Here is an 844,259-nt window from a genome sequence, read left to right as displayed (position 1 = left end):
TTATTTCTTATAAGAGAACTTTTTCACTTAAGTTCACTTTGAGTGAGGCATTAACTAATGTTGAAAAGTATTTATTAAAATATAGATTTCTACTTAAAACAATGTAAAACAGAGCTGCCCAAATTCGTGAAATGAAATGATTATGCCCACATGCCCGTATTTTTCATCGCAAGCAAGGTTGATGAAACGTCATCAATGTTTCGGTTTCACTCCGGAACCGTGGCGCTGCGGTGCGAACGCGAGGCGACGCTCGCGCCAAACTCTCGCTCAATCAAGTGGCCGAAACCAGCGCAGGCTGTGGCGCGAAGGCTCGGGATTGGCCGAGACAGTCGGCGGCGCGGCGCGCGCGCAAGGCCGCCGGTTTTCCCGCGAACAATGCCAAATGGTGCATTTGTCAAGGTGAGTTCGTTCACCGCCGACGCCGGCGCCGCGCTCCTCCGTGCCGCGCTCGCACCGTTCGAAGGTCGCCACAAGTCACCCAACCGAGCGCTTATTTCACCCGAGCTGAATCTACATTCATTAGCATCCGCCGCGAATTACAGGTGAAAATTATTATTTTTGCTTCTATTAACGACTTCGCTTTGTACTTTGGTTCAACCAAAGATAATGAATCCGTCCGTTGCCGGGCGCATCGGTTTACACGTACAGACTTGTTTTTGTAATGATTCACGATTAGTCCCCTTTTTTGTGTGAACGGAATCATTTTCTTTGTTATGTCGATGATGCTTGTACCAGATTTATTTCATATAATATTGTATATCTTTATTTAGCAATTAGAAACTGAATTTGAAAACTAATTCAAATGTTTTCAAAGTCCGCGGCGTGCACGAGTTTTTTGTGCAATGACATAGGCGGTACACTTTTTACTGTAAATTATTTTTTGCTAATAGTGAAGTAACTAGCAAAAAATAATTAAGAATACTTATTTTATCAGCCCGCTATATATAAACATAAATTAACCTTCCATTACAGACTACTTAACATTCTTGTAATAATTTTATTGTGTATATATTGTCTCTCCTCCTATTGTAATAATTATATAAATTAGATTAAGTATTTAGCTTAAATACTAACTACAGTACAGTAATTAATGTCAAGAAGGAAAAAGAAAGAAGAATAATGAAGCTCACAGGAAACAGATTATCCGCTTAAAGAGAAGAAATATCAAGTGCTACGCCCGGATGAAATTCCCGTCGGCCGGTTGTAAATGGTCGGTGGGATCTTCGTCCGTTTGTATCGCTGATATGTATAAACATCGGAGGACGGCACAAGACAGCTGAAACCTGAAGAAGAAGAATATATAATTGCGGAAACTTGTTATTGCACACAGCGCCAAAGAATATCAGAAACTAATTGAGTCGCGCTGAAAATTTGCCGACGGAAGTCTGGCCTACAGCCCACGCTACGAAGCCTATCTTTCAACAACAACTAAACACTTGTTTTGTTTAAAATTTTTATAAATGGTTATATTAATGAACGCTTTGAACTTCTTTCTACTGAAATTTATTTTATTTTGATTTTGTAAAAAAACTTCAATTTTATTTTTCATTTTAGTTGTGTTTTTTTTGTTAAGTTTTTGTAAGATAGTAGTTATTTTACACAACTAAAATGAAAAGAATCAACTATGGTCATTATGAAACAGAATAGTTAAGTACTATCTTATATTTTCAATATCATAAAGTAGCTTTGCTACTGTCATCTTAAAAAATGCTTTTGCTTTAAAAATATGGCAAAAAATATTTTCTACAACTAAATATTAGTACAATAAATACCTCTTTAAAATGTTTTATTCAATTATAAAGTGTTCAGGGTCATGTGCTATACTTATATACGAAAAAGTATTATTTTTATGTATCCATCCCATTTCCAGCATTATTTTTCATTTTGTTTAATCATGCTTACAAAATACTCTGGGTTTCTTGAAAAAACCCCAGAAAATAATACAGAAACAAATAAATAATAATAAACTAATTGTGTGTCACCCAAAAAAATCACATTAATAGAAAGTAAAGTCCCTACATAACACTTTAATACGCGCATGACTCTTGTTCAAAGTTGCAGTCCAAGTTACTTTAAGATGTTCTTTTATGCCTTATAAATAAAAAAATAATGGATAATCTTATTATTCACTTACTTATTTAAATTTCCTAAATCACATATTTATAAAATATACCTAATATATAAATAAAAATATAAAAAATTATTTACTTAGTTGTTTACCAGCAGTGGAATTGGAATCAAACTATAGTAGTTAGGCCTACAGAGGAAGAAACCTTCTGACGATGCGTGCGTTGCTACGAAGTACTGCCTTCTTCTGCATCTGACCCTTGATGCAGCAATCTAGCAAGAGCCTCTTTAGATGTAGGTCGAGACTCTTGCGTATTAGACCAATCGCAGACACTACTACCGGGACAATGACGGACGGTAACCTCGTGAGCCAAATCAAGGTTTATCAGTCAACTTTGTCAGAATATTATTAACTATTTTATTATTTTAATTATTGTGTAAACTTACATTTACCTTATAATAATGCTTAATATACTATACCTACCTATTTCGAGTTTAGAACTAAGTATAATTTTAGCTGTATACCAACATATTAGGCGCCTGCATTGCAAAATTTTCAGAAAACGTAGTTTTGCTTGAATTTCCATTACATTGGATTTCGATGGAATTTTGCCTAGGAGAGATCATATTATTATTATTACGAGTATGTCGCGTCTATTTTATGGTGATTGTTTTTTTTTCAGAGCATCTTTAAATTTTCTAGCATTTTTTATTTTTAAGTGTTAACTTATGTAATTTGAAATTGTAACAATATCTATAATTTTTTAATGAACTTCTTCGGGCAACACGCTTTGTACCCTGCTGACTTACCCTCGCTTATACCTTTCACAAAAATGTAGGGTTTATAAAAAACAGGTAGGTATTTGCTCATCAGTGGCAAACCATCACAAAAAGAAAGAGAGAAAATGGAAAATGACTCTCTCATGTTAACGGGTTGCCCCCTCCCCCTTAATGCTTTGGGTCCCGAGGCCCGGGGCTTATTTGATAACTTATATCCTCCTGCAGCTTCGCTTGTGTGAAATTGTAGCATACTTATGAGTTTTTCAGATGCAGAAGCTGTATACTAGTTAATCATTTGTAACATTTTTATTAAAGATTTTCTTTAAAATAGTTACAGATAGATAATTAATAATACTTTGTTAATTAGGTGTTTTTGTTTTGTATAAGTTGATTTATTATAGGTTATTATTGTTACTAAGAATAATAAACTATATGTAGTAATTATATGTAAGACACTATTATAACAAAAATATACCTATTATTTATGTGTAAAATGGACACTCACCACCCCACCTGATCATATTCTTCATAATGTTATACTTACAAAAACAGCTTATTCTTGTATGTATGGTTATAAGGTAAATGCATCAAAAATGTATGTTTTTGAACAATTTTTGTAGGTCAGGTCATTTTGCAATGCTGAAAAATCTAGACTACATCTACTGTGAACTTTCAATAAAAGAATTGAAGACAGGATATCTCATTCAACTGCATCTTAATGGTCTATACATTTTATTAAAGTAATATTGGAGTTATGAATAATAATGAATAAGAAACATGTATTTATCAAAAGAACCGCTATCCGAGTGTGATCCTGACCACGAAAAGGGAAACACAGATTAACAGGCTCCAGTGTTTTTATAAATTTACCACAGAGAAAGAGTACCTAGGTACGTAATTGCGTTAACAAAACGAAAATTATTTTCCAAAAAGATTAGTTAGTACTTACCTTCAAAAATTTAAAAATAATTAAATATGAGTTTCAAAAAACTTGCACAGATGTTGATTACATCGTTAGTTTTGTATATTAACTGGGGAAAATAAGGTGAGATTCATATACCCATTTATCTAGCAACTAGCGCACCCCAGACCTCGAAGCTTAATGGCAGAGGGGCAACCGGGAACACGCCTTCAATAAAATTAAGGTATTTTTAACCAGGTTAATAGCTCTTCACGGGAATCGTATAGCTACTCACTGATAAAAATGTAATAGACACTTTAAAGGTGTATTAGTTTTTATTTGCAGGCATGAGTGCGTGGGAAATCTTAGGAAAAACTATGTACCCATTACTCGCATAAACAAAAAGAAACAGAAAATTAACAAAGGCGTGGCGTGAAAAGTGGGGCGTATTAAATAGGCGTCAACAAAAGGATATTTAGATCGTAGGTACTTTGTGCCAGGGATCAGACTTAATAATATGAAACTCATGGAGTTACTTCTTTTGCCGATACTTTGTCTACATACGTCACGTCTTTATTCCAGGTATTCCAGGGTAGACAGAGCCTATAACGCGAAAATATGTTTCAAGCGCTTTCTTTTCTAGTAGTTTAGATTTCATGATCGCGCTTATAAGTGCACCATGTATCCTTACGTTACCAGAGGCCATTGCAATTATCCATCGCCCCGGGTATTATTGTACACCTGTGTACAGTAACTGCGCACTATTTATAGTTAATCTTCATAGTTAAACCATTGAAAACATTGATGGGGATCGGCCCCAAAAAAATTTGCATATCTGTGAGTACCTACTTGCTGATGCCCAAAATTTCATTCGCGTAGCTGAACGTAGCACTGCATCAAGTGTTCCAGACCTTCGCGGTGACTCAACAGACTGAACAACTTTTTTGTTAAGGCGAAATATCTCTAGATTGAGAGCGTTAAGGACTATGATGGGTGTGAAATGAGTGACCGGATAAGGAACAGCGTGATAAGGGAATGTTGTTATGAAGAGAATAGAAAAGGGCATGTTAAGATGGTTTGGTCATGTGGAGAGGATGAATGAAAGCAGGTTGACTAAGCAGATATACAAGGAGAATGTGGGGGGAAAGTTCGGAGTGGGAAGGCCTAGACGAACGTATATTGATCAAATTAAGGACGTCCTGGCAAAGGGTCAGGTCAAGAGTATCCGAAACCACCAAAAGTTATGAATGTAGATGAAGCAAAGGAAGTATGCAGAGATCGTGGCAAGTGGAAAGATGTCTACCCCTCCGGGAAAGAGGCGTGATTTTATGTGTATATGTATGTAGTAAATAAAGAATTGCGCCAACAAAAAAAGGATTTAATAAAGTGCAAGTTGGTCCACGAGGAAAACGTCCGTGCATTACTTAGGTCTATTTTAATTTTCTTAAATCAAATGCGGTATATTCAAGCGGATTTCCATGTAGAAAAGTGAGAGGGTAAGAAAAGAAAATATCCATTTTAAACAAATCAATATTATTTCCAATAATTTTCAGTACATCCACATTGAATGCATATTAATTTTACCATAAAATACAACATAAAAGTCTGCGACAGCTCAGAACTAAAATAATAAGAACGAGTATAAGGTACAATATTTACAATAAGGTGGTTTAAACACGAAATAAAACATTGAACATAACAAAATCAGTGCAACAATAAAATAATAAATATTTAAAGACAGTGGACTTCAACGTGGTAAAGTTATAGTAATTCTAAAGATATACAATAAAATGTTAGTTATACAAGTTTTGATACAAAATTATCTATTGGCCTTCACATCACAGAGCAAGCGATCATCAAGGGCCGAGCGCCGAGGGCTTCCGGAAGACCTTCGCGAGCCGCCACACCCGCAGCCCGCTCGAAGGCTAGCTTATACGTCAAATCTTAATTTGGTCTTCAAAGACAACGTCAACATGTTCCAGCTCATACTAATACGTTACACCGTTTGAGGCAATTTGTGAGTGGCACTAACATAACGAAACCAAACAGCAAACCGGCATGCACAAACGTCTAAACTAACCTGTGAGTACCGCAACTACAACCAAAATACAACGCTTACAATTAACCGAATAGCATATTTAAAAGCTGCACTTCAAATGCGTACATAAAATACAGTTAACTAGGCTGGCTTGTAAATGTAAGATCTAAAAGAGTACAAAACGCAGGAGCGCAAACGTTATGCAACCAAGTCTACGTCGATTCTAAAAGACTAGAAAAATGCAAACGATCCAAATATAGCGTCAAACGCGTCGACGAGTAAATGCCACAGGACGAGCGAAACTACAGTGATATGTGTGAGCGCAAGCTCGGCAGACTCGCCGCCAACACTCATTATCACGTCCAATAATCAACAAATGAGCTGGGCGAATTCTAGTACCGTAGCTCGGCTGAAATTTCGACAGACCTTATACAACAATAATTACCATAACTTAAGACAGTCGTTAGGCCTTAATTATATAAAATTTACAATTATTTATTATGGCAGATATCAACAATTTATATCTATCAAATATGATACCGACAATTTTTACAGAACAATTCTAGGGTTATATACATGCGATAACAACGTGCGACGCCGGCTCCTATTGAATGGCACTTTCGATGCGATCATCGATCGATCGAATCCCTGACGAGTCGTGGTCGACTCGCACCGGCCGCCGATTACCGTCACCGAGCCGAAGGCGCTCACATAACTATGAAAACACTATACGTACTAAATTATTCTAATCCATAAAGCCTTCGGCTGGTAACGAATTAAGCGCGCATATAATATTCGAATCGTTTAGGTACCGACAGCGAGCGGCCGGTCCGAGGCGAGAGATCTCAGATTCTTTCCGATTGCCAAAACAATACTGACTGAGGAAGGGCTGGTGCAGCGAGCTGATTTTAAACCTCATTAATATACTTTTTTTAATCGTAAATAACAGTTCACAAAGGCAAAATTCGCTTTAGAAGAAATCGAAATTGACCTTGTTTTTGGGACTTACAAGAGTATAGAATTGATTTAACTCACCTCGTTCGTTCCTTCCAAGGAATAAGTCTAAATTGCCCAAGTTTTTTTTAGTGAACCATAGAGTCAATGGCCGTTAAAATGTTGTACTTTCAGCATGCTACACAAGCCCTAACACACACTGAGAAAAGACCGGAACCGAACTTCGTCGTAGATATTGGAGTGGCGGGGCAGAGAGGTGGTGGGGAAAAGGATGGGATGATTACACGAACCCTGGGGGCTCCCAGGTGGCCGTGCATCAGGAAATGTAGGGCAGCATGTAGTAGAAGGCGGCGGCCAGCAGCGGCACCAGCAGCGCCAGCGCGGTGGCGGCGGACAGCCGCGCGGAGGGCTTGTTCTGCAGCGACGCCAACTGCGCGGCTAGGCGTGCTCGCTCGTTGCATACCTCCGCCCAGCTCTCCTGTGAACATTACTCAGAAATAAATACATTGAAAAGGTCGATTATTTTTTATTTGGTAAACTTTACTTTCAGCTCACGCAAAGAATTCAGTGAGAAGTCAGTGGTGCGTAAAACACAGAAAGCCCAAAATTATGCTTAAATAGTTACCGCCTTAAAATAGTAAATTTATAAAAGACAGATAAGATTATTTTTTTCTTTGTTTGATAACACGACCATTTAGGTACAAAATTAACATGTTAATATTCCATACCTTAGCGCGCACCAGTTCCTCCTCCAATGCGTGCAAACTGCCATTCTGCAGCGTGACTTGCAGCCTCGCTTCATCGTCGAGCCGCACGAAATCGCTCGCCGAACTCGACGTATCGTTCGCATTGTTCACCGCGGTATCATCCTTGATGATCTCCGTGGCCGCTGAGTCCGTGTCGTCGTCTTCGTCTTCGAACCCCAACTGGAACATCTCGTCGATTTCCAATGATATCTTCTTTGTGTCGATGGGCTCGTCCACTTCGCTGGCCTTCTTTATATCCTCGAGAGAGTCGGAGGTTTCGATGGCTTTGTCCTCGGTGACCTGCAATTGAAATTTAAATATAAATCTTGTCAGAGCATGTTCCATTAATTTAAAAAAAAATGTTATTTGTCTCGTTATTAACGAATTTCACTTTATTTTTTCAGGCTTAACCAACTTCGGTTGAAGATAATCGTTTGGCAACTACCATCTAAGGAATATATTTCTAGTAGACATACTCCATGCGCGACAGTCTGCTGACAGGACGTAACGTGTTACCAGCTAAACCTTGCATCATATTCAAAATCCACTTACCTTGTTTTTAATCTTTTCCTGCAGCTGCTGTATGACCTGATCTCTTTGTGTTATTTCCTTCTTTAGATGGTCGACAACGGAGCCGACCTCGGCTATTTGAGCTCGCGTGGGTTGAGCAGACATCTGTGTCTTCAAATCTTCATACAGTCTGGACAGACGTTGGATTTCGGCTGAACTGGCCTCTTTTGTTTCAGCTAGCCGGGCCTGGAACGAAACGATAAATTATATTAGTATTTTTCTTTCTTTACTTGATAACTGATTAGTATCCACGCACACCACACGCCAAAACACTCTGGAGAAGTGCCGGAGTCACACCCTTGACCATGGATCCTTGATTCTGATCCCACCTGACCTTCGAAACGTTTGCAGGGGAACGTAACCCGTATTGGATCGTGGTCACACAAGCACACACCTGCAGCTGCTGGATCTGGTCGGGCGCGGCGTCGGGCGCGGCGTCGGGCTGCGCGGCCAGCAGCTCGTCGCGCACGGAGCGCAGCTGCTCGTTCTCCGCGGCCGCGGCGGCCAGGCGCGAGCGGAGCGCTTTGATCTCATCGTTGAGGCCGGCCATCACGCGGAGGATGTTCGCGTATTCGACGCCGGCTTTGCTCTGGAAAAAAGGAAGCGAATATTTTATAATAAAAAGAAAAACAACATTATTACGGTCGTATCCCTTGCGGGGCAGACAGGACCAACTTTCAGCTCTTTGGCTTAATGTTTTAAGATTCAAATAGTGGCAGGTTGCTAGCCTAAAAGAAGCCTATTCCATAACCGCCTTTTACGACATTGATGAGAAAGAGATGTAGTAGACCTATTCTTTTTTCTACTGGTGCCGGGAACGACACGGCACTTTAATAAAAAAAACTGTCATTATCTAGCAATCCAAACATTTTGAAACAGCTTTTTTTTAACGTAGGCGTTGGGTGAACGCAGCGGTTACGCTACGTTGTATACGTAGCGTAACCGCTTCATCAAACGTGTACACTGATTAAACGCTAGTGCTTATCAAGTATTAGTATTAGTACTAGTTCAAAAAATTCGCTGTAAGCAACAGAACATTCTTTACTTCTATATACAATCCGGATCCGTTTCGAAACGGCAACACTGTACCCACGACTCGCGACTCCCATCTCGTGTACTGGACCGTCAGTTTTATTTTATGAATACTAATGAAAATTACCGGCGACTCTTCCTGCTCGCTGTACGTGGAGTTGGCGTTATTGTCGGCGTGCAGCTCGCCGCTCGGACTGTCCTCGTGCTCTGGATCTGAAAAATATTTGTTTGACACTTATAAAAAAAAATAAAAAAAATTCTTTATCTATTTTACCCCTTATTTTCTATTTCTGATGGCTTAATCAATGCCTTGGACAGAGTTAATGTTTAGCTAAATAGTTAAAAGAAAAGCAATACTCATACAAGGTTTGTATCACAAATCAAATCATTTGCCAAATCTTTACACAGTATAGTAGGACTACTGTAATATTTTTTGTTGGGCCGACAGCCGAGAACACATTGTATTTAGGGAGAGTGAGTGTGAGAGAGGTGAATAGTGGCACAGAGGAGATCAGAGAGAATAAGATAAAAAGAGATACCAACCATGGTTGAGTCGCGACTGTTTCTCGTCATCGGTACACGACTCTGGCTCACCGCCTTTCTCTTCGTCGCTTCCTCCGCCGACTACGCCTTCATCCTCCTCTTTTTCTGAAATCACTATTTTTTCATAAAAACAATAACAAAACAATGGTAATATCAGTCAGATATGAAAACTGAAACGAAGAGAATGTTTAAAAAAATGCTGACTCGTAAGACATATTCATGGTAAAGCAAAAGTGAAATAACAAAACATCGCAAATACTTTAAAATTAAACTTAAAAAAGTAAGCTTAGCTTACCTTTATTTTCCGCGTTGTAAATGTTATTTTTCTTGAGAATCATTTCGAACTCCTTCGCGGTCTTGCCTTCGGCTGATATCGCCTTTATGCCAACCTGTAATAAAATGAAATTAAAAATTTTCTAGCACAACAATCATTGCTTTTTTTTTGTTTGGTAACCCTTCTAAATACATGCTATAAACTAGGCTCCAGTTCGAAAAACAACAGTTAAAATTATAACATCATGCTTCTGGCGTAAGTCAGGTTTTTACACGAAAAGAATCCATTTATAAGCTCTGCACTTTTGCAGAGAAAACACGACGATAATGGGTTTTTTTCTGATATACATAATATGATATGGAACCATTGACAAATTAATCACTGACGTGGATAAAAACTGAGAAGGTACTCCAAGTTTAACAAAGTAAAAAAATCGATCAGAAATCGGTTTTCATGTCGGGGAAGGTTAAGGTTCGATAGTTTTTTTTTTAAATTATTATGGTTTTTTTGACGTCTAGCGAGCCCCGCTCGGTCAACCAGGTATTACTACATTGTACACGACTCACGGCACCTTGTTCAGCACATGCTGCGGCAGGAGCAGCTTGATATAGTCGGGGAGGGCGCGCACGGCGTCCTCCAGAGAGCCGGATCGCTTCGCGTCTTGCAACTTGTTGCTGTCTGTACTTAGAACCAGCATTTTTGCTTCACCGTTTTGCACTGAGTACTGAAAATTTAGAAGTAGAAGAATTGTAGAAGACATTTTTTGGTTACAAATTTAAGTGCATCACTACATAGTATAAAACAAAGTCTCTATTTTAGTCTGTTTGTCTGTATGCTTAAATCTTAAAAATTACGCAACGGATTTTAATGCGGTTTTTTGTAACAGGTAGAGTGATTCAAGAGGAAGGTTTTTATGTATAATTTTTTCCGAATTTTGCACCCGTGCGAAGCCGGGGCGGGTCGCTAGTATTGCCTAAACGAGTTTAAGGTGGTGCAAGCAAGCTCAAATAATCTTTAATTATACCTAACGTTAACGTAACTATTGCACGAAGAAAGTTGAAAATGTTAAAATTGGATGAACTGAAATACCCACCTATATAATTAATGAGAGGTTTTGTTTTGCGCGTGATAAACTGGTACTATGGGTATGTACCAGTTTATCACATAAATATTCTGAATTCCCTTTTCAATAAACAGAGAATATCTCTAAGATTAGATTTGAGAAAAGTACGTTTTCTACTTACATACATACATACATAAAATCACGCCTCTTTCCCGGAGGGGTAGGCAGAGACTACCTCTTTTCACTTGCCACGATCTCTGCATACTTCCTTCGCTTCATCCACATTCATAACTCTCTTCATGCAAGCGGTTTCGGGTACTTTTGACCTGACCCTTTACCAGGACGTCGTTAATTTGATCTACTTATGTACTGTAAAACAAAAACCTCTTCAATTTTCATGACGCATAGCCTTTTCACGGCCTGAGGTCCATTTTCCGCCATTTCCTTTTAATCTTTGCCTAAGGTAATGACATTTTTTGTAATAAACAGAACAGTGCAATTACCGTGAGAGGCAGATGCTCCCTGGCAGCCTGTTCCTTCTCTTCGGCCGCGGCGATGGCGAGCCGCGCCGCGCACATCTTGCGTTCACAGCGCGCTGCCAATTTCTGAAAATCAAAATATTTTAACGTTTACGAAACCACATAGAAAAAGGGGTGATAACTACAGAATTACAAGCAACAGTTAAAAAATATCTTAGTGAGTCAAGAAAGGATGCGCCGCCGTTAGAAAAAGCAAACGCAAAAGCAGCGCACGGCTCCCCCGATGACACGGCTCGTTTAACCCTTTCCATGCGGCTGGCGTAATATCACGTATAACTAAAAACCGTTGGCCACACGGTGGGCGTATTATTGCGTCCAAAACAAATCCTTGTGTTAAACGATTAGACCAATATGAAAGTTGGTTCCCCTGTACTGTAGTTATAAACTCAACAACCTTACGTGAAACGGTGGAAAAATACTTACTTATTAGTATGTAGATACGAGTGCATGGTTTACGCCGATAGTGTTGTAAACTTTTTATATAAAAAGTCTAATAAAAGGAGAATAATATAAATGGTAAGTTTATTACTTATAATTCTTAATAATGTGTTTTACCTCGACGATAATATTTTTAAAGATAAATCTTCAGATGAGACTCAAATTGACGAGCATGAACCATATTCGCAACCAAATTTTATCGATCAGTAGAAGTATGCAGAGATCGTGGCAAGTGGAAAGAGGTAGTCTCTGCCTACCCCTCCGGGAAAGAGGCGTGATTTTATGTATGTATGTATGTAAATTTTATCGACGATGATGAGATGTCGCAAAGTAGTTTATCTAGAAAACGAGGAAGAAACAATGAAATTTCTCCCGAAACTTTTGACGAGGTCAAAGAATCTCAAGTATTTATAATATAGATACCGCAACGAATTTTACAAAATAAAGTGAAATGTTATGATGACTCTCCAAATCCGATAACACCATGTCCAATAAAAACACGATACAATGTACAAGATATGTCAACTAGCCAGATACTTATTCTACCCTCATAAATTAAATTTTAAGCTACCCTCGTTACATTTTATTATAACCATAGATATTTTTTTAAAAGCATGATAAAATAATATAAAAAAATGTAAAATGAGTATGTAAAAAACTGAGTGTTAATTTGCTTATATGCTTGCTCATACCCAGTTGCCCAAAAAATTATTATGATTAATAAAAATTTGATTTCAATTTACTACATATTTCAGTTTTTTATAAAAAAATATATATGCAAGTAATTTTATATAAATATTTGATATTCTTTTTGTATTTTTGCAGCAAATGTTCATTATTCTTCATCATAATTCAATTTTGCTCATTTCTGCTTATAAAGACGTTATTGTTTCAAGGTATGGCAACACCAAAATTGTCTATATAATTTTGAAAACGAAATAATACGCCATCCGCGTCTAGCGAAAGAAATTACAGAACGCAATAATACGCCTTCCGTACAGTAGAACCAGTTTTGTTATGACGTAATATCTCGCCCATCGTTTTATAGAAGGGCCTTAATACAAAACCGTCCGTACAGAGACGGCGAAATTGAAATAATGCTTCCGCATGGAAAGGGTTAACCGGAAGGTTAATATAGCTATGGATGCTGGTAGGATAAGTTCCCTGCTAATGGACAGAAAACCCTTTCAAATTTAACCCTCAGAATATTTAACACTAGGTCCTCTTAAGCTAAATATACACTTACCTGCAATTCAGCTGTGGCATTGGAAGCAGTGAGTCTCAGCGTACAGTTGTTCTGATGTAACGCGGCCGCCTCGCGATTGCGTCGTTCTAAAGTCTCTTCTAATGCTAGTCGTTGTTCGTGCGCCACTCTCAGGCTCTCTTGTGCTACTTCCTGTGAAATTAAAAAAACTATATATTAAGTTGAATGTTTATTTATCTTAAACTTTAATATACAACAGATATTAATAACCTGCTAATTAAACTTTTTTTATACCTAATTTACTCAAAACAAATTTAACTGTACAATAATGTCCAGAAAAATGGAAAATGTATCTGCAATAGTAAAACTTGATACAACTACTCAACAGTGTTTGATAACCCGGTGCTAATAAAAACATCTAGAAAAAACTTCTAACATAATATATGTATCACGTCTAATATCCCTTGCGGGGTAAGCAGAGCAATGGTCTTGAAAAAACTGAAAGGTCATGTATAGCTGTATGGCTTGAAATAGTGACAGGTTGCTAGCCCAATGCCTGCAAGATAAATCCCAAGTTTATTAGCCTTTCTTTAATCGCATTCATTTTACGATATTACAATACCTGATACTTGCTCTTATCTTGGACCAGCTGAGCCACTTGGTGTGCGTCGGGTTGCTTGCCCACGGCCAGCATGCTCCCCAAGGCGAGCTCTCTTATGCGCAGTCGTTTTCCCCTCACAAAAAACTTCTTACATCTTATTCACAACAATACCTGATAGTTGCTCTTATCATTGAGCAGCTGAGCCACTTGGTGTGCGTCGGGTTGCTTGCCCATGGCCAGCATGCTCTCCAAGGCGTGGACCCTCATGAGCAGTCGCTGTTCCCCCACGAATAACTCCCAGGAGGCCTCAGCTTCGGCGCGCGTGCGCTCAACGCATTCGCGTAACGTGCGTAAACGTGTTTCTAATGACGCCTCGCGTTGGACTGCCTCCTGTAAATCGATACAAAAAGAGCTTACTTTTCCGTTTTTTTGCATGCAGTCTAGGTGATGTAGTTAACTACTACGATTATGAAGTTGTAGATCTTATGGAAAGTTCATAGGTGACTAGCAATAAATACTTTTTATGGAAATTTTTAAAACTTTTATTGTTAAATGTATTTTTTATAATTCTGGCAATTAACTTGGGTTTTTTCAAGAATTCTAGAAAATAAAAACAGCCAATAGGTATGACATAACTGTTCTAGAACGTGAGCAGGCTACATAAAGCCTGTCGCCTGCTCATTTGAATAATTTTCGTGAGCTCTTCATCTACTAATTTTATTCATGCAATTTTCATTGTTATCCACATTCAGTTACGTAACGGTTCAAAACGTAGGTTTTATTCTAGTTGCTAATTTTTACATATTAACAGCTGTATTACCTGTATACTCACAACATTTCTTCTACATTCAAACAATGCATGCTCGATTTTAAAGCTCTTATATACAGAACTTTATGGAATTGAAATAAAAATAACCGTGCTCTTTCTCGGATTTAAAATTCGCCACTAACTGTTGTTATAATAATGGAGGACACACGTTGGGTTTCAACCTAGCTCATAGCAAATAAACTAAGCGATTCATTTTTCATTGTAACCTGGTGTATATCTAATATATAAAAAAGGAACCAGAAGAACCACTTACCTGAACAAAATTATTGAGTTGATACAACTCTTTGAGGTGTAATGGTGTAGTCATGGTGGGGTTGAACGATAATTTCGCCTCCTTACCATCGGGATGGTACAGTTTGAGGAGGGCGACCACTGGCGGAAACGTGTTCTGAAATAAAAAATAAGATATGATACTTTCGGATACCTGGTTGACTGGAAGAAGTCTCTCCTAGGTATTAAGCATTATCATGCTATGTTTCTGTAACTGTATTGACAAACAAACAAACAATTAGATCTTGTTTTAGTCTTATTTTTCCTCCTGGCACTGTTACATCCTCGCCTCTATGGAGTGGAGCCTGGGATTGCGCCTTCTAACCTTCTTTATTAACACATTACATGTTTTAGCAATGTATAAGAAATCTTACTAAATAAAAAAAATACTTTCATCTGAATCCCTGCTTCCCTACTAAAGTACTAAAGTATTAAGTAATAAACCAGCATTCACGCGGGGCGTCGTTCCCGTGGGAAATTCTATAAAAAATAAGCTTTACTCCTGAAGGTCTATTTAAAGCAGTTTTTGAGTTTTTACAAACATACAAATAACAATGATACAAAAATGCAAATCTTTTCTTTTTATATTTAGTGTAGATAAGTATTTGTCTGTTTGTCAGTTACGCTATCACGCCTAAACCATTGAACCGATTTTGATGAAATCTGGTACAGAGATGGAGTTGACCACAAGCAAGAACATACATGATATTGCGAGAAAAAAGCAAATGCTGTTTCCTATACATATATGGGTGATTCTCCACTATCGGGAAAATCAATGTCCTGAGCAATTTTTAGAATTGTGTGTGGCTATGTTTTTCAAACGATCATTTAATAAGATAGTACAATAAAAGTTCTTTCTAAGCTACCAATTTGTAAATAAAAAGAGATTCCCGATTTTTACGAAATATCTTTTCAAAAACCCCAAAAACAGTCCCCTGACCTGTCCCCATTCCAGATTTACAGTTTCTACCAAGACTTTTTTCTAATTTTGTCCAAAATATGTAGTATTCACAAATACTGTTCTAATGTATGATAAATGAACATAATAAATATTCTGGAATATATTTAAATTTAAGTTAAATAATAGAAAAATTTTAACTCTAAAGTTTGTCCTAACAATTTGTGAACAGTACCCTGTCATGAATAAAACAAACGAAAAAAAATAATCTAATAGAAGTAACATATTGCGTTAGCGTGGAACGGAACGACATAGTTGTGAAGTTCGTCCGTATAACAAGTTTGTGTGACCAGCCGCCATCTTCCTGTAGTGCGAAGCAAGTGTTGAGGCGAACACGTGCCGCGGCCGGATCAAATAACAGTCCCTTGGGTATGTGTTTTATTTTATCATTTTGAAAGATAAGTTAATGAATTATTCGTAATTATTATGTCATAATCTCTTGTTGAATATGATATTTCGCAATTTTTAAGTAGTACAATGCTATTGCAAATAATCCGAATTTTAGGTTAAATAACCAGTCCCCTGGCGACAGTCCCCTGTATATTTGAGCGACAGGGGACTGTCTTATTACACAGGGGACTGACTTTAGTTATTTTTTTCTCAGGTAAACTTCACAATGCCGCCTCAAAAGAAGACTAGGGAAGAAGTATTAGAAAGGAAGAAAGAATTAGAACGTTTAAGATATCAGCGCCTTAAAAATGATCCCCAAAAGAGAGAAGAAATGAAAGAAAAAGAACGTCTTAAGTATCAAAAGAAAAAAGAAAAAGGCTTAAGAAAACTCGTACGAGACATGACTCCACGTGAACACAGAACTGCAAAAAAAAATTGGAAAAAACATTGTACTGATTATCGGGCTAGGAAAAAGACATTGAAGGAAACAACTAATGCTTTTGTGAGAGACAACACTCCAAGTTCAGAGACTGAGATTTCAGCACCTCCTACAACTGACAATTCTGCAAATAAAAAGAGAAAAAGACATGCGAAGCTATTAAGAGAAAAAGCGAATAGAGACAAAGACAATAAGATACTCGAATATAAAAGAAAAGTCGAAAAGTATAAAAAAAGACTGTCAAGACTCGAAAAAACTATAAACCAAAATAAAGATGAAACACCTAACACGAAAATTAACAGAATGATTGATGATTCTAACTCGAGAAAAGAAATTGTGAAAAAAGCATTGTTCGGCGAGGTGATGAATAAACAATTGAAAGAAAATTATTCACAATTAAAGACCCAAAAAGACAAACAAATATTTTCAAAAGTTGTTGCTGGGACATCAGTACATAAATACAAACTATGGACTACCAAAGACAGTGCTATTAACTATAAAATGACAAAAAAATGGAAACCATCTCCTTCTTTGGAAATGCCTAAACGAACACGAATTGACAAAATTTCGAAGAGATGTGCAAAAGTGATTAGAGAGTTTTATGAGGATGACAGCAATAGCAGACTAGGTGCTGGAAAAAAGGAATTTATTACAAGAAATTCAATCAAGCATCAAAAACGCTATCTACAAGATACAGTGCTGAGCTTGTACAAGAAATTTGTAGCTAGTAATTTCAAAATAAGCTATCAAATGTTCTGTCGTTTGCGTCCTTTCTGGGTTGTCAAGCCAAAAGCTCAAGACCGTGACACTTGTCTTTGTGTCACTCACGCCAACATTGACTTAAAGCTGTCTGGTTTACACGCGGCAAAAATATTGTCGTATAACAGCTATCAGAAGTTACTAGAAAATTTATGCTGTGATCGCTATAATGTGGAGTGTTTGTCAAGAAAATGCCTAGTGTGCAATAACAGAACCCCTGCCTACAATGAGTTTGATGACAACAAACCTATACAATACAAGAAATGGGTATCTGAAAAACAAGAATATTTGGATCCAAAATCTAAAAAGCCTAAGCTAGTGACTAAACACCTTAAAAAGACTTTGACGCTGCGTCCGCGAGAGTTGATACATGAATTGCATGCTGACCTAGACAAGTTCTTTTGCCACCAAAGAAACATTGTACATCAATTCAATGCAATCAAACATTTGAAGGAAAATCTTGGCGAAGAAGATATTTTGATACACATGGACTTCTCCGAAAATTATTGTACCAAATACGGAGAAGAGATTCAACCCTTCCACTTCGGAGGATCTCGAACTCAAATAAGTATTCACACAGTTGTTGTGTATCTCAAAAACTCAATACAATCCTACGCCACCATTTCCAAAAACTTGACGCATTCACCCTCAGCTATTTGGGCGCATTTGCAGCCAATTTTCCGAGCAATACAACCTGGAATTAAATATGTTCATTTCCTTAGTGACGGGCCGGTTACACAATATCGGAACAAAACTATGTTCTTTGTTTTGGCCTCGAGATTATCCAAAGATATTCCAAATCTACAAGGATTTTCGTGGAATTACTCGGAGGCCGGACATGGCAAGGGTGCACCAGATGGTGTTGGTGCTACTTGCAAGAGGACTGCGGATGCTGTTGTAGCTGCTGGAGGTGATGTCGATACCCTGGAACAATTTGTGGAAGTCATCCAAGCTAGATGTCCTGGGATTATTTTCCATACAATAAATGACGAAGATATTCAATCAATTACTGATGCCATTGAAAAGACTTCCAAACTAAAAAGTTTTAATGGAACATTAAAGGTGCACCAGATCACTGGAATATCTACTTCCCCAGCAGTTTTGACAATGAGAAGTTTAAGCTGTTTTTGCCCTAATACCTGTCAACATTATAAAATTGGAACAATTAATTACAACCAGAAAATGAAGCTTCGTGTTCAAGACATTTACACCGAATCTGAAACCTCTTCATCCGAGGATGATAATGCCCTTGATATGTTTGAAATCGAACCTTCATATGCGACCAAGCCACGAACTGATAGTCCTGTGGAAGAAATGGAAGCGGGACCTTCCCGAGATAACAACGACAAGTATAATTGTGGAGACTATGTATTAGTTAAGTTGCAGAGTAAACATACTGAATACCGTTATGTTGCGGTCATAAATAAAATTGATGAAGAAGATGGTGAATTCACTGTCACGTTTTTAAAACTCTGTGATAAAGAAGGACTGACTTTTAAAGTAGACGAAGAAGATGTTTCTGATATAGCCTTTGAGCAAATTATTAAAAAGTTGACTAATCCGGACTTGATCCTAAAAGGGAAAAGAATCTTTTATAAATTTAATACACCGGTTAATATTTTTGAACAGTAATGATGATACATGATAATTATAGGATTTTCAAGAGCTGATCTCTAAGATAACTCACTTAAATTGAGACTGATTTTACTACTTAGAAGGTGTAAAAATTAAAATAAGCATAAAAGCAACTGATGTGAAAGACCAGAAATTGAAATTTTAAGACTGATTTAACTACCTGATACTAGTGTATAAGAGAATAAGTCAATTAACAATGATAATTATATGTTGTTTTGTTTCATTGATCTCAATTTAAAATGCAAAATATTAGTTACTAATTGATAGATGTAAGAAGAAAATGTTGATTATAAACCTATGATTCGAAGAACGTTTAAAACGTTTGCCAAAAAATATTTAAAGCAAAGTGAAAGACTTAGTTAATTTCTTTGAAGTTTATGAGAAGTTTTTTTAGTTTATGTTTATTTGTTCTTAATTGGATGTTCAATTTCTAAAATAAAGTTTATTTGTAATGAAAACTATCTTGCTTTTGTGTAAAAATCATTCCCCTGTCATATGTGTCAGTCCCCTGTCATGATTTTTCATTAAATCGTGGATAATTCCTAAAATATAAAAAAAATGAAGTGGTTGTCAATTATATAGTTTAAAGCTTGAATAAATTTAGCTTTCTATGTAGGAAAAACTATCATTTAGCAAAAAAAAGTATCAGGACAGCTTTGTATGGGCCATTTTCCCATTAGTAGAGAAGTACCCATATAACAAACAAGGCATTTTTCTTTATTCATAAACAAGTCCTGACTTATATGATGCGACCTCGTGCATTCTATCAGCAAGTGCGAGTGCACGTCACGTTTCTGTGTCCAAGCACTGGAACTAATGTGAATTCGCTTTGACTGTGATGCGTTCTAATGATTCAATGGGTTGCAGTTGCATCATTACATATCGAGACATCTCAGTAATGCCATGTTGTTTGTGGTAGATGCGCGTTTTTTTTTTTGTATTATTTAAATTTAATGGCCAGATATCGAGTAAATAAATAAATATCGATACGAAACAAGTTATATACACAGATCGAGATAACTTGAAAGTTCGAGACTTGTGTTACGGAATACTTACTCTACAATAAAAATATTGTATTGTAGAGTAATATTTTATTAGTTTTTACATATATCAGGTCTTTACCCCGTACTGGGTGGACAGAACTAATAGTATGGAAAAATTAGAATAGGTACAACATTCATTTGGACGAAGTGGTGGAATTTAGATCCAGGCAGATATCGACTTTTATGTTGTAATGCAGTTACGCAAATTATAAATTTTTCTAAAACGTTAACATTGATGTTTCCCGTGGATTGATAGTGCAAGTGTTTTATTAATTAGCCATATGTTTGCAAGGTAATAAAATTAACATAATGTTCCAATACTACATAACGTAGTCGGATTGACATGCCACGGCCGTGTGTCGAACTGGTTTCGTTTAATTCTTTTGATCAATACAAGCAAGTATAACAATAAATCACTTCGATGACTAGTCTCGACCCAGAATACCGGACGTGGATATGTGCAAACTCGCATAAAATGGAAGAGACATGACAGGTTCCGAATGAACGCGGAGGAAAAGTGGTGCTGGGGTGCTGGGTGACTTACCACTTAAACGAATGATCTGCCAAGATTTTTGAAAGAGGGATGTACGAGAATTATGATAAGCGTTGCTGAAGGTGTCTTCAGAATTGGATGAGAATGGGCTTAAGAAAATGGAGGCTTAAGGAATGTCCCTTCTTGTTACGAATTAGTGTCGAGTAGACAGCTGAGAGTAAACTTCATAGTACCTACATGCTCTCTTTAACGAACCAACACTTTGAAGCATGAAAATTATGAGCTTTGATCCGAGTGAGAGATACATACACTGCATGGGCTCACAAAAACCTAATAAAATAATATTTATTATTTAATAAAATAATATTTATTATTTAATAAAATAATATTTATTATTTTATAATATATTTATAAATATAATAAAAAGTATAATAACAATAAAATATACCTTCTCCAAGTTATCGGCATTCTCAACAACGGGAATGCCGAACTGCACCACGTCGCCAGAGAACACTTCGTGGGGCTCCTGTTGTTTAGATATGGAGCACCGGTTGTTGTTGATGAATGTTCCGTTGCTGCTGCGGTTGTCCTGCAAACAAACGATTGTTTACTTGTTTGTTTGTTTACAATAAATGCGCGCTGCGCAATGTTTTTGTTTTACGCACGCTTATTGACTGTTGTATTTGAAATTCCAAGAACAGTCGTACATTATAATCTGTATAAGGTACCTTTAAATACAAGTAGTTAAAAAAATAATAACTTAATGAATCTTCACAAACCGGTGGATTAATGGTTTTTAAAAAAGCTACAGTTCTAAAAGAGAAAACAATGTTCTTGGTCAATATTGTGCACAAAAGCATCAATCTACATTAAATTTTTTCACATTTACATATTTCAAACCCGAATCACGCGTTTGGACTTGTTTTCCAAAATTTACATAACTTGTGCGAATGAGACATAATGTGGTCGTTGCCTATTTTGGGAAACCTGATAATTTGCTATAATTCCTTACTAAGCATTTATAACATATGCATCGGTACATGTATGGTCATACATACAAACCTAAGTCTTAGACGTACAAAGAAAAAAAATCGGTGATGAGTCGTAATGCTCTATTAAGTAAAAACAATACACAGTAAAGCCACTATTGCCCAGTGCGATAGTATTAAAAAGAACCTATGCACACGATTTCCTCGTGGACCAACTGATATGCACAACTAGTTAACATAAGGATTTTTTTATTAATTATTCCCGTAGACACAACCAAATACTAAACAATGCTTTGAAAATCATTTAGAAGTAGTCATAAAAAAATTTAAAAAATATTTAACAGTACTCAAGCAGACATCCATAAACGATAAGGGTATGCCTAAAATTTGTTTCATACATACCACCGATAAACAAATCCATATTTCTGGCGCAGTCAAATAATATAATTGCATTATGATAATGACTTTGTAGCCACAGTTTATTTATTTACTTTATGGTAATCAGTGTTGGTGACATAATAATCGTCCACTAGATATAAGTTATATTGAGTCATTGTTTGATTACTTAAATACATGGAAAAACAATAACCTGCTGTAAATGGTAACAAAATAATATCCACATTTCATTCACAAATACTTATTTTAGTAAATGAAGGAGAAAATCAGGAAAATCTTCCGAGCAATCATAAATCTACGAGACTTGGACCGCCAATAAAAGATCAAACGCACGTCGATATGGGCAGCGCCACAACTGCATTGTTAATTCCGGCCGAACGTTAAACTATATACGTGTTTGTGCGTCTTTGAAACGTATTTCAAATGACAAAAACTTCTTTAATTGTCATTCCTGATAAAATATACAAAAAAAAAGTGTGTGATTGTGTGTTTGTGTGTGTGGCCCAAATGAGAGAACAGCTTTGCAGAGAATGCTCTCACTTAAGAAGCGTATTCTGATGGCATTCTTAGCAGTTTGATTCAGAGCCCAGGGACCGCTAAAGAGAGGACCATGTAAATGCGTCTTTAATCTCAATATTTTATATTTAGCTACCTGTCTAAAACCAACCTCCTTTAGAAACGAGACCACTAATAATTACCAATAAAAACAGCTATTTTTCCAGTGATCGTGAATACAATAAAGAAAACCGTTTTCACGACCTTTGTATTCTTTAAGGAATACAGCCAATGCCGCTATACAAAGTTCCGCATAAAAGTAAATACACAGTGCAACCGCAAGCGCTCCCGCGCCGCCTTCGAAATTACTTCTAACTGGTAATTCTTTCCAACGGAACCACTTATTCTATGCGTGAAATCCTATAATTCAAGGCGAGAGGTCTACTTTCCTTATGATTGCTTAAGCCAATTTTCATATAAATATGTATTGTAGCTGCTATGAGCAAAATATGTAAACGCATGATAAATTACATTAAATACCTACGCATAATTAAGTACTTAGGGTCCATCAAGGCCATTTAAGAAAAATCGAGTATTAGAAACTCATAAAACGACCTCTAAACATATTCTATCTAAAACTTCCGAAAACATTATTCTGATATAATGGTTATTAACATGATTTGATAAAAAAGCGATACGTACCAAAAACATTTACATTTTCAAAAGCGGATAATATCAGGTACTAGCTGTGCCCGCGACTTCGTCCGCGTGGTATAGTTATTTTGGGCATCATTGAAGCTCTCAAGGCTGAATAATTTTTCCCCGTTTTTTTCACATAAATCACGCCTCTTTCCCGGAGGGGTAGGCAGAGACTACCTCTTTCCACTTGCCACGATCTCTGCATACTTCTTTCGCTTCGTCCACATTCATAACTCTCTTCATACAAGCTCGGCGGTTTCGGGTACTTTTGACCTGACCCTTTACCAGGACGTCCTTAATTTGATCAAGATACGTTCGTCTAGGTCTTCCCACTCCGACCTTTCCCTCCACACTCTCCTTGTATATCTGCTTAGTCAACCTGCTTTCATTCATCCTCTCCACATGACCGAACCATCTTAACATACCCTTTTCTATTCCTGTAACTACATCTTCTTTCACATCACAACATTCCCTTATCACGCTGTTCCTTATCCTGTCACTCAATTTCACACCCATCATACTCCTTAACGCTCTCATTTCCACTGCATTTATTCTGCTTTCATGCTTCTTTTGCCATACCCAACTTTCACTCCCATACATTAATGTCGGGACCAACACGCCCCTGTGCACAGCCAGTCGAGCCTTTTTGGATAGTTTCTGACTGCTCATAAAGGCATGCAAAGCTCCATTCACCATGTTCCCCGCGTTCACTCTCCTTTCAATATCACTATCATACTTGCCATCTGATGTAAACTTTGATCCTAGATATACAAACTCTTTCACTTGCTCCACTTTTTCTCCTCCAATCAAAATATTACATGCTGTCATTTCTTTCTCCATTTCAAAAACCAGTGTTTTAGTTTTACTTACGTTCACTTTCATTCCTTTCTCTTTTAAAGCTTCATGCATACAGTTTACCATCTCCTGTAACTCCTCCGCTGATGACGCCAGTATAACCTGATCGTCGGCATAGAGCAGACATTTGACGAGTAACTCATTCATCCTTAATCCACTTTTAGACTCTTTCAAATCTGTCAAACAGCTATCCATAAATAGGTTGAACAGCCACGGTGACGCAACACATCCTTGCCTAACGCCTTTCTCAATCTTAAACCACTCAGTGTGCGCTCCGTTTATCCTGACACAAGCACTCGAATCCTCATATAAGGATTTCAGTGCTCGTATTAAGAGACTGCTCACCCCATGCATAGAAAGTGCTGACCACAATTCATTCCTCTCAACTCTGTCATAGGCCTTTTCCAGATCCACGAATGTGCAATAGACTTTTTGACTCTTGGCCAAAAACTTTTCGGCTATGCACCGCAAGGAAAAGACCTGATCAGTACATCCCATTCCCTTTCGAAATCCCGCTTGAGCATCCCATATTTTGTCATCAGTTTCATTCCTGACTCTATTAATCAATACCTTAGCATACAATTTGCCGACGACGCTAAGCAGGCTTATACCACGATAATTTTTGCAGTCCAGCTGTGACCCTTTTCCTTTGTAAAGTGGCACGATAACAGCCTTACACCAATCTTTTGGTACTCGGCCGCTTCTCCAACACAAATTGAAAAGGCAGTACAACTGACTAGCTACTACGCCTTTTCCTGCTTTAAGCATCTCGACCGACACTCTATCACACCCAGCAGCCTTTCCCGCTTTCATACTCTTAAGTGCTTCCACAATTTCGAACATTTCAATTTCGCCTTCCATCTCATTCTCTTTTTCTTCGCTATAGCAGAAATCTTTCTTATTTCCTTCCTTTTTTTCAAATAAACTTTCAAAATAATCCTTCCATATCTTTAGTACACATTCTTCTCCTTTCACAACGCTACCATCCTGGCATCTGATCCTAGTCAGCTCTCTGGTTATAGTATTTCCTCGGGCTGACCTTACGGATTTCCAGAATACTTTCAGATTTGACTGAAAGTCTTCTGATAGCCTTTTATCAAAATCCTCTTTATACTCTTCTTTCTTTTTAATCACAGCTTTCTTAACCAAATCTTTCATTTTCTTATATTCCTTACGTGCTTCATTCACATCTTCATCTATAACCTCTTGCATTCTTAAGTTAGCTTTTGCTGCTAACAAATCCAGCCATGCTTTCTTCTTTAATCGCACAAGTTCTTGCACATCTTTACTCATCCATGCATTTTTGTGTTTTTTTCACATATTCCATTATTTCTTTGCTCCTTACAGCGCGATGTTATATAGCCTAAAGCTTTCCTCGATAAATGATTTATTCAACGCAAAAAAATATTTTCAATTCGAACCAGTAGTTCCAGACCTTAGCGCGTTCAAACAAACAAACTCTTCAGCTTTATAAAACTAGTATAGATAGTCATATTTTCATGGATCTAAAAGTATCACTTCCATATTGTGCTTTACCAACCTGAAACCTGTACCTGAAAGCCGTCAGCTGAGAATACACGTTATAATGAAAAAGGTTCGCTAATAAATTGCAATGAATATCAAATTTTCTCTATCTATCTTTCGGCCTCTATCGAGTATGTTGTGAAATAAACTTGTGCTTACCACGAGGTAAAAGTGGCCCTTGTCATAATACAGCGTAGCGTGATGCCGCGAGAGCACTCTGCATTCGAAGATAGTGTTCGTGGGGCTTGGCGTCGCGCGGTACACGTTGCGTCCGATCTGAAACAATTATTACATCTTTATTAATTTATCTTTCTTTACTTATCATATCAATATAGGATAGAAGGTGCCACTTATTACAGCCAGTCGTAACTTATAATTAAAGTTACTATCACTCCCAAAACGCAAGTTTAGAAGAAGCGGTAGAGGAATAAACATTACATTATCCTTTTAGCCATTATTTTTCATACAGCATCTTAATAAATTTTATTTAAAAATCAATTGGATACAATAATACAAAACAACAGTTTGATCTATTATACTTTTATTAAATACATACGAAAAATTCATTCAACAGACAAAAAGGCGCTACTCTAGACGTTTAATTACAACATAATATAATTTAACTGTAATATAGCCTTTTGTACTATAGCGTTTCTTCCTTTATGTTTCTTTGGCAAATAAAAGAAAATATACTGAAATACATAACACTGACAAATCCGAACAGCCAAACCAGGCGAAATGGTACCTAGTTTTTTTTTTGCATTCAGTATGATTTACACCTTCTTCAATAAACCTGTTTGCTATTTTTCCCATGGCATTTAAACGTATACGTGGCTCTTACAATGAGACCGCATACCTTAATGTATGTCAACTATGGTGATGAAAACCAGCCGTTACATAAGAGTCATTGTAAGCGCTGTATCTATGTGGGTGATTCTCGTGACTAGTATTACCACTTACGTTGAGAAGACGTTGAAACAGAACGTAGGCGTAGCCGACGATCTGCCCAAAAATACTTCGAATTTAGTCTAACTTAGCTACTGAACACTATTTTAAGAAAATGTAGGACAAAAGCGGAGCACTATACAATTTCTTTTCATTTCTGGTTGCAATCGTGTTATAAATCGTACCTCTCATAGATTCTACAACACACACATAAGCATTACACGCTAGTTTCAGAGGACTTAAATTTTCCCCTGGAGTCAATCTTTTAGATGTATCACTTGTCTTCTCTCACATTCACCACTCTCGTTAAACATGTTTACATAGGAAACATGGCTATATAAATTCATACAAAACATCAATGCCTAAGGCGTTAGATGACAAGCTATGATTCCGTTTTCATTAAAAAAGAAATGTGACATGACAATTACAGTTTATCGGCGATATTTCTTGCGACGATAATTATCAGATCTTGGTAAGAAGACAGCGGAACACGTACATATTTTTCTTGTATGATCGTGTAGAAGCCGTTGCATAAGTCCATTGTTATTGACTCGAATCACGTTTACATTATAGTGATAATTAGACTCGGGCACGCATTGTTGACTCACTCAAACTAATAATTTGCAAACTAGGTATGAATGTATTGAACATTACGCGTTCACATAGGTAGATCTTTGTCAATCACTGTTCCAATGTATAAACCAATAAGGATTTTTAAAGACTGAACATAAAGTAATTCCTAAAATATGTATAAAATGCGAGAGCAACCCCATGATTTATTTTATTTATAACCTAACTAACTTATACTACTAACTTATTTATATCAAGGAAAAGAAGAACAGGAACTTAGAATAAAAAAATAATCAGATAATTGAAAACATAGTCCTTTTTATTAAAATTTGCCCTACTTTGACATGAAGAACTAGTAAAATATCTTAGATCATTCCAAGGAAGATCTTCAAATTTCATAACTGCTTACTAGTCGCGTTAATTACGACAGTTTAAAATTTTATCGCGGAAATCGTATCTCATTTATTTTATTTACTTTGCAAAAGTTCATACACTCGCATTCTCTATCCCATGTGGAGTCTATTGCGTGAATTCAGCTTTATTAATCAATCAAGACGCTGCATACTTGACGAATGATTCTAATTTGAGAGCACTAGCATGGCTATATGGGATCTGTTTTGCCAGAGCAGTGATAGCAAGTATAAATCATAGTCTGAGTTATAGATGGTGCCTTATTTCAAAAATTTATATATTATTAAAAGAGTAGGTACTATCCTAACTATCACATAAAAAATATAGAATCATCGAATCATGTTTCCCTTGTGGTTTAAAAAAAATGTTACTACTACGGTATCCTTTCGTTGGTCTGTTCATTGAGAATTAAACTAAATAATTCAAGCTCGAGTACGTAATAGGGACCATCTTACGTGCCACAGCTGACTTCACAAGCGCACATCAAAGATCACTGAACCTTGCAAGTCACAGGAGTGGCACATTGGTAAATAGATTCTCTAAATATTATATAGGAACTATACTTTCACTCTGATCTTCGTCCCGTCGAATTACCAGAAATAATTTATCGTTGCTCCTATAGGTCTCTCTCAAAGTTTCAATGTCTACTTTGCACTTTCAGCAATTTAAAAAACTGCAAGCTATAAACGGGGCTACAACTTTTTGAATTAAACAAGCATGAGGCTAAGTATTCAAGAAAATATGCAATATCTAATAGCCTATATTTACTACTACATCAATACACATTTTGTCTATTTTCTTCGTGAAAACTTCATTGCACATTTGGGTGACTGCAACACAAACGATCGTAAATAAAATACGTCCGGTCCGTACCGGTGAGACCAGTAAGTTACGAATACCGTAAAGTCATAAGTATGTCGGTATTTTTTCAAATTATCGGAGAGGTGTGTATTCAAGTCTTAAAGCTCCAGCCCATCTGTTCTCCGAATTACCTAAATATCACAAATTGAGACGTGTAGTGTATTTCTTTTGTCTGCTCTCTTTTTAAACTATGTAAAGTGTCCGTTTGAACACACCATAATAGAGGATTGCAGGCGTACTATTAAATATATTTAGTGTAGAATACTCTTAGAATACACTGAACTTATGACGTCAGCTACATGCACCTACAATGTAAGAAATATGTCTAAGCACGAAAAGGCCATCAGCATAAACACTAAATAAAAATGCATATTACGGCGTTGGCCTCTTCAGTTTTATTCAATCAGCTTCCTGTTCATAATCATAACTGATAAGAAGAGGTTTCCGTTACGCCACGGCAGCTGAGTACGCAGAAATAGCACGATTTAATCTCATAAAATTTAATTACCAATGCACAATTGTGACTCGAGCACAGGTCAAGTTGACTCATACGGACGTCCACCCTCGCTTCGTCGATCGAGCAAGCCTGGGCTGCATACCAAGTATCAATGCTATTTATCTTGCCGTGAAATTACAAAGTCACAAAACAACACAGTTATAGGTATTATAAAGTTAATAAATTGTTATTAACTTTTCATAACTAAACAGTGCTGTATGGTTCCCGGCAGTTAAATAAGAGTGGTCCTATTCTATTTCCCTTAAATTATGTATAAGCTTCGATCATAAGAATTTAACTTAACAGTAAATTATAATTGTAATGTAAGGCACATGAGGCAAAAGCATAACATACTTATATTCTGTATTGTTAAAATTTAAATGAATCCATACTAATATTACATAAATGGAAGATTGAGTATGTCTAACAAATTATCAGAAAATTACTGGAGTGATTTTAAGACACCAGACCTTCAAAAGTAGACACAACTTATATTCCTCAAAATTCTCAAGAGAGACTACGTTACTTTCTTTCTATTCAATTTTAATGTTTAAATAAGCTGGACATATAAAAGAAAAACTTAATATCCTATTTTTTCAAGAAATAATTACTGATTTAAACACATCAATACTTATTTGGTCATCCATTAGGAACTGTGCAGTGACAGGTCATTGACACTTTATATTTCAAGTACCTACCTATCCATTCTGTTATCGACAGCCTACAAACAAGATACACCCTGCTGTCATATTCATTGATGATAGCAATCAAAGATAGGATAAGATAATGTATACAGTTTTCAGAAAAGAAAAAATTGTATCTGCCTTTTTATAACAGCATACTTATTTCTGTGGTATTACCATGGCTATCAGATCAATCCATCACAAAAGCCTGATGTTTAAGTTTCTAGATTATTACAAGACTACTAAATTGAAACTAGGATCAACATGTAAAACAGAACCATCTTTTTTTATTGAATGACCAACTGAATGCTTGGAATGGCTTATATCCTGTACATACTATACAATATATGTTTTCCCATGGTTGTATGCACGTAACAGAGCAAAAACACAACCAGTGGATTACTATTGCATAGAATAAATTATAAAATGTGCATGCCACATAGGAACAACATATATTTAACCCTTCATTGCATGATTTTTCCTATTTCTTTTAAAATAAATCAGGTTGATGTAATTAATGCTCTAGATTAAAGGAAAAATATTTAAAAAAATCCTAGTATAAATAAGAATTTGAATTATTTAAAAAACAGTGATAAAAATTTACATCATTATACATTGTTACATATATAACTCATTACTAAATAAGTCAAAAGATATTGTTTACTTAATCTCCTTTATTCTAAATGATAATTTAAACAACAATTATTATTTTTATTCAACCACAAATTAACTTCACATTGATTACACGAAATTGTGGAAAAGCCTTTACATTTGGGAAATTTACACCGAAGTGACCTTTCTTTTTTTTTTATTGTAATTCTTCTTCTAGTAGACTGGTACTAGGGTTTTGTTGTACGCAATAGTCATTTATAAAGTTGCCAGCAACAACAAATTTCAAGTTTACAGTTTTTGAGTACCTTTTTTTCTTCACTAAATGTTATGATTGAAATTTCCATCACCATGCAAAGAAGGGTTAAAAAAAAAAACAGCTTCATAAGTCATGGTTGAAAAATATGTTGCTAGACTCTACATACATACATATAATCACATCTATATAACTTGCTGGGTAGACAGAGCCAACAGTCTTGAAAAGACTGATATGCCACATTCAGCTGCTTGGCTTAATGATACAATTGAGATAAAAAAGTGACGGGTTGCTAGGCCATAGCCTAAAGGAAGAATTCTAAATTTATAAGCCTATTCCTTAGTCACCTATTAGGACATCCATGGGAATGAGATGGAGTGGTCTAATTCTTTTTTTATTGGTGCCAGGAGTCACACGGCACACGGTTCTTAGACTATGGTTAACAATATCAAAAGCAAGCCATTTATCCTAAGCTTAAGTTCTAAGCCAATCTGGTAGTAGTAATGTTTTCTAGAGCCATGAAACTAGAGAATTTTGACATCATTATTAATTTAATAATCCCCTGAACAATTATTCTCTTTACTCTCCTGTGTACAAAAACAGCACATATAAAGAGTAAAAATAATTCAATAATATTATAAGTTAAGATAAAATCATACCATGTATCAGATCAGCATAGGTAACTCTTAAATATTTGGCAAAATTTAAAAAAAACAAATTCTCTTTTTTGTTTGTTTGTTTAAATAAAACAATAGTAGTAGTCCTCAAATTTTGCACTTGTGATTTTGTAGCTGCATGAAGTTTATTAATGAGATTGAGAAATTTGCAAAATAGGTAAGTTTTAAAATGAATACATAAACTTATAAACTTAAAACTTTTATAATTGTTACATTGCTTAGAACAGCTACATTTAGTTTGTCACTCAGGTACACTGTTATTACAATAATGCTGCTTTCAATCTACATCCACACTTATAATAGAGAAAATATTTATATTGTATGAAAATATTGTTTGTTCTATTTGTTACACATAAACTAAAAAAGACTGGATGGAGCATCATGAAATTTGGTACAGATATGGAAAACACCTTCGGGAGTTGGAATTTTCCATGGGTGGGAAGCCCCATGGAAATGATACCTATTTACTAAAAGTATTCAATAACAAACCATAATTATCAGTGATAATGTTTATATTATTTATTGTTAAAGGTAATGTTTGTGTTGTCATAAAATACATCTTAAATGCATAAACTATTTGTTTAATCAACAGTGTGTTTAATAGAATTGGTTTTATGCTTAACTGAATATTGAAATGAAACATGGGAAAATACAAAATATAAGGACTACACAATGACAGTTCTGGACAGAATTGATGAGCTTAGGTACCTTAATTTGTACTGACTAGTACTAATAACCAACAAACTTAGATATACTAGAAACAAATGTCTTACCTTGACTGGCTGTTCTAAAGTAACCCGCCGTTCCTCAAATGGCAAGGAATTCGAATGTGGAATGAAGTGAGCTCTCGGAACACCCACATCCTGATTGTTAGGCGGTTCAGGCCCTGGTGTCCAACTATAATCTGTGTTCTTGATTGTGTTATTCATCTCTGATTTTACTTTCTTCTTCTTTACTACCATTGCACATAAATCTCGCTGGATTCAATGGACATTCCTGGCACAACCACGTACAAGAAGCACATCGGTGGTAACTTAGTCTATTCATTTGTAGGTGAAAGGTGAACATAAATTACGACCATCTTGACGACTTAGTACTTCTTATATCCTCCTATTTATTTACATCTTTTAAAATTCCATCACGAAAGCAAATGCACTTCTATTCATGAAACTTGATTCCATTCGTCTACGTATCGACAATTATAAATCAGCAATTTGTATAATTATAACAAAACCCTTGCACTACTATTCGATTCCTTTAGATATTTGTAAAAATAACAATGGTTACTTGCCGAGATAAAAAGCAATAAATTAATAGGTCGTCGAAACAAATTTTATTCTTGACTTGAGGAACTTGTGAAATGGGCGCACGAATCGGACATTCATTTGTTTTGTTGAAGTTGAAAAATGAAGCGAAAAAGAACTGACTGAATTGAGAACCGTTCTTTTTGTAAAATTTGACTCATTCATTCCTTCATTCAAGTCGGAAAGAGGTTCGTTATATTAGGCAGCAGAATAAATATTAGTAATATATTTTTTATTAATACATTCACATATATTTAAAGTATAGCTAAGTCTAATATATTAGTACTTAAATATTTTTATTACATATGAGAACAGCGCCATCTACCATAAACTTCCATAAACTAGTTACTATGATTTGATTGGCATCTTTTAATAAAATTAAACTGGAGGCATCTAGGTATGAAATCACTTATGGATGATAAATTGATGACACTCAGTCCCATCCTAACATGAAATTGAGGAAAGTCACTACAAACACTCAACGAAATTTTAAAAATAAAACTAAATAAATATTAAGTAAAAAATTAAAGCATATTCACATTCACATATAACACCCTTAGTAATTTTAATGTGATTTGTAATTTAATAGAAATATAAACATGAAGACATGCTATGGAGGTGTAGCCAGCGTGCCATCGTTAAGACCCATGTGTCTAGCTGTTATATTTTTACCTAAATTTGTTTGTAAGTTTCTTTTTTTGCCTAGCATTAATCCCAATTATATCCTTACCTTTCTGGAAAAGAGCATAGGAAGCGCCTTGACGACCATGATCCTGGATTGGGTAAGTCAGATTTTTACACGAAACCTCAACATGTTTTAATTTCTTTACCGTAAGAGCATCGATTAACACTTACACTAATGTACATTCATACATACTACATACAATCACCTCTATATCCCTTGCGGGTTAGACAGAGCAAACAGTTTTAAAAATACTGAAATGCCACGTTCAGCTGTATGGCTCAATGATAGAATTGCATTACAAATAGTAATCACCCATCTCCTACAAGAAGAATCTCAAGTTTATTAGGCATTTCCTTTGTTGCCATCGCCATTTAAGCGCCAGGAGCTACACGGCACTAAGCCTACGAGTGATCCAAATAGGTTGTTCGACGTTCGAATTCGAACAGTAAATCGATTGACTTGACAGGAGAGACAGTGCGAGTCGAGTCAATAATCGGTGGAAGTTCGAGATGCGAGTTGGGTTGATTCAGTTGATTGTATTCAGGACGGATCGAGTTGAGGCACGCACTGCTTGCAACCATCAAAACGGAAAGTCGAAATTGTCGAATTGAAAACGGTCTTTCGTGTGATGTGTTTTTCTCGTGTGTGATTATTTATTTGGAACACAAGTGCAATTTTAAGTGTATTGTGTTTTGTAAGTATGATTTATATATTACGTTTATCATTTATTAAAATTTGAAACAATTTAAATTTGCTATGTACTTAGATAAATTGCCTTACATTTTTGTGTTCAATATGGCCGTTCTTTCGGATTTGTTTCTTATTTTGCGAATTCTTGGATAATCGTAATTATTTGAGTACTTTTGACGATGGGATTTGAATAAACTAAATAATTATCTATTTAGATTTGTTTTTCGTAGATGTGGCAAAATGACAGTAAATGCATTGGTTTTGACATTTGAGTTTCTGAGTCATTCACAAATCAAGGGTTTTATATTCATGTATGTATTCTTAGTTATATTATATTGTTATTTAATTAGGTATTTTACCTAATCAAGGAAGCTGTAACAAACATTATCGTTTTATCTTTTCTGTCAGTGCCGTCCTCAGCACTAAATTGCAGTACATATTTGTTTGAAGTAGGTATGAAAAAATCAAAAATATCTTTAGAAGACTGAGGTTTTTCATTAAAACATAAAATTAAAAAAATGTATATAAAAACAACAGTCTTGGATCTAACATCCACCATTGAAGTGCTGAAGAAGCTCTGGTACCTTATATGATTCAGTGTCTAATTCACTCCATTATTGATGTAAGTTCTGTATAACTTGTAAGAGGTAAAGACTTAATTAGTGTGAAACAGGATTATTATAGTTATTATCTAAATCAATAATGACAAGCACCCTTAAAAAAGGGTCTATGCACATCACTGGCTTGGGCTGCCAATAAATTAATTTTAAGAGTAACTTTTAGTGATGAAATATGCAAGATTATTATTAATTTATTAATATACTTAATTGTTGAGTCTAACATGTGAATAGTGATATTGATAGGTTTTCTTGACTACCAAAACAATTAGGTATAGTCCATTTAGATTCCCATGTCTAAAGTAGTCAAAATAAATTTAACAATGGTTTTCAAAAAGTCTTAAACTAGTTAACAGTTAATTAAGCAGGTTGGTAACTGAGCAGTATTACTAACAGTTTTATGGCTTTGTTATGCAGCACCAAAATAAATTTACCCTTGACATAGAAGCCATATAAAACTTTTCATTAGTCAGCTTAAATTACTCACATTAACAATTAAATGAAATCTTGCAAGGTTGCTAAAATTAACATTAACTTATTTATTAATAAGGAGTTGTAAATGTTTATGCATTTTTTTACCATAAAAACAGGAAGTGCAGTCTTCATAAAAATCAATAGCTAAGGTACCTACTTTAATTAATGATGCAAGTCCATGAGACTTTAATTTTATCTTATCCACCTTATCTGATCAGGTTACAAACTTTACTATTATTACATCACATTGCACAGAAAGATCATAAATTAACAGGGCAGCCTTGCTTGTTCAGTGTTTTATCATTGTGTATGTGTTGTACATACTTAGTGGATAGTGGTTCTAATGTAATAATGTTGTACGCAGGTGTGATAATGGCAACGGTAGTCCTGCCGTCGCCCGCGTGAATTTGTAAGACTAGTGCAGTGAAACTCCCGGGCCCGCCGCCTTACGCGTCACCCGACCACGATGAAAATGGTGTTGTCACAACGGCAACGAGAGGAGCTGTAAGTACTTTTAAACATGACAACTTATGATGGTCCAAATTCTATTCATCATTTCAGAATTTTATTTATTTTTAATGCACTGATTATGTATCAATGCCATATTGAAACCATATTGTAAACAAACAGAAATAAAAACTTCTATTTAAAATATGTAGCACCTTTGTACTACAATTACTGTATTGTATTAAATGCTCCTGTATATATTTTTGTGTACATAAATAAATAAATAAAATATAAAATCTTTACCTATTGAATTGTCAAAATATATTGCTTTCTATATAAGCAGTAGGGTCAGATTGACTGTGAAGTGGATTTACTAAGTCCAATTATGAGTGTTTCGATTAAAAATATTAATACATAAGTCATCTTATGTTAGGTGTTTATAATTAGAGAGAGTGATCAGTGTAATCTTTGACTGAAGCATATGATGGTGTCAATTCTTTACTTTTCAATATATAAATTAGGGTTTCCTGCAATTTATACATAGAAAATTAGTATTAACTGTGATGTTTAAAAAAAAACAGAAAGTAAAATACAGAAGAATAATACATATACATATAATCACGTCTATATCCCTTGCGGGGTAGACAGAGCCAACAGTCTCGAAAAGACTGATAGGCTATGTTCAGCTATTTGGCTTTAAGATAGAATTGAGATTCAAATAGTGATAGGTTGCTAGCCCATCGCCTAAAAGAAGAATCCCAAGTTTATTAGCCTACCCCTCAGTCGCCTTTTACGACATCCATGGGAGCGAGATGGAGTAGTCCTATTCTGTTTCTATTGGTGCCGGGAACCACACGGCACAAGAAGAATAATTAATCTCTTAATTATTCTATGGTTGACTGGATGAGATCCCTAAATGGGATAAGTCCGCCTTTGTTTATCTTGTCTTACAAATTTACTGTAATTTTATTATTTAATTTTAACAAACGAACAAGCATAAAAAAAACAGGCCGTGCCACATTGTGTCATGTTAAGAATCTGCTTTATCAAACAATCGAGTTTCAATAAATTCGGTCAAGCAAATAGTTGCGGAGGCAGCAAGGTCGAAACGGTAACGAAACATTACCAATATTTTACTGGAAACTTTCCAAAATAGTTTATCATTATTGCCCTTTATATTAAGAGTTCCTCACGACTTTTTTGTCGTTCTTAATCCATCTTATCCCGACGTAATGTACATACGGCAACTTAGATTGAATACACATATTGTCCAACACTTAAAAAAACGTAAGTGATGTAGGAATAACGAAAGTCATGGAACATCGGTATCCTGCAGGTCTAAAGAATTAACTCTTCTTAAATTAGAGAAAAATTAACGGAGTAAATATGTTTGGTTTCTTTTCTAAACATTTTCTATTTTTAAAAACTAAGATGGCCTAAAAATAAATCTGTCTCACTCTCAATGCAACCTTTTGTTAATAAATTAGTGAAATTATACTAAAACGAAAACTAAGTTCAATATATGTACTTCAATCAAATTACATATTTCAATTTGATAATACTAACGTAAAAATTAGACATTAATCGGTAACGAATCCAGTTGTGTAACCGTAATTTAACGATAGATTTCCTTCCGTGTCTAACTGTAGTGTATTGTGTGTTAGTCTCGTACCTCGCTAACCAATTGCAGATAAAAACCCAAGTTAATACGATTTTTCTAATTTTGCAATATAAAGTTACGTAACTATTTCATTTTTAAGGTTCCTTTCAGTAGGTACCAATGTTATGTATCTTTATGTTCCTTCAATATTATAATAATTATTTCCGTAAAATAAAAGAGAAAAATATTAAGAAACGCATTAATTATTTATATTAGCTATTTATTCAACTAAACTCAGTTTCTGTAGTGACAATCCATGACGGAAGAATAATTTGTCTCGCTTGTCTTTATCTTCTTTTTTATAAAACGCGCCACCCAAGCTTCCCCAAATAGATTGCTTGTGAACCACACTATTACCGGTGGGTGGCAGTGGCACCGTAGGTACCGGTGGTGTCGTCGCCAGTAGCGGAGCCCCGACCTGCGTGCCGACCTTTGAAAGTAACAGTGTTCTTAGACAGAAGTCAATGACCTCACGGCGCCTTTTTCTGCTCCATTCCAGGCGTCCGATGTTCAACTTTCTTCATAAACTCCTGTAAGAATATGAAAAGAAAAACTGCGCATATTACAGTTATACTTACTAAGAGTAGATATAACGTCAAACAATGCAATTAAATTTTATCAAAATTATTTTAAAAGTCATACCTACTGTATCTAATAAGAAACCGAATGACCTGTTCTGTCTGTTGTTAATTTAACAATATTGTAATAATGATTGTGCAAGTTTGAAACTACATCGACTTTGTTGCAATTTTGCAAACTATCATATTGGTCATCATGCAAATAGCATCCCATTGCATTGTCAGTCGTGAACCGTGGCCTGAATGCCCTATCGCATTCCACCTTCCAACGTACCCTTTAACTTGTTCGAAGTGAAAGGAAAGCCACGATCTAGCTATTATATAAAATGTGATTTAGACAAGCTGTTCACACGGGGTATTGTTGCTCTTATTTGTATAACTCGTCCAAGGCAACAACCTGTCCAAATAATGTCAGTACCTGTGGTTGGTATTACGAGAGTTACATTATTTTTGTTCTTATCATATTTTTTTATGTTAATGACATTAGGCATGTCGTGATGATTTATTGATAAATAAATAGGATAAATTTATTTTGTTAATTTGCAAAATTCCGTAGAGTAATTACAAAGAGTCTTGACTTGTCTATACAGAGTTACATACATACGTCTTTGTCCCTTGCTAGGTAGACAGAGCAAACAGTCAGTCAAGAAAAGTCCGAAAGGCCACGTTTAGCTGTATGGCTTTGTAATGCAATTGAGATTCACATAGTGACAGGTTATAACCTCATCGCCTACAAGAAGAATCCTATAAAGAGATGCTGAATGGTATTAGTGTCACACATCACAAGTAAGACATATTGATGTTAGTGTCCCCAAGCTTAATTTCTTATATTACAATGATCACAGATGGTAAATATTCGACCTTATTTTTTCGCTCTCCAACTATATTCATGATTGCAAGATGAAAATTCTGGGCACGTCCATCAAAACAAATATTTGCGTCGTCATGGCTAATAGTAACTATTGCTTGCGTTAGTTTTAAAGTCTGCAAGCCGACGCTAAAAATGGCTGTCCATGTAATAGGTACTTGGCGTTCACATGCTATAAAATAAATAATCCAAGCTCCCACGGTTGGCGTCGTCGATAACCCGCAAGGGCAATCAATCCTTGGGAATTTAGCATTAGTAATTAGTGCCAGTTGTCCTTTTGTGATGTGTTTAGTCATCCAGAAAAGGAAAGTATTCCTTTGCGTTACCCCTAAAAACCACACTGCTAATTTTTACTGAGAATATCTATAGTCTACACTATTCCTCGTTCCGTTTGAATCCGCTGCGTAACAAATCGGGGTCACCGACCGCATCTGTTGATTAAAAATAACGATCACGAATTAAAACCAGTAGACAAATTCGCTAAATTAATGGGTACAGATCTCAAATCGATTGATGTAACTTCTGTCTAACTTACCATTGCGTTATGTGCAGTAAAAGTTCTTTAAAGTTAATCCATATTCAATTCAAATTCAAAATTCAAATTCAAAATTTTTATTCATTATTATAGGATACTATATATCGCTTAATAATTGTCGTTTAACAACATTGGTTGACGTCAAATAAATTACTTAAAAACTAAGTTTACTGCCGCTTCCAAGGCGTCAGTGCAGAAGAAGCGGTAACAAACTGCACTGCAGCATTTTCTTCAACAACGTCAACTTCACAATATTAAATTATACTTAGAATAGAATGTGGACGGGAGAATACATTGTTCAAATTTATATATTTATGAGATTTAATATTGAAAAAAGAAAAATATATATATGTATATATATATTTTATGGATTGCCAATTTTAAAAAGATTTATGTACAGAGTGTACTGAAATTTTAATTTAAGTTCAAATTAAACTACAATTAATAATAAAATCATACATATAATAATGACTGATGATGTTTGTACTCGAAAGATATTAACAAAACATCGACATCGACGATCTATATAAGACCAACAGAAGACGAGAATGTGATTTTTGGGATTTCTTTCTGTCTGTATGTTTGTATTAATTATTACTGATATAAATGCGATTTTCTCAGATGGTGGTAAAACTTAAAAACTGGTAAACAAAAATTTCTCATTCCACCCTCTTAGGGGCCTCCTGTATTTCAGCTTTTTCAGTGAACACTATGGCTAACGAAATAGCGGGCAATAGCTAGTAGGAATGATATGCTCGTTTAATGCTTAACAAAGGTTTGATAGTAAAGAAATGATATACATTAGTAGCAAGTGCACAAAGGTCATACAGTCACAACTCAATTCACCTGCCCCCGTAACATGGCGCGAGCGCCGCTGTTTTTATCGCGCGAAAAACTATCGCTGTTTCATTTTGTTCTATGTCGTGAATCGGGTACAAGTAATATGTTTGCTTATTATGATTCTTAGTGACGTAACGACTAATGAAACTGCCATATATAAATAAATAAACTATATTCATCTTATAATTTAAGAAGTAAGTACTTACATTTTAAATGCGTTTTAATTAAGTAGGTTAAATGCAATCTTACTTAACTTACAACAGCTAACTACTTTTGGGAATAACAAATCTTTTTCCGAAACTCTTGATTATCATTACCGTTTCCGTTTTGTTAATGACAAAAAGTAATCGATTGATTTTAAAGTCAATATTTGAACTAGTAATCTATTGTTGTATCCTGTAGACACGGATGTCTTCTTTGGTTTTCATGGAACTCTGCCGGCGCGGAAATACCATTCAGGTGCGAAGATAAGGAGGCACTTAACACCAGTTGATAACGTGTTATCGATTTAAAACCTGATTTTATTTACTGTTAGTGGTTTACATGAATAATTCAGTGTGCTTGTTGGTTTTTTTAGGCTTCGTATTTTAGCAACATAAGGTATCGAAAGCATCGTAGCGCATTCTTGTCGAAAACACAGCTGCTATCTTCAAGATTCCAAATATTTGCAGCCTTTACGTTTGGCTTCTCACTTTTGCTCATATTCGTAAATGTCTAACATAATGTATATGAATGGCCTGGCTTTTCAAGCACGAAATCATGCGCTATTTTTTTGATAAATTATTAAATTGGGCTTATTTAAATCCTGTCTCAATAGATTCATAAATTAATCCTTGTTACTTTTCCAAGGTTCAAATAATATGCTGATTATTTTCTCTCACATTGTCAGACAAAACAGACAAACTTGTTCTAGACATTATTCTCTTAAAGTTATAACCGCCAAAAATATTTGAGAAAACAACAGTGAAAGTGTACCAACAGCAACGTACGCCGGCTCTAGTGTAATTTATTCAAATAAGTTGGTGATGACTATCTCTTTGCGCCTTCGAACACCCATTGGCTTATGAACCAGGTCGAATCGAGAGTTGTCTTACTTTTGTACTATTGGCAAAAAATGCTTACGTCATAGATTATTACCATAATCGATCAAGATCATAATCCGCCTTGCGTAACAAGAAAACGTTGCTAAACATTGATCACAGAATCAGATCGCGCCCATTCATATGACATTGTTATGGGCGCGAATGTAAACAGGAATATGCAGCAATTCTGGTAGGGTGTTCTAAAAATGTTTGAGATTTTCTCGTCGAGACTCCAATTGATGGCCTTGCTATTCACTGATCTCGTCGATTGTTCTTCATAGGTAGTTATTTTCCAACGACATCGGTAACCTGTTCAACTAGGTGAGTCATCAGTGTATCGTCTGATACCCACTTGCATCAATGTCAACTTGTTCATATTGGTTCATTGTTCTGTGTGGTTGAACTAGATACATCGTTTTAAGAATTGGTGTTTCCTCTCATTCGGCATCTATCTATTCATTTGGCAACACAATCTAATCATTTGGCAAATATCGATTAATGTGTGTGGTTTTCAGATCGTTTAATTTATTATCAGTTACGGGGATGCTAAAGCATTTCGAAACATTTTGCTTATAAAAGTATTTTTCAAAGTTTATCTGTCTGATCGTCTAGGTAGATTTGATGTTCTGTCGCATTTCTAACATTATACGAGTGAAAATATGCATATCTGGTGTCTGCATAAAGAGCTACACATTGATTGTCATTATACATATTCTAGGAATTGCGTTAATGTCTTTTTTACTTGAATAATTCCCATCATCAAGAAACAAGATACGAGTCATTGTAAGGTCCAAGACCCGTTGTCCATCCGCTAAACATCTTGTGGATCGCAAGGAATGCAGTCCAGTCAATGTTATATTGCAGCTTTCTGCATATACATACGTCGAGAGCTGTTTCTATAGTTGTAATAAAATTATAACTGGTCTACGTCTGTACTTACAGAAGGTATCTAGGGATAACATTTATATAGGTGCTTTATCTAGGCTTTGGACTACTTAAAAAAAACTCAATACTAAGTAATTTTTAAATTCATTCGCTTTTCCGCAAGCCCTGCAAAAATTTATTATAGATAAGATCATTAAAACAAGCAGCAAGTTGCAGTAAAAAGAACAGGGAGAGAGAATGGTGCAATACCGTTGATTGAATCTACAAGTAAGATGTTTGTTCTTTAATTTGTATGGAAGGTCCATAAGTTATCATTGATCTGCTCATACCGAGAATAATAAATTTTGCTTAACCATCTTGCATTTAAAACTAAATCAATAGGATAGATTTATTAAGATTAACGCATGTCACTATCTACCTTGTAACAAACAGATAGACACTTAGCGATGCTATCTGTATCTTTGAATTGAATTTATTTATGGAACCTCATCACAAACATTTTATGTAGTTAATGTATGTAGTTGAACATTATGATAAAATAACAACTGATTGCTTTTTATTCACAAAGTATCTTCAATATAATAGTAAAATTGTCATAGATCTTTCAAAACCTTTTTTTGAAACAAATAAAATTATCGTTTCCTTTTTTTTCCATTTGGTTGAACATCCCTTAAAAAATCCTCGTTGTATATAAGATATTATCAAGACCCGATTATTTAACAGCGAGACCCAAATAGTTATAATCGCCTTCTGTGTATCACCATCCAGAATCAATAATTTCAGAATCTAGCAATAATCATGTAATATAAAGAGTAATGTGATTATGTGACATTTTATTTATATTAAAAACCTATTAAATGGCATGTCTTTGACCTTTCCCTTAACAAATTACCACGACTTTTCACGTATAACATCGCCTGGTTTTCCCCCAACCTCGGCCACCCTTGTTTTACTTGCCATGAAACCGGCCTGAGTGAATTAAAGTCGTGAGAGTTAAATGTTGGGGTCAGGAAAATATTTTCGCTTTAAGTAGGATGATCATGTGGTGTGCATGTAAGCTTTAAAAGTAAAATAATGTGGCAGACTTTCTTAATTAAATTGCTAATGCAGTCTTCATCATCTCAAGAGCAACAAACAAGTGCTACTAGGCACAACAATATGTACGGTATTTACAAACTATGGCTGCGTTTTCATTCTTAAAATCACGATCTTTTTCCATTATAAATTTTTTATTAGGGTTGGATTAAATATTGTATCTAAAGGAGGATTTCTACGTTTTAGCAAGAAGTAGTTTCATTTGTGTCATTAATGGTACCTACTGGTTGTGGGTACTAACTGTTTAATTAAAACCGACCACCGACCAGGCTATTCTATGTATTGTCAGTTGATCAGATCACGATCGGTCCGTTAGAATGTTGCTATCACCCAAAACTTTTCTGCTGCTTTACTGCGACTGTAGTATCTTGAATTACGTTAATGCTATTGATGATTTCGTGTTTCAATCAAGCATATGTTTCAAAATAAGATGTTGGATAAATAAATAAGACAGTTCTTGTTTTAAAATTGTCATTGATAGCATGGTAAGAGACTGTGAACCCTGGACAACTCTGTTAACTTCTACTCTCAAATCACGAAATCCTTAGCTAACAAGTTGTTGTTTATTGTATCAAGAAAATCATTCACTTGTTATTGCTTGAACCTCGAGGGATATTTATTGAATAGGCTAGCTACAGCAAAGGGATTCGCAGTGACGCAGTCAGCTTCTGACGTAGCAACCAACCGGCGTCTAGTGGGGGCGATCGATACCGAAGTCGCGTGGGCGGCCGCCCTATACAACCCCCACAAGAATTTTACCAATTCAAACCTTAAGACAAGCGCTAAAAGTGCATTTTCACTTAAATATAACGTTATTACAAACAACTAAATAATGAGAAGCAATAAATTTATCCCTCTCTTCAAGGCTGAAATCATAATATCGGTGTACATTTTAATACATAATAAGTAATCAGTTCTGTTTTAGGAAACTGATAATTTACTTGGTTAAAGGTCTAATTCATTTATAAATAAATGTGATTTGTTTTAAGGCTAACCAGAAACTGGACTAGTTTCTAGCCATCAAAACTATTCATTTTTAAAATTATGTATTAAGTATGATATTTTTTGGCGAGAAAACGTAACATATAGTTGAATGTTTGTATGCAATAACGACCTCATCCCAATTTAATTGTAACTACTATAAATTGAGCAATGAGCAAGAACGACCGTTACGTTTCACTCGTAGAATTGTAACGTTTGTGAAAACAAAAATGGCCGAACACAAAAACAGAAATTACTGGGAAAAGAGATCCAAGTAATGCGATTCTCTGCTTCGTCTTTCGTAATTGTACAACTATTGAGTACGCGTAACCGGTAAACAGCATTTATGAGTGGAGTAAGTAAATTAACAGTAGCCTCATGCAGTTTTCAAGTCATGTCTTGCGTATGTAAATGAGACGTTACGTTACGTGCTTCTCATATGTGTAACTCCATAAATGCTTCTGATGCGTAAATCGGTTCCTATTTTTGCTCCCACTTGTTCAAATCTTTGTTCAATTGGCCCTAATAAACTAAACATATCACACTGGGCATTCCATTGACCCTTAATACAGTCTTTATAATCAGTAGAAATTGCAATAAACAAGCAAAAAACATTTGCATTATTTTTATCCCGGTCAATTAGTTATCATTATCACTGAATGAGTAGGCCGTAGCTACAATTTTCTGAACTCTGTATTATAGACCGTACACAATACAATTGTAAACCGAATGAAGGTACAAAATTTAAAATGATGTGAAGATGTAATTTGTTTTATAGAAGGTAATGCACAAAGATACCTTGCACTGAGACTTGACCGAATAAAAAATACGTCAAGGACTTCAAGTGCTGCCGTGTTTTTAATTAAGAGTTATTATAAGCATTATTTATATATCTGATGTTAACAATGTACAATATAGTAAGTATGTAGGTTTCTTTCTATCCACTTACATAAAAAAAATTCTTAATTTTATCAATTTACATAAGATGGTATGGCTTTACTACTCATGTTTGATACCATTACCGCATATCTCTTTATGAGGCATCAAGTTCATAAGTCCTGGACCCGAGTAGGTACTAGTTCGCAATCACAGTCATAACGACGGAAATGTACCGTGAAAGTTATTTTCTCATGCGGTACCCGATCGGCTCGCGCCTCTACACACGATACCACTTTCGCTGGGCCCAAACACAACTGAATTCTAGTGTTGTCCAAAGTTAGAGATATAGCGACCAAATTTATCTTTATTCATATTAATTATTTTAAATCTCCTAATAAGATCTTACACAAGAAGTACAAGCTTTTGCCCTAGACACAATTAGGGGTCTCGGACACGCGTCGGTAGAGGAATCAGTCAAATCAAATCAAAGTATACGTAAACTAAATATACACGACCTGTTGTATAATCTCTTTTTTGAAACGGTTTACATAATACCTAGGTATAGTACAAAATTACAAATCCATAAAGTTCGCACAGCAATGGGCCACCTGCACCGTTGATATCTTTTCACTTGCGCTGGTGACTTGATTGCTCCCACGCGAACAATAGGGACACCCGCAAAACTGATTGTCTCGAAATTGATTCGGTTTCACTGGTACAAATTAAATAGAACAAGAAACAAATACGAATTTCAAGCCGATGAGAGAACTTGTAAGCACAGCAACAATTGGTTGTTTTATTCATTATACTATTTTCATGATCAAAAATTGATTACTTTGAAGACATAACATTTCAAACCTACCAACCGTTTTATCTAAAATAGTTATGTTTCAGTAATTCTATCCAAGGATTATTTATTACGCAAGCATAATTGAATTAAGAAAGTTACGGATATAGTTTGTACTTAAATGTACGCTGTCTTTATAATATTATGTTTGTTGTCACATACGTAGAGCTTATCGAATGTTACATCCATCCAGTTGATCCTGACTAAAAAATGTCTCTAAATTTATTTCCTCTCCGTAACATTATTGTTCCACTAAATTAGTTAAAATCGGATTGCACCCGTATATTAAAAACTCGGACAAGATTATTTAGGAGTTATCTTTCGCACTTTTATAACATTAATAATTTATAATCTGAATCAACTTTAGCTGTTTTCGTTGAATCTTTCAGTAGTGGTTTTTCTAACTCCAGGATTTAAAAAAAATTATTAGTGACATATGTTTTCAGATTCATAATAAATTTGCTTTCAAGATAAAACTATCACCCATACAATGAAAGCTTTGTTGTGTTATGTAAGTTATGCAAGAAATTGCTTATCGATTGATTGAATGGTTAAAACGCAAAATGACTGGTTTTTATACGAGCTGCTGGTAAGCGTGAAATTATTTGTTATTCTAATACACCGTTACTATAAGTAACGAGATAATTTATTGTGGCACCTTGTTACTGCACCTGACAACTACATCTTAATAGAAAGTCATCTAGTTTATTTAAATAGACATAGTGAGAGATTCGCAAATAGATTTCAGTGTTTCTCGTGTACTTGTTAATAACAAGTTCACGAGTATAATTGAAGAAAGTTTATCTGTAGAAGGTCTGGGCGAAAAGACCAACCTGCCTATGCTATGTTTATGTATAAATATCTCTTTGGCCAAGTTTATGCATATTGTAGATTACCTAAAAGATTCAAGTTCTCTTTCTCTAGGCCTCTGTATGCTTTAAGTCCAAACAATTTTACTGGACCTTATTGAAGGAACGGACTATATTACGGAGTTGGAACGTTCCTATAAGATGCTTTAGTTTATTAGAGTTACTAATTTCGAAATTTTTAGGACAGAAATAGTTTTTACAAAACTCGTTTTTATAACTTCAATGGCAGTTACACTAATGTTTTTGACGCTACATTACTGAAGTAGTCAACTAAGCCGGTGACCTCATCATTGATTTAAGACGTTGTGTCATTTGATTTACATCACACAAATACATATCACCCAAGGCGACAAAATTGTAAAAATTACGTTTTAAGAATTTGTGTAAAAATTTTAAACCGATTGTGTTTCTATTTGCTATGGAAAAAGATCTGTGTAAAAAAAGTGTATATGTCTTGGAACTTAAAATATTATAGCCTAAATTGTTAAGGTATGATCAAATATGTGATATAACTCTCGTTATGATATAAATTAATCTTGAATCCAGTCAAACACCTTTTGCTACTTCAGCAGTGCCATGATAAATTGATATAAAATGTCGTATGAAATTATTTAAGACGCTTACGTCATAACGACTGAAAATGAAGAAACACTAGTTCACTGTTTTCTTGATAAACCACTTCCTGAACTGCACATACTGGGCTCAGTAATTAAGCTCGTCATCTATGAAGGAAGCAGTAAATGTCTATTTCCTTGACGTCGACTCGACAAATTCTATCGAATGCGAGTAGTACGCCATACAAGGACAGCTTATCGTATTAGGACAAGTTTGTGGATATCCGCACAATTAACGAACTATTCGATAACGATGTAAATTTAAGTAGGTACCTTCGAGATAAATTGGCTATTACAAACTGATTTTGGATGAATTGAAGATCTTGTTGTTATAACTGTTAGAAATTTTATGTCTTTTCCTATTGCTCTTTCTATTCGGGATTCGTCTATAGTAAAATGTAAAGGATACCGTAATTTAAACCATAGTCTTATTTATTGGTATGATATAGATTTCAGCTATTATTTGTATTATTTACCCTAAATATTCCTTAATGTACCAGGATATCCTTTCGTTTCTTTTCACCTTCATGTGTGGTGTTTTTGTCGCAACTTTTTTACTACAACGAAGTCGATACTTGTAACCGCGCCCAACATCCGGTCTACGGCCATGTGGCATCTAAATTAGTAGAATAGGTAAATAAAATCTTAAGCTCTCAGAATAAACCATTTTAATTTTGAAAAGTGAAGTTCAAGGTTTGTTTATAATATCTTAAATTCCACATATGAAAAGTCAAACTAGATCAAGCTCCTGATTAACTTATAGTGGGTAGTTCTTACGATATGCTGCATAGTTCCAAGTGCCTTGTATGCTCAATCGATTGAGTACTGCTAAAAAGTCGTATATCAAGTTAGCAGTAGCAGTAGATCACCACATCTAATGTTATTCAATTATTTTGGAGAGATAGTTGAGACTGGAGAATTTATTATTATATTTTAATCCGTTGTTTTCAATGCAAGTTTCTAGTTACATAAATAAAAAAGTAATAACAAAGAAATATTATTTAACGTCATTTAATGTTGTTTCAGGAACAAAGCGATCGCCGATTATCTAGGCAGCAATGGCTACACGGACGCGCTGGAAGCGTTCAAGAAGGAAGCTGACATGACCGGCGAGATGGATCGCAAATTCGGCGGCCTCCTCGAGAAGAAGTGGACCTCCGTCATACGGCTGCAGAAGAAGGTAATTTGTTCTATCCAAATAAGGTTGCCAGAACATAGGCATTATGATTGCCTGTTCGGTAAAATTTATAGAGTTCAGTCTTTGTTAGACTATTTAATCATACCGCCGATCACTCACGAGAAAATACTTCGTTTACACGTCAACTTTGAGTTAAAAGGTCATTAGAGCAAGGCACGAAATATTTTACCCTAACCCAACGCCTCAAAATCCGGCCCTTTTACCCAAATGCCAAGCTAGCAGGTTTGTCCGGCTAGTACCTACCTCCGAATGATCTGTGAAAGAAAATAAAAACTTATTATCTTTATGTAAAACTTGCTTTCTTTGTGATTTGCAATCAAATCGTCTTAATTTTAATCATTCTTCGGCCAAAAAGCACTAACATAACGTAAAACATAATTTCGTAATTATAATCGTGACTCTTGTATGACACGACTGTATACATTCATAAAATAGTACCGGCTCTTATTTGTAAAGCATTAGTATTGCTTCATGGCAGTTAATACTTATTCCATTGTCTAAGGTTCTAAGCTGTTGCTAAACACGTCGTCGGCTCTTTAGAAGAGTTTAATGACATCTCACACCATCCCTAGCCAATGAATGCTATCGATCTACGTCGGCCGATTTGTCCCGACAGTACAGACAGCTTTAGTTTCTCTCATTTGAATTTAGAAGTAACGAACCTTCCTGAGAAATTTGTTTTTGAATTTCAAGTTTTATGGTGTTTAACATTTTGTTTATAAATTAATCGTTCAGTTGGTAGTGATCTTCACACTGGCAATTTCTGGGTCAGCAGTCTACACAATATTTCCAAGCGGGTCGTTGCGCCCAGTCTATCAGTGTCTAATCCTAATAACACTATTCCTATAGAATGGGAACATAATAAAGCTCGTGCCAAGGTGATGGTAATTAAATTGCTAATTTCGTATCGCGCGTCTTCAACCTTGCCCTAGTGGGGCATAAATGAGGAAATAGCATAGAATTTCTAAATTGGAATGTCGTGCATAATTCCATATTCCCAAAAATATTTAGCTCCTAAATTACCGTATATCACGTTGAATATAATTTACACTTAGTTGGCTACCAAATTATCCCATTAAAAACCAAATATTATTTAACACTTCTCATATTCTTTTGTAGGTGATGGAACTGGAGTCAAAGTTATCTGAAGCACAGAAGGAATTCATAGAGGGAGCGCCGACTCGTGGCAAGCGCACGCCAGCAGAATGGATACCGCGACCACCAGAGAAGTTCAGTCTATCCGGACACCGGGCCACCATCACCAAGGTTATACCTACATATACTATATATACCTTTATTTAGTTATTTAAGTAATTTAGGTATTGTTCGGAAGATTTACAGCATTAAAAATATGATCATGGCAAGTGGAAAAAAGTAGTCTCCGCCTACCCCTCCGGGAAAGAGGCATGTATGTACAAATCTTCACTTGGAGACTCATTTACGTTTCTCTGGCATTTGCCCCGGTTGCGTCCTCTATAGGGAAAAGCCTTCAACTTTAAAGTTGCCGGAGTATGTTGGTCAGCTATGAATGACTCTCATCTTCTGACCTATTTCCCCATCAAGCAAACCTAAGTATAAGGGTTATAGACTACTAGATGAAAGTGCTTCTTTAGTATAAGACGAAGTCGTTCTATTCTAAGGTGTAACCAACCAAGGTGCCATCGCATACTAACGTTTTTTTGCAATGCTATTTTTAATAACGCACTTAACGTTCCAAAAATGTAATTAGACAAAAGACGCCGTCGCCGTGAGATTTTCTGTCGATTTCATCATTCGCAGTGATGTAATGATTTTTTTTTTTAATAAAAGGGTCTTATTCATTTCCATGACCATAATTAAATTGAGTACATACATATTTCATCAACGAATTAGTAATTATTTAAATATTTACGATAATAAAGAAAACCGGGATAGGAACGTTATCTCCGATTCGCGGATTTTACCTGCAATTTACTAATTTAAAATAGTGGATTTACAATCATTTATGTTGCCGGCAAGTTGTCCCAATAATATATAATAGCAATACTGGTACTGATTTCAGAAAAATAATTTATAAATATTGCACACATAGGTACGCAGTTTAGGTGATTCTTAACATTGATGTTCTGAAACCTTGCATTATAGAACGTCACGTGATGTACACAAGGTTGAATAATTAATGATATAGTTAGTGACTGTATACATGTTTCTATTTACGCAAACGATACAAAACTCTTCTTAATTGTAAAGCTCATTCTTTACGCTAACAACAATATACACACTAAACCGCAACAAATAATTTAAAATTGCATTTTACCATTTGCCTGCACTGCGACAGTTTAGCATCGGCTATTGATCCCTCTCGTGCGAACATAGATATATAGTTGTATAAGTGTAAGGCTGAAGTGGTTAATTACCTTTTAGTAACTTGATAATAGAGCTCAAATGACAAAAGCTGTCGCCGTGTTACTAATAAAATTGTCTATAATACTTTATATTTGAACATCCTCCTACGATTTTATCGCAGGATCTAAAGGCGAGAGAGCAAATATTGCAGATGGTGTAAATGTTACGCCAACGGTTTTAACCAATCCAGAAATCAATTTAAGATAAATCTTAAAGTAAGTTTATTTTTCTACCAACATACAAGAACTTATTGTGCTCGGGCTGCTCCCCGGAGAGAGGACTGCTGGAACTAGCTGGAACTATCGCCAAGAGGATGATGTCTGCCTAATGTGTATTAACATTTGTGATGTAATAAAATAAAAAAATATATATGTAAGTTTAAAGAAAAGTTAAAAAATGTGTAGGGACGAACAATGGTTCTTTAGATGAAGGTCTATGTTAATAGATAATTTGACCACCATTCCCGAACAATAACATATTTTTACATTGCTTTGTATTGCCTGTCGTCTATCCAAAATATATTTTTTTAATATGCAAAGATACTAAACAAAAAGTGCCGTATGCCAATCATTGGCAACAGAAAGTAATTTGATGAAACGAAGCCTTTGTGTCGTCGCTATGCGTTATCCCATTAAGAAACTTACCTATTCAGACTTTCTACGTAAATGAAAGTTCATTCTACGCGTTCGGATTGAAATAAACAGGCATTGTCTAAGGGAGGGCATTGTCTCACTTTTTGCCATGCCATGGTTTCTCTGTATACGATGCGATCCGGATACGCAAGGGTTTATTTCCACAGCTGTCATCTTGATAGGCAAATAGTATGTAAGTAGGCTCGTGATATTTTGCGTATGGAGCGGTCCGGATCAGTAAAAGTGTAACAGATATTGAAGGAGAATGTAAGTACAGTGGGCTACATAGAAAAGTATTTTTGTATACTTTTCTGTATGGCCCACTGTTGGTACATACCATAAACAAAAGACACTGAATATGATCTGCACTCTATACAAACTTTAAATGTAATTTTTGTGAAAAGGAAAATTTCAAATTAAACCAATCTTCATAAAATCGTTCAAAATATCGCAATGTTTGAAGAACTTTTTTGTTTTGTTGTTTCAAACGTTTGAATATTTAATATTATGTTCCAGGTAATATTCCACCCAGTGTTCAGTTTGATGGTGTCCTCGAGCGAGGACGCTACCATCAAAGTATGGGAATTCGAGAGCGGGGAATACGAACGAACCCTGAAGGGCCACACCGACTCCGTTCAGGATATCGCATTCGACCATCATGGAAAACTGCTTGGTGAGATTTGAAATCAGATTTTATGTGTAAATAGAAAATTTGAGTGATTTTTTTGTTCAAGATGTTTTTTGCTCATTTCTCTTTGTTTGTGTTTATCTGGCATAAATTTGCAGTAACTGTGTGACCCGTTTGTCCATTTTTAATAAATTTTCGGGTATTTGTTTTTAGTTTTTGTACCTACATGTATTTGTAATATAAGTAATAATAAAAAAATATGAAGAAACATTTTAAAATACTTTATTGTTATAGAAAACATTAAACCAAACGAATGGTTATTGTAAAGGTGTAGTAATGACTTTCAGATTGTGGTAGGTATACTTTTTGTCGTATTTCCCATAGCCAGTACTAAATCCGACATTTGTTTACGTTCTGCTATTCGTTAGACGCCTCAATATGTTTAAAGTTGTTCACGTGCGATGCTGCCCATGCTATTTCGGTATTTATCTATTTTCGGATAACAACAAACATTTAACACAGACTACGATCCTATCGTAAACTTTTGATCAATAATTTATGCTTTTGATCAATATTGTTATGTTTCGGGTTATAGCAACTACAGGCGTAAGTGCGTAGTTTTGTGCCAGGGTAGTAACAATTGAAAACTCTTAGTGGCTTTCGACATAAAAAGTATGAAACCGAGTTGTGCAGAAGTTTGTTCATTTGCACGTATGGGTTCATTTGCATTATGTTTGTATGGGACAAACATATCACGGCTTTATTCCTAACGGGGTATATTTTTTAACGACTCGAGAGCAGCTTTTAAGAATTGCAAGAGAAAATAGTTTAAAATGTCGCGCGCTATGGGAATTAGGTGCACTAGTAGTTATTGATTTCCTCTTTTTACCGCCAGCCATTAAATTAATACGAGGCACACTGCAATAAAAAAAGGCGTTGAAAAAATCTCAAACAGCAATGCACTCTGTTACAGTATCGTGCAGTGCAGACATGTCGATCAAATTGTGGGACTTCAACCAGACGTTCGAGTGCGTGAAGACGATGCACGGTCACGACCACAATGTGTCTTCCGTCGCGTTCTCTCCAAGCGGCGACATCGTCTACTCGGCCAGCCGGGATAAGACCATAAAGGCATGGGAGGTTGCCACTGGGTAAGTTTTATATTAAGAAAATAGGCTCGCTTTCGTTAGTGTCTGTACCTTTGAATTACAAAAAAAGGTTTTAGGGGATGATTGGCGGGCATGCTAGACCACAAATGTTTCGATGACATTCCCAATTTAATTGGAAACGTAACATCAAACCTTTAAATTCATGAAGTACCTTCTCGACGGATGTTAATCCCGTATGGGCGGACAGCAATAACTGTGGTCACGTGATTTTGAAACAAATCTAAAATCCAATTTAATTATAAAATCTATAATCTATCTGTGTAAAGATATAATTAACGGTTTATTTTATACAGGTACTGCATCAAGACTTACAAAGGTCACCGCGAGTGGGTGCGAATGGTTCGCGTTTCTGCCGACGGCATGTTGCTGGCGTCCTGCTCCAACGACCAGACTGTACGCATCTGGAACGCTGATACCAACGAGTGCAAGGTGATGAGAATACTTTCGACTAATTCATCCTCTGATAGAATTAGAGTAAAAGATTCACAGTGTACTATTGAGACCTTTTTATATATAGGGGTACTTTATTTTCTTTTAATACTTTGGCGCGAAGCAGTTGAATTTTTTGTTATTTACGTTGCGATCTAAGAGCGTCGGTGATCGAACGGCGAAGATGCTTGAATTAATTAGTGATTATAGCCACATGCACCCCTCGGGCGGGAAGAAGAACTATAATCGTTAGCAAAAGGTCCTTGACATTGAAGGACAATGAGTTAATCGTTTCAGGGTTCCACTTTTCCTTTTTTACTCGGATCCGTTATCACCGCATTACGAAAACCTTCAAAAGTAGGTTTATACTAAAAGTGTATTTGCGTGACAGATGGAGCTCCGCGAACACGAGCACGTGGTGGAATGCGTCGCCTGGGCGCCGGAGTCGGCGAGCGCCGCCATCAACGAGGCGGCCGGCGGAGACAACCGCCGCGCCACCCACGCCGGGCCCTTCCTCGCCAGCGGCTCCCGGGACAAGGCCGTCAAGGTATACCACACAGCCCACACACGTTGATTGGTCTGGCTAGATTACATATAGACACATAGCTAAGAGTAGTGAGTTTCTGTCAGATTGCAATAAACCACGAGCGATGCGATCTAGAGCGAGAAAACCTGACTTGCCCAATCCAGGATCCATGGAAAAAGGCATACCCCAGGCTCCTCTCCAGAGTAATGAAGATGCAATCGTGTCTCAGGCCAGGAGGAAGAAGAAGACAGGCCACGCGACCAATGCCGTGGAATAGGCTAGTACACTATAAAGTCCTTTTTTACGTCCTTTGAAATATGTACCATTTCAAAATTTTATGAATATTGTCATAAAAGAGAATCTCCCGCCTGATTCTAATGTCAAGCGATGAACTTTACACCACCATTTGATTACCACAAGGCGACCGCCACAATATATTTTCTCAACGTAACAATACCATTTCAGATCTGGGACGTGAGCACCGGACAGTGCTTAGCGACGCTGGTAGGGCACGACAACTGGGTCCGCGGGGCCACGTGGCATCCGGGCGGCCGATACTTACTCACAGCCTCCGACGATAAGACATTGCGAGTGTGGGATGTCGCCCACAGCCGCTGCCTCAAGACGCTCCTAGCGCACCAACACTTCGCCACCAGCCTAGGTAACTATATCGATACTTACTCACAGCCACTGATATTATAGTGTCAAGTGAATAATAATATAGATGAAGCTGCAGAAGTATGCAGGTTTGTAGGTAGTGAAAACGTAGTAGGTTCTCGCTGCCTACACCTCGGGCAAAAATCGGTGATCATAATGTATTAACGCACTAAGCAAAAGAATTAGTACCATTGTAGGCATTGTCTTGCATGAAAAATTTATATTAAATTTTGACACAGATAATTTATTGAGTAAAATTATTTTGTTGCAGATTTCCACAGGAGCTTGCCATACGTGATATCGGGCAGCGTCGACCAAACGGTCAAAGTCTGGGAGTGTCGCTAGGAGCGTTGCCATTTTAGTAACCTAAACTCACCGATGATATCTTTATCATTATTTTTCACATTTATAGCTGCAATGAGGACAATGAGTTGCGATTTTAATGATCAAATCATTTTATAATGGAAGAATAGTTTTGATAATTTATGAATGCTCATTGTACTCTTCTTTCGTTTGCTTGACGATGCTATGTCCTACTGGATTGGATTCGTCTACTGTTCATGTCACACACGTCTTCAGTTTATAGTCGCACATTCCATTAAATTGTAATGGTTCATAGTTAGTATCTGTAAAACGTGACGAGTATACATTTTCGATAATATGAAGTAGAAAATACAGCGGCATAGCATCGGTCACGGACCAGACCGGAACGATAGAGTGAGGCGTCAAAGCTGTGTTATAATTTAACAATTCATTACTCTTGTTTTATTTTATAGTTATTTTTATTCCTAAGCGCGTTTAGATATAAATTTTATTTGTTAAAGTAGTTAATCATTTCTTAATGTCAACTCTAGGAAAACTTGTACCTTGATTTGTTTATTTGATAATTTAGTTTTATTAAATTTGATATCGATGGTTATTCATGACAATCAAGCGGGGGATCAGTAATTTTCCCGCGGAACACTCGCGGCGAAGCCCCACATCTGCCATTAAGAAAGCAACATTGTCGTTGGTCTCTGCTCGACACGGTGCCCATTATGTTTGTTTGCACCAGTGCTAACATCATCAATGGTCACCCAAGGGGACTCAACGAATCTGGACGTACTATATACTATCGCGTTTGATATTCGGGGATGTTTAGTGCTTAGCGCTTTTTAGCATACAGAAGTTTCATAGGGACTTATTTTAAGTTTTGGCAATTCAAAACTTTAACTATAAGTTAGAGAGTTTTATTTTAAAGTTTCTAATTATTTATTTACATGTTCAATGTTACATTATACGTCGCAAAACGAATTTACTGTTCAGTACAGAGTGAAAAGCTAGGTAATTGCTAACAATGCAATTATTAAACATCATTTGATTTTATTCTAAGGCGTTTTCGTTTGATGTCATACGAAAATTTTACGTAAATTAAAGTGTGTGATATATAATTAAAATTTTAATTTTCCGTCATCTTTGTGGTAGCTAGATGCTGAGATTAAAGCCTATATTATGCCGGAATATTAGTTATTTATTATGGTTATGAAGAATTGGGTTGCCTGCTATTTTCTACTAGAATTTAGTCGTAGTGTTAGTTGAAGTATGGTCATATTAGAAGCTTTGCCGTTCATGGATTACTATGTACATTACAACTATTACAATAACAGTCGCCCCTATACCGTGCTAGGTTAACTAGTGCTTACGCTTCTGTTAGTTCCGTGTATCACAATTATTAGATGCTCCACCTACAACATTGCGTTACATAGCACGGTGTCGCGCTGTTTATCATTATAATCATTACACTCGCTTAATCAATGTAAATTCGTAAATACACAATGACCAGGGGGATTATTACGAACATGGTAATTGGAGAGAGCAGGCCCCTTATTCACATTGTCCTAGTACTCTATCTCATACCAAACTTGCTAGTATGTTTTGATGACTAATAGATTTTATCGATAAGTAACAGTTTTTGGCGCTCGTGAATGAGGGGTAAAAATCATTGTCAGCTAACTTGTTCAGATATTGTCTAAGAAATTTGAAGTACATTCTAGTCATCTGAAATCATTTTCTAAAGTTGATAGTACAAACGCAATGTTTGTGTAAATGATCTTGTTTGTATACTCTATTCTATAGTTTCTGTTTTATATTTCTCATAAACACAGTAACGGAAATTTTTACTTCGCATAAATTTTACTATACAATTAAATTTCATGTGTACAAAACTTGCTCTCTCTTTAATTACACAATCAAATAAAATGTGTCTTGGTGTAAAATAAAAATATTATAATTAATACCTATAATCTCTTTGACATACGGCAGTTGCCTATTATTTGAAGCTTGCTTTGTTAAAATAAGATGTTTGTATTACAATTATTGAGTAATGTAGGTAATAACTGCACTCATCTCATAATATGCTTACCATAAGTATGATATCTTTGTACCCATAACGCAAAATTCTCTCTAGTGGCTTTTTGTAATGTAAGGCATCAAGTGATTAATGCCAAGGTCAAACCTGGTGATTGATGTATAAGTACTTATGTATTCATTAGATACACACAACAACTCTTTAGTTTGATTGGAATCAAATATTCTGAATGTATTGGTAAATTTGTATACTCAATTAAAACTGAAGAACTTTGCCTCTTAAGAAAAGGAGATGGAAAGTAGGTGAGTCTGAATTTGAATTTCATTCTGAATGTCATGACTCCAATCACATACTTAAAGAGAGAATTTTGCCTCAAAACTGTTTTTTTTTTTGTCGAAATTTATATAGAGAATATAACTACCAATATATCTTAGAATTTGGTTTAATATTTTCTGTAAATAAATCAATTAAATATCTAATTTATTTTACATTGCCATTGTTATTTATCTCTTTAACGTTTTGCCAATGTACTTGTTTGTATTTTCAATAATGTAATTTTTTATTTTCCTTTTTGTAACATACACAGTGAAAAGATTTGCTAAAAAGACCGCAACATCAAATTTACATAGATTTTCCCAATCTGTCTAAATATTGGATGATACTTAGTTTCTATTCTTCCATGCTGGTCTGGCAGCGGCCAGCTGCTTCCTATAACTTGAAGATTGTAAAAGTCAATCGAGGGAAAGGCCTAAATTTATTTAGGCCATGGGCAACAACGCATCTATCATTATCTGAATTCTAATTACATATAGTTGTACCATAGCCTTTTTTTTTACTTTTCGACACAGTTGCTCCGTGTACCTTTATTATTAAGATGTCGCTGACAGACATTTACATCCCGAACGGCTTGGACCTGAGATTTGAAAGATGTTGGGTTTCTTACGTTTACGGTCGGTGGCACGCTGCACTGCGGCGTCGTTTAATTACACACGTTCAATCTGACCTAATCGGTCGGACGAAGTCGCGGCTCGCTGCACGGGCCCTTAGGGTGCACTTAGACATGGCAAAGAGGAACAAATCACTAGCACATAGGTAAGATTTCTCGAAATGCGCCGTGGATGGAAATTAATGGAATTTATCATTTAAAGCGCCCGGAATGACCCACGTGCTAAAGTTAAGACTCACAACCTCTTTATTCACGTCGTTGAGTGCAAAAATGTGCCGTGTGGTTCTTGGCACCAATAAAAAAGAATAGGACCACTCCTCGTTCCCATGAATGTCGTAAAAGGCGACTAAGGGATAGGCTTATAAACTTGGGATTCTTCTTTTAGGCGATGGGAAATCGGAAAATCATAACATGTTATTGTTACTACTATACTAACTTACTACTACGAATATCATGTGATCGTAATCGTGCTGTTCATATTTCTTCTGATTTCGAAAACTATGACTGTTTTCATTGATAACCTATCTTTTTGTGTGTATATAAAATGTTATTCTGTGAGTAAGTGTAGCAACAGAGGTTTTATTGAGAATGTGCTATTGAAGCGTCTTATCCATAAATATTGTAATTGCTCTCCGTGGGGTCTTTCAAAATTAAAATCGAATTACCGATTAAATCACTGTAATTATAAATCTTAGTAAAAATCGACTACTTCATCTCTAATGTCAGAAATCGAATGAAAATGTCATTGTCTACTAATTCATATCTTTCATTGATTGTGTCAATTCATTCATTTCGTTTGTCAGTTGCTCATCGAGGATATGTATATTCCGTTTTGCTGGAGTTTCTCGAATTGATAGTGTGAAATAGTTTAAATTTAAATCCCACCATCATTTGATAGTGAAAATGGACGTCGAGGAATGTCTCAAGGAATGGGAAGATTTATTATCAGATTACAGACGCTTGGAGGTGAGTTAAAACAAATAACATATGTTTTTAGTTCAGCCTCTCCAGAGCCTACTCATTATAGTAAGATCGACCTATTTGTTTCAAAAAATTAAAGTTTAACTTATAACTATTATTAACTTATATAACTTACAAGTTAACATTTAATTATTATACAATTTATAATTTTATAGTCTGCAATAAATAAGTGCAGCCAAACTAAACCTTGATGAATGGTGCATTTACTAGCGAATAAAATATGATGTTGTTGTTATTTTATCTATTAAACACCTTTAGGCTGTAGGTTATTTTCTGGTCTATTCACCACTGTATTGGGATCATCCAAACAAACTTGCCTGCATTTTTAGTAATTTTATGATATTAATGGTCTAAATAATTTTGCTTTCCTTAGCTGTGTCTGTATTTGTACTACAGTTGTGTATAAGGAAAGAATTTGTATCTACCAAACTTTTCTTTTAACTGAGAACATCAAATTTTTGTAAAAAAAATTGAGACTGTTACTTAGTTTTCATGTAAATGATTTCAGACTGTAAATAAAGATTATATTGCAAAATTAGAAGAAGTTGGAGAGCTCCAGTCACAATGTATGAAAGAGTTGGAACACCAGCGGTATCGCATAAATGTTATCTCGGGAGCATTGAAAAGGTCAGATCTATTATCTTGATTGCATTTGCATGTCAACATTGCTTCCCTGACAGATTGTCTCAACATGTTGTTGGTTCTTGGTTTTTGATAATATCTGTTATGGATAGATTATCACTTCACAAATCAGGATAGCCAGCAAATCAAATTTTTTTTATTAATAAATAAGGACTAAAACTAATACCTATTTTATATGTATCAAAAATAATAATAAAAAAAAAAGTAGCTACGTATGTTAATTTTGAAAAAAAAATCGAGTTCGCTATAATAACATCAAAATCGGTTGAATTTTTTTTTAACATACATACAAATGTTTCCTCTTTATAATAGAATTAAAGTTTTGCAACATTAATATCAATGTTACTAAGCTGTTGGTTGATTCAGCAATTCCAACGTGTACTTTTTTATCTGATAGCTGACTGATACCGATAACTTGTTAACTAAAAATACTGTGTATACATTGTAATGCCCAAACACAGATAACACTTATTGTTTTGACCAAAATTAATTTAATGGGATGTAAATGGCTCTATATGAGCACCAAGCTCTGAAGTATAGTGTTTACAACTGGCAACTAGAAACACAAAATGAAAGAGGAGGCTTTGAACATTTTATAACAACACATGTAGGAGACCCCATAATTTGATAAATGATGCCAACACCAACATATGTTAGTTATTCACTCACTTGACTATAAATATATTCTTTCAACATTATGTATCTATAATAAATTCAAAGTTGAATATGGGTTTGTATTTACTTTTTAAATTACTGTGAAAAAAGACAATGAATTCATAAGTTCATTCAAACTATAAATGTTTGTTATCAAACAGATTGTTATCAAGTAAAAGAATGTGTGGTTCCCGCCACCAATATAAAGTGACATGTGGCTCCCGGCATCAAAATAAAGTGAGGACCACTCCATCTCTTTCCCACGGATGTCGTAAAAGGCAACTAAGGGATAGGCTTTTAAACTTGGGATTCTTCTTATAGACAATGGGCTAGCAACCTGTCACTATTTAAATCTCAATTCCATCATAAAGCCAAACGGCTGAATGTGGCCTATCAGTCTTTTCAAGACTGTTGGCTTTGTCTACCCCGCAAGGGATATACACGTGATTATATGTATGTATTATTTCAAACAGGTTAGAAACGAAAGGCGTAACAAAAGATGAGCGCGTGGCGAATTTGGAGAAGGAGATTATGAAGAGGAAAGCCATGCTTCACGAGATCAAAGCCACTCTGCCGAAACAGAACAGTCTGTATCTGCGCATCATACTCGGAAACGTCAACGTGTCTATTCTAAACAAAAATGACAAGTAAGCTATAACTATTTACGTTACAAATTTAGTTAGCCTCAAAGTAAGTTGAACACTTGTGTTATGAGATTTGAATCTAGGTCTTTCTGTGTCACGTCACCGACAAGCGCAATACCGCTGACCACTGCTTTTGAGGCAGTTAAGATTGAAGGTACAGTGAGACACCAAAACATTTTTATATTGTGCAATTCGACGACACATAATTTCTGTAGTTTCAAGTAAAGTAGGTACATTCTTATGCCATTTCTTGCTTTGTTGGTTGACTTTGAACAAGGAAATCTTATTTTTTTAAAGCAATATTAAAAATAATTGAAGTCTCTTTGACACACCTTTTGAAACCTCTATTATCGGAAAATCTTATCTAAATTTAGCTATGAAATAGAGAAATAAAAAAAAACTCATTTCTGCGATTACTAGTTTTAACTGACTAAGTATGATTTAGATGGGTTGGTCAATATGGCAAACTCACAGACAAAATATGCATTGTATAACTCGTTTATTTCAATAGTTTCTACTATTTTTCATGAGTTTATGAGTGTAATAATACTTTTTTCAGATTCAAATACAAAGATGAATACGAGAAATTCAAGCTGATACTAAGTGCGATAGCATTCGTCTTAGCGGTTTTAAATCTGTACATAGATTTCAGGTATGCTATATACATTTTTTTTATTTAAATAGGCCAACAACCCCAGTGGTTTCAACAATTACATTGATTTCGTTTACTCACTACACCAATAAACTCGGTTATTTCTATACACGGAGTAATATGCTCATACGCATTTTTATTGCGAGTCATCTTCGTTTAGTTCAGGCCAACGCGACGTATCTATTTTTTATTTTTTACTCACTAGATATAAACTGACATGGAAACTTTTATCAAGCATACTTTACGTTTTTTGTTTTAGTAAATCTATAGTTCTATTTAATTGGTAAAATTGACATGAGTGTATTATGCTTGTTATTGTTAACATAATATTGTCGACCTTGGCGAGGACCGAGGGCCGTCTATGACCACGATCTAGGTGTAGGAAAGTCAGTTTTAGACAAAGATTCTCCAATCTTACTTCCGTGACCCTGCATGTTAACAGGGTAATATAGTAGTTTGGATCATCAACAAATATATATTATATATATAGTTTTTTAATTATATTTAACTATTATAGAATCGATCAAGTGAACTAATACAGCAAGTTAGACATGACCTGGGTCAAACACTAGGCGATGGTATATTCTTTATTAATTCATTCGTATAATCACGTCTATATCTCTTGCTGGGTAAAAAGAGCCAGCAGTCTTGAAAGACTGACAGGCCATATTCAGCTGTTAGACTTAATGATAGTTTTGAGATTCAAATAGTGACAGGTTGCTAGCCCATCGCCTAAAAGAAGAATCCCAAGTTTATGAGCCTATCCCTTAGTCACCTTTTACCATATCCATGGGAAAGAGATGGAGTGGTCTTATTCTTTTTATACTCCTATTGGTGCCGGAATCCACACGGCACCATGTTGTAGATTCTTGAATATGAATATTGCTTATTAATAGATATTATGCTATTATTGATCTGGCAAACCCCAGTAAACATAGATAACGAATGTATTTTATGATTAAAACGATATTAAGGGACTAATTATTATCTATTTGTACTGTAATAAAAGTATTATAAAGAGATAATATGTGAAGATTATTTATCATTATTTATCACACTTAAAATGTGTAATATTAAAGAAGGAAACTTTAACTGTTTTCTATTAGATAATAGAAAGCAGTTAAAGTTTCCTTCTTTCTTTTTAGACGTGCAGAGTGTCTAAAAAAACTACTGATAGTGTGTCCATAATTCAGTGAAATAGTATTTCACATTAGATTTTAGATTTTCCTTTTTATTTTGGTTAACTGGAAAAAATCCCAATGGGATAAGTCTACCATTGTACATATTCTTCTAAATCCAATGACTATTTTATATTCTGTTACGTTTCTTTTTATGCGCAATAAAGAGTTTACAAACAAGCAACCATATGACTATGAGACTATGGACCTAACATTGGTATATTAATTTCCTAAAGTCTTAACGTGCGGTACTCTTAAGCCACCTTATCTCGAAACTACTTCAAATTAATAAAATTATTTATCTATATTGTTCAGTTACGTATAATTGATAATATTAATCACGCAATTACTTAATCATCTGCTTGCATGCGTTTACAAAATTCAATGTCAAAGGTCGACCAAAATATTGGTCTACATCACTTGTTACATTCATACGACTCATTTCTATGTCGTGTGGTTCCCGGAACTTTAATAGAATAGGACCCCTAACTCTGACCTCTGCATCCTTTGTGTATGGGAATCTAACCAATATTGGTATGTGTTAAAAGCTAGGTGACTATGCCTATTACCTTAACCTTTTTACGACATCCATTCAAAACAGATTGAGTGAACCCATTCTAAGTTGTGGGGACGCAAACGACGCAGTTTTATTTAATGTCCTTATCAAAACTTGTAAATGTTGGCAGGCCTTTACAACTCATACTGATATTCCTGTTGGTGTGGTACTACTGCACGCTCACGATAAGGGAGAGTATCTTGAAGGTGAACGGCTCCAGGATCAAGGGCTGGTGGAGATTGCACCACTTCGTGTCCACGGTGGTCGCAGGGATATTACTCATTTGGCCCCAGAATGAACCATGGAATCAGTTCCGGCACACTTTCATGTGCTTCATCGCTTACATAAGTGAGTATAACAGTGTTTTTAAAATACTGATTACACATATAGGTAAGCATTACTTTTTTATCCCTCACGGGGCAGAGCCAATAGTAGCAACAATCCAAGGTCACATTGAGCTAGATGGCTTTATAATGAAAATAACATTCAAATAATAGCATTTTTTGTTTGTCAAAGGACATTTAAAACTGAATAATTGAAACTTGCTCATTAGTCTTCTCGAAACTGTTGGCTCTATCTAAGCGTATGGAATGAAGACGTTATTATATATGTATAATATAATTTTGGGATTTTTTGAGGACATATATAATATTATAAAAAATATTGTACATAGAAGTCAAACATACCTACTATTTTTAGGTTACTTTAAGCAATACTCACGGGAATGCGCGTACAAAGTCGCAGGCAATAGCTAGATCTGTTTAAATTACGAACTTCCGTGACAGTGTGGTTATCTATAGATTTATCAAATCGACTAAATTTGATTTTTTCCATTATTATTGTGAGTTTGCTTTTATTTATGTGAACTTTGCTCCAGATTAGTTCATATCCGCAAACTAAGGCCAATCACCTTGTTTTTTTTTAAATAGTATAAAAAAGTGTGAAAAACTTGAAACTTGACAAATTTCAATAAAAATTTACCTTAACAGACTCAGAAATTTTTATAACAATGTTGATATCCATATAAACTTGCAATTTACCTACCTCACACATAGTCTTGGGAAGGACCGGCATAAAGTATGGTTCCCGTGGGATTTGCGATGGTAAAAACAAGTTTTGATAAAGCTCACTATAGAAAGGTGTTTGGCATTATTTATATAAAAATATACTTGATCGGGCGTGTTTGGTGTAAGACTGGTGTCTTTTAAAAAATAAGTGCCTAACAGGTTTTATTTAAATGTTTTTTTTTTTAAATGGCCCTTAAGTATAATATAAAAAATACCTATTGTACCTATGTAATTTAGCGTATGTACGAGTATATCTGCCATATCATGGTCAACACACACTGAGGAAAGGTCGCGTCATGCATTGAAATGATTCTCCGGCCGATTGACCTTCGTTTACTGTATATGTTAGGTAATAGTTTATGTATGTATTTGTATACATTTCTATAGTTCCGGGATGGCGAATATAATATAGAAGGTTTTCGATGTTTTCTTATTTTTTCTTTAATACACACTGGTTCACGTCTTACTCTTTTCAAAAAGTATTGTTCTCACACTCATAATCCTTGTTTCGACCCATTCACTCACTCAAATTACCTCGCAAATTCATTTCCACTTTAAAATTTTTACGTAGAAATGTATCAATTTAAACAGCTAATTTTATATTTCAAACCGGGTGTAAATATATTAAAATTATAAAGAGAAAAAATAAATGAGCATAAACTAGTCACCACTGAATCGAAACATCAATTCAATTCCTACGCAAATAGTATTTTTTACATACAGCTAAACATGAACTTTCAGACTTCATGGCTATGTCTACCCCGCAAGGAGAAAAGACGTGATTTGTAGTATTTTTTTAAACTTTAACTAAATACTTATTGTAGCCTTGTTAAAAAAGTCTAAAAAAATAATGTATGCTAAGTTAATTTTTATTCTAATGCATATCGTAACTATAATCTTGATTGTGAAATAATTTGAATATATTTCCAGGTGTGGTACAATATATGCAGTTTAGGTACCAAAGCGGGGTCCTATACAGGCTAAAGGCCTTAGGTGCCAGGCACAATATGGACATAACAATTGAGGGTTTCCACTCGTGGATGTGGCGAGGACTGTCGTACCTGCTTCCCTTCTTGTTCGGAGGCTATGTGTTCCAACTGTACATTGCTTACACGTTGTACAACCTCAGTTATCATCCGGAAGCAACATGGCAGGTATGTAGTCATTGATTTTTTTTCTAATTATGATAAAAGTGCCTAAGATTACATTCTAAGCCCCCAAATGTTATGTGCGGATCGACCTAAAATATAAAACATATAAGATTATGTTTCTCTATCATATACCTGCGTGTCACGTTAATTCGTATAGTTAAAGAGTATATATTGTAACTGGCTTATATTGGCCCTATCTTCAGAAAACAGATGGTCCCTCTAACTGATAACATGACTATTAAAATTGGAATTGGCAATTTGGAAAACTCATTTACTTCACTAGAAAAGTAGACTGTTCTTAAACATATTTAGGATTTGTAAATTGAAAAAAGTTTTATAAAATAATTTAGAATTAACGACAAGTATTTAATAATGCTAGTACCTTTTTAATTTTATTATTATTTATTACGATTAAAGGTAAAATTATTAGATAACTTAACTTTTAATTATATGATTAAAATGACAGCTATTCATATATTTTTTGTTCTATCTTCTGTCGCTAATCATCTTTTATACAAAATCAAGTTTAAAACTAATATGTTAAGAAAAATAATTCATAGCCAATGTGAACATATATTTGAGGAGATTTATAATGTTCTCACGATAGCGGCTGCGTTTTGTTTTTGCCTTATAGTAGTATAAATAATGTAACCTCATATTAAGTGTATTTCCCTATGAACGCAACAAAACAGGTGGCAGCTTTAAGCATGTCGTTCCTGCTCCTCGGCATCGGGAACACAGCGACCACACTCTTTGTCATACCTCAGAAACTCAGCGAACAGGTAGAATACTGAATGGATGCAGCTACAGCACCGGTTTATGTGGAGTAGAATAATAGAACAATAATAATTTAAACACGATCAGGAACGGACTTGGTGGAGCGATTTACAAGCGTATTTAAGCATTGCGTAAAGTTGGCATAAAGTTCAGATATTTGATGTATGTTAGTTCTTTATTTACTAAGCACAAGTTTTGAAAGTGAAGTAAACATTTTACAAAAAAAAAACAGTGTTTTGGACAGATCTGAAGGTACGTTATATATCGATTTAAATAAAACAACTGTTGAAATAATAAAGTCATGTCCTGTGTGTATGTTTTTTGTTCAGATCTTTCACGAATTCAAATAGGTAATTTGATTCGCCTAAAAAAGAATATAAACATGTAGTTAACCTGACAATGAATGTATGCCGCTATAGTTCTCTCAAAAAATGTTGACCAATAATTGATACGTTTAGTTCTTGTCAAAACATGTCTTGAACAGAGTGTATGGCGAAAATCATATAAATATAATAATATTTTATGGTGAAACAATTTTCAAAGATTCGGTGGTTGGTAAATCGCTTCATGCAGACCGACTCTTGACCTCAATGGCCGCGTATTGGTATATTTGAATGAGTTATGTAATAAAATACATGCGATAACAGTACCAAAAAAAGTAAAAAAAAATATATCAATCGCACTGATTATAAGCTCAATCGAATATATTTTAAATTTTATAGATAAAAGTTTTCAAATATAATAAAAGGCGGCGTTGCATGTCACTGTGGCTGTTTTATAGTGGAAAATGTCGCCCAAGTAACAAATAAATTGTGTTTTCAGTAAGAATATTCGGCCTCAGCTTTCAAGCTTGTCTTTACTTTTGTTTTTAAAATATGTTTTCTATAAAACTCATGCATTTAGATGCTTTTATTGAATATGATGTAAAACATCATTTGAGAAAAGAAAAAAATAAAGTTTGTGATGTTTTGCAAAGAACAGCTTTAATTCAGCAGTTATCTTCGTATTTTGGTCGGCTTATTCTTACTTGAGCAACAAAATATTTATTTAAATAGTTAAAACAAATGCATTTTTAGTTCCAAAAGTTTATTATGTGGACCAAGTTCATGTTGTGTAGGTTGTTGTAATTGTATGTGTAAGTAGTGGATATTTAGTTTTTAGACATATGATCCTGATTGCACACCTATGTTGAATATTTTCGATGTCTAAAATATTTTATTTATTGTAATTTAAATTTCTCCGTTTGAAATAATTACTTATTATTCCCAACATAGGGGCAGGTGCACTTATAGCTACCGTGGCGCACAAAATTAGCTAAATGAAACTTTCACGTATAGGTGTGTGCTCGGGCAAAGGTCATGCAGCGGATCAGGTACAGTCAGCAGAGAAACCCGACCCATTATTTGGTTTTGGTTTGAATAAACAGAGGTTATGTTTCTCCGCCTTTGATTATACATATTTACTGTATTGGGAACGAGTAGTAGCAGAATTCATTTGCCGCGATAACAGGTTCGATAAACTCATCTATTCCGATTTATTTGTCTTCTATTTAATTTACCGCATGCTCTCTTTACTTTGTACGTTTTTAATAACATTAACTCAAAATGGAACAGCCGATAAAATGTTTTGTGAGTCAAATCAGAACATTATATGATACAGAGGTGTTTAACCTTTCACTAAGTAAAATATTTTCATAATGGAATAAATTCGGTATTCATTAAGTACAAGTACTAAACAGATGTTAAAGTGATCGTTATTGGGATTCTTTGACCGAGTGTCATTATTAGTAAAATCAACCTTACCTTAGTTCTGTGACCTCCCCGAAGGACAATCTACTCGTTACCAATAAATGTAAGATAATGTAAATCCAATGCAAAGCAATATGTTTTTGTCATTTTAATCATTCTGAACTCTATTTAATTGAACATGTAATTCTTATTGACAAGAACATTTTTCTTTGTGAATACAATAAATATGATACTATTTATTATGTGTAATTTATAATTAGTTATGATATTTTATTTTAATTTTAAACACCTTAATTGATGTAAACAGAGATCTGATTTTTACATGTATTTTTATAGAAGAACCAGCGATAGTCACAATATAACGGTAATATTATTATTTATCACAAATTGGTGCCAAAAGCTTGATTTATTTTATTTTGTGAAGTCCAGTAACGAAGACCGAAATTTAATGAGGCGCACAGTAACCAATAAACAACTAAAGACCTTAATGCGAAGACTTAAAATATTTGAAGAGAAAATTTGTTGCGTCTCATCAGATGTTCCGGCCTCTTGCATGTTTCGCATGCATGCAAAAGTAGTTTATGTATTCATAAAAGTGTTAACACAAATTGTAATCTCGTTTGATCATTGTAATTATGATTAGGTATTAATCAATTTTCATGCCCTTTATATCTTTTGTATATTTTGGTCAGTGTAGATTCTGTATGGCTGTATGGTATTGAAATGTAACATTATTTTATAGGCGAGCCCTATCAATACGTTTACTTATTGATAGGGCTATGTACTAGTAATATTGTACTAGATAGAATAAAGAGTTGCATAACCAATGCGCAGAATAGCATAAACGCGCCATCAACATTCGAATACTAATTCTCATCGTTCTTTTAGTCCAAGATCCCAGAGCCGTAAGACACAACTTATTTTCTAAAGAATGGATCTTTCGATTATCAGTAGTCTTTCATGTACTTTTAATACCTGCATGTTTGTGAGACTTGCCCGGTGACACCTGCGCAGGTACCAGGCGAGAAAGGTAACTAAAAATCACAGTTACTTAACTTAAATTTTTATGACTGATTTTTATATATATTTTATAGACTATTACTCTGAAGTCATATCAGAGAAGTCAGACGCTTTCCATGCGCCAAAACTTTTGTCAGACGCTTTAAAGCTCTATCAAAAATAAATTAACTTAATTTATTTTTAAATGTCTGACTTTTATATATGTTATTCAGATAACTATTACAAAGTTGTATTAAATCAGTCAGACAGTTTGTAATGACCAAGCACCCCTTAAACACAAGAATTACTCAGCCTCGAGTATGAGCGCGATAGCACAATGCGCATGCGCGTCAGAGTAAAATATCTAATATTTGAAAAGTACTTACTGTTTTCAATTTCATATTTTTGCATATCTATTCAAATACGATGAAATTTATAATTAAAATAATAATTAATCATTTTGCATATATATTGCATATAAATAGGGGAAAATGAATTTTTTTGTAGCAATAGCCTTTCAAAAAGAATGATTTTTATTTTATTTAAAAAAATATATCTATTATAATAATTTCAATAAAAAAATAATTAATTATGATTAATCAATTGAATAATTATTTTATTGTCTCTTTATCATCTGCATCATCAAAATAATCATTTGAATTTTCATCATTTATTAAATCTCTATACTGTCCACTCAAGTCATCGTCCTCATCATCAGTTAGATTGTCGTTGCTGGCAGAATTTTCCGTAAAAATAAAATCATAAACAATTAAAAAATAGTATAGTAATAGTAAACCTATAACATATAAATATAAGTGAAAGGCGACTAAGGGATAGGCTTACAAACTTGGGATTCTTTTTAAGGCGATGGGCGAGCAACCTATCACTATTTGAATCTCAATTCTATCATTAAGCCAAATAGCTGAACGTGGCTATTTAGTCTTTTCAAGACTGTTGGCTCTGTCTACCCCGCAAGGGATATAGACGTGACCATATGTATGTAGTCTACTTTAATTTCGACACCACCGCAATGGCTTCGATGGTCCAGTGGTTAGCGCGTGAGACTGTCAAGTTGGCGGTCCGAGTTCGAGTCCCAACAATAACAAGATATATATTAATTTTTATTAAAAATGTTTTTTTTTTGTGTTGTTTGAGTATTTATTAAAAAAACTGAAAATCTAAATACTACATATAATCATACGGTAAAAATATTTTGTCTGTACATTTAATATTTTGACTGAAACAAATAGAGAATTTTTTTTACATTTTTGTCTGTCTGTCTGTATCAGACTGTATGATTAAGATTCAACTCGAACTTTACGCGGACGACGTCGCGGGCAACAGCTAGTATGCAATATATTATATTATTTTAAAAATGATTAATTATTATTTTAATTATAAATTTCATCGTATTTGAATAGATATGCAAAAATATGAAATTGAAAACAGTAAGTACTTTTCAAATATTAGATATTTTACTCTGACGCGCATGCGCATTGTGCTATCGCGCTCATACTCGAGGCTGAGTAATTCTTGTGTTTAAGGGGTGTTTGGTCATTACAAACTGTCTGACTGATTTAATACAACATTGTAATAGTTATCTGAATAACATATATAAAAGTCAGACATTTAAAAATAAATTAAGTTAATTTATTTTTGATAGAGCTTTAAAGCGTCTGACAAAAGTTTTGGCGCATGGAAAGCGTCTGACTTCTCTGATATGACTTCAGAGTAATAGTCTATAAAATATATATAAAAATCAGTCATAAAAATTTAAGTTAAGTAACTGTGATTTTTAGTTACCTTTCTCGCCTGGTACCTGCGCAGGTGTCACCGGGCAAGTCTCACAAACATGCAGGTATTAAAAGTACATGAAAGACTACTGAGAATCGAAAGATCCATTCTTTAGAAAATAAGTTGTGTCTTACGGCTCTGGGATCTTGCTCTATTTATTAATATGTCTTTTTTTATTATCTACAGACCTAGTCATAGGGGTAATAGGTACCGATAAGGTCTCTTTAATGTGTATATCTTGGGAGTAGTTAATCTTTGTAGAATGTTTTGTGTATTTTGTAGTTAACCAGTTATAGTGTATAATTTTGATAATAATATTCGGCATATATGTAATAAGAAGTGCAAATTCTGATCGGCCTCTTCTAACCAATATTTTTTATTCAAGATTACATTAATAGTATTTTCTTGTACTTAATAATCTTTGTACGTTTTATATTTTAAACTTTCAGATAAATAATAACTTGATATTGCGCCTAATAAATAAATCTGTTTTTCAGTTGCGCCCAATTTCTGCATGTTTTATTTACTTTTTTTTTTTTGCGACATTCGACAGGTGTCTTACCTGGCGGCTTTATATCTTTTGCTGCATTTTTGCAACATGTACACAATACTGAGGACCCTGCGCAAGAAAACGCAAGGTGGACTCAAGCTGCGATACAAATTGCGAGCGATCGCTTACCGCCTGTCCAATGAGGTCGCCGTATTGGTACGTCTCACTTTTACAGGGTGTCCAAAAGGGTTCCATTCTCGAAAAGCGTTTGCTTACAATCCTGAATAGACTGCACTTTATTTAATATGTGAATTGAGTTAATTAAAGAAGAAAACGAGAAACAATTGAAGTTAGTTTTGACTGATATTTATTCATTTTGCAAGTCGGGTGCAGTTGGTACAAGATTGTGAACGCTTTATGGGGTAAACGGTACCTGTTAGTGATTCAGCCTTGTGCTAGTCCATGTAAATGTTAGCTCGATCTTGATTCGAATGGGTAAAAAGCCAATCCAAATTTTTGTCTGACACTGTGTAATTATTTGATCTAAAAAGGACAGTCATATATTTTTTAAATATATTTTACTATAAAGTCTTTTTATTACTAGACTCCAATTCTGAGCCGGTTTACTATTTGATATACATACATACATAAAATCACGCCTCTTTCCCGGAGGGGTAGGCAGAGACTACCACTACTTTGGTTTGCTATTGATATAAATTAATTTGAAGTAGGTAGGTATGTAATTTACCTAAATGAGACTTCAAAGTATAGACTACTTGAAAAAGCATGTGGACAAGTCTTTTGTGCGATGATCAAAAATTATACATAAAACTTATGTACATAAACCAAATGAGTTTCTCTCATACAGAGAAATGGCGTCATGTTTGCCACCGTGTGGTGTCGCGAAATGTGCATGCTAAATCATCTTTAGAGCCTAAACGAATACTGCCTTTCAATTTCCATCTACAGCTTTTTCTGACTATTATTATTATCGAAAGTTTAATAATAATATCCTACCAAGTATTTGTGCGACTCGCAATGGTCCTTTCAAAATTGGTCATTTGCCCTGGTTACCTCATAAGGACAGCATTTGCGCAAATAATAGATAAATATTGGGGAATCATTGGGAAATTTATTTGCTTTCTCTATATTTGCTGAATGTTGTAGATGCACTGGGTACACAGATATGTCTTCATAAATTTCATATTTTTTTATTTATTCAGTTCCAGTATGTTAATACATACCTAATGTTTTACTTTATATTTTATTGTCACTGTCCTGAAGGAAGCAGCATCATAATAAGACAATGGTAATAATTTTACGGACAGCATGCACCCCCTGCTGACTATGCGTGGTCACTATTTTAGATTTTTGAAAGAGAAGATACTAATAAACAAAATATCTTTTTCACAATACTTTTAGTAATGTAATGCATGTAGTTGTTTCATCAGCATGTTCTGTCATGTCTGTCTTGTTGTAAAACAGTGCCGTGTTGTCTGAATAGCTAGCGCCTGGTTGTGATTATTGTAAAGGATTTTTAGTGAAAATAAAGTTTAGATTTTAAAAACGACGAGAAGGCAGTTTATTTTAAAGTTTCCTAAACACTAACTTTTACAATTTATGTATATCAAACAGAAAAAAACTCTTCAGATTTTAATCATTATACATATAACTTCACAACTCCTTTACGTCCATCTCATATTCATTGTAACACAATACTAACTGCATTACAAATGTACTGTAATCCATATCGACGGTTGAAAGGCTAATTGTGGTAAGCGCCATTTTGTGAAAGCTGAGAAAAAGCGGTTTAAAGTTTTAATTTTTGGAAAAAAATTCGCTGTTAAAAAATGGCTTGACCGATTTTGATAAAATTAATACAGTATATTTATAAGGTTAAAAAGTACGTAAAACCATTACTTCTGTTACTATTTAGAAATATTTCAGTAATTTTATGGCGCTTACATCAAAATGACACTTTTCCAGGGAAAGGCAAAATGAGTTAAATGCTTGAAATGAACAAATAACTTGACAGCAAAATGAGTCAAATGCTTGAAGTGAACAAATAACTGGACAGCAAAATGGTTCAAGCGCCCATCCCATGTAATACAAAATAATTGAAAATGATTTTAATGCCATGTAATTTTCAACACTAAATTGATATTTCAGTTTAAAAGACAAAATAATACAAAAAGAAAATTGAGCAATTGAAACAAACGGCATGCCAATAGAAAGGTGATCATGACTTTAGGTTCTTGTCATTAATACAATAATTTTTTAGGAATTAAATAACGGTTATTTTTAAATAAAACAAAAAAGAAATGCTTATATGAGGATTCGAGTGCTTGTGTCAGGATAAACGGAGCGCACACAGAGTGGTTTAAGATTGAGAAAGGCGTTACGCAAGGATGTGTTGCGTCACCGGAACTGTTCAACCAAAGAGTCTGAAAGTGGATTAAGGATGAATGAGTTACTCGTCAAATGTCTGCGCTATGCCGACGATCAGGTTATACTGGCGTCATCAGCGGAGGAGTTACAGCAGATGGTAAACTGTATGCATGAAGCTTTAAAAGAGAACGGAATGAGAGGGAACGTAAGTAAAACTAAAACACTGGTTTTTGAAATGGAGAAAGAAATGACAGCATGTAATATTTTGATTGGAGGAGAAAAAGTTGAGCAAGTGAAAGAGTTTGTATATCTAGGATTAAAGTTTACATCAGATGGCAAGCGTAATAGTGATATTGAAAGGAGAGTGAACGCAGGTACATGGTGAATGGAGCTTTGCATGCCTTTATGAGCAGTCAGAAACTATCCAAAAAGGCTCGGCTGGCTGTGCATAGGGGCGTGTTGGTCCCGACATTAATGTTTGGGAGTGAAAGTTGGGTATGGCAAAAGAAGCACGAAAGCAGAATAAATGCAGTGGAAATGAGAGCGTTAAGGAGTATGATGGGTGTGAAATTGGGTGACAGGATAAGGAACAGCGTGATAAGGGAATGTTGCGATGTGAAAGAAGAAGTATTGACAGGAATAGAAAAGGGTATGTTGAGATGGTTCGGTCATGTGGAGAGGATGAATGAAAACAGGTTGACTAAGCAGATATACAAGGAGAGTGTGGAGGGAAAGGTCGGAGGGGGAAGACCTAGACGAAGGTATCTTGATCAAATTAAGGACGTCCTGGTAAAGGGTCAGGTCAAAAGTACCCGAAACCCCCGAGCATGCATGAAGAGAGTTATGAATGTGGATGAAGCGAAGGAAGTATGCAGAGATCGTGGCAAGTGGAAACAGGTAGTCTCTGCTTACCCCTCCGGGAAAGAGGCGTGATTTAATGTATGTATGTATGTAGAAAGAAATGACAGCATGTAATATTTTGATTGGAGGAGAAAAAGTTGAGCAAGTGAAAGAGTTTGTATATCTAGGATCAAAGTTTACATCAGATGGCAAGTGTGTTAGTGATATTGAAAGGAGAGTGAACGCAGGGAACATGGTGAATGGAGCGTTGCATGCCTTTATGAGCAGTCAGAAACTATCCAAAAAGGCTCGACTGGCTGTGCATAGGGGCGTATTGGTTCCGACATTAATGTATGGGAGTGAAAGTTGGGTATGGCAAAAGAAGCACGAAAGCAGAATAAATGCAGTGAAAATGAGAGCGTTAAGGAGTATGATGGGTGTGAAATTGAGTGACCGGATAAGGAACAGCGTGGTAAGGAAATGTTGTGATTTGAAAGAAGATGTAGTTACAGAAATAGAAATTAAAGGAGCATGCATGAAGAGAGTTATGAATGTGGATGAAGCGAAGGAAGTATGCAGAGATCGTGACAAGTGGAAAAAGGTAGTCTCTGCCTTCCCCTCCGGGAAAGAGGCGTGATTTTATGTATGTATGTATGTACAACTTCGTTAACCGCCGGCGTTTGACTGACGCCGAAGACGTGCGCGAGCGCGAGCGAAACATGCCTCGGTAGCGCACACAACACGATAACTACCTACATCGTGCAACAAAATGTGTCAAACGACATGCGTGTGTGGGGCGATGGAAAACAAAAACGGCTAAGCGACGTACTTCAATATTATCTTTGAAATCAAAATGGGTCAAGCGACCATATCCTATAAAAAGCGAAAAGGCAAATTGGCGCAATCGCCTCTGATTTTCAAAATAGTATGATGCAATGTAATCCATACGCCTTGACACAAAAATTATGATAAAAGTCAAAAAGGTTTAAGTGGCAGATCCACAAATTTACCCAAATCTTTGTCGTTTAGATCAATGACCGCCAAAATGAGACCCTTTTTTGCGGTTGTGTCAAGCGCCAAAAAAATGCTCAGAAAAATATGAGAGTGAGCCCAAACGATGGAGAAAAATTCGCTGATTCCAAATATGTATATAACTCAATATCGCAAAAAATGTCGCTTGACACAATTAGCCTTTCAACCGTCGATATTAAAATGTGTTGTTGTTGAATTCAATGTGGATGTTTCTATCAATTACAGGAGCAAAAGTGGAGACAAAATAGAGTGGAAACCAAATCAGAGTAAGAATGTGGTTGGCCTAATTGTTGATGTGATTATATGTCGGTGATTAATAAATAAAATAATATTACTAATGTTTCTAAATCAATGAACATACAGTTTATATTTTCGTATTAAATGGTGTTTGAAACTATATAATATTGTAAATATATTTATTTCATAATATTTACAACTGTTTTTAATTTACTATACTTATAAGGACCTATATTTAAGCAAATAAAAAATATTTAATTGGTCACATATTTTAATAAAGTTATAAATAAACTAAGGAACAATTCTTTTATCGAAATCAATTAACACAAGCGATCCTAAACATACCTTCTTATTATTTTTTTATATACAATTATTTTTTATCACTGAGGTATAAATTATGTACATCTTATGGCTATTTCAATTAAAGAGCTAATATAATATGATTTCATATTATATTATGCTCTTTTGTAGACCTCATACTACAAAGTAGATGATAATTTTGAACAATTTAAGTCATGGCTGTTCGATATCTTTCATATAGTTTTCTTTATTTAATGTAGACTACACATTCCACAGACTCGGTGTTTGTGCAAAATCAAAGTTCAAAATGTTCACTAACCACCATTCAATTATATTTAAATTATTATGGCTGGAAAAGCAGAATGTTATCACATTAATTTAATTATCTATTTCATATCTACCAATTCAAAATTTTTGTGTTCAATGTTTATTAACATTTTAATACATAAGAAAAGTTGACATTTATTTATTGGTTCTATTTGGCGCATTGGGTAATTGCAAATGTGGCAAGTTGCGCCCACGGAAGGTAGTAAATCAAAAATAACTTGCAGAGATCAACAAATCAGTCGTCATCGAAATCGTTGTACTCTTCCATGGGGTCGTCACCGTCACCCTCACAGTCATCCTCATCAGAAAATCCGCTCTCTTCGTTTGCCTCGAGACGAGGCTTTTTAACCAACAATCCTTGCTTCTGTAATTTTTCTATGGCTTCCAGTGTATTTCTCTTGGTAGGACTAATGTCTTGCTTTTCCTCCATTTGAGAAACTTGTTTTACTTGACTAGTCTTAACTATTTTTAATCCTGTCACATTGTTAAGCTTGCTTAGCTGTTGTGAACAGGAACTTACTTCAGATTTCATTTGTGTTGAACTAACAATTGTATTACCTTTCATTGTCTTTGCCATATTTATAACATTAGACTTATTCACACGTGTAGACGTAGCAAAGTTTATAGAGTCGTCTTCTCCACTGCTGACGCCTGAGAATTCAGATACGGGTATCAATGATTGTTTGGGTTTTTTGAAACAACTAAATGGACCTTTTGCTTCTTGTGTAACTGGTTTCTTTTTAGTAGAATTATTTACGACATTAGGCGACATTTTAACTGGAGTTGAGGTTTTTGTAAAGTTTGATGGTGCACTACTTCTTACTGTAGGCAACCTTGGTGTATGAGGCCTTACGTTCATAGGTGTACCTTGCCTGACAGGTACTAGTTGATTAGAAACTGTAGCGGGTGGTCTCGTTGGTCTTAAAGGGGTCACAGGATTTTTGACTTTAGTGCCCATAATTGGCGCGGCATGTCTGACTACTACACCTTGGTAGTTCTTAGTGGGCTGTTGAACTGGCGGCCGCATGCCTTGTACTTTTCTAAATACATTTTGGGTACATGACTGATTGGCAGTATGAAACTCTTGCTGAACACTTTGGTTTACAGTTTTGATAGTTTTTGTAACAGTTGTAGTTATTTCCTGAATTACAGTCTTTGTTTGAAATGTTTTGACTGTCACTTCCTTGTTTACTATATTTGTCTGGTCGGTTGACGATGTGGTTTGGTTCGATAATTGACTTTTACAACGCGCTATTTGTCCTGTTGATCTGTTGATTTTGTTTGTTGTTTGTGGGTTCAGTTTAACGGGGTGTTTGAATGGTTTTATTGATAGTTCTTTGCTAAGATTGGCAGGCATAGTTGCATTTCCTTTTGTTGTATTAACTGTCTCTGAATGCGATTGAGACGTTTTCTCGCTTAGCGATTTGATGGTAATACCTTTACCAATATTTTTTGAATTTTCATTATGACTGGTTTCGATTTTACTGACTGTATTGGCATGTATTTTGCTTTCAATATCATCCAACTCTTCCTGGGATTTTTGAGAAAAATCAATATCATCATCACTGTATGAATCGTGAGGTGATTGAACTATTGGATTGTCAGTAAAATCTTCGTCAAAATCGTCATTATCACTTGGACCATTGTATTCATCGTCAACTTCAGTGATTTTGACTTGACCTGGACGAATGTCGTTTTCGCTGTCGTCTTTACATTCGCCATTATAATCTTGGTTTTTGATGTTTTGGGTTGTAACTGTCGCATTTGGGGAAGAGTTTCTTGACTTTACTGTAACATTTTTACTTAAGTTCTTTAGCGTATTTTTAAGAATTTCGTTTGTTTTATTTAAAGTTACTTTGCATTTTTCTGCATATTTTTCGGAATTTTCTTGAGAATAATCTGAAAATTCGTCTTGATCAGGTTCTGATTTAACATTAATTTGTGGAGATTTTTGATTAGTTGGCTTTATGGTTAAATGTTTACTCAATTTTTTTAATACATTACAATTAATGTTATTAGTTTCATTCTTAGAAACATCTGATTTGATCATTGTGTCTCTTGGTAAAGTGTCTTCAGAATTATCACTGTCAGAGTCATCAATATTATAAATTTCAATTTCTTTATTTCCTTCTTCATTGTTTCCAACCTGTGTTTCTGTTCTATTTCGGTTCATTGGTGACTTAAATTTATTTATTTGAGCATTTTGGGAATTTATTGGTTTAGCAGTAACATTTTTAAGTTTTCTTAAAAGATTAACATTTGATTGAATATTTGTTCTGTCTTCAGCAGCAACATTAGTATCTTTTATTCTGCCTTTAGTTGATAAGGCTGGATCTATTCCAATTTTTTGTGGTATTGTAGACAAAGACCTCATGACATGTTGATTGTTCAAATTTATTTTTGCTGGTGGATTAATGTTTTTTTCTTCTTCGTCTGAGAATTCTGGCATTTGTGCCTGAGAGGGCTGAATTGTACTCTTCATTGCTTTTACAGTGACATTGCTGTTTAATTTCTTGAAAGCAGTTATTGATTCCACGGGCGTTTGTTTTGGTTCTGGCGTCGGTGAAGGTAGTTCATTACGTGACGCTAAAGACGAATCGTCTTCGTCGGAATTCGTTTTAGAATCCCCAAGAGAGTCATGTTCATGAAAAGAATTTCTTCTTTTTATCTGTGATAGCAGCTTATCATTTGTAGTCTGTGATACTGATTTAATTGTAATAAGATGACTCAAATGTTTTAATGCATTTAGAGGTTTGTCTTTACCTTTTTCTGAAGTTTCTTTTTCGGAAGGTTCACTTTGTTTCGTTATGACCGTGTTGTCAAAACTCTCATTTGTTAATGTTTCATGTTTAGGATTGCAGTTGGTTTTTACTGAAGTAATCACAGGTTTGACAGTTAGGTGCTGGTTAACATTTTTCAAAGACTTCAGAGAGTTATTAATATTACTATCTTTATTTTTGTCATGATCGGGAGTACTTTGATTAGCATTATTCTTGATGTTACAATCACCAATCTGCGAATTATGATTAGGTTCAAAAGTAGGGTTATCAGAGTTGGCAGTATCAACTTTATTTGATGATTTTTCTAAATGGTCGTCTTCAATGCCAGAGCTTATTTCCTCTTTAGATATTTTTTTGATATCAGATTTCTCTTCACCTTCTGTTTCGGAAGATGTGTATCTTTGTATTAAATCACATTCAACTTCTATGTTTTCAGGAGATGAAGGTTTTTCATCAAAGCTATTTGTCTCGTTTAGTGTGGGTGCAGGCTTTCTTACTATTTTTATTTGATTATTACTTTGATTAATCAGCTTGGTTAATACTTCATTGGATGAATTAACAGAAGTAGACCGGTTTTGCGTGTTCAAGTCAATGACATTTGTTTTACACATTTGTTTAACTCTAGTTGGTATTGGTTTCTTCCCAGAAGAACCTTTCATTTTAATTACAATTCCCTGTTTACGCAATTTTTCCAGTTCAATACGAGACATTTTGGTTCCAGTTTTGGGTATTGATGCTGCTTTATTTTTTACTTTAAACCTCTTTGCTACTACTTGTGATGGCACTTCTTCTACTCCTTGAAAGTCTATACCTTCACCAAAAACATCTTTATTCATATTTAGAAACTCATCTAATGTAATTGCAGCTTTTTTAGATTTCTTGTGTTTCTTATGCTTTTTAGACTTTTTTGGATTATCTTCATCCACAGGGTTGCTCATCGCCATTAGCAACAAATCGTCCTTAAAAAAATGAGAATAAGATATAAATATTACTGCTTTGACATAGTCTTCAAATAGATATATACACAAAACTTTACATACCAGACCCATAGCATCGCCATCAGGTGTGTTGTTAGGTTCGGGTTCCAGATTCTCAACTCTCTCCATTACAGGTGGAACAGCTTCAAGAGAAAAATCTGTCACACTTTCTACCCTGTAAGGAGTTTAATTTAAATAAAATAGATTTTCCATGCAAATTTTTCTTGGGACTTTCCTTCCAAGATGGGCGCGCCTTTTAACCAAGACTTTGCATTGCATAAATCAGTTTTTTACACAAAGCGACTTCAGTCCGACTTTAACTTGTGCAGATATATCATTGGTATTGGATTATGGTAAAGGTTGCACAAGGCGAATGTGCTTATTCTCTGAGTTGCTTTGGATGGCATTCATGGAAAAGAGATGTAGTGGTACTATTCTAGAGTACCGGAAACCATATGGCCTATACTAGAAAGTACTGCATAAGTAAAGGACAAAAGAACTTGGAGATTCTTCTTTTTGGTGACAAGCTAGCAATCTGTCACTATTTGAATTTCAATTCCATCTTAAGGACATAACATGAATATGGCCTTACTCTTTTAAAAACTGATGGCTCTCCCTATGGGATAAAGACGTGATTTATGAAAGTGTATGTAAAAGAGCATACTTACATGTCATTCTTTTCACTGTACATGTCATCAATACTGTGAAAAGACAGATGGTGTTCATAAGCATCAAGATGATAAAATATAGCATCACAGAGTGGACATCGCAGCACATCATCAGGACTTTGGTTTTCGTCACTATGGTCGTCACTCATGTGTTTCTGAAACAGGATAATAGTATAATATATAATCTGTTGGTAAGTAAATATGCACTTCTTTCATGCTGGTCTGATAGCCAAAAAAACAACTTGTGCCAGCATCTTTTCTTCCCATGCAGATTGTAAGTCAAACAAGAAAAAGACTTAAAATTTGGTTAATTAGGTTATGACCTAGCAACCTGTCACTATATCAGGAACTCAATTCCATCATTGAGCCACTACACTAAACATGTGACTGCTTCTGACTTGATTTTGATAAAATTTAATATCTTAATAGACCACGAGTGCCTGGCTAAAATGCGCAAGTAAGCGTGTAGAAACAACATAGCAGCGAAGAATCTTAATCGCGCAAACAAAGATTTCATGGATTGGAGCATAAATACAACCTTTGACTCAACATCGTCGGAGCCGCGGTTCCCCAGGCATAACACCTAGCCTGACGGAAGATCCGAATTATCGATCCCCTTAGAAGTGTTTTCTGTTATGTTCATTAGTTGCTAATTGACGCTCTTATGGTGAGGAAAAACATCGTAAGGAGGGAGACCTGCACATTCAAGCTGCTAAATGAGTAACCAAGATCTAATATAATTACGGCCTCTGTGGCACAGCGGTAGTTCGCTTGTCTGTGACACCGGAGGTCCCGGGTTTGAATCCCGGCCAGGGCATGATGAGAAATGAACTTTTTCTGATTGGCCTGGGTCTTGGATGTTTATCTACATAAGTATTTATTATAAAATATAGTATCGTTGAGTTAGTATCTCGTAACACAAGTCTCGAACTTACTTCGAGGCTAACTCGATCTGTGTAATTTGTCCCAAAAAAATAAAAAAAAATATGAGTATGTTTGTAGTACTGCAAAGGTTGCGAAGGCCAGATGGGAGTAGCTTTGTGTTGAAATGACTCACCCAATCCAGGATCATGGTAAAGGCGGCGCACCCCTGCTCCTCTCCAGAAAGGTGATGACGTAACTAGTTCTAACGCCAGGAGGAAGAAAGGAAGAAGATCCAATGATCGTCATTCTTATTAGAGTAAACTTTTAGATGTTTTAAGAATACTTACATGTAAATTGACTTTGTTGTTATACTCCTGACCACAAAAGGGACAATAATATATCATCAATGAGATCTGAAATACAGAAAAGTTCCTCCTGTGATGATAGATCTCAGCATATATGTTCATTGTTCATGAAATTATTATTAATATTATTGAATTTATCTTTACCTTCAGGGGAAGGCTAAGGTAAATTCAATAAATATTTCATTTACCTCTGCCATTTGTTTACACAATTAGATAAAGATAGAAGAAGAAATACTCTATATTTCATTGAACAAAATGTTTTATTTAAAGACATACCTGTCCAGCCATTTTCAATTTCTTTGACTGCCCTATAGATGGCAGATCAGTATCTTGCCTATGAAAGAATTTATTATGGTACAACATGGCTGATGACAGATGGAAAGTAACATTACAACAGTCACATGGGAACTCTTCATCAGCATTCTGGTCGTTGTTATTATGACTCGTACTAATATGTTTGTTATATAAATGCTGAAATAAAAAAGAAAAACTTGTTTCAATTCAATAGAATAGTTTTATTTTCAAAATTGGATACAAGGTATCATTTATTGACTACACTACAGCATTTTCACCAGACATCAATTAACAAATGTAGATATGTATCTTTATCTAAATTGTGGATGAATGCCCATTGTCTACATTAAAAAATATGAATGAGAGAATGAAAATATTATGTCAAATAGATAAGGATAAAATAAGAAATTCATTGAATGGATTCCCATGAATAAGCATTTAAGAGGCCATTATGTCAAGCTTGGACCACATGTTCATCATTCATATAATCCTCTGTGCTGTAATAGACTTTCCCACAAAGTTCATCTTTAAAGTACTTTTAGAAATTTCTATCAGGCATGCCAAGCATACTTTTTGGTAATTTATTATCAAATATTATACAAATAATCAGAAATGATTTCCCTACCATAGCTAGCCCATGCACTGGGATCAACAACTTATAATTGTTCCACAGTGATTTTCTAGTATATTCACCTACTTTTTTAAAAGAGTAAGTTTTTCCTAACATGCATAATATTATCAAAATGTATTGAGAGGGTAATGTCAAAATATTTAGGTTTTATAAAAATTCTCTAAGCAAATTGCTTTGTTTCATACTGTAGATAGCTCCAATTGCCTTTTTTGGAGAATGAAAATAGTTTGCATGTCTGCTGCTGCTCTCTAAAGCAGTAGACCACATGACATTAAATTATGAAAATAACTTAAATATACTAGCTTAGCAGTTGTCACATCTCTTAAAATTCAAAATTCAAATTCAAAATTTTTTATTCATTATTATTGGATATTATTATATCGATTAATAATTGTCGTATGGTTTAACAACTTGGTTGACGTCAAATATATTACTTAAAAACTAAGTTTACTGCCGCTTCCAAGGCGTCAGTGCAGAAGAAGCGGTAACAAACTGCACTGCAGCATTTTCTTCAACAACGTCAACTTCACAATATTATTATAATGTTAAATGTCTAATATCACAAATAGCATATTGTGCAGAACTTAGCTTTTTAGAAAGTTTCGAAATGTGAGCATGCCATTTTGAAGAATGTAGTACTATTCACAAAATCTACACTTTTACCACTTATACTAATATCTACATTTGCCTGCTGCACATTGGGAAGTTTAAAATTCTCAATAATAAAGAGGTAAACTTGCTGGTGAGGACTCATAAAAAGTATTTAAGCTGAATTTATTAAGTAGGTAACTATCTGGTGAGAAAACTATGTTAAAAAAATATCATACATATAAAGAGCTCAGATCTTCAGTAGTTTATGTTTGTTTCCTTGTTTACTTAATATTATATTGAGGTTATAATTCTATGCCCACTTTATAGGCTTGCTTCAAACTAAAGATTTGCATGGGCCAAATAGGTTTTTATTGAGTAAAGACTACAATGATTGAATGTTTACTATTTTTTTACACAGGTGCCCAAAATTAGACTACACTAAAACTTCATATCAGATAATAAGTGTTACCTACTTGTGATAACATAACCAATAGTGGGGGGGTGCAGAGGTCGCCGATTGACAGCTGAGGCCACACACTCGCCGCAGCACTTACCTTCATCGTGAACAGCTTCCCGCACCAGGGGCAGAAGTATTTCGCATCGTGGTCTGGGTGGAATTTGTGCTTGTGAGTTATTGCCTTAGAAATCGTCGGAAACAACTCCGTACACACGTCACAACTTATCATATCGGCCCCTTCTTTAGATTTCTGCCCATTAGTATCATCGGATTTTGCTTTAGTCTTCGTATTTTGATTGAAGTTCGGATCCCCATGTTTCCTAAATTGCAAATAAATGTTGTTACTCCTTAAACTCATATAAAGAAATTGGTTCATATTCATAAAGTTGGAGATTTGACAACAATACAATTCAAATTTAGAGAAATTTACCTGAAATGTATTTGTAGTTCTTCTTTATTCTCAAAAGACTCCTTACAAAATATACAACTAAATTCCTTTGAGGAATCCATTCTGTATCCTATCACTATTTTTGTTTTTGCCTATTCTCGACACTTCTTCGGGCATAACGTCGTAAATAACTTAGCCATTTAATATATTCTCTGGCACCTAAATTAACAATTCAATATGTTTACAAAAAAGGCGTAAAGATTTTAATTTTATCTGTATTACGCTTATTATTTACTTTAGTAGCAGAAGTTGTTGAATCTAAACAAAGCTGTAGCCATTTTTTGTACCACAGATTATAGAATGTCAACCAACATTTTTTTTTTTGTTTTATTTACTGATATAGGCGAAGGAAGGAAAGTCTGTGCGGCTTAGTCATTAGGCGCCATAAAAACTGCTTTATAAAATTAAAAAAAACTAAAAAACTACGCTTTTTTTGCTAATCGAACTAAAAAATAGAAAATAAAATTAATGACAAAGGAATTATAAAACAGTAGTAGCAAGTCGAACAATCAGTTATAGTCAATTACCTCCGATTAAAATTATAACAAAATTAAATTTATATACAAAACAATTTAAATCGGAGTAAAAAGCGTGGGGTGCATTTTACTTCATTTTCATAACTCTCTTGTCATAAATATATGCTAATAGAATGATTTTAATATTTACTACATCAAGCACCCCACGCTTTTTACTCCGATTTAAATTGTTTTGTTTATAAATTTAATTTTGTTATAATTTTAATCGGAGGTAATTGACTATAACTGATTGTTCGACTTGCTACTACTGTTTTATAATTCCTTTGTCATTAATTTTATTTTCTATTTTTTAGTTCGATTAGCAATAAAAGCGTAGTTTTTTAGTTTTTTTTAAACTATTATTTATTTTTATATTTTTTAGTTCGATTAGCAATAAAAGAGTAGTTTTTTTATACAATTATTTTTTGGAAGTTAACACAACTAGTATAACTATCTTACTAGAAAAGACCTTCGCAACCATCTAAGACAAAGAGATAACAACATAATATACTGACATAATTAACATGCAACAGACTTTTTCCAATATAGATCATTGTATGAAGGTCGAGCCTTGTTTTTCTGAATGAAAATTATTTTCGTTTTAGTCAGTGATTTATGGTTCGATATATTTGTATTATATTTAATTCCTTCTTTATCGACTGTAAGTCCAAAGCTAGGCCAGGACTGACCTTGACACAAAATCAATCAGAATAGATATAACGGGCAGAGAGAAAAGAAACCGAGGGATATATTAACACAATCAAAACGAGATGCAAAGTTCCAGTTTGGCTTTTTCAATTCATTTTTGTTAATTTCATTTATGTAGATTATAATCTACTCGATAATTGATGATTAAAATTATTTTGATCACGATAAATTCCCTCTTTACTTCCGAAAGTTTTGTTTCGTAAAATAATTTCAAAGTTTATGTTCTGATTAATTTATTGTAATTATAATCTATGAAAAGCGTTAATAAATCGAGGTTGTCATCAAACATCTTATATAAATGTCAAATAGAGTAAATCTACGTGTATGAGGCTTATTAGTATTCACGCAAGTTCGAAAGAGTAAGTCGTAAACTCCAGAAATCGCTAGCGTGCTAGCTCTGTCTCTCTTACTCTCCTACGCCTTCGTAGGAGAGTAAGAGAGACAGAGCTATCTAAAAATGAATTTATTAATCCTGGCAGTTTTAATAAGGATAATGAGAAACTCTTATCAAAATATTGCATTGTCATCAGTCCTTGATACGTGTGCAAAGTTCCAAGTTGATCAGACGTTTAGAAACCAGTGAAAATTAAGCTCAAAGATTCCGTTACATACATAGATACAACCCAAGCTAATAAAAGCGTAGTAAAAAAATTCTTTTTTGATTTAATTGACTTCCTGATCGTTCGGCGTCGTAGTACCAATTCATTTCAGAGAATTCTGGACATTTGTTTAAAAATTGTTCCTGAATGTGAGCTAAGGTCAAAACCGTACAATTTAGATAATTTATTTTTGTAAATAATAAGAAATATTAGGTGGTTTTAAACAATTGTTGTTCATCACAAACCTTTTCAGTATCTACTCTCGATAATTCTAGGCGGGCTTTATAATAAGTACAATTTTTCCCCGCGACTCACAATTTATTATTTATTTCACCAATGTTTTAGTTGTTCTGACTGTAACACTAAATTAATAAACAAAAAAAAACTATCATACCTATTTTAGGAAATAGTATATATATATTTATAATATATTATAGAGTCTATATATATACAGGGTGACATTTAAAACAACTGCATCCTTCTAAACATAGACTATACCCATGCTTCTGAGCCGTTTGAGCCTATTTTTATTTAAATTAAACGTCATCATTTTCACATTTAAAAAACGTAAAATTTACGTCACACGCTTTATTAAAGACCAATACTACAAAAAGAAATTAAAACTAAACATTTTAATAAATGTCTGAAAAATAAATTATTTTTCTAGTATCAAGATCAAGTAAAGTACAGAGTTGTCGAGATCGCTCAGCTGAATGAATTGTGTCGTTGACCTCTGAATCTTACGCGTCGCTTTTCCGCCGGCCGGCGTGATATGACGTATTTAGGATCGTGGATTTTGATACTTTTATTTTTTTTCGTACTTTCTGAAATATTAACTGATATTTTTCTATTAACGTTTTTAAATATCCTTTAGATGAGTACACTTAACATACATACATACATAAACTCACGCCTCTTTCCCGGAGGGGTAGGCAGAGACTACCTCTTTCCACTTGCCACGATCCCTGCATACTTCCTTTGCTTCATCCACATTCATAACTCTCTTCATGCAAGCTCGGCGGTTTCGGGCACTTTTGACCTGACCCTTCACCAGGACGTCCTTAATTTGATCAAGATATGTTCGTCTAGGTCTTCCCACCCCGACCTTTCCCTCCACACTCTCCTTGTATATCTGCTTAGTCAACCTGTTTTCATTCATCCTCTCCACATGACCGAACCATCTCAACATACCCTTTTCTATTCCTGTAACTACATCTTCTTTCACATCACAACATTCCCTTATCACGCTGTTCCTTATCCGGTCACTCAATTTCACACCCAACATACTCCTTAACGCTCTCATTTCCACTGCATTTATTCTGCTTTCATGCTTCTTTTGCCATACCCAACTTTCACTCCCATACATTAATGTCGGGACCAACACGCCCCTGTGCACAGCCAGTCGAGCCTTTTTGGATAGTTTCTGACTGCTCATAAAGGCATGCAAAGCTCCATTCACCATGTTCCCCGCGTTCACTCTCCTTTCAATATCACTATCACACTTGCCATCTGATGTAAACTTTGATCCTAGATATACAAACTCTTTCACTTGCTCAACTTTTTCTCCTCCAATCAAAATATTACATGCTGTCATTTCTTTCTCCATTTCAAAAACCAGTGTTTTAGTTTTACTTACGTTCACTTTCATTCCTTTCTCTTTTAAAGCTTCATGCATACAGTTTACCATCTCCTGTAACTCCTCCGCTGATGACGCCAGTATAACCTGATCGTCGGCATAGAGCAGACATTTGACGAGTAATTTATTCATCCTTAATCCACTTTCAGACTCTTTCAAATCTGTCAAACAACTATCCATAAATAGGTTGAACAGCCACGGTGACGCAACACATCCCTGCCTAACACCTTTCTCAATCTTAAACCACTCAGTGTGCGCTCCGTTTATCCTGACACAAGCACTCGAATCCTCATATAAGGATTTCAGTGCTCGTATCAAGAGACTGCTCACCCCATGCATAGAAAGTGCTGACCACAATTCATTCCTCTCAACTCTGTCATAGGCCTTTTCCAAATCCACGAATGTGCAATAGACTTTTTGACTCTTGGCCAAAAACTTTTCGGCTATGCACCGCAAAGAAAAGACCTGATCAGTACATCCCATTCCCTTTCGAAATCCCGCTTGAGCATCCCATATTTTGTCATCAGTTTCATTCCTGACTCTATTAATCAATACCTTAGCATACAATTTGCCGACGACGCTAAGCAGGCTTATACCACGATAATTTTTGCAGTCCAGTTGTGACCCTTTTCCTTTGTAAAGTGGCACAATAACAGCCTTACACCAATCTTTTGGTACTCGGCCGCTTCTCCAACACAAATTGAAAAGGCAGTACAACTGTCTAGCTACGACGCCTTTTCCTGCTTTAAGCATCTCGACCGACACTCTATCATACCCGGCAGCCTTACCCGCTTTCATACTCTTAAGTGCTTCCACAATTTCAAACATTTCAATTTCGCCTTCCATCTCATTCTCTTTTTCTTCGCTATAGCAGAACTCTTTCTTATTTTCTTCCTTTTTCTGTCTGAGTCTGCTTACCACCTCACATACGATTCAAAATACTTAATATCTGGGTAAGGCCGTAGATTTTGCCACTTAGTAACATAGAGTAACATAGATACTTCTATGTTATGGTAACGTATAAGTAACACGAAAGTAACGAGTAAAGAGTGTAAGGTCGAGTTCAGAAGTACTGCCTCTTTTTTTTATTAGTTTTTTTTTTCAAATTTCATAATATTTTCGTAAAGTACTGAAAATTATACTAACGTACGATTGTAATGGCAAGCACAATTCCATAGGAATTGGAGAAGCAAATGTATTCTGAGAAACACAAACGAAGTTAATGCAATGTTCCAAAACAAAATGTATGTACGGGCGTACGGGCCAGGGTATCTATTAACCTTATGTAAGAACTAAGCATATAAATGAAATGAAGCGGTGGTGGTCTAGTGGTTAAGACGTCCGCCTGGTGATCAAAATGTCCCGGGTTCGAATCCTACTCGAGCCACATGAGTTTGTATGCTAATCTGACTTACGTTTAGTACTTTTCATGACCACCACTTGCTTCCGGTGAAGGAAAACATCGTGAGGAAGTCACATTAGTCGATTATTTATCAGTTAGTGAGTGAAATGGAGAAGGCAATGGCAAACCACTCTATTAATATTGCCAAGAAAGTCGTTGTGTGTGTTTCATTGAAATCCATATAATGATCACGACTTCTCAGCCATGAGGAATACGACTAAGAAAAAGAAGAAGCAAATAAAAAACAATGAAATCTTCTAAAATGTCTATTCATTAAATAGGTACTTAAAACACAATGTGTACTAATTAATCAATTAAATCACAAAAAAGGAACTAGGTAACCACTTTTACTTATGTCAACTAACAAATGATTTAAAATATTTAAATAAAAAATACAGTATCTTCATCATTTTGCAGATAATATTCTTTTGAATCTGTCTCTAACTGAATCAAATTTATCTTTTTTACTATAGAAATTGTGGTCACAGAATCAAGATCTAACTTTCTTTGCACTAAGAATTTTACAGAATTATTTGAAATCTTAACATTTAAAAAAAATTTATTTTGTAATATGTTTCGTCATTTTTAAATTCTATGATCTCAACAAATCCAATATAATACTTCCACGTTTTTCTTTCAAATTATCTAACCATAACGAATCTTTTATGTTGAAACTTAAATAATTCCCTTCATTTTCATTATTCTCTCTAACCGTGCTGCCAAGTTCTTCATCGTTCTGCTCGCTTCCTTCTATAAAAAACACATTTTATAAATTGGATTTCAAAATTCATCTTGCACTTTTAATGATTAAAATAATAATAATATTCTGTTTTCCTAAGCCATTAACTACAGGAAATACTTATTTAATATATGAAATTAAATGAGTCGTAGCCTATTGCACGAGTCTATGTACGAATCCTTACAACACTTAAACGTTACGTAACATACAATCAATGTTACCGATAACATAGCAGTAACCTAGAAGTAACGCAGAAGCAAGATTTTTTTGGTTATAATTTACCATAACTCGATCATTCGAGCTAAATTTAAAACAAAACACGGCTCCTGCATAACTTATTCACTAAATAATACTTTCACATGAAAATAGGAGTAATAAACCAATTCTTTACCTTTGAAATCGAATAAATCCCGAATGACGACACACACCTGCACTCACTTTTTGTCAAACCCACCACAGTAAACAAAATGGTTTTTTTTTTTCTTTTTGTCCATGGACACTTAAGTGTTGCCAGTATCGATACAAAATATTACCAAAATGTTTTACCTTAATTAGAGGTGAAATTGTGGTAACATACAAAATTGTAACATATAAGCAAAAATACGGGGACAAACATTTAAATTGCGATAAAAAAATTAAATCTACTTATTTTAAATAATCTCATATTATTAATTGGCTGCTTAGTTTTGCGTTCTGTAGGTTAAGTTCTTGTAAACTTGACATTCAATAAATATACTACGAGTTTTGTAGTTCTCTAGTATTTGGATGATAAAAAAGACAACGCGATTTTTGCAAAATTTGGAGGACTGGCCAAGTTGAACACACTCTAGAAGTTAAAGTATTGAAGTGTTTGAACTTTTGAAATTAAATTATGTAGAGATAAGAGCTACAAAATATATTATGAGTACCTTAGTAACAAATTACTAGCATTAGTCTTTTATATATGCAGTCAAAATGTGGGACATATTTTTTTTTAAAATAGTGGCAAAATTTACGGCCTTACCCATCTATGAAAGGCGACTCAAACAAAATTACAAGTTTAAACTTTAATTTGACAGGTAAAATGGCAAAAGTTATTGGTCTCACGTGTAACGCCAATCGCTTCTATTCAGCAACAGCTTCTAAGGTAAAAGCGCGAAAATATGTTCTGACCAAATACTTCGAAGGAGAACCTAAGAAAAGCGATTTCCAGATAGTCGAAGAAGAGCTGCCCGAATTAAAAGATGGAGGTAAGTCTACTTAAGTTTACGTCGTGTACATTATAGTACCTGGGTGACGAACGTCTTATCAACGGCGTCTTTTCTATTTTTATTATATTCGTAAGCTAGCTGTATCATCATTGTTTCCATCAGGTGTTCCAGTTTTTAAAATCATTTAGTAATCTTTATGTAAGCACAGTAGCCATCATGTTGGCAGTTTTATAAAACAAACAGTTTTATTCGAATCCGTCCAGTAGTAAGATGTGTTACACCAACGTTAAGACCTAATAACAATGTTGAATATATTGCATGCCTAAAGAGGCTAACTGTTTTTACTGTTATAACGTACTAGCTTTTACACGCAGCTTCGTCGGCGCCACCTATAGATACGTGCGAATTTATGCGTCACCGACAAATGACTACTTATAGGTTTTTCTCCATGTCCTTCTCCAGAATCCAAAAAATTAAAAAAAAAATTGTTCAGAAGATAACGCGTGAGTAGACATCAAACAAACAAACAATTAAACTTACTTTCGCATTTATAATATTAGTTGGGATGTACAGATTTGTGATAGTCCTAAATAAATATATTTACACCTACGCCAAAAATGAAATAAAATAATTATAATAAAAATTACAATAAATAAACAATATACATAAATAAGTAGATATATAATAGCAACGATTACCGAAATTAGTGAAAAAATTTATAGGTATTTAGAACCCTCGCGACTCAAGAAAAACCTATATTTCTTATTTCAGAAATTTTAACTGAAGCAGAATTTCTCAGCGTTGATCCATACATGCGAGCTTATATGATTGGCTATAAACTACCTACAGATATGATTGGTGGTCAAGTGGCGAAGTAAGTTAATACCTACTTATATAGTACCTGAGACGTTTTAGCACAGAATAATATTTTGTTTCTTTTTTTTTTTTTAAAACCTGTATACATTTATAATAAAATATCTTCATGTTATTTTTTCCCTTTATAAAAATAAGTTAATAAGCTCAATTAATAATTTCTTATTAGAAATTGCCTTGAGAGTCAACTATATCCAAAGCTAAAAATATAAATAAGACCTAATGCAATACAGTTGTGTGTAGGTGGTCTGTAGTCAATAAATTGAGAAACTGAATTCCAGATAGAATAATATATAATGTCTATTTAAATTTCATTTCATGTAGATGGTTTTAAAATTTAGGATAATTGCCAGCCGCAATAAAAAATTCCCGGAAGGGAAATATGTAGCCGGTTCATTTGGATGGCGAACTCATACTGTATGCAACCCCTCGGTGGCGCCAACAATTGGGTTTCTGCCTACCACTCTCTTGCCGGACATTAGCCCTCACCCGGTGTCTCTTGGCTTGGGCGTTCTCGGCATGCCAGGGTAGGTACTTACTAACTTTTACAAATTTATATTATTAAAACTAGTCGAACTAGCACGATTTTGCTGTAGCTCAGTAAAAAAAGTAAAGAAAGACTGCTGTATTTTGTAAGTTGTAGGTATTTAGATCGAACCGATTTTAATCAAATTTTAGGTAAATAAGTAACTAGGTTCTTACATTTAGTTATCTGCAACGTGTAACATTTAGAATTTGATCAAGAGTTTATTTATGACAATCTATCGTAATACGAGATTTTTTTCATAAAAATTTTTAACAATGTACCTAGTTGTTACCTATATAATATAGTACCTAGATAGTTTTAAATGCTGGACGGTAAATCGAGCATTGATGCGATGTTGTTTATACCTATCTAATTATGTTTATTTCGATGGAACCCGCTTCAGCGGTTCAAATATGCATTATTTTTCGTATTTTTACCGATTTGTCTATCTAGGAACACTGCACATTTTGGGCTGAAGGAAATTTGCCATGCCAAGCCCGGGGAGACGATTGCGATTACGGGGGCAGCCGGCGCGGTCGGCTCCCACGTCGGCCAAATTGCTAAGGCACTTGGTAAGTTTACGACTAACTATAACTTTGTGACCTTTATCGTGAGTGAACTTGTGAATTTGAAACATAAAATATCGTAGTCTTCTTTAAATTTTTATTAAAGCAGATCCATAGTGGTTAGCAGGGTCATGGCGCTCAGACAGTGCAATAACTCATAGACGTAGGTAGTACCTAGTTCTATAAAACCTGATTTTCTCTCCTAGAGAGGGTCATAGGCGGACCTTGCTCTAACTGTTGGTACAAAATCATTATTTGGTAAATTACACCAAATAATGAATATGTGCCAGTTTAGGCAAACAACATAGATGAGCTAATAACTCAAAAAATATACGTAGTTATTCACTAAACATGCGAACTTATTATTAAGCGTGAGGTACAAATATTACATACATACATACATATGGTCACGTCTATATCCCTTGCGGGGTAGACAGAGCCAACAGCCTTGAAATGGCCACGTTCAGCTATTTGGCTAATGATAGAATTGAGATTCAAATAGTGACAGGTTGCTAGCCCTTCGCATAAAAAAGAATACCAAGGGATAGGCTTACAGCCTATCCCATAGTCGCCTTTTACGACATCCATGGGAAAGAGATGGAGTGGTCCTATTCTCGTTTGTATTGGTGCCGGGAACCACACGGCAAACAAAACAAATATTTGTAAAACAAAATACATTTTATTACAGGTTGTCGCGTTATTGGTTTCGCCGGCACTGATGATAAATGTCAATATTTAGAAAAGGATCTAGGATTCGACAAAGCATATAATTACAAGACGGCTAATATAAGAAATGCATTAAAAGATGGCGCTCCGAATCAAGTCGATTGCTACTTTGATAATGTGAGTAGATATGTATAATGGTAGGTACCACTAAAAATGCATTCGTCACAGATCAGGAAAATTCTCACCGGATGGAGTCCTGACACCTACTTATACAGAATACAAAAATGTAATGTAATGTGTTATCTATAGGATCTACGTGCCAGCTCACTTACCAGATAAGGCCCTAAGTGCCTCAGCTCACTAACCAGATAAGTCATGCATGTGTAAAATATTCCAAGAAGCACTGTCCCCCGGGAATGTGACATGATGTGTGACAACTGTGAAATCTCAGTTTTCACCTGGTACCAACGAGTACTAAACAGGAGTCACGATAACTCCTTTATAGTCCCCGTAATGGTACATGAATTTTTTTCGAAATGGTTCTGAATAATTGCCATTTAAATCGGAATCGGTTTAGCGGCATCAAAGTTATTTCTACTTTTTTTTTTAGTATTATAAGTAGATCAACAAAAAGGTAACATACGGTTACGCTTGCTTGTTTGATTAAGAATTATTAAAATCAGTTCAACCATTAAAAGTTACTTACTTGATGAATGTCTTGAAGTTCTTACTATGATCTAGCAACTTGTTACTATTTGAATCTCATTAATCATCAGCATTAAGTCTTTTTGGCTGTATGGGCTCTGTTTACCCTTGTACACCCCCTAAAACGTAATAATATCTATGTAAAAGCCTTTTGTGACCTATGTATATAAAATCCTTTTCCAGGTTGGTGGTGAAATTAGTACGACTATAATGAACTATATGAATAAGTACGGAAGAGTGGCAGTATGTGGCTCTATATCATCCTATAATGACATGAAATTACCTAAAGGTGCGATATTTTGGTTAACTTTTTGCTAATTATTTGCTAGTGTGAACTATCTATATTATGTGAGCCCTAAGCGCTGGAATCTGAAACTTGAGTTTTTTATAAGGGTAAGAGATCATTTCCCTAAATAATGGGACTTTTACGCGGGCAGAGTTGGGGGCAATATCTAGTTTACAAATAAAAAAGCCTGATTATTAATTGAATTAGTAATACTATTACTAAACATTTTTTAGGATTCACTTGTTAATAGGTATTTTTATTTTTCAGTAACAATTTTACAACCAGCTATAGTGTTCAAAGAGTTGAAAGTTGAAGGATTCTTAGTGAACAGATGGATAGATCGCTGGGACGAAGGTATAAATGCCAATTTAAAATTATTACGTGAAGGAAAACTGAAGTACAATGAAAAAATTTATCACGGATTTGACAACATGGTGGAGGCTTTGGTCGGGATGCTGAGAGGCGAGAACACAGGAAAAGCAATCGTCAAAGTAAAATAGATTAAGTACAGATTTTTTTAAATTAAGTATTCTAAAAATACAAGGGGTTTGTTTTTATATAACATGTTTAGTTTAATTTCTTCTGAATCACTGTTTCATTTACTTTTTATAACAATGATGACGATCGTCGTCATAGTCTTATCCATACCTAAGTGTAAATAAAAATAGCGTCTTAAATATGTACAATGATGTATACATATCTTTAAATGCCGTGTGGTCCTCGGCACCAATACCAAAAAGAATAGGACCACTCCATCTCTTACCCATGGATATCGTAAAAGGCGACTAAGGGATAGGCTTACAAACTTGGGATTCTTTTTTAGGCGATGGGCTAGCAACCTGTCACTATTTCTATAATTATACTATAATTGAGATTCAACAATTCTATAATTAAGCCAAATAGTACCTGTAGCCTGTAGCCTGTCACTATTTGAATCTCAATTTTATCTTACAGCCAAATAGCTGAACGTGGCCTATCAGTCTTTGCAAGACTGTTGGCTCTGTCTACCCCTCAAGAGATATAGACGTGATTATATGTATGTATTTATATTCACATTTATAGATACATACGAATGTTCGTATGTATCTATAAATGTGCTGATAAATCAGCCAACCTGAGGATTATACAAATACTATCATTTTGCCTAACTACATGTAACTACATTTCTTTCCATTTTGTAGACGCTAGCTGCAGCTTCTTTTGTAGGTTCTAACGTACCTAACTTGTTCCACTACCAAACAGATATGAGGTAGGTACTTAGGCACCTACTAAGCAACTATGGGAGGTCAAAAACATAGCTAACACAAAAAGGTTTATTTAACTTACAAAACAACTTTTGCAGGTGCAGACAAATAATAAATTGATAAACATAAGTTACTTATGATAAGACTTTAATATCTACCTATGTACGTATATTATTGATGAAAATATGCAAACAAATTAGGTACATATGTGTGGTAAAGGTCTATCCCCACAGATAGGTGCCCTGCCCCCATATTCACGAAGGCTTAGTTTGATGTCTCTCTTTTTATCCAGCTAAAAAGAGAAAAGATCAGACATATGCCTTGTCATCGTTCGCAAATAAGGGGGCAAGTCACGGCCCATTTTTTTTTTTACGGGACAAATAGGTACACAGATTGAGTTAGCTTCGAAGTAAGTTCGACTAACTCAACGATAATATATTTTATAATAAATACTTATATAGATAAACATCCAAGACCCAGGCCTTCTTATTATGCCCTGGCCGGGATTCGAACCCGGGACCTCCGGTCTCGCATACAAGCGTACTACCGTTACGCCATAGAGACCGTCAAATGTGTGGGGATAGGCCTTAAAACAATTTAAAAGTGTCCTTCCTTCTAATTCGATTGACACAATTATGTTTATGAATATTAATATCGCATGCATGAAAAGTGTGTTGTCGATGTTTTATCATACTTTGAAGTAATGCGTACATACCTAATTCACCTGGGCGAGGTCATCACATTAACATTACATCCTTTAAAAAAAATAAAAATAAGGGTATGTTGTAATAATTTAGTTTAGTTAATAGTAGGAGCCTAATTAACACTACACCACTGTGGGTAGGTAGGTACTTAGGCATATACTGACTTAATAGTAATAATAAGTTATTCTGATTTCTGTGGATATACAAGAGTAAGAGTAAAAATTGGTTAAAAAAACTAGTTTTGGATGACATGCCATTCAGAATTTGAGGTGTATGTGGTACGATATAGGTTAAAATTACTAGTTAAATAATTTTAAGTACTTACTTACAATTACATGCAGCGTTATAGGTAAATATTTTTACCTAATTCATACTTTGCAAGATAATGATCGTGTAAGTAACGACAACGGAAGCTAAAGAAATTAATAAGGAATAATTGAGAGTAAAGAAATTTGCCATGTTGAATCTCAAAGATCGAGATTGGATCAAGTCCCGCAGTTCAGTTACGTCATCCCGTAAGTGATCAGCTGAAAAAAATAAAATTGTTATCTTCTTTGCGTTTGTCCAATTTGCCTTCTACCTCGAGCCCAGAGTATGATTATGAGCACTATTGGGTAAACTTAGTATGCCATTACACAAATCTACTCTCTTTGCTCCATGTCAGCACATCGCTGTAGCAGTTCCTTGGCAGAGCTTGACACCAAAAAGCACGAACGCACATCAAAAGATATTTATATATGCACATACGTAACGCCTCTTTTTCAGAGGGGTAGGTAACGACTAAGAGGTACTACTTCCCACTTGCCACGATACCTAATACCTTTTAATTCATCGTGGATCCATCCACATTCATAATTTTTTAACGCATGATCGTCGGTTTGGTGTAAGTGGGTACTCTTGACCGGACCTTTCACCAGAACGTCCCTTCTAACATTTTTACCTACTTGTGTCCCAGTTACTCCTGGGTAGGGTAAGTCAGGTTTTACCTGAAGTGATCCCCATCTGACCTCCACAATCTTTACAGGGAACCCTAACCCATATTAGATCATGACAGTACCTCCAGTTGCATAAATGTGCTATGCAGTTTTCTTCACGATGTTTATCTCTATGAGAATCTTACTTGGTTTCTTGTTGATAAGCAGGTGGTCTATAACGTTGAGTATATGCTCCTTCTGTCGGTACACTCGCTCGCAGTAGTATACCAGGCTGATGATGACGGAGACGCAGTTTAGTAGGCGCATAGTACTAGAAACAGCGGTGAAGTAACCAGAGTCGTATACCATTTGCTGAAATATCAAATGAAAATCAAATATAATCAAAGATTAAGAATATAATTGAGAAAGACCAGTTTTATAGGTAAGAATAAAAAGGAGGATAGTTTTAGTGAAAAAAATTGGGAAGAAAGTGGAGAATAGGAGGACCTATCTCGTGAAAAGCTGAAGAATAAATATACCTAGATCAGTTTCATGATCAATGAATAAATGGCCAATTTATAACTTGCTCCATAACATATAAACGACGAACAAATCCTGCTGCAATGTTACTAAGAAATTTCAATGTCGCCAAATGGTTAATGGAACAGCCATTTTCACCAGTTGGCTGTGGCGTTACAGACATAAGAAAAAACAATCACCTGTGTTCCGATTACCACCCTTACAGCTATATTTGTAAATCGGATCATATCTATCAAAAAACTCAGCATATTCATTAGAATCTGAAAATGAAAATTACGATTAAAAACCCGTCAAGTGGCCACGCGCATTGTAGGGTTCCGTAGTTGCGAATGCCAGCCAACTCTCACAAATAAGTATTTGATGTTTATTAATAGAATTCAGTTCCCGAGTCCATCAGGACATCCTCAAGCCGACCGATTTACCGAAATGAGGCAAAGGTTTATACTAATAAACCTTTGCCTCATTTCGGTAAACGCTGCACCTATTTGTTAATGTATATTGTTTATTTATTGCGTGGAATAGTTATTCGCAAAAAAAGTCACTCGCAAGCAACGCCTCTCCTTGCAGCATCATGTTTTGCCTCGCGGGTGAATTTTATATCGGTGTTATTTTAAAATTGTAATATCTTCTAAGATGGTTCTTTGAAGTTAAGTGATGTCAAACATAATTTTGTTCAAAAATAAATACTCTTAATCAACAACACATTTTTTGAATAAAGATTAATATTATTACGTTGATACAAATCTTAACAAATAATGCATTAATTTCGACTATTTTTGATTACCATAAAAACGGTTCTAGAGAGCTAATCTTAAAAGATAGACATAATGTCGCGGACATTTTTTTAAATCATTTCAAGAGGAATAATTCTTTCATACATATACTTATAGGTATTTGGTATCTTGAACCGCAGCATTCACAGCGCACGCAACGGGAGCCCTCAATTTTCCCCGTTTTTTTCACATTTGCCATTATTTCTTCGCTCCTTATAGTTGCAGCGTGATATTATATAGCCTAAAACCTTCCGTGATAAATGTTCTATTCAACACAAAAAAAAAATCAATTCGAACCAGTAGTTCCTGAGTTTAGCGCGTTCAAACAAACAAACAAACTCTTCAGCTTTATAATATTAGTATAGATAAATACGTCTATATCCCTTGCGGGGTAGACACTAACAGTCTTCAAAAGACAGATAGGCCACATTTAGCTGTTCGGTTTTGATTGAATTGAAACTCAAATTGTGACAGGTAGCAATAACAAGCCCATCGCCTAAAAGATTTTAGTCCACGTTTAATTAATAACAAAACTTACCCTGATACCAAACATTTTGTTGATGAATGCTACTTGCTCCGTTAACATGAGATAACATCTAGTGAGTGATTTAACGTCACGGGAAATGTTGTATGGAATTTTATCAGGGTCATATTGCATTTGCAATTTTAAGGCGCGGGAGCAAGCGTCGGAGTATAGCCAATGTTTGTTGTTAATGTAATCAACTTTAATTTCGGGCAAAAAATCCGCTCTTCTATAGCAGGCTTGAAGAATGTCGCTGATACTTCGGAGCCTGCATTCTATATTCAAAGCGTGAGCAGACAGATCCAATGTAGTTAGAATTTTTATTAAAAGGTAGAAATATGCAATAGAATACACGGTTGAATTCATCCAGCCAAAGCTCAGAACCCAAGCTGCATAGTCGCATGCGGAACTCAGTGACCATATGCAGAGAGAAATGGTTATTAATTTTAACATTTTATTCTTCACTGTGGAATAATATGCGACCCCGAGTATTTTATCAATATTTTCATATTGTTTGAAATACTCCACACTTAATTCTCTGCCGTACTGATACACGAAAAACAGATCAACGATATATTGACAGAAATCATACACCATTTGTACCATATCCGTGAATTTTATTGACAAAATTACTTGGTGATAAACATTCGAAACTTTGTAGAACATTGTGTAAAAATTGATCGACCCTAAAATCGTCGATGCGACCAAACTTTTAAACACCGCATGGTATTTACTTGAAATAGTTTCCTTGCGACCATTGGAATTAAGAGCGAAAATGTTTAATAATATATTTAGAACATAAAATGTACTATAAACGCTTTGTAAATTTTTTGTAATTGTGACATCGCGTACTTGCATTGCTCGCTAGTCGCTACCTACTGGATGTGATGGCCAATTAAGACTGAGTGCTTCATGCGTTATTTGTATTGCGGACAGAACATTGTAGTAATTATGTTAAGTACTTAATGACGACATTACAATCATATTTAATGGCGTATTTACACATTACAGATGGTAAAAGCCGATAGATATCACATACTTGTACCATGGCATGTATTGGTGCCGGGAACCACACGGCATAAAGTTTATTAGTATCGCTATTTTGAACATTCAGTTATAACGATATAGAACGTCATTTAATATCGTTATATAACGTAACTAGCGACCCGCCCCGGCTTCGAACGGATGCACAGCCGACACTAAATATATCTCTATTAGAACTAACTAAAGGACAGCCCGCAAAGCGGCTAACTAAGTCTTGCTCCCGGCAAAAGTGTCACTTCTGCCTGCAGTCCGGGCCGTGCAGCAGAAATCGTAATAATCCAAGATTTTTAAATATAAATGTGTTTGTTGTACCTCACTCGACATAGATAGGTATAGTGTGTCGCGGACTTTTTTGTAGATATTTATAAGATCTACAATTAATTAAAACATTTTATGGTTCTATCTTTTGTAGTTTAGGCAGCGTACGCAAAATAAGTAACTTTTTGGTTGATTGTTTTCAGTTTGTGTCCGAAAAATTCTCTTCTGCTGATCTGGTTGCAGGACACGGGCAACACAGTGCTGATATCTTTTCTTACCATGACCTCTTGTTTCTCTCTTATAAACTTCGCCCGCCCAAAGCCAGATCTAAAGTCCTAATGCAAAGAAATTTTGGTTCAATGAATGTGGATTTTCTACGGGCTGACGCTAACAACACTAATTGGGAAAGGATATCCAACCGACGAGCAGGTGGAAAACTTCAACAACATGATTATAGAACTTTATGATAAGCATGCTCCTATCCGTCCGATAAGAGTAAAACACTATCCCGCACCCTGGCTCACTGAAGATGTCAAAAATGCTATCCACATAAAGCACATCATGAAAACAAAATTTAAACGTGACCCTGATCGATATCGGGACAAATACATGGAGGCACGTAACCGTAGTAATAGGAAATGCAGGGAAGCACAGCGCCGCCATATCCATAAATCCGTCGAAAATGGTGACCCAGCCAAAATTTGGAAATTTCTTAGATCGCTAGGAGTTGGAAAAAATAACACCAAGACCTCTAAAACCATCGACATCAATTTGCTTAATAAGCACTTCTCATCTTCCACTTCATTTGATGGCAATGACAAGCTCAACACGTTAAACCATCTGTCTTCACTTCCAACCCCGGATTTTTCCTTTTCATTTAGTCAAGTAGCTGCTAGTGATGTTGAAAAGTGTTTGCTATCGGTATCTTCGAACGCAGTGGGAACAGACGATATCAGTCGTAACATGATCCTGCCAATCCTTGACATCCTTCTACCTACGATCTCAAGCATCATGAACAAATCCCTTACATCGGGTACCTTTCCATCTGCATGGAAAAATGCTAATATTACCCCCATCCCAAAAAAATCAAATCCAACTTCTTTCTCAGATTTTCGACCCATCTCCATCCTTCCATTCCTATCAAAAGTGCTAGAGCGGTTAGTCCAATTACAACTTGACAGTTTCCTGGTCAAAAACAATCTCCTCAACCCATTTCAATCCGGATTTAGGGCTGGACATAGTACGACTACCGCTTTAGTAAAAATCACAGATGATATCCGATATGGCATTGAAAATTCACAAGTCACAATCCTGGCTCTTCTGGACTTCAGTAATGCCTTCAACACTGTGGACTTTGACGTTCTCTTAGGTCTGATGCAATCACTGAACATATCTCCTTCAGCTATTAACTGGTTTCAATCTTATCTGTGCGGACGCCGCCAGCGGGTGCGCATTGAGGACGAGTTTTCTTCTTGGTGCCATACCGTGGCTGGTGTCCCTCAGGGTGGTGTGCTCTCTCCTCTCTTATTTGCGTTATTTATAAACTCCATCTCGTTTCAGCTCTGCACTTCCTATCATCTCTATGCTGATGACCTTCAAATTTACTGCCACTCTTCTTTAAGTGACCTATCAAACGGCATCGGAAAAATTAATGGCGATTTGTCTCATATATCCAAATGGAACAGGGATCACGGGCTTATTGTTAACCCCACCAAAACTCAAGCAATCATTATAGGCTCCCCGTGGCAGATTTCAAGAATTGATTGGTCTTCCCTCCCTCCTATTTCCTTTAATGGTGTAAACATTGTTTATAGCGAAAGGGTCAAAAATTTAGGTGTTCTCTTTGACCGTCAGCTCTCATGGTCCCCTCAAGTGGCGGAAGTTAGCAGGAAAATATTCGCATCAGCAAGGTCACTCACAAGACTAAAAAAATTCTTACCCATTGCAACTAAAATTTCACTTGCCCAATCCTTACTTCTGCCTGTCCTTGACTATGCTGATTCATGCTATCTCAATCTTTCTGAAGATCTACTTAATAAACTTGAGCGCCTTCAAAATTTCTGTATCAGGTTCATATTTGGCTTACGCAAATATGACCACATCTCCTCTTTCCGTGCACAACTCAAGTGGCTTCCAATCAGGTTACGTCGCAATTATCACATTCTCACACTGCTTTTTTCTGTACTTTTCATCCCTTCTACTCCTCAGTATCTTAAAGAGCGCTTCACCTTTTTTCATCAGAATAACAGTCACACTTCCCGTAGTCTAATTGCCCTTCGCCTCAATACTCCCATTAATATGACTGCAGCCTACTCTAAATCCTTTACAGTTCAGGCCGTTCGTCTGTGGAATGCTTTACCCATTGACATACGCACCTCACAAACAATAGGTACCTTTAAAACGAACTTGAAGAAGTACTATCTCTCTTCTTAACTTTATTCATGGTAATATTCATTTTAATCAATATTTTTTTTATACCTATAGGTATGTATATTATTATGTATTTATTTATTTTGTGTAATATTATGTATGTAGTCTGTGTAAGTTTATATTTATAGTTTATGTATGTGTGTAGTTTATTTATTATACACTTACTAACATATCTTAAGTATGCTGCCCACCCGGTTCCAGGATTTTACCTTTCACTACCCAAAGGTTGGCTGGAAGAGATTGCTTAGCGATAAGTCCGCCTTTGCTCAACATGTTCATAATGTATGTTTTTTTACTACGTTTGTATTTTTTTTATGGGCAATAAAGATAATTTGTATTGTATTGTATTGTAAAAATCCAAATATATTACGGAACCCTATTTTTTTCCAAAATAAAATATAAGTAGTCTATGTTACTCGTGGATAATGTAGCTTTCGAATAGTGAAAGAATTTTTAAAATCGGTCCAGTAGTTTTTGAGCCTATTCATTACAACTAAACAAACAAACAAAGTTTTCCTCTTTATAATATTAGTGTAGACTAGCGACCCGCTCCGGCTTCGCACGGGTGCAAAATTATAAATGTTATTATACATAAAAACCTTCCTCTTGAATCACTCTACCTGTTACAAAAAACCGCATCAAAATCCGTTGCGTAATTTTAAAGATTTTAGCATACCTACAGATAAACAGACTAAAATAGCGACTTTGTTTTATACTATGTAGTGATAGGTACCCAAAGATTGTCTGTCGCAACGCAACTGTACTATACGCGAGGCGATTAGACGTGTTCACGGCGAATCCGTAACGTTAATAGTAACAAAAAAATCAAATATGGAACAAATAAATAACGTTTATAATCAATCAGTAACGTTATATTTTTAAACAGAACAGTACAGTACAGTAGAATCCCGATTATCCGAATCAATTAAAACCAGTGGTAATTCGGATAATCGATTTCATAGTCAAATCAAACAATACCTATTTGAAATTTAAATGCTATATTATGTAATGACTTTGACTGTACCTACCTCGTTTAGACAAAACGATTTAAAAAAACAATTATACATTATGTATATATGGTTCAAATATAATGAATGACATTGTAATATGTACCAATGTTATTTACAATATTGGTTGAAAATAACTTGTTATTGAACTTTGACGTAATGAATCAAATCTTTCCATTGCCGCCAAATCTTTGATGTGCTTCAGTTGTAACAGCTGTAAGGAATCCGATTCCTCCTGTCTTTCAAACCACTTAAAAGCTATTTCTAGAGCTTCAAAAGCTTCTGCGTGAGATGGTCCTTGACATTCATCCTCAGTTTCAGTCTCTTCTTTGAGATGAGAGCGGGAGTAAACATTCGGAGGCGCGTTTTAACTTGTCGCTACGTGTCTAGTTGCGCGGTACTAAAGCCGTGACGCGAGTTCGCATAATCGGATGTTCGGATAATCGGGATTCGAATAATCGGGATTCTACTGTAAATAAAAAAAAAATAACATTAAACAGTCTTAACGATACCTCTTACCGTTAATTTTACTGGTAACGTTAAATGAAGTACTTAATTTATAACGGTAACCCCGTTTGACAGTAATAACGAAACCGATTTTTGACGGTAAATCAAAACCCTGCTTTGAACGACCGAAACAAGTGCAGAGTGCGGCCGACTAGCGAACAGCGAAAAATTGCTAGCGACTGATTGTCAGTGTTGACAGCCGTAAGATTCAAAGGCAGTCACAAGCTTATCTATACGAGCAACTTAGACTTCGCTAACACTTTAGATAGGAATTAATAGTATATTAGAATTATCTTAAATGTATGTTAATTAAACAGAATAGACATTTACATATCCTACACACATTTTAAATTTCATCAATATCAGACCAACGGGTTGAAAGTAATTGTGTTACAAACCAAGTTAATTGGTAGTTCAAATAGTAATTTAACGGTTTCACCTGTATATAACTAGTCGTTAGCCGCGAACTTGGAACTCACGATCACTTATTATTTTTTACAAATAGGTCATAGTCTCAAAAAATACATAACTGAATACTAAAATTATAGATAGGTCAGTTGCGGCCTTAAATCGCTAAGTCGGCGACACAAGGGGACGCTCAGACTGGTTTTTGCAGGTCGTACAATCACAATCGCGGGCACGATACACAGCGCCGTTTAATTACAGTTAGTCTGAATCGGTACGACCCAGGTCGTACGAAATCGGTGGCATGTTGCACGGGCCCTTATAAAGAAAAAGTTGGCAACACCAACTAAGGCTGTTGTTGCTTTTCGAACTTTCGAAAACACAAAGAAATTTTATGAAAGCATTTAATTTGATTGTGATCAACGATTACTTCTTACGATTGTGATTGAAGTACACATAAATTTTGTTGTGGATTAAAATGTAAACAAAATGACTATTTCAAAAATCGTCGATAGATATAATAAGGATTCAAACAAAACTGTATATTTATGTGATTTGAAAACTCCCGTTGGAAAATTAATTGCTGCAGGGGATGAAAATTATTTATATATGTTGTCTTCGGAGGATTCAAAAAATTTTGAAAAACATATCAAAGTTATTTCTGAAGAATTATCATGTCGTTTTACTGAAGGAGATACTACACTTTTATGTAAATTAAAAGATGAAATAGCGTCTTATTTTGATGGAAAGCTTACACAATTTACAGTACCGATAAAAACTTTTGGTTCTGATTTTCAGAAGGTAAGTAATCTAAATTAATGTCTATCCATATAAAAAAATCAAAGAATATTTTAATTTTGGATATATTAATATCGATTTATCAAACATATTAATATGTTTCATGGACACAAAAAAAAAGGAATGATTAACACAAGAATCTGCAGTACATAGGTTTTGTTTATAATATGTTCTGAAGAAATCTCTTCTAGCGGACCCAAGATAGAAGTCATGATGGAAAGATTCTATTAACATAATTAACGTTACATGAACAAATACATAAGTAACATTGTAAAATACATATGTAAAAATAATAAACCTACAATAGGTACCAAATTAACAAGGCTTTGAGAGATAATAATTTTTGTCAGTGAGATTTAGTGTCACATACTATACAGGAGGTGATGAGTTTACTTACTTATTACCCAACCCTATCAATTCTCATAATATGCAGTGTATCTAAGTACCTTATTTCATTGTCAACTGTTAAACTCCAGATGTACCTTGTGAAATGAAAAAATTTTTTTTTAAAATTAGATGTAAAACGACATAAAATAACATACTTTTGTCATTATTTGAACTTTTTAACCATATCATATTTCAGCAAGTATGGAAAAAGCTCCAAGAGCTTCCATTTGGAACAATTCAAACATATGGTGATCTAGCCAAGTCCCTGGGAAGGGCAGCCAGCCATTCTCGAGCTGTTGGTGCTGCTTGTGGAGCGAATGCAATTCTGATTGTGATACCATGCCATCGTCTGGTAGCATCTGGCTCAAAAGGAGGCTTTAGTTCTGGATTAGATAGAAAAGAATTATTGCTTAATCATGAGAAAAAATATTCCTAAATGCACATGTTATTAAAAAATATGAGTACTTACATGCTAATGCTGTTTGTATGACTAAAATAATTATGTTTGCTATAAACTAAGTACCTCAATTTAACAAGTAACTATATGTGTTTTAATTAATATGTTATTTTTTATTAATTTTATATTGGAACCTGAATTAGAAAAAATGGCCTTTCCTGATGATTGTGCAAAATATTACCAAAATTTGTTAGTAGTGTTTGAGTTTATTCATTTTAAACAAAAAACACATCAATCTCTTTGTTCTTGGTCTTTCCACTCTAACCAACTGAAAGGAATAAATAATTATATTTTTTTCTCATATATGAGAGAGAGTAGTATGCTATTACTATTGCATGGGGCATGGTCAAGGTCAAGAGCAAGGTCTCATGCTCTTGCGAAATTTCCAGGATGGTTCAGAAATAAACACATATTTTGGCTCCAGGGAGCCAGAAGGAGGTATTGGTGAAACTGCCAGTTGTGATGATGAAAACTAAGACTTAATTGTAAAAAAAAAACAGTATTTGAGATTGTGGTGGCATTTTAGTAAAATGTCGCAGGTAATGAGATAATTGAAAAATTGTTAGAATAAAGGCAAACTTTATTTGGATTTACAAGGTACGGGTTTAGATATAGACACGAGATCCAGCAAGTAGCTGCTAAAGAATGGCGAGCTACTTGGTAAATGCTGGTAGTCCAGAAGATCCGGGGAGCGTGCACTCGCTTTTACAGACTGTGAAAATGATATATTGGTTGGTAACCAGATTAGAGCCCAACCAAATTACCTAAGTATACTGATGCTACAATATCATTTTCTATTTATTTTAACTATTATGTGTGATTTAGGTTTGTTCCCATTCAGACACACCCCGATCTGTAATACTGTTACTCAATGGGAAAAAAATTCCCGTCGTGTAGCAGTGGTACACATTGCAACTGTCGTTTTCCCAATGAGTAACACTGTTACACAAGTGGTAATCTTTGGTTTCAAGCCCGCTCCACACACAGTGTATGGTTCACGTGAATGTGAAACGGGCTTTAAACCACAGATTCAACACTGTTTTAAGATCGATACGAATCGTAAGAAAATGTATAAATTCTCAAAAAAAAAATCTAAGAAATCGATTTTCCATTTTATTAAAAACATAACATAATAACTAATCTCTTATCAGTAAAATCAGAATTTTTTTAGTTCAGGGAATTCGTCAGATAAGGTATGAAGAAAGACATTTACATATTTTCAGCTTAAAGTTAAAGCTCCCAATGTTTATATTCGAAACTTAAAAAAATCGAATGACAATTTCCAAGGGTAAAACATTGATGCCCCCGATCGATTCAGTAATGCATATCGATTTAAAAATCAATCCTTAGGGTCTGAAAAATTGATTCATTGATTAATCGATCACAGCTCTATACCTAATCCGTAATTTTAATATCTATGATACTATTATCTGTGACAATCTTTGGTTATGCTGCAAAGATTGCTAGGAACAATTAATTTTGGTCCATCGTTTTCACTTCAAGTATTTGTTTTTGTATTAATAATATCAGTGTTTTATTATAAATGTTGTATTTGAGGAGGTAACTTGACTATAAAAAGTAAATGTAAGTACATACTCTTTGTAAATGGTTATTGTATTGTAATTTGATGGAACCATACACTCGCACATTATACTTGTCAATCACTTTTACTAAACTTTTAACTTTGTGTTCATGAGATAGAGGTTTATACACTAGATAAGTGCTAGTTGCCAGCTAATGGGTTCCAATTGAGTTCCAATACACTATGTACCTATGTATGTGTACATATTTAGAAGAATACTGAGTTTTTGTAGCACGATGCTTAAAATACTCGAGGTCATGAGGAAGAAGAGGTTTTTCCAGAAAACTGACCTACACAAGGTTCTTTTTATCTAAGTGGATTGGTTTTTCTTTTTTGTTTTGATTTTTAGATTGTCACAAATTACATAGTCTCTTCACTTAAATGACTGACCGTCCCACTCCTAGATTGTAATCAAAGGTGAAGAAAGACAAACTGTCAATAATGAAAAAAGATGACGCCAGCAATATTTTAACAACTTGATAGGTGTTGTAATGACTTATTTTCAGATAAATAATGGGGGGCTGGCGTTGTTCATATCGCAATTGCACAGTAAGATCTGATGGCAAAACACATATGTTTCATTACCCAGTCTTTGACAAAGTGAGGTGCCATCAATGGCTCGTTAACGCAGGCCGAATGGATTTCTTTAATTTGAAGGTGTCACAGTTGAAAAATAGAGTTATATGCCAGCATCATTTTCCGGAGCAGCAATTTATGAACTTTAAGGTATATTTTTATTTATTGTTTTTTATTCTTTTTCCAAATAAAAATAGGAAGGAATTTGTATTTCAAAGAATACACTCAAAAACTACAACCAATGTTTTTTAAATTGGGCTATTTTTAGAAGTGTCCATGGGAGGAATTCCCTAAGACCAAAGGTGATACAGTAACAAATTCTTTTTCATTTTTTATAGCTAGTGACTTTTTCAGAATATTCTTATTTTACCTACCAAACTTCATTTATAAATCTAAGGAACTCATAAATATTATTATAACTGTCCCTGTGAAGTGGCATCAGCTGATTGCTTTATTTGTATGGAATAGCAAGAACAACAATATGCAGTTTTCTTTACAAATCATAAATGAAACATGCTTAGCAATTTCGGTTTGTGTTTAATAAGTCGCCCAAATGTATTTATTCTGTTAGAACTTAAGCTCTAACTTGGATTGTCCTCAAAAATTTATGCTAAATTAGATAATTTTTTAAGATTATCTAATTTAGCATAGATTTTATTTGATATATTATTTTAATTCCAGAGAGATAAACTTACATTTAATGCAGTGCCTTCATTAAGTGGCCCTTTTTGTGATGTTGGTGAAAATCAAAATGAAAATCTTGAAGAAACTACAAATTCACTGTCTATTATATTGGACGATATAGAAAATAATGAGCACATGACTTTAAAAGACAAGAAGGCAAATTACTCAGTCAAGTATGCTGATTTTTTGACAAGTAATGAATTATCTGATATTGATATGTCTGCTTTTGTCCCAAAGCATAATGTGTTCAATACAATGGAAAAGAGTGAAACTGAAATACCTTTGTCTAAAAATGATAATTCAATGGCACATGAAATATTAGAAATATTAGGGAGAGATGATAAGGTGACAGTTTTCTCTCGTAATAAGAAATTGAATTCATCAGTGGATATGATTGTGAACCATAACAAAATTAAACCAGATAATACAAATAACTGTAAAGCACAACCAGTACTTGTTGTCCCACCTTACAAAACAAATTTGAATCAAAAGCAAAATCAAATAGAAGAAAACATTTTAGAAATAGAACTACCCCCAGGTTTCATAAACAGTAATTCTTTATTAACATATAATACTAAAAATAATATTAGTCAGATGTCTGATACTTCTGATGAAAAAGTAAATCTATCCTTGACAGCAAAACCAATGAATAGAGCAGCAAAAGTACAGATTTTATCAGAAAAAAGAATTTCCGAACCTTTAACCTTTACTGGACATCTAGAACCAGTGTCACCATCAGCTGTTTTGCCTATATTACAAAAGAAACCAAAGTCTGTTTCCTTTGAAGGATCTACTGAGATTATTTTGAATAATCAAGAATTTCTGATAGAGATAGATTCTAAATCTGTTAAACAAGGTCAAAATGATGTGGCTTCTAAACAAATAACCAAGAAACACATAGTCAAGAAATGTCAAAGTAATCATCAAGATAACCAAGTAAATTCTCCAAGCAGTTCACTCCTGAAAAATAAAATAACTCCCGAAAGAATAGCTGCAATTAAAGAAAAAAGAAAATTCAATATGAAGTTGCGTGATATCATAGAATCTTTTCTTGATAAGCTTGATGAACAAGACAAAGAAATAAAAGAGACTACAATACAGAATACAGATAGTAGTTATAAACATTTCTCTAAAGAGTCAAAATCATCAGTTGAAGCTGAAAAAAATACTATTCATACTTTAGAGGCGAGAATCAAGAAAATGGAAGATGCTTTATTAAGTAAAATAGATAGTAATTCCCAACAGATATCGGAGCTTAAAAATATGGTTGTAGAAAACAATAGAAATAATAAATGTCATGCTTCACCAAATTTTGAGGACAAAGAAACTCATAAGAAGCGTCTATACCGAGAGATATCTCAATATTTAAGTCCCATTGCAAATAATCTTATTTATGAAGAATTATTTATTAATAAATATGTTGAGGATGTTCCCCAAGCGTCTACAGCTAAAAGAAGAAAGCGAAGATTATAAAAGGTAATAAATAAGTAAAACAATGATGATACAGTTTTTGCTGGTTGTAAACTTTAGTTTATTTTAACAAGGGATTTTCCTGTGTTATTTCCTCTAAATAAACCAATGAATGCATCGATTGCATTTTCGAATCCATGTACAATAGTTTCTCGATATTTTATTTTCCCTTCTCGTATCCATTTCAAGTTTTGTAATACGCCTTCGATTGTGCGATCAGCAAATCTATTAACAAGAAATCCATGAATCGAAAGTTGCTTTCCTACAATTAAAGGCTGAAGTACAGTGGCTGAAAAAATAAAACAAAGATAAAATTATGTCAACACAAATACATAACTTAAGATTGATCTTAGGTTATTATGATTATTATTAGTTTTATTAGTTAGTTTTATCTATATTGTTTGAATTTGAAACTTATAATTTTGGCATTCAAAAGCAGTTCCTTGTGTAGAGTTACTGTTACTACCTGTTCCTTAAAAAACATTTTAGGCTTCAACAACAAATAAATAAAAACGTTCATATTATGACTTATTGGTACCTTTCATTTTATCTGGATTAGTTTCATTGTATGTAGAGATGGAACCGCATACGGCGACTCTTCCAAATTCATTCATTTTTGACATTACAATACTACTGACTTCACCACCCACATTATCAAAGTAACAATCAACGCCTTTCGGCGCGTTTTGGTCAAGATATTTTCCCAAATCCACTGTTTTGTAGTTAGCAGCAAAGTCAAAACCTAGTTCTTTGGTCAACCATTCACACTTTTCATCTGTTCCTGCGAATCCGATGACTCTACATCCTGGAATTAATACCTAAATAAATAACTAGTTGTTCGCCGCGCACTTGGACCTCGAACACAACACATTTCAATTTGAACATTTTTTACTAAATCGTGAATATTTCAAAAAACGACTGAACCGATTTTGTTGCCCAACGAACTTAAAATTCTGTTGATACAGTTTCTAAGAACATACCTTTTAAATGTTATCAAAATCAAGAGCGGTTCGAAAGTTATTGCGTTACAAACATACATACAAAAATGTGCTTGTCGTAGGTCTGAACGTAATTTATGTTAAGTACCTACTTAACATAAATTTTTTATGTTAAGTACCTACTTAACATAAATTTCGTATCTATGTATAGTATACACAGTATTTAAATCTATGCAAATCAACGAGCATGCATGGCACACCCACTGAGCCCACTAGGCAAGTCATCATTATCCTGGCTTGTCGAAGCTCCCCGAGGAAAACGGGATCCAGAAAGAAGGTAAATTACTACCTAAGTAAGAGTATAGATTTTTGCTTATTCAATATTCGGTGTTATTGGGAGCATTAGGAATTTGTGCTGCCGTTATTCGATGATATTTTTCGTAAGCCAAAATATCAGGGTTTTTGGAGAGGTTCTAGTAGGCATAATGATAGTTTTACCAAATAATTTAGCGATTTGGCCGACGTGAGAGCCCACTGCGCCTGCAGCTCCTGACACCACCACCGTCTCTCCTGGCTCAGGTTTGCAAAATTCCGTAAGTCCGAAATATGCTGTGTTGCTAAAATTAGAGGAGATAAAATTAATATTTCTCCTAGTTCAAAATGTCACTATTACTGCAAAAACATCGTCATGTCATTAATTCATTTAAAGTCCAGGCTGTATTGTGTGTTTTCTTTGATTTCCTTTGATAACTATTTATAAAACTTACCTTATTTAGAAAATTACCGCTCTCGCGGGAAACTCGGGAATCATTTCCACAGGATCAAACCGTCTAAGCATTCTCTGTATACCCATAACCTTACCATGCTGTTTCTTATTCTATCATTCAATCTACATAAGAGTAAATCCTCTTTTATAAACATATATTATTTTTATTTTTAATACATGTATTTTTATATAATTACATATGTCGATAATTCTTACCCAACTCTACCACAAACCCCAAGACCTAATGAAACTGGCAAGTCGCCAAAATCAGGTAATCGATACAAATATGGCAGTTTGGCAGAAAACCGCTCATCATCTGGTTTCGTGACTGTATAAGTTCGCCAACCAAAGTGACCCATTACCCATGTGCCTACAGGGTAGGCGTCGTTTCTACTTTCTATTACTCTGCAAAATAAAGATAGGTATAATTAGTATTTAAAATTTATTTACTAACTCCAAACTAATGGTGTTAGTATATAAAGACGTTCGTAAATAACAAGTTTTGTAAGTGTTTATTTTTAATACTGGCTGTGCCCGCGACTTCGTCCGTGGAAAAGTTATTTTGGGCATCATTGAAGCCCTCAAGGATGAATAATTTACCCCGTTTTTTTCACATTTTCCATTATTTCTTCGCTCCTTATAGTTGCAGCGTGATGTTATAAAGCCTCAAGCCTTTCTCGATAAATGGTCTATTCAACACAAAAAAAAAATTCAATTCAAACCAGTAGTTCCTGAGATTAGCGCGTTCAAACAAACAAACTCTTCAGCTTTATAATATTAGTAAAGATTTGCTAGACATAGAAAATATTTTACATTTTAGTGAAGCACTTCTAAAAGTACACTATTAAATACATACATATCATTTAGTCACGTCTATATTTTTTGCAGGGTAGAACTGATAGTCTTGAAGAAACTGAAACGCTGTTTGGCTTTATGAGAAAATTGACATTCAAATAGTGACAGGTTGCCAGCCCATCTCCTTAAAGAAGAATCCCAAGTTTATAAGCCTATCTCTTAGTCGCCTTTTACGACATCCATGGGAAAGAGAAGGAGTGGTCCTATTCCTTTTTCATTTGCTACCGGGAACCACACGACACACTATGTAATTAAATATAAACTGAAGAACTAACCGAGCAATCTGTCCTCCTATCATATCGTAAGGATATGATAAGTCTCGTTGCCATCTTTGGTAAGGATCTACACTAAGATAGACCGCTTCGGCTAAGAATTCTGAAATAAAATATAGTTTTTTCTGACAAAACCACAAACATAACTAGTTTATACGTTTATTTCAGCTTTTATTTTGAAAAAAACAAAAAATATACAAAATTATTATTATTGAAGAATTTATTATTGAAGATCAGTGGCAGTAGTCCCAGATACATTTATATTGTACAATGTTAATAAATTTATTAATTAGATATTTTAAATTGAACAAGCACATTTAATTTTTACATATTTAGAAGGAGCCTATAGCCACACCCCGTGCTCCAGAGAGGTGAGGATAGAACCGTGATTAACGGCAGCACCAGGAGGAAGAAGTAGGTACTTGACCAGAACCTGTTAATTATCAACCTGTTTTCGAAGATAAAAGAAAATAGTAATTAAAAAGACTGTTAATAGCGTTGGGTTAAGCTAAAGATTCCTTTTTTAAATAGATAATTTTTTGAGAACAAGTATAATTGAATGCTAGTTTAATTTTTACAGTACTAGGGTATGAATTTGACAATAAAAAATTGTCTGTTTCTTTGAACACGCTGATCTTCGTAACTACTAGACGAATTTAAATGGCACTTTTATTTAATATAGCCATGCAACAAATAAGATACAAATGATTTTAAAAACTTGAGAGGGCATGAGTTAGTCCACAATATGCGTCGAGATATGCTAATGTCTGGGCAAGGTACTTACTATTTTAACTGTCCAAATACCTATACCTAGTACCTATACTATAATACCTAGGTACTTACCTACTCTTGTAACAGTGGTTTAGGTTGTGGTTGATAAAGTAAGGTCAAACTTATAGATATACAATTATGCTGACAATTAAAGGCTAATAAGTAGGTATCTAAAATTATTATTTACCATTTTCTTGTAAGGCAGGCAAACTCTAGGGATGTGGACTATTTTTGGGAAAGTGTTTAAAACCATGCATAAGTACCAAATATTACCCAAACTATTTATTACTAGCTGTGCCTGCGACTTCGTCCGCGTGGAATAGTTATTTTGGGCATCATTGAAGCCCTCAAGGATGCTCCTTCCCCGATTTTTTCACATTTTTCATTACTTCTTCGCTCCTAATAGTTGCAGCTAGACGTTATATAGCCTAAAGCCTTCCTCGAGAAATGGTCTATTTAACACAAAAATAATTTTTCAATTCGAACCGAATTCGAGTAATTCTTGAGATTAGCGCATTCAAACAAACAAACAAACTCTTCAGTTTTAAAATATTAGTATAGATTAATCTAAGTGCCTATTTAAACAGAAATATGTACCTACAACTTACAAAAGAAAAAGAAATGAAAATGGAGAAACGCCTGTGCAATACTATGTTGCCGTCGTCGGGTCTTCCCGCACTCCCTTAGGGGAGTCGGAGTAGATTGGTGAGGGCTTTTGGCCCTCTTCAATGGCATCATCGCTGCCTACGACTGTAGGCAGGTCGATGGGGCGGCCGTGATGGCCTGGGTCTTCACGTCTTCATACACTGGGTGTTCCCATCGGCGGCGGCGTCGTCACTGGTCGACGACGTCTGCCGCAAAGCAGCGAGGGAAGGGTTTCACCCGACAGTCCGGAGGGCGGGCGTGGAGCGGCGCGATGCCGCAGGTGGCTGTGTGATGACGCGTCCGCCCTCTCGAACATCTAGGTTCTCCCACTTCAGGTCCCTGAGGATCATCGAGTTCCTCACGTAGCGCGGGGCTCCGACGACTGCTCTGAGACTTTGGTTCTCTTGGGCTCTGAGTCTTCTCCTGTTGGTCTCAGAGCAGTATGCGTACCACGCCGGGGCCGCGTACGTGAGGCGGGATCTGACGTACGTTTGGTAGATCCCGAGCTTCGTCCTCAGGGGGAGGCTGGAGGAGAACTGCGTGAAGACTTCCCCTGGCTGCCTTGGTCATGAAGCTTGCACTCGCCTTCCGCCCCTTTTATACCCTGCCGCCGCGAGACGCGTCGAGCGCGGCAACCGTTACGCAAAAATAATCCTTATAGCAAGATTCAGTATTTACGCGCGATGGCTTGTTAGCGTATTTCATTACATGTATAAGTTTGGTGTTTCTATACCGATTTCGATGTTTCTTTTTTTATTGAATAGGTAATTATATGAATTTTTAAGAATTACGAATGAGTGTAAATGTTATTGGTATTATAAACGTCAGAGTATTAAAATATCTCCGAACTGCTAAGCTATTAGGAATTACACGTGTTATTGTGAGTCAACCATAACAGATAGACTTATGCTGTTTTTTAATAATTTTATTTAGAATATTTCCGTAATACATGGTTTCGCTGTAGCTTTAACCATTGGGGCTGCACACGCGACGGAAGCTTAAAAAATCAAGTAACTTCTCCCGTTTTCCCAACATTTACTTTCACTGCTCTGCTCCTACTGATTGTAGCGTAATGAAAAGTATACTATAACCTGCTCAGGAGTATGAAGAATAACTGTACCTATTTTCGTTAAAATCCGTCAAGTAGTTTTTGTTTCTATAAAGAACATACAGACAGACAGACAGACAGACAAAAATTTTACTGATTGCATTTTTGGCATCAGTATCGATCACTAATCACCCCCTGATAGTTATTTTGAAAATATATTCAATGTACAGAATTGACCTCTCTACAGATTTATTATAAGTATAGATTATTTTTTTATTTCAAGTAATTCCTTTAAAATAATTGATTTAAAATTCCATTTAAAATATCGCGCCAAAACGCGGATACCTGTCAAACGGCCGCTGTGACGTCACGCGTTATAAAATATTGTCGAAGTTGTATGTATGTAATAGTTATTTCGAAGTTGTATGTATGTAATAGTTATTTCGAAGTTGTGTGATAATAATATGAATTCAAAATTTTATAAATATTGTGCGGTGCCGCAGTGTAAAAGTACATCTATTAAAACACCTGAAAACTGTTTATTCACGTTCCACGTACAAAAACGATGCGGAAAAAGTGTAAAACACAAAGTAAAATGTATTTCTGTGAGGATCATTTTGATGTAAGTTTGATAATATTTGTTACATTTACTTGTACATATTATAATATTTTTTCTCTTCAAGTTTTCAAAGACGAAAACTCGAATTTTTAGGTTAGAAATAATGTAAACAATGTTTCGTTCTTTCATTATAGTTGGCTAATGATATGGCAAAATCATATTATTTAGTTTTTACCTTATAATTTAAAAATACCTACTATTGCTATAATAATGTATCTTGAGTATATTTCTTACATGGATGTCTTCACATTTCTAAATTCAGCAGAGCAGAAGTTAGGTACTATTTGTTGCGAAGAAATTAGCCACCGTAAAGCAATCAATTCTTGGCAAATTTAAACTATCTGCCTTAATATATCCACTTTCCATTATGGGAAAGCCTTTAAAAATTTATTCAAAAAGATAATCGGACGGAAATCACGGTAATAATATGATCCAAATATCAACAAACACCATAATACTTGACAACGAAAATTCTTGTATTGCAACGCGTGACATAACGCGTTTTGATTGGTGTTCATTGTCACGTGACTTGAGGGTGAAATATTTTATTACATTTTATTAAATAAAAAAATAATCCCTTGTTTATTGAGGAAAATATTGTGTTTTTTATTATTTTTACTATAGAAACTACCTTTTCGTGGTAAAATTTTATACTTATTTGAGTACAGTCCACATCCCTATTGTGAAGTCGCTTTTCTTTGGTTCACCCACGAAAGGATTTAGAACGACATATTTTTTTGCTTTCATTGTTTTGTTGTGATATAATTGTAATGTAAAATTTTAATGACACGACTGTTCACTGCAATACTGTTCTGATACTAAAGTGTTTATTATTGTGATGACTTATTATGTATACCTATGTATCTATAGATAACAAAAGTATCTACGTTGAGATACGTGCAAGCGATATCATTGGAATGAAGAAAATATACGAAGGTAGATACCTACCTTTACTTAATAATATATAACTATATTGTACATTGTACCTACCTAGGTAAATTTATTCGTATTATTAATAAAGATGACTCTTAGGTATTTGTAAAATGTTCATACATATAATTATGTACATACCATCACGTGTCTCCCATTGGGGTAGGCAGAGGCTATGGATTTCCACTTGCTACAATCTCTACAGACCTCTCCCGCTTCCTTCACACTCATTAGGTACTCTCATGCATATTCAACGATTACGGGCAGGTGGGTACTCCTAACATTCCTTTTTTAAGACATAGTAGCAATCTCGCTTTCTGGACAAACCTAACTACTTATATAATCCTATTATGAATGCAAAAGTAAGTTTGTTTGTTTGTTTTCTTTTCACGCGTTGTCTATTCAACCAATCTTCTTGAAATAAGGCTCCCTACCTTAATAGGAATTTTTTTCATAGGCTAGCAAGTTACGAGAAATGAGAGATTCATATAGTTATTTTCAGTTTTGGGATTAGCTACGCGTATAAGGAGGAATGTTGTCATGTGAAAGAAGATGTAGTAACAGGAATAGAAAAGGGTTTGTTAAGACGGTTTGGTTATGTGGAGTGGATGAATGAAAGCAGATTGACTAATAAAATATACAAGGAGAGTGTGGAGGGAAAGGTCGGAGTTAGAAGGCCTATACGAATGTATCTTGATTAAATTAAGGACGTTCTGGTATCCGAAAGCTCCGAGCTTGCATGATGTTGCTTGTATGCAGAGATCGTGGCAAGTGGAAAGATGTAGTCTCTGTCTACCTTTCCGGAAAAGGGCGTTATTTTATGAATGTATAAGGAGGTAATTACATTGATATTAACAAAACAAAGAGTAAGTGTAACCTCTTTATTTACGTTTATTTCTTTTGATTCATCATCATTATATAGGGCTTTATTTCTCTTTGATTCTGCAAGAAAAATAAGTATGAATCAGGTTAGATTAGATGAGTAAATATGCAGCATATTATTATCTAAATATATAAAAGAAGAAACTGACATAACATAACATATAAGCGCGTTTATATCCCTTGCGGAGTAGACAGAGTCAACAGTCTCGCAAAGACTGAAAGGCCAAGTTCAGCTGTTTGGCTTAATGAGAGTATTGAGATTCAAATAGTGACAGGTTGCTAACCCATCGCCCAGAATCTCAAGTTTATAAGCCTATCCCTAAGTCGCCTTTTACGACATCCATGGGAAAGAGATGGAGTGGTCCTATTCTTTTTCTATTGGTGCCGGGAACCACACGGCGCGGCATTGAAATTACTTAATACAATTTACAATAAGTCTCCTTTTCGAGGTGAGGACACAATGGGGACTAACCCCAAAATAATAATATGTACTATGTATGTGTATTATGTAGGTACTTACAAATGCTTGAAAATGTATAAAATATCCTTTAAGGCGTAGGTGCGAGCATAGCAGCAGCAGTGAGCTTGGATATGATGCTGCCTGCCACCAAGTTGCCGTAGTAGGCCTGAGCGGCAGCAGCGGTGCTCCCGGCTGCTATCCCCGCGCTCCCGAACCCTAGCATGGGTGCGACCAACCCGGTGGCCAGACCCCCTGTCGCGTAGATCGCTACACCACCAGCTACGTTCACTACGAGGGCTGCGAGGAGACCCATTCTAAAAACCAAATTAATAAGTTCACAACTGTGCGTTTTTTAAATTGTGGGTCAGAGTGTGGCAAAGGGTGCGCACTTTTTGGGACTTAGAAAAATCTCGCCGATTTTTTATGCCCTATTAAGCCGTATTGTTTATGATGCCAGGGCTTAGGTATGACCATACAGGCCAGCGTTACATGGGACACTTTTTTGTAAACTCCTCCCTTCACCAAATAAAATTACGTAAAAGAAGTGACGATATCTCTGGAACTATGACCCGCAGCGAAAAAGTTCATATGACCTTAAGGGAAGCTTTTGATCGTATCTAAGCCGTCAGGGCTTAGATACGACCAAAAGCATCATCATAAAAAATAAGGCTTAATAGGGCATAAAATATCGGCGAAATTTCCAAAAAAAAGTCCCAAAATGTGCTTTCGTATAAGTACACTAACCGGTCGGTCGTAATTCAAAATCAAGTCTTCAATTTTAAGGCCATTCGTTTTCGAAAATTTTTCCATCAATGTGGAAATGGATTATCAGGATGGATTAAAAATTAAAACATCTCACTATTTTTATTGTAATCGCCACCACAAAATGGCGGACTGATGCTTCACTAAGATTTCTGTGCCCTTTATGCAGCTAATTAACTAACTTGGCTAGTAGGTAGTTCGTTATCGGATCTAAAAACTGAAACAATTAAATACAAACTAACTTACCTGATTATGACAACTTGTGCGTAAAATTCAGCGTACTGACTGGCGTGCCGACTTATGAGATTGTGGTATTTATAGACTGCATCCGCAGGCCACTCTACAAGTCCATTGTCCAATAGCACTTACTGCGTACACACGAGGCAATATAGAAGAGAGACAAACATACTTTTGGTAACAATGCTAAACCTCTATTAACCAGAGAGATAAACTTATGTGATGAATAAAATTATGCATCTTACTGTTAAACGTTAAATTGTGCCAGTGCCAGTGCCTCACATCATCACTCATCTCATAATTATTATTTGTACTCTTTCTAATATACAGCTTTTGTGGACTTTCTGTCTTTTCAAGACTGTTGTGTTGGTTCTGCAAGCCCGCAAAGCATACCTATAGACGTGATAATATGTACGTATATACATACATAATATTTAGATATACCTACATACATTTTAGTAGAATTTAGAAGAATCATTCTACTCAGTCCTTTTCTATTCAGTCCTTTCCAGGCTTATGTTAGAGGTATTTCGATATTAAACCAGTAACAATATCCTTTCAAAAAATACCGACAGCTTACCTACCTAAATGTAGTGGGATAATAAGTTTACAAAAAATATTCTCTTATTTTTTATCTAATTTACAAACAGACTGCCGTAGGCACTGAGGGCTGAATCAGCCTTTCTAAGAATCGTTACCAAAAGTACAGTTATATCTTACACTAAATGAACACAACACTATTGATCGTGACGGGTATTAACCGAAAGTTTTAGTTGCCAATGTTGTTGTTACTAGAAATTATGGGTTGCCGTATCCAGTATTTATTTGTTGCCCTATTATATATACAAATGATATATAGTATTATATACAATTTGTATATAATATAATTTGGTTAAAATATGTAAAATATAAAAAGTATGCTTAAATTTATAAAAGTTGGGTCTTTTTAAATTTAAGCATACTTTTGACGACAGGCAGTGGAAGTTAACTTTGTTTAAAATGTGTGATACTATAGGTATCACACATTTTAAACAAAGTTAACGTAAAAACTTACCAAAATAAATAGTTAAAGACCAATATTCGCATACGACTTGTTGTAGCCGGCGACAAGACAAATGGCAAGCCTCAATATGATTTGCATGATGTTGCCCAGATGTGATTGCGTTTGAAAATAGTCCGTCTCATGTAGAAATGATGAATGGTATAGCCTAAATTTAAATTAAACTTAGTAAAAGTAAGAAGACTTTCGAAAATAATGTTGTCCTAATCGAAACAAGAATCAATCGTTTAAAAACTATTTTGTAAAGAAATCCCCCATGTAGCTTCTGTATCGAGTAGAGGGTTGTTGGCAACACTATTACCGACAGAACTAGTTCGGTAAAAGGCTAAGAGTATTCAATTAATGTCAATTGTAAAAGGCTTATTTCACTACCTACTCAATTTTAAAGGACTAATGTTATGGAGTATGGTTTTGTTTGTTACGAATAACCTAAAAAAACGGACCGGTTAGTAGGTATATAGACTATGATTTGTTGGTATCTAATTCAGATGATTAGCAGATATATACCTAAAGAAGCGTTATCATTCAGACTTAGATTAGATATGTATGTGTACAAATGTGATGGTTGTAATTTCCAATAACTTTATCTTTTTCTAAGTATTCAAAATTGTAGTTTTTCTAAGTAATACATCTATTTTTTACTAGCTACTCGTAGTTTATATTACTAAGCCGCGGCCAAATAGGTAAAATTGGGTGGCTTGCTTTTTAACATCTACGGAAAAAGATGGACGTTATAAGTTTTGAGTTGCCTGAATGTGCAGGTTTACTCACGATGTTTTCCCCCACCGTAAGAGCATCGGTCAGTATTCAAATTAATGTGCAATTCTTAGAAAATAGTTATTGGTACATGGCCGAGGTAGGATTCGAACCTCTGCACCCAACCCATACACATTACTTGCGCATTTTTGTTTCATTGTTTATTAAAAAATACACCAAAACTACAGATAAAATACAGCTACAGGTAAATAACTTTGAAAAAAGGCATTTGTACACATTAAAGATTTTGAACATACATAAATAAAGTTCCCATTGTATTTCTCATTAAGGAAGATCATCAGTGCCGGATTAAGCCAGCGCGGGGCCTGTAGCAAAGTCTGTCAAGAGGCTTTTGGGTTGCTATAGTTTCTCAATTTGAAGGGTATTAAATAAAACAAAACTATTACAAATAAACTTTTCTGCATTTCATATGGGCAAATTTAGAGATAACACTTTCACTAAATCACTAAATCATCTTTAAGCAAATTATAATCTATATTCATCAAAGTAAGGTGATTAAAACGTTCTTGGCCCATCGTGTTTCTTAACTCGTTTTTAATACATTTTAACGTTGAAAAAGAACGCTCGCCACTGCAGTTAGTGATCATGAGAGATAAGTAAATGCGCAAGGCAATTTCTGTGTTTGGGAAACACGATTCTAAGGACTCTGGTTTCTTGCTATCAATAACTGTAGCCACATCTGTTTTCAGCAGTTCAGCGAACTACACTAATTCGTCGCCTAGGCTAATCTCCAAATCATCTTCGTAAGCACTGACCAAACGCGAGGTGCTTTTTCAAGAATGGGCTCACATTCACATCTAAAGTCCTTTTAAAAGTTTTTCTATGTTGTTCCAAACATAAATGTACAGCATTTTCTTATTGTTTAATAGTCGATAGAATCCTATTTTATTTGATCGGGTTGTTACGACTTGCTCGTTTGATGACAATATCAGGGGATTCCCCTGTTAGTTTGGCACATTTAAAACAAATGCATCCTTTTAAACATAGACTATAGCCATGCTTCAGAGCCGTTTCAGCCTATTTTTATTTAAATTTAACATCATCATTTTCAGATTTAAAAATCCCTCAAAAACTATCTACGTCACACGCTTTATTAAAGATGAACGAAAAGAAAACGATACTACAAAAAGAAATTAAAACTAAACATGTAAATAAATGTCTGAAAAATAAATTATTTTTCTAGTATCAAGATCAAGTAAAGTACAGAGTTGTCGAGATCGCTCAGCTGAATGAATTGTGTCGTTGACCTCTGAATCTTACGCGTCGCTTTTCCGCCGGCCGGGGTGATATGACGTGTTAAGGATTGTGGATTTTGATACTTTTATTTTTTTCGTACTTTCTGAAATATGAACCGATATTTTTCTTTTAACGTTTTTAAATATCCTTTAGATGAGTACACTTAACAGTTAAATTTATGCAGTTGAATTAAAAGTCACCTGTATAAACTTACATATTTATGAGTACACTCAGTTGTTAGATGCAACAGAATACAGTCTTAATACTTACTTGTCTACTTTATTTTTATTTCTTTAACACCTTCGATCATATATGAATGAAGATACCAATGTCATGACTAATAATAGATAAGTACCTACTACCAACAGATTTAACAATCTCAAAAAAAGGCCACGCTCAACTGTATGGCCAAATTTTGGAATTGAGATTCAAACACTGACAGGTTCCTAGCCAATTATGTCTAACAGAAGAATCCCAAGTTTATTAGACCGTCCCTTAGTTGCTTTTTTACACTATCCATTGAAAAGAGGTAGAGCGGTAACTATTCTGAAGTGACGGCAAAAAAAATAAAGGTTTTTATTTATATGTATTTATTTTGGTTAGTATAATTTAAATGTAAATTGTAGTACTTAATACATCTATTTCGCCGTCTAATAGATCCACTGCTAAGCAAAATCCACTTTTTTCTTGCTGACCTAACGACTGTCTTCATTAACATTTATGCACATCTACACTAATAATAAATATAAAAGTTTTGTACCTATTCTTGTAATTATGTTAACTTTTAAACTACTGAATCGATTCTGATGAAATTTGGTACACTGATAGAGTAGACCTTTAGGAATAACTGTTCCTCTGGAAATTCTGACGTGACTGTATCCCCGTGCAAAAGCTAGTTGTAACTTTCTCTCAACGGTAGAACCGCCGGGTTGATGAGACATACTAACATATCATCACGTCTATATCCCTTGCGGGGTACACAGAGCCAACAGTCTTGAAAAGACTGAAAGACCACGTTCAGCTGTTTGGCTTAATGTTAGAATTGAGTTTCAAATAGTGACAGGTTGCTAGCCCATCGCCTAAAAGAAGAATTCCAAGTTTGTACGCCGATACCTTAGTCGCCTTTTACGACATCCATGGGAAGAAGATGGAGTAGTCCTATTCCATTTTCTATTGGCGCCGGGAACTACACGGCGCGCGGGTTGATGATCATCGGTTGAAAATCAGGTACTTGTCATGTCCCGATAAAGGTTACATTCTAAATTATTTATGTACAAATTTTGCGAGCACTCTTATAATTTCTATCTTAACAATACCGAAAGACCTAAAAGAGAGCCAAATTATTATTTTACATTCCTTTAATTTTTTTTACATCATACTAGGTTCAAAAACTCACACAAGGTAAAAGTATCTATGAACTAGGTAGGTGGCTTACCGCCGTTCTTACAGCCAGATTTTTATAATACTCGTATGCTTAGTTACTACGTTATGTGAGTATCTTTATGAAAACATGAGCTTATATTTAATCGTTAAACAAATTTAGTCTTATAAGAACATAAAATTCAGACCTTCCTTACAAAGTGGCATCGGCTGAACGAGTTCATTGATCACTCAATTTGTATGGGGTGGCATAAATATTTATTTTACCTACAGCTTCACCAAATAAACTTAATTGTTAAGATTAAATCATAGCTGGAAGGAATGAATAAATAGGTGATCCTCTTCTTTTAAATTTTCACATCATTTTTTACTTCTTGATTTTACAATGTTTATTATAACAATAAGTAACTACTAAGGTACTTAATTGCATTTGAGTTTTATGAAACAGCCGGGATTAAAACTGGCTGTGATGTTCATTACAATGTTTAGGTACCTACTTTAATATTAAAAAATCAAAATTCATCAATACTGCATATAGGTAATCAACAAACGCACACATTTACTCTGCACTCCTCATAAATTATAAAAATGTGCTTGAATCTTAATGCAAAAAATGTAGCGGCATATCCATATGAGAATTCTTGAGCCCTATCTGAAAATATAAATTTGTATCCATTAAAATATATTTATTAAACTTCAGTAACTACTTAATTATAAAAATCAAACCAGAAACGAGATATATGAACCCACTAATGAAACGAATGATACATTTACGACTTCTCTTCTTCTTCCGCTTGGCGTTAATCTCGGTCTCATTCTCACCTCCCTAAAGCGGTGCCCGGGGTGCACCTTTGACCATACGTGATTCTGCAGTGGGTAAGTCAGGGTTTTACACGAAGCGTCTGACCTGGATCCACAACATTTGCAGGAGAACTCAACCCATATAGGATTATGGCTACACATCCAGTTACATCAAATAAAGGCTTCAAAATTTTCCCTCACCGTAAAAAAATATTATACAGCAATAGAGAGGACGGCTTATTATAATGATAGGGATGGTTGAAATAACGAGTGCAAGTAACTATTTATAGTCTATATATATATAGGCATATTTGCGAGAAGTGTCTGCACTGCACGCTTATTATCATATTCATAAATTTTTTTAACCAGGATCCGAAATGGGTTGGGGTTACCCGGGAAAGGTTGCTGAGGTCAGATGGGACTTTCGTCTTAATATTTGAGTTTCAAGTCCAATGGTCCAAGGGCAATGTGTCAAGCGTGTACCCCGGGCTCCTCTCCAGAGTGTAAGGATGTTACCTGGCCAATAGACAGGGGAACAAGAAGATAATAGAGGAGATGCCCCTATCAATGGATAAATTTTTGTGAAACTGACCTTACGATGTCAGTTCATATCCTTCAGTCGTACGTGAGCGTCGTCAGAGGAGAGGCGACTTTCCTCCGTCACCGCGGTGCTGGTCACATTCGTACTCTTGCGGAACTCCGACGTGATGGGAGGCAGACCACGGATGCTGCGGTATCTGAAAGTGAAATTCATAAGTGGTCTATTTTGTTTTCAAAGCACTTTTTACCTAGTACAACTGGCGTGAGCCTAATGCGTGATGGTCAAATAAAAGGAGTCATTCAGTCGCTTCGTGTCTATGTCCTCAGTCATTTTTTATATAACTACTTATATGTATATAATATCTATTGCATTACAGTGTGCATCCATCGACATTAACGAGATGTCATATAGTGTCCCTTTTTGTACTAAAAACCGCACTATAAATATAACATGCACAGACATCCTCGCCTAACATAGACCCACCAGTGCGTCATACCAATTCAAGGGCTCTTTAAAACCCATTACAAACACACATTAGATAACATGATGAAGAGCTGTTGATAGAACAAGATTGTAGTAATCGCAGTCTCGTCCAAATCATTAGAGCCGTTTGTGAGAGTTTTTAAACCGACTTAAAAAAGAGGAGGTTGTCAAGTCGTACCATGTACACTTTAAAAAAATGTGTATGCCAGCTGGTTCTCTTCCCGTATACATTGTTAATCAATCACGGGAAGAGATAATATACTTGGGATTCTCTTAGATAATGAGTTAGCAACCTGTCACTGTTTGAGTCTTAATCCTATAATTGAGCCATACAGCTGAGCTGGTGTTTAGCGGCTGAGTGGTCTTTCAGTCTTTTCGAGACAGTTGGCTTTGTCTACCCCTTAAGAGATAAGGACGTTATTATATTGCATGTATGTTCCCCCGCAACCCCGGGTCGTCTTCAGGGAGATTTCGGTTGGGCCAAAAGCTATATTTTAATGTGAACACATGTAAAGCGTATTTTAGCTTAACACAATACTTAATTATGTTAGTCGACGTACCATATGGCTAGGCTGGCAAACTATGCAGGACGATTTATGGCACACATAATTTCACGCAAATGAACGGTCAACCCAGGTCACATTGATCGCAAACAAAGCAATTTATCAATATCAGCTTTCTTTCCTTCAATTTAGTTATCATCGAAGAGCGTCGCGTAGGTGGTCGAAAAGTAGTGGGCACAGGTTCAAATTCAATGACTTCTTCTGATTTATGTACATTCGTTCGAGTGCTAACCAGTGCTCTTACGGCAAGGGAAAAACATCTCACTAACTATCACATTAATAAGAGCATCAGTTAGTATTTAAACTAATGTACATAACTTCGAAAATCATTGGGCCATACAACTTCAATCTTTTTGCGCCATACACATTTCAACCGGGCCAAACCTTCCGTTTCGACCTCTGACGCTCTTAAGAGATACCTTATGTATCTCAATCTAAAAGTCAATCAACGTTTATTTCTTAATTTCGAGAAAGACAGATCTAAGAGAAAAGGAATTTGTATACTTAATTTCAGGTCTCTGGATTCAGCAGTCTGGGCTATGCGTTACCTGCCTTTAGATAGTTTCAGTTGTGAAACAATGTGCCAGTCCTTTATTTTTAAGGATTTTCCACACAGTTAGTGATTAATCATTTGAACTACTTAATTGGTTGGTACAGTACAGACCTTCTTCTCGCCAAATTGCGGACTTTTTTCTTCCAAACGAAGATAATGAATATAAAGAAGCCAAGCATGATGTTGGAGATGTCCAACAGGACCCAGTACCAGTTGGAGCCACCCACTGCGAAGCTCACCAGCTCCACCGTCCAGTTGATGCCCATCACAATGAACAATTTCAAGTAGAGAGAGTATCTGAAATTGAACACACACAATAAATTTACAGCAAATTACAATAACAGGATGGCCTTTATGATGGATTTATAGACCTACTCTATTTACCTAACCGGTATTCTAGTGTCATAGATGACACTCACCACTTCACCCAAGTCGCTGTTACGCGGAAATTCGCTGAACAGCCGGGAAGAAAGTATAGGTATCTGTACGTATTTCATTTAAAAATGTTGTTGACCAATGGTATGTATGCAATGCTTAATTAAAACATCAACTAATGAATCCTTGTAAACATTGTTAACAGCATATGACATTTTCTAATTAATCAACATAAGTATCATGTGTGGTGAGGAGTGCCTGCTCATTATCTATGACATTAATCCATCTCAGGTCAGGATATCGGGTAAATAAATTAGCTGTAACGAAATACCTACACCCAGGTAATTATCATATAGGTACATAGTGATATTATAACATACAAGTTTACTTGGTCTAAGGCCTAATCCTGTATGTACGATAATGCTGTAGGTAAAGTTAAAATTATTAGCCATGAGTCGCCAAAGAGAATTGAGACTATATTTAAGACTAGCTGTGCCCGCGACTTCGTCCGCGTGGAATAGTTGTTTTGGGCATCATTGAAGTTCAGTGTTTCTGAAGATTAGCAATTACAAACACCATTAGTAGTAGTATAACAAGATACAAGATTTAATATTGAGTAAACCTTACCTTTGTTTGTCTTGCTTGAGCTTAGAAGTTGACTTGGAACCCTTCAAGATGGCGGTCTCCTGTCGGATGGAGCGGATTCTGTGGGCCGTGATGGTAAATAGCACCAGATTGCAGATCACCAGAGCAAGCACAGACGGGTAGAAGTAGACTAACTCGCTCAGCCAATCTTTTAAATTAAGAAATAGAAAAGGCAATTAATAACTTTAGTACTTGTTATTAATATATTACGTACCTATGTATAATAGAAATGTAACTAAACGTCTCTAAGGGCTCTCTAAAGGGGCAACACAGGTTGCCAGCTGTTTTTATTTTAAAGGCTAGTTTAAATTTAACAGGTAAAATTAAACAGGTAATTGTTAGCAAAGCCTGTCTTTTTTAACATTCAATTATCCGTAAAATGTTTCGTCATTGTTCAACATGTTTACAGGTTAACAGTTTATATAGGCAATTTGGTAGATATGTCTTATTCTGAATATTTTGAATTCACAAGGAAAATTTATCATTTAATCGCTTAAACAAATTGACGCTTTAAATCATAATGCCTTTAAATCCGATGCCGCATAAAGGTTTTGAATTCCCATTTCACACTGGGATTTCAAATGATCCAAGTCTATTGTGATGGTTACCTGAATTCTTGATATATTCTGCATAAAATGATAATTTTACGTACTTTGTATTCGATTGAATGTATGTGATTTAATAAATGGGTGGCGTCTTGAAATGAAGGTAATGTGTTCTTATGAAAATGGTTTTATAATTCTTCTTTCTATGATGAAATGTTTTTTTTATAAATATCGTCAAATTGTTCTACTGTTAAAATTTGTGAGATCCATGAAGACTGTTGACTTATTCAGTGCCGAAATAGCCAGGAATTCAGGATACATTCTGTCCTAAGCTATTTTGTGTAAATTAAATAGATTTTTTCTTGCGACTTGTATTTGAAGCAAAGACTGTAACTTCAAGATAAGAAAAATAAAAAATATAAGGTTACTGAGATTATGGTTTTTGTCAATCACGATACCGTGTTTATTTCACACTACAAAAACTATAATCCGATGGGATACGCAGCCGGCGAACCGCGTGTTGATTCATAACATCTGCTGAATAAGACTCTTTACGGTACGAGTGGGTACTTATATTTTAGGAAACTATTTATATCTCAGACTACACAATAGTTTTTAAGCAAGAGAATTAAACCAAATCGCGATTGTCCTTTTCAAATTTGCTAGTTTTTCCTTCAACTTCCGCTGGTGTTACAAATAGAGTGTATTTATAAATTGAAGTAAATTAAAAAATCTAAATAAAAGTAAAACCAATAAAACTTGTATATACCAAATTTTATCGTTGAGTTAAATTAAAACATAACACAAGCCTCGACCCTACTTTAGACTAGCTCTATCTGTGTAGGTAAATAATATACTCGTAGTACATAATAGTACTCGTATACGCAACGATTACTTAATGCAATATAAAAGTCCCAAATCAAACTTACTGCTGAACCAGCATTTTCTGTCTCCAAAGCCTGGCTTGATGACCCAGTAAGGCAACTTGGCGTACTGCATGCTCAGAGTGCAGGCTGTGAGGAGAGCGGGCATCCCCCACGCGTACACGCCATACACGGCGAATCTCCTCATTTCCCGCTTTTTGGTGGAGGTGCTGCCACGGTACCCGCTGTAGAAACAAATAGAATATTTCATAATATGGATGGATAATGGACATATAAGATTGTAAATGACAGTATGCACTAGAGGAAACATTGTCCTTTATTACGACACGTCATTTTGAGATAATTCGTATCAACTATGCTTATGTGAGTTTTGTCATGGTTCAGCTGAACCCGTGATGGGACTTAAGCATGATTGGACACTTAAACATATAAAGAAGAGAGTTTTAAAAACCAAGTTTGTAAGTAGCACTGGAAAAAACATGTACCTAAGTACTTAACAATCAGAGGCCTCAACAAAACCATTTTGTAAAAATATTGAAAAAATATACAGTTCTACTATCTTCAATGTGTCAAGAGGTGAAGATATACGCGTAAAATAAAACCATCAAACATACAGATGTTATGAACATGTTCCGTAACATAAATCATCACGAGTAGGCACATCTGGTGTAAGTACATTGGAAATATAGGGTTTCCATAACAACTTACGAACTTGATACTAATGGCTCTTTTCTGAATTATGTAGTTACATTAGTATAAGTGCTCTTATATACAGCGAGTAAAAAATTCGTGACGAAACCTAGTTGTACATTTCGCTAAACATTGGAAAAAGCGACTGCATGGCTTACGTTCCCATGTAAACGTCGCGGAGGTCAAACGAGATTCTCTTTGTGTAGAAACCTGACTCACCTAATCCAGAATCATGCTAACAGACGACCCTCAGGCTCTCTCCAGGCTGTCTTCAGGTCTATTCTCAGTTCTTTAATTTTATTCAAATGACCGTAAGTTATTTCCATTAATTTAATTTTTTTTATGACTTTCGGCTCTGTATTCTTCTCCGTGTTGCTGACTGTACATGTTGCCTACAATTAAACAATATAATTATTGTTAATTTGAACAGAAATAAAGAACTGAGACCTAACCTGACGAGCCTGAGAGTCGTCTATGACCATGATTCTGGATTGGGTGAATTGGGTTTCTACACGAGAATTACTAGAAATAATTTTGAAAAATATCATACAAAATAAATAAATATGTAAAGCAATTAAGATTTTACTACTATTATTTTAATTAATATACCACTGCGATTGCTGAGCTGTAGCCGCACTGCCCGGGCTATTATCCATAATCCAAATGAAAGCATTAAAAACAACAAACAAACCAATGTAATCAATAAACTGAACTGTGGTAGAGCCCACAATATCCAAACGATAAGTAATTAAGATTAAAAAAAAAAACTATCTTATCTTTTCACTATTTTTTAACCAAATTAAAGCAGCAACTGAAGTTTTATTAAAATCAGAGTACATTGTGACACAAGATTTATACATATTATATATCTATTATGTACTTGTACAGTACCCTGCCAATTAACATGATATTCATACAAACCATAATCATGAGGAATAAAATTTCTCTGCTTAATTTAACATGTATAAATAAAATCTTTGTGATTTATAAGCAACCCTTATTCTGTCGCTCTTAAGTATGAATAGCATGCAAACCTTGGCCATATTTCCCTTGAACCACGGTTTTCTAGGAAACAATTGTGGTGAGCTTTATATGGCCGTTAATTGCCACATTTACCCCATGACATTGAGTAGAGTTTATTACCAACCACAGTTAACCCTGCTGATTTGCTTTTGATTTATAATTTAAAAGCTAATAAAGATAACATCTGGTCTTTCAGACATGTAGGGGTTTAATTGCCTCTTAAAATTCCTCTTAAATATTTCAATAGGACCGGAATAGTCCAATATTTTCAAGGCAATTGGTTGTGATTTTTTGTTGTTGGATCTTCCTGTTAGTTTTCACTCTCAGCTAATTTTTCTCATGTTCATTTAACCTTTCTACCAAATTTTAATAGGTACGCGATTCCTCAATTTAAACGTATTGGCTCACACAGGGTTCCATGCAATGAATCTCAGACAAAATCATATAACCAAAATCAGAAAAAATATAATAAGATCCTATTATTACTTCGATTGCTGTACCGTATGCCGTACACCATATACCGCTGTAAGTATCTTATACTTAAAACTTAAATATTTTACAGGCTGTTGCAATTCTGTGGCCGTACCATCGTAGGCGGCTTTTTAAAATATTTTTTTGGTCTTTATATATGTGGGTCTTTGAATTCATATGGATAAGAACATACAAAATATAGTAAGGCAGAAAAATGGGATGCTTGGTTCTAAACATCTACCTTCAAGCGGATACTGTTTTGAGAATCAGCATATCAATTATGTAACTAATTAGTTTATATTTTCGGGTTTTACAATCGGGCCAGAAAGGAAATAAAATTATGAAAGCATCTAACACGTCAGGTTACAAACATTGATTTGCAACCTGCACCCGGACTTACTTGTAGGTAATGTGTCACCACTGTGCTAGGACTTAGTGTGTAATATATTTTTTAAGGTGTTATATAAAGATTCCAACGAGATAATAGTTAGGGAGGCACATATCATGCCAACTTACAAACACCGACCTGCAACCTTGACCTTTATTAGAATAACAATTAGGAAGGATCACGTCATACCAGGTTACTAAACATTGACCTGTAAACTACACTAAGACTTTAAAAAGACCCTGGAACTAGATAAAATAAATAATTAGGAAGGCACATATCATGCCAGGTTACAAACATTGAACCTGTAAGCTACACCTAGACCTTTAAAAGGACCCTGTGACCTGATAATATAATAGTTAGGAAGGCATCTTTCATGCCAGGTTAAAAACATTGACCTCTAAACTACACTTAGACTTATAAAAGTAGCCTGGGACTAGATAAAATAAATGGTTAGGAAGGCACATATCATGCCAGGTTACAAACATTGACCTGCAAGCTACACCTGGACCTACAGGTAGACGCTGCCAGCGGGCGGCACCGGCCTCACTGATCTGCGAAAAGGTCAATTCTGTTACTGAATGCAACTAAGTAGCGGGTTTTGGCATACTTATTAGCACAAGCCGCCACCAAAACGAACAATCTTTACAAATGAATAGGCTCTAAATAGTTACATTATGTATAATACCAAATCATACCAAAATCAAAAGTGGTATAAATGATAACTCTTTTATTACTATGCTCTTACTTCTGTATTTGGCGATATAATGATTTACTATCAGACATCTATTATCCGCTGAAAAACTAAGCCTAACTATTCTAAAACTTGTTTCCATCCTAAGTCTATAATGTGCAAAAAAATGCTGACCCCTAAAAGGCTGAAAACAGACATTAAATAAATTTATAAATTTCAAAAAAAGTCTGTTTTAAGTATAAGTGTAGGTAGTCGTGTGTAAAATATTATTAGGATCAAGTACCTGAAAGTTCTCCAGATGTCGAAGCACATGACGTTGAGCCAGAAGAAGCTGGTCTGAAATGAGTAGTACACGATGAACGCTGTAAAGAGAACGCATCATTAGAATCATATTTTTTAAATGTCATTAAATAAATGATTATGATGCTCATTCAATCCCAGGAGCCTTTAGGTTCTATTTATATGATTTAACTAGAGGCCAGCTATGGCTGCGCCAGAGTATTTCCGAAAATGGTTGGTACGAACGAACAAAGTATAGCATGTTTAAGCTAGGTAATTATTTCTTTTACACTTTGTACCGAAATTTGGACATTTTTCGGTACATTTATACAAATAAATTCATCCCTCTTAATGTATACATTTCATCACAAATTTGAATACAAATCTTTTGGAAAAGATTTTTATGCCTTTTTTCCCGGACGATTTAATTAATTTATACTAGCTACACTGCGGACGGAAGTATTTAGGTTTTTTTTTGTACATATAATTGTACGATTTTACAGAAAAACTTTATAACTTTTAACTTATAATTACATAGTTTAATTTTGTTTTACATATTTTTTTTCGTTACTATTTAGGAAAAAAAATTGTTGACAAAAATCTAAATGTTATGGTAAATTAATAATCTGATTAATAAAACACAATCTGATCCCGCGCGATCCAGAGTATTAAAACGGCGGGAAAACAAACATCTCGCGTAATTCGCCACATATTTATAAATCTGCCGAAAGTAGGTAAATTTGGGATGGAAGTGACGCACTTCCTTGAATACTTTATCTATATTTTATGCGACTGAAATATTTAAGTGGAAATTAAAATTTGAAATGACTATTTCAGATTCTAAATGATATGAAACGTGAAAATAGAAAACAACGCGGGCTAATTGCTTTGAATTAAAGAGAATAAATAGAAGTAAAAATATCAAGTTTCCTTAGTAAAAATGAAGTATGGATATATTTTATAGGATATATAAGGAATGCCTTTTATTCATGTACGCACAAATATGAAACTCACACTCATGTATCAAATAGGAAATGCACACCAATCATTTTTCTCCTATAGCGAATAGGTACATCAATCGCCCCCAATATCAACAATCACAAGCATAAAGGTCAGTCAGAATAAACATTGTCCCGGTAAAAGTGTTGGTTAGATGACAGCAGAGTATAAAGACTTCTAAGAGACAAATATTTGGATAACCTAATACATTTAACCAAATATATATCTCAATTACAGTGCAAGTAAATATTTATACTTTGCGTTCCAGTTCGTAGGATGGCTGGCTGATTTTTAAGTCGGATTTTCTGTGCATAAATATGAGACTTGTTTTCTATCACGCTTGTCAACAATTCTACTTATATAATACAGTTTACTATATGTATTCTTTTTCCTTCTGGTTTTAGTCACAGTTGCATTCTCACTGCACTGGAGAGGAGCCGCCCGAGGTATGCTTTTGTCCATAGATCCTAGATTGGGTGAGGCAGGTTTTTACATGAAGCGATTCCATCTGACACCTCTTCAATCTTTTGTAGGGGAACCTAGCCTGTATTGGATTGATCATGGTTACATATCCAATTGCCTACATGTGTAGATCGTAAAATCATCTTCGAAAATAGTACTTGACTGAGGAAGGATTTGAACGTGTGCTCTTTATGCGCATCACGCATTTTAACTGGCCCCTTACCAATTCGACTGTATTGCTCTATTTACTAAAACTCGTTTATAGGTAAACTATCTATTAGTTTTTTAAGTTTTATTTATTAAATATTATAATTAGCTTAAAATTCAATAAAATACTGTATTACATAGGTACGTTTAATAACTAAAAATGCTGTATTATATTATAGGTGATTATAATAATAACACAAAACAAATGAGTGACACAGTACCATTCATTATAGTCGCGCCCTGAATCGTCATGGCTAATTAAATTAGCTGAAGCTATTATTTTTGGATGATATTATGCATGTAATAGGCAGGTGTGGTGCGTTAGCGACGAATATATTGTACAGTTGACATACAAATCTTTGTTTTAGAATTATTCCTGTATATATTTATTTTTTATTTATTTTATTTGGTTCACGGCACTTTAGAATAGGACCATTTCATATCTTTCCCATGGATGTCATAAAAGGCGGCTCAGGAAAAAATGGGATTCCTCTTGTATTCATTACATGGCTACAGCTAAAAATATATTTTCAGTAGGTATTTTCAAGACTATTTTGTGTTTGTATAGCTTTGTCTACCTCGAAAATGATAATGAGGATATTACCAATATGTATGTTGTTTGTTTCAACTATCACTAAAAATCATTTGTTTCAACTATCACTAAAAATCATGTCTATTTTTTAATTTACAATGGGTAAGGTAGTTTTTAGAAGTACTTTTATTCCTACTTAACCGGTATTCATATAAAGAGCAAGTTTTAATCAAATTTTAATATGGCGTTCAACAATCCATTTATTAGAACCATTGATTTGCTGTTAAACCTTTCCATTGCTTTGCTGTACGTATATATGCCACAGATATTGGAATAGTAGGTAGGTATATCTAACTATATAATTATATTTTATTCCGATCATGTAGTTTCACCAGAGATGTACCCCGCTAGAGGTCACATGCTATTTTGAAAGAGACTAAAGTGGAATTTATTTTTTATAGGCTAATGGTGTGGCGAGCTTAGAGCAAGTCGAGCTTCTGAGTCTGTGTTGCTCTAAGGTGGCGAGTGTGAAAAAGACTGTGTTGGCGATGGTAGAGTTTGAATATCAAATAATAGAAGAATATAGCTACGCTCTATTAATTTACCTCGAGGAGATATTTTATGTAAAACCCGTGACAATCTCAACTCTCTTTTTAATAATGAATGCATTAGACAATATAAGTTTTTCTATTTCTTTTCGTAACTATGAGTTTTTTTGCCAACTACACCTTGTTACTACTGGCGAGGCGGGACAGTAGTCCCGCCTCGCCACTAGGAACTGTTAAGTGAAATTCTGATTGTAAGTATTTAGCGACCTTCGTGTAAAAAGTTTGATCGTGTAGGACACGCGATCTCGCAAATGAAACAGATTACCAACATTACGTCATGTTCCACTTTTTTAAGTACAATCAGGAATTACAAATGCACCCCAGGTGTAGAAACAAGGGTTCGAAGAGGTGGTGGTAAAGATACTATCATTGTAACCGAGTTTCTATAGGTTAAAATCCTTATTAGTAGATAACTTAGCTAAGGTGGGTCGTGGAAATCAAATCAAATATGTTTTATTGTGAATGATTGATACATATTTACAAATATAAAAGAGCACACTGACTGAAATATTCCATAGTGAGGTTCCTGAGGGTTCCTTTTGTGGTGCACCGGTTGCACTAATAGATATTTCCTGAAATTCTTAAAATCCTACGGGAACGGAAAGTAATGTGATTTTTAATTTTACGTAGGCATATTTTAGTAACTTAAAAATATTGATAAAAAGCCTTTACCTATGACTATGCACCCTGTCATGGTGTCCTCGCCATCCTCTCCGAAGTGCATCTTCAGATAGGCCAGGCAAATGTAGGCCACGATCAGCCCCGCGCAGTAGGCCATCAGGCACATGCCGTGGAGGTTACGGAGCTCAGGAATGAAGGCATACACCATGAACGTGGCCAGGAAGAACAGCACCGATAGTAGGAGGCCTGGAGGTGGAAATAAATTGATATATATACGGAATAATAATATTGAACCATGTAAAAAAAAAGTTTATTATCTTATTTATAGATATAGTATATATAATATAGCGGAACTTGTTAGTATTTTAAATCCAATCTGTTAATTCTCCAAAAGTCCCATGAACCAGACTTTTTCCTCCTGGCGTAAATCATGGTTACATCCTCCTTCACGTCTCTAGAAAGTAGCTAAGATTGTGCGTTAATCATTGATCCTTGATTGGGTTTTTATACGAAGTGACTCCCGTCTCACCTCCACAACCTTTGCAGGGAACCCGTTCACAGTCAGTATTTTTATTTACTAGTAGTCGAACTGTATTCCAGGATCAAGAACTAACTTACCAACAGCATAAGAAATATAAAGCGCCGGACTATCATCAGCGTGGTTAGTATTCTGGTAGCAGATCAACGCGATCATCCTTATGGAATCCCTGTCATCGGTCATCATATCGACGCAGTATTCCGAAGGCGCCACCCATTGCGCCGTGTCATTGATTTGGCTGTACTCAAGTAGCGTGCCGTTCTAGAAAGAAAGTCTTAGTTGTGATATAGGATCGCTAAACACCTTGTATCTTATAAGTAATGACTTCTTTAACCTTACGGGGTTGACAAAGCCAAATCTTGAAAAGGCAATTATTTTGATGCAAATCTGATTCTTTAGAGGGAATTCGGTCATCTAGGGAATCGTCATTAAATTTTTGGTTAGATAAAGTCAGTTATCGTTGGCGTTATTCCAAAATTATTTATTTTGTGATTGTTTGCTCTCTGCGAAAGTTATTTATTTTCAAGATAAAATAAAACCGAGGAATTCACCGGTAAGTTTGTTTGCCCACGGCATTTCTCGTCGTGGACTACATACCTAGTTTAAATATTTAATAATACCAATGAATTTAAATAATGCTTTAAGAATTTCCTCAGACAGATATAAAATTAATCAATTTATTAGATACATATTTAGTTTTAGTTAATAAATTTTATTAAAACATTAATTTGTAAATTCTACTAAAATCAAATCTAACATAAACTCAGTTGATGTCACAGAACAGTTTCAAATAAATAAGTCAAAAAAGATCTATTAATGTTTTAACCGTAGATTTAGACACCCTGTGTCTAAATCTTTTTGTTTGCTCTGCCTACTCCGTAAGAGATATAGATGTAATAATATATGGAAGTGTGTAGTTTCAATAAAGGAGGCAAACCATTAATTCATACGTTGTTTTACTACACCATTTTTGTAATTAAATTCCAATGTCACATAAAGTCAAAATTGCTATGCGAAAATGCACTCTGTTTCTTCGCAATAATTTCTAAAATACTAGATCTCAAATGAATGTAATGTATCCCACCCAACAATTTAATAAAATACCAACATGCAATATATTCAGTATGTAAGCTCTCAACATGTGTTGTATAGTTGCAGTTTTAGAGAACTTAACATGAAATTTCACTAGTTTTCAAACTATGATACCACACTTTTAACGTCTCGTCGTAAATGTAGAAAGTTCTTAGTACCTACTGATACCTAGCAATTATTTGACAACAGTCGTTCACGGTCTATTCCACAGTCAAAAACAATAAAGATATGACAAAAATATGCTCATTGGAGGATTTATAATACTTAATTGGGATTTATTCAAAGCAACCATTTTAATAAATGGAATGATTGAATTTTTTGTGGTTAGACATACTACACTATGAAGTAAAGAAAACCTTTGTTAAGCTACTACGGCAAAGCGCCTACGATACCGCATTGCTACGAGTCTACAAGGTTCTACGAGCTTTTAATTACTTCTCCTTCCTCCTGGCTTTAGTCCCGGTTTCATCCTCATTTCTCTGGAGGGGAGCCCGGGGTATGCCTCTGACCATGGATCCTAGATCCCAGCCACTGTCTGACCTCCGCAACCCAAAATAAGACTAAACTTTGACCGTAGCCTAGTATAAGCTCTTTATTAAGCCATTGTTTTTTTCCTAAGTCAATGGTCCTATTGTTCTCTGTCGGAAACCGCATGGCTCAATAATAATGACCCCATGAACACCTCTCAAATGACTGGGTCCCCATTGGCCCGTGCACACATGAGTAGTTACTAACATAATAGTCATAACTAGGTACTCATCATATCGACATCAGTAAGGATATGGCATTTCATACATACATACATATGGTCACGTCTATATGCCTTGCGGGGTAGACAGAGCCAATAGTCTTGAAAAGACTGAATGGCCACGTTCAGCTATTTGGCTTAATTATAGAATTGAGATTCAAATAGTGAGAGGTTACTAACCCATCGCCTAAAAAGAATCCCAAGTTTGTAAGCCTATCCCTTAGTCTCCTTTTACGACATCCACGGGAAAGAGATGGAGTGGTCCTATTCTTTTTTGTATTGGTGCCGGGAACCACACGGCCTGGCATTTCATGAAATTCGAAATTTTTGAAATGAATTATTATTTTACGTAGGTATTCCCGGGTGTTCTTATTAATTAGCATAAATTTTTCAGTAGCACAGTAGCGCGTGGCCGGGTCGGCTAGTAATTACTTCCAATTAAGTTTTCTGACTGCACCGAAGAGAGGAGAAATATCCTTGAAATAACTCCGTCTCTTGAGAGATTGTTACATGCATATGGCCAAGGAATTGAGATTAAAATAGAGACATTCTTCTGGCATGTCCTTCAAAAATGTCGTAAAAGGCAACTAAGGGAAACTTGGGATTCTTTTCTTCTTATTTTGAAGTGCCGGGAACCACACGGCGATGGTTCGTACCTAGTACCTATATTAGGTGTTCGGTGTTCCTCACTTTTTTTATGCTATGTACATACGAACATAGCATAGATATACGAACGATAGCATACGAACTGCGCGCCGATACCAGAATAATGTTTTAAATAATTTTAATTTGAAAACTAAACAAACAGAACTTTAATTTTATAATTAAATAGGTACCAAAAGCGCCGGCAGATGGGAGTTCTCACGGAATCACCAAGCATAGGAATAACAAGCCGACTATAACAACAAACATGTGCCTACTATAATTCACTAGTTTGGACCAAATACAGTTGGATTATCTTGGTATTTTATAGGTAAAAAATATTTTATTGAAGGCCTTGATTTTACCTTGGCCATGTATTTTGCCATATTTTTTTATCTATCTATCTATCTATCAATGAAAACGCTCGAGAGGATGCAACGTGTAAAATTAATCAATCAAAAGGAAACTAGAGATTGTTGTTTTAGGCGATGGGTTGACCTCTTATTACCTGTAGCTTAGGTTAGTCTTAGTACTAGGTATTGGATTTTGTACCTCGTGACAATAAGAACGTGATATGTGTGTATCTTATAAGTAGTTGGTAAAGAACCGGTAGTTACTTGAGCGTACTATAGCGACATACCTACCTAACAAAAGTTACTTATATAAGTAATGACAAATATCTATGACTCCGTAAAGTATGTTTATAGGAAAACCGTGCTTTGGCCAGTTTTCAGTACCACAGAGTGTATTTGTTATTTATTTTGCCACAACCAGTATTTAGTACTAAAACACGTTAGTTTTACTTACCCATTTACAAATGTCGAAGCTTTGAGTAATTTGTGATTTAAACAGAGTTTAAATAAGAACAAATAAGCTAAGAACTTAGGAAAATATTTTCTTTAAAGATTACTAAATACAACTGTTTAAGAATTTGTTGTTTATTTTGTTTATACTTACATGTAAACAGAACACGACGTTTGTTGCATTTCACTGCAAATGGAACCTATACATATACAAGTATCTTGTATGTCCATGCAAATATGACTAGGTACAATCAAAAGGAATAGAAATAATAATAATTCCCATCTGTGAATATAATTTCATACTTCAAAGGCAATAACATCGAATAGAGAAACAATTAGAAGTTTTAGCATTGTGTTCTCTGTATATGAATAATGCAGCTATATCCCTGTTTATTTTCACTTCGAGGCAAGAGATGGACGGATAGTTTATAACCGTAGTTTCTTGAATTACGATGCAGTTATAATACTGCAGAACTAATTTCCATTATTTTAAATATGTAAGGGCATTTTTAATGTATGTCTCATGGCGTCGTTTAAGGACTCATTAAAATATTACAAAAGAATTCGTGGTGGTCTTTTTGTATATGATAAAATGTAGGTAAGAGGTATATTAATTTTGTATTTACAAGTAGGTACTGAAGTATATGGAAGACGTTGTAACAAAGATCATACACGAGTATATACATATTATAAGTAAGTGTAGGTTAAATTTGTACTTTTGAATTTATGATTCCACAAATCACTCAAACATTTAGTGTGGCCTGAATTTAATAATATTTTAGCACATAATTATACTAGACTGACATATTTTATCATTAATATTTCTACATATTGTAACATATTTTTGGCAAATGTCGAGCGAAGCCCTGGTAACGTTCATAATATTTTGGTTCTTACAATCTAGTAAGATAGTAATGGGCCGGCAGCTACATCATTTCACCGCATGGTCATTTACATTAAATTTTTCCATGTGTCATAAGTTCACATAGTGGTCCCATATTTATCGCAAAATCTGATGATGAGAACTTGGGGAAATCGAGGGAACTGCATCCAATAGTCATCGTCTTAAGGAATGTCAATAAATATGATATAAACATAAGATTTTAAGTAGATTGATTTTTAAACATATCATTTGTTAATCAAGCGAATTATACACAATATAAATGGCATAAATAATTTCCTAAATATCGTAATAATGATGATAGTAAGAAATTATTTACATAGGTACATTTAAATTATCTATATTAAAGTTAACATATTACACACTAAGATGTACCAGACCAGTTTCCGCGACAATCTAGCATCCAACAAACATTTGGTTTCTAAGAATGTATCGGTTACAAATCAAGGTGAATACAGTACCTACCATATTCAAAACAAACTGGCTAAGTGGGTGTCGGGTCCCGCGACATGTTTGTAGTTTGAAACTGTGTAATGGGTGTAAATTAAAACGGTCCCCAAAATAAAAAAGAAAGACCCTCCCTAACGCGTAGGTTTAAAGAAAATATTTTTTTAAGTTTGTTAGTTACCACTTTGCTGTTGTTGTGTGACTCATTCCTTATTTCCGTACTAACAAATCTTTTTTGACACCGATTTTGATGAATTTTTGCGTAAGTACGTTTGTAATAAATTATCCGACATTAAGTATTTTCTAGATATTACCATAGTAGCGAAGCTCCGGAAAAAAGCTTGTTAGTTTATTTTAGTAGTTGTGGGTTTTTCAGCTAGATTGTAATAGGATAGACACCCATAAGTACGTGGCGACTAGGTTTAGGGTTTCCATGTTGACTGCGCATCTCTAAAAACTATGAATACGTGTTCGTTACGTGACTGCGGCAGGCGCTTTAGCAGATCAAAAGCCCTTTGAAAGTGGAAACCGATTGGGATTATTTCGTAAAGATTTATTGAATTGACTTCAATTTCTGGGAATTATTTGTTTTCCACGAGTATCCGCTACAATAAAAATAAATTTAATTTATTATTTCCATTTTTACACGTTCCACAGTTACAGTTCCACGTTCAGCTGTTAGGCTTAACGATAGAATTGAGATTCAAATAGTGACAGATTGCTAGCCCATCGCCTAAAAGAAGAATCTCAAGTCTATAAGCCTATCCCTTAGTCGCCTGATTGCCTGTTGATAAACAACAAACCAATTTATATGAGACGTACCTAATCAAAATCCAGTGAAATGATATTTTATGATAACAGATAACTAAAGTTTTGTTTAATATATACATAGTGGTATATTCCTATAATCATGTCCACAGCAGATGATTCATACACCATACCATTACAAATTACCTAATACAAATTGTTTACATTCCTTGACGTCATTTCCACGAGCACCCTTAAATGCACGTTTTTACACAAAATGAGCCATTGTTTGCATGTGTTTAAGAGTACGGACTAAAGCTACGTACCTACATAATATTTATTTTATTTATTATAGGGAAAGATGCACTTTTTGCCCACAATTTAGAAAGAGATGATAGTCAGACTATAGACGAGTGCGTTGAGAACAAAATAGACATCATCTTTTGATGTTATCACAAATGTTTGTTGATCGGTTCTATGTCTCAAGGGCAGACTAGAAAAACCAACCTAGGTGACTCGAGTCACTTAAACTTTTAAATATTACATAATAGCTATTTAAAAATGGGTAGGTTATTCTAAAAATATCGAATTAACACATCAGAATCTGAAATTTTATTCTTACAGTCGTTTTAGACTGACGCCATAATATTTCGGGATTCCCCACATGCAGAAAAATCGATCACGTCGAGCCGTTCCTTTGCATGGAATTAGCGGTCTTACTTTTTATTTTTGAACAATTCGTGGGCCGAAAAATATAGAATCCTTTCTGTCGACAATGGTTCGAAGGTGGAAATGGAATTATGTGTTCGTGGACCTTCACATAACAGTTTTAGATCCTCCTCCTTATCCCGCCTCCTTATGGGAAGGTAAGCAGAGAAAACATTTTTTTTACTTGCTCGATTATTATATATTCATCTTTTTGGTTCTTCCATATTCCATTTCCATTCATGCAAGATTTCTGGTTTAGAGTACTTATTCTCGATTTACTTTTTCACCAAACATCACCGTAATGATTTTTTTAATACTTAGATTTTTTTTATCTGTATTCCTATGTGTATTTTCTGTAGTTCTTTGTGAACTCGCCTTAACTAAACACTCATTCTGGTGTTTTGTTTCGCCTATAGGTATGGCCAACAGCTAATTTTGTGGACATCGGGGCGACCGCTGGCCATGGTCAATATAAACACTGGTAATTTTACGATTTGTTCTCGCTTCATTACAGTACCAAATAAATATTTTGTGGTATGTGCGAAAATAGTTTATACTTTAAAGTAGGTAATACGTATACTACTTAAACATACTTTTCATCTGGTTATTTATTTTTGTGATACTGTACGTAATACAAGTAAATCGCTTAATTTACGAATATGAAAATTAACCTAGAGCGTACGGTGTGGTGCCAGGCATTTTTTAAAATAGGTCCACTTAGATTTGAGAGTTAAGCACTTTCACAAAGTGCATATAACTTGATCCAAGTTGAGTGAGGTTCCCCTGTTCCACTCTAGGATCATAGGCGATGCCCTGACTCTTCTCTAGAGAGGGCGCAATAGAGACGAGTAATCTTATACGTAGTACCCCACATTGTCTTGAAGAAACTATAGGTATTAAAATTGTAATTAATACTATTTACGTGTATATACTGTATTTTACTGTTTAATACAAACTCAATGTAAAAAATAGTCTAAATAACTAATATCACTTAGATCTTTTGATTGACTAGAGGTAAACAAATTAAGTAGTTTGTGAACTTGTCAGATCTAAAATAGCAGGGAATTAGGCCGTCATTACTGTGTTATAAACGAAACGATATTACTTTATTCCCTTTTGACTGCGCTTTCGTCATATATTTTAAATATATATTTACGGGATAAATTATACTAGATGGAGTTAATCCCAAAGTAAGTTCGAGAAAGTAAAGTAAAAAACCTAGTGGTACTTTTTTTTCGTCGTTACCTTTTTCCACTCTTTATGTGGGGTTGGCACAGTATGTTAGTTTTTTCCAATCACCTTTGTCACTTGGCATTTTATTGGTCACTACTTTTATACTCATAATTTCCTTTACGCTATCCATCCATTTCTTTTTAAATCTTCCCCTATTTCTTAAACCTTCTATTTCAATGTTTAAGGCCCCTTTATAATCATGACCTTCCTCTCTTGTGAAGATGTGTCCGTACTAACTTAGCTTATTACCATTCAGCTTTTCATTAATTGGTGCTACTGTCATACTTCTTCTATATACTCGTTGCGTATTTTATCCATTCTTGTCAATCCACACATCCATCTTAACATTCGCATCTCACTAGCATCCAGTTTTCTTTCATGCGTCACTTTCAAAGAGCATGTCATTTGTACTTATAACAATAAAAAAATGCGTAGGTAACTGAACTTCGACGCTTCGATGTCTTGAAAAATCTAAAACTTATGAATTGAATTAATTTTATGATAAAATAGTATTGAGAATCCAAGTATTTTATTATTTAGACGAAGGATTTTAGATTGTAAGTAGGTACATAATCAGACAAAGTTGTATATAGTATAATAGACTTTTTTTTAAAACTCATCTACATATTTGTTATAGAGTAGAATAGTTTTATTCACAAGTTAAATTTACACTGGGTTGCATTTCATTGATAAGAATTTACTTGATATGATAAAAAATCAAACAGGTATATCTTTGTTTTGTTGTTAAACCAGAACGATAAAAAATTTGTTTGTGCAGATTAGATTTTTTTTTATTTGAACCTCCATTTTATTGAGCTGAACTTAGCATTGCAGTCTTATCAAAACTGTTGGCTCTTTTAACCCGTAAGGGATAAAAACGTATGCAGAAGAAGAAGTTGACTTTTCACAGCCGAAAACCACTATTTGTAAAAATTTTACAACAATTTGGAATAAACCGGTTTTCACAATTCTTGTAAAATTCCATTTTACCTTCCTTTCTTTCTTGTACCGTGTGGTTCCTGGCCCTAATAAAACAAAGAATAGGTCTACTCCATCTTTTTCCCATGGATGCCGTAAAAGGCGACTAAGGGATAGGCGATGGGCAAGCAATTGGTCTTTGTCTAGTAATTAGATGTAAGTATGTTTCTTTTTGCACACTTACCTCTTGGATATACAACACCTCAGGGTCAACAGAGGGATCCACTAAGTATTTATCACACTGTAGTCCATGCAAATAGAAGAAATGCAAACTCGCGGTGACATTCAACAGGTCTTTCCCCTTGTGGACTTTCGGGTTGAAGACGAGGAGGGATTCTTCAGGAGGTTCCTTACAGGTGTAGCCTAAGTACATGTGTCTGGGATTACAGCATTTTCTTATGCACACTCGGTTTGACTCTAAGCAGGGACACCCGAATCGGGATACGATACCGTCCTCCTCAACTTCATACCACTGTCCAGTCTTATACACCAACCCTCCGTGCAGAATAGAGTTACCGTCTTGGAGGTCGCCACTTGTAATGTTTATACTCTGCTGCCTTGAACATGGGTTGCAGCTCACTAGCGATATGACTAACAAATTAGTCATAAACACAAAAAGTTTGCAGCCCATATTTAAATTTTCAAACACAGATTTTTCCAAAATCACTTCAGACAGAACGCGGAAAATTCGACCATTTTATTTTTAAGGAAAGCACCGCATCACCTTTCGATGATAAATTATAATGAAATCATAGCGGGAACGTTTATCATGAGCGTCCTTTATCGGATTATTCGTCAGTTATTGCGATGTACATACAGTACAGTGATGACAGTGATAAAAGATAAGACGCGAGTGTAGACGAAGTCGTCTGTTTGGGCAGGAGGTAGCGTGCAGCCGGCGCGATTGGTGTCCGCGGACTGAATGTGTGTAATACTGTTTCACGCACAAACTCCTAAACGTTTTTTCAGGAAACTTTGCGGTATTATAGCATAGACATCGGAATTACATAATTAGTTAAAATTTATAGAGAGTTCAAAGTTAGTATAAGTTAGTGTTAGATTAAAAATAAAAGATTTTTAATGGAATATTTTTTATTTTATTTTTACTCCGTTTGGGTGTTATTGGAATAACGAAGGTAAAGGTTATTCAATTTACTCAAATTCACCAAAATAAATTTGAACGAAATTTGGCATTACAAAGGATAATATTTGGATTAACAATAAATACTTTATCTCCCGAAATTCTCACGACAGCGGAGCCGCAGGGCACATATGTACAGTTGATAGCAAATATTTAATAATCCGTACTAATATTATATAAAGATTTGTATTTATAATTGTAACGAAAAAAAATAAAAAACGAATGGACCGATATATCATCAGGTAACTTTTGCTCAGAAGTCTAGTAGCTGGTCCCTTTGGCTTCCACATTACATGATCCACATCTTCCTTTTGTTTAGACGTCTTTTCGATATTTTCTATAGTTTAGCTGAACTGTTATGGTTTGACATCAGCTGTTCCAGATTTCAAAATAAAATATACCCTTTATGTTAGCCAGGCATAAGAGCTATCAACAAAAAAAAATTTCATTTATATTCGTTTAGTAGTTCCTGAGATTAGAGCGTACAAAGAAATAAACAAACACACAGACATTTTTTTCATTTTCATGTTCGGTTACTATTTCTTCATCGTAATAAATACTTTTTTTGAAAATATACTCAATATAAAAACAATTTTTTTTTACTGTTTTATTATATGTATTGATTGATAAATTAAATAATTTACACCTCCAGTTGCCTCAATGTGCAGGTTTCCTTACAATGTTTATGCGCACCTTACCGATTCGTCTACAGAATCTTATGATTGGATATCTGTGTCTACGTTATTTCCAACCGGGTTGTAGCAATGCTCGTAGCATCGTAGCTACAACGGAAATCCTAACTAAATAGTCATTTTCCTAGATGAAAGGCACCTAATATGGTACTTATGTTCTTTTCAGTACTCCTAAAGGCTCAAGGCGTGCTTTAGATAACTTTTGCCCGCGAATCGTAACGCACAATGGCTCTTATATTTGAGTTCAGTTCATTGACAATCAAGGGGGAAAATACATTCCTTTTTTCGGGACGAAAGTTTTTTATCTTCCCTTTTAATGTCAGTTCCTTAGTTTGTTTGTTATCTTTGCATGTACATATGTAAAAATTGATTGGGTATTTTTAAACGCGTAACTTTTTAGGATTCAATTAATATTGCAAAAAGACAATACATTGCGCATACTTCGAAGTACTAACAAAGTATTTATTTATTGTTCTCAAGGAAAATTGTGTGGACGAACCCACGGATAAATTTCATAACAATAATGCGTATATTTCCGGAGACGTTAAAAAGTGTTTATGTGGTATTCTAATAAACGAAAGAGGAACAATTGAAGTAGTTACTAATGAACAATTAAAATATCTCCATTCAAATATCATCGTAAAAGAATATGTTAACATTAAAACTAATGTAGGTATATAACTCAGAAAAGAGTTATTGGTACATAACCGAGGTAGGATTTGAATCTGTGCCTCCATTGATTAATATTCCTTATAGAACTTTCGTATAATGTAGCTTTCTAATGGTGAAATAATTTTTGAAATCAAGTCCGTTCCGAGTCGCTAGTCTGATTTAGTTTTTTGAATCTTATTTTCTTAAAGAATAAAATGATATGTATATCCATAATTCTATAGATATATTGTAAATTGCGAAAGTCTGTTACGCTTTCACGCATAAACTTCTAAACAGATTATGATGTAATTTTGTATTAAGATAAGTATTCAGTTTCAAATATCTGCTTGAACTAAAAGAACTTGAAAGAAAAGATTTCACTGCGGGCGAGATTGTTTTTATCAATAAATACTTATGTAATTTTTTTTCCAAAAGATAAATTTCTTCATCATGACATCTATTCTGATGAATAGGGATTCTCCCCGGAAACAACAATCAAGATGCGCGCCATCTAACAAGAAATAACGGAACTACTCATTCAACTTACGTTGGCAGTTTATACGTAGAGCGCGTAATGCTTTTGAAGGAAACATTAATTGCAACTTAATTTTCCCTAGCTTTGTTATTTTCATAATAGGTGGAGTTATAAGCATGGTCCGGTCCCGTGGCATCCATATTAGCTTTTAATGCTATGTATTACCTATCCTATGGGTCAAATAGTGGTGACCACAGATAAAGGGGATTTTTATACGGACTTTTGTAAGAAAATTAGAACCTCTCCATCGGAATCATCTCGGAACTGAAGGGATAGTAGTGAAAGCGAGAGAAGATAATAATAAAACCATTATTGCTTAATTTATCCACTGAGTAGTCATGTGTATAAGATCCATTATGATCAGTGCATATGTTCAATTAGAAATCAATAACAATACAAAACCATATTTTTTTCTGTAGTTCAATAGAGTCGTAGCGATGGGGTATTTTTTGGGTCTAGCAAGGGCTAGCTCAATTTGTGTATTTGATTATTTATTTAGGTATAATCCTTCTATGTGAAAATGGTGCACTTTACTAAGACCTTTGATAAAGCCTTTGTAAGTGGCCGCATCGCCCGATACGGGGGGACCTTGGCTCGCTTCCGCCAGAACTAGCAATTTGCCTATTTGCATGTCCGACTAGGCTTAGCCCAATTATGGATATGACAAGATCATTCCTCGTCTTACAACCTTCGTTTAGCACAAGGCAAGGAAACTTTTCTTTCGTTTTTAATATTAAATCTATTCACTACTTACTTATTATGCTTGATTTGATCTACCTACCAGGCTTTTTAATAAGTAGATTTAAGTGGATAAGTTGTTAGTTTCTTGGCGTATATCTCCACTGTTTTTGACTGACGTGAACAATTTAAGTCAAATTTAAGTTATATATATGTGTATTTATATTACCGGCATACCAATCGAAATAATATATTCCGATTAAAAATCAGATATTCTACGCAATACCCAGGCAAAGACGTTACATTGCTTAGACACTGTTGTCTTAGACACTAGTATTTATTAATTAATCAAATCATACAGGAAGCCAGTAACATATGCATTTAAGTATGTAATGTGATGTCATATCATAAAGTTTTGTATTAAGTAACCCATAATGAAAACTTACTTCGGGGCCTACTCAAACTGTGTCAAATGTCCTTATATAAATTTGTATTCTACATTTGGAAAGTATTCAAATATATATTAAATATCGCCTTCGTGAGTCAGGTTTCATATAAGGAGAAAATATTCGAGGGCAGAGTAATGTTCGGATGAGTAATGCAGTGCTGTGGGCTGTAGAAGATGACCGACCGCCGTTCAAGTCATGAAGTACCTAATAATATCAATACAACATCTATATAATAGCGATATAATAACTTTTGAGTCTATTGAGAATTAATTTAAATGAAATTCAAATATTTACCTGCTTCCTTAGGCAATAAATTTTTCCAATTTTCCTCTTGACTTTTTGTCTATGACAATTAATGTGTAATAACTTTCTCTACTCGCTCGAAAACCTTATCTGCCATTATTTACTGGAACTATTTTCCTTATTTACAAACAATATTGACTAGTAGCTAGTCAGCTCCACCAAAGCTACCAAAATGGGCACTAATACTAAGTTGTGAAAGACGCGATCAAGAATTAAAAGCTTTTCTCGCATCTACCTTATTTCACCAAAGTAATTTCACCAAAATAAATTTTATGTATTTTTACAATGCTAAATTTTATCGCAATCTGAGGTTTTGGGCATGCATCGATAGATGCTATTCAGGGGTTTATAGATCTCTACGTCAGTCACATTATTATTAGTGTTCCTGTTATTATTAACAGCAAAAAAATACTTAAATATATCAGCTGTTAAACTGTATGTACTTCATGTCTTTGTCCCTTTCAGGATAAACAGATCAGATAGTTACAGGATTCAAGGCCACTGCTGGTTGGCTTAAAATGACGCAAGTGCGGTTTTTGCCAGCTTATGCTATAGCTAAAAGCTGAATCTAAAGTTTACAAGCTTATCCCTTTATTGACTTTATGATGATTGCAGGAAAAGAAGCTTAACTTTATACTCTTACAAGCTTTATTTTACTTTAAATCGCCTTAAACTTCACACAAATTGTATCGGATCGTCTGTTATCGTTGCTTTACACATAAACTAGTGTCAGTCAGTATGTTGTACAATCAAGTAAGGAACGCACGTGTACACTCGTATCAGAATGAATAAGTGTTAAACAAATTAAAAACGTAGAAAGATTTATTTTAATTTATAAAGTTCAGTGTAATTGGAAAGTGTAAAATGTCAGTTTTGTTAAAAAATGTTATCAATTGCATTTGGCATGCGTTCGATTCTTTGCAAAATAAGGATTTGGTGCACAAATCGAAGTTAAAGGTATGATTAAAATATACGTTTATGTTATTACTTCTGCAGTCTGGCTTCTGTATGACTCTCATAAGGTGAAAAATAAAATTAATTAAAATCGGTTCAGTCGTTTTGGCAGACATACGATAGGTATTTATTTTTTATAACGTTCGAATCGTTGGTGTGATTGTAAAATCTGTCTAGGATCTATCAATAGAATTTTTAAGTTCATGGGGTACCTAGTAGTAGTTTTTAAGATATTCATAATTCGGGGGAAAAAAATTAAATGTTCGCATGGTCTTAATTCGTAGCGAACGATTAGTTAATTATGTATTCATTAGTATGTAGGTAGGTATATACAAACATATGTTTGCATACTTACAATTTAGTAGATATTTTTATTGTTACTCGATTTTTTGTCCAAGCATTTGTTAGTCCTCTCGGTTGTCCCGGCAAAATTTTCAGAAGTTTTTGAGTTTATTTGTTACAAACAAAAATATTATTATTTTTCTCCTCATAATTAACCTCTTACCTTTTATAAGTTTAAGTTATATAAGATATATAACTTACTTAACCTTAATCTTCTTTAGCTTAATATAAGATAAGATAATTTTATATTAAGCTAAAGAAGATTAAGTGCCGTGTGGTTCCCGGCACCAATAAAAAAAAAGAATAGGACCACTCCATCTCGTTCCCATGGATGTCGTAAAAGGCAACTAAGGGATAGGCTTATAAACATGGGATTCTTCTTTTAGGCGATGGGCTAGCAACCTGTCACTATTTGAATCTCAATTCCATCATAAATCCAAACCGCTGAACGTGGCCTATCAGTCTTTTCAAGACTGTTGGCTCTGTCTACCCCGCAAGGGATATAGACGTGATTATATGTATGTATGTATGTAAGATTAAGGGCAGAGTAACCTGGCAATGGAAATTGAATTGATGTGGCCCCTGCCCACCCCTTCAAAAAAGAGGCATGAACTTCATTGTACTTAGGTAATTTGTTTGTCTAGGCTATGCTAACTTATTCATATTAAAACATGATGTCATGGGTGTATATTATTTTTGAAACGACTTCCCAGAAAAGAGTGTTATTTGTTCAGGGTTAACGATGTTCGTAATTAGGATATATCAAGTTTCTAAATACTCTCATATAGGTACAAGTCAAGTCCAGTCAAGTCATTGTCCATAATGGGGTAGACAGATGATAAAGTTATCAAACTTAACGTGTAGCTTTTAGAATAAAAAACTTCTGAAATTGAAAGAACTTTCTGAGGCACTTGTGTTATAGGATACTTATTAAGCGATACTATTACTCCATTTCAATTTTCATCTTGATCTGGCCGGGCATGGAAACTGGGACTCAAGAAGTAAGGTTATTGCACTGCGCTGAACTCAGAACTCAGTTGGCTCTGTCTACGATGTAAGAGATAATGACGATATATGTATGTAGACCAGAAATTCTAAATAAGTTAAACTATACTAAAAGTATAATATATGACCTTGAAAATTATTATCTCGGCATATGAGCTTTCGCATTCCGACTGCTTAATAAGCTTGGTCGTAAAAGCTTGTAATGGACAGACACAATAAAAATAACTGGCCCCTACTTTCCCTTGTTACCCCGGATGCGGTTACGAAATGCCAGAGGAGAGGACTGGAGAGGCTAATTTAAGTAAATTTGCAAATTTAATAAATGGATGTTACTTCGATGATTTCATTATTGGTATTGATGGAACAAGATGGAAATATAAATACCGATCGGAAACAAAAATAGCGACTTGCCATGCATGCAATTATTTGCTTGTTTTTCCTGTTTCAATTTTAAATATGAATGACAAGCTGCACCCCGAGTCTTCGCTCTTGATGGGAACTTCGTAGAAAAAAATATTTTGTACCTAAATATTTTCAAAATTCTATCCGTATATCTTTATAAAAATCCGTCCAGTAAATCTTGCAACTTTCACGTATAAAAATAATAATAACAAACATACATCCTTTTTAACTTTCTCATTTATAATAATTAATAGGTTTAGTAAGATTTAACTGTACCTTAATGGACACCGATTATGTAAAAATCACTTAGGAGTTATAAGCAATATAGCCGTATGAAGTACCAATAATAAAAAGACTTATCGCTTATTTGAAATTAGAATAGAATTACAAAGCAACTGTTCTCGAGAGATTTCTTCAAGGTGTACTTACCTAGAATAAAACAAAGTTCGTTTGAATTTTTATTTACTTTACATAGTCACGTACTCCTTACATTGTTTATATGGTATAAACTACTTTGTAATACGTGCATTTAAATGGGATGTGGTCTGGCGCCGGTCGCCAACTCGTCCCCGATTGCATCACTGCAATCGAGCGTGGCAAATCCTTTTGCAGGATTTCTCAAACTACGAGCAATATTCTTATCGATCACCACATATAATAAGACACTAAAAATCATCTCTGTGTCTGTACATCAAATATTTTTTAAAATTACTGACCACTTATAAATCATTTATAGTTCTGGATAATTGTAGTTACCACAGGTTACGCGAAGTGACCTACACGCAGTAGAGGGCTAGAGCTTTGGCTAGTATGTATAAAATATAACATTTTTATTTATATTTCTGAAAATATAAATTCAAAAAAATTTATTTAGGAAAATCTAAGTTAAAGGTAGCTATTTTAACAGACTTCAGAAATGGAGGACATTATCAATTCACTTTTATCTTTCGCTCTTTTGTAATGTAAATTCTTACTACATAGTTAAATCTGCCAATTGTAATCCGATTTTGATACTTTCTTTTTTCTATAACCCAAATCTCGCACTTACTTTGGGGCTAGCTCATAAAACAATTGCATCAAGGGCTAGCACCATCAGTGCTATTTTTCACATGTTTATGCTATTTTTAATATACTATCTCTTTATACATAATACATGGTTATCTCACATTTATCAAGTCAAAATTTGATGACTTGCGATAAATATAATTATTTGAATGCTTGGTAATTGTTTTTTAACATTGGTAAGATCCTGGTAGTCCACTGGTGATATGATTGATAGTAATAAAGGCAAGAACGAATCATTATTTTCATTTATTTTTACATAATACACAATGACATTACCATTGGAGCGAAACTGGGTTTCAATTATCTCAATTTAAAGTATTTCACAGACATGCACTGAAATTAAATTTCAATTAAAATGGAAATTGCTGTTGCATTACCGGCACTACGTGAAAGGTCAGTTGCGGCTTACTCATGCTTTCACCTTTTTTTACTGAGAAAGACGAATATGGTAGCAATAAACTGGGGTTTAGGATTTTAAACTAAGTATACAAACAAAAATTATCTACTGAAATTGTGAAACGTAATACCTATGTTGATTTAAAAAATTTTCAACCATCTTCAAATACTTTTTAATACTAATTTGACACTCTACAATAGTAATTCCACTTAAAAGGTGACTTTTTTAATACGAAAGTTATTGAAATAACGATCAATACGAAAATAAATTTTAAAGAGTTTCCTCAAAGAGAAGAAAAAGTCATATTAATTAATTGTACAACAAAAGTAATTGCGCAGCAAACAAACAAATCGGTTGGAAATTTCAAGAATGCTCAATGACATACATAGTTTGATCGATGATAACTATAACTTTCTTTAGGTTAAAACAGAGCCAGCTATCCATTTGTCGTGTTTTGTTCTATTATGTCATACTTAAATTTACACTAATAAAAGTACAACATAAAATGTATCGGCTGGTTCGGCCATCAGACAGCCGTGGGTGTAAGGTCGTTCCACTACGACATAGTATAGACATCATACTTACTGTTGTGTAGTAAGCATTGATAGGTATACAATTATAGCTGTGACTCATACTAAGTTACATGTTACGACACAAACACTGAGTAATCAAATTTACTATTGCATTTACACTATGTCTGTAATGTACTATGTAAACTATCCTAACTTTGATAATACTTAAGTGAATTTGTATATTACATTGTTATCTCTTAACGCTTTATATGGTTTGTATGGTCCTATTGTTTATATCATGAGTAATTTTAATATTTGAAATACCTACATAACGTAATTACGTCTAAAGGTATCCTTTATGGGATAGACAGAGCCAACAGTCATAAAGCACTGAAAGGCTACGATTCGCTCGTGGACCAACTGATATGCACAACTAGTTTTGCCATCCCAGTATTGTGTGTCAACTGCCTGACTTATTGATGCCAATGCAAAAAAAAAAACTGCTTATCAATAAAATTCAAATCCAACAATCAAATCCTTGAAGCGTGTAGATTTAAGACAAATAAAATCATCTTTCTACAGGTACTGACTGCGAACATTGGCACTCTTCTCGACTTGTATGGAGTGGAGAAAGGGCTGGACCACTTCAAGTCTTCTCAAGAGCTGAGTTTCGACGAGTTCCGCTACTATCTGCAGCATGAGGTGTTCAGCTCCTTGCCAAAAACTGTCACGCTGCCCGTCATCAGGGAGTATGAGAAGAAAATCAGCGAAGTAAGTTCAAAAATAATAAAATATCTTTGTTTTTTGTACGTCATGTCGTTTGGTTCTCGGCACTTTAGAATACGATCATTCCATCTGTTAACCAAGTATGTGGTAGAAGGCGACTTAGGCAATACGGATATGCATGCATCTAGTGCGTTTACCGTGATTCAATTTAGGTAAGGGTCCACTGTAAAGGTTGCGGAGGTTAGACACTTCGAGTAAAAACCTGACTTACCCAATCCCGAATCATGGTCAAAAAACGCGCCCCGGGGTCTCCTCTAGTTAGCTGACGAGTAACCGGGAATTGCACCAGGGGAAAGAGGAACATGCTTGAGGTTACAGTAAAGAACTATGGAGTGGTGCTTGTATTAGGAATAAGATAAACCTGCGTAGGGACTGTAAGGGTCGCTATAGTTTCTCCCAGAAGTACAATGGTAACATGGTCCATTGTTTTCATTGTCCGTCCAAAATTTAATTGTAAAACCAAGTTCGCCTGTTTTTTGCATTATAGTTATTTTGCCCTTTATCTTAACAGCTAGATTACTTTTTATTAAGTGATGAAACTTCTTATTCTCATGTGGGAGAAAGTAAAAAACACAACATACTTACACTAAACATTGCATATTAAATAAAATATTATAAAAGATACACTTGGTTATAATAAAGCATATATACATACATACGGTCACGTCTATATCCCTTGCGGGGTAGACAGAGCCAACAGTCTTGAAAAGACTGAATGGCCGCGTTTACCTATTTGGCTTAATGATAGAATTGAGATTCAAATAAAGCGTTTATAATAAAGTGTTTAATAAAATAGTCTGACGTCGATAATCTTTATCTAGATCAATGCATCCGAGCTACGATTTGGCTAGAAATCGATGTCTGTATTGTGTTGACCTCGAATATAGACGGAAACAGGTCTAATTCATTCTATAAGCGTATCGATTACCTTCCTTTGTATAAAAGCTGTCCCATTCAAAGCATCTCAGATACGTTGGTAGATATTAATTTCTTTAAACATTAATAAACTTATGTAAAATTAGGAAAACTAAATTTAAGGAGTAACATGCTCTTTTTTATTATTATAAGTTTACATTCTATACGTAAATAATAGGAGAGTGTGTGAACTTCATAGTACCGTATGTACTGTACGTATTAGGTGAACTTTTCAGCTAATTAAACTCTTTCGTTCTCAGTAATTGTGATAAGAATTAACGAATTCAAATGCAATGTGGGGCGCGATAACAACCGACGCATTGTTGTGTGTTGCGCCAGTTCAATGACTAACGCAATAATTCTGATGAATGAATGAATGTATACATACTTATACACGTATTCATCTTTATTCCCTACGGGGCAGACAGAGCTTTGAAAAGTAGTTCTGAATTTTTATTATTTCCTCAGCCTCTTACTTTATCATAACAATATCCTAGACATGAATCTTGCAGAGGCTCCTTTCATAATGTTTTTTCCTTGACTAGGCACAGATACCGTGCAAGTAATTTTAGTACGGATTCTGCTTCGGTAAAAAAATATCCACACATACTATACACACCATCACGCCTATTTTCCACAGCGATAGACTGTGGATTTCCATATTTCTGCTCTTACATATTTCTTTTGCTTTTTCTACACTTAACATTCATTTCGCACATCCTCGAAGAGTTCCCGTTTTTCAAGTTATCCGCAATTTGTTTCCTGCAATAGGCACAACAATCCCATTTTATTAATATTTTGTTTTTCCAGGTGTGCTGGCTAGTCTGTCGAAAAAGCCTAATCTCTCGTGACAAACCCATCTTTGATGATGAATCCGTGTTCAAGCTGTTCAGGATATACTGCCTCCTTGCTGACCTGGTGCAGGATGCAGACGAGCCTGCCCATTACGTGGTTAGTGTTTTATAACCGTGGTTAGTATTTTATACCTAGCCGCATTCATCCTATTCGATTTCTTTTTCGTCCTGGTGTAAGTCACTCTTTCACCAAGACTTTGTTTTTCCTCCCCTACCAGATCAATGCAGAAGTTTTTAATTGGTGCTAATGATAATCAAATTTAAATAAAATTATTTAAAAACGAAGATTAGTAAAGCATGTGACGTTTACTTCATTCGCATTGGATCAAGGACATCCATTTTCAATTCTTTGTTGACTAAAAAAGTCAGCTATATAAAGTATGGAATTCCGTAATCACGTATTCACAAAAAAGGCAATTTGTCTGAGTAGGAAATTAGACCTTGTGATACATTGTTAAGGTGTTACTTTTTCGATTTATGTTTAGTGTCTCTGAACTTGAATATCAAGGCGAATTGGTCACTCACTATTTACTATGTTCAAGGAATATAGAGTAAAATTCCTACAATAAGGCGCCAAATCTTAATGGTCACATTTTATATAAATATTTGTTCTAATTCATAATTTATAAATTTTGGATAGATTACTCGCACTTGGTACTTCAAAGTGGCCCCCCACGAAAATTGGCACATGCGATAAAAAATAAATCAATAGGTACATATAAATAGTCTTCATAAAAGAAAGTAGTCCTTCCACATTCAATAATCAAATATTTATTCATAACGAAAAGACAAAGCCATCAATCTCGAAAAGACTTGAAGGCTACCTTTGGCTTCACAATAATTTAGTAAAAAAATATTTAAGCCTCTTGCCACAACATTTTTATCAAAAAGTAGGTTGGTATTCATTGGCTTAAGAGATTCTCGCATAATCATAACCTTAGCTTTAATTAACACCACATGCTGCCCAGATGTCACTGACAGGATGAGGTCTCGGGAGGTCGTTGACTTCCATTGAAGGAAGTATAGTGAATGTTTAGGAATATCTACAAGGAGAAATAAGGAGAACTGAAGAGGAGAAAAATAATGCAGTAGTTATATTGATGAAACAAATAATAAAAATATTTTACAATAAAATTAAATCTGATGTCGGCTTCTACCTAAACAATGTCATGACAACCTTTATTATGCATGCCAGCTGACTTTGCCTGTTAAAATTGTAATATACTTATAAATAAAACATAAATAAAGTAGGTTACCTACATCTATTAATGAAACTCACGCAGGTATGATGAAAAAAGAGTTTCCTTGATGGTCATGACCATTTATAAAAATTCTCCAGGATGATGAACTTGTCGGAGCCGTGAGTCGAGCAACTAACGAAATATATGATTTTCTTTCAGGTTGTCCTCCAACCTTCAGAAGCGGGTATAGTAGCTGAGCAATTAGTACTATGCCTTGGACTACGATGGGACACCGGTGACTGGGAAGCCCTGGGCAGTTCCATCGGTCAGTTCAAGTGGGCAGCTTTTTTGGCGGTTCTAGAAGCCAAGTATTGCGATCAGCAACTACACTCGAAAGCATTGGTGGAGGCGGTCGATGAAATCTATGACGTGTTTATTGAGGATATTATAAAGAAGGTAAATGAGTATAGTTGTGGATTTGCCCTCTATGGATGGCATGTCAGATTCCCAGCAGCCGTTGTCTTAGCCAATGAGTACCAAGTATAAGAATTTTGTTGTAATTTTAAATCTAAGAGTCATTTAGATAAATTTATAGTACATCTGTATCTGTATCATTAATAAATAAGCTTATGAAGTCGCGGGAAAAGATAGAGTTAAATAAATCTGCGTTAGCCTTGGAAATACAGACGAGGAATCCGAATACTTCAGGATATAGGTAAGCACCAAGTAATGGAATTTCTTACTTACTTACATTGTGAGAGGAACTAGTAGTCATCACGTAGCCATATTACTTGCGTCAATAATAATTGTTTGCAATGTATTCAATATGTAATATCACCTACGTCAAAAGCCTTAAAGGAACCAACTTAGCATTCAAAGGATACGTGTCATGCGTGCATAAGGCATACATTACTTTTATCATGTCTGCGCCTTAATAAAATGTCAACTGAACATCAATTCTACAAAAGTTTATGGGAGAGTTAGCAAAACATGAAACTGTTTAGATGGTCATATGGAGAAGATAAATTCAATCAGTTTGAAAAACAAATATGAATATAAGAAGAGTGGACATGGAAACTTTCACGACCGTGTATTTTTGGCATTGAAATAATACTTATGGAAAGGTGTTATTTCGGGGCGCACTTTAGGTCCTAACTAGGTTTCATTTTGTGAGACCTAAAGGGAATGCCTACACGAATTAATGTACCGTAAAAAAATAGGGGACGTCCTGGCAAAAGTTCAGGTCAAGAGTATTCTAAACCGACAAGCTTGAAATAAGAGATTGATGAATGTACCTACAACACTGCTCAGAAATCTGCATGCGATGCTACACAACGGCAAATCATTCTTAGGTTTTCAAGTGCAGGAAATAGGACCTATCTTCTAACTTCTTCCTGCTGTAATATTGTTTATTTAGCATGTTTACCATTTTACTCAACACCAAAATAAGCTGAAAAATATTTAGATGTCTCACAATATTTTGGTCTTCTCTTAAAATTTTAGGGCTATCTCTACAAACGAGGGTATCTCCTTCCGACCATGCGTGAGTATTGGTGCGTGCTTCAGCCGTGTGCCCTGACATACTACAAGAGTTCTTCTCAAAAGGAACAGTGTGGTCGAATAGCCATAGACGAGTACTGCTCTGTAGAAGCTTCCGCTGGCGAAGGAAGAATCCAGAAGTTCCAGGTCATCACGCCTGAGAGGACCTATGAGTTTGGCACTCAGGACCATAAGTGAGTCGATGTTTGTGTAAATGAGACAAAAGGCTAAAACTGCATTCTAATTGTTATTGGTTAATTCTGGCAGTTTTATAAATTCCATATTTAACCGTTTTATTAATTTCAGAAACGACGAGCCATATTCATTGATATTACCTATATTAAGGAATGTAGATAAAACAAATAATAAAACAATAAACACTATCAGCAAGCTATCCGTTACATTTAGTTATCGTTTTAAAATATTATGTTTAGATCACCGAGCAATCTTATCGATTTACATAATATATATTTTTGATAAATTCTTGTAAATAACTTAGGTCGATAAGAATAGGGTTAATAATAATCCTACGTTAACCATTTTGAATCAGACCATGCAGCACAGCATCGTGCATACTTTGTCTTTTAATAAATTTCTAGTTACAAATCAGTCAGATCTAATATTTTTTTGATTTAATTATTTGTATTACAAGATCATTTATTATTTTAACTTCAGGAGTCGCCTGCAGTGGATATCAGCGGTGCGGCAAGCCACAGCCCTCTCGGGAGGAGTGGAGAGTTTTCAGAGAAGGGCCAGGGCTTACAGACGCGGGGCGGGGGCGCGGCGGGAACAAGAAGTGCGGGAGGCCAGGATGCGGCTGCAGCACGAGGTGCGCGCGCGGCTGGCTGCAGAGGCTCAAGCTCAGGTGACTTCTAGTCTAAGTTAAAAGTAGGTTGTAGTGTAGGAAGCCACGGTCCTTTCGGGAGGAGTGAAGTTTCGAAGTTAAGGAGTAGGTTGTAGTGTAGGAAGCCAGAAGATACAACGGGGCCAGAATACGCAGGGAGCAAGAGCATGCATGTTATCATATTGTTATCTGGAGAAGGCAGTAAGACTGTATACTGGATTCGTTTTCTTTTAAGTTCTCATAGTAAGACACATAAATATTTATGAAAATAATGTCGTCAATAAAATGAATAATAACATATTTCAGGAATTAGCAGAGATGGCACAGCAAGACAATAAGAAGCTCGAAGAATTAAAGACTACCCAAACCGAATTAGAGAAACTTCTTCAAGAGGAGATCCAAGCTAAACGAGATGAGGAAATAGTGCGTGCTTTGCAGGCCAGGTATTATATATTTTTATCTCTTTGTATATAAGTAACGTACTTGACAATACCGAACAGATAATTCATCTGGGGTTAAGGGAGCGGCCGCGCCAAGGCGAGCTATGCGAAGCGCAAGGGTAACTTTGGTATTCTTTTCATTAATAAGTGTTTAACACATGTCAGCGTTACAAAGAAATTTATTACTACATTATTTTAATTAGTACTAACAATAGCAGTTAATTGGTTTTCAGAGTATTAGCAGAAGAATGGGAAAGAAGGGAAGAATTAGAAAGGCTTCAAGAAGAACAACATAAAATGTTAGAAGAAGAGAGGCTTAAACGGAAGAAATTCGAAATGCTACAGGCTGAAAAGGAGACACAATTCAGAGGTTAGTACATTTATTTTAACTTACCATTTTGACTCCAATATTACGTTGTTTGAAGTAAAACCACAACAATATTTATTTTACAGAAGCAGAAAAACGTCTCAAAGAACTAGAATTAGAGAAGCAGCGACTAGATGAGCAGTTAAAGGCGGCGCAGGAGAAGATATCAAAAACTGAACTAACAGCTCAAGCATTACACGTCCACCTTAGGGTAAGTTTTATAATTAAAATGCCCGAAGGAAGAAAGTAAATTGTTCCACTCAGAAAGTACATTATTTAAGCATCGCCATTCTTCTTTTTCCTTCCCGGTAGCCCGGGGTTCGCCTTTTTGCTCATCCAAAATAGGGTGAGCAAGGTTTGATTCCCACAAGCTTTTGCATGGGGAACGAACTAGTATTTGATCGTGGTTACACATTCAATTGCTTGAATGTGCATGTTTTCTCACGATATTTTTCCTCACTGAGAGCATCGATTAGTACTCAAACTAATGTACATAACACAAAAAACGAGTCTATTGGTATATGGCCGACATGGAATCTATCAAGATTTTTAAAATTCGGAACTAATGGGTTCGACCACCGACACTCTAGGATTTAAGCATCGACGATAACCAGAAGAAATAGAAGAAGGTCTACTATCAAATCTACTCTCCTAGATCAGTTTCAAGATATAACTAAGTTTATAACTTAAGCTATAATCAAAACGTAAATTAGACCAACTCTGGTTGTATTTACCATTTTCTGTCTGGATTAATTTTACATCATAATTCATTTCTTTAGGATATGGGCCCAGGATTTCGGAACGGCGAGCGTGCTCGTCGAGCTATATCGTTTGTACCAACCACCAAGAGTTCTTCCGACACCCTCATAGATGTCAGAGCAGTGCGACATCTCAAAGTGATATCACAGGACCAGAAATTATGATCAAATATAATTAATATCTATTTATGCGCAGAAAAGGAGTCGAATGGAGTAATGAAATGGAGACAACAATAGCTTCCAAATGGGAGAAATTGATGTTGAATATTCAAATGCCGAAAATATCGATTATCCGCACCTTAAATGGTACAGATACTCGTTAAATAGTAAAAAGAAATCGCAGCACCAATTTATTGCTTTATACAGTTGATATAAATGAAATAGTTACAAATTATGTATATCGTTACAAAAATAAACATGTACTCCATATTTATAAAATAAAGATCTACAAAATGTTTTCAATGTCTTGCTTTTTAGCCGGTCTTGGTCTTTTTGGCTGCTGCTGCTACGGCTGCATCGGCCGCTTGCTTTTTAACCAACAGTTTTCTTAACTGAAATATAAATATCAATGATAATTTAGTGCCAGAAAACTCAGTAGCGTGCCAGTGCCAGCCCTGCCCTGCCCTCTGAATTTTTGTAAACCCTTGACGCTTGTAAAATAAGCCATGCTAATCGAAATTTGACAGTTTCCTTTGGTCCGACTAAGACGTATTCGCTTGGTTCTCTCTGGAATACATACATACATATAATCGCATCTATATCCCTTGCCGGGTAAACAAAGCCAACAGTCTTGAAAAGACTAAAAGGCCACGTTTAGCTGTTCGGCTTAATGTTTTAATTTAAAAATTAGTGCCATCATTATACTATAGTTCCGTTCAAATTTACTTCAAAATTACCTTGAATAAAAACAGCTTTATAAATTTAAAATAATTTAATAAAAATAAAGATAATGAACATGATAAACATTAAATCTAGTTAGATACACAAAAAATACGTCCAATAAAATTACAGATCTTATTTCTTCCCTCCTTTTTTCTCTGCTGCGGCGGCGGCCGCTGCGGCCGCTTGCATTTTCTTTTGTAGTTTCTTCAGCTGCATATTACCAAAAAAATATTATTCAACCGATGAATTAAGACAAATAAAAAATTACTTTGTTACTCTAAAATAAAATGTCATTATTTTATACTTAAGAATAGGTTTTAATTCTATAATATATGAGGCACCCGGTCACTAGGCAATAAATAAAAAAGTAACGCTGTATAAAATACCATACTTTTTATTTCTTCTTTCCTTTCTTGCCCTTTCCTTTTTGCTGCATGTGAGAACGTACAAAATTGTTAGATTAAAATTGATTTACAAACGCCGTTTTAGAACGTATATTATATCATCATGATTATAGTACATAAAGTAGACCATAGTAGACATAGAGTGTACCTTAAGAACAGATAATTATTTTTGCTGTGCTGTCAAACTTGTGCTTATTCATTTCTAAATTCAGACGAAAATCGTGTTTAAATCACATCTGAATTTTCTTACCCGTTTCTTCTCTGCGCGGTTCGCAAGCACCTCCCGCCATGCGGACTGTATGACCCTGGCCGCGTGCTCAATAAGGAACTTGTTCATCTTCTCCGTCATCTCTTGGTGATATTCCGCCTCTCTTTCTGCCATCAGCGGCTCGTATTCCTTATTCTGCTCAGCTAGTTTTTCCTGGATAAAAATACATATGGTTACAGCAATCGCATTCAGTTTCAATCACACATTTTCATTAAACTACTTAGTCTTATAATAAATCGTAGTATTTTCACTGCATCAAAAACAAGACTAGTCTTATGGCAAACGTACCTACAGCTAAAGCTAAGGTTTCTGTCTAAAAATTGGCAATTTATGACTTTCATTGCTACACTTCCGACAAAAGTAGAACCTCAAGCAAAAGTATGTTTTACGTTAGAATCACCTCCAATTCTTCACATTTGCGGACTTCTTCTTCATACTTCTCCGTGAACTCGTCCAGCTCCACTTGCTTATCTCCCATCTCTAAATCATATTTCTGAAGCCATGAGAGCAGCTGGGTTTCCACTTTGAACCTTAAATCGTGTATCATTTTATTAAAATCGAAATCAGGTAGTTTAATTGATTAACGTTCGAGATCGTTGTAGATAGTTATTAATCAATCATACTTATTCCATATCTTTATCTTTATTAAGTAGTTCTTGTTCCTACCAAAACAACTACTGGATTGATCGAGATCTTTTCAAAATTCTAGTTAAGTATCTAAACTGTTCAGATACAGAAATACATGAAGGTTTCTCTCAGATACAGAAATATATGAATCTTCTAGTTCCTTACTTGCTAATGTTTTGACTCCAATTTAAATAGCGTAGCAATAGTAAATTAGTAATCTAACAATTAGGTATTATGACACAAGAACAATCTCTTAAGTCTGGTCAGTGTAAATCTCATGTGTAACTTTTCAAAATACCTTCTCGCCCTTTGGTTCTTCTCTTCGATCAAATGACTTCTCAGCAAGGACTCGTATGCCTCCCGAGATTCCACCTCTTCCTCTTTCAGCATCTCTGCCTTGACTGTGTGGGCGCGTGTCGCTAGCACCATCTGGCGATCTGAATCTAGACTGTGAATTTGATTGGTTGTAATTGCGTCCATTAATTCATACTTTATTAATATGCCCGCGTAAATACGTCCACGTCTATTTTTCGTTCCCGTAGAAATTTAGCAATATTTCCTCTCCGTACACTTCCCAAACTTCTCCTCAGCTCAACGTTGACTGCCTGCCAGTCAATCGTTAAGTCAAGAGTTTCTTTGTTATTTCAAAATTTGTATACATTTTGATAAACTTAGATTTTTTAGCCTCACATATAGCGACATACATTCAGTCAGAAAAGTATCGGGAATGGATTATTTATTTATGGTTCCAAATTCAAATTTTTGTTTTTTTTGTTGTTGTTAGATTGGCACAACTGTTTTCCATTTTGGCGCGGAGTTTGAGTTGCATCTGTTGTTTACATTAAATACAGTGCTATTTTTAGTTATATCATATCTAGTGTGTATTGCTAATTTCATAATGGATAAAAACATCGAACAAAGAGTTTGTCTTAAATTTTGCATTGCCAATGGAATATCGTGTTCGGAGTCACTGAAAATGTTACAGAAGGCTTACGGTGAATCGACTTTATCAAAAACTCGTGCTTATGAGTGGTACAAAGCGTTCAAAAGCGGTCGAGATGTGATGGAAGATTTGCCTCGCTCTGGTAGGCCATCAACGTCTGCAACTGAAGTTAACATCGCAAAAGTGAAGGAAATAGTGACTGAAAATCCTCATTCACCTTTGAGTGACACCATTTCTGTATCTCACGAGTCGATCCGTACCATTTTAACTAATAATTTGGGTATGAAACATGTTGCCGCTCGGCTAGTCCCAAAAGACCTGAATTTTTTTCAAAAACTCAATCGCATGAGAGTCGCTGAGGACATGCTAGAACGAGTCAATTCCGACCCAACATTCATGAAACGCATTGTTACTGGTGACGAGACGTGGGTTTACGAGTTTGACATGCAAACTAGTCAACAAGCTTCGGAGTGGCGCCTTCCAACTGAACCGAAACCGAAAAAACCACGCCAAAGTCGTTCAAAAGTCAAAGTCATGTTGACTGTTTTCTTTGACTATCGCGGTGTTGTGCACTCGGAATTCTTGCCGGAAGGTCAAACGGTAAATAAGGAATATTATTTGAGTGTTATGCGGCGTTTAAGAGAGCAAATACGACGAAAAAGGCCAGATTTGTGGAAAGAAAATTCTTGGATTTTGCACCATGATAATGCACCTTCGCACAAGGCCATCATTGTGAACGAATTTTTAACCAAACACTCAACAAATACCATCGAGCAACCACCATATTCACCAGATATGGCTCCAGCCGACTTTTTTCTTTTTCCTAAACTCAAATTACCACTTCGTGGCACCCGTTTTCAATCGGTAGAAGACATAAAAGAGAATTCGCGGCGAGAACTGACCTCAATTCCGGAAACAGCGATTAAAAAATGTTTTGATGATTGGATTATTCGTTGGCGTAAGTGTATCGTTTCTAAAGGAGCATATTTTGAAGGTGATAAAATAAATTTGGATGAATAACAAACAGTTTGAGTATTATTGATCTTTTCCTGCTACTTTCTTGACAGAGTAGTATATTGACTGATGAAAATACTGACATTTTTTTCTGCAACTTTATAGTGGCCTCGTGATGCAAGAATGCCAGTTCTTGCTCCAGTCGCTGGATGATCTCTGCCTTGACGACCATGGTCTGCTCAAAGCGCTGATTCTCTTCTTTTATTGTTGCCGTGTATTCTGTTAATAGGAAAACATATTTTATTTAAGTGTTCGATGCTGGTCTGTTGGCGAAGAAAAACAAAGCGGGACAGCTCCTTCTCTTTTTCAAGAAAAACGCTTATAAATTTGGCCATTTTGCTAGAAAAGCAGTAACTTTCTTCATGGATTATAATGACCATCACTGAATTTCAATTTCATAGCCATCCATTTAGACATGGATTTCCAAAATATTGGACTAGACTACTAGTAACTCATGTTCTGTTACGGGATTAGGGAAGAAGACGTGTGTATGCGTGAGTGAATTAAATTGTGAGCTGAAAAATTACTTAATTAAATTAATTTATAATCGATTGCCCGAGTTATTTGTGCCTACCATTAATATGTCCAATGAGTCTTTCATTGGAGCCCTCAAGTTTCCTGGTGCTGATTTTAGCAGCAAGCTCATCAGCAGCTGTGGTACTCATCTGGATTATCATCAGCTCCCTGAACTGTTCCAATGTCAGGAGATAACCAAAGCCGTCCGTAGGTATCTAGCAATAAAGACATAATAAGTTTATTCTAATTCACAACATAATTGTGACCATTGTTAAATAAGTAACTAAACTGGATATATAATAAAACAGAGAAACCTAGCTAGTTTTTTTATACTTCTTTTACAGTTTGTATGGGTTAAAAACATATTATATAAATAAACGGCACAATTGTAAGGTAGATAACATAAAGGTATTCTAAAAATTAAGTTGGGAGCTAAAATTAGGTAGGTACTTGGGTAACAGATAAAATCTTACCTCCCCAGTTTTTTCATACTGTATTTTCATCTGAAAATAATACGATATTGTCATTAGTCAACAGCATTTATCGAGTTACCCAAATTACTGCGAATTCGCAACATACACGAACTGCTACTACACGCAATAGAGTTCGTCCAGTACCTACCTACAGGGCATCGATGTACAGTGTACAGAGTAACATGACGTGCGGTTGCCAAACAAGTAACTAAACAATACCGTATATACTTACCTCCTATCTATTTGGAAATAAATTATCATTCATTCATTATATCTCTTTTTATTTCAAACTCAAAAATCATAAAAATCTAACAATCATATAGTCCTCCATATGTCCCATCCATAAATCCATAAATAATTATTAGGTATTCTTATTTCTTCCGCGGCAACCTCCCTCCCGCCTCCGTGAACCGGAAATGAAAGTGATAAATGTACAGATACTTAGTTCATAAATTTTCTTCCAACTATACCTAATATAAGTAGGTATATTCAGAAAATCACGTCCATTGATACCTTTCATTTGGACTTTCAGAGAGGAAAGAATGTTTAATAGACTGGATTTACGTAACAATACTTACAACAATGGCAACTTGAGTCTTACCTCTCGAACTATGTCTTCCACTTTCGGTTTCAGTTCAGGGTAGCTGTTCAAGATGTACATCAAATGACCCAGTTCTGGGTTGAGTCGATTCTTCAGTGAAGTATCACCCTAAAAAATTCCGTTATAATAAGAAATGTAAACTGAAAACTGATAATTAAAAGGGCATACATTAATATAAATTATAGGAGGGGTAGGCAGAGAATACATCGTTCCACTTGCCACGATCTCTACATACTTCCTTCGCTTCATCCTTCATTCATAACTCTCTTCATACAAGCTTGGCGGTTTCGGGTACTCTTGACCTGACCCTTTACCATATAATTATGTTAACTGCGGCAAATTTTCAATAACAAATAATCCTGTTGTTATCATAGGAAGATACTGAAGATTACCATGTCAGAAAGGCAGCCTATCATGAAAAAGTATTTTAAAATGTTTTCACAACATGGTTCTTTGAACTTGATTGAAGATACTAAGTAAACGATGTGATCAGGAATGAAAAACTAAGTTTTTATCTACTTATATAAAAAAATCAGGTATATAAAGCTCCTACGTGACTGAGTGACTAACTAACTGACTGATTGACAGACAACACACAGCCCAAACCGCTGGGTCTAAAAATTTTTAAGTTCCTTTTGTGATATAGGGGGCCACTAAGAGAGGACTTCCCAAAATTCCCATGGGAGCGGGATAAAATTATTTTATTAAGCAGGCGAAGCTGCGGCGGACGTCGTCTACTGTAGGTATAAAGTAAACATACAGCTTGAATATCTTCCATAGCAGCCATATTCAACAAGCTGGTTGAGAAAAGCGGATTGTCATATTGTTCGAAGATGAATGTCAAGTCTTCCATGCTATTGGCGGAGAGTATGGAGTCCAGCGTCTTGTATTCCTCCACTAGTGCTGGTAAACATATCGCTAATTTTGTTTTGTACACCGCCTCGTCCAGGATCTTTGTGATTCGCTCAGCCTGGATGTGGCATTCTAGGTCTATGGGGGACGCGGCTAGAACGAAAAAAAAGAAACATCTATTTGCAATCATGATTATGGGTGGTGTTTCAGTTATATAAGTACCATCAATAACTTTAGTTCAGGGGAAGGCAAAGACGTATGTAACTTGGTCAAAACGGAGACGTCTTATTGAAACCGGAAGGTCAGGTCAATACAATAGTTCCCTACCGACGAGCTCGTACATAGAGAATGCTGAATGTGGTTGAATCCAAATAAATTTGCAGAGATCGAGGCAAGTAGTAAATTTTTTATTTTGGTATGAATAAAATTATTTCCAACGACAACTACGTAGTAATAGGTACTTGTAAGAAAACATACCATTATCCTTCGTCAAATCTCTGTCCTTATCAGTTCCAGCACTGGCCGCAGACCTGCTGCTCCCAGTCTTAGACCCACTTTCTGAATATGTGGAGGGGGACTGCAGAGTCCCGGCTGACGATTGAGTCTCCATTCAATATGAGATATTAGAACACTAATTCGGCTAAGATTATGAGCACCGCATATCAACCAAAACACCAACAAGACAAGAGACCTTTGATTAGACATTAAATAACATACATTTGTTGCTATGGTAACAATATTGTCTAGTAGTCATGGTTATAAATGAGGTTTTTTCCGAATCAAATGAAGGGTATTACGCACAGCTAACACGTAATTTAGATATTTTCACAATGAACCTTACGTCACTAGAGTTAAGATCCATGATTATTCAAATTTTTCAAATCTAAGCAAAGTACACATCGCAAACAAATAGGTATTATAATTTACCTAAGTTAACTATATCCTGCTGGATAAAAATTTTTTTAGACAATATTCTAGATTACTTCTCAGTTAAATGGATTTTGAAGACGTTTCTACATACATACATACATATAATCACGTTTATATCCCTTGCGGGGTAGACAGAGCCAATAGTTTAAGTCTCAGTCTCTGAAAAGACTGATAGGCCACGTTCAGCTGCTTGGCTTAATGATAGAATTGAGATTCTAGTAGTGACAGGTTGCTAGCCCATCCCCTAAAAGTAGAATGCCAAGTATTTTAGACGTTTCTATTAATTAAAAAATATTACATGGAAAACCGATCTAAAAATGGTTTATTAGCCATTAAGTTAAATTGCAGAGGTATCTTTATTAAACTGATGAACGTGGAAAAGGGAATTCTAAAGAAGGTTATATTCAGCGATGAGTTTATTTTGCCAACACTATCAATTTACACCCCACTTCGTTACCTAGTCAGAGTTTGTTCAATATTCCATCTTATCTAGCATTTAGCACTATAAGTTCGAAACTCTGCTAAAGGTAAGTCAAATATTCATAAATTCTTTATTTGAGTTAAACTTCAGAAAACTCAGTAAAAACTTGATTTTTATTTGGTACAAAAGTACAACTCAGGTGTTAACCGTTTAATATTTTGCGTGTTATGCTTTGAGTAAAGTGTTATGGGATATCTTTTACTATTTAACGATACAACATATTTTTAAAATTCAAATACCTAAAGATAAACATTCAAGACCCAGAACAATCAGAAATAGTCCGTTTTTCATTATGCCTTACATAATCTTACATACATACACACATATGTTCACGTCTATATCCCTTGCGGGGTAGACAGAGCCAACAGTCTTGAAAGGACTGAATGGTCACGTTCAGCTATTTGGCTTAATGATAGAATTGAGATTCAAATAGTGACAGTTTGCTAGCCCATCGCCTAAAAAAGAATCCCAAGTTTGTAAGCCTATCCCTTAATAATAATTACATAATCTTATGTCTAAATATTTGTTTTACAGCGAAAAAATAAAAGCCAAAATGGGGAAAAAGGGGGTTAACAAGTTAGCCAAGATGTCGGATGAGGAGCGGGTGCGCTACCTTCAGCACCGCGCTGACATGGAGGAGGAGGCTCGTCGGAGGAAGAGGGAACTCATCGCGAGATTCATCAAGGTGGGAATTACATTTTTCCTTCCCAGCATGTTCACTCTGGCAGATCGTTTTCAAGGACTAGTATGTTCCCACTGATAAATAATTTTCAGAGTCATAATAAAGATTTTATTGGGGAACAGGTAAGATAGAGAGGGAAGTACGACTTGTAAGCTAAGCCTACACATAGTTTTTTTGCATCTGCCGTCTTAAATACTGAGTAGATTCAAAACCAGGAGAAACCAAAGCGCAGACATTCTCTTGTAACTTTATTTTACACGACTCATTATAAATACTTAGTCTGAAACTGTTCAAATACGTTATCAATTTTATATAATAAATGATCTGTGAGCTTGTTTCAGAATAAATTGGATAAAGAAGAAGCTTACAGTCGAATGAACACGGCAAAAATAAACCAAGAGTGGAGATATATTTTACGAAAAGTAAAATGTAAGCAAATGGCACTGGATATTCAGGTAAAAATTAAGGCGATAATGTCAAATGTAGAATAGAATACATCTTTATTTAATCTTCCTTTGTTTTAAGTTTTATCGGGTACCTACATTACTTACCGTGCTTTTGTTTCCTAACATTATTTGTAGTTCTTTCCTGTGAAGAATTTAAATTTTTTTATGTTTATGTAAAAAATCTTATATTAAAACAATCGTTTCAAATAATATCTTAATCTTATACATACATACATACATACATGAAAATCACGCCTCTTTCCCGGAGGGGTAGGCAGAGACTACCTCTTTCCACTTGCCACGATCTCTGCATACTTCCTTAATCTTATCATTAAATAAATAAACAAAATAAATAAATATACATATATGGGACAAATTACACAGATTGAATTACCTTCAAAGTTAGTTCGAAACTTATATTATGAGATACTAACACAACGATACTATATTTTATATATATATATATACATAAATAAATATATATATATATATAAACATCCAAGACCCAGCCCAATTAGAGAGAGTTCTCATCATGCCCTGGCTGCGATTCGAACCCGGGACCTCCGTTTTCACAAACAAGCGTAGCCACAGAGGCCGTCAAGACCACTTTAAATCTGTATACTAGTATAAGTAACATGGAATAATTTTCTGATATGCATTCTGTCATCCAGGGGATGGTATCCAGCTTCAACTTCATGATCGAGCGCAAAGACCGCCTCCTGAAATCTCTGGTGAAAGCCATCGAGGACTCCGACGATCAGCACAGACGGGCATTTCAAGCGCACACGGAGACGCTGAGTTATTTCCTGAGTAAGTAGGATACCTACCTACTTATCTATCCACGACAGAGATTTGTTACAGCTTCATCGATTGTAGGTAGGTACACACAAATACAAATATTTCAGTTTTTTTATTTGTTTGTTTCATCTGTACATTATATCGTGGTTTCAACAAGTAAAGGATTCATTTAGTCATACAGATATTGACAATTACTGTTGATGTTAATATACACTTGAAAGCATAAAAGATATATTTTTTTAAATTTCATATTTAACACCAATTAAATATGTTTTTTTGTTACACATTCTCACGAAGTCTATGGCGAAAGCATTTTTTTTTTTCTTTTGCAGATATCGGCACTCGGCGTTTAGACAAACTTCAAGCAGAATATGATTTGCAAAAGAATACTCTTCTAGAAAACTGGGATAAGGAAGAGTTGGATATTAACGAAAAACAAGAACGCGCAGAATTCAAGCTGAAAATCATAACTTACAAACAAGATTGTGACTTTCAGGCCTTTAAGAAAGAAATGGAGCTGCTAAGGGCTACAGCCAAGAATGATGCTAGGCTAGAGGTAAATGAAATTTATTTTTCTGGTTGGGGGTTTCTGTTACTCAAGCAGCAATTACCTCTTTATGATGTTAGTTTTAACGAAACGCTTTTATGTAAGAATAATCAAAATAATCAATAAAACGGATCAGAAAAATAAGTACCTACCTACTTTACAAATTAATTACGATTTTTGATGAGCCATCAATCAAACCATAATGGCATCAATGAATGAAATAGGGAAAGTATTTGTTAAATATAAAACAAGATAATGTCACTAGTATGGTATATTTTTCAAGATTATTGATATATCACACATATGAATAAAACATTATAAAATGTAGGCAAATTAGAACTTTAGGTCATCTTTCCAATCATCACAGTTGCTACGCCCTTTCTCTGATAAGCACATCATTAGATTTTTTGCAAAATCACATTTGTCTTCTGTATTTTCTGAAAAAAACATTCACAAATATTCGTTACTAACAGTCAAGTCAGCATGGATAAGTTGAACTTCCGCTTTTTACAACGCACAAGCAAGCAAATGATAATTGTCATTTTTGTTCATAATTGAGTCTTCGTGCGAAAATTTAAACTTTCCTTTTTATCAGTTACTTTTAACTTACCATTTTCAAGGATTTGGAAACATTCCTCGATCGACTCCTGCAGAAAATCTCTCAAATCCTCGTTTTTCACGTCCTTTGTAAGAACGTGAGTAACTAAATATTTATCTGGCATACCGCTGTCGCCTATCTGGAAGTACAAGGAATTGAGTGTCGTCTTACTTTATATTAAACTTGAGATGTTTTCTGGATTGTTAGGTACTTAAGCGTCACAACCGTTAATAAAAAAGAAAATATTTTGTAGGCAAATACTTGCCATCTCCAAGTTTTCAAGGAAGCAATGTAAGGCGCAGGCCTTAGCGTCTTCGTCCCTACTGGAGTTTTTGCTTGTGTTTCTGTCGTCGTTTCGGTAATTATCATCATATTCAGTAGGCTTTTGTGCATTTGGGTTGTACTGGCTGCGATGGCCTGAATTGATCTCTTTGCGTTTGTCTCTCCTGAACCTTCGAGGTGTCTGCGTTGAGGAGTAAAAGCTGTCGCGAGGCATGTCCTAGAAATAATATTTCAAACTTAGATTCATTGGAACAGTGTGCTCCATTTCCAAGGAGAATCGTAATAGGGCCGATAGCAGACCATCATTAGTTTGATAAATAATTTCACAATAATCATGTTAAATATCACTCAGTCTTATGAAGATTGTAGGCTGTGTCTACGCCGTAAAGGATAAAGACGTGATATATGTATCTAATATCACTTTGTTACATATATCACGTTGTTTTGAAATCGCCTACCACAGCCATTAAGTATATCAACTTTGGTAATAGTACTTACACTTCCATAATCATCGTTTGAAAAGTCATCTCTTCCATTAAGGCGATATCTATCTATTTCTTCATCCTGATACCCCATCCTGTTTCTTGCGCCCATACCATTATTATCCATTCTATCATCCCTACCATACATATCATTATCTCTACTCCCAAATCTTTCGTTTCTATTACTAGACCTGTCATTACTACCGATCCTGTCGTCTCTATTGCCTATTCTACCATCTCTGCTGTTCATTCTGTCGTCTCTACTTCCCATCCTGTCATTTCCACTGCCGAATCTGTCACTCCTACTTCCCATTCTATCACCCCTATTCTTGTCATTGCTACTTCGACTATCCCTGTCCCATTCTCTCTGTCCATATCCACGAGCGTCGTTCCAGTCTTGGTCACTGGAATATCTTCGAGAGTCACTGGAGTTTCTGCCGTCTTGTTTATTCAAACAGTTCATGTAAATAGTCCTCAACTCGTCCTCTTTCGGTCCTCCATCCGACCGACAGTTGAGAGCCTGTCATAAGAATTGACTTGAATATTATGCATTTGTTTAAGAATTTGCTTTATTGAGGTTTAGTCCTTGTTTTTTCATTTTGATTTTAATGCTTATTTTATCTACAACAAAAAATCGGTGATGCGTAATGTTAAATACTCACATCACAGTATAAAAATAACAAAGAGACAACAAATACGTATAATTTGAAACACATGTTTAAGATCGCAGTGGCCGCAGCACTGCCGCGCGGCTATGAGAACAACCTATATAAAAGCAGCACGCTTCACTACTCCTCTATACAAAGGCTCGAAACATTGAGCTTTCAAGCTAATATCAATAATCACCGTGTATAGTGCGTGCACTAAATTGTGCTACGTTTCGTTGATATTAAACGAAAGTACCGATTCGGTACAAAATGTAGCCATTTTCTGTACTCGAATACCTACTGGTTCCAAGCAAGGACCATATAATTATTATTAGTAAAGAAACCTCTTTTTGTTATTTCAAGTGTGTGTTCCCCATTTCACGTAGGTCCGCTAAAGGCAGCTTGAAAGCACCTTAGTGACATCAGCCTGGCCTTGGTAAATTGATATGTGAAAGTTGTTCATGTTTTTTCCAACGACGTTCACAACGTGGAGCGGCGTGGACCTTCTCTAATTTGTGGGAGCTGACACACCGAAAAGCAAAATAAGCTAATGCTCATTAGTAAGTTAGTGGCTAGGATACATTAAATAAAGGCTGCACACGTTTTTATTGAACGAACTACTCAGTATCCCAATTGTCATTGCCATTGTTAACACCGTGATCCATAAGTCACGGTAGCAGAAATTGTATGGCCACAGCGGCAGGAGGCAGCTCGTCAAAGTAAGCGGAAACCACAGTAATTGCTGGTAAATGTGACGTGAGATGGACGTGACCGATCGGAAATGGCGAGGATGCTGCTATTTTATTACGAAACTGGGCCCATAATATGTGTATGTTTACCACGAGTAGTGTACCTACACTACTCTACTTAAAAATTTGGGACTATTTTCGGCGATAGACAAGCATATTCTGCCACTCGGCTGAATCGGCACTAATGACTTTTTTCAAAGTTACATTAGTTTGAATACTAACCGATGCTCTTACGGTGAGGGAAAACATCGCGAGGATACCTGCACATTCAGGCAATTGGATGTAACCATGGATCCAATACGGGTTATGTTTACCAGCAAAGGTTGCGGATGTCAGTTGGGAGTTGCTTCGTGTAAAAACCTGACTCACCCAATCCAGAGTCCAAGGTCAAAGGTATACTCTGGGCTCCTCTCCAGAGGTCAGGACTACAGCTAGGAGAAAGAAGACAAGCATCTGCCACTATATAGGTACCTTCCCATGCGAGAAGAGACTAAACTGTATAGCAATTTCATTTTTGAGTTCTAACTAAACGTGGCATAGCACATATGCAGCTTGTTGCCGCAACTTAAACAATGTTTGCTCGGGGCGACAATGGTTCTGATCCGACTACGATTAAATGGTCTTTATTATGGTTTCAATAAGAATAAGATATGTATTCATGTTCCAAGGCAATCTCTGAGATAAAAAAAATATAATATTCTTGCAGAAGAAAGGCAGTCTGGCATTCTACGTGAAAGCAATGAGGCGAATGAACTGATGTATTAAGCTAGATCACTTTTTTCTCGTGTCTTACTTAATGGTTTCTTTCCTACTCATGCCGATACTTGGTAATTTTAAATTTTAGCATGAAGAAGAATTGCGCAGTTTCTGCCGCCCAAAGCAGCTAGAGATTGAGGGATACTGGGTTAAACTTCGGGATGTGTACAATGGTTACTTGGAGAAACATAATCCCATCATGGCGCACTATCAGAGTCTAAGAGAGAAGGATGATTTCTACCGACGTGATATTGCCCGAAACGATGCTCATATACAACAGACAGCGGTAAAGAATTATTGTGATGACTTGCTCATTTTTGCGTATTGCAATTGCTACCTATCCACCTCTCTTTCAACTTTTATCATCTGATTTCCAATAAAAACATGCACAATTCAGTTTTAAGACAATTTCTATGCATTTATTGTATTTAAAGCGACATCAATACAAGTCAGCCTGTCACTATTATTTATAGTATAGGTAGGCTTATCGCATTAAACAAAAACGATAACGTTAGCACGGTACCTAACATACTACGAATTAATAACTAGCTATTGATTCTATTTTGAACACGTAGGTTTAACTAGCAATAAAAATGAATTATGCATGGTCTTGTTGTTGGGTTTTGGCTATACAAGTTCTTAACTGCGACAGAAGAGAGTGATATTGTTGAAAAACATAAATTAATTAAATTTGCTTACCAACATTGACCAACAACCCTTCGATTGAACCTCTAGAATAATAGTTATGATTCTTTCGTTTGATTCTCTGAAGATAAAATAATGTCTGATTTTTGATCCTGAAGATACAATAATGCCCCAACCATAGGTAGTCTTTTTTCCCTATATTTATTCATAGTGTTGTAAGATAAACAAATATCAAATGGAAAAAGATCGCTGTGTTGTCGCAGTGCGCAGTGGTAGGTACTTCATGAATGACCGACGTCCCCGGAAGACCAGCGTCGGGGTGTTGTAAAATGCCTCGACACAAGCTGAGTGGACGTCGGATTAGTATTACAATTTAGGCAAATGTTTGTTTTTACTTTAACTAAGAACTTTAGTGTAAGATATATTTGTGTGATCCTAATAAACTTTTATTCATTTATTCATTCATCCAATCCCCTATCCAGGCGTATGGGTTCATTATTTGCACATGGCTTAAGTGTTATTCATTGTCAATAACATTTTATTTTGCAGGAAAACCTAATGAACCTACAAAAAGAGTGGGTGCGAAATACCAATACCATAGCTATGAAGTTGAAAAAGATGGCGCAACATAAGGAAGAATTGTCCAAACGTTATTGGCAGTTAAAAAAGCACTCAAAACAGGAGCTGAATAAGGGTGGGGAAAGGCTGGCCCTTATGGTGGATGCTAGTCAAGGAGCGATTAAGGTAAGCTGGTAGTATTTATAATTTCTTGCGTAAACTGTCTTCTTCTAAAATTGTTACAAATTAAACAAATTCGTTAATCAAAACCATTTTAAATATTTCTAGGTAGGTACCTAATATAGGTACCTACCGCTGAACGTGGCCTTTCAGCCTTGACTATTGGTTCAATCAAATCAGTAAGGGATAAAGACGTGAATAAATAATGTATGCATGTCAATTTGATGGCAATAAGATTTAGGCAAAAAAACGTAATCTTTATTAGTAAGGTAAAAAAAATCGAGATCTCCCCTTAGAGTATTTACGTTCTCCCGGAGTCATTGTTACGATTGAATAGAATTAGGTATTTTTCTCATGTTATTTTAAAACCAACCCTACTCTTAGTGGAACCAAAAATGACGATAGACAATCAGGTAAAATGTACGATTTATTCGCGTACTTGTGTAATTTTTCAACATCTTTCAGCGTATGGAAGAAGTCAAAGAGAAATTAGATAAAATTTTACAAATGGAAGAGATATGTCGCAAATTCGAGCACACGGACGACGAGGTTGTAAAAGACTCTGAAAGCGACGATGGATTTTTGTCATTAGAGTTCCAAAACTTGGATGGTGCGATGATTGTGAGTTTCTCAAACTATCTATGCTCAAACATAATTAGACTGTTCACTTAGTGAGAGAGTCTATCACGAAACTACATTAGATGTTTTATAAGGTAACCAAAATAAATTGTACCTGATGATGACGCTGCTCAAGCTTTATTATTAAGTAATAACTACACAACAAAAAACACTTTTCAACAAGATCCGTCCGTTTCAATTAATTTCAGTCAAGGGTCAGCTAGAAAACAAATTCACTTTTTTTCAAATTCTGCCCGGCTTATCCTACTACTTTTTTAAAAGTTAATTTTTATAATGGTACAGACTTAGAAAAAGACTATTATTTAAAGACCACCATATCTATTTCATTTTTTATTGTTTTGTTTCTGATCCTATCTGTATGTCTATCCTATATGATTGATAGTACCTATTAGACATCTACAATTCATCCTGATATCAAAATATGACTGTTACATGATTTAAGCGGCATCAAGTAATGAATAGCAACAGTAGTATGTCTAATAACGAATATTATTAAGAGATGGCGACGCGACACAATTTTTGCATCACTTTGTTTACTATTATTTTTAAACATATGCAGAAACTTAATTTAAATTCTTAAAGGACTAATATATATCAGGCACTTTTATGTTTTACCTTTCAGAAAGAATGTAAGGAATACAGCAAAATGGAGAAGTTTATTTTGAAGGCAAACCGTGTGAAGGTACAAACGCTTTGTCTGAAGGCAGAGAAAGCTAAGTTAGTCAAGGACAATACACAGCTTAAGCTTTATATTAAGAGATATTTAACAGAACTGGCGCTAAGGGGCGTGGATAGACCTCTCAGTGTGAAAATACAGGGTGTCCAGAAGATAGATGGAACTGGAAAAGTGTTGTAAGTACTACATAACATTACATACATATCTTAAGAACACTACAAGGAATCATTTAAAAAAATTAATTAATAATTTTAATAATAAATCTAAATGGTGGTCTACTAGGTTGATATAAAACTCTTTCATTACCCAGTGATTGACAAACGAGATATACCACTTGATCTAGAGGCTTACGAAAACCAGAAATTTGCGATAACCAGAATTTGTTTGATTTGCTTGTATTAATTTTATAAACTGAAAGCATGATTATTATACGATTTTACAGAAATCGTCCAGTGACTTGCATAGAAGGAGCCTTGTCTAATGCTGTACAACATGAAAAGCGTATGAGGACATTAGACAAGAAAAACAAAGAGATAGGTGGAGTGAGGGCATACCCCAGAGTTCAATGCTGGATGTAGTGTTTTAATAATGTAATGTAATAGAAATAGCACATCTTTATGTTGAATAGTTTGAAAACAACATACATACATATAATCACGTCTATATCCCTTGCGGGGTAGACAGAGCCAACAGTCCTGAGCGGACTGATAGGCCACGTTCAGCTATTTGGCTTTAAGATAGAATTGAGATTCGAATAGTGACAAGTTGCTAGCCTATCGCCTAAAAAAAGAATCTCAAGTTTGTAAGCCTATCCCTTAGTCGCCTTTTACGACATCCATGGGAAAGAGATGGAGTGGTCCTATTCTTTTTTGAATTGGTGCCGGGAACCACACGGCACTGAAATTGAAAACAAATTACATTTTAACCTCTCTAGTTTTGTGATTCATATTGTGACTAAATAAGTAAGATTAATTTAATCCCTCCTTATTTGTAGTAGATAGTATAATATGTAATTATAATGTAAGCCAGACTTTCTGAATCCATTTTCAATAAACAATAATACATTTCTTAGCGAATGGACGTCATTAATCATTTAAGCTTATTTTTATTCAATAATAAATAAACATTTATTTGAAATAAGTATTTTATTAAAAACAATAACTATATTAACCTGTGACATGTGCCAATTTCAGACTAAGGAATAATCTTCATAAACATTAGATCCAAGTCAGGGCTTGGGATGCACCATGGGTTAATACATATACAGTAACAACAGTAACAAAACAAACTATTTTAGCAATGGAAGCACTTGTAGAATATTGTTCAGAGTAAAACTTCACTTTAAAATATTCTGCAAGATACCTTTAGCAAGTTCTTATATTACAACATATCCAAAACAAATTACTCCATAGGTTCTACACCAGCCATGTAGTTATCTTCACCCAAATTCCAAGGATCATCTAGAGCAGCTAGTAGCCTTGCCAACCCTTTGTGACCTTCTGTGTCTATATTCTTGCACATTTCTTGAGAAAATGGGACATACTCATCACAAAGAACACTCTTGCCTTGAGATACTCCATAAACTTCATACCAACCCTCCAAGGGCTCATCAAGCGGCCTCTTCACCCTTACTAAAACTTCTTGATCGTCGACTGTCTTTATATAGAAACCTTCGCTTGCAGATACCTTAGTAACTTTCCCCCAAAGAGCTACTTTCGCGCCATTTTTCTGTTGCAAGTTACCGGCAGTTACATATGGAATAAATTCGTCGTTGTCCGGGAACTGGCTATCTTCAAATTCATCGTGGTCTCCCATTTTGATGATCTTACTTGTAGATTTACAGTTGGTCTTTTAATAAATTTTATTAAAAGGGCGAACTCGACTTTTGTTTGCTTTAATTCTTTGAATTGCTTTGAATTGAATCAAATCAAATGTCAACTCAACATTGTCAACCAAACCAAACGTCAACGTCAATGTCAGTATATGCTAACATTGAAAAGAGGACAGAAGTGAGCGCGTGACGGCTTAACGGAAGTGTGGCTGTTTAATTTTTTGTGCTCAGCTGAGAAAAAAAAATTATTTTGCTTTGCAAATGGCGGTCTCATCGCTGTCATTTCATTTTACTTTACATGTGAAACTGGAAATAAATTTTACGTGTTTGAAGATATAATGCCGTAAATCGGCATGTTATTTGATAGGACTGATTCCTAAAACAGATTTATTTGTGAAATATAAGAAACGTGAGTATTTTGTGTGCACATCCGTGCCGGCTTATTTACCACGCTTGTTTTTGCGTTGCTGATGCTTCCAAGATAAGATTTGTTATTTCTGGCTCGTGGTTGTAGAAGGCGCGCAGCCATGTCGCTGCCGCCGTACTTGCTGGGGCCCAACCCCTGGGCCACTATGATGGCGCAGCAGCAGCTAGCTGCGGCTCAACAGGCAGCATTGCAAGCTCATGCCGCCGCCGCTGCAGCTGCGCCTCCGGTGCCGCCCGCGCAGCCACCAAAACCACATCATATTTCTGAAGAAAAGATCAAAGAAAAAGGTAATGATCACATTGATAAAGACAATTTTTTTTATTTGTTTTCATTCATGTGAGCATATTTTACTTCAATATAATGACCATAACCTTGTTCGTTTATAGTTTAAAATTTGCATATTTCCAATTGTATTTGTACCTCTTGGCTGGTTTGGCATAAGATAGTGAGTATGTGACAACTGACTTATGCACCATTCATATGAACAGCACTTTGCTGTAGTTCAGCTAACTGCAAACTGTCAACAAAGGAAACTGCAAATTTGCATCGTAGCAAACTGCTGTTGATGCAGCAAACTACTGGGCTGTTGATGGCTGCAGTCCATCAATGCCAACAGGGTTGTATGCTTTGGTCCGGTAATCTGTTACCATTGGTCAGTGCATGCCCAGACTATGAATTTAATGCTGTCTCTTCTATGTAAAACCTATATCAACGGCACCTATGTAAGTGCCAGATGCCAGTCTCCATTTACATAATATGTAATGAAATATTAAATAGGTATCTTTTTTTTTTGAGGAAAATATTATTTTGCTTTAATTATAAGTTTATAATGCAATTGTTGCACAAACAATATTCACTAAAAGCAATGGAGTGGTTTGTCTGTTGTTGTTTTGTATAGATAGTTGTATCCCTACCTAAACCAAGCTGTCAGTTTTTTAGCCAAAACTGAAAGCATTTCCAAGGGATATAGTAATTGCAATCTGATATTCTCTTCCATGCATATCAACATGGAAGATGCTGAACATTGCACACAAAAACAAATTTTGTTCCTTTAAGGTACTAAGAACAAAGTAATTTTTTGTTTGGTATCTTTTATCAACTGGTATTATAATCCTATTATCAACAATTTTTTCAACAGCTCAAAAATGGCTGCAAATACAGTCGAAACGCTTCTCAGAAAAGCGAAAGTTTGGCTTTGTGGATGCTCAGAAAGAAGACATGCCTCCAGAGCACATCAGGAAGATCATAAGAGACCATGGTGACATGACGAGTCGCAAGTACCGTCATGACAAACGTGTTTACCTTGGAGCCTTGAAATACATGCCCCATGCAGTCATGAAGTTGCTTGAAAATATGCCAATGCCATGGGAGCAGATTAGGGATGTCAAAGTACTGTATCACATCACTGGAGCTATCACATTTGTCAATGAGATTCCCTGGGTAATTGAACCAGTGTATATAGCTCAATGGGGAACCATGTGGATTATGATGAGGAGAGAGAAACGAGACCGTAGGCACTTTAAGCGTATGCGATTTCCTCCATTTGATGATGAGGAGCCCCCATTAGACTACGCTGACAATATCTTAGATGTCGAGCCTCTAGAGCCTATTCAAATAGAATTGGACTCTGAAGAGGATGGTGCAGTTGCTTCTTGGTTCTATGATCATAAACCACTGCTAAATACTAAACATGTAAATGGTTCAACATATAGACGATGGAATCTGACACTACCACAGATGGCAACTCTGTATCGGCTTGCCAATCAACTGCTTACAGATTTGGTGGATGATAATTATTTTTACCTCTTTGATTCAAAAAGTTTTTTCACTGCCAAAGCTCTAAATATGGCAATCCCTGGTGGACCTAAGTTTGAGCCGTTAGTAAAGGATAATTCAGCAGGTGATGAAGATTGGAATGAATTCAATGACATCAATAAGATTATCATTCGTCAGCCAATCAGAACAGAGTACAGGATTGCTTTTCCTTATTTGTACAACAACCTTCCACATTTTGTGCAGTTGTCCTGGTAAGTTGTATTTTTTTTATATACATATATTATGTTTCTTAATTTGTTCATAAACAACAGCTGACTTTGTTAGTTTAGACAAAACAAAATAAATATTATTTAATACCCCTGCATCATTTAAACATTATATCACATCATGAACAATTTCTTTACTTCACTTTACATGCACAATTACTCTACTTACAGGTACCATACCCCAAATGTGGTGTACATCAAAACTGAGGATCCTGATCTTCCAGCTTTTTATTTCGACCCTCTTATTAACCCGATATCTCACAGACACTCCGTGAAGTCCTTAGACCCTGTTCCGGACGAGGAAGAGTTTGTTCTTCCGGAGGAAATATCCCCATTCCTGCAAGAGACGGCTCTGTACACAGATAACACAGCAAATGGAATATCTTTGCTTTGGGCACCTAGGCCATTTAACACTAGATCAGGTAAATTGTTTTAGAGAGTTTGGGCTTCCAATAGATTTAATATATTTATAATATTTGATTTTTGTTCATCATTGTATAGCTTTTGATTGGGCTAACACATTGCATTAGTTTTAAAGGTTTATTTTAAGGCAAAGGATGAAACACTAACATTCTACTACTACAGCTTGATCTTGTTTGTAGATACCTTTTCCAAATAAATAATTAAATCATAACATAGTGCAAAAGGCATAATTTTATATGTTATTCTAAGGTCGTACTCGCCGCGCTATCGACGTGCCCCTGGTGAAGACCTGGTACAAGGAACACTGTCCTCCAGGGCAGCCAGTTAAAGTCAGGGTTTCGTACCAGAAACTGCTGAAGTATTATGTGCTGAATGCACTTAAGCATAGACCTCCTAAGCCTCAGAAGAAGAGGTAAGTTTTATAATTATATCTTTTTAACAGTAATGTTGTATGAATTTAGCTCTTGATGTAAAGTTATTTGATTAGGCTATGTGCCTTTTTAACAAGGTTTACAGATAGATTTCACATCTTTTCACATATTTTTTGTTGTGAAAAAAAGCAAAATATACTTGTTGCTTGTGTTTTTCCTAATTTCTAGATACTGAACTAGATCATAAAAAAATAATTTTGTTTTTCTGTTTTTTACTAGGTACCTTTTCCGCTCTTTCAAGTCAACAAAATTCTTCCAAACTACCACCCTGGACTGGGTAGAAGCAGGTTTACAAGTCTGTCGCCAAGGTTACAACATGCTGAACCTGCTCATCCATAGGAAGAACTTGAATTACCTACATCTGGACTACAATTTCAACTTGAAGCCTGTGAAAACACTCACTACCAAAGAAAGAAAGAAATCTCGATTTGGAAATGGTAAATTCTTAAAGTTATATCCTGTTTAATGTAATTTTACAGAGAATAAAGCGTATATATTTTATTTAGAATTGGTTGAATTTTATACAAATTAAGGCTCAGATTTTATATAACTTCTTTTGATCATTGTCTATATTGTTTTCATCAATGACAATCTTTTCACACTTTAAATGCTTTCCCAGCATTCCACTTGTGTCGCGAGATCCTCCGCCTGACGAAGCTGATCGTGGACTCTCACGTGCAGTATCGCCTGAACAACGTGGACTCGTTCCAGCTGGCCGACGGCTTGCAGTACATCTTCGCTCACGTCGGCCAGCTCACCGGCATGTACCGGTACAAGTACAAACTGATGAGGCAGATCAGGATGTGCAAGGACTTGAAGCACCTCATCTATTATAGATTTAATACCGTAAGTCGTTTAGATTTTATTCTAAATTTTATATTCATTTTCATATGAAAATGTTCAAATATCAACCCTCGCACTTTCATTGGTAGCCCCAAGCATGTAATGAAAATAGAGAACCGCGATTTTCCGAAAAATTAAAGGAATTTAGACTCTCAGGATGTTGTATAAGAATAAATTAAAAAAATTTAATGTGGAGAAATATTTAACTGTGATTGTACAGCGTATAATTGCAATCTGTTATCTAATTTTTCGTCAGAGATGTGGAGTCATATGGTATTGAAATGTATTATGAATGTTGGTTTGTTCCCCAGGGTCCGGTATCGAAGGGCCCCGGGTGCGGTTTCTGGGCGCCGGGCTGGCGCGTGTGGCTGTTCTTCATGCGCGGCATCACGCCGCTGCTGGAGCGATGGCTCGGCAATTTACTGTCCAGGCAGTTTGAAGGACGACATTCCAAAGGTTAGTTTTATATATCCTAAAATACCTGTATAAACATCTTTTAGGCTTCAGCAGCCCTCTCGATAGTGAATAGTGGAAGACAACTTATGTTTTATCGCAATTTGTTATTTTTCTATGTTGCTAAATGATATTTATTGCCTGGAGCCAAATATTCAAAATAAATTTCTTAACTTTTTTTTTTAATTTTTTTTTTAAATAATTCAAATTTTTTCACAGGCGTGGCTAAAACGGTGACGAAGCAGCGCGTCGAATCTCACTTCGACTTAGAGCTGCGTGCGTCTGTAATGCACGACATCGTGGACATGATGCCAGAAGGTATCAAGCAGAACAAGGCTAGGACTATACTGCAGCATCTGTCAGAAGCTTGGCGGTGCTGGAAAGCTAATATACCATGGAAGGTAAGTTATAAAAACATTGTGTTTTGCTTAAAACAACAAAATGATCGCATCTCACTTGGACTTTGAGCTGCAATTGAGACACTCAAAATGTATTGCATTGACGTGTCTCGAACCATGGTTTATAATTAATCTTTTAAGACTTTGTAATTTCTGGTTTGATATTTTGATACATATGCCAGTTACCTTTTCTTTTATAGAATACAGTTTTTTTTTTTCAAATTTAGGTGCCTGGTTTGCCCACTCCAATCGAGAACATGATCCTCCGATACGTGAAGATGAAGGCTGACTGGTGGACGAACACCGCTCACTACAACCGCGAGAGAATCCGCCGCGGCGCCACTGTCGATAAGACCGTGTGCAAGAAGAACTTGGGACGACTCACCAGACTATACTTGAAAGCGGAACAGGAACGGCAGCATAACTATCTGAAGGTGAATTTCAAAAGAAAGGTTTTTCTTTATTTAATGGCTACCAACCTTCCGGTTATCGTCGCCGAATCATGAGAGGAGTGCGCTGTTCTCGCGTTTGCTCTAACAGCGCACCATTTCTTTACTACTTACAAAACCTTGTAAGTTTGAATAGGCATCTAATTTGAGTAATCTTTCACAGGATGGTCCATACATATCTCCTGAGGAAGCCGTAGCTATTTACACTACCACCGTCCATTGGTTGGAATCACGGCGATTCGCTCCAATACCCTTCCCGCCTCTATCATACAAACACGACACGAAGCTACTGATTTTAGCTCTAGAAAGGCTGAAAGAAGCATACAGCGTCAAGTCTAGACTGAATCAGAGTCAGCGAGAAGAACTGGGTTTGATTGAACAGGCATACGATAATCCTCACGAGGCGCTTTCAAGAATCAAGCGTCATTTGCTCACACAGAGGACTTTTAGAGAGGTTTGTTATGTTTATTTAAGTTTTTATCCTTTTTCTGTGTATACGCATTTGTGGTTATGTCATTGTAAATATTCGGTCCGTAAAATACACCTGATATTTTCTTTTATAATGATTATGCTCATATCTTTTCTTTTTCTACAAGAGCTTAGTTAAATATAAGGTGCATTTCAAAATGTTATTACATTTAATGTGTGTAATAAGAGTATGATTAGGAACACATAAAAAGGTAAACACACATAAAAAGGTCTTTTGTATTTCCACAGGTCGGCATAGAATTTATGGATCTTTATTCTCACCTTGTCCCTGTGTACGACGTGGAGCCGCTAGAGAAGATAACAGACGCGTACCTCGACCAATACTTGTGGTACGAAGCGGACAAACGTCGGCTACTGCCGCCGTGGGTCAAACCTGCCGATACCGAGCCGTCGCCGCTACTCGTCTACAAATGGTGTCAGGGTGAGTTTACACTGATATATATAAGATATAAGATATTATATATATTATATATGATATGATATTATATGACGTGGAACCGCTAGAGAAAATAATTGAAGCGTACCTCGATCAATACCTAAGTTTATATTTAGGTGAGTGTGTTTACCAGGTGATGTGGAGCCGCTGGAGAAGATCCAGTATTTATGGTGAAAAGAGGACAAAAATACGTTTTGGTTCCCAAAGCGTATCGTAAATTAATTATATTTCAAGTGCAGATTTTTTTAAATAGGGCAACAAGAAGAATAAACAGAAGCTTATGTGATTGCCCATAGTGTGCGTTGTGGCAAAGGAGATCTGTATGTCCATACCATCCCCTTGTTACAAACCTCACTTTGGTTGATTGCGCATCTCGTCGACTGAAGATATTCTACATTCAGAAGAAAAGTAGTATTCTTTTGCACAATTTCTTTATTTTTTTTTTATAAATGTCGTTTTTGTAAAGTTTAAGCATAGTGTAAAAACCAGTGATTACAAATACGTTCTGAATTTAACTGTAGAGCGCTCTATCTCTTTTTAATCCACACATGTCAAAAGGTCTACCAGTCATGTCATAGTCTTGTCATGTACCAATCCAACTCTGAGTTTTGTACATTATTTTGAGCTTACCAATGTTCTTACAGTGAAGGGAACCATCAGGCATCAGGCTACTGAATGTGTTAGTTAGGTAACCCTGCAAATCTACTCGCTTTGTATGTAAGTGAGGACTTCGGGACTAACGCTAGAAAAACGAACTCATGTTTAACATCTGTATTAGCTAAATTGAAGATCTTTAATGATTGATTAACTTTTATTACGAAAAAAGCTTATGAGGAACATTATCCATTAAAAGTCCATGTATTTAGAATTTACTTACAATCTGGAAAATCTATATGGCGGCAACTACTATCTATGTCTGTCACCACTTGTTCCAATTTAAATGTTTCAAATAGATTTCGTAAGGTCATTCATATTGATTTTCAACGGCAGGTATCAACAACCTACAAGACGTGTGGGAGGTCGGAGACGGCGAATGTAACGTGCTGTTGGAGTCGCGTTTCGAGAAGCTGTACGAGAAGATTGACTTGACGCTGCTCAACCGACTGCTGAGGCTGATCGTCGATCACAACATAGCCGATTACATGACTGCTAAGAACAACGTCGTTATTAATTACAAGGTCAGTACTGAAGTGATATCTCTGTACCAGGATTAGGGCTGCGTGGTTCTGGCAACTCCCATCGCTTTCTCGTGGATATCGTAAAATAAGATAGGTATATATCTAGCTTACCCAATACCGGATAATGGTCCGAAGGTGCACCCTGGCTTCTCTCCAGAGAGATTAGGTGTAACCAGGGTTGATTTTGATATTTTTGGGGGTAGTGTAGTTTTGTCCTATAATTTTACGCATTTCATCAGTTTAACGAACGTAACCACTCATACTTACTGTGTAATAGGTTCTGTATACCTATACAGTATTTATCTTGTCCATTAAAACAATTCTATTGCCACAGGTATTTATATTTTTTAGTTACACAAATGTATCTGTTTCATCCATTATTTCCTTCCACAGGACATGAACCACACGAATTCCTACGGAATAATCCGCGGTCTACAATTTGCTTCCTTCATCGTGCAATACTACGGTCTAGTGCTAGATTTGCTAGTGCTTGGTCTACAGCGTGCCAGCGAGATGGCGGGTCCACCGCAGTTGCCAAACGACTTTCTCTCCTATCAGGACCGCCAGACAGAGACCGCTCATCCTATAAGGCTGTACTGTCGTTATGTGGACAGGATTCATATATTCTTCAGGTCAGTTTATGTATCAACATTCCTGTATATACTTATCGTGGAGCCCTTTTATTACTTTTCTGGACTTGCATTGATAAAAGAGTTATTTCAACTTTTTTGAAATAATTTCTCAAAGTTCTTACGACAGCTGTCTGCGACAGCTGCCTGCGCTACTTTTTACTAATTTGTTCTTAATGCAATAAATAATCTTATCATTATCCTTTATGACGGCCTCTGTGGCGCAGCAGTAATACAGCTGTGACACCGAAGATCCCGGGTTCGAATCCCTATCAGGGCATGATGTGTCATAACTCTTTTCTGATTGTCTTGAGTCTTGGATGTTTATATACACATAAGTACTTATTAATATATATTTCTAATCAGGTTCACCGCTGAGGAAGCCAGGGACCTTATCCAACGTTACCTGACTGAACATCCGGACCCGAACAACGAGAACATAGTGGGCTACAACAACAAGAAGTGCTGGCCCAGAGACGCCCGCATGAGGCTCATGAAACACGACGTCAACCTGTGAGTTATACATACACATAATGATTAAATCTGCATCTATTCTAATATCACAGTTACTATACACATTGAAGGTGATTTTGGAACTTATGGAGATTTCAAAAACGTACACTTAGCCGATTAGTAGGCGACCAAAGTTTATTTTCCTTACCTTTTCAAAACTTATTTTGAGAAGGTTTGACGGTATAAATCGTTATGTGTTTCAACAGATTATGTTTTTCACTTTACGGGGGTTTCGTCACAGCTAGAATAATAAAAGTTAGATAAAATCTGTGACCATATTATCCCATTTTATAGTAATCTCACTATTTATATCGATGATAGCATGTAACAATTGAACATATAATGTTTTTGTACAGTGGACGCGCAGTCTTCTGGGACATCAAGAATCGTCTGCCTCGTTCGGTGACCACCATACAATGGGAAAACAGTTTCGTGTCTGTATATTCCAAGGACAATCCAAATCTACTATTCAACATGGCCGGCTTTGAATGCAGGATTTTACCCAAAGTAAGTTATTCCTTTGGCTTCTTGTGCACAATTATTCTTTAATACATCAACTTTTATTGCCAACAAAATATTTATACCTATTTTACAGCCCAATGTCAATTATTGTTTTCTCTAGGCTACACACATACGTAAAAGTTACAAGCGGAAGACGCCAGAATATTTGTGAGGACGCTCGCGGCGCCGCCTGCGTGAAGGGAATTATACCGTTAGATTCTCTCTTAGATCATATAAGGGACCTCCATAGGATAGAATGTCTGCGTTTCAAACAAAATTAATAAATCTGTGTCACTTTCAACAACATAGCAACAATAGGGGAAGAATGCATCACTATCAACTTTAAAATATCTTTAATTTTCAACAGTGCCGGAGCCAAAACGAGGAGCTATCACATCGCGACGGCGTCTGGAACCTTCAGAACGAAGTGACCAAAGAAAGAACTGCTCAATGTTACCTCCGAGTGGACGACGAATCTCTCGCGCGATTCCACAACAGAGTGCGACAGATTCTTATGGCGTCTGGTTCGACCACTTTCACTAAGATCGTCAATAAGTGGAATACAGCGCTCATTGGTGAGTAATACCTATATGTTTACGAACGGTTGCCCGCAACCTTACTCAAATGTGAATTGTAGTTGGTTTGTATTTTTACACAGCAAGCAGCTTCGAAACTTTTGCATTTATAATATTAGCATGGAGTTGGAGTAAGAATTAGTAAAGTGATATTTTATCTTTCGTGCAGTAATGTTTTCAGATGCCCATGTTTATGATGATGGCATGTTAGAATTGGACGATTCTATTCTTCCTCTTAATTTCGCAGTAGTCCGCAAAGGATGTACACAAAATGTTAATGTAAAATCATGTTATTTCTCATAGGTCTAATGACGTACTTCCGCGAAGCAGTGGTCAATACCCAAGAACTCCTAGACCTGCTGGTGAAGTGTGAAAACAAAATTCAGACCCGTATCAAGATCGGTCTGAACTCTAAAATGCCTTCCCGTTTCCCGCCCGTGGTGTTCTACACGCCCAAAGAGCTGGGTGGGCTCGGCATGTTGTCTATGGGTCATGTTTTGATACCACAGGTAGGATTTATTATAATTTGATTCCTAATGGGTTTTCCAATCTTAAATCTGCACTTTAGACTGCACAATGTTGTTTTTATCTGGTTTGAAGCTGCTATTATAAGGCTTCATGCAAGAGTAAGATATCTCAGTTACTTTTATTGGGTAGTCTGATGCACGCATTAGTTACGCATGCTGTTAGAAAATGCATTTAGCATTAAGTACGCCCATTGTATCAACATTGTTTGTACAATAAAAGTTTAATATATAAACATTTAAGTTTACTATTAATTTCCCCATGAAAAAAGAAAATCAATATGCGGCCTTGTTACACTGTAATCTCTTCATACTAATAATCAAATTCTTTTCACAGTCTGATCTCCGCTGGTCGAAGCAAACAGACGTGGGCATCACTCACTTCCGCTCCGGTATGTCTCACGATGAAGACCAGCTGATCCCCAACTTGTACCGCTACATTCAGCCTTGGGAGGCCGAGTTCGTGGACTCGCAGCGAGTGTGGGCTGAGTATGCGCTGAAGAGACAAGAAGCTAATGCACAGAACAGGTCAGTTGATCCTATTTCTTTATTTATTAATTATTTGAAGTATTGATATATCGCAATAAAACGGCTTTTGAAAAGTGGACATCGTTAAAAAAGTTATACCGATCCTTCTAACACAAAATTTAAGGGTACGCGAATTTTTATGGAATTGCATTAGTTCAATCGTTTACTTGCTCGACGCGTTTGATCGAGTAAAACTCGCACTGACCCTTAAGTTTTGTGTTATGGTAAACAGTTGAACACTAACATTGTGGAATTGTATATTCTACCCTGAAGTACGTTTTGCTTGCTGAAACGTGGATAATTAAAAATATATGTAAGCTGAATTAAAAGTGTGTCATTTAATCCTCGTCTATTAAATACACTTGTAAATAAGATTGGTATTTGAAGTGATGAATAGCGTAGGGGTCCCGAAGCCGGACAGCCGTGTGGCCCGGGGCCGCGGAGCTGCGCGCGGGCGTCGATCGCGTCCGCACGCGGCCCCGCGGCTGAAAGCACGCTCACTGATCAAATGCCACTCTTAAATCGTACACTCAACTTTTGCCGAAGTTATATTTTTCTTGTTAAATTGTAGTGATAAATTAGAAGCGTTATCACATAGCTTGTCATTTCAGACAAGATTTAACTAAGTTTTTACAATTGTGTATCTTTCTAACATCTTATATCTTCTTTACAAACTAAAATGTATTTATATATATACAGTATTTTTGATTAACACGCAAGAAATCTTTCGCGTCTATGACTGTAAACTATATTTATGCGCCATCACAAAAGAGGCGGAAAGAACTGAATTATCGTTCGTATTAGCTACGTGCAAATAAAATTCGTTTGTTTTAGGCGTCTAACGCTGGAAGATTTGGAAGACTCCTGGGACAGAGGCATACCGAGAATCAACACACTTTTCCAGAAGGACAGACACACCCTCGCTTATGATAAGGGGTGGCGTATACGTACAGAGTTCAAACAATATCAGGTAACCAGTCTTTTTGATTCATTAGGTAGGCATTTACAAATATATATCCGCAACTATGTTATCTTTTTTTAAATACAGGGCCGGCGATCAGACAGACATCTATGGGCCGCCTAGTGTTTGATTATTTGCAAATTGAATCATAATTATTTAAATTGCTTTAACTATATTTCAGAAATAATGTTTGTCATCGCATTCTAAATAATATAAAACACTGATATGCAAAAAACATTCCGTAAAGGTTTTTCATCCATTTATAACAGTTTGAGAAGCATAACGTCGTATTTTTTATAGGTTCTCAAACAAAATCCGTTCTGGTGGACGCATCAGCGCCACGATGGCAAGCTGTGGAACCTTAACAACTACCGCACGGACATGATCCAAGCTTTGGGAGGCGTGGAGGGAATCCTGGAACACACGCTCTTCAAGGGCACGTATTTCCCCACTTGGGAGGGTCTCTTCTGGTAAGTACCAAATGTCATAATGTTTTCGTTGAAAGTATCTAATTAAAATGATTGCCTTTTAATTAAAAGCTTTGATCCTCGGTCCCGTGGAATATTCTAGAAGTTGAAAAAGACATTTTTTTTATCTCTTAAATGTGACATTATTTTTTGTCCAGGGAAAAGGCATCAGGCTTCGAAGAGTCGATGAAGTACAAGAAGTTAACCAATGCCCAGCGGTCTGGTTTGAATCAGATTCCGAACCGACGGTTCACACTGTGGTGGTCGCCCACTATCAACAGGGCTAATGTGTACGTCGGTTTCCAGGTATGTGGCATTCAACAAATATATTAGCTTTTGCTTTGGGTATTTGGGGAATTGATAAACATATCTGCATAGATGTATACTACATATTTGCCTATCCAGTTTCTTACAAAACCTCTTGTTCTAATTTGCCACTGGGGCGTGAAGAAAACCAAATTGAAGGCTACTGAACTGCATTCTGAATGAATGAATCTGATGAATTTAGGAATATGATTTGGAAAATATGATTGTTTCGATTTATTTTGTGCAGTGATAATCTTTGATCCTTTTTAGGTACAATTGGACCTGACTGGAATATTCATGCACGGGAAGATCCCTACTCTAAAAATCTCCCTGATTCAAATCTTCAGGGCTCACTTGTGGCAGAAGGTGCACGAATCTATCGTCATGGACTTGTGTCAAGTAAGTAACTACACCTTTATTAAAATTGGAATTTTTGTTTTATTATTATTAAAAAGAAGTGTCAATCTTCCATGATTTATCTCTGACGTTAGTCCCGGTTACGCCTCCTTAGCAAAGAGCCCGGAGTGCGCATGATATATACATATATACAATAAAATATTATTATTGTGACTGATTTGCATATTGAAGCTGGTAAGTCCAATTGTTAAGAGATTTACGACCACATTTAGGCAAAACTGATCAATTATATTTCGAGTGACAAATGTCATCTTTTTCTGTCAGGTATTCGATCAAGAGCTGGACGCATTAGAGATTGAAACAGTACAAAAGGAGACTATTCACCCGCGTAAATCCTACAAGATGAACTCGTCTTGTGCCGACATCTTGCTGTTCTCGGCTTACAAGTGGAACGTGTCTCGGCCGTCGCTCCTGGCTGATACCAAGTGAGTTATTTAAATAGTTGGAATGACGGTGAAAACCTAAAATGAGTTTTTCCGCAATTAAAATAAATTGATTTTGTTTTAAACAGCTTTCGATGACTGTAGAATTAAACTGGGTTTTAATCCATTCGGGGCATGTCTGTTTTCTGTGTTAATTATTCAGTTAACTGCTTTTCTTATGACGAGGGTGAAATTGTGTGAAAACCTAATTCAGAACTGAATGTGAAATCGTAGCGAGCGACTAGTTGAGATTACAACAAAATCATTACTCTAAATAAACATTCTATTTCGCACAAATGAAATAGTACAATCAACAACATACCAATCTACACAAATTCACTGGAAATTCGCAAATTTATCACCACGTCATAGAGTTTCATGTGGGGCACATCAAGTTTGATATGCTTTGACTGTACTGTGAAATTATTATCTTTTTTTTTCAATACTTATCACAGGGACACAATGGACAACACGACAACACAGAAATACTGGCTAGACATCCAGCTTCGTTGGGGCGACTACGATTCCCACGACGTGGAGAGATACGCCCGCGCGAAGTTCCTGGATTACACTACGGATAACATGTCCATATACCCCTCACCCACTGGACTGCTCATAGCGATTGACTTGGCTTATAATTTGCACAGGTGAGATATGATATTTTATGTGGCTTAACTAGACGCAAGGTTTCTTAGAGAGCTGTGGAGAATATTTGTTTTGTCCCTAATATAAATGATCATCTCAGGTTTGGTCAACATGTAATTACTTTGCCTCTTCCTATGCCATAGAAGTCAACTAAAATTATAAACCATCAATGTCCGAGACATGTTAATGTCAAGCATATTTTTGACAAAAGGCTATTATTCCTTTGTTTATACTAAATTTAACTTTTTTGTACAGTGCATACGGCAATTGGTTCCCCGGCTGCAAGCCGCTCATCCAACAAGCTATGGCCAAAATCATGAAGGCTAACCCTGCCTTGTATGTACTGCGAGAGAGAATACGCAAAGCTCTCCAACTATACTCGTCTGAGCCCACGGAGCCTTATCTGTCCAGTCAGAATTATGGAGAACTGTTCTCCAACCAAATCATTTGGTAAGTATAATTACGATGTTGCAATTTGTTTTTGAGAATAAAATAGAAAGTTTCAAAAACCCTAAGTGAGTATACTCATAGTTTTTCGTAACTTTTCAACTTCAGACAGACAAGGGAAAAACCAACTTTTCAAATAAAGACCTCCGCCCGTGGCAGTATGGCTATATACAAACATAATATATTGGTCTACTCCTAGAGCGGAGTTCACTGGCACAGGTATTTCCATACCTAAAAGTGGACTCCAACTACCATCTATGTGTAAATGTGTTACTTACCGAAATAAACCATTTTTTTTTTGTGTTATTAAGGCAGTTTTCTCCGCACTTTGATAGTATTTGAATGAACGAAGTATGAAAACTTCAAATAGTAATAGTAAAAAGACGTAATTATAATAAGACTGAAATAAAAAAATAAATAAAACTAAATAAGGTTACAATAATTGAATGCTGTAACAGGTTCGTGGACGATACAAACGTGTATCGCGTGACCATCCACAAGACATTCGAAGGCAACTTGACGACGAAGCCGATCAACGGCGCAATCTTTATTTTCAACCCGCGCACCGGACAACTCTTCCTCAAGATCATTCACACCAGCGTGTGGGCGGGACAGAAGCGTCTTGGACAGGTACAGTATTACCACTTTTATTAGTTAGCCCACAAGGGATATAGGCGTGATATGAATTTATGCATAAGTTACACAGATGTATCTGCGCAGAAGTTTAATTTTAGGATAACGATAAAATATCTGAGTGGTTCGGGATATCAGAGCGCGAAACCCGCGAACTGAACTGCTATTGTTATTTTCTACTAGGAGCGAGATAGCTGGAAATATTTGGTTTTTGGATTTTAAGTTTAATGTACTTGCAATAAGGTCGTTGTTTTATTGAGTTTATTTTTATACATAAATTGCTTAATACATAAATATTTGTTCATATACAGCTCGCTAAATGGAAGACAGCCGAAGAAGTCGCCGCGTTGATTCGCTCATTGCCGGTGGAGGAGCAGCCCAAACAAATCATCGTCACCAGAAAAGGAATGTTGGATCCACTCGAGGTGAGAATTACTGTTAAACAGCTGTTATTGTTTCATCATTATTATCATATGTTACATAGTAAGCTGTGTTTCTTTAAAATTCCACTACCTAACCTAGGTGATTTGACGAGGTTTCTGGTAGTAGTATAGCTTTTTAGCTCCCGATATAGTACGTTTTACAATTTTTTATGAACAAGACATAAGAATGTGGATAAAGCGAAAATGAAAACAAAGTATGCTGGGATCGTAGCACTCGGAAAGATGTACTTTTTGTGTGATTTTATGTATATATATATATCTATTTTTTGTTCTGAATAATTTGTAGCATTGTACAAATAAATAAATATATATTTTTCTCCTATAGGTGCACTTGCTAGATTTCCCGAACATCGTGATCAAAGGCTCGGAGCTACAGCTGCCGTTCCAGGCGTGCCTCAAAGTGGAGAAGTTCGGGGACCTCATTCTCAAGGCTACCGAACCACAGATGGTGCTGTTCAACTTGTACGACGACTGGTTAAAGACTATTTCATCCTACACTGTAAGTATACATACATTAATTCACGTCTTTATCCCTTATGGGGTAGACTACGTTAGTATTGTTATCCCATATATGATCTTTTTTCAGAAAATAATTGCTTCTATTTTGTTTTTTCTCTTCAATTTGAGATTGTTTTAGTTAATGGCAATACTGAGATACAACTAAGGCTCAATGCGACTTCCCATGAGGTTTTATATACGTGAAGAGTAATTTGAAATGATGAATAGCGTAGGGGTCCCGAAGCCGGACAGCCGTGTGGCCCGGGGCCGCGGAGCTGCGCGCGGGCGTCGATCGCGTCCGCACGCGGCCCCGCGGCTGAAAGCACGCTCACTGATCAAATTACTCTCAAAACACGAGAATTTAATTGTTATTATCTTATAAATTTTTGCACGTGATTTTGTGCAAAGTTTCTGTAGAGATCTGATATATTTATTTAAGAAAATTTGCGATTCAAAACATTCTGAAAAGTTTTTATACAGAGATGCAGCTTTAAAGTGAAACTTACATAATTGATTGAGCATCAATAAAAATATGCTATCTTGCCGCCTTGATAGCAATTAGTTTTTTAAAAGCCATTTATTTTTTTGCCAGGCCTTCAGTCGTCTTATTTTGATCCTGCGAGCGCTCCATGTGAACACTGAACGAACAAAAGTCCTACTTAAGCCGGATAAGACCACTTTGACCGAGCCGCATCATATTTGGCCGACGTTATCTGATGATGACTGGATAAAGGTGGAAGTGCAGCTCAAGGATCTCATTTTGGCAGATTATGGCAAGAAGAACAAGTGAGTATATAGCGTATTTTAACTTCGGAATGTAAGCTATTCTTTATAGTATTGAGTTGGTCATATTTGTCGATTAAGTCAAAAGGTTTGCTTTACTTGCAACATACTTCAGGAAAACATACTTGAAAACATTTCATGGTTATATCTGAAAGGTCTAGGTGGAAAAGGGAGAGGAAAACCCAAAGGCTTTCGAACAAAAAAAGAAAAAAAAATAGTCTTATAGGCCAAATCTATAACAAAGTTTTAGCTGACTATAGAAGAGATAATTTGAAGTGATGAATAGCGTAGGGGTCCCGAAGCCGGACAGCCGTGTGGCCCGGGGCCGCGGAGCTGCGCGCGGGCGTCGATCGCGTCCGCACGCGGCCCCGCGGCTGAAAGCACGCTCACTGATCAAATTATATTTCTCATAGTCAATTAAACTAAATCTAAAGATAACACTAACAAAAATATACTGCTCAAACCTATGATTGCATGACATTGAATTTGATAGATAGAATATAGGGGTAATATATAGACAGTCATGACAAATTTAAGAATTCCAACAAAATAAAACCCCCAAAAATCATACACTTAATTTCTGTGACAGTAAGATAGATTTAACGAATAATTTTCAGTATTACATACGTAAATCATTCATTTTGTTTTCATGCCTTTTCTTTGCAGTGTAAACGTTGCTTCTCTTACGCAATCTGAAATCCGTGATATCATCCTCGGTATGGAGATATCCGCTCCTTCAGCTCAGAGACAGCAGATTGCCGAGATTGAGAAGCAGAGCAAGGAACAGAGTCAACTCACAGCGACCACCACGAGGACCGTGAACAAGCACGGAGACGAAATCATCACCTCCACTACTAGCAACTATGAATCGCAGACTTTCAGGTATATATTTCATTCATAATACACGCTTATTTCCCGGCTGAGACTACATAATAAAGAGTTTTTACTTACGCTCCATACATTTTCATGTATGTCTTCATGGCGTGACATGAGCTCGTCGATTTAGGGTATTTTTTACCTGATCTTTTGACAGGACTATTTAATCGTGGTATGTTCATCTAGGCCATTTCCTACCAACATTCCTTTAACGTTCTCCTTTATTGATGATTTAAAAATTTACATCTTTTAATCGCCGCCGTGCTTACTACTCAGCGACATATTTTTACTTTTTTATTATTCTTCTCATTCTTCAACGTACATTATTCTTCTGGAGTTATTCCCCTTTCATTGGAGATGAGCCAGAGATGCACCTATGATTTTGAGGGTTAGGAAATCTTATTTGTAAAGATTTTTAAGTGTTTCTAATTGTCAAAAACCATTTTAAGTTGGTTGGTTATCGTGGGCACTCGATTCGGAGAGGAAATTCATATAATTTTAATAGTTTTTGATCTTTAATATATTTTTTTTTTCAGTAAAAACTGATAATGAAAAAAAAATTTTACAGCTTTTTTGGATAAGTAAATAACAGAAGAAAATATATAGTTGCATTTATATTTGTATTTTTTAGTTCAAAGACGGAATGGCGAGTGCGAGCGATCTCCGCCACGAATCTGCACCTGCGCACGAACCACATTTACGTGAGTTCGGACGACATCAAGGAGAGCGGCTACACCTACATCCTGCCGAAGAACTTGCTCAAGAAATTCGTCACCATTTCCGATTTGAGAGCGCAGGTAAAGTTGTCGTTGTTTTTAATGGGGTTGATATATTTACACTTTGTCAGTGTTACACGAAAAAGGCTATATTTAGCTTAAAATTTCAAAAGTGCCGTGTGGTTCCCGGCACTATTACAAAAAAGAATAGGACCACTCCATCTCTTTCCCATGGATGTCGTAAAAGGCGACTAAGGGATAGGCTTATAAACTTAGGATTCCTCTTTTAGGCGATGGGCTAGCAACCTGTCACTATTTGAATCTCGGTTCTATCATTAAGCCAAATAGCTGAACGTGGCCATTCAGTCTTTTCAAGACTGTTGGCTCTGTCTACCCCGCAAGGGATATAGACGTGATCATATGTATGTATGTATGTAATTTCAAAATTATACCCATGACAATTATTTTATAATTTTTATAATATTCAATAAATTAGTAAAGATTAACGTCGTCTAAACTGCTATGCGGACTGACACGAGGTTTCACAATAAAGTGATAGGTCGCGTGGTGCTTGTGTGGAATTATGTGTGTGTGTCATCTAACAAAAAGGTTCAATCATGTATATTTATCATAAAGTAGATTTCATTATGTGTTGTTTTTTATTTTGATTTTATATGACGTAATCATATTTTTTTTATTTAGATCGCGTGCTACCTCTACGGCACATCGCCGCCTGACAACCCGATGGTGCGTGAAGTACAATGCGCGGTGGTTCCCCCGCAGTGGGGCACACACCAACAAGTGCACCTCCCGCGGCAGCTGCCCAAACATCCCGCATTACAGCATCTGCAGCCGCTGGGGTGGATGCATACCCAGCCTAATGAGCTGCCACAGCTCTCGCCCCAGGTTAGTTCAATAATGAGTTTAACTAAACAAGCCAGAGAAAACCTTGGGGTATGAGTTGCTATGTAATAACGATTAGGTAGGTAACTGCACAAACGTCGCGAGTTTTAACATTTGTTATCGTTAAGTAGCATACAGTGCATGCATGTATATCAAGCCTAATGACTTATCGTAACTATCGCTGGTCTTATTTTGCGAGAAAATAAGCAGCGAAACAACGCCTTCTACAAAAAAACCATGGCTTTGTAGTAGAGGTATGAAGGGGCCCAACTCGTACAGTATGCCGGGTAGCATTTACGGCGCGTAGGCAATTTACATGAGTGAGCACAACTTGATCAACACAAAATTTTGCATCCCGCTGTCAAAACTGAACCTAATCCGCCTTCCAGCTTTACCCAAACCATGCTTATAGTTTCTTTATTTTACAGGACATAACAACACACGCCAAAATTATGTCCGAGAATTCAAGCTGGGATGGTGAAAAGACAATCATCATCACATGCTCATTCACGCCTGGTTCCTGTTCGCTCACAGCATACAAACTGACCCCTAGTGGATATGAATGGGGATCAAGGAACACAGACAGGGGTAACAACCCTAAAGGATACTTGCCCAGCCATTATGAAAGAGTTCAGATGCTGCTGTCGGATAGATTCTTGGGCTACTTCATGGTTCCGTCTCAGGGAAGCTGGAATTATAACTTCATGGGTAAGTCATTACTTTGAAGTAATCTTTAGGGAAGTTTTTAAAACAATTTTTTTATTTGGAAAACGCACCCTCAGCTCTGTCCTTAGAAACCGAAAAATGCTGCTGATATTCATTTCCTGCCGGAAAGCATATTATTATCTAATAGTACCCCTAGATCATATACGTCAACATGCTCTTTTTATTTAGAAGAAGATATAGAAGTAAATAAAGGCATTTTGCATAATTCTGTTTTAGACTAAAAACTATGCTCGATCGTTTACCTTATAGCGACCATTCTTTTTAGGAGTAAAGAACGCCAGAAAACAACAATAACAATTTATTTTTGTCTATTGTTTAGGTGTGCGCCACGACCCTAACATGAAGTACGGCGTGCAGCTCGGCAATCCCCGCGAGTTCTACCACGAAGTGCACCGCCCCGCGCATTTCATGAACTTCGCGGCGATGGAGGACGCCACTGCGCCCACGCTGGCCGCAGATAGGGAAGACTTGTTCGCGTAGTAACGTAGTGTAAGAATACAAGTGTTTAATTTGCTAATTTGCTATGTTCAAAGAAATACTTTGTAATATAATAATAAAAATAAAATTTTAATTTCCACTAAGTACTAAGTTTCAATTCTTTTAAACCACAAAGCTAATACATTTTATTGGAAATCGGTTGGAGGTGTAAGTACAATGTTGTCAATATTCACACCACTGGCTATTTCCTCGTTAATTTCCTCTACCGTTTCTCTCATCAGGTCTTCTAGTGACACGTCGCTGCTTACGGACCTACTATCATCCAAAAGTGAATATTCTTCTAATATTTGAGTAGCAGCTTCAGCTATATCTGAATCGTCGTCACTATGAAAATATGCGTCATTTATTTCTTGTACTGATTTTGTCTCGTGTCCACTATCTGAATTATTAATCATGTTATAATCTTCGCTTAAATTATCCTTTTCATCACTTTTTTCTGTCTTATTTTGAGAATCGTAACTACTATGTGTTCTTTCGTGATTAGATAATATTACATTAGGTAATTCATTCTGTGAATATTCGTCTTCTTTTGCGTTTGTTTCCATTCGCATCACAGTATTGAGTAACTCTCCCGACGATCTGACGAGCATATAGTTGGCATCGACAATATTCGGTTTTTCTTGATCATTAGAAGATGGATAATTTGCAGGAGCTTTCTTCGTTTGAGTAATATTTTCATAATTTTTTTGCTCAAAAATGTTTTTGTTTGTGGACATATTTTCTTCAGAAGAAATTTCTATTTGTTTAGAATTCATAACTGTTGAATTATCGGTCCCATTATTATTGCTTCGGCTTTGAATTCGAAATCTTTCTATGATATTCGGATAATTTGTTTTGAATTTTCGTAAATACTGCTTGTTTTGCTCATTGGACAATTCATTTCTTCTGAATTTTAATTGCAGTTCTGTATTCAGTTCATACAGTAATTCTTCATCGCCTTTTTGTGGAGTCCTTATTTCTTGGGGCTGAAAAGTGATTAATTAAAATACATACATAGACTCAAAAACACATTTCCCTCTTTTGCGTCGCGCAGTCAGGTAAAAAATGAATTGTGTAATTTTTTGTATTGTTTTTTTTATATCATCAATCGTGGTGATTCGACTTTCCTACTCACTTGTCTAGTTTGGTTTATTAATTCTGCAAGTTCCACAGCTAGTTTAACTGTATCTTCTGGCAAATTTGTTTTAGCAGCTAGAGCCAAACCGTAACGGTCTATGCTAGTTACTCCTAGTTCGACTTTATGCTGATATATCAGTCTCTTTTGACCATCTTCAGAATCAGTAATGGTCTCTTCGGCAACTGCAGTATGACGGCTACAAAAAAAGAAGCATGTAAAGCATCTTGTGAATACGTATATAAACTTTATAAGAAGTAAGAGATTATGTACATTTGTCCAGAACGCTATATTTTTAACCGATTTCAGAAAAGGAGGAGGTTCTCAATTTGATCAGAATTTTTTTTAATTATGTATCAAGTAACAAAATTTTCTTACTTGATAACGTTGTAATATAAATCTCTGAGTCTCGTCAAATATATGAAATGTGTTGTGAAAAATGTAAAGGCGTCACTCATAATAAGTTCTTCACAAATAGCCCACGCCATACTAGTGCCTTCTTCGGTACAGGTTCCTCTAAAATACAATACTTGCTACATATTTTTCTTTTAAGAATTTAATTAATTTTTATTAAATATTTTTTATGTTATTAAATTTTTGGTCAAGGTATATGCCTGCCTGTACAGTCACCAGGAAAGATTCATACCTTACTCCATGCACTTCCATAACAAACGTTATTTGTAGCGATTTATTTTCTCTTCCGTTGACGGTACATAAGAGCGGCAGTGTCGTTCCACAAAAGCAAGTCCTGTTATATATATTTAAACGATGTGGTAAATTATAACTGACCTGCACAACTCGTCAATAATGACCAAACTAGACGACGTTAGACTTCTTAGTATATGTTGCATTTCTTTCATCTACAAAAATATTTTTAAATAATTCGTTCTGTTGAAAGAATTAACTTTTTTTCAGTATTTGCAATTCAGTCAGAAAACATAAGAAATACTTAAATCAGTAGGAAATAAGCAGAGCGACTTCTCACAAAATGCAATTACATCCAGCCATTCGGCAAAGTTACCATAAGTGCGGAATACATTTTACTTACTTCAAATACATATGTTGACGCATTCAGTTCAACACTATCATTGAAACCAATTCTCGAAAAGATGCGATCGCACAGTCTTATCACAGCGTTGGTTGCGGGCAAAAAACAGCCCAGCTGAAACATACTATAAAATTGAAACTGGATGACCAAGAACAACTATTGATAGATACAGCTATAAAAAATTAAAACAAAGGAATTATTCTTTCATGAACTTAGTTTTATTCGATAAATACAATATATTGAACTCAAAATTTAATTATCGCTATTTGAAATGATACACCGTAATGTCGCATCTGTGTGAAAGAGACTTAGTTTTCAAAATCTAACCGCAATAAAATGATACATTTAGTATTAGTTACCAGATTTAAAATTACAAAGATAAGAACCTGTGCCATAACTTGTAGTACAGCGATTTGTTTTATGTATATGCTTTTGCCTCCCATATTTGGACCGGTTATAATCGTGAAATTTTGCTCAGGACTCGCGTACTGAAATTAAATTACAATCATTTCTGGAGGGTACTGCACAATTTCGTGTATGGTATAATTCTCTATCTTGTCATAAAAAACATAATACTCCTAAAGAAAAGAGCTTACTGCGAATATGCTAACTTACTCTACAAAATATACTCTTATTACATACATACATACATACATAAACTCACGCCTCTTTCCCGGAGGGGTAGGCAGAGACTACCTCTTTCCACTTGCCACGATCCCTGCATACTTCCTTTGCTTCATCCACATTCATAACTCTCTTCATGCAAGCTCGGCGGTTTCGGGCACTTTTGACCTGACCCTTCACCAGGAATAAATTACGTTAATATACTCTTATTGGTTGAATTATAAAAAAATCTTACAATATCATTTGGTACCGGCATAACTTGACTGTTGTAATCTAAAAGTGGATGTACACTGTTTCTGATATCCAAATAGTCGGCGAAATCCGGTCTTATGTACGAACTGATGGTACTTGCCTGAAATGTACGACATACATTTTAGCATATTTAATCGTAATTTAAAAAATCTGAACAATACATTACTTTAATAAAAAAGTGATTATTCGATCATTTAAACATAATTTATGCATAAGATAAATATATCGATCCGCATATGCAAATAACGCGTATTTCCCGGAAGGATAGGCAGCCACTACACCGGTTTACGTTACCAAAAAGTTACCTACTATGGTAAATCTAATTCCTGCAAAGGCTGGGCGGTCTTTGACTTCTAAAATCTGGGTGTAAAAGAGGATCCAGCTTATTTATAACTACTCACATGTGCAAATGCCAGCAAAATATCAAGTTCAGCCACGTTTTCACACAGCGTATAGAGACTCGACATATATGGACGTAGTTCTTTCAAGAGGCCGGAAATAACACTAAAAAATAATGTGAATTTTAATTTGGGTTGTTTTTTGCAATTTTCAATATTTTTATTACCTTCATTGTAATGGATATTTGTAACGAAAATTTGTTTAAGCTGATCCTATTAATAAAAATCATATTAAAATAGATATGATGAGAGTAGTCTGCAATTTGCAACTGTAATTCAATGTCCAATCTAAGGTACCATTTAATTTAAAAGGCGAAAGGTAAGTTAAATTGAAAAACCTTAATTTTAGTCATTTAATTTTTAATATACTTAATAGTAATGATTCCATCTCCTGACTTTTCTAGGTAGGTAAAAAGTTTTCTGTCACATTTTTATCGCATTTATTTACAAGATAGTCATAACAAAATTTCCACGCGTTCGATTTATTTTCTAATTAAAAGAGAACTTAGATCTCTTTCGTGAGTGTTATCTCATCGTCATTATTATTAAACGTAATTTATTTCAAGCTTACTTTTACGTATACTTTGCTCTGAATAAGATTTAGTGTGAGTTCACGTAAATAAAATTATTATGTACTGAGCTCTTGCAAAGAGCATATCTTAAGATTTTCGCAAGTAACTCCCGTATCAATTTGAAAGGTTTTGATAGCGAGCTTTACGCTTCATATCTGATCGTTCTAAAAATTCTGTGCTTCAAATAAATCTCCAAATGGCCTTTAAATATATCGTTAGGCAAAAACTGGAATGTTAGACAGGCGAAAGAGATGAATTTATATTTGGTTTTACCCATACGGCAGAACATAAGTATTTAATACTAGAAAGTCTTACATATTACTCATCCTTTGTATTTCCTTCAGGGATTCTTTGGCTTGTTGATCCAGAACAACTAATTCCTCTGTCGTCATAGTAACACTAGCACCGCTATTGTGCACCTAAAGAGATATAATTTGTTTTACTATTGTGTGATATATTACCGATATAGAGCAATATCTTACTCATCATTGGTTTGAATATGAAAGTTACTTTAGACATTTAAGGTTGAATACAAAGTTATTTATAAATGTAAGTAAGTATACGATTTTAATTGGTGGAAAGATTCACATCATCTGAGTTGTGAGTGATAACAAAAAGGGTGTGGCGTTGATAGCATTATCGTACCGCGTGAAGAGAGCGTGCTCTCCAAGTTACATCAGCTTAGCAGCGTGGCCTATATTGTTGTATTTATAGATAATTTAATCAGAAGACAATATTGCGTACGTTTTGTGTAAGATTGTCAACAGAAGCCCCCAACACACTCCCTACTCGTAAATCCACTGATCGGCGATCAGTCATATTATTGTATGTTTTACACAGAACGCTTATTTCTGTTGTTAATATTTTGGTTCACAGTGCTACTCAGTTAGCTGCTCATTTAAAGACTGACCTGTATAAATATTTCTGGCAAATCACCAACGCTAAAATGTCTCCTATTTTTTGGAGTAAGAGGGAGAACTATATGGAATCCTTTCATGACGTTTTGATTTAAGCGTAATGGCAAATCGTATGTCTCGGCTAGCTGTTCAACCATTTTCTGAATATCGTCTATGAGTTCAGAGTAAGTTCTTCTGGCTACGTCTAGCAGGCCATTTATTTCGGGCTTCACTGCAAAGCAACGCTGCAAACTGCCCATGGCTCCTTTCTCTAGATGCGCATCTTCTTGAATAATACTTCGAATTCTGTCAGCTATTTCTTTATAGTTTGGATTTTCAAAATCCTACAAATAAATGTATGTACCTATTTATTCATTCATTCCTAATCACTGAATAAAGACAGATTAACGTGCAAATTTTCGTAACGTTTGTGAAAATAAGAAGTGACCTCGCACGTTAAAATTTTACAAATTTAAGTCTAATCAAAAAGGTACCGAATTAGATTTGAAAATAAATACTTACATAAGAATGTTAAACTGTTAATGTAAAGGTGTCTTTGATTTTCTTTTTATAATCTATTTGCTCACCAATTTGATCTTCAAAAGCCTCCCACTGTTCGCCGAGGCCAGTGCCTCTACCAGTTGCGGCACGATATCCATAGTCGTCTTCAACAGAAGCATTTGGTTCAACTGCGCTTCTCCTAGTTTGTCCATGTTCTGGTTTGGCGACTCCATACAAAGTAGAAGAATTTTGTCCACATCTGATAGTTTCTTGATTACATCCTAGAGGTTTAAGTTATCTGCTATTATATCTCATTGGTCAGACTTTGGGACTGAGGAAATTTATATATAAATTTGAAATATGTGCCATGTTGTCTTAGAATAGCAGCACTCTAATCTCTTTTGCTATGAAGGTCGTAAAAGGCGACTAAGGGAAAGGGTGCATTCGCCCAGTCAAGTATATTCATGCTGGTCTGGTAGGTAGCAAAGATAAATCATAATGTGTCCTAGCTACTTCTCATCCCGTGAAGATTTGACTTGGGATTCTTTTTAGGCGATATGCTACTCGTAACAATTTAGTTGTTACTATTTAAATCTCAATTTCATAAATAACTTATCTGAAGGTGGTCTTTCAGTCTTTTCGATACCGTTTTTTATACCTCATAGAAATAAAGACTTATTATGTACCTACGTACTTCGAAACACACGTGATGCGTTGGCCTGTGACATGATCATGAAACGAGATGATGTAATTCTCGTTGTAGGTATGCCATTTTATCACTATATATTTTTATCGAGAAGACTATTTGTATTCTAATCAAACGATAAACAGCCAAACTGTTGCAAATAATTCAACATTTTACCTGTAAATCCGACAATAGTCCATCTTCATTCTCAATAAGATCTTGAACTGCATCAAGCCTGTTTTCTATGAACTCCTTCTTACACGAAGGTTGGAGTATACTTGCTCTCAAGGCTCGTATACCACCGATGGTGTAAGTGGGTCCAAGGACTCCAAGTAGACAACAAGTGGCTCCCGCTGATGGAACAAGAGGCTGGACCAGCTCTAATTGAGTTGCTGTTCCAACATCTACGAGAAGTAATGTTAATATTTGAATTGAAATGACGTTCTAGCAAAAGATCTGTAAAGAGTCTAACAAGAGTACCCGAAACCGACGAGCTTGCATGAAGAGAGTTATGAATGTGGATGAAGCGAAAGAAGTGTGCAGTGATCGTGGCACGTGGAAACATGTGGTCTCTGCCTACCCCTCCGGGAAAGAGGCGTGATTTATGTATGTATTAAATATTACAAGATATAAACCGAGTGATTCGAAATTCTTCCTACTAATATTATAAATGCGAATTTTCTTGAAATTTTGCTGTTATACTCGTAGCTTAGACAATGGAATATATTAGGTAAAATTTAAGGCTGACGCGAGCAACAATTAGTATGGAAGGTTGCTATGCTTACGAGCTACACTATACTAAACTAAAAACAGGAGATTATATGACTGTATAGTCATATAATTTCCTGTCATATACACAATACCAGAAACCATACAGATTATGTACTTATAAGATTTCATACTAATGTTTTCCTTCTTTTAAACTAAATAACTAATTTTAGATTTTTTTCTAACTTATTCGATAAAGACACGAGAAATTATGATGAAACTTCATGATCATTCGGTTAACGTAATAGCTATCTACAAGTTTGGTTTTGTTAACGTTGATAGTCATTATACGTGTACTGCATTACCGATAATCATAGTATTTTCAGAAGAATGGTATTCTATCTTCAAGGATTCTCTTACAAACACTATGCATTGTATGTATTCTACGTATTTGAGGACCGCTGCGGCTGCCGTCAAAGCGTAAAATCTGGGAAATAAAACCAATAAAAAAACTAATCGACGCATCAACTATACAAAGTTATAATAAAAATATTTAGTCTGTACATTTAGTAAAAGTAAGTAGTCTGTACTTAAGACGATGGGCTAGCAACCTGACATTCCCAGCATTAGGTAGGCCATACAGCTAAACGTGGTCTTTCAGCCTTCTCGAGGCTGTTGGCTCTTCCTACCCCGTAAGGGATAAAGACGTGTTGATTATTAATTTATGCATGTTACCTATAAGAAAATTAGTTATAAATTTATCAAATTTCATTAAAGCTGTATCTGGATATTTTTCCTTTATCTCTTCAATCTGGAAGAAACTGGATTTGAAAGTTATCTTCACTTTGCATATCCTTCATAAATTAGTGATTAGATTATTTTGTTACCTACCTTGTTATCTTTTGTTATTGAAAGACGCCATTCTTATTTTACGCCACATAAAAAGAAACATAAGTAGAAATCTAGATGATTGTAATTTTGTCGTGTGGTTCTCGGCACTTTGGAATAGGACCACTCCATCTCTTTCCCATGGATGTCGTAAAAGGCTTTGTTAGGCTAAGCTATAAAGTTGGTGACAGCAGAGTTGATTCTGGGCTGTGTTGTCATGTCATTGTAGGAGGCGCTGCGGCCCACCCGATTTATCTCTTAATCGTCTTCTACGATATCCACTAGAAGATATGGGGTAGTTCTATTCTACTTTACCGGCACCACACTTACTTCACACACCAATAAATATTCTTAGTATATAGGTAAACCGTGTATAGGCCACACGGTTTATACTTAGAATATTTTTTTAGATGATGGGCTAACAACGCGTCACTTTTTGAATCTTCATCTTAGCATCAAGCCATACAGCTGACCGTGGCTTTGCTTCCAGTCTTTTCGAGAACGTTGGCTCTATCTACCCCGTGGGGGATAAAAACGAGATTATATGTATTTATTATCTACATACATACATACATATGATCACGTCTTTATCCCTTACGGGGTAGACAGAGCCAACAGTCCTGAAAGACTGATAGGCCACGTTCAGCTAGTGACGGGTTGCTAGCCCAACGCCTAAAAGAAGAATCCCAAGTTTATAAGCCTATCCCTTAGTCGTCTTTTACGACATCCATGGGAACGAGATGGAGTGGTCCTATTCTTTTTTTAATGGTGTCGGGAACCACACGGCATTAATAATCTAGTAGGAACATAAAGTAAACCACTACAAACTTTTGGTGAACCTGCAGGTACACGGCGCTGTATTGAGGCGCACACAGCGTCTGTATATGTTGCCTTCCCGCGGCATCGTTGAAATGCCTCCGTTGGACTGTCGTCAAGTTGACTAGGGGATACGTGTCCCTTATCAACTGGTACAGTTGGTTGGGTTTAACCCCTTCGCAGAATGTGTGAGGGACTATGATCTGGAAAGGGATTGGCCACACTTTATAGGTTCACTCCACAGGGATACTCCATATTAAATATTTAATGCCCGTTTTCGCAAATTCGTAAGTTTAAATTGTCCCCTCACAAATAAGGTGGGCACTTAAGTTGCCCTATATCTTTCTTTTGAACATTATTTGCCATTTTGAAATAAAAAGTTATATCGGCTTTTACGACTTTCATGGGAAAGGGATGGAGTGGTCCTATTCGGAAGTGCCGAGAACTATACAAATATACCTATACAAATATACCTACCGTAGCCCCTAAATCAAATGGTAGGATATATATTGAGGTACATGCAATGGTATGTACTTAGAAGAACTTCGCTCCTTTTCCACCAGCCCTGCCGCTATTCCGATAAAACTTCAGACTTTTCAATTTTTAACAGTTTGAATGCCGTAAACAAAATTGTCCAGATTACCCACGACGCTGTGATCATATTTTTACCTTTAAGCTACTCCAATGCGGAAATAGGTTTGGGAAGCCGTTTTTTAAACGATTTTTGTGGTTTAAAAGTGTTATCTACTAATAAGAACACCGGTGTTGTTGGCGTCTCAGTAAAATTTGCGATAGACACCTAAATTTGTCCACGGCGTTCAAAAGATCAAGATATTCTGAATAATTATCTTTACTATGACCTGGAAGAATGTTTTTTATGAAAGACGAATATAACTTATTTATCCAACTTACCTCCACAGGATTGAAGTAGTTGATTTTCGTCAACGTGTGAGTATAAAGGAGCGTATCGCTAAACTGGCAAAGTACCAAATGTGGGTGTTTAAGATCTACCGCGGCGATGCCTATCTCGCCTCTAGCCATTCCCCTGCCTTCTGAAATTGCTGAAATCATTTTACATTATATATAATCCGCTCTTTATGAAAAGACTGAAAGGCCAGGTTTAGTTGTAACTGATATTGACAGGTTGCTAGCACATCGCCTAAAAGAAGAATCCAAAAGTTAATTAGCCACTCCCTTGATTGACTCTTACAATCTGCACGGGAAAGGAAGCGGCTAGCACACACTTTGTCGGCCTCAGTGGCGCAGCGGTATTGCGCTTGTCCGTGACACCGGAGGTCCCGGGTTCGAATCCTGGCCAAGGCATGATGAGAAACCAACTTTCTCTGATTGGTCTGGTTCTTGGATGTTTATCTGTACAAAATATAGTATCGTTGAGTTAGTATCGTAGTATCTCGTAACACAAGATTCAAACTTACTTTGAGGCTTACTCAATCTGTCCCGTAATCAGTCCCCTATATTTTATACCTATTACTTATTTATTTTTATGTTTTCTGTTGCAAGCATACACAAGATAAAAGAGCATCCCCTTCCCTTTCTTCCTTTTCTTTATTCCCTTAGTCGCCTTTTACGACATTCATAGAAAAGTGATGGAATGATTCTATTGAAACTGCGACGGCGTGAAATAATTTTTGCTTGAAGAATATATTATCTGCTTGTTGCTGGCAGTAGCCATTTTGTTGTTTTGACTTTTTATTTCCTACGCAAAAACAGATAATCCTGTCAAGTTAATTGTAACAAATAAACTATGTCATCAAAATAAAACACTTTAACGCAAAACAGTTTGCGCCTTTTCAGTTTCCATAATAATATCTCGCATATAAAAATTTTCATCTTCATTGTGGGTACACGGTTAGTAGTAAGTGGTTTAATTTATTAACTTTTAGAATTAATTGTCTGATAATGATACTTGCAATTTTGCACGTGTATATTATTTCTATGTTTTATACTCTACTATTTATTTATTTAAACTTTATGCACGTAAAATGTACAATAGGTGGTCTTAATGCCACAAGGGATTCTCTGCCAGTTTGGACCATATTTGTATATATGTATAACATACTATTAAAAGTACTATGTTATACATATATATTATTTTCATTCATTTATATAATCATGTCTATATCCCTTGCGGGGTAAACAGATCCAGCTGTCTTGAAATACTGGCCACGTTCAGCTGTTTGGCTTAATGATATTATTTTTAAAGTGAAATAAAGTAAGTATTTTACGTATCTACTTACTAAGCATTATTTAAAGACAATAATTGTTTGTTAGGCATTTTGGAACTAAGTCAAACATAAAAGTCGATAGGTAACAACAGGTCTCTATAGGGTACTTTTCACGCGGGCGAAAGCTTTTGTAAAAATATCGATGTTAGTATTATTGTACCTAATATCACACTCGCGTCAACTGCTGAAGTACTTGTAGATCGCGCAGATCTGTTACCACTATGGCCACCTATAAAAGAGGATAAATTAAAAAATATGTAGTTTCAAATTTTGGAACAGTACCTACATAAAACGCAACCATGAAAGAGATAATATAAATTTCTCACATACCTCTGCTACTACTGCTGATATATCTGAAAGCAATAAAATTACGATGTAGCATTTCGTAGCTTTGCGTAGCGATGTAGAACCTCGTAGCCCGCCCTACGTTTTTTCAATAGCTACGACAATAAGATACGAATGTACTAAAACCTACGTAGTACATTCGTATCTTATTGTCGTAGCTATTGGAAGCAACGAAAAATGCGCCTTCATCTGAGCGAGACAAGTCGTGATTTTTTTCATTAAGACTAGCTAAGCTCTTCACGCAACCTCTGCCCACGTGAGGACGCCGCGGTGCTTAAAAAATATATACCGCATATCCTTCTATCCACATTACAACTATCTATGGAAAATTCCATTGCGATCGGTTCAGAAGTTTTGACGTGAAAGACTGACAAACAAAAACACTTACTCATTTACTAATGTTGTAAACGAGTATATTGATAAGTACTTACGTAAATTTTCATAATTAAATGACATTTAATCAAAATTTTTTTTCTACAGTGCGTTGATACACTATATGGAGGTGATACCAAACCTGAAAGCGTTAGGTCTATTCCTAGGCGTGCACATATCCTGTGTGGTGTCTATTGCAGAGTCACTGGCTATGACTCTCGGTCTAGCTTTACCACTCGAAGAAGATTCAGGTTTCGTTGAGCTAGACGTAGCGAGCCTGCAAAGTTATATTACTTATAGACCATCAATTACCATTAAAACAAGCTTGAGCTATGAATTACATAAGGAGGCACAAGTACAGACTCCTTCAAACCATTCTTAAGGCAAAATTTATGGAAAGAGAAATCCAGGCCGTAGAACATTTTGGCTTGTTGCGTCCGTCAATGCTTCCGTATTAGTACCTTGTTCCTTGCAGCGATCTCGACAGAGTGGCCAACCTTCATAAGCAGATGGCACCGTAATCTTATATTAATTTTGCAAGCGTTAGGTGATGGACCACTATGCCTAGAAATTTACAAAATGTATAAATATAAAGTAGGTAAAACCACGGCCAAACCTGCGTTTTGAAGTTCTAGGTAACGCAGATGGTGGTCCCATAGAAGTTACATTGCTTCCAGGGAGATGATTAAATTGGTACCGAGGAGCTGTATTAGGTATCCGACTCGCATTTGCATTAGACATTGGGTGTAAGAGGGGTATCGTTACTCGTATACCTGAGAAATTCATAGACACGACATCAATTAGGTAGGTAGGTATTTTATTTGCTTTTCTTATAGAAACTTAAGTTAATTGCAACAAAGAGTGATGGATTAACAGCTAACCGAGGGATGTGTCTTTTCTAACTAATTCGTTTTTAAACTTCGATTGTGTTTTCTTTTGGTTACACTTTTCTCGTTGAACTACATTCATTTTAATAGAAAAATAATATTTTTAAATGTGAAATAGGTAGATACTTTATAATCAAGCTGACAAGAAGTTCAAAAAATCACTGCTTGCCGTTGCCGCTCTTTTTGTATAGGAAGCGGAAATATCAAGGGAAAATAACTTAAAGTGAGGCACTGACATGTATCGGGGATCATAATGGCAGTCATTGAGTTGTGGTACACTGGTGGTTCTACGTTCACGTAAAATTTATTAGTACTTTAATTTTTATGTTTTGGTTAATAGTAAGCAAATAAAGAAAATACATACATACATAAAATCACGCCTCTTTCCCGGAGAAAATAAAGAAAACTTTAAAGTAATCCGGGAAAAAAGCGCTTCCTAACGTGAAAGTAGTATTGTCATATGTCACTGTCTGCTGTCAGTCTATCATAAGAACCAACAATCGTCAAAATCTAACCTCAATCAAAACAAAACAATAACAAATGTTGTTTGGTTGGTTTGTTATGGTAAGTTATTTTTTTATTTTATGCTGTATTGTATGGAAAGTGTGAAGATATACTTGTATAACATATGAATATAGCAAGACAGAAACGTCCATAATCTATTTTATCAGAACAGTCTTGGTTAACCTTGAACTAATGCCCCACGATTCTTGATGATGTTTTATCAATGGATTACCTTGTGATGTAATTAACGTTAAAAAGTCTTAGTAGATTTTTATGATCATTATAAAACCATTTTATCTTATATTGATTTAAAATAAAACAATGCAATAAGCAATGAGAGCAGTAACTTTTTTTCAAGTTTATGCTGAATACCTACCTAGGCACTGATTGACCTTAAACCATTCATCGCAACGAATAGGTATGTTGGTTATATAACCAACGGAAATGCTGACTTAAGGACAGTTTGCTATTGTGCTGAAGTTTGAACTATCGTATCAGAAAACAGACATTGTGCGGTTTAAGAAATAGGCAGTATACTGGCTGAAATATATAAAATATTTCATTTCAGGCTAATCATCACGTATAAGTAGTTTGATTTGTTAACTATTAGGATAAACCTGGTAAGTATATGTACAATTTTGCATGTGTCTATTATTTCTATGAGCATGTAATCTTTTCTTATTTAACATTCTAGAAGTTGAAGAATTACAAATAATTTTAAAAATGGGCTTATTATTTATACACCTGAGGTCTTCTCAAGAAAGATATATGATGAAACCAAATGATGAAAATAGGCACCTTCATAATAGTATGGTATAATTATTTTTATGTCACTACACTGCTACAAAATGTATAGGATCATGGTATTCTTATATTATTTCCAATTTTTGTTAATTTCTCCTTCCTGGTGTTAGACCTGGTTACATCCTCATTTTGCTAGAGAGGAGCCTGAGGTGGGCCATAATGAACATGATCCTGAATTGGTTGAGTCAAGTTGTTACACGAAGAGACTCTCACCTGACCTCTGCAACCTTTGCAGAGGAAGCTCACTCATATTGGATTATGGTGACACTTCAGTTGCTTGAATGTGCAGGTTTCATCACAATGTTTTCCCTTACCATAAGAGCATCAGTTAGCACTCAAACTAATGAACATGACTCAGAAAAGAGTAATTGGTAAATACTTGGCCGAGGTTGGATTAAAACCGTTGCCACACACACAATACTTTTTTCTGACATGTGGACTGTGAGTGCAATATTGAACTTTAAACATTACACAAGCAAGAACATTATATATTTAGCTCAACTGGTTTTATCTGACCCTCAGTAGCACATACAATTGGATAAAAATAAAGTTTACACTTTTTTGTGTTAATGTTAACAACCGCTTAATCAAGAGCCTTGGTTTCATGATATTAGTATTCATGTAGGTTAGATAGTAAATAAAAAGTCATAAGATTGAATGTAGATAATATGCTATCCAGACAAACCTTCGTGGTTTTTGGATTATGTAGGTAAATTGTATATAAAAATAAAGTAAGAATATAAAGATTGGACTTTTATGTATCGTCTTTTGTTATACTTTTTTAAACCCGTTTGTAAGCATATTTCATAGGCAAGCAAGAGCAAGAAGTAAAATACATATACTGACAATTAAGATTTTATTTAAATATGTTCGTGCGTTGAAATTTCAAAAGATTTTTGATCTTTTCTAAAAGTGATTCAGTACATTATAATATCTTTTGCGTCATTTCTTATAAAACCCAAAAAATAAGATCAGTATTAATTACCTTATCGTCAAACGTTATTGTTTTAAACTCGAAGCAAAACAAAATTATCGCTACAATCGTTAATTTTATCAGGGCGCAATTCGCAAAACAAGTGTTGCCACAAATATTCCATACGCTTCTATCGCGAGCGAGGGAGACGGCTGATGGTTAGTCGCTTCATTTATGAAGCCGCTCTTGTCTGGCAGCATGTCTTTTCAATGAAGATCATGTTGTGACGTCATTCATAGTACGTAGCTCTCAGATAGCGGTGGTGTAGCTCGAGTCGCGTTTTATCTTGGTGCGTGTGTATGGATATAAGGCGATATACCGGTGGGAAGTGCACTGTACTTTGTGATATCATATTCATAGCGGAGGCGTGTACACAGGTCCAAACTTACTTACCTCAAGATTATCAAGCATTTTTTGCGAATTGCCTGCATACGGACGTCAAACATGGATATCTACAGGTATTGAACATAATTGCATGACATTAATTATTTGACCAAGTTTTGTTAGTGTGCAAGTCAAGACCATATAGGTACCTATCCATATTTGTATAAGCGGTATTTTCTCTTTTTCCATAAACGATCCAACCTACTTTTCCTTAAAAGGATCAAGGATTCTGTAAAGCACTACTTGGAAAGCTATGGTACCTATATTCATTCTTATATGGGGTACATCAGTAGCTAGTTAAATTGAGAAATTTTTAAGTTTTCAGTAAGTTGGTTGAACTGACATGTTCATATTAAAATTTTTGTATGCTTTAAATTCTACACAAGATTTTTTTACATATGGTTTGAGTGATTTAAAATATTTTTGGGGTTTATCCACTAGACTATTTTATTTGTATTTTGTTTCTTGGTTGTATAATTTTTAAGACCGTTATATAGTTATCGACGAAAATGTTGCAGCTTGTTCAAAAGTACAATAAATGAATACCACATTTTTTTAAATTAAATTAAAGAAAAATGAATCAAAATGACGAAAGAGATCTACTTTAAGTACTGTTTTAATTACATAAAACTTTTTCTACTAAGTCGTATATTAGATTAGTAGGCACTTAGTAAAGTTTTTAATTTACCTAATTAATTGTTGGTAGTTAATAATTATTAAGAGTAGCTATGGTTAGTTAAAAAAATGGCCGAAAGATAAAAAAGTCTGAAAGCGTTTTTGCAAGCCCGTTTGTATATTTAGTAAATTTTACTTTATCTGGTCACAACCTCGATATTTTAAGGTCGAGCAAGGCAACCGCATGTTGCACTCGGTTCTCACCGCAAACCGTGTGCAGATAACAAATTGTACATATATCTATAGATACAATACCCTTTACTGTACAAAAATTAAAACATATATTAAACTAACAGATTGTCACGTTATTTCTAATAGGTTGCTATTGATTCTGTGTAGTGTTATTTTCTGAAAATAAAGTAGTTCGTACTACTACGTAAGTGTGTGATATATTCTGGATTTTTATAAGTAATAATAATTAATTAAAAACGTATTTAAAATTTGCCACACCCAAATTATAATTTGAAACTAAAAAAAAAATGCTTTTATAAAAACATGTCTAAATCTTTATTTAACACTACTTCATAAAATGTATTATTAATAAAGTTATATAAAAGCGATGCCAAAAAATTTAATACACCTTATTAGATACCTCATAAACTAGTTTTTTTTATTGCTTTTTGTTTCAATCTCAATAAACGGAAAGATGTAGTCTCTACCGTTATGGCGAAAAAACGTGGATTTTATGACATTATCAGTCTAAATTAAATGATGAAAGCTTTGAGGTAAACACAGCTGTGGCATAAAACAATAGTTTGTTTTTCATAAAAGAACAATGGTCTGGTGACGACAATAGTAAAAATAGAAACAGAAATTTCGGAACGTATATTTTCATTTTCAGAGGAAGGGTTTAAACTTCGACTTTAGACTTTTACCTAAATAGAGTTGAACACGCTTAGTCATAGTGTGTACTTTCCAAACTAATAGCTTTATAATTACCAAAAAAAAATCAGTCGATAATACGCGGCGTGACGTATCAGTCGGCTGTCATTTTATATTTGATTGATCATTATCGTAAATTGATCGTGACAATGTTAATTAGCAGATAGGCATTATAACGGTGCGGGAAATGTAAGTCAAAATCAAATGTTAAGAGGTTTGACTAACGAGCAAGGTGTGAAATATTTCATACATACATACATACATACATAAAATCACGCCTCTTTCCCGGAGGGGTAGGCAGAGACTACCTCTTTCCACTTGCCACGATCTCTGCATACTTCTTTCGCTTCGTCCACATTCATAACTCTCTTCATACAAGCTCGGCGGTTTCGGGTACTTTTGACCTGACCCTTTACCAGGACGTCCTTAATTTGATCAAGATACGTTCGTCTAGGTCTTCCCACTCCGACCTTTCCCTCCACACTCTCCTTGTATATCTGCTTAGTCAACCTGCTTTCATTCATCCTCTCCACATGACCGAATATTTCAAATATATTTTTTTTAATTTCGTCGTCCTCGTGCATAAGCCAAACCCTCTTAATATCATGCATAGAGGCTGTATACATTTTTGATAAAGGTTTCATATTTTTCTATTCGTAACTTTTATTGTACTCTTTATATACTTACATATCAGTGTATACAAGAATGAACTTAAAAACGATGCGCAATGTAAGACTTATCCTAAGGAAGTATTTGTAGTTTTCTAGGTATCTTTTGTGGTAAGATAATAACTGTTAGGTGCCCACAAATCTTGACCAATTCTATTATATTTTAACAGCATCAAGAACAACATTCAGTACGCCACCCTGAAGACCTTATCGCTGGTGTCCATCAGCGTGATGTCTCCTCAGCAAAGCGTCCAGGAGTTATTCCGCACGGCTGACTGCGTGTGCTTCGATGTAGACTCCACGGTTATAAAGGACGAGGGTATTGATGAGCTGGCCAAGTTCTGCGGGAAAGGAGACGAAGTTAAGAGGCTGTAAGTGTTGACAATGTTTTGGCTGAGCCGAGAATGAATTGTGGCTGCGTATTTTTGAGTATTTTGATTAATGTAAACTAACACAATAGACGATAATACATATAAATTTAAGACTTATTGCTTACTTAAGGTGGTAAGGTGGTTTCAAATACTGTGAGGAGCATAATTACTCACACATGTAATAATGCGAGCCAATGGACTTGAATCTTAGAACGACAAAAATCCGAAAGGGGAGAAAAGTCGCAAGGCTTACGTGAAACATATGTATGTACTAGAGGCCGCCCGCGACTTCGTCCGCATGGAAACCCTATCAATCCCGCGGGAACTCTGGGATAAAAAGTAGCCTATGTGTTATTCTGGGTCTTCAGCTACCTACATACCTAATTTCATGGTAATCGGTTCAGTAGTTTTTGCGTGAAAGAGTAACAAACATCCATACAAACTTTCGCCTTTATAATAGTAGTAGGATGTTACACCACATTCAGCAATAGTCAAAATATATTTTTATTTATTTACTTATTTAATTTATATTTAAATATTTAATCTCTTCTGTGCTGAAATTTGTCTATAATGTATTCATTACCTGATTTCTACATTGATTGATCATTCCTACATTGTAGGTACTAAATTGATTCCTAACACGTAATGGATTGACTCATTCGTTGAAATCGTTATCACATCGCAATATCACGTGATGTTAAATCTTTTGCAGTTGCCACAACGCAAAATATATAAATAAAAAGAAATCTATTTGTTTTTACTTTATCACTTAATTGCATAGAGACTGAAAAATATTTGTGGAACATTCATCGAACGAAACGTGGTAAATAACTTGATATCTTTGATAGTGACACCGTTATCTATTCAATAACAACTTCTTCAGCTTAACAACATTATTTGATTTTATGTATCATTGATGAAAAATAATCTTTATCATTTTATTGGATATTACTAAGATTGGCGGGTTGTTATGCGGAAAATTCTACCGAAATATTAAAGAGTTTATATGCTCTGATGCAACAAAGAACAGCTGTGCAATAATTATGTGCTCTAAAGCAAATTCTATTCTATAGATGATGATGATATAATGTCTCCTAATTGTCCTTCATTTGGTACCTATATTGGTGATATCATTGTAATTTCATTTATACATGACTTAATAAACATTAGTATGTATTTTATACTCTCTATTTTCTTTTGAAATATATTTTTTTTTTTATGTACTGTAATGTAATGTAAATTACTTTTTACAGAACTGCTGAGGCGATGGGTGGCAGTATGACTTTCCAAGAAGCCCTTAAAAAACGACTAGATATCATCAGACCAAGCGTTAGCCAAATAAGAGATTTTATAGAAAAATTCCCAGTGCATCTCACACCGGGCGTATCGTAAGTATACTGAAAAATTATAATTCTTGCTTTATATTCTCAGTCCCTTCCGATACAATAGAAGTTTCAATAGATTTTTGTTATTTTTCGAAGACTTATTAAAAATTTTAAAAGTTTAGAAATTTTACTTTTATCTCATAGGTACTCATACTCTAGTTCTTATTAAATTATAGCATAGTTGAGTATGTAATGTTACTAATAATAGAATATATGAAAATGGCTATTAAGTACGTTACTACTACATTGTATTGAAATAAGGCTAGGAAACTACTGTCAAAACACAATATCCCGCCTTTTGACTATCCACAAAATATATGGGGAAATACGGCTATGATTGTGAAGTAAGTCAGTATTTTATCTGTGGCAATAAAAAAAACAATGTTTATGTATACACAGCGCACAATATCTGGTTTTCTCTGCCTCGTGGTTATCTGGTCTCACGCGGTCACTCTGTTTGCAACAACATGATGTTATTAAGATGTCAAATGTTAACGATATTGCATTTGTTATCCTCATTTTGTAGCTATGGCATTTTGACTTGATTTAAAGTACTGACAGACTTTTGAAAATAGGGTACCGTTTTTGCTCACTTAGACGTTCACAACACAGGGAATCATGGAATCTTCATATTTTATTAGTACAATAAAAAAATATCTATAAAAAAATTATTTGTTGGTATGTATGAACGTTTAGTTTTCCTTTAAAGAAAAGAACGGAGACTTCACTTAACTTCACCTTTAAGCTAGGTCTTAAATATAAGAAGAAAACCGTTTCTTTAAAATTTTTGTTGCTTTCAAATTTTTGTTGGTTAAACTATAATAAAACTTATGAAGTATACATTTGGTAAAACCCAAACATAGTCAAAAGTGATAGAGAAGTACTATAACAAGATCTCAAATGAAAAATAATTATTGATGAATCCAGAATCGTTCGATTTTGTCGATACTCCTCGCCTTTGACACCGAACTAGATACTTGGGAGATAACCGAAACTAACCGGTTCTTGTAAACGTTGTTGCTGGAAGTTTTAACTATATCCGTATCATATAAATTATTAATATTATACAAAACATGTCAGCAACAACTTTTTAAGTACAAATAAATACATACATCACGTCTTTATCTCTCACTAACCTGTTCAGTTTGAATAAATAACATAAATAATAGACAATAAATGCTTATATACCTATTAATTTAAATTTTAATCCCAAACATCTTGCACTTCTTTTTTAAAATAAAAACATTTGGCAAAGTTTTTATGCAGCGTCTTTCCCATTCACAAACTGGCTTTAAAAATTTAATATACAACATTTTCATTTGTATTTCTCCAATATCTTTAATATTTCTTTTATTTACAGACAATTGGTCAAGGAGTTGCACGACAGAGGAGTCGTGGTGTACCTGGTATCTGGAGGCTTCAGAAGTTTAATAGAACCTGTAGCTGAACTCCTAAACATCCCCAAAACAAATATATTCGCCAACAGACTTAAATTCTACTTTAATGGTAAGTGTATTTTTATAATACGATGATATTTCTTATACAAGTTCTCATGATTTAAAATCTGAATGAAAATAACTGATAAGGTGATGGATATTACCGAAATCTCGTTAATAGAATGTAGACACAACCAGTACCTATTTTACTTTAGTAGTACTACTACTATAAACAGTAAGTATAGGTACAGAAAAATTCTGTAAAAATAAATACATAAATAAAGGGCATGGTTAAAATATACACCTTGAATCTACCAGCGCCGTCTAGTGAGCTGTTACAGCAACCCTCCTATTTTTGATTGAATTTGCGTTGTTTTTTTATTGAAAACATGCGCACTTGTTTATTACGTCCACGTCATTTGCGCACGATCTTTAGTGACGCAAATAGTTTTTATTAAACATTTGTTGCCATATTCAATTGCCCCCAGCGAATATCACTATGGAAAACACTTGTTTAACTTAACTTTACTTATATAGTTAGTTACTTGTGCCATATAAGTAGGTACTTTTGAAATTAGTCGTTTTATTTTTTTGATTGTTTTGTTATTTTAGGGAGCGTAGCTTTAGATAAACTATGATTTATTTTAGATATATTAGGCCGTGTTAAGATGATTCAATTTAAAATTACGTACTGACTTGGAAATGGTTAAAAGACCACAAAGTTGCTTATAAGTTTTTGTATAAATTCATAGTAATATTAACAATATTTTTTTTCACAAATATATTTCATCAAAAAACTTATGGCCCGATTCTGATAAAACTTCAGGGGTACTCAAAGCTTCTTTTATTTTTGGAGCGCGACAAAGGCTTCAAATCATAAACAAAGATATGCTTCCCTTCTTAATCATTTACACAATTATGAACTGTTACGACTCAAACTCGTAAGCACCCAAACAGCTGTGGCCCATATAGATAACTGTAATTTATACATACATCGTTCTTAAGTATGAATCAATATCACAACATGTCAAGGGCACTACACAAACAACGGGAAACGGGATCGTTTTAAAAGATTCATCATAGATAAATTATATGTTCAGTCAGATATAACTTTCTTGTTAGTATGTGACTCACACACAAGATATTTGGTTGACATGATGAAATAAAAATAAATTTACTTTCGAAATAGGGCACAAGGTACGGTTAAGTAACTTAAATATAATTATATCTACTTCCATTTCCAAAGCGCAAAAAGAAGCGGCGAATCAAATTACACTACAGCATTTTCACCGGACATTAATTTACAAATATAGATCGCAAATCTAAACCGTGAACGGAATATTGTCTAGATTAAATAATAGTGAATGAATATAAAATAAAGTTGAAGAGATCTCTTTTAGAGATATGTCGTTTTTTGTAGGTACGTTAAAAAAGATTATACGTTGTAATAATTTATTCTACACTAAAGTTTTCACAAACAATCAAGAAGACTTAAGATTTTCTCGTACAAGCTGCCCCAAAACTGGTGCTCTATGGATCCTTCTTCTTACTTAACTTATCTCTTTTTTAGTTTAATTGGTTAAATCACAGAATATATAATTTATTCTTATGTTCAATGTAGTCGAGGAAAGTTATTAATATCGCATAGCTCATGACAACTGTGATTGTGACTTGTGACCTATGTAGTCACATTTGCCCTCGGGATCATTTGTACAAAGAGTGACTGAACAAATAAAATTACACTCTGTGTACTTAGTGATAGTGTTTACAATTATTAAGTGTATAAATATTATGCAATTAATATTGAAGACTTGAAATATTCGTTGCTTAAGCTTTAATCATATTCAACAAAATAGTTAACCTTTTAATTTATGGAAATAAATTGGTTCTATGTCTTAAAGGCAATTCGACTCAGGTGAATCTCTAAGTATAAACTTTATATATAAAAACCACTGCGGCTTCAATGATCATTTATATTGATCTTTTATTTATAAATGCTATATATATTGATTTGAGAAGCGGCTGCTTATACTGATTCAGTTCGTTCATTGTTTCGACAATGTTCTTCAATTGTTATTCATTTCGCTTTGTTATTCATATCTGCCAAGTTCAATTGCCTTTTTATAAATTGATGCAATAAAACAGTCGCCATACGGACAAACAAGTCTCGTTATCTGCCGGCACGGAGGCTATGCGTGATCGCTACATTTCTATGATGACATATGTTGGTCGGTTAACGCTATGTTTGATAAGCGGGAGGGTGTGTTTGTTGTGTCAGTTTTGTTATTAGTTCACAGTATTGATCATCTATAGTCCATTTCATTAAGTAAACAGTATTGAAATGAAATAAATAATACATTTCTGAACGGTTTATAGCTAAAGTAATTCATTATTACATTTGTTATTTTGTCATATGACTATAAATTAAACAGAATACAAAGGCCTTGTATATGAAGTATGCATTAAATTTAAATTGGTCTCAATTTCTTTCTCTCAACAATTTATTAGCATAACTACATTGTAATTAAAATGTATCTTATTATTTTAACATATAAATTATAAATCAAAAAATAAAAAATCAAAATATGGGAGGGTAATTCGAATTGACAAAACGCGTCGCCATTGGTCGAACACATTATGATGTCACTGGACATTCAACATTGATATTTCCAACGATATTTTAATATAAGCGTTTTTTAGAAAATTTTAATAATAATTATATTCCTGCGATTTTATCATTGATTAAATTGGATAAATCTACGTCTGCTATAAATCTAGGAACATGATTGAGACATGCTTTGTTATAGCACTACATATTAAGTAATCTACCCAATATAGATGCATAATTGTGCTCTTTTCCCTTAGTTGCCTTTTACGGGATCCACGGGTAAGATTTTTAGTCCTATTCTTAAGTACCAGGAACCACACTTTATAGTGTAGTTATCAATGTACCAATTTTAACAAGATCGCTTTACTTGTTTCAGGGGAATACGCTGGTTTTGACGAGAACGAGCCTACGTCAAGGTCCGGCGGCAAGGGACTAGTGATAAGGCGGCTCAAGGAGCAACATGGCTACCAGAAGCTGATCATGATCGGAGATGGCGCCACTGACGCGGAGGCTTGCCCCCCCGCTGACGGATTTATTGGTGAGTTCATATTTTTATTATATTACTAGCTTTCGCCAGCTCCATTTTTTACACTATGTAAACTATGTAAATGTATGCAATTACACATATAGCAGGCCTATCAATGAAGGCGCTAGTTAAAATAGAATCACCAATTTGATAACATATCAAATTGGTGTTTTTTCTATTGAGTGATAGGTGATTTGATATTTAATTTGACAATACTGCACCATTGTCACGTTCAGCTGGAAGGCGTAATAATGGGATTGAGATATAATGAGAGCGAAAGGTTGCTAGCCCATCGCTTAAACGAAGAATCCTAAGTTTACTTGTATTAACCTTTGCTTTAAGTGGCTTTTATGATGAAGCAGCTAGCAAATATTATGTTTTTTCTTCGCTACCAGTCTTAACATTGAAGGGGCACTACATCTAACCCTTAGTAGCTTTTTAAGGCATCTATAGGAAATGAATGGGGATGGGGGTGGTTCCATTTCAAAGTGATGAGACCACATTTTTCTAACATAGTAATGTTAAAATTGCCCATATTAGACGCATCCTAAAAATAATGAATATGGGACTTGCGAATGGGAATAGAGTTGGGAATATATAGCAAAGTCATGACCACGCCTGACGGAAAATCATGTCTTTAGCAGTAGCTATAAAACTATATGAATTAATTATGATTTGCAGGTTTTGGCGGCAACGTTGTTCGAGAGGAAGTCAAGAAAAGGGCGTCCTGGTATGTCACCGACTTCCATGACCTTATCCAGAACGTTAAAATCCAAGCGAAGTGAGTCCATAAATGTTTAAAAAATACCCGTGTTACCACTGATAGTATCGGGTTAAGAAGGCTGCTTTACTGTAGTATTACAGTACTAATGTGAATTACAAACTTTAGTACCTTCACTTAAGATCTGTTTTCTAGTAACGTGTAGAGCGCTAGAGAATTCGCTGACATATCGCGGTCTCGCTTACACATTTTAATAAATAATTTAACTTTATATCGTATTAGAAGAATATTATTGTTTATAATTAATTTTATTGTAAGGATAAACAGTATACCTACCCATATCATTCTTTGGTCAAACTCGAACTAATACTGTTTTTTGTATCGACTTGAAACTTTCTTAAAAAAGGTTTGGTATTTCGTAAAAGCGATCATGTGCCTTGTATAATATGATATTAACCACGTTACAGTAAAGAACGATAATAATATTTCAAATTTTCTGAGAAAAAATAGTTTAAAAATAATCTATTAAGCAAACGTATTTTTTAACGGTTTCAAACTAGTATTTACAGAAATCTGTAATAGCCAATATAAATGTGGTACTAATGTTTGCTGGAAGCAAACATTGTATCAAATAAGTATGTATCAAAACTATTTTTGTAATAATGCATTTATACAAAGGTTTATTTTATTCTGTGAATTTGACATTGTGATGGTACTGTGAGTACAAGTTTTAATGTTAAGTATTTTGGGACTGAGTTCCGTAATTTCTGTATTTGACATATAAATTTGTTGCATAAATAGACAAATATTTAATTTTAAATGTATATATTTCGTTAATAACTTAAAATGTTTATACAGTAGTTATTTAAGTTGCAGAGAAATATTGCAGATTTTTAACGATAAAGAAAAGAAAAAAAAATCATAAGAGAAACGAATCTAAACAGCCTTATGAAATCTTCCAAAATTTTTGGCTATTATTCGAAGGAACTAAATTGCAGTTAACTTGTATTTAAATATTTTAAATTTAAATAATTTATTTATAGAGGGTGATACGGATATAGTTGAATTGTAAATTTAATATCAAAATGGCTGTGTACTTCTTACGTTAAGACATAATAAATAATAAGTGTTATTTGCTTGTTTTATTTTAATGACTAACTAACTCTCACTCGTCATCAGCATTTTAGCTTCGAACTGCTTAGGCAGCGGGACAGTGACACTAAGTATTCAATAAATATATTTACAGGTGATAACAAAATCAAACAAAGAAGTCGTCACTTTTATACGTAATTTTACAGATGTTTATCATAATGGATCTTATACCATTGTAATAAAGCACACATTCTTTGAATTATCTAATTCTGTGCTTCTCTTTAAATATCTAAACCGAAATCTAAATTGCTGCTGACTGACATATCGTGGTCTATTGAGGAATTCACTAAGAGAGTATTTAGCGACCCGCATCCAGCTTCCCATGGAAAGCACTTATATAGATATAAACCTTCCTCAGGTAGCCCCCTCTTTTCAAACAGGAACAAAATCCGTCTACGACTTTCCTAGATTACTAAGATAGAAGATTAAAATTAATTAAAAATTATTATCTCTCCAAGCCTTGCTTATTTGGATTTTATTTAAGTTTATTATTTGGTATTTACATATGTATTTTATAATATTTTATTTATTTATTTGTTTATTATGTATGTCTATAATTAGTACTGTGAGTGGAGTACACGCCTGCCACTCTTTCCATCATGTCTCCCATCTCGGGTCTGCTGAAAGAGATTTCTTTTGATTTTTCAATGATGATTTAAATCTCCCACAATTTTTGGCAATTATTCGAAAGAACTAAATTGCAGTTAACTTGTATTTAAATATTTTATTAAGTTTATTATTTGGTATTTACCATTGTAATTTTGTTTCTTGTGATTATCTGTCTCGATGTTTTCTGTGTACTTTATATATTAGACAGATTAGTAAAAAATAAAAGCTGAGATAGTATATTTCTCTATAACTGTTATACTTCTATTTTCTTTGTCTGTACATACAGACAGAAAAAGAGAGGTATAATACTACAGGATGACATCAGTTTGTGTACATAATAATAATAAAAAGAGTGGAGTCGCAAGAGCAGATCCTATGCTCCAGGATGGAAGTGTATTGCACGTAATGGCGTAATAGCGGGGAAACCAGCGCGGGGTCATACCTCGTGCTCGTGAAACCGGGGCCGCACCTCTCGGCATCCTATAGCTGCTTTTAACGTGTTGCGCCCTGGCCGCCGCATGGTGGCTTATTTAGGGTGCCCACAGGCTGCTGTATAGCCAATGAGCAGCGAGTCACCATCTGCCTAATCAAAATTACGTGAGAGGTTTTCGAGGCAGATGTCCGTATCTCACTCCATAGCCCAGTAATCCAATCCACTAGCATCCCATCCGCATGACCCAGACTAAGTAAATCCCTACCTGGCAATAGTTTGGCAGTTGGGGAGGGCTGTCCGTTGGTGTATCCCAATGGTTCATCAAGGGACAGATCTCCACAGCTGCAGCCATCTCACTCTAGAAAAAAAGGTACCAAAGGGCCTCTTCATGTTGGCTTCGGCCCCATGAACGCCTCCCAAATGACCGGGTCCCTATGGGCCCGTGCACATTTTAAATGTATAAAATTACTGATATTTTAATCAACTTAAGAAGTACTAACTCTTATTTTAATAAGATATGCGTTAGTATAGCAATTGATTTTTTTTGCCTACTGCATATTGTTGTCTTCTGAGTAGGCCTATGAACATCAGTCGAATGCTTCATATGATGATAAAAATTCTGGTACAAATGTTGTTTTTCTCGGGGCACATTTCGGTGTTGACTGGCATTTGACCGACCTTTTTGTTGTACTTTTATAGTTGTCAGGTGGCTTGGTTCTTGTTGTTGTATGTTTATAGTTGTCAGGTGGCTTGGTTCTTGTTGTTGTATGTTTATAGTTGTCAGGTGGCTTGGTTCTTGTTGTTGTATCTTTATAGTTGTCAGTTGGCTTGGTTCTTGTTGTTGTATCTTGATAGTAGTCAGATGGTGGGGTTCTTGTTGTTGGTGATTCAGCCGATTCTACTAAATTACTGTAATGTTCCGGCCTGAATTTGGTCGTAGTTGTTTCTTTTGAGACTGACAATTCGGTTCGCCAATGGGTTATTTTGAGACTCATTAAATCTTGAGCTGGTCTTGTAGTAGGTATTGTGTTCAAATTGTTGTTCGGTAACGTTGGTGTAATGGTGGAACTAGTTTGCATTGTAGTATCTGTAAATTTGGAAATAAATTGAAGCGCAGTTTAGCTAAGTTCACACTAACTGGATAAATATTATTATTAAATAGAACTGATATCTTATATTGCTAGAAAATCTAGCTATTAGATAAAGTGTCATGAATGTAACTTAAGTTAACTCTTATCTCAAGAGAAAATGTCGGAACACACAGAGATGAGATAGAGATGTCTCATCTCTGTATGTTCCGACATTATCTCTTTCTTTACTTTGTCCAATCTCCGCGGCGACATCACTTATAAGTCAAATGTTCAGGCTAGCATATCATCTTTGCCATCTTTCAGTGCCAGTATTATAATATTTTATATATACTATAATATGCAATTGATAAAAACATTGATTTTATTATCATTTTTTATTGTTGATAAAATGCAGTGGTGTTAGCCACTTTGAAAGTAGGTACACAGTTTTTCATAATTTTCAGAATATTTTTTATATAAAAATATGGAGTAAATCAATTTTCTTATTTCATGTGTTATGTTAATTTGTGTAATTATAAGATTATTTATTACCTTTAATGGTGTTCGGTTCCTTGTCCAAATTATCAAACAAGTCATCCAGTTTCACTCCTTCTGGTAAGAAATCATTAGGATCAAAGTCTGGCCACCATGTATTCAACGGAGTAGGAGGCCATCCGAGACTAGGCCACGTATAACCAGGCCAAACAGGTGGATATTCCTGAAAATGAAGCCACTGGCTTTCGGGCGTCTCGATAGCATTCTCGGTCTTTTCATTATTTTCCTTGATACTAGCTAAGGGAAGTACCAAAAAATTCTGTACTGGCTGTGATACGGCTGCCATTTGGTCGATACATTCAGTGCAGTCATCGCAGGAACAGTCCTTTCCTTTAGAACGTTTAGAAAAGTGCCCAATTCTATATTCTAAGGCGCTTTCATCACTAGAACCAACACTTTCTAAATTGTTGCCATCTGATTTGTAGACAGAATTAGAATTATCATCTACGGTCAATCCCAAACTTTTTTGGAGTAAGATAGTGATAATCTGAAAGGTCAGCAGCTGCGAACATCATATATTCAACTGCATTTATATATTGAACTCATTGCCATAAAAATTAAAAACGTATGTAAATAAAATCAATTTCTAGTTAACAATAGTACCTAACTCTTTTGGAATTCCGAATCAGAAAAGTAAAGGATAGGTACTAACCAATATCATAACAAATAGCGTCCCTTTATAGCTATAACATTATGGAAAAAAATATTTTTTATCACGAGAATAAAATACTAGCTAGGCAACTTGTAAAATTTTGTTGTACTTGTATGTGTGCATGTATAAAAATATAATAATTTGTAACAGCCTTATAAATAAAATGTGTATAATAAAATCCAAAGTGTAGTGCTATAGTTATTTATTTTGTTGATAAAATGTTTTACGAGACTATACCTTCAAGTAAGCTCTGTAATATGAGATTGGTTAGTAAGTGTTTTTTAAATGGTAGCAATTTAATCATGTAAGGCTATTAATTTCATCTGTATGCTTCATAGATAATATTAACTAATACCATGTTTCTCTTATACCCATCTGTAAAGATCAGTCATCGGGGAATTGTTCCTTAATGTTCCTTCTTACCTGTGTGTGCAATTCTTGTGGCGTTATTGAGGCGACGGCTGTATTCCTGTATTCCTTATCCTATTTTTAAGATTCAAGGTCTTCGACTTTTATTCCTCATAATAGTGTTATAGTTGCCTTTTGCTGTTTGGTTTCAATAGACATCGGAATGGCATTAAGTTCCTGTAAGAAATGATTCGGAAGAATTGCCTCTACAATTTATTGTTCAAGAGTAGATATTACTTTCAGAAGATTTAAGGAAATGCCTATATTTAGTCTTTTTTGTGGAAGAGAGAGAGAGAGGAAGAGCACTGAGTTTTGAAATAAGTTTATATTATTACAGGTTTCGAGTATTCAAATCTTCAGCATCTTACTCCACAAGAGTTTAGAACATATCTCAGATGAAGTTGACAATACTGACTATAATTTTAAACGCAACATTTTGGGAAATGCTAGTAGCGTTTTAAATTTGAAAGATCCCACGAATTTAAGTCGCCGCCAATTTAAAAAACGTGTCAAAAGGATGGTCATGCCACCCGTGCAGAATATGATGTTTCTACCAGCGTCACAAGAAAGAAACGAACAAGGTCTCGGTGCTTTGTGGCCCGATACTCAGGGTCCAGGAGCTATTGCTCAATGGCCTACAAATAGTTGGCCAGGGAATGGATGGAGTGGGAATATGTGGCCCGGGAACGGATGGCCGGACCCCGGAACGGGATGGGTTGGTCCGGGGATGTTTAGTAACAATGGGTGGCCACCTGGTGTAAAACCTGACGATTTCTTACCAGATGGTGTAAAATTAGAGGATTTATTAAACAACGTCGAAGAAATTTTGCCAGCTGGAAATTCAGGTACGAATTTGATAAGAAATTATCGCAGCTGTGAATAGTCCACTACTACCTAGACATAGGCAAAATTTTACAAAGATCTTCGAGGTACGATAATATAAATAGGACACTATCACAGAAAAAATCCTGACCTGGGTATTTATTATCAGATTATTTTAAATATTTAGTTAATATTCAATTCCTATTTATTTTTGCAGAAACCACTACTAAAATAACAGAAAGTTTGAGCAGTATACCAATTGCCACTTCAACGCAAAAGATTGAGATTACGACAACGAAAAATATAGACCTACCAACAAAACTTCAGACTATGATAATTCAAGAGAAACTTATAGAAGTACAGACTATGAAAAAAAAGGAGGTAACAACGGAAGTTAATACTACAGAACATTATAAAATACCAATCTCGAAATTTAGTGAAACAAGAATCACAATATCCAGTAAGAATCCTGCATCACGACCCAAAAAGAACAACTTGTTGAAATTAGAAAAGAATCAGGATGTTACAGATAGTGATTATACAAAAAATGGGAGAAAAATATTTAGACCTGGTAAACAATACAATTATGTTAATCATCAAGTTAATAATCATCCCAGCTATTTTCGTTCTTCCCAATATGAACCGTATCGTCCATTTAATCCAAAGGATTCAAATAAACCATCTAAGATTTATGACATTGAAAAATACGGGAAAATTGGTAGTTTCCCACTAGAAAATGTATTTTTAAGACCAACCAAAACACAATATTCCTCCTTTTTGAGTACAAATAGAAGAACTGGAACGACCGTGTTAACGAAATATGGATTAATTCCAAGGACAAATTATAATCCCAATATTCAATAACCCTTGATATTGAATACTTTATTGTTAAATAAATACGTATTTAAATCCCATCTTATTAAATAAACTCAACAGATTTAAGCTCTCTTCATTTTAAACATTTACCTAGTCTATTCGCTTAGTTAATTCCTCAATCAAAATTATTTTGTCCTTTCAAAGGAGAAATTAATTTTGATTAATTATTAATTAGTAGGTGTTTCATATAGGAATTTATGATTATATTAGGATATTTATAAATAAAACACATTCGAGCTTCGCTTGCATGATGACTGACAAACAACAATGACAAACTGATTTATTCTGTTGTATGGCCGTTACAAAACTGTTAAGTCTCTCTTGACAATGACATTGCGCAACGGAGCGCACACTGAGTGGTTTAAGATTGAGAAAGGCGTTAGGCAAGGATGTGTTGCGTCACCGTGGCTGTTCAACCTATTTATGGATAGCTGTTTGACAGATTTGAAAGAGTCTAAAAGTGGATTAAGGATGAATGAGTTACTCGTCAAATGTCTGCTCTATGCCGACGATCAGGTTATACTGGCGTCATCAGCGGAGGAGTTACAGGAGATGGTAAACTGTATGCATGAAGCTTTAAAAGAGAAAGGAATGAAAGTGAACGTAAGTAAAACTAAAACACTGGTTTTTGAAATGGAGAAAGAAATGACAGCATGTAATATTTTGATTGGAGGAGAAAAAGTGGAGCAAGTGAAAGAGTTTGTATATCTAGGATCAAAGTTTACATCAGATGGCAAGTATGATAGTGATATTGAAAGGAGAGTGAACGCGGGGAACATGGTGAATGGAGCTTTGCATGCCTTTATGAGCATCAGAAACTATCCAAAAAGGCTCGACTGGCTGTGCACAGGGGCGTGTTGGTCCCGACATTAATGTATGGGAGTGAAAGTTGGGTATGGCAAAAGAAGCATGAAAGCAGAATAAATGCAGTGGAAATGAGAGCGTTAAGGAGTATGATGGGTGTGAAATTGAGTGACAGGATAAGGAACAGCGTGATAAGGGAATGTTGTGATGTGAAAGAAGATGTAGTTACAGGAATAGAAAAGGGTATGTTAAGATGGTTCGGTCATGTGGAGAGGATGAATGAAAGCAGGTTGACTAAGCAGATATACAAGGAGAGTGTGGAGGGAAAGGTCGGAGTGGGAAGACCTAGACGAACGTATCTTGATCAAATTAAGGACGTCCTGGTAAAGGGTCAGGTCAAAAGTACCCGAAACCGCCGAGCTTGTATGAAGAGAGTTATGAATGTGGACGAAGCGAAAGAAGTATGCAGAGATCGTGGCAAGTGGAAAGAGGTAGTCTCTGCCTACCCCTCCGGGAAAGAGGCGTGATTTTATGTATGTATGTATGTATGTACAATGACATTGACACTAATATGACACAGTAGGTACTGCAGGTCTTCAGACATTTCGCAGTTTAGTTCGCTGACGCTCACACTGAAATCGTTCCTATCTACGCAAAATTGTGTTCCGAAGGGAATCACAATAATTAAAGATTACATTAATTTATTTATTACAGGGCTAAATTAGTTTATTATAGGTGCGCTACATGATGACAATATTACACATATCAACCAAAGTGCATCAAATCAATTACATTGAAAAACATTGAACGACTTTTCCAATGCATTTTCACAATCGAATCGAAATATACTAACTTATTTAGATGTCTCAATGTCATTGAAGTAATTAAATTCATGTTCAATGTTTTTCGATGTAAAAACATTGAACATGATTTTAATTACTTATTGATGCAATTTTGTCGATTTATGTACAGTCTAGTTGAGGTCATGCCCAAGTGCTACCTAGCTAGCTGCCGCTAGCTGGCTGGCGCTACGTGCCGCCGACTGCCGCTCACGGACAGTAGCGCATTTGTAGGTTTAAATTAATTATTTTTATGTTTTACCTTATAAGAACATTCACAATATCTACTGCGTCCACATTAACTTATCGGCGTATCTATCCGGTTGACTTCGATCACGCCCTGTTTTGTTTTTCATCGTAGTGTAGATAAGATATATTTAGCTACTGCGACGCGAAGCGCCTCGACTTCAGAGTGAACTAGAATATGGCTTCTAGTTTGAAATCAGAAACAAATTGGAGATTCAATAGAGCGAATTATCCTACGACCAAAAATACTGCGTCGTCGCCGATGAATTATTCCTGTGAAAATGAAGTATCTACTTACGTGCCTGAAGATGAAGAAAACTTTGGCATCGAAGTTATCAAAATTGACAATAACAGATATAAGACCAGTTTACATGTGTCACAGCTTTATATAGGCTGCATCATTGGAAGAAAAGGTGTTACAAAGAAAAGCATTGAAAACGATACAAAAGCTTATATTATGATACCAAATCAAAAACAGGAACAAACTGAGGATATAACAATCATTGGGGCAAGTATAGAAAACGTTATGGCTGCAAGAAAACGAATAAATAATATTGTGGTTTCAGCTAGAATGAGACAACGGCCAACACATTTCATATCATTACCTCTGAATACAACAACAGTTATGGAAAATTTTGAGAAATTTAAGGAAGCTGTTCTTAGTAGCTGTTCGATGAATGATGGTGTCGAAGATTCATTGTTCATTAGTGGACGTAAACTTCACCTTACTGTTGGAGTTATGTGTCTGTCGGACAATGTGGAGAGATCGCATGCATCCAAATTGCTAACTGAAGCTCGCGAAAAAGTCGTGATGCCACTTATACAACAATATATCCCCATAAAAATACGTCTTAAAGGTCTATCGTGTATGAATGACGACCCAAAAGCAACTCATGTCTTATATTGTAATGTGCAAGAAGAGGATGGCCCAAGTGGTTTACTTCAAAAGCTTACAGATGGATTAGCGCAATATTTTCTCAAAGCACACATCATGAAGAAAGAATTTGGAAGGGATAATGTCAAAATGCATGTAACATTGCTTAATTCACGTTACAGAAACCAATCTGCGGACGTTGCAAAAGAACACTCACGAAATCTCAGGAACAAAAGAATGAGCTTCAATGGTTCTAAGATTCTCAAAAAGTTTTCTGAGTACGATTTTGGAGTTTCCACACTATCAGACATACATCTTTCCCAGATGAAAGTAGTGGGACCTGATGGGTATTACTTACCGACATGCGTTATTTCTCTCCAATAGTCTATAAAATGTCGAGAAGGCCTTTAACTCGAACCGCTATCCGTAAAGCCGCCGGATTGTTTTATTAAAAATATTTTCTTGCTCAATTCCACCGTATTTTTTTATGTATGTTACGGCAAATCTTCGGTATTTATATTTACCCAACCTAATCACTCTTTTTTCATTTAAAAGTAGAGTGTCCGTGTAGTCCCATGGTAATTTGGTGAAGGTCTAGTAATAAGCTCAGCTCATCAGCTCTGCAGTCATGTAAGTTAATTTGTAAAAATGGTGTGTCATATACACGGGCTTATCTTCTCACAAGGAGACTGGTGGACCATTATACTATGTCAGTGATAGCAAAAACCAGTAAGAACCAGAGCTAATAGAGAGAAGGAGAGCAGATGTTAAGTACTTATCACGTAAAACCGGCTTCAATAACACTAAAAAGCTGAAAATAATTGATGATAAAATTAACTTAACTTAAAAAATTTCCCAGCACCAATAGAAAAAAAGAATATTACAACTCTATCTCATACCCATAGATGTCGTAAAGCTTAATTTGGCCTATCAGTTTTATAGCTCTATCTAACCCACAAGGGATATAGACGTATATACGCTTGTATGTAAACTAACTTTAAGTCGTACCAAGGCGATTAGTGGGATGCTGGCTCTTAAATACAAATAATACTAAAGCAATATACTTACTAAATTTATGTCAATTTATTATTGCACACAATATACCTGCGTAAAAAGAGGAGAAAAAGTGGAGCAAGCGAAAGAGTTTGTATATCTAGGATCAAAGTTTACATCAGATGGCAAGTATGATAGTGATATTGAAAGGAGAGTGAACGCGGGGAACATGGTGAATGGAGCTTTGCATGCCTTTATGAGCAGTCAGAAACTATCCAAAAAGGCTCGACTGGCTGTGCACAGGGGCGTGTTGGTCCCGACATTAATGTATGGGAGTGAAAGTTGGGTATGGCAAAAGAAGCATGAAAGCAGAATAAATGCAGTGGAAATGAGAGCGTTAAGGAGTATGATGGGTGTGAAATTGAGTGACAGGATAAGGAACAGCGTGATAAGGGAATGTTGTGATGTGAAAGAAGATGTAGTTACAGGAATAGAAAAGGGTATGTTAAGATGGTTCGGTCATGTGGAGAGGATGAATGAAAGCAGGTTGACTAAGCAGATATACAAGGAGAGTGTGGAGGGAAAGGTCGGAGTGGGAAGACCTAGACGAACGTATCTTGATCAAATTAAGGACGTCCTGGTAAAGGGTCAGGTCAAAAGTACCCGAAACCGCCGAGCTTGTATGAAGAGAGTTATGAATGTGGACGAAGCGAAAGAAGTATGCAGAGATCGTGGCAAGTGGAAAGAGGTAGTCTCTGCCTACCCCTCCGGGAAAGAGGCGTGATTTTATGTATGTATGTATGTATACCTGCGTTTCGGCACGCAATTCGGAACGAACGCCAGAAAGAAGATGATTAAAAGAGTAATGTTATCTTTTGCTGTGAACTACGGACAAGGTATTAGACAGGCAGCTACATAAGTAGTAACTTTATTTTTATGTAAAACATCCTAGGTTGCACTATACATACTGTCTTTTGACGTTTATTAAAAAGAAAAAGGAACAAATATTTTTTCAAATTATTTATGGTACTAAACGGCGCCTTAAAAGAGATAGAAGCCTTCTCGTACTTTTGTTGAATTCGAATGGTTGTTTTGTTGGTCTCACTATGTTTTCGATAGGAACGCTATATCTTCCTCCATAAAGTCTTTTCTCGGCTCTCAAATAGTTTGATGCAACGCCATAGCTATCCTGTATATTAATTATTTCTCTGCCTCTGGTATATTCAACTGTGAACCCTTTTCGTCGAGTAGTTGTTGTTGGAGGACGTTGGGTAGTGCGAACAGTAGCACGTGTAGTAGCCCGTGTAGTAGTAGTAGTAGCGCGTGTAGTAGTCCGTTTAGTAGTAGTAGTAGCGCGTGTAGTAGTAGTAGTGCGTACAGTTGTAGTAGTGGGTGCAGTTGTAGTAGTGGGTGCAGTTGTAGATGTGGGTGCATAAGTAGCAGTGGGTACAGTAGTAGTAGTAGTTTGTGCAGTGGAAGAAGATGATTTATTATTCTGGTTATCATCTTTATTGGGCCCCTTATCATCTTTATTAGAACCCTCATCATCTCTATTTTTTCCTTTCTTATGCTTATAATCTGTAATTAGAATTTTTAAAGAGAATTTAGGAATTTGTGAGAACTGACTTATTTTTTTTCTTATTCACTCAGGGTTAGGATGGATCAAATTTTCGTCTATATCATCAAGGTTCTATTTTTTCTTAATTATGTAATAATTTTGTAATACTCATACATAAGTATCGTACATGCATGAATGTTTTGAGAAACAAAAATTGCTCTTAAGGGCAATTTTTTTTTATAAAATCTTGCATCATGCAAATGTTTTATACGTCTCAACTGAACCAATTCTCGCAACACTTTATCCAGCCCTTCATCCTTTGACATCTCCTTTTCTTCAACCATCGAAGGTTGACCACTTCTTCATCCCACAATTCATTAGGAATATCAACAATACACCATTGTCATAGAAACACCTTCAACCATTAAGGCCATATGAAGTCTTTGTGTGTCGCTTGAAACAGAAAGACACAAGTCTTTCTATTTCAAACTTGTTATCAAAATTATAGCGAATATATCGAAAATGTTCCCGGTACAGGTCCATTTTTCACTGAACCACTATTATTTTTATAGGGTTGCAAAATATTTGTATGAAAAATTGTGTGTAATAACTTGACCATTTCTTCATTGTGATATAAGACAGACCCGGGCTTCTGCCCAGATAGGATACAACCCAGATAAATGCAGTAGGATGATGACATGGTCTAAAGATTAGATTTGGACCTCATGACTTTGCTCCAACCAAGGACTTTCTTGGAAGAGTTCAGGTCAAGAGTACTCTAAACCGACGAGGTTACATTAAAAGATTGATGAATAAGGATAAAGCAAAAGTAATATGCATTCATTCTCAGTAGTTCGACTTATTAGTTCGATCATCTTAATAGTGGGAACATGGAGGAATCGTGGCAAGTGGAAACATGTAGTATCTGCCAGACCGTTAAGAAAAGAGAGTAGTGATATCTATCGTATACATTACCTGAATTACCAGCAACAGGCCAAATGTTTGTCTGAACATTTTTCAACAAATCCCCAACATTCATATTACTTGTATCTTGTAAGGCAATAGCTAGGTTCGAATTAGCTGACCAGGTATCACCAAAGATCGAATTACCGTCGGCACCAGGGAATCCAGATTCAGACGGTATGACTTGCATTGAACTTTTGATCTCTTGTGGAACAATAACAAGGTTTTGCACAGGTACTAGAGGAAGTGGCATTACCATCAACGGATTGTTTTTATTGGAGTCACAATACAATGGTGTATCCATAGCGCCTTCATCACATCCATTAATTTCGTCAGCGCCATCAAAATCATCTTCACCGATGTACTGTTCTGAACTATTGTGGAATAGGATGCTCAGGATTTGAATGATTTGAGCCTGAAAAGTTCAATTAAAAAAATAATTATGAAAGGGTTATGTGAAGTCTTTACACTTATCGAAATTACCTAATAATCTAAAAAGAATTTGTGATTCTTAACCGTGTGATAGATAATTGTAATCTACCCTTATATTATGTACCTAGAGGGAAAGTTTGTATGTACCTAAAGATTTTAATTCTTCAGAACTTATAGGCTAATAGACATAGGATCAAGATAACACGTGAAGTAATAGTGGATAGTTACTGAATATAATTGACGCGGGCGCGGCATATAGCTGGTAAAATGTTTTAAAAAAATATGCTTATTTTTATCAATAGTAAAAAGACCAGAAAACCTCCTGTCCATTTTTGCCTTCAGACAGACTTGACCTTCTGGAGTAACAAAAGTAAAATAACTTGAAACTTCCACATGAGCGGGCGAAACTCCGTGCAGAAACTAATGAACGATATAGTAAAGGTATTCGTTTTTAAAAATGTACTTACTAACCAATTTCATATCAATAAACTTGGGATTTAAAAAATGGCGAAACCAATTTATGACACAAATTCTAAAAAGCAATGGAAATTTATTTTACAAAAGTTTTTATTATATAAAAACGAAGTAAATGTTTTTATGTAATAATAATATCACACTATCAGTTTACCTTCTATTTTACCTACATGCAATAGTTTCATCACAGAAGTATAGCTGTACATAACATCTACCTCATACGTGGTGTCAGTTCCGGAGATGAATAAACGTATAGGTACACGTTAACGTCTGGAAAAGACGAACAGTGTCTTTTTTTCAAATTGTTGTTTGTTCTATAGTTTTTTCATCGTCTTAATATGTATGAATGTAAATATACATACATTCAATGTCCAGAATTTTTTTTATTTATTGTTTTATTATAGGTATGTGTAGATTGATTGCTTGATGACGATTGATTTATAAGCCATGAGAAGAAGGAGAAGAAAAGCAAAATCTGTTATCGTAATTTTATTTTTGTAACCTTAATTTATTTATTTAGAAATGTATTTATTTATTAAATGTTGTTTACATTTGTTTGTATTAAATGTATATTCAAAATAATTTATAATTGTTTGAAGAGTCAACCGCATATCAAGTTGCCTGCGTGAAACTATGACTACATATGAATTTTGGTTAGTTGATATGCTGTTGACTGTACCTAAAAGAAATGGACTTTATATACGTAACTAGCTTTTGTATCGTATACGTCCTTCCCTGTAGGATTCTCTCTGCAATTAAATTCATGCGCAAAACTCCACGAAGATCGGTTCAGCGGGTTTGATATGGAAGACGGGCATACAAACACACAAACACACTTTCACATTTGATGTTAATTTTATTTTTTGTAGCTATAAGTTTGTAAATCATCAGAAGTTAAGTCATGAGTAACCTTAACTTTTCCTTAGACAAGATTGATAAATATGGATAAATCAAATAATGTATGCAGGGATCATGGCAAGAGGAAAGATTCAGTCTCTGCCTACCCATTCGGGGCAGAGAGTGGTCTTAAGAAGTATGTCTAAGGATATTAAAAATAAAATGTACAGGAAGCGTTCACCCGCCGCGGTTTCGGCGCGTACTCGTAAATAACCGCCGCATTTTGAACTTTCAACTCTAAAAATACATTTCTGATGACCCCGCGGCACTCGCACGCAGTCTCGGTTGCCACTGAAAGGTCATGCCACGCTGAATTTGTCGTTGGTTATTGTCAAAACAATGATATTTCTCACGAAATTATTGTGCAGTGGAAATTTGTGCGAAAAGTGATTTATTTTTATTCATCATTGTGCTGCTTTGATAATTGAAAGGTATATAACTATATACATTTTAAACGGTTTTCATAACGTTTTGTCACGTCTAAACCCCAAACGGCGTAGATACGAACCGTAGGTTCATAGAACCTATAGGAGGGGTAAGAAATTCCTTTCAAAACAAATTAAACTCTTTAATGCTAAAAATATTATACCTTGATTGATCATAATCATAATTTAATATACATTCGGTTTATACACACTAGAAAAAAGTGTAAATTGTATATTTTTTTTATTAAAGTACCAAAAGACAAAATACCTAATTCCAAGGAACTAATCCATATTTTGATAAGATGGGTGTTTGAAGTCTTCTTCTAATCGGAGAGTATTCATTAGGGTAGTCAAGTTTTGTTGGTCTCAATAAACCATTTTCCATTGCTAAGCTTTCCATTTTCTCGTTTCTTATATCATGATTGTCAGGCAATCCAATCAAGAATTTTGGTGTAAGAGCATAGTTATTGTTCATATTTATATATCGCCTTCCGTGGTTTATACCATCTTCTTCATATCTTGATTGGGGCCATTCATAATCATCTGGGACACGGTATCTGGCTGTGTATAAATATTGGCGGCGTGTAGTAGTAGTAGCTCGGGTAGTAGCTCGTGTAGTAGTGGTAGGAGCTCGTGTAGTAGTGGTAGGAGCTCGTGTAGTAGTGGTAGGTGCGCGTGTAGTAGTAGTAGTGGTAGGAGCTATTGTAGTAGTAGCATTAGTGCGTATAGTAGTGGTCGTGGACAGTGTAGTTATACTTGTAACCGCCGTTATTTTTGTAGATTCTGAAAATTTTAAAATTGGTAAGAAGCAGTATAGTACTGTATCTAGACTGGGGTTTTTTGTTTTTTTTAGGTTTTTTGTTATAAACTCCATATCCGTAATAACGTTTCGTAATAACTCAACGATCATAATCAAAGGCGCATATTGGGCTCGTTCTAAACTAGACTAAAACCTTACTGAGACTAACCTAAAAGAGGGAAAAGAACGATGATCGGCATCATAAACCTACAGTGCGCGGTACCTATTCCGTAAAATTACCTGGAACAGCGGCTGGCCAGATTTTTTGAACATTGTTCAACAAATCCCCGAGTTTTAAATTAGATGGTAAGAAATTATCGGGGTGTAAATTCGGTGACCATATGTTGCCAAACATCGATGGCCATCCTAGACTGGGCAATATTGGTGGAGGCGGGACGACCTGCATCGCGTTCACATCTGGCAGAACAACAATATTCGGAGGGGGCGCCATGGGCATTGGCATTGGCATCGGCATCATTGGCTGGTCATATATCCTTTTAAAATGTGGCCTTCGCTGGCGATGATGATACATTGGCCAAGCCCTAGTGCTCCCATAGTAACTATCTTCACCATCTTCGCCTGAGAACTGTTCCAGACTATTGTGAAGTAAGATGCTTAGAATTTGAAAACTTGGAAGCTGCAAGGTAATTGGATCAATAGTGAAAAATTAAAATAGTGCCTAACTTTAGGAATCAACGTTATTTACAGATGAACAGCCTAATTCAACTATAATTTAAGAATATGATGAAACATTAAGGTTATTTTTAATATTCAGTTTTTTGTAGAATAGTGATCCTAGTACTAAAGTTACCTGCGAAAAATAGAATAAACGTGCCAATTTAATTTTCTTGTAATTTAATGAACAATATATTTGTCTCTTAAATTAGTGCTCACGTATTCAAATAGTCAATTCAGTTAACATTGATTAGGAATTATCATGGAATAACCGTTTGCTATATTCTCCACAAATTCTTTACTAACCAATTTCATATCAGGCGACTTGTAGGTAGGTTGCAATATATTGTAAAACAGTTTATAGCACGAGTAAAACACATGAAAAATTATATTATTAAGTTTTTTTTTATAATAAAATTATTGATATTCTTATATAACATGTATATAAAATGGATTTTAATTTTGAACTTTGAACTGATGAATCATATTTTAAAACTTCTGTTAACAGAAAAATTAATATATGACAAAATTTATTCAAAAGTTATTATATATCATAAAAGCTGTGAAAAATCTTTTTTGTGAAAAATATGAAACATGATCTTATGAATAACATTTATTATAATAAAATTTACTTACTCTATTCGTTCATTAAGTTTTTGGATGTATTCGACTTAAATGATTAAACATAAAGAAAACAAAAATAATAAGGTATAAAAAACGTTTATTCGTCGAATTATTTCAATTAGATCTATATCCTCTTCGATTACGTTTTGTGTCGTCTTTCATTTGGGTCATTAGTTTCTCTGCCAAATTGTTTGGAATGGGCACTACACCACTTGCCTGCCAGTAAGGCTTGGTTCTTCGTAGAGACGTCAAAATATATTTTGCATCGTTATTTCGAATATTTTCATTTATGTAAATGTCACTTACTTCAATGACTGCTTCTCTTCGAGAGTCTGGCGTTATTGACAAAGATGAAGATGATTCCACCACAGTTGATGACGATTTTTGTAAAGTAGATGGAGCCGCCGTTGAAGTACTTGCAGTTCTTGTTGTCATTGTAATCGGTTGTGATGTGATTGTGAAAGGTGTTGAGGTAACTAAAATCTCTGGTATTGTCGAGTTTGGAATAATTACAGCATATGGTGGAATTGCGGCGGCGGGGTACTGTGGAAATGGATATGGGAAATAATAAACGTTAGCTTGACTCATGGCATGACAATTCATGCAGAATTCCTTGCAACATGGCTTCACGATGTGACATTTGTCACAGGAGCAATCACAGACGTCCTCGTTGTAGTGGTAGTCATATTCGTTGGTATAGGGTAATGCATTAAATACTGGGTATTTCGATTTCCTATTATGCCGCAGTCGATGATAATGGGTTTTTGATTCATCGTAGTCATCGCCTTGATCTTGTGATTGACTTTGTTCATAGCTGTCATCATTTTGTGACTGGGTTGTTTTTAATATTATCAACAGTATATTTAAATTTCGGATCTGTAAAAAAAATAATAAATTAGTAAAATGTTACACCACTTTCTGTCCTGTAGCGATATCGACCAAAGTTTAGATCAAAGTTTTTGTACCTACTATTATTAAATTCATACTATTTTTCTGATGCCACCCTTCTATTCACTGAAAGATTTATGAGAAATCTGGTTGAGTGAGCCAACACAGGTGTGGTTTTTTTTCATTGTACAATACCTAATAGTTCATTGTTTCCGATTAAGCAGAAGTAAAATACAATGGCGCGATAACTTTGTATTGAAATGTGGAGCTCGCTTCAGCGCTCACCTGTTGCACTATACTGCTAATTTGTCTAATGCCATATGCTTAAAGAGATATACCATCGGAAAATTTGTACATATTAGTATCATCAAACATCTATTAAGTGCAACTGGAGGCATAAAAATTGACCGAAGTATAATGAGATAAGGTGCAATTTTTAAAAGTGCACTGAAACGATAAAATTGCCCAAAGAAAAATATTACTTTACTGAAATAGACTATGTAGGTATTAGATTATGGCCATTAAAAAGAAGTTCATCTAACAATAAAACGTCGAAGTAAATCTAATCTAATACATAAAACATTGCAGTTACTGTGTCTGATTGACTGACAGACAACGCACTGCCCAGATTTTTGAGGCTAGAGATGTGCACTAAGAGAGGATTTCTCAAAATTTACTTATTTCTTACGTTGAGGCAGGCAGGCCGGCGTTCAGGCAACTGGATGTGTAACCATGATGGATCCAATACGGCTTAGGTTGCCCTGCAAAAGTTGCGGAGGTCAGATGGGAGTTGCTTCGTATAAAAACCTGACTCACCCAATCCAGGATCCATGGTCAAAGACCCTCTCCAGAGTGAGGAGGATGCAACTAGGACTTAAGCCAGGAGGAAGAAGAAGACTAAATAAGTGTTTTCCAAAATTCCCGCGCGCGATTCCCGGGACAAGGGGGCGGAGGCGCGCGCCTTAATTTATCCATTTTATCATAGATTCATAGGAACGTAATCCAGGAAAGAAACTAGTTATTAATACGACTAGTTTGACTAAAAACTATCAGGAGACAGTCAGAGGTGACGCGAAGGTGGAGGGGTCATGACCTCGCCGCTCCTGAAATAACGCGGGCGTGTGGACGTGGGCCAACTCTCACACAACTGATATTCGGTTATGGATTGACAAAACTGACATTTCACTCTGGAAGAATCCATAAACATTATAATAAAATTGTAATAGTGTAAAAGTGCCGTGTGGTTCCCGGCACCAATACAAAAAGAATAGGACCACTCTATCTCTTTCCCATTTATGTCGTAAAAGGCGACTAAGGAATAGGCTTACAAACATGGGATTCTTTTTTAGGCGATGAGCTAGCAACCTGTTACTATTTGAATCTCAATTCTATCATTAAGCCAAATAGCTGAACGAGGCTATTCAGTCTTTTCAAGACTGTTGGCTCTGTCTACCCCGCAAGGGACATAGACGTGACCATATGTATGTATGTATGTAAAATTGTAATTGAGCGTGTCTATACTTTAAAGATACCTACTTATTGACAAAATATCTATACGGGGGATCTAGTTATATAATGAGCACAGAACCCAAAAAATTGATGCTCGCATTCGCATCACGAATATCAAAAATATGTAACAACTTTTATAAAGACATTCCGTAAATGCATTATTTAAGGTTCATGATGCGAATAAAATATACTCAGGTCGTGACATCATATTTAAGAAGCGTTTTAGTAATGAACAAAATACGAATAGCGAAGTACATAACAATGTTCTTCGTTATTTATTACTCGGGCAGTTTTATGTTTATTGATGTGATTATTTCACCAATGTTTAGTTGTAATCAGTCGTTCCATCATGGAACTTTACTTGATACTTGTGTCAACGAACGAATTAATAAGCATCTTAAAAAAATTATGTCTTGAATTTTATTTTTATTATTCTTTTTGTCGTAAATATACAAAATAATAATAGGCCAGTCGGCTCAAATTGACTCGGCAAAGTTTTATATCGATGTCAACAAGTGTCAGGCGTTCAGGCGCCCGGGTCACTTCGGGCTGAAATTAGATCGTCGCAGGTGTCGGCCAAATGTTGGTAGACCATGACGTCATCATCATGATACTATCTTACAATATATAGGTATTTTGATTTTTTTTTATTGTTTATTTTTTATTATCAACGGAAAGGGTAATAAACTTTTTTTAGGCGATGGACTAAAAACCTGTCACTCCCTTATTTTTATTCCATTGTAGCTGAACGTGGTTTATACAAGGGCATATTTTTGTTTTAGTCCCATTTTGCGACTTGTACTAGTATAAAGACTCAAATGGAATCATCGCAGGTGCCAGCCAAATTCTGGTAGACCGACCGTGACGTCATCACCACGGTTACTTTTTTACATTTTGTATGGATACCATCACTATACATTTTAGCTGGTCAGGCATCTTATCGCGGTGATTGATATTTGGCTATTCTTATGCATTTACACTGGATCGAGCTTCTTTACTAAATGGGTAGACGTTGCGTATAATTGGTTCCTGCTTACTTATTAAATTATTTATTCGTTTTGATTGGCAAATATAAAAGCTTACTTATTGTTTTGCCAATGACATAAATTCTTCACATTTCTTCCCTACAATCATCATTATCCTGCAAAATTCAAGAATCAGTCTAGACTTTTTTTTATTCTTCCTTTAATCAACTATAACTATCCTTAAGTCAATTGCTGAAATTGACCTGAAAGTACTGAGCCAGACAATTATCAGTAGATTTCCTTGAGATTACGATATCAGCTTATCAGTTCTGTGACCGGTCGCAGAAATAAGAATACCTACGTGTCAAACAATATGGACAGCGAATTAATCTTATTCTTCGACCTAGTTGAGTATAATGATGGTATAAAATAATACAAAAATATACGGTACGGGTCCCTTAAGTCAGTTCAAGATTTTTACTATAAAACACAAACTCAACGAACCGTAAGTTTTAGTGTTATTCGTTATTATAGTTCAGCACCTATACGAGTACGAAGTCACGGGTAACCAGCTAGTAATAGATAAATATCCAACACCCAGGCCAATCAGAAAAAGTTAATTTATTATCATGGTCTAATTGGGAATCAAACCCAGGAACTTGTGATCCAAAGGCATATAGACTAGCAATGCGTTACAGATGCCGATGCTTCTTAAAAATATAAGTACTTATGAGCGATGCATGAGTTTTAGGAGATAGAGTTAATGGAGATGAGTACTTACGTAAAATAATGACTTTTGTCGTGAGGAAATTTAACATGCACGGTGTCTATTATGCCTAAATTATGAGATACCACCTACTTTGACAGGTGAAATATATTTAACGACCTAACATTATTGTGAATAAAGCGAAATAAGTATGCAGGGATCGTGGTAAGTAGAAATGTTATTTCTGCTTTCTCTAGACTGAATCCAGCAAACTGTACGTGGCCTACGTACAGTTTGCTGGATACTCGTATTCAACAATTTGGGACATTTCAGCATTTACGCATGACAAGACAACGCAAACTGAAACATTGTTGTCATTGTGAATTTAAAAACTAAAAAGAATAATGAAGTCGTGAGTTCTTCAGGCGATGTCACCGCGGCGTGCCACTCGGAAGGTTAAGAGCCTGCTATCGTTCGTTATCAGCGAAGTACGTAGGTACCGCCCCACTTGCACGTTTGACCTGACACCTCACTTTATCAGTCGACTCCGATAACCGGCACGGCGTCACCGTACCTGTTGCTTATAGGTAACATTTTTTTTTGTACGAATTTTGAATTCTATTCTCAAAATCAAGCATCGCCAGTGTTTTTGTAACAACATTTCTCTGTTGTTTCATAACTGACATTCCAAGTGTCAATTTCGCATTTATTGTAAAACATAGCTATCAATGGAAAGTAGTGCGTTTGTAGTTTTATGTGTTTTGATCCTGAACTATACGTTTACTTTAAATTATTTTTTGTCTTAATCATTATCAATCTTATTATCAACGTGACACAAGGTCGAAATTTGTCTAGCCGTTACTTAATACGTTAACTTCGTATCAATTTTATGTGGGTAGGTATACATTCATAGCTATTCTTTCAGTAACTTTCAATGCTCTATTGCATCATAAGTATGACAACTGTGTGGTCATATGGTACTCATAGCATTCAATGGTGCCTATAAAAGCATAAACTTGTTATTTTTTCACGTTCATCCATTTTGATGATCGATCTAAATTGTAGATTGCATGAAGTTATATATCCCGGTATGAGTAATGTTATCTTTGTTTGTTTGAAGTCGGTCACCTATTGATGCAATCGTATTTTAGACACATTTTGATTTTATACATTATTTTCTTAATACGATGTCTCTAGTTCTAATAGCCTTCTTTCTATAGTAATTTCTAAATCGAGTTTTAGGCGAATGCGTCATCCATTCTTCACTACTTTAGTCTTGGTTATGAAATCCATCCTCTTCTTCTTCTTAAATCAGCTCTTTTATACCTTTACGTGTTTTTTGCTCAACTGTTATGTTTCTTAAGATTTAACCCCTTAAATTTTGGTAAAGCTAAGTGATATTCTCGAAATTCAGGCAATTTCTAGTTAATTTTTCAGGGTCGGTCAACCCCATATAAATCACTTTTAATCATGAAACGTTGATTGAAAAGACTGGCTCCTTCCCTTATCCCGGAATATCTATAGGAAACCAATCTATTATACAAATTTATTTTTATATCACACATTCACATAACAAGAGTCAATAGTCACAAGACTAAAATGCTACATTTACCTAGCTGGATAATTGATGGAATTGAGATTGACAGGTTTCATTTATCTTCATCTTTTATTTCTTTTTTTTGCCTTTCAGATATCGTTGATTATAATAAGTGACAGTTTATTGATCTCACTGTTGATTTAAGGATCAGAGTGTAATTGTAAGTCTATTAACAATAACCAAACAACATTAGAAAGCGTGTAATTTTACTCTTAAAACATTGAAACAATAAAAATGGAATCAATGGATAACTCACAATCCCCAAAAGTGAAGTGCAGTGATGATATAGATGTGACAAGTGATAAGTTGGTGATGAAAGTGGAACCTGACGATAGTGATGAAGTGAAGGCAGTAGTGAATAGAAAATATTGTTTAACGGATATCATCGATCAACTCAGATGCCAGAATAAATTGAAAGGTGAGTTTAAACCTATATCCATTTTCATTATTTTGTCTTAAATAATACGTAATGTTGTGGTTACACACTTTTGTTAACTCGATATGTCATTTTAGTGTGAATTTGTACCATATTAAAGTTTATGTCATTGGACGTTTAGGCAAAATTTTATTTAGTAATGAGTATTTTTTCACCATCTGTATTTAGACTTATTGTACTTGGATCATTCTTTTCTGGGGTGTGTCCTTTGACCATAAATCTAGATTGGGTAAGTCAGGTTTTATGGGACTTAATATTATGTTACACACGAAATTTAGTAAAACATTCTGTTTGCCGAAAATTTAATTAGAATTAGAATATAAATAACTTAATAAAAAACTAGAAATTTATGTTGAAAGTTGTTGTTGATGTTGAATTCTTTCTTGATAGCGTCGATGATCTGCGTCTGTCTGTCGGTTAATTCTTGGCCACAAGGACTCTGAAATCAGATTGACTTAGACATCAACGGAAATGTAGCGTTTTTGAAGTCGGTATTTATTCTTTTTAGCTATACCTACCTATAGGTTTACCTGTATAATATTTCTAATATATTATACAGGTAAACCTTGTTCAACTCTCATACACTATGTATGTACCTGCCGTGGTCTTCGTCTAGGAATCATGATCTCATGCTTTCTAATCCAGGTACTTTGGCACCACTACCAGGTTTCCTAGTTAAAACATGACCAGTCCAGCCCTATCCGAGTTTTGCTTAGTTTATTCCATCATCGGTTACTTTGTAGCGCTTCCCTAAACTCTTGTCGGTAAACCCTTCAAACTGAATGAAAGTTCTATAATTAACTTCTATATTACGACAATGAAAACTTCGAACAATAACTATCTTTGTTCCCCATAAGGTCTATCTCAAACGAAGCTGCAGAAGCATCTTAATCAATCCGCTCAATTAGCGTATCGGATAAAGCTGCTTTACCTTAATGAATGGATAAATCTAGCGAGAAGCACTTCCGAAGGATAGCGTTAATTATGGCAAACGCGAATAATTTATTCGAAAACCCCAGTTGAAATGTTACCACCATACAAATATCTTCACTATCTCTTACCTACTTTTTAGTTGGTCACTTTTGTGATAGTTATTCTTTCTTTGAAATTTATATAAAAATAAATAATAGTAAAAAATGAAAAGTATTTATATTATTTCATAAGCCTGAATTAAGTAGTTATAAGTCGTGCTATGATTCAAATAATAAAAAACACTATATTACACATACTTATAACACATTACTCTAGTTAGGTACTGAGGGACTTGGCAATCGAAAAGTACTTGTGATAAGTACTGCAATTCCAAGAAATGATATGCGAACGTACCTAATTGAATGATTCACTAATATATAAGCAGGATAATATTTTATTACATAAATATTTCTTTTACATAATACTTTTAATTTAATTACATACATAGACACATATAGTCACGTCTATATCCCTTGCGGGGTACACAGAGCCATCAGTCTTGAAAAGTCAGCTGAACGTGACCCATGTTCAGTTGTGGGCTTCAAGATAAAATTTAGATTCAAATAGTGACAGAATCTTAAGATTTCTAAAAGAAGAATGCCAAGTTTTTAAGCCTTACCCTTGACTGACTTTTACAATATGCACGGGAAGAGAAGCAGTTGACACACACGGTCAGCGTGAAAACTTGAATGTGCGCATATTTCCTTAGTTGTCTTTTACGAATTCAAACCACACCGCATTATACGAAACCGCATACATTTTTCTACAAAAGGGAAACTTAGATACTTCGCGCAGTCACTCCTAGATGGCGTTACTAGTACCACTGTAAGTAATTATTTTCTGAGAGATAGCATCACAATCTGAATTGCTTACCAGATACGCGGGTGTTATAAGTCATACCAGACATATGTACAAGAAAGCGTGACTTCTCTACAATTAGGCATGTTTCAGATTGGACGCTGTTTGTTAAGAATGTAGAGTGGAGCGCGAATACATTAGGTTAAGATTTCATTAGTATTTTCAGATGGTGATAATAATGGAGGTCTCTTGTCCGAATTCTCGCCAGAGCATGATGAGAAGGGAACTAATGAACTTATTTTTCTTTTAATTCAACATTAAGAAAGAAAATGCTGAACTAGTTGCAGATTTGTTAAAGTGGTACTTAGCTATCTTTGTTGTGTTTTACTAGCCATTATGACTATTTATAAGTTGAAATTTCAAATCAACTAATGAAATTAGTTAACAAATAGGGGATAAATTATACGTTCGTTAAGAATAATTCCTCGCATTTTTGATAGATTACGTACAATCAAAGAGGAAAGGCTCATTGCTTATACGCTCTTCTTGAATATACATATATTTTTTTTGTTTAATTTATTTCACTGCTCAGTAAGTAATTAATGACCCCAATGTGAACATTGTCTTACAATCTAACTCTTCTACTGCATCTTGATAAAGCAGGTGAAATGGTATCACTAGCTAAAGACAATGGCACACTCAGGGCGCGTTATCTGGACTTTTGTTTATTGTCCAAGATCATGGAGTGTTGAGGTCGGTCTAAAAATTTTGTTAACAATAGTATGCATGCTAATTGCTAATTTGTTTAGCTAGGAACTAATGGGTTTCCTGTGTTGATGGTCACTTGTCAGATTAGGGTTCATCGTCGTGATCTGAACCAGATCCAGGTTATATCCATCGGTGCTGCTTGAGAGCTTGGTGTCCACCATTTAAACTACATGGATTATAGCTTTTGCAGCGTTGTCTGTGCGAATTAAGCGCCACAAATATATATATATATATAACCATATAAATGCGTGAATTAGCAATGAAATAAGGACTACTTAAAAAATCAACGAATTAAACTCCACCTACATAAGAATACAGGTCACAAATCCCACAGGATCTATAATTTTTACCGGGATGAAATTGAAAATATGTACTTTTTTAGACTCTTAATTATATGGGATAGGCTTATAAACTTAGGATTCCTCTTTTAGGCGATGGGCTAGCAACCTGTCACTATTTGAATCTCGGTTCTATCATTAAGCCAAATAGCTGAACGTGGCCATTCAGTCTTTTCAAGACTGTTGGCTCTGTCTACCCCGCAAGGGATATAGACGTGATCATATGTATGTATGTATGTATGTAATTATATGAACGCGAAATTTCTAGAAGATTGGTTCAGTAGATAAAACGTGATGAGAAAACAATGTAAGAAAATAACAAACAAACCTACTTTCACACCTGAACGTGGCCTATCAGTCTTTTCAAGACTGTTGGCTCTGTCTACCCCGCTAGGGATTTAGATGTGATTATATGTATGTATGTATAAAGTACTCGTATTATATTTTATCCCGGTAAAAAGTATAGTTCCCGTAAGATTTGCAAAAAACTTAGTATTATTTTGTAGGTGGTGCTAATTTCGTCGCTTTTTGTATAGATTGTGTTCTGCCGTGGTATAACTAAAATGCCGTTATCTGACATCAGGATTTACACCTTTTTTACCAGTAAAATAAGAAAAAAATTTCTTTCGATCTCTATATACGACTTTTTGGTACCTTTAAGTCATAAATAGGCGTTCTCATTGATGAATGGCATCAGTTTAAATTTTTACCGCAGTTTTTGACGTTTTACTTAAAACAAGGATTTGGCAGATAACGGCATTTTAGCTATACCAGGGCAGTGTTAAATTCGTCGCTTTCCGTAGATAGCGCCAAATTCACACAGGCGAAAATTTCTATGAAATAGTTATAGTTTTCTATTATAGTATAGATATTGTAAACACTCTGTATTATCATACTGTAATGATATTACAGAGTGTTTACAAACAAGTTTCTTTCATGTTTCCGGGATTGTAAATTCAAGTTCAAATAAAAAAGTAATCCTAATGCATCATTTAGCAAAGTGCTGTTTCATTACATATCAATCTTCACGTCGGCTGCGCAAGCGCTCGTGTGCATCTTATTTTTTATTACATCTATGGTAATAAGTAATTATGAGTGGGCAGCGGCACGCTATGTATTGTACTGTTAGGAGGGTAGGTCGGAAAGAGAGCGCGTGCCGACGACCGCTGGTGGCTTTGATAAAGAAAAGTTATTGTTGTAACATGAGGAATTAATACGAAGTGTCGTATGGTTCTCGGCTTTTTAGATTAGGACTAATCCATCTCTTTCCCATGGATGTCGTAAAAGGGGACTAAGGAACGGGCTTTAACTTGAGATTTTTCTTTTGGCATGGCCTGGCAACCTGTCACTGTTCTAATTTAAATTTCATACACAACGTGGCCTTTCAGTCTTTGCGAAATTGTTGGCGCTGTCTACCTCGTATGTACAGACGTGATTATATGTAATTGTAATGTATGTTTAAGAAGAGTTCAAACATATCTGTGACCTACGATGGCATTATATCTATGTTATCGCCGTATAGTAGGCGTTAGCTCGCGGTAATGACTTAGAATCAAATTATGTGCTCATCTGCTTAGCTAATCTTCCCAAACCGCTGGATCTAGAAATAAGAAATTTGGCAACTGTAGGTCCATATGTGGTTAAGGGGTGCACTAAAAGAGGATTTCTTTATTCGCGGAAACGGAAATTAATGAGATTTTTAGGTTTACGTGAGCGGATGTACCGTATTCCAATATTATTTGTAAGCTCAAATTAAAGTTGCCATTACTAGAATAACTGTGATATTTTAATTTAAGTTTAAATATAATTTACAAGAAGCCCCATTCCATGCACCATCATCGCCTTATTAAGACACAGATTCTGTGTCCTGCAACTTTGGGGTCAGCCCGGTCTTTCTTGCTCTGTGGAGATCCATATCTTCATCAAGGGACAAACTACACGACTGCACAGCGGGTGTCCACAATAGCCGATTGTCTGAGCTGGCTACCAATTAAAGTTGCACGAATCAGCCTTAATGCTTGTCGGTAGTGTAGTATTCAATCATTGTTTGTGATCTAGATTATCGTGATAAGGCTAAAGGTTGTTAAGCATTTGCCTTGAAATGTATCGTTTATGCAGAAATTGGGTTTTGTTGAAAAAAATAATATAGAATACAGACTCTCTTTTTTTACGAATATGGTGAAAATACATGAGTTTTACATCATATTCTGCCGGTTTACAAGAGTGAAAAGTGGTAAAATTGTTTTTTTTTGAATCACCAATTTTTTCGTATCGTGTCCTATTGCATTCTCAGCCTCAAGTGGGTGACTCTGTCTTCTTCTTCTCCCTCATGTCGATGATACGAAACTTAATTTAATTTAATTGTCCCAATGTATCGCCAATTGGATTGCATTGTGATGTCAAAAGGAACGTCTTAAGTGAAATTAACCGTTAATTTGATTTTGAAATGTCTGGTGCACCCTGGATAGCTATGAGACAAGCTTATTAGCTTGTACCCTATACCGACTTTTAGTCAATATTTTTCAAGTACAGACATCGGTCAGTTTATATTTTATTATATGTATGTAAAGATACCTATATAAGTGGATCAGGGATCGAACTTTGCAATAAGAAGTAAGAACGTTACTGTGTCACATGGCTGACAATAATAAATTCCATGAAATATCCTGAATAGATTTCATGATTTACATACACAAGTACAAATGTATGACCGTGTGTCATACAAGAGAGGCATCATCACAATGTCGTCGATATATTACGGACTACTGGTCCGCACGAGGCCAATATTTTATCTGGGCGGTCTTCATTGCGACTCGGGAGCCGTGGGTTGGGGTTGGGACTTTCATCGATAGATGTTAAAAATTTATATTAAATTACATTAACTTATTGGGCGACGACGTCTTTGAGCTAGGCTTTAAGAGAGTTGAATGAAATATTTTTTTGGTTTAATTGAATACAAGTTCAATGCTAACATAGTAAGATTTTGGCCAAATAAAAATTATCAAAAGTTGTCGTTTTCTAACTTTGTCTGCGTATAAGAGATTAGGAAATGAAAAAATACTCAGTTTTTAAGTAATGAAAGTGCCTTCGTAAATCATATATATCTTATTGTTCTTGTGATTGCATTTATTAATCTATTATTTATCTATCACGAAAACTGCTGTAGGTTTGCATATGGCTCTTTTCAAATAATTTAACTTTTTCAAATTGATTAATTTTCATGAAATTTCCCACACACATGTACCGAAAAGGAGATGAATAATTTAATCTAGGAAAAATTTACTATTCCGGTGAAATTTTTGATAAACGACAATGGGGAAACCTGCAAGTTAATGCTAGTTATCCTTATTTAATAAACTGGTCATAGTTCGAAAATTAATTACTCTTTCCCACTGAGCTGCTTAAGAAAAACTGCCGCATACCGTTCCGATTCACCTTTCATACCGAAGCGAATTTCCTCGCAACAATCTATCGACTTGTCGCATCACTAACCGCCGAGTGAAAGAGGCGTGCACTGGTTGCTCTCATTAATCTTTCATTTCTACGTTATATTATTAGAGGAACAGGTTTGCACGGATGCTGGGGAAGGTATGCGGGGGGGAGGAGCATCTGAACCCAAGTGAACCCTCAGTGGCACCTGCCGACCGACCGGCTCCTTATACGATATACTTCTATTATGCTGAGGTCATAAATGGCAACTTTTCATGCTATTGAGAGATAATATTGAAAGCTAAAATAGAGTGTACATCTAAATACGAAAGAAGACTGTCATATCGAGGTACAGCCAAAACCCCTGGGGTTTGAAATTTGGTTTCTTCCGTGTTGTTGTAAATATTCGCGGGAAGGGAAATCAGGGGGATTTTTCTTATTACGTGGGCGCACTCTAGTTTCTAAAATAAAATAGTCTGTAATTATAACAGTCGTATTGACAATATTTTTTTAAAATGCTCAAGCTGGTTCAAAAATTACCTACCTTATTCATCATTCCCCAATGTTTTTGTCGTGATAAGCGTTCGCCAAATTACAATCATAATGGATTTGAAGATTAAGTTAAAGTAGATCATCCTCCTAATTACTTTTAACTTTATCCACGGGTAAAGTTGTTTAAAATAACGAGGTATAATAGGAAGTATGTTTTATTTTTGGTTGCTTTAAAGCAGCACCTAAATAAATAATTATTGAAAACAAATATTGAAAATAGTTATAATCAGTTTCCCAATCCTAGACAATGTTGCATAAGAAAGTACCGTTTTCCGATGGCGTACTCCTTTTACACTTATCATCGAGAGCGACCTCTGTTGATATCAAATGCAATAAACTCCAATATCATAACCCACTACTTTCTAACAATCCAGAATAGTAGCAATAATAACCTCCAAGCATAATGGTGTCATTCTGTGGTTCTCAAAGAGTGCTTATGATATGATAAGGCTGCTATGTTTTGCAAAGCATTTTAGGCAAGCTCCTAGCGTATGTCAATCTGCCAGTATGTGAATCATTATTCCATTATTAAGTCATACGGCTGAACCTCTACATCAAGGTATAGAAAAGTGACATTATATACGTATGGCCAAAAAATCTGTGACCATCTGAGCGTGATGTTTTTGTTTAATTTTTTAATGTCCTCTTTTATACCTATATTTGGATATACATATAATTATTGTCTCTCAAAATATCTTTGGGAACCACACGTGTAGATAGATATAAACGTGGCCAGCTTTATTGACCACGTTCAGGAATGGTCAGCCCCGGGCCATAAACCATACATTCAATTATTATCAACCCTATACCCTTCACACCCGGTAATTGGAAGACTCAACACTTACTATATTGTAGGGTGACTGTACTGGTGATGAAAACAAGAATTTTTAAGTCATGCTATATTAATGCGAATGAGAGTGGTAGTCGAAGGGTTAAGTTGCCCGGCTAAAATGCATAAAGCGCATAAAGGAACAACTTCAAATCCGAACTCGGGCGAGTTCGGCAATGGGCGATGTTTATTTCGGAGTTATGTTACGTCAGGTTGAGTGTGAACCGATGCTGTTACGGCGAGGAAAAACGTGTTGTTATTGTTGTTGTTACTTTATTGCGATATAAGAGAACAAATAAAATAAGAAAGGCGGGCTTATCCCATGAAGAGATCTCTTCCAGGCAACCAACATAAAAATATCTTGGGAAAGCCTGTGTATTCAGGTAACTTGATGTGAAACCATGATCCCATATGGGTTATTTTCCCCTGCATAGGCTGCGGAAGATGGGTGATAGGTGGAACTTGACCTTTTGGCTTAGAGGCGGCAAATAGGCTATTTATAAAGACTTTAAAACCTGTGACTTTTCCTTAAGGACTATTTTAGAGTGACGTCGGCAAGACGTTCTGTTGAACAGCGCGTTACAAAACGCGCACTTGACTGGCGGAACATATACCTATCGCATTTGGTTGCAATGTATAGACACTTTGACAGCGTTGGCGTTGTCGCGCGTCTCCGACCGGCTTATTTCAGCTGCGTTATGATACGAGGCTACTATTTAGTGTTATTAAAAACGCGCGCGTAGCCGGCGCTGATTACACGCGTGTCTCTAAAATAAGCCTTAGGCAAGGACTAGTGGCCTGTCATTTATTCATCCAGCTGCTCCAGAACAGTCTGGTCACCCTACATGAATAACACTTGAATTTAACGAGCTGGGCCCGCGTTACTGAAAATTGATCACAATGAAGTGAGCCGCTTCCGAGGTACAAGCGCACATTTATAATGGCGGGTTCTCTTTTATTTTTCAAATATTATTCACCGACGCCTAAAGCCATTCCGTTGAACACGGCCTTTCAGTCTTTCCGGCTGTTTGATTTGTCTGCCCTGTTAAGGATAAATACATATATGACTATATGTATGTATTATTAATCACTGTCATGATCCTTATTATGTTAAAACAGTTTGAATCACCGTTGAAGCTATAAAATCTCTTGCTGTAAACATATCTCTAACAACTGTAAGTAGTTAAGAACGCGAGCATTCTTTTGTAAAATATCTTCTAAGTATGCAATAAAATCATTCACAGTCTGCGCTTCTCAAACTTATAATATGTAAATTTAAAGTAAATCTTTTGATTTTGTAGATTTCAATGTGTTATATTTTTATTTTCTATAAGCTTTTTACAGGCTCTTAATGTAGCGGTTTATTTGCAATCTCAAGGGAACAGTAGGTACCTTTTCCAGGATCTGCTATCAATTTGCAGTTTCTTTAACATATAAACTGTTTTAAGTTTATAAATTATTTGCGTTAAAAAAAAATCTAGTTTACTTTCAGTCTCTGTGAGAATTTCGCCGTATCCACATTCAAATAATTTTAGCTTTGTGCGAACTTTCAGTAGAACAATTATCTGTCAATGATTCTACCTAACAACAGTTCTATAACACTTATGATATTTCTACTTATAAAGGCATTAAAAATAATCACGATTGAACCTTTTTATTATTTAATATTTCAGTTTGAGAATCTTTGCGAAAACCGGGTGTAAACGAAGCGAGTAGTGAGCATCCAGTTATAAACAATAAAAAATAAAACAAATAGCTAGAGGTGCAGTAGAAGAGCGCTTGTACTTAAAGCGATATTAAAACAATTACTTGCAATTACGTGACCTTTGTTTAAGTGATTTTGTTGAACTACGAGTATTAACCAAAGTTTCCAATAATTCCCTATTGTATCGTCGTATATGCGATGTTAAAACTGATTTTGAATGGTCTAGTGGTGGCTTTGGGTACCCAATGTAGCGGGAGCGATGATTCGGGCTCGACCGCCAAAGGGAAGATCTTCCGCCAGGCTAGGAGTCATGGATCCGCGGCTCCGACGATGTTGAGTCGGAGGGTGTATTAATTCTCCAATCCGTGAAATCTTTGTTTGCGCGATTTAGATTATGCGCATTCACATTAATTATTCCAATGCGAATAATTAACAACAACTTTAACTATTACAAACTAGCCTATAATTATAAGCTGGTGAATAAAACCATTAGCATGAGTTTCTCATGAATATTAACGACTTCCGTACGAAAAACGTTCGAGAGGCGCCCTCTGGTGGCAAAAAGCGAAGGCAGTCATCAGTCAGAGCTGCTGGAGTCGCGTGGCCGACGCGTGCCGTACACCAATTATGTACATTGGCTTTATAATGCGATGCTCATTAGAGTAAACCTTCAGCTAGGCTGAGGTAGATATGGCATTTACTGAGAAAGTTATGAGAGCACAACGCTTCTGATTATTCCGAGTCCTACAACTTGGAAACGAAACCATTACGCGACCAGCTGACGGATGTGAAAGAATCAGTCACTTTCATGAGTGGGCAATACGATGAAATAATTAAGCAAAATAAAAGAAATCTCGAGATCATCACTGATTTGCAGTCCGAGTGCGATGGTATGAAATCCAAAATAAGAGACTTGTCAACCCGTTTGAACAATCAAGAGCAAAATGCGCGTTCCTGTAACATAGAAATTCAGTGTGTCCCGGAAAAGAAGGATGAAAATCTTATCACAATAGTGACGAAACTAGGAAGCATAATAAAGTGTAACACTCCACCGGAAAGTATAGTCCAATGCACCAGAATAGCAAAAATTAATCGGAACTCTCCTCGACCTCGGTCTATAGTCGTTCAGTTCTGCAGTCCTAAAAAGCGCGACGATTTCTTGGCTGCCGTCGTAAATTACAACAAATCTAAACCAATTCATGACAAGTTGAATTCCACTGTTGTTGGACTGAATGACCAGAAACTACCAATATTCGTGATGGAGCATCTTTCCCCAGCCAACAAGGCTTTGCATGCTGCTGCGAGACTGGCGGCGAAAAAGAAAGGCTACAAACATGTCTGGGTGCGCAACGGGAGAATATATTTGAGGAAAACGGACAACTCGGACTATATACTGGTAAAGGATATGGACTCTATTGATAATCTCAAGTGACGGATCCTTCTTAGTTCTTGATTTTCTTTTGTCTGGTATGTACATTTTTAAAATTCGATTCCTCACTATCAATATATTACCAAAATGTTGGTGGCCTACGGAGTAAAACACATATTTTTTCTAATAATGTAGCTTGCACTAATTACGATATTATAATCATAACTGAGAGTTGGGCAAACGACAGTGTGTTTGATTCGGAGTTGTTTGGTGGAAGGTACACTATACACAGGAGGGACAGAAATATTTTAAAAAATCACCAAAATAAGGTGGATGGTGGCGGTGTTATCATTGCCGTTTCTAATAAGCTCCCGTCTCGACGAGTAGCAGAGTGGGAGAGTGAATGTGAGGACTTATGGGTATTAGTCGACATTCCACGATCAAAATCCTTCACCCAACTGGCTTTTTGCGCGGTCTACCTTCCACCTGCAACTGCGTTATCTACGCTCGAACACTTTATCAATAACTGTAATCGCATTAATGAGGTCAATAATTTGCACACTTTCTATATTGGTGACTTTAACTTTAGTAAATTAAATTGGTCCCTAGTGGAAGGTGACAATGACAACTATCAACCACCAGTTTTGTATCAAACATTTTTAGATTTTATGAACATCAATAATTTGTCTCAGTATAATTCGGTGAAAAACTCAATGGGAAGAATTCTGGATCTTGTTGTAACTGACATGTGTTCTTGTGATGTTAGTGAATCTGCTGATTCTTTGTGTAACGTTAGTCCACTGCATCCTCCTCTTCTAATCAAGATTCCAACCTCCGTTGAAAATACCTTAAACTACAATGGCAATAGCAGGCCAAACTTCTATAAAGCTAACTATAATGCAATTAATCAACACCTAGCGTCTGTCGATTGGGTGAAACTTTTTTCAAATATCTCGGATATAAATCAAATTGTCGATATTTTCTATCAGCAACTACAAGATGCTATACAAAAGTTCGTTCCAAAAACTAAAAAGCGTAACAACAAATTCCCACCCTGGTTTAGTCAAGAATTGATCAATAGGCTGCGGGAAAAAAATAAATATAGACAAAACTACGCTAAATACAAAAACCCCCGCGATTTATTTTCTTTTAAATTACTGTCAAAACGTTGCAAGACTCTCGCGAATGAATGCTATAAATCATACATAACACGACTAGAAGAAGATATTGCCAAAAATCCAAAATCTTTTTGGAGTTTTGTAAAGCGTAAGCGCGGTGGTGCAGGGTCTTACCCAGGAACTATGTCTAATGGTACTATAACAACTTCAGACGGCACAGAAATTTGCGATCTCTTCGCCTCATATTTTTCATCAGTATATAACGAAGGGCAGAGTACGAGTACGTCTAATAATGCCAATAGTGACAACTCGCTCGGCTCCTTCGAGGCCCATGGTGATAACCTGTCATCTATAACAATCACGAGACAGGAAATTTTGAGTCAGTTAAAAAATTTAGATTGCTCAAAAGGCGCTGGAGCAGACGCAATTCCTCCAATTTTTCTTAGACGTTGTGCAACCAGCCTAGCTGATCCAGTTCAATTTATCTTTAATAAATGTCTCACCCAGGGAGTATTTCCAGAGGTATGGAAATTGGCTAAAGTCGTTCCTATTCATAAATCTGACGAAAAACATCTTGTCAATAATTACCGACCTATTGCAATACTATCTTGCTTGGCAAAAATTCTGGAACACTTAGTACGTCCGCACATTCAACGGCACTTTGACAAGTACTTAACCGAGAGACAGCACGGCTTTGTTAAGGGCAGATCTACCTGTACTAATCTTGTTGAATTTACTGATGAGCTAACTAAATCTATTGATAATCAAAAGGAAACAGATGTAGTCTATACAGATTTTAGCAAAGCCTTCGACAAAGTCCCACATAACGTCGTACTAGAAAAGTTAAGCATGTATGGATTCAGCGGAAATGTACTCAAATTTTTTGAAGCGTATCTGTCTAACAGGTCATTTTATGTTGTAGTAAACGGATTTGTCTCATCACAGTACATCTCTTCTTCAGGTGTTCCTCAAGGGTCTATTTTGGGTCCCATTATCTTCACAATATTCGTTAACGATCTTCCATCCCAGTTTCTAAATTGTTCATCGTTTATGTTTGCTGATGACCTAAAACTTGCCAAAGAGATAAACTCCGTCGACGACAGCTCACTCTTTCAAAAAGACATAGACGCCCTATGTCAATGGTGTTCTAAAAATGGAATGCACTTGAATGCCAGTAAATGCTTTTTGATTAAGTTTACACGTAAACAGAACGTCCATAAGACGGAATATCATATCAACGGAAATAAAATACAGGAAGTCGAAGTTGTCAGAGACCTGGGAATATTACTAGACAAAAAACTTACTTACGTTCCCCATATTAATTCTGTGATAAAACGAGCTTCCCAAATGCTGGGCTTCGTAATTAGAAATGGCAAAGTTTTTCGCAAATCAGCAACTAAATGTACTCTCTACAAATCCTTAGTACGCCCAATTTTAGATTACGGCAGTGTAGTATGGCGCCCCCATTTCGCGACTCATGCATTGCGGATTGAACGGGTACAAAGAAGGTTTACACGTCATCTGGCGTTCACATCTAGCAATGCAACAAAAGAGGATCCATACGACAATCGTTTGGCAAAATTTAATCTTACTACCCTTGATAAGCGCAGAGATATCCTTGATCTGTTGTTTCTTTATAAAGTTATTAATAATTATATAAAATGCCCCCAAATATTAAGTAAATTGAATTTTAGAGTACCACGACGACCACCTCGTAGACCAATTCAATCTTTTGTACCCCCCTTCCGCAGAACAAAGTTAGGAAGAAACTCAACTATACCCAGAATTTGCAGACTATACAACGGGATCAGTGGATTAGCAGATATTCACAATTTATCTTTAAAAAAATTCTGCACTTCAATTTTGAGTTGCTTGAGTACCTAATTAACGTATGTAAAAGTACCTAGTTATGATGTTTTTAAAAAAAAAAAAAAAAAAAAAAAAATTATTTACTTCTTCATTTCTCATATCTTGTAATACTACCTACACACACATTAAAAATATGGATTGTTACCCATTGCATGCTGGGTTTACCTTTAATTGGTCGATCAATTAGAACTAATTCTTTTATACATGTATCATCTTTGTATAATATGTTGTTTCGATTGTTGGTGAACTAAATAAATAAATAAATAAATAAATAAATAAACTCAAAGAAAAAGTTTGGAATTCTAAATATAATGTTAGTATTGGTAAGAAACTTAATTTAAAAAGTAAATAAGAAAGTATGTAATGACATCAAATTTGGACTTTAAGTATTTCACATGTAGGAAACATCTAATTGGACGTCTCTTTTTATTCGACACACATAGTCTCTGTATTTGAATGTAAAAAGACGAAGTTCTATTTTTGAAATAACATTCTGCGTTTACGATGCCACATCCATTTCATCTACGCTCGTACACAATCGCGTAGGCGCACCCGAGTGAATCGCCTCAGGTCACCGCGGTCGGTTTTTACTAGAAACTAGCCTCGCCTAGCGGGTGTACTCGTTTTTTTGCCTGCAATCCAGTGCTGACATGGCTGTAGCTGCTACTGCTATGATTTTTATTGATGTTTTCTAAGTTCCGCTTGGATATATTTCTGAATTGCAGAGTGCATTGATTGTAAAGATGCAGTCCAAAATAGTATTTCGTGAGTTTCCGAACAATAGTAGACTATCAAGACTTATTTTGAAAATACACTTATTCATTTTTTTCTGAAAATTCCAAAGTGCCTTTAGGAGTGGTCAAAATACATTAAATAGGTACTATTTTATCTAAACTAAAAAAAGTAAAAGGTGAAAAAAAAATCTAATAGGCACATACAACAATTCATAATAGTAGAGATCATTATTACGACTTATACGTACAATATCGTTAGACGTGTGGTTAGTTGACAAAAAATTACTTACGGCAATCGAAGCAGCGACCCGAACAAATCATCGGTTGGCAGGGCACCGCATCCGGTCTAGAAGGGTAACTTACCAGCCAGCACTTATTACGGAAAAAACATAGGGCACACAAGACAATGCTCTGTAGGATATCAATCTAGTAATTTAAAAAGTTAGCTGGATTCTTTTTATGACTGGCTGGTAATTATTTGAAGAAAAAAATATTTGCATTATATGCAGCCAGTGATGCGATCAATTTTAAATAAGTTTTTTATAAGATATTTTTTTTATAATATATTATGTGGTAGGTAGTTGAATGCTATTTATTATGTTACATTGACGTTTAGAATTTATGTGTTTTTGAGGTATTTGTTCCAAAAATGAATGTAATTAAATAAGCTCCTACGTTAATTGAATGCACACGAGCGAAAAGACTATTAGAACAGTAAGTTTGGGAGGTCATTTATTTCTCTTTTGTTTCGGATTGAAAACGTGGTCTCCAATTAAATATTTCGTGCTGGTATTCAGAGCGTAAGGTGACTTAGCTTGAGCGAGGTATTTTTGCATCAAATTGTGGGTGAAAGTTTACAGTTTTTTTTAAACAGTTATAGTTTTAATTTACCACTAAAGTCGATTCAAGTCTCATAATCACATGCACTAGGCCACTGCGGGGTATATAAAAAATTCTAATTATCAAAAAAGTACCAAAATGTAATAATCTGATCTATTCATAAAAATATGTTGTTGAGAGATTCTTTATGAGAGAGAGGTTGTTTATGTGGTGTAGGAATCTACTGAGAGAGGATTATAAGGATAACATTGCTCTGCCAGCGTAACGTTCAAATCCTGCTTATTTCATTTCCAGCAATTCTTTCTTAGAAGATGCCTACACCATAGTAACAATCTTCATATCAATCAGTATATATATTAGTATAACATATGTGTATGTATGTGTATATATGTATACTGAATCGATCAGACTGAATTTTGGCATGAAGTTTGCTACTATGATGTAGTCATCCGCTAAGAAAGTATTACTGGAAATTCCCTATATATAGATGCAGTTGTGCAATTGTAAAGTCCATTTCTATAAGATGTACTAAAAAATATACATCTGATTTAAGAAATCTTAAATCAGATGTATATTTTTTAATCGATTTAGAAAACCCAGTCAATGAATAGAAGCACACCTTTACTCTCAGTAAAGAATCAGCTACCTCCTTATTAGTACGAGTTAATTTGACCAAGATTACCGGTATTCTGTGTAATGCCTTCTAGTATAATAAGAGTATTGTGAGGCGCTTGCACATCAGTCATACCTTAACAATGTTATTGCCGAAATGTTGACAGATGTAACATGGAATAATAATGGAATGTGATGTCTGGAAGTGGTTCCGTTTTAGTAGATTTTTATGCCTAGTTGTAAGTTATAAGTTTTGTACTTATAGATATTCAGATAAACACAGCTGTGATGACATACCTTAAAAAATCGAATTTGATTAGGACTAATATTTCACTTCACTAGGAATTAGGTATGACAATATTTTTATTTTTGTACTTTGAAAAAAACAAACATTTACGTACATATTGTCACGATTTTATCCTTTGCGGGGTAGATAGAGCCAACCGTTTTGAAAGTCTTAAAGGTCACTTTCAGCTCTATGGCTAAATGGATTGAATTGACAACATTTTACATTTTTCAAGTTCCCAAACAAATTACAGTACATTTTTCATAGCTCCGTGTGCCTCGCTCGGCTAGCCACCAAATTGTCTAAAATCCATCGAGCTGTGGCCACCAGCCACCAGCCTGTAACTGTTATGACTCTATTATACCACTAACGATACTGTATCAACGGTACATAGATTGCCTGCCTGACACATGCCGCAAAATAAGCAGGTTACAGGAAAATATCATATGAAGCTTTGGTGGTCGAATCGGAAAGGTTAAAATGCGTGATGCGCAAATAGACTCAGCATTCAATACTATCCCGGTAATGTACTTATGACTGTTTTCGAAGTAATGCACATTAGTAGTGAATTATAACCGATGCCTTAACTCCAGGAGGACGGAAGCGTAAGAGAAATAAATAAATAAAGCGTTATCTTTGTACACTCCATATTCTATGTCCGTGGCTCGCGTCAAATAAATTGCGTATATTTTGTCACAGTTATGCAATAAAGATGCTGTGATGAACGTAGGGGAATTCGGCCTAACAATCTTCGCGTCATGAGCAGTTAGTGGGCCACATAATACTAAAGAACAAAGCAGTATGGTCTGAGACAGCGTTTTTAAAGAAACTGTTTAAGAGCTCTTTAAAGGACATAGCTCAAAAGAAATAATACAAACTAGCAAGTTCAATTTTTTTTTATTTAAATGTCAGCAAGAAAAACAAAATTTTATCAAATTGCCATTTTCAAATCATTTACAAATATTTATTCCAACTTATACTTATACTCGTATGTGCAGCGATACTAAAAAAACAAAAATAAAACATCCCTTTGTTGCGTTACCATTAGTAGGTAATTTTAATTTTCTTAATTTACTCTCATCAATCTTCCAAATTTCAACCATAAAGTACTAAGAGCATTTCAACCATAAAGTACTAATACAGTTGCAGACGAACATGACATTTGGCTAAGGAATTCTTAAAATGGAACAAAATTCAGGTCCATTACTGGGTATTTAGTTGAAAGGTTGATGTCTATCATCGAAATAAATAAGTAATTCTTTTAGACTAGCGGTTAGATACTGAGCTAGCAACTTGTAACTAAATTAATCTCAATTCCATCATTAAACCGTTTAGTCTAAGGGATAAATATGTGATTATATGTATGAAATGAATGATACATTTCCACACTATCCTTAGGATTCGTATCCTGTCGTCTCCCCAATGAGCCCATGGTTTGCTAAACACAGTAGTCTTGTGCAATTACGCCTGTAATTTTACATAAATGCATATATCACCGCGAACACAGGCGATGCGTGTTCCATTGTATCATTTTATTTTTATGTTAAGAACGTAAAAATAATAAAGCCATAATCACAAACATACATACAATCATTAAAATCCAAATAAACTAAAATTTAAATCCCTTATGGGGTAGACATGCCAACAGTCTTGAAAAGACTTAGGGCCACGTTCAGCGGTTGGACTTGCAATGGAATTGAGATTTAAATAGTGACAGGTTGCTGGTCCACTGTCTACAAGAAGAATGAAAAAAGATGAAGCGAAAAAAGTATTCAGGGATCCTAACGGTGAGAATATGAAATCAGATTTAACCCTTCGGGAAAGGGGGGTGATTATATGCTTAACAGCATATAATCACCCCCCTTTCCTGAATTGTTTGTGAAATTATGTGTGTCTAGATAGAACGTTCTTCATTCTCTGAAGATCAGAATTATACAATAGATAAACTATCTTGGGATATTCTATTATAAATGTAAACTTAGTTAAGACCAATGACTTACGAAGATTTATTGCTCTACTTAACCATACAAATGATTAAAATATCGATAACATGTTTGTAGTGTAAACTCGTAAATTTTGATTTTACATAAAATCCAGTAACCTTTGGATCGTAATGTGGAAACGCCATACATTATCGAGTGATAAGATGGACACGATGTAAAATTTATTAGTTTTTATCGATTTAATTAGAATTTGTAATAACAAGAAAGCTTAATGTTTTTTTAGAAAGATTTGTAACAGCTAACAGATGATAGCCGTAGCCTATCAGTATTTCATGACTGCTGGCTCCGTCTACGTTTCGTTTATATTTAATAAGTTTTATAAAAAATACCCTCGCAATTAATAGTAAAGTTAAAAGTTCAAAACTAGCCTGAACTTGGGTTATAAGTGAAAGTTTTTCACAATGTTCCCAACTTAAGACGTGGATTTTCCGAGCATTTTAATGGTTTCATGACATGACATGAAAAATGAAACTGAAAATACTCTAAAACAAAATACGCCTAATATGTTCAACTTGACCATATGTCAAGACACATATTGTAGGAAGTATAGTTATAAAGTTAGTTATTCCTACATAAGATAGAAGGAGAAAAGAGGAGAAAATAATCAGTTAAAAATCACTATGTTATTCAACATAAAATTAAGAATCTTTGACTATAAAAATTATTTTTATTTTTACATTACTCTAACAAACAACATCATGGCAACCGTTGCTATGGCGTATACCAAGAAGGTTGCCTACACATATCATCAGCTAAACTTACAACAGCCCTCCTTTTTCAAGTCAGGGGTTAAGCGACCATTGGACAACAGCAGGCCGCGTGAGAATACCCGTCTGTCCGGTTTCCACTGAACACAATAAGTGCATCTTCTTGATTACGCCTTGTTTGCAAATATGTCGCATTCACTATGCAAATTGCCGGTTGTGTTTGTGGATAGACATCTTGTAAATGATACTCGTAACACTCAGATTTCAGAAAAATCTCTCTTTTTACCTCAAAAATAGAGTGCTCACGTATATTTACTAAAGGTAGAGAATGCTTTTATTTTATTGGTCACCTTTTGTAGTTTGAAGCCAAAATAAAATTAGCGTATTAAAAATAAAAGCTAACTTAATATAACTGTATCATATGGTTGAGTTAGTCCCATAAAAAGTTTCGAACTTACTTTGAGGGTGAGCTACCTTTATTTGTGTAATTAGTTTCATATTATTTATTTGTGTTGTAAACTTTTCCTAAGAAAGCTATGTGTCACTATTTTAATCTCAATTCCTTCATTAAGTCATACGGTTAAACATGGCCTTTCCATGTAAGGGATTAAGACGTGACTAATCTTATTTATCTGGATCTTAAATTGACACCTGATTATATAATCTGTTTACTATTTTCCAAATTACTAATTGAGAATGCTTTAAGCATCAAGTTCACCTATTGTACATTTAAGGCCTAAATGCAGTTATAAATAAATATGTATGGAAGCTATGCGTCCACTCAAGTCGTAATATACCTTCTAACTTAGCCTGTGGTTTATGTCCCTCGTTGTGCAGTCTCCCATGACGTAGGTACGGCGGGAAAATATATTGTTGGTTATGACGACACAACGGTCAAATTGTTTTAGATGTGCTGTGTGATTGTAGGGTAAGCTGAACCAAAGGGCAGTGACATAAAAAAGTGCTTGTGCACACGGCAAAGGAGGTACCTACGCCACTTTCCATACAAAATCAATCCCCTGAGCCCCTGTACCATGTACCGCTTGAAATAGTCTTCAGCTTGGAAAACATAATAGAGAAGTTTTAAAATGATACAGAATTAGCTTTTTTCCGCGGCTTCGCCCTTTGTCTTATTCGTAATTAACACTATATGTACGCAAAAATTCATTAAAATCGGTTCAGTAGTTTTGAAGTGAAAGAACGACAAACAAACAGACTTACATACATACATACCATCATGCCTGTTACCCACTGGGGTCGGCAGGGACTATGAATTTCCACTTGCTACGATCCACACACTTTCGCATTTAAAACGTTATTATTATAGATGGTAAGCATTTATCCAAGTATTTCAGAATCCATAAAACTGAAGAAATTAAATAAGATTTGAGAATAATTCCAGGTATCTTTTAGAAAGATCGGTTAATAAAAGGATACTAAAGATATCTGGATTGATATTTCCAATCTGCGTGGGGACAGAAACAGCAAAGTTTTTTTCTTCACTACTGTACTGATCTCAGTAATGTTATAAATATGAACGTGTATTTGTTTTTTTATGTTTTTTTTTTTAAATAAAGTGACTCTGTTTAGAAACTTTTGAACCGTACTTACTAGTTTAAGAACCCTAAGTCAACGACAACCTGAACTATAATTCGTATGAAACACAGCCAAGCATATCCCTGTACATTTACTCGTGTCACAGAGTACCAATAAATTTTCTTAGTCAGCGACCGTACTGGCCAAATGATAGTTCGCGTACTCTATTGGGACCATAGACAACTAAGGAGTAATAGAGGGAATATACATGAACAACATTAAAAAACTAGATGTCGCCCGCGGCTCCACCTACGCTATATATTCTTCTCGTACTTCACGATGTATGTAGGTATGCAAAATTTTATGTATACGAATTCAGTGGTTTTAAGTTGAAAGACGGACTAACAAACACATAAACTTTATATAGTATAATAAGTATGAATGTAAACTTCGAGCCGTTTGATTCTCGGCACCAATAAATAAAGAATAGGACCACTCCATCTTGTTCCCATGCGATGGGCTAGCAACCTGACTCTCAATTCTTTCATTTAAACAAACTGCTGAACGTGGCCTATCAGTTTTTTCGTGGGCTCTGACTACCCCACAGGAGATATAGACGTGATTATATATATGTAAACTTCGAGAGTGAATTTCAGCCTATACCTGCATGATGCTTGAACATACTGACAGACAAAAATATTTTCAATCAAATTGTTGGTTTTGGTATAACTTCAGTATTGATCAAGTAATTTTCATTCATATTTTTTGAATACACATATGCAATACGGAATTTTCAATATTAGATATGTGATATGTATTTGTACGAGTATACGGAACAGTTCATCCACTAATGTGTTTTTCATTTCTACGACGTCTACAATTTGCAATTCTACAGATTTATTAATATGTACGAGTATGCTTAGATCAGTTTGTCTATATCAAAGCATGTCTATGACCATAGCCGTAGGACGCCCGCCATATCTCACGCGGGTACTTCCGTCGTTTACGCCGACTGGCTTACTTAACTGCCACTCAACTGTTTCCACGATACCACGAGATTTTGTCTGATTGTCATGTTTTCTTACAAGTATTTTAGGCACTCCTACTATATATCTCCTGGTAATTGGAGTCGTAAATGGCTGATTGATAACATCAAAATTCCTACTAATATTATAAATGTGAAAGTTTTTAAGGATGTATGGAAGGGTAAAAAAAAATCTTAGCTTAGACCTGATCTAATGCTTACCAATGTGTATACAATTCATAGTCGCGGGCAACAACAAGTGATTATAAATTCACAACAAAAGCTATTTGCCCGTAAATAAGCTCGTTAAAAATGTAGCGAATATTAGACTCCATTTCTTATTTCATAAAAATACGGTGTCATTTAAGATGACAATAATACATAGATTTCCTGTGGCTATTGCACGATAGTATGCTTGCTTAATTGCGAGCAAAATGTTGAACAATAAATAAATGGAGGCGATGAAAGGTTAAGGATAGTTAAGACTGCACTACTGTTGTATCGGATACTTCTGCGAAATCAATGCTTTTAGGACTATTTTTTTTAACATCAACATCCACATTTTGATGTTTAAATGAACGTTTTGAATCATGATCGATTTAATCATGAGCCAACTCTTCTAAAGGTAGCGAAAGTTACTCGGTAGCATATTGTACTTGACTTACCCAATCTAATATCGCGTTCATGTGCGTACCCAAGACTCCTTTAAAAAAACGTGAGATAATGGAACAAAGTTCATTGATGTAAGGGAAATCAGTAGGCTGGTAGTTATAGAATGCTTGGAGCCGGCAGCGTGACACGCGCATGACACGGCCTGCGCACGCGACCCGACCCATTCCGTGTCAATACACCTTGACATGTCAGGGAAGAGGCGGTAAAAGGGGAATCTTGTTTATATAAACTTTTTGTGTAGATAAAATTAAACTGACTTTTTAGCTCATAACATTCTAGGTTTGTTTGTCCCTCTTTCACGTTAAAGCCACTGAATCGATTTTCTATAAAATTGTGGAAAACAAAAACACTTTTTATTGGAAAAAACATGAACTCTTGAAATTGCATCAATCATTTTGGGTTTTTTTTTCCTTTAAATATTAATGATAATATTTAACTGTCTAAATAATATAAATAACCACATCTATCAAGACAATTTTAAAATGCCACTTTAAAATCTCAAAATCAATCAGTTATTACTAAAGTGACCATTTTTTTTTGCGTCAGAGCGGGACGCTTTCAGAATTTTGTACATAATTAAATAAAAAACAGTAAAATTATTTTGTCTGTACATTTAGTATTTTGACTGACTGTTCTCGTCAGCGAGATTTGAGTGCAATGTTGATATAAAATAAGTATAAAAATTTAGTTTGTTTGCAAAAGCGGGACATTTTTGCTCTCGCTGGGGACAGCGGGACAGGCAGCCTGAAAGCGGGACAATCCCGCCGAAAGCGGGACGTATGGTCACTTTAGTTATTACAGAAGTGATTATAATTTGAATTTGTAATGAGTAAGCAAGAGCGATGTAATTTTCACTAAAACTTTCGGCATCTTTGCTTAAGGTAGCCTCTATCAGCACATCACAGGTTTTTCTTATTTGATTAATTGGACTTACATTTAATTATCAAAACATAATATGTATGACTTAAATATAAAATATTTCCATTTATAATCATATTCGATTATTATTAAAACAGGTTTGTTTCATATGACTTAGACAAATGTTATCCTGTATTTGAATGTCAATTCCATAATCAAGCCATACATAGCCTTTTAAAAATACTGTTGGCTCAATTAAAAAAGAAAAAGACGTGATTATATGTATGTATGTACACAATAGTGTAGTCAGATAAATCTTTTATTCTTTGAGTAGTCTTTTATGTAATTGAAAAGTCATTGATAGTTGTCTTGTTCATAAAATGTTCTACCTCCCTATAAGGTTCGGAACAGTGTTTATCATGCTCAAATAACAATCGATTATACAAATGTTCTGTACAGTATAATTTGTACAACACTATTGTCAACGGATATCTGTCATTCGTAAATTGCACCAAAGATATATTAATCAGAGTGATTTTGAATTCTAATGACTTCAATTAGAATATTGATCGTAATAAATCATTCGATATTTGTGACAAGTTATTCAAAGTTGGTGAAGTTCGAATTGTTCCAAATAATTTAATTATGAAGAACCATTTACTATAGTATATACTGTCTACCCCGCAAGTAATATAGACGTGATTATAGAAATGAATGAATGGTAGAAAAATAAATGTTAGCTTTTATGTGCTATAATCACATAGCTTCCATTGGTATGGTCGCGACAAAACAACATTGTTAACTAAATTGTAAAAGTCAATCTTTTAAACTTGGGATTCTTTTTGAGGGTGTCTACCTGTCATTATTTGAATCTCAATTCCATTCATTAAACTATACTTTTTCTTTTTGTATCACATGGTACATGTTAATCCATAAGTCAGTTATAACAAATGAGGAATGAAAATCTTAATAAATAAAAACCTAACTATCGTTTGAGATTAAACGTTTTAAAGAAAGTTCAACCTAGCCAATTTGCATGGATCGCGTGAATATGCTTCACATCCAATTTGTTTAGAATGGGAATTATTTGAACTAGATTCCTACACCTGTCTCAGAAAGCTAGTCTCAATCTAAAATGGAGTTTGTTAGTCTAGAATTCGTTTTGTAACACGGTCTGTGATAGAAATATTTACAACCATTAATGGGCGTATATTGTTTAGTCATCTCGTACCTACGTTCAGTTATTTACGATAATAGAATACATTCATATAATCGCTTCTTGCCGTTATAAATCTACACTTGCAGGGTAGACGTTGCCATCGAAAAACTAAATAAAGTAACTTTTACACTGGATTCGTATTCACATTTCCTTAAATCTTTACTTAGACTTTCTCCTTAGTTCTGCCCGATGACTGCTCAATCTTCGAGTCCATTAGAAACCTAACATCATTGACATGATTTTCTATAGATTTTCCGTATAATTGATTCAAGGCTGCAACATCTATCACTGAAAGTGTATCGACGGGTTACCGCTAGCGGTTCGTGTTACCATGATTGCTGTATTTAATTGAATATCAGTATTTCATAGTTAAAAATAAACAAAGAAAACTTGTATACGTATATATGGGCAGGCTAAGAAATTAAAATAATGGTTACTTTCATTACTGGTATTAATAGCTCTACAATGGCAAAAAGTAATTTGTAGCAGGTATATTCCTGCGCAAGTTTTAGATCATTTCATAGGTATTAAGTAAGTGCTGACTGTTAATGTAGGTATTTGTTTTTAAAAGTTTTAAATCACACTATTGATTGCCAAGTTTTTCTATTTCCCAAAGCATTTCACAATGTGATAACTATCATCTTTTGGCCGGATACACCCTTGGGGAGCAGCCAAAGGTTCACATATAACTGCGTTTTATGGGTATCTGGTCTACTCCTGTCTGCTGTTGAAATACGGCTTGAATCAGAAGATTTAAAGGGTATTTATTCCTGTTTTGATGTCTCTCATTTTTGCGTGTTCCCAGTTGCATACTCCACACCTTTATTACTTTTCTCTTTCCACTTTGTCCAATCGATATTCTTTAGTTTTAAGACTATCGACATGCATATCATCTTTCGCAACTTCTTTTAGAGAGCGTCGCTGGTCGAATTGATAAGATGCCGGTTTGAATTTATTCATATGGAGGCGCAGGTTCAGATCCCACCTCGGCCACGTAGCAATGACTTCCTTTCTGAGTTATATTCATTAGTTTAAGTGTTAACCGATGCTTTAACGGTGAGGAAAAATAGCGTGAGGAAACCTGCACATTCAGGCGCCTGAAAATGTAACCATGATGCAATACGAGTTTAAGGTTCCCCTGAAAAGGTTGCGCAGGTCAAATGGGGGTGGCAGAGTCATGATTAAAGGCAGACTGTATGAGACTGAGAATGTAACAGGTACTTACGCCAGGAGGAAGAAGAAGATCATCTTTTTCGAGTCAGGTTAGATATTTTTGTTTAGATATCCCATAAAAATGTGTTCAGCTGGAAGCACTATGCAACGCTAATGGTCGCGGCCGACGATAAATATTCATCGCAGCAAAAACACGGCCCGAGCACGCGCCGTCCACCGCGCTTTCTTATCTAGCATCTATTATCAGTCGGAGGAGGCACTTTTTATCTATTTATCTTTATACTTATATATATAACTCTTCCGTTACTGAGGGACTGATAGACAATCCACAGCCCAAGCTGGGTCTAGAGATTTGATATTTGTTATGTAGGTTTCTTGTTTGGTCTACACCAAGTGAGAATTTTAAAATATTCCTGCGGGAACCGGAATTACGAGATTATTCGATAAATACATGCGGAGCTGCAGGCGTCCTCTAGTGTGCAATCAAAGGCATTTTTATTAATTTTTTTGTATTTTTATTAAGTTTGCTAAGTAACTGGTCAATTCATTTAATCACGCGAAAAACTTATCTTGTATTCGTAGCTCCTAGTGCTTCGGCTCTCAGATGCTCTCGATCCCCGCAGGTCAGTCGCTGCAAAAACTGGCGTGATACGCTCCAAGTCCAAGAGAACCGCGCACTTTACGGTAGTCGTAAATATCTACATAAATATGTGCTAGTTATGTAGTTACGATCGACGAGAGAAAACTGCTGTTATTTGAATAAAGAATAGCGATCTGCAGCCACAAAAAAAATAATTAAATGATTTTGTTGACGTTATTTTAGCAAAATTTCGTTAGTTGAATTCAGATGTATTTATTAACTAATTTTGATAAAAAAACTAGTATTTAGGAAATTACTAGCTACGCTTTAAATAATTAAGAACTATTATACCTACTTATAAAAATGTGTAAGTATATACTTGCTTGTTGCTTAATTTATGGTGCTTAAATTAAGCAACAAGTTAATTTCTGAATGGGATTTTTGTCCGTAAAATAGTTTGCTACAAGTTTGGCAACATATGACATATAATGTTATGTATTCTTGTAAAAAATTGCATTAAATTGATTTTATTAGAATAAATATGTGAATGCAAAAAAAATACTAATAAATATGTATAGTAAAAGGAAATAATAATTTCATGTCTTTCATTTCAAATGCCAATGAATAGCCGCCTATCGTTGACTATTGAACCCAAACCACATACGAAAACACCTAATCTATTCAAGTGGCTAGTCGTAAGGGTCGCGACATGTGGAACAAGGACGGGATATTATTAAAAACTAACGATAAAAGAGGATAGAATACTATTCGATGTTCGGGTCATATGCCGCCCGATATGTCATAACCCGTTTGAGTGAAACGGGCATATGAAGCTCGCTTTAGGACAGAAAAGGAACGCGTTGACAATGACGTGAAGGGTTAAATGTCAAGCAATGTGTCGCGGCCTGTGTGAATAGGATAGCTAATTATGTATATTGGGAGTTAGAGCAGGCCAGTTGCGTAGGGGTCAAAAGACGACGCGGCGTCAGCCCTGACCTCTCCAGACAATCTGTGGGCCGTACTCAGGCCTCTAATGTAAATAAAATGTTCGCAACACAACTGTTTTCAATAGGACTCTTGTTTGAATGCCGTCTTTTAGGGTCGTTAAAATACGTGTTGGTGTTGTATTGTTTCTCTTGTTTATGGACGCTGTTATAGTGAATGCCTTAGGCTTGAACCCCTGGCCTAGGAATGTTTTGTATTGCACTAGTATATTATCAGGCTTAGAACGTTTCGTGGTACTTTACTGAGGTCTAGGTTCATTTTATTACATTGGAATACAAGTAAGACAATTAAGTTGGAAAACGATGAAATACTTAAAAGCAGAGAGCTATTTCGTATTTTGAAATCTAAATACGATATAAAAAGGCGCAGATAGAAAAGAAGTGGTGCAAGAAAAAAAACGTCATTCGCAGATAAAATACCACCTAAATGATAAATATCAATACAATCTTATATGTACACTTTTGAATAAATACATTTAATTGACCTTGATTTTTTTCATATCGAATAAAATACTGAACTGAGCCGTCCCTGATCCCAGTGCACTAATGAATCGGGACAGGCGGCATAATTAAACAGTTGGCCACAATCAGTCCAGAACGATACTTCAGAAACCAATATTTCGGGACACAATTCCGTTACGCATTCCGAATTTAATTTTATTAGAATTTCAGCAATTCGGGAGTGCACTACTCAAAGTGTATTTATTTAAAGGCATAATTAAATAATAGTTCGAAATTAGTTTTTTTTAATAAGTGTCCGCTCGTGCTGGCCAGTTAAAGTGATTTTCGTTACATAATCGGAAATCAAATTTTATTTGTAACTCTTGCCAAATTAATAAGTGTTTATGTGTCGTGAAATGTTTAGACCGGAGTTTCATTTTTCAAGCAAATTACTCGATCTGTTGACCAGAGGTGATATATTTTTTTTATTTTTTTAAGGCTTTTATTTACAGCGTGATTAGAGAGATAAATTGTTCTTCCACTCAGCACAAGACTACTGTCTTACTGATCATAATCATGAAATAATTGTAGGAAGAATTTTAAGTCATAGTTACACTATGACTGAAGGCGAATATACTTCCTACTAAATGATAGATTTACTACACTTACCATAATCACAATATCCCACATAAATTTTTCAGTGGTATGAAATTAAAATAAAATAGTCTACATGTACATCTATACTAATATTATAAAGCTGAAGAGTTTGTTTTGTTTGTTTGTTTGTTTGTTTGTTTGTTTAAACGCGCTAATCTCAGAAACTACTGAACCGATTTAAATAATTCTTTCACTGTTAGATAGTCTATTTATCGAGGAAGGCTATAGGCTACATTTTATCCCGGATTTCCTACGGGAAACATCAATAATGAAGTTTAATGAGTTAATGAGTTAAGAAAGTTGAATGAGTCGGCCATCTGCGAGCTTTCCACGCGAACGCTGCGCAAACCAACAAAGATATAGTAAAACAATGTACTAAAGATGTGAAGTACTCATTTTTTGCCACAAAAAAGTCCGCGAGAGCATATATCTATCTCTTAAGGTTTACTTACAATAACCACTTTTATGTTCATTTTTTAAGATTATTTTTTCATTATAAACATAAGTTATTTTGAAACCAATTTTCTTTAATTCAGTATTAATCCTTATCCAAATAAATATGTTTATTACTTTCGGCTTTTCATGTAGACTAAAATTGCCATTTACAGTATATAAATCAGACGAATAGGTTTTGAGATATAGTCGTTATAAGCAATTTGCAGCGAAACATTTAATACGGCGAACCAGCGTTCTTTCTAATACGCGTGACCGCCTGACCGCCCCGCCCCCGCCCCCCGCCCCCTCACCCCGCATCTTTCGATTGCCCTTATTACTATTTTAAAGTAAAGTATCAGCCTGTAAGATCCCACTACTGGGCAAAGGCCTCTCATCTCACTAAACGGTCTGCGTTCCGTCGCGGGTAATGATGTGGGCCAAGTCGTCGCCAAGTCGCATAGCAATTAGCAGCTATAATTGATAAAGCCGAGGAGGATGTTTGCAAAAATAAATATGATGCCCAAAATAACTATTCCACGCGGACGAAGTCGCGGGCACAGCTAGTATGGATATATAATCACGTCTATATACCTTGCGGAGTAGACAGAACCAAAGTCTTGGACGAATTAATAAGCCGTTGTTTGGCTTAATGATAGAATTGTGATTCAAAAAGGGACAGGTTGCAAGCCCATCGCCTAAAAGAAGAATCCCAAGTTTATAAGCCTATCCTTTAGTCGCCTTGTACGATATCTATGGGAAAGAGATGGAGTGGTCTTGTTCTTTTTTCTTTTAGTGCCGGGAACCACACGGCACGGCCGGCACTGTAAAACAGTCAAACTGACCTTATACCTACTTAACAGTTAAATTAAACACTAGTTGTACTAAATCGGTCTTGCTTCCTAACAAACTAGTCACTAAAGTAGACCCACAGATAACATACAAGATTATTTAAGTCAGCTTCCTCTACAAACTAACCCACTTAATTGTTTCAGGAAGTTCTCAGCAGGACAACCACCATCTTATCAATAACGGTAAGAGTACATATACATATATATACCTGTAATTACTAAATATCTTATCTAACTTAATCTTTATACCTTGCGGGTAAAACAGAGCCAATAGTCTCGAAAACTCTGAAAGTATGGAATAAAATATTATTATAACATAACGGTTAATGATTAATTAATTTACAGACTGTTGGCTCTGTCTACCTCGCAAGCCGCAGAGGATATTAACGATAGGTCACCATTTTTTTAAAAATATCACTGACATAAGTATTTAACGAAAAAGATGTGAACATTTTTTGAGTTTTATGTGCCAAGATCTATCTATGTATTGTTATTAATATTAATTCGAGTTTTCTTCTTTATCGACTCATGTTTGTTCAGTGCTTGTTTATTGTATTACCTTTGTTTTGTGTTGTTGAAAATTTGATGCTTGTTATTTGAGAAGGTTTTCATAAACATTATGAATCAGTTAAAGTTTGATGAACTCTGAACTGAAATAATCTCAAAAAACGGAATAACAATCAGTTAAGGCTAATACATAGATACATATCATCACGTCTTTATCCCTTGCAGGGTAGACAGAGCTAACAGTCTCGAAAATATTGAAAGACCACGTTCAGCTGTATGGCCTTAAATAAGAATCTTAGAAATAGCTCAAATCGTGTGATTTGTTCATATGGTTATCCTATGAAAAAACCTGTCTTTTATAGTATTAATTGCAAGAATTTATTTTTAATACATTTATTTTAATAATCACGTGTTGGTAAGGGATAGGTTACTAAACTTTGGATTCTTCTTTTAGGCGACTGGCTAGCAACCTGTCGCTATTTAATTAAATCTCAATTCCATTATTTACCCATATATGTAGCTATCCGAATAAAGTTGTTGGAAATGCTGTGAGATATATATGTAGGTATGTATTTATATGTACTAACATGTGGATATGGATATCCCGTTTCACGCAAAAAGGGGTTATTGGATTTAATTATAAGCCTTGAAATAAGGTCGAGCGAAACTGTAGCGGGACCTTTCACCCATTACCTGTTCCTTACATAACAAAGTGTAGTTGACCACAATCAAGCCATAATAAAGAACAATCCAGTTTATAAGCCACCATAAAACCATTTCCAAGTCGAGCTGTTATTAAATTAATTAGGTACAGACTATGTCGTTATACATACATTTATTTCAGCTTAAATATACTCTATTTAAGCTGAAATAAATGTAACCGCCGAGCTTACATGAAGAGAGTTATGAATGTGGATGAAGCGTAGGAAGTATGCAGAGATCGTGACAAGTGGAAAGATGTATTTTCTGCTTAGCCCTCCAGGTAAGAGGAGTGATTTTATGTATGTATGTATGTTAAATAGATTGAATTGTGGGTTGATAGTGACAGGTTGCTAGTAGGCAGAGACTACATCTTTCCACTTATATACAGAGTTAATATCTCATAACTCACTAGCTTTTAATACAAGTCTCGGAGCAGAACCCGGTTGTATACCTATTGCCATTATCATTGATTGTGAAAGTAAAGTTTTGGCATGAAGGTTTGCCTGCAGCAACTTTTATCTAACCCATAATGGACCATGGTACATAATACACATCCAATTGCCTGAATGTGCAGGATTCTGTGGCGCAGCGGTGGTGCGCTTGTCTGTGACACCGGAGGTCCCGGGTTCGAATCCCGGCTAGGACGTGACGAGAAACTAACTACCTCTAATTGGCATGTGTCTTGGATGTTTATCTAAATAAGTATTTATTATAATTTGTATCGTTGGGTTGGTATCTCGTAACACAAGTCTCGAACCTACTTCGAGGCTAATTCAATCTTTGTAATTTGTCCCGTATATATTTATTTATTGCTCGCGATGTTTAGTCTCACTATCAATCAAACTAAGGTACATAACTTAGAAAATAGTCATCAGTATATGACTCCTCAAGGATTTAAAATTGTGTATCAACTTTTTTAGTCGGATATCTTAACCCTTCGACCACCGCTGCTGTTGTAGTACCTAATATTTATTTGTGGCGTCCTTATTCGGCGCCTTGAACTGTAAATTAGTGTAAACAGCCGGCCACGAGGGTCAAGTGGAGAGCACGCGTAGTGATTAGTGACTATCCAAGTGCATTGCGGAGCGTTCTTGTCATAATAATACATAAATGTAGGTATATAAACACATTTATTTTCCTTACGGGATAGGCTAACAATTTCAAAAATTCAGCTGTATGGCTTAATAATCGAATTGAGATTCAAATAGCGATAGGTTGCTAGCTCATCAAGGATGTTTATTAGCTTTTACCTTGATTGACTTTAGCAATCAGCAAGAGTAGCAACTTACATATACTATGATTTTCTTCGCCACCTGACCAGTACGGAAGCTTCAGCTTCAGTGCGCTGATTCCATTAGTTGTATTTTGTGACGGCACAAGGTATATCAAACATGCTTTTAATTTTCTCTTCAGAATTCTTTGCAAAGATCGAATTCATGACCTGAGAAAATTTGATCAGCAGGCATTGTGGCAAGTGGAAAGTAGTATCTGTCTATTCTTTCAGAAAGGTTGTGTTTTTATGTATTTATTTTTAAAGATACAACTTTACTTCAAATATTTTAACATCGGTGACCCTACACCGTCAATTACACTTCACTGAGCAAATCCAAGACGACAAGCGGTCAGAGGGTTTTGTTCGAAAATTTCGCAGAACCACCGGTACATTGAGCCGCTCATCAAGAGTGGTACAGCCATTAAAATGAACTCTATTTCTTTGCCCTTAAGCCGTTATAAATAACGTTACTGAACATTCAATAAGAGGAGACTTCATTCGAACGAATGTCGCGGTAATAAACGCTATATTTGGGAAGCTTGTTATATTGTTATCTGTACGACATCTGTACCCAGAATTTAATATTTTTTCCAGTAGCAAATCGCGTGCGGTTTTTGGTCGTTCCTTTTTTTTACTTTAACATCATTTTTATTGCGTAAGATTTTACTCATAGTGAATATTCAATTTTAACAAATGAAAATATTTATTAGGCTGTTCATCAATACGAGTTCCTGGCGGAGTATAATAAGAGAAAGAGGGGTAATAAAAACTATTTTTATTACACTATCGTACCTTGATCAAATCCAAGACAACCAGGCGAAAGGTTAGGTCAAGAGTGCCGTAAATCGATAAGCTTACTTAAATAGAGTTATAATATTGATGAAACGAAATAAATTCAGGGATCGTGGCAAGTTGAAATATCTAGTATCTGCCTACCCGTCCGGGAAAGAGGCGTGATTAAATGTATGTATGATTATCTTTTATGATGTTACTTGTTAGTTAAGCAAAAACAGAAAAAGACGGCAAAGCTGTTACAAGGTGGCTAGCGCACTGACTATATAATTTTAGAATTTAAAACTTATTACTCTTTGGTCTTCTGTCGCCATCCATATGAAGAAATGGGTTGATGCTACTCCAGTTGCTAAAAAGTAAAGCGCGTTGCTAAAAATTGTCGTGAAATCCATCCTATTACAAATATTCCTAGGAAAACAAGAACTCATTAGAATTCACCCAACGACTTCCCACAATCCAAAAGCGATACAAATCTGACCGAAAGTCGTTCGCACCATTGATTTCGCTCGCCATTAGCTCGGACATTGTACAAGACTATAGGGTAACTATGCCCAAAAGTAGGGACAGATAGACCATACAATTTGTATGAAACGACCTGCGGCCGCTGTTTGCCGGCTCCTGATCATGATAAGACCGCAGCTCGCGGCCGACTGCCGAGATTTTATCACTGCGCGCAATATATACACGCGAGCGTACTGCATTTTGTGGATTGATGAACCAATAAGAACATGGATCGGGGCTATTCTTTAATAAACACGTTTAGTGCATTAGTTTAGAAAAGTGAAAATGAATCTGGTTGCCAATACCAGTTATATTGCAGGATTCGTAGTTTTGTTAAAAACCAATTTGATAAGTAACCATATCATCAGTGTAGCTAAGATTACATATTTACGTGGACCCTTAACTAATAACCATTATAAGCGGAAGCATCATACACATATCCATTACAGATCCTTCAATGCGCAGGTGGTAGGACATGGAGGGCACGACAGAAGTAAACTCTGGGGGAGACTTCACATCATCAGACGATCTCCAAAATTCTTTATCTCTTAAAATTCAATGAGAAAGAAGAGAATTGACAATAAGAAAATATTAAGTACTATTTATCCTTCTGCGACGCCGTCGTATCCGTACCTAAATAGTAATATGATTTGCTGATGATAGTGTTATGAAGTTTTCCAACAATATCCTTCACTTCTAGTTAAGCTGTCAATAGATCCATGACAACACATCTAAGGTTAAAGCCTACCGCGTTCCTGATAAGTCATAAAAATACTTTCAACTAATGTCACAGATCAAGTAATGAAAGAGAAATGTGAAATCTAGTATATCTGTTTTATGGTATTTTGTTCCGAAACATTAGCTTTTTTGGCGAGAGCCACACAATTTTAGTAGAGATTTTATGGTGGTTCCCGGCATCAATACAAAAAAGAATAGGACCTCTCCATCTGTTTCCCGTGGATGTCGTAAAAAGCGACTAAGGGATAGGCTTACAAACTTGGGATTCTTTTTTTAGGCGATGGGCTAGCAACCTGTCACTATTTGGATCTCAATACTATCAATAAGCCAAATAGCTGAACGTGGCCGATCAGTCTTTTCAAGACTGTTGGCTCTGTCTTCCCCACAAGGGATATAGACGTGACCATATGTATGTATGTATGTAGAGATTTTATTTATAACTTAAGTACGCCCGCTGCTTAGGGCTTACTCTAGTAACGTGACAAACAAATTTCTCTTCCTGCGATTAGGATGAAATCCCTCTCTTTCTGGACCCCTCGACTACATAAGGAAACTACATGTTAAATTACAAATAAAATTTAAATTTTGGTAAGCCTAATGCAATATTTCATGAAAACTGAAAAACATCTCCTTTGTTCTATCATCACCGCATTTACTGCATTCGCATTAAACATAGGTAAGTCCAAGTCGAATTCGCCATACATTACTGTAAGTTTAATCACTTTCGGTATCCCATTCAGATCTCACCATTCATTGCAATCAACTTAAATAGCTTCTGAGTATCTTGATTTTAGAGGCACCTTTTAATTTGTAGTTTCCTTGAATTTCATAGAGTATATTCAGGACTATGTAAGGGATCTATGTAGATATGGTTAGTTATCTAGAAATGATTGAATACAACTTTTATGCCATTTAATTGATTGACTATTGAACATTTATTTCTATTAAACTGATGACTTTGTGCGATGTCCTTCGAACAATCACAAGGATTTTTATTTTCATACGAGAACATAATGGTTATCTTTGCTTTTTATCCGGTTACTCTATCAGGAATCACGCTCGCTTAAGGGTCGCGATCTCAAACCTATTATGTAAACAAAAATCCCTTAATTACATAATTTCGCAAAATGAACCTTTAATTTCTGAAACAAAGTCAACACTAAGCTCTTACAATATATCTAAAGATCACGAGCAAACTTCAGTACTTGGCTCCAGTGAGGTGGGTCAAAGGGCAAAAAACTCAAATAACAAAACACTATCAGATGGTAACCCTACCGAGTTTAGAGGAACTATTGTGGCGACAGATAATGTTAGTTGTTGGCCGGGGTCATAAACAAGATGACAACAAAGTAGTGGACCCGGGAAAATGTGCCAATGCTTTAGGTTATTACCTTCGTTCACTGACCTTTATAACGTACACTGGATCATAAACGTTATAAAAATTAAATCCTATATTTTCACCCGATTTTCGCCAATTTGGCGATTATTTTGCATTTATTGATCTGTGTGTCCACAATACTAGTTAAAAGTTCCGTTTCCTTTTTGATAGCAAATTTTATATTATTATCCGTTGATTTATCATAAAACAAAAAGAATCATGGCAAAAAATCATTATTATATGTTATTTACGAATGTTGAAACGCAATATGTCTTATCTTCTTTTTGTAGAATAATACTAGAAAGGGGGTGACAATAAGACATATTTCCTTGGAACGTTCCTGATCTTTTATAACCCCGGGAGACACGAAGCTCCCTTCAAATGGGAGCTGAAAAGTAGAACTGTAATTTTTTATGGAATATTTTATCCAGCGTTATATTATTCATGTCCATGGCTTGTTGCTCCCTTAGAATGTGGCTGGGAAGTGGCTGAGTCTATTGATGGGTTTTTTCAGAATGAAATAGATAGCCAAATAGCTGAACGTGGCCTATCAGTATTTACAAGACTGTTGGCTCTGTCTAACCCGCAAGGGATGTAGACGTGATTATATGTATGTATGTATGAAATAGATAATTTGGATTTATAATAACAACTATCTGTTGCTCGCTCTCTTTTGCTGGCTTTAATCCCGGCCACATCCTCATCTCTTGGAGAGAAGCCAGGGATGCGCCTTTGACCACGCTTCTGGATTGGGTAGGTTAAGTAAGGTCAGTTCATCTTGTGTAGCTTTACCATGGTTAATATGGTTAAGTTAGCTTACTTTGCAAAGATTTCAGAGGTCAGATGGGAGTCTTTTCGTGTAAAAACCTGACTCACCAATCCAGGATCCAAGGTCAAAGGCATACCCCCAGCTCCTCTCCAGAGTGGTGAGGATGCAACCGGGTCTAAAATCGGGAAGAAGATGTGATACAATCTGCATGGGAAGTGAAACAGCTAACAGAAAATCTTTTTTCTGCGCTACCTTTCAAGCCTTTCTATAAACAGACAATAATTTAGTTTAAACAGCTATCTAAATCAAATTTCCTAAGTAAACAAACTGTAGTTACAAGGAGGGTTTCATTATAAACCCGTGGTCTCATTTCTCAAGTCCGGTCCGGTCGACCCGGGGTTTAATTTTAGCCGTATATCATGGCACGGCGGCCTTTCGCCAAACCGCGGAGGCGAGACCGGTTCGACTCCTGCGCAGCCTCATTTAAACTGTAGCACATTCCACTGACCATTCGTATTTATAGTCGAGTTGCAACTGTTTATCTTTTTATTGATTAAAATAAATGATTTATTTACTATTTAAATAGTAGTTTTGTTGCTGATAGAGTTGCACTAACATTTGAGACCAAATTGCTGTGTGCTTCGAGGACTTTCATCTTCAATTATAGGTAGATTTACGGCAATAAAAAAATATTATTACCTATATAACTACATAAAGTAACGCATCTTATAAGACGGCTGAAACTACACTTTTCCACTTGCCACGATCCCTGTACACTTATTCGCTTTATCCATACACTCTTTTATTGTAAGTCGGTTTAGAGTTATCTTGACCCGACCTTTCTGAAGGACTTCCTTATTTGTACAAGTTGCTTAAAAGTAATAAAAAATGTATATAATTCTTTACTATATTACACGATACGTTTATTTTCTTCATTTTGAGTTTTTCAACTGCAAGAAATCCACTGCAGTAGACATGATTCTCTCAAAGATTTAAACGGTTAGAAGCGGCTTGAATTGTCGTCGGACCAATTAGCAGGTATGTGATAGAGCTATGTTCAGTTGGAGACTCCTTAGGTCTGAAATATTATACTAAAAAAAATTATGTATAATTTAAAAAAAAAAGTTACTGACTATAGATACCGACAGTCGCGTAAGTGCAGTCCCTCTTTTATCTGCCGCCGCCATAGTACTCGTTCTGTCATATTTCGTATATGTTTTATCAATAAACAACGTAATTATTGCTCCCGGCCAATAAATATCGGTAATTATAACGCGCAGTTAAATGAGTTTCGATTTGGAGAAATTTCCTTTTTTTATTTGGACTATATGTTGCATTCGTTTTGCTGTTAGCATTTATTTTCTCACGTGGTACACGATGGGATTGATTTAGAGAAAGTAAGACAAAAAATTTAAATTTTTATATTCAGTGACCATTGGATCATATTAGAGTATCTTTAAGTCAGTTGATTTTGGGTGCATCCTTATTTGTCTAGTATGTTGGAACGTAGAGGAAAGTGGATGGAGGAAATGCAGAAAGCGAGTTTCCAAACATACCAGTGGAGGGTGCAAATGGAGACACGCAAAGATAACAAAAGATAGAGATTTGGAACGTAGAGATCTGAAAGGATTGTATTAAGTCGAAATCCATGTGCCCTGCTTGATTGTAGTTCTATTTCTACTTTTGGCCTTCGGCGTCCTCAGTTTGACGTCCATAGGCTTTCATACCATCTTTCGCGGTTTCTAGCCTGGAATTCTGCGGCCTGCCCCAATTATCTGGGCTCGGTGGAGGCGGCATGGCCAGGCATGCAGGAGATCGTAATTCATAATGGATCATTGTTACACATTTAGTTGAATGAATGTGCAGGTTTCCTAACCATACTTGCTCTCACCGTAAGAACATTAGTTAGCAGTCGAAATAAGGTATTACCAAAGTAAGTATCACATTATCGTATGTCTCACACACGTGAGTCCTTTACGCACGTTACATTTCTTGCGGTAATGCATGTAAGAGTAAAAGTACGTTTGTTCTCACGGATCCATTTTGAACTTTTATCCAATTAATAACAATTAGCCCCAAAATTATAGCTTCCAAGTAAGATTTGCTTAATTATGTGAATGGGACAAAAAGTTTCAAAATATTATCGCAATGCATTTTTTGCCAGTTAAAAAGATTTGTACTTTTGTTTTACGAGTTTTTACCCAAAGTATTGCTATCGTGATAATTTATTTTCAAATGCTTTTCCTCAATAGTTTAATAAGAGCAATCCGAGTGTAGTAACAACAAAAAAATTCAAAATTATACGTAGATATACATATGTATATAGTAGAGAAATAAATGAATTTGGTGCAAAAATAATATCACAATGATGTCATTTTTATTATGCTGATTTCATTAATGTTAATGATTAATTAAATCAGCATAAATAACTAAGTCAATTTTCTATAGGCCTGCTCTTAATCATTTAGTATCTTAATTATTCACCGATCTTAACGCAAACCCTTTCAACACAATTAACCCAAATGTTAATTAAGAATGTACGATTGTTGTGCTCAAAAACTTATGGAAAAAGAGGGTCAAATATGTAATTGGAAAATGTCTTATTCTGTCAGCTTCTTAATGATGCGATGCGCCAATGGCTCTATTTCTAATGTCCGTATTCTTTTGCATGCAAAATATTTAAGTAAAGTCTTTTAAGGCTTTAGGAAATAAGCTCATTCATATAGTGGATTGAAATTCAAAACTATTATTCATTATTATGGGACACCTCAATATTATTAATAATTTCACAACATTACTTGCCGTCAAATAAATTGCTTTAAAGTAAGTTTACTGCCGCTTCCAAAGCGTTAGTGCAGAAGAAGTGGTAACAAACTGCAATGCAGTATTTTCTTCAATAACATAGTTAACTGACGTTGGTCTGGTAGCGATGATTAAACATAGAACATGCCAGTTTAAGTGCACCTTTCTTTCCGCGCAAATTGTAAAAGTCAAAAGGAAAAGCTTATAAACATTTGGGATTTTTATTTAAGCCTTCGAGTCTTATCGGGATTATTGGCTCTTTCTATTTATTTTTATGAGATTGTACACGAAAATAAATGCATAGCAAATATACAATTATTTTAATACGTATCTCAGATTGTTCTAAACAGCAAGAGTTTTGTCATTTATTTACTGAAAATGCCTTCACATGTGGGAAATAACAAAACGAACGCGTAATTTTAAAGTAACTGTATCAAAATTAAAGTAATTGACAGCTCGGAGCGGAAAAGATAAAGGTCAGAATAATTGAAAAACATTGTGAACAAAATTTATGTTTATATCGTGAATTCCGGAAATTTACGAAGTAAACAAGAAGGAGGTGAGAATGTTTTGTAATCATAATTGAAGTCAGTGAACTTTTGACGCCCTTTATACACAAGGAAGCTTTTTTTTAATAGGTACTTGCCATATATTGTAGGTATACTTTTAGAGAGTGATGTGACATTATTGAATAGTAGCGCTTGACCACGACTTCACTCTCGTGTAAATTGTGCATTACTATTTTTGATTATTATTAAATAGCGACCTGCCCCGGCTTTGCACAGGTAGCATTTAAACACATACAAATTCCTCTTGAATCACTCTTTTCTTTAAAAAAAACTGCGTCAAATGCGTTGTGTAGTTTTAATGATCTAAGCATACATACATAAATAGGGAATTAGGGAAGGACGTGGGAAACGACTTTGCATTATACTATATTGAAAGTGATAAGTATCTATAAAAATAAAATTAGATAGAGTATTTTATCGTAAAACGAAAAATTCGTTTATATTTTATTCCCGCGAAAATGTCGGGAAATACTTTCCCAGTGCTCATGCTTAGATCACATGATTAACCTACATGCCAAATTTTAAATCACTTCATCTTAGTGGCATTCAATGCAAGTCAAGTACTCTCATTTTCATTGATCTCTTGTCAATTTGCACGGGAAGATATGCAGATAGCACTGTATCCCAACTAAAATTTTAAATGTGGACGAACTCGTAAGTTTGTTCTCTCTTCACACGTTATCTATTTTGAACCAATTTTCTTGAAATTTTGCGTTTATGTAAAGAGTTTGGAGAAAGAAAAACTTCATTCTTCCTCCTTAATTCCTCGAATTAAGGAGGAAGAATCTGTATTCTTTTGTAGGTGGCGCTAAATTCACGCGGTCGATGCTGCCAGTAAAAGCTAGTTCGTTATATAGATGGGTAATTGTTAAGAACCATACATTAACATAACTTAGTCTTATACTTCTTTTTTCTTTTTAAAAATAGTCACTCTATCTTTAGAGGTCAGTTAAAAGATATGCCTTGGCTACGTTCGTGAATTATGAGGTCAATTGGAAGTTTAAAAATATGTATTTCCGAATATTACCAACGACGAACCCTCAGATAGTGCCGGTCTTACGCACCATACATTCTAACTTCACAATCTCCTGCCGGTCTGTTTATCACAAAACAATGGGGTTTATATTTCAAAGGGAGGGTCAAGACGGTCTCCGGATTCAGGAGAAACCGGGCTGTATCTAGTAGTGATAGCCATTGAGTTATAAGCGTGGAGTTTACTTCGTGTAGTCTTGATTTCATATGAATATACAATATTATACAGGTTGACATTTAAAACAACTGCATCCTTTTAAACATAGACTATACCCATGCTTCTGAGCCGTTTGAGCCTATTTTTATTTAAATTAAACGTCATCATTTTCACATTTAAAAAACCCTCAAAAACTACGTCATACGCTTTAATAAAGACCAATACAGAGTTCAGAGTAACATAGTTTACTAGCCCATCGTCAGGAATCCCAATTTTGTGGGCTTCTCCCTTAATTCTCTTTACAAATTGCGCGGAAATAAAAGCTAAGAAGTTTTAACAACGTCGTATAACATGCGTCAAAGGCAAAAATGTGCTGTACTTATCTACATTTGCCATCAAAAGACGTTTTTTCAGTAATGTGCATGTCTATTTTCTACAGACAATTGGAAATTATACGAATAGGCGTAATTTTTCTTACGTACAGGAGTTGCTGGTCACACGAAGTTCACTCCATATAGAATAATAAGATAGTCAGTTCGTGTAATTTATTTCAATGTTCCAACCTAGTAGTGATAGCTACCGATACTTTATACCATTGTCCAACACTTCAAAATATTAAGGCGAGCTTCCATAGTCGGTGCCACAAAGGGTTAGTAAACTTGTGCCATTGTGGGCAGACAACGGATGGTGTTATTCTTAAAAAGATAATATTTATTGAAATTCTAAAATATAGCTTAAATAAATGATGAAAATAAATTGAGTTCTGAAATCTAATTAAACTATTGAGGTGACGCTAATTAAAAAGTAAGAAACTAGACTACTTATATAATTATTCGCGTTAAATATAATAAAAAATAAAGTAAAAATATTTTGTAAAGATAGATATATCTTAATAATTTAGTTATTTACCGACTTCAATCTAAGGTCATGAACTAAGAAAGCTTAGTCCAAATTCGTGCAGTGCAGGAATGACTTTTTCATCAAAAAAACTAAAAATTATAATGTGCGTGAGCGAATGCGGACCTAAGCACTTTATCTAAATATTTTTTTTTAAGCGGTGATACATATTCATAGAAATTTTGAGATAAGGCCTAGTGCACAATATAAAATGTAAGATGGCTACTTTATTCAGGTGGTTCCTCCGAGGTCGTAATTTTGACAAAGCCCCGCTTTGTCGACAATCGCCTTGTCTTAGATTCACAAAAACTAGATGTGATATTTCCATACTGGTCCTTCTCTTCCTACGCTGAATGTAAATGTCTAGTCAAAGCAAAGCCTAATCAATTTAGGATTTGTATTTCTGGCGATGGGATTAAGCAAAGAACTTTTTGAACCTTAATTCCATAATTAGGTTGTTTTTGATTTTTGGTTTTATAAGTGTGAACTGTAATAACAAATTACAAAAATAAATTTAAATTCGGTTTAAAAAAAGGAGTTTATAGAATGTTATAGACTTCTCCGATTATTTAATTTTTGGAGAATTTTATTGTGAATTGTCGAAGATTGCGAGTTTCGAAAAAATCGCGAAGATACTAAGATATTTCATACAAATCGAATACAGAACCTCCTTTCTTGAGCTCGGCTAAAAATAGCAAGAATATCTAGGAGCACCTTACATCTTTGAAGACACCCACTCGTAGTTCGCGTAATATCAGCTTGTCAACTCGCAAGCTATTGATAAGCTGTGATAGCTAGATAGTCAGGAAGTGCTTGCAATTTTAACGTATTGTAAGTGGCTTAAGTTTTGTATTTTTATTGTGGTCAAGAACGGTAATAGTTATATAGTGAAGAGTGAAAGATTATTTATGTACTCGTATTGGCTAATGTTCTGTCACCTTGAAAAGAGTGTGGAAAGTGTAATTGTAATTGATTGAATTGAAAATCAGCACCACGTTTTATAACCTTTTCATGGAAAACTTTTTCTGTTCTATTTAGAAGCGTACGTAAGCGTAAGCGTATGTGGGTACACATACCTACATATAATCACGTCTTTATCCCTTAAGCTAAAAGTCTTGTATAGACTGAAAGTGATACATTGTGTGTGGCATACTGATACTTTATGTGGTTAAAGCTTCAATTAGAGAGGGTTTTCAGAAATTTCCACGGAAACAATTAGCGGTATGTTTCATTTTACGAGCGTACTCTAGTATGCATTAAAAAGGATTACATTAAGCATTTACAAAATATTTTTTTTAAAAGCACCTTAATTTTTATTTACACTACCAGAAAAGACGTTTTTCTTAAAGTTTTCAAAGGCAAAGGTCATTAAACCAAATAACATATGAAACTTGAGTATTATGTTGGTAAAGTTGATAACATAATCAAACCAGCAGGGAGTACAACGTGTTTATTATAATACATGACAACGTGCAACCAGTCTTTATTCAGGGCTAACGGTTAATACAAAAGATTTCAACGGGCTGTAGATATGAAGGATGGCTTACTTTTGTAGTATTTCGATGAACTGGGGTTCTCAATCTTTAAAGACTAGAAAAGAGGTGTAATAATTTTTTTACTTATACTGAACAAAATTTCGGAATTGATCGAGTTTTAGAGGTTACAAATACGTAAAATTTTCATAATTTTAATCCACATAAATTAACGTAGGGGTTTGTAAAAAACGCGAAAACGAATATATGCAAACATTGCTCGTCTAATAGTATATGATGGGATAAATTACAAGCAGGCAAGTACAAACGTCGGCTAGGTTTATTCTACAAACAGCAGTCCCGACTTTCTACCGGCCGCGCCGGGGGCGAACTCATATTTCACGCCTGACATAATTTTAAAAGCCCACACAGATTAGATTTTCTAACACCGGTTCAGTCGTGTACTGAACTGTTAGTATTAAACCTATTTAATAAAAGAAGGTTTACTTCAACTCTTAATGTTACAGTAGGCGTGGAAATGACAGGGTTAATGTAAATACTCGTAGGTAGAGATAAATACGAATTTTGTTGAATCAAAATAAAAGTGGCATCATGCCGCAGGAGCACCTCATTATTACAAAAAAATATAATATTTATTTTTTTTGCAGGTATGCCTCTCTCGGATAAGATTTTCAGGTTTATGCAACTGAACGACGAACTCTGTAAGTACCAACGTTTTTGTAAGCTAAGGATAATGAGTTTCTCCATTTGTTTCTCCAGCAGCTCAGCAGTTTCGTGAGTATAAAGCTTGGTATTCAGTGTCGAGCAAACTCAGTCTGACCATCGGATTGGGCTTCTTCTACCTCTGGTATGTTAATTTCATACTTTTGTTTGGTTTGAGTTGCATCGGTGGTAAATACATACATACATAAACTCACGCCTCTTTCCCGGAGGGGTAGGCAGAGACTACCTCTTTCCACTTGCCACGATCCCTGCATACTTCCTTTGCTTCATCCACATTCATAACTCTCTTCATGCAAGCTCGGTGGTAAATAGTTAAAGGTATTCCACTCACAGAAAGTATACCGGTTCAACTTAATCTTTAGTCATGCACCAATGACTATATGTAGTTTACAGTTACGTACATTATTTTCATGGTGTTTGGAGGAAACTGGACGTGCACGTAGAAACAACTGCATGTGTAACCACGATTTAGTCGACAGGACTTAGTCCTCTTCAGACAGGTGGGGATACAACCAGGGTTTACGTTAGGACAATGATTAATTATGAAGACTCAGCTGCAAAATAACTTGACATGGTTTAATTTTGACTTGATGTTGGTTTTTATGATCGGAGGGTTATGTCCCTACAGGTAGCTGTACATGTATTTGAGCTTAGCAAGCTCCTTATTTCGTCTTTTAATTGCACACACTACCCACTCTCTAACCCGCCAATTATCACCAGACAAGCTCTTCGCTGTAAACTACTGATGGCGCACCGATGTAATTATCGATAGTTACAACACTAATTGTCGATACGATATCGCATCGACAGCTGTGACGGAGAAATTGTGTAGCAACACTGCTCTGATTTTGAAATATGATTTACAGCTTTTGTTTTTCTGTTTATTTAATCAATCCCTTTTATTTTAGCCATTTTTTTTTGATTAGATATATGTATCTAGTTATTCTTCATAACATAAAAATTTGTTGTGTTTCTCGAGGAGGTAATTTTTGATTGTATGTATTTGTATACCTAACGTCATTACTTCATCAATATTTATTGTATTTAATTATTTTAAGTCCTAAGAAGTACAGAGGTTATGACAAATGAAAATATACAGTCTCTGCCTACCCTCCGGGAAAAAAGCGCGGTTTTATGAATGTACTGGAAGCTCCAAAAAGTTAAATAAAAGTTTTTCAAGCTACTGTTTTGATATAAGATGTGTGTATTTTGACTTATTAAAATGTACAATTCATTTTATTGTAAAAATCTTGAAAATCAGTCTTTTCATATAAGTGTACGATAGAAAGATAAATCTTTTCATATAAATAAGAGATTTTTCTAAAAAATCAGGGAGAAGAGAGTACCTTAAATGTAATTGAAATAGAGGAACTCATAATAAGCACATGACATTTGGAGCAGTAAACTTTCGTCGCGCGCGGTTGTAACAACCGGTTATTATACATACATATGTTTATTAGTTTTATATGACATACGTAACTTTATTGTTAGCGCAATAGGTGGATATAATATGAGTTATGTTAAGGAGTATGATGAATTTTGTAATAGAGGCAGTAAATTTATATGCATGTATCTTTTTTTTATAACGTAGTGGCTTTTTTCTAAGATGTTGTTTCTCGTAAAAGTTAGTATATTCTCTCTTTATCTATAAACATATATTTTCAAAATTAGTTTTCTAGTCAATTTGTTACAAAGAAAAATACATATATTATAAACGATCAGAACATAAGAAAATATTTTTTTTGTGTCTGGACATACCGAAGCAATCAAAGAGGCCTTTCCTTTCTGGATAAAGGCCTCTTACATTCATCTCCATTTATGGCAGTGTTGGAGAAATTTCGTTATTAAATAAGTCATTTGTTTTCGGCAGTTTAGTGCATAAAATTATGCCGGTAAAAATAAATAAAGATCGCTATTTTCTTTTACAACAGAATATTCAGAAAGACTACCCTTATTATTAAGATTGTATAAGGGAAAGTTGGAAGCTATAATGTTAATTAAAGCTATGTCCAATCCGCAGACGTATTACAGCACTATAAATTTTATTTTCAAATTATTATTTGCCTTAAGAACATTGCTTTCGTTGCTTCATTAAGAAAACAGGTAATAAATTTATTATAGTGAATATTGAGCATCAAGATTATATGTCGTAAATAACAAAAACGTATTACAGTTTCTGATGTTCAGTGTCTGACTTAAAACGAAAGTACGTCAGTAAAAAGCGCGTCCACAACAATCTAAGTATGATAAGATTTCTGTGAGCGCATATAAATTCCTCTTGGCTAAAACTCGGGTATAAATTAACACAATATTACCATGGGAGACGAGAACATTAGTTTCTCTACGAAGGGCACGTTTTGGCAAACCTGCATACTCTGACAAATGAATAATGTAACCATTATCCAATATAGGTTAGATTACCCTGCAAAACTTGCAGTAGTCAGATGCTAATCACTTTAAAAACCTAACCAACCTGATCCAATCTAGAATCGATGTCGTTGGCCAATCAGAGGCTTTTCTCCAAAATGGCGAGGATGCAACCATGAATAGCCTTGGAAAATGATGGTAGGTAATAGGTTCCAAATCTGCTAAAAACAATATGTCCTAAATGATATTTCAGATGATATGTAAAGAATTAGTAAAGGTTTTTAAATGCCTGCATGCTGACACCAGTCCTCTTTGAGCAGTCCGATAAATCATTTTTTCAATTATATAAAATATCAGTAACATTTTGTTTGAATGTGTTGAAGGCACTATCTGCGATCGAAACTAAGAGTACGCCGCAAAGGAGAGAATAGGGCAACAAATCAATTCAGATTTCACAGTTCGAGACAGATGATCATTCCTTCCCTTATAGATCAAGAACCGTGCTGACCTTAGGACCTGCAATTTGCAAATTAAAAACACAACCAGAGGCATGGTTCCGTTACGATTTACTACAAGTAGAACTCGACAAAATTCATAATGGTATCGGTTGTTCGCTCGTGCCGCGGTATCGGGCATTAAAAGCACATTTATTACCGGGCTTACCTGTAATAGATGTGTTAAAATGGCGCTTCATCTACTTTTCTTTTTGTGTATAGGCATTCTTTTTGAAATGTATCTGAGCCTTATGAGGATAAGGTTAGCGTACTGTTCCATTGCGCTACTGGACAGTTTTATAATGAATGTACTTACTTACATGTGTGATGATTAAAATCATAATTTATTTCTATCTGATAAAACAGTAATTTATCATTTATGTATAAGTAATAACGGCATAAGTAAAGTCATATCCCTAGGGTTATTATTAAAGCAATTTTTGTTTAATTGCGATACATGTATCTGAAACAAATTAACACTAAGATTATAAAATATACGAGAGCAATGTAATGCGCAAGTGGAAATTAATTTGACGCTATTAGATATCGCCATAATTTTACAATCACTATTGTCGCTTTAACATACATACAACATATCTCTACGTATTTCTACTCACTATAATCCCTTCGTACCGATTTATTTATCTTCATTCATATTCACAAAACCCTTCATGTAACGCTTTAGGTACGACTTCAAACAAGTTTGTTTTCACATTTCTAATTCAAATTAAATTAATTACATTAGTAACATTTTAGCTGCCCACTAAGTGACCGCGCGGCTGCGCACGCGCCGCTCCCGCCATCTTGTTTAATCTGTGCCGGAGATCGCGGAAAAGCGCGCCAACCTTCAACGACCTTCGCTCTACGACCGTTCTAGGTTAACTTGAAAATGGAAAATCAACCTTATCACGCTTTATATTAAGGTTATTTTTAGAATATGTAAGGTCTGTTAGTTATATCATTTTAGATATATTGCATCATTTTATTTGTGTTGTTGTGCTATAGCTTATTATAATATTGAACCTATAAATCGATCAGTCCCAGTTTATTTAAATTACAACTTGAAATAGTTTTATTGTGACAATATTTTATTGTGATTTATTCATTATTTATATAAGGTTAAACTGTGTCATAATTAGTTAAAAAATTGTATAGAAATATGTAGAGTATTGTAGGGTTTATCAATTTTGGTGGGCATTATTTGCTTTTTAGCTTCGAAAGCATTGAAACATTTTGTTTAATAAATTACGAAAGCTGTTAATATATTATTTTTTAAATTAATTACACTACCTAAATTAATTAAGTAGGTAAGTGTTAGAAAATTAATGAATAAAGATGAAACGAAAGAAGTATGGTAGTGATCGATGCATCTTAGAAGATGTTCCTACCTTTCAAGAAAAAGGTGTGATCATATTGTACATATGTGTGTGTTTAATGGGCGATGTAAGTGTTTTTTGGCTCTAAGATACGATATTTGGTCTTTTAGGCGATGGGCTAGCAACCTGTCACTATTTGAATCTCAATTCTATCATTAAGCTATACAGCTGAACGTAGCCTTTCAGTCTTTTGATGACTATTGGTTCTGCCTACCCCGCAAGGGTTAACGTTAAGATACGAAAAAATTGTGTATTGGATACTTTCACATGCACACACGCAATTCTAAAAACAGTCTTATCACGGATTTTGTTAGTGTATTGTATTTTTTTGTTCTATTTTTTCTCTCGGTTTTCTGACTAAGCATCATCTTTCTCAAATTCTATAAATTGATCAACTGTTCGTCAAATTATTATAGTTTTTCCTTGGAACATTACCATATTTACCTTTAATAATCGTAGAAAAGTTTCATAATCTGTTTACTATACTTGGATTACTGTATAATATGAAAGTCAGGGCAATCAGTGCGACAGTAATAAATCTTAGAAGCAGAGCCACTGCTTCCGATCTGACGTCCGAGGATTTAGTGCTGGTGTGGCGAGCTGATAACTGGTCCACTGGCAACATTGACGTAAATAGAACAAGTATGCTGGACCAAATATTCATTACAAAACATATATACATATCACATCTGTATCCCTTACGGGGTACCCCTTTTATGGCTTGGAAGAATTGACATTAAAATATTGACAGGGTGCTACCCCAAAGCCTTAAAGAAGTATCCCAAGTTTATGAGCCTTTCTTTTTACTAACTTTTACAATGGTAATGCGATGAGAAACATTACAAAAGGACAACTACTAAAACTTGCATTTCATGCATCATGGCCGCCTTTTACGCTGTGGAATTTTGTGAAAAGTTTACTTCGTGCATTTAGATACCTATTTGATTTATGATATAAATATATGTAATAGTGATTGAAAGCGAAATTTAAAATATAATTGTATTTTGAACTTTTCTATTTATAATTACATTTTTCTTAATTGGTGTTTTCGAGACTGTTGGATATAGACCTGTGTATATATGTTTGTATGTATGTATTATATTCTAACTAACTACTTAATCGAAATTACTATCCACAAATGGTTTCTCGTTGCGCTTAGCCAGCGCAATCAGCAACAAAATGGTAATTTTTTAACAACTAATATGAAGTCTAAGCTAAATTATAGAGGTCGGTGGCTTGTAGGGATGAGCCGGGTTATAAATAAGTATTCCGAGTTATATATAATGTAAGCATGTTAATTTAGTTTCGCTGATCAAACGTTGCTTCTTGAAAATAGCAATAATTATTTTTTGAGATAGGCAATTTACGAGTAAGTGTGAAATACTCATAAGCTTTACGTCAATTTAACTTTAGCGATCACAATAATGAGGACCTAAGTAGGACTATGAAAATTTTGATTATGGCACAGCCCAATTTTATTTACTGAAACTTTAATTGAATTGACAGCTTGTTATGGTTTGGTAATTATTAGAGTATTATGGTGCAACTCATACTTATACTGAAAATGTATACATACTCAAACCAGCAAAGTAAAAGTAAAATAAGTGTAAGGCTTTTATGCTAATCTGGAACAGAAGAAAACCGTTATTTTGGAAAAGCCGTTGAATTTTCACTTCTTAAGAATTTCGCATCTACGTTCATCCGCGATGCATTCAGTTTCTGTGTCAGTGTGGACAATGCTCGTTTAAAGCCCAAAATGATTTACTTTTTCTTACTATTTATAAATAATACAGGTAAACGCACACGTAACGTACCTTTATTTTATCTCGGAAGTTTCAAATCATGTAAAAATTATCCATGGTCACCGAACGGCTGAAAACCAGCGGACTGCTGCTCCAACTGCACGACAGAATATTCTTCTACCGCCAACTTGTTAACCCCCACGCGAAAGTTTAAAATTTGTTAAGTACTTCTTAGAAATATGTACAAAATATTGTTCTGTTTGCATTTCGGTACTAATACAAATACAATTAAGCTATCTATTCCACTTATCTCCGGGGCCTTTATGCTCCGTACCTTTTACCTGTGTACCCTGTATCAGGTCGGCTTGATGCAGATAGCCCATTTTAGCTCACAATTGTCGCATCTGGACCATTGTGTAGTGGGAACACAGCCTTAATTGCTAACCTGAATAAATTAAAACCAGAATGTATACAAGATGCGTGGAGGTACGAACTGTCTTGTGGAGTATAGTGTATTGTTTTTTCAAACCGATTTCATAAAAGGAGGTCTTTAATTCGCCTACATGTTTTATGATTTTAATTTTTGGGAGCTTTTTATTTTAATGACTTGTTAGACTTATTTTTACACGCTTAATATTGTCAATTGCTTATAATGATTAATTTTTACTGTATGCTTACAGAATAATAGAGTACACTTTCGCCGAAAAACTGGTGTTGTTGAATTAATTCCGGCTAAATTTATATGTCGCCAGCTATCCAGTAGATAGTAATTACAGCATTTTTTTTTCTTCCATACCTATTTCTAGTAAGTATAATTAAAGAACCCTGATGTTACATGCCTCATTATTTTTGAGAATAACCCCGCTAGTGTTCGGTGTATAAGTGATCAGATAACTTAAACCCCAAAAGTTTGCCACCTTTCCTAACTTATCCATTTTGCCACATTCGTAGTTCAACGATCAAAATTGCGTATAAGCAATACTGATCACATGTAAGTACTGTTTGTTAATTACGAGCCATGTTATATTGTTAACCCTTGTAGTTGCGAAGATACTAAGTTACGAAACAACTATCAAAGCATTTCGGTATAAAACTTAGAATTTTTAGAATTAAATTATGAAAAATTCACAGTTTAAAGGGTTGGTCTGTTTTCAGCAGTGTTTGTTTTATTCTAAAAAATTGTCTATGTTATACTTAGCTTCAATTCCAATTTAAACGTTAGCTATACGCATATACATCTAGTTAATTCACGAACACAAAATTCCAGAACACAAAAGAACTTACAAAAAATACATACTGTGTTTTTAATCGCAAGTCTTCTTGTTTTTATTACTAACACATTTGATCTTGTACATTAACACTTTCTTTTAAATTCAGACAAGAAAATTTCGAAACACCTGTATTAAAGTAACCTGTAGGCGTTGTTTAAACAATAGTTAAACTTTTAACTCCAAAACTTGTCTACAATAGAAAGAATTGTCTAAAGGAACATCAGCAGAACAAAGGACTTCAATCAACGTTCAAGTGGTCCGTAAAGCTGATAATCAATCTAGTTTTACATCTGATTAGGTGCAAATTACAATACAAATAGACGAGTCACGATTCAAAAAAACTGTTCAGAACCACGACGCACATCGATATGTCAAACCTTTCAAATATAAACTTAGATATGTGAGAATTATGGTACATTTCTGCTCACGATAATAGAGACTTACAACGTTTACTTATAAACATAACAGTTTTTACAAAACGCCCAACAATGCGTTGTTTGAATGGCCGATAACAGGTTTTAACACATTCACTGTAAAGTGCTGTTTTATGATAAGTTGTACGTTAAGTTAGGACGTTTTTCATTTTTGTTATGAATGACAATGTCTTTGCGCTTACGTCAAGGTGACATGAGATGTTAACTATTGTGTTAGTGCTAAACATCCATGACCTTACGCTGTACAAAGTTCACGAGGTGCAGAAGACATGATCTACTCACACTGTTACATTATGTATGACAATGATAATACTGCTAAAGCAAGTGAGCGGAAAATTCGGGGTAAATCGATGTCCAATATTTCATCAGGTTCATTGGGAGTTCTGCATTATTTATGATGGGATCTCAGCTATTCAGGCGACCTAACTTTTATTATAGCCTTACACGTGCCAATATTAGAATATTAAAGTTCAAGGTCTAATTTTGGACTAATATACTCGTATTGTCTAATTCAGATGCAATATATGAAAAAATTCATATAGCTACTATTGTATAACGTTATTTTAGTATCGACGTATTTGGACTTTCTCCATTGAAATCGATAGTAAAATAAATTATTGCCATAAACAATAAATAATGCAATATCGACCGGTAACCCTTTTACATAACTCTAAAATTGGTCGAAATTTTGTTAGTTCATGACATTTTTATGAAGATGATAAAACGGATTAATAAATTTTCACTCAGCATCGTTCTCACACATTTTTCGCTTTGTGGACCATCTATAAATTTTTAATCACAAAATTATGCGTCTATGACCAATCCTTGGAATTAATTAGATTTATATTGGCGGAAATCCGCTGAGTATTCGACACCTATAGAATGACTTACTAAATCTGCCTACGCAACTACTACATAATAACATGTAAGCAGTCATGATATCATTAGACTGTAAATATGAAGAAAATGTATCATATTATCACGTAACCACACAGGCTGGCATACGTGAAACAAATGGCATCACTACATGACAACAAAACAATAATATTTGGACATTGTCCTTCAAACATGTCAACGCTTATTGTCTCTACTTCCAACCAGAAGCCGTCCCGAGCGAAACGGACGGCCATAAGATATTCCTCATCCCTAAAATAAGTACAAACAAATGTGATAAGTTGCGGGGGCACCACAGGTAGGCTCACACATGCGCATTTGACATGTGACCGCGTGTAGGTACACTCAAACACGATGGTGTATCACCTGTGAACACATATGCGCACGCAATAAATCTGTGTACAAAATGGTTCACGCACACATGTGACGGTTCACCTCGGTAACCTCCACACTACACTAGGGTCGCATACGAGTTCAAAACGGCACACAGTTGCGTTTTCACCTGTTGCGGTGCGAGTGTGGCCGCCGCAGTTTCAGTCGGCCCGGCTGTTTGACGCGCTGAGGTCGTATTGAATGCAATCTACATGTTAGGACCACGTGTGCGTTCTGCATACTGATTCTGAATGCCCCGATTGCGCGCCTCACTATAAACGATAACAGTGCGAACGTGGTTTATTTAAAAAAAAAACAAAGTACTGTGAGTGGACAGTGTGAAAAGTGGTACTGTGACTTTGCCGCTGTGTTTTCATTTGCCAAACTGAGGAATATAACGACCGAAGGAGAATATCTGTGGGAATTCCTGAAAGGTAAGTTGTTAAGTCGAGATTGATGTTCTAAAAAATATTAATATAGGAATTCATTTACTTAATGTTATTAATCTAAGAATGAACTAATAAAACTTTAATAATTTTAAGTAGTTGATAAATAAGGTGAATATTAAATCTACACGTTTTATAAGAATTTCCTGGACATTGTATCATCGTCGTGATACCTACAGACGTCCCTTCGTAATAAAATTGTTAACAATATAAGATGTATTTAAATATTATTACTATCGATATTTCAAATAAGAGATCATTATGTTACACATATTTCATACCTCAATCTGTTATGCTTATCTACGCGAAAATCAACATAACTACTTTAATCTTATTAACAGCTATAAATTATTAATTATTATAATTATGTGCTCAAGGGAAATGTCGCATACAACTGGCTACTTCAAAACTGCTTCCGCATTTAAGGGTGACCAAATTAAGATCACATAGAATAAAGATTTTAATTATAGATAGATTAGAGGGTCATGATTTCAATTTTATTAGATTTTGTTTTGTTGTTCAAGGCTAAATAAAGTGATAATTTTGATACATTACAAAATACTACGAATGATACGCCTATAAAATTTAGCATAAAAAATATTGGCGAATAAGGGTTTGCAAAAAAATTTGAATATTTCTTAATAAAAACAAAACTAAATTGGAAACGTTAAAATTAGTTCTCAATCAAAGACATTTGTGAAGCGTTTTAACGAAATCTAATAATCTTACAAAATTTTAAATAAGGAAAAGACATAATAAAGTAAAATCATATTGCCATTTGCTAGTTCTAGTGCGTGGCATATTTTTAAACTTAAAATAAATGGACTTTATGAGCGAGTCGTGTTGAAAATAATAAGAAAGTAAATGGTTTATTGTTCAATAAAGGAGTACAAAAACGAATAAACACTAATTATTTTTTGCATGACGCAGTGTTCATTTGTTACACAACCCTGAAAACACAACACTCTTACTTCGAAGTCGTGTAAACACAGAAGGGAACCGCTCAATTTTTATATATTATCACCTATTATAAAATGTATCGACATAAAAAGGTTCCCTAATTGAGTGTAATTATCCATATTATTGGTGTCCGTAATGGGTTATACTATGGCAACACTGTGTGAAGCAATAATAGCCTATCACCATACTACAATAGTGTAAGTTGTTAAGTCGAGATTGATGTTCTAAAAAATATTAATATAGGAATTCATTTACTTAATGTTATTAATCTAAGAATGAACTAATAAAACTTTAATAATTTTAAGTAGTTGATAAATAAGGTGAATATTAAATCTACACGTTTTATAAGAATTTCCTGGACATTGTATCATCGTCGTGATACCTACAGACGTCCCTTCGTAATAAAATTGTTAACAATATAAGATGTATTTAAATATTATTACTATCGATATTTCAAATAAGAGATCATTATGTTACACATATTTCATACCTCAATCTGTTATGCTTATCTACGCGAAAATCAACATAACTACTTTAATCTTATTAACAGCTATAAATTATTAATTATTATAATTATGTGCTCAAGGGAAATGTCGCATACAACTGGCTACTTCAAAACTGCTTCCGCATTTAAGGGTGACCAAATTAAGATCACATAGAATAAAGATTTTAATTATAGATAGATTAGAGGGTCATGATTTCAATTTTATTAGATTTTGTTTTGTTGTTCAAGGCTAAATAAAGTGATAATTTTGATACATTACAAAATACTACGAATGATACGCCTATAAAATTTAGCATAAAAAATATTGGCGAATAAGGGTTTGCAAAAAAATTTGAATATTTCTTAATAAAAACAAAACTAAATTGGAAACGTTAAAATTAGTTCTCAATCAAAGACATTTGTGAAGCGTTTTAACGAAATCTAATAATCTTACAAAATTTTAAATAAGGAAAAGACATAATAAAGTAAAATCATATTGCCATTTGCTAGTTCTAGTGCGTGGCATATTTTTAAACTTAAAATAAATGGACTTTATGAGCGAGTCGTGTTGAAAATAATAAGAAAGTAAATGGTTTATTGTTCAATAAAGGAGTACAAAAACGAATAAACACTAATTATTTTTTGCATGACGCAGTGTTCATTTGTTACACAACCCTGAAAACACAACACTCTTACTTCGAAGTCGTGTAAACACAGAAGGGAACCGCTCAATTTTTATATATTATCACCTATTATAAAATGTATCGACATAAAAAGGTTCCCTAATTGAGTGTAATTATCCATATTATTGGTGTCCGTAATGGGTTATACTATGGCAACACTGTGTGAAGCAATAATAGCCTATCACCATACTACAATAGTGTGTGGTTAAAATAATTAACTTTTTTAACGGTGAGATTTTGTGACTACGGCTATATGAGAGAATCTCAAAAAGTGACCTTCCTATAGCCACTGTCAACATTTGGTGTATCAGCTTGAACCTTTTTTACTATTTTATGACTAAGTGAAAAAAGAGTAGAGAAATATATAACTTTCATATGTTATTTTGTTTCTATTTGCGAATGATACGTTAGATTTGATTCAATTCTATAATATTTTTTTATAAAGTTCAAAATTATAAAGCCAAAAACGTATATAAACAAAACTGTATATATATTGGCCATTATGAACATTTTACGTTTCAGAATTATGATTAAGTTTAGCTTTTAGTTTATATCTTAAAAAAAGAAATATGTAATACGATCCCGTCCTTATTACCATACGTTTGCCATGAAAGACGTGTCCCGGAAACCGTACGGTCGTGTCCCTCATTGCCACGCATGCGCGGGAGTGACTGTGTCACTGCGCAGTCTTAGACAATACATTACAAATATCACAATGGATCGGATGTGGGATGGACGGTATTACATACATATATTATAATGACATTTAAAGTGTTTCTTCCATGATATCTAGTAGCGAAGAAAACATTGTGCATGTTATACTCTGCTCTTCCCGAGCAAATTGTAAAACTCCCTTACAAATAACTTGTGGCTTATTTACTTGGAATTCTTCTTTTAGGCGATGGGCTAGCAACCTGTCACTATTTGAATCTCAATTCTATCATTAAGCCAAATAGCTGAACGTGGCCATTTAGTCTTCAAGAATGTTGGCTCTGTCTACCCCGCATGGGATATAGACATGACCATATGTATGTAAATAACTTGTGGACATTACAAAAAGATTTGCTATAGTAGGCAGAAACAACGTTTGGGTTAGTTTGGGTCGTAACAGGCAATTTAGATAGACTGCATAAGCTTGGTTCTTCTTTTTGACGATGGGCTAGCAACCTGTCACTATTTGAATCTCAATTCTATCATTAAGCTTATTAACTGAACGTGGCCTTTCAGTTTTTTAAGACTGCTAGTTCTGTTTACTCCGCAAGGGATATAGACGTGATTTTATGAATGAATAAAACGTGACTTTTGTATGTATCCTGATGTCTTTTGCAATCGGAATACTTATGATATCGATTTATATGAATATAAAGATTACTGTTTGAATATGAAAAATAAATACGTAATTATGACATGTGATGACATTTTCCAACCAGAATAGCGTAAATAACTTGGCGGTCGCGGGTTCAAGCCACGAAGGTGTCAGTTTACAACCACATTTGCACTGGTGTTACTCCTGCCTTGCTCGTATTATTTTATTTATATTTCGTATAACTATAACTAGGTACCATACATAGTTAACTATAACCATCATAATATAGTTGTTCTCTGGCGCTTTCCATAGTCCGTTTTGTAAATACTATGCAAAGTTGCCGAGGTCAGACGTGAGTAGATTTTTTAAAAACCTGACTTAACTAAGATAGTGTGGCGACATCACTTATGTCACACACCAAATGTCAATCATCGCAAAGATATTGACGCGCTCAGTCGATAGCAGCGAAGAATCTAGATCGCGCAATCAAAGATACAACGTCGTAGAAGTCGTTTCCTCAGGCATCACACCTAGCCTGGCGCAAGATCTTCCTTTCAGTGGCGGTCGAGCCAAATCATCTCTCCCGCTATAACAGTATTAGGCGAACCCCGGGCTTCTCTCCAGGAAGGTGAGGATGCAACCTAGACTAAGGTCAGAAGTGCCGATTCGAATGACTGGTACCATTTTGTAATACTTATCCATTTGTATTTGATGTGTATTCAATACGAACAAAATCAATCTTTTTGATTTATAATATTGGTACGGATTGTGACATTTTTCGGTACCTACGAGTATGTTGATGAATTACCGAAATAATTGGCAAATGTTAAAAGTCAGATTAGTTTTTTAGGACATTAGGCGTGTGCTGTAAAAGTTGAATAAAATTTTAAAGTAGATTTAAAACCAGATTAATGGCACAAGTAACGCAATATTTATTTACGACTGAAACCTATTTGGGTAATATTAAATTGATACAATTAATCATGGTTAATTTAGGATGCAAAATAGTTTCAATTTTTTTATAAGTTATTTTTAACCACTTACTATTGATACCATAAAATGAGACTACACTTCGACATATTCTGCTCCCGTCTATTCGGGGGTCTCATATCATATGGCAAATGTCTCATCTTTTCTCTCTTTTTATATCTTAACTTACATACATTTAATCACGTCTATATCCCTTGCGGGGTAGATAGTCAACGGCCTTGAAAATATCTCTCATATATCTATAATCCATAGGCCACGTTCGGCTATTTGGCTTACAGATATATGTTATTTATCTGTTTGGTTATCCAAAACGGTTGAGAGATGATAAGCAATAAATAAGACAATTGCTTTGAAGATGTTCATGAATAAGAGGGCTAGTTTGTAGCGAAGAAAAATACATTGTGTGTGACAAATACTTCTCAGCCCACTGATACGACTAACAAATCAGACAGAAATCTAACCCGAGTCAAGAGAGACATATACTTAATTTTATGTAGAGTCTCATAAACACATCGCCCTTACGATGAGGGAACAAATCTCAAGGAACCGATACTCGAGCAGTTAAATATGTAATAATAATTCTGTATGGATTAGGTTCTCCTGCAAAGATTGCAGAGTTCAGATTGATATCGCTACGTTTAAAAACTTGACTAACCCAATCCTCTATCATGGTCAAAAAGGGACATCCTGGGCACCTAATGTTTTTGTAAGACTTCTCCTTTCTCAGGAAGTCAAAGTCTAAATTAAAGTGTCAAAGATAAGCTAGTTGTTCATGAACTTAACCCTCTTTGTGAGAGAAACAAACAAAGACTTAGGAAACTGTCCGCATTGACGATTGTCAGTCACAGTCTGTAGCACGGATGCCCTGTACGTGATTGGTTTGCGGTATCGAGCGGCGAGGTCGCGCCTCCCATATGACCTGAGGAATGCGCCACTTCATGTCACAGTATAACATATTGTCCATACTACTAAATATTTATTTTTCTATGAAATCAAGCAAATATTTGGAATGTGAGGTTGTTTTTTTTATTTTCGATTTTTAAATTTGTGACGAACTTCGGTTTATATTCTACTTTTGTATACCTGTATAATTATTTTTTTGGGTATTAATATTATTTTACGTACCCAAACGTCTGATATTAACAGTATATTATATACTTTCTTCGTAGATCATACGAAAAATGTTGGTAATTTTTTTAGTGGAGTAGAAAGATTCGTACGTTCCTTGATCAAATCGGAGACGTTCTGGCAAAAGGTCACGTCAAGAGTACCTACCCGAAATCGACGAGCTTGCATGAAGAGATTTATGAATGCGGATGAAGCGAGAGATGTATGCAGGGAACGGGGCAAGTGGAAAGATATAGTATCTGCCTACCCCAACGGGAAAGAGGCGTGATTTATGTATGTATGTAATTATTAAGTAAAAAATAACAATGCACTGACGAAAATAGTATTTTTTTTGTAAGCTTGTAAAACCTTTTCACTTTTTAAAAACTTATAAAAACTACTTTTATAGTGCATTGTAAACTCATTACTCTCTATCCGAGCATAAAAAACTGTGGTCCAGTAACAAATTAAAAAAGAAAGAAAAATAAAAGTTCGATGCGACCAAGTAATCTGAGATCACGAGAAGTTTTTTTAGTGTCGTTCGATCCGCTCAAACAGGTAGAGGTCGCGTCTGGGACCACAGCCACTCAAACCTGGTACCTCTTTGGCTGCTAGATATTTTTCTTCAAGCAACATTATTTATGAATTGCCTGACGAGTTTTCACTATCTAAGTATTGTACGATAAATTAATGCAATTAATTTTTAATGGGCAGTATTTTGTTTTATATGTATGGATAATATAATACCATCATACCAATCTAAATGTGACTTTTTTTATATCAGTCTGCTTCTATTTTACTCTTTAAACAAAGTACATACCCGACCTTACGGTTCTTTTAAGTGCAAAACCATACCTAATGATGAATCTTTGCCAATTGCTTATTTTTTTAATCTAGTTTAAAATTACTTATCTTAATATAATGTTACTAATTATATAAAGCAAATAATGAGGAAAACGTTGATTCGACTAGATAATGACTTAGAAAAATAACCAATGAAAAAGTTTAATTTCTATTGTACTGAACCTAACTCTCCTATAACTTACTTCTATCTTACTTTCTCCTAATTCTTCCTAGCGCAAAGCCTGGTTTCATTCTGACTTCTTTAGAAAGAAGCCCATTCTGTAATTATTTTTGTCAGTCATAAAATAAATTTAATCGTCGGTGAATCCCGAATTAGCCTTTAAGGAGGTCAAGCCCGGTACAACTGAGCTGACCGAAACCTAACTAACACTTGCTAAGTCTTAAAATTTTTATCAATTGTTAAATAAATTCGTTGCCGATAAATATCCAGAATAACCCTGGATAGAGGTCAAGCTCGGAGCGCTCGACCGGATCGCCTGACCTGACCGCAGCCTCACCACCTCTTGCTACGTGACAGCCACGCGGTGGGAATCTTAATGTAACTTGATTGGTCGGTTTCTATCTTGGAATAAAAAATATTATAAATTTTTTACCTACTTAGTTGGCAAAAATTAAAAAGTACGTTCGTCTTGACCTTCTCCTTCCACGGTTCCCAGTCACATTCCCCTTGTATATTTTTGGTTACTTGCTTAGTCAACCTGCTTTAACCCTTTGACCGCCGTGGACACCTTTAGGCGTCCAGCGGAAACTGTCTTGAGACGCCGACGACTTCTTAAGTAGCCGAGATTCGTATCACATTCAAACAAAAAAAAACTTTACTTTAATACTAATCTTATTGAAATAATATCGATAGGTAGCTTGATTATTCGTCAAACTTTGGTTTAACCGAGGCGGAATGAAGAAAAAATATAAAAACACCCATTTAAAGCTTAATTTACAATTACCTAAAATTTAATGAAAATACACTATCAAGTAGCGCCAACGACACCTTTAAGTGTCGCGTAGTGATGGGAAATTGTAGTTTTTTTACAAGTACCTACATTTAATGTTCCTTATGTTATTGTAGTGGGTATTCATTGAAGCATGTTTCTATTGCTCTCAGTTATATGAGATCTGAACTAGTCGTAGTACTGTCATTGCCTAAATATGGAAGAAGAGAGGCCATCTTCGCCGTCGATATTATTCGGATTCTCAAGTCGTAAAAGAAAGTATAGAGAAACAGAAAATTCTAATAATAAGCAGACACAAACAGAATACACTATTACAGACACTATGGTGTACAGAAAAACTACAAAAGAAGGAAATATTTCTTATTCTACTCGTCATTTGCCCGATGTTAATTTCGACGATAGAAGACCGTCCGATAAAAGGAATGAAGACTTTGCAAGGTTGGTGGCTTTTGAATTAGAGCGTTTGCCGGAAAACAAACGTTCAAATGCATATCCGCAAATTTTAAATCTTATAAGATTGTTGAGAGGGGACCCTGATTTGGACCAAGTCATAGAATTTGTACCAATCCAAAGTGAAAGTGAAGGAGAAGAAACGGAAGAAGAACAATCAATACCACTCAATATAGCTCTGTAATAATTGTTAATCGTCGGTAATAAATAAATATTAATGTTGTTGAAGTTTCGTATACAAGAGTGTTTTATATTAATTAATATTATTATATATAATAATAAATAATAATATATTAATTTCCTAAACCTCTAAATATTTAGCATCATAAATAATTATTAAGTAACGAAATTATTCATCTTTTTCGTAAAATCTCAATATTATAATTATATACCTTCATTTTATCGATAAAAATTACGGACGTTTCTAGATAATTTTACAATTAACGTCCCCTATACGCCACGGACACCTTTAGGCGCCCGCTTGTGACGTCAGAAGCGAAAGCAATTTATCGACTAGTGCTTGCAAGATGTGGGTAGAAAAATAAATAAAATATATCGAAATACCCGTGAATCATTTGTTGGTTTATATTCATATTGTATGTAGCATTTCCTGTGGATAAAATTAACTTTACGATGGAAAATGACGATCTTATTGCAATTCTGGAAGGAGTGGAGAATGCCGAACAATTTATTGCTATTTCTGATGAAGATTCAGATCTATCAGATTTTGAGGTAAGTTTCAGTAATTACTTACACTCGTATTCATAAAACTTGTCAAATGTTTAATAAGCCTTCTTTAGCTAAAGTATGTTTTGTCCTTACCTCACATTTAAAAATTTTACGTTGAAAGAAAGTGACAAAACGTACTTTAGTTAAAATAGGCTTATTAAACGTTTGATAATTTTATTGAATAAGGAGGTTATAAATTAATAGCTACATATATGACTATTACTTTTTTCATTATACCTTGTTGTGTGCTTGGACTACTCAAAATGAAATACCAGTAGAAAGATGTGTAATGAGAATGATTTATTTTACAAAATTTACATGAATTTATACAATATTAATTAATTTCACACCTAATACGCGTCACAGTGTAACTCGCGCGGTGGTGGGGGGCACGCAGCACAAAGCGCGGCGTCGCGACGCGTAGTAATCTCTGTGGTACTTGTATGTGAACTCCACATTATCCCCCTTCAAGCGAAGCGTACACTAGGTTTGATTTTTCTTCCATATCTTGATGTCTTCGAATTAGTTAATGTCTCCTGTGTTCTTGGCTTGTTCATGACAATGCGTGGTTTTGGCGCACTCGGTGTGTGAACCGACGGCGCGCGCGGACCTGTGTTTGCCGCGGGTGCGGGTTCCGAAGAGTGGGGATGGCTCTGTTGCGCGTTCGCTGCTATGTTGTCGTCTAGATTGATTATGTGCGCCGGTTTGAGTCGATCTATGGATATGTTGGATGCTCGTAGAGGCAATTCAATCTTAAAATGTTTGCTGTGTCGCTCAATCACTTTGTATGGGCCGTCATATGGCGCTGTTAACGGGCTTCTTACGGTGTCATTGCGAACGAATACATGACTGCAATTTGACAATTCCTTATATACAAAGAGATTCTTGCTCGATGCGATTTTTCTCTGTACAGGTGTGAATGTTGACATTGTCTCTGTAAACTGACGGATGAATTCGGCGTCTTCATTCTTTGACTTCGTAGGTACAAAGAAATCGAACGGGACTCGTAGCGTAGAACCATAAGTCATCAGTGCAGGACTAGTGTTGTCATCACGAAGTGCAGTGCGTAAGCCAAGCAAAACTGTGGGTAAATCTTCTTTCCACTTTGAAATTGCGTCTCTGGCCATCAATGCCGCCTTCAATGTGCGATGGAATCTTTCCACTTTTCCATTAGCTTGAGGATGATAAGCTGTAGTTCTTATGCGCCTTATACCACATTTCTTCATTAGTGCATTGAATAAAGATGACTCGAACTGTCGGCCTTGGTCCGTGGTGATTCTTATGGGACATCCAAATCTCGATATCCATCCTTCGTAGACAGCTTGAGCAACAATATTGGCGGTGATCTCTTTGACCGGTATAGCTTCCATCCAGTTTGTATTGCGATCGATTATCGTCACGAGATAGCGGTAACCTTGCGAGATCGGCAGAGGTCCAACGATGTCTGTATGTATATGTTCAAATCTTCTTGCCGGTGAAAACTCGCCCAAGGGACTGACTACGTGTCTATGAATTTTCGCACGCTGACACCCAATGCAGGATTTGGCCCATGTTCCGACGTCCTTGTTTATCGACCAAAAATATTTTGAAGTCATTATTCTTCTCGATGTGCGTATTCCTGGATGGCTTAATTCGTGTTGCGCTTTGAAAGCAGCGTAACGAAAAGCTTTCGGTAGATAAAGTCGATTTTTTCCCGTCGATGTTTCGCATGTGATAGGTTGAGTGACGCCTGCAAAAATTTTGTCGGCAAAGGTTAACTTTGGATGTTTTCTCAAATCTTGCAGGGTGACATCTTTTCTCTGTTCTTGTGATAATTTTTCGTAATCTATCCATGTGAGCAATTCTATTTCTTCTATACGTGACATGGCATCCGCAGCTTGGTTTCTCTCTCCATGTATGAATTTGATTTTTGTACAAAACTGGCTAATATAATGGAGTTGTCTTTCTCTTCTCGGTGTGTCACTGCTGCTCGGCGGTCTTGTTAAGGCGTTTACTAGCGGCTTGTGATCGGTGTAAATAGTTATTTCACTCCCCTCTATAAGTCGACGTAGGTGTTTGACAGCGGTGTACATAGCTAGTAATTCGCGATCGTACACGCTGTATCGCCGTTGCGTTTCGCTCATAGCCTTTGAGAAAAATGCGAGTGGTTTCCATGCATCTTTTTCTTTCTGTTGTAGCACTGCGCCCAAACTGCAGTCAGATGCGTCGGTCATCAATGATAACGGTGCACCGGGCATTGGATGCGATAATGTGGTGGCTTCGAGAATGCTTTGTCGGCATGTATCGAAAGCTGTTTCTGCTTCAATTGTCCATATTATCGGCGTCTTATCGTTTTTCTTGGCGTTATGCAAGTACTTGTTCAGTTCATATTGATGTTCAGCTTGATGAGGTAGGCAGTCACGATAGAAGTTGACCATGCCGAGAAATCTTCTGAGATCTTGCACAGTGTTTGGCTTCGGATAGTTAGAGATGGCGCGCGTGCGTTCATCGGTCGGTGTTATCCCCTCCACTGAGACTTGATAACCGAGGAATTCAATTTTGTTTCTTCCGAATTCACATTTCTCGATATTTAACGATACTCCATATTTACTTAGGCGTTCCAGGACTTGTTCTATGTGCTTTTTGTGGTCATCCGGAGTATTTGAAAATATTAATAAATCGTCGATGAATGAATATACGATGTCATCCAAGCCTCGCAGTACCTCGTGCATGAATCTTTGGAATGTTTGGCTTGAGTTTCGTAGACCAAACGTCATGCAATTAAATTCGAAGAGTCCAAACGGTGTAATTATGGCTGTCTTTGCTTTATCTTCATCTTTGATTGGGATCCAATAGTATGCCATTTTCAAGTCCAATTTCGTAAATATTTTCTTATTGTGCAATCTGTATGTGAAGTCTTGAATTCTTGGTATGGGATAACGGTCGGGTACAGTCACGGCGTTAAGTCTTCTGTAGTCTCCACAAACACGAAGTGAGCCATTTTTCTTAGTGACGACGTGCAATGGACTTGCCCATGGACTTTTGGACGGTTGGCAAATACCCATCTCCATCATTTTCTCGAACTCCATCTTGGCTGCTTTGTACTTGTCGGGTGGTAGGGGTCGAGGCCGGGCGAAGAGTGGGGGGCCGGTGGTTTCGATGTGATGTGTAACGCTATGTTTTGTTGGTTCTCTCAATGACATCGGGCGTAGTACATCGGGATATTTTTTTAAGATATCTTGATATATGTGATTTTTGTCTATGATGTATACTGACGGCTGATCACTTGTTGTTTCTATGACTTCTATCTTCAAATCGGTGACGCTGTCTATGAGTTTCTTTTGATGTAGATCGACGAGTAACTTGTGATTTCGTAAAAAATCTGCCCCCAGTATAGATGTCTGTACGTCGGCAACGATGAAAGTCCATCTGTATGTGCGACGAAGTCCTATGTTGAGATCTATAGTTTTCTCTCCGTAGGTTCGTATCGGCGTATTGTTCGCTGCGTACAGTTTGTAGGTGTTGCTCGGAGTTTGTTTTCTGTTTCTTGCTGCTAATACAGATATGTCTGCGCCGGTGTCAACGAGAAAACGCTCCTTTGTGTTCAGCTCCCTGATGCAGAGGCGGTTACTCCCTTTAATAACACCAACGCCCGCCACCGTCGATGTTGCTTCTAGTTTTCCGACCGTCGTCGAGCGCAGGGTGACTGGCATTTTCTGGCCCTATCACCGAAACGATAGTGGTAGGAGCACTCCCATTCTGGGTCACCTGGTTTTCTTCCATTTCTCGACTTCGATCTTGTTGACGATTTGTTTCGACGGGGGTTTCTAAAGGGCTGACGACCACGAAATCTGGATCGATCTTCCTTGAGAGCGGCAATCTCGAGTGTAAGCTTTTCTATTTGTTTGCTTAATACTTGAAATTGCAAATTGTTTTGTGCTCCGCTGCTGCTTCCAGGGGTTGCATCCTGTCGAATTTCTGCTACGGTTTGTTCTGTGTGCTCCATCATTTTGTCTGCCATCGTGGCCATGGTGTCGAGCGAGGATTCTGTGCTGACAGACAGCACGGCTCGTACTTGTGACGGTAAATGTCCCATCCACAGAACTTTCAGGGCATCATCAGCGACTTTTGTTCCGGATAAATCTCGCATAACACGAAGAAGTTGTGAAGGCTTCTGTTCTCCCAGTTCTAATCCTCCTAACAGCTTTTGAAATTGTTTGGACTCTGATTCCTCGTACACCGACAACAATCTCTTCTTCAGAGCCTGATATTTTCCAGCAGATGGGGGATTGCAGATGATATCGCTCACTTGCTCGATGTCTGTTCTTTCTAATACGGCGATAACGAGATTATATTTCTGATCTTCACTGGTCTTGTATGATGATACCACGGCCTCAAATTGTGCAAACCACAGTTTCGGTTGTGCTCGCCAAAATGATGGTATTCTTGACTGAAGAGAAATGGTGGAGACTTCCCTTGCAACTGCTTCCGGAGAGGCGGACGCGTCAGTATATTCTTCCTTTCTTTCCATTTTCTTGAATATTTTTCTTTTTTTTTTGAATCGGGGTCACCAATTGTTGTGTGCTTGGACTACTCAAAATGAAATACCAGTAGAAAGATGTGTAATGAGAATGATTTATTTTACAAAATTTACATGAATTTATACAATATTAATTAATTTCACACCTAATACGCGTCACAGTGTAACTCGCGCGGTGGTGGGGGGCACGCAGCACAAAGCGCGGCGTCGCGACGCGTAGTAATCTCTGTGGTACTTGTATGTGAACTCCACAACCTACTTAATGTAGAAGTGTTTTTTAGGACCCGACTACTGAGGAAAGTCAAAACATTTCTGCTGGAGAATATAGTTTTCAATGGTCGTCCGAAGCCTTCGAAATTAAAAACGAGCCGTTTGATGATTTTTTTAGCGGTATTTCGCCGTCAATGATTTCGTCGGTCTCATCAGAATTGGATATTTTTTTACATTATTGCAATGAAGCTTATGTAGAAAAAATTGTTGAATTTACTAATAGTTACCAGCAATATGTTGTTAGACATATTGATATAAAACTTCATTCAAGATTAAAAAATTGGTATCCTGTAACAGTTCCTGAAATGTATACATTTTTCGCTGTGTGTATGCTAATGACAAGAAACAGCCGGAATACGATTGAAGAACACTGGTCTACTAACCCATACTTGCATTCCGGCATATATGGTAGTCTTATGTCGAGAAACCGGTTTTGTACAATTTTAGGCATGTTGCATTTCTGCCAACCAGGCCCTAGGACTGAGGAAGAAACTATATTGTCAAAAATTATTTACCCAGTAAATCATGCTCGTCAGACATTTAAGAATAGTTTTATACCATACGAAAAAATTTGCATTGACGAAAGTATTGTACCATTTAAAGGGCGACTTCTTATTAAACAGTATCTTCAAAAAAAAAGAAATCGTTTTGGTATCAAGCTCTTCGTTTTATGTGATGTGTTGTCGGGAATAATTTTGGATTTTATTGTATACTGCGGCAAAGACACGGAATTAACACATTTTGATAATTTAGGCGCAAGTGGCTCAGTAGTTGCAACACTTCTAGAAGAATACTACGGTGTTAATAGGAAATTTACCGCTATCATAATTTTATCGTGCTCGTGGACAACACTATCGATTTAATAAATTATCTCCGAAAAGATACACCACTGACGCCACGGACGACTAAAGGAGTCGCCTAGTGATGTGAAAAATCGATGTCATTGAAATCATTTAAAAGGTTTTTTTTATGTGTTTATATATTTGAATTGCATTATTTTTGGTTAAAATCAAGTAATATGTATTGTTTGATGTTTATGTGTGGTAACGGGAAAAATTAAACAAGGAATAAATAAGGTTCGTTTTTTTTTTAATATTTTTTCGATAACTATTTACCCAACCCTATCCTCAAAGTGCCGCCGTTTTCGCAAAAAGTACCCGTGGCGTCGGTGACACGTTTGTCGGTTTTGCTTATGGCGGTCAAAGGGTTAATTCATCCTCTCCATATGATCAAACCGTCTTAGCATTTCTTGTAAATATATGTATTATTCCTTCTCGTAATGACCGAATTGAGATGAAAAATTTTTGGATGGCAGTTAAAATGCATTTAAATCCAATATGATAGGGTTAAAATATATTACTCAAATATTTATTTCCTATAATAAACAAAAATGTGATGTGATAATAAATAACGTAGTTATGTCTTATCACCGAAATTCCAAAGCACGCAGCCCACTTAGTATACAATAAGTTAATTACTGATACGGTAGGTGTTAAAATCCAATTTGTACTAATCGCCGTTATTTGGCGTGGGCGCTAGATGTCGCTGGAAAGTAGAATGTTATCGAAAGGAGTATTTATTGGACCAAGATGAAGTCCAATAAATATTTCTAATTTATGAACAGGTTAGACAGACCTTCAGGCTGACCATTTTAAAATAAGAATATTATCTCTCTTATCCTGAATCGTTCGTTGTAAGTATTTATAGTCAAGATTCGTCAAAAATAATTTTACGAATAAAGGAAAGGCTTCGTTTCTGTGTCAGATATTTTTCAATTCACACTATTGATTGAATAAAGCTAGATTAGATAGTATACTATATATTGAATAAAGCTTTGATATAGCATATAAATAGTCTTTAATTTTTGGTTTTAGGAAGCCAAAAAGAGTCACGTGATACAGTGGCGTGGTAGTGTTCTGATTTATTAAGGCAAAGTGTTTTTCACAGGACATTTTACTATCTTTTTTGTAGCTTTATTTTTATTCTAAATCAAGTGATTTGACTCGGTGCAAGGTGCAGGTCGACACTTTTTTTCCTTTACTTTTATTCCACGTGTCGCTTGACTGGGTTTTCGGACTTTTCGGTATTTTCCATAAAAAAACATGAACTTACAAAATCATGACCCTCTACCAAACTCCGAGACGTAATTCTTGCTGAATAACCCCACGTTTGATTTATTTTTCGATCGAAAACCCTTACAAATCTCTATGACCAACCTGATCCATGACGACCCAAGGAAACTGATGTATTGTCGCATGAACGCGACCGCGTTTTTGTCGCATGCGACATTTTTCGGCGTCTTCGCTTGCTAGACAGGTGTGGGTCACGCCTGGGCTTTGATAGACGTCACGAATACTGAGACAAGTGTCAAGACCCGATTTTTTGGGGAATTTTAATTTGATCCGGTGCAGGTGGAGGTCACGACTCGATTACTGGGATTTTACGATTTAAGTATAATTAAGTTGAAGTTCTCCTTTATTCAATTAATATTTTAAGTACATAAGACTTAGTCATTTCACTGTCAAAGAATGTAATATGTAACACTCACTCGTTCACTGGCTCATATCAAGCACTACCAATAAAGATAAAAAATAATCAGGAAGGTAGATTGTAACTAGGAGACGCCATTTAAGAAATGATTTTTTAAATATCCCTCAGGAACGGAAGATAACGAAATTTATCTTTTTAATCTAGTTACATTAAAAATTAATCTAGTGAACACACAAAATACATAATTTCTGATTACACTCCTAGAAATAAGAAGCTTAGGTATAAAGGATGCGATTTAAAAGAACAAGAGTTATTCGATTAAGCGTGTTACCTACTTGTCGCTACGATCACACACGCACAATCGTAAAACAGTAACCAATGATTGACTACAAATTTGGGCAAAAATATTGTATATATATTGTATGTAACGCGATTATTTTTGAACCGTCGGTCTAATTTTGATGAAATTTAAAACTTAAATAGGAACTGCCAATAGAATTTGTAAATTCATGAGGCATCAAAATCGTGCAATTAGTTTTTGAGATATTCACAATTTCGTTAACAAAAATAAAGTGCTCGCGAGGTTTTAGTTCGCCGCGAACGACCAGTAATAACATTTACGATACTTACATTTAATATGTACAATAAATTAAATACACAAGTAAATAAAATCGTATTAGTTTTATTATAATCGCGCTAAAGTGTAGGTAACGTTGTATTAGTTACCTACTGATGAATCTTTTTTTTTATCGAATTATAGTACTCGTATCTGTTTTTATAGCTTATGACATAAAATTCTACTATTTTGTAGCTTAAAACTTTACGAAGCTCTTATCAGATGACCAGTGCGATCTTTGTCGGTTTTATAACCGTGATCTGAATTCGTTGATTCTCATTAAATATTTATTTGATCCGGTTAATAAGATTTAAATCAGAGTCAACAACAACAAACAACACCTGAGTACTTCGAACCACTAACAATGATTCTCCCATTAATTGTCGAATGACAAAGCTGACTTTTTTTGCGATTTTGATATTGGCCCATAGAGCAAGTAAGTAAAGGGTGTATTTGATACTAGTAACCCTGCAAATTTATCGCATATTACAAACTGGCTAACAGATTTACAAGTCTTTAGTAACTCGCATAAACTACTTAACATGGATTTTGCCTTGGATTTCATTATTCTGTTATTGTTGTCGATCTACATATGAACTGAGTTAAATTTTATTAAGTGCCTTGTTAAACTTGTTTGATTTCATTACCTACTGTAAATTACAATAAACATATCAAAGTTGGTAACATGAAGTGTACATAGCCTTGCAGGTTAATTATAATTAATGTTTTTACAAATTAAAATGTTAATTATGAATGGAAATTAAATTAAGATATTCTTAATAAAACTAATGGAATACAGTTAAAAAACTGGGACATGCATCAAAAATAATTTTCAAACATTACTTATTATATATTCAAATTAAATGTCCGTAATTTGAAGAAAGTGTTTACTAACTACAAGAAATTTATTATTTAATTAATAATGAAAAAGCGTAAGTCAATGTGACCATCTTTCCACTTGTCAAGATACGTCCTTTTCTTTATTCAAATTTAACAAATTTTTCATAAAAATGTGCCCCGACTATAAGTACCTATAATCTCTTTAATTTGTGACCCAACGGTCATTCACGATGATTTGAGCCGAGGTGGGCGAGGTCGCGAAAATCGGAGCGAAAGTCAGGTGACGGGCGGAACTGAGCCTGCTCCAGTTGATCGAAGGTTGTATCGAAAGAGATCCAAAAATGGATGATAAATGCCCCGATATATCGGCTTTTGGAGCAAAGTTGCGTCACGTCAAGGCAATTATTACTTTTCATGAAGTGCCTCGTTACCGGTCACGCACGAAATAATAAACGCGAACTCTTATAAAAATACGAAATTGCATGTGCGAAAATATCCCTGCAGGCAATAGGGTCAGTTTTGAACCAGTTTATGCTCTGAATTATGGGTTATTTGCTGATGAATTTTAATTTGTGAATGATTTGCATTTTTGTGCATATACAATTATATATTGTGTGTGTATCCACCATTTCACTGTAAGAACAGTTCAATTCTTGTAGCCAATTTTAGTAGGTACCACAAATACAACACACGCCATAGGCGTTTAGAATTTTCTTGTATTGAAAAAGATGAAATAAGATAACTAAATGAACAAAACTTCTTATATTTACAACATGTTAGACAATGATTTTGATTTTGTTACACAGCTTCTTATGAATCATGTGATGTGCAAATCCTGCCTTATCACTTTACAAATGTTGTGTGATATAAATAAAAATTGCTAAATATATCTTTAAGAGTTTTATCTGCTTCTAAATCCGTGTTCTTTACAGAGCATAGAGATAACGCGAAGCCTGTCTCGTGTGTAGATAATCATCCGCCATTACAGTTTACAATAGAATTGGGCAGCCCACAAGCAGAAGCCGTGAAATTGCGCTTTTTAAATACTTTCCATTGCTTGTCGTTTCACGTTATGACGGTAACGTTTGAGGCATTTATAAAGGGATATGCCTACCTTTTTTTTCTGGGATGAATGAATGTAAACAGTTAAATTTACATTTAATTTACAGTAAATATATTTTTACAAGTATGAAAATCACAATACGCGTAATACACACTTATTGCAAGTGCAAATTCTAATCTAATTCCGCCAGCTATCTAAGTTAAACAAACCTTATCATTGATGATAAGGTTCGTGAAACAACCTCCAAGTCCGAAACGCAGTTCAGTGACCTTTGCTTTGTGCAAATCATTAATATTCTTGTCAATTGCAAGGCACTGCTTGTAATGTGACCATTTTGGCCTGGAATGACGGGATCTAGTTGAGCAGTAAACATAGCTATTAAAACTGGAAACTATGCTACCAAGCCAGATACAGTTAAATTTGGATTAGAAAAACTATGTACCTATGTGCAGTGCACCTTATAATTTGATAAAAAAAAATGGACAGCGTCACTTCTGTACTTAGTAGTATTTTATTTTTATCTGCCAAAACCAGGTTTCATAATTCTTCACTTTTAATTTTTAACAGTTTATTAGAAAATTTCGAAAATTTTTGTTTTGGAATAAAAATGGATCGGATTTTCAAGATATTTTTTATATATATATCAAATGAGCTTCTGTCATTTTGATTTTCATTATAAATAAGATTAAATCAAATAAAATTTAAAATGAATGAAATATCTAAATTAAATCATTAAATTTAGATTTTTCATTTAGGTGTTGTGGATTCAATGTCATCCGTCCCGAGTCCATCAATAAACCATCCATCAAAACTTGACCTTCGAATCTTGTGATAATTGACAGCCCGTAAGGGATAAAGGCGTGATATGTATATGTAGGTATTTCAATAGACTGTGGTTAGGTAATTATAGCGGAGTCATTGCTATTCTGGTCAGTTGCATACCGCTGACATGCGACCTCTTTGACCCGGGTAAATGACCGGCCTATGTAGAGCGGTGCCGCTGGGACCACTTTCCTAAGGTCGGTTTGTAATTCTTGACGCATATACACGACAAATGTCAGGTCATGCGGTTCGAGTACCGTCGGAAGATTCGTCAAATTCCAGAATTAAATTTGTTTAGACTATCATTAATCGAAAATACGAGTGTGACTGCGTGGAGTAAGACTGTAGCTCCGTTTGCGTTGAACTGAAATTATGTTTTCCCGTTTACGTGAAAATTCCACAAAATAGGTAATTTTTTTATTTACCAAATGCTATATTCATATGAAACATAATGCAATATTTCGCAAAACTGTTTACACAGTTTGACGCCTGTCAGTCTTATTTCAATTAATTTAATTTCTTAGCTCGTTTATCCACTGTAAAGAATAAACCATATTTAAAAATTTCCTTTTTGAAAAAAAATTGAAAGCTTTTAAATTTCATATTTAAGCTACATACAATAACTATTCATTTGGTTCTGTGCCTACCATAGTTTGGTCCAGTGAAAGGGAGTGAAGTTAATAATTTGACAGGCCAATTATAACAGTGCTTCCGACAAATGTATAATGAGCCGCCGCTATCACTACAAAGCATAAAGGATGGACGCATAGACCGATAAAGCTTGTCTGGTTTCAGTTATCCATATAATTTGTGTCGGCGTGTGAAATACACATTCGTTATAAAATAGGGATATAACATAAATATCCCGACTTTGGGTGAACGTGGTAGACCGGCTCAATAAACACAAGTATCAGTGTTTTGCTAAATAGCAATTGACATTAAGGACATCAAATTAATTCCATAATTTTTTCGAATACATACTTTAATAAAAAAATGTCTCCTTTTTTAACGGCGTATTTCCAAAACTGCGAGAGTTCAAGTTCTAAGACGAATTTACTTTAAAAACATTCACGGGTAAAAAAATCTTATGTAGATTTTGTCTACTGTATGCCAATAACATGAATAAAAAAATATTGCCCGTTAAAGTTATAGGCTGAGAAAAATGATGATTTTTTTACGCTTACTAAATAGATAAAGTCGTTCTATCAAAATAAAATCGATTAATTTCCCAGGATATCGAACGCGCGACGGTGACGACTCGTATATGGGCATTACATGTCAATTTAGCGTCGATAGGAGTTACGAAACTGGATTAAACTGGATTCAGTCGGACTGACGTTCGGATATTTATGGGGCAAGTGCGACAATGGGCCTAATTGACGTGTAATCGGGTGCGATCGGTTAACGAAGAGACCGGTTGTGACACTTGGCTAGTCGACACTGACCCGGGGCCTAGTGGAATGTCTTCCAATTTCAAATAAGATTTCAATTTATTTTTTATAAGAATATTCGTGCAACCAGCCAAGAGAACTTCCAATTCTTATAATTAGTTTATTTAATGAAATTTGAATATATAACGGTATTTGAAAATTGGTTTATTTGCCTGATTCTACTACTTTCATACAACCATTTTCGCTTAAATAAAAATTATTCTATCACTATGTTATGGAATTGGTTCCAGTTTTGTCTGTAAACTGCGAAGGAGCCAATCTAAGATTTATGAAAAAGTTTAATTTCCTAATTTTAAGTTAAACATACTATACTCGTATAAAGATAGTTACTTATATAAAAAATACAAATAATTTTTATAATCGCGAGCTTGTTAAAAAAAGTATTAAAATCAAGATCTTATAAAATTGAATTCAAAGTTAAGTATCTGGCACTGCGTCTAAAGCAAAATCAAATTCAATAACACAAAGTAATTTGTACCGCTTCTAGTTATTAAATAACTCGAGTTTCTTTACAGTTGTCTTATCAGCACATTGTCGGAACCCTATTCTTGGAGCTGCTCGAGTCCTGACAGGAACAAACCACGTTGTTAATTAATAGTGGGCGTAAAGATTTAATTAAAATTAACTCGACTTGTTGCAACCCGTCCGCTTCCAACCGGTCGCTCTGGTAATCAATGAAGACTATGTTCAGATAAAGTGTATTTATATTACGTGTTTAGTAATAAGTACATGTAAGTGCCGTGTGGTTCCCGACACCAATTGAAAAAAGATTAGTACCACTCCATCACTTTCCCACTGATATCGTAAAAGGCGACTAAGGGAAACTTGGGATTCTTCTTTTAGACGCCAGATTCTTCTGATGTATATGAAATTTAAAATATATGAAGGATTATACATCAAAATCGGTTAAGAAGTTTTTAAAATATTCATTATTTAGAAAAATTTTAAGTTTTTGCGAGGGTAAAGATCGCGGCGAACAACTAGAATAAGTAAATTTATATGTAATTTATTATAGAATAGGTATCTAATAATTAGGTATATTTTTCATTTTGATCTCATCAAGAACCGAATTAGCAACTTTAAAGACAAAAACGTAGTGCAACAGCCATAGAAATATTGTCAATTTTTTTTAATACACGTCATCTTTGTCACTCGCGGCTCTATCCATCTTCAGTTTTGCGAGCCCTAAATCCTTTTTGACTGCCTACAAAATCTCTTTTGTTTCTGTATTTTCCCTTTAATTCTGTATGTCATCGTTACCGTCATACGAGTATTGCGTTGTTCTCAATTTTTATCAAACGACGCTTAATAAAAGCCAATTTACGATCACAGCAATCAGCGTAAAATTAAACTCGATCGCTCCTATAAGTAATTATGACACTACATATAAAAATTAAACGCATTTCCACCCGGAAAACGGTTTTCGATCGAGATCAGCGTTCACGTCGAAGAAACCATTAAAATATAGTTTATGCGTCCTGCCAGAGATAGTTTCCGTCGAACAAATTATAACCAAGATTTAACAAATTCATTAGCATCTAAGTAAACATGTCAAGTGCGTAATAAAAGTCGACCCGTCGTGCGTAAATTAGATATACGGTAAAACGTCACACTACAAATCTATAGTAATTTACAAGCCATTTTATAACGACATAAAACTCCAAATTTTTACTTTAGTGGAAAAATAGAGATGCAACGGAAGTTGTGCGGCATGCGTTTTCTTTTAAATAAATTGGTAGGTATTATTTCGTCTATGAATAATAATAAACGCATTTAGGTATAATTACAAAACACCTTTTTTCTGTTTTAAAAATAAAGTAGAATTCTGCACACCGAGGTTAATAAAACTTAGGTTGGAATTACCAAAGCTTAGTTTTGAATTGTGTTTATGTAAATTGTTGAGGTATTTTCTGTAATCTTTATTATTTATTTAATTCTTTAATATCACAGCTTTACAGAATAATTTTATTGCCGTCTTTAAACATAATTAAATTAACAGACACTGGTTAAGATTCGAGTTATTTGGAATTATGAACGAATATTAAACTTGTATGAAATTAATGACTGAGATATATTTAAGTCTCTGCATGTTTCTTCTTAATTTAATCTGAATATAACTACGACGACGAAAAAATATAGACAAACTAACTGCGTGCTAGAATATTTTTATGATTTTTTATTTTATTATTTTTTCACTCTATATATTATAAAGTAAAGTCCCTTTTTTCCTCCTTCTCTGTCTATATGTATGCGCTAATCTCAGAAAGTTGTGGACGGATTTTGTACCTATTTAAAATGTTGGAAAGAGGGTTTCTGAGGTAAGTTTATATCTATAAATGCTACCTGTGAGAAGCCAGAGCGGGTCGCTTATATAACAATAACAAATATTATATCCATGCATGCATCAAAGTGAACCGATACATTTGTTTTGAGCATACGATAATATATGAAATGTTATAATAATTGACTTTATGTGTGAAATCTAAGCAAAGGAACTCTTCCTTAATCTGGTTACTAAGTCTCTGGTCAGCATTATTCTGTTATTTTTTTAAAATATTTTTACGAGTATACATTTCATAATAAGATTGTGTTACCTTGAACTTGTATCTCAATTCTCATGTATACGACAACACATACAAATTAGTAAGGTTAAATTCCACACAACTACACATAAGGCCAAAAAAAATTATACACCTATATCCGAACAACTCAATTTGGCGTTCATATATCTTTTTCACGGGCAATGTGTCATAAAAATTTAGTGTGACTATCAATTTTACGGGTCTGACAAATAACTGTTTGACCTGCTAGATGACGACTCTAGCAAGGTTAAAATACAAAGCCGTCATTTGTCAAGTTGAACCGTGCCAATAATTGTCTGTCGAGTACACTTGATGGCAAATTAATGGGAGTAATTAAATAAGGGTCACAGAGTAAATCAAGCGATGGAGTTAATTGCTTCTACGCTCCCGTTGGACAACACTTTCCCCACTACTTTAATTTAGACATGAAAACAGCGTTCGTCTTAATGGGTGAAAGGAAAATGATATATTACACGGACTCGTGGATAAGATGATCGCAAAATCACGGTAAATTTATATTAGATACGGTATAAAATTTTATAAGATTTTTTTAAATGCTCTGATGAATTGTATGTAACAGGTTTCATTTGCTATTATTTTTTTTTAACTATAACTGACTATTTTGGAGGTTCAATCGACAGGGATCTTAAAGAAAGTATTTATTAAATAAATAATTTCGACATTTCGAAGTCGGTAAATTTATGGTAAGCTGAAAAAATCCATTGCAGCCCAAGACTTTGTTCTCGGTTCGTCTTAATAATAATTCAAATACGATTTTAGGTACACTCTAGTTACCCTCAAAGTTAATTGGGATAACATGAGCTGTAAATGCGTAGGTTACCTTTATTTGAACCAAAACAAAACTGTTTAGTAAACACCACACATGCGTAATACCGATCGCGAGGCTAAGGAATGTTGCGTTTTCACCACAAACAGTTGGCCGTCGGCATTTCTTATCACGGTATGCGGCATATTAGCGCTCATGCGACATGCTAGCGCTGATTTGTTGGCGGACATATTGATTGAAGTTTGCGCGGCAAAAGTAGCTGTCAAATTCCATTTTTAAATATGTTAGTTAAAGATTTTCTTGCTCGACTGTGTAATTTTTTATTGAAAACATATTGGTAGTAATTTTTTTTAAAGATTTTTTATCTATTAAATATTCTCTAAAGTTTACTAAAAAAGAAAATAAAAACCAATGCATAAAGGTTGATTGGCAGAGATTATTTTATTTAAAAACAGTACAACCTTATAATTGCAATAAAGAATTACGTACTCATCTTAAACTATTTTCAGTTTTAGCACATTTTGCAAAACAAGCAAACAAGCATAGAGATATCGTGTCAACTGCTTTAAATGAAAATTCAAATTGGCGACGCACGAATGGACTACATAACATTTATGACATATGTTTAAGTAGGTGCACGCGTACTGTCGTAACGAAATGGTTTTGTTATAATTTTTATTAAGAATTTGGAGCGTTTGACGTCAATGTGTACCTATGTTAGTAAATAAGATTACGTCTAAATTGGTACTTAGTATACCAGTCGGTTTTATTAAAATTTGTAAATAAAAGTTGGGAGATGATGATTGTATGAATTTAATTTCATTCTTATAAACGTACGTGTTATGTATGTTTACAAACAAAATATTATATAAAAAACGCTTAAGGTCTCGAATGTACTGTGAGAATGGTAGATAGGGTCAAACGTGACAACTGTCAAGTTATGTAATACTAAGGTCATATGCCACATTACTGTAACAATTTGACACTAGAAGTACTATGGTCTAATCGTAAAAGCAATCAATTTTGTGTAAGGAAATGTTGAGGGAGCAATTTTATCTACAGATAATTATCGCCGCCTTCAATTTAGTTCTTAATAAATATGTGTTTGTTTATGCGTCTTTTACATCAAAACAGATCTCTATAAAATTTTGCATACCTCCATAGTGTTGAATATGGAAAAAGGCGAAAGCAAGTAATGTCATAAAAATGTTTTAACGCTGAAACTATTTACACTTTAGTTGCCAGTACGTATGAAACAATACATAGTTGTGTTACAGAATACATGACCTTGCTCCTAAACCGAAGGCTGTATTGAATACTTCTGGGCAAAAACAATGTCTATTTATGCTGTAGCTAGCGAAGACAAAGCTAGAAAACTGAGAGATAAAATCTTACGTTACATACTTTTACTAAAGTACGACTCTGGTCCGCCCGTGTATTATTAAAAATCCCGTAAATTTCAAATAGGCGTCGCCTTATTTGAAATTTACGGGACGTTACTATACTTCACTACAAGGAACCCACATGTCAAATTTCAACTAGACTCTTCTTCAACTTCGACTTCAAATAGACTCAATGAGCATCTTCAAATCAAAGTTGAGTAACATCGTTAGACTTGATTTCTATTTAAAACAATAACAATAATGTTCGTGACTATTCGCGTCCCTAGCAGATCTTTTGTCAACTCCATTGTGATAATTGACATTGCGAGGCCAATAACTGTCCGGGCGACCTCTGTTAAGGCAGTGCACATTGGTCAAACTGTTGGCTGGCACTGAGCCAGTGTTTGGGGCCAACTTGCAAATGGCTCATATATGGGGAGCTCGCGCGGTTAACATGAATAACCTAGCGTCTTAAGGAATTATTAACTGTTTGACAGCCTCTGTGTAACAGCGGTAGTGCGCTTGTGTGTAACACCGGAGGTCGGGTTCGAATCCCGGCAAGGGCATGATAAGAAACGAACTTTATTATGATTATAAAACAACTAGTTTGGCCCTTGATTTCTGTATACCATTTGTAGTAAATACATGTACTGTCCGGTCACGAAAAACTGACATACATGGTAATTTTACCTTTTAAAAATGTGGTATCTAAGTTATTGTCACGTCAAGATCATTTGCTTGATTAAGTTGAAATAAAAATAGAACCACCTTTCCAAGACCAAGAAAGCATAGAGGCAGAGAATGCATCTTAACACACAATGATGAGAGAGAGAGTGAGAGAATCGCGGCGCGGTGGATACCACACTGTACTGGACTTTGAAAATGCCAGTCCCTGCCCAATGTGTACACAGCCCTTTACTAATCGTATAGATATTGTCTTGGACGATAAGACTGATTCCTATTATTTTTCATTCCACTGTGAGGTTTCATGCCCTCGGAGTTGAATGTCAAGTGGTGTCACATTGCGGTATATGGTTTATTTGTATTCTCAAAGTACTTACTTATATTTAATGAATGGTATTGTACATTATCTTTATTTATTCACTATACTACAGAACTATTTACTGTAACTTGCTTATCCCGTCCAGTGAAGATAGTTTGCTAATGTATAAGTTTAAGTATACCGTGACTTAACAGTTTTTTTAGACTTTTTACTCTATCTACCCCGTAAGGGATAAAGGCGTTATTATATGTATGTATTGAAATATTTTCTCGGTTTCCTCTTGACCTCGAGTTTAAACGAGCACGCTTATCATTTGACCTCTTTACTAACCTTTGTTCATCAAACAATAACGACTTAACTAAATAGGTTAAACGTACAAAAATGAATTTTAGCTGCGCTCAGTAAGAGCTATTTTACAGTGACGAATTTTTTTCATTCTTATCGCCTATGTTTAGGCACGCGTTAATCTACCATTAAAATACGACATAGTGTAGTTCGATTGTAATTATTGCCATACATACATATACATACTATGCTTTTGTCCCTCTGTCAAACGAAAAAAATACACACATATGTAGATAAAATCTCGAAAAATCACCCAAAAAAAATACCCTAATACCTTTTAAGACATAGAGGATGATAGATAGACATGGAAGAATATATAGACATGGAAGAGTTTATTACGAGACAATGTTATCGAAGTCTGTTCTTATTCATAGAGTAAAATGTCAGAGTAGATACGTCTGCGAAAAGTACCATTGATTTCCCTTACCGCTGGAAATCTGGAAATTCCTCTATAAGTGCACCTATATGTTAAACTACATACAATAAAATAACTTTTTATTTCATCACAATAAATAAAACAATTATGAAATGACTGAATGACTGAATGAAAGATCAGTCAGTCAGTCACATTTATGTTTTATATATATAAATTAACTTCTCCAGCTTTATAAATAAAAACACACATGTTTTTTAATCTTTTATTTAGTGTACAATATATGTTTTTCGTTTGGATTAACGCCCACAAACTGTCGATTCAAATATAAAATCGAATATAACATAGATAAGACGTTAAGTTACAAGAATTCTATGCAAATTACTTAATTTTGGATTTGCGTAACTATATCACATTTAAATTTATTACAGACAAGAGTTAGAGACAAAAAATACGAGTATCTTAAAAGTATATATGTGTTTGTGGTGTCATGTGGTTCCCGGCACCAATGGAAAAAATAATAGGACCACTCTATCTCTTTCTCATGGATGTTGTAAAAGGCAACTATGGAATAGGCTTATATACTTGGAATTCCTATTTAAGGCAAGTCACTATTTGAATCTTAATTCTATCATTAAGCCAAACCGCTGATCGCGGCCTAACAGTTTTTTGAAGACTGTTGGCTCTGTCTGCCCCGAAAGGGATATAGACGTGATCATATGTTATGTTTTTATATATATATATGTCTTAAGGCTATTTATTTAAAAGTTGTACAATCATATAGTCTAGTAGTATAGTGGTAAAAATAAGTAAATTTGAAGTAAGAATTAACAACATTTCAAACTGTTTTCATATCAATAAAATACACTTTAATTCATTCATTCATGATTTTATTTCAAATTTGTCAATAGGGACCTCCCATTGAAAATACATTAATTTGTATGGGGGGTCCAAATTGAGCCATATTGATTTACATTAGACTCGAGATAAGACAATACGTATACCTACTAAAAGTTCTCTTTTTCAATAAAACTCATTGACCCGAACAATAGTGATATCTATGGAATAGAAACATCATGTTAGAATGAATTTAGATTACTATATTAGCATTGTTTATCCTATCTGTGAGTTTCTACGTAGGTTAGGTGTAAAGTGTTTGCCTTTGGCCCAAGTAATGAATACTGATCGAATCGGTAATGTGTAGGTGATTTTGTCATCAGTTATTTAATAACGTTGTTGTACTTACTGTTTGCATTGTTTAATTTTTGAAGTTTACATTAAATTCTGGTAATAGCTTCAGCTTTCCTTACTTGTGTCTGTTGGCTCTGTCTAACTTATAAGGGACAAAGTTGTGATAAGTCAAGATAGCAAATAAATCCATAAAGCAAGCTCTTCGAAGTAACCTTTGATTCTTCAAATTTAGTTCCTAATGGCAAAGATACTTATTGTACATGAAATATATGATGTCATCCTTTAAATAGATGAATCTTAAAATCCAGGATCATGGTTAAAGGCACACGCTCTTCAGAGAGATGAGGATGTAACCGAGACTAGCTTCAAGAGAAAGAACAAAACTGAACCTACTTCTTATTACTTGAGTGCGTGTGACGTCAATCGGTCCGATGGTAAGCAAGATGAGATCTAGAGTCACGCAAGCTTAAATAATGCTTATTCACTCTTGAACGTATTGGAAAATAGAGATGCAAAGTGAGATTTCCAAATCTGCTAGAGCTTGTAACCTACACCACGAACAGGCACGAGCCACGCGTGGGGCAGCGGCGTGGGCGTCCAAATAAACATGTCTGGGTAACGAGCGACGATCGTAAACTGAACTGAGCTATCGCCAATGTGGGCTCAGTTCAACGGCTTTATTGTTACGTGCCAGCTTAGGCTCGCCTCGAAATGACTTGCGTTCAACCCTGCCCTTACAGACGCTATGTCATGAGTTTGGTTCTAGTCGGCTGAGAATGCTATAAACGTGTGTTAAGGCCTTATCTAGGGCAGAGACAGTAAATCTGAAATTAGTTCTATCATGATTTATTCCGACGATACCTTTCATACCCCTATGATAATGTTGCTTGCCTCTGCCTATATACTGTTTGCTTCTTATGGTCCTTACAATGTTCTTATCTTGTACTATGTACCGCCTTCAGGATATGTACGAGTAGTTCTAATTACTTTCTATGTTAAGCTTGGGGTTTGCCATAGTTTCTTTTCTATAAATATACAACGTTACCTTATTTATAAAAATACTATTATATTACTGATAGTACCTACAGTTTCCAGTTGAAAGTATAAAGATATTACAAATCAGACTTATCTTATGTATCGGATTAAATCTGATAACATAACTTAGTATATAAATGTTCTAGCATCCGCCAGGTGCATCGAGAGTATAAGTACCTACTTACTTTGTACTTTATACGTACTTGCATTTCATTCATTCATTTTAATTAGTTGATCGATATCTCTATACAGCTCAATAAAATTTTCTACATTCTTTTACTTCCTGCGGGCGTAAATCCGATTCATCCTCTCTGGAGGAATGGCCTGGGTTGGACTTTTAATTGAAATTGGCTGTATAAATAACATTTTCTTTAATGTTTGTTTTTTTTTTGGTCATTAGTCAGCAACTAACACTTCATTTTGCATGTTCCACATCTTTAAAATAAAGTCTTACGAACTACATTGACAATATAACTTAACATTTTTAGAAACACCGACGGCTTAAAAGATAACAACACATTGTTAAGAAAATTAAGCCCTTCATGTAGAAAATGTTGTAGATTTTCCAGAAAATTTAAATAGAACAGTCAGCCCATTTACGTAAGAAAAAAACATCTATTTTGACCTTAATAATGACACAAACTTCTTCCTGGCGTTAATTCCAGATACAACCTCCTCTTTTCATAGGAGCCCGGGTGAGCGTTTTGACCATGATTCCGGATTTAATAAGTCGATTAATATTAGGATTAGATAAGTCGGGTTATTTCACGAAACGACTCTCATCTGACTACAATCAATCACGATCTAAAGACTAGTAACAATCTAGGCCCTGAACCATCGATTAAAATAACATTGAAACGTAAACTAGAGAATTTATAGAAATCGCTATAAAGCGTGGTGAGAGTGGTTTCAGTTAACTATTCCGACATTGTAACCATTCTAACTAAGATATGGGCAATTAAGAATATTTGAAACACTTGGGCTTATTAATCGGTTCTTTGATGATAACATTCTCGTATTATATTGCACAGGCTGGTAAATAGAATTTTGATTATAAACGGCTGGATTTTAAACAAACATATGCATACTTTATTTATTACAAGTATTTTTAATTTATTACAATAGAAGAAGATTTATTTTCAAAATAGGAAACAAAACTTAAATGACGTCAACATAATTTAAGTTAATAAAATACACTACCGCTTTTAAACGGCGAACTTATTATTAGATTCATAATCGTATCCTAATATTTACTTTCTAATTACTTTTATGATAACTAGACAATTTTATACCTAGTAGGAAACTGAATTCTAAGCCGCACCTGCATGACTAAGAATGCTTAACATCAAGCCATGATAACACAGGTTAAGGTCATTTGTGCTGACCCGTCGTGTTGACGAGACACTGTTCTTATATAACAGCTTGTTTGAAGTCGCGACTTTATAGGGTTTAATTTATAACAAATATATCTGTAAAAATGAAAAATAAAAAAAATATATCTGTTTGGTAATTAAATCGAAATATATATTTTTATAACTTATGATACCTACTAAATTAAAGGACACATTGTTGCCAATTTTTTTAAACCAAGAATCTAAATCAGATGAAAATGTAATGGAATATTAAAAAATGAGTTGAAAGATCTATAGATATATATAGTTTATAAAGACTATTCAATCGCCGGTTAACATTACATGAAGCTGCTCTATTCGTACAAAGTTATATATTGGCGACAGTCACACCAAAAATTTTGGCAACAATTACTCAGATAAATGGAAGTTACTAAGATAAAAGAACGTTAAGTAGAACATTGCGTATTCTTTGTATCCAAGGTTAAAAGTTGGGTGACAGGTGACGCTTCTGTCAGATTCAAAAAATCATTACTAAGGAGAAAACGGTTTGAGAAGAAGTAGGAATTTGGACAATTAATTAAAAATTTTCTTCTTCAACTGAACTAAAATTCAATATTTCCGATAAAGTTTATCACTTACACCGTGTATCAGAACTTCGTGGCATGCCCTCAACCTGTTGGGTCACAGTGAGGCACGCTCAGTCATTATCCTTTTATTTGCGCTTCACAACGATGGTCTAACTAATGACAGTATTTTAATATTACTGTTTATCTTTATAATAAAATATTCAGTAATTTTCATGAGGGTTTCTTGTAAGGCCACAGCGGCTTGACCTCTCCAGGTAGCGAAGGGTCACGCGAGCGTAATCTTAATTTTCCTCCTATTCTCACCTACATATTTACGTTTTAAATAAATTAACAAACCCATGAGCGATGACATCACATAAAATCTATACTAAAACTAAAAGGAGACTGAATGGCACTTTCTCTTTTGTGATTGTATACTTTTAATACCCATTAAGGCAAATAATCGTTTTGATTGATTCAACTTGAAGGAAATAAAAAAAGGGGGCGTTGTTAGTGAAAGCCAAAGCAAGAGCAACCCTTTAGCGCAGGGTTTAAGATAGTGCACACAATCTCAATAAATATGATAGAAATATTGATTGATAGTAGGTATATTTTAAGATATCCTTATTTAACGTAGCACATCATAGTATGCGTGCCTTAGGTCACCTCAGGCTGAATAACTTCGACATCAAATAATCGATATGGAAAGTTGAGAGAGAAAGAGAAAGATTCACATTTGGTAAACACATTAAGGAAAAATAACACTGAAAACCACGTGAAATTATCAGTTCTTATACAGGAAGAAGCTCAAAGTACCCAGCCGGCGCATGCGAGCGTACCCCACAATTTGCAGCTATCCCGCCTAATCAGCCGCTTGAGCTGTAACGAGCCGCACTTGGCTGGCGTCAATGGCAACACGCGGTAGCTCACACTGTAATTTGAATACCCTAATGGAATGTTCAGTGTTAAATGTTCAGGTAGATTTGTTGAGGTAAAGACGGTTATTTGTGCAGTTTTATTTAATAAAGGTAGCATAAAATCTTTTTAAAATTATGAAGAGGCGTGATGATATTATGTTTACGTATGTATGAAGGCTTAAACTAATAGTTTGAAAGAATATAAAGATACTAGAATATGCACGCAGCCGACCCGCGCGTTCGTTACCTTCTGTTTAAATTCGTTTGGAGTTTCAGAAAATCGTCCTATTATGGAACCTACATATCAAATCTACAAATTTTAGATCATAGTCTAGTTTCAGGTGTGCAATGATTTTTCGTAAATCAGTGATTTATTTAGATCGCTATATCTATAGTTCTCTATATCTAAGTTCACAATTTAACGCAGTCATGATCAGATGGAAATGGAACATAATAATCGCGTGCGCATCGTGACCTGTGTGCGAAGGTCACGCGAGCCACAAGTCATGGCTTTAACATAACTATGGAAAACCTTATTTTTAGGTAGTTATACTCATCAGGTCTTTAAGTAAAAAATTTGAATAAATGAATTAAATTTAGTTTTATTCTGTTTCAAAAATTACCCATGTAACATTAAAATAGGGCTAAACAAAAAGTAAACAAACAGTCATTACCACATTATAAAGCAGATCTTATGCGAAACGACAGTGTATTTCTTAGAATATGAATCACCGCTAATGTTGGGTTATTATAAAACGGTGTTTATGTGAGATCGCAGGTTACATGAGTCAGTATACAGGCAGAGATAGATAATAAGATGCAACTAAAAAATCAATGGGAAATGTGGTTTTCGTGGCGCCTCAAGAAAAAATATATTAGATATTCCATTAGTCTAAACGCATAGGGCACACCCATGGAAATATTCGTTATTCATTTAGCAACGAGAGACTTAGCTGGTACGCTTTTGTTTCGGAGAATTTTTTTATTTGTGACTTATTTTTATTCTTTCGGTTTTAAAATCATTTTATCACGACGTGGAAGCGAATAATTTTTTGCATGTGTCTCCGCGCAAATGCCTTATCGACATTTGTGTACAGCCCCCCTGGGTCATGTGTACTCACTCATGCGGTTATACCGGTCCGGCGCGGGCGCAAGGTCGCATGCGGTGCAGTACGCCACGTAACGCATAAAATGCCTGCATTAATGTCTGCCTACTTACTGACGGAGAATCCACGTGTTGCTTTTGTTGTTTATTTGTTCTGCATTTTAACTGTTGTTATTCGTACGCGTGGAACGCTCTATCATGAAGCTATAAAGGTGTTATAGTAAAGAATATGTATTGTAACAATTGAAATCGGAATGATAATAAGAATTTTATTTCTTCAGGTTGTCCAAAATGAAAAGCTGTACAATAAGAATTCGTTTTCATACCATTAGTTTCGTTCTTCGTTCGTTAATTTACAGGAATAAATGTAGCGTAGTTATATATTTTACATATGAAAAGTCTATCTCTATGACAAATTACATCAAATGGTTCAGTTGTTTTAAGAATTAATCACGAATAATAATTAATCAATCATCAGTTTTAAAAATTTTCAAATGTCAACTTTTTTTTACTTACATAGTCATAAAGGTCACAATGTGAAACATATTTTTCTACGTGACGCTTTGAATTAAAATTTGAATATTTTCAAGGCGGTCCGCCGGTTTTCCCGAAGAGTACTCGCGTTTCTTGAGACAACTGAAATGGACTAAAAGTTAGTTTGCATCATAAAGGTAGCCGATACACAATTGCGGGTATAAAATGCTGCTCGTATATATTTTTTAAAAGATAAGGAATTTTTGTTTTCAACATTATTACGATTGAGTTTCAGTTAGAGAATTTGAATTCTTGAAATTCGACTGATTTTGTGTTTATTAATGTATGAATAGAATGTAGCTTTGTAGATATAATGTCAAAAGTTTGTCACAATACTACTTAACTATACCTAATAGTATTTACGTCACAAATAGTAGGGTTAAGAGTTTTGTTACCATGGATGATTTTTGGGGCATTTCTATAATAATTATGAATGACTGCGTCAAGTCAGTAACACCCTAATTTACTTATAAACGTGTCGGAAGAAACATATAAACTTTTCCACTGTGATTCTTTTGACATCAAATTTCAAGTCTCAGAATTTTGATAATGGAGCAAATATAGTTGTTTCAAGTAAAAGCAACAATTTATCGCCGCCGTTGGCTGTCGTGCGTCAAGTGCTCTTTATTCATCGAGTAGGCTTTGTCTGCATGCAAATACTGGCCGGTCACCGAAGCGACCTCTATGTCAGGATCGAAGGTCACTTGTAGGACGAACGCTCGGCCCGCCTTCCATACTATGCCCATTGACTTTCGCGATTGTCTTCAACCAATTCTCGGCCTTATTGCATATCAATGCGCTTGGCTAATTGTACAGCGATTCTGTGCTAATGATGGGAACGTTTGTTTGTTATTGTTATTGTAATTTCAGTTTTTCCAGTACAAGCGTCAAGCACAAGTTTATACTTACTAGTATAGTTCCTATATATTGATGAATTAATTTTGTTGATGTTGTATTTCACAAAATTTCTAAATTTGTCATCAATAAATTATTAAGTTTTACATAAACGGCCAAAAACAAAAACGTGTCATGCCTTTATCCCTTTCTTAGTTAAATTCGTAAATTAACAAAATTTTATTCATTTATTCATATAATCACGTCTATATGTCTCTTGCGGGGTAGACAGAGCCAGCAGTCTTAAAAATCTGATAGGCAACAAGAACGCAGACTACTACATCCAAGAAAAAGAGATGGAGTGATCCTATTCTTTTTTTATTGGTGCCGGGAACCACAAGGCACAAAACTTCAAACCCACATATGTATATTATTATTATGTAACTAAGATTCAGAGAAAGTCACAGATCCATTCGCTAAAATAAGAATGTTAAGTTTATGAGCTTATGTTTTAAATGCGCTTGTTAAATGATATTGAAAAAGTCATTAAACAAGCGTATAACTGGCATATTTTTTCACGAGTAAACAAAAGCCTACATCGTGAAGAAACCTGCACATTCACGCAACTGGATATGTCACCATGATCCAATGCGTGTTTAAGTTCCACTGCAAAAGTTGCGGAGGTCAGATGGGAGTTGCTTCGTGTAACCTGACTCACCCAATCCAGGATCCATGGTCAAGAGCGTACCGCGGGCTCCTCTCCAGAGCAACCGGGACTTAGCCAGGAGGAAGAAGACAGAAAAACCTCTTAACACATTTTTCATAATTTTCTCACATTAATGACAGAACATCTCTTCGCCGGAACAATGCATGTGGAGCGAGGATGCGCAGAGGTCGGTCCAAGGTTCGTAGCCTGCCTTTTGTTCCTTTGTAGGTTACGACCGCAATTAGCTGTAAGTGCAACCGTAATACAACACGATACTTCTAATTTGCTATGGTTATTTGATGAGCACTTGTTTGCATAATCTCTAGATAAGAGACTCGCGACCCGCCCTGACTTTGCACGTGCTCAATTCTGTCATTAGAAGTACCACTCTATAACTTTCCCATGGAAGTCGTAAAAGGTGACTAAAAGAAGAGCTATGAGATTCTCCTTGTAGGCGATGGGCTGGCAGCCTGTCACTTTTTGAGTCTCGTCGTCTTAAAGCCATACCACTGAACTATACACTAACTTTTTCAGCATTTTCAAGACAATTGGCTCTGTTTGTCTAGGTGATGATACTCGTCTGTACCTATTATCACCATGTTTATAACAATATCCTGCAAAACTGATTGTGCAATATTGACTACAGTTTTTTATAATGATTGCTTATCAACGTTCATAGCTTTTTGTCATGTATTTTGTCTTCGGTTTTACATTATACGTACCCGTTATATGTAATACGGGGCTCTCATTTAAAAGAATCATCAAATAAGAAGAATTTAATATAAAGCTATGTTCAATCAATTTTTGCCATATTCACTTATAGCCATAAACAAGTAATTCTAACGTCTCTTACACTCATCTTCGCTGAAAGTATAATAATATGTTAATGATCAAGATTCTCGATCCGAGCCACTTCGCAGGTTATCTCTTTTCATTACTGTTCATTACTCGACTAATTAAGGCATAAAACAGCTCATTTCACTTAAAGCACCTGCTATTTCAAACACGCAACTTTCAGCCTTGCAATAATGAAATAAAGGTTCAATTTCGTTATGTTCAATATTCATAATATTATAAGGAATCGAATTCGAACTACAAACTTAATTCTAACTTTTAATACTTGATTTACTGGTATTACGATGATCGTTAGTAATGAATGTAGTAAAGTAGTTTTAATACCAATCAAATGAAAATTAACATACCTATAAGTACATAAATGAATTGTAGTTAGTGTCTTAATTACATACGTATCAAGATGTTTTACGTTTGCACCAAAGCTGTATATATACAAGAAGAGACAAGATAAAGCAGAGTGTATTAAACTCGTGTACTTATGGAACTGTATTATGACTTTATTTTGGATTTCTGCTCAGTTCAATCATTGGTCGATTTAGTCATTAATTTTACGAGTAAAATTTTAATGATGTATTAGTGTGGATTAAAGTAAGATTAAATACCTAAATAATGTAAAGACAAATATATAATAAATTTTAACATAATTTCATCAATAGCTAAAAATTAGGATTTTTTATTATTATTCACTTTTTTATTTAAATTTCCTGGATTACAATTTTATAACATTTATATACAAAAAATAGAAACATTATAAAAATTTTTTTAGATATCTACCAGCAGCGGAATGGGATTCAAGCTACCGTTACTTATTATTATTATTATAATGTTGGTATATTTTAAATAATTTTTCTGATAAATTCTTGTTTTGTATACTTAACTCTTTGTTAACCCTTCTTTTGACTGTCATTCGATTTTTGACCGATGAAGTTTTCACTTGAATTAATGATACGTCTGTAATATCATTATTAATTGGGTTAAAAATATCATTAAAGTTTGGTCATCATTGTTTCGTTATACTTTAACAAGCATCAATCAATATAATGAGTGATTGGGCGTTATTCGTGGTTGTAATCATATAAATTATGAATAGTTTACAGACAGACTAGTTAACATGTCATGTTGATATTTTTTTAAAGACATATGTAATTAAGTATAAACATATAGGCGCTTCTCTTCGGATTAGAAAAAACATTATCGTTCATGTTACTTACATTTTTATAATGAGTTAGTGCCCTATTAATTATTTACTCGACAGAGTCACGGAGTACAGAAAAAATTCCCCTTATATAGTTTGTGTTACTCACTCCCGGAATGTAGTCAAAGGCAGATTCGTCCTTCTCCTCAGAAGAATGACAGCTTAAATATAGTAACGTCGACTAAATGCAAACCCTAAAAACTTTACGTTAAAACAATTAATAAAAAAAACTTTACGTCTTAACGTCGCCTTCAAATTTTGACTATTGATTCTATGCCTATTCGCAAAGAGACACAGTCGTATTAAATATGTGTTCGAAATCGAACATTCAAAATAGTAAATTCTAATTTCAAACAGAACAAAGGCGATCCCAAGCAGTTACAAATCTATTAGGAGAATCGCTCTGTGCGGTCGCTACCAGCCTCCTGGCTCAATATATCATAGACAGTCAACGCAATCTTGTAACATTACTATATAAATTATACCATTCTAGTCTTTGAAATGCCGCCTTCGGGTTACCTTCGACCTTATCATTAATTTAGAAGTAATGAATTGCTAGCGAGTCGTTTTGTGTAACTATAACTTGATGTATGACTGTCCAGTTGTTGTACCCCCCACTGGCGAGGTAAGAGTTAACACACAATAGGAATTGGACAATTATTAAAGCATCTTAATTTTGTAAAATTTTTTGAAAGAAAGAAAATTTCTTGAAGATCAAGTGTCAGTTCAGTCATTTGTCGTTTTAGTAATTAATTTTTATTAGTAAAATTTGAATGAGGTTTTGTGTGGCTTGAAGTAAGATGTACTTAATATGTAATAATTATGAAGATAAACTTGTTATTTTTGTGCAAGCTAAAATAACCTAATCAAAGCGTGAAATGTAATCAACATTAAGCTATTAATCATTTAGTTTCTTTATTACAAAGGCAAACAAATCTTTGGTGGTGTGTTGTGTGTTGTGATCACATCCTGGCAATTAACTTTGCTCACTTTGTAACTCCATTGCGAACGTCAAATACAAGCCCTCTTTAAACCAGCGCAGTTTATTTTACAGTCCACATAAACTTTGGGTCCAACAAGGTGATATGAATATACACAGCGAACTTGTGAAACAGTTGGGACATATGTATGTACTGTATACTAGAAAATACCTATGTTTTTACAAATAAATAATTTGATTGATTGATTAAATTTAATTATTCGTAAGTATTTATAAAAACTAAAACCGCCATGGAGTCGCCAGACAAGTCAATGAAGCTTAAAAACGATTTTATTATTTTATTAACGATTCACACGATTGCCCCTCTTTCCTATAGGGGTAAACAGAGACTACATCTTACCACTAGCCACGATTCCTTCATACTTCTTAAGCTTCATCCACATTCATCAAACTTTTTGTGCAAGCCTATAGGTTTTAGGAACCTACTCTATGGAAATGTTTCATTGATGAAAAAAAAAAACAACAAGTACTTGTATTAAAAGTAAAAGACATACCTTGCTTTAGTTCTTATAATATCCTGCCAGTCAAAATAGTAGCCGACTTCCTGGGAGGCCGCAATAGTGATGTGATATGGACATATTATACTTATAGAATGTCGATACATCCATTCATAATAATTCATGAATAATTCATCACATATTTCGGTATTGTATGGGCTGATATTATTATATAGAGATGCTATTAACATGAATTAGTAAACTTGCTATTAATCATATAGGAGAATGAAATAGCTTTGTCGTATTTAGTACACATAATATTTTCAAGGTGTGATCTCAAACAGTCTCAGCAGATCCGTTTATTTGCAATATATAAGAAGAGTAATAAATAATAATATTGTAATAGATTTTATTGACTTCAACTTTGATATTTTACATATTATCAAAATATATCTTACTAACATTGACGCATAACAATAGAATTATTAATAAACACAGAGACCTGATGGTATTTATTTGTTTGTACGAGTAATGTATGGTCAGAAAAGTAAGGAAAAAAACAATAAGGCAAAGCAAAATATTTAGCATTTAAAATGGAAAGAGAAAGAAATTTTCACTCCCTAATTTAAAAACAGAAGATTTTCGGTTCCCATTAAAAGGCTGTAAAATTGCTAATTAATTTATCGACATTACCCCATCCCTGATCCCAAGCCCACCGCATCGAAGGGCTGATTCATAAGCATCACGTCGATACAACACGACCGTTATCGGCACAGCCCTATGCAATACCAACATTCAATCGGAGAATTTATAATCGTGATTTGAAATATTAGTTAACATTATCATTTTCTACAGTTTACATTTATTTTGTACAAAAATATATTAGTCGTTTGTTCATTTAAACGCCAAATAGAAAGATATAGTCTTTGTCTAACCCTCCGAACGAGTAACGTAACTTGGGTCCCAAAATATCACGTCTTTAGACTTAACGAGGCAAATATAGCGCAAGTCACAAAGTTCACCTTTAGCTGAAAGCAATTTATCTAAGCTAAGCCTATCGCATAAAGAAGTGAGATTTTTTAGGAAAGAGTATTCCCGTGATTGGCTTTTAAAATTTTCGAATAAAAATAAAAACCACCTTTCGTACATAAAATCAAGTCTTTTCTTTACGGGCTAGACAGAGCAAACACTCTTAAAAATACTTAAAGAGCCAGCTTCAGACCATGTTCAGCTCCAGGCTTAATGATGAAACCGACATTTTGAAATGTAACAAGTTACTGTACCAAAGAAAGTTTATTAGCCTTTTCCTTTGTTTGACTTACAATCTCCGCAGAAAAAAAAAAACTTAAGCTAATGGGGTAGGTTTGACGTAATATCTAACAGATGGCGTATCAGTGTGGAGTGGTACAGTGGCCGATGCCCGGTGGCGTAGGTAATTGGCACCGCTTTCTACACAGACATTGTTATACAGTGTGATTCTAGTTGTATTTTTTTTTCTGTACTTATTGAGAATATATATTTTATATAATAAATACTTATTGAGAATTTATATTTTAATAGACATAGTACTTTTTTATTTTGGCTGCAAAGTCCGCTTATTAACTTTGTGAATTTTCACATTTGACATACAGCAAAAAGTTTTAGCAAAATTTTGGAAAAAAAGCTAATAGTTAGCTTACTGTTGGAATAGAAATTCAAAGAAAGTGACGGGTGGCTTACCGATGAAAGGAGTAAATCTTTTTATCTTCGTTTTTCTTTTTCTACTGTTGACCTCAGAGCGGCAAGATACGATATATGCCTTATCAACGTTTGTGAATCGACCAACAGGACTTGTTAGCAGTTTTTGTGACACTTTTTGACACTAAATACGATGGCTAGACTAATAAACCTATAGCCTAGAGCCATTTATAGTTTTATTACACGGTTTTATAAGCCATTACTGAATTTATAATATCGTAATATTATATTATGTCTGAGATTGCTACATCTTCATAGAAGTTTAATGTTAAACAGGGTTAATCTTATTAACATTATTTATTGGTCATCGATGTATCTAAGTAACAATAATAAAATATTATAGTAAGTACCTAATTGATTTCGAAAATGATTTAGTCTCATGAATATTTATTATCATCACAAAAACAATTATCATCTGTTAATAGTTTAAAGTAAGAAAGAATTATTATACAACTTGTACTAGAAGAAATATTAAAAATATTGAATCTTAAACAAAAAACTGAATAAGTATGAAATGTAAGAAAAGAAGAGGTTAGCTAAATTGTTTTTACTAATGTAGGTAGGTAACACCGTTAATACCATAAGACTTTGTTAATTATAGAACGGCAGTAAGTTTACTTTTAAAAACACTGTTGACAAACGAAACAGAAACATAGTTTGGAACTTACCCCGAGCAAAATTCCCATTATGAAAAAATGATTCCCCAGTATGAGTAAATTCAAGTAGATACTTGCTCATATTTGATATACACCTTTCCTTTGGTATGTGACCATCCACTGAGGTTTATAACAGTAGATTTTCCAACACACGGCATTAAAAAAACCACCTGTGCAGCCAGTGTCGCCGCTCGCGTGTCTGTCTAATGGCCGTTCGGAAAAAAGCCGCAATTGCGAGCAATTGACGAGAGCAACCGACTTTACGATCTTCGGCGCACGACTGCGGCACCTGGCGCTCGCAGGGTTACCACAGAAAGAAAGTACCAAATACATACTGCATAGTTATATTGTAAAATTAGGTACCCTTTATTGAACAATTAGAAAAAAAATCGTATTTGATAAATAGATACCTATGTAAGGATAAATTTAAAACAAATTGACTTAGTTCGCAAGTTTTTTGGTATGAGATGCTGACTCAATACTCTTGTTTGCTTTTTATAAAATTAATTGATAACTAGCTTTTGCACGGCCCTTTCTTATCTTTTCAGCGAAATCTGTTCAGTACTTACACATTTACCTATAACATTTCTTATATATTGTAAACACATACATACATACATAAAATCACGCCTTTTTCTTGTGGGGTAGGTAGAGGTAGGTAGGTAAACTATGAACTCATCTAAATTTTAAATCAGAATACAGATTAAACCCAATATAAGAAATTATGATGTGGAATTTCAAAAATGGAACACGAATTCAACCCTATTTTCAACGAGAAAAGGCCCGCGGGCATAGACACGGCGCGGGCGCGGCGCGTGCAACGAGAACACACCTAGAGGCCGAGCGGCTGCCCGCCAATTTGGAACGTCTGTTACCAGTTCAAATTAGATTGTTGTCACGAAATCTACGAATGATTTTGGCGCGAAATGAATACGAAAAATATTTATTTTTGACGAGTTGTACTTACCTAATTTCTGAACGGAGGATAATAGAATACGTTGCATAAATTTTACAAAAATTCTTGTTTAAATCCATTAATATTTTTAAAGGAAGAATTTCAATTTGCCAATTTCCTTCGCTTATAATTTGACTGACGGAGCCAAAATTAGTTCCCAGTATATATTTCATGCAAATAAAGGAGAAACTAATAAAAATATACATACCAAAAAATACAAGTACCTATTTTAAAATAAAAAATAACATAAAATTTACACCTATAAACCTGCGACACTCAGCATCCGACAGATCACTTGAACCGTAAAAGATCGATTTCTCGCGACCGACCGTTCCGGTTTTCCCGCACCCAATTGTAAATTACCTAAAAACCGTAAAACGCAAAGACAGTTTTTCCCTATCATTATACTGCGGCTAGTATATTTTTTATAGTTTTTATAATACGTCTCGGTTCACTTGTAGTGCATGTTGGAATTCGGTGGCTGACAATTTTGATGTGCACCTATTAGAAAATGTATAAGTACTTGATTTATGGTCAGAATATTATACATAAATTATATATTTTTTATTAAATGTGAAAGAAAAAATAAATTATTTTAAAAATCCATTTCAGACAGTTACGCTTTTGAAACATAAAATAGTTTCGTTGAAATTTAATCTTATTCACAACTTTTTCTACGGTACAGAAAGACACGTTGCATGCAATAAAAACGACGAAAGAACAAAGAGCTGAGATCTTTACTGGGTAGTGGTTGGGTCATTAGCGGGAATGGGTATTCCACTTACCGTCATGCCTGTACAAATCACCATTACAAGTCACCATTCCCTCATCATGTTCGTTCATCCAGGGCTGCCATGGTGGGGGTCGCAGCCAGGCCACTCTGATGCTCGCGCCGCTGTCATCACGTCGCGCCCTGGACGCTGAGGCTCCGGTCGTCTGGCCCGCATGGTGCTACTCAGGTAACTTATTGTACACGAATCTAATAAATATTGGTATAATGTTATCTAAGCCAGCGTAAAAAGAACATTAATATTAACTGTAGGAATTTACCGTTCCTGTGGGAATTTTGAGAAAGATTCGCTTAGTGTACACCACATAAGAAATCATCAATTACATGTTACGATGTGCGTTCATATATCAGTTGGTGTTCTTTTTTATTATTTTATAAGGAGACGTGGAGCTGAATGACGCCTTCGAGTCATTCCGAGACTCTTGGTTCAATCGTAAGTGGTAAAGATATAAGTTGTATATTTTACTTTAAATCATTGCAACTTATATTTAAACATACTCTTTTATCCTGGACGGGAAAGCAGAGCATCTCCCAAGTCCAACCATGCATACTTCTTTTGCTTCATCCATTTTCATCACTCTCTTCTTTTCCTTTCTTCATAATTTCTCCTATCTTTCTGACCTAAGGTTTACAGCGGAATTAACTATTCTAGCATTTTTAAATTAAATAAGGAACACAACTATTTATTTGTCAATTGATGCCTAACTATTTATTTGATAATTTATTGCATAGCTAATTTGCTAAAAACTTTTTTTGTTGTTTGTTTTTTATCGTCAAAATGAAGAAAAATATATGCGAAACCTAGATCTAAAAAAAAATATTATAACCTGCTATAAAATTATATTGCAAAGATGCTAAAGTGAATTTCACAATACTATTATTTTTTTATTTATATTATTTAAAACTTTATTGTGCCTTACAACAACAACACTATTTCACACAAAATTAAATGGTTTTATTGGAATGGTGCAATAGTAAATTCCTTAGAATTTGACAAATATTTTTCTTAAAATTTAAAGCGCTGTGTTAATTGGCATTTGGCAAGTTAGGATGTTCGATGTTCGAATGACACGTGCTGAGGTGTTATTTTTAACGAGTCATTTACAAAAATTTTGTCATTAAACAATATAAGAATGAAAAGAGGCATAATTAAAAAAAGGTTTTAGTGACATGGCACGTCCGAAAATCATATTTCAAATTTCTGAGACGATCATCGGAAATACGTTACGATGTGAGAAAGAGAAGAAAAACAAACAAAACCTTAACACCGTTACTAGCAATTATTTCCTAAAGTGCTACACTTTCCTCTGATTGGCACTAACCGTTCATTTACGTCGTTAAAACTACAGAGTGGCACCAATCGCACCTAAAAGCACCAATATGTGCGCTATTAACATCGGTCAATTGTCAAATTACGAAGAAATTTTAGAGCCGTCTAAATTGGTGTACATTTTCGATTTAAACGCATCATTTTAAAAATGTAACAGTAAATCATTTTTACAACTCTTTCAAATAGTGACGTCTTTATCCCATACGTGGTAGGTAGAACCCAACAATCTTGTAAAGACTAGAAAGCGACATTCAGTAATAATAAAACCTTATTACTGAAAGTCGCTTTCTAGTGCTGGAATCAACATTCAAAGAGTGACAGGATTCTAGCCCATCGTCTAAAAGAAGAAGAAAGTTAGTAGTTGAGCATACACTATTTTATATAACGTATACTTTGTAATATACAAAAAAAAACACAAAAGAACTGTAAAATTTATATTATACTACTCATTAAAATATATACATTATTGAATTAATGTATATTATTCTTTCTTGTTAAAACAACTTTTATCAAAAAATTATCAACAAAACAGTTAAACAATAAAAAGTAACCCGCTACCGGCTATAAATTCGATCATTACTTTGTTTTCTTTTTAATTATTTAAACTGTACGGGAACATAAAATTTTCATAATCGTATATATTGTTAAGAATCGATAAAATTTAACTATAAGATAAAGATTAAAATCTTCCCATTTTTGTGTCCATAATTATATTATTTTCAATTGACAAATTTATTATTTGATCTGATATGAAAAATTTTAAAAAATAAAACTATTATTTAAGTTTCTTAATTACCTTAAACCTAAAGTTGAAATTATAATGAATTATAAAAAAAATCAAAAAAATTATAAATTTTGCAGCCCATGTAAATTTCCGCGGTAACATGGCCAGAAGGCTGGTAGAATTTATTATTACTTTCATAGGTACTTATTACTAAACAAGCTTTTTTCTGTGGCATCGCTACCGTGAGTACCTTTCTTCTTTCATGGATGCCAATATCTTTTCTTTTCAGAACTTTAATATGTAAACGAAGTTGAGGCTGGTTCAAGATTATAAGCGAAAAATGTATAACGATGGATGAATAGCAAATTTGACATTCAGTTCTGTTATCAAAACAATATTTGTGAAAATGCTCGTTGATGTCTTTTATTCTAAGATTTTTTCTGAATGCATGAAATTTTCTATACCTTTATAAATGTATGTTTATATATTTTACTTATAAAATTATATTGTTTTATTACGATCACGGTCTGATATGACTTATTAACTTGCTGGAAAAATAATCCAATGACCCTTCAAAAATCAAAGCGGAACCACATTGTATAAAAATTATGCCGACTATAGAAGACACGCTACTTGTTTTGAGTGGACGTTAATAGATTTAAACTTTAAATTGGTACACTGCAGATACTCATCATTATCATATAAAAAAAAACTTATCTGTGCTTTCCTTACTCTGTGAGTCTTAATTCGAATTTTACGCGAACAAGCCCCCATTTAATTTATTTATACGTCCGCATAATAAAACTATACATAACTGAGCTCACTAATGAACTGAGCCTATGCCTGTGCCCAGTTAGGGGCCTATTTGAATAAGGTCTGCACTTTGTTACTACAAGGTACTTGGCACGGTTGCATTAGAATTGGGATCACAGTGGGCGAGTGTAAAGGCGAGTGCCGTGTAAAAATTATATTGTATCATTTACTTAACAATGTAAAGCTTTTCATGAGGCATATCTTTGATTGCATTCTGCGGGGCTAAAATGGAACGCGTTTATCGCACGATAAACTATCGCTGTTTCGGTTTTTATTGTGACGTGAAAGGGGACAGCAATAGTTTATCGCGCGATAAAAACGTCGATGCGTGTGTCGTGCTAGCTTCGCTGATCTGGATAGTTGCTGAATCCTTTAAGACGTCCATATTAATTCAAGTGAAATTTGATTATTAACACATTTTGACTATTCAACTTTACCGAATACTGCATGGCTCCTACTAGGCATATCGACTAATATGAAGATAATCCTAAAGAAATGAAGTTAACTAGCAAATATATTACATTAATATGTTTTGTCTCAGCCAATGAAGATCATAATCACTTTATGTATCTATTTTATTATTCAATTATGACTTTAATCGAAAACTGTAACTTAAGATATAGGTACGACAAAAATTATGATTTTTAACATTGATTATAATTTATTATGCCCTTATTGTTTTTATTAAGTTGAAACTTCATATTATTCAATCAGTTAAAAATTATTTCCAAAAATATATCGGGACATTAAATAATTTAATAAGACAAATCATGAAAATGTGTATATACATACGTATGTGCACAAACAATTTTGGTGTTATAATTAAAGTACAGTAATCCATACATCTGTTATAAGAACGAAACAATAAACCACACGACACAAGCTAAAGAGGACCATCAATTTCACACTTTGCATTGGTAATGCGGCGTAGGAGGGCCCCGCCTCTCGCCTTTATTTATTGAGTGACACCAGGTGGAAATGCCAACCTTCGGACATTTTTTATCCATTGACATGTTTTATATTAGTTTAAATTTAACTTTTAATTTGAATTGTTATGAGTCAAATTTTAGATAGGTAAGGTTCCGTATGCTGTATTAGCAGGATTTTATCAACACTGTTGAGCAAATGTGTTACCGTTAATTAACACTGTTAATTTCATTTGATAATTATCCATCAACTGACCCATCTTTTAGACTACTTACAAGATTAATATTGCACAAAAAAACTTCCTTTACTTTAAGTTTAAATAATAATAACGTAGTGAGGTTTTAGACTTTGGTGAAAAAAGGTATATTTTTTCACACATACTTATAATCACGTATATATATCCTTTGCAGGGATAAGAGGCAGACAACAGTCATGAAAAAACTAAAAGGCCACAAAAATATATTTTTAATGTGTCAATAATAAACAATTACTCAGTATCGACTTTTCAATAATAAGCTTGATATCACTGTCGCTTACATATTATTAGACCCTAGTAAAACTAAAAAAAAAAATACTCACATCGAATTCTTCTAGGTTACCAATTAACGAAATAAAGTTATTTTAAAAGCGAATAAAAAAAATGGTTAATCAAACATGATGCGGTGCCCTAAAATATAAAAAAAAAAATCAGTTTCACACTCCAACCACCGCAAAAAATAAACAATATTTGAACATTATTCAGTTACAGCCAATAAATTGAATAATTGTCCGCTGAGATACATTTTACGGTCCAAGTTGAGAGGTCGTTAAAATAACGACACAATTAACTGTTAACCGTTTAACGTTATCCGCTTTCCTGGTATTTGGATAATTTAATAAGGCATGCAGTTTGTGAATAATACCATCGTATTTTATAGCGTTTATGTTGCAGAGTATATTCTGAGGTTGTATGCTTTGGTGAATTAATATTGTTTGGTTGGTATGAGTAGAACAAAACCGATTAAAGGTATACGGGATTGTAGAAATAAAATCATTTATTTCTGAAGTTTAGGTATTTAATAACTTGGCCATTGCAATAGTAATGCTTTATGCTTAAAGACATTTGTCTTTGAATTAAGCGGAAATTTTCTCCAGTGCAATATACTCAGTATCTATTCTACAAATTCAATAGAAAAAAAACCCTGCTAATATCTTTGACAATCGCAAAATAAACATTAATAATATTACTATACATTAGCCTTCGAAGTAATAACTTAATGACCCTTTGAGTATCTAAGGTATTACGACAGCATTCTCGTAAAGAACTTTTTACACCGCCGTTACTTAAAATGTGTATATGTATTTTTGTTATGTCCCTATACAACGTTGTTTATTATTTATAGCGTGTGTTTAAAAAATGATCATAAGTTTCACCAATTCGTATTTGCCCTTGTCTCCGATGTCCTTTTATTTATTTATTATTTCTTTAGAAATAATTAGTACTTGTGTACATAGGTTAGCATGACATTATTACAATGTTTTTAGTGTACTTAAATTGGTAAATAAGTAGGGAGATGTATAGATTTACCAACTTTTATGGTTTGTCACCCGTGAAAAAGAACCAACCATACAGCATAGCGTCTTCAGGCTACAGGAAAAAAGTAACTCAAACCCATGAACTTAGAACACGACACTAATATTTTTTGGCAGTTACGTAAAAGCTTATTATAAGGTTTTTATAGGGAGTTAAGAAGGAGTTGTTGCATTTAGAGAGCAAATGCGAGAGCTGCGCACTTATTATTCGGCGACGATAGCCGGAGGGTTGGAACAGCCACGGTTAGTGGTGGGATAGTCACATAAAAACAGCTTAAAACGTCGTTATTCTGCGATTCGTGTCGCGTGTACTTTCACCTAATCGCACTTACAATTCTAACCAACGAACGCAATCAAAATGATTGCATCTGATCGTGATATCTTAATTGCAAACAGATATACAGACTATCAACCTTTTTAATTACTATGTGGTAGTAAATGACCGTACAAATAAACTACAAATAGGTTTTATTCGTCCAGTTGTGAACTATTAACTGCTATATCAACAGTTATAGACAATTTAAGTAATTACCAAAAATAAAATCAACCTAGTCCGAGTAGAACTGGCACACAGATTATTACTGTTTGTTTAAAGTTAAAGTTTATTATTTTGTTACTAGCTTTTACCCGCAGCTTCGAACGCATTTACTAAGGCCTGGGGTCCGTTTTTCAACATTTGTCTTTCCATTTTGTCCGGTCTGCGACGTCTTCGATTTTTCTTCTATACAATACCGGTTTATAGATATTTATTATCTCATAAAGAATACAATAATTCACTTATAATGAGTCTAAAACTAATTTATAAATAATTTGTAAAAATATTGACGCAAATAAACAGTGTAGTTTTCGAAAAGTTAAGTAATTTACAAAATTTTGGTGTAGTTATAAATTTTTAAGTCTTCCTTTAAACAAAGTCATAGATTTTATGTTTTTAAGTACATTAAATATAAATAAATCTTTATTTCACCACAAGAAATTACAGCAAAAAGCAACCATCAAAGTTAACAGAAAAGGTATAGCGGGATGAAAAATAATATTAATAGACTTAAAAAACTATTATTAACACATGTTTAGTTTTATCTCCCATCCGCAGATGCCAGTTTCCTTTCCTAATAGACTCGGTCTACTTAATTAAAATCTACTAAATTGTTATTAATTAAGGCGACATTAACACATATTAACGTAACAAACTGTAAAACCTACCAGTTAACTCTATAATTTAAAGTATATGGTATTTTAAACTAATTGAAAACTCGGGTCTATAATGTAGCGTAGTTAAAGTTTACTGTTTCTGTATTTTTACGAGTATGTTAAGGTCTGTAATACGGCGGAGTAAAATTTAATCTTTTCCTATAATATTATAGGTAGCACCTTAGGGTAAAAAACAAACTGGTCGACTGGAAGAAATTTCTCCTAATGCAAGGATACGTTCGCTGTTGTGCATTATTATTGTTTTTGTCATACTTGTTTTCTCAAGTAACCCTCTTAAGTATGATAAAGTATTTACAAACAGACAAATTATCATAGCTCTAAGATAATACCATAAGCAAGGAGAATCCTTTCCAAATTCAGATATGAAAACTATCACTTGCATGCTATCAAATAGATCCAGGGCAACGCTTACCTCTGAGAAAATATGCTATGTAGAGACAACAAACATACATGTATTCATTTAAAACTTTGTTGAGCCTTAAAGGTAAAATAGGTGAACTTAATACTAATAATATTCTCAACAGTCACGATATACTTCTTTGGAACTGTTTCTGAAATACAAAAATAATAATATTTATAAACTTCTATGGCTATAAATTATGACATTTATATCGCTTGGCAAAGCAGCTTATGTATGGCTTAACTTATTTTGACCACATATCGAAGAGTACTGAGAACGGCGAAGTTACTTAACTATGTATTATAAAAACGAGATGACAATGCGGCTAAAGAAGGTTTTATTAAGATATCTGTATTATATAGCTCCATACGATGTGTCAACATTATATATAGCGCTGTTAAAAATACAATAAAATCTGAGATATGTAAATTGTAACAAGGTGTGCTTGTTTTTATGACGTTATAGCATTTATGTAGTTCCCACCGTACCGGTTGTTTTGTGAACAATTAATAAAATATAAATGAATTAAATGTCAATTCTAGGATTGGAGAGCAAACGGAAATAACGGATTTCAACGGAAGAGAATAATAAAATTGTTATGCCTACCACATAAATTGATTAATGATTTTCATAATAGTTATAATTTGTTGGTATTGCTTTATGCATAGGGTATTTTTGTTGCATTCTGGACTATTTTGCTTATAGTCTAAGCTTTTTTAAAACCGTATGATAAGTATTAAGTGAAACGTAAATTGTTAGAAAAATTATTTTAATTAGAAATTTGCAAAGTTTTCATTGATTATAAAAATAATGTTTCGAGTGTGTCAGTTAGAAATTGATACTAACAAATCAATAGTTTGTATACGAAGCTAGTAAGATGCACTAGCCAGCTTCTCACCAGAGAAGTGAGAAAATAAAAAATAACCGGGTCTAACAACAAAAGGAAGAACTTTTCGTATGAAGCTATACGACATATGTCAATGACCAAAAGTAAATTTACCTAGATTTATATGGTAATTTTATTAGCAGATCAATTCAGACCGATTTCACAGAGCAGTAGAAACGTTACTTAGATTGGCCAACTATAATAAGGCGTCCATTTTGCAAAACACATGGTGTACAATTTAGTGTAATCATGAGTTGGACACGCGTGTCGACGACACACGACAATGACGAAATTTTAGGAATGCGGCCACTTGATGCTTCATTTGATGATGTCGAAGTACTGGCGATGATTTTTTTAACTTTAGGTATATAAATTACATTAGTCTGCACCTTGCCATCAGCACTTCGTTTCCTGGGGGAGGCTGGATCTTTCTTTCTATATACAAATATTATTAAATCCACCCACATGACGTTAAAAGTGTGAACAATAAAACAATATTAATCTCAACATAGGTAATTACAAAACAATAGATAGGAGGCTCTTCACTTCGATTCCTGAGGCAGATAAGATGGTGCGATCGGAAAGGAATCAGAGCCAAAAAATCGCGGAAAACGCGTCCTTACAACAAGTTACAAGGCCTTTAATATCGGAATCGTTACAGAGGTAGACGAGTAATCGCGTAAAAACAATAACAAAGGTACAGTCGATCTGATAACCTCCCTTTTGGAATCAGTTGTATTGTACAGGTGATGCGATTTGTGTTGTGCCGAATAAACATAAAGAAAATTGTATTATTGCATGAAAAAAAAGTAAGAAACTTCTAATTAATCTATAATTAATTCTCAGACAATTATGTTTACTGGGGACTCAGTTATATGTTTAGTTAGGTTTTACCCCATATCTGATTCCTGCTTTGAAATTCAACAAGATGGCCGATTATGCTCGTAAGCAAAGGTGCGAATACCTTCACACCTAGTTTGACACGCGTGGTTACTTCGGCGCACGCGCACCTAACGCCCGTGACAAGTAATGAACGTAGAAAGTGCTGAAACATAGAGTTAATAAGATTTATTTGTCTACAATAGAACGCGCGTAACGTCATCTGATAACGAGTAAGTATTTCTATTTTGATTCTTTGAAGAAATATTAAATTGGTGTCAATTCTTTTTTCGTAGATTATTCGTTCGTGGACATTAGACCCTTATTTTTTCCTAATTCTTCCCGGAGCGGTCAAGATCTAGGCATTTGTCAAAATACATTAACTTCGATGTAGGCCCTTTATAGTCGACACTCTTGGCCCGATTTTTTGCTAGGCCAGTTTTTGTTAGATTATATATCATGAGAAATAAAGATGTGCTCTTGTCTTTTTTATTTAGCTAAGATTTCGTAATACAATTTTGCATTCATCAAAAAAACGCTACTCTGATCACACTCTAACTGCCACACATGCGCGCGTTGTATTATGTCTAGTTACCCTAAATGTCGATATAAGCGTGACTATTGTCGTGAAAGAAACGAATATACGCAATGACAATGTCGTTAAGGTAAGTTAAGGTAAAGTAAATTAATGTTACATGATAGATGGTATTATTATACTATTACAAAGTAATAGTCGTCTGTACTTATTAGATACTTTCCCTAGCATAATGCTATAATGTGTACATAAGCATGATTCAAGCTGAATAAAGTTTTTCCTGCTAACAGAGTCCCTGGAGTGAAATGGGATTCGCTTCGTGGAAATATGAGTTTCCCACTCATCTCGTTCATAGGCGGGCTCTAGCTCAAGCAGAGTATAACCGGGATAAAATGCACAAAAACAATATTGGTGTTAGTCATAACTACGCATAAAGTGATATACTACTCTGTCAAGAAAGTAGCAGGAAAAGATCAATAATACACAAACTGTTTGTTATTCATCCAAATTTATTTTATCACCTTCAAAATATGCTCCTTTAGAAACGATACACTTACGCCAACGAATAATCCAATCATCAAAACATTTTTTAAACGCTGTTTCCGGAATTGAGGTCAGTTCTCGCCGCGAATTCTCTTTTATGTCTTCTACCGATTGAAAACGGGTGCCACGAAGTGGTAATTTGAGTTTAGGAAAAAGAAAAAAGTCGGCTGGAGCCATATCTGGTGAATATGGTGGTTGCTCGATGGTATTTGTTGAGTGTTTGGTTAAAAATTCGTTCACAATGATGGCCTTGTGCGAAGGTGCATTATCATGGTGCAAAATCCAAGAATTTTCTTTCCACAAATCTGGCCTTTTTCGTCGGATTTGCTCTCTTAAACGCCGCATAACACTCAAATAATATTCCTTATTTACCGTTTGACCTTCCGGCAAGAATTCCGAGTGCACAACACCGCGATAGTCAAAGAAAACAGTCAACATGACTTTGACTTTTGAACGACTTTGGCGTGGTTTTTTCGGTTTCGGTTCAGTTGGAAGGCGCCACTCCGAAGCTTGTTGACTAGTTTGCATGTCAAACTCGTAAACCCACGTCTCGTCACCAGTAACAATGCGTTTCATGAATGTTGGGTCGGAATTGACTCGTTCTAGCATGTCCTCAGCGACTCTCATGCGATTGAGTTTTTGAAAAAAATTCAGGTCTTTTGGGACTAGCCGAGCGGCAACATGTTTCATACCCAAATTATTAGTTAAAATGGTACGGATCGACTCGTGAGATACAGAAAGTTCGGTGGCTATATCTCTCAAAGTTGAATGAGGATTTTCAGTCACTATTTCCTTCACTTTTGCGATGTTAACTTCAGTTGCAGACGTTGATGGCCTACCAGAGCGAGGCAAATCTTCCATCACATCTCGACCGCTTTTGAACGCTTTGTACCACTCATAAGCACGAGTTTTTGATAAAGTCGATTCACCGTAAGCCTTCTGTAACATTTTCAGTGACTCCGAACACGATATTCCATTGGCAATGCAAAATTTAAGACAAACTCTTTGTTCGATGTTTTTATCCATTATGAAATTAGCAATACACACTAGATATGATATAACTAAAAATAGCACTGTATTTAATGTAAACAACAGATGCAACTCAAACTCCGCGCCAAAATGGAAAACAGTTGTGCCAATCTAACAACAACAAAAAAAACAAAAATTTGAATTTGGAACCATAAATAAATAATCCATTCCCGAAACTTTTCTGACTGAATGTACTTCATTCGTAACGAACTCACGACGCATTCGTATCGCATCACTATTTCATCTATATATTCACATCCCTAGTCTAATCCGAAACATCGCAATAAAGCCGCGTCCACAACCGGCCACTCGTTAGGTACCTCCGATTTGTCGCGGCTCATTGCGTTGTCGCGCGACCGCATGTAAAATGTCTAGAAATAATCGCAGTGTCAATTTTGCGATTGCCTGCAACGAATGTTTCCACGTATATATATATGTATGTTTAATTTTTTTTAACAGAAATACATGATGGATGATACCTATTAAAGATTTACTTTTTAACACTTAACATAAGCCTTTTATTCAATAATAATGCGGTCACAAGCCAGTTCTAAATAATAGCCGTATTTCAAAGGCATGCACATTGCATAACCGCACGCCGCCACCTGTCTAACCCTGTTTCGGTAGCCTCTACGCGCAAATCACTATCATTAACTCCTATTTTCTCCGACTGTCTGATTGTAAGTCTAGTTAAATTGCTGTTTTTATTACTCCAAAGATGTGTGCACATTGTCTCTTATTGGGTTATGAAAATACCTGTTGCTGTCACGTCATGTTTTTTGTTGTGATGATTAATAGTGTAATCGATACTGTTATGTAGGTGTGGCATATTTGTTTTATTAATTAAAGGTTTTGTGAATTTACCTCCGAAATGAAGAGAGGGGAGAATAATAATTTGCTTTTAAACGTACAAATAAACTGAAAATCTATGCCGGAAACTTGTCCGTCAGTGGGTTCTTTGAAAATAATGTTAGGACAATTTTTGCAGAAATCGAGTCCATATCCGTATATCGTGACAAGAGTTGTACGAGTAGTATTGAGAGTACTTATTTATTTATAATACGCAATATAAAAATATCGCATTCCTACTAGTTACGATGTACTTTTTACATATTACGTGACTGATTCGAGTGCGAAAACCTACCTAATCAGAGAGAATTTTGAAATTTCCACACAATGCTTTGCGACATTATTTTATACTTAATTTTGTATTGTGACAGTGCAATTTAGTGTTACAAAATCGGAACAAGTAGTTTTTTTCGTTCAGTTATTTACTATTTAGTACATATATATGTATGTTTGTACTATGTACATATATAACATACCTCTTTTGTATTCCTTTAATTTATAAACTTACTCGTATATTTTTGTTATTATACAATATTATGAATAAACTATTATTCCTCTATAGTTTCGGAGAATCTTAGACTAATTTACATTTATATGTTTTCAGGTAAATTTCGATGACCCTTTCTACTACATCATAAGACTAAGTGTAAGTTGGCATTTGATAAAGGTAACCTACTACTCATTTTCTTTATTCGTAAGCCTTTAGGTATTATTATAGTAAACTTTTACCATCGAATAATTAAGTTTCTGTTTAGCTATAAACAATGTTATTTTTTTATTTGCTGGTATGTTTATATGCATAATTAGGTAAAAACATAGTATATACTTACTAATAGTTTGTAACGATATAAATCGGATCAGCAACGTTTTAGTTAATAATAGTATATCGGGAGTGCAGCCTTATTTTCTATATTAAGAAATTCCTTTAGTAAAAAAAAAACTTACTACTAACTAATTGACTTACCAAACTTGGTCAGTTAGTCGCTATCGATAGGCATACAGTACAATACATAGGTAGGTACATATAGGAAAATTATATAAGGGAAATAGTCAACTGTTTGTATGTATAATGTATGTCTAAGTAGACAGTATGTACTGATGACATAAGTATGTACTGGCTTTGCGTGGCTGTACTCTGTCCCTGTCTGTATATGAAATAACCTATATACATATATAAACGATACATATAAATTTACAAAGTGGCCGCGGTCATACTATTTGCATATTATCTGGACTCCAATTAATTCTACAATATATTGCTATTAATTGTTTTAAATTTATGCAACCAATTTGTATTGAAAATTGAGAAGACATGTCCGGATGCCTACGGTGGTCGCTTTTATGGATAAGAGAAATGGCAATATTTTCATAGAGATGATAAACAATATTTATGGTTATTGTTTCAAAACAGCTTACACAGAAGAACAGTTTAAAGTACCCATAATTTTAATTATGGTTTTTTTTATTATCAGTAAAACTAAACCCCAATGCACGAGATTTTTCGTTTAACGCTGATAGTTTATATGCATACATACTTCTATACTTATGCGAAAGTATGTCAACTGTCTGTCACAATTACACGGGTAAACCACTTGCCTGTTTATTGTCATTAGGGAATGGGAAAAGCGGGAAATTTTAGTTTAACGAGTGGGAGAGGAGAAGTTGCAGAAACGTATAGCAAAATTAAAAAAATAATCCTGTCAGTAAGTATTAAGTAAGACAAACGGCGGGAGTGCCAAAAACCGCAGCTTCCCACTGCGCGTCACTCATACAGCCACAAACCGCGCAATCTACACTTTGCACACAGTTTAATTTCATTATTATAAAGGGTACCTACTTATGTTGTTTTGTCCAATTGTTGACGAAGCCCTTCCTCTTTCTTCTACAGGTTTTAAACGCGCATAATGCAACGCGAAAGTTTAAAATCTGTTTAAGCATCTTGGTATTATTTTAAGCACAAAACCCATCTTCTTCTAGAGTGCGTGTATCCTAGAGAAAGTTATTTCTGGAGAATACAGAGACCCTAAGTGAAGCCTGCTCCTTACCTTCAGCGATCGCTTCCTGAGGGAACTATTATTAGTCTATTAGTAGTTGGTAGCTATTTCTCTAAATATTCTCTACTACCCCACAGCAAATTCTCTCTCACGAAATGTTATTGTGGTTGCTTGAAACAGATTGCTTAATGCGATAAGGCCGCCTTGTACACTACCTTAACAAAAGGTAAAGATACATTTATTGTTATTATTTTATGTGCAATAAAGAAAACACATAAATATAATGCATATTTATCTATCCACCTATAAAAAGGCGTCAAAAGTGCATTACATCAGGAATGTCAAACACCCCTAACAAATTTTGAACAACCTCCAACAGACAATTTGAACTGGATCACAGATCTGAGTTACAATGACCCACGTAGTATACTAATATACTAAATTAAAAAGCAGACAGCAAAATCAATCAGAACAGGGCAGGTGGCCCACTCAGTTACCCAGGAAACACCATTCCAATCTATCGCTTCGACTCACCGTCGAAATCAAAGTACTAACGAATAGTGATGCCACATAGATGGTCAATTATCGATAGTGTTCAAAAGGCTATCGATGGTCGTCTGAGGAAAAGTAATAGTGTAGATAGTATAATACTATTGATTTTATCGAGTGCTCATTTTAGTAATATACTATGCTTAAAGTAGAAACAATCAAGAGTAAAGATAGTATATTATTGGTACCATCAAAATTAACTTTAGCAATGCCTGCATCAAAGGTATTTTATATTATTTTCCGTCTTCCATCCTCACTGTATGTATGCAAAATTTTATCGATATAGATTCTGTGGTTTAACTGGGAAGAGATGAAAAAGAAAACTTACTTTTGCATTTGTTATTATAATTCGGTTATAGTTGGATGGGATGAGATTTCCGAGGTCAACCATCGATAGACTAACTATCGACAATTCGGCAACACTATTACGAACGCTGGACACACGATTAATCTGAGATCTGTAGTGAGCATGTCACAGTCCGGATACAGACAGAGAGACAACGTCACGTCGACGACGGCTAAGATGTAAATTTGTTGGTGCGCTGGATTCTGGTATTCTGTTCACTTTATTTAAAAACTGCAGAAATTAAATTTTATATGCTAGGTTAATACATAAATATACACACATAAATAAAATCTCGCCAAGGGTAGGCAGAGATTATATCTTTCCATTATACATGCACGTTCCGATAAGTTACAATGGACCGGACATTTAGCCAGGAAGTCTCGAACTAGTTGTTAAAATATCCATAATTTACATAACTATTCGATTTTCAAACTATCGATGATTAATAACTTAGTGGCTGGTTAACAGAACTTGGTTTCAATGAGACATTTACGATTGCTGTTAAATGTAATCTAACTTAACCAAGCCAATATAAAGTTATGTGTTGGCATATTATTAAGCTCGTAATTAAATTATTGATAAAATGTATGAATGTGCCAAAGTTATTATATCAAACTGAACAGTTAGATTTTACGTTTCAATAAATATCAGCTTTCACCAATATTTGTAAAAGTTGTAAATCAATATTTGCTTAAGGGCCATCTGAATACCAACAGATTACTATATATGGTTAAGGCAGTGGCTATTTCATCACTACTTTCTATCTTGATGAGGTGATAAAAATGTTCAAGTATGAGTACATGCTTAATCCCCTTTTTAGCTTTTCTCCTTTATGACCTAGTTCCTCTCATACAGCTAAGCGTTGGCTTTCAGTGTTTTTGAGTTATGATAGCTCTGTCTAACCTGTAAGGCGTAAAGACGAGTAACGACGAACAGTATGTAAAGTATGTATTTTAAGTTAATAATTTCTTAAAATAATATTTCCTTTGTTTGGAATGTCGAGAGATCCTTAGAGCATTAGAAGAAGAAGATTGAAACGTTATACATTAGATTAAAATATAGCCTATAATTTATATATATATATGGGACAAATTACACTGATTGAGTTAGCCTCGAAGTAAGTTCGAAACTTGTGTTACGAGATACTAACTCAACGATACTATATTTTATAATAAATACTTATATAGATAAACATCCAAGACCCAGGACAATCAGAAAAAGTTCTTTTCTCATCATGCCGTGACCGGGATTCGAACCCGGGACCTCCGGTGTCACAGACAAGCGTACTACCGCTGAGCCACAGAGGCCGTCTATTTACCCGCAAGCGAACTCGCGGGCGGAAGTCAGTGCACAAAATATGTGAAATTACGGCATCTAGCTATAAATTATTACAATGGCTTTTCTCTGAACAGCTATGCATTTATGTAACAGCTTGGCTTGTCAATAAGCTGGGAGAGCCTTCGTGTGTCAGACCACTTGTAAATAGAGCCTCCACTATGTAAATACAAGATGGACTGTCTAGTGAGGGCATCGGGGATTGAATAATGTTGCTTGATTCAACCATTCTGATCTAGTCGCGAAGCTCATGGTGTTCAAATCTGGCCACGGCCATGTACCAATGATGTCTGGGTTATGTTAGTTAGTTGGATTTTCTAAAGCCTTTTTTTTTGTTACGAAGGGGAAATCCATTTACGGACGACCCCCCGGGTCTTTACCCGGGAGTGTGGGACTCCTGGCACCGAATGTGCCAGACTACCGCACTAAAACCCCTCCGGCGCTGCCTTCCTGCCATTTCGAAGGCATCATGGGATCGACTATGCAATCTACCATGATACCGGACATTTAGGCAACTGGATATGTAACCATGATCCAACATGGGTTAGGCTGCCCTGCAAAGGTTGCGGAGGTCAGACAAGAGTCTCTTCGTGTAAAAACCTGACTTACCCAATCCAGAATCATGGTCCCTTTGTGAGCTGTGAATGTTATTTGGACATTAAATCTGCACTCTTATAAACTTAGTCGAGGAAGACTTTAATTTATAAAGATCACCGCGAATTCCTACAAAATATTAAGATTTCAGATAAACAAATGAGGATACGCTACATTTATTTAAAAGGCGGTAAAAATAACTCTTTCGGAAAATATTCACGCAAGTCTCCGTATTTCTACCCGATTGCGATCTTGGATGTCTCGTGTACAAATTGAAGTTAATTCCGACAATCACTGCGAATGACAAATATACCAACTTTTAAGATAAAATTTCTGTGAAAATTCCGCATTCGTGATGAAATGCCGATAGGTGACATATTTATGCGCTAAAACAAGAGAAAAGTAATAAGGTGTATTGTATTGTCCATGGAAGTGAGGACACTTGGGCCCTTTTAAAGTTAAAAAGGTTTTTAACAAAATTATTTTATAATTAAGGGTCTAGGATAATTAATACATTTTCAATACTTACCTACTAATAACATCCACAAGCCCTCCTCTACGGAAGACGCGACCAATACGAGAAAACCTATTATAGCTGTAACGTCGTATTCATTAATATAGCGATCGTACAAAAGTGGGACCAAAAAAGCTGACGCGGTTCAGCTTATCAAAAAATAACAAGTCTCGTTTTCTTATTACCAATTTCGCTTATTCTCAACGATGCAACTAATTATAAAAACAAAACAGGGCCGGACTTACGCGGGGGCAGTCGGGGCGGCTAGGGGCAGGGCAACGCACCTGCGGTAGCCGCCACCAAACGCGGCCGCGGCAAAATACGTTATTAACGCTGCTTCTTTTATTTTTAAATGCGCCGATAGCCCCGAGCTAAAGGTTATGGCAGAGACGGATCTAGGCTTGCGCATTTTGAGTTAGATTAGATACATACATAAAGACACGCCTCTTTCTTGTTGGGGTAGACAGAGATTATATCTTTCCACTTGCCACGGTCCCTGCATGTGCATTCTTCATTCGCTTCATCCACGTTCATTACTCTCTTATAAAGTTCGTCGGTTTAGGGTAGGTACTTATCCTGAGCTTAAAATTAATAGAAAATATAATGTATGCATCTTAAAACGTGCTTCTGTGTAAATGTGTGTGTAGCAAATGCCAATTATTGCAATCAATAATTCTACTAATCTCTAAATTAAGATAATTTATGAGGAATATTTGAACGCGAATTTTACAAATCTATATATATAAAACTCTTCCGTTACTGAGTGACTGACTGACAGACAACGCACAGTCGAAACTACTGGTCGTAGACAGCTGAAATTTGGAATGTAGGTTCCTTGGGATATGTAGGGGAGCACTAAGAAAGGATTTTTGGAAATTCAACCCCCCAAGGGGGGGAAAAGGGGTAAAAACGTTTCTATGAAAAATCTTATTCCTTGGGTTTATAAACTTGAAACTTGGCATGAACACGTACATAGGCAAGTAAATATGTTTGACATTATAAGTTTTTTCAAACTACCCTCCAATCGTGATTTAGGGGGTGCGATTGGGTGACTGATTTATTAACGCACAGCCGAAACCGCTCGGTATAGGAGTCTGAGATTTTGAACAGAGGTTCCTTTAGTAACATAAGTGAGCACTAAGAAGGGATTTTTGAAATGTCAACCCCCAAGGGGGGGAAACGGGATAAACTGAGCCGGGGCTGCGGGAAAGTTCTAACGAGATACCGTGGCCCCGGAACGCAAAGGGCAACTGAAGGAACGAGGTGGGTTTTAGTCAGTAAAAGTCTGACACTCCCTTCCGTTCCACCCAGAGCGGGAGAGGTCATTTGATGATTTCCCATCCTTAAAAAAAAAGACTTTGTATGACAACTTTCAGTCGTCTCTTTAACATACATAATAACATACATAATTATGTACATACATGCATAACATTAATAACATCACGCCTTTAAATCCCTATTTTGTGTTAACACTACCCATACAAACAGCTAAAAGGAAACAAGTGAAGAGACGAAATTTGTCCGCATCCATTTTCACCTAAATTCTTAACGTTAATGAGATTTACTTTTTATTATCAGGTCAACCTAATAGCCTCACATGTACGTATAACTTCGTAAGAATTTTCTTTCAACTCCTAACCGTTGAGGAGTTGTACCTTCCATCATCAGCTCATTCACATGGGATGATGACTATCAGACGCAAATACTTAAACAGAAGGAAATCCTGTAAGGCCTCTTCGTCCTATAAATCCTGTTTTTTTTTTTTCTTTTGAGACGATAATTTTGTCTCGCTTTACTTTTTCTATATAGATTTGTATGTAATAGATTGATATAGATATGATATAGATTTGTATCTAATATTATAAAGAGGAACAATCTATTTTTTTTATATGTTTGTTTGTTTACACATGTAATCGATAAACTCCGAAACTACTGAATCGATTTCAAACATTCACCATTAGAAAGCTACATCATCCCTGAGTAACACAGGCTATATTTAATTCCAGTTGTAACAAGATTTCAGCCTGTGGAAGAAAAAGCCCTGTCGAGATCATTAAAAAACGCTATATATAACCGAATTACACGTGGGCGAAGCCGCGGGCGGAAAGCTAGTATTATAATAATTTCACAGTTATGCTTATATTTGCATAATTTGAATATCTGACATTTTAAACATCAAATATCTATGTAGATAGTGTTACGATTCCTTTTAGAGAGAATGTATTTTGAAATATTCACTATTATTATAAAAACAATTTTTTATTTTACCTTTTTTAACCCCTGTAAAGTTCCTAGTTCAAAGTCCGTCCCTGGCGCATCTTTCGGCATCTGGCCGGTCGGAGGCTGATCTCAGATAGCCAGGTCAGTGCCCCCACCCCGGCCGTAACTGGAGCGGACTTGTTTTGTAATAATTGTAATTATGCTTCATTGAGCTACGCGCGATGGCCGAAGCCCGTGGTTCTCATTGATGGCCACACTGATGGCTGGTGTTGAACTACTTGCCTTTATAGATTTGGCTCGAGGCGTTATATGAAACTTTACTTTTTCGTTTTTCAGACCGACAGTCATTTGAAAATTAATAGTGTACTTAGTCAATTCACCGCAGATATGCTCCTATAATGGTCTGGTAGGGACTAAAACAGATGTTTCTCTTCCGCAACGAATTATGAAGTCAAGAAGAAAAAGTTTATTTTACTTATGAGGAGGCCACCTACTCGTAACTGTCTATATCAATAAACCGTCAAGCGAGCTGAACAAAGCCTTCGAATACTTCTTAAGATATTTACTCCCTTTACCCCATAAAGGAAAAAGACGTTTTTTATGTATTAAACTTACCGCATACGTGTAGCCTTAAGAAATGACATTGTGTGTCTGTTCTTACTCTATATAAACCACTTTTTACTCATTTTTAAACACATAATCACACACTTATATAATCTTTAACGGATCTACTACATATTTCTACCGACCCTTAAGGGAAAGGGAGATAAATATAAAAACGCTTTATCCCTAACGGGGACGATAGAGCCCACGATGTCGTATGGCTTAATACTGCGATTGAAGAGAAACGTATATTATTTAAGTCGCTATTTGATTAAAAGTTCAACATATTAATAGTCATTAAAATAGTCTATTAACGTTTTTCCTAGTGGCATTAGTGTGGGGTATGATATAAATAGCGCATAAAATTAAGTACATTATGTTAAAGTTCCCCAACATCATTATAGTTTCCCGCAAGCATTAAAATAATATGACATCTATAAACATGAGTAATATAAGTATTAATTATTTATACCTACCTCATATAATTTAATTCACATTTTGCATAATAACCAGCCATACGGAATAGCTTGTATTTGCACCTAATTGTGTATTAAAACATGGTTATTTCATGCATTAAGATTTTAATTATTTTGTAGCCATACAGTTTTCATTAACTTTTTATGTTAAAATAGAGGACGCCCACGGTTCCGCCCGTGTTTAACTAAAAATCCCGTTGATTTATTCCCATACCATTACATTACATTATTCCCATTTTAGGTAAATCCTTTTCTAGTTCACCCTAAGACCACATTAAGAACCTACATGCTCAATATAAATCTTTAGAACCAGCGGTTTGGGCTGTGCGTTGTGCGCCCAGTTACTCAGTAAAGGAGGCGTTTTCTTCATATTATTTATCTTGGTCTGCGGCAAAGCTAATCTCCTGTTTGGTTTCCTTCCACCAGAAGGTTGACTAGAAGAGAATGCTATAAGTCCGCCTTTGTACCATCTCTATCTTTTTTGTGCTGTTTTGTATGTTTTACTCTTATGGTGCAATAAAGAGTTTTATCTTTCTATGTAGATATTACGAGGAAGAAAAAAATATTTTATAAATGTCATAGAATACGTAAACAATCAGGATTGATACAATTTAAATTTTTAATCTTGATGAACCGATGCGTTCGAAAAATACTTCTCGAGTAAATTCTGCTCTTGATTCGAATTTACGGTATCGATTTCAGAAATGACTGGTATCTGATCAAGATTAAATCGAATTAAGTTCTCAGTTATACCGGTTTTGTAAAAATATTCGAATGTAAGATATTTTAAATTCTTTTGATGGGTTTAGTCCACATACTGGTCTTGGTCCTGTCTAGAGTTCATTGATGCAATAAAATGCAGAAGAATATTAATTTCATGTTATTAAGGCACCGTTGACCCCTAATACTTAGGTATATCTTCAGTCCCAAAGCACACAAGTTATAAAATGAAGAACAGCATTCAGGCTTTATTTATATATATATATATATAAACATCATGCACGTAAAATGTACAATACTTACGTGCCCATAAGGCATTCTCTGCCAGTCTCTTTTTCTAAATACATAAACAATAGCTCTTATTTTAGTGATGCTATTATTTCCATCTAGACGTAGTAAAATAACAAAATAAACTAGGGTTAACACATCTTTGATGTAATCACATGATCTACTTAAATTACTTTTACTTAAAATTATGGAACTCTCGGGTACTTGGTATAATTATAGAATCAATATAATACTACTATGTGTCAGAACCGGTCATAAAAACAAACGCTCGCCAACCACTATCAACATGGCGACAAAAACTGACACAGACATAACGCAGGTCATGATATCACCATGCTGCAAAAATGGTGGGATTTTATAAATATGTGTTGCCCGTCACAATAAAATAATTCTAGGTTGTTAGTGGTAACTGCAACTTGACCAAAAACATAGCATATCCCGCCACATTCTGAATGAAAAAGTGATTGAAAAATTAAGCTGATAATATAATTGGACTTGCATTAAACTTTACATTAGGCTCGATTTCCGCAAATAACTGCCAGCATGGATACTATGTAAACGAATCTGTTTTTTGCGCCTCCGTGTACCTCTGGGGACAGTCGAGGTCGCATATCACAATAACAGGTGATAAAAAAAGAACTCACTTCCTTAGTGGACCTCGCAAACCTTTTGAACTTGATATATTTATTTTTATTTAACTTATTGTTAACTTTTGATTCCATTTTTGATCATTATAAAAACAATTAACTTTTTTTCAATTTATTTATTATTATCTTCATTTAACTTGCAGTGTGTATATATGAATGAGAACTGGGTTGTTGAAAATTCTTGTTTGTTAATACTGAATAATGATAAACACACATAAATAAAATATATATATAAACTTACATAAATATAAGTACACTCAAATGTATGAACTTAGTAAATAACAATAAAATACCACTAAAAAGTAAGATATCAAAATGAAAACTGTCCTTACGCATGAAATAATAATACCTTGTTACAAGCTTTTAAAGAAAAACTCTGACAATTTTTTTTTCTTTTTGTACGAAAAATGCTAGACATATAAGTGTGTATGGACTGATTGCCAATGCACTAGTGCTACACAGTAATTGCAGCCTCCGAACTGCACGGGCCAGACTGCATGTCTGGAACTACCAATTAGATTGCGACTCAATAGAAAATTACTGCAGCAATGAAATTACGTTGTATTAATAAACTCGAGAAGAAAAACTAGTTGACGCGCCTTCGAATACTTAAAACCATTTGGTTTTAAGTATTCGAAGGCGCGTCAACTTGGTTGTCTTTGGGATGCAAGTGATTGTATTTTTACTTTTATACATAAAATAATATTCATATTAAAAAAATATGAAGAAGATGGCTTATTTTTTTTTTTTTTAATCTATAAAACTCTTCTGTTACTGAGAATCTAACTGACTGAGAGAGATCAAAACCCAAACTGCTAGGTCTTGAACTTGGAAATTTAGCATGTAGGTTACTTAAATGGTGTAGGGTGGACTAAGGGATATCTAATTTCTGAAAAATTCCAGCGAGAACGGAAGTTACAGAGATTTTCAGTTTTACCCGGGCGAAACCGCCAGCGAACGTTAATACGAAATTAGAGTTATTTATGAACTTTGATAGATAGTTTATATACCTTTATAAAATCACGCCTTTTCCCGGAAGAGAACGAGAGACGATCCTTGCATACGTCTTTCAGTTTATCCATATTTATCAACCTATTTATGCAATTCATCTGTTTAGTGTGTATATTAATAAATATTGGTATTTCTTCCTTACTTTATATATATATATATATATACCATTGGATTTTACAACATGTTAATGAAATACTATGTTATTTTTTCTAAACCTAGTTGAAAATGACAAATAAATTTTACACTTCTTCATAACATCTCATACTTCATTATCATATGATAATGTCGCTGATTTAAATAAAAAATGTGCGATCAATAAAACAAGGTGACAGTCTACCATTTAAACATATAGGAAGACTTTTAATTAGAATTGGATCGCATACGCATGACATTCATGGCACTGAGTACATTAATCACAACATTAACACAAAATATAAATTAGGCAGAAATATAGTACTAAGAAAAGTTGAAGTTGAAAATAAGTATGAATAAATTATGTCATAATACTTTATGTCTAATAAATTTATAATTACTTAAAAATATTGACGAAGAAGTATTAAAAAAACCTCTAAATTTAATAAAAAAATGGGAATCCATTACGATATGTTGCAACCTTTAAAAATATAATTTGCATGCAATTTTAAGTATTCTATTAACGAACCTTGAGAATACATGTATCTTATTTCCTCTCTCTCCGTTAACCTCTGAGATATAGAAAGAGAAATTATTAGACGTATGCCTAATAAACATTGATAGCCCCGCATGCTTCTCTTTATGTGTCACACAAATGTGACGAATGCATTTAACGAACTCTACCTTTGAACTACCGAAATCAGACCCGAGATTTTTTCTTCTTTGCACATACATACATATATTTACGTCTTTATCCCATACGATGTAGACAGAGCCACCAGTCTCGCAAGTTCTAAAAAGTTTCTTCTTTCTGTCATAATTATTTTGCTAAACCGGTTTAGAACGAGACAGCAATATCAATCACGAGCAGCCCAGTTTAGGTATGCATTGACAACCCACACCCACAGATAATAATTAGACTGATGGCGGCCCGTAATGTCAAATGTCGCCTAAATGTCAAGTCATAAAAAGTCAACGGTCATGCGTGAGCCTACCTACTCTAGTTTCCTCTAATTTTGGCGGGAATCCAAACGCTATGCGTCTTAGTTCTTAAACAAACATAAATTTATTTTTAAGAAAATCACGAAGAGGTAAATAAATCGCTTTCCTCTTTAAAAGAACGGCTTTCATAGACTACATCTTCCCCCTTGTCAAGAACCACTTGTATTCACATTGTTAAATCTTAGATAGCTATGCCATTTTTGCTACGTGCAGTACGTGGTGTTTTGTTATTTAATGGCTTATTGATAAAATTGAAATTCAAACCGTGACAGGTTGCTTGCCAATCGCATAAAAGCAGAATTCAAAGTTTAACCTATAATTTTATTATCTAATAAAAGGAGCGCCAGTGTCAGCTGAATTTGTTGTACGAATCATCATCCCTTTCATTCATGCCTTTCATTTATGCCTTTTTTTTATAAGTTTGGTACTTCAATTTACAATGTAATTATTAAATTTGCCGTGTGGCTCCCGGCACCAATACAAAAAACAATAGGAACACTCCATCTCTTTCCCATGGATATCGTAAAAGGTGTCTAAGGGATAGGCTTATAAATTGCGATCCTTTTTTTAGGCGATGGGCTAGCAACCTAAAACTATTTAGATCTCAATTCCATCATTAAGCCGAGCAGCTGAACGTGGCTATTCAGTCTTTTCGGGACTGTTCTGTCTACCCCGTAAGGGATATAGACATGACTATATGTATGTATGTATGTAATTATAAAAAAATCACAAATAAAAATCTCTTCTAAGGCACCCCATCCAGGCAACGCGTCCAATATGCTGGCAGCATTTCCCCGCTGAGAAGCCAGATTAATTTTTTGAGCAAAGAACTTGCCCGGCTTCGGTTTACCGATTCTCGATGGGACGCTTTGTGATGTCCCTTGAAAATATCTTATCCGTCTTACTCATGTCAAAGTCATTATAACTATATCACATTTCGTAACAATTCCTCGGATCTATTTCAAAGTAACGAGTGACAGAAACAAGTGTCGTGCTCTGTACATAACGGTTTAGTTTATGTGTCAAGCATAGAGCGAGAAAGATCGAGATGATCTTCAGTGCTTTGTGGAGCAAAGCAAATTTAATTCATGATGCCAATAAAATGGCAAAAATAATTTAGATTATCTATAGTTTTTGTGGATATTAGCTGATTAAAAAGGTTTTTTGCATAAAAAAACCAGTGATCCGAAATTTTTACCATTTCTTTCTTTACATATAAAATACGCATTTAAATTTTCTTTGTAACTATGATTTGACATTACCTTTAACATTTGCATAAATTTGACCTCAAATTCAAATTCATCTCAATCAAACAAGACTGTTAATCAGTTTGGCTAACACTATTAAAATAATATTTAATTTAATCAGTAGGCTAAAGTTCAACTTTATTTAAGATTTATAACATATTACGATAGAGTTTTTTGCAATATTTATACAAAATTCATGTCAAATCTAGAAGGTTAACTTTACAGCCGTCTTTAACTATAAAGCAAAAAAATATAGCGCTATATAAAAAATGGCGTCAGTTCAATCAAACAAACAATTACAATTTAGGTTTTATTCTGATATAAATTACGATACTAAATAAAAGTAAAATTATTTCACTTGCTGCTGACCAATAAAGTATCCAGACGCGAAAACAACTCTATAGAGCGACTGGTCGTGCAGAGTTAAGTAGAGGGAACCAGACCACGTGGCCGATCACCAATGCCCTGGACTGACCGAATAAAATCTGCGCCAGACAGTCCGTCTGCCTTCATAACGTCTTTTATACTGCAGATTTAGAAAGCTGTATTTCTCCTGACCAAGCTTGATAAGACTTATGTATTATTTTCTCTCTAACTTCAAAGATAGAGAGAGAACGGAGATATTCTCTTTTTCTATCTTTTTGTTAATTCGAATTAATTAATGCTAAGACATATTCCTTGTCAACGTTCGTGAAAGAGACTGTACTGTTAATCTTTAACCATTCCTTACTACGCTTCGCGTGAATTCTTGAAAAATACATTGTGTAACTTAAGTTCAATGCATAATTAAATGTTCGTCCTGCACTATCAGGAAGTGAGAAGTGACGCAGCTCTTGTCGATTTCTCTCCAGCCTCGTGATAAATAACCGCGGGTAGTTGTAATTCCGACGCCATATTTATACGCTAAAATATGGAGAGTGCGGAAGAACATCGTGATGTTATTTTTTCGAAGATACTTAATCTTTCCATTCCTGAATAGTAGTGACAGACAGGTGTGCATGTGCACCCGTGTGTAAAGACTTTTTAATGTCCTTATTCACTTTGAAAATGTTTCTTATCGTTTGGAGGACATGACCTCAGAATATGTCCATCGACATAATTTAAAACAACATGTTTTACTCATGTTATGGGACTTCCATTGCATTTTTAAATATGAACTAGCTTAAGACATAAGAATAAGTATACGGTTGTCATACAGTAGTTAAATCGATCAAAAGATCGCCTCTTATAAAAAGTGAAAACTTTACACTCTCATTATTTTGAACCATATTTACGCGCGGTCCGCGACGCGACAGGAGCGTGGGCGAAGCACAGAGTAAAGTAAGTGCCAGCAGAAGCATATCGGCTAAGAGATACTATCGGAGTCAGGTATTTGGTTGTAAATAGTTTGCATTACTTGAGGTTTCGATCTGTGTACGAGCTGTAACTTATACGGGTAGCAACACGTTTTTGTCTTACAAATCGTACTTCTGCTTCTGACACTTTGAGATTGAGAACTGAAAAGTTATATATAAATCAAGGAACGTATAAAGATAGGTACAGTATAAAAAAACTGCGCTTTTTTACAGTGCAAAATACCCAAAAGCTTTTTCTACTCGTAAACTCTATACCTTACTACAATTTACATTTTGATTTCGAAACATAATTTCTGTTGTAGGCTAAATTCCGAAGATAAGTTATCGAAAAGCTTTACTTCGACAAGCGTGCAATTGACGAAATAAATCATGCCGGCTCTGTATTATTCATTAACCTATCGTATTGGTGTGGTAAGGTCCTCTACTTTTATCTAATGGCAGTCCAGGCTATTGTAGAATCAAGTGTTAAATTATGATCGAATCATGCAAGATTTCATGGGAAAGATAATTTCGTAGTGTAGTTAAACTTTCCCTACGGTTAGATAACTATCGTGGTGCGTATAAATAGTGGAATTTGAATTTTAGATCGCCATTTACAAATTGTTCGCATAGGGTCAGTAGTAGCAATAGATTTGTGACTTGTGTAAAACATTAGGAAGAACTAGTTCTTATCAAACGGATGTTTTTGGCTCTTTGCTTAATTTATACGAAATAATTTTTTTTATTCATAATTATTATTTTCTTCCAGTGAGAACTCACTTTATAATAAAAAAAACACACTCTGCGAAATAAGATTAAGCCGTCTATATTCATTGCATAAAATAATTTTTGAAAAAATGACAGGCTATCGATTTAAAATTATTGCTACCTTATGCAGAATTGTTACATGCAATTTAGGGAAATATAGTAAAACCTGACTTTCCTAATCCAAGATCGTGTTAACAGTCGCACCTCGAGAGAGAATAATGTAACCGGGACTAACACCAGGACGATTATAACAATTAGTTAATAATAGGACATCCTCGGATATGACTTCAAAGGCGTTTTGTTCTATTAGAAATAATTATACGTTGTACTGTTAGTCTAAATAACGGCTACTGTATAATTTTCCCCGGCTCGGGGGGCGTAGCCGGATTTCCTTCGAATTGCGATTACCGAGAGCAATGCAGTAGCGTTTTCCTGATACTGCCTAGATTATGGTGCTTCCATGAAATTCTCTTGAGGTTTATGGAAATTGCCTAGCTTTCACGTAAATAAGCAGAATATTAATATTATTAACAATTATTCTGATATCAGTGTGGTCTAGCAACCTGTTAATAAATTGATCTTTATTCCATAACTAACATATCCAGCTGAATGTCATCATTCAGTTTTAACGGGAAGGTCGGCTCTGTTTACTCCGTATAGTGGACAAAAACGTAATATAATATATTTATGATGCTGTTAATAGTGAAGATAAATAAACTTTGATTTATTTTATACAGTAATACCTACTCATAGATACTAGTATAAAAGTACGGACTACACCAGAAAGTTTCAATTTATCTGCCGATTTTAATACAAACACACATAACGCCTTTACTTGAGATTCAGTATTCCAAATCTGATCCAATTATGGCAGTACCATGAAGAGCCAACTAAACTATACAAAATATAGAAATGCCATCTTAACAAAATCGTTCAGTCACGCAAACGAAGTCTTGGGCATTAACTAGTAAGAAAATAAATGTATTTAACAAGATAATATTCTGATCATAAATCTGTGAACTTCCTGCAAACAACTCACTGCGTCACCAGCGTGTCCTGGCGACGAAATACGTCTCGCGATCACCGTCTGATCACAAAATGCAGAGGACAGAAAGGGCTAAACAATTTATCGATCACCAACTTCATAAACATTCATACTATTAGAAATGTGACAGTATGTTTGTGTGTTTGTTTGTCCGGCATTCACGTCAAAACCACTGAACCGATATCACCATGAAATTTTGAAACATATACATATAGATATATACGGGACAAATTACTCTGATTGAGTTAGCCTCAACGTAAGTTCGAGACTTGTGTAACGAGATACTAACTCAATGATACTATATTTCATAACAAATACTTATATAGATAAACATCCAAGACCCAGGCCAATCGGAGAAAGTTATTTTCTCGTCATGCCCTGGCCGGGATTCGAACCCGGGACCCCCGGTGTCACAGACAAGCGCACTACCTGCTGCGCCACAGAGGCCATCAAGAGTGACTTATGGGGAAGGACACTTTTTACACCTTCCACCATCCCCTTCTAAATCTAATAATATAATGGTTCTTAGAGGACTTTAGGTAACTACTTCTGTGATGCCATCACATGGGCTACCTGTCTGTATGCTACCCTTGTTTAGTATTCCACCGGCCGATCTGTTTTACTTCGCGAACATTCTACTCGTCCCGATACGCATCTAGCTACTGTACATTACACGCGGCAATACATAACATTTACGTAGGCGGGGTGTGTTCCTGTTGAGACTTTAAAATAACACTTTATCCATGTTTATTTCCTAGGGAGTAAACAGAACCAATAGTCGCAAGACTCAATGGTTGAGATTTACAGATATAACAGCTAGACCGTCTTAATCCCTACTTTGTAATGGTCTCTAATGATTGTCTTTTCAATTTGTCATTTGATTAATGTAATTTTTTTTCATATGATTATGATGGACTTATGCAATTTTTAGTTGCTAGCCCATCGCCTGAAAGAAGAATCTCAAGTCTAAAAGCCTATCCCTTAGTCGCCTTTTACAACGGTCATGGGAAAGAGATGGAGTGGTCCTATTCTTTTGATTCGTGCCGGTAACCACGCGGCACTAATAATCCACACTCCACACTAATAATAAAGAAGAAAGATTTGTATCGGTGTCTCGGTAACCTAAGCCGTGTGGTCAGTTCCTTACGCAACGTACGCCACCAAAATTGAAAATTTTGAAGCTATTTGACTTAGAAAAGGTTTGAAAAAAAAAAAAATATATATATATATATATGTATATCTATAATTTTATATATATCTATAAATATAGTACATAATTGTAAAAAATAAATATTATCGCCTGAGAGAAATGTTTACTCTTTGTTTATTTCAAAATATAAAACACAAAAATATGTCCACCCGTGCGAAGCCGGGGCGGGCCGCGGCGGGCCGCCGTGATTGTACTAAAAACTTGTATTACATGGGGTGCAGGGGACGCAGAAAATGAAATAGAAGTTCGTTTATCGACTACGTGGTACCATCGCATCGACAGGTTATAGAAGCGAAGGTATACCAAATTAACGACGGATCACATCGCCTTTACGACGGAAGACTAAACACCGAGTGCTTATTAAAAATTCTTTCCTCATTTAAATTTAGCATTTGTAATTTTTTAACTTGAAAGTAATAGTCCACTTTCAGTTCTGTGGGTGGTTTTACTGACTCAGTGTTCTTAAAACGTCATACTGTCTTAACAGATCGTCCCACCTATACTCCCAAAGGGAACATACCTCGTAGGTGGCTATCGATTTATTACGGGTAAATCCTTATGAATGAAAGACGATAGCGTCACCGACGATTTGCGATTCGAAGTTTAAAAGTCAGATACTCGGTTATTAATGGCGAGAATCGACTTGTATTGTTTTCGTTCTTGAATATTTAATTCGTACACGTAGCTTGATATAGGTGCTGTCAATTAATCGATTGGAGATACGAGTACTTCTGTTCTTAGGCGTTATAAACTAGACTCCCGCGGCGTCTGCGCTTATGGAATTTGATCTGAGTAACGGAGTGTATATAAGGTATAAATTATTCGAAAGAGTTTTTATGTTAAATTAAATATAACAATAGTGTTGAGTGTAAAGCTTCTTGTATTATGACAAAGACAGGCCGCGATTTTTCCCCATATTTTGCCATTATTATTTTTAAGAATTAGAGATTTAAGTTAATTTTTTTACAAAGAACTTTACGCTCGAATTAATATTTCTTCAAATATGTAATATTTTCAAATTAACGCTTATCTATTTGTCTGTTTTATAACTGATGATTCGACTGCAGGAGAATTAAGTTCAACTGTTCTAGCATATTATTTTCTTTTTAATTTGCCTCTTTTTCGTATTACTCTGATGACGCACGAAATACGTGTGGTCAAAATCAAAATGTTCCAAATCAGAACGCGCTCATCTCATAAACACATATGTATAGATAACAATCGATACTAATTTGTTCGCCAATTCAGATTAAATATATAGAGTTGAAGACGCGAGATGTTATCGAATTGTGACATCGTTATAAGGCAATTCCCATTCTGTATTTAAACAAATTATCTCCGAATAGTTTTTTATTTTGAACTAGGGTACGCCCCCGGCTCCACTCGCGAGAGAAAACCTGCACTTATTTCCATTTCCACTAGAATTTCAGGAAAATCAAATCTCTAAATCCAGCGTTTATGTCTCAGTCGGTCAGCATCATGTTTATCATTAGTTTCTGTGTTGTATGTATGCTTGGTGTGTTTGTCGTTTTGTTTAGGATATTGTGACAGCTGTTGACAAACCAAAAAAAATATATTTGTATTTTGGTTTGCAATAATTAAACTCAAAAACTACTGTAGCAATTTTGGCCCAAATACAGAATAGACCTTTAGAATTAGCAAAGTCCATTTTTATCTGGAAATTAACTTGGTAGCGATACTCCGCTCTAGTAAAATATAAACACATGCTGGTCAGGACAATATCTTTCATCTCGGAAAAAATACTGTATACGCAATGAATTTATCGCAAATATTATTACAATGTGTAATTTGTCCTGTATATATTTATATATATAATATATATATCCTCAATTCTATCATTAAGCCAAATAGCTGAACGTGGCTTTTCAGCCTTTTCAAGACTGTTGGCTCTGTCTACCCCGCAAGGGACATAGACGTAACCATATATATGTATATATGTATATTTATACTTAAAAATATATGGAAGCGTGTGAAACCACACGGCAAAGTTAGTTAATAATAAAATAGACAGCCACTGGCTATTCAACTGTCCAGTTTATGACTGCATAAGGTCGACTATTTAGAGCGAAATAAGTTCAGTGAAAGCTTTCTTGTCTCAGCTTTCCTTCTGTGCCATAAAATTCAATGTATATTATTCGGTACATTGGAAACGGGATTAGAATACTCGTTATTTTAACGTAGTATGAAACTATTAAATTATAATAATTACTGTTCTTAAGTGATTCCTGAAACAAATGATAAAATAGTAGGTACCTTATATTTACCTTCGTTTGAACCTAGGATTATGACGTAAAAGCGCACTTAAATTACTATAGAATTTGGCATTTTAAAATATTTGTATAATTTCGTTATACCTCAAGTATTAGAATAGCTGTCAATGAAAATATTAGTTAAATTTTTTCACGAAAATTATGAAATGAATTAAAAAAATGCTGCTTAGTTACGCGCAAAAAAGTAAATGGCTAATATAATAATAATCACGATCGGTTTAACGGTTAGTAAGAACGGACCAAGTAGTCAAGTAACAGACTAAGGTACCTATATAGAGTACCTCATACATACATATAATCACGTCTTTATCCCTAACGGGGTAGACAAAACCAACAGTCACGCAAAGACTGAAAGCTGTACGGCTTAATGATGGATTTGAGATTCAAATTTTCTTCAATCAACTTCACTATTATCCAAACTTAGAAATGTGTTGCCTTTTACGACATCCACTGCAAAGAGTATCTCTTCTATTTTAAAATAGGTTTAAAGTAATAAAGGTTTTATTAATGACTTCATTCTAATCACGATGACATTTAAGTTTCTTTACCTTGTATATCTGATATCAATCACATGTGTAGGTACTATGACAATGCTTGCGAGCATTGTAGTAGGTATAGGTATGTTTATATTGTATTGAAATCATTAATTTTATACTCACTCATTATTTTTTTACTGTGGACAATGTGTATTATTCGTCCATGATTTAGATTAAAATCTAAATTTGTAAATTGACCTCTAGTGAAAATGCTGCAGTTTAGTTTATTCCGCCGCTTCTTTAACACATGCGCTTTGAAAGCGGTAATAGATATAATTAGGCTAAAGTTATGTTGAAGTCACTAATAGTACCTTTTATCCTATTTTGGAATCTATTTCTATAGTTAAGACTAAAATTGCTGGGTATATCTGTGGCATCGTAGCTTTAAATAAAAATACACCGCCTGTGAAGTGATAAAGTTTTCACTGACTACCAGTTAGTGAAAACTTTATCACTTTACCAATCAACCTATCAACTTTCAACTTTACCAATTCAGACCAGTCTTATTGTCATGTCAAAGCATTTACTTACTTAAATACCAGTTCAGTTAATATCGAAGATATCTTCTTTTTTAACAACAAAAATCGTCTGAAAGACTAAAGGATAAGTACTCGTACTATAAAACGTAGCTCTTGCGTTTGCTATCCAGCAGCGCACCCGTTCTTGACTCTCTACAAAATCTCTTAAGTGAATTTAGATCTGAATTACTCGTCCTGGCAAAAGGTCAGGTCGTGAGTACCCGAAACCGCCGTGCTTGCATGAAGAGAGTTATGAATGTAGATGAAATGAAAGCAGTATGCAGAGATTGTGGCAAGTGGAAAGAATACTACTATTCTTTCGACTTGCCACAATCTCTGCCACACCTTTTTCCCGGAGGGGTAGGCAGAGACTACCTCTACCTACCCCTCCGGGAAAAAGGTGTATATGTATGTATGTATGTTACCCACTCCTTATTCTAGAAAAGGCTGATGTTACACATTACATCTCCCATCGCCGAATGGTTTATAAATAAATAGTGTGTTGTTCTTGTGAATTGTGAACTTGTTATTTATAATACAGAAACCAAACATCTAAATTAACTCGTCCGCGCCCACCGAAGCTCCGGCGATATAAATCACGGCTTGTTTACGAACTATAAAATTGTCGCCTTTACTACCAAAACTGTTCAGCAGACACCGTCGTGGATTGTAACTCAATCGAGCATTGGGTCACCAATATGGGTTCAGTTCATCTGTAAAGATTGCGGAGCACCTTGTTAAAGAAAACATGTAATAAATTATTATATAAATTATATCTTCCCTATATATTTCCAACTAGCTACGCATTGGGGCTCTGCTCCGTGGGAATTTTGGGGTAAAAGTACCCTATGTGTTATACATACATACATACATAAACTCACGCCTCTTTCCCGGAGGGGTAGGCAGAGACTACCTCTTTCCACTTGCCACGATCCCTGCATACTTCCTTTGCTTCATCCACATTCATAACTCTCCTCATGCAAGCTCGGCGGTTTCGGGCACTTTTGACCTGACCCTTCACCAGGACATCCTTAATTTGATCAAGATATGTTCGTCTAGGTCTTCCCACCCCGACCTTTCCCTCCACACTCTCCTTGTATATCTGCTTAGTCAACCTGTTTTCATTCATCCTCTCCACATGACCGAACCATCTCAACATACCCTTTTCTATTCCTGTAACTACATGTGTTATTTGAGGTTATATTCGTCATGTGGACTAAATTTCATTCAAATCCGACAATAACGTACAAAGGTTTTGCGTGAAAAAGTAACAAAGGCATATCCACATGTACTTACAAAATTTCGCCTTTATAATATTAGATACTAAAGGTACTAAGTATATATTAAATTAGTATATTTATGATGTTGACTCATAAAGTGATAATAGTTTTATAAAAACTTTGATCTTAACCTTCCATTGATCTTTACCAAAATGAAATTAATCTCTAATTGGAGCGATGCTATCAAAATGTCGGGCGGCATAAAAATGTCACAGCAATGACATTTCGTATCTAAATCCGGAATGGAAAGTGATCGGATTTGACGAGACCTTTGGGCTTGTGAGCTTTTAAAAGCTGTGGGAGAGTTCGTTTGGCACTTTGTTGTCGCCTTTGGGTTACGTAATTGAAAGACCAAAACATGGTGTAAAATTTGACGAACGATTCTCTTTTTAATTGTTTTATTCACTTAATCAGCTAAGTATGTTGAAAAATATTCTTTTTTTCAACATATATAGAATACACAATTTATTTATATATTTTATTTATATAGAATACATATAATAAATTGTAAATGACCGATGTATGATTTGAATTATATTGTCTTAATATCGATATGACCTTTATAACACCAACAGAATTTTGGGAATTTCTGTTTGTGTCTCAGATATCTTAGGCTTGGTCTATCTTAAAACTGGTACCATACAAGGGGTCAGTTTATATGCGTTCAAACTGTCAGTGAATTTTTACAACGAAAAAGGCGCTTGCAATATCTTATTCAAAATAAAACTTGGTTCTTCCATGAATCAGTTTAATGAAGATGTGATGCATAACCTGGATGAGCAAGCAAATGCCATTGTATAGAAGTGTCAATAATCGAAGCCTTAAATCTTTATTCTATATTAATTTAAAATACAATTTCACTTAAGTGTTCACTTCGACCACAATCGCTTTATTGAAAAACGCCTCCACCAGCTTAGCTCGGGTTAAGATGCGATCTCCAAGGTCACAGGTTCAATCCCCTAGAAGCGGTGGTAAACCTGATTTATTACCAGTACTTAAGTCACATGTCCAATGCGATGATGAATTTCTTCGATCCAGTTTCCGAGATACGTACAGACAGAGAAGTATTAATAGTTATTGCTTATCAGATTCGAGTTTGACTGAATATGCGCTCGTTGCATTGTTGCTTAGAAAGAAGAAGAATATGCGCCTACTTAGATGCTACAATTGGCCATATGCTTTTCATGAGAATAATAAATCTAAAAAAAAATCTGTGGGATTATACACGAACGTTAACAAGATCTTATGTGTTAACATCACTCTCACTCTTACTAGGAATGTAAAGAAAAAGTTGTCCTATAAGATTATCTTATGACAATCCTAATAACCTATTGTAAATAAACCCCACATCATAAATCTTGCAATTATCGCGAATTGCAAGTTATTGGTTGAGCTGAAGCTTAACCCAATCTAAGAATGTGTACAATATTTGAGTTACACTAAAGGAAAAACATCCTTCCTTTCAGACGTAGATCAAGCACCCCCCGGTTAGTAGGCGGAAGCATTGCGGAATTCTCGAGAAAACATATTGAAGAGGAGTTATTCGCTTTTTGACACAAAGGACACTCCTAACCATGAAATGCCTAACATGGCTAGGCAATAAATCAAGGGGAACGACCTCAAATGTCGCGAGCAATGCTCTGCAAGCAAACACACTGAGGTGTAACCTTTAGGACTTGTGGGCGGCCGCCCTGGGCGTGACCTGACATAGAGCAGTTAATAACTAGAAGTACGAATAGGTATTGAATAAGTGATTATTGTTTTTATTTCATCTCTGAGTCGGTGGTATAACGAGATACCTGAAAAGTACCTACAATTTCTACAGAGCAACCGACTCTTTTCCTTATTTTTGGTGGGTACTTATATTTATCTAAATACCTGCACATTCCGGAAACTGGATATGATATAAATTAGAACTTAAGGTTTTGTTTCCAACTGTTTTTCAAAAAATTTAAGGTTCGCATAAAAGCTAACCGTAGCTTGTCAAAGCGTTTGCAAATATACCTACGTCCTCCTTTTTTTTATAATGCCGTCTACGGATATGATAATTATGATTGCCTGATCTCGTGATGATGTACACATCAGCCAAAAAGGATTTCCCCAATTTTCCACAGTAATGAAAAAAGGCGAAGTTTTTCGTATTCTTGCGTATTCTGCTATTTGTAGATTCATACTTCTACATCTAATCTCACTATTCTTTGGCATTAATCCGTGTACACACTCGCGTGGGCAGAATAATAAAGACATACATGTGTCGCGCCGCGCGCCCGGTCCGATTCGTTACCAGTGAAGCGACTCGAATACAATCGATTGACACGATCTCGATGCTCTTTTATCGATATTCATACCGAGTCGTTTGTTATATCAATTTATGTTTTGGTAAATTGGAATAATGTGATCATTATATTTGTATTCTAGCTTCTACAATGGATTCGGTTTTTGTTAACGTTTCAATGGCGGACAAATAGGTTCTTCATTCCTTATTATTTTTTCTATATTATTTAGACAATGTTTTTTAGATTTATTCTGAGTCTTACTAACTGTAACTATTTATGGAAGATTTAAGCTTGTTCCACTCCAACCTTCGACTTGTGTTGCTAACGACGTAAAGAATTTTTCAGACATAGACATAGAGAAATACTTTAAGCAGTTAATGTTTCACTTCCATAAGAATTTTCAGAAATTCTTTGTTGGATGCCTTTGATAAAATAGCAAAAAAGTTACGCTTTATTTAAGTGAAATTAGTAATTTCGGCTTTGAGTTAACTGTTTTTCAGATTCTTACGCCCAGTTATTTCAGCCTAACTCAATAACGTAAGAATTTTATGTATATTTATTACATTTGCTTTCAAGTTCTTTCTTCCTTTCTAATTTAATGACAGTATCAATACTTTAATGATATAAGAGCAATACATTACGTTGTTCAGCATCCATCGTATCTGTTTACACAACCATTGTCTTCGTCTGTTATGCCATCATTACCTCACATTGTTTGTTGTGTTACATATAGTCAGCCTGTTTTGGCATCTGTACTAAATTATGTCAATATGTTAGTCAGAGATGCAATGTTACATACATTAGTGATGAATTCACGAAATTTATACTAGTATTTTCCAATATTTTTAATCGCTATTTGTATCACTGTAACCTTATGTTTTCGATAAAATGTTGTCACGTAGATGTAGTAGGAATAAGTCAAAATATCTTTTTTTTTTGGTGTAACAGATTTTGGTACACAAAAAAAAAGAATCTTATAACTCTTTGGCTCTGTCGACCGCCAAAGGTAGTATTTCTATGTCGTTGTGTGAAAATTCATAGTGGTTCAATATGAGTAGCAAAATAAAGCAAAACATCAGATGAAGCATGCTATACCACATGATATGCAACGCGAAATATTCATTCAGTTTACGATCAACACAAACGGGTGCCTAATAGGGTGACAAGGAAACTTAGATATAATTTTAAAATCCCACTAGATAAGAAATAATAATAATGATAGTGTTAATTGAAAAGTTTTAGCGGAAAAGAAGTATATAGGAGTGTATAGGAACATATTTGATCAAATCGGGGACATTCTGCTAAAACATCAGATTAAGATTAGCTTAAAACTACAAGCTTTCATGTAAAAAGTGATGAATGGAATGAATCAACAGAAGCATACAGGTGTCGTGGCAAGTTGAAAGATATATCGTGTATTCATTTCTTTTGGTAATTGATGTGTTCAAATTGATTTCTAAACGTAAAATAGTGGACAGGGTCACACTGGAATTTCGGTGAAATTCGATAGATATGTCAAGTCACCTTGTCTTTCATGACATTACGTTTATTGAGACAGAAAAGCTATATAGAATCTTTTTCGCCAACCTTGTATATTATATATACAGATTAAGTATTACAGATATTGCCACATTATGTGATGTGTCTGCAAATTGATATCAGAGTTTAAGTCCCATTTTGTACCACTTACATGGTCGCCACTCGACCTCTGCCGCCTATATAACCTCAGGCCGGACAGTTAAGGCGTAACCCACACGAAGACTAACTTACACCGGGAATATTGAATACAGGTGTACTGCAGTTGAGCACAGATAATGAATGGTTTATTATTCGCAAATGAATTTATTCGCTTTTGTGCTTGCTTCAAACGTGTTATCATGCTCGTTAGATCGACAGATAAGTATTGTTTAAAAACTACCTTGATCTTAAATATATGTATGAAGTTTTCGTTTTAACAACCAACTTCTGAAAAAGAAGTATGCTCTCCTTGATGTGAATGGTATGTTTCGAAAAATAAAAGATATTTTCAACATTTGTGAACTCGTTCTAGAATAAAGCTTTACATGAATTCGAAATGTAATCATCAAACTGTTATATTATATTGAAATAGTAATTAAAAAGGCCAAAGCCTAAATAAAGTGGGTGTTATACAAAGTTATTAATAGTGTTAGATGCATAGGCCCGTAACCCAATTTAAATGCGCAAATAGCAACCGGTTTATTGGTTTCATTGGCATTTATATACTAATCCGATACTCACAAAAACTTGTTCTCCTTTCAACAAAGTTCATGATACTTCCTAAATATATCAACATATCAACATGTACTGCTGTAAAGCAGGTGTTGAAATGGCTATATACTTTTATAGTTTACTAACTATTGCCCTCGTAGTATATACTCCATGATACTGGAGTGGAAAAGTCCGGTTTGTACCTGTACAAGTCGCATCCTGATGCGACTCCTGTCTCCTCGCAACCTCGCAGAAGAACCTTACCCATACTGAATTATGGTCAATTTTTTTCCCGAAGGCGTAGGCAGAGACTACATCCGTTCACTTGCTACGATCAATCCCCTCATTCTTTTTTTGTTTCATCCACATTCATTACTATTTTTATGAAAGCTGACCAGCTTAGACAGAAATTTAAAATTAGAATAAATATTAAATTTATTCTCTTTTTAAAATCAAAATCAATATTTTGTTCAGAAATAGGAACTTTTTTATGTCATTTTACATTTTAATAAACAAAATTAAAGTTATAACTAATATATTTGTATGTGTCAAAAAACCACGGGCTACATATGTACTACCTAAGCACGTAACCCCCTTGAGGCTAGTGAAGCGGAACAGAATCCCTTTAAAGAACAGAACGAAACGCTCTTCAAAATGGACACCATGTTATATTTATATATGTATTCAGTTGTAGTCCATAAACAAGTTTTGATATTTCTTCAGCAAAAGAACCATCTAAGTTCAAGCGACATTATACTCGTATTAAGAATGTCATAATCATAATGTAACTTGTTTTTATATACTGCAAGTCATGATATATGTCTCTATACAAGATCAACTCATATACGTAGCATCATAACTACTTGTTATGTAATTTAATAAGGACGAGATAGAAATTAACACAGCATATTCTATGAGGTATCCTTTGACAAAAATTCTACTTCTTCTCCGTCACTTGTATGGATTCCGGAAGAGTAACAAAGGGTCACTTTATCTCATTCTGCTGATGACGTAGAAAGTATCTTAAACATACTTGTGTACTACATATCGAGGAAAATTAAGTTTTATTAACTTACATACACACATATAATCACGGCTATATCCCTTGCCGGGTAGATAGAGCCAACAGTCTTGGAAAGACTGATAGGCCACGTACAGCTGTTTGGCTTAATGATAGAATTGAGATTCAAATAGTGACAGGTTGCTAGCCCATCGCCAAAAAGGAGAATCCCAAGCCATATCCCTTAGGAGCCTTTTACGACTTCCATGGGAACGAGAGGGAGTGGTTTTAATAACTACCTTATTTTAAATTAGGATTTATAGTAGGAAACTGTAGACCATAAAGATTAAGTCCTTGAGTGTCCGCTCAATCATCTTGGAAAGTTGTTTCTGATTAAAACAAAGAAAAACTGGACTGCCAAGGGCCATTGACCGTTTGACATTTGACACGAATGTCAAGGTAGCACCTCCGAGGACCTGTGTTATGGCATGCCTTGGGTTTTGAGTCAACATTTCACATAGAGTGCGGATATGACTCAAAGCTGAATGCAAATAGTTGAAACAATTGCATCAAATCGTATAATCGTAGGTAGCTATATCACAATACCAATCCCGATATGCATATTGTTCTGTAAAATCCCAATAATCACCAAGGCGTACTGACTAAGCAATATTTTATATTAAATGGTACTTATTGTATAAAGATAAATTATGATCATTTGCAATAACATACATACATAAAATCATGCCTCTTTCCCGGAGGGGTAGGCAGAGACTACCTCTTTCCACTTGCCACGATCTCTGCATACTTTCTTCGCTTCATCCACATTCATAACTCTCTTCATACAAGTACAAGCTTCGGCGGTTTCGGGTACTTTTGACCTGACCCTTTACCAGGACAAATTTAAATTAATAAAACATATTAATATATTATATTAGTATAGTGACAAAAAAACTATGCGCACTCTCTTTGGAACCAAAAGACGCAGCTACACTTCCTCCATGCCCCGTCGAGATGCCGACTGAACCGCACTGGCATTTTTCAAAGAAATGTCAATACTGATGCTTTTTAAAATGGTTGTACTTATTTAATAAAGATTTAAAAAAAATTGGTTGCACTTATTTAAAAAAAGATTTTAAAAAAATGATTGCACTTATTTAAATAAATATTAAAAAACAATGGTTGCACTTATTTCAGTAATAATGCTTTTGATATTTTATAAAGTTCCAGATTAAGATAGGAAATAAATGATACATGAATTCAAAATAGATTCGAATCTTATAATAATGAATAAAATTTTGAATTTGAATTTATATAAATATAGCAAAAGAGTGCCAACTATCAAATAGTAGAAAATAGCAAATAAATGATAATATAGTGCCGTGTGGTTGCCGGCACTATAAAACAGAACCACCGTTCATCTTTCCTATTGATCAATTAAAATGCGACTAATGGATAGGCTTTTAAACTTGAGATTCCTCTTGTAGGCAATGGGCTAAGAACTATTTGAATCTCCATTTCTTCATGAATCAGCTGCATTTGCGTTTCAATCTTTTCGAGACGCTTGGCTCCACTGCTGGGTCTACTTCGCAAGGGATATAGACGTAACTGTATATGAATGTAAAAATAATAAGAATAGGCGAACCTCCTTCTTTCGGTGTACTCGGGCCTTTATTTGTAGGTATCCCGCGTACCTTTAAAACAGACTGTTCGAAAAGAGAAATAGAAGCAAAGCTGTAAATAATAAGATTCATCGATGAATCAGAGTGATGTCATCGATGCATCTCGGTTCAAAAGTCGCAACACTGGCCCACGTGTATAAAGTAAACGCCAAATATGTTAGGCGTAGGTAAGCGCGGACATCCATACTAATAGATTTTTGTATATGTTGGTAATGAATGAACTCAAAAATTGGATGGATTATAAGATTATTTTCTAATTTGGCTAATCTTGATGTAAAATATTAATTTATTAACTAAACATATAAGTGGATTTTTAGAATTATGTTTGAAACAAATAAATCTAAAAACTTATATATCGAGTACACAAGGATTACGGACTATTATTATTTCTGAAAATTCTTACGAGGTATCGAAGCCCTGCATACAATAGATCGCTATTTTATAGTACAGTTTAAAATTAAATTTTCTTAGCATTTCTATGAAACTATAATCTAAAGATCTAAGTGTGTGTCACATGTTTTCATACAAACCCAAAGATAACATTATACGCACTATTTTACGATCGAAAACAGGCTAACATTTATGGTCCCTTGTCGACTGTCGTCAGCATACTACGACCACGCACCTTCCTTTACAACCTTTTCATAATATATAAGTGTGGGCCCTTAAAGGCCTAGACTACATTACAATACGAACCAAAGTTGTGACGTCATAATGCACTTTCGGTTCAAATGTCGCGACCGCCAGCCCACGTGCGGCGCAGCGCGTTCCAAATACAAATCGCGTAGGATAAACTACACAAATGGAAATACGGCTTTATTTCGCATTTGTTTATTTATTTTTGAAATTAGAATCTAAGATTCGATTCGTGATGAAATTGTGGTGTAATATTAAGATTCAGCCAAATTATTTTATTTTTTACTTAAATTACCCCGTGGTTGGTGGTGGTACTCCATCTTTTTAGGCATGAGAATCTCATACGTAGGTAACATATATCGATCACGTCTTTATCCCTTACGGGGAAGACAGATCACACAAGCTCGGCGGTTTACTACTATACTACTCTTGACCTTACCTTTCGCCAGAAAGTACCTGATTTGATCAAGATATGTTCGTCTAGCCGCTAACAATATTCATCGTAACTCGATGAAATCACTTCCTTATTTTCGCACAGTCTGAAAACATGAATTTCGACGTGTGACTTGAAATTATCTCGATTTCACAGGCTAACACTTTGACCTCTACGCAATTTGATAGTACTGTCCTACTAAAAATTAATAAATATATAGAAGTTACACTTGGTTAGAAGTTATCTTGAAACAAAGAATTTTTTTTAATATTACATATTTATTATCGTGTTTTAATGGCAGTTTTAAAATGCTTAAAAATTAATGCGAATATATGTCATTCAAAAATTGAAAATCTCTTCTGTAATTCAATGAATCTTAAATATTTGTAAGTCAACTCAACTCAATCATATACATACTTAACTCGAAATGGTGTGATCTATTTTTTTGCAACTCGTATGTTAAGTCCATATTGTTAGTTACCTTTGCAAATGTTTTTCCTAATAGTTTCTTATATACAAGCTCCGATTATGAACTCACACAAACACTACTTAACTCTTTTGGGACATCTACAAATCTACTTGGGGCGAAACATTTTTGTGTGTGTATATATATCTATGTGTGTATAGATATATCTATGTTTGTGCTGCGACAACTTTTGAACTACTCTTCTGATTTTGACGAAATTTAAAAAGTATACCTATAGCATCAGTCAATAGAATTTTCAAGTATATAAAAAAAAAGAAGTTTAATAATTTCAGAGATTTTCAGAACAATTATGTAAAAAATAAATGTGCTCGTCAGGTCTAAGTTTGCGACGACAAAATAGTTATTTGGAAACATATTTACCTTCAAACTGACGAAAATCTATATAAGTGCAAACTGAAGTCGAATCGCTGATATTCTTCTGTGTTTACATTATTTACGCCACTGTCATCTGCGTAGGCGACTGGACACTATACCAGTGATTTATGAGGTTATCCTTTCAAAATTACTCTGTACAATCAAATACAGCGGGTCACAATTCATATTTTATCAATTTATTTGCTTTAATCTCTTCTGACAGTCTCAGGATGGGTTTTAAGACATTCTTATAAAACCTAAGTCAAACGAAATTATTTTTTTAAACATAAAAAATATATCATGTGATCTTTTTACTATTCCTGTATTAAGGTTACTCTTAATTAAAGGTCATCAAGGGCGTATTAACTAAGGATACTCAATTAAGGTGACAGACTAGCAACCTGTGACTATCTGAATTTCACCAAAGTGATGAAAAGCTTTAAATAACTTTATGGAAAAATTTAAAGTAAATTAATATAATGTATAGTAATGTAACATTAATGCTCAAAATGTTAGCCTGCTGAACTCATACGGAAACCTGCTCACTTAAAATCGTGGTCGTAAAAAGCTATTAATTCGTTTCATTAACGATTTAACTAGCCTCTTATCGCATAATGCAAATAAATAAAATTCTAAACATAAAAAATCAGTTAGCCCCTAATTATCGCTAAAATAAAGAATAAAATATATAATTTGAATGGAAAATTATCTTACAAATTGTGTACACTACACTACCAAATCTTAAATTGATAAAGATCGATTGATAGCAGCATGTTCCGTTTAACCGTAATACTTTTAATTTTATAGTTATCGTAGAAATATAAAGCTTCTCATATGTTATAGATTTACTAAATTGACTGCTACTGGACATAAAAAATTTGGAACGAGTTTTAGAACTTTTATCTTAAAGTAATCTGACCCTATGGGTCGATCGTCAATAATGCAGTATAATGAGCTATGTATCCGTTGATTTTTAAGATGGGATCGTGAGAAAAGTCAACATGTTCACAGCTACTTAAATTTCGTTTAAGATGCATATGTTTTTATAATTTAGTCATAAGTTATCACTTCTTTTAAACTTGGAATTCTTCATTTAAGCGAAAAGCTAGCAACCTGTAGCACTCTCTGAATCTTATTCCGTAATAGTACGGTGGGCTCAAAAAATAGTTGTGCCACCTGGCCTTGATTAGTGTATGGGAGTTAACGCGGGTATCACCTGACCCGTGTGTACTTAACTAATATATAGTACCTACATAATAGTATTAGATGTAGTTCAGATAGCTTAGAAGAAAATAAAAACAACGATCCTTAGGTATGTATCATAATATTGTCAATTTGTTGACAATATGTATTTTATACCAACTGGACCATTCCTTTATAAACGCCGTTTAAAAATATCCAATCAAAGGTCAGAGTGACCATGCCTGACCTTTACTTATCTGGTGCTAATGGATTTCGGTCGGCTAATCTGCGCTCGCTTAATGCTTATTACGCTTGCATAGAAAGTGCTGCAGATTTCGTCACGTGAGCTTTGAATACTACTCGTATTTGCAATGATACAAAAAAATTTGGAAACGGCATCGCTTTTCGATGGCAATGCATTCATAGTCTTTCTGCCCACGTTGCTTTGTTTTGGCGAGAGCACATACCTACATACATAAAATTACGCCTCTTTCCCGGAGGGGTAGGCAGAGACTAACTCTTTCCACTTGCACGATCTCTGCATACTTCCTTCGCTTCATCCACATTCATAACTCTCTTCATGCAAGCTCGGCGGTTTCGGGTACTTTTGACCTGACACTTTACCAGGACGTCCTTAATTTGATCAAGATACGTTCGTCTTGGCGAGAGTACCGGGATGTGATGACGAAATCACGATCACGGTTTGCATAAGTCAGTTTTTCACGAAGCGACTTCGGTCTGAATTCTGCAACCTAAGCCGTACATCTAATTGTTTTGTTTCTTCACGATGTTTTCATTAAAATCCAGAAAAAAATGATACATTTAGTATATGTTTTTGAATGATTAAGTAAAATATTAAGCTGGGTCTAGGAATTAGAAATATAGAAATTAGGCATGTAGATTTTATACGTGGCTTAGGAGTGCCAAGAGAAGATTTCCCGAAATTCCTACATGAAGAGAAATAAGTATATAAAATGAATTTTAATTGATAAAAATTTTAATTGTTTCAGGTACTATCAACAGAATTTACAAACTTGAATAAGACGAAATTTCAAGTTATATATTTTGAATGGTTTTGGTAAGCAATTAAAATATTGTTCGCAATTAGATGGACTCTCTGTGAGAGAAACAAAAGAATAAATATGGCACTTTAGGTTAAGATATTAAGAGTGTTTATTTTTATATTAAGTACTAGCTGTGCCCGCGACTTCGTCCGCGTGGAATAGTTATATTGGGCATCATCAGTGCCGTGTGGTTCCCGGCACCAACACAAAAAAGAATAGGACCACTCCAGCTCTTTTCCATGGATGTCGTAAAAGGCGACTAAGGGATAGGCTTACAAACTTGGGATTCTTTTTTAGGCGTTGGGTTAGCAACCTGTCACTATTTGAATCTCAATTCTATCATTAAGCCAAATAGCTGAACGTGGCCATTCAGCCTTTTTAAGACTGTTGGCTCTGTCTACCCCGCAAGGGATATAGACGTGACCATATGTATGTATGTATCATTGAAACCCTCAAGGATGAATAATTTCCGACGTTTTTTTTTTCTCATTTTCCATTATTTTTTCGTTCGTCATAATAGTTGCAGCATGATGTTATATAGCCTAAAGCCTTCCTCGATAAATGGTCTATTTAACACAAAAAGAATTTTTCAATTGAAACCAGTAGTTCTTGAGATTAGCGCGTTCAAACAAACAAACTCTTCAGCTTTATAATATTAGTATAGGTAGATTAAGTGTTATCCAAAGTGTTCAATACCTACGAATATGCTGATGACTGTACTCAATACGCTCGACCGACTTCTGACTTGATGAAGTATATAATATATGTATGTACTATGGCTACCGATGATTGAAACTGTCATGGCGAACTTATGACATTAAGAAGTTGATCTCATAGTTCAGTAGACCATTAATATTGGCTAATGGATTTAATGCTAGACTTGCAAAAAGTGCCTTATCAATTTTAATACCAAGTAATTCTGAATTTTATAAAGTACTTACTTACTTTGATATTCATTATGTAAGCAATAAAATTTTCATGAAATATTTGCTTCCGTGATACCGAAAAAATATAAAAAATAGTAATAATATTACGATTTTTATACAACATTGGCTGTTAGGGCAGGCCTTACCGTGAATTTGCAGCAAAAGTTTCTCCCGAACGTCTTATCTATTGCTCAACCAAATTTTACTTAAATACCTAAGTATTTAAATATTTCAGTTGCTTTTTATATATTATATTAATATAAAATTATATTTTTTTTATTAAATAAACTAATTTTTCACATCGTCTCCGATAACGCAAATCATAACTTTTGCAACATTCCCGTAAGAGTACGATCCTGGCAATCACAATGATAACTACTTATTAACGTGAAGACGAATAAATTAGTTTATTTTTATTTACTTAAGTCAATACCACAAGTAGTGCTTTGTTACTTCTGGATATAGATATAGAAGAAATTATTTAAAAAATATTCAGCTTAATGGGTAATACTTAATAACTAACCATTCAATAGCAACATAGTAGGTAAGTACAACGCGGCATAATTCATAATACAAGACCAGAAGGAAGCCAAAATGCCACGGAATGCTAGCCACGCCCTGCCTACGCGCAGGTAAAGAACAATGACAGTACAGAATAAAACATTACATATACAGGCTAGGCAGTAATTAAAAATTTCTACTAATATTGTAAACACGAAAGTAACTCTGTCTGTCTTTCTGTCTGTTACGCTTTCACGCCTAAACCAATGATTTTGATAAAATTTGGTACATACGAGTAAATAGTCTCATTATTGCAAAATGGGGGAAAAGGAGTTAAAAGAGGGGACAAAAGATTGTTAGTGAACTGTTACGGCAAATGAAGTCGCAACAGCTAAAAATGAATAAAATTAATGTATTTGTTGTTATCATCCTAATATTACAAATGCGAAAGTTTCTATGTCAGGATGTCAGCATGAATGTTTGTTACTCTTTCAAGCAAAATCTACTGAACCGATTACGATGAAATTTGGTATGTGAGTAGTTAAAGACCCAGAATAACACATAGGCTACTTTTTATCCCAGAGTTCCCGCGGGATTGACAGGGTTTCCATGCGGAAGAAGTCGCGGGCGGCCTCTAGTATGTAAATAATATGTATAAGGGACCAATTACACAGATTGATTTAGTCCCAAATAATGTTCGATACTTGTAATATTATGTGCTGTCTATTTAAGTATTTAATTTACTTTTTACTGTCAATATTGTATAAGTGACACTTCTATTCTCTTATTATTTTACAACTACGGCCTTCTCAATGCTATAGCTGACAATGTTCGTTGCACTGCTAATGTAGTACAAATACTTATGCTAATGTAATGTATACTATAGTACATGTAATCAGGATTGTTATCAAGCTGGTAAAGTTGTTTGTAATATAAACTGGTGAACATAAATTAAGACAAAGTGGACCAAAAGCGGCTAATAATATCAGATTCAAAACTTTTACTAATAAATAATAAATTTAATCAAGTTTAGATTATTGCTTTCAAGTTAAAGTTATAAATATGTACCTAACTTCTTTTAAATAGAAAATTATGGTGGGTTAATAACTAAACTAGGATATTTATTACTCAAAATTGAATTTATATCATTAAGCCGTTTGATCTCCGGCACTTTAGAATAGAACCACTCCATACCTTTCACATAAATGATGTAAGAGGCGACTAAGGGATAGGAGTATACACTTGGGATTCCTCTTGTAGGCTAGCATGTATCTATTATAATCTCAATTCCATCATAAAACCATACAGCTTAACGTAGCCTTGCAGTCTTTTTAAGGTTGTTGGCTCTGTCTACCCCGCAATGGATATAGACGTGACTATTTGTAACAATTTTCGAAAATAGTCTTTGATCCGAGGTAGGATTCGAACCTATGCCTTTCTGCGCATCACGCATTTTCAGCGGGCACCTTACCAATTCGACCACCGACTGACTCCGAAAAAAAGCTAGTATACATAACACGATCCCGCGAATATGTAACCATTTGATGCCGTAAACCGTAACAATATAAATAAGTGGTCGTAATTGAAATAGCTAATGTTGCACAGAAGTGCGTCCACCTGGGTTACGCAAACAAATAAACCCATTGTTCCTATCTGAAACATAGTCCAAATATTTCTCTATTCAATAGAATTGTCGTTTGTGTAACTGGCTCAATACGGAGTTGGTGAAATGCCGGTCGCATACGCACAATTCGAATTACGGTATAACTTCCTTACTTACCGTATTTTATTGTTGGACTGCGACGGTGTTTTTGTTTCATAAAAAGATTTATAGACATATAAACATACATACATATTATCACGTCTAATTTCCTTGCGGGTAAAACAGCGCCGACAGTCTCGGAAATATAGAAAGGCCACGATCAGCTGTTTGGCTTAATTATGAAACATATTATCACGTCTAATTTCCTTGCGGGTAAGACAGTGTCGGAAATTCATAAAGGCCACGATCAGCTGTTTGGCTTAATGATGGAATTGAGATTCAAATAGTGACAGGTTGCTAGTCCATCGCCTAAAAGAAGTATCTCAAGTTTTCCCTTAGATCTGTATTACAATACAGATGTGATGACTGTCTTTAAAATAATATTTTTTTATCTTACGGGTTTAATTTTAATGAAAATATCGAAATAAAAGCACAAGATAAAGGAGAATTTGATTAGTTAACACATCAATCGCGGGAACTTGTAAGTGGGTTCGAATCAAAAAAATATTAAGTGTACTTGTTTTCAGTCAACCATTTTTACAACGCGAACCTTATCAGCCGACAGAAAACTTTTTTTACGGTAAATTATTTCACAGCATTGAAATAGCATCGTTGAGTAAATATCTCATACAAGTCTCAAATTTACCTATTTGGTGTTAGCTCATTTTTCAATTGTATTTATTTAATTAAAATGATCTTAAATCCGATTTTAATATACGGCTGAAAGTTTTTTCGAGATTGGAGGTTATGTCTAGCCCGTAAGGGATAAACACGTAACTACACGAATGTATGTGCCATGACTGGGGTGAGCGTTGATGTTTTTTGTTTGAGCTCTTCACGGCATGGAGCTTACGCATGGAGCTTTCAATATTAGGGCTTTCGAGCTAAGGAAAACAAACCCGTTATAATGACGGCATCTGTGCGCTTATCCGTGTCACCGGAGGTCCTGTGTTCGAAATCCGGCCAGGGCATGAGTAACGAACTTTTTTCTAATTGGCCTGGGATATTTATCTTTATAAGTATTTATTAAACAATATAGTATCGTTGGGTTAGCGTCTCGTAACACAAGTTTCGATAAAACTCAAAAAACGAGGCTAACTCAATCTGTGTAATTTGTCCCGTAAATATATTTATATCTTCTTATTTATAAAGCTTATTATTGCGTTTTTCAAGGGGAGTGTGAACGGGAAAGTAGGAGTGGCAAGGCCTAGGCGAAACTTATTAATATTTTAAATCATATAATATAAGTACGTTTTTATTTTAAAAACTTAATTTAAATTAGGTAAATATACAAACGTGGACTTTGCTTCTTACGTTTAAATCGTTATTTAAATTAATTTGAATATGCAGATCTTTTATCATATTATATATGGTTTGCTTAAATTTGATAAATTGTAATTAAAAGTGATTCTAATAAATTTAATAATAACACAATTTTTATCCTAAGAAACCTTATCAGTTAACATATACTTAAAATGAAAAAAGAAATGTAAGATAGTAGGAACCTAAATACCTAACGATCCCGAATTTTCTATCAAATCTATGAGAAAGAGATAGAGTTATCCTATGAGTTTCAGGAACCATATCACATATAAAGAATAAAAAGTCAATATGTCATATAATATGTAACCTTTATTTAAATCTATGGTTAAGTTTAAAAATCAACATGGCATATTATTCACAAGCGTTTTAAAACAATCTGTAAATTTTGAAAAATGGAATCCCGTAATGTCATTTTGTTATTCCGTATTCAATTGGCGTTGCACTGCACTACCTGTGTTTTTTTTTCTGTCAAGGGTCCGTGCAGGTCGTGTCGAGTCGAGCGGCCAGTGCGACGGCAAGTGTTGGCCAGGGTGCGCGTCTCGCACACACTCGATTCATCGATATGAATCGATAGTCGGTCTCTCGACACCTGTCCTTTGAACTCTTTAACTTTAAAATTAGAACTTTATTTGAATCTCGTCTTTGGATTTGTGCGTTGTGATTTTTATTTGTGTTTTTATGTCGGTTTACTTAAGTGGTATTAATTGAAAAGTGATGTATTTAAAAATGTACATAAAATCGGAAAGGTTCTACCAGAACTCGAAGCAAACTTTGAATGAAGGAAAATGCTTTTCGGACTACGAAGAAGAAGAAGAAGATTTAAACGGGAGTAAGTTTAAATTTGTTAAAGCTTTTGTTCAGAAGACGCAATTATTTTAAATAAACACATTCTTTGATTTTTTTAATCGACTTTGTGTTCTTGTGAGACTGTGATGACAAAAATATAAGCCAACAAACGAAATTCATGCTGAATTTCTTTTCTTGGCTTATTATTTTGTCATTTCCACATTCGAAGCTTAAAAGATTGCAAACGTTTTTTTTTTGTCAGTAGCATATTTCATAAAAATGCATGCTTAAAATACGCTTTGGGTTGTAGTCCATGCGGTGATTTTACAATATACCTGCACCGTAAATTTGCAAAAGCGTACTTTTTCGTAGCTACGAAGAAGTGGCGCCGCAAACGCTGCTTCACATTTTTTTCCTAATCGCCATTTTGAAATGTTATCAAACAAAACATTTTAACAGTAATACTTATGTCAAAACTGTTGCTTGTCAGAACCAGATTCTTAAAAATAATAATAATCGTAAACTATAATTAAAACCTCATTTACGAGTAAATGTATAAATACATATAAGAAACTGCATTAATATAAACATAAAAAGGAAAAAACTTCAATAAATAATATTGTCATTGATAAAATGCAAACAGTAAAATCTTTGCAACTATTCAGTAGGCTCAACTATGGCAAAATATTTTCATAATCATAATAACACGTGTTGTTTTCGTATTCATTACACAAAACCCTAAGCTTATTTTCTAATCCATACTAATGTTTTAAAGAAAGATTCGTATTTTTGTTCGTTACGAATTAAATACGAATCAAAAACCGTTTTTGATGATGCAGAACACAGAGGCAGACAAAACCTTTAGGATTAATATAGGCTACTTCCTAGAAATTCCCAGAAGAGCGAAACCTCGCGCAAAAGCTTGTCAAATACAATTATGAAGTCGCCAGGCGGGCGAGTAGCGCCGGGGTGAGCGTTGATGTCTTTTGCTTGAGCTTCCGACGGCCAGGAGCTTGCGTTAAGCTTTCGAGCTCAGAAATTTGACATGTTCATTGTAATGAGAGCTTGCAAGTTATTATTATATGTTTAAAAGGTACCTATCTTTTTCAAGATTCGAAAATACTTATATGCTTATTAGTCAAATAGCCAGGATTAATAAATAAAAATTGCATTGTAAAACCGAAATCTGTCCATGGAAGTAACGCTAATACGTCAAATCGTCAAACTATACATATAGGTAGGTACAATATACATAAAATCAAGTCTCTATCCCTTGCGGAGAAGACAAAGCCAACAGTCTTAAAAAGACCAAAACCCTTTTTTTTGTTTCTGAATACTTAACTGTGAATCACATTGCATTATCAAATAACGTGAAGCCTTTAGAAATAACAATAAAAATGTTACCCTGACAAATATTGCCAAACTAAACAAAAAACCTGCAATTTCGCCACCTCACTAGTCATTCCAGGTAAAAGTGGAGACGCTTTCGGCCGATAGAACAATAAACAGCATATTTTTTCAAATTCACTGCAAATTCGCCTCTAAAACTGTTTCATAGAGTTCTATGCCGGGTAACCAGAGCATCAACACAAAATCATAATTAAAAAAAGATGGCGGCCGCAGTGTCAGCACAAATTGACAAATGAAAGGGTTACATGCCTAATCACTATTCTTTTAACTTGGAATATTCTAGGCGATAAGCTAGCAAACTGTCACTATCTGAATTTCAATTCCATCAATCATCCAGCTGAAAGTAGTCTTTTCGAGACTGTTGTCCCTGTCTTTCCCTTAAGGAATAAAGAGGTTATATGCATGTACTCAGGAGATAACTGTGCCACCTCGCCTCTATTGGTATATAAGAGGTGAAGGTGGCCCGAGTGGCCTGAGCCGTGCCGTGCCATTTAGCCATGCCATACCGCTCAACGTGGTCTTCGTTTCTTGTGATAACAGTCTTTGTCTCAAGGACAAAGGCAAGGAACAAAGACAGGGTAAGTGTATGTAATTAAAGTAAAATGGCGACGGGTACTCGTTCAAATCGAGAAACGTTAAAATGTAAGGATTATCGCTTTTACTGCGCACAATACACAATTTTTTTCCGGTCAGTCCTGGGTTGGGGATTAAATATTCCTTTGTTAGGAAAGGTAGAAAGGTAATTGACCATGCTAGGGGATAGCTGTAAAGGTTTGAAGTAATGCAAGGCTCCGTTTGCAGATTCTCTTGTTTAGTGATCACAGAGTTTAGAACGTGTTCTTCGGTAGTTTGTTCATTTTATAAATAGCAATGTTTTGTTAATGAAATATATATGTATAGAACTGGCCATTTTACGCTTCTTATTGTTATAATCACCTTGACTTGAACAACGTGTATTTTTATTAAGTCACAGAGCAACTAAGCAATGTTGCAAATTTTGTAACGATTACCAAACTTCTTACTTAAAACTAATAAATCACCTAATAAAAGAACAACACAGACGTCAGCCGGCCGGCAGAGCATCAATGAAGTGGTATATCCCATAATCCCATATTATTTTGGCATCTCAATGATTAAGGAACATTTAATAGTTGATAACAACAAAATAATTTGTCAAAAATAATAATAACAACAAGATTTGAAATCTCACGTTTCATTAAACAACAACGACAAAGCAATGTCTCCCACCCACGTAAATGAACAAAATGACAAAAAGCCAATAAAAAAGGTTCTGGGCCTTTCCGACTCGTAGATAACTTTGAAAGTACTCTATACAAATTTGAAACTGCAAGCTAGCGCAAAATAGGCTTTAACGTCCGAGTTTTAAGAAACGAATATTTACTGTCGAAAAATTTTTTGCAGTCTCTTTGAAATTCCAAGAAAGGACTTACCTGACCATTAGAATTGGAAAAAAAATACGTACCTGACCTTTATTTCTTTGTGGCAGGAAGCAACGACAATATGGTCATGACTGTAAACCCGGGGCAAACGCATTGTTAAGTACACTACAATAAATAGGCGTACTTACATTGTAAGGCCTAAACGCAGATTGAAATGTTGTAAAACTTTTGCATACCATGCTTAGTCTTTTGACATATTTTGTTTATTACTCATATATAAAAATGTGTTTAAAAATGATTGTTTTATTAAATTGGAAAGAACAGTAATATGGTTTCAATATGTGACAACAATAGATAGTGAAGAACCCACAAAACGCATGATGAAATAACAAAAAAAAATTTTGAAGGAAGTGATCATAAAAAAGTTGCTTTGGCTTTACTTTGTTTGTATCACATTAGAAAATTTTAATATATTTTTTATTTTAACCTTAACCCTAGTGGCCAATTTAATCTCTGTAGGTACGACTCTGGTAATATCTATAAATTAAATCATGGATTCTGCTTATAATATATTTTTCAATAATTGAATTCTCAGCTATCAGCATAAAAACTCGTGAGTCCGCTTATACGTATGTTCAGTGACAGTTCGTTTTTATATCAAAATGTTTAGAAAAACTAAGTAAGGAATTCAGAAATTAAGGTTATGTGAATAAAAGAATCACTACAAAATCACAAATTATATTTATTATCATAACTAAATACAATAATATTCAAAAGTAATTTACTACACGTTCGCTACCAACGACTGCTAGCACGAGACTGACTTCGAATGGCCGAACGAACTATCACTATTTTGTTTTATATCAAGAATGATCGTTTAATAGTATACTATTCTATGAATGTAAATGATGATTAAATAAATCAGTGTAAATAATTAATCGTTTTAAGATCGTTATAATATATTTTTCTGAACATCAAAAAAGATGAATCCAAATTAGCATTATCACAAAAACTCAAGAGTCAACATTCGCGGTAACTCAGTCACAAAAATTCTTCGTCTCAACGTGAAGGTCAAAGATTCAAGTTCAGGGTGAGCGGGGGTCGTGAGACTGCGGCGATGTCGCGGGCCGGAGGTTGGGCACCTCTGACATTCGTTCGAGCAAGCCGTTTTTATGCAAATAACCATACAATGTTGTAAGGATTCCTAGCGTGTTATTAGTAGCTGAATTAAGTCTTTAATTGATGTGTTTCTGTGTTTTTGTACGGATCCTACTCATTGAGATAGAATGAAAATATACGAGTAGTTAATGGAGTTATTGCTTAGTGATTTTGTTTATTTTATGCTTTACTGTTATTATGCATAGCCTAGGAGTTAAACAACATTAATAATAAGAGAGCTTTGATGAATTAGTAGGTAACTTGTCAAAACACTAGCACTCCTTTATTTGACATTAGCTTTTACCCGCAACTTCCGCCGCGTGAATTTTGCACCGCCTACAAAAAGCAACAAATTTAACGCCATCTACACAGAAGCGGCAAAATAAGCACCGCCCACAGAAAGCAACAAATTAAAATTACCATAAGCGACGTATATATTATAGAATATTGCAAATCCCACGGGAACGATTGTTTTCACCGGATTGAAAAGTGTACTATGTCCATCTTCAGACTCTTAATTATATAAACGTGATATTTTAATAAGATTCATTCAGAAGATAACCCGTGAAGAGGTAACAAACAGACAAATAGACTTACTTTCGCATGTATAATATTAATTGAGATGTGCTAAAGTATCTACTCTCTTCCCTTGTTCTTCTTTTGTCAGGGTACATGGGTTTTTACAGGTTATCATTACCGGTTTATTGTTACTACAGCTATAAAAAAACTGTTTTCCATTATATTTGTGTAAAAAAAAAACATCCATTATCTAAAAAAAAAAATATCTTCCCATTTTAGTTCTGTAAAATTTAATCTCATGTGAATACTAAAATTCTTCGTCGTTAAGCGGGGTCAAGTTCAGAATAAGGGGTCACGAGACAGAACTGTTGATTCTCCGCGGGCAAAGGTTGGGGACCCCTGACCTTTCGCCGCGGCAACTGGTATGATCATTACTACAAGTTTTTTACTTGGTTTATTTATTTTTATTTGAGTAGTGTCGGGGTTAAGGTCCAAGTAAAAATAAATATTTTCTTGTATACCTTTATAGAGACGGTACAAAGGTAAACATTGGTAGAATTAAGTAACTTCAATAAAATTAAGGTGTGACAAATCTTTGTTTTGTCAAGAATCTGAACTCAATTTACCTTATGCCAACCAAAGAAATCGATCAAGTGTCTTTTAAATATATTTTTATAGAAGGTTTATGGCCTTGAAAACTAATACTCTAAGGCCATTTTTCTCAGTTTCTTATTTTCATTCATACAAGTTTGTTAAATCGATGTAACATAATTTCGATTATCGATAAAGAGGAAATATTTTTGCGTCGAGAGATGATTCATACAGGCAACCATAAACATACGTAAATAACGACGTAAAAATAAAATACCTACATTTATGATACAGAGGTAAGGTGAAGTTCAAGACAAGAAAGGTCACGATGATTCAGTTATACAGGCGGCTACAAATCAACCGTAACATAGCTACTGTAATTTGATCTTTGAATACAATCAGATTCTATAGACTTGAGGGGTCAGCTTAAAATTGCTATGCGATTGAAATGCCAAATCTTGATAATTGATACGTAGAAATGTAATTTTAGTAGAAATATGTAACATATACATATGCTATTAAATTATGGGCAAATTCAAATTCAAAATTCAAATCTGAAATTTGTTACAAAGAAAGTCATAAAATTAAAAATAACGCTTTTTTTATAGATAGTCGAAGTTCTCGTTTGAGCGAAGTCCCGGGCAAAAGATAGTCTCTTTACGAAACCGGTTGAAGGCCTTAATATACATACTTAACTTATACCTTATAGCGCTATCAGTTTCAAACTATATGGAGAGCTTCTGGATTCAAGGTTGAGGTTAAGGCGCGTGGTCCAAGCGAAAAGATTTTAGCAGTTCTTTTACATGTTGGCACCAAAGCTGGCCCGAAATTACTTATTGATGAGTTGTACTTGTCATATATATTAATAGTTTATTAAATTATCAACTTAACAAAACAAAAAAAAATAGGTAATAACCATTAACAGCCAGTTATCAACAACATGCTATGTCCATATATATAAAATACATACATACATATTATCATGTCGACATCCCTTGCGGGGTAATCAAAGCCAGATATATATTTTAAAGTTAATTTATATATAGATTTATGAGAAGAAAAAATAAAATGACATCATAGATTTCATAATGAATTGTTTTTACTAATAACTATACTACAATTTATTTTCAACCAAGAGACATATTTAGATTTTAACCTCTATTTCGAGAAAGAAATGGACTTTAATCTTATGACTTGGACCCGCCGGTTAGGGTCGGAATGGCGGCGTACAGGTCGCCGGTTCGGATGCTAATGCGGGTTAATTGCGGATTCAGACGACCTGCCTCTAGAAAACTTAAGGCTGACTGGAATTTTAAACAAAACCTTTTTGTATTCATTGGGAGACAACGCGCGGATATACTTTTAGCTTCGTTCGTAACTAGCTTTGTCCGCAGGCTTGGTTCCCGTGGGAATTAAAATCATCCATAGCCTTACATTCAAACTCGGTCCGACCAGTTTTGATATTTTTGTTTTCTTATGCAAGTAACATAAAACTGATGGACGTTAGAAAGAAACATAGAGTACCTACAATCCTGTTAATCACATATTGCTTACATAACTAAGTACAAGGCCATTAAGTGCTTCTACAGTTAAAGATTTAAGTATGAACGTACAAAGAAAATATCTAGAAGTTTAACTCAACGGATTTTAAGTTAGCGTCTAACAAATACATCGTTACGACGCAGGTGGTTGATGTGTAAACATAAACAAACTTATGTTTACGCTTCGGACCGCCGACGGGCTCGGTAAACAAGTAAACAAGCGGAGGTGAAGCGGGATCGAGGACCATCTGGGTGATAGTTTAATTGGAATTGAGACCTTATTACGATGACCTTAAAGGGCTAAAAGAAGAGGAATAGTGATTGCAAGCCAAGAAGTTTTGAACAAGTATATTTTGATTAATACATAATATATTTAGCATTATCTATAGTAAAAGTAGCATGCCTTCTTTTCAACAAGCGTATTACAGGATTTGATCAAAGTTAAAGGCGTGGTAATTATTCCTACGATTGGATCAAAAGGTTCAGAGTTTTATCTCCGATCAGTTCAAAAAAAATGTTCTTTAATGGTTTAAACGAGGTCATGGATGTTTGTAAATTTAAGTTTAAAGCTTTTGTTTATTTAATCATAATATAGGTATCTTTAGTAGATATCATTAAGATAACTTTTCATCAAAACAATAGGAACAGACACTGCGGCACAGCATTTATTGACTTCTATAGCTTATTTAGCCAAATGATCTAAGGGTCAAAGGTAGCCACTTTTCTTTAGTATGACAATTATTTAAAAAAATAAACCATCAATTAATTATCATAAAAATGTTGCGTGGTGAAACTATCGCTTTATCATTATTAACATAAGAATTAACTCTGATAACGTAACGTATCTTTAGCACAGCACTGAATTTTTCTACACTGGTCGCTTATTAAAAATGCAAGTGAATAACTGCCCTTAGTAACAAAATACTAACATTTGAAGCACCTGCTTACAAACAGTAGTTCGAAGCATTTCCAAGGCCCTCCAGGTGTGGTCAAACATTTGTGTTCCAAGTCCCAATACAAACATTTGACCAAAGTTTGGAGAATGACCTCTTGTCGACCTCTTCGGAGAACAGATGACATCGGATCCTGATGTCGTTTTATATTATTTTGAACTTTATTCTAGGCTCATTATGAGCTTTTTTTGCTTGCCTGCGTAGTTTTGGATATTTTATTTAAAAAACAAGAACGTGCCCAGTGCAAGTAGTAAAAGTATGTTTGGTTCCTGATATGAAGTGGATATTTGTTAAAAGTCAAAAAGTGTAACTAAAAAGCTAAGCTAAGCTAAACTAACAGCGAAGCATATTTGACTCAATAACATACAAGATTTCTCCTACGATCATTTTGTTTAATGTTTTTCTGATTTTTTTATTTTTTATAAAGAAATACAACTACCACGAATTGACATCAATAAATAGCAATTTTCGACTAAAACTTATCATTTTTTACCAAAAAAGATTTTATTAAGTTTCCGCCCGCCGGCGGCGCCAAGAACTAGTGAAAGATTGGATCATCAGCATCATACTATGGGTGTAATTATCATAAAAAGGATATTTTATTTTCACTTTACACCTACGAATAAATAAAATATTCTAAAAAGTCTTCAAATCCGACAAAAAGCTTCGCATCGAGCTCTCGTCACTCATAATCAGTAAATTTTTTCACCTACGTCGACACTACTTTTATATTTAGAACCAAACGTGTAGCAATAAAAGGTGTCTAATCAATGTATCCCTATTCTTGAGCATGTACCGTAATACACGCGTTCACATTACCTGAGTTGTGTCAACACTTTGAAAAGCGTACCTCACACACTCGGTACCCGCAGAATTACAAAGAAATGTAACACAGTCATAACGAAATTGTCATCGGTTGTGGTCTAATACGAAAATCAACATCATCGTAGGCACGCGACCCACGCGTGGGCGACCCACCGCCCAACATCAAGTGCCGTGCTCAGAACGCCTTTATTCATGTACTATATAAGTATTTACAATGCATGTATTATGGCGTATGTTCATTCAAAAGATGAGCAGGTAAGATGGGTAAGGCCTCTTGTAATCAAGCGTTCATTTCGCCGTAACTACGGCGTGTCGTCGTTCGATGCAGAGGAACAGTCACGCAGTGCAGTGTACCATTTATTTTTAATTCTATGTAAAGTAACTTTTAGAAGCATTAAACTCGTGGTACTAGAATTGCTGAAAATAATCTTTTTTTTTAAGTTAATAATAAAATAATGAAAATAAAAAAGAGCAAATTGACGCTGGCTAGGGATCGCGTGATTTTATATTATTTTTTTACAAGTGGTTTCCCTTTCACAAATCGAGTTCTGTCGTCAATGTAGAAAAGAAATGTATGTGCAATTTGTCTAATGCCCCCTGATGTCGACAGCCACGTGTCACGAGACCAGTCACATGTCAAAAGCCCAGTCACCTGTCAACAGGGATCGGCTGTCGAGCAACGTTGAATATTCCGTTTGTATTTGCTAGTCATTAAACTTTAACTGCGCGGAGAAATTAACTAAATAGGTGTTGGTTGTTGGTGGCGTTTATAGCTAGCATTCAAATCACTGTTTATGAAACGTTAAGTTTTGAATTGTTGAATATGTTTATGTGGCAGAATGTTAAGTTTTATATTAGCGGGTACTTTATAGTTTTTTCTTTATACACTTTACGGATAGGCATATTGTAATTTTTGCTGTATCATGTGTCTCGTCTAAATCATAGCTTCTGAAATGCATACTATATTTCTAATTTGTCACATTGCATTTTTAACTTGTCACCTCACCTATAAGTTATATATATAATTATAACAATTACCTTTTACCTATTTTAAGAACTTTATATTAATAAAAGGCTCATTCAACTGATTTTTTTTAGGCATTATGCTAGCAACTTTTCACTACCTATCTCTGAATCCCACTTTCAATATTAAGCCATCCCGCAAAACGCAGCCTTCAAGACGAAAGATTGAAAAAAAAAACCTGTAATCACGGATAAGGTCAAATTCGAAATTCGAACTTGCACTCCAAACATATTTCAATTACCATAATACCGTGGTAGTGTCAACAAAACGACACGAACATTACCGCATCTACTTAAAACTCATACAATGATCACGTGGCCACATATTTGTCAACGGTACCAATCACTTAGGCAGGCTGTTTGGTGGACGTGCGACCATCCGGGTCAGGTGCCAACGGTACCTTGTTTGACGACGCTGCTGACCCTACCGGGGTAGTGTGGGCTGAGTAATGAAACGTTTTAATAGGTAGCGTAGTCCGTTGGAACAAATGGGATACGTTCTATTATTTTTATTTGTTAAAAATCTGGCCTATATACGAACAAAAGTCTTTAACTACCTCCTATTCCCCATCGAATTTGCATTTATAGTATTAGTATGAATGACCATTGTATACATATAAATAAAGGTTAATAACAATTAAAATCGTTCTAAATCCGTTATTTTTAAAAAGTAACATAAAAATATACATGTCATTATATTCTTTATAGGGTAGACAGAGCTAACAGTAAAAAAACCGAAAGCTGTATAGTTTAATGATGAAATTAAGATTCAAAAGTGACAGATTCTATCCCATCGCCTGAAGCAGAATCCCAAGTTTATAAATTACATTACCAAAAACCCAATCACCTGTCAGTTTGTCAATTGTACCATACCACACCATGCTGAGCGTCAAGTTCATTGCTTTCATTTGAGAAACAATGTTGGTCATAACATGGCGTTCCGAAGAAACATAGCCCAATACCAACTTTATGGTCAATTGACTTTGCTGATGATAAACAGTATTTCTAAAGGCTAGATATCATTCAGAAAATGACTGATCCAAATATGCCTTTAGAAACTCAATATAAATTCCCGAAAATGGAGACGAGTATTCAAAATTGGAGTTATTTCTATCAGTTGAGTTGTGGGCTGCTACCGATATGGTCACATGCTTAGATCTGCTCAATTCATTACAGTTTTAACCGACGTCCTAGTTTTTGTAAAAGTAATAAATATATTGTATGGATGTATTTTGTATGTTAAATAGCTTAATTAGATCAGAAATCAAAGAATATAACATTTACTAAAAACGTTCCATAAAAAGTAATAGTTTTTTTAAATAGGTAATTAATGATATTCGTATAATTTTACGTGCTTTCGGAACTGCTGTGCGGACTTTTATTAAACATATAGTTACATTTGTATATATCTTATCCACATCCACACTAATAATCCACACTAATAATAAAGAGGAAAGATTGGTATGTTTGTGTGGAATAAACTCAAAAACTACTGGTCCGATTTTGATAAAATTTCGCACAGATATAGAATAGACCTTCAAAAGTGACATAGGCATAAATTTGTTTTTACTTTTTGTTTATTTCAAAATATAAAACACAAAAATATGTCCACCCGTGCGAAGCCGGGGCGGGCCGCTAGTCTTAAGTAAATTGGTCATAGCCCACTGCTAACAGTTCTTATTATAGTTAGTGGATTATTATTATGGTGGTCATGTTATTTAAAATTAAATTTGTGCTTCATATAAAAAGTTTATTTATGATCAAAGTAACAACAACTAGGCACTAACCCTTAGTTATGAACTACTTTGGAAAATAAAAGCTTAGATTTGAATAAACGTACCAAGCGGTCGATTTTATGGCATTAACAATAATTACATTACACACTTTTTAAACATTTCAAACAGACAAATACTGTCCGCGAATCAAAAGTATAATAAATGGGTATCTCTAGAAAAGACATGTAACATCTTCGTCATTAACCATCAGGTGTGATGGATTCACAAATGCCTAATCCAATATTGAATTAAAAAAAACTGACACTTCATTTTATATTATAGAAAATAAATCAAAGAAAGAAATTTATTTTTAAAAAAGCAATCAATTACTTGTTACATAAGTTATACACGTCATTACAACGATTAAAAACAATTACAACAACAATCTACCTACGTATTAGGTACATACATTTAATTGATTTATTAAAATACAACAGACTAATCGATTTTAAAGTTCAACTTTTCTATGTTCGTATTAAAGCAATTATAACGGTTAGATTTCCTGTCATTAGTTCCTGGGGTCAACGGGACAGGAAATAATCGATCATAGTTTGGTTTCGTCTTCCAGCAAAATATGGATATTTGATACCATTGACAAATTAATCGACTATAGATATACTGGGTGTACCGGGTGATAACCGGCACCAATAAAAAAAAGAATAGGACCACTCCTTCTCTTTCCCATGGATGTCGTTAAAGGTGACTAAGAGATAGGCTTATGAACTTGGGATTCTTCTTTTAAGCAATAGGCTAGCAACCTGTCACTATTTGAATCTCAAGTCTACCCCGCAAGGAATATAGACGTGACTATATGTTTGTATGTTTGTGTAACTATACTAGTCATTTGCCGTGGCAAAGCATAGACTTGCTGATTATTTTCAGCGCCATCTAGTAACAAACTTCTGTATTATAGTCATATTTTTTTACATCATCATTATTATGTATATCGAACCTTTCCTATGTATGTATCTAATTATCTCCAATTTAATCAAAATCAGACCAGTTAAAAAAAAACAAATCCAAGTTGAAAGGTAGACCTTAACCGCCTCGCTCGCTCAGTCAAAATTATACATTGTTCAGATTAAGAGAGTTAAATTTTAAATTAATTGTACCAAATTGTAAGCGATACTTCTATATTATCTGTTCCTACCCTATTACATAGTTTTAAGAGAATTTTGAAAACATTATTCTAATCAGGACTTTATTTCGACTTTATTTATATGAATTTTGCAATAGCAAAATTTCATTTTATTACTTAAATTCTTTTCGTTCATCCTTTTTAAAGACCATTTGTAGCCTACTACTATTGTATTTCGTAAAAAAAAGCATTTAAAATGTAGATCAGTCAAACTAGTTCCGTAATAATATGATGTATGGTATTGTAGTAAAATGTAGGCGTCATAATAGGTTCATCTATAGAAAGAGATGTATAATTTAGCTTATAAAGAGATTACATGACAAAGAGGACCACATACGACGTATTTCTATACAACGGTGTAAATTATAGCCACAAAATAATCCAAAAATGTATTCAGCATTCATATCAAATTACAAAAATTTAAGTTGCCTTGATTTATGAGGCTAAATACATAAATATTAGCAGATTTTGTCACCTACATGTTTTATGTTATTTTATTGATGTCGTATTTGCATTTCTATTTGTTTATATACCTATTTCTATAACATTAACATTTTACCTATTTTTGAGTTCTAGTTTATTTTAAAATCCAATATAAAATTATCAATTACATTTTATTTGTTCATAAAATAAACTGATTTATATTTATTATGTTTTGTAATGGCAATCTTAAGAAATTCATGCGACTGCTTAAAAGTCAATTTCTCATAAAAGATGCAAATCTGTTGTTTGATGATAACATAAAATGGGCAAGTTAACCTACAACACCTGTTTAAAATATAATTAATAGTAGGTATCAGATTACAAAGTCAAACGGTCACAAGTCACTTATATATTAATTCATACTGATCAAGTTATATCCAATGAAAGTTATTATTGTTTTTTCAGTAATTCAATTAGATTTATTATGTATAAAACTAAACTAAATGGAACAATATCTCTTAGATTTTTTAAACCTTTAATTCTAAAATTTATCTTAATATGACTACAATTTTTTTTAAAATAATATTGTGACTTTTTAAATGACATTTTTTTAAATGTTAACTTTATTATACTTACTACGTACCAATTTATACTATGAGTCACTTGACAAATACAAGCAATCACCTGCTCTTAAGCACTAACTTCCACGACACGCATCACTCGCTGAACCACTCGACCAATATGAACATCGTCTAAAGGCACAATTAATTATCGCGTTTAGTTACCTGTGACACAGAACAGCGTCGGTCCCACGATACATCAACTGTGATTAATGTGTCACATTGCGAATATCAGAGTGACACACTTGCGTAAACGCTTGTGACATTAAATTTTAGGGGCTCCGCAGCTAAGAGTATCTACTTAATTATAAATAAATGCTCCGTAGTGACAGGATTTGAAATTAAGCTTTATTTATGCGTGAGGTTATAATATTTTTTGACAGTTTCATAATTTACTTGTTTGTTTATTATTCAGATTTATAAGTTTATGTAACGTGTCCATATTCTGGAGCGACTTTGTGTTATCGTTGTAAGTTTTTGTATTGATATGACCTAAAACAACACTTGTAAAGTAATCAACATTAATAAATTTAATTATCATTCAGACTTTACATATTTTAACTAATTTGTTATATTTGCAAACAAAATATTTTCAATTTTGATAGTAAAATCTACTCTCATCACCATAAGTAGGTACCTTTTAGCTGTCGTGATTTTAAAACGTAGGAAATTCGCTGGTTTTCTTTTAATTATTTGCCCTGGACTTAGTTTTTAGATTGTATTTCCATTCGTATGTTATGCTTAGTAAAACAAAATATTCTGAAAATCTACAAATTTTTTTTTAAGAAAATTTCACAATTGCTTTTAATATCTCTTCACGCAATCTCCAAAAAAAGAAAACTCATACGTTTGAAAATTGCGTCGGCCACTTTCACGCCGCCAAAAGACGTACGGACAGACATTCATATATCACAAACTCAGAGCGTGTCGTACAAACGCCGCTGATTCTATCTCATGTGTCAAGATGTCTTGCTTTTTTTTAATTTATATACAGTTCTTTTGAGTTCACTTACATTATAATGTAACTACTTTCTTTTAATTAATTTGTGAGATAACATTTGTAGCGTATCTTATAGTGCATAGATAAAGACAACTGCTTAATCATTATTTTCAATAATTATTCCAAATACCTTAACTTACAGTTTTGTCAGTGATGTGGAAATATAAATATATATACATTTAAATAATTGTCTACGTAGATAATTCTTTGCAATGTAAGTCTTTGCCCGCGATAATATTTTGAAAGTAGGTACAGAATTTACTATTTTAGTCTCAGTGATTCTTTTAGGACATGAATTTGTATAAATTACATAAAGTTCTTATTTGTTTCTATTGTTGTAACAGATTTATAAATAGTTAAATGTCTTAAGAATTTGTTGAACAATTAATGAATATGAGTAAGTAAGATTATCTCCATACCCATCATGTGTTCAACACAAAAGTCGGTCTGTTTCAACAACCGGATTCCGCTGTAGTCAGCATGTCAACCTTATTTGGTATTATTAATTGTTAGAGAGTAATGGTACAAATTAAAAGTATAACAGATACAAGAATGGCGGAAAAAGGAAGCTGTAATGATTGTTGGTTTATAATCAGTCTAAAAGTAATGAATATAACAAGTCAAAATAACAAGTCTTCATCCTAATCCTATATTCTCAACTAATATTATAAATGCGAAAGTAAGTTTATTTGTTTGTTGTCGTTTCACGCGTTCTCTAATGAATCAAGCTTCTTGAAATTTTGCGTTTATATAATTAAGAGTCTATAGAAGGCACTTTTCATCCCGGTAAAAACTAAAGTTTCCGTAGGATTTTCGAAAAAAATTTAATCTTTTCTAGGTGATGCTAAATTCACGCGGGTGAAGCTGCTGGAAATGCTGGTCTTTATGTATAAATATACCTGTAGACCAACAATTATGGTTACACTTAGCTGAATGGTGCAATTGAAAATATAATTTATTAAATGTCATAACAAAAATAAAACTTTAGTTTCTTCATTCTCTGAGAAATATTTAGGTTTTTTTAGTTTAAGTCTAGTTACAGAGTTCATCATTTATATCCAAATTCGACGGTTAACGATTAACACATTATAAAAAAGATAAAAGTTTCGACAGACATAAATAAAAGTGATTATTTAGAGACTATAGAAAGAATTAATATTATTTTTAGTATGTTATATAGTCCAAGAGCTAACAGCGGTTTCCTTGTTAGCAGGTGAAGGCGGCGGCGGTGGAGGAGCGGCGCGGCGGTGCGCGCGCGATGCCGCGGCGTCGCCGGTGCACGCGCAGGCGCCCACGCCCGCGCCCGCTCCGCCAGCTCCGCCAGCTCCACCCGCTCCGGCCGCCCCGGCCGCGCCGCCCGCGCCACAAGCCCACGTCAAAAGCGAGCGGCTCAGCCCGCACGATTCCACAGCTTCCCGGTTAGTTTCTATACTTTCTTCATTTTACATACATAGTTAAAATTATATTATATAAGGTAGACTTCATTTGCAGTGTTCTATATACATACTTCTTGAGCTTCGTCCACATTCTTCTTGGAAATTGCGTTTGGGTCTTCGTCAGCGTAATAGTAACTGTTTTATGGTAAATGAGACAATTCGTATTTTTGAAGATGGTCTTTTTCTCTGTTCTACCAGGTCCCGCAGCGTCACGCCGTCCACATCGTCGTACCCGGGCACGCCGCCTGAGCGCGGCAGCCCGCACGCTCCTCCTCACCCCGCGCCAGCCCTCCCCCCGCGGAACTACTCCGACATAATGCGATCGCTTGCCGCGAAATATAATAACCATTCGCATTACGAGTAAGTTGTGGCTTTGGCTCTTATACTAACATATACGGCAGATTTTACAGACAATACAAAAGAAGAATACACAGCATAAGCATACTTTAAGCCATACAAATTAATATGTTTGTGTTTTCTTCCTTATATTAAAACTGAAAGATCTGGCTGATAGATCTAAATTGACTTACACCTTCTACTAAATTGCATTATTTTTTGTAAATTATTTGTTTGGCGCCACTCATAAAATTATCCGTAATGTTGTCCTTGCGTGTGCAACTGCGCAGGTCATGGGCCCTTCATCTCATGACCTGTGGGCGAACACGCAAACCCAATACGAAGGATAATACGACAAATAATACTTTGGCCAGGGGAAAAGGAGAAACTTTGCACAGTCGTTATAAATGTTTTGTCAATCTAAAGACTCGGGATATTTACAAGCAATTTTAAAAGCAGTAGATTTTCAAAAATTGGATCTCCGTCTAGCATTTAGTAGTAAACATAGAACAGGCAGTACTGCTTATATCTGCACTGAAGTCTATGACAAGTTGGGATTATTGCCATTTTATTCCTGTCATAGGTAAAGCGTCCGCGCTTATTGCTACTTATTTTTACACATTTGACGCAAGCAGCTTCCAATAAAACGAAAACGGATTAAGTTTCACTTGTAGATTGTTTCTTGTTTTGCACCCATTTATCATAAACCTGATTACCGGTTAGCCCAACAGTTAAAAAGCTGTTCTAACAGCCGCATTAAATGAGTGATGTCAATCAATTATCATTCAAATGGCCCATTATAACTTCTTAATTGAATTAATCTATTCGATTGCTACCAATTAACAAGGTAATATAAATATACGATAAACCTTTTTTGAAATAGATTGCAATGTAATGTAGTCCAAAGGGAAGTGTTCCATCACAAGCGGTCCCGAAATCCACGGTGCAGTTTTTCACACGCTCTATGTCACAGCACTACGCGACCTCAGTTCACCGACCGAGTAGTGATGCCCGCAGCAATTATCATATTAATCGATTCGATAACTTACGTTTAGTCGACAAATTTACATGATTCGTGAGAACCAATGCTCTCCGCGTGAACTTATGTTATATTAATGAATTGCTCATCTTGGGTCGCCGACCTCTGTCATTTTTAATTATCGACATGCATTGGAGGCTTATAGGCGAATGATGAAGATTTTGTTTTGACATATACAAAAGTGGAATATAATTTTAGATATTGATGGATCATAAATTCTCCGTTTCATTGGAAGAAAAAATGATGTTTAAAATAAAATTGACACTTGATCAAATAGAAAAGTTTGTGGTCGAAGCGGCTTTTTAATTAACTTTGAGTGTGTTTTCAAGTAGCTTGTAATTATGCGCTTCTATTAATATTGTAATTTACCGTTTTTGTTATTACGGCCGGCCCGAGCGTGGCTCAGCTCACTGGAAACAATTTACTGCAGACTGTCTTGCGCCCGCGTCGTTTCGTAGCACGCCAAATTGAAGTTGAACCTATCTATTGGCGTGATTAAAGGTTATACCTGAACTTTCCTCATGTGAAATTAAATTATTAACTTTATAAAGATTCTTCAAGAAACATGCATTTAAAATTTTGTTTAAATAATAGGGTACTTTTAAGGAGGACTTATTTTAGTACTAATAATAAACTTCACACTTATTCTTTTTTAATAATAATTATTAGTACAGTTCATGGCAATGTAAATAATGAAGTGCTTTTATTATACTTACGAGTATTTCTATTTTTTTTTTTGACAGCTATCTATACCGCATGAATGGTTTTACCGCGGAGCGAGCCACGACATCGCCACAGGCAGACACAATAGATGCACCACTCGGAGGTTTATTCACAAAGCTGGCAAAGAAACAAGGAGGTTCGCCTAGAGTACCCGCCTTCCCAATCATGGTGGACATGAGCTATACAAAGGTAACAAATATTCAAAGATTTACGAAAAAACACTTATACGTCTTGGTGTTAGCCCAAATTACGTTCTCACCTTTCTAAAGCTCGGTGCGCCTTTTGACCATATCCTTTGATTAAATAGGTTATATTTTTACACGAAAGCTCATCTGTTAATTTATAATGATCATTATTTCTATTTTCGACGTTTACGTATAAAGTATAAATGTTTACGAAGTCCACTCCATTGTTAAATTACTTTTATATAATAAACAGATTTTGGAAGCTGCAATTGAAATCGTAATCCTTTTGTTAAATATATTTTGATTTCTTACGAGTATAATACGATATAGAGTCTCGCACTGCGTGCTGTATATAGCAGGATGTTTTAGGTAATCAAAATGAACATCGAAATTAATATAATTTTATCTCTAATTAATTCTTATCAAAGTCATAAGACATATCATCTTTACGATCACCTCACAGCGTGCTATACTTGAAGCAAGGCCACTGCCCCTATGAAATAATTTACGGTCAGCTGGGTCTTGTTTCAAAAGAGCACATATAAAATTCAGTCTAATTATAAATACAAGTGCTCACTGACCTTCCTGTTTTAATTACACATCATGCACCGTTTCATAGTTCACGGCTGTGATTAAAATGTCTCGGGGAATCATAAAACTTATACATTGTTATCGCAAAGAGGATCTTCTTTCTACTCGTTCGTTTATGTTAATTTGAACCTCTTTAAAATCATAATGCGCGATGAGCAACCTGCTTCCTTTCCAGTAATAATGAACGCAATTAAATCTGATAAGGCTCACGACCTTTACACTTCCTGCGCTATTACCTAGATAAGGTGGAGAGAGTGTTAATTGCTCTTGGTTGTTACCGTTCGTAGTGCGCGCACAATCGGCAGGGTAATAGTGCTGCCCCGCCTACTGCTCGACGCTCGACTCGAGGTTTGCCAGCGAACCGTCTCGACTCTCCACTGTAAAAGGAACTGGAGCTGCACTAATTGGCAGCGGCACGCGCCGCGCATGCGCGGTGCCGAGTGCGGCCCACAACACGCTAGTGATGGGATGTGAAATCGAAACAGCACTGGACTTTAAAATTAGTCGACTTTTTGCACACCACTGCGATAAGAGGCACGCGGAAATTGCAGCGCTAAATCGTCACAGTTATATGATTTCGACTTTCTAGCGAAATTATTCAGAAGCAAATCTTATTCCAATTGAATATCGGTCGTAAACATCGATACAGGATTGTGGTATTCTAGCATAGTTGTTATTAACATCTGACACCTGCCGGTGCCGCGCACGAATGTTGGTTGCGTTTCTATTTATACCTTATCTTGTCCATAAATAGTGGTTTAAATTTATTTTCACCAATAAAGAGAACAGGAGCGATGCGGAAATAAATCGTGAGATTTATAGCGTTGGCTCTGCTTCAGCACGTAGAGGTGGGCGCGGCACGAGGCGCAGGCACGCGCCGCGCTAGCTGCCGTGTTCATTTCACGCGCGCTTCTTACTGAATTTATTCGAAATTACCCTGCATTCCCCTTTTTTAGCTCGTGGCAATTAAAAAAGATAGATTGCAATTTGACCCGCGGGCGGCGAGCGTGACGGTTCGGAACGTTATTATGATGAATGCTCGCCACTTACGATGCTCTCGATCAGATAATAACCTCGCATCGTGTTTGCTTAATACTTGTAGTGTATGCTACTTGATGGGATTCTTAGTAATTGAGTTCTTGTTATATATGTAGGTATACGCATATGCTGGATGGAGTTTCTCTCAGCGATAACAATATATATCATTTTTTTTAACTCACATAGGTACCTATTTTGATAAGAATAAGGTACGTGTTAATAAAATAATTCGAATCACTAGTTATTTTTCCCCTTTTAATTCAAATGATAATGATATCTGTAATTGTGGTCTGTCTTTTTGTCATTAGCAATATACCCAAAATGAAAAGAAAACATTAGTCAGGTGTCTCTACTTTCACAATTCACATTCCCTTCAAGCATCAATGACTATATTGCTTTACCTCAAAATTATCAAACTTATCGGATTCACAGATTTTGCACAGCAGGCGGCTTACGCCAACTAAGAGTTATAAATATTTTAAATTGTATTAGTTATAAAGTATTTCTATGTTTTATGACGCGCAAACTATTTGTTTATTCAATTAATATATATAATCAGATAGTTCGATCGTGTCCTTAAGCTAATTATAATTATATCCGATTAGGAACTTAAACAATTGGTAAAATTATTAAATCGACTCTCATTGCTTATATCGATAAAGCTAGTTAACCTATAAAATCAAACTACCAAGTCCAATTACCTTACAATTTATTATAACTATAACGGAATTTTAGCCATAAGATATAATAGGCGTATTTGTATCAACTTCGGACCCAGAAAAGGGCCATTATTTGGTCGAAGGAAATCTGACTAAAGGAAGTCCAAAAATTACACAATTATTAAATATTATAATAATTTAAATATCTTAGGAAAGGCATATCTTGGCATCCCCTGAAGGTTAGCGGAAGTGAGACCTTACTCGCCACAGGCATACCCCGAAGGATGATGACCATTTTTACTTATTTCTCTCCTATTTATACATCTCTATTCGCCCGTAAATATTTTTTCCGCCTATTGTCCTACGCTACTTGTATTTTTTTGCGAAGAACATCATTTATTAATAAATCAATTTGAAAAAGAACCATTAAAAGAAGTATTTTTTTTATATAAACATATAACTATATATTTATATAACAGGCACTCCTAGCGATATCGAGGATGCAGCGTGGGGGAAGGTCGAGGCTCAAGCGCGCACGCGCAGGCAGCATTCCAGAACATTACCCGCTTGACCTGTCGGCAGCCGGGGACAGCGGCTACAAGAAGGCAAGGCTCTCGGCCAGCCCCAGCACGAGGAGCGACACCGACGAGCGTGACAGGATCTCTAATGATGGTAACAACTCCTCCAGACTTATATTCTGTTCCAAGTATTTTATATTAACTAGCAGTGCACCGGGATTTTGCTTACGTGGAAATTTCGGGTTTAAAGTAACTTAGGTGTTATTTCAGGTTATGTGCCCTTGTACTAAATTTCATTATAAGTCGTTACCTAGTAAAAGAGTAACAAATATACATAGCAAACATACACAAACAATCATCCTTACAAATTTTCACATACGGAAGTGTCCGGCGATGGCATAGACTTATTTTTATCTGCTTTCGTCACTGGAAAATAATACATACATATAATCACGTCTATATCCCTTACGGTGTAGACAGAGCCAATAGTTTTGAAAAGACTGACTGCTCAGCGGTTTAGCTTAATGATATAATTGAGATTCAAATAGTGACAGGTTGCTAGGTGCTGCTAGGTGATGGGCACCTAAAAGCAGAATTGCAAATTTATTAGCCTATCCCTTAGTCGCCTTCTACGACATCCATGGAAAAAAGATGGAGTGGTCCATCCAGTGGAAAATAGGACTATTCTCTATTGGTGCCGGAAACCACAAGGCAGATAATTAAAGCAAAAAACACAACTGCATCATAAATCCTTAAGGCGGCGTCAAGAAAGCAGCAAGCGTAAACAAACTTAAAATTAACAAAACCATCGATAAACAAATGCACAGTAAGTAATATTATATATTAACATTTTATTATCCCTTTATTATAGATCGGGGAGAAGCCAGGGGAGAATGTATGTGCGCCGAAGCCAGAGCTCGTCTATCAGCGTGGTCAGTCGATGAAGTGTGCGAGTTCGTCAGTTCTATCGACAATTGCGCCGAATACGCATCGGTAAGTTTACATCACTATATGTGTTTTTTATTTTTTTTATTTTGTGACAGTTTAAACGGCCAGCTTCCCAAATGTAATGAAACATAAGAAGTGTTTTTGACGTATTCGGTTTATTTCTTAATTTTTAATTTCCGTAAATTAACTTGCGTTGCAAATTTTAACGTAAAATTATTTTTGGCGTATATTTCCTCTTCTTATAACAGGGATAAATGAAGGACAGAGCTAGCATTAAGCTTTTAGCATTATTGACCCTGGACTCAATATCATCAATCTAATTATAAAGTACTTACAAAACTGCGACTGCGCATTGCTTGTAAACGTAACAGCAAGCCGTCAGACCGGAAAACCATCCAGTTTATTATTAAGCCATCGAGAACTAGACACATTAATAAATAGCAATAGCGGATATTAAATTAACGTAGATATCACTAACATAGAGATAACATAAAAGGTAATAAAGAAGAGTGTCAGTGGTAAAGAGAACAGACTTGAAAAATAATGTCTGTTCCAAAGTTACAAGTTCGAATCCTACCGTGGCCATCTGCTATTATAGCTTTTCTGTGTTACGCAGTTACTTTAAAAAATTGTACTATTCAGTTCAATTGTTTTAAAAGTAAACTTATGTTTTCTATGAGCGAACGTCCTTTTTCGTTAGTTCTTTTGTCTACACAAAGAAGTTCAGAACGAACATTTTCTATTCTGTATCAATTATGATTATTATCCAGAATATAGATAATTTGTAACTGTAAACAATATAAATAATTTTATAGTAAGAAACAGCCCGACATAAATTTTATTGCGTGTTAGTCTAATAAGACTGGCAACGCGTCGAATTTGATCACAGAGTTAACGTCACCACGTATAGAGACGACATTGTACATAATTTGTTTAAAAATTGTCAATAAAAAAGAAATTGAGGTGATGATCTTGTCCTATGACTTCTTTATGGAGAAATGTTAATACAAATTTGAAAAAAAAGGAAAAATTGTATTTTCATTTCTCTATAAATAAGGCATAGGATAAGATGACAGGAATAAACTTGAAGGAACAAAAAATGAAATTGGGCAATAGTTTAACTGCAGCAGTCAGATTTATAGATAATTTCAGCAAGTTAATGATTTCTCCTAAACTTAAAAGTTGAATGGATTTTCTTTACGAAAAACAATTTATAACACCACATCTTAAATAAAAAAAGAAACACTTCGTGTCATATATTCTCTAGATGTCAGGTGGCAATGAATGCGGTATAAAATTCCGTGTAACGTAATAAGCTTTTCAACGTCCATTAACAACTTTCATCGGAAGCTCATCACTACCAATCATAATAATAACAAACTTGAAACAAGTCCGTTTAAGAAACGCGATGAATTGTTCTTGGTAAAGGGCTGGCACGTAATAATTTTTATTTTGTTTGAATTATTAGAAGAATTAAAAGATATTTTTGTTTAAAATATAATAGGTAAAGGTTATTATTAGGTATTGTTACTTATTTTCATAAAGTGGTAACTTCAAGATCCTGAAAGTTATTTTAATATGTAAGTACTTATACAAGGTACCTAAATATATGCTGACATTTCAATCAAAGATCCCCTTTAATAATAAACCATTCAGTATCCATACCATATATATTATTACAACTCACGTATATTTAACATTCTTATGCTACTTAATGTATTTTCGTACTATTTTGGAAGACAAATTGACAAAAATAAACTATCTAGTAAGCAACCCTACGAGTATCTACACGCACTTTCGTACAATAGAGATGTCGACCAATGAACGCATCAGAGAACAGGGAACGATCATCCCATCACTACCGCAATACTGATTACACGTAATCACTCACTGTTTCCACACCTTACATCTAGTAACGCTGCTACCAATCTGATATCTGTTCCAAAAGAACGCGTATTGAGTACGTAACAGTTTCTTTTTATGACATTAACTAGCTTTACCCGGAGATTCCCCCGCGTGAATTTAACGCCACCTACAATCGTCCCGTATATATATATATATAAACTCATTTTCACATTTATAATATTAGTTGGGATAACGTCGGTGTTCGAATCCGTAAGATGCCTGGTTTTATAACGCGGTTGCACATAAAAGGACACTCTTCTTACAATATTTAAATAATTTTATTTCTTTGTACGGTGAAATAATTTAACGTATTTATATCGACATTACATAAATTCTACTGTCATTACTGCATAAACTTCTGAACAATGACCAATTACTTACAAAACAATATTGAACTATTTTAAGAAATATGCGACCTTGCAATACACAATCTAAGTAAGTACCTGCCTCGTATTAAATTTGTATTTTAACTGTTATCTCCGCATTTGCTTAATCTAGCATAGATAGATAGCATTTTCCTGATTGGCCTGGATATTGGATGTTTATCTATATAAGTATTTTTTATAAAATATAGTATCATTGAGTTAGTATCTCGTAACACAAGTCTCGAACTCACTTCGAGGCTAACTCGAGCTGTGTAATAGTCTAGTATGTTCAAACACTGTATCAACTTCACAGCTGTTGATGATAAAACTCTATAGGAGTACTTATATTTAACTTTTTTAATTACATTGTTGTATAGTCTATATTTCTTGATGTCAAGTTTGTTTTCATTGCGGTGATCAGAATTAATTGAGTTTCCAGTGAAAGGGAATGTTACACTCTGTGATATAGTGTGTAAATTCACTGTACATATTAAATTGTTACGTAAATTCTTTGTTCAGATTCTAATGTTATCAAGAAGGCGAGTAACATACCTTGACTATATAAAATACTTATTATATGTTTTTATGTCTGTTCTTAGATTAATAAATATATGATATATATAGTTTCTAAATAATATTAAAAAATTAACAATAATTTGGTATTCAATTTAAAGAACTATAAATTATTTGCACATTTTCAAAATACGAAATGCGATGACATCAAATATTCATTGGATGGCAAAAGCGCAATTTTAGCGTCCATTACCACTCCACACCATAAACGGGGCGATAATAACTAAATTCGCCATAAATTCATAATAATATCAACCTTATAATGACTAAATTCCGTATAATTTCGTAATAATATGCATTAGAAATGTCCCCGCAAATCTCTGACATTTTAAACGTTTTCCGTATTGGTTGACCGTCACTCGCAGTAGTATACGACTGAGGGCTCCAATAAAAAAGGATTGGAATTGAATATTAACAGTTAGGTTTACGAGCAGCGAGATAGCTTATTGTTGAAAGGTGGCTTGGCCACTCCGGCTTTGAAATTTAGCTCTATCTTCGATAAGATATTTTAGTTTTGTACTCGCTTGCTCATAGATATTTTATCAATTGTGACTTGGTATTATTGCAAGAGCTTTTCAGTACTAGTGAATAATAGTTTCTTTCAGTATAACCACTAGACATTCTAAAATATCATATTTAGAAAACGCTGCTTATGATATGATGCTGTATAATTTAATGTACTATTTAAGTAATTTCTTCATTTGTTCAAACTAAATTTTTCAAGTGCCAAAATTGAAACTTACGCGATTTGCCAACTATGTAAATTCATCTCAGTTTTGGACCAAATGATAATGCCTTATTCCATTAAATCCACCTGTTATACATTAAGTCCACCTATTGTACATTTTACGTGCAAAAAGTTTAAATTAAAAATGTACACTAAGCTTAAGTCTATATAAACAAGATTTCCACGACAACAAGCGACGACCACAGCAATCTTAATATTTCTGTGGCAACGACAATGAGCATGTTAATGTCTGTACAAAGTCATGCGCACGCGTCGCGGACATTACTATTCGCGAACCAGACATGACAGTGGGATCAAGGGAAGAAGACGTGACTGATGCGACAGCTGAGGCCATGTAATTGTTGGCTTTCAACTTTCAATTTATTTGATAAAGAGATCGCCATGCAATGCATTTGAATCGTGATGGGCAGGATAGGAATGGTTTTAGGAACAAGGCACCGCTTCAGAGTATGGTAGAGACAATTCTAAAATAATACAGACACCTAATAAAATCTTACGTTATGGCCACTGATAGACTGACTAGTAGGTTTGCATCTTCTTACGAGTTTTAAGTGATTGCAAATAAACTTCTGCAAAAAAAAATACAACTATAAAGCTAAAGCATTTAGCATAATCTAGTGGTGTGCTAATTTTGCCTTTACATTTATATTTTACAATACAACAAACCTTTTGTTAATAAATCAGCTGTCCAAAATCATCAAGATGTACTATAATTTTATACGGTATACGTAGTAAGAAAAAGAAAGAAAAGACAATAAAACTCAACATTTAAATAAGCCTGTTCTACCTGCGGCCCTTCTTGATCCTTGCGCGGTCCCGTTCACTCCTTGCGCAACTGATCCGAACATCCGATACAAATATTAAGATTTTAAATCCACCATTCCCACGTTTACCTTATAATATGTACGACGCTTTATGCTCTGGCATTATTGTTGTGAATTCATCGCGGACATTCTTTCTCAATGATTATTATTTGCATTTTATGCAATTTTCGAAAAGTGTTTTCGTAATTCTACGTATGCTCTTCAATGCTTTTAATATAAAAGTGACTCCAGAGCTCCTTAATATCATCTTCAGCTCGAAAATACCGGTGGCTTCACCATCGTTTAACATAAAATTATTTTAAATGTTGCACTGTGGAAATTTCGAGATGTCCCAACCCAAATTATCAGCACCCAGCGGCCAGCACTTTCGACTTTAAATTGTCTATTTACCATTTTTATTTATTCATGCACTATGAGGCTGCTCGCCCCGTCTTCGCACGGATCGATATTAACGAAAGGTATTTATAATTATTAATTTCCTTCCTCAGAAAACCCTCTTTCGGATTTTGCTCCTGTTTTAATAACAGGAGCAAAATCCGTCCACAACTTACGGGATTTGCGCATACATACAGGCAGAAAAAATAGCGAAACTTTACCATATGTAGTGATAGATAGTTCTTAAAACAAATGTGAACAATAAGTGCACACCTTAACACGCGATGGCATGCATTACTTAAGCAACCCGTTCCCAATTGCCATTGCAGTCGCGTCACGCGTCACGCCGTTTCGTCGTGTCAATATTGCGTGCGATTGTTGTATGGGAATTACTTTATTTGCCAGTTTTCTGTTTGGAATACCCAATATTTGAATCGGCCGTGATGTGGCTGTGAAATATGGAAGACGTGTCACTGAAATTAAAAATTTATTATCAAAATTCGGATGTTAAATTTTGTCGCAATAAATTTATCTGTTTTTGGAAGTTGTTTAAGTGTAACTATTTTACAAATTAAATATGGAGACCATTTCTTTGCAAAAACCTGGATTATTGTAAATACATTTTTCTACTTATTACGAAATCGAAACCTTTTGGGTCTACTTTATGATGTCAAGACACACAAAGGAACATAATTGTAGTACGTAATTTTTACAAATATAGTTTAAAAAATATATGAATCAAAATTATAAACCAATAACAAAATCCTTACAATATATTTTTTAATATCTTTCACATTCATATTTCTTGAAATATGTGATGGGTCGATTGACACAAACCTCAAAATGTAGATCATTTTGCACAATATAATGTAGCCATTAAGAATATATTCGTATAATATCAAGGCATTGTCGCCGACGACGCACGCGCAGGCGTCTTCGTGCGATCGTGCAACGGTGTTGCCACATGGTGATTTATATAAATTAGCCCTTATACACGCGAAATGTGTCTAAATTATGGCAATACTCACCTGGGATCAAAGGTATCGTTATTGAGAAAATCCTGCTGCTTTTATCTCTCATACATGAGCCTGAATTAAAGGATTATAAATATATTTTCTTTTACGCGTATCGGTGCGGCATAGATAACTGTACAGTTTTATATCCTACCTCTGTAACATAGCACGCGCGATTGCTTTTGTATCACGCGTGGTCTATGTCTACACCGTCTATGAATAGGGACGTCATTATATGTATGCATATAACTACCCTTTGTAACATTCGAAACTCCGTCTCACAATTATTTGTGTACCGAATTTCAGTTAAATTAGCGATAAGTCCGCCTTTGTACCATCTCTATCTGCATTGTGCTGTTTTGTATGTTTTATTCTTATGGTGCAATAAAGTGTTTTACCTATTTAGAAAGAGTATCTATCTAAATCTATTTTGTAGTCGGCTGCGCGTCGATATTTTATTGCATAAAAATTATTCTACGCTTCCTTGTGCATAATAAAACTTCGAAAAGAGTTTGTCAACCGGGATTCGGACGTTTCTTCAATCAGATATCCCATTCTGACACAGCATTCATTGCGACACCGCGGACATTCCGTCAGAGTAACGGCTTAATTAATAGAGACCGGTATGTTTGTCTGGTCGTCTGTCACCTGTTTTGTAATATCGGAGATAAATCGACAGGTTCTGTAGGGGATTGTTGTGAAGCAAGGTCGTTTATTGTCCGGTTAAAGTAAAGGACTTAAGGCAAATCTGAAGATTCAATTTATAAGACTGGATTAGAGAACATTTTGCGATTAGAAAAAATATGCTTTAAAACATTAGGTAAAATCAATGTATATTTTTTTAATTATTTATTTTACACTTTATTGAGCCTCATAGGTACTATAGGTGGATTAAATGCTGATAGTCTACCAGTCAACCTTTATTAAATAGACAAACAGATAAATAATCCGCTGTCTATTAAATATATAAGAAGTAAATAACTGAAAAGAAACGGTTAAGTGACATTTCTACATTGACAGCAATGTTAGCGATAAATATTTCACTTTTCAGATTTCTGTGATTCCCTTGTAAAAAGAAAACTTTCCGCACCTCCGCGGCTTCGCGTTTAGTTTCCCTTTCCGTTGCAATTTCGGGAAATTCTGTATTACTGCACCTCTAATTAAAATTAGGTATCGACATGGCAAATCTCAAATCTCTGCCCACCGGTTAAAACTGTGATTTAATATGACAGGCAGTGTAATCTTTTATATATTTTTAAAAAAGGAACAGGCTTAACTTTCGAATTATCTTGTTATAAATAGAGTAAATTTTGCCGATATCTGTACAGTATTAGCAGGATTTCGTATTTATATAAATTGGAGTCGTCTTACTATCGAAGAGTTAAGCGCTTGCGCACGACGTCACGACCTGCCTACTGGCTCTTCACAAATTAACCAGTCTAATCATGCCTTAATGGCTCAAATATAGGTGCTCGGTACTTGGACATCATTTTCCTTAGTCTTATTTTACATACATACGTACATCACGTCTTTATCTCTTACTTGGAAGTCAGAGCCAACAGTCTAGAAATAGCTAAAAGCCACGTTCAGCTAGAAATTTTATTACGATGTAACTACTATGCCAGCGCTTAGTCGAATAAAGTACGAATAAATTAATGAAAATGTATACAAAAGGAAAAGTAACCATAACACAATCATAAACAGTAACTAGTAAATCATATATATATAGATACAACGATCACTGAAATATTTCCATAGTTGAAGCTCTAAATAGAATAAAGTCGTGAAATATTAGTTCTGTTGCTGGTTATACCAAAAGAATTATAAATAAGCAAAAAATCTAGATATAAAAAGGTCATCAACAAAACATGACTTCAATTCTTTGTTTCTTATAAATATCTTTCAATAAAATAAATAACTTTTGGGAGTAACTGCTTTTATCAAACTTTTACATACCATCATCGGACACTTACTAAAAACTACTCTAATTGACATTTTACGTATAAAATTCCAAAACCCGTCGACTTTCAATAAAATACCAATCTCTCAATTAGTGGTTCTTTTGGAATATAAAGAATTCTGTAAACAGCTATCAATATGAAGTCATTCCGATGTCCAAACCACGAAATGCCACACACATTTCGGAATCCCTATAATTTGCCATCGAGTTAACATCAAACAAACAGCTCATTCATGTTAAATATCACTCAAAAACAATGTACTCCCACATATAATGTAACCCGGAGCTATACACGACTCGAGTGAGCCAACAGACTATTGTCGAAAATTTAACGTTAGCTATACTAAACCTTAAGTAATTATGAATATGATTGTGATTTGTTACATCGTAATGAGCATTGTTTTCGATGATCGCTCTATCGTGACCATTCTCGGACATATTGTTATGATTTCGTCGTGAAACTGAACGTCACGGGTCATCCGGCGTGCGAGCGTTTCGCAAAGTGATTCCGTCTTCGATTTCACTTCACTTCGGTGTTACTTATCAACTCTTGTCACGATACCCACTAGTTGGATCGTCTTTCATGTTTGACATGTCAAATGGGTACAATTTCTGCACAGAGCACTGACCCGCAATGCCTGTCGGCGGAGCAACGTTCTGAGATCTGTGTAGGTACTTATTTCAGAAACATTTTACAATAACTGCTATGTTCGTAAATCTGAAATCTAATTATCATATAATATTGATCGTGTAAAAAACTTCATCAAACATCACAGTATAGATTTTTATGTAAATGTTGAGTTCAAATAACAACAATCCAATCATTTTCTTATTTATATAAGTGGTTTTTACAATTATTACTATCATATGAACAACCAAGGCTTAATTAACTCGTGTGAGTACTTAAAAGTATATTACACACTTGTAAGAGATAAATTACTTAGAACGGTTGGCTCCGTAACACGAGCACGGATCGAAACTAAAGAGAAATCAAATCATTTACATGATTACACCGTCCTCATGACAGATATCAATCTACGTAACAGCGGCTTAATAGGAATCGCGTGCGCGCTCTTAAAAGAACATCAAAAAAAAATGCGAGCGTGTCAAATTTGTTCCGTCAAAATATTTCATTTAGTCTCGAGATCATTTATTACGAGATAGCCAAAGAGCCTACGCTCGGAAGTCGTGAGACCTAAATAGACTCAATTTATTACATACAGGAGCAAACGATGCGGCGATAATTCGGCCCGCCGTTACACTTGTTACAAATATGTAATTCGCTGCGGGTTGTCTCTTACTAATGTTTAGAAAGTTGCGTTTAATTTGAACCAATCATGATAATCTTACAACAAATAACACTATATTATTGCTACGCTAATCATTATACACATTTACCAATATGCTAAACAAATATTGTATACCCACGCGAGACCGTAAATCAATCGATTCAAATTTATCGAGAAAGCGTTTTCAAAACCGATTCAGAATTGAATTTCGGCGCGATTCAATTGATTATCTTCCAAATATCATAATGTTCTTTATTTTTATTTGACAGCCACTGTTTATAATTATGACATATGTCATTTTAACAGTGTTAGCGGTTCGCTCGGCGGGTGGCGGCTGGTAGTCTCCGCGTTTGTAACCTGTATCGTTTGTCTCGGACACGGCAAATTGACGCGAGTTCAGGGCGCATAATGTTTGCTTTTTGTAACTAATGATTGGCGAAATTTATTAGATTGACCATTTCAGAGTTAATATGGAGGTCTATTATGTTTGTATGGGTGAACAAAACAGGCGCGTGCGCATGTGTTGTATTGTAATCAAGGATTTTTTTTTTTACAAAAATATCCCAAAATTCCATCACACATGTGATCTTATTTTTACTATAAAAAGCAGTAAATAAATAAATTTCTTATAAATTTGCACTCTTCCGCATCCGTAATCATTAATATTTAAGACTTAATATCATTTTCACACTTTCTAAAAACCTCCACACAAAAACTAAAAAAAAATATAATCAAAAATCTAATTATCAACATGAGGTATGGTGACGGCGGGTCGTCTGCGTTAATGCGTTCCAGCGACATTAAAAGTTTGAAATTAATCCAAAAATCCACTTTCTCTGGTTACCCAACCGGTCGCACTTGGCGATGACATTAGGGTTACATCTTGCCAAAACAAGAGCAATGAACACGTTCAATTTCGGGCACCTGTCTTATTTCGTAATAACACGACATACACACATCACCGCGAAGTAATTTTGTTCTCGTTGCACGCACTTTGTATATGAAAGAAGTATAAAAAGTGTCTTCCGTGTTTATTAGACTTATTAGAATAAAAAACGTCTAGACTATGGTGTCTTAAATGAATTATTCTATATATTTTTATGACTAGAGCAAGAGTTTCTAAATCCTAATCGCCTTTAAAGATTTATTTCATAAAATAACATAAACATCTTAATTCTTTAAATATAGTAGATACTATTTCAATTAAAAAAAAATCCCACATTTCCTAATTGTCGCAATGATTACCAGTAAAATTTGTCGAATTCAAACATATAATGTTTTGTTTTCCGTATTGAAATTTTTGTAAGTAAAATTTTTGGAAAGTCACTTAAAAATTGAAATGACAGTATAATTCACATTTCTCAGGTAACACTTACATTTTTATACGAGGAATATTTTATATAAATGACCCGCGAATAAGAGAAGATACTCAGAAGTTTACAAAAGGATCCCAATGAGCCTTTATAGCCAATTTTCAAGTCCACCATTTTGGGCTGTCCGTTGACATGTCAGTCGGTGTGTCACGCCCGCAGCTTATTTTATTTTATTATTTTATTTTAGCTTATTTTCATTGCTCGCTAATACAACATAAAATCCCTATTAATTCCGTTCCTTGTATAAAATTCCCATTCGCGCGCATTCCACTTTTGGAAATCCTTTCTTAGTGGATCAATCCTTTCAGCCTATAATTTGGCATGTGCATTGATAGAACAGTGAGGCACGTTTGCGTTTTATTTATATAGGTACCTTGATATTCTACATGGGCCAACAGTTTCTGCTGTCGAGTGTACATACTCGTGTGTGTCCGATGCTAGATAACCACGGCAGGCTAATAAGACCACCCGACCGGTACAAACCAATCAATGCTGGGGACCGTTTTACTACTGGTATTGGAATTGAAATGTTTTGCCACTCTAATTGACAAAGTCTTTCAAAATGCGTAGATATAATGGATATCAAAAATATTGCTTATAAGATGTAGAGGGATTTACTGCAGGAAAAATGTTAAGTTTTAAAATTTATCTTTACCGTCTGATATATCTGATAAATTTTAAGCACATTCAGACAACTAAATAAGAAATCATACTTGTAACCATGATCCTACATTGCTAGGTTGCGGAGGTCAGACGGGACTGACTTACACAATCTCCCACCATGATCCCGGTCAAGGAGGAGCCTAGAGAGTTTAAAGTTGCATCAAAATCAAACTAGCGGTTCGAAAGTTATCGCGACACAAACATACATACAAGAAAATATATTTTGTCTCAAAGATGATTGATAGTAGGACAATAACAAAACCATTGGGATAAATTCTATTTTTAACATTATTTAAATTAAGATTACTAACTTTGCGAAGTAAAAAAGTTAATGCAAATTAAGTGCTTCAGAGCGGCGGCAGGCGTTCGGATACGCGCAATAAAAATGCTATTCAATCGAGGCTGAACCCTTGTCATTTCATTATTAGTATACTTGCATGTGTTGTGAAGATGTTACCGACTTTACTTTTGATGCTAGCAATAATTAAAATAGTCTTCATTTTGTTTATTGGTGATTCGAAACAGAGTCGTTTAAAGAAAAAAATTAAACAAAGAAAATACTTTAATGTCCCTCCAGTAGCGCGTTGATGTCTTTTATTCATAAAAAAGTAAAACATTATTAGGGGAGTATAATTTTTTTTTGTTTAAAATTAATTTCTTTGTACAAAATACAAGTGAACAAATTAAAAGACTTATTACTAAAAGCATGTTTTGTTAATTTCGTTTAAGTCTTAAGAATAAACTTATCAAGTCAATAAGGAGAGCAATATAAGCATATTTAGCTTAAAATAACTTATAAAAAGTTCCAAAAAATATTAATCTCACATCATGCCGTATCTACTTGAATTAAATACTACATACCGCATAACCCCTCGTTTCCTTAGAGGGTTAAAGAACGAAAAGTTGAATCGGATGCAGGCGAGTTCTGATAACATCGCGAGTGCTCCACTGCGCGCTATCTTGAGATCTACGTCTCTATTCGACCGCTCCTCGGGAATTAAACGCTCCTGTAGGACTTAAATTAAACGCCTATTTGGCTGTAAATTGACTAGAGCTAATTAATTGGCCGGTTTGCGGAATCGCACTCGTTAAAGTCAGTCGACTTTAGAAAGCAAATATATTTTGATGTCTCGTGCCGCGGTGGAGGTTTGAACTGGTTTTTGTGTTTTAGGTAAATGGTAAATGGAAAGTGTACCTTTCCAGTGGTGGTTAGTGTTAGTAAAAAAAAAGAATTTTTGATGAAATACTTTTCTGATAAAATACATTGTAATCTGTACTAATGAATATTATAGTCTATATAGGAAAATAAAGTAAACATTCCGTAATAAACCTTGTCAAGTACAATACAATACATATATGTTTAAAGTTTACGTTTTCACTTTACAACCCGCTCGGGCCAATCACAAGTCAGCAAAATCGAATGATATCTACCATAAATTGGAACGTGAAAAAACGTCCCATCAAACGCCTTGAACATCCCGATATAAATTGTAATTCCTGAAATGACCATAAAATAATTTTCTAAATCGAACGCTTGGAGCCGACGCACGTAGGGAGCGGATTCAATTTCAACTAATGTCAGTACTCCTCAAACATCCTATAAGGTATGTGGCCATATATGACATCAATCTGAAGGAGATTATGTCACGTACGCGGCGACAAATCGGCCCCTTCTCTGTCTTTAATCAAAATTGGAAATTTTTGCGTGGAAAGGAATTGTTTTTGTCGTTATTCGATGAAGATTTATTGCAGCCGCTTAGCCCTGTTGGTCTGTATGTAAGATGGTGCGAAGCTGTAATGTTATAGAAATTTTATGATGCCTTTATAAAATGGCTCTGCCACAGTTATTATTGTTGTTGTATATCTGTTTCTGAACATAGCGGCTGTGTCTAGATTTTAGGTGTCTACAAACCAAAAAATATGCACCTTGTAAATCAATAACAAGGAAATTTACCGTTACGTTACACGACTATATTTATTCATGAATTTCGTCAAATTGTTATTTTTTTAACGAATAAATATACTCCTGCCAAAATAACATATTTTAATACCTTATCGTCACAGTGGCGCCCAACGTGGGGCTCAAACCCCCACTGAGATTAAGAGTCACATGCTCCACCGACTGAGCTAGCCGGGCTGCGAAGAGGGGCGCAGGGTAGAACGAAGCGGCACCACGTCACAGTTAACATTTAATTTTATTCCGAAGGCATGTCCTTTAAAACCAAAATAAAAATATAGAAACATTCAAAAGCGAGTTACAGTAAAAGTAAACAAAGCAATTCATACAGCACATAAAAGTGTGAAAGTTTATAAACGGATAATAACAATACATTTGGCTCTCGCGTGAAGAGGTCCATTAGGGCAACGGAAAATCAATTCAAGCCATAAGAAAAAGCCATTGGACCACCAGACACGCATTACAACGTTTAAGCTCCTTTCCAATCGCTAGGAAATTGCTCGGCTTTCGAGCTAGAGCCAGTGATTCGCAAACTGTGAGCCGCAACGTCTTTGAGGGTTCGCCACTGTAAAAATTTTTCAAAGTTTGGTGCTATTGGCAAAATTTAATGTTTTATTAACTGTATTAATATATAGAGAAGTTATTAAACTATTTTTCCGAAGGTTCAAATAAATCCTTAAATAAAATAAGATTCATACTTTTCAATCAACATGAAGATATTACTCAAGAATCTAAGTTATTTTGAGGCCGCAATAAGTTTAATGACTGCTAGATAATATGTGTAATTAAATTTTCATTTTGTCTAGGTACAATCTGAACATAATGAGTAATAAACTTAGATTAAAAAATATATATTTATGTAGGTATATTATGAAAAAGAGGAAACTGATCAACTGACTGACTAACATATCAACGCCAGGTAAAACCACTGAGTTTAGATATTTGAATTTTTGCATGTAGCTTCCTTAAGTGTTCTAGGGATGAACAAAGAGACGATTTTAAAACGGTCTAAGCAAAATTCTAATAACTAAATAAATCATATCGTGATTCTAACGACGGTATCGAAACTGTTTGAGAATCTCTGTCCTAGAGGAAACGGCACGTGCATATAATGGTCGCAGTCCAGTTGGTCGCTCGGTCGTTCGTCTGGTCGGTCGCAATCTCTGGTAATTGTCCCGGCGACCTTTCAACACAGGAATGTCAACCTGAACGCTCGACATCTGTGCTTTTATTTAGACGTGGCGGTTACCGTAATCGTTTGATATAATTTAAAGGAAATGCGATGAAATTCTGTTGAGACTCTTTCACAGAATTCCACTTACTTGTCTTTTTTCCGCAGGTGTAGCCAGACACTACATCTTTCCACTTGCCACGATCTTTGCATACTTCTTTTGCTTCATCGACACTCATCAATCTTATCATGCATGCTCGTTGCATTAATATACAATTTAAGTACTATTCTTGTAATATATAGTTCTATATAACAGTTTAAAATTTTAAGTGCCAGTTGATGTAGTATATGGATTTCTAAATCGTAATCTACATCTCCGTGTAATGTAAATCATTCGTCAATTAAATCCATACTCGCCTCAAAGATTAATGACTAAATTATCTCAACAATATTTACTACCAAATTAATTACAAGTTATTTTAAGGGCTTCATTCGTGACTACCGGGCGATCATTAACAAGTTAAGCCAATTAATATTAACTAGCGAGTTAATCCAATTAATATGAAACTATCTATGTTTTATTACTAACAGTAATACTAATTGCAACTGCAGGAAATCAAACATGTTCTAACTAGCTACTGGACGGCCTTAAGGATGTTACCAGAATGCTTACAAATCGAGGATAAATACAATTACCTAAACGATCTGAGAAAGTTTATAAGTAATATTATAAACTCAATAAAATACTTATAGTATTTGGATAAAGTCTTCGTGTCAATCTAAGGCAACATAAAAGATATCAGATTGTTTTTTTCGCAATGTTTAGAATCCGTAATATAGAATTAAAATTGTATAGTCTATCTCAATCAATATTATTTAGTCTTTACAGCTCTCAAGTCATCACATCACCGTACCTTTACTAACCACAATTTGTTTAAAAACATATCTTTACACATAACTCACTCAACGTCAGTCTAAAAGAAATGTCAGAATGATGGTAGGAGATTATTTGCATCGTTACTACTTCATTGGTATTCCAGCGAGCGTCCCCCGTGTCGCCGGTGTGTGCATGCCTTAATTATTTTAGATAGCGACCTGTCACTGCGCATGGTTTGATGCAATAATCCGAATAGCTCTGGTACTCCAACGACCACTGTAATTACGTGATTGTTAAAGGAAAGGATAGCTTTATGTCCGAGGTATTATTTTTATGAAATATAGTGTTTGCCCACATTCAGGCCGGGTTCTTTGATTTTTGTTCAGATTTAGATTTTGCTTTATTCTAAGATAAAAAGTTACATAAGTCTATCGTTAAGTGGCTTTGTACATCCAAAGATTCTTCTTTAAGAATTTACAAATTGTTCTTAATAATAAAAAAAACCAAAAAGAATTCCGACTTATTATCTTTAATGAAGGAAAGAGTTCTTTCATTAAAGATAACAAGTTCCGAATTGTATTGGTAAACGATCTATATAGTGTTAAAATTCGGGTTGCTAAGGCCCAGAACTCGAATTAGAATATTTTGTGCAACATGATCCGTAACACAACTGCCTAAGTACATAACTCGAACTCTCTGCCGACCCAAACATATTTTTAACCATAAAAGCATATTTAACCCAACACAATCTCGCAAAACGCATATTTATACAATATTGTGTATTTGTATAAATTATGAGCGTATAATTTCAGCATCTGTTGAAATTACACAAGTAATAGGGTAATCATAATATCGTGTAAGTTAGATCCTGCGCAAGACCACCAAAGGTTAGAGATATGGGCGGCAAAAGTAACGATGACAATAAAAACATAAAAGTACTGAAACTTAGTGATACGTATACGGCCTCAAATACTTATATAAACTGTGGACACTGTAATTGAATAGTAATGACACAGCAATTAATATGATTCAGAAGGTAATCTTCATAAAACTGCGATGTAAGAAGATACTGAAAGGTTAAATTACATTATTAGCATATTTATTGCTTAGGATCTAGGAATTACATCTTGGTAGTACATTTCATTTCAACTTACTGATTAGGGTTTTTGTATTATATAGCAAATACTAAAGCATACATACATACATATGGTCACGTCTATATCCCTTGCGGGGTAGACAGAGCCAACAGTCTTGAAAAGACTGAATGGCCACGTTCAGCTATTTGGCTTAACGATAGAATTGAGATTCAAATAGTGACAGGTTGCTAACCTATCGCCTAAAAAAGAATCCCAAGTTTGCAAGCCTATCCCTTAGTCGCCTTTTACGACATCCATGGGAAAAAGGTGGAGTGGTCCTATTCTTTTTTGTATTGGTGCCGGGAACCACACATCACCAAATACTAAAGATTTTCGTTTAATAAACTATTATAACGAAAAAAAATATGACGAAAAGAGTATGGTGGAGAAATTAGTATGGTACAAGCTCAATCTTTGTGTCGTAAACTTAATTTTTGTTTAAACAATCAAGGCTTGCAATATGATAACTCCGTGGGTGGCCAGTGGCCGTTACAATATTTAGAGTAGTCATCATCGGATTAAGAAAAAGGAGTGTAGAAAGAGATGGACATAGGATTAAGAATTGGGATGATCCCATACAAACGCATGCGACCGTGAATAGGACTTTTGGCTGAGTTACTGTTAATGGGAAACGTGCTTAACTATAATTAGGAACATAATTTAAATTGTACTATTATTTATTTGAGGCTGAGGCATTCCGTTGGCATTTAATTATTATATTTGGTGTCATTGGTAAAGTACATAACACTATTATTGTATGAGTACTGTATGCCTAACATACGGCAGGTATGTTGCCCGTGTAATGTATGTATTTAACTAAAATAATAGTTTCCGAATCATCTTGATAACATGCGAATATATATGTAGATACATTTACAGGCGATTATGTTGCCGTATTTAAGTAACCTTTTTTGATTATGTTTAAGGTTGCACTTTAAAATGTGATATTAAATTTCAAATTCAGCTGTTTGGGCTGTTGATATGTTTTCTTTTCAATGAGTTTCGTTTTTTTTTTCAATATCAAAAGAGATAGGTATAGATAGATAATATATTGATTTGTAATATCCTACCACCCATGTCGTCCAGATAAACCGGCACATTAAATCCGTCAACTGTGTAGATCGCTTCAAATTGCCGCCTCTGCCCTCGGATGACAGTCATTTCAGTGCAGCCCCGCTTTGCATTCGAAAATTGTAGCCATTGTGGGTGAAAGGCATCGCCCGCGGAATCGCCGGGGAAATCGTAAAAATATAGTCGCCATTGCGAGTGCAAACTGATCTAGTAACAGTTACACTTCCTATTCCCACTTTATTGTGTTTCTGTGGTGTGATCGAATTTTATGACACGGTGACAAAGGGAAGGCAATAACAAAGACTTTACACAGCATGTTACAGGTTAAACAAACACAACTACTAAATCAATTTTTTCAAAACATCTTGCATTACTCTTTGAATGAGAGAAAATCAATATTCTGAAGACGATTTTGTTTTTTTTTAATTATGATACATTGACACAAACATTAAAATGAATTAGCCTGTTTATTTTAGTACCTAGAACTGTTATTTGTTTATCTCCAATGAGGGGTAAGAGGCTGTAAAGTGTTGTTCGGTCCGTTATTGTGGCGAGCATGTTTATTGAGGGCCTTAATCTTACATCTGGTGCACTGAGCTGCGTGTTAGTGGGACTACACACTTGATATTTGTTCTAGTCATATCTACGTCTTGAATAGAATTATGTTATAATTTTCATCCCTGTCAAAAATACAAATAATTGTAAAGGAAATTAATAAGCGTTGTAAATTTTTAATTTTATTTTAAAGTAATTTTAAGAATAAAGTCAAAATCTTTAAAGTTTTTAATAAGACCTCTAGGACATAAAGACATGACATGTGTGTAGTTATTAATCAATCCTATACTTTTAAACGAGCAAAATTTGGTCTGTGGTTTTTAACTGATGTCATTTGAAACAGTTAAATAGACACAGACCTCCGCTAGGTCACCCAGGTATGAGACATATAAAAAAATAATACGGTTAGTGTAACCCCTCCTTCAGACGATGTCCGAACTGCGCACGCGTAACCTGCAATAAATCTCATACCGGCTATAACACTGGGTTAAGTCAAGCAAACAGGGTTTAGAACCTTGCAATACGGAGCATTCGAAGGGAAAACTCCTTTGACTCTCGACGTACAGGCATACATTAAATTTTATTCACAATTGTAATTGATCTGAATGTAAGATGTCTGTCGTTAATCTCTGAGCGGTCCGCTGTATTTGAATTTCGAACTTTCGAATAGTTGGAACTAGATATTATTTGAACTTTACTCACCAGTTCAAGGTGCTGACACCCCAAGCAACTTTTCCTTCTAAACTTATGACTCTAAGCTTTCTGTAACTCGACTCATAAATCTATCAATTTCTCTCAATTTCAAAATTTTATCGAATCATTAACGAGATCGATGATCAAGATCAAAGTGATCATCTCATGTCGATATTTCAAAACTTTATCGTTTACGTAATAATCGTTTATGACATCATGATTGTGACATTTCACGATACTCTTATTTTGTGAAGATAATGATAATAAAGACTAAGTGATGGGTTTATTTTAACCCGTAAATAAGTGACATGTTAATAAATTATGGATTTAATATACTTAGCAATCACCAAAAGTTATGATTCAACGCCCGGATCACCACTAAAGTCACATTTAAGCAAAATATGTATTTATTAAGTTTTAAAAAAACCGTAACATTACTAATCTATGTGTTTGTTTGTTTGTTACGCACTTCATTACTTTGCGTGGGTCCGCTTTCAAACTCTTCTTTCTCCACTTTGTCTTGTCTTCGCTGTAAACTATGATTTTTTCGGCCTGCCTCTGCTTACTAGGCACGACGGAGGCAACACTGCCACTTTATTTAAAGGATCTAAATCATAATTATAGTTCTCATAATTAAATTCAAATCGACCCAAACAAAGCGAGCATGAGTACCTAATTGATACTTGGCCGCACACACTTATTACGCGTAATTGGTCATTACCGCTTCCTCGATATTTGCATAGTAATAACTCTATGCCAATATAGAGTGACATTCTGCAACCTGTTTTATTAATCTTCTTCGGAATACACCGTCGCATTTTATAGGGTCATAGCTGAGACAGAACAGTAGTGAAATGTGGGAATGAAATGAAAAATAATTTATGGTAGAATACAGTTATATTTATCTGATGTTTATTTGAAATTTAAGGAAATAGTTTTAGTTTCTTTGTTAACTCGTTGATTGCGATTTTCTCAGAGACAGACCTTTTCCGGGATCAAAAGTACCGGTACAATGGTTTTGACGCGAAAGATAAAAAAACACACTTTTACATTTATTATATTAAGGTGGATATTTAATTTCCATTTATCTTAAGATTATCAGCAGGATTTCAAAAAAGGAGAAGGTTCTCAATTCGACCGTATGGTATTATGATTTACTTTGTAGAGGGAAAGATCATTTAATCAGCAAATTTTCAGGACGTCATTTGCATTTTTCAATTTTTCTCGACAGAAACTTTTCCCAGTTTTCAATTGAACTGGTTAACTTTGTAGTAAGTTACTTTGTGTGTGTGTGTGTCTTAAACAAACTAGTCTCGGAAAGAAAGCGATCTAAATGGAGCCATGTCCACATATTAAGGTCGTCTTGGATCTCAATAGAGCGGTATGAAAGCGGCACTTCAAGACTTGAAGTCTGGGTATTGATAGGTGGTGACGGACCTTTATTGTCATACAAATTGATGTTTATTTGTCCCTTAATCGGCTGCTTTATCAAATACAGCGGTGTGAAGAAAAATAAAACAAATTTCATGCAATAAACCTAATGACTGTATATCCCATAAGGGATCAAACTAATTAATAATACCTATTCTTCCACTACTACGTTACTGAACGTAGATAACTGGGCTGAAATATGGTATAATGTATATGTGGTCAACAAACTTGAGCAAATTTTGCTCAGTGGGACTTTTGAGGACATGTAAGTGTTAGGAGAACTAAAATGTTACTTCCCAAAATTCCAGCGGGCAAAACAAGATTTTTATTTTAACACAAGGCAGTACAGTTAGCAAAAGATATTCTATACTAACTTAATTCTAAAAAGTTGAAACATACTATTAACGAACAATAAAAAAAAAACACATGACTATGCTGACCTTTGGACGGAAACTATCGGATAAGATCGATATTAATACCTGAATCGAGATGTGACTAACTCGATTCAATGCATGCATGCATAATTGAATTCTAATTCGGGTCGTGTCATGCTCGTGTATAATTAAATCGTCAGATTATCGATTTTATTCGACGGCTGTCTAACCAAGTTGCGAATAACGATGTTTTAAATCGATTAATGATCAAGTTTTTGTTGGAGTTGTAACTAAGATCTCTTTTGTATTGATATCGATATGATCTAAGCATTTTCCGAATACCGTACCGTAAGTACTGTTTGGTAAATCACATATTATTTCACAAAAAAAAATAGTGTACGTAATATTGACAGTTTATTACCTTTTCTCTTTTTAGTCTTCTCATAATTTTTCAATACTCTATGTATGTGAAATATTACTGACAATATTTAATGAACATAAAGTCTGACACAACTATATCAAAAGTACATAATGCAAAAAAAAACAAGTAGTTCATCAAAGCGTCAAAACAGCATTCCTTGACCAAATAGGAGAAGAACAAACTATGCATGGCCTGTTCGAACAAAAACATTATGAATAGAGATCTAGTTCTGTGGCGTGGGCGCGGCTGTGGGCTGGCGGACTGGTTGGCCGGACGGAGCAAATGTTTGATCAATCTTACGCCAATGTGGAAGCAATGGATGATAGCGAAAATGTCAGTGGAATTGATTAAGTTTGTACGAGTTTAAACTACTATAATCAAAATAAAAATGCTCAATTTTAATGAGAAATTAAAATAATTTATGGTAGAATACAATTATATTTGTCTAATGTATAAGCTACTATAATCCAAATAAAAATGCTCAATTATAATATTATTAATTTTAATGACAATTGGAAATACTGGTATATTCTCTATCCTTATGTATGTCTTAATAGTTCAGATGATCAAAATTTACTTCAATTGTATAACGTCATTGGCAAAAACACCTAACAACCAACATTCTACCAAACATTTGCCCTCGCGGCCAACACGAACAAACTCCGTAGGTGTAGGCCTCAAGAGGTCAGGCTAAATGTCAACTAGGGTATGCGAGGTCGACTGTCAAAGCCCGGGGCACCAATTGTAAATCAATAGGGTACGGATAAACAATCTTGTCAGCAAATTATGGCTTATAGTCGCCTGAGGTGGCGTTACAACTGAACAAGGCGATATTTTTACATTAAATATTTGATGTAATGGATATAACATTGGTGTATGAAAGCCTTGTCCATTGCTATTAAAATAATGAATAAATTAGCTACAAACTGTTGCCCGCGACTTTGTTTTCCATAAATGATTTTAAATTTTTACTGATTAATTAATTTCGATAAATACATCCTTGCAAACTTCTGCATTTTTTAACACATTCACTATTTAATTCATGAGCTGTTAAATTTACTAAGCTTGGGATCTAGCTAAAGGAAGGATGTCAACATTTTTTTAACTTTAGTATAATATTCAAGTAGGTTTTATTACATTTTTACTTTTAAAAAAATTGGCCTGATGCCGAAAACCACAGGGTGAAAAACTTTTCTAAATATCTATTATATCTCGCATTCATTTTAACCTTTGTTACATTTATGTAGAACTATGAAATTGATTTCCTGCACCACGTACTGTGGTCACCGACATTTCCATAACCGTTATAACACGTTATTACAACCAAAACAAATACGCGGCCGTAAAAGAAAATCGTATGCCTTATTTTTTATTTTTAAAAATAATAATAGGTTTTTTTATAGTCACTCGCACGCAGCTGTAACCGCAAGAGTGAACAATTGAGATTCGTTTTTCTGTGAATTACAATCGTAATTCGAATGTAATACGTTATACGCGACTCTCTATCGAAATACCCATAAAAGGGGACACTGACTGACTGAAATATCAATCATATATAATAATAAATAGCAATCCATAATATATATATATATATTTTTCTTTTTTCAATATTAAATCTCATAAATATATAAATCTCCCGTGAACAATGTATTCTCCCGTCCACATTCTATTCTAAGTATAATTTAATATTGTGAAGTTGACGTTGTTGATGAAAATGCTGCAGTGCAGTTTGTTACCGCTTCTTCTGCACTGACGCCTTGGAAGCGGCAGTAAACTTAGTTTTTAAGTAATTTATTTGACGTCAACCAAGTTGTTAAACCATACGACAATTATTAAGCGATATAATAATATCCTATAATAATGAATAAAAATTTTGAATTTTGAATTTTGAATTTTTATCGACGCAAAACTCAAACCACTGAGTCAAATTGCGCATAAAGGTTTCTTATGTGACCTAGGGGTTCACTAGAAAATAATTTTTCGAAATTCCTACGGAAACGAAAAAATTATCAGGATTTTTCACTTTATGCGGGCGTAATCTAGTTTTAAACGTAGCATAAAAAAAAAATTATTCGATGTGTATTGAATGTGTAAACATGTACATATTTTAACATCAAGGAATATCATGAAACTATGTAGTATGAGATAGTAATGAATGTGTAAAAGTCAACCATTCATGAGCTAGCAACTTCAATGTAAACATTATTAATTCAGTTAGAGATATCAATGTAGACATAATTTTTCTTCATGAAAGCATTGTTGCAAGATTAATGACATTTAAAAGTAGTCGACTTTGTCTAAGTCATAAAAATACTAACGTTACGTAAGTGATACATTAGTATGTAACGTTACATCATCCGGACAAATCAATAATACCTATTTTGATTTGTATCTAGAGTAATTTATACGGCGATTAATCTGTAGTCGGCGGCCATTATCGTGATGGATTTTTGCAAATTTATTAGTGTTATATATCGATATTTTAAAATCAAACAACAATATAGCGGTTTTATTAATATATATTGGAGACAAACCACGGCACCATAAAGGAAATTTTGCAAGCCGAGCAAATTTTTGGCAATTTTTTTAGGAATGGGAATTATTGATGCACTATTAATAATAAGTAAATATATAAAGATGGTCTTCCGACTGTAGTGTTATCCACCAAATACCATACCACTACCTCTTTGTTAGTGGTATAGTTAATTTTATTAATTTTTATACTTTCAACTGAATAGTTTTAAACTTCTGCTTTCTAACTCTTACTAAATCAAGATGGAACGTTTTTATTTCACTACATTACATAGTTGTAATCATAACACGAAGTTAAGAATTATAATAATGATATTCGGGACTAGAGCCTATAAGACAAATACCAATTTAAAAATAAACATTAATAAGTCAATTCAGTAACAGAATGGAGATATATCATGATCATAACATGGACCCTCGATCACGACGCGGCGCAGGCGCAACAAAACACACAACCTTACAAACCGACCAATGACCTAGACGAATTCCGAAAATAATTCAAACATTGAATGCTCCAAATTACAGAAAGCAATCAAAGACGCTTGTGCGATCCCCGATAATGACTCGGGACATAAAAAGAAGTGAACACAGAACGATCACTGATGGGACAGAGGCAATGAAAAGTAACGAGTATCGTATAGTAGCCATACCTGTATTATTTATAGTATTTATAATACATCGCGACAGCGTAAGAGTAGATTTAGCAATGATTAGCTGCAATATTGGTCAGTTACTGTACTGCTGCAAAAATCTTAACACAAGTTATAAAACCCCTAAGATACCCGTCACAATTTATGTACAAGAGTTAATTTGTTCGTGTTTTAAGACATTCCTATTGTCAGATTTAATTATTTAGAAATTTCAACAATTTAGGTTAGTACATATTTAATATGGTCACCTTTCTTTAATTATTAAAATAGATTTTATCAAAATAAATACCGACATTTTTTATCTACAAAATAAAATTCTGATTCAAAGTGCCACATCTACAATTCTTCGCTCTCGCGGCTGCACCAAAAAGAAGTTCCTCGATAAAGGGGCTATTCACAACGGCAGTCGGAGAGATAATCTATTTGCTATCCGACCTCACGACCTCGCCGTATAACAATATAATTAAAGAGAGATCGCCCTGATCTGATGGTGGTATCGGCACTAGGAATCCGTTTAGTGGCCGGATGTATATCGAGCTTAAAAGAGTGCTTGATTGTTACCGACGAGTAAGTAGTGTAATCGTTACGTGTGGGTTTTTATGAGATCAACTTTTCGAGCACAATGAGAACCTATTTTGAATTTAAGAATAGCCCACTCGCACGCGTATGGGCAACATCTACTATTATAGCACGAAAATTCAGTCGATAAGTTTTCAACATCGATAGTATTAGTTGAATTAAATAGGGACGTCATACAACGTCAACATACGTCCCTACCTAATACTAATTTACTTTTTAATTTATATTAAAAAAAAATATTTGATCCGTATAAAAAACAAGATACTAGGTATCTTGCAAAGGCCACAAAAAATATTAATTTCGAAATTTTAAAACCGCTGTTTCATAAATAGAACTTATCTTTGCTATTTCATCAGTCTGAGCACGAGCTCTTCGCGAGACAGAAGTGTGATTGTATCGCTCAGTGGGTGTAGCGATGGATTTATCGAACATTACTCGCAAAAGCTGATTTGTACTCTGCACCTAGCTGGTATCGGCTAATTCATTTTACTGATAAATCAGGTTTTACTTTTGTAATATTATACTTTTAACTTTCCTTGTTACGGTATTTTTTTTAACTTTAATGACATGATATAAAATCAATATTAAACATTTTTATCATCTTATAAAGAAATCTTTAACCGAATTGAGCAGTCGAATCCTCTTATCATCATCACATAAAAGTGTAAAATAAGTCCTCATAATCGCACAAAATTGATCGCTGAAAACAATTAATAATTAAGTACAAAATATATCAAGTATAAGCGCCATTTTAATATACTATTACAATAAAAAAATCTTGCACCACATATATATATAAACAAGGAACGAAATAGTTTCCACAAAACGGCGCAGACGCATTCACATAAAATTACGCTAGCATACAATGACCACAGCACAGAAGTTTACTTGCGCTTCTTACATGCATACATCATATATCACGTCATAAGCTACTAGGTACAGAAAAAAATATTAAGATCTTTTTGTAAATTTTACTTTGTATTGTACTTATTAATACAGTAATGTTCAAAATAAGATAATAAAGCAGGACAGGTTCATTAAAAATGAAGGAGAACAAGCTAACTGTTCAATTCTTGTTGTATCTGTAACTTTTTTTATCAGCACCAGTGCATAAGTACATCTAATTACGTGTAGTCTACGATTTGTGTGTACATATGTTTAAACTTTATACACATTATAACCTCCACAACACATTATACATATACATTATCTCATCTTATACCATATCCCAGTTTAGGTATTCTTTGAAAAACACAGTCAAAGTCTCAAAAACACTCCAATACCAGGTTCAGCGAGATTGTTTGATGATGTAATTGAGATTTAGATAGTGACATGTTGCTAGCCTCCAATTAAGAAGAATCCCAAGTTTATAAGCCTTCCATCAATTGACTAAAACAATATTAGCGGGAAAATAAACAGCTGGCACCCCACTATTTATTTATTTTTCACTGCCAGACCACACGGAACCTTATAATAGATGGAACTTTTTAAATGCCTTAATAAACCACGAAACAGAGCATAGAATGCGTAGCCCTTACTAAAAACATATGACTTTAACTGCAATAGTCACATTAAGACTGTCAGGACACACCATTATACACCACGACGCTAATGCTAGACCGATATGGATAGTGCTCATGCATATTAAACAAACAAACGCGATAGCTTGTCTAACACTAGGAACAGATTCTATCTTGGCTGTTAGGGTGACAACATGTGATATATGTAAATTTAATTGATTTATAAAGATATCTCAATTGAGATATATATATAAAAATTAAGCAATTGCTAAAACCGTTCCATCATCTCTTTCCCACGGATGTCGTAAAAGGCAACTTAGGAGTAGATTTCTAAACTTGGGATTCTTCTTTAAGCAACCTGTAACTATTTGAATATCAATTCTAACATTAAGCCAAACAACACCTGAACGTGGTCTATCTGTCTTTTCAAGACTGTTGGCTCTGTTTACCCCGCAAGACGTGATTATATGTACAAATGTATATTTCAAAACAACCATAAAGCATATTGTTTACGGTTAGTTAACCCTAATTAACCATGTTCAGATAGACTAGCCTTAGTATTTTCACCTGCATGGGCACAGGAGCCCTACATCCGCTGCCCTTATACGGCGTATGAGTTGGACCAGTTATCCGATGAAAGCAGCGTGTTCCTATAACGATTCTAGTTATAATAGCCGATAGCCTGTGTTCCTCATGGCACTAACAATTAATCCCAAGAATTAAAGAAAATTAAACATTTATCGTTATGTAACTACTTAATGCATTAAAAAAATACCATGTTTAAACTTTATCTGAATTTCGTTCTTTAGCTTTAAGGGTAAGAGTTATTTTGATTATGTGTAGGATTTAGGTAACTTATATTCGGTAGAATATTGTAAATTGCCAAATTTATCATGTTCAAAATTGACAGCAAATATTTTCAATAGAAATACTCTTCTATTTTCAAAATATCTTTTTTTACGATGATGACATTATCTATTTCAAAAAATTTTATACAAATCTTTAAATATATGGTTTACAAATATTATATTATAGTGAAAGCCCTTAAGAGATCATACCAAATACCGCTACATTTATGATTGCAGGCACTAAATTTAATAAGTTTATACTCTGAGATAATGTTATAAGATCAGGTTAAAATATATAATATAAGGACATATTTATGTTAATTAATTTGTTAATTCATCATTTTGAACGTGTTGAATATATAAAATTTAATTGTTTGCACCAGGAACTAACCTAGCCTACATTTCGCTCGCATAACAAATGTACCAACTTGACTGCACCATAGTACAACAAGGTTTGCTAATGTGAATATCAGATCGGAACTCGGCACATCGCCTTGCAAGCCGGCCAGACTTGTAGTGGTCAGCCGGCTATGAGAACTGACCACAGGCTTTTTAGATTGTAATTGAGCTTTTATCAGGATGAAGACGTGTAAGGTGATGACAACGCATATAATTTTATTGTAGAACTGGGTATTCTTATGTTGCTGATGTCACTGGAATATGTAATTATAAAGTACCTTAATTTAATGGTTAAGTTCTGTTCACTCTCGTCTTTGCATGTGTTCAGCATCCTCTATCATTATGCTTAGGGGATCCGCTATTTCTCTTTATACTTTGACCCGCCCGCAGCATATTCAGTTCTAAGAATATCTAAGGTTAATTTCTATTACATTACGGTATTTGTCTAATACTAACTTAAATCTAAGTAGAAAATTACCGACTTATATTCCTTAATACATTTCATTGTCGAGGTCTAGTTGTGTTAATGGAGTACAACAATGGAATTATAATAATTAACCAACCGTCGAATCGTTATCTGAACCATTTAACGCTAACCAGCAAGTAAGACTAAGCCCGATTGTTTCCCTAAAAAGGCGGTAAAACTAACAATAGTGCAGTTAAATCAAAGATTACTATCTGTAATATCGACCCGCCACTTTCTTCACGAGGGCGCGCCGCGCCGGCACGCGACCGCTACTCCTGCGCGGCTAGGGACGGGCGAATGCGATTTTGGTTTAATGATGTCGATTATTTTCTCAAATCAGTTGATTGCATTTATTATTTCCTGTTGTCTCACAAACGTCAGCATTTTATGTAGACCTATCTTTTTGGAATAAAATTTATAATTATCTAAGAAAATTTAAACGGATTAATTTTGAATATATTTGACATGAGAACCATAAAAAAATACACATTATTGTATCAATTACATCACATTTTTTATCTTTTTCGTAGTAGACATATAGCTAAAAGATTCGAAAGCGAAGTTCAGCTGTTACAAGGAAATGTTGTAAAACGAAGTAAAAATTAATATAAAAAATTTGCATGATCGATGATGATTAGCACATTAACAAGATATACTACAAAAGTCGATAACTTTAACAAACGTCTCATCACTACAAGTTTACAAGTGGCACGAGTGCGATAGTATCGAGTCAGTCGATGATACAACTAGATTGTTTCACTGGCCTAACGTACCGATACCGATTACTGGATTGTTATTATCGTTAATCGAATGTATCGATTCACGTTTCGAAAGCGTTTACTCGTATACATGTAGTAGAATTGTGTCTCTATTATTCCTAATGCAAATGGGTTGGGTTGTTGGTTTAAGTTCCCGTTGGTTAGGTCGAGTTTATTATTATATTAGTATTTAATCCACAGTTATCGTTGACTATATTGTTAAATATTTAAATTTAGTTATTTTAAACCTTATTATGCCTTAGATTAGGTCAAATGGTACAGTTTTGTTTTTAAAGTTGCAATTTTCACATGGTAATATCGTTATTATTATTGATAATATTTGTACACAGCAGAAATAAAAAAATCTGCATTCTTCTCTTTCCGAACCTTTATTAAGCAAATTTCAAAATTCCGCCTATACTTTTTCATACCGTAACATAAATAGTCTTTAACACTCTATGATTAACAAACATTTTTTTCTGATTCACTGACAATTTACTTCCCTTTCACTATACCTCTTGTGTGGTCTCCGGCACTTAAATGAAAAGAACTCCATCTTTTTCCAATAGAACACGTGAAACGACTAAAGGAATGTCTAATAAACTCGGGATTATATTTTAAGGTGACGGGCTAGCTACTTGCCACTTCAACTCTGTCATTAAGCCATACAATTGAACGAGACCTTTTTGCCTTTGCGAGACTGTTAGCTCTGCCTACCCCGTAAGACGTGATTAACAGCTTAATTTTTCTACAGCTAAGAATACAACCGGGAACACATTCATATGATGATTATTTTATTTTTACAAAAGATATGTCCAAACATCGTTTGGATTGCATACCAAACAAAAATATACTTCACGAAATCCACTTCAGCTAAGTCAATACCTGACCCCCAACTTCAAACACAAATTAAAATTAACCCAGAATGTAATCTTAGGGATAGGCTTATAAACTTGGGATTCTTCTTTTAGGCGATGGGCTAGCAACCCGTCACTATTTGAATCTCAATTCTATCATTAAGCCAAACAGCTGAAAGTGGCCTATCAGTATTTTCAAGACTGTTGGCTCTGTCTACCCCGTAAGGGATAAAGACGTGATCATACGTATGTATGTATGCAGAATGTAATCTTTCATCTCCTGTATAAATTCACTAGTGTACGCTCGCGGCTCCGCTCACATAATGCCAGAAACCCTATTTATTTCCGTTCCCGCAGATATTTCGGGAATTCCTCTCTTAGAACACACATAGACCCAGCAGTTTGGACTGTGTGTTAATGTCTCAACCAGACCTTTTTATATATAAATTCTTATTATCGTAAATTGTTTTATTGTAACGACTCGTTGAATTCTTTTGTATGGAAAAACTTAAAAATGCCTAAACTACTCATTTGTGAATGTGAATGTCTTCCCGATGGATGATAAATATTTATGGACATACCAATGCGTATTTTTCCTGCTTTTTTTTTCATAAAAATTAAATAGATTTTGGGACGAAAATGACTAACCGCAGTTGCCGTCCAAAAAATATACACCTATAGAAATAATTGAGATACCAGTTCTCAACTCTCACAAAACAAACGTAACCTTCTGTTTCGTCATTATTCCGTGCGTAACGGGCTTGCGCATGCGCATCTCAAATGTTTGTTTAACGGGATCGAACCCGGGACCGCCGGACACTCAACCCGCGGTACTAATTAACTTTTGCTATTAAATAACCTTATCTTAACCTCTCGATGTTCAATTTAAAGTGCCTTGACTTAAGGTGTGTTCACATAAGGGTATTATTTTACAGCACAATCTTTTTAATATACAGCATTGCTTTTTTTTTTCAATATAATAGAAGTTTGCCTAAATAATACCCACAAATATGTGAAAAGTTACAATGGTACACATGCACGAACTGAGAAAAAATTCTCAAAATGCTTATATTAATTTTGCTTAGCTCCTTTTTATTTGTAAGCAAACATTTCAATATAAAATGCAAATATTTGAGTGTGTACACCTCTTAAGGTATCGATTAAATTGCACTTCGTATCGATGGAATTGCGCATCACTACTTATTACACCTTTTAAAGGATTTGTTGGATTCGTAACGAGGTCCGCCGGTTTATAATTACTTCTTGAATGTGTTGAGATGTCTGATAGTGAGTTAGTTAGTGAGTTAAGTGCGTGCAGGATGTATCGATAAGCGTACTCGATACCTATTCATCGTTAACTTAATTTCATTTATGGATAGAACACAAAAAAAATGAGTAAGATTATCTTTTGGCTTCGGTACAAAATGTAACGTCTGTTTTGTATAAGTTGTCTATGTAAGTATGGTAGAAAGTAAAAAATAACTGTTTTTATAAAAAAAAACCTATTCAAAATCTGAACTTTTCGACTCAGAGGCGAGTACTTACATACTTTTCCACTATACCTCAGAGGCCGATTTTAAATCATAAAACTACAACTCCCTAAGCAGGCACAAAAACAATTTAAGACTATGGCACGAACACGAGTGGCATCATTCACACCACACTTCCTGCACTCCTCTTACAATTAGAAAAGGCATTACAATTGCCTGCCCTTTGCCTGTTATTAAATCCACTTCAATTTATAAGCGGTAGTTTGTACCTACTGTAAGAACATATTGCATAGTTGGTCATATACAGTATCTATATTTAAATGTCTTAGTAAATCTCCTTCTTCTATCTAGTGTTAGTCCCGGAGCCACGAAATATCGTTTTTTATGGTATAATTTATTGTACGTCTATCACAAAGGGCACCCTTACTAAGACCTATAAAGTTGGATTAATCTTTTAACACGAAATTTTATCTCCTCGCTTAAAATAATAATACGAACGTATCCGATTAACTGCTATAGAAAGGAAATAACTATTGCATTGCAAACATTGTTGGTAACAAATCCGCCAACTTCGCTTGACCTCAGCCAACAACGCAGAGAAGAAAAAGCAGAGGTCAAACAAGTTGGTCGTTTGTGCTTAGCATTAGTGACTGGGCGGTATCCGCTCGGCTTAGATCGGATGCGCCCGTACCTATTCGGGCTCAGTTTCTCCGCCCACCTACAAGCGATAGTATCGTCATCTCGCTTTCACTTGAGCCGTTTCCGCAATATGTCTCTATCCCACTCGCGCCACTCCCACTCTACGTAGGCTATTTTCCAATTATTATGTAGGAGCTTTTTGCGACCGCGCCGATCTCGCGTTTGATAAGTTTTCTTACAAAATGAGTAAAGTAATCTCTATTGTTGTTTTAAGGCCCATTTGAAATTCCTCTGAGCTTATGATACGGAGCCGTTAAGTTTTATACTTATGTTATAAAATTCTAATCCTACTTCAGATTCAGATACCTATGTCATTATTATTTTCTACTTTCTCAATTTGATCTAAGTGTCGAAAAGGATAAACCTATCTTTCAAAAACCAATAACTCATACGTTTTAGTACCAGACGGATAGGTTTTTCACTGCATCTAAGATACAATAGCAAAAGTCGATTAAATAATATACCTAAGAGAAACGGAATTCATTAAAATTAACTACAGGAGATACCTAAGAATATTTATAACCTTTTTAGTGACCATACACTGCATCGATATAGAATCATTAATAATGATCGAGCTTATTACATGACATTATTCACACGTTTCTATTTAATGTAGCATATAATATTTTATATAGGTACATATACTATCATTAAGTACCAACTCACATAATGAATACTATTACAAAGTAAAAGTTAGAAAGTAGCCTCACAATTGCCCAAAACGACAACTGGTTAAAAAGTAAAAAACCAAAAAATGCGTCCGTCCCATGACCCCTTACCTCTTACTTTTAAAAAATAAACGGTATCAAAAATAAAATAAAAAGATGGCCAGCATTGGCGATGGTCTGATAATTACACTGGCCGGTCCACGGTCCACGGCAGCCTCTAAATATAAGTCGCTCTGTGCTTTAGAGTTAATAGCAATCTTTATAGAGTCATGCGGCCTCCGAATAGTGATGTTATCTCTACCGCGATTATCGATGTCGATAGTCTGTCATTACCGTGCGGTGAAATTACATGTTGCTAATGTTGCTTTGTTTGTTTTGCTTACTGGAATGCATATCCGTTCTACATTTTCTAATTGCGTATCGCTGGCTGTAAATTATATAACCTAATAATTATAATTACCGATCTCGATCGCAAAGATTTTATAGTCGCTTTAACGGAGATGCATTAAACTGATCGGGAGCGCTTGGAGTGAGTTTTGCGACTAACATTTCCAATAATTAGAAACAGAAACACCGTAGACCATTACGGATCGCACCTGCGCGATTGCACCGTAATAATTCTAGCGCGAGCTCGGTTGTCGCAGTTATCGAGTGGGCACATCACTAGCCGGGAGAAAAGGTTCTTAGAGGGCGCAGGCATCAATTTGCGCGGTAGCCGCCGCGGGCGCCGCGCCGCCCCTGTCATTAGCCCGGCTGTCCCCCCTCGCGCGCCGCCCCACCCCCCGCGACCCCGGGGGAGCATACTTTAACCTTTTTTGCTCCCCGACAACCTGTTCACAGGACGTGGCTGCTGTGGCTCCACGCCGCACGCCGCAATTTAAGATCGGTTCATGGCCACAGGCGATACGCAGTATCCGTGCCCTGTTAACTATACAACTGTAAATATAGCGCGGGCAGGGTTGCCAGCTCGCCTCCATTATCCTGTCACAGGAGTAAAATATCGCGTAGCGCCAATTGGAAAAAGACGTCTAGTTTGTTCGTGCACCTGTTACGCGTGTAAAGATTAACGCTTCCAGATTCGTTATTTTATCAAATACTTATTTCTTTTACTTTCGTCTGTTTCTATATTTTATAGTGAATAGGTATAGATAAAATTTGAGGTTGGCAGCCCTGGATCAGAAGTTATCGCGCTGCTCCTCCCGGGCAATTTAAGCGAAGGCAACAATGAGTTTTGTTTGCAAAAATAAGTTGAGTGATGATAATTTCACTTGCGATACAAGTTTGTCTTCACTTGCTGCAGCTGCCGTTTATAGTACCTACTTACAAAACACTGAAGACTAAGTATTTAGTTTATACTTGTTTCAATTTAGTTTTGTAGCTTTTAATAAATTAGAAGAAATGAGTGATAATGGAATGTAATTACGTTTTCTATGATTTCTGACAGTGACATTTCTGAGATTTATAACAGTGAAATCAGATTAATTATTTTAAAGTATATTTATCATATAAAATATAAATAATTATTATTCATAGTTATAAATATACTTAGCCATTCTCATTTTGAAGAAGCTAACAAACATACTTCGATGAAAATATTACGACATTGATACATTTCGAAAACCCAATGAACAAGAAGATCGGCGTCTGCGCTCATTCCCCGAACCCGTAATTTGACCCCCAATTAAATAATTTTCTTAAATATCATTCCGATTCATTTAACCGCAGCGGGGTCACTCGTAACCCCCGGGCACGGGCATTAGAGAATCCCGAACCGCGCCATAACCCCCATTATACGTAAACATGCCCTCCAACCAAACCGACCGAAGGTTATCCGGGTCGAACCCTCGTTCCAGTCTAATTCACTCCTGTCTCCTTGAAATGTTTCAAATAATTCCTAAACTTCTTCATGGCCAATTGACGCAGATCGCTAATGGCAAGGAACGAAATGAGTCCCGCAAATTGACCTGTCCTTCAGAGCGAACGCGGCCGCCGCCGACCTGTCGCTGCTAAGTAATTCCGTTCCCATGATCTAGCCAGTAGCGATCTCACTTTAATTATTCATAGAGTTTTTTATACGCTATTGCTTTTTACCGGTCCGCCGGCGGCTGGCATCGAAGCCATATAAAATTAAAAAAATAAAATCGAACGACGGCGCAATTTAAAAAAGGAATACGTCGGATGACACGGATCGAACTCCGGGCAAATGTCGCGCGGTAAAAAGTGGTCGAGCGTGGAGGAACGAGGGGCAAAGAGCTGTGAGATGCGGCGGGGGTACGGGGGAGGCGGGGGAGGCAGGACGTCACGTAGGCGGCGCGCTTTTTGTCAACGTTCCCGCGGAGATGACAGGTCGCTGGACGCTGCGGCCGCGACCTGCCGCCGACCGCCGCGAATCGTTTTGATGCTTTTCATTTCAACAATTTTCTCGGTTTGACACTTAACGTCGCTACGTGCTTTCATCCAGTCTCTTAAACATTTGTGTTTATTTTATTAGCGATGAATTGGTGAGATTTATTTTATATGGCGAAGTACGTCCTTGTATTATTATTTAAAAAAAAATTAAAGTCTTACAGTACAGGTTGCAAGTTAATAATATCAATAATTCTAAATTATTCTAAATCTCTCGGATTAGACGAAATATTGAAAATCATATAAGTATGTTACCAATAGAGTACTCGATTACTTCAAATAAATACTAATTCACTTATTAGACAAATCAATTACCAATTTGGATTAATAAAAATAAGACAAGTACCTCGTCACCTCGAGCGCGCTACAACGACAAGTGCCGGACGCGGGCGATCCTGAACCTATTCAATTATATTCGATAAACTTTAATTCAAACTTAGTGCCTATGTAGGTAAACAGAGCCAATAGCCTTTTCAAGACGTTCAGCTGTATGGCCTAATAATAAGATTGAGATTCAAATAGAGATAGGTTGCTAGCCTATTGCTTATAAGAAGAATCCCAAGTTTATAAGCCTTTCACTTAATGACTTTTACAATCTGTACGAGAAGAGAAGCAGCTGAAGTATACTAGGTATGTGCGGAGGATAAACCCGTTACCACCCCAGCATTGAAGTTGCTTTTCATACAACAATTATCTAATTTGTACGTTTCGCACATTTTTGAGATAAGTCACAGAAAACGCACAACCGAAAGTATAAGGAGTATATAATTTGCCTTGCGGAAAGGATAATCACTTTATGCATACATCGTGCAGCGGGCCAGAACTTCTAGAAAGCTCTTAAATTAATCAGCTTATTAAAATATATTAACATTGTAACTCTCATCTTTGCAGAACTTCAGAGACCAAAGAATCGACGGCGCTGTGCTGCCCCTCGTCACAGAAGAACAGCTAACAGGAATGCTACAAATGAAGCTTGGCCCGGCGCTGAAACTCAAAATGGCGCTCGCTAGTCGACTAGAAACCTGCAGTCAATGCCGGGCCCTCAACCCGACCACTTCAACTCAACCGGCAACCGGGCCCAAAATCAATGGTACTTCAGTCAAATCGGAACCAAGAAGCAACACCACCAGTCCTAGTTAAAAAAAAAACAAATTTAAATACGTTCTATTTCTATATCGCGTTTTTTTTTTTTGTTTTACTGCATTAATTTTAGATAGAGTTTTTAATTGTTTATCCGTGAAGGCAAAGGAATAGGTTACATTTATCTGATAGAGAATACAATAAAAAAGTCACTAAAAACTGTGTCTGAAATTTAAATGTATTTGAGTACCACCCATCTGCAACTTGGTCCAATAATAATCACCAACTATTAAAAAACGATTTTTTTTTTTTGCAAATTTAACTAGAGCTGCGTTCTTTTAAGCATTATATGTATATATAACATTGTTTTAAACCATAGAATCTGATCCAGCAGCTTATATTTTAGGTGTTTGATCAATAAGGGCAGCTCCACACGGTAATCATAATAATTCTAGTTATAGTAGAGTATTAGTCACTTCCACAATCGTAAAGTCTTCCTGATGTAGATTTTGCATTTAGTTATCTTTTAAGGCGCTTTAGAATTTACTTAGGTAATTAATTTTATTAACTGTAAATAAACTTGTCATAGGTAACGTGTTGCCGTCCAAATGTATTGAGTGTTGAAAATAATTGTGAAATGTTTTTGTATGTGCCCTTGTACAGTTTGTTGTTATGTAATTTCCTTACATGTTTTGCTTAATTAATTTTCCATTAATTGTCTATCATCTATATCTATCTTAGCTATCTATCTTTATCTATCTATCTTTCTATCTATATCTATCTATCTTTCTATCTATATCTATCTATCTTTTATAGATAAAAGAGGAAAAATGGCAAATAGTAACACTAATATTTGTAAATTACTTTAAAACAGTATTTCCGATATTAAGGTGCGTATAAATTATATAACAAAACATGTGAAATGTTGTAAAACATATTTCATTGTAATGTGGACACTAAATTTTATGAAACATCTTAAGTATTGATGTATTTAACAGGTTATTATTGTTACCTTCAAATGTATAACTAACACGTGCACGTATACGTATACTCTAGATGCGATGGTGCGGGGCGCAAGCTGGCGAAGTGGAAATGGAAAATCTTTGAAATTAACATAATCCTTAAATCACTCACAGTGAAAGACTTATATATCCACAATACATCTTTAATGACTAAAATCCATAATACATCTTTAATGATTTAAAGATATGTTATGGATTTATAAGTCTTTTTTAGGTTTCTGGATAAGCAATGAATCATCATTGCCTACCCGGAAACCTAAAAAAGAACAAAAAATTGTTACATAATCTGTCCGCACCTTTACCGAATATCAGACTTAATATTTTCAAAACTAAAAGCAGCTAATATATTTATTGAGTTCTTATGACCTAAACTACATACAAAAATGTTTGTCACAATTTTTTTAAATAAAGAAGTTTCGGTGCTAAAAGACCCTGAGATAATATATGTATGTGTCTACTTAATGATAGTAATATTGTTTGTATATAAATGGCCTAAATGTATAAATACCACATAATATTTGAGGCTACAAGGGAAGTATAATACAGGGTCACAAATTTATACACTTATACTACAAATGTATAGTTATATAAATGTATATATTATGCGTCATTTTTTGCGTCATTTATACATAGCATTTATGTACATCACACCTGAATGAAAGCTCAGATATTACATACTTATAAAATTATTACTACAGATAAAAACACAGTATATTAATGGTTAGTATAATTTTAAAGACGTATTTTTTGAGTTTTTTGTATATATGTATGTCATACCCAATTACATAAGAGTAGTCAATATTAGTAAACACGGTTTTTACCTGTGGTTATCTCCTTAATTGCCAAAATAGTATATAGATCAGTATATACGATTTTAACAATATTTTGTGCATCAGTGATTGTATTTAATTTTTACGACCTGTATATATGAGGTCGTTTTTCTTCATATTTTGAAACAGACTGAAGCGATTCATTAATTTTTATTATTTTTACATCACCAATTTGAGTATTCAAAAACTGTAAAATACGCTGTTTTTAAATATTCGAAAAATATAAATTTAAATTTGAGTAATTAAACGGAATTTTGAAAAGGTGCTAACTAGTAACTTCTACTTAAATCTCCTGTGCCTTATCATCAGTCTTCCTTTAATATAAAATAAAATATATTTTCAAGAGTATTACGGTTCTACGCTTTAAACTGACGTTAAAATATAAAGATACTTATAAAGAGTGAATTGACGAATTTGTGTTAGCTGATAATATTAATATAATGTAGATCACTGCTTTCATTTGTAACTAATGTATCATAAGACGGACCAGTGACTTACAATGTATAAAGTATAAATAAAATGTATATACGATTACATACATAAATAATAATTTTATTCGTCTAGATTTTTTATTTTCAATGAGTACGAGATGGTGAAATGTATGTGGAATTTTCCTTTAAACTTAATATGTATTTGTGAATTATATATCTATCGAAAGTGGATTATGTAGGAATAACACAGGAAAACAAAATCGCACTTTTATTTTGTTGCATGAAGTTTTCTACTTTTACTGATTTGGGTCTGCTAATTTCGAATCTACCCTCAGTTTTTTTCAGAAAAACAGTATGCAACAAACATGCTGTTTTCCTTTGTTTTTTATTCATTCTGAAGATTTACTTATTTGTGCTTCGAACCCACGATCACTGTTTATTATTTCTCTTTAAAAAGAATTTGTTTTCTTGGTTAGGCCACGAACTTTTGATTCACTCTCGTAATTGTAAAATCGACAAGTAAAAAAATCATTTTTGCTGTATGTATATATATTTATAAGATCTAAACCACTTAACTTTTTCTTATCTTAGGATGTTCAGAATCATGTAAAAACATGATAAATATGTTTCTTTTAATTGACGATTTATATGAAAAAACAATGTTTGATGTTGAATGAATATTTGTTTTTTTGTTACTGTTTAAGTATAACAGTGTTTAAGTCAGTCTGTTACTAGCATTCATGTACTTACGAGTAGATAAAGTAGATTTTTAGGTCGTACGGACTGAGTACAGTCCAATCCATAAGTATTTATGAGAAGAATAAATTGACCGATTTATTGAAACAACGCTTTTTTTGTTTTATTTACATCTTTAATTTTTATATACCTTATTTCAAAATTATATTCCCGAAATCTTAATATATAAAAAATATTCTTCATTGTCATTACCTTTTCCCACTTTCTACGTGGGGTCGGCACAGTATGTTAGTTTTTTCCAATTACTTCTGTCAGTTGCCATCTCACTGGTCACTCCCTTTCTATTCATACTATCCTTTACGCCATCCATCCAACTCTTTTTCGGTCTTCCTCTATTTTTAAACCTTTCACTTCCATATTTCAGACTCTTTATAGTAACGTGACCTTCCTCTCTTCTCATGATGTGCCAACCCAGTTTATTACAATTCATTTTTTCATTTATTGGCGCTACTTTCATACTTCCTCTTATATACATGTTACGTTTTTAATACATATATTTTATGGATCAATATATAAAAAATATTACTCCATAAAAAGTATGAAATTTATTGTAAATTAATTGATGTACAAATAATGAACAGCACATTCCTAAGCCTAGAAATACTATCAAAGCCTAATACAACAACAACAATTAGTACACTGCTCAGGTAATAGGAATTAATACGTTAAAAGGACACATTCATAGATATTATTTTATCTTTACGCAAAATACACAATATTTACAAAACATATTTCTTAAATTATTGAATACAGACAATAATAATAAATAAAGCCTATCCCTTAGTCGCCTTTTACGACATCCATGGGAAAGAGATGGAGTGGTCCTATTCTTTTTTGTAATAGTGCCGGGAACCACACGGCACAAGAATAGGACCACTCCATCTCTTTCCCATGGATGTCGTAAAAGGCGACTAAGGGATAGGCTTATAAACTTAGGATTCCTCTTTTAGGCGATGGGCTAGCAACCTGTCACTATTTGAATCTCGGTTCTATCATTAAGCCAAATAGCTGAACGTGGCCATTCAGTCTTTTCAAGACTGTTGGCTCTGTCTACCCCGCAAGGGATATAGACGTGATCATATGTATGTATGTATGTATGTATAATAAATAAACGGTTTTTTTGAGAATCCCTAAGAAATAGATTAGGTGCCTCTACCCTTTAAAAGCGAAGATGATTGATGATTCCGGGGATGTCCTGGTGTAAGGTCAGGTCAAGAGTACCCTAAACCTGAGCTTGCATGAAGAAAGTTATGAATGTGGATGAAGCGAAAGAAGTATGCAGAGATAGTGCATGAAGAATGATGTAGTCACTGCCTATCTTGAACATCATTTTTTTAATAAATAAGTGAATATGAGTCTCCTATTCTGAGTATTGTTTCTCTACACAGTATCTTTTGTTTATTTTTGTCATCACTCTCTCTCTTTTCCGTTGACAAGTTCGAAGTTCCTCTCTAGATGATGAGCTCTCTTCGCGCGGTACTCCATCAGCTCTATGGTGGTATACCCCGAGAAGCCCAGTAGTAATAAACCCAGGAGGACTTGGAGCCTGAAATTTATAAATAATATAAATGTAAGCAAATGAGCTTTCTTGTATTTTGATAGCTGCGTCTTCCATAAAGAACAAATCGTGGAAATAGCGAGTGGTATTTTAAAAAAATGTTCTGTGAATAATCCGGATAAAAAGTTCTATTTAATGAAATTGATATTCGGTGATAGAACACGTATATACGTACATATATACGTACTTTAGTTTGAGTGCATACCAATTTCCGTTAAAGAAATCTGCACATTCATGGAACTGGATGTATAACCATGATCCTATATGGATTACGTTCCTTTGCAAAAATTTCGGGGTCAGATAGGAGCAGCTTCATGTTAAACCTGACTTACACAATTGACCTTCATAGTCAGAGACCCTCCACCCTGCAAAGCAGTTTAGCCATTATGGTGTACTAGACATATACAGGGTGACATTTAAAACAACTGCATCCTTTTAAACATAGACTATACCCATACTTCTGAGCCGTTTGAGCCTATTTTTATTTAAATTAAACGTCATCATTTTCACATTTAAAAAACCCTCAAAAACTACGTCACACGCTTTATTAAAGACCAATACCACAAAAAGAAATTAAAATACTATAAAAAGATCATCATACCTGGTTCTCACACAGAGGTAAGGTGCAGTGGCATAAGAAAGCACGCTTCCCGTGGCTTCCCACAGCCTGAAGTTGGAATACGCCGCCTCCTCGTTACCGGGGAACAGAATTCCTGAAAGCGCTGAAATAGACGAAACTACATTAGTGTAGGTACTATTAACCGTTTGATTTTCCAGATTTTAAACTCTGGGATTTAGTAATTTCATCAAAATTGGTACATACACAAACATACATATCTATAGTCATATCTATATCTTAGCGGGGTTTACAGAGCCAACAGTCTAGGAAAAAATATAAGGCCACGTTCAGCTATATGGTTTAATGATGGAATTAAGGTTGTGAACCCATCGCCTGTAAGAAGAATTTAAAGTTTATAAGTTATTCCCTAGTGAGTGGTCCTATTCTATAGTGCCGGGAACCATACGGCATTAAATAATTTGTGTGTGATACCGAGAAGATTCTTAATTTTAAGATGTTTTACAAATAAATGATAAATTATTGGTTCGTATTCCACTATAAAGAGTTATGAATGTGGATGAAGCGAATGAAGTATGCAGGTATTGTAATTAGGTAGTGGATAGATCTTTAGACCCCTCTGGCAAAGAGGTGTGACTTAAAGTATGTATGTATTTAATTAACTAAACTATTTACCCACCATTGACTTGCACAAGCCACACGGCATCAGCTGTGCCCCACACGGCTGCGAGGAAGTAGAACACCATCCATTGTCCAGGGTCTGGTCTCCAGAGCAGGAGCGCGGTCAGCAGGCACAGGTTGAGGATCTATTGACACAATAATCTATTCTAATATAATAAAGCTGAAGAGATTGTTTGTTTTTTTGAACGCGCTAATCTCAGGAACTTGTGGTTCGAATTGAAAAATTATTTTTGCGTTGAATAGACCATTTATCGAGGATGACTTTAGGCTATATAACATCACGCTGCAACTATAAGGTGCAAGGAAATAATGGAAAATACGTGAAAAAAATGGGGAAAATTATTCATCCTTCAAGGGCTTCAATAATGCCCAAAATAACTATTCCACGCGGACGAAGTTGCGGGCACAGCTAGTAAGAAATAATAGAGCTGGAGTATAATAATGCTGCGAGTTCCAAAGTTTATTCCGCCGCTTCTTTTACGTCACGACAATATCCCTTGATGGATACTACATGCTTGCTAGACAGAGCCAACAGTCCTAAAAGACTGATAGACCACGTTCAGCTGTTTGGCTTAATGATAGGATTTAGGGACAGGTCGCTAGCGCACCGCTTAAAAGGAGAATCCCAAGTTTAAAAGCCTATCCTTTACGATATCCATGGGAAAGAGATGGAGTGGTCCTATTCGTTTTTAGCCTGTTTGTGCCGGGAACCACATGGCACTTGGAAGCGGTAGCTTTAATAATAGGTATGTCAGAAGTCATTAAGTGAAACCTTGTATTCTATTTCAAAAATAAATCTATTTCTTTTTCGTGTTATCCCGGTCTAATCCTCAAAATATGATGAAACCTTAGTAGATCCGTTTTATTTTAATTATTTTCTAATTCATTCTGATCTATAGAAAATTTTTCAGAATGGATCACATCAGAGAAAAGAGAAAATAATAATGAAGATAAGATCCGTTTGGGAGATCAGACCGGAATAACTCTCTTTTTCTATTTCACATGTTTGAATATTACCGCGGCCATCTAATAACTGTAGTCTGAGTTGAGAGCCTGTATTTCTATAATTTGATTTCTTACTAATACTCGTTAAAACAACGTAGAAAACCAGCAGGCAAGTGAACCTGTAACCATAATCCAATGAAAGTTAGGTTCCCTTGCAAATTTGCGGAGGTTAGACGGGAGCCTACCTTTGAGAACTTACCTGGCAAAACTTGACTTCCAATCCAGATCATAGTCATAGGGTGACTCGAGCCTAAATGATAAATTAATAATTATTATTGATAATAAAAGTTGACTCACCAGCGCGGTGAGCATGACCGGGTAGCGTCCAGTCAGCTTCACTATTGCTCCTGCGACGGGAGCTGCTAAAGCATTGAACACACCGAAGCAGATCATCACATAACCGATGTTGTGGATGCCGTACGCGCAGCCTACGAACGCCTGAAAGATATAATATATATTTATATAGGTACATATAGTTACATCTATATCCCTTGCGGGGTAGACAGAGCCAACAGTCTCGAAAATACTGAAGGGCCACGTTCAGTTGTATGGCTTTATGATGGAATTGAGATTCAAATAGAACATTGCCTAAGAGAGGAATCCCAAGTTTATAAACCTATCCCTTAATCGCCTTAGTTCCGGAAACCACACGACACTAAAAAAAAAAACAAAAGTAATATTAGGTAATTTGAGAAACAAAATACCCCCTACCCTGAAAAAAAAAGTTGGTTATGTCAAAGCAGACAAACAAGCGCCTGTCGGTATAAAATAAAGTTGTGGCAGCACTACAACATTCATATAATGTTTGAAGACTGATTGTTTTTCCTATTCATTTAGAATTAAATTTTGAAGAAATAACAAAGAAACTATGATACAAATATTTATTTCCTTAAGTTTAATTTAAAGAAAAACCGTTATTTTAGTAGATATCTAAATTTCCTTATAATATTTCTTACTTGCGTAAAATCAGCGGCCATGAAAGCCTGTTCAGCGCCGATATAACCAATGACAGGCAGCAGCAGCAGTTGGTACTTGTGCCGCAGCTGCCGAAGGGTCACCGCCAGGAGACGGATCCCTGACTTCCCGTCGATGGCTGTGCGGCGACCTGATGTGTACCTGATGGTCGGCAGAAAGGAATCTAAGTAATTGTCGTATTGTCAGGTGAGAAGAACATGGTGTGCCGTGTGGTTCCCGGCACCAATACAAAAAAGAGTAGGACCACTCCATCTCTTCCCATGGATGTCGTAAAAGGCGACTAAGCTTACAAACTTGGAATTCTTTTAATGGTGATGGGCTAGCAACCTGTCACTATTTGAATCTCAATTTTATCTTAAAGCCAAATAGCTGAACGTGGCCTATCAGTCTTTGCAAGACTGTTGGCTCTGTCTATCCCTCAAGGGATATAGACGTGAATAATCACGTCTATGTCATACATACATATAAATGTATGTATGTAGAAGAACATGGTGAATAAACCTGCATGTTACTTTCCTCTTCTTGGCGAAAAATGAGGTCAAGAGTGCCCTTACCAAGAAGCTTGCATGAAGAAAGTTATAAAAAAAATAAGAAAGGATACATAGATAGAGCCAAAATATGTGTGCAGTAACATAACGTAGTCTAAATGCCATATTACACATTTTTAGATCGCTTGACGCAGGCAACAAAGCATCCGTTTGAACTACTAGCTTGTACATATATTAAGGACGTCTTGGATATGGTCAAGAGTTATTTAACCTTAAAACTTTGATAAAACGAAAGAAGTATGTAAGCAGCAATCCTAGCAAAAAAAGACGTTTTCTCCGTCACCCCTCCGGGTAAGAGGCGGGATTTTATTAATGTATGTATATATAACAATACCTTTTCAATGAGTCTACTCCAACCGCCACAAGTATCACAGCAAAAGCCATACAAGCCAAATAAGCGCCCGATATCACTTGGATCTTCAACGGAGAAGGTGGCTTCAGGTTTGCATTATCCTGAAAATTTAACCTCAGTTATCATTTTGTTCCGTTATATTCACCACGCAGAGGCTATTAATGTTTCAAAGTTCTAGTGCTTCAAACCGAAGCATTTGTAAGACAGATTGGTTTAAAGCAGGTACCTACGCGAATTAAAATGACTACGGCGACAATTTATCCACTAAATACCTCATCCGTGGGTAAAATATATATAATCTTTGTAAAATATTTTCAGCCAAAGAATAAAAGGCCACGTTCGACTGGATGTGTTAATGATGGAATTGAGATTCAGTTTAAGAGTTTTGAAATTGAGATCCAGATTTCCAAGTACCTATACTAGCCTTCCCTTGACTGACTTTTTCAATCTGCACAGAAAGAGCTTTGGCACGCACCATTTTTTTTCTTCGCTACCAGGCTAGCCTGTAAGCTTGCCTATTCCCTCAGTCACGACATCCACCAATCACATCAATGCGAAAGTCAGTAAATCAAAATGCATACTTACATGTGAAGAACTGCCACTACAGAAGTTGACGCCACAGCTCTCCCCCAAGTCCGTTGCAGTTGAATTAAGAAAAAGAGTCATGTTGTCTGGTGAATATGACAGAGTCTCGTTCAATGTGGGGGCTACATCGCCGAGAGACGATGACAATACTGAAAACGACGTTGAAATTGATAAGTATCAATCTTTTCACCTAAATATACAAAAGACTAACATATCAAGACAGCCCAAACCCCTTGATCTAGAGATTTCAAATTTGGCTTGAAGGTTCCTTGTGTAGTTTTTTACTTATAGACTTCGTTCCCGTGGAAATTTTCAGAAATAGCCTATGTAACATCTAAGGGATTAGGTGCCTTCACTTTTACCTTAGTTAATAGATATTAATGTGGGTTTTCTGTAATATACGAATCATGCCGTGTGGTTTCCGGCACTTTGGAATAGGACCACTCCATATCTATGTCATGGATGTCGTAAAAGTCACGGAAGGCTAATAAACTTGGGATTCTTCTTGTAGGCGATGGGCTAGCAACTTGTCGCTATTTCAATCTCGATTTATATAGTATCCTTTTCCTCACATTCTATAAAAACCATTGATTTGTGCTAACTATCTGAGCTACTTTGTTGTTTTTGTTTTAATGTCTTGTTGTTTGAGTTCTTGTTCTGTTAATGACTCATTTTACATGATCATGCTGTGTACACTAAAGTTGAACATTTTACTTGTTCATTATATATACATTTCCTAAGGATAATAATGCAATTATCTGTCTGTATGTGTACCTTAATAAATAAAATAAAAAAAAATCATCACTTAGCCATACAGCTTAACGTGGCCTTTCAGTATTTTGAAAACTATTGTCTCTGTCTACCCCGCTAGGGATATAAATGTGACAATGTGTATGTACCTACGAGTTTAAAATATTTTAAGGTTACAATCAATTGATCAAGCCACGATTAATATCTTGTAGTATCAGGAAGTTACCTATTAAAATGTCGTGCATATAAATGAATAAATTAAATATCTATGAGTCTTTTGAATTGAAAACTAGTTTAGTACATAACATATACTAGATTAAGCTCGCAGTACCCCTCGCGCAAACCCAAAAATAACGGTTATGGAATTTTGGTAAATCCTCTATTTTTCGTTATCTCCAAAGAAAATATATATAAAATTTCAGTTTTATACGCTCAGTAGTTTTGACTTTAAGTATGTTGACTTCAATAGTAACTGCGTTGCGTTTATAAATATTATAGATTAATTAATTAGATGACCCGTTATATTTCGTATCGCCTCACTATACTTATAAACGAAAAAGAAACTGTACTAACGAAATACCCTCTCTTTGTAAAAAATATAAGAACTTGGGAAAAATGAGAGAGAAATTATGAGAACTTGGGAGGGTATAAAAAATATTCAACAATGAGGTTTATTTATAGGCAAGGTTTGATTCAGGTATTTTTTAAGATCTGTCTACCACTGCCCTGTACCGGTACCATATTATTACCGATATTAGAACCCTGCGAATTGACTTTCGCGAACGAAGTATAAAATAAATAAATATAGAAATACTAGCAGTTCCGGCAAACTATGTTTTGCATTTTGTGGGTATGAAAAACAAAATTTCATGAGAATCGGTCAAGCCGTTTCGAAAGAGTACGGAGACAAACATTGTGACACGAGAATTTTATATATAATATTAAAATACAACCGGTATTTGTACCAAGGTCAACATTGCAAAGTTCCACCCACTCACTATAAAACACCTTGACCGTGAAATGACACGTTTTACTTAATTTTGTCCTAGTTGGTACCAGCGACTTCATTTACGTGGAAAAAGGATGGCCTGTATTCCCTCTAAAGCCTAATCTATCAAAATTATCTTTATCAAAATAAAATATTTGAGAATAAAAATAAATAAGGTACTTTCTTGATAAAATTTTGATTACACTATACACCTGACCTATATTAAATAAAAGAAAAATGAAAATAATGAAAGGTAAAATTTTCTATGTTTTGAATTCAACAATGGCCATACATTTTATTTTTTCGAAAATCAAGAGTATATTGGTTAGTTGAAAAATAAGTTCATATGAATTTCAATGCAACCCAATCAATTAATACAGTAAGTAATAAAAGTACAATTTTTATAATAATCTGAAGAAAAATTTCAATTCACTATAGTCTAAATTTAACTAATAATATTTATTTCCTCATGGTCCTTCAAACGCAACCAAAGTGAGGCAACTTCTCATAAATAATGATTCTTCAACACCTTGGACAACTTTCAGCACACGAAATAAAAACATATCTCATGAACCGCTGTTTTATAATTTTAACTGCTGTGATCTCGTTAATCATAATTTAATTTCCATCTTCTTTCATTCCAGCTAGAAGCGGCTTTCAACTCTTTGATTGCACATGATTTTTTTACTCCGGGATGACTTTTTATATTTTACATGGCAAAGGAATTTACCCAATACTGGGAGAGCATAAGCTTGTCGTATTTTTATTTTCGTTCCGTTAGATTTCCACAGTTCGATCCGTTTTCAATTAGGTACTAGATAGTGAAAGAGGCCTAAATTAGAAAACATGCCATAAAATAACATCATCAGTAAATTAAACGCGAGCTACAATAAATATGTGATGATGAACCAACCTTTACTCTCAGTCAACTCGACTGACTCCACTCAGGTAATTAATTCAAATATTGGTACAAGGTATTCATCATTAGGCATGTTTGGTGAAAAGTCTTATGAAGGTAGACAGTAAAATCAGATAAATCATGTTATGTTTATCAAGGCATGCAACAATTTCACGATAGGTAGATATATAGGTATATAGAAAACAGCGTAGAATTCAAATATGCATATGAAAAATATACAAAAACAAATTTACATTATAGCGTAAACGAAGCCAAATTAAATGCGGAATTGTACATCAAAAGAGATGCGTATGCGCAGAGTGCAAGATGGTGATAGATATTCCAGGGTAGTAGCGTTTTTATGGTGGAAGGTAGGGTATATAACGCAGCCGCACGTTACGTAAGTGTGACGTTAGGGTAAATGCAGACTTGGCCGCGTCATATAAACATAACTAGCTAAAAAAATTGTTGTTTTTCAAAATCGAAAGTGTTGCCATTGTTTACTTAAGATTTAATTCAAGGAAAATTATTAGGTAATATTTATTTCTGGCAAGATCTAAGTTACGTCTGTTTTTCACACGTATCATGAAGTGTAGTTTAACTTACTAGCAGAGGATATAAGGTTTCCCCATATCTGTGCCATCTGGTAGAACATGAAGAAGAGCCCGAAGAATCTCACCACCAGCACATCCACGGGAACCCCCGACAGCTTGGCATACGGCTCCGCTACCTGCACAAAGAGAAAATATTAAAATAAGTTCCGGAGATAAGCGTGACAAACATACCGATGTTAACAGACATAGGTTAATAACATCATTGACTTCGAAACAGAGAAACGAATCTTGTCATTTCTATAGCACTTATATCAACCCGACAGTTGATACAATAAACTGAAATTAATAGTCGTAATATGGAAAAACGTTAGAACTAGCCATTTTTTATCAAGCGAAATGTTAAATCCTGATCCCAACTAATATTATAAATGCGAAAGTGAATTTTTGTTGTTCAAGTTCTAACGTTTTTCCATATTACGACTATTAATTTCAGTTTATTTAGGTATCTACTGTACCAATATTCTTGAAATTTTACGTTTATTATCATCAAGAGTCTAAGGAAGGATATAAGGATCCTTTCATCCTGATAAAAACTAAAGTACCCGTGGGATTTATGGTAAGAATATGTATAATATTTTTGCCCACTTTTCCTACTATTTTATCAAATGAATTGTATTTATTTATTTGAACAAAATTGAAAATATATCTGCTACAGGGTGAAAAAAACCTTACAATTTGGTATATGAATACACACTGACATCACTAAGCATTTACAATTTTACATGTAGATATGTTCTTCTATTTACTATACAGAGAATACCTACATTATTTCATGCAATGCTGCTCAAAGAAACATATTGCATTATTAACTGTAATGATGTCATATTGGTATTTCTCGCTACACATTAAATCACCAAAATATTGCAGTTTCCTCTATATATCTATATTCACTCACCACAGACAAGTACGTACACTTGGCACACCACAGAGGTCCCCCTCCGAAGCCGACCATCATGCCTGCGGGGACCAGGGTGTACAGACGCGGGTAGAACTGGGCGGCTATGAACGGCATGTAAGCTACGAAGGAAACCGCCACGGCCCATTTGCAACCCAGCCATCTGTGAAATAGAACATATATTTAGCTGTAAAAAAAACTATTTTTTTTTTTAATTTATATTGGCCACCTCAACTATTCATGTAAACAAACCTATAAAAAATTAATAATGATTGTGTTTTACCTCAGATGATATTTTTACTCGACTGCTACGGAGGGTAATATGTTTCAAGTGTATTTCTCCCTTTCAAATTATCTCTTTACTCAAGTCTCGAACTTAGTTCAAACCTACCTCGTTCTATATGCATTGCCCTTATAAATTTATTTACAAAAATTAACCAAGTCAGTTTTACTGTATTCACCAATCCACTCTTTATTATGTCAGTCAGTCAAAGAATTAGTAGGGAAAGGAACATAAGGTGTTTCATACTTTACACGCGGACGAAAGCTAATAAGACAAACTTACTTGATAACCACAGCTGGTAGCAGGATATTGGACAGTATCAAGGAGAAGTATATTGCCGCCAACGTGAAGGTCCCTGCGCCCGCCTCGCTGTTGACCGAACTCTGAAGGTTGGCAGCCCCGTGGAAGGCGGTGAAGTGGACCATGAACGCGAACCCCAGGACGAAGATGTTGCGGTTGATGCGCCATCTCTCGTTCGTGCCGAAGACCACGTCGTCTGCCATGTTGAGTTACTGCGAAAAATGTTAGAATATCTTTGGGAATCAAAAGCAAAGCTGATAAACTTTGAATTCTTCTTTAAAGCGATGGACTAGCAACCTGTCATTATTTGAATCTCAATTCCATCATCACGCAATACAGCTTAAGGCGGTCTTACAGTCTTTCCAAGACTATTAACCCTGTCCACCCCGTAAAGGATAAAAACGTGAATAAATATACTTGTATGAAAGACCTTTTGCCCAAGTTTTTTATCACAAAATTGTCAATACCGTCACCATTATTTTAGGCTATTTTATTTCTAACAAACTATTATTTTATTTAGCAAACTATATTTGAATCGCAATTTCATCATTACGCAATTCAGCTAAATGACGCCTTTTAGATTTTTTTTTACTCTTGGCTCTGTCTATCCCATAAAGGAGAAGGATGTGATTATAAGTTTATACACTTATTACTGATATTTATTGTTATAGCCCCAAGGTACGGATTTAAGGCAGATTGGATCAAAATAATAATCAGATGTCTCAGCTGTCGCAGAAATGCAAACTGTAACATTCCCTTCTCCTAGTTTACATTCAAGGGTACCGGTCGAAACTGGATATTATCAGTTAGGGCCGATTCGTTCCGGTCCAACGTATTGTCAGGGCAGTAAGCAATATCTGTATCTACCAAAACAAAACCAGAGGACGGAAACGTGAAAGGCGGAAATGGCGGAATTGAGATCTGTAAACTTCATTGCTACAATTATTTTTAGATTACATATTAAATTAGTTTACCGAAGCTTCCGACAGAGTGGAATATTAAACATTTCTTATCTATCCGAGAACGTCGTATGGGGCGACTAGAACATTTTTCGCATTCGGTTTGGGCATTATTTTTGGTATTGGTAGGTATACTAATGCTCAGGATCATGGTTACAGACAAATATAAGGACGCAACCAAAAAAAATTTCAACGCCAAAAGAATAATAATAGTCAATTTTCGTCATACGTCAGCAGAATTGTGTTGTACCTAAATAAAACTAATAGACACTAAACATAAATACTCAATATATATAAACAAACCTATGGCTTGATTGAGCAATGTCAGAACAGGAGTGTAGCAAACAATGTGCGTAAAGTATTTATAATTATCGATAATTGGCGCGTGAGTGGCCCCGACCCTCGGAGATCGATGATCGTTTAGCGACTTCGTGCAACTGCCCCAAATGCATTGCTGGCATTGGCAGTAGAACATAGGTATAAAGACGACCTCGATGACGCAATGGAACGGATGCACGCACGCGCATCCGATTGGTTCCCGAATAGTCCTTATGTGACCACGATTCAAGTACGAATGATTATACTCCTGCCGTTAGTACCAGTCGCGTCCTCTCCTCTGTAGAGCCCGAGGTAAGCCCATGACCTCGATTCGGAATTGGGTAAGTAAAGATTTTACACGAAGCGACTCCTGTGTCAACCTCACCAACTTTGCAGTGGAACCTAAGCCATTTGGGATCATGATTAAATATCCAGTTGTCTGAATGTACCAGTTTCCTCACAATGTTTTCGATCATCGTAAAAGCATTGGTTTGCAATCAAACTTAACTTCTACCGTGGTAGGATTTGAACCTGTGCGTTATGTTATATTTATTCTTGCTCCTTAATCGTTCGACTATCGACGACTCACCATGATCCAAGAGCAGATTAAGGGTATTCACACATAACGACTTACCACCGACATGGTAGACAGTAAATTATCCAGACAGACAAACAGACAGATAAGAAAATAAAAAAATATATATTTTTGCTTTCTATTATTTATTCTAAGTGTGTGTGTGATAGAGGGACTATCCTATCCAGTCAAAACTACTAAATGTACAGACAAAATATTTTTACTGTTTTATTATATAAATAGATTAGGCTTAGTCTAGTGAGAAAATAATATATAATATAAGTTATTACTCGTATTTAAACGACCTTTTACGACACCTGTTGCCCTGCCCACTATCACAGTCACTGATGATGGCAGAATAGTATAGTGGTAAAATAAGTTTATCGTTGGAAGGATGTCGACACGCCAAGAGGAAGATATCCAGAGCCCAATCCAGGGTTATTCACATCATGGCTCAATCAAAAAAAAATTGTAAAAATAACGGTGGATTCAGCAGTTTTGTCGCCAGTGACAAAAGTCACTCAATCCGGTATTACTCATTCTCCTACACCCATGATTGCCTTCGAACATTGAACCATCATAACCCACTATTAAATGACATGAACAGACAAGTAAATAGGAACTTACTGTGTAATGTTAAAAAATTATGGTTACCTACTTTGAATTCCCGCCAAAAAGTTAACTCACTTTAATAGGGCATAATTTTCGTATTCTGTGGCATGAACCAAAGTAATTCAATAATGTGTCGTCGTCTAGCAGCCTGCAGTTAGCAAAAGCAGTTGTAAAACTGATCAAATCAGATGACAAGGCTATGGTGAGTGGTGATTGTGATTACCTACCACCAGTTCGTGAGGACAATTTTTATTATAAATGACTTATTATAATAATAAATAATAAAATCTTAATTCACATCAAACATGGTTACATCAGACATTTTGACATGAACATACAAATAAGTGGCCTTTCAGTCTTTTCATGACTGTTGGCTCCGTCTACCACGTATATACACGTATAGTTCGATACATATCAGATATCAGACAAAAAGATAAAATCAATTTAAAGCTATTAATTTGCACTTCGAATTTACCAATCGAAATTAATAACACATTTTCGTTGGACACTTGTTAAATTATGTAACAAAAGTATATTTTTATTTCAAAGTAATAAAACTATAGTCCTGTTAAAGTGTTTTTGGGTTCCAGTCCTGATCATAGTGTTAAGTTTATATTAATTTTGACTATGTCATCGATTGCAACCTGTTGTGTATACAAAGTTAAATAAATAAATAAAAGAAAGAATAAAATTATTCACCTACCGCTTTCACTTTAAAAAAAATCTCAATCCAATTTCACAGATCACTCATATATGTATTTATGTATGTAGGTACCATACAGGTACATAATAACATTCATTTATTTTTTAAACTTCGAACAATACGATTGTTAGGCCACATCCAGCCAGTGACTGTATGAACGAACTATTAAATAGCAAAGACTTCGAAGGCGTTGTGGGCACAACAGAGCCTGCGGCATGTGTCCATTGTCGATTCCGAACTGTTTAAAAATAATTTTATATTTATTGATATTACTGCTCATATTACTGCTCAGCATCGAGAATCGCATCAAAGTCATTGTCTGGAAAAAAGATTTTGAATAAAAAATTTATACCAAACAAAATGCGAACAGCCATAGTCGATGCGTGTGATATTAACTTCTTAAAAATGTAATTAACGAAAGTCCACCAAACACATACATTCCATGCGATTATTTTGACATCACTTTTACATATATCTTTGAACATTTCAGAAACTAGATGCACACGGGAGCGAAGTGACAGGTGTAAAAATTTATTCCATGTTACAAAACTTCTACAAAATCTGTCCTCCAGAAGATTTTTCGTGAAAAAGTTACACAAACATCCACACATCCTCACACACTTTAGTAACTTTCGAATTTATAAATGTAATATGATGATAGGCTAATACATATCTGCAATTCTACATAGACTTTTGTCGTATCGTACAACAATGGAAATCAACTTTATTTGCCGTATAATGTTCATTGTCAACTTTATGAACGTAATCCAACGAGCAACAGCCATCCCACGATTGTAGCAGCGTACCGGTTTGGACTTAGATAAATATTACATAATTTATTGTATTTTTAAGCTTAAACCGGATTTCATTAGTAAACAGTACAGCTCCTCATAATATTACATAGAATACCAATTTTGTGATTCAAATTGAATTAATGTTGGCTTAGATTTGCATTTTTTTGTGATTCAGATACGAGTAGTGTGGGTTTGATGCATAGTGACTAACTTTTCCTGATTTAGTTCCCTATTAACACGGTCACGGAGGTCAGACTTTCTTATTTTCCGATCGAGATTATATCAGGCGGACCCAAGGGTCTCCAGGGAGGTGTCATTCGCAACAATCGTCAAAGATGAAGACTAACTACTATAACATTAAATATATTTTTTTATATATACTTTCCATTTTATAAGTACTCGTAAGTACCTACTAAATTTTTCCATACTTCTATTAAAACTTATTGCGTCAGCGATTCAAGTTTTTCTGCGGTCTATAAATAGTCGGAAAGTCCCCATGGCATTTCCTTGAATAGTTTAAGATTTGTTGAGCACTGAGCAAGAAACCGCACGATAGCGGCATGGCGATGTGTGCTCTGTGCCAGCGGATTGAGTCAGCACTTTTCTATTTGTTTAAATGAATGATCCGCAACAAGAAGCTAATTTATACATGTTTTGCGAACTTGTTTACATAAATTACGTAAGTACCTTAATATTGTGTTAGTATGAGAACATTTGAATTAAGGCCGAGGCGAACGTACCTTGATCAAATCGGCGACGTTCTGGCAAAAGGTTAGGTCAAGAGTACCCGAAACTGATGAGCTTAAGATAGTTATGAATGTAGATGAAGCCACTCCGGGAAAAAGGCGTGATTGCATGTATTTATATAAATATTGTCTAAAGTATATCTGTGCGTGTATATATTTGATGAATTTCGAAAAAGACACATCCGCGAATGAAGACGTAAAGTTGACAGAAAAACTAACATGATAATAAAACTAACCCGAGTTTTGAAACCATTATCAGTGAGGAAATCATGAAAACGCTAAAATGAAATCACAAAATGTCATAAAAATGTTTATTTCGATATTTATTTTTATCAAAATTTCTTGAATTCAAAATAAAAATATTGTTTGTAGACTAAAAGTACCTACTTAATTAAAAATACTTTTTTAACACTTACACTTACATAAAGATAAAATTAAAGTTAATAATAAAGATTATGTTTATTTTACATCTATATGATTAAGTATACAAAAATATCTAAGTCATTTGGGTCTATATTAAAATCTTCTTGGCATTTCACGTGAAACTTTATTTAAGTTAACTTTAAAATTTTATTAGGTGAAGCGCAGATTGTGTCATGGTATCTTTTTCCCTGATAGACAGGGCCGACAAACTTGCTTGAAAAGAGTGAACGTTCAGATGTAAAGCTTAATGATGGCTAAGTAGCCTATCGCCTAAAAGAAGAATCCCAAGTTTATTAGCATTTCCCTTGGTTGACTTTTACAATCTGCACGGAATGAGAAGCAACTGGCACTATGTTCATTCTTTGCTACCAGACCAGCATGGAAGCTTGCACTGGATGAATGTGCTCAAATTCCCTTAGTCCCAAAGACCACAGAATTCGCAAATTTCTATGGAATGCCTGCCTTGAACTCCAAAAAGCAAATATTGAATGATAGTAACCTGTTGTTTAATGCACTCATTACCAATGTAATGACCGTACTTGGACCACCATGTCATTTCAGCCGCGCGCCGGAACTATGGCCTGTCATGTTTGTCAGCTTAATTGAATAACTACACGTCAGGATCGTGATTATGTCACAAGGAAGTTTCGGTTGACCACTGATCTCTAAAATGTACTCATAGAGATCAGTGAAGGCTGACTTATTTTATTTTCACTAGTTACTGCTGCATTAATTCATATCACGGTTAAACTTACTAACTTCAACTCATTAGGTCTAATCAGAAATATGATTTTTAAATTTCGCTTAAAAATATAACTGCATAATCTTGAATCAATGGCATTTTATCTACCATTTTAGTCAATGTTAATAACCTACATAATACAGTGATTTTACGGTTTATTTCCAACAGAAGGTATGCATTGCATCTTTTAACAAATGTTGCATTTAATCAATGAACCAAACAATAAAAAAAAATTGTGTGAAATCAGTAATTAAACCAGCTATAATATCAGTCGCCCTTTTTTCTAAAAATCTATTTTACTCATAGAATAACCGGCCTGAAAAATTACCTTAAAACTAGTTTTATTCATTCTTTGAGAACGCAAAGTTATCATGTCCTTTCTCGGCACTTACTTCTGTATGCTCTCTAATATTAAAATCAAACTTTTTAGTTTTCCTATCACGATACTCCACGACGAAGTATCCGAAGACCCCCGCGATTAAAGTGGCGAGGATCAAGTAGGCTTTGTCACTGGTTCTGAGATATGGAGAAATGATGTACGCTATGATGTAGCCCATCGACTCCCATAGCCTGAAGTTGGCAAATGCTGCCTCCTCTCGTCCGGGGAACAGAATACCATAATAAGCTGAAATAGAAGTAACAAGTGAATTATTACTTTCTTGTTATTACAGTTGACAGGTTTGGATAAATATGTGAGTACAAATTATTCTTCATTTCGTGAACAAGTGCACTTAGCGCTACTCTTCAGAGATGCAAGGACGGGACCGGGACTAACGCCGAGGGAATTATGATGATGTTAAATGTAGCGGGAGCGATGATTGGGCTCGATCGATGATGAAGTATAGTTGCAAAGTTAGTTATTCCTACATTAGATCAAATTAGCTAGGATGGAATGGTGATACCAACCGTTGACCTGCACCATCCACACGGAGTCGCAAAGGCCCCACAGCACCGCTATTATGTACATGACGTGGGTCTCTCCTGCTTGGGGTCTCCACGTCAGTACAGTCACCAGCAAACCCACGTGTACCACCGCGGCACAGCACATCAGCGGAAGGCGACCAGTCACCTGAGGAAAATGGTTATGACAAGCTTTAATCTTCTTAATTTTTTTAGAGGTTTTTTTGTTCGCAAGTTAGTTTTTGATTCTTTTGCTATTTGATACTAAATAGACCAGGAGGCTAGAGGCTGTATTTTAAAAACACAATTTGTAATTATTATGTCATAGGTTAGGAATCAGCCAATCAAAAGAAAGAGGAGTAACCGGAAATAATGACAAGAGGAAGAAGAAGAATGTCATAGGTAAGGAGAACAGAAAACACCAGACTATCAAAAATTTTATACATTAATTGGTGATCACAACGAAAATATTTGTGAAGTTGCTCATGGGAATAGAACGTAATGATGCTCTTTTATTAGCCCATAGAGTCACGGAATAAAGTAATACAATATAACCTCTTCATCCTGGCATTAATCTATGTTACATCCTCACCTATCTTCACGTATTTTTTAGACAAAATAACATTACCTTAGCTATGTAGCCAGTGACGACACACCCTATCGCGTCGGCGATCCCGAAGACCAGCATCACAAACCCCACGGTCCCGGTGCCCACGGCGCATGACACGAACGCCTGGAATTTAATTTTAATTGGGATCTTTAAGTTCAGAAACCTTTAAAATAAAAAAAAATACTTACGGAGTATTCTATCTAAATTTAAATTGAATGAACATGAAACATCCCGTTAACTCCTATTCTTGTGGGAATTTCGGGAAATTTCCTTATGCATGCAGATGTTCTAGAGAAGAGAATTCGTTTACTAAATAGAATGTTTATGATTTTTAAGTAAATTTTTTATTTTGGCTCTGTGTAGTAAAGCCGTTGACCATGGTTTACGCCTGTTCTTATATCCTTATAGCAATACGTAGTTCTTAATTTTTGATATTAATTTCGTAATTTAAAAATATAAAATATTTTTTAAAGTCAAATCAGGTTCTTTAATTAAAGTTAATATTATTAGAGAAATTAGATGTGCAGTGTGGAAGTACATAGATAACTGATTCCTACCGATAAAACTAAAAATTTTCGGGAATAGAATCTTCAAAAATTGAAATCCGAAAGAAGATATAATGACAGGAATAGAAAAGAGAACGCTAAGAATGTTTGGTCATGTCGAGAGGATACATGACAGCAGGTTGAGTAAGCAAATAGATAAGAGGATTGCAGATGGGAACTTTGAAATGGAAAGGACTAGACGAACGTACCTTGGTCAAATCGGAGACGTTCTAGCAAAAAGTTAGGTTGTTTTGACCTAACTTTCGGTCTAACTCGATCAAGAGTACCCGAAACCAACTAGCTTGTATAAAGAGAATTATGAATATGGATGAAGCGAAAGAAGTATGCAGTGATCGTGGCAAGTGGAAAGATATAGTCACTAGCTTCTCCGGGAAAGAGAAGCGATATATGAATCAAATCATATGGCTAAATGGTGAAATACATATATAAGGCTAAAATACATATACCAAACTTACAGCCGTAAAGTCAGCTCCAAAAAATGCCTGTTCCAAGCCCACAAAGATGTTGATGATGATGAGCAGCATCTGATTGGGCTCCACCAGTAGTTTTACAGTGATCGCCAGGAGACCTAGGCCGGAGGTAACGCCTTCTGATGGCTTTCTAAAAGCCTCGTATCTAAACATATAATAAAAATGTATAATTTTAAATTTTCTACATTTTAAGTGTAAAAAATAGTAGATGGTATAACTAGATGGAAACCGAAATTATTTTCTTCGGCTCATCTGTTTATTACCATCAGGCAAAATCGTGACAAAGCCAAGAAGATAATCATACGAAAATCAACAAAATTTCCCATTTAAACCTTTTGGAGCATAGTTTATTTTAAAAATTATATCTAATAATAACCTTTTCATAGAGTCCACACCAACAGCGACGATGAGAGCTGCACCAGCCATGCAGGCCAGGTAAATACCTGGAACCAATTTAAGAACTCCATTATTTTTATCAATGACCATTAAAAAGTATTAGGTACTAAGCAGCTAAACTAATGACGCTAAGGACTCCACAAAAAAAGCAGATAGTAATATTTTACATGTTAAAAATGAGCCCAAATCATTAATACCTACATAATTATAGTCGCCATGAAGACCTTTGATACACAAAGTTATTAAGTAGTATAAGTTAGTCACCTAATTTAATCATTTTGTACCTTGATATGCATTATTTAAAAAAGTATTATTTTACAATATCCGAAATCATGCGTGCTTTGACTACTGTGAACAGCGCAGTACCACTCCATACGATACAACTAACGAACCTGCGATCATCTGTATCTTCTCCGGCGGTTGCGGCTGCAAGGCCTCTGCGGCGTCGGCGCTCGGCAAGAAGTGAGCCCCGCATAGCTCCGGAATCATGCTAGCGTTGACCGCGGTCACCGCCGCTGTGTTGTTCCCAGACGACAGAACTGAAAAGCATTAATATTCGGCATTAAATCTACAGATGAAATCCTTGTGCTTAGGCAAAGGATAAACTATCTTTAAATTTTCTACGAGCTTCGAAAAATCGGTACCAATTCTGTAGAGGTAGGTTTTATTGTCACACAAAAAGTAAAACAACACGGTCATGGACTCATTTTACTGCAACATTTAGACAATGATATTCTATTAAGGGAAAAATGTCCTTTTCGGACTTAGTAAGTAGTAGTTAGGTAGGTTTTTAAATTTAATACTGCTAATATCGTACATGCAATGAAATTTTGAAGATATTCAGTGTTTTCAAGGGTTGTTATCCACCGCCTTGCCAATCGCACTATGTTGGCCTACTGTCACAATTAAACTCATTAACCTTCATGAATTATCTTAGCAATAGCGTGGTGATTAAAGATTGCTATAACAAAACTTCACTTACCCAGTGATGAGATGAGGTTGCCCCAAACTTGATTCATTTGGAAAATCATGAAAAATAATCCAAGGAAACGCACTAGAAGCGCTTCTGCATTGATTTTTGAAATACTGCTGTGAGCTTCTGAAACCTGGAATAACGACATAATTTTGTTTTTGTCAATATAAAGAAAAAGGCTTGGCTTAATAAACATGGGTTTCTTCTTTAGACGATAGGCTAGAAATATGTCACTATATGAATCTGAAAACTTGGCTAGATTATTGGTTTTACCCTGTAAGGGATAAAGGCGTCATTATATATATGTAATATGTGTAGGTATGTTTGTGTATCTACTTACAACAGAAATATAAGTGCATTTAGCGCACCAGAGCGGGCCGCCTCCTAAGCCGACGAACAAGCCGGCTGGTATGAGGGTGTAGAAACGAGGGTACAACTGGGCGGCGATATACGGCATGTAGGTCACGAACGACAGGGATATCGCCCATTTTGTGCCTAACCACCTGGAATACGTTTAATAATCAATAGGAGTTAAAAATGAACAAAGTCTAGATAAGCCGCCTCCACCGAGCCCAGGTAGAAGGGACAGGCTGAAGGAATCCTGGCGTTACTTGGCCAAATCTCATCATTTGGGATAACGGATTGAAAATGACATCATCAGAAGAGAGGGTACAATCGGAACACGCAAAGATGAGACATATTATGACAGAAATAATATAAAATGAAATCGTTTTTCACGTAGTTCTTCTTCAATACTACTGAATTTTGATACGGTTTTAACAATATCTTTTCGGCGTTTTCTCCCTGAAGAGGTACCAGGACCCAAGTAAGTCAGGTTATTCCGACCGACTCCTATATTAACTTATTGTACAAAACCTTACGCAGTTCAGATCATGTTGTTGCGCTCTCAGGAGTCGGATAAAAATCTTGCCTAAAATAGATAAAACTTACTTGATGACCACAGCAGGTAGGAATATATTGGAGAACACAAGTCCCACATAGACAGCAGCCAGAGAAGCCGTGCCCAGACCAGCCTCGGCGTTGATGGAACTCTGAAGATTCGCAGCTCCCTGTAAAAACAGATACATTCGAGTTTAGAATTAGAACTACCTACTAATTGACCGTCATGGCTATCTTACCTTTTGACGCTGTTGCACAAAAGCACGTTCAGTGTACTCGAATTTAACAACCTTATTAATTCTTCAGCTATAAGGTATTTCTCCTTCCGGGTTTTCGTTTACTTTGGCTCTTCCCTTGTATTATCAGCTGAAGAATACGGTATCGTTCCTCTCTCATGATGTGTTTAAAATATTGCAGCTTTCTCTCTTTGATACAATTCAGCCCTTCCAACTTATTTCTGTAGCTATTCAAACTGTTATTCAAATAAAATCTGTTATAGTTCACCGAGTGTTACTATCAAGGTCTCAGACAATACCCTTCTCATAATGAGAAACCATTTTGTTTAGATTTGCCTTATCTTGGATATCTATGTAACCATGTAACTTACGGTGAGATTTAGTGGTGCTAGATCTTAACAAACCAATACTTACCGAGGTTTGCTTAGCAACGATAACGTTCGTAAGAAGGTAAGCGATAAGACCGGCTTTTATAGGTGCAGTAAAGAAAGTATAAGTACTTTTGTATTGATAATCCTTACAAATTTAATATAAATAATAATCCATTTTTATTTTGCGCTGCCATAAGATTTGCAGAATCAATAGAGTTTCCATATTACAATGGATGATTTAAATTATACTTACGCTATAAGCTGTGAACTGCGCCATAAAAGCAATGCTGATGACGACTACGTTTTTGAGGATTCTCCAAGTCTCCCCCGGGCCGAAGGTCGACGGCGTTTGTTTTTGTTCCATCTTCTCTATTTGACCCATTTTCTTTAACCTTAGTATTTTTTAATGTATTGTTCTTGTTCTGCTCCGTGATATTTAGCTTCTCTTTCTAATATGAATATTGATTACTCTATTTCTCTTCTATCTCCGTGGCTTTAATCTCCACTTTCTGCCTAAGATCTCCAATGATGTATTTATTCTGGCCCTGTAAAATTCAATGATTTTCATTGTTTTAACCGGAAATTTCACTTTCATTAACGTCACACTTGTTTATTTTAACATATGCGTGACTCTTCAAATATTTGTAGGACAATAAAGATAATCATATTTTCTCAAATGATATGATAAAGCTGAGATTAACTGGTTATTTAAGTACACTCAGAATCCTATTGCTTGTTTTAAAAGTTGTTTCACAATTAGATCCGTCAGTTTTTGGTACTAACATATATTCGTGTCGTGCCATATTAACCTGCATTGATCATAATCGTGTGTACTTAACTACTAATATATCCCAGGATTACCGCCTATTATAATTTGATTAGCTTTCATACGCGACTCCGCGTGAAAGGTAACCTCAGTCCTTTTTCGTACTTCCCACATGTGTGAAGTATCCTATATTGTGGTTAAATAATCTAATAAATGCACAATTTATAAATTAAATTTTAGTTTGTAGTCTTCTTTTTTCTTTCTTTTTATAAGTAGTTTTAGTTTTAAATTAATTAGTTTGTAAGTATCTTTTTTCTTTCTTTTTATAAGTAGTTTTAGCTTTAGTTTTAATTTGATTTAATTATAATATTTATAATATTAAATATACTTTATCTATTAATATTACCTATTTATATTAAAAAAAAAGTTGTCTGATAAATTATACATTTGAATTTGAAAAAAAAAATCTAATATTAAGTTCACTAAACTTTCTAAATGACAAAAATACTTGAGGTAAGCGAATTTCCCTGCCCTGTGTAAAATGTAATTCTCGATGTGATTCATAATCTGATACCGATAATTACCGGTAAGTCAGAACTTGAACTCGTCATTAAAAAGGTTAAGCCCAAAATTCACGTTTAATTTATAGATAAACCATCTCGATGATTTCAATGTAAACTTTAGATGTTATCTTGTTTCCGCGTTTTAAACTAATAGCTTATTTATATGAAACAAATTAGTTGGTAATAAACGTGGGATATATTAATAAGGAGATCCGCTAAGCGCCGCTTGACCTTTTTGTTCGGTGGGGTTATTCCATAGCCGCTCCGAGGTAAAAAAATCATACATTTTCAGTTCTCATAAAATTGTGCCGGGAATCACACGGCGCCAACAATACGAATTAGTTAATGAAAGAATACAAGTAATTAAATTAAACATGCAAAATTTTAGTTTTAATTTCATATTCATTCAAAGAACAATGGGAAAGTCCATTGTAATATGCTGAATTATTTAAAATTCAACGCCATCAGTTAATAAAAAAAAGAGTATAGAACAACTTTTATTACAAGTAAGACATCATATCCATAAACGAAATAATTATGGTGGCTGCCACACGAATAAAGTTCATGACGCGAACAAGAAACTCAGATGTGACGTCATAGTAGCGTTTTGTAAGAGGCGTTTTGGACGAGTCCATGTTATTTGTTATGCATTCTTCGTTATATCTCAGGCAAATGTTTGTAAATTGTTGCGATTATTTGTCAAATGTTTAACTTGTTGTGAAACTTAATAAATAATCACTTAAACAAAAAATAGTCATTATGCCTATTTTAGTAAAAAGCCACTTTTCGACCAACAGACGTATTGACTACACGTCATTTGACTTTACTGGTAGTACAATTCAATCTGTTCATTTTTAAGGTACCATAACTTATTCATTTTCCGAGTTTTAAAATAACAACATTTTAATTAATGAGGTGTCAAATATTAATTATGAATTCAAATAAATGCAAAAGTATGTAACAAACAACCTTAGATAATAATTGGTGAAGTATATACTTCATCAACTTCATTTTTTTGGTGACAATTAGTACTTAACTTATTTTGCGTACAGAAAACGCAATGTCGGCTATTTTATCTGACTTTATTAATTTGTTTACGTTACGTTAAGACTAGATCCGTAACCAAGAGTGGTATAAATATATAGAAATCTAAATAATGGTGATATGTTGTAAAGTACAAACTAACGCGAATCAGGAAGAAATAAATAATAAATAAATAAATAATAATAATAAATGTATACGGGACAAATTACACTGATTGAGTTAGCCTCGAAGTAAGTTCTTTGAGACTTGTGTTACGAAATACTAACTCAACGATACTATATTTTATAATAAATAATAAATACTTAATATACATAAACATCCAAGACCTAGGCCAATCAGAAAAAGTTCTTTTCTCATCATGCCCTGGCCGGGATTCGAACCCGGGACCACCGATGACACAGACAAGCTTAGGTATTACCGCTGCGCCACAGAGGCCGTCTTTGGTTTCTTTATTTCATATATTATATACTAGCGGCCCACCCCGGCTTCGTACGGGAAGCATTTACAATACTCTCTTTCCAACAAATAGGAACAAAATCCGTTCAAAACTTTCCGAGATTAGCGCATACCTAAATAGACAGAAAATATAGGGGAACTTTATTTTATAATATGTAGTTATATATATTTATTATCTTAGAAGCCAAAAATTGACATCATAGCTACTTTCCTTCTCGTAGAGATCAAGAAATTGAGTCACAGAAATACCAATAAACTAAATTTTTTTTTTGGCAGTGGCTGCATGCTGAAAATAGATCACATTTTACTCGAATTATTAAAAAAAAAGGTACCCAATATTTTTTTAATTAATCAAGACCGAAGTTTCGTGCCGAAATTATTAACTTTTAATACTGTCTCATAGAAATTAATTTCATTGCAACTCTAACTAATGGAAGATTGCCTTCCTACGACACATGTTGATCTCGGCACTGCCTTAAATAATACTAACTTAAAATAGCTTAATATATGCGAGAACATATTGTAGGTTTGTCTTTCTGTTTAAAGGGCGTTTAAGTTGATTGAAATGTTAGGTCATCATTTACATTTGAAGCTTAAAAACAATTGAAGAGAAGCATTCGTGGCACCGAAAATAATATGAAGAATGATCCAAATAAATAAAGAAAAGGGGTACTCCGTCTCATTCCCATGGATGTCGTAAAAGGCGAGTAAGGAATATGCTTATAAACTTGAGATTCTTCTTTTAGGAGATTTTATATTGGTGCCGGGAACCGAACGGCACTCTATAGACTGGCATTATATCTCCAAAACGGTACACACGTCTTGACAGAGAGTTTGTTAACTTCTATCACATCTCGTGTTGACCTTACGTATTACAGATATAAAAAATAACGATTAGATAATGTCAGATGTAGGTAAGCAAGCCGCCTTGACTTAGCCGCGAAAACTTGTTCTGTGACAGTTTTATTTCCGTTGATCGCATTTAAAAACCGGAATAATTGGCTTTTTTCCGTAAAAGGAGGCATCCGTTCATTACGTGAAAATGTAAGTATTTATAGTTTTTTTTTTCTCACTATTTCATGACGACGGACTTAAGGCCTGAAGGTTTTTCTACCACTCAACTAACATAGGCTCATATAACCTTAGATTACAGAAAACACATACTGAGGTTTTTTTACTGTTAGGTAAATTTGTATGAGAGAACTAATATAGCCCTGACGACAGTTTACGCCGATTTTGTGTTAAGCGATGACAATGACGAATGGCTATGTATATAAAACAGTTTGAAACATATAAATTGATTGTGCAGTTCAAAATATTGATACTTTATTATAACTACGTTTTTGTTTTTAATCGATTTATTTTAAAACATTAATTGAAAACGATTTCACTCTTCTTATCCCGTTGCCTTCATTTTAAAGATACTAAATGCATTCTAACATCTACAAATCATCCAAGATCAATCGAGCCAAACCACGTTATGTAAGTACCTACATATTTTTTAAACAATAAAGAAGTCAAAATTTGATTTATAAGTTTTTATGCATTATTATTAATGCATTATAGATTAGTATCAACAATAACAAAAACCATTAAAAATAAATTGAAACATCTGCAGTTACAAGTAAATGAACTAGGCAAAAAAATGATGAAGTACGTAAGTGAAACCTTGAAAACCTTTTATTATGATATCTTCATCTGAATCTAATGAAACTTGACGCCTTGACCTTTTATTTTTATAAAATTAGCTGTGTATTTTGCGCTAATGTATAATTACTATCTGATGCGTAATTAAAATCATTAGAATTCGTGACACACCTGCTTATCACTGAAATGTCAGTGGTGCATCTTCTCTTGCCAGTGGTCGATTTGTTTGGGCGAAGTTCCAGAACCCTTTTGGTGAGGGTGTCCGTTTTGGGGAGCGTTCCGTTCTGTTCTGTTCCTTAAAGTGGACGCTATCCTCAAGAGGGTTAAGTGCTTAGGTAGTATGTAAGTATCTTGTAGCTTTTTGACAAATAATCAGATATCAGTAATAACTTACATTTTATTTATTTAAATGTAAAATTATGTGTAAAAGTGCATGCGAAGCCCTATTTTCTGAATAAATTGTTTTTTTTTTCTTCTATTTATTAAATTGATTAAAAAAGTTTTGCCTTTTTGCCGTATTAAAAATTTGCTGAGTTATAAGATCCATTCCTAATTTTAAGACCAATCCTACACATAGTTGGCATATAAATGGATATAAAATTAAAGCTATTCACGACATAATTTGATATTCTTACATCGTATATAAACGTTGTACTTTTCAAAAATCTCTCATATTTGTTAAGTCTCCTTATACGTTAAAAATTTTCCTTCTCATTCACACTATAATCAATATTTGTTAATTGACGTCCGGTGAAAATGCTGCAGTGTAGTTTGTTACGCCGCTTTTTGTACACATGCGCTTTGGAAGTAGTAGTAGATATAACAAGACTTAAGTTATGTTTACGTCAATAAGTGATACCTACCTTGAATCCAATTTTGAAAATAAATCTATTCTTATCATGCTGCGCGCAATGCTCCAGCCCCCGAAGCATGACACGCGCGTCGCCGTTTTTAACGCGCGAAAAACTATCGCTGTGCCGTTTCACGTCATAATAAAAAGGAAAAGCTATAGTTTTCGCGCGATAAAAACTACGTTGCGCATTCCAGACTACGGTGTCGCGGGTTCGATCATAGTAAGTATGTATATATGAAAAAGTTTGTTTATCTCAATTTTTTTTATTAAAACGTATTTGAGTGAAAAAAATCATTCGAGTAAGGCAACTAGACCATAAATATTACGTACTTATTGTTTTATTTATCATGTGTACCATGAAAAAGAACTGCTTGTTAGAACAGCCGGTATATTAAAGACGCGTAGATCTAATATAGTTTATTGCGTCCGGAAATGATCATGACTCTATTTTTAGCAAAATTTATCTCTTTTTTAGGTAATGTAACTAACAATTGTTTGAATTAATTGAAGTGCTTTAAAAGTTCTTATCATAAAATACATAGATATTATTCGCAATTAATCGACATCCTTTTGACTTATATTTGATCTTTGAAGTGATTTTTTCGCTTAGTTAAAATTTATTTATAATGTTACTCGTAAACGAATATAAATATAGTACTGGATTAACAAGTTCCAGTGTCAATTAAATATTTTTTTGAATTTAATGTGCTAAGGAATGTCTATACACAGAAAATATGTGCCTATAAAGCCCACGTATCTTTCGAAATAAATCCCTTAGAAAACCTCTTTGTTTTTTTATGTAATAAATGGGCCCAGATTAGGAAAGTCAGGTTTTTATATGAAGCGACTCCCGTCTGCCCGCCGCAACCTTTACAGGGAAACCTTTCCCATATTGGATCATGGTACAGCAGCACTAGTACTAGTACTAGTAAGTACCAGGTGCCGAAGTCTTTTTCGACATCCATGAGAAAGATATCCATAGATACATATTATAAAGACAGAGATGGTACAAACGCAGACTTATCGCTAATGTAATCTCTTCCAGTCAATCCATATTATTAATGTAAAATTTACAATACTACCAAATCCATCAATTATTAATTAACTTTTAAAACAGTATTTAGAAGACGGAAGATGATAGAAAACCTTGATATGCTACAGATTAAGAGACTGACAAAAACCAATGACGCCTAGGTCAGCTTCATGCACGATTACTAGCTATGGTACGCTACAAAATGTAATTTTTATTCAAGTTTTAGAGCGCCGATGGTCAAATAGTTACAGTAAAATAAGAAAGTCAGGTTAAGTAGTTATTTCTAAACATATAAGTGGGTAAACCCCGGGTTCCTCTCCAAGAAGCTAAGGATGTATGTGGGTTTAATGCCAGGAGGTAGAGGTAACTACTTGTATAACTTTTAGTCCTTTTTTCTAGATTTCCTTGTTTGTATGATGTACTCGTAAAAAATACATTGTGTTTAAAAATATGAATAGACAAAGTATGTGTTTGTCACGTAAGTATTCTATTCAGACTACATAAAACCGATAAAAAATAAATAAACATACAAAGAGTGCCTTCATGATTTACCCACACAGAAGTTCTTAGGCAGTATTGTTCGTATACAAATACATAGGTACATTAATTAACTTGAAAACAAGGTGACATTTTGTCATAAATAAATGTACCTACTTATACCTTACGTAAAAAACCGGCTAAGTGCGAATCGGACAAATAGGGGATGAACAAGAATTTTCAAAGAAAATTATGGGAATGACCTAAACCACAAAAAAAAATATTCCCTTAAAAATTCAAATAAACGACCCACACACTACATCCCTAGCTCTACTTTATTCAGAAGTTTTCATTCTGAGTTATAAATAGTAAGGTAGGTATCATTCCTTGATATTGCTCTAGACGATGATAAATTTTGCTTTCACTCTTTATAATGAGACTTATATTACAAGTATCGAAAAAACGTTTATTAATTATATTAGTGGCTATATCCCTTAAGCTAATCTTTAATAACTTTCGTTGTTGTTAAAAACTTTGGCTATTAAACCTTATCAATTTGCGAAGTGTTATTATGTATTCGTCGTTCAATTTTTATGTTAGCGAACTTAATAAGGACTTTTAATTGTTTCGAACGGTAATTGTATAGGTAATACAAATGTTTAATTTTACGTTACTGCTGGATCTGTCTACCAAGTAAGGGATATAGACGCGGTAATACTCGTATATATGTATTTACATGTTCGGTACTTATTGTTATTAATTCGCGTCTCATACACTTTGCATTTTCGGTTCACAAAACGTCAAAGGATGATTTTTACGCTTGAATATTCATCAACATACGAACGAATGTATGTACAAACGCTCTTATTATAATTATATTCATATGCTAATTTCGAGGACGAAACCACGGCAATATAATGAAGAAATATAATTCAATGCGATATTGTACCTAGATCTCGTAAAATAGAAATAGTATATAACAGCTGCTTGTCTTCCCATGATGATTGTAAAAGAAAATCAAGAAAATATTTATTACTAAGCATGGGAATTTTTGTCAGGGGCTGAATATAAGTTTTTCTAAATCTCAATTCTTTTATTAAGGAATCTCTAGACATATTCAACATGTTGGCTCAGTCTATCCCGTAAGGGAAAACTAAGTAATAAACATATGCATGTATGTTATGTATGTATAGGTACATTTATTATTTTTACTTTTACATAAACAAAAAGAAAAAGAAAATGCTGCAGTGCAGTTTGTTGCCGCTTCTTCTGCACTGACGCCTTGGAAGCGGCAGTAAACTTAGTTTTAAGTAATTTATTTGACGTCAACCAATGTTGTTAAACCATACGTTTTGACAATTATTAAGCGATATGAAGTATCCTATAATAATGAATAAAAATTTTGAATTTTGATTTTTTTTGAATTTTGGTTAATTTAAAAGGATTTTATTTCTTGTCATCTTAGATCAGACAATTTAATAGTCAATGGTCCAACTGAGTAAACCTTACTCAGTTGACCATATCATCTGTTTTAAATTAAAGTTAATATGTACCAACTTAATTACAAATTGTTAGTTGCACTATTTTCCTTCAGGAAACATAATGAATTTCACATTAATCTGGTGTACTTATGGAGTAAATAAAGACAGAAGATGAAATAAACGTCCCCAAAACCTCCAAAAGACAATAAAAGAAACATCACCTTTATCATTACAATGTCAATCCAATAATTTGATTTTAATTGTCAAGAAAACAATATAAAGTCGCGATCGTAAAGACGCGTGCGCAGGCGTACGTAGATAAACCGCGCGCGGGCGCGACTCCACCGCACAAATTATACTGAACAAACTTAAGATTATCTGAACTAACCATTTATCTTTCCTTAGTACAGTCAGCTAGAAAATAACAACACTACCTCTTCGGTAGTTCACCAGTTCGATAGATTCCCTAACGTAAATACTTACATACATATGATCACGTCTATATCCCTAGCGGGGTAGACAGAGCCACCAGTCTTGAAAAGACTGATAGGCTACGCTCAGCTGTAACGTAAATTTCGGACTTAATTTGACTCTCATCAGTTTTCGTTTAAAAGTTGCTTTGGCTCATAGCTTCAAAACTCGGGGTTTTTTTGTTATTGAGAATTTTAGTGCTTTTGACCGATTGAGGTCTGATCGTAAGCAAGATGGGGTCTTAGGTGGTGCCGGCAAGCCAATATGTAGCGTAAGTGCTATATACTACTTAAGGGTGTGAAATATTTTTTCAAAGATTTTACGATCCTGCTTGAAATGAGTAAGATCCTCTAATTGTCTTGTTAGTTCATAAACGATTTTCCTGTGCACATTTCCTCATTTGGCTCAATCTGTTGAAGACTTACCTGCCTCATTTTATTGACGACCTTTGTGGTACGTAACCCAACAAATTGTCATATTGTCTGATCAGCCTGGTAGTCCCAGCTTCAAACCCGGTCTGCTTAACGGGGAATACAGGGATTAAGAATAGAGAAGGAACTTCAATAAGACTAACCCTCTTCTTAGATGATGTTTTCTCGATATTTGTGTATTTTCCCTTATTGACTTAATTATTATATTGTTTCTGTACTCGCATTTGCGAAAACGGCTCGAGCGATTTCGTTAAAGATCGAATTGAGGACCTACGCCTTCTCGAAGTCGGTTAAAAAACGATCTAGCTGGATCCAATATCTGGTAAAATAAGTGTTTCACTTATTAGGTACCAACCAAAATCATTTTTCAACATAAAATGGTCCATAAACAAACACTAACTTCCAAATTTGAAATCCGATATACTTATTCAGTAAACTGTACTCTGTCTGCCTTCATTGAATTTTTGCAAATTGTAATACAAATGGATGTATTTATTATTGCCTGCCAATATTTCATTTTATTTTAGTAATTTGCATGAAAAATGGTTTACACGTCATAAGTTAGAATGTTGGTTTCGTTGTTTCACGCTGCAAAAAAGTACCTACTATCAATATTTTTGGTGTAATAATAAATATAGGTAACGATGTATAAATATAGTTTGTTGTCTGTAATTTGCTTAATTATTGCGTTACATTGAAACTGGTTTGTTTTCAATTTGTTATTTTAATCTTGAATTCATAAATAACTTTAATTGTATAATTAGGCTGAGTACACCTTAAAAATAAGTACAGGCAACATGGTAGGTATGACGAATTTTGTATTAGGTATGTTAATCTCGGAATTTGTAAGTAAGAGCAGTATTTCCGTTGTCACTATAATGTTCTCCTCATAAAATGTATGAAATAATGTTGTAAAGATGAAAACAATCTTTTTTCAGTTCGTAAAAATTTACTGGTTAATTCCATTTAATTGTATTCCATTTCACTTTTCATTTCTTGTTCTTATTTACAATTAAGATTGCAACGATCCATTTGTTATACCATATAATTCGTACCTTATCCATGTGGTAAGAAGTTATTTGGATATCTGAACAATGAGAGTTTAGCGCTTAGGTTGTGATTTTGTACATAACCAGTTATTTCGAACGACTGTCAGCGAAACAAACACAATGTCCCACTTCCAACATAGGTATTAGTACAATACGATAATCATCAACTGAATCCACTCGTATTGACCACAAAGTAAGGCGGACGCAGAAAACAACAAGTTTAATCATCATACCTAATTTCAATTTAGTTAGTTCTGGTTGTTTCTTAACTTCTTTGGAGGGGTGCTCGTTGTACATACTCGTATGACTGGATATCCTGGATTGGATAAGTCATATTTTTGCACAAAACAATTCCCAATTGATTTCCGCAACATTGCTGTTTATATGGTACTTATAGGGATGACCCTATAACCATGAGGTTAACTACACATCGAGTTACCTAAATCTGCAGGTTTCCACACACCGACGTTTTTCTACCACGGCCATGTTACACTTATGAGTAGTCCCTTCCGGATTTTTTATTCGAGTGCCTTATCTATACGACTACCAACGACGCTGTCTCCATACTAACATTAGGTACTAACACCAATTAATGATTTCTTGCCTTTGACTAAACTAAATTTAACAACTAAGTATATTTGCTGTCGTGTTACTTCTCACTTCTCCATATTTTGGCACACTCACATGTCTCCGGTTTAAGATCGTCCCACCAAGTGGATGTCTGCAATTTCTTACGAGGCGTGAACTCTTCAAGGCTTTTTTGATATCTCGAACACGTTGCTAGAAGCAATGTGAAGCTATATCAAATTGTGTCTTTATATACTTTTACTCGTAATGCATAGCACTTTTTAGAAAACCTAAATGTGTATCTAATCATTTGAAACGGCTACTGAGTAAAATCAAAATATCATCGATAAAGCCTAACTAGGTACTGTTAATAAGTTTAAGTATAAACTGACTGAGCCGGGCGAAAATAAACTCATATAAAAATCCCATCCTTATTCAATCCATTTTCTGATGCCCGGATTTTACGTTTGAACAAGAAAATTGCTCCTTACGACTGAATAAGCACCCATATAATCTTAACTAAACGAAGAATATTTTGTTGAATATTGTTCCAAACTAGGTGTATATTTAATCGTACGCTATATTTTTTTCTTTTTTTTTCTTCTCTACACTAGATGAATCTTCTTATTCCCTTAGCCGCCTTGTACGATATCCATGTTAGACTTATTCTTAAGACCTGGGAAATACTGCAAACGGGAAGAAATCTAGTAGAAATTTACATTTGTATAGTTTTCGTTATGTACGAGTACACTTTTGTTCATTAGATTAACAATAAAGTTTTGTCTCGGAGATTGGTCAATTCTCAGGAGGTCCTCTCTAATTAGTTATTACCATTTGACCTCATCCTCATTACATAGCAAACAAACTTATGATTATATGTTATCACGAGAGGTTGCAATTCGTGTTATAATCATAATCTTAGCTACAGGAAATGAACAATATAAGTAATATAAAGTCTAAAAATAGATAAATCATTTGGACATGATGAAAGATTTATCCATCATCAAATTGTGAGATCCAAAAATAAATATGAATTATTTTCTAGAATGTTATCCTCATAGGTTCAATAGCTTTTTTTCACTGGTCAAATTTGTGTTTTACTTCTTCTGTCTAACTTCTAATGTAGATGCTTAAATTTGATACTAAAACGTCAATTACTTTGCACCTCAAGGTTTTCACGTGATTTATTTTTTCATATCATTCCGGTTAATTAACTTACCTCAATGAATCCAGATGAGAGTTTGGGTGAAGTTGATCAAGACACTGAAATTCCAGCAGAGGAAAAAGAAAAGACTGTTTGTGCTAGACTTATCCTCACATTGGAACAGGTATGCCTTCCTCCGCCGCTGCGGAATTTCTTATACTATGGAAATAATTTCCATATTCTTTCATGATTTGTATTGATTGTTCAGATAGGCAAATAAACTTGGGATTCTGATTCTTCTCTGAGGCGACGGGCTAGCAATCTGTCCCTATTTCAATCTCAAATCCAATACCCCTACAGCTAAACGTGGCCTTCCGGTCTTCGTAAGACTGTTGGATTATCTACCCTGTAAAGAATAAAGACGTGATTATATGTTTATATTTGTATTGGCTATCAGTGGCTTAAAACTATTGCGGACAGTCTACAGTTCGTGCTCGTATAAAGGATTCTAAATCCCAACGAACGGAAATGTTTCAACTAGATGTAAAAGCCGTAAAACGCCTCTCTATCGTTTTTTGGCATTAAAATTTATTAACCCATTTCTTGGTTAAAATTTAAGTAGTCAATAAAATACCCGTAAATTTTTTTAACTTCCTCTTTTTTTTAAAACCATAAGAAAGTCCCTACCTTCTAAATGTTTTCATAACAACGAAACGGTATTAAATCGATTTGAAACCGAAGCTTCATAGATTTGTTGCGCGCGGTGACTTGCTTGTTGAATTATCTCTGCAATATTCATACATATTAATGGATGAAAATTGGCCTGAATGGTCTGGGACCTTCGCTGTGTCCCAAAAGTCCCAGTCCCAGGGGGAAGTGAAAAATAAAATTGAAGCAACAGCACGGGAAGAAAAAGAAGTTTATGCTAAACTTATTTTTACCGAGGAACAGGTTATAATTAAATGTTTTTTATATATCCTGTTAATTTTATAAATACGAAAATTTAGATGTTTCGATCGCAAAAACTACTCATTTTAAATAAAACATACCTAAATAGGAATAACATTATAAGTTAAAATTTGTAGAGATTTAAAGCGGACGAAGTAAAAATAATTACAATGCACTTCATTGGTAGACATAAGGTTGTAACAAATTTTACATAATGATTTTCAGGAAAATGATCTACGTGAGGCGTTCAATTCCCTGGATCATCTAGGAGAAGGGAAAATAAAAGCTGCGGATTTTCGTGTGGTCATAAAAGCTCTTGGTATGTTGACCTTTAAAATAATAATTGGATTTTATGAAGATCTTTTTTGCAAATATATTACGCTATAGGAACCAAATCAATAAACTAACTCTATAACATTTCCAATACACATGTTATTCCGGATGGTTCAGGATTCAATTAATAACTATTTTCTAACGGCTATAGGAAATAGACTGAATAATTAAATTATTTGAAATGGAATAAAAGATGATGATTACTCTGTCAAGACGTATTTTATTATATTTCTTTCTTATTTAAAATTACATATTGAAGCGGAGTTCGTAACATAGGTACCTAAGTACTAAAATTTGTACAAGTTTATCAAAACATTTCCCGGTTTCTACTCGGCTTAGGAAATAGAATTTTGGCATGTAGTCTCACTAGTATAAATGAGCACAAAAAGAGGATTTTTCACGTAAAATCGCATAATGCCCGTTTCCGCGGGAATTTACGAGATTTTTCTTTTCACGCGGGTGGAGCCGCGGGCGTCCTCTAGTATAAGACCTTTATTCAGGTTATGAACCAACGAAAGAAGAGCTGCAACATATGATAAACGCCGTGGACAAGGGCGACACCGGCAAGTTGAGCTTCGAGAACTTTCAGACGGCCATCATGCGCAAGATCATGTCGCTAGACACTGATGGTGATATCATGAAGAGCTTCCGTTTGTTCGACATGGATGATAGCGGTATGATTTTAAAGAACATACGTTCATAATAACGTCTTTAGACAAAGGGACTGAAAGCCACGTGCAGCTGATTTTAAAAGTACTAGTAAAATAAAAGTTATCTGACGAATTTACTAATGGACATACTTAACCATTGAAAGAGTTTATATGAAAAGCACAAAAATAAATCTGTATGATGTAGGGATTTTTCAACGCACAGCTGTGCACACATTCAAGAAGTCTGAACCCCTGTAAGCACAAAGACTAACCATGGTGATGATAAATACTTCATATATTTTCACCCTCTAAACATCTCTATTCTTACAGGTTTAATCAGTTTCGAAAATGTTAAAAAAGTAACTGAAATACTTGGCACTTACCTCACCGACGAAGAAATAGAAGAAATGATAGACGATGCCGATAAAGACTTTGATGGTTTTGTAAGTGTTTTTTTGTTTCAATATAAATTATTTTCTCGATTTCCCCCTAACCTAACATTGGAAAGATTCAATGCACGCACAATTCTTTTATGCATTCGTAAGTACTAAGTTTTCTGGCCTCTTTCCATGACCACAGGAAAATATTGATGAAATAGGTACCTGTAAGTATTGCACTATAAAGGTAACTTAAGAGCGAGCCTTCTTATATTCACTTGTATGGATTTTTTTTTCTTATTTAATTAAACAATCACGGTCGGAATAAATGAACTAAAAATAGTCGAATGTCTTATCACGAGAGAAAACCGTGTTTAGCGGCGTTTGTGCTATAGCAGTAATATGATGATGACTCCAGGTTTTAATTATATTTTATTATTTAACGTTTCCAGATAAATGTGCAAGAATTTATGAGAATGATCAAAAACAGCGTGCATATTGTTACTCCATGAGTTTATGAGAAGTATCTGCACCACTTTAGCATCATATTATTTTCTTACTTCAGACTTATTTAATTTGTTATGTTATGTAACAATACTTTCACAATAAAATAATTCGGAGTTAATTAATTTTCAATGCAAAAATCCACATGCCCATTCTATAAAATACCTTCCATCCGTTTTTTCTTACACTTTTTACTTTAGTACTTTTCCCCATTTTATTTCTTTTGTAGTAAATGGGAACACCAAATTTCAGTGAAATCTCCTGGTTTCGGCTATGAGTTCATTGATCAATTCAATCACGTTTTCCCCTCCATCAATTCCAATAGTCACATTGAGTTGTCCCAAAGAAGAACAATAAGACAATTTTGTCCCAATAGTACCCCCAGAATATCAAGTCTGCAACCCTAAGAGTAGTTACAAGACCCAAAAGCCACCTTTAGCTGGATTAACAATGACGGAAGTAAGATCAGATAGGGATAGGTATAGTGACAATTTTCTATCACATTGTCAAAAAAGGAAACTCAAAATATGTCTTTTGTTACAAACAAAAATAGTCTTTTGTTTTTTAGGTATAATATTATAATTTTGATGAAAAGTATGAAAATAGTATGGATTAAACCCAGCTCAGCGATCAATGAAACAAACAGATAAAAAACTCCACAAGGTTACACGCTGCAAAATAACTTTTGTTTTTTTTTCGTTAATCTTAAAATACATCCTAAGTAATTTTACCAAAGATGTTATCATTTTTAATTCATTGTTTGGTATTCCCTTGCATGAAAAGGAAGTAGGTATAGGCAGTGATGTAAAAAATAAATATTACAATGAATTTGGTCTATCCTCAACTTCTTGGATTGGCAGGCGGATCTCAAGATTAGATTTCAGAATTGATTATACTGCTGTTTCGTCATCATTCTTGTTTGAGATGAGTACCTACCTACATCAATAATTAAGATGGAGTGAAGATAGCAGCACAATTTTCTGACCAGTGTTGAAAAAGATAATATTTTTGTATGGATATAAAACAATAACAGAGAAAAAGAGTTGAATGGAGGACGAAGAGATTCAACATAACACTTATTTTTTTAAATTCACTTTCATTGAAACCCTAAATTTGTTGTATCGTAGCTACAACGGATAACTAACACATATTAACATTTCAGACGTGACCCAGAATCACAAAACGAGAATGAATTATATATTTTTTTTACTTTTTTATATGAATGTATCTTTTGCGTAAAATGTATTACAGGAAAGGTGTGATTAACCTTATCCCCTTGCTACCAAAACAACAATGTGTAAATAAACCATATTAAATATTTCGTAAAATGAAACTACAACATCGGCTTATCATAATTATTTATTTTCATTACAGAACAGTTGTGAACAAACTATAAAACCGACCTCACTAACCATTCCTAAGGCTTGTTGCCAGTTTCGGTACAACCGGGACCTCAATATCAAGTCTTTTACATACGCCAGCGACTAGCAAATTTTATATAGGAAACAAAAATTAAAAACATAAGTTACTCATACTATTTATAAATACTACTTATATTTTAATATATACTTCAGTACATATTAATTAATCACCAACCATACATCAGAGGGATGGATGTATGCTGTTTAAAAATCTACATTTGTGCATCTTTAAATCTTTATCACAAAGTTAATACTAGCAGCGAATGTGCTTTTTTGCGCATTTTATATGTTTCCGAACAGGCAATGACGATCGAAAGATGTATTATGCGTAAGTTATTATACTATTCGTATGCACCTTAACATAATTCGAAAAGTCCAAGATAAAATAAAGGTCCATTACGTGCGCGTTTCAATATTTATAGTATTTATAAATAGTACAATTCAACGCGAAAGTTTAAAATTAGTTATAAGTTACTCATCTTTAGCATTTCTTATAACAGGTACTTACAAATAAATTGCTATCGCTAGCGAATATAGCGAGCAAACTCATAGCGTACATGGATATAGAAATCTTCCTACGTCAATGGTAGATATAATAAAATAAAGTACCTTATGTACATTTCATAATTTTCACAGAAGCGAATATTTTTTTTACAAGAAACACACTTAATAGATATGTATACAAATTTAAAATGAATGAGAAATGTTAAAGTAGAAGAACAAAAGAGTAGCGAAAATTTTATTCTGATGTCAATTGGAACTTCACTTATGGCATTATCCAGCCAATCGATTCACAATTCATTTGCGAAAAAGCATAAGCTGTTTATATAATTCAATAAATAATTCATAATTGGCATAGTCACGTATAGGCACAACAAATATATCGGGTAGATACAAATTAGATTTGAAGTACTTATTGCTATGAGAACTTTTTAACCGCGTGTTTTTCAAACGTTCAGTTCTCGTCGTAGAGCGGCGTCGCGTCTCCGAGGGACATGGACCGCGGGGACGTGTTGGTGTGCGGGGTGGAGCGCACCGAGTGCGCCCGGGACGCCCGCCCCGAGCTGTGCGGCGTGCGCGGCGTGTGCGGGGGGTGCGGGGGGTGCGGCGTGGAGCGCGGCTCGTGGCGCGGCGTCGAGCGCGAGTCGTGGCGCGGCGTCGCCCTGGAGTCGGCCCTGGGCGTGCGGCCGGCGTGCCGCGGGGTGGAGATGTCCGAGGAGGGCGTGTCGCGCACGGAGCGGTGCCGCACCCAGTCCTCGGCCGCCTTCTGCCAGTCGGAGGGGTCCGCGTAGGGCGCGGCGCGCGCGGCGGGGCGCGGCGGCAGGAAGTCGGGCGCGCGCGGCGTGCTGGCGAACGGCGTCATGTAGGGCGTCTGCGCGGACGGCGTGTAGGGCGTGTTGACGTAGTTGGGCGCGGGCGTGTGCGCGGGCGTGTGGAAGGCGGGCGTGTGCGCGGCCGGCGTGTGGTACAGCGCCGACAGCCCGTGCGGCGTGCGCGCGGCCGGCGTCCTCTGCGCCGGCGTGCCGCTGGGCGGCGGATCTCGGAAGTGCTCCTTGAACCACTTGAGCAGCCCGCCGAGCGAGTCGAACATCCTCTGCCTGAATTTGTACCCGTCCGGCATCACTGTGACGTACTCGTGGGTGCACCGACTGCGAGGCAAGTACGATAGCAGGAACCTGCCGGGGTGGTTTTTCGCTGCGGATATGACGTAGTGAATTTTGTTAGGGTTCTTCGCCTTCTCCTCCTTGAGCCACTCCTCCGCCTTGTCTCGCATGCCGCCTAAAGGTTTGTAATATTTATATGCGATCAGGTCCCGGGCGTGTCCCGCCATCGGGGTCACGTGACGAGCGATGATTTCATCCAAGTCTTCGAACTCCGAACCCTGTATCCAGAGACTTCGACCTGAGAAAGAAAAACAAAATATAAATATTTACTCACAAAACACTACGCACCCCGGACTCCGCTCTAGTGAAGTGGGGGATGTTGTAACTAGCACAGAGAACATTTGACTCTGATGGATTCTCATTCTAACTTATACTTTGGTGCATGACTGTTAACTCCGCGTTTCTTTTAAATACATAAACAGCCTACCTAACGAGAAAGCATTCTCTTTCCCCTCTTCCCGAACGTCAATGTGTTGGCAGATTCCGTCGGCCACCTTCCACGTCACGGTCAGGTGATCAGAACCCTGTAACAAAAATGAACATTATATTTCTGGTATCTTTAAGCCTCAATATGGCGAGGTATTCTTTATTTTTGGCAAATCTTTATATATATATATAGATATATAGATCAGATGTTTTTACCTTACTGCTCGGCCGGACAATAACTTCTCCTTGCACCATGTTCTCCATCAACTTCTCGGCCTCCGCAAACGATATATTGTGGAAGGCGGGATGAACTATAACCCGCTTCACGTATTGCATCCGTTCCTTAGTCTGTTTGGCCTCGACGTCTTTCCGAACGTCCTTATCCTCGGATTCTTGGTCGTAGTACGGGTCTTTTGGTGGCCTGCGAAAAGAGAGGACTTTTAATACATGTGTAGAGACAATTTTTTTCATATTAGCTTTTAATAGCACCTTTGCCCGTGCGAATTTGGCGCCACCAATAAAGCTACCTATACGCATGAATTTAGCGCCACCTACAAAAGAATACAGGTTTTTCGCAAATCTCACGGGAACTATAGTTTTACATACATACATATGGTCACGTACATATATATGGTCACGGCCGATGGATGCATGGCTAGGGGCGAGCCTAGTCTCGAGCGTGCCACTTCCGCCATGGGGTTGGGCGACCCCCAGGTAATGGCTAGCCTTACCCTGGCATGCGGGGCTCTGCTGGGGCGGACAAAATTGTTCCCTTGCGTCTCGTGGGAATCGCATGGATGCAAATTTTTTAAAAGAGCACCTAAATGGCGGCGATGGTGTCCGCACCCCATCACGTCTCGTTCCCGGCGGGAGCGGTATGCGGTCTGCTGAAAGCCGCTTTGCGACGATGAATGTAAGAGGAGGAATGAAGGATAAGATTGAGGAAGTATGCCAGATGATGGATGAAAGACGTTTGGATGTGTTGTGCGTGAATGAAACGAAGCGGAAAGGATGCGACGCGACGCAGCACGGCCCTTACACGGCGTATTGGTCTGGAATTTCCAGTACCAGCCGAGGCTGTCAAGGGGTCGGTCTAATTCTTTCTGCACGAATGGCTGAGTGCGTGAATGAGTATGAGTGTGTCAGCCCTCGTCTTCTATGGATTAGGCTGAAAGTTGGAATCACTCGGATCTTCGTTCTAGGTGTTTATGCACCTTGGGATGTGGGTTCGAGGGGTACAACATCAGCAAAAAGCGAAAACGAGGAGTTCTGGAATAGTGTAAGAGAAGTATTGAAAGTTACCAAGCCAAATGAGAAGATTATTATGTTAGGTGATTTTAATGGATGGGTGGGTGTAAAGCGTGATGGATATGAGAAGGTGCTTGGTGCGTTTGGTGACGAAAAGGTGAATGATAATGGAAGAAGTGTATTAGAAATTTGTCTAGAGTGGGATCTTTTTGTGTCGAACTCAATGTTTCAACATAAAGAGATCCACACCTACACAAGAGTGGAAGGTATTTTAAAAAGTATGATAGACTTTGTGATTGTAGATGAAAGATTGAAGAACAAAGTGCTGGATACCCGTGCATATCGCGGTGCTGGCATTGACTCGGACCATTTACTGGTGATATCCCGGATAAGGGGTATCTTCAATCGCTGGCGGCACAGGGTAAGGGAGCAAACCAGCGCTTTGGAAAGAGTAAAAGTAGAAAATTTGCAAGATATGGATGTAGGTAAGAAGTATATTAATAGACTGAAGGATGAATTTGAAGATTTAGAGGAAATGAGCGATATTGAAGATGGATGGAAGGAATTTAAAGAAAGAATTGTGAAAGTAGCTGTTGAAGTGTGTGGTGTAAGTAGAAGAAGGTAAGGAAAAAATCACAAAAATGCGTGGATGAGTAAAGATGTGCAAGAACTTGTGCGATTAAAGAAGAAAGCATGGCTGGATTTGTTAGCAGCAAAAGCTAACTTAAGAATGCAAGAGGTTATAGATGAAGATGTGAATGAAGCACGTAAGGAATATAAGAAAATGAAAGATTTGGTTAAGAAAGCTGTGATTAGAAAGAAAGAAGAGTATAAAGAGGATTTTGATAAAAGGCTATCAGAAGACTTTCAGTCAAATCTGAAAGTATTCTGGAAATCCGTAAGGTCAGCCCGAGGAAATACTATAACCAGAGAGCTGACTAGGATCAGATGCCAGGATGGTAGCGTTGTGAAAGGAGAAGAATGTGTACTAAAGATATGGAAGGACTATTTTGAAAGTTTATTTGAAAAAAAGGAAGGAAATAAGAAAGATTTCTGCTATAGCGAAGAAAAAGAGAATGAGATGGAAGGCGAAATTGAAATGTTCGAAATTGTGGAAGCACTTAAGAGTATGAAAGCGGGAAAGGCTGCTGGGTGTGATAGAGTGTCGGTCGAGATGCTTAAAGCAGGAAAAGGCGTAGTAGCTAGTCAGTTGTACTGCCTTTTCAATTTGTGTTGGAGAAGCGGCCGAGTACCAAAAGATTGGTGTAAGGCTGTTATCGTGCCACTTTACAAAGGAAAAGGGTCACAGCTGGACTGCAAAAATTATCGTGGTATAAGCCTGCTTAGCGTCGTCGGCAAATTGTATGCTAAGGTATTGATTAATAGAGTCAGGAATGAAACTGATGACAAAATATGGGATGCTCAAGCGGGATTTCGAAAGGGAATGGGATGTACTGATCAGGTCTTTTCCTTGCGGTGCATAGCCGAAAAGTTTTTGGCCAAGAGTCAAAAAGTCTATTGCACATTCGTAGATCTGGAAAAGGCCTATGACAGAGTTGAGAGGAATGAATTGTGGTCAGCACTTTCTATGCATGGGGTGAGCAGTCTCTTAATACGAGCACTGAAATCCTTATATGAGGATTCGAGTGCTTGTGTCAGGATAAACGGAGCGCACACTGAGTGGTTTAAGATTGAGAAAGGCGTTAGGCAAGGATGTGTTGCGTCACCGTGGCTGTTCAACCTATTTATGGATAGCTGCTTGACAGATTTGAAAGAGTCTAAAAGTGGATTAAGGATGAATGAGTTACTCGTCAAATGTCTGCTCTATGCCGACGATCAGGTTATACTGGCGTCATCAGCGGAGGAGTTACAGGAGATGGTAAACTGTATGCATGAAGCTTTAAAAGAGAAAGGAATGAAAGTGAACGTAAGTAAAACTAAAACACTGGTTTTTGAAATGGAGAAAGAAATGACAGCATGTAATATTTTGATTGGAGGAGAAAAAGTGGAGCAAGTGAAAGAGTTTGTATATCTAGGATCAAAGTTTACATCAGATGGCAAGTATGATAGTGATATTGAAAGGAGAGTGAACGCGGGGAACATGGTGAATGGAGCTTTGCATGCCTTTATGAGCAGTCAGAAACTATCCAAAAAGGCTCGACTGGCTGTGCACAGGGGCGTGTTGGTCCCGACATTAATGTATGGGAGTGAAAGTTGGGTATGGCAAAAGAAGCATGAAAGCAGAATAAATGCAGTGGAAATGAGAGCGTTAAGGAGTATGATGGGTGTGAAATTGAGTGACAGGATAAGGAACAGCGTGATAAGGGAATGTTGTGATGTGAAAGAAGATGTAGTTACAGGAATAGAAAAGGGTATGTTAAGATGGTTCGGTCATGTGGAGAGGATGAATGAAAGCAGGTTGACTAAGCAGATATACAAGGAGAGTGTGGAGGGAAAGGTCGGAGTGGGAAGACCTAGACGAACGTATCTTGATCAAATTAAGGACGTCCTGGTAAAGGGTCAGGTCAAAAGTACCCGAAACCGCCGAGCTTGTATGAAGAGAGTTATGAATGTGGACGAAGCGAAAGAAGTATGCAGAGATCGTGGCAAGTGGAAAGAGGTAGTCTCTGCCTACCCCTCCGGGAAAGAGGCGTGATTTTATGTATGTATGTATGTATATGGTCACGTCTATATCCCTTGCGGGGTAGACAGAGCCAACAGTCTTGAAAAGACTGAATGGCCACATTGAGCTATTTGGCTTAATGATAGAATTGAGATTCCAATAGTGACAGGTTGCTAGCCCATCGCCTAGAAAAGAATCCCGAGTTTGTAAGCCTATCCCTTAGTCGCTTTTTACGACATCCATGGGAAAGAGATGGAGTGGTCCTATTCTTTTTGTATTGGTGCCGGGAATCACACGGCACTATAGTTTTAAGTGGAAAGAAAGTACCCTATGTTCGCCAGACTCTTAATTATATATACGCAAATTTTTAAAGAGATTGTTGATGTAGTTAACGCGTGAAGAGGTAACAATCATATTTACTTTCGCATTTCAGTTGGGATTAACGTTAAGATTACTATTAACCGACAACCTTGCGACACAGAGATAATGAAATGTTAAATGACAGTATCTGCATTCCTACGCGTGATGTACAGCCTTTTTTTAAACAGTGTCAACTAAAAATAAACTTACCTCCACTCTTTATTTTTATCCAGCAAATCTGAGGATTTCGACGAACAATCTACTGAGAATCTTTCCACATCTATCTTCAGTATCCTGCAGTGAACAGTCTGGCCGATGCGCACGCGCTCCGTGGGGTCCGCGACGTGTCGGTCGGAGAGGTTCTTGATGTGGATGTACCCGGACAGGCCGTTGTCCAGCCGGATTCGAACCCCGGTCGCCTGCCCCGGGCACGCGCCGGCGTCGAAGTGATTCCATACCTGTGTAGGAATATATTGTTAAAGCATGGGATCTCAAATGTGGTTCTGCTATGGTTTTTTTTATATAATATTAACTTTATTTTAGGGTACAAAATTCATGGGTCAAATAAGACAAGTATTCTTCACTGCCTTAGGAAAACCTAAATAAATAGCGTTTTTCTCATTAAAGACAGACACCTTAAAAGATGAAGAAGTAATTATATGTAAGTGCAAAATGTGCCTGCAATTTCAGTATTATTATCGAGCATTATAGAAAATATTCGTTAAAAAAATGTGTTGTTTCCTAATTGAGACTAGTTTAAGGAAAACTAGTATTTAAACTCACCTCTGACAACTCAGGGAAATCATTCTTATGACAGAAAGGACACTCCCACAGCCCGGTCTCGTCATTCCTCACAGGATTGGCCTGGTCCAGCATCTCCTTCTGCGGCTTCCTGTGTGTGATCCCCACCACCGTAGCCAGCACCATCTTGCCAACGTAGAACGTCTCAGGCGATTCTTTGGTTAGAATATCAAACATCTCTTCATGAGTAGGCGAGCGATAAGGCACCCTTAGGTCTTTATACCTAGAGTTCAATTCAGCTCTAATATCGTACAGCGTTATACATTTATTTCCGAAGCCTTGTCGCTCTAATTCTTCAGCGAAAGCGTCCAAATCTAAGTCTTTTAATCTCTCTGGCGCTTCAAGGATCTCTTCGACGGCGCCGGCCGGATTCGCGTCTTCGTCTTCATACTCTAACGCGTCAACGGCCATCTTCCTCGCCCATTCATATGTCTCAGGGTGGACTCTGGAACCGTCTAGAACTTCAATGTACGCTTCTGTACTATCTCCTAGGCTGCTCGTGTCGATCTTAATAAACCCTGAGCAGTTGATGAAGACTTTCGGCCCCATATGGCAGACAGTCACCAGCTGCGTTCGGTTCTCGAGTTTCTGATTGGTCTGTTTGAAGAGTTTTATCAGCGCTTGAGCTTTGCGAGGTCCCAAGCCGCAGACGAATTGCAGTAACTCTGTTCCGCGTCCTGTTAGTATAGCTTCGTTCATGTCTACACCGACTTCGTTGATTCTGTTGACGAATTCCAGCTCGATGCCTTCAAGGAGATCTTCTTTGGCTATCTGGTCTTGGAGCGGGTGGTATCTGAAGCATAATATTTCTTCGTCAGGGCCGCAGAGTTGTGAGATTTCCATAAGAGGGTCCTGTAGTAACCGGCCCTGGCAGATCGCCTGGCGGAGGATGTCCGGGTATTCTCTGAAGTCATTCTGTAAATAAAAGTAAAAACATACATTTAGCAACCAAAGTATTACATTCGCTAGACATGGCGGAACAATCGGACTTTTACGGTATTTACTAACGATAGTCGTGATGAGAATAAAGGATTTATGAATTTGGATATTTTACAGCTATTGCACAATGACTCTAACTAAATACAATGCCCACATCCACAAAGTCGTCATCATCAGCCGGCTTTTCAAAATGAGACATCAAATCAATTTTAAAATGAAACATCAAGTCAATTTTATTACTGAATCCACCACTACGCCACAAGCCAATAGCGAAAATCCTAAATCGTGAAGGCAAAATTTCTATTGTTTGGCATTATACAAGCTCCGACATAATACGGTCGGCACCGTAGTTCCCCAGGCGTAACATCTTTTGAGGCCTTTTTATTTGTGACCTACGATTCCAAATTGTTGATAATTTAACTCACCCTACCTTAATGTTGCTATATAATATTGATGTTTGTCAGCGATCTCTCTTGGAAATCTATAGAACTGCTCGTCATCCACCAATTTTTTGTACACATTCCGACAAGTCCACTTTTCGACTTCAAAAGACGTTTCTCAATTATCAATCATAGGCTTATGCATGTTCGCGCAAAACTTAGCCGTTTATGAACCGGTTTTGATGATTCTTTGTTTGTTGGAAATGAGATATTTCAAAGAATGGTGGAATTCAAACCATGACTACGAAATCAGAATCTGACGATGGCATCTCAATGGAATCCAGGGGAACTATCGAAAATCGTAGTGGCTTAGATATTAAACATCAACTCACCCTGCCTCGGATGCTGTTGCTATATATTTTACTGATATGGTTGTCGGCGATCTCAATCGGTATTCTCGGGAACTGCTCGTCTTCTACCAGTTGTTGAACACACTCCGACACGTCCGCTTTAACGTTCAGAGCCTCGCGCGACTCGCCGCCTATAACGATCACGTGCGGTTTCTTGCGGAGTATAAACCTGCAGAAAAAAAAAATATTTTAATTAAAAATATACATTCTACATTCACAGATAAGAGCTTAACAAATATAAAAACTTTGCTAATATATATCATTTAAGAGATATTTGCCCGCTCATTGCCTATAAGTAGAGATTCGGAGTGGGGATATCAGCTAGATACACATGAGAGCTACCTCCTGAGCGCGGTGAGGTCGGCCTGCTTGTTCTGCCGCTCGGCGGCGTCCCAGGCGTTGCGGCGGCACAGCAGGTGGGGCAGCCGCAGGTGGTCGGCCACTTCGCCAGTATCGAGTGTAGAGTGAGGATATCAGCTAGATACACATGAGAGCTACCTCCTGAGCGCGGTGAGGTCGGCCTGCTTGTTCTGCCGCTCGGCGGCGTCCCAGGCGTTGCGGCGGCACAGCAGGTGGGGCAGCCGCAGGTGGTCGGCCACTTCGCCAGTATCGAGTGTAGAGTGAGGATATCAGCTAGATACACATGAGAGCTACCTCCTGAGCGCGGTGAGGTCGGCCTGCTTGTTCTGCCGCTCGGCGGCGTCCCAGGCGTTGCGGCGGCACAGCAGGTGGGGCAGCCGCAGGTGGTCGGCCACTTCGCCAGTATCGAGTGTAGAGTGAGGATATCAGCTAGATACACATGAGAGCTACCTCCTGAGCGCGGTGAGGTCGGCCTGCTTGTTCTGCCGCTCGGCGGCGTCCCAGGCGTTGCGGCGGCACAGCAGGTGGGGCAGCCGCAGGTGGTCGGCCACTTCGCCAGTATCGAGTGTAGAGTGAGGATATCAGCTAGATACACATGAGAGCTACCTCCTGAGCGCGGTGAGGTCGGCCTGCTTGTTCTGCCGCTCGGCGGCGTCCCAGGCGTTGCGGCGGCACTGCAGGTGGGGCAGCCGCAGGTGGTCGGCCACTTCGCCAGTATCGAGTGTAGAGTGAGGATATCAGCTAGATACACATGAGAGCTACCTCCTGAGCGCGGTGAGGTCGGCCTGCTTGTTCTGCCGCTCGGCGGCGTCCCAGGCGTTGCGGCGGCACAGCAGGTGGGGCAGCCGCAGGTGGTCGGCCACTTCGCCAGTATCGAGTGTAGAGTGAGGATATCAGCTAGATACACATGAGAGCTACCTCCTGAGCGCGGTGAGGTCGGCCTGCTTGTTCTGCCGCTCGGCGGCGTCCCAGGCGTTGCGGCGGCACAGCAGGTGGGGCAGCCGCAGGTGGTCGGCCACTTCGCCAGTATCGAGTGTAGAGTGAGGATATCAGCTAGATACACATGAGAGCTACCTCCTGAGCGCGGTGAGGTCGGCCTGCTTGTTCTGCCGCTCGGCGGCGTCCCAGGCGTTGCGGCGGCACAGCAGGTGGGGCAGCCGCAGGTGGTCGGCCACTTCGCCAGTATCGAGTGTAGAGTGAGGATATCAGCTAGATACACATGAGAGCTACCTCCTGAGCGCGGTGAGGTCGGCCTGCTTGTTCTGCCGCTCGGCGGCGTCCCAGGCGTTGCGGCGGCACAGCAGGTGGGGCAGCCGCAGGTGGTCGGCCACTTCGCCAGTATCGAGTGTAGAGTGAGGATATCAGCTAGATACACATGAGAGCTACCTCCTGAGCGCGGTGAGGTCGGCCTGCTTGTTCTGCCGCTCGGCGGCGTCCCAGGCGTTGCGGCGGCACAGCAGGTGGGGCAGCCGCAGGTGGTCGGCCACTTCGCCAGTATCGAGTGTAGAGTGAGGATATCAGCTAGATACACATGAGAGCTACCTCCTGAGCGCGGTGAGGTCGGCCTGCTTGTTCTGCCGCTCGGCGGCGTCCCAGGCGTTGCGGCGGCACAGCAGGTGGGGCAGCCGCAGGTGGTCGGCCACTTCGCCAGTATCGAGTGTAGAGTGAGGATATCAGCTAGATACACATGAGAGCTACCTCCTGAGCGCGGTGAGGTCGGCCTGCTTGTTCTGCCGCTCGGCGGCGTCCCAGGCGTTGCGGCGGCACAGCAGGTGGGGCAGCCGCAGGTGGTCGGCCACTTCGCCAGTATCGAGTGTAGAGTGAGGATATCAGCTAGATACACATGAGAGCTACCTCCTGAGCGCGGTGAGGTCGGCCTGCTTGTTCTGCCGCTCGGCGGCGTCCCAGGCGTTGCGGCGGCACAGCAGGTGGGGCAGCCGCAGGTGGTCGGCCACTTCGCCAGTATCGAGTGTAGAGTGAGGATATCAGCTAGATACACATGAGAGCTACCTCCTGAGCGCGGTGAGGTCGGCCTGCTTGTTCTGCCGCTCGGCGGCGTCCCAGGCGTTGCGGCGGCACAGCAGGTGGGGCAGCCGCAGGTGGTCGGCCACTTCGCCAGTATCGAGTGTAGAGTGAGGATATCAGCTAGATACACATGAGAGCTACCTCCTGAGCGCGGTGAGGTCGGCCTGCTTGTTCTGCCGCTCGGCGGCGTCCCAGGCGTTGCGGCGGCACAGCAGGTGGGGCAGCCGCAGGTGGTCGGCCACTTCGCCAGTATCGAGTGTAGAGTGAGGATATCAGCTAGATACACATGAGAGCTACCTCCTGAGCGCGGTGAGGTCGGCCTGCTTGTTCTGCCGCTCGGCGGCGTCCCAGGCGTTGCGGCGGCACAGCAGGTGGGGCAGCCGCAGGTGGTCGGCCACTTCGCCAGTATCGAGTGTAGAGTGAGGATATCAGCTAGATACACATGAGAGCTACCTCCTGAGCGCGGTGAGGTCGGCCTGCTTGTTCTGCCGCTCGGCGGCGTCCCAGGCGTTGCGGCGGCACAGCAGGTGGGGCAGCCGCAGGTGGTCGGCCACTTCGCCGCCGCCCGCTATCACGCACGCGAACGCGGAGTGCTGGCGGTCGGGCACGTACGCGATGGACAGCACGCGGAGACCTGAAAATTAGTTTTATTTTAATACTTTGTTAAGACCTGGAATACAGGTTGCGCTGGCGCAGTGAGCAGGGATTCCACTCGTACGATATCCTCACTCTTCGCACATTACAATTAGCCAAATCTTTTATCATGCGAATCGCTGTAATTTGGAATTCCCTCCCCGAATCCCCTTTCCGAGTACACATACAACTTGGGGATTTATTTGAGTTTGCGAGCATCACCTCAGGCCTCATCTTGCTTACCAGAGGCTGACTGAGGTCAAACGCACTCAAATTATTATATAAATAAAAGATGCAAATGACATGAGATTCAGAACGATTGCGACAGATAAAATCTAATTAACCAAGACTGTGTGTGAAAGAGGGGTGATTTTATGTAGGTAAGTATGTAGTAATACGTACCATTCGAAGCGTCCCATTCCTCGTCATCGTCGTCGGAGACACGTGACTCGTAAGGCGCCACCTTCAGCCAGTCGTACAGTTTTCGCCGGCAGCATCTGGATTTAAAAAAGAAAAAATACGATCTTCACATCGGTTTACCACTTCGCATTCTACGCACTTCGCATTACATTGAATTTTTGCAGTCTCCCGGAATGTCTGCATGATGCATTTTCAAAATTAAAGTATTTATATCATACACCTTTAATTCAAAAAATATTATTAATTTTAGCATCAAGGTCTCGATTCAATTATTGACAGTAATACGAGGGCCACACTGTAAAAATCGGGAATAGAATACTTAGGAATTAATTATACTTAAACCTCTTTGTTGTATGAAATGTAATATTATTCAAAACACAATTCCAATTTTGAAAGTTAAATAAGTAAAATACAAAACGTGGAGTTGATAGATATCCTTCCTACAGCCTTGACTTGAGCCCCAATGATTATTTACATTCCCAAGAATTAAAGATATGTTAGGTGGTCAACAGTTTCAAGGCTATAAATAAGAAAAAAAACCACATACTTGAGTACATATTCCTTAGACTCCTGCAGCAGCACAGCATTGAGTTCCCTCCTCAGCTCGGGCATCACAAACTTGGTGAGCGCTATGGTCACCGCTTCAGCCCTCAACTCGTTCCAGGCTTGAACAGTTGACGCGAACTCGTCCTGTTAAACAAAGTTAAAGTTAATTTAATGCAGCTACAAACTTGAGATTATTTTTAATTAACCTGTGTCTTGGACGTTATTTACATAAGTATTTATTATGAAATATAGTATTGTTGAGTTAGTATCTTATGACACAAGTTTTGAACTTAGCTTGATGGTAAGTCAATCTGTGTATTGTCCCATATATAGTTATTTATAAGTGGTGATGGGATGTGAAGTGGGCTTACCTTCTGATAAAGTTGTTTGAGCTCCTCCAGGTAGCTGGGGCCGGTGTTGCCCTCTATGTTCTCGCTGATGCTCATTTCCAGCAGTTTGTCTTCTACCGCCATAGTCAGTTTCAGATACTGGTCGCCGGTCAGGTCGCGGACAGGTTTCTTCTTCAAGTATTTTAGACTGAAAGTTGAATAAATATTTAGAAATTTCTAAGAAAAGAAACAGTATAAAAGGCACATTTGATAATATCTCATTGATTGTAACTGTTTTTTTTTTTTCGTTATAAAAAAATATCCGTAACAATGCACACAATCAACATTACAGTAAAATTGCGAAACTTTATTTTTTTATTGGAGAGATGGTGAAGGAGGTGGGGAGAGAGAGAGCTATTTAAGTGTCTGTGAAGCAGACATGGTGTCATGCCTCTGGGTGTGGGCCTCATGTTGACGGGGCGGGCAGTCAGAGAGGGCTGTACTGGCGTGTACCTGAAGCAGGGGTGGTTCTCGTCGATCTCCTTGAGGCCGCGCGGCGTGGGGCGCACGCGCAGCGTGGCGCGCTCGCGCAGCGCGTCCCGCAGCGACGCGCGCAGCTGCGGCTCGTGCGCCAGCTGCACGCCGCACATGTACACCGCGCGCCGCACCACCTCCTCGCACGAACCGGTCTTGCTCATCTGGGGCAATAGCGATCATTCAAATATAGAACAAATGAACAGCCTCGGTTCTGCCCGCGCCAAAAAGTTAATTATAATATTAAAACCGATACCGATAATGTCCGTTTCCTCGGAAATTTAGAGAAACTCTCTCTTAGACTTTTTAGACTATATAAAAAACTCTAGATACAGTAGCGGTTCGGGCTGACGATGACAAAGCCACTCACTCAAAATTAGTCTGTTTCATGTATAGACCTGTATAAAAACATTATCTTTATTATTCTTTCTTTTTTATATAAATATCGTAAGTTTAAGTGGCCAATGCTGGAGTCAGATTTTCAAGGTAACCTACGTGCAGTAGGTTACCTTGAAGTAGTGCAGTACCACTTTTCACAAAAGTCGCATCGGCAATTTTCGACGGCGCGAAATAGCGTAATCTACTGCTGAATCAAACCGAATGAAAACTCAATAAAAAAAACCTTATTACAAGAACATTAAACTTAAAATAAAAACAAAAACAAAATGTATCTTGCCATCATCATCATCTTAAATATTGTAATTACTTACATATTCAGCGGCTGCCTCCAAGGGCGGCACGGGCTGCTGTTCCACCTCGTGTCGCTGGTAGTTGTCTCGGACGTTCTCCGCGAACTGCTCGGGGGTCAGACCGAACTTCTTCACCAAAGGTTCTGGTGAACAAGAATAAACTTGGTCACAATGCATGGAAAGCACACATATGTATATTTCCGGAATATTTCTTAAAATATCAATGGACAGCCCAAACTGCTGAGGTCTAAAGATTTGAAATTTGACATGTAGGGCATATAACCTGTCATCGCATCACGCAATAACTATTGATCGGATTAAAATGCGGTTTTGGTATATCTATTTGTCCAGCTCCAACTTTAAATCTGGTGAATAATATGTAATATTAATACCCCCACCTCTTTTAAGTTGGCAATGGAGTGGGAAAGTTTTTTCATTGGAATTTTCAGTGAACGTATTCGCGGGCAACAGCTAGTAAATTAATAAGAATCCGACTCACCGATGCCCGCTTTCCTACACAGCTCGTATCGGCCCGATCTCACGGCGTATTTGACGTCAGTGGGCTCCTCTTCCTCGGTGGCGCGAGCTTCCACCTCCGCAGCGGCTTCCTCGGGATCTTCACCGTTCTTCTCCGCTTCCTCGCGAGCCAATTTCCTGGAGAAACAATGTATTATTCAGATACATACATATTTAGCAGTATGGAATTTCACTTAGTGCAAAACAATAACCTCAAACCGGGTTAGGAATAAGATAACGTTTCCCGTGAAATGGAACGTACTGTCACATATAATTAAACGGACGCCAAGTATTTGATGATTCAAAAATATTGCTTTAAATTTAAACAGACTGAGATGTTTTTTGATTTGGTATGTATTTTACAGCTTTTGTATGTAGCTTATTGCTGGGACCCAGTTCAACTGTATGATGCTATTCTAAAATTTCGGTAACGAGTACCAAGGACTACACTGCAAAAATATATAGAAAAGTTGCCACCAGTTTAAAATAGGATTCGTTTCCCATGGATGTCGTAAAAAGTGGGAATAGGTACATTCATTTAGTGCAGCATTTACCATGATCCAGTATGGTTAAGTTCCAAAGGTTATGAAGGTCACACAGGAGCCGCTTCGAGTAAAATTCTGACTTAAAAGGCGTGCCCCATGCTCCTCTCTCTCTAGGGAGGTCATGAGATATTATTTTTAGGGGGAATGAGATGTTTAAAACTGTAAAACTACTCACTTCTTCTCCTCTAACTCTTTCTTCTTCTCCTTGGCCCGCTGCACTTTCTGCATCTCGGGAAGGTCTCCGGAGTAGTAGAGCAGGAAGTGAGTGTGAACGTCGCGGAGTTCCTCCGGTGTTTGGACACTCTTCAACCTGATAACCATAGAAATTGACCATGTATTAATTGCTTGTTTTTCAACTAGAGCTAGTTCGGCCGGCACCGGCGGTTCTCGTATGTAAAGTAACTTTGTTCGCTTGCTTCGACATGTCAATCATCCTGACCAAACTACTGACTCAACGAAAAGGTTCGCTAGCTATGAAGTCAATCTCTGTTCCAAATGTCAAACTCGAACGATTTTATCAAATACGATACTGAACTGTCATGGAAGACGGCGCTAACAATACAAAATAACAACTATAATTATATTCTGCAACAAATAAATACCGGACAAAAAACACAAAAAACACAGAGATTGAGCTAGTCCCGAAGTAAATTCGAGTAAGTAAACACGATACTGAGAGGTTGTTGCTATTTTACTTACAAACATAAAACCACGCCTCTCTCTCGGAGAGGTAAGTAGTTTATTGTATAGGTACGTTCTTCTCACCCTTCCAATTTAAAACATTACACAACAAAAAATAAAAGTAAAGGAGAAAGTCCTTTCTAAAAAAAATCTCATTACTATTTATAGTACAAAACATACCTCTCAATATCCTCGTCTCTGATCAGTCTCATGTTCTCTGGAATGGGCGCATCGGGGTTTTGCATCACCTTGTCCAATTGGTAATCCCTCATGTTCTCCAGTAGTTTCAGCAGATTCTCTTTGCGCTGTTTCAGTTGACACCACTGTAAATAAGCCAAGTTATAAGAATCGAAATTGATAACCATGGAACTTAAAATTATCAAAATCAAACTTTTTCCTGGCTGGGGTCTTAGATATTCATATGGTCACGTCTTTATCCCTTGCGGGATAGACAGAGCCAACAGTTTTGAAAAGACTGAGTGTGAGTGGCCACATTCAGCTATTTGGCTTAATGATAGAATTGAAATTCAAAGAGTGACAGGTTGCTAGCCCATCGCCTAGAAAAGAATCCCAAGTTTGTAAGCCTATCCCTTAGTCGCCTTTTACGACATCCACGGGAAAGAGATGGAGTGGTCCTATTCTTTTTTGTATTGGTGCCGGGAACACGGCACTTAGATATTTCTATATATATTTGTTGAGCTAGTATCTTATAACAGAAGTTCTGAACTAACTTGGAGCTAACCATATATATGTGGAATGATGAAGTCTTTGCCCTCCGGGAAAGAGGCGTGAGGTGTTATCTATGATGTAAATCATCGGCTCAAGAGTCACCACCTCACATTCACATTCATAGACCTGGGGCTGCAGGCACTCCTGGAGGCTATAAACGTGCAGAAAATGTTATAGAAATACCACCTTTCAATGGCTTGATGTTTTACTTTTACAAATGTCTGGTTATTCCTAAAGTAGCAGCATTAGCACCTTGAAATAACTTGACTCACCTTGGCATCATACTTGTACACCTTCCACAAGTCGTTGATATTGAGCTCAGGCTGAACGTACTCCTTGCGGTAGAATGCTATGAACGGGACTTCCAAAGTCTGGTTCCTCATGAAGTCCAACGCTTGGCGAATCTTAGTTATTGTGCTCGAACCTCTGTGTAAATTGAATAACATTTCGAATAATTTCGAATTGTATACAAAAAAAAGCAATTCACGACGGGAAAGGATAATAATAGCTTCTGGAGACGATGGGCCTGTAACCTGTCACTATTTGTATCTTAATTTCATCATCAAGCCATACAGCTGAACATGGCCATTGAGTCTTTTCAAGACTGTTAACTCTGTCTTCATGATATGACTCTGCAAGACATGATTTGAGAAGAATAAACATTATCTTCTCTCTCTCTTTTACACATATTTTTTATTCAGTAAGCCGCAGAACTAATTGGAAGAAGGGCATTTGAAGTCTCAAGTACGCATTTGGTAATAATTAAGACCTATGTATATTATAACCATATTCAAGGAATAAATAAATTTTTGTTAAAACAATTACCTGCGGGACCTCTCCCTGGCTTCCTGCGAGTCAGCTTTGGACACCGGTGGCTTGAGGAACGCCTGCTTGTAGATCCACTCGGCCTCGTCCGCCAGCTCAGTGCTGCCCTCTTCCACCGGCGTGATGGGAACTTCGCGGATTTGCATCCTCTCGGGCACGTCCGTTTTACGGATCTAAACCAGACAGTTTTTGTTGACATTGTTTGTATATTTAATGTAAAAGAGAACATGTTTTATTTGTTGAAATAATGACTAACATTGCTGACAAGTTTTATCGCATGTTATGTCTGTAAAGTTTAGATACATATATGTAGTTAAGATATCTGTGGCAGATGTCAAATGTATACATTTTATAGTTTGTCTATTTCGCAACTACTCATAGTTATTGTTTTATCCTACTGTCACAGAGATTGAGCTATATCTAAAGAAAATTTAGTTTGTCATCAACTTTTCGTTTAACTTTAATCATTATTATTACTTGGAATTTCTATAAAGTAGTAGAGCTACTCGTCGCAAGGTTCAAGTAGCAAATGTGTAATGAAAAATTTTTAAGCAAGAACACATACCTCATTGTCCAAGTCAGTAAAGTGGCTCCTCTTGAGCTCACTTGGCTCATAAATTTCGAATATAGACTTCTTGCTAGGCCTCTTTGCTTTACCCTTCTTAGCTCGCCTTCTATCGCCTGTAACAAATGACCAACAACGTTAATTAAGGCTTTGCTTGCACTTGCTTGCATAAAAAACAATATTAAATACAGCAGACAAGAAAATACAAGGCAAAAGTGAATAGATATTATTTGAACTTGCATATACCTTAGTTATCATATTGCACTTATCTATCCAACCAGCAACACTCAAAAAAGTATGTATATAAAAACAACATCCTTATAAACTTACCTTCTTCATCTTCTTCCTCAATGTACTCGTCAAGATCTTCATCGTCTTCATCCTCATAGTCCTCCTCGCCGTACTTCTCAAATTCATCGTAATCAAAGTCTACGCCAAAAATGTCTTGACCCTCTTGTAGAGATCTGTATAACATGTTATGAAAATTAAACTAAAATCTTGAAAATAATACGAATTATTATACAGAGAGGAAGTGTGTAGTGAAGTGCTGTGCAGTGGAACCTAAACGGGGTTTAGGTTAGGTTAACCTAATAAGGGGTTTAGGTTCCCCTGTGAAGGTCAGAGTTGCTTAGTTTGAAAACCTGACCCTGACCTGGCGGTTCAAGAAATGTCCAGCTACATCATGATCTGGCCAATATATCGATCGGCCAAAGACATAATATATTTATAAGTATAGTTAAGTTACCAACTAGGGAATGCAAATCTCGCGAGATCTCGCTGGAGCCCCAATCTCGCCCTAAATTATAAATAACAATATTGCGAGATCTCGTCAATTTGGAGATCTCGCGAGATTGCCAGTTGTGTTTTTTTTTTATCAAATAATGATTGAATGACTATATTTTAGCAATTAGAAAAATAAATAAGAAATAGGTATTGTAAGATAAAATTCATTTTTTCATCGAATATTGTTTGATGTATCTGTCTGAAAATTTTAATCTTTTAATAAACTTTTAAGAAAAAAACTTTGACGTACGTATCTATCAAAAACAAATACAAAATCAACCAGTCTTCTCTTCTAATAACAAACAAAAATATTTTAGTTCAAAACAGTTCTCTTATAATAAACAAAACAACGAGAAGTAAAAACAAAAGGAAACTTATCATCTAAGTTGAGTTGAAGCTGACTACTAAATTGAGATATTATTATCAATTAAATAACATTATATGTACTCTTGAGATCCATTACAGATTAATAAGCAAAATATACCAATTAGTAAGACTATTAGAAATTATAGATTAATTAACAAAATATACCAATTAGTCAGACTATTAGAAATTATAGATTAATTAACAAAATATACCAATTAGTCAGACTATTAGAAATTATAGATTAATTAACAAAATATACCAATTAAATTAAATATTTGTTCAGTTCAAATCACAAGCTATTATTACGGATTATTTTGAAAGTAGCTCCGTAAGAAGCACAAAATGTCCTAAGAATCGTCTGCTAAACGGCTTCTTATTTTGTTGGCCAGATAACCAGCAAACCAGCCAGCCAACCAGCCAGCCAGCCAACCAGCTAGTTGGAACCACAGATCTTAGGCAATTATTCACGAAATGCTTTTATACTCGATTTCAATCTCGTTAATCTCGCGAGATCTCGCCCTTTTTCCCTCCGATATTAATCTCGCTCAGAAAGGCCGAGATCTCGCGAGAACGAGATTGCATTCCCTATTACTAGCTGACATACTTAAACATACTCTTCTACAATCTATCACTTTTATGGACCATATCCATAAAAGTGACAGATTGTAGAATAGAATAGATTTATTTTCAAAATTGCATGAGGTATCACTTATTGACTGAATACTTACGCATCTGTGAATATAGGCTTTCGTTTCTTCTTACGCTCTGCTATGGGCCGCCCATCATCATCAACAATGAAATCATCAGCATCCGACTCCATGTCTTCATTCTCATCATCATATTCCACATCTCCCCTGGCTGGCGCAGGCTCTGAACGATTTTCATCTTCCTAATATGAAAACAAGAATGTCTTTTCAGTAAATGATCACCAAAAGACTTTCCTTTTGGAGAAGATAATCAGTCTTTTAAGTGTAGAGGGAACTATCTGGCTTAAAATCTAGGTATGTTCATTTACCAATATGTAATATAAACTTTGGATTCCTCTTGTAGATTGTAGGCAAGCAACCTGTCACTATTTGACCTATCAATCTTCTCAAGACTGTTGGCTCTGTCTAACCTGTAAGGGACGTGACTATATGTATGTAGCTTTACGCAGGGCATAATATAGTGTATGTATTAGGAAAAGAACAATTTATTTAATTAAAAAAATAAATAATGTTACAAAATTTTTCGTCTGTATAATTTGTCCAGATTCTCCAAATATCTTAAAATAATTACTTATCCCTGGTATCACCTATCGTACAGCATTTCTATTGGAAGATTATAAGTATTTGTGATTTGTTATTTGGAAATAAAGTTTGTTAAATGAAGTGAATGAGAATAAATAAACACTTACATCATCTGATCCGCCAACAAACAACTTTTCAGCAATGACCTCTCTCTCCAACTCGGGGTCATCGGCACCTTCATTGTCACTGTCATCATCCTCCAGACGTCGGAGACGCTTGAATTTGTTCTGTTCAAAACATCATCACAATAAATGTGGATTGCTTTACATATTTAAATGATACTATAACAATATTACTAAAAATATTTGATAGTTAGATTAGAAAGCTACCTAAAAAAGTAATTTGCAATTTCGACAACCATAAAAGATTTATGAATGTTTAGACTACATAATTTCTAGCTGATCATTGATTAATATTTTTGTAGAGGATTTACAAAAGAATAAACAGCAAATAATCTTTGCTTTTTTATAATCTTAAGAAAATAAAATCTGATTATGAAAGATTTGTTGTTCCTCAAGTAAACAAGTGCAGGAAGTATAATCGCAAAAAGTTACGTTCTTCACTAGGGAGACTAGGGAGATGGAAAGAGCAAAGAGGAAAGAAATAATAAAATTTAAAATACTATATGATGGAAATAAAAAAGAAAAATATTTCCTTGACAATTATTGCGAAGAAATTGACGAAGAATGCAATTGAAGAAATTGACAAAGAAATCTTAATTGTGATTACAAAGATTTCATGAATTGGAGCATAAATACAACCTCCGACACAATATTGTCGGAGCCGCGGTTCTCCAGGCATAAGCACCTAGCCTGGCGGAAGATCTTCCCTTTGGTGGCAGTCGAGCCAAATCATCGCTCACGCTAAACAAATATGCCAGGCATTCAATATACTGCTGAGAAAAGAAGGCAACTATACTGCAAAGAAGTTTAAGTGTAGTGGGTAATTTATTTTTTTAGTGTTTAAAGCAGATTTAAATTGCTAATAAGGTTACTACAAGACTACAAGACCTACAAGATGTTCTCATTGCTCTGTTAAAAACTGTATATGGTAGGTAAAAGTATGAATAATTAACAAATAACACAACCTTACCCTTGCTACTTTAACACCTAAATTTTCTTCTATGAGATCATAATCTTCATCTTCCAGTCTATCATCTAATTCATCGTCACTTTTCTTTCTTTTTTTAGGTCCTGCACTAGCATCTGAGTCCTCTCCATCGCTTCCAGAGTCTTCTATTGGGGCATCATCTATCAAATCCTTTAACTCCTCCCGGAGGCGTTCTTCGTCGTCTGAAATTAGATTAATAAGTTATTGTCACTGAAAGTGTGTCAAAAAACAAAATTGTATAATTGAGGTTATTTATGAAAGAGTTGATTTAGGTTCTGTCAAGCTCAAATGAGATTCAAATTAAACAATACCAGGATGTTTACAAAGTAATTGCCATCATTAACGTGGTTTGAATCATATACGTGGACAATTCGTATGGTATACCTTCTTCCTCTTCATCCTCATCGTCGCTTTGAACCGCTGCTTTACGCTTTGGCTTTTTACGTTCTGTTGGTCCCTCGTCTTCCTCAGAATCAACCTGAAATCGTGATTTGTATGAATGTAAGTGTAAAATGCCTACCAAATGATAATTCGTAAGTAAATAATCACAACTGTTGGACATTCATATGAATATGTAAAATGCTCTACTTACGTCGCTTTCCTCTGCCTCGGACTCTAGAAAATCTGCCATTTTCTCTTCTCTTATAAAATAAACAACCTTATAAAGTAACACAAAATGTACAATTACAATTTATTTGTAAAAATACAAAACACCACAAAGAAACGAAATGAAACACGAAAGGATTAGTTAGAGAGTGAAGTTGGAGTGAAGGAATTACCAAAATAACACGCATGTCGCTTCATTCTATTTCAAATCGTACTTTTGTCTATGGTAGAATCATTCGTTCAATTGATAGAATTATAGTGTTGTCCAAATGTCGACAAAGTGGCTTCTCGATAAACGAGGTACAGTATCACATCACGTATTTAATATATACATATATAAAATCACCCGTTGCCGTGTGGTTCCCGGCACCAATACAAAAAAGAATAGGACCACTCCATCTCTTTCCCATGGATGTCGTAAAAGGCGATTAAGGGATAGGCTTGCAAACTTGAGATTATTTTTTTAGGCGATGGGCTAGCAACCTGTCACTATTTGAATCTCAATCCAATCATTTAGCCAAGTAGCTGAACGTGGCCTATCAGTCTTTTTAAGCTCTGTCTAACCCGCAAGGGATATAGCCGTGATTATATGTATATGTATATATAAATCACGCCTCTTTCCTTATAAATCACCTTTTTGGTAGGGACTACATCTTTCCACTTGTCTTGATCCTTGCATAGTTCTTTCACTTCATCTACATTCATAACTCTTTTCATGCAACCATGTTTAGGCCTGCCGACTCCACCAGTCCCAATCACACTCCCTTTGTACATTTGCTTAGTCAACCTACTTTCGTTCATCCTCTCGACATGGCCAAACCATTTACGCATTCCTTTTTCTATTCCTGTTCCTTTTTTATTTCCTATTCATTCACACAAGTTTTTTGCACATCTCGAGTCTACCCACTTTTTTTATTTTTTTCTCTTATTCTTTTACTTACACCGTACAATTTTATAGTTAGATACTTTCTGAATTATGTCTTTAAATTCTTTCCATCAATGTTATCTCATGTTAATGTTCAAATTCATCCTTTAGTCTATGAACATACTTCTTACTAACGTTCTCATTTTGCATAATTTCTACTTTCACTTTTTCTTAAGTGCTGGCATGCCCCCTAGCCCTGTGTCGCCACCAACGATTGAAGGTTCGATATATCACTAGGAAGTGGTCCGAGTCGATGCCGCCACCACGATAAGCACATGGATCCAGCACTTTGTTATTAAATGAACTATCCATAACCACGAAATCTTTTACATTTTTAAGATTTCCGTACCTAAGAGGTAAAAATGAGAGCCTATTATAAAGCCTCTGCTGTCAATCTGTCCGCCTGCAATTTTTTGTTCGATTACAATAAACAGGTAGAAACGTGAATATAAAAAAAGAATATTGATACGGAACCCTTTGTGCGCGACTCCGACTCGCACTTGACCGGATTTTTAAAACATCTTGCACTCCTGCGTAAGTATGGATGTTTTAATGTCAAAACATTGTGTTCGACGCAAAAAGTTTCCAGTCTCTTACACATTTCTGATACACTTATACCATTACTAGCTTTTGCCCGCGGCTTCGCCCGCGCAAATTTATTTTAGATTATAAGTATACGTCATAAAATTTCACCCATTTTTTAATCCCGTGTCGTGCGGGACTGTTTTAAGTTTACATTTGATTTAAATTCATATGGCTTCTCCCGTCTTGTCCCGTCTCTTCTCGTTCTGTTCCGTCCCGTCCCAACATGTTATGTCCCGTCCTGCCCCGTCCAGTCCTATCCTGTCCCATCCCATCCTATTTAGTGCCATCCTGCTTTCCGCAACTGATACACACGTATGTTTTACTTACCAATATTTAAGACTTCTCGCACTTCGACACCCATCAAAAAACGAAGTTTCATACAAACTTCCAAACCTTACTTTTCGCCCTTGAGAAGCAGTGTTCAAAATCCAATGTTTTAATGATTATTTCATGCTAACCAAAATTTAATTCTAAAATTTCATGTGCCCAACGTTAAAATTGACGAAATTTCATACAAACTTACCCCTATAGGAACGCAATTTTCAAAATCCAATTAATGAATTAATATTTTAATCTAACCGTGAATTTAAATCTAATGTGCCTAATACTAAAAATGACGAAGTTTCATACAAACTTGCAACCCCTATTTCACCCCCTTAGGAATACAATTTTCAAAATCCAATTAATGAATTATTATTTTAATCTAATCGTAAAAAATCTAAAATTTCATATGTCCAATAATAAAAATGCAGAAGTTTCATATAAACTTGCAACCCCTATTTCACCCCCTTAGGATTTTCAAAATCCAATTAATGGGTTATTATTTTTATGTAAACGTAAATTGAAATCTAAAATTTCAAGTAATTATCCCACACTAAAAATGACGAAGTTTCATACAAACTTGCAACCCCTATCTCACCCCCTTAGGAATGGATCCCTCCTAATTAAAATCTTCCTTCCTGCCAAATTTCATCTTTATTGGCTCAGTAGATTTCGAGATTTCGTGATTCCTAAGCGAGTGTAGGCATAGAAGATAGATCATTTACCTACCTTTTCGTCACAAACCAAACGCACTAAGCACCTTTTCATACCAATCATGCTTTACACCCATCCATTAAAATCACCTACCATAGGTAGCATAATAATCTTTTCATTTGGCTTGGTATCTTTCAATACTTTTCTCAAACTATTCTAGAACTATTTTTTTTTGTAATCGTAATTTGGAACAGGCCTCCTTGCCAATCAGAGATTTGGGTATCCGTAAAATTTCCAGTGTAGCTCTCCCGGCATTTCTATCCTCCGTGTACAGCGTTGAAAATCTGACTGAGTTGAGGCATGACTTTGATGCTCTGGAAATTTGGGCGACACACTTACGCCGTCTCATCTTCAGGTTACCAAATCTAAGGCCGGTGCTGCTGCAAATGAGGCAGAAATCCTTAAAAGGCGCAAATATGTAGGAATCGGTAAAACCTATATATTTGAACCTTTTGGGGTAGAAACTCTGGAGCCGTGGGGCCCATCTGCTCATGAGCTTTTCCAATAATTGCCGAAGGCTATAAATTATCTGGCTCAGAGGATCATGCCACTCAAAATGGCAATGCTGCCGGCTTTCTGGCCACGCACCCGCAAGTTGATGCTATGCAGGAACCGTACAATTTGTAAATTAAATTTTAGTTTCTAATCATCTTAATTTCTTTCACTTTTCTTATTAATTTTAGCTTTAGTTTTAATTTGAGTTCATTTTAATTAAGTATTCTATTTATAATAAACTAGCTGTCCCGACGAACGTTTTTTTGTCATTTAAATAACTTTTAAGTAATTTCTAGTTTAAAAAATATTGTTAAGAGTGGACAACCCATATTACTAAAGGGTATGAAAAATAGATGTTGGGCGATTCTCAGACCCACTCAATATGCTCACAAAATTTCATAATATCGTCGTAATATCGCCCATCATTTCCATTCAATGATTGGTCTTCAGATTGGTCAATATTACCACGATCCTAATAATATCGCGATATCGCAAGTATTGAAGTGGCTATTATTACACTGTCAAGTCAATAATATCACATCAGTACCAAGTTGAAAGTAATAGAGTGTAGTAGTGTTTACATTACAATAATATAAAAAATTACCAATATTGGCTTTTCATATTTGTAATTCCGTGATCGGCATTGATGACTGATTGACAACAAACATTGGACCAAAAATTATATTTTATATTATTAAATAATTTTTGGTCCAGCGTACTTGCATTCACATCAATGTGGGTTGGTCGCGTTCACAGGCACAACTTGTGCCGCACAAGACGCGTTCCACAATTTTGATAAAAAAAGTCTGACATTGGCATTATCTTATCAACCAAAGAAAAGAGATAGTGTATCGGTAAAAAAAAATATTTAACATTTTATTTACATTGGGTACTTGATGAATAAATAAATAAAATGAGTTCTGCAGCTCCAATAGTAAAAAATGTTTTACATGCTGGACAAAAATACATACCAATTTCTGAGGGTAGCAAGGTAATTCGTTCTTCATTGCCTCTGTTTATATGTGAATCGAAGCGAGAGTGCAGTGACTTGTTGGACCTATTTACTAAATTGATGCTTGTTCAATAGTTTGTTTGAAAGAATAATTTTACAGAAAAGTATCTTTTGCAGGCCCATTTTCACTTTCAAACATGGAAATTAGGACCTGAAAGAGTTTTAGTTGACGACAGTAAGAAAATAGGAAAAAAGGAACCCATGGTTTTAGTAATTGGGCACAAATTCAAATTGGAAGTTTGGGAAACTATTGTGAAAATGATGGCAGTTGGAGAAGTAGCTAGTTTTCAGGTTAAGAAAGAGGTACGTTAATTGGAATGAAGTCAGTAAATTTTATTAATTTGGGGTGTCAGAATTTGTTATTGGTTTCATTTTTTGGGCATAACACCTCACTGGAATTGTTTGGAAGTGGTCTACATGAAACTGCGTCTTCTTTCTTCTCTATTCTAAAATAAAAACTCAAATCAAGAACTCATATATCATTAAAATGATAATTATTTATTTTTAGTTGGTGTACAGTTATCCATTTGTGTCCAAAACTCTCCGAGACCTCGGCAAGGAGGCTCACACAATAAAGCACTCATGCACTATGACCCTACACACAGAAGGTATTGGGTACCCAGACTTGGATGAGTTGATCAGCAGCCCTTGTGATCTTGAATTTATTATAGGTAAAAATAACACTGTACACTATAACTATGATTTTGAAAATATTATGTAACTTTCGCTCCATGATTTGCTCATGTGATAATATCCTTATAATGTTCCTGGGGGTCAAGCCTTTAATTTTGTGGCAAATTAGAGTTTATTTGTTGCAAGCAAAAACAGATCTAATCTTTTTTCCTAGTATAATTTCAATGCTATTTGAAATCTTACAGAACTATTAAAAGTAGAGAGATCTGATGAATATGAGAAAGAAGTATGGCAGTTAAATGTGCAGGAGAGATTAGATCTCGTCCCAACTCTCAAGGAGAAAGGAAACAAGTTGTACGGAGAAAAGAAGTATGACGAGGCAGAAGAAGCTTATAGTCAAGCAATTTCTATTTGTGAACAACTCATGATTAGGTGAGCTTTTGCTTTGTAATTTATTTAATAATAACTACAAGGTTAAATCAAATAAAGTTTATATGATTAGCTTATGGATTATACCATAACAAAAGAAAAGGTAAAATATCAATACATTTTATATACTTAGGTACTCATAACTTAAGCGGTAGGTTACATAGTTTATGATATTTTTGAGATAGAATTTGTTTGTTTTTAGGGAAAGAAAAACTGATGATGAGTGGATAAATTTAAATAAAATAAAGCTTCCCATCTTGTTGAACTATGCACAATGCAAACTGATCAAAGGTGAATTTTATCCAGTTATAGAGCATTGTACAAATGTGCTGACATATGATCCAGGTATAAATATTATTCTTGTCCTAAATGTATGAAGTACATGAAATTTTTACATTTATAGCAACCTCCTGCCCTTGTAGCATGGCACCCTCGACGCCGTTTTTATCCCGCAAAACTATCACTGTCCTGTTTTTCGTCTAAATAAATAAGGGAAAATGGCTCACGCTAGCCTTTCTACAGGGGCTGATATCATAACAACATAAATAAAATGATATACAAGAAACTACTTTTAATTGGAAATTATTAATGAAGCTGTCATCTTTAATTTATTTTAGACTATTTAGTTTATTTATTCATTATATTGAAGAAAAATATACCTAAATTAATAAAATTTATTTGCAGATAATGAAAAAGCTTTATTCAGGCGAGCCAAGGCTCACATAGGTGCCTGGAACCCTGATCAAGCAGAGCAAGATTTCAAAAGATTGAAAACATTGAATCCCTGTATGGCAGCAACTGCAAATAAAGAATTGGAAAACATAAAAAAATTAAAGGCCGAAAAAGCAGATAAAGATAGAGATGCTTTAATAAAACTATTTTTGAAAGGAGATTAAACTTTCATAACATTTGTGAATTTATAAGATTTTTTTTCTATAATTGGTTACCTCAGTCTATACTTACTTGGGTGTTGCCAAACTAAATGGTCTTCTAACAAAGTGTACCTACGTATCTAAATGTGATAATAACATACTTGTATTAGTATAATATAGTAGTGTATTAATTTAATATAGTAATTTAATTAAATATCTAATGTACCTACTAAAGTTTATTTTTAATTTTCTTTTTTCATCAAGCTCAACCCCAGACAAATATAAAAAGCTCAACCAAGTTCAAACTCGTAAATTTGCGACCTGCACTTAGGCCTAATTATAATAAAAATAAAAAGGCCAAATGTCTCTTCAGTCAGTCAGTGACTATCCTCATTTATATAAGAAAAAGAGCTTGCTTAAGGGATATATACAAATACGTTTTATACTACAATAGTAACTTCTGCCCACGGCGCCACTCGCACGAAAAGTACCCCACACTATGTGCGAAAATTCAAGGGGTTCAGTGGCTTTAGACAAACACAAACCACATTCCACATGGCTGTATGTTTAAGACCCTGTTGCCTTTCATCACATTAAAAAAATCGTATAACCTCACTTTTATTCCGGCGCTGTTTTCTGTAAATATTTACAAAATTATTTTATAATGACTGAATTAATTGAAAATGTAGAAAAATTTATTGAAGCAGATAGTAATAACTCTAAAGATGAAGTGAAGGAAGAGTATGCTTATTTGGAAAAAGGAGGCTTCTCTTCAGAAAATTTTAAAATAAAGATACAAGGATTACCCAAATTTTATGGAATAGTCGTAAGTATTTCTACTTTTTGTAAATTGCAAAACATTCAATCTATTTCTTCTGGTAGTTCTGTATGAATGACTATGAACAAAAAATATATTTATTTTTACATAATGAAAAAAAAACATGGTATTTATGATTCAGGAACTGAAAAAACTGATGAATGAGACCCTTGGCCTCAACGTTAGTAAAATAAAAAGGCTAAAGCAGTCCAGCAAGTGGTCATTTGCCTGTTTCCAAAATGAGGAAGAGAGGAGCAAAGCCATAGTGGCACTGAATGGCTATTTCTGGAAAGGTACCTAATATTTTGATTCTGTTGAACAAAACACAAAGATTTATCAATGAAAAATAAATGCATCTAAAATCGCCAAGGTTGGTCAGAATACTTTCAAACACAAGTAAGGCAGGCAGCAAACTATAGACAACTGTATATATCAAATTTTTTCTTATCATGTTCTGCCGTAATAGCTGGCCCTGAGCTTTGAAGTTAAGCAAAATTCATTGTACAGTGCCTGTACAGTGTATGTAAGATGCCCCTAAAATTTTTCATATAAAAAAATTCTCTGCATAAGCATCCATAGAGTAGAATTATGGTTCAACTTACTTAAATTTTTATACAGTTTCCATAAAAGTACAGTCTACCTCCAGAGAAACTTGATGAACCGCTATGATTTTTGTTTGTATGAACTGGGAGTCATGATCCTCTGCAAGGGACTGTACTTATCTACTTTGTTGATGTACTACATGGTATTTATTTTTATATAAAAAAGGAAAAAGGTTAACAGCAGAAAAAGCAAATCCAGCACCTGATCCGCTGGTAAGAAAAAGAAAGCAAGATGAAATCAATCAAGATGTTATAGACAAGAAGAAGAAGGACATGGAGAATAAGGACCAAGAGGAGAGATTGAGGGATGTCACCACACCCTGTTGGAGAATCCCTTATGATGAACAGGTAACAATTGAAGCTATGCAAATTATACAAATAATGCCTATAGTAAAATAATAAGTAAGCAATAATCAACAAATATGTGCACTCTGATTGGATGAATAAGTCATGTGTTCCATTGATTGCTACAGAGCATAAACAAATTGGTTGCTTGTGTGTGTTTTTTTTTACTACTCTATAGTTGCTACTGTTTTGAAACTGTGAAAATAGTATTATGTTGTTGCATAAGTTTACTAAATTTCAAAATTGGTATTTATTGTGGGTTAATTTCAAAATTGAATTGGTTTCAAAAAACTGCTAATGTCAATATCAACTAATCAGCTGTGCAATATTATATGTATATTCTAGTATCTTCAACCTTGCTTTACCAGTATCTTTTTTCAGTTGTTAACAAAACAGAAAGTTATAATAGACCTGCTTAAGAAATATGAAAATGAAATATGGCTTAAAAATCCTGCTAGAAGAAGTGAGATTGAAGCGAAGCGTAAACTGTTTAATGGGTTAACTTTCGAACTGATGGGTATAAAAAGTTCCCCAGTCACAGAGGGTTACAGAAACAAGTGCGAGTTTAATATTGGTTATGACGAGTTCAAGGAACTGACTGTTGGTTTCCGGCTTGGTAAATATAATAAGGGGAACATTTGTGTGGTACCCATTAGAACTATGTGTCACGTATCGGAACCAATGAAGAAGGCAGTTATGGTAAGTTTTGATAGTTGTTACAATTATCGTAGGTATGAATTGCTGGCAAAAAGTAGGTTAAGATGGAACCATGAAACTGTGTGCACGATGCGGTATTAGAGATTAATGCAGCCAAAAAGGAAGGGAAGGCAGGGTTATTAGCTATCTTGCAGAAGCACAATGACAGCCTGAAATTTAGCAAAATCTACGCCCGAATGGCAAACGTGTTATGTTTCACCAAAAGCAAGGCAGTAGCAAAGCCAACGACAGAGCTGCCTCTACCGAACAAACGACTACTAAAATATGGATTTCAAACGTATGTTCAAACAAAAACTAATAATTGTTTGAGATTTACTTTTCAAAAATAGTTTCCGTTTGTTACTAATTTGCTATTGGCTTTAGTGTCTTTGAAGCTATTGTATTGCAAATCAATAGTGAGCAGCAAGCAAACGATAAGCATTCTTAATACGATGACAAACAATCAGCGATCGGTAGCGCTTTCATTGCGCAATAATAGCTGATTGCAAATTTTGCAGGGCAGGTTTGAGTTTAAACCCCCGCAACTCAAAACTATTTATTGCTAGAAAAAGTAGACAAAACCATAGATGCCATTAAAGAGTACTAGATATGCCTGCGACTACGTTCGCGTGGTTTCTTTTTTCGAAACGAAAAGTAGCCTTGGCTCTTCCACAGTGTCAACTCTATCCCTGTAGCAAATTTCATCAAAATCGATAACACCTAAAGGCGTGAAAGCGAAACACTAGACAGACAGAGTAACTTTCGCATTTATAATATCAGTGGGGATATAACTTTTTATATAGACGGGATTGTAATATTTTTAATTTGAATATTAATTTCTAGTTGTTCCAAAACTACATAAGGCAATCAAAGTTACCACCGTACTCAGCCGTCGATTACACCGGCCATTGGAGAGGGCTGATGCTTAGGCATTCCTCAACTTCAGACGACATCATGATGATCATTCAATTTCATCCGCAGGTAATTTTTTATTTATTTTATGTGTAAAGTTATGAATGTGTTTAAATTTGTAGTTCGCATGAATTGAGGCAAGTGGAAACATGTTGCCTACCCCTCCGGGAAAGAGGCGTGATTTTATTTGTGTATCTATCGGTTAATTTTAACTCATTTGAAATATCATTTTGTTTTTATTTCTTGCTTTCTATTATATGTCGAACTCTGTGGCGTAGACGAAATGAGCTAGCCTCTTGAGTCATGAAGATCCCATATTCAATATAGGACATGCTGAAAAAATATATTTTTCTTTGGACATACTGAAAAATATATTGGACACAATTTTTTGTTTCTCTAATTGGAATTTCCTATCAGAAATTTCAGACAAAGATATTATTTGACTTAAAACAAAACTAAATAATGTGACTTGGGCGCCACTATAATATTTTTTCAAACTCTTGCATGTTCTTAAACCTGTGTTTCAGAGTTTAACAGAAGAACAACTGGGTGAAGTTAAAAAGGATTTGATAGAATACTTTAGCAAGGAGGACGCGGTAGCTTGTGGCATCAAATCGTTATATTACGAGCATGTCAAAAAAAGGTCAGACAAAACAGTTTATTTCTTATCTCCATTTTTTCATGATGTATCCCGTATTGTACTCGGGCTTTAAAAGCCCAGGATTTTCAAAAACTGATTATTTATATTGTTATTATATTTTCTTTATCTATAAAAAGTGCCGTGTGGTTCCCGGCACTAATAAAAAAAAAAAAAAATAGGACCACTCCATCTCGTTCCCATGGATGTCGTAAAAGGCGACTAAGGGATAGGCTTATGAACTTGGGATTCTTCTTTTAGGCGATGGGCTAGCAACCCGTCACTATTTGAATCTCAATTCTATCATTAAGCCAAACAGCTGAACGTGGCCTATCAGTATTTTCAAGACTGTTGGCTCTGTCTACCCCGCATGGGATATAGACAATTTTGTCGCGTTATTCCGGCAGGCGTCGCGCGTGACATACTATAGGGGCTGGGCTCTAAAGCAAAAATTGTAGTAGGTATTCTCAATGTTTCTTACAAAAAATATTTTTCATCCAATTTTTCAGGCTGCCCGGAGAAGAGCCTTCAAAACCAATACACTTGATGGGTCCCACACACATCGTGGATTCCATATTGGGGCTCCAATTCAGAGTGTCTCCAGAGGCATTTTTCCAGGTAAAATCAGTTTCCATCACCACTAGTGTCCGACCGAAGGTCTATTTTTGGCCGAAGCCGAAGCCGAAGCCGATTAATCGGCTATCGCCACAACCTTCGGCCGAAGCCGAAGCCGAAGCCGAAGGTTTATATTCTCTCAGCACTCAGTAATTAATTTTGTACAATATTGTCTACAAGCTACAATTAATATTAAAGTTATTTCAAAACCTCAATATTGAAGGTTTATATATTGACTGTCTCATACAGAAGTTGATGATATATCATATAAAGATGTGCAAGAACTTGTGCGATTAAAGAAGAAAGCATGGCTGGATTTGTTAGCAGCAAAAGCTAACTTAAGAATGCAAGAGGTTATAGATGAAGATGTGAATGAAGCACGTAAGGAATATAAAAAAAATGAAAGATTTGGTAAAGAAAGCTGTGATTAGAAAGAAAGAAGAGTATAAAGAGGAATTTGATAAAAGGTTATCAGAAGACTTTCAGTCAAATCTGAAAGTATTCTGGAAATCCGTAAGGTCAGCCCGAGCAAAAACTATAACCAGAGAGCTGACTAGGATCAGATGCCAGGATGGTGGCGTTGTGAAAGAAAAAGAATGTGTGCTAAAGATATGGAAGGACTATTTTGAGAGTTTATTTGAAAAAAAGAAAAGAAATAAGAAAGAGTTCTGCTATAGCGAAGAAAAAGAGAATGAGATGGAAGGCGAAATTGAAATGTTCGAAATTGTGGAAGCACTTAAGAGTATGAAAGCGGGTAAGGCTGCTGGGTATGATAGAGGTCGAGATGCTAAAAGCAGGAAAAGGCGTCGTAGCTAGACAGTTGTACTGCCTTTTCAATTTGTGTTGGGAGAAGCGGCCGAGTACCAAAAGATTGGTGTAAGGCTGTTATCGTGCCACTTTACAAAGGAAAAGGGTCACAACTGGACTGCAAAAATTATCGTGGTATAAGCCTGCTTAGCGTCGTCGGCAAATTGTATGCTAAGGTATTGATTAAAAGAGTCAGGAATGAAACTGATGGCAAAATATGGGATGCTCAAGCGGGATTTCGAAAGGGAATGGGATGTACTGATCAGGTCTTTTCTTTGCGGTGCATAGCCGAAAAGTTTTTGGCCAAGAGTCAAAAAGTCTATTGCACATTCGTGGATTTGGAATAGGCCTATTACAGAGTTGAGAGGAATGAATTGTGGTCAGCACTTTCTATGCATGGGGTGAGCAGTCTCTTGATACGAGCACTGAAATCCTTATATGAGGATTCGTGTGCTTGTGTCAGGATAAACGGAGCGCACACTGAGTGGTTTGAGATTGAGAAAGGCGTTAGGCAAGGATGTGTTGCGTCACCGTGGCTGTTCAACCTATTTATGGATAGTTGTTTGACAGATTTGAAAGAGTCTGAAAGTGGATTAAGGATGAATGAGTTACTCGTCAAATGTCTGCTCTATGCCGACGATCAGGTTATACTGGCGTCATCAGCGGAGGAGTTACAGGAGATGGTAAACTGTATGCATGAAGCTTTAAATGAGAAAGGAATGAAAGTGAACGTAAGTAAAACTAAAACACTGGTTTTTGAAATGGAGAAAGAAATGACAGCATGTAATATTTTGATTGGAGGAGAAAAAGTTGAGCAAGTGAAAGAGTTTGTATATCTAGGATCAAAGTTTACATCAGATGGCAAGTGTGATAGTGATATTGAAAGGAGAGTGAACGCGGGGAACATGGTGAATGGAGCTTTGCATGCCTTTATGAGCAGTCAGAAACTATCCAAAAAGGCTCGGCTGGCTGTGCATAGGGGCGTGTTGGTCCCGACATTAATGTATGGGAGTGAAAGTTGGGTATGGCAAAAGAAGCACGAAAGCAGAATAAATGCAGTGGAAATGAGAGCGTTAAGGAGTATGTTGGGTGTGAAATTGAGTGACCGGATAAGGAACAGCGTGATTAGGGAATGTTGTGATGTGAAAGAAGATGTAGTTACAGGAATAGAAAAGGGTATGTTGAGATGGTTCGGTCATGTGGAGAGGATGAATGAAAACAGGTTAACTAAGCAGATATACAAGGAGAGTGTGGAGGGAAAGGTCGGAGTGGGAAGACCTAGACGAACGTATCTTGATCAAATTAAGGACGTCCTGTTCAGTTCGTTCAATCTCGACGGTCGCTCGGACCTTCGGCGAAACCTTCGGCTTCGCTCGGGTTTTGGGCCGAAGCCGAATGTTTCGCCGAAGGTGGATTTTTTGGCCGAAGGTGGCCGAAGCCGAAGCCGAAGCCGAAGCTTCGGTCGGACACTAATCACCACTTACTTCTTCTATACTTACTTTTAAAGCAAATTCCCTACAAAAAAAGGCTTGGTTTCTATGAAAGGGGGATGGATAGATTTATATGATAAATGATGTCGATATGAAAAAGATAGAACATTAAATTTATGCATTTGACCTCTTTTACAAGGATCAAGCTAAGTTTTAAGGAGGATAGTAGTGATTCTGCTATTTATAATATAGTATGGCAATAATACAATTTAAATTTTAAATAATAAATCTACCTGACTAGTCTGTAAAATTTCTTTTGGCAATTTATAAATTTGACATTGTAGGTGAACACCAAAGCTGCGAACATCCTATACCAACAGGCAATTGATCTGAGTGAAGTGAAGAGTGATGAAACTGTTGTGGATATCTGCTGCGGAACCGGAACTATAGGGCTGTGCTTCGCTAAGGTTTGTATCATCATCACCATCCGATGGAATGACGTGACACTCTTCACCTCATCCCAACGGATGTTGAAAGTGCTGTGGACATCTGCTGCGAAACTAAGATTGTGCTTCGCTTAGGTTTGTATCATTATCATCACCGATCCAATGAGGTGAAGAGTGATGAAACTGCTGTGGATATCTGCCGCGGAACCGGGACTGTGCTTCGTTAAAAATATCAGCTATTCGACTTTTTGCCGCGATAGGTAATTAATTTCTTATTGAATTTTTTTTCGCGAATTGGTGTAAGCCGTATAGGAAAAGTTGTTCAGTGTGATGTTCTGAGCTAGAGTAAGTAGTAAGTAGAGCTAGGTAAATCTTTTTTCGTTTCCTTGTATAGATAAAAGATAAATAATCTAACACAACTCAATACATACGCCTTTTTAATAGCAAAATAACTTCAGGATCGCCTTCCAAGTTTATCAGCCTTTCTCTCGATTGACTTTTACAATAAACCAGCAACCTGTCGCTATTTGAATCTCAATTCCATCATTAAGCCATACAGCTAAACTCGATCATTGATCTCTTCGAGACTGTTGGCTTTGCCTCCTGTATTTGATAGAGACGTGATTATTAGTGTGTTATTTCAGTATTGCAACAAAGTTTTCGGGCTTGACAGCGTGGCGGAAGCAATTAAGGACGCCAAAGCGAATGCCGAGCTGAACGGCATCAAGAACTGTGAGTTCTTCGCCGGGAAGGCCGAGCAGATACTGTCTACCGTACTGGAGAGGACCTCCAAGGATGTGGTGGCTATTGTCGACCCGCCGAGAGCTGGACTCCGTAAGTTGTTTTTTATTTTATTAATTTTACTTAAATTCAATTTGCTTTGTAATACTTTACTATTGTACTCTTCTCTTCTATATTCTAACTACCTTATTAATTAAATTAATATGATACAAAACATCAAATATGTCCTTTTTAAATTACTATAGAATTCCAAGTGAACTCAAAAAAAAATATTTTTATTTTTTTGTATGTGGCCAGTTGCAACCTTTGTCAACGATGTAAAAAGGTTGTTACCAATATTCATTTTAAATTATACTAAACAGGCACTGATCCAAAAACTGGCGTGGCAAGGTATTACGTTATACCGGTTACCATGCCATCTGTATCGGTCCCTTAAAAAATACGTTGGTACGTTTCACCAGACATGCGCGCCGTTACCCAACTCCGCAACACGAGGAACGTGAAGCGTCTCGTGTACATATCGTGCAACCCGGACACCGCCATGAAGAACTTCGTGGACCTGTCTCGCCAGCGCTCCAAGACGCTGCGCGGCGCGCCGTTCGTGCCCGTCAGGGGCGTGCTCGTGGACATGTTCCCGCATACCAGGCACGTCGAGTTGGCCGTGCTGTTCAAGAGGGAAGAGGTTAGTCTTCTGTTTATTATATATACACTTTATTATATTCTATTTATTTTATTTTTTTAGAAAGACTTAAATGCTTTAAAAGAAAATTAATACAAATGTAACTTAAAGAGTAATTAAACTTTTACTCTTTACAGGTCTAAACAGATTATAAAAGAAAAATTAACAATTTTATTATACTAGCTTTATTCGCAGGATTTTCGCAAATCCCTCAAGGAATATAATTTTTACTGGGATGAAAGTTACCCTATGACCCTTTACATTCGTGCCCACAATATAAAAAAAAACCTTCTCTACATACCGATTGGTACTGCGTAGGTCGCGAAGACATCTCATCTGTAGTCGGTTAAAGCTCACATTTGTTGTTGTAGTATTATTTTAGGTTTACATTTGGGCCCATAAAAATCGTATGTTGCCTAAAATGTTTTAATATTTTTTCAGGAACCGGAGTCAAGCAATGTTGCGTCTGAGATTAATAGCCAAGAAAGTAAAGAGTTGAAAGAAGATTTTTATTCTTTTGTATACTAATTGTTAATTCACTCATTATTGAGTATCTTCATCTACACTATTCGTGTATAAAGTGAAGCCTTAGCCGTTAGTACAAGGTTCAGAGTTGGCTATACCTATTATTGATAAGTATATAATTGTATTGTAAATAAATACAGTTTCCAAAAGATTGTCGTTTTTTTCATTTTTAATATTAAGCTTTAAAGTGTGCAAAGTCCACGCCCCCTCAGTATGAAAAATACTTGAATACATTTAACAAAAAATAATCAATATGCATGTAGATTTACCGACCTCATCAATATGCTCACAAAATTTCATGAGAATCGGTCAAGCCGTTTCGGAGGAGTACGGGAACGAACATTGTTACACGAGAATTTTATACAAGATGTCGCTTAAATACATAAATTAAAAAATATAATTTAGTATTTTCTTCACTATATAGATAGAAACTGGAATGGCTGGTTATTCTGTAGTTGACTGTACTAGGTTTAATGAAGATTCCAGTTAGCGCCCTAATCGAGTTGTGTGCGAAGGTGGCCAGGAATTTAATATCGGCATGCCACCGCGGGCGGCCGTAATATCACGTCTGCAAGTCCAATGCAGATAAATGGAAAAGTGTTATAATTTCTTTTGTATATTAATTTTTTGTGGTGTATAAAGAAACTTACATATATAGATCACGTCTTTATCCTTTTTCGGATATATAAAATAAATAATCAAAAAACACGTTTGACTTTGAAATTCAGAGAAATTGATAACTCATTGTCTAAAAGCATACAATCGGAAGGGTACAATAATCATCTGACACACTCTCTTCATTAAAGACCATCCTGGAAGTTAATTACAATAAAATAGCATTTTATTCACGTAGATTTAAAAATATTGAACACTTTTGCACGCGACTGTTCGCCCATATTGCATTCCTCGGCGGAGGGTGTCGCGGCATTTATTTCAAATCTATTCTGCGGGAACCCTGCCCCTAACCATTATCGTCTTATCATCGGAACTAAACACTTCTCTCTTTGACAGTCCTCTTTAAGACAGAATGTTTTAAAGTTACCGAACAAAAATGCGTGTTAAGTGTATCGCTTCAGTGATATCAGTGTTAATATGTTCTCATTATTCTTATTTGATACGAGGCAAATCAGGTAAAATAATTTTTTTATATGAGTTACAGCTTTTTTATTCAATGACTTGACTTGACTTAAGGTCCTATGTCCCCTAGCTGGGGCAGAGGGCATCCACAGTGCGTCGCCATCCCGCTCGGTCTTGAGCTTCGCGTTTTATTTCGCTCCAAGTCTTCCCTAGATTCTTCACCTCTGCGATGATTTTTTATTCAATACTTACCTATTAATGTTTTCTTCAATTACCTTGCTGGTCTTTAAACAAATTAATTTATTAATGGATTTTGTGATGCGGCAGACTCCAAAAAGATCTTTAAAATTACTCTACTAAGGAAAAAGCTATGAAAATTAAATAAAATCACCACCTAACTAGAAAGCAGCTTATGCTTGTTCTGTTTGTGTTCTCAGATACAGAACGCCGATTTGCCGAAAGTGAATCAGTATTAGACCCGAATGGCGAACTATTATTGAAATGGAAGGTGGACTATTCTCTACGTAAGATTCAGTTTGAGTTGTCGTTGACAGAAAAAGCGCCACCCTTCAATTGGTTCGCGATAGGATTCTCTGATCGGGGCGGCTTAGAGAACGCAGATGTTTGTCTACTATGGACTGATTATAAGGGCAACGACCATTTTGAGGTAGGTAAATAACATATTGGCTCATCAAATATCTTTTTGAGACTTGTTTCAATAAGGAGAATTTCTTCACTTTATATAGATGTCGTAGAAGTTAGTAGAGAACAAAAGTACCCACTTACAGTCACTGAACTTACATTTCAAACCAAACCAAACTTTGAATCTTACGTGATGTTTAATAAAGATGGATTGAAGACCTTTTTTGAAGTCGGTTTAGAAATAACAGACTATGTCGTTTTCCCTACAGAATAATCTTGTATTTACAGGATATGCATTCAGATAAAAGCGGGAATTTGGCCAGGGATGAGAAACAGAATTGCGAAGGGTTTTATCTGGACAGCACGAGTAGAAGTATTATTTTTGAACGCGATTTCGATACGTGCGATCCGGACGACTACGTGATCGAGGTATATATTTAAATTAAATCATCCTACTAATATTATAAATGCGAAAGTTTGTGAGTATGACAGGATGCCAGTATGGATGTTTGTTACTCTTTCACGCAAAAACTACTGAACCGATTACTATGAAATTTGGTATATAGGTAGCTGAAGACCCAGAATAACATATAGGCTACTTTTTATTCCGGAGTCCCCGCGAGAATGATTCCACGCGGACAAAGTCGCGGGCGGCCTCTAGTATGATATAAATTATACAAAGTGGAAGAGTGTGCAACTGGGGACCGGGAGAGATACCTATTATACGAAGTATTTGAAAATATACTTAAATATGTTACCAAACAGCAGGCAATATATTCATGCAATATATTTATTTATTCCTTATAGAGATGTAGGTATCTTAATAAAAACGATCCACACAATTAAATATAGTTTCTCTCGCGATCCCGCGATTTGATTTCTCTAAAGAAGGCCCAAAAAACGGTTTGGTTGTCCTCATGACTTTACTGGCATCTTAAAACTTGAGTCCGCCAAATATATGTAAGTACAAAAACAAAACGTATCGTACAATATTATTGTATTCAATTTCAGGATGAAACTATACCTCCACCACCCATGACTATGCCAACATTAACGCCAAATCATGGGAAAGGCGCTCTCGCGCTTGCTCTCTACAACAACGCACCCTTTCATGACTTTACATAATATCTTTAGCCACTTTACTCGTAGTTCTGAATTACTCTTTCAGGATGGAACAGTCCACATGGTTTGGGCGCGTGGCGTGGACAAACTATTCTCCTCAAGAGGTTTAAGTTTAACTTGCACCCCTCCAAAGAACCATGGTTTCATTAGAGTCCGACTTCTGACGCCTCCAGGTCACAAGAAGGTGGATGGCCACGAATTGAGGTTCACAAATAAAAATCTAAAGGTGCCAAGTGATGACACCACTTACTGGTGCAAAGTTATTAAGCTACCTGACTATATAACCAAAACGCCACATCATATAATTCAGGTAATTAAGATTTTCAGATAAACTAAGAGTGTATTAAAAATAAGGGTCAATTCGCATCTAAATAAAGTATTGGTTTTATAAGAATCTAACTATTTTAGAAGCTAGCCAGCCTAAAAATCACACACATACACCATTTCGACTTTTTGCCTATATCTTTTAAGAACAGACATTGCTGAGTTACAATTTACTATAATGTATATTATCTATTCTTTATGGTAACTATTTTTTATAACCTTACAGTTTCAATCTACGATCACGAGAGGCAATGAAGGTCTGGTCCATCACATGGAACTGTTCTACTGCGACACTGATCCGAAGACCGAGATCCCTCTGTATGAAGGCAACTGTTTTGCATCGGAGAGGCCAGAAATTACAAAGACTTGTTCAAAGGTAATCATCATTATGTGTTTATTGCTTTTCATGGCATAATCATGTCATCAATCGAATTTTCCGAAATCCATGGTAAATATTATACTTATATACGCTTTGGAAGCTGTATTACATGTAATGATACCTTGTACACAATTTTGAAAATAAATCTTTTGTATTCTTTTGTCTGCTGAGGACATCCGGCTCGAAGGACCAATTTTAGGAAAGTTTGGATAATGATCAGAAAGATGAATTTATATTAATTTGCTTATTAAATTTCAAATGTAAACAAATAAAATATACCATTAATATAGAGATACTATATAAAGATATAAAATTAAAAATATAATTAATTAAAGGTAAAGTCAGCGTGGGCTATGGGAGCGCCCCCGTTCACGTACCCCGAAGAGGCGGGGCTTCCCCTCGGCGGGCGCGGGCAGAACAAGTTCATGATGCTGGAGGTGCACTATAATAACCCTGAAATGAGGAAAGGTACGCACATTTTGTCATATTAAATCATATAGAATATAGTGTCAAAAAAAAAATATGAGAAAGAGATGGCCAGTGATTGAACAAATTGGAAGAAAGTAACACATTGTGCTAACCCAACATGGGAAAATGTCGTGGCAAAAGCCTCTGCAGAGTTGTGAAGATGTAACCAGGACGCCAGGAGCAAGAAGAAAATTTATTGATTGATTTACACTGATTGGTTTCCAGATTGGGTGGACAGTTCCGGTATCGTAGTATACGTGACGGCCAACAAGCGCCGATATGACGCCGCCATCATGGAGTTGGGTTTGGAGTACACGGACAAAATGGCGATCCCGGCCGGACAGAAAGCCTTCTCTTTGTCCGGGTACTGTGTGCCTCAGTGCACTGGAGTGGTAATTCAAGTGTTTTAGTCTAGCCATTGGGCCTAACTTTTTTGCGTGGTATTTTTCTAGAAATTTCAATATTTTGATGTGATTAGATAGGATTTCAATGTATTTTGCTTTTATTTTGAAACTTTGACTTTAAACGTAATTTGTCTTGAAATTATTATTCAAGTCTTTATGCCGCCCAATAACTCAATGGGTCCCAGAAGGGTACACCCACAGGAAGTCTTCGGCGGAGATAAATTTATCAGGTGTTAAATTCAAATTCAATTCAAATTCAAGATTTTAGGATACTTCATATCGCTTAATAATTGTCAAAACGTATGGTTTAACAACATTGGTTGATGTCAAATAAATTTAATAAAAGTGGCTTCACCACTCGACTCATTTCCAGGGGATCCCGGAGCAGGGTATCGTGGTGTTCGGCAGTCAACTGCACACGCACCTGACCGGCGTCGCGGTGTGGACGCGGCACTCGCGGCGAGGCGTCGAGCTGCCTCCACTCAACACGGATATGCACTACTCCACTCACTTCCAGGAGATCAGGATCTTGCATGATCCTGTTAGAGTACTACCGGTAAGTTTCCATAGGGAGCCGTCTGGGTGAAAAGTACTCTTAACTGACGAGCTTGAATTAAGAAAGTGATAAATATGTATATGTTAGTACTTTTGGCTGATTTTGCTAGTCAATAATACTTTTAACTAGTTAAGAGTTTTGACAGCAACATATATAACGAAAGAGGTACGCAACTATCGTGAGTAGATCGCAAGATCTTAATTCAAAACAACGACATTTCTCGTGTGAAGATAGTGATGAATGTGGACAAAGCTTAAGAAAATGGTATCTACATATATTTCGGTACATATATACTATATATATATTTATTTTGTTATTTTCAGGGAGACTACCTTGAAACCACTTGCGTTTACAACACGGAAGGAAGAGAGAACGCTACGATCGGCGGACACGCCATTACAGACGAGATGTGCGTCAACTACATCCACTACTACCCCGCCACGGACCTGGAGGTCTGCAAGAGTGCCGTCTCCAATGCGGCGCTGGAAAACTACTTCCAGTTTGAGAAAAAGTGACGTTTATTCTTTTTTCTTTCGTTTACGTTTATTCTATAAATTTATTTCTTTTGTATTACATAGAACCTTTAGCTTTTAGGAACTAAAATAAAGTATGGTCCTAATTTTTTTCAGATGGGATAACATTTCAATTTCTTTTGATTCGCCTCCTAGAGCGAATTATTTGGCTGTACACCCGTGGACACCTTTGAGGGCGAAATCTCTGCACACACTTTATGTAGAATCGCCGATATCAATGCAATGTAACAAGTCAGATGGGAATAGATTTCAAGTAAGTCACCATAATTGATTCATATAGTTATAGCTTGACCAGAAATACAGCATACATCGTTTAAAAATAATTTTAAAAAGATGTAAATTAAAATAAATATTATTTCAGACACGCAAAGTAAACATCAAACAGCCCTCATGACAGCCCATGCCCAACTTTATTTATGTTTAAGAAACATTAGGCTGTGTTTAAAAGGGGAAGCATTTGTGTTTTGTATGTATGTTTATAATATTTTCACAGAAAAACTACTAGACCGATTTTAGCGAAGTTTGGTGAGACAGACAAAAACTTAACTTAAGTAACATTGCCTACTTTGTCATGCATTTTAAAATTGATGCTATCTATTTCAGGGAGATTGGGAAGGAATACCAATTCCTAAAATACACCTACCTTTACCAAGACCAAGAAGAACATGCACAAATAAATATCATTAGGAAAACAACACTAAAGGGATGCTTTCATAACTCCCTAAAATAAAATAATATGTAAAACCTTTTAATCATTATTTTTAAAATTCTTTTCAAAAAATTTGTCGTTGTATGTAAAGTAAATAATACATTCATACAAAGATTGCAGTTTATGAAGATAATTATATAATAATTAGAGTATTTACTTAAAAATAATAAGTATGAATTTAAAAGAAGCTTGAAAAATTACCTATAGTAATAACGTGTTATTTATCATTAAGTTTTAACCTTTTGCCTTCAGTCTCAATATTATGTAATTTTGTATTTAAGAATCATTACATATGTAGTTAATTATGAAATTAAAATATTTTTCTTGTATGGGTAATTTTGTTATTTTTCTTAATTTTTCTTAATATCAATGTAACTGGTACATAACACACGTAGCAAAAAATAAAATTGAATTATATTTTTTTTTTCAATGCAATCTCGTTGTTGGTTTCCTATTCTGTCCTACTTCCCGACAATATTAAAAATGCGAAAGTTTGTATGGAAAGATGTAGGTATGTTTATTTATTTACAGTGGATGGATTTCAATGAAATTTAGTACACCATAGATTATAACCTGGAAAAACACATAGGTAACTTAGTAGGTATCCCGAAATTTCTTAGGTGTGGTCTCTGCCTTTTTGCACAATTTCGAATCCCACCTTGACTATGTACGAATGACTATTTTTGAAAGTCGTGTTGAGGGAAAACATAGTGAGGAATTCTGCATCCAGAGGGCTGGAAACTTCTTTTAATCAGTCTAAGACTGTTGGCTCTGTCTACGCCGCAAGGGATATAGTCGTGACTATATGTATGCATGTAGACAGCGATAGTTTATCGGGAGACAAAAACGTCATCACGCGTACAATGCTAGACCCGAAGTAGCCCCGCTGGGAAGTCAATGTACATGAAGGCCGAAATTTAGTCATCCGAATGTTAGTGAAAATCAAATCATCATTCTATTTCTTCATTTCTTTCAAAACCAAAGCAAAAAACTTTCCTATCAAGCCCGTCAAATTAGTTTATTTTTAATGCGTTTTTATAAAGTTGTATGTCATAGTTGACATTGACATTTGACATTGCGTATAGGGATTTGGGAAAATAAATTGAATCACATTTGCTTAGCTTCTTGCGTGTTTTCTATTTTTCGCATTTTTCAGTCTTTATGAACTTTTCGTGATCATGTCTAATGATTATGGTTTTAACAGCGATGATTCGCCTAATAAAACAAATTCGCACTTGCAACTTCCCAGCCCAATAATAACACGGCGAAACCGAACTGCGTCGACGTACGTATCCCAATTTTTGCTATTTCTATATAACGCAATACAAAGTATTGCACGTATAGATGATTGAGTTCCATATTTTATTGATTTTAGGTCTGAGAGGGCATTGGGGAATCCGCTAGAGGGTGGCAAAATAAAGTCGTTTTGCCGTGCGAAAGGCCACGGGTTTGTGACGCCGGATAGAGGCGGGGCCGATCTTTTTGTTCACATTTCCGAGTAAGTAGTTTTTGATAGTAAAAGTAATGGTAGTATATAATGTCGTTGGTGAAAATATTTTTATATCGATACTACTTAAATGGGATCTCTATTGGGGATTCAATTAAGTATTGTAATTGCAATATTTTTATCATATAAATATATCGACAATATGAGGTACATTTTCTTTTTTTTAATAAGTTTTTTAGTTTCAGAATAAAATAGATTACAATTTTTACATAAGCCATACCACAGACAGAATTAAAAATGGTGTGGTAACATAAATTAACTACAAAGTCAGTGATTATCACAAACATTAAGGCATTGTATAAACATCTAATTTGTCCAAACTTAACAGAAGCCTGTAGAGTGTGGGCGTCAAAATAATAGTCTCTCCATTGTTATTTTTACTTTGACCTTGGCACTTCCATGTGTATAGTCAAATATTAAACTTGACAAATCAATGCCAAGTTGATTGTTTGTTAAGTATCTTTTTGTCAAATTTTCTTAAAAGCTTAAAAGCAAATATTGTATTATAAATTCTATTCTATTCTTAACCAATGAGATCATAGTTGTAAATGGCCTTTATAAACCACATCAGATAATTAATCCATTTCTAGGCTAGAAAAATATCGATATCATTATTATTTTTGTGCCGTGTGGTTCCCGGCACCAATAAAAAAAAAGAATAGGACCACTCCATCTCTTTCCCATGGATGTCGTAAAAGGCGACTAAGGGATAGGCTTACAAACTTGGGATTCTTTTTTAGGCGATAGGCTAGCAACCTGTCACTATTTGAATCTCAATTCTATCATTAAGCCAAATAGCTGAACGTGGCCTTTCAGTCTTTTCAAGACTGTTGGCTCTGTCTACCCCGTAAGGGATATAGACGTGATGTTATGTATGTATGTATGTATTATTATTTTTAATAAATTCTGTTACTATGCAAACATTATACCTACTCTTATCTTCCATCTTTTTTGGCTCAATTTCTCATCTTCCACTAGTGTCGTAAAAACAAACAAAATATAAAACCATATCCACAATTTTCAGCATTGAAGGTGAATACGTTCCATTGCCTGGAGACGAAGTGATATATCGTCTCTGCCCCATCCCCCCAAAGTTTGAGAAGAACCAAGCAGTTCACGTCCGGATCGTACACCTCACTCCCGAGAAACACGTGAAGTGGGACGAGCCCCCTCTGTAATTTTCTACGTAAAGAGCAACACAATATGGAGTATCTGGAAAACTTACAAAAACTGATCAGACTTATCCTAATGATATTCTTTTTCTTTTCTTTAACACGAGTATACAAGTGGTTGTATAAACTTGCAGAGTCCCCGTAAAAAATAATCTCAACCACAATTATTTTTTCATGTCAAGGTTTTAGTGGTGATCTTTACAGGCTCTTTAAAGTTGTCTGATAAATAAAATCAGATGGTTGATTACATTGTTATTTTACAACTTCAAAAAGAGTGGTATTATTGATACATGTGAAATATTTTAGACAATATAAAGAATAACTTCTGCATCAATTGAGTAAAGTATAAAAGACTACACTAATGAAACCCCATAAAGTAACAAAAAAACGAATTTTATATGAATTTAGGTTTAGAATATTAAAATAACTGGCATATGAAATAGACAAAATGTAGTCAACCTCATTACCCATTGAATTTTGCATTTAATCTTAAATCATGGGCACTCATAATTTTTACCTCTCAGGGAGCTATCATCAGTTATAATTATAAATACATAACAGGCATTAACCTCTGACTGTTTATTATTTAATAATGTTATTATCAGTCGCAACTGTGGAGGCTCAAGGTTGAAATCGGTAGTGCATATTTGACAAATAGGTACGTCATACATACCTTAACCTTGAAATACCAACCTTATTTTTATCTACATAGTCACTTTACATACATATACTTTTAATGTAGATGAACTCTATGTATTAGAATTATGTTTCTTTTATATGTAGATTGTAGCCACCATAATATCCATTTTCTTAGTATACTATGTGTATTGAACCATTCAAATCTTGAAATCAATATGACTAAAAGCCCTTATGTTGTTTCTGTTACAGAAAACTTTTCTTATCACATTATTTTCCTTTAAATGAAAAATGTTTTTCCTCATATTCACACTGCGTCAAACGATTAATAATTCGTGATTCGTGGTTTAACCATTTAACATAAACTTTTTGATCAGTTACTTGATCCAGACAAGTCAATTCGATTTTGTGAAAATAAAAATTCAGTTTGACGCTGTGTGTAAGTGCACCTTTATCAGTATTCAATGCATTGTCTCATGTGTGAATCAATGTCAAGGTTGTATATATTGATTGCATATTAAATCCAGTATTGTGAACAAAGTGAGAAGCCAACATGTGGTGCTAAATTTTAGAAGGTTTTACCATCACTTAGAGTTAACAGTATTGTTGTGTGGGTAATGGCTTCTTGCAATTGCAAAATTAGCTTTGTGTCATTTGATGAACAATAATTGGCTTAATTTTTAGGTGTTATGTTACTCCATTATGTACATGATACATAAAAGGAACTATATAATTCTTGCATCATGCTTCTTGCAATCCTGACTTACCCAATCCAGGATCCATGTTCAAAGGCATACCCTGGGCTCCTCTCCATAGTGGTGAGGATGCAACCGGGACTAAAGCCAGGACGAAGAAGAACATAACAGGAACTATTATTTTTATTATCCAACATGAACAAAATATTAAGCTGTATGTGTGAAACACACAAGTATTTCAATTTTTCGGGAAAGCATTCAATGCTTTATTTATGATAAAATTGAGTGACATTACTTATATCTATCTTAATATTGTGACGAGTTTTGTGTCAGCCTACCCTGTAGTTGTAGATAATAATTTAGCACAAATTATAACGAAGTGCCCGTTTGTGATAAAGAAAAGAACTTATTTTTATCAAGGTTTGAATTTTTTTATGCAATTCCGAATTGTAGCAATGAATTATGAGAATAATAAGTGTAACCCAGCATTCCGAAGCACTGCATTTTAACCGTTGGTGTGAAAACATTGATGTCCCTTTCTATTTCTGCTTTGATTGTGTTGCGATATTCTGTAGTTTTGATACAAACCCTATATTTTGTATCGTCCAAGAGTTACACGAGCGGTTGTGTCCCGTTGATTAAAAGATAATTCTTGTTTACCCGATCACGGGGTAGACACAGCCTTCTTTTTATTGGAGGCAGTACAGGACTTAATGTGATTGCCATACCGCTCGTGTATACGAACCCGTTTTAAATGTGTAATCAGTAAAGTTTAGCCATGCTTAATTTAGTTTGTAATAGCAGTATTAAGTTACTGGATAAATAAAACAATATGTGTAAGCAAATTTTTGTTTTATTAAAACTTATTCGACAGCCAACGAATCTCTTTTGACTCATTAATCATAATTTATAATTAGCTACGAGACAGCTATAAAAATGCATATTGATTACCGACTAAATGTTTAGTTATGAATGAACGTGACTGAAGGGAATTGAACTTCAGATTTTATCGATACCTTCTTCCGCTTACATAACTTTCGGTTAGCTAGTCAATCAGAGACGTGTCTTGACACTGAAGCTCCCTTGACGGATCATTACTTACATTGCAAAGATTTCCTTAACAGAGTATCTTAAAATTGGGCATCTAATCCTATAACCGTGGCACCAATATAAAAAAGTATAGGACCACTCCATCTCGTACCCATGGATGTTCTAAGAGACGACTAAGGAATAGGCTTACAAACTTGGGATTCATATTGATAATTTAAGCCGTTGGGCTAGCAACCTATTTGAATCTCAATTCTATTATAAAGCCAAACAGCTGAACGTGGCCTACCAGTCTCTTTAAGACTGTTGTCTCTGTCTACCCCGCAAGGGATATAGACGTGACTATATGAATGAATAATCCTATAACGCTATTCTTTTGTGATCTTGAGACTTATTGGGGTCCCAGTAAAACTACCGGCATTTTTCTTCCCAATAAACTTACTAGTAGGAATTAATAATACGATGTCAATTTTATTTTTATTCCATAGATGAGATGATATATACTTATGAAAATATTCGGTGTTAGGTGCAATTGTCCTTTTCAAAAAAATATTGTTCAGCATAGGAGTAGGCAAAATATTTAACATAAAACAAAAGTAAGTTGTACATAAATTTTATTTATAAAACCCAGTTGATATCTTCGATACAAAGGATACATATCATTTTAGCTGATAAAACGGTTAGAAATAGTTACAAATTTTAATCGAAATGCTAATAAGTATAAATTACCAATGGATATCGTAATTGGCTGTCAAAAAATGTGTTTTGTTGCTTTTTGTGAATTATAGCATACATTATTACATACGTTGCTATATTTTGAGAAAACATAAAACTCTCAACAAAAATATTAAACATACAAAATATTTATCTCTATACATAAAAACATACAAGTTACAATTTTCTTACTTAGTCTTTGCTTAAAGCTTAAAGTCTCGTGATTTATTATCTACATTCTCGTGGGGATTTACAAATCCAAGATTTGGTGTTACAAGTATTAAATTTTATTTCTTATATTTAAACATCAATGTCTATAGGAATTTAAAAATGGTATAGATAACTAGATATTAAATCTGATTAAACACAACAACTTACAAAAAAATCTAGATGTGATTATTCTAGAACTGGCATACTTTTACGGCGTACCTAACGTCGCGTTTTTACTTTTTATATTGGGCGGTAAAAGGATCAGGTAGTAGTTTTTCAAGTGCGCATAATAAGCCAATTACGCTAGCAATATTCCTGGCTATTTTATGCAATTATATGGTAAATTAACGATACCTATCACATGAACATTTGAGGAAAGAGCATAATATTTGTTAACCTATACGTAGTTAGAAGCCTATAGATAATTATACATTGTAAAAATCGGCATAACATTATTTAAAGTGATCGATCATACATAAAAATAATATACACAAAATATATATTTGTTAAGTTATATAAATTGTAAATAGTGTACTAAATAAGTGTTGTTTTATTACTAAGCAATACTTTATTCCTATCTAATTGCCCAGGATTTCAAATCACAACGCGGATTTAATGCTAAACATTAATAACATTGAGCCATCTCTACAGGAAGAACGATGATTCTCTCATACTATGATTGTACGCATAATTCCATGTTGAAATCCAAGAGTACGGAACCAGTCAGATGACCAAGTGTCAAGATAATTATATTAAATTTATGAGTAGGTAAAGCTGTTTAATGTAGAATTTTACAGTCTAAATGAGAGAGAAAGAAACGGATACTGTATTTTTAAAGCACATTAATATATTGGAATCAATAGGTATTTAACGCGACAACTTATAATTTTCGTACGTAACAACAATACAGGCTGTTATTTTGTTCTAAACATTCCGTTTTATCATGAAATTATGCGTACAAAAGCAACCCAAAAGGGTAAAAAACAATTCGTTGTATAAAAATGCAAGTTAAGAATGTTTGGGTAATAGAAATGCGGGTACATTTACAAAAGAGTTGCACGGTAAACACGGTTTCTAAAACAATCCCGTTCGTTGGCTTCACTCCTTGCCGTTTGTAATACCACCATTCTACGACAGAAAATAAAAGTTATTTGTGTTACATGAATGGTGACGTAAAAATAAACAACATGTTTATGTATAGCTTCTTGTATTTTTAATTTAGTTGCTTGTATCTCCAATATCAAATCCAAATTTAAACTTCCCAGAAAATTTGATGATTAGGTTATAAAGCTGTTATCCGCTGTCAAATTCATACTTGTCGCTCCTACGTCATAGTAATAAATCTGTCCTGCTGTCAATCTAATCAAGTTATTTTAAGTGTTTTGTGCCCGGCACATAAGTTGAACCAAGTGTCAAATTCTATTGTCATTTTTATATGTCGGGTGCAGTAAGTATTTTTTTATAACAATACCTCTTCCAACTGCGCGAGATGATAATGCCGCTTGCGCAACGCGGCCAGCCTCGCTCGCTCTGCGTCGAGCGCGCTCTCCAGCTCGAGCGAGCGCACTTTGCTCTCCATTTCCAGCCGCCGCGTCGCTGTCAGCGTCAAAGTGGACGTGTCTAACGCTTCTGTTGGAAAATTTAGGTTATAAATGAACATGCCTTGGTAGGAATACGAACTTCATGTGTATTGCAACATGATCCCAAAGTTTAATAATATTTCTTAAATTAATACAAACCAACTAGATCGATTAACTCAAAATGTGTCAAGGAAGGTCTCTATCTCTCATCCCTTATAGTACACTCACCCTGCTCGTGCACCAGCGCCGAGCCCGCGCGCACGGCGGCGACCACGGCGCCGGTGGCGGCGGCCACGGCGCGCGACGCGGCGGTGAGGCGCGCCAGCGCGGGCGCGGCGGGCGGCGCGCGCGCGCGGGACGCGGCCACGAGCTGCGCCGTGGCGCCCGCCACCTCGTGCGCCGCCGCCGACACGCCCTCCACGCGCCCCGCCGCGCCCACCGCCTCGTCGGCTGACGTGCTGCACACAATTACCATTTCATTCGCACATATTGTTGTATAGTTGGTACCTTTAGATGGCGTTAAGTATATACTATGTGCATACACACATTTGAGTGGCGACACTGCCAGTCGTCAGTAGTCGTAACATGGTTGATAAATTAGTGAAGGAGGCGATATATGTATGTCCATTACACCGACACTACGTATCAACTTTATTTTTCTGATTCACTTACACTAGAAGATAAAAATAAATGTATAATATAAAGAAATATATTCTCTGCCTACACATTCGAAAAAGACGTGTGATTTGCAGTGATAGCGGAAAGATGTGGTGGCTACTGAAAAAAGATGTTAATTTATGTGTAAACATATATACTTACACCAGCAACTTGGCAGCGAACACCACCGCCTTGGCCGCAGATATGAGCCCCTCGGACCACTGCGGGTTGCGGCGGTACATGCAGCGCCGCGCGCGCGGGTCGCCCAGCTCGCCCTGCAGCTGCCGCGACTCCTGCACCAGCAGCTTCACCGCCGCCATCAGCGTGGTGCACGCGTCCAGGATCTTGCCGTTCACCTCCAGCTTCACGCCGGAATCGGCGGCGCGGCTCGCTGCGAGCATTCCCTGCGAAAATATTTTATAAGTTTCATTATTTTTGAACCGATGCTTGTTTTAATTTGGTTCACAAAACTAATATTACTCGTACATAGAAGAATATATACAGCACATATACATACACTTTTGTATAAGCCTATAACGTGTATTACATTATAGGCTAATGCGAAAGTGTAGGATCTTCTCGATGTGGACATAATGCATGGTAAAAAAAGGAAAACGTGGTAAATTGGATAATAATAAAATAAAAAATTATTAAGTCAAGAAATTAACAATACTTAAGCTTTACGAGTATTCTCCTAACAGAGCCGGTCGATGCACTTGACAAAATGTGAACAATGATTATTGATAAAATTGGGTATTTAAGTTGAGTAATTATTGATACGAGTAGCTTTACGTCAAATTACAGACGGCCGTGTGCAAAGTAAATGAAGTATATTATATGAATTAGCTGTTAACCGCAGCTTCACCCAAGGGAAATTACTATTAAAAAAGTAGCATGTCTAACACTGACAACAAATCCTTAGCTCTTATCGGCCGATTCAAATACCTCTATCTGTTCCGCAGCCTGCTCTATCGCCCGGTCCATATCGGCAAGTTCGTCGTCGACGCTTCTCGAGCCGCTCGCCGCGACGTCCGCTCTCGTCGCGTGCTCGGACACTTCTGACAACAATATGCGGGTAGATTCGCACGCCGAAGGTTCTAGAACGCCAGTGGTGAGGGTTTCCAGGCATTGCTTCGTCGATGATAGCATCGTGCGGCATTCGGTGGTTAGCTCTGCGAAAAGGATTTAGTCAATTAATTGCATAAGGAATAGATGTTTTTGTAAAGATACAGTTTTTGTTAGCGACTTTGTCAACGTGGTTTCTCTATTTGCAATAAAAAGTAGTTATAGCATAATATCCTATGTTCTTCTACAGGGGCAACACTATATCTGTGCAAAATTACATCAAAATCGGTTAAGCGGTTTAAGCGTGAAAACGTAACAGACAGACAGACAAGAGTTCTTTCGCATTTTAAATATTAAGTAGGGATAGTTGGGAAGTAGGGATAAGTATTAACACGTCTAGATATGATACTGACTGTCAGACAGCTCGATGTCGGTGGACACGTTGCACACTTCAGTGACGTACGAGGAGAGCAAGGCGGCGTTGTGAGCGAGGGCGATGGCGCTGCGGGCCGTCGGCTCTTCGGAACCCTTCATCTGTCACAGATAAACAACATTGTTAAAGTCTTTTATATACAAATATTCGATATAAAACAAGCAGATAGCTTCTCTCTAGAAAGGCGAAGTTTCGAAGTTTGAATAATTCGAATAACCTTAATCAAACAGCTCAAAAAATTAAATTATTGTAATAAATTTCACTGTGAAATACTATTTAAAATCATATGGGTTTTGACTGGCTCTAACCGTAGACTTTGAACAGGGTTTTATTATTCTTTTTTTTTATAATAATACCTGCGAGTGTTTGGCTAAATCGTCGAGTGCGCGTGCTGCCACCTGTACGGCGAGTCGGCTCGACTCCTGCGCACTGCCTCTGTCGAGACTGGACAGCGCCTCTTGCGTCACCTCCACGCCCGCTTCGCCCGCACACTTCACAATATTCGCTCGTTCTATGATTAAATTTTTATAATTAAATATAAAAAATAAGTGCACCAGTTTATGTCATTGACGTAAAGTAAAATTGTAAAAAGTTTTTTTTTTTTGCTGTTAAGGTCCAATGAAAGTTATGAAATTACGAAGGCATTGTTTTAGATAGCAAAGCTGATCTGGCAGTAAAGAAATCAATGTGTGCTAGCAGATTTTTCCGCGTAGATTGTAATATTCTCTCTATTATCTATTTATTCTAATGGGATGTGCACTTACGAGTTTCCAACAGCCTTTGCGCGTCCTCCAGCTGCTTCTTCAAATTGCTCACGTCTGCTTCCAAAACAGAATTGTGCTGAAGTAGATCCTACAAGCACAACCCACGGTTATTAATACATACACTACATCTTCTATCTTGTAACGATCTTGTCATGAAAGCCCGTCAGCTTAGGATACTCTTTACTATTATTTTATTTAATTTTTGACTTATTTTTATTACTAGCTATATAGCCCACAACTTTGTTCGCCGAAAAAGTTCACTGAAAAAACTGGCCCTCCTGTATTGTATTGAGAAATTTTTGTATAATAGTTTTTAAGTTGGTACAAGCCCAACACAGCTGAGAAAACCACATTAAAATCGAAGCAATAGTTGTCGCGTGATGCGAAATATACACAAACTCAGACAAAAAGTTCTAAAAATCACATTTTGGCTTCTGCTGGTCTTCTACAGATCCCCCATATTGAGTTTTTGCTCATATTTTTCAAGGGCATATATCAGTCAGTTACTATTTCATTATATGTATGGAGGATAAACCGACTTCTAATGCATAACATCATGAGCCAAACTGGGCCCTACTCTTGCGTCCCGGTACATAGGTAAGAATAAATCGCTAAAAGTAACATGCTACTTTCAATTCTGGAAATTCATAGGAGAGAGAGTATGTGAATAAAAAGAAATGAGAGACAACAGGTAAGTTACTAAATCAACATAAGTACCTAGTCATACATAGTCTTAGTCTGTGAGCTCACCTGCAGTTCGCACTCGACTGTCATCCGCTCGCTCTCTGTATGTCCAAGGCGGGCTTCCATCAGCTAAAGAAGAAGCGGCCATGCGGGGAAGGAAAGAGAAAGATAGTGAACATGCATTCAACTCATGCTACGGAAGTCGAAGCATATGAGGACTGCCTCCCTCAAGCTAAAAGGTCAAAAGGCTGTTAGGAGGAACGTCATGCCCTCGAATAAAAACGTCCCGCTGTAATAGTAAATGCCCTTCAGGCAAACTATGTTCTCATAGTCCCAAAAAAAGAAGATAAAAGACGGCTTAGAGGAACTAAAAGATAGGTTGGCCTGATAGTTTGAGGACGGTAGTGGTACTTTTTTACAAGGGCATTAATAGGAGCAAGTGCTAATTAGCAGTAATCAGGGTTTCAATGCTATAATAAAGTGTGTGATCATCGTATATCAATGTTATGTTTCATGAGTACGAACCTAACCTAACCTATGGCAGGGTCGCCACGTCAGGTAGGTGATATTAACTAAAAGTATGATTCGTACACATGAATTAACATACAACTACAATGCTATATGTATTTATAAACAAAAAAGGTTCTAAGTGCTATAAATCTTTATGTTTAGGCTAAAGTTGGAAGTGAAGGTAGATACAACGCTAAAACGAGGTGCAGCATATCATTATAGGCTAAAACGTAAGTAAAGAATTTAAGATAGTTTAAATAATAATTAAAAAGTAAGTTATATACTTTCTCATTCTTTTTTATCGAAATAGGATAGAGTAAAGCGGTGTCATTTTATTTGATTGCGATAATTCTGAATTTTCACTTCGTCATTTCATAAATAATTTGTCATAATACTTGCTCATATTAAAATTGTAAATAACAAAAGAAATATACAGAAACAAAGTAGGACAAATGTAAAGTAAGAAAGAGTATAACTCGACAATATCTAGCAAAAACTGTGTGGAAATAAACAGATAAGGCAACTATATATACACGACACAAAAAACACACGGATCGCGAAAATTGGAACAATATCTAGATGCAACTTTAGTTATATTAAATTAATTTCGAAATAATATGTAGTTATAAATATTAAAAATCAATTAAAGTTTACACATATGACAAAGCACATAATAATGAACACAATAAACATTAAGAGAATGAACTACACAAACACACCTTCACCAAATTAATCACGTGTAACAAGTAACGCATCACAGTGAACATTAGTATCCCTAACCTGGCTGTTTTTGTCTTTTTCAGATAGCATCAGTTGCAAATCTTCCTTCTCTTTCAATTTCGTCGTTAATAAACTTTCTAATTCAGCTCTTAATTGTGTCAAATTTTCATTAAGATTAGCAATAGTGGTGTCCTTTTCGTTTATTTCCTGGGTATGAGCACATTGAATAACTTTGATTTCTTCATCTTTATCGTTTTTTATTTGTTGGCATTCTTCTCTCAATGATTTTATTTCCTCATTTAAGTTTTCTACAATTTTTTTGCTCTCTCGCTCGGTATCATTTTGAACTGATTGCAGCTGCTCAAATTTCTCTTCGAATTCCTTTAATTTACTTTCGTAAACCTAGCAAAGAATGTTAATATATAAATAATGTTAGTATATTAAAAACAGCAAAATACACAAATGGTTATAAAGAATAAAAAAACAAACCAATTGCTGAGAGGCGAAATCGCTGACGACTTTTTCTTTGGCTAAAACTAATTCTGACTTTTCTTGAGATAATTTCGTTACTTCATCATGGAGACTTCTCAGTTCCTGGTTTTTTAGAGTAAGGTTATCATCACTCCGCTGAACAATCATGGCATGTTCTTCTTCTAAACTCAACAACTCATTTTTGCCAATTTCTAACTCGGCTTGTGTTTCTTTTAACTCGTCCTGTAGTCGGTCAACATCTTCCGTAAGTTTCTGCACTTGAACATTCAATGAAATTACTTGCTCGTCTTTGTTTTCAATCATACTTTTTAAATTATTTATAAGTTCATCTTTACATTCAACAATATTCTCTATTTTATCTTTTAGAATTGTTATTTCGTATTTATAGTCCTTTTCTACCTTTTCGAACTCCTGTTTTTGTGTTTCTTCGCGTGTCCGGTTATCTTTGAGTTGCGAGTTAAGATTTTCGATTTCTTCAGTTTGCTTTGCTAATTTATCTTCAAGTTCACTTATTGTCCTCAACAAATATTCACTTTTAGATTTTTCCTCATTACCTATTTCTGTGTTTTCTTCCAACAGTTTACGTAACTCTAAAATCTCCTGATGTTTATCTTCTACTTGTTTAGTGAGTTTTGTGTAACGATCATCACTTTCTTCTAACAAGTTACGTATTTTTAAAATTTCAATATCTTTTTCTTCCATCTCATTATTTAATTTCATTTGGAGATCTTCATAAGATGCTTGACTATTTTTTATCGTTTCTTCCAATTTAATTTTATAATCTTCAATAACTCTGAGATCTAAATTCCTAGTGTCGGTTAATTCAACTACTTTTCCTTCAAGATATGTTATCATTTCAGTCTTTTCTTTAATTCCTTCATCGTATCTTTGTTTGGTAATTTCCAATTCACTTTCTAATATTTCAAGATTTTGTAAAGCTTCTTTAATTTCATTTTCTTTTTCATCAAGCTTTTCTTCAAAATCTCGTTTCTGTATTATAAGATCCTCGTTGATTTTGTCATATTTTACTACAAAATCAGAATCAGAATTTATCAGTTTTTGTTGCAAGTACTGTAATTCTTCGTGCAATTTGTTCATGCAAGCCAACTGTTCCTAATAAAACACCAATGCATTATCAAAGCAAGTTATTTACAACCTACACAAAGATCAATGAGATTTGTTAACACATGTAACTTTCATATAAACAATATGGATTTTAGACCATTAAAAGTTTCATGCAAATTTACCATGGTTAATTTTAAATTACACAAACGAGTCAAATAGTGTATATACAAAACCTACGCTATGCTTATAATGACATCATGCAAATAATAAGTTGACGTAATACAAACCTCCTTTTCCTGTTGATACTGCTGCGTCAGCTCCGCCATCTGTTTCAGGGCTGCTTCTTTCTCTTCAACTACCTTTTTATACTCATCACCACTCTTTTCCCTAAGACCTACTAATTCTTCCTTAACTTTAACTAATTCACTTTCTCTCTCATCTTTCTCCTTAATTATAGCTTCTAAAGTATCTTTCGTCTCTTTCAGTTCGTTAGTGACTGTCGTTAATTTTTCTGCTTGTTCAGCAGCGGCTGTTTTGTGTTCTATTTCTAATGCCTCTATTGAAGCCTTTAACGTTTCTAATTCTACTTCTTTCTGCCTAGCATTCTCAATCTCTGAGCGAAGATTTGATATTTCATTTTTGTATGCTTCTATTTCTTCGCTGGACGATGCACTTTGCTGTAATAGTTCTACATCCCTAGGAAGGAAAAATAAGTATATCATTTAATCACATAAATCAAGTTAAGTACAGAATTGCCACTTTTACAAGTTACACTGATGTGCCTGCACAGTAGTCTTAACCCGCAAACTGAACTGTTCTACATTATGAGCAAGATAGCAGGAGACTTTTTGTTTTTGTATACAAAGTTATATGTATTTGTAATACATTCTTTATTTTATTGATTTTTCATTCGGTTTGATTCGGCGGATTGTAAAATTGGTACTGTGCATCCCGGAATTCTTGGGTATACTAATTTACCCGATGCTATAGTACTGTTGTTATTTAAAAATCTTCTCGTACTTACTTTAGTTTATCGTTCAGCTGTTGTTGTAGCGCCATTTTAGCGCTCTCATGTTGCGCGGCCGCTGCTCGTAAACTAGCCGCCATTTTGTCTACTTCTGCTTTCTAAAACAAAAATTATGAGACAAATGAGACGACTTCTAGACTGATTGTAAGAAGATTAAAATTAAGTGAAACAATTTATTTCTTAAAGTATAAGTATTTTATAGTATGCAGATATTTCAGTAAGTGAAATTATAAACCAGTTGCCTTTTCATATTTTACTAGAGCAGAAATTACTCTGAATGAAAATAAGTTTTGGAAGCCTTACATACATAAATCTCGCCTCTTTCCCGGAGGGGTAAGCAGAGCCTACATCTATCCACTTGCTCGCTTCATCCACATCATAACTCTCTTCATGCAAACTCGTCGGTTTCAGATACTCTTGACCTGACCTCTTGCCAGAACATTTCCGATTTGATCAAGAACGTTCGTCTTCTCTCTATACCAGTCCCATTCACACTCCCTTCAAATATTTATTTGCTTAGCCAACTTACTTTCATTTATCCTCTCGACATGACCAAACAATCTAAGCATTCCATTTTCCATTCCTGTTACCAAGCCTTCGATGTCAAAAATGATCTGTGAAATTCTAGTCTAGAAATTTGTGTTAGCAATTTCATTTTATTTGTATACAAACCTGCCTGATCAAAGTGATATGTTCTTCTCGTAACTGTGTGTATGCTCCTTTTAACTTTTGGAATTTTTCGTCGGTCACTTTCGCCTTTTGTTCCGTTTCCGTCAATTTCTCTGTGAATTCAATAAAATTACATACATAAATCACGTCTTTATCCCTTATGGGATGGACAGAGCCAACAGTATTTGGTCTTACAAAAGGGCCACGTTCTGCTGTATGACTTAATGATGGAATAGGGTACCGGACAATTTTTCAGATTGTGTTTAAAAATAATCTTTATTTATTTATATATCCATAAAAAATATTATTTTAAAAAAATAAATCTTTTGGAGTATTTAAAAACGTCAAAAACGTAATTTATTTAAAATTGCCGCGAAAACAGCACTTTACGTCAATTCACATCGCGTGACGTCAAATGTTTGAAAAACAAACTACAAGCCATATTACAAGTGATCAGTGCTTGGATAATTTAAGTATTTTCTCGCAGATCTAGAAACATGCAAAACCCATAAATATCTTACCTTTAAAATCATAGAAAAAAAACATATGTGAAAATAACTTTGTAAACAATGAAACTAGTTTTAGGTTATGTTTTCGTTTGTAATTTCTTCAATCATTTCTGTTGTTAAGATAAACAAAAAGAGGTTGAAATACATATACAAATGTTTTCACGTTGCTAAATTCAGCAAAATAAAAGTGGCAAAGGAACTGCCGACCATGAAAATATCAATGTTTTGGGAGATTTCTATTGTCGGTTTGTAACCTTGTTCCATGATTTAAAGCTTGATAGGCGGCTTCAAGCACTTGCGACAACTTCTGTTATGAGTAAAGTCCTTCAATTCGTAACTAATTACGATTAAATATTTTTAGAAAAATGCAAATAAATCGTAGAATAACTCGAAATAACATACAAAGCAGTGTTGTTTACTTATCACTTATGACGTATGACGTCACCCACTGTGATTGGTGTTTGGGTTCTTACGCTGCACAGATAAAAAATATTGGATTTTTGCAACTTTATTTATTGATTTAAAATTATAAATCATTGTTATTTCTTAAAAATCTTTATTAAGTGATGTTCTTGTATAACAAACTTTATTTTAAAACACAACTTAGATTTTTTTTCGATTACTGTCCGGTACCCTATTGAGATTCAAATAGAGGCAGGTTGTTAGCCTATCGCTTAAAAGAAAAATTCCCAACTTTATTAGCCTTTCCCTTTATTGACTTTTACGATCTATGCGGGAAGAGAAGCAGCTGGCACACATATCTAATAAATGCATATTTTTTTTCCATTTTTCAATTATATTTTTTTGTGTGTGCATTGTTCATCAGCTAAGCTAATACTTTGTAACCAAAGTTGTGATCCAAAGACAAATAGGTACCATAGATATCAGATATCTAGATACCACAAGACACAAAAAGAAAAGACTCGTAACATTATTACTTACGTTGCATTTCTGGAGTCTGCGCTGATAGAATTTCAGCCTTCTGTCGCTCCTCTTCCAATTCGTGCTGCAAGATTTAAGGAAATCTTAATATATAAGACACTATTATATACATATATAGATAGACTGGCTAACATAAAAACTTGTAGCGGGAGCGATGATTCGGCTCGACTGCCACCAAAGGGAAGATCTTCCGCCAGGCTAGGTGTTATGCCTGGGGAACCGCGGCTCCAACGATAGTGTCGGAGGTTGTATATATAGCTCCAATTCGTGAAATCTTTGGAATCGCGATTTAGTTTCTCCGCTGCTATTGGTTGAGCGCGTCAATTTCTTCGCGATGATTGACAGTTGTTGTGAGATTGGATGTTGTGACGAGTGGCGTAGAGCTGTCGCCACAAACTGTATAGAAAAATTTCTCCTCCCATCCCTCTAAGAGAGTATAACAGGAGATCTATTTTATTGAGATTGGCAATGAATTAGTCACCCAGATTTAATTTTACATAAGTACAGAGTACAGAACGACGAACGAAGTCGCACACCATGAGCCCGCAACTTAACATAACATATAATCACATCTATATCCCTTGCGAGGTAGATAGAGCGAAAAGGCATCAAAAGAATGAAAGGCCACGTTCAGCTTTGCAGCAGTGTTTGGCTTATTGATAGAATTGAACTGCTACTACCAGCTTCTTTATTTTAATTATAAGGAAATAAAAAAAAATATAAAAAAAAAACTAGTAAATACCTTCACGCCATGTAGCTGCGTCTCCAACTGAGTACAATGCTCCCGCATGGACCCCAGCATGGTGTTGCGTTCTTCCACCATCTGCGTCCTCTCAGACCTGGAGACAAAACCGAATACAGTATTACCAGCTTTAATAAGTTACACCGATGTAAGTACCTGCGCAGGAGTCAAATTTAATTTGGACTCATTTTGTCCTGTCTGTGTCTGTCTGTTATGTAACTGTCCGCCATTATTAGCTAGATAGCAGGAGACTTTTTGTTTTTAAATTTGAAGTTTAATATGCTTGTAATAAGGTCGTTATTTTCTTTCGTTTTGCTTCGTAATGTTACCGATGCTACTCATAAAAGTGGAAGTACAGTTAGTTGGCAACTGTAGTAATATTGACCTCAATCTCTTGAGTTCGTTCTGCAGATGTTCAATGAGTTTGTCGCGCTCCACGACGGGGTCCGGCTGCGGGGACGGCGACGCGCGACTCTCGAAAGCGTCCAAATGATCGGGGGTCGTTGCCTGAAAGTTTAAAAAAATACTTAACTAGCTTTCACTTGCGCAAACCTACGAAAAGAATACAGGTTTTTCGAAATTCCACGGGAATTATAGTTTTTACCGGAATGAAAAGTTATGTCCTTCTCCAGACTCTTAAATCATATATACCTATGCAATATTTCAAGAAAATTGGTTCGGTGAAGGGGTTACAAACAACCAAACATACTTTCGCTTTTATAATATTAGTTGGAATATACCTACCTACACACGTCGATAAATATCTAGAAGGAAATACTTCTTTCTTCAGACTTTAGGGGCATATTGAGTGATAGTCAGGTGGTTTGACAATAGTGCACGACTGCCAAATATAAAACGACCTGTTTAAAAGATGTATAATAGTAGAACCATAAACGAGACTAACTAGCGTTGGGTTTTGCTTATGGCAAGCAATATGGCGAGGTATGCTATATTTCTGGGCAAACCATAAAAGACTTATGGACAAGCTTTCATCACAAAATACTGGGAATTCTTTTTAAAGTGATGGGTTAAGAAAGTTGCTACAAATGTAGGAAAGCCGATCCCGGGCTCTAAAGCAAGGCGAAGGGAACAATAAATGGGAATGCGCAAAGATAACAGAGAGAGGGTTAAGAGAATGCTAAACCTGTCACTCTGAATCATCACCAGATTTTCCATCTATACGTGATCTCTGAATCTAGTGACTATTGGCTCTGACTACCACGTGATAAATAAGGACGCACCTGACTGATGGTATCCGAAGTATCGATGAGCGCGCCCACAGCGTCCACTTCGTCGGGAGCAGGCTCTGGTATGGACACCACAGGCGCGACGTAAGTGCCGAAGTCGCTCTGTCAAAACAAAACATATCCATAATATTAATATTATAAAGAGACATGATTCGTATTTTATTTTTCTTTTCTGTTATTGTGGTTCGTAGTTCTATTGAAAGGCTTTTTGAAGATATGGCTAAGGTAAAAGAATTTGGGATTCTTCTTTTAGGCGATGGGCTAACAATTTGCAACATCATCATATTCAAATAATATCAATTCCATCTTTAAGCAATACAGTTGAACATAAAGACTTTCTAAGACTGTTGTCTCTGTCTATCCCGTAAGAGGTTAAAAGTCATTATATGAATATACGAAACATCAAAGATAATAAATTAAAAATAAGCTGTCATTTAATAGTAAATGTTTCTTTTTTGCTCAAGAAGAACGTCTGTCATTTTTTAACTGACTTCAAAAAAGGAGGAGTTTCTGAATTCGACCGTATTTTTTATTTAGGTACCTACCTGTAGTAAAAAGTTTGGCGGATTTGATGGCAACACCGGCAATGTGAGGAGGTTCCTGTAGTATTGCAAACTGCTCGCGTGCTTGTAGAACGAGCTCAGTTTCTTAAACTGCTGTCTAAACCTGGTGAATGAGGATTACAGTTAATTATAAGAAACGTTTCCAACAAACATATTAAAATCGGCGAAAGTTGTTATCCAAATAATAAATAATGAGAATAAACTATTAATCTTTTATTGATAAATGCCGTGTGGTTTCCGGCATCAATAAAAAAAACGAATAGGACCACTCCGTCACATACCCATGGATGTCGTAAACGGCGACTAAAATGCTTATAGAGTTAATTTTTAATTTGACGCGGCGTATATTTAACGTTCTATAGAACTATTTCTACAATTTTCTCTAATTTTAAGAGGTTTTCGGCTATGGTTTTATTACTTATCTGAGCTCCCGTTATGAGAGCTGTTATACTTCACACGTTGTTTGTTTGTTTGTAATATCTTTATTGCATAGAAATTTATACAGTAACAAGAAAATAGTAAGAGTACATAGTTATAAAAGAAACCAATCAATTGTTATAGTCCCGGCACCAATACAAAAAAGAATAGGACCACTACATCTCTTCCCCACGGATGTCGTAAAAGGCGACTAAGGGATAGGCTAACAAACTTGGGGTTCTTTTTAGGCGATGGGCTAGCAACCTGTCACTATTTAAATCTCAATTGTATTATTGAGCCAAATAGCTGACCGTGGCCAATCAGTTTTTTCAAGACTGTTGGCTACTACCCCACAAGGGATATAGACGTGATCATATGTATATATCACTACATAGTATAAAACAAAGTCGCTATTTTAGTCTGTTTGTCTGTATGCTTAAATCTTTAAAATTACGCAACGGATTTTGATGCGGTTTTTTGTAACAGGTAGAGTGATTCAAGAGGAAGGTTTTTATGTATAATTTTTTCCGAATTTTGCACCCGTGCGAAGCCGGTGCGGGTCGCTAGTATGTAATATTATGCACTTGTTACAATTAATTAATCGTCACCTCTCGCGGTGCCCCACCAGCGTGTCGGCCGGCAAGGCGGCGTGCAGCCGGAACAGCAGCCGCACGTTGCAGTCGTAGATGTGCGAGGAGTCCTGCTCTGTCTACCCCACAAGGGATATAGACGTGACCACATGTATGTATGCACTTGTTATAATTAAATAAATCGTCACCTCTCGCGGTGCCCCACCAGCGTGTCGGCCGGCAAGGCGGCGTGCAGCCGGAACAGCAGGCGCACGTTGCAGTCGTAGATGTGCGAGGAGTCCTGCTCTGTCTACCCCACAAGGGATATAGACGTGACCACATGTATGTATGCACTTGTTATAATTAAATAAATCGTCACCTCTCGCGGTGCCCCACCAGCGTGTCGGCCGGCAAGGCGGCGTGCAGCCGGAACAGCAGGCGCACGTTGCAGTCGTAGATGTGCGAGGAGTCCTGCTCTGTCTACCCCACAAGGGATATAGACGTGACCACATGTATGTATGCACTTGTTATAATTAAATAAATCGTCACCTCTCGCGGTGCCCCACCAGCGTGTCGGCCGGCAAGGCGGCGTGCAGCCGGAACAGCAGGCGCACGTTGCAGTCGTAGATGTGCGAGGAGTCCTGCTCTGTCTACCCCACAAGGGATATAGACGTGACCACATGTATGTATGCACTTGTTATAATTAAATAAATCGTCACCTCTCGCGGTGCCCCACCAGCGTGTCGGCCGGCAAGGCGGCGTGCAGCCGGAACAGCAGGCGCACGTTGCAGTCGTAGATGTGCGAGGAGTCCTGCTCTGTCTACCCCACAAGGGATATAGACGTGACCACATGTATGTATGCACTTGTTATAATTAAATAAATCGTCACCTCTCGCGGTGCCCCACCAGCGTGTCGGCCGGCAAGGCGGCGTGCAGCCGGAACAGCAGGCGCACGTTGCAGTCGTAGATGTGCGAGGAGTCCTGCTCTGTCTACCCCACAAGGGATATAGACGTGACCACATGTATGTATGCACTTGTTATAATTAAATAAATCGTCACCTCTCGCGGTGCCCCACCAGCGTGTCGGCCGGCAAGGCGGCGTGCAGCCGGAACAGCAGGCGCACGTTGCAGTCGTAGATGTGCGAGGAGTCCTGCTCTGTCTACCCCGCAAGGGATATAGACGTGACCACATGTATGTATGCACTTGTTATAATTAATTAATCGTCACCTCTCGCGGTGCCCCACCAGCGTGTCGGCCGGCAAGGCGGCGTGCAGCCGGAACAGCAGGCGCACGTTGCAGTCGTAGATGTGCGAGGAGTCCTGCTCTGTCTACCCCGCAAGGGATATAGACGTGACCACATGTATGTATGCACTTGTTATAATTAATTAATCGTCACCTCTCGCGGTGCCCCACCAGCGTGTCGGCCGGCAAGGCGGCGTGCAGCCGGAACAGCAGGCGCACGTTGCAGTCGTAGATGTGCGAGGAGTCCTGCTCTGTCTACCCCGCAAGGGATATAGACGTGACCACATGTATGTATGCACTTGTTATAATTAATTAATCGTCACCTCTCGCGGTGCCCCACCAGCGTGTCGGCCGGCAAGGCGGCGTGCAGCCGGAACAGCAGGCGCACGTTGCAGTCGTAGATGTGCGAGGAGTCCTGCTCTGTCTACCCCGCAAGGGATATAGACGTGACCACATGTATGTATGCACTTGTTATAATTAATTAATCGTCACCTCTCGCGGTGCCCCACCAGCGTGTCGGCCGGCAAGGCGGCGTGCAGCCGGAACAGCAGGCGCACGTTGCAGTCGTAGATGTGCGAGGAGTCCTGCTCTGTCTACCCCGCAAGGGATATAGACGTGACCACATGTATGTATGCACTTGTTATAATTAATTAATCGTCACCTCTCGCGGTGCCCCACCAGCGTGTCGGCCGGCAAGGCGGCGTGCAGCCGGAACAGCAGGCGCACGTTGCAGTCGTAGATGTGCGAGGAGTCCTGCTCTGTCTACCCCGCAAGGGATATAGACGTGACCACATGTATGTATGCACTTGTTATAATTAATTAATCGTCACCTCTCGCGGTGCCCCACCAGCGTGTCGGCCGGCAAGGCGGCGTGCAGCCGGAACAGCAGGCGCACGTTGCAGTCGTAGATGTGCGAGGAGTCCTGCGCGCACGGAATGAGCGCCGCCAGCCGGCACTGGCCGCTCGCGGTCATGGAGTTGGCGCGCGCGTTGCCCAGGCTGTCGAATACTGGAATTTGCACGGTCACAACCGATTTTGATCACGATACCGTAGAGATTCAGGGCATAAATGATGTGTGGAGTTGATTATGACAATAAATGGATCTCTTTTCAATATTTAAATCTGACATTACGCAAAATTGAACCTTTTTTATAGTCTCAAAAATGCTTAAATTTTAATTAAAAGTACGCTAAAAATATAGCCATCTTCACTTGCATGAACCTAACATCAAAAAATGTTTAGTATCACTAGCAAATGGAAATTTCATGGATGAATCAACTTACCTGATGCTTGTAATGTCAATATTTCATCCATATAATCGAACAACTCGACGCATAATTGAAAACTGTAACAAAAAATAAATACTTTTTTTATAAACATTTGTAATAGAAAACAAAAGGATGAGAGAGATGGAAAGAGTGATTTCATGGAAAGGGACTAAAGTGCGTTACATAAAGGAAAAACGGATACTTACCTTACAAAAACTAATGTACAATAGTTAAGCGGGTCGAGGAACGAACGTTGATTATCTTCTTTAAGGCGATGTGCTAGCAACCTGTCAAAATCCATCTTAAAATTGTTTTAATCCCATCATGCTGTACTTTCAGTCCTGTCAAGACTATTATTGGCTCTGTAAAAAGCAAACGCGAGAACACCATACTCCTCCCATGATTCTGCTTGTATAACAGAAAGGTTGATAGAGGGATACTGTTGGCTCTATATACCACATATGCCAATTGCACACGGGGGCAGAACAGTAGAACAGAACAGTTTAGAAATACAGTTTTTGTTTAAATATGGAACAGATTGAAGATGTATAAAGACGTGATTAAATGTAATGTGTCTCACTAGTTATTAACGTCGTTCTCGGCAATGGCGTCCAATTCGTCGGCGGTTAGCTGCATGTTGCCTGGAAAACGGGGGTTTCTCGCGTGGAACTTCAACTTGCAGACTAAGAGGTTGCAGTACAGGTTCACTAGCTTGCCGTAACCTTCACGGAGGTGGACCTACAAATTTTATAAAATAACGTTAACGATGCGTTTTTGATAGCTGCCAAACAATGAGTACATACTTTAAATAACACCACAAAAGTTTAAAAGTAGACAATGTATCTACAGTTAAAACTTGTAAGCGTAGTGATGGCCGTGCCAGTAAAATTAGTAGGAAAATTTGCATTGGCACGGCGCATCAGAATAGTAAATAGAAACAAATAATGTTGTTGTGGAAAAAGGCACAACAGCTTGTGGGTCACGCGACAGAACTCACAGATGGTAGCCACTCACCCACAGCCGGCCAAGGTTCTCGATCATGCTGATGTGCCGCTGCGAGCCATCGAGACAGGCGGGGTGCCCCTCGCGCAACAGTTTGTGGGTCACGCGACAGAACTCATAGATGGTAGCCACTCACCCACAGCCGGCCAAGGTTCTCGATCATGCTGATGTGCCGCTGCGAGTCATCGAGACAGGCGGGGTGCCCCTCGCGCAACAGTTTGTGGGTCACGCGACAGAACTCACAGATGGTAGCCACACACCCACAGCCGGCCAAGGTTCTCGATCATGCTGATGTGCCGCTGCGAGTCATCGAGACAGGCGGGGTGCCCCTCGCGCAACAGTTTGTGGGTCACGTGACAGAACTCGCAGATGGTAGCCACTCACCCACAGCCGGCCAAGGTTCTCGATCATGCTGATGTGCCGCTGCGAGTCATCGAGACAGGCGGGGTGCCCCTCGCGCAACAGTTTGTGGGTCACGCGACAGAATTCACAGATGGTAGCCACTCACCCACAGCCGGCCAAGGTTCTCGATCATGCTGATGTGCCGCTGCGAGTCATCGAGACAGGCGGGGTGCCCCTCGCGCAACAGTTTGTGGGTCACGAGACAGAACTCGCAGATGGTAGCCACTCACCCACAGCCGGCCAAGGTTCTCGATCATGCTGATGTGCCGCTGCGAGTCATCGAGACAGGCGGGGTGCCCCTCGCGCAACAGTTTGTGGGTCACGCGACAGAACTCGCAGATGGTAGCCACTCACCCACAGCCGGCCAAGGTTCTCGATCATGCTGATGTGCCGCTGCGAGTCATCGAGACAGGCGGGGTGCCCCTCGCGCAACAGTTTGTGGGTCACGCGACAGAACTCACAGATGGTAGCCACTCACCCACAGCCGGCCAAGGTTCTCGATCATGCTGATGTGCCGCTGCGAGTCATCGAGACAGGCGGGGTGCCCCTCGCGCAACAGTTTGTGGGTCACGCGACAGAACTCACAGATGGTAGCCACTCACCCACAGCCGGCCAAGGTTCTCGATCATGCTGATGTGCCGCTGCGAGTCATCGAGACAGGCGGGGTGCCCCTCGCGCAACAGTTTGTGGGTCACGCGACAGAACTCACAGATGGTAGCCACTCACCCACAGCCGGCCAAGGTTCTCGATCATGCTGATGTGCCGCTGCGAGTCATCGAGACAGGCGGGGTGCCCCTCGCGCAACAGTTTGTGGGTCACGCGACAGAACTCACAGATGGTAGCCACTCACCCACAGCCGGCCAAGGTTCTCGATCATGCTGATGTGCCGCTGCGAGTCATCGAGACAGGCGGGGTGCCCCTCGCGCAACAGTTTGTGGGTCACGTGACAGAACTTCCAAGCCACGATTCTGTTCTCTTGTAGCGGCTGACGGATCGCCACCATCTGTAATCATTGAATAAAAATTAAAAAATGATTTATGAATTGTTATTAATACTAGCCGAAAACATCAGCCATGGAATTATTACAGAGATACAAGAGGAATGCATACATTTCATAGAAAAGTAAACAAGGTCCTCTTGACGCGAGCGAAAGCTGTTTTATTTTTTTATAAAATTAAAAAGTAAATTAATCACATCTTACCCAGTAAGTGATGGCGCTTTGCTCCTGGAATGTTCCGATGATCGCGCTCCGAACATGTTTCTCCTTCACCGGCGTTTCCGCTGAGTTGATCGCCTTCTGGATGGCAAGCGCCTGTGAGAGAAATTTATGATTAAATGCAATTTCTATTCAATATTTATCTTTGTTTTAATTAAGCTATTATACAAGCTATATAATGTAAGTAGATACACCCTAGTTAAGTTTTAAATGATTTACGAATTAATGAGGTTTCTGATATTATTACTGTTATATACCCTGCAGTTTTTTCGATACTGTTGGCTTTGACTACCCCGTACGGGATAAAGACATGATTATACGTATGTATGTTATAAATATGAAAATAAAGAAATAAATAGTGAAGATATTTATTCTGTTAGCAGGTAATAAATAAATCTAAGGGTGTGTTTCCATTAAAGCACGAATGACCGAGGTGTTTCCATTGAAGCGGATGATGAGAAAGTTCAGTAAATGGCAGAAGCAGGCTGAGCCAAACGAGGCTATCTCGTTCAATAAACGTGTTGGAGCCGAGTCAACTTGTGCGTGCAGTGGAAGAGCGAAGCTTTGAACCATGTTGTGTCTTGAAAAACATACATACATATGGTCACGTCTATATCCCTTGCGGGGTAGATAAAGCCAACAGTCTTGAAAGACTGAATGGCCACGCTCGGCTATTTGGCTAAATGAAAGAATTGAGATTCAAATAGTGACAGGTTGCTAGCCCATCGCCTAAAAAAGAATCCGAAGTTGGTAAGCCTATCCCTCAGACGCCTTTTACAACATCCATGGGAAAGAGATGGAGTGGTCCTATTCTTTTTTGTATTGGTGCCGGGAATTTGCCACACGGCACTACACGTTTGAACAACATATGTAGGTATATAAAAAAATTTAATTTTTCCCTAAAGCGAAGTTGAAATGTGTAGTTTTGGTAATGTCAATTGATTTAAATCTCAGCTCCGCTTCAATGCGAACTCAACCTAATCCAAACATCGCGCCAGATGGTTTGCCCCGCTTCGCAAACTGCTTTGCACCTGGCTTTATTTTTTCGAGCTAAATGTATCGGAATAAATTTCTAGCTTCCTTCCATCGTATACAAGTTGCATTTTTACTACGCTTTTTTAAACGGTAGGGTACCACTGAAGTATTATTTTGAAAATATTTAATGGTTGACTGCCTGTCTCCTTAGGATGCGTTTGATGGTGAAATCTAATGAATAAAAAACATTCTGTGGTCAAATCATGCAAAAAACAGATCTACGTTTGGGTCGGGCCTGGGATTGGTTAGTACTTAATGACATCAACTTTCAAGTAAGTACTTTCTTCACAATACTCTCACTCAGACTACACTTAGAGAGGATTTCCCAAAATATCCACAGGAACGGGAATCAACGGGGTTTTCTATACATATAGGTACGTTGGCGTTCTCAAGTTCTATACATGTATAATTTATATTATTACGCAAGTACAGAGTATAAGACATAACACAGCTTGCTGAGAAGTACGCCTATATAAGTATAACGCCGCAACAGAGGAATTTCGACAATAAACATAATACATAATACGGTACAGGATAAAATCTACAGATGATTTCGAAAATTGAAACGCCTCACTGGGTCAATAACAAACCACCCACAACGAACTCGCGGGTGTTAACTCAAGGGGCTCCCGGGTACCCCGCTACCCTAACCTCCGGGCTACCCGCCCGTACCCGCCTGGCTACTAGCATTGCGTCGATGGGTGGTATGGCAAGATGGCGACGCGCGCCTATATCTACATCCCTCCAATGTAGCCAACCACACATTATAAACTGTAGTTCTACAACTACTTCTTCAAGGACTCTATGTTCGATACATAAATAGATTTTACGTTTATTTATGGCTACAAACACACACATGTATAAAGTCTTATAATTCAACTGAAAACAATCAAAAAGGTAGAAGGCATATATAATATGAGATGCATGCATGTGCTGCAGCATGCCATATAGTTTTCAGTCTTGATATTGGAAACCTACAGCTTTTTCGGCATTGTCTAATTTACCTGTAAACAAAAGACGAAGGATTTCATGAGAAGTATCCAAAAAAGTTCATTCCGTCTAGGATGTTGAATTTTTTTATCTCTAATGATCCCAGCGGCTCGAAAAGCGATACTTCAGTTTTCAAAAGAGACATTTACTATTTGCTACAATATATTTAAGATCTGGTCAAAATTTTATTATGAATTGTGGTTGGCAACACTGCGCAGCACCCCTTACCGCCTCGCTAGTACCCTGGCGGCTACCTCGCGGGACGGACGCAATATTGTACAAGCAATGGACGACACTTTAATCGCAGCGGTGTACAGGAGGGAGCCGCTGTGGGATCCGGCCCACAAGTTGCACAGACACGTGAACGTCCTGAAGAGCTTGTGGGAAGAAGTGGCCGAGGAAACGGGCAGAGATGGTGAGTCGTTTGTTATCTTGCCGATGTCACGTATCTACTTGAATATGCAACATGGGTATAATCTGTGCCAGTTGACGACGAGTAGATATGTAACTTTAGCTTTAAATTCAAGGGAAATCCAAATTACTCAATGTCCACTACACAGTAAATACATAGTTTATTGTTATGCTACGACACTGCCGTTGACGTCGTAGGGTTTTACCTAATCCACAGAATTTGTAAATTATAGAACCTCCTCCTCCGTTATTCAATCACACCAAAAGAGAACGTTAGTATAAATAAACAATATTTTTTCCAGTCAAAATCATAAAGACCCGATGGAAAAACCTGAGAGCGTATTACGTAAAGGAGTGCCAGAAGATTCCGAAATCAAAAAACGGGATCAGAATAGAAAACTTCACAAGTACATGGCAGTACTTCCAACCACTGAACTTTCTGGGAACGTCATTTTCAAACGTAGACAAACCGATTCTTGACGAAAATACCGATGACAGCAACTCTACTTCTCTCGTGGATGTCGACGACTCTTTTGATGTCTGTCAGAAACAGTTATACCCGATTGTTAATATTGAATCGGGCTATGAATTTCGCGCCCCAACCCCGCACTGTAAAAGGCTTAGATCATCACTCGAGGAACCGATAGAAGATAACCACGCGGATGATTTGGAGAGAACGAAAATAGAATTGCTGCAACGAGATGCAGATAGAAGGAACAATGATGACTTGTTGTTCTTTGAAAGTCTTCTACCGTATGTTAAGGATATACCTGTAGTACGCAAACTAAGACTGAGATCTGCCATCCAAGATTTGATTACTAAAGAATTAGAAGAGCTTGCTGAAAATAATGGCAATGGATAAAGATTTGCATTTAAATTACTTCTTCTTCATAGCATACTTATTGTAAATAGGATTTAAAAAGTAGGTTATAAAATATTATTGTTCATTTTTATTTTCGACACTATTACTATCTACTTTATATTCTAAGTAAACTTACCTCGTCAAATTACATTATGAACTAAACCGTTACATTAAAGTTAATGTAAACAGATTTTCAATTCATATTTGTTCAAATTACAATGCTAAAGAATCACTCATTACGAAACATTTGTTACATAAAAAGTACAATACTACGTTAATTTATACCAATATCATTTCACGGTGTTTTATATTATACAATGTAAAGCCTCCATAGTGGAGTATATAAACACTTTATAATGGTCGTACTTGCCCTGCTGTTAACTTTAATTAGCAGCCGTTGTTTAATGGCGAGTTATTTTTACGTGAAACCGATTTGTTTTGGCGGCAAGTTAGTATAATTAGTTTTACGAAATGCAGCAAGTATTTGAAAACAGAATCTTTCTTATACTGATTTTCCGATGCGGAAAGCCTGCATTTCAATATTTAAATAATCATATTTCCACAATCGAATGCGCTTACAATAAGAACAATAATGTATCTATCTAATAGGAATTACAGATTCCGCGCGTCATACCATATAAACATTATAAAACAAGCTATGCAATTTGATTAATATCGCTTATGCTGAATAACATTAACACAAAATACGCAAGGCCGTGGCGCAAAACGACCGAACAAAAAACCTTTTGAAATATAAACATGCGATAATTTAACATTGTAACATGCTAAAGATCAGTCGGATTCTGTTTTGTGTGTATTTTTGACATCCTGTAGCAAAAAAAATAGGCCGGCAACATGGTATATTTTACTGATATTTCAGCCGGCTTCCGCAAAATGTGCCGTGTGCTTCCCGGCACTTAATAGATAGCACCACTCCATATTAGCAGAAGCAGTTATTGTCTACAATTATCAAATTACAATAAAAGTGTTTCAATAGTGTCTCACCTGCTGATAGAAGCGTTTATCGTTGGGGTTCATAGTGTATTAGTGCTGTACGTAGAGACGGCATGCATATGCGTTAGTGCGGATGGAGGCCGAAACGTCGCCTCTAGTGCTGTTAGTAAGAAAACAATGGTTATTACAGCCATGCAAATTTACATCAAGCTCAAGCAAAAAAAAATTGAACTTATATACGAGTACATTCATGTGGGAAGATATTGGACATTTATTTTTTAATTCGTAAAATTAGTAAGGATTTTTTTATTGTTAAGATTACTCTAGACAGAAAATGAATCTCAGTTGGTACATATTTTCATTTATTTATCATACTTTCGTCCAATTGTTAATCATAAATTATCAAAACTATGTAGGAGATTGAGTTAGTAAAATGAAGTTACGAGACAAAACTATAGAATTAATAATTTAAAATATGAAGAATTATTTTAAATATTAAGAATGTAAAATGAGGTGAACATTTAATGCATCCAAAATAACAAAACAATGTTTTATAGCAAACTTTACCGATGTTCTGGGTAATCACGATTAATGATGTGTTCCAAAAAGATTTAGTAGATTACCTGAAACAAAACAAAAAGGATATGGTAAGATAAAACAGCTGTGAAAATAAAATTCAATCTAGACTAAGAGGCAAGCGTATAAGCTATAATTATAAGTTTAGTTGTTCATACTTGTTCAAATATAGCTATGTTTCGTATTATATGTCCGTCTCTTGTATACTGTACAGTCCAAATAACCAACCAACCATAAGGAGATTTAAATAATACGGCTTCAGTTAATAATTTAAGACTGATGTTGGAAAACCAACGTCTACGAAGTACAGTGGGCCAAGGAAACCCACCTCCGTAAACCACTCAAGGCGAGGTAGCACAGGTATCTCCTAGGCCGACTGTACATTAATGACGACGCTAGTAAAAATCTGTATGAGAATTTGAGTCACACATCTTTTAATTTACAGAAAAAAAAAGCTTGGTAAATTTGTAAGGACTTGAGGCACGCGCTAAGACTTTTTACATATAATGATGACAATGACAAGGGCCTAAATTTTTAAAATATTACAACGGGATTTACTGAAATGTCACAACGGGGATATAACTGGCGTTTATTCCATTAAGGAATAATAAATCGAATTGAATAAATTCACTCCCTATGCCTCCCACATCGGTTGTCGGTGGGAGAGGTGGCTAGGGTTTCCAACTTTGTAACACAAATCTAAAGACAAAAGTCTAGGGACATTTTCGTCGTACGATTTTCTTCGTCGTTACCTGTTTCGTTCAGAGGCAATGACAACTATTCGACCTCATTATTTTCTTTGCTTCACTGAAAACATATTCAACTGAATTGATTATGTTTTCAATGAAACAGACAGCATGTAAAATTTTGAACATTTATCTGCGTTCCAGTAGTGATGACAACCCTAGACGCAGTAGTGGTGGTAGCAGTCTAAATTAGGATGCACTTTACGATATTGAATCCCGCGACCACTGTCGACGGCGGCGGATGCCCGGATGCATCTAAAATGATTTTTTATTACCAAAACTGACACAGACCATTTGCGCGATAAAACTAAACGGCCAATGATGAACTTTACAATTTATTATCAGAGCATGGACGATGCTTCCTGGCTTGACTTGCTCAAATGCAAACTCTGTTTGTGTATTAGGTCATCGTTTATCGAATCCAACGCCTTTTGTCATAAATTGAATGATTTTATTACGAAGATGCTCTTGATACAGATTAATGCCTCAGATCAAGGACTGATAAACTCAAAAAAGCAATGGATTTCTCATAATAAAACTGCGTTGCGGAAGCTGTAACCAATACGTTTCTGATGGGCTTTGTATAACAATACTTCTTACAAGGCAGCGTTTTTAACTACATAAGCTAAGGAAATTTTATAATCTCATGCGTTGTTATACTGGAATTTGATATGTATTTTTTTAGATATATCAGTCTTTACATATAAAGTAGGTGTGATGACTGTTTTATATCAATAAACTAACGGCCTGCCACACTATAACAACCACAGATAATGCATCTTTTTTAACGGTGAAAGAATTTTCATGATCGGTTCATTTTCGAAAATTTGCCCTTAAAATGTTACAACCAAACAAAGTTAATTAACCTCACTACACTATAATATAATTTATTAAATCTATTAAACAAGAATAACAAAATAAATAAATCACGTGGGCCAAGCAGAAAAAGATACAGTCAATATAGGACGACTATAATAACTTTTAAATGCCATGACAAAACGAAATATCTACTTTCATATAATCACATTTATGTCACCTATGTAGGTAGGTACAGGGTAGCCAGAGCCAACAGTCTTGAAAGATTGAAAGGTCACGTCCAGCTGTATGGCTTAATGATGGAATTGAGATTCAAAAGGAGACAGGAGACCCATACATACATACATAAAATCACGCCTCTTTCCCGGAGGGGTAGGCAGAGACTACCTCTTTCCACTTGCCACGATCTCTGCATACTTCTTTCGCTTCGTCCACATTCATAACTCTCTTCATACAAGCTCGGCGGTTTCGGGTACTTTTGACCTGACCCTTTACCAGGACGTCCTTAATTTGATCAAGATACGTTCGTCTAGGTCTTCCCACTCCGACCTTTCCCTCCACACTCTCCTTGTATATCTGCTTAGTCAACCTGCTTTCATTCATCCTCTCCACATGACCGAACCATCTTAACATACCCTTTTCTATTCCTGTAACTACATCTTCTTTCACATCACAACATTCCCTTATCACGCTGTTCCTTATCCTGTCACTCAATTTCACACCCATCATACTCCTTAACGCTCTCATTTCCACTGCATTTATTCTGCTTTCATGCTTCTTTTGCCATACCCAACTTTCACTCCCATACATTAATGTCGGGACCAACACGCCCCTGTGCACAGCCAGTCGAGCCTTTTTGGATAGTTTCTGACTGCTCATAAAGGCATGCAAAGCTCCATTCACCATGTTCCCCGCGTTCACTCTCCTTTCAATATCACTATCATACTTGCCATCTGATGTAAACTTTGATCCTAGATATACAAACTCTTTCACTTGCTCCACTTTTTCTCCTCCAATCAAAATATTACATGCTGTCATTTCTTTCTCCATTTCAAAAACCAGTGTTTTAGTTTTACTTACGTTCACTTTCATTCCTTTCTCTTTTAAAGCTTCATGCATACAGTTTACCATCTCCTGTAACTCCTCCGCTGATGACGCCAGTATAACCTGATCGTCGGCATAGAGCAGACATTTGACGAGTAACTCATTCATCCTTAATCCACTTTTAGACTCTTTCAAATCTGTCAAACAGCTATCCATAAATAGGTTGAACAGCCACGGTGACGCAACACATCCTTGCCTAACGCCTTTCTCAATCTTAAACCACTCAGTGTGCGCTCCGTTTATCCTGACACAAGCACTCGAATCCTCATATAAGGATTTCAGTGCTCGTATTAAGAGACTGCTCACCCCATGCATAGAAAGTGCTGACCACAATTCATTCCTCTCAACTCTGTCATAGGCCTTTTCCAGATCTACGAATGTGCAATAGACTTTTTGACTCTTGGCCAAAAACTTTTCGGCTATGCACCGCAAGGAAAAGACCTGATCAGTACATCCCATTCCCTTTCGAAATCCCGCTTGAGCATCCCATATTTTGTCATCAGTTTCATTCCTGACTCTATTAATCAATACCTTAGCATACAATTTGCCGACGACGCTAAGCAGGCTTATACCACGATAATTTTTGCAGTCCAGCTGTGACCCTTTTCCTTTGTAAAGTGGCACGATAACAGCCTTACACCAATCTTTTGGTACTCGGCCGCTTCTCCAACACAAATTGAAAAGGCAGTACAACTGACTAGCTACTACGCCTTTTCCTGCTTTAAGCATCTCGACCGACACTCTATCACACCCAGCAGCCTTTCCCGCTTTCATACTCTTAAGTGCTTCCACAATTTCGAACATTTCAATTTCGCCTTCCATCTCATTCTCTTTTTCTTCGCTATAGCAGAAATCTTTCTTATTTCCTTCCTTTTTTTCAAATAAACTTTCAAAATAGTCCTTCCATATCTTTAGTACACATTCTTCTCCTTTCACAACGCTACCATCCTGGCATCTGATCCTAGTCAGCTCTCTGGTTATAGTATTTCCTCGGGCTGACCTTACGGATTTCCAGAATACTTTCAGATTTGACTGAAAGTCTTCTGATAGCCTTTTATCAAAATCCTCTTTATACTCTTCTTTCTTTCTAATCACAGCTTTCTTAACCAAATCTTTCATTTTCTTATATTCCTTACGTGCTTCATTCACATCTTCATCTATAACCTCTTGCATTCTTAAGTTAGCTTTTGCTGCTAACAAATCCAGCCATGCTTTCTTCTTTAATCGCACAAGTTCTTGCACATCTTTACTCATCCACGCATTTTTGTGATTTTTCCTTTCCTTCTTCTACTTACACCACACACTTCAACAGCTACTTTCACAATTCTTTCTTTAAATTCCTTCCATCCATCTTCAATATCGCTCATTTCCTCTAAATCTTCAAATTCATCCTTCAGTCTATTAATATACTTCTTACCTACATCCATATCTTGCAAATTTTCTACTTTTACTCTTTCCAAAGCGCTGGTTTGCTCCCTTACCCTGTGCCGCCAGCGATTGAAGATACCCCTTATCCGGGATATCACCAGTAAATGGTCCGAGTCAATGCCAGCACCGCGATATGCACGGGTATCCAGCACTTTGTTCTTCAATCTTTCATCTACAATCACAAAGTCTATCATACTTTTTAAAATACCTTCCACTCTTGTGTAGGTGTGGATCTCTTTATGTTGAAACATTGAGTTCGACACAAAAAGATCCCACTCTAGACAAATTTCTAATACACTTCTTCCATTATCATTCACCTTTTCGTCACCAAACGCACCAAGCACCTTTTCATATCCATCACGCTTTACACCCACCCATCCATTAAAATCACCTAACATAATAATCTTCTCATTTGGCTTGGTAACTTTCAATACTTCTCTTACACTATTCCAGAACTCCTCGTTTTCGCTTTTTGCTGATGTTGTACCCCTCGAACCCACATCCCAAGGTGCATAAACACCTAGAACGAAGATCCGAGTGATTCCAACTTTCAGCCTAATCCATAGAAGACGAGGGCTGACACACTCATACTCATTCACGCACTCAGCCATTCGTGCAGAAAGAATTAGACCGACCCCTTGACAGCCTCGGCTGGTACTGGAAATTCCAGACCAATACGCCGTGTAAGGGCCGTGCTGCGTCGCGTCGCATCCTTTCCGCTTCGTTTCATTCACGCACAACACATCCAAACGTCTTTCATCCATCATCTGGCATACTTCCTCAATCTTATCCTTCATTCCTCCTCTTACATTCATCGTCGCAAAGCGGCTTTCAGCAGACCGCATACCGCTCCCGCCGGGAACGAGACGTGATGGGGTGCGGACACCATCGCCGCCATCTAGGTGCTCTTTCAAAAGATTTGCATCCATGCGATTCCCACGAGACGCTAGGGAAAAATTTTGTCCGCCCCAGCAGAGCCCCGCATGCCAGGGTAAGGCTAGCCATTACCTGGGGGTCGCCCAACCCCATGGCGGAAGTGGCACGCTCGAGACTAGGCTCGCCCCTAGCCATGCATCCATCGGCGCGGCAGACCTTAGATTGGCAGGGATTTACATTAAAGAGGAATCCCAAGTCTATCCCTTAGTCGGCTCTTACGACATCCGTGGGAAAGAGATGGAGTGGTCCTATTCTTTTGTAATGGTGCCGGGAACCACACCATCGTCTACAAAAAGAATTCTATTAATTTTTATTAGCCTTTCCCTTGATCCTATCAGCCTTAACCTCCGTAAAATATTCGTATTTATTAAAATTATTGAACATACACATCGCCCAAGCGGATAAATTTAACAATCATTATAGGGCAACTACAATAACTTTTAAATGGCATGACAAATAGACATTTTGTCTAGGTTCTCCAGTGACACCGCTGGCGCGACCATTGCACGGTACAATGGTTTCACAACTGCATTGTGCATTGTCGGCTTCGGCTAACCTGTATTATGTCTTTGTGATCTATTCTGCTACTATTGTCCGCTATCACACGGTCGTGTCGGCGTGAAAACCGCGAAAGAGATTGTATTCGCTCTGCAGGTTTTTATTCAATTTGAGTTAATAATTATTTTTTTAATATAGATTCGTATGATGGCATTAGACAAAGAGACAGACAAAACCTTCAGGAGTAGGCTATTATTTCTTTTAATTTCACTAATGCTCATAAATGCTTATTGCAGGCTGACGATCAATATTTCGCTCCAGTCTAATAAGCAGACCTAGCCATCCTAGCTCTGATAACCATTTTAACATGGTCATTCACACATTGCGCACCGTTGTTGGCCGCATGTAATGTGGTATAATCACAGAATATATAATACGTGGTATAATATCGCTGTTATGCAGTATCGGTGACGGTGACCGCGTACGATGAACGGGAGAAATTGAACGGAACGACGTATGATCATACTGTATAACTGTTACAGGGTTAAAAAAATCCCGAATAAAGTTATATTTTTCTTGTTTATGCCAGGCGGATAAAGCCGGGCACAGTAAGACATTATTGATTGCCTGTCCGCTCAAAATTTACCATTATATTTTCAGTGCAGAAATGTTGGCCTCTTCACCCGAAGTTAGGCCAAACTCGTTTTGAACCTATCTTATAGGTTCACCAATACACGTAGATAGAGATAATAATAAATTATGAGATCGAATCGAAGGCCATATTTGGCTTATTTGGGATAGTGGTAGCACCTACATGGCCAAATAAAGGAATCCCAATTTGACATAATAAAACGTTATGTTAATATTCTGGACTTAACTGGGTCAAAGGGCGATTGTCTTGGTCCCTTAGTCCTCCCCTTTAACATATTTTGCTGATGTAAAATAACCATAATAGGCAAATTATAATCTATAGAACTTAGGTATGAAATGCATGTCCATAATTCATACACAGAACTTTAGTTAGTAAAGAGAAAATACGGAGTTGGTGGTACAAGACGTTTGATTATTACCCACTGTGGGTGGAACCGGTGCGGGAGTATAGTTTCAATAGAGAACCACCTACAAAACAATTATTTTATGTAAATATTACGCAACGCGAGGTTGCAGCGGGTACAGTACCACACAATCAGCTGTAAAAATTACGCACCTGTCAACCAATCACAATTTTTTTAAGGCGGTCAAAGCAGACATGGCACAGAAAATACTTGTTATAAAATAATTTCATGACTGCATTTTGATAGCATCAGTAAATTAAAATGTTAGTTTCACGCAGATACAATCCGTTACGGATTTGTGCGAACGGCAATTAGAAAGCTGCCCCTATATCGAGACACCATGCCTTACATGGCAAAAGCATCGCGGAGAAATTGAAAGAAAGTATCTTTTTATATTTTGAGTAAAACTAAGTCTTTGTGAGGAGGTCCACATCTGAATATCATTGTTGTTTAAACTAGCTAATCCTGGACCACAGATTGGAGGTAATCTGTGAACTTCGAGGAACGCACTTCAAGTCAAGAAGCTGCAATATTACTTGCATTGTATGTGAACAGGTTTATAATTGAAACTAGCATTTTAGTCAGCCCCTTAGGGTGGGAGGAGATATTTTTGTATACCAGTTTTTAAGTTGGACCAAACCTAAAACATTTCAATCATGTTTTTGGCTTCTGTTGGTCTTACATGGATCCCCCATATCGATTTTTTGGCAATATCTCTAAGTACAGACATTGGTCAGTTACAATTTTATTAAATTAAATGTATGGATATGGATGTATGGATTTTGCAGATGGGTGGAACATATACCAGGCAGACATATTCATATGGTACGTGCACCGTACACATGAGGCACAGTAGGCTTCTAGAAATGTATATTGAGAAATTTGGCTTAATCAAAGTTAACAAGTAAGGAAAGGACCCAAGTGCGTCAACGATTCAGTAAAAGAAGACATTATAATAATATAATATCAAAATGGTGATTGGTTAAATATTATTCTTGATAATCCGATCCGACCGTAATCAACTAAATGACTAAACTAGCAAGTACCCAAATACTTATTAATCAATTCGTAGAAACTTAATCGTTAACGATGCTCATGTTTCAGAGTATCATCATCGTCAAAACGTAAGAATTGTATGTGGAGTTGAAATAGAACCTGTCACTATTTAAATATTAATTACTAGCGGCCCGCCCCGGCTTCGCACGGGTGGACATATTTTTCTACCTGAAAACTAATTTATTTCAAAACAAATTTATGCCTATGTCACTTTTGAAGGTCTATTCTATATCTGTGCCAAATTTTATCTTTTTTTTATTTTATTTTTTTTTTAAATCGGACCAGTAGTTTTTGAGTTTATTCCACACAAACATACAAAAATACAAATCTTTCCTCTTTATTATTAGTGTGGATGTGGATGTGGATTACGCTAAGCCATACAGCTGAACGTGGCTTTTCAGTCTTTGCGACCTCTGATTCGCACATTTCTGGTGGAAATGCAGCCTTAGGTTGCTTAGTCACCCAACGCTTGATAAGAATATAATAACCTTTGGTCTTTGAGGGTACGGTCTCGAGTCTTGACCTTAGTTCCGTAAATGGCATCACCGTCCGCGATTTTATGATTGTTAATCCCAGATATGATAGACAAATTAAAACTTGTTTGATGCTTTTAAGTCCATCCATATCAAAGAGTCATAGCCGCCATATATTCAAAACACGAAGCGATTTCAATTTAGTTTTTTTTTTTTTTAATTTAAGGTGATTTACGTGCAAGTGTTCTTAGACATGTTTAATCAAAATCGATTGAGCCGTTTAAAAGTTGAAGGGGGTTGAAAGTTGTGAAGGAGAGAATGTCGGCGAATATACTCGAGTGAAAGCGCATTGATGGAGAATATTGGTGATTTAATCGAGAGCTTAACCCCCGGTGTAAAAAAAAGATGGTTATTAGTAAAACTTGTGTCGGAGGTATTTTAAATTTAATATTATTTATAATGTACCTACATGCCAAATAATCCTAACAAGCATTTTATTATTCAACAGTAGCAGAGAACCCATTTTCAATCATGTTTTACTTCACCCACTGCCCTAGACAGACAATGTATGACTCATACAAGGCAAGCAGTACCTATACTATATATACATACATACACATTACAATGTACTTATACGTACCTATATATAAATATACGTCTGCGGACTGCCTGTTTACGTTACACTTCCCTTGAAATGCCTTGAATGCAATTAGCGACGACTGCTAGATACCTCTTAAACTAGTTTATAAACATCAAACAATACACAAGTATATATTTATCTGGTTTATAGTACGTGGATACTACTTAGACTTTTTGATCGGGAATATCAAGACTGAACAATCTGGAATAATTGATAAGAAAATACGTACATAGTATAATCACATCTTTATCCTTTACGGGGTAGACATACTATTTCTTTCCCAAGGATTTCGTAAAAGGCGATAAAGGAAAAGGCTATAAACTTGCGAACTTCTTTTAGGCGATGGGCTACTAAAGCGTTAAGCTGAAGCTAACAGCTAAAAGTGGCCTTCCAGTTATTTCGAGATTGTTGGCTCTGTCTGCCCCGTAAGGCATAGGGACGTCACTATATAATGTATGTATGTACGAATATATCTACTGAATATAATATACTAATAATGTTACTGAAAAGAAACATGTTGCGCTCTCGACATTTTGTTTATTATTTCGATACATTGTACACATTACATCCGACCGGCAGTGTGAACACTGGTCGTGGGCGGAAACAAGCAATCACCAGTTTACTGACCTGATACCTAGTACTCACACACATATATATAGTCACATCTATATCCCTTGCGAGGTAGACACGGCCAACAGTCTTGAAAACTTACTTATTTCGATTCATTTCATTCATTCGGTTATATTTCCTGTGACGATGTTACAACTTCTCTTTTCGAGATTCATTTATCGGTTATACATAAAAATCTGATTCAGGAATCTTATCTCTATATCCTACAAGTAGATAATTACATCTTACGTATGTTATTTTTTATTATCTTACGCACAGGTTATTAACCCGAATTCGATGTTTGTTTGTTTTATACATTTTGGTTGCGAATAAAAATAAGACAAAAACAAAAACAAGTTAACCAGCTTGTTACAGACGTGACCAGAGTTTTGATAAGGCATAATTTATTTTTTACGAAAAGTTACCTATTCACTTGATTTTGCACAGTAAAAGTAATCTTCCTTAGGTTGCTTTTATCATTATAGCCTTATCTGTTTTCCATATTATTAGGAAACAGTTTTCTTGTTTACTCATTCCATTAGTCACATGAAATTAAGTCAATAAGTTGTTTAAAGGACAACAGTCGTGCACAGGGGTAGATTAAACTCATAAACTGGGAATTCTTCTTCTAGGCTATAAGCAACCTGTCAATCTTTGAATCTCAATTCCTTTATTAACCCAAACAGCTGAGCATGGCGTAACACTGATAGCTGATTGGTTCTGTCTCCTGCATAAGGGATAAAGAAGTGATTGTATGGATGTATGTTATCAGACTGGATCGGTTTTTCAGGGTATTTACTCTAAAAACTGATTTTATTTCAGTTATTTAACTAAAACAAATGAAACTCACCGAATAAAAAATTAAAACCAAAGCACGCAACCAACACAAAATTAATTTATTTACCAACTAGAATATTCTGCTTAATACAATGAAAACCATACTTACACTGTGCGCGGGCGTAGGTAGATAATGTTATCGAAGCCGACAAGTCTTCACAAAAATCAATCTTATCATGGCTGATAACAAAAAAGCCAACGCACCACATATTGGAAATTGACTTGTGGATTTACCTTTATTTGTCAACTGTGCATTTTTTTATTTATGACTCATTGTGTTTTGCTGTGTCAATGTAGTGTCGCGACTCGCGACAATAACTTGTGTTTATAGTTAGTTTAATTCTAGATCCAATCAAGAACCCTTAGGTAGATACTAAAGATTTTTAGTAGGTCTTCTTCTTCGTCCAATTTTCGTATTCCCAGTTATATCTAAAGCGCCCTGCTGCAGAACCCGAGGTCCACTACTCCTATTGTATCCTAGGCGATTTCATGAGGTTACGTGTTTTTATACAGTGCGAGTGTTGTGTGCCTTCCGTAACCTGAAGGAAAACCATAACCAGTCCTATGATAGGAATAGTTGCACTAAGTTGGTACACGTAGTTGGTTATATTCCGATGCCGTTTCCCTTGATCGACTTTAACGATTTGCAGAGTAAAAGCTTTTATATTATACTATATGGTAAACATTCTATGTTTTTCTTGCGCTCCCAGACCAGCATTGAAGTGAAAGATTTCCTAGTTGGTCTTCATAATAAATTTATGTTCCGTGTGGTTCCCAGCACTTTAATAGAATAGGACTACGACATCATTTCCCACAAACATTTATGATTTTCGATTTAATATCAATTCAGTCACAACACAGACTAGGTATTCAGACAACACAGGACTCCCCTGTAAAATAAACTGCGAAACCCCTCTTCATTTTTAAGGTAAGTACAGGCTTTTCAGTCTTCTCGAGACTATTGGCTCTGTCTACCCCGTAAGGATTTAAAGACCCTAAATGGATGTGGGTATATATTTAAAGTTGTACATGGACTTTTCCAGGTACAACTGTACCAACATGCGCACGCGACGCGCTGTGTTGACGTAACGACGTGACACAATTTCGCGATCACGACGCAAGTCTATCCGTGCATGGCGTGACATAACAATAACAATGTGCTTCCTTTTTAACCAGTTTAGTATTTTGTAGACTAGGAGGATTTCGTTTTCAAAATGTGGACTGCGCTTTGGAAGCAGTAGTAGTAGTAGTAGAACCTTATAAGTGCTATTTGATGTTATTGAGTGATAACTTGCCGTAACCTGGCATCCTGGTTGGCAGAGGAATCTAATCCATATAATATGGGTAAAGTTCCACTGCTATTTATATCATATAGGCCATATTGGATCATGGTAAAGCTGCACTAAATAAATGTGCCTATAGAACTTATGCAAATTTTATGAAAAATTTAATCAAAATATTTTAGCTATATAGACCGACATCATTTAAAAGTTTCTTAAACAATACAACAATGTGTATGCAGCATAGGGTCCCATCCAAGTGTGTACAGTCAACATCATATAAACCTACTCAAATTCACCTCTTACTTTGTAGCTCCTTGCAAGGTAACTTGCTAGCAGGTTGACTGTTCCTGTATTCACATTCATATCAGTAAATGTTTACATTCATAAACAACATCCTACAGGTACTCATTTCACAGGGTTTTGTTCACTTGTACTTGAGTGTCAGGAAAAAGATATACACACCTTGGCTAATTAATTTAGAAATACCAAAGGGCCTAGGTCCAGCCAATAGCAAGTAGGAAAATAGTCCTTAATATAATAAATCTGTAGAAGGGTCAATTCTGTACATTGAAAATATTGAAAACATAAATAGCAGGGGGTGTTACTGGATCGATACCAAACCCAAATATGTGATTAAAAAAAATTTTGTCTGTCTGTATGTTTGGGGATCACGTGAAAACTAACAGTTGGATTTCGATGAAACTTGGTATAATTATACCTTATTATCCTGGGCATAAAATGGGATACTTTTTATCCTGGAAAAGTATGTAGAAAAAAAATCTTAACTTTTTATTTTTAGCAATCTTTTCTTACTAAAACATCGAAAAATGCTAGGTGAAGCCTAGCCGTATTTGGGTCCAATAGATATTTATAAGATGTCATTGTCAGAGTTACTCAAAATGGAGAAATAAAACATCCACGCGAAGACCGACATCCACATGGACGGAGTTGTGGGCGGAAGCTAGTATTAAAATAAAAGTATATATTTAACCACTTCACATAGATACATATGTCACACCTTGCATCCAAAACAGAGCCTTTATTCAGAAGACTTGTAAGTCATGTGTAGCTGAATGGCTTGATGATAGTTGCTAGCCCATGGCTTAAAAGAAGGATGTCAAGTTTATAATCCTTACTCTTAACTGAATTATACAATCTGCATAAAGAAAAGGTAAAGTTCTAGAGGAATGTGTCATTCCCATAATATGATTTTTTGTATGTATGCAGGACATAATTCACCTCACCAATCTCCATAGTCTTTCCACAAATGTCTTAAGTTATAACTAATAACAAAAAAAAATTTTAGCCTTTTAAAACACCCTATTAAGCCATTGGAGTGTGGTCTTATCATAGTGCTGGTGCTAGTGACAGAATTTTTTTTTAAGTTTTACAGCTTTAATAATTGGTGCCCAATGGACTATTTCCTTCTTGATATACTCTTTGTAGAACCATAAGTTTAATATCATAAAGTCCATGCAACACCTGATTGAAAATAAATGAACCTACCTACTGTACACTTTTATTATAGGGTAATATGAAGTATGTAAAATTGCTGGATTGTATGTTACTTCATTATATATACATCTTCAATAACAGTCACCACACAATTAAATGTAATGGCTCTCACAACTTTTCAAGAGAGATATATAATCAATGACCCTCAAGCTTATACCACAGAATTATATTATGAAATAGGGTACCCACTTGAAACTATTAGTCAATAACAAAGCCTTAAGCAATATCTTACCTGGAACTTTTCGAATTGTTCCCGCTCAGCATCCAAGCTATTCTTCTTTAGCTGAAGCACTCGCGGCAGAGATAATGACGCCATCGGTATCACAATTCATACATACGTTAAGATGCAAAACACCTACCTACGAGCTAAAGAAGGTCCCGAACAGAAAAATTAAAAATTCACACACAGTGGGCACGTATAGATAATAAAACAATATTAAAATATAATAAATATTCACATGCACTGTTTTAAATATTGTTTATCAATATAGCTACTTCAGTTTTAATACCAAAATGGAAAATTCAAAAGCAGGATCATAACACACAACCATTCACAAATGTAGCACTGTCAAACTGACTGATCAAGTCGAGTTGGTCATCTAGTCTGTCGAATAAAGTGTCAAACTGTCAAAGTCCAAAATAAAGCGCAGCACAAACTCTACGACACAATGTGCCCTGCATTGTGTCCCTGCGACTTGGCTTCGCGTGCGAAACCAGTGTGATAAATGTGAGTGTAAGCTTAAAAGTTAAGAGATGATAACGATAAAAATATAGAATCACGGAATATAAATAAAAGTAACATCAACTACACAATCTAGAAATGAGAGTAGTTAAAATTAATTTGAAAGAAGAATAATACCCTTTCAAATTAATTTTTCTTAGTTACTTATACATGGAATCACGTAAGATTCAGTTGTAGGAAAATCATGCAATTAGTAAACATTAAGATTTGTTTTAACCTCTTAATTGCACGTAAAAAGAAAATATAACTTATAAAATAGTCATTAAATATAAAAGGATATGTGCAATTGCGGACTTATCCCAATTGGGATTTCTTTCGGTCAACCAAAATATAAAGGAAAACCCATAATCAAAAAAGTAATTGTACGCAGTACGTACTTATTCCAAGAAGTAAGTAAATTATCTTACCCAAATGAAGTTGGCTACACTGACTGGTTGCAAGTTACGTCCTTAAGAAGGTAAAGCGCCTCCGACCGCAACTGTCGCAGAATTTTCGCTGAGACAAATTGCAAAGGGAGTAGAGAGCCTTTAAACATTTCTTTGCCATAAACATTTGACTGATTTGACATCATTGACAATGACAATTATTTTGACATTTTCTTTTTTGCATTCCGCCGCTTGTGTTTTGTGTTGGTTTATAAAATACGAACGATTTTATTGAGGTCCGCGTGGTTAGTTTTGCAGCGATATTGTGTAATTTCTGTAAAAAGTATCTACGAACTAAAATCTTAAGGAAACTAATAAAATGGAGTTTCTCGAATACAGCGACATCTCGGCCGAAATAAAAGGGAATATGGTAAATTGATTTCGACCTGTTGTATTCTTTAAACAAAATAAAATATGAAAACTAAAATGCACAACTCATCTAATTATTTCAGGTCCAAGGTAGATTAAAAATGACTGATCAAAACATAATTTTCAAGAACAGCAAGACTGGTAAAGTGGAACAGATCTCCGCCAATGATATTGAATTAGTAAATTTTCAGAAGTTTGTCGGTTCCTGGGGCTTGAGAGTGTTTATGAAAAACGGTACACTGCACAGATATGGCGGATTTAAAGAAGGCGTAAGATTACTGAGTTCTTTAATTATTATGATAATTTGTATCTTCAGAATTTCATAGTTAAACAGGACAATTTTTTTCATGATACCCAAATTGTTTAAAAATTTCAAATAGTTGCTGTACCGTTGCTATGTAAACTCTGTAAAATGAAGTATATTCAAAAACTTACTGTCGTTATGTATCTGTCCTTAATTTCTTTCCAAGTAACAATTATTTATTTTCTTAACAATGCAATCACATTGAAGCAAACATTGTGAGAAAACTGTTTGAGGCAACTAGATTCAATATGGGTTAAGCCCCTTGCAATGGTTGCATATGTTAAATGCAGGTCACTTCATGTAAAAACATTCTTTATCTACACGATGATCATATACCTGTCCTGAAATGTGAGTTCACAACCATTACAAACATGATGAGAATCATGACGTGAAACATGCACTGTACTTTTACCTACTTATAAAAGAGTGATTATCATATCAAATTCTTCCAGGAACAAGAGAAAGTGGCAAAATTTTTCAAGACCAATTACAACAAGGATATGCTGGAGAAAGAACTATCTTTAAAGGGCTGGAACTGGGGCACTGCCAAGTTCAATGGTGCTGTTCTTAGTTTCAATGTTGGCTCCAATACTGCATTTGAAATCCCACTGCATTACGTGTCACAGTGCAACACAGGCAAGAATGAAGTCACCTTAGAGTTTCATCAGGTATAATTATTACCAAAATTGTTTTACTTAACCCTAACAATATGTTCACAACATATATAGAAACTTAATATGTAGGTATGAATGTTGACACTGAAACACTATTTTCGGGAATAATGTTTTTAAATTTTAATTAAAATAATTGGTAATTCACAATTCTATTAGCTTAGAACATGTTTCTAAATCTCATTTTACATGTATGTACCATATCCTATTTGGCTCATTTAGACTTTTTTATTTATGAATGTTGTGTTCAGTATCTTTTTTATAAGTCATCTTTCTTGTTGGCAGAAATTTCTTTAGAATATTTCTAAATTAATTTCTGCATTTCTGTGGAATTGTTTTTTATGTCCTTTTGTCTTTTCTGTATATGTTTTTTTGTGAACATGTAATGGTAAATAATAACACTGTGAATAGACAGTGTTTTTTAGTGAATTATGTGAGTTTATTTTTTGTTTGTTGTTTTATTGCACATAAAAAGAAATATAAGTTTACGAAACAGTGGCTGGATTTAGAAGAATATGAACAATGGACATATCCCAATTGGGATTTCTTCCAGTCAAGCATAATCTAAAGAAAAATCCATAATCAAAAAGTCAGCACTTATAAAAAGCATTGGGGATGCATTATAGTAATCAATTTCTCAAAAATCTTCTATACAATTAATGGTAAACATACATAAATAAATAAATCAAATATATATAAACTAACATAAATATGAGTTTTGACTCAAATATTGTAAAGTGTCCTAGTTTTCAGTCTGAACTGCTTCATTGTCATGTAAATAACAAAATGTTGACTTTGATAGGCCAAATGTGACCAATATGCACAAAAATGGCTTGATTGGTGCTGTGTGGTTCCTGGTACCTATAAAAAAGATAAGGACCACCCCATCTTGTTCCCATGGATATCGTAAAAGACGACTAAGAGATAGGCTTACAAACTTGGGATTCTGTTTATAGGCGATGGGATAGTAACCTGTCACAATTTGAATCTCAATTCTATGATTAAGCCAAACATCTGAACTTATCAGTCTTTTCAAGAGTGTTGGCTATGTCTACCCAGCAAGGGATATAGACATACATACATACATAAAATCACACCTCTTTTCCGGAGGGGTAGGCAGAGACTACCTCTTTCCACTTGCCACAATCTCTGCATACTTCCTTTGCTTCATCTACATTCATAACTCTCTTCATGGATATAGACATGATTATATTATATGTATGTAGGAATGGTTTGAGCTTGTCAATGTTTTATCCCTATGTATGCAAGGATCTCAGGCCATTCATCCTTATTTACTGGTCCATGGAAACAGCTGTTTGACATTAATGGTGCAATGTTGCACAATAATACAAAATTACTGCCTTTAAACATGATTTTACCCTACTCATCTTTTGTAGTTCTTAGTTTTACACAGCCTATAATATTTTTGTAGTTATGTGAGCTTACAACATCTAAATTAAACCCTTATGTCATTATTGTAATACTAGAGGCCGCCCGCGACTTCGTCCGCATGGAAACCCTATCAATCCCGCGGGAACTCTGGGATAAAAAGTAGCCTATGTGTTATTCTGGGTCTTCAGCTACCTACATACCAAATTTCATGGTAATCGGTTCAGTAGTTTTTGCGTGAAAGAGTAACAAACATCCATACATCCATACAAACTTTCGCCTTTATAATAGTAGTAGGATTTTTGACTGAAACATATTTAAATATTGGCAATAATTCCTGTTACAGTCATACTTATTTGTATAAGTAAGTGTAAGTCCTAAAACTCGGTGACTTAACACCAAGTTTGATTACAGAATGACGACACACCTGTTTCTCTAATGGAGATGCGGTTCCACATTCCCACCAATGAGCTAGCGGGCGATATGGATGCTGTGGAGGCGTTCCATCAGCAGGTCATGAACAAGGCCAGCGTCATCTCCGTGTCAGGGGACGCTATTGCCATATTCAGAGAGCTTCAGTGTCTTACTCCACGGTACAAATTCAAATTAATTCATTCAAACTAATAATATAAGATTATAAACAGGAAAGTATCTTCCTTTGTCTTGTAAGATCTGAAAAAAGCAAAGAATGTGTTGTCTTTACAAAGGGGGGTCAAATTAATTAAAAATTACATTTAAAGATTAAAAATCATTTAACCCTTATTGTACATTCCCATTGTGTATATATATTTTACGTCTGTACACCAAAATAAATAATTCCCATCGTATTCCGCAGTGGTCGCTACGACATCAAAGTTTTCCAGACATTCTTCCAACTGCACGGTAAAACATTTGACTACAAGATTCCAATGTCCACCGTCCTCCGACTGTTCCTGTTGCCCCACAAGGACACGAGACAGATGTTCTTCGTGGTGTCACTGGACCCGCCTATCAAGCAGGGTCAGACACGATACCACTACTTGGTTCTGCTGTTTGGTATTGAGGAGGAGACGAGTCTGGAATTGCCGTTTACTGAGTAAGTTCATAGGGTTTTTCTGTTTATTTGATTTATCAATTGTTCATTTTAGGCGATGGGCTAGCAACCCTTTGCTATTTGAATTTCAATTCCATCGTTAAGCTATACAGTAGATTGTTATGTCTTCGAGCATTACAGTCTTTTCAATACATTTTGATAGTTAATGTAAAATTTAATGACATTGGTGTATTTAGACTTTAAGTGTTAATTACACAATTGCCCTGGATTATAATTTTCATCATTATTGTTTTTCGAAGCCCTTACAATGTACAACAATCAAAAGAGTCATTTTAACTGAAGAGGTTGCATGAAGAGTAGAAATAAACGTGGATGAAGCAACAAGTTGAAAGATATTTTCTGTGAAATAGTAGTTATTTTCTCAATGCAATTTTGGCAGTCCTAACAATAGTGACTATAGTATGAGCATAGCTGACCTTTTTAACGAATTGTAATTTTACAGGGAAGAATTGAAAGAGAAATACGACGGTAAAATATCGAAGGAGCTGTCGGGGCCCACGTACGAGGTGCTCGCTAAGATCATGAAAGTCATCATCAACAGAAGAGTCACGGGCCCAGGAGACTTTTTGGGGTATGTATTTTCGGTTTAGTCATTTTAAGTATTTCGGCATTATTATCACGTTCTTTTGTATCAACTAAATACTACACTAGCGATCCGCCGCGGCTTCGTACGGGTAGCATGGATAGATATGAACCATCTTCAGTAAACCCTTATTCCAACATTTGAAATAGGAATAAAATCCGTCCACAACTTTTCGAGATTACCGCATACATACAGATAGAGAATACAGGAGGACTTTATAATATGTAGTTTACAAAACGCCGTACTATGTAAACGTGCCTCTGATTTTGTGGTGCGAAATAATAATGCTTTGTTCAGTAATCATGGAGATATCACAATATCAAGTTAAGGCGCTAAACACAGATATGTATAACTTTAAAAATTACGTCGAACTTGTTTAATTTTATAATTTTTTTATAACCATTGTTTACTTTTTGTCCGATGGTTTTCACTGCACGTGGCCGAACGTATTGCGTCTGTTGACTCATCGTCAAGAACGTATCTCGTGTGAATGCACCCTTACTCTACTATTGTTTCTTTATTGCCTGAATGAAAAAAAAGTTTGTCACTATTTAAGTCTAAATTCTATCATTCAACCAAACAGCTGAACATAGCCTATCACTCTTCAAGACTATTCTCTCTGCCTACCCCGCAAAACACGTGACGTGATTAATGTATGTAAGGAGTTTTATTGTACTATGTGTATTTATTGTTGGCAGTCACCACAAGACGCCGGCGATCGCGTGCTCGTACAAGGCGGCGGCCGGCTACCTCTACCCGCTCGAGAAGGGCTTCATCTACGTGCACAAGCCGCCCGTGCACATCCGCTTCGAGGAGATCGCGTCCGTCAACTTCGCTAGAGGCGGCGCTTCCTCCACCAAGTTAGTACAGTATATACGTTAATAAGTCGCATCTGCATCATTCAACTACTGAATCAAGCTAAATGAAAATAATTGAATGTTATTAAATACTAATGAAGTAGCGTCATCGACTCCTCGTGATACAGCCGACTGGTATAGCGGGTATCCCAGTTGGTTTGTTCCTGTAGACATCTTCCTCCCGGCGTTATCTCAGTTACATCCTTATCACCGTGGAGGGAAGCCGGAGGTGCTTCTATTGACTGTGATCCTGGATTGGGTAAGTCAGGCTTACACACGAAGTGACTCGCGTCTGCCCCAATCTGTTTTTGCTGTGGTTTACCTCAGAGGTAGTCTATGTCAAAATCTGATGATAGGATCCTGGATAACCTAATCGAAGGAACATTTTGAATATTTCTTTATTGTTCCTTTTTTCCAGATCATTCGATTTCGAAATTGAGCTGAAGCAAGGCAGCATACACACGTTCAGCAGCATAGAGAAAGGGGAATACGACAAGCTGTTTGATTACATCACCTCCAAGAAACTACACGTCAAGAACACTGGCAAGAATGTGAGTATAAACGTACACACTTATATAAATAAAAAATGTTTGTCTGATAAGCTTTGTCGACTAAACCAATGATTACTACAACTGTTATTCCGATTTTAATGAAAATTGGTATAATCACATATTTATGTATATCTAAACTAGTCTTATCAAGATCTCACCGCTAGTTCAAAAATAGGAAAATCTGAACGGGAAATGTACACTTTTTTGAAACATTGATATCCTATAAACCAATTTAGTGTGAAATCAAATTAAATAATTTGATTCAATTTTAAAACATATTTCCAGGACAAAGCACTTTACGACGACGATTTCGGCGATTCGGACACGGAGAAAGAACCAGACGCGTATCTCGAGCGGGTGAAGGCGGAGGCCAAGGAGAGGGACTCCAATGACAGCGACGGCTCGGACGAGAGCACCGACGAGGACTTCAATCCGGACAAGGCTAAGGAGAGCGATGTCGCTGAGGAGTTAGTATTACATACATACATACATACATATAGTCACGTCAATATCCCTTGTGGTGTAGACAGAGCCACAGTAACAAAAGAGTTAAAAAGTGTTAGTATTAATTCTGATATATGTTTGTTAAGGTGATATTTGTTAAGTAAACTATAGTTATCGAATAGGTATTTTTTCACATGACAGACTGGAGTACCTACTGATGGAGACTTTAATCCGGACAAGGCTAAGGAGAGCGATGTCGCTGAAGAGTCATTATTAATTGTCATATGCCTGTTTGTTAAGATAGTGTGGTAAGAAAAGACTGAAGGGTCCCTTTCTATAGTTTCGGGAACCACACGGTACTTTGTCTTGCGAGTGTAAAATCGTTATCGCTTCATTTCCGATTCAAGAGAGTAATGAGTGTGGATGATGCGAAAGAAGAACGCAGGGATCGTGGCAAGTGGAAAGATGTAGTCTCTGCCCCTCCGAGAAAAAAGGCGTGATTTTATGTATGTTTTCATTGTAAAATATTCCATATAATGCACAAATGAACCCTGTACGGGCGAAGCAATTTTTTTAAATAATTATTATTGTTTTTTAAGCACATAGAATTTTTTTTTTATTGTTAACTCGGTAGTCACACTAATGGTTCTTTTCTCATAAACTTTTAAGGTACGACACCAATCCGTCATCTTCTGAGGATTCGGACGCTTCGGGCGCGTCTGGAGACAGCAAGAAGGAGAAGAAGAAAGAGAAGAAACCAAAGAAGACTATCACAATTGTAAGCAAAATATGATCACAAATAAATACATATAACGGCCCGAACAAGTTATATTTGATGCGATCAATATTGATACAGTAAGAAAAAGTGACTAAGTTTTTTTATAAAATTAAATGAAAAAAATAAAATAAAAAAAGCTTTTTTGCGCCGGGGGTTAAGCTAAGAACACTAGCGATTAAATCTTCAATATTCCCCATCAGTACTCTTTCACTCGAGTATATTCGCCGACATTCGGTGTTCATTCAACACCTTCAACTCCTACAACTTTTAAACAATTACAGATTTTAATCAAATGTCTAAGAACACGCGCACGTAAATCACCTTTAATAAAAATGCGCTTCATCCGTTTGTGAGCTACGATGCCACAGACAGGCAAACAGACAGACACGCCAATCTTATAACAACTCTTTTACCGTTAGGGATTAATATATAAATATTGGGTATGATTCGCAATTGGCATTGAAGCAGATTCAGTTTGTTTATGTACGTACACGCTAAGGTCCGAAAATACTGGTCAGATTTTGATGGGATGAAATATTGTTAGTAACAGTTAGGTAACTTACCTATTAAGTCTGGGTAACATTTTATATCTATAATTTGTTAACGAATACACCTGATGTGACCTATCATGATGATTTCTATAATCTATAGTCGTAATAATTTGTCCAATAATTTTACAATTCCTCTGAACCTTCCATAATTCTGCGACTTTGTACGATCGTTATAAAGGGTTCTTTGTCATGCGCTATAGTTTTAAAGACTAATTGTACCCTACATGTTGCCCAGGTTTAATGTGAAAATTGTACACAAACAAATAAAAAAAAATCAAAATCTGTTCAGTAAATCCGTATATTAGCGGGTACAAACTCAACTTATTTTTGCTCTTTTATTATATGTATTAATAATAATTATTAATGTAGTGTCTATCTACTTAAACATACATTGAAATATCATACATTTCCGATATTTTGTTTTAAAAGTAATAATATTTTCTGGAACAGTCTGAAGCGCCGCGCAAGCGCAAGGAGAAGTCTAAGAAACGGGAGAAAGACGCGAACGCGCCCAAACGTCCCGCCACCGCCTTCATGCTGTGGCTCAACGAGAACCGGAAGAGCATCGTGGACGAGAACCCCGGCATCAAGGTCACGGAGATCGCCAAGAAGGGAGGGGAACTGTGGAGGGAGCTCAAGGATAAATCGGTTAGTATCACTTTATTATTTATACTCTATGTATTCTCTCGTCCACATTTCTATTCTAAGTTTGGATAGTTCAAAAGTTGATGTTAAAGAAAATGCTGCAGTGCAGTTTGTTACCGCTTCTTCTGCACTGACGCTTTGGAAGCGGCAGTTAACTTAGTTTTAAGTAATTTATTTGACGTCAACCAATGTTGTGAAACAATAAGATATGATTATTGAGTGGTATAAAGTGTCTTATAACAATGAAAAAAAAAAATTTGAATAGGAAAAAAAAATTAATTTGAATTTGACGCCATTCGTATTAGGCCCAGATTGAGCAAGCCCAGTTTCGAAGCAACTCACATCTCAATTAAATCATTTCATCTGACCTCCGCTACAATAAATGTAGCTTATGTTAAATACTCCTGAAGGTTTATTCTATATACAACAAAAGTTACACAGTATTTTCTCTTTAAAATATTACTAATGACACGCCCCGGTTTCTATCTATTAAAAAAAGAAATCATCAAAATCCGTTATTAAGTGTAAACAGATCTACTCGTAAGCACACATACACTCATAAAGAAGGACAGACGCGGGATGCGACTTTGCTTTATATTTTGGTGTGATATTATGAATATGTATTTTTCTGATTAAATCTGCAGGAATGGGAGGAGAAAGCCAGCAAAGCCAAAGACGAATACAACATAGCGATGAAGAAATACAAGGACAGCGGCGCCGCCGACGAGTTCAAGCAGAAGAAGAAGGCCGCCGATAAGGAGCGCAAGGCCGCGGAGAAGAAGAAGAACGCGCCCAGCAAGAAGAGCAAGCCCAGCGCCGTGGGGACGGGCAGCGGCGGGAAGTTCACCAGCAAGGAGTACATAGACGACGACGACTCTAGCTCCGACTCCGATGGTGATAAGAAGAAAAAGGATTCCAAGGAGGTTAGTGTGAAATTTAAAAAAGGAAATCATAGACATAGAATTATAAGCGATCGGATGTAAAAAAAAAATATTTCGAATGAACTTTTTTTTTCATCTCATGTCTTTCAAATAACAACCCATTTTTTTAGGTATCGAAATTTGGTACAGAGATAGAGTTAACACTGAGGATGAACTACTTTTTGTGAAAAAAGTAAGGAAGAATTGACGGGGAAGGCGTTAAAAGAGGGGAAGAAAGATTATCAGTGAACTTGTCGCGGGCAACAACTAGTATACTAAGTAAAATAAATAATACACATACATAAAATCACGCCTCTTTCCCGGAGGGGTAGGCAGAGACTACCTCTTTCCACTTGCCACGATCACTGCACACTTCCTTTGCTTCATCCACATTCATAACTAAATAATATACAGGAAAAATTACTCATCCATCCAATAAAAAATCCAAGTAGTCCCTTTGGATTAGACGTTATATTCTTGTCTCTCAATCTAAGATTTCGGGTTCGATTGTCCATGCTATAACTTAAATGCATCTGTTTTTTCTTTGCAGAGTGCTAAGGACACTAAGAAATCGAAGTCCAAGAGCTCTTCGTCCGAAGCCGGAGCATCATCAGGATCTGGAGACGAAAGCGGAAGCGGTAGCGATTAAATCATACAGTTTTGAATAATATATGACAACACCAATAGATGTGCCAAGTACTGGTGAACGTGACGACGCGACTGATGGTTGTAACGCCATGACATTTATATGCATGCATATAGTCACGTCTATTTCCCTCAGTGGGTAGACATAGCCAATAGTATTTAAAAAGACTGGCAGGTTGCTAGCCCATCGCCTACAAGGAGAATCCCATATTTATTAGCCTTTCGCTTAGTAAAATGGCATTTCTATTGGCTCATATTATTCCTATTTCTATGGTTTACTCTGTATATACTAAACCTTTTAAAACCAGCGTAAGAACATTTAGGAAACCACTATTGTGGTCAAATCGATAATTGCAGAAATGTGACAAAACAATAAAAACTGTGTCAAAAGTCATAGAACGAAGTAATTAACCTTTAAGATCCTTTATGTGTTGATGACAGGTAAATCGACACTCAAATGTACAATAATCTTTCTAACCTATAGAAATCAGCAATCCGGGTAATGTTTACAAATATTATTAATTGTATTTAAGGTATGGAGAAAAAGTCCTTATAGCAAATGTATTGGCGCTGGAACGTCAAATTTGTTTCTATTTGTTACTGTCGCCATTTTATTTTGTCGAAATTGTTTTATATTAGGTATCTTTTTCAAATTAAAGGAATTATCATATATTACCGATAAACGAGTGAGGTTGCATGAAAAGATAGATTAATATGGATTGAAAGAAATATGCAGGGATCGTGGCGAATGAAAAGATGTGGTCTGCCTATCCCGTTGGGAAAGAACAAGTTTTTACTTGTTGACAAGATAGTAGGTCCACCAAGTCCAATTTCCATTCATATAAATGCCAACAGTTTTACTTACAATTAATTTATTATCTCTGAAATTTATTACTTTGTATGTAGGTAGTAAAGTATGTATTCGATTAAAAGATGGACGACTTAACCAATATGTATGTTTCGGATAGCACTCGAAATAATATAAGACTGTAGAAGTGGTAAATGTGTCCTCGAAACTCGGTAGTAATCATCGCCACGAGTCACCATAACGTAATCATCTTATTTTATAAATCATTCATATAGTTTCATGTATGCCTTATATGGCATTTCTGTTGTCTTATATCATTTCTATTTCTTTGTTGTTTTGTTAATATGTTGTTATGTTCTTAACTCCTATTACTAGCGACATTGGTGAACTGAATGGCTTGATGAGAAATATCCATGTGATAAGTAAATGTACTAATAAATGTATTAGAAATTTAAATTTGTATGAATCATTCTAATTTTAATTTAATAGTAATATTGTTACATATATAAGTTAATTAAGTGCTGATGATTCGTAAATATATAATAATAAATAATACCCCATTCCTGTTTTACATGACAGTATTACAGACAACATAAAGTAATATTATGAAGAGGTTAAGTTTGTAACTTTGGTTATTTGTTTGTTTGTAAGGGCTTATCTTCAGAAATACTAAATCAACTATGAATATTCTCCCTCCGTTGAAAGGGTATTTACATTATCTGCGGTTGTTATAGGTTATGTAACTACCTACGTACCAGAGGCATGCCGATAGTACATTATAATTTTACCTTAAGCCGGCAGAATGTGAGGTGAGCTATGCGCTGGGCACGTTTGAAGGCGAAATTTGAGGCGAGGATTGTATGAAGGCGAATCTGTTATACACAGACGACATTTTATATGTCAATCACATTCATCAGTCACATCATACTAACTGTATTTAATTTTTTCAAACTATTGTATACCTAAGCCTGACAAAAATAAATGAATTATTGACATGCAACGCACGTGGTTTCGGGTATGGTCAATAGTATCCGCTGAAAAGCTTGCGTGAAGTGACTGATGAATGTGGATGAAGCGAATGAAGTACGCAGTGATCGTAGAAATTGAAAAGATGCAGTCTCTGTATACTCCGGGAAATAGGCGTGATGTTATCCACACTAAAATGGCGTCCCACTGGATTAACCCAGTGGGATTAAAAATAAAGAAAAAAGAACACGTGCTTAGCTACAGCTCTGTAACATCCCAATATTATGCAAAGGACGTCCCAAGCTAGATAGATAGCACTACATAGAGAAGCACTATGGCAACCGCGTGTAGGTATCCTTGGCTTTATTGTGATAAAATCGTCGAAAAAGATATATTTTTTTTGTTTTCTACCTGTAATCACATCTGATATTGTATGTTTTACGGCTAGTTGTAAATATTAAGTTGTTAGTTTATAGACTGGAATTTAACACGATTTACCTCCAATATTTCTGTTACTGTAAAAGCCCGCCCCTTGGCTAAGAACTTGTAAGATTAAAAAATCTCGATTTTCCAAAAGTTTGGATCTGAAATATTTTTTTATTAAAAAAAATTGTGTTTTATACAGGGTTTTTTTTACAAATTCTTGACTTTATCTACTCGTATATAATATCGACCTGTATACATAATTGTTATTTGTACGTCGGTTAAACTGACTTTGTTCATAGTCGACAGTTTATGTAGTAATAATTTTGGTTAGAGCGTCACGAAATGTCCCTTATTGTGTTTGAACAAAGGAATTGTTTTTTGCGAAATCCCATCCTCATTTTGTTTTTATGCACGACTTGTATATGAAGGACCTTGCAACTTTTTAAATGCTTCAGTTAAACTCCAGTCATTTAGATAAGTTCGATAAACAGTATGTTGATAAGTTTTTAAGTGTTAATAGAATATGTTTTGTAAACTGTATCGGTTTTATTTCTCAAACAAATGCATGTTCAAAAATCCTTTATAAGAAATTCACACATCTGTTACTGACGAATGATTTTTTTTCAGTTTATGACGATAGTTGTCGTTTAGTGAAGATGTAACGTTTAGATTTTTATTATATAATTTGATTTGATAAAATTTTTCAAAATTTTAGTCCCCTTTTGTAAGGTCGCCCCTAAAAGGATTATGAAGAGAACATTTTAAATTAACTGCAAATCCGTTTTGAGTTTAATAGTTTGTGAATTTTTAGAAGTACTACTGAGAAATGTAACGTATGTTTACTAAGTCCGGCTGACTGTTAAAAACACATACCTTATCATTAATCGCACGATTTGATTAACAGCTATCTGATGCGGTGCTCACTGTAATAGTGATAAGTTGATAGCAATACAAAATATTGTGCTGAAGAATAATAACATACATACATATCATCACGTCTATATCCCTTACGGGGTAGACAGAGCCAACAGTCTTGAAAAGACTGAAAGGCCACGTTCAGCTATTTGGCTTAATGATAGAATTGAGATTCAATTAGTGACAGGTTGCTAGCCTGTCGCCTAAAAAAGAATCCTAAGTTTGTAAGCCTATCCCTTAGTCGCCTTTTACGACATCCATGGGAAAGAGATGGAGTGGTCCTATTCTTTTTTGTATTGGTGCCGGGAACCACACGGCAAAGAATAATAACATCCGCGGTAAATATCGAAAAATAACCATTTTGTTGACTCATAATAAACCCTTGTTTCATAGGTTTAGCTATGTATGTGGAAGTCGCTCATAGAAATCCTTACCGATAAGGAAAGCGTAGAGAACCAAGTATATAGTCGTTTTACGGTGAAAGCAACGGGCAACAGCTAGTTAAATGATAAAATGACATTTAATTTCATAATGCAATACAATAATACTAACCTAATGGTTTTTGTTCAATGACAGCATTAAATAACTCGTTGCAAGCAATCTAATGTAATAAAAGACGCGTTCAATGCGCCTGTGACGTCATACTTTTAATAACAGACCGACCCCTCCGTTTATATAAAAACCGGTTGGTACTGCATTAGTATCTGATTCCGTGTTAAGTGGGGACCAAGTAACATTGGCTGGTCTATTTCATGACAAAAGTGAAAGATAACGGTTCAACTTGACGAGATTCTACTAAATGTATTGAAAGTTAAATACTTCTGTACCTACCGACTTTCTACCTGTGCTGTCGGACAAATATTATTTCGGTTTTTTTATAAATCTTCGTTTTGTATCAACTTGTTAGTTCTTAAAAATCTACGTAAGATTGTGGTACGACCATAAAGAAGTAGTAATAATAATAACAACAATGTTTTAGTTGTTCAGTTTAAACAGTAGATAAAAGAAAAAAATATGCCTTTTGAGAATTGAACTATTCTAATATTGGTTCAAATCGTCGTTTTAGGTTTCCGTACTCAAAGGAAAAACGACACGTTAAGGGCAACGAATAACTCATACGGAAAATAACGATATTTTGCTATGATTATAAATTCAACCTACCCTATGGGAATGCATCAAAAAGACGCGTCCCATCAGAACTTTACTTTCCCCCATGAGCAACGGGGCGACGCAATGGCGTCGACGCGACCCGCAAAATGGGCGAGAACTATCCTACGGTCCCTTTTTTATATTGGGGGCCTGGGCCCTATTGTCGCATACAAAATAAAAAGAATAGGTAGGTACTGAGCCGCGCCTTGCCGAATGTTAGGGTACTCTATAATGAATTACTTCGAAGTAAACGTTAAATCTGGCATATGTTTTAAAAATTTTGTGGAAACCAATTATTTTAAACTTTTGTCGTTTTTTCCTGGTGGACCAACTAGATAGTTGTGCCATCCTAGTCCCTTATGCAATTTTTTGCTAGGTATACGTACGCCGACGTGTCATCTTATAATGTAACAGCTGCGCGCTAAGTTATAAAGTTCAGCCGTTTGATAAGTTATCAATGCATTGTACTTATATAAGTCGTGGTCTTACGCAGTTTGTGCCACCATGCAGTCACGAAGTTATTTAATTATCATATTGTAACTGCTCTGTGAAGGTATCGGTTATCTGCGCAGCAAATGTTGAAATATCGTATACCTAAGTAAGCTTCGTGATTCGTCTTTCACTACCTACCTATGTATATTGTCCAACCACTTAACAGTTTCTCGGATGATTTCATGATGATAGCTATGTATAGGTATATGTTTTATGGAAATTAGGAGAAAAATCTCATGATTTGACACCTGATTTCATGATGAAAGGTATGTATAGGTATATGCCCTTTTACCTATATCAACAAATATTACAAAGAAGACAAGTTTTTAACTTTGATTGTTTGCTAGTACTTACCTACCTAAGAGATAGGTAATCTTCGGCAATACTAAACGGATCATAAAATGCCTTCACCGTTTATAAGGTACATTATCTGTAGGCGTTTAAGGTTATGTAATACGCTGCATAACATGTGCAGCATACTTGCATGAAACCGTGGCAGGCCGCTAGTAAGTAATCAAATCATTCAAGAAGCCATACAGCTGAATGTGGCCTTTCAGTCTTTTCGAGACAGTTGGCTCTGACTACCAGCAAGGGACGTATAGACGTAGTCACGTAGACGTAGGGATCATATTTCTGACATACTACATAATACTACATAATATGATCCCTTTCAGAATACGAGGTAAAAATTATAGTGTAGTTGTTGTGGACTGTATGTTTATCTAATTACCTCATCCAAATATGATAAAAGTCACACATGCGTGGGGTCAGGTCAGGGCCAAAGATATTATCATGCTATCAGCTAAGCATGTGGGCCTTGCTATATAACACAGACAGACTAATAAATACACCTACTTATCTTTCTATTTATTTAGCAACAGCCAAAAATTAATCTATCGTTACCCATCAAATCGTATCAATAAATATCAAATTATTGAAGAAGAGCTTCAATCTATGTACAATGTACACGTAGGGTTTATATGTATAAATTATTATTTACCATCATCATCATACAAAAAATATCATCATATAAAATTACAACGTAACACTGAATGATTTTATACTACTTATATTTCAAAATGAGTCAACAGGAACATTACTCTCGATAGTACATACCTACAGTACAAAATACTATCTGTCAAAAGACATCAACGAGTATCGGTACGGCTCGCATAGCTATAACTACGCGAAATGTGAAGAATCCAAAATCTAATGTCTGTCTGTCTGTAAATGTATCTAATCTATGTACAGAAGAGACATACCTACAGACAATTCTTCAGGAGTAGGTACTAACATAAATGCTGGGATTGAGTAGCTAAAAGCTTATAGGTAGCTACCTAGATGGATAACAATAATCACAAGTTTTTACTTATTTCATATCAAGCGTGTGGTGAAAGATTGTAAGTAGGTCCCTGTGATCCCTTTAAGTTGAAAAGATTTTATGTGTCTATATACCTTTATCACTCTGGTAAACTATAGCTACTTATCTACTTTTCTCTCTCATCTCGGCGCCTTCCCAGTTGCATCCTCCGCCATAGTACTTCGAGGCCTGGGGTCCGCTTGCATAATCTAAACTACCTATATCTCTCTATTATTCTTTATAATCTCTAATTGAAATTTCCAAGGGTTAATCAATTAAATGTGCTATGGGTGTAGATAATATCTCCTCGACTCGAATGGCAGAATACTCGTACACAACAGTATATACTTACAACAGTAATATATGGGAAGCAAATTTATAAAAGTTCTTTAAAGATCTTCCTTTTGGTAGCGGTAGAGTCTGAAACAAAGCTCCCACTCAAGGTCTGTATCTCATTTATACCGTGTAAAAGGAAAGCCTGAGAAAGTTTTTCTTTTTTCAAGAAAAAGATACCATTAACTAACTACTTTGCTACATCTAGGCAGGTAGGTTAGGTACTCCTAATAAGTAGTCCTGATTAATCCAGTTGTACGCTAACAACTAATGTGATGGATAGATTAGCCGTCAGTTGATAGGTATATGTAGGTTTGCCATTCCTAATAATCGGACCGTGTCTTTAGTGTTCGGCACGCAGGTCTCAATCTCGATCCACAATATACGTCTACTTAGGTACTTACATACCTAACAAAAGCTGGACAGGCCATCAAAATCTCAAGTCCGGTATACTTAATTACCTATCAAATATATTATATGATATGATCTAGGTTAACTTAGTTCATCAATATTTACCTAAGTTAAGGTACTATAAGTTAAGACAGTTGTGCCAAGACGCTGCCCGCCCGTAAATAGGTAGACGTAGAAGCGAGATCAAGGCGCTTTGACAATCGTTTGGATCTAAATATTGGTGTTGCTGTTGCTGAAGAATGTATTTTAGCATGGTGGTCTTAAGCTCCAAATACATCACACCCTTATTTCTTGAGAAATAAAAACTATTTCTCACATTTCTACGAAATATCAAATCGTAAACAAACGTGTAGCTGCCATTCAAGCGCTATGTTTTATTGGCGTCCCTTTCCCTCGAACGATTGCCGCGCTTTTACGTTTTCGAATTCAACGTTGGCGGCATTTAAAATAAGGCGCGAGTTTATTTTGGTAGGAATCTGGTAAGGGGAGCCTCGAGAGGACTGGGTCACATTTTGATATACTTCTTATATAAACTATTGAGGATTTTTTATGAAAAATATTTATTTTAGTACTAGAGAGTCTAAATATGTGATATCTTTGACTTCGAGTGCCTATTTCTAAAGAAAATTCGTAAATAATTTTTAGTAAGTAAATGTATGGAACTGAAACCTTTAATCTAAAATCGACCTTATCTCATACACTCATGGTTCAGGTTTATAAAACAGCGTCATTCTATACGTCACGGATATACGTAGTACAGGATGTCACTCGGACTATGTGCGGTTGGTAGCTTTGCAACTGTCAGCCAATCACGATCAAGATAGATGTCGCTGCAGTACCGACGCGAGTCGACCCCAAGCTAGCTTGCACTGGGAACATTTGCTCGAGCTCCATACATTTTCTTCTGGTTCTCTACGTCTACAGTTTGGTTGTGTACCAGTTCAAAAATAATTTCAAAATTTTTGCCATCAGGTAAGTCCAATCATTTTTCAAAGTAAACTTATGTGTTTTATTTAGTGTAGTGATATATTTTACGGCGTGATTGTGATATTGGTTTTCTTTCCACGTTGGAATTCTCATTCAAACATGGCTATAGGCTTCGTCGTACTTTCCTTAGTAAGCGTGGGTATGGCGAAGGACGCTTTTTCAATAATTAATTTCTCTAATGTTTTACATGAGACGTATTATACACTTCTTCTATGAGTTTTAGCCCAATTATCGTGCAACTAATTTGTAATAGAGTCGTTCGAAGATATTGCGTATTTTCAACACAAAACGTGAAAACAAAATGGCTCGTTCGACCCAAGCTTAGGCCAGTGAACTCGTTATATGGGGCGATAACTATTTTCAAAGATTTAAAGGATATATATCATTGTGAATGGTGGATTTTAACCATATTTTTATTGTTAATGTGTCGGAGTTATTATATTTTGGGTATTTTAGCCGTAAAAAGCTTTCCCGCCAAAACGCCGCCTTAGACTTGTTCCAAGCGACGCGAGGTCTTCATAACGCTGCTTTTTAGTAGCGTACGGGCTACATAACCTGTTGCCAACTGTTTTTTTTTATTTTAATTACATTTTTCGTTGCTTATTTTCAGGAAAAAAGTTAAAATGACGGACAAGCCTAAGCGTCCTATGTCAGCATATATGCTTTGGCTGAACAGCGCCAGAGAACAAATTAAAGCGGATAACCCTGGGCTAAAGGTCACTGAAATAGCTAAGAAGGGAGGTGAAATATGGAGAGGAATGAAGGACAAGAGTGTGAGTATACTTACCTTATTTATTTTGACATGCCTAGCATATATTATTAGTTTCTGATTAGGTATTAAATTTTCTGTATATTCTTTATTGTACAGGAATGGGAGGAGAAAGCCGCCAAAGCTAAAGAGCAGTACACAAAGGACCTGGAGTCATATAATGCCAATGGTGGTGGTGGTGAAGGAGGTGGCAAAAAGGCACAAAAGCGAGGCAAGAAGGGCAAGAAAGCGGCAGCACCCACTGTAAGTACACATTATATTGTTATTGAGATATAAACTAATTATCACTCTTAATGCTATTTCATGTATATTCATGTATTTATTCTCTTGCAGAAGTCCAAGAAGAAGAAGGAGGAATCTGACGAGGAGGAAGGTGATGAGGAAGAGGAGGAAGAAAGCGAATGATCTCCCTGCCTATAAGACATTTCTGTTCATATTGAATAATTATACTGGACTTAATTTATTACGAGTTAATGGGACTGACTTTCCAAAGTCTGTGTAATGGTTCACAATTTCATTTAATGATTTTATACACACATTCATTTATATTGTAATATTCTGATACAATTATTTTTGTCCAGTCTGATCTCTAAATATAATGAAATTGTTAAAATTGCGCTTTGTACTACTTACATTTTTGTGGTATTAAAAATAGGAATAGTTTTACCTATTGTAAGAAATTGCAGAGTTTGGAAAGTTTCACCACAGGCTAGGTCTAGATTTCTAAGCCTCGAAAAAATAATGTTTAAGTGTTAGCATGTATACACCGGGGAATTGTACAGTTAGCCTCCCTTGTTAAGTTCGCTGTGACTACTGGATGCTCACATTGATGTACCTCACTCTGGTTTCATCAAAACTTTTATGTCAGCAGCATTATTCAATTGCTGTACAACCTGTTTGTAGCTGTATGCCATAAATATTATTTACAGTGTATGTAATGAAGTTGTGTGCATTATTTGACATAAGTTTTGGTTAAACTACACTACATGTAAAATTAGAGACGATTTCATAAAATATGCTTATTGTTAATTATACATGTAAAATTAGAGACGATTTCATAAAATATGCTTATTGTTAATTAACCTACCTCTTTGTCAGTGTAAAATTTCAATACTATGTACCAAAACTTTTAAGCTAAGACAACAGCGCATGGGCGTAACACTCGTGCAATTTAAATAATTTAGGAAATTGAATGTACCTATGTTGTATTTTAGTTAGTTTGATAGGTAGGTTTTTCGATGTGATTTGTCTCTCAAATTTTACATTTGTGTTATTTTGTAAATGAGAATTAGCATTCCTCATGTCAATACCGATTTTACATGTTCAATAAAGTAATTTCATATAAGTATTGTTTATTTGTATTTACTCCTGTTTCACCCCCTATATTATATACTCTTCGCCCCATCTAAGTAACCAATAAGTATATAACAAATCTAAATCGAAAATTTGCATCCATATCTCCAATTAGGAATAATAGTACTGATAAACTTACTAGATATCGATAGTATTTAATTCAGTATCGATAGGCTGATTCAATGAAGGAAACAAACAATTCAATATTGCTAATGAAGATCCCAGTTCACCTAATACTGAGCAATAACTAAATTTATCGATCGATATTTAATATCACAACGGCTACATACATAATGTGAATATGCTTTTATTTTTTAGCGCTTATGTATTCGTTCAAACTGCTATTACTCATATTAAAATTTCGTTGAGTGTTAGTTGCTAAATTTTGTTGCGGTTTTCAAGGAATTGTTTGTTACACTTAGGTGTTTAAAAAAAGTACCAAATTAGAAAAAGGGATAAGGATAGAAGGCGATTCTCTTAAAAAAAGGTGGGTCTCAGTTTTACTTTTGTACGTGATCATCTCGCGTATAGCTGAACCGACTTTGATGCGGTTTTCAGTTGAAATATTATGTAACTATTATTTTAAATATATATTAATAAAAAATAATATTAGTTATATTTACTGCTACATCTACTATATGTTATTGATGTCAATAGTATTGGCGATAACTAATGAGTTACTTTGGGCATCATTGAAGCCCTCAAAGATGAATATTTTACCTCATTTTCCATTTTTTTTTGCTCCTTATAGTTGCAGCCTCGATACATGGTCTATTCAACGCAATTAAAGAACTTTTCAATTCGAACCAGTTCCTGAGATTAGCGCGTTCAAACAAACTAAAAACTAAAGATATTTGAATACATTAATAAAAAATAATCACTAGCTTTGTCTATTATTTTAATATATTTGAATATATTAATAAAAATAATATCTACTTCTACCTCTGTGGGCAACTTAATATAACAAACACCTACATATAATAATTATTGCAATAGTCGGATTTCGGCAGCAATAGTGCTTTCGATATTGAGCTTCAATACTATCGATATTTTTACTGAGCTATCAATCGACAACACTAACTTTGTCTAAATCCGTATTTTATTGTAGGAATGTGACAAAATACATAATAAATTCTGCCTCCGAGCATGACACGCGCGACGCCATTTTTATTGCGCGAAAATCTGTCGCTATTACAGTTTTTATTATGTAGTGAAATAGACTAACTACGGCGGCTGGCACTGTTTTATAGCAGCGTGACCCCTCTGGAAACTTAGAGGAACCAAGAAGACTTATACTCAGTCAGTATTCGTCAGCATAACAGGGGTAACAGAAAAATTTTAATGTCAACGTCATTTGAATGAGTGAGCCAAGGGAAGCCATGAAAATTAGAAGTCAAAACAAAACTTGAATTTGTTTTAGAAAGCAAGCGTGATTTCTTTATTATTAATATTTGTGATAGCACTGTGTCAAGAAAATACGTAACCATTCAGTGATTCGTCCATTTATGAGTTTGCCTTAAGTGACTTAAAGCGGGCAGTTTATTAACTTGTGGGTGATGTCTGGTGATGGCAGCGGCGGAGGAGGCTCGCAGGTGGCCCTCGTCACCGGGGGATATGACCACACCATAAAGTTATGGCAGGCACACAGTGGCGTATGCCTGCGAACAATGCAGCACCCTGACTCAGTAACGAAAACTCATAATTATTACTACCCTCTAATCTAATCTTAGGGTCATTCTTCACCAATTCTCCACATTCATATATATACATACATACATATGGTCACGTCTATATCCCTTGCGGGGTAGACAGAGTCACCAGTCTTGAAAAGACTGAATGGCCATGTTCAGCTATTTGGCTTAATGAAAAAATAGTGACTGGTTGCTGGCCCATCGCCTAAAAAAAATCCCAAGTTTGTAAGCTGATCCTTTAGTCGCCTTTTACGATATCCATGGGAAAGAGATGGAGTGGTCCTATTCTTTTTTGTATTGGTGCTGTACTTTTGCCTTTTGCATATCTCTTAACTTTTAATTGTGCATTTTATGATATATTTAATGAAGGTACTAATGATTTTTTTTCATAATTCTTATACAATTATTTCAAAACTATATTAACATTTGGATATCTAAATGAAATCATGTTGTCCATAAACTGATGTACGATCGCGTTCATATCTGCAGTCATAGTTTTAAAATTCTTACGGGTTAAAATAGCGTGCACTGTGGTTCCACTAGGTACACACACATGCATATTTAAAAAGAATAAATATTCCATCAAATGAATACGGTCTTTAATACCAATGATTACTAAGTAAAACAGTTTATTATTCTATCACATATAACATAACAAAACAGAAAGAGACGGTAATCAACGATGGCCGAACTGGGCCCGATAATTGTCGATCGAGATATCGTCGTCTCTCATTATTTGCATAAGATTTGCCTATAGAGGGAAGCCTGCGACTGCCAGACTTATGTCATTTCAATAAAGTTGAAAGTTTGTCTGCACAGGACCCTAACATAGGTAGTGGTTCCTTTGAAAGTTATTGGGTAGCAATTTTATTACTTCGTGTGTGCAAGTGAGATCTAAGATATATTAGATAATCTCGCTTGCTCACACTCGCTTGTTCTAGTTACTAGCGGATTTCGAAGTTATTAAAGGGAATTTTTGTCTATAAAAAAAAATATTGTTACTGACAATTTTTAATGTTTCAAGGTGCCATTTGAACTAAGTAACTGATTGACTAACTAACTAATTGATATCTAAGAATTACAATGCCCGTGTCTTCAAACACGGAAATCAGCAAGAAATATTAAACAAGAGGGAGCAAAATAAAACATTCAATAATTAAAATTAGTAAATTTTATTGAAACAGTTTACCTATAGTTTTGTTTACATATTGATGATTATATAAAGGTATACATACAGCATATTACACTAATTTACTTCTCATTTACTTATTCTCCTGTTATTAAGGTTACAGCTTAATTATTCGTTTTCATAAAGAAAAGATATTGAAGCTGTCCTTAAAATACTATCTAAGTAGTAGTTTTAAAATAAACTGGCAGAACCTTTCACGCACTATATGGACTCGATGCACAGGGTAGTTGTCTTGCACAAATGATATTGTTGGCATATCATCAATCGGATAAAAACACCGCACAGTTGGTAACATGGTTTCTTCCAGCACTTGCACATAATGAGCAGCTGTAGCGCGTCCTGCTATCCACATCTGTTCTCCAGGTCCAGCAGCACTCATCCAGCCCCACATATTTACAGATATGCGTCCAGACTCCATATTTGGCACAATATTTTTTTCTTCATACCGAGTTGCATTTCTTCGCCATAAATGAAGCCTACCGTGTTGCGATGACGTAAACGAACTTTTCGTCCGTAAATATCGCTTTGTTCCAGTCAAAATCCAAATACTGCCGAGCAAATTCTAAATGGTTTTGCTTATTTATTTAGGATAAATATGGCTTTCTTGCTGGCTGTCTGTGGAATAGTCCCTCACGGTGCAAACTCGACGAACAGTAACCACTGATGTGTCGAACTGTTCCGCAAATATTCTGGTCGGTATGAAGCCATTATGAAGCCATTATTTTCGTACTGTTGCACCATGGATCTCCGCTGTGTGGCGTGTCGCTGTGTTGATTAGCGGACGACGGCCGCTGCGCGGTCGACTTTTTACACTACCCTCTTCTCGATGGCGCGCTACCCAACGTTTCACCGCTTATTGTTTATTGTGTTATTTGTGTGAATGTGTGAGTGACAGCGGTGACTGCAAGCTATAAAGTTTTGCGAACTATGACTGCAATTATGAACGCGACCGTACTTACAAACACGTGCTTCTTTTATATAAAAGTGGCTTGCTTATCACATCACAAAAATTAATTTATATGTATTTCTTATATTTTCAGCAAGTTAATGCTTTAGAAATCACACCGAATGGACAAATGGTGGCTGCATGTGGATATCAACACATCCGTATGTACAATCTGGCGAGCGCCAACCCGGACCCTGTGATGAATTTTGAGGGAGTCACTAAGAATGTCACCAGAGTTGGTTTTCAAGTTAGTCATCATTATAAGCTTGTAACAAGATAACCACAGAGGAGTATACATAACTGATTTTAAACTTTTGTGTTGCATTATACTATTTATACTAGTCAAGCTTCAGGTCATGATATACATATAGATAGATAAACTCTTTAATTTTTTTCTAAAAGAAAAAGAAAACAAGAAATTCATGTGGTACCAAGGCAGCCTTATTGCTAAAGCAATCTCTTCCAGTCTTGACTTATATTATTATGATGAAAATCTTGAGGATGTAGATGGATGTCACTCACAACATCTTTTATTTCCATGTACTTAACATATAGAAATGTACTTTATACCTTTATATTGTAAGTATTTATCAAGGTGGTATGTTTATACTTATACATATATGTATGTGTCTATCCTATGATGCACATATGTGATTTTATGTATGTATGTATTAAGATAGGGGTAGATGGTAAAACATCTATGTTTAAATTTTCAGCAAGATGGGAAATGGATGTACACAGGTGGTGAGGACTGTACTGCAAGAATATGGGACCCACGGTAATGTTATACATCTCTTTATCTTGTTATCCTTAGTATCTTTGTTAGTGAAATTGCTTGCTGTTACATGTGACCTCATAAGTGTATAATGTCGCAATGTTTGTATTTATTTTATTCTTTATTATTGTTACAATTATAATTTGTAAAGTACAATAGGTGGACTTAATGCAATAATTGTACTACTTCCAACTTTCCTAAAAGTTGGTGCAACCGTTAAGGGTTAAAATCAAATATCCTTTCTGAACAGCATGTAAAGTCAAGAGAAACGACGATAAGGGGAATTTTCATCCCAGTATAAAATGAAGTTATTGTGGGATTTGCGAAAAACATGTTTTATTTTGTAGTTGGCTCTTAATTCATCACTTTTGGTATGTGCCATTTAATTCGTTGCATTTTGTAGGTAGTGCTTATTTGGTCGCTTTTTGTTAATGGCGCTAAGTTCACGAAGGCAAAGCTGCGGGTAAATGCTCGTGTTTTATAAACTTAGGTTTCTCCTTTAAAGGCTAACAAAATAATTCAAACAACTAAGCCATCGAGTCTACATGTGGCCTTGGAGTCTTGTGGCTATTGTGACTTGTAGCTCTGCCTATCCCGTAGGGGATAAAGATGTCTTATGTGTACACACGCATGTGAAGGTCTAAATAATCTGTATGCCAAATTCGCCAAATTAATTTCCACTAAAATGTTTTCTATTTATATACCTGCCTAAATCCATTTTAATCCAATTTTATATGGGGGTAGATATTTTTTAAACTTGATAATTTTACATCGAAGAACCTAATGTGGTGCTTTAAATTCTTTTTTATTATTCAATATGTCGGTTGGATTGCTTTAATCTACCCACCATGAACATGAAGGCTGACTTACTTGCTGTAGCCCGCGACTACGCACACTTTGATGAGGTTATCTCAAAATTTATTTGATTTTTAAAAATCCACTATAGCATAGTTGATTTGATCCATATGAGATGTTCCAAATTTTAATCTTTAAACTTTTGCTAAGGCTTACTTATGTTAACTGTTGCTCTCCACTTCGTTCGGTACAGTCTATTACATGTTTTATTTTCCAAAATGAATTGGTTGGATCGTATAATGTTGCAAGATACGAAGCTATTTCTTACCATAAAAAGTTAACGTGTGCAAACGAACAGACATACATACTTAATTACTTCCTATCTGTCTTTTTTTTTCCGTTTAAGTACATCCAATGTACAGACGAACTTTTGCTGTTTTATTATAGAGATGTGTACTGTTATTTTTTTGACATGATGTTGATATACCTACCCACAACCTGTTTATTGAGGGTTAACTTACAAAAATATAAATGCAAGTAAAAATTTTGCATACTGAACGTGACACGCCATCTTAACTAACGTTTATATCGTTTTAGTAAAAAAAATGTGATTACGCCATCAAAAATTTAAACATGTGATTTCATTTTCAACAGTTAAGTATTTTATATCTTTTTAAATTATAAAAAATATGATTTTGAAATTCAACCTGACATACCTACATGTGAGTTACATGCAATTGTAATAGTATAATACGTTTTATTTTCATGTAACTCTCATGTTTGCCCGGGGTTCGTTTTCAGTCATATCATATGTAATTTACTAGTGCCTATGAGGTAGTTACTGGTGAAGTCTCAACGGAAGACTTTCTTATCTCTTACTTTAAATAAGCTTTCTAAATATTATATATTAGTTAACTTTCTTCTTTGTAATTACCTACGTATTTAATTTGATTTGTTTTTAAAAGCATTACATAATAAAAAAAATATTTATACCCACGTTTAAATTATTATGAACATACATACATTTTATATTTATGAACATACATAGGATACATTTTTATATCACGTAACGGGACAGAACCAACAATCTTAAAATACGGAAAGGTAACATTCCGCTATTTAAACTGAGGTTAGATAGTGAGATATTGTTTGTCAATTGCCCGAACTATTATATGTGAAAGTTTTTTTTTATATTTTCAGTGCATACCTACCCACGTTTTAAAATAAAATTACTTTCAACAGCTTTCTTTATTTTTCAATTTCAGTGCCGGCTCGCAGCTGACCTGCCAGGGCATATTCCAGGTGCCCGCCCCGGTGAACGCCGTGGTGCTGCATCCGGACCAGACTCAGATCATGGTCGGCGACCAGAGCGGCATCATCCACATGTGGGACCTCCGTACTGATCAGAACGAGCAATTGGTATGCTTTCTACTGTAGTCCATTTCTTTAGATACTTCCTGAATCACTACATAGTATAAAACAAAGTCGCTATTTTAGTCTGTTTGTCTGTATGCTTAAATCTTTAAAACTACGCAACGGATTTTGATGCGGTTTTTTGTAACAGGTAGAGTGATTCAAGAGGAAGGTTTTTATGTATAATTTTTTCCGAATTTTGCACCCGTGCGAAGCCGGGGCGGGACGCTAGTTATATATAAATCAGCTTAATAATTATGGCTTTTTGTTGAGAAATATATCTATACTTCTAATATAAAGACGCAGGTAACTGAATCGTAACCTTGATTTGCGGTTCCCCTGCTAAGTTTGCGAAGGTCGGATCAGCTTCGTGTAAAAACCTGACTCGCCCAATCAAAATGTGCACCCCGGGCTCGTCTCTCACTGGCAACAGCTAGTCCCAACTATATTATAAATGCGAAAGTAAGTTTGTTTGTTTGACACCTATTCACGGGTTATCTACTGAATTATCCTTTTTGAAATATTCACGTATATACATACATATAATCAAGAGTTTGGAGAAGGACATAGGGCACCTTTCATCCAGGTAAAAACTATAGTACCCGTGGGATTTGCGAAAAACCTGTATTCTTTTGTAGGTGGTTATAAATTCGTTGTTTTTTGTAGGTGGCGTTTAATTACTTGCTTGCTGGTGGAGTGGATTTAGTGGTGCTAATTTTAAATTCGTTAAATTCGTTGCTTTTTGAAGATAACTAAGCGTCATCTTCAAAAAGCAACGAATTTATTCACGCGGACGAAGCTGCCGGTTAAAAGAGGGCTGTGGGAAACACTCGGTTACATATAAATGAACGATTTTCCAGATACCAGAAGCTGAAGCGTCCATCCAGGACATAGCCATCGATCCCGAGGGGAAAATGATGGCCGCCGTGAACAACAAAGGCAACTGCTACGTGTGGTCGCTGGGGGGCGAGCCGCCGCGTCCCGTGCCCAGGAAACACATCCAGGCGCACAGGAAGTACGCGCTCCGCTGCAAGTTCAGCATGGACTCCACGTGAGTAGCACTTCTTTGTGGCTTTAGTCCTGGTGGCATCCTCGTCTCTCTTGAGGCTTGTGTACAAGTAGGTCAGAACAAATACTGTTTAAAAGCGGGTCCGTACCATGGTAGGGATGTTGTTATAAAAGAAAGTCTACGAACTCGTCACATCAAATTTAAACACAAGCTCCGGCTTAACCTCTGAGCTGCCGAACCCGCGATCCGATTTACAACCGAATCTGCCGCGGGAAAGCAATTTTTCAAGCGAGAAAGGAGTATCAAACTTATAGTACCTAATGCATTACTAATACTCATTATAAAATAAAAAACGTGGCCAATAGGGCGAGTGTTGATCAGAGCTGAAGCAGTTGAGGCTAGTGCACTGATCAGTGCTTAGGCAGCAGAGAAGTTAAACTATTCCGCCGCGGCGCCGCAGTGCGACGACTGGGCTGTCAAGTGAGTAGAGTACGCCTTCTCCTCCTAGCGTTGTACTCGTAGATAACATTGAGTCTGCAATAATTTATAACGTTTTTAATGTGTTTTCTACATTATAAAATCAGAACACACATTCTAAACGATTTACACGATCTTCTCAGAAATTGTTGGGGGACAGTAACATTGTCAAAGGTAAATTGGTTTATTGGAATGCCTGGTTCGTTGGTTCTTTTCGTTCTCTATACTTAATCGAATTTAATTTCTCCTAACCTTTGCGATTACGTTCTTTGTTTGTTCATGGAGTTTTGTTTTATTATTAGTATTTGAGCGAAACGTTGTTCTCGATATTTATTTTGTTTCTACTTTAAATTTAGACAAATAATGTGTTGGCGAAAGATAAATTATCTAAACTTAAAATAGAAACGAATAATTGAGAGAGACGTTTTGTTAAACAAAAAATATCAATATCTAATCAAAGTTTGTTTCCTTTTGTGCGCCATTTTTGGCGTTCGGTTGTCCAAATTTTTCTTTCATTATATCTTTTTTTTGACGCATGTTTTTACTGGTTTCCAATATTACACTATTGAAATTCACGACTAACTAAGATTCAATTAAATCTTTAATGTCTCGTGTCATTTACCGATTTAAAAAATGGAGGTTCTAAATTCGGCCAATATTTTATTAGCCTTACGTAGCACCTTTCATTCTGATATAAAGCCTAAGTATAAAAAGTTGTGAATTAGTACGTGTGGTACAACCACACGTACCAATTCATGGTTTTATCGGTGTTGTAATCCATCCTTATGGCGTTGAACAGAAATTAAAGCTTGTCAATAATGCATATCTTTTCAAAGACATGGATTATTGACAAGTAAAAAATAATTTGATAGAGCTAATTTCTGGTGTTGTAAGTTAGGTCCATTGGGGCAAGTGTAATAAATTTTTTTGCCATCCACAATTCACATTCAAATATTTCTGCTCTAAAGCGGCATAATGTCAAAAGGTTTATCATTCAATGTTCTTTGTTATATTATAGTTTATGTGATAATATGTCACAAAATGTTGTTAAACATCCTAAGGTATCAAACTGTTACACTTTGTGTACTCTGTTATGGTGAAACAGATGAAAATTTCTTTTAATAAATGTACTTTGACCTGTAATACCACTTTTAACGCAAATAAACTTACTTACTTACTTACTAAGATTGCTTTGTTATCTGTGGTTTGAAATATAGATTTTGAATCTATTTCACTCAAATTACGGTTTTTTTGCATATTCTGAATTTTTTGTTCTGGCTGGGGCAAGTGTGACTCTTTTTCTCTAATATAGTGATGTGCTTAATTAATCGATAAATATTTTTGAAGCGGGCGAACAGCAGCGGCTGCAGAGCAACAACTAGTATGTGTATATATATATATATACTTATGTAAGTAGTAGATAGCTGTTCGCCCGCGTATCAAAATAAAATAAAAAATTTATCATAGTAAGTAACTTTCTTCTTTTATTGCTGCTCTTAAGGGGTTGATTTATGAAATTTTTCCGTTTATAAATCTACAAAACAATTTTAGACTTTCGTAATATCAAACAAAATATTAAAAATAAACCTCATAATGCGAGTTAAATAAAACAAAAATAGAAGGATTCTCAGGTTTCTAAAGAGTAAAAAAATGCCTTTTATGAAGCTACAAAACAATTATAATCTTTAATGATATCAAACGAATAAATTAAAAATAAACCTCATCATGTGAGTTAAATAAAACAAAAACAGAAGGATCCTCAGATATCTGTAACAAATCAATTTTTTTACGATGTTTGTTGTGAGAATAATATCCATATCTATTTTTTTATTCATTGAAAATTTAAGAAACTTTTTATTGTCTCTGTAATGTTTATAAAATTGAATTCTGTATTGACCATGTTTTTCTATTTTTTGTATTATACCGACATAAAACTTACAATTACTATTTTCAAAATGTCGAACTAAGACTGTATCATTCTTTTCTATGACTGAATCGTCTTGAAGCCTCTAATCCAATATTCACCTGGTATCCCATCATTGAAGGGAATTTCAATATTATTACGGCGAACGTATTGGCCAATTAAAGCTCTCACTCCCCGTCGGGTTAAACCAAAACCGTATCGCTCCATAGTATGCAGCATTGTAGAGATTTTTTTTTCAAAATCTGGCGTTAATACTGGTCTTCCACGATTACTCGATTTCACACCTCGATCGCCATTCACACGTGCAACTATGGTTGATCTCGGAATATTAAAAACTCTGGCAGCTTTGTATGCTGTCATCCGTTGCTCCTTCACAGCTTGTACGGCTTCTGACAGTGTTTGAGGTAAATATTTGTCACTGGTTTTCCTAACATAGTGTCTTACCATCTAAAACAAAAAATAAAATAATACTACATTTAATTGTTGTAACGACATTCCAAAGTAGGTATTGCACATAACTACATTTGTTTCAATCATGTGGATGGTAGCTGACGTCAAGGTAAGCTCGATAAATGTATAGGCTGTCCCATCACTAGTAATGTTGTTCTCATAGAACGCTACTGGAGTAAACGTGACACTGTCACACTTTAACAGGTTAGGTATTAGGCGCGATGTTTTTCATGTAAAAAAACGGAGTAATAGTCATGAAACTGTACGAAATCATAAGTATATAATACACTTGAAATAACTCACCTTTTATTGTGTTAAAATAAACCAGAAATAACTTGTAAAAACTTCAAATCAATTTCAGCAAATTTTACCGCGTCCCGTTTGTATTCGACAGGTGTTATATAATGGCATCTGTCGGTAAAACAGTAGAAGTTAGATACGCCATTTTAAAACAGCACGGTAGCGTAGACGTTCTAGCATAGATCAGAAGATGGCGTTTTAACTAAAAACGTGTATTTCTCGCAATATTTGTAAACGTCACAATAGCCCCACGGTCACGCTTGCCCGGGTTGACCTTTTATTATTGCTAGGGTTTGAATTTTTCTTTAAACATTTTTTTAAAATTTTTCACTCAGTCCTGGCATGATTTCTACTAAAACATTTTCGGTTAAATTTATATGAAGATAAAAATATTTTAGTTAAATTAATCAAAAACCTTGTATTTGTTTTGATTATTAAAAATATTTTCGTAACTTATTTATAACTAGCGACCCGCCCCGGCTTCGCACGGGTGCAATGCTGATGGTCGTAAAAAGTAAATGACAAAAAAAAAATATTGTGGGATATCCATGAGAGATAGACATATACCATCGCGGAGTTTTCTATAGACCTTTTCAATGTGTACAAATAATTAGTACACTATTTTGGTAAATCTCGTAGGGTTCAGCCTGCGTTTGCAATGTACGCGGAAAAAAATATGATAATTAACGACATCACATTAGAAACCTCAAAAACAACAGTATTTCTCCATTTTTTAATGGATGTTATTATATATATACATTATACATTATATAACCTTCCTCTTAAATCACTATCTATTGAAAAAAACCGGTGACATCAAAATCCGGTGCGTTGTTTTAAAGATTTAAGCATACAAAGGGACATCGGGACAGAGGAAGCGACTTTGTTTTATAGTATGTAGTGATAATGAGTTTTTTATTACTTCAACTATTTGAATTTATATAATATTAAAGCAGTTGAAGTAATAATAAATTAAATAAACCGCGAAAAATGAACAGCATCGTGCAAAATCATGCGTCACAATTATCGTTCCATCCTGCTCTCACAGTGATCAAGATATATATAGCTATACGATAGAATCATATTTCATAAGGTAAATGTTTTATATTTGTTGCAACAAAATAATGAACACTGACAGTTATTAAAACCGAACATAGACAAGAAATAGAAAAGATTTGGGCTCCACGGTAAAGAAAGAATTTTTATTTACAGTAGACGATAGAGACGGGCAGGTCCCACACCGCTCTCTGATAGATGGATTTCAGTCAACTCTGCAACTCCAAAATCTAAATCTGAGTAGTTTTTTAAAATCGGTGCCGTCGAAATTAACTCTTTCGAATTTTTGTGCATCGTCTAAATAATCTTTAACTTCCGGGGAAAGTCTTCGATGTTTGGAATTTAACAATGTCACATGCATTTTGAATTTGACTTTATCTTGCCCATATCTTTTCTTCATTATCTCTGCTTTATAAAAGTAGTCCGACAATGAGTCGATGCGATTTTGTAGAATGCCAGTTAGGTCATCCTCTTCTGAAACATTGCAATATAAAATATCAATTGCTCTCGGGTTATCATTCATATACGACAGACCTTTTAAACATATTTTTAAAGGTAAATGCTTTCGTATTAGTGGCATCACATTTTTTTCATTCCCTTCTTTAAGCAGGTTGGAAGCCTGCAATGTCTCCTCGTCCGTCAGACACATGACTAACTGACTAAAAACTAACTAACTCTTTCGCATTTTCGTGCATTGTCTAAATTATCATTAACTTCCGGGGAAAGTCTCCGATGTTTGGAATTTAATAATGTCACATGCATTTTGACTTTATCTTGCCCATATCTTTTCTTCATTATCCCTGCTTTGTAAAAATAATCCGACAAAGAGTCGATGAGATTTTGTAGAATGCCAGTTGGGGCATCCTCTTCTTGGACATCGCAATATAAAATATCTATTGCTTTCGGGTTATCATTCATATACGATAGACCTTTTAAACGTATTTTAAAAGGTAAATGATTTCGTATTAGTGGCATCACAATTTTTTCATTCCCTTCTTTAAGCAGGTTGGAAGCCTGCAATGTCTCCCCGTCCGTCAGACACATGACTCCAATAGTGATGTGCAACTTGCTCCCTCTCATGAATAATGAGTCTTCAACACCACTCTCAATTGGACAGGTTTTCAAGACGGCACTCTTAAAAGCTAAATATCTCTTCTTGATTGAAGTGGTGTTAACCGGTATATTTAGGAAATGAGTTGATTGTGTTTTATTGCTGAAAATGAAACAATTTCTTCCAAACATTTTCTTGCTGATTTTACGTTATCGACTGTCTTTCCAAATATTATAATTACCCCGGCCTTTGGGTATTCTTAAATAAGACTGTTTAATTTCCTATACTTCTTTCCATAGCACCTATTTTCCAATGACTTACTTGACTTAAGGTCCTATTTCCCCTAGCTGGGGCAGAGGGCATCCACAGTGCGTCGCCATCCCGCTCGGTCTTGAGCTTCGCGTTTTATTTCGCTCCAAGTCTTCCATAGATTCTTCACCTCTACGATGATTGTCCGCCGCCAGGTCTGTTTAAGGCGGCCACGTTTACGCTTTCCTTGGGGATTCCAGTCTAGGGCTTGCCTCGGTATGTGTACCTTCGGAGCGTGTGGCCGATCCAGTTAAAATTTTTCAATATTTTCCAATTATACACCTAAATACGTATTTCTGTTATATATCATTATATTTCACCTTAAACTAAAAATAAGTAAACTAAGATACACTTTCACTTAATGAGAAATATCAATTCTACACGTAAATATTTACCTTTAGAAATACTATCGAAATCCTTTTTTAATGGTAAATATTTAAGAATTGCAGGTAAGAATATCTGCATGCCTGCAATGTCTCCCGTGCTCTGTGTCTGTCAAACACATGACTCCAACACTGATGTGCAACTTGCTCCATCTCATAAATAATGACTTTTTAACACCACTCTCAACTTTATTTTATTATTGCCTCGTGTTGCAAACGAAACAATTTGATTCAAATATTTTCTTTCTGCTTTTATGTTGTTGACGATTTAACCAAAGATTGGTTTCTTTTGGACTTTTTAAATGAGAATATAATTTTCAACACTTCTTTCCACAGCACCTTTATCCAATGATTCAGCCTTAATATTGCTGTGTTATATTTAAATAGGTTTTATAGTTATTGTTGCCAAGCTTAATGACTTTAACGCCACAATCAAAGTGTTATATAGGGCCAAGTTGGCTGAGTTCATTATAGCTCTTAGTAAGTCCTTATCTGACTCTGTTGTAACCCACCGTTATGTGCCTACATTGTGCTATTATCGCTTTGATCAACTCTTTCGCATGTTGTGCATCTTCTTAATTTCCTTTAACTTCCGGGGAAACTCTTCAATATTTTGAAATCAGCAATGTCACTTGCATTTTTACTGTTTTTTTGTCCATGATTTTTCTTTATTAATCCTGCTTTATAAAAATATTCCGACAAAGAGTCGATGAGTCTTTGCACTATGCCAGATGGGGGGCATCCTCTTACACATTACAATATAAAATATTTTGGGTTATCATTCATTTTTGATAATGACATTGGAATTTGTTCAGTTTTTAAATGCCGTGTGGTTTCCGGCACTTTTGAATAGATACACTCTCCATATCTTTCCCATTGCCAAAAAATGCGAGATAAAGTCCAATAACATTTAAAAACTCAAATAAAGAGCATTAACTTTTTTGAAGTATATTCAACAGAAGATTCCAACGTAGCTTGCAATCACATTTCGTTTTCACGGTTTTCCGAAAAAGCACATAAAAGTACACGTTAATTGCAAATCTAAATGGGCATAAAACATTTTAATTTAAAGGATTAAACATGTGTAGTCAAAAGAAACGGAGCCTTTTATAAAAATAAAATTAAAACCTTAGCGACCTTATACTAGACGTTTTAAAAAATATAATTTACAAAATTGAGGCAAAATAATGACATCTGATATGATATATGAAGTATGATAAGGATAAGGTGATAAGGAAGTAGGATAAGGTGGATGATCAATATATAACTGATCCCACTGAATTATGCTTTTAATAACTATTTCATTGATAAAAAAACCTGTAAATACTCTAGTAATAATAGAACATCTCAACAACCGTCTGTGGTCATGGCTCCATGTCCCTCACATGTTGTTTATAAGATTGTTTAAAGTTTTAAAAATACCGGAAGTGTTGAGTATGATGGCATATCTACTAAAATAATTAAAATTTAACCGCCAACAGTCCAACTGAGTAAACCTTACTCAGTTTGACTGTAAACAATTAATGAAACTATTTGTCATCATCTAAGTTATCTAATAAATTTCAGCTTGTATGCTGGTGTTTTTCTAGGGGAACTGAAAATATCCATCATTACACCTCTATGTAAAAGATAAAAAATAAATAAAAAAGCAATACTATAGACCAATTAAAATTCAACATTGTCAAAAATCTATAAAAAAACTTGCGAATTCGTATTCACAATTCTATTTCGAGGAAAAGCTTATTTTATGTAATGAACAGAAAGGTTTTTAAATGTTTTAAATGAAGCTGACAATAGAAAAGAAGTTTGTGATATTCCGATATGACGCAAGCTTTTGATTATGTTAAACTTGACATACCACTTGAAAAAGTCGAAGCTATAGGTGTTAAGAGAAATTTGTTAAATTTAATTGGATCCTATTTATTTGACCGTAGGCAAATTACACAAATACCAATTCAAAAATGGAACAACATTACTTAGCAGATGAACGTTGCGTTAATTATTTATTATATGTATAATACAACATTTCTGCGTGTGGTCATTCAACACCCATCAGCGAGATGGATTTTTGTTGGTCATTTATCTACTCATCGCCGTTTATCAGGTTTTGATGGTCTGGATGAAGTGAATATAATTAATATCGACTTTAAGGTTTCTGCAAAGTCCTGTATAGCCGCATACTCGAAGAACTTATTTCGACCATTGAACGGGCCGAGGGTCTATTGGTCGTGTCTGAATATAATAAAAAAGAATTTGGCCTGTTCAAGATGTCGTCTTATCGTCGTCTCGTCTTAGTGTCGATTGTCCTTTTTTCATAAGTCTGTCAGTCGGTTTTGGTCATCTAAATTGTCAAGTCAAAGAGTCTGTTTGTCCATGAAGGCTGAACGGCCGCTACACCCATGTTTTCGTTTGTTTGTTGTCAAGGGTTTCTTTCGCCATACCGGACTGTCTCATCGGGAGTACCACAAGGGTCCGTTTTGGGACCTATACTTTTTACTATATGTATGTGTAACTGGATTTATCTCTTGTTTTTGTTTCTGGACACGATGTCATCCAATTTCAGATGAGGTTTTTTTTGTTTACTGATTTTTTTTTCGGTGGAAACTTGTAATTTGTCTTATTTCTTTTTGTCGTTTATCTTCTTATGTTTTTGCTGTAAGTTTTCCAAAAATGTAACATAAATAATAAAATGTGGCTCAATCAAAAAAAATTGTAATTAAGTTACCCATAATTTTTTTACTGATCGGCATTTGTTCTCATAAATTCATCAAAATAAAATTATTGTTTAAAAATCTAAAAAATATCCTTGGTTAGCTGCAGGGATGTGATTAACTTTTGTTTATCACATCCCTGACCGTCCCGAGACCTGATCCGTTACGAGAAATAGTACATGATTATAAAAGAAATCACTTGCAATAGCGAACTTATCCCATGAATGATGGATCTCTTCTAGTCAATCGGCGAAAAGGAAATTAACTACATAAATAAGTAAAAAAGAGACAAGTCGCTGTGTAAATACTGACATAGATACAAACAATAAACATATATAAACTAAGATAATTTTATAATAATTATCTTTAAGCCTTGTGGCAAATAATAAATAAAAAGAAGTTGAGAGTGGTATTAAAAATTCATTATTTATGAGATGGAGCAAGTTGCACATGAGTATTGGAGAAATTCTTACCTGCAATTCTGAAATATTTAAAAAAGGATTTCAATCGTATTTTTGTCTTAATTTGTGTGTGTGTGTTGTTTCATTTCTTAATTATATGTTGAAGACTCATTATTTATAAGAGAGAGCAAGTTGCACATCACTTTTGGCGTCATGTGTCTGACGGACGAGGAGGTGGAGTGGAGTGGTGGAGTGGAGGAGGAGGAGGACATTGCAGGTTGCCAACCTGCTTAAAGAAGGGAATGAAATAATTGTATTGCCACTAATACGAAAGCATTTACCTTTTAAAATACGTTTAAAAGGTCTATCGTATATGAATGATAACCCGAAAGCAATCGATATTTTATATTGCGATGTCCAAGAAGAGGATGCCCCAACTGGCATTCTACAAAATCTCATCGACTCTTTGTCGGATTATTTTTACAAAGCAGGGATAATGAAGAAAAGATATGGGCAAGATAAAGTCAAAATGCATGTGACATTATTAAATTCCAAACATCGGAGACTTTCCCCGGAAGTTAATGATAATTAAGACAATGCACGAAAATGCGAAAGAGTTAGTTTCGAAGGCACCGAGGTTTTAATGAACTACTCAGATTTCGATATTGGAGTTATAGAGCTGACTGAAATCCATCTGTCAGAGAGTGGCGTGGGAGCTGATGGGTATAGCCTGCCCGGCTCTCTCATCGGTATTTATATTGACAAGTTTAAAAAAAACAATTATTGTATGCGTTCCTTTACACTCTTCGTAAAGATTGCAAAGCTATAGAGGTCTGACATCTGGTGTCCCTTAGGGCGGAAATCTCTCCACTGCTCTTCTCTATTTTCATTGACTCCCGACGTCACGACGTAACGACTCGTCTTTTCACTTCTCGCCATCTAGATTTCCGCCCAGAAGGACGGATAGCTTTGCAGTCAGCAGAAATGGGAAGAATGGAACGCATATAATAATAGTTTTTCTTTAAACTTGCCAATATACCATAATATGTCCTTACGTTTAGTTGTTTGTCAAAAGTGCTAGATAGGTAGTTATGTAGACTAATAGCCTTGGTCTTGGATTTTTTTAATTTACCTATATAAGTATTTATCATAAAATATAGTGTTGTTGAGTTAGTATCTCGTTACCCGAGTCTCTAACTTACTTCGAAGCAACTCGATCTGTGTAGTTGGTACGGTATTGATAAATCATTAATTATTCCGTGAATTGGAAAAATACTCCATCGTATCTGAGATTTGCTGTTTTTCGAACATTGATATGAACATTTTATTGTTGATAGGTTTGAAAAGTAGCAAATGCAGAAAATGTCGAGACCATGTGAAGGAATGGGAGTGCTGAAAGTAGACCTTAGGCCCCAAGGCAATATTCTCAAGATTCATCTATACTACTATACACTAGATATATAGTGCTGGTGGCGTCTGCAGTTAAATTGAATTATTCTTATTATACGTACTAAAAAAATTTGTTTCTGTGGCACAGCCAGGGTGTCTTTACCTTATACTCGCAAGGCGCACCCTGGCCCAGAAAGGTCAAACACCGGCCAAGTGCGAGTCGGACTCACGCGCCAAGGGCTCCGTGAAAATTTTAAGCGTCTACCTGTAACCGTAATTAATACTGAGCAAAAAATAATAATAAATAAAAAACACATTTGTTGGTTGTAAGGTACGGACGCTAAGGTGTATGTAAAGTAAGGACTTTTAGGTACGGAACCCTAAGAATGAACTTTTCTTCATTGTCCTGCGTATTGTTCCGTGTTTTAATGTATCTCGTCAATATTTTAAAAGTATCATACATACATATAATGATATGTATGTATGATACTTTTAAAATATTTTAAAAGTATCATACATACATATCATTATATGTATGTATGATACTTTTAAAATATTGAACAAAAACATCTATATCCCTTGCGGGGAAGACAGAGCCAAGTCTTACAAAGAATGATAGGCCAAGTTTAGCTGTGTGGCTTAATGATAGAATTAAGATTCCAATATTAACAGGTTACTAGCCCGTTTGTTCGAAGTTTGAAATTATCATTGGCTAAGATATGCCAAGAAAAGTATGACTCCTCTTTTCTTCCTCTTTTAGAATTCCCAAAGTAAACAATCTTTGAAAAGACCGTCGATAACGTAGAACCAGCATAAAGATGTTTAAATCAAATTATTTTATTTTTGAAAATGACACTACAATCGACGCCTTCTCTTAACTACTAACCCGTTAACACCACCTCGTCTTAACCGTGCCCAACCGTTTATTTTGATTTTGACAGGTCATTTAATGTTGTACTATAAAGTTGCCGATATGATTTCATACGTCAATAGATTTAACTTCATAAGAACTATTTTATAGATTTAAATATAATTTGTATTTTATCCAATATTTTGAATATCCAATATTTTTTAAGTATTTATATTATTCACCTTAAATAATATTTGTTTTATAGATTTTAGCATCGATTTTTGTTATAAATAGATATAGATTACACTTTACATTTTACAATGATTTTGAAGGGATTCATTTCGATTAATTAATAAAGGGAAATGGATGTACCTACACACGCTTATAAATTTGGGATTCTTCTTTTAGGCGATGTGCTAATAAACTGTCATAAGCCATACATCTGACGGTGGCATTCCAGTATTTTTAAAACTGTTTGCTCAGTCTACCCGCCAAGGGATATAGACGTGATTATATATGTATATTTATAAAAAGTGTAACTACAATTCCCCAGCATGCTGGTGACGACGTCCGGCGACTGCTCGGCGCGCGTGTGGCGCACCAGCGACTGGTCGCTGCTGCGCGAGCTGCGACACGACTCGCAGCGCTGGGTGTGGGATGCCGCCTTCAGCGTTGACTCGCGCTACCTCTTCACCGGTGAGCCGATGACTCTAGCTGCCTGTTGACGGGCCATGCAAATTGTTAGCAATGATGTTGGCAATTTTATCTATATTAATGTTATAAAGATGTAAGCGTTGGTGAGCTGTTTGATGCGGGTAGTCTTCGGAGATACTGAAACGATTTGAGAAATTCTTTCACCATTAGACAGCTACATTAATAAAGTACATTTCATATTTAAATAAACATGGATACATTTAGATTAATCAACACTTATAAAATAATCCGGGAAGTTACGAGTAGTATAAGGTATTTTATACGAGTATATAAAAAAATAATTACATAAAACTTGTTTTTGAGCATTGTGTACTTGTTTGAGTAGTAACAAGAATCATCGTGATTAATTAAAAGTAATTTCATCATTAAGATAATTTTGCGAAGATAAATATTGCCCCTTACAGCACGGAATTTTAGATTATGAAATATTGTGAAATTAAAAAATTCGCGCTCCAAATTCTAAATCTGAATCTCGTTAAACTTTAATTTACACGACTGCAACATAAAAAGGGGCAATGCTTTAAATTTTTTTTAAACTAGGTTTTAACCTATTTTTTTAATTCTATGTCTAATTTATTTCTTATTCTTTCTGTTATATTTAGATAGGGAAAATCGTAAAGGCCTAATAGCTAAACTTATATTTTCAACTATGACTTAAAGTCGGTTTATTGAGATCGTGTTTAAGATCGTACTGCACCTCACGCTTGTCTGAGCGTCGGCTTCCATGATTCGGGTTGTATAACCAGAAGGATGGGAAGACGTGGTGGTGGTGGGATAGAACCCCGGTTGCGACCCAAGAGGTTCGACACTATCTTAAAGAAAAGAGAAGATAATGTCGAACTCGAACCCTTCGGAGTAGATCCGTTATACTACTCCAAATTTGTGGGATCTGAAGCTAACTTCAGGCGGATCAGAGAATTCGCGTAGGTATCTGTGGCACAGAATTCGGAGTGGTTTCGAGTGAAGCGACGCTAAATCAGGACGATTTATATTTTTTATTTAAGAAACCAAAAAAATTAGGAAGTGTTCAGGATATCAGATTAAGGCGACTATGCGATGGCATGGCTTGCATATAGAGTGAATAATGCATAACTAAAGTAACACTAAAGAGATTTGTAGGGAGTCAAGAAAGGAGGTCTTTTGAAAAGAGCCAGGGGTGGCTTGTGACCACTATCCTGAATTCAACTCTATTTTCACATGAAGCGACCCGTGTGCAACCCCCGCATCCTTGCAACCTGGAAACCTAACCAATAGTGGATCATGGTTAATTGTTCCTCAAAATAAAAATAAGATCACGAATAGAGATACAGAATAGGGATACCATAAAGTACAAGGTAATGAGAATTAACCGAAGGAATGAGTTCATTGTATGAGATGAAAAGGTGAAAATGGATGTAGCAAAATAAGCGTGCAAAACAAGTGGAAAGGTGTAGTCTCTGCCGGGCAGGCATAGATACCGAAATAGATGCGTGATGTCATCTCCTCATGATGGTACCAGTTGCGTCCTCTGATGAAGAGGTCGGGGTCCGCTTCAGAATGCAGACCACGATCATGGAGTAGGTTAATCAGGTACACAAGCGATCCCGTCAGGTCTTCCTGCAATGAAATCAAACCCGGATTGCACCATGTTATACATCTAGTTGCCTGACTTTACAGGTTTCTCACGATGATCTCTATAAAGCCATACAGGTAGTTAAGAAAAAAAAAACAATGATAAAATATGATGGTGCCGTGTGGTTCCCGGCACCAATACAAAAAAGAATGGGACCACTCCATCTCTTTCCCATGGATGTCGTAAAAGGCGACTAAGGGATAGGCTTACATACTTGAGATTCTTTTTTAGGCGATGGGCCAGCAACCTGTTACTATTTGAATTTCAATTCTATCTTAAAGCCAAATAGCTGAACGTGGCCTATCAGTCTTTACAAGACTGTTGGCTCTGTCTACCCCGCAAGGGATATAGACGTGATTATATGTATGTATGTATGTATAAAATATGATAGATATATGAGATAGCTACACTTAATGTTACTATTGCCAGGAGACTTATTCCGTTATTAGAGGTTTCTATATTCAACAAAGAGCATAAATATAAAGTAAACATGTCAATAACGATTTTTGAGAAACAGGTTTGTATGTTTAGGTATTTGTTAAAACAATCTGTAGTACAATTTTAAGGGAAAGCTTAATTACTTTATACCACGAGAAAAAGTATCTACCAGTAATCTTTTTCTATAGATAGCAGTTACACGGTATTTAAAAAAGGTAAAGTTATAAGTCATTAGCTAATGTTAACGTCATTATAACAATGAAAGTAAAAAGATTAGTTCGAAGAAATTACTAAGATCATTTACCGGCGATTATTGTTTTTTTTTTTTTTCAAATAATATATTTATAATCGTTTAGCCTAATAAAAATCTATCCAAGATCGACATGAAAAAAATATTTGGGCGAGTCCAAACTATTCCCTGGTAATAATGACATACATATGTAATGTAATAATGAAAGGTAATGTACTAATGAAATAATGGTTCGTCGCATTTTTAAATGTGTGTGATAGGTAACAAAAACGAAATGAGGATGAATGTCGGTCATATTTTAAATAGCTTAGCTTTCATTTAATATTGAAAAAAAAATCCTAAGCACGGCTAGAAATGGGCCCCACCGCCGCCCATTTTGTGAGACACAACCACGAGTCTAACTGTCTCCCCACCGTGCTATAGTCTTTTGTCAAGTATGTCATGTATCAGTCCTCTAAAGCTAAATAAAAACAACAATAAGAGTAAATTAGGCATATAAAAAGAATTAATGAAAGTAGGTTGACTAAACAAATATACAAGGAGATTGTGAATGGGAACGAACGTAACCTATCAAATCGGAGATGTCCTGGCGAAATGCTAAAGAGTACCCCAAACCGACGAGCTTGCATGAAGACAGTTATGAATGTGGATGAAGCGAAAGAAGTATACAGGGATCGTGGCAAATGCTATGTGACAAAAGAATCAACATTACTAGAATAATCAGACAAGGCAACAAGGCCGAGAAGGATACTGAAGGAACTGCGCAAATAATGGACACGGTCAGTTGTAAAACTGGGCATTAAGCAAGAAATGTAGTACTAGAGCTCTACGGGAAATAAAGGGTGGTTATTTACAGTAGACGATAGAAACGGGCAGGTAATACCCATCAGGTCCCACACCGCTCTCTGATAGGTGGATTTCAGTCAACTCTGCAACTCCAAAATCGAAATCTGAGTAGTTTCTTAAAATCTCGGTGCCGTCGAAACTAACTCTTTCGCATTTTCGTGCATTGTCTAAATTATCATTAACTTCCGGGGAAAGTCTCCGATGTTTGGAATTTAATAATGTCACATGCATTTTGACTTTATCTTGCCCATATCTTTTCTTCATTATCCCTGCTTTGTAAAAATAATCCGACAAAGAGTCGATGAGATTTTGTAGAATGCCAGTTGGGGCATCCTCTTCTTGGACATCGCAATATAAAATATCTATTGCTTTCGGGTTATCATTAATATACGATAGACCTTTTAAACGTATTTTCAAAGGTAAATGATTTCGTATTAGTGGCAACACAATTTTTTCATTCCCTTCTTTAAGCAGGTTGGAAGCCTGCAATGTCTCCCCGTCCGTCAGACACATGACTCCAATAGTGATGTGCAACTTGCTCCCTCTCATGAATAATGAGTCTTCAACACCACTCTCAATTGAACAGGTTTTCAAGACGGCACTCTTAAAAGCAAAATATCTGTTCTTGATTGAAGTGGTGTTAACCGGGATATTTAGGAAATGAGTCGATTGTTGTCTCATTGCTGAAAATGAAACAATTTCTTCCACACATTTTCTTGCTGCTTTTACGTTTTTGACGGATTTCCCAAAGATTGTTATTACCCCGGTATCTTTGGGTATTCTTAGATAAGAGTGTGTATCACTTTCAATACTTCTCTTCATGGCACCCTTTTTTCCAATAATGCAGCCTAAATATTGTTGAGACACACTAAAAAGGGTTTTATAATTGTTGTTGCCAATTTTAATAACCTTATAGCCACTATGTACTCCATCTCCAGGTACGTTAATGAAAATTTGGTTTGTGATAGAATTAGAAGCCATATTTTTTATAAAGAGTAAATATGTAAAATAAAAAATATAAATAAATATAACATATATAAATAAAATAAAGCAATAGAATAAATAAATAAAAAAAGTCTTACTCCCGTAAACTCACTGAGTATAAACTAATCAAGACTAGTAGAAATTCTCTGTGTTCACTTTGCAAGTTACGGAACGCACTGGTAAGTGATCGGCTTTCGGGATAAGACTAAGTTCAGTTTTATGAAGCTCACCGCGCTTTCACCTCCTTAATGACTTGCCTCCATTTACATGGCATTGTAAAAATTCCTGAGTGACGAATCACTGATTTAAAACTACGCAGTCTTAGCTGCTTAAGTTTTTATTTATGTAAATTGTAAATATAAATGTTTTAATAGTTGTCGTAACATTTTGTTATATTTATTAAAATTAGTATAAACACATAACTTTAGCAAAAAGAGAACCGCCTCCAATGTATATCCTCCTTGAAGTCGGCAAAATTTCTAAAACATCAGAATCGGCTCAGCGAAACATAAGATTATTGCGGACAAACATACATACATATACACTGAGAACCAAATTTTTTTGAAGGCGGTGTTTAATTCTGCTATTCATCAACTTGTTATATCATCTCTATATATTATCTATTTATGGTCTGGGTGAAATGAATCTAATAGCAATAGAAACCTTTCGTGCGTGAGCTGGCTACATGGTTGATTATATGATTATGCATACAATGTACGTACTACAAAAATATAGGTCTTTAATAGATTTATAAAAAAGTCCGCGACACAATATATCTAACGTCAATAATTAAGTAACTATAAGGTATTTTATAAAAGTATATAAAATATAAAAAAATAATGTAAATAAAAACTTGTGTATTTTGAGCATTGTGTACTTGTTTGTGTAGTAACAAGGATCATCGTGGTTAATTAGAAGTAATTTCATCATCAAGATAATTTTGCGAAGATAAATATTGCCCCTTACAGCACGTCGGTAGGATTTTTAGATTATGAAATATCGTGAAATTAAAAAATTCGCGCTCCATAGCCTAAATCTGAATCTCGTCAAACTCTAATGTAACCCGACTGCAACATAAAAAGGGTAATGCTTCAATTTTTTAAACTAGGGTTTTTATAAAGACGTTTTAAGGTCGTACTTCACCTCTCTCTTATCTGAGCGTCGGCTTCCATGATTCGGGTTGTATAACCAGAAGGATGGGAGAACATGGTGGTGGTAGGATAGAACCCCGGTTGCGACCCAAGAGGTTCGACACTATCTTAAAGAAAAGAGAAGATAATGTCGAACTCGAACCCTTCGGAGTAGATCCGTTATACTACTCCAAATTTGTGGGATCTGAAGCTAACTTCAGGCGGATCAGAGAATTCACGTAGGTATCTGTAACACAGGATTCGGAGTGGCTTCGAGTGAAGCGACGCTAAATCAGGACGATTTAGATTTTTTATTTAAGATACCAAAAAAATTAAGGAAGTGTTCAGGATATCAGATTAAGGCGACTATGCGATGGCAGGGCTTGCATGTAGAGTGAATAATGCATAACTAAAGTAACACTAAAGAGATATGTAGGGAGTCAAGAAAAGAGGTCTCTTGAAAAGAGCCAGGGGTGGCTTGTGACCACTATCCTGAATTCAACTCTATTTTTACATGAAGCGACCCGTGTGCAACCCCCGCAACCTTGCAACCTGGAAACCTAACCAATAGTGGATCATGGTTAATTGTTCCTCAAAATTAAAATAAGATCACGGATAGAAATACAGAATACGGATACCATAAAGTACAAGGTAATGAGAATTAACCGAAGGAATGAGTTTATTGTATGAGATGAAAAGGTGAAAATGGATGTAGCAAAATAAGCGTGCAAAACAAGTGGAAAGGTGTAGTCTCTGCCGGGCAGGCATAGATACCGAAATAGATGCGTGATGTCATCTCCTCATGATGGTACCAGTTGCGTCCTCTGATGAAGAGCTCGGGGTCCGCTTCAGAATGCAGACCACGATCATGGAGTAGGTTAATCAGGTACACAAGCGATCCCGTCAGGTCTTCCTGCAATGAAAACAAACCCGGATTGCACCATGTTATACATCTAGTTGCCTGACTTTACAGGTTTCTCACGATGATCTCTATAAAGCCATACAGGTAGTTAAGAAAAAAAAACAATGATAAAATATGATAGATATATGAGATAGCTACACTTAATGTTACTATTGCCAGGAGACTTATTCCGTTATTAGAGGTTTCTATATTCAACAAAGAGCATAAATATAAAGTAAACATGTCAATAACGATTTTTGAGAAACAGGTTTGTATGTTTAGGTATTTGTTAAAACAATCTGTAGTACAATTTTAAGGGAAAGCTTAATTACTTTATACCACGAGAAAAAGTATCTACCAGTAATCTTTTTCTATAGATAGCAGTTACACGGTATTTAAAAAAGGTAAAGTTATAAGTCATTAGCTAATGTTAACGTCATTATAACAATGAAAGGAAAAAGATTAGTTCGAAGAAATTACTAAGATCATTTACCGGCGATTATTGTTTTTTTTTTTTTTCAAATAATGTATTTCTATTTGTGTATTGTATTTAATTGATGGAACCGCTGTTTCGCTTTATATCGTTTAGCCTAATAAAAATCTATCCAAGATCGACATGAAAAAAATATTTGGGCGAGTCCAAACTATTCCCTGGTAATAATGACATACATATGTAATGTAATAATGAAAGGTAATGTACTAATGAAATAATGGTTCGTCGCATTTTGAAATGTGTGTGATAGGTAACAAAAACGAAATGAGGATGAATGTCGGTCATATTTTAAATAGCTTAGCTTTCATTTAATATTGAAAAAAAAATCCTAAGCACGGCTAGAAATGGGCCCCACCGCCGCCCATTTTGTGAGACACAACCACGAGTCTAACTGTCTCCCCACCGTGCTATAGTCTTTTGTCAAGTATGTCATGTATCAGTCCTCTAAAGCTAAATAAAAACAACAATAAGATTAAATTAGGCATATGAAAAGAATTAATGAAAGTAGGTTGACTAAACAAATATACAAGGAGATTGTGTATGGGAACGAACGTAACCTATCAAATCGGAGATGTCCTGGCGAAATGCTAAAGAGTACCCCAAACCGACGAGCTTGCATGAAGCCAGTTATGAATGTGGATGAAGCGAAAGAAGTATACAGGGATCGTGGCAAATGCATGTGACAAAAGAATCAACATTACTAGAATAATCAGACAAGGCAACAAGGCCGAGAAGGATACTGAAGGAACTGCGCAAATAATGGACACGGTCAGTTGTAAAACTGGGCATTAAGCAAGAAATGTAGTACTAGAGCTCTACGGGAAATAAAGGGTGGTTATTTACAGTAGACGATAGAAACGGGCAGGTAATACCCATCAGGTCCCACACCGCTCTCTGATAGGTGAATTTCAGTCAACTCTGCAACTCCAAAATCGAAATCTGAGTAGTTTCTTAAAATCTCGGTGCCGTCGAAACTAACTCTTTCGCATTTTCGTGCATTGTCTAAATTATCATTAACTTCCGGGGAAAGTCTCCGATGTTTGGAATTTAATAATGTCACATGCATTTTGACTTTATCTTGCCCATATCTTTTCTTCATTATCCCTGCTTTGTAAAAATAATCCGACAAAGAGTCGATGAGATTTTGTAGAATGCCAAGTGGGGCATCCTCTTCTTGGACATCGCAATATAAAATATCGATTGCTTTCGGGTTATCATTCATATACGATAGACCTTTTAAACGTATTTTCAAAGGTAAATGATTTCGTATTAGTGGCAACACAATTTTTTCATTCCCTTCTTTAAGCAGGTTGGAAGCCTGCAATGTCTCCCCGTCCGTCAGACACATGACTCCAATAGTGATGTGCAACTTGCTCCCTCTCATGAATAATGAGTCTTCAACACCACTCTCAATTGGACAGGTTTTCAAGACGGCACTCTTAAAAGCAAAATATCTGTTCTTGATTGAAGTGGTGTTAACCGGGATATTTAGGAAATGAGTCGATTGTTGTCTCATTGCTGAAAATGAAACAATTTCTTCCACACATTTTCTTGCTGCTTTTACGTTTTTGACGGATTTCCCAAAGATTGTTATTACCCCGGTATCTTTGGGTATTCTTAGATGAGAGTGTGTATCATTTTCAATACTTCTCTTCATGGCACCCTTTTTCCCAATAATGCAGCCTAAATATTGCTGAGACACACTAAAAAGGGTTTTATAATTGTTGTTGCCAATTTTAATAACCTTATAGCCACTATGTACTCCATCTCCGGGTACGTTAATGAAAATTTGGTTTGTGATAGAATTAGAAGCCATATTTTTTATAAAGAGCAAATATGTAAAATAAAAAATATAAATAAATATAACATATATAAATAAAATAAAGCAATAGAATAAATAAATAAAAAAAAAGTCTTACTCCCGTAAACTCACTGAGTATAAACTAATCAAGACTAGTAGAAATTCTCTGTGTTCACTTTGCAAGTTACGGAACGCACTGGTAAGTGATCGGCTTTCGGGATAAGACTAAGTTCAGTTTTATGAAGCTCACCGCGCTTTCACCTCCTTAATGACTTGCCTCCATTTACATGGCGTTGTAAAAATTCCTGAGTGACGAATCACTCATTTAAAACTACGCAGTCTTTGCTGCTTAAGTTTTTATTTATGTAAATAGGCTATTTGACTGTATTAAAAATATACATTTCTTTTATGTCATCAGTCTTAATATTATTTTTTTGGAGCGATTTGTAATAACGCGAGATAAAAATATTGCATTATTTAAACAAAATCCGTCTCAGAAAATTAGGTTTTTATATGCAGCTGTCACGTGACTAAAAACGAACGTGATTGGCTATTTCTATTATGACGTCAATTATCCATAAACAGACTGTGGATCGTACCGTTCCTTAGTGTTCGCTATTAGTTTTCAAGATTTTATAAGTGTTTGATCGCTCAGGATTACTCAGATAACATAGGTATTTAATAATGGAAACCAATTCCGCGAAAGCTGACAGTCGAAACCTACCAAAAGTGGACGCAATAATGGTTGATGAAGAAATCTGGATTGTCTTCTTCATAGACAATCCAGATTTCTATGCTGAGATACGAACTGAGGAATGTGAAAACATCAATGTAAGTATATCTTGGTAACCACTGATCTTAGATCATGATCTGAAACCTCTTCTTGGGAATATTCAAATCCATCGGCATAGAAAAAAACAGTTTCGTAGGAGATTTTATTGTTGTATTAGTGCATTGAGGCACTGCACAACATTTATAGGAACTCATTTTAATAATTTTCACACATATGACGTGGCACAACACAAGTTAAATAAAACAAGAGAAAATCAAAACTTTTCGAAACACCAACAAGCTTTGTATCATATTTACACGAAATTTACGTCACTGCATGCCATGGCCGCCATATTGCTAAAAGTCGCGTTTTGGCGGCATATTTGAATATTTCATTTTCTTTTTCGATTTTTTAATAAAATAGCTGTAATAAAGGCAGAAAAGTATTTTTGTAGGGCTCCTTATAAACAAATAAATACCCTAATATAGTTTTTAGAACTTTGTCAAATAGCCTATTGTAAATATAAATGTTTTAATAGTTGTCGTTACATTTTGTTATATTTATTAAAATTAGTATAAACACATAACGTTAGCAAAAAGAGAACCGCCTCCAATTTATATCCTCCTTGAAGTCGGCAAAATTTCTAAAACATCAGAATCGGCTCAGCGAAACATAAGATTATTGCGGACAAACATACATATACACTGAGAACCAAATTTTTTTAAAGGCGGTGTTTAATTCTGCTATTCATCAACTTGTTATATCATCTCTATATATTATCTATTTATGGTCTGGGTGAAATGAATCTAATTAACAACGATGACAACGACTTGACTAAGGCTTTTACAATGTCTTTTATAGCGATTTATATTCGAAAGACTAATTTCGCTTTAATTAAACATAAATTCATTTTTTTTGTATCCTGTTTCACTGCTTCTCATGTCTTAGTTTCATTCTTGTCAACGGCTTTTTTCGTCATACTGTACTGTCTCATCGGGAGTGCCACAAGGGTCCGTTTTAGGACCTATACTTTTTACTATACGTGTGATTGAATTTATATTTTGTTCGCCGACTTCTTCCGATAAATTATAAGAGTATTTAAATGCGATTATAATAATATTTTGAAACGGGAATGTCGGTGAAAAAAGTGTAGTAATTTTATATATGTAGGTATTTGTTTTTCCTGGTCGACTGAATTGAGAAAAAAAATTACACAAGCAAAATTTATTTAAAAAATAAATTTGTTTTGCTAAGCAAAAAGGTTTACTGGGCAATTGCATATGGAACAAGCCTAAGCTTTTTTTAAGTATACCAGGTGTTCTTAAGATTCACAGTGTGTCCTTTGTCGAAAGACCGAGATTATTACGTAAACCAACCCAGCCATTTGTGCCCTCTACCGGCAAAACTTTAGGCGGCTCAAACATCTAGGCGGCTTCGAGAAAGGCTACGCATGTCCAGTTCACAATCGCAACCGCAATCTAACAAGTCCAGTTGTTCCTCTATAGACATAAGATGAAGAGAAATGCAGAGTAGTGACTAGCTTAAAGTATAAAGCCGTCGGGCTTTCATGAGATGAATACGAGTATGATAGATATTCATCTCACGTACAGAAATCGTGGCAAGTGGAAAGATGTGTCATTATCCTGATTATTGTGCCTGTTGCGTCCTCTAAGGAGAAGCCCGGGGTTCGCTAAAGACCATAATTTAAATTGAGAGGATTTCTAGCTTTTCGTAGAAGTATCACAATAAATATTTTATTTTTTGTTTTATTTTCCCGAAAATTCAACAAAGATAAAAAAGAATTGGACCACTCCATTTCGTTCCCATGGATATTTGTAAAAAAGTATTTGCGACTAAGAGATAGGCTTAAATACTAAACAAAACAAAATTAACGTAATTTGGTATTGTTTTTATTTTGAATAGGTTCATATTGATGTACCAACATTATTATAGATTATCATAATCCTACTAATATTATAAATGCGAAAGTTTGTGAGTATGTCACGATGTCAGTATGGATGTTTGTTACTCTTTCAAGCAAAAACTACTGAACCAATTACGATGAATTTTGGTAGGTAGGGTAGCTGAAGACCCAGAATAATTAATACTTTTTTTTTTATTTTATTTAAATAACTCAGGGTTTATGCCAGATTTCTCGCGGGATTGATAGGGTTTCAATGCGGACGAAGTCGCGCGGCCTCTAGTTAGGCTGTAATTGTAATAATTAATTTTGCTTTGAATATTTTACTACCAGGGGACATTTAGCGAAAGAGAAGTTTTGCGCGTGAGCCATCTCCACTACTAAGTAAGGATTTCCCGAAATTCTCGCTGGAAAGGAGATAAGCGAGACATTTCGTTCCACGCGGGCGCTCTCTTAGTAAAGTGATAACTGTTTTTGTTCCAGGTTCATCCGATAGCTACGCCCGCTTGTGGCACGTGGAGAAGGGCTCGCTGGAGCGCGAGTACTGCGGCCACCAGAAACCAATCACCGCGCTCGCTTTCAGGGACCAGGCCGTCTGATAACGCACACAAGGTTGGTACATACATTTCACTTTATATATTTCACGGGGTAGACAGAGCCTTGGAAAGAATGAAAGTGGCCTTCAATTTTAGCTGTGTGGCTTAAGGATGGTGTTTAGATTCAAATTTCTAAACAGGTTGCTAGCCCATCGCGTAAAAGAAGTATCCCAAGTATAAAATCCCTATACCTTGATCGTTTTTTACGATCTATACGGAAAGGGAAGTTTTTCTTCGATAGCAGACCAACATGTACGTCATTGGTGAAAATGTTGAACCATAGTTTGTACCGCCACTTAAAAACTTGCATTTTTTCATGTACATTTGAGCTCGTTTGACCTCAATCTGCCTGATGATAATCAAGAGTCTAAGATGGGGCATGCAAGCACAAATAATGTCTATTCACTCGTGCCTTGGAATGCCTACGTTGTAGCTAATGGGGAACAGAGGCGGGGAATTATTCTTTACTTATATATTCTTCCCATATATATATATAAGTTTAAAAAATGAATAATTTCAATACAAATATTACTAATTTAATTGTGATTGTGAATACAAGTACTGCATTTTACAGGACAAGAAGTTTAGAAGAGGATTTTACGGCCCATTGAAATGGACAAGATTTCCCCAGGAGATTGTACTAAATGGAAATATGAATTTATTTTATTTGTAATATCATACTTTTTATGGGAATGAAAAAGGAGAGAAAACTTTCTGACACGCCATATTCAAATAATGTACGAAAAGTTCCTCATTTTTTAGTTTATAATTTAGAATTTATATTTAATGATGTAAATAGTTAATGTTTTTGCTGATAGGTAATTAATTAAGAATATACTCAGATCACAGGTATTGTGACGCAGTAACTATATCATCCTTGCTAGACCTGTCTCCATAAAAATTAAATCTTCCTTTATAATTTTAGCAATGTTGACTAGGTTTAATACAAACAATTAAGTTCTAAAAAAATTATGTGTACAAATAAAAAGTGCTCGAGCAAGTTTTCTCCTTGTCTGCAATGACCCTAATGCCGCATACAGCAGCTTAAGAAACGAACGGCGGTCAGTGCTGTATGGATAACAAGCGTTTGTTAACGTGCACGTCAATGACACGATGCGGCGCCAAAAGAAGCATATACAGATTATTGACAATTGAATACAAAAATGTGAAAAATATTAAAGAAATGTTTTATTTTTTTTCACCGGTAAAAGAAATACCGCGATATCCCCTTTTAATTTAGCTTCAAAGCAAGTCCAAACCATTCCTAAGTTTTGGAGCTCTATTCCAGACGCATTTGTACAAACATTTAACATGTTTTATGTAAATACCGTTGTAATATTGTAAATGAGATAATTTGTAATGCAGTAAATATTTTTAATGAAATTCAAAATTGTTTTTTTATTTCTAGTGGCTTTTTTTTATTAAAAACAAGATTAGCTATAACCTCCATAAAAATTACGGAGAAGTGCATTTTCTCAAACCTTGGTTTCAAAATATGACATATTATTATAATATAATAATAAATCAATTATTATAAAAGAAAAACTTCACATATAGTTATTATTTATTTACTGATTCATTGTTATTGCCCAAAAGATGAAGTTTTTTGTATAATGTATTCAATGAAATACCATTGCTACAGGGTGGGATGCGCGGGTAATTGTGTGATAAATTATATTGACAAGTATTAATTTTCATTATTTATTATAAAATATAAATAGCGGTACGTACAGTACATAGACACTGATATTATGAGAAATATTTCTAATTTGAATTAATAAAATTATCGCTAAGTTGTATTGAACAACATAAGCATATAAAATTGTACAATTAAATGCAAATGTTTTTGTATGCCGCAAATGTTTTATATTGATTCCAAGTCGACCCTCTAGGTATGGAGTAATTTTCTTTGATTTTTCAAATGACATCATTTTATTTTGCATTCTTAATAAATCAAAATATTATACTCCTGGGCAATATATTTATTTCGGAAGACAGATCCTTTCGAAGCAAGCAATCATTATATTTACTAAAAAGCTAACACTGTTTTGTAAATTACAAAACAGTGTAGTGTAAATTTCAAAATGAGTACTTATATAATGTTTAGTTAAATACCTCATAATAAAAATGCTGTAAATATTCTTAGAAATCTTAAGAAAATACATATTCCATACCGATTACCAACGGCCAATATTCCAAATAAGAAGCAATTTTATCACTATTAACAGGTTTTGACAATGCGCAACATAATTTTATTTAATGATCAGTAACTAGTAAATCAACGTAACATTGCGACATACACATAATACTGAATGTTCTTATAATTATTTTTCAGATCCGCATGTCATGTCAAAGTATAAAAAAAATAACAATTTCACTATAAACTTAAATAAAATATTTCTGAATGTTGTTTTGGAATGCAACAATATATCCGATACGAGGATACAGACTAGATCAAATATACTTCTCTCACTCAATCTAAATATCGCGTCGAAAATTCAACTAAAGCTTTACATATTTTGTAGGCGACAATGCGACAGGAACTCTTTGTACAGCAAACATTATTGTTATAATTAATAACATAAAAAATAGGCTATAATTTTTATAAATTTGCTATGATTTTTTGAAAAGGTGTTTGGGGTCCTTTATGAATTTAAGAACTGTAAATGTACAAATTATTTCTATACATGTAATGTTAACAAATTTTATCCCCATAGTTATATTGTTCGAGTCTTTAAACAGAACGGTAACAATAAATACATAAATACGAGATCATAAAGATGATGTCTTAGCATTGTCGCGTTTATAATACTATAATTGCACAGGTTAAACGGCCTACTCACTTTACAATTTTAATACTGCAACATGTCAACATGTTGGTACCAAATTACAAAGAAGTACCTAGGCTATTTTGTTGCAACTTCATTGCTTTATTTTGCCGCAACAGAATTGCAAAGTATGTCGTTTAAGTACGTTAAGTCTTATATGTCGTCGAGCGGCAGGTCAGTGACCTCTCCCATCTCGGAGTAGGCGTCGTCGTCGCAGGTGTACGTGATGAGGAACTTGAGCGTGGGCGGCGGCGCCGCGCGCGGGCGCGCCAGCAGCAGCAGCTGCGTGAGCGCCGCGCTCGGCACGAAGGGCAGGCGCGGCGGCAGCGCCGAGCCCGACGCGGGCAGCAGCCGCACCTTGCAGCCCTGGAAAGTTCATGCCTTTGAGTCCTCATTATCCCGGCATTAGTCCCGGTTGCGTTACAGAGAAGGCTTATAAACTTGGGATTCCTCTTGTAGGCGACGAGCTAGCAACCTGTCACTATTTGAATCTCAATTCCAGTGTGAAACCTTACAACTGTAGATAGCATATTGTTTTAACAGTGAAAGAATTTTCTTCTTTGTAATAAAGATATGAATAGGCTACATACTGGAACAAAATTGCTTACCTTCGGGACAACACTTTGGAACCTATAATCTTCAATTGGTAAGCTGCTTCTACTAGTGGTGGACACCACAATCACATTCACATCTGGCCTCGGCTTATCCTTACAGAAATGAAGTACGACGCTCACGCCACCCTCCTCTTCGAAAATCGTCATCGGAGGCACATCACTTGGCTGCACGCTTGTTAAAGACACATTTATATCACTCAACGATTTCACTTCTCCATATTTCTTAACACTATCCTTCCTTTCCACTTCCTTATCTATAGGCGATTCAACATTATCACATTTTGAGTTAGCTAACGGTAATCCTATATCCAGTATTTTGTCAAGTGGGCTTTCACTTTTGTTGCAAGACGCTCCATCTGTGATGTCCACCATGACGTCATCAGTCTGTGAGGGCACGGGAGTTGGTTGTTCCCGTTTCTCTTCAGGCTTTTTCGTGAAAAAATCTAAATCCAACATTGCACCATTGTTAAGTAATTGCGTTTCCTTCTTAGGAGACTTTTCTAGTGCATTCATTGGTATCTTCTTTGTAATTTTCCTGAAACGAAATATATTTTTTTTAATTTGCCAATTTGCTACTATATTACGATGCATTAATTTTTTTGTCTATTACTTGTCATATATGGCATTTAAGAAGGAGAAACCCTGCCGAAAAGACCAAAGCAAGGGAATATTATACTAGTAAAACAATTGATTGTAAACTCTTACCCATTGAAACTATCTACACGTTTCGAACTATCCGGCAAAGATTGCTTCATTAACTGCTCTCCGAGAGAGTCCAATACATTCCAGCCTTCCGCTTTTGGTTTATGACCTAGTAAATCGACATCTTCTGTAAAAAAAATATAAAGTTAGATTTTATACATATGGTATAATACAAAATAGTTTACATGGGCTCTGGCGAAGCAACTGGTACACACTCAGTTTTATCTTCACCACCGGACGACATGGAAGTAATAATTGCTGGTTTAACCAAAAAAAAAAACAATGCTTGAATTGTAATTACCGTTCGGCATAAGGCTCACAGGTTTCAAAGGCTCAGTGATGGTGTTGGTAGTAGGTTCCGTTGCGAATATGTCTCCCAGTTCATCTATAACATTCTTCTGATCCCGTGCCGCGTGAGCCGGGTTCGCTCCGGCGAAGTCCAGGAGACTCTCCTGACGCTCCGCTATGACCGTTGTTTGGGGTTTTGTCTTGTCTTCTTTGTGACCAACGAAAGTGTTGTATTTCTCGAAAACTTCATCGAGTACGTCGTTCGCATGTAGGATGTCACCTGAAAGATTTTTTACTTATTTCATTTACTAAAGAAACCAAATGTACCTAATGAAACAAAGAAAGAAGAAAGAAAGAAAAATATTTATTTGGCGCAAGATGTAACATTACATTTTCCTTCATAAACATAGAAATAAAAAATACATGATGCGACCAAAAGGGTAAGGTAATAACCAAACCGACCTAGACTTGCATATATGTAATTGGAAATCTATGTCATTTCTACTAAAACAACAGAGTCAGTAAAAATACGTCTATTCAATGCTTTGGCTGGGGTAATGCACTTTGTGTTGAGCTGCTCCTCGTTGGCGAAGAGCCTCGCCAAAGAAGTCCATAAAGTCAAGACATAATCGACTAATTACTATTCAACGTTGGGTGCAGGTGGCCTCCAACACAGCGAGGTGGAAGTTATTTCAGCAGTGGACGTCCTACAGCTGAAATGATGATGATGACCAGGCACGCACGGTAGCACGGTCTTTTGACTTTTGCGTATAGTATGAATTAACACAAAAAAGAGATCCATAAATAAAAAAGTTTTAAGGTTATCGGCGTCGGCCGTGCACAGCGCGGGGACAGAAGACCTCGACGGAGAGCGCCGCCGAAGTCGTCCATAAACTCAAAAATATATTCCACTAATGACAAGGCGGTATGGTCTTTTACTTTAGCATATGGAATGAATTGAAAACAAAATTGGTCCATAAATAAAAGAGATCTCACTAAGATTGTCAGCATCTGCGTCTGCAGCAGCCAGGCGCTGCAACACAGGCCTCAGTCGCGCACAGCGAGCGTGGAGTTCGTGTATGAGCTGCTCCTCGTCGGCGGAGGCGCTGGCCGCGTGCCGCAGCATCTCCATCAGGAGCCCCGCGCTGTCCAACGCGGCGCTCACTTCCTGAGCGCGTCTGCTGTTCGCTTCGCTGCGGCGCTCTTCCTGAATTACATAAGTCATTAATAATTGTAAAGAAATTATAATGTGGTTATACACCTTCCTCTGAAAACCCTTCAACAATTTAACCAGGAAGAAAATCCTCCACACTTTCCAAGATTACCATATATATCATACATATAGACAGAGAAAATATGGGGAAAATACTTTAATATGTAGTGATTCATTGGATAAATGGATGGAGAAAAATTGTCCCCTATCCTACTACTATTATAAAGGCGAAAGTTTGTATGGATGTATGGATGTTTGTTACTCTTTCACGCAAAAACTACTGAACCGATTACCATGAAATTTGGTATGTAGGTAGCTGAAGACCCAGAATAACACATAGGCTACTTTTTATCCCAGAGTTCCCGCGGGATTGATAGGGTTTCCATGCGGACGAAGTCGCGGGCGGCCTCTAGTGTTGTTATATAATAATCTTAAATTAGTATTATTGTAATAACAACACAGGAGACAATTTTCATGTAGGTATGATTATCAATATAAAGTATTTTATGCTGATAGTTTAATTATAACAAACATTCTATTGTTTGACACACTACATTACAGCTTCTTTTCAATGTTCCACTTACATATATAATATCATGCATCTGTCCTGGTAGGGTAGGCAGAGACTCTCAATACCTTTTCTTTATTACATTCTTAATGAGCATACAATTAAGTCATTTTATTTTTTGTTTGTGATAAATCTGTTATTAATAAAACTTAATGTGTAAACATAATATTAATATGCACATTCCCCTGTAAATGTTATGGAGGTCAACCGATCAAGAATTCTTACCATTATTGACATTTTCACATGTATGTAGTTGCAGGCAACAGCTAGTAAATGTAATACTAATACCCTAACAAAATAAAAACAGAATTTGTTTTTCTGATAATAAATTAACCAAAGACAATTTTACCTCTCGAACCATAGTCTTGATGAGCCGGTTAGCATGCTGCAGATCTTCAGGCTTTTTACTCTGCAACAGCTTTTGGAGTAACTTTGATTTCTCTTCATCCTCAAATATGGCATTTTTGGCCCTTGACTTAGGAGCTGACACGGTGTCCTCGGGAGGCATAGGAGGTGGAGTCTCCTTCACCACACCCTGGTTCTTTAGCATCTCATAGGCAACTTTAAATTTTGTTTCTTTTGGGTATTCTATTGACCAGGCATATAGCAACTGTAGAACCTAAAATACCAAGTTTAAAATAAAGCAAAAGAATAAATTATGTAAAAAAGAGACTTTCAAGACAGGTAAATTGACTTCTTGTGCAAGAACACAAGGACAACACCACACAAAATTGCTCTTAAGAAGAAACACTACTATGAGATAATATTTATCACAATTAAATATTTAAATTTTAATTTACTTCATTATTTAGTTTTCTTCAACTTACTCTGGTCCTGACTTCAGGCGCAGTCCTGTCAGCGAAATATTTAGGTGATACCAGTTTTATCATTTCGTTCAAGAATCGAAATTTTCCTACTTCAGCGTGGAAACCAGCGTCAGAGCGCCGCATACAGCGATCCAGCATAGTCAGAGCTAACATTGCTTCTCGTGGGTTGTGCGAGTGAATTCGAGTCGCCAACGCCTGCGCCGCCAACTGCGGCCCCTCGGCGGAATCCCGCATTATAGTGCAGAACGCTTCCAATGCAGCGGGGTCTGGGCATGGCAGAGTCTCATGCGTAGCTTTTACTGAACATTAAAAACTGTTAAATATTTTCTTATCAAGTTATTGACTACCTAAATAATTTTTGAAATGTTACTTACAAATAAGTGCTTCCAAACTGGTCAACGTGACATTCATTATTACAGTGATACCTTTTTATTCAGATACCATGAAAATTTTAAGTAATTTTCACGAAATCAAAATCCTGTATTCGCTTGACCATTTTTTGACATTTCACTATTTTCATTACATGTATTCAGTTCCTGACATGAAGTACAATTACAACGCTGGACTAAGTATTCTATACACTGACAATCAATTTGTATTCTCTTTGACTATAATTGTAATAAAAAGAGAAAAGAAAAATTAAAAATTAAACTCGTTATTTATAAAATATGTAGTCCCTGTAAATCGTTAGACATCGTGCCAAATGGCAAATCTCTTTGATTTAAATATTACACAGCCAACAAACAGTCTTTCATGACTAAAGAGCCAGCTTATCGCTTCTTAATAATTGGCTCCATTTATAGCGCCCAAACCGTCTATATTCTGGACACTAAAATTACATTTGATTGACTAACGTTTTGTACGATGTAGCTAGTACATTCATCCACCGTCTTGCTAGATTTAATTTAAGATCATCGCACGTCTCATCTTCACATGTTATCCAGTCATTCATAGTCCAGAGTAGGTATTTCCATGAAGGTCAGTGACTTGACATTGAAAGCAGACTTCCCCTTTAAGTTGTCATTGTCATGAATGTCAAGTGAAATTGAGTCGACTAAAAATATTCGAGCGATTTTCAACTAATCTCTAAAATAATTTGTATTAAGATAACAATTTTAAAACAGTGCCTCTTTCTCAGTAACTAATTTGGACCCAGACTCAAAATGATTATTCCTCGGCTCTCTCGACTTGTTATCCAGACCAAGAACTTGTCTCGTCCAGAGCACAACATCCAAATTAGGTCGGCCACCACCACTCCTACTGGGGCAATACTTCCAGAACCAGAAAAGAAACCATTTGGTCTTTTGAGCATCATCGCTGCTGTGGTCCCCGGGCTGCTCATCGGCGCTGCAATCAGTAAAAATATAGCAAATTTCCTAGAAGAAAATGAATTGTTTGTGCCATCTGATGATGACGACGACGATGACTAAATGAGCAGCAGTTAAGACAATTATAGGTAAATGTGTTTTATTACATAAGATGTAATATTTTTAGATTATTATTTTAAAATACTAAATTATATTTTTTTTTATTTACAGGTAAGCGGGTAATAAATGAAACTCATTTTTATTATTAATTACATTTTATTAAATAAAGTTTATAAAACATTTAAACTTATTTTGAGCTCAATGGCTATCAAATCAATTTATTCTTTATTATTATTAATATATTACGGCCATATAAATTTCTATTTCAATATTTACACAGTTGTAAAACAAAAAAATGCAATTGCTTTATATAAACAGCATACAAACTGGTAGGTAAATGCATTGAAAAAAATACATGTTTAGCCCTTATAGCAAGGCACGCGCGTAGCCGTTTTTATCGCACAAAAAACTATAGCTGTTTCACTTCTTGTTATGACCTGAAATGGGACAGCACTAGTGTTTAAACACTAGTGTATCTAGCATTTTCGTGGCTGCCATGCTGCGTGTGCTGGCCTATCATTGACCCATGAATCTGTTCTATACCATTGTTAGCTGAAAATATGGGGCCTTTAAGTGGGACAAGAAGCAATAAATATAAGTGTTAAATCTAATAAGATCTAGTTAAAATGTTCTCCTTTGCATGAAAATTGAAAAACGGCTTGTAGTGAAAGTTTTAAATAAATGACTTGAAAAAATGGCATAATTTCAGTCTTTAATTTTTAATGTCCTTATACTAAACTATATTTTTATTTGATTAAATTATGATCATATAATAAGAATAAATTGTATTTTAATAAATAAAAAGTTTACATATTGCACATACTATTTCTATGAATTAACTGATTGAAACATTTGTTTGTTGTTGTATAATTGTAGTTTGAAATAATGAATTGTGATTGTAAACCTCATGTGCATAAGGTCCATGCTACAAAAATTAATACACCAATGTTTTATGCCCTATTGGACGAGTTTGCATATTCTATGTTATTTTCAAAGGTGCAATGTAGAAATGATTATCAAAATGTCTTTTAAATATTTTAATCTGTTTTAGTATTTTGTTATTCAATATACAAATAATTTTCTGTAATTATACATTGTGCTTGTCCGTTAAAAGTAGAATTAAATTGTTTGTGCTCTGAATTTCCATATGCAACTGAAAAATGTATCACTAATTAAAGTTTAATACAAAATTTACAACTATAATACACAATGTTTATTCATGATACATCATAAGATTTAATATTTTGCATTAGTCAGTTATACTTCTAGGATCCAGATGCAAGCATTCAAAAATATTTAGGGGAAACAAAAAATTTAAATGTTTTTTACTTACTCAACTTGTGTAAGGTGCGAAAATACCATTGACTTAAATGATTTGTGTGTGTATGATGATGTACGCAACATAAACAGAGCGACATCAGCCAATCACATCAATTGGTAAATTGCACTCTGCTTACAAAACATACCAGTTATCTTCGTCTACATAAAGCTGAGTACACATAGGACGAACAAACGCTAACGAATTGGCTTCGCATTGTTGGTTTGACCAACATCACTGCTTACATTCAAGAGCCAATGAGCATTGTACTTTCTGTCGGCCCGTTGTGTACGCAGCTTAAGACACCGCGTATAAAGTATGACAGTTCAGTCGCAGATCTACTCCGGGGGTCGCTTGTGCTCGCCCCAGCCGTGGAAGCACTTGGTGAACCTGCGAGATTCCTTGTTCTTGAGCGTCAGGAACAACTTGCGCGGCCTGTTCGGCTGCACCGACTTCATGTGCTGGATGTATACCTGTCATCGCGATTAAAGAGTTAAATACTTAAGACGCTGTATACCGGAAAAAGTAGGAAAGGTGACCTCGAGCCATGAAGCAAAGTGGAGGGACCAACTGGGAACACACAAAGATGAGAGAGATAGAGGGGATAAATAGTTAACATTATATTTTGGAAAAAAACAGAATATGTAACATACCTATGTTTATTTTATACGGAAAATAAACAATCTTACATAACTAAATATACAATCATGTAAAAAACAAGTGACACTACAAATAAAACTTCCGGAAGTTCAGTGGTTTTGACTAAAGACGGACAGGCTAACACACTATCACATTTATATATTTGTATGGAATCTCACAAGAGTAAAACCCAATGCTAAATCTATTTCATAATACAAGTCATACCTGTGCGGATTTGTACGCGAGTTTGATCTCCACCTCGGAGCACTTGGCGCCGAGCCACAGGAACACCTGCTCGCCGTTGTCCAGAATCATTATGTCGTCGTCCGCCAGGTCATCCTACAAACAAATAGGTAATATGTCGACATCACCAACAAACCTAAAACCTAAATAAATAAATTTTTACGGTAAAAATGTACAAATTGAATAAGCTTTGAAACAAGTTCGAGGCTATTGTATTACTTGATACTAACTCTATGATACAGTTTTAACACTATCTTGGATTTATTGTTTTCATTTACTTGCGATCTATATTTTATAAAAATGTGCGCTTCTCTGATACGGTAGCCTAAAGGTAAATAGCCTTTTTTGTTGAAGTAGCGGAACAGCCACGTATAGTTGAGGAAGTTCGGGTCTGTCTGTCGGTTTCTCGACTCTCAACCGTAATATCCTGGGTTTGATCCCCGGACAGGTCATGATACTCTTGGACTAGTAAAGGGTAAGCTCGATATGTGTTATTTGTCGCTTATTATATTTATACTAGCTTTTGCGCGCGGCTTCGCCTATCACTCTCGAAGGTCTATTCTATATATGTGCCAAATTTCGTGAAAATAAATCCAATAGTTTTTGAGTTTCTTCATAACAACCATACAAAAGTAAAAATCTTTCCTCTTTATTAATAGTGTAAATTAATTTTAAGCCTATCTAGATTACCTGGCAGAAGTCGGTACACTTCTCTGAAACAGTGAAGTATCCTTTCTCGTTGGAGCAACGGAACAGCCGCGTATAGTTGAGGAAGTCCGCGTCCGAGTCGTAAGGCTTGCGCCCGCCCAGCGCCACCCAGAAGAAGTTGTCCGGCTCGCTGCCTTCCGTCAGTACCTGGAAAGATAATCTATATATATAAAAGAAAGTCGTGTTAGTTACACCACTTATAACTCAAGAACGGCAGAACAGATTTGGCTGAAAAATGGTAGGGAGGTAGCTTAGAGCCAGGAGACGGACATAGGATACTTTATCCCGTTCGACAGCGTTCCCGTGTGACTTGACATGAAACGTCAGTCACTATAAAACGTGGTATAACAAAAAATAATCAGACTTGGAATAACAAAACGCAAATGACAGCTATGTAATTGACGTAAATTCAAATAAATCCTGCTAATATTATAGATGCGAAAGTTTGTGAGTATGTCAGTATGGATGTTTGTTACTCTTTCACGCAAAAACTACTGAACCGAATATGATGAAATTTGATATGTAGGTAGCTGAAGACCCAGAATAATATATAAGCTACTTTTTATCCCGGAGTTCCCACGGGATTGATAGGGTTTCCATGCGGACGAAGTCGCGGGCGGCCTCTAGTTATTTATAGGTGTAATGTCAGGGAGGAGAAATGTCGGGTCGTGAAGGAAGTGTATGTATTTAATTTTGATTGAGTTATCACGACAGTACTGGACCTATTGAACCGGTCAGACGGGAGTCGTTTCGCGTAAAAAACTGATTACTCACTCCAATACAGTGTCCATCTGTGGACTTTGGGCTCCTCTCCAGAGAGAAAAGGAGACAACCATATTATAGATATTAGTCATAACCTATAACTAGTGAAAGAGACAAAAGACCTGTAAAGTACGCTGGGTTTATTGAACTTCTCAGCGATTTATTTGAAGTTTCTAGAGACCCCTTTAGAAGCATCTACAGAATGTGAGTAATCATAGGGACCCCGATAGTAGGTATATAGATTCTAGTAGCCTCATTTCATTTTACATAATGAAGAAAAACGTCGAAGTAATTTAAAAAGACAGACAGCAATTGAAAAATCATTCTCTTATTGAAATTTTTCAGACCATTTTTTTCTTGTTTGTATGTGGCTATCACATTTAGAGAGTATAGTTATATATAAAGGTCTGGTCAAGAGTACCCGAAACCGACGAGCTTGTATGAAAAGTTAAGAATGTGGATGAAGCGAAAGAAGTATGCAGGGATAGTGGCAAGTAGAAAGATGTGGCCTCTGGGAAAGGGGCGTTATTTATGTATACATACATAAAATCACGCCTCTTTCCACTTGCCACGATCTCTTCATACTTCCTTCACTTCATCCACATTCATAACTCTCTTCATGCAAGTTAGGCGGTTTCGGGTACTCTTGACCTGACACAGCCACACTGTTCTTTACTTATGTATATGAGTATCTCTAGTTTATGTAGGTATGTATGTAGTATAGCTATATGTATAGGTTCCCGGCACCAATACCAGAAAAGAATAGAACCACTTCATCTCTTTCCCATGGATGTCGTAAAAGGCGACTAAGGGATAGTCTTACAAACTTGGGATTCTTATTTTAGGCGATGGGCCAGCAACCTGTCAATATTTGAATCTCAATTCTATCACTAAGCCAAACAGCTGAACGTGGCCATTCAGTCTCTTCAAGACTGTTGGCTCTGTCTACCCCGCAAGGGATATGGACGTGACCGTATGTATGTACAGCCACCTGCAGACTGAGCCAGGGGTTGTTGAACTTGTCCTCGGCGATCTGCTCGACGAGCCGCGCGCAGTCGGGCGCGCTCTTGCTGCCGATCCACACGTACACGATCGCGGACGACGCCTCGTTGGCGCCCTCTAGCGGCACGTTCAGGATGTAACTGGATGAGAGAGGGAAAATAAACAATAAATACATATTCTATTCTATTCTAGGACGCGGGCGACAGCTAGTACAACATACATACATACATATAATCACGTCTATATCCCTTGCGGGGTAGACAGAGCCAACAGTCTTTTAAAGACTGATAGGCCACGTTCAGCTATTTGGCTTTAAGATAGAATTGAGAAAGTACAAATTTAAAAAATCTGATTGTAACACAATTTACTCTTCAAAACTTTGCTTTTAAGAACCTAGTCCATATAAGAAACCTTACGTGCCAAACAAATCTACCCTAATTAAATATAACTAGCTGAATGATCTGGCATTAGTCAATCAGTCAATATCATTTATATATTTAGAATTGTGTCTCACCAGAAAGCACTGTTGAGCTGCGTAGCGTCCGCCTTCACTTGTATAAGCCGCGTACACAAAGCGGAGCCGTTGCTGCGTAGCTCAAACAGCTCCACCGGCTGCTTGCCGCCCTCCTGTCCAAAAATATTCATTATAAAAGTTATCATCTTATATATAAAATTCTCGTGTCACAATGTTTGTCTCCGTACTCCTCCGAAACGGCTTTACCGATTTTAACCAAATTTTGCATGCATATTCAGTAGGTCTGAGAATCGGTTAACATCTATTTTTCATACCCCTAAATGTTAAATTTTTAAATAGAAATTACTTAAAACATATTTATATGGCAAAACAACGTTTGCCGGGACAGCTAGTAATATATAATATTTGATTCTATGCTAGTCTGGTAGCGAAGCAAAAACATAGTGTGCGCCAGTTGCTTTTCTTACATGCAGATTGTAAAAGTTAATCAAGGGAAAGACAAATAAATATGGGATTTTATTTTAAACCATGGTATGGTAAAAGGGGCGTCGGTGGTCGAATCGGTAAGCTGCTCGGTTAAAATGCGTGATACGCAGAAAGGCACAGGTTCGAATCCCACCTGTACCAATGACTATTTCGAAGTTAGGTACATTAGTTTCAATACTAACCCATGCTCTTACGGTGAGAGAAAACATCGTGGGGAAACCTGCACAACTGCTAGGCACGGCAACTGGATGTTTCAATCATGATCGATCCAATACAGGAAGGTTCCCTTGCAAAGGTTGCGAAGATCAGACGGCAGTTGCTTCGTATAAAAAACTGACTCGCCCAATCCAGGATCTATGGTCATAGGCTTACCCCGGGCTCCTCTCCAGAGAGGATACAAGCGGGACTAAAGCCAGGAGGAAGAAGGGGGTGGGAACTAAATAGACAGTTAAGTTATGTAGAGTCAAGAAGTATGGTGCGCTGTTAGAAAAAACCCGAAAGCTGCGAAGCTCGGTACAGCCGGCGCTGGCGGCGGTACAGCTGCCTGAACAACTATGACAAGACTAGAGGCCGCCCGCGACTTCGTCCGCATGGAAACCCTATCAATCCCGCGGGAACTCTGGGATAAAAAGTAGCCTATGTGTTGTTATTCTGGGTCTTCAGCTACCTACATACCAAATTTCATGGTAATCGGTTCAGTAGTTTTTGCGTGAAAGAGTAACAAACATCCATACAAACTTTCGCCTTTATAATAGTAGTAGGATATCACAAGATAAAGTCAAGCCACTGACCGGCAACTTGTTCCTCTTGCCGTCCCTGATGACGAACCTCCTGTGGAAGTGCGCCATGAACTTGAGGCTCTCCTGCTGCTGATGGGTGCGCACCACGTCGAGCCGCTTGCACAGCTGCTTGAACTTCCTCTCCAGCCCGAACGTGAACGTCAGCCAGCCCATGTTGCTGGCCCAGCGGCCTTGCCAGAAGTACACCACCCACGATGCGGACTCCGCATCCTCGTCAGCCTCGTTTGAGCCTTCGCTTTCTTCTTCAGGCTGTAAAAGGATAATTATTATTTTTGTTAAAATTATAATAACTAGCTTTTGGAAGCTTCTTACGGGAGGTAAGAATTTCCAAAAAAAAAAATTAATAAGATCTATTTTTTGTATCCAAAATTGTTTCCGTAGTTTTTGAGTTTATTCGTTACAAACGTACGAAAATACAAATCTTTTGCTCTTTGTGAATAGTGTCGATGTGACTGATTTAAAACTTAACGTGCGCGTTTATTACTTCAATTAGGTATAAATAGTGTAAATGAGGATAACTGACGCCCTCCACGCCGCCAGAGACAGACATAGATGGAGAAAGATCGTACGCGAAAAAGGGCAGAAGAGCGGTGTTCACGACTTTCAGCATTGAGGAGTGCGACGCATGGAGAACGAACTTTTGACGATCTATTCGTGTTGGGAAAAAAAAATCGGTTTCGGTTCCGCGTTCGAATACATACATATATTTAGTCACGTCTATATCCCATGCTGGGTTGACAGAACCAACAGCCTTGAAGAGACTGATAAGCCACGTTCAGATGTTTGCTTTATGATAGAATTGAGACTCAAATAGTGATAGGTTGCTAACCTGTCCCCTAAAAGTGGAATCCCAAGTTTATAAACCTATCCCTTACATCCATGGGAATAAGACGGAGTGGCCGTGTTCTTTTTTTATTGGTGCCAGAAACCACATGGCATAAAAGTATTTATGTATATATAAATATATTAAATATTAAACTGTGTTGAGGAACAAACCTCTGCCGGCATGATGTATCGACACAGGAACACGTAACAGTCGTGACTGTGGAAGATTCCCAGCTCGTTGTCCGGCAGTTTCACGAAATGCCTGCCCTCCAGCACGAAGGCCTCCATGGCTTCCAGGTCCTCGTTCCACTCCTCGGCGAGGGTCTTGGCTTCGGAAGGTTGCATGGGCGGCTGTCTTGGGGTGAATAGAGCTGAGAGGTCCGCTCTGTGAAAACCAATCAAATTGTTTTTATAGTTTAGTAGTATTTTGCTATTTATTGTCACCCACAAAAGTTCTCTGCTTAACCCAATGGTAGACTGTCAGATAATGATATCAATCAACACATTATACTAAAACGGTAAAAAAATCTGTACATTAATATTTGTATAATATATCGCACCTCCGGTGCGACACTGTCACTTATGCAAAAATTGCAAAAATGAGTTACATAATGTAATAACTCTCCTATTGCTTCCTAAAAACTTGGTGCGATAACGTTACTTTTGTAGTACACATAGTTACCGCAGTATAAGCTATTGATCTTGTAAAAATCTTCAAATATGACAATGTTATGGGATGTTAAAGTTTTAAATGCTTCTCTTTAAAATTGTGTTTTTGCATAAGTGACAGTGTCGCACCGGGGGTGCGATATTTTATAGACAGTAGTAGAGGAAGATTTTGAGAAAATAAATACTCTCTGTTTGACAGTATGTCTGACTGTTAATCTCCGGAACTACTGGACAAATCGGAATGAAAAACTTTGTTATACTAATGCGAACCTAGATGGGGATAAAACTTACCATCAGGTAGATTAAGGTGAAATTCACTCAAATATAGAATTAAAAATAATTCTCACTTAGTCTCCTGCTGTTTAGCCCAGCTGGCCAGATCGGCGCCGGTCCTGGCTACGGATTCAGCAGTCCTGGTGAAGTCCACCGCTATCACTTCTTCCCAGCCTAGGAAGTACGTCTTGAACACCTATAAAAGTGCATGCCATAGAATCATCTCCTTCGTGACCGTTAATCAAGCGGGGAAAGCACGGCACTCACGACGCAGTTTTTGTCCCGTTTCACGACATAATAAAAAGCGAAACAGCGATAGTTTATCGCGCGATAAAAACGGCGTCGCTCGTGCTATGCAAGTACAGTTAGTTTGGTTTACCTTTTTGGTGAGAAGCCTAAGGTGTGTCTTTTAACCGTGTTCCTCGATTGGATAAGAATTTGCTTAAATTCTTCCACCTGGCTTTAGTAGTTGCAACCTCCTCCTAGAAGGAGCCCGGAGTATGTCCACCCTTATTATTATTTTTTAACTAGGGATTACTTAAAAGTTATTCATATGCCAAAACAACGTTTGCCGGGACAGCTAGTTATCTTCTTCTTAGTCGTGTCACTCTTGACAGAGAGGTCGTGGTCATCATGTAGTGTTGGAGGCGGGCGCCAATGTGCGCCTTACGATGTCCCGCCATTTCTCCCCGCTGGAAGTCATCCTGCTGCACTCGTTAAGTGAACCGCCAATCACAGACCTTATTTGGTCGGTCCATCGCATGGGTGACCTCCCGCGCGGTCGAGAGCCTTCCACTTTACCCTGGACAACAACCCGTATATGGAGTTATAGCTATTTATAAATATATAAATATACCTGTGTCTCGGTGGCCTCCTGCAGCCTGGTGACCAGCGCGTGCGGCGGCCGCTGCAGCATGCTGAACAACTCCTGCGCCAGCTTCACGGCCGCCGCCCGCACCAGGCGAGATGATTTCTTGCCGAACCTGCACATATTGAAACAAAATATAAATAAATATATACGGAACAAATTACACAGATTGAGTTAGCCTCGAAGTAAGTTCGAAACTTGTGTTACGAGATACTTAAAAAAAATTTGAAACAATCCGAACACGGCCATCATGCTGCGAGCGAGTGGCGAGATTTGGGCGAACCACTTAATCGTTATTAAGGTAAGTCCACGTCTCATACACTTAAGATTTTTTCATTTAAGCCTAAAATTCCTTCATCAGTTCATCAAATTGAACGTGACCTCCAAGACTTTCCTACGACCACAGATACTATCGACCCCTTAAGGGATACGTGATACACATGAATGTGCCGTGTGGTTCCCGGCACCAATACAAAAAAGAACAGGACCACTCCATCTCTTTCCCATGGATGCCGTAAAAGGCGACTAAGGGATAGGCTTATGAAATTGCGATCCTTTTTTTTAGGCGATGGGCTAGCAACCTGTCACTATTTGGATCTCAAATTCATCATCAAGCCGAGCAGCTGAACGTGGCCATTCTATCTGTCCAAATAGCTGAGCGCAGCCGATCAGTCTTTTCAGGACTATTGGCTCTGTCTACACTGTAAGAGATATAGACGTGACTATATATATTATAAGAGATATAGACGCTCTAGCTCTGTCTAGACTGTAAGAGATATAGACATGACTATATATATATATATATAGTCACGTCTACATCTCTTACGACGTGTAGACAGAGCCAATAGTCCCGTAAAGACAGAATGGCCATACACCCACGAACAGCCTTACCAAACGAACACGTCGGTGTGCGCGTCCAGTATGTAAACGTTGCGCGTGGCGAGCGCGCTGCGGGCCAGCGGCGCGGGCTCCGGCTGCGGCAGCTCCAGGTAGCCCATGCCCAGCTCCACGCGGTACAGCCGGGCCGGCAGCCAGGTAAAGTCGTCTGACACCGTTTCCTGTTAGGTTTAAAGATATTTATTTGACTCACAAAGAATTAAATTCACTTACAATGTGCCTCAATCTAATACAAAATAATAGTAAACAAGTAACGCGTTCAAGCAGTGTTAAATTTTTAAATAAAAACAGTTGTCACAACAATAATTTTAAGCTTGTTCGTAGACATGTTTTTTAGACATGTTCTGTTACCAAATAAATCAACATACATACATACATAGTCACGTCTATATCCCTTTGCGGGGTAGACAGAGCTAACTGTCTTGAGAAGACTGATAGGCCCCGTTTCAGCTGTTTGGCTTTAGGATGGAATTGAGATTAAAATAGTGACAGGTTGCTGGCCCGTCGCCTAAAAGAAGAATTCCATGTTTATAAAACTATGCCTTAGTCGCCTTTTACGACATCCATTTGAAACAGATGGAGTATAGGTCCTATTCTTTTTTTCTATTGGTGCCGGGAACCAATAACTCAATTCATATAAAAAAAACCGAAGACTGGTACTTAAAAGATAAAGGTAAAAAATCGTTAAGGGCAATTTATAAACGACTGAATCCAATAATTAAATATATTTTCATTCAGTTTCAGTTTGTATGCAGAGATTTGAATACAAATTGAATAATTTTGTTTTTGCCTATCTGTAAAGAGCCGTGATTTTTATGTTCCTATTTAGTTTCACATAAATTTGTCTATGGTTCAAAGTATTCTGTTAGTTGAAGTGTGTCTATTAATAGAAACTTAGCTTGATATTGGCAAAAAAAGAGGTTATTGTCACAAAACCGTCTACCCCGCAAGGCATAATTTTTCTTTTATTTAAAACTTTATAGCCAAAAAAAAATGTACAAAAGGCGAACTTAATGCCGTTTGGCATAGTCTACAAGTCTACCTGACCAAATAGAAAAACTTTAAGTTGGTGGTGCAATAAAGTGCACATGCATACTGAAAAATACATACACAATAAAATACATTACAAAAAAATGAATATGCCTTGTATAGAGACCTAGACTCATCATCTTCTGTCGCGCGGTTCTCCAGGGCATAACAAATTAATCTCTAGCCTGGCGGAAGATGTTCCCTTTGGTAGTGGTCGAGCCCGAAACATCGCTCCCGATACGTATGTGAAAGAGAAAATCATAAAAATTTACCTGTGGCACAAATGGTAGTTCCCCGTCGTACCCCAACGCCTTCCAGAAACTGGCGGGTTCCTTCCCGGGCGGTTCTGCTATCAACTCGGCCTTGTTCTTCCTCTCCTCCTTGTTTATCTTCTCGGCGAACAGTCGGGCTTTTGATTTCAACGTGTTCTTCGCCTTTTTCCCGTTCCTGTCCAAAAAAATTTAAATGTAAAATTATCTTATTGTAAAATTATATATTTTATTCAAAACAAATATTGAAAGGAATGTTTAATAAAAAAGAAAGGGATAATGTACTACATTAACAAATAAAAACTTAGCTCGATTTGCTTCTATATCGCCTACTCTAACATTCCTATTGGAACTGTTGGAGAGGTCCTATGTTGTATAGGGGCATAATTTTAAGACTGTGAACTAACATGAAAAAAAAATACATACATACATATGGTCACGTCTACATCCCTTACGGGGTAGACAGAGTGGACAGACAGTCTTGAAAAGATTGGATGGCCACGTTCATCTATTTGGCTTAATGATAAAATTGAGCCCTAGCCTAAAAAGCCTAGTCCATCGTCTAAAAAATAATGATAATACACCAACAGATAAGCTCAGTATCAGCTTGTTCAGAAGCCACAAGTCGAGAGATTATGTCTGCTCCGCGACAAGTAGCAATGACAATACTTTTAAAAAAGCATCCCATTTTCGATAAATACTCGTACTAAGAACTCTTCTATATGGAAACTTTGCGCACGATAATTTTCTAGAAAATAATACCGAATGCAGACGATATCATTATCGTAACCTAACCTAACTCATCGTATATATAAGGTTCAAACTCGTATGTTAGACGGGGTAGTTTCTGTGGGTACGGGATAGAAATATACTAGATTATTCGATACTTGTGTTTTGGACATTGTTGTGTACGGAATAATGTCTTCTCAGTTTCATCAGGCGTTTCAATCTGTAACACTACTCACCACAAGTAGATAGTGAGCCCCTCGTCCAGTAGGAACACAAAGCGAGGATCGAGTGACTCTGCCTGCACCGCAACTGGTTCAAGATGAATGCTGTTGCCTGCTGCATGCACTCTGTATAGCCTCGTCACATAATGCTGTAAGAAAAAAGAAGGTATATATTTAAAGGTCACAATTGGTGAGACAGAAACACCTTGAATCCTTCACATTCAGGCAACTGAATTGCCAAAGTTGGAAGATCAGATGCGAGTCGCTTCATGTAAAAACCATCTTACCATTCAGGATCACGGTAAAAAGGCGCACCCTGGTCTCGTCTCCAGAGAGACGAAGATACGACCGGGAGGAACTAACGCTAGGAGGAAAAAGAAAATACTTATTTTATGTTTGATCCGCCCTTACTCTAGGCGGTGTGTTCGCTACAAGTTTGTCTGTCTGTCACAAGTGAGGAGGATACTTATTTTATGTTTGATCCGCCCTTACTCTAGGCGCTGTGTTCGCTAGAAATTAGTCTGTCTGTCACAAGTGAGGAGGATACTTATTGTATGTTTGATCCGCCCTTACTCTAGGCGGTGTGTTCGCTAGAAATTTGTCTATCTGTCACAAGTGAGGAGGATACTAATTTTATGTTTGATCCGCCCTTACTCGTGGCGCTGTGTTCGCTAGAAATTTGTCTGTCTGCCACAAGTGAGGAGGATACTAATTTTATGTTTGATCCGCCCTTACTCTAGGCGCTGTGTTCGCTAGAAATTTGTCTGTCTGCCACAAGTGAGGAGGATACTAATTTTATGTTTGATCCGCCCTTACTCGTGGCGCTGTGTTCGCTAGAAGTTTGTCCTCTGTCACAAGTGAGGAGGATACTTATGTTTGATCATGCCCCTAACTCGTGGCGCTGTCTTCGCTAGAAATTTATTTGTCTGTCTGTCACAAGTGAGGAGGATACTAATTTTATGTTTGATCCGCCCTTACTCTAGGCGCTGTGTTCGCTAGAAGTTTGTCTGTCTGTCACAAGTGAGCAGCAGGATCACTCACGGGGTCGTCGACGGTGAAGAAGCCGGACGGCGTGTGGCTGCCCGCGATGTAGAGCGGCGGCGCCGGGAACAGCGCGAGGAACTCCGGCGTCTCGTCGCCTTGCTCGTGGCGCTGCGTTCGTTTCGCGCCGAGCAAGTTGCGCAGGTTGACTGCGTGCATCGCCGCGCATGCGCCTTTGTCTAGCTATGTATCAAAAAAAAAAAATACATACATACATAATACATATGGTCACGTCTATATCCCTTGTGGGGTAGACAGAGCCCACAGTCCTGAAAAGACTGATCGGCTACGCTCAGCTATTTGGCGTAATGATAGAATGGAGATCCAAATATTGACAGGTTGCTAGCCCATCGCCTAAAATAAGAATCCCAAGTTTGTAAGCCTATCCCTTAGTCGCCTTTTACGACATCCATGGGAAAGAGATGAAGTGGTCCTATTCTTTTTTGTATTGGTGCCGGGAACAGCACGGCAAAAAAAAACTTATCTGTATATTTCGATCAACTATGGAAACACGAACTGACGGACAAATTTGTTTGTAAGACACTTTGTTTGAGAGAGTCGGAGTCGAATCGGTAATTCCCGATGAGAATGCGCGATGCGTATAAAAGGCACAATTAAAAATCAATACGAAATTACTGACTTCTATTCAGGTTTCATTCCTATACTGCACTACAAAAATGTCAATAAGCAACTGATTCACATTTCTCGTAATGCAACTTCGATACAATCAACATCCTGTTGCGTTAACAAACAACAAATATTTAGACAGGTGATTCCTTACATACATTACATAATATAATCGCGTCTTTATTCCACCAATCTTTTGAGATCTTGATGTGACCTTTCCCCAGGACGTTCCTGATTATATACTCAGATCAGATACTGATGTCATAACACCTGGATGACCGAGTGGTTGGGTGTGTACAAACATTGCTCGTCTCCACCCATGTTTAACGAAAAATCACTATAGTTTCTATTCTCCCGGGAGTTTAGGGAAATCCTCTCTTAGTGCAGTTCTAGACTAAACATAAAACACCTACACGCCTAATTTCAAGTCTCTATACCCATTCTATTTGGACTGTGCATTGACTTTAAATAACAAAATGGTTTATTTTTGTTTAATAACTAAACAGAGGATTACGTACGTATAGTCACGTCTATTTCCCTTGCGGGGTAAACAGAGCCAAAAGTCTTGAAAATACTGACAGAAGATAAATAAACTCAATTACACATTTATGACGACAGTGAAACTCACCGTGGCTTTTGAGCCGATCCAGAAGTGTATGTCCCAACTGAGTTGGCCCTGTTCTTCTAAAGACGTCTTCAACACTATATAGCAGTCGCCTTCAAAGAATTTCCCGTATTGTACCTGTGCAAAAAAAATATTTGGTAAGTTTGGATTTATCTAATCTTCTTCTTCTTCCTCCTCCTGGCGTTAGTGCCGGTTACATTCTCACCACTCTGGAGAGGAGACCATGGTGCATGCTTTTGATCATGATCCTGAATAGGGTCAGGTTTTTAAAACGAAGCGACTTCCGTTTGACCCCATCAACCTTTGCAGTAGAACGTAACCCTTAATGAAACATGGTTACACATCCAGTTGCCTGAATCGTAAAAACATCGTATTATCTTATATTGTATATCTAAAGATTTCATTTTAAGAAGGTTTGTTTGTATTAAGAAGATACTACACATATTTTGACGGCCTCTGTGGCGCAGCGGTAGTGCGCTTGTCTGTGACACCGGAGGTCCCGGGTTTGAATCCCGGCCAGGGCATGATGAGAAACGAACTTTTTCTGATTCGCCTGGGTCTTGGTTGTGTTTATTATAAATTATAGTATCGTTGAGTAAGTATCTCGTAACACAAGTCTCGAACTTAGGTACTTCGAGACTAACTCAATCAGTGTAATTTGTCCCGTATATATTTATTTTTTTATTTATTTTTATTATTGATAATATCATAATCATTCCTTGAATATGGTTACAATATAGGTATCAGCAACTAGCGGCCCGTCCCGGCTTCGCACTGGTAGCATTATTAATTTTCATATTTAAAACTTTTTCCTTCAATATTAGGGGTACTCAATCGAATCGGTCCAGCGGCTTAGCTGTGAAAGTGGAATAGACAAACAGAGTATCGTATTTATAACATTAGTACGGGATATAATCTAACCTCGTCCACTGGTGCCGGTATGAAGTTCTCAATCTCCCACACTTGCAGCCCCGGAGTTTGTCCGGTGTCCTCATCAAAGAACTCCGAATAGTCCAGCGGGGGCTTCTCCAGCGTCTCGTCCCAACGTTTGGGCCTGGAAATATCCATCACAAATCAGCTTCAAGCTATATGCCACTTTGTATACTAAAATCTTTTGAACTACTTAATGTATGACTTTTTTTATTTTTAATAGAATAAACAAGGAGGCTTTTATGTACATTTTCAGGGCTCCCGTGCGAAACCGGGGCCGGTCGCTTATATCAAATATAAAAATAAAAGCTGCGATAAGAGAGGTAACGAACTCACTTAAGCTCGCTGTTCCGTTGCTCAGCAACTTGCTCGTTGTGTTGGGTGTTAGCTTGTTCCTGCATGCCACGCAGAATGAGTGCTGAATCCTTCTGTTCCGGTTCCGGTCGGCCACGGCGCAGGCGCAACTTGCGAGCTATCGGGTCTGATTTCACACCTGTACAAAATAAATATGCATCATTTTCAGAGTTCTGGAGGCAAAGTAGATTTGTTCTAACTAAACTTTGGCTAGAGTGAGTCTTATCTGAATGTAAATTTACATCACCGTTCAGCTTCTTGAGCTAGCTTCATCTAACTGTAGACCTTAATGAAATATAACTCACTACTTGGCGTCGTGGGCTCCGAAGTGGCAGCGCCGGCTAGCTGCAACTGTGCTTGCAGCGAGAAGTCAATATTGTAGTATGCTAAGCCTGAGCCCTTGGCCCTCTCCACTGGCTTCGGAGGCATCACCAGGTCTGGGTTCCCGTGGAGCTGAAGACTCTCTAGGTCACTCAGGAGGTGGATGGCGTCCGGGAGCGTGATCAGCTTGTTCCAACTCAGATTTAACTTCTTGAGTGAGCCACACCTGGTGTGATTCGCAAAGGATGGACAGATTTAAAAACAGAAATTATTAACGGTTTCAAATACAAAATAATTTTAATGAACAAGTATTTGTAACAACAACAAAGAATCTCGTCTGACAGTGCATTGAACCGTTGATCGCAACACTATTGTAAGGAAGCGAAAGTTGTGTATGGCAAAAAAACAATAAATAAAGTAAATTTAATCTGCGTAAAATTGAGGTAGAATGGAGTAATATATGTAAATTGAAAGGTCAAGAGTGGGTAGGGTATCTCATGGCAAGTAGAAAGATGTAGTCTCTGCTTACCCCTCTAAGATAAAGGCGTGATTTATATGTGCTTGAATGTATTCTTAATAATTTTCAGATAAGGTATTTGTAGCTATTTCAGCAGCTCAATCCGCACACCACTTAAACACACATTTTTTCAGTAGTGGTAACTAAAAGCCTATGGATTTTTCGATAATATTACGCTTACAAAATCGCAGGATAAATGTAATGCAATAAAACTAGCATATACAGCAACAAATTTGCACACAAGTCGAATGTAACATGTCTGTAATGAGATAATAGATCAACAAATAGAAATGAATTATCGCTCTCCGTTGAGTTTTCGCAAGTTTTTTCTCCATAATTTAGCTATTCGTGCATAATGACAGCTCGCGAGGAACGCGAACCATGTCAACTCGACTGTGACTACACGAACGCTTCAATCTTGTAATGGCATGGAGCAATAAACCATTGGCTGGTCTCTCTACAGACATCCGATATAAATGTAGAATAACTGTGTGTCTAGAGCGCGAAAGGCTCAGTTACACGACAAATGGTTACAAGAAACATGATTGTCTGTTTTCCAAATGCAGATCTAAAATCCTAGAACAGAATTATTATTATTTAGAAAAAACCAACGTATATATAGTAATAAAGTATTTTTGCGAATTTTCTGTTTCACGATAATGAACCCCGGTCAGTAGCCTTAGTCAAAATACATATCGAGTTACGTTAAATTATGAAGACTTAATTAAAATTATTCGCTAAATATTATATCATGCGAACCGCTGTGATTTTGAATACATACAACTTGGGGATATTTAAGGTAAGAGTGATAAAGCATTATTTGAGCTTGCGTGCACCATCTTAGGCCGCATCTTGCTTACCACCAGGCAGATTGAGATCAAAAACACTCAAATTATTATATTAAATAAAAAAATAAGACAAGCAAACAAATATATAAGTTGGATCCTTAATTATTTATTCAAAAGGTTTTAGTCTCAAGGGTCGGTATGTTCTCAGGTGCATAAGTGTTGATGTTTCTTGTATAACTCGCGCTCTAAACAATAAAGTTATTCTAACTGTAAAGATATACCTTACAGAAAAAATAGAATTTATTAATATTGAAATATGGTCTACAATACAACAAAAGCTACCATGGTGTCATAAGTCCGTAGCCGGGAATTTGCATGTGCACATTGTAGATATTTATCATTAAGTGAAAGCCACATTATAAACACTGTTATCGTGACATCTTGGGAAAATTCATACACGATCGTAAACGCAGTTGTAATCGTTACCACTCAATTGAATGCGTCAACTTGTCTTCAAAATATGAATCATTTAAAGATATATAAGTAAAATAAAAAAAAAGACATAAGTAAAATTGTGTTCTTACGGCTATGGATAAAGGTAATTTAAATTTTGTTATCTTTTTCAATTCTTCTTCCAATGTTTTAAAGTAAATTATTTAAATGAATTTGTTACATCTCGTCATGCTTCAGTCATAAAAGTCAAGTAAACCAAGCTATGAAGCCATTTTTCTTCGGCTTAAAACTTTAACTTTGGTTTGATAAATAAATATATACAGGACAGATTACACAGATTAAAATAGCCTTGAAATATGTTCGTGACTGGTTTATCTTACGAGATACTTACTCAACGATACTACATTTTATAATAGGTAAATACTTATAAAGATACATATCCACGACACAAGACAAACAGAGAAAGTTCTGTTCTCTTCATGCCCTGGCCGGGATTCGAACCCGGGACCTCCGTTGTCACAGACCAGCGCATTACCCTTGCGCCACTAAAGCCGTCAATTAATATTTAACGCATGAGAATTCCAGTCATGAGGAAAAACTTTTATTGGTAAATGATATATTCGTACATAGGTTAAAGACAAAGTCTGAGCAACAACCAACCTGCACAGTCCCTCAGGAATCATCTCCAGCAGGTTGTTAGCCGCTGAGAACACCTCCAAGTTGCCCAGCTTGCCGATACCCGAGGGAATTCCTTCGAAGTCCAGCTTGTTATCATCAACATGCAGTCTCCTCAGGTTCTGCAGCTTGCACAGGGACGCCGGCAACGCGGCCAGCTTGTTCCGGGATAAGTTTAAGCTTTCCAGCTTCTGCCACATGTCCATTGCTGGAAAGTAAGGGTGTAGTTAGCATGTTTTATCTTTTAACTTGCTTTTGGCCAGGGCTTTGCTTAAGTGGGAATTTCAAGAAAAAAGGGGAACTATGTTTTTCTTTTGATTTTTAACTGCTAGCTTATACCCGCGACTTCAGCTGCGTGATTTCTTTATTCACAATGAAAAGTTCTTCCTCAGGGTCTTTCGCATTTATAATATTAATAGGGATAGGAAGGATTCATACAAACTATTATAAGATTCAGTAAAGATGTAAAAGGGTAATAGACAGAATTTCGCATTTATAATAGAATAGTGGTGTAGATAACCGAAGGAACAGTCAGGGGCAGAAACGCAGGCCCCCTGGCCGTGAAGCACATTGGCGAAAGGTGCATCCGAAAACATGCAAATATCTGTAGCAGATAAACCTCAAATGGCTATCCATATAAATCAACTTAAAAGGGGCCTTATAATCTCCCAACAACTGTATATAAATAAGATATTCGAGGAATTTAGGCCTTAATGAAATCCAATAGAAACAGAGCTCTGGTCAACAATTGTACAGTTAAACACTTCACTTATCTTTATGCCAAAGTCTAAGTTCGTTATTATTGTATACAAGATTTCAATCAAAAATGTTAAATTCACCTGAAGTTGTATGATAGCTACGTAATAATAGCCTGTGAGCAAAATAATACCGAACGCATGATTAAACACTGTAATAAGATACAAGGCTTCCTATTCCACCGCTACAACCATGTGAAATATCCATATTATTGTTATAAATGCGAAATTTAGTTTGTTTCTCTGTTACCTCTTAACAGTTAAGCCACTGAATAGGTTTTCATGAAATTTTGCATATGTACTTAAGAGTGTGTGGAGTTTGAACAAAAGACATAGTGTACTAAACCACGGGCAAAAACTTGTGTTTGTTAATAAAATTGATTTTTAAATTAAAAAATATCTTCATTTGGCCTTTAGAGGGTATGGATACTTTCTGAATATAAACAGAGACTTTCATGAGTTTTGATACTCAATCAAGATAGAAAACATTGTCTCTATTGGTGTTGTGATTTGTTGTTACATACTTAAATAAACAAAATCATAATTGGAGAGATAGACTGAGGCTACATCTTTATGCTTAATATGATCCATACATACATACTTCTTTCGCTTCATTCACATTAATAACTCTCTTCATACACAGTGTTCTCGGGTACTCTTGACCTGACCTATTTGTTGACAAATACCTGAGGATATCTCTGCAATCTCATTGTCGCTGAGATTCAGCCTCTTCAAGTTCTGTAGAGAGTACAGAGCGTCTGGCACTTTGGTCAGTGCATTCTTAGAGAGGTCCACATCGGCCAAGTTGGAGAGGGTGTCCAGGGAAGTCGGCAGGTTGGCGACGGTGCGCTGCGTGTTGCGCATGTGAAGAGTCTCAAGGCTTTGGAGGGAGGGCAGCTGCCTGTTTGCGGGAAAATTTTCCAATGTTATGCAAAAATTAAGCCAAGTAGATAATTAATTATTAATTTAATTATTTTAATAATTATTAATTAGAGTGCCGTGTGGTTCCCGGCACCAATACAAAAAAGAATAGGACCACTCCATCTCTTTCCCATGGATGTCGTAAAAGGCGACTAAGGGATAGGCTTACAAACTTGGGATTCTTTTTTAGGTGATGGGCTAGCAACCTATCACTATTTGAATCTCAATTCTATCATTAAGCCAAATAGCTGAATGTGGCCATTCAGTCTTTTCAAGACTGTTGGCTCTGTCTAGCCCACAAGGGATATAGACGTGGCCATATGTATGTATGTATTAATTAGAGAAGAAAACACATACTTGTAAGGTTAAATTGTCCATATTGTAATAACATAATTATTGTTATTTTTTTTATAAAGGCCCTTAAAGCCTTTATAAAAAAAACTTAACAAATTGATTGACAACTGTTAATAAAATTATAGTGAAACTTCATCAAATTTTAATTTAAAATTTATTAGATATAGATAAGAGTGCAACCTTTGTTCATTACAATGGATGCAATAAAAGATTAGTCCTAAACACAAACATTACCATTTTAATTCAATATTGGATAAGGCACTTGTCTTCCATTTGAAGTTTTTACAGTGAAGATGAAGATGTTACATGCCATTTTGAAATTACAACACTAGCAAATTTCAGAATAATAGACATTAGACAAATTAGACTATACCTTTAGTCTATTTTAATGACATTCACAGTAAAGAGATGGTGTTACCCTATTCTAAGGTGCCAGGCATCACATGGATGTAAATAGCCACCCAGTCATGAAATAAATCAATCCTCACCTCAACTGAAAGAGTCCTAGTGGGTTGTCATTAAGTATGAGAGTCTGGAGGTTCGCCAGCCTCCTGGTCTGAGGAGGCAGTGTTTCCAACAAATTGTTGGACAAATCTAGAAATAGTAGATCTGTCAACTGAACAAATAATGTCGGCGGTATAGCTTCGATCCTGAAACAATTGGCTTTTATTAAATGCTGCCCATTTACATCTCAGTCTGCATGAACTACAGAATTTCACAACACAACATAGACCCAATTTATTCTTAAATCTATCTGTAGCAGTTCTCTGTAGATGATCTTGTACATTAAAAATAATTAAGTAAACTGATCAATTATATATTTTTTTAAATATAAGTGGATCAATATAAAACTAGGTACCATCATTCTTTAGCATCCTGGGCACAACACTTAGTACATATGTCTTATTCTGGAAAAAAGTATTGGCCCTGGTGGGGCTTGCAAGAAATGTCGCAAATAAATAATATTTTTCACAAAAAGTTTGCAACATACTTGTTATGGCTAAGATTCAACACCAGTAATGATTTGGCTTTATCCAGTCCATCAGGCACCTCCTTCAGCCGGTTGTGCGACAGGTCCAGGGTTGTGAGCTCCTCCAACCTGAACAATTCTGGAGGGATCCCGGAGCTCTTCACCTTGTTGTGTCTCACATTCAAGGAACGGAGACATTTTAATTCTGTTAGTTCACCAAACAATTTTTCTAGGCTGTTCTTTTTAATTGACAAATTTTCCTGAAACCACTCTTGATTTTAATATTTTTTTAACAAAACTTTTAGCAAAGGAAGACATTTTAGGGAATCGAAGAAGAATTTTCATGACATATCAAAAGACACTGGTTTTTTTTATTATTTTCAAATGTTTACACCTTGACACTATGTAAAAATTTACATTTTTTATATAGTGGAGTTCGCAACACATCTAAAAAACTAAATTTATCAGTAGTATGGATGCATCGACATGTAATCAAACTAAAAATTCTTCCATTTACTTACCAATTTCATAAGCTTTCCCAATTCCTCAGGAATATCGTCCAAATTTGTTTTATCCAATCTAAGCCACTGAAGGCCGGTCATATACCGTATAGCGTCAGGAAATTTATCATTCTAAAACAAAACAATTAGGCCACAATATTAAAAATAGTCAGGCAGGTAAAGGAAAGGTTAGGTAAATGATATCATCCATCAAGGTAAATTAATTGTGCAAAAAAAGACATCATACTACTTACGCTAAAGTCATTGCACGTAAAATCTACGCCTCGAACAAAAGGTAATAGGCCTGTATTTGCCATGTTTACAATAAATTATTTACGAAAAACACCGTCTCTTCTCATCTTGTCCACTGAATAATAAATGAATGAATGAAATCAGAGAAACACGAAGTGAGTGATGGGTACTTTACGTCATTTATGACAATTTGACAAATGACATTCTTTTTTTTAATATTAAGCTGAGCAGGGAACCAAGGCGAGAAAGTATTAATGAGCGGTATCAGTATCTATGTAGGTTAGTCGTTACCAGTTTCCCGTAAAGGGTAGTTAGCGCCCATAGTAAGAACCAAAATTTTACGGTTCAAAATGTCCTAAAACACATTCTAGAATGACTAGACCGATGAAACCGGCACTAACCCCAGAGGAAGATGAATTCGGATATCATACCCGAAGTGAAGTTCAAAATGAAATTCAAAATTCAATTTTAACAGTTCCTTTATTTTACGTGCTACGACTGATAAAACAATATCTATTAATATAAAACAAACCAAAAGGTACATTCCTGGTTGTGTACTGATAGGTACAAGTATTACAATATTTAGGTCATGTGACTAAGGTCAGTTTTCCAGATTTGAAAAGGATAAATGCATAAATAATAAATACTATTTCTGACATGTATAGTTGTTTCCATACTCGAATTCGATTTTAAATACCCATTACATCCAGTACCTATATATTTTTTATTTAAACTAACTACCTAACATTAAAGCATAAGGATGACAACTAAACATTTCTTACACAATGTTATATTGGTGATTAATGTTGTTGTTATTATATGGTACAAGTTTATCGCGGGATTGGCGGTAAATTCGGCATTGGTCCAGACAAGGCGGCATTAGTCCCCAGCAAGACCTGAAAATAAAAAAATATTCTACTAATATGATTTTGTAAGGATGTGTGTGTATGTTTGCTACTTGTAACTGGTTTTAATGACTATGGTAATATAACTTATGGATTAGAATAACAATAAATAACAATTGATTGAGATTTGAGGCAGGTCAAGTCATGAGCTAATGTATTAATAATGCAAGATTTATACAGTATAGAAATATTTGCACATTAATGAATAGACCGGTGTTTACAATTACAATTGTACAGTTTTATTCGCCTATTTACAAAATGTATTTTTGGAATTTTGCAGATGACTTTACTGCAGGGCTATTCATGAATGTTGTGGTGGCATAAGTTGCCCTGTCTGATAAAATGTAGATACAATATAAATAAAACACAATTCCATTTCCTCTACTTTACCCAAGCGTCAATGGTTCAAAAACTATTGATTTTACCTGCTTCTGTTGAGTTTTCTGCATCTCATCCATTTGAGCCCTCTCAACTTCAAATAGGACAGGAGCAAACAAGATCACAGATGAACTTGCTACCACCCATAAAACAGAGCGTGACAGTCCATATAGGCCTTTGACACCCGACCTAAAATGTAACAAATTTTAAATGTAAGTAACAATACTTCTTGCTTTACATAATACATCTTATTACATTTTATTAAATTGTTATATCACATTTGTTCTGCAAATAAAGTGTTAAAAAAATTATAACAATGCTGACATTTATAGGTTAGATTAAAGATAACAGAGAGACGCATAGAAACTGAGAGCTTGGCTTTAAATAAGGTTCTTACCAAGTTTTGGTAGTAACTGTATGTGCACCATTCCGTAACCCTTCAGGGAACATTTCGGTCAGCCCCCATAGCCTCTCCGATAATGTTTCATCTGGTTCCTACAATCAAATCATCCAATTACTTGATAACTAGATGGCTCACTAATGGCTGTTATTAAGAATTTTGTTTACAACTCAATACTAAGATTAAGGTTCAAATGATACTGACAAAATGGTAACTCACATCATCAAATTCTTTCAGTGGACCCAGTTGTGGACCATCGAGAGGCGAACCCGCTGTAGGTGACGATCCTAACTGTAAATTAATAATTATTATATATCACAGCACAACCAAATAATCTATTTTTCTAAAAAATAATTCACACACCGAAGGCGTTATGAAATTGTCTTCAGGCCTACGTTCCGGGGTATCATCTTTGCTTGCTGTCAAAGATTCCATGCCGCTGTCGCTTTGTTCGAGCTCATCAGTTAATTCCATAAGCATTATACCTATGAATAATTATAGACGAATTTGGAGAGAATAATAGGAAACACAATCAAAATGTCTCTTTCTTTCTCCTTGTAATAATTTTATTCCACACCACCATCAGCGCACCACATTAAGTAGATTCATTTGACATTGACATATGAGGGGCAACTAAATTTTCAAGGAAGTATGTAACACGTTTTTTGTGGACCAAATTTCCGTAGGATTCTACACGAGAGATGAATTGTATCATTATAAAAATATTAAAATAGTAAAAGAAAGAACACTTATTCAACCAACCAGAGCGCTCATGTCGTTTTGATAATGTTTTCAATAGTATACGTGTGAGTTCGGTAAGTTTATCAATTTACGGATGATAATACACTTGATCTCTTATTTAGAGGGTAGAATTAAATTATATAATTAAGCCAAACAGCTGAACGAGGCCTTGATAAGACTGATGTCTTTTAAAGACTGTTGTATCTGTCTACCCCGCAAGACATGATTATATGTATGTATATTTAGAGGGTATAACCATCGCTCCGGATGATACATGATACCTGGTTCAAAGGATAGCCAACCAAAGAGAAAACGTAGCTAGTGTGACTGGTACCTTAGAGGCTTTCGGGTACGATTTATGGTGGAATTTTTGACTGATTTTATTAGGCAAAAAATCTATTAGAATACCTAAGTCTTTTGTAAACATTAACTTTTGACTTGTTTATACATAATTAGAGTAATTTATCTCTCGTTTCCGTTAGTTCCGAGTGGTTCCCGTAACCAATTTAAAAAGAATACGACTCCTCCATCTCTTTTTCATGGATGTCGTAAAAAGCGACTAAAGGATAGGCTTATAAACTTGGGATTCTTCTTTTAGACGACGGACTGGCAACCTGTCTCTATTTGAATCTCAATTCTATCATTAGGCCTAGCAGCTTTCATGTCTACTGGCTTTGTTTGTATACCCTCAAGTAATATAGACGTGAGATATAACTAATTATATACAATAGTTTATAAATTTTGTATGAAGTTTATAAATTTACGGTTTTTGTTATTTTCTGGTAACATACACTCTACATATCATCAATTTGATAATAGGCATTTTTCACGGCATTTTCTGTCGATGTGGTCTCAATTTAATTCATACGAAATCTTTGTCTTTAACCATCACACAATGTTTGTCTACCACCTGGTACATAAAAACAGATCGTCTACTAACGTTAATCACAACGAATTGTATATTTCTTAGTAAACAAATAAATTAAAAAATAACTGGACCGGTTTTGATGGGATTTATTGTAACGGCAGACAAAACCTCCAGAAGTAACCCAAACTACTTTTCTCTGGAGATTCTCATATAAGTGAAGACGGGGCTCTACTTTAAAAGCTATAAAACTTTTATAGGTACTCACACAATCGTCAGGTACACTACAAGAACATGGTGTTTCCGATGGCATATTAAATTATAATGAAATCATATCAAATGCTTTAAATATAAATCTGAGTATAACCTAGTATACGAAATTGCACGACACAACTTCTTATGACTTTTGACTGAATATTAATTATAATGATTCTTAGTTCAAATTTGTTTAAAAAAAGTTGTGGCGACTCATTGATGGTTTAATAGCAAGTGACGTTAGTGAAGTCGCCACAAAGTCTTTTATTTATTTAAGTGATTTTAACCTGAGGTACAATCACAACGACATGGAAATATAAAGTTATTGACTTCGACAGTGCCTCTGGTAAAAGACCAGTATCCAGGAACATAACATTTATATGTATTATTTTTGTAATGAAGTAAAATGTCAATATTTGTCAAAGTTTGAAGCCGTCAAAGTCAAAATCATCTCACCTAGCTCGCACCATCTCTCCCTCTCACCCACCATTTTTCTTATCGGAAAGCAAGAAAAATCTACGTATCTCTAATTTTAAATTTTTAATTCCTTGCTCGTCACAAGCAAAGAAAATTATTTTGATTTTTATCACCAGTTTTGTGTGTTTTTGTTTATTTATTTTGTACAAAAGTGACCATCATTTTTTTACCAGTGTCAAATGTATTTCATGATCGACCGATAGGAGCGATCGATTGCTTTCTCTGCTCAGATTGCACGTTGAGGTGAGTAAAGAACAGTTATATTATATCCATTAGTTCATTTTATCCTAATAAATACCATTTTCCAACAATAGTAGACCCCGAAAAATAAACTATTTTAGCTACAATACTATCTTTATTATCGATATTGCATTAATAATGATCTTCTATTCTATTGTATTAATAATGATCTTCAATTATTTTGTTAGTATTGTTTTTATATAACAAGTATGAATATAATTCCAAAATGTAGGTTCAATTAATGTTATTCTAGTTCTAAATAGTAGGTATTCTAACATTGTAAGTAAATAATAAAATAAATAAATAAAAATAAGTTTATTGAACTTGCTTCTTAACAATAATGTTACAATCAGATTGCGTACATAGTAACAATGAGAAAAGCAACTCTGTTGTCCCTCCCTACCATCGAACTAGGAACAAACCTGTATCTCGAGTAGTAGGATGAGACACGATTGCATCTTTAAGAATTAATTGTTAGAAACAATACAAAAGGGAAAACAAAAGGTTTGAATGTAGTAATTCCCAAACTAGAAGTTTCTGTATTTTGGGAATTGTGTTCTAGCTACAGTGAGGTTATAACATACAATGTAGCTACGGAAATGCTCTCAGCCGCCTTAGTGTCTATAATTATATACTTAAATATCTTTATATAGGTATATATACATATATTTATACTTATATATTTATACTTGTATACGACGTTAAACATTTATGATACTATTATATATTGAGCACTACTAATATATGTGTACGTCTGTGTACTTCAGCAAGAAAAGAATCTATCAACTATGATGTATACATACTGCAATAATCATTAATCAAATTGTGCTATCTTGGTTTTAAATAGAAATTTCAAAAGTTACTGTATATGAGATTTTCAGTTTCAGTATAATTCAGTTTCAACAACCACTCCTGTATTTTACGCTTTATTTCTCTTTTGGTGCATGGGTAGATTTGTATAGTTTTGTGTGCCTTGTTATAAATCTTGCAGCTAAATATTCCAAAGAACCGAGAGGCAAAAACTGTTCTGTGTCGGGGGATTGAACATACACGAACAGTCCTGCGTCGGCGAATGAAAAGTGTGGGGTCATATGGGAGTTGGGCATGTTTTCTTATGAGTGTCAGCAGAATAAAGAGCTGCCTCACCGTCATGACCTTGGTATCAGCATAAAGTTGTTCAGTAGGATATCGATAATTTTTTTTGATCATGACCTTGAGAACAGCGCGTTGTGCTCTCTCCAGCGGGAGAAGTTTGGATTTTGCAGCACCACCCCAAGCGGTTATACAATATGCTAGAACAGATTGACACAAAGCATAATAAACAACTTTTAAGGTTTTCATATCAGCACACATATTTAAATTTTTAAAAAGATAAATTAATTTTCTTATTTTCGGCACTAATGAATTTATATGTTTCTCCCATGTAAGAAAGTGATCTATGTGTACCCCTAAATACTTAATACTGTTTGTTCTAACAAGTGATAAGCAGGTACAATCAGGTATATTTCTACTGCATGTATGGGCTTTAATGTTAAAAAGTAAACATGCTTATTTTGGCAGTTGAATAATGTAGCCATTATCCAATATGAGTAATAGCTTCTTATGAAAACTTGACACATTCCAGAATTGTGGTCATAGTTTGTATACGCCACACTCCTCAATAGAGAGGTGTGGATACTTCTGGGACCAATGCCTACGTACTACTTAGAATAAGCATCTGGTCACCAAGTAGATAGGTACCTATTTAGATTGTTGACATATATTCAATAACTGTTGCCATCTTTTTAAAAATCACTTGGAGCTCCATTGGAATAACAAAGTTGAAATTATCATCAAATATTTCTCAAAACAGGACTCATTAATACCTTCACATTAAGCCAAAATTATTACAAGGCAATGAGAAATGTCACTTCATTCAATAAACATCCTGAGTGTCTGTGTCATTGACTCCTATGTTTCAAGACTAAGGAATGTTTTATTTTAATCAGGAATGTAAACAAAAGTACAAGTACCTTGAAATGAAAGAACATTCAACTGTTTTGAGGTTTTTATGTACATTTGCGTTTTAGGTTTAAGATCAAAATTCATAAATAAAATTTGATGAAAATGCTCCAGTGGAGTTTGTTATGTTCCCTCGTTTAAACTTGTACTTTGGAAGTAAATCAATATCTATTTATAACACACCCAAAGTGTCGTAAAACTTCATTAAGAAATAAATTCTCTTAACATCAACAGTTGGTTAATGGATAACTATTGTTGCTTTCGTTTGTTAAGTTGGTTATATTATTAATTTTCTGCAAGCAATCCAAGGTCACTTAAGACTTTGTGTTCATCTAAATTAAAAGGTTACATTTGGCAAATTATCGGCATTGTAGGACCAAGGTACGAAGTGAAAATTTAATCAAAATAAATTGTACATTGACACTAGTTACGTACCTCACATACATCACTAGTGTCAATGTCATAATTTGGTTTTAAACACTTTGTCAAAAAGATTTTTCCCAGCACTATCCTTTTGTTTGGTAAAATGTATTAGCTGCGTGTCCGCCTGTGGTTTCGCTCTTGTAGGAATTTCGGCGTGAAAAAATCTCCCTTTTTTGTACTACCCGTATCTTAAATTTCATTAAAATAGGTCTATTAGAAAAATAACAAACACATCTTTACAAACTTTCGCATTTAATTTTTAGTGCCCTGTGGTTCCGGCACCAATAGAAAAAAGAATAGGACCACTCCATGTCTCTCCCATGGATGTCGTAAAAGGCGACTAAGGGGTAGGCCTATAAACTTGGGATTCTTCATTTAGACGATGAGCTAGCGACCTGTCACTATTTGAATCTCAATTCTATCTTAAAGCCAAATAGCTGAACGTGGCTTGGCTCTGTCTACCGCGCAAGGAATATAGACGCGATTATATGTATGTATGCTAATTTTTTAATAGGAGAACTGGTTTCATGTTTGTTTTACTAATAATTCGTATAGTACCAAATTATTTAGCTTGCATGAAGAGAGTTATGAATGTGGATGAAGTGAAGGAAATATGCAGAGATCGTGGCAAGTGGAAAGAGGTAGTCTCTGCCGGGAAAGAGGCGTGATTTTATGTATGTATGTACCAAATTATCTATCTGAGCCAAGCCAACAGAAAACGGATGACATGAGGAATATACTGGAATATACCTACGGACTGATAGTCGATGTCGAAGAGTGACGTAGCAAGCGTCGGTACCTGGCAACGAAACGCAAGGTTGCATCCAACGTTAAAGTCGCTTCGTGAATGCACCATTCACTATTTCAACACTCGGACACAACACATTGGTACAGCACTTCATCTTGGCGGAATTTACGACCGAAATAAAACTGCGAACAGTCTCCTAGATAGACATACATATGTTGTTGTTTGAAATAAGGAGCGGCGCTTAGTTGAACATGGGAACACCTGAGAAATGGACTGGAGTGATAACGCATTGGAGTTAATGCTAATGCTAGATCTTGACCGCGAAAGTACTTAACAATATCCTTTATTGTGTGTGTGTTTGTAAATACTTTATTTATACATAACAAATTTACGAAGTAACAATAATGCACGGCGGCGGACATATATTTAGGAGGGATTTCTTCCAAACAACCAGATACCTGATGGAATCATATGTGGGTAAGGGATAGTAGCTACAGCTAGGTACAACGGTATAAACTTCATTTAAAAAATTAATACAACAGTACAGTAAAATACTTATACGTACTTAAATAAAATAAAACAATATTTACATACGTATCATAACAAACAATCAATCCGTGTCGAGATCGAAAAACAATTTATTGACTCGGGCTTTAAAGGAGTCAAGAGAATTAGCCGTTCTAACGATATTGTTGGTCATTAGATTTTCTCGAATCATATTTGTTCGTTTGAATCATTGATTTTGCTTTAAATAGCCCGTAGTAAACGCGATCATGCCGGCGGTCTCACGTGTTTCGTCACGATGCCGATTCCACACCACTCAGCGCCAGAATAGCCACACTCATATGATTTCTCACTACATACATACTTACACAACTCTTCCGGCGTGAACTTTGACTCAATTTAAATCCTTGCCTAGCACGTCCCTCAATAATTATTATCAACGAGTGTCGTATTCCTTCTAATATCGTTGCTATCGTCAGTTCCATTTAATCTTGGAGTGAAAACAACACGATGTAGACAGAGCGAACAGTTTTGAAAATACTGAAAGGCCACGTAGGCTCTCAAAATTAATTAAAACCGTCTCGGTACTCGGTGGTTTAGTAGTGACAGGTAGGCATTCCATAGGGAGGTTCTTCTTAGAAATAGTTAATAACTTTTCATTTGAAATATAATAAACTTAAACTATAGTTCAAAATTGATAGAAATGATTCACTAGTCAGAAAGCTATCCTTCCGTCGGAACCCGATTGCCATGGTCCATAAAACGTTTATTAACGGTTTAAAGTATATCTGGGGAACTTCGAATAACGTAAAAACTTCAAAAATAAACATTTTTTTACTATTTTCAGATATAAGTATACAGAACCTGGGTGACGGAGAGAGTTGTATACAAATATTGCTCATTTAAAAGTATAAAGATACAAGTCAGGTTTCGGCTGTGGGATGCGGGTCTTTGATACATGCCAGTAACATTTTCCGCATTTAATTGGGAAATCATCGATTCTATGCTGCGCCTCGGAAGTAACCCTGTTTTTATAGCTCTTCGTTTTTCCTGTACAGTATTTTTAATTTTCCTTAACAACCAATGTAAGATTATAGATAAATTAATGCGACTTCTTTTTCTGACCTCCGCTACCTTTGCAGTGGGATCATTGTAAGAGTATCATCGAAGATAGGGTTATACTATTGGAATGAAATTGGAAGAGTATGAGATTGAAAATAACAGAATACGCTTATTAGAATTTGTGATTGCATTTCTTTTAAACTAAAACCAACTTTCCCAATTTCAGACATGATATTAGCAAAAGTAATTGTTGTGTGAAAAGTGACACTAAAGTCATTGTTTGTATTGCGTAGGAAAACTATTATGTATTGTGTGCTGGATAAAGCTTTTATGGTTGTTCTGCATAGTTCAACCTCTATTAACTTTTGTCTTTAATCTCGTGTCAAGATCAAGAGTCAAGCTATCATCAGAACAAAATACCATGTATCTTGATGTCTCTGACTTCAATCGCTTCATTTAACTTGACCTCGACGTGATATCCACGTGTCACGATTCTACGCATTTTATCAAACTGGTTATAGTCAAACAGGGTTTTATTGTTATCTAATATTAATAAACTTTCTGGTTATAAGCAGTTCTTTTTAAGGTATTGACATACGTCTTTTTTACTGTTATGTTAACAGTGGCTAATGGTTAAGTTGGTATTATGGGTTCTGTTGCTCGCATTAAAAGAACATCAAATAGAGAATCGATTCATTATAAATAGCTTGTTGATCTTCAGTAGTGCTGATTAAGTGATATTTCCCGTAGTCATTCGTGGCATCAAGCCAAAGTTCAAGCATTCCTGGCTCTGTTTTTGTAAGGTACAATATGAGATGAATCATACTAGGTTTTGCTGAGAGTTCTAGTGTTTTTTGTTTGTGTTCTTTATCCAAGTAATTAAAATTACTTGGATAAAGAACACAATACTAAACAAATACTCATCAAGCAATGTATATTTGTTTCGCTTTTCTTTGTATCTTTGTTATATTATCGTCGTTGTAGGACATGTTTATTGTAGATGATGTTGATTCGTCGTTTTCTTCTTCAACTATTATATCTGTATTGTTTATTTAAAAAAAATTATGTCTACATTTAGGGTAAACTCTACTACTTCCATATTGACTGGAGAATCTAATTAATTTAAGTTTTAATTAAACATCAGTCAATGTTTTTTGTAAGGATTGCGTAACCGTTTTTATAATGATCTTGAATATTCAGTTACCTACCTGACCGGTTTCAAGTTCTAATTATAGACATATTGGAGGCATATCATTTGTCTACGCTTGAGTCATTGAGCTTTTGACCGCTGGAACTGCTTGTGACTTTGAATTTTATTAAGTTTTAACGGTGTATAAAAAAATATTTTTGCATTAGCCTTGTGGCTCACGGAACTTAAAAAAGGATCAGTCCATCTTTTTCGATTGGATATCTGCCACACTTCCTGCAAAGATTGTAGATGTCATTTAAAGGTTCAAGGGTTATTATCAAGGCCTTCAGCTAAATGTGGCCTATGTCTATTGAAACTGTTGCCTTTGCTTCCAATTGAGGTAGTAAGGATAAAGACGTGAACGATATGTTTGTGTGTATTTGTATGTAAATGTTTCATCCTAACTTATTTTTGTTATTTTATTATTGTCTTATGATAACACCTACTACTTTTAAATGATCCTGAAAAAAACCTTCAACATTTGTTTTTTTTTCCAGTAAATTTTATTTATGTCGTGAACTATTCAAATTAAATGAAATTCCTACATAATTTAATTTAATCAGTCTGATCTATTTCACCTTACGTTTGCATCGCAGCGCATTGTATGATAATTTGCTAGCCGATGGGAAATGATTCACTTGCTCGGGGATACGTTGTTTGTACGAATATTATGAGACTGTGTGTTAGTTTTTGCTAATTCATTTTTATATTTTGATAATTTTGCAATGTGTTGGAAACATGCCTAACTACTCATTTAAGAACTTATTTATGCGACAAACCAAACACAGCGTAGTACTCTAAGTACTTTCCTAGGCTTTGTTAAATGTTTGCCTAACCTTTTATCTACAGGGAAAACGTGGTAATAACAAGAAGTTTTACGGCAAACTGTGGAAAAATATTGATTTAAACAACGATACGGTTATTCGAGAGGATACAGAGGCGACGTAATGGCTGGTTGTAGACATTTATTCATAGGTGACGCAATGTCAACGTAACTTCTCATAAGAGTTTATCAACAAAGTTCGAGAGGTGGCATTAAACTTACCTTTACCGTAAAGGTAGAATAATATGAAAACACAGACAATATTAATAGATATATATCTAGACATAATATTTAATATTTAGAAAATAATTGATATTCTTTATTGAATAATTCTATGACTACCTATATTTTATTGGAGATTTAATTATTTAAGTGTGCTGGGTGATTTTAAGTTCACTTCGCCGCCGTGTTATGGAGTTGATAATACTTAACTTCATTTATTTTTGATCCGATAGAATAGCGTCCTCTTTTTGTATTTTCCCATTGGTACGCCTATATAGAAGCTAGACCGAAAAAATACTTCCTAAAAAACCAAATAGCATAAATACATATATACTTTGTTTGTTAGGTAGGTACATATGTGTCGAGGTATATTGATTCAAGTGCGTACTTAGTTTTCAAGTTTGCGGATAATACAAAAGTATTGTTAAATAAACATCTGTCTAAATAGTGATAGATTGACTTAATCATATGACTCGTGCGTAGTTATTAAAGTTCCGATTATTGAATGTGCTGCTAATTTCTCAAGATTGATGTTTTGGGAGGTTTATTTAAAATGGAAAGGAGTCTCGGAATTCTTCTTTCAGGCGTTGTGTTAGCAATCTGTCACTATCTGAAAACCAAACATCATTTAGCCGGTGATGGCTTTCGAGTCAATTTGTTTAATCAAATTACGAGATGCTTTCATTATGGGCAAAAAATTAAATGCTTTCAGTAAAATGCTTCTTCCATTTACCTCCGTGTTTCATATTTGAACATGTATTTCCTGGGTAGGTTCACTGCATTTGCGCAGTCACTGAGGCTTTATCGACTGATTTTATTGCTTCAACTAGGCTGATCAGATGCATGAATAATTTTCTATCATAACTTTTTTCAATTAAAAATGTACTCCTTTCTTTGAAAGTCTTACAGATGCTTATGTTATTTAGGTTAACTTTTTGTATAATTTTAGCTCTTTATATAGATAGAGATAAATAAGTATCTTTTTTTTACATTTCAGTCGACTATGATAAGCTGGTCCTTAGTCTTAACACTCTACCTACTTACTCTGTATTGATTTGCATTAATATACAAAAATTGTTTAATAAATCTTATTCAATAAATGTTATTTTCAAATAAATAGAAAAAATAAATTTCAAAATCCGTTCAAAATATAAGAGTCTTTTGTTGACGTCGATTTAGGAAGATCACATTAAGTATTTGATTGGATTTGATTAAACTAGTTATATAACAGTAGTTCACGATTAGTCAAGCCAACGACCGCGATTTATCAAGTTTGATCAAACTATAGAAAGTTCAGAATCAAATCTACATTATTACAGGCCTTTATGTTACTCGTATCCTTGAAACACATCAAAGGCTTGTTATCCACGTTTAGTTGGATGAATGGAAATAAGATTCAGTTCAGAGATGTGACAGTACCCCTTTTTTACCCTTTGCTTTAACAATCTGTGCGAAAAGAGAAACTACTGAATAATTAGTTTTTTCAGTACTTTTTAAAGTTTATTTTTGTTTCGCTATATGTTGGTCGAGACGAAGCTGGCTGTTTCATCAATGCCACATTTTAACTTGCCCATTTAGAGTTGAGTTTATCCAACCATAAAAATTACCCATGGACGGTCATTAGTTACGTAATCCTCGCTTTTGTTATTTTATTTTTTAAGTATTCTACTACAAATGATTCTTTAAACCTCAAAATCATTATGTATGTTTTTTTTGTAGTTTTAAAAATAAGTCTCTAATTATTATAAATCAACAAACAGCCAGTTGCCTAGAGGATAAGCACTCAAACAATAAATAAGATAATTAGTCAACCTTAGATAATATCAGCTAGTCGCCTGTACACTTCTACCTAGGTATAATTATCAAGAATAGGCTAGCAAACAGTTCCTTCTAGTATTTTGCAAGTGTTTGGTATTTTTCCGCGATTGCGTAGCTGCGTATGTTTATTTCGAATCGCGTGAGCGGGGTGAGTAGTCGTCACTTATGGACGCAGGCTGGTGTTGGTATGGTCACGGGGAACAAGTCTTTTAATCTTGCTTTAGAAATTGTTTGGTGCTTTCTTCTGAGCACATCCAAGTCAATGATTGACGACTAGAGAGTCGTCAATCGACATTGAACTTATTCATATGGGATAAATTAATGTAATTAAAGATGTATCTTTTAGTAATGATTGAGTTTTCTCAAGTCGTTTGTCAGCTTTATTATTTTGTTCTATTAAGCCAAAGATTTAGTTATCAATTATTTATATTATTTATTATTTAGTTGCTTGCATGAAGAGAGTTATGAATGTGGATGAAGCGAAGGAAGTATGCCGAGATCGTGGCAAGTGGAAAGAGGTAGTCTCTGCCTACCCCTACGGTAAAGAGGCGTGATTTTATGTATGTATTTAGTTATCAATTTTATTCTTTATCTAGTTATGATTCAAAATGTTTTCATGACGCAACAACTCCAATCAAACTCTAAATATAGTTAATTAGCCACTGTTGTAGACTAGAGGAACTAATCAACTGGGCACTTCACCAGAATTCTTCTCATAGCGTCGTCATTGCATAATTTTTTTTGTAATCTATTGCACCATTAAGTTGAAGTAATAATAGATATGTGTGAGATAAATTGTAATGGACGTAAGTACGATATGTTACATAAGTATGGGGCTGATTGCGATTGCGTTGATTTTAATATGGAAAGGAAGAATATATACCCACGTCCTTGGTTATTGATTTTCCGAGTGTCAGACGATAAAAGACATCTTGGCAGGAATATCGCCTTCATTCAAGATCAATCTAGATCTTACCACAATCATGGGCGGTCGTGTATTGAATGTTTAGTTTTAATTTGAAATACTTATGACATCAAATTAAATTGTCTATTAGCAAGCCATGACTTTTGCATTAAAGGATTAATTTTCGCCGCTAGAATGCTGGTCTGCTTAATTTCTCACGCAGAATGGTAACTTCGATCAAGAGAAAGTCTTATAAACTTGGGACTCTTTTTGCAATTTGTGATTGTCTTTGAATCTCGTTACGTAACCGACGACAAAGGCGTGATAGATAGTGCGTGTGTTAAAAACTGCATGGGTTTACATATAATAAGGTTAACTCGTCCTACCATAAACATTTGCCAAGATATTGAGTAAGAAAATGTTAAGATAAAATCCTTGTAAGATTCATAAAAATATTGTATTCGTTTCGACGAATAGGCGGCGCATTACTAAGCCTGGTGAATCGTTAGAATTGGAAAGTAAATGTAGCTGACAAATATAATATTTGAACATCGGGTAGCTTGAGGAAAAGTTTCTATCTCGTTATCGTTTTGGAAAATTCCGTTTACTGGTGTTTGCCGAGCAAACATTTCAACTACTCACTTTTCGGTGAAAATACTATTTGTAATATTTAAGTTGATCTACGATCGTGATACAATTAATTTATTTTACTTGAATTAAGTTAAGCCTTCCTTAAGTCTTCTTTTGGATCATAGGTATGTTTCGTAGCAAGTTCGAAATTACTATTAGATACATTAAGAATCATGTCAGTCCCGTTATATTATTAAGATTGACCTTCAGCTCACTCACTTATGACATAGGTTTTCCCTGTTTAATAACTTGCCTGTACAACCAGACAAGATATTAAACAGGGAAAAACCTGAAAATAAATGCTTGATTGATAATAGATTTTGGTCAAATGTACCAAAATACATTGTTATAGCAATTTCAATGTATGTCTCTATTTTTTCCTCCGCTATACGCAGAAAAATAGATTGGCAGTGTGGCCAACTTAACGCATTCAGTGTCCCAGCATTTTGTGGCTATGTCATTTTAGACAATTTTTGAAATCGCTGATATCTTCACCATGACTTCAAAATGAAACAATAGCTGCCAATTACTCCTTAAAGTACTGGTAACTAACAGCATTCGACAAATGATCTTTTCCGGCCCAAATAAGTGCGTTTTCATAAAACAATCACACCTCAGACTTATAATAATCTCGTAACACATGTCTGTAACTCACTTCGAGGCTAACTCAATCTGTGTATTTTGTCCCGTATATATTTATTTGGCTATCACTATTAATCAGCACATTTGGTGACATTATAGTCAAAGATGCCATAAAAATATTGCGCATTTCATTTTAAGAATTCTGAACGATCCAATTTGACAAACTATCTAATTTATTGATTTTCGGCACTTTGCTAGTGATAAATAACATTTGTATATCAATATAATTGGATTGACACACGCCGATGAATTTGGCAAGTGCCTCTGACGTTCATTCATTTAAGTATCTCTTAACTAGCTAGCTGTTTGCCCGCGACTTTCTACTATCTACGATCGAATAGTAGATCGCTATCCGAAAGTTTCATCATATCCGTTTGTTCTGTTCGTCCGGACAGTCAGTTGACACGATTTTTATATACACTGTCACATCCAATTGGGTGAAAGGTTAAGAAATAAAATGAAACGGCAAAAAGACTTTAATTATAATCTTTTGGGGGATGAATAGAAAAGTAATCTTTTTTGTGCTGTTCTTTGATACTAATATTCTTGAAAATTGGCCCATGGTTATGCCTTATCCCCAAAACACCGGAATTTAGTTAAACTTTATGATGAAATTTAGTACGTACCTACATAGTTGTTTATTCCTACCACTAACAAAAGGCGGACAGATTTTCGCATTTATATTTATTTGTGTCTTACAGAGCCCGAAAGATTGCGCCAAGGAGCTAAAATGCTTTGTGTTATGCATCGACGAAAGTGTCAGAACGTTATTTACAAAACATCTCTCTGACATGTGGTCGCATTGTTATTGTCACGATATTGTTATCAGTTTCATGACCGATATCGTTGTAAGGAATGTATATACACTGTAAATAATTATATTTAGATTTTCCTGAGACAATACAAACTTAACAACAGGGAGCGTTGGATATAAGTATAACGTTACAAAGCCTGATCTAAGTCAAATTAAACGGTGCAGTAAGCACTGGGTAGATAAAATATGAAAATAACGACACGGCAATTAAAGGAGACTTGCATTCATTAGCTAATGCAGAGAATGTCTACGAAGCTGAAACTCTATCCTGTAAGGTCCAATTCTGCGAAGGCGCCATAGATAGTGTTAAATTCGCGCCCACATTAAGCATACGTAATGACATGACAAATTGCAATGTACCTATATTTGCATGCGTGAATTAAAAATTGCTAACCATATATTAGGAGAATTTTAGCACTTTGTACAGTAGAAAATCTGGTTGGGAATTTGTTTTTTGAATTTTACGTAGTGCTAGTTTATTAATTTAACCCACTCGACATGTGTAGAGTAAGAGAGTTGGTACTTTTAGATAAATTGGATAGCCGTAATATTAGCGTTCCCAAAATTTAAGTTAAATCTTGTTTTTATCGATTCCTTAACCATGACGGTGAAGCTACTATCTTTCGAAAGAAACGTATTAACGATTTTTTTAAATCAAGATCTGAAATATCAGATCAGATTAAAACTCTTAAAAAAACTTTGCACTTAGCATACATAAGTGACAGTGGGTTAAAGTTTATTATTCTGAAGTATTATTGGGTTTTATAAGATTGTCAGGACACCTTACACGTTACACAAATAAATTTATAATTCCAGTGTTTTCCAGCAGTGGCGCCCCGAAAATAATTTCGCGCAGGAATGCACATAACTTGCGTCACGGACGAGGCATCCCGTCTATAATTTTGAAATGGCGCCATTAGTCTTTTTGAGACCGTACGGTTTTACGTTTAAATGCACTATTTCCGTCACGATCGCTTAGTTTATAACGGCGAGATTGCTATTTATTACATTAGCTTGGAAAAACGCCAAGCTTCGTTCGACATCGGATAAGATAAGCATGCCAAAAGAAAGTCAAAGTTCGATGGCATGATCGGTGGTATAACGTTATGGTCACTAAAACTAATTTGATTGGAATAGGCGCAATATGCGTATTACATAGAGAGACTGACTTCTTTCTGATGACTGAGAGCAATAAGAACTCTTCCGAGAAGATAATTCATATCTTTTGCTATATTAGCGGAATGATTATATTCGTGCTTTCAGCTATTATTCTTGTTATTAGTTATTGCTACTTCATCTGCTACCTATATTTTGTATACGATGTGTTTCTGGCATATTTCTTCAGGTTTGCCGCCATTATAATTTCGGTTAATAGGAAGGACCTATGCTATTGGTTCCTTACAACAAATAAGAATTATTTTCTGAATTATCAATTTGTTTTCTGTTTAAGACTAGATTACTACGACAATTTTAAAATCAGTGGAGTCGAGTCATATTGATATCAACCAACTGTTATTCATATTCAGTGATAAGATTTGCTATATTTTCATTCATATCCGCTTTTGTTTTACTTTATAGATAAATTGTAATGAATAAATACCTTATAATAATTTTATTAATAATAATTGTTTAATCTAGTGTTGATTTATTTATGTTTATAAAATACAGATAGTCCTTCGGACCGTCAATGACCTAATGACGATTCTATTTACCATTATTATAAGCTTTATTAATGACATGTCTAAGTGTGTTTTGTTTAGTATTGACTTTCATTTGTTTAGTGTTTTTAGGATTATTTTTTTTAGATTAATTAAATGTTGTTATTTGGTTAGTTCGTATTTCATGGTGTCACATCTCGGCTGGGGTACCTCAAGGCGGTGTTCTCTCTCCTTTATTGTTCGCGCTTTTTATTAACCGTATCTCTGATAACCTTCGGTCTTCCTACCACCTTTATGCAGACGATCTTCAAATTTATTGTCATTCCTCCGCTGATGGTTTGCGCTCTGCAATTGCGACTATTAACAACGATTTGATGAGCATATCAGACTGGAGCAGATCTTTTGGCATAAAAGTTAATCCTTCCAAAACGCAGGCAATTATAATCGGCAGCCCTTATTTTGTTTCCCGTATAGACTGGAATTATATACCGTCCCTTATATTCAACAATGTGGTTATTCCTTTCAGTGACAAGGTGAAAAATTTGGGTCTGATATTTGACAAAACTTTGTCTTGGACGCCTCACATTAATGATGTGAGCAGGAAAGTTTTTGTTGCTTTCAGCTCACTCAGAAAGCTTCGTAATTTTCTGCCTTATGACACCAAAATTGCGCTGTCACAATCCCTTCTCCTCCCTCTTCTTGATTACGCTGATACTTGTTATCTGGATGTCACTGAAGAACAATTAAACAAATTAGAGCGTCTTCAAAATCTATCCATTCGATTCATATTTGGGCTTCGTAAATACGACCATGTTTCTTCATTTCGATCGCAACTGAAGTGGCTCCCGATCCGACTTCGTCGCAACTTGCACATTGTGACAATGCTCTATTCGGTCTTATTTGATCCGTTTTCTCCATCTTATTTAAAGGAGCGCTTCAATTTTTATAGCGATGCCCAAGGCGCCACACGCAGTCTGCGTAGCACGTTTACTCTACGACTAAGAGTACCGACATCCAACACCAATTTTTACTCCCACTCTTTTACTGTACAAGCTGTCCGTCTATGGAATGCTCTCCCTGTCGATATCAGGAAAGCCCAGACTATTAATAGTTTCAAAAATCTCGTTAGGTCTCATTATCTTTCTACTCTATCCTAAGTATATGTTATTTTTATGTATTTATGCGTTTTTGTATATATTATATATAGATATATATTATGTATGTATTTTATTATGTTCAAACATTTATTTTTCTTGCTCTGCGCCAACGCCAATCTCCTGTTTGATTTCCTTCCACCCAAAGGTTGACTGGAAGAGATTGCTTTAGCGATAAGTCCGCCTTTGTACCATATACATATGTCTGCTTTGTGTTGTTTTGTATGTTTTACTCATTTGGTGCAATAAAGAGTTTTATCTATCTATCTATCTATCTATTTCGTTGTTCGTTCGTGCGCGAATTTATACCGACGACGTTTCTGACTTGCATCTTGGTTCTCAAAATGTCTGTAATTCATTCCAGTCTATATTATGAGAATAAGCGTTTTTTCGTAGAGAAAACGTTGGGTTATATACTTATAAATAAAAAGTTACATTAACATTGTAATCAGGTGGTCAGATGGGGTATATTTGATCATGAGCTTGTGTTTGTGTGTTACAAATAGGCAAAAAGTGCTTTGTCTATCTATTGTAATTCTAATCTCTACTTTGATATACTCGAATACGACAATAAATCATGACACATGTTGTACGATACTGCTTCGAACAAAAGTTTATATATACTTGATAAAATAAAGTTCGTTCCCAATTTAGTCATAAAATGTTTAATTCAGTATCTACGTAATTTAATTTTGGATATTTTATAAGAGAGTGTATTTTATAGCGAACAACAAAGATTACCCCATTAGTAAGTAGGTATTAAGCGATAGTGCGCGATGGTTAATCCGATCCATGCATGACGATAAGCTTATTACGTAGAATTGAATAGGGAAGCTAAATATAGAGCGGGAAACTTAAGGTTTCTCACGAACTGTTGACGTTTTAGCTAGATCATAGTTTGGTTAGTTTATTAGTTATTTTAGTACTACCGTCGTTTAAATAATTGGATTGACCTAGTTTGTAAATTTTAAACGCAATTTATTGAGAGATCGAAAGCTGCTTTCTGCATTGGCGCAAAGCAAGTTGTGAATATAAATTTCAACGAGGCGATTCTACGCATTAAATTCTTGTTTCTCGTAGCGTTTCAACAAAATTCTGCCACAAAGCGTTAGGAAATTGCGTATATAAACAATAATGGAAGATCTGGCCCTGCATTGCGAATTATTAAGAGGACACGGTATTTTTATAAGTGCGTCAATTTATGAGCTCACATACTTTTACATTTGTAACAAGTATTTATGAGCTTTGACGACTCGATGGCAAGGTTGTGACAATTAAGTTTGACTATGACTTTTCAACACCAACTATGCTCTTGAGGCCACATAAAAGGCAAAGGAAATGAAGTGAAGAAGGTCAAGCGTGTTCAGTTTTTCGGCGACGTATTGTCTGAGTTCGAGGGCGAGGGCGCATGACCGGAGATGACGTCATTGCTACGTCATCCCTCACGCACCCGAGGCCAAGGCCTGAAGCTACAACTCAACTACACTTGACATTGGATAAGGTATATTATTTGCTATCTAAATGTGACTTGAGGAAGTTCCTTTAAATATTTGTTAAACACTGAATTGTCAATTTGCACTTGGTTTTCTAAAAATACCTACTTATATAAATCAACTTTGTTCGCTCGTATGTCAGTAACGTACATAATATCATTGTGACACTTTATTCTTTATATGACCGACTGTTTATTTGTAATGCGATAGATAAGGAGTATACAATAATGCACTTTAAAAGGTTAAACATGTAAATAGAAGATTCAGGAACAGCGGACGGCAGTGGCATTTTGGGTAAGTGAAATTGAAAATGAAGAATACTGCTACTGTTACCGCGAAAACACAGTGGTTCAGAAAAAAATATAGATATAAATGGACTGAACATAAGAATTCGTTTGAATAAATCAACGTCATTTTCGATTGATTCTTATCAATTCTCGAACTTTCGCACATCGGGGGTACAACTCCAGGGATATCTCGTTAACCTTGGGCTGATTTATCGTGAGCAGAGTAACGCATTGCGGTACCCTGGGAAAATAACTTGGAAAATGAAGGATATATCTATGCGTAACCTTGACATTAAACATTTTCTTAGTGGAATAAGGAGAGCATTGCCAGACCGTTTTCAGCCAAGTATTTGGTGCTTGCTTGAAATCTGAATATTTGAATTTCGTAGTTGGGCTCTGAGTGCGACTATTCCATTTTTCTAAAGAATTTGAATTTCGATCGAGCAGATTACAGTACACCTGAGCGATGAAAAGGTTGTGCAACAAATTTTATGAACTAAAGTATTTGTCGACTTCTACTCTCTGACCTTTATACAAATTTAATAAATTCATCCCTAAGTGGCAGTAGTTTTTAAATAGGGGTGCCAACTAGAGCGCATTGTGTGGGCAGCAGTCTAGCGTAGGGGTGGTGTGGGATGTGCTTTAGATTGATATTCTCTTGTGTAAAATCAACTTAATTTAGATAAGAACACTTTAAGATATAAGCACTCTCGAAATTTTCCCTTTGTAGATTTTTGCGTGGATGTAAATTTGTTCAGAAATTTAATAACCCACAGAAAATTGATTTATTAGAAATTATACGTCTTGATATTAATTTATTTAGTAATGTTATCTATTTGACGTTTTGTTCTTGATTTTACTAAATTTCCTTTCCTTTACTTACTATTCCTTTATATTTACCTTGAATTTCAACACAATGCGAATTCAGGATTAGTATTCACTGAATAATTCATACGTCATTGTTTTCACTTGGGCCTCTCGGCTCCCAAACCTTACCTCGATTGCATTGAAATTGCTTTATGCTTTTGCGCTCGATATTAATTTGTTAACTCTCAAACTTAAGTTTTTTTAGATTTTATGTATTAATGTTTATCATTGTCAATAATTTAAAACTATCAATTATTTTATTGTGACTTCTACTTGGAATGGCATGTTTTTCTGTTGCCAATTGTCTTAACACATAACGTATCAGATAGAAAAACGTTAATTCAAGTTCGGAATCGGAATAATATAAGAATAATTTCGATTCTAATGTTTTATCCCAAGCTACTCGTAGACTGTGAGTTCGAGACCTTACCACAAACAGCACGTCTGCGTTTGTGGTGAGGTGAGATAATTTAAGTAAATGACAGAACATCAGCATTATACTCGCGTGAATAACAATGTCTTTTTCGTCCAAATTGTATTATTGTTATTTGGGCTCTCATTTATATAGTCACCTTGTCCAACATTTGTTGTCAGGGGCCGTTTATTTCGGGGTGGTGCAAGGCAAGTCGTTGTCGGTTAACAAGAATGTATCGCTGTTTGCTGTGTTGCCTTGAAAATTGTCTGCCCTGGGTTAGACTACATCAATCAATGCTTAATGGAGATATCAAAATAATGATTCAGTTTTTTATTAACCTGCTCCTGCTACTTTGTACGACCAGCTTTTCTCTTGGGGGCTTTTTGAAAACTTCTTAGAAATTTAATTTTGTTGTCATCAAGGCTGTACTACAAATTAAGCAATCGTGCTTTTTTATTTTTACAAATGGCTTTAATTTTATAGTGTTATAAGAGTCCGCTATAATCTAATTTTGCTTATGGTTGCATCAATACATCGTGGCTTGATGTTACAACGCCGCAAATTATTGTATTTTTAAAGGCTTCTGTGTAATACATAAAAGTTTATAGACGTAAGACGAATGGCTTCCGCCATATGTGATTACGAAACCGACAATATCAAAAAACACAAGCTGAGCAAATAAGAAATTATACTTGGTCCCGAGTTAAGTGAGATACTATAAATTCTTATAGGGTGGGCCACCTACGGTTGTCCATTCAAAGCAAGGTCGTAAAGGTACCTATATTCGACGCCGAGTGTACTATGTAATTTGTTCAGCTTGTGTTTTTTGTCAATATTTGTTCAGGTTGACCTGGTAATGATAAAAGAAAAAAAATCATAATACTACATGTACATTTTCGTTTAGGAGTACCTTTGCTTCAATGACCTGTATATAATTGTGAACTGGAAGCACCCATTTCCTGTCCGTAATATAAATAAAATAGATATTGGAAATCCATAAATCTATTCAAATAAGTTTGTTTATCGGAGTAATTTTGGGAATGCCTATTTTTAACGCTTGCGATTGTATCTGGAATCGTCCTTGAATGCAACCTTTCGTGAAATTATTACTAACATTTGACATCGTCTGGCCATCCTTCTACGATAAATATAAATAGATTTCTACCTATTTCAATAGATTGTTAAAGTTGTTCGCGTGCTTATTGTATTGTGAGGACAAAATAAATTACTTATTTGTTACATTATCGAATCTCTTTACAGATTGCGATGTCTTTATTGATATTAAAATTATTAATTACTGTGTATAATTTCCATTACGTAGATGTTTCTTATCGTTTCTATGGTACAAAATTATCAACATTGTCGTCGGTGGATAAAACCGGATTTTTCTAGATTCAAACTTTACAGCACAGTATATTTATATCTTTAAAGAACCTATGTGTGTCATTGTTTATACTCTTTGCATATAAAACTACTTTGATAATTTGTACCTACATTACATTTATTGAATATTCCCTTTTGACGAAAAATGGAGGATGAGGATGACAGGACAATTTCAGAAGCCACAAGGTTATGTTATATGACCACCAGGTGATACAAAACTGAAAAACCTACTATGTACGGTGAAGCAATAAGTTTTAACGTAATAATATATTGTTAACTAGAGGCCGCCCGCGACTTCGTCCGCATGGAAACCCTATCAATCCCGCGGGAACTCTGGGATAAAAAGCAGCCTATGTGTTATTCTGGGTCTTCAGCTACCTACATACCAAATTTCATGGTAATCGGTTCAGTAGTTTTTGCGTGAAAGAGTAACAAACATCCATACAAACTTTCGCCTTTATAATAGTAGTAGGATGGTGATAAGGAAGTCAAACAAAAAAATCTAAATCATGACACCAAGGAACTTTCCTCGCCCCATTCAATGTACTTACAGAAAAAAATACTAATTTTTTTTCGTTCAAATATTTAGCAAGGTTATCTTACTTTAATTGGCTAAATCTTATCATATTTATGACAAATAGCGATAGGTATGTACTTACAATCGTTAAAAAGTAAATAAATGATTAATATGTGATGCTTTTTAGCTCAAACGATATTACTACGAAGTTCAGAGCTGTTTTCATCAGCTACAGTACTTGGAGTATCTACGGTCGTTGACCGGCGTTATAAATCTTAGGGTAAGAAGAAATGTAACGATGATAAACAATAATGACGCTTGTTTCGTTCACAATTTTTACTGTGTAGGTAGATTCTGAGCTCAGATCTAGATAAAATAATGAAACGGCTTTCTTTGACTCTTTGTTACCAAGCATTTTACATTCTGAAAGGGTTGGTTCGAAATTATTCAAATAATGAAGAACATAAATAATGTCCGTTTTTTTATGTCATTTGTATTATTGGAAATTTAAATTTCTACTATGCACATGCAATCAAACTTTTTTTTATTCTCAATTATCTTACAACTTGATACTTGACCAAACTCATTGTTGTGGAGTGCATATCATGCAGCCTCCAAACCCAATAAATGACAGTGGACCAGCGAGCAAGTACAACGCACTTTAATTAACACTGGGATGGGATTTGGAAGAACGCCAACAATGTCCGATGGAATGCTGTCACAAGAGCTTTCGTCATTGGCCTACTCTATCATCCTTCATCTTTGGCGTCAATTTCATACATCATCAGCACACATACGTGAGGTATCGTTATTTACCTTGTCGCTCAACTCCGCTCCTGTGATTGACGCTATACGTTTTAATACATAAAGGATTTTTAATGTAGGGTGTTGTCCTTGATTTTACATTGGCTCTGTCTGTGAAAATCATCCTCGTTTCACTCACACAAAGGTTCTTTTTATACGTGTGCATCTTTTTTCTTCGCACTGTGCTTTAGATTTGAGAAATATGTGAAGTTGCCGGTCGTATTGCTTACTGGATGTTTGATCTTTGTCTTTGACGCTTTGTTTTCTTGAAATAGATTAATCGCACTCCTTTGAAAGAACTTTTCCTTAGTTGGAAGAAAGGCTTTACAATATTACATATTGTTTAAGACGTAGCCACTCCATTCCTTAGTTGACGCCATCATCTGAACCACGTGGCAGCATTTTTAACTTGTAAGGTATAGTACATGAGAATGTAGGTAATAAAATCACGCATTCCTTGATACATGATACTAAGGATCATGTATAATATATACGGTTCATATATGATACTACGGATCCGAAACTTCAAACTACGTAAAAAACTTTGGTCCGTATAAAGGCTCTCAAAACACAAATACACCTTAATACCAATTGGTGACTGATAAAGCAAGTGATAAGGTGAAGGTTAATGGATTTTAATATCCATTCTCTACAATACAATTTTTTTTTTTAAAAAAGAAAATTGAATATCACGGGGTTCAGGTCTAGGCCTATGTGTTGTAGTATAATTATCATGCTCACGGGAACTCCTGCGAATGTAATTTTGTTTCATTTCGTGTTTATCGAAGAAAAATGCTGGTTATTGAAGAAAAAAAAATCTTTATCGCCGTAACTTTCCTTTTTCAAGAAACTGAAAATTTACTACCAAAAGTATATTTGTAGACTATAAAAGTTTTACGAAGTAACGCCATATAAAGTACTCGTAATCCGTGTTATGATTTATTGTGGAAACTTACTTGCTCTTATCAAACAGCTGTAATGTTGATAGGGGTAATCTGGTAGAATCAATAGTGGTACTCAAATTGTGAAATGTTAGCTGTTACAGTATAAACACATTATTGCTCGAGTTAGGATACCACTGTAAATTGTTTTAGTGTAAACATTTGTAGAGCAAAGATTTGGTCGCCGGGTGTTGCTTAACTTGTCCTCAAAAGTGGTATAGTCAAAAATAATTCCTACAACAGATAATTTATTGTATGTCATAGTAAGACGATTGTGTTAAGGTCAAGAAACCTAGAAATCAAATGCCAAAGTAAATGTAACGTTATCTATCATTAGTATTAGTATCTTATCCTATAACGATAAAACGATTTATTTTTGGTTTCCGACGAATAACATCCTGCATTTTTATAATGACTAATTATATGTTTCGATCACATCAATCAACAGTAACGACTGAACTAGAATAACGACTCTGACCGTTTGTGAACGATATCTTATCTGTTAAGTTGGTACTAAGTAATCAATGTTCTATATGTACTTATTTGGTTTTGTTCATTAAATCATGTTGTTCTCAGGTAGCCGGCGCACGTCTCTGTACCTCGCAGCAAGCGCTCGCGAAGACTTTTGCACGAACTTATCAACTGTTGAAACACTTAAGGAGGTGAGTTTTCGAAAGAAATTTGCCAATACGGATCTCATTGATACAAACATCTTTCGTTTTCAAAATCTAGTTTTATTGAACCCCTTAATACGATAAAAAACATAATGATGTCATTATGCTTTAGTCCCTGCTTCTATTGTTTTTAGATCTACATTAACATTTGTAATTAAATTTTTATTTTGAAATAGGCGGAGTACGTCAAGTTTTCATTATTTTTCAGAATTGTTTCAATTTAGTGCTCTCAAAAGCTATTTTTATTTATGACTTCATTATGTATCGCATGATGATCCAATTTGGTAAGATCCATGTCCTTGGTTAGAAGAGAACAAGTCTGTAACGAATGGCAACTAACGAATAAATTAACATCGTTAGCATCTCAAGCAAAAAGCTCTTGTTTATGCGTCTGCGTATTTATTATGATTATTCAGTTACAGGTCTTGATATCGGTATAACGTAGAAACGTATTTTTTTTCTTTTGCTTATTGATTGTTGTCATTTTATTCGCATTTGTAAGGACAATACCCGTCGGTATCTATAACGTCATCATACATTTTTGGAAAATCTTGTTTTTTTTTAAATGTCAAATCGCTGGGTTTTAAAATTGACACGATCTTATTCTCAGGAATTCTAAGATTTATCTGGTTCGATAACATCGTATACTAGCTATTTTGCACTACATTCTATTTTTTTGACGAATGTGCATTATTTGCCTACTTAAATGTCACTTCAATCAGCTGTTTATTCAGCATTCTACAAAAGTTTGTGTCGTTTTTATACTTATTCTGGCAAACAATTTATCATTACATATAACAAAGCCTTATCTGCACTTGTTCAAGGGCAATGGTAATGGCAACGTCCTAGTATAAATATTGTACAAAATAGAAGAAAAAATGTGTGGGGTCAAAGAAGGTTCATTCACTGACAGTGGTTGAACAGGTATCTCTAGACCGGGCTCCTGTGGCGACGGCGAGACAATGCTGTCCCCCAGTCCCGGACATACGGTTAGGTGTCCCTCGTGGGGATGTGTGCGACCGTGTGCTCCGTCGCCGCCGCCGGCACACACTGGCGGGCTGCGCAACATTGATTCGTGGTCCGTGCGCGATCGTCTCGGTCGGTCTCTCCCGCTTCAGTCACCAGTGCGCAACGCCAAGAGATACAAGTGTTCAGCGCCTCGGAGCGCTACTTTTATTTTTGCGTTATTTTTTTTATGCAACACTGGGCCTAACAAAGAAAACCTGTTTTTAAAACTCATGTTTTATTCCCCTGTGAATAATAAAGATCGAAGCGTCGTTTATTTTGTGTTTTTTAACATCGTTTCGCTCTCTACCTAGTTTGGTTCCTGTGTGTTGGGTAATATTCTGTGCCAGTTACTAGTGGTTGTGCTTGTGATAGAATCGGACGATTTCAACGCGAACGTGTTCCAATTTGGGATTTCACCACGAGCGGGTTAAAGGAAGTTTATAGTCAAGTATGTTATTGTTAACTTTTTTTATATATTATTAAAATAGTATTTTTTATTATTCTGGTATTATGTTTCCATTGTTTTTAGTTTTTTATTCATCTATGAATTTCTTTATTCAAATCGTTAAAAGTATTTTTAAAATTATTTTTTCATTGAGCGCACACTTCGTTCAAACCAGTTTGGTATAAAACTCCTTGAAAAAGTGAATAGGTAAGCGCTTAAAAATCACCTTCGTTCGTGGTATGACGACGACGTGGATGTGAGATCGCCTCGGCTCGTACGAGCACTCGTCGCGCCACCACCACGTCACCGACTGAGCGCGACCAGCCGAAACCGTCAGTCGAGGCAACCCCGCTACTCGACAATAGATTTTTTTTTCTCAATGGTTACTTAAAATGGTCCTGAATTTTTTTGAAGTTTATTATTCTATTAAAAATTATCTACAAATATATAAAAAGGACATAATGCTAATAGTTTACTTAACTTATTCTTATCTCGACCTTGCAGGCGATTTGAAGTCTGAAGTGAATATCGGATAGGTACTATACGATTTTCAATAAATATTGAGTGTTAACTTTGTTGAGGTTGTTTCATAAGGTCATTCTTAATTTTATCTTTTACATTCAAATCTACAGCTTTTATTTAAACATCACATTCAAACTATTATAATTAAGTTACAGAATTTAGTAAATATTCAAAACAGCAGTTTCGATTACTACAATCATAGTTTATTTTTTAAGTTGTTATTGTCAAAATGATATCACTCATAAGATTATTATCAATTTTGATTAAATAATTTGTTGACGTCAATCAATACCGAAAAATAAAATTAATCATCATTTATCAGCTGACATATATGTATGTGTATCGAAGTATAAGATATATACCTAATTAAAGTCCGATGTATATTTAGTTTTCAAGCTGAGCGTAGACAGTGTGACTACTGTAAAGTTGTTCAACAGCGCCATAACGGGACAGTCACACGATACCAGTTATGCATTGTATTACAAATATAGAAGAAATTCGATTTTCAAATAGAAAACACCGCGCCGTATCACGAGCCTTCTTATTGAACATTCTCATGCTTTTGAACCACAAAATATCATAACAAAGCATTTCCCTTCTTCAACGAAATCAATAACAATGAAATCTAAGATATCTCCGTCCGTACTGAAATCAATAACATTGGTTTCGTCTGCTTCTGTATAGTTATGATGATCATTATTGTTATCTTCTTATTCACTTGTCAAAGTAGTTGTTGTAGCAATTGTTGTAAAGTGGCATCAATGCATATCATGTGGGTTTGATTGTATTGACACACTTGTCCTTACTTCGTCGAAGCATTCGTGTTCATATCTAACATCAATTCATTGTTATGATACTTAGTTCTAGATATCATCATAGAATAGGTACAAAAAGTCACTAGATTCTCTTTAATTATGCTGTGACGAAAGGGCGCAATTTTAACCTACTCGTACTAAGATTCAGGTGATTCACACATTTATTGAATTTCAGTAGGAAACTTGTGCTAATAAAAAGAAAACATTTATCAAGATTTATAGATGATTTAATAGCTGCTTTTACTACTTAATAATAGAAGTTTGTAATAAATTTAAATAAACAAGGAAGGAAAATAAATAAACAACACTTTCAAGGATAATGTCACAGAGAATGATCGAAATATTAAATTTCTTAGCTGAGCGACATAAGGAAATAGGACATTAATGGTTTCTTGAGTGTAACTTAAAAAAAATAAAAGGTTTTTATTTAGATTTCGATACGTGGATAAAACGGCCCTGTGTGTCAATAAAGACCAGTGGCCAGTGTTATTTCAGTTCACGTGTTTACTTCGCTGCAAGTTGTACCACCGCGCCCCCGCTACGGCGTCGGTACTTGGGAAAATATTTTGGTCGCTGTGCGTTGTTCGTTGGTCATGTGCGTGATACGTAGTAGTAAGTTTTCCTTTTTTCCTAATCAGGAACTTCAAGATTCATTTCTTTATGATATGTTTAATACAATAATAGCATTGTGTGTCCACACTGCTCCCTCACATTAGTCTGCTCATCCTTACTTACGAATATGCGACGCAATTAATTAAACAAAGAACTGTTGAGTGTTGTTATTGAAGTATTCTTTAAATAAAGTTAAGTTAATTTTAGAAATTGGTAAGCACAAGTTACAAATTAAAGCTTCTGTGTATATTTTACTTTGTAAATATAAGATGAAATACAATTCCAAGGGGAAAATGCACATATGAGCATACTTATTGGTAGTGCTAACGTGTAAGCCAGATGTTATTACAATCTCATCATATGCTTATGAATGTTAATGAGGTTTATGATTTCAAAATATGCAAACAGAATATTATTAATAGATGAACATTTCCTTACCATATCTAAAACGTCTGCATCAATCTTTGTAAGTTACTTTATATTAAACTTCACAATTTGTATTCATATTTGTTCTCCCTTGTATAAAGTTAATGTCCAACTGACATACTTAGCAACCTACAGGCCAAACCGATAAGTTTAGAGATGTGAAATTTGCCGTGTAGGTTTATTATGTTGTCTAGAGGTGCACTAAGAGAGGATTTCCCGAAATTCTCTTATCTTTCTTTCGAACTTTCGATGACCGATAATGATGAATGACGAATCGTTTTACGGTGGTGAAGCCGACCGCGGCTTCACCTCCGTCTTCTAGTATAAAATTTATCTATATATATAACATTAGTATTTGTCCGTTAATTTTTATTGAGCAAACAAGCAATAGTAAGAGCGGTATCTTTCTTGTCTTGTTTACAATCACATTCGATTTCCGATTCGACATCCGGTGTCCGCACATGGAGTAGTCGCTGCGCTGATTGTTATCGTGGAGGTCATATTTTCGTTAAATTTTATAGTTATTGTTGTTATGAGCAGTGAAAGTGGCATTGCGCCGCGGGACCACCGCTGTCGCAATCGCAACAAGCAGCGTTACATCGAGGGTTCTAGAAAGCTCAACTGTAAATTTTCCATTAGGAATTGCAGTTTGCTTTGTTAAATCTCCATTCTTAATTACAGATATTAATTCCATTTTCTATTTCATAACATGTCTCAAAACAATTGAAGAAAGACATATAAGACCTACATTAAGTAAATGTTCCTTTAGTTACAAAATATTTCAAACTTATCAATACTAGCCCTAATTTTCCTGATACAGTAGCTGCGTTTGCATTGCACATTTAATTGTGTTAAACATCTATCAATCACACAATAATAATATCGTTTGGGTAGTTAAAGCTGGCACACTCAGGGCTGTTGGCGGATGATTCCGGCTCTAACGCGTGGGGAACCACGTGACCATGCGACAATCCACGCTTAATAACACTATTCTAAGTTTCCTATCGTAAAAAAATAGAATAATGTGTGAAAATAAATATCACAAATAATGGGTGTTACTTAGAGACAAAAACATATCAATAAAGACTGTAATACTAATGACTTGCCCCGCGTGTTATGTCACATTTGTAAAGTCAATAGTTGATTTTATTTAGCCGCTCCAGGCCAAGATCAAGGTAAGAATAGAGTAAGTGTTATGTCGCTCAGTGTACTCATTGAATATGTTGTCAGGTCATTATGACAACTCACAGCTCCATTCATTTTAAAGTTTGTTTGTAATAAAAAAAGAATTCACTCTGCTATGTTTCAATATTAAATTATTATATTGAGTAGTCAATATTTTTATCATTATTAAAATGCAAGTTAGTTTCTTTGTTATATTTTCAAATACTTCGGAAATTCTTAAACGTGTGAATAATAAGGTGAGTTCAGCCAGAGTAATTTTCATAAACTCCTTAAAATTCCTCTGATGACGACACAAATAGCATATTGACTAAAATTAGAGACTGAATAAACAGGATCTCGAGAGGTTTCAAGTCAATATTGTGAAATTTTGTTTCACAAACAAACAGCTCGCTATTTTGAACTGTTATACTATAAATATTAATCTGAAGCTATTAATAATATCATCGAGGTATTCTTGGATATCTTCTGCGTCGTATGTCGCCTTATCATTATGAGTAGTAACTGAAAGCCTTCCAATTAGAAAGTTATTATCTCTGTTCTTCTGGATGTTCTTAATACTTTTAATGAAAATAACTGAATGTCAGCAACTGAATACCATATACAAATTTTGATTAATTTTAATTGTTACATTTATCGTCACTCACGGTACGATACCATATATCTAAGTCTATACCATATATCTATCTATCATATAACTAGTACATATATTAAGAAGTGTGTGCTTGAATCATAAAAAGATGCTTTTTAGTTTTTTCTTTACCGAAATACTCTCGCATCTCGTACAGCTTTAAGATCAAGATCGTGTACTGGTTTATCATTAAGATGAAAACTCACGTGCTTGAAACCGCAAACGACCCAGTGACCCGGCAGTAACCCATATTTCCACCGCACCCTCACTACGTCGCGCTTGGCTGCAGATACTTTGAGATGCGTCGTCTTTAGAGTGGCTTGATAAACTACTTCAGTATGTTTGTCTGTACGAGTGTCTGTGTAATTGTCTGTTTTTCCTTTCAGTTCCGTTTCGTTAAAGTTTCGTTAGGTCTAAAAATGTCATTAGGTTGTCAAGTTTGCGTTAGAGCATGTCTTTTGTAATGATCTATAAATCATAGGTATTAAAAGGCATTGCTTAATAGTAGCTACTTAATCACTATAAAACATGAAATTATTATCTTATTGTCCCTATTGGTAAATTTTGAATAATTTGTGAGTTTTTAATTTCGCTTCGTTGATGGTAAGTTTTAATTTCTTCGAATCGTGGCAACCACAGCGAAACCCAGAAATTAGGTCAGCAGCGATCTGGAAATAGTTAAAATTAAATATGAGGAGGAATTATATTCCTAAAAACATATGTTGACGATGAAAATGACTTCTACCACAAGAAAAGTAAAGGGTTACTTTTTGTCCTTTTATTTTTCTTGGCGTTTAAGAATTGCTTAATTGTATAATTTACATTACTAGAAATATTTGGTTCAATTTGGGATAAATAAATTCATCATTTTCATTTCTAGTGTTGGCAAAAAATCACTCTAATTGTACGATTCAAATTTCGGATAAATCAACTCTCGATATGTATTTTTACATATCTTATGTAATGTGGTTTTGTAGTTGTGTGTGTTGTTTTCAATAATAGCAGCATTATTTATTTTTGTTGCTCTATTTCTGCTGTCTCTGTTTTGATATATTGTGAAATTTCTCTGAAACAGTCTGCCGGGTTGGCGAGGCGGGGCTTGTACGTCACTAGTTCTCCTATTTGCATTTGCGAGTTCGAATCTAATTTGGTGACGCCGCTTCTGGCAGTGAATAAAACACGTCGAGCATTCGACGCAACGACGACGTGTAGCGTTGCCGTAGAAATCGCCCGCGTTGCTTTGCGTCATCACTCTTTTAAACAAAAAAAACATTGACTTTATGTTGGCATTGAACCACAACATGTTTGTTCTCAACTGTATGTATCTCAACCAGCTGTTCACTATTTCTGATAAAGACATTTCAGTTCGGCACTGGTTGGGTTAAGCTCATCTTGTGAATGAGTTTGTTTCATTTATTTAATTTAAACAGAACCCCAAATGAAATTGAATGATAATATAAGACAATGATATCGAACGAAACACAAACTTCTCGGGTAGTTAATAGTTTTCATCTAGACCCAATTTAATGGAATGAGTCTCGGTTTGGCAGAATTTGTTCCGTACAATTCTGGTTTGTTCTGTGCTCTTGCGTGCGGGTTTTTTAGGACGTGACTGCCTCGAGCTGGAAACGCCTTTGAAGTGCCCGGACGAGCTTTGCAGTCAATCTCAGATCACTGCACTCCTTGCTTGGGTTGAAACTAGTTTCAAGCGAACTTGCCACGCCTTATATCAGAGTGCGTACAATTTACTAAACTAGGGCGTTATTGAACTTTAATTAAGAGCTCGTGCCCGCAGCTGATAAAATTGCCATTATCAAAGCGCAAAGGTCACTTATAAACATTAAAAGTCCGTTGCATTGCTGGTGAATAAATGTTTAGTTGTAGATGAAAGCGTGCTCTTATCTTGCATCAGACTTTCACTATTAAATGGGAGGTCAGCTTAGTACATATTTCAAATGACTAACTGGTTGTAAGTGCCAGCAATGGGTTTGCGTGCAAATTCTGCACGATAATATCATTTATTCATTCTGTAGAAAGCTAATGAAAACTTGATGCAATAAGCCAACTTTTCATAGATTATTTTTTTATTGAATGTTTAAAAAGTAATAAAATCTGATTGCCGAAAGTTGAAAGAAGAATAAAATTAACCGAAAGATTTAAAACGGTGGGAGCTAGTTATATAAATATTAACACATAAATGTTGATAACAACGTCTGCAAATACATAGCTTGTTCTCAACTGTCGAGTTGAAGTAATTTCTACCCAATTTCAAATGATAGCTAAGTGCAATCAAACTCTTAGTGCCAGCCTGGCGCTGCACTACCACTACTGTTTGTGACACAATTTGATTAGAAACAGCCTCACCAATTGCTCACGATATTTCTAAGTTTTAATTGTCATCATAATTTGAAAGAGCAGTGTTGTTGTTTGAAGTCTTAAATTTTGTTCCATAAACTGCATTTTATACCATAAAACATTATTAATTCTGATCTTTATTTTATTGTAAATGTGCAGTAGAAGAAATGAACTAACGTATCAACAATCAAAACAAAACCTTACAAAGACAAAGCAACAAGATTCAACACCAAGTGTGTTACGATGCCTTATACGTACTCAGTATTTTCTCAATTTGTTAGATTTGACCGGTACATTTAATTGGTTCAGGTGGACAGCGGCGGAGGTGGCTCGGCTGAAGTAATGGTGTACTCTCTTGGCTGGGGCATGGGTGAGCCGGAGCGGCGCGGCGCAGACAGGAAGCGCGCGCAGCCGCCCGCGCAGCACAACGCGTTGTCGCCAGACGACGGCCACGAAGTCGATGTTCTGCCGTTGCACAATCAGGTAAGTAACACTATTTCATTTAAATTATTAGTTTAATTTAAAAAATACACGTTCGACTTTTCTGTTATATTCTACTTGTTTCGTTAGTCCCTCCTAATACGATAATATCAAGTGCTTTGACTATAGTTCTTAATGGATACAGTAGGCAGACATTGCGTTGATGTTTTCATCTCTTTGTTTTTGCAAGTACTTAATACGCATTTACTCTAATACGTATAAGATATACATATACTTTAGAGGTTTACGCCGTTTAAAACAACAGCTTTTATAATGAGGAACCAACTAAATATTTATCCCAGCTAATTACGTTCGTGGCGGTACAAAGCTCGGGTAGGGTTGACGCGGGTAGGTGGGTGGCGGCGGGTGGACGTCACCGTGGCCGCCACCAGCGGCTTTTGACATCAAAGCGCACCGGCATACCTGCGCGATATTATCGGCTTGTAATTTCACGCTGTGCAAGTCTAGATCCTACACTAATTAGATTGTGAACAAACATAATCCAAACTGATTTGATGAACTTGATCTTGACCGGGATAAGGTTAAAATAATATTGGGAGTCACAGATGAAATGATTTGTGAGATTTTACACGCTCTGTTGCTTTCTTTGGCATTAGAAGTAGTAGTTCGAGATGATGATTTTTATATGGCTGTTACCGCCCAAGCGATTTTTGGTAGAGATAGTGATAGACTTGACGTTGCGGTAGTTATTATAGCCGAGTTAGATTTATATTATGCCAAGACAGCTGGTTTCTTCTCGCTTGCTGTGTTTAATATTAATAACTGTTCCGACATTCGTAATTGCGGTCTGTATGACTAACGGAGCGTGCCGGAACGGATTCTGCTGAGCAGGTGCGCATTCGTTTTATTTGACACGCACTATGTCGTATATCAATTCTATATTTGACATTGTATTGCATACCATCGTTTAGATAATGTTAATGAATGCCTTGCTAGGTTTGTCATATTAATAAGATTTTAATCTGCGCTTAAATTAAGAACAAACAATGTTTCCTCGTTTGTGATCTGATCATCATCATATTGCTTGAAGTCTAATTTCTTGCTCGGTTGGAGACTGAAATTATATTTTTTAAATTTAATTTATGTATTTCGTTCAGCACCTTCATGGAATTTGGGTGTTGTAGTGAAATGACGTACTAGCAGCACTCCCTTCGGGGCGCTCCCATACTTTAGATTATGTATGGTGTTGCAAGACATACTTAGTTATTGTAATAAACACTCGTTTTTAAGGCGTCTTCCTTGTAACATTCAAAATCAATATTTCAGTAAATCTATTTAAAATCTTTATCAGGTCAAATCGGGTAACACAGGGTCGTTGAGCCCAGTTCAGGTGTAAGTACGTCGGGTCGTTCGTTGTCGGGTCAACGGCAGTACACCGCCATATTTTTTCTTTTTCTCGCCTTGTAATTTCATCGCTAGCGTGCTCACCAGACTGCAGTGGGTTTGTTCCATGCACGTGTGAGTTATGCGAACGCACTCACACAGAAGACGTATGGTGCATTGATTTTATTGCTTTTTTTGTGAGGCTCGTTGGAAAGTAACCATACTTTATGAAGTTTCTGTTTGCGATTGGTGTAGTCGACAGCAATACCAACAATTTATTCAGTTTATATTTGTTTTAAACAGAAATTCAAATAATATCGAAAACAAATTTTCCGACTCTAATGTTGCGGAATGTGAAATAATATAAAAATTATGACAGATAATTGTTTTGAACTAGTAAGGTATGAGCACTGCTTACTTAGTGTATAAATAACGTTTTAATGAAACTAGTTCTAGAATCGGCGTAATAGACAAAGCGGATACTGATAACGGTATTACTAAAACGGAGAATTGTTTGAAAATCGTTTTTTTAGCAAAACGCCAAGGCCGAGTCGGTGACGACATGCAGTGTCTTATCGATCAATACAATCACATTGTCCGGGTTGTTGACGTACGATCTATCTTCGCTTATATATAAATTTATACTTATACATTGTAATTAAATTATCTACATGCCAAACAGTAGTCGTCGCCTTATTCTGTGTGTCGAAGGCCGATGCCCGAAATATTGTTTTTTTTATGTCCTATATACATAATATATTTTCAAAATTCCTTATGTTTTCAGTTTTATCTCCGAATAAATAAACTGTCACTATAAATCAATTGTGCCAAAGTAATTTTTAAATACGTACCGTATATAACCTCGATTAACTTTAATGTAGCTACAGGACCAAATATGTCTCCCTGTCTGTGGTGATCCCAATTATAATATGATTGAATTTCTAACGTGAGAAACAGACTTCAATGTGTCAAGGATTATGTTTTGCCGACCCATAAATAAGACCAGCTTTGGCGTATCTCAGTAGCGGTTACATAACAGATAAAACACGTTCTAGAGTGTGTACTGATAATGTCAACGTTAAATTATTTCCTCGACAGGTGGGCGGCCACACCAGGTTACTCGTGCTAAATGACAGCACAGTAATAAAACCCCTGAATATTCGTGAACTGCATTTTTACCAGAACATTCCTGAAGATATACAGAACTTCGTTCCCAGATATAAAGGTGAGAAACATTTTGATTCTCTATAAACATTAGATTGTGCCCGAAAAGCTTTTCCGATTCGCTCAGTGCATCGTAATGAATCATTCATTGCATCTTACATATTCAATTTTTTTTTAAGAATTGTCTTGTTTATATAGATATCAATTGTGTTGTTCAATGTTTGCATTTTGGAGCACTAAGGACTGTTATGCGTAGGTACGATTTTCAAATCTTTCATACCAATAATATGTTTATCTTTTATGTGTATGTTTTGAAATACCGTAAGAGGAACATGTTTGTGTGCAATAATAATGTTAATCGATGATTAATCACAGTTTTATCGTTTGCGTCATTTATTGTTTCTAACGCAATCACAGTGATAACTCGACCACGCGCCACAGCGTATGTTTGAAGGCTGTGATAAAAAGTAACATGTTTTATAAATGTATTGTTTTGTTTTATACTAGCTCCTTAATGCTCATATCATCGTACATGTCGAGTAATGAGTGTGACAGGGACGTGTGCATGTTCGTTATACAAACCCGCCGACCGCATTTATAGGATTTTTTATGTTCTTCTCAATGTGTAGATATGTTAGTTAAATTTTACAAAGTATGAACATTATTTTCGTAATTTTGTTACTCGTTTTTATTTTTTTACTACTTAAGTTTATGAACAAGTTTTTAAGTGTCTTTATTTGATCAGTGCCCTTTTCTTTATATTTATTTCATTAGGTTTTCTTGAAATCGTAAACGACATATTTTTTTTTACATCGAAACGGTTTTCTGCACATTAAAGGAATACTTTTTGATATTTGATATAATCAGTGCATATTGCTGTTAAATTACTTTCGAATATAATTAAGTATGATGTTAATTTATTTATTATTTATAATGATTACAAAAACAAGATCAATTTTTCTTCTGATGATTAAAGATAATAAAAGATAAAATATATAAATAATTCGTAACATGTCGGTTGGCTCACTAAGCGGTAAGTCCCGCATTGCATTTCATCCTTTGACAAGACACAAATTATATCACATGGCAACTATATTACAAGCAATTTATATTATTACAATATTTTCCGCATATTTTGAATACAGTCAGTATATCTGTTTTATCATGACGGTCGTGTATTGACCGTCGTCGATAAGTCGTAAATCTTTTTTCACATAGTTTTTACACAAATAAGTTAACTATGTATAAATAAGGCTGTTAGGATTTAAACTACATTTATTTGATGGAAAAATCCACTTCATATTATCTGACGGATTACATTACATCTTTTAATAAGTTGTAATTAGTTGTCATGATATAATTATTAGTGTTTGATGTCAGCTGCACAATATTCATTGCCTTACTTGGTTATAAATGTTGGACTTATTCCAACTATTGAATACGGATTAAAGTTAAAATGAAGTATAAAAAACTCAAAGTAAGTATTACCTTAGGAAATTAACCAGTTGGTATATGAGAACATATTGTGCATATGAATAACTTTTACTTATTGTTGTTTTAAATATTTAATGATTCATTCACTTGTCATGATCTAAGTAAGCGTTCTTTTATTACGTTAACTATCTAAATAAGCATTCTTTTTTAAAGTTATGCAGTAACCTACTGGGCAATAACTATTACTATAATATTTTTAACGTTTATTTTTTCCATATAAGAAATATTCTTATGCCATTATGTAAAACAGTGAATGAATCATGATTAAGTTAAAAGAAGTATACAGACTTTTCTAAGGGGTACTAATTTCTTTTTCATCCATTACATAAAATACGGGTAAAATATCCTAATGATTTCACTCAAAGAAAGAAAGAAATGGCGTATAGTCGTGATTTTCAGTTTATTGTTAAAAAAAGCAACTTATTACCGATAGGTGATTTAGACAATGACAAATGGAAGAACGAATTAATATTAAGATTTGCCATTAGATGTGTAATGAATGAAATAAATAAATAGATCAGAAAGTCTGTAGACTACTAAGAAAACTTAAAAAGCAATGGTAAAAGTTAAAGTAAAGGGCTGATGTAGCGTGGGTGACTTACGGCCGCGAGCTTAGTGAGGAGCGGGGCGGGTTTGAGCGCGAGAGCGGGAACGGAGCGGGGACGGGCAGGGTCAGGACACAATATTAGTTTCCTTGTTGTCGCAAGGGCTGCGGCGCGGCGGCAGGCGGAGCGATGCGGCGGCGCAACACACACCCGCCTCTTATAGCGCCCTAGCGGTAATTTTACATTTTGGGTTTGTAAACCTTTACTTAAACTACATTCAGAACACAAACAACGATTAACACTGAAATACATTTACAAATTTTAAACCCAACGCAACAAACACGATTCAAACCATACAAATACACCACACACACATAAACAAACCCTTATTAAAATGACGTAACTTAATTTTCACTCCCTCATCAAAATTAACGCTGGCAAGTTGCACTCTATTGACCTTTAAATGTAGATAGTAGATAGAACTCTAAGATCTCAGTGGTGTAAGTAACACACTGGCGCGCAGAGATCCAGGTTCGAGTCCTGGCTGAGAGCATGTAGAGTTTGAATCTTCTATCGCTTACCATTTTTCATATCAATGTGAAGTGAAATAATTGTCAATTGATTTGTTTGTTAAATTTGTTTGAATTACAAAGTGTTGATATAAGTTAGTGTTGTGTGTGTTAAAGTCGAACGTCTGACTTATGGCGAGGCTGTTTGTTGCAGGCGTGATGCAGGCATCTAACACGGGTAGCACGAAATTGGACAAGCGGTACTCGCCATGTTTTCGCGAGGAGAACGGGCGAAAGCAGTCCCTGGGCGGCAAGCGGCGGCGTGACGACGTGTTCAAGTGCGTATCCCGGCCGATGCCTTTATTGGCCGGTCGTGTCTGCGGTTGACACTCCTCGGCACTTGTCATGTGTCCTTTATCATATTTCAGAAGCTTTGACGTACGCCGGTCCCTCGCCCGACGTCGCCATTAATTCATACGTCAATACTTACATGACAATCCCACTAATGCGCGAGCGATGACTCTGCGAGCCCCCGATGACTTGCGTCGTGGAGTCTTGGTAATAATACAATTTGATTGCAATGTAACAATATAACACATTACATCAATTCTGTGTTTCAATTAGCTCCTAAATGGCTCACCTTTTAACGCTCCGGCTGTCACTATAACCTCTACTTTCCTATTGCAGATTTAAAGTGCATCGAAATGGCAATGCGAGCGAAGTGCTCAAGAGCATTGCACACATGGACAACTCGAATAAACAATGTAAGTCACGCTTTCATTAATTTTCTCCCCAACTTGTCTACGTGACATGGTTGTTTTACTTTTATGTTGTTTACCATTGTGCATTATTAAGTTGAGAGATTCGTAGGTAGGCGATGAAAACCACTAACTTTATTTAATTATTTGATAACTGTTTGGTTTGTAATTTAACATTACCTTCAAACTGGCTCAGTCAATACAGTCAAGTCGATATCACCTTATGAATTTCCGTTCTGAAAATATAACAAACACAGACGTACCCTTATCATTAAATACACATTGGCTTCTCAGCTAAATATATGTCAGTCTTGACTTATGTACAGTGAAAATAAAACAAAAGTTGTCTTTGTTGATTCAGGCTTATCTAAAAATAAATAGCCAAGGGAAAATTACAACTCCTCCGCAACTAGAAGTAAATCTGAGAAAAATTTGACATTTTGGCAACTCCTGCTCCTGCATATTTTTAAAACTAAGAATTTTTCCACGATCATTAGTGGCCAGCTCTCTTCGATTTTTCTGACAATATAATACAATTACCCTTTTTCTTCCTTGATCGTGTAGGTCAGTTTTTATATGGAGCGTCTCCCATCTGACCTCCGCGACTTTTGCAGCATTCATCACCTTTATATTAAATTATTTTCATTTCTTCCTCACCAGATTTCCTGATGATGGAGAACATTACCTCTTCGTACCGTCGGCCGTGCGTGCTAGATCTGAAGATGGGCACGCGGCAGCACGGCGACGACGCCTCAGCGGAGAAGAGAAGCAAGCAGATCGCCAAGTGTGCTGCCAGTACCTCGGCCACATTGGGGGTCAGGCTCTGTGGCATGCAGGTATTATATATTCATTTTATTTCTATTTATTTGGTTCGCTAACTGGTTAAATTAAGCCCATGTTCTTTCTCAGGGTCTACTCTATCTCTGTATCTAATTTCATCAAAATCGGTTCAGTGTGTTTAGGCGCATCCATAATTTAAGAAGGGATGTTGTGGCTGTATCTAAGCTCGTTATACTTAATAATTCTAAATATGCGAGTGCAGTCTTTTTATTTAACGGCCGAGAAATTTACCTTTATTTGAAGCTGTTGAACAGCCAAGTGAAAACGCATGACCGCTATTGCACTTAAAAGAAAGTGGAACGCCAAGCCGACTGATAAGACAAAGCGATGTTGTAGGTATTAGTTCTTTTATACTTTCGCGTTGCGTGATATATATGTGTAAACGGGAATTAACGCGAACATTATGTTGTTTTTTCCTGACGTTTTGACCGGGTTGCACCCACTTTGGTCACAGGATGACTGGTGTACCAGTATTTTGGCACCGTCGGCGCGATGGAAACTTTACCAACTGGCATAGGCAATATATTCCATCTTTTCCAAGTACCGTCACACACAACACTGACAACCCTGTCAAAACCGGAGTCAGAGAGAGAGAGGCGAAAGAGATATGCCTCGTCAACGTAATTGAATGAGGCGCCAGTATTCTCAGCCAGTCATCAAGAACTTAACTCCCCTTCACTATACCTAATATAAATTATTTATACGCAATTTTTAACGTAACAGCAATGACTTGCAACAACCCATATAATTTGAGAAACACGTATCTACAAATTGTATAACTCATCAAGTTTACCAATACACGTGGCACAATGTTGTCAAACGGGTAAGTAAATAATAATAGGTTTATGTGTTAACAGGTCGCAGAGTGCTAATCTGTGTAGTTTATACAGACAATTATTATGTAGTTAGGCGGGCGCTCGTGCTTCGTAGATTATTTCGGTCAGTGTCATCTGTGTGATTAAATCGCTATTGCGTTAAATTGTTGACAATGACATATTAAAAGTTTTACCTTATCACAAATTGAGGCATCTTCAATTATAATAATATAATTTTTGGAACTTTGAATTGTCAGTCATTGTATTAGATAAAATAATAATTCAACGGCCTTCTTATCTCCTGGCTTTAATTGCGGTCACATCCTCTCTTTATAGAGGATAAGTCAAGTTAGGTATTATTCGAAGCGACTCCCATCTGACCTCCGCGACCTTTAGTGGGAATCATGATTACGCCACATCCTGAATGGGCAGGTTTCCTCAGGATGTTCATAAGAGTCCATGGTACGTGGCCGCAGTAGCTTTTGCACTTGTGCCGATGCGAATTACTGACGCTTTTTAGTCGGGTACCTTAATCTACGATGTGATACTCTGTATGTCTGTAAGATGACTAATATTCACGTACATAAAGTCACGTCTATATCCCTTGCGGGACAGATAGGGCCAACATTCTCGAAAAGACTGAAAGGCTACGATAAGTTGTATGGCTTCATGTTGGAATTGATAATCAAATAGTGACAGGTTGTTAGCCCAGCGCCTACAAGAGGAATCTTAAGTTTGGAAGCCGATCCCTTAGTCGCCTTTTACGACATCCATGAAAAAGAATGGTTCTATTCTAATTGCCGGCAAGCACACGGCACTTACAAATTATTTGTTGCAATTACCAGATATACGTGCCGGAGACGGGCGCGTGCGTGCGCCGCGACAAGTACTGGGGGCGCGCGCTGTCGGAGGCGGGGCTGCGCGACGCGCTGCGCGAGTTCTTCGCGGGCGGCGGCGGGCTGCGCGTGCGCGCGGTGCGCCGCGTGCTGCGCGACCTGGACGGGCTGCGGCGCGCCATCGCCAAGCAGACCAACTACAGATTCTATTCTTGGTGAGTTTGTCTATATGGGTTTTCATTTTTGCAGAAGATGGAGTGTCTGTACTATTCCAACCCACTCATAGCTTAAACGACCTTTTTGTTAAGGCGTTCTACTCCATAAAATAAAGCCACCTCAACCAACACTGTTGCTAGCATTAAACGTTGGCCTGCGAAGAAGGCCAACTTTTATACATAGGTATTATTATATAGCGTGCTGTCAGGGGAAAGGCTGCGCGAATTCTTTGTGGCTGCGTGTGCGTCGTACGTCGGGTCGTGAGACCTCAACGAACTATTTCCAAGCAGACCAATAGGTTATTTTATAAATTAAGTATTAACTTATTAAAGTTGATGATGTCAGCGCCAGGAGGATGATGGAGGATTTTACACCGATATCTATGGTCGAATTTCCTTCAAATCGGCCGTTACAAAGCTAACCCGATGACGAAAAAATCAATTCGGTCACTTTCGAAATCGAATTTCAAAAACAGTTTTGAAATAAGAAAGGCCAAACCACTGGATAACAGTTCCGAACGTGAAAGTAGTTGTAGATTCTATTGACGCGCTCTTCTTTCTATTTTTGACCAATTTATAATCTATAACATTGCGTTATGACAAAGAATCACCTTTTGAATTATGATGTAAGTTTACGGGGTCAGCGCTCAGAACTTTATCAAACCTAACCTACCACATTATAATAAATGATATTGGTTTTTAATAGTTCTTTATGAACGATAACCTGGTTATATAAATTGGGAGATGTGTCATATTTTCTTTTGTAATTATTGTGATTTTACAACCGATAAAATATTAACGTTTGTGAAAACATCACGTACGTACCTAACGCGATAAAGGCGATGGTTAAGTCATAAAATTATTCAATGTTGCATAACGTACAAGGTCGAGTTATCACAAAGAAGAAAAAGTGATTTTTAAGAGTTAGGTAATTTTCTTAAAAGAATAATGCGTCAGCGAACGAAAATGTAGTGGTTTATGTCCGTTAGTTGTAGATCGGTTAAAACCAGAAATATGACCGAGGGTTAAAACACTGAATATGAGTACTAACAAATCGATTGACGTGTATTTTTTCTTTTCCAGTTCATTACTTATAGTGTACGAAGGCGACACGAGCTCCCCGCCGGCGAGCAGCGGCCAGGAGTACGACGGCGACGCGTCCAGCAGCTCCGCCGACCTCGCGGCCGACGCCGAGCACTTCGACATGTCCACGCTGCACCACGAGATCGAGCGCCGCCCCGCCTTCCAGCCGCACTCGGAGGAGACCATGGGCGGCTACGAGGACGGCGAGCTGGCCGGCGGCAGCCCGCGCCCGCAGCCGCCCAGCCCCGACTCCGCCGACAGCTGGATGGCGTACTCCTCCGCCAGCAGCGAGTCCTGGCGCGAGCGGCCCGCCGAGGCCGAGCGCGTGGACATCCGCATGATCGACTTCGCGCACACGGCGTTCGCGGGCGCCGCGGCCGAGTCGCCGCTGGCCACCGCCACGCCGCACCACGGGCCCGACTGCGGCTTCCTCACCGGCATCGACAGCCTCAAGCGGCTGCTCACCGAGATCCTCCCGCCGCAGCCCTACAGTTAATGACCGCCGCCAGCACTCGACGAATCGCATTCGAAATTTGAGCGCGAGCTCGCAAATCTCCGCCGCGCGGCGGCGCCTCTTTCCCACCAAAAATTGTACGGTTGTAGATCGGTTTTTGAATCGCCGCCCCGCGGCTCGTCGGTGTGGTGCGCCGCTCGGAGACAGCGTCCGGCTGCCGTGTGATTACATAGAGAGGGGCGTACACGATTCGTACCGCCTTTCGATTAGAGGACGCGATCTTTTTATGTAACCCCACGGTAATATCGCACTTAGTGAATGTTGGCGTTACAAACTACGTTAATTTAATGTTAAAATTATTATAATTTAAAGTGGGACCCAGTAGGTATTCTTAAAACGTGTATTTTTAAGTATTACTATTAAGTTATTCCAGATGGACGTGCTTTTGATTTAATCCTCGCTTTTTTGTTTTGGTCTGCACGAAAATGGTTGTTTTGTAATTTTTACTTTAAATTAGTAGACATTCCCCTCATTGAATTGTAAATGTTGTTTAGGTCTTTATTCTAAATATGTTACTATTGGAGTTCGGTTTGCATTTAGTTCCCACATTTTAGTTCAAAATATTAAACGATGTAAACCACAAAGGTACTAATTGACCCCAGTCAGTGAAGCCAAAGTAAATTTAGTGTAGATCATTGTGTGTCCAATTGCAACAATATCACAAATATTCTCTCAATGTGTAGAAGATAGGCTTGTAGGTATATTATTGACATCCAAACTGGTGTTTGTGAACAAACTATTCAATGTGTTTTTTTGACTGAATCGCTGATAAAGTAATATTAGTATCTTTTGTGGAGTGTGTACCTTTGAGTAGTCGTGAATTACAAGTAACACACATTTGACAAAAGGGTTTTATCATAATTTTGCTAACAGTATTATTGAGTTGTCAGCGAGAATGTTGGGCATTGGTTCGTTTTAAGGAGGAATACTTGTGAGAACTTGCATAGAGGTGCCACTTGCGGCCGCGCGCTGTTCCAAGCTAAAACTGAATTAAATGTCTACTTAAGCGGTAGTAAAATGAATTTTCTTTTGACTTTAGTAGGGCGCACAAAATTAAATAATGCCGTGAACAATTTATATAAAACTTATCACACGCCTATGTAGCAATTTGATTAATGGCTTAAGTTTATTTATATTTACAACAACGGTTCACGATCACGGTTTCTTAATTTAATTTATTATTATTATTAGGTGCTCTATAATTATACTGGCTCTAACAGCATGGACCAGCGCAGCGGCGAGCACACGACAGAATGTGTGATTGACCACTAGCTAGCCAACATTCCTTTGTGCTGCATTCGTCATTGTTTTGTCCTTATACTTTTTTTTATTAGTGGGATAAATTTATGAAAAGTACCTGGTTTAAAATTAGGATGCTAGGTTGTATTACAAATTATCATTTATGTCTGTTATTTTAAATAACTGTATGACACTATTTTGTTAAATAAATTTTAGGTATTGAATGATTTGTTTGATTTCTGATGATGCCTGGTATATATAGCGTAGGCCTCAATGAAGCCTAAAGCGGCTATCATGATATTTTTTTGGTATTAAATTCATAACATAATCGGGGTCTTAAAGTCAACCTTTTATGGATTCTACAAAAACATAACTTTTTTAGACTAGCTATTGCCCGACTTCGTTCGTCGACAATCTCATGAAATAAATGGGTTTCTCTGTTGTTTTCTACAGTAACATCTAACGTAACTATGTGGCATAGGCTGGTCATGTCCTTGGAAAACTATAATAAAAGCCATATAACCCGTAGATATTCAGGCACATATTCCTAATTGTAATGACCATTGGGCCAATTAGTTTTTAATCTAAACTAATATTATAAAAACTGAAGAGTTTGTTTGTTTGTTTGAACGCGCTAATCTCAGCAACAATTGGTTCGAATCGAAAAATTCTTATTGCGTTGAATAGACCATTTATTGAGGAAGGCTATAAGGAGCAAAGAAATACTGGAATATGTTAAAAAAACGGGGAAAATTATTCATCCTTGAGCATTTGAATAATTCCCAAAATAACAATTCCGCGTGGGCGAAGTCGCGGGCACAGCTAGTACTTAATACGGGGACAGTCCATCATTTAAAAAAATAGCTACAATCACAGATATTAATTTATATGTAGTACCACAATGATTTGTCTCTACATTTTATGATCTTTGCAGTAGGTAGCTAAAAATAAAGTTTTCCCGCCATTTGGGTAGGTACATTCCGATTCTGATCGCGCGTCTTTTGAAACAAAATTTTCCTTTAAAACTAGGTTAATTTATTTTTAATTTCGTTGCGTTTTAATAATAAAGGTGCACTGTGAATAATTTTTATCAAAATGAGCGAATGTACAGATGTTCAGGCCTTGGAAAAAATTTCAAGTGAAGTAGATGAGTCACAAGTTAAAATTATTTTATCCAGTCATTGCATCAAAGGTAACGCTTGTTATTGCTTGTTATTACAAGGGAACCAAAATTTTGTATGCATAAGTTTATGATGACAAATATTTTTTGCAGCACAAGCCTTTTTGGTTAATAAGTTACGAAAACAGTCTGAGCGACAAAAGGAAATCTGTATTTTTTTAAGCAATAGTAATGTGAAATTGGAGGCTGAAATAAAACAAGCCGAACAAGAAATTGAAAGGTAAGTTGGTACCTAACTAACCTAAGTAGGTAGGTGTAGTACCTATCGATTACTAAATTCTCAAAATTAAATAACTTAAAAATAGAAGTGCATGTTTGCCGTATTATGTTTGTTTCATTATTCATTATTTGACCCATTATCGGAAATGCCTACTTAGGCAAGTTCGCGATTAAGACTATTCGCTGTTTTTTTTATTGAAAGTGACGCGTGATTGGTTGTTGTGGACTTGTGCCGTAGAGATATCGCCACAAGGTAGTAATTAGGTACAGCTTTTATCCAACGTGATCACCACTTCCTAGCGACACACCCCGGCTTTATATATTAACGTAGAAAATAGAATGATGAGTAACGACATGATTGACTATTTTCCACCACTCTCCAATTAATATTATCTGGCCCAAATTTTTATCTATGACTAAGTATCGGTACACTTGAATCATCGAAATGGCTCCAGTAATTTTCTTTATATCGTATCTCTTCTTTCCCATGACGACTTTTGGTTGATAAGTTACGACCCGGTCGGTTATATCCCTACCTTTCTGAATAGGCAAGCACATTATCGCCTGTCGTCAAATTATAATTATAAAAAAATAGAGCGCGGGAATGCTGTCTGTGTGTCCAAATGTAATATATTTTTTTTTCATAGTTTAGGATTTGACTTTATTTTTATTAGGTATTTTTATTATAAGTACCTATATGGTGTAGAAATTTTAATAGTCACATCTTGTAAATTCAATAAAAAAATATCTTTTATTGTTTTTTAGTTTACGGTCAGCGTATGAAAGTATTAGATCAGCAAATGTGGACCTCAGAAAAGAACTACTTTTAGCAAAAGATAACAAAATTGAAATTGAGGATCATATTCAACGTGGTGAAAAGAAATACGAAGATTTATGGTTGGAATGTAAAACCAGATACGAGGGTATACCATATGTACAAGAACTACTCCAAAAAACAGAAATTTCTAAAATATTGACAGAAAACATTAGCGCCTTACAAAATGAGGTTGAAATCCTAGTTAAGGAAATTAATACAAAGAAAACAGAATTGATGAATTTGGATAAAAAACGAGTAATAGAACTGGCGAGTTATTTTGTGACTGAAATGCCTGTTACACTTAAAATAATAGAAGAGAGGTCTCTTGAAATTAATATACTCACACAAGAATTAGAAAAACTTGGAAAAGTACAAGAAGCAAAAGAAAATGAAGAAAAAAATGTCGCATCTCTTGAATCAAAGAAAGCAGTTATACCAGCCGGCGATCTCAAGATGTCGAATTCAGTAGATAATTGGCCCAATTTATATTCGAACACCAACGAATCTTTGCCGGTATTTGGTTTTTTCTATGCTTATTTCGTACAATATCATAAATTTACTTGTGTTCACCAATATTTTTTTAATTACACAGATTCCGGAACTAAAGCTGTTTGCTACAGATTTTGATGTACTAAGTGCGAAATTAGATGAGGTATGTTTTTCGAATTACTTAATAATAATTATTAACTGTAGCATATACCCTCTTAAAACTTTCATTTATTTTAGATTAAGATAAAGAAAGTAGAAATGCTACAGGCAACTCCTTTAAAGAGGACGGATACAGATTTAACAGAGGAAGAGGCAACAGCGCACAAAAAGCCTAAGAAATCAACAGAAAACCTACCATACTACTTCAGTAAACCTGTAACGGTCGAGGAAAGTATTAATGATATTCACGCTAAATGTAATTTCGCCAACCGAAAACTTATAAACATTCTTGAAGATATAACACTTGATAGTAATGCCACTTACAAATTAGTTTCGAAAGTGAATGCAGACAGTCTTAAAGGTGTTGAGTCTATTGGGATTCACGCCTCTGCGACTGACAAGGTACCTAAGGCAAATAAAAGATAATACTATTTAATACGTTGTAATAAATAAAAAAAATATATTATATCATTATTTAAAGGTGGACACGCCTATTGACACTGAACAAATTGAGGAAATTGACATAACAGACACTAATTCTAGAAATATTGTGGTACCGCCCACACAATTCATGGACTATACACAGGTGAGATGATAGCTGGTTTTTTGTAATACAAACATTTTATGATAATTGTTAATTTCATTTTGGGGTGATGCTTATAGGAAGTCATCAGGGCTTCACAACACACAGCCGAATCAGAAAATAACAATGCTGTTGGTATGAAGGTATAAAATCCTCCATAGTTAAATACAATTCATTAATGGATTAATTTATAATACATAATACATTTATTATAGAATTCTCAGGAGAATGTGAAGAAAAGGGTATCTTTTGATCTGACCAGCAGTGTGCAAATTACGTCAATGGAAGATGAAGACTGTGACGAGGTACAAAATGTAGAACCAGATGCAAACAAAACTGCGAATAGCGAGCTAGACATGACTGGAGCTAGCGACGATGGCTACAATAAGATCAGAGATATGATACTAAAAAAACATAATCTGGACCTGTCACCCCAGTTTGTGTATGCTAAAAATAACACTATCAAAATGGTAATTTTTATAAATTTCTGTATGTAACTTATGTAATTTTTCATTAGATGATTGTTATGCCATTAATTCGTGAAAAGGAAATGTAAAAGAAGAAATAGTAACAGGAATAGAAAAGGGAATGCTTAGATGGTTTGGTCGAAATGATGAATAAAGTTAGGTTGACTAATTAAATCTACAAAGGGAGTGTAAATGGGACTGGTGAAGTGGGAAGACCAAGACCAACATACTTACCTTGATCAAATTGGAGACGTTCTGGCAAAAGGTCAGGGCAAGAGTACCCGAAACCGACGAGCTTGTATGAAGAGAGTTATGAATGTGGATGAAGCGAAAGAAGCAGGTATCGTGGAAAGTATGAAGATGTAGTCTTTGCTTACCCCTCTGGAAGAGGCATAATTTAATGTAACTTTGTCTACAGAGAAGTGAGGATAGCGTGACATCGAAATTTTTCCCGCCGTCTAAGGTTATAGATGTTCAAAATACTGAGGTGCTTCAACAACAAGAAATTACTGCTAATAGCAAGAATAAAGAACTTGACATGCAAGTGGAAAATGAAGCAGAAAATGCTACTGATAAAGAAAAAGACCCTGCAGTCTCTCAATCAAAGGTTTGTGAAATAATTAGTCTGACGTATTTAATAATTGAAAAGATTACTAATCGGAATTAGACTTTTAAGTTTAATTACATTATGATATTTTCTCGCCATTGATAGTTTTGTAAATACGTGCTAAGTTATTGTAACTGGTGTGGTACATCAAAAGAACAATTAAATTTGCCATTACTTTATAGATAAAAGCTCAAAAAGTTGAAAATACCGTCAGTGGTTTTCTTTTCAAACATGGTAATCAAGAAATACCAGATTCATTGAATGTGTCTATTAGTACTACTGGTTTTGATGATGGAGATGGTGATTTTCCTCACTGTATTGGTAAGTTTCACCAGGGACATTAATTTATATAGTTTTTATACCTAGTAAGATAATAATAATTACATTTATGTTGTCACTGCATTTTTTTATTTTACTATTTAAAAATAGTGGTATTTCTAAATAATAACCGAGATAAAATAAGGGAACGTGACGTGCGCGTTTATTACCTGTATTATTAATAAACAGATAACTCTTCTCTACATACTTCATAGTATTATGTATGTTTTTCATTCAATGGATTTTGAAGCGGTATTTCGTATAAAATCGTCAAATATTTTGAGGAAATCTTCTGGCTGTATGCAAATGCTCTTATGATAACAATACTTTTCAGATTCCAGCCTCCTTTTATCCCCAAAAGCAGATTTACCAATGCCAATGAGTGGTGATAATGCAGAAGTATTGTCTCAGGAAGTTCCTAACTTTTTATCAGGTTTTACCACAACTTATTTAAAAAAATAATTTGATGCTAACATAGAAATTTATTTTGAACATATTATTTTATCTTTCCTTGTACAGGACTGCGGAAGACAGGATTATCCTTTTTCGGAATGACATCAGTACAAGAAACAAATGCAGATAATAGTGGACAAAATTCATCAAATAATTTTAATTTCAACTTTGGAGGAGATGAGAAGAAAACTAGAGGCGGCTTATTTAGTATGTTCCGTTAATTACATAATTTTTTTATGTGATTGTAATTTTAAAATTAGTTTTTCAATATTGCTAGAAATTAAATTCATTTTCTTATATACAAGTTTAATTTACCATTATAAAATATTAAGACGCTTATGATGATGATGTAACAATATTATGAAGATTACTGATGCAACTGGCATGCTCTAACTGCTATCAGTTGCAACAAAATAAATAGAGGTGCAAAGACTTCACTATACTCTATGGCAGAGTCACCTTGTAATTTTCTACAAAGTAAGAACTTGAATACAAATGTGAGCCCCAAGAAAATTGCACTCCATGACGCTCTGTATAGTGAAGCTTTGTATGAATTCTCCAAGTTCATTCTAATACAAACAATACAGCAAAAATATGCATTCATTGCATCACTAACAAATAATGGAGCAAATATTGTCCACCATGCACTGTTTACAATTCCATCTATTTTAAGAGCTAACAGAACTGAGAAAATAGTGATTGTTATCAAGTTTATCCATATTTCAAACACTGTTAGTCCAATCCACTGCACTATTTCATTCAGTGTGAAAAACATTATGATTGATTGGCACCAAGCATTGCTGTCCGGAATATTCTAATGTGAATAGATGATGAGTGCCTCACTTGAGCTCCAAATTCTAAGTCTTCATTAAGTGGCTCCAAATCATCTGTAATATAATATTAAAATTATTTCTCATATTTTTTTTTTGTCAAAATCACTATTTAAGTTGCTTTACCACTTAAAACACATGTGGTCAGGCAGTAAAAATGCCTGAATAAAAAAGTGCTTTACAGTGAGCCAACTGAATGTGTAAACCTAAACAAAATTTAGGTTAGGTTTTCCAGCAAAGGTTGTGGACCTCAGATAAGAGTAGCAGTTGCAAGACACTGTAAAAACTTGATGTTCTTAATTCAAGAGTGAGGTCATAAGTGACCTTGAGCCTGTCTTCAGAAAGGTGAGGACACAACAGGGATTTACACCAAAAGGAAAAAGACTGCCTAAGTATAAAAACGTCAAAAAAAATATATAATAACACAGAGATGCCTAATCTGTTCTCCATGCTTAGTCCAGTTACGCTTTTGGTTGTTTGTGTTGCCTCATATAATATCAATACTAAAGTTTTGAGTTTGACCTATTCCAAAGTGCCATAAACCACATATAAATGTATTCACACTTGACATAAAAAATTAATGCTGTGGAATAAACTGAAAAGACATTTATGTGGGGCCATGTCATGTTAGCACCAATACAAAAAAGGAAAAGAACCACGGTATGTTTAGAAAGTTTGGGCATGTTAAGAGGATGAATGAAAGCAGGTTGACTAAGCAAATATACAAGGAGGGTGTGGAGAGAAAGGTTGGAGCGGGAGGGCCTGGAGAATGTATCTTGATCAAATTAAGGATGTCAAAGGGTCAAGTCAAGAGTACCATCAAGAAGCCATCAAGCTTGCATGAAGAGGGTTATGAATGTGGATGAAGGAATGGAAGAAAGGATGAAATACAAAGGAGTATGCAGAGATCATGGCAAGTGGAAGGATATAGCCTCTGCCTACCCCACTGGGAAAAAGGCGTGATTTTATGTATGTATCACGTAATCACGTGGAATAATATAGCAATAGAAAAGCAGCTAGGTAAAAAAACGTAGAGTAAAATAGTAAGTAGTTTTTTCTAAGTTTAGGTAAGAAATCACGAACTAGTAAAATTACTGTAGTTATGATTTCTTACATGCAATATATATATAGTTCTCTTATGCAGTGGAAATGAGAGTGTTAAGGAGTATGATGGGTGTGAAATTGAGTGACAGGATAAGGAACAGCGTGATAAGGGAATGTTGTGATGTGAAAGAAGATGTAGTTACAGGAATAGAAAAGGGTATGTTAAGATGGTTCGGTCATGTGGAGAGGATGAATGAAAGCAGGTTGACTAAGCAGATATACAAGGAGAGTGTGGAGGGAAAGGTCGGAGTGGGAAGACCTAGACGAACGTATCTTGATCAAATTAAGGACGTCCTGGTAAAGGGTCAGGTCAAAAGTACCCGAAACCGCCGAGCTTGTATGAAGAGAGTTATGAATGTGGACGAAGCGAAAGAAGTATGCAGAGATCGTGGCAAGTGGAAAGAGGTAGTCTCTGCCTACCCCTCCGGGAAAGAGGCGTGATTTTATGTATGTATGTATGTATGTATGATTTCTTACCTTACTTTTAGAAATTACTTTATAGTAATGAATATACTATTATAATAGGTAATTGAACTCACCGACTAAATCGACAGTGCCAGTGTTTACTTCTATTTGACATGTTCCTGAAAACAGTATCTCGAGCTGTAATGCTAGGTTACAGCACCTCTGGATTGCAGCGCCGAGTCCGTGAAGGATTATTTCCTTTTCACCTTTAGTCAATAGATCGCAACATTTGTCCAGCTGTGCCTAAATAAAACAGGTTAGTATTAAACAATAAAAATAACATTGAAATAAAATGTGATGTAGAAGACAGCCAACATGAGACGCGGTTAACTTTGTACTTACCTTAAAATTTGTCTTTTTTGTTATAAAAATTACATTATCACTGTCTATTGGACGAACTGGTAGTCTCTTTTTAACTGCATAATTCTTATTTTGAAACCGTTTGTGCTTTTTCTTTGGTTCCTCTTTCTTTTGAGAGTTGTTTTCATCTGCCATATTGAAAATGACAACTTATCGATGTCATTTTTGATGGATAGTACGCCAAGATTTTTTTTGGCTTGATTTCTGCCCAAGGATTTTGAACTTATAGATTCCTTGCTTAAGCCCGCCACATACGTACTTATACATTTTTAGTTTATACTCTGTAGAGGAGTCCAGGGTGCGCCTTTCGACCATGAACCTGAATTTGGTTAATCAAGTTTTTACATGAAGCAATTGGCTATATGAGTATAATAAAAATATACATTTCTTTTATGTCATTAGTCTAAATATTATATTTTTGGAGCAATTTTTCAAAAACGCGAGATAAAATTGTTGCATTATTTTAACAAAATCCGTCTCCGAAACACCAACAAGCTCTTATGCGAAATCTACGTCACTGCATGCCATGGCCGCCATATTGCTAAGAGTCGCGTTTTGGCGGCATATTTGAATATTGCATGTTCTTTTTCGATTTTTTAATAAAATTGCTAAAATAAAGTAAGAAAAGTATTTTAGGGCTCCTTATAAACAAATAAATACCCTAAGATAGTTTTTAGAACTTTGTCAAATAGCCTATTCCCGGGGAACCTGAGCAACACATATACACAATGTTACAAACCGTTATCAAAATAAGCTTTGCACATCAACGTAAAAAAGCTTCCTACATCTATCTGCTAAAGAACTTGGGATAATGAAATATTAAAAAGGTAATCTTTGTCAAGATCAGTTGACACCCACGATTTGAAAGGTGGTTTGGGGATATTAGGTACTACGGTGCTAAATTTGCAATTTTGCAAGTTATCTTATTGTTGAACCAAAATGTCTGAATCCAGTTAGCTAAATGTCTTTAGAAATTAACAGTCGCGGTGTCAATGTTAGGATTAAAAAATGGGTTGTGTGTGCTGTTCCTTGAGTTCTTTCGTCTCCATTGTACTTGATGCTTTAGAAAGGTATTTTAACTGTTATTTTTTAAAATTCAATTCGTTTTCCTCACAATGTATGTATGGTCCATACCATGCATACATTATCATATTAAAAAATCCTGATTATCTCAATAATTTTTTATTTAGATCCGATTTATTTTAATAAAATCGGCACAGTTGTTACTATATTTACTATCACATTTTTCATACAGATAGTTGCCTAGATTTTGAATGGGCGGTTAATACAGATACAGCCAAACCGAGGGCGCACGACAGTCATTAATTTATTTTAATTGAAATTAAAGCTATACCTATGAGTACCTATGAATGTCCTAGCCTATGTGACGATTATAAAGGCTTATTATTCTCACCCCACATCACACACAACAACACATTACTTAGAAGTAGCAAAACCTATCTCACTTAGGACATTTTTGATTTCTTATGTCCATTTTATGTAGGTATGTGCTAAAATAATCCTTGTGTGGTCTACAGAATATCACTATGCACTGTCTGCGCCATGTTGACCTGCTGTCTCTTGTTCACCATCATCACCGTCATGGTCATGGGAATCGGAATTGGCTACCATTATTGTTTTGTATCAAATTCCGTGGATTCCATGGGTATGTAGTGTATACTTCAGTATTACCACTTTTATAAGTTACGCCGATGGGCACCTGCGCAGAATTAAAATTTTTGTATGGCGCGAAATATTTGAGTCTATCAGCCTGTCAGAGCGCGCCATTTGAACCCGAAAACGGAACTGTCCGGTATTATGAGTGGATAGCAGAAGAAATTTATCTCTATGAATAGAAAAAAATGTTGCGTTAATAAGGTAGCTAATTCATTATCTGGATATTACAACTAGAACAGAGGTTAAGCAAGGCGGGGTACCAAGAAGAGTCACCCTAGCACCATACTCCCATTGCACGATTGATATTTGCCGCTAATAAAGGCACCTATCTTATATCCTTAACAAAACATGTGATTATATCCTATTTCAGCAAAGGCTGCAAAAGCCGCTGGGGCTCTAAGATCTGGCCCAGAGCAAGCGGAACGTTCGGGAAATGTAATGCGATCAGTTGACAAGGCGGTGAGGCGCGGCTTCGGTCGCAAAACCCGCCGAGAGATCAACGGCACCATGACTTCCAACCAAAATGTCAACTATACAGACTTGCACAACGGTAATATTACTGCCTATAACGTCGAACGATTCGACCTAAAAAACAAGACGTGGATCTAGTGGACATTATTATTTCATTATTATTATTTCGAAATATTTTGTGATGCCTCAGGCAAAAAATAAATCGATTTTGTTTTGAAATAGTTTTTATTTAAAAAGGAAATAAAAAAAGCACGTGACTCAAACCAATAGAGGTGACCCTAGTGGTAGGACAATGTAGCGAGGAAACCGCGGGTAAACGGCCGAAAACTTACCTTATGTGATCTCATAGGTAGAACTATATATTTAACTTTTTGTAAATGTGAAGCAGATTGTTAATAAAACGAATTTATTTTTAACACGTATTTTATTTAAAAAAAGAACATGATCGTTCAAAAACCGCTTTAAAACGGTCACGTGGTCGGCACCACAGAACTGGATATGGTGACATTAGAAGGTCGCAGTGGCCTCAAGAATGGTTCGGCGGGAATGGTAGTGTTCCTGGAGCGCCGAAAGCGGCCGATCAGCCTTCGGGCGAGTTCTTTCTCTTGCGGTGATAGGTCAGGTTCTCTTGGTGGCCTGGTTATAAAAGATTTAAGAAAAACTATAGTGCGGACGCGTGAAGCAAAAAATGCCGTTATATTACACTCTTCTCTCTTAGTACCTACACCCCTAGACATAATATGGACCCTTGCTAGGTCTAGATGCATGCCAAATTTGATTGTGAATAAAGGGAAAGAGTGTAGAGTACAATACCGTTCCGTTTCAAGTACGACAATCGGAGTTGCAGAAACGTCCATGTAGATTTTTTCTCCCGGCCTCTGCTGTTGATACACCTCTGTAAATGAATATTTAGATGAATTGGCAAATTTGCTGATTGTAAAATAATCCAATCAACTTTAGATGCAAATGTCTAAACAGCTTTAAAAACAATATAAAAAAAAAACAATAATAATGCCTCCAAAATTTTTAAGAGTTCCCTCGAAAAACGTCATTCCGTCAAAGAAGCTACAAAAAATTGCATTCTCTAAATTGGGGTGGGATACACTGCATAATTTCGTCCTATATTACAACGTTACCGAGTTCTGGTTGTGGCGCGTGTTCCACCTCGGACCTGTTGACCGCGACCAGCCGGACCACGGGCGCGCTCTCGTCCACACCGCTGTCTCCAGACCTTCGCCTCGACAGACCAGGCTCTGTGGTCGATCGCGATGACACTGCGTACGCAATATGATGTTAGAATTTATCTTATCAACTTTTAAAATCAATTACATGAACTTAAGAGGTACATCATAGAGAGGTTACCCGCTTCATACAGCATAGGTACCTACCATTCGGCAGGAAGCTGGGTTAATGTTTTGGAACCAAATTTCCTTTTGCTAAATTTGAATGGTTAAAGAACCAATTTTTTTTTATTTGTTGTTCTAAGCGCATTTAACTAAAAACTATCAAATGTCGTAGAACACACGTTGTTATAAGTAAGTGAGGTGAGCTATCTAAGTACTCGTATCTTTGCAAAGTTTCTATTTTATTAAAAATAACCCTGCAGACTCACCGGCAAATGATGCCAATTCTTTTTGTGCGTAGTGGTAGCCCACTGCGATGCCGTAAATCATTAGGACGATGACTGTGAACATGAGCAGCATCAGCAGGAAAGCACAGCAAGTCCATGTCAAAACTCTAAAAAAAAAGTAAGTAAGTAATTACCCGCCATAGAATACCTCACCTCATACGTACGTGTTACTTAGGTAGCTATACCGCTATTAAATGCAAGTGAATTAAAAAATAAATTACTTACGCAAATTATTTACTTATGATGTTTTCAATAAGTAACGACTTTGTGAATAAATAAAATAATAAAATTTCTGCAAAAAGACACACCTTAAAGAACATTCCTTCAGTAGAAACTTTTTCCAAATGGGCTTATAAAAACGAATCCGGCCCTCAATTGTTAGTAATATGAAAACATAGTAGGTGCTTACCTTTCAACGCAGAATGTTATAGAACAAACAATGGATTGTATAAGTCCCATGATCAATGATTATCTGCAAAATATCATAGTAGTAGTTATACTAAATGAAATAATATCTAAACAAATTCCTATAAAGACATGTATTTCCCCACTTATTATCACTTACACAATAAAAAGCATTATGGATTCTTTACGAAATGTTAAAAAAATTGGCAAGCTTAAGTGGTCGAATTTAAAAATTTTAGGACTATTTTCTGTGGATTGGATAAAGTCTAGCCCCTGAAAAGCTATTTCAATGATTGTAACTCACCTAATAAATAGGCTACCACTTCATAATAAACGATATCGTGTAGTAATGGTAAAAGTCATGTTCCGATAAGAGGACGAAAGTGTTGGATTGTTTGGATTAAATAACATAAATGAATAATTTGTAAAAACAAGGAGCTTCTTCTAAACTTTAAACGGCTATCACCATAGTGATTTTAATAAGCTCTTTGGCTATTCTTCTTTCATGTCACACACGTTTTTTACTTTTTTATGTTAGCTCTTTCTTTGCTAGGAGTATTTACTTAAAAATATAATGTCAATGTTCATTTGGTTCGATATGCTGAGTCAAAAATTAACATAAGGGAGGGATGTAAAAAAACTATAAATAAAACTGTAATCATTTTATTAACAAGATTAAAAATTACAACAGTCTCAAATTTGAAAATCAATCACAACCAATGTAAATATATCCAAATTTAAAAAATTATTGCTTTCGAATTTCTCAATATCATATTATCCGTTTAACGTTTTATTAATTTAATCTAGGAATATAAATTAAATAACTTAAGCCTAATATTGTTATAATCGTATCAATTGTAGGTATTTATTATTCCTAACAACATTATATACAGTAGCTCAAACGAGATACTAGCGTACGGACGAAACAGCCTTATACAAAAATTGAATTCTACATAATATCAAATATACATATTACAATCAACTGACGGTATAATATCATCATTATCATAAATTCGACTTAGGACGTCCACTGCTGAACATAGGCCTCCCCTACTGAGTTCTACCTCCACCTCGCACTGTTGGAGGCGACCTGCATTCAACGTTCCCCGCGGAATTCACCAGACCTGTCGGTTACCACGGTCGGTTCATCTCGCGGGGGGCCGTCCCACGCTGGGATAATAACGATAATAGTATATGTACCACATAAGAAATTACAGAATTTGTGTAATTGATGAATACCATTAAGGTAACTTGATCTTTGAACACAAAAATAATGAACCGCTAGGTAGATACTATGGTAACCAAGATGCTAGTGATGAAGACACTGTGCAAAGTTGAATCATTTCACACAAAAAGTATATTAGTCTCAAATTGAAACTGGCCTTTCGAAACAGCTCAATATATCTGAAACGATAAAAATAAATAATAGGTATTTTTTACAATTGATTTTATGCAAAGCCGCCACAGTCAATGTAAGAAATTACACAAAATAATGCTTGTATACAAATTAATAAAAAAAAAAATGTTTTATAAGCAAATTAAACATAGATTCAGCAATAAAATCCTTCAATAAAGTTTACTTTAAAAGTGAATAAGGCACTTTAATCATTATATTAATAGGTACTTTCTCGTGATAAGACTTTAGTATTGAAGTAATACACAAAATATCTTTTTTTTAATGAAAAAATATCAAAGAGGAAGCTGCCTTGTTCAACGATATAAAGAGAGGAATAAAAATTAAGAAATATAGAAAAAATATAAAAAAATATATTAATAAAAAAAATACATAAATAATACAAAGATAAAAAACTGCCAAAAAAAATTACTAAAACTCCGTTGGCGCCTGTAGGCTCCATGGCTTGTAGGCCCTGATGATAAACCTACTTCATAAAATTTATAATTAGAATGACAACTGTTTATATTTATATATTGTTATGTTCTATCTTTGTTGCTCCTGTCGCTCATAAGTAACGTACAAAATCCACGATGGAACCGCAATGCCACTGACCTCCTCATATTTACACACAGGACTGGCTGCTGTCATTATATTATTGTGACGATTTGGGTGTCGCCATTTTGGCGCTCAAGGCAAAGACAATTGTCCATAGAACTAAACGCTTATTTTTACGTTAGCTCCTTTCGATTTTGTGTTATTTAAATCTACCGTCTGTAATCTGTCACTAAGGTTTGATTTAATTAGTTCAATGGCAACAGTGTCGAATCCGTAATGAGCTAGTTTGAGCATAAGAGTTCCATGATCTACGCAATCAAATGCTTCAGTCAGATCGCATCAGTGATGTGTGTGTGTAGCGAGTTTTACAAAACACACATTTTCTCACGTTTATTTAGCTCAATTTCTACAAATGAATAACATTTCACAAAATAAAATAAAGATTTTTAAAAAAACATTCGCCGGTGTCACAATCTCTTACGGTAGACATTTGCAATGAACGTCAAAATTAGTTCTCCGGACAATCGCAATGATTGCAGTGGCGCTTCATATGCCACACAAAATTAGTTGTCATTTGTATGGAACAGCCTGTGCATAGATAGAGGTCAATGTCCAATGCGCAAAAAGCTATCATCAAACACACAACATAATATTCTCAGATATTAGAAAGCTGTCTTGATCAACGGTATAATAATAACGATATAAGCGGAATTACAGCAGGGAATTATATCTCATATAAAGTAGTACATCTTAAAAAGTTTCAAGAAAGATGAACGATGAAAAAGATACACAAAAAGTCAAAAAATATATCTTAATTCAAATAAAAAAAAAAATAAAAAAAAAAACAAACATATACAAAGTCAAACATAAAGCTACACACAACAGTCTGTCTGAGGCAAGTTATTATAAATTAACTAAGAGAAACGATATGTACTGAATAGGGACACCCCAAATGTACCTACATTGACGACCCAGCATAAGTGTCGGACACGGGACCAAATAAACTGTACACACAATTTCTATTCGTTGGTGATAATAGAACACAATAAAAAAAATAAAAACAATGTATGAAATCATGTGAACCCCATGAATTCGAATATAAAAACTACTAGCCAGACTGCACTTTCTTGTCTCTTGCTTGCCACGACGGAGTCCCGATGCGCAAAAACTGCGCTGTTATTATCATCTAAATCTCCACGATAAATGCTCCACCTCTCGCAATATTTCGGTTTCCTTCTGAATTTTGACGTGTAGAACCACCAGTTGTATGTGTCATAGTCTACATCATCCTACTAATATTATAAATGCGAAAATTTGTGAGTATGTCAGTATGGATGTTTGTTACTCTTTCACGCAAGAACTACTGAACCGATCACGATGAAATTTGACATGTAGGCAGCTGAAGATCCAGAATAACATATAGGCTACTTTTTATCCCGGAGTTCCCGCGGGATTGATAGGGTTTCTCTAGTAGGTTATATTTAATGAGTACCTATCAAATGCTTCAGTCAGATCGCATCAGAGATGTGTGTCTATCGAGTTTTACAAAACATAGGTACATTTTCTCACGTTTATTTTTTATCCCGAAATTCCTGTGGGATTGACAGGGTTTCCATGCGGACGAAGTCGCGGGCGGGCTCTATTAAGCTATACATACATACATAACATACATAAAATCACGCCTCTTTCCCGGAGGGGTAGGCAGAGACTACCTCTTTCCACTTGCCACGATCTCTGCATACTCTCAATTAAGCTATATTCTATGGGTATCACTGCTTGGCGTGCAGTATGTCCCACAGCGGCAACTCCTGTAAAGCGATGCGCGCCTCGTGCTGTAGCTGTGAGGCGGCGGCGGGCGCGGCGGCGGCCAGCGCGGCGCCGCGCAGCCACGCGGCCGCCAGCGGCGCCGCGCCGCTCAGCGGGCCCAGCCCCGTCACGTGGAGGTCCATGGCGCTGTGCGGAACGTTATTGTCTTCTTAATATATCGCTCCTTGGGTGAAACAAAGTCACAGATAGCCAAAATTGCAAAAACGAACTAAGTTTGCCAAATTGTTTTTGAATCATACCTTTACTTGGGGAAAAAAAAACATTTGCGAAAGTAAACAATTAATATTGCACTGATGTTAAACCTACTATAAATAGTAATCCAGAAATGAACAAATACATGAGAAAAAATAAAATAAAAGTCTTCTCCTGTAAAATTTAAAAAAGAGTTGTTGTGACTTTATTGCACCGAAGTTGCGATATATAAGAAGAATCATGAAGCGAAATAAATATAAAAGATGATTCCTTAATACTTTTTTTTGACGCCGGAAGAAACTAATTAATTAATACAATATCTGAACTAGAAATATATAATATGATGATAACTTCTTCTTCTGGCTTTAGTTCCAGTTGCATCCTCACCGTTCTGGAGAAGCTCGGGGTAAGCCCTTGACCATGGATCTTGCAGTGGGTGAGTCAGTTTTTTACACGAAGTGACTCCCATCTGACCTTTGCAACCCGTATTGGATCGATCACGGTTATACATCCGTTGCCTTAATGTGCAGGATTCTTCACGTTGTTTTCCCTTACCGTAAGCGTAGGTTATATTAGTATTCAAACTAATGTAACTCAAAAAAAGTCATTGGTACATGACCGCGGTGTGATTCGAACCGGTGCCTTAACTATTCGACCACCAACGCTCAGTAAAATACTATAATAAAAAACACTGGCGACACTGCTGAAAAAGTCAACAACACTAGGAGGTCAAATTCAACCATATAAATGCTCACCCCATCCTGTCTATCCGTAGGTCAGTGAGCTGCGCGTAGGGTTCCCACCGCGCCAGGCCCACGCTCATCGCCAGATGTAGCGAGCAGCCCACCAGTGTGGCCACCAGCCGCCCACCGCACGACACGCCCATCGCCTTGATGCGGTAGTCGTCGTAGCCCACCTAAACAGTCAACATTACATCAGTGGGCTGTGGCCCACCCTCAGAGTGAGATGAAGACAGCCCACAAACGTGGCCACCAGCCGCCCACCGCACGACACGCCCATCGCCTTGATGCGGTAGTCGTCGTAGCCCACCTAAACAGTCAACATTACATTAGTGGGCTGTGGCCCACCCTCAGAGTGAGATGAAGACAGCCCACAAACATGACCACCAGCCGCCCACCGCACGACACACCCATCGCCTTGATGCGGTAGTCGTCGTAACCCACCTAAACAGTCAACATTACATCAGTGGGCTTTGGCCCACCCTCAGAGTGAGATGAAGAAAATAGATCACAAACGTGGCCACCAGCCGCCCACCGCACGACACGCCCATCGCCTTGATGCGGTAGTCGTCGTAGCCCACCTAAACAGTCAACATTGCATCAGTGGGCTGTGGCCCACCCTGAGAGAGAGATGAAGACAGCCCACAAACGTGGCCACCAGCCGCCCACCGCACGACACGCCCATGGCCTTGATGCGGTATTCGTCGTAGCCCACCTAAACAGTCAACATTACATCAGTGGGCTGTGGCCCACCCTCAGAGTGAGATGAAGACAGCCCACAAACGTGACCACCAGCCGCCCACCGCACGACACGCCCATCGCCTTGATGCGGTAGTCGTAGCCCACCTAAACAGTCAACATTACATCAGTGGGCTGTGGCCCACCCTCAGAGTGGGTTGAAGAAACCAGCCCTCAAACGTGGCCACGTCAGTAAATGTCAGGACCCGATGTTGACTTTTAACCCCATCAGAACATCAGAATGATTCAGAACAGGGAAGTGTCATACAAACTGTAACACACTTTATTCTACTAGGGCGTGGGGCGGTTATTCACGGGAATGCTCGTATAGGGATAGTACAGTACTACCAATTCCAATTTTATAAATCGCATCGGTAATAATCGACGGCGCAGAATACCGTGACTTACCGCCGAATCAAACCGAATAAAAAAACAACTTTATTACATGTACATTAAACCTAAAACCCAATAGCGAGCAGTTCAGTACGCGGGTGGCAATAGCAAATGGCGTGCTCTGATAGGCTCAATCGCCCAAATATTTTCGCGCCATACAAAAATTACGACTTCTTCAGGCGTAACTTACAAAAGTGGTAATATTGTAGATAGGTTCTATCGTTGTCCTCACCTGAAGGTCCTTTATCCTGAGCGTGGCGCGGAAACTGCTCTTCATGGGGTCTGAGGTGCTCACGCTGACGTCACTGATCCTGTTCACAGTCGACAAGTTCTTCACCCATCCCGTGTCCGTCTCAAATTTGCCTACGAATGATATCGATCCTATCTGGAAAGAACATTATGGTTATGAACATTAGTTTGAGTGCTAACCGATGCTCTTCGGGGAGGGAAAACATCGCGAGGTTGCTTAGGTCAGATGGGAGTCGCTTCGTGTAAAAACCTGGCTCACCCAATCCAGGATCCATGGTCAAAGACCCCGGGCTCCTCTCCAGAGTGGTGAGGATGCAACCTGCGCTAAAAGTGGAAAAAGACTGACTGACTGACATTACAATGTTCAGTGCATCTAGACCTAGAGCCTTGAGATTTTAAATTTGGTGTCAGTTCCTTACATGGTTATAAAGAGTGAAGAGAATTTTCTTTTAACGCGGGCGGAACCACCATTGACAAGACCAAGATCAAGATGATACCCGACCCCATGGACTGAAATCCGAGGACGCCGAAAACCCGACCAAGTGGAGAGAAAAAAGTCGAAAGGCGAACCCCGGGCCTCGAAACAATTCTGTGGAAGGTGCAACAAGGAACACGCACAGATGAGAGAGAGAGAGACTGACTTGTGAATGGAACACATTAGAGGAGAGCAGGAGAAAGTGAAAGGGAGAGGAATAGAATACCTTATGCATAAAAGTGGCATGTAGAGGCGGCATTTCGAGCACCTCACGACAGTTCTGCAGCAGAGTTCTTCGCATGTTGATGAGCACCATGTCTATTATTTTGTTGCCGTTCTGAGCCAAACATTCTACCATTGAACTGAAAGAAAGTTATATACATATTTAATACCAATGATTCCTTTATGAATTGATCCGGGAACTACCCCGAGGACGAGAAGCGGGCAATTGAACAATAAATTCAGATTAAAAAAAAATTTTATCGACTTCAAAAAAAGAACACTAAAAATCTAGAAATACTTAATTAAAAATTAAATTGACAATACGTCGTACCCAGGCGAATAGTGGTACCTAAAATAAATGATTTTTGATTTATGACCTGACCTCAACCAAATTTCTATGGGACCAATCGAACACATTGCTCCTTTAAATGAAAAAAAAATATTTTTAAAATCGGATAACAAATACCGGAGATATGCGGTATATAATATAAAAAAAATATGGACGAATTGAAAACCTTCTTTTTTTAAAGTCAAAAGAAAAATATGTTTTCTTACCTATAAGCTTCTAAAAGGCTGGGGTTTGAACACATGACGTCGGACACACTGGTGGCCTGCCTCAGTACCACCTTCAGATGACTTTCCAATTTCTCTCTCAACAGCGCGTACAGAGGTAACGATATAGCTGCTGTTAGCGGCAGGTCATCTGAACATAGACAAAAATTTTTTTTTTCAGGAACGATTTATATGTTAAATTTTTTGGCCAGTGTGTTACAGGTTGTATATTATTATATTGACTCAGATAAGAGGTTTTCTTTGAATAATGATTATTTTGCATTTTGTAAATGCGCAACCTGTGCTCCTCTCCTGGGTTAGTCCCGGTTATATCCTCAGCTCCAGGCGCCAGGAGAAAGAAGAATGTTAAATTACGCATAACGTTAATCGAATCTTTAACGAACGTAACGTTAACGAAACGTAACAAATACATTAACCTATAGCAAATGAGGAATATGTTTTACACGCAGCGTCATCATCATCCTGGCGTTATTTCCTCTCTTTCTGGCGTCTGATCATAATCTAGTATTGGAAAGGTCCAATCCAAGATTTGCAAGTCCAAAAATGTGATTCCGATTCTGACCTCGGTGACCCTTTTTACAACTTTGTCACTAATTTGAGACATCACTTTCACAATTTTTTGGGAAATAAAGAGAAAATTCTATTATTAGATTATAGGTATTATAAAGAAATGGCATGGAATCTATGTAAAAATGTAGTTATAACAAAAATACTTTGCAGAACATTTTGCGCAATGAAACCGGCCTTCGCTTTAAGTAGTTCAAGTTTCACTTTCAATTGTCACTTATTGCACAACTGATAGGCTGTGTCTAAGTATTTCATAATTGCTGCTTATCAGTAGTTCTTTGCACAGTAACTGTGTCATCTATTCTATTGGAATACGCAGATACATGCAACTTGCATTCCATGCGGGCAGTCACTATCACTACATATTATAAGGTTCCCTATAATTTGTAAGTCTGTATGTATGCGCTAATGTCGGAAAGTTGTGGACGGATTTTGCACCTGTTTAAAATGATGGTAAATGGGTTTTCTTTTCCCGTAGCATGACACGCGCGATGCCGTTTTTATAGCGCGTGCCATGCTACGGGGGCATAAAACCCTCTTTCCAACATTTTAATTAGGTCCTACAAAATCCGGACTGAGAAAGGTTTAAATCTATAAATGTTATCCGTGCAAAGCCGGGGCGGGCCGCTTGTATAGCAATAAGAGACTTACCGATATGTTTAGCTAACTGCTCGGTGGTGGCGAACTCGTATCCTCCACCTCTTTGCGGTGACGGCCATGACAACTGAAACGGAGAATAACATTTGTAGTTATATTTTCGCGCCATACAAATATAAGATAGACTCCGGCGCAGGTACATCGGTATAACCTATAAAACTGTTTTGGATAATGATAAATGCTGAAAGGCATTTACATCAAGAGTTTGAAATTTGACATGTAGGTTCTTTATGTGGTTTAGGCCTGCATTATAATTTTTTATTGTTAAAATTTCGTACAAATCAATTAATCATAACAAAGTATTCTCTCATCCATATTTCTATTCATAGTTTGGATAATTGTGATGTTGACGTTATTGAAGAAAATGCTGCAGTGTTTGTTACCGCTTCTTCTGCACAGACGCTTTGGAAGCGGCAGTAAACTTAGTTTTAAATAATTTATTTGACGTCAACCAATGTTGTGAAACAAAAAGATATGACAGTTATTAATTGACTAGCTGTGCCCGCGACTCCGTCCGCGTGGAATAGATTTTTCATCGTGGCATCATTGAAGCCCGCAAGGATGAATAATGTTCCCCGTTTTTTTTCACATTTTCCATTATTTCTTAATAGTTGAAGCGTGATTTTATATAGCCTAAAGCCTTCCTCGATAAATGTTCTATTCAACACAAAAATAATTTTTCAATTCGAACCAGTAGTTCCTGAGATTAGCGCGTTCAAACAAACAAACTCTTCAGCTTTATAATAATAGTATAGATATTGCAATGTCTCATAATAATGAATAATATTATTGAATTTGAATTGTTTTGAAGATTTTCCGAAATTCCCGCGGTTACGGGGTTACATTGAGTTATCGGAAAACATAATTTACCTACAATGAGTGCACACAACTCTACCTTGACAAGTACTTCATCATGTACAAATTGTATCCCAGGGTTGATGAAGGAGTATGCGTCGTCTTTCAGCACGAGGCCCACTTCCACGTCAGCGGTCATGTTTGACAGAGATATCCTATAATTAGATTTTAGTGATGTGACGTCAATAAGTGATACCTCTTATCCAATTTTGAAAATAAATCTATTCTATTCTATATAGAAGCAAGAGTAAGCAATTATTTGTTAAAAGTAAACTACTTTTAACAATAAATTGTCGTGAAAGCCCTTAAAAATTGGGAATTTAGTAGTGCGATAATTGTAAAAATACACGCTGGAATAGCTTCTTTGAATATATTATAAACATTAATTATTTTGTACAAAGTCAAATAATCTATAAAAATTAAAATATTCAGATAGAACTTTTTTTATCTTGAATGCGCCATTCTCGAATTAACCTGACGCACAAAAAGGATCAAATGTCCATGATTTTAGATACACATTACCTTGTTATAGTAGAGTGACCAGTATTTAAAAGGTGTACCAAGAAGTAAATTAAATCTGAAAGACATTATTGAATCAAATAATTCAAGCATTCATTGGCTTCAGTACTTAATATTTGTTTTCAAATATTACTTCTTACCAATAAATCCAAAGGGAGACCTGTCAGTAAATTGATTTTATTAAATTTTGAAGCACAATCATTTGGATTTAGAGATAATATGAATTTTTTGCAACTGTTTTTGTGGCAATATGCAATAGTAGAAATTGCTGATCCTGTCCCATAGGGCTTTCAAGCTACAAGGGTAATAAAGCTTTATTCGCAAAAGCATTCTTAAATGACTCGCTCTTTCTCTCATAAGTGTCTTTCCAATTGTTCTGAATATAGTTTATTGGAACAAACAGGCTTATGCTCAAGTAGTAGGACAGGCTAAAAAAGTATCAAAACTTGATGTTTACTTACAAAACATGGCCCTCCGACATCACAGGTATGAGGTTATACAAGTTCTCATTGAACGCACTGTATAGACCTCTGACGCTGACCTCTCCTAAGGAACATGTTAGTTTGAGCCCCATCGACTTGAGGTCCAGGGAGAGGCTCTGAACGTGGAATGTTGGTGGCTTGACTAGCTCCAGTCTTGTGAGGTTTCTGAAACATAGAAATAAATCACATGGTGCTCAAAAGTGATTTCACATTTACCAATTTGCATAGAAAATAATGAATTTTATAATATTAGTGTGGCGGACAGTAATATCAAACATTGATCTAATATAATTACTAATATTATTAATATGATCATCAGAACCTAATTTTTGTTACCTGTTATATGGTACAGTAAATAAATAGGTAATGAAAAGAAACATTTTTATGTCAAACACACTGTAGAAGTTTAGTGAAGTCCTAGGTAATCTTTTAGAATAATGAAATTATTAGGCAAAAACATTATCATGATTGATGTTTAATACGCAATTAGAAAATAATTAACCATTACAAATTTAAATGAGATAAAAAAATACAAAGAAATGTTTTATAAATTGGCATAAATATTGAAAGACGCTGTCCCACTGCCAGTAAATTATTGTGGTACACTTTAAAAAAAAATTTATAAGACCCTTGCGATTAGGCTTTTGCATAGTAATTTAAACATATATCTAGATGTGTTATATTATATTTAAATGATAGAGAATAATAAAAAGTACAAACTTATATTGTACTACTAACACAATATTATGTATGATTTAAGATGCAAATTAAAAGTTAACTAAACCAGTAGGTATGTATAATACACACATATAATCACATCTTTATCCCTTGCAGGGTCCCAAATATTAAATAAAAAAATCTTTTTAATATATAGGTATATACGAATAACTGGAATGTTCACTTCTAACTTACACTTGGGTATTTTTGGCAAAATATGATGTGTCTTCCAAGGTGTCCCGTTTATTCTGTTCACCATTTTTTGATTGTTGTAGTATGACATTGGTAAAACTCTGAAAATAAGATGATTATCAACTCACTACTGGACTTTTACTGTCTAATTTATGTTAAATTAGTATACCAACTTTAGAGAAAAAAAAATGGTTTTTATGTATATCAACTTCAGTAAGGGTTGTTTGGTTCAAACTTTAGCAGTTAAAGTAGAAGTTATATATTTAGGAAAAAAAGATTTATGAATTTTTAAGCATTAAGAAAAAATAAGGTATATTGTATGTAATTGCGATGAGTCGACCCGAGACACTTCAGAGATTTTTTGCGGGGGAGCCATAGGGCCAAGTTATCACTTATTTAATTTAAGAGTAAACCTAAACATACCCTTTTAATAACATCTTGAAGATTAGGCTGGACTGTCGTCAAAAGATTATCCAATTCTTGTTCGATATCAATACTGTTCTCCTTGGTCATTTCGATAAATACATTCCAACTAGAACTTTTGAGTCAGCGTAATTGATAAGGTGAAATTAATGTTTTATTCTACAAATACCAAAACATATTGAATTGAAATTAAGTAGGTAAGTATGTACAAAAAAAATTAAATACGATTTGACATTTGATTACTTAATTTGACACGATTTGACAGATTTGTATGTGTTTGACATTGACTATGACAATAGGGAATGCCAAGTTGTCATCGTCCTTTTTCATGACACTGGATGTGAGATTTACTGCATGATGCAAGCGATAGCTATGCTAGATTTACCTTGGTCGTTACACTACATTTTAAAGAAACTAATCCTAAAGTGGCCCCTCGAATCTTGAAATAGGATCAATTAATCTCTTACATACATAAAATTACGCCTCTTTCCCGGAGGGGTAGGCAGAGACTACCTCTTTCCACTTGCCACGATTTCTGCATACTTCCTTCGCTTCATACACATTCATAACTACATATTTTCATGCAAGCTCGGCGGTTATATTCATCTCTTCATTCTGGATATCGAAAAAGACAAAGTTACACAAAGACAAAGTTACAATAAATTTTTATAACATGCATCACGCTTCGTTCAGAGGAAGGTAGCCGAAGACTGTGGATTTCTAAGCTAAACAAAAACAATAGCTGTTTCGCTTATTGTTATGATGTGAAAAAACGATAGCTTTTTGCGCGATAAAAATGGCGTCGCGCGTACCGTGCTTCAGCAGCTGGATTCGTCTTTTAGGCGACAGGTAAGATATGCTGAACCCTATGTGATAAGAAAATTTCTTGATTGTTAAAATTTGGACTTCAGTTGATGACAGTCGTAAAGGGTCTATTGCTTTTGTCATAGTTACTAGATACGTCCTCGTGAAGAAGCAAACGGGATCCATTTGGTTATTACCACTTTTATAAGCTACATCAATGTACCTGTGCAGAATCGCGCAGCCATAGCGCGTAAGTCTATTATTTGAATGGCGCGAAAATATTTTTGAGCAGTTGTCCTATCATTTGAACACATTTTCTTTTTGTTATCGCGAACCGGTATGTCCACTATTTATTTTTGTGTTATTGTGTAGTAGGATAACAGACATTTCGTTTTTGAGTTTTAATTCGGTTTCTTTCGGCGGTAAGTTTTTGGCGGCCAATATTGCCGAGACTCGGAGTGTGAAAGTCGGGTATAAATACAAAGAGACACTCTGCGTTTGGTCAGTGGGCCCCCATAACTCTGATACCTAAATGTAAGAGGATCTATGTAGCGTGTTATTTCTATTTAATTCTTTGCATACAATTTAATAGTTTCGCACCACTTTCGAAACGTAAACCAGAAAAGAATTTTTGTAATATGACTTTTACGGTACTTATAAAAAATACTCTTATAATCTTAACTAGCTGTACCTGCGACTTCGTCCGCGTGGAATAGTTATTTTGGGCAATCATTGAAGTACTCAAGGAGGAATAATTTTCCCCGTTTCTTTATATATTTTCCATTATTTCTTCGCTCCTAATAGTTGCAGCGTGATGATAAATAGCCTAAAGACTTTCTCGATAAATGATCTACTAAACACAAAAATAATTTTTCCATTCGAACCAGTAGTTTCTGAGATTAGCGCGTTCAAACAAACAAACTTTTAAGTTTTATTATATTAGTATAGATTTTAATCGAAATACACAGGTAACCGGAAATTAATAAATTCTACAGAAAGAAAATTCAACATAAAATTAAATTGACTTTATTTCTCGATACAGTAGCACGGTCTTATAAAATTCTTATTTTTTAACGAATTTTGAATTTCTTTGCGGGTCTGGACATTTCATCATCACCATTGACCATGTCTGTGGTAATGTCATAGTCGCCATTCAAATCTTTAGTGGTTACATCATAGTCACCATTATACATATCTGTAGTCGTTAAATCGTAATCACCATTCTCTGCATTATTAGTAGTGACTTCGGAGCTTATTACATGTTTAGTAATGCGTCTTTTTGGCGGTGTTCTTCTAGGTTTAGTGGCTGGACGCACTTGAAGACTAAGTTGGCCATTCTCCTGAAAACTGTTGCGAGTTTTGTTTTTATGTTTTATTATTTTAGGAAGTTTATTAAAAGCAAAACAGCACACAAAGTTCCTTCCAGGATTTTGAATAATACAACCCTTTCCATTATGTTTGTATATTATTTTAGTATTTTCATCATAACCGCGCCCTGATAGAGAAAATGAAGAATTGCAACACAATTCGCTTCTATTTGGACGTGTTCGAAATATACAATTATTTTCGTTGATGTATAGAGTATCACATTCATTCGTTTTCTTCCCTTTTCCATCTGTCTTGATACAGCTTCTTTCGTAAATTTTTTTGTTAAGTGCGTTTATTTCAGTATTCTCTCCTGGTATTGAATTGTAATCAGCACCTGTGTCTCCCGTCAAGTTGTTGTTTTGCGCAACGAGTGTGGGTACTGTAAAAGACAATGATATTTTATTCAGATATCTATTCTTGCATCATCAAATTTGTGTCTCAAATTTTTGATAGTTGTATTCCTGCGCAAAAAAAAAAATGCATGTGTTGGACACCGGTGAGGCATCATTCCTATAGTTTTAAGGAGGTAACATAGGTTTCAAGTACAGCATGTCAACTCTATTGTCATGTGTACTCCGATTTTTATAGATTATACATACATACATACCTACATACATAAAATCATGAACCTTTCTCGGTGTTGTAGGCAAAGAATACATCTTGCCATTTGCTACAATTCTTGTAAACTTTTATCGGCACTCTGTTCATGCAAGCTCGGCGGTTTCGGGTACTTTCGACTTGACCTTTTGCCAGGTCGTTTTTGGATGATACATACCACATTTAACCAATGAACTCAGTTGCTGTACTTGGTAGACCATCGCGTTGGTCATGATTGCAATGATGTGCAACTCGAGAACGTGCTTGAAGTTTGATATCACTCTTGCCACGGAACCCTCCACTGTTAGACATTCTGGTCTGAAACATATTATATTAATATCATGTAAGAAAGGTACTCATAGATACATAAAATACTTGATTGAACCATACGAGTAAAATTAATTATAACAGCACAAAAGAGACAGAGTGATACAAAGGCGGACTTATTGCTAATGCAATCTCTTCCAGTCCACCTTTGGGCGAAAGGAAACCAATCAGAAGATCATGAAGTGAGCTTTTCTTCAAAACTAGGGGGCTCGGTACGACGTTACCGTAAGTATATACCTACTCAGTCTCCGCTTGAACCGTTTAATTATAAACGTTGGTACGAGGTAAAAGTGGTTCTCTAGTCGTCTCTATGAGATCCACTTGAAATAATCGAGCAAAGCATACGTTGGTCCGATCAGACTCGCATCAGTCCTAGATTCCGACATCCATAACGTCCTTCACACCGCCAAAGTCAGAGATAGATGGAGAAAGATCATACAAAGAAAAGTGATGAAGAGGGAGTGATCGCGACCCTCAGTATTGAGGGAAACAACGCCCGGTGCAGGATGATTCTAATGAACACTCAAAATTCACTTATAGTTGTGTCCTTGAAGAAACTGCGCAGACGTATTCATATGAGCACACACAAGACTTACTTCAATTGTTGTATGAAATCGAACTTCAAGTCGACGAAAGCCGGTTCTTTGACCATGGACAAAGACATGAGTGCTGAGAGCTCGTCTGCCGTCAGGATGAGGCTGCCGTACAGGGGGGGAGCTCCCGTGGTCAAACTGACTTCGTAACTGTACCGCACCTAAAATTATTGATAATCTGAAGTACAAAATGCTTGAAAAGCCGGCAGTGGTTGCATTTCTTAAGTTATAGTTAAACAATAGCGTTAGATAATAACAAAGTTATTATGTTTTAGAGCTCAGGGCCACTTTCTTACATTTCGCTTTCGTACAGTCTTCGACATCCTCATATTTTTTTTGATTTTCAGTTAGATTTGATATATTACCTTCAGCGTACTAAACGCAATAAGAGCATCAACGCTCCTCACATCTTCATCTTTCTTGTTGGTGGCCATGGAGCGGCGGTACATGGAGTCTAGACCAGTCAGAGTCCCATCGCTTAATTGTAATGTCTGGAATTAGATGTTTATTAAAAATATTAACTTTAACATCCTCCCTGGTATCCTTAATTGTTTGAAAAGATTGCTCAATGTAGATGAAACAGGAGTAGATTTGCAGGAGCATATCGTGACCATGATCTCTGATTTGTGTTCTTTCTCTGAAAAGACCTGGTGTCCTACTAGTTGGATATGTCAGGTAATTAGGTACCTAATTACAAGAAGCTGTTCCCATATGATCATTGTCACCATTGTAACATACAGGGGAATTTTTCTTAGTTAGATTATGATTGTTATACTTGGTTAGGGTGCTTTCATGAATGTCATGGGAAAGAGATGAGAGGTTCTTTCAAAATGGCTGTGACTCTATTAACCATAAAAGGAATATGTTTCTGACTCAGCTGTATCTCGTAATTCATACGAGTTTGCGACCATATTAAGCTAAGTGTATTTGTATGATTAATTTGTACCGTATACCGTGTGGTTCCCGGCACCAATAGAAAAAAATAATGTAACCACTCCATCTTTTTCCCATTGATGTCGTAAAAGGCGACTAAGGGATAGGCTTATATACTTGGGATTCCTCTTTTAGGCGATGAGCTAGCAACCTGTCGCTTTTCAGTCTTTTGAGGACTGTAGGCTCTGTCTGCCCCGCAAAGGATATAGACGTGATTATATGTTATGTATGTTATATCATACCAAACCGTTGAAAGTGTAGATTGAGAAGTTCGGCAATTTTACAGTATCGGCCTTCAGAGATACTAATCGGTCTCTTAGATCCTTCAGACAGCTGTCCACGTATCTATTTAGATTCATCACCCGTTGCTTATCATAGATACTAAAAAAAATACGAGTAGTTTCCAATCAATATAGTACTACCTATACGCACGGGTCTGCACTTTATCACACCACTCATATGTTTTCAGTTTGGTCAGGACTGGTAGAGAATGCTCTTCGAAATTCACTCCGCCTTTTGTTCATTATTTTGTGCTGACGAGCTTGTATGAAGAGATTTGTCAATGTGGATGAAGCGAAAGAAGTATGTAGAGATCGTGGTAAGTGGAAAGATGTAGTTTCTGCCTACCCCTATGGGAGAGGCATGATTTCGGTAGTGCGATAGTACTAGTGTCAACGAACCATCTTATGTAATGTATGTATGCTCCTAAAGTTCTAGTGATGGTTTCATCAAAGTTTTTAGAATCATAAAATTTTAAAAATTATGATGGTGAATTATTTCTATGATTTGCAGATTCTCTATATAAGTATGCTGTAAAATATTGCGTCATTGGATTTTAAAGAGAATTTTCATTGAAAAAAAGGCGGAGAAAGGCAAAGAGGCGTGATTTAATGTATGTAGATATGTAAAACAAAGCTATTGAGTGCCTCCGCTTTTCTTGATAATTTCTGGAAATTAAAGCAAGTAGCCACTTAACCATACCCAGTGTAACCCATTATTTTTTCGGTGTTAAACCATAAGAAATAGTAATCTAGTGTCAAGAAAACTCACAGAAAAGAGTTTTGTTCTGCTATTGTTTTCAGCGGGTGATCCAATAAGAATTCGTTGAAAAAGTCTTTGAGCCATAAATCCAAATCCGTTTTCAGTCGGTCTAAGAAATCAGCTGTGGAACAATAAAGTTTAGAATTGTCATTTTTATAAACAATCATACATACTAAATGTGACTTCGCTTTACCCGCTTGGTTGACTTATAAAAAAGCCCAAAGATTTTTAAATTTGTATGAGAGCACTAAATTTTGGTAACTTTTAACAACTGGTAAACTTTCATTAATTAGGTTATGTTATTTTATTTTATTTATCAAAATATTACAAAATATTCACAACAGCTTCGTCAACATCAAGGTAATACAAAATAGAAACAATCACCAAACAAACAAATACATTTAATCAAAAATACCACCCCGGACTGCACCCGGCTCAAAAGTACCCATTAAACTTGCTGCATTCCCTCTTTGGATAGCTATGGAGAGCCTTTACACCAGGTACCATCCCGAGCGGTAGTCATAACCACGTGCCCTTAGGTTATGTTATTTTCGAAATAGGTAAGTACATATAATAGTTTTAGTGTGAAATTTCTTAAACTTACCAATATTTTTGGTTTCTAGCGTCGTTTGTTGCTCTGGATTGGTAGAATTAGTGGACCTGTACTAAAAAAATACGGTAAGTATGTAAGTAAGTATAAGTACTCGTAGGTATATAAGCGTAGATTGAGATAATACCGATATCCAACTAGGTTATATACAGAGGAAGACATTATTCCTTTGAAATTTAAATGTACTTCCAGATGACTTCATATCAAATTAATATTTTGATTTGTTTATCAGGAAGTTAAAAAAAATAAATACCTTTTGTATGCCAGCGCTAACTGCACTATCTCCCCGCGCATGTTATAAATCGCAATACAGGGAAAGGCTTAAAAACTTGGCATTATTCTAGACGATGGGCTAGCAACTTGTCATTATGAATAAATCTTAGACCCATAATAAGAACCTGTCACTATTTCAAAGTCTTAGAGCCAGACATCTAAACGTGGTCTTCGTGTTTTATGACTAATGGCTCTGTCTAACTCTGATAAAGTTCTAGTTATGATGATGAAGTGGTTTACACGCTAGTCCTACCTTCGATACCGTGAGGGTAATATTTATTTTATGACCAATGATATATTTTTCTTATTTCTATTACTTTGATAGAAACAAAATATATATTTACCGACATGAGTATACCGTCGTAGGGTATGTACAATTCTGAGATGATCATTTCCAAGAATAACCTATCTCTTTGCAGTCTATACCTTCCTTCCATTTTGTATAGCACGTTTCTTAAGAGAATTCTGTAAATTAGATGTATAAACAAACAACATTCAAAACTATAAAGTAGTATGGAGAAAATGTACTTAAACTAAAAATAGCTGTTCTGAATATGAAACTCATTTAACCTATTCAGTAAAAGGTGGCATTTTAGTGATATGAATATGGTTCTGTCTACTCTGTAAGAGCTAAACGGTGAAGGAAGAAATTGTAAGGAAACCTGCATCTTCAGGCAACTGGATGTGTAACACACCTAATACATACATAAATTCGTGCCTCTTTATCGGAGGTGTAGGCAAACACATACTTCCATTTGCCACGATTCTCGCATACTCTTCTTTTACTTCATCCACATTAATAACTTTCTTTATGCAAGCTCGTCCGATTAGGGTACTCTTGACATTCGCCGCTCTTTGCAGAACTTGAGAATACTTCGTGTAAACACCTGACCCACCCAATACCGGATCATGCACGTCCTCTAGAGAGGTGGGGCGCACCCGGAACCAGATCAATGATCAAGTTGTGTGTAGGTATGTGTGTGAAGTCTCATACTGATCTTCTTCATAAGAAGGCGTGAAATATAGCAGGACTTTGAGCTTCTCTCCAGTAGAGTAACTTACTGAACTTGTAGGCCAGCAATTTGTCACTATTTGAATCTCAATTCTATCACTAAGCAACTGAACTTGGCTTTTCACTCTATTCGAAAATTCTGGCTCTGTCCCGCAAGGGAAATAGACCTGATTACATACTGAACTTCTCCATAAGAGGGCGTGTAGTACAGCACTGAGGGTTGTTTAGGATGCGTCTGCGCTCGCTCGTAGTTGCCGATCAAATGAAGGTCGTTTAGGGAGAGTCTTCCCACCAGGGTCATATCAGTAAAGTTGCTGTTCAGGAAGTTGACGCGAAAGTTCGTGTCGTTACGGAGTTTCATACGGTGGAAGAACCTAGGATGACAGAAGTAATATAAGTAATTATGATTTGTCTGTCTCTTATGACCATGAACCAAGATGATTGAGGTTCCCTTGTGATATATGGGTGTTATAGAGTGACAGAAGTTTTGATTGGTCTCACTCGTAACCACGATGCAATATGTGTTCGAAGTTCAGACGGTTGTCGCTTCTCGTAAAACCGATCCAAGATCAAAAGCGAACCCTGGCCTCCTCTCCAGAAATGTGAGACTGTAAGTGAGACTAACGAGACGAGGAAGAAGAACATTGATGGTCTCTCCCTCTCGCTTATCTTTGCATGTTCCTGTAGTGGCTAAGGTTGCTTTATGGTCTATCCGCACCCAACAGTGCCGGCACGTCCCTGTGTCAGTGAAAAAACATATCGTAGCATACATTTTGTACGAAGTTTTTCGTATTCGTCAGTCATAGAACCTACTTTGCCGTCACTGACGACTACAAAATTTCCGTCTCAATTTTCTAGTCTCCTGCATCCTCAGTATGAGGCAAGCCATTACATAAGGATAGTAATCGGCGTCCTGTCCATATCTCGCCTGAAGTGGTACCTACTCATTTATTCATACAACCATAGCCTAGGGTGTGATAGTCATCATGTGATCAAGTTCATAATTGTATGTAAAAAATTTTACTAACATTACAGAATCAGGCATCCTCATCATAGAATATCCTCCAAGGTTGATTCCAGAAGGAATGGCAGCCTTCAGGTTTCCGTGTTTCTGAGCTTCGCGGTTGGTGGCGCCACGGGAGGCGAGCAAAGTCTGGTGACACATTTGTAGCGTATTTTCATCAAGTGATGACATTTCTTTTGAACAAGCTCTCTTATGTCTTAAAGTGCATTTTGACGCGACTGCCAAAGGGTTCTATTAATTTTCCCGTACGCGGTGGTTATCAGCGACTAGAAACGCCAGTAGACTAGCTCGGCTTTCTACCACTAGAACGAGTGTTTCTGGAGAGCTTGTATTAGTTTACGTTTGGTTATGGTTTTTATGCGTCAGATACACACTGACTGATATATCAATGCACAGTGAACCACTGGGCCTAGACATTTGAAATTGGACATGTAGGTATGTTCCTTAAGTTTTCCAGGGGTCCACTGAGAGAGGATTATCCAAATTTTCCGCGAGAACGGAAACAAGTGGAAATTTTCAGTGTACGCGGGTGGAGCCAAAACCATACTCACATAGAGATCCACGGCTTCACCCATGTAAATCTAAATTTCTCGACTATAAATTATCTTTTCTTTCTTAGAAATATTCATACTATAAGATATTTCATTATAATTATGCTCTATGTAGAAAATAAACTTACGCCGAGTATTTCTTCATCATATTTGTCGTAATACTGTTCATTGTCGAAGGTTTTCCGTACTGAAGCGTATTTCTCTGCATAATTTATGAACAAATCAATCATAATAATAAAACAATATACATTTCCAGAAGTTTAGTGACAAATGTCAAGAGAGCGAATTTTAATAACAACTAATCTTTATCCATACTTAGAATTTTCATACTATATCCTTCAAATGTAATATTATAAATGCAGGGACTGTACAATTTATAAATTAAATTTTAGTTAGTAGTCATCTTTTCTCTTTCTTTTTATAAGTAGTTTTAGTTTTAAATTAATTAGTTTGTAATCTTGTTCTTGTAACTTTTTTCTTTCTATTTTGAAAATAAATCTATTCTATACTATTCTAAAAAAAAATATTATAAATGCAAAGGAATGTCTGTCTATTACGTTCTTACGGGTTGAAGGCAATATCGATTGTCACTACATATGTACATTACATATCATCGCCTCAAAACCCGTATGGCTGGACAGAGCCAACAATATTAAAAGTTGAAAAGCCATGTTCAGCTGTTCGAGCTTTAAGCTGTAGATAGCTTTAAGACTTGTGTGACAATAGCTAGCCCTAAAAGAAGAATCGTAGGTTTTTTTCCCTTTATTGACTTTTAAAAAGGGAAGAGAAATAGGTGGCACACACTATGCTTTTTCAGCATGAAAGCTACCAATCTGTGACAACGAACATAAATTTGAACTTTAAATAATGTGTGTGTGTGGTTCCCGGCACCAATAGAAAAAGAATAGGACCACTCCATCTCTCTCCCATGGATGTCGTAAAAGGCGACTAAGGGGTAGGCTTATAAACTTGGGATTCTTCTTTTAGGCGATGGGCTAGCAACCTGTCACTATTTGAATTTCAATTCTATCTTAAAGCCAAATAGCTGAACGTGACTTATCAGTCTTTTCAAGACTGTTGGCTCTGTCTACCCCGCAAGGGATATAGACGTGATTATATGTATGTATGTATTAATGTGAATGTAGAAATATACTTACTTTCCAATGCTTCCATTGTAACGAAGTGCTCCTTGGCGTTGAGAGTCATCCAGCATTCATTATCGTTTTTTCTCAAATTCTTTAGCCCTTGAAATAAATATTGAAAGTGGTGATTACTATGTTTTACATTTTAAAACTATAAAAAAGCTGAGCGGGTCTAGCATGGCACGCGCGATGACTTTTTGTCGCGCGATTACTATCGCTGTTTCGCTTTTTATTATGACATGAAAATAATTTTTTAGGTAATAAATAATACTCGTGGTTGAATTTTGAATCCATTTAGTGGAATTTCATCACAGACCTACCTACATAATTATTAGGATTATTCCGTGGTATTGTAAGATAATTATAGGTACTTACACGTTCTTGATGGCATCCCACGTACTGAAATATGAAGTTATTTTTTAGTAAAGTTACTATGAACTTACGTTTCACCTTATCTCTATTATAAGAGGTAAATTATTTATCTTTTTTCGTTTGTAATTTCATGAGAATCGGCCAAGCCGCTTCGGAGGGTTACCGGAACGAACATTGTGACACGAGAATTTTATATATAAGATTGTGAAATGTTATTATGAAAAATAATTACACTGATCAAATGACGAAAATCTCACACTTCGCTGGTTTTAGAGATTTGAAAGTTGGCATGTAGGTTCCTTTTATTGTCTAGGGTTCCATTAAGTGGAGATTTCCAGAAATTATGATAATGATGTAGGGCATATGGTCTATATAGTATTACAATAAGGATGATCGATCAGATTAAATTTAAAAAGTTTCAAATTTGACTTGATAACACAAGTAATATGATAAGGTAAAATAAATTAATTTTAGTTTCACTACAGTTTACTTTTTTTGGCATGTTTTCTACTACATATGTATATCCAGGCTGGAGAAAATTTCCTAAATGAATTTTATTGTTTCTATTCATTTGAAAAAGGTACATACCATAAAACTGCATTGTGGCATAATGTTATTAACTGGGCATGTTTAATTTATTTTTAGTGTTGCTTTGACGGTTTTTTGATATTAGGTCGGGTGCTCACCATTAATTGGAGAAGAATTTTTTTTTTACCCTTCATTGATACGTATCACAGGAGAAGAAAGAGATAAGCAGTGTTTTTCTCTGTGTTAGGAAGGTAAGCTGAGTAAGTATATCTTAATACGAAATCTGATTAAAAATAAGGACTAAAATGTATATTTGTACGGGAAAAATTATACAGATTTGTTCGTAACCAAAAGGTAAAAACGGTACCCTCATATTGAGCCTCCGTTGTCTGTCTGTCCGTTGTCCTGTCCTGTTGTATCACCATATAATATTATGTGGGGTTCTCATGCAATAAACGTGTTTTTTTTTAAAAATTCAATATTAATAACGGTAACAGGTAGACGCTTAAAATTTTCGCAGAATATTTAGTAAATACCTTTCAAAATAAATAATTTAATAAAAATAATATTTTTATTAAAGGTCTTGGCCGGTTTTTTAAACACTAACGAGTGGCCTCATTTTTGAACAACACAAGCATATTAGGTATACCTACATGTAATTCACATATAGGTATCTCCTTATTCTTAGAAGTGGTTTAATTCATGACAGAGTGATCCTTAATCAGTAACAGTTTAAGGAGCCCTAATGTAATAAGAAAATATTTTCGGTGGAAACGCGACTTTATAGGCAATTAAGTTTCCAATTTAGCCCATAACCGGGCAGAAATGGTTAGGCCTAAAATGTTTTTTGTATTTTTCTGGGCAATTTTATTGATAATTATCAACATTAATGAAGCCGTGGCTATGCCTAAAGCTAAGGCCAAGTTAGGTAAGTAAGAGTAAGACTCCAAACAACTAAATAACGCTCCGTTCCTTCAAAATTTTGCCCGGTCTTGGCAGAAATTTCTAGAAATTCTCCAGTTAGTGCGTACCTTCATCAAACAGTGAAATCCGAATTAAAGTGGATGAAGCTTAAGCGATGGAAGATTTTTTTGGAGTCTTCCAAAATTTTGAATTACTTATTACTTAATACATTCGGCAGAATAATAAATAGGCATATTACTTAATTTCTATGCTGGCCTGGTAGCGAAGAAAGAATATAACGTGTGCAATATGCTTTTCTTCCAATGCAGATTGTAAAAGTCAATCAAGGTAAAGACTCAAATATACAGCTGAACGCGGCCTGAGGAGGATGCAACTGAGACTAAAGCCAGGAGGAGGAGAAAAGATGTTTGTATTCTTTTTTACAGATACATCTGTTCGTGTCGGTATGTCGAATGAAGAAACAAATCCTACTATAGGGCTCTTCGGGAAAATAATTGAAACTGAACTGGCTCAAATGGCCAAACGGCAGAGATTCGAGTGCATGCAAGATGTACTTGGAACTGTTAAGAAGTACATTTCTATATAAAGATTTATTTCATCAATAAATACCAGATGGTGTCCCGTGTATGCTTTTTATTCATTCATAATCATGATGCGTGTTGGTCCCGACATTAATGTATGGGAGTGAAAGTTGGGTACGGCAAAAGAAGCACGAAAGCAGAATAAATGCAGTAGAAATGAGAGCGTTAAGGAGTGTGTTGGGTGTGAAATTGAGTGACCGGATAAGGAACAGCGTGATAAGGGAATGTTGTGATGTGAAAGAAGATGTAGTTACAGGAATAGAAAAGGGTATGTTGAGATGGTTCGGTCATGTGGAGAGGATGAATGAAAACAGGTTGACTAAGCAGATATACATGGAGAGTGTGGAGGGAAAGGTCGGAGTGGGAAGACCTAGACGAACATATCTTGATCAAATTAAGGACGTCCTGGTAAAGGGTCAGGTCAAAAGTACCCGAAACCGCCGAGCTTGCATGAAGAGAGTTATGAATGTGGATGAAGCAAAGGAAATATGCAGAGATCGTGGCAAGTGGAAAGAGGTAGTCTCTGCCTACCCTTCCGGGAAAGAGGCGTGATTTTATGTATGTATGTATAATCATGATTCTGGCATACCGGTACCCTAACCTCTCCTGAGATGAGCCTGAGGCGTGCATTCTGATTAAGTAATCCAGGTTTTAAAACTAAGTGGATCCCGTCTAATCTCTGTAAATTTAGCAAACCTTATTATGGATAAACTAAATCTGCCCATTACGCTTTTTAGCAGTTCCATTTAGCCGTTCGACCACCGATGCTCAGCGGGTGCACTACTTAATTTATATGACATCATGAGGATTCATGAATTTATGGTATTTATACAGAGCAACTGTCATCTGATAAGCAAAGAGTAGACCGGTTAGTTTTTACTTCTTGCTATTTGTCCTTTAGTACATTTGTTATGATAGCTATCAAGAGTACCAAGAAAAGTATAGGGCACTTATCGTCCTAGTTAAAGTTCTATTCCCGAGAGAAAAAGTAAATTAATCATTTTGTAAACATGTAAGTACAACTCACAGTTCAATTTGGAACGAGGGCGCTGGTTGGCTGAAACTCCTTCTACACCCACGTAAAAAATTAAATAAAAAACATAAGCCCACATGTTGGCATTATGCGTAAGACATACCATTTGCATATTTCTTCCATTCCCGCTTATCTCAAAAGTTAAATTACTTTTCGTATGTAAAAGTTAATCTTATTAATTTTCAGTAAAGCATGCGGAACGTAATTTTCGTTATGTACTATCACAGTTATATATTTTTTTTTGTATTAGCGAATATTTTTTCTGGCATTTTGCATAGCCAGGATGTGTTTGTTTTCAATAACTATAGTATTTTTAATATTAGCCGCGTATTGCGACGCGGTTGCGTTTGATAGGGTCGTAAAGAATTATTTTAATGACGGTAGGTCCCTCTCTCAACTTTGCGTGTACCCGTGTATTGCATCCTCCGCCGCTATATTTCTGTTACTGGGCTTTCCATATTATCTTTCTGCTTTTATCAGTCTGCAAAGACTTCACTTTTAAAACCATTAAGGCGCAAAGGTATCGCTAGCTTGCGCAATGTCACGTCAGGATTTCTTCGACCTGTCCCTTTTAACTGCATGGCATGGCCCGATATTCGTTCCCCAGATAGCCTGAAATTATTCACAAGATGTGACTGTACCAGGTGTCTTTCTTTAACAATGCCTGATGCTAAATTTTGAGATTATGCTTTATAATCAAAACAGAATGGCTGATTTTTAGTTCAATTATTTGCAGTTAGACTTATTTAGGCAATAACTAGTTATATTTTGTTTAAAAATCAATTGAAATTGTAAGAGCCACTTGGTCAACTAATTTTTATCAGCTAGATTCTAATTGATAGCAATACACACGTACACATTGTCACGTCCATATCCCCCGAGGGGTAGACAGAGACAACAGTCTTGAAAAGACTGTAAGCCACGTTCAGCTGTATGGCTTTATAATGGAATCGATATTCAAAATAGTGGCCGATTGCTAGCCCATCGTCTACAAGAGGAATCCCAAGTTTATAAGCCTATCCCTAAATCGCCTTTTACGACATCCGTGGAAGAGATATGGAGTGGTTTTATTCTTAAGTGCCTTAAATACACGGCAATTCAATGTTAGTCATTGATTTACCTTGTTCAGTCCTATTTTACGTGATACAAGTACGAAGATACGAGTGCGTAGGTAGAGGAGAGGTAGAGGTGGAAAGATGAGAATTTTTCTCCTATTTTCCTGACGTTGCATCAGAATGTCCCCGTTTTTATCCACGTTCGAAGCCTTGTTGGTCTTGGTATTGCCTTCCCAATGTGCCTTTAACCACTCGCCTTGATATCTGCTTATTTAACCAGATTTCCTATTTAATCCATTGACATGACTAGAACATTAAAGTTTTATAAATAACTGTTACATACCTTTATTTTATTTTACAAAAAATAAGAGAAATAATATCTAATAATATAATGTTTTCAGCTGATATAAGTGTTTTTCAAGATATATGGCAGAAATATAGAAAAGGATATGAAACTTCTTTAGAGCAGGTAATACCATATCGCAGTCCTGGGAGTTCGTCCTCAGACAGTGGGGTCATATACATCACGTCTTTTCCATTTCGGGGTAGACAGAGCCAACAGTCAAAAAAAGACCACGTGCTGGATGTGACGGGATAATAACAAACAAACTTCGCATCACTTTTAACAGGTTGTGCCATCAAAACCACTTTACCCAGATATTTACAGTCAACACTCATGTTTGATCCTATTCTCCAGATACTTCAAGATAATTACAACGCAAAAGGAATGAACACTTTCAAGAGAAGGGAGAATGATATCTTCAAATTGACAGAAGGATTCCTCGAGGTCGCCGATCCAGCAGTAGAAGTGTAAGCATGGGTATAATTCATATAAAATGTTATATTGAAAACAGAGAGACAATTATGATACGCAGGATAGAACACAAATAAATAAATAGCCATCGAAAAAAAGGGGAAAATTGAAATCTAGGATATTCATACCTACCAAAAACTTCAATAGAAGTTTTTGATTACTTTTGTTTAAAATTAAGGGCGTCATCGAGTGGCATTTCATCCAGCTATTGAACGTAGGGTTGCCGTCTCACCCGAAATTCCGAGGTTATTTTAGTAAAAGAAGAATGTCTTTAAATTTATCAGCGCATCTGGAGCTTAATAACATTTCAAAGTAATCGCTATGGTGGAAGACCGTAATATAGAATAGGCGAGACAAAAGGCGTCATCGAAAACTAAAGAAGATCCTTCAAAGAAGCCCCTTGCTCAAAAAAATGTAGTCTGTCTTGTGCCCGTTCTGTATTCCTCCCGAATTTCTGGATCAGTGTTAATAATTTTTTTCTTCAACAGTCTGTTCCGAGACCTCTATCTCTTGGAATTACCCAGGATGCTTTCTCCAAGGGTCTCCTTCACCCTCGCCTCAAACCTGTTGAAGGTAGACACGGAGCTGTCGGCCATTAAAGTCCATGCCAAATACATGGTGTATAGGAATCAATCTGCGATCTCTTACGCCAGTGGTCAAGATATGATGAACGTGTCACCGTTTAGTTTGCAACAAGTCAACCCCACTGGGGAAGTCACGTAAGATTTATCTAAATTTATAAAAGAGGACACTGATTGACATAAAACGCACTTAACAGCTATGTCTACTCGTAGATGATGAAATTTAGCTTGCAACTTCCTGAAACTTGGGTCATGGGATAGTACTCAATGGTACTTTAATATTTTATGTAAATATTAATTAAGATAAAAGGTAAAAAAGCCAAATATTGATTTTATATCATAAATTGGTCGTTCGTTAATGGTGTACCATGGTATAGTTCCATGATGGAACTATTGATATAGGGGATAGTACCCGGGATCTTGGGAATCAAAGGCAAGCACGTTACCACATCGCCAAATAGACCATGTATGTTTATTTAAGTACAACTGAAACATACCAACAATCAATACACAATTCTGGAAAAGACTAGTCTAGACTTCTCTAGTCGGTCTTTCATTACTAAGGATCGTCCGTTCGAAAGTACGTCACCATCGTGCTGCAGACCGGCCTTGTGATCTTCTTCCTTCGGTATTCTTACCATCAGTTTTTCAAGAGATTCATCCACTTTCTTTTGAATATTTGCATGGATGTAAGAAAAAACTAATTTTAAGTATATTTTTGCAGAATAATTGCTGAGGAGTGCCGCTTGTCTGGCCATGCTATAGCGACTCTGAAAGATCAATCTGTTAATTTGGGCCATAATACATTCAGTCTGACCGACTGTAAGTTTTACTTAGAGGTACGAAAGTCTTAAAGTTAAATGTTATTTCGAATTTAAACTTGTTGAGAAGTTTATACCTTTAAACAACTTCCTTAAAAGAGTTGAGGGACTTGAATATGAATTTGTTTTGCAGATTTGGACTCCGGGACAAGGTTCACCACCAGTATTTACGCGATATTTCCATGACTGTGATCGTGAGTACACTTATACACAGTCACATACATATACAGTCAACAACAACATACATACACAGTCTTTATTTGATCATCTTAAGATTTATAAAATCACACCTCTTTCCTGGAGGCTTGGGCAGAGATTACATCTTTCCACTTGCGACAATCTCTGTAAACTTCTTTTGCATAATCTACACTTATACTCTCTTCATGCGAACTTGTCTATTTATTTATTCTTCCGTATGTATTTTGATAAATGTACTTCAAGAGGACATAAGTTAATTAATTTTAACACTTTTTCCTCTTGTACCAGGAAATTACCTTCAAAATCTCATATCAAAACCTCTGCAAGACGAGCTGATGTGTAAGTTGCAAACTGGTATCTTCAACTTTGTCAACACAACTGAAGTTTTTGGGCATCGTTTGCCAAAGTTAAGGTAAGTTTTGACTAAAATAGTGGATTGAGGAAAAACCACGTCTACCGCATCAATCTAGAAAAGTAAGCCTAAATAGTCACGAGTTGAATTCCCACAGACGGGTACAGAAAGAAAAGGAGGCTGAGGAAAATATGGTAAAATTGATTTGATGAGGAAAGGCAATGGCGTGAAGGCAATGGATAGGGATGTCTGGAAGGAGAAAGGTCTTCGCTTAAATTTACTAAAGCGCTTTATTTACTGTACAGGAAACGTCAAACAGAGTATTTGAAAACTCTTAATCAACGCATGGAAGATGTGGTGAACAATTTAAATGTATTGACGACTAAGAAGAACCAAGGTGTGGTCAATATAGACCCGAAGATTATTGTATGGAAAGAATTGGTAAAATTAACTTAATATCTCTCTCATCTTTGTTTTTCCTTTCATTCATTGCTGACGACACCCCCAAAACGATAACCCAGGATTGTCGTAAGCAAAAATGCTTATTCCACTGCCAGGTATGTTTTGTGGTAGGGACAGAAACCTTATACTGTTAAGATTTTTTTCGTTTTTCGACACGTTGTTCCGTAAATCGACCGACGGATTATCTTTTTTTGGTCGCCTTTAACATAAAATTCTTCAGCTGTACGAGTTATGTAATCAATAGATGCTTAATTGACCAGGTGAATTAAGTCTACAGATACCTCGCATATAAAGAACATAACAAAAACCGGACGGTATGTGTCTCATCACCTTGTTCTAAATCCTCAGTCTCAGTTTATACTTTCACAGCCAGCTAATGAAATGGTCCTTTTCTCAAGTGTGATCATTTTTATGGAGAGTTAGGTGAATGAACGAAGCGGTATTCAACCTGTTTGATGAAATTTGGATTGGAAAGCCCCTAGATTAAATGTAGGCTTTATTTAAGGCTTATTTTGCGGATAAAGTCGCAAGTAACCGCTGGTAAAAGATATTATGTTTTTATGCAATTTTCTTAAATGTTCGCAGGAAAATCAAGAAACTAGTGACCAATCCGTGTTTCTATCAGATCTTACCATTTACGGTCTAGACACAGCCTACTCGGCACATACTGGAGGGCCGATCCAACTTAATGGAGCAATGTACTTCGAAGAAACAATTGGCTTTAATATGTTGCAGGTATGTTTTTACATTATACTAGTAACTTTGGCATTTCTAGTATTAGTATGGAAACATGACAGTACGAAATTATATAGAATTATTTTGCAAGTATGGACTGGATAAAGATTTCTCAAATACAACCAAGTTGTGACCAGTTCAATTTCCTTTCTTGTCCATGTTACTACAAGACTCGTGTATTTCAGGTCAAAGGCAAAATAGATTGTGAATTCCCCACAGCGATTTCGGGTTTGCAAAAGGCTCCCAGCAAGTTCTCAGCGGAGCTGCATGACTTGACTGTGGTGGTCAGGTTGCAAGTGGAAAATGGCGCAGAAGCTGCTAACCTTGGCAGCAATGACAAGAGTAAACGCTCTTGGTTCACTCCGCAAATAAGGTAAGGATAGAAATGCCTGTCATATTATTTTTGTATACCTAGATTGACATCTAATTTTCTAAAGCTAATCCCGGTCACATCACCACCTCTCTATATTGAAGCTGTGGGCGCGCCTTTTGACCAGCCTTTTGATCATGATACTGGACAAGGTACGTCAGATTCTTACACGAAGTAACTCCTGTCTGACCATCGTAACCCTTGCAGGAACACCTAATCCACATTGAATCAACGTCAAAAGCTGCACTAGATGTATGTGAACCCATTATCTTAATCCACATCCATGGGGACAAGATGGTATGGTTCTATTTGAAAGTGCCGAGAATCATACAAATTGTTTAATATGTAACCTAAAATCTATCTTTTAAGGAACTTCGAGTTGAACCTTTACGAGATCAGCCGTGTATGGGCTAGATCATTAGTAACAGCATATATAACCAACGAGATATATACAAGCGTCATGATGTCACTTCTATACGGACAATTGAACGAAGCATTGAAACTGACAGACGCGGGACAGAAGGTAAATATAGATGCTGATGGAGTTGTGAAGGCCTTGAACGAGAATAAGAAGATTGATAATTATGATGACATTGGCGAAAATAATGTAGATAAACCGATATATGAAAATGATTATGCTGCTGATGGTGCGAAAGAACCAAGTTATGGAATGGCATTGCCAAATGAAGAAAACTAAAGAGTGAATGCATCTAATCATAAAAAATATCCTTTGCGGCATGTGCAACTGCTTGCACTAGAGTTTTAAAGGTAAAATCTGTACAAGAAAAGTGTGACCAACCAGCCTATTGAAACTGTGCAGTTTATTTGAAGTAATATTCAAATGTATTTCTAATGTATTAGGTTTAACAAAGAGAAAAATTGTCCCTGTGGCTCCAAATAAAATTTTCTTTTAATAATTATTATTTATTTGTTTTCTGTGTGTGCTATTTTCTTCTTATGTTATATTTGAATTTTCTTGCTGTTCTGTCATGTATTCTTACTTAAAACTAAGTCAACAGATCCACACTGTCTTATTGATGATTCTAAAAGTGGATAGTAGTATGTAGTTTTGAACCCTAAATAACTATCACCAGCATCATACAAGATGTTCTTTCTCATTGCTACTATTTTGATTGGACAAGAGCCAGTTTAACTTTTTCAGATATTCTTTCATTGGAGGGGTGCTTTTAGAATCTTCGGTCAAAGTGGTCGTCACATTATTTAATGTCATCAACTTTTTTTCAAGTATATCCAAGACTATGCCTTTTGTTGTGTTATTTGCGATAGATGTAACTGATGCCTGTAAAATAAATAAAAAATAATAGTAGGAAAGAAAGAAGGAAGAAAAAAAAAGTTAACGACCTTTAAAAGATTACAGCTAAGACGATAAAACTTAATAGAATAAATTCGGCATCATGCTCTTAGGAAAAACATCGTAAATCTTCTCGTTATATAGCAAGTCTATAGTCTATATCTTCCAATAAATCGAGATATATACATACATAGATATCACCTTTCTCAAGCAAGACATCTTGTCGTCATTTGTCAACGTTCGACAGTTTCATAAACTAAGACATTGACAAAACCGAAGAGATACATACTTACATGATAAGATTGTACGATTAACGTCAGCACGTGTACCAACAAAAGATCAGCGCTGGTTGCTTACCGGGCAGTTTACAGCCAGCATTATGCTGGGGCGGTACCAACTGATTTCAAACTTTCCCGTTGCATTGTATTTTATTGCGTATACATATACACTTTTGCGTTTTATCTCGGACGTTAAGAATCACGTTACAATGATCTCGACTTCGGTGAAATCGAATTAAGAACGACTTAAAAAAAACGCTAAAATGGTACAAATAATTCAAAAGTAAATAATTAATACATCGTACCTAGGTGATACATAAGTGGGCTGGTACCTACCTAACCTAGGACGGTTGTAGGATGTAGGTACATCAATTGCTGGAGCCGTATACATATTTATACATAAAAATACTGAAACTTACTTTTTCAATTTTATATGTTTCAGGACTACGTCTCATTTGATAGTTGTCTTTTATTGACTGATAAGAAATGCCTCTTGTAGTGACCTCTTGTTCTTTAACACTTGTTTCAGACACCCAAGGCTTTATGGGCAAAACCTTTCGTTCGGGGAAACCTGAGTATTCACTGTACTTTCTTGTGTCTTTATTTAAGTCCTGTAAATTTATGAAATCAGTAAATTAACTTGCATTGGTCGGATTTTGTGGTATCTGAAGGTATGAACGTTAAACATTTAAGGTATGAAATAACGCTATTGTCCCGCTGCCATCACTTCCAAGCCATGCAGCTGATCGTAGCTTTCAGTCTTTTCAAGACTGCTGGCTCTGTCTTCAAAGCGAGGTATATAGATGTATGTTCGTGACGTTTATAATATATATGTATGTTCGGCTGCCAAACAAATGCAATAGCTTTAAAATACATGTTTTACCTTCTGTTCATCTGTGATCCTTCCAGGATTATTGATCCACTTTAGTTTCTTCACATATTCGCTGATGCCGTAAGGTTTATCCAGTGGTGGTGTGGTACTAACAGTGGTTGCGACAGATCCAACAGTTGGTCTATCTTCCAACAAATCGTCTTTGTTCACGTCATCTTCTAGCAACAAATCTTTAAATGTTACTGGTCTTGCACGAGTGTTCGATTTACGAGTCTGTGTTAAAAAAATAATTAACGAAGCATTGTTGGTTAGTTTAATGGTACTTGCTAATAGTATCAAACATCTCTCTGCAATTATATTTCTTCGCTTCATTCTTCAGATATATTTAATACTAGTAGTCCTTTTAGTCTACAAGATAGCTCACGCACGATTTTTAAGAGACAATCGATGTTTAAATCGATAAGTCAAATGAAATCGATTGATTCAACCACTCATCGTTCCTTGTTCCAACCGTCATTCTTTCTTTTTTCGTGCGAGATAGCTTACACACGCATACCCTACTCGGAAAAAATAAAATTTATTTCTTCATAAAAAATGTCGAAACGTGATCTACAATACTTAAAGAAAAAACTTAAACAGCTCGAAGATCAACAAAAACGGAAACGCCGTCGAATTTTTATAGAATCTTCAACAGATACTGGTGAGTAACTAATACATTACCCATTGTTTAAATATCATTTCCTCGAAATGAAAATTTTATCAAATGGTACACTTAAAATGCCTTGCTAACAATTTATAATTTTAGACCATATCAAAATCCCTTATATGAAATAAGTACATAGAAAATGCATTTTTAACCTACCCTCAAACATAAAATATAAATCCGCCATACAGTAATAGCAACTTTTACAAGGGATTTATTTTATTTACGCAAGTACTTACTATGTAACTACTGGTATTCATAGTAGGTATCTCTTAAAACCTGGCGGTTAACCGTGAGTTAACACGAAGGTCACCTGTGTATAGAGTTTAAATACCGGGCGGTTAACCGTGAGTTAACACGAAGGTCACCTCTCTATATAGACCAAATACCGGGCGGTTAACCGTGAGTTAACACGATGGTTAAAACGGTCGCTGAACGATTACAAATCGTTTTATATTTTTCAGACGATAACTCGTCTCGCAGTTCCACTTCGCCAACCCCGAATAACGGTACACCTGGAGAGTCTGCCCCAGTACTTATCGATGAACTCTCAATACCGGTACCAGAAAATAACGCCGATGCTGATGCCACCCCGGAACTTGACCCGGATGTACTTACCGCGCTTGGAGAAGAAATTGAGGATAAAAGTAAATTTGGGGAAGCTATTCATCGTAATCTAGCCCAGCGATGGGAACTTATCCTTAAAAAAGGCTTACCAAAAGAAGCAAAGGAGAAGCTGATGAAGGAGTACCTTATACCCGAAAATTGCACTTTATTGCAAGCGCCAAAATTGAATCGTGAGGTATCGGCCGCTATAGCTGAGGCAGCCAGGCAACGGGACAAGAAGAAGGAGACTGCGCAGCAGCAATTAGGGATTGGCATATCGGCTATTAATAAGACTTTGACATCGATGCTAACCTCGGATAATAAAGTAGAAGCCATTAAAATATTAAGCGATGGATGCCGAATACTTACTGACCTTCACTTTCAAGAGACGCAGGCGCGTATTAGTGTTATTAATTACTCTCTCGCGAAACCATTCCTTAATGTTGTCCAAGACAGCGAAAGAGATGACACGTTGTACGGGAATAAGTTGGGTGAAAAAATAAAGGCCTCAAAAACGATTGAAAAACAAGGCCTTTCTATCAAAAAATTTGTAAAGACTTCTAAAAGTACGTCTTATACAGAACACCCAACACCAGTTCTGCGCTCGCATTACCAGACCAAACAAACTGGCTCATACCAGGGAAACTGGACCGGGTCTTCGCGCTACCATCAGAACAGGGGGGGGCGCCGAGGACCAAGCAGGACGATTACCCCTGTGACACGCCGGTCTCAAGCGCAACAATCGTCGAGCACAGCGGTCACGAGCAAATCGAAAACAACCGCAACTCGTCAGTGAACCAGGTACAACATGCTGGTAGAATTTCTTATTTCTATAACTGCTGGCTTAAAATAACATCAAATCCTGTAGTCTTAGACTGGATTCGTTTTGGATTTTCTATCCCTTTTGAGTCTCATGTTATACAGACACATGTTCCTTTATTGTCACGTACAGCCTCCGAAAATGCAGAGATGACTGTGGCTATAAATAAACTTATAGATCTCGGTGCGATTCGCTCTTGCGAACCTTGTGTTGGTGAGTTCATATCGCAAACATTCTTAGCCCCAAAACCAAATGGCGATAAACGTTTTATTTTAAATTTAAGAAAATTAAATACATTTGTTTCTAAACAACATTTTAAAATGGAGGACTCCCGGACGGCATCTAAACTTATACCACAAAATGGCTTCATGGCTACTATTGACCTTAAAGAAGCTTATTTTCTCGTTTCAATTTATGAGTCTGATAGAAAGTTTTTAAGATTTCTTCATCAGGACGAAAATGACCATATTAGTACATATGAATTCAATGCATTACCGTATGGTCTTTCGGTCGCTCCTAGAGTCTTTACTAAAATTATGAAAGAAGTAATGTCATATCTTCGTTCCCAGGGCTTTAAAAATGTATTTTATTTAGATGACGTTTTGTGCATCGGAGATGACTATAATGATTGTTATAATAACGTTAAATTAACACTAAAACTCTTAAAATGTCTGGGCTTTATTATAAATTACGAAAAAAGCTCATTAGAGCCTAAACAGTCATGCAAATTTCTTGGATTTATATATGATTCAGTTCATCAAACTTTGTCTTTACCTTCTGAAAAGCGATACAAGATTTTAGATTTGGTAACGAAATTCTCAAAAGCCCCGAAATGTACTATAAGAGAATTCGCTCAAATTATAGGAATTCTAGTAGCTGCTTGCCCCGCAGTTAAATACGGTTGGTTATACACAAAAATTTTAGAACGTCAAAAATTTCTAGCACTTAAGAAATGCGCAAATTACGAAGCAAAATTCAATTTTGATTCTGTAATCTTAGAAGACCTTAACTGGTGGAAGCTTAATGTTTTAACTTGTAATAATTCCCTAAAAATAGCAGACTTTGATTTGGAAATATTCACAGATGCATCTCGTACTGGCTGGGGTGCAGTATGCAATAAAAGTAGAACAAACGGGGCTTGGAGGTCCGATGAACTCGAATCGCATATAAACTATTTAGAATTATTAGCAGTTTTTCTAGGTCTCAAATATTTTGCAAGTAAAAAATCTAATTGTTCAATTTTATTACGTATTGATAACACGACAGCGATCAGCTACGTTAATCGTATGGGTGGTATACAATTCCCCCACTTGAACAATCTGGCTAGACAAATATGGCAATGGTCCGAGGAAAGAAATATTTGGTTGTTTGCATCTTACATTAATACAAAGGATAATTTCGAAGCAGATGAAGAGTCTCGTAAACTCAATCCAGATACGGAATGCCAATTATCCGATTTGGCTTTTGAAAAGATTACTAATCGCTTAGGATATCCAGCAATAGATCTTTTTGCTTCTCGGGCCAATGCTAAATGCCACAACTACATTTCGTGGAGAAAAGATCCTGACGCCTTTTCTATTGATGCTTTTACAGTAAAATGGAATAAATATTTTTTTTATGCCTTTCCACCATTTTCACTTATTCTTAAGTGTCTTCAAAAAAATAATACAAGAAAATGCTACCGGAATACTAGTATTCCCCTTTTGGCCATCTCAGCCATGGTATCCTCAATTAATGAGAATGACCACCTCCGATATAGTTTGGTTAAATCCCAATGTTCATCGTATAAAATCGTGTTACAGAAATCACCTTACCCTGGGTGCCGCGATTCTCTCAGGCAAGCGTTCTCCTCGCGGGGTGCTCCAGACTCGACCCTAGATCTCATGTTAGCATCATTGGCCAAGAATACTATGCGACAATATAATGTTTCATTTAAGCTCTGGTGGCAATATTGCAATGACAATAGTCTAGATGTCTTTGATTGCTATGTGCCGACAGTTTTATCTTTCTTAAGTTCGCAGTATTATAATGGAGCCTCATATGGATCCTTAAATAATCACAGATCAGCATTATCACTTTTACTAGGTAGTAATATTGGATCTGATGACCGTATTAAAAGACTCCTTAAAGGAGCATTTAAATTAAGACCTAGCTTTCCTAAATACTCTAATACATGGGATCCGCAAGTAGTTCTCAGTTATATTTCCGAATGGTATCCCAATAAAGAACTCAGCCGAGAAAAAATTACAAAAAAAACTAGTGATCTTATTAGCTTTATGCACGGCACAGCGAGTTCAAACCATGTCTCTTATAAAGCTAGAAAATATTACCATTACTTCGACAGGAGTTAACATAGAAATCAAAGACATGTTGAAGACATCCGCTCCAGGCAGAGAACAACCATGTTTATTTCTACCTTTTTTTCATGAAAACCCACGCATTTGTCCTGCCACAGTTCTTCAAGATTACATTCTCGTTACAAAACAAGACCGACCTGCTAATATACCTTATCTCTTAATAACTGTGAAGCGCCCGTACAAGAGCGCGACAGCACAGTCAATAAGTAGATGGATAAAGCAGACGCTAGCAGAAAGCGGCGTAGACGTGTCGACGTTCAGCGCGCACAGCACGCGACACGCAGCCACGTCCACAGCTGCCACTCGTGGGACCTCTATCGATACCATACGGAAAGCTGCCGGCTGGACAAATGCGTCGAAGGTTTTCGCTCAATTCTATCATCGACCAATATTAGATGATCATACTTTTGCTCATTCAATATTACAAGATTGAGATAATAACAGGGTTTGTGGTTATTATTGTTCTATTTATAAGTAAGAATGTATCCTTAATTAACGTACCTTGAGTACATATTAAAATGATTAGTAGAAGTTCCTTAATTGTTTTATTTAGTCGACTGCAAAACTTTTCTCTTAACATCTACTAGTATTAAATATATCTGAAGAATGAAGCGAAGAAATATAATATATGATCAAACGAACTTCACAAGTGAAGTTCGATCAATATTATATGATTCGCTTCATTCGAAGATATAAGGTCCCCCCTCACCCTTTCCCGAAAGCAAAGTTCTGCATCGTCTCTATCTCTAAAAGAATGACGGTTGGAACAAGGAACGATGAGTGGTTGAATCAATCGATTTCATTTGACTTATCGATTTAAACATCGATTGTCTCTTAAAAATCGTGCGTGAGCTATCTTGTAGACTAAAAGGACTACTAGTATTAAATATATCTTCGAATGAAGCGAATCATATAATATTGATCGAACTTCACTTGTGAAGTTCGTTTGATCATATATTATCGGTGTGATTGCTTGAAAGAGATTGCATAATGCGATAAAGCCGCCTTTTGTACATCTCCTTACCATAAGTTTAGGATAAATTATTTTTGTTATAATTTATGTGCAATAAAGGGTATTCTATCTATCTCTTTCTAGCGGCTCCTTTATTACTGATGATCGCGGTCTCTTGAACACATCAAGCGCACAATATTTCTCCATCGATGGTAGGATGGACGGATGGCCCTCAACACCTCGTAGAACCTAGATAGGGACGTAGCCCTCTTTACTTGGTCAGACCAGCGCGTTGTCATATCATGTACAGTACATACATAACAATATAATATACAGCAGGCAATTGTGACTTGCATTAAGACAGGACTATTTGCTCAAGTTTAAATGAATTACAATTTTGCTTTAATCTCCAAATTATTCATTAGATGCACTACTATATCTTTATCTCAACGTGGGTCTTTCTTTCCCGTAAAGTATTGTGGCGTGATATTGAAAATATTAAAAATCACTTACCGTAGTAGTGGTAGACGTATTCATAAATATATAGTAAGCCCGGAGATCTTTGTAAAGTTTTGGGTCGAACTCTGATAACTTAGCTGAAGAAAAATAATTTTCAATTTTATTAAGGTCACGAAAGGCTTTAATGGTTTAGTGCTTTAGGTGAAAAATACGGACCAGTTTTAAAGTTAACACATTCGTTTCATACCACGGCCATGTGAAGCCGAGTGCACAAGGTGGATATTCTACGGCGTAGCTGAATCTAAGTTGGACATAAAAGTGACTCAGATTGGAGACTCTACGCGTAGCAAATTTTAAGATTCTAAGGCGTAGTCTACTCAATCATAAGATCAACCGGCACGGTACAGCAGAATCTAAGGTTGACAGTCTATTGTAGTATATCAGAATTCAAAATAGTAAGTCTACGGCGAAGCCGAGTCTAAGGAGAGAGTTTACAGTGTAGCCAAGTCTAAGATGGGGAAACTGTAGCGTAGTAGAGTCTACGGTACAAAGTCTACGGAAGCGATAAGTTCTTAGGGGCGAAAAGCGTATTATGTATTTATTAAATCAATTGGTGCGTTTTCTTACCTTCTGGATACACGGAAAGTTTTTGAATTTTATTAAGTGTGTCTGAAAAAAAAATGAAGTCAAATTTATATTCGGGGCGTTATCTAGACTATATAGTATAAAGTTATTTTATAAGTCCCAAACCTAACATACTCTTGCTCTCTTCCATCTTTGCGCGCCCCCAATTGCATCATCCGCTGTAATGCTTGGGAGCCTTCGGTCTGCTACCTAACATTAATAAAAATTTTAAGCTTTGAGTATATTAACATCATACTCAAAGCTTAAAAATAAGTTGATTCAATAAATCATGTAGTTCTGTATAAAATTTGACCATTAATTTGTGATCGTCTTGACCTTTATTGCGAATATTTCTTCTTTGCGACACTACAATACTTTGCGAATTCAATTGTTTTATTTTTCTATCTTTTTCGCATGTTCCCGGTTGCAACTCCTCCATTATGCTTCGAGGCCCGGGATTCACTTTTCGGTCATTTCTCATTCTACTTAGTCCAGTCTTCAACATTCTTAATTATAATGGATCTTATTGTAAAGTATTGGGAACCACACGTCACAAGAGATTAACTTACTATTAAAGTTCAAGTATTCGGCCACGTAATATTTGTACCCGTACGTCATGCCAGCCACCAGCGCCGCGGACATGAGGAAGTAGATCACCACGAATAGTAAGCAGGCGAAGGCATAGGTGATCAACCTGAAATTGATGATATAGGTGATAAAGTTGTTGTGAAATGAAGACATAGGTAATGAAATCATAATTACGAATGGTGGATAAATGGTTCATCAATTTTCAATGTATTCATAAGAATATAAAATTCCTCCCACTTCACTCTATAGTATATATATTATACATAAAACTGAGTGACTTACATGCGTCGCGCGACATCAAACAAATGCACTGCTACTAGTTCTAGTGAAATTTGGCATGTAGAATTGCAGTGTTTTTGGAGGAGTTCCTGAAATTCTAACGGGAATTAACCGGATCTTTTGATTAAAGCGGACGGAGCTGTGAGCGTATTTCGAAAATGTAAAACTCTTGAGTTACTGAGTAATTGACTGAATGCCTAACGTGCACCTTACACTACTGAACATAAGAAGCTTGAATTTGGCATGCCTTTTTCTTAATAAAAAGGTGTGAAAAAAAAACGATTTCGACACTGCATTAAGGTCGAACTTGTTGATATTCTGACTGGGTACGGAGCACTTAGGAAAACTAATTTTAGTCTGAACTTTGACGGTCACGTACGGCTGTCCCAAGGTGAAAGGCTACAAATCGGTAGGTAGTAGGTAGCCATATGTATAATCCCATGGTTCGATAGCAGCGGTATTTCTAGCGGTTAGAATATGTCAAAAATTATTTTGTTTATGAAAATATAAGTAGGTATCTTTTTATTTTTAAGCTACTAACTTGGCGAATTTTAATAGAATTTTAATCTATAAAAAGGCGAATTTTACGTGATACTAAAGTAAATAATGTGCCGTGGTCCTTGTCCTACACCTTGGACGTAGGTCACTAAAGCCTATATGCGTGGATCACTGGCCTAATGTTCACTGACAAAAATGAATGTGTTAAGATGAATAAGGCATCCTAAACATATTAAATTGTATAAAAATCCCATTTTTTTACGAAGTTGTATTGAATTTCTGGGCTATTAAAAACTATAATCGAACTTAATAAACAAAACTTTAAATAAAATAATTTTGTTACTTCGGTCAGTATATTTTGACCAAACGAAAATTCTTACAAAATATTCTGCAAACTTGAATGATGTTTTTCTTCAATGTTGAGAAGAATTTTCAACTTTATTTAAGCCTTTCCTTTGAGCTGAAGAAAAAGGGGGTGTACTTTACATTTCCTAAAAAATATTTTTATTTGAATTGAAACGTTTATTTTTTCTTTAATTCCATATCGGCTCATAATTATTACTAAGTATATCTTTTAACCTTTCTTCTTTTGGCGTTATTAATCCCGGTTGCATTCTAACCTGTCTGGATAAGGGCCCTTAAACATTACCCTGGATTGGGTTAAGTCAAATTTTTACAAGATGCGGCTCCAATGTGAACTTTGCAGGAGAACGTATCTTATAATGGATCATGGTTACACATTCAGTTGCCTGCATGTGGTTTCCTCGATATGTTTTCCCTTATCGTAAGTCTCCTGGCTTTAGTCCCGGTTGCATCCTCATCACTCTGGAGTGGAGCCTATAGTGAGAGTGGGTATACCTTTGAGCATGGATCCTGGATTGGGTGAGTCAGGTTTTTACATGAAGCGACTCCCATCTGACCTCCGCAACCTTTGTAGGTAAACCTAACCCGTATTAGATCGATTATGGTTACACATCCAGCTACCTTAATGTGCATCAGTTAGTATTCAAACTAATGTGCATAACTTCGAAAATAGTTATTGGTACATGGTCGCGTTGGGATTTGAAACTGTGCTCTTCTGCATATCACTCATTTTAACCGGACACCTTACCGAATCTACCACCAATGCTGAGATTTATCTGCCTTTGACTGTGCGTTATGCATTTATGCCAAGTTCCGTGATCTACTTCAGATTGCATGGGAATTGTCGCAACTTATTTGGCAAGCCATCGCCTTTCTATGGGGTTGCCATCTCTCTAGATCTTAAACCCGGGACGATATTTGTTCATCTACAATGCATATACAATACAATAACGCTATGTTACACCATAAGAAATCACAGAGCAAATTTATATGCCCATGTGTAATTACTTATGTTTTTTTTAAAGGACCTTTTCGTTTGAGCATTTATTATGTTTGTCATCGCAGTATAGCTAATATACTATGCTAAATAATTTTGCTGCACTGGAAAAAAGGGGTAAAATTAAATTCAGAAGTCTTTATGTGATCTGGGAACACGGATATTTAAAAGTTTTATATTTGCATTAATAAAATAATAATGGTTTGAAATTCAAAAAATTGGGCTATTTTTCCGGGGGAATCTCGGAATACCAGGAGACTTGGCAACCCTATGTTTCCGATTCCGGTCAAGGTCAAAGACAGTTTGTCATCAGTCTTTATGTCTGTTATACACGCATCATATGAGCATGTTAATAATTTTACCATTACTTGTAAAATATACATATATTTTCATTTTACATATGTACATGAAAAGTTATGTAATCGGGTTTGCATCTTACTAATGTAGGTACAGTCAGCTCAGAAAATAAGACCTCCAGTTCATACAAATTGAAACAAGTTTATCTGCAGTTAACTATACAATAGCTCGTGCAAGTTACCTAACAACATAAGTTTCAATCCGATGTTCATACGGCGAGAGAATATATCGTGAGGAAACCTGTACATCCAGGCGAATAAATATTTGAGTTGTTGATATAGACTTAGTTCGGACGGGGGTCGCTTCGTGTTATTATCTGACTACCTAATATGCTGCAGGATCTTGGTCAAATGTCCCATTGAAATTGAAGTAATCACTGATTTCTATGGGCGGACCGGGCTCCTCTCCACATAGGACGCAACCGGAAAAAATACTAGGAGAATGATGACTCCGTTACTGAGTGACTGACAGGCAACGCACAGCCCACTCCGCTGGGTCTAGAAATTTGAAATTTAACATGTAGAATTGTAGATCGTGGAATGTGAAAAGATCTAGTCTCTGCCTACCCCTCCGGGAAAAAGGCGTGTTTGAAGAATTGACCTGAAGAAGGCGTTCTTTATGTGGTCTATCGGTGCACTAAAAGAACTAAAAGAGGGTTTCCGATAATTCCCGCAGGAATGGCAATTAACGGAATTTTTCGTTTGAGGTGGAGCGGGCGGGGAACACACTATTATATAAATACAAAATGTTCCCTATACCTTTGTATCAAGTCGACTGTCATAGCCATGCAATAGAAAATATGGCACATAATTTCTTCAGTTCTTCGATGTAAATTACAGGCTTAAAAAATCCTTGCTTTCAGCAATATCTGCGAACAAAATTTAACTATTAGTACTCGTTTTTTTTTGTTCGAGATGATACAAAAAGATTATTAATTCAAATTGAAGATACCCATGTATCCGTCCATACTAATAATAGCATAAATAAAGTTATTATTTTTCGAAGTGAGACATAATTTTTTTGGGGAAATTAACCCGACAAAATTACGAATTGACGGGCAAATTAAATACAAAAGTGGATATTGACTATCTGATATATTAATACGCAGTCAAAAACGCTGAATTCAGGAGATTTTAAATTTAACTTAAAGGTTTCTTATCTGGTCTTGGGATGCACAACGAGAGAATTTTCCGAAAGTAAATTAAGGACTTTTTCTTTAACGCGTGTGGATCATTAAACCCAATGGCTGAACATGGCCTTCCAGCGTTCAAGACTGCTAGCTCTGTATACGCCGCAAGGGATAATAGACGTGATTATATCTGGTATATTATATGTGTTACTCAATGACAATGTGAGCGAATGACTAACAGAGAACATATAGCCGAAATGAGCCGAAATTACTGGGCGTAGGAAGCCGAGCATTTACGTTCATTGGCACGTGCAAAGGGGCCAATAAGAGAGGATATTCCGAAATTCCCACGGGAATAGAAATCAAACTAGATTTACCGGGGGGAAGCTGCAGGCAAAAATAATCTACATACATACATACAGCCGTGTGGTTCCCGGCACCAATGAAAAAAGAATAGGACCACTCCATCTCTTTCCCATGGATGTCGTAAAAGGCGACTAAGGGATAGGCTTACAAAATTGGGATTCCTTTTTTAGGCGATGGGCTAGCAACCTGTCACTATTTGAATCTCAATTCTATCATAAAGCCAAATAGCTGAACGTGGCCATTCAGTCTTTTCAAGACTGTTTTGGCTCTGTCTACCCCGCAAGGGATATAGACGTGACAATATGTATGTATGTATGCATACATACATAAAACTGTGGTTTTCGGGACTTTGGTATAGACCCACTCCATGCATTGATCATGGATATCGTAAAGGCGACTAAGGGATAGGCTTATATACTTGGGATACCTCTTTTAGGCGATGAGCTAGCAAGCTGTTACTATTTGAATCATTATGCCAAGCAGCTGATCGTCGCTTTTCAGTCTTTAGATGACGGTAGGTAGGCTCTGTCTGCCCCACAAGAAGTATAGACTCACGTATATATATGTTGGTATGAATATTCATAAAAATATAACCCTGGTGTAGTAGGCGGACTAAATCTTTGGGTTTGGTACGATCCTTGCATGCTACATCTTTCGCTTCATTCACATTCATCGCTCTCTTCATGCAACAAATAATGGAGTCTTGACACGATTAAAATTTGATCAAAGAACATTCGTGTCCCCTTCTCAAGTTATCTAGTGAAGTTGGTATAAAGCGTGATGAATTCAAAACGACATCGTTTTATTAAACATACATACATATAGTCACGTCTATATCCCTTGCGGGGTAGACAGAGCCAACAGTCCTAAGAAGACAAGCCACATTTAGCTTATAGAATTGAGATTCAAATAGTGAAGGATGCTAGCCCATCGCCTAAATAAAGAATCCCAAGTTCATAACCCTATCCCTTAGTCGCCTTTAACACACATCCATGGGAAAGAGATGGAGTGGTCCTATTCTCTTTTCTATTGGTACCAATCACATATCGACGTATAACCTAAAAATTTATTTATTGCTTATTCGTTCTTGTAATGTAAAACCAGATAAAACTCACTTAAAAAAGAATTTGTTACTATTCATTCGATCAGGGTTTACCTTTGTCGGACGAAATGGTGAATAAATAACGTACAGAGACCGCAACCATTGTTGTTTTATAAAATGGCTCATTCTGGGTGCTGTGCTCCTGTTAGCACTGTTTATTTGACCCACTTTCTGTCGCTTAACTAAACCGAGATGGTTTTTCAATTTATCGTAATTTAAAAGCCTGTGTAAATGAGTTTTTGTTGCAAAAATGTTCGAATGCGATATTCAACATAATATTGTGCACATCGGTTGGTCCACGAGGAAATCGTGAAAATATATTCTGCTCTCTAAAGAAGAAGAAACTCAAAAATGTCATTTTAAACACATATAAACGAACAAAATAATGGAAATTAGGCAATAACAATTTCGCACGTACAGTAAAGGTTGGAGTGAGAAGGCTTAGACGAATCTTGTACCTTGATAAAACCAAGGAAGTCCTGGCGAAATGTCAGGTCAAGAGTAATCTAAGCCGCCAAGCTTCAGAAGTATAGACGTAGGCAGAAATGCAAGTGGAAAGATCTATGCACTGCCTACCCTCCCGGAAAGATGCATGATTTTATGTTTGTATAACATAACGTCAGATAGAACTGAGATGCAGATTTTGGAGTGGGAGTAAAACAAAGACGCAAGAGGAACACACTGACATTCTGTATGAGCTGGACGAAGGACAGGGCCATTAAATAGTAGCTTTGTTTAAAGAGTAACAGAGGATATTTGTACAATGGCCCGTGTGGGCTCCACGCTAAATTATTACACTTAGCGGAAGATTTACGCGTTTTCGTTAATGAATATGTCTGTTTGGCCGACGCAAATGACTATTTCCCGATTTTTACACGGTTTCTTCTAGTTTTGCAGTGGAATTTGAACTTTGGTCTATTGTGTTGCTTTTTATTTAAATTTTTTGTTCTCGGTAGCGACCTTTTGGTAGCAGTCGGGTTTCTATATAAATAGATGGAAAAGTCAGGTTTTCACACGAAGCGTTCACATGTTTGACCATCGCAACCTTCCAGTGGAACCTTACCCATATTGGTTCATGGTAGCCAGTTGGCGAAATGTGTAGGTTTCCTCACAAAGTTTTCCTACAATGTAAGTATCACCAATCAAACTAGTGTAAATATGTAACCCAGAAAAAGAGTCATTAGTAGTAATGAGTCATTACGGTAGAACCTGAAACTGAGCATCAATTTTGTATATATTAATTTTTCCCATGTAAAACATAGGCTATTTTTTGAAAGTTTGTAATTAGGGACTAGGAAAACTTATATTTAGGAATAGGATAAATGAGCTAGTAACTTTATACTTATGCTATAATATGCACGCGATCGGAAGCTAGCAGTACATACATAATATTAACTTCTCCACTCGATAGAGCATTTATCGAGTCAGTGAGCACATAAAGGCAGAGACCCTTCTTTTGTACGTGGGGAATATCGAATTGTGATCGAGAGATCAATTGCCTATCAAGAGGTCAGTCACTCTAATAAGCAAGGGTCTATTAAATGAATGGCACTTATAGGAAGTAAAACACTTGTCTATAGTATCCTTAGTTGCTTGCTGTAACGGACAAAGGACAGCTTATCATACATATATTCTATGTTTTCCACTTTTTTCGATTGTTTCAAGGAGTTCCTATTTCTAAACCAGAGATAATTTACATTCGTATTATGTGACAAATATACACAAACAAGACGATGCCATAACAGCATTTTATTAGGGAATAGTAATGTAATTCAATAATGTGTTTACCTGGAAAGGTTTTATTTGGAAAAAGTCCATAATATTCATCATTTCAATAGAGATTTGTTGAACAATATTTGTGTATAAATTTGATACCTCCAAGAATTTTGAGAGAATTTTTTTCATACCTACGTAACGTCGTAGGTATACTAACTTTTTTTAATATATCATAATAGCTAGTCTATGCTATCATACTGGTCTGGTAGCAAAGTTCTCTTCCCACGAAGAATGTAATAGTCAATAAAGGGAAATTTTGCTAGGTATAGGATTCTTTTAGGCGATTTGATACTTGGCTAGAAACCTGTTAATCATCTCTGAATCACATTTCTGTCAATCTTATATAAACGATGTTAGCACTGTCTTCCCTGTAGGGGTGAAGACATAAAGGTATATGTATTTTTAGACTATATAGGTACTGAGCGCTAAAATGTGCATACAATGGCTCTTTGAGCCCGTTTGTTTTTAATTAAAATATTATCTTATTTATACTTACCAGTCTAGGTCCTGAATTTTCCTTGAAAAGTATAATACTATGTATATAAACAAAATATAAAATGAATATTAAAATAATTAAGGAACAACGTCAAAAAGACATGTCGTATTTTTGAGTTCTAGGTTTTCGTTCAGGAAGAGAGCTAATTTAGACAGATCAAATAGTTCGGAAAATATTTAATCCACAAACAAATTCTTTCGTTCAATGTTGTCGTCATGATGATTACAGAATCTAATATGATCCATGCAAGCAATGAGTTCTAAGGCCGTATACACCAGATGTAGCACATAATAACTCCGCCCAACCCATAAATGACCTTCTTTGCCTTTTTATGAAGCGCATTATATCGAGATTACATCTCATTTAGTGGTGAATATGTATATTTATTTGTGTACTCATCTCGCAAAAAGAATAGACATATAGAACAGAGGGAAACATAAAAAAGTAAATTACTTAAAACGTCTACGATACCAAAGTATTACTTTCTATGTAGCCCATTGTACGCGAGCAAAGCTGGAGGCAAAGGCCAACTAAATAAAAGATCTCTTTCTTTTTTCTAACTTTTTTTTTTAAATAACGTCATTTATATTTGTTTGATTAATATGCAATTTTGACAAAACTTAATTTTGACAAAATATAAAGCTGCATTTACATAATTTAATTTGTCTTTAAAATTATTAAAGAACTAGATTTCAAAACCATCCAACATATTAAAAAAAATACTTAATTAATAATTTTAATCTCATACATACAAGATAATCAGGACAGGTAAATATAAATAAAAGTTAAAAAAGAAATATTCACTCTGTTCTGCGATTTTGTGACTTGTAAAGAACAAGATTTGGATGCAAGGAGTTCATGTTATATTCATGGTTTTATATAAAATATTGATTGTATTGAACGAACAATAAAATAAACATTGACTTTGAATAGAAAAGCACGTGAAACTGAAAGAAACCGCGCAAAACGTGTTATGCCATCAGTTGCCCTCTGTCAACGGTGTGGCACGGTCGCCCGCCCGCCCTACGCGAGCTCTCGATCATGTGATTCGAAATTTAAACTTAATTCTCGAGTTCATAACTCAATTTCTAACTTTGTAAAAAAAAAGTTTTTTTTTAAATAGTGTTGTGGATAATATAGTAAACTGTTCGTGGGGATTACACTATATAAGGTAATAAGTTTAGCGGTCGCTTGCTTTGCGTTAAAGTAGGATGAGCGTACAATTTCGCGCTTCTTAATTTTGATGACTTTCGGATTTTACCCCATCTTGCTTTACGAAATGATGTTTTTATTCTAGCTTTTGTTTTTATAGTAAAATGTTTATGTCAAACAATCTAAAAATATCGTTTGTTCGGCGTACAAAAGATATTATAACAGATACCTTACATACCGTAATAAAAAAATGTGCCATGTTGTTTCAGCACATTGGAATAGGACCACTTCGTTACTTTGCCATAAATGTCTAAAAAGGCAACTAAGGCATATTTGTTAAAAGCAGCTTTTACCATGATTCAATATACATACGATAGCTTCCCCTGTTAAGGTTGTGGAGGTCAGATTGGAGTCATTTTATGAAAAACCTATGCAGATAATTTATCTAGTCACGTATCGCGTTCACAGGCGGATCTTGGGTTCCTCTGCAGAGAGGTGAGGACGCAACAGGAAAACGACAGGAGGATGATGACCACATATCCAACAGAAAATTAAATACAATCGACACAAAAATTAAAAGAAATTATAAATATAATAGAACAAAAACACAAAAATTATAAAAAATTGTTTAGTTATAAGGTAAACGGCTAGCAACTGCCAATATTTCATTTTATAATCTCAATTTCATTATTAAGCAATACAGCTGAACATCTTTGAGACTGTTAGCTCTGTCAACACCGCAAGGGACATAGATGTGATTACCTAATAAAATGTATGTGTTACTAATGTTTTTGTCTTGAGTTTCAAACCTAATGAGAAAGACTGTAAGACACCGAAAAGAAGTTACCTCATTCACAGCCTTATACATTTTCAATAGAAATGTTTTAAACATGAATATCGAGTGCGTTGTTACCTGTATCGAGTAGGAGAGGTATCGATAAAGATGGTAAGCAGATTGTTTTTGTATAATTAAGTAGGTGAAGTGATCGCCGAAGCCTATTGATACCTTAGTAAAAATAGAACCACTCCATCTCTTTCCCATGAATGTCGTAAAAGGCGAATAAGTTATATATGAACTTGAGATTCTTCTTTTAGGCGATGGGCTAGCAACCTGTCACTATTTGAATCTCAATTCAGTCTTAAAGTCAAATAGTTGAACGTGGCCTATCTGTCTTTCCAAGACTGTTGCCTCTGTCTACCCCGCAATGGATATAGACGTGATTGCATGTATGTTTGTATGTAGTTTCCTTAGTTCAATAGTATTATATATAAAACTATTGCTCCGATTCGAATGCCGAGGCGGCAATACAGCAGGTCAGATTTTTATTGAGATTGTCAGTAAAATTACCTTCTCACACAGATTTCTTTTTACGGCGGACGACGTCGTAGGCAACAGCTAGTATTTGCTCAAGCCACACTTGGATTTATTTATTATGGAGCTCTACATATACCTACACCTAGTATTATATAGTTTGCTTGTGCGAAACAGTCGTGACGGTATCCATGGATGGTATGGATGGTATAAATAAATAAATAAATATATACGGGACAAATTACACAGAGATTGAGTTAGCCCTCTAAGTAAGTTCGAGACTTGTGTTACGAGATACTAACTCACCGATACTATATTTTATAATAAATACTTATATAGATAAACATCCAAGACCCAGGCCAATCAGAAAAAGTTCTTTTCTCATCATCGATCGGGAATCGAACTCGGGACCTCCGGTGTCACAGACAAGTGTACTACCGCTGCGCCACAGAGGCCGTCAATGTAAGTAAGTTTACATTCCATTTCAGGTGCTTTTGATTCAGTTTGAGCACTTTCTCTTATGACGGTTAAGGGACATTCAAACTTATTGGAAACTCTGCTCTCGTTCCTGTCGTAACTTGCAGAAGTTCTGACGGGCTTATTACAGTTTGAAATGCAATGCCTCCTTTATTACCTGGGTGAAAAAGCGCAGATGCGACCTTATCCGGACGTATACTGGTGTAACTGATTCGTTATTTAAACCGTTTTCCGTTCGTTTTTACGGAATAAACGGTTTGGGCAGAATTACGAAAAATTAATGAATTAAATAAAAACGATTAGGTTATCATTCATACTTGTATTTTATGTGTGAAAGTGCTTGTATGTTTTTCTTTCTCTTTAAAACTTAATCTTAATTAATAATAATTTAATTAATCTTAAATCTTAATTTGCACACATATAATTGAAAGTAGTGCAAAGAATATATGGTTCCATTCGTCCGTCATTCGTCAGATTTTCATGACACAAATCTGTACGCAAAGTAAACGCTTTCACTACCGTACTGACTGGAGGTTAGCATATAAAGTTTAAATTGTATCTATCCATTGTACAGCGGGTGCTTCCTACTTTTTAAGAAACATGTAAGAAAGTATATTCTGGGATTGCCACGGAAACGTGAAGTAGCGATATATTTCATTTCATGTGGAATAATCTGCTAATTATATAAGGGCCAAAAGACGTAATGGAGTGTACAAAAGATCCAAATATTATTTTTTTTTATAATTTCTATGAAAATAGACAGCGCCATCTAAAATTAATTTAGGAAAGCGCCACGAGCAGTCGTTTCACCTGGTTGAATTTTATATATTTATATATATATATCTAACTGCTGTCGAATGTCATGAACTTACAATGATATCAGTCTTAGTTTAAGAAACAACTGAATCGAGTAAATGGATACAACATCAAACAAGTGGCGAAAATTCCAAATCATATTAGGTATGAAACTATGTTTAGGGTTTATAAATACTTCCTGATTAGAATGACAGTATACGAGTGTTATACACAAGCCAATGCCTTTCTTTACATTTTCCTGTTTTGGAAGAAATTTCTCTGTAAATAAGAAGGGCCCTTGTACTGAATTTATAAGTTAATAAGTTCTTTACTATTTTTTTTCCTTGATGTACATAAATATATAATAAATAAATGGTATTATTTACTAAATAGTCATAATTGGTCATAATACATCTATCCTGCTACACCCAGCGACAAAGACAGATCACAAAAATTTATGAATTTGATAAGTTTAAGAACGGTATTCCATACAAGGCGGCTCATCGTCTATAAACTACCACTATTACAGCTGTCACTGTTTGAGAAATCCACAGATATATAAATATAAAGTAATGTTTTTAAATCTGTGGAAAATCGTATTTTTTTCCTTTTCTCTGTACATTTTCCATACTGCTTAGTTTTTGGCGCTGTAAACTTTTGTTAAAAGACTCTTTGAGTAAAACATTAAAACTCAAATATCCCTCCGAAAATACTTATTACGTATTTTATTAGAAATGGTAAAACTTTGTCCTTCGCTCCAAGTTTCTTTGTAAATAACAGAAGTGCTGCTAATGTTTTGGCCACAATAGCAATTTACTGGCTCATTTGGTAGAAATAATCCCCTCACGCCTTGTCCTTTAAAATCTCTCGACAAGGGCTTTGATAATAAACGACCGTTAATTTTCTTAGTTTTGATGTTCTTACGGTGAGGAAAAACATCGTGATGAAACCTACATATACAGGCAATTGGATGCATATCTATCATCTCACCAGCTCCTTTCGAGAGAGCTAATTTAATTTAAATTTGGAATTGCTTAAGCCGAATAAGTTTTTTTTTTATTTTAAGCGTCAATTGTCTGCAGTACCTATATATAATTCTTAGACCAGGTAAGTAGTGCACGATTGATTGATCTCACTAGTCGTTTTAGCTGCGAACTTAGACCTCGCGAACACTTAGAATTTTGAAATTTGATCAAAATCAGACGATCGATTCAAAAGTTATCGTGTTACAAACATACATATATACATACATACAATAATGTTTCTTCGCCCGAAACAAACCACTCAACCAATTTCCAAGATAATGGAAATGGACACTAGTTTTACGCCTTTCACGCGAAAGGAACCACGGGAGAAAGCTAGTATATACAAAAAATAATAAAATGTAACCAAAACCAGATTGGATTTCGAAACCAGGTGACGTAGTGAATAAAGAGTTGATCCGTAATGATTAAATAACCTTAGTCGGATAGTGTCAGTGTTCATAGTTCGAATTAACTCAGTAAGAGGAAAAAGGTATTACTCGTATGGAATATTCCGATACTTCTAAATTTCGAATATTTATTTTTATTTTACAAAGTTTAGAATAAATATCGAAGGCAAATGCTGAGATAGGTCATGTGGTGAGGATGCACATGCAAATATACATGTGTAAACTAAGGCTTAGACTAAATCGGGGATATCCCGGGAAGGTCAGTTCAAGTGTATCCTAAACAGATAAGGTAGCAAGAAGAGAGATATTAAATTAAATGAAGCGAAATAATTACACAAGAATGGTAGCCAGTGCAAAGGTAATCTTTGCCTATCCCTCCGGGAAAGAGGCGTGACTTAATGTACATAAGTATTTAAGCTAAAATGGTTTAGAAGCAATATTCTGTATTGCAACAATCTAGTTTATTTCCCAATAAGCTGCAACTGGGATGGTAGGGGATCGGGCAAAGGTTGGATTATCTTGATTAAAGAGATTGAAATGGAATACCTACATTAAATGATTGTCGAGAGATTTGAAAGGTAAAATGATTGGAAACAGTCTAACGAGTTCCTGAAGGGACATTTTTCGGGGAAAAGTCGAGTTCCAAATATTTTATTCTTTTGTTTTTCGTTATTATTTGATACTAGCTTTTACCCGCAGTTTTGTCTCCGCGCATTAAGCGCCATCTACATGCGCGAATTAAGCGCCACTAAAAAGAATACAGGTTTTTCGCATAAGTAGGTATTTCATGGGAATTACAGTTTTTACCTGGAATAAAAGTACCCTATTATTAATTATATAGGTATACGAAAAGCAAGAAGATTTTTCAGTAGATAACGTGTGCAGAGAAAACAAATTTACTTTTGCATTTATAATATAAGTTGGGATTCTACTAATTAAAAGTTTTACTCATAGAGTAGGAAGGAATTAGTAGAAAAAAATAAATGCGATACCTAAATCACCTAAAATCTACTGAAGATATTTTGATGAAATTTGGTCCACGGGTAAAATAACCTTGAATGACATAATAAGTAGGCACCTCTCTATCCAGAAACTACCTAAAATTAAAATAATTGTGTTAAATTCTTGAGACATATCCGAAAAGATGAAATGTTCCTTATCTTTTCAGCCAGAAATCTTATGGACAAGACAAGATTTTCTTTATAATACAATGTGAAATTTTTTCCATCCATTTTAAACATTCGTGTCACACTAAAGAACAGTCGTACATTAAAACAGTACGATTGTCGTCATAACTTTTATATCGTTCACGATCACAGTAGCTGATTGTTGCATATACATTTTATTTTCAGTGTTCACCTCATTGGGCTCAAAGAATGGACTGACATACTTAGGAACAAAGCTTGCTTGTATTTGTGAGGTGAAACTTTAACCGACTGCGTTATAATATGTCTAAAAATTATCATACTTATTGAAAAATATGTGAACATAGTTTATGTATGTTATATTATACAGGTAAATAATAAATAATTTTTTGGTACGCTCTTAGAAATTTATATAAATTTCCTTTATTATAAATTTCCTTCGTCATATCTTCGTCATAACTTTTAGCTAAAATAAAATATAAATCGGACAGTAATTTAAAAATTAATATGTTATGAAATTATTTTTAGCAATATTATTTAATAACAAGCTTTAATTTTAATTACTTAAAAATAAACTACTGAATATTAAATTGATACATTAGCAAAAAGTATCCTAAAATAAATATTAAGGTTCTATTATTAAAGTCAGTGGGACTGTTAAACACCAAAAATTACTTTTTCTACAAAAAAAGTTACTACTGACCATTCAAACGCTACACAATATTATTTACATATTTAAAAACTATTATTAGAAAAAATATATAAAATGTTAAGTTAAAGCATGAATCTATCAAATACATGACACAAATTTTGAGGGGAACGGAGTAACAGACAAAAGCTTGTATAGAGCAATAAAGTGTCCTCGAAAATTAAGCGTGCCATAATCACGTTTGGAAATTGGCAGGTTTCGAACGGTCTAACTAAATTCCGGAAGGCCGCATAGTATTAGGGTTGTTAACGGAATTTGCATCAGTAAATTAGGAATATAAGCGTTAGTTTAGACATTTTCTGGGATTCTCACGGGAACGGATTCAATGAGCGTAATGCGCGCCTAAAGCGTTTCGGAGTACTGGAAGGACACGGGGTACTTTTTCCGGAAAATGGATTGTTCTCGTACAATTTGTGCGCGAGTGAATCGGCGGAAATAAGCTAGTTTTTGATATGAATATACGTACATATAATCATATTTATAATCTTGAGGGGTAGACATAGTCCAGACAGGTTGTCAGCCCACCACCCAAAACTATGAATTCCAAGGTTTATACGCCTATCTCTTTGTCGCCCTTTACGGCATCCGTCGGAAAGCGATGGAGCGGTCCTATTTAGTGCCGGGAGCCACACGACTTCAATCTAGTTTTTAATAAAATAACAACTTCTGTTCCCCTAAATTTACTTGTCTGATGGCCCCAGAGTTAGGAAAAAACATTTATTAACTAGTAACATACATACATATAGTCACGTCTATATCCCTAGCGGGGTAGACAGAGCCATCAGTCTTGAAAATAATGGCCATGTTCAGCTGTTTGGTAATGATAGAATTGAGATTCAAATAGGTTGCTAACCCATTGCCCAAAAAAGTATCCCAAGTTCATAAGACTACCCCTTACTCGCCTTTCACAACATCCATGGGAACGAGATGAAGTCTACCTATTCTTTTTTGTATTGGTGCCGGGAACCACACGCATGCATGCACCTATAAGAAGTATAAGTATGCCATGTTAGTGTTCAAGCTGTATAGTTTTATATGCAATTGAGTGTACTGCCAAGAGTTTATTTATTGAAGTCGTTATCCGTCTATACCTTGACCTACATATTTTTCATACCTATTGAAATGCTGTAAAATCACCATTATACGGTCAATCTTCCTTGTGTGCAAAGCCGTGTGGTTTCCGGCACTAATACAAAAAAGAATAGAATCACTCCATCTCTTTTCCATGGATGTCGTAAAAGGCGACTAAGGGATAGCCTTACAAACTTGGGATTTTTTTTAGGCGATGGGTTAGCAACATGTCACTATTAGAATCTCAATTCTATCATTAAGCTTAATAGCTGAACGGGGCCATTCAGTCTTTTCAAGTCTGTTGGCTTTGTCTACAAGGGATATTGATGTGACCATATGTATGTATGTATCTTCCTCCCGAAGTTAGTCCCGGTTACATTTTCACCATTTTGGAGCCCGGGGTGCGCCTTTACGACCATGATCCTTTACCTTTACAGAGTAACCTAACTCATGGTTCGTGGTTACACATTCAGTTGCTCGAATGTGCTCACCTCATTGGTTAGCACTAAAACTAATGTGCATAACTCAGATAACTGTCGGATTTGAACATGTGCCTTAAACGCATTATTTCGACCAACGGTGCTCTTTAAAGCAGATAATTCTGTACCTACCTATAAAATACGTACTAATGGATTACCCTGCTATTGGCAAGCGTTAAGTAAGAATTTTAATTATTGAAAGTACTCAAGTATTGATGGTTTGAAACGCCTTTTGCATAATTAATCCTTAAAATATCATCGTTCAAAAGTGTTTATGGTGTCAGATTTTTAACTACTTACTTTTCTTCTTCTGTTTTGGTAGTTTTTATATTTTGTATTCCATTTTTCATAACACAGGTTAAAACTAAGAAAAAGAATAAAGACGACATTTTATAGGATCTAGCCTTCGTAGCATGGCACGCACGTCACTTACGATGTTGTTAAAAAGCGCGAAAAACTATCGCTGTCCCGTTTCATGTCATAATAAAAAGCGCTACAGCGTTATGCAGTTTTTCGCGCAAAAAAAAAAACAATACTTGAAGTGTCTAGGGATGCATTTACGAAGAGAGACCAATTTATTTATTATAAAGTCGATAGGATAGTCGAAGGGATTTCCGAAATGCCCAATGAAATATTCAATGACAATATCTAGTTTTTAACAAAATTAAAAATGAAATGATTTTTTTTAATATCATCATATCTCCCTGGAGTCATCCCGTTTGTATTAACGTTATGTTTTCGGGAAGAAAACCTACCATTACTTACATAATAATACCTAGATAAATAAATAGAATTTAATCGTGTGGTGCCGTGTGGTTCCCGGAACTTTTGAATAGAAAAACTCCTGCCCATAGATGTCGTAAAAGGCGAATAAGAACTTGAAATGTATATTTTACACTAATAATGTAGGTATATTATATAGGTATCAATATTGCGTATCGATGTTTGTAGGTAACTTAATTGGCGGGAATCCACTATGATTGATTACACACGATATATGTTCCGATTGGACGATGATCGATTAAATTCTGTTGGCATTTGGGAAGAGCTATAATTTTATAATAAACTGGCGACCCGCCCTGGCTTTTCATGAATAGCATTTATAGACCTTCTTTTCGCAACATTTTAAACAGGAACAAAATCCGTCCACGACTTTCTGAGATGAGCGCACACATACAGACAGAGAAAATAAAGGGACTTTTTTATATTTGATGATGATGATGTATGATATATAGTGTTAATAATGATACTTATATTGATAGCAGCGTCGGTGGTCGAATCGATAAGGTGTTGTCCGGTCAATATTTGTGATGCGCATAAAGGCACAGGTTCGAATCCCACCACGGCTATGTACCAATGAGAAGAGAAAGGCTAATAAACTTGGGATTCTTCTTTTAGGCAATGGGAATATTTGAATCTTAATTCCATAATTAAGCTTTACAGCTGAACGTTGCCTTCCAGTCTTTTCGAGATTGTTAGCTATGTCTATCCTGTAAGGGGTAAAGACGAGCAAATGTATGTGTAGAAAAACATTAAACAACATATTAAAGATAAACATTTTTTTTTAATCATGAAATGAGCGAGTGTCCAAACCCGTGACAAGTGGTTTAGAGTCAGGAACACTAAAATTTGCACTAAACATTTTGACATTGCATATTTTGGTAACACCACGGCACGGGTTTCATTCACATCTATGTATTACTATAACAGAATACTTATGTGGTTGGTTCTGTAGCGTGTTTGTAGTCGTGTTTCGCCAGGCTAGTTGTGATGCCTGGGGAACCGCGGCACCGATGATGTTGGGTCGGAGATTGTATTTATGCTCTAATCCGTGAAATATTTGTAATCGCGATTTAGATTCTTCGCTGCTATTGGTTGAACGCGTCAATTTCTTTGTGATGATTGACAGTTGTTGTGTGATTGGATGTTGTGACGTGTGGCGTAGAGATGTCACCATAGTACTATTAAAAATTTTGTGGTTCAGAAAGATGGCGGATCAAAAATGAAGGATGGTTGTCTATTTCAGGCGGCCGTCAGACTCGCCATTAACGAGACTTTATTGATTGATTTATAATTTCCTGACAGCTAGCTCAGGTTAAGCCAACTATTAAAAACCCACGTGAGATTATAATTGGAAGATTTAAAAAAAAGCCATTCACAATTTGTGCCGTAAATTATAAAAGTAAAGAGTGAATAATGTATTTTCAGTCATCTTTTTTTGCATCAATAAAATATTCAAACACAATACTGTACTTATACTAAATTGTTTGTTATAATGTATGTATCTGGTTCGTATAAAAAGTTGCCCCATTTTTGCTATATTTGCGATCTGAATCATGAAAGTTATTTTTCATCTCTCCTGCAGTTATTATTGAAACAAAAGTTTTATCGGTTCTGTCAAATGTATGTACACGCCGCCCGCATTATTATAAAATCTTTTTTTCACCAGATAAAAAAGGCAAGGTTAATCTGAAATTGTTGTGTACAAAAGTTTCGTAAGATATTTTGCGACAAAGTTGACAAACTTACATTCAAACTCCATTTAAGCTCGACTCATGTACTTTACTACGTCTTAAAAGTTCTCGTATGTATCTTACTTCGAACAATAAACAGCAGACGCTTATACGAGTATGCTAGGCATCATATTATAACATTACGATAGCAATATCAGGCGAATAGCTAATTATTAAAATTATACAACTTTATTATTGTTGGCTCTGTCTACCCCGCAGATCATCTGCGGGGTAGACGTGATTATGTTACATGTTATGTATGTATACAACTTAAGCGGAATGTGGTCCGTTAGTTGTTTTTGAGACTCTGTTTGCCCCGTAAGAGATTAAGATATGATGTATGTATGACTTTAGCTATTGCTATCCCAAATTGAGATATTGCTATCGCGCGATCGCTTGCTCCCTTTAGATATTTGTACAAGCAAGATGTTGGGCGATTAACTTAAGACAGGATGTTAGATGAGGCAATTTTTTGTAGTGGGAGTTTGAGGACTTAGGAGTGAGCAGGATAAGGTCTGAGGTGGATCACGTAAACTCAAAAACCGCCTTTTTATTCTGGCCTTGAAAATCCCTAAGTTGTTGATAAATCGGGTAGCTGAACTGTCGGGTAATAATATTTTGTTTAAGTAATTAAGTGAATGAACTTACTGTACTTTTTCTTTTGATCCAGTCACATGAGTGTAAATTTAGTGAAAATAATAAAAAGAAATAAATATTTAAGTAATGTATAAAGACGTTCAAGAAAAAACTGATTGACTGACTGACATATTTACCTACACTGCCGGGTCTAAATATTATAAATTTTGCATAAGATTTACTATTTATGGGAAACATTTGACAACTATATCATCTAGATTCAAACTACTTACCCAGTTCACTTTTATAGTAACCGTGTAGAGTATATCGTAAAACGATCGTAAAATGAGTCAGATAAAGTACCTACCTAGTTACTCTCAAAATAATCGTTCCAATTCTATTGAAAACGTGGAAATATACCTATAGAAATTTTGCTAGGACCTTCGCTATTTTTTTTCCTATCCCACTTCTGAAGTTAATTTGTTTTATTTGTCTACTTATTTTATTATTCATGTAGTACACATTTATAATTGTTCAATAAAAATTAAACCAAAGCCGCGAGGTAACTTTTTCTAATTATTGTTAAACCGTTAGGTTATTAATAAGATGTTGTTTGGAAATTTAAAATATCTTAAATCAATATTTGTTTAAAGAATTTGAAAAAGTATAAGACAAGATTCTGATTATTTTTAATGACTGGGAAAAAATTAAAAACAAAATTATACCAGTTTACCCCCTTAAAAACACTAGTTTGCTCTATAGACAACATGTTTTTTTTTATAGGTAAAACAAAGAGTAATGTGATGGCTCTACTAATACCTATACAAGCTCATAAATGGGAGTGCGCATACCGTGCACCCAGGTCATAACTTGCGGCCGTAGAGCATGTCTACAAGCCGACCTGCATTCGTAAATAAAACTTTTTATCGACGTTATTCTTAGACTGACGATAATCTGATGTAAACTCCACTTTTAGAGTTGATAGATGCTAAGGTGCATAAGGTTTTGTGCTAAAGTATTTTGAAATTTTGATTGGTTCCATCGTTTATTTTTGTTCTGTGATTTGTATTTTTGAGAATTTTTTTTTATAAAATTACAAAATATACCTAATATATGAGATGCATCCTGATTTACAGGGATATCCTGTAAATCAGGATCTTGGTCAAAGGCACACCACGGGCTTCGCGCCAGAGGGGTTAGGATTTTACAGAGCATATAAACATTTGATTTTGTATTGACTACAACACCAAAAAAAAAAATATTTAATTTTTTTAAAACCATATCGAAAACATCACAAAGGTCATTCTGTTTTAAGCATCACGAACATCTATCTATTTTCCATATTTCAATGCTCGTACACTCAATGCCGTATAAAGACTCTATATTGCTTCCTTTTCATCATTTTCCTTTGATACCGTTCCTATGTTGATTGATTTCACCATTTTTACATGTCGAGCCATTTTTCTGCTGCCCTTGAGCAAACCATGAAACGGTTCACAAATCGCTAACTCAATCCTGTTTTTCCTTCACGAAATTGAGTCTTGGGAGATTGTGATAGGGTTCGTTTCAGCGTGATAGGGATCTTTAAATTATTTAGTGTTCACATGTCACCTTCAGCCGATCGCTTATAGGACCATGAAAAATGTATAAAACCTCGACATTGGGCTTGGTTTAGCAACGGTAACTTGATGGAGGTGTTCCGGTCCAAAAAATGCTAATTCATTAATTTGATTCTTTAGTTCTGTTTTGTTGTTACAATTTGTGTCGAATAAAAGATAAATGACGAGGCGAAAAACTTTCTTCATCTTTATACCTTGCGGTGTAGGCAAAGCCAGAATAGATCAGAGTCTGAGGCTACATTTAATTTTATGGAATAGAAACTGTGATAGTGATAGGTTGCTCGGCCATAAATTAATATAATAATTTTAAGTGTATAATATTTGAGATTGGATAGATTAAGTCTTTTTCTGTAGGTATCGTATGAGGCAACTAAAAATGCTATTATTCGAACGCAATAAGTCAGGCTTACCTGTGTGCTCGAATAATAAATCGCATAATTGAAAATTATTGAAACTAAAAGTAAATGCCTCATTTACAACTAAATAAACCGTAGCCTTTTAATATAATGATGAAAAAATTATCATGTAAAAAGACTAAGAATTTCTGCCTTAAGTAAAATTTAAAACAAACAAAAGAGTAAGTCATGTTTGTAATCTACAAAAAGAATCAAATGGTTGGAGGGGCCGTAAATCTTTTTTGAGGTATTTTCGATTGTCTAAATCACAAAGTGATCTTGTTCCAATGTCTGAAAAATTAAAGCTTTGTTAAAAAATTATTTGATTGGTCTGATCTAATGTAATATTTAAATTTAAAATTTGAAAAAAAAAAAAAAGTATTCAATTGATTTTATTTTGTTGAGCGTCTTTGTTATGTATCACGCATAAGTTATAAAAAACATGTAAAAAACCGATAAAATTATAGTATGTTTAAAATAAATGACAGCAGACTTCTACATGTTGAAAATACTTCGTGATAACGCAATTTTTTTTTTCTGTAGCCATATTGGAATTGAAGTTCAAAATTAATGGGTAAAGTTTGAACACATCTCTGCGACATATTAAGCTATGACCTACTTTTTAGTGTAATGCTGTATATCAATTGCATGGGCTGTAAATTAACATACATTTACCCATCCAAATATTTGTGGCTTTCAATTACTTTGTGAATTTGTGAATAAAAGCTCTGTATGGCCGGTAAGGTAAATATATGTGATATGTGTAATTTGCAAAGAAGGCAAAAATTTCTCTCAACCTTTCAATATAATGATGCTAAAATATGCATATGCACGAACGCTATTTGGTTCTCTTAGCACCAAGACCCTAGAATAGAATATAATCTTTATTTGTTTTTGATTGAGTGCCGTGTGGTTCCCGGCACCAATACAAAAAGAATAGGACCACTCCATCTCTTTCTCATGGATGTCATAAAAGACGACTAAGGGATAGGCTTACAAACTTGGGATTCTTAGTTAGGCGATGGGCTAGCAACCTGTCACTATTTGAATTTCAATTCCATCATTAAGCCAAATAGCTGAACGTGGCCATTTAGTCTTTTCAAGCCTGTTGGCTCTGTCTACCCCGCAAGGGATATAGACGTGACCATATGTATGTATGTATGTTTGTTTTTGAAACATATATACATACAACATATAGTCACATCTTTATCCCTTGCGGGGTAGACAGATTCTAACAGTCTTGAAAAAACTGATAGGCAAGGTCAACATTACCCGAAACCAACGAGCTTGCGTGAAGATAATTATGAATGTGGATGAAGTGAAACAAGTATGCAGTGATCGTGGCAAAAAAGATGTAGTCTCTGTCTACCCCTCTGGGAGGGAGGCTTGATTTTATGTATATATGTGTGGATGTTCGTTTGTTAATCTTTCACGTAAAATCTACTGGCCGGATTTAAGTAATTTTATCCCAAAAATTCCCACGGGAGAGAAATCCCGGGTCGTAGCTAGTTGAATATAATATCTAGAATGTGAAGCTTAAGGCTAGACAGTTGTTTTGAGTGTCATTCAACTCTTTACAAAATGGAATTTTAAACTATAAAACCCTTTTACACGTCCTTTTACTAATGTGACCACTTTTTGTGGCAATGCGGGACGCTTCCAAAGTTTTGCATAGAAATATAAATACTTGGAAGATCCAAAAGAGTTCAATATTCTTGTGTTAATTTAAGGCAATAGGTAAGTATACTATTTATTACTATGGTAAATACTTACTAGTAATAAAAAAAATTACTTTCTATGAGATATAAAAAAGGATCGCTTTTCCTCGCCAACGGGGCGGACAACATGAAAGCTGTATGTCCTGACAAAAAAGAACGTATCGTCACATTATCTTTTACATTGTTTTTTTTTCTAACTCACGTATACAGACTCCAGAACTTTTTAATTTAGTGTACAGAACCTTGTGTTGGACGAATGCTTTACACTGCTGAAAAATAATTTGGAATGCTTTGTTGGAGAATTTGTTCGTTGTCCTTGTATATAAGTATTTATTTTCCTTGTCGAGTTAAAATTTTCATACTTTTTCGTTACCTAAGGAAAATATTATTATCCTTTTGATTTTCTAGTGTTTAATTACTATTTATTACTAAATTATTTTTTACACCCCAAAGAAATAGTTTGCAGAATAGCGTTATATTTACAAAAATAATTTAACATTTTTATTAAAATAATTTCAACAAACAAATAAAGTAGCACTTTCCAAAATAATAACTCAGATGAGAAACTTAATAAAATGCCTAGCAATTTCCTAATTGACATTGCTATGAAATACACCTCGTAACCTTTGTATGTCACTTTCAGAAATAAAGTTATTTATGATTGATCGATAATCCCCTAAAATGAGTGCTAATAGTAAATGGAATTTAATATCCTTCCATATGTCAATTTTATGTCTAATATTATTTATGTGGGTTACGTGTTTATAGCTCGCGGATAGCTTATAAAGGCCTGTTTAATAGCATGCTAGCTGTACCTTCGCCGTACGACTTTGCCTGTGTTAAATTATTTTTAACTTTTTTAAGCAGAATTACGAGCCTCCATCCAGGTAGGAGGATCCATGGGAGGATTGAAAAAGATTTCCTTAATTATTCTCATTAAACATTAAGAAGGGTTAGGCTTAAGAATGACCTTAAAGGGTTTGTATCCATGACCGTCAAAAATAAAATAATTTGAAATGAACTTAAAATTAAAAAAGAAAAATACTAGTTACCTCACGTTGTTTTATCTTACTATAAAAACGAACGTTTAAAATTAAAAGTTAGAAAAAAATAGAAACATGGGTGCAGTGAGATTGAAACCCGGGACTTTTTGCTTACAAAATTAAATCCTTAACCACTACGATTATGTAGCAGCTATAATGATAATTAAATTATCTGTCTTCTGATAAAACCACGGGCTAAGAAATTTGTCTATGGAACGGGACTTGGCGGGAAACCAAACGTCACTGTTTTATTTTTAATTTGTTTATTTTTTATACGGTGTCAACGTAAAATGTCTAGTGGGTTTACTAGACAACTTTACTGTCGAACCAACAATAAGGCAATAAACAATGTATTCATACCTGAAATAGTAACATAGCCTGAATTGTCCGTTAGACACACGGATCGATTTCAATCAAGGACGAACTATTTCCAATTTTTACCGTTTGTATACCAACGGAGGAATGGTTAGACGTTCAGCGGCTAAACCTTTTTGTTAACTTTGAAACAAGATCGATTTAAACTATTAGTGTATTTCTCACAACCAAGCTCAATCAGATGATATCTTAATCTAAAATTTATCTGTTTATTACATTTTATAAATACCCACCATAATATCCATGAGCAACCAAATATAAAATGTACAGTTACACCACAGAAATCTGTAACTATATTATCGGGAAACACTGATACCCATTTGTTATTCATATTATAAAATAAATAGGATAGGACTACTCCCATCTCTTTCCCATAGATGTTGTAAAAGGCGACTAGGGGATAGGCTAACATAGGGATTGAAAAACTTGGGATTTTTCTTTTATGCAATTGGCTAACAGCCTGTCACTATATATATCTTAATTATATCTATTATTAAGCCATACAGCTGAACGTGGTCTTTCAGTATTTTAAGACTATTGGCTCTGTCTACCCCGTAAAAATACCATTCGACACCTATTTTAACCAATGTCGTTTCGTTGCCTCATTGCATCTACGTTAAAAGCTAGTTGATACTATTTAATTTTATGGTCTAGGTGAGAGATATTCACTAATGGATAATACTTTTGAAAAATGTATAATTCATAGAGCAAAAACGAAATGGGTGTAGAATTTCGTGAAGTTTCCATGGTTATTGAGTGCTGCACTCTGCCGAGATCCGGTTTCAGTATTAAGTAAGGAAGATATGAAAAGTTATTTAGATGACTTTGTGTTAGTTACCCTTTGGAATAATATGTGATTTAAATTAATCACGGTAATCGGAATTAACCGATAAATATAAAGTAAAAAGAAATTAAATAGAGGAACGATATGGCCAGCGTAATAATAGTTTTATTATTTGGCAAATTTTGTAACTCAAATAACTACATTCATCTTTATATTTAGGGCTAGCAACCTGTCACTATTTGAATCTAATTCCATCAATTCATCATCATTCAAGGCTGTTGGCTCTGTCTATCCCACAAGGGATATAAACGTGATAATATGTATGTATGTATATTTATTTTTTTACTTATAACAATCAATGATATTTAACTAAGTATTGCTTTTTTTGGGTGAGGAAGTTGACATATAAGTAATTATGTAAATGTGAAGTATAGAGGAGCACTCGTACTATATTTTCCGAAATACCCAGGGGTACGTCATGTATGGCGCAGTGGTAGTGCGCTTTTCTGTGACACAGTAGGTTCCAGGTTCGAATCCTGGTGAGGATATAATGATGAGGAACGAATTATTTCTAATTGACCTGGGTCTTGGATGTTTATGTATATGTTAACGGAAATGTATGTAATCCGTCATTGTATACAATTCCTAGGAAATGTATGTAATTCCTAAAATAGCCCGGAAATGTGTGAAACAAATTATATTAGACAAATTTCCTAGGAAATCTATACATTTACTAAATAGCAGTCGGAAATGTAAAACCCATGGTGGGACGTGGGGATAGCGGGGCGAGGGGCATCATTTAGAATGTTAACAAACGCTAAGAACACCGCTTATATCGAAGATGAACGTTACAAAGAGTTAAAAGAAGTTTCCGCGGCAAAAACAACAGCTAGAAATAGGGCAGCATAAAAAAGGGCATCGTTGTAAAGCCTATTATATCGTCAAGAGTTTAACTCTAAGCAATTATTAGTTCTTAAAAAAAAACCTAACCTAACCTAAAAATATAGTTCTCATTTTAACAAGGTGTTTTATTACAGAAAGCCTTCTTTTTATACATTTCCTAATACGATATAGGAATTATATACAATTTCTAGGAAATGTATACATCTCCTAGGATATGTATGTATTAAATAATTTTTTAAACAATATTTTATGCATTTCCTAGGAGTTGTATGCATTTCCTAGATTCTATACATTTCCGTTAAATATACATATATATATATATATATGTATTCATTCATTTTTTTTTCAAGTTCAAATATCCGCTTTATGATAAATAATGTCAGGCGAAAAAAGATTTTTCAAGCTTGTGAAGAGTGAGTACCCTAACAACTATAGTTAGTGCCTTGACATTTGTGATAATAGTGTTTGTCAATGGCGTGCGTACCGTGTTAATGGCGTAACTGAATAAACTATGGATTCGACTTCGTACAACCTCCTGATTGTTAAATAAATAATATAGACAAGTGCGTGTTGGAACAAGGTTTGAAAAGGTAAGAAATTTTGTTTTAGGTAAGAGTAAATAAAGTATATTAGGAATTATAGGAATAATATAAGATTTTTGTGGTAACCCTGGCTAAAACACGTCAATTTTCGACTATTAGATTATGGTTATAACTACGTTATATTTATTAAAATTATCTCACGACTATGAATTCTCACATTCTCACGAATAACCTATTTCATTTCCCGTTCCATTCAGTACCGAGATTATTGGATAATACTCAAGGATACATACATACATATAATCACGTCTATATCCCTTGCGAGGTAGACAGAGCCAACTGTCTTGAAAAGACTGGTATGCCACGTTCAGCTGTTTGGTTTGATAATAGAATTGAAATTCGAAAAGTGACAGGTTGCTAGCCCATCGCCTAAAAAAAGAATCTCAACTTTGTAAGCCTATCTCTTAGTCGCCTTTTACGACATCTAGGGGGAAGAGATGGAGTGGTCCTATTCTTTATCTCAAGGATCATGATACCTTATTTCTGTCTTTAATTGCATATATGTTTTTCTTGAAAAGAAAATGTATGTACGAGTATTTGGTCATTGAATCTAGAACGCCAACGCGATAGGAGGACACGCTGTCTGTTACTGTTGAACTAACAGCTCCTCACTGACTCACTGAGCAGTTCTAACTACTACAATAGTAACTGGTTTAATAATCGACGCCGAAATTATCCTAACGATCTTATAAGTAAAATATATTTCAGGTGAAAATATGTAAAAAATAATATAATTTCCACACTCCGATAGATCGATTTTTTTTGCTTCTGCGTGCACCTTTATTTCAAACAACGAAATCGTGAAAACTGTTTTCGTAAACGCGGGCACACAAGTATATTAAAACAAATATTGCTCGTTTAAGACTTCAGGATAGGACTTGTTAAAATAAGTACGAATGTTACGAACGAGTATACTAAAAAGGTCGACAAAGGTTAGTGCTTAATAATTAGAGAGAGTGCATCGCAAATAGTCCATTAAGGTTGTCTGACAAATAGCTCTTAAGATTCATTTAATTAGGCACTGCTGTGGCTAGGGTGTGTTGTTTTGGTCATTTCTCAATCATTCATTATCGGTAATGTAAAACATACTTTATTTCACGTCTGTATCCCTTACAGGGTAGGCAGAGCTAAAAGTCTCGAATTGACATGTTGCTAGCTCATCGCCCACAAGAGGAATCCCAAGTTCAATAGCCTATCCCTAAGTCGCCTTTTAAGACATGCTTGAAAAAAATGGGACGTTTTCTATTTTAAAGTGCTGGCACTACACGGCACTTCCATTCATAACAAAAAAAAACTATGAGTTTTAATAAAAACGTCTTGAAATGGGATAGCTCCATAAAGTTATTCAGAACGAAATGTAAGAAAATTGGAATCAAATTTGCAGAATAGACGTGTGTTGTTTTCTATTGCCGTGATTTCATTCACGGCGGTTGATCCGAGCGGATTTGAGGCATTGTTTTTGTGACAGCCCAATCGAAGAAGGGTTATGCACTAACTGTGTACCGCGGCTTCTGTTACGACAGGTGAAATCACAGGTTTAACAATCCAATATTCATTTCTCCTCTCACCGGTCTACTGGAAGAGATTTCTATTAATATTAGTAGCACCTTTGTACTAAATTTTTCGTGATAATACCTGTAAGTATGAGCTTATTTGTGTGCATAATTAAATATTCAAAATTATCGAATGATTACATATACATATTTCTTATTTAGTTTATGTATAGATATGACACTCTTTATAAGTATTTCGAAATATCCATTGAGAGTTTTCTAAAGCTGTGGTTGAAAAGGTACAGACATATTGTCACGACCATATCCCTTGCGGGATAGACAGAGCCAACAGTCTTGATAAGACTGAAAGGACGAAGCTTTATGATAGAATTGAGATTCAAATAGTGACAGGTTGCTAGCCTATCGCTTACAAGAGGAATTCCAAGTTTATAAGCCTATCCCTTAGTCGCATTTAACGACATCCATGGGAAAAGTATGGCGTCGTTTTATTCAAAAGTCCCGGAAACCACGCGGTACGAAAAAGGCATAAATGGTATAAATTGATAAACGCGAAATAAGTACAGTTTAGGAACGATATTAAAAATATGTAGTTTACGTTATGAAAACAAAATAGATATTTATTAATTTACAAAAGACATTATAGTGTCCACTAATGGGTTGGCCTCTAACTGAGAAATCACCTTGACCTAAGTTCTCAGGATTAATTAAATCGCCTGGACTTGGCACTATGATTAACAGCCTGATACCTATTAGAATGTGTTGCGTCCTCAAATTTCATACCTCACCTCACATTGTTGGGATATTATGTTTAATAATCACAAGTTTTAGCCCGCAACTTCGTCCGCCTTATGTACAAGTATCTATTTAGTTTAATTAATTATGTTATTCCAATATCTAAGCGGAATCAGTGCAAGAAAATCCGTTCAGAAGTTTTTGCGTGTAAGAAAAACAAACACACACATTCACCCATTATTACAAATTTTCGCATTTACAATATAAGTAGGACTAGCTTTTGTCCAAGTGCTTCACTTCTGCGGGAATTTGGTAAAGCTGTAGTAAATACATATACCTATGTTGTAATTCATTATCGATTCCTTGATTAATTCATTCTATAAGCGAGACCTTGCATTCTAATTTTAAAATAAATCTACATATTTCTATTTTTTATTACCAGGATAAAAGTGTGATGATACCTTCCTCCTGGCGTTCCTATTTCCTAACTTCTCTATAGAGAAGTTCGAAGTGAGCTCAGACCATGATCTTGGATTTGATACCTTGTATTCTATTTTTAAAATAAATCTTTTTCTATTTTTTATTACCAAGATAGTTAAAAGCGTGATGTTTGATGATACCTTCCTTCTGGCGTCCCTATTTCCTCCCTATTGCGTCCCTAGTTCGAAGTGAGCTTTAGACCATGATCTTGGATTTGGTATTTCAGATTTTAACATGAAGCGACTCCCGCCTAACCTCCGCAACATTTGCTAGGCAACTTAGCGCACATTAAAAAAAAATGATTTTTTATAATGTAAAAATATTTTCCCACGTCGAAGTCGGAAACTCAGGCAACAAATTCAGGTCAATTAAGACAGGTAAGAGAATACCAGTATTAAATTGTTCAATAATATAGAAAATTTTTCAATTTTCCTACGGCTGTTTTCCAGAGGGATTAAAACATCGATAAATACGAAACGGCACCTCAGCCGCTCGTAAACCATTGATGAAGCATTTTAATCACAGGTCTCATGGCGAGTGACTCGGCAAAACTGGAGTTATGCCAGACCAGTCAAATTTTCACTAAACGTGTTTAGAATATTTCATTTGCTTTTGAGGTTTCCTTAGTCAAAACCAAAACACGGAATCCTTATAGTTTTGTCATGTAAAATTTGTTAGTATGGTACAGCTATTTCTATAAAATTGCGGAGTATGTCAGTACTATTGAAAATTCTCGCTTCATTTTCCACAAATTTAATTCATACGTATGTATATTTTTATTAGAGAATTGTTTAGTTATTTAATACCAACATTTCTAATCGAAAAAGTAAACTAAGTATATTATACCAAATAACCAACAAAGAAATGATGTCTGGGAATAAAGTAAATGACTACAATGAATCTGGATCGTTCAATTAATCAGGACTAAAAGAATCTTGACCTCTGAAACTTGTACGAGAAAGTAAACTTACATGAAACTCTAATATGTTTGTATACGAAGTTTGAGTAGTGTAGCGATAGTTCAATATTAATTTTGTGATAAGTTTTCTTTTTCAGTAACTTTGTTATTTTTCAGTGTTTACCTTTTCGTCTTTTGTTTGTAGAAGTAAGTTATTGAAAATATAACGTCATTAGTGCTGGTTAAATAGAGATACGTGTATATTTATTTAATAAACATATGTAGTGAGTAACTTGTAAGTTTGTTGCAGCATTTGCGCTGCAAGCGAAATATATATTATTGGTCTTTTATGAAGTTTTGCTGAAGTAGGCAACTTACAATACCTTATTAAGATTTAACAATATAACATATATTAATGCTAAATTTATTTAATGTTCTTTTTTTAAATGTTCCATTTGACGTTTTTTTCAAAGCTTTTATAAGCGACGTTGTATTAAAACTTACCTTCCACGTAATTTGCCCGTAAATTTAAGTTTGGTTAAAGTACTTAAGTACATTTTTTTTTACTATTGGCTGCCAGATACCATGTGTCCTTGTTTGTTCATGACATAGTAGGCAATTAGTCTTTAATGTTATGCACTACACGGCCTAATTAGTAATGTAGGGCATATGCCGGTTCCCGCCACCAATATAAAAGAATAAGACCACCCCATCTCTTTCTCATGGATGTCGTAATAGGTGTCTGAGGGATAGGCTTATAAACTTGGGATTCTTCTTATAGGCGATGGGCTAGCAACTTGTCACTATTTGAATCTCAATTCCATCATTAAGCTTAACAGCTTAACGTGGCTGGTCAGTCTTTCAAGACTGCTGGCTCTGTCTACCCTGCAAGGGATATATATATACGTGATAATATGAATGAATGATTTGATATGGAACGTCGTTTTTCAATCTGCACAAATAATTCTATTTTCCAGGCAAATAAAGCGTTGACTAAAGCCCAAACCCAATAATGTTTGAACAGCTGAATTCATTACCATTTAGTACTTTTGTTTCGAACAAAAAGGGCTCGGAGAAGTCAACCAGTCCACGAAATTTTCAATGTCGACTTTTTCTTTCATTTTATGTTTCGTCAATTTATAACAAGAAAAGTCTTTACTATGCATTACTAGACTCATTTCAAAATACTTGTGCCTACAGAAATCCTTAAACCAAAAGCGGCTTATGGGTATTTGCACACTCTCATTGTACGACTTAATTAGCTTTTGTTTCAATATTGAATAAATAAGTAGGTAAAGTAAAGAATAATAAACTCCATTTTGTTTTATAATAGCTATTGTTAAAATTAAAAAAAAAATATGTATAAAAGAAAAACTATTTTATTTTACGTTCATTTCTTGAGGTATAAAAATCGAATTTAGTAAATGTGCAATCAAGATTTTCAGGTCACGTAGATAAACTGGGTGACCTTGTCTTCTGTACCTAATCAATCTCAAATAAATTTATTCTCCTCAACTGTTTTAACGAGAAAATGCATTATAAAAACAACTTTTCATTATATTTTTCGCATCATCTAAATAGCAAGATGTATCGACGGGCAGCTGCGATCAAATGTGATGTAAATAGATTTTTGATAGCTTTTTCACGCACTATACTACGTTATTTGTCGTTTGTCGTCGCTAGGTCACTGTTATACGCGCATATTGGCCAGCGTAATATAAAAATGGGTTTATTAGAAAATTTAGAAACTCTGGCAGGTAAGGAAATTACGTTTTCTGTACTAGTTTTTTTTTATAATATGCATCTTGTATAAGATCCATGAGCTTCATTTAATTATCCTAAATTATTGAACGAGTAATTTTTCCTTTTAAATAATTTTCCCGTATAAGGCGGTTGTTACCATAACTGTAGCTTTTCTGATGTTTGAAAAAGATTACAAAATACATCGAGTTGCGCTCGGTCTCCCAGGTACTAATAATGATTTACAATCGCCGAATTGAATGTTTTGTAATGAAAACATTATGACACAAATTTTGTTTATCTTAAATTCGACTTAGATGCTTATTTCTTCCAACTAGCTGCAAGTCGAGATGAGCTGAAAGTTTCGTAAAAAACTTCTATCCAATACTTCTATACTTTCGTGAAGTTTCACGAGAACTTCGGTCTTCTTACTACTGGCTTTAGTCCCGGTTGCATCCTCACCTCTCTGGAGAAGAGCCAGGGGTATGCCTTTGACCATGGATCTTAGATTGGGTGAGTCAGGTTTTTACACGAGACGACTCCCGTTTGACCCCCGCAACCGCAACCCGCAACGTATTGGATTCATGGTTACACATCCAGTTGCCTCAAGGTGCAGGTTTCCTCACGATGTTTTTCCTAACAGTAAGAGCATCGGTTAGTATTCAAACTAATGTGCATAACTTTGAAAATAGTTATTGGTACATGGCCGTGGTGGGATTTGAACCTGTGCCTTACTGCGCATCACGCATTTTAACCAAGCACCTTACCGATTCGACCATCGACGCTCTCACGTTCACGAGAACTTCTGTGTTCCGTAAGAAAGATTATTCTCTGTTACTCAGATTTTAAACTCTTGAGAAGACCAATAAAGAGCATGTAAGTTACATTGTGTGAAATAAAATAAATACTTGCTGTGAAATGTACTAACTCTTCATAAAGTTGACTGATTGGAAAAAAAAACAAAATTTTCATCAAACAAAAGGACACATCATTTTGAATCCATTTTCAACTACTGATTAAAAATGTATGAAGCAATATGAAACTGAAATCGAATGAATTGACTGTTATTCGAATTCAGAATTATTGCGAAGCATTTAATAGAATTTCAAACATACGTATGAAGGATTGTTTATATGGCAGTATATGGTAGATACATTCTGTGAATCACGATTGAAACTAGAACACGCGCGCGGCTCCGCCCGCATTAAACGAAAAATCCCAATGATTCTCGTTTTCGTGGAATTTTAGGAAATCTTCTCGTAGTTCACCCCAGGACGACATATGAAAATCCCATACCAAATTTTAGTCTAATACCGATTCAGCGGATTAGGTGTGAAAGCCGAAGAGACGTGATTTTCATACAAACTTACACCCCCTATTTTAGTATTTTAGTGCTGGATTTTTAAAAAACAAAAGTATCCAATTATTTTATGATGTGGGTTTATAACTATATGCATACCAAATGTTATTCAAATCGGTCCAACGGTTCAGCTGTAAACGCGGAACAGACAGAGACTTTCGAATTCAGATTTTAATAAGGATAATTCCTGGTAGCATGGGGAAATTTGATATTCCGCGAGACTTTCAATTGAGTGAGCCTAAAGGTTACATATATCATACTAACATGAAGTACAATTGTGTGTCTTTAAGATCGCGCCGCGTTTTCGCTCGTAAACGTCTTTTATCGCAAATTCCAGGGGAACAACACATTTTCCATTGGTTATTATATAAGTATATATGATCTTCTCAGTACTACAAATCATGTGTATGTCTTCTTAGTAGATAAAGCGTGATGAAAAGACAAACAAATAAACTTTATAATTTTTAATAATTACTAGTTTTCGCCCGGGGCTCAGCCTGATAAATTTACCCTGTTACTACTCCGCACAAAATGAATAATTTCAGGGAGATTGGTTTAGTAGTTTGCTGTGCCGTGTGGTTCCAGAAAAAAATAATAGGACCACCTCTTTTCCATGGATGTCGTAAAAGGCAACTAAAGGATATGCTTATAAACTTGCAATTCTTCTTTTAGGCGACGGTCATATCACTATATGAATCTCAATTCTATCATTAAGCGTACGTTGAACTCTATCTAGCCCGCAAGGGTATTATATATATATATATATGTATGGTATGCAGTTTTGACGTAAAAGACGAACAAACAAACCCACTTTCACGTTTATAAGTATGAATGAATGGATATGGGCATACGGTATTTCACCAGAGACAAGCAGATATTAAAACACCAAGTTATCCCATACGAACCTTAACCTTTCTGTATGCAAATTGCAATTAATATGAGCACCTGTTGTATGTGTTGATAAGTCTGTACTATCTACATACAAATGCCTTGTACAAACAAACAGACCGGTAATATTTGCATGGCAGTAGTCTCTCGCACACGGGACGGAATAGAAATGAATTTGAATTGCTCAGTTAGTACTAAACGAATCTAAACAATTGATGCACTCGAATGAGCATTTTGTTAAAAGTGTGAAAAGAATGGGTGATACAATAAAACTTAAATGATACATATGTACATACACATGGTCACGTCTATATCCCTTGTGGGGTAGACAGAGCCAACAGTCTTAAAAACACTGATAGGCCACGTTCAGCTCTTTGGCTTAATGATAGAATTGAGACTCAAAGTAAAAACTAATGTTCTCGTGGGATTTACGATAAATTATGGTTGCGTTTATGTTTGAAAAATAAAATTTGATATAAATATCGGGGCCTGGAGACCAATTGTCAACCATTTCTTTCCGTTTTGTCCTGTTCACAGCTTCACATTGTTGTTTCAAGATCATTGGCATGTATACATAATGCAACATATTGCACATAAAGTAACGCCTTTTCCGGAGGGGTAGGAAGTTTCATTATGCTATTTCAAAAGTTTTTCGATGTGTCCTATAAGATTTAAATGGAAAGTAAAAATTGACATTTGACAAACAACAGGTTATTTTTCATCAACTTCTTTTATAAAATAAATAAATCTCTAAAATAAATCTTCTTTTCTAAGCACTTAAACTCTCCATTACAATAAGTTCTAATGAGTAACAACAACAGGCAAACTAACTCTCAACTCGCAATAAATTAATTAAAATGAGGGTAGTTCTCACTCCATGCGTTAAGACATTTTTAATGTACATTATGGTGAACATTAATAGAATTTTATTTGTGTGGTTAATTACATAACTTTACACTGTTACTATTTAAAACATTCGTCTTACAAATAATCTTTTGAATGAATATGCCAATCAATTATTTTGATATTATTGCATTTAAATGGATATATTTGAAAAATAAGGCCTCAAGCAGACAAGCATGTGGGTGGCATGTAAAAAAGGCCAATATCTCTTATTGAATCTCAGATCTGTCTAACTGCCCAATAACCGTCGGCACTCCCTTTACGACAGAACTAATAAAATGCCTTAAAGACACTCGCAATGTAAATTCCATCTCTTTATGCGCTATGCGTAATTTCCATATTCAGCCGGGAAATAGCTATAAATGCTGATTAAAGCTTTCTTTTAGATTGTTCCTCTGAAACTACAGTAATTTTTGTGGATCTTTATTAAGTCTTCCGGATTAAAAGGGCTAAACTGAAAAAGGTTTTTAAATGCTTAGTATTACGATGTATATGTATAATTCCTGGATCATGAGATATTTGACATACTATGTATGAACTTCAAATAATTCATTTTTGGAATGTTTGAAAAATTATGTTTATCATGAGCTTTATCCAAAACTACGGTTCGTATAAATTTCGGGAAATCCTCTATTGTAATACACCTCTACCATATAAGCAACTCATATGACAAATGTTTTTAATCTCTAGACTATCTGACCTCCGCAACCTTTGCAACTAAACTCGTAGGTAATCGATCATTGTTACACATCCAGTTGCCTGATGTGCAGGTTTCCTCACGATGTTTTCTCTCGCCTTACGGTGTCGACTGCTAGTCAAGTAGACTCGTAAGAGCATCGACTAGCACTCACATAAACGTTCATATCTCAGAAAAGTCTTTGGTACCTACATAGTTGAGATAGGATTTGTATCTGTTTGTGCCGCTACGCATTACTTGCGCATTTTAGCCGGCATCTTAACCGTTCGACCACCGATGCTTTGCAACTCAAAAAAACTATATTCACATAAAATGTATACTTTATTTTATTCACATAAAGCGTAACAGACAGATAGGAAGCATTTCATCATTATCATTATTTATTCGTCATAAATACTAATCAATATTATAAATTAATACGGAGTTAAGTTTGTATAGGTATTAAATTTATGCCTATATCTTCTTGATACACCCATTTAATTACCAATAGGAAGATAAGAAAAATTCTGGCAACACCAAACAACAGTACTTTTACTCACACCTTAAGAAAATACTGAAATGGTTAAAACAAAAACGTTTACCTACAAATGAAAGCGGCTAACGTTATATTAGTATTTTTTTAGTCTACATCGCATTGAAAACTCTTGCTTAGAATACATTGCATTGCTTTCCCAAGCGGCGCAGAATATATAAAATTGTGTACTGGCAATCTAGTTTAAAATGCATTGAACCCGCTAAGGCAGGGCGCCAAAGAGGTTTGCAGTCGTGCCAAATTTACAGGCTATATAAGGCATAAAATAGTGATTTGAAAATAGTCAGAACCTTAACTTGATTGTTTGTATTTTACAGTTTATACCAAAATCGTGAAAAAACTTTTATATGTCATGAAAAACTTTTTAAGACAACAAGTATACTTTTTAGAAGGAGTATGGACTATCTTAAACTACTATTATCCTGTTCCGATGCTCTCTAGAAAATACCCTAAGGCCACGATCTACTAGTGGAAAGATTAGGCGAGTGATGACAAAAACTGTCATCACTCACCAAAAGTTTCATACAACACTTTGTATGAACGCCAAGGTACCGTCACCTTGGCTGTGCCACAGAACATTATAAATAGATCTTAATAGCTATATAAAGTGCCGTGTGGTTCCCGGCACCAATACAAAAAAAGAATAGAACCACTCCATCTCTTTCCCATGGATGTCGTAAAAGGCGACTAAGGGATAGGCTTATAAACTTGGGATTCATTTAGGCGATGGGCTAGCAATCTATTTGAATCTAAATTCTATCATTAAGCCTAACAGCTGAACGCGGCCTGTTAGATAAATCTTTTCTTCACTAAACACGACATGCATTATTACCTATTATGCTTCAACCACATTCAACAATCTTTTCACAAAAGCTCGTCGCTTTAGTTTCTCCTTCTATGTTTCATCTCTATGGTTTGCAAATAACAATTGTAGCTTGTTTCTAGCTGGCTGGCTTTGTCGTACAGCTTTGTGTGTTCGCAGATTCTATTGATCAAGTAGGATTATATCACTGGATGTAGTAATACTGTTTCTATTTTACGTTTTCTGTGACTGTCTGTTAGCTCACCAAATATTCTTAGTAGTAAAAAGTGTCGTTGTGCCGTGTGGTTCGTAGCACTTTGGAAAAGGACAATTCTATTTCTATCCCATGGATTTCGTAAAAAACAACTAAGGGATGAGTTATTAAATTTCTGATTCTCCTTTTAGGCGATGGGCTATTAAAACCTATAATTTGAATCTCAATTCCATCACCATATACGAGTATAGCTGAGCGGGTCTGTGGATTCTGAAAGATTAGTCCCTGTTATGCTGACCACGTCATCCTGAATCCTGCTGGTATCTCCGATATGTTACTCCACCAAGCCCGGGTAGAAGGGGCAAGGGGATGAATATGATTATATGTTTGTTTGTTTTTTGTAATATCTTTATTGCATAGAAATTTACACAGTAACAAGTATTTTCTTGTTAATACATAGTTATACATATGTTGCATACAGTACATACGTAAACGACTAGGGATTATTATTAGTAACTTCTTCGTAGTGGAATTCTTAGATATAAAAAACAGTAAAGAAAAAAACACGAGAACAAAGCTTCTGGCAACAACTAGTTTCACGTATGAGCGCCAAAGACCTTGCAGTATCGTAATATCGTGACCCGAACTATTTTCAAGGGCTCGACTTTTCGATACTCGTTCGGGCATACAACATACATATGAGTATGTACAGTTAGTGACTTAGTTTATATTGTCATATTGATTTATGTTTATCGGAATAATATTTACTTCTAAAAATGTAGGTATACTTAGTGTGTTATAGCGCCGATTGTAAATTCAATCAAGGAAAAGGCTTACTTACTTAGGATTTACTTTTAGGCTATAATTGGCTCGGCATCCGTATCTAATCAGGATAAAAGTAATGTGTCAGAGTATTATGAATTGTTCTGTCTATCCCACAGGAAAAATATGTGATAGTACTGCCCTGCAGCACCTAAAACGCAGTAATAGACATTTTAAGAGTTTTGTGTTTAATACTGAACTTTATAGCGTACGTCATAAGGAGCAATGTGATTTAACAGATTTTTTAATACAAGGATTTTTAAGATAAAAAAATCAATTTTTTAGATTGCAGTAACTCAAAATCGCATTTCAGATTACACTGAAAACTAACTAACATACAGTAAGAGCAGTTACGTTTACGCGGCTCCATGATTTCACCACCTTAAACGCAGTGAATATCGTCTCTGCCTCAAAAAATCTTTGATGTATACCTAAATAAATATTAATGCATGTATATTAAAATGCAGTAATACATTTTTGTATGGTAAGGATTTTTACTGCATTTATAAATATTATATGAATTACTTATTAAAATGCAGCAAAAGAGTTAGATATTAGGACCGTTGATGCCAGAAAACAGATTGGCATTTTGGAAAAGTTTACCTGTGTAAGCTGAGGAAACAGATGAACCAGAGGAAATTGTTTTTGATGAGGATTGTTAAAAAAATGTGTTTTATCCATGATTAGTAAATTAATCTAATCAATCTGAGGAATAATGATTATTAAATTATTATTCACTCTGCAGATTGTGTATCTTTAAAACTCTTTTTTTATGAAAAGTTAATTTTCTGTTAACTAGTTTTTTTTTTTTTAATATTTATGTTTTTGATGTTTCTTTATAAGTTTTGATAATGATGATACTGAGTATAGAATACTCATATCCATATTATTTTTTTTATAGAAGATAAAATTTTTTTGATTTAATTTTTTAATTTAAAAAATGTGCCATTATTAAAAAGATCTCATTTGGTTTTTGCCAAAGCCAAAAGCTGTGTTCCTAATATAGGCTGTAAAGATATATATTAATTTAGTTAAAAATACTTAAATTAGTCCCTTTTGCTCAAATAGTATATATATTTTTTTTATTTTTCACGTTGTACTAACTTGTTTTTATAATAAAGACTTTATATGTACAATTTGTTTCATTTCAATTTAATTTAAGAGCTAAACTCTTGTTGATGATGTATCCGCCACACTTCCATGTCCAAGAGGACAGAAGTAGACTTCTGTATTTCATTACTACACGCATATTCAAGATACAAATTAAAATGCAGTAAAGAAAACGTTTTGCTGCAAATTAGTCTGCAACGCTGCAAACAAATCAAAATATTTGCAGTGCTAGGTTTTTTTGCCGCATTTTAATCTGCATATGTTTACATTTTTGGATGCAGTAATAGCACGTAATAGGCCTTGTTTAAAAAAAACTTTTATATTTTGGAAATAAACAAAATGTTAGATATATTTTTGATGTCAGTTCAATCTTTGATATCAGTTATTCATTGTAGTAAAAACATTTCATCAAATTATATAAAATAATAATATAAAATAAAGCATCAAAAAGTATTTCGCGGTTTTCTCGAAACCGCGTTTTTTCTCTTACTGCGTTTTAGGTGCTGCAGGGCAGAGTAGCTATGTGCTCTTCTTTGTCTATGGCCATTATTTATGTTTATTATATATTGTTTTTATTATGATGCGAAACAGGACAGCGATAGATTTTCGCGCGATAAAAACGGCGTCGTGTGTGCTTATCTGTGGGGGCTGGAATAATTATTATTTTTAAATTAATGTAAAAAGCAAAAAATAAAAAGGAGATAGAAATATATATATCCAACAAATAAATATTGCCACTTATAAATAAATATTTCCACTTCTTCAATGAAAAATTACACAAAGCGTCACACAAAGAAGTAATTATTTGTAGAAGTGCCCTAAACAAACAGGTGTGCGTACGGGGCCATGACCCCATATAATTGAGTATCATGTGGCAATTTTATACCAACCAACACTTTCTGCTGCGTCCATTAAAGCCTTTAGGCCTGCGTCCTTTTAGGCCTACACTTTATATTAATAATAACCTTAGCGCGGAGGTTCGCTTCCATGGGAATTTACAAAATACATACATACATACATATGATCACGTCTATGTCCCTAGCGGGGTCGACAGAGCCATCAGTCTTGAAAAAACTGATAGGCCACGCTCAGCTGTTTGGCTTAGTGATAGAATTGAGATTCAAAAAAAAAAAAAGGCACGGTACAAAGATTTGGCGCCAATAAACTATATTTTACTCTTTTTTTTCTCAATGGAGGCACTGATAAACTTTCCTCATCTTCCTTGCAAGTATTAAAGAAGATCGCCGAAATAGCAATTAACATCCTCAATTATAAGGACGGCGTTGTTTCCGCCTTCCAATTTGAGTGATCCGGAAATTGCTTTATTTCAGGCTTGGACACTCTGGCCAGTTATTTATAAATTGTCTCTTTGGAAAGTAGGCCATCATCCTTCTTCTTGTGTTTATATCCTTATTGCTTCATCACTTGGGAGGAACCAGGGGTATACTTAACACCCACGATCAACACCACAATCCAGGTTTGGGTAAGTCAGATACTTAAAGTGAGCCACTCCTCCTTGGCTACTTGGCTTGGCTCCTTGAGAATCTATCTAAGAGGTATATTTACGAACGTCGACGAGACATATGACTTCTTTATTTATCTTTTTGCTTAACTTCAGAAAGAAAGGGAAGATAATACAACAAAAAACGTCGCTCAACTTACAAGTTAAAATTTAATTAATTAGAATGAATTAGGCATCATAACGCTTTTACAAAGGTATCAAGTCATGATCAATAAATAAAGTTTCACATAGTACAAAAATATATCAAAATTATTGATACAAAACTTTACAATAACTTATTTTATATGTTATTACCTACTTAATCAGTTATCTACAAATACATACATACACAAAAATCATATAACAAGGAAGACAGAGAGCTAGCAACTAAATTAACCGAAGATCACGTTCAGCTGAATGGCTAATCATGGATATATCAAGTAGAAGTAAAAATATATAAAAAAAAATATCTGTATATATATTTGTTATCGACCTCTTTTGCATTTCTTGCACAAAATTCAATGTGACTACGACTATAAAAAAAATACGATATATAAAAAAAAAAACAAGAAAGATCTACGCCAGAACAGCTTCATAAATTTAAGTTACTTAGTACCTGCAATTTATAAACATACTCGTAAAGATCCATTCTATGTGTATGTGAATCAGTCCATAGGTATATAATACATGTTCAGTGATCATTATTCTCCTTTTTCATGTTTCAGCGAAGTTCAGTAAACCATATTTAATTACAATAACCATATTTAAACAAATAATATTTAATTGAATGATAAAAATATCCCACATTTGAGTGACAATGTCACCAAATGGCTAATAAGATTTTACTGTTCCAAAGGCATTAAATTCCTGGTTTATTGGAAAACTTTTGCTCTGCATGGTGAGCTCCGCTGTCAAGAAACGCGGGCCGAGTCATTCGACAGGAAAATTAATTAAACGCCGATATCTGTTTGTAGAATTTTCAATATCGAAGCCTTCCCGATCTGATTTGGACACAAATTTCCGAATATCGCTTTGATATGGACTTCCAATTGATTGACTCCCGAGAATTTTTTCTTTTGTCTCGAATTCCGCGTAATTCTTATTCGTGGTGTACTTAACTGTTAAGCACCTGGATAAAGCACTGAGGTAGGTATGTCTACTTTTTTGGTGTAAGTCTTAAAACACCTATTGTTGAATGGCAATTTCTTCAGTTTTGTAAAAATAATTTAAAGAGTTGTTTTAATAAATCAAACATAGCAGGTAATAGAAGAAATCTTAAGAAAACGTACTATATCCCATATTTCCACGCCCGCGAGAATTATACCTACTTAGCAAATTTCAAGTCTCTAGAACTCCTAGACTAGACCCAGTGGTTAGGATAACTTAGATATAAGTAATAAAATAAGTCTTATATAAAGATATCCGCGAATGCTATAATGTTTTCTATACTGGTTTTGATAGATTTGACATAATTTATAGTAAGAAAGTACTAAACTAATGAGCAGCAGAGCAGCTTTTACCAACTAAAAAAATACATTGAGGAAAGATAATAATAAAACGTCTTTTCCTAGAAATCTACTTAAGTAATTGATATTTCATAATTGTTATTTTAACAAATGAAAAGATTAACTCTAATTGTTCCTTTTTAACCAATCTCTCGACGTTGCTGTATTTATGACAAGGGAATATGCCCTTTTTATAAATACAGAAATGTCTTGTTACCCGAGGAAGCTAATTTCAAAGCTTTTTCTTTAAAGCCAATAAGGCGGCCATTTTGTGTCATCGAAGAAAATTGTAGATAATGGAGCGCCCTCACTTAGTTTAAACTTTATGCTGTCATATTTTTTTATTGCAAAACGTTCTTTTCCTTTGTATTTTATAATGATCATTGGAATATGGAATAACAAAATGGATTTTGAAAGTATAAAAATTAAATCTTCTAAGGTTTATATAGTATTATAACTGTATTAAGTATGTATATATTTGTATGTGTTATACCTATGACTGGCTTTGCATCAAAGTTAAGCTCTAGAAAAAAATTTGTATAAATTAGGAAGCTTAAATTTTACAGATTCCTTTGAAAGTGTAGGGCCCCCATTAAGGGAGGTTTTGCACGTACAATTATATGGGTAATGGAAAAAGAATGTGTTAAATCGGTTAAAAACGAAAATAAGCGTAAAAATTAAATTCCTCGTGGGATGTGTCTTAAACTGAAATCTATGCATTAAATATGGATTTAAATGGTGATAAGCATGATCAAACACTATGCAATTTCGAATTTGGTTTCAACTGACCACAATGTTGTCTCCGATTTATTAAATTGCATAAAGTTTGTTGTGTTTTCTTCACATTTACGTGTATATTTGCTTGTGTTATTAATATTGAATATATAGCTACAATAGCTAACCTATCCGGGTTATATTTCAACAAACCTACTTTGAATGAAGAAAAGACCGTGTGGTTACCTGCACTTTAGAATAGAACCACTTCATTTCTTCCCCACTGGTGTCGTATAAGGCGACCAAGGGAAAGGCTTATTAACTTGGGATTCTTCTTGTAGGCGATTGGCTAGTTACCTGTCTCTATTTGAATCTCAATTTCAACATTAAGCCAAACAGCTCAAAGTTGTTTTTCAGTGCGACAAATACACTATTTAAGACAGTATTTTAATCTGAGAAATGCAATTGTTTTATACTCGACAATAGAAATGATGTATACAATGTTCTATGACCTGATGGTTAAAAAAAAAACAGAAATGGGAATAATAAATCCCTACAAAAGTAGCAGATTTGTCACAGAATAATTTAATTTGGAAAGTGACATTTTCGCCGGGATTACGTTAAAAGCCGCGAAATTACCACGACATTTGAAATGTTTCAAATGTGTGGTAAACTTTAAGCGCCAAAATACAGGATGCGTTTTTTAATTAATGTACACAGAGCGTCAAGTCTTAATTTCACTCTTTCTATACCTCTCGAGGAACCATTTAGATTAAAAAAGACAAAAGATAGATATCATAATATCATATCTATACTAAGATTATAAAGCTGAAGAGTTTGTTTATTTAAACGCACTAATCTCATGAACTACTGGTTCGATTAATTCGAAAAATTTTGTGTTGAATAGACCATTTATCGAGGAAGGCTTTAGGCTGTATAACATTACGCTGCAACTAAAAATTCCAAAATAACTATTCCACGCGGACGAAGTCGCGGGCATAGCTAGTGTTTAATAAACAAAAGCCTATAATTATCTTAATTGTCATTTCAACAAAAATATCGTCATTCGTTATCACAAACACATTCGTTGCAATCCCGTAAAAGCTCAGATGCGGCGTTATTTTAATGAATCCGGCTACAATAGCAAGTGAATGAAACAGTTTTTGCAAGTAAATGAATTAACCGCAGTGTCGTCCTTGCGTTTTTCTAATTGCTTCCATCCACAGACTTAGGGTTGTCATTCGAACAATTAAGTTCTCTTTTTTGACTTATATTGATCATAGAACAAAACCTCGTATCGATATTTGGCAATAATTTTCAAGTATGTTAAGAAAGTTACAGTTTTATTAAATGTATGGACAGTTATATTTTTATTAAATGTATGGCTTAGGCTCATGACTTTAATGCTTGCTTTTAAAGGTTAATCTTGGGAAATGATGAACTCATTCATTCCTTCATTCATATAATCACGTCTATATCCCTTGGGGGGTAGGCAAAACCAGCATCTGGAATGAAAATTAAGCTTAATGATAGAATTGAGATTTGATTAGTGACAGGTTGCTAGCCCATCGCCTATAAGAAGAATCCTAAGTTTATAAGTCTACCCCTTAGTCGCTTTTTGCGACATCCATGGAAAAGAGATGGAGTGGTTCTATTGTTTGGTGCCGTGAACCACACAGCACCAATATTGAACTGATTTTGAAAATTTTGAAAAGATCTGGAGAGGAGCCTATATATATATCATCCAAAATTGCTAACCCTAACAAGAATCCCGCCATCTGTTGCTTCTTCATGCTTCCTCTTTTATCGAGCCAGACGCCAGGTGATTTTTATTAAGAAATTTTCTAGAGAGCATACTTACTATACCAACATTTTGTCCTTTAAACACAACTTTGTATAAAATAGAAAATAACTTACACAGATTTTGGGTAATAGTTCTATACCTGTAAACAGGGGACCGACAGCTCCGCCCACGTAAAACGGAAATACCCATAATTCATGTCCCCGCGAGAATTTTCGGAAATTCCATCTTAGTGCTCCCCTAAAGAACCTTTATAGGGACCTTTAACTTTCTAAGTTCAGTAGATTCTCATAGCGTTGTCAGTCAGTCACTCAGTAAAGGAAGAGTTTTATATATATTGATTGACAACAAGTTCTATCATATCATACATACATACATATGGTCACGTCTATATCCCTTGTGGGGTAGACAGAGCCAATAGTCTTGAAAAGACTGAATGGCCACATTCAGCTATTTAGCTTAATGATAGAATTGAGATTCAAATATCATAGTTCTATCATAATCTATTAAGGTCAGAATGGAAGTAGCTTCAGGGACAATTGTAATTATTTTCTATTTACGAGTTTCGATTAGCCGTAAGTATTTTTTCGAAATTAATATTTTATTCAAAAAATAGGCTTACAAATAAAAAATCTTCCGTTAACTGACTGACTGACGGACAATGAATCTATTGAACGTAGAAAGTTGATATGACAACTTATATGATATCCCGTATTATATGATATTTCGCTCAGTTACGATTTCAATATTTCAAATAGAAACAAAACCTGTCCATAACTTGAATACGAATTTGAAGAAGCCGTACCTTCATTTTTCGCTCAATAGTAATTTGAATGTTATCGACAAGGTTTAAATTATGAAAACGGTAAAAATACGTGTATTTTCAGATAACAAGTTTTGTCATGCAATCTATCTGTTTTATTGTTGTTGTATGTTGTATGATGACTGTTAGGTAGAAAACTAAAAATATCAAAATAATGAAATTCGGGAGTTAATTATTTTGATATTGCAATTATACAGGTGTAGGGGCCGGATTTTGAATGAAGTAATTTTTAGGGCTGCTGTCACGTGTTCTGGATTAATTAAATTCAATTTGTTTTCTTTATAAGTTTTTGAACCAATTAATTAATTAATTTTGTATAAATCATAACTATTTTGTATACATTGTTGTCTTGTACTTTGTAGTTGTTTGTAAATTCGTATAATTTTTGTGAGCAGTAAATGTACTGTGAAATTAACGCAAGTACGACCAATGATTGTTTTGGTTTTACGCTACCAGAATTAGATTTTTTATACAAGTACTTTAAGTTCAAAATTTATTAATATTCAGTCTTTATTTTATGTGGGTTCATAGAAATCCCGTTGCTAGATCAATATCAGATACTTGTGCCCTTTCAAGCTAGCCTTTTCAGAGATCCGCTATGGCCGAAAATCAGGCGGTGGATTAATAAGACAATGCTGTGAGATTTTATCTCAGAGATTACAAAATTACGAGGTCCTATGTAAAGGTCACAAGGATTAGTTTGAAGTGATCGTGGGCGGGGATTTCTTTCTTTTGCTGTTTTTATGGTTCTAAATAATGCTGGTTTGGTAAAGGAGAATAAATACGATATGCTAGATGATTTTGTACATTACATACATACCATCACGCCTGCTTCCCATTGGGGTAGGCAGATACTATGAATTTCTACTAGCTATGAACCGTACAGACCTCTCCACACTCATTACTCTAATCACACATATTCGGTTACGGGTACTCCAAACAGCTCCCCTTTAAAGACATTCGAAATTTGTATCTCAAAATTTTTACAACGCGTCACGTCACTTTACATTTAAGTAAATTATATTTAAGTTATATCTAAGTTAGTATTTGTCACACAACTGAAAGCTTATTTATTAATAGTACAATGTACCGCGACAGTTTAAAATCAAATATTTGCACTTAAAAATACAAGTAGATATAAGAGTAAAATAACAAATCACAGAGTGCATTCTTATTTATGCTAACGTCATAACCCGAAGCGGTGCATACGGCAGTATGTAAACAAACATGGCTTCATGCACCGGCACCCATGAAGCTATTGTACATTTCCTTTCAGCCTTTGTTGGCTGTAAGATAGTAGTATAAATCTACATACTTATTCCTACATAGGTATTCCTCTTTCCCGGAGGTTCAAGTAAAAGTGTTCCACTTGCCACGATCTACGAATACTCTATGCCAACCCTTAAGGAAAGAGGCGTGTTTTTATGTATGTAAATGATGGATGTCGTTAATGCTTAAAAAAGACTTTTCTTAATTTTATATATTTTTTCATATTCGTAGTTCTTTTTGCCAACTATGTGTAGGTTACATTGGTCTAAAAATTAGGAATGGAGCTTATAAGTTAGCAACTTTTTACAGGCATTGCAAATAAGTGGCGCCCAATGTGTAACAGTATTTTTATTAAAATTTATTAATTTTAGGTCTTTAACCTTTTTTTTATCAGTGGGGAGTATTGTTCATAAACCTAAACCATTACAATGGGAAATTAAGTTAAATTAAGTATAAGAGCACAAAAAGATCCCAAAACAATGTTAAGTCGTAATCCTGAGGGTCGATGTGAACACATCAAACGAAATTCAAAGGTTTCATAGGAATAAAACAGCGATGTACAGAAATAAAGACAAGTGCATTTTTAATTATAACTTGAAGTTTCTTTGCGCAGCAAAGTTGTACATTGTACATTGGTTTAAAATTGTGTAACGACTATTGTAATGTTCTTGCGTCTTAAAACACAGGTTCGATTCCCTGAAAAATGATTATCTTATGATTGTATGGTATTTACTGTATAACGATAACGATATATTGGTATCGTTAAGTTAGAATTTCACAACAATTGGTCTCGAACTTATTTTGGGACTATTTCAATTTTATGGATTTTTATTTATTATTTAAATTATTTAAGTCAGTATATGTTTACTCTCGCAGCTGGTAGATTTAAATGATAACATTATCCGCCGCAGTTTTATTTCTGTACCCGCCATATTTTGTGATATTAGTGGCCGAGTGTCCCGTTTTGTAAATGAGTCGCTAATTGTCCACCATCGGCAGTCACTAATTAAATCGCGTTCGTGTCATTACGCCTACATCCCTGTTTGTGGCTATGCCCCTAATTTTAGGGTTTAAGGCTTTGCTCTGTGAGCAATTTAACGCTGGAATTCGGTGTTTTGTTCAGATCGTTGTGACTGGTGTTACCTTTTTTAAAATGAGATCTAATTGCGAAGGCAATAAAGTTTATAAGCCTTTTTAATGTCTTTTGCTAACTGCGCGTAACTAAAACTATGAAATTAAAAATAATGTTAATGGCACGGATAGAGAATCTGGTTTTAAAAATCTTAATCAATAACACAATAATATGGCATTTCCTGAAAAAATAAATTATTAATACAACCGAAGTCCACATCATAAGACACAAAAAAATAATACACTGTACATACAAGAACAGCTGGGTTGTTTAGACAAAAGACAGGTAAACTTTGTTTATCTCATGACAAAGTCTACAGACAGAAAACATACTCAAATAAAACCGGAGCGCTTGCACGGATCCACAATATCAATATAATAATATTTGATTACGCACTCTCGCAATAAAACACGGTTCTTACATCAGAAGCGACCTCTAATTGATTCGATAAAAGTTACCCTTTATTGTTATGTTTTTGCTTCCGACCCGTTCGGTGATTCTGTGTAAAAATGAAGGGTGTTAGAGCACTTAATTTTTGTATTGTGTATCATGTTTTTTCATATAACAACCAAAGTTATACAAAAATGTTTTCCTTCTAATATTAAACGGAAAATTAACGGAAAGAGAGGAAGAGGAAGACCAGGAATAAAATATTTCGATCAAATAAAGGGAAAAGTAAACATCAACATACCGACTAGTAAAAAAATAAGCGGCGAAAAACTCCACTGACAAGATATGGTCTGTAATTAAAGAAGAAGATAATGTTAATACAATTCAGTTGATTGCTTCGGAATTGTTAATAGATTTCTTTGATTACAAGTGTTGTACACATATTAATAGTCACTCCTAAAGGAGTCAGAGAGGGATATATTCCCTCTCTCACATCACGATGTACTCGTATGTGAAATTTCTGAAAGGATTTTAATCAAATTTTCGTGTGGATCTGTTATTTGATCTAGCTATTTAGATAGGAATAGTTTTAACTCTACCGATGAAAAGAGCCACAACATGTCAAAAATGTGTGGCTAAACTAATAATTTAGATATTTAAATAAAACTTTTCCGTTACCGAGTAACTGACAGTCAAAGCACAGCAGAAACCAATGAGTCTGAAGACTTGAGATTTGGTGTGAAGGTTCCATATGTGGTATAGGGGCGTCCCTAATTTGAAAAATTCTTTTGTAATACGCGTGTATTACAAAAGAATTTTTCAAATTTCCTGCGAGAACGGGAATTGACGGGATTTTTCGGACGGGAATGAATAAAAGAATATTTTAAAGAAAACTTATTAAAGATGTAACAGATAATTGTTCTGAATCCCTTATTGGTTCTTTACAAATCACATATACACGATCCTTTGAAAGTTTGTACGGAACAACTTAGTATACAGTCAAGTCGTGCAAACGTCGGATTCAATTTCAAGAATAAATACAGTTGAAGTTTTCTCATTTTTAAGGCTAGTGCAGACCGAGTGCGGCTATGTATTTACTTCCATATAAATTTTATAAAGTACTTTATTTTCTGGAAAATGTCTACTCTTGTCCAAATTAATAATATAGAGGGAAGACTTTTATTTTTGTATGTTTGTAACGATTAACTCAAAAACTACTGAACTGATATGAAATTTGGCAGCGAAACCCCGCGCAAAAGCTAACATTAAACAAAATGTTGGACGTTTGGATGTCTGAACATATGAAAACTAAAAAAGAAAACAATTTATCCTAATTGGAATAATACTTGTCTAGTAAACAAACTTGTTTCTATAAACTAGTTGTATTAAATGCGAAATTAATTTGAGAACTAATTTGGTACTAATTTAGATGAATTTGGTGTCAACCATATTTGTACGAAATAAAGTAAAAAGTAAATTTTTGTGTAAACTAATCCTAACTTTCCTCAGTTGAAAGGTTAAATGAAAACATGTTTTATTTAACAACAAAAGGTTTCTTAGCCCTGAGCTAATTATTGTTACATGTTTCTTTGAAATTAATTTATGAAGCAGAAGAAAATTAATGCACTAACATAAGATATGTTTTATTTTTAATAATGGTTGCGCGTATAAATCTTTTAAATATTTTTTTCTATATTTCAATCAAGTATATGACTGATACTTAGAAATTTTATTTCATTTCGGAATATAGCGGAATATAGTCTATCAGTATTTTTAAGAATTTTGGCTCTGTCTTAGGGATATTATAAAGACTTGGTTATATGTATGTATAAAAAACAAGGAGACACCGCATATCTGTACATTATTAATACATAAAATCACGCCTCTTTCCCAGAGGGGTACCACATCCTTCTATTTGCCATGATTCCTGCATAATTGTTTTGCTTCATCGACATTCATGACTCTCTTCATGCAAGCTCGGTCGGATTTGGGTACTGTTGACCTGACCTTTTGCCAAAAAGTCTCCTATTGATCCAGAAACGTTCGTCAAGGCCTTCCCATCATTAATACCATTCTTATTAAAAACAGTTCGGGTTAGTTCAATAGTAACCAAAACTTGCTTCAATAAAGAGTCATGAATGTGGATGAAGCGAAAGAAGTTTGCAGGGATCGAGGCACGTGACATATGATGTAGTCTTTGCCTACGCCTCCGAGAAAGTGGTGTCATTTTAAGTATATATACTACAGTTACAATACCAAGAGATATTTTAAGAACACAATGGCATTCACATTGACTCCGTATTTGTAAAATTCCTGTGTATGTCGCATGATCTCTCGTGAATTTGCGTAAGTCACGTACGCATTGTTAGCATAGGGTAAATTAATATGTAAGTACATTGTCAATTGTTCACCATTCGATTTATATTTGGACCTCACTCTTCTTGTCATTGTTTTTGATTTGTCATTTTTCATCATGACCTGACCGGGATTTGAATCCGCCACTCAAAAAGCAAGATCGTTATCAATGCGCTAAGTTATCCATATAAATATTATATTGACAAAATATTTGTGTTTTTATATTTTTGTTTGATGTTAAATAAACTCAAATAACTTAGACCGATTTTGACGGAATTTGGCGCAGAGATAAAACGGGAAGCTTTATTTTAGGGGGCGGATCTGTGGTTAACAGCTAGTGAAACATAGAAATCTTTAGTTCCTTAACTTTGATTGACAAAAACTCTTATTCAATATTTATTAATAAAGCTGTTAAGTACTGTAACTACAAATTACTTAATTTTTAACTTCAAAATAAATTTGTATGCGCATAAGAATAGTTTAACATTAATACATATACGCCATACAGACCCATGTAAGGTAACCGTCCCTTGTAAACATTGTCATAAATGCCAACGGTTACCTGTCTCTCTGCATTGTACATAAACTGACATATATCTTGCTAGACCTCGCGATTGTATGAAGATTACGAAGTAAAAAAACGATGTTTTTCCAAAACTTTCTCATTCGGTATCTGCAGCGTTCGACAATGACCGAAGTATAAACTAACAAAAATCTGACAAAAGTAGCTCAAAATAAAGGAACTAATCCCTTAGTTTACCAGAATCTCTATCAGAATTACCTTTTCGTTGAAAGACATTTCCCTTATACTCGTAATGTAGTTAAACGAATATTTGACGAGTAGGTACCTAAACTTACTAGTTATTTTATATGATCGTCTACGAAGCGCTACGATGTGCAAGGAACTTGGTTAAAGAGATTTGCGAATCACACTGTTTCACTTATCAAACAAAACTTGTTAGGAGAATCGCAACAGTCCTGTCTTATTTGTTGTGAACTTGCGGTATCTCACTTTACCTATGTCTGTGTCTGTACATAGATATAGAGAACAAAGAGGAATATTTCAAGCATAGTCAACAAAACAACACACACTCCTAAGATATTTTATGAGATCGTCTACGAGGCGCTACGACGTGCTACGAACTTTGATATTTCTCGTAGCTGCTACACCAAGTGCGCGGGCTGCATTGGCATTATAAAATACATGAAAATAAGGTTAACAAATGTATTGTTTCATTTAATGTAACAGCTTGTTATGAAAATCCATATTTGGCACAAAGACTTAAAAACTCTTCATTCCCCGTTGTATGGTGTGCGCGACGCTTTTTTTTATCGCGCGAAAATCTATCGCTGTTTCGCTTATTATTATGACGTGAAACGGGACAGCGATAATGTTAAAGCGTTTTCGCGGCTGCCATGCTACGGGTGTAGCTTGCTATGAATTTTGACATTTTTCGTAACTGACACACATATTAATTTATTAACTTAAAAATTATGATAAATACTCTATTTATCATGAGTTTTAAACTATGGAAATACGAAAAATGGATCTTTAGCCAATGTAAATTTTGACCCCGAAAATTGTAGTGGAGTTCGCAACTGCAAAGACGCAAAGAGCAGAGAGAGATGATTAGTTGTTATTCAAGTAATTACGGAATACATTTGGTAGTTTAGGAATTTTATTTACTCTCATCACGTTGGTGAATAAATGAGCAATTTCCGTTTTTATCAAGTCTTCTAGAACTATCTCCCAACCGGAGTTCCATATCCGCCGATGTTTATAAAGATTTATAATAATTTTGAGTTTTTACGCAAATAAATCGTAGTTGGTTTGATATTATGAAAATAAAAAAACAAAATACTTATGGTACCAAAATAATAAATTTGCACTGATACTATAAATGCGATAGTAAGTATGTTTGTTTCATCCTTACAGTAAAATGAATAAATTGATCTATGAAATTATTAATATAAATAATTTGAAGTTCGGACAAGAACACGCGGGCGGAGCCGGGCAAATATAAATGATTCGATTATCTGTGACCAGAATCATCAACTGTTTGTCTTTCATTGTTTTATTTTTACTTTTATGGAACTTTTATATAATTCTTTCTTTCATCTTTAGTTGACAAAACGGAATTCAGTAGGAGTAGTATCTCAATATGTTTTTAATTATTTTAAGGTATATATCAAAATTGGTTTTTACAACAAATTCCTTTGCAAAACCAATGCGCAGGTGAAGCCCGGAGGATGGCTAGTTTTGCAGATAAAACAGATCAGAACGTATTTTACCTATCTGAAAGTCGATCAGAATTCAATATCCGTCATTTTAGAGATATTTTCATTTCAATTTTGCGAACGATATTTTTCTTGTAGTGGGACATCTGTATTAATTTAATAAGCTGAAGAATTCTTTTGAGCAGAATTACTGGAGAGCGGGAATGAAAAAATATTTCATTTGATATCTATTTTTTAAGAAAATATTATTTAACTGATATTAGTTATTTTCAAGAGCGTCGGTGGACGACGACAAAATGAAAGTTGCTTAATCAAATCGGAGACGTCCTGTGGTAGGTCAGGTCAAGAGTGACGCGTTGTGTAGCTAACACATAAGTAACATGCATTAACTATACTTTATGGCGTCACATTTTTCTTTCATCCCTGTAAAAGCTATAGTTTCCGTGGGATTTGCGAAATGAATTCAAATTAAATGAAAAATCTATTCTATTCTAAATTCGCGCGGGCGAAGCAGCGGTTAAAACCTAGTACTAGTAATATAATATTTAACATTCTATGCGAGCCATATTATTCCGAAATTTAACACTCGACCTCTCAGTTGGATAGGTCAGTGGGAATTATTAGTGTGAAATAATTATACGATTAAGTTACCTTCGTACACGAGATAAAATTCATTAATTTTATATCTCACGGCAGCATAAAGGAGAGGAACAAGCCACAGGTCGACTTAAACTAATTATAAACCAATTTCACGTAATGAAATCAAGAAGCAAATGGCGGGTTGCTTTTATCGAGTTAACCTGCGACTTTTATTCTGTTTTTTGGAAATGTTCAGCCTATTTGTCAACTTAGATATTGTCAAGTCAAAAATATTTGTTTATAATAAAATATTAATTAACCTTTGTGATTTAAACTCTGGAGCACTGGAATCTTATACATATTATTCATGAATGCGAATGTCTATCTGTTTTGAAGTCTGTATTTTTGTTTAATATTTTATGAATAAGGTACATACTACTTTTTAAAATAACTGTAAGAAGAAAACCCCTCACAAAATTTAATAACATGTTGTAAACAGGAGACTAAGGCTAGGTCTAGAGATTTAAAATTATGGATCCTTAAATGGTTAGGGTTGCACTAAGAGAGTATTTCAGGTCCTTACATAATTATCATGGGAATGGAAATTACGGATTTTATTTGTTTCACGTGGGCAGAGCCGCATGTGCAACTTAGTTAACCTTAATATGCCGAACGGTGGTTGTCAAAGTAATATTATTATCTTAACAGTAACTGGGTGACTGAGCGGTGCTCGGTGAAAGTTGGAAAAACCATAAAAATAATTAAAATCAAAAAAAACCATAAAACTCAGAAAAATAAAAAATATAAGTTAAATCAGTAGATGTCACAAAAACCAAAAATAAGGTAAAAAAATTACTACTCATTTGCCAGGGATTGACCCCAAGCGTTTAGACTTGAAAACGGATCGCTCGCCAACTGAGCTACGCATGAAACAGTCGCAGTCCCAAAATTTTCGATCTCTACCGACCAATTCATATGGAAAAGGTTTTTTGAAGACTCATACATATAAGCATCGCCACATTAGATGGTTGTAACCTCAGTGTATCGCGCCATCTGACGTCGTAATAAGCGGTCACGATATTGCTCGTCAAACAATATCATGTTAGTAATATTTGATTAGTTTTTACTATTTCGTCTATTTAAATCAATATCTCGAACTCACTTTCCCTCGACCTTGCTTGGTATCGACTGGTACGTAAATAGCTGTAATAGTCATCGATTGTAGGGTCCTTGTTTAATTTTAATGCAATAGTCGAGAATGACAAGCGTGTAGTACCTATTTATTATGGTTTACGTCAAAAGTATCCGAGGGAGTGTTAAAAATATACAAGAACAATGTTACATATTTTTTAATACGGCGAGGGAATAAAGAATATATTGTAAGGAAACCTGCACATGCACATTCGGACAACTGTATGTATCACCGTTATCCAGTATGGGTTAGATTCTCCACCGCTGGTTGCAAAGGTTGGACGGGAGTCACTTCGCTTAAAAACCTGACTTACTCAATCCAGGATCATGTATGAATTTAATCCCGGATTATAGGTAGGTACTGTATTTCCTTTTTCGTACATACATATAATCACGTCTATATCCCTTGCGGGGTAGACAGAGCCAACAGTCTTGAAAAGACTGATAGGTTACGTTGAGCTATTTGGTTTAATGATAGAATTGAGATTCAAATAGTGACAGGTTGCTAGCCCAACGCCTAAAAGATGAATCCCAAGTTTATAAGCATATCCCTTAGTCGCCTTTTACGACATTCATGAGAACGAGAAGGAGAATCCTATTCTTTTTTTTTGATGCTGGGAATCGCACGACACTTTTTCGTACTTCCCAGAATTACGTCCTCACCTCTTTGGATATCGAAGCGCGTCTTTTCACCATGACTCTGGATAGGATAATATCAGTATCTTCTCGCTTTAATATCTAGTGTCTATTAATTTATATAAATAAATAATTTATATCTTATTATTTCCTTCCAGATAATGAGATGGAGCGCGGCGTCAGCAGTGAGGTGACGAAACACCGCAACGACATACCATGGACCTAGTGTGAACAGAAAGAGACAGAAAGATACTAGAGCAATGGAGATGAACGGGACGGATGCGCATGCCGAGGAAGCCGTGGCTCTGGCGTTGAGCGTGGCCGTCACCGTCATCTCCGCTATAGGACTGCTGCTCAACGCTTATATACTGTTCATCATTGTTATTACTAAGCAGGTAAGAACTAGAGATCCATTAAACGTAGAAAGGGACAGAAAGATTCAAGAGCAATGGAGATGAACGGGACGGATGCGCGGCTTAAATGAGCAAGTAATGCGTGTGGATCAAATCTGACAGGATCAAATCCTACCTCGGCCTACTTGGCCAATGACTCTTTTATTTATTTACAAATTCATGTTAACAGAAAACATATTGGATAGATGAACATCTTTTCACATTAGTTAGAGTTTTAACCGATGCTCTTATAATGAGGGAAAATATCGTGAGGAAACATTCAGGCAACTAAATGTGTAACCATGATCCAATATGAGTTGGGTTTCCCTGACGGCCGGGAGTCGCTTCGTGTAAAAACCTGACTCCCATCCGTCAGGGGACTCCAGGATCATGGTAGTAAAGGCGCACCCAGGGCTCACTCTAGAGAGGTGATGATGTAACTAGAACTTACGTTAGGAGAAAGAAGATGAGGCAAGAAATATCAAGAGTTTTCTTGGCCATCGTCTAAAATAAGAATCCCAAGTTTATTAGCCTAGTCCCTTAGTCACCTTAACAACATTCATGGGAAAGAGATGAAATGTTTCTACTCTAAAATGTCGGGAACTACACGGCACTGAATTTATTAAGTATTGTAAAACCCACAAAAGAACTTAATACTATTAAGCGTAAATAAGTTATTCTATAACTAGCTGTGCCCGCGATTCAATCCGCGTGGAATAGTTATTACGAGCATCATTTAAGCCATTAATAATTTTCCCTGTTTTTTTTCACATTTTCCATTATTTCTTCGCTCCCAATATTTGCAGCGTCATGTAATATAGCAACAACACAAAAAGACTTTTTCAATTCGAAAAAGTAGTCCTGAGATTAGCTCGTTCAAACAAACAAACTCTTTACAATATTAGATAGATAAAATTTATGTAATTGAACTCAGGAGTTTTAACTCGACACCTCTCGCTTACAAGTTTGATATCTTAACCACTCAGCTCTCACATTGTTTATCTGAAACCGGCAATCTCTATTATTGCACCCTTAATTGCGTAGGGGTGTGGAACTATATTTACCAGAGTGAGAAACATTAGCAAAAGTTACCCTGAGGCGGGAAACTCAGTCAGTGAACCCTTAATTAAATATTAAAATATTTATTCTTAGAGCCGGCCTTTTCGGGCCTGAAATGAAGTCGAAAATGTTGCACAAGTTATAAATTAATATCAAGATACGGAATTATACCCGCGTCTTGGTTTTCAACCAGGGTATTACTTAGCGGGCGGTTTAGCGGCTTAGCGGTTAATTTATAATTGTTACTCATTTAAATACACATACATACATATAGTCACGTCTATATCCCGTGCGGGGTAGACAGGGCCAACAGTCCTGAAAAGCCTGACAGGCCACGTTCAGCTGTTTGGCTTTATGATAGAATTGAGATTCAAATACTGACAGGTTGATAGCCCATCGCCTTAAAGAAGAATCCCAAGTTTATAAGCTTAGTTACCTAAGTTGCATTTTACGACATCCATGGGAAAGAGATGGAGTGGTCTTATTATTTTTTCTATTGGTACCGGTAACCACACGACACTTATATATGCTCTAGAAAATTAAGTTATTTATTTATTAAAAATAGAAGGTAATTAAGTTCATTAGAATAATACTGATCTATGAAAATATCTTCTCTCATTTCAAATTAAGACTCATACATGTTAAATAAATATCCGACGGTTTTTCTCGTCGTTATTATTCTAATTAAATCTCAGGATTTAATTAAAACTTCACAAGTCTACGGCATTTCTCGAATATAGCTAGAGAGACCACTGACACTTTGATATCTAGGAAAGTTGCACTGATTGGGGCCTTCTTTTTATTTTTAAGATGATGCTTCTATGATGATGATGATGAAGCTAAACTTATGCCTAATGGTGACATCAAATATTAATATTGGTCAAATGTCCTAAAATAGTTTACTTTATAAATTTTATCAATTTAAAAAGAGAACTATTAATCTGAAACGGAAAGTCGGATAAATGCGAAAATATGAACTTAAAAAATGTTTCCTTCGTAATGTTTGCCAAAAATCGTACTAATATTATAAATGCGAAAGTTTGTGAGTATGTCAGGCTGTCAGTATGGATGTTTGTAACTCTTTCACGCAAAAACTACTGAACCGATTACGATGAAAATTTTGTATGTAGGTAGCTGAAGACCCAGAATAACATGTAGGCATTTTATCCTGGAGTTCCCGCGGGATTAATAGGGTTTCCATACGGACGAAGTCGCGGGCGGCCTCTAGTTCTTCATAAAAGTTTAGTATAATACATTTAACTTAAGCTGAATGGCTCAGTTTTCAATGGAAAGTTTATACATACATACATACATACATATCGTCACGTCTATATCCCATGCGGGGTAGACAGAGCCAACAGTCTTGAAGACTAAATGGCCACGTTCAGCTATTTGGCTTAATGATAGAATTGAGATTCAAATAGTGACAGGTTGCTAGCCCATCGCCTAAAAGAATCCCAAGTTTATGAGCCTATACCTTAGTCGCCTTTTACGACATCCATGGGAAAGAGATGGAGTGGTCCTATTCTGTTTTGTATTGGTGCCGGGAACCACACGGCAAAGTTTATATAGCGTACGATAGTTCCATGTTAACTTTGCTTATTGCTAAACTTGGTTAAAATAACAGCCAACCAACAATGCCCGCTCTAGGGATTTCAAAAGCTTAAAGGTCGGAAATGAACAGGGTATGGTCATCAAAGTGAATTTAGTTACTCTTCAACGACCTTCCTTTCTGCAAAATTCCTTGAAATGTACGTTTATGAATTAACGTGGAGACATACAATTTGCTAGGTATACCCATATCCAGCTGTTTGGACTGTGTGTCAGTCAGTCACTCAGCATCTTCTTATTTGCATATATTTGAGGAAAGAAAACGAGTTATGATAAATAATAATAATAAACCGAACTTGTACACAAAAAAATAAAAAATCATAAGTAAATTGTGATAATATATAGTTAACTTGAAATTTCGAAGCCCACTTGTATAGATTTTTCTACCAGTGAAACGAAAGTTATCAATTTATTAATCAATTATATTAAAATTTTTTGCCAAAATGATTGTCACATTAAGGCCGTGTGCTTCCCGGCACCAATAGAAAAAAAGAATAGGACCACTCCATCTCTCTGCCATGGATGTCGTAAAAAGCGACTAAGGGGTAGGCTTATAAACTTGGGATTCTTCTTTTAGGCTATGGGCTAGCAACGTGTCACTATTTGAATCTCAATTCTATCTTAAAGCAAAATAGCTGAATGTGGCCTAACAGTCTTTACAAGACTGTTGGCTGTGTCTACCCCGCAAGGGATATAGACGTGATTATATGTATATATGTATGATTGTCACATAGGCTTCATTTTCACGGATAAAGTCGCATGTTACAGTACTATACAATAGTTATGTGACGAAAATGGCCATTATTACACTCCACTTGTATGTAATAGACTGTCAACATAGCATAGTAATGTGAAACTTGGAACAATTAACGCAGACTATAAGTTGAAGAGTCTACAGCCACTGCAGCACCGCTATGAGCCTTTCAAATCCCACTTTATACATTGCAAAAGTGATATAATTAATATACATACTACATATTATAAATGTAAAAGCGTGTTTGTTTATCCGCTATTCACGTCAAAACAACTGAACCGATCTCTGTGAAATTCTAAATACATATAGTGTGGATTAAGGATATAGGGTGCTTCTCATTTATGTTTTTAGACTAGCTTAGCTAAAAATAAATCAGTATGAGAAAATAAATTTTATTTTAAGCTACTTTCTTTATTGTATTATTTTAATACCTAAAGGATTTAATCTTGTTTTTCAGATTAGGGTGTAATAAATTGGATGTTTGCGCCAAAATCGTTAATTTTAGTAAGCAAATATAAAAGTAACAGTTATAAAAATAGCTCGAATTTCAGATTATTATTAATAAATTTCTAAATAGAAGATTTTTTTAATTAGATATCGTAATTCCCGTACCACTTTGACCGGTAAACGTGCGACTTTAGTTTTAATATCATTGACAGGTAACGCGTTTTCTATTATCAATGTATTTTCGTAATATTATTAAGTTCTAATTTGTTTTCTATTACTAAAGAGGGAAGAAATGTTTCAGAATATTCACAATTTTAGTAAAAAAGAAAAAAGTTTACGATCAGAGTAGATAGAGAAATCTTAAATCTTTTTGGCCATTTATTAGGTCATAATACCCATCAATGGTTGGATTACGCAGCTTAGTATCTGAGAGGATCCAATCCAAACGGATTATTATACGATGTTAACTGATCGGTCCCTAGCCATTCTTTATACAGATATAAGAACTCTTTTGTTACGTTTCTTCATTATGTTCCCACTTACAATGAGAAATGCGCGAAAAAAATGGTCGACACACATACAAAAAAAAATAATAAGAACAATGCAGAGTTCGTGGCAAGGCAAAAAAGATGTCTCTCTGTTCTACCCTCCGGTTGGCACGAATATATAAACTTCATCCGTTACCGCGTGATTGGCAGACAACGCACAGTCCAAAATGTTGGGTCTTCAAATTTGAAATTTGGCTTCTAGGTTCCTTGTGTGATCTTGGGGTTCCCGCGGGAACGGCATTAATACTTTGGCTATTACCTATTAAAAATTATTAATTCTTCTAAAAAGTTTCTTATCAACAGTGAGCGTATTGAATCGTATTTTATTTCTGTCATGTAATTATTGAATACTCCTTTTCGTTCTATACTTTTAGATTGTGGAACTCATTGCCTCCCGAGTACGTGTCACTAAATCTCTCTCCAAGTCTTACTGATTAGGTATTTATTGTATGTATTTTATTATTTACTAGCTGTATCCGCGACTTCGTCCGCGTGGAATAGTTATTTTGGCATCATTGAAGCCCTCAAGGATAAATAATTTTGCCCGTTTTTGTCACCCTATTTATGTCTCCCGTCTCGGGTCTACTGGAAGAGATGAGCAATAAGCAGAATATGTACCCACGATTGTTTCTTATGTTCGTCATTATTTAATAAAATAAATGAATAAATTTACTTTAAATAAAAAAACAAACTAAGGTATTCGACCGTGATCGTGTCTTATCTCTACCATCTCATTTTCGCCTCGACTTATCCGCCCTCTTGAATTCAGCCATCTTGAAATTTCTTACCTGGTTTTCGATGGCACTACAAAGCTGCTATATATCAAGTTTCAGGTAAGATTAGCCTAGATTAGAGATTTGGAACGCTCTTTAGTCATCGTCTTAGACTTTTGTCGTAGTTGTTAAGTCGCTTTAGAAAAAAAGTCACTGTCATTAACCCGCTATTGAGGCGACCAAGGGAATAAGAATTGTGCCTTACTTTAGGTAGATAAAAATGCAATTTCAATGCAAGCCTGCTTATGTTTCCCTTTTATGAAAAACACAGTCAAATAGACGTCGTTTTTTTTTAAATAATACATAACACATTAATCATGTTTTGATCCCTAACGGAGTAGACAGAGCTAGTATATACTACACGAGCATAAAGTTATATGCTGATTTCTATTTAATATTTACATACTTCACACATATATGTTCAGCTTGATGACCTAATGATGGAATTGATATTCAGACAATAACAGGTTGCTAGGCCATATAGGTAAGGTACCTAACTTTACACGCAGCTAGTAAGTTCTCATTTAGTTACTTAGGTCTTCTTGTTATTTAACTTTAAGTTTTCATCTGCAGTCGGAGATAAGCTCCGCGCCACGATTAAGCTCGAATGAATGGAATCGACCAGATATTGTAGTAAAAGTGCTAGAACTGAAATATTCATCTGTAACAACTGTTTGCAACTTTATTGGGCGAAGCAAATTTGTTTTTTTTTGAGAATTTGATGGTACACGCAAACTCATATATAGCCTATTCACTTACCTTGCAAGAAATATGTAGGTATGGCTAGACCGAAACACATTCGGTATCTACCCATAGAACCACTTTCTCGTGGAACCAAAGCTACAGAGAAGACACGTAGATAGCATAAAAAGGCCATGAAACCGGAGTATTTATGACTTTCCTTGCCCTTCCACCGTCACGGTAATGAAGACGCATGTGTTGTGGGAACAAACCCAATAATAATGGCTTAATGATGACTCAACTAACGATTGGTTTTTTTTTGTTGTGCCGATATGCCGATTACCTCACGTACCAGTAATTTTGATCAAAGTGTTTTTCCTAAGATACATCACCGAGAATCAAGATCACCGAAAGAAAACACCTACATGACAAAATTCAGTTAAGCTTATCAATTAAAAAACGGAAAATCAATTTATTTTCAGAAATTTGATTATTGAAAAAATATATTTAATAAGTATAACAAAAAATATAAAACAATAAAAAGTGTAAAAAATCATACATTATTATGATAAATAATCGATAAAAAACATGATCTTTTATTTGAATAATAATGGCCATGTCATTTTAGAATTATTTTTGAAAAAGTTTAATAAATACTCTTTTAGAAATAGAAAGCGAAAGCCCTTAGTATGAAAACATATGTTTCCCATCTTTAAATATTTAGCGGTTTATTTCTGGTTCTTGGTATTGTACTGAGGCTCCATAAAGTAGGATAATGGGTAAAATATGATGATAAATAACCTTTCCCGTGTTCTATGTAGGTTTTATACAGGCAGGTACAAATTTACGAAAACCCTGTACAATCCGCGAAAGTTATGTTGGTAAGCTTGTGTATGAGCAGTTGATTTTCTCGCCAAAGAATACTAACATGGCAACACTAAATTTTTTTTTTGGCAAATAACATATTGTAATTTTTTTTTAAATAATTTAAATTTATATTTTTTTTACTTGTGATACAGATATGCTCATTTTGTGTCGGACAGCGATTTGATACATATTCTCCCTATTTATTAAACAAATGTGCTCACTAATTTATGAAGCAGCACATCATGAGTACGAACAGTTTCCGTTGAAAATATATCAGAAGATTGAGATCCTGTACATATGTCTTGATTGGTTGTAGGAGATTTAAGACGAGTATATATTTGTCTTTTCTTCCTGACAGGAAGGCCTTTAGCGTCTAAATCGTAGTCCTCGTCACCTTTTCGGGGATAATCGTCGCTTTTTTGTCTGAAATTAAAATAAATATCAACAGGGTTAAAGTAATAGGTACCTTAAAATTAAATCAAATCATTTAGTAGGTAAATTAAGTTTATGCCCAAAAATTAAGTACCAAAATTACAAAAAGTTAGTAGGTATATATGATATCATGGAAATATGGATACAAATAAAACATACGTAGTAATCACTTCCAGTTCTCGATAGGCTAGGCTGATATTATCTATATCTAATATGAGCATTGAATACAGAGTATTAAAATTTTTAATAAGTTAAGCGGTGTGAATTTAGAATAAGTTAAGTTTGTGATTAACTTTTCCAAGCTTTATCATGTTATTCCTAAATACTTATTACAAAAAAACCGACCGCTCCGCTTAAAGTGAATTCAAAATTTGTGATAAGTACTATGATATAATTCTGCAAAGATTTTACGTTTTACAAAGATTAAAGGAAATAAGGGTATTATACCTGGATAGTTCCTGTCGCATCTTCTCACCGATTCTGTCGGTTTCATCGCCTGACTTGATATCATCATCATCTTTAAATTTAACAGCGTCTTTAGAAGTGAAGATTCTCACAGGCGGCCCTGAATACTCTTGTCTACGGCTTGCCTCAGTCGAGGGTCTTATCGGTCTAATATTCAGGGGCACTGGCCGAGGACTTGTTCGTTTCTCCACTGGGTAAATTTCGTTGTAAAGACCAACAGTCTCAATCTTAGTGTACGGTCTGAATTGAGCGAAGTACCTATCGGGTACAGCGGTGCGGGCGGGGTTCAACATGTTGAACAACCTGGGATCATGAGGGTCGAATCTCCTTCCAGATAGAATGTCCCCGATTGGAGGCAGGGGGTATTGGGGAATTAGTGTTGATGGATAGGCTGATTGTTTTATATCAGGGTCCGGGTTCAAAGCTGCAAACTGAATGATTAAGTTAGTTTCTCTTTTCTAGGCTAATACACTAAACACTACAAAAGTTTGAATAAATACTGTAGATTGGGTAAGCCTCGAAGTAAGTTCGAGAACAATGTTTTCATAGCATCTCGCACTTCTGTGAAATATTTTACAGCTTTACAACTTGCGCAGGTAACTGCGTGCTTTATACGACGATAACACATCATCCTATGGTTACAAGTATTTTTTTTGATCCGGACTACAACAGGTTTTCAGAGAGTAGGCGCAGTATTAAAACAACCACATCTAAAAGCAACGAAGAAGAAAAACCATGTGCCTTTTTTTCAGAAAAGCTTAACAATTCTCGTAAAAATAAAGCAATATTTAAATAATAATAAATATATACGGGACAAATTACACAGATTGAGTTAGCCTCGAAGTAAGTTCGACACTTGTGTTACGAGATACTAACTCAACGATACTACATTTTATAATGTATACTTGTATAAATAAACATCCAAGACCCAAGCCAATCAGAGAAAGTTCTTTTCTCATCATGCCCTGGCCGGGATTCGAATCTGGGACCTCCGGTGTCACAGACAAGCATATTACCGCTGCGCCACAGAGGCCATCGAAATATATATCGAATGCCAAGTAAAATTATCCTACTACTATTATAAAGGCGAAAGTTTGTATGGATGTATGGATGTTTGTTACTCTTTCACGCAAAAACTACTGAACCGATTACCATGAAATTTGGTATGTAGGTAGCTGAAGACCCAGAATAACACATAGGCTACTTTTTATCCCAGAGTTCCCGCGGGATTGATAGGGTTTCCATGCGGACGAAGTCGCGGACGGCCTCTAGTTATTAATATTTCTATCGTACCCTTCGTCTGCTATCTTCAGGTGTGGTGGTGGTGGAAGGTGTGGTCGAAGCTGCGTCAATGTTATACTTCCTCATATTCATTAGTCCCTGCAGAGCCTTCATTCTATCAAGTTCGTTTAGCGCACCCGATTGGACCTGGAAAGATCATGTCAAGATCATCAGGTCAATACAAAATTTAGCTTGATTAAGTTAAGGTTTTATTTTGATTATCGAATTAATTGGTAATTATTCGTTCCCGCGGTAATTTCTCATATTGTTACACATTCAGTTACCTGAATGTACCGGTTTCTTCATGGTGATTTCCCACACCCTCTTTTGAAAGAGCATAAGTAAACACTCAAGCTAAAGTAAATAATTCAGAGAAGAGTCACTGGCCGAGGTAGGATTTGAACCTGTGAACCCACACGCATTACTTGCGCATTTTAGAAGTGTTCTTCAACAAATCAGTGTTCTCTTTTGTATATTTTGTTAAAAAAAAATTACGGTACAAATTACACAGATTGAGTTAGCCTCGAAGCAAGTTCGAGACTTGTGTTACGAGATACTAACTCAACGACACTATATTTTATAATAAATACTTATATAAATAAACATCTAAGACCCAGGCTCATAAGAAATATAGCTAGCTAATTAATACTGAACTTACTTCAGCCATCTTCAGGTCAGGCGTAAAAGGAGTCGGAGTTATGGGCGCGTCTAGTGGTTTTCCCGTAAGCTTCATGAGGGAACCTTCGAATTTGTTATGATCGTTGGAGTCAAACACTGAATCATCCAGTCTGCGTCCAGAACGGACCGGTGTCTCCTCAATGTCGGGCCCTCCGTCAGTGACCTCTAAAATATTTTTAATGATGAATTACACTACACATATCATCCGCCTGGCTTTTTTCCGATTCCGTCCTTTTTCGTGAGTATGTAGACTGGGCATCTACGTCTAGGTTTTCAGAATAGGTAAGTTAGGAAAAACCAGAAGACATTACCTTCTGACCCCAGAAAATGTTGTTATTTAAAAAATATAAAATAAAATCTCCGTTTTTTTTCTCACTCCTCGAAGAGATTGCTTTCACAATAAGCCTATGTCGACATACCTACCTATTTATTCTTCAAGAATATAGTATGAAAGATTTCTAAAGCGCTGTTTAGCATAGGAAAGCTCTATCTTTTCCATGGATGATGTAATTATAATCATCTAGTGAAATTTTCCATGCTGATCTGGTGGCGATTCAAAATTAAACAAAGCGTATGCCTGCTACTTCCTATGTAGATTGTTAAAGCCGATCAAGGGAAAGGCTAATAAACTTGGCATTCCTTGGAATCTCAAATCTGAAGCTTAATGTGGTCTGTCAGTCATTTCGAGATGTTTGGCTGTTTCTACCATGTCATTTATAAAAAAGACGTGATATATGTTTATAAAAATGTTTTAGGTCATGTCATGTGGAGAGGATGAAGGAAAGCAGATTGACTAAGCAAATATACAAGGAGAGTGTGGAGGGAAAGGGCGGAGTGGGAAGGCCTAGACGAACGTATCTTGATCAAATTAAGGACGTCCTGGCAAAGGGTGAGGTCAAAGTATCCAATACCGCCAAACTTGCATGAAGAGAGTTATGAATGTGTATGAAGCGAAGGAAGTATGCAGAGATGGTGGCAAGTGGGAAGATGTAGTTTCAGCCTACTCCTCTGGGAAAAAGGCATGATTTTATGTATGTATGTTAGTATGTATATATATAAAAATGTCTTACGGTTTTGTCCGGGTGCCGGCATATTCCCCGATCTTCTCCAGCTGACGTCATCCGCTATCTCGTCATCGAACACACCTCGCTTCAAGTACACGGACACGTTGGTTTCTGAAAATAAATAAAGAAGGAAAGAATTGACATGACAAATGGCAGGACATACTTTGGCATGTAACTGAGAAGAGTGGCATAAAAGGTGATTCCATGAAATCCAACACGGGAACAGAAATTTGCGGAGTTTCTTATTTGACGCGAGCATATTTTAGTTCCAACTATATTAATTATATATTAATAAATATTATAAATGCTATAGTGAGTTTATTTGTTTGTTGGTCTATACCTCATCACGGTTTATCTAAAGAGTAATCTTCCTGAAACACACGTATATATAACTGATAGTCTGGAGAAGGACATAGAGTACCTTTCATCCCGGTAAAAACTAAAGTTCCCATGGGATTTGCGAAAAACCTGTATCCTTTTGCAGGTGGCGCTATATTCTTTGTAGTTAGCGTTAAATTCCAAGTTTTTGTAGGTTGCTAATTGGGTAGCTTTTTTGTGAGATGGCGTTAAATTTAAATGAGTCGATTTTTGTTGTGTCGTGTGGTTCCCGGCATCAATACAAAAAAGAATAGGACCACTCCATCTCTTTCCCATGGATGTCGTAAAAGGCGACTAAGGGATAGGCTTACAACCTTGGGATTCTTTTTTAGGCGATGGGCTAGCAACCTGTCACTATTTGAATCTCAATTCTATCATTAAGCCAAATAGCTGAATGTGGCCATCCAGTCTTTTCAAGACTGTTGGCTCTGTCTACCCCGGAAGGGATGGGATATAGACGTGACCATATGATCGATTTTTGTTGTGCGGGTAAATGCCAGTACCAAATATTTATTAAACTATCGCGTTAGTGAGCGACAGACGAAAACGACGTTACAGAAATAAGGTTTACATGTTGCTCGAGAATTGTAGGGAAGGATTATAAGAAACAAATTTCAGAAACATGAACTGGAAAGGTATGGAATTTTAGTTTGATGCGATCGGATTTTCGGGCACACTCTAGTAAAATTTATGATACATAGTTACCGATATAGCTTAGCATTCTTGAATATAAGAATATCACGTATATGAAAGGTATTTTAAGATCCTTTGAGATTAACACATAAATAAATAAAATGGTCATGTCAAAAATAGCTGCTCATAAAATGTTATATGGAAGCGACGACACGGGTACCTAATGTGGAATAAATTGACCGTCGTTCAGTTTTAATGCGTCTATCTCATCTTACATCCCTATCATGTTTAACACCAAAAAGTCATTTCTAAAGGGAAGAGTCTATGAAATTTTGGAAATTATTGTTTCGTTCCTATTTTTTGTACCTGCATCCAAAAAAAGAATCTTTTCCCTTTGTTTTTTTATTTAGTCTTAAAAACTTAAATCTTTAGTGAAATTTGATATTGATAAGTGAGTTTATAAATGATGACTATTGGTGCTTTTTGAACTATGAATGGATTCTAGCCTGACAACTAAACGAAGTAGATGAAGTAGATATTTTCAACTGGCTTTATAGATATGTAGAACCCACACCCTTTGAGCTATAAAGCCTTTGACTGCCGTGGACACTATTGGATGTTTTTCAGAAAAATACAGGACACGCTAGCAACACCAGAGAGTTTAAACTTATCACTTTCGCGCAAAAAGTTATGATCACTGAAAATCCGTGTTAATAAAGAAAAAGACTGAGCCATTCTACAGACCTCACAGATAAAAGTGTTAATTTGATTTAAACTTGTTTTCTTAAAATTTTATAACATTTTTCTCACTTTCCCAAAAAAAAAAATATATATTTACCCTTCAGGTCAATGTACTCGGCTAGAGAGTAGTTGTATCCCAACGCGATCCCCGACAACGATGACGTCATCATGACGCAGCAGATTGCTGAGCTGATGCAGCATGACATCGCGAATGTCCATACCCTGAAAGTTATTGAGGTTTAGTTGGATTCTGACCATCATATTCTTAAGAGTAGGTAAGCGTATATTTTCTTATAACGTAAATAGATTTTATTTCATTTTCAAATCATCCTTAATTGATAAAATTGGAGCTTAAAGGGAAGTATAATGCACAAGATACTTGGATCTCAGTTAAATTCAATTAATAATCAATCTCAAAGGTTATTAGATTCGATTCCTAGCGGCGTCAAATGTCTAGTTTGTTTTTGTTTTCGCTCCAATCGCCATCTCCTCTAAAGTCCGATTTTTTTCCTAAAATTTGTCAGTCTTACATATTTTTTATCTTTGAAGTAATGAAATCAGTACCTTTGAACAAGATCTATCATCCAACCGAAGCAGGTGAATATGCAACACATGTTGATAATGCCACCTTAGCGGCTATCTCCTTTGGTTAAATGAAATGCATTTCTTTTTATATTGTACGAAAGGATAGGAGTAATGATATCCTGAAAAGGTAAATCAGATAAAGAAAATTTTAAGAAGCTGATCTATGTATTGTTATTTTAAGAAAGACAACAATAGCTTTTTGCCTATTAAATGTAGATTTCGTGGGGTTCTTGGCAATTCCATGTGTTAATCAATGGCTTAATTCTAGAAACCGCCACACATCAAAATTTGGTCTCAGCTATAGACAGTATGAACTCGAAGTCTTCAATAAATTGTAGCAAAGCTTTTACAATATGTCTGGCCCGTAGTAGCCTTTGATTCCCGAGGCTTCTAGGGGTATTATAGTTTAATATTTGATTTAAATTCGCATTATGGTTTAATATTATAGTTGTTTAGTAGTAGTTGAGAATGATTATGTAATTTAGTCGCCTTTTTTTATGTTCGCAAGCAGAAATGAAATGTATGTATTTTCATCCGGTCTTTTGGTTTGCTCTCATTATTAACCTTAAGAAAATTGATATGAGCCATATACCTTAGACACGATACAAATACTCTTAACTCTTCACTGGTAAATTTAATCCAAGCGAAGACGAAGTAACCAAGATAGGAGTTCACGTTGACTCCCACAACTCTTTCATCAAATGAAGGTAGTAAAACATAACGATTGATTTATATTCCACACGATACAATTGCATTAGTTTCCACGATATCTGAACAACTAATTTGGAAGACTCTATTAACAACGAACGAATGGCTCAGACATTCTTCTTGTCAAAATTGTTAGATACTAAAAATGATTGAAGTTGGTGATTGACAAATCGGAATCGGACGAATCCTTTGACGAGGGAAAATTAAAAATAATGATGACAAATCTAATCCTTTTTCTATGGACATAACTCTAAAAAACAAACATCCACTTATCCAGTAGATTCATACTCACGACTCCTTACACACCATACGTACATAAAATATTGTTAGTGTAAAAGTGTTTTTGTGTGTTTATTTGTCCGTCTTTCACGTCAAAACCCTTAGCCGATCTTCATGAAATTTTATATACATATAATGTGGAGTATGGAAAAGTACTTTTCATACGGGCAGAGCAGCGGAAAGCTAGTGGAATCATAAATTTGTTGAATCATGGTTTGGATTGAACTAACTCGCTTTTAAGATGTAAGTAGCAAAGTCGTTAAATTCATTAGCTTGCAGTTAACTTTCAGAATACTTTGTATATGTATAGCTTTCCAAGAATAGTCCCAGCAAACTCAAACTTGGCGCGACAGGGGATTTGTAGTTACTCTCAAATTTGCTAGGTTTAACCATATTAATAATTGCTCTATTCATCAAAACTTACATATGCAGCGTGGGCGGCAGGAGCGTGTTCAAAAATATACATTCAGCACGCTGTGGGAATACCAAATGAAGCCCAAATATGGGTTGCAGAATCGAGTGACGGGAAAATGGAAAAGCATTTTCTTCTGTCGTCTAAGTAGTAGGGGTCAGACAATGAACACTTTTTATTTTTATCACGGATTAGTGCCGTATGGTTCATGATGATACTACTCGTAATAGAAAACAGAGTAGAACAGCTCCATTTTTTCCACGGATGTTGTAAAAGGCGACTAAGGGATAGACTTAAAAACTAAGCAACCTGTCACTATTTGAATGTCAATTCTATCAATCTTTTTGAAGATGAATAGAAGATCAATAGAAGTGACTATACTCGTATATGTATATGCTTCATGTATGTTATTGTTACTCGTTTTTTCAAAGTTCGAGGCAGGCAAAACTGAGCTCAATCGCCTGTCTTTACCTTCCTATCGAAATATAATGTACTAGAGGCCGCCCGCGACTTCGTCCGCATGGAAACCCTATCAATCCCGCGGGAACTCTGGGATAAAAAGTAGCTTATGTGTTATTCTGGGTCTTCAGCTACCTACATACCAAATTTCATGGTAATCGGTTCAGTAGTTTTTGCGTGAAAGAGTAACAAACATCCATACAAACTTTCGCCTTTATAATAGTAGTAGGATAATAGAAGGTAATGATTGATTGACTGACTTATCGACGCACAGCTCCGTTTTAGGTCTAGGGATTTGAAAGTTAGTAAAAGGTCAGGTCAAACACCCGAAACTACCGAGACAGAAGAGAGTAATGAGTGTGGATGAAGCGAAATAAGCATGTTCTATGTATGATCGTAGTTTCTACCTACCCCTTCGGGAAAGAGGTGCAATTTATGTATGTATGAGAGAATTTCCCGAAATTGCCGCGGGAACGGAGCAAATAAACGGGATTTTTTTTTGTTTTATGTTGATGGAACCGTGGGCATTTAACTCTAGTCGCGTATGTATGAGCATTTTTTTACGGCATCAGCAATTTTACGAAGTGTGACAGGAAGTTATTCCAGCCAATCCCACTTGTTGCTATCTCTCGCCGGAAACGACCGTGAGGGCGCCACTGAGCACGGAAATTCACCCACATCCCACTTCCGGCGGGCTACGTATGTTTTCATTCTAACAATAGAATTTTATAAAAATACATTGTTAATTGAGATTTTTACGTTATTTTTAAATTGCAGCGTGGAATGTTGCTTGACCTTATTAACTTAAACTAGCGACCAGCACTGGCTTCGCACGGGTAGATAAAAACCTTCCTCAGAAAACCCTTTTTTCAACATTTTAAACAGGAAGAAAATCGGTTTCTTTACTTATCGAGGTTAGCGCATACATACAGACAGAGAAAATATGGAGACTATAATACATAGTTATAAAAATACAGTCGAATTGAAAATCTCCTCCGTTTTTGAAGTCGGTTAAAAATACCCGTGCTTATAACCGTGCCCTAATTATACATTGTGAAATATTTTTTTCTGCTATTAGGATAGCCAAACACGTATAGTCTCACTATATAAATACACTTAAATTCAACTATGTTCAAAAATTTGAGCTGTATAAAAATTAGAAGGACGATTAAAAATACCACAAAAAAATTACTTGCGTATTTTCTCGTATAACTTTTGCAACAATTTACAACATCAAAAAACAATGGCACGATCAAGATGGATGTCTCTATGCTAATTTGAGTGTCTCGTGATTTAAGTTACCTAAAACGTAATTTATGTGAAAAATTCATTCATCATCTGAGTGCTCAGTGCTTTCAGCGCCGTTTTTAATCGTGATGACTAAAAGAGAGAAATAAAAACACCACGAACTTATCAGGTCTAATTTTGTCTTGGTCCACACCCCCCTTGACTTTCACAAACACGCGAAGGACAAAACATCTCACATTTAAAAATGCGTATAGGGTTATATATTTCAAAATATTTATTCCGTGTGGTTACCGGCACCAATACAAAAAAGAATAGGACCACTTCATCTCTTTCCCATGGATATCGTAAAAGGCGACTAAGGGATAGGCTTACAAACTTGAGATTCTTTTTTAGGCGATGGGCTAGCAACCTGTCATGTTGAATTATTATTTGAATCTCAATTATATCATTAAGCCAAATAGCTGAACGTGGCCATTCAGTCTTTTCAAGACTATTTGCTCTGTCTACCCCGCAAGGGATATAGACGTGACCATATGTATGTATGTATATTTATTTTTTCAGCCAGCTACAGCGTCGTCAGTACTGCTAGTGCACCTTGGCGCTGTGGGGGCTCTGGCCAGCGGTGCAGCGCTCTGTGGCGGGGGCGGGGGCTGCGCCTGTGGAGCCCTACTGCACGCATTGCATCCTCTACAACTGTGGACTGTATGTGGATTGCACGCTGATCGAGCTGCCGCCATCGCAGCGCCTCTGCATTATGCCGCTATTGTGTCGGCACGAAAGGTGAGAAAAATACATGTATCAAGCCTTTATTACTTACTGGGTAGAAGGAGTCAATAGTCTCGAGGCAAACGGCCACGTTCAGGTGCATGGTTCAATGATGGAATTGAGCTGTGCTTTAGTAACATTTTACGTCATTCATGAGACAAAGATGTAATATGGCCCTTTTCTTAAGCGCTGGGAACTAAAAGGCTCGAAAGGTAGTGATTGCATTATATTATAGTATTGTCACGCGGTTACAATAGATTATGTTTCAAAGCAGCAGGTTTTATAGCATGTTTATAGTTTTAGCAACTGATAATGTAAATTGTTTGCCTGACTAACTTACAATGTTATTTATATTTCAGGTGATGATCTGTGTCGCGGGCGGTTGGGTGGCGACGGCGGCTCTCCTGGCCCCGCTTGCCGCCGCGCAGCCTCCGCTGGCCTACAGAAGCGCCCTCGGGAGCTGCGCCCCAGACTGCGGCGCTGGCCCGGCCGCCCTCGGTTTCTGTCTGCTTTACGCCCTGTTGACGTTGTTCCTCCCTGTGGTGCTCGTTCTCCTTTGCAGCCTCAAAATACTTCGCATAGCTCGATACCATCGTCACAGGATAGCGGCAGCTATATACGAAGTCACGTTATCAGCTCAAGTTACCGTCACTCATCAGCGTAACCCATTCTCTCCGCCACCTCCGCCGCGACATCGAGCGTTGTCAGCAGTTATTCAGCCCCTTGGATCACTAGCCATTCTCTACTTTCCTTACTACTGTGTTCTTATATGGCCTGCCATTGCCGTTCCACCACAACCGGTAGCCGCATTGTCAGCGGCCCTGCTGGCAGCTGCTCCTCCGATCAACGGGATCTTATATGGAATTAGAAGTCGTGCACTGCGGGATTCGTTACGAAACTATAGGCGTAAAAGAATAACAAAAAGTGAAGTGACTCAAGAAATACAGGCAAGAACTCCCAGTGCTTGCGGGTCGAGAAGACCTTCACTTTCGGCTGGTTCCGGGAGTATACGGCCGCCCACAACGCGGCGGTTGTCGGATGCTGCAGCCATGGGTTCCCGGGGTTCAGAGCGGCCAGCGCCACGAGCGGCTTCTTGCAATATGCTTCAAGATTCGCAGGAAGAGGACGTGCCCCGACCACGAACGTCTGCCATTCCGCTGATACGTGCTCCACCCCACGTTGTTTTGGGCAGGGCACTCGGCCTCGAAGAGACTGGTCATCGGAGGCGAAGACAGTCGCCTCGGATAACCGTGACTCGAGCGATGTCTGATGAGAGCGAGTCACCAACGCGTCGGCCTCTTTGTCGACAACAGTCGCGGTCCAGTGGCGCCCTCCTCGGAGGCCTATCATACTCCCCGGCCCTCTCGGAAAACATGAACATCGATCGAGCCGACGAGCAGTTGCTTCTCACCTGGCCACAGCATCAGTCTCACTCAAATCATGATGTATTATAAAACGGGTAATAGAATAGTTTCCGATAGATGTGCATTTAAAGACAATAAATGAGTGTGGGGTTCAATGTCGAGTCAGCTTCGGTGTATCAGATTGTTATTTTTTAAACGCTTTGCACTTGCCCGTCTCTACTCGACCTTCCTGACCAAGTCGTGACCAAATCTTAAAGTTTCCTACTATTTACTACTTCTGTATTAGATGTAATGATTTCTCCTACAGGGTTCCTCCATATCGTTAGCTTTACCTACTGAAGTATTATTTTAGAATGTATTTCTATAAACGTAATACTTACATGTTTCTCAAATATTCCATAGGTTTAAAGAAAAAATGTAATTTATTGAAATTTTGCGTTTGTATCAATTTTATTTTTATAGAAGTTTCAGAGATTGTTTAGGATTCTATTCACTTACCATGTGTTCTAGTTTGCAAATAGCTAATAATAAAATAATGTTATGGCTGCCGTAAAAAATGGTACATTTTTATTTATTTATGTGCAATATAAAAATATAAAGAACACTGAAAATATAAAGAATACTACGTATAGTGCTAAGGTACTACTTATTCCATACCTACTCTTGAAAATATGTTTGCTCATTTCTCTCACTGCCGTACAATAAGTTGCGTCTAGAAAGCGCATTGGGCCACAAAGTAAAGTACAGTCAGCAGCATATCAACCCACCCAAATTCACTGTAAATTCATCTCTATTAACTGCGTCAAAGAATTCCACATATGGTAATTTGATATGTCCACTGTACCTTCATATCGTAAGACCATTCGAACTTTTATTTTATTTAAGGTTAAAGTGGCAAAAGTTCTTCTTTATCTTAAATTTTGTTGAAAAGAAAATATAAATACGCATAAATTATCCTCTGTCATCTTTGCCAGTAGTACCTTCTGTCACTATAACATGCCATGCCACCGTAGCGAGCACGCAAGACGCCATTTTTGTCGCGCGAGAAACTATCGCTGTTTCATTTGTTATTATGGCGTAAAACGGGACAGCGTTAGTTTTTCGCGCGATAAAAACGACGACGCTGGCTGGAGTCCGCTAAACTATTGTACATTGAACAATTTTTTTTATGGCAGTCTATTATGATATTGTTGCACAGACTTAGTCTGAGATGTATAAATTATATTAAAATATCATAACATCGCAACGCTTATACTCAACGCCGTCCAAAACTGCTTATATATATATTCAAATCTATATGATATAACTGTGTTTGTTTTAAATAGTCAACTGTTCTATATTTATGGTATTGCTTTAAAATCTAAAGAATGGCCAAATAAAAAGTTTTAACTATTTATGTAATGGCTTATAAAAACTTAAGAGTCACTTAGTAAAAAAAAATCTTAGAGAGAGTTGCATCATATAATATTATTTACTATTGATAAAATTTTTAAAACCATGGTTAAATTTGACGTTAAGTACAATCAAGATTATAAAGCCATGTAATAAATTTAACCAAGAATTAATACTTTTACAATGAAAAAAAAAGGTTTTATGTTTTTCTTTTAGACCAATGATAAAATGAATGACCTAATATACTTAAATTATGTTTTTACATCTCCATAATAAATTGTGAAACTGATACTCATGATTTTTGAGATTATATTATACAACATATTATAATTTATTATTTTCCAATATTATACTCGTATTGATGCTATAAACTTTTACAAATAGTTAATAATCATGGCAAAAAGTTGTTATCCTTTTCTTCGCGACATGTACCATGTAAAGCATGCGCGACGCGTTTTTATCTCTCGAACAAGTATTGCTGTTTCGTTTTTTATTATGACGAGAATCGGAACAGCGATAGTTTTTCGCGCGATAAGAACGGCCAGCAACGGGGTAGCTTAGTTCATGAAACACATAGGTACATAAAGTTATTTCCTAGAAAAACTTGATAGCATCTAGATAAATTGTTTAGAGACATATTTTTGTTTAAATGGATGGTGCGAGTCAAATTTATTTTTTGCAGTTGTAATAGTTGTAGTATAAATTACCAGAATAAAAATTATAAAATATAATATAAATGTCGTTATTTAATTATAAATGTTTAAGCAGATAATACGAACTGTTATTCTAGTCAACAGATCTTATTTTAATGTATCTGTGTTAATTTAAATTAAGTTTTAATGATCAATTAAATGAAACTAAGAAACTTTCTTGTCATTTTATTTCGTTTTGAACGAAAATAGTGCTAAATTTATTTTATTTCATTGATTGCGAGTTCTATGAATTGTTGGTGCTTTTTGTTGTTCTGACCATGTATGACCACGATAAAAGAGTTAAGAGGTCACATCATAAGTATCAATGGAACATGCCATCTTGGGCTTTATCATAATTCATATCTATTCCTAGTGCTAAAGGCCAGGTCGGCTCGTATAAAAGCTCGTATCATATCATATCATATCAAGTGGACAAATGTAGTCTCTGCCTACCCGTCCGGCCAAGAGGCGTGATTTTATGCATGTATATATTCCTAGTCCCTTTTTATTTTACTTCATTCCTCACTCTTAAAAAAAAATTTCCATAAGAGGTTGAGTTAGCCCTGAAGTAAGTTTGAAACTTGTGTTGCGAGATACTTACTCAACAATACTATATTTAATAATAAATATTTATATAAGTAGATAAACATCCAAGACCCGGCCAATCAGAATAAGTTCGAAAAAGTCCCTGGCCGGGATTCGAACTTGGGAGCTACTGTGACACAGACAAGCGCAATTACTAGAAATGGCAATTGCTTCTAGCCAACCAACATTTAGTTTACAAAGTGCATTAGTAAACATTGTACTTAAAACTGCTCTCAGCTTCAATATCCTTTGATTTCCTGATAATTTATCACCATATGTTTAGAGTCACCGTTCCAGGAATACTGTAAACCTGTTGTAAATCATTGATCATTATGATTGACCGCTGAGTTCTAAGGAATGCCTTTGTGACACTCTAAATATATAAAACGCAACGCTCAGCCTAAACTACTGCTACACACAATAGGGTTAAAGTCTTGTACATGCATATATAGCTACTATGATGTAGGGATCCGCAATTGTATGAAATAAGAGATGATAGTTGTATGAAATAAAATTTTATCTCATATTTCACAAAAAAAATACATACATACATACATTTTACTGTTTACCCCGTAAAGAATAGAAACGTGTATGTGTAATTTACATACAAAATTAAGTAAGCTATAACCTTAAAAATTACGAATCTGCATCCTGGGTGCCATTACATTCAAGTTATGGAAACAGCACCCGTTCCTGATATTACAGGATTTATTGTTACTGCATCGTTAGAAATTAACGACAGTTCTAGATCTATATGTATATATAATAAAATCACGTCTATATCCCTTGCGGGGCAGACAGAGCCAACAGTCCCGAAAAGACTGAATGGCCACGCTCAGCTATTTGGCCTAATTATAGAATTGAGACTCAAATAATGACAGGTTGCTAGCCCATCGCCTAAAAAAGAATCCCAAGTTTGTAAGCCTATCCCTTAGTCGCATTTTACGACATCCATGGGAAAGAGATGGAGTGGTCCTACTCTTTTTTGTATTGGTGCCGGGAACCGCACGGCACACATAAAGTAATTCATACACAAAAAAAAATTGTTGTATCAATTACTAACGTGTTTTATTCTACGCATCCTAGTAATTTAAATAATGTTATAACTTACTGACGAGGACGAACGAGATCTTGTGCACTTTGCACGAAAATTATTTCGTGTGTCAGATGCCCATGATCATCATGATCAACACAAACCTAGTTGATGTTTCCCACTTCATCTCCGATATGAATTAATTCCGGACGCGTCCTACGGTTTTTCGGGATCACTCTATTATAATAAAGTATGGCTTCCTCGGGGCGTGCGGTTGGATGTGGCAAATATTTATCATCAGGGGCCATCGAGCAACATACTATATTAGAGCGTCAGCGGATGGTCAGAGAACGGTTAAGGTAAATAGCTAAATATCTTTATTCTTTACGGGACAGTTAGAGCCAAAAGTCTCGGAAAGATTGATGGAATTAAGATTTGTTATCGCGTTAACAAAAATCACAAATTAACCTTTCCTGCCCTGGTACTAGCTTTATCTTTTTTGTATTGGTGCCGTGTGGTTCCCGGCACCAATACAAAAAAGAATAGGACCACTCGTATCTTTTTCCCATGGATGTCGTATAAGGCGACTAAGGGATAGGCTTACAAACTTGGGATTATTTTTAAGGCGATGGGCTAGCAACTTGTCACTATTTGAATCTCAATTCTAACATTAAGCCAAATAGCTAAACGTGGCCATTCAGTGTTGGCTCTGCCTGCCCCGCAAGGGATATAGACGTGACCATATGTATGTATGTATATGTAGTAGCCATACTACGGGGCTGATTTTTTTTTTATAACCAAAGATGAAGATTCTTAATTTGCATGCATGTTATTTTTTATTTATCTTATGTGTTTAAGAAGAACGCTATGAACTACTACTTACGCCACATAACAGAAAAATGCAAAATTACGCGATTATGTAGTTTTGAAATTCTTTATGCGACCGTAAGATATTTTTCAGAGATAAACATATCAATGAAAATTTTGATAGCCTTCATTTTACATTAAATTAAGAAATAAGCCGTTACATTTAGAATGTAAAATGAATGTAAAGCAGTATAGAATGTAACGATCCGGTGGTTACCGCAACGAAGCTGAAATAACTGTCAGTGGAATGATGTTACAAATATTGAGAAGACAGATGTTATACCTCACCCAAATATAAAATAACTGTGCCGTGTGGTTCCCGGCACCAATACAAAAAAGAATAGGACCACTCCATCTCTTTCCCATGGATGTCGTAAAAGGCGACTAAGGGATAGGCTTACAAACTTGAGATTCTTTTTTTAGGCGATAGGCTAGCAACTTGTCACTATTCGAATCTCAATTCTATCTTAAAGCCAAATAGCTGAACGTGGCCTATCAGTCCGCTCAGGTCTGTTGGCTCTGTCTACCCCGCAAGGGATATAGACGTGATTATATGTATGTATGTATGTATAAAATAACTCAATTTAAAATTTAACATAGTAGATTGAAGTAAGGATCTAAGGATTATCTTTCCAATACATACATATAATCACGTCTATATCCCTTGCGGGGTAGACAGAGCCAACAGTCTTTTAAAGACTGATAGGCCACGTTCAGCTATTTGGCTTTAAGATAGA

At 35.7% G+C, this 844,259-nt stretch overlaps 49 protein-coding genes and 2 long non-coding RNA genes across 74 annotated transcripts; 27 read left to right on the top strand and 24 right to left on the bottom strand.

The window, feature by feature from the left end:
* Positions 1-6,729: 6,729 nt before the first annotated feature.
* Positions 6,730-32,436, bottom strand: LOC106137029 (sarcolemmal membrane-associated protein). Of its 2 annotated transcripts, none has more exons than XM_060947308.1 (15): positions 31,806-32,436; positions 25,684-25,800; positions 21,015-21,155; positions 14,833-14,967; positions 13,922-14,140; positions 13,192-13,341; positions 11,472-11,573; positions 10,477-10,629; positions 9,927-10,020; positions 9,632-9,745; positions 9,216-9,301; positions 8,451-8,645; positions 8,039-8,242; positions 7,469-7,786; positions 6,730-7,218 (listed from the first exon to the last, which is right to left on the bottom strand). In XM_060947308.1, the coding sequence occupies exons 1-15, from the start codon at positions 31,992-31,994 to the stop codon at positions 7,057-7,059; spliced, it is 2,379 nt and encodes a 792-aa protein (XP_060803291.1). In that variant the 5' UTR covers positions 31,995-32,436; the 3' UTR covers positions 6,730-7,056. The 2 variants fall into 2 exon arrangements, with proteins under 2 accessions (XP_060803291.1, XP_060803292.1); XM_060947309.1 differs by having other exon boundaries at positions 9,632-9,736.
* A 1,113-nt stretch (positions 32,437-33,549) lies between these two features.
* On the top strand, positions 33,550-57,441 carry LOC106137034 (lissencephaly-1 homolog). The gene is made up of 10 exons (XM_013337773.2): positions 33,550-33,715; positions 35,167-35,306; positions 48,009-48,162; positions 49,300-49,446; positions 51,714-51,870; positions 52,799-52,976; positions 53,288-53,423; positions 53,815-53,970; positions 54,415-54,610; positions 54,878-57,441. The coding sequence occupies exons 2-10, from the start codon at positions 35,269-35,271 to the stop codon at positions 54,949-54,951; spliced, it is 1,236 nt and encodes a 411-aa protein (XP_013193227.1). The 5' UTR covers positions 33,550-33,715; positions 35,167-35,268; the 3' UTR covers positions 54,952-57,441.
* Positions 57,442-58,663: 1,222 nt separating this feature from the next.
* LOC106137035 (transmembrane protein 120 homolog) lies at positions 58,664-75,928 on the top strand. 2 transcript variants are annotated; one of them, XM_013337777.2, is made up of 9 exons: positions 58,664-58,865; positions 59,389-59,507; positions 60,650-60,823; positions 61,380-61,472; positions 63,337-63,554; positions 65,204-65,427; positions 66,117-66,206; positions 71,296-71,448; positions 75,718-75,928. In XM_013337777.2, exons 1-9 carry the CDS (start codon positions 58,803-58,805, stop codon positions 75,760-75,762), a joined length of 1,179 nt encoding a protein of 392 aa, XP_013193231.2. In that variant the 5' UTR covers positions 58,664-58,802; the 3' UTR covers positions 75,763-75,928. The 2 variants fall into 2 exon arrangements, with proteins under 2 accessions (XP_013193231.2, XP_013193230.2); XM_013337776.2 differs by lacking the exon at positions 66,117-66,206 and having other exon boundaries at positions 58,667-58,865.
* A 54-nt stretch (positions 75,929-75,982) lies between these two features.
* On the bottom strand, positions 75,983-84,733 carry LOC106137032 (dual specificity protein kinase splB). Of its 3 annotated transcripts, XM_060947191.1 has the most exons (7): positions 84,414-84,733; positions 84,081-84,303; positions 82,287-82,481; positions 81,993-82,058; positions 80,782-80,936; positions 80,177-80,288; positions 75,983-80,095 (listed from the first exon to the last, which is right to left on the bottom strand). In XM_060947191.1, the coding sequence occupies exons 1-7, from the start codon at positions 84,491-84,493 to the stop codon at positions 76,592-76,594; spliced, it is 4,335 nt and encodes a 1,444-aa protein (XP_060803174.1). In that variant the 5' UTR covers positions 84,494-84,733; the 3' UTR covers positions 75,983-76,591. The 3 variants fall into 3 exon arrangements, with proteins under 3 accessions (XP_060803174.1, XP_060803175.1, XP_013193226.2); XM_060947192.1 differs by lacking the exons at positions 84,081-84,303; positions 84,414-84,733 and adding an exon at positions 83,847-84,003; XM_013337772.2 differs by lacking the exons at positions 84,081-84,303; positions 84,414-84,733 and adding an exon at positions 83,763-83,898.
* Positions 84,018-95,404, top strand: LOC106137036 (prostaglandin reductase 1). The gene is made up of 8 exons (XM_013337778.2): positions 84,018-84,152; positions 91,089-91,259; positions 91,992-92,094; positions 92,435-92,620; positions 93,073-93,191; positions 93,874-94,028; positions 94,740-94,845; positions 95,110-95,404. The coding sequence occupies exons 2-8, from the start codon at positions 91,094-91,096 to the stop codon at positions 95,340-95,342; spliced, it is 1,068 nt and encodes a 355-aa protein (XP_013193232.2). The 5' UTR covers positions 84,018-84,152; positions 91,089-91,093; the 3' UTR covers positions 95,343-95,404.
* Positions 89,328-91,030, bottom strand: LOC132902379 (uncharacterized). The gene is made up of 2 exons (XR_009657110.1): positions 90,422-91,030; positions 89,328-90,041 (listed from the first exon to the last, which is right to left on the bottom strand). It is a non-coding gene; the product is annotated as an uncharacterized LOC132902379 (long non-coding RNA).
* Positions 95,405-95,864: 460 nt separating the features above from the next.
* LOC106128971 (uncharacterized) lies at positions 95,865-109,808 on the bottom strand. 3 transcript variants are annotated; one of them, XM_060947142.1, is made up of 4 exons: positions 99,556-101,241; positions 98,424-98,504; positions 97,911-98,076; positions 95,865-97,317 (listed from the first exon to the last, which is right to left on the bottom strand). In XM_060947142.1, the coding sequence occupies exons 1-4, from the start codon at positions 100,396-100,398 to the stop codon at positions 97,154-97,156; spliced, it is 1,254 nt and encodes a 417-aa protein (XP_060803125.1). In that variant the 5' UTR covers positions 100,399-101,241; the 3' UTR covers positions 95,865-97,153. The 3 variants fall into 3 exon arrangements, with proteins under 3 accessions (XP_060803125.1, XP_060803123.1, XP_060803124.1); XM_060947140.1 differs by lacking the exon at positions 99,556-101,241 and adding an exon at positions 109,687-109,808 and having other exon boundaries at positions 95,875-97,317; XM_060947141.1 differs by lacking the exon at positions 99,556-101,241 and adding an exon at positions 103,893-104,748 and having other exon boundaries at positions 95,875-97,317.
* On the top strand, positions 105,206-106,904 carry LOC106137041 (methylated-DNA--protein-cysteine methyltransferase). Its single transcript, XM_013337788.2, has 2 exons — positions 105,206-105,992; positions 106,573-106,904. The coding sequence occupies exons 1-2, from the start codon at positions 105,681-105,683 to the stop codon at positions 106,810-106,812; spliced, it is 552 nt and encodes a 183-aa protein (XP_013193242.1). The 5' UTR covers positions 105,206-105,680; the 3' UTR covers positions 106,813-106,904.
* Positions 108,243-111,951, top strand: LOC106137027 (putative leucine-rich repeat-containing protein DDB_G0290503). Of its 2 annotated transcripts, none has more exons than XM_060947137.1 (3): positions 108,243-108,417; positions 108,922-109,141; positions 109,673-111,951. In XM_060947137.1, the coding sequence occupies exons 2-3, from the start codon at positions 108,929-108,931 to the stop codon at positions 111,146-111,148; spliced, it is 1,689 nt and encodes a 562-aa protein (XP_060803120.1). In that variant the 5' UTR covers positions 108,243-108,417; positions 108,922-108,928; the 3' UTR covers positions 111,149-111,951. The 2 variants fall into 2 exon arrangements, with proteins under 2 accessions (XP_060803120.1, XP_013193216.2); XM_013337762.2 differs by lacking the exon at positions 108,243-108,417 and adding an exon at positions 108,486-108,832.
* LOC106137037 (prostaglandin reductase 1) lies at positions 111,178-118,931 on the bottom strand. The gene is made up of 8 exons (XM_060947143.1): positions 117,733-118,931; positions 115,137-115,143; positions 114,935-114,959; positions 113,980-114,079; positions 113,066-113,254; positions 112,582-112,700; positions 111,684-111,950; positions 111,178-111,434 (listed from the first exon to the last, which is right to left on the bottom strand). The coding sequence occupies exons 1-8, from the start codon at positions 117,804-117,806 to the stop codon at positions 111,202-111,204; spliced, it is 1,014 nt and encodes a 337-aa protein (XP_060803126.1). The 5' UTR covers positions 117,807-118,931; the 3' UTR covers positions 111,178-111,201.
* A 5,045-nt stretch (positions 118,932-123,976) lies between these two features.
* LOC106138306 (G-protein coupled receptor Mth2) lies at positions 123,977-146,901 on the bottom strand. The gene is made up of 9 exons (XM_060947139.1): positions 146,166-146,901; positions 137,763-137,943; positions 137,196-137,390; positions 133,720-133,798; positions 130,219-130,397; positions 128,727-128,892; positions 127,836-128,021; positions 126,177-126,321; positions 123,977-125,435 (listed from the first exon to the last, which is right to left on the bottom strand). Exons 1-8 carry the CDS (start codon positions 146,610-146,612, stop codon positions 126,186-126,188), a joined length of 1,569 nt encoding a protein of 522 aa, XP_060803122.1. The 5' UTR covers positions 146,613-146,901; the 3' UTR covers positions 123,977-125,435; positions 126,177-126,185.
* Positions 146,902-151,182: 4,281 nt separating this feature from the next.
* On the top strand, positions 151,183-163,450 carry LOC106138287 (differentially expressed in FDCP 6). The gene is made up of 10 exons (XM_060947260.1): positions 151,183-151,387; positions 155,690-155,878; positions 157,619-157,759; positions 159,063-159,299; positions 160,347-160,576; positions 161,058-161,247; positions 161,533-161,669; positions 161,900-162,036; positions 162,120-162,244; positions 162,813-163,450. Exons 1-10 carry the CDS (start codon positions 151,295-151,297, stop codon positions 162,954-162,956), a joined length of 1,623 nt encoding a protein of 540 aa, XP_060803243.1. The 5' UTR covers positions 151,183-151,294; the 3' UTR covers positions 162,957-163,450.
* A 301-nt stretch (positions 163,451-163,751) lies between these two features.
* Positions 163,752-170,055, bottom strand: LOC132902442 (dynein regulatory complex protein 10-like). The gene is made up of 10 exons (XM_060947435.1): positions 169,849-170,055; positions 169,280-169,524; positions 168,520-168,627; positions 167,919-167,948; positions 167,504-167,660; positions 167,013-167,148; positions 165,271-165,420; positions 164,746-164,875; positions 164,328-164,498; positions 163,752-163,883 (listed from the first exon to the last, which is right to left on the bottom strand). The coding sequence occupies exons 1-10, from the start codon at positions 169,979-169,981 to the stop codon at positions 163,806-163,808; spliced, it is 1,338 nt and encodes a 445-aa protein (XP_060803418.1). The 5' UTR covers positions 169,982-170,055; the 3' UTR covers positions 163,752-163,805.
* Positions 170,056-170,796: 741 nt separating this feature from the next.
* On the top strand, positions 170,797-180,107 carry LOC106138279 (dynein regulatory complex subunit 2). Its single transcript, XM_060947473.1, has 10 exons — positions 170,797-170,828; positions 171,317-171,467; positions 171,806-171,919; positions 172,582-172,720; positions 173,041-173,264; positions 176,858-177,055; positions 177,964-178,158; positions 178,618-178,773; positions 179,414-179,643; positions 179,910-180,107. The coding sequence occupies exons 2-10, from the start codon at positions 171,336-171,338 to the stop codon at positions 180,043-180,045; spliced, it is 1,524 nt and encodes a 507-aa protein (XP_060803456.1). The 5' UTR covers positions 170,797-170,828; positions 171,317-171,335; the 3' UTR covers positions 180,046-180,107.
* On the bottom strand, positions 173,589-179,105 carry LOC132902454 (general odorant-binding protein 71). Its single transcript, XM_060947475.1, has 5 exons — positions 179,008-179,105; positions 174,634-175,137; positions 174,119-174,352; positions 173,866-173,992; positions 173,589-173,692 (listed from the first exon to the last, which is right to left on the bottom strand). The coding sequence occupies exons 2-5, from the start codon at positions 175,078-175,080 to the stop codon at positions 173,589-173,591; spliced, it is 912 nt and encodes a 303-aa protein (XP_060803458.1). The 5' UTR covers positions 175,081-175,137; positions 179,008-179,105.
* A 486-nt stretch (positions 180,108-180,593) lies between the features above and the next one.
* Positions 180,594-181,394, bottom strand: LOC106138280 (uncharacterized). The gene has a single exon (XM_013339392.2). The coding sequence runs from the start codon at positions 181,280-181,282 to the stop codon at positions 180,869-180,871; it is 414 nt and encodes a 137-aa protein (XP_013194846.1). The 5' UTR covers positions 181,283-181,394; the 3' UTR covers positions 180,594-180,868.
* Positions 181,395-181,541: 147 nt separating this feature from the next.
* LOC106138301 (pre-mRNA-processing-splicing factor 8) lies at positions 181,542-201,890 on the top strand. Its single transcript, XM_060947147.1, has 35 exons — positions 181,542-181,707; positions 181,813-182,012; positions 182,864-183,752; positions 183,939-184,189; positions 184,440-184,602; positions 184,841-185,058; positions 185,241-185,467; positions 185,776-185,920; positions 186,137-186,318; positions 186,543-186,749; positions 186,928-187,218; positions 187,482-187,674; positions 188,680-188,867; positions 189,261-189,499; positions 189,863-190,009; positions 190,366-190,516; positions 190,878-191,085; positions 191,389-191,594; positions 191,947-192,137; positions 192,972-193,107; positions 193,399-193,568; positions 193,724-193,871; positions 194,142-194,270; positions 194,553-194,713; positions 195,166-195,357; positions 195,611-195,805; positions 196,261-196,432; positions 196,747-196,860; positions 197,204-197,377; positions 197,969-198,162; positions 198,826-199,041; positions 199,667-199,832; positions 200,454-200,657; positions 201,083-201,362; positions 201,700-201,890. Exons 2-35 carry the CDS (start codon positions 181,826-181,828, stop codon positions 201,858-201,860), a joined length of 7,095 nt encoding a protein of 2,364 aa, XP_060803130.1. The 5' UTR covers positions 181,542-181,707; positions 181,813-181,825; the 3' UTR covers positions 201,861-201,890.
* Positions 201,891-202,003: 113 nt separating this feature from the next.
* LOC106138278 (mutS protein homolog 4) lies at positions 202,004-216,703 on the bottom strand. The gene is made up of 20 exons (XM_013339390.2): positions 216,524-216,703; positions 213,960-214,116; positions 213,486-213,620; positions 212,957-212,979; positions 212,787-212,855; positions 211,293-211,441; positions 210,393-210,583; positions 209,042-209,163; positions 208,146-208,372; positions 207,370-207,564; positions 206,797-207,126; positions 206,202-206,305; positions 205,318-205,420; positions 204,900-205,016; positions 204,427-204,528; positions 204,041-204,154; positions 203,782-203,852; positions 203,371-203,508; positions 202,993-203,191; positions 202,004-202,843 (listed from the first exon to the last, which is right to left on the bottom strand). The coding sequence occupies exons 2-20, from the start codon at positions 214,082-214,084 to the stop codon at positions 202,004-202,006; spliced, it is 3,354 nt and encodes a 1,117-aa protein (XP_013194844.2). The 5' UTR covers positions 214,085-214,116; positions 216,524-216,703.
* A 113-nt stretch (positions 216,704-216,816) lies between these two features.
* Positions 216,817-227,165, top strand: LOC106138295 (phosphoserine phosphatase). The gene is made up of 6 exons (XM_013339409.2): positions 216,817-216,969; positions 219,291-219,491; positions 220,745-220,879; positions 222,237-222,382; positions 225,297-225,458; positions 226,128-227,165. Exons 1-6 carry the CDS (start codon positions 216,956-216,958, stop codon positions 226,229-226,231), a joined length of 762 nt encoding a protein of 253 aa, XP_013194863.1. The 5' UTR covers positions 216,817-216,955; the 3' UTR covers positions 226,232-227,165.
* A 133-nt stretch (positions 227,166-227,298) lies between these two features.
* LOC106138296 (uncharacterized) lies at positions 227,299-232,805 on the top strand. Of its 7 annotated transcripts, none has more exons than XM_060947449.1 (3): positions 227,299-228,062; positions 231,384-231,891; positions 232,086-232,805. In XM_060947449.1, the coding sequence occupies exons 2-3, from the start codon at positions 231,564-231,566 to the stop codon at positions 232,730-232,732; spliced, it is 975 nt and encodes a 324-aa protein (XP_060803432.1). In that variant the 5' UTR covers positions 227,299-228,062; positions 231,384-231,563; the 3' UTR covers positions 232,733-232,805. The 7 variants fall into 7 exon arrangements, with proteins under 7 accessions (XP_060803432.1, XP_013194865.1, XP_060803431.1 ...); XM_013339411.2 differs by lacking the exon at positions 227,299-228,062 and adding an exon at positions 229,441-229,577; XM_060947448.1 differs by lacking the exon at positions 227,299-228,062 and adding an exon at positions 229,441-229,866.
* Positions 228,949-230,272, bottom strand: LOC106138298 (uncharacterized). Its single transcript, XM_013339414.2, has 2 exons — positions 229,984-230,272; positions 228,949-229,448 (listed from the first exon to the last, which is right to left on the bottom strand). Exons 1-2 carry the CDS (start codon positions 230,270-230,272, stop codon positions 228,949-228,951), a joined length of 789 nt encoding a protein of 262 aa, XP_013194868.2.
* Positions 232,806-234,811: 2,006 nt separating the features above from the next.
* On the top strand, positions 234,812-235,891 carry LOC106138266 (activating signal cointegrator 1 complex subunit 1-like). The gene has a single exon (XM_013339377.2). It carries the CDS (start codon positions 234,812-234,814, stop codon positions 235,889-235,891), a length of 1,080 nt encoding a protein of 359 aa, XP_013194831.2.
* Positions 235,892-243,461: 7,570 nt separating this feature from the next.
* On the bottom strand, positions 243,462-244,984 carry LOC132902415 (uncharacterized). Its single transcript, XM_060947388.1, has 2 exons — positions 244,924-244,984; positions 243,462-244,223 (listed from the first exon to the last, which is right to left on the bottom strand). The coding sequence occupies exon 2, from the start codon at positions 243,948-243,950 to the stop codon at positions 243,462-243,464; it is 489 nt and encodes a 162-aa protein (XP_060803371.1). The 5' UTR covers positions 243,951-244,223; positions 244,924-244,984.
* Positions 244,985-248,232: 3,248 nt separating this feature from the next.
* LOC106138310 (translation initiation factor IF-2) lies at positions 248,233-457,188 on the top strand. 5 transcript variants are annotated; one of them, XM_060947318.1, is made up of 10 exons: positions 248,234-248,310; positions 249,106-249,430; positions 278,973-279,007; positions 345,542-345,653; positions 412,074-412,278; positions 412,495-412,656; positions 414,415-414,583; positions 417,347-417,539; positions 418,257-418,378; positions 453,871-457,188. In XM_060947318.1, exons 2-10 carry the CDS (start codon positions 249,247-249,249, stop codon positions 454,117-454,119), a joined length of 1,431 nt encoding a protein of 476 aa, XP_060803301.1. In that variant the 5' UTR covers positions 248,234-248,310; positions 249,106-249,246; the 3' UTR covers positions 454,120-457,188. The 5 variants fall into 5 exon arrangements, with proteins under 5 accessions (XP_060803302.1, XP_060803301.1, XP_013194886.2 ...); XM_060947319.1 differs by lacking the exon at positions 345,542-345,653 and having other exon boundaries at positions 248,233-248,310; positions 278,969-279,007; XM_013339432.2 differs by lacking the exon at positions 345,542-345,653 and having other exon boundaries at positions 248,240-248,310; positions 278,969-279,007; positions 412,071-412,278.
* On the bottom strand, positions 249,700-250,685 carry LOC132902390 (uncharacterized). Its single transcript, XR_009657115.1, has 3 exons — positions 250,510-250,685; positions 250,045-250,226; positions 249,700-249,887 (listed from the first exon to the last, which is right to left on the bottom strand). It is a non-coding gene; the product is annotated as an uncharacterized LOC132902390 (long non-coding RNA).
* Positions 457,189-458,003: 815 nt separating the features above from the next.
* On the bottom strand, positions 458,004-471,427 carry LOC106138283 (UNC93-like protein). 2 transcript variants are annotated; one of them, XM_060947258.1, is made up of 11 exons: positions 471,274-471,427; positions 468,090-468,319; positions 467,525-467,687; positions 466,622-466,745; positions 463,380-463,528; positions 462,777-462,895; positions 461,876-462,035; positions 461,217-461,357; positions 459,913-460,039; positions 459,258-459,378; positions 458,004-458,644 (listed from the first exon to the last, which is right to left on the bottom strand). In XM_060947258.1, the coding sequence occupies exons 2-11, from the start codon at positions 468,308-468,310 to the stop codon at positions 458,509-458,511; spliced, it is 1,461 nt and encodes a 486-aa protein (XP_060803241.1). In that variant the 5' UTR covers positions 468,311-468,319; positions 471,274-471,427; the 3' UTR covers positions 458,004-458,508. The 2 variants fall into 2 exon arrangements, with proteins under 2 accessions (XP_060803241.1, XP_060803242.1); XM_060947259.1 differs by lacking the exon at positions 471,274-471,427 and adding an exon at positions 470,617-470,912.
* Positions 471,428-473,192: 1,765 nt separating this feature from the next.
* Positions 473,193-488,067, bottom strand: LOC106138284 (UNC93-like protein). The gene is made up of 11 exons (XM_013339398.2): positions 487,942-488,067; positions 479,654-479,945; positions 478,845-478,963; positions 478,234-478,396; positions 477,903-478,026; positions 477,313-477,459; positions 476,901-476,967; positions 476,510-476,669; positions 475,507-475,611; positions 474,885-475,047; positions 473,193-474,603 (listed from the first exon to the last, which is right to left on the bottom strand). The coding sequence occupies exons 2-11, from the start codon at positions 479,780-479,782 to the stop codon at positions 474,320-474,322; spliced, it is 1,461 nt and encodes a 486-aa protein (XP_013194852.2). The 5' UTR covers positions 479,783-479,945; positions 487,942-488,067; the 3' UTR covers positions 473,193-474,319.
* Positions 488,068-491,461: 3,394 nt separating this feature from the next.
* On the top strand, positions 491,462-494,257 carry LOC106138293 (uncharacterized). Of its 2 annotated transcripts, none has more exons than XM_013339407.2 (5): positions 491,462-491,566; positions 492,556-492,649; positions 493,164-493,337; positions 493,644-493,756; positions 494,143-494,257. In XM_013339407.2, the coding sequence occupies exons 1-5, from the start codon at positions 491,462-491,464 to the stop codon at positions 494,200-494,202; spliced, it is 546 nt and encodes a 181-aa protein (XP_013194861.1). In that variant the 3' UTR covers positions 494,203-494,257. The 2 variants fall into 2 exon arrangements, with proteins under 2 accessions (XP_013194861.1, XP_060803239.1); XM_060947256.1 differs by lacking the exon at positions 491,462-491,566 and adding an exon at positions 492,171-492,333.
* A 1,278-nt stretch (positions 494,258-495,535) lies between these two features.
* On the bottom strand, positions 495,536-518,166 carry LOC106138314 (transcription elongation factor SPT6). Its single transcript, XM_060947180.1, has 24 exons — positions 518,004-518,166; positions 517,796-517,889; positions 517,394-517,593; positions 516,409-516,528; positions 515,741-515,901; positions 514,194-514,327; positions 513,864-513,979; positions 513,299-513,471; positions 512,746-512,899; positions 511,925-512,067; positions 511,239-511,373; positions 510,502-510,656; positions 510,024-510,145; positions 509,293-509,477; positions 508,822-508,987; positions 508,452-508,594; positions 507,887-507,981; positions 507,305-507,485; positions 504,449-504,635; positions 502,720-503,652; positions 502,147-502,394; positions 497,922-498,126; positions 497,707-497,803; positions 495,536-497,517 (listed from the first exon to the last, which is right to left on the bottom strand). The coding sequence occupies exons 1-24, from the start codon at positions 518,040-518,042 to the stop codon at positions 496,571-496,573; spliced, it is 5,133 nt and encodes a 1,710-aa protein (XP_060803163.1). The 5' UTR covers positions 518,043-518,166; the 3' UTR covers positions 495,536-496,570.
* Positions 518,167-521,655: 3,489 nt separating this feature from the next.
* Positions 521,656-524,242, top strand: LOC106138289 (aryl-hydrocarbon-interacting protein-like 1). The gene is made up of 6 exons (XM_013339402.2): positions 521,656-522,048; positions 522,187-522,372; positions 522,578-522,740; positions 522,948-523,134; positions 523,334-523,476; positions 523,816-524,242. The coding sequence occupies exons 1-6, from the start codon at positions 521,971-521,973 to the stop codon at positions 524,025-524,027; spliced, it is 969 nt and encodes a 322-aa protein (XP_013194856.2). The 5' UTR covers positions 521,656-521,970; the 3' UTR covers positions 524,028-524,242.
* Positions 524,243-524,599: 357 nt separating this feature from the next.
* On the top strand, positions 524,600-533,374 carry LOC106138323 (tRNA (uracil-5-)-methyltransferase homolog A). The gene is made up of 11 exons (XM_060947523.1): positions 524,600-524,829; positions 524,963-525,113; positions 525,589-525,770; positions 526,149-526,466; positions 527,307-527,444; positions 527,903-528,018; positions 528,522-528,630; positions 531,209-531,331; positions 531,955-532,144; positions 532,513-532,733; positions 533,172-533,374. Exons 1-11 carry the CDS (start codon positions 524,668-524,670, stop codon positions 533,256-533,258), a joined length of 1,797 nt encoding a protein of 598 aa, XP_060803506.1. The 5' UTR covers positions 524,600-524,667; the 3' UTR covers positions 533,259-533,374.
* A 713-nt stretch (positions 533,375-534,087) lies between these two features.
* On the top strand, positions 534,088-539,651 carry LOC106138267 (tyramine beta-hydroxylase). The gene is made up of 11 exons (XM_060947324.1): positions 534,088-534,385; positions 534,776-534,999; positions 535,263-535,403; positions 536,143-536,406; positions 536,647-536,796; positions 537,135-537,267; positions 537,493-537,659; positions 538,045-538,227; positions 538,551-538,738; positions 538,857-539,013; positions 539,364-539,651. The coding sequence occupies exons 1-11, from the start codon at positions 534,307-534,309 to the stop codon at positions 539,445-539,447; spliced, it is 1,770 nt and encodes a 589-aa protein (XP_060803307.1). The 5' UTR covers positions 534,088-534,306; the 3' UTR covers positions 539,448-539,651.
* An 886-nt stretch (positions 539,652-540,537) lies between these two features.
* LOC106138325 (cold shock domain-containing protein CG9705) lies at positions 540,538-544,324 on the top strand. The gene is made up of 3 exons (XM_013339456.2): positions 540,538-540,754; positions 540,845-540,967; positions 542,001-544,324. The coding sequence occupies exons 1-3, from the start codon at positions 540,648-540,650 to the stop codon at positions 542,152-542,154; spliced, it is 384 nt and encodes a 127-aa protein (XP_013194910.1). The 5' UTR covers positions 540,538-540,647; the 3' UTR covers positions 542,155-544,324.
* A 799-nt stretch (positions 544,325-545,123) lies between these two features.
* Positions 545,124-583,639, bottom strand: LOC106138304 (huntingtin-interacting protein 1). The gene is made up of 25 exons (XM_060947463.1): positions 583,293-583,639; positions 565,222-565,332; positions 564,871-565,023; positions 563,197-563,354; positions 562,632-562,693; positions 562,179-562,356; positions 559,102-559,222; positions 558,551-558,658; positions 557,695-557,816; positions 557,310-557,406; positions 556,568-556,631; positions 555,120-555,229; positions 554,445-554,545; positions 553,708-554,116; positions 552,353-553,468; positions 551,924-552,265; positions 550,700-550,762; positions 549,950-550,037; positions 549,542-549,696; positions 549,166-549,286; positions 548,633-548,859; positions 547,850-548,091; positions 547,259-547,488; positions 546,922-547,079; positions 545,124-546,578 (listed from the first exon to the last, which is right to left on the bottom strand). Exons 1-25 carry the CDS (start codon positions 583,374-583,376, stop codon positions 546,549-546,551), a joined length of 4,650 nt encoding a protein of 1,549 aa, XP_060803446.1. The 5' UTR covers positions 583,377-583,639; the 3' UTR covers positions 545,124-546,548.
* On the top strand, positions 567,515-568,592 carry LOC132902459 (transcription factor Adf-1-like). Its single transcript, XM_060947539.1, has 2 exons — positions 567,515-567,676; positions 567,975-568,592. The coding sequence occupies exons 1-2, from the start codon at positions 567,547-567,549 to the stop codon at positions 568,532-568,534; spliced, it is 690 nt and encodes a 229-aa protein (XP_060803522.1). The 5' UTR covers positions 567,515-567,546; the 3' UTR covers positions 568,535-568,592.
* A 759-nt stretch (positions 583,640-584,398) lies between the features above and the next one.
* Positions 584,399-596,762, top strand: LOC106138318 (FACT complex subunit Ssrp1). Its single transcript, XM_060947253.1, has 13 exons — positions 584,399-584,597; positions 584,680-584,865; positions 585,353-585,568; positions 587,375-587,553; positions 587,796-588,035; positions 588,496-588,624; positions 589,335-589,496; positions 589,912-590,044; positions 590,330-590,511; positions 591,158-591,266; positions 592,268-592,465; positions 593,107-593,385; positions 593,933-596,762. Exons 1-13 carry the CDS (start codon positions 584,547-584,549, stop codon positions 594,029-594,031), a joined length of 2,163 nt encoding a protein of 720 aa, XP_060803236.1. The 5' UTR covers positions 584,399-584,546; the 3' UTR covers positions 594,032-596,762.
* Positions 595,998-603,988, top strand: LOC106138268 (high mobility group protein D). Its single transcript, XM_060947387.1, has 5 exons — positions 595,998-596,069; positions 601,678-601,859; positions 602,485-602,647; positions 602,743-602,886; positions 602,977-603,988. The coding sequence occupies exons 1-5, from the start codon at positions 595,998-596,000 to the stop codon at positions 603,046-603,048; spliced, it is 633 nt and encodes a 210-aa protein (XP_060803370.1). The 3' UTR covers positions 603,049-603,988.
* A 1,120-nt stretch (positions 603,989-605,108) lies between these two features.
* LOC106138317 (target of rapamycin complex subunit lst8) lies at positions 605,109-636,966 on the top strand. 2 transcript variants are annotated; one of them, XM_060947359.1, is made up of 8 exons: positions 605,109-605,320; positions 607,917-608,069; positions 608,539-608,600; positions 610,658-610,811; positions 611,666-611,856; positions 623,669-623,811; positions 635,461-635,589; positions 636,148-636,966. In XM_060947359.1, exons 2-7 carry the CDS (start codon positions 607,953-607,955, stop codon positions 635,574-635,576), a joined length of 783 nt encoding a protein of 260 aa, XP_060803342.1. In that variant the 5' UTR covers positions 605,109-605,320; positions 607,917-607,952; the 3' UTR covers positions 635,577-635,589; positions 636,148-636,966. The 2 variants fall into 2 exon arrangements, with proteins under 2 accessions (XP_060803342.1, XP_013194900.1); XM_013339446.2 differs by lacking the exon at positions 605,109-605,320 and adding an exon at positions 605,333-605,681 and having other exon boundaries at positions 636,148-636,965.
* Positions 636,967-637,836: 870 nt separating this feature from the next.
* Positions 637,837-643,164, bottom strand: LOC106138326 (ADP-ribosylation factor-binding protein GGA3). Of its 2 annotated transcripts, none has more exons than XM_013339457.2 (8): positions 642,988-643,164; positions 642,614-642,912; positions 642,136-642,405; positions 641,002-641,212; positions 640,019-640,285; positions 639,721-639,844; positions 639,010-639,550; positions 637,837-638,767 (listed from the first exon to the last, which is right to left on the bottom strand). In XM_013339457.2, the coding sequence occupies exons 1-8, from the start codon at positions 643,022-643,024 to the stop codon at positions 638,555-638,557; spliced, it is 1,962 nt and encodes a 653-aa protein (XP_013194911.2). In that variant the 5' UTR covers positions 643,025-643,164; the 3' UTR covers positions 637,837-638,554. The 2 variants fall into 2 exon arrangements, with proteins under 2 accessions (XP_013194911.2, XP_060803482.1); XM_060947499.1 differs by having other exon boundaries at positions 639,721-639,841.
* Positions 643,165-643,646: 482 nt separating this feature from the next.
* On the top strand, positions 643,647-644,290 carry LOC106138303 (essential MCU regulator, mitochondrial). Its single transcript, XM_013339424.2, has 2 exons — positions 643,647-644,069; positions 644,152-644,290. The coding sequence occupies exon 1, from the start codon at positions 643,777-643,779 to the stop codon at positions 644,041-644,043; it is 267 nt and encodes an 88-aa protein (XP_013194878.1). The 5' UTR covers positions 643,647-643,776; the 3' UTR covers positions 644,044-644,069; positions 644,152-644,290.
* LOC106138302 (protein flightless-1) lies at positions 644,210-666,464 on the bottom strand. Its single transcript, XM_013339422.2, has 23 exons — positions 666,339-666,464; positions 666,106-666,216; positions 665,606-665,844; positions 665,103-665,264; positions 664,026-664,240; positions 662,570-662,792; positions 660,136-660,377; positions 659,813-659,969; positions 659,468-659,600; positions 658,550-658,663; positions 657,295-657,477; positions 656,269-656,402; positions 655,307-655,481; positions 654,000-654,166; positions 653,097-653,223; positions 652,315-652,436; positions 651,470-651,683; positions 650,465-650,722; positions 649,227-649,339; positions 648,702-648,852; positions 646,931-647,095; positions 646,223-646,336; positions 644,210-645,831 (listed from the first exon to the last, which is right to left on the bottom strand). The coding sequence occupies exons 1-23, from the start codon at positions 666,399-666,401 to the stop codon at positions 645,697-645,699; spliced, it is 3,717 nt and encodes a 1,238-aa protein (XP_013194876.2). The 5' UTR covers positions 666,402-666,464; the 3' UTR covers positions 644,210-645,696.
* Positions 666,465-666,797: 333 nt separating this feature from the next.
* LOC106138300 (mitochondrial import receptor subunit TOM22 homolog) lies at positions 666,798-668,645 on the bottom strand. The gene is made up of 5 exons (XM_013339420.2): positions 668,383-668,645; positions 668,239-668,310; positions 668,017-668,114; positions 667,667-667,808; positions 666,798-667,232 (listed from the first exon to the last, which is right to left on the bottom strand). The coding sequence occupies exons 1-5, from the start codon at positions 668,497-668,499 to the stop codon at positions 667,167-667,169; spliced, it is 495 nt and encodes a 164-aa protein (XP_013194874.1). The 5' UTR covers positions 668,500-668,645; the 3' UTR covers positions 666,798-667,166.
* Positions 668,646-670,329: 1,684 nt separating this feature from the next.
* LOC106138299 (inositol hexakisphosphate kinase 2) lies at positions 670,330-712,626 on the top strand. Of its 2 annotated transcripts, XM_060947118.1 has the most exons (9): positions 670,330-670,600; positions 692,473-692,558; positions 700,876-701,049; positions 703,489-703,615; positions 706,317-706,440; positions 706,790-706,866; positions 707,521-707,696; positions 709,361-709,566; positions 710,650-712,626. In XM_060947118.1, the coding sequence occupies exons 3-9, from the start codon at positions 700,909-700,911 to the stop codon at positions 711,143-711,145; spliced, it is 1,347 nt and encodes a 448-aa protein (XP_060803101.1). In that variant the 5' UTR covers positions 670,330-670,600; positions 692,473-692,558; positions 700,876-700,908; the 3' UTR covers positions 711,146-712,626. The 2 variants fall into 2 exon arrangements, with proteins under 2 accessions (XP_060803101.1, XP_013194870.1); XM_013339416.2 differs by lacking the exons at positions 670,330-670,600; positions 692,473-692,558 and adding an exon at positions 693,652-694,026.
* A 660-nt stretch (positions 712,627-713,286) lies between these two features.
* On the top strand, positions 713,287-717,915 carry LOC106138270 (uncharacterized). Its single transcript, XM_060947436.1, has 12 exons — positions 713,287-713,594; positions 713,676-713,802; positions 714,567-715,131; positions 715,211-715,270; positions 715,345-715,668; positions 715,748-715,852; positions 715,930-715,992; positions 716,065-716,319; positions 716,735-716,923; positions 717,106-717,244; positions 717,576-717,674; positions 717,761-717,915. Exons 1-12 carry the CDS (start codon positions 713,498-713,500, stop codon positions 717,913-717,915), a joined length of 2,178 nt encoding a protein of 725 aa, XP_060803419.1. The 5' UTR covers positions 713,287-713,497.
* LOC106138285 (transmembrane protein 203) lies at positions 717,776-720,610 on the bottom strand. Of its 2 annotated transcripts, XM_013339399.2 has the most exons (3): positions 720,436-720,610; positions 720,168-720,336; positions 718,321-718,581 (listed from the first exon to the last, which is right to left on the bottom strand). In XM_013339399.2, the coding sequence occupies exons 1-3, from the start codon at positions 720,586-720,588 to the stop codon at positions 718,469-718,471; spliced, it is 435 nt and encodes a 144-aa protein (XP_013194853.2). In that variant the 5' UTR covers positions 720,589-720,610; the 3' UTR covers positions 718,321-718,468. The 2 variants fall into 2 exon arrangements, with proteins under 2 accessions (XP_060803420.1, XP_013194853.2); XM_060947437.1 differs by lacking the exon at positions 720,436-720,610 and having other exon boundaries at positions 717,776-718,581; positions 720,168-720,308.
* Positions 720,611-721,330: 720 nt separating this feature from the next.
* Positions 721,331-722,792, top strand: LOC106138271 (uncharacterized). The gene is made up of 3 exons (XM_013339381.2): positions 721,331-721,523; positions 721,992-722,119; positions 722,501-722,792. Exons 1-3 carry the CDS (start codon positions 721,462-721,464, stop codon positions 722,737-722,739), a joined length of 429 nt encoding a protein of 142 aa, XP_013194835.2. The 5' UTR covers positions 721,331-721,461; the 3' UTR covers positions 722,740-722,792.
* A 279-nt stretch (positions 722,793-723,071) lies between these two features.
* LOC106138272 (uncharacterized) lies at positions 723,072-724,690 on the bottom strand. The gene is made up of 5 exons (XM_060947386.1): positions 724,641-724,690; positions 724,214-724,338; positions 723,738-723,875; positions 723,415-723,496; positions 723,072-723,237 (listed from the first exon to the last, which is right to left on the bottom strand). Exons 1-5 carry the CDS (start codon positions 724,688-724,690, stop codon positions 723,072-723,074), a joined length of 561 nt encoding a protein of 186 aa, XP_060803369.1.
* Positions 724,691-725,944: 1,254 nt separating this feature from the next.
* Positions 725,945-736,628, bottom strand: LOC106138281 (uncharacterized). The gene is made up of 10 exons (XM_060947419.1): positions 736,409-736,628; positions 735,989-736,086; positions 735,056-735,241; positions 734,116-734,230; positions 733,215-733,287; positions 731,979-732,126; positions 731,428-731,563; positions 730,710-730,862; positions 729,362-729,522; positions 725,945-728,540 (listed from the first exon to the last, which is right to left on the bottom strand). Exons 1-10 carry the CDS (start codon positions 736,496-736,498, stop codon positions 728,357-728,359), a joined length of 1,344 nt encoding a protein of 447 aa, XP_060803402.1. The 5' UTR covers positions 736,499-736,628; the 3' UTR covers positions 725,945-728,356.
* A 21,873-nt stretch (positions 736,629-758,501) lies between these two features.
* On the top strand, positions 758,502-762,449 carry LOC106139065 (uncharacterized). Its single transcript, XM_060947505.1, has 3 exons — positions 758,502-758,631; positions 759,099-760,041; positions 761,863-762,449. The coding sequence occupies exons 1-2, from the start codon at positions 758,526-758,528 to the stop codon at positions 760,034-760,036; spliced, it is 1,044 nt and encodes a 347-aa protein (XP_060803488.1). The 5' UTR covers positions 758,502-758,525; the 3' UTR covers positions 760,037-760,041; positions 761,863-762,449.
* A 58,140-nt stretch (positions 762,450-820,589) lies between these two features.
* On the top strand, positions 820,590-839,093 carry LOC106138294 (beta-3 adrenergic receptor-like). Its single transcript, XM_013339408.2, has 3 exons — positions 820,590-820,724; positions 837,386-837,604; positions 837,949-839,093. The coding sequence occupies exons 1-3, from the start codon at positions 820,590-820,592 to the stop codon at positions 839,041-839,043; spliced, it is 1,449 nt and encodes a 482-aa protein (XP_013194862.2). The 3' UTR covers positions 839,044-839,093.
* Positions 828,277-833,747, bottom strand: LOC132902395 (uncharacterized). Its single transcript, XM_060947364.1, has 7 exons — positions 833,698-833,747; positions 833,231-833,355; positions 831,388-831,492; positions 830,298-830,482; positions 829,652-829,786; positions 828,341-828,789; positions 828,277-828,289 (listed from the first exon to the last, which is right to left on the bottom strand). Exons 1-7 carry the CDS (start codon positions 833,745-833,747, stop codon positions 828,277-828,279), a joined length of 1,062 nt encoding a protein of 353 aa, XP_060803347.1.
* Positions 839,094-844,259: the final 5,166 nt, after the last annotated feature.

This window comes from Amyelois transitella, chromosome 13, assembly GCF_032362555.1.
Source record: "Amyelois transitella isolate CPQ chromosome 13, ilAmyTran1.1, whole genome shotgun sequence".
Lineage (NCBI taxonomy): Eukaryota > Metazoa > Arthropoda > Insecta > Lepidoptera > Pyralidae > Amyelois > Amyelois transitella.
The sequence above is the reverse complement of the archived record's forward strand: the minus strand, read 5'-3'. Positions and strand labels throughout refer to the sequence as shown.

Bases quoted from the DNA above. Each gene is read 5' to 3' on its own strand.
- LOC106138270 (XM_060947436.1), top strand. From the start codon at position 713,498: ATGAGCGAATGTACAGATGTTCAGGCCTTGGAAAAAATTTCAAGTGAA. The intron at 715,669-715,747 runs GTACCTAAGGCA...CATTATTTAAAG, and splicing joins ACGCCTCTGCGACTGACAAG to GTGGACACGCCTATTGACAC. The intron at 715,853-715,929 runs GTGAGATGATAG...TGATGCTTATAG, and splicing joins AATTCATGGACTATACACAG to GAAGTCATCAGGGCTTCACA.
- LOC106138287 (XM_060947260.1), top strand. From the start codon at position 151,295: ATGTCAGTTTTGTTAAAAAATGTTATCAATTGCATTTGGCATGCGTTC. The intron at 160,577-161,057 runs GTGAGTCGATGT...TTTTAACTTCAG, and splicing joins TTTGGCACTCAGGACCATAA to GAGTCGCCTGCAGTGGATAT. The intron at 162,245-162,812 runs GTAAGTTTTATA...TCATTTCTTTAG, and splicing joins CATTACACGTCCACCTTAGG to GATATGGGCCCAGGATTTCG.
- LOC106137041 (XM_013337788.2), top strand. From the start codon at position 105,681: ATGACTATTTCAAAAATCGTCGATAGATATAATAAGGATTCAAACAAA. The intron at 105,993-106,572 runs GTAAGTAATCTA...ATCATATTTCAG, and splicing joins TTGGTTCTGATTTTCAGAAG to CAAGTATGGAAAAAGCTCCA.
- LOC106138296 (XM_013339410.2), top strand. From the start codon at position 230,857: ATGTTTTACGAGACTATACCTTCAAGTAAGCTCTGTAATATGAGATTG. The intron at 230,905-231,383 runs GTTAGTAAGTGT...ATATTATTACAG, and splicing joins AGCTCTGTAATATGAGATTG to GTTTCGAGTATTCAAATCTT. The intron at 231,892-232,085 runs GTACGAATTTGA...TTATTTTTGCAG, and splicing joins TTTGCCAGCTGGAAATTCAG to AAACCACTACTAAAATAACA.
- LOC106138280 (XM_013339392.2), bottom strand. From the start codon at position 181,282: ATGGGAGACCACGATGAATTTGAAGATAGCCAGTTCCCGGACAACGAC.
- LOC132902454 (XM_060947475.1), bottom strand. From the start codon at position 175,080: ATGAACTGTTTGAATAAACAAGACGGCAGAAACTCCAGTGACTCTCGA. The intron at 174,353-174,633 runs GTAAGTACTATT...TATTATTTCTAG, and splicing joins CAAACGATGATTATGGAAGT to GACATGCCTCGCGACAGCTT. The intron at 173,993-174,118 runs GCAAGTATTTGC...TTGTACTTCCAG, and splicing joins TCCTTGAAAACTTGGAGATG to ATAGGCGACAGCGGTATGCC.
- LOC132902442 (XM_060947435.1), bottom strand. From the start codon at position 169,981: ATGGAGACTCAATCGTCAGCCGGGACTCTGCAGTCCCCCTCCACATAT. The intron at 167,949-168,519 runs GTAAGACTCAAG...TATTATTTTCAG, and splicing joins TGGAAGACATAGTTCGAGAG to ATGAAAATACAGTATGAAAA. The intron at 165,421-167,012 runs GTCAGTATTTTC...TCAAATTCACAG, and splicing joins ATAAAGTTGCAGAAAAAAAT to TCTAGATTCAGATCGCCAGA.
- LOC106137029 (XM_060947308.1), bottom strand. From the start codon at position 31,994: ATGGTAGTAAAGAAGAAGAAAGTAAAATCAGAGATGAATAACACAATC. The intron at 21,156-25,683 runs GTAAGCACAAGT...GTTTGTTTGCAG, and splicing joins AGGGCCACTTTTACCTCGTG to GACAACCGCAGCAGCAACGG. The intron at 10,630-11,471 runs GTAATTGCACTG...CTAAATTTTCAG, and splicing joins GGGAGCATCTGCCTCTCACG to TACTCAGTGCAAAACGGTGA.
- LOC106138303 (XM_013339424.2), top strand. From the start codon at position 643,777: ATGATTATTCCTCGGCTCTCTCGACTTGTTATCCAGACCAAGAACTTG.
- LOC106138267 (XM_060947324.1), top strand. From the start codon at position 534,307: ATGCGTGTTAAGTGTATCGCTTCAGTGATATCAGTGTTAATATGTTCT. The intron at 535,000-535,262 runs GTAGGTAAATAA...TTGTATTTACAG, and splicing joins AGGGCAACGACCATTTTGAG to GATATGCATTCAGATAAAAG. The intron at 539,014-539,363 runs GTAAGTCACCAT...TATCTATTTCAG, and splicing joins CAGATGGGAATAGATTTCAA to GGAGATTGGGAAGGAATACC.
- LOC106138293 (XM_060947256.1), top strand. From the start codon at position 492,190: ATGGATGAAAATTGGCCTGAATGGTCTGGGACCTTCGCTGTGTCCCAA. The intron at 492,650-493,163 runs GTATGTTGACCT...ACCTTTATTCAG, and splicing joins TGTGGTCATAAAAGCTCTTG to GTTATGAACCAACGAAAGAA. The intron at 493,757-494,142 runs GTAAGTGTTTTT...TAACGTTTCCAG, and splicing joins ATAAAGACTTTGATGGTTTT to ATAAATGTGCAAGAATTTAT.
- LOC106138302 (XM_013339422.2), bottom strand. From the start codon at position 666,401: ATGGCAAATACAGGCCTATTACCTTTTGTTCGAGGCGTAGATTTTACG. The intron at 659,601-659,812 runs GTGAGTTCGTTA...GGATATTTCCAG, and splicing joins CAACGGAACAGCGAGCTTAA to GCCCAAACGTTGGGACGAGA. The intron at 654,167-655,306 runs GTAAATTTTTAT...TAAACCTAACAG, and splicing joins AACTACCATTTGTGCCACAG to GAAACGGTGTCAGACGACTT.
- LOC106138323 (XM_060947523.1), top strand. From the start codon at position 524,668: ATGACTGAATTAATTGAAAATGTAGAAAAATTTATTGAAGCAGATAGT. The intron at 525,771-526,148 runs GTAACAATTGAA...ATCTTTTTTCAG, and splicing joins GAATCCCTTATGATGAACAG to TTGTTAACAAAACAGAAAGT. The intron at 532,145-532,512 runs GTAAGTTGTTTT...ACGTTTCACCAG, and splicing joins CCCGCCGAGAGCTGGACTCC to ACATGCGCGCCGTTACCCAA.
- LOC132902395 (XM_060947364.1), bottom strand. From the start codon at position 833,747: ATGTGTTGCATATTCACCTGCTTCGGTTGGATGATAGATCTTGTTCAA. The intron at 831,493-833,230 runs GTAAATATATAT...ATTTATTTTCAG, and splicing joins CGAGTACATTGACCTGAAGG to AAACCAACGTGTCCGTGTAC. The intron at 829,787-830,297 runs GTAAGTTCAGTA...TGATCTTTCCAG, and splicing joins CTGACCTGAAGATGGCTGAA to GTCCAATCGGGTGCGCTAAA.
- LOC106138325 (XM_013339456.2), top strand. From the start codon at position 540,648: ATGTCTAATGATTATGGTTTTAACAGCGATGATTCGCCTAATAAAACA. The intron at 540,755-540,844 runs GTACGTATCCCA...TATTGATTTTAG, and splicing joins CGAAACCGAACTGCGTCGAC to GTCTGAGAGGGCATTGGGGA. The intron at 540,968-542,000 runs GTAAGTAGTTTT...CACAATTTTCAG, and splicing joins CTTTTTGTTCACATTTCCGA to CATTGAAGGTGAATACGTTC.
- LOC106138289 (XM_013339402.2), top strand. From the start codon at position 521,971: ATGAGTTCTGCAGCTCCAATAGTAAAAAATGTTTTACATGCTGGACAA. The intron at 522,373-522,577 runs GTACGTTAATTG...ATTTATTTTTAG, and splicing joins GTTTTCAGGTTAAGAAAGAG to TTGGTGTACAGTTATCCATT. The intron at 523,135-523,333 runs GTGAGCTTTTGC...GTTTGTTTTTAG, and splicing joins TGTGAACAACTCATGATTAG to GGAAAGAAAAACTGATGATG.
- LOC106137034 (XM_013337773.2), top strand. From the start codon at position 35,269: ATGAAAATGGTGTTGTCACAACGGCAACGAGAGGAGCT. The intron at 48,163-49,299 runs GTAATTTGTTCT...ATTCTTTTGTAG, and splicing joins TCATACGGCTGCAGAAGAAG to GTGATGGAACTGGAGTCAAA. The intron at 53,971-54,414 runs GTATACCACACA...ATACCATTTCAG, and splicing joins CCCGGGACAAGGCCGTCAAG to ATCTGGGACGTGAGCACCGG.
- LOC106128971 (XM_060947142.1), bottom strand. From the start codon at position 100,398: ATGCAAGTACGCGATGTCACAATTACAAAAAATTTACAAAGCGTTTAT. The intron at 98,077-98,423 runs GTGATTGTTTTT...TTGATATTTCAG, and splicing joins GGGTGGTAATCGGAACACAG to CAAATGGTATACGACTCTGG. The intron at 97,318-97,910 runs GTAAGATTCTCA...TATTTTTTTCAG, and splicing joins GCTTATCAACAAGAAACCAA to CTGATCACTTACGGGATGAC.
- LOC106137035 (XM_013337777.2), top strand. From the start codon at position 58,803: ATGGACGTCGAGGAATGTCTCAAGGAATGGGAAGATTTATTATCAGAT. The intron at 59,508-60,649 runs GTCAGATCTATT...TATTTCAAACAG, and splicing joins ATCTCGGGAGCATTGAAAAG to GTTAGAAACGAAAGGCGTAA. The intron at 63,555-65,203 runs GTGAGTATAACA...ATATATTTCCAG, and splicing joins GTGCTTCATCGCTTACATAA to GTGTGGTACAATATATGCAG.
- LOC106138304 (XM_060947463.1), bottom strand. From the start codon at position 583,376: ATGGCGTCATTATCTCTGCCGCGAGTGCTTCAGCTAAAGAAGAATAGC. The intron at 550,763-551,923 runs GTTAGGGATACT...CTTCTTCTTTAG, and splicing joins AAAAAGACAAAAACAGCCAG to CTGATGGAAGCCCGCCTTGG. The intron at 550,038-550,699 runs GTGAGCTCACAG...TTGTGCTTGTAG, and splicing joins CAGTCGAGTGCGAACTGCAG to GATCTACTTCAGCACAATTC.
- LOC132902459 (XM_060947539.1), top strand. From the start codon at position 567,547: ATGGACGACACTTTAATCGCAGCGGTGTACAGGAGGGAGCCGCTGTGG. The intron at 567,677-567,974 runs GTGAGTCGTTTG...TATTTTTTCCAG, and splicing joins CGAGGAAACGGGCAGAGATG to TCAAAATCATAAAGACCCGA.
- LOC106138283 (XM_060947258.1), bottom strand. From the start codon at position 468,310: ATGGCAGACGACGTGGTCTTCGGCACGAACGAGAGATGGCGCATCAAC. The intron at 462,036-462,776 runs GTATTGTTATAT...GCCGACCATCAG, and splicing joins GGAGTAGACTCATTGAAAAG to GTACACATCAGGTCGCCGCA. The intron at 459,379-459,912 runs GTGGGTAAATAG...CGTCTATTTCAG, and splicing joins GTGGCTTGTGCAAGTCAATG to CGCTTTCAGGAATTCTGTTC.
- LOC106138284 (XM_013339398.2), bottom strand. From the start codon at position 479,782: ATGGGTCAAATAGAGAAGATGGAACAAAAACAAACGCCGTCGACCTTC. The intron at 478,027-478,233 runs GTAAGTAGATAC...TCGTTATTCCAG, and splicing joins AATGCACTTATATTTCTGTT to GTTTCAGAAGCTCACAGCAG. The intron at 475,048-475,506 runs GTAATGTTATTT...CATTTTCCTCAG, and splicing joins TCACTGGCTACATAGCTAAG to GTGACTGGTCGCCTTCCGCT.
- LOC106138294 (XM_013339408.2), top strand. From the start codon at position 820,590: ATGGAGATGAACGGGACGGATGCGCATGCCGAGGAAGCCGTGGCTCTG. The intron at 820,725-837,385 runs GTAAGAACTAGA...TTATTTTTTCAG, and splicing joins TCATTGTTATTACTAAGCAG to CCAGCTACAGCGTCGTCAGT. The intron at 837,605-837,948 runs GTGAGAAAAATA...TTTATATTTCAG, and splicing joins CTATTGTGTCGGCACGAAAG to GTGATGATCTGTGTCGCGGG.
- LOC106138306 (XM_060947139.1), bottom strand. From the start codon at position 146,612: ATGGGCTGCAAACTTTTTGTGTTTATGACTAATTTGTTAGTCATATCG. The intron at 137,391-137,762 runs GTAAGTTAGTTC...TTCCACCTCCAG, and splicing joins TTATATTTCTTATGCTGTTG to GCCTCCTACTATCGGTGCTG. The intron at 133,799-137,195 runs GTAAAGGCTTTT...TTCTCTTTACAG, and splicing joins GACAGGGTGCATAGTCATAG to CGTTCATCGTGTACTACTCA.
- LOC106138272 (XM_060947386.1), bottom strand. From the start codon at position 724,690: ATGGGACTTATACAATCCATTGTTTGTTCTATAACATTCTGCGTTGAA. The intron at 724,339-724,640 runs GTAAGCACCTAC...CTTTTTTTTTAG, and splicing joins ATAACATTCTGCGTTGAAAG to AGTTTTGACATGGACTTGCT. The intron at 723,876-724,213 runs GTGAGTCTGCAG...TTGCGTACGCAG, and splicing joins AGAATTGGCATCATTTGCCG to TGTCATCGCGATCGACCACA.
- LOC106138326 (XM_013339457.2), bottom strand. From the start codon at position 643,024: ATGAATGTCACGTTGACCAGTTTGGAAGCACTTATTT. The intron at 639,551-639,720 runs GTAAGAGTTTAC...ATTTCGTTTCAG, and splicing joins CGTGTAGATAGTTTCAATGG to GAAAATTACAAAGAAGATAC. The intron at 638,768-639,009 runs GTAAGCAATTTT...TGAACTTTCCAG, and splicing joins TCCAAAGTGTTGTCCCGAAG to GGCTGCAAGGTGCGGCTGCT.
- LOC106138314 (XM_060947180.1), bottom strand. From the start codon at position 518,042: ATGGCAGATTTTCTAGAGTCCGAGGCAGAGGAAAGCGAC. The intron at 515,902-516,408 runs GTAAGTGTTTAT...TTTTCATATTAG, and splicing joins TTGTTGGCGGATCAGATGAT to GAAGATGAAAATCGTTCAGA. The intron at 504,636-507,304 runs GTAGCTCTCATG...TTTTTTCTGCAG, and splicing joins GACCTCACCGCGCTCAGGAG to GTTTATACTCCGCAAGAAAC.
- LOC106138285 (XM_013339399.2), bottom strand. From the start codon at position 720,588: ATGGCAGATGAAAACAACTCTCAAAAGAAAGAGGAACCAAAGAAAAAG. The intron at 720,337-720,435 runs GTAAGTACAAAG...TGTTTTATTTAG, and splicing joins CAAAAAAGACAAATTTTAAG to GCACAGCTGGACAAATGTTG. The intron at 718,582-720,167 runs GTGAGTTCAATT...ATTATATTACAG, and splicing joins TGGCACTGTCGATTTAGTCG to ATGATTTGGAGCCACTTAAT.
- LOC106138298 (XM_013339414.2), bottom strand. From the start codon at position 230,272: ATGGCAGCCGTATCACAGCCAGTACAGAATTTTTTGGTACTTCCCTTA. The intron at 229,449-229,983 runs GTAATAAATAAT...CCAAATTTACAG, and splicing joins GGAACCGAACACCATTAAAG to ATACTACAATGCAAACTAGT.
- LOC106138301 (XM_060947147.1), top strand. From the start codon at position 181,826: ATGTCGCTGCCGCCGTACTTGCTGGGGCCCAACCCCTGGGCCACTATG. The intron at 199,833-200,453 runs GTAAAGTTGTCG...TTTTTTATTTAG, and splicing joins TTTCCGATTTGAGAGCGCAG to ATCGCGTGCTACCTCTACGG. The intron at 201,363-201,699 runs GTAAGTCATTAC...TCTATTGTTTAG, and splicing joins CTGGAATTATAACTTCATGG to GTGTGCGCCACGACCCTAAC.
- LOC106138299 (XM_060947118.1), top strand. From the start codon at position 700,909: ATGGTGTACTCTCTTGGCTGGGGCATGGGTGAGCCGGAGCGGCGCGGC. The intron at 703,616-706,316 runs GTGAGAAACATT...TGTTTGTTGCAG, and splicing joins CTTCGTTCCCAGATATAAAG to GCGTGATGCAGGCATCTAAC. The intron at 706,867-707,520 runs GTAAGTCACGCT...CTTCCTCACCAG, and splicing joins GGACAACTCGAATAAACAAT to ATTTCCTGATGATGGAGAAC.
- LOC106138268 (XM_060947387.1), top strand. From the start codon at position 595,998: ATGGCGTCCCACTGGATTAACCCAGTGGGATTAAAAATAAAGAAAAAA. The intron at 596,070-601,677 runs GTAACATCCCAA...TGCGGTTGGTAG, and splicing joins ACGTGCTTAGCTACAGCTCT to CTTTGCAACTGTCAGCCAAT. The intron at 601,860-602,484 runs GTAAGTCCAATC...GCTTATTTTCAG, and splicing joins TTCAAAATTTTTGCCATCAG to GAAAAAAGTTAAAATGACGG.
- LOC106137037 (XM_060947143.1), bottom strand. From the start codon at position 117,806: ATGAAAGCAAAAAAATATGTCGTTCTAAATCCTTTCGTGGGTGAACCA. The intron at 112,701-113,065 runs GTAAGAATTATC...CTCTAATTTTAG, and splicing joins GGGGTTTGTGGTAGAGTTGG to CAACACAGCATATTTCGGAC. The intron at 111,951-112,581 runs GTAAAACTATCA...TATTAATTCCAG, and splicing joins CCAAATCGCTAAATTATTTG to GATGTAGAGTCATCGGATTC.
- LOC132902415 (XM_060947388.1), bottom strand. From the start codon at position 243,950: ATGAATTGTCATGCCATGAGTCAAGCTAACGTTTATTATTTCCCATAT.
- LOC106138300 (XM_013339420.2), bottom strand. From the start codon at position 668,499: ATGCTTATGGAATTAACTGATGAGCTCGAACAAAGCGACAGCGGCATG. The intron at 668,311-668,382 runs GTGTGTGAATTA...ATTAATTTACAG, and splicing joins ACAATTTCATAACGCCTTCG to TTAGGATCGTCACCTACAGC. The intron at 667,809-668,016 runs GTAAGAACCTTA...GTTACATTTTAG, and splicing joins ACAGTTACTACCAAAACTTG to GTCGGGTGTCAAAGGCCTAT.
- LOC106137036 (XM_013337778.2), top strand. From the start codon at position 91,094: ATGGCAAAAGTTATTGGTCTCACGTGTAACGCCAATCGCTTCTATTCA. The intron at 91,260-91,991 runs GTAAGTCTACTT...TTCTTATTTCAG, and splicing joins GCCCGAATTAAAAGATGGAG to AAATTTTAACTGAAGCAGAA. The intron at 92,095-92,434 runs GTAAGTTAATAC...TTTAAAATTTAG, and splicing joins ATTGGTGGTCAAGTGGCGAA to GATAATTGCCAGCCGCAATA.
- LOC106138271 (XM_013339381.2), top strand. From the start codon at position 721,462: ATGGGTTGTGTGTGCTGTTCCTTGAGTTCTTTCGTCTCCATTGTACTT. The intron at 721,524-721,991 runs GTATTTTAACTG...TGTGGTCTACAG, and splicing joins GTACTTGATGCTTTAGAAAG to AATATCACTATGCACTGTCT. The intron at 722,120-722,500 runs GTATGTAGTGTA...ATCCTATTTCAG, and splicing joins AAATTCCGTGGATTCCATGG to CAAAGGCTGCAAAAGCCGCT.
- LOC106138281 (XM_060947419.1), bottom strand. From the start codon at position 736,498: ATGACCAAGGAGAACAGTATTGATATCGAACAAGAATTGGATAATCTT. The intron at 736,087-736,408 runs GTATGTTTAGGT...TCTTATTTTCAG, and splicing joins TTCAAGATGTTATTAAAAGG to AGTTTTACCAATGTCATACT. The intron at 735,242-735,988 runs GTAAGTTAGAAG...TCTATGTTTCAG, and splicing joins TTTGCCAAAAATACCCAAGT to AAACCTCACAAGACTGGAGC.
- LOC106138279 (XM_060947473.1), top strand. From the start codon at position 171,336: ATGGGGAAAAAGGGGGTTAACAAGTTAGCCAAGATGTCGGATGAGGAG. The intron at 177,056-177,963 runs GTAAAGAATTAT...TTTATTTTGCAG, and splicing joins CTCATATACAACAGACAGCG to GAAAACCTAATGAACCTACA. The intron at 178,159-178,617 runs GTAAGCTGGTAG...AACATCTTTCAG, and splicing joins CTAGTCAAGGAGCGATTAAG to CGTATGGAAGAAGTCAAAGA.
- LOC106138310 (XM_060947318.1), top strand. From the start codon at position 249,247: ATGGAATCAATGGATAACTCACAATCCCCAAAAGTGAAGTGCAGTGAT. The intron at 412,657-414,414 runs GTAAGTTGTGGC...TTTTTTTGACAG, and splicing joins AATAACCATTCGCATTACGA to CTATCTATACCGCATGAATG. The intron at 418,379-453,870 runs GTAAGTTTACAT...TCATCTTTGCAG, and splicing joins ATTGCGCCGAATACGCATCG to AACTTCAGAGACCAAAGAAT.
- LOC106137032 (XM_060947191.1), bottom strand. From the start codon at position 84,493: ATGGATTCCTCAAAGGAATTTAGTTGTATATTTTGTAAGGAGTCTTTT. The intron at 84,304-84,413 runs GTAAATTTCTCT...TTTGCAATTTAG, and splicing joins GAACTACAAATACATTTCAG to GAAACATGGGGATCCGAACT. The intron at 82,059-82,286 runs GTATGTCTTTAA...TCTGTATTTCAG, and splicing joins AATTGAAAATGGCTGGACAG to ATCTCATTGATGATATATTA.
- LOC106138318 (XM_060947253.1), top strand. From the start codon at position 584,547: ATGGAGTTTCTCGAATACAGCGACATCTCGGCCGAAATAAAAGGGAAT. The intron at 590,045-590,329 runs GTGAGTATAAAC...ACATATTTCCAG, and splicing joins TCAAGAACACTGGCAAGAAT to GACAAAGCACTTTACGACGA. The intron at 591,267-592,267 runs GTAAGCAAAATA...TTTCTGGAACAG, and splicing joins CAAAGAAGACTATCACAATT to TCTGAAGCGCCGCGCAAGCG.
- LOC106137027 (XM_060947137.1), top strand. From the start codon at position 108,929: ATGGGGGGCTGGCGTTGTTCATATCGCAATTGCACAGTAAGATCTGAT. The intron at 109,142-109,672 runs GTATATTTTTAT...TTTTAATTCCAG, and splicing joins AGCAATTTATGAACTTTAAG to AGAGATAAACTTACATTTAA.
- LOC106138295 (XM_013339409.2), top strand. The intron at 219,492-220,744 runs GTAAGTGTTGAC...TACTTTTTACAG, and splicing joins GGAGACGAAGTTAAGAGGCT to AACTGCTGAGGCGATGGGTG. The intron at 220,880-222,236 runs GTAAGTATACTG...TTTTATTTACAG, and splicing joins CATCTCACACCGGGCGTATC to ACAATTGGTCAAGGAGTTGC.
- LOC106138266 (XM_013339377.2), top strand. From the start codon at position 234,812: ATGGCTTCTAGTTTGAAATCAGAAACAAATTGGAGATTCAATAGAGCG.
- LOC106139065 (XM_060947505.1), top strand. From the start codon at position 758,526: ATGTCGAAACGTGATCTACAATACTTAAAGAAAAAACTTAAACAGCTC. The intron at 758,632-759,098 runs GTGAGTAACTAA...TATATTTTTCAG, and splicing joins AGAATCTTCAACAGATACTG to ACGATAACTCGTCTCGCAGT.
- LOC106138278 (XM_013339390.2), bottom strand. From the start codon at position 214,084: ATGTCTAATGCAAATGCGAGTCGGATACCTAATACAGCTCCTCGGTAC. The intron at 212,980-213,485 runs GTTTGGTATCAC...TATTGCTTTCAG, and splicing joins AATAGACCTAACGCTTTCAG to ATATATCAGCAGTAGTAGCA. The intron at 206,306-206,796 runs GTCAGTCTTTAA...ATATCTCTTTAG, and splicing joins TGCCAGAAATATTTATACAG to GTGCACAATAGCGGTGCTAG.
- LOC106138317 (XM_013339446.2), top strand. From the start codon at position 605,553: ATGTCTGGTGATGGCAGCGGCGGAGGAGGCTCGCAGGTGGCCCTCGTC. The intron at 608,070-608,538 runs GTTAGTCATCAT...TTAAATTTTCAG, and splicing joins TCACCAGAGTTGGTTTTCAA to CAAGATGGGAAATGGATGTA. The intron at 608,601-610,657 runs GTAATGTTATAC...TTTCAATTTCAG, and splicing joins GCAAGAATATGGGACCCACG to TGCCGGCTCGCAGCTGACCT.